Consider the following 1,153,433-nt stretch of genomic DNA (forward strand, 5'->3'; position numbering starts at 1 on the left):
CTATGTTCCCTCTGAATGCTCTAAAGGAGAATCTTTCCTTACCTCTTCCAGTTTGTGGGGGGGCTCCCATTCCTTGACCTGTGGCAGTGTAATTCCAATTTCTGTCTCCATCTTTTCATGGCTGTCTTCGCTCTATTTCTGTGTCCCAATTTCCCTCTTCTCATGAAGACACCAGTCATATTGGTATAAAGGACCACCCTATTCCAATATGACCTCATATTAACTAGTTATACCTGCAAAGATCCCATTGTTAAATAAGGTCACATTCTGAGGTTCTGGGGGTTAGGACATCAACATATATTGCAGGGGGCACACAATTCCACTCATAACACAGCCCTTCAAATATTTGAAGAAAACCATCAAATACCTCACAGTCTTCCCTTATACTGGCTAAACCTTCCCTGTTCCTTCAACTTTTTTTTTTTTTTTTTTTTTTTTGAGACAGGGTCTCACTCTGTCACCCAAGCTGAGTGCAGTGGTGCGATCATGGTTCAGTACAGGCTTGAACTCCCAGGCTCAAGTGATTCTCCCACCTCAGCCTCCCAAGTAGCTGGGACTACAAGCATGTTTCATCATGCCCAGTTACTTTTTTATTATTTGTAGAGCAGCCTCGGTCTCACTATGTTGCCCAGGCTGCTCACAAACTCCTGGGCTCAAGCAATCCTCGCATCTTGGCCACCAAAAGTGCTGGGATTAGACGTTTGAGACACTATACCCAGCCCCTTCAACCATTTCTGAAGTTTAGCTTTATTTTTTCCAAACCATTGCCATTTATTGAATAATCCAACTTACCTGTTATTCAGGTGTAGTTTGGCCATGCAGCATAGATCCACACTATTTCCTCTCTGGATTTGTGTACTCTATTTCTATTACTGCTGCCTAAGTTTGAGTTAGTGTATTTTCTGTATCTCCTCTTCCTTCCATTCCACTCACCTCAGGCCAAGTTAGGTCTCCCTTTTCTGTTCTTTTGCTGTACCTCTATCATTGCACTTACCACATTATGTAATAATTGCTTGTGTGAAAAAGAATTAAGGTTGTTATAAGTCAACTAAATGAAGCAGCAATGTATGGTGGTCATAAAATAGCTGACTCATTAAGCATTAATTGAATTCTCTCTATGTGCCAGGCACTGTACATAACACTGTGGGTACAACTGTGGATAAGCTGTAGTTCCTGCTCTGAGGAACTCATAGTCTAATGAGGGATACAGGCATGTGAACAGGCAAGAAAAATACAGAAGAATAAGTGCTGTGATAAAGGCAAATTTAGAATGTCTTGGCTGGGCATGGTGGCTCACGCCTGTAATCCCAGTACTTTGGGAGTCTGAGGTGGTAGAATTGGTTGAGCCAGGGAGTTCCAGACCAGCCTGGGCAATATAATGAGACCCTGTCTCTACAAATCATAACTTAAAAAATTAGGTGGGCATGGTGGTGCATGCCTGTAGTTCCACCTACTCAGGAGGCTGAGGTGGGAGGATCTCCTGAGCCCGGGAGTTTGAGGCTGTAGTGAGCTAGATTGCACCACTGCACTTCAGGCTGGGTGACAGAGTGAGACCCCATCCCCCCAACCCCTCAAAAAAGGATGCCTTGAAAGCATAGAAGATGGACACCTAACCCAGCCCAGGACAGGGCATGTTAAGGGAAGCCTTCTTGGAGGAGATAGTGCCTGGGCTCAATCTGAGAGGATGATAAGAAGTCAGCCAGGCAAAGTGGGAGTAAGTGGTAAGGGTTGGGATGAGCCTCAAGGCAGAAGCCACAGCATAAACAAAGGCAGAGAAGTACCTACATGGAGAATTGCAATGTTGCACGCAGTTTGGAATTGTGGAAATATTAGCTGGGAGTGAGCTAGTATAACCACCCGACAGATTCTTCCTGCCCACTGCACAAACAAAATCAATTCACAGAGCCCATGGCATTACAGTGAAGAAAGTTTAATTGATGAGAGGCCAGCTATGCCACCTGGAAGACAGAGTTATTAGTCAAATCAACCTCACCGAAAGCTTAGAGGTTAGGAGTTCTTAAAAGTAGTTTTGGGGAGGGGGTGGGAGTGGCTAGATTATGGGTGCTTGCTCTTGGTTGGTTGGGGATGCAATCATATGGGGGTGGGAAATGGTCCTCTTGCACCTTGAGTCACTCCTCTGTGGGGTCACAAGAGCAATTGGGGGATCCAGGTGGAGCCATCCGTGGTCAGATCTGCAAAAAACCTGAAAACATATCTCAAAAAACCTATTTTAGGTTCTACAATTGTGATGTTATCTGCAGGAGTAATTAGGTAAGTTGTATATCTTGTGACATCTGAAATAATGACTTGTAATTGTGTATGTCTACACCTTAGCAGAATTCAAGCTCCTCTATCCTCCTAAACTGTTGGTCTCTCATTAACTTTACAAAGGCGGTTGGCTGAGTTTTGGGGAAGTGCTTTTATCATTTAAACTATAAACTAAATATTTCCCAATGTTAGCTTGGCCCAAGTCCAGAAAAAATTAAGGGCAGCTTGAAGGTCAAAGGCAAGATGGGGATTGGCCAGATCAGATCTCCTCCACTACCATAATTTTCACACTGTTATAATTTTTGCAAAGGCAGTTTCAATAGTAGCTAGCAAGTTTGAGGAGATTTATATGGTCTTGATGTAACTTGGACTCCATCTTGTAGGCAATAAGGTGTTACATGATCACGTTTTCATTTAAAAATTCTGATGGCTGTGTGGAGAATCAGATAGGGTCAAAACAAGAGGCAGAGAGACTGGCGAAGAGTTGGTCATGGCTAGTAGGTGTGTGGAGTTGAGAAACATTTAAGAAGTAAAAATCCTTTAGTTTGAGTCAGTGTTTAGATATGGGGTGAGTGAGAGAGGTGAGGGGGCAAACATGACTTTCAGGTTTCTAGTGTGGGGGCGACTGAGTGATGCTATTAATAGAGACTGGGAATATAAGAAAAGGAATAGATTTGAGGAAGAGATCATGAGTTTGGTTTTGGACATGTTAAACTTGAGGTCCCTGTGTGATTTTTTAGGCTTGGAGTAAATTTCTGGCCTGGAGCTATAGATTCAGGTGTCATCAGGATGAGGGTAAAAATGGAAGCATCCACATTTTAGGGGCTGATGATGAAGGAGGATCACACAAAGGACAAAGTAAGAACAGTAAGGTGTTCAGGAAACTAGGAAAGTGTGGTGTCATGGAAATCAATAAAGAAAGCATTAAACATTTAACGGCAATAAATTTAACAGCATTACATGACAAAGAAAGTTCTAGTAAGAAAAGGGTTTGAGAAATGCAAATCAAAACCACAGTGAGACACCATCTCATGCCAATCAGAATGGCACTTATTAAAAAGTCAAGAAACAACAGATACTTGCAAGGTTGCAGAAAAAAAAGGAATGCTTTTGCACTGTTGGTGGGAATGTAAATTAGTTCCACCACTGTGGTAGACAGAGTGGTGATTCCTCAAAGATCTGGAAGCAGAAATACCATTTGACCCAGAAATCCCATTACTGGGTGTATAGTCAGAGGAATATAAATCATTCTATTATAAAGATACATGCACATGTATGTTCATTGCAGTGAAAAACAATAGCAAAGGCATGGAATCAACCCAAATTTCCATCAACATCACACTGGATAAAGAAAATGTGGTACATAGACACCATGGAATACTATGCAGCCATTAAAATTAACAAGATCATATACTTTGCAGGGACATGGATGGAGCTGGAAGCCATTATCCTCAGCAAACTAATGCAGGAACAGAAAACCAAACACAACGTGTTCTCACTTATAAGTGGGAGCGGAACAATGAGAACACATGGTGGTGGGGGGAACAACACACACTGGTGTCTGTCTGGTAGAGGGCTGGGGGAGGGACAGCATCAGGAAGAATAGCTAATGGATGCTGGGCTTAATTCCTAGGTGATGGGTTGATCTGTGCAGCAAACCACCATGGCACATGTTTAACTATGTAACAAACCTGCACATCCTGCACATGTACCCTAGAACTTAAAATAAAAGTTGAAAAAAAAAGGTTTCAGGAAAGATCTTGTTTAATGCTTTGCTAAAATCCAAAGAAATGCGATTCTATTCCCATTTCCTGTTTCCTCTATCTATTAGCCTCATCAAAGAAGGAAATTAGGTTAGTCTGACTCATTCTTAGTAAATACTGTCTCCCTTTAGTAATCTGAGTGTCTTAGAATTTTTATTAAATTGGCAAATATTTATTGACCTCTTATTATAAGTCAAACATTCTTCTAGGGTCTGTTCTAGGGTCATCAGTAAACAAGACAAAATCTCTGCTCTTGTGGAGCTTATAATTGAGTTGTAGTATAGCACAATGCTTATGAGCCTGGACCTAAATCCTGAAATCACCACTGGCTAACATATGTGGTTGTGAATAAAATAGTTAATCTCTCAGCCTTTGTTTCTTCACCTATAAAATGGGGAGATTAAGGATTATTGTCAGGAGGTTATTATTAAGATGAAAAGAGTTAATATATATAAAGTGCTTAGAACAATGCCAGGTACATGATAAGAGCTTAATAAATGTTACTTATTATTCTGGTTTGTGTGCGGGGAGGAAACAAGTCAATAAACAAGAAAATATCAGTTAGTGACGTGCAGTGGAGATAATTAAAATTGGAATATTTGAAAGCAACTAAATGTGTAATTACTTTAGATTGGGTGACGTAATCTGAGAAAATGATGTTTGAGCTGAATTCTGAACATAAAAGATTATTCATGTGAGGGTCCTGGCAAAGTACACTCCAGATGGAACAGCTATGGCCCTTGAGCCAAATCTGGTTCACAGCCTGTTTTTGAAAATAAAGTTTCATTGTTTATGTATTGTCTATGGCTGCTTTTGCACTCAACAGCAGAGCTAAGTAGTTGGGCCAGAGATCATATGGCCCACAAAATCAAAAATATTTACCATTGGCTTATTACAGAAAAAGTGTGCTGATCCCTGCTCTATGTAAAGAGAACAGCAAATGCAAAATCCTTAGGCAAGGATGAGCACAGAGGGATCAAGGAAGAGGAAGAAGCCCTGGAATGGGTAAGAGGAAGAGTGGTATGAATCTTGTCTCAAATCAACATTAAGCCCACTGCACTGGTCTTTAGTTTGTAGAATCCACCCTTCCCCTTTTGAAAGCTGGTCATTTGTAGTCTTTGGGGATCTGATACTGATACTTCTCCCAGTTGCATATTTCCCCAGAAATCACTGACAGGGATTCATCAGTATTATGTACAGGTTCTCAGTGGCCTAGGGGTAATTCATTCAGGCCAGAATATTTGAACTAATTTAGAGCAATGCTGATAACTAACTGTAAGCCAATATCCTCCTAAAAGGTTATTAATTGAATGCACTATCTCCAATTGTTGCCTTGCTGTAAACTTGAATTCCCTCCATCTCATCTCATGGACATCTTTGAGTTGGAATTTATTGCCACGAATCTTAAGTTCACTTTGATTAATATCCATAATATAGACACACACATGCACACATGCAAACACACACACACACATACATACATACACACACATCTCCATCTTTATATTATATATCTAGACAGTGTTTCCAGAACTATAGTTTGAGAGACACTACTGACCGGTGAGATATTAATAAGTGAGTAGAACATAAATGTTCCTTGGTCAAATATGTTTGGGAAATGCTAAACAAACCTAAAATGCTTTTTATTTCTGACAGGACTCCTTGGAGCCTTAATATGCGAATGTGTATCGTGAGTCTCCAAGAGAAAGATTCAGTCTGCAGCATTCCCTAAACATGTTAGATCAAGTCATTTTTTTTCCCTCAGAACACCAGTTAATATCTTGAGGGACTCTAGTGTTTCTTGAGTAAGTTTGTCAATTGCTGGCATATAGGCAGTTGAGGCCCTGAGTAATGTGTCTGGCCTCCCAGCATGAACCTGCTGTAAATGCACTAGTTCTGCCAAAAGGACATCTCCGAGTGTGATATTTTTATTGCAGATTGAAGATTGGTGTAAGTCTATGTCAGGGTTGTGAAAGTCATCTCTGAACCATACGTTTCCCTCTGTTTACTGCTGTTCATCCAGCAAATATCAGCACCTACTATGAGCCAGGTACTGTTTTAGGTGTTGGAGATATACCAGTGATAGAGACAGACAAGGTTCTTGCTCTCATGATATGTATATTTAGTGTGTGTGTGTGTGTGCATGTGCACACGTGCATGGGCACACATACAATAATTTTAGCTAGTGATAAGTGATCTGTAGGAAAGGAATGGAGTGCTATATTAGAGAATAATGCAGAAGGGTTACTTTATATAGGGTGGTTAGGGAAGGCTTCTCTGAGAAGGCGATGTATATAACCTGAGAGAATGCACTACATAGCCATGAGAAGATTAGAAGGAAGAGCACTCCAGCAGAAGGAAAAGAACATGTAAAGTTCTTGGGGTAGCCAGGATCATGACAAGATTCAAGGGATGTTAGAAGGCTAGTGTTTGGATTGTAGTGAGCAAGGGTGAGAGTGGAATAGGATGAGTTCAGAGACGAAGGCAAGGACCAGCTAATGCCTGGTCTTATAGACCACATTAAATAATTTGAATTTTACTCTAACTGCAGTGAGAAGAGACTGAAGGGTTTCAAACAGGGGATGAGGATAAAATGTTCAGATTTCCATTTGAAAAGATTACTTTGGCTGCATTACTGATTGGAAGTGGAAGTGGAGAGACCAAAATAAGACTCGATGATGGATTGGATGTTGGACACTGGGGAGAGCAAGGTGTCAAGGACAACTTCCCAGTATCTGGCTTACACAGTTGGATGGTGCCATTTACTGAAATGGGGAGGAATAGAAACCAAGAGTTCTGTTTTGGTTGCATTAAGTTAGTACTGTCTGTATGATAGTCAGGTGGAGATGTAAAATAGGTAGATATGCAAGTCTGGACCCAAAGGGAGAAATCTGAGCTAAAAAGGTAAAATTTGGATCCATAAGCTTATGGATTATACTTAAAACCATGGGACTAGAGGAGGTCACCTAGGAAGTGAGTGTAGATGGAGAAGAGAGTCAAGGACTAAGCCCTGAGGCACATTAACCTTCAGGGGTACAATAGAAGAGCAGGAGGAGGAATCAACAGAACCAGAGGAATAGGCAGTGAGATGAGAGGAAAACCAGCAGGATGTAGAATCATGAAAGCCAGACTCTAAGTGACCAGGTGCTGCTGGTTAAGAAGGCATGGCCAGCAGTAAGGTTTAGGTTGATGACACATTAAAACTCCAGAATAATGTTTACCAATGTAATATAGTTATCCAACATACATGTTTATTGTAACAAACATAATTCAGGTACGTTCAAAATAGATAAAGGCAATAGCAAAATATAGATCAAAGAAGACTAAAAAATAGCAGGGTGATATGGTTTGAATTTGTGGCCCCACCAAATCTCATGTCGAAATGTAATCCGCAGTGTTGGAGGTGGAGCCTGGTGGGAGGTGATTGGATAAAGAGGGTGGATCCTTCATGAATAGTTTAGCACCATCTCCTCCATTGTACTGTCCTCACAATAGTGAGCTCTCGTGAAATCTGGTCCTTTAAAAGTGTATGGCACTTCCCTGTTTGCTCTCTCTTCCTTCTGCTCCCACCATATGAGATGTCTGTTTTCCCCAGTCTTAGGTATTTCTTTATAGCAATGCAACAATGGCCTAATACAGAAAGTTGGTAACAAAGAGTGGGGCATTTCAACAAAGACACCTGAAAATATGGAAGAGACTTTGGAACTGGGTAACAGGAAGAGGTTGGAAGACTGTGGAGGGCTGAGTAGAAGACAGGAAGATGAGGGAAAATTTGGAACTTCCTAGAGACTTGTTGAATGGTTGTGACCCAAATGCTGATAGTGATATGGACAGAAGTGGCCAGTCTGGTGAGGTCTCAGATGGAGATGAAGAACTTATTGGGAACTAGAGCAAAGATCACTTTTGTTATGCCTCAGCAAAGCAATTGACTGTATTGCGCTCCTGCCCTAGGGATCTGTGGAACTTTGAACTTGAAAGAGATGATTTAGGGTATCTGGCAGAAGAAATTTCTAAGGAGCTAAGTGTTCAAGATGTGGCCTGGCTGCCTCTAACAACCAGCAAATAAATGACCTGGAACTGGAACTTATATTTAAAAGGGAAGCAGAGCATAAAAGTTTGGAAAATTTGCAGCCTGGCCATGTGGTAGAAAAGAAAAACCCATTTCCAAGAGCAGAATTCAAGCAAGCTGCAGAAATTTGCATAACTAAAAAAAAGGCAACTGCCCCTAGCCAAGATAAAGGGAAGAAGGCCTTGAAGTTATTTCAGAGAACTTAACAGCAGTCACTCCCATCACAGGCCCAGAGGCCTAGGAGGACTAAATGGTTTCCTGGGCCAGGGCCAGGGCCCCTGCTGCCCTGCACAGCCTTGGGACCCTGCTCCCTGCATCTTAGCTGCTCCATCTCCAGCTGTGGCTCAGAGGGGCCCAAGTACAGCTCAGGTCACTCCTTCAGAGGGTGCAAGCTGTAAGCCCTGGTGGCTTCCACATGGTGTTAAGCTTGTGGTGCACAGAATGCAAGAGTTGAGGCTTGGGCACCTCTCCCTAGATTTCAGAGGCTGTATGAAAAAGCCTAGATGTCCAGGCAGAAGCATGATACAGAGGCAGAGCCCTCATGGAAAACTTCTCCTAGGGCAGTGAAATGTGGGGTTGGATCTCCAACACAGATTCCCCACTGGGGTACTCCCTAATGGAGCTGTGAGAACAGGGCCATGATCCCCCAGCCCCCAGAATCATAGATTCACTGACAGCTTGCACCCTGTTCCTGGAAAAGCCGCAGGCACTCAATGCCAACCCTTGAGAGAAGTCACGGGGACTGAACCCTGCAAAGCCACAGGGGTGGGGCTGCCCAAGGCCTTGGAAGCCCACCCCTTGCATCAGTGTGCACTGGATGTAAGATGTAGAGTCCAAGGTGATTATTTTGGAGCTTCAAGATTTAATGAGAACCCTGCTGGGAGCCTGTAGCCCCTTTCTTTTGACTAATTTTTCCCTTTTGGAATGGGAGCATTTACCCAATGCTTGTAACCCTATTGTATCTTGGAAGTAACTAGTTTTCGATTTTACAGGCTCATAGGTGAAAGGGACTAGCCTTATCCCAGATGAGACTTTGGACTTTGGACTTCTGAGTAAATGCTGGAATGAGTTAAGACTTTGGGGGGCTGTTGGGAAGGCATAATTGATTGCATTTTGTAATGTGAGAAGGACATGAGATTTGGGTAGGGCCAGGGGCAGAATGATACAGTTTGAATCTGTGCCCCACTCAAATCTTGTATCAAATTGTAATCCCCAATGTTGGCAGTGGGGCCTGGTAAAGGGTGATTGGATTATGGGAGTGGATCCTTCATGAATACTTTATCACCATCCCTTGCATTGTACTGCCCTCACGATAATGAGTTCTCATGAGACCTGGTGCTTTAAAAGTGTGCAGTACCTCCCTCTTCACTCTGTCTTCCTCCTGCTTCCAACCATGTGAGATGCCTCTCTTCCCTTTTGCCTTTTGCCATGATTGTAAGTTTTCTGAGGCCAAGCAGATGTCAGCATCATGCTTCCTGTACAGCCTGTGGAACTGTAGCCAATTAAACCTCTTTTCTTTATAAATTACCCAGTCTTGGGTATTTCTTTGTAGCAATGCCAAAATAGCCTAATACACAGGGGCATGCCATTTCTTCATACTGGGGACATATTTATTTTAAACCACTCTCTCTTAAGCAGCCTGTAGGGCTTGTTCACAACTAGTTTTAGGACAATGTCCTATTGATGAGTCCATGGCAAGAGTGCTTCTCTTCTCACCATCCTGTTAAAAGCCCCTGGTTAGAAAAGCCTTTGGTCAACCTCTGGATTTCAGACAACTAGCTTCTTCTTTTGAGAGCAGTATGAAGGTCCCCTTCTGCAGAATCTCTTACACAACAAAACCATCCTCTGTGGTTTTCCTTCTGGAACAGTCTGGGCTCTGTGCTGCTCTCTGTAGAAAGTATCTGGAGCCATTCCTCCAACACCCTCCCAACAGTCTTAGCAGGAAAAAGCAGCCCATGAGCTGTCCCTTTCATACTGTAGGTCTGTGGTCCAATTAGCTTGCTTCAGATTAATTCAGTTAAAACACCTCAAGCTGAATCTGTCGAATGTCTTTTTTTTTTTTCCATGGGCCAGATTTATTTTGTTAATAGGATCAACATATATTATATACAAAGGTAACCATTAAATAATTATAAACAAATAATTTCATGACATATTCCCAGCCAATTTTGCATCTCCTGCCAGATACAAAACATTTACTTTTCATAAATTTACAGTGAGCAATTTGATAAAACCAGTGAAAGTGGGGATATTTTCAAAGCAGCTGCTTATGTGATGTGATTAGCAAAATCTCCCCTCCCCACCCCATCATCCCCACCCACACACGCTATTAGTCATTCCTTTGAATTAATACATTGAAGGCCTGTGTTAAAATTAAAATATTATCTACTAATAGGGAGACAAATGAAGCTATTAAGAGTTAGCTAAAATTGGTTGATTGAATTCCTTAATCATTCAGCGAGGTCTTTTGTGAAAAGGAGCCAGAAGCAGTTAAGTTTTGACAAGGGAAAGGAAATGTCCAGAACATGGGCTGATGCTTGGAGAGGGAAGATGGGGTTTGGGAGCTTAGTATAGAGCTCTGGTAAGCCAGAGACTAGCTTGAAAGCATTGGCAGCTCAGGTGAAAGGGAGACTGCAAACAAGTGAAGGCTAAGATGATTTCTAATGGATGGTAAAGGTCATTAAAAGCAAATCTTTACTGCCTGTTTTGCTAAGAGCTAGCTTGCTTTGTTCAGGTATGTCCATAATGAAAGAGATCACTTCTTCATATTTTTAGAAAACTCTCCAGCTCTCTGTGGGGATCACACAAAGTGAGATTGAAGAATTTTTAGAGATCAGTTGACTTCTGACTCAACTTTGGGTTCAACTTCTTTTTGGAGACATACCTTAAAATTTTTTTTTTCAAACTACAAAAGAAAATGTCATTGCAGAATATTCAAACAGTTATAAAATAAGTAGAATCAAAATGGAAACATCCTTTCAAACACCCACCCCAATTCCAGGCCCACACTGTTTACAGGATGCTCCTTACAGGTTCTTTTCTTTTCTTTTTTTGAGGCAGAATCTCACTCTCTTGCCCAGGCTGGAGTGCAATGGTGCAATGGTTGTGATCTCAGCTCACTACAACCTCCGTCTCCCGGGTTCAAATGATTCTCGTGCCTCAGCCTCCCAAATAGCTGGCATTATAGGTGCCCACCACCATGCCCAGTTAGTTTTTGTATTTTTAGTAGAGACAAAGTTTCGCTCTGTTGGCCAGGCTGGTCTGGAACTTCTGGTTAGAAAAGCCTTTGGTCAACCTCTGGATTTCAGACAACTAGCTTCTTCTTTTGAGAGCAGCATGAAGGTCCCCTTCTGCAGAATCTCTTACACAACAAAACCATCCTTCTGTGGTTTTCCTTCTGGAACAGAATGGGCTCTGTGCTGCTCTCAGCCTCCCAAAGTGCTGGGATTACAGGAGTGAGCCACCGTGCCCAGCCCCTTACAGGTTCTTTTCTATGCATTTGCCAGCATATAGATATGTCTGTTTTCTTTTTTTAATTTTTTGTTTTTTGTAAAAGTAAAAAGACCCACATTCTCACTATGTTGCCCAGGCTGGTCTTGAACTTCTGCGCTCAAGTGATGCTCCCATCTTGGCTTCTCAACGTGCTAGGATTACAGGCATGGGCCACTGTGTCCAGACTATATGTGTTTTCTTACACAATAGAATAATCTGTACTTGTTCTGTAGACCTCTTCCTTTCATTTTTTTGATTTGTTTTATGGTGGTAAATATACATAAAATAAGATTTACCTTTTTTTTTTTTTGAGACAGAGTCTCACTCTGTCACCAGGCTGGAATGCAGCGGCGCGATCTTGGCTCACTGCAACCTCCACCTCCCTGGTTCAAGCAATTCTCCTGCCTCAACTTCCCTAGTAGCTGGGATTACAGGCACACACCACCACGCCCAGCTAATTTTTGTATTTTTAGTAGAGATGGGGTTTTACCATGTTGGCCAGAATGGTCTCGATCTCCTGACCTCATGATCCACCTGCCTTGGACTCCCAAAGTTCTGGGATTACAGGCATGAGCCATTGCACCCAGCCAAGATTTGCCATTTTAACCATCTTTGAGTGCAAAATTCAGTGGCATTAAGTACATTCACAATGTTGCATAACACTATTTTCAGAATTTTTTCATCATCCCAAACAGAAATTCTGTATTCTTTAAATAATAATTCCTCATTTCCTCTCCCTTCAGTTCCTGGTAACCTCCACTTTACTTTCTGTCTCTAGGCTCCTTGCTCGTAATTGTTTTTGAAAAGGTAATACATGAATATTATAAAAAACTTAAACAATACAAAAGAGCATATGCAATGTTAAATACTTCCTCCTATGCTTGACCCCCAGGCAACCAGTGTAACCAGTTTCTTAGGTATCTTTCAGAAGAGTCTATGCTCATACAAGCATTCATAGACATATACCTGCCTGCTTCTGTATGCGAATAGTAGGAAATCATACACAGTTCTGCACTTTGCTTTTTTCATTTCATAATATCTGAGATTGTTTTATATATATATATATATATATGTATTATCATACAAATGCATATATGTAATTATTTTAATGACTACATATCTTATTTATCCCCTCTTCTATCAGGCTGGATTCAGCAGACTTCTGACTCATTAACTTTTAAAAAAATAATTTTTTGTGCCAAAAACCACATAACATAAACTTCATCCTTCCAACAATTTTCAAGTGTACAGTACAATATTGTCAACCACATGCATATTGTTGTGCAACAGATCCCCAGAACATCCCCCTCATCCTGCATGACTGAAATTCCACACCCACTGAACAACTCTTTCCTTTTCCCTCCTCGCAGTCCCTGACAACCAGCATTCTACTTTCTGTTTCTATGAGTTGACTATTTTAGACAGTCATATAAGTAGAATCATGGAATATTTGTCTTTTTGTGACTGGCTTATTTCACTTAGCATAATGTCCTCAAGGTTCATCAACTTTGTAACATGTGACAGGATTTCCTTCTTTTTTTGAAACTGAATAATATGCCCTTGTGTATATATACCATATTTTCTTTATCTATTCATCTCTTGATGGACATTAAATTTGCTTCTGCCTCTTGAATGATGCTGCTGTAAGCGTGGGTTTGCCAGTATCTTTTTGAGATCCTGTTTTCTATTTGCTTGGATATATATCTAGAAGTAAGATTGTTTAATCATATAGTAGTTCTATTTTTAATTTTTTGAGGAACCTCCATACTATTTTCCATAGCAGCTACACCAGTTTACATTCCCTTGCATAGTGGCTGTACCTTTTTACAATAGTGTGCAAGGGTTCCAATCTCTCCACAACCTTAACACTTATTATTTTCTGTTCTAATTTTATTTTTTGTAGAGACACGTTCTATTCATGTTACCCAGGCTGATCTCTAACTGCTGGTCTCAAGTGACTCTCTTGCCTCAGCATCCCCTCCTGAGTAGCTGGGATTACAAGTGTGAACCACACCTTGCCGTATTTTCCTGTGTGTTTGTTTTGTGTGTGTGTGTGTGTGTGTGTGTGTGTGTGTGTGACCATCCTAATGGATGTGAAGTGATATTTCATTGGGGTTTGATTTGCATTTCCCTAACAATTAGTGATGTGGATCATCTTTGCATATGCCTGTTGGCCACTTGTATATCTTCGTTGGAGAAATGTCTATTCAAGTCTTTTGTCCACTTTTAAGAGTTTTTTTTTTAATTGAGCTATAGAAGTTCTTTATACATTCTGGATATTAGCACATTATCCGATATATGGTTTGCAAATATTTTCTATCATTTTGTAGGTTGCTTTTTCACTCTGTTGATTGTGTCCTTTCCTGTGCAGATGTTTGAAAGTTTTATGGTCCCATTTACCTATTTTTGCTTTTGTTGCCTGTGCTTTAAGTGTGACTCACTAACTTTTACTTCTCTTAGGGGCCAGACTTTCATCAGGAGAGCCTGGTTGTGACTTTTGTCTTGGTTTCCACCTCAGTGCTCTCTAGCACATTGTTTAACAGGAGTGTTGACTGATTACTATTGGTTCCCTGAAGGGATATACCAAGAGATACCTCAATTTTTCTGGACTTGTTCCTATGCACAATGATGGGAGGCGTGTGTGTGTGTGTGCTGGGGTGAGTCTTCCCATTTTCTCATTTCTTTCCCCTTCTTCTCCCTTTTTGCCCCAAGTTAGAAACAGAGTCTCTTATGGGGCTTCCTGCTCTTTCCCTCTCCCATCCACCTTTTGAGTCGGGTGGTGGTCTCTGAGCCAATGACAGGTCAGCAAACAGGCTGATTCCAGACCAATGGGAGGATGCTGGATTCCAAATGGACCAATTAGCTTATTAGGGACCTGGAATAGCTGGATAGCTAGCATCTGCCTCATTGTCCATGTGGTAACGACCCTCTTGTTTTACTGGTCAACAATTTGAAGGTACAAGAAAAATCCTACTTTTTTTTTTCTTTTGATGGTTTTAATCCACCTCCACAACTTCTGCCCGAGGCCAATAAAACACAGCCATTCTTTTTTTGTAAAAAGAAAGAGAGGTTCGGTTTCCTTCAATTGTCTGCCCTTTTCTATCTCCTCCACTATTTTTGTTTTACTCTGTAGTTAACTTTGCATAGAGCAGCTTCATAGGGAGGATCTCTGCGGTGGACCCGGCTCTCTCTTCTTATTACCCGTTGCAAAGGCCTCTTTCTTGTTCTAACCTGGGGGTTTGTGGGGTTGGGGGACAGGGGGATTGGGGAGTGGGAGAAGAGTTTAGCCATAGCCTTCCTTCTGCATTTCACACACATTTAGCTATCTCTGTCGCTCTGTCACACACACACACACGCACATACACACCATACACACACACACGCACACCCGTCCGGGTCCCTCTCGGTGTGTCTTCCTTCAAGATGACAGGGCGCTGGAGAAAAGGCTGCTGGAATCAGCTGGTAGGTACAGTAGTAACCCGAGCCCCACCCACCGGCTGCCTTTGCTTGCTCAGGTTTCTCCGGTCACTCCTGCCAGGGGAGAAGACATGTAAACGTGCCTCCAGAGGAAGGGCTGGGGGAGCTGGGAGTGGCGGGGGCGGCGGAAGGTGAGCCTGGGAAGGTGGCCGAGCACCCCTTCTTCTTGGGCCCTTCCCAGTGCTCCCTTGGGGTGTCAGCCCCAGCCCCGTTTGCCCCCACTCCGCCTCCCTTTTGGAAGGGATTGCCTTTTTTTTCCTCTGCGGCGGCGGAAATGACAGTGTGGTGCTGCCGTGGTGTCATGGTGCTGCCCCTGGACTGAGGGGCGAAAACTCTTAAGTTTAGCTCGGGAGGCCCAGCTGCGGTAGCATCGCGGCCGCCGTGCTGTCCCCTGCGGGGCGCGCGGGCTGGCGGATCCCGGCTGCTGCGCGGCGTCGGCGACGGTAGCGGCAGCGGCGGCGAAGGCGGGCGGCGGCCTACAGTGGTAGCGGCGGCGGCGGCGACCGGGGCCCGGGAGCTCGCGCCGGAGCCCGAGCCAACCCGCTGCGGAGGCAGACGAGAGCCCAGCGCCCTCGAGCGAGCGGAGGAGATGGCTGGCACCTGGGAACGCTATGGGTAAAACGCGCCCCCTCGCCGCGGCCCTGGAGGTCGAGCGTCGTAGCCCTCGCAGGGCTAGTCTCCGGCTCCGGCCGCTTTTCAGGTGCCGCCGGGGCCCGGCGTTGGCCGAGGGCTCTCCGGCTCGGCGAGGCAGGGTGATGGGGCCCGCGAGGCTCGAAACGGCGACGGGGGCCCCAGCTCAGCTCCGGCTCTCAGTCATGCTGTTGGGGCCCGGGTTCCTGCCACTGCCCTCCTGGGACGGAGTTTGCACTCCGGGGTGCGGGGCGGGGGCGGCCGAGGCCTCTGCGCAGCCTGGCCGGGCCCGGCGCGGGCAGTCGAGCGAATCCCCCGGCGCCTGGGCGCGAGTCTGGGAAAGGGCACGGCCGCCTTCCCACGCTCCCGCAGCCGGCAGCCTCCTCGGCCCAGGCGTCGCCCCTTGGCCGGCCGTCTGCCGGGCGGTGCTGTCGCAGCAGCCGGCGTGGCTGCGGACGCCCTGCCGGCGGGGAGGCCCGGTGAAACTTAATCCCTTTTCTGCCAGGGAGCGATCCTCGAGTCTCCGTCTGGATGGTTCCTTATTTCTGGCCTAGCTGTGAAATCAGCTCTGTGGGGGAGAGGGAAAACTTACATATGTCCACAGGACAGACTGCGACGCAACCAGGGAGAGTGGGGATTTTCCATTCCTGCCTTGTAAGAATTAAGTAAATAACGGCGGAGTAGATTTACAGAAACATTACTGGTGATGATAAGGTTTAGGTTACTTAGCACTTCGTGTGTTGCACATTATTTTTCAGAGGTGTTTCTTCTTAGAGCAGGAAATTGAAATCCTGCAGTCGTTGTACTCTTTACTTTCTCTCTTCCACGGTCCCCTACCCGTTTTCAGGATCACTCACCTTCCTATGTCACAACGCTTACTTGCCTACCCAAATCCCCCAGCAGAGCCCCTTGGACCCCAGCCTTTCCCCATCAACGTGTGCACTCCCAGCCTCCCAGCCATGCAGCATCTTACTTCTCAACCACTTTGCCTTTTTGAGGATTTCTGAGTGTGGGGCGGATAGATGGTGATGGTTGTGTGTCTCTGAGGATGAGCCCTTATAAAGGAATATATTGGAAACTAAATAGAGAAGTACTGTGTGTGGGTTGATCCCTCTGATTCTCAAGTTGGGCCAGAAGGGCTGCCTTTAACCCCATTCTGCTCCGTCCCAGTACTCTAATCAGTTCTCTGGCAATATTCCAATAGAAGGGAGTTGCTGAATAGGGAGTTCTCCTCCCCTACTTTTCTTCTGTTTGGGGAGTGGTTTCATTGTACCCCAGATGGTTAGCTTCCCCCTGCCCACCCCCGACCCTCACATCCCCCTGTCTGTCTCCTCTCATGACTGTACTGAGGGAGAAACTGTCTTTGCTATTTTTATATATTCTTGCCCAATCAATGAACTTAACATGGATATGTAATGTGAATTAGATTTTTCCTGGTTGCTCCTCACAACTTGATTTATGTGTTTGTTATAGTTTGGATATTTATCCCTGCCCAAATCTTATGTACAAATGTAATCCCCAGTGTTGGAGGTGGGGCCTGATGGGAGGTGACTGCGTCATGGGAACAGATTTCTCATGAATGGTTTAGCACCATCACCTTGGTTGACTGTGAGTCCTTGTGATAGTGAGTAATCTCTCCTGAGATCTGGTCGTTTAAAAGTGTGTGGCACTTCCCCCCAGCTCTCTTTCTCCCTTGCTTCTGCTCACACCGTGTGAGAATCTCCTGCTCCCCATTCGCCTCCCTCCATGATTGTAAGCTTCCTGAGTCCTCCCTAGAAGCAGATGCTGGCATCACACTTCCTGTACAGCCTGCAGAACCATGACCCAATTAAACCTCTTTTCTTTTCTTTTCTTTCTTTCTTTTCTTTTTTTTTTTTTTTTTTTGAGACAGGGTCTTGCTTTGTTACCCAGGCTGGAGTGCAGTGTCACATTCACAGCTCACTGCAGCCTCCACCTCTCGGGCTTAAGCAATCCTTCTCCCTCAGCATCTCAAGTAGTTGGGAACACAGGTGCATGCCACCACACCCAGCTAATTTTTGTATTTTTTGTAGAGATGGCGTTTTGCCATGTTGCCCAGGTTGGTCTGGAACTCCTGAGGTCAAGCTGTCTGAGGGCCTCGCCAAGTGCTGGGATTACAGGCGAGAGCGACAATGCCCAGCCTACCTCTTTTATTTATAAATTACCCAGTTTCAGGTATTTCTTTAAGGCAATGCAAGAATAGCTAATGTAGTGGTTAAAACACAGGTCCAGGAGTCAAGAAGATCAGAGTTCATCCCAAATATGATGATACATTGGCTTATGGCTTTAGGACATTCCTATGACTTTTCTTTCATAGTTGGTGCACTTGTGTAAAAGCTATAATATTGTGTACTGGGTATTGTTAGTCTTGACTTGGTCCTTTGAAGATGAAAGGGTTCTGTAAACCCTCAGCATTATACTTTTTTTTTCCTTTGAGACGAAGTCTCGCTCTGTCACCCAGGCTGGAGTGCAGTGGTGTGATCATGGCTTGCTGCAGTCTTGACCTCTCTGGCTCAAGCAATCCTCCCATCTCAGCTTCCTTAGTAGCTGGGACTATAGGCACACACCATCACACCCGGCTAATTTTTGAATATTTTGTAGAGACAGGATTCACCATGTTTCCCAGTCTGGTCTCAAACTCCTGAGCTTAAGGGATCCACCTGCCAAGTCCAAGTGTTGGGATTACAGGTGTGAGCCACCACACCCAGCCAACATTATACTTTTCAAAGAAAGCACTTCCTTTACCTTTTACTGAGTTAGTGGATTGACTGGGTGTAAGCAGGAATCTTAGCTTACTGAAAACCTTTAGCTTCCCACCCCCAGAGCCAAATCGTATCATTGTACGTAGGTCCTAAATCTGGTTTTTCTCCAATACATGTTCAACTGAATGAAAACATACATGCAACTAGGCATACAGAGTAATAATGATCAATTTAAGTTGAGGCTTGAATCATTTCTAATGCACTCTAACCTAACAATCTGAGTCAGACTAATTTGAAGACATAACCTCACCCATTTTTTAGCCTATATGGGGGCAGTTTGTTAGCTTCTAATGAAAAGTGTCATAAATAATTTGGGGTATGGCTATATAAGCATGATTAGCACCTAGTAGCAGAGTCAACAATATTAAGCACCTATAATGTGCAGAGGACCTCTGCTGATTGGGCTGAGGCCCCAGATTTAGCCCAGTATTTTGGCCTCCTGCTTGTTCCACGCCAAACTCCATACTTGCAACTCCAGGATTAGGTCAGGGAGGGGCTGTGCAGGACATGGGTAGAGGCTAGGGACATGAAAGGGTGGTTGTGTCCCTCTTATTTGTTTTCATGACTACTAGAATTCTCGTCTGGCATGTTGCACCCTGCAAGGCCACCTCTGGGAAGTACTCCTGTAAATCAGAGTGACTTGATTGCTTTATGAACATATCATCTGAATGGTGCAAATTGATTTAGATAAAACTGATTTAGTTAATCCCTTCCCTAAGAGCAGGGAAACTTGCTTCAACTCGCAGATCCTAAAGTGGTGCCAGTGGAGTCTCACAATTGCATCCAAATATTGCTCTGAGTAGTGAGCCTGTCCATTCCTTCATCCCTCCTCCCATAAAATCTGCTGACACCACAATAATTGACAAGGGAACTACACAAGGAGTATGTCTGTCTTCATCATTCAGCAAACCTCATTGGCTTGGTGAAGAGGAGAGAATGTTGTCTTCTCATTCTATCCCATAGAACTCAAGCTCTGTCTTTTCAGACAGGGACACAGAGCCCTTAAAAGGGTGAAGACAGGGCTGTGGGCACAGAATATGTCTCAAATGGCTGCTCTTGGAAATACCTGCTTGGTCTTGTGTGTGTCTGCCATTCAATCTTTATGAATCTTGGTAATATCCTTGCTGTTAGGCCATGGGGCTCGGCTGCTAGTAGAGGCCAGGGGGTGCTCCATTTCCATTTAGCATTAAGTTTTTGTCCTCTCTTTGGCACAAAAGCGAGAATGAAGCTCTGTGTTCATGAAGCACTCCTTACTCATTAAGCTGGGTGTCTTGACTTAGAACATTGCATCATCAAAATATGAGATGTAACATGTTGATACTGGATATACAACAGTTTTGGATAATTCAAAATTGTTTACATTTTGATAAATGAAATTTTGGTACCAAGATGGTGTTGCACTAACATCTGTACTTCAGGTCTCTCAAAAAATATTGTGTTCATCACTAAGCAGTGTACAGAAGAGACTAGAAAAGTGTTTCTCAACTGGTGTGTTGGGTCATGCTAGCAAGTGAGAAGACCAGATGAGTGGTGTTGAGACAAGAAATTCCAGCTGTAATTATCTTCTTGTACAGATAGCTAATCTACTTTTTATTTACCTCCTCAATATATTAAATATGTTCCTTTCTCCACTTTCATGTATTAAAACTCTGCTAAGAGTTTTCTGTGGGCTTAAGTAGTCTGTGGCTGTTTCTATTTGTTTCTCTCTTTCTGTCTTCCCCTTCTTTATGACCATAGGCAGATATAATCCTTTTGATGATGAATCTCCCAGATGCTGAGTTTTCTTTTAGAAATTCTATAAATTACTAAGACTACTAGATAGTATAAGATGCTTAAAGTGTGGGTGGTGGAGGGATTTTGAGTAATGTGCCAGCATCCCATTATTTCCTTTTCCTTGTGGGATTCACCTGAATACACTCTAGGATGCTGGTTCAGCCTAAGTGGGTTGGCAAAGTATCATTTGTAAGCATTATCCTACTTGGGTTCTGGCCTCCCTGCAGAGCTCTGGCTGCCTGACCTTGGGCTTTGTCTCAGCTTCCTTCCCGTAGGTCAGACTCCGCTGGTTGATGAACGGCATCCCCAGTCTCTGGATCATCGTCTTACTGAGACCGAACAATCTGATAACAAACCCATCATACAATCTGAAATCGTCCTGAAACATGAAATCCCAGTATTTGCAATTTGCCTGGATAGGAGCATAATGTATGGGCATGGCAGACAATGCTAATTCATGACAGTGAAGTGTCTTAATATATACAGCACAGAGATAGAAAAATGGTTTACGATCCAGATCCTTGATCACTTTGTGTATAGCCCTTTGTTCAGTGTTGCTAGGATCCATGTGGTTCCCAGGGAAGTAGAAGCTTGATTTCAAATAGGCCTCTGTTCTCTGTCCCTTGTTTCTGACCTGAACTTGGGGTCCTCTCAGCCTAACATTCAATAACATGTCTTACATACATATATTGCCATTTTTATTGTGTAGATGACTGCCTGTCCAGGTGAACCACTGAACATTTAAAAACTTACAAATATTTTGTTGGGTAACAGAGGTTAGGAAAAGCAATCCTAGAGGAGATGGAAAGCTGTACCAGTAGTCATAGGTAAATTAAGTTTGTTTTCCATTTGTTCCTCAACCCTGCAACTGCCAGTGTAATCTGCATTAAGATAAAGGTGTTATGAATTGTATTTAGGATTCCTGTCAATTATCATGTGTTACCTTGGCAAATCCATTTGTTGGTTACTTGGATTAACCTTTTGGGTTTGTAGCAGATTTAGGACTTCTAGTTCTGCTATTTTGATACTCATTTTAATGTTTATATGATGACTATCTTGTATAAAATACTCAATGTTTGGATTTAAAAACTAATTATTGAAAAGAACATACATTAATTCCATGTACTATAAAATATTAAGTAGGCTTTAATAACCTATTAGACAGGAGCTGGCACTGGTGCTCTCTGCCAGTCGGTAATCAGCCTCCAGTTCTGAGTTCTCCCTGTGCAGGATGAAAGTTTAAGAGAAAAGAAAAGAGACAGCCCTTCACTTGGAGAGGGGTGGGGATCCCAGTCTAAAAGTGAAGACATGAGCATAACAAATACCATGATCAGTCCCATGATCTTCCAGAAGTCTTGTGGAGGAGTGTGATTGTCTGCCATTATGTCAACCATGTGTTTGGGATGAATTTCCAAACATTTTTGGCTTTTCTTAATAACTTGCTTTGTTTCTATAATCTATGAATGTATGATGAGAATACCTGTATTTGTAAAGTAAACTAATACTTTTATTTTATCCTCGTCTGATCCTCACAATAGCCCGTGAGATGGGCAGGGCAGGTATTTTTCATCTGATAGATGAAAAAGCTGTGGCCCAAAGAGTTTAAATGTACCTAGGATTGCTCGGCTAATTTGGTTTAGATCCAGGACTACAACCAGGCTGTATTATGAGGGTCAAATGAGATAATGGCTTTGAAATAATTTGAAAAGTATAAATTGATATACAAATGTAAGGTGGCTATTATCAATTATTATTACTGACCACCTAGCCTCTTCTGTCTAGGTTTCTATTTTCAGTTCTTATCCTATAGTGTGTGAATTCGATGCATTGGTTGCCTTTTGTGTTCCAAAATGATCTGCTTTGAGCTTCAAGGGGTTCTTTTCTAATCATGGTGTTCTAGAATTTGGATTTTGGTTTCTTTTACAGCCCCCAAATATATTCTCATTAGTTTATATTCCCATGGGACTCTTCTCCCCTTTAGTTGTCCTCTGGAACATCCATTATGTCTTTTTTGAGATACAACAGACAAAAACCACTGTACTTTGAGCATCTTAGTAATGCATTTTGTTTATGTCCTGCTCCAGTGGCTGTGATGTCTATCACTTGTTAGCCTTCCTAGTCACACTAATAAATAAAAGTTGTGTTTTTAGGAGCTAGTTTACAATAATCCAAGCTGTCTTTTTATGTGGTAACAGATAGCAAGAGCTCTATAATAATCGGATGTCAGAGCTGGAAAGCATCTTAAAGAGATCGTCTGGTGATTCTAGTTTAGCTTGAACATTTTACAGTTGAGGAAACATCAGACTAGGCCAGGACTCATTTGCTCCTTACCCCAAGGCAGGGAGACAGTTTCTAATACTTTAAGGAAGAACTCATGGGACATTAATTTTAATATCCTGAAGAATGTTTATTTTATATATATATATATATATTTTTTTTAAAAACCTACAGCTCAGCTCATTTCTCAATCTACAGCCCAGAGATCAGGCTTGGTTTCACACTCATGGATTTTCTATGAAGGGAATACTATAACTCCTCAGGAAGGTAGTGGGAGCTCAGATACATGCTTTGCAGACCCGGAAGAAAAAAAATTAGATGGAATAATAATTGTTAATTAAGTGGGCATTTAATTATGCTCAAGTAACCTTTGAAATAATAGAATTATGCAAAGTACAGATCACGACTTCTCTCTTGATCAGAGTTAGCTAAAGGCTAGATTTGGAGGACAATGCTGAAATCAGTCTTTTATTTCATAAGTGTAGGATGCATTATTTTTACGTTTTTGAAATTTATTTTTTATTTTTATTTATTTTGAGACAAAGTCTCATGCTGTCACCCAGGATGGAATACAGTGGCACAATTACGGCTTACTGCAGCTTCGACCTGCTGGACTCAAGCGATTTTCCCACCTCAGCCTCTCAAGTAGCTGGGACTACAGGTGCATGCCACCACACCCCACTAATTTTTGTATATTTTGTAGATATGGGGTCTTGCCATGTTGCCCTGGCTGGTCTCGAATTCCTAGGCTCAAGCAATCTGCCTGCCTCTGCCTCCCAAAGTGCTGGGACTACAGGTGTGAGTCACCACGCCAGACCCATTATTTTTTATCTTAATCACCTTCATCAAAACTCCTTTTGTATTTCTACCCAGTTATACAGCCCAATGGTACCTTCTTCTAGTTTATGCTCATCGACTTCTTTTTTCAGAGGTCTCACCCTGTAGTAAGGCACAAGGTAAAGAAAAGCCATACAGAAACAAACATACATATCTGACTATATATGGCAGTAACTAAATGGTTTGGAAGGGAACTAATCAGGGTGTGTGGATGTGGACATTTGTTTCTTAATATGGCAATTGATCGTGCCCTCTCAGGTATTTCATCAATGCGTTTTTATGACAAATTGTAAAAACTTTCAAGATTACCTGTCATTGAGTTGCACCCTATCAGATTCACATCCTGTCTTCATCCTTAGCATACTCTCTAACTCTGTATAGATTAGTGATTCACAAACTTTTTGAAATTGCAACAGTTTGCCATTGTTTAATTTTTGTCATGCCACTTCCTCCTGCTAAAAGTATTTCATGATAATAGGAGTCAAATATTTTTCAGGAGTCACTTATATACTTTTTAAAGTGAATAAAAATTGGGAGCTGAGAATTTTGTAACACTCATTGATCACTAGAGATATCCCAGGGTATTGCAAAACCTAGACAGGGAATCATTGACCTAGAAAAACAATTGAAAGGAACAAGCAATCCAATAGAATTTATAAATACTATATAATCACACAGTTGTTAGTATAGTATAGTGATTTGCTGTTTACACCCTGGAGTCAGACAGACCTGGGATTGAATCTCTTCTTTAAAAAAATTAGATGTAATTCACATGCCATAATATTCACTATTTTAAAGTATACAATTCAGTGGTTTTTGGTATCTTCACAAAGTTGTGCAATCATCGTCACTATCTAATTTTAGAACCTTTTCATCATCCCAGAAAGTAACTCCATATTTGTTAGCAATCACTCCTCATCCCCCATCCTCCCCTGCCCTGCTCCTGGCAACCATTAATCTACTTTCTGTTCCTTTGGGTTTGCCTATTCTGGATATTTCATAAAAAAGGAATCATACACAAAAGGAGCCTTTTGTGACTGGCTTCTTTTACTTACTGTTTTCAAAGATCATCCATGTTGAAGTATGTATCAGAACTTCATTCCTTTTTATAGCCAAGTAATATTCCACTGTGTCTATCCTTTCATCAGTTGATGGACATTTGGGCTTTTCCCTTTTGGCTACTATGAAGACTGCTGCTATGAACATTTGTGTACAAGTTTTTGAGTGAACACATTTTCCATTCTTTTGGGTATATACCTAGGAGTGGAATTATATGGTAACTCTACATTTAGCCTTTTGAGGAACTGTCGAACTATTTCCCAAAAGCAGCTGCACCATTTTTTATTTCTACCTGCAATGTATGAGGGTTCTAACTTCTCCAAATCCTGGCTGACGTGCTGTTTTCCGGTTTTTGTTTGTTTTGTTTTATTATATTTTAGCCTTCTTAGTGTGAAGTAGTATCTCAATGTGGTTTTGATTTGCATTTTCCTACTGGCTAATTATGTTGAGCACCTTTTCATGTGATTATTGGCCATTTGTATATCTTTGGAAAAAATCTATTGAAATCCTTTGCCTACTATTAAATTGAGTTACTCATCTTTTTTAATCTTGAGTTGTAAGAGTACATTTCTAGAGACTAGACCTATATCAGATATAATAATATGATTTGCAAATATTTGCGCCTAGTCTGTGGGTTGTCTTTTTACTTCATTGATGGTGCTTTTTGCAGCACTCAAATTTTAAATTTTGATAAAGTACCATTTATGTATATTTTCTTTGGTTGCTTATGCTTTTGGTGTCATCTGAGAAACTGTTGCCTGCCTAACCTAAGTTCACAAAGATTTATGCCTATCTTTCCTTCCAAGAGTTTTATAGTTTCAGCTCTTACATTTAGATCATTGATCTGTTGTGAGTTAATTTTTATAAATGATATGAAGTAGAACTCCAACTTCATCCTCTTGCATGTGGATATCCAGTTGTCCAAGCACCATTTGTTGAAAAGAGTATTCTTTCTCCATCGAATGGTCTTGGAACCCTTGTTGAAAATCAGTTGACCATAGATATATATAGGTTTATTTCTAAAGTTTTATCCTAAGTTTGATTCTTAGTTTTGCCACTTAGAAACAAGTGTGACCTTGAACAAGTTACTTTTTTTTTTTTTGAGACGGAGCCTCGCTCTGTTGCCAGGCTGGAGTGCAATGACACGATCTCGGCTCAAGCAACCTCCGCCTCCCGGGTTCAAGCAATTCCCCTGCCTTAGCCTCCCGAGTAGCTGGGACTACAGGCATGCGCCACTACGCCTGCTAATTTTTTGTATTTTAGTAGAGACGGGGTTTCACCATGTTGGCCAGGATGGTCTCGATCTCCTGACCTTGTGATCCGCCTGCCTCAACCTCTCAAAGTGTTGGGATTATAGGCGTGAGCCACCACGCCCAGCCTACTTTTTTTTTTTTTTAAATAATGATAATACCTACCTTTTAGAGAGTTGTTGTGAAAAGTAAATGAGGCAATGCGCATAAAGGGTATTGTTCAGGTGCTTAGATAACCAGAAAGGTAGGGGAAATGGGGGATAATTGAAAGGATTCTAAAATATTAGGAGTACCCAGAACAAGAAAGCCTCATAAATTAGAGATGATTGAACACGTCTGAAGAAGTTGATAAAAGTATTCAGTACCCGAAAATTGGCTAAAACAGTTAATATATGATAATTAAAAATCAAACAGATTCGAAACAGTCTAGAAAAGCTAAAATAAGCAAGAGGCAGTAACTATCTTAAAATATTCTTTACAGAGCTGAAATAAGTTAAGGTAGGTTATTTTAGAGTACTAATGATTGGGTTTTTTTCTTTCAAAGACTCTTGAGAATCTTTTGAAAGCTATGGGCAACCCTTTCCCCAGGAAAAATGCATATATGACATACAAACACATTCTGCAAACAGTTCTAGGAAGTTCAGAAGTCCCCGGTTAATAAATCCTATTTTGACCTTACCCAAAGCAATCCTGACCCATAGCGTGCTTTCCCAAGCTTAATTTCATAATGAGGTTCAAGTGTCACACTGACTTGGAAATAAATTTTAGATTTCCAAACAAAATTTAAGAGCTTTTCCTCTGTACAGGACAATTTATATGGCACCCTCTTAAGCCTTAGGAAAGCTGTGGTACTCTAATTGTTGTTATATAGTTTTCAGCATACATAGACATGGCTTTCAGCAATACATGTGACCAACCCAGGTAGCTTCCAACACAGACATTGAGGAATGCAGGCATACAGTTCTAGAAGAGATAGTAATAGAAGTGCAGTGTGAGGTGGAGATGGGCCTAGAAGACAGAGATATGATTCTGGAAGGAACTCAGAATGAAATAGGCAGATTCAGAGAAAGTAAGAGAGACAGAGAGAGATAAAAATAGACGTAGAAACATGCTGTTTAAAAAAAAAAAACTCTATAAACTATGTTAAATATACCAAAGTAAAGATTTCCAGAATTCAAAAAAAAAAAAAACTGTCTTGTAAATGGTCCAGATAAACCTCAGTGAAGGAGGTGAGATGATTGAAATAAAGGTAAGGGAAAAGAGCACAGGCATTGGAATTATACTGACCTGTGCTCTGGGTATGTATGTTTTTGGTTGATTTATTTAATGATTCTAAGCCCTAGTTTCCTAACTGTAAGGTGGATACAGTAATAGTAACTTCCTCACAAGTTTCCTGAAAGAATTAGTGAAATAATGTGTAAAGTGCTTAACATAGTACTCAGAATACAGGAGATGCTCAATGAATGCTAGACCCCTTCTTACTCCTAGTTTAAGTGATACTTCATTAACAATTATTGAATACAGTTTGTGTGAAGCACAAACTTGTGCTGTGAATGAAAATATAAAATAGTTGATACTCTCAAGGAGAAGGAAGAGTTAGCTGGAAATACAGCTATGTAAGTGAAATAAAACAGAATGTTCTGGAAGCCACCAGTGGTTGAGGTGATAAAAACATGTAGATGAGAGATCTCTTAGATTTCTAGGCTTGGATGGTGATATTCACCAGACAGGGAAAATCAGAAGAGGAGCAGGTGTTTTTTGTTTGTTTTGTTTTGTGGAGGTGAGGAGGAGCACAACAAGTTCATTTATAGACATGTTGAGTTTGAGAATCTGAGTAATATATCAAATGGAGCTCTCTAAGGCAATATTCCTGCTGTCAGTGGAAGTTGGAATCTTCATCTCTCAAAAGTCTCTTCCAATTCTAAGATTCAATGATGTATGTACATTTTAATTGTTTACTTTTTCATCTGTATGGGTGAACGTTGATAGATGTTATAAGCTACAAAATACTGGCCAACAACTTTCAAGCACCTGTAAATTCTAAAAGAAAAATACCTTGTCTCACTTAAAAAAACTGGCTGTACAAACATCTGAATCTACTAAACCAACTGAGTGACTGATTTACAAAAAGATTCTTCACTTTTATAACCTCATTTCATATAGATTTTCATTAAATAGGTAGTTAGTTCAGTGCATTTAAAAGGTTTGATTTAGAAACAGCTTTTAGGTGTACATCTATTGTACTTAGGCATAAAGTATAATTGTACTCAGTACTTATGTATCCTGTGACAATATCTGAACAAATACCAATGGCAGAGCAAAATTTTCAAGCTCTGATGAGAGTCTCCAATGATGACAAGATAATAAACAAAAGCTACTCAAAAGCAAACAATGCTTTTCTTGGGCTTGGCTCTGTGGCTCACTCCTGTAATCCCAGCACTTTGGGAGGCTGTGGTGGGCAGATTGCTTGAGCCCAGGAGTTCAAGATCAGCCTGGGCAACATGGCAAAACCACGTCTCTACAAAAAATATAAACAAAAATTAGCTGGGCTTGGTGGCATACCCCTGGAGTTCCAGGAGGCGGAGCCCAGGAGGCTGAAGCAGGAGGATCGCTTGAGCCCAGGAGGTGGACGTTGCAGTTAGCCAAGATTGTACCACTGCACTCCACCCTGAATGACAGAGGGACACCTTGTTAAAAAAAAAAGCAAGAAAGATGCCCTTTTTCTTTCCTATACATAGGATTAACATTTTCAGTCAGTAAGATATGTTTTATATTTTTCCTTAGTTAAAGACAACTTAGAATATTTATGTGTGTGTATTTTAATTAATGGAAGACTCTAGGCAATTAAGAATTAGGTACCTGTGTGTTCAGCACAGAAATGCCTGTGGAAAAATAGATAGAGTTACCAAGAGGTTGGTTTCTTGTCAGTTGGGTGGCTTTTTTTGTTTGTTTTGTTTGTTTTTTTTTTTTTTGGCAGTCTCACTCTGTCACCCAGGCAAGAGTGCAGTGGCATGATCTCGGCTTACTGCAACCTCCACCTCCCAGGTTCAAGCGATACTTCTGGTTCAGCCTCCCGAGTAGCTGGGACCACAGGCAAGCGCCACCACGCCCAGCTAATTTTTGCATTTTTAGTAGAGACAGGGTTTCACCATATTGGCCAGGAAGGTCTGGACCTCCTAACCTCGTGATCCACCCACCTTGGCCTCCCAAAGTGCTGGGATTACAGGCGTGAGCCACTGTGCCCGGCCGGGTGACCTCTTTTACTCACTGATGCTCACTAAATTGAAGGTTACCAGATCTTAAAATTTCTGGAACTTTGCTAATTTCTATCTAGATATTGATTTGCATCCTGTTATGTTTTAGAAAGTATGAAAAGACACATGGGAGGTGAGCTTCATAGCTGGCTTGTGCTAGTTCAGCAGGTGTTTAGTAATGAAACCAAACTGAAGCCACAAGGCAATATGACTTTATTATTGATCAGCAACTATTGCTGAGTAGGTTGAAAAGTTTGAAATCATTCCCCATTCAGCTTGATGAACTGAAGGGGTTTCTGAAGGTGAGGGAAGAAGATGAAAGTGAAAACTATCATCTTTTATCTCAAGTAACTCAGTTTACTAGGAATAGAATGGAACGGAAATTTCCATGTGTGATAATAAGAAGTAATTCAAGTTCACACTCTGAGGAAAAACTTATTATCCTGCACCAAGGGCTACATTTTTCTAAAGCTCTCTCTTTTTTATGCAGGCTTTCAGAATGGAATCATTTCAGGAAGTAGAGAGTTACTTTAAAATATGGCATTGTTTTCCTTACACTGGATGTCACATAGAAGCAGCCCTACAGTTTACCTTGAAGTGAAATAGAGAACAATATTGGAGAATAGAGATTGGGAATTTTGCAGGGTCTCAGCCTTATCTTAGTCTAGGAAAAGAGATGTCAGTGGAGAATATGTGAGAGAATGATCCATGCAAATATTGTGAGCTGGAATGGTAATGTTAATCAGTCTATCAGGATTCAGAGGTGGCCATTTGGTTTTATCTATTTGTGCATGAAAATAAACATAGGCATTTGTCTAAAACAAGGTTTGAAGGGGAAGAAAGTCTTCCTGATTAGTTCCCAAATTGCTTTTCTATTGCTTAAGCATCTCTGGGGAATCCAGCACGTAAACGCGCCCATTGGTTAGTGTATAATTGTGTTATATCCATTTTCCTTTGGAAATGCCTAATGACTCTTGCTTTGTATTCCTTGCAGGTGAAAGCCCAGCCTCCGTGGTTCTTAATGCCTCAGGAGGACTATTTTCACTAAAGATGGAAACACTGGAGTCTGAATTGACCTGTCCAATCTGCCTAGAGTTGTTTGAAGACCCCCTTCTGCTCCCTTGTGCTCACAGCCTCTGCTTCAGCTGTGCCCATCGCATTTTGGTATCAAGCTGCAGCTCTGGTGAATCCATTGAACCCATTACTGCTTTCCAGTGTCCTACCTGCAGGTATGTTATCTCGCTGAACCACCGGGGCCTGGATGGCCTCAAGAGGAATGTGACTCTGCAGAACATTATTGATCGCTTCCAGAAGGCTTCAGTCAGTGGGCCCAATTCCCCTAGTGAGAGCCGCCGGGAAAGGACTTACAGGCCCACCACTGCCATGTCTAGCGAGCGAATTGCTTGCCAATTCTGTGAGCAGGACCCGCCAAGGGATGCAGTAAAAACATGCATCACCTGTGAGGTCTCCTACTGTGACCGTTGCCTGCGGGCCACGCACCCCAACAAGAAACCTTTCACCAGCCACCGCCTGGTGGAACCAGTGCCAGACACACATCTTCGAGGGATCACCTGCCTGGACCATGAGAATGAGAAAGTGAACATGTACTGTGTATCTGATGACCAATTGATCTGTGCCTTATGCAAACTGGTGGGTCGTCACCGAGACCATCAGGTCGCATCCCTGAATGATCGATTTGAGAAACTCAAGGTAAGGGATCTGGGGAGCATCCCCTATACAACTTTGTCGCATAAATGCAGTTAGCAAGTTCTCTAATAAAATAGGTGACTTTTCCTATATGACAAGTGAGTTAACTTTAAGTTGTTCTCATGAGGAATAACCTGCTCTCCTGCAAGCTCTTCCTGGAGCCTATCTCATCTGTTGCATAAACATTCTTGCAGTCACACACTTCTGGCTAACTTTTGGGGAGTCAGCTCATGGCCTGCAACACCAGTAGTTCATCCAGGGAAACACACCCTCTATCTTCTGTCAGTGACATATTGCTTATTATATATCTTTGCTATGATCTTTCCACCTCTTCTTTTAAGTATGTGAGTACTTGTGTACGTGTACTACAATTAGCATATGTGTCGATTTGCATATGTAGGTATATGGCAATGGGAAGGCAGGGTGTGTCTCTGTGTAGGTGTGGGTGGAGGTGGCTGAGTGTATCTAGGTAGGTGAGAGATTTTTGTGGAGGACATTATTGTATGTTTGTGTTTGTGTACTCAATACACTAAAGAAACAAAAGTTTGGCATTGGCCATTACAAATTGCCATTAAGCCTTTAACATAGGGCTAATTCTAAGCCTGCCTTTAAAAACAAAACAAAACAAAACAAAACAAAGAACTGAAGAAACTTCAGTATACCACGAAATTGGGAGGGATAATTAAATATCTGAATGAACAATTTAAACTGAAGGCAATAAATATTTTATCCAGTATCAAATTTTGTGACAGTGCTCACTATTATGGGCTACAAACTGAAGCATTTGTTTATAGTTCCTGCCTTACAAGTTCCTAGTCATTTATGTGTATTCAATGGACAGAGTTTTCTAAAGTTGTTGTGTCATATAATATGTATGTACAAGTCTAAGTGCCCATAAAAAGTCCTCCTACCTTACACTGATGATCCAGCGAATTGTTTTATTCCCATTGCTTGTCTGCTATGTTGTATAATTTCTCTTAAGAAGGGAGCTACTTAGCAGATATTCTAGAAAAATAAAATGTTTAAACGGATAGTAAAATTACCACTCCAAATAGAACCTGAGTACATAAGCCAAGCTAGAAGAAAGACCCAGATAGGATAAAAGGAGGGCAAGAAGGGAATGGAGATTTTCCTCCTGCCATGCAGTGGATGATTCATTGTAACTTCTGTAAAAAGTATAATGTTGGTGAGAGTAGCAGTACTCAGAATAGGATATATTTGTCCTGTAATTTGTTGCAAATAATATTGAGAGTAGTCACAATGACTATGGTTTGTGCCTCTTTTGGTTATTATTTATACCTGATATGTATAAATGTGTAGCAAATTCAATTTTTTTATTTCACTCAAGTTGATACTCTCATTCATATCAAGGCTGCAGAGGGAAATAATCTTGTTAACTTCAGTTCTTAGACTCATAAGATATTAGGCCTTTGACTTGGTCTAGTCGAAGCGCTCTACTTTAAAGTTGTATAAACAGACCTTGATAGATGAAGTGACTTGGTCAAAATCAAAGAAATGATTAGTAATGGGAAAGCTAGAACTGGGACTTAGCCTCTAGATTGAGTAACTATCCTTTGTACTGTAGCCGGCTGCCACTTTGTTTTGGATCTAAGTTTTCCCCATGAAATGTGATTTGAAACTTAACTTTATGCTCCCACAACTGTACATTTCGTGGTCATAGATAAATGATTAATGACATCAAGGAAGGGACAGATTGTATAAACTTACAGCTGTATAATGGCAAAAGATAGGAGCGGGGTTATAGGAAGAGTGGGGGATGTGAAGAGGACAGAACAATCTCTGCCAAATATTTGCAGGTGTTGGGACTATAATAAGTCATTGGCCTTGAGAAATATTCCAAACAGAAAAATCTGTGTCCATATGCACTGTTGAGATAACAAAAAGACTGGCTAGTGTAAGCTTGTATTACAGAAAACTAGCTATTTGAAAACATCCGAAAACATGATGATTGATTAGATATTTGGCATCATGAAGCTATAGCCCTCATCTCCAGGGATGGATGGAACATGGACATATTTTACCAAGATATATTTTAGTCTGTGACTAATCGGTAATTTTTGGAGAAAGAAAGCCAGATTTTGAATAGTTCCCCTTTCATATTTTAGGAAATGTGCAGAAAATTCTGATTATAAATTAAGTGGAAACTATTTTTACTCATTTTTGGATGGAGAGTGGAAAATGAATCATTCCCAACTGTGTGGTTCGTTATGTTGTCTGAAACATCTTGGACTTTGGGGAGGTGAGAGAGGTACTGGTTGTGTGTGTGTTGCGGGGGTGGAGGGGTCACTTTGGTTTGGTGCCAAGTGTAAAAGAATATTAATTCTCCATGTTAAGCAGAGAGAAAGTCTGACTTTTAGTGTCACATATACTCACTTCTTTGGGTTAATTTTAAATTGGAAAATCATTTAGGATTACCCCCTTAGTCTGCTTGATTCTTCCCCAAGGAGAAAGGGAGAAAGTTGGCTGGCAGGAGCTATGGGAGAGTCTGCCTGAGTATATTCCCCTGGCCCTGGCCCTGAGAGAAGCACAGGAGTCCTGTAGGAGATATATACTATACCCTATCATTCTTCCCCATACTATCATTCTTCCCCTGTATCTAGGAGGTTGGCTTTTTAGCCAGTATCTGATAACAGGGTTTATTTTTACTTTTTGGTTCTGGAACTTCACTGTTGACATTTGTAACTACTTTTTATATACGAACCTCCCTGATTAGGATTAGTGGCTTCTAATATTTATTTGTTCAATAAAGAATAAATAAACCATTATGTTATAGATGAAAAGTCAGAATAACCAGAAACTAGCCTGTCTTTTTAACATGTTCTCAAAGTGGATTAGAGGGCTTGGGGTACTTAGTTTAGTTTCATGATCTTATTTAGTTGTCCAGTCTACCAATAGGGTTGAGACGCAGGACACATGTCTTTCAGCAGGCTACCAGTAGTTCAATTAATTATTCAATTTTAAATAATATTTTTATTCACGACAGTTATTAGAGCAGTAAGTCCTATCAGAGTAATTATTTTCTCCATCACCTCTCACTTTTCACTCACTAGTCCCAATATATATCTTAGTTCATGATATATGGGGCATTTCTATAAAACGGCTTCATATTTTAGAATTTTCATTATCACATGAGTTTCCATCCTTATAAAAGATTGTTGTTATCGTTTTAATAAATTTTGGCTTCATAAAAGAGGCCAAATTTCGGTGACTGTCTATTGCTGATAGACTTCAACTCAATATTATAAGTCCCATACAACTTTTTTCTTGTGCTGCCCATGTATTTTCCCCTCTACTCCTCTAAAACATGCTACCTTCATCTACCCCAGTGAGCCTCCTGTCTGCAAAATATACCATTCTCTTTTCTGATTCTTAACTGTCACTAGTGTTCTTCTCTTGGCCTGTTTACAAATCCTACGTATTCTTTAATGCATAATTCAAACCCCATAAGACCACTCCAAAACATCACAGCTACGTCATAATCTCCTTCAGGTCAGAAATAATGTCTTGTATTTCTTTAGTATTCTCCTTAGTTTCTAGTACACATAGTATTTTCTCAAGAAATCCAAATGAATTCAGTCTTCATAATGGATTTGCAGGAAATATACCAGTGCCTATAGCTTGCTTTGGATCTCATCTAAGAAGATATAAATCTGTCTTGCCATTATATATACCCTGAAAGTCTGAAAAAAGATCTCCTGTGAACTACTGACAATGTTCAAAACCAGAGTGCTAGCAAAAGTATGGCATGTCCTTAATTTTAATTGCCTATTCATTTTGATCACTGGATTTTCCAACTGCCTACCCCTATGGTGACATCTGTATAAATCAGATGTGATTATTATAATTCTCTTTGAGAGTGATGTCTTCACATTTCCATGCCCACAGCCTGCCAAAAATATAGCTGATGAAAACCAGGGGGAATAGAGGAATTTCCTGAAAGGAATAAACAAGCACATTTTCTTTTTCTCATTACATTTCCACAAATTCATTACTACAAATAATTCTTAAATGCAGTTACATTTACATATCAGGGATCTTGTTATAAAATATTACCCAGCACTGGAGTAAGCCTTTTATCATGGGAAAGTAACACACACACACACACACACACACACACACACACTCTCTCTCTCTCTCTCTCTCTCTCTCTCTCTCAGCAAGACTGGGACAGAGAAAGCTAATGATTGCCAGACAATGAGAAGGGAGATATGAGACTTGGAGGATGTTCAAAGGAACGCCACAATGAGAGTTAAAAGGTTGGAAAATATAGTGCTCTAGAATCTTATCACAGTTGATTACTTGTCCTTCTTCCTATTCAGTCACTCTGTCATCCACCCACCCATTCTCACTCAGTCACCACCTTCTCCCAGTCATTTATCTACTCACCCACTTGACACCCACTACTGTCTGCCAAGACAGATACCCTCTCAACTAATGTACTAATGGGCATATGACTTTCTCAACCAGTGTAAGTATAAATATAAGGGAAAGAAAGTGAAGTATATTTATGAGAGACTAGGTTGAGAGTATATTTGCATACACATGTATGCATCACTGTATATGAGTGTGTATATTCCTGCATAAATATGTGGCTGAGAATGACTCTGTGTCTGTGTATGAAAGTATATCTATAAAATGTGTATCATTGTATGTGAAGATGTGAGAGTGTGTAAATCTTCTGATAATTTGGGTAGGAGGGGGCCATGAGTGTAAGGTAAGCTTTCTGTTGTCACCCTAGGGAGTGTTAGAGCCTCAGCAGAACCCATCCTGAGGCTAAGGATCAATCTAATAAATGAGCCAGATCAAACATATGCATGATAAGAAAAATCTTCAATGGAGGCCAGGGTGGGTTACCATAGGTGAGGGAAAAGAAAAATGTTGTTTCTCACTCTCAGTCAGGTACTAAATCACAGTAGCTAAATATAATAAGAACAAAACATTTGAGACCAGATTTATGCTCTTTAAGGTCTGGTGGTAATGGTGGTGAACATGTGTGTGTGGGGTTGGGGACAGTATCTGACAGGTTTCTCAGCTAAACCAGCCTTCAACTCAATGCTCATAAAATCATTCTTGCTTGTAGATCTGCCTTCTCTGTGGTCTCTTAACTGTTCCAGACTTGCTCCCCATCACATACAATATGTGTAAATCTGTACATATTTCATGTGTGTATGAGGATAAAACACATTTCATTTCATCTCTACCCAAACTGTGCACTAAGACTCATTTGAACCCCTATTCTTTTCTCTGCAAGACTTATATTGATTTCTCTGTCTCTGAACTCATTTATTATTAACAGGACCCTGTTTTGGAAGATGTTTTCCATTGTTTCTTTGGTTTGAGAGCAAGTTTAGCAAGTAGATACTCCTATTATCTGTACCCTTATCTTTCTGTTTTTCTGTTATTTCTTTTGGCTCAAGTTTTCTCTTCACCAATATTTGAAAGGAGCTAACAATCGTTTGTTTGAGAACAATTTACAAAATGTTGACACAGAGATTGTTCTTGGGTGGATAGAAATCCTGTCTGTTATTGTTGGGCAAAGAAACATATTACAGAAATATAATATAGGTGAGGAAAGATCAAGGAAACAAGAATTACTGAACACAAAGAAGTGAGGTTTAAAGGGAAAAATGTGATAATGGCCTTCAAGTTCATGAAAGGTTGATATAATGAGGTAATGCCTTATTCTTTGTCTCACATGAAGCTAGAACTGACAATAACTTAAACCGTAGCATCAGGGATTTAGGCTAGGGATTCATTCATTCATTTAACAAACAATTAATGAACATTCACTTTGTTTACTAAACACTTTGACCACTGTGGTAGGAGCTGGGACACAGGAAATAAGGCACAATCCCAGTCCTAAAGGGACTTTGAACTTAGTAGGGGAGATAGACAAGTGGGAAATTCCAATTCAGTATGGTAAGTGCCATGACAGAGGTTTGCACAGGATGCTCTGAAGCACAGTGGAGGGGTCAGGGAAAGGATATCATTGAGTTCAAAAACAGGGAATCATGAGTGAATTTATTGGAGAAGAAGGACCAAACCGGAGAGAGTCCATGCGGAAAGAATTGACAAAACTTGGTGAATGACTATGATGATTATACACCATGAAGAGAATGAATTAAAAAGGACTTTTGAGGTGGAGATGTCTTGAAGGATGGTGGTATTGAGGAGGACAAAAATGAAATTAGGAAGGGGTGGCAGTTTTTTGGGGATGCTTTGACTTTAGATTTGAGTCTGATGTGATTGTGGGTCATTTAACAATCATTCATTCATCAAACATTTCTTGAACATCTATTAGGTGGCAAGCACCCGGATAGGTATTAGGGTTACAGTGATTAAGAAAGCACAGCCTCAACCCTGATGGAGCTCTCAGGTTAGTGTGGGGAGGCAGATAATTAAGGACACAGTTATGAGATGGTGTGGTAAGTGCAATGACAGTGGAAGAACAGGGGCTGTTACAGAACATAGGAGGAATAGCAAGATAGAATTTGGGTGAGTTTTTGAATGCCCTGTTAGGGGACAGGAGTTGAGGCAGGGAAGGGGAGTGCTCTAGTCAGGAGAAAAGAGTTTGTTGAAACATCTGGAGGACAGAGAGCATGGGGGTTTCTCAGAACTGAAAGGGCAAGTGTCCTAGAAAGGGTTAAAATTTAGGCTTTACCAGTGGCTGAAAGATTGGGTCTGGAGAAATAGACTTGGGAGTCCTCAGCGTGGTGGTAGAGCCATGCAGTAGTGAGCTGAGCAAAGGCCAAGGATTGAGCCTTGCAGAACACTCGTGGTCTAGAAATTAGGCATGAAGGAATAGAAGTTGAAAGAGAAAGAGGGGGATGTGTATGAGAGGCAGGAAGTGAAGAGGAATAGTGCAAGTGGAATACAACCCTGAGTCCTCCAGGAAAGTAGAGTTGGCTTTGGCTCACTAGTCTGAGGGTTATCAAAATAAACACTAGATTTAAGTTTTTAGTACAGGTTTACTTTTAGAATGTCCAAATAATAATGTATCCATTTGAGCTAGAGATGTAATCATGCTATGCACCTGAAGATGGGGGAAAGAAAAGAATATGGGAAGGTTTGGGCAGCATTTCTGATAAGGAGAGTGGGGGAGGTGTGGGTCTCAGCTGGATGATCACAGAGCCTTTTGAAAAGATGGCAAGTCTTTCACCTGGCTTGAGGGTCAGGTTATTCTTTAACAAACCTGAAGTAGAGTAGACCTATATGATATACATCCAGTGTATCACCTTCATCTCATTCTGGGACGTAGCCTGTGTCTATACAACAGCAAATAAATGTTTGGGGAAAGAATAAATTCTGGCATAAGGGTGTGGGCTTCAGTTTGTGAACCAGATGGCATGTTCTGTTGTTGAGAGGCCATATGTAATTGATACATAAAGTGACAGACTGAAGCAAAAGCAAAGTAAGTATTTTAAGACAAGCAGTTAAAAAAAGAAAGCAGACTGTGACCCTAAAAGCATGTGAAGATTCTGGCTTCTGGCTTTTGGAAGAGCTGAAAATGTCGGTGCATAGACAGGATGTCAAAAAAGAGCATGTCAAAGAATAGTAATGGGGCCACTGGCTCAGATTATTTTTAAAGATGAAGTTGTCTTCTGTCAATCAGGAAGACTCAGGTTTGGGATGAATTGGCCTTTCTGCCCTATTTCACTTCTCCCCTTCCTATGCTCACCCCAAGGTTCAATTCCCACATAAAAGCAGTCAGGATCTTGTCTAGGTTTAGATAATATTCCCCTTGTACCTTTTAGACAGCAAGAGAGAATACAGACATTCTATGACAGTGCCATGTTTCAGTGGAAATGATATGTTTCAATAGAACTAATACAGATTACACCCCCTTTTAGGCTTCAGTACTTACTGTGTCAGGTTGATGTGTGTAGGAGTGCTCATATATGTGCGAATACATATGCCTTCATGGAGTATGACAAATGGAGATCATGGTCCAGTTTGTGCCATAATGGGGTAATCTACCTCGCTTTAATAAAGAGGTGGTGTCTTGATGTACGCCTAGTTTTCTTGAGAGAGTCAATGAGAAAGTTACCTGAAATAATCTGTGTCTAGAGAAGTGAAAAAAAAAAACCAGCAATTATTTGAGGGTTGAAGAAGCCATTTCTGTTAATGGGATGCTGTCTGGAAGAAGAATAGCCTGTGCCCAGCTTTCTCAGATGGCAAAACATTTTCCTCTTTGGGAAGGGAATAAGAGAGCACAAAGAGGCCTAATCTATACAACACAATAAAACTTGGGTAAAAATGGAATCAGTGTAGACTGCCAATTTAGCTAACTGAGGCCTTTTAAAATCTGTTATGCAAATCAGCCAAATCTTTCCCTTACTTTGTGCTGTTTAGACACATGTACAATTTTGTGTGAGCTAGCATAATGTAGTCATCTGGAGGTGAAGAAGGTATCACAGTTTCATAAACTAAAATGGCTTCTGTAACATCCATAAAAGGGAAGCACACAAAGACCCAGAGGTAACCTCTTGCAGCAGGAAATGGGAGCTTCATCCTGCCCCCTGGCTGCCAACCTCCTGTCCTGTTTCCTACCAGCAGATATCTCCATTCCAATCTCCCCTGCCACTTTGGCTCTCTTGCTGTCACGGTTTAACTGTCCTGAGAAAGTTGCACTAACCGGGCTTGAACATAAGGAACCTGGCCCAGTCATTAACTACATTGCACAGGAGCAGAGCAAAACACACCAATATTTCAAAACTGAACAACAACGAAGAGACATGTTTACTTTTATATAGAGATTTTAGACACACACATCCACACACACACAGACACACACACACACACACACACACACACCCTCTTTGTTTACTCAGCCAGAGTACAGACAAGATAATTACTTGGCCAAATCAATCAAATTATTCAAACCTAGAGTGGCCCAGAATTTTTTGTTCTAAATGACTCGTCAGTGCTAGGCATGATAAGGAAGAGTGACTTCCTTAGATTGCATAATCGCTTCAATTCTCTGTTTCCCTTTGCATATGTTCATTATTGAGAATAAATTCCAATTTGAGAGGAGGCTTTAATTCCTTGTAAATGAATAGGAAATGAGTAAGTAAATGTTCGGTGTTTTCCTCAAATTATGTCTCATATTGTAAGAAAACAGTGGCAAAAAGCCATCAACAGATGGTGTTTTCATTAGCCAAAGATTTATTTTTCAAAGCATTTTCATATTAATGAAGTAAGGTTGAAATTAGAGTCATCTTGTCAGATCTAGCTCTGTGTTGTTAACATGTGCTGGCATTCTGCAAATTGCTAGGGGCAAACTAACCATTTGCCATAATTTTGTGATGGTAACTCAAGGCGCATAGTCTAACTAGACCTCAAATTATGTGTTCAGCCCTAATTTTTGTTTTCAGTGGCTTTATAGAAGCCATGAGTCTCAGTTCTGGGCCACAAAAGAGGAACACATAGCAGAGATTTTGCTATGTCCTGCTCTGTACTGTGAATTATTTATGAGATATCAGTTTTGTGATCAGTGTTGCAACAGGTTGAGGTACTTGTTAAAAACATTATTCTCATGGAATCCCATGTTTGAATGGAAATGCATTACAGTTGGAAACACAAATTTCTAATATTGTATTTGCTTGGCGTTCATCAATCTACATTATATTTGCCTAATATATCAATATATTCGCCTAATATATCAATATATTCATTTGTGATACATGGAATTTCCATTGATAGGAATTTGGGCCACTGCTAGAGAAAATTATCAACTGGATTCACTACCAATTCCCACTGCCTAACTCAAGCTAGACCCTTTCATCACACTACAGAGTTATTATATTCACCTTATGGCCAAATTTTTGAAGAGGAGTCTAGACTTGCAGCCTCTACTTTGTCACTACACCATACTCTAACCTCAGGATTTCACAAATTCTTCCAAAACCCTACTGAAACACCTTTTCAAAAGGTCATCTGTGACCTCTAATTACCAAATCCAGCTGCCTTTTATCAATCCTCATATTTCTTGCATTCTCCGCATATTTGACAGTGACAAATCCTTTCCTGAAACACATTTCTTTCAATTATCCTCAGTTTGGCCCAGACTTGCATTACCCTACGGCCTTGAATAGTGCAGCCTTCTTCTAACCAGTGTCCTTCCCCCATCCCCTGCCCTGGGCTTTCCTATTTCAGTCTGCCCCACATTTTGCTGCTAGGTTAATCTCCTAAATGCAGCCCTGATTATGCCATTACCTTGCTCAACAGCTTTTGGTAAGTCCTCAGTGCAAACAACAACAACAACAACAACAACAACAAAAACAAACAAACAAAGAAACTACAAACTCCTTATCTAGGCACTTAAGACCTTTATAACAGGACTTTGGTCTCCATTTCCAGCTGCGTCCCCCACTACTCTCTTTCTACCCTCTGTTCTAGCCAAAGGAAACTACTAGTCCCTGAATATGCCATATATTTTATTTCTTTATACTTTTTATTTATTTATTTATTTATTTATTTATTTATTTATTTATTTATTATTTTTTTGAGACAGAGTTTCACTCTTTTTGCCCAGGCTGGAGTGCAATAGTACGATCTCGGCTCACTGCAACCTCCGCCTCTGCGGTTCAAGTGATTTTCCTGCCTCAGCCTCCCGAGTAGCTGAGATTACATGTGTCTACCGCCATGCCTGGCTAATTTTATATTTTTAGTAGAGAAGAGGTTTCACCATGTTGGCCAGGCTGGTCTTGAACTCCTGACCTCAGGTGATCCACCCACCTCGGTCTCCCAAAGTGCTGGGATTACAGGTATGAGCCACCCACTGCTCATGGTCTTATTTCTTTGTACTTTTCTCATTACATTCCTTGTGCCCGGAACATCCTGCCCCCATGCATCTCTGTCTATTAAAATTCTGTTTATCCTTCAAGGCCCATCTTAATTTTACTTCCTCTTTATCTGTGAAGTCACTGTACCTTGAACAGAGTAGGTGTTCAATACATTTTTGTATTAAATTTCTGAACTGCCACTTTTTTTATTCCTCTGACATCAATTTAGCTTAGAGATCACGTCCAAATCAATGATTGCTTCCTGTATTCTTCTTCCTTCCCCTTTTCTTTGCCAAGAAGACCACAGATTGAGATGGTAGTGGGATTAAAGGAGGCCAGGGGAGACATTGTGCCCCAATACAAGAAAAATAGAATAAATGGTGAAAAATCACTTCCATGGGAATAAAGCCAAGGAAGCCAAGAGAGACCTGGCAGGAAGGGTAGCAAGGGTTCAGCTGGTCCTCATAATCCAGTTTGAGAAAATGTGAAATCACACTACCCAGCCTGCAAACACGTGTATCTATGTGAATATATCCATCTATTCATGGGAACAGTGCCAAAGATATTAAGGAGCTACAGGTACTTAGCAGACAGAAAGGGGCCAAGTACACAAATCTCTTCTTTTCCTTCATGTTCCCTCTCTCCCCCACATCCCCCCATCCACTTTTTCAAAAGCACGAACTTTGAACTACAAAACATAGGAACAATGGAGATAGCAGCGTAGCACTTAACATGACTGAGGGAAGGACTGCTAGCAGAATGAGGGCCAGTAAGTTGGGGTATTACATTTGGAACAGACTTTATGGGGTATTGGGATAGTGGGTGAGAGAGAAGTAGATATTGGGGTGAGTCTTAGAGGAAAAGCAGCTACCAGGGCTGAAAGACTTGGGAGTGGGGAGAAATAAAAAAGCCCATGATTAATCTAGAGTGAAATGATACTCTTTTTCACATAACGAATGGGAAACAGTAGCTTGCTCAACTGAAAACATGCTAGAATTCCGGCTACTGTTGTAACAACATTATATTCAACAGATCTGCAAAGTACCCCTAATATGTACCTGAAAGAATCTATGTACCAGTAAATGATGATATGCAATGGATATCTTCTCTTTTTAAAATATTTATTTATTGAGATAGGGTCTCACTCTGTCACCCAGGCTGGAGTGCAGTGGTGTGATCCTGGCTCACTGCAACCTCTGCCTCCTGGGGTCAAGTGATCCTCCCACCTCAGCCTCCTGAGTCACTGGAACTATAGGTGCATGCCACCACGCCCAACTAAATTTTGCATTTTTTGTTGAGATGTGGTTTTGTTGTGCTGCCCAAGCTGGTCTTGAACTCCTGGGCTCAAGCGATCTGCCCACCTCAGCCTCCCAAAGTGCTGGGATTACAGGCGTGAACCACCGTGCCTGGCTGATGTCCTCTCTTGATACAGTCAGGCTTTGCATTTTGAAGCCCTGCCTCTCTTGTGGGTGAAGCCTCGGTGCCAAAGAAGGAAAGCTGTGAGATACAATGCTAGATTTTGATGAATTCCACACTCAAAATACTCTTTTTTTCCTGAAGGACCCTACTGATAAATATAAAATATTATAATCAAAAACAAAAAAAGTCATGGAATACTGCAGCAAAACTGTGACTGAGGGCTGGATACATGGGTTCCAGTCCTAGTTTTGCACATGCTAGTAATATGACTGTGCAAAATACTTTAACTCCACTTTGAAGCTTGGTACTCCCATTTGTAAAATACTAGCATCTTCTACTTTGTGAGATTGTTATGGTTTTTAAATAGTATATATGAAATTGCCTGGCATAGTGTCTGGCAATCATTCAATAATTACAGATGGTCCCTGACTTACCATAGTTCAACTTACGATTTTTCAATTTGACAGTGGTGTGAAAGTAATATGCGTTCAGTATGCTTCTTGACTTATGTTAGGGTTACATCTGGATAAGTCCATCATAAGTTGAAAATTTCTTAAGTTGAAAATGCTCTCTCTGGAACATAACTTCATCATAAGTTGAGGGACATGTGTAATAGTTTTCTTAGTCTACTCATCTGGAAAAGAGATAATAATATCTGTTCTTCATATGCTGTGGGATTACTATGAGGGCGAAATGAGATATTGCCTATGAAATACTTTGAAAAGTTAAAGATATTATCTAAAACATAAGGTTTCTTTAATGTCAATAAATTCCTACATCCACAAAGTCATGAATGTCATATTTTCCCCAATAGTGAGCAAATGTGCAGCATTATTAATTTGTACGTAGATTAGTGCTTGGCTCATGGCAGATGCTAAATGAATCTTTGAAACATTTGTCTACTGACTAACCGATTTTCACATGACATTGGTTCTCAAGCTCATGGTTCTTTTTTCCCCTCTTCTCGGTTCCCCTCTGGATTCATACCCTCTGCGATGACAGCAAACTCTGGAGATGAACCTCACCAACCTGGTTAAGCGCAACAGCGAACTAGAAAATCAAATGGCCAAACTAATACAGATCTGCCAGCAGGTTGAGGTATGTAACAGAAACATTTGTGATTTTTCAGAGGACCTGAAATGGGTGACCCTTTGGGAGGACTTCAGTTTTGTCAGAGTGTAGCCTAGTCATTTGGAATGAAGGATTGAATGGCAGTTTTAGAAAGTCTCATTCCTTTAGGATGCTTGTTCCAAAAAAAGTGTCAGAAACCTATGGTTTAAAAAGAATAGACGGTGATGATGGACAGTGGGGGGATAATAGTTCAAGGGGCAACCTATTCTCCTTTCCAAACAGCAGGCAATATGAAAATCAGACATGAAGTGTGCTTCATCCATCATCAAACTGGACATTATCACTCCTTAAAGAGATTACTGGAGTGTCATAGGGAAGTTGGGAATCCTGGGTCCTTGGGGTAAGGTGAGGTTAATTCAGCACAATATTGTTTCTGTAACAATATTATCAGGACTGCTTCTCCTCTTTCGAGCCTCTCCCCCTCTTCATCCCCTGCCCATGGTCCTATCTATACCATGCACCCCACCTGGTCCTCACTCATTACCTTTCCACTTATTCTTGTCATCAACAAATCATATCTATTTTAAAGTTGTAAATTGTAAAGTGCTGTAAAGTGTGAGGTTTTAATCAATTGTCATCTACATCAAATCTTAGAGCAGAGCTTAGAGGAAGAGCTGACCTCTTCTTAAATGGACATAATAAAATAAAGATGTTATTTCTCTTTCTCAAGAGCATGAAACTTATACCATTTGGTTTTGTGTTGATTTTGTTGAAGAGCTGATGGTAGGGCTTCAAGTGTAAACAGGGTTGGGTAAAATATTATAGGATTCTTCATGGGCAGTGGTTGGATAAAAATGTTTCTAATTCTATTTAGAACCTGATAGTCTGGTTCTAATCTTACTTGTATGACAGACAAATGTAACAGTTCAAGTTTATTTTATTTCAATTTTATTAAGATCTCATCTCTTAATCCAATCTATAGATTCCTATTTAAGAGACTGTGGAGAATCTTCTTGTAAGGCAAAGAATCCTCTTATTATATGAGTAACCTTCTGACCCCCAATCATTTGGATTTCTTAAAGTATTGAGTTTCTTCAAGTAGAGTGTACTTGTATGATGAGCATACCATAGAAATTTAATCCCTGCTGGGCACTCCATTTGTGGAAGAGAGTGGTGCTCTACGTAGGGTCCATAGAGTACTGGTCAAACTCAGATATGAGACTATAAAATGAAGTGGGGGATTAGGGAAGAAGCATAAGGAATGAAAAGAAAGAGCACTAGAGTGTGATTTGGAAAACTGTGCTCTAGACTTGGCTCTTCCATGAAGTGGTGGTATGAATCTAAGTCATTTAGCTTCTCAGTTTCAGTGTTCTTACCTATAAAATGAAGAGTTGAACTGATAACATGACCTTCGACTTCTTTCTAGGTATCACAGGTCATGATGCTGTGAATGGTAACTTTCTTTATTCTATTCTTTTTCTCTCCTGGCTTATTCTTTCCAAGAAGGGAGAAACAAAATATAAAGTATTTCAAAGTGGCTTTCAGCTAATCAGAATCCCTCTAATGTTCCACTCTGTCAAAGTTTCTCATTATGCTGTTAGATTACAGTATAAGACATCCACACTGGCAAAGGGACAAGGGAGTATTGTAAGCAGGAGACAAGATAAGAGATCCCTTGATTTAGAATTTGCATGATTGAATATAGAGTAACAGCTAATAGTGAATAAAATGTGGTTAGAAATTATAATCACCTTCCTTGTTCTCATCAAAAAGACTATTAAGTACAGAACAAGTTGTAGTGAAAATAGCAAAGTAAGCAGTTTATTTTTATAGCTCATTCACTTTAGGACCTCTCTAAGGTCTCATCTTGCCACTCTGAAGAGCTTATGACCCTGGCCAGCCTCACCCAAACATAGCCTGTTCCAACCTTTCCCAGCCCATCCTGCCAATCAAACCTTTATGTTCAGGGCCCTACTCTTTTTAAGTGACAAGTCTCATAAAACTATCCATCATTGTGTTAATAGGGAAGGAACCACTTTGGCTTTTTAGGTAACAAGCAGTGTTTTAACAGTTCCGTCCTGAAGTTAGTATTCTTGCCTGAGTCTTAATGAGGTGACACTAGTGCTGCCACATGCAAATAGAGTAAGGGGAAAGAGTAGCCCATACAGTAGATATTCAAGAAGTGTTCTTTTATGGATGCTTGCTAAATCCGATCATGTAAGCCACTGTCGGCTCTGGATACACAAAAGGTCTGCTTTTACTAATCCTTTTTTATGCCTGGCATTGTACCAGGTATAAAGAAAACAGCATAGGCACAGTATCTACCCTCTGAGGGCTTACATGCTGCAAAAATCCACCCTGATGTGGATACACATGTGCAAGAAATACAGACAATTGAATATAAACATTAATTGAGAACTGGGAAAGAATAGTGAGATATTGTTGAGAGTGAGAATGTATTTTGGGATTTAACTTCATAGTCTATTGGGTTTAGGATTCTGTCTTTGATGACAGGGACCCTACAGGATGGCTTATGGAAGGCCATTTCTGTCTTCTATGACATCATCCATTCTGAAAGGTTAGGGATGTGCCCTTAACTTCCTCTTTTTTTTTTTTTTTTTGAGATGGAATCTCGCTCTGTTGCCCAGGCTAGAGTGCAGTGGCACAATCTCGGCTCACTGCAACCTCTGCCTCCTAGGTTCAAGTGATTCTCCCGTCTCAGCCTCCCGACTAGCTGGGATTACAGGCACACGCCACCATGCCCGCCTAATTTCTTGTATTTTAGTAGAGACGCGGTTTCACCGTGTTGCCCAGGCTGGTCTTGAACTCCTGAGCTCAGGCAATCCACCCGCCTTGGCCTCCCAAAGTGCTAGGATTACAGGCGTGAGCCACCGGGCCCGGCCAACTTCCTCTTAATAATAACAACGGTGAATCCAGGTTACTTATTATCCTCATTCAACACAGAGCCTGTCTCTCCAAAAGCCTTCAGGACAAACCTCAGGATTAGAAATCTAGTTAATGGAGGGACTTGAGACTTCATAAATGCTTAAAAATACAGTAGAAAATGAAATGTATAGTAGAATACTGTCAGTCATGAAAGTAAGACACTGATGGGTGATTTGGAATTTTTTCATTATATGTAATCCAGATTCATCTATAGGGAATGACTATATTCACAGTGTATACCAGGCATTTCACATTCGGCGGGGGCGGAGGATACCAGCTAAGGCGCTTCTGAGAAAACTGGAATAGGGTATTTTCCTGTCAAACCTGTTCCCCTTCTTTATTGTCTGTAAATGTTTTTGTCACAAATTGCCTTTTCATAAAAGGGCCATAAATACTGCCTCCCTATCATGGTTCTTTCTCCCTGTTCTCTATTCTCCTCAGAAAGTAAACAAAGCTGCAGTCTTCCTATTATAACAGAAACAGAGATTAAGATCACTACAGATTTGTTAGCTGACTTCTATGGTAATGTAGCTTGTTATAATTGCTGCTGAAGGTTTCAGAATTCAGTAGATGGGTGGTTGGAAAATGTTTTCTGCTGCGGCTGGAGAGCATGGGAAGGAGGTAGAGGCAGCTCCAAGACTCCCTTTAATCTAATTAAGGAAGGGCATGCTTTGACCTTGCTATGATAACCACTTGATCTCTATATATAGTTCTTTGTCCTGGCTCATCAGGCATCCTTTGTTTACATTTCCAAAGGAAACCTCTGTATAATGCATAGCCAAGGGAAAATGTATACCAACAGATGAATACTTCCTCTTCGCTTCCAATACTCCATGGTTCTGTGAATAATAGGCATTCTAAAACATAGCGAGGGGCAAATATAGTTAAATACTTAGTAATCAGTTGGTCAACAGCATTTATTGAGCATACGCTGTGTACTCTGTGGTGGGCGATTTGGGGGCTACAAAAGAAATATATGTGGTTGATGACCTCCAGGAACTTTCAGTCTAGTTAGGGAAAACAGTATATAGTGAGAAAGAGTATTTATAGAGCAGCATGCAGTGCAGAAAATACAAATGAATGTAGTATAGCCCTTTCAATTTTACTTATTTAGTCTTGTTCTTAGCTTTTAGGGCACTGAGTAAATTAAAACACTTTCCTGTATATTTTGTGTGCCACCTTTTTCTTCTTTCCAGAACTGCTGTGATACAATGGCTTAATCCATCCCAGAAGCTCCATGGGCAGGTTGATTTCCTTCTGGCTCTTCTCAATCCTTTTAAAGAGCTGGACGGCACTGCTCTTTAGCATTAGGAGAAAGAAGAAAGAAAGGAGATGAGTTGGAAGAGAGGGAGAGGTTTCCCTTAGTCTGGGGAATTTCAGCTTTCTGTCTTGCTACTAGGTCTTAGCTTCATTCACTTTTGGAAGTCTCTCTCTTTAGAGTTCAAACTTCAGATGGGCTGGTATTTTCTTCTTTCTGCTCGTATTGCCCATTGGAAGGATATTTAGTTTGGGAAGGGCAAGAATCTTGGAGTCTATGTAATAGATGTCTGGCTGCTTCTCCAAGCATAAAATATAAATATTTTAAAATAAATTAATTTAAAAAACACTGCTATGGATGATTTCAGCAGATGATCCTTAAATATTTTTGGGTGGTTGAGCTAGAAGAAAGAATAGAATTTAAACCATTAGAGCACAAATACATTTGTTGGTGGAGCCCTCTTTAAGGAGCAGTCAGTGAAATTAGTATAATTGGAAAATTTAATGGAGAAAATGCATTTTAGCCAAATGTTGAAGGAGAAAAAAAATTACTCCCTCTGGAGAGACAGAAAGCAGAGGTATTAGTGGAGGTGTAAATGAGCACATTTTATGGGGAAAATGGTGCCTTAAGCACTGGGTGTATACAGATAAATAGGAAATGGCACCTGCCCTCAAGGAACACACAGACTGGCTGAGAACCTGACAGGTAAAATGGCAAATAGAATGTGAAGTGATAATTACTGTAATGAATGTAAATGCGTGATGACAAGTTAGCATGGAGGAGGAAACACTCAGGCCTGCCTGAGAAACTTAGGAAAGGCTGCAGAATGGAAAAAAAATGAGTTATCTTGAAATAAGAGTAGAATTTTGCCAATAAAAATGAGATAAGGGAGTGAAGGGGACCACATGTGAGAACACAGAAGGGTGATCAGCATGGAGACGTTCAGGGAACTATCAGAAGTTTGGCTTGGCCAGAATGTAAGACATGAGATTGCAAGAGGTGAGTATGGAGAAGTGAGTAGCTTGGGCCCAAATAATAAAGAGCCTTGTAGGCCATGTATAGGTGTTTAGACTTTAACCTGAGAAGTCTGGGGAGCCATGGAAGGATTTTAAGCAGGTGAATAACTGAATAAAATCTGTATTTAAGAAGGATTGCTATGGCTGTAGTATGGAGTATGGAGCAAAGGTCAAGGGTCCAGGGTAAAAAGTGAGGACAAAGAGACCAGTTAGATTTTTACTGATCCAGGGAGAGATGAAGGCCCAGCTTGAGACAGTGGCAGTAGGATTAGGGAAGAAGGGATACATTCAAAACATTTCTAGGAGGTGGATCAGTATTAATTGGTGATCAGTTAATGGGTGAAGGAGTGAGGGAGAAGAAATACTATGATGATCCACAGGGTTCTGGTTTAGGTGACCAAATAGGTCTATGGCCTTTAACTAGGTTAAGAAATATAAAAGGAGTTCTTTTTAGACCTGCAAGGTTTATTGTTCTCTGGGTCAGAAAGGCAGGTAGGAAATGTCCAGTAGAAAGTTGGCTAGCTGGATTTAGAGGTCAAGAGAGAGGTCTGGGAAAGGGATATACTTGGAAGTCATTAGCATCTAAGTAGCACTTAAAGCCATGGAGAATGTATAGATTGAAAAGAGGGCCTGTGACAAATCTCCAGCCCAATTGTTTGTCACTCACAATACAATAACAAACTGACTTTCCAAAAATAAATAGAAAGACGGTGTTGCTTTTGAGGAGATTACTGAAGAATGCTGTGCATTTTGAAAATTAAATATCAAAGTAAATTATTCATTTGTGGAAAAAAATCAAAGGTTTAGGGTATTATTATCTTAAAGACTACAATAATAAGTAACACTTACTGAGGATTTCCTCTGTTCCAGCTGAGTGCTTAATATGTGTTAACTCATTTAATTCTCACAACAGCTCTGTGAGATAGACACTGTTAATACCCCTACTTTACAGATAAACAGAGACAAAGAAATATTTAAGTGTTTTGCCAAGTTCATGCCACTGGTAGGTAAGAGAGTGGGGATTTGAATACAGGCACTTTAGCTCTGGAGCCTGTGCCCCTGACCACTCCATTACGCGTTGTTTTGCAAGACCAAGGTACACGCCACTTGGATGTCTCTTGTTAATCATGGGTGGTTCCTGGACCCATTGTGAGGATGACTTGTAGTGAGCAAGGGGTATGGGATAGGGATGTGAATTCTGAAGGACAGCAAAGGAGAAACAAAGAGCAGTCAAGAGACGAGGAAAACCAACAAAAACAGAGGATCAAAATCTCAGAGGAAGGAGAGGCCTTCAAAATGTGGAAGATTTGATGAGTCAATTGGAGCAGAAGCATAGAAGATTTCATTAGTCATCTTTGAGGGAGAAGGTTCTACGCAAATATGAAGATGGAACATAAATTCAAAGAGGTCAGGAAGAAAGTAAGTTATAAGGAAATGCAGGGCTGGGCGCGGTGACTCATGCCTGTAATCCCAGCACTTTGGGAGGCTGAGGTGGGTGGATCACCTGGGGTCTGGAGGTCAAGACCAGCCTGGCCAACATGGTGAAACCCCATCTCTACAAAAAATACAAAAATTTGCCAGGTGTGGTGGTAGACACATGTAATCCCAGCTACTCAAGGGGCTGAGGCAGGAGAATTGCTTGAACCCAGGAGGTGGAGGTTGCAGTGAGCCGAGATCGTGCCATTGCCCTCCAGCCTGGACGACAAGAGGGAAACTCTGTCTCAAAACAGACAAACAAACAAACAAAAGGAAATGCAGGTTGCAAGAAGTTTGATCACGAAGGTGAAGCAAGAAATAAGGTGGTAGTTATTATCCTTTCGAAGAGCAGAAAAGTCAGACTCATAAATGCTCTGTTTGTGTATTATTCTGCTACTGGTGAGTTAACAGTAGGAATCACTAGATCCACTGCGTTCATCCACATATGCTTCCCTTCCCTCCCTGACTTGGTGTCCAGCTTTATCTCCAACCCAGGACACTGTAGCCTTAGTTTCTACAACTTGCCTGTCCTAAAAATGGTATGTACGTCCTGGGAGGCAGTGTGCTGTGACAGCTTTGGAGTTGGACAGACAGGAGTCATGTTAGCTGTGCAACCTTGAACACATACTTTTTCTGAGCCTCAGTTTCACCATCTATAAAACTTGGACTAATAATACATTGAAGAGAAAGGCAATACATGTAAAGTACCTGCTACTGTGCCTGGCATATATAGTCAAAGCTCAATAAACGGTGGTGGTGGTAATACTAGTCATAGTAGCAGGAGGAGGAGGAGGAGGGAAAGAAGGAGAAAGAGGAAGAGGAGGTGTAATAGCAGGAACAGTTGCTAGTAGCAGTAGTACTAGTAGTAGTAATTTTGGGCACTACACATTTTGCCAGAGATTCCTAGCCCTGACCTCAGGACTTCCAAAGCTTTTTATCACTATCTCTGAGAGTGGGGAGAACAATCATTCCCAAATACTCATAACCAATTTCAAATTTTACATATATCAACTAAAACTTTTCTTGGGAAGAGGGAGTGGTAATGAAATTGCAGCAGCAAAAATATTGGGTACCTTGGCCATGTGACTCCACCTAGCCCACCAGTAACTCTGCAGATGTGATAGACTAAAAAGGGTTATTGTGCTCAATAAGCTGCTAGTTTGCAGTTACTAATTTAAACAAATTTTATTTAGTAAGGAAACATTTACTGCCCTTCTGCAAGAATATCCAAAAGATTCTTCGTGTTGATACTTAAGTAAATTTGCCCATTATCCTGCCCAAATTCTTCTTGATTACTGCCTTTAAGCAAAGCCAAAAGAAAAGTTTTAGGGAGGGTCACATGCTTTCATCTCTAGTAATTTTAAAAAGAGAGAGTTCTATAATTTTGTATTTGCGATTTAAAATGTTTATTAGCAAAAATGTTCTGTGAATATTTTTGTTAGAGATGGAAGAGCAAGGGGAGCAGACTTAAGAGCTCCTGAGAAAGATTTGAACTGCTAGTGTCTTGTGAAAATGAAATACCTAGTTTGAAACCACTGTGGAATTATAGATGGAGAAAATTGTTTCCATGAAAAATGGAAAATAAGTTCAGTGATCCAGTCAATCTATTCATTTATACTACTGTAGTGACTAATTCAGAGTATTACATTCAATCTTATTAAGAATATAACGATTGACATTTAATATAGATGAAAAACCTAAGTTAACTGTGCAATCCAGTGTGTGGTCATAGCCTATTTTTATACTAGAAAAGAAAGTGCTTTATAATTTTTCAGAGACCTAATGCATTCAATCCTTTTTAAAAAATACTTTGTGACAATTCTTCATTTATGTCAGTAAAGTAACATTTTTGAAGACATTAAATGTTGCAGTTGAAATACTTGGAGGGTATTAACACATGACAGGGTTTAAGGATAAAATTAGTTAGGATTAATATTGTTTTCCTCGCCCTCCTCCCTCACATCTATAGGGCAGGTAAGCTTTCAGGTGTGGTCATGTCTTCATAGCCGAAACAGTTCACATAGGAATGCACTTTCATCCCACTTTTGCACTTTTCCTTTGGCACAGTGAAGCTTATCTTACAGTCCCGTTTCCCATCCCTCCTCTAGTTCTCATTTCTGTGTTCAAATTCCAGGTCACTCACTAAATGACCAGAAGACTTGCTTAATTTTGGCTCCTCTTGTTTGCTCCACTATTTTCACAATCCACCCAAATTCCCCATTTCCAGTGTGCTCTTGGAAAGTTAATGGAATCTTAATAATTCAGCTAAGGCTCTATCAAGCTTATCCTATACCTTGAAATGTTTCTAGTTCCACTTTTACCTCTAATCTCTCCTGCCATCAACCCAACTAAAACTAAACAAATGTTTTAAAAACCCAGACTTGAAACCAAAACAACTATCACCACAGCAGATAGGCACACAGCCATTGAGATGTCCTTACTGTCTCTGCCTGTCTAGAGGAGTCCAGCTCTGTGGTACGGTAAGCAAGGATTGGGAGGAAGAGAATCTTACTTGAATAATTTGTTCTGGGCACTGTGCTAGAGACATCATTTCTAATCTCACTTAGTGTTTATGACAATCCTGTGATACAGCTGGTTAATATTCCCATTTTTCAAGTGAGGAACTTGAAGGCCAGAGATATTAGATGCCTTACTCAAGGTCACACATAAGTAAGCTGGGATGCAGTTCTACATTTCTCTCACTCCAAAGTCTATGTTCTTTCCATTGCATTGTGCAGCCTAGTGGAGAAGTTGTTGGTTTACTTGCCACCGATTCATTTGTGCTCAGATAGGTAGGAGGCAGCTCCAGAAAACCCTTTGTTTTTCTCCACTAAATAGCTCTAGCTCTAGAAAAACATATGGTCTGTTTGGGGGCCTGGCGTTCCTGAATCTGTGGTAAGCCTCTTATGTACTCCTGCCATTGGCCTACCTTTAATAGCCCAGAGCAGCTCTCCATATTCTGACAGCCCTTCATGGGGTACAGAGGAGAGGGAGTTGCCTAGAGTTGGCAGAAGGAAGCAATAATACCCACAATTAGGCATTTACTTGCTCAGATTATTTTTGTGCCATGAGGGGTGGAAATAGTGTGGGCAGCTCCAGGTATCAACACTGTCCTCAGCCATAGAGTTTACGCTGGGACCCATATTTTCTTGCTGAGACTGCCGGGATGGGTCCTCATTCTAGGGCTGTACATGACCATGTTTCAGGGTAAAAGTAGTCTCCATGAGACACAGGGTTTCTTAACAGTTACTAAGAGTTTGACAGTAAAGATGTACTCTCAAAAGTATAATTAATGTTTGCACATTTAAAACAGGATATAAATAACAAATATAATACCACAATGACTGCAAATATATAGATTTCCTCAAAAAAGAGTGAATGCATTGCTATTATTAATGGTGTCTTTTGATGGAATGATTACTTAGAAGTACACATACAGCCAGGAAATCAGCTATTTACTACCTCAAGACAGAAAGAGAATCCAATGCCTCTGTCTATTCTCACTACCTCTCCTCTCACCTAAATCAAATCTTGAATCCAAGTTTACCCTATCTCAGCCAGTCCTAAGAACTCTTAATTATTCCTAAGAGCTTTAAATACATTAGCTCATTTAATCCACACAATAACCCAATGAAGTACATATGATTCTCATTCTCATTTTACAGATGGGGTAACTGAAGCACACAGGGGTAACTTATTTGTATAAAATCACAGGTGGCAAATTAAGAGTTTGCATCCAATTTTACTGAGGTCCTTGCTCTTAATGACTATGCTGTATTAAAAAAGATGGGCAAAACTAACAACCCATGGCTCCATGTGCAGTGTTTTGCAAGTCGCTGATTATTGTGCTTATGGTCTGGGTAAGGACAGAAAACCAGAAAACCAGTATTATGTGAGCGTGTGCCCATGTGGGAATGATGTGGTGTGATACTAGAGCAATATTTGGGCAAGCCTTTCTTTGTGATGATAATCTCTCCAGAGCATGCATCATAATGCCTCTGCACGTGCTATGCATCTGTCTATCTATTTCATAGATGGCTGTGCCTGGCTGTTCATCTCTTATGTGTGTCTGGGGAGGGGGTTGTATGTGTAAAGAGGATATATGTGGAAAAAAGGATATATGCCCAGTGAGAGAATTAGTGTTTAAACTGGGTCATGAGGATTGCTTTGACCTGTTTCCCTCCCCGCCCACCCCAAAGGGTTCTTTTCAGTCCTTTGATGTTTTCCCCATATAAGGGGAGAAACTGGGACACAACTGGAGGATGTTGCCTTTTGTTTTCTTTAATGAGAAACATTGACTCTTTCCTTGAGAGAAGGTTTTCCTCCTCTTCTCCATATCCCAAGCCTGTTCCAGCTTCTCCTTAGTAACATCAAAGGCACAAAACAATCACTGGCTTTGGAATAATTTCTAAACCAATAAAACTCTAGCTAAAAGTGTATAGCACCAGTGCTAGTCGCATAGAACAACATAGTTCCATCCTGAGCTCCCTCATCCCAATCTATATATGGGTAGTTTTGCACTGGCATAGAATGGCAGGTTTACGAATGTCCAAAGATGTCTTATTAGAAAAATCTCAGGTACAGGGGAAAGCCCAGGACACGAGGAGGATTAGAGAAGAGGGTGAGTGACCTAGGCAGGGAAGGATAACAATGCTATGTGAAAAGGAAGGAGAAACAATTACACGATGCCAGTTTACTCTATAGTGCACATATAATGAAACTCCTGCCAAATTTGTGGTGTGTTCTAGCATCTGAAGAGCTTTGAATCTTCTAGCACCCTGGGGATATTCTGGGATTCCAATTGCCACCCACTCAACAGTCAAGAAATTCAAACCATTTCAGGAGGATTCCATTGGCTTTAGAATGAAATGGAATTTATATTATATTGGTAGCTCACAGAGAACACTTACATTTAAGAAGTAAAAATATATCACAGATGAATACGCAAATTGCATATTGTCTGCAGGCCAGAGAGCAAAATTAAACACCTTCATGCTTTCGTACTCCATTTCTGTCAAAAACAGGATATCAGCAGCAAAGCCACTGAAAACACACACACACACACACACACACACACACACACACACACACACACACACACACAACACTGACCTACAGTGAGTACTGCCAAACCCCATGCTAACCCAGTGACACATCATTAGCTCAGAAGTTGAAAGCAAATGGTGTTCCTAAGTGGACCTTTATAAAAAATATTAAGCTCCACTGTGGGTTTAGCATAGTGTTATGTGATACAGAGGAATATAGTAGCAGGTGTATTAAGTCTCTATCCCTGTCTTCAAGGACTTTATAGTCTAGTTGAGAAAGCAGAGCTAACAGTATGAAGCATTGCCAAGCAATATAAAATAATTTAAACTGTGTGACAATAACTGTAAGTGCTGTAGTAGTTCGGGGGAGAGGGAGATGGAAGAAGGCTAACATCATTACCATCATTAACATCTATTGTTTATTAACACTTAATGTGCTCCAGGTGTCATGCCAAGTGCTTTACATGTATTATCTCATTTAATCTTCTCAGTTACCTCTGAGACAGGCACTATTATTATCCCCATTTTTCAGATGAGGAAACTCAGATAGCTAAATGATTTATCCAAGGGGAGTGTAGAAATGAGACTAGAGAGGCATGGAGGGACCTGATTACAGAGGACATTAAAAGCCATGCTAAGAAGTTTGGCATTTATTCTAAGGTCAAAGGGAAGCCAATTGAAATTTAGTATGAAGCCATTTTAAGCACGGGTGTAGTGTTTTTTGTTTTTTGTTTTTGTTTTGTTTTGTTTTGAGACGGAGTCTCCCTTTGTCTCCAGGCTGGAGTTCAGTGGTGAGATCTCGGCTCACTGCAACCTCCACCTCCCAGGTTCAAGAGATTCTCCTGCCTCAGCCTCCCAAGTAGCTGGGATTACAGGCATGTGCCGCCACGCCCAGCTAATTTTTTTTTTTTTTTTTGTATTTTTAGTAGAGACGGGGTTTCACCTTGTTGGCCAGGATGGTCTCGATCTCCTGACCTTGTGATCCGCCCACCTCGGCCTCCCAAAGTGCTGGAGTTACAGGCATGAGCCACCGCGCCCGGCCTGTAGTGTGTTTTTTAAAAAGTTTATACTGCCCCTCTGCTGGGTTAAGTACACATTGGGAAAATAAATGATTGGAGACAGAGGGGCCAATTAGGAGACTGTAGTAGCATTGTGCTTGGCACATAGTAGGCACTCAATGTATATTTGTTGGATGGATATATGAATTCAGGGAAGAGATTTTGGTGGACAGATCTAGTGAAATATAAGGGAAGATGATAGAAAAGGATAGATTTGAATTATATTTATGAGGTAAATATAGGGGATGTGATGATTAACTGGATGTGGGGAATAAGAAAGAGAAGTTAAGAATGAAGCCCTGGGTTTCTGAGGAGCTGGTGATACCCTTCATTCATTTAGGGAACATTAGAGAAGAATCAGATTTAATGGAACAGGATGTAGGAAAGAGACGAGTTCAGTTTGGAAACACTGAGTTTGTAGTGCCTGTAGTTATGCAAATGAAATGTCCAGTAAGCAGTTAGTTATATAGGTCTAAATTTCAGGAGAGAGACTTAGGATAGACATAAATATAATTAAGGCAAATGGAGATCTTTTTGAGGTGATGGAATTGTTCTAAAATTGGATTGTGGTAATGGTTACAAAATTCTGTAAATTTACTAAAATTATTGAGTTACCCACTTAAAATGGGTGAATTTTGTGGCATATACATTATATATCAATAAAGCTCTTAAAATTAAAAAAGTTAAGCAAGGTACTGGCATGTAGAGAGTAACTGAAGCCTTAGAAATGGATGAGGTCACCTAAGTCAGTGTGCTAGAACTCTCAGAATGCTGACATTTAAGGGACAGACAAAGGAGTTGGAATGATCAGCAGGAAAACTAGGAAAATTTGTCTCATGGAAGCTGAAAGAAGAAAGTATTTTCAGAAGAAGTGAATAGATGATCTTTTAAATAATGATTTGAAAGACTTAAATATCTTGAAATGTCAATGGGAAGGAGTGGAACCAGAAGAGAGGTTGGCTGAAGGAAAGGGAAGAAGATTAATCAAATGAGGACCCCAAGAAGCTAGAAGAGGATGGAATGCAAAGCCTCTAGGAGAGGACTGATGAACTTTCTAGAGAGATATATCACTTCTTTGTAATAGGAGAAAGGAAAGATGATTGTTTCCTTATTGTTTTGTGAGAATTTAAAATAATTCCCTGGGATAAATTTTATTTTCTCTGTGACAAAGGAAGTAAAATCATTTACTACGATTTTACTATGAGTGAGAAGGGAGGTAGTAGGGTTGAAGCTTTGTGGATGGTAGAGATCGCTGCTGTGGAGATATAGAGAGAGCTGTTAAGAGAAACACAGAATTAATAAGAAACTTTGAGAGCCTGCTTGAAGTTGGACACCACAAATTTAAGGGGGATCAATCTATGCTTCCATGATTAGCATATAGGTCACACTTAAAACCATGAAAATGAATGAATTTGGCCAGGAAAAGTTGATTAGGTGAGGAAAAGGACATAGATATAGATTAGATAGAGATAATATATATTATTAACTTTTTACCTGTCACGTGTTGTGATATTTTCCCCCCAGTTTGTCTTTTGTCTTTATTTTCTGTATGGCTTCTGGTTTTTCTGGCTTGTGAAAGGTCTCCCCCTCCTCAAACTTTCTTTTCATATTTTCGGTGGTTTTATTTTTTATATTTTAAGTCTTTAATGTACCTGGAATTTGTTTTAGAATATGAGATTTTGAAATGTATTTTAGGGCATGTAGTTGTGTTTCCTTTCAGATAGATAACTATTATGCTAAGCCCATTTATTAAAAGAACAGTCCTTTTCCTGTTGAGTGGATATGCTACCATTGCCATATATTGGATTTCCATATGTACTTGCTTCTATTCTAGACTCTATTCTGTTCCATTGATTTAATTTTCCATTCTTACGCCAATACCTTACTATTTTGATTATACTGACTTTTTGGTAATATCTGATATTTCCTTACTATTCTTAGATATTTGTTTCTCCATATTTTTACATATTTGTGTCTCCATATGAACTTTTAAATAATTTTGTATAGTTACAAAATATACTCAGTTTGGATTGTGATTATCACTATATTACAGTTGTGTATTAGTTTTTAGAAGAAAGACATTCCTATGATATGTCTTCCTATCCAGAATCACGGTATATCTTTGCATTTTTTCAGGTTTTATTTTTGGGACCGTCTCTTTAATATTTAGTTGTTTTCTTCAAATAGGTACAGTACATTTTTTTGTTGTTGTTGATTCCTAAGTACTTTGTACTCTTGTCCGTGCTGTGAATGGGTTACTTTTCTATTTCCATTTTTAAAAGCATATGGAGAAAAGCTTTTGATTTTATATATTTTCTTGTGTATTACAATCTTACCATATTGGCAACCTTATATTTAAAAAAAAAACCTAGAGTCTCGGGTTTATCTGAGGCACTTATATCTCCTTTACCAATATTTATACCAATTATTTCATGTTCTAACTTTCTTTTGCCTCAGCTAAAACATTTAAAACACTATGGTGATATCAGACATCCTTGCCTTGTTCATAATGTTACTGGAAAGGGCCTTAGCATTTCACCATTTAGTATGAAGTTTGCTATTTATTATATTTGAATGCTGTTTTATTTAGAATTTTCACTTGGACTGGCTACTGATTTTGTTTAAAAACCTTTTAGAATATATTAATATAACCCTATATGTTGATTTTTTCTAATCTTGAATCATTCTTTTATATTTGGAATAAAAAGTGTTTGGTTATGGTATTTTATTCTTTTGTTGCCCTGCTGCTTTTGTTAAACATTTTTCTCTATATATTCAGAACTGAAATCAATCTATAGCCTTACTATTTCTGATATCATTTTTAGGTTTCTGATATTGTGGAATTATACTAGATCTAGTAAATGCATTTGAGACCTTTTTGTCTTTCTCTGTGGTCTTAAATAGTTTAAGTTGTGTGAGAATGATTTGTTCTTTCAAAGTTTATGGAACTCAGCTCTAAAACCATCTAGGCCTGGAGCCTTAAAAAAATTACAGATTGTTAATCACCCTTCCAATCTGGTCTAAAGTTATTAGATTCTTGAGGTTTTGTTACTCCTTCTTGGGTAAAAGCATTTAATAGATTTTAAAATCATGTGGTATACATTGCATATGATAGTCCCTTATAATTAATATCTCTCCAATGGTGTGCTGGTGCTGACTTTCCAATTGTGTGCATTTTTCCCATATTTTGGTTTGGTGTCTATACATTGGTAGCTTAAAATCCACTAAAGTGTAAGTTTTCACGCCATGGAAATCAGCAAGCACTACAAATTGCGGCTTTTTTTTTTTTTTTTTTGAGAGCCAATTGTTAAATGGTTATCAGCATACTATTGTCTATATCTATAAGTGTATCTCCTTTTCCATTGTTAGTATTGTATTTTTGTTTTATTTTCTCCCTTTTTCCTTAATAAGTAATTTCAAAGAAGCAGCTTTTGATGTTAATTATCTGTTAATTATCCCTTGTAAGTTAGTTTCATTTTGATTTTATTAGTTTGAGCTTTTTAAAAGTGAATTTCCTCCTTCTATTTACTTTCATTTTTTTGTCCTTTTCCAGTTTCTTAAATTGAGTGAATTCCTGTATTTTCCATTTTTATATATTTTCCTGAGTAGAGGTTTAACTGTATCCCGTATATTTTGGTATTTAGTGTGTGCTCTTTCATTATTTTCTATAAAATTAACAACTTTAGTTTCATTTTCCTCTTTGATTACAAGGTTATTTAGGAGTATTCAAGCAGAAAATTTCCCTGACCCCTTTGCTGGCAGGAACTGGAGTGCACGGGTGCTAGAACTAGTCAGCCACTTCAGTGCCAGCAGGGGCAGACTCCACTTGCTTGGCCCCACCGTGTTCCACGCCTTGCAGGAGGGGGAGCGCAGGTGAGCAGGTGAAGGAGCTGGGGCAAGCGCTTTTGGGTGCTGGCAGGAGCGAAACTGTGCTTCCCCACAGCAGCATCTAGGGGGGTGTCCATATCTCCTGAAGCTCCAGAAAGAGTGTTACAGTCAGTGCTCTTTTAGCTTTGCTGTCCATGAATGGCTTAAGTGTTAACAGCTCAGTGGAGGGTCAGTGTGACGGCCTTTTGCACTTGCACTTGAGTTCTTGTTCAACATCCAAGAGGAATGAGGTCGCATGAACAAATTGGAGATGGTCAATGTGGGGGATTTTATTGCCAATGAAAGTGGCTCTCAGCAGGAAGGGGAGCTGGAAAGGGGACAGAGCAGGATGATCATTTTCCCCCAGAGTCTAGCTGTCCCCAGCTGGACTCCTCTTCGAAGCAACACCGTAAAGCCGTCCCTCTGAAGTCAAGCTGCTTCTTTCCAACTTCCAACCATAGTCCCCAATGTCCAGCTGCTTCTCCTCTTCTCTCTGCTGGTGAACCCTGGGGTTTTTATGGGCACAGGATGGGGAGCAGGGTGGGGTATGGGTGGTTTTGGAAAAGGCAGCTTTCAAGCGGGAAAATAGGAATGCGTGTTCTCACTTTGGGACACGGTTCCAGGCTTGAGGGCAAGACCTTTGCCAGAGACCTATCCTCTTCTGCCCAGAATTTCCCTGCCTCCTGCCCCTGTCATTTCCCTCCTCTGAAGAGGCTCATCTAACTGCTGGTGTAATATGGACGATGACTGGTCTTAGCTACTTCCTGTTTACAGGGGGTGTGAGTATGGGAAGAACAGCAGTCAGATTCCTCCCCAAGGTCTACCTAAGGGTCCCCAGCAAAAGGGAGCCATTGTCTGAGGTTCTGGTTGCCTGACTGTTTGGAGTTTGATGGCCTCTAGGTGCAAAGAAACAAGTTTTACAGGGTTAAGTATGCATGGACCAAATATATGTCCAAAGAGGAGTTAAAAGGAGAGAATCTAATGCTGAAGATTACAGAAATAAGAAGTGAAATATACTAATCATTCTGAAATCAACATTATACCCCATGGTATAGCACAGAATGGAGGTAAAAACAACAAGCCTAGGCAAGACTATAAAGAGGATATCCATGGAAGGTTAATTATTAACACTTATCTTTTGTGATTTTTAGCTTGAGTTCCCCAATCTCTTCACATAGGTACTTTGGGTGCTCTTCTGGGTTGATGCAGGTAACTCTGTCAGCTTCCCAGGCCTTTACTCGGGTATAGTGAATACAATGATCTATTCCAGTGACTTTCAGTGCCATAAGAGTAGAAAGAAGTATAATCCCTCCCAATCTGGGCTTATAGAGGGAGAAAGGGAAGCAAGTACCTTTACCAGTATTAGGTCCACTGGGTTGAATAGAGGTGGCCCTAGTTCCTGGGATTGGACCTCCAACAGTTGTTTCAGTTCCTGTTGGAAATGGGCCAAAGAAGTTATATGTTTAATCAAATCAGAGGATTTTTGGTCTAGCAAGAAATCATTCGTGAGAAAAGGCCATCCATACATCATTTCAAAGGAACTCAAACCCAGCTTTGGAGGGGTGTTTCTAACATGTAGTAGGGCTATGGGGAGAAGGGTAGTTCAGGGGCGACGAGTCTCCTAAGACAGCTTCCTGAGGTGCATTTTGATAATATTCATCTTTTCTACCTTTCCTGAGGATTGTGGTCTCCAAGCACAATGAAGATGGTACTGTATGCCTAGTGCCTTTGAGACCCCCTGGGTGACGGCTGCCTTGAACAGGGGCCATTATCACTCTGGAGGTACTTAGGGAGTCCAAAGCAAGGAATTATCTCATTAATTAGTACTTTTATCACCTCAGAGACTTTCTCCGTCTGACAAGGAATTGCTTCTACTTAGTTAGTGAAGGTATCTATCCACACTAGGAGATACTGGATGCCTCTTGCCTTTGGCATATGGGTGAAATCCACTGCTAGTCTTCCCCTGGATAGCCTCCTGTCCTTTGGATTCCTGGGGGAAGAAGCTGTCGATTAAGGGGATTATTTTAAAGGCAGGTCTAGCAAGCATTAACGATCTGTTTAACTGTATCAGGTTTTTACCTGAGAGCAATTTCTGGGCCAACTGATGGGTTTTATCCTTACGTAGGTGGAAAGCTTGGTGAAGGATTTTAAGAACTTTCCATTGGTCAGCAGCCTGTAGATGAAGCTTGCTGTCCTCCAATTGTAGCCATCCTGGGGACTGAAAGATGTATCCCTGAGAGATTGCCCATTCTATTTCCACAGGAGAATATTTAGATTATATTTCTCTTAAGGGGCCCTCTCAGATCAGTGAGGCTTCAAGTGGATCAGAAATCTGAGGCTTTGTTGCTGCTGATTTAGCTGCTTGGTCTGCCAATCTATTTTGCTTGGCTACTTCATCCATACCTTTTTGGTGGCCTTTACAATGTATTACTGCCACTTCACATGTGAGAAAAACCGAGGATAATAGTCTATTAATTTCCTGATGGTATTTAATGGGACTCCCATTACCTGTGAGGAAGTTTCTCGCTTTCCAGATAGTGGCATGGGCACAGAGGACTAGGAAAGCATACTTAGAATCAGTGCAAATGTTAACTGTTTTTCCTTTGCTTAATTTGAGTGCCCTTGTGAGGGCAATTAGTTTGGCTAATTAAGCACTTGTCCCTGAGTAGAGAGACACACTCTCAACAATATCATTCAGAGTAACTATTGCATACCTTGCCTTATGTATCCCTTGTTCTACAAAAGAACTTCTGTCTGTAAAGAGAATCCAGTTTGGGTTCTCTAAGAGGGTTTCCTTGAGATCCTCTCTGGTCACATAGGTCTGTACTACTAGCTGTTCACAGTCATGTTCAAGCTTCCCAGCTTCCTCTGGGAGGAAGGTGGCTGGATTTAGGGAGGGACAGGTTCTTAATTGGACTTCAGATCCCTCTAATAGCAGAACTTGATACACGAGGAGGCAGTTGTCTGTTAGCCAGAGATTCCCCTTAGAAGACAGCAGTCCTGACACATTATGTGGAGTGCAAACAGTTAAGTTATTCCCCATGGTTAACTTAGTAGCCTTTGGTACCAGCAAGGCTACTGCTGCATCTGCCTGGAGGCAGGCTGTCCATCTTTTGGCTACCAAATCAAGCTCCTTACTTAGGTAGCCTACAGGCTGCTGGGCTGGACCAGGGCTTGTGTTAGCACTCCCAGGGCCATTTGCTTTGCTTCTGACACATAAAGATTAAACATCTTCCCTATGGGGAGACTAAGGGCTGGTGCCTTAAGCAAGGTTTGCTTTAGTTGGTCAGAGGCTTTTCTAGTCCCAGGTTCCCAAATTAGAGAGTGAGTTTTAGCTGCCTGAGTATCCTTTATTAGGTGATATAAGGGACAAACTATTTCACCATACCCAAGTATCCATAGTCTGAAGAATCCTGTAATACCTAAGAATCCCCTCAGTTGCTTGAGGGTTTTGGGGAGGGGAAAGGAGGAGATGGACTTAATCCTTTCTTTGCCCAGTGCTCTGGTCCCCTCTGACAAGATCAGACCAAGGTACTTCACTGAAGTCTGACAGAGCTGAGCTTTAGATTTTGAAACCTTATATCCTCTATTAGCCAGAAAATTGAGAAGAGCCTTACTACCCTCCGAGAGGTTTCCTCAGTTCGAGCACAGAGGAGAATGTCATCTATATATTGTAAAACTTTAACCTGAGGATAAAGGAACTCAGAGAAGTCTCTTGACAATGCCTGCCCAAACAAGTGAGGGCTGTCTCAGAATCCCTGAGGTAACACTGTCCAGGTTAACTGGGTAGTTTGGTTAGAGGGATCCTCAAATGCAAACAAATACTGGGAGTCAGAGTGTAATGGTATGCAGAAGAAGGCATCCTTTAGGTCCAGGACTGTGAACTGTTTAGTTCCTTCAGGTACTTGAGATAGCAGGGTATACAGATTGGAAACCACTGGGTGTAATGGAACCACAGCTTCATTAACAAGGTGGAGGTCCTGAACTAGTCTTCATTCCCCATTGGGTTTTTGTACTCCCAATATCGGAGTATTACAAGGGCTGTTGCAGGGTTTGAGGAGGCCCTGCAACCTTGTTATCAATGATGGCTTCTAGTCCTTTCCTAACTTCTGGTTTCAGGGGATATTGTTTCTGATTAGGAAATGAGGTGGGATCCTTAAGGTGAACCTGGACTGGTATGGCATTTGTGGATTGGCCAATTTTCCCTTGAATTGCCCAAACTTCTGTGTTAATATCAGTCTTCACTAGGGGGAGACAAATAGTTTGTTCAGAGGCCACCAGAATGGTGGTCCCCATACTGGCCAGAATATACCGGTTCAGCAGAGGAGTTGGGCTCTCAGGTATAATTAGAAAGGCATGGGTGAACAACAAGTCTCCCCAGCTACAACTAAAGAGTTGGAAAAAATACCGGATTAAGAGCCTTTCTGAGATACCCCTCTCATTTGTGCTAAGAGAAGAGAAGGGGCCCGGATTGGAGAGGAGAGCTGAGAGACCAACCCCAGTGTCCAAAAGGAGGTCCACTTTCCTCCCTTTGATTTTCAGAACTACCTGGGGCTCCTGGATGGTAATGGTGGTCTGGACCACTGGAGCTACAGAGAGGAGCCCTGGGACCCATCAGTCCTGCTGAACCATTTGGGAGATTGGCTCTGGACCTGGTGACCAGCCTCCCTGGGGACAGTCTGCCTTCCAGTGGTCCCCACTACAGATTGGACAGGGTCAAGGTGGCTTCCTCATGCTGCCTTGGCAATCCTTTCTAAAATGTCCTGGCATACTATATCTGTAGCAGTTAACAGGTGCACCTCAGGAATCCTGGGGTTTGTGGGCTTTCATGGTGGCCATTAAACCCTCTGCTTCTTTCCTATGTTTTCTCTCTCTCTCCTGGACCTCCCTATCTCTATTATAAAAGATCAAGGTGGCCACTTTCAGGAGATTCACTAAAGTACTATCTGGTCCCAGGGTCTGTTTCTGCAGTTTCCTCCTAATATCAGGGGCTACCTGAGTAATAAATTTATCCTTTAGGATTAGTTGTCCCTTGACTGAATTGGGAGATAGAGAGGTGTGCTTTACCAAGGCCCCTCTTAGCCTCTCCAGAAAGGCAGTAGGATTCTCATCAAATCCCTGGTCTGTCACGGGTAGCTTCGTATAACTGAGAGGCTTAGTTCTGGTCCTACGTAAGCCCTCCATCATGGACACCTAAAGTGTCTCCTCTTCCACTCTCCCATCTCAATATTGGGATCCTATTTAGGGTCATCCAATGGTACTGCTTCCCTTCCAATTGGATAAAGTTTGACTCCTTCCCTGACAATATATGTGATACTAAGCTCATCCCCAAATCCCTCTGTCAGCTGCAGAATGGCGTGCTTCTCAGTGTTAGGGTTTGATTCAAAAGTAACATAATGTCTTTCCAGGAGAGTTCAGATACTTGGGTTATATTCTGGAAAGCCTCTATACAACTGTCAGGGTCATCTGAAAACTTGCCGTGATCCCCCTTAATCTGCCTTAAGTCCTGTAGAGAGAAGGGCACCTGGACCTTACTGGGGTCAAATTCACCAGGCATCTGTTGGAGAGGCAGGAGTGAGACTGGGGCTTGTCCAGGGTGAAGATTTCTAGGAGGGGGCAAGTGAGAGAGAGAAGCTGGATGGGGAGGAAGGGGTGGACCCAGAGGAGCAGCGCTGGAGGGAGCTGGCTGTCCTGCTGGAGGTGTCTCTGGGGTTCATTTCTTTAGTTCCTTGGGATTGCCACTTGCAGCCTTCCCTGAGATGGCAAACCGGAGGGCTGAACCAATCCTACACTATCAGCAAAGGTCTGGATTACTTGCAAGGAAAAGAAAGTCTGCATGTATGGCCTCAGACCATCTGTCCTCATGTTTACAGAAAAGGTCCAACTACACGATGGTATTGAAATGAATGGTTCCTTCCTGAGGCCAAGACAGTCCTTCCTGCAGATCACAATTTGGCTAAACCTTTGTGCTATGAGGCATTTTACCTCCAGAGTATGAGGGTCAAAGCAGTTCCAGTGATTCAGGATACCCTCCAGAGGAGTACAGACTGGGGTGGTGAAGATAGCTGGTTACCCATTCCGAAAGACAGGGAAATAGGTGTCTCTCATTTCACTTCCTTCTTTCAGTGAAAACTTGAGGTATGAGGGAGAGAGAAAGTGAACCTCCTCCTTTTCTCTTCCATCATTTTATCCCCAAGACTTGGCAACCTTAGATGGATGCCACCCACAGGTGCCATTGCAGCCTGCACTCATAAAACAAGGAGGGCCTAGAGAATAGGAATTGTCTGCACTCACCTATGCCTTCATCCCCTTTACTGCCGGCAACCTTTGGGTTCCCAGGGCTTTATCTATGCCGTGGAGCATGGCCTCCTTCCATGAAGCAGAGGCTTAATCAGCAGGAATTTGTCCTACCCATTTATACTGTGCCTGTTGCCTCACTTGGGATTCTTCAGATCTGGTTTTCCTTTCTAGGGCTTCAACCCAAAGTTTAAAATTGAGTTTAGGGCAAAAAGGTGCATCAGTGGGTGCATGGATTCATTTAGATTAAGTCCATGATGGGTCCTGTCAAACTTGCAGTTATCAGCCAGCGGGGCCACTCCTCCATTGCTGCCCTATCATAACCAGAGTGCCGAGGTAGGAAAAGAACCCTATCACATAGAAAAAGAAAGGAAAAAAAAAAAACAGCTGAAGAGAGGGGGAAGAACCCCTTGCTCTATGCAAATGGGTTCCTTTAATCACTGTATTCTTCCCCCGCTTTGGACTGAGCTGAACTCCTCAGCCAGAGGAGTAAAGGCTCTATGGGCGTGTGATGGGAGGGGACGGTGAGTGGGAAATGCTGGACAGCTGCCCGTGTGGGGTCCCTGGGCCCCAAGACTGCCCTGGGGCCCTGGCTGCAGCTGTGATTTTCTCCTGCCCTCCATGGCTGTTGGAAGTGGCACATGCATGCTTTGGACATGCCCAAGTGCCCCAGCCAGGAGGGGAGGGGATGGAGAGGAAACTCACTGCGTGCCATGCATGTCTGCAGCTGTTGGGGTGGGGGTGGGGATGGCACCTCTAAGAACAAACGGAAATCACATTGTTCTGAATTGCATATCTGATTGCTGGGCCAAATGTTCATTCTACTTAATAACATTTCTGCAGTTTGCAGCAAAACTCTTAACATTATAAAAGAAGCAATAGGAGCCATTTCAAACCATAGAAGAAGAAAGGAAAGATACCACAGAAAAATCTGAGCATCTTGGCGGACCACCTATTACATTGGGGATGGGGTCCAGTTCAGGGGCCTTCTGGCAACAACGAGGAGTGGCATTGGCCAGATGCCTTCAGCTGCCCCAGGACTTTATTCTGGTCCCACATGATGGCTAGACCCATGTGAAGGGAAGCAGAGCCTTTTACCCAAAAGAGAAATGGCAGGGTTGCATCCTGCCCCCTGCAAGTGGCATAGATCAGAGGAAAGTCTGAGGACAAGAAAAGACAGATCCACATTTTTGCATTTACTCACCCTTCTGACGTATCCCAGACAAGGCCCTAAAATGGAGCAGGAAATTTCCCTGACCCCTTTGCAGGCAGGAACTCGAGTGCAGGGGTGCTAGAACTAGCTGGCTGCTTCAGTGCTGGCAGGGATGGACTCCACTTGCTTGGTCCCACTGCCTTCCACCCATCACAGGACGGGGAGTGCAGGTGAGCAGGTGCAGGAACCAGGGCGAGTGCTTTTGGGTGCTGGCAGGAGCAAAACTTCATGTGGATCTGCAGCAGCATCTGGCGGGGGTGGGGCCATGACCCCTGAAGCCCCAGAAAGAGTGTTACAATCAGTGCTCTTTCAGCTTTGCCATCCACATATGGCTTAAGTGTTAACAGCTCAGTGGAGGGTCACGGTGACTGCCTTTTGCACCCACACCCGAGTTCTTGTCCAGTGTCCAGGAGGAATGAGGTCACATGAACAAATTGGAGATGGTAAACTTGGGGGATTTTATTGCCAATGAAAGTGGCTCTCAGCGGGAAGGGGAGCTGAAAAGGGGACGGAGCAGGAAGATAGTCTTCCCCTGTAGTCCAGCCATCCCCGACCAGACTCCTCTCCAAAGCAATGCTGTCAAGCTGTCCTTCTGAAGTCAAGCTGACTCTCTCCAACATTCAACCATAGTCTCTGATGTCCAGCTGCTTCTCCTCTTCTCTTCTCTCTGCTGGCGGAGCCTAGGTTTTTTATGGGCACAGGGTGGTGGGCAGGGTGGGCCATGGGTGGTTTTGGAAAAGGCAGCATTCAAGAGGGAAAACAGGAATGGATGTTCTCACTTTGGGCCACAGTTCCAGGCTTGAGGGTGGGACGCTTGCCGGGGACCCACTCTCTTCTGCCCAGAATTTCCCTGCCTCCTATCCCTATCAGTATGTTTCTTAATTTTCAAGTGGTTAAGGATTTGGGAATTTATCTTTTTGTTATTTTATTCTTATTTTACAGGATAGTGATCAGAGATGGTAAACTATAAACTTTTTCTTCATGATCAATTTTAAATGCTCCATGAATATAAGGGAAGAATGTATTATTCTGTATGATGCAAAGTTTACATGTAACTATTATATTGATGTATTGATGGTTTTTTTCTATAGTCTTATTTTTGTTTAAAACTTGTTTTGTTAGTTTCACACTAAAACTATAACTGTCCAGTGGGTTCCTCTTGTCTGCTGCCCAGATAGAGCTGACTTATCAAGCAGAAGAATTGGCAATACAGAGAATTTAATTGACATGAGGTGGGCCATGCCTCTCAGAATTTGGGGACTAGGGTTTTTCTTTCTTTTTCTTTTTTCTTTTCTTTTTTTGAGACAGGGTCTGGCTCTGTCACCCAGGCTGGAGTGCAGTGACATGATCTCAACTCACTGCAACCTTGACCTCCCTGCAACCTCAGACTCCCGAGTAGCTGGGACTACAGACACATGCTGCCATGCCTGGCTAATTTTTAAATATTTTGTAGAGACAGGATTTCACCATGTTGCCAAGGCTGGTCTCGAATTCCTAGGCTCAAGCGATCTGCCCACTTCAGCCTCCCAAAGTGCTGAGATTACTAGAATGAGTCACTGTGCCTAGCTTAGGGTTTTCCAAAGGTAGTTTGGGGGAAGGGGTGGGAGTGGTTAGTCATTGCCATTGGGAAGTGGTTCTCTTGCATGCTGAGTCGCTTCTGGGTCGGAGCACATGAGTGATTGGCAGGTACAGGTGGAGCCATTCATGGTCAGATCTACAAAAAAACCTGAAAAGGTATCTCAAAAGGCCAATCTTAGGTTCTACAATAGTGATGTTATCTGCAGGAGTAACTGGGGAAATTGCATATTTTGTGAACTCTGGAATAATGGCAGGTAATCATTTATGTCTACATCTTAGCAGAATTCAGGCTTTTCTATGCTTTGAGCCTGGTGGTCTCTCATTAGCTTTACAAAGATGGTCGAGTTTTGGGGAAGGGTTCTTATCATTTAAACTATAAACTAAGCGTCTCCTAAAATTAGCTTGGCCTAAGCCCAGGAATAATTAAGGGCAGCTTGAAGGCCAAAGGCTAGATCCAATTTCCATCACTGACATCGTTTTCTCACTGTTATAAGTTTTGCAAAGGCGATTTCAAAATTGTATCTTTTTTCTATCTTATCCCTTTCTATTTTTAAGGATATTTATTTCCTAGAAGTGGAATTGACAGTTTAAAGTAAAGCCACGTTTCAATGTATTGACACATATTGTCAACAGTCTCTATTTGCCAAGGCAATTTATACTCCCACCAGAAATGTACAAGGGGGCAGATTTTCCTTTACCATGCTGTTAGAGTGCTACTAAATTCAGTCACCTACACTTAGCCTTTTTGGTCATCTCTCAGAGAAAGATTGTTGGATGCTGGGCAGTAGTAGAGAGCAGGAGCTCCCACTGGGTTAGGGTTAGGTCTGACAAAATTGGTGAAGGTCATCCAGTGGGCATAGTACCCCTGTTACAAATAAGACTGTTGAACTTTTGAGGTTTGGGTTGCTTCAATACAGAAAGAGGTCACAGAAATCAGAAGCAGTTTTGATTAAGCAGTTAAATGTCCCCATGTTCGACTTAAGTAGTTCCCTCCACACTTTCTGCCATCCCTGCATCCTCTAGATTTCTCACTCTCTTTGTTCTGCCCAGTGATGACCTTTTCTTCTCTCTGGTGTGTCCTTCAAAACTTGTTTTCTGAGATACTGAAATTCACAATGACATATGAATGAACAGAAACCACTGTACAGGGATCTGCCTTTTCATAAAGGACATACGTTCCTGAAAGTAGAATTTTAAGCATGGATGGGGTGTATAGTACCAATGAGGTCTTCTATTTCTTCACTAGGAAACAGCACTCATTAATTATTCATTAGAAATATACATGGTATTTGAAAAACCAGTATTAAATTCCTCTTCATAAAATACCTGATTCAAACAAATCAACTGTAAAAGTACACTTTTTTATGTAATCAGGACAATTTAAGTATAGAACAAGCATTAGATGAATGATATTAAGGAATTATTTTATTCACTGTGATTATGCAAAAAGATATACTTTTGTTTCTGAGATACAAACTGAAGCATTAGGGGTGAAATAACATAACGTTTTGGATTTGCTTTAAAATGCCTCAGCAGACAGTAACCAAAGCAGCATGGTACTGGTACCAAAGCAGATATACAGACCAATGGAACAGAACAGAGGCCTCAGAAATAACACCACACATCTACAATCATCTGATCTTTGACAAACCTGACAAAAACAAGAAATGGGGAAAGGATTCCCTATTTAACAAATGGTGCTGGGAAACTGGCTAGCCATATGTAGAAAGCTGAAACTGGATCCCTTCCTTACACCTTATACAAAAATTAATTCAAGATGGATTAAAGACTTAAATGTCAGACCTAAAATCATAAAAACCCTAGAAGAAAACCTAGGCAATACCATTCAGGACATAGGCATGGGCAAGGACTTCATGTCTAAAACACCAAAAGCAATGGCAACAAAAGCCAAAATTGACAAATGGGATCTAATTAAACTAAAGAGCTTCTGCACAGCAAAAGAAATTACCATCAGGGTGAACAGGCAACCTACAGAATGTGAGAAAATTTTTGCAATCTACTCATCTGACAAAGGGCTAGTATCCAGAATCTACAGTGAACTCAAATTTACAAGAAAAAAAACAAACAACCCCATCAAAAAGTGGGCAAAGGATATGAACAGACACTTCTCAAAAGAAGACATTTATGCAGCCAAAAGACACATGAAAAAATGCTCATCATCACTGGCCATCAGAGAAATGCAAATCAAAACCACAATGAGATACCATCTCACACCAGTTAGAATGGCGATCATTAAAAAGTCAGGAACCAACAGGTGCTGGAGAGGTTGTGGAGAAATAGGAACACTTTTACACTGTTGGTGGGACTGTAAACTAGTTCAACCATTGTGGAAGACAGCGTGGCAATTCTTCAAGGATCTGGAACTAGAAATACAATTTGTCCTAGCAATCCCATTACCCAGCAATCCCAAAGTATTATAAATCATTCTACTATAAAGACGCATGCACACATATGTTTACTGTGGCACTATTCACAATAATAAAGACTTAGAACCAACCCAAATGTCCATCAATGATAGACTGGATAAAGAAAACGTGGCACATATACACCGTGGAATACTATGCAGCCATAAAAAAGTATGAGTTCCTGTCGTTTGCAGGGACATGGATGAAGCTGGAAACCATCATTCTCAGCAAGCTATCACAAGAACAGAAAACCAAACACTGCATGTTCTCACTCATAAGTGGGAATTGAACAATGAGAACACATGGAAACAGGGAGGGGAACATTACACACTGGGGCCTGTCGGGGAGTGGGGGGCTAGGGAAGGGTTAGCATGAGGAGAAATGCCTAATGTAGGTGACGGGTTGATGGGTACAGCAAACCACCATGGCACGTGTATACCTATGTAACAAAACTGCATGTTCTGCACATGTACCCCAGAACTTAAAGTATAATTTAAAAAAATGCCTCAGCAGAAAAAGGAGGGAATAGATCAAACAAGTATAGAAAAATGTTGGTGGCTTTTGAAGCTGGGGGATGGACACACGGGGCTTCATCATATTCTCTAGTTTTAAATATGCTCAGTTTCACAATAAAAATGTTTAAAATTGCAATAGTAACATATTTTCACTGCAACCAGTTTTTTAAAAAGCCAAAATGCATAAAGCTATCATTTTTAAGTTTTCCTTGCCCTCTTTTCACACAATCTATGGCATAGCTTATTTTTATACCAAATCCATTTTTATCAAAGTCCTATATCCCCATTCTCAGGACTAGCCTAGTTTTCTCCCATGCCCAATTTATCTTCCTTTTCATTACATTGTTTGAAGCTCCTCAGTGAGGAGAATGTGATGATAGGGAAAGATCCAGGTGTAAGAGCTAAGCCATATTATTGTTTGAACATAGTCTATGGGAAAGTGGCTGCTAAGGAGATGCATTCTTTATTAGAAAATATATTTGGAATCTGGTGCTGAGGATGTGAGATCTGAACTCAGTAAGAGATCATAGACCTGAATTGCTACAATATATTCAGACCAAAGTAGCTGAATAAGTTAGCTCACTATCCAAATAAGGACGACTTAGCCTTTTAGGTTCTAGATTAGATTAAGAAGAATGATCTATCCACATTTTACAGAATGGAAGTCATTTCTGAGTAAAAACTTAAGTCTTTAAATTATTTAGAAACATTTTTATCTACATACATATACACAAGTTATAAGTTCCAAATCTACCGCAAATAACCAAGAAAATATCCTGGAGTTTATCAGTTGTAAATGATAAACTCTCAAGAGTTGAAATGCCAGCTATCCTATAGATGAGTAAGTAGAGACATAAATCAAAACCTGAATTTCAGCTTTTTGGGAAAGAAGTACTTTTTGGGAAAGAGGTACCAGACCAGCGTAGCAACTTGGAGTTGGAGAGGAGTAGGCATGGAAATCAATATTTATTTAATTCCTACTATGTTCCAGGTAGTGTGCTAAGACCTTTGTCTCTGTTATCTCATTTGATTCTCATAACCACTTGTGAGGTAGGTAACATTGTTTCTATTTTACCAGTCAGAAAGATAGCTCAGAGATGTTAAGTGACTTGTCATGAAGTCACTTGGCTTTCAAGCGTCAAAGCAGGAATGCAGATTCAGGCCAGCCTGGCTTACAATCCAGACTTTTTCCCACTCTACTCTGCTGCCTGAGTAGAAATGGAAACTTAGCACAGGAAAATCCTCAAAAAAAGGGAAAGGTGGTTTTCCTCAAAAATAAAAATAAAAATAAATTTTAGCTACAAAGAGACCAAAAACAAAACAAAACAAAACAAAAACAGGGCAGATTAGAATGGAACATGGCAGAAGTCTTGGCCTTGGAGTTAGGATGCCCAGTTTGGTTGTAACTCTGTCATTTGCTAGCTTATATGACTTTGATAATTTACTTTACCTCTCTAGATCTCAGTTTCCTCATCCATAAAATGCAGACAGTAGTGTCTACCCTATCTAATCAGGTTGTTGTGAAGATCAAATATAGAGATCAAATATATCTGAAAGCACTTTCTAGGCCAAGCCATAACAACTACACAGCTGTAATAACTATACAACCATAACTAATTATTTCTTTTACTAGCAGTAACAATGTATTAAGATGGCCAGATTTTTGGAATTTCCCAGCAGGTTGAGATCCCTTCCCGTTTTTGTTTTTGTTTTTTTTCCAGGAGAATCTCTTATTTATTTATTTATTTATTTATTTATTTTATTATACTTTTAAGTTTTAGGGTACATGTGCACAACGTGCAGGTTTGTTACATATGTATACATGTGCTGTGTTGGTGTGCTGCACCCATTAACTCGTCATTTACATTAGGTATATCTCCTAATGCTATCCCTCTCCCCTCCCCCCACCCCACAACAGGCCCCGGTGTGTGATGTTTCCCTTCCTGTGTCCATGTGTTCTCACTGTTCAGTTCCCACCTATGAGTGAGAACATGCGGTGTTTGGTTTTTTGTCTTTGCGATAGTTTGCTGAGAATGATGGTTTCCAGCTTCATCCATGTCCCTAAAAAGGACATGAACTCATCATTTTTTATGGCTACATAGTATTCCGTGGTGTATATGTGCCACATTTTTTTGATCCAGTCTATTATTGTTGGACATTTGGGTTAGTTCCAAGTCTTTGCTATTGTGAATAGTGCCACAATAAACATACGTGTGCTCGTGTCTTTATAGCAGCATGTTTTGTAATCCTTTGGGTATATACCCAGTAATGGGATGGCTGGGACAAATGGTATTTCTAGTTCTAGATCCCTGAGGAATCGCAACACTGACTTCCACAATGGTTGAAAGAGTTTACAGTCCCACCAACAGTGTAAAAGTGTTCCTATTTCTCCACATCCTCTCCGGCACCTGTTGTTTACTGACTTTTTAATGATTGCCATTCTAACTGGTGTGAGATGGTGTCTCATTGTGGTTTTGATTTGCATTTCTCTGATGGCCAGTGATGATGAGCATTTTTTCATGTGTCTTTTGGCTGCATAAATGTCTTCTTTTGAGAAGTGTCTGTTCATATCCTTTGCCCACTTTTTGATGGGGTTATTTGTTTTTTTCTTGTAAATTTGTTTGAGTTCATTGTAGATTCTGGATATTAGCCCTTTGTTAGATGAGTAGATTGGAAAAATTTTCTCCCATTCTGTAGGTGGCCTGTTCACTCTGATGGTAGTTTCTTTTGCTGTGCAGAAGCTCTTTAGTTTAATTAGATCCCATTTGTCAATTTTGGCTTTTGTTGCCATTGCTTTTGGTGTTTTAGACATGAAGTCCTTGCCCATGCCTATGTCCTGAATGGTATTGCCTAGGTTTTCTTCTAGGAGTTTTATGCTTTTAGGTCTAACATTTAAGTCTTTAATCCATCTTGAATTAATTTTTGTATAAGGTGTAAGGAAGGGATCCAGTTTCAGCTTTCTACCTATGGCTAGCCAGTTTTCCCAGCACCATTTATTAAATAGGGAATCCTTTCCCCATTGCTTGTTTTTGTCAGGTTTGTCAAAGATCAGACAGTTGTAGATATGCGGCATTATTTCTGAGGCCTCTGTTCTGTTCCATTGATCTATATCTCTGTTTTGGTACCAGTACCATGCTGTTTTGGTTACTGTAGCCTTGTAGTATAGTTTGACGTCAGGTAGCGTGATGCTTCCAGCTTTATTCTTTTGGCTTAGGATTGTCTTGGCAGTGCAGGCTCATTTTTGGTTTCATATGAACTTTCAAGTAGTTTTTTCCAATTCTGTGAAGAAGGTCATTGGTAGCTTGATGGGGATGGCATTGAATCTATAAATTACCTTGGGCAGTATGGCCATTTTCACGATATTGATTCTTCCTACCCATGAGCATGGAATGTTCTTCCATTTGTTTGTATCCTCTTTTATTTCATTGAGCAGTGTTTTGTAGTTCTCCTTGAAGAGGTCCTTGACATCCCTTGTAAGTTGGATTCCTAGGTATTTTATTCTCTTTGAAGCAATTGTGAATGGGAGTTCACTCATGATTTGACTTTCTGTTTGTCTGTTATTGGTGTATAAGAATGCTTGTGATTTTTGCACATTGATTTTGTATCCTGAGACTTTGCTGAAGTTGCTTATCAGCCTAAGGAGATTTTGGGCTGAGATGATGGGGTTTTCTAAATATACAATCATGTCATCTGCAAACAGGGACAATTTGACTTCCTCTTTTCCTAATTGAATACCCTTTATTTCCTTCTCCTGCCTAATTGCCCTGGCCAGAACTTCCAACACTGTGTTGAATAGGAGTGGTGAGAGAGGGCATCCCTGTCTTGTGCCAGTTTTCAAAGGGAATGCTTCCAGTTTTTGCCCATTCAGTATGATATTGGCTGTGGGTTTTTCATAAATAGCTCTTATTATTTTGAGATACGTCCAATCAATGCCTAATTTCTTGAGAGTTTTTAGCATGAAGGGTTGTTGAATTTTGTCAAAGGTCTTTTCTGCATCTATTGAGATAATCATCTGGTTTTTGTCTTTGATTCTGTTTATATGCTGGATTATGTTTATTGATTTGTGTATGTTGAACCAGCCTTGCATCCCAGGGATGAAGCCCACTTGATCATGGTGGATAAGGTTTTTGATGTGCTGCTGGATTCGGTTTGCCAGTATTTTACTGAGGATTTTTGCATCGATGTTCATCAGGGATATTGGTCTAAAATTCTCTTTTTTTGTTGTGTCTCTACCAGGCTTTGGTATCAGGATGATGCTGGCCTCATAAAATGAGTTAGGGAGGATTCCCTCTTTTTCTATTGATTGGAATAGTTTCAGAAGGAATGGTACCAGCTCCTCCTTGTACCTCTGGTAGAATTCAGCTGTGAATCCATCCGATCCTGGACTTTTTTTGGTTTGTAAGCTATTAATTATTGCCTCAATTTCAGAGCCTGTTATTGGTCTATTCAGAGATTCAACTTCTTCCTGGTTTAGTCTTGGGAGAGTGTATGTGTTGAGGAATTTATCCATTTCTTCTAGATTTTCTAGTTTATTTGCTTAGAGGTGTTTATAGTACTCTCTGATGGTAGTCTGTATTTCTGTGGGATCGGTGGTGATATCTCCTTTATCATTTTTTATTGCATCTATTTGATTCTTCTCTCTTTTCTTCTTTATTAGTTTTGCTAGTGGTCTATCAATTTTGTTGATCTTTTCAAAAAACCAGCTCCTGGATTCATTGATTTTTTGAAGGGTTTTTTGTGTCTCTATTTCCTTCAGTTCTGCTCTGATCTTAGTTATTTCTTGCCTTCTGCTAGCTTTTGAATGTGTTTGCTCTTGCTTCTCTAGTTCTCTTAATTGTGATGTTAGGGTGTCAATTTCAGATCTTTCCTGCTTTCTCTTGTGGGCATTTAGTGCTATAAATTTCCCTCTACACACTGCTTTGAATGTGTCCCAGAGGTTCTGGTATGTTGTGTCTTTGTTCCCATTGGTTTCAAAGAACATGTTTATTTCTGCTTTCCTTTTGTTACGTACCCAGTAGTCATTCAGGAGCAGGTTGTTCAGTTTCCATGTAGTTGAGCGGTTTTGAGTGAGTTTCTTAATCCTGCGTTCTAGTTAGATTGCACTGTGGTCTGAGAGACAGTTTGTTATAATTTCTGTTCTTTTACATTTGCTGAGAAGTGCTTTACTGTGGTCAATTTTGGAATAGGTGTGGTGTGGTGCTGAAAAGAATGTATATTCTGTTGATTTGGGCTGGAGAGTTCTGTAAATGTCTATTAGGTCTGCTTGGTGCAGAGCTGAGTTCAATTCCTGGATATCCTTGTTAACTTTCTGCCCGTTGATTTGTCTAATGTTGACAATGCGGGGGTGTTAAAGTCTCCCATTATTATTATGTGGGAGTCTAAGTCTCTTTGTAGGCCTCTAAGGACTTGCTTTATGAATCTGGGTGCTCCTGTATTGGGTGCATATATGTTTAGGATAGTTAGCTCTTCTTGTTGAATTGATCCCTTTACCATTATGTAATGGCCTTCTTTGTCTCTTTTGATCTTTTTGTTGGTTTAAAGTCTGTTTTATCAGAGGCTAGGATTGCAGACCCTGCCTTTTTTTGTTTTCCATTTGCTTGGGAGATCTTCCTCCATCCCTTTATTTTGAGCCTATGTGTGTCTCTGCACTTGAGATGGGTTTCCTGAATACAGCACACTGATGGGTCTTGACTCTTTATCCAATTTGCCAGTCTGTGTCTTTTAATTGGAGCATTTAGCCCATTTACATTTAAGGTTAATATTGTTATGTGTGAATTTGATCCTGTCATTATGATGTTAGCTGGTTATTTTGCTCGTTAGTTGATGCAGTTTCTTCCTAGCCTCAATGGTCTTTACAATTTGGCATGATTTTGCAGTGGCTGGTACCGGTTATTCCTTTCCATGTTTAGTGCTTCCTTCAGGAGCTCTTTTAGGGCAGGCCTGGTGGTGACACAATCTCTCAGCATTTGCTCATCTGTAAAGGCTTTTATTTCTCCTTCACTTATGAAGCTTAGTTTGGCTGGATATGAAATTCTGGGTTGAAAATTCTTTTCTTTAAGAATGTTGAATATTGGCCCCCACTCTCTTCTGGCTTGTAGAGTTTCTGCCGAGAGATCCGCTGTTAGTCTGATGGGCTTCCCTTTGTGGGACCCGGCCTTTCTCTCTGGCTGCCCTTAACATTTTTTCCTTCATTTCAACTTTGGTGAATCTGACAATTATGTGTCTTGGAGTTGCTCTTCTCGAGGGTATCTTTGTGGCATTCTCTGTATTTCCTGAATCTGAATGTTGGCCTGCCTTGCTGGATTGGGGAATTTCTCCTGGATAATATCCTGCAAAGTGTTTTCCAACTTGGTTCCATTCTCCCCGTCACTTTCAGGTACACCAATCAGACGTAGATTTGGTCTTTTCACATAGTCTCATATTTTTTGGAGGCTTCGTTCATTTCTTTTTTTTCTTTTTTCTCTAAACTTCTCTTCTCACTTCATTTCATTCATTTCATCTTCCATCACTGACACCCTTTCTTCCAGTTGATCGAATCAGCTACTGAGGCTTGTGCATTCATCACATAGTTCTCGTGCCATGGTTTTCAGCTCCATCAGGTCCTTTAAGGACTTCTCTGCATTGGTTATTCTAGTTAGCCATTCATGTAATTTTTTTTCAAGGTTTTTAACTTCTTTGCCTTGGATTCGAACTTCCTCCTTTAGCTCGGAGTAGTTTGATCATCTGAAGCTTTCTTCTCTCAACTCATCAAATTCTTTCTCCATCCAGCTTTGTTCTGTTGCTGGTGAGGAGCTGCGTTCCTTTGGAGGAGGAAAGGCGCTCTGATTTTTAGAGTTTCCAGTTTTTCTGCTCTGTTTTTTCCCTATCTTTGTGGTTTTATCTTCCTTTTGTCTTTGATGATGGTGACGTACAGATGGGGTTTTGGTGTGGATGTCCTTTCTGTTTATTAGTTTTCCTTCTTACAGTCAGGACCCTTAGCTGCAGGCCTGTTGGAGTTTGTGGGAGGTCCACTCCAGACCCTGTTTGCCTGGGTATCAGCAGCAGAGGCTGCAGAACAGTGGATATTGGTGAACAGCAGATGTTGCTGCCTGATCTTTCCTCTGGAAGTTTTGTCTCAGAGGAGTACCCGGCCTTGTGAGGTATCAGTCTGCCCCTACTGGGGGGTGCCTCCCAGTTAGGCTACTCGGGGGTTAGGGATCCACTTGAAGAGGCAGTCTGTCTGTTCTCAGATCTCCAGCTGTGTGCTGGGAGAACCACTCCTCTCTTCAAAGCTGTCAGACAGGGACATTTAAGTCTGCAGAGTTTTCTGCTGCCTTTTGTTTGGCTATGCCCTGCCCCCAGAGATGGAGTCTACAGAGGCAGGCAGGCCTCCTTGAGCTGCGGTGGGCTCCACCCAGTTCAAGCTTCCCAGCTGCTTTGTTTACCTACTCAAGCCTCGGCAATGGTGGGTGCCCCTCCCCCAGCCTTGCTGCCACCTTGCAGTTTGATCTCAGAGTGCTGTGCTAGCAATTAGCGAGGCTCTGTGGGATTAGGTCCCTCTGAGCCAGGCGCAGGATATAATCTGGTGTGCCGTTTGCTAAGACCATTGGAAAAGCACAGTGTTAGGGTGGGAGTGACCCAGTTTTCCAGGTGCTGTCTCTCACCCGTTTCTTTGACTAGGAAAGGGAATTCCCTGACCCCTTGAGCTTCCTGGGTGAGGCGATGCCTCACCCTGCTTCGGCTCACGCTCGGTGCGCTGCACCCACTGTCCTGCACCCTCTTTCTGAGACTCCCCAGTGAGATGAACCCAGTACCTCAGTTGGAAATGCAGAAATCACCCGTCTTCTGCGTCACACACGCTGGGAGCTGTAGACTGGAGCTGTTCCTATTCGGCCATCTTGGCTCCATCCTCCTGTTTGTTTTATACCTTTTTTTTTTTTTTTTTTTGAGAAAGAGTCTCACCTTGTCACCCAGGCTGGAATGCAGTGGCGCAATCTCAGCTCATTGCAACCTCCGCCTCTCAGGTTCAAGTGATTCTCCTGCCTCAGACTCCCGAGTAGCTGAGATTACAGGCATGCGCCACCATGCCTGGCTATTTTTTGTATTTTTAATAAAGATAGGGTTTCACCATGTTGGTCAGGCTGAGCCTAAAACAGACCTCAAGTGATCTGCCCGCCTTAGCCTCCCAAAGTGCTGGGATTACAGGTGTGAACCACTGCGCCCAGCCCATCCTAATCAGGGCCTCTGACCCCCTTGGGGTTTTCCCCGTAGAAACCCCTTTGTTTATTTCTTGACTCACAAGGTAGTTGAGACCTCTGGAAATATGTTCTCAAGACCTCTTTGTTGCCCAGTCACAGAGTTCAGCGTTGGTTATTATTCTGAGGCTTCCCTTCCCTCTGATGCTTACAAACAGAATTCCTCTGGTCCTTGTCTTTCAGGCTCTTTCCTGGTACTTCCTATTTCTCTACTCCCTCAGCTTAGAAGCAACATAGGCTCTTCTTCAGCTATTTTCACTCTTCTACTTGGGCCCTTGCTTCTTCTGTTGGGCTGGAATCAGACTGTTTTCTGTCTGCCTGGAATCAGATTTTTTCCCTTTTGTCATCCAGAGTTCCCTGTCTCAGAAAGAATGACCTCTTTCTCATAACAATGCCCTTTTCGACCTTAGCTATGAGAGTTCAAATTTCCCTGGCCCTCCCAGTAGAAATTCCTTGCTCTGTATATATACAGGGAGTATCACGATGGTGAATCCATCCCTCAGAAACAAATGTCTTGGGAGGAGTGCTTATGTCAGACTTGAGTACAGAGAGTGGCTAAATGCTCCCCACAATCTGATCTGAGACTTAAGAAGGCGGAAACATTCACTGGCTTGCTTTGTTCTCCTCCCTTTCCATAATTCCTTGGTTGTGAAGGCAGTGAAAAGGATGGCCTTGGAAAAAGCCCTAGACTAGAAATCAGGAAACCTGGGTTCTGCTGCTGGCTCTGTCACCCACTAGTCACATGAACTTGGGTGGAACAGCCTGTGCAAACCTCTATTAGACTGCTTGCTCTTCCATGAAGGAATTTCTTGGTTACAGGCTGTTTCCTTGGTTGGACTAGAAGCTTCCTGAAGGTAGCAGCCATGGCCATGCCACAATCATTTTGGAAACTGCAGTTTCTAACTGGTCTCTCTGGCCCATCCTGTTCCCCTCCTATCCATTTTCCACATTGCTGTGGAAATGAACTTGTAAAATGCAAAACCTGTCATGTCACTCCCTACCACAAACCCTTTAATGGTTCCCCCACTGCCTTTAAAACCCATTATGATCTGGCCCCTACCTACCTCTCTAGCATGGTCTCCCAGACCTTTTTGCTGTCTTCGTCTTCTCTGCTGTGAATCTCCCCTTCCTCTAGCTAACTCTCATTCATTCCTTAAAAATATCACATCCTTAGGAAGCCTTCCTTGACCATCTAAGCTCCCCACTTGACAACTGTTGGTTAAATCCCCATCTTATAAGCACCCAAAGATTATCCTTTTTACGTGATAAACCTCTTTTGTAGCACTCCTCAAACAGGTAACTGCTCAGTATCTGCTTCCCTGCTCATTATAAGATTCACGAGATGATGGCAGAGGCCTTATCTATCTCGTGTATTGCTAAGTGCTTACTAAAATGCCTAGCACATAATAACAGTAAAATTTGTTCAATGGTAATATGAAATGACCTGTAATGTATCCACATAAATGAGTGTTGACTGCTTCAAGAATTGGGTGTATCCTCCATGGTAAGAGTGATGTCTGTCTATAATCTTTCATGTTCTTACGGCTTTCTGAAAAACAGTGCTATTATTGAAATATCTCCCATAAACATTATAAAACAGTAAAACAGTTAATGTCCTTTTGATCCTATAATGTAGTATTACACAGATCTTCTCACTTCGTGTAAAAAACACAGTCTTTGTCAGTGCTTCTTTTTACTGCTAGACTATGAAACTATGAATTTTGCTTATTAGCTGAAATATTACTAGAATGTTTTTATTTTGTTAATATCTCAGGTTAACAGTCTGCTATTTGATTCTTTAACCTGTCTTGAAAAGGCATGTATATGTCTCATTATTACTTAAAGAAATCGGGTAGCTGATTTGAGAATATACCATTATGTTAACTTTTTAGTTGATTCTATTTTTAACATGAAAATAAACAAGTCAATTTAAAACTTTTAAAAAGGAACGATTAAGTAGATATATTTTATCTTGTTTTTGGAGGAATGTCAATATTGTGAAGCACTTTTCCAAGTCCTTTTAAGCAGAATATGAGTTGACTTATTAATAGTAATATGCTCACTGGGAGACAGTAAGTGGAAAGAAAAGTGATAGACTTGAGTCTGTCTGGCTCTGTTTTATAAGCTGCGTACACTGAACCTCATTTTATTCATCTAAAAAATAGGATGATAGTATGTACTTTGAAGAGTTATTCTGAAAGTTGAAAATAATATAAAGTACTAGCACATCTAATGATGTCCTTTTGCCATCTGTACTTTATATGCTGTTCATTCATTCCAAAAATATTTAAGCGCATTTCTGCATTGGGCCAGGCACTGGCAACATAATGGTGGACGTCGCACCTGTCTTCACAGAACTTACACTCCTTCGATTTTCCATCTGTAGGAGTACTGCTCAGCTCAGCCTTCACCTCCTTTAAGAAGCCATCACCCATGCTCTAAGCCTCATTCCCTGCCTCCCTCATCTGGTTCAGGTGTTCCTCCTCTGTGTCTTCAGGGTAACCTGTGCATACTTTCATCATAGCACTTCTATATACCGATTTGTCTCCCCACCAGACTAAGCTCTCAGGCCGAGTATGGTGTCCTATCCTTTTTTTTTTTATACCCAGCACATGGCTTGGTACACGAATAGGTACCGAGAAAGGATATTTGGATAAACATTGCCATCTGGTGGCCAGATGTTGTAAGTACAATCTTTTATGCATCATAAGGGTGAGTAAAGCCCAGGTGAGTAAAGCACCTAGGAAAGGCAACTTTTTATTTATTTTAACACAGGGAAAGGAAATATTTCAGAATATGTGGTCTCCTAGAATCTCCTAGGTCTCCTAGAGGTGTTGTTATTCCAACGTCTCTCCAAATCTTTCATAATTCAGAAAACAATATTTAAATGACACAACAGATAAAACTATTTTGAGTGTGCAAAAATAAAATGAAAGAGAAATTTGTCTCATGTAATAAAGAAATGTAACATAGTATACAATACCTTTTTTCATAATACCTTTATTTCAATGCCTACACACATTCATTCATTCAACAAATATTTACTGAGCATTTACTGTGTGACAAGCACTATTCTAGGTGTTAGGGATACAGTGAACAAAAAGTGCTTAAACTTAAGGAGCTTACATTCTAATGGGAGGAGACACACAATAAACAAACATATTTTTATTAGGGATTATAAGTATTACGGATAAAAATAAACTAGGTTACAGAGTGGGGTGAGTGTGTGTGTGTGTGTGTGTGTGTGTGTGTGTGTGTGAAAGAGAGAGAGAGAGAGAGAACGCCAGTTGAGCAAAGGCCTGAAGATATATTAGAACTTCAGAAAACTACAGAAATGTTGGTTGACCAGGCCTGCCTAAAACATTATGGGACTTCTAGAGAGTTTTCTTTCTTTTTTCTTTTTAAAAATAAGTTTAATCTTACATAAAAGTTGCTAAAATAATACAGAGAGTTCCCACATACATTTAACTAACCTTCTCTAATGTTAACATCTTACATAACCACACAACTATCAGAACTAGGAAACTGTCATTGGTACAATAATTCTATTGAGCAAACTATAGACCTCATTTGATTTTTACCAGCTTTTGCATGCACTCAACTTTTTTTGGGGGGGGGGTGGATAGTTCTATTAATCTTATCACATTTATAGATTCTTGTAATCACCACTGTAATTAGGACATTATTGTTTTATCATCCCCCCAAAACTCATTTGTGCTACTTCTTTATAGGCACATCTGTCCCCCAGCAACCACTGATATGTTCATCATTACTATAATTTTCTCATTTCTAGAATGTTATGTAAATGGAATCATATAGTATGTAAAATACTGTGATTTGCTATGTCACTCATCATAATGGCCCTGAGAGCCACTGAATTTGTTGTGTACATCAATAGTTTTTTATTTTTTATTACTAAGTAGTATTCTACTATGTGAATATTCTACAATTTGTTTATATGTGCCCACGGTGAAGAGCATTTCAGTTGTTTCCAGTTTTTTGCTAATAGAAACAAAGCTGTTATGACCATTCGTGTAAGGTTTTTGTGTGGACATAAATGTTCATATTTCTAGGGTAAATACACAAGGATGAGAGCTAGAGAGTTTTATTTCTTCAGAGGGATTTATAAGCAAGTGCCATGCTTTACAAAACAAGCAGTAGATTGGAAAGAACACTGGATAGGACTCAGAAGATCTGGCTCAAGCCTTGCCCTGTCATTTAGTAGCAATGTGATGCTGGATAAGCCTCTCCCCTCTCTAGGCCCCATATTTCTGTCTCTTAAGTGATGGAGTAGGAATCGATTATTTCTTCAGTCTTTTTAAGATCTAATTACATGGTTCTGACGAGATAGAAAGGAGGTTTCTGCCTCATTTCACAAAAAATTTTATAGCTATGTACATAAAATACCAGATGAAAAACATAGGTTATATCTCCCACCTTTTTCTTCCATGTTCCAAACAGTTACTTGGTGGCTTACACCTGTAATCCTAGCACTTTAGGAGGCCGAAGGTGGATGGATCGCTTGAGGTCAGGTGTTCGAGACCAGCCTGGCCAACATGATGAAACCCATCTCTACTAAAAATACAAAAATTAGCCGGGAATGGTGGCGCATGCCTATAGTCCCAGCTACTCGGCGGGGTTGGGGGGGTTTGGGGGCTGAGGCTGGAGAATCACTTGAACTTGGGAGGTGGAGGTTGAATTGAGCCGAGATCATGCCACTGCACTCCAGCCTGGACAACAGAGCAAGACTCCGTCTAAAAAAATAAAAAATAAACAGTTACTTTGCTTACAAAGAGAATATGGGGGAGACAGTAACTAAGCCTAAGGCTATAAAGGTTTGGTTGTCTGTTCCCTGAGGAGAAAGGACTCCAAAATCAACACAGAATGGCCACATGGCATAATGCCATTCCTAAGGCATGTATATGAAGCAGATTGTCCTCACGCTCTGTCTCCATTATTTTTATTAGTTAGACATAGAGTAAAGTACATACAAAATATATGTGTGTATATATATGTGTGTGAACTGTCTATGCTTTTAAAATATGTTGTATTATGCATTTCTATACAGGTACTATTTTTTTTCAAAAGTCAGGAAGGAAATACACAAAATATTTGCAATGGTTAACTCTAGAGATTGTGATTGTCGTGAGAGGCAACTCTAAAGGAAAAAGAAGTATATGTTTGTGAGCACAGCCTCTCTCTCTCTCACACACACACACACACACGCACGCATACACACAGTGGTTAAAACCATAGACATGAGCCAGACTGCCTGGGTGCAAATCCTGGCTCTGATATTTACTAGTTATATGACCTTGGGCAAGTTACATAACCTCTATGTTTTCTCGGTTTCTTCTATAGAATGGGAATGGTAATAATAGTACCTACCTTATGGGGTTAATGGGAAAAGTAAACAAGTGAAAATACATGAAGCAATTAGAATAGTGCCTAACATGTGGTTAGCACTATAAAAGTATTAACTCTTATGTACTCCTCCCACAAGCAGATAGAAAACTTTTCTGTCAGTCATTGTCTATCTGAAGGCCTCACGTAGCATGAGTCCCTGAGCCCAATTCACTACGATAGTTATACTTCTAGAAATGGCTTGGCTGCCACCTCCCCATCCACACTACTTTTCTAACTTTAACAGCCAATCTCCCAGCTACCTCTACTCTCCTAATCCCTCACCCCTTCCCTGGCCAAAAAAATTACACACTGAAGCTGTAGATTCCTTAACTATGTCTCAGTATTTTTTTTGCTTGCTAAACTGTAGTTACTCCAGTACAGGTGACTAAAAATTCTATTAATAATTTCATTTATTTCTTGCTCCTTTAAGTGACCACCCTCCCTCAAATCTAAAGAAACAGGTATAACCAATTTTTTTTAAATCCCTGCTTCATTTAGTCATACTTACGTAAAGCTGGAAGGACCATCTTTGAAATGTTGCAGTGTTTACCTTTAGAAAACAAAAAAGAAGATTGTCTCTTCTTCCTCTTCCTTTTGTACATTTGAAACTTCCTGATATAACAGGGCTATAGTGCTGGTGGTGATCATGATGCTAGTGCTAGTGGTAGTGATGTGTGTGTATGTGTGTGCGTGTGAGAGAGTGTGAGGGTGGGAGGAGAGAGGGAGAAGGATCCTTAAAGTGTGATCTGGGTTAACACTTTAGCTTTGATGCTGCCACAGCAAATGCTATGTCTGTTCATAAACATTGTGTTTTCTTAAATGCATCATTTTAAGAAAGTAATGAATTCTTTGCAGCTCAGTAAGGTGACAAGGCTGTTCATAATAATTTCTTGATAATTCATCAGATGTCCAATTTACCTCTCACTTTTCCTTCTCATCTCCTTTGCACAGAAAGTGACTGCTTATTAAATAAAGCCAAACTCAGCCTCTTTTTTCTGTTATGGAGTCTCAGAAGGTGGGATAGTGATCACCTGAGTGGTCCTGGGCAATAATGGGAAGTGGGAAGTTTGTTGTGTCCCCCTCCCAGTTCTTCATGTACTGTGTCTGCCTTCTCTCTTCACCTTGCTCTCAACTAAGATGTCAATTAACAATTCTTAAGGTGTTACTATAATGCTAAGATCCTGACATTTTTATCCAAGTACTTTCAGAGACTCAAAATGACAGCACAGCTCTCCATAATATATCTCCAACCCTTGTTTCTAGCCTTGTTTGCCTCCATTACATCTGTCAGGCTGATCTGCTTTAACCAAGCACGTTTTCTATTTTTCTGCTTATGCTTTTGCTCATGCTATTCATGTAATTCATTCTGCCTAAACTTGTCTCCCCTTAAGCTCCATTTCTAGCTGCCCAAGTCTTGCTCATCCTTGAAGACCAGCTCAGCTACATGAAACTTTATCTAATCCTCTGATTGTCCTTTTCCAAATTTTCTCTTTCCTATGATCTCATACACCTTTAATTGTATTCTATTATATTACTTGTTTTGCTGGTCTTTAAATTATAATTAGTTGTATTCACACTCATAGTCTCTACTAGACTGTAAGTGCCTTGAAGGCAGAAGCTGAGTCATTTTCATCGTTATATCCCACTCAGGGAAACCCAGCACTATGCTGGATACATGTGGGATATACTGTGGTATGTGGGAGACACTCAATAAATGTTTGTTGAAATAAAAACTTCCCCAAATGAACTTTAATGCCAAAATTTCACAATATTCTGGTGAAAGGGAGATCTATTTGGGCAGAAGATTTCAGAGAATAAACTAGGCTGGCATTTACTGTGTAGAGTGGAGAGCACTGAGACGGAGAAGCCAGTGAGGAATTCCTTGCCATATAATTATTATTATTATTATTGCATTTCACTTGAGTCTGGGTATATGGGATCATCTACTATTTCATATATCTTGTTCCATCTGAACAGGAAATCTCAGTGCCTTCTGAACTCCTGTGCAATGATGCACTATAGGACTGATGGATGTGACTAAGCTGAGGTGAAAGTGGAAGTGGGGAAGTTATCGTGGGAGTGGGTTGGAGGGAAGGCTGATGAACTTTAAACCCAGGAATAAAATAACTATAGAATGAGCAATGGAATATCTCCCCTGCCCCCTCCCCCTCCCCCCCCCCAAAAATCCTAACTATCAAATAAGCTCTCTGAAAGAAGCTAAGGGTAAAAAGGTCTAGTCCATTTACATTTCAATACAGAAGAGAAACAATTGCCAAAATAACTTTTTGCAGTTTCTTAAATCTTTGCAACTTATGGCTTTGGCGAACTCCCACCTATTTATTTCCTAGTATTGAACAGTGGTAAAGTCCTTCCATCAGGGGCCTTATGTGTTTGTATTAAGAATAGGTGGAAATTGGGGAAGACTAGGTCTTACTCTACAGTCAGTCTTTGGGCTGGGAGGTAATAGGGTAGGATGGGCAGTTGGAAAGAAATATGCAAGTCAAATTTTTGCTGCCTTAAGAAGAAAGTAAAAGAGCAAAGAGCAGAGAAGAGGACCTGGAGACTTACCAGGGAGCCTGTGTTGCCTAGTGTTTAGGACTTGGAAGATTGAGGCTAAGACTCTTAGTCATAAACATCACAAACTGCCTCCCAAAAGTCTTTTTGGGGTGGGTGGATTTATACAAGTAGGTTGCCAAGATTGACCTAATGGTATTTTCAAGGAGGATAGATTTTTTTTCCACAGACATAAAGCCATTTAGACAAAACCACTAACCTAATACAAAGAGCGAATGTCAAATAAAGAGCTAGGGTCTTCCACAAACCAACCAACCAGCCAAGTATGCTTATTAAGGTAACCCAGTTATTTTCAATTAAGCGTTAATAAGCAAGTGAAATACCTCAATGTATTATGTCTTCAAACAAAGAAAATACCAGGGGCTTTCAAATGTCTTCCAAGCAATTTGAGTTGTTTTATTCACATCACAAAGACCGGTTTTCCCTGAAGTATTTCCTGTTCAGAAAACACTTAAGGACCCTGCTCTTCTGGGGTGCTTCTTGACATGAAAAGATTTTAATGTCATTGCTTTACCTTTAGTTTGGAATTGTGCCTCTTCAGCCAACTTTTCATTCTATTAGTTGTGCCTGGTTTTATCTCCCCTGATGTGACTGTCCAAAAAACATTCCCACCCTAGCTCCCTCATTTCACCTTATATTTTCTCTACAAAATACACTCACTGGAGTATATTTTATAATGCTTGGCATTCTTATTTTGATTTTTTTACTGTGCTAAATCAGTCAGTAAATGTTTGTTGTAAGGCTTTGTACCAGTTATAATGGGAGAGACAAAGTAGTGTAAAATCTTCCCTCAAGGAGCTTGCTGTCTAATTGAAGATATGTAAGCAAAAGAGTGCTTCTTATATTTGATATTTCCTTTCTATTACTGATATTCTCCTTGGGTATGCCCTGTCCACATCACAACAGCCTCCTAAATAGTCCTCAGGTTTACTATTACCCTCCATCAAATCAGTCCCTGTTCATCTTCTTAAACAAGTTCACTGTGGTACTTCTCGCACCACCTTACCTTTCCTCCCCTCAAAAATACTACTTAAAGATACCATATTGCCTAAAAATAAAGTTCAGTCTCATTTGTTTGGCTTGAAATTTCTCTCCTTCACACCTTTTTAATCTAAGTCTTATTCCATCTTTAAGATTTAATTCAACTTCCATTTCATCCATGCATCTTTCCTTCACTTACCCACCAAAAGTAATCTTTCCTTTTAATTTCAGTAGATTATAGTCTACATCACCCATTCAGTATTTAATTTATGCTACCTTGATTGGTTTCTTTTATATGTATATGGCTCTTCCCCATCCAGTTTGCAAAGTTTTTGAGGGCAGGGCCTTAGCATAATGCTTTGCACAGAAAAGATGCTTGATAAGATGTCTGGTAATGAAGACATGATTTTTCCTGGCTTCAGAGTAGAGGAAGGATTATGAGGATGGGTGGCAAAGGAAATATTCTGGAGGTAGGGAGATTAATTAACGAGGTTTTTGCAACAACAGTCCTATCACAATAGGTGATAAGGGCTTCAACCTATTGGTTCCTTGGCTCAGATCCTCACTATATTAACGAATAAGGGTAGTCAAGTGAAGCAGTGGGAATGGAGAAGGAACAAAGAAACCTGTAACTATTTGCGATCAGTTGGTTGTAAACACTACTGCACTTGGACCAGCCACTGAGGAAATTTAGCATGATTAAAAAGGAAAGGAGGGAAGGACTTTGGGACTGCTGTGAATTTATGTGGGGACAAAGGAGAAGTAGCAGTCAGAGTTTACTGAACCTGAGTAACTGCAATAATGATAGTAGCATTGACACAAAAATAGGAAAATCAGAGGTGGAAGCCAGATCTGGAGAGAAGGTGATAAGTTTGTTTTTAGACTTACTGAGTTTAGGGTAACTTGAGTAACAAAGTGGACATGTCTAATGAGGAGTAAAAGATACCTTTTTTCACATTTAATTCAATCCAACAAATAATTACGGAGCATCTACTATGTGCCCATCATGATAGTGGAGCTAGATATAGTCACATAAGACACAATTCTTGCCCTCCAGAACTCATGATGGAGTGAGGAAGACAGACTAATATGATAAAATATAGGAAATGGTATAATTGAACTATATATAGAGTATGTGAAAATATAAATAGGGGATCAATTGCTTGTGTCCAAGCAAGTGAGAAAAATCATAGAAGTGATGATCTTTGAGAAGGGCCTTAAAAGATAAGTAGAAATGTGTTCAGTAAACAGATGGGGAAATGACTTTCCAAGTAAAATGACAATCTCGGGCAAAGGCACAGGACATGAAAGTGCATGGCATTCTAGGGGAACAACAAGGAGTCTGAAGTGACTAATGAGAAACGGATGACAGAATAAAGATGGATGATTTGAAAGAGATGATGATTTTCAGAAATTGAAGAAAAGGGTGTTGTTACACTCAACTGGAGAGCAGCATATGTGTAAGGTTAAACGTGTAGTCTCTAGTATTGCACTCTCTCAGCCCAAATCTCATCCCTGCTATGTACTAACTGTGTAACCTTAAGCAAGTCACTTAATCTCTCTGTGCTTAGTTTTCCTCATCTGTCAAATGTAGATAAAGGTACCTACCTCGGGACTGTTTTGAGGATTGAGAGAGCCAATATATGTAAACTAATTAGAGCAATGCCAGGCATATAGTGTTATGTAAAGGCTAGTCCGAGGATTACATTTTAAGAAACCAGGTACGACATCATTGTGTACTACACCAGTAGCCACCTAAAAAAGAAATTATAAATGGCAAGTGTCTAAGTTTCTAGATACTGTAAGCAAGGACCCAGAGAAAACTAAATGAATCTCTTAGTCTCAGATAAAGGAGTTCGTGAGCTGGTGAGATATCTGCCTTGGAAAGGTAGATCCAATTTAGGGAAAGGGTGAGGTGTCTGAGAAAAAAAAGTAGAATGGCTAGAGTGCCATTCAGAGTAAACAGAAGCCCCAGTTGTGACATTGCCCTAGAAAATGGAAAAAAGCAACATAAGATTGTCACTCAGCAACAGACATATTTTATTTCAGTTAAGTAGGAAACAGAAAATTAGCCATCAGTGAGCTTCAAGTATGAGAGAGGGGGTAGTAGGGTCCAGTGACAGGTATTTTGCTCGGGTTGGAGAATATGGAGCAACCCTCTGAAGAGGGATAGCAATTGGAAATGCAGCCCTACCTTGCTAATGAAGCACATCTAGCCCCTTGAGTTTTGATGCTCTCAAGTAACCCATTGTCTGTTCCTCAGCCTTCTAGAGCTCTGCTCGAGTGATCCTTGAATAGACTCTTGGAATGCTTGTGCTTCCCTGTATGACTGCTCTGTGTGCTGCTGAAATGGAACTGAACCTCGCCCGCCCACCCAGCCAGCCCAGGGGTTTCACTTGACAGAACTCGGTTTGAATTCTGGTTTTACCACTTACTAGTTGTGTGATTTTTGAGCAAGTCACTAAAATTCTCTACGCCTCAGTTTCCCCGTATGTGAAATGGGAATAAACATGGTTCCTATATTGTAAAATTGTTATGATAATTACATGAAATAATTTACCTATGAAGTGCTTGGCAAGTTAAGTACTAAAAAGATGTTAGTTCTTTTCTCCTTCCTTTCCTGTTATACTTGGGCAGCCCCAAAATCCCCTGCTCTCATTTTAGCCCCTCCTGGGGGCTCTGTACCATCTAGTGTCAATAATAATAGAGATGAGGAGAAGGAGAAATCAATCCATGGAAAGAAAATGCAGAATGGTAGTTTTTTTTTTTTTCCAACCCTGACTTTGCAGTAAAGATGTTTTGATGTAGCCAGTATCCCAAAATAGGAAAGGTATTCAGATACTGGACAGCCCAAGGTGAGAAATACCCACTAAAACACGACAACTATCTGAAAAATATATACACATGAATATATGTTTAATGATATATTTAATGTGAAAAATTAGAAGGGAACAAGGAAAACTGAAAATATTTTTGTTAGCACAATATATTGTTGTAATGTTATCTTAATATTGTGCCTGTGGAGGAGGATACTCTTTTCTTGACATACATAAATCTCCTTACCCTCTTTCCAAAAGAACAGCAGGAGGAAAGGGTACTGGAGTAAAGGGAATTGTTCAGTGGGAATAACATGCCCCCATCTCATCTGTCCTTCTGCCCAGCCTTCCATTAACCATCATGATCTACCAGAGGCCTGGAGAGCTTCCTAACTGTGGTGCTTCAATGCCCTTGCATCATTAATATCATCATCTCTACCCTTCTTCTAGGAGTGGATCTTATGAGGGAGGTATGGAAGAAGTTGTGCATGCTTAGCTGTCAGTCCGAACCTTTTAGAGCCAGCAGGGGACAAAGGCAACAATCACTGTGTAATACTCTGAAATTTCTTGGCAGGTGAATACTGCTATGCATGAGGCAAAACTTATGGAAGAATGTGACGAGTTGGTAGAGATCATCCAGCAGAGGAAGCAAATGATCGCTGTCAAAATCAAAGAGACAAAGGTAAAGCGCAGCACTTCAGTGAATCCAAGGAAGGGTTGACTTTACAAATATCAAAGTTTGATCCAGATGATTCTGGTTTGATCATGAAATCAAGAAGAAATGAGATTATAGGGGGAGAGGCAAAGAAGTGATGTTTGGCCTACTGCTCTGAATCCAGTAAAAACGATGGCCATTCTGGGGTGTTAGAAACGTTCTATATCTTGACCTGGTTTACGTGGGTGTATGTGTAGGCAAAAGTTCATTGAGCTGTACACTTAGGATTTGGGTGCTTTACTGTTGTATGTTATAACTCAATGAAAAGGAAAAAAGTAATGGTAGAAATGTGAGTCAGGATTATGGACCATGAATTCCAGGATGAGGACTCTGGGCTTAATCTGAAAAGTGTTGGGCAGCCATTCTCGTTTCTTAGGAAGGGAGAAAGACGGATTGATATGGCAGAGGTATGCAGGGTAGATCAGAATGGGATGATACCAAAGTCAGGGTAGCAAGTTATGAGACTTATGGAATGATGCTTTGTAAGAGTTGATAAAGACCTAAACCAGAGTAGTGGCAGCACAAATGGGAGGGAAGAACACAACAGGCACTGCTAGAAAGGAAACGATAGGAAACATTGAACTTTTAAATATAAAAGACGAATGAGAGAGAGGGAAGACTCAGTGAAGACATTCAGGTTTCTAGCCTGGGAACTGAAGAATCATGATCATAAGCGTCAAGTGTGAGCCTCCATACAGCTATATGGTTTTAGGCTTGTTGGCTTGCTCGTCAGTGTTAGTGGTTATAAGTTCATGCTGTGTGTATAATGTGAGATGTTTTGAGAGGCTAGAGTGATCACTAATAATTTGTGCCATGCTGAGTGGTTATAGCTTATCCAGGAAACTAAAGTTTCCAAGAATACAGATTTGTGAACACACAGGTATGCATAAAGACACTTAGAGAAATATGTACATAGAACTGTAGATACTCATAAAGAAAAAGATGGTACTTTTTAGTAAACATATATGTGAAAATATATTGACAACAAAATGTAAACAAACAAAAATGTAAACAATTATAATCTCTGGGTGGTAGTGTTTCTTTTATACTTTTTATTTTCTGAATTTTCTATAATGGGCATGCATTGATTTATAACCAGAAAAATTAGTGTTACTAATACACAGAGGAGGTAGATAACCGAGAGTATATGACTGTGTTGCAGCCTAAGTATGCAAGCAGTAGATAAGAGAAGGAGGGGTTGGCACAAGAGACACAGTGGGTAGGGTGAGAAGGTGAGTGGTTAGTACAGGGACCATGGAATATTAATAAACCTTATTTTTAGAATCACTGCAGCATGCCTCCTTCATGTTGTTTTTTATTGTTTTTAATTAAGCACTGCATGTTTTATCTTATTTTTTTCTTTTACTAATTCCTTAAAGGTTATGAAACTGAGAAAGTTGGCACAGCAGGTTGCTAATTGCCGCCAGTGTCTTGAACGGTCAACAGTCCTCATCAACCAAGCTGAGCATATCCTGAAAGAAAATGACCAGGCACGGTTTCTACAGTCTGCAAAAAATATTGCTGAGAGGTCAGTTCCTTATATTCTTTGGAAATGCCTGCTCTTGTGAAAAGAGGCCAATTTAAAGTCACTTAAAGTTCAGGCATGTATCTAACAGCTGCCACCTGAAGATTTTACCAGTTAAGTAGTTATTGAGCCTCAGTGGTAAATTACCCTTTGGATTTCTGGACCCTTGTCTCTGTCTCTGCAGCCTATCAGCTCTTTTAAGGCACAGTCAAGTACCAGCCGTAGCTATTGCCATAGCTCCTTGCTGCTCACTCAGCGCATGAGTTTTCTATGATGGTGTTGGTATAAGGGTAGAGAAACTTTTAGCTATATTGATAGGTGCGTGCTCTTCTCAGTCTGCATGCAGTTTCTATTGCTTTCATTTAGTTATTCTGCACATAAATCCTTTATGGCAGTAATTTTTAGGCCTTTATTTAATCACTCACCCCTTTCTAAATTAGATGAGAGTCATGAACCTTCTTCCAGAGGAAAAACAATGCATTTAATAAATATACACAGATAATTTTCTATACTATTTCAGAGGACTTGCAGATCCTTAGAAGCCCATCCATAGACCACTGGCAAAAAAACCAGGGTCTAAAGTGAAACATTGTTCAGTATAGTCACCAAGACTTCAAGGGGCTGCAGAGGCTCATAAGGCCAGATTTGACCTCCATATATCTCCTTCTCATTCATTGAAGACCTTGGCTCCAGGCTCGCAGTGTTCCTCCCATTGCCTCTGCCATCATTTTGGGTGACTTCAGCAACAACCACATGGCTGACTCATCTAATGCTTTAGCCATCTAGCTTCTTTAACATCCCCTCCAACAGTGACTCTCACCTCAGAGCTCCATCTCATCCACCCATTTTCATGGACCACATGCTGAATGAACTTCACCATCACTCAGAATTGCACTGAAATCATAACTTAAAACATGCCAGTTTTTAACTATACCCTCTACTTAACAACTCTTTTTTCTTATTTTTGTTTTGTTTTGTTTGAGACAGAGTCTCACTCTGTTGCCCAGGCTGGAGTACAGTGGTGCGATCTTGGCTCACTGCATCCTCTGCCTCCCAGGTTCAAAGGATTCTCCTGACTTAGCCTCCCAAGTAGCTGGGATTATAGGCATGCACCACCATGCCTGGCTAATTTTTGTATTTTTAGTAGAGATGGGGTTTCGCCATTTTGGCCAGGCTGGTTTCGAATTCCTGGCCTCAAGTAATATGCCTGCCTCAGCCTCCCAAACTGTTGGGATTACAGGCGTGAGCCACTGCCCTCGGCCAACAATTCTTTTTTTCTTCAAATACGTGTATACTTCAACTTTGTTGAGACTGCTAAGGCCTGACTCCTATACTTTCTTCCGACCTACCAGCTATTTCCTGTCTTCGCTTCTTTCTTTAGCCTATTTAGGATCTGTGATTTCTCACTTCAGATACTCTCTTTTCAATATTCTCAATCCCCTTGCCCCATTGTCCTTTTAACATACCAACCTGATAAAGTCCTAATCCTGAATCAGTCCCACTTTTTCCATTCCTATATTTGAGTTGCAGCACCCTACTGGAGAAAATCACATAACCAAAGAGGTTGGTACTACTGCATCACAAATGTATAGCTTCTAAACCTCACCTGGGCCTTCAGTGCTAACCTGAAATCCTTCTGCATTGCTTTGGTCAGCTTTCTTTTTAACTTGTCATCATAATGGCTATCTCAAATCTTTTGTACTTACCTCAAAATTCCAACTCTGCCACTTTTCTGCTTATGCTCAGTAAATGCCCTCTTATTTTACAAAGAACAGTAAGTGTGAAATAGCGAATTCAACTTCTCATATCAAACTTCTGAACACACTTAGGTCCACATCCATTAACTTCTGCCTTCCTTCTGATTAAAATGGAAGAGATGTCTCTTCATTTGTGCTTTGGCCAAATACACTCTTTTTTCCATAGCTTCAATTTATCCCTCTCTATAGTTGACTTCACATCCATTTTTAACCCACTCATGTCTTTCCTACCTAAAACCAACCAAACAAAAAAACCCCATGACTTTCCTCTACTTCATATCCCCTCCAATTATCACCTGTCCCTCTCCTTCCCTGCACAGCAAACTTCGCGAAAGACTTTACATTTCTTCACCCCTAATTTACTCTTCTGAAATATTTAAAATGTATTTATATCCAAGTAATACCTTGTGCATAGTTAGAAAGTAAAATATTACTATAAGTCATATTGCAAGAAATAGCAATCTCCTCATTCTCAATGTCTGCTCTCTGATAATACCATTATCAATAGAGTTCTTACTTTGTACTGGGCATTATTTTAAGCCTTCATAAGTATTAACTCACTTAATCCTCAAAAAAACTTTATGAGGTAGATACTACTTTTATCCCCATTTTATAAATGAGAGAACGATGTTCAGAGAGGTTAAATAACTTGCTTACAATTGTCCAACTAGTAAGGGGCACAGGCAAGATTCAAATTTAGGGAGTCTAGTGCCACAGTCTACACTTTTACAACAAAGCCAAGCAATTTCAGCTCTATCAGATGTTTTTATTGGCATGACCTTACATTTCTAAATAACATCCTTACATTGGTAGTTTTAATTTTTTTCAACTTTAGACAGTATCAATTAACTTCTGCAAATTTGGACTTTTTTTCTGCCACTACTTCTACAAATATTTTTATGCCACTTCCTTCCTCTCTATTCGGGATTCCAATTACATGTATATTTGGCTGTCTGAAATTGTCCTATAGCTTACCAATGCTCTATTTTTGTTTTGCAGTCTTTTTATTTTTTTGCCATTGTGAAAACACATGCAAGTGTGTTTCATTTTGGATAGCTTCTATTGATATATCTTCAAGTTCACTAGCCTTTTCTTCTGTGATACCTAATCTGCTGTTAACCCCTCCAGTGTATTTTTTATCTTAGATATTATAACTTTCATCTCTAGTTTGATTTGGGTCTTTTAAAAAATGTCTTCCATATCTCAAGATATTCAGGCTGGGTGTGGTGGCTCACACCTTTAATCACAGCACTCTGGGAGGCTGAGGTGGGAAGATCACTTGAGACCAGCCTGGGCAACATAGCGAGATTCCATCTAAAAAAAAAAAAAAAAAAGCCTGCATCTGGTGACATGTGCCTGTAGTCCTAGCTACTTGGGAGGCTGAAGCAAGAGGATCTTCTGAGCCCAGGAGTTCAAGGGTACAGTGGGTCACGATGCTGCCACTGCACTCCAGCCTGGGCAACAGGACAATGTCTTGTCTCTGAAAACAAAAAAAGATATTTAGCCTTTCCTCTAGCTTTCTGAACATATGGAATACAGTTAAAATAATTGCTTTTATGTCCTTGCTTGCTAATTCTAATACCTGTGTCATATCTGGGTCCGTTTCAATTGGTTGCCTTTTCTTCTCATTATGGATTGTATTTTCTTGATTTTTTGCCTATCAGGTAATTTTTTACTGGATATCAGACTTGTTAATTTTCTCTTTCGGGATGCTGTATATTTTTGTATTCCTATAAATATTCTTAAACTTTGTTCTGAGACACAGTTAAGTTACTTGAAAACAGCTTGATCCTTTCAAGTCTTGGTTTTCAGATTTGATAGGTGAGATCAGAGCAATGTTTAGTCTAGAGACAATTTTTCTCCACTACTGAGGCAAAACCCTTCTGAGTACTCTATTCCAGTGTCCTGTGAGTCATGAGATTTTCCAGTTTAGCTGGTAGGAACACACACTATTGCTAGACCTATGTGAGTACCAGGGATTGTTCCCTCTTATCTTTTTGGGTGGCTCTTTCCCCAGCATTATGCAGTTTCCTCGCATGCATTTGTTGATCAGTATTCTGTTGACTACTAGAGGGAAACTCTGAAGGTCTCTAGAATTCTCTCTGCAGCTTTTTCCTCTCTGGTACTATGTCCTGTGAACTCCAGCCAACTTCGTCCACTTGGATTCTCAGCTCTGTCTCCTTAATTTTAGGGAACTCATTGGGCTCTGCCTGGATTTCCCCTTCCTGTACCACTTGATTCCCTTAAGCTTTTCAAACAAACGCTCCTGTAGTTTCTTAAGAAAGAGTACATGGGAAGTAAATTTTCAAGAACTTTTTGCCTAAAAATATTTCAAGTTAATTTTCACACTTGATAGGTTGGAAATAAATTTTGAAGGCATGACTTCATTGTCTCCTGGCTTCCATTATTGTGTTGAGACGTTCACTGCCGTTTTGAATCCAGATCTTTTGAATATAACCTATGTTTTAAAATCCAGAAGCTTAAACAAAAGTTAATATTACTTTTAATTGACAAATCATAGTTGTATACATTAATGGGTTGCAATGTGATGTTTTCATATATGCATACAATGTGGAATGACTAATCAAAGCCAATTAACATATCCATTACCTCACCATTTTTTGTGGTCAGCCATTGAGATTTACTCTTTTAGCTATTTTGAAACATACAATATGTTATTATTGATTATATTCACACTGCTGCACAACAGATCTCAGAAACTTATTCCTCCTGTCTAACTGAAACTTTATACCCTTTGTCCAACAACTCCCCATTCCCTCCTCATACCAGCCTCTAGTAACCACCATTCTACTCTCTATTTCTATGAGTTTGATTTTTTCAGATTCCACCTATGTGCGAGATCATATGGTATTTGTCTTTCTGTGCCTGGCTTATTTTACTTAGCATACATCCTCCAGGTTCATTTATGCTGTCAAGGATAACAGGATTTCCTCCAACTTCAGTGGCTGAAAGGTATTACATTATGTATCTATACCACATTTTCTTTATCCATTCATCCATTGATAGAAACTTAGGTAGATACCATATCTTGGCTATTCTGAATAATGCTTCAGTGAACATGGGAATGCAGATATTTCTTTGACATATTGATTTCAACTTCTTTGGATATATACTGACTAGTGGGATTGCTGGATCCTACAGTAGTTCTATTTTTAGTTTTTTGAGGAACCTCCATACTGTTTTTTATAATGGCTGTACTAATTTATATTCCCACCAACAATGTATAAGGGTTCCCTTTTCTCTACATCCTCACCAGCACTTATCCTTCCTCCTTTTAATAATAGCCATTACGATCTAGAAGTTTTAAAGATCTTATCTTTAACCCAGTTTTTCTGAAATTTCATCAAGATTTGCCTCTGTTATAGATTTTCCTTTCCTTTCCTTTCCTTTCCTTTCCTTTCCTTTCCTTTCCTTTCCTTTCCTTTCCTTTCCTTTCCCTCTCTCTTTCTCCCTCTCTCTCTCTTTCCTTCTTTCTTTCTTCTTGTTCTGTTGCCCAGGCTGGAGTGCAGTGGCACGATCTCAGCTCACTGCAATCTCTGCCTCCCAGATTCAAGTGATTCTTCTGCCTCAGCCTCCCTGGTAGCTGGGACTACAGGCTCACGCCATTACGCCCGGCTAATTTTGGTATTTTTAGTAGAGATGTGGTTTCACCATGTTGGCCAGGGTGGTCTCGAACTCCTGATCTCCAGTGATCTGCCCACCTTGGCCTCCCAAAGTGCTGAGATTACAGGTGTGAGCCACCGTGTCTGGCGCGTTGTGGACTTTTTGTCATTCATTTTTCCTGGGCACTCAGTGAATCTTTCTAATCTAAAGACTGGTGACCTCTAGCTCTGGGAAATGTTCTTGTATTATTTGCTAATAATTTCCTCCCCTTTATTCTTTCTCTTCTTTGTTTATGGGACTTTGATTAGTGAACTGTTGGACATCCTAGACTTTTTTTCTCTAATTTTATCTTTTCCATTTTCCATGACTTTGTCTTCTTATTTTACTAAGATACTTCCTTAATTTTTCATTAAATCCTTCTATTGAAATTTTAATTTCAGCATTCCTAATTTTATTCACAAGAGCTCATCCTTCACCTTGTTTCTTTTTTAGCATTCTGTTTTTGCTTTGTGGATACGAACTATTTGGTTTTCTTCTTGAGAATATTGTCATTTTTAAAAGTTTGCTTCTAAACCCTGCATTGTCTGGGTTTCCTCCCAGTTCCTTTTCTCTGTTAGTTTAAATTGCTGTCTTTTCCTAAATATCTGGCAAACTACTGGCTGTGTGTTTGAGTTTAAGCACTAAAAGATGACTGGAAACTCTGAGTGGATGGGAATAATTTATGGGTTGGTGAACTTTGCTATAGGATTATAAGGCGGAATGCTGGCTTTTTATTGATGGACTCCCAAGTGTCAGTTCTGTAGGTCTTTTCTCTTGGGTCAGTTTCCCTTGGATGAAATCCTCCAATCTCCTGCTTTTGATTGGAGGGGCAGCGGTGTGGAAGGTATAAGCCTGGCTGCCAGCATTCTGGGAGCCAAGGAGGGAAAAGGAGCTGAGAGTTTTAAGACTGCTTTTAGTATAATGTCAAAGATCAGCAGAAAGTAAAACTCACATATCCTGCCAGAATGAGGGAAGGGTAGTCTCTGGTTTAGTGTGCATGGATCTGTGGATCTAGTTGTTCCTCATGCAAACTTTCAACTTTCTGTGGCACTAAATCAACTTGATGTTGTTGGCTTCCTGATCTAGCTTTCTCTGGACTGTTATTGGTTACCACACATTCATCCCTTTCTAGCTTCCAAACATTTGTTGACAATCTTTTACTTGTTGGCATCTCTTTTCCATTCTCTTTGTCTTTGTGGGTTTATGACATTTCATTCTTTGACTGTTATTTCAGTGAGATTTCATGAAAGCAAAAATAAAACATATATTCAAACCACTGTATTTAATAATCTCTGCTCTCCAACCCTCTGAAATGTTTTGTCCCACTACCACACCATTGAAAGTATTCTTTTCAAGGTCATCAAATGAATACCTTGTTGCTAAATATAATAGACACCCCTTTGTTTCATCTTACTTGATCTCTCAGTAGCATTTGTCCTCCTGAACATTTTTACTTGAAATTTCTCTGCCCTTACCTTCCATGAACACTCCTGGTTTTCTTCCTACTTTGTTGTTTTTGTTTTGTTTTGCCTTTGTGAGCAATGTTTCCTTGGCCTATTCCTTTAATGCTATTGTTCTTTGTGATTGTGTCTTAGGTTATTCTCTTCTCTCATTACACGTTCTCCTTGTTGCAAACTCATTGGTTCCTAGGGCTTCAATTACCATCTAGATGGTTATGATTCCCAACTCTTTATCTGAATCTTCTTTGCATAGGCTCAGGTATAACCTGAGGTGTAGGTGGAATAGATGACTATCTATGTAGTATGACTTGAGAATCATCTACTCACCTTCAATACTGGTCTCCCACAGGGTCTGAAATTTTCCCCCACCATTATGCATTGTATTGTGTTAAGCCACCATGACTTCAGTTAAAATGAAATTTTAGCTGGGAGAGATATGCCTTTCCCCTTACAAATGACACCTTATATTATGTGCAATAGAAACCAAGGCCTTGAGAGACTGCAACAAGATCGCTAATGTTGTGTTTTGCTTAAATAAAAAAACACAGACAGTCAGATACACACACACACACACCCCACCATGTCACTTTTAACCCATTCTTAACCTTTGGTCCATCATTAACATTTAGGAATATGGTATTCTAATATTTCTATTTAGATATATTTCACAAACATGATATGCTATATATACTATATTATACTCTACATTTGAAACAATGTATCACAAACTTTTCTCTATATCATTGGATATTATAAAACCTGATTTCCAATTGCTTCATGTTATTTTATCTTTTGATGTATAGTACATTACTTAACTCAGTCTCCACTGTTAGACAATCAGGCTACATATGGTGTGTTGAGTGCCCTTGTAGTTCTATCTTTGCATACATCTCAATTATTTCCATAATAAAAATTTTATGAAATAGAACTGTGGTGTCAAAGAAGACTTATATTTTAAGCTATTTTGAAATTTAATGCTAATTTGGCCTTCAAAATATGTATCAATTTCAATCCTAATACAAATATGTAGGCATTATTGACTATAGGCATAAAAGCTCCTATGCTGTCATTTGTTTGTAATTTAAACGCTATCTCATTTTAATTTACATTTCTTTGATTTCTCATAAAGTTGGACTTTTTAAATATATTTATTGGCCATTTGTTTGCTTTGACTTTGTTTTCTTTGATGCTTTGTGAATTAACCCTTTTTGTTTTGTTTGTTTACACTCATGCTTATTCCAAGACACTTTAAAATCTGGTCTCTTTGCCTCCAATTTTGACCCTTTCCAATCCCTCCACTGAAGCCATAGTAGTATTCCTGAAACATGAATTTCAGCATATTATTTCCCCACCTAATGCTTAGTGACCCCCATCGTTCTTAAGATAAAATCCAACGTTTGTAACGTGGCCTACAAAGTCCTGCATGATTTTGTCTCATTCTCCAGGCTTCAAACAAGAGAGAACACACACACATCCACATAGTCTTTGCTTAGTTAACTCTTACTCATTACATAGGTCATTGGTGAAAATCGACTTCCACATGGGAGATTTCCCTTAGCTCCCAAGTCTCTTTAGATAACTCCTGTGTATGCTCTACTCCCTTTGTAGCAGCACTTCTATTGCCCACGTAATGTCTTTCTCCTTCATGATGTGTGAGCTCTTGAAGGCAAGAACCACAGCAAAGCTTGTTCACTTTGTGTATCTCCAGTGCCCAGTACAGTGCCTGGCACATTAGTTGTGCTTAATAAGTATTGGATAGATGGATGGAGGAAATAAAGAAGATTGGAGAGGCCAGAAAGAAATTCCATGAGCTAATTTTCTAGATTAACTGTTATCCTAAAGAAGTTGTTGTCTCCTTACTCACCAAATCCTGGCTATTCATGTGAGACCTTATGATTGTACTGAGCTAGTCTTTCATTTGGCCTGTAGTTTATCACTGAAACATCTCTATTTTCAGAAACAATAAGAGGTGTTGTTGGTAGATGTATAGCAGGGTATATGTACATGAGGATATGTATTTTTCAGTTTCCCATTCCCTTACAACTAGTTCACCATAAAAGTTTCCTCTCTGGTCTTCCTACATTCAATGCCTTTTCTCTCTCCTCTAACCTACATATTATTGCCAAGTGAATTTTTCTTTCCTCACCATCATTTACATGTTCAAGGATCTCATTGGCTCTGATTTAGAAGATCTTGCACAGGACTAAAACATGTATATTTTGGCAAAAGCTCCTCCAGATAATCCTGATGTGTAGCGATGGCTAAAAATTGCTGAAATATATAAAATATACCTCAATTTTTTGAAGAAAAGAACAGTCTAAATGGTTAAGGTTATAGAATTTAGAATCAGATGGACATGGGCTCAATTATATTTCTGACTCTTACTGGTTGTGTGATCTTGGACAAGTTACTTAGCATTTTAATGTGCCAACTTTCTCATTCGCAAAATGGAAATAACATCTACTACATAGTGTTATGGTAAAGAGTAAATTAGATAGTGTATGTAAAGTGAATGCACAGAGCATTGTATATACTAAGCACCCAATAAATGTTAGCAGTTATTTTGTTGTTAGTCATTCAATTGTTCATTCAACAATTATTTTTTCACTATGTGTCAAATGCTGTGTTAGGGCCATGGAAGATATTAAGAGGTACAAAATATGAACCCTGCTCTTGAGACTCCTAGATTTAGTTGGGAAGATAAAACTATCATAGCACTATACAATCTGAGGATAATAAAGTGAAATATAAATATTATAAAAGATCACATAGGTCAGGTGCGGTGGCTAGCTCATGTAATTCCAGCACTTTGGGAGGCCAAAACGGGTGGATCACTTGAGGTCAGGAGTTTGAGACCAGCCTGGCCAACTTGGCAAAATCCCGTCTCTACTAAAAATACAAAAATTAGCTGGGTGTGGTGGCGGGCCACCAGCTAGGGAGGCTGAGACATGAGAATTGCTTGAACCTGGAAGGGGGTCGGAGAGGCAGAGATTGCAGTGAACTGAGATGGCGCCACTGCACTGCAACCTGGGTGACACAGCAAGACTCTGTCTCAAAAAAAAAAAAATCACATAAAGGATATATTTAGGGAAGGTGTTAACCTAGCATGCTGACTTGCTGACTAGCATAAACAAAAAAGAAAAATCTCTCTTAAACTGTTTTTACCAAACCTTTAAAGGTCTAGTTTTGATGCTGTCTGCCAGATGGAAAATGATGCAGAGGGGAAAAAATCCTGTATTTACTTCTCAAAATTAAGACCGGATGGGGGAGTGTGTTTGAGGGGTGAACATATGTGAATAAATATGGTATAACTCTTAATTGGTTCCTGATGATTAAAATTTAAATAGTTTCCATTGGAAAGGCAGAGATATGATATTTTCACTAAATAAATCAAGCCTTACAAGTCATTTATTTTCTCCTTGTTAAACCAGAAATCAAACACTGGGTGAAAGTTGCAACCTATTTTGATGTATATTGATGTACTTTTCTCTTTTTCAGGGTCGCTATGGCAACTGCATCTTCTCAAGTTCTGATTCCAGACATCAATTTTAATGATGCCTTTGAAAACTTTGCTTTAGATTTTTCCAGAGAAAAGAAACTGCTAGAGGGGTTAGATTATTTAACAGGTGTGAAAATACTGTGCTTTCCTTTCCATTTAATTTTTTTTCTTCTGGTATGCTTTTACTTAAAAATAATTTGAAAAAGACAATATTTATAATTTACATATTTTATAATCTTTAAAATGATGCATGTGTCTTTTCAGACAGAATATATTTTAGTTCATGTAACAGAAAAAAAGATGATTTATGATTTGTTAACTATTTCTAGGGTCAAAATGGGTATACCATCTGTACTTAAGAGTAAAACACAAGAAATTGCTGATAGATTTGTCCTTATGAATCTAACAGTAATGTATTGTTGCTAGTTATGAGAGTAGAACTCAGGTGACAATTAGGGAATATTAGAGAATGCCTTATGTGGGTGTAAGTACAACCAAAATGGTTTTAAGGAAAATTAGGAGTTAGTAGATCAGGAAGAAAAATGTAAGAAATATCTGGCTCTCAGACAATTTTAGAAAATGAGGGATGCAACCAGCCTGTTAAAAATGCTGGCTACTTTCAGGATTATTTAATGATCATTTCATGAAAAAAATATACACAAACAATTTTTGAACTGTTTTGTTACTATATTAAATAGCTGCTCCTTATTGAACATCTACTTTATTCTAGACACTGTATATTAATTTTGTATCTTTAAACCTTACAACAAATCTATAAGTTAATTATCACCCCTATTTTATAGATGAGGGAACTCATTATTTTGCACTTGACTATACAGCTAAAAATATATAATGGGGCTGGGCACAGTGGCTCACGCCCATAATCCCAGCACCTTGGGAGGCCGAGGTGGGTGGATCACCTGAAGTCAGGAGTTCGAGACCAGCCTGGCCAACATGGCGAAACCCTGTCTCTACTAAAAATACAAAAATTAGCCAGATGTGGTGGTGGGTGCCTGTAATCCCAGCTTCTCAGGAGGCTGATGCAGGAGAATCACTTGAACCCAGAAGGCAGAGGTTGCAGTGAGCCGAGATTGCGCCACTGCAGTCCAGCCTGGGCAACAAGAGCAAAAATCTGTCTATATATATATATACTCATTTTGAAATTTAAAAAAATAAGTTGAAGACCGTATGTTAAGAAAACCATATAATCACTTTAATGTCTACATAAGTGTTTATGCAGGCAGACTAGACAGCTGGGGCAGTCATCACAAAAATTTAGGCTTATATCTTTGCTAAAATATTTTTATTGATGTAGCAAAAGTGGTTTTAGGGAGCTTGAGATCCCAGCATTTTGCTTCAGGTTGCATGGTTCATGCAATCTAAAGATTCTCTATTAAGAAAATCTCTTCAAGAGATGTTGGGTTACGCAGGAAGAGTAACAATTGTAAAATTCCAGAAGAGAAAGTATGCTTTCCTTACTTTCTTTTCCACCTTTCCTTACAGCCCCAAACCCACCATCTATCCGAGAAGAACTCTGTACTGCCTCCCATGACACCATTACAGTCCACTGGATCTCGGATGATGAGTTCAGCATCAGCTCCTATGAGCTTCAGTACACCATATTCACTGGCCAGGCTAACTTCATCAGTAAGTCATGGTGTAGTTGGGGCCTGTGGCCAGAGATAAGGAAATGTAAGGAAGCAGTAAGCTGCTCAAGATTGGCCGGGGCGCCACGAGGCAAGTGTTTGTAAGACATGTTAGGTTGTTTAGTATAGTGTTTCATAGACAGTGTAAGCTCCCCAGGGCATTGCAAAGACCTTACTGATGGGTAACAAGCAAGTTGTATATTTCCTTGCTGGGCAGTTGCTGGGGCCATTCCCATTCATTTATGTAACCCTTAGCCTTTCCTCAATTAATCCATGTCACTCCACTTTCCCAAGGAGAGTACAGCTTGGTACTTGTTCCTTGCCACCATCATTGCTGGTTCTGTGTGTATGAACATCTCTCTCCTTGACTCTTCTTCTACTTCATTATCGTGGTAAAATACATTATGTTCAAAGACTTTTCCTTTACCAAACCTACCTCTATCAGTGAATATGGTGACAAGCCTCCTGCCTCTGTCACTCTTCCCTTTACTTCTTCCTTTCCACCAAGAATTATGCTAAATATGAAAACATGTCAGTGGGCCACAAAATGAAAAAGGTTAACAAAGCTGTTGTTTAGCTCACATGTTACGGTTTCACTTTCTGGTGAATTGGAGCAAGACAAAACAGAGTAGGAACTTCACTCATGCCAGTCAAGAGGGGATGAGCTGAAAGTTCCCCTCAATGCCCTGGGTGCAGTGAGGGCTGGGGTGAGGGATGGTGGAAATGGAAACAAAAGCAAAATTAAAGCTGGATTCAAGACTGGAACAGATTCCCAACCTAAAATAACATCTCCATAGCTGCAAATTAGTATTTTCTTTTACTTTTTTGTTCCTGCTTTTGTGTCTGACTTCACAGGCCAGCATGAGAGTAGTTTTTCCAACTAACCCCTTCAAATAGGCTTCCTTTTCCTGTTTTGTGACAAATCTGGGGCAGAATTCTGTTTTGTAACAAGGTGGGGTGGGGAGATGAGAGGACATTTGGGGATCAAACTCTAAAAAACATTTGCTTCGTGCAGCTCCAACCTAAACCACTTGGCCCATGTAACTATGTTCCTGGGTGTTTCTTCAGATTGTGAAGTCACAAACTCTAATGCTTCACTGATTTATTTGTCTCTCCTACTCTGGAAAGTCTTAGCGCCAACAACTGTGCTTCTTTTTCCTGATATGGGGAAAGCAGTCATCTCCCAGGAATTAAGAAGAAGTCTGAGAAGTGACAAAGATCTAAAGGTTGTCACCTCTGTTTTCAAGGTTATATAGTCCTTTGTAAAGAAAAGCTTAAAGGATAATTCTTAACAGTGATAGGATCATAGCATCTTAGAATTGGAATGGAGCTTAGAAGTCATCTAGTCTAATCTTCTTCCCTTCTACCAGACACCCAGTAGATAATCATCCTGTCTCTGCTTGAACATTTCCAGTGATAGGTACCTCACTTCTAACAAAACAACCCATTTGATTGTTGTGCAGCTATAAATAATGGCCAGTGCTTCCTTATAAGGGGCTTAACTCTTCCTTTTAGTAAATAATAACAACAATAATAATTTACATGTGTATTATGCTTTGCCATTTACAAATGCTCCCACATACATTATCTCATTTAGTCCTTATGGGTGCTTACTTAGCCTTATAAAATGTTATTAACTCTACTTTATAGATGAAGAAACTGGGGCTCAGGTTGAGTGAGTTGCCCAAAGTCACAGAGCTACGAAATGAGGGAGTCAAGGTTGCAGCTTGAGCCTGTCAGACTTCAAGTTTAATGCTCCTTAAAGTAAACCACAGCAACCAATTAGTCCTAGTTCTGAACTTTTGTGCCTCACTAACAAACCTAATCCATCTTTCACATAACAGTTCTTCAGATAATTTTAGTTAGTTCCTATGTCCTTCTAAATTTTCTCTTTTCCAGGCTAGGCATCTTCCTTTCTTTCAATTGCTCTTCATATGGCATAGTTTCAGATCTTTTGTTATCCTAGTATCATTTTTAAGAACACACTCCTGATTATCACTGTGCTTTATAAAATGTTCTGTCAATGAAGTGAATGTAGTACTCCCAAAGTGGTCTGAGCACTGCAGAGGATAGCTGGATTATTTCTCTTGTACATTAGCTGATTCCCAATTGCCCTGTACCTTTTTTTTCAGCAGCCACTTTGACTACTGACTGTTTACTGAGCATATGATCAACTGAATTTTCTATGTATTCCAAATCCTGTTCTTATACAATTGAATGTCTAAAACAAAAATACAAAGCCTTGAATTTATCCCTAGTACATTTTATCTGGTTAGTTCTGCCACTTCATTTCAGCATGCTAAAATCCTTTGGGATACAGATTCTACCTTCAAATATACTTGCTTACCCTCACAGCCTGCCTTCTATTTCTTCCTCTAGTTATTGATAGAAAATTTTGTTAGAACAAGGACAAGGGCAGAGGCCTGAAGCAAAATTTTGGATGGCAATGAGAAACTATTTTACTAGGAATAAGTATTTTTGAAGATTCAGGATCCCAATCCTACCTGCCGGTCTGGCCTGCCACAGTTGACTGAACCTCCGTTCTGAGAGCTACTTTCCTTTGACGTTTTTTCACATTTTCTTTATCCAGAAATTTCATGCTTGTTGGTGAGGATTATTCCCCCTTCACCTTTTCTTTCAACTTTATTTCCTGATTTTTAACTTTCTTCCCACCTCTTCTAAGATTTGAAATGATCACAACCAATGATGTTTCAGATTATGCTGTGAGGTGAATGAGAATTCCAACAGATATTTGAGTGTGTTTGTCTTCTGATTACTTTATTATCTTTCCTCCGTTTGAATTTTGTGTTTTGCATTACAAAAGCATTAGCCGTAAACTCTGCCTAGCCAGGCGGACCATAACATACTACCAGAAAGACATAACTTCTATTTCCCTTCCTTTTCATTCTCATGCAAATACTCTCTACCACACATTTACACTCAGGTTCAGGGATTTCCATATTGTAATTTTTCCCTTTTGAACAAGAGGTATACTTCCACTGACATAATTCAATCATAAGTCCCATCTTACTAAATCTCAGTAATACCTAGAGGATCATATATTTACCTTTTTAAATTTAGAAATGATTTCAAAATCACAGAAAACTTTCCAAGACTAGCACAAAGAACACCCATATATTCTTTACCCAAATTCACCTACTGTTAATATTTGTCCCATTTCCTTTAGCATTTGCTAACATTCCCTGTTCTTTTGGAACCATTTTAGAGCAAATTGCATACATCATGGTCTTTCACCTCTGAATTCTTCAGTGTATATTTCCTAAGAATAAGGAAATTCTCTTACATAACCACAGTATAGTTACCAACTTGAAGAAATTTAACGTTGATGCAATACTTTTATCTAACCACCATTTATATTTCAATTTTTGACATTTGACCAAATAATATTCTTTATGACATATAAAGAACCCAATATTGTCCTTTATAGTTTAGGGTCAGGTATTACATTTAATTGTCGTATCTCTTTTGCCATATCTCTTTTAATCTGGAACATTTCTTCAGCCTTTCTTTGTCTTGAACAACATTGACATTTTTTAAAAAGTGTTCTTTTATGTCTTTATTATACTTCATTATACTGTTCCTTATTTTGATTTTTTCTGAAGTTTTCTCATGATTATATTTAGCAGTACAGTTCTTTCTTAGGGTATAATATCTGGAGACACATGATGTCCACTTGCCCTTCACTGATGATGCTAATTTTGATCACCTAGTCAAGATGTCGTCTGATTTATTCACTGTAGTTGCTACTTTTTCTTTTGCCACTAATAAGGAATCTGTGTGGTATGTTTTAAAACCATAAAAATACCCTGCTGCTTCATCAAACCATCTCATCCCTACCCCCACCCTTGTTTTATTATCAGTTGATGATACTTGCCTGAATCAATCATTAATATGATGATTGCAAAATGATGATTTTTCCAGTTGAGTATTCCCTCCCACATTTTCAAGTTGGCACTTGGCATTCTACTATAAGCAAGAGTTCCACTCCCCATTTCCTCCCATTTGTTTATATATCAGTATGGGCTGATGAATTATCTTTTTTCAATTGTTAATAATTATTTACAGCCCTTACTTGTGTTGGTGTTCAAATTGTCAAGATTTAGCCATTGGGAGCCTTTCAAGGTGATTTCTGGGTCCTTATAATATTCCCCCATCATTTTCTTGAGCACTTCCTTACTTTCTGGCATAACAAAATGTTCTAGGCTCATTTTGACCTTATTCTGTCCCAGCCTTGAAATCAGTCATTATTTTCCAAGAAACCCTGGTTTCTTTTAGTGGGACAATATTAGAGACCAAGACCTGAGTGCTAGATATGCTAGATATAAACACAAATATCCATACATGTAAGCATATGCACACATATATAATAACACATGCATACATACTTTATATATGTGCATATTTATGTGCACATACACAAACATATATATATTTTAGAAATCATGAGTTTACACCAATACCTTAAATTCCAGTCCATCCCCACAGGTTCCTTCCTGCCTTTCTCCATTCTGTATTTGTATGTTCCTTCTTCCACAGTATGAACCCTGGCTCCCAACATCAACACATGTACTCATTTGCTCAATCCCATAATACATCTAAAATAGTTTCTGAATTGCTCTGTCCACGCCACAACAAAAACAAACTGGCTAACAATACTTCAGGATTTGTTTGAGGTTTTCCTCCCACCCCCACTACATTGATGTAATTATGCTGTTCGTCTGAAATGCAGTTGGGTTTGTTTCAGTTTGCCTTCAGCTTTAGTCCCCAATTTTCCCATCTGTATTCATTTAATTTTATTTTTTTGAATTTGTAAAACAATGTGTTTCCCAAAGAGGATGCTATACAAAAAGGTACATTCAGAGAAATGTCATTTCCTCCCACATCCTTTTAATCCTGTTCCTCCACCCCCTACCCCTTGTGGATAACCAACTTCATGAATTTTTTATTTATCTTTCCTGTTTTTATTGTTGTTGCTTTGTAAATCCAAGCAAATATATGGATGTTTTCTTATTTTTCTTTCTCTCAAAAAAGTAGTGTACTGCATATATACTACATATACATATATACTTTTGGAATTTGCTTTTTTCAATTGACAATATTTCCTTGAAATCACTCTATATCAGTTCATAGTGATCTTTTCCTCATTTTTTTCACAGCTGCATAGTACTTCATTGTGAAGTTTGTCTTTGTATTGTTGGGTGTGTATCTGGAGATTATATGTTTTCCTCTTTGTATTAAAATCTTATGTGCAGCTTGTGATTCATACTGTGTATTGGTAACATAGGCAAGGCCTCAAACATTGCTCCTACCCTTTTAATCCATATTGTCTTTTCATTAGAATCACTGGGCACCTCCACCAATTCTTCCTCCTCTTTCTCCTGCATATCTGTTTGCCCTCCATCGTTTCTTTTACTAGTTTTAACTTAGGCTCTTCAACTTCCTCTCAGATTAATTATAAGCCCTTTGATCAGATCTCTTGCAAAACATTCATGACTTATTATTTTCAATTTTCAACCTCACTAAATTTTGTACTAGAGTTGCATAGAAATGACTGAATTCACTGCTTATATTCCTCGCCTTTCCCTTTCTACCCTCTAGTAGAACTGTGGCTAAAAAGTGGTAAACTAACTGAAAAGCAGATAACAGTAGAAAGAAGTCTAAATAATCTGCAGACTAGAATGTTGGTTTTTCTTTTACCGAAAGCTTGCCAAATACATGTTTTAATTATTTACATTTCCCCTGTTTAAGTTAATATTTGCAGTCTAAAATATATCAAAAGCAGAAGCCTAGTTCTCTGATCCCTTTCCCTACTTGGAAGGGAGGAAGATTCCAGATAACAATGTGCTCCTGGACCACTCAACCCAAAATGAACATGGGAATCACACAACAGAATGTGTTGTGTAATAGTGGGGAGATGATATCTTGCTTTGGTTATCATGTCATCTCTTTGGCTTCCCTACGGTACTGTGGAGACCGGCTAGTTTGGGAAGTAAGGGTAAGGATGGAGTAGGAGAGTGGAATTGTAAGCCCTGAGAGCCTCACTACCTTGCAGAGACAAAAGAACATTGTTGTTCACCCCATGAACTGTGATGTAGTAGAGAGAACACTGGGCTACCATTTTAAAAATACCAGGGTTCTATTCTCAGCACCATCACTGACTATCTGTGGCCTTGGGCAGGTCACTTTTCTTCTCTCAATCCTAGTTTCCCATTTGTAAAATAAGGGAAATACAGTATCTATGTGTCCCTTTGGCTGAGTTTCCATGTTTCCCTGCTCTGCACAGGATTGCTCCATCCATACAAGACCAAACTCAGCTCTCAGAGGAGTGGACGTTTGGAGTAAATATCCAGAGACTCCATAAGAGTGATGATTCCGTGACTCTGTATAGTAGCCATTCCTGTGTTATCTGGGAAAGAAATTGAAATAACCTAACTTATGCTAGTAGTTCCATTCAATTGCCACAAGCAAGGAGCCTGGCCTAAGCCTAGTTCTATGGGAGTAATGAAATAGTGGAATCATAAGCCCTGGTTCATCTCATTACATCTTCTAAGACTCAAAAGAAAACAAAATGAATTCACTTTTGAGGGGGTGGCTTATGATGAATTTTCAGTGTGTTTTTCATTCTGTCTCTCTTACCTGCTGGTTAATGTCCTTGTCTTTCCCCATGTTACAGGCCTGTATAATTCAGTAGACAGCTGGATGATTGTTCCCAACATTAAACAGAACCATTACACAGTGCATGGACTCCAGAGCGGGACTCGCTACATCTTCATCGTTAAAGCCATAAACCAAGCCGGCAGCCGGAACAGTGAACCTACCCGACTAAAAACAAACAGTACGTTGTGGTGATTTCAAAAGGAAAGATCAATTTTCTTCTCCATGCCAGGGGAGTACACAGCCTGAGCAGGCACTCACAGCAGTGCATGGGGAGCAGTGGTACTGGGTAGAGGAGCTATACTGTTGTAGTTTGTACTTTGGGCAAGGAGTTTGTTGGTGCCCATGGGAGATTTGTGGACTCAGAGATATGCACAAAAAGACTGTTAGCTTGGGAGGATGTTAGTGAAGAGTTTTCTCTGTACTCCACCCCTTATATTTGGGGGACAATTGCATAAAAGAGCATTATTTGTGATAATCTAGTAAAATCTTACTACAGAGAAGCCATATCTGTTAGGAATGCTTTTGACAGCAAATAACAAAAAGTGCAACTAACATAGCTTAACAAATAGCGTTTGTTAATTGTTTAAATGAATAGTATATATTTTATCTCTCACACATACACATAGGAAGAAGTTTGAAGGTAGGCAGTTCAGGGCTAATGCAGCTGCTCTGCGATGTCATAAAAGATGCAGGCTCCTTCTCCCTGTGTGCATTGGCTTCTTGCCACATGGCTGCAAGATGGCCACTGCAACTTTCAGATGTCATATTACCTCTCAAGATAGGAAAGAGGAAAGAGTTGGTACACATAATGGTTATCCCTTTTATCTGGAAATCCAAAACTTTCCTAGAACTTTCCCCTGCTCTGTCTGACTTCTGCTTCCATCTGCTTCCATGTTCTTAGCCGCCCCTAGCAGTAAGGGAGGCTGGAAGATTGAGTATTTAGCTTTTCCGGCCTCTATAGTGAAAGTGAGTAAGAGAGAAAAAGTTGGGAAAGGGTAATGTGTTAGCCAACAGTGTCTGTCACAGAAGCATTCTGTATAAAAATCTCTTGCCACACCCAGCAACTGGTCCCTCAGTAACAATGCCTTTGTCATATGGTTATAAAGAATTATCTGTTGTGAATGATCCTACACAATAAATGTTTTCTCTGATCATTGATGATGCAACAGTCACTCTAACAAAATTGCCTAATTATATGTTATTTACATCCCAATTGTAAGAGGGCAAAAATAATTGTTCAGTTGCTGAGTTCTCAGGGTTTTCCGGTTCTGCCATCAAGCAGCAATTACATCAATTCCCCTCACCTCAGACATCATAACACTCTTTCTGTTAAAATCTACCCAAATCCCAAACAACCCACTGAAATTAAGCAAAGTACAAAACATATTTGAGAACATGAAACTTTGAGCACTCCCTTTTACTTTGATAATATATGATGTGGGGGACAGCTTATTAGCTCCTCTTTGCTTGGAATATGACTTCCCTCAAATTGCTTTTAGGAGAGATCCACATTTTTTCCCACAGTGGGAAAATAAACGCCGTTATGAAGGTCGTTTTATGGGAGATTGGCCTTTATTCTTATTTTATTGAAAACTCTGGTTTCTGGCCTGTTTTCTTAATAAAATTTAAACAGCAGCCAACTTGCACTGGACCAAGAGTGATCATGTTATCGAGCATACCCTGCCAGTGATGATGCTGGTGGAAAAGGTAGAATTTTAAGATACTTCATAGTGCTTTTTCTTTTTTTTTTTTCTACTTATTTTTCAGGCCAACCCTTTAAATTGGATCCCAAAATGACTCACAAGAAGTTGAAGATCTCCAATGATGGATTGCAGATGGAGAAGGATGAAAGCTCTCTAAAGAAGAGCCACACCCCAGAGAGGTTTAGTGGCACAGGGTGCTATGGGGCAGCAGGAAATATATTCATTGACAGTGGCTGCCACTATTGGGAGGTGGTCATGGGTTCCTCAACATGGTGAGTGGATCCCATTTTCCTTTTCTTTTCTGTCCTCTGTCATTAGGTTCCTAGGAGATTCAATTCTATAGCACAACCATAATACCAATAAGTCAAGGTTAAAAGGTATGTGATGAAAACCACTCCTAGAAAAATTTGCCAGCTTTTTAATAAAATAATGGAAAATATACTGGGCTAGGAGATGGAAACTGCCACATTGCTCTAATTGCTAACTTTTTAAAGCTCTAGTGATATCAGCATTATGCATCTAAGTGTAAACTATTTAAGGAATAAACATATATCCTATTTGTTATATATCATATATGGTGTCTTACACAACTCAGATAATTCATAAATGTTTATTTCTCTCTCCTTTCCACTGTCTCACAGGTATGCAATTGGCATTGCCTACAAATCAGCTCCAAAGAATGAATGGATTGGCAAGAATGCCTCCTCATGGGTCTTCTCTCGCTGCAATAGTAACTTCGTGGTGAGACACAACAACAAGGAAATGCTGGTGGATGTGCCCCCACACCTGAAGCGTCTGGGTGTCCTCCTGGATTATGACAACAATATGCTGTCTTTCTATGACCCAGCTAACTCTCTCCATCTTCATACTTTTGATGTGACCTTCATTCTTCCAGTTTGTCCAACATTTACAATCTGGAACAAATCCCTAATGATCCTGTCTGGCTTGCCTGCCCCAGATTTTATTGATTACCCTGAGCGGCAGGAATGCAACTGCAGGCCTCAAGAATCCCCTTATGTTTCTGGGATGAAAACCTGTCATTAAGTTTCAGGAGAGTATATAATTCACTGGCTCTCTAGTTCAGCAGTTCTTCCCCTCCTACACCTAAGTTAGCGTTCAATATACGAGACACAAAATAAAGTTTGTTTGAAGCATCCAAAATAACTAGATATTGCAGATTTAATTTTTGTGCATTAAAGCTTGTATTTGAATTAATTTATTGAGTTTTTCAGAACAAATTATCTGAGTAGTCTGCGTTCAAGCCATTGGAGAAAAATTTAGAAAATGCCTCTGTTGTCATTGGAGAATTAAAAATTCCCAATGATTTAAGAATATAAATTATATTGGAAGCAATTAGGGTAATTCTAGTTAAATAATGTGGAAAGGTGCCCTGAATAAGGAGCTAGCAAGCCAGAGCGGGGGGTGGTCAGCCTTTCTAGTACTGGCCAGTTTGGCCATGTAGAATTTTGAACAGTGTCAAATTATCACATATTATATTTTACTTTTGATGAAAACCTATCATCAAGGGTTTGTTAGGAAACCATGAATGTGTATATGTAATATATAAAGTGAACATATATGTACTTTATATATATTCACTTGTGTATGTATGTTTATGCATATTCACTTTATATATTACATATACACAAAAAACTTTTTTTTCCAAACACCACCTCGAACTAGAACAAAAAACTTTTTAATTTGCTAATTTGAGTGAGAAATATACTGGAAGGGAAAATAAGTTACACCATCCATTTTTGTCCCCTAAAGGAAACATCAAAATCAATCAACATTTATTTCCTCCCTCTATCCATCATTGCCTTCCTCCCTCCTGTCACGCACACATACACATGCAACCATGACACAGATAATGGGAAGAGCTTTATTGGATTAGCAGAGATTTACAGACAAGATTGCACAAGAGATGCTGTTGCTGGATAGAAAATTGATCAGGTAGAAGTGATGCTACCTACTTGAGGATGGCCATCTGAATTGTTAAAAATTCTGTCATAGACTATTAAAAAAAAAGTTTTACTACTCCCAAGTACACACAGTTATGAGAATTAGGCTTTTAAAAAGTTGCACAGTGAAGGCTCTTTAGGAACCTACTTTACTTAATCAGTAAAAATTGAGTATTATTGATGCACCAACTATTCCCATATAAATGTACTTGCTTTTTCAGATAAAACACTTCTGAAGTGCTCAAGAATGTCTGAAAACAGTTTGTTTTCTTAAATAGGATAAATAATCATTCCTTTTGCAATCTTGTTTACAGTATTCATTCTCTTAGCCAATCCCTCCACGCAAATGGAGACAAACTTCATCCCAGTCCTAACCAGTATAGTTGAAGGGAATGGAGCCTTGTAGTCTATGATTTTTTTTTTTAAATTTCCATCGAAGGGATTGGGGATGTCAGAGAGCCAGAGCTTTCCCCTTTCCAGGAGCTAAGTTGGCTTCGGAAGTCTTCTGGGATTTGTGAAAATATTACTGTTGTAAAATTACAAAGTGGTAGCCATAACAACTCCCTCAGATTGGAGACTTGAAATGTCAAAACTCCCCTCTTCCTTTCCCCTAGTTTGGTGGATGCTCATTTATTAATTCATTCAATAAACTATTAGATGCCAGGTACCAAACTACTGCCATGGGAGTGCACATATTAACAAAATGCTCTACCTGCTGCCAAATGGCTTACTATTCTGTGGAAGAAACAAAGTATATAATCCTCCCCAATAACAGTTATGTATTGTTTGTTCACTTAATGTGGAAGGCAAGACTGATGCAGACACACAAGGAAGGCTCAAAAATATAAATCTAGCAGCAATGTCATCTTTTTTGATTTTAAATACCATATGTGCTTACTGCTAATCAGGAAATGAACAACCTCAGTAAAATTCATCAGTGCTGGTAAATAGTTTGCTGTAGTGGAAAGCTCATAACCTTTGGATTCAAATGATCCTAGTTTCTGTACCATTTATTAGCGTTGTGACCTAGGACAAGTACCTCACTTCTCTGAGCCTGTTTCCTCCTCTGTAAAATAATGTCTACTTCACAAGGCTGTTTCAAAGGTTAAAAAAGATAGCATATGTAAACTGTCTTAGCTCAGCGCTTGACATTTCCTAAGTGTGCCATAAATATTAATCTCTTTCCTTACTCCCAGCTCCAATACAGCGTAACAGTGCTTTAAAATGTATGTCCTTCATTTCTCCTTCATTTCTCAGTCACCTTTGTCTCTTCCCTAGGGCATATCCCCAAATTCTTAAACAAAAAAAAATGATTTTTTTCCCCTTCATCAAACTTTTCACTGGCTCCCTTAGCACCCAGTAGAAGGTCCCAACTCCTTACAGAGTCTGGGTTTTCATGTCCCTGTTTGCTTACACAGCTTAATCTTTTGCCACTTTCCCCCTCACATTGATTAAGGTAGCCAAGTTTAACTATTTACACAACTATTCACACAAGTTATTCTCTGGGCCTGCAGCAGAAACATGATTAACAATTTTAATGCCCAGAGTAAACAACAGAAATTTTTCTTAAATTAAAGGAATAGTGTGAAAATGCTGTAAGTACAGAAAATGCAACCTCCATTCCAGTAGAACAATTTCCTTTGCCTTGTCCTTGGCTCTCCAAAACTGTTCATTTATTGTGGTGTCTTTTAGATTTTAGTGCCCTGGGACAAAGATCTAATTTCCCCACCCTACTTTTGACTCTATCCTGGACTACCTTTCCTCACCTCTATCTCTCTCAACCAGACTAACTCTTTATTCCTTAGACTTGATGATGCATCCCTCTTTAGAGATCCAAAGACACCCCAAGCATCCCCCTCTCTCAGCAATAATCACATTGTATAGCAGTGTTTTTCAAAGTGTGGTCCTCACACCGCCTGTGTTAGAATCACCTTTAGTGTTTGTTAAAAGAATTGATTTTGGGTTCCCACTCCTGACCTAACCAGAATATCTGAGAACATAGGCAGGAATTTACATTTTTGACAAGCTCCTCATGATTCTGATGCACCAAAAATTTTAATGAATAATCATCTTCCCTACTAGACTGAACACCTTGAGAGGAAGGACTGTGTCTTTTATTGTTGTTATATTGTTAATACCTGGCACAGTGCTTGGAACATTAGCTTGGCTAATGTTTATTGAATGAATGTATGAATGAAAAAATGCATTATGAAAGTTTCCTCTTGTACTCTCATGTTCGTAGTGATGTTTGTTACTTCCTGGGCAGAAAAGCTTGGTTACTACTCCATTTGAGCTGTATTAATTCTATTTTGCAGAGATATCAAGGCTCCTACATAATAAATGATCATTGTCCTCCTCAAAAACTCTTTGGCAGTTATCTTGGGGAAATGTCTTTGGAGCATATGGCACCATTGTTTTCAGTAACATTTCAGTCTTGTCAAACTTTGTTGTTTGAAGGTGGATTTACATTTCGGTTATAGCCAAAAATCACTCAAAGCTAAGCCTACTTAAAAAAGTGGGGAATTAAACTGGGTTTGGAGTAAGCAATGAAGTTTGACTCTGAAGTCCCAAATTCTGAGTCAAACAGTGAAAAATGACTTCTAAGATACAACATGGTGACAAAGTACTTAGTGGGGGTGCGATGGGCCCCAGATATTTACTTCAGTTAACTTGGCTTTTATAGAATCCTGGCAATGCCATGGACCTTAAGAGAAGTAATTGGCTACCTCTAGCTAAACCCAGCTGGACAAAGAGAATAGGACTTGTATTTAACATTTTCAAAGAAGGTGACTGCATAAGCTTTTGTTGTTGTTGCTCTACTCAACCTGTTCTCCACAACTGTTTCTACCAGAAGATTATTTTATGTCTGCAATTTATGCTTGTTTCCACTTTTTATATTGTCTTATTGAAGAAAGCACAAAAATAATCAAAAATAAAGTAAAACCTGTTTTGAGAGTATGAAAGAAATTTTAATGCCACATTGAGGTTCTGGCTACTTGTAAGTAAGAGTAACTGCATCTGGATGTGTTTTTATTATACAATTCTATGTGTATCTTTAGATGCAGTGAAATTCAGATTGCAGCAAAATCACTTATCTGTTCTTTTCGGCTAAAACACTCTAGGTGAATTTTCTAAACTTCCATGGTTTACATATTTATATATGACTACCAAGATGGAGCAATCCACGGATGGACTTTTGAATAAACTCAAATATTTGATACTGCTTCCTCCAAGGAATGGAGAGTGTCAGGCAGGTAGGTAAGAACCACTCCTACACTTATTTCTAGCTCCTGAAGCCAACTGCAGCCTTGGAGCCAATGGCTGTATTTGGCTGTGTGTTACAGGTTGGCCAAACTGATTGCCATCAGGTCAGACAAAACTGCCTTTTATGGTGTAGTCTGCCAGCTTCAGACATATGCTGTATTGTTGTTATTGGCTAGACTATTTATTAGACTATTGTTGGACTATTTTTTATCAAATGCTTTACCCCACGCCTGTTTGTATTGGGAGCTCTGGACCAATAGTGTCTCTCCTAGTGACAGAAATATGAGCATCTGTGGATTACACAGCCTCATCCCTCTCTACAATATTCCAGCCCATCCAAAATGCTATATTATGAATTAAATAAATATATATGTATTCATGAATTCTTTGTTGTCTCTCGCTGGAGTTGAATTGGGGGAGGACTAAAAGGAAGATGGCCGTGGATTCTCCTGGAATTGGGTAAGTGACTAGGGGAAACCAAGGATCATATAATAGGTAGTGATCTGGACAGAAAGGACCCAGGGGGTCTGGAGCTCAAAATCCAATCAAGAAGACTTTGATTTCAGGAGCATGATATGGTCAAGAAGACCAAAGAAATGAAGATATAGGGTTCAAGGAAACATGACACATTCAGTTTTAGAGATTGGAGCAGAAGTTGAGAATTAAAGAACAAATAAAATCCCAGTGCTGGAACCCATTGATTAAGATTAGGGTAGCACCAGAAGCAAGTGAGCTGACTTACTGTTAAAACAGCTGGCCTGCAGGAGGAGACTGGGAGGAAGCCAGGAGGTCCCTCAGGGCTAGAATTGGGCATATCTTAATCAGATTTGTAGTGGCACTAAGACTAAAAGGGATCATGCGATATGAAGTGAATGAAGCAGGGCAGTCAAGGGCGGCAGCTAGAGAAGTGACTTGAAACAGGTCATCAGACCAGGGGCCTATAAGAACTACAGCCCAAAGGTAAAAGGAGTAAAATTCAAAGGAGAAAAGAATTTGGAACATTGTGTGTTTAGTGGTTTAATTGAAGAACAACCTAGGCAAATACCAAATATGAGGCTATTACCCATAGCTAAAATTTTAATATTTTGTGTGTGTGTGTGTGATGATGTTTGGAAAGGCCATCTCCATTTAATGTGCGAGGACAGGGCAGATATGGGATTCTTTATGTTTCCCCATCTGAGAATAGAATTGGTCCCAGAGTTTCAGTGAATCTGAGCCTGTATTTGGGAGGGAGGTGGTCTCAGTTATGATGGTTAGGAGTAACAGAGACCAAATAGGTTGTTACAAGCTTATTAGAAATGTATATAGCATGACAGCTAATGAGAATGACTCTCCTCCACCATGAATTTCCAGGAATGGAGGATCAAGGTGGTTTTCCTATACTGTTGGGCACAATACACAAATTACAATTGCGACTGATCTCGTCGGGTCATTCAAGAGCAGTTCTTAACCACTAGTTATGTTCCTAGTACTCTTCTCATTTCTGTGGTGGGATATTAAGATGAAAAATATTCCTAACATTTATAATGGAGTACCCAATTCAATACTGCTTCTCAGATAGTTTTACATCTATGAACTCAATGAGTTAATAGTGGTAGCTGACAAAGGGAGCATTTATAGAGACACTGGAGTGCAAGTGGAAGCTCTTACCAAGATCTAGCATGGAGACTTGTACATAGTAGGTGCTTAGTAAATGCTGGTTGAATAGAATTAGAATCTGATAAGCAGAATGACAAGTAGTCCACCTCATACATTGTGAAGTTGGGTGAACTCACCAGCACCAGGTGTATAATCCCTCTCAGGCACATATTCCTGGTCCAGGATTCCTATGACTGCTTCTTTCCATTGTTCTTTAAGGCCAGGCTCCTTCAAAGGGAACAATTAAAAGAATTAATAAATTAGCCACCAATAATGTGCTAATGGAGGAATGTGGGCAAAATTCACACAGAAAACAAGACATTGTTTCTCAGAAAACAAGAAATGTTAACAAGAACCTTCTAGGGAAAATGTTTTTGTGTCTGACTTGGGACTGACAAGTTGGGGAGGGCAAGCATCAGACTTTCCAGTTTAGAAGGGTCAGCTGACAATGCCCTGGCAGGCTAAGCCCCTGCCAGGGGAAATATTTTGGACCAAGAGGACTCTTTCAAAGGGGATATAGATGAGAACTGAGTCTCACTTAGCACAATGCCTGTGATCCTTCTAGAGCACAAGGGCTGGCCTTGCACACAGAATACGAAGAGGATCTGTTGCTCTTCCAGGCAGATTAAAAGTCCCAGAAAATGGAATTTGGGCTGATTTTCCCTTTGATGTATAGTGATAAGAAAAAGCTACTATGGTCAACAGCTCTTTGTTCGACTTAACTCCCTCAGTGGTAAGAGAGGGTCATGAGATAGCCAAAAATGTGAAATTCACAGTAAGCAGCTGTCAAGCACATATGGCAAGTCCAAGTCCAAGTCCAAGTCCAAGGCCTGACTGATTTAGTAGGTAAAGATACAAGGAATCACTTTTAAATTCAAACAGTTTATTATTTACACAGTGAAAGAAAAAGCAGTCAAAGATTCCAGCCCCAAATGGTCCTTGTCCCAAACAACAAAAAGGATGACACTGAAACAAAAAGGACCAGAAGACTTCCAAGTGAGTTGTGGGATACCTCACTGCTAAGAAGCCAATTATAGACTGCACTTAAGTGGCTTTATAGTCTGTAGCTCTATTCTGAGGGAAGTGGTTCAGGAAGTCTTGTACCTCATCAGAACCTGGGAGGTGGGAGGCTATGAAAATCTGTCTCATGAAACTTGCCAAGGGACATAAGGAGGCAAGTGGGAGATGATCTTGAAGCAGCTCCTCTCAGGCCTCCCATCCTTTGTGCTCTGGAAGGATCACAGGCATTCTACCAAGACTCAGATTAGCTGTGGTTCAAGTCTTTGCTCGAGGGACCATTGTAGATATTGCCAGGTGACTAGGGTGCCAGGGTAGAGCCATTCTCATGCAGAGACTAGCTGAAGGTCCAGGTAAATTCCTCAGGGCAAAGCAAAAGGAAGTAAAGTCAGGGTCTTTTGAAGTACCTCTTCTCTTCTTCCCTTCTGCTGACCTTCCATTCATGTCCTTTCATTCTTCTCAGTATTTTGGGAGTTGGGGGTGGGGATGGGGCAGAGATTAAATGCATAATTAGGATATAAAATAAATTCAGTCTCTGAAAGATTCAGTACCAAGGCCAGAGAATTCCAAGGCCTGGGTCCTTCGCCATCTCTGGCACTTAGTTTTTCAACTAGGAATTAAAGAGTATGGGTAATTTCTAAGGTCCCTTCTAGCCCTAACAGTATGAATTACCATAAATGCAAATTTAGTGAAGGTAGTGATAGGAGCTTGATGTGCATACCTACCCCAAGAATGTTGGGACATCAGGGCAGATCATCAGAAATCCTACGACTGGGACAGAGAAGTGGATGACATTACTGTTACTTTAGGACCATCATCAGAATCCCTTTTGGGGTGACTATCCTTCCCCATACACACTTCACTTCACTTGGACCTCCCTTGCCAATCCGCTGCTACCATTACTTTTGAGCTTTCTGCTTCAGCCCTCTCCCCCATCCTGCTTGATAACTGTACAAAATGCAAATACTGTTTTAGCTAGTGGCGTCTCTGTTTCAAATTTCAGGTCAGTCATCTGAGAGTCTTCAATGTGTACATGCAGGGAATTGCCAAAGATATTCTACTTTCCAAGGGCAGAGTAGGTCACTTGATACAGCAACTAACAGGGGTCCTGTGTGCCACCTTCTCCAATTATGATCTTCCCAATCCAAACTCCCACAGATACATCCCTTAAAAGGCAAAGGAGAGAGTCCTGGTACAGCCACCACTCCAAGTTATTATTCCGCCATTCATTTATTCACTCATTCAACAAATATTTTACTGATAGTCTGTTTGTGGCAGGTGCTGGAGCTCAGTGATGAATAAGACACATAATCCCTGCCCTCATGAGACTCATAATCTAGAGAGAAGACAGAGTATCAACGAATGAAGACTTTTTGAATTATAGGCGCTATCATTTATTGGTTGCTTACAGTGTGCCTGGCACTATGCCAAGCACTCGAGATGCAGTGATTCATTCAATCCTCCCAGGAATCCTATGAGGTAAAGACTATTATTGGCTCCCTCGAACATGAAGAGTTAATCATTCCATGCGCCCATGCCCAGGCCTGCAGATTCCTACATGCCTGGTGAGCTGCTAGCAAGGGTCTTAGCCATGGCTGCTTTGGGTACGAGGTAAAGTTTAAGGCCCAGCACTGAGGAAACAAATGACCCAGTGCAGCAGCTCCTGAAGTCAGGGTTAACCGGGAAGGCCTTCCAGGTCTTTGCTAGACACCCCCAAAACTGCCCCCGAGGCGATTCTCCCATCCTCTTTTTTCTCCCCTTTCCCTCCGGCACCCCACTACCCTCCCTTTCCAGCCCAGCCCCTCCCTCTGGGCCGCCTCCTCTCTGAGTCATTTCCCCTTCTCCGCCCTAAAGACCTTGTCTTTCTCTTGGAATCCCTTACCCTCTGGCAGGAAGTAGAGGAAGAGCAAACTGGCTTTGGGAACCAGGTGAGTCCTTTCCCCAGCGAGGATGAGAAACGCCTCCCCGCAGTCCTCTGACCCCCCACGAATTCGGAAGGACGGGAAATCCTGGGAGTCCCTCCAGCCGTGTGTGGGAGGTGCCACGCCCCACCTGGTGTCTCCTGGGATGTGAGGAGGGAAGCAGTGGTCCCGTCGGACCGGCCTGTGTGGCTGCGACCGGCTCCTGCGCTGTGAGCTCAGCGCGCTGGGGAGGGACCTAGCTGCCGCGAAGCTGGGGGCGCGTGGAAGGGTCGGCTCCAGAAGCCAGCCATTGGGAGGAGAGAGGGGGAAAAGCTCCGAGCGGTGCGTGTGGAGGGTGCAAGCGCTTGCAAGTGCGTGCAAGTGGGCTGGTACGTGTGTTGAGAAGGCATGAGTGTGTATGAAGGGGTATAGAGAGGTGCGTACGTGGGGAGGCGCGCGTGTGCGGGAACGCTTGTGTGCGTGTGATGTGTGGGGGACATGCGAAGATGTGATTTACACAGGTGCGGACGTGGCAGTGTGCGAGTGGTGACATGGAGATGCTTTCGAGCGTGAAGACTCACCGAGAAGCCCGTGGGGGATGTGTGTGCGTGTGCACGTGGAGGTGTGTGTGAGGGGATATAGATTTATTAATATATATGCGTGCGCGTGGAGTGCGTGCGTGCGTGGGGGTCCGTACGTGGGGGTGCGTGCATGGGGGGGTGCGTGTGTTGGGAGTGCGTGCATGGTGGTTGCATGGGTGGTGGAGAGGGGAGAGCGGGAAGGAAGGCGGGAGCCAGGTGCATGCGCAACTGAGAGTAAAGATGGCCGAGAAGCTCTTGCTGGCAGAGCTTAAAGTTAGGATTCTTAGCCTCTTTTTGTTTTTCTTGAGGTGGGCAGTAGGATGCACATGGCACCGTTTGAAAATAAGGAAAACTATTGACCAATTGACCACCTCCTTTAAAAAAATGCCCATGGTTTGCATGTAAGCACAGAGGGTTCGTGAACCCACTGATGGTCATCTGTAGACCCTAGATTATGGTTTGAAAAGGGGAGAAGATCCAAATAAATTACGTTGATATCCGCCATTGTGTCTTTTGATTCTATGAGAGAAAAAATGGAACAGCAGCTGTCCTTGGGTTGGTGTGGCTTTGAGGCTAGGTTTGCTGCTCCTGTTGGACGTGGTGCCAGCAGAGTGGGGAGTGTAAAATGGGATCACTGCCCAGAGTAAGACTGAGGAAGGGTGCCTCGTGGCCTTCAGGATAAAGCTCGGCCCCTCCCAAGCGGATCACTAGCCACAGGTTTTGCGGGTTAGTTCCTTGATAAAGTTGGAAAGTGGAGATTTGTGTTGCTTTCTTGCGTGATTCCCGTCCCCGCCCTCCGCCCTCCGTCCCCCGCCCCGCGCCCCGGCCCTGACAGCCTGTGGGTGATGTCAGGGAGTATGAGTCTAACTAAGGTTGGGACTTCGTTGGGTAAGTGACTAGAAGGAGAGCAGCAGACTTGGGTTCTGATCCCATCTTTACGATTAACTAACTGTGTGACATTAAGCAATTTTCTTTATCTTCTTGTGCATCACTTTATTTATTTGTTTATTTATTTACTGAGACTGAGACTCGCTCTGTCACCCAGACTGGAGTGCAGTGGCACAATCTCGGCTCACTGCAGCCTACGCCTCCCAGGTTCAAGTGATTCTCCTGTTTCAGCCTCCCAAGTAGCTGGGATTACAGGCGCGCACCACCACGCCTGGCTAATTTTTGTATTTGTTGTAGAGATGGGATGGCGCCATGTTGTCTAGGCGGGTTTGGAGCTCCTGACCTTAAGCGATAGCCCTGCTTCAGCCTCCCAAAGTGCTGGGATTATAGGCGTGAGGCACTGCACCCAGCCTCACTTTCCTCATTTATAAAATGGTAGTTCACAGGGTAGTTGGAAGTTTAAATAAGACTAAATAAATTCCCAGAACATGGGAAGCCTTTAATAAATGGCTGCATACCTAGGAATAAATAATATGTGTGTATATATATATATATATATATATATATTATACACGTATATCTATATATACATTTGCAGAAAAGTTAAAGCTAAAAGTTTTATTTTGAAAGAATGTCTTAAACTACTGTTTTCTTTTGGTTTCTTGTAGGCATACCTAGTTGTGCTGTCAGCCAAAGCCCACCAAGTTCATCCTGTAAAGTCACACGCCTGAAGTAAGTGGGACTTTATTTGGAATTATTTGCAGTGTTCAAGTAGACAATTATTAGTCCACCATCAACTCTCACTTGGATTGCTGCCATGGTCTTCAAGCCTTCACATTTGCCTGCTTCCCTCTTTCGTTCTCCATGTTGCAGTCACAGTTATCTTTCCCTCTGAGAGGCAAAATAGCCTACTGGTTTGGAGCACAGACCTTGGAGTCAGAAATATCTCCTTCAGATCCCAACTGCACCCTGCTCCACCACTTTCTAGCTGTGTGATCTTTCACAAATTACTTCACTTCTTTTTGGGGGATTTCAACATTTTAATTTCTTTTTAATATAAGTCACATTTGCAAGCTAGGAAACAGATTCAACCTAAGACAATCTAGTCCTCTGGAGATCCAGGCTGAGTCTTTCGATTTTTAGCAGAATGACATCATAATATAAGGTGCTAGCAATAGAATTATAAACTCTAAATAATAACCACTTATCTACATTTTTCATTAGGAAACAACCAAAAGTCCATTACTTAAAGACATGATATACAGAACATATTGATCTACAAAAGACCCAACGACCCAAATTATATGCTGCCCAACCTACTGGTGAACTGGATTGGAACTGGCCAAGGATTGGTAAATAGAGAAAGCGTTTACATTTTAAAAACTTCCTCTGTGGTTAAAAAAATTCCTGGTTGTTATCAATAAGAAAACAAGTAAAAAATGTTACAGATGGACCCACACTGATATTTGACTTTACCAAGGTCTTCCGCCAGAACATGAAGGTAGACATAAATGTAGGAGATTAGATATTGAGATATTTTAAAAATAAATTACTTAGTAATAAGAAGTTAGACATACAGCATTATTCCATTTGCTACAAGAACAAATGGACAATGAAGATTATTTAAAAGAAATGTTCAACTCTAAGGAGGGTGGTGGGAACAACACTTTCCACTAGAGAATAACCTCCCATTTTCTCAGACAGTTAGCATTACTATTCTTCCGTAATACATATTCATATGGAAAAACTTGTCAAGAGCTTTTGCCAGGGCCAGGAGATGAAAAATAGAGCATGTTTTAATTAGCAAATTGTAAGCTCAGTTAACATTTTTTGGGATGGACCCATACAATCTGGCCATTGTTTTGTTAAACTTCTGTAAACTGCAGAATTCCTTAACCCTTAATTAGCTTTGGTTTTTGCTCAATATCCTGAAGCTGGGCACAGTCTCAATGTAACTCTTCTCCTAGGGGCTGAACTGGGTGCTAGTCATCAAAGTTTGGAATGTCATTTTAGAAGCAACCTCTAGAAGTAATCCTGGTAAGCCCTAGAAGTAATCCTTTGGATGCATAGTAGGCTCTGTGCAGGTGGTAAAATCTGGGCAGGAATACCAGAATGTCAATGATCAGGACTGGAACTGCCCAGTCTGCCCCCGCTTTGCTGATGTAGCCAGAAGGTGAGCCTATGATAATGAGAAAGGCACCAATCGAAAAAGAGCACAGTGGCAAGTGCAGTGGCCTTATAAGGGATCTTAGGAGGGCTTTTCTTAAACTGGAGGTCAGTGTAGCCATCATCTGTGCTGGAGAGCCTTGAGTATATCACTTTACTACGGAGATTCCAGCCAGGTTGATGTGGGAGGGCATCATAACACACTGACACAGCTACAGTTGGAGTGCCATGCCAGGCTGCCAGTGGCGAGACTTTGCTCACAGTTGGCAGCAGAGGCACCCAAGGCTGTGCCACCTAACTGCCACCCAGCCCACCCCAGCAAGGGCCAGTGCCCTGGAAGTCTACTTGACCTCTTTTAGAATCTGTTTCCTTATCTCTGAAAGGGGACAATGCTGATACCACCTCAAGGGTTTTGTGAGAGATTGCAGAGATAATGTATGTAATGTGGCTCACAGTAATTGCTCAATAAATGGTAGATTAAAAATGGCAAGGGCAGTGAAGTAGCCAGCAAAAAAGAGGTTGAAGTGATGCACAATGGCACCTACACTGGGTAGGGATTGAAGCCATGAGGTGATAATGAGCTGGAGAATGGGAGAAATCAAAGGATGGGAGATCTTGATGAGAATGAAAAATGTTTGGCTGTGAAATGAGTCCTTGATCAAAAATTTTTTAAAAAAGAAAGAGAATGAGGAGTGGGTATTCTGAGAACCAAGAAGTAACTGGAATAGGAGGTTGTAGCCAGAGATTAGGCTAGTAGAGTTCAGGAATTCTAAAGTGGAGCAGCTCCATGCCTAGTGGGTGGTCCAGGAAACTAACGGCTAGTAATGACATAGAAAGTGGCATGCGGTCAGAGGTTGTTGAAGTAGAGGAGCTCAAAGGGCAGTGAGGCTAGCATGTTGGATGAGTCATCCACAGACATTGATGTTGCTTACATGATGGCAGGGGTTGAAATGGAGAGGAAAATGGAGCCAGTGCCAAAGCCAAGGTCTATCCTAACTAACGGAAAGCAGTCATTTATTTCACAAATATTTACTGAACTTTTACTAGATGTCAGGACGTAACAAGACAGACAAGAATCATGCTGTCATGGAGTTTACAGTCTAACAGGAGTAATAACAGACATTAATAATCCTACCTATAAATAGAAAGCTGTAAACTGTGATAAGAGCTATGAATGGGCCAGGCGCGGTGGCCCACGCATGTAATCCCAAAACTTTGGGAGCCTGAGGCGGATGTATCACAAGGTCAGGAGTTTGAGACCAGCCTGGCCAAGATGGTGAAACTCTGTCTCTACTAAAAATACAAAAATTGCCTGGGCATGGTGGCATGTGCCTGTAATCCCAGCTACTTGGGAGGCTGAGGCAGGAGAATCGCTTGAACCCAAAAGGTGGAGGTTGCAGTGAGCCGAGATCACGCCATTGAACTCCAGCCTGGCCAACAAGAGTGAAACTCCCTCAAAAAAAAAAAAAAAAAAAAAGAGCTATGAATGAAAAATAAGGGTTCTGTAAGTGTTATAACAGAGGAACCTAACCCTGTCTGGAAAGTTAGGGGGGGCTTCCCTGAAGAAGTGAGGACTGAAAGATAAATTAGGGTAGATGAAGGTGGATGGTGGGTAGGTGGAAGACATGTTCCAGGTAGAGGAAACAGCATGTGCAAAGACCTGAAGCTAGAACATGTATAGTAATTTGAAGAACTGAAAAATATCTCCTATGACTAGAGCATATTAAGTAATACTCTAGCCATAGGAGAGTAATATGAGCTGAGGCTGGGTGGCAGGCTCCCTTAAGGATTTGGGGCTTTATACTACGAGCATTGGTAATATTTGGATGACATGATCATATTTTAAAAATAATCAGGCCAGGCATTGTGGTTTGCACCAGTAATCCTAGCACTTTGGAAGGCCAAAGTTGGTGGGTCACTTAAGCCCAGGAGTTTGAGACCAGCCTGGACAACCTGGACAAACCCCATCTTTACAAAAAGTATAAAAAATTAGCCAGGCATGGTGGCGCATGCCTGTGGTTCCAGCTACTCTGGAAGCTGAGGTGGGAGGATCACCTGAGCCTGGGGAAGTCAAGGCTGCAGTGAGCTGTGATCATGCCACTGCACTCCAGCCTGGGTGACAGAGTGAGACCCTGTCTCAAAGAAAAAAATCAAACACATAAGTATATAGGGTAAATAGTGAAAGGCCAGTTTATGTGTATGTTAGTATAGGGGAGTATGTGTGTATGTGTATGTGTATACATAAAATACACATGTATAATATGTAAACACATATAATAGATGTATACATATATAATATATAAAAATGATACATACCATTTCACCACTTTAAAGAATGTTAAATACACAATGGTTATATTTCAGTGTCCATACATAGACATCCAATTCATTCTTTTTTTAAAAAAAAAAATTTATTACTAATACAAATAGAGATGGGGTGTCACCATTTTGCCCAGGCTAATCTCAAACTCCTGGGCTCAACCAATCCTTCCTCCTCCAGCTCCCAAAGTGCTGGGATTATAGGTGTGAGCCACCAAGCCTGGCCCAACTCATTCTTAAGAGTTGCAAAGTATTCCACGTTATTAATGTATGATGACTTATTTAACTATTGCCCTATTGATGGACAATTTAAGTTGTCTCTAATTATATATTACTTTGCAGTGTGCACTGTTCACAATAGCAAAGACATGGAATCAGCCTAAATGTCCATCAATGATAGACTGGATAAAGAAAATGTGATACATATACATGATGGGATGCTATGCGGCCAAAAAAAAAGGAATGAGATCATGTCCTTTGTAGGAACATGATGCAGCTGGAGGTCATTATCCTTAGCAAATTAAGGCAGGAACAGAAAAACAAATACCGCGTGTTCACACTTAAAAGTGGGAACTAAATAATGAGACCCAATGGGCAGAAAGAGGGGAGCAAGAGACAGTGGGGACTACCTGAAGGAGAAGGGTAGGAAGAGGGAGAGGATCAGGAAAAATAACTATCAGGTACTATGCTTAGTACCTGGATAACAAAATAATCTAAACCGAACGCCTGTGACACGAGCTTACCTATATAACAAACTTGCACTGCACATGTACCCCAAACCTAAAATAAAAGTTTAACAAAATTGCAATATGCCATTCTGTAAATTTTTTTCTCTAATATTATGCTTCAAATTTTATTTTTAAAATTACACTAGGAATACACAAGGAATTACGTGAGGAATATATGAATATATTCTTATAAAAATTGTAAAAATATAGAAATGTGTAACAATGAGAGTAAATGCTTATACAGGCCTTACTGTGCCCAACATCACTCTAAATGCTTTAAAGAGATCAGTACAACAATCCATGAAATAGGTACTGTTATTTTTTTCCATTTTACAGATAGGGACACTGAGGGCATAAAGAGGTAACTTGCATGTGGTCATATAGCTAATTATTGTTGGAGCTGGGCTCTTAATCACCTCATTATTTTCCTTCACCTCTACCCAGTTTAATGCCTTACCTCAAATGTGACAACTGTTCTTTTTTTCATTTGCAATTTTATCTACCTATATAAAACACATGCAAAATATTTATGTTTTTGGTGCGTTGGTTTTCTTTTTATGTAATAGGTTAATACTGTGTTATCTTGCAACTAGCTTTTTTCACTTAACCATGTGTCTTTGACTTTTTCCAAGTCTTTATTTTTAAATTAATAATATATAAGCATATTGTTGTGGTAAAAGATCAAAATAATACACAGGTTTAGAGAGAGTAAATCTTCAAACTTCCCTTTCCTGCCTGCTCTCTGACATCTCACCAAAAAAAAACCCCCAAAAAACCCCCAATAAACAACCAACTGTCCACAATTTGGTGAGTGTCCTTACAATCTTCTTTCCATGCATTTTGTGTGAATAAATAAGTATTTATATATATTTACATAACAGGATTCATTCATATTGTTATATAGCCTTTTAATTTCTTATTTATTGATTTAATTACACACATGATACTTGAATACATTTTTCTTTTGAAAGATTAGAGCACTACAGGGAAGTTGAACACTCCCTTTGATCATCATTGATTTCCTCTCTACCTCCTCTGTCCCTACTCACTGTTTGACTTTTCTCCTGCATCTTTTTTTTTTTTTAATTATACTTTAAGTTCTAGGGTACATGTGCACAAAGTGCAGGTTTGTTACATAGGTATACATGTGCCATGTTGGTTTGCTACACCCATTAACTCGTCATTTACATTAGGTATTTCTCCTAATGCTATCCCTCCCCCTGCCCCCCACCCCATGACAGGCCCCTGTGTGTGATGTTCCCCGCCCTGTGCCCAAGTGTTCTCACTGTTCAGTTCCCACCTATGAGTGAGAACATGTGGTGTTTGGTTTTCTGTCCTTGTCATAGTTTGCTGAGAATGATGGTTTCCAGCTTCATCCATGTCCCTACAAAGGACAGGAACTCATCCTTTTTTATGGCTGCATATTATTCCATGGTGTATATGTGCCACATTTTCTTAACCCAGTCTATCATTGATGGACGTTTGGGTTGGTTCCAAGTCTTTGCTAGGGTGAATAGTGCCGCAGTAAACATATGTGTACATGTGTCTTTATAGCAGCATGATTTATAATCCTTTGGGTATATACCCAGTAATGTGATTGCTGGGTCAAATGGTATTTCTAGTTCTAGATCCTTGAGGAATCGTCACACTGTCTTCCACAATGGTTGAACTAGTTTACACTCCCACCAACAGTGTAAAAGCATTCCTATTTCTCCACATCCTCTCCAGCATCTGTTTTTTCCTGACTTTTTAATGATCGCCATTCTAACTGGTGTGAGATGGTATATCATTGTGGTTTTGATTTGCATTTCTCTGATGACCAGTGATGATGAGCATCTTTTCATGTGTCTGTTGGCTGCATAAATGTCTTCTTTTGAGAAATGTCTGTTCATATCCTTTGCCCACTTTTTGATGGGGTTTGTTTTTTTCTTGTAAATTTGTTTAAGGTCTTTGTAGATTCTGGATATTAGCCCTTTGTCAGATGGGTAGATTGCAAAAGTTTACTCCCATTCTGTAGGTTGCCTGCTCACCCTGATGGTAGTTTATTTAGCTATGTAGAAGCTCTTGAGTTTAATTAGATCCCATTTGTCAATTTTGGCTTTTGTTGCCATTGCTTTTGGTGTTTTAGTCATGAAGTCCTTGCCCATGCCTATGTCCTGAATGGTATTGCCTAGGTTTTCTTCTAGGGTGTTTTATGGTTTTAGGTCTAACATTTAGGTCTTTAATTCATCTTGAATTAATTTTTGTATAAGGTGTAAGGAAGGGATCCAGTTTCAGCTTTCTACATATGGCTAGCCAGTTTTCCCAACACCATTTATTTTAAATAGGGAATCCTTTCCCCATTTCTTGTTTTTGTCAGGTTTGTCAAAGATCAGATGGTTGTAGATGTGTGGTATTATTTCTGAGGGCTCTATTCTGTTCCATTGTTCTATCTCTCTGTTTTAGTACCAGTACCATGCTATTTTTGTTACTGTAGCCTTGTAGTATAGTTTGAAGTCAGGTAGCATGATGCCTCCAGCTTTGTTCTTTTTGCTTAGGATTGTCTTGGCAATGCAGGCTCTTTTTTTGGTTCCATATGAACTTTAAAGTAGTTTTTTCCAATTCTGTGAAGAAAGTTATTGGTACCTTGATGGAGGTGGCATTGAATCTATAAATTACCTTGGGGAGTATGGCCATTTTCATGATATTGATCCTTCCTATCCGTAAGCATGGAATGTTCTTCCATTTGTTTGTGTCCTCTTTTATTTCGTTGAGCAGTGGTTTGTAGTTCTCCTTGAAGAGGTCCTTCGCTTCCCTTGTAAATTGGATTTGTAGGTATTTTATTCTCTTTGTAGCAAATGTGAATGGGAGTTCACTCATGATTTGGCTGTTTGTCTGTTATTGGTGTATAGGAATGCTTGTGATTTTTGCACATTGATTTTGTATCCTGAGACTTTGCTGAAGTTGCTTATCAGCTTAAGGAGATTTTGGGCTGAGACGATGGGGTTTTCTAAATATACAATCATGTGATCTGCAAACGGGGACACAAAGGGGCTGCTTCCAGCTTTTGCCCATTCAGTATGATATTGGCTGTGGGTTTGTCATAAATAACTCTCAATATTTTGAGATATGCTCCATCAATACCTAGTTTATTGAGAGTTTTTAGCATGAAGGGCTGTTGAATTTTGTCAAAGGCCTTTTCTGCATCTGTTGACGTAATCATGTGGTTTTTGTCATTGGTTCTGTGTATGTGATGGATTATGTTTATTGATTTGCGTATGTTGAACCAGACTTGCATCCCAGGGATGAAGCCCACTTGATCATGATGGATAAGCTTTTTAATGTGCTGCTGGATTTGGTTTGCCAGTATTTTATTGAGGATTTTTGCATCAGTGTTCACTAGGGATAGTGGTCTAAAATTCTCTTTTTTTGTTGTGTCTCTGCCAGGCTTTGGTATCAGGATGATGTTGGCCTCATAAAATGAGTTAGGGAGGATTCCCTCTTTTTCTATTGATTGGAATAGTTTCAGAAGGAATGGTACCAACTCCTCTTTGTACCTCTGGTAGAATTTGGCTGTGAATCCATCTGGTCTTGGACTTTGTTTTGGTTGGTAGGCTATTAGTTATTGCCTCAATTTCAGAGCCTGCTATTGGTCTATTCAGAGATTCAACTTCATCCTGATTTCGTCTTGGGAGGGTGTATGTGTCGAGGAATTTATCCATTTCTTCTAGATTTTCTAGTTTATTTGCATAGAGGTGTTTATAGTATTCTCTGATGGTAGTTTGTATTTCTGTAGGATCAGTGGTGATATCCCCTTTATCATTTTTTATTGCATCCATTTGATTCTTCTCTCTTTTCTTCTTTATTAGTCTTGCTAGCGGTCTATCAATTTTGTTGATCTTTTCAAAAAATCAGCTCCTGGATTCACTGATTTTTTTGAAGGGTTTTTTTGTATCTGTATCTCATTCAGTTCTGCTCTGATCTTAGTTATTTCTTGCCTTCTGCTGGCTTTTGAATTTGTTTGCTCTTGCTTCTCTAGTTCTTTTAATCATGATGTTAGGGTGTCGATTTTAGATCTTTCCTGCTTTCTCTTGTGGGCATTTAGTGCTATAAATTTCCCTCTATACACTGCTTTAAATGTGTCCCAGAGATTCTGGTACGTTGTGTCTTTGTTCTCATTGGTTTCAAAGAACATGTTTATTTCTGCCTTCATGTCATTATTTACCCAGTAGTCATTCAAGAGCAAGTTGTTCAGTTTCCATGTAGTTGAGCGGTTTTGAGTGAGTTTCTTAATCCTGAGCTCTAATTTGATTGCACTGTGGTCTGAGAGACAGTTTGTTGTGATTTCTGTTCTTTTACATTTGCTGAGGAGCGCTTTACTTCCAACTATGTGGTCAATTTTAGAATAAGTGCAATATGTTGCTCAGAAGAATGCATATTCTCTTGGTTTGGGGTGGAGAGTTCTGTAGATGTCTATTAGGTCTGCTTGGTGCAGAGCTAAGCTCAAGTCATGTATATCTTTGTTAAACATCTGTCTCACTGATCTGTCTAATATTGACAGTGGGGTGTTGAAGTCTCCCACTATTATTGTGTGGGAGTCTAAGTCTCTTTGTACATCTCTAAGGACTTGCTTTATGAATCTGGGTGCTCCTGTTTTGGTGCATATATATTTGGGATAGTTAGCTGTTCTTGTTGAATTGATCTCTTTACCATTATGTAATGACCTTCTTTGTCTCTTTTGATCTTTGTTGGTTTAAAGTCTATTTTATCAGAGACTAGGATTGCAACTCCTGCTTTTTTTTTTTTTTTTTTTTGCTTTCGGTTTTCTTGGTAGATCTTCCTCCATCCCTTTATTTTGAGCCTATGTGTGTCTCTGCACGTGAGATGGGTCTCCTGAATACAGCACACGGATGGGTCTTGACTCTTTATCCAGTTTGCCAGTCTGTGTCTTTTAATTGGGGCATTCAGCCCATTTATATTTAAGGTTAATATTATGTGTGTATTTGATCCTGTCATTATGATGTTAGCTGGTTATTTTGCCCGTTAGTTGATGCTGTTTCTTCCTAGCCTCGATGGTCTTTACAATTTGGCATGTTTTTTGCAGTGGCTGGTACCGGTTGTTCCTTTCCATGCTTAGTGCTTCCTTCAGGAGCTCTCGTAAGGCAGGCCTGGTGGTAACAAAATCTCTCAGCATTTGCTTGTCTGTAAAGGATTTTATTTCTCCTTCATTTATGAAGCTTAGTTTGCCTGGATATGAAATTCTGGGTCGAATATTCTTTTCTTTAAGAATGTTGAATATTGGCCCCGACTCTCTTCTGGCTTGTAGAGTTTCTGCTGAGAGATCTGCTGTTAGCCTGATGGGCTTCCTTTTGTGGGTAACCCGACCTTTCTCTTTGGCTGCCCTTAACATTTCTTCCTTCATTTCAACCTTGGTGAATCTGACAATTATGTGTCTTGGGGTTGCTCTTCTCGAGGAGTGTCTTTGTGATGTTCTTTGTATTTCCTGAATTTGAGTGTTGGCCTGCCTTGCTAGGTTGGGGAAGTTCTCCTGCATAATATCCTGCAGAGTGTTTTCCAACTTGGTTCCATTCTCCCCATCACTTTCAGGTACACCAATCAAATGTAGATTTGGTCTTTTCACAGAGTCCCATATTTCTTGCAGGCTTTGTTTGTTTCTTTTTACTCTTTTTTCTCTAAACTTCTCCTCCTGCTTTATTTCATTAATTTGATCTTTAATCACTGATACTCTCTCTTCCACTTGATCGAACTGGCTATTGAAGCTTGTGCATGCATCACGTAGTTCTTGTGCCATGGTTTTCAGCTCCATCAGGTCATTTAAGGTCTTCTCTGCACTGGTTATTCTAGTTAGCCATTCGTCTAATCTTTTTTCAAGGTTTTTAGCTTCCTTGCGATAGGTTCGAACATCCTCCTTTAGCTCAGAGAAGTTTGTTATTACCAACCTTCTGAAGCCTGCTTCTGTCAACTCGTCAAAGTCATTCTCTGTCCAGCTTTGTTCCATTGCTGGTGAGGAGCTGTGATCCTTTGGAGGAGAAGAGGCACTCTGGTTTTTAGAGTTTTCAGCTTTTCTGCTCTGGTTTCTCCCCATCTTTGTGGTTCTATCTACCTTTGGTCTTTGATGATGGTGACCTACAGATGGGGTTTTGGTATGATGTCCTTTTTGTTGTTGTTGATGCTATTCCTTTCTGTTTGTTAGTTTTCCTTCTAACAGTCAGGTCCCTCAGCTGCATGTCTGTTGGAGTTTTCTGGAGGTCCACTCCAGGCCCTGTTTTCCTGGGTGTCACCAGCGGAGGCTGCAGAACAGCAAATATTGCTGCCTGATCCTTCCTCTGGAAGCTTCATCCCAGAGGGGCACCTGCCTGTATGAGGTGTCAGTTGGCCCCTACTTGGAGGGGTCTCCCCGTTAGGCTACATGGGGCTCAGGGGCCCACTTGAGGAGGCAGTCTGTCCATTCTCAGAGCTCAAACAGCATGCTGGGAGAGCCACTGCTGTCTTCAGAGCTGTCAGACAGGGATGTTTAAGTCTGCAGGAGTTTCTGCTGCTTTTTGTTCAGCTATGCCCTGCCACCAGAGGTGAGGTCTACAGAGGCAGCAGGCTGTCAGACAGGGACGTTTAAGTCTGCAGGGGTTTCTTCTGCTTTTTGTTCAGCTATGCCCTGCCACCAGAGGTGGGGTCTACAGAGGCAGCAGGCCTTGCAGAGCTGCGGTGGGCTCCATCCAGTTTGAGCTTCCCCAGCCACTTTGTTTACCTACTCAAGCCTCAGCTATGGCGGACTCCCCTCCCCCTGCCAGGCTGCTGCCTCACGGGTCAATCTCAGACTGCTGTGCTAGCAGTGAGCAAGGCTCCGTGGGCATGGGACTCGCTGAGCCAGGTGCAGGATATTATCTCCTGATGTGCCATTTGCTAAGATCATTGGTAAAGCACAGTATTTGGGCAGGAGTGTCCCAATTTTCCAGGTATAGTCTTTCACGACATCCCTTGGCTAGGAAAGGGAAATCCCCCCACCCCTTGTGCTTTCTGGGCAAAGCGATGCCCTGCCCTGCTTTGGCTGGCCCTGTGTGGGCTGCACCCACTGTCCAACCAGTCCAATGAGATGAACCAGGTACCTCAGTTGGAAATGCAGAAATCCCGTCTTCTGCGTTGATTACACTGGGAGCTGCAGACTGGAGCTGTTCCTATTCAGCCATCTTGGAACGGAATCTCTCCTGCATCTCTTTTTTATTAATTCACAAGCATTTACATTTTTATATTTTTATAATATGTTTGTTATCTGGCATTGAAAGAGCTTCCTTTCATTTTTGTGGTTATTTTTACATATTTACTATTTCAACGAATTTTAAATGCAGATTATTATACCCATGTAGGATCTTACTAGCATTTTTATTTGGTATTTCACTGAGTTTACAGATTTAACCAGGGAGAGTTAGCATCTTTACATGAATGAGTCTTTATATGAATAAACATGATATGGCTTTCCACTTATCCAAATTTTTAAGTCCTTTAGTAGTGCTTCATAATTTTCTCTGTAAATATTTTGAACATATCTTGTTTGCTTTATTTCTAGATACTTCATTTTTGTTGCTACCTTCAATAGAACTTTTTCTTTCGTTTTATAATTACCATAGGAGTATAAGAAAGCTATTGATTTTTGTATGTTGTCTTTTGCCAGCAACTTTACTAACAAATTCTCTTTTCTTTCTAATCGATTTTTTGTTGATTCTATTGGATTTTCTTGGTAGGAAAACAGATTATTACAAATACTGATAGTTTTGTCTCTGTCTTTAGCCTGGATACCATGTGTACTTTTTGTGTTTTAATGCATTGGCTAGGACCTCGGATTTAAATTTGAATCATACCAATATCAGATATCTTTATTTTTTCCTTCCATTTAATGGGAATGCTTCTAAAATTTCATCAAGTATTATGTTTGCTGTGGGTGTCTGGCAGTTACCCTTTATTAAGTCAAATAAACTCTCTTGAATTTCTATCTTTCTGAGGCTTTTTAAAAACAAGAATGGTCACGCTTGTAATCCTAGCAATTTGGGAGGCCAAGGAGAGTAGATCGCTTGAGTCCAGGAGTTTGAGACCAGCCTGCACAACATTGCAAAACCTCATCCCTACAAAATAATAATAATAATAAATTAGCAAGGTGTGGTGGCATGTGCCTATACAGAGTCCCAGCTACTCGGTGAGGGCTGAGATAGTAAGATTGCTTGAGCCTGGGAAGGTCGAGACTTCAGTGAGCTATGACTGCACCACTGTACTCCAGCCTGGGTGACAGAGTGAGACCCTGTCTCAAAAAAAAAATAAAAATAAAAAAAAGAAACCAAGAAGGGATGAAAAAGCAAAGCTTTATCCATTGTTTTTTCACCTGTAAGTAGGACATATAGTTTTTTCCGTTTACATTATTAATGCATAAAATTGCATTGATAGCTTTAAAATTTTTTTATTAAAATTTCCGAATGTACATAACAGTAGAATGTACAATAAAACCCCGTACATACTCATAACTCAGCTTCAATAGCCATCAACATTTTTCCATGCTTGTTTCAACTATGATCTTCCCCTCTTTTATGCTGGAATATTTTAGGCTAATCAGGAATATCATGTAATTTCACTCCTAAATATTTCAGTATGCGTAGCAAAAGAATTATAGCAAAAGGAACATCTCATATAGTCACAATGCCATTATCACACTAATACCCGGTGAATAATCTGATTTTTCTAATTGTCTGAAAATGTTTTTGCCATTGAGGTTTGTTGGAATTGGGATCCAATTGAGGTCACCTTATTATATTATGTTATATCTATTAAGTTTCTTTTAAAAATTTTATTTTTATTTATTTATTTATTTTTTATTTATTTATTTTTTTTGAGACAGAGTCTCACTCTGTTGCCCAGGCTGGAGTGCAGTGGCGCGATCTCGGCTCACTGCAAGCTCTGCCTCCCGGGTTCACGCCATTCTCCTGCCTCAGCCTCCCGAGTAGCTGGGACTACAGGCGCCCGCCACCACGCCCAGCTGATTTTTTGTATTTTTAGTAGAGACGGGGTTTCACCATGTTAGCCAGGATGGTCTCGATCTCTTGACCTTGTGATCCGCCCACCTCGGCCTCCCAAAGTGTTGGGATTACAGGCTTGAGCCACCGCACCCAGCCTCTTTTAAAAATTTTAAAAGCTAAACCAAACAGTACCTCCTCTCTTTTATTGTGATGACATTGGCTTGTTGAAGAAACTTGGCATTTGTCCTCTAGACTGTCCCATATTCTGGATTCGGCTGATTACTTCCTTGAGGTGTTATTTTACTTGTTTCTATATTCCCTGTTGTTTCTTGTAAACTGGAATGTAAAGCTAAAGACTTGATTAGACTGGATGGTGTGGCTCATACCTGTAATCTCAGCACTTTGGGAGGTACTTTGGGAGGTGGGCGGATCACTTGAGCCCAGGAGTTCAAGATGAGCCGGGACAATATGATGAAAACTCGTCTTAAAAAAAATGCAAAAATGAGCTGCTGTGGTGGCCCGCACCTATAGTCCCAGCTACTTGGGAGGCTGAGGTAGGAGAATTATGTGAGCCTGGGGAGGTCAAGGCTGCAGTGGGCAGTGATCATGCTACTGCAGTCCAGCTGGTCAACAGAGTGAGACCTTGTCTCAAAAAAAGAAAAAAAAAAGACTTGGTTAGATTAGGTTTTTAAAATTATTATTTGGCAAGAATATCTCATGGTTGTTACTATGTACTTCCTTTTATGTAATTTGCAGTTGTCTCACTTTTAGTAATACTAAAAGTGGATTGAGGTGGTGATAGTCTGATCCCTTCATTGTAAAGTTCTCCATTATCCTTTCACCTTTTGCATTGCTTTACTATTTATTTCATAATTGTTATTCGAATCAATTATTTCATTATTGATTTCAAAGTAATGATTTTCTAATTCTTTCATTCTTTGAGCATTCATCAGCTAGAATTCCTCTGTAAGAAGAACTATCCCTCATCTACTAGGGTTATTTGGTAAGCCTAAAATACAGTTTCTATGGGAAAGACACGGTAAATTCTTAACTCTTTCCCTTTAATTGCCAGTTTTCCAAGTAAGGAGTTAGTACCCTGTTCCACGTTGACACATCTTTAAATGTTAAACCTTCCCTGCAGTCCTAGGATTAGCCTATTGGGGCATAATGTATCTTTTTAAATCTACTGCAGGATTTGAATGACTAGTATTTTATCTGCCATTTTAAAAAATCTGTGTTTATACATGAGATTGCCTATAGCATTGATCCTCAATTGGCAAAATTACCCCTCAAGAAGGCATTTGGAAATATCTGGAGGTGCTTTTGGTTGTCAGTTTATTAAGTGTGTGAGTTGGGGGAGTCCTACTACAATTGGGTAAATGGTGACTGGGGTTGCTAAATGAAGAACTGTCTCAACAAAAATGCTATTAGCACTCTTATGAAAAATGCTGGCCCGTAGTTCTCTTGTGCTTTTCCAATTTTTGTATCAAGGTTATACGTTTTTATATCAAGGTTCATATGTGAGATGGGCTATAATTTTCTTTCCCTTTACTTGTCAGTTTTGGTATCAAGATTATACCAGCCTTATAGCTGTGTGGTGTCATTTACCATTTTTTTAATATGGAAAAAATGTTTGGAAAGTTTCATTAATCTGTTCCTAGATGGTTTTGTCAAACACCCACAAAATTTCTGGAAATGGTGACTTTTAAGGTAGATTCTTGATTATCATTATACATTCTAATGTGATTAATAGGTTTATTTAAGTATTCTATTTCTTAGGCCAATTCTTGGACTAATTTTCCTAGAAATTATCCATTTCACCTAGATTTTCAAAGTTATTGGTGTAAAAGTTATACAGTATTCCTAAAATAATTTTTTGGTATAGTCTCTTTCTGTAGTTTGGTCCCCTTTCAGTTTTTTGAGATTATGTGTTGTATTTATTTTAAATAGATTCTGACACAAACTTTTGCAGTAGCAGAATAGAAAGTGAAACACTTAGAAGACATATGTGGCAATCAAATTGATAATTATGCCAGTTCATATTTTCACTGATCTTTTCTGCATTTCCATTGATTCTTTTTTAAATAAAATTTACTTTAAGTTCTGGGATACATGTGCAGAACATACAGGTTTGTTACATAGGTATACATGTGCCATGGTGGCTTGCTGCACCTATCAACTTGTCATCTAGGTTTTAAGCCCCGCATGTGTTAGGTATTTGTCCTAATTATCTTGCTCCCTTTCCCCCCAACCCCTGCCAGGCCCCGGTGTGTGATGTTCCCCTCCCTGTGTCCATGTGTTCTCATTGTTCAACTCCCATTATGAGTGAGAACATGTGGTGTTCGGTTTTCTGTTCCTGTGTTTGTTTGCTGAGAATGATGGTTTCCAGGTTCATCCATGTCCCTGCAAAGGACATGAACTCATTCTTTTTATGGCTGTATAGTATTCCATGTGTATATGTGCTACATTTTCCACATGTGTATATGTGCCACATTTTCTTTATCCAGTCTATCATTGATGGGCATTTGGGTTGGTTCAAATCTATGCTATTGTAAATGGTGCTGCAATAAAAATATGTGTGCATGTGTCTTTATAGTAGAATGATTTATAATACTTTGGGTATATATCCAGTAATGGGATTGCTGGGTCAAATGGTATTTCTGGTTCTAGATCCTTGAGGAATCACCACACTGTCTTCCACAATGGTCGAACTGATTTACACTCCCATCAATAGTGTGAAAGCATTCCTATTTCTCCACATCCTCTCCAGCATCTGTTGTTTCCTGACTTTTTAATTATCGCCATTCTAGTGTGAGATGGTATCTCACTGTGGTTTTGATTTACATTTTTCTAATGACCAGTGATAATGAGCTTATTTTCATATGTTTGATGGCTACATAAATGTCTTCTTTTGAGAAGTGTCTGTTCATATCCCTTGCCCACTTTTTGAAGGGGTTGTTTTTTCTCTTGTACATTTGTTTAAGTTCTTGTAGATTCCGAATATTAGATCTTTGTCAGACGGATAGGTTGCAAAAATGTTCTCCCATTCTGTAGGTTGCCTGTTCACTCTGATGATAGTTTCTTTTGCTGTGCAGAAGCTCTTTAGTTTAAGTAGATCCCATTTGTCAATTTTGGCTTTTGTTGCCATTGCTTTTGGTGTTTTAGCCATGAAGTGTTTGCCCATGCCTATGTCCTGAATGGTATTGCCTAGGTTTTCTTCTAGTGTTTATATGCTTTTTGGTTTTACATTTAAGTCTTTAATCCATCTTGAGTTAATTTTTGTATAAGGTGTATGGAAAGGGTCCAGTTTCAGCTTTCTACATATGGCTAGCCAGTTTTCCCAGCACCATTTATTAAATAGGGAATTCTTTCCCCATTGCTTGTTTTTGTCAGGTTTGTTGAAGATCAGATGATTGTAGATGTGTGCTCTTACTTCCGAGGTCTCTATTCTGTTCCATTGGTCTATATATCTGTTTTGGTACTAGTACCATGCAGCTTTGGTTACTGTAGTCTTGTAGTATAGTTTGAAGTTGTGTAGCCTGATGCCTTCTGCTCTGTTCTTTTTGCTTAGGATTGTCTTGGCTATACAGGCTCTTTTTTTGGTTCCATATGCAATTTAAAGTAGTTTTTTTCTAATTTTGCAAAGAAAGTAAATGGTAGCTTGATGGGAATAGCATGGAATCTATAAATTACTTTGGGCAGCATGACTGTTTTCATGATATTGATTTATCCTATCCATGAGCATGGAATATTTTTCCATTTGTTTGTGTCCTCTTTTATTTTCTTGAGCAGTGGTTTGTAGTTCTCCTTGAAGAGGTCCTTCACATCTATATTCCTAAGTGTTTTATTCTCTTTTTAGCAATTTGTGAATGGGAGTTCACTCATGATTTGGCTCTCTGCTTGTCTATTATTGGTGTACAGGAATGCTTGTGATTTTTGTACATTGATTTTGTATTCTGAGACTTTGCTGAAGTTGCTTATCAGCTTAGGGAGTTTTTGGGCTGAGACAATGGGGCTTTCTGAATATACAGTCATGTCATCTGCAAGCAGAGACAATTTGACTTCCTCTTTTCCTGACTGAATACCCTTTATTTCTTTCTCTTGCCTGATTGCCCTGGTCAGAACTTCCAGTACTATGTTGAATAGGAGTGGTGAGAGAGGGCATGCTTATCTTATGCCTGTTTTCAAAGGGGCTGCTTCCAGCTTTTGCCCATTCAGTATGATATTGGCTATGGGTTTGTCATAAATAGCTCTTATTATTTTGAGATATATTCCATCAGTACCTAGTTTATTGAGAGTTTTTAGCACGAAGGGATGTTGAATTTTATCAAAGGCCTTTTCTGCATCTGTTGAGATAATCGTGGTTTTTGTCATTGATTCTGTTTATGTGATGGGTTATGTTTATTGATTTGCATATGTTGAACCAGGCTTGCATCCCAGGGATGAAACCAACTTGATCGTGATGAATAAGCTTCATGATGTGCTACTGCATTCGGTTTGCCAGTATTTTATTGGGGATTTTCGCATTGATCTTCACCAGGGATATTGGCCTGAAATTTTCTCTTTTTTGTTCTATCTCTGCCAGGTTTTGGTATTAGGATGATGCTGGCCTCATAAAATGAGTTATGAAAAAGTCTCTCTTTTTCTATTGTTTGGAATAGTTTCAGAGAGAATGGTACCAGCTCCTCTTTGTACCTCTGGTAGAATTTGGCTGTGAATTCATCTGGTCCTGGGTTTCTTTTGGTTGGTAGGCTATTAATCATTGCCTCAATTTCAGAACTTGTTATTGGTCTTTTCGGGGAGTCGACTTCTTCCTGGTTCAGTCTTGGGAGGGTGTATATGTCCAGGAATTTATCCATTTCTTCCAGATTTTCTAGTTTATTTGCATAGAGGTGTTTATAGTACTCTCTGATGGTAGTTTGTATTTCTGTGGGATCAGTGGTGATATCCCCTTTATCATTTTTTAGTGTGTCTATTTGATTCTTCTGTTTTCTTCTTTATTAGGCTGGCTAGTGGTCAATCTATTTTGTTAATCTTTTCAAAAAACCAGCTCCTGGATTCATTGATATTTTGAAGGGTTTTTTGTGTCTCTATCTCCTTCTCTTTTGCTCTGATCTTAGTTATTTCTTGTCTTCTGCTAGCTTTTGAATTTGTTTGCTCTTGCTTATCTAGTTCTTTTTTTTTTTTTTTTTTCTGAAGTGGAGTCTTGCTTTGTCGCCCAGGCTGGAGTGCAGTGGCATGATCTCGGCTCACTGCAAGCTCCACCTCCCGGGTTCATGCCATTCTCCTGCCTCAGCCTCCTGAGTAGCTGTGACTACAGGCGCCTGCCACCATGCCCGGCTAATTTTTTTGTATTTTCAATAGAGACGGGGTTTCACTGTGTTAGCCCGGATAGTCTTGATCTCCTGACCTTGTGATCTGCCTGCCTCAGCCTCCCAAAATGCTGGGATTACAGGCATGAGCCACCGCGCCCGGCTGCTTCTCTAGTTCTTTTATTGTGATGTTCAGGTGTCGAATTCAGATCTTTCCAGCTTTCCAGTGTGGGCGTTTAGTACGATAAATTTCCCTCTTAACACAGCTTTAGCTGTGTCCCAGAGATTCTGGTATGTTGTGTCTTTGTTCTCATTGGTTTCAAAGAACTTCTTTATTTCTGCCTTAATTTCGTTATTTACCCAGTAGTCATTCAGGAGCAGGTTGTTCAGTTTCCATGTAGTTGTGAGGTTTTGAGTGAATTTCTTAATCCTGAGTTCTAATTTGATTGCACTGCAGTCTGAGAGGCTGTTTGTTATGATTTCTGTTCTTTCGCATTTGCTGAGAAGTGTTTTACTTCCAGTTATATGGTCGATTTTAGAATAAGTGCTATGTGGTGCTGAGAAGAATGTATATTCTGTCTATTTGGGGTGGAGAGTTCTGTAGATGTCTATTAGGTCTGCTTGGTCCAGAGCTGAGTTCAAGTCCTGAACATCCTTGTTAATTTTCTGTCTCATTGATCTGTCTAATATTGACAGTGGGGTGTTAAAGTCTCCCACTATTATTGTGTGGGAGTCTAAGTTTTTTTGTAGCTCTCTAAGAACTTGTTTTATGAATCTGGGTGCTCCTGTATTGGGTGCATATATATTTAGGATAGTTAGCTCTTCCTGTTGAATGGATCCCTTTACCCTTATTTAATGCCCTTCTTTGTCTTTTTTGATCTTTGTTGGTTTAAAGTCTGTTTTATCAGAGACTAGGATTGCAACTCCTGCTTTTTTTTGCTTTCCATTTGCTTGGTAAATATTCCTCCATCCCTTTATTTTGAGCCTATGTGTGTCTTTGCACATGAGATGGGTCTCCTGAATACCGCACACTGATGGGTCTTGACTCTTTATCCAATTTGCCAGTCTGGTAGCCCATTTACATTTAAGGTTAATATTGTTATGTGTGAATTTGATCCTGTCATTATAATGCTAGCTCTTTATTTTGCCCGTTAGTTGATGCAGTTTCTTCCTAGCATCGACGGTCTTTACAATTTGGCATGTTTTTGCAGTGGCAGGTACCGGTTGTTCCTTTCCATGTTTAGTACTTCCTTCAGAAGCTCTTTTAGGGCAGGCCTGGTGGTGACAAAATCTCTCAGCATTTGCTTGTCTGTAAAGGATTTTATTTCTCCTTCATTTATGAAGCTTAGTTTGGCTGGATACGAAATTCTGGGTTGAAAATTATTTTCTTTAAGAATGTTGAATATTGGCCCCCACTCTCTTCTGGCTTGTAGAGTTTCTGCAGAGAGATCAGCTGTTAGTCTGATGGGCTTCCTTTTGTAGGTAACCTGACCTTTCTCTCTGGCTGCCCTTAACATTTTTTCCTTCATTTCAACCTTGGGGAATCTGATGATTATGTGTCTGGGATTGCTCTTCTCGAAGAGTATCTTAATAGTGTTCTCTGTATTTCCTGAATTTGAATGTTGGCCTGTCTTGCTAGGTGGGGGAAGTTCTCCAGGATCATATCCTGAAGTGTGTTTTCCAACTTGGTTCCATTTTCCCCATCAGTTTCAGAGACCCCAATCAATCGTAGGTTTGGTCTTTTCACATAGTCCCATATTTCTTGGAGGTTTTGTTTGTTCTTTTTCATTCTTTTTTCTTTAATCTTGTCTTCACTCCTTATTTCAGTAAGTTGATCCTCAATCTCTGATATCCTCTCTTCTGCTTGATTGATTCAGCTATTGATACTTGTGTATGCTTCACGAAGTTCTCATGCTGTGTTTTTCAGGTCCATCAGATCATTTATGGTCTTCTCGAAACTGGTTATTATTGTTAGCAATTCCTGTAACCTTTTATCAAGGTTTTTAGCTTCTTAGCATTGGGTTAGATCGTGCTCCTTTAGCTCAGAGTAGTTTGTTATTACCCACCTTCTGAAGCCTACTTCTGTCAGTTTGTCAATCTCATTCTCCATCCAGTTTTGTGCCCTTGCTAGAGAGGAGTTGTGATCATTTGGAGGAGAAGAGGCATTCTGGTTTCTGGAATTTTCAGCATTTTTCGCCAGTTTTTCCTCATCTTTGTGGATTTTTCTACCTTTGATCTTTGAGGTTGATAATCTTTGGATGGGGTTTTTGTGTGGGGGTCCTTTTTGTTGATGTTGATGCTTTTGCTTTCTGTTTGTTAGTTTTTCTTCTCACAGTCAGGCCTCGCTTCTGCAGGTCTGCTGCAGTTTGTGGGAGGTCCTCTTCAGACCCTCTTCAACTGGGTATCACCAGTGGAGGCTGCAGAACAGCAGTATCACCAGTGGAGGCCACAGAACAGCAAAGATTGCTGCCTACTCCTTCCTCTGGAAGCTTCGTCCCAGAGGGACACAGGCCTGATGCCAGCCAGAGCTCTCCTGTATGAGGTGTCTGTTGACCCCTGTTGGGAGGTCCCTCCCAGTCAGGAGGCATGGGCATCAGGGACCCACTTCAGGAGGCAGTTCTGTCCCTTAGCAGAGCTCGAGTGCTGTGCTGGGAGAATCCTCGTCAGGATCAGCTGCTCTCTTCAGAGCCGGCAGGCAGGAAAGTTTAAGTCCGCTGAAAATGCACCCACATCCACCCCTTCCCTCAGGTGCTCTGTCCTAGGGAGATAGGGGTTTTATCTATGAGCCCCTTACTGGGGCTGTTGCCTTTACTTTAGAGATGCTCTGCCCCATGAGGAGGAATCTAGAGAAGCAGTCTGGCCACAGCCACTTTGCCACGTTGTGGTAAATTCCGCCCAGCCCAAATCCCCCAGCCTCCTTAGCAGTGTCAGCGGAAAACTGAATACTAAAGCCTCAGTAATGGCGGACACCCCTCCCTGCACCAAGCTAGATTGTCCCAGGTTGACTTCAGACTGCTGTGCCAGCTGCGAGAATTTCAAGCCAGTGGTTCTTAGCTTGCTGGGTTCCATGGGAGTGGGACCCGCTGAGAGAGACCACTTGGCTCCCTGGCTTCAGCCCCCTTTCCAGGGGAGTGAATGGTTCTGTCTCACTGAGGTTCCAGCCGCCACTGGGATATGGAAAAACTCCTGCAGCTAGCTTGGTGTCTGCCCAAACAGCTGCCCAGTTTTGTGCTTGAAACCCAGGGTCCTGGTGGTGTAGGCACATGAGGGAATCTCCTGATCTGCAGGTTGCAAAAACCATGGGGAAAAAACGTAGTATCCGGGCCGGGTAGCACAGTTCCTCATGGCTTCCCTTGGCTGGGGAAGGGAGGTCCCCTGGATTCTTGCATTTCCTGGGTGAGGTGATGCCCCACCCTGTTTTTGCTTGCACTCTGTGGGCTGCATCCACTGCCTAACCAGTCCCATTGAGATGAACTGAGTACCTCAGTTGGAAATGCAGAAATCACCTGCCTTCTGCATTGGTCTCGCTGGTAGCTGCAGACCGGAGCTGTTCCTATTTGGCCATCTTGTCTGTACTCCAAAATTCCTTCTTGCTTGGGGGAGATTAGTCTTTGTTCCATTAAAGCCTTCAATTGATAGTATCAGGCCGACCCACATTATACCCTTTATTTTTTAATGTTAATTTGTGCCTTCTTTATTTTTGAAATCATACTTGCCAAAAACTTTTGTATTCTATTAATCTTTTCAAATAAATATTATTTCCTCTTATCCATCTACTCCATGGTTCTATTATTGTTTGTTTTCTATTTCAGTAATTATTAATTTCATCTTAATTATTTTTGTTTTTTATTTGTTTTTCTTAATGTTTAATTTTTGCAAGTACATAGTAGGTGTATATTTTTATCAGGCACATGAGATATTTTGATACTGGCATGCAATGCTTAATAATCACATCAGATTAAATAGGGTACTCATTACCTCAAGCATTTACCCTTTGTGTTACAAACAATCCAATTATACTCTTTTAGTTATTTTAAAAAGTATAATTAAATTGCTATTGACTATAGTCAGCCTGTTGTGCTATCAAATACTAGATCTTATTCATTCTATCAATTTTTTTGTACCCATTAACCACCTTCACTTCCCAGACTCTGGTAACCATTCTTCTGCCCTCTATCTCCATGAATTCAATTGTTTTAATTTTTAGATCCCATAGTAAATGAGAACATGTGATGTTTGTCTTTCTGTGTCTGGCTTATTTCATTTAACATAATGACCTCCCATTCCATCCATGTTGTTGCAAATGACAGGATCTCTTTTCATTTTCGTGGCTGAATAGTAGTACTACATTGTGATATGTACATTTTCTTTATCCATTTGTCTGTTGATGGACACTTAATGTTGCTTCCAAATCTTGGCTGTTGTGAACAGTGCTGCAATAAACATGAGAGTACAGATATCACTTTGATATACTGATTTCCTTTCTTTTGGGTATATACCAAGCAGTTGGATTGCTAGATCATATGGTAGCCCTATTTTTAACTTTTGAGGAACCTCCAAACTGTTTTTGTTAGTGGTACTAATTTACATTCCCATCGACAGTGTACGAGGATTCCCTTTTCTCCACATCCTCTCCAGCACTTGCTATTGCCTGTCTTTTGGACAGAAGTCATTTTAATGGAGGTGAAATGATATCTCATTGTAGTTTTGATGTGCATTTCTCTGATGATCAGTGATGTTGAGCACCTTTTCATATGTCTATTTGCCATTTGTATGTTTTGTTTTGAAAAATGTCTATTCAGATCTTTTAGCCATTTTAAAATCAGATTATTTGATTTTTTTCCTATTGAGTTGTTTCAGCTCCTTGTACATTTTGCATATTAATCCCTTGTCAGATAAATAGTTTGCAGATATTCTTTTTCATTCCGTAGGTTGTATCTTCACTTCGTTGTTTCCTTTGTTGTGCAGAAGCTTTTTAATTTGATGTGATCCCATTTGCCTATTTTTGCTTTGGTTGCCTGTGCTTGTGGGGTATTACTCAAGAAATTTTTTGCCCAGACCAATGTCCTGAACAGTTTCCCCAGTGTTTTATTTTAGTGTTTTCATAGTTTGAAGTCTTAGATTTAATTCTTTAATTGATTTTGATTTTATTTTTGTATAAAGCAAGAGATAGGAATCAAGTTTCATTTTTTTGCATATGAATATCCAGTTTTCTCAGCACTATGTATTGAAGAGACTGTCTTCCCCAATGTATATCTTTGTTGAAAATGAGTTCATTGTAGGTGAATGGATATTTTTCTGGGTTCTCTATTCTGTTCCATTGGTCTATGTGTCTGGTTTTTTTTGTTTTTTTTTTTTTGCCAGTACCATGCCCTTTTGGTTACTATAGCTCTGTAGTGTAATTTGAAGTTAGGTAATATGATTCCTCCAGTGTTATTCTTTTTGTTCAGTGTAGCTTTGGCTATTCTGGGTCTTTTATGACTCCATATAAATTTTAGGTTTGTTTTTTCTATTTCTGTGCAGAATGTAATTGGTATTTTGATAGGGATTGTGTTGTATCTGTAGATTGCTTTGGGTAATATGGGCATTTTAACAATAGTGATTCTTCCAATCCATGAACATGGAATATTTTCTCCTTTTTTGGTGTCCTCTTCAATTTCTTTCATCAGCGTTTATAGTTTTCATTGTAAAGATATTTCACTTCTTTGGTTAACTCCAGGTATTTAATTTTACTTTTGGCTATTATAAATGGGATTTTTTTTTCATTTCTTTTTCAATTGCCTATTATTGTTATTGTGGTAAAATATACATAACATAAAATTTGACATTTTTACCATTTTTAAGTGTAGAGTTCACTGGGATTAAGTAAATTTACATTATTGTTCAATCATCACCACCATCCATTTCCAGAACCTTTTCATTCTCAAGCTGAAAGTTCACAACTATTAAACAATTACTCCATTCTCAAACTGAAAGTTCACAACTATTAAACACTTACTCCATATTACCCTTTTCCTCAAGCCCCTCGTAACTTTCTGTCTCTGAATTTGACTACTTTAGGTAACTTATATCAGTGTAAACACACAATATTTGCAATTTTATGTCTGGATTATTTCACTTAGCATAGTGTCTTCTAGGTTTATCTATGTTGCAGCATGTGTCAGAATTTCCTTCTTTTTAAGGCTGAATAATAGCCTATTATATGTATAGACCACATTTTATTTATCCATTCCTCCACTGATGGACATTTGGGTTGTTTCCACTTTCCCATTTTCTTTTATAATTGCATTTTTATGGATTTTATTTATTTGATATTGTTTGATTCTATTCACATACCATAAAATTTACCTCTTTTTTGAAGTGTACTTTTTTATGATATTAGTATATTCACAATGCTCTGGAACTATTACAACTATCTAGTTCCAAAATATTTTCAACACCCCAAACAGAAACCCTATACCTGTTAGCAATCACTAGCAATTCTTCCTTCCCCCACTGCAGCCTCTGGCAACCACGAATCTACTTTCTGATTATATGGATTTGCCTATTCTGGATATTTCATATAAATGGAATTTCACAATATGTGGCATTTTGCTTCTGGCTTTTGTCACTTAGCATAAAGTTTTCAAGGATCACCTGCATGTAACATGTATCAGTACTTCATTCCTTGTTTTTTTTTTAAACACAGGATCTCACCCTGTCACCTAGGCTGACTTAAAACTACATAGAAGCTGCCAAGGCTTATGGCTTGTACCTTCCGAAGCAGTGGCTGGAGCTGTACTTGGGGCCCTTTGAGCTGGTGCTAGAGGGGCTTGGATGGGTGGTGAAGTGTCCTGAGGCTGCACAAACCAGTGGTGCCCCAGGCCTGGCCCCCTAAACCATTATTTCCTACTAAGCCTCTGGGACTGTGATGGGAGGGGCTGTCCCAAAGACTTCTAAAATGCCTTTGAGGCCTTTTCCCCATTGTGTTGGATATTACCACTTGGCTCTCTTTTGAGTCATGCTAATCTCTCTAGCAAGTGGTTGCTGTGCAGCCTGCTTGGATTCTTCCCCTGAAAATACTTTTCTTTCTCTGCCACAGGGCCAGGCTGCACATTTTCTAAACATTTGGACTCTGCTTTTAAATGTGAGTCCCAACCTTAAGTCATTCCATTGCTCCCATATTGGATCATAGGTTGTTAGAAACAGCCACACCACTTCTTGAATGCTTTGCTGCTTAGAAGTTTCTTCCACCAGTACCCTAAGTCCTCACTCTTAAGTTCAACCTTCCACGGTTCCTTAGGACCTGGACACAATGCAGCCAAGCTCTTTGATAAGGCATAACAAGGGTGATCTTTCCTCCAGTTCCCAATAACTTCCTCATTTCCATCTAAGACCTCATCGGCCTGGCTTTCACTGTCCATATTTCTATCAGCATTTTTGTTACAACCACTTAACCAGTCTCTAAGAAGTTCCCAACTTTCCCTCGTTTTCCCTGTCTTCTGAGACCTCCAAACTCTTCTAGCATCTGCCCATTACCCAGTTCCAAAGCTGCTTCCCCATTTTCAGGTAACTTCATATTAATACCCCAACCTTAGTACCAGTTTTCTATATCAGTTCGTTCTTGCATTGCTGTAAAGAAATACCTGAGGCTGGGTAGTTTGTAAAGAAAAGTGGTTTAATTGGCTCCTGGTTCTGCAGGCTGTACAGGAAGCATGATGCCAGCATCTGCTTCTGATGAGGGCCTCAGGAAGCTTCTAATCATGGCAGAAGGAGAAGGGGGAGCAAGCTCATCAAATGGCGAAAACCAGAGGAAGACAGGGGGAGGTGCCACACTCTTTTGAATAACCAGATCTCATGTGAACTCAGAGCAAGAACTAATTTATCATCAAGGGGATGGACCTAAGCCATTCATGAGGGATCCACCTCCATGATCCAAACACCTCCCACCTGGCCCCACCTCCAACACTGCTGATTACCTTTCAACATGAGATTTGGAGGGGACAAACATCCAAACCATATCAAATGGTAATCATGTGAGGTGATGGATGTGCTAATTAGCTTGATTGTGGTAATCATTTCACAATGTGTATGTATATATATCAAATCATCACATTGTACATCTTAAATATACACAATTTTTATTTTTCAGCTATATCTTAATAAAGGTTGGAAAAAATTGTAGCATTTCTTTCCCCTATTTTTGGCTGCATGCATACCATGTAGAGTCACCATATAAAGTTTTTCAGTTTGTTGACTTAAAAGGCACAGGACCAAGAGTGTGAATGGGGACTGCAATTAACCCATACTCTGCTCTCTAACTTGTATATCCTAGTTTGGTCCTGCCCCATCCAAGAGAAGAGAGCGCCATTTCGCCATTTTGTAGTTCAACTACTTAGAGGACACATCTCAGCATGATTTGTCTTCTTGAAGAGGGTACCTTTTAGTACTTTGTATAAATATCTGATATGTATCGGTGGAAATCCTAGAATAATGGATACTATTTTCCTATCCTGGAATTCGGGCCACCTCACAGCCTTTAGTCTAGCCGAGACTAATAACCGGTTATAAAATGCCCCTCATAATTCCCTCCAAAGGTCTGGTGATTGTAACTGGCTCTGTGGTATAATTTTTAAATCAGAATTCTTTAGTTGCAGACCACAGCAATTGATTTTGCATAACTTAAACAAAAAGGAATATTTAGAAGGATATTGGAATTACTGAAATCTAAATTGACATGCTGAAAAACAAGGCCTCAGGGAGGTCAGGAACCATCAAGCTCGAGACATTTAGGTAGCAGAACCTCAGTCTCTATAGTCCCCAGTCAGGTTTAAAAATTCAAGGATGGGGAATCTGATTATTTCACTAAGAGGGATGGGAACTTTCATCAGAACAAGGTCAGTGAAAGAATGCTGGACAAACCAAGCAATAGTTACCAAAGGAGACAAAAAAGCAAGGTGTCAACATCCAAGTGGAGATGTTGAGTAAACCTTTAAATATATAAGTCTGAATCTCAGAGGAGAGGGCTAGACTAGGATAAACGATTGGGAATCATAAAGATAACTGAAATAATGGGCATGGTGTAGATTGCCCAGAAAGAGAGTGAGAGGCCATACAGCCCTCCAGCTCTGTTGCCCAAGGGCAGGAGCACTTACTACACAGTAATTGTAGCTGGAGGATTGTTCCTATTTTGGGGAGTGCAAAAAAATATTCCTAGAGATTGGGAAGAGTGTAGGGTGTGAGACTATAACACTGTGCTGAGAACATTCCATTTCATAAGAATGAACGTGTTATGTGAAGATTTTAATGGAATGTAACATCTTTCTGTCAAAGTTACAATAAATGCCATCTTATTTTTTCTGTAACATTTATCATTTATATTGCACCAGGGCCTGTGTTGAGTGTTTTATGAGTATCATCTTATTTAATCCTCACAACAAATTAATGAGGTAGGTATTATTATCAACCACATTTTACAGTTTGGTTACCGAAATCTCAGAGAGTTTAAGTAATTTACTCAAGGTCATGTTGCTAAAAAGGGTAGAAATGGGACTTACGTAAGGTCTACCAGAATTTAAAAAAATTTCTACTCTATATAAGATGATACAGCAACACAAACATTAGCTATGGTTTAGGATTCTTGAGCCCCTACTGTGTAGCATGCAATGTGCTGAATATTTTACATTATCTCATTTAATCTTAATAAAACCTTATACAGAAAGTACCGTCATTATCCCTACCTAACTGATAAAACTAAGACCTGGAAATATTAATTTCCTGGTTGTCACACAGTCAGTAAGTGGTAGAGTCAGTACTTGAAGACATTTGCTTGATTCTAAGGCTTATATGTTTCACCAACACGCACTTTTCTCTAACAAAGATAACCAAATCTTATAAGAGTGGCTCTCTTCTCTGGCTTTGTACTAGAATCACCTGCGAAGTTTTAAAAAAATGATGCTGAGCCTCATCATCAAAGATTCTGATATAATTTAACAGTAATGTGGACAAGTCATTGGGTTTTTTTTTATTTTTTATTATTATACTTTAAGTTTTAGGGTACATGTGCACAATATACAGGTTAGTTACATATGTATACATGTGACATGCTGGTGTGCTGCACCCATTAACTCATCATTTAGCATTAGGTATACCTCCCAATGCTATGCCTCCCCCCTCCCCCCCACCCCACAACCGTCCCCAGAGTGTGATGTTCCCCTTCCTGTGTCCATGTGTTCTCATTGTTCAATTCCCACCTATGAGTGAGAATATGCGGTGTTTGGTTTTTTGTTCTTGCGAGAGTTTACTGAGAATGATGATTTTAAATTTCACCCATGTCCCTACAAAGGACATGAAGTCATCATTTTTTATGGCTGCATAGTATTCCATGGTGTATATGTGCCACATTTTCTTAATCCAGTCTATCATTGTTGGACATTTGCGTTGATTCCAAGTCTTTGCTATTGTGAATAGTGCCGCAATAAACATACGTGTGCATGTATCTTTATAGCAGCATGATTTATATTCCTTTGGGGAACTCCCATTCACAATTGCTTCAAAGAGAATAAAATACCTAGGAATCCACCTTACAAGGGACGTGAAGGACCTCTTCAAGGAGAACTACAAACCACTGCTCAATGAAATAAAAGAGGATACAAACAAATGGAAGAACATTCCATGCTCATGGGTAGGAAGAATCAATATCGTGAAAATGGCCATACTGCCCAAGGTAATTTATAGATCCAATGCCATCCCCATCAAGCTACCAATGACTTTCTTCACAGAATTGGAAAAAACTACTTTAAAGTTCATATGGAACCAAAAAAGAGCCCGCATCGCCAAGTCAATCCTAAGCCAAAAGAACAAAGCTGGAGGCATCACGCTACCTGACTTCAAACTATACTACAAGGCTACAGTAACCAAAACAGCATGGTACTGGTACCAAAACAGAGAGATAGATCAATGGAACAGAACAGAGCCCTCAGAAATAACGCCACATATCTACAACTATCTGACCTTTGACAAACCTGAGAAAAACAAGCAATGGGGAAAGGATTCCATATTTAATAAATGGTGCTGGGAAAACTGGCTAGCCATATGTAGAAAGCTGAAACTGGATCCCTTCCTTACACCTTGTACAAAAATAAATTCAAGATGGATTAAAGACTTACATGTTAGACCTAAAACCATAAAAACCCTAGAAGAAAACCTAGGAATTACCATTCAGGACATAGGCACGGGCAAAGACTTCATGTCTAAAACACCAAAAGCAATGGCAACGAAAGCCAAAATTGACAAATGGGATCTAATTAAACTAAAGAGCTTCTGCACAGCAAAAGAAACTACCATCAGAGTGAACAGGCAACCCACAAAATGGGAGAAAATTTTTGCAATCTACTCATCTGACAAAGGGCTAATACCCAGAATCTACAATGAACTCAAACAAATTTACAAGAAAAAAACAAACAACCCCATCAAAAAGTGGGCGAAGGACATGAACAGACACTTCTCAAAAGAAGACATTTATGCAGCCAAAAAACACATGAAAAAATGCTCACCATCACTGGCCATCAGAGAAATGCAAATCAAAACCACAATGAGATATCATCTCACACCAGTTAGAATGGCAATCATTAAAAAGTCAGGAAACAACAGGTGCTGGAGAGGATGTGGAGAAATAGGAACACTTTTACACTGTTGGTGGGACTGTAAACTAGTTCAACCATTGTGGAAGTCAGTGTCATTGGGTTTTTTTAAAAAGCTATTCACTCATTCAATTTATTTGATAAATATTTAGTGAATGTCTACTCTGTGCCAAACACTTTCTAGGCATTTACATTCTAGCAGGATGTATCAGTTAGCTATTGCCACAGTGATGTGTAACAATAACCACGAAATTTCCGTGGCATGAAAAATTAATCACTTATTAAGAATTTATCTTCACAGATCTGGAGGCCAGCTGGGACTCAGATGATTAAAGAGGGCTCTGTTGGGTAACTTTATTCAGGCTGGGGTCACTGTACTTTCCTTGCCGCAGTACTGTGGGTAAGCTATGGTGGCTCTGCTTCATGTATTTCTCATCCTCCTTAGACCAGTGAACTAGCTGGGTCTCGTTTCTCTGTGGCTTCTTTCATGAATCATAAGAGATGACATGTCCAACTCTGGTTTCACTCCATTAACCAAAGTCTCATGAATGAGCTCAAAGACAGGAGGTAGGAAAATAAGCTCCAGTTTTTTGTGTGCGGATTTGCAAAGTTCATGACAAAGGTTGAGAAAGGGGCCAGTAATTCAATTTAGGTGGGAAAGACTAACAAAGAACAATAAGCCTAATACATAAGTAAATTATCAAATATATTAGAAGGTGATAAGTAATATTTCAAGATTCTAATGTGTAGCTAAGACTGAGAACTACTGATCTTACAGTGTCAAACCTGGAAAGAAACCTGGTCTAACGTTCCTTGAACCATTTTGAAAATAGTAAAGCAGACCGTTCTCCCAGAAAGGAGAAGAATCTTATTCGAGGTCCATGGATGGATAGAAATGGAGCTAGGACCCAGGTCTTCTGATTCTTTAGATTATTTCTCTTATACCACAGTATTCCAATCTGTAGTCTTAGAATTCTCCCTTTATTGATGGCACCAAAAATATGTTGTGGAAGGACATCATCATTCTTACTTCTCTTGATCTCAGACATTAGAAGTATGCTACCTAATTCCTATACTTCTCTTAGTGACTCAATTCAGAGCCCAATTTGACATTCTCCATATTTGTACCCTTCAAAACTTTATACACATTCTATCCTCTTTCAGCTTTTTTTTCTCTTCAAGTTGAAGACTGTTAGTTTTGGTCTGTCTTCATGTGATTCCCCAGGGTGCTACCTCAGCTGTCTGCTTGGTTATTGGGCCTTCTCTTTTCTCCAGCTCTCTAATGCCTTGAATGAAGAGTATTTCTTGAGTTACTTTTTTACTCTGAGCATCCACTAGGCCTTATAGTCACCGTTGCTGTTCTGGATTACAGTCTTCTTGATTTGCCAGGATGAACAATCAGAAGAAAAGAAAATATATGGAACTTGCTTGTACCTGGAGTTTATTGTCTGGAGAGAATGGTGAGTAACTGAATGAAATAAGAAATGGTATATACTAGGTAAGTCTATTCATTCTCTTTCTCCTGTTTCTTTTCCTCATACCCTTGGAGATTCTTCTGAAACTTTAAAATGTTGTTAGATGTGAATTACTTGGATACAGTATTTACCCATTAATCTCTTGAAACTGTCTCCACAATTTTTATGTTGCCTAAAATAAGGATAAAGACGGAGAAGAGGCAACTGTGGTTTCTGTTGTTTTCCATAATCCCCCAAACATTTACAATTATAAAAGACTCCAAGTCTCTTCCTTTAATGTAACCAGAGCTTTTCACAGGAGACAGCACAGAAGAACAAAGAGTGAAGATTGCTGGAGTCCTGCCTCTTGTGGCTGATTCCTGAAATCCAAGGAATGTTTAGTTGTGGGGAACAGAAACCAGTTATTCTCAACAGACCACTCACTTGCCTGCTCATTTCTGTGACAGTCTAATGTCTGCCCGTCCACACCCTGCTTCTTCCCATTCACCTGTTAGCACCCATCTAGTCACAACTTCTTCTCCACTCTAATCTTACTCTTGCTTTTAAAAGTGTGCAAGAAGTAAACAATTATAGGAATGTGGAGTTGTGTGTGTGCTTGTGTATTCTTATTTATATATCTATATGTAAAGTATCTGGATTGAGTGTGTGTAAAATATGTATTTGAATGTAGATCATCATATATATCTTATATATCTATCAAATTAATATTCAGCAAAGCCCTGTTCTTTCCCATTAGCAAGTTAGGCTCAACGGAAGCCACAACAGAAGCAAGAGGGTAATATTCAGTGGAAAGAAAATAGCAGAAAACAATCACTTCAAATAATGTATGAATCTTTAAGCTCATGCCTAAAATTTTCCTTATTGATGATATAAATTAAAATATCCACAGCTAAATATATGCATAAGGGAAATTCTTTTTTTTAAGAGATAGGATCTCACTCTGTCAGTCAGGCTAGAGTGCAGTCATGCAATCACAGTTCACTACAGCCTTGACCTCCCAGACTCAAGTGATCCTCCTGGCTCAGCCTCCCAAGTATCTGGGAACACAAGTGCACACCACTATACTTGGCTATTTTTTTACTTTCCGTAGAGACAAGACCTCCCTATGTTGCCCAGGCTGGTCTCAAACTCCTGGGCTCAAGTGATCCTCCCACCTTAGACTCCCAAAGCGCTGGGATTACAGGTGTGAGCCACTGTGCCCAGCTGGGAAATTCTTATGTTTTATTTTATGTTGCGTATTAGCTATAAAATACCTTTGTGAGTAAGTTAGAAAAGATGTGAGATGATTTACTTCCTTTGTTGTATTTCTGTTTGGGGAGCAGCATGAATGGCTGTTACAGTGTGGCAAAATTTCTGTGCATTTCAGGTTTTGGTATAAAGGTGTATTTGTGCTACTCCTAACTTTAACTCTTTCTTCCACAGTTGCTTCAAATTCTCTGGCTTCGTTTTCATGTAAAGAGCTTACAGGTAGATGTCTTTTCTATTTTACTCTCTTTTTCTGTTTTGAGAATAGTATTTTCCAAGAACCCAACTACCCATCCCTACCCCGCCCTGCTCCTCTCTAATTTTTCCCTCTTATTCACTGGGGCAACAATCATTGCTTTTTTGGCAACTATAAAGCCCCAAACTGTCACGACAAATAGGGCTTCTATATCATATAGAATATATTCAAATACCTATTCGAATACTGGGAGGACCACTGGTGGTGGTGGTCAAGAGCTAGATGTAGAAAATTTTATTCTGAGAAAAGGCCAGTCCTCTTCTGGAATTATCTAGATCAGGGCCAGCAAACTATAGCTAGTGAGTCAAACCCAACCAGTTGCCTATTTTTGTAAATAAAGCTTTATTGGAATACAGCTATTTGTTTACATATTATCTATGGCTACTTTCACAGTAAGATGGCAGAGTTGAGCAATTGCAACAGAGACCGAAAAGCCTAAACTATTTAAGAAATTTTACAGAAAATGTTTGCCAACCGTTATCTCTATTAGCGTTCCCCAAACTGAGTTCTAGGAACAGTTATGCAATAATTAGTAACTTTGCTGTTAGAAAAGGGTTCTGTAGTCATTTAAGACCAGAAAACTTTGGGTTAAACACAGTTAAACAGCCTTTTTCAACTGTAGGAGAGTTAAAGAATGTTTCATATGCTAGTACAAGAGCCTTTCATATGCTAATAAGCATTGAGAAACTCTAAGAGACTACAGGGTGCACTCCCCTCAACTTATTAATGTCTTGCAGACAGTTTTCCAGGGAACCCTGATTTGGGAAATACTGGCATAGACATTCACTTAACGTAAGTTTGTACTTGATGTCACTTACTAGCATTGGACAAATTACCTAAAGCTATGTAAAGCAGCACTGGCTACATAATTTGTGGGATACAGTACAAAATGAAAATGCAAAACCTCTTTGTCAAGTATTAAGAATTTCAAGACAGCAATAGCAGAGCATTAAACCAAGTATACATCCTTCTGAGCATGGAGACCTGTGTGACTGCACAGACTGCACACTCATGAAGGTGGCCCTGATTATAAGTTTCTATTTCCTCAACTATCAAATGTAGGTAATACCTACTTCATGGGATTATTGTGAGAATTAAATCAGAAATGTACATAAAGGTCCTAACAGTATCTGTCACAGAATAGGCAATAATAAATAACTTGTTTGTAATCCAAAAGCATTTATAGCCATATTCAATAAATATTTATTGAGTGTGTGTTATGTGCTGGGCTCAGTGCCAGGTACTCAGGGTACTTATTGTAAAGGAGATAGACAGATAAGGCCCCTGTCTTCATGTGTATTATTGTATAGTAGAAAAGACAGTGAAAAAGTAAATGAACAAGACAGTTATAAATTGCGATAAGAGCTATAAAGGTAAAAATATGGTGCTGGCGGTGAAACCATGTCTCTACTAAAAATAGAAAAAAAATTAGCCAGGCGTGGTAGCGGGCGCCTGTAGTCCTAGCTACTTGGGAGGCTGAGGCAGGAGAATGGCGTGAACCTGGGAGGTGGAGCTTGCAGTGAGCCAAGATCGCACCACTGCACTCCAGCCTGGGCAGCAGAGCAAGACTCCATCTCAAAAAATATATATATATATATGGTGCTGCGAAGGGAAATAGTAGAGAGGATCTCCTTTAAATTGGGTGGTCAAACAAATCCTAGGAATTCTAGGAAGCAATCCTAGGAATTCTAGGAAGTAATATTTGAGATCAGAAGGATGAAAAAGAGCTTTTCATGGGAAGAGCAGGAGGAAGAATGTTCCAGGTGGAAAGATTAGCTAGCGCAAAGTCTCTGAAGTAGGAGAGAACATGGCATTTTTGAGAACTGAAAGTAGGCCAGTGTGGCTCTAACGTAGAGAGCGAAAAGGAGAATGATAAAAAATGAGGCTAGGGAGGGGAGGTAGAGAAGGCCCAGATCATGAGAACACCTTGTAGGATGAGGATTTTGGATTTTATAGCAAGAACAATGAAAAGCTCTTGAAGGATTTTGGGCAGGGAAGTGACATGATCTAATTGGTATCTGTAGAAGACTGTTTTGGCTGCTGCATAGGAAGGAACCAGTAGATGGGCAAGAATAGATTAGTAGGATGCTATTTGGCCAGTCTAGGAAAGAGGTGACAGTGCCCTGGACTTGGGAGGTATTTGAGGATATATTGGTAAATAAATGGATTTGAGGCTTATTTTGAAAATATAAATGTTAGGCCTTGCTAATTGATTGGATGTAGAGGATTGAAGGAAAAATACTCATAACATTTTTCTGAGCAACTGGATAGCACCACTTAACTGAGATGAGATGCCTGGGGAGGGTTTTTTGGCGGGGACAGAAGAGTATAAAAATCAAGAACTCGGGTTTAGACATGTAAAGTTGAGGATCCTTTGAGACATCTAAGTGGAGATGGTGGTGATGGAGGTACTAGTTAGAGTTGTTGTCTAGGATTCTATAATTACTAACTCTTGCTGTCACCATGTTAGATTACCAGGAAGTATTCAGAAAACATCTAAAAGAAAAATACCTAAAGATAGGAGTTGATAAATGTTATCAGCATGGCAAGCATATAGAGTCACGACTGCTTCTTGTAAAAGACCATGGTATATCAGAAGAGACACCATATGGAATTCCTCAACAAGATCATTTTATTGACATGGAACATGTATTTGATTCTAATGAAGAGGGCTCCAGCTCACCCCGAACTGTGGTGCTTCAGGCATGTGCTGGGACTGGAAAAACAGCTGTGGTGCACAAGTTCATGTTTGACTGGGCAGCAGGAACGGTTACTCCAGGCAGGTGTGACTATCTCATCTACGTCAACTGCATTGAAATCAGCCATATTGCTAACCTTAGTTCTGCTGACCTTATACTAACACTTTTCAAAATATAAATGGACCAATCTTGGACACTATTCTCATATATCCAAAGATTCTGCTCATTCTCGACAGATTTCCTGAGCTGCAGGACCCTGTTGGTGACCAAGAAGAGGATCTTAGTGTTCACCCCCAGGAGAGGAGGCCAGTAGAGAGTCTCTTGTGCAGTTTTGTGAGGAAAAAACTGTTCCCCGAATCCTCCCTCCTGATAACTGCCCGGCCTACAGCCATGAAGAAGCTCCACTCTCTGTTAAAACAACCTATCCAGGCAGAGATATTATGGTTTACAGATACCGAAAAGAGAGCATATTTATTGAGCCAGTTTTCAGGTGCTAATACAACAATGAAAGTCTTTTATGATCTTTGAGAGAATGAAGACCTTGACATTATGTCTTCACTTCCCATCGTCTCCTGGATGATATGCAATGTCCTGCAGTCACAGGGAGATGGTGACAGGACTCTCTTGAGGTCACTTCAGACCATGACTGATGTGTATTTATTCTACTTTTCCAAGTGCCTCAAAACCCTTACAGGTATCTCAGTATGGGAGGGACAAAGTTGCCTGTGGGGTCTTTGCCGTTTGGCTGCAGAGGGTCTGCAAAATCATCAGGTTTTGTTTGCAGTCAGTGACCTCAGAAGACATGGGATAGGAGTGTGTGATACCAACTGCACTTTTCTCAGTCGCTTTTTGAAAAAGGCTGAAGGAGCTGTCAGTGTCTACACTTTCCTTCACTTCAGTTTCCAAGAGTTCTTGACTGCTGTCTTCCATGCCCTGAAGAATGACAATAGCTGGATGTTTTTTTATCAAGCAGAGAAAATGTGGCAAGAAATGTTCCAACAATATGGAAAAGGTTTTTCATCACTAATGATATAATTCTTATTTGGCCTCTTACATAAAGGAAAAGGAAAGGCTGTGGAAACTACTTTTGGAAGAAAAGTTTCCCCAGGACTTCAAGAGGAGTTACTGAAGTGGACTGAGAGAGAAATAAAGGATAAGTCTTCTAGGTTACAGATTGAGCCGGTGGACCTGTTTCACTGTTTGTATGAGATTCAGGAAGAAGAATATGCAAAAAGGATAATTGATGATTTACAGTCAATTATACTGCTTCAACCTACCTATACAAAAATGGACATTCTGGTTATGTCCTTCTGTGTAAAAAGCAGTCACAGTCACCTGTCAGTGTCTCTGAAGTGTCAGCACCTACTTGGATTTGAGGAGGAAGAGTGAGCCTCAACATTCGTGCCACCAGCCTTAACACTTAATCAGTGCGTATATCCATGTCTTTCCTCCAGTTTTTATCCTTCCCAGACAACAGGCACTGTAGTAGTCAGTGTGTGTGTGTGTGTGTGTGTGTGTGTGTGTGTGTGTATTAGTATTCATTGTCACTGTGTGGATGTGGTTTGTAATTCTAAAGTGTTATGAGCATGTAAGGTCATCAAGTTGAAGACTCTGCTATTTTGGTGTAATGACCATTCTGGAAAAAGGTATAAACGTAACATTTGATTGGTTGTCACTCTCCTCTAAATATACTTCATCACTGAGGCCTCAAGGAACTTCAGGTTAGTAAGGGGCAGAGGTACACTCTTGTATTATCTTGCTATAAATCCTGGTTATTTCCATCAGAGCTTGCAACTTCACAGAAGGTCATGAGCTGAAGTTGAAAGAGGCTTAGGTAAGTTACTTTTATAATATGGACTCTGTATACCATAAAATACAGTCCTACTGGCTTACTGACTAAAGCAGCAAAGAAGACTTATACCTGTGTTATCTAGAAAATGCTGTAAGTCTGTTCTCAATATCTGGGTTAAGATTGATAATGCCTCTCCCTTAGTTTTCAGGCCAGTTGAGGGGCAGGGGACTGGGAGGAGAGGGGTCAGCAGAAAGCTCCACTTGAGGAATGAAATAACTCAAGTTGTGTCCCTTATAGTTGTATTTCTTGTGTGGGGAATAGCATAAAGGTGGAAATGAGCATGGGGTATGTGTGTTTGAGGGAAATGAGAGGGAGGGAGGCATTAACAAGAATTTGTGTTTGGAACTAGAGAGGGAAGGACCTCTAGTTCCTTCCCTCTCTAGTTTAAGAGAGGTTTAACGGACTCAGAATTATGAAAGACCTTGTCTACAAGGTCTTGACCAATTCTGTATATGTATATAATATACAGCCTTATTCCAGTTGTATATTATAAAGTAAAATAATGGACCAATACATTTAAAGTTGAAACACTGATGGAAACAAAGGGTCTTCTGGTTCATTCTGGGTTTCCAGAAAGTCAACCTTAGATGGCGTCCTCCCCTATAACCCTTATTGCCTTTATCAGAGGGCTTAAACTCTTATCAAAAATTTAACCCAACATTCTTCTTTCCCAAGCGTATTGGCTATGTAAGAGTTTACTATTGAGCTTTCCTGGTTTTTAATTATTGTTATGAATTCTTCTATTAGTACCGACAACCAAGAACCAGTTATATTGTAAAGTTAGCTTGGGCAAGTCACTTGACGACTCAGAGCATGTGGAAAATGGTGATTATAATACTTGTTATTGGATTAAGGGCCAGATAAGATAATTTGTGAAAATAAAGTGCTTACCTCAGTGCCTGGCACATAGTAACATGGTTTTGGACTCAGACCTGAGTAATGACCTCAGTTCTGTACCTACCTATGTGACCTTGAGCAGATTACTTTTTGTGCCCTAATTTCCTTATCTGCAAAATGGGATAATACGTCTCAAGGTTTTGGGAAGGGGTAAATTAGTGCTACTAGCAAGGTAACAAAAGCCAAATAAGCCTTTTACTTAAGTTTTATTTTAAATTACTTTTTATTTCCTCATCTCTTTTAGGTCCTTTCAGCTGCGCAGTTTGCCAGTGTGTCAGCTACACCTGCTCTGCCAAGCACTGCGTACTCCATACTGTAAAATCAAAGACCTGAAGTAAGTCGAACTTTGCTTTAAACTCTTAGGTATTTGCAGGTAAAGATTAGGTTTCTAGAAATTGCACTCCCAGCTGATTGACCTGAAAATAAAATATAGCTAGTTTTCAGCTTCGCCACAGTGGAGCAACAAATGAAGAGATATGCTACAGGCCTAGAAGGGGCAGGAAGGAGTCAGGCCCAGAACTCTACCCGCCCGTCCTGCCTTTTCCCCTTTTGTATGTACTGTTTTGCTGTAATGAGTAAGTGGACGGTTGTAACACCTGAGAGAGAAATTTGGGTGTGCTGCCCCACTTGGATCTGCCACCCCAACTTTCTTTTCCTCCCAGACTGCCACTGCTCTCCCCCTTAGTTTTCTTTCAGTTGGGTCTTATCCTACTCCATGCAGCTTGACGATCCTTTTCTCTCCTTCCATTCCCCACCTTTACCCCGTAGTTATTCCCCAAAGTACCCAAAGAGGATCCCACCCCTGCCCTGCCTTTCCATCTTCACTTACTTCCAAGCACTTTGTCCACAACACAAACACACAAGCAGGTGCCCCCTTGTTTTCACACCCCTTTGCCTTATAGATCAATGTCTGCTCTTCTTCTTTCCTCCTGTTCCAGAGGAAAAGGCAGCCCTTGCAAGCCACCCAAGCCAGTAAATTCACTTCATTATTTTTGTATTTTTGTGAATAATTATTTTACTTTCATAACACAGAGGTATATAAAGAAAGAAAAGCCCTCCACCCAGCTGTCCCATACCCCATCCCACCCTATATCCCCATACCCTGCTGCCTCCTATCCCCTGACCCTGAGCCCACCCCCACCCCAGGTACCTTGTTTGCTAAATATATTTCCAGACCATTTTCTATGCTTACACAAACATAAAACTGTAACGTAAGACAAACATAAATACATAAATTTGTAACATTCATATACACACTCACAGAACTTTGGGGAGTTTTGTTTTACAAAAACAAAAGCAACCTTGTCATATGATTTTTTCTTCATTTAACAATACAGGGGCCATGCCTCCAATACAGTATGCAAAATCTACCACATTCTTTCACAAGTGTTTTGCATTTTCAAGCTTTCTTCAGCTATCTCCTTCTCCATGGCTCAGATTTCTCCCATATTCAAAAGAACCGGCTGGGCACGGTGGCTCATGCCTGTAATCTCAGCACTTGGGAGGCTGAGGCAGGTGGATTGCCTGAGGTCAGGAGTTTGAGACCAGCCTGGCTAACATGGTTTCTACTAAAATTACAAAAATTAGCCGGGCGTGGTGGCACATGCCTGTAGTCCCAGCTACTCAGGAAGCTGAGGCAGGAGAATCACTTGAACCCGGGAGGCAGAGGTTGGAGTGAGCCAAGATTGCACCACTGCACTCCAGCATGGGCAGCAGAGCGAGACTCCGTCTCAGGAAAAAAAAGAAAATTAAAGAAAAAAAATCCTCTCTCAACTGAGTATCTCACTTCAATCCTTCCCTTCACAACCAAGAATCCTTGAGGAAGAGCCTCCCTCACTGACTCCACATCATCCTCACTCACTCCTCACTTCCGCAGTTTGGCTTCTGCCCTTGCCGCTCCCCTAGATCTGCTGGAAGATCCAAAGTAAATGCCAGACCCAGTGGATACTTTTCAGCTCCTGAGAGGGCCCCTCAGCTTTATTGACCTTTTTCTCCTAATTCTTGCCGTTCTGACTGCTCCTAAGTACCTCATTTTCCAACCAGGGACAATTTTGCCCTCTAGTGGACATGTGGGAGTATCTGGAGGCATTTTTGGTTGTTACAACTGGGACTCTGAGGGGGTGGATGCTCTGGCAACTAGTGGGTAGAGGCTAGGAATTCTGCTAAACATCCTACAATGTACTGGACAGCCCCCTGCAACAAAGAATTATCCAGCTCCAAATGTCAAGAGTACTGAGACTAAGAAACCCTGCCCTAGAGATATAGAAAGAAACCCAAAGACATTTCTGAAACTGCAGGCCAGGAACCTGGCCCTCAATCCTGATTATTGTTCATCCCCAACAGGAGAAAACCTAAAAATCAAGTTTAGCTGCAGCAGAGATGCCCCAGGGCCATGACAGCTTCTTAGTCTCTAGGTCCACAGATCCTGGGCAATATCCAGGGCTCCTTCAGTTGTGTCTCAGTCTGGTCCAGGTGTAGCCCCTTCTCATCCTTCCACCTGTGCGCTAAAACATACATGTAGCCCCCGTCAACAAAACTTACAATCATCAGAGGGAGAGAAGCAGACTAACCCGTCACCTACCCCCTTACCGTACCCACTCCTATCCTCCTCCACCTCACCCCTTCCCTCTGGAAGTTGATTTCCCATTGGGATATGTTTCTGTTCTGTTCTACATTTCTGAATTCACTGAGAGCTTTGTAGCCAGATTTCCCTCCCACATTTATCATGGTGGTGGGTTGGGGGAGAGAATCTCTCAAGATGGCACCATGCTTTGGCTCATAGTCTAGACCAGCAAACCCTCTGAGCACTATCAGTTGCTGACTCACCTCCTTGGCAGTGGCAGTTCTCTTTTCAGATCTGACTGCCCTGGTTCTACTCACTGGGGACTGGAAAGGATTCTCCTGTCATGGGGCCATACAGTCATAGCAGTCTGCACCTGCATGGTGCTGGTGTCTTCTGTAGGTAGGCCTAAGGGATTCCCTTAGGGGTGGCAAATCTCTGCTGTTGATTTGAGTCAGGATGAACCTGGGGTTCATCCTGGGCCTGTTTTGATTGTTTCTTGTGATATAACTCACTCAGAGCATGAATGAACTTCTATCCAGTTCATTCATGGAAACTCTTGGGATTCAGGAATCTCCACTGCTCACCACACCCTGATGCAACTCCCCAGCCAGTCCCACCATTTTCTTTAATGGTCTTTTGTTCAAAATTGCTCTTCTGGTACAAACTTCTGACTGGGAAATAATCTGGTTGCTCAGAACAGAAACTCACTCAAATTAGTTTAAAGTAAAGGGGATCTGTGTAAAGTACATTTTCCTGTAGCACAACTACAGGAAGTGAAAAGTGATTGGGCCATCACTACCCTCTCCATCTCTCTGTAGTCACAGGATGAACTCCTCTATGCCTGTCTGCTCCCTGAAACCTCATACTGGCGTCCTCTAAAAGACACTTGACTCTGTAAAGCATCCAGTTCTGTTCCCCCACAGCCAGGGCCAGGCCTCAGCTATGGCCTTGGTGTCCATGGCTGTGACCCTGGCCCCAACTCCAAGTGACCCACTGCTTCATTGCCCAACACTATTCTGACTGTGGAATCTGCCTGTCTGTTCAGATTTTCTAACGTAAAAATTCATTTGGCTCAGGATTGGTCAAATATCCACTCCTGCTCCAATTATCTAAAGCCTACATGAAGGGAGAGAGTGTAGGTGTTACATACTGCCCAGGTCCGACAGATACTTAAGATAGGGAGCTAGAGACACACACACAAATAAAAACTGCAGTAGTTCTGGAGTGTTGACTACTAATACTCTGAAATACAAATGGAGTCATTAAAACATGTCTCTCCCTGCCTGTCATCTACATCCTCCCACCCACAACCCCGCCTCCCCGCCCCCCTACTGTCCAATCTTCCCACTCATCCCCTTTCCCCCACTCCACCCAATCCCCCTCCCACCTCTCCCCTCTCCCCCTGAAGATTGATTTCCCATTGAGATATATTTCTGTTCTATTTTACATTTCTGAATTTACTGAGGCTTTTGCAGCCAGATTCGCCTCCCACAGAGGAAGCAATTTTCCCTCCATGAAAAATTCACAGCTTTACACCACGGGCAGTCCCAGTTCCCTGGCCTGCGATATACTGGAGGTCTTCTCTGCTGATGGAGTTCGGAGTCTCTCCTGTCTCTTGGGGGCTCTTGAGGGTCTATTCCCTGGGCCTCCACATCTGACCACAGGCTAGCATCAGAGGCCCCCCAGTTGAAAGGCATCTGAGTTGGAACCCGTTCTGTGACCTTTGCTGGTGAAGGGGGTATATTGGGTATGGCTGAGAAGGCGGACAAAGGGCATGGGTATGAGTATGTGAATGAGGTAGGGAGCTGGACAGGAAGAGGCTCCAGTGAGACTGTGGACCCAAGCCCAGAGAAGACAGACATGGCTGTTTGTACTGACCTGAGATCTTTCTCCCTCTGCCCCGCAAAGGTGTAATTTGCCTGCTACAATAGCTCCGAGGGGCTGCCTGAAGCCTCCTCCCAGCCCCTGCAAGACCTCTGCGGGGGCAGGCCCTGCCTCTGCATACCTCTCCTCTCCTTTTCCTCCAGCAGCACCAGCAGCAGCCACCGCCTCCTTTTCCTGCTCACCTGCTCCTTCTGTCCAATCCCCTCCGGCAGTGGCCAGGCCTGGAAACACTGTAGCCTGGCCCTGTCCCTGGGGAGGTGCCAGCTCCTGGAGAGAAGTAGGCAGAGCTGAAACACATTCTGGGGACAGGGCAGGGGGTCCGGACAGGTTGGGGCAGGGCAGAGGCATTGGACAGGGACCATTCGGGGGATCTTACGGCATGGAAGAGCTTCCATCTCAGCATGTCCCGCTCTCTCTGCACCTCCGCAAGGCTGGTCTCGGTTAGCTGCAACTGGAAGGTCGCCTCATTGCATTCCATCTCCTGCTGTTCCTTGAGTTCCGTCAGGTTTGAGGCCAAGACCAGCGCAGCTGATCTGTGCAGTTTGGCAAAGCCTTGCAGCCACTGCACCCTGCGGTTTTGTAACTGCCCCTGCCTGTGGGCAAAGCGCACACCCAAGGCCAGGCTGCCCCAGGTGCAGGCCTCTTTGACCTCGCTGGGCACCTCGCTGTCCTCCAGGATGGCCCTGAGCTTGTCTTCCACCTCCTCCCAGGATAAGGATATATTCTCGAAGTAGAACTCGGGGCCTTTCGTGTGCCTGGCCATTTTCTCGATGATGAAGGCCACCACGTTTCCGTGCCGGAACCCACTACTGGGGTCCTCAGGTCTCAAGGCCATGATCGCCTAGGGGCTTAACGGTTTCACTAGCCCTGTGTGGATGGAGCAGCCAATAGGTTTCTTTCCTCCTCCTTAGCCCCTCCCCTCATCTGTCTTCTCCGCCCTCCCACCTCTGACAAGACCCTCCTAATGACCCTCTGACCGGCTTGTCCTACCCTAGGACATCTCCCACCAGGCCTCACCTCTTCAGCCAGGGCCAGAGGAAGTACAGGCCAACCCCGCTGCTTAACACGCCTGAAGAGAGGGTGGCCTCTTTCCCTCCTAGGGCTCTGCGGGAAAAGAAGCCTCAGGGCCAACCCATGAGGATTTTACTCTGGGACTGTTCCAATTTCCAGAGACTGTAGGGGTGAAAGGGAGTGAGTGAGGAAGGCCTCTGCCATTCCACTGGGACAAAAGGGAACCTGCCACATGGTCGGGAGACCTTGAAGGCTGAAAGAAACAGGAGTGGTCCGGAAGGACTTAGGACCAAAAAAAGTATTTGTGAACAAGTTGAAGACTTATCCCTCCCCATCATAATGGTTTGTGCCATGCCAGGGGAGTTTCGCCCCCAACTGGAATATTCTAGAGCAGGAAACAGCCCCAACCCCTCAGTTGCCCTTGGAGGAAGAGGGTGGAGCCAGGAGCGGAGCTTATCCCCTGTTTGCTCAGGACTAAACATCCCAGACACCCTAACAAATCCTGGCCTGCCTTTCCTCCCTTAGCTCCTCTTTCCCCACACTCCTCCCATCACCCCTTCTCCCACTCCTCCCCTACTGAAACGCCTTGAATCTTGAAGCAACTGTGGGAGAAAGAGAGTTAGGAGTAGCATAAATACACCTTTTTACCAAAACATGAAATATCAGAGATCTTCCATCAGAGGGATATGAATATGTCTCTTAAAACCTTCGGCCGGGCGCGGTGGCTCATGCCTGTAATCCCAGTACTTTGGGAGACCGAGATGGGCGGATCACGAGGTCAGAAGATCGAGACCATCCTGGCTAACAGGGTGAAACCCCGTCTCTACTAAAATTACAAAAAATTAGCCAGATGTGGTGGCACGCGCATGTAGTCCCAGCTACTCGGGAGGCTGAGGCAGGAGAATCGCTTGAACCCACGAGGCGGAGGTTGCAGTGAGCCGAGATCGCACCACTGCACTGTAGCCTGGGTGACAGAGTGAGACTCTGTCTCAAACAAACAAACACAAAAACAAGAAAACCTTGAATGACTTTCTGAGACCCACAAGATAAATCAGACAAATCTCAGGTTGAGTCCAGCGTTGCTACGTATTACATGACATTGTACTGTAACTGAATCTGTTTCTACCTATGGATCTATGATGATGGCCAATGACAAAAGGGCATGTAAAGTTGTAGGAGTAATGTTTTCTATGATCCCGTATTTGTGTGTATGTGTGTGTTTGCATATGTTTGTATGTTTCTATAATCTTGGAGAACAGAATGAGAGAGGATATATAGCAGACTCAACATTAATTATCTCTGGGAAGTGGGGTTGGACTGGAGGTTAGAAAAAAAGTTTTTAACTTTAAAATACATTTTTCTCTAATTTCGCTTGTTACAAAGAGCATATAACTAACTATATGTATGCATACATCACAAATCTGGAAAGTTATATACTAACACTTTAACAGTGGTTATCTTTGGGTAATAGGAATACAGTACTTTAAAAAATATTCTTGACATTTTTCTCTATTGTAAAATTGTTTATAATAAACGTGTTATGTTTTTCAAAATTGAAAAAAAATGTTTCTCCCAGTAACAGCTGATCATTGTAAATAATTTTTAAGTGCTTGGAAAGTACTTCTATAATCCTACCCTTCCTTCAACCTGGGTGATAATCCCTCTTAATAGTTATATAGTCTTTTAGATAGGCCATAGCAAGTAATTTTTAGTTTTTCAAACGAAGCATCTTCTCTCTTCCTCTGTGGCCCTTGCACAGGCTCCTCTGTGCATGCACGGATTTCTCCTCATCCCCTCCTGCTCTCTCCACTCCCATTCTTTTCATTCACCTAACTCCTATACAGTTTCTATTCCCTTTTCATGACAGTGCTCAAACATTTCTTCCTCTTGTATTTCCTGATTCTCCAGACCCCACCTCAAGCTAGGCTGAATTGTGCAACCTTTTTGTGTCCCCATAACAACTTGTGCATATGTCTGACGGTACTTTTCACACTGTATTGTAATCTGTGATTTTCTCGTCATTTTTCTCCATCAACTGGGGATTCCTGGAGGGTTTAGTCTGTGTCTTAATTATCTTTGTGTTTTCAGCATCTAGCACAGTGGTAAGCACCCAATATATTAATTATTGAATGAATTGAAATAATTTATTACATCAGCAAGGTGCTAACAAGTACCTCTAAAGATATCTCTTATTTTTTTTGTTTGTTTCTGAAATGTATTTTTTCTCCACACAGACTGATTTTCTGTCGCCTCACAGCTTCTTGTGGTAGGGACCTCTCCTCAGTATTTGAAACTAACCAGCATCTGACAGATTTCGAATTTGTAAAAAATACCCTCGAAGATTCAGGAATGAAGCTTCTGTGTGAAGGATTAAAACAGCCCAACTGTGTCTTACAGACATTGAGGTAATTGTAGCAGGATAATTTGTTATTTGATATTCTTATTTTGGGGGTCAATTTCTATTTCTGTTGGGGGAGAGCATGAATGTGGTAATGAGGTCATTCTTCTGTTCTCTAAAGGTGGTACCGGTGCCTTATCTCTTCTGCTTCTTGTGGGGCTCTAGCAGCTGTTCTTAGCACCAGTCAGTGGCTCACTGAACTGGAATTTAGTGAGACAAAACTGGAAGCTTCAGCTTTGAAATTGCTCTATGGAGGCTTAAAAGATCCAAATTGCAAATTACAGAAGCTCAAGTAAGTTGTAACTGTTAGTTTTCATTCTGCAGGAATATTTGAAAAATATGCAACTCAAGACGGATGTCTTAGGATCAAAACACATTTCAAGGAGTCATGAAGAGGAGGAATAAATGTGGCAGTCCCTAAAGTTGCTTCTGTGTAACAAGTTTAGGAAGACAATTTTCATTTTAAGTGGAAACATTATCAATAACAATAACTCATGCTTAGCAATTATTGAGTACTAAGCATTGTGCTGAGTATGCACAAATTCTTTTAATCTGCACAACAGCTGTGAGAGATCCAGATTATTACTGGTATTTTCGCAGATGAGGAAATGGAAGAGGTCCAATATAGTTAGGGTAAAAAAATATGGCAAAGGCCCAATTCAAAACTCAAATGTGTCTGACTTCAAGTCCACCATAATCACATTAATTAAAAAAAAGTGTTATACATGTTAGTCAAGGTTCTCCAGAGAAACAGAACTAATTGCGTGTGTGTGTGTGTGTGTGTGTGTGTGTGTGTGTGTGTGTGTGTGTGTGTGTAGAGAGAGAGAGAGCCAGAGCCAGAAACAGATTTATTTTTAAAAATTGGCTTATGCAGTTTTGGAGGCTGGCAAGTCCAAAACCTGAATGGTAGGCCGGCAGGCTAGAGAATTGGGAAAGAGTCAATGTTGTGCTTTGAGCCTGAAGGTTGTCTGGTGGTAGAACTCCCTTTTCTGAGGAAGTCAGTCTTTTTCTATTAAGGCTTTCAAGTGACTGGACGAAGCCAAACCATACTATGGATGATAATCTACTTTACTCAAAATGTACTGATTAAAATGTTAATTTCACCTAAAAAGTACTTTCACAGAAACATCTAGAATAATACTTGACAAAATATCTGGGTACCATGGCCTAGCCAAATTGACATATAAAATTAATCATCACAATATGTATGTGGGATTTTTTTTAAAGCAAAAGCTCTTTAGCATTCAAGTGTTATGAAATCCACATTGAAAACTCATTTTATGCAAAGTACCTCTATTTAAAATTTCTAAATTGGGGAGATATAAATGCATCTCCATATGAGCTGTCTCTCTCTCTTTTTAATGCACAAGGATTTATTCTCTCTTTTTTATTATACTTTAAGTTTTAGGGTACATGTGCACAATACGCAGGTTTGTTACATATGTATACATGTGCCATGTTGGTGTGCTGCACCCATTAACTCGTCATTTAGCATTAGGTATATCTCCTAATGCTATCCCTCCCCCCTCCCCCCACCCCACAACAGGCCCCGGTGTGTGATGTTCCCCTTCCTGTGTCCATGTGATCTCATTGTTCAATTCCCACCTATGAGTGAGAACATGCGGTGTTTGGTTTTTTGTCCTTGCGATAGTTTGCTGAGAATGATGGTTTCCAGCTTCATCCATGTCCCTACAAAGGACATGAACTCATCATTTTTTATGGCTGCATAGTATTCCATGGTGTATATGTGCCACATTTTCTTAACCCAGTCTATCATTGATGGACGTTTGGGTTGGTTCCAAGTCTTTGCTATTATGAATAGTGCCGCAATAACCATATGTGTGCATGTGTCTTTATAGCAGCATGTTTTATAATCCTTTGGCTATATACCCAGTAATGGGATGGCTGGGTCAAATGATAATTCTAGGTCTAGATCCCTGAGGAATCGCCACACTGACTTCCACAATGGATGAACTAGCTTACAGTCCCACCAACAGTGTAAAAGTGTTCCTATTTCTCCACATCCCCTTCAGCACCTGCTGTTTCCTGACTTTAATGATCGCCATTCTAACTGGTGTGAGATGGTATCTCATTGTGGTTTTGATTTGCATTTCTCTGATGGCCAGTGATGATGAGCATTTTTTCATGTGTCTTTTGGCTGCATAAATGTCTTCTTTTGAGAAGTGTCTTTGCATGTCCTTCGCCTACTTTTTGATGGGGCTGTTTGTTTTTTTCTTGTAAGTTTGTTTGAGTTCATTGTAGATTCTGGATATTAGCCCTTTGTCAGATGAGTAGATTGCAAAAATTTTCTCCCATTCTATAGGTTGCCTGTTCACTCTGATAGTAGTTTCTTTTGCTGTGCAGAAGCTCTTGAGTTTAATTAGATCCCATTTGTCAATTTTGGCTTTTGTTGCCATTGCTTTTGGTGTTTTAGACATGAAGCCCTTGCCCATGCCCATGTCCTGAATGGTATTGCCTAGGTTTTCTTCTAGGGTTTTTATGGTTTTAGATCTAACATTTAAGTCTTTAATCCATCTTGAATTAATTTTTGTATAAGGTGTAAGGAAGGGATCCAGTTTCAGCTTTCTACATATGGCTAGCCAGTTTTCCCAGCACCATTTATTAAATATGGAATCCTTTCCCCATTGCTTGTTTTTGTCAGCTTTGTCAAAGATCAGATGGTTGTAGATGTGTGGTACTATTTCTGAGGGCTCTGTTCTATTCCATTGGTCTATATCTCTGTTTTGGTACCAGTACCATGTTGTTTTGGTTACTGTAGCCTTGTAATATAGTTTGAAGTCAGGTAGCATGATGCCTCCAGCTTTGTTCTTTTTGCTTAGGATTGTCTTGGCAATGTGGGCTCTTTTTTGGTTCCATATGAACTTTAAAGTAGTTTTTTCCAATTCTGTGAAGAAAGTCATGATAGCTTGATGGGGATGGCATTGAATGTATAAATTACCTTGGGCAGTATGACCATTTTCACGATATTGATTCTTCCTACCCATGAGCATGGAATGTTCTTCCATTGGTTTGTATCCTCTTTTATTTCATTGCGCAGTGGTTTGTAGTTCTCCTTGAAGAGGTCCTTCACATCCCTTGTAAGTTGGATTCCTAGGTATTTTATTCTCGTTGAAGCAATAGTGAATGGGAGTTCACTCATGATTTGACTCTCTGTTTGTCTGTTATTGGTGTATAAGAATGCTTGTGATTTTTGCACATTGATTTTATATCCTGAGACTTTGCTGAAGTTGCTTATCAGCTTAAGGAGATTTTGGGCTGAGATGATGGGGTTTTCTAAATATACAATCATGTCATCTGCAAACAGGGACAATTTGACTTCCTCTTTTCCTAATTGAATACCCTTTATTTCTTTCTCCTGCCTGATTGCCCTGGCCAGAACTTCCAACACTATGTTGAATAGGAGTGGTGAGAGAAGGCATCCCTGTCTTGTGCCAGGTTTCAAAGGGAATGCTTCCAGGTTTTGCCCATTCAGTATGATATTGGCTGTGGGTTTGTCATAGATAGCTCTTATTATTTTGAGATACGTCCAATCAATACCTAATTTCTTGAGAGTTTTTAGCATGAAGGGCTGTTGAATTTTGTCAAAGGCCTTTTCTGCATCTATTGAGATAATCATGCGGTTTTTGTCTTTGGTTCTGTTTATATGCTGGATTACGTTTGTTGATTTGTGAATGTTGAACCAGCCTTGCATCTCAGGGATGAAGCCCACTTGATCATGGTGGATAAGGTTTTTGATGTGCTGCTGGATTTGGTTTGCCAGTATTTTATTGAGGATTTTTGCATTGATGTTCATCAGGGATATTGGTCTAAAATTCTCTCTTTTTTTTTTATTGTGTCTCTGCCAGGCTTTGGTATCAGGATGATGCTGGCCTCATAAAATGAGTTAGGGAGGATTCCCTCTTTTTCTATTGATTGGAATAGTTTCAGAAGGAATGGTACCAGCTCCTCCTTGTACCTCTGGTGGAATTCGGCTATGAATCCATCTGGTCCTGGACTTTTTTTGGTTGGTAAGCTATTAATTATTGCCTCAATTTCAGAGCCTGTTATTGGTCTATTCAGGGATTCAACTTCTTCCTGGTTTAGTCTTGGGAGGGTGTATGTGTCCAGGAATTTATCCATTTCTTCTAGATTTTCTAGTTTATTTGCCTAGAGGTGTTTGTAGTATTCTCTGATGGTAGTTTGTATTTCTGTGGGATCGGTGGTGATATCCCCTTTATCATTTTTTATTTCCTTTATTTGATTCTTCTCTCTTTTCTTCTTTATTAGTCTTGCTAGTGGTCTATCAATTTTGTTGATCTTTTCAGAAAACCAGCTCCTGGTTTCATTGATTTTTTGAAGGGTTTTTTTGTGTCTCTATCTCCTTCAGTTCTGCTCTGATCTTAGTTATTTCTTGCCTTCTGCTAGCTTTTGAATGTGTTTGCTCTTGCTTCTCTAGTTCTTTGAATTGTGTTGTTAGGATGTCAATTTTAGATCTTTCCTGCTTTCTCTTGTGGACATTTAGTGCTATAAATTTCCCTCTACACACTGCTTTGCATGTGTCCCAGAGATTCTGGGATGTTGTGTCTTTGTTCTTGTTGGTTTCAAAGAACATCCTTATTTCTGCCTTCATTTCCTTATGTACCCAGTAGTCATTCAGGAGCCGGTTGTTCAGCTTCCATGTAGTTGAATGGTTTTGAGTGAGTTTGTTAATCCTGAGTTCTGGTTTGATTACACTGTGGTCTGAGAGACAGTTTATTATAATTTCTGTTCTTTTACATTTGCTGAGGAGTGCTTTACTTCCAACTATGTGGTCAATTTTGGAATAAGTGCAATGTGGTGTTGAGAAGAATGTATATTTGGGGTGGAGAGTTCTGTAGATGTCTATTAGGTCAGCTTGGTGCAGAGCTGAGTTCAGTTTCTGGATATCCTTGTTAACTTTTGGTCTCGCTGATCTGTCTAATGTTGACAGTGGGGTGTTAAAGTCTCCCATTATTATTGTGTGGGAGTCTAAGTCTCTTTGTAGGTCTCTAAGGACTTGCTTTATGAATCTGGGTGATCTTGTCTTGGGTGCATATATATTTAGGATAGTTAGCTCTTCTTGTTGAATTGATCCCTTTACCATTATGTAATGGCCTTCTTTGTCTCTTTTGATCTTTGTTGGTTTAAAGTCTGTTTTATCAGAGCCTAGGATTGCAACCCCTGCCTTCTTTTTTGTTTTCCATTTCCTTGGTAGATCTTCCTCCATCCCTTTATTTTGAGCCTATGTGTGTCTCTGCATGTGAGATGGGTCTCCTGAATACAGCACATGGATGGGTCTTGACTCTTTATCCAATTTGCCAGTCTGTGTCTTTTAATTGGAGAATTTAGCCCATTTACATTTAAGTTTAATATTGTTATGTGTGAATTTGATCCTGTCATTATGATGTTAGCTGGTTATTTTGCCCGTTAGTTGATGCAGTTTCTTCCTAGCCTCGATGGTCTTTACAATTTGGCATGTTTTTGTAGTGGCTGGTACCGGTTGTTCCTTTCCATGTTTAGTGCTTCCTTCAGGATCTCTTTTAGGGCAGGCCTGGTGGTGACAAAATCTCTCAGCATTTGCTTGTCTGTAAAGGATTTTATTTCTCCTTCACTTATGAAGCTTAGTTTGGCTGTATATAAAATTCTGAGTTGAAAATTCTTTTCCTTAAGAGCGTTGAATATTGGCCCCCACTCTCTTCTGCCTTGCAGAGTTTCTCCAGAGAGATTAGCTGATGGGCTTCACTTTGTAGGTAACCTGACCTTTCTCTCTGGCTGTGCTTAACATTTTTTCCTTAATTTCAACTTTGGTGAATCTGACAATTATGTGTCTTGGAGTTGCTCTTCTCGAGGAGTATCTTTGTGGCGTTCTCTGTATTTCCCTAATTTGAATGTTGGCCTGCCTTGCTAGGTTGGGGAAGTTCTCTTGGATAATATCCTGCAGAGTGTTTTCCAACTTGGTTCCATTCTCCCTGTCACTTTCAGGTATGCCAATCAGATGTAGATTTGGTCTTTTCACATAGTCCCATATTTCTTGGAGCCTTTTTTCATTTCTTTTTATTCTTTTTTCTCTAAACTTCTCTTCTCGCTTCATTTCATTCATTTGATCTTCAATCACTGATACCCTTTCTTCCAGTTGATTGAATCAGCTACTGAAGCTTGTGCATTCATCACATAGTTCTCATGCCATGGTTCTCAGCTCCATCAGGTCATTTAAGGACTTTTCTACACTGGATATTCTAGTTAGCCATTTGTCTAATCTTTTTTCAAGGTTTTTAGCGTCTTTGCCATGGGTTCGAACTTCCTCCTTTAGCTCAAAGAAGTTTGATCGTCTGAGGCCTTCTTCTCTCAACTCGTCAAAGTCATTCTTTGTCCAGCTTTGTTCCATTGCTGGCGAGGAGCTGTGTTCCTTTGGAGGGGTAGAGGCACTCTGATTTTTAGAATTTTCAGCTTTTTTGCTGCTTTTTTCCCCATCTTTGTGGCTTTATCTACTTTTGGTCTTTGATGATGGTGACGTACAGATGGGATTTTGGTGTGGATGTCCTTTCTGTTTGTTAGTTTTCCTTCTAACAATCAGGACCCTCAGCTGCAGGTCTGTTGGAGTTTGCTGGAGGTCCACTCCAGACCTTGTTTGCCTGGGTATCAGCAGCAGGGGCTGCAGAACAGGGAATGTTACTGAACGGCAAATGTTGCTGCCTGGTCGTTCCTCTGGAAGCTTCGTCTGAGAGGGGTACCCGGCCGTGGGGGGTGTCAGCCTGCCCCTACTGTGGGGTGCCTCCCAGTTAGGCTATTCGGGGGTCAGGGACCCACTTGAGGAGGCAGTCTGTCCGTTCTCAGATCTCCAACTCCATGCTGGGAGAACCAGTACTCTCTTCAAAGCTCAGTTGGAATTGCAGAAATCACCCATCTTCTGCGTCACTCACGCTGGGAGCTGTAGACTGGAGCTGTTCCTATTCGGCCATCTTGGAACCCAGTCCTTGGACTCTTCGTTTGTACACTTTTCAAAAAAATGAACCAGGTGGGTAAATCAATTGAAAGTTGCATATTTCATGGAAAAAATAGCCTAAACATGTCTCTATCTGTGGGATAACTAGTGGCACATTTGTGAATAAAACTCCGTACATTCACTATACAGTCTCAATAGTAGCCAGGAAGGAAAGACAGGGCCTTACACACGTTAGGTGCTCAATAAATGTTCATTGGTGATAGATGGCTGGTGAAAGGCAGGCCTACAATTGGAATTGAGTCTCAAAGATGATAGAAAGCGAAAGGCTGGTCTACCAGTTTGTGGCAACTGCAGGTGGCAGTGACTCTGGATCTGAGGCAAGCAGGGGTTAGGAAATCCTTAAGGGAGAGAAGATCAGAAAAGATACTGTCGACAAGAATAATGTGTAAACACTAATGGGGGTGGTAGCAACTTCGAGGTGTTTATTGTGGTTGTTACCACTTTGAGGACATCAAAGGAGTTTACTGGGAAGGGCCTGCTCATTTCACTTCACATTCTTTTTCTTTTTTTCAAGGCTCACTCTACCCAAGGGCTTAGTAAGCAGTTGCCTATGCAGCATGGGAAAGTTTTCCTCGCCCAAAGACCTGATCCTTTTCACATTCCCAGGCCTTCAGTTTTCACCACAAGTCTCATGAGATAAGGTGGTTGAAAGCACTCTATGGTCAAGAAACAAGAAACTATTTGCAGCCTGTTAACACCTGACCTCTAATTAGGTTAGCATATTAGCTCCTGACTGTTTCCCAGGAGTCTAGAACTTACAGAACAAGTGACTTCTAGTAGTTAGAAGAGGAGAGGGGAAGAGGAGGTTCTGGAGCACTGGTAGACAACATGGCAGGCTTGGTCTGGGCATATCTGTAAGTGCCTAAACTGGAGAAGGAGGTAATGGCCTGGGGAAAGAAGGTGTACACCACTAACAAGTGTCACCTACTTGCCAGTTTTATTTATAGTTGATCCAGTTTCTCTTACTCTCCTGTGTCTTTCTTGCTTTTCTAACTCTAGAAAACCTTCCCTGAATGAGTTGGAGGTGCAGTAACATGTTCCATTCCCTAGTGGGAATGTCTCATGCTCCACCTCACCAAACCACTCCTTAATCCCCATTAGAATGAGCTGGGGGTATGCCCCCTTTTCCAAAAGAAACAGATATTAATAATTGCATTAGTCCATTCTTGCATTGCCATAAAGAAATACCTGAGACTGGATAATTTATAAAGAAAAGAGATTTTATGAACCATGAACCTAGACCAGACTCATGGTTCTGCACACTGTATAGGAAGCATGATGCTAGCATCTGCCTGGCTTCTGGGGAGGCCTCAGGAAACTTACAATCATGGTGGAAGGCAAAGGGGGGGCTGGCATGCCACCTGGCTGGAGCAGGAGGAAGAGAGATTGAAGGGAGAGGTGCCACACACTTTTAAATGACCATATCTCATGAGAACAAACTCACTATTTTGAGGACAGTACCAAGAGGGATGGTGATAAATCATTCATGAGAAACTGTCCCCATGATCCAATCACCTTACAATTTGACATGAAATTTGGGCAGGGACACAGATCCAAACCATATCAATAATATTAATAGCAATAGGAATTATTACTGTTAATATTAATAACAATAAGAAGCTACTAATTCTTGTACAGGCATGGTACATTACTAAATTTTCTTATCTAATTCTATGAAGTAGATATTTATTTTCTTGATGTTACTTATGAGACTCAGAGCCATCAAGTAATATGCCAAAGGCCATACAGGTAGTAAGTGGCAGAGCCAAAATTCAACCCTATATCTGACTCTAAAACCTGTGCTCTTAACAATCAAACATCTTCATACAGACTTCAGCTAGAGGTAGAGGAAGAAGGAAGAGGTAGACATAAAACAATTATTCCACGCAACAAATGTGTCTGTACTTCCTACTATGCGTTGAACCTATGGAGTATGAAAAGATCAGTGTGTACCATCCCTGCCCTTAATAAGATTAGTTCAACAGAGGGGATATGACCATTGTTCTAATAGCTCTAATAAAAGGCAGAGTTGGACCAGTCCCATAACATAATAATGATAATAGCTACCATTTATTAAGAGTATAGTATGTGTCAGGCACTGTGCTAACACATTCTACATATATTTAATCTTCATGACAGTTCTGGAACTATTAATATTAGTCAATTTTATACATGAGAAAACAAGACTAATAGAGGGTTAATTAACTTCTGTGGCTCAGAATAATGTGTTACTGTGCTCTTCAGAAGCAAAAGGAGAGAACTGGACTCAATATTCACTTATACAATATTTTTGAGTGAACAAAGTATTTGTACCCAGCTCAGTGCCTACAAACCAGAATCACCACCTGCTTCTGTATCACCTGCACTTCAGCCAGCACTGAATCTGAAGTATCTTGACATTATACTTTCATTTCATTTGGAACCTTGATAACAGTGAAGCCCACTAGAGTCCTATCACTGGCTACCACTACAAATGCCCCCCACATCCTTTTTATGTTCAAAACCATTTATTGATTATGAATATACTAAGTGCCACTGAATGGTACACTTTAAAATGGTTAAATTGGTAAATTTCATGTTAAGTGTATTTTACAATAAAAAACATTTGTTAAACAAAATGTTAATTTTTATGAAAAGTGTAATATACATTGCTTGCTTCCAAAAAGTTAATCTTCCTGCCAAAAAGTTTCCAAAGCTGTATAATTAGGGCAACAGAACCTTTTTCCAAGGAGAAAAATAGACAGCTCTACTGCCACCTGGGCAGACTTTTGGAGAGCAGTTTTGCTTCCATTGTCTCTCATATTCCTATAGGTTGTGCTTCTTATCCCAGCCCTTCTTTCCACATCTTCCTTTTCTCATAAATATTTCTACTATGTTCCCCAGATTCTTTGTTGTGTGGTAAACAAGCTGTCTTACATGCTCACCCTTGTCACCAAATGCTACTTGTGCCTCCTTGCCTTACTTGACTCAACTTTTCTCTAAGGACGCTGTTGGAGTAGTGGAGAGTGGAGGATGCCCATTCTAATACAGGGACTGGAGACGGGGCTGGCATTCTCTAGATTTCCTGAGGCTGTTTCCAGGCCGTTGTTTGTCTTCCTTGCTGGAACCACCACTTTAACCCATGCCAGATGAATCAATCACTTACCACAGCTCATCTCTGTTGCCTGGCCACTGGTCATGCCCCCAAAGTAATCCAGGCCTTTTGGCCTCTAACACATATCTTTCCTTGCCAACATTCATCTCATTGTCCTGGGGGGTTTCAAAGTCCAAATGGTTTATTACTCCAAACCATTGGCCTAGCAGTTCCTGACTTTTTGAAACATAATGACCTTGACCTGCCTCCATTTTAGACATCCTCTTTCATGTCCACTCTCTAGACTCGTGCAGCTTAATATAGTAGCCACTAGCCACAGGTGATTGTTGAAATTTAAATTAACTGAAATTAAATAAAAATTTTAAATCAGCTCTCACTTGCACCAGCCACATTTTAAGTGCTCAATAGCTATGTGTGGCTAGTGGCTAACATATCAGATAGTGCAGACAGAAAATTTCCATCACCACAGAAAGTTCTATTAGATAGCATAGCTTCCAACATTGTCCTCGCCCAGAATATATACTTCTGCTCCACTGCAGAAATATAAAAAAATGTAACCAAATGTGGTAGCATGTGCCTATAGTCACAGCTACTCAGGAGGCTGAAGCAGGAAGACCATTTGAGTCCAAGGAGTTTGAGGATGTAGTGCACTATGATCATTCCTGTGAATAGCCACTATACTCCAACCTGTCTGTCTCTTAAACAAACAACCAAAACCAAAACAAAACAAAACAAAAAAACTTCACTCCAGCCTGGGCAGCAGAGTGAGACCCAGTCTAAAAACACAAAAACAAAAAAGAGTAAAGAAATAAGAGTCCCTAAATTTAAAGGCACAAAAATATTGCATCAGGAAAAATGGCAGGTAGGAGGAAGGACTAACTTGCAGCTCCCACTTGGATGGACAGGGTAGTGTGCAGAGGAGACTCAAATCGTGAACTTTTGCTCCAAGAACTACTGCAGGAACATACCAGGAAAGCTGAGAGAATCCACAGACCCTTTGAAAGAAGTGGCTTGCTGCTGCAGGCTCTGTGAGACAGATGAAAAACTGTGAGCGCCCAAAGTGTGAGAGGGGGAACATTTGCCCCTAAACACATATCCTCACTGGGGATCCTGAAGATCCAGATCATGGGAGAAGGATTTGACCTTACCTGGAGCTGAGTTGAATTTAGAGAGCTGAGCAAAATACAGGGATATAGGAGGCAATGGGAAGAGCCCTGTGGGCACTCTCAGTCCCCAGGGAAGCCATTCCTGACTTTGTCTCACAGGAATCCATGGGGTGGGCTGTCAGTGGAATTGGGGAAAGCCCACAGGGAGAAGGAAACTTCTAGCTGAACTGGGTAACAATTTTGACTGAATGCAAAGTTTCCTGGACAGAATCCATGGGAGGGAGCAAACGGGGAGTGTGGATACAAGCAAGGTAACTGTGGCAGGCAGGGAAGCATGAACCCTGAAAGCCCTACTTGCTTTCTCAGTGGGGAGGCTTGTAGCCTGGGGCAAGTTCTCAGCCCTGCTCACCAGCTGCCTGGGAACAAACTCAGTGCAGTTGGCGGGGGCATGGTGGAAGTAAGACTGGCCTTTTGGGCTGTGTGGGAGCCCGGTGAGACCTGTCACTGCTGCTTTCCCCCACTTCCCTGGTGACCTGTATGACACAGCAGAGACAGCCATAGTCTGTTGCGGGAAGTCAGGGACCCCAAACGGAGGGACCGGCTAAAGCCATGACAGAAGAATGTGGATTGTGAAGATTTTATGGACATTTATTAGTTCCCCAAATTAATACTTTTGTAATGTCTTATGCCTGTCTTTACTGCAATCTCTAAACATAAATTGTAAAGATTTCATGGACACTTATCACTTCCCCAATCAATATCCTTGTGATTTCCTATGCCTGTCTTTGCTTTAATCTCTTAATCCTGTCAGCCAAGAAGGATGTGTATCATCTCAGGACCCTGCAATAATTGCGTTAAGTACACAAATTGTACAGCATGTGTGTTTGAGCAATATGAAATGTGGGCACTCTGAAAAAAGAACAGGATAACAGCAATTGTTCAGGGAATAAGAGAGATAACCTTAAACTCTGACCGCCGGTGAGCTGCGCAGAACAGAGCCATATTTCTCTTCTTTCAAAAGCAAATGGGAGAATTATCACTGAATTCCTTTTCTCAGCATGGAACGTCCCTGAGAAAGAGAATGCGCACCTAGGGGTAGGTCTCTGAACTGGCCCCCCCGGGGCGTACCTGTCTCTTATGGTCGAGATTGCAGAGGTGAAATAAACTCCAGTCTCCCATAGTGCTCCCAGGCTTATTAGGAAGAGGAAATTCACACCTAATAAACTTTGGTCAGACCGGTTGATCTCAAAACCCTGTCTCCTGATAAGATGTTATCAATGACAATGGTGCCCGAAACTTCATTAGCAATTTTAATTTCGCCTCCATCCTGTGGTCCTGTGATCTCGCCCTGCCTCCACTTGCCTTGTGATATTCTATTACCTTGTTAAGTACTTGATGTCTGTCACCCACACCTATTCGTATACTCCCTCCCCTTTTGAAACTCCCTAATAAAAACTTGCTGGTTTTTGTAGCTTGTGGGGCATCATGGATCCTACCAACGTGTGATATCTCCCCCGGACACCCAGCTTTAAAATTTCTCTCTTTTGTACTCTGTCCTTTTATTTCTCAAGCCAGCCGATGCTTAGGAAAATAGAAAAGAACCTACGTGATTATCGGGGCAGGTCCCCCGATAATAGTCCCCCTGGGAACGTAATTCCATTGGCCTGATAACCACACTCCCATCCGCCACAGCAGCCACAGCAAGCTCTGCCTAAGGAGAGTCTGAGCTCAGACACAACCAACCGTGCCTCCACCTTATGGTCTTTCTCAACCCACCCTGGTAGCTGAAGACAAAGGGCATAATCTCTTGAAAGCTCTATGGCCCCACCCTCTGCCTGAGACACCCCGAATACTTATCCACCTGACCCTAGGGCAAGCTTATATCCTCCCTATACTACCGCAGCTGACATTGTCTTGAAAGCACCACCTCCTGGCTGGAGGCCAACCAACACAAAACCAGTGCACTAAACAGAACTACAACCAAGGACCCTCACAGAGTCCACTTTACTCCCCTGCTACCACCAGTGGAGATACACAGGTGCACAAATGGCTAACAAACATATGAAAAAATGTACAACATCACTAAACCACGAGATGCAAATCAAAACCATGATGTGATACCACCTTACTCCTGCAAGAATGGCCATAATAAAAAAATAAAAAACATAGATGTTGGCGTGGATGTGGTGAAAAGGGAACACTTTTACACTGCTGGTGGGAATGTAAACTAGTCCCAGCCACTATGGAAAACAGCCTGGAGATTTCTTAAAGAACCAAAAGTAGATCTACCTTTTGATCCAGCAATCCCATTACTGGGTATCTACCCAGAGGAAAATAAGTAATCATACTAAAAAGATACTTGCACACATATGTTTATAGAAGCACAATTTGCAATTGTAAAAATGTGGAATCAGCTGAAATTCCCATCAGTCAACTAGTGGATAAAGAAAATGTGGTATATATATACCATGGAATACTACTACTCAGCCATAAAAAGGAATGAAATAATGGCATTTGCAGTAACATGGATGGAATTGGAGACCATTATTCTAAGTGAAGTAACTCAGGAATGGAAAACCAAGCATCATATGTTCTCACTCTTAAGTGGGAGATAAGTTATGAGGACACAAAGGCATAAGAATGACACAATGGACTTTGGAGACTCAGAGGAAAGGGTGGGAAGGGGATGAGGGATAAAAGACTACACATCGGGTATAGTGTACACTGCTTGGGTGATGGGTGCACCAAAATTCCAGAAATCACCACTAAAGAACTTATCCACGTAACCAAACACCACCTATTGCCCAAAACTCTATTGAAACAAAAAATAAAAAGCAAAAAAAAAAAAATTGAATCAAGAAAAAAACGTGTTTTGTATCAATTTGCTAGGCACCTTGCAAGGAGTTGAGGAGTTGTTAACAAAACAGACATTATCTATTAAGATTACTATATAACTATAGTAATCAAGACAGTATGGTGTTGGGGTGTCCACTTTTTTGCACAAGTAATTCAATGGAGGAAGGATAGACTTTTCACCAAATGATATTGGAGCAATTGGACATTCATAGGCCAAAACAAAACAAAAAGCCCCAGCCTAAGCCTCATACAAAAACTAACTCAAAATGAGTCATGAACTTAAATGTAAAATGTAAAACTGTAGGCCAGGTGCAGTGGCTCACGCCTGTAGTCCCAGCACTTTGGGAGGCCGAGGTGGGCAGATCATGAGGTCAGGAGATCAAGACCATCCTGGCCAACATGGTGAAACCCCATCTCTACTAAAAATACAAAAATTAGCCAGGTGTGGTAGTGCACACCTGTAGTCCCAGCTACTCGGGAGGCTGTGGCAGGAGAATTGCTTGAACCTGGGAGGCGAAGGTTGCAGTAAGCCGAGATCGCACCACTGCACTCCAGCCTGGCAACAGGGCGAGACCCTGTCTCAAAAAAAAAAAAAAAAAAAAAAAAAAAAAGTAAAATTGTAAAACTTTAGGACAAACAGAGGAGAAGAACATAGGAGAAGACCTCTAGGATCTAGACCTAGTCATAGGTTCTTTGGTTTGACACCAAAAGAACAGTGTATAAAAGGAAAAAAATAGAGGAAACTGTTCTATACCTTGAGTGTATTAATGTCAATATTCTGAGTATGATATTATACTATAGTTTTCTAAGATGTTACCATTGGGAAAAACTAGGTGGGGGGTACCTGAGATTGTTCTGTATTACTTCTTATAACTGAATATCAATCTACAGTTATTTCAAAATAATTCAATTTTAAAAAGCTAAGGGAGGTGAACATTTCAAGAAGGAGGAAATTATTAACTGGTTCAAAGCCTGCCAAGAAGTCAAGTAAGTTGAAAAATGAAAAAAAGTTTGACAATATGGAGGTTATTGTGACATGAACAAGAACTTTTCTTGCTGTAGTAAAGGAGCCGGAAAGCAGGTAGAAGTAGACTGAGCTTGCTCCTTCTCTCGCCATGTGACATACCTGCTCCTCCTGTGCCTTCCACCATGAATAAAAGCTTCCTGAGGTCCTGACCAGAAGCAGATGATGGTGCCATGCTACCTGTACAGTCTGCAGAACCATTTTTTAAAAATTTTATATATATATATAAATAGATAGATAGAGGCAGAGAGATAGATAGAGGCAGAGAGAGAGAGAGACAGAGAGAGAGACAGAGACAGAGTGTCACTCTGTCGCCAAGGCTGGAGTGCTGTGGCAAGATAGCTCACTGCAACCTCCGCCTCCTGGGTTTAAGCGATTCTCCTGCCTCAGCCTCCTGAGTAGCTGGGATTACAGGCACCCGCCACCATGCCCAGTTAATTTTGTATTTTTAGTAGAGACAGGGTTTCACCATGTTGGCCAGGTTAGTCTTGAGCTCCTGACCTCAAGTGATCTGCCTACCTCGGCCTCCCAAAGTGCTGGGATACAGGCGTGAGCCACTGCACCTGGCCAGAACCATTATTTTAATGGTAATGCAATTTCCATTAATAAAGCTGATTCCAACATTCATGGTGTTTAAATGTGAACTTTTAAGTTAAGATGGTGGATGAGAGGCTTTTAGTGTGCCTTAGCCACTTGGAAATAGCAAAACAGTGTATAAAGATAAACTCTATGAGCTTTAATTCAAGAAGGAAAATGGGAATTCCCTGGAATCATGATGGACATCCCAGATCTCAGGGAGGAGGATATGGGCAAACAGCCCCCATGACATTGTCCAGCTGATAAGAGCCTGGGACAAGAGAAGATCTGCTACAGCTGCAATTTCTCTTGGGTGATGAGACTTGCTGCCAGGGCTGGCTTGGCAACCTGGAACTGGTGTGCATGTGTCATTGCTGGGTTCCCTAGCCTGCTCCCCTGAGATTGTGGGGCAGTGGAGCCCTCTCTGCTCCACCCCCATGCAGAACTCCAGGCATTCGGAGCACCTGCTCACATGTACTGGCAGCCTGAGTTGCCCCATCCCTCTTGGGAATAGGTTGTGGTGCAATGGATCCCTCTCTGCTCCATGTCCAGGCAGAGCTCCAAACACTCAAAGCTTCTGCTTGCCCAGATTGACAGCCTGAGTCACTTCACCCTTCCTATTCAGAGATCTAGGTGCAGAGGGCCCTCTCTGCTTCATGCCCAGGCAGATCTCCAGGCATGCAGAGCACCTGCTTGTCTGGTTCAGCAGCCTGACACCCCACTCCTATGCAGAGATCATGGTGCAGGGGGGCCCTCTCTGCTTCACGCCCAGGCAGATCACCAGGTATTAGGAGCACCCATTTGCCGGGGTCAGCAGTCTGAGTTGCCTGCCCCTCCTGTGCAGAGGTTGTGGTGCAGTGGGGCCCTCTGCACTCCACACCCAGGCAGATCTCCAGGAATCTGGAGCACCCACTCTCTTGGATTAGGAGTTTAGGCCATCTCCTCCCCCGTGCAAAGAACTTGTGACATAGGAGGTTTCCCAGCACCATGCCTAGGCACACCTCTGGGCACTTGGTAACCGCTAACTGGATTCTCCATTGGTGCTGGTGCTTGTGCCTGTCATCAGAGGAACCTGTAGGTGGGCTGTGGCCTGGCCATCTTGCCCCCTGCCAACCCGGGGCTGAACAGGAAGCTCAGATCACTGTGCACTCCGTGGATCAGCCCATCGCCTGAAGCAATATACAGTTTCTCCCAGTAAACAAAGATGAAATATATACCCAGCCGCATTGACGGCAGCTGGCTCTTACCTATAAGCGCCATCTACTGGCTTACAAGTCAAACCGCATAGCCCAATAAAAACCTGCTTACAGAAGTGCATAGGGCTGTAGGAGCAAAGCCAAAAGACGCTCCCCACCAGTCACACACCCTAGAAAGGCGGAGAAAGGGAAAAGGAAAGAAAAAATATAATAATATCATAGGAAAATAGACAAAAAATCCTACCTGTAAAAAATAATTAAAAAATTAGAAAGTGCTAGTGTCTCTAGAAGAGAAGAAGCCATTGCAAGAATTCTGACACCATGAAAAACCTGAATGTAGTGAAACTACCAAAGAATCACACTAGCTCTCCAGCAATGGTGGCTAATCAAAATGGAAACTCAGAAACAACAAAGAATTCAAAGCATGGATTGCAAGAAATCTCAATGGAATCCAAGACAAGACTGAAAATCAACACAAAGAAATTTCTAAAGCAATCCAGGAAATGAAAGATATAAACATCTTAAAAAGAAATCAATCAAAGCTTCTGGAATAGAAAAACTCACTTAAGGAATTTCAAAATGCAACTGAAAGCTTTATCAATAAACTAGACCAAGCAGAAGAAATAATTTCAGAGCTTGAAGACCTGTTTTTTGAACTAACCCAGTCAGACAAAAATAAAGAAAAAAGAATTTAAAAAATAAAGTCTATGAAAAATGTGGGACTATGTAAAGTGGCCAAAACTATGAATTGTTGGCTTTTCTGAGAGAGATGGAGAAAAAAGTAAACAACCTGGAAAATATATTTGAGAGAATAATTCAAGAAAAATTCTTAAATCTTGCTAGAGAAGTAGACATCCAGATACAAGGAATTCAGAGAACACCTGTGAGATACTATACAAAGTGATCACCACCAAAGCATATAGTCACCAGATTTTTCAAGGTCAACACTAAAGAAAAAAATCTTAAAGGCAGCTAGAGTAAAAGGTCAGCTCATATACAAAGGGAACCCCATCAGGCTAATGGCAGACTTCTCAACAGAAACCTTGCAAGCCACGAGAGATTGGGGGCCTAGTTTAGCCTTCTTAAAGAAAAGAAATTCCAACCAAGAATTTCCTATCCTGCCATGCTAAGCTTCATAAGCAAAGGAGAAATAAAATATGTTCCAGACAAGTAAGTGCTAAGGCAATTTGCTACCACTAGACCAGCCATACAAGGGATCCTTAAGTGAGTTCTAAACATGTAAATGAAATATGATACCTGCCAAAAAACACACTTAAGTACATAGCTCACAGACCCTATAAAGCAACCATACAATTGAAAGTACAAAGAAACCAGCTAACAACTTCACACTTTTCTCAAAACCTCACATATTAATGTTGACCTTGAATATAAATGATCTAAATGCCCCCACTTAAAAGGCACAGAGTGGCAAGTTGGATTAAAAAAAGATCCGTCCATCTTCTGTCTTCAAGAGACTCATCTCACACTTAATGATGTTCATAGGCTCAAGGTAAAGGGTTGGAGAAAGGTCTATCACATAAAAGGGAAACAAGCAAGAGCAGGAGTCACTATTCTTACATCAGATAAAAGAGACTTTAAACCGACAACAGTAAAAAAAGACAAAGAAGGGCATTACATAATGTCAAAGGGTTCAATTCAACAAGAAGACTTAATTATCCTAAATATATGCACACACCAACATTGCAACACCCAGATTCATCAAACAAGTACTTCTAGATCTATGAAAAAGCTTAAATAGTCACACAATAATAGCGGGGGACTTCAATACCCCACTGACAGCATTAGACAGATCATCAAGCAGAAAACTAACAAAGAAATTCTGGACTTGAGAATTGAAACCAAAATGACACTTGACCAGTTGGATCTAATAGACATCTACAGAATACCCCATCCACTAACTGCACAAAATATACATTCTTCTCAACTGCATACTAAACATACTCTAAGAAAGACCACATGCTTGGCCGTAAAGCAAGTTTCAATAAATTAAAAAAAAATTAAACTCATACCAGCCATACACTTGGAACACAGTGGAATACAAATAGAAATCAATACCAAGAAGATCTCTCAAAACCACACAATCATATGGAAATTAAACGGTTGGCTCCTGAATGGCTTTCGGGTAAACAATTAAATTAAGGCAGAAATTAAAAAAAATTTGAAATAAATAAAAACAGAAACACAACATGACAACATCTCTGGGAGACAGCAAAAGCAGTGTTAAGGGGAAAGTTCATAGCACTAAATGCCTACCTCAAAAAGTTAGAAAAATCTCAAATTAATGATGTGACATCACACTTAGAGGAACTAGAAAAACAAGAACAAACTAACTGAAAATCTAGCAGAATAAAATAAATCAGGGAAAAATTGAGAAAAATTGAGACCAAAATTTCATAAAAAGCATTAAATAACAAACCAAAAGTGTATTTGAAAGGATAAACAGGATTGAAAGAATGCTAGCTACATTGACAAAGAAAAAAGAGGGAAGATCCAAATAAGCACAATCATAAATGACAAAGGTGACATTATAACTGATCCAAGAAATACAAAAGATCCTCAGAGGTTATTATGAACACCTCTATGCACACAAACTAGAAAATCTAGATGAAATGGGTAAATTCCTGAAAACACACAACCTTCCAAGACTAAATCAGGAAGAAACGGAAACTCTGAACAGACCAATATAGAGTTCTGAAATTGAATCAGGAATAAAAAGCCTACCAATCAAAAATGCCCCAGACCAAATGGATTCACAGCCAAATTCCACCAGATGTACAAAGAATAGCTAGTACCAATTCTAGTGAAACTATTCCAAAAAATTGAGGAGGAGGAACTGCTCCCTACTCATTCTATGAAGCCAACACCACCCTAATACCAAAACCTGGCAAAGGCACAACAAGAAAAGAAAACTACAGGCCAACATCCCTGAGAAACATAGATGCAAAAATCCTCGAGAAAATACTAGCAAACTGAATCCAGCAGCACAACAAAAAGTTAATTTATCGCAATCAAGTAGGCTTCATTTCTGGGATGCAATGTTGGTTCAGCAAAGCAATAAAAGTGATTCACCACATAAATAGAATTAAAAACAAAAACCATATGATCATATTGATAGATGTGGGAAAAGCTTTTGATAAAGTCCAATACCCTTCATGATAAAAACCCTCAATATATTAGGCGTTGAAGGAACATACCTCAAAATAATAAGAAACATCAATGACAAACCCACAGCCAACATCATACTGAGCAGGCGAATGCTGGAAGCATTCCCCTTGAGAGTAGGAACAAGAAAAGGATGCCTACTCTCACCACCCCAATTCAACATAATACTGAAATTACTAGCTGGTGCAATCAGGCAAGAGAAAGAAAGAAAATGCATCTGATATAGTTTAAATATTTGTCTTCTCCAAATCTTATGTTAAAATGCAATCCCCAATGTTGGAGGTTGGGCCCAGTTGGAGGTGTTTGGATTATGGGGGCAGATCTCTCATGAATGGCTTGGTGCCGTCTTGGTGGTAAGGAGCAAATTCTCACTCTATGAGTTCATGTGAGATCTGGTTGTTTAAAAGAGTGTAGGACACCCTCCATCTGCTTCCTCTCTTGCCGTGTGATGTGCTGGCTCCCCCTTCACCTTCCACCATGATTGTAAGCTTCCTGAGGTCCTCACCAGGAACATTTGTGGGCACCATGCTTCCTGTACAACATGCAGACCATGAGCCAAAATAAAACCTTTTTTTTCCTTACAAATTAAATTACCAAGCATCAGGTATTCCTTTATAGCAACACAAAAACAGACTAACACAGAATCCAAATAGGACAAGAAGTCGAACTGTCTCTCTTCACTGATGATACGATTCTGTACCTAGAAAACCTTAAAAACTCCAGTGAAGGGCTATAAAACTGATCAAATATTTCAGTACAGTTTGAGGATACAAAATCATTGTATAAAAATCAGTAGCATTTCTATACATCAATAACACTCAAGCCAAGAGCCATTTACAGGAACCACACACACACAAATAAAAACCTAGGAATACATGTAACCAAGGAGATGAAAGATCTCTACAATGAAAACTATAAAACACTGCTGAAAGAAATCATAAATGACACAAATGGAAAAACATTCCACACTCATGGGTTGGAAGAATCAATATTTGTAAAAATGACCACATTGTCCAAAGCAATCTATAGATTCAACACTATTCCTATCAAGCTACCAAAATAATTTTTCACAGAATTAAAAAAAAATTGTAAACTTCATATCGAACCAAGAAAGACCCTGAATGGCCAAAGCAATCCTAAACAAAAAGAACAAAGCCAGAAGCATCATATTACCTGACTTAAAATTATACTATAAGCTACAGTAGCCAAAATGGCCTGGTACTGGTATAAAAACAGCGTATAGACCAATGGAACAAAATGGAGAACCCAGAAATAAAGCCATACACCTACAGCCATCTGATCTTTGACAAAGTTGACAAATATAAGCAATGAGGAAAGGACTTCCTATTCAATGAATGGTGCTGGGATAGCTAGCTAGCCATATGCAGAACAAGGAAACTGGACCCCTATATTTCACCAAATACAAAAAATAACTCAAGGTGGATTAAAAATTTAATGTAAGACTTCAAACTAAGAATCCTAGAAGAAAACCTAGGAAATACCTTTCTGGACATCAGCCTTGGGAAATAATTTGTGACTAAGTCCTCAAGCAATTGTAACAAAACCAAAAATTGACAAGTGGGGTCTACTTAAATAAAGAGCTTCTGCACAGCAAAAGGAACCATCAATAGAGTAAACAGACAACTCACAGAATGGGAGAAAATATCCACAAAGTACGCATCTGACAAAGTCTAATATCCAGAATCTATAAGGAACAATTATAAGAAGCAAAAAACCTAATTACTCCATTAAAAAGTGGGCAAAAGACATGATCAGACACTTTTCAAAAGAAGGCATATGAGCGGCCAATAAACATAAGAAAAAATGTTCATCATCACTAATTATTAGAGAAATGAAAATCAAAATCCTCTCACACTAGTCAGAAGGAATATTATTAAAAAGTTAAAAAAAAAAAAACAACAACAGATACTGGCAAGGCTGCAGAGAAAATGGAATGTGTATACACTGTTGTTGGGAATGTAAATTAGTTCAGCCACTGTGGAAAGCAGTTTGGAGGTTTCTCAAAGAAGTAAAAACAGAATTACCATTTTACCCAGCAGTCCCTTTACTGGGTATAGTCCCAAAAGAAAACGAATCGTTCTATCAAAAAGACACATGCACTCATGTGTTCATCACAGCACTATTCACAATAGCAAAGATATGGAATCAATCTGGGTGCCCATCAGCGCTGAATTGGTTAAAGAAAATTTGGTACATATACACCATGGAATACTGTGCCGTCATAAAAAGAACAAAATCATGTGCTGTGCAGCAACATGGATGCAGCTGGAGACCATTATCCTAAGCGAACTAGTGTAGGAACAGAAAACCAAATACCACATATCTTGTTCTAAGCGGGAGCTAAACATTGGGTACACATGGACATAAAGATGGCAGCAATAAAGGCCAGGCTCAGTGGTTCACGCCTGTAATCCCAGCACTTTGGGAGGCTGAGGTGGGTGGATTGTTTGAGCTCAGGAATTTGAGACAACATAGTGAAACCCCATCTCAAGAAAAAAAAAGAGATTAGCTAGGCATGGTGGCACACGCCTGTAGTTCCAGCTACTTGGGGAGCTGAGGCGAGATTTCTTGAAACCAGGAGGTCGAGGCAGCAGTGAGCTGAGATCACCCACTGCACTCCAGCCTGAGTGACAGAATAAGACCCTGTCTCAAAACACACACACACACAAACCTACAAAAGATGGCAACAATAGAAACTGGGGACTACTGGAGGGGAAAGGAGGAAGGGTGGCAAAGTTTGAAAAATTAACTGTTGAGTACTATGATCACTACTTGGGAGAAGGGATCATTTGTATCCCAAACCTCAGCATCATGCAATATACTCATGTAACAAACCTGCATATGTACCTCCTGAGTCTAAAATTAAAATTGAAATTATATAAAAAAGTAGTGGATTGAGAGGTAAACAGGAGGCCTGGAAGCAAGACACTAGGAAGATACAATTCTTTTAAGAAGTTTGGCTGTGAAGGGGAGAAGGTAACTTGAGTAATGTGTGGAGTTCAGTAAGTTTTTTGGTTTTCGTTTGTTTTAGTGGAGATATGGAAACGTATTTAAACCTATTGGGAAAGGTCTAATGGAGTGGAAAATGTTAAAAAAAAAAAAACTGGAAAGGTAAAGGACCACCAATAGTGCAAGGCTCCTGAAAGATAGAAGATCCAAAGTACGCGTGGGGGATTGCCATTGGAGAGACATAGTAACAACCTTTCTATTCTTTTTTTTGTTGTTGTTAAATAATTGAGATATGGTCTTACTCTGTTGCCTAGGGTGGAGTGCAGTGGTGCTATCACAGCTCACTGCAGCCTCAACCTCCCAGGGCTTGGGTGATCCTCCCACCTCAGCCTCTTGAGTAGCAGGGATCATAGGTGTGTGCCACCACACCCAGCTAATTTGTTGTACTTTTTGTTGAGATGCTGTTTTACCATGTTGCCCAGGCTTGTCTCAAACTCCTGGACTCAAGCAATTCATCCTCCTTAGCCTCCCAAAGTCCTGGGATTACAGTCCTGGGAGTGAGCCACAGTGCCCAGCCAGTAACAGCTTTTCTAATGTAACAGAAGAGAATAAGATGAGAATGGAAGCAGATATTTTTCTCTGTGAAGTAGGAAGAACTGCTGAGAGCAGAGGAGGATGTGAGGGAAGGAGGTGTGTCAGGGAGAACTAGGATTTGACGAGACAAAGAATGTTTGAAATATTTGTTCTGGAGAATTGATTGTCCAGCAGTGCTGGCAACCTATTTCAGACTGATGATCTTAAACTTCTTGTAAACGAGTATGCCCTATTGTGAATTTTTCTAGCAGTGCTCAGGTGCAGGTATCAAAAACACAGTGTATTAGTCCGTTTTCACACTGCTGATAAAGACATACCTGAGACTGGGCAATTTACAAGGAAAGAAGTTTAATGGAGAACTCACAGTTCCACATGGCTGGGGAAGCCTCATAATCACAGTGGAAGGCAAGGAGAAACAAGTCACATCTTACGTGGATGGCAGCAGGGAAAGAAAGAGATTGTGCAGGCAAATTCCCGTTTTTAAAGCCATCACATGTTGCGAGACTTATGCACTATCACAAGAACAGCACAGGAAAGACCCACCCTCATGATTCAATTATCTCCCACTGGGTACCTCTCACAACACGTGGGAATTATGGGAGATACAAAATGAGATTTGGGTGGGGACATAGAGCCAAACCATATCATACCGAATTGTGTTTAGCAAGGTAGAAGTTTTACAAAACAAGTTCAAGGCAAGGGAGCTTAGAGTACTGTCAAGAGTGTTATCAAAATGATGAAGCATGGGATCTAAGTTAAGTAATGAGGGAAATAAAAAAGGAGATCCTTGATAGACTTGGAGGAAGTAGAAGGATCGATAAACTATAGGAGCTGAGAAATGATTGTAGTGTTAGTAGTTGAAAATCTGTGAATAGGGGGTTGTGGCTAGAGGATTGGATGGTACAATTCATGATTTAAACTAACTTGTAATTCTGGAGTGAAGTGGTTTCAGATAATAACAGGATCTCTGGTATGACTATCAGTGTGTGTGGCTAAGGTGAAAGAGAAAAGCCACCTGAGATATGGATTTCAAATAACTGAGTAGTCAGATGTTGCATTGTTTATCCTTGGGGATGTTGAAATCACTGAGGATAGTGGCAGATCTTGAGGTAGGAAGAAAGGATGTGAACAGGGGCCAAAGTCATTGATAAATGAAGGGGAGTGGCCCAAAGGTAAATCTAGGAATGACTAGAAGTGAAAGAGGGGATATAATTGAATGAACTCAAAGCATCAGGTTTGGGTTTTATAGTTTACACTTTTATTTCAGTAGCATAGGAATTTAATGGTCTGAAAGCAGAAATGGGGGCAAGGAGGACACCAACCCTACCCTTCATCTTGCTCTGAGGACAGAAAAGAAAAGCCCTACTCCAAAGGGCTGCAGTGGTGGCCCAGGTTTCACTTAAGGTCAGGGATGAAGGGAACTCTTGATGACAAGGCTGAGGATATAGAAGGGTTTGCTGGATACAGTGAGACAATTCTAGAGGGCACAGAGAAAAATTTCTAGGGCTGGGAGAGGAATGGAGTGCTGGATGAGGAGTAAGGATGTACATGGCATTATAAGGATGATAGTGGAATAGAGGCTAGATGTCAGTTGTAGGAGAAGTGATGACCACTTGGATTTAGCCTCAACAGACTCTTGAGGAGTCTGTGGATTTAGCCTCAACAGACTGTTACAGGGAATGGAAACTAGCCCTAATGGCCAGAGTTTCCTCAGTGTAGCATCTATAGTCTCTACCTATTTGAACTAACATGGTGGTAAACCCAGAAGTTACGGTTTCTGCACTGGTATGATCTGGAATGGCACTAGTCCCAGATGAGGTGGCTTCAGTCTTGATCCTTGTAGCCTCTGGTAGTGGTGTCTTTGGTGGCTAGAGTTCTACTTCTCTGACCAAATCCTTCTACCTCTTTAGTTTTTATGTCTTTGTTGTCACTACAGCTATTCTAGCTCATTTAACTCTCTTATTCTTCAATCTCTCCATTATCTCCCAAGCAATCTATAAGCTGTCTTTTTCATTTCCAGCCCAGACAACCATCTTACCAATATTTTCAACGGCCTTGCCCCTAGTCTGTTCACTGTACTTGTATAATAGCTGAATCCTGAACCTAGATCACACCAAAATGTCTACCTTCTATGTATGGGGTTTGGCTTTAGTCTCAATTGGGTTTTCAATAGTGCTATGGACCCATGTGCCCTTTATTAGCACATTCTCTCACTCTCTCCTTCACCCAAGAAGATATTTAAGCCCTTCACCTGTTTTCCTAAGTTCCTTTGCCCCTGTCTCTCAGCAGATAACTTGGAATCCCACTTAACCATAAATATAGGGGCCAGAAGTAACCTAAACTTCTTGCCACCCAACCTGATACACCCCTCACAAACTTACAGGCATCTAAGGTTAATCATGGCATCTATGCTGTGTATCCTCTTTCCTTCTTAGAAACCTTCAGCCATTATTTGACAACCTTCCCTCCCTGCTTTGTCTCTACTCTCTCTCTCTCTCTCTCTCTCTCTCTCTCTCTCTCTCTCTCTCTCACACACACACACACACACACACGCACATGCACACACCTGCTAGGTACAAATATGCTCAAGTATCATTCAGCTTAAAAGACAAATTCTACAAAAATTAGCCTGGTGTGGTGGCCCATGTCTGTAATCCCACCTACTCAGGAGGCTGAGGTAGGAGAATCTCTTGAACCCCAGAGGCGGAGGTTGCAGTGAGCTGAGATAGCACCACTGCACTCCAGCCCGGGCAACAGAGTGAGACCCTGTCTCAAAAAAAAAAAAAAAAAAAAAGACAAATTATATTTTCACACAAGTGTTTCTCTGATATTTTCTTCATTTGTTATTAAGTCTATTTTGACATAATTAATTATACTTCCAATGCACACTAGCTTGTGTAGGTGTGGAAGGGAGGGAAGGGAAGGGGACAGATGGGAAAGAAAGACAGAAGAGAATAGATGCTGACAAGGAAAGAAATGATGTTTCAATATGGCCTGTAGGAATACCACGTAGGTATTAGAATGTTGCTTACACAGAACATTTATTAATAGGGCAAAGTGTTTATAATGTATTTTAATTGAAAAGTAAGTTACAGACATAGGTGGAGTCAAAATGGCTGAATAGGAAGAGCTCCAGTCTACAGCGCCCAGCGTGAGCGATGCAGAAGATTTCTGCATTTCCAACTGAGGTACCAGGTTCATCTCACTGGGGATTGTTGGACAGTGGGTGCAGGACAGTGGGTGCAGCGCACCGAGCATGACCCGAAGCAGGGTGAGGCATCACCTCACTCAGGAAGCACAGGGGGTCAGGGAATTCCCTTTCCTAGCCAAGGAAAGGGGTGACAGATGGCACCTGGAAAATCAGGTCACTCCCACCCTAATACTGCACTTTTCCAAGGGTCTTAGCATTCGGCACATGAGGAGATTGTATCCTGTGCCTGGCTCGGAGGGTCCTATGCCCACGGAGGCTCGCTCATTGCTAGCCCAGCAGTCTGAGATCAAACTGCAAGGCAGCAGCGAGGCTGGGAAAGGGGCGCCTGCCATTGCTGAGGTTTGAGTAGGTAAACAAAGTGTCTGGGAAGCTCGAACTAGGTGGAGCTGAACACAGCTCAAGGAGGCCTGCCTACCTCTGTAGACTCCACCTCTGGGGGCAGGGCATAGCCAAACAAAAGGCACCAGAAAACGCTGCAGACTTAAATGTCCTTGTCCAACAGCTTTGAAGAGAGTAGTGGTTCTCCCAGCACGCAGCTGGAGATCTGAGAATGGACAGACTGCCTCCTCAACTGGGTCCCTGACCCCCAAGTAGCCTAACTGGGAGGCTCCCACCAGTAGGGGCAGACTGACACCTTACATGGCCGATACTCCTCTGAGACAAAACTTCCAGAGGAACGATGAGGCAGCAACATTTGCTGTTCAGCAATATCTGCTGTTCTGCAGCCCCACTGCTGATACCCAGGCAAACAGAGTCTGGAGTGGACCTCCAGCAAACTCCAACAGACCTGCAGCTGAGGGTCCTGACTGTTAGAAGGAAAACTAACAAACGGAAAGGACATCCACGCCAAAACCCCATCTGTACGTCACCATCATCAAAGACCAAAGGTAGATAAAACCACAAAGATGGGGAAAAAACAGAACAGAAAAACTGACAATTCTAAAAATCAGAGCGCCTTTCCTCCTCCAAAGGAATGCAGCTCCTCACCAGCAACAGAACAAAGCTGGACAGAGAATGAATTTGACGAGTTGAGAGAAGAAGGCTTCAGACGATCAAACTACTCTGAGCTAAAGGAGAAAGTTCGAACCCATGGCAAAGAAGTTAAAAACCTTGAAAAAAGATTAGACGAATGGCTAACTAGAACAACCAATGCAGAGAAGTCCTTAAAGGACCTGATGGAGCTGAAAACCACGGCACGAGAACTACGTGATGAATGCACAAGCTTCAGTAACCGATTCGATCAACTGGAAGAAAGGGTATCAGTGATGGAAGATCAAATGAATGAGATGAAGCGAGAAGAGAAGTTTAGAGAAAAGAGAATAAAAAGAAATGAACAAAGCTTCCAAGAAATATGTGGCTATGTGAAAAGACCAAATCTACATCTGATTGGTGTACCTGAAAGTGATGGGGAGAATGGAACCAAGTTGGAAAACACTCTGCAGGATACTATCCAGGAGAACTTCCCCAATCTAGCAAGGCAGGCCAACATTCAGATTCAGGAAATACAGAGAATGCCACAAAGATACTCCTCGAGAAGAGCTACTCCAAGACACATAATTGTCAGATTCACCGAAGTTGAAATGAAGGAAAAAATGTTAAGGGCAGCCAGAGAGAAAGGTCAGGTTACCCACAAAGGGAAGCCCATCAGACTAACAGCTGATGTCTTGGCAGAAACTCTACAAGCCAGAAGAGAGTGGGGGCCACTATTCAGCATTCTTAAAGAAAAGAATTTTCAACCCAGAATTTCATCTCCAGCCAAACTAAGCTTCATAAATGAAGGAGAAATAAAATACTTTAAGACAAGCAAATGCTGAGAGATTTTGTCACCACCAGACCTGCCCTACAAGAGATCCTGAAGGAAGCACTAAACATGGAAAGGAATAACCAGTACCAGCCACTGCAAAAACATGCCAAATTGTAAAGACCATCGAGGCTAGGAAGAAACTGCATCAACTAATGAGCAAAATAACCAGCTAACATCATAATGACAGGATCAAATTCACACATAACAATATCAACCTTAAATGTTAATAGGCTAAATGCTCCAATTAAAAGACACAGACTGGCAAATTGGATAAAGAGTCAAGACCCATCCATGTGCAGTATTCAGGAGACCCATGTCATGTGCAGAGACACACATAGGCTCAAAATAAAGGGATGGAGGAAGATCTACCAAGCAAATAGAAAACAAAAAAAAGGCAGGGGTTGCAATCCTAGTCTCTGATAAAACAGACTTTAAACCAACAAAGATCAAAAGAGACAAAGAAGGCCATTAAATAATGGTAAAGGGATCAATTCAACAAGAAGAGCTAACTATCCTAAATATATATGCACCCAAGACAGGATTACCCACATTCATAAAGCAAGTCCTTAGAGACCTACAAAGAGACTTAGATTCCCACACAATAATAATGGGAGACTTCAACACCCTACTGTCAACATTAGACAGATCAACGAGACAGAAAGTTAACAAGGATATCCAGGAATTGAACTCAGCTCTGCACCAAGCGGACCTAATAGACATCTACAGAACTCTCCACCCCAAATGAACAGAATATACATTCTTTTCAGCACCACACTACACCTATTCCAAAATTGACAACATAATTGGAAGTAAAGCACTCCTCAGCAAATGTAAAAGAACAGAAATTATAACAAACTGGCTCTCAGACCACAGTGCATCTAACTACAACTCAGGATTAAGAAACTCACTCAAAACCACTCAACTACATGGAAACTGAACAACCGGCTCCTGGATGACTACTGGGTACATAGCAAAATGAAAGCAGAAATAAAGATGTTCTTTGAAACCAACGAGAACAAAGACACAACATACCAGAATCTCTGGGACACATGCAAAGCAGTATGTAGAGGGAAATTTATAGCACTAAATGCCCACAAGAGAAAGCAGGAAAGATCTAAAATCAACACCTTAACATCACAATTAAAAGAACTAGAGAAGCAACAGCAAACACGTTCAAAAGCTAGCAGAAGGCAAGAAATAACTAAGATCAGAGCAGAACTGAAGGAGATAGAGACACAAAAAACCATTCAAAAAATCAATGAAACCAGGAGCTGGTTTTTTGAAAAGATCAACAAAATTGATAGACCACTAGCAAGACTAATAAAGAAGAAAAGAAAGAAGAATCAAATAGACACAATAAAAAATGGTAAAGGGGATATCACCACCGATCCCACAGAAATACAAACTACCATCAGAGAATACTATAAACACCTCTACGCAAATAAACTAGAAAATCTAGAAGAAATGGATAAATTCCTCAACACATACACCCTCCCAAGACTAACCCAGAAAGAAGTTGAATCTCTGAATAGACCAATAACAGGCTCTGAAATTGAGGCAATAATTAATAGCTTACCAACCAAAAAAAGTCCAGGACCAGATGGATTCACAGCCGAATTCTACCAGAGGTACAAGGAGGAGCTGGTACCATTCCTTCTGAAACTATTCCAATCAATAGAAAAAGAGGGAATCCTCCCTAACTCATTTTATGAGGCCAGCATCATCCTGATACCAAAGCCTGGCAGAGACACAACAAAAAAAGAGAATTTTAGACCAATATCCCTGATGAACATCGATGCAAAAATCCTCAATAAAATACTGGCAAACCGAATCCAGCAGCACATCAAAAACCTTATCCACCATGATCAAGTGGGCTTCATCCCTGGAATGCAAGGCTGGTTCAATATTCGCAAATCAATAAACGTAATCCACCAAATAAACAGAACCAATGACAAAAACCACATGATTATCTCAATAGATGCAGAAAAGGCCTTTGACAAAATTCAACAGCCATTGATGCTAAAAACTCTCAAGAAATTAGGTATTGATTGGACGTATCTCAAAATAATAAGAGCTATCTATGACAAACCCACAGCCAATATCATACTGAATGGGCAAAAACTGAAAGCATTCCCTTTGAAAACTGGCACAAGACAGGGATGCCCTCTCTCACCACTCCTATTCAACATAGTGTTGGAAGTTCTAGCCAGGGCAATCAGGCAGGAGAAAGAAATAAAGGGTATTCAATTAGGAAAAGAGGAAGTCAAATTGTCCCTGTTTGCAGATGACATGATTGTATATCTAGAAAACCCCATCGTCTCAGCCCAAGATCTCCTTAAGCTGATAAGCAACTTCAGCAAAGTCTCAGGATACAAAATCAATGTGCAAAAATCACAAGCATAACTTCAAATTTAGCTTCAAATTCAACCTATATGTTGATCACTTTCAAATCTATATTTCCAGGCAAGACTTTGATCTCTCAAACTTCAAACTTTTATAGCCTGCTTACTATTATTCAGAATACCTTCTGAATGTCATTTCTATTCTCACATTCAAAGCTTGAGGATTCTGAAGGACTATAGAAAAGTGCTATGTTTTCCCCTGTGCCTTCTGCCTTATTCACTTAGATGCTCACTCTCTCTTGTTCCAGAACACTTTTTCACTTACTTTTTTTTCTATCAGAATTTACCCATCTAGCATCCATTCCCTTGAATCCTGGCAGATGACAAGTGCTAATCTTATTCATTCATTCGTATAGGTATTTGTCGAATGGCTAGTATGTTTGAGACACAGCATTGTCCATGGAGAATTTAATATAAGGCTATATCAGAGGAGATATAATTGATTAATCATTTTCCTGGTTATGTCAGTAACTGGCTGTGTGACCTTAGATTAAGTCAGTTACATTTTCTGGGCTTCCTCCTGTAAATTGAGAGGGTTAGAAATTTTCAGTTTCCTCCTGTAAATTGAGAGGGTTAGATTAGCACAGTTTCTGGAATATGCCTGATTGTATCAATCACCAGAGCTGCTTGTTAAAAATAACAATTTCCAAGCATTTCCCCAAGGTAGGATTCAGTATGGTTTATCATGTCATGGATTTAACCACCTAAAATCCCTTGTATCAACCTTAACTCCAATGGGCAAACTCAAGAGCAAAAATCTCCATCTTCACAACTCAGAGTCCTTCTCCAGTCCTGCTCTGTCCCATCCTAGAAGGATATTCCTCTGCACTTCCAGTGCTAATGCCTTTCCATAGTCTTCCCCTACCCACCCCCTAGTTATAGGAGAGGTTGCAACTGTTGGGGTTAAAAGAAGGCATGGAATCAGGGAAGGCTGCATGGAGGAGGCTGCATTTGGTCTGGGCCTTGAGGGATAGGGCACAATTTCCCCAGATATGGAAAGAAAGAACTTTCCAGAAAGAAGCTATGGTGTGAATTAATTTATTTAAACTGTGTTGACTGTTATCTACTATGTGCCAGGCTCTAAGAGCAAGGTGAAGAATGGCACAGGCTTTAGAGTCAGAGGGACTTGGGCTCCAATACCTGTTTTATTTTCATTCGACTCCCTTCTTACTGCCAATGACAACCTCCCGTTCTGGAGTCGCCCACTCCTACCCTCACTACTCAAGTGCAGTTGTCTAATGGGTAGCCATGTTGCCTCTCTTTCCATGAAATTCCTGCTCCCGAGATATACTTTCTAGGGGGCTGTTTTCCCCTGCCCTGACACATTGGAGGTGCATTTTGGTTATTTAGAGCTTTGTCAGTAACAACTTCAATTAAAGTATACAAACTCAATTGCAAAACTCCACGTTATCCACCCCTAATCTCTGGTCAGGGAAAGCCGTCTTGGCCTGTTTGCCCACATTTCAGTGTCCCCTCCCCAAGCTTCAGTGCACATGTGCAGTGGCTTATGATAGTCATGTTCTCTCCCTTTTTGTGAGGTGTGCACACCTGGTCTCCACAATTCCTCCCCAGGGGTCTGCATGGATGTGCTTGTGAGATTTGCTGCTTTAACCCATCAGTATTAGTATGAGGTTTATAACTGTGGTGACTCCATAGTTTGTTGTCCCTGGTTGGCCAGGCTGTAAAAGTGGCACTATTAATCATTACACTGTGACAAGAGTGACCGTATATCAAGCCTTGCACTTCAGGAAAGTAAGTCACAGAACTGTCTGGGGCAAGCCATGATGTATAGTCACCTTATTTATACTCATATAGAAGCATTAACTCTAGGGTGCAAAATTGGGGGCAAAGATCTTTCTGTGTAAGCAGCGACTTGGCCTAGAAAGGCAGTTGAACCTTTTGGTGCTAAATCTGAGTATATTGTATTAGCCTTTTATAGTATTGGTCCTATTTGCTTGCAACAAAGTGGAGTCTAAAATCAGGGGGTATTGCCTGGTCTCACTGGTCTGCTTGTGATGTATTCATGAGGTAACAATCAATATTTGCCAGAGGTAGAGGATTAGATTGTCCTTAGTGTCGATTAGAATACCTTAAGCCAAAGTAGTTGTCAATATTTAAAGAATTTAAGAAGTTTTGGTTTAAAAATTCTATTAGCTTGAGTCAGCTCCAGCAGAGAGCAAGGTGAGAATTGAGTTCTAATCCCAGAGACCACCCAGCCAGGTTGGCCTATGGTAACCTAGAACCCTCACTGCCACAGTCAGGCTAGTCTTTGTCCTGAGATAGCAGCGACCCCACCCACTCCCATCTCAATGACCTGATGGCTCTGGTGGCCTCCCTAGGCCCAGGCAGTGCCTGCTGCTGCTTGTTTCTTGGCCCAGCCTGGGCAGGCCATCAAGGATGTGGTGCCTTTGGGCAGCAGACATGGTGGGGCAGGAAGAATGGCCGCAGCCCAAATGCTTAGGAGGGCTTTGAGGGGCCTTGAGATCTGAGAAGGTGGGTCAGTGTGGATGCCAGCTGGGTCACCTCAGCTTTAGACCATGGGCCCACTCAGGTCTGGGGATTTGGAGTCACTGCTGTGTCCCATTTGGATAAGATGCCACCTGGCCCTGGCAACAATAAATAAACGCCTTGCCAGATCAGTCAGTTGTGTGGAGCCCTGGACGAACACAAGTGCAGGGATCTAGTGACCAATGCTCTGTCTTTATTCTACCAGACCTTGATAATGGAAGACAGAAAAAGTAAAATAAAGAGCCACTTTTGGCCAATAGAAAGTGTCCAATACACTTTGGAAAGATTTTCTGTCCCCTTTAAGAGGGCCTAGTGTATATAATTTGAAAAGGCTGCTTTCAGCTTTTTTTTTCCCAAAGTAAAAAAGAAATTTTTGCTACATCTTCATAGTTGCTTATTCCAATGTTTAGAATTTGCTTTCACAGAGGAGGACTTTTTTTGAAGGTGTACCTGTGGTGTTACTTGAGTAGGGCACTTTGGCTTTGATTCTGGGTGCATGAAGTAGTGTAGTCTCTGTATGATTTCTTTGTCTGTAAACAGTGTCAGTGGTGTCTGTCATTTCCTTTGTGGCTTAGGGTGTGGTTATTAGTGGAGGTTACAGTGAAGTTCTGCTGGGGACTGGGATGACAGGTAAGCTAGTCTTTGGGCCCTCGTGGTGGTAACGGTGCACTGAGTGCTCCTGTTCCTGGGCTTCAGGGCAGCATATGCTGGCACCACTGTTAGTGTGTCCAGGTAAGCTAATTCTGGGGCCTCCAGGTGGCTTAATTGGGTGCTGGAAGTGGCAGCAGTGGGCCAGGCAGGTGAACAGGTTCTCTAGCCCCTGGGCAGTGAGCATAGCAGGGGCAATGTCGGTACCAGTGGTGAGACAACACTTTGGGATATAAGTGTTCCACTCTGGTATTGGCAGGAGCTGTGATGGGTTGAGAGGGCTGGTGCCCAGAACTGTGAGTGGCAATGTGCAAGTGGGTGCCAGTTGTGGTGATAGCAGAGGTTGAGTGTGCCTGACTTCAGACTCCAGGAGGATTACTCAGGTGCCACTATGGTGAACTGGGCTGTGTGACCTGCAGTCCCTGATGTGCTTGTGTACTGGGGTGGAGGTAGCCTGGCCAAATTGTGCTTCAACCCTGCCCCCCCGTGTTGCATATAAATGCTGGCTTTTGTATGCATGGGCAGGGTGAGCCCTATGCCACCAGTGGAATGATCAGGTGGAGGTGGCATGGCTGTGCTGCAGCCCTGATATTGAACAGGTTGAGGTTGCCTTCCATGGGAGCAGCCATAGGCAGAGAGTTGAGGGGCATGGGCTTCACTTGTACCTTGGCCCACAGTGTCTGCAGCTGCAGCAGTTGCAGGCAGTGGAATCTGTCCTTTGCACATGAGAATGTGCAGCCACCCCTCTTCGGGGGAGGTTAGAATTGTTTTCTGTGGCTTCTGCCTCAGCCCTAGTTGCAGGGCAGCATGTAGTCTGGTGTGGGTTGGGCTTTCAAAATGGTGCTATGCTGACACTACTTAGAACTTGGGGGTTTGTGGGACCCAGCATGAGTTTTCCCTCTGAAACAATGCCTTCACACAGTTTCCAGGGAACTTTCTATGTTAGTCTTCGGCCAGCAAGGATTGGGGGACTCTACCACGGCTAGGATTTTAGGAACCTGAAGCAGGAGCCACTGGGAGTCTCTCGCTTATCCTTTCCCCACACAGGAGAGTCTCTCCTGGCTCCCAGCCGATCTTGGTTAGGAGGCCAACTTGCTTCCTTCTCCTTTCTTGCTCTGGGTGTTTCCTGCCACTTCTGTGTTGAATTTCAGTATTCTCTCTGATGATCTATTCAAAGTGTGATTATCTACTCACTATTTTGGTTTTTCCTAGTGGAGGAGGCAAGTAAGAGATGCCTCTAATCAACCATTTGAACGCCTCACCAGGTGGTAATTTTCTATATCTTGTAGGTGATGTTTGTTCCTTTTACCTTTTTTTCTTTTTCCCTTTGTGTATTTTCAAATAGCCTGTCTTTGAGCTCACTGATTCTTTCCTCTGCTTGATCCATTTGGCTATTGGAAGCCGCTAATAAATTTTTCATTTCAGCAAAAGTATTTTTCAGTGATTCCTGTATGATTTTTTAAAAAAATCAATCTCTGTTAAATTTTTCTGATAAATTTCTGAATTGCTTTTCTGTGTTATCTTGGAGATCACTGAGTTTCCTTAAAACTACTGTTTTGAATTCTTGGTCAGAGAGGTTAAATATCATCATCTAATTAGGGTGTGAATCACTGGTTGCTTGCTTTGTCTGTTTGAGGAGGTCTTGGTTTTGTGTTTGCTGTTGTTTCTTGTGTATGTACATCTATGTCTTTGCAGTGAAGGATTAGCTACTTATACCAGTCTTCTCTGTCTGGCTTGTTTTGGTTTTTATTAAATATGTTTGATTAGAGATTCTTTGCAATTTACCTGTTATCTTTTTTCCCACTAGGTCACTGCCTCTTTTTTTGCACTAGATGGCGCCTTAATTAAGCTCAGGTTTGCCTCCTCAGTTCTGGTACTCAATCAGGGTGCCACCAGTCCGAAATGGGGAAGGTCCCAAATAGGATATCCTGTTAGTATGGGAAGACTGGTCAGGGGTTCATGCCTGGAGATCTGTGGAATGAACCTCTTACAGCATGGTGCTGCTGAACAGCTAATCTGTTTTGGCATCTCTTGACTGATTTACACAGCAGAGTTTCCAGGGCTGAGGATGGCAGTCCCACTTCCCCTACTTGTCTGTGGCTGTCTACAGAAATATTCCTCTCTTCAGGTACTCTCAATGCTTCCCATGAGTTGAGGCAGAGACAGGTCTCCTGTCAGGTAACCTAAGATGATGGGAAGCTGTTGTTTACCTCAATCATACTTTTTCCAGTGTGGAAACTATGAGTTGGGGGAAATTTTTCTATGCACTTAGTGCTGGGCAGATTGGGGGAAAGGGCATCACAAATATGGAAGTTTGATCCTCTAACATCTGCTCAGAGTTTTTTTCACTTCTCTGCTGCCCTGGGAACTGTCTTATCCTCATATTTGAGTTCTGGGATGTTGCTGGTGATAATCTCAATGCCGTATATTTGTTTTTGGTTTTGAGGGTAGGAAGTAAAACCAGCTTGTTTCTATGCCACCATTTTGAAGTGGGAAGTCTAAATTGGGTTGTTTGTCTTTTCATCATTGAGTTGTGATAGTACTTATATATTATGGATACTAGACCATTATCAGATATAAGATTTACAAATATTTTCTCCCATTCCTTTTGTTGTCTTTTCACTTTTTTGATAATGTCCTTTGACAAACAAAAAATTTTAATTTTGGTGAAGTCCAATCTATTTTTAATTCTATTGCTTATACTTTTGGTGTCATATTTAGGAAAACATTGCCTAATCCAAAGTACGAAGATTTACACCGATGTTTTCTTCTGATAATTTTATAATATTAGCTCTTACATTTAGGTATATGACCCACTTTAAGTTAATTTTTGCATATGGTGTGAAATAGGAGTAAAAAAATTATGCTTTTTGCATGTGGGTATTCATTTGTCCCAGCAATATTTGTTGAAATGACTATTCTTTCTCCATCGAATGGTCTTGGCACCCTTGTCAAAAATCAATTGACCATAGATTTACATGCTTACTTCTGGACTCAATTCTATTCCATTGATCTATATGTCTGCCCTTATGACAGTATCACACTGTTTTGATTAATCTAAGTTTGTAGTAAGTTTTGAAATTGGGAAATGTTAATCTTCCAGCTTTGTTGTTTTTTAAGATTGCTTTGGTTTTTTTTAGGTCCCTTGTATTTCCGTATGAATTTTAGAATCAGCTTGTCGATTTCTCTAAAAAAGGCAGCTAGAATTTTACTAAGAATTTCTTTAAGTCTGTAGATCAATTCAATGAATATTGCCATCTCAATATTAAGTCTTCCAACCCATGAACATGGGATGCCTTTCCATTTATTTAGGTTTTAAAAAATTTCTTTCAACAAGTGTTGTAGTTTTCAGTGTACAGTTTTTTCACTTCCTTGGTCAAGTTTATTCTTAAGTATTTTATTCTTTTTGATGCTACCGTAAATGAAATTATTTACTAAATTTTATTTTTAGGCTTTTCATTGCTATTGTAAAGAAATGTAACTGATTTTCAAGTATTAATCTTATATCCCGCAACTTCACTGGACTCATTTTTTAGCTCTAATTGTTTATTTGTGGATATTTCAGGGTTTTCTATATATGAGATCAAGTAATTTGTGATCAGCAGTACTTTTCATTCTTTTCCTATATGGATGTCATTTCTTTCTTTTTCTTGTCTAATTTCCCTGACTAGAGCTTTCCATACAATGTTAAATAGGAATGGCAAGAGTAAACATCCTTGTTTTGTTCCTGATCTTGCAGGAAATGATTCAGTTTTTCATTATTGGGTATGATGTTGTCTGTGGGGTTTTCATAGATGCCTGAAATAGCTTTGATATTTTTCCCCTTCAAAGCTCATGTTGAAATTTGATTTCCAAATTGGAGATGGGGCCTAGTGAGAGGTATTTGGGTTATAGGGGTGGATCACTCATGAATGGCTTGGAGCCCTCCGTGTGGTACTGAGTAAGTTCTTGCTCTATTAGTTTATGTGAGAGTTGACTGTTTTAGAAAGCCTGGCACCTCCACCCATCTCTCTTCCTCCCTCTCTCACCATGTGACACATCTGCCCCCACTTCACCTTCTGCCATGAGTAAAAGCTTCCTGAGGCTCTCACCAGAAGTAGATGATAGTGCTATGCTTCTTGTACAGCCTGCAGAACTGTAAGCCAAATAAATGTCTTTTCTTTATAAATGACCCAGCCTCATGTATCCCTTTATAGCAATGCAAAGTGGACTGAAACAATGCCCTTTATCATGTTAGAGAAGTTCCCTTCTATTCCTAGTTTTTCAGTGCTTTTATTATGAAGGAGTGTTGGATTTTGTCAAATGTTCTTTCTGTGTTTATTGAGATGATCATGTGCCCCCTCTTTAGTCTATTAATATGGTGTATTACATTAATTTGTTTTCATACACTGAACTAACCTTGTATTCCTGGGATAAATCTTACTTGGTCATGTTGTATAGTCTGTTAACATGTGAGTTTGTTAGTGTTTTGTTGAGGATTTTGTGTCTATATTCATAAGGAGTTTTGGTTTGTAGTTTTCTTGTGATGTCTTTGACTTTGATATCAGGGTAATGCTGGCCTCATAGAATGAATTGAAACATGTTAACTGCTTTTCTACTTTCTGGAAGAGTTTGAGAATGATTGGTTTAAATTATTTAATTATTTGTTAAACCATCAGCAGTGTAACCATCTGGTCCTAGGCTTTTCTTTGTTGGCATTTTTTTTAATTATTATTACTGAGTGTCTCAATTGTACCCACAGGATTTTAATTTATAGAGCTGACCAAATGACAACAGACAGAGATGCTAATCCCATTGAAAAAGTTTTGTTAATTACATTTCCCAAGAGAAGGGAATGCATCATGCCACACAGGGTCACATGGGGAAGCACCAGTGTTGGTTAGGAGGCAGAAATAAATGAGGGAAGCTTATGCTAGAGCCTTTATTGGAGTTTCCATAGGAAAAGCAAGGCAAGGCAGGAGAAACAGCTTAGGGTTGGCTACTTTGAATAATTCTGGTGGGTTTTTGGACATAGGAACGCTTCCTAGTTGTCTGGTACCTGACCCTGGGTTGATTTAGGGCAGGGGAAATGTGGCTTGATATGTGAGAGTTAGATAAGGTGGTAGTTCTGAGTATAGGCTCTGGATTGCAGGGGAGATGTTGATAACTTGGCCATTAGTTTGGCCCTGTAATTAATGGATGCCAAACAGACAAATACAGAATCTGCAAAAACATAGTTAGAACACTGACTCAATTCCTTTACATTCAGATTTTCTAACTAATTTTAGTCATTTTTTATAATTTGTCTGTTTCTAGGAATTTTTCCATTTCATCTAGATTATCTAATTTGTTGACATACATTTGTTCATAGTATTTTCTGATAATTCATTTTTAAAATTTTCTGTAAGGTCAGTAGTAATGTCCTGAGTCCGACTCTTGATTTTAGTAATTTGAGTCTTTTATTTTTGATCAGTCTAGTTAAAAGTTTGTGAATTTTTACTGTTCTTTTAAAAAACTGACTTTTCATTTCACTGTTTTTTTTCTATTGTTTTCTGTTCGCTATCTCATTTATTTGTGCTTTAATCTTTATTATTCCTTTCCTTCTGCTTGCTTTGAGATCAGTTTCTTCTTATTTTCCTAGTTTCTTAAGGTGCAAAATTATTAGGTTATCAATTACAGATCTTTCTTCTTTTTGTAATGTAGGTATTTACAGCTACAAATTTCCCTCTGAGTACTGTTTCTGCTGCATCCCACAAGTTTCGGTTGTTATGTTTTCATCTTCATCATCATCATTTCAAAGTATTTTCTAGTTTACTTTGTGATTTCTTCTTTGACTCAAGTAGCTATTTAGTAGTGTTTAGTTTTCACTTAGTTGTGAATTTTCCAAATTTCCTCTTGTTACTAATTTCTAATTTAATTCCATTGTGGCCAAGGAACATACTTAATGTGATTTTAATCTTTTAAAATTCATTGAAACTTGTTTTGTGGCTTACTATGTGACTTATCTTGGAGAATGTTTTATGTGCACTTGAGAAGAATGTTTATTCTTCTATTGTTGGGTGGATTGCTTTCTAGACATCTATTAGGTCAAAATGGCTCATGCTGTTGTTTACGTCTTCTGTTTCCTTGGTGATCTTCTCTCTGTTTGTTGTAGTCATTGTTGAATGTGGGATATTGATGCTTCCCACTATGAATGTAGAACTGTGTATTTATCACTTCAATTCTATCAATTTTTGCTTCATATATTTTCAGGCTCCACATTAGAGGAATTTATGTTTATAATTGTTATATAAAATGAAAAATGTCGAATAATTCAATGGAAACGTATCTTTTGGATAATATTTCAATAGTATAGATCTAAGAATGAATTCCCTTAGAAGCATTATACTTATTGTTCACTATTGTTTTTGTCTCATTTTAAGTCGAGCATTAAGAGAATAAAGTATTTTAATTGTAAGTCTGCCAAAATCTTTATCCAGATAATTTTTGTCATTTTTGTCTTTTATGAAATTTTTGTCCCCATGGAAGGCAGGATTACATTTCTTTCCCAATTGAGTTGGTGTTGTATATTCTTGGTTTTCAAAATATTCATGACTTTGGGACATTGAATTGATAAAAATTCATGATATTCTTTGAACTAGTAAAGATTCATACTGTGTGATCTCAACCACATACAAATATATGCGCAATTGTGTGTGTACACACATAAGGATTTAGATAGATATTTCAAGCTGTAAGCTGGGTGTGACTGTGGGTGATTTTGTGTTTTTAAATTTTTCAATAATGTACATATTCACTTATAAAAGTTAAACAAAAATAAACATTATTTAAAATACCATTGGCACTTTACATTCTTCCTGAATGGCTGAGATGGGTAATTTCTGGCCATCAGGCAATACCTTACAAATCCTCTTAATTATAGTCCTGGTAAAATGAGTATCTCTGTCACAAGGAAGGCTAAAAGGAACAACTTCTGGCTATCCAGAGAGAAGGAAGACAGTAATGAATACATATTCAAATCCTTGCGATAAAGGAAGTTATACAAAGTTCACTTGTAAATGTTCGAAGAATCCTCAAGGCTGTGGTTCCTGTCTATGTCTTACCTTAATGGTTTTTCCAGGGTTATGAGTCTTGTAGATGGAACATGCACTAGAGACTTCATCTCCTGTTTAAAATTTTCCCAACAATGTTGTCTGAGAATAGTTTTCAAGTTTATTTACTGTTATGAATCATAACCTGCAAAATTTTCATCAAGCTCTGTTTCAGAGAGACTGGAGAGACCAGGTGCAGTCTTGGTGTCTCCATAGGAACCCATCTGATTGGAGGGAACACCCAGATTTCTCCCAGTATCTTTTTTCAGAGTCTGGTGCTTTAACTGCAATTTGCTCAAAGTTTCATGGAAGCAATCTGCAGTAACCAGGTTGTCTTTAATATGCTGAACAAATTGAATGTGGCGAGAGCAGCCTGTTTAGCATACTGGTCAGACAGGGCATTTCCTTTTGCTTTATGGGTTTGTTCCCTAGTATGAGATTTGACGTTAATTACAGTCACTTCCTTGAGAGAGTAGCAAAGCATCTAGTAAAGCCTGTATGTGCTCATGCTGCTTATTGAAGTACCAGAAGCTGTTAGGAAGCTGTGTTGTTTCCATAGCATGCTAAAATCATAAACCAAACCAAAGGCATATCTGCTGTCTGTGTATATGTTAGCCCTTTTATTCTTTGCTAGCTTGGTAGGCTAGAGTTAAGCCTATAAATTCAGCTGGTTATGCTAACTTGACTTCAGGAAGGTGGTCATATTCAAAAAGCTCTTAGGAAGTAGTGACGGCATACTTAACTTGAAAATACACCTGTTCAGTCTCAATATATGACCAACCTACAAAGAATTCTGAGTTTTGTAGAGGAGTTTCAAGAAGATCAGAGAGAGGCAGATAAAGTTCTCAAGTTAAACAATCATGAGACTTTTCACCTTCTCTGAAAGAGGAAATAAACTAGCTGCGTTAAGATTATGACACTATTAAAGAAGATACATAAATGGCCAATAAACACTTGAAAAGGTGCTCAACATCATTAGTCATTAGGGCAATGCAAATCAAAACCACATTGGGATACTACTTCACACCCAGTAGGATGGCTATAATTTAAAAAGCCCAGCAGTAACAACTGTGAGAGTATGAAAAATGGAAACCTCATATATTATTGGTGGGAATGTAAAATGGTGCAGTCATTGTGGAACAGTTTGGCAGTTCCTCAAGCAGTTAAACATAGAGTTACCATATGACCCAGCATTTTTACTCCTAAATATATACCTAAAGAAATTGAAAACCCGTCTTCAAAGAAAATCCTATGCATAAATGTTCAAGCAGCATTATTCATCATAGCCAAAATGTGGAAACAACCCAATTGTCCATCAACTGATGCATGGATAAACATATAATGGAATATTATTTGGCCATAAAAAGAATGAAGTAATGTATTGATACATTCTACAACATGGATAATCCTTGAAAATGTTATGCTAAGTTAAAGAAGCCAGATACAAAAGGCCACATAGTGTATAATTTCATTTACATAAAATGTTCAGAATAAGAATATCCATAAAGTTGGAAAGAAGATTAGTGGTTGCCAGGTGGAGAATAATGAGTGATTGCTTATGATTTTTCTGGAAGACAATGAAAATGTTCAGAAATTAGATGGTGATGTTGGTTGCACAACATTGTAAAACATGAAAAACCATGGAATTGTACACTTTAAAAGGATAAGTTATGGTATGTGAATCATATCTCACTTTTTAAAAAAGAGTACAGTATTCCTATAGACTCCTAATAGATGATGATATGAACGGAGGACAGAAATAGTAATTCATAAGAAATGAGTCTAGAAGCAGAGAAATGTTGGGTGCTTTGGTGATGAGAAGGGTCTGAGCTTCATTAGGTACCATTAGATGAAAAGGTGATCCCAAGATTAAATGCGGCGACAGCTACTGCCCCCAGGAAAGAGGGATATATTTAGCTACTGGATGGAGCAATATTGTAATACCCAATGAGTCTCTGATTTCCATCATGTTTCTAAGATAAAACTCCAAGAGCTTGATCATCCCTTTTATATATAAACCAAAAAAAAAGATAGTATAATTTTGGGGTGACCCAAAATGAAATGCCTTGGGTTGGTCAATGGCTAACTCTGTAGTGACCATCCAAGGCAGAAGCTCAGGAATACCATTTTAATTCATGTCACTGAGGGTGCCAGCTAATTCAGAAAAGTTGGAAATCTACCACCTGCAATATCCTATAAGTCCCAGAAATCCTCTAAATTGTCTTTTGGTAGTAGGGCAAGGGCAATTTTGAATGACCGTACTCCTATTCACCGGGAGGAATTTGCCTCCCTAGGATATACCATGGCTTAGATAGTGAACTTGGGCCTAAGGAAACAGTAATTTATTCTTACAAATTTATCCTTTTATACAGTAATTTAAACAGTAAATTATTATTACAAATTTGTCCTTACAATATTTCCTTTTATAAACAAAGTTTCTGATATAGAGTCTTCTTGAGAAGAGGTTAAATCAGGTGAACATAAGAGCAAGTTACTTACTATCTGATCAAGGCAGAGGACCAGGGAAATTGTAAGTCTTTGAGATTATGATTGAGAAGCTGAGAGAAGTGTGAGGGGGCTTGCAATGTGAATGCAATGAATGAAGTGAATAGAGGACTTAAGAGTGGGTGCATAGGAGTTGAGGGAAGCCCCATAGGATGGTGTACTGGGTCATGAGAGACTGAGAGATCAAGAAAAAGGCCTTTGGATATACATCTAATAGTAGTTCCCCATTGAGCCAAAAGGTCCATCTGTATAGGTTAGGGAGGGTGGAAGACAGAAGAGAAAGATATATTGAGAGGTTAAGCATCCCAAAGAGATAAGCGAAGGGTTAGAGAGAGGAAGTGAATATGTTTAACAAGTGAGTCCCACTACTGAGCTTTTTAAAATTATTCTGAGGAAGGATGGTAGGAAACTAGAAGGAATTAATGATGGAGAGTGTGTCTCCAGGGTCTACTAAAAAATGAGCTTGGGTAGCCATTCACAAATAAATAGAGTTATTTCTCCTTGCTGATCCAAAGACAATTGAGGATACTGAAGGGTACATTCCTCGGAGAAGGGGAATTGCTTTATTTCAGATTGAGTAACCTGTATAGTGTTGCCAAATAAAATATGGGAAGTGCAGTTAAATTTGAATGTCAGATAAGAAATGAATCATTTTTTAGTACAAGTGTGTACCCAACATTTCATGGGACATACTTATGCTAAAATGTTACTCATTTATTTGAAATTCATATATTTTTTCATTTTTATTTGCTAAATCTAACAACTCTAGTTGAGTGTCTCATTTCTTTGCTACAGCGGGATGATTGCAGGTCCAGTGTCTTTTTCTCTGCAATATCTGCAAGTGTCTGTGTCTCTCTGTGTTTAAATTGTGGAGGGCCTTTTTATTTCCCCCAGGCTGTTCGAGTTGTAATGACATAAGTTTGCGGTGTGCTTCTCTCTTTATTTACTATGCTTTCCACAAAATGCTGGTTTAAAATCTGCTGAACTCAAAGTGTTGTAAATCATGAGTGGATGTGGTCTGCCAGCCTGTTTTATGCTTCTGAATAGCATCTGATATATCAGGGTTAAGGCCATTAGTAAAGAATGTGCAGATTGTTGTTGGAGTGTTAGTGTTAATGCCCAACCCTGAGCATTCCTAAAAATGCTTTCTATCATTGGTCCCTAAAATTGGAAACAGATTTATCACACCCTTGCTGACAGGTTTGGATTATTCCTCAGTCGATGGAATAGTGAAAACCTTCACCAATTGCCTTTAAAAGACTTTCTCCTCTCTATTTGGCTTTTCCATATCCAGAAAGGGTGAAGGTATGGGTCAAAAGGTGAGAGGAAGGTGAGAAAGTGGAAAAGGAGGAGAAAGAGAGCAGAGCAGAGGACAGAAAGCAGAAGAGTAGGGAGGCCAGGATAAAGTCAGATTGTAAGGGGAAGAAATAGAGTTTGATAGAAAGGAGGAGGTCTTTGGAGAGAGAGAGACAGCTGAGGTTGTTTTAAAAGAAGACTCAACAGATTGGAAACTTTCTGAATTGTTTCTTTCCTCAGCTTCTTCTTTTGGCTTAAGGAAAGCTGTCCATTGTAAATATGTTATCTGGTTTCCTTTTGCTCTAAAGAATCATGCAAATGCTTGCGTTGTGACATGTCCCGAGAGTCCCAAATGAACCACTGCAGCTAAAAATTGTCTTCCTTGAGGTCATACCACTTAGCTCATAACAAAAAAGGTTCAATGCAGAAGAAAGGTGAAGGGCCTGGTCCTACATTATGATCATCATCTAATTCTCTGCTCTTGGAGACCTGAAAGGCCAGAGAACTCCAAAAGACAAAAGGAAAATAGAAGTAATGACTTTAATCAGAAAACAAGTTAACCTTTCCAAAGAATCAAAACATGGAACTTCCTTGACACAACAAAAAATTGGAGCACGTGAGTGGGAACAGGACTTATCTGACCCAATAGGGCCCTCCAAGAAGGGAGGAAGAAGGTCCCTCAGTTCATTCTGTCTTTATCTGAAACCTCAGTAGGCTCAAGGGCCTATTCAGACCCAATCTGAGTCACAGTGACAAAACTGTTAAGGACCAAAATAGTTAAAGTGACTCAAATAGAGGTTACAGGCTTTATTCAGTTGATGTGCATCAGGGAACATGCAACTCAATGTTAAGTAACTCCTTGAGCCAAAGTAGGATCGGGTTTTTATAGGACAAGCAGCGGAGACTCCTCATCTCTTCTGTGACTGTGGTCTTGTCCCAGCTTGCAGTTTTCTTTATCTGTAACCGCTGCAAAACTTCCAGTTGGAATGGTTGGAAATTGTTCTGGTTTCTCGGGATCATTGGTGCAATCTCATTTTGGCTACTGTCAGGACAGTTCTTTCAAATGTGATCTTTGTAAGCTGGTGAGTTGTCTAATGCCAGTTAAGGTACAGGAAGTGGAGACATAGGAAGGAAAAAAAGGCAAACAAGAGGATAAAATAAAAGGAGACAAAGTTTCAAGCAAGGAAAAACTGTAGTCTGTTTTAATTCTTTTACAGTTGTCTCTCAGCTTCCACCATTTATGCACTTCCCACTCAGATGCACAAATTCCAAAGTTCAAACCTCAGATATTTTCTTCTACCTACAGCCCAGCTCTAATGATCCCAGTGATCTGCCCTCCAAATACTCCTCCGCATCCCAGTTTTGTTGCCTTCAGGTCCTCCATCCCTTAGCCACATCTGTTGGGGTGGGGAGCATGAAATCAGGGAAGGCCTCATGAAGGAGGCTGCATCTGAGCTGGGCCTTGAGAGATAGGGCAGGATTTGCCAGGGTAGAAACAGAGGCAAAGACCTTTCAGTAGGAGACAATGGAATGAGTGTGTTCCTTCTTCAAATACAGTATTATGGAGTGTCTTTTTTTGTGTGTGCCAATCATTAATCATGTACTGGGTAAGAGTATGGGCTTTATGGAGAAAGGCTCAAATCCCAAGCCTTGCCACTTCCTGGCCATACCAGAGCTTGAGGATCAGCCATAACATAATCACTGAAAAAGGCTAATTTGGGGCTTTGACAAACTGGAGAGCCAGAGCTCTGTTTAGTGGAGATAACTCCTGCTCAGATGTTGGCAATCGTAGCCATGTGGGCCTGCTGGGGTGTGATATTCTGGTATTTCAAGAAAAGCAAGAATTTTGGATTTTTATGTGAAATATTTTAATGTTTAAAATATTGGCCACCAAATTTAAAGGAATAATTTTATAGGTCAAACTATACACATCTGTATACTAAATGTTTATAGTGTTTTTGTTGTTTAAATTGACAGATATCATTGTGCATATTTATCGTGTACAACATGATCTTTTAAAGTATGTCATCATTAAGTATAGTCACCACACTGTACAATTGGATCTCTGCATTTGGCAAGTTTGCCATACTGACTTAAAGGCTTAACTGGATACTTATAACAGCAGGCAAGGCTCTCAAACTAGGGCCTCTGCTTCGTTTCCAGCCTTGCTTCTACCAACATCTTTCCTTCCCTGCCATTCTCTGGCCCCATATGGTAAAGCTGTTGCCCAGAGGAGCCTTTTTCTTGCACTTGTTGTTCCCTCTGCTTGAAGTGTCCTTCTCCACATCCCCACTTCAATTTTCTTTTCCTGACTAACATCTTCTGTTATTCAAGGGCCATCTCCTTTGACAAGCCTTCACCAATTTCTTCTTGTGCTTCCACAAACCCTGGATAGTGCTTACTCTGCTGTATCGTCATTTCATGTCAACTCATCTTTGTTTTCCACTAGACTGGGTGGGAAGCCTGAGACATAAGAGAATGCAAGAAGTATTTCTTTAGAAAACGAATAAATGGAATGAATATATGTTTACAAAGCCACTTTCATTTATGTAAACATGCACCGCTTCTGTATCCACCCATCCATTTATTCAGTAAATATTTATTGAGCACCTATTATGTGCCAGGCCCTGTTCTAGGTGATTAGGATGCAGGAATGAACATACCAGATAAAGTCCCTGTCCTCACAGAGCTCATATTTTAGTGCAGAAAGACACTAAACACAGTATGTACTGTAATGTAACATGATGATAAATGCTCTATGGAGAAAATAAAAGTAGGGCAAGGAGTTTTAGGGTGACAGGTGCATAGGGCAACTGGGGAAGGGATCGCTGAGAAGGTGATACTTGAACAAATATTTGAGGGAAGAGAGGGAGCAAAACCCTACAGACAACTGGAGAAGAGCATACCAAATGGAAGGAACAGCAAATGCAAAGGCCCTGAAGTGGGAGCATTTTTAGCATGTTTGAGGAATAAAAAGGAGGTCAGAGTGGCTGCAGAAGGCTGAGCAAAGAGTGGTGGGAGATAAGGTCATAGAGGCAATGGAGATCTAGACCATATGCCATCAACTTATCCAACCACCCATTGAACACATACCCTCACTGAATAATGTGGTAAGAAATTTCAATATTGCTGGGGTGAGTGGTGGCAGTTCCAGGGAGCTATATGTAGGACAAAACAGCTTTCCCTACAGATAGATGCTTTCCTTAGTTCTCTCCTTACCCAGAGCCCTTCCCACCAGGTTCTCAGATGCAGGTCCTACAGGAGACCAGGCACTGTTTGCCTTGGGAGGGTCATGAACTGGTGGAAATTGGCCAAGTTGTTTCCTGCTGGTTGGGGCTGGGACCAGGCTGTGCACCTCCGCCTAGTTGGAAGGGGCTCTAGGGCTGTTATTCATCAGATACGCTGCTGTGTGTAACCATTCTCAAGTTTCCCTCCTTTGCACCTCTCCCTCTCCCAGGAAGTCACACCAAAAGAGTCAGGAGACCCATGTTCTACTCTCTGCTCTGTCGCTACGAGCGGTGAGATCCAGGGCAGGTTTTGGGCTCTGTGAAATGAAGGATTTGAACTTGTTCTAGCATTGTTAGGTCACCTCTGTGTCTTAACGCTTTCTGCATGGTGGGCCACCTGAGTTCTATTCCTGGCAGTGGGTCTTTTGTGACCCTCCTCATGCTGCTGCACCCAGGTGTAAGCACAGCTGGGCTGCTTATTCAAAAGCAGTGCAGGTAGTGGGGTTTGACTGAAGCCCCAATGTCTCTTCTCCTGAACGTCTCCCTCCACACTTTTCTCCTGGGTGTCCTGACATTTCTGCCATTAGTCATTCCCCACAAAGGTGAGAGACCATCTCCAGGGGTAAAGGAGCCAGCAGGCCTGAATGTCTGCCCTGCCCAGACGGGGCTCAGTCATCCTCTTGGAGAGCAGAAAGGAAAGGCATCTCTCCAGAGGGGGAATGATACGAGCTGAGACTGTTAGAAAACCACTGGGGGAGGCTGATGTGGGGCTCACTACTGAGTGTTCCCGAGCAGCTCCAGACCACAAAGAGCCAGGGAAAATTAGAAAGCTCACTGCCTGAAAAAAAGCCTTAACAGATGAGGGCTCTGAAGAAATAGTTAATCTCACGGTTTGGTTTAAGGCTAGTTGCTGTGTAAATAACTCCTCAGCTGTGGATTTTTTAGATCGTGAGGCAGAGTTGAATCCACTAAACAAGCAGAAAAAGGAAGACACAATTTATTTGTCTGGCAACTCAGAGGAAGGCTGCACATTCTTGCTTTGCTAATCTCAGCTCTGGCCTTCCACCAGAGTTGCTGCTGCAAAGGATTGTGGGAGTCCTAAGTCCTTCCTATCAGAAGGGCTGAACTGGGCAGGAAGACTTGAGGCAGTGGAGGAGGTTTTGGGGTTGGGGGTGCTTGTACAGCCCGGTGACCCAGCATCTCAGGTCAGGGGGATCCTGGCTGGGAGAGGAGGATGGATGCGTTCTCTTGAATTCTAAGGATTAGAGCATCCTGTGAACTCAGCCAGGTCTGGATTCCAGACCCAAATTGCTTCCTTTATGAGCTCTCTTTGAAAATATAAAGGCATATTAGGAGCCAAGATGTTCCTTTCACTTTAAACTAGGAGTCACAAGATCACACGAAGTGGGCCAGGTATAAGCAGCAGGGAGTGAAGGGGATTGTGGGAGCTGGCAGCAGCCACTACTCTGATATCGTCAATTGTTGCCATGGTGCCATCTGCCTGGATGGCCACATCTACCAGGTGTTTTTTTGTTTGTTTGTTTGTTTGTTTGTAGAAAGATCTTTACACAATGATTTTAGAAATTTCCCACATTTCAGTGTTGGGAATGAATTGCTTTTGCATTTATACCACAAGCATATCGAGAGCACTTACTGTCTGCAGGCACTGTTTTAAGCACTTCACAAATAGTAACTTATATAGTTTTTATAACAATCTTATATGTAAGTTTTATTATACCTTATTTCGTGGATGAGGAAAACAAAGCACAAAGAAATTAAATAATTTGCCTAAGGTCCCCCAGCCAGTAAGTGGCAGAGCCTAAGTTTAAAGCCAAGCTGCCTGATTCTAGAGTCCATATTCTTTGTCACTAGGCTATGCTGCCTCTCGTTAAAACCAAAGACAGCGGAAACAAAGCATATGCAAAACACTGTACAGGACTAAAACCAAACAGACAAATGACCAACAATAAAAAACACACACACACCCAGACCTTTTGTTTGCTTCTTATGATTTAAACCCAATAAAACAGAATTTGCCATCTTTGTCATTTTTTCCTGCTTTTGTGTCTACTTTGTACACTCCTTCATACCTAACTCCTGTCTTAACAATTATTATTATTATTTTAGATGGAGTCTTGCTCTGTTGCCCAGGCTGGAGTGCAGTGGCATGATCTTGGCTCACTGAAACCTCCGCTTCCTGGGTTCAAGCGGTTCTCCTTCCTCAGCCTCCCGAGTAACTGGGATTACAGGCATGTGCTGCCAAAACCAGCTAATTTTTTTGTATTTTTAGTAGAGGCGGGGTTTCATCATGTTGGACAGGCTGGTCTCAACTTCTGATCTCAAGTGATCTGCCTGCCTCAGCCCCGCAAAGTGCTGGGATTACAGTAACAATTCTTTTTTTTTTAAAGATATTTACAATACTGATATTTTCCAGCCCTTACGTACAACCAATCTTGCCTCCTGCCTTTCTGCCATTCTTGGTCTCTGAAATGCTACTTGTCTCTTTCTTTTTCTTTTTCTTTCTTTTATTGTCCATTCTAGATTCTCACTTTCAAAATTCATGATCAAATCCTCCCAGAATTCCTCTCCCCTGCCAGGTGGACCCCAATGAGCAATGAGTATTTGAGGGCTCACAGACATCCCATGCAATGACCCACAGTCTCTTTCCTGTACTTGTATTTATTTGTTTTCTGTGTAGCATAATGCAGCTATTCATAATCATAATACTTCTTAGTATTAATCTCTATTTTGTGTGTATTTGTCTTATCTTCCCAGCAAGAGCGTGACCCTGGGGAGCAGGAATTGGGTTGACTATGTATTCTGTTGTCCCTTGCCCAGTGCCAGGAGGCCATATCACATAATGGGTAAGGGCATGGGCTTTGGAGCCGTCCCACCTGGGCTCAAGTCTTGGTCTTCTACTTACAAGCTGTGTGACCAATGGCAAGTCACTTACCTCTCTGAACTTCATTTTCCTCATCTGTAAAATGAGGAGTATAACTAACACTTCCTTTATATGATTATTGTGAAACACAATGCATAAGAAATGCTTCAGCCAGGGCCTTATTGTCATCTAGTATGTCATCAGCATTTCGTAGCTCTTATCACTATGTCACAGGTACCATTAATCAGTTTTGGTATCTGTGAAATGCTTCAATTTCTTGGCTCCAAAAGGATGTCTGTTTTTTAGGGTTAATTTCACTCAGGTATGGCATTTTTAAGAAGTGTTGGATAGGACCAGTCAAAAAATACAAGGCACTGCAGTTATAGAAATAGAATGTGACTTTTTTGTGGCTCTGGTCAAGCTTAACCTCTCCAGAATTGAAAGAATTGGAGGGTCTAGGACCTCTTTGTGTTGAATAGGAGTTGGGGGAAGTGCAACTGCACATGCCTGTGATTTTTTTCCAAGCAATCTATGACATGTGTTTGTACAGTGCGTCAACACAAATTGCTTAGGAGTAGGCTTCCCCAAACAGTTCAATGTACATAATAGGTTGAGTCACACTATCAGTTAACATAGAGTTCCTGGTACTAACCCACTCCAGCCTCCCTACTATCACTAGGTAAGCAATCCCAGGCTACTCAGCACAAGCTGACTCATACTTATTGTTAAAACATGACTTGCCAAAGGAGAACTTTCTGCATGGTTCTTCCCTCTAAAACAGGAAACAAAGATATTCCAAATTCAAGATGACAGGAACCTCCATGGCCCTCCTTCAATACGCCCTTGAAATTCCCCTGCTTCACAGCCTTACTGAGATCCACTTCTAGCACTTTTCTGAAGGCCTCTGGAGGACTCCCAGTAAGATGTCCAGAGGGCACATTTAGGGACGTGTGGTCACATTAGGTTCATCACTGAGAAAAATTACTGTCCTTATGCGTGGGGATGGCAGGCAGAAGAGGGACTTTCACTGCATAACAACATCACAGAGCTCACTTGGGTTTCTCTTACTGTTATTATAATGAGGGCACCAGCAACAGTGGTTGGAATGTTGCACAGGTTTGCAGGTTTGGAGAGACAGAGAGATGTATGAGGTGGAATTTGAAGTGCCAGGGGGATCTTTAAGAGGAGATGCATGGCAGGCAGTTGGAAAAAGTAATGAAGCCTCAGTGGTGCAGTTATTGCCCAAGGGGTTTTTGAAACACCTTCTTTAGAACCATTCCAATATAAATGAATTAAAATCTTTAGACTCTAAGCACTGACTAGATTTCACCTTTCATATGTAATTCAGATTTTTAAAAAATTATACAAAACCACAAAATATGTAAGAGAAAGTTCAATCAATAAATTCTGATTTTCCTTTGATGCTTACTTTGATGATCAAAAAATATATATGAAAAAGCTTTAGCCTCAGATTTTCCCCATCTACCCTGTTTCTGTTTCTCTCTCATGCTGGTGCCATAAGAATTACATTGGACTGCCTTTTAGAAACCCCAGACTGCCTTCTAAGTCAGCTCCCAAGCACCGCAAAGACAGTAGCCTCTTTACTTTATGATTACACCTCATTTATTGACTACGAAGCAACATTAGTGCACTTGATTACCACCTTATTAATTAGAATTTGCCTCAAGTGACCTAGCTGTTTCCAAAGAGCAAATCTTCATCAAAGGGTAATGATTTGCCACTATTTCAGACTTTAGGACATTTAAAAAACATTTCACCTTATCCCACACAATACACAAAAAATACTCCAAATGGATTAAATCCAAATTCATAAATTCACCAATTTAACAAATAGTTATTCAGTGCCTACTGTGTGTAAAGCACAGTTCTATGCCCTCGGGATAAATAGTGAACAAAACAGACTGAAATTCCTACTTTCTTGAAACTTACATTCTAGCTGGGTGGTGAAGCAAATAATAAGTAAATTGTGTATTATGTGAAAAAGTAATGAGTGCTATGAAAAAAGGAAAAAGCAGGTGGATTGGGAGGGCTGGAGTGGGGACAGTTAAAATTTAAAATTGTGTAACCTTGCTGAAAACTGATAATTGGGCAAAGATCTAGAGAAGATGAGGGAGTCATTTCTGCTGATACCCAGGGTGAAAGTGTCACACAGGCAGAGTCAACTGCTAGTATAAATGCCTTTTTTCATCTTTCTTTTTTTTATTTTACTTTAAGTTCCATGATACATATGCAGAACGTGCAGGTTTTTTACATATGTTTACATGTGCCATGGTGGTTTGCAGCACCTATCAACCAGTCATCTAGGTTTTAAGCCCTGCATGCATTAGCTATTTTTCCTAATGCTCTCCTTCCCCTTGAACCCCAACCTCGTGACAGGCCCGGTGTGTGTTGTTCCCCTCCCTGTGTCCATGTGTTCTCATTGTTCAACTCCCACTTATGAATGAGAACATGCGGTGTTTGGTTTTCTGTTCCTGTGTTAGTTTGCTGAGAATGATGGTTTCCAGCTTCATCCATGTCCCTGCAAAGGACATGATCTCATTGTGGAAGACAGTGTGGCAATTCCTCAAGGATCTAGAATCAGAAATACCATTTGACTCAGCAATCCCAATACTGGGTATATACCCAAAGGATTATAAATCATTCTACTATAAAGACACATGTACACGTATGTTTATTGCAGCACTATTTACAATAACAAAGACTTGGAACCAACCCAAATGTCCATCAGTGATAGGCTGGATAAAGAAAATGTGGCACATATACATCATGGAATACTATGCAGCTTAAATGCCTTTTTAAAAGTGGGCATGTGCCAGGCTAGTTGAGGATTCAACAAGGAGAGCAGTATGGCTAGAGCAGAGTGCAGGGGGGAAGTATGCTAAGAGATGAGGTTAGAGAGGTGGTGGTGTGGGTAAGACAGATCATTTTAGCGTCTTCTAAGCTATTTTATTTTTTTAAATTTTAATAATATGTTTTACTTAACCCAATATATTCCAAATATTATTATTTATATAGTCAGCATAAGAATTAATGATATTTTTCCATGTTAAGTCTTTGAAATCTAATGTGTTTGCTACACTTACAGCACATTTCAAGTGTTCAAAAGCTACTTGAGGCTTGTGGCTGCCACATTGGACAGCACAACTGTAAGAGAAATACAAAGGGCACTGGAATTGACTTAAGCAAATTTAGGGGCTTATAATTGCCCCCCATCAACCACCTAGAATGTGTTAACTAGGATACTTCACACATGGGCTATACATTCCTAGGTAATTTTTTGTTTGTTCGTTTGTTATTGTTTTTGAGATGGAGTCTCGCTCCCCAGTCGCCCAAGCTGGAGTGCAGTGGCCTGATCTGGGCTCACTGCAACCTCCAATTCCCGGATTCAAGCGATTCTCCTGTCTCAGCCTCCCGAGTAGCTGTGATTACAGGTGTGTGCCACCACACGCCCAGCTAATTTTTTTTCTTTTTGTATTTTTTGTAGAGACGGGGGTTTCATCACGTTGGCCAGGCTGTTCTCGAACTCCTGACCTCAAATGATCCACCCGTCTCAGTCTCTCAAAGTGCTGGGATTACAGACGTGAGCTACCACACCCAGCCTCTAGCTATTTTAAATGCTTTGGTTTCTACCAAATTGGAAACGAGTGGAGAATCTGAGCAAAGGTGAGACATGGTCTGACTTACATATTAAAAGAATCTTTTTGCCTGCTGTGATAAGAATAGACTGTGAGAAGGACAAAGGTGGAAGCAGGAAGACCAGTTAGGAGGCTATAGCCATGATCCGGGTAATGGGCACTGGTGGCTCAGATGAAGAGGGGGGCAGCAAAGATGGGGGAAGTGCTTAGAGTCTAGATAGGCTTGAAACACAGAGCCCAAAGAATTTGCTGACAAATTGGATGTGTTATATGAGAAAACGAGAAGACTCAAGGATGATACCAAGGTTTTGTCCTGAGCAACTAGAAGAACAGGATTGCTATAACTGAGATTGCAAGAGATAAAATTATAGAAGCATTAACAGAATATATAATATCATAATTATACAATAATAATATAGAATAATATTTCTATAGTCTTGGATTGGGGAAGACTTGCCTAAGGAAGGCATGAAACTCAGAAGCTGCAAAGAAAAAAATTGATAGATTAAAACATAATGAAAATTTCTTTATGGTGAAAAACATAAAATTAAAAAGGAAAGTGATAGACCAGAAGAAAATGTTTATAACATAGATACCAAACCCAGAGTAAGATTCATAACATATAAAGAGTACTTCTATAATATCAGAAGACAGATAACCCAGTGGAAAAATGGGCTAAGCTTGTAAACAAGCAATTCACAGGGAAAGGAATACCAGTTAGGCCAGTAAACCTCTACAAAGAGGCCCAACCACATTACAGAAATACAAATTAAAGCAACAACACAATACCAATTTTCACCCATGATACTAGTAAAAATAAAAGGCTGAGGACCACAGAGGAGGTTTACAGAGTAAATAAATAAATAAAAGACTGATAATTTTCATTGCCAACAAGGCTGTGGAGAAGCAGGCACTCTCATACACTCTTAATGGAGGTATGGTTTGTAAAGAACTTCTGGCGGACAATTTTGCAGTCTACCAAAAATGTAAACTACATACCCTTTGATCAAGCAATTCCATTTCTAGGGACCTAATCTACAATAATAATCACACAAGTGGGCAGATCTTGACAAAAGGATGTTCATTGCACCATTGTCAATAATATTGAAAAACTGGAAACCATCTAAGAATTTACCAATAAGAGAATGATTAAATAAATTGAGGTACATTCATATCATGAAATACCATGCAGCCTTAACATGGACAAGGTTGATCTATAGATGCAGCTGGACCTAGTGACAGAAAGAGAGAATAAAAATACTTTTTTTAAGGGAGAAAAGCAAATTATAGAACAAAATGTACAGTATTATCATCTTTATGTTTTAAAAAACCTCGTGTGTGTGTGTGTGTTTGTGCATGTGTACATGCACAGAAAAAGGTCTGAGAAAAATGCTAAACTCCTGTTCCATGTGAGCCTGGGAAAGGGATTACATGTGTGAGTGAATGAATGGGACTTTTTTTCCTCTGTATCCTTGTTTGTCCTTTGAAAACCATTTACTATCAAAATGTATTACTTTTGTAATTTTTAAGTTAAAAATGAGGGATAAATCAGATATCACATATTTCTGAAAGTTCCCAAGGAAGAATACTGGGGGCAGTAGCATATTTGTTACATTACAATCACACCGTGCCATTGTGTGGTGTGATAGGAACAGCTTCTAATGCGTGCTATGGTGACCTTGGGAAAAGCACAGCACTTTTGAGCCTCAGTTTTCTTATATAGAAAATGTAGGTATACCTGACTTATTTGTTGTATTGGAAAGCTACATGTTCATTGAACCATTGTCAATAATATTGAAAAACTGGAAACCATCTAAGAATTTACCAATAAGAGAATGATTAAATAAATTGAGGTACATTCATATCATGAAATACCATGCAGCCTTAACATGGACAAGGTTGATCTATAGATGCAGTTGGACCCAGTGACAGAAAGAGAGAATAAAAATACCTTTTTTAAGGGAGAAAAGCAAATTATAGAACAAAATGTACAGTATTATCATCTTTATGTTTTAAAAAACCTCGTGTGTGTGTGTGTGTGTGTGTGTGTGTGTGTTTGTGCATGTGTACATGCATAGAAAAAGGTCTGAGAAAAATGCTAAACTCCTGTTCCATGTGAGCCTGGGAAAGGGATTACATGTGTGAGTGAATGAATGGGACTTTTTTTCCTCTGTATCCTTGTTTGTCCTTTGAAAACCATTTACTATCAAAATGTATTACTTTTGTAATTTTTAAGTTAAAAATGAGGGATAAATCAGATATCACATATTTCTGAAAGTTCCCAAGGAAGAATACTGGGGGCAGTAGCATATTTGTTACATTACAATCACACCGTGCCATTGTGTGGTGTGATAGGAACAGCTTCTAATGCGTGCTATGGTGACCTTGGGAAAAGCACAGCACTTTTGAGCCTCAGTTTTCTTATATAGAAAATGTAGGTATACCTGATTTATTTGTTGTATTGGAAAGCTACAAAGATAAAATGGAAAATTAGTTTAAAAATTATAAAGCTCTATAAAACTGCAAAGGATATTTAATATTTCGTGTCCTAGTTAATGACCCACTTTTTAAGCAATAGTTAATAACATCAAAATCCAGGTCCAAGCAGAGAGTTTAAATTCTCTTTTAGAGTTTGTTATAACAGAATTCTTCCTGTCCTGGTTAGGTCTTACATAGCAGCAGTATAGATATTTTACTTAAATATTCCAGAGTGTTTTGTGTTTGCACAACAGATTTTGGTGCAGATGGGTTTGGGCAATATCCTTAAATCATACCCTCTGCTGCACTCATCTTAGGGCCAACCAACTCAGACATACTGAATTAATTAGCAAGCTCTTACTTAGCACCTACTTTGTGCCTAGTAATCCCCTGTGGGTAGGTAACCAGACACCCAGGTTTGTCTGGCACTGTTACTGTTTATGCTGTCTTTCCCAGGTAATTGCTAATAGTGCCCCTTTCACTTTCAAAAGTGTCCTAGTTTTAATGATCAATGGTCACACTACTATAATCACTTATGGGGCATGGAAGGAAACACAGGAAGCTTCTGGCTTACAAATGCCAGACTTATAAATTTCGCTCCCCATCCCACGTCCTCACCACTGGAACTACCGGTATTACTTCCAGGGTGGGGGGCATTGTGAAAACTATGGGTCTTTTAGAGACTTGGTGGACTTAGAAGTCAAGGCAGAACCAAGCCTGAGAAAAGGTGGTATGGATCTCCAGAGACCCACCCTACAAGTTGTCCTCCTTTGCAAAATCTTCTCCCTCAAACTATTTCTCTTTATTGCATTGCCTAATTCTCCTGGTCAGAGATTTATGTGAGGAAAGTAAGCACTGTATTTTTAATAGCACAAACAGGTTGGAGAATGTTCAATGAAACGTTTTTTTTTCCCTTCCTAACATGGAGCTGCTGTCTGCTTATACAGGGGAAAGGGAGGGTTTCTGGGAGGAATAGAGGTGAAAAGGAAAAAGTAATTTTGGAGCATGAGATATTCTGGGGAATGAGACTCTCCCTTAGGGCAAACTAGGGACCCAGGAGCCAGGGGGCCGTGAAGGTGGGAGGCAGAAGAGAAGGTGGATGTCAGAGACATGCAATAGTTATTTGGGGGAAAATGTTGATTTGTGCACAAGTCATATCTTGGGAAATGAAAGGAACGTTCTTTCTCTGTCACCTGCTGTTCCTCCTCACCCTCCACTGCCTTATACGGCCCAGTACGCAGAATTCAAGCCAGTGCTAGATTATGTGCTACATGCCTGACAGTGAGACTCATATTATAACATTGCTTCTGCAGGAGTTCTTGCGTGCAGTCAACGAGTTTACCATTACATCTTGGGACACGCTCATTTTAAAGTTGGGAACTGCCTGTATAAGACATGGTCCCTACCCTGGAGGGATTCACAGTGACTAGATTTAAGGTAGACCAGTTAATAAATGCGAAACTACTGGAGAATAATCAATGGTCAGCTGTAGGATATTGGCTTTAAGTAAAATGGAAATTTATGCTAGGGTGGTATGTCGGTTCATTGAAATTCTCACATAGGACAGTATGACTGATCTATGCTAAGAATATACTTGGCTAGTAAGAGGAGGAAGAAGAAAACTCTAGTGATGGAAATCACCTGGAGCCAACGTTTGGCATCAGACATGAGCATGGACAGGATAGGCTGCAAGGAGGAATCAGGCATGATGGAAGCAAAATGGCTTTCTAAGAAGCAGTGGGAGATTGGAATGGCTAAAGTAAGATGGGGTCAAACATTTCCTGTAAATTAAAGACAGGAACATAAAACATATCACTTGAAATTTGTACACATTTCATGTGACTGAACACTTTGAGGCAATAAATCTTGACATACTTTTTCAGGGGCATGAGTTAATGTGGCTAAAGTTCAGATGAGGTGAGGATCAGATATTGGAAGAATGGGAATCCATATTAAGGACTTTGGATTTGATGAAAGAGTCCATTTATGGTGTTACTGGAAATATTTCACTAGGGCTGGAACATTGGCCTGCGGCTGGCACACAGGATGAAGGTGGAATAAGTCAGGGAGACCACTTAGGAAGCTGCTATGATAGGCCAAAGTGGGAAGCTGAGTACCTGGACCAAGATGGAAGCAGCAGATTGGAGAAAGAACACATCTGAAAGTCGCTGTGGAGATGGAAATGATAGGACTTAGAAATCACATGGGAAGAGCCAGAGAAAGTCCTTAGGTTTCTCCGGGTAACTTAAGCATAATAGGAACACTATTAGAAGTTCATGTTCCCATGAAAGTTCCTTACCTGTGGAGCCTCCCATGCCCTCCTGGTGAACCTCCATTTCTAAGGAAACCCTATAGCATTTACTGAGTATCTTAATTCTCCAAAAAATCAGACTTCTCCAAAGAAAGTCTTTAAGCATGTATTCACTAACTTGATTTTGCAAAATTACGTTAGCAAATACGTGCTATAAGGTTTCTAACCCGACAGACAAAAGCATGTAAATCATTTTACTGCTAGTTTTGGTGGAGGGTAGTGACAACTGCCAGTGTTTCAAAAAAGAGTAACATATCCAGAGTTTGTTCACACAGAAATGAATGCTTTTTAGCTTCATAACCCCTGTGCCCTTCCCGTGAGCCCCATCTCCCCAGGAAACGATATAGTACCAATTTACTAACTTAATTTGTAAAAGGAGGTTAGTGAATCAATTCTGTAAGACTCATGGAAATATTTGAAATTAATTAGCCTTGTCAGCTTTTATTTGCATAGGCTCTCTTCCAACCATATCCCCCAGCCCAAGTACAACGTTTTAGTAAGATTGATTTTAAACAATGAGACTTAGAGAATCTGTGTACAAGGAGCTTGAATAATTTAAATGCGTGGGTTTATTATTAACACAGTAGCAAATATATCAAGGAAACACGCCCCATGAAAAGTGTTTCAAAGAAACACAAATCTGTACTGAAAAAAGTCTATACGCAATAAGTAAGCCCAAAGAGGCATGTTTGCTTGGCGATGCCCAGCAGATAAGCCAGGCAAACCTCGGTGTGATCGAAGAAGCCAATTTGAGACTCAGCCTAGTCCAGGCAAGCTACTGGCACCTGCTGCTCTCAACTAACCTCCACACAATGGTGTTCGCATTTTGGAAGGTCTTTCTGATCCTAAGCTGCCTTGCAGGTAAGGAAAGGATCTCCAAACCACCAAATATAATTGGAAACAGAGTTTCCTTTTAAATAAAAATTCCACATTTTTACATAGAATTTTCATCTCCTGTACTTCAAATGAATTGTGATTAGTATGATGAGTTAATTTTCAGAACTCTTGCTTAGCAAACATATGCCATGCTGATATATTAGGGGTGTAAGCCCATAATATTATTGTTTTATGGAGCTTCTGAATGAAAATTTTCTCAGAAAAAAATATAGTTTATTACTTTACTTACTTTGAAAAGTGAAAAAAATGAATTTACTCAGAAACCAAACTTTGTGCTAGGGATAATTTTGTCTCTGTTTTACTTACTTTAGTGTTTCCTTTAAGCTCAGTGATTGACTTGCTCTAGCAGGCAGAGCCTGGGTTGGAGGGCCTGCCCTGGCTTACATATGGGAAGAACAGAAATTTACTGAGTACTTTACTGTCTAATATTTCTTAAGGAGTTGTGGTTTTCCAATCCTAAGACTGTATTTTGCAAAATATGTGAGTGATTTATGGTGCACAACATGGGTGATTTTAGGTATCTGAACAGAAGAAAATCAATTTTGGAATCAAAATACTGATGTTAGTTAGATCCAGGAGAGATCATTAATTCCAAAAATCCCTTGGGTAGTTTTCAAATATCAGATACATTTTGCATCTGTTCTTATAAGTTAGGTCCATAGTAAATACAATAATATTGTTTATCCAAAAACAGGATTTTCAAGCCATTAGTAATATTAGGCAGTGGTTAGAATGAGGTTTACTAGGCGTATTAATGACATAAGAAAATACCCACGATAAAATATTAAGTGAAAAAGCAGGATGCACACATATGCCTAGAATAAATTACTAGAAGGTTATATACCGAAGTGCTCATGGTGGTTGCCTCTGGGTGATGGGATTATAGATGATTTTAATTTTATTTCCCAGCTTTTCATACTTCCTGGGTTTTCTACGAAGAACATTATGCTATTTTTATAATTAGAAAAAAGTGTTACTTTTCAAAGTGATCTCATGTTTAGAAATAGTTCTTTAAATGTTCATTACTAAATGTTTAAGCATAGATGTTTTATGGAGTTAAACATCACCAGAAGGCAATACTCCATTTGTCCAGTGACCTAACTAGGCCCTAGAGCTGGAAACACATGTTCCTATTTTCCCTTCTCCCCAGGCATATTCATTTAAATGTAACTTTAGATATGGAAGTTTTGTCTCTTCTTAAAGGGTTTCCAGTCATTAGCCAGTTGGGTCGACCCCTGGGCCTTCTGCATCAGCCCTCTAAGATCATACCTGTTTCCCTATGTGAAGCCTTGCCCTGGCCCATACTAGGCACAGGGTTTGGAACGGTTGTTAAGAACAGTTTTTTTTTTTTTTAACTGTACCTAACATACAAGTAATTTTTACTGATTATAAATGTAATGCATGGTCATTGTAGAAAGGTTGGAAATATGGAAATTTAAAATAAAATAAAAATCATCTGCAATTTTACCACTCAGATTTGGGTGAATTATTATTCTTTTATTTGCAGGTGTATATATTACATTTTAAAAATTGGGTTTATTCCTTGTATACTTTTTTATTGTTTAAAAAAATTGTTTAGCATCATGTCAGGATTTTATTTTATTGTGACTTTTAGAACAAGACCAATAAATACTTCAGAGTGTGTTTCCTAAGTTACTATATAACTGATTTTGTTGGTATATAGTGTACACTATATATCTACACACATATTATCTAGTTGGCCCAAAGCAGTAGTGTCAGTACAGCAAATTGTGGTATGCTCTATTGTCGTTTGCTGTGCTTACATATGTATTGAAGTCAGAGAAAGGATCACTTTAGTAATCTACACCTGTCATTAGCAGTGTTCATCAGTTGATCTGGACAACTGATAGTGTTTCCATCAATGTGCAATTTGATGTTCTTCCTGGACTTGTTTTGGAGAGAATGTCACTTTTTGGTGTTAAGCGTGGTGCCTAACACATAGTGGATGCATAGTAAATGTTTGTTGAAAGAATGAATTACTTTCCCAAATTCCAAACATCCAGACATCATTTTCACATACATATTTAAAATTGATTTTGATATAACTAAACAGGTCAGATTTTGCTTAAATCAAAATATTTTCAATGACTTCTTAGGAATTCTTAGGTTAAATTCTAATTCAGGAAAACGAGTTTTAATCAAACTTCTGCAAAAAATTTATGCATATCATTTTAGGTATTTGAAATATGTATTAGTCACCTCTTAGAAAGATATGTTAATGTGGGTTTCATTTTCTGGAGGTATATGCTATGCATTTTAAAGGAGTAATATATTTGAACTTTGAGTTTGCACTCAAATCCAAAAAAGTGAGTGATCATTTGATTATATTATTTCCTAAGTCAAAATGAATCTATTATATATGAAGTTGCTGGAAATTAAATCACTTCAAATCTATCAGATTAAATATGAATATTTGGGGGATATTTTGCTGTGGTACATTAGGAGGATAATAATCCTTCTATAAGCAAAATGTTTGCCACCTTGTAGGCATTAAATGAATGAACAATCACCACCAAAATACAAGACATTCTCTCTCTCTCTCTCTCTCTCTCTCTATATATATATATATATACATATATATATACATATATATACACATATATATATACATATATATATACACATATATATATACACATATATATATATACACACATATATATATATACACATATATATATACACATATATATATATACACATATATATATATATATACACACACATATATATATATATATATATATATATATATATATATATATACACATATATATATTCTTTTGAGACGAAGTTAAGTCTTGTTGCCCAGGCTGGAGTGCAATGGCACGATCTCGGCCCACCGCAACTTCCGCCTTCCGGGTTCAAGTGATTCTACTGCCTCAGCCTCCTGAGTAGCTGGGATTACAGGCATGCACCACCACGCCCGGCTAATTTTGTATTTTTGGTAGAGACAGGGTTTCTCCATGTTGGTCAGGCTGGTCTTGAACTCCCAACCTCAGGCGACCCGCCCACCTCAGCCTCCCAAAGTGTTGGGATTACAGGCGTGAGCCACTGCGCCCAGCCTAAAAATATTTTTAAATGTTGATTAAGTGTGTACATCTTGGATTATTTTTCTTTAATAATAAGCACTTTTTTAATTATTATTATACTTTAAGTTTTAGGATACATGTGCACAACGTGCAGGTAAGCACTGGTTTTTAAAAGAGATTACACATATTTCAACCACATATGCATTTTTGTTTTGTTTTTAAATTTGGTCAAGTCAGAGAGGGACATTGCGTTCTTGGGTTTTGTTTAAATCAGATACTAATCTTTACTTTGCTATTTATTCACAGTCCTATTGATGTAGAGATTTTTCTGACTTATTCAATTTTTAAATAATTTCTCAACTTAGAATGACTTAATCCAAAGGAAGGGAACTTTTTTCCCTGACACTCAGAGAATCACCTCCACTTTAGGACTAAGTTTGCACTGCCCATTGTCTACATGTGGCTATTGAAATTTAAATCACTTCAGATTAATGAAAATTATAAAGTCAGTTCCTCAGTTTCACTAGCCACATTTCAAGTGTTTGATAATTCTATTTGGGCTACTGAACTGGATGGCGCAGAGATAGAACATTTCCATCATCACAGGAAGTTCTGTTGGACAGCACTGTAAGGGTGAGCTCAGAGGTTTTAAGTAATGTGCACTAATTGAATGATGTGACATTTTAAAAAGGCTCATCTGGAAATATATAACTTTTAGCTCTGAAGCATATCATCACTATATCATGGTTGGACAATGTCTGAAAAACATCTTTTCTTCAGAATTTAATTGGTTATGGTGCTAAGAATTGGGAATCTGGGCAATAAAATGGCCTGGAGGTTTTGCTTTGCCAACTGTTACTTATTTACATGACAATGTGTAGTACCTCAAAAAATATTGTCTCACTTTAAAATTTGAAATTACCATCCTAATTCCAAGGTGATATTATTAAACTTTTGCAGATTTCTAATTAGTTACACATTTATATATCTTCTATATTTAAAATGTTAGAAATGTTTGAATCAGATTTATATTTTCCAAATCCTTGATTTTCATTCACCTCTATTCTCATCTGTGCTATAAATGGCTTCCTGCTGCACTGAGGGATGGCAGAGATTGTGTCTGTCATGTTCATTCTTGTTTCCCCAGTGTTCAGCACTGTTTGTGGCACAAAATGGGTGCTCAATTGATATTTGTTGCTAGGCTCCACAGCCTCTTCCATGGCTTGACTTGTGTGAGTACTGTGTGTACTCTGCCATCAAACACTTTTTCCAAGAGTGGTCTTCAAAGGGGGTTTGTGGGGTTTTGTTTATTGTTTTGCCTTATCTGTTCATAAATTCTCACCCTTAACCAATCTCGTAACAGATACTGGGTCCCAAACTAGAGAACAAAAATTATGGCCAAATAATATCTCTAAAATCTCTGTTTTTAGGGAATAAGTCTGGGAACTTTAAGGGCTACCAAAACCCCAGTTTTATCCTTTTTATTTTGGACACTTTAAAGACATTTGGAAGTCATCATTTAAGCACGGCCAGAGATGTGGCTAACTTCCAGGAGAAATGAAATGGGCTCTTTGAGGGTGGGAGGGAACCATCTTTCTCCAGTGAAGTTTTTGTTGGAAAGATTAGCTGCTTTCTGAAAGCCAATTTCCTTTTTGGAGGAGGCATTATGGAAACCAGGAAAGCATGGGGAGGAGAATATTGGGAAGAGGGAAACTGTATGGAGTTAAAAAGTGCTGCATTTTTGTTTGCATTCAGGCACTTTTCTTAATTTATCAGTGCATTGGTTGCCATGTAAACAGCCAGCTTCTGGCAGGAAAGCAGCTGGACCAGGTGACCTGGCTGTGACAGAGAACACAGATATTGAATCCATGAAACCAAGAGTAATCAGTACAACGATTTTTTTTCTTTTACTTTTTAAAAGTGTTTGTCAATCCTTTAAGTTCTTTTTGTCTGACTGCTGTCATTAAGTAAGAAAAATATGAAATAAATAAGTCTTTGGGTATGCAAAATTGGGAAGATGGACAGGAATTAGTCCCTCTATGCAATTTCCTCTGAATCTTTCATAATTTCTGTATCCTCATCCCTTCACCCTCAACCCTCCAACACCCTCTGTTACCCTGCAGGCAACTAGGACAGCATAGAGAGCGTCTCTTGAACTTGACTTTCTCTTCCAGTGCTTGCCTGCCAATCCCGTGACCCATCCTGGAGAACTTTTATAGTCTTCGACAATGCAATGCATAGCAACCAGTTAATAAGATAAGACAGTGACTGTATAGTGCTCCCCAAAGTGCCATCACCTAAAATAGCCCTTTGGAAAGTGCTCATATAGAACTGAGAATTTTAGTGTAGTGGCAGGCTGGATTTGGGTAGGGTGCCCTTCGGTGGGCCTCCAAATCCTATGGGGAGCTTAATTACTTCATCTTTCTGTAAGGCCAACAGTTCTCAAAATTTGTGGTCTCAGGACAATTTTACACTCTTAAAAACTGAGGGAGATTTCTGGTCTGGACATGTAGTACAGACCTGTTTTTCATTGTTCCTCCCTGCTAAGCACAAGTATAAACCCTGGAAATAATGCAAGAGACAACCAGGGTAGAACTCTGGAAGGTTGTAAGGAGAAGGCAAACTGGTTTGAGACCCAGGGAAAAACAAAGAGCAAGGGTATCCTATGTTTCCCACCCAGCAGAAGAAAGAAACCTAGTCCTGGCCATTCCTGATACCCAACTGAACAACAGAGGGCAGCCCAGGTAAGCTTACTCCTCCCTCAGAGTCCCTCTGACAACATCAGGTAGGCCCAACACCACAGGTAAGGGGGGATCTTCAGAAACCCCACCAACAACAGTGGACAAAAGAAGCATTTGCCTTCTCCCCAGGCCTGAGATGTCCCACTTTCACCTAGAGATATCGAGGTGGGAGGGTAGAACAGACACGAGGCATAAAGTGATGGCAAGCGGCCCAGTCTGGGAAGGCTCTGTCTCAGTGGGTGTATGACTGTCCTCTCCTACCCATAGAGACACCAACAGTGCAGGGCGCCAGTAGAAGTGTCCCACCATACCTACCCCAACTGAGAGGCACCTGGAAGCCTGACCTAGGGAAACCTTTCTGCTCCTTCAGGCGATATGATCTGGGACAAATGTCAGCCTCAGTGATATCCGATAAACCAAACAGAGCAAAACAATACTGAAAATTAAACTGCTGTTAGAACAACAGACCACAAAAGTAAGCCAACACCTGCTTGCATGTGAAGCATAAATAATGTGACTGACTGCAAAAATAAAAAATGTAAATATGAGTTTCCTAACATAGTAGACAAAATGTTCAATCAAAAATCATCTGTCATACCAAGAATCAAGTAAATCACAACTTGACTGAGAAAAGGCAACTACTGCCAACATTAAGATGAGTTCGATGTTGGAATTATCTGACAAGGATTTCAAAGTAGCCATCATAAAAATGCCTCAACAATCAATTAACATTATCTTAAAACAAATAAAGAAAAAAAAGGAAACTTGCAGAAAAGAAAAAGAAGTTATAAAAATATAAGAAAGAAGGAAATTCTGTCATTTGCTACAGCATGAATGAACCTGGGGGACATTATGCTAAGTGAAGCAAGCCAGACACAGAAAGACAAACACCACATAATCTCACTTATATGTGAGATCTAAAAGAGTTGAACTCAGAATTAGAGTAGAATGGTTACCAGGGACTGTGGCTTGGAGGGAGTGGGAAATGGGGAGAAGTTGACCAAAGGGTACAAAGTTCCAGTTAGACAAGAGGAATAAGTTTTTAAGACCTATTTTGCAGCATGCTCACCATAGTTGATAATAATGTATGTGCATTTCAAAACTGCTAAAAGCATAAGATTTTAGTCTACACATTGGGTACAGTGTACACTGTTCGGGTAATGGGGGCACCAAAATCTCAGAAATCACCACTAATGAACTTATCCACGTAACCAAACATCACCTGTTCCCCAAAAAAGTATTCAAAAAAATAATAGATTTTAAATGTTCCTGCTATGAAAAAAACAAAACGAAACAAAAGATAGGTAGGCCAGATGTGGTGGCTCATGCCTGTAATCCCGCCACTTTGGGAGGCCAAGGAAGGTGGATCACTTGAGCTCAGGATTTCGAGAAGAGCCTGGGCCACGTGGTGAAACCCTATTTCTACCAAAAATACACACACACACACACACACAAAATTAGCTGGGCATGGTGGCATGTGCCTGTGGTCCTAGCTACTCGGGATGCTGAGATGGGAGAATTGCTTAAGCCTGGGAGGCAGAGGTTGCCGTGAGCCGAGATCACACTACTGCACTCCAACCTGGGTGACAGAGTGAGACCCTGTCTGAAAACAAAACAAAACAGAACAAAAAACAAAAAAAAGGATAAATTACGTGAGGTGATGGATATGTTAATTAGCTCGATGTAATTATTCCACAGTGTATGCATATATTAAAATATCACATTGTATCCCATAAATATATGCAATAATTATTTGTTAATTAATTAAAATAAAAATTAAGTTAAAAACAAGAATTTAAAAAATACATACTTTGCAATTATCTACTATTTTTCTAAAGACCCTTACAATCTATAGGCTCTTTCTCAGTTTTCTTTTTTCCCCCTTGGAATTATTTTTTGAATAAAACTGGCTTGTTTGTCCCCTCCCCCCAAAAAACAAATATAAATTATAGAACTGTAAAATAAAATAACAAAAATGAAAAACTGGCTGATGGACTCAATAGAAGAGCAGAGATGACAGAAAATAGAATCCATATCTGGTGAAACTATCCTTCAGGAATTAAGGGGAAATAATTAAATTCTCAGTTGAAGGAAAACAAAAAGATTTGTTGCTAGCAGACATACTGTTAAAAAATAGCTAAAGGGATTTCTTCAAACAGAGAATAAATGATAAAGAGCAATCAGGAAGGATGAAAGGACAACAGAAAGAGCAGAAATGTAAGTACATAAAGTAGACTATCTTTTAACTCATGAGTTCTATAAATCATATTTGATAATTGAAGCAAAATTATAACACCATTTTATACTCTAGACAATGATATTTAAAAGTGGGGAAGGTAAAGGAAACTAAATGGAAGTGAGGTTTATACACTTCAATCAAAGTGGTAAAATATTGATATGAGTAGACTGTTATGACTCACACATGAATGTTGAATACCCAGAGAAACCACTGGGAAAACTCTACAAAGATATATATTTTAAAACACTATGAATAAGTCAAGATGGAATCATAAAAAATGCTCAAGTAACTATCAGAAAAGCAAGAAAAGGGAAACAGAAGAATAAGAACTAAAGGGAACAAACAAAAAACAAATAATAAAATAGCAAACAAGAATAATATATCAATAATTACATTAAATAATTATATTGAATGCGAATACCACTACAGTAGTCCCCTTTTATCTGTGGTTTTACTTTCTGAGGTTTCAGTTACCCATAGTACAGTATAATAAGATATTTTGTGAGAAAGAGTGTGAGTGTGTGAACACAATCACATAATTTTTACTCCAGTACATTGGTATAATTGTTCTATTTATTAGTAGTTATCATTGTTAATCTCTTACTGTGCCTAATTTATAAATTAAACTTTATCATAGGTTTGTGTGTATGGGGGAAAAATATATATAGTATACATAGAGTTCAGTACTATCCATGGTTTCAGGCATCCACTGGGGGTCTTGGAATATATCTCCCTGGAATAAGGGGGAACTACTCTATATGCTATTCACAAGAAACTCACATTAAATTTGATGACATAGGAAGATTGCAAGTAAAAATATAGAAAAAGATGTACCACATAAGTATTAATTTTTCAAAAATCTGGAGAAGCTTCATTAATATCTGATAAAATAGTCTTCAGAGCAAAGAAAGTTAAAAGAGATAAACAGAGACATTACCTAATGATAAATGGATCAATCCAGCAGGAGGATACAATGATCCTTAATGGGTACACACCAAACAACTATGTCTCAAAATTCATGAACAAAAACTGATCAAGCTAAAAGAAGAAAGAGACAAATCCACAATTATAGTTGGGAAATTCAATACCCCCTCTCAGAAATTGATAAATCTACTAGACAGAACATCAGTAAATATAGGGAAGATCTGAAAAAGACAGTCAATTAACAGGATCCAGTTGAATATTTTTACGATTTTATATTGGTTTTTCCATAGTGGTTTTAAATTATATCTCTTTGTATAGAAAACTCCACCCAACAACAGCAGAACACACTTTTTTTTGGCACCTACAGAACATTCACCAAGATAGATAATGTGCTTGGCCGTAAAACAAACCTAAACAAATTTAAAATAATTGAAATCATACAGAGTATATTCTCTGACTACAATGCAATGAAACTAGAAATCTGTAGCAGAAAAGTATCTAAACACGTGGAAATTAAACAACACTGTTCTAAATAATCCGTGGATCAAAGAGGAAATCTCAAAAGGAATTTTTTTAAAAATGCGTAGAACTGAATGCAAATGAAAACACAACATATTGAAATATGTACCATGTAGATAAAGCAATTCTGAGAGAGAAATTTCTAACACTAAATGTTTACATTGGAAATAAAGGAAGGTCTTAAGTCAATAACCTAAATTTCTACATCAAGGATCTAGAAAAGAAGACCAAAATAAACCCAAAGCAAGCAGAAGGAAGGGAATAATAAAGAGCTGAAATCAATGAATTTGAAATAGAAAAACTATAGGGAAAAATTAATAACACAAAAATTTGCTTTTCTGAAAAAAAAATCAGTAAAACTGACAAACTTCTAGCAAGACTAATAAAAAGAGTTAAGACCCAAATCACTAATATCAGAAATGAAATATGGAATATCACTATAGATCCTGCAGTCATTAAAAATATAATGAGAGAATATTATGAACAATTATACATTCATATATTTGACAACTTAGAAAAAAATTGGCCAATTTATCCAAAGCAGCAAACTACTAGAACTCACCCAATATGAAATGGATAATCTGAATAGCTCTATAACCATTAAAGAAATTGAATTCATAATTTTAAAAGCTCCTACAAAATAAATCTCCAGGCCTAGATAGCTTCAGCAAATAATTCTAGCAAACATTTAAAGAATTATTAAGATCAGTTTTACACATTCTCTTCCAAAAAATAGAACAGGAGGAAACACTTCCAACTCATTTTATGAGGCCAGTATTATCCTGATACCAAAACCAGACAAAAACAGTACAAAAATAGAAAACTACAGGCCAATATCTCTCTCATGAACTTTGACACAAAAATCCTTAGCAAAACACTAGCAAATTGAATCCAACAATGTATGAAAAGAATTATACACCATGACCAAATGGGATTTATTTCAGGTTTGTAAGGCTGGTTCAACATTCAAAAAGCATTCAGTGTAATCCACCATATCAACAGGCTAAAGAAAAAAAAATATGATCATATCAACTGATGCAGATAAAGCATTTGACAAAATCCAATACCCATTCATCATTAAAACTCAGCAAGTTAGGAATAGAGGGTGTATTTGTTTCCCAGAGCAGCTGTAACAAATTGCCACAAATGGGGTGGCTTAAAGCAAGAGAAATTAATTCTCTCACAGTTCTGGAGGCCAAATGTTTTAAATCAAACTGTTGGTTTCTTCTGAGGTCTCTGAAGGAGAATCTGTGCCATAAGTCTCTCTTAGATGGCTGCTGGCAATTCTCGGTATTCTTTGGCTTATAGATGCATCATTCCAGTCTCTGCTTCTGTCTTCACAGAGCCTTTCCCTTTGTGAGTCTCTGTGTTAAGCCTCCCTCTCCGTTTTCTTATAAGGACAACAGTCATTGAATTTAGGGTCTGCTCTAAATCAGTGATTATCTCATCTCAGGATCCTTAATTACATCTGCAAAAACCCTATTTCTAAATAAGGTCACATTCACATATACTGGAGGTTAGAAATTGAACTTATCTTTTTGAGGGACACAATTTAACCCCCTACAGAGGAGAATTGCCTCAACTTGATAAAAACACCTACAAGTAACCTACAGCCAACATTATACTTCATGGTGAAAGACTGAACGCTTTTGCCCTATGATTGGAAACAATGCAAGGATGTCCACTCTCATCTCTCTTATTCAACATAGTACTGGAAGTTGTAGCCACTGCAATTAGGCAATAAAAATAAATAAAAGGCCTACAAATTGGAAATGAAGAAATAAAACTCTCTATCCCCAAAAGATTTGCATCTAGATTATATAGAGAACTCTCAAAACTCAATCATTAAAAAACTAAACAATCCAATTAGAAAATGAGCAAAGGATATAAACAGATATTTTGCTGAAGATGTACAAATGGCAAATAATCCCATTAAAAGATATTTAGCATCGTTATCTATTTGAGAAATGCAAATTAAAACCACGATGATTATATTACTTCATACCTGCCAGAATGGCTAGAGTAGAAAACTGTGACAACACCAAATGCTGGTAAGGATGCAGGAAAACGGAATCCTTTTATTTGGTGGTGGTGAGGGGAATGTATAAAGGTACAGTCATTCTGGAAAACAGCCTGGCTGGTTTTTTAAAATAAAATAAAATATGCAACTGGCGTATGATCCAGCAATTGCACTGTTGGGCATTTGTGCCAGAGAAATAAAAATTTATGTTCATGCAAATCTGTACCTGAATGTTCACTGGAGTTTTATCCAATACCCAAAAACTAGAAACAGCCCAGATGTCCTTAAATGGATGAATGGTTAAACAAACTGTATTACATATATATCATCGGGTACTACAAATCAATAAAAAACAACAAACTACTGATACACACAGCAACTTGGGTGAAATTTTAGATAATTATGCTGAGTAAAAAGAGTCATCAATTCCAAAAGGTTACCATGATTCCTTGTATATAACATTTATGAAGTGACAGAATTTTAGAAATGAAAGACAGATTAGTGGTTGTCCATGGTTAGGACAGGAATGAGGTGCAGGATGGAGGTGAGTGTGATTATAAAAATGTCAACATGAGAGGTCTTTGTGGTGATGGAACTGTTCAATATCTTGACTGTGGTGGTAAATACACGAATCTACACATGATAAAATAGAGAATTAAATGTGCATGTGCACACACACAGCAGTACATGTAAAACTGGAGAAATATGAATAAGGTCGATAGGTTTTATCAATGTCAGTATCCTGGTTGTGATATTATACCACCATCTTGCAGAATGCTACCATTGCTGGGAACTGGGTAAAGTGTACATGAGATCTGTCTTATTTCCTAGAACTGCATGTGAATCTACAAATATATAAATAAAAATTTTAATTAAAAATTATCGAGGACCCCAAAAAGAAACTGATATGTTTTGCCTGAGATTTACCTGATTTTAAAACTATAAGTCCCACATTCAAGGAATTCCCATGGTACTGGGAAAACTGAGTCAGTTGTTCTCTATACTACCAGACAGTTTTGGGTCCCTGGACAAGACTTTAAGAACCTGTGTAAGGCCGCCCTTAACACAGAAGAAATTCTCAGTTCAGTGTTATTACCACACCATCATCTAGAATTTGAGTATCTTCATATGATAATTTGTTAGAAACTCTCCTCCCACTACCCCAGTGAGCCCCAAGAAAACTCAACTTTCTTGTATGGTTTATTCTACCTTCTTCCCCTCACCTTGGATTCCTCAAATAGGATGTCTTTGTAAGTGTTCTGTGATGAAACAGTGTTATCAGAATTTGAGTATGTACTATTGATTTTTTTATGATTATCTTTTCAGGTCAGGTTAGTGTGGTGCAAGTGACCATCCCAGACGGTTTCGTGAACGTGACTGTTGGATCTAATGTCACTCTCATCTGCATCTACACCACCACTGTGGCCTCCCGAGAACAGCTTTCCATCCAGTGGTCTTTCTTCCATAAGAAGGAGATGGAGCCAATTTCTGTAAGGACACTTTTTCCTAAACTCTTCCCCTTTTGTAGTTCTGACTGAAAACTGTTGGGGTAGAAAAAATGTGAAATGTGAAAGAATGGCATGCCAGTGACAGTAGTGGCAGGAATCTCAGATACAAAAAGTTTGAAGACAGCTGTATAGAGAAGATCATCATCTAAGTGACTTGACTCTTGTCCTCTCTTCATATTTAGTTATAACCCATTATCTCGGTCTGTGTAGGTCCACATCAAGTGGATCATGTATTTTAGAGAAGACAGAAATGGTTCTTCTCATAGGTGAAATTAATAGTAATTCTGAAAGGGCTCCCCCTCCACCTTTATCTCCCTATTATTTCCAGAAGAAACTAGTTCAAATGCAAGTCCTGATTGATCTGCAGATCTCTGCCAAATTTAATATCTAGGATCTGGCTGTCAAGTGAACTAGCTCACTGTGCTAGACTGAGGCCTGACAGAATGAGACTCTTCAGATGGATGAAGAAGGGCCATAGTAGTGATGAACCCTGCGTAGTTCATCAAGAACAGCATGAGGATAGAGGACAGGGGATGGAGTGGGTAGGCATAGGGTCAGGGGGAAGAGGTTGCCAGAAAAGGATGGGTTGAAAGTCAAGGGAGGAGAATGATTTCACATGCAAGCTGCCTATTCCCAGGTTTCCTTCATCAGGCCTTGAGGGAAATTCCTTCTTTAGCCCAAAGATTCAAATTGTATACTCAAAGGTGTGTGTGTGTGTGTGTGTGTGTGTGCGCATGCATATGCACGTGCGTGTGTGTGTTTGTGTGTTCATGCACATGTTTATGTGAGCACATATGCCATGCATGCCTACACATATCCCTTGATGGAAAAGGTCTGTAGCTTTCATCAGGTTCTCAAAAGGCTGCATGACCCAAAGCAGAGTTTAGAGAAGAGACAAGTCGGTGTGGTTTGGAATAGTTGGATGCAGCTGAATTGGGCCTTGAAGGAAAAGAAAGGTTTTGATTAGTAGAAAGATAGAGGGAGAGCAAGTTGAGGAGGCTGGGGGAGGCCTAGGGACAGGGGTGGAGAAGAAAGAAGGCATTAGTTTAGAGGAGCCACACGTTGGCCAGTGTCACTTCAGCCATCACTAGTCCTTCAGAAGTGCTGAGTCCTCTGTTTACAAATCCTGAGCATTTGTTTAGCAGGAAATGCCGTACAGGGGGAGATTCCATCAATGCCACTCTCTAGTCCAAGTTAAACAATTTTGCTCAATACTGGTTACCTTGGACAAGTATCTGAATCACTCTGCACCTCTCTTTAAAATATGGTAGATCAGCAATACCCATGGGGAATCAACTGATATAATGCATGTGAAAAATATAAAGCTCTGTAAGTTTTATCCCTTGTAAACACTATTATGATTATCATCATCCACAGCAGCACCACCACCAACAGTGCTTCTACCAGTTTCCATCACCCAAGATGTCCAGACCCAAGGCCTTGTATGTAGGAGTCAACTAAGAAATTATTGCCTTCTTTTGCAGGATGCTCTGTTAGATTGTAGATGGCAATAATCACATGACCTTTCTTCCTTTTTGAAATTCAATTTCCGGACTAGTCTTGTCAACACATTCTTTATCTGTAGGCTTGAAATCCTTCTCATTTTGCCAGGTGGGGCTGGATTTAGGGAGACCTTGCCAATGTATTTTGAAATATTTTCTGCTTGATATTCAAATCAAGATGTTCTCAACTGCCTGAAGGATGGGCAAGGCCACAAATTTTTATTTATGCCTCCTCTGACACTGGGATTTACAAGGCTACCTCTTGGTTGAACTGTGTGTCTAGTGAGGAACTGGGAGGGAGCTGCAGAGCCGAAGGATCCTGTGACCAGCAATGAGCTTTTTCTATACCAGGAAATGCAAGGGAAGAAGATATGGTGATTGAATTGAGTGTGGCCTGAGCCCAGAACATCTCTTAGAAGCACTTTTAAAAAAAAATCTGTTAACAAATAAATATTTATTGAGTAGCTTATTTACTTGCCATTTGCTTCATTCTTCAAAATGTCAGGTACAGGTGGGGCAAGTGATTTAAGATATATACTCTTTTGGAATGTCCACATCAAAGGAGGGCCTCTGCACTGAGCTGCTGGATCAGGCAAAACATGCTCTCTGATCTTAAAGCTGCATGATACCTGTGTTACGCCTGTGCCTTAGCTGCATAGAAGACAAGCTTTTGTGTTTTTATTGCTCCCACAGCTTGGGAGCAATAACAACCATCCCCCTAAAGGCAAATTTTATCCTCCTTCTATTTTCCTGTCTTTCTTTAGCTTACCCTAGCCAGATCCCCATTACAACCATTTTTAGCTCTCTACTTCTAAAGAACCGGAGTCCTTCCCCTGACTCCCCATATCCTGCTGGCATGGGCTTCTCACTGCTTTACCAGATGAGTAGTTTTGAAGTCCTAGTGGAAATCTCATGATGAATGTCAATTCTTCTTGCTCTGCCACTTATTTATTGACTGCGTGATCTTAGACAAGTCGTTTGACCTTTCAGTTGTTCCGTTTCCAATCTTTAAAATGGGGCTACTTACCTATCTCATAGGTTGAATATGAAGACTAAATGGGATGATGCTTGTGAAGCACTACGAAGCCTTCTACCCAGTAAGCATTCAGTGAATGCGAGCTTTTATTATTGGCATCATCACTTACAAAATGGCGATTTTGCAAAATCCCTGTTCCCTCCATACCCCTGGTGATCTAGAGGGACTGACTCATGGGCACTAGGGAGCCTAGCTCAAGAAGATACACTTGAACAGGGACAGAGCTCTTCAGGGCCATACTAGCCCAAGATCAGCTTCGAGTTCCACTGCTTACCAGGTCACTGTGGCTAAAGGGAGGGCCCAGGCCCTTTCTCTACCTGCTTCTTATCCCTGAACTGACAGCCTGCTCAACCAAGAGGTTGCAGACATCCTGTGTTGAGGTGGTATTTTTCAAAATGGGATTTGGCCTCCATTTCAAGACTGTTTCCTCTTTGAAAACATTCAAAATTCTGTGGAGCATGTTGTATGTTAATCTAGGGATTGCTGGTGGAACATTTATGGGAGGATAAAAAGACTGCTGCACTATTAGACAATTATGTGATTTATGGGACTAAGATGTTGCCAGACATCAGTGGTCACACTGAGAGATTCAGTTCAACTCCTGGGTTGATGTGGCAGTATACTGTATAGCATTCAGCTCTCAGATCCACCCATTTCTGCTCAAACACAGCACAGCTCGTGCCTCAGTACTGAGGGTATGGAGGAAAAGGCAGTCAGTCAGTGTCTAAAAATGACGCACGCAAGAGACGCTCGGGGAAGATGTAGCTGGACCTCTGAGGTAAGAACACTTATTGGTGTACTACTGGACTTCTTCATTGTTTGGAGACTCCAGGGCACTGGCACCAGCTTTAGGAATGGGATGGGAGGGTCTGACTTTGGTAACAATCAAGATCAGCACAAGCCCCTGACAAAACTGGGACAGTCTTGAGTTTACCTTCTCACATCCATGTCTGGAGTTCTTCTGCCTCTTCCTAAAGGCTCAGGACCCTATTGCTGCCCTGATCAGGGCAGTGGCCAGCTCTTTCCATAGTCCCATCTTCCCTTTCCTGAAATCATTGTGTTAGATTAGCAATTGACTCTGAGGCCTGGTATTCCTCAATACCTAGGGGCTGATGTTATCTCTTACTGACTATCCCCTTTGGAGAACAGAGACTGAAGTATCCCACAGGTCTTCCCACCAAGAAGGCCAGGATATTCATTAGCATGGTCCTTCTCTCAGAGAAACATTCCTCTCAGAAAATATGAACAGCTTTAGATAGTCAATCCCTCAGCAGGGAATCTCAGCTGAAAACTCTAGGCCAGGTATGGGCAGGCTAACATGGAAATTTGGGGTGGTCTGGTGCCTTTCTGGTCACACAGATGGCTTCATCTTCCATCCAGTCTGTTAATGCTAACACTACAGAGACCCCACCTGTCCCTGAACAGACCATGCCTTGACTCTGCTTAGCATGAATCTCTCAGACAATACTTATTCTTCAAGAATGTTCATAGTGAAAAAATACCCTTTGCCAGTCTCATAAACAACTTAGACAACTTCTTTCCCAGGACCTAGTGTTCTTATGTTCTCTGGCTTCTCAGGTTTTACAACCTGAAATACACAGGACAGAGCCACACAATAAAGAGTTGTCTGCCCAAAATGCCAGTGTCACCCCTACTGAGAAATACTGCAAGTTCTTCCCCACCCCACCATCAAATTTATGTATTGTGTCCCATTCACTTTCTGCTAAATCTGATAAATTAATCTCATGGTAAGGTGTTAGGGACTAGCGAAAGCTTATTTTATTCTCTTCTAAAGAATGCATTGAATGGGACCTTCCATGCCTTCTTCCAAAAGGAGCAACTCAAATGGCAGATACCCAGGCAAATGGAGGGTTGGTAAGAGAGTTGGTTTGGAAGCAAGAGAGTCTTTCTTTTGGTATCCCATTCCTTCCACATGCCATCCCTGCACCACAATACAGTCCAAATAAAATTCTGAGCTTGTGACCATTGCCACCTTATACCTGCACACCCCTTCCCTATCCTATGGCTAGCCCCTCTATCAGCAGTACAAGAAAGCAAGAAGCTGGAAAGGAAAGAATGGGTGGTTTGCTGTGGATGTCCATGTCCTCCACCTTCCCAGAAGGAATCTGCAAAAGCAGCTCTGGAAGCTAACTCCAACTCAGATTCAAACAGAAAGCAGACTGAATTCTTTCAACCCTTCTTGTTTATACTCCATGCTTCTAGTTAGAGAGCAGTGTCACTAAGCTGAGGAAAAAGTCTTTTAGGACAAATCTGGTTCCCAGCTGCACGGCCTTGTGTGAATAGGAACTTGGCACAGTAGGAAGGGAAAGGTTGCTCTGCAAAGAACTGAGGGGCCTACAATTGCAGCTGGCAAATATTGAGGGCATCATGTGGTGAACATACTCAGCATGGGAAGCATCATGCCAATAAATAGCAACAATTGGCAGGAGAAAGGTTGGGCTGGAGCAGGGAATGGAATGGTCCCAAAAGGAGAAGGTTGCCCAGGAATCATCTTTCTCATCTTAAGAAGCACTGTGAGTGCCATCTTAATATATTCAGTGGGAATCAGAAGGTCTGAATTCCAGGTCTGACTGTAAATTGTGTGACCTTGGGAAAATGGCTCCCTCTATTGAGGCCTCGGTGTCCTTTTTTTGTATTAGAAAAGGATGAATTCGAGTTTACTAACCGCAGGCCTCTGGGTCAGATTTGGCCAGTGGATGTATTTCAGTCGGCCTGCCCAGTATTTTGTTTGTTTGTTTCAACAGTTCGAATGCCTTGTTTGCGTTGACTTTTCCGTTCCCTGCAGTCCCCATATCTGTTATGAGCTTACCACTACTTACCAGCCCCTCCCAGCCATTTCCCATATTTCCAATATCCATCGGGCTCCTGAAGGCCCCTTAACCTTAGAAACCACAAACCAAACTATCTCACAGAGGTCTTATAATTAATGTGCAATTATGACTCCACCCATCAGCCTCTAGCGTCACCCTGGGGGCAGGCAGAGAGGACCTTGGGAGAAAGCAGGGCAGTCTACCATGAACCCAAGCACAAAGTGCAGGTGGGTAAAAAATTAACAAGCGCCCCTTAAGGGAACACTGGGATGGATTTCCTTAAAAAAATCACCTCCTCCCCACCTCCACCCAAAGATGTGGCCCATTGTACATCCGGGGCTTTTTCTGGATCTCCATTGCTTTGACGTCTAAATTGATAATATTCTTTCTTTGAAAAGTGTACAAGCCACACAGGATCATGGGCCAGGCTTTGGCCACTGTTCAGCTTTGATTTTTAAAAGAGTTATTCTTTTATGGAAAGTGGAATCAAGTTGTAGCCCTTCCTATATGATTAGATAAGCAGTTTCAGGAAAACACTTCTTTCTTTTTTTCTTTACAAGGACAGTGTGACTGTGTGGACTTCCCCTTAACAGAAAGCCCCTCCATGTATGTGTCTGGCTGCTGCTGTCTACCCCTAGGTACTTTACTTCTTACAGAGAACTGTGAAGCCAAAGCCTTGGCTCTTTTAGGTCTCCATTGTTAGCCCTCACTACCCCCATTTCTGTCTCTAATACCTTTTAGTGTCAATCGTGAGAGGGCAAAATGTATTAGACTACAGCATGAGGAGCTAGCATGTAAGAGGTAGTAAAGGTCTTTTTCATGGGTAAGGTTCCAGGGCCTCATTGCTTATATACTCATTTCACCTTGACTCATGCCCAACTATGGGACTTTTACAGTGGGCATGGACACATGGATACAGTGGACACTTTTACTTCTTCTCATATCCTAATTCTGGCCTAAAACACACCATTTTGGCCTCAAGATCTCTGCAGAAATAAGGTCCTTTTCACCTGGATCCTCTGGGACTTGCTGTGGGCCTCAGGCGTGACTGATGTTGTATCTCATTGTGATGTCATCAAGCATCAGTATAAAACAGGGCTGATGTTTTACACTGTCCACAGTCTCCTTGGGAGGAGGGGAAGTGGCCAGATGTTGAGGCTGTGAAGGGCACTCTTGATGGACAGCAGGCTGAACTCCAGGTAAGAAACAACAAGACCTCAAACTGTCAATTAGAAAGTAAATAAGCCCCATGCTGCCTAGTGAAATTGAAAGCCTGATAGCGTGGGTGCCAACTCAAATGAAAGTAATCCTCTGATGTATTGAACCTCCTTCTGTCCCACTTGAATACCTGGAGTTAATCCTGGCTTTCTGGTTTGGAAGTCAAACAAGACCATTCTGGGGCAAGAGTTTGTGATTTCAGTAGGTGTGAATGAATGAATTATAAATGGCTGCATTTATAATGCAAGCAAGAAAACACGTTGATGTTAGAAAAAACGGGAGAGAAACAAATAGTTTTCTCTGTAAATGTACTCTTTTCCTGGGATTTTTCCCTCAAAATCCAGCTTTCTGCCTTAGTTTTAAAATATATTGACTTTCTGCTTAAAGGAGAATACATTTGAATTCATCTAGACAATATCTTTTGGTTTTCTAATTGCTTTCCCTCTTTTATTGGCCTGTTAAGGTAAAGCCCACAGTACAAGGAATTAGGAAAATTGGATTCCAGATCTGTCTCAACCGTCAATTTTGCCTTTTATTTTTTAACCTCTCTGGGCTTTGGTTTCTTCTGTAAACTGAGGGAAGTGAATTAAATGAACTGTAAGGCCTTCCAGTAGATTTTATGAAAAATTAGTCTCACCAGACTAAGACAATACAGTTTATTGAACAATAACAATCACTTGAATAATATACATTTACATGAAACCAACAAAACATGTACATAGAAGGTGTGTATTATGAAGGGACCTCAGGAATTACCTAATCCAGTGATTTCCCAGCTTCAGTCATTCATGTACCATCTACATGATTTTTGTCATATTTGTGTATCACCAGCACTATTTGTTATTTAATGTTATTTTCTGTATTGACTTGTTTTCTTAAAATCTTAAAAAATATCTACCTTAATCTACCCTATGCAACAATATTCAGGAAGTCATAGATTTAATGTGCTAGATTTTTCTGTTTCTAATACACATTGAAATTTGTAAGTTTTCATTTATATACTACCTAAAATCAACTTAAATGCCTATACTTGGTAAATACATATCATACTTTGGAAAACATTACTCTCTTTTCTCATTCAGATGTGGAAAGTAAAGGTTGGAGAGATTAAATAACTTTGTTTCTTATCTAAAACCAGGCTGCCATGGAGGCATGACTAGAGGCCACCTCCCCTAACTATATCACAGTGAGGGGCAGAGCTGTGACTAACTCAAGCCACCTGACCCCTAGACCAGGACCCTTTCCACCACATCATGCTGCTCCCACAGTTGCCATTATGATCTAAGTATCTATGCTCTTTAATAGAAATGGGACTAGAATCCAGATCTTAAGTTTAATAAGTTATAATAATAATAAATGAGCCCTTGTGGCTTCAGATGGGTCACTTAATCTCTCTGGGTCTGAGATGCCTTATTTGTTTAAATGACAGAAGAATTCCAGTTCTGCCTTCTGCCACATGGGGAGAAAGATGGTAGCTATCATTGGCTGAGCACTTCCGAGGTCCTTTACTAGATTTCTTAGTTTCATCTTCACAACACCACTATAAAGGGATGGGACCAGATGATTTCTAAGATGCTTTTCCGCTTTGCTTCTAATAAACAAAACAAACCCAAGTTTGTCTATCCAAAAGAGTAGGTGTGTCTAAAAGGAGCATGAACATTTGAACATTTAAGGAAACCAGATAGTCTCACTGGGTAAGGTAAATTCAAATTTTAAGAAGTTTATAAAATGGTAAAAAAAAAAAAATGATGGTTTTGGTTTCCCATCAGACATTTGTGTTCTACATAATGAGTTTCTCTCAGGTGGATTCATTAAGTGAGCATCTTGATCTCCTAGCCCAAGCTTAGGTGTTGAATCCTGTCAGCTCCAGCTGCCTCCTCCTCTGTAAGATAGGCATACTAATCCCTGCCCTGATGACATCACAGAGCTGCTCTGAGGGCCAAATGCGCAGCTGTGAGCAAACTAAAGTGCCCCACTGAGTTGAGAAACCTTGGCCACAGGGACCTGTTCCTGGTGGGGGGAAGATGCTGCTTCTTTATCAAAGGTAATGTGTTTAGAAGAAGCTTTCAGGTAGCTTATCCTAGTCCTGGACTCTCTCCAGTTCTCACTTCTGTTATTTTTCTGTCTAGATTTACTTTTCTCAAGGTGGACAAGCTGTAGCCATCGGGCAATTTAAAGATCGAATTACAGGGTCCAACGATCCAGGTAATGCATCTATCACTATCTCGCATATGCAGCCAGCAGACAGTGGAATTTACATCTGCGATGTTAACAACCCCCCAGACTTTCTCGGCCAAAACCAAGGCATCCTCAACGTCAGTGTGTTAGGTATGAGCACTTTTTTCTGCTTTTTCTTTTCTTGGAAAAAGTTAGGACACTGAATGAGCCAGGACAGTGAGTTATGATGCCAATTAAGTCTCTGTAGGTAAATATACTCCCTAATATTTTCATTATCAGGGAAATAGAGACAAGCCACCAGCCCAACCAAAACAGTAACACTGAGAAATCACTCATAAAACATGCAGAACAATTGTGCAAACGGGCTGCCAAAATGACAGCAGTAGATGACCCAACCTCCAGTGATCCCTATCTCTGAGGGATGGAATGAGAACAGATGAGACAATCCACTGTCCCACAAAATGATCACTAGCAACTCTTTTAGAGGAAACCTCCATTTACAGCCAGATCTACCTGGGGGAGACTACTGTCAACTTATTATTCCTTTTAAGCTCGACACAATTCCCACCATTAAATTATTCTTTTAAATAAAGACAGGAGAGTCCCTTTTTTAAAATGCTAATGTTATTTGGAAAAAGGACTGAAATTAATCTAGTGTTGAGAATCAACATATTTACATACAAATATTCATTATATGATATTGGGCAAGCCGTATCTGCTCTTAAAATGAATTTGGAATCTCATTTGTTCAGTATTTATTGAGTTACAGTGATGGAGGTGTTGTTTTTGCCCTTGGGAAGCTCCCAATTTTGGCCATTTCTAGAAGTCCTTACAATCTCTGTCTGAGAGGACAATGTGGGCTAAACTTCCATCTGCAGGCTGGTATTGGGAAGTATCGAAGCAAGGGATGAAAGGGCTGCCAATCCTCAACTCTTACAGACAGACCAGTTGAGATGAGCATTTTCCCACTTCTAGGTAGCCCCAAATGAAGCTGATCTAGTCATTGCTGCTCTCAAGCTGTGTGCACACATCACAAGAAAGGAGGAACTACATCAAATCAGTGACTTAATAGTTGAGTAGCTTGGAAAAGCAGCAATTGGTAACAAGGTGCATACCCAAGAGAACTGTTTACAGTTGTCCTGGCTTGCCACTCAGGTAATGCCACAAAGGAACCAGCTGACATTTACTGTGAGGTTTGCCACTGCATCTACCCACCTGGGAAAGAGGGAAAGGTACCTAAGAGCTATTTTTTAAGAGTGGGTTAGCTTAATCAATCATATTTTTATCTTACTGAGTTCTGTGCCAGGAATTGGGGTACAGGAACAGACAAGAGAAGTATTACTCAAGCAAATTCCTGGGAGAGTTTCTGTTTCAGTTTGGAAGACTAGTGTATTAGTCTATTCTTGCATTGCTGTAAAGAAATACCTGAGACTGGGTAATTTATAAGTAAAAGAGGTTTAATTGTCTCACGGTTCTGCAGGCTGTACAGGAAGCATAGCAGCTTCTTGGGAAGCCTCAGGAAACTACAATCATGGCAGAAAGCAAAGGGGAGGCAAGATGTCTCACATGGCTGGAACAGGAGGAAGGGGAGGGGAAGATGCCACACACTTTTAAACAACCAGGTCTTATGAGCACTCATTCACTATCACAAGATCAGCACCGAGGGGGAAATCCGCCCCCATGATCCAGTCACCTCTCACCAGGCCCTATCGCCAAAATTAGTGATTACAATTTGACATGAGGTTTGGGTGGGGACACAGATCCAAACCATATCAACTAGTTAGTTATATACATGGGAACTAAGTGATGTGCTATAAATGCCAAAGCATCAAACTGGCACTCAGAAGACCTGAGTTTTAGATCTTACTCTGTACTCAGTGACCTTATACAAGTCAGTCCACCTTTCTCTGACCATTGTGAGATGGGGTTATAATTTCTGCCCTGTCTTCTTTACAGGTTTGTTATGAACAGTTTTGTTATTTTACCTATAAAATGAAATACTGGAGATCAAAGGGGTTTTTAAATGTTCAAAAACTGGAGGGATTAGCTAATGATTTTCTGTTGCTTCCTGGTTCTGGGATGTTCTGACCAGAAACAATCTAAAGAAGCCAAGTCTCTTCATCTCAGAGCTTGGAAATAGCCCTGAGATAAAGTTAGACAAGAAGGTTAATATTCTTAAATTTAAAGCTCAGAGGATCCCAAATCAATTTCCATAAGAAGTTGAGGGTCACTTCATCTCAGAGGTGTTTTTTCCCATGAGTCTTTGTGTCAGATAGCTCTGTGTCATGACTTTTCCTTAAGCAGCCAGGATCCAGACAAGGTAAGAGGCAGAAGGGTCTGTGGATTTCCTTGTTTGTTTAGGAACTCTAAAAAATATTGTTTTTGTTAATTGGGCAAAGAACAAAGGCCTCCTCCAAATGTAGGCTTTTTGGAAAATTTGAGACTGCTAATTTTCTCTAAAAATTGCAGCGACTATTTGCAATTCTCAAATCTCATTGTATATGAGTGACAATTTTGCTTGCCCTGACTGAAAGGTGAGGCAAGATGGGGACAGGTGGGTAAGAGAGACAGGTTAATTGTGGGGAGAGGTGTTGATATTTCCTTAAAGATGACTCTCATAGCAATGTATCTTTCAGATGTTTTGTTACCCAGCAGTGAGCATCAATCCCATGCATTTACTCGTTCATGCATGAATTCATTTAACAAACCCTGAGCACACGTGCCAGTTACTGTGCTAAGCAATGGACATGGGGAAATGTAAAAGATAGGGTCTTAGCCCTCTAAAATTCAGTCTAGTGAAGGAGACAGACGCGTAACATAAAAGCTTTCAGTGGAGGTATGAGAGGAGAGCTATGAGGGCACAGGGGAAAGGGCAAAAAGCTGTATCAGGAATTGGAGAAGGCTTATTGAGGAAAGTGACTTTTGTGCTGAATGTTGAAGGATGTGCAAGAGTGTGTGATGAAGAAGAGGGGCTGAGATGGCAAGGCACAGTTTAGGTGAAGGAAACAGCAATGGGCAAAGAACCAGGTGGTTTGGATGGCCATTCATTTGAGAGCTTTCCATTAGGTATGACAACCTTGGAAAATTAATCTCTGAAAAATACCCAGATCAAGTTTGAATAATTATTTTGTGTGCATTTGGAATGAGCATCATCTACCTTCCGCAATTTGGCACATAAAAAGAAAATGATTGATTTAGGGAAGGTTTAAGAACCTACTGAAGCACTTTGTTTTTTCTTTTTTCTTTTTTTTTCTGAGCTGAGCCTTTTCCTCCCACCCCAATTCTGTTGAAAGCAATAAAGCTAAATGGTAGATCAATGGCTTTGCCAGTAAAATACCCAAGTTCCACTGGGGACTTTAACTGGATGAAATTTCAGTTCAATCCTGGGTCAGTAGTTTTAGAAAATATATAGGTTTGGGACTTGGTTCAAAGTGATTCACTAAATGTTTTGTTAATAAAAAATAAAAGGAGAAAAATATTCTAAGCAAAAAAAATGCCTATCTGGGTTTGATTCTGGGCTCAAGAAATGAGTGCAAGTCATTCCAGGTTTTTGCCATAATTTAGTTCAAGTCCTGGTGTCCAACTTTGTGATGAAACACCCCCATTTAATTTTCTGTTCAAATTGTTCTATTCTGCTGTAAAGGCTATACAATAGCCATCTTTTTAAAAAGGCAGTATCTAAATCTAGTGATAGCTGCAATGGACTTCTGGTTAAATAGCTTAGTTTAGGATAGGCACATCCAACAAGTTGTTCCTACCTGAGAAAATCTTTGATAAGAAAGAATAAAGAACTAAGTAGAAGGATATTCCTTTCAATTAAAAAGACACATGCTTAAAAGATAGGGCTAGTAAACTGTTTAAGAATTATAGCTATATGCATCTGTCTTCTCGCACCTGTGTACAGATAGTGAGAGTCTGGGAAGGCTGAACTGAGCGGAAGTCAATGGGAGAGTAACTTTAGTAGCAGGAATTAGTGCTGCTGTGGCCAACAGAAATTCCAGGTTCTAGGCCCTATATTTATTATTGTATTTAATACTTGGATCAGCCAGAGGTTAGATAATCTCTTAGTCACGTTTTACAGATGAGTCAGCTGAGGTTTGGCTAAGTTAGGTAACTTGCCTATACAGATCCAGGGTAGAGTTACAAAGCCCGTATTCTGTGTGGATCCAGAGCTGTGCCCTTAACCACTGCGTCTCAGGTAAGAGCTGTAGGACTGAGTAATATGACACATTTCATGTCTAACTCACCTAAATTAGAGAACCTAAGCTTTAAAGGGTTCTAGAGCAAAATGAAGATAAGCAAGGTGAGTTGGAAAGTATAGAAATTTACATCATTGTCTGTATATAAGATAGATATATAAGGTGTATAAGATAGATGTATAGATATAAAATAAATATCTAAGATAAGAGATATAAGATAGATATGTAGATATGATAGATATATAAATGTATAAGATATGTAAGATAGAATAAACCGTGCAAGTAAGTAAGATGAATGAGGAGATTCAGATTCCCAGCTTCCCACAGGACTTCTCCCCTGACATGTTTTCATAAGCAGCTAAAACTCTATGTCCCGGACTGACCTCATTAGTACCCCTTCCTCCTTGTCACCCCTTCACCTAAAACCTGTTCTTCCTGCTGTGGTCTTGGAGGCCTCTTCCCCTCTCTAAAGTCATCTCTCATCCCTCTCCCACCCCACTTTAGAACTGTGTGAAAGTTACTTTTGAATTCCTGGTGCCTAGTCCCATGCCAGGCCCACAGAAGGCATGGGTGCTTGCTGAGTGAAGGATGAATAAATATTTCAGTGCTGAGTAGCGTGCACCCCCCAAATGGACTTCCCCTACTGATGATGCACACAGGCAAATTTAAACCTTTCAACTATTTGTGTCACCCACAGATGAACAAATGCAAAAAAAAAAAAAAAAAAGAAAATAATCATGAGAGAAAAGAGAAATACAGCATTAAATATTTTAAAAAGAATAATAGGTTATCTCAGAGTATTTAAGGATTCTATTTTCCTTTAAAACTGTGCTTTTAAAGCATAAACTATATTCCTGGTCATTTAGTATTTGCTTATATTTGGCTGTTTTAATAAAGGCATATTTTAAGACACAATGCGGAAATTCATGGTTATAAATCTGAGGAGGAGGCAGACAGAGGAGTCACTATTTGAATCTTAATGGCCTCTTGACTAGAAGGGCCCTGCACCTGAAGTGCTCTACTCCCACCTGGTGGTGCAAGCAGAAAACTGCCAACATACATTTTAATAATTTTTTTTGTGTGTGTGGAGACCCAGTCTCACTTTGTTGCTCAGGATGGAGTGCAGTGGCGTGATCTTGGCTTACTGCAACCTCTGCCTCCCAGGTTCAAGTGATTCTACTGCCTCACCCTCCCAAGTAGCTGGGATTACAGGCGCCCACCACCACGCCCAGCTAATTTTTGTATTTTTAGTAGAGATGGTGTTTCATCACATTGGCCAGGCTGGTCTCGAACTCCTGACCTCAGGTGATCCACCTACCTCGGCCTTCCAAATTGCTGGGATTACAGGCATGAGCCACTGCGCCTGGCCAAGAATTTTTTTTAAAAATAAATAAACACACATATTATTCAAAATGAAAGTGAGGAAGTGACTGCAATTGTCACAGAATGCCATTCATCCTAAAGAATTTTTATTCTTTGTCATTGCCTTACAGTGAAACCTTCTAAGCCCCTTTGTAGCGTTCAAGGAAGACCAGAAACTGGCCACACTATTTCCCTTTCCTGTCTCTCTGCGCTTGGAACACCTTCCCCTGTGTACTACTGGCATAAACTTGAGGGAAGAGACATCGTGCCAGTGAAAGAAAACTTCAGTAAGTGTAACCTGCAGTAGACCCTGGAAAGGCCTGGTGTCTGTGGTTGGATGACAGCAGGAGTGTGTGGTTGGCTGCTTGACCTTACAGTTCAATCTTCTTGTTTTCTCAGTGGTGGCGGGTGGAGGGGGGCGGCTGGTAATGTAAAAAGAATGCCTGTCTCCCAACACGATGATTGTGTTCTGGTCTACTCCCCAAATTCTAAAAGCCAGCTCAGAGATGGTGAATATGTAGGGAACAGGCATGGTCCCAGGTGAGTTAGCACTGGAACAGTCCTGAGGGGCCTAGTTGAATCCTGAACATCTCAAGAAAGAGAGGCCAATATGGGGGAGTGGGTGGACATTGAGTGATCTGTTACACTGATGTTATCTGTATGCACAGAAGAGATCTCAAAAGTCTATTCCCTGGTTTCAACAGACCCAACCACCGGGATTTTGGTCATTGGAAATCTGACAAATTTTGAACAAGGTTATTACCAGTGTACTGCCATCAACAGACTTGGCAATAGTTCCTGCGAAATCGATCTCACTTCTTCACGTGAGTTGACCATACAACTTTAACGGTTTCTCCTTAAATCAAGTAGTCTGGGCCTGTCAGACAAATAAATTAGTTAGGATCCCCAGTTAGTGCTTCCTGCTTCTCTGGAGATTTGTGTGCTTTATATACAGGCTGATATGATGAATGACCATCCTAATATCTAATGCTCACATAATAATATATGCCATATGCTGCCCTAAATCCTTTACAAAAAGCAATTTGTTTGCTTCACAAAATCGCTAGAAGGTAGGTATTACTATTCAATACTAAAAAAGAAGCCTTTCTGATAACAGCAGGCTGAATTTCTCTTTGTGATGCTGTTGGTAAATCCAGGTGACACTGTAGCTCTGACAAACATATACCTTGCAAAGATCTGCCACTAATAATAATAGTATTATAATAATAACACTCGTACCCACAATCACGGTAGCTACTATTTGTGGAGCATGAATTATGCTGAGTATTATCTCACTCTTTCCTCCCAACCACCCCTATCTAGGGAGGCAGACTATTGTCGGCCTCATTTTGCTGAAAAGAACACTGAAGCTCAGGGAAGTAAATGACTTGCCCAAGGTCATCCAGTTAGTAACTGGCAGAGCCAGGATGCCTCTAAACCTCAATTTTCCTATTCGAAGGTGCTTACTCACTCTCTGAGTGTAAGATTTAAGACTCCTGGAATTGTCCAATTGAGCTGACCCAGGGGCAACTCCTCACAAGGAATATCTCACCAAACATCTCAAGGATCACTTAATAACACTTAGGATCTTTTTTCAAACTTACTTTGAATTTGTGATTTTAATATATGCCATATCCAGGGATGGCAAGTTCCAGTGGGTTTTTGCTCTTCCTATGCACCTGAACTTTCTTCCTTTTATTTCTCCTGAAGTTTGCTCCTTTATTCTCATATCACTTTCAGCTATATTTCCTGCATCATTTCTGTTATCTTTCTTTAGAATTCCCTCAATATCTTTTTGCCTTCTCAGAGGTACAATCATACTGCAGATGTAGAGATATGTAGGATTTGGACTTGAGCATTGCTTCCTTTCTAGTCTTTTTTCCAATGATGTCCAGCACTGCCTTCCTCTCTCCCTCCCACATCCCTTCTTTCTTCCTTCCTTCCTCAAATATTTATTGAATATCTACTGTGTTCCAGGGACTGTCCTAGGTGATAAAGATACAGAGATAAAGAAGATGTATGTCCTATACTCAAGGAGCTCACAGTTCAGCTAGAGGGACAAACACAACTAAAACATGCTAAATCCTATAATAGAAGTCTGAACAGGGTCTATAGAGCACCAAGGGAGGAAAATTATGCTTATAGAACTGGGATGGCTTTACCAACAAAGTGCTATTTGAGCAGGATCTTGAAGGAACTTGCAAAGCCTCATCATCTATAAAATGGGAAAGCTGAAGCATGACGGTAGAGCAGCAGGCTTAGGAGAGCAACCAGGTCATGATGGGGGAAGAGAATGGAGGGCTTCACATGGCATGTCTCTGAGGGAAAAATCACAAGAAACTGATATATCATCTGATATGTTTGAATCAATTGAAAGAAGTTTAATGGTTTTGTTGGAAATTTCGGGATGAGTGATAATGCATTTATTAATCCCCAAATGAAGCAATTATTAACCTCCGGGAAAATTTTTGTAAATGTTGTACAAGAAAGAATCATAGTATACTGTGTTCCTCAGCTGTGAACAATATTTATATAGCCATACTACTGCAAACTTGGATTTAACTAAAACTTGTGATATAACTATTTTGGAAGAACATGGTGGGTGTGAGGGGAGTGGTGTAAAAGAGCTCAATCTCCAACTTCTAGGGTACGAAGTTGAAAGAAAATGATGGAATGGAAAAAAGGTAGGACATATCAGAGCAAACATAATAAAAACATGGGGGCAAGAAGACTTTTAAAAAGAGTTAAGAGTGGTTGCCTTTCGTGAATGGGACTCAGAAACGGGAAGGAGTCGGGCAGGGAACTGCTGTTTTTGTGAGACATGTAGTAGAACTATTTGACTTTTTAAACTATTTACTTATATTCTCTTAATCATAAAAAGTTAAAGGAATTATTATCAGGCAGCTCAAAATATAAGGTGTCCATCCTTGTGTGAGGGGAGGCAGATGGGGTTGGGTTGGCTTATAACCCAGATGTGGTCTTCCAGAGACAACACCTCAGGGCTTGAAGGTCTGGTGCTCAGCTGGATAATGTCCCACTCATTAAGTTTGTCCATAGACCGAGACAATAAACCAGATGCCTGTTTATCAAAATGGGCATATCACTTCCCAGTGACCAGAGTGCATGAGGTTCCTTCGTAAGCATTGACGCCATGGGGGAGGTTTTTAGGGACCAATTTCACCTGTGCTCTGGGAAAGCCTAGTGAAATGTTCCTGCCTGTAACAGAGGCTTATCTCTAGTGACCAGATCACAACTCCATGGTGTCTCAAGACTCTTTTCTCTAAATCCCATTTCAAAAGCAACCCCACCTCCTCCAAGTTGGCCACATTTTATTCTTTATGTGCACAAATGTCAATAGTCTTCTCCCACTGTGAGTCCAAATGACAGAGTTCTAGGGGTTTCCATTTCCCTAGCCTATACAAGTCATTTTCCCACTATGTGAATGGCCCTGATATTCCCCACTAGTCACAAACACACATTATAAAATGACAATATATTCCACTTTATTAACCAGCTGCTTGTATCCTTCAGATCCAGAAGTTGGAATCATTGTTGGGGCCTTGATTGGTAGCCTGGTAGGTGCCGCCATCATCATCTCTGTTGTGTGCTTCGCAAGGAATAAGGCAAAAGCAAAGGCAAAAGAAAGAAATTCTAAGACCATCGCGGAACTTGAGTAAGCCTTCATTTTGTTGTCTTTACTTGAATACAAACATTTCTCAGGCATGTCTTTTTCAGTCATCAATTCCTAAGCACTCCTTTTAGTATAAGATATCAGAGGTATCTTTCTGTTTACTCTCATTGAATTTAAAAAAGAATGATGATGGCTGCTATTTATTGAGTGCTGTGTGCCAGGCTCTGTTCTAAGCACTTTATGTACATCAACTCATTTAGCTATCACAACAGTTTTAGGTCCAAGAAAACATTTTCATATATAATACTAACATACTTGTCTTAATACCAACATAGTCATGAAATATAATTTTAAATTTTTTTATGGAACAAGAGACCCACAAGGACAGTGCCCAGGGAACACAGAAGTTAGAATGTGGCCCAGCCCACAGCTCATGCTCTTAATCACTCTATTTCTTTCCTAGTGTGTATCTCACTCATTCATTTTTTTTCATCTCCTTGCTTCTACAACTATCTATTGGGTATCAACCAGGTGCCAAGTATTGTACTAGATGGAGTGAGAAATAGCGATACATCAGAGCTATGAATTTGGACCTTAAAGACCTTATTAGATTCTTAGACTCTTTCATTCTGACATTATTTTCCCACCTTGAAACACTGCTCTTTCTTAAACTTTCATGATATTGTTGAGACCTAACCTTTCTGAATCCAAAATGACCTATGGCCTGACAATGAGTCAGAATATCAGAAATAACAGATTTCCTGAAGTCTGGGACCTATGGTCATTGAAGCTACAGAACATATGGTTTCACATGAAATTTCAAAGTTAGCATCTCCCTAACTTGTTCTTTTCTGGGCCTTCTTTCTTGCAGGCCAATGACAAAGATAAACCCAAGGGGAGAAAGCGAAGCAATGCCAAGAGAAGACGCTACCCAACTAGAAGTAACTCTACCATCTTCCATTCATGAGACTGGCCCTGATACCATCCAAGAACCAGACTATGAGCCAAAGCCTACTCAGGAGCCTGCCCCAGAGCCTGCCCCAGGATCAGAGCCTATGGCAGTGCCTGACCTTGACATCGAGCTGGAGCTGGAGCCAGAAACGCAGTCGGAATTGGAGCCAGAGCCAGAGCCAGAGCCAGAGTCAGAGCCTGGGGTTGTAGTTGAGCCCTTAAGTGAAGATGAAAAGGGAGTGGTTAAGGCATAGGCTGGTGGCCTAAGTACAGCATTAATCATTAAGGAACCCATTACTGCCATTTGGAATTCAAATAACCTAACCAACCTCCACCTCCTCCTTCCATTTTGACCAACCTTCTTCTAACAAGGTGCTCATTCCTACTATGAATCCAGAATAAACACGCCAAGATAACAGCTAAATCAGCAAGGGTTCCTGTATTACCAATATAGAATACTAACAATTTTACTAACACGTAAGCATAACAAATGACAGGGCAAGTGATTTCTAACTTAGTTGAGTTTTGCAACAGTACCTGTGTTGTTATTTCAGAAAATATTATTTCTCTCTTTTTAACTACTCTTTTTTTTTATTTTAGACAGAGTCTTGCTCCGTCGCGCAGGCTGTGATCGTAGTGGTGCGATCTCGGCTCACTGCAACCTCCGCTCCCTGGGTTCAAGCGATTCTCCTGCCTGAGCCTCCTGAGTAGCTGGGACTACAGGCACGTGCCACCACGCCCGGCTAATTTTTTGTATTTTTAGTAGAGATGGGGTTTCACGTTGTTAGCCAGGATGGTCTCCATCTCCTGACCTCATGATCCGCCCACCTTGGCCTCCCAAAATGCTGGGATTACAGGCATGAGCCACTGCGCCCGGCCTCTTTTTAGCTACTCTTATGTTCCACATGCACATATGACAAGGTGGCATTAATTAGATTCAATATTATTTCTAGGAATAGTTCCTCATTCATTTTTATATTGACCACTAAGAAAATAATTCATCAGCATTATCTCATAGATTGGAAAATTTTCTCCAAATACAATAGAGGAGAATATGTAAAGGGTATACATTAATTGGTACGTAGCATTTAAAATCAGGTCTTATAATTAATGCTTCATTCCTCATATTAGATTTCCCAAGAAATCACCCTGGTATCCAATATCTGAGCATGGCAAATTTAAAAAATAACACAATTTCTTGCCTGTAACCCTAGCACTTTGGGAGGCCGAGGCAGGTGGATCACCTGAGGTCAGGAGTTCGAGACCAGCCTGGCCAACATGGCGAAACCCCTTCTCTACTAAAAATACAAAAATTAGCTGGGCGTGGTAGTGCATGCCTGTAATCCCAGCTACTTGGGAGGCTGAGGCAGGAGAATCGCTTGAACCCAGGAGGTGGAGGTTGCAGTGAGCCGAGATTGTGCCACTGCACTCCAACCTGGGTGACAGAGTGAGATTCCATCTGAAAAACAAAAACAAAAACAGAAAACAAACAAACAAAAAACAAAAAATCCCCACAACTTTGTCAAATAATGTACAGGCAAACACTTTCAAATATAATTTCCTTCAGTGAATACAAAATGTTGATATCATAGGTGATGTACAATTTAGTTTTGAATGAGTTATTATGTTATCACTGTGTCTGATGTTATCTACTTTGAAAGGCAGTCCAGAAAAGTGTTCTAAGTGAACTCTTAAGATCTATTTTAGATAATTTCAACTAATTAAATAACCTGTTTTACTGCCTGTACATTCCACATTAATAAAGCGATACCAATCTTATATGAATGCTAATATTACTAAAATGCACTGATATCACTTCTTCTTCCCCTGTTGAAAAGCTTTCTCATGATCATATTTCACCCACATCTCACCTTGAAGAAACTTACAGGTAGACTTACCTTTTCACTTGTGGAATTAATCATATTTAAATCTTACTTTAAGGCTCAATAAATAATACTCATAATGTCTCATTTTAGTGACTCCTAAGGCTAGTCCTTTTATAAACAACTTTTTCTGACATAGCATTTATGTATAATAAACCAGACATTTAAAGTGTACAATTTGATGAGTTTTGACAGAGCACATACCCATGAAACCACCACACCCATCTAGAGAGAAAACATTTCCATCAGCCCAAAATGTTTCTTCATGCCCCTTTGTGCGATCCCACCATTGCCCTGGACCTAGGAAATCACTCATTGTTTTCCATCACTAGAGGTTAACTTTGCCTTTTCTTGGCCCTCATACATATGGGATGATACAGTATGTACTTTTTGTGTCTCACTTCCTTCTAAGGTGAATCCTTTTTAAACAAAGTAGTGAGTTTCTCATTTATCACTTTCAGATTTTCATGTAAAATATTTTCTTAAACTGCAAACTCCTTTCTATATAAATCATAACCATACACAGATTGAGGTAGAGTCTCTGTAGGTTTTAAGGAGAGTTAAAATGGAAATTAACATTACACTTATCTAGAGCCATGGAGAGAAGAGATAGCAAGCGTTTATTTCTGCATTTTCTTCGATGCGTCCATTTTCAGAAAATGTCAGGGATTTCTGATGCATTTATAATTTCATTCATACTAAATATGATAGTATGGTATATGGTGTCTGATGGACACAAGAAGCAAAATAATGAAGGTCTTAAGAATGACCTAATATTTAGAGATTAAAAAGTAAACAACAGTGTAAACATCTCAATTACCAGAATGCCCAAGTAGCTGGAATTCATTTTTCCTTTCCATTTTTATTATAGAGGCAAATCGCAAGAGACTGACATGTAATAGTCAACAATTACACCCCAAAATTTTTGATGGATCAGTGCAGTCCAGGAAAGAAAGCACTACTGGTAGTCTTATAGAGCTCTGTCCTTATTAGCACTGTTCTGTTCAAAATACTGATGAATAGTTGGATCAGTGGCTTGTAACCTTTTTCTGAGGTCATGGAACACCTTGAGAATCTGCTGAAAACTCTAAACTCATCTTCACTGAAAGATGCTTATACACATAAAGTGTCACATATAGTTTCAGGTGAGTTACAGACTCCCTGAATCCAAGATGAAGAAACAGTTACTTAGATCAAAACACACAAAGTACACTTAATAAATTTGTGGATGACTTGCTCCTAGGGGGAATGGCCACTAGGCTATAAGAAAGAATCACGATTCAGAATGATCTTGATAGCTCAAAAGTGGAGTTGAAACCAACAAAATGAATTTGACAGGAATAAATAGAAAAATCTGGATTTAAAAATATGAAGTACATGTTGCCCAGGCAGAAACCCTACATGGGCAAGGTTAGGAAGCACATGAGATTAATCTGAATTCGTACCTTTGGATCTCTCCTTTCAGTGCCATTTCTGGCCTTGTGGCATCTTATTTTCCAAACACCCAGGATTCTCATGCTCCCATTAGCTCAGTGACCCTCTCAGTTCTTCTTCCCTCGGGCAAGACTCATTGCGCAGGACCTAAAGTAGCTGTTCTGTAACCTGTTCTTGTCCAGTGAACATGATCTTTCATCATTCAGTGATCTCATTAGGTTGATAAATGAGTTAGTCTTCTTTGGAGTATTTACCTTTTAAAGAGGACTCAAGCACAGATAATCCTTAATCTGAAGAGTCTAAACAATCCAGAGGAGATATATTTCTGAAAAAAGGAAACTTCTCAGCCCCTCTCAAATCAAACCAGGTGGTTTACCACCCATTCAATCTACTCTGGGCAACTCAGTTTTGATCAACTTTGATCAGAGCTAGAAGAGTGCTCTGAAATAAATAGTATTCAAACTTTTTCAACCCCAGCACACCTGAGTTATAACACATACAGTGGGCCACTCCTAACAATGATGAAGCTGGAGGTGGGAGATGATGTACAATTAAATTATTGGTGGGGGAGACAGGAAGGGGTAAATGTTCTTTTAAAAAGCTGGTTCACTCTTATATATTGCCACCCAGCCCCTAGAGGAGAATCCCTGAGTGCAGAGAAGTAAAATAATCTGCCTGAGATTACGCAAAGTCAAAACTAGATCCACATCATCTGGATTTCAGGGCAATGCTTTTCAACTGCACCAAACTACTAATTTCAGTGAAACAAACCCAAGCTTTAGTAATAAAAAGTTGTTTTACAATGTCTACCTGCTGGAAAACACATCAGTGGGCCTCATAAAAGGTTTAAACTAATCGATAAAGACTCAGTACTCCCACTTGTCTTTGAAACTTTGGTTTAAAAACAAAACAAATAATTCAGAGATGATAATGAGGGCTCCAGGAAACCATAAAAAGATATGCCAATAAAGAAAAACTGTTCCACTACTCACAACACTTCAGAAAGCAAATGTGTGGGGTTTCCACACCAAGTAATTCTCCAATTCTCTGCAGACACTGACTGGGTGTCCTGCAATTTAATTCAATTCTGACACTACCCAGGGTTGGGTCTGACAAGACTGCCCCCAACTTCAGACACATCACAAGTATTGGGTGCCCAGTGTACCCACACTTCTGTTAGACTTGGGTACAAATTGGGGGTTCCCGCAACCTCAAGTTTGATAATTTGCTGTAATGGCTCATAGAACTCAAGGAAACACTGTTGTCCACCAGTTTATTATAAAGGACATTATAAAGGATACAGATGAATGGCCAGCTGAAGAAGTACATAGGGTGAGGTCCAGAAGGGTCCTGAACATAGGAGCTTCTGTTCCCATGGAGTGGGGGTGTACCACTCTTCTGGCATGTGGGTGTGTCACCAACCTAGATGCTCACCAAACCCTGTAGTTTATGAATTTTTATGGAGGCTTCATCACATAGGTATGATCAACTATTAACTCAATCTCCAGCCCCTCTTCCCTCCCTGGAGGATGGGGGGTTGGGGCTGAAAGTTCTAATCCTCTAATCATGGCTTGGTCACTAATAGCCCCCGTTCTAAAGCTATCCAGGAGCCCACTAAGAGTTGCAACATTAGAACAAAAGGCACTCCTATCACCCAGGAAATCCCAAGGGGTTTAGAAGCTCTATGTAAGACACTCCTATCACTCAGGAACTGTCAAGGGTTTTAGGAGCTCTGTTTCAGGTACTGGGGGCTGAGACCAAATATGTATTTCTTATTACGTCACAGCCAAATTAAAGAAAAGCACCAGGATAGGTGTTTCAACTAACCGGTTATTTTCAAAATGCCAGAATACCTTCCATTTGGTCCACTGTCTTTGAAGAGGCAGAAAAGAAAATGAATTAGAATCCAGGAAAGCTAGATTTTGGTACTGGCTGTTTCTCTAGCTCTGGGTATATTCTCATCTGTAAAATGGAGATGATTTCTGCCTTCTTAAAGACTACAGTGAGAATAGATGTGAAAACTTATAAATTAAAAAACTGTAGTAGAACTATAGTTGTAGAAATGAGGTCTCCTGACAACTGATTCAGTATTCTTTTTTGTCTCAACCAGGGATTTTTAACCTTTTGGGGGAATCACAGATGTCCTTGAGAATTTGATGAAAGCAATAAATCCTCTTCCCAGAGAAATTCACATTACAAATTTCTGCTTTCAATTTTAGGCAGTCAATAGAACTGTGAAGCTGGAGCCATAAACCACAAAGTCAAGAATCTTTATACTCTATCAGACTTGCCAACAGATTGATTTGGAGGCCTTGTAGTGTAACAGAATATGGGAGCAGAAAGCAGCAGACGCAGCCATCTAAGGAATTCATTGTAGTTGGTACAGCTGAGAAATTGGGGAATCAAACACTAGTGTCATACAGTTAAATGTTAAGTCAAAGATTATGAAGAAAAACACAGATTTACTTTGAAGTTCCCAAAACCTCAGTGAAATTGTAATTCTCTATAACATATTTAAGAATGTAAATGTTTTCACTATTTTCATTGGCCTTTTTCTTCCATCGTATATTCTCAGTTAAGCTTTACCATTAAATTATTTATGTATTTTGAGATGAATTGTCGCTCTGTCACCCAGGCTAGACTGCAGTGGCACCAACTCGGCTCACTGCAACCTCCACCTCCTGGGTTCAAGCAATTTTCGTGCCTCAACCTCCTGAGTAGCTGGGATTACAGGCGCCCACCACCACACCCGGCTAATTTTTTTAGTAGAGATGGGGTTTCGCCATGTTGGGCAGGCTGGTCTTGAACTCCTGACCTCAGGTAATCTGCCCGCCTCGACCTCCCAATGTGCTGGGATAACAGGCATGAGCGACCATGCCCAGCCAAATTATGTTTTGAAACTGTAAAATCTGCTGACCTTGAATCAGCTTCATCTCTAACACCTTTCCTACAGACACAGGTAACAATCTGATCAATATCCGAGGCCACTAATATCTTTATTTTATACAAATCTGTGATCTAAATATTAACAAGTCATGCCATTTAAAATGCCAAAAGCCTACAAATTACCTGTGGCTTAGCTCCATCTGTATTGCTTATTGAAGAACTCGGATGAATTTCCTTTTACACCCACGAAACCTATCACCTCAGACAATTAACTCAATATTTATGAAGAGTAAATGTCTTCAGTTGTAACAGACAAAACTTTACTCTGATCACACTAAAAATACTAGAAATATTATTTCCCCTGCTATCAAGTCTATCTCCAGCATTCAATAGAGTTTTGTTCTATAAGATGCTTCTCTGATTGTTAAGGTTAGCACTCACAATACTTCTGTAAAAAGTTTCTATATCAGTAACACAGTTCGTGTTTACGAAACTCATTTTAGCTACTGATCATTAAGACTTTGACCGAAAATTAATGCAAGTTTGTAGGTTCACTTGGATCACTTATTTCGAGCAGTATTTGCAGCATAAAATTCAAATAAAAAATAATCTGAAAGTCACTTGGAGTTCATTAGATTTTATGACTAGTATCAGTTAAGATGCTTCCCTAAATGGAGCTCAAGTTTATACTTAATAATTTCCTTTTGTTCTACATTTAATTAGCAATTCAGAAGATGGCTATTTTAAAAGATTTTAGCTACAATTCAAGCTTCACTAATTTTATTGACTTAGAGCTACCAAAAACTGAGAAATGTCTTTACTAAGGATTCTAAGGCTTAAGTGAATTCTAGCTAATTTGAAAGAAAAATTGGAAGATTCTTTCAACATTTTATTTTTTAGTTTCTGAAATACAAATCAAAATACATTTTTGTTACATGTCATTTTAACAAGCTTGACATTCTTTTCAATACAGGATGACACAAAATAGGTACTTTAAAACTTCCTTTTAAGAAAACCATACATTTTATTTCAGAGTAAACAACCCATCAAAAACAAATACATAGGTATATGGGCTATTGTTTTTCAGTATTTTAGAGCACACCATCCAACTTAAAATGTGGTCCACTAAAATATGTAAATATCCCTCCTATCACAAAAATAAATTAAACCTCATGGTTAAAAAAAACAGAAACGTTTGGCGTAGGCCTGAGTGAGCTTGAAAAACAAGTTAGGATGTTTTAACTGTATGGAGGAACATTACAGAATCCACATAGAAACATCTGGCAGAACAACTAGCTTGTTGCTATTGGAGCTGTTCTGTTTCAGAGAGGGATATAAGGTACATGGGAGGGTGCTGAAGACTCACAACAGCCACAGAATTAGTTACTCCAAATTAACCAGAATTCAATATAGAAGAATATACGACAACAGTAGAACAATCTCAACAGTTATTCGATGCCTGGAAAACAAGCTGTAAGCTTCGAACAAGTAACTCAGCAGGAACAAGAGTCAACATGTTTATAAGACTTTGAAGGTGAGAAAACTTCATCATTCATAGATGATGTCTTGTGCACAAATACATTAGTTTGTAGGACACTGGGGACAACAACACAACATACAAAGTAAGAATAAATCCAAGCTGTTTAACCTTCCACCATTCTCTTGAGTATTAAACCCAGGCCACCTTTGGCCACTTGCAGGGGTGTCTTTTCTTCTTTATTCTCAATGTAAATACTTGCTCCTTGGGACACCAGCAGTTTTGCTTCTTCCACTCTCTCCTCATCACAGGCTAAGTGTCTGAAATCAGGGACCACCAGAGACCAATTAATCACTACCAATTCTATGTAATGGTTAGGATTTCTTGCTAGGTAGTCTGAAGTGCATATGATTAAGAAATGGTAACATTGGAAAGTTATTTAATCAGGAAAGAAACATCAGTTTGCATAGGGAGACTGTAAGTTAAAATTCTACAAAAAAAGCCTTGTAATACCAGATCGTAAATCATAATTCTGGTTCTACTTACAATAGAAGAAGGGATCTAAATGCTAGCCTAAGGAACAACTTTCTCATTTTACAGAGATAAGTAGTTGTTTACCTCAAACACTACATGTAATAATTCAGGGTTAGAATTTAGAAAAGCCTCAGTTCATAAACTGTTAATAGTAATTCGTGCAGCTTAAAGTTTGAAAAAGCAGTTTAAAAGATTTTATCTCATTTAGTCCATATATCTATCTTATAAGTTAGCAAAGTATTATTATCATCATTTTACAGTTGAAATGGTGACAGAGGTTAAAGTTCCTACCTATGCTGACATGTCTTGGCAGTAGACTGAGTGGAAGAGGGTAACAACTTTTGCCATGCACTTAAGAGTTTGCCAGGAGGGTATTAGGAGGCACTTTACATGTTGCTTTACTTAAACCTCACAATAATCTAGTGAGGAAGGAATTATTACCCTTATATTACAGATGAGGAAATTAAGATTCAAGGAAGATTAAGTAACTTTTATAAATTGTTTAATACAAGTATTTAATATTGTTAGTAAGTGGTAGAGTCTGAATTGGGTGAACATCATCTAGCTATTCATAAATCCTATGTTCGTCCCAGTACTCTATCTTGTCTGACTCCTAGATTTCCTCTAGGCCATCCTGCCTTTCTATTTATGGAGAAAAGAGGTAGGGCATACAGGTCTTTCTAAACAGGGTCTCTTAGAATGCAGGAAAGATTTTAAAAACTAAGAGTTAAGAAAATAATACTTTTTAAAAGTTGGCTTAAAGTCAAATTGGAAAAGGCTGAACCTCACTCTGGACTAAAAAGAAGACTCACAGAACTTCTGGTTCAAGAAAAAGTCACCATTCAACACAGAAGAAAAGTGGCCAAGTACCGTGGAAAAATATCAAGGTAAAGGCCAGCTTCAGATCATACACATAATTCAATTACAGATGGATTTTAAGAGTTAAATGCAAAACAATAACACTAACCCTCAATCAAAACCAATGAAACGTTAAAATAACCTATAATAAAAGACGGGTGAATATTTAACTAATTTCAGGGTAAGGAAGAGCTTTCTAGTCATGAGGAAAGATGAATGGGCTTGACTACGTAGAAATTTTAAAACTTCTCTTATGTAAAAGAAATTATGAACAAAATGAAAAGATAAACTAGGAAAAATATTTTCAACTAACATTGCAGAAAATTAATATTTTACCATGCCAAATCAAGAGCACTTAAAACCCAGTGAAAATAAATTAATTCCCCAAAAGGAAACAGAGAAAGGGACACAAAAAGTTACAATTAGATAAGAAATGTAATTACCTATGGACATTAAAAAAAGTTCAAATTCACTGATAATAAAAATATAAATTACCTCTATGAAATATCATTTTCACATAACAAAAGGATAATTTAGTGTTGGTGAGGGGGTAATAGGCACTCTTACACTGCTGTTGGGAGGGTAAAATGATACAACTCCTCTGGAAGCAATTTGGCAACATATAGCAAGTCTTAAAATGTGTGTATTTGTTGACGCAGCAATTCCACTTCTAGGAGTCTATAAGAAGGTAATCATCAGAAATGTGGCCAAAAGTTTTCTGTACAAAGTTGGTCAACTATTTTAGAGACAAGGTCTTGCTCTGTTCCCCAGGCTGGAGTGCAGTGGTGTGATCACAGCTCACTGTAACCTGGAGCTCCTGGGTTCAAGCAATCCTCCCACCTCAACCTCCCGAGTAGTTAGTACTACAGGTGCATGCCACCATGCCTAGCTAAGTTTTTAATTTTTTCTAGAGACGGGGGGTCTTGCTGTGTTGCCCAGGCTGGTCTTGAACTCCTGGCCTCAAGTGATCCTCCCGCCTTGGCTTTACAAAGTGCTGGGATTACAGACATGAGCCATTATGCCTGGCTCAATGTACCATTATTTATAATAGTGAAAAACTCATAAAAGTTTAAATATACAGTAATAGAGGAATGATTAAATTATGGCACATCTATACAGAATTTTATATACCCATTAAAAAGGTTTTAAACATATTTAATATATGCTTATACTATGAGGTGAAAAGAACAAGAGCTAAAACTACATACACAGTATGACCCCAATTTTGCTAAAAAATATGTATGTATAAAATATATACATTTGAATATAAAAGACCAGGAGGAAATACACAAGAATGTGATCAGTAGTTATTTCTGAGTGGCAAGATAATAGGCAATTTTTATCTTTATATTTTGTGCAATTTAACATTTTTGCCATTAACACGTATTGCATTTATAAGCAGAATAAAAAAAGAAATGATGTATAAGAATTATTGCAAGAAGGCTAATGTCAGGTAGAATACAAATGACTGCTACTTGTCACTTACAGAGGAGTGTTACCCTCAGTGTCTTGGATGTTTGTGGATGCTTTGTAGTACAGAAGGATATGAATCATCTTCAAGTTACCCTTGGCTGCTGCCCGGTGCATTGCTGTAGCCTCATAATGGTCCTTAGCATCTGGATTAGCCCCGCCTTCCAGTAACATGACAGCGATCTGGAAAGATGGAGAAGAAAGAAGAAAACAATGCAGAAATCTATCTGTGTTTGTATACACGTTTAGAACTCAACAGAAGTAGCCTAGGATGGAACCATACCTCATGCCTGTTTTTCGAAGCTGCATAATGTAAGGGAGTACAGCCATTTTGATTGACAGCATTCACTTGAGCACCTTTTCCCAGAAGGGCTTTTACAATCTCATCCCGGCCAGCAGAAGCCGCAATATGAAGAGGAGACCAACCTGCCTATAAAAGAAGTAGGTAGTAGAAATACCAGGGGAAAAAGGCACAAGGATTAGTGCTAACATTTAGGAAGGGTTAGCAAGGAGCTTTACAAAGGCAAAAAAATATTTGCCTACAAAAAAGGTTCCATTCTTACTCTTCACAAATCTAATCCTAATATAACCATATCATTAGAATAAATCTCTTTATGTAACAAAAAAGTTATTTAGGTCCTCATTATTCAGGCCATGTTCACCAAAAAACAAAAAATCCAACATAATAGAAAGAGTTTATGGTCTTTTAGGGTTCACCATAACAAGCCCTGATCTGTATGTTTATTTTTGTTTTTTTATTTTTAGAGACAAGGTCTCAGTCTGTCACCCAGGATAGAGTACAATGGCTCACTGCAGCCTCAAACTACTAGGCTGGAGCAATCCTCCTACCTCAGCCTCTCCTGTATGTTTACCTTAAATCACAGAGTATGAGTGGCAAACATAACATTGTAAAATAATGCAACCATGAGTCTCATGCTTGATCACAAGGGCCATGATGTAACTTTCCAGTCATAAAGGTTACAATTTTCTTTATAAGCTTAATGCACAGGCTTCAGTAAACACCAGTCTGGAGTACAAAGATAACTGGGAATTTATCAACTCAACTTTATCAAAGTACTCACATCGTCTTTATCATTCACTGGCACTCCAAGTTGCAACAAAAATTCAACAATTTCTGTATGTCCAGCTGAGCATGCCCAGTGCAATGCAGTTCTGCTGTCCTACAGAGAAGCAGTAATAGAAACATTCTTGAAATAGAAGGCAAAAAAGCAAGAAAAAAAATACTGGTGCTGGCAAATCTATAGTTTGAAAATACGAAATGCAGAGCACTGGATCCTCAGGTAGGTAACCTTAAACTATATTACTTACTGGTATAAGACAGATGAAGGTTTAAGTAACATGGGGAGAATGACATTGATGAACATACGTAATTCTGGGCAGAATACGACAAGGAAAGTAGTAGAGCAAGAAACTGATTTCAATGCTTTGACAGAAATACATCTTTGGTTGTTTTACTATTACATTATTTACGTACTTTTATGTCAGGCACTGTGCTGGGAGTTTTACATGTATAGTATCATTTAATTCCTACCATTCTACACAGTGCTTATTATCTCCATTTTTCAGATGAGGAAACTAAAACTCCTCAGGGTAAGCAACTTGTGGACGGTCATATGGATACTAAATGGTGAAGTTGGGGCACAACTGTCAGTGAAGTTCTGACTCTGAAATCTCTACTACCACACTGACCTCAAGTTAGATGCTGTAGAAGGAACACATGAATCTAATGGGGGAAGAAATGTTCATTAAACTAGTTGAAATTATCTAGAATTTAAAATCATAAATAAATTAGAAATATAATTTAGAAAACACAACACACAGAAAACAAGAAAATTACTTTTTATAAAAAATAATAAGCTATGGCCGGGTGCGGTGGTTCACGCCTATAATCCCAGCACTTTGGGAGGCTGAGGTGGGCAGATCACCCGAGGTCAGGAGTTCTAGACCAGCCTGGCAACATGGTGAAACTCCGTCTCTACTAAAAATACAAAAGTTAGCCAGGCGTGGTGGCAGGCGCCTGTAATCCCAGCTACTTGGGAGGCTGAGGCAGGGGAATCGCTTGAACCCGGGAGGCAGAGGTTGCAGTGAGGTGATACGGCACCACTGCACTCCAGCCTGGGCAACAAGAGCGAAACTCTGTTTCAAAAAATAAATAAATAAAAATAAATAAAAATTAAAAAAGCTATAGTAGTCATTATTTGTCAAAGGGAATCCCTATTTGCAGTGACTGCTATACTTCTTAGCCCCACAGAATAGAAAATGGTATTTTAAACTCTATTACAAAAAAATTTCAAACACAAAAATAGAGGGAATAGAATAGAAACCCACAGGCCTACTGCTTAGATTTAACAACAAACATCTTGCCCTATTTGCTTTAACTAGTTTTTTCCTTGCTGAGCTTTCCAAAAACAAATCCTAAATATCATGACTTTTCACCCTTCTCTTTCAGTATGTAAAAAATAAAGGTATTTCTTATATAACTATGAGACCATTATTACACTTACTAAAATTAACACTAACTCCTTTAGAATGTCTAATATCCGGTCTGTATTCAGATTGCCCCCAACTGTCTCCCAAATGTCTTTTTGCAGTTGGTTTGTTTAAATCAGGAACCAGACGAGATCCATAAATTGCATTTCTTCATGTTTTTTACGTCTCTTGATGCTGAATAGTTCCTTTCCCTTTTTAAGCCACTGACTTGACTGAAGAATGGTTAAATTTCCAATGGAGTATTAAATCTTAATATAAAGTATTACATTTAAATTTAAATCCTTAAATATCACCAGACCATAATGAAGTAAACCAGGTAAAGATAAGGCCATTTTCAGGTTGAGTAATAAAGGAAAGTTCCAGAAAAGAGAAAACAGTCTCTTGATTTCTAATTCTCTCCCAAAAGACACAAAATGGAGATCTGTAAGTATGGGACAGTCTCACTAGTGCTTACGACACTGTCTGCGAAACACAAGGCCATCTATAAATATTTGTGGGCTTACTAAAGGCACCATGAATCCTAGAAACTGAGGATGAAAGCACGAGAGTCCTGTGAGCAGGAGGGCAGAAAGAAACACTTCTAAACTTCTGTCTACCTCTGCTTAGAATGTCCACTCATTCCCCCATGGAAATCCCACTCATGCTTCAAAGTCTAACTAACCTTCCCTTCTTTGCAAAAACTTTTCCAATTAACGACAGTCATATTCAGCATCAGATCCTCCTATTAACGTGTTCTGAAAGCACCATGTAAACTTCTCTGCCGAGTATTTACCACAATTTGTAATCGGACATGTTTTTGTGCTTATTTTATTGTCTGCATCTTCCACTCCACCGTATCCCCAGCTCCTAGCAAACTGCCTGGCACGGAAGGGGCGTTCAATTTCACATGCGTTACTGAATACAGTTACTAGTAAAGGTAAATAAATCCATATAAAAAGCCTTCCTTTTCACTGATTGGGAGTTTCTGAGAAATGCGGTAGACGTTCTAGAACTATCCAAAAATCAGGGAGCGGAGCTCCGGGCCAACGGGAAAATATCTGAGGTCTGTGGGGCTAGCTCCCGCAGGCCTATCGCGAGTCCCGAGGTGACCCAGGGGGACTGCTTGGGGCGGCGGGGGCGGGGTTCTGCTTCTCTCAGAAACGGGGCCTCCGCTAGGGCCGGGCCCCGAAAGCCACGTAGGGCTTCGCCGACGTCGCCGACTGCGGAGAGACCTAGCGTTGCTTTACCTGGTCAGTTCTAGTAGCCAGGGATTTATCGGCCAGAATACTCTCCTTCAACTCTTCCAGCTTCCCGCTGTAGGCCAGGTTGCAGACCATTAGGTTAGACACACACCCCTCCATTTCGCTGTCCCAGCAACTACTTGTCGCGCGAGCAACGCCCGCCTCACGTCGCCGGCTCCGGCTACGCCAGTCAAAACAGCCGTTAGAGCTTCACCAATCACCGGCCTTCCTCGTTCCCTTTTCTTTTCCCGTCGCGCGGCGCCTCTGGGAGTTGCAGTTTGAGAGCAGTTCCGGGCAGGGAGGCGCCTTTGCTGCCCTCACAGACTTGGCCCCTAGCAGTGCAGAACTACAAGTCCCAGGGATCCTAGCGACCGTCCGTCCGTAGTCAAGTTGCCGGTGGAATTGGCCCAGGATGACAGCTGGAGAATGGAGTCAGGTACGGGGAGCGGCTTTGAGTGGAACCGTGTGAAAGAGCCGGGGTGGGTAGTCGCTGGCGGGTCGTTGAGTCGGCCATATGAAACAGGTTCGGGGGCAGGGCAAGAGTTATGAGAGCCTAAAGGTCCTGTCCCCCGGGGTTCCTGACCTGCAGTGGCAGGCGGAAGGGACAAGGGTTGGAGCTGAGTACTACCTACTGAGCTCGAACCGGTGACTGTGGCTACCCTCCCCCTCCCTGCCACCGCCTAGGGAGTGGAAAGAAGTGGGGGTTAATTACTCTGACATCTCGGCGGTGTGGCATCAGGACAGGGTTCTACCACAGCAGTGATAGCATATGGCACCGTACTGAGGTGATGTGCCAGGGTGATGCCAAAGGCAGGGTGTGATGCCGTGGGAGCCACCTGATATCTAAGAGACCTCGGTGAGTCCATAGCCTGGTGACATCACAGCTTGATGAGGGTCATCTTAAGGATACCGGGCTGTGGTGTTGGCATTTTAATATCACGATATTAACTATGTTGTCAAGGCTTTGCTACAACTATTAAGCTAATAGTGTTTCTTTTTATAGAAATCCCAAATAGTGCCATAGCAGAAGCAATGCAAGACTGATCCTTTATAGGGCATATCCAGAGGACATTATGCCACAACTAGGTAACGATAAGAATACATTCAAGAAAGAGACTCATGATGTTTATGTTTATCCTGTTATAGTGTAGAACAGGAGTTGGGAAACTTTCTGTAAAGAGCCAGATAGTAAATATTTTAGGCTTTGTAGGCCAAAAGGCAAAATCAAGAATATTTTGTTGGTACTTTTATGACAAAAGAGAAAACAAATTTCAACAAATTTTTATTGATGAAATTCAAAATATAATAGTAATTGAGTACTTTTTTTGTAATACAGGAAGACTACCAATGAGAAGAATAGAATTCTTTTTAGGGGATAATATTTTGCTTAATTGGGGCTCAGAATTAGTGTTCCCTATTGTCAAAATTGATTTTAAGTGTTCATCTGTTAATGCTGATCTGTTAGGAAATTTTTACCTATTTAATCTTTGAAAATGTCATTTTACATAGATAGGTACTGCCAAATACTGATATCAATTCATAAACATATACTTTTTTATTTTTATTTTTATTTAATTTTTCAAAAATTTCAGAATAGTTGTAGATTTATAGAAAAGTTGCAAGGTTAGTAGAGTTCCTGTATAACACTCACTCAAAATGAGGCACATTTTACATATCATAAAATTCACTGATTTCAAGTGCATAATTAAATGATTTTTGGTAACTTTACTGAAGTGGGGCAACCATCACCATAAATCAGTTTTAGAACTTTTTGATCCCTCCAGTAAGGTCCCTCATGCCTATTTATAGTTAATCAATCCTCTGTCCCATTCCCAGCCCCAGACAACCACTAATCTACTTTTTTGTTTCTATAAATTTGCCTATTCTGGACATTTTATATAAATGAAATCATACAATATGCAGTCTTTGTGTCTGATTTCTTTCACTTAGCATAATATTTTTGAGATTCATCCATATTGTAGTATGTATCAGTACTTCCTTACTTTTTTATTGCTGAATAGTATTCCATTTTATGGATATAACACATTTTTATCTGTCTACTCACTATTAGATAGGCACATCAGTTTCCAATTTTTGGCTACTATGACTAGTGCTGCTAAGAAGATTAGTATGTAAGTCTTCGTGCGGACATATTTTTTTCATTTCTCTTTGATAGATACTTAAGGGTGGAGTTACTGGATCACAGGGAAAATTTATGCTTAACTTCTTAAGAAACTGCAAAACTGTTTTCCAAAATGGCAGCAACATTTTGCACTTCCACTAGCAATGTATGAGAGTTCCTGTTTCTCCACATCCTTGCCAACATTTGTTATTTACTGTGTTTTTTGTTATAGCCATTCTAAGTGGGTGTGAAGTGGTGTCTCATTGTGGTTTTAATTTATAAATTATAATTTATAATACGGTGAGCATATTTTCATGTGCTTATTAGCCATTCATATATCTTCTTCAGTGAAGTGTCTGTTATATCTTTTGTCTGTTTTTAAATTGAGTTATTTGTTTTTTTAGTGTTGAGTTGTAAGGATGGTTTATATATTCTAGATCAAGTCCCTGAGAGATATATGATATGCACATATATTCTCCCAGTCTGTTGCTTGCCTTTTTCTTTTTTTGATGGTGTCTTTTGAAGTGAAAACGTTTTGAATTTGGGTGAGGTTCAATTTATCATTTTTTTTTCTTTCATGGACCATTCTTTTGGTGTTGTACTTAAGAAGTCTTTGCCTAATTGCAAGGTCTCAGTGATTTTCTCCAATGTTTTCTTCTAAAAGCTTTATTACTTCATCTCTTACATTTAAGTCTATGATTCATTTTGAGTTCATTTTTTCTCTGTGATGTGAGGTGAGAGTCTAAATTCATCTTTTTGCATGTGGATGTAGAAATTGTCCTAGCACCATTTGCTGAATCTCTTATCATTAACGTCTTACATTGCTATGCTATCTATGTCACAACTAATAAGCCCACAGTGGTATATTGCTATTAACTATACCCCATGCTTTTTTTTTTCAAGTTTCACTAGTTTATCTCTAGAGATGCTGTCCCATCCAGGATACCACATTACGTTTAGTCATTGTATCTCCTTAGCCTCTTCTGGTTTGTGACACTTTCTCACACTTTTCTTGTTTTGGTGACCTTGATAGTTTTAAGGAGTACTGGTCAGGTATTTTGTAGAAAACCCCTCAATTTTATGCTTAGACTGGCATTATGTGTTTGGAAGAAAGTCTGCAGAGGTCAAGTACCACATTCTTATCATACACTATCCTCAAACATGATTTTAATTGAGCATATTCATTGCGTGGAATAGAATTCTGTTCTTCTCTTAATAGTGCCTTTTAGCATTATGTGGCAGGTTAATCACTTCCAATTGAAAGTTTGGTGAAAGCTGCTCAATTGCACAGTTAAAGGGATTTTGGAATATGGAATATCCTTTGCACTTGCTTCAGGGTTCAAAAACTGCTGCTGGAACTGTAGTCTGAATTCAGAAAATATATATGCTGCAAATTCTTATGGAAATAGATATCTTGCTTCTTGTTTTAACTTTTATTTCATTTTATTTTGAGACAGAGTCTCACTCTGTCACCCAGGCTGGAATGCAGTGGCACGATCTTGGCACACTGCTATCTTTGCCTCCCAGGCTCAAGCGATTCTCCTGCCTCAGCCTCCTGAGGCGCATGCCACCACGCCTGGCTAAGTTTTGTATTTTTAGTAGAGACAGGGTTTCGCCATATTGGCCAGGCTGGTCTCTAACTCCTGACCTCAGGTGATCCTCCCAAAGTGCTGGGATTACAGGCATGAGCCACTGTGCCCAGCCTATTTTATTTTTTATTGAGACAGGGTCTTCTTCTGTTGCCCAGGCTGGAGTGCAGTGGCACGATCACGGCTCACTGCAGCCTCCACCTCCCTAGCACAAGCAATCCTGTCATCTCAGCCTCTGGAGCAGCTGGAACTACAGGCATGCACCAACACACTCAGCCAATTTATGATTTTTTATAGATACAGGGTCTCACTATGTTGCCCAGGCTGATCTCGAACTCCTGGGTTCAAGTGATCCTCCCACCTAGGTCTCAGAAAATGCTGGGATTACAGGTGTGAGCCACCATGTCCAGCTGAGATTTCATTTATTTCTTCTGGGTACTTAACTAGGAGTGGAATTGCTGGGTCATATCGTAACTCTGTTTAAGTTTTTGAGAAACTTTCAGACTCTTTACAAGAGTGGCCGTACCATTTTACCTTCCCATCAGCAATGTTCGAGGGTTCAGATTTATCCACATTTTTTTTCTTATTTTCTTTTCTTTCTTTTTTTTTTTTTTTTGGAGACAAAGTCTCACTCTGTCGCCCAGGCTGAAGTGCAGTGGCATGATCTCAGCCCACTGCAACCTCTGCCTCCCAGGTTCTAGTGATTCTTGTGCCTCAGCCTCCTGAGTAGCTGGGATTACAGGCATGTACCTCCGTGCCGGCTAATTTTTGTATTTTTAGTAGAGACGGGGTTTTGCCGTGTTGGCCAGGCTGGTCTGGAACTCCTGTCCTCAAGTGATCTGCTCACCTTGGCCTTCCAAAATGCTGGGATTATAGGCGTGAGCCACCACATCCAGCCAAATTTCTCCATATCTTTACCAATACTTATTAATATCTATCTTTTTGATTATAGGCATTCTAGTGGGTATAAAGTGGTATTTAATTGTGGTTTTATTGTTTTGACTTGTGACAGCATGGGAAGTGGATAAAGCATCTTGACATTACTTGTGATTCAAATAATATTGTCAAAATGACTTTACTACAGTTTTTTTCATATATAAGCATTGTTTTGCCTTGTAATTTTAGGTTGAATTAATTAATAAACATTATCCAGCCTGCATCAAAAGTTAATTTCCAAAGCCATTCAGTGTTCCCTAACAGTGTTTGAAGGTGGTTCTTCCAACCATTTAAAATTATGAGAATCATTCGTACCTTGCTTGCCACACAAAAACATGAGATGGGCTGAATTTAGCCTGCCAGTCATAGTTGGTATAGAGCAGAAGTGCCCTGCATATTCAATAAATACTTCTCTAGTTGATTATGGAGGTACAGTATCCCTGTGTTGTGGTATTCACAAAGTATTGGGTATAGTGACCTTTCACCATAAAAATGCATCAAGTACTTGGATCTGATTGGTAGAAAAGCTGGAAAAACAATTCCAAGTGCCTTTCCTACTGAGTGACTTGTTTGGGTAGTCTTCTTTTATAAACAGTATATTTTATTTTATTTTATTTTATTATTTTATTTTATTTTATTGTATGTTATGTTATGTTATGTTATGTTATTTATGTGACATGGTAATTAACTTTCAATTCTGAGTCCTTTAAGGCTAAGGGGAAGTTATCCTTTGACTTTTTGAAAGCTGCAAGATAAATAGGTCTTAGAGGAGAAGGTCTCTTCTCTTTTGTGGCTGGCCCCAAGTTATGGAGGAATGATGTGGTTGCTGTTTATGTCCATTAAGAGACAAATGGGGCCCTGTTAGGGTCTGACTCCCTTTCTGCTCTTATGATTGAACGTTCCCTATTGCCTTTTCCACTGATCACCTGGATTCTAGATACTAAAACAAGCTAAGTTCATCTTCTAGGCTTGAAGAATAATGCCAATAATAACTAGCATTTATAGATGACATTGTCAGTTACTGAGCTTATCTTATGCAATCCTCACATCAGCTCTGTGAGGTAGGTACTATTATCCTGCAGCTCCTACCTTTTTTAAAATGAGAAAACAGGCACAGAGGAGAGAAGTTACATGCCCAAGGTCACACAGTTTAGTTGGAGCTATAATAGAAATCCAGGCAATTCTACTCCAAAGTCCTACTACTTAACCACTGCAACATGCTGCTAAATATTGCTGAAAATGGAATTATGTGTAAATGATAATCCTAAATATTGCAATACAAAATGCTGTCAGAGTTCTTTGGGTTGTAACTCTACCTGTGATTTTGGTGAAATGACAAGATTTTAATGCTCTAGAGCAGTGCTGTCCAGTAGAACTTTCTGTGATGATGGTAAACTTCTATATCTACGCTGTTCTAGTATGGTAACCATAACCACATGTAGCTCTTAAAGACTTGCAATGTGTCTAGGAACTGAATTTTTAATGTCATTTAATTGTAATTGTTTTACATGTAAATAGTTTTGTGTGACTCATTATTAATCATCTTGGACAGTGCAGAGAGAGATCATTTCCCCCCACTTGTTCCTTTTTAATTACACTAAATATTTTACCCAATGCAAATATTCTTTCCATAGCACAACAGGAAGTGAATATATTCTATACTGAAAAACAACTTGAGGGTATACGCAAATCAATTAACTGCATGACAGTTGCAGGAACAGGTTCTGGGTTATCCACCATGAAACTTCTCCATTCCCAGCACTTACTAAATAAGGTTCCATAACTGGCTCAAAAACCTTTTGCAATTGATTTTTCACTGCTTACAAATGTAATTTATGTGGCTTATTGCACTTTACAGTTGCCAGTTGCTTGGTTTAAGATGAGACATCTTAATCTGTGGCTCTAATTTTTTTTTATATACAAGTTTTTTTATATAAAAGTTCTGGGGTACATGTGCACAACGTGCAGGTTTGTTACATAGGTATACATGTGCCATGTGGGTTTGCTGCACCCATCAACTCGTCATTTACATTAGGTATTTCTCCTAATGCTATCCCTCCCCCAGGCCTTCGCCCCCTGACAGGCCCTGGTGTGTGCTGTGGCTCTAATTTTTTTTAATCCCGTGTTTTGATCCCACATGTTAAATGTCCTTGGTGTTATATGTCACTGGGCTATACAAACCTTCCCCATTTAAAAGCGATTCCTTCACAAAACTGGCAAACTGTTACAGGCTGTTATAATAAAGCACTTTATATTTACTCCCTGAGTTTTAGCTTCCACACTCTTGTTTTAAGTTGTTTGCTTTATAAGTGGTTTCTTTTTTTAAAAGGGTTTTATTATGAATAAGAGACTCGCAATAATTTGCAAAGATAGTACAGAAAGGCCCCATATAATCTTCATCTGAGTTACTTCAATCATTGCATTTTACATAATTATAATACAATATCAAAACCAGGAAATTGATACTGGAATGATACGTGTGTATAATTCTATGTTATTTTATGATGTGTAGATTTGTTTAACCATTATCGCAATCAAGAAATATTCCATCTCTCCTGTGCTACCTCTTTATAGTCACACCCACCACCTACCCCCACCATTGATAACCCCTGAAAAATACTAATTTGTTCTCCTTTTCTATAACTGTCATTTTAAGAATTTTATATATAATTAAAATGATTTAATTTTTAGAATCATAAAGTATGTGACCTTTTCCACTATTTTTCACTCAGCATAATACATTTGAGACTCATTCAAATTGGTATCAATAGTTCATTCCCTCTTATTGCTGAGAAATATTACACGACATGGAGGTACCACAGTTTTTTTAACCATTCATCTATTAAGGGACATTTTTAAATGTCCAGTTTTTGGCTATTACGAAGAGAACTCTTATTAACATTGAGTACAGTGTTTTGTGTAGATGGAAATTTTCATCTCTCTGAGATAAATGCCCAGGAGAGCAATTACAAGGTGGGACGGTAAATATATGTTTAATTTTAAAAGAATCTGACAAACTAGTTTTCCAAAGTGACTGTACCATTTTGTATTCTCACCAGCAATGGTATGAGAGATCCAGTATCTCCACATCCTTTCCAGCATTTGGTATTCTCACTATTTTTTTTTTAAGTTTTAGCCATTGTGATAAGTGTGTAGTGATATATTACTGATTTAATTTGCATTTATCTGATGGCTAATAAAGTTCAACATCTTTTCATGTGTTTATTTGTCATCCCCATATCTTCTTCATTTAAATATCTCTTTATATCTTTGGCCCATTTTCTAATTGTATTGTATTGTTTGTTTTACTGTTGAGTTTTCAGAGTGCTTTATGTATTCTAGATACCAGTTCTTTGTCAGATATGTAGCTTGCAAATATTCTCTTCCAGTCTGTGGCTTGTCTTTTCATCTTAATAGGATTTTCCACAGAGAAAGAGCTTTTAATTTTGATGACATTCAACTTATTGATTTTTTTCCCTATTATAGATTGTGCTTTTGTTGTTACATCTAAGAAGTCTTCACCAAGTCGTAGGTCTCAAATATTTTCTCCTAGATTTTCTTCTGAAAATGTTATAGTTTTACATTTTACATTCAAGTCCATGATCCATTTTAAGTTAATATTTGGCATAAAATGTGAAGTTTAGGTCAAGGTTAATTTTTTTGGATTATTGATATCTAGTTACTTCAGCTCCATTGAATTGCTTTTGCACTGTTGTAAAATATAAGTATGCCGTACTTGTGTATATCTATTTCTGAGTTTTCTAATCTGATTCATTGATCTACGTATGTGTCCCTCTGCCATACCACACAGTGTTGAATACTGTAGCTCTATAATAAATCTTAAAATTTGATAGAGTGATTCCTCCTAGTTTATTGTTTTCAATATTGCCTGTTCCTTTAACTTTCCCTATAAATTTTAGAATAAACTTGCCTATATCTGAAAAAAGTTAGCTGAGATATTGATAGGAATTGTATTAGACCTGTGTATCAGTTTGGGGAAAACTGACATCTTTACTATGCTGAGTCTTCCAATCCATGAGCACCATATGTCTCTCCCTTTATTTAGATCTTCTTTTATTTATTTTATCAGCACTGTTCAATTTTCAGCATAGAAATCTTGTATGTTTTGTTAGAATTATACATAACCATTTCATTTTTGGAGTGACTATTAATGGTATTTTATTTTGAATTTTGGTTTCCATGTATTCATTGCTAGTATATAGAAATATAAATGATTTTTGTATGATAGTTTTGCATATTGAAACCTTGCTGAATTCACTGATTAGTTCTAGGGGGTTAAAAGGTATTTTTCTAATTTTTTTTCTTTTGTTTTCATTGTTTTTTAGGACTTTCTATGTAGACCATCTTGTCATCTGCAGAGAGGGACAGTGATATTTCTTCCTTTCCACTCTGTGTTTTATGTTGAATAGCAGTGGTGAGAGCTAAATTCTTGTCTTGTTCCCAGTCTTAGGGAAGAAGAGGTCAGTCTTTCAGCATCAACTATAATGTAGTTTTTTTTGAAGTTTAGATCGTTCCCTCTTGATTTCTAGTTGTCTGAGTGTTTTTATCATGAATAACTATTGAATTTTGCCAAATACTTTTTGCATCAATTGATATGATCTTGTGATTTTTCTTCTTCAGTTTGCTAATGCAGTGGATTACACTAATTTATTTTCAAATGTTGAGCTAGCCTTGCATCCTTGGATAAAACACATTTGGATGCGATGTATAATTTATATGTTATATTTGCTCATATTTGCTGGGGATATTTGCTTCTATTCATGAATGATATTGGCTTGCAATTTAATTTTTTGGTACTGTCTTTGTCTGATTTTGGTATCAGTGCAATATTGGCCTTATAATAAGAGTTGGGAAGTAGTCCCTCCTCTTCTATTTTCTAGAAGACATTGTGTAATATGAGTGTTAATTCTTCTTTAAGTATTTGGTAGAATGCTGCAGTGAAATCATTCAGGCCCAGATGGTTTCAATGAAGAATTTTTTTTTTTGAGTTTTAAAATTATATGTTCAATTTTCTTAATAGTTACCAAGCTATTCAAATTATCTAATTTCTATTGAGTTGTGGTGGTTTGTGCTTTTCAAGGAATTTATCCAGCTTATCAAAATTATCAACTTTATACATGCATATTTGTTTGTAGTAATCCCTTTTGGTGTCTGCAAGGTCTATAATAATATCTCCTGTTTCATTCCTGATATTAATGATTTGTGGCCTATCTTTTTTATTTGTCAGTTTTGCTTAAGGTTTGTGAATTTTATGAGGCTTTTCAGAGAACTACCTCTTTGTTTCATTGATGTTGTCTGTTGATTTTGAGTTTTCAATTTCATTGACTTCTGCTCTTTATCTCCTTACTTCTGCTTGCTTTCAGTTTAATTTGCTCTTACTTTTCTAGTTCCTTAGGGTGGGAAATTAGATTATTAATTTCAGACATTTCTTCTTCCCTAAGTTAAGCCTTTAGTGCAATGAATTTCCATCTCAGCACTGCTTTAGCTGCATGTCATGTATTTTTTTTATCACAGTAAAAAACCATAGCAGGAGATTTAGTTCTTAACAAACTTTAAAGTGTACAGTACAATATTGTTAACTATAAGCACAATGTTGTACAGCAGATCTCTAGAAATTTTTCATCTTGAATGACTGAAACTCTATGCTTATTGAGCAGCAACTCCCCATTTCCCACCCCCCACCAACCCCCTGGCAACTACTATTTTCCTTTCTGTTTCTATGAACATAACTAATTTAGATATATAAGTGGAATCATGCAGTATTTACCCTTCTGTGTCTGGCTTATTTCATTTAACATAATGTCTTCAAGGTTCATCCATATTGTAGCATATGACAGGGTTTCTTTTTATGGCTGAATAAGATTCCGTTATATGTATATACCACAGTTTCTTCATTTATCTGTGGATGGACATTAGGTTGTTTCCACCTCTTGGCTATTGTGAATAATACTGCAATGAACATAGGAGTACAAATATCTCTTCAAGATTCTGATTTCAATTCTTTTGGATACATCCCTAGAAGTGGGATTGTTAGATCATATGGGAAATTTTAATTTTTTAAGGAACCTCCATACTCTTTTCCATACCAACCGCACCATTCTACACGCACACCAGCAGTGCACAAGGTTCCAATTTCTCCACATTCTTGCCAGCACTTACTGTTTTTTTTAATAATGGCCATCCTAACAGTTATGAAGTGATACTTCATTATGGTTTTGATTTGCATTTCCCTGACAATTAGTGATGTTGAGCATCTTTTCGTATACCTGTTGGTCATTTGTATGTCTTATTTGGAGAAATGTCTATTCAAGTTCTTTGTTCATATTTTAATTGAATTATTTGGTGAGATTTTTTGTTATTGAGCTAAATAATTTAGATATTGAACCCTATCAGATGGTTTGCAAATATTTTCTCCCATTCTGTAGGTTGCCTTTCATTCTGTTGTTTCCTTTGCTCTACTGAAGCTTTTTAGTTTGAGGTAGTACCACTTGTCTCTTTTTACTTTTATTGCCTATACTTTTGGTGTCATATACAAGAAATCATTGCCAAGACCAATGCCATGATGCTTTCCCCCTATGTTTTCTTCTAGGACTTTTACAGTTGCAGGTCTTATGTTTAAGTCTTTAATATATTTTGAGTTGATTTTATATGTAGTGTGAAATAAACATCCAATTTAATTTTTTTGCATGTGGGTATAAAGTTTTACTAGCACCATTTTTTTTTTTCTTGCGGGGGAGTTGGGCTGGATCTTTGCCCCCTTTTTTTTTCAAAAACTTTTAAGTTCCTGGTTACATGTGGAGGATGTGCAGGTTTGTTACATAGGTAAACGTGTGTCATGGTGATTTGCTGTACAGATCAACCCATCACCTAGGTATTAAGCCCAGCATCCATTAGTTATTCTTCCTGATGCTCTCCCTCCTCCTCCCCCTACTCCCCTGACAGGCCCCAGTGTGTGTTGTTCCCCCTACCCATGTGTCCTCATCGTTCAGCTCCCACTTATAAGTGAGAAGATGTGGTGTTAGGTTTTCTGTTCCTATGTTAGTTAGTTGAGGATGATGGCTTCCAGCTCTATCCATGTCCCTGCAAAGGACATGATCTCTTTCCTTTTTATGGCTGCACAGTATTGCATGGTGCAGATGTACCACATTTTCTTTATCCAGTCTATCATTGATGGGCCTTTGGGTTGATTCCATGTCTTTGCTATTGTAAATAGTGCTGAAATGGACATATGTGTGCTAGCACCATTTGTTGAAGAGACTACCCTTTTCCCCATTGTGTATTTTTGGAACTATCATTGGAGATTAGATGACTGTATATGTATGGATTTATGATCAAGCTCTCTGTTCTGTTCCATTAATCTATATGTCTGTCTTTATGACTGTACCGTACTGTTTAATCCACTTATATTTAAAGTAATTATTGATAGGGAAGGACTTATTATTGCAATTTTGTTCATTGTTTTCTGTCTTGTAGCTTTTTTGTCCTTCCTTTTCTTTCTTTCTCTTTTCCTTTGGGTTTCATTGATTTTTTTGTAGAGACATGCTTTGATTCTCTTCACACATTCTTTTGTGTATCATTTAAAGGGATTTTCTTTGACATTACCATGGAACTTACAGAAAACATCTTATAACAACCTATATTAAGCTGAAACAAACTTAAACTTCAATTACATATAATACTTTACTCTTTTATATTATCCACCCCACACTTTATGTTATCGATGTCACAAATTACATTTTTATATTGTGTATCCATTAACATGTTTGTATAGTTATAGGTATTTTTATACTTTTTTTTGAGACAGAGTTTCTCTTGTTGCATAGGCTGGAGTGCAATGGTGCGATCTTAGCTCACTGCAACCTCCACCTCCTGGGTTCAAGAAATTCTCCTGCCTCAGCCTCCCGAGTAGCTGGGATTATAGGTGCCCGACACCATGGCTGGCTAATTTCTGTATTTTTAGTAGAGATGGGATTTCACCATGTTGGCTAGGCTGGTCTCGAACTCCTGACCTCAGGGGATGCCTCCCAAAATGCTGGGATTACAGGCATGAGCTGCCGCACCCAGCCAATTTTTATACTTTTGTTTTTTAACTTCTATACTAAAATTAAAAGTGATTTACCCACCACTATTACAGTGTTACAGTATTCTGTATTTTTCTACATATTTACCTTTACCAGTAAGATTTATGCTTTCAAGTTGCTGTTGAGCATCTTATTATTTCAACTCAAATGTCTCTCTTTAGCATTTCTTGTAAGGCAGTTCTAGTGGTGAAGAAATTCTTCAGCTTTTGGTCATGTGGGAACGTTTTTATTCCTCCTTCATTTTGAAGGCTAATTTTGCTAGATGTAATATTCCTGGTTGGCAGGTTTTTTTTTTTTCTTTCAGCACTTTGATTATTCCATTCCCTTTTGTCCTGCAAGGTTTCTGCTGAGAAACTCACAGATAATCTTATGGTGATTTCCTTGTACATGATAAGCTGCTTTTCTTTTGCTGCTTTCAAAATTCTTTCTTTGTCTTGGACTTTTGACAATCTGATTACAATGTTTCTCAGTGTGGATTTCTTTGGGTTCATCCTACATGGAGTCTGTTGGGCTTCTTGAATCCAGATGTCCATTTCCTTTCCCAGATTTGACACATTTAGAGATGTTATTTCTTTAAATAAACTTTCTGTCCCTTTACCCCTTCTCCTTCTTGGAATCCCATAATGCATATATTTGTTTGATGGTGTCCCATAAATCCCTTAGGTTTTCTTCACTGATTTTTTGTTCCTCTGACTATATCATTTCAAATAACTTGTCTCTGAGTTCACCAATTCTTTCTTCTGCCCTATCAAGCCTGCTGTTTAATACCTGTCATGTTTTTTTTTTTTTTCAGTTCAGCTGTTATATTCTTCAGCTCTAAATTTCTGTTTGGTTCTCTTTTATGTTTTCTAAATCTTTATTGATATTTGTCATTTTTTGAACTCATAGATGGCATCTTTATGATGGTTATTTTGACTTCTTTTTCAGGTTATTGATATACCTCTCTTTCTTTAGGATTGGTTTCTGGAGATTTATTTTGCTTCTTTGGACCATGTTTCTCTGTTTCTTCATATGTCTCTAACGTTTTTGTTGGGATCTGCACATCTGAAACATTGGTAACTTCTTTCAGTCATCATGGACTGGCTTTGTACAGGGAAAGACCCTTACCAGTCAGCCCAGCTAGAGATTCTGGGGGCCTTTGAAACCTTTTTGGAGGATACTTGACTTCTCTGGGCATGTGTAGGTAATTTCTCAACTAGAAGCTTACCAGTTTCTTTTACAGGAGCTTATAATCACTTGCTCCCTCTGTGTCTACAACACTGCAAGTTTTCTGGTTCTATATCAGTAAGCCTCCTCTCTCTCTTTTTGTTCTCAGTGGTCATCAGGTATCCAGTGTGTGCTAGCTTCCTAAGTCAGTGCCCCAAGTCAGGTGAGACCTATACTAGTACCTTAGGCAGCCTGGTGAAAAGTCAAAATGCTGATGAATATTCCACTTGTTTCCCTCCCTCCTGAGGAAGAAGCCTTAAGTTGTGTATCTCCTCCCAACTGTGCTGAACTGTGCTGGCCACAGCAAGTTACCCACCACTTTCCTTTGTTCTCAGCAGCCTCAAGGCAGCCAAAGTATGCTGGTTTTGTTAGTGCTTCCAGTGGGGCAAAATAGAAACCTCTTCCTGGTTCCTTGAGCAGCCCTCCAAAAACACAGAACATTGAAAACTTTGTACAGTCTTTGTTCCCCCCACCCTGAAATTGAAGGCTGGGATGTTATTTCCTGGTGCTGAGCTGTGCCAGCTTGGGAGAGGGGCTGATGCAGATAAGGTGAGATTGCCCTTCCTACCCATTTTAATGTGGTTATTCTTGACTTTGTGCTTACCTAGGGTATGCAACTTCTTAACTGAATTCTGGAATTCTCATAAAATTATTTTACTCAATATATCATTGTTAAATTGGTCTTCCTGTAGGGGAACAAGGGCTGGAACTTCCTATTCTGCCATCTTGCTCCTATGTCACATATTTCGATATGTTGTATTTTCATTTTCATTCAGTTCAAGGTATTTTTTTTTTTTACTTCCCTTGAGACTTCCTCTTTGACCAACGGATTATTTAGAGGTATGTTGTTTAATTTCCAATTGTTTCAAAAACTTTCTTGTTTCCTTTCTGTTATTGAGTTCTAGTTTGATTCCGTTGTAGTTAGAGAAATACTTTGCTATAGAAACCTTACTTCCCTTTAAGTCTCTTTACTTTCTCCCATCTATAATATAATTTTAAAAATATTTTTCCCATATATTTTTAGAATCACATCAGACAATGTTATGACTTTTGCTTTAACTGTCAAATATAATTTAGAAAACTGAAAAAAGAAGCAAAGTCTGTTGTATTTGGTACTATTTTTTACTCTTATTTTTCTTTCTTCCTTCCTGATACCTAAAGATTCCTTCTTTTATCTTTCCTTTCCAATTCACAAATTTCCTTTAGCCATCCGTTCCTTTAGGTATGTCTGCTGGCAACAAATTCTTAGTGTTTCTTCACCTGAGACTGTCTTGATTTTCCCCTAAAAGATATTTTCACTGGATATGCAAATTTAGATTGACAGTTCTTTTATCTCAGCATTTGAAAAATGTGCCATTTCCCTTTGGACTCCATGGTTCCTCTTAATAAATCTACTCTCATTAAAAGTGTTTTTCTTCTATAAGTAAGGTATTTCTTCTCTCTCACTACTTTCAAGATTTTTTTCTTTTTCTTTAGTTTTCAGGAGTTTGATTATGATATGTCTTACTGTGGAATTCATTGGATTTATCCTATTGGGTTTGCTCAGCTTCTTGAATCTGTAGGCTTACGTCTTTTGCCAAATTGGGGAGATTTTCATATTAATTAGCTTGATTTAGCTATTCCACATGTATACACATATCAAAACATCATGTTGTATACCATAGATATATACAATTTTATTTGTCAATTAACAAAATTAATTGATTGTTAAATATTTGGGAGATTTTCACCTATTTTTTTTTAATACTCCTTTAGTCCCACACTGTTTCTCCTCTCCTCCTGGAACTCTGATGATATGAATGTTTAATGTATCATTAAAGTCCCGTGTGTCCCTGAAGCTCTGTTTACCTTTTTCAATTTATTTTCTCTCTATTGTTCAATCGCATAATTTCTATTGTTCTGTCACTAGTTTCACTGATTCTTTTTTCAGTCTCCTTTTTGCTATTCAGCCCATTCAGTGAGTATTTCATTTTGGTGATTGTGTTTTACAGTTCTAAAGCTTCCATTTGCTTCTCCTTTATGTCTTTTATTTCTTTGCTGAGACTTTCTTTTTATAAAAAAATTTGTTTTCAGCATGTTCGTAATTGCTTGTTGAAACATTTTTAAGATGACTGATTTAAAATCCTTGTGGGATTAATTCCAATCTGTGTCATATCAATGTTGGTGTCTGTTGAATGTCTTTTCTCATTCAAGTTGAGATGTACCTGGTTCTTTTTATCATGAGTGATTTTCTACTGTATCTTGGGCATTTTATGAGACTCTGGATTTTATTTTAATCTTCTGTTTAGTAGGCCTACTCTGACACCATTCTGGTGGGGGAATGGGAGCACAGTTTTATTATTCAGGGAAAGGTGGGAGTCAAGGTTCCTCACTCACCATCCATTGATACCCAGGGTAGGGGTAGGGATGCCATTATTACTAGGAAGGAGTGGAATTTCAGGATCCTCACTAGGCCTCCAGTGACACCACTGACACCTCCCTAGGCCTCCATTGACAGGCCTCTACAACCATCATATGCCGGGGGACTCATTACTGCCTGGCAAGGATGAAAGTCCCAGATCTCCATTCGGTCATTTCTGAAACCACCTCAGGGAGAAGGGGATGTGTGACTATTTAAAACCAGTTGAAGGTAGAAATCTAGGCTCCCTACTTGATTTTTGCTGAGGGCAGTGGAGGGAGGAGTATAGTTTTTTCTGCTGTGGTGTTTGCCTTGGATAGGGAAGTTATTACCTAAAAGTTTTCTGTCTCTCTAGGCTACCCCTTTTCTGTTCCTTTGGCTAGAGATAGCCAGTTTTTTGAGGCACTTTTTTTTTTTTTTTTTTTTGCACCCATGGCATTGCTGGGTTGCTGGCTTCTCCATCACCAGGTCCAGGATACATTACTCAAAAACAAATCCAGGGAACTCACTGCCATATTGTTACTTGGGTCTTGAGATTCCTAGCCACCAGGAATAGAAGAAGCCACCTGCCTCCTTCTATTTACCTGTCAGAGATGTATGAGTTATGTATATATATATATTTATTTATTTATAATGTCCAGTGTTTTTAGATATAGAGGGATAAATAGGGGAAAGTGCATCTAGTCTATCTTTTCTTGGAACCAGAATATAAAAGTGATAACTTAATGAAAATATGGATATTGTGTTAGTTATAGCCTTTCTCCCAGTAAAAATTTAGTTAGGAATGGGGAAAATCACCACGATCACTACCTTCACTGGTATACTTCTTTATTTTTAGCTTTTTTTTAAATTGTGGTGAAAAATATAAACCATAAATTTTACCGTCTTGATCGTTTTTAAGTGTACAATTCAGTAGGATTAAGTATATTCACATAGTTGTGAAACAGATCTCTAGAACTTTTTTATCTTGGAAATCTGAAACTCTATACCCATTAAGCTACAACTTTCCATTTCCTCTTCCTTCCAGTCCCTGGCAACCACCCTTCTAATTTCTCTTTCTATGAATTTGACTACTTTAGATACCTCATATAAGTGGAATTACACAGTATTAGTCTTTTTTGTGACTGAGATATACATTTTTTCTTTATCCATTTATCTATCAATGGACATTTGGGTCACTTCTACTTTTTGGCTATTATAGTGCTGCTATGAGCATGGGTGTGCAAATATCTCTTTGAGACCTTGCTTTCAGTACTTTTGGATACATATCTGGAAGTAGGATTGCTGGATCACATGGTAGTTCTATTTTTAATTTCTTTAGGAACCTCCAGACTGTTTTCCACAGCACTTGTACCATTTTACAATCTCACCAGTGGTGCACAGGGGTTCTAATTTCTCCATATCCTTATCAACCCTTATTATTTTCTATAGTCATCCTAATGGGTGTGAGGTGAAATCTGATTATGGTTTTGATTTGCATTTCTCTGAAAGTTGATGTTGAGCATCTTTTTATATGCTTTTTGGCCATTTGTATATCATCTTTAGATAACTATTCAATTCTTTGCCCATTTTTAATCAGGTTATTTGATTTTTTGTTGTTCTTTATATATTCTGGATATTAACCCCTTATCAGATATGTGATTTGCACATATTTTCTCCCATTCTGGAAGTTGCCTTTTCACTCTGTTGGTTGCATCCTTTGATGCACAAAAGATCTTAAGTTTGATGTAGTCCCATTTGTCTATTTTTGTTCTTGTTGCCTGTGCTTTTGATGTCATATCCAAGAAATCATCACCAAATCCAATGTCTTGAAGCTTTTCTCATATGTGTTCTTCTAGGCATTTTACAGTTTTAGGTCTTATGTTTAGGTCTTTAATCTATATTGAGTTAATTTTTGTATATGGTATATGCTAAGGGTCCAACTTCATACTTCTGTATGTGGATATCCATTGTCCCCAAAATCATTTGTTAAAGAGATTGTTCTTTACCCATTGAATGGTCTTGGCACCCTGTTGAAGATCATTTGAATATGACAGGGTTTATGTGTGAGCTTTCTATTCTATTTCCTTGAGCTATGTGTCTACCTTTATGCCAGTACCATACTTTTTTGATTACTGTAACTTTATAATTCTTTTGAAATTGGGAAGTTTGAGTCCTCTAACAATGTTCTTTTTCAAAATTGTTTTAGCATTTCAGGATCTCTTGAGATTTCATATGAGTTTTAGGATGAATTTTCCTTTTCTTAAATTTTGGTTTTATTAATTGACACACAGAATAATTGTACATGTTTATGGGATACATGGTGATGTTTTTTATAAATATGTGTAGTGATCTGAGACCAGGTATGTGGCTCAGAGCTGTAATCCCAGCACTTTGGGAGGCCAAGGCGGGGGCGGATCACAAGAGTTTGAGACTAGTCTGGGCAGCATGATGAAACCCTGTCTCCACAAAAAAAAAAAAAAAAAAATTAGCTGGGCGTGTTGGTGGGTGCCTGTAGTCCCAGCTACTTGGGAAGCTGAGGCAAGAGGATCCCTTAAGCCCAGAAAGAGGAGGGTGCAGTGAACCGAGATTGTGCCACCGTACTCCAGCCTGGGTAACACAATGAGAACCTGTCTCAAGAAAAAAAAAAAAATGTATAGTGATCAGATCAGGGTAATTAGCATATCCATCATCTGAAATATTTATCATTTTTTTTCTGTTGGGAGCATTCAATATCCTCCTTCTAGCTATTTGAAACTATGTTATTGTTAACTATAGTCATCCTACAATGGTATAGAACACTAGAACTTATTTCTCCTATTTAGCTGTAATTTTGTATCCTTTAACACAGCTCTCCCTCTCCCTTACCACTACACTCATTAGCCTCTAGTATTCTCTGTTCTACTTTTTACTTCTATGAAATTAACTTTTTTCAACTTTCACATATAAATGAGAACATGTGGTATTTAACTTTCTGTTTCTGGATTATTTAGAATGCATTTTTTCTATTTCTGCAAAAGTGTTAGGATTTTGATAGGGATTGTGTTGAATGTGCGTATTGCTTCAAGTAGTATGGACATCATAACAATATTAAGTCTTCCAGTCCTTCTGTCTCTTTGTTTATTTTTGTCTTCTTTAATTTCTTTCAGGAATATTTTGTAGTTTCTCATTGGTATACTTGGGTTTTTTGAGACAGGATCTTGCTCTGTCACCCAGGCTGGAGTTCAGTGGCACCATCACGGCTCACTGCAGCCTTACCCTTCCAGGCTCAAGTGATCCTCTCATTTCAGCCTCCCGAGTAGCTTGGATCACAGGCACGTGCTACCACACCCAGCTAATTTTTAAATATCTTGTAGAGACAGGGTCTCCCTATGTTGCCCAAACTGGTCTCAAACTCCTGGGCTCAAGCACTCCCACCTCAGCTTCCCAAAGTGTTGGGATTACAGGTGTGAGCCATCATGCCTGGCTCTCATTGCTATCCTTCTATATATTAAATTAAAGTCAACTATAAAGTAAAGATTCTTTGCTAAATCTTGCTTTTCCAATAATTTCAGGTTACAGAACTATGATTGGGGTACTTTTCATTGGTCCTACAAATTATTTGCTGCTTGGCAAAATTGCTGCCCATGCCAGAGGCTCTGCTTATTTAGACATTAAGCCTTGGCTGGCTCCTTTACACTGCAATAGAATGGGACCAGAGTCTGCTTCCCATCTTTTTCTTTATTCATTATTATGAAATTTTCCTGAAGACTAGTCACCTTCAGTGACTCTTAACCTGAGGCCCTGGCAGTACTGCATAAGGGTTGCAATCAAGAAAGGGAGCACCAGGCTTTGGATGAAGAAACTCAAATTAAACCCAATTCTGGGCCCTGCTTCCTCCATGAAGCCTTCTCTGACTATGCTTCCCATGTTCATCTCCCTTTTCTGGCCTCCTATAACACTTGCCTCTACTGTGCAAGCTAACACTCATCGTGTCTCACCAAGTAGAGTAAAACCTTGGTTACTTGACTCTTTCTGGGAAAAGGGCTTCTAAAAATTTTTATTTCTTTTAGAGTTGCATTTTCACTGAGTATATTTTATTAATTCTTTATTTTTTAAACATTCTTAAGCAATTATTTAAAAAAAATAGAGACATGGTCTTGCTTTGTTGCTCAGACTGGTCTCAAACTCCTGGCCTCAAGCAGTCCTCACACCTTGGCCTCCTACAGTGCTGGGATTACAGTCATGAGCCACTACACCTGGCCCTATTCATTTTTTAATAATTTTTTAATTTTTAATGTCTTGTGGGCACATACTAGGGATATCTATTTATGGGGTACATGAGATATTTTGATATAGGCACACAATGCATAATAATCACATCATGGAGAATGGGGTATCCATCCTCTCAAGCATTTATCCTCTGTGTTACAAACAATCCAATTATAATTTATTTTAAAATGTATAATTGAATTATTATTAACTATAGTCACCCTGTTGTGCTATCAAATAGTAGATCTTACTCATTCTAATTTTTTTGTACCCATTAACCTCCCCACAAGGACATTTTTAATAACCAGTTTTTCCCAAATGGCTCATGATTTGATCAATTTAAGCACTGTGAGCTTTTAACATTTTAACCATCCTGAATAGTATTTTCTAAAACACAATCTACTTCCCTGACTTTTTTTTTTTTTTGAGACGGAGTCTTGCTCTGTCGCCCTGGCTGGAGTGCAGTGGCGCAATCTCGGCTCACTGCAAGCTCCGCCTCCCGGGTTCACGCCATTCTCCTGCCTCAGCCTCCTCAGTAGCTGGGATTACAGGCGCCCGGCACTACGCCCGGCTAATTTTTTTTTGTATTTTTTAGTAGAGACGGGGTTTCACCATGTTAGCCAGGATGGTCTTCATCTCCTGACCTCGTGATCCGCCCGCCTCCGCCTCCCAAAGTGCTAGGATTACAGGCGTGAGCCACCACGCCCGGCCCTTCCCTGACTTCTTAAACAGTATATAGAATATAAATTTGTTTTGTGTAAGGATCATTATTGTGACTGTTACTTGTTGTATTATCCTATAATACACTGATATTCTGAGGCCTATTGAAATGTTTTTTGGTGTCTTCCCCTGTACTAAATGGTCCCCGAACATTTAGTCTGTGTATGTGTGTGTGTGGGAAACCATACTAGGTTTTTATGATTTTTTTTTATCTCTTTTCTTGTCTTTTAGCCCTTCTTGCTTCTGTCAACCTACTTTTGTAAAATTGACTCCCCATCTCCTAGCTCTGTAGGCTTGTAGTCGATCAAGGCTTCTTCATTGGACTTGATGCCTGAAGGGAATGCTTTTCAAGGGTCCTGAGAGGTTCAGTATTTACCTTCTCTAGTCCATTTTTTTTTCTTTATCTACAATCATGTTCTAGTTTGAAGAGCTAATTTGTGGGACTAATAACTAAATCTACAGAAACAAAAACTACTGCAGACTTTGAAACCAGGTCACCCTACTTTTTCCTTCTTTCAAGCTCCTTGCACACTGCAGCGCTCTCCAATTGGAGGTTTCTTGCTGGGGATACTAGAAAGAATAGTTGGTGACAGGAAGCATTTTAGGCAACTCTGGTGCACATCATTTCTCATCAGAGAAACAGGCTTCAGAAGGTGACACAAGAAAAGACACTGTCCATTGGGGGGCACTGGCAAGGAGTATTTGGGGCACTGACAAGGAGTTCAGAGTGAGGAGTATTTTAAAATTTTGTTATGGGGCTCATGATGGATGGCAGAGGGTAGAAAGGGGAGAGCAGTTTTCAGGGGCAGTTATTGTGAAATTCAGAATTGGGAGTTGGGGACTATGGCACTATGCATGTGTATTAGTCTGTTTTCATGCTGCTGATAAAGACATACCCGAGACTGCGAAGAAAAACAGGTTTAATTGGACTTATAGTTCCACATGGCTGGGGAGGTCTCAGAATCATGGCAGGAGGCAAAAGGCACGTCTTACATGGCGGTGGCAAGAGAAAATGAGGAAGAAGCAAAAGCAGAAACCCCTGATAAACCCATCAGCTCTCATGAGACTTATTCACTATCACGAGAATAGCACGGGAAAGACTGGCCCCCATGATTCTATTACCTCCCTCTGGGTCCCTACCACAACATGTGGGAATTCTGGGAGATACAATTCAAGTTGAGATTTAGGTGGGGACACAGCCAAACCATATCAGTGTACCACATGGGTGTTGCAGATGCAGTTCAAAGTTCTAGATTAGGGAACTAAATCTAGAACTTTGGCTAGAGATGCATCTAAAAGTTGTAATTGCGAAAAGCAGGAAGGATGTTATTAATTGTACTTCTCTTTACATGTCTGTTTTTAGTATTTATTATAATGGCATTGTTTTGACTTCTCAGAGATGTTAGAATTTGAGTATACTTGCTGATCCTGACTCTTTGTTGAAAGCTAGATATGTGGAACTTGAATACAAGCTTTGAAATTAAAGTACTTTTTTTATTGGCTACACCGAGGCACAAGCTCTTATTAAACGCTTAGTTTGGGGCATATTAACATTTCTTGAAAGTTTACAAAGCATTTTCATATTCATTTTCTCATTTGATCCTCACTACGGCCCTGTGGAGAAGGTATTATCTCTATTTTATGGCTGAGGGAAAGAAATCCTAAAGAGCTTAAAAGTCTGGCCCAAAGTGACTTTGCAGTAAAAGGCAGAGCAGAAATAGAACTCAGCTCTCCTAATTCATAGGCCAGCATTCTGGTATTCCGTGGCATTCTAGTCTACTATGCCCTCTTTCAATAAGATTTGGGGAACAAACTTGTTACAAAATAAACTTAGGCACATTAAAATTTTAAAGAGTTTATTTGAGCAGACAGTGATTTATAAATTGGGTAGCACCAAACCACAAGTGGTTTTGCTCCACAGCAGGGATGTGAAGGGAAAACTTATAAGATTCTTGCAGAAATAAGACAAAGAAACTATTTGATTGGTTAAAGTGGAAAGTCCCTAGTTAGAGGTTAGTTGGTGGTTTTTAATTGGTAAAGTCTCTAGTTAGAGGTTAGTTGTTGGTTTCTAATTGGTTAAAATTAAGTGTCATTTTGCTATTTACAGTGACTTGGGTATTGGTTGGCTCAAGTAGGAACCAAAGGCACTGGAGCCATCTCAGCCTAATGACCTCTCAATTAATTTTTTTAACAGACTTAATGTATTTATGTGATGAAGATCATCTAATGCTATAGTAGAAAAGAACAATTAATGAATTTATAAATTTGTAGTCAAAGCAAGTCTGTAAATATAGGTAGCATTCTGCAGTGCTATAAATGGAAAAATCTAATAAATTAGCCTTATAGATAATATCTGAGGCCCCTAACTGCTTGCATTTAGATTTGATGTGTATGTGTGCATGTGTGCATGTATGCGTGTGTGTGTGTGTGTGTGTGTGTGTGTGTGTGTACTGAGGGGTGGGATAAATTCAGAACTATGTTTCTGCTTCTGTTAAATAAGAGATTGTGGTTAGTATAATTTTTACAGTCTATACCAGAAATAAATCTAGTATAGAGACTTACCATTTTCTTTTTTCTTTAATTAAGGTATTCTTACCAGCAGTAAAATGCACAAATTTTAAGTGCATAGTTCAGTGAAATTTTATGTATGTGTAAACTCCACACTGGAAAGTTATAGACATTTCTGGTCCCTCAGAAGGTTCTGTCTTGCCTCCTCCCAGGTAATACCACCTCCCAAATGTAACACCTGTTCTGACCACTGTCATCATAGATTCGTTTTGCCTGGTTTCAAACTTTATGTAAATTGAGTCATACTGTATCTACTATTTTGCATCTGGCTTCTTTTGTTTAACATGATGTCTGTGAGATTCAGTTCCTTTTCATTGCTATGTAGCATTCCAAAGTATGGTACACCACAAATTTTTTAATCCATTTCCCTGTTGATGGACATTTGGGTTGTTTCTAGGTTTTTAAAATCATGAATAGAAGTTGCTATGGACATCTTTGATCATATCTCTTGGTGAACATAAGCACTCATTTTTATTGGATATAAATCTAGGAGTAGACTCACTAGAGTAGGTATGATAAAAAAAAGTTTTAACTTAGAAAAGTCTTAATGAAGGAACTGATGGCTAACCATCTTATAAGAAAACCCACTTTATGAAGAGCCACTATTAGAGATTAAAAATGGGTTCGTATTTTGTTTAGCAGGACATATTCCCTGTCAGACATTAGAGACTATTTTTGCTTCACACAGTGGGCTGGGTCTTTCACACTTGTGAGTAGATATTTATTTTCCTGGTGTCTGCTACATACGGTGCACATCAGGGATGAGGAGCCCTTTAATTGCAAGCTGTATCTTTTTTGGATGGGGTCAAATTGTCTTTTCTTGGGCGATGTGGCTCAAATGATCATAAAATAACATTGGAAAATCAAGTTCACATTACAGAAATGTGCCTTAGGATTAATTTGGAATACATCTTTTGTTTTGAAAGTGAAGGTACGTGTGTAATTTTATGTAATCCCAAAACTTAACTCTGGCAGTATACTTTTACATTACTTCTAAGGTAAAGAATTTTTAAACATCATATGTCTGCTGGCAACATTTACTAATGAGGTGCGATGTTGAAAGGGTATGGGGAAAATTCCTGTGGTATGGGAAGAGGGTGAGGTGGTTGTAAACTGAGGAGAAAACTGGGAAGGTGCTCCAAAGAGTACTGTTTCTGGAAAAGACTCTGTACTTCTCCCCCGGTGTTGTAACACTTCACATGCTGTGAGACAGGGAACCTCCATCCTCCTCAACAGAGAGAATCACTTCCGGTCTTTGTTTTTTTTAACAGAATTTAATTTGATGATGAATGTTCAAAGAGCTAGGATTTGCTTTCTAGGTGACTACTTGGTGCACCACTTCTATTCTGCAAATTGCAGGATACCCAGACTGGATTTTGGGTGTATCCGAAACCCTTTAGGGGCCCCATGAAGTCTGGCTTAAGTCCAGAATTCTGACCAAGGCTGCCAAGGCCAGCATCTCCTGGCTCCACCTTCCTCTCCAGCCTCAACCCTTGCCAGTCCCCGTACAGCATCACTAATTCCACAGTCTCTTAGCCTTCTGCATTTGGTACAAGCTTTCTTTGTCTGGAATGTCCTTTCCCTGATGAATTTGCTTAACTCTCACTCATTTTCTAAGGTCGAGTGCTGCCATCAGCTTTCTTTCCACAGCCTCCTTTATGCCTCGGATTGACTTAGATGTCCCTCTTCTATTCTTCCTTAGCCTCCTATACAGATACTCATCACATACTGCATCAAAATTAACTCTTCCTTCTCTTTCTTCCCATTAGACTCAGAATTACTAAGATATGTTGCTACTGCTAAGGCCTAGCACAGTACTGGTTACATGGTAGGTACTCAGTAAAGGATTGTTAAATTGACATTTGGATGGACATATAAACCAGCTTTTAGGCTTTTTTTTTTTCTGTACCCATCCATTCAACAAACGTTAAACCTTAGGAGAGGACTTATTGCAAGGCACTATGACCAGAGCTGTAGGGGATAGAGAGATGAACATTACATGGACTGAGACTTTAAGGAGTTCATTTCAATAGCAGAGAGATAACATGTCCACAAATAACAATAATCTAAAGTAGAAAGTGCTCAGTGTCATAAAGGAGGTATAAATTAAGGACTGTGGATGTTTAGAAGAAGGAGCAAGTACTCCTTGTTGGGAAAACTGAAGAAGAATGATTCATCAAGAAAGGAGCATTTGAGGTGGGATTTAAGGGCAAGTAGAACATGAATGAGCAAAGATAGAATCTCCTCCGTATCATGTGTTTTATTTTGACTGAAAAGAGTAGATATTATGAAGGAGTAATGAGTAATGGGAAACAACTGGAAATTTACGAAGTGGGCCTTATTAGAGAGGGCTTTAAGTGCCACGTTGATGAGTTTATATTTGATTCCTGTCAGGTGGAACAGTCTTGGAAGCCCATGGAAGATGTTTAGCATTTTATTGTCAACAGCAGAGAGATCCTGTAACATTAGTCTGGCAATGGCATATCTTAGTAAATCATTATTAACTAATTAATTGCTAAGCCTATAGTTTTGCTAAGTAGTGTGGAAAAACCCTAAGGCCTTTAGCTCTTTTACATTTTTGCACCTGTCTTTTCTCACTGGAAATCTAGATGAGGTAACAGATTATATGACCAATTAGTTCTGAAAAATGAAAATAGAAATTGACAGGGGAAAGAAACACTACCAAGACAGAAGTGCCTCATAATAATGTATAGACATATAAAGTGTTGTTTGCTTAGGAACCGTGTCCAAAACATTGCTTTCAGCTGTCTGGAAAAATCCAGACACAGTATGTGAATTATATTGTTAATATTTATTCCTCTGGGAGTAGTTTAGATCACTTTCAGTTAAACATAACTATAATGTTCTAACCTCAGACTGTCTGCTCTTATTGTCCCTTATAAACAGTGGGTATTGCATTGTCAGTTTGTTTTATAGTGTGTTATATAACCAGAGCATCTGGTTTCTTGCTGCCTTAGGCCGGGCCTTCAACACTTTATGCCTGGATTGTTGCAACGACTTTCTCATTGGTCTCCTTATCTCCTGTGCTTAGAATCCAGCTTTTTTTTTCATAACAGCAATGTATAGTGGGAAGAATACTGGATGAAGAGTAATATTAACTGGGTTTGAATCTTGATTATACTGCTCACTAGCTATATGATCTTGGGCAAGTCATATCACCTCTCTGAGACTCAGTTCCCTCAACTCTAAAATGGAGGTAATGGTCCCTGCCCTGTCCCTCTCAAGGGGCTGTCACCAGAATCATGTGAAAGTGCTCTGAAAACTGTCAATAGCTTTACCAAGAGTTGGACTCCACTGGCTGGCTTTATACCTTCCAGAATCTAGTCCCATGCCACCTCTTTCATCTCATTTGTCAATATCCCCCAGAACCTACCCCACTCTCCAATGCATGTAAATGTATGGTGCTGTCATCTGGAATATTCTCTCCTCTTGTCTCTGCTCACCCAAATTCAAGGAATAATTTAAAGACCAGTCCAAATTCTACTCGCTCCTTAAAATCTTCCCTGATGACTCCAGTGCTCAATTTCCTCCTTTTGTGCATTTTGACAGCACTTAGTTATTATTAACACTTGTCTGTACATTACCCTTTATTATTAACTCTTTTACATAAGGTTCCTATCTTTAATTCGATTATGATATTATGATGCCTTCACTGGTTCATTTAACATCCAGTGAATGTTTATGAGGATGCTTCCTTTGTATTCCTCATAGAACCAAGTTTGGAACTTAATAAATAATTGTTGGTTCATTTATTTAGAAGTTCACATACAGACTCTCTTAAGAGAGACAAGTGAACACATCTTCTCTTCCTAGGGCTCGGGGTATTCCTCCTAACACCCCATCCTGCCTCCACGTACTACAGAACCATAAAAAACTCCTTATAATAAAACTGTCCAGTAAATTTTTCTGAGATTCTGAAACTGTTCTGTATCTGTGCTATCCAATACGGTAACCACCAACCACACATGGCTATTGAGTGCTTGAAATGTGGCTAGTGTGACTGAGGAACTGCATTTTTGTCTTTAATTTTAATTAAACAGCTGCATGTGACTAGTGGCTACTGTATTGGACAGTGTAGGTGTGGACCGGTGGCTTTCTAACTTTTTTTTTTATCATAACAACACAATGAGAAATACATTTTACATTGCAACGTGGTTTTTATACACACAAACAAGTTTCATGAAACAATACTTCTTATCTGCAGTATACTGATCTTTTCTATTCTATTCAATTTCATTTTTTAAAAATGCTGATTGCAACCCCCTATATAGATTTCACCACCCACTGATAAATTAGGATGTGCTGTTTGAAAACACACTGCTCATTTTATAGATGGAGAATCTGAGGTCCAGAGAAGTGCAGTAGATTTTCTAAGGTCATATATTAAGTGGCAGGGCAGGACTAGAACACAAATTTTGGGGCTCCTAGAATAGAGCTATTTCTAACAGGGATGTAGGAATTTCCTCCTTTTCCCTTTCCTTTTCCTCCTTCTCCTCACCATGCTGGATATTAAAGAAAAATAAGTCGACACACTATTCATTTTGATTAAATATTTTCATGGTGTCTTGATTCCTAAATGAGCCATGAGCTCAGTATTTGAGTATTGTTGCTTTTTAGTTTGGTTATTGTCCAAAATCAAAGATACAGTACCATGGAAGCTTTCTTTTAACCCACTGCATGGCTTGGCAGCGGCACTAATGTGAAACTGTCCTCCTTGGGAATTCAATCATGCTTTCCTCCAATTTCCCAGTAACAACTGACCAGCAGGTTGATTCTAAACAACAAAACCTGTTGAAGAATCAAGGTGATTCTCACCTCAGTTTGTGAAAAAGGTGCCTCTAGTCTTGAATTATATTGCCAACCAAATATTTTTCTTCATCAGTACATCCAGTGTGCTACCCTTTTTGTATGCCTTATCAACAAAAACGATAGCCTTTACAAAGGCGGCATCCTCTGAGCAGCACCTTGTTATCACAGAGGCATCTAGACTCTCCTTTCAAAGCTAGTCTTTTTATCCTTCTGGAAATGGCATCTATCAAAAAAGAGCAGAGCTATCTTAGCAAAGGCAAAAAGAGGCAGCAATTCAGAGGTGCAGTGGTCTATGTGTTAGTACATTCCTGACCAGTTTGTGTATGGAATCTCATTTCCCCATAGACGTTTCCAAATGCATTTCACTCAGCAGACAGCAGGCAGCAATTTATCCCTAAGTGAAAACAACAAGAAAAATACACTTAAAAAGGGAATAAGATTTTCAAAAGCCTCACTTTAAAGGAAACACAGAAATAGCCCAATTTTGCATTACATTTGTCAGTGGGATTACCATTATGTCAGTAGGATGAATTAACTGAAATCTGTAAGAAATGTCATATTTTCTGGGGCCAAATTATCTATGGCCTGATTAATTTTTCTAGCTGAAAACCAGAGTCTTATAGCTTAACAATTGTCCCTTGCTAACCAGACTGGTTACTTTGCTGACTTGCCCTGAAATTTATCAGGTGTAGCCTCCTCTGCTCCACCACTGCTAACACCAGTCAGTTAAATAGAATCCCATAAAGTCCTCTCTAGCTGAAGGATAACTCTTTGGTTAAGATTCTCTAATGTAAGTTTGAAAATTTCACTGTTGTCTTAGGAAGTCAAAGTTTATACCAGTCTGTAGAGAAATCATTCATGTCTTTTGCATTATTTGACAACCTAGCATTGCTAGGATGTGACTTGCTGAGTAAATTCAAGAAAACTTGCTGTTTTGATTGTGAAAATCCACTTGAAATGCTAAGAATTTTTGCCCAATCTTCTGTTTTCTAAGTTCTTGGTTGTCAGAAAAGCAGGTCACAGGGTGGAAGACAAATGAAGATGGGGCAAGGCCTGTGCACAGGTGAGCAGAAGCTGGGGACTAACAGGGGAGTAAGTGAACCCAGGAGGAAGGGGATGAAAGCATGTTGCAGGCTGGGCCAGAGCCTTGGTCTTCTGGCTGTCTTCCTGCTTTCCCAGGCCCTGCTAATTAACCTGCCATCTATCATGCCTGTTTTCAAAAGCCCTGTGCAGGTTGACTTTCCCTTCACTGTTTTTTAAACCCCTGTCCACAAATCCACTGAGTCCAACAGATTCTGGCTAGACCAAGCTTATTATCTCCCTACCCACCCCCATGGTTTTCTGCCACCGTTTCATCACCAACACTTGAAAACTACAAGTTATTTTTGACTCTCTCTCACTCTCCCCTGCCCCACCCTACACTCAGTTGCTTGCCAAGCCCTTTCGGTGTTCCCTCAATCAGGAATTCCCTCCCGTCCCCCTTACCACTTATATCTTATTTCCATTAAGGCTCAGCTCTGATGCCACCTTTTCTAGGTTGTAGAAAGCCTATTCACCCCCAGTTGGAATTAATTACTGTATTTATTTCCTTTTCTTTCCCTGTCTTCCACATCACTTTCCTTTCACTTATTGCACTTCTGTTAGTTGTTTCCAGACCTAGCCTCTCCACTAAAAAGCTTTTGGAAGGTGGAGACTGTATCTCACTGATGTTTTACCCTCTATACTTAACACATAGTAGGTATACTCTATAAAGTTTATGGAATGAAATATGAATGAATATTCAGCTGTTACCCTACCTATCCCCTGTGGATGTTGTCCCAAGTTCTTTAAGATGTGATTTGATGTATGCATTGCTGAGAAGGCTGTTTTAGCACCAGCAGTGTCCTGGCATGCTGTTAGAATTGAAAGACCTATAAGGAGGTTATCCTATATCTCAGACCCCTCCTGGCCCTGAGATTCTATGGCCTTTTAATTTCACTTTAGAGAGTTTGTGGTGCTTCTTTCTTTAGCACAAGCTCCACAGAATCTAAGATGAATTGACTGAAATTCATGTCATGAGGTATAAGTGTTTTTGTTAAGCCCTGTCAGAAAATTTGTTTTTCAAAGTGATTTTCTCATTTACTTGCAATTTTCCAAATAACCCTTAGAAATGTAGTCAATTGCCGGAAGCCATATTATTAAAGTAAGACATTGGCAAAAATGGCAGAGTAAGTACCTCTGAAAATTCTCTCCATAATAGCAATGAAAAAACTGGCAGAAATAGCATCAAATTTTTCAGAACTCTAGAACTAAAGGCTTGCAGCAATCCAGGGAACATTTACTCAAGAAAAATGGCTGCATGTTGATAAGACCAGTGAGCTTTGTGGCATTAGTATTTTCATTCACCCTATTCCCATCCCTTTCTCCCTGGCTTCAAAATCAATAGCCTTCACTCACAGGGAAAACCAGCAGCCTGGCAGCCACCAGAGGAGACAGAATAGGGTTGGGACTCCTTTACAGCCTCATTTCTAGAGAATTGTCATTATTCGATCTGTCTGGAGTTCCCCCAGAAGACCCCCCACTTGTAAGACTTTATTTATTTGGCCTGACACAGAGCTACAGAAAGCCTTTTCCCCAGGGCCTTTCTTTTGGAAAATGATTAGAGGCAGTCAATTAACTTCTCAGCTGCCTGAAGCAATGGATAACATTTCCAGCTAACCACAAAGCTTTGAAGAAAAAGCTGGGGAATGAGATTCCTTGGGGCTTTGGAAAGCTTGGGCATATTCCTGGGAATCTACAAGATTACACGCATGCATAGGGCTGTGCACATGCTCCGGAAAGACCTCAATAGGTCCTAAGCTCTCACTCTGGCTGATCTTGAGCTTGGCATAAGCAGAAAGTGAAGACAAAGGCAGAAGACATTGTGTGGCTGAGTGTTGAAGACATGCCCCAACATGTACACAGAGTCCCTTGGCCAAAACTGGGAGGCTTTTTGTTTCCAGGAATTTAAGGAAATCTTTGTCTAATTATGAGCTGGCCACTAAACTAACCCAGCAGAGACTTCAGTACAATAATTATTATTAAAGTACAGTGGAACAGGGTGAAGCCTGTTGTCCCTGAGACCTTGTAGAAACTAATTCTTGGTCCACCAAGTTATAGATTTGTAGCTCTGCCTGTATAGTCCCTATCTCTTTAAACAGACAGAAAAGGCAGGGAACTCATATCAGCCTGATATCTGGTTTGTTTATTTTTAAAGGCAAGACAAAGGTAGTTTGTGAAAAATTTAAAACAAAAAGCATTGCTGTTAATCAGAAGTAATTGTATTGGAAATGATATTTTACTTCTGTACCTCATCCACTTCCCAGATTGCTTTTTCATATGAGTTCTCCCTATGTAGGACCTGTTCCTCTTTCCTCCCTAGACCCCCATGTACATAATCTTCCCATCTCACTGCTTCTTGCTTCTGTTAATTTCATTTTCTGTTCTTTCATTTGTTCTATACATGTAGCCTCGATTCAAGGATGGCTGTGGCCTCACATACTGCATTCGGGGTGTCTATCTTTTAAGAGAAGAATCAAGAAGAATAGAGACTGTAATGACCTTCTTGCTGGCCTAGCTAGGCCTGAGAGGGGGTGAAGTGCAAGAGTAAAATTCTTTGGCTGCCATTTTGATCAGAGCCATCCCAAATGAAGCAAGGCAGTTGTCACAAGCTTTAAAGGGCTTTACTAATTTGACGAGATAACTGGCCAGTGACTCACTGAGACAGGGTTGGCAATAGAGAAATGGTATTTCTTTGGCCAGTACTAAAAAAAGACCCAAGGCTTATATGCATACATGCTGTACATTCATCCAATGCCATCCATCCTCACCCCTACCAAGGCAATGCCAGAGAGGTTGCCCTTTTCCTACAGTCTACTCAAGTTACTTATTTTCTGATTTTCTTTCTCTTTTTAGGCTACACTATATGTTCATTTAAACCTGATTTCTTCTGCCTGTGAGGGGTAGAGGGTAGGGTGGGGAGGTGCACAGTGTGATTTGCCCTGCCTCAGTCCACCACCTCCTGGGGATGGCCTGACCTGGATAATCATTTTTAGCCTGGTATTTCCTGGGCATGGGCCAGGGGCTGAGGCCAGCAGCAGAGAGGCTAAGATGGCACAGGCTCCCTGTCAGATTTGGTAGTGATGAATTTTCACTGGGGAACAAAATGGCTGTTTCTAACTTCTTTAGATTTGAAACACTGCAGAGACTATCATCTTAATAATTAAAATATATTGAGGAGAAGGGCTACTTAAATCCTTGAATGACTGGAATTCTGTAAGATATTTTAAGAAAGGTAATATCCCTGGTTAACAGTGTTTCTTTTTCTTTTTCTTTTTTTTTCTTTTTTTTTGAGATGGAATCTTACTGTGTCACCAGGCTGGAGTGTAGTGGCGCGATCTTGGCTCACTGCAACCTCGGCCTCCTGGGTTCAAGCGACTCTCCTGCTTCAGCCTCCCGAGTAGCTGGGACTACAGGCATGCACCACCATGCCCAGCTAATTTTTGTATTTTTAGTAGAGATGGGGTTTCACCATGTTGGCCAGGATGGTCTTGATCTCAGCTGTGTTTCTAAAAGTACTTGTACAAATTATAATTTCAACTTCCAACAAAATATTTATATGATCAGAACAGACTCATTTTTTTTTTATCAGAACAGACTCATTTATATTTAGGAGCATTTATTTCTATGAAAACAACATGCCCTGGCCTTAGAAAACAAAAAATAAAATAAAACAATTTATCCTTTCAAGGGATTTCTTTTAGAGAATCTCTGCAGCTACTTGTAGTTGTACAAATGGCCCCCTACTTTCTCTGTGTTCCCTTCCTCACAGGGGCTGAGGAGCCCCCATGAGTTGAGAGGTGTATGTTGAATATCTTAGCTTTGAACTTGAAATATATTTTCTCATAGATATAGCACCATAAACTGTGAAATAAACTATCAATTTAAATTTTCTAGTTACAGATTAAAATAGGTTTTGTGGACTAGCTTGGAAATATATTTACTGTTTATAATATAATTTCTCTCAGAAAATTATTATTATTTATTTATTTATTTAAAGAGATGGGGGTTGGCACTGAAAGTTCCAAGCTTCTGATCATGGCTTAGTCTTTCTGGTAACCAGCCTCCATCCAGAAGCCCACCAAGAGATACTTCATTAGAACGGAAGATGCTCTTATCACCCAGGAAATTCACTAGGAGCTCTATGTCAGGAACCAGGGAGAAAGGCCAAATTTCAGAAGAAAAGATGCACGTAGCATCCCTGTCACTCACCATAACAAAGGTTTTAGGAGCTCTGTGCCAGAAAACAGTGATAGAAACTAAATATATATTTCTTATTATATCTTAATAGTCATCTGTGAATTCCAAGAACAAGTTATGTTTACTGTTAACTTCAAGATCCTTCTTTGCAGAAGCCATATGTGAATAAAATGGCAAATAAAAATACTGTGAAAACATCTGGCCTTTCAGCTAAAATATTACCATATACACAGGTGTACAAACATTCAGGCTTGTCACAGCACCTTCCAAGCCACTGGCCACTAGAAACCTCACAATACAAACCTCATGATATTCCCTGTGACATGGGCAGGAGTTAGGTATGCAGGTATTGTATCACCTCAACACACTCAGAGTAGGGGAAGCTCGATAATTGGCTATTTACAAAGAAGGCCCCATGGTATAAAATGTTTTGAAGTAACTGTGGCCAAATGATTGTTTAGAGATGGTGTTAAATGGGACCTTGAGAAAGGGAAGGTCAAAAGAGATGGTCAAGAGGAAATCCTTCAACTAAAGGATTTAGAGGTCTTGTGAGTGTGTTTGTTCCTCAAGGAAAAGGAATTGTTTCCATTAGATTCAAGCTGCTGACCTTTCACCTTCAGGGTAAAGGTAATAATCAGTCAACCACAAAGATAAGCCCCTTCTATTAAATTTTACTTGTTTCTTTCCTTTTCTTTCAGTTTTATCCAAGTATGAAGATCAGATTACTATTTTCACTGACTACCTAGAAGAATATCCAGATACAGATGAGCTGGTATGGATCTTAGGGAAGCAGCATCTCCTTAAAACAGGTAAGATTTGGTAGCATTTGTCTGTAAGAACCCAGATGAGGTAGGCACCTGTGGTTCAGGGTTTGTACTTTTTCTTCTTGGGTTGGCAGAGCATTGTCTTGCTCAATGTTAATGCTACTCTGAGGTGGATTTAACTTGTAGTCAAAGGAGCTTAAGCCTCAGGACTTTTGCTTGGACAGGCCCCTTCCAAGGCCCTGAAAGGCCCTAGTAGTGTGTTTACATGGTTATAGGTTTTTGCACAATTTGCACAAGTAATATATTTTTATTCTTTTCCTTAAAGGAGAATCCCCAAATTCTAGAAGCCTTGGGTTTCAAAAAACACGGACCCACTCCTGGTATCACTAATCAGTCTCTAGCCTTTCGTGACTGGTCTACATATTTATTACTCTCACATGCTTGTCTGGCTAGATAAAAACACCCAAGGACTTCTAGACAACCCATGGACCTCAGAAACAATATCAGACCTAAGTTTTTCTTAAGTTTTAGATCTTTTGCTGACCGTAGCACTGTCTCAGTTTATTCTGATTTTGTATAGAACTTTTAGCCACTGCAGCTAGATGGAAAGGAGGCTTGAATTTTTCTTCCTTACCATTACATTCTTATAGATTGGGAAAGAAAGACCTTTTAACCTGAAACTGCTAACAGCCCAGCACCCAGATAAAGCCAGAGCTTGGAAAGAGGCAGCTCTGAGATTTGTGTCTTTCTGAGGAGACATCCTCTTCAGAGGCCCTCACTTAGCGTGGAGGAAGGAACAGGAAGAGGCTGATGAAAAGGCAGGAGAGGAAGTTAGGCATTGTGGAGCTCCTCCTGAGCCTGGCTTCATTATTTTGATTGGAGAATTCTGAACAGTGGAAAGCCTGGAGCTAGCAATTAGGAGACCTTTTGTATTCAGACTCTTCTAACTCAGGTAAGTCACTGTCTCTTTCTGGATCTTAACTTCCTTCAGTGGTACTTAAAATGAGGGGATTTGAGGGGATCTCTTCTAATTCTGCATTCCATGACAACAGGAATCCCCAGGTTGCCAAATCTACTCGTATTCAAATGTTAAATTGGGAAACGCCTCTTAAAATGAAATCATTGCTAAAATGTCCATACAACTTTCCCAGCGTAAAGCCACACAGGAAGGCATAAAGACTGTCAGAGGCAGGAGTGAGGGTGTGGACATTTAAGAGGACGAGCACATAACAGCTAACATCTGTTATAGGTTCACTGCATACTAGTCACCATCCAAGCACTTTAAGTGTATTATCTTTTGAATACTCACAACTCAATGAAGTAGGTACTATAATTCTCCCCATTTATGGATGAGGAAACTGAAGCTCAGAGAGGTTAAGTTAACCAGGTTACACAGCTGGTAAGTAGCAGAGTCAGGGTTCAAACCCAAGCAAAGTATGACTTCGGGTGTCTTACTCTTAACCATTATACATCTGCTTCCCTGAATATGCTAGGCACCGGGGCATGGAAGGGAGGGAAAATACAGATAGCTCAACTTTCCGATTTGCTCCAAAGAAAAGGAAGACAGAAAATAGAAACTATTGGCTAAAAGTAGATTTCCCTTTGTTCTTTTTAAGTGCAGTGACTATAAGTTTTATACAGAATATAATACAGACATGTTGAGAAGAGGGAGAGAGGTGACTAAGAAAGACAGCCACATCTAAGTACAGATAAAAATGTGGAAGCCATATTTGTGGCCCATCAAAGTAAATTTATGTCATAAAATACAAGAAAGCATGCTTTGAAAAAAGACACAAAAACATTTGTGATATTATATATGCATTTAGATTATAAGTGCCAGTTGCACTAGTTGCTATACATTTCTTACACACCTAATTTGCTTAGTAAGACATTTCCTTTTTATTTAAACATGCATGTGTGCATGAACAGACACACATGCATCCACACAAACAAGCCAACCCCTAGTTTTTGTTTTGTTTTATTTTATTTTGTTTTGCTTGAGACAGGGTCTCTCTGTTACTTAGGCTAGAGTACAGTGGTGATCATAGCTCACTGCAATCTCGAACTCCTGGGTTCAAGTGATCCTCATACCTCATTTTTTTTGTAGAGATGGGGTCTCACTATGTTGCCCAGGCTGGTCTTGAATTCCTGGCCTGAAGCGATCTCCCTGTCTCAGCTTCCCAAAGCACTGGGATTACAGGTGTGAGTCGCTGGGCCCAGCCAAACCTCTAGTTTTAGATAAGGGATGATGGGTGCTGATGCAAGATCCAACCAACCATCATTCAGGCTGGAGCTGATAGTCTTGTTAGTGGGTTCTCTAGGATCCTTAATTTTCTTATTCCTTGTCTTTTGGCAATGATCCCAGTGTTTGTAACTGCCAGGACTGTGGAACTCAGTGAAAAGATGACAGGAGCTACCCAAGGTCATTATACCAGTCAAATAGCTCTGGTCAAACTATAGGTTGGGAGAAATACTGAAATTATTTGGCTAAAATAAGAATGGGTTTCCTGTGAATTTACCTAGCCCCATAATAATGGAATTGACTGGTTATTTGAAATTAAGTTAGTAGCTGGCTCAGAAGTAAAGGTGGGTATTTTTAGATATGGTGATTTAATTTTAATTTTACATTTAATTACAGAAAAATCTAAGCTGTTGTCTGATATAAGTGCTCGTCTATGGTTTACATACAGAAGGAAATTTTCACCAATTGGTAGGTAAATCATTTGTTTTACTGTGCTTTATTCCTTGTGGATAGCTTGCCTGAGGTTATCAGTGACTTCATAGAAACCTCAGAATTAACAGTTCACTATAGCAAAGAATTTGATTGAGGAGACTAGGTAAATCTTACACTTCATCCAAAAGTTTCATTGCTAAAGTATCCTTTCACATATGGCTCTATTTCATTGAGGGATTATGACAGTATACTTTTGACACCACCTCCAAGTGTTCAGGCACCAGATGATATTACTTGTTATACTTTTGAGATTAAGGGGGAAAATCACATAATCTTTTAATTTGTATAATATCTGTTAAATTACAATCCACTGCTTTGTGGAACTACATGATTATTAATGAAAATTGTGTCTTGAAAGAAAGAAAATAATTTATTTGTTTTTTTTCCCCCTTATGACATGAAAGCACCTTGCCATTGAGAGACAAATTACAGTAGTTTCCTTGGAACTAATTCTAGGCTGTTACCAGCTGTCAACTAGAAAAAAGGACAGCTCAATAGGTGAAGTGAATATGCTGTCTTCATAAAGGATATACAACACATTTGCAAGTAGGGTGGCCACTTCCTAGTATCATGGCCCTGTAGGAAAAGGGCCTACAAATGGTGAAATCTACTCTTCTAAGAGGAAACTAGAATGAAATCAACCTTTCTGTTCAGTGCCAAAAATGAAGGTCACACAGACTTTTCTTTTCTTTCTTTTTTTTTTTTTTTTTTTGAGACGGAGTCTCGCACTGTCACCCAGGCTGCAGTGCAGTGGCGCCATCTCGGCTCATTGCAAGCTCCGCCTCCTGGGTTCACGCCATTCTCCTGCCTCAGCCTCCCGAGTAGCTGGGACTACAGGCGCCCGCCAACACGCCCGGCTAATTTTTTGTATTTTTAGTAGAGACAGGGTTTCACTGTGTTAGCCAGGATGGTCTCGATCTCCTGACCTCGTGATCCGCCCACCTCGGCCTCCCAAAGTGCTGGGATTATAGGCGTGAGCCACCGCTCCCGGCCCTTTTTTTTTTTTTTTTTTTATTGCTCTCCCCAGAAATACCCCAGTCACTAACAAACAAAAGAACAATCTTTAGTAACCAGTGGTTCTGAACTGTTAACTTTCTCTGGCTGAGGAGCTCTTTGCAAGGCTGGAAAATATTTCTAATTTTACTCTGCCAATATTTTGGCAATAGATGATCTCTTCTTTATGTGGGCCTCATTGCATCTTTTCCATACTAATCTGGCCAATAATCCCAGCATTAGCAAGAGCCAAAAGGCACCCCTTCCAGGTCATAAATTGGCTCCCTCCTTCCCATCTTCTTGTAGTAACTCTCCTTCAGTCCCCACAACTAAAAGAAAGGGGTGACCACCTTGACCCACTTGTCCTACAAGGTTGATGACCCCCTTTGAAGTTAGTCTTCTGAGATCATGTTTAGCATATTTTTCCACTTCCACACTGGGAAAAGAAAACAATGAAAACAAAATATCCTCTCTGCCATACAAGTTATCTGATTTCATTGGCCCCTTGGAAAAGGATATTGAGCTCACCCTGGCCTCAAATGTGGGATTTTCTTTGCATAAGGTGTTCTTAAAATGGAACCTATTGTCTTATTTCGTTTATTAACTAATTTTATACCTTTTAAAGATACATTTCTAATTTATTAATATGGGTTTAAATTATGATCATACTCAAAACATCAAGTATTTGCATCATCCTCTATGGGTTCTAGAACACTTTCACAGATATTCTCTCAGTTCTTACAATACCCACTGATAGTAGGCAGAGTATGTACTATTATGCTCAGCCTATAGGTGAGATTTAGATTAGATAACTAGAGACTGGTCTTCTGATGCCTCATCTAGGGATCTTTCCCCTATTTTACAATGTCCTTCTTGCTGTTCAGATCTTCATAGTGTATATTCAGAATAGTCATGAGCCTTCCAAATCTCTTTGACCATTTTGATGATTGCCTTTGGTAGTATTTGTTCTTTATCTAAGTAAGACTGGCTTCCCTGAGAATTTCAGGGCCATGCAAGTGAGCTATGCAAGGCAAGGTTTGGGTCTGGCAGATGATGACATGGAATGGACTAAGGGTTGGTATTCATACATGGCAGTCACCTACCAAAATTGCATGTATACCTAGAAGTCTTCAAGCAGAAAACATAAGGGACACATTTAGTTCATTTGCTTGTTTTATGTTTGGCCATAGAACCTGTTTTGGTTGACTCAGCACTATGTTTGCAAGTTCCAACCATATACCCAAATCTTGTTTGATCTGTGGGTGTATCTGTCACCTCACTTTTCAGAGTATATATATTTACCTGTCTTGTGTGAGTCCCAAATATGCTGATGTTTCAGGAAAGGGCAATTTGAGGAACCCATATTAATTCCCTTCCATTTTGCCAACAGGTGGAACGGGCCCTTCATCAGATGCTGGTTGGGGATGTATGCTACGCTGTGGACAGATGATGCTGGCTCAAGCCCTTATCTGTAGACACTTGGGAAGGGGTGAGTTAAATTTGTTTTATAAACTTTCTCAGAGACCTCTGCAGTATCACTTGCTGCTGTTGATTTAGCTTGATGCTGAGCCTTGGGAACACTCAGTAACAAACTTGAGGGTCTTAAAATGCTCTCTGCAAGCTCAAGTGGTGGGGCTGACAAGTCAACAAAGCCCCTCATAAGAAGGAAACAGCTAATGTTTCCTTGTGAGTCACCAAGCCAGGGAGTTATTTTCCTGGGACAGAACTGAACATCGAGGGAGGTATGTCATTTATCCTTTCCATCTTTGCTATTGTTTGAGTAAGTCCTTAGAAATGCAAGATAACAAAGGGAGCAGGAAGAAGGGTGTGGTGATTAAGTCTGTTTCTTGACCTCATTTAAGATATCTGCCTGGTGAAGGATGTAAGTGACCTAAAGGAAGTGCATAGAGGGAGCTGGCGCTATTTTGGTTTTGGTTCACTAAGGATGTCCAGCTGATGATGAAGGAATCTTTAAATTTGCTTCCTTGGGAGGACATTTAATTAAGAAAGCCTTCTGATAATGGTTGTTGGAACTATTTTTTTTTTTTGAGTCGGAGTTTCGCTCTGTCTCCCAGGCTGCAGTGCAGTGGTGCGATCTCGGCTCACTGCAACCTCTGACCCCCGGGTTCAAGCAATTCTCCGCCTCAGCCTCCTGAGTAGCTGGGATTATAAGTGCCTGCTACCACGCCTGGCTGATTTTTGAATTTTTAGTAGAGATGGTGTTTTGCCATGTTGGCCAGGCTGATCTCGAACTCCTGACCTCAGAGGATCCACCCGCCTCGGCCTCCCAAAGTGCTAGGATTACAGGCATGAGCTACCGCGCCTGGCTGGTTGTTGGAACTCTTGAGTCTTGCTTTCTTAAGACATGTACATACTTCCCTATGGGCATCTGAAGGATGGGGTTGGCTGGATGCCAGTTCAGGCACTTGGGTGAAGGTCCAGTTGGACTTGGGGATGAGAGAGCGAAAGGACACTTTGGATGAGATTGGGCTGCTGAACTCATTGGCTGTTGCTAATTGAGGTTCAGAAGTATAGAAACATCGTTTTCCTTTTCCCACTGTGCAAACTCACAGATTTTGCTACAGCTTTCAGAGAGGATTGGAGAAGGGCCTAGGGAGGTTTCAGGGCTTGTTACCTTCTCTTCAGGGTTTGGGATATCCTGCTTCCCCTGGATAGTATAATAATTTCCATTTTACAGATGAGGAAACCGAGGCTCAGGGAAGTGATGTGATTTACCCAGGGTAAAACGCAAGAAATCAAAGATTTGGGGATAAAATAAAGATATTCCAACTCCTTGTCCAGTGATTTCCCTTGTTTATACATGCTTCTTGGTGTAGATCCATTCTTACTATTTAATTTTTTTTTCATTTATAACACACTTCAAAATGATTATTTTGGAAGTGAGTTCTGGAAGTAGGGAGCAAACTGGAAAAAAAAAAAAAAAACTCCACAGTCAGCAATCTCAATTGTTTCAATACAAAATCAAGTAGCAGGAAGAAGTTGGAAATAGATCTTGTAGCTAAGATGAGTTAAAAGAGTAATTTTGTAAAGATGTCTTTTGGATTGTTTCCTATTCAGCTATTTTAAAATTAAGGTAGAGTATTCACTTGCCATTGTCGTCAGTGAATATTTAGTGCTATTTAGCAGCCAGCTAATTAGGATTTCCCCAGACTTGGACAATTTGGTAGCTAATGAAAAGAAGTTGGATGTGGTTCACCCTCTGAGGGCTGTGCTGGATCCAAAGTTAAAAACTTTGGTTTTAGAAACACTAGAAGCAAAAGACAACTGAAGAGTCTGGAGATAATGGCCTTTGGCTTCAAGTGTAGTTCAGTCTTTATTTCAAACTCTTTAAAACCTCAGGAGAAAAATTTGTCTTGGACGCAAACTAAGCCTCAAAAATCTGTCCCATTAGACAGCGTTTCTAGAGCTGAGAGGATTGCAGTGATTACATAGGGTTTTTGCAGTTGTCCTCAGCAAGTTACGAATGGCCTCTGTAGGATTTAGGGGGCTGTGCTGAAGGCACAGATGGTATCCGTACAGATGCAGTTATTTTGGCATTGGTCTTAGGGAAACATTGAACACCTGATAGCAAAGGTATTTGTTTTCCCAAAGCTCAGCATGGACTTTTTAAAAGGTGGTGTAAAAACGACAGCATGCAATTTTTTTAAGCTTCCTTAGTTGTGAGCTATGTATATTCCCCTGTGAACTGTCGTATATCAGAATAGCACTTCTTACCCGTGAGATCCTTTTGTCAATGCTGCCAAAATATAAGAGCAAAAGCCATTGCTGTCTATGTGGAGATGAGATGCTATGGCATCTGGCTTATATACCGATGTACTGCCGGGCTTTGTGGTGACCTCCTGTTCACTGAGTAACTGGCCAGAAAGGCCTTTGTGACATTGTTTTTATGTAATATTTATCCAGCTCCAGCCCTTGGGTTAAGTCAGTTCCTTGGTCAACTTTTTGTTTTGCTTTTACTTTATACCCACTGAGTCCTTGAAAGCAATCACTTTCCAGATGTCTTTGTCATCAAAATGAAAGATACTTAGAAATGTTCTAACTTGGTCATCCCTGCCTTCTAGATGTGGTGCCTTTGTTTTTCTTCTAACTTTGTAGTTACAATAAAAGTGCAGAGAGGAATAAACAGTTATAAAAATGTTTCTAACCCATTTTTTTTTCTTAAAAAGACTGGAGCTGGGAGAAACAAAAAGAACAACCCAAAGAATACCAACGCATCCTACAGTGCTTCTTAGATAGAAAAGATTGTTGCTACTCTATCCATCAAATGGGTAAGGTCATAAATCAATAGTTTAAAGGCAGTGCCTATTCCTGTTCCTTCTCTTCCCTTGCCTTATATGTGGCTCCATTAAGTTGTCCATCTGCTTAATTATTTATGCAAAAAATTAAGATTTTGTGGCTTATTGGAAGATCTTTTGCTAACATGTTATTTTTTTCCACATTAAAAACAGCACAAATGGGTGTAGGAGAAGGGAAATCAATTGGAGAATGGTTTGGACCAAATACAGTTGCACAGGTGTTAAAGTAAGTAAAAGAGTCTGGCATCTGCCTTATTCTGCTGTCTCCTATGCTTCCCTCCCTAGACAACTAAACCTCCCATCAACCGAGGTATTCTTGCAATCCCGCTAAGCTACTCCTCCCACTAAACCATCAAATATCTGCCATTTTGCTCAGATGGCTCTTTGAAATGTGTAAGCATGGATATCTGTGTTGGTGTATCAGAGTTATATTCACTGGTAGCAGTATATGTGGCTGTATCCTAGGACTCATTCAGTGTCTCATGCTACAGATTGATGCTCATGTGCCTGGGAGCCATTGGCCTGAGGGTCCCTTTGAAGCCAAAAGTTTCATACTAAGTGGTAGAGGCTAAGCCAGCCTAAGCAAGAAATGGACCCCCACAGGGCTCCCACATGCACTACATAATATTTAAAAACCCTGTTCATTCAGCATTTTCTGTGTACCTTTACTGTGCTAAGTTCTGGGGGTGCAGAAATAAACTTGACACAGTCCTTGCCTCAAGGAACTCACCACCTGTTGGGGGCGACAAACCCCAGGGAAGTCTTGGAATCAGTTTGTCATCTCATAGCAGACTCAAGGTGTCCCAGTGTGGTATTTTTCCAGTTGTCTTGTTAAATTCCAGAATTCACCTCCCACAGCAAGAGGCAAGGTGGAGAGGTCAGGACCAACTTTTTGAAAGCAAACAGGGTGAGTGATGTTAGTACTTACACCTGCAGACCACCTTACCTGTTGTCACTCTCCTTCCTAACAACCTATCACTGGATGGAAACTCCATGAGGGCAGAGATTGTATTTATCTTGTTCACTCTGTAACACTAGCACATAGAACTGCCTGGCATGCATAAGTACTCAATAAGTGCTCGATGAATACATGAAAATGGCCGCCAGAATCTGAGGCCAGATTTAGGGATCAGAAGATTGAAACCTTCTGGCCTCCTTTGGTGTAGAATATTAAGCTCCTGGGCATTATGGGGGAACCTGTTCCATGCAAAGTACAGACAGGACCCTGTTTCCATTACTAACCAGTCTTCAGTGAACTAGAATGCTTTGGGAATGTGTCTGTGAGGACAGTGGCCTGGATTTTTTGGGGACCCAAGGAAAATCTGTATTGACTTTACTCCTTCCTAACAATGTAACCTCTCTGAGGCTGCTCTCTTGCCATAGTCAGAGTGCCTTCTGGGCATCGCTGACTCTGCTGAGTGAAAATCTGGTAGGATTTCAGGAATCACTGTATGAACGTAGTGTGGAAAGTATAAGATATTAGAATGGCTGTGCTGAGCCCAAAACTCGGCTTGAAATGGTTGGTGTTAAAATAACATCCCTCAGAATTTGCTTCTTTCTTCTAAATTTTAAGATTACCAACAACAAAGTGGAAACCTAGATTTTTTTTTTTTTTTTAGGACAGAGTCTCACTCTGTCGCCCAGGCTGGAGTGCAGTGGCACAATCTCCGCTCACTGCAACCTCCACCTCCCAGGGTCAAGCATTCTCCTGTCTCAGCCTCCCGAGTAGCTGGGATTACAGGTGGCTGCTACCACACCCAGCTAATTTTTGTATTTTTAGTAGAGATGGAGTTTCACCATGTTAGCCAGGCTGGTCTCGAACTTCTGACCTCGTGATCCACCCGTCTCAACCTCCCAAAGTGCTGGGATTACAGGCGTGAGCCACCACGCCTGGTGTAGATTTTTTTAAAGAATGTAAATGGGTTCCAATTCATCATGATCATTAGCATTAACAACAACATATTATTATTATTATTATATTATTGTTATTATTCTGGGGAAAGATAATACATCAAAATGAATGAAATACAAGGGTGATGGTAGTTAACCTCTTTCTGGGAGCTACCTGGTAGAGAGAATGTGTTTTCTTTGGTCCAGTGAGACTGGGTTTTACCCACACATCCCAGACGTAGCCGGGTTAAACATGGCCTTACTTAACTGGCAAGGAAAGAAGAAGGAAAGGGAGAAATAGGCAGGGTACTTTACATAGACTTCAGATCATCTCTCTTTTAAAGGGGTTTTCTTTCTAATACACCATAAAGTCCTACAGTTCAGCATGGTGGCTCTCTTCAGCTGCTGACCAGTAAAGCTTGGCACCCGAGTCAATCTGCAGCCTATGTCACTTGAGAGGCACTCTCAGGGCAGCTGGGGAACAGTGGAAGTAATCTCTCTCTCTCTTTCCCCTCCACCCACTGTCTCTATCTCTGGGTTTACCTGGAACATATTCTCCATATTATCTATGATCCCAAACAAATATCTATTTTTTACGGACAGCTTCCTTTTTAAAAGTTTTTTTACAGTTTCCCTTTTGTAAAATAAAAATTCAGTAAGTCAGAATGTCTTTTATTTAAGAAAACAAAGTCTCTTGGGACTTTGAGAGCAGATGCATGGGTAACTTTTCTTTTTTCCCCAGTAGGTGTCCCGTCATTTTGTGAAGTAGACTTCTCCAGGTTGTAAAGCAGAAACTTCTTTTTGAGGTTCAGATACAGTGACTCTGTGGCATTCTCAAGGTCTCTAGACATGGAGCATCCCAGAGCTCTGGCAAAGAAGCCAGAGCTGACCTGAACACCAGCTTTTCTATGGCTCAGTGTTTGGTGACTTTAGGAACACTGGGCATAAATTGTACTGTTTTCTGCTGATATTTCCATCTTCCCAAATTGTGACTTCATTATACATTGCTTTGCAGAAAACTTGCTTTATTTGACGAATGGAATTCCTTGGCTGTTTATGTTTCAATGGATAACACAGTGGTCATTGAAGATATCAGTGAGTTACCAGCCTGTTTAACTTCCCAGCTGATGGGTGATGAGTTCCTCCCTCACCATTCAGTATTCTGGGGCTCAAGAGAGTCTCTCTGGTCTTCCCCACCAGGGCAGGGGAGCTTAGGGGAGCACAGGGCTCTGATTCTCTTTCTTTTCAGCTTTCTGAGAGGGAGAACACCATTAGAGGGGCCTTGCTCCTCCTCAGTGAGGTACCACACTCCTTCCCTGCAGAAAACACAAAGTGTGTATAATAATTTATTCAACCACCAACAGATCTTTCATGGAGGCTCACCCTTGTCCAGGCGTGTGATTCCTGCACTGAGGAGTGAGAGCAACCTAAAGATACAGTCCCTGTCTCAAAGGCCCTGGCAGACTTGAGAAATGAGATTCTTCCAATAAGCCCAGAATCCCTATTGGGAGCTAAACAAGTACCCAGTGGCCAGAATGAAGAGCATGAGCCCTAGAGGAATGGCCTGGGCTTTGTGCAGGCGGGGAGTCAGCTGAGCCCTGGTGGCAGAGGAGAGGGCCTTCTAGGCAGGGTGGGGGGCATGTGAGGTTCCCCTTAGTTTTGATATTGGAATATCTTCTAGGGCTGAAGACTCCTTACTTATCCAATATTCTGTTCTTCCATTTCTAGAAAAAATGTGCCGTGTCCTTCCCTTGAGTGCTGACACAGCTGGTGACAGGCCTCCCGATTCTTTAACTGCTTCAAACCAGAGTAAGGGCACCTCTGCCTACTGCTCAGCCTGGAAACCCCTGCTGCTCATTGTGCCCCTTCGCCTGGGCATAAACCAAATCAATCCTGTCTATGTTGATGCATTCAAAGTAAGTCACTTCTTTCCCTGAGCCCATTGCTGCCTGCCCATCACACCGCCATCTCAGCACAGAGATCCGTGAGCAGCAGTCCACAAGTGAGTTGAGAATCTTGCATTGTCTTTCTCTCCAGGAGTGTTTTAAGATGCCACAGTCTTTAGGGGCATTAGGAGGAAAACCAAATAACGCGTATTATTTCATAGGATTCTTAGGTAAGAAAGGAGGAATCACAAGTAAGTCATCGTGGGCTAGGGGAGGGCGTGGGGACAAGGTTTGCATGGGAGACCAGGCAATTCCAGTTAGTGGGTTCCCGTCTAGCCCAGGAATGCCGTGGCCTCTGGTCAGCTCCTTCTGTCTCCGGCCTAACTGATGGAGAGTGATGTTTCTGTGTGCCTGATGGAAAGCAGGTCCAATTTCAATGCCTTCCTTGCTTCTTGATAAGATGGTTCCATTGCTTTCCCACTGGATAGCCCCAAGGTCATAGCATTGCTCCAGCATGTCTCTCTCCTGCCTGTGGGGCCCAGGGTGGTGGAATTTCAATCCCTTGGCTTTGCCAATATCTCTCTTATTAGGGCCTGCTGGCTCATTGTTCAGAGCTGTGACAGGTTGGGAATTGGAGGAGGCAAAGACAGAAGTACCCCTTTCCCGAGAATGGGGGCTAAGCCTTAAAACCACTAACCTCTTAATGTGGACCCGAGCAAGCAACCCAACATTCCCTGCATAGGAAGGCACCTCTGGAAACCCAGTCTCTTTACTCACTAGCTGTGACCAGAGACATCTGAGGTCCTTGGTACACAAGGTAAGCTAGCCTAGTGCTTCTGAAGCTTTAGCATGCACATGAATCACCTTGAGAGCCTATTGGAGTGCAGGTTCAGTAGGTCTTGGGTGCGGCCTGAGTTTCTGCATTTCTAACTAGGTGGTGCTGATGCTGCTGGTCCACAGACCACACTTTGCATACCCAGGGCCTAAACACCTGGTTAGTGTTGAAGAGCATAAGTTAGAGAGTGATGTGGCCAGGAAAAGTTGGTACAGGACACCTGTTGCAGGGGTGGAATGGTCTGAGACTTGGCCTCAGGAAAGTTATGAGGTCAGATTGGTTGACAGACAAAGGAGAGCTACAGGAGTTACAAGGGAATGGCATGAGGGCACGTGCAAAGGACAGGGTGGAGATGGCCTTAGTTATCCTCCCCAACACATCTCCTCTTGGACATTCAGGGAGGTGAGGTGGGATGGGAACAGACACACGTGGCTTTGCATGCCAATCCCCCACTTGCTAGCTGTGTGACTTCAGGAAAAAGATATCAATATTCAGTCTCAGGTTCCTTTTATGTAAAATAGGGCTAATGCCTGACTCGCCCTGTTGTCATCTTACAGTAAAGTGTTCATCAAAGAGCCAGGCATATAGGACAGTCACTGAAAGGTGGCTGCACCTTGCTTTACCCCAATACCTATTTCCTTTGCCAGCCCCTTCTTCCTCTCTTTAGGTTGGGGGGTGTGGAGCGGGGCGTGGGGATTGCACAGCTGCCTCTGCTCTCTCTAATGCTGCCATCTATTGGTTGAGCCCAAGAATTACAGCTAAATGGAAAACGTGGAGCCTGTAAAGGCTTTTATTTTTCTAAGTATAAAACCTAGTGTTTGGAGTTCTGCAAAATCAGATGCCCTCTGTTCCTAAGCATTTGGGTTCAAAGAAAATGTTGCAAAAAATAGATTTCCAGTTGCTCATGCATGACTTAGTCTCTTCAGGCGGCTATAACAGAATAGTATAGACTAGGTGGCTTTATAAACAACAGAAATTTATGTCTCACTGTTCTGGAGGCTGGAGGTCCAAGATCCAGGCACTGGCAGATTTGGTGTCTGGTGAGAGCCCACTTCCAGGTTCATAGATGGCTGTTTTCTTGCTGCGTCCTCAAATGGTAGAAGAGGCAAAGGAGCTTTCTGGAGTCTCTTTTATGAGGGCACTAATACATTCATAGGGGCTCCACCCTCATGACTAAATCACCTCCCAAAGACCCCACTTCCTAATACCATCATACTGGGGGTTAGGATTTCAACATATGAATTTTAGGGAGACATAAACATTCAGTCCACAACAGTGTTTGAGGACAGCTTTGAAACAGATTAGAAAATAACTTTGGAGGAATCTCAGTGAATAGTGTGTGTGATTCCTGGGTGCCCTGGCCTCCCTATCCCAAGTTACCTACAGAGAATTTCTCCAAGTTGATGTAGCCCTCCTGTTTCTTGAGGCCACTGGGTCAGAGTAGCTTTTGTGAAGTTTGACTACTCATTAAAAAGATGTGGGCAATCCTCAGTTCTTTAATACCCCAAGACAGAGGTTCACATAGTGCCCATTTGCCTGTTAACTTTTATAAGTCCTTTGTGCAAACTTCACTTGAGGGCTTTAAGTCCCTCTGACTCCCCTTTTCTGACTCACACCCTTACTGTTTGAGGTTGAGTGGTCCAGATTGGCAGAATGTCTGAAGGGAGGGAAGAGATGCAAATTGCCATTTTCTAAATAGTTGTCCTGTTCCAGAGACTTCGCAAAGTATATTATCTCTCTGTCTACACATATATACACACACACACACACACATTTATACATATATATACATATATATACATTATATATATAAAATATATATATAAAATGTATTACATATACGTACATATACATATACAAAGTATTATATACATTTTACAAATATATAAAATGTATAAATGTATATATAAAATACATTGTATATATAAATAAATGTATATATAAAATACATTGTATATATAAATGTATATATAAAATAATATATAAATATATAACATAAATGTATATATAAAATATATATAAAATGTATTACATATACATACACAAAGTATTACATATACATTTTATATATATAATGTATTACATATACAAATACATACACAAAGTATTACATGTACATATACATATATACATATATATACATATATATACACATATATACATATATACACATATATACACATATATATACGTATATATATACATATATATACGTATATATACACATATATATACATATATACATATATATACATATATACGTGTATATATATACATATATATATATATATATATATATATATATATATATATCACTAAGGAATGGTGCCATATTGAGGGCTCAGTGTTGGTCTGTGCTGCTGGCAAATTGGGCACTCAGCAGGGGCTGTAGCCAGGTCAGCCTTGGTGAGTGGAAGTCCATGTTGCTGAACCCATGTGTAACCTCTATCCCTGCCACCATGGCCACTTTGTTCATGGGCCCATTGGGTGATGACACGGGTGGCTGAGGAAAAAGGCTGAGTGGTGTCCACAGAATGGGTCATCCTATCTACTTGATTATTAATCAAGAATACACACAATATTTCTGTGAGGTAGAGACTGTTATTTCTGTTTTACATGCAGTGAAACTAAGAGCTAAAATTAAGAGAGATTAAAAAGTTATTTCTTCAAGGTGATTCTGTTAGAAAGTGGTGAAGCCAAGAGTCGATCCCAATTTGATCATCTCTACCTACCACCTTCCATTGCTCCCCCAGGGCCCTCCTGCCCAGTGGGAAGCTGAGAGAGCTCTAGGTGTGGGAGGATATGGCCAGGATGACACTCTGGCCTTCAAATTTTGCCTGCTTAGAGAGAAGGAGATGTTGGTTCCTTGCACTTGGGTATAGGTTTCCACCTGGAGATCCATAGCATTAGCCCTGTCTCTGCAGGTGGTTGGTCAGCCTGCCTTTTCACTCCAGGTCTCACTGGAGACCTTTGTTTAGTCCCCAGATCATTTCTAGAGCTTTTTACATCTATTGTATATCTTTTTTTAAAAAATTTTGTTCCAGATTCAGGAGGTACATGTGTTTGTTTGTTACATGGCTATTACATGTGTAATGGTGTGGATTGGGCTTCTAGTATACCTGTCGCCCAAATATTGAGCATTGTACCCCAATGGATGATGATTAGATAAATAAAATGTGTTATATACACCATGGAATACTATGTGGCCATAAAAAGTAATGAAATCATGTCCTCTGAAGCAACATGGATGGAGCTGGAGGCCATTATCCTAAGTGTACTATATCTCTTATAAGCACTCTCAGAAATGATGCAGCTTGTGGCAGCTTGTGGCCAGGCGCAGTGGCTCACACTTGTAATCCCAGCACTTTAGGAGGCCAAGGCAGGTGGATCGCCTGAGCTCAGGAGTTCGAGACCAGCCTGGGCAACATGGTGAAATGCCGTCTATACCAAAAATACAAAAAATTCGCTGGATGTGGTGGCGCATGCCTATAGACCCAGCTACTTGGAAGGCTGGGATGGGGATCGCTTCCAAGCAGATCGCTTGAGCCCAGGAGGTCAAGGCTGCAGTGAGCCAAGATTGTGCCACTGCACTCCAGCCTGGGAGACAGATTGTATTAGTCAGGGTTCTCTAGAGGGCCAGAACTAATGGAATATATATACATATATATGTGTGAATATATATATGTGTGTGTGTGTATATAACATACATACACACACACACACACACATATATATGTAAAGGGGAGTTTATTAAGTATTAACTCACATGATCACAAAGTCCCACAATAGGCCATCTGCAGGCTGAGGAGCAAGGAGAGCCAGTCTGAGTTCCAAAACTGAAGAACTTGGAGTCTGATGTTTGAGGGCAGGAAGCATCCAGCATGGAGAAAGATGTAGGCTGGGAGGCTAGGCCCATCTCTCTTTTTCACATTTTTCTGCCTGCCACCCTGGCAGCTGGTTAGATTGTGCCCACCTGATTAAGAGTGGGTCTGCCTTTCCCAGCCCACTGATTCAAATATTAATCTGCTTTGGCAACACCCTCACAGGCACACCCAGGATCAGTACTTTGTCTCCTTCAATCCAATCAAGTTGACACTCAGTATTAGCCATCACAAGTCCACCCCTTGTCAACTTGAACCCATATACATATCCTGAGATCATACATCATCTTCAGATAAAGACAATAATAAGGTCATAATTTGCCTAACATAATACAACTATCCTTCGTACAACTGGAAACGCACCAATCCCCAACCCAAATACTATTACATGAACTTAATAATACTTAAATGCTGATGTGAAGTCAATAAATCTTATGTCACATGATAAAGGAGAAAGGAAATAAAATGAGAATATTTTCTTAGTACAAGTGTATACATGCACAAACATATTTTTAACAAAAGAAGGAGGAAATGTTCATGACAATTGCAGTCCTCGTTTCTGTAGCTGGTCACGTGGTCGTAGCTAGTATTGATGACTACCTACTTTTACTACCTATTCTGTATTCCCTTTGCCGTCAGTAAACACTTCAGCAGGTCATGTTTTTTTTCCTGGTGGAGTGACCCAAACCTTCATTCCTGAAGGGTCTGGGCCGTTTGTAGTCCTGCCTGGATTGGGCTGTTGTAGTTTCCCATTGACCTTAATCACAGGGCATGGTAATACTAAGAGACACCCAAATGGATCTCCTGTATTCCATGCATACTTTTTCTTACCTCCATTGTGGGGTAGTAGACTGATTTCATCTTGATAGTCCAAGTCAGTCACCCCAACCAACACTGTAACTCCCTTATTAGCCTGTTGATGTAAAGGGAAGAGGAGCCCAAAGTGTCCAGGTGGCAATCTTAACTTCCAGTTTAATGGAACTGTTGTGTCTCCTGATGGCAGCATTCCTTCCTCTGGAACTAAGAACTCTAGGCCAGCAGAACGTAATGTCGGGGGAACAGGAAGCAAAAATTTTGCTGGTGGATCACTGGGGCTGATGGTGAGTGGTGCCACTTCCACTTCCACTCCTTGATTCCTGGACCTGTGAATCCTGGCTATGAGAGAAAGAGTACCATATATTGAATGCTAATTCAGAGCTTACACAGCCTTCTGGAAAACTTTGCCCCAGCCCTACAAAGTATTGTCACCTAGTTGGCATTGTAATTGTAACTTCAAAATGAAATTCCACCATTCTATCAATCCAGCTGCTTCAGGCTGATGGGGAACATGGTAAGACCAGTGAATTCCATGAGAATGAGCTCACTGCCACACTTTCTTAGCCATAAAGTGAGTGCCTTGGTCAGAGTCTGTGTGGGATACCATGATGTTGGATAAGGCTGATGGGGAACATGGTAAGACCAGTGAATTCCATGAGAATGAGCCCACTGCCACACTTTCTTAGCCATAAAGTGAGTGCCTTGGTCAGAGCTGTGTGGAATACCATGAAGGTGGATAAGGCATTCTGTGAGTCCATGGATGGGAGTCTTGGCAGAAGCATTGCATACAGGATAGGTAAACCCATATGTGGACTAAGTGTTTATTCCAGTGAGGATAAATCTCTGCCCTTTCCGTGATGGAAGAAGCCCAGTATAATCAACCTGCCACCAGGTAGCTGGCTGATCACCCTGAGGAATGGTGCTATATTGAGGGCTCAGTGTTGGTCTCTGCTGCTGGCAAATTGGGCACTCAGCAGGGGCTGTAGCCAGGTCAGCCTTGGTGAGTGGAAGTCCATGTTGCTGAACCCGTGTGTAACCTCCATCCCTGCCACCATGGCCACTTTGTTCATGGGCCCATTGGGTGATGACATGGGTGGCTGGGGAAAGAGGCTGAGTGGTATCCACAGAATGGGTCATCCTATCTACTTGATTATTAAAATTCTCCTCTCCTGAGGTCACCCATTGGTGAGTACTCACATGGCATACAAATATCTTCACAGTTTTTGACCACTCAGAGAGGTCCATCCACATACCTCTTCCCCAAATTTGGCACCAATTTCCCAATCATGCTTCTTCCAAGTCCCTGACCATCCAGTCAAACCATTGACTATAGTCTATGAATTAGTATATAATCGCACATATGGCCGTTTCTCCTTCCATGCAAAGTGCACAACCAGGTGCACTGCTCGAAGTTATGCCCACTGGAAAGATTTCCCTTCAATGGGTCAGAGTAACACACCCAAATGAGGAATGTGTTGCCTCCAAAATCCAAATAGGCCCAAAAGGCATTGTGCCTCTTTCTTGGTTGTAGGAGGGGCCAATTGCAGCAACTTATCCTTCACCTTAGAAAGAATATCTTGACAGGCCCCACACCACTGACCCCTAGAAATTTTACTGAAGTAGAAGGTCCCTGAATTTTAGTCAGATTTATTTCCCATCCTCTGGCATGCAAATGTCTTACCAATAAGTCCAGTGTGTTTGCTACTTTTTGCTCACTGGATCCAGTCAGCATAATGTCATCAATGTAATGGACCAGTGTGGAAGTGAAAAGCGATCAAGGTCTCTCCAAATAAGATTATGACACAAAGACGGAGAGTTCATATGCCCCTGAGGTAGGACAGTAAAGATATATTGCTGGCCTTGCCGGCTGAAGGCAAATTGCTTCTGGTGGGCCTCATGGACAGGAATGGACAAAAAGGCATTTGCCAAGTCAATAGCTGCATACCAGGTACCAGGAGATGTGTTAATTTGCTCGAGCAATGAAGCCACATCTGGTACAGCAGCTGCAATTGGAGTCACCACTTGGTTAAGCTTACAATAATCCACTGTCATTCTCCAAGATCCATCTGTCTTCTGCACAGGCCAAATGGGAAAGTTGAACTGGGATGTGGTGGGAATCACCACCTCTGTGTCTTTCAGGTCCTTGATGGTGGCACTAATCTCTGCAATCCCTCCAGGGATGCAATATTGTTTTTTATTTACTATTTTCCTAGGTAGAGGAAGCTCTAATGGCTTCCATTTGGCCTTTCTCACTGTAATAGCCCTCACCCTACCAGTCAGGGAGCCAATGTAGGGGTTCTACCAGCTGCTAAGTATGTCTATGCCAATTATGCATTCTGGCACTGGGGAAATGACCACGGGATGAGTCTGGGGACCCACTGGGCCCATTGTAAGTTGCACCTGAACTAAAACTCCATTAATTACCTGACTTACATAAGCCCCTACTTTAACTGGAGGACCACAATGATATTTTGGGTTCCCTGGAATCAATGTCAGCTCAGAGCCAGTGTCCAGTAGGCCCTGAAATGTCTGATCATTTCCCTTCCCCCAATGCACAGTTACCCTGCTAAAAGGCCGGAGGTCTCCTTGGGGAAGGATGGGAGAGCGATTCACTGCATAAATTGTCAGTAATATAGTGAGGTCCTTCCTCAAGGGGACCCGGCCTCCCCTTCATTCAAGGGGTTCTGGGTCTGTAAACTGGCTCAAGTCTGGAAATTGATTGATGGGCTGTGATTCTCTGTTTCTGTAATTCAAATTAGTCTTTTGTGCATTCGACCTAGAAGTTTTCTGCTTATATAAATTAAGTAGGAATGCAGTAGGCTTCCTATCAATTTCACTTCTAGGAACACCATGATTAATTAGCAAATGCCAGAGCTCTACACGAGTCAGACTATTCTGATTGCAGTAGTCTGAAAGCAATAGTCAGACTATTGCTTTGCCTCTGCTGTCCATTACGGTAGCTATGCCCACCTTGCCTTTGATGGTTGAGTGCTGCCACTTGGCCCCTGCCACCTCAGGATCCAATTATTCCCATTATATTTAAATTTTGTAGTTGAGTGATACAGTTCCCACTGTTAGATCTGACATACAGAGAAGAGCAATTACAGTACTCTTCGAAGATGCATGTTCTGCCCTCACAAATCTATTTTGCAAGGCATTGGTCAAGGGTATATCTTCTGGACCCTCCCAGCTGGGATGAATAGGTCTGAAGTGACTAATCCACTCCACCATCCCAATCTCCCTAAGCCTTTGGATCCCTTCCTCTACATAAAACCAAGGGAGATCAGGCATTTCCATCTCGTTCACAGTGGGCCATCTTTTAATCCATATTTCAGCTAACCAAGCAAATAAGCTATTAGAACCTTTTTTAACTCCCCGAGCTGCAACATTAAATGCAGAGTCTCTAACATAGTGGGCCCAAATCAATAAATTCAGCCTGATCCAACTCTGTGTTCTTTCCACCATTATCCCACACCCTTAATATCCGTTCCCATGCCTGTTCTCCAGGTTTCTGTTTATATAAATTAGAAAACTCAAGCAGTTATTTTTGAGTATAGTGCACCTCCTCATGGGTCACACTCTCAACCTCACCTCCAGGAGCCCACCAGGACTTTAGTCTAGTTGAAGTCTGGAAGCAAACAGGGGTGTTGGGGGTGGCTCCTGAGGAGAATCAACATTATCTTGCCTGGCAACTGCCTCAGAGGAGGCCATCACTGTTGCTTCAGGCAGCACAGGGTTTATCTCCTCAGTCAAAGGTGGAAAGGCTGATGACAGCATGGGCCGGGGAGGGGATATTGCCACTACTGGAGATGGGGAAGCTGTTTCTTCTGGCAAAAAAAGTTCATCAGAGTTTACAAACTCAGTGTCCCCAGCTTCATCAGGGTCCTCCCACACGTTCCCATTCCAAGTTGCAGGGTCCCATTCTTTTCCAATCAATGCCCTCACTTTAACAGTAGACACCTGGCGAGGCTGTGCATGCACCTTTTGTTGGAGGCCAGTCACTCGCATGATAAGAGCTTGTGTCTGTTTTTCCACAATTTCAGCTCTTTCTCTACAGGAGATAAGACTCTCACTTAGGGCAATCTTAGCAGATTTTAGGTTCAATATCTGCTTCTGAAGCCTGGAGCTAGAATCCCTGAGTTCATCATTTTCTTTCATGACTTTGTCCACTGAACTTAGGAGCAACCAACTAGCTTCATTATGTTCCTTGGTTTTCCACGTATGGTCAATTGTATTATGTATAGTCACTGAACTCCTTGCCTCTCACGAGCGATGATTCAGGTGTGTCAAATGCATTTATTTTGCATAACTCTCTAAACAGTTCACACCAAGGACTATCAGTGTTCCCTATACTATTAGAAGTACAGTCCTTAGCATTTTTGGGTCTAATCATATTAAATAGCCAACTCCAGAAACCCCAAAACCAATGAAAGAACTTCATCCTTAATATTCTGTTCCTCTAGAACAACTCCTGGTACCAAAATCTGTATCAGTCAGGATTCTCTAGAGGGACAGAACTAATGGAAAATATATATATATATATATATATATATATATATATATATATATATATATATATATATGAGTTTATTAAGTATTAACTCACATGATCACAAGGTCCCACAATAGGCCATTTGCAGGCTGAGGAGCAAGGACAGCCAGTCTGAGTTCTAAAACTGAAGAACTTGGAGTCCAATGTTTGAGGGCAGGAAGCATCCAGCATGGGAGAAAGACGTAGGCTGGGAGGCTAGGGCTGTCTCTCTTTTTCACATTTTTCTGCTTGCCACCCTGGCAGCTGGTTAGATTGTGCCCACCCAGATTAAGGACCGGTCTGCCTTTCCCAGCCCACTGACTCAATGTTAATCTCCTTTGGCAACACCCTTGCAGACACACCTGGGATCAGTACTTTGCATCTGTCAATCCAGTCAAGTTGACACTCAGTATTAACCATCACACAGAGGGAGACCCTGTCTCAAAAAAAAAAAAAAAATGATGCAGCTTGTAAAGCTCCACTCCATGCACATACACACACACACACACACACACACACACACCACCCATGGGAAAAGGTCCTGGTCAGAGTCAGAGAAGATGTTATTATTCTCAACACCTTAACTCCAAACATCCCATTAGATGACTCAGTTCTAACCCTGTTTTGGCTTTCTGTTTTCTTGCCTACAACTTCCTTTCCCTCAGACCTTTCTGTGGTCTTAGGTAGGCTTCCTTCTAGCCATCTTGGTTGCTCTTTAGTGTAATCTGAGGCTTTTTCAGTATCACTGATCTTGCCCACCTGTGGTCTAGGGGAAAAACATCTACCTTGACTTTCATAAAGCAAGTCATATGGGGGGATTGATTTCTATATACTCTTAAACATGCATTTGTAGGAAAATACTGTTGATTTGCAGTAAAATATTTCTCTGGCCACTTTCTATTTGTATTGTGTTTTAAGGATTTCACAGAGGTGAAATCTTCTGGTCCTTGTAATATACCATGAGGCAACTAGAACAGGCCCGATGACCCTAGTTTAAAAACAAGAAAATTAAGACAGAGTGAATTAAGTGGTTTGTCCTTGGTTTATGACAGAAAAATGTTAAACTTTTCATGAGACTTCAGAAATGAACATATTCTTTGCTGACAGAAACATGTAGATGTGCCCAACACAATCCTGGATACCATTCCAGAGGGAGTCTTTGGGGCATCCCTCCCTACCCCAGTCTTTGGCAGCAGGTAGATCTCTCCTTGCTCGCCTGATATAGCTGAGCACACAGAGAACCAGATGGCCCTCAGGCCCGGACAGTGAGGCTGGGGTACCTCTTAGGCACTTTTGCCTCCTCAGCCTGTGGCTGATGAACATTAGAGGGACTGTCAGCCCTTTGAATACCAGGTCAAAGCAGAAATTTTATTATCCTAAACTCCTCCCATGTTATTTTGGGGCTAGACTTTTTCAATTTAATGAAGCATAGCTTATATCTCTTGTGTCAAGGTCAGTCATCTCAAAGTGAATTTTCCAAGTGAGCTGTATCTGTACTGATGTCAATGTGACAAAGGCAGTGCTTTCTGACAGGAACTTACTAACTTGCTAATAAGTACTAACTTGCTAGCTAATCAGGACCAGAAGTCAGCTCACTGGTTTCTCATCCATAAAGAGTCAGCATTCCCATTCCATAAAAAGTCAGCATTTCTTTTGAAGGTCAGGACCTCCTCCCTTACCAGAGGTGCTTTCTGAGCATGGGGCTGAGAACCAGCAGTCTAGCCTGAGATGCTTTCCAATGTCAAAAGAGGCAGAAAGCTCCCTAATGGTACCTGGGCCCACGACCTGGTGACTCCACCTACCGCCTCTTTGCTACTGCTGCTCACAGAGCCTGCCATGCCATCTGTGGTCTCTCATTCCCACATTTTCTCAAACCTGTCACTTTCCATTTTGGGACTTGGACTTTGAGGAGATGTAAATGCTAGGGCACATCTTCTCATTGAATGATAAGATTTGGGCGCAAGTGGCTTCCTTTAAGCATGCTCACCCTGGCTTCAGGCTTTCTGTCATTCCATTCTCATTGTCACCAAGGGAGGGGTTAAGAGAACCAGAGTGCCTCCTCCCAACAACAGCAGTGGGCCAGGACCGGTAATCCTTTGAAGGTTAAGCATATCTCCTTCAAAACAGGTGACGAGCTCATCTTCTTGGACCCTCATACAACCCAGACCTTTGTTGACACTGAAGAGAATGGAACGGTTAATGACCAGACTTTCCATTGCCTGCAGTCCCCACAGCGAATGAACATCCTAAACCTGGATCCTTCAGTTGCATTGGTGGGTATTCGTAGGTTGGGTGGGCCAGGAGATACGATGTGTACAGATTGGTTCCCTGGGAGTTATCCAGATTGCTAGGTAGGAAGGCAAGAGTATGTTTGCTCACTATCCCCATTAGAGGCAGTAGAGTGTAGTGGGGAAGGAATGGACCCTGGAGCCAAACTGCTCCAGTTGGAATCTTGGCTCTGCCACTTACTAACTGTATTAGTCTGTTCTCCCACTGCTGATAAAGACATACCTGAGGCTGGGTAATTTATAAAGGAAAGATGTTTAGTTAACTCACAGTTCCACATGGCTGGGGAGGACTCCCAATCATGGTGGAAGATGAAGGAAGAGCAAAGGGATGTCTTACATGGTGGCAGGCAAGAGAGCTTATGCAGGGGAACTCCCATTTATAAAACCATCAGATCTCATAAGACTTATTCACTACCACAAGGATGGTATGGGGGAAACCACCCCCATGATTCAGTTATCTCTACCTGGTCCCACCCTTGACACGTGGGGATTATTACAATTCAAGATGAGATTTGGGTGAGGACACCACCAAACCGTATCACTAACTACGCACTTAGGAGGAGTCACTTAATCTTTCTGAGCCTCAGTCTTCTCATCTCTAAAATGAGGAAAACAATAGTTCGTTCCTTATGGGGTTGTATGAGGTGCAATGCATGTAAGGCACTTAGCACTGGGCCTGGCACATTGTAAGCATTCTATAAATGTTAGTTACTCTTTCCCCTGTTTCCTTCTTGTCCTCAAATTATTGCTACCCAGGCACAGGGAGGAAGATGGGATATCACTAGGGAGAGATAAGGGAGCAAGATGCCCTGGGTGCACACAATCTAGGAAGCTGCAGGATTTTCCCCCAGAAGTATGGCTGGTGTCTACACACACTGAAGGGGCATCTGCCTGTGAAGTAGCTGGTGGTTCTGAGGCCTGTCTGCATCCTCTCCTCTAGTTTAATCCAATTGTCAGTATACCAGTGACCAGGAGCTGCAAGTCCTCCTCTTGTGAACCATTCTTTCACTACTCTGGGATGGATTTGAGGTTGAGAAAGCACAGACTGATGGTTCTCTCTATTCTGATAGATAATTTCCTGAAGGTCAATGCCATCTTCTTAAGTATTGCCTCTAGCTAAAAGTACCATTTGGCTTTTGTTTGTTGGCTTAATTGAATGTTCTTTGGAGATGTGTGTATTTGTACACTGAAAGTAATGGAATTAACCCTACACTTTGAAGATGATCTTCAAGTTAAAATATCTCGCAGCATGAGGAAAGAGGGAAAGGGACAGAGAGCAAGGGTGAGAATGAGAGCAAGACTGAGAGAGTGATATGTATGTCTGAGTAAGGCAATGAGTTAGGAGAGAGAGAAGCCCAGGCAGTCTTCCTTCTTTATTGCTGAGAAGTCACATCCACAGAGACTGGCCCACATCCTAATTCTGGGCCAACAGCTCCATTGTGCAATACCAAAGGTAATTCTAAGTTGTGTTCTTTTGCTTTCCCCCAAGGGATTTTTCTGCAAAGAAGAAAAAGACTTTGATAACTGGTGTAGCCTTGTTCAGAAGGTAAAGCTATATGTTTTTCTTAGTCTGAAAAATGAAGTTACCCAATTTTATTCCTTTTCAAGATTGTTTTTCATAGTAAAAAAAAATCCTACTCTGATACGACTTTACTGCAAGAGAAAGAAACTAAGGCAACAAAGAAACTATCAGGTGTGGGGAATTGTGCATAACTTCGGGGAAACTGAACAAAAATTTTGGTTTGAAATATGCTTAGCATGTCAAGGGAGTGATATTTTTAGTGATGAAACCTAATGTTTTATCTCATTAATAGACAATTATTTTCTAAAGGCAATACTTACATTTTAGAATGCAGCAAAACTGTATTTATGTCACATTTAAAGGTGGAATGAGAATTTTCTGATAAGACTATGCCTTTTATTTTATTTTATTATTTTTTGAGACAAAGGCTCGCTCCGTCACCCAGGCTGGAGTGCAGTGGCGGGATCTGGGTGCACTGCAACCTCCGTCTCCAGGTTCAAGCGATTCTCCTCCCTCAGCCTCCCGAGTAGCTGGGATTACAGGCGCCCACCACCACGCCCAGCTAATTTTTGTATTTTTAGTAGAGACAGGGTTTCACCACATTGGCCAGGCTGGTCTTGAACTGACCACAGGTGATCTGCCCACCTCGGCCTCCCAAAGTGCTGGGATTACAGGCATGAGTCACCGTGCCCAGCTAAGACTATGCCATGTAAATTAGGATATATACCATACATGTTGGACTGCCACTGAAACCATGCCAATATGTAGCAATAGTCTCTTGGGGCAGATTTAATTTCACTAACTGACATTTCTTTGGAGCCAGTGCTTCAGGAACATGTCACCCCTAAAGTGAGCTGGACCCATGCGTCTGGCACAGGCACTATGCCTCATGATGGAGAATAGGCAGTGAGTGCTGGCCTTCATCAGATACTCCCCGCAAAGTCCTTCCTTCCTGGCTAAACAGTATCTAGAATTGAAGATGGCTGAGTCTTCAGATGGTTCAAGTAGAGGATGCATGTATTTTCTAGGCCCCTGTTTTCACCTGGAAACCAGCAGACCACTGTCTCAGGGTTTGGGGTCAAAGATTGCCAATTAGAAATGTTGTGACTCTGAAGTATTTAAAACTGTTTTGTCATCTCCCCAGGAAATTCTAAAGGAGAATTTAAGGATGTTTGAATTAGTTCAGAAACATCCATCACACTGGCCTCCCTTTGTACCTCCAGCCAAGCCAGAAGTGACAACCACTGGGGCAGGTAAGCTGTTGTTCAATGGCTCTCAGCTAGCAGACCCACATATAGCAGTTGTTTTATGAGAAAGAAGAATTGTGGCCCATGCTTTCTGTGGACAGTAAAATTTCTACTCAGCTGGAGTGATAAAAAAATGGCACTTCTGGTTATTTTAATCTTCTGATGAGCTGATATTTACCAATTTCAAAGAATGATAATAGAAGAAAATGAGCTCATTGCAAAAGTTCTATGCAAAATCAAGATGACTAGGATTGCTTTTTCATGGTCTGGTTCAGAATAGCAAATTGAGGCCATCGATAATTCAAAGGTATCTTGAAGGGCTTTCAGAGCCTTGGCCACATCACCGTCGTTAGGTTTATGTAACAAGTCTGGCTATTTTGAGTCTTTATAGATAATTTCTAATACTTGGCAGTAGTTCTAATTGTAAGTCTCCTCCACACAAGTCTTTCTTTAGTACAGCAATTAAAAATGCTTAGTCTTAACTACTGAGTAAAGTATTTACTGACCACTTCAACCCAAGTGTCAAGCTTTTCTTCTTTCTCATTTCCGTATTCTGATAGAATTCATTGACTCTACTGAGCAACTGGAGGAGTTTGATCTGGAGGAAGATTTTGAGATTCTGAGTGTGTAGAATCCTGGGAACTCAACTTGAAGGTCTGTCTTCCATCTGGCACCATAAAAACATGAACTTATTGCATAAAACTTTTCTAGTCAGCAAGTGCCTGATATGCCAATAGCATACAAACTCAATAGCAATCATGACTGAGCCAATCACTGTTTCTCAGAAAAACAAAACAAAACAAAACAAATGACAGTAACCCTTCCCCGGAAAGAAATAGAACAATCATGGAGCCTAGGAGCAGAGAGATGAGGAGGAGTTCATTGCTTCCCAGCTTGTGTTATATGGCTACAGCAAGTCTTCAGCTGCTGCAATGAGGAAATGGGCATCTGGAAGACAAACAGCAACTCTCAGCTTGCTTCAAGAACCAGCAGATAAGAGATGGTTAAGCTGTTCTTCACCCTTTCAGATGTGACCTCTTTTGGACTAAGCAGCAATCTGTTCTCTTGCTCAAATAATAAAGTGACTGAATCAGGGAGGAAAAGGTTCTTGTTAAATTATTTGATTGTGTAGTTGAAGTAATTATAATTTATATCAAAACGTTTGTCAAAGAAACGATGTCAAATATACACTTCTTGATCTCCCTTCTGTTTGCGGGGATCTTACTATTTGATGGGTCACTGTCCCCATTCTTACTGATACTTTTGTCAGATATCACCCTGTCCTTAAATCATGATCACTTAAATCAGGGGTCAGCAAACTTTTTCTGTAAAGGGCCAGACGGGAAATATTTTGGGCTTTGCAGGCCATGCGGCCTCTGTCACATCTACTCAACTCTGCTGTTGACATGCAAAAGCAGCAATAGACAATATGCGTGTAAATGAGTGTGGCTGTAATCCAAGAAAACTTTATTTACAAAAGCAGGTGGAGGGCTGGGTTTGGCCTGCAGGCTGTAGCTTGCCAATCAGTGACTTAAATTGTTGATTTTTGTTTGATAAATTAAAAATAAATTGTGTTTGAAGTATACCCTACTTGGTTGACAGCCATATTTAGAATTATTCATGTGGTGAATTACACATTTTATCTGTGCATCATATACAATTCCAAACCATTTGAGGCTAGCAACATAATAGGTTTTAAAGCATGTATTCATCAAATTAGCTTTGCTAACCACTTTCCTGTGAGGATGAACCTCAAGCCCCAGCAGTACCTTCTCATTTTCCTTTTCTTGCTTCCTTAACTTGCCTGCATTTCACCCCCATCCTTAATCAAGTCCCGAGGAAGGCCAGCAACTGGAAGCTAGCACCAAACCAATCTGCTTGTTTCCTTAGATTCCATGTTTTTCTTTTTCCCCCCGTATATTCCAATGGTTCAAAATTCAAAAGATGTAAAATGATATTCAGTGACTTGTCTCTCTCTCCGATAGGTCAGTTCCCTCCCTTGGAAATTCCCAATGGTATTAATTTCTTGTTTATCCTCTCAGAGGATATATTTTATACATATATAAATATATGCACACACACACACACATATACACACACACACTCATACACACACAGCTTGGATTTGATTTTAATGACTTTAACATTCTCTACTTTTGTTTTATCTACAAATGATCCTAAGGCCACAGAAGTATGAAAATGCCTTTCTTGAACTCTTTTTTTATTCAAAAAATTTATTTATTTTTATCAACCTACATCATGCTTTGATATGTTGAACTCTAGCGTGTGACAGGGATAAAAGCAGGCATAGGCTTATCTTGAAGCAGCTTATGGGTTTGTTGACTGTTTGTTAGAGGACTGTTTCAGCTCTTTGACTTTGATCATCTTCTAATTTTTTCCTGCCTCAGTGTTTTGTTACAGAGTTCGACTTGGCAGTAGCAGAAACCTCTCAGGCTCTGAGAGGGACTCATAAATTGCAGTGAGATGGACATTAGAAAAGTTTTCATAAAGGAACATCAAAAGAGTCACATGTTCAGATTTCATTTATTTTATTTGCTATGTACAAAACTGACACCATGCTTATTACTCAGGAGGTAAAGATAACAATAATTCAGATTATATTGATTATGCTTTGTCTGTATTGGCACAGTTTATATAATACTTAAGGAAACAGAATCACCTGGAAGGAACTGCCTCATGTCAACATAGCTAAGAGTGTTCTGGAAAACTGGTAATTAAAGAAAATGGCTAAAACAAATTCCCCCAAACAGAATACAATGTACTGCATAGCCAATTCAGGCTTGCTTTAGGTCTGCTAACTGCTCAAGAGAAGAGTGTGCTAGATTTTTATGAGGTTTAAAAAAACATATTAAAATAGTTTAATAGGCTACCTGTGAAAGAGCAATTGGATAACCATTTAACAAAGTCTTTAACATCCTCAGAATACAAGGAAACCAACACTGTGCAGCTTCAGTTTGCCACATTGCACACATCTGGATGGCATTTGGAATAAACAGGGACTTCTGAGAAACTGGGATGTGGGATTTACCTTTTTGTTCCTGGAGTCAAAAGCAAAACTCACACATCCTTACGCACCCACCCCTCTACTTCTGGCCCAGGAAAAAAGGCTGTCATTCTCATTTCCTTTGATAGGCTTGGCCACATTTGTTGCATCCTCTGCTTTACTTTGAACCAGGCCACATCCTCTGTCTCTGGCTGGAGGGGGAGCCGGCAAGGAGGAGATGGTTTGTCTAGGACCATATGCCATTAATGACCACCACCCCCAACCCAGCTGCTGGCCTTCAAGCCTCTCTAAGCCATGTGGGGCCCAGTCTTGCTCATTCTAGAGAGAGCTAAAGCTCACTCTGGGCTACTGGGTGGCACCTCATTTCAATTCTCTTGCCTGCCTAGACACAGTGGGCCTCCTTGAAGAGTGAGGACTTGCTCTGTGCAGACTTGAGCCATCCATGAATATTCGGTTAGAGAATTTAAGTGTGGAAACACTGGGTTCTGGTTTAAGCCAAATAATGTGTGCTGACCTCTGTACATGAAGAAATGACTGATTAGCGATTAGGAAGAGCTTTCCGATCAAGACGGTAAGGAGAAAGCTAGCAGTCTAAGACAGTTGTGGCCCATCAAATCTTTCTGAGGTAGCCATGAATAGTCACACAATCATCCAAATCAAACAGTAGCACCAGCTTGACAGAAACAGGACAGCAGATCTCAGCAGGGTGGGCTCATCTCTATGGACCCGAGGGCTGGGGTGACGAGTGTCCGGTAGTCTAGCCCAAATGAGACTCCAATGTACAACTTGACAGGCAAAGGGGCTCAGGCCTTCCTTCTTCAGACCATTCAGGTTTGTGAGGTGACTGTTGTGAGGGGCAGGGGAGGGCAAGGGGCAGAGTGGCAGGTGCCACCCTACAGGCTTTTCATACACACCTGGCAGCGACTGACTCGAGTGTGGAGCTGCCCAGCTTTCAGCGTTTCAGACACAGGCAACTCCCCAAACTGCTGCCTCTCCTCCACTGTGGTCAACCAGAAACTGTACTTGTTTGCAAAGTAGTGGCAGGTGCCTCGGGCACCACTGCATTCGATGAAAGGAGTGGCCCGAAAGTCCTCTAGGCAGGAGCCAGGTGAGACCAGGGACTGGCCTCCACCCTCGGCACCAGCGGCAGTGTGCTGAAACAGACAGGAGATTAGTGCATGAGCTGTGCCTGCCAAGGGTTGGTGTGGGGAGGGGATGGGTGCTCCACTGCTACAGGGGCACATGAGCTCCATTCCTAAGCCCTGGTTCCTTGTCTCAGCCCCCAGTTCAAGCCAGCATACCAAGAGCTGTGTTTTAGGGGCAGGGGCTGCTTGTCCTCCCTCATAGCAGCTTTCAGGGCCAAGAGTGCCCCCTTCCAAGCTCCCTAGTGCCCTCCTAACCCATTATGTGGGCAATGACTACATGTCAAGCAGCAATTCCCAAACTGCTACTGTCCCACTGGGTTCAGAGGTGTGTTAGGTACCCCCTTGCAAAATTTCCTCGGACAAATGGATCTGAGAAAAGCTGAGTGAAGGAAAATTCAATAGGCTTCTGGACTGCGGTTCTCAGAGCCCTCTCTCAACCATGCATTGTACTCTAAGAAGGGAAAGAAGGACAGTCCAAAACCTACTGAAGTTCTCCTTAATTTGTTGTATTTGGCCCAAATACCCTGGCCCTCACCTCAGAGGGCTCTCTCAGTATTCAGTTTCAGGGCTACACATGAGCTGGTGGTTTTCAGTTACTATTCACATAGACAGCAGCTCCTGTCTCTCCACACTCCTGCCTGTTTCTCTTCACTTTAGCCGGGCTATCATCTGGACCACAAGGAGATAGGGAAGAGGCCTAATACACAACCGTGTCAGCAAATGGCCAATGAGACAAATGCCCAAGTTGGCACACAGGGACTCCTTACTTTGCAGAACTTTGCAAGAGTGAGAGTCTGCATGGGACCTTTCAGGTGACCTTTCCTGACAACCGAAGCATCAAAATTTTCCTCACTTTGACCCTGAGAATCAAAAACTTTCTAAGATGCACAACACATTTTCCTGCTTTGCTAAGTAGCAGACACTAGGTTATTTTAAACTTTGCAGATGAATCAGGCTTGTCATTGTGAATGTCAGTTTTTGTGGGGGATGATTATGCAAGAGCCCCACACCAAGGGGTACGGCCCGTAGAATCCTTGGGCCTCCTTTGAATTATTTTCTCCTTTTTAATAGGTATGTCTCATTGCTTCAAGATGCCTTGCTAGGCAGTCCAACTTCTCACCCTTACATATCTTCAGGAATAATATTCTAGTATGTTAGAATTAATGTGTAAAGGAAGAGTAAAGAGATTCTGAATAAGGGCTAAGAGCCCTCCCATAAGCAGGGCACATGAGATTTAGTACACAGCATTTGTACCATTTCCTGTGGAAGCTCAGGGGCCTCTTCTTATTTCCTGGTCAGGGTGGTGGACAGGACAGAAGGACAGGTGAGGTGATTCTGTATTACACTGGGATAAACTATCCAATGTCCAAAGACACAGCATAACAAGGAAAAGTACCTTTCCCCAGGTAGGTACGCTAATGTTGGGGAGCCTGCAGCTTTGGTCATTTTTAAAGACACTCTCTCACCATCTCACCCTTGGCAATTCAACAGAGAAGCTCTGGCAAGGCAGAGTACTTCAATGGGTGCCACAGTGGTTTTCTCTGGGGGATGTCCTGACCCTAAACCTGACCTTTTATTTGAAGAAACATCCCCAGGTATTCACAGGATATTATGTGAGGGACTTGATGCCTCTTTGGGCCTGCAGATATTCTTTTTCTTAGCAAGACACACAGCATGGCTGGCCGCTGCCTTCACACCGAAATGGAGAGGCAGCAAAAATACCAGCAAGGACATATAAACACAGCATGCACTCATCAAAGCCTTTTGGGAGGAGACAGCAGAGGCCAGAGGGATCTGGGAGGGTGGAGAGAAGAGGGGACAGTGCCATGGCTGGACTGATTAGTGAAACTGTGTCCTGGCCCCAAGTGGTGACAGCCTCTCCCTCACTGTCCTCCCAGATCTTAGTGTGTTTTGCTCTTCCCTTGGGTGTGGCATAACTGAAGCGGGCATGGAGACGGCGGGGCATTGACCTATGACTCACAGATATTCTAGCCCCTGAACCACTGGGTGCAAACTGCTGTCTTTCCGCTACACCCATAACTACCTGCCATTCATGCAGAACTGGGTTCTCCATTCTTTAGCCAAGCCCAGTCCAAGCATTTCTCTTCTTTTCAAACTCTATGCTTTCTACCTGGTGTCCCTTGAGCCTGGGAACCAGTCCAAGGGGCCCTTTGCCTCCAACTGGGGGAGGAGACAGTGCAGGACCTTACCATGAGGAAAGAGTACCCAATCCAGAGGCTGCGCCAGCCCAGGGGGCACTGCGGGATGGTGATGTCCTGGCTGTGCACAGCAATGGCTTGCGAGGGTGCCTCACACACAGAGCAGCGGCTGATGTACTGGGGAATCTGGGTCTGGCTGACGGGCATCATGGGGATAGGGGCGGTAGTGGAGAGCCAGTAAGATTTATCATTGCGCCTGGCATAGTGGCACACCTCGTTGATGTTGCAGTAGATGAAGGGCATGGTGCTGAAGCGGGGCAGACAGGAGCCAGCAAAGCCTGGAAGGAGAGAAAGTGGGCAAGGGCAGGGGAGGTCTGGCTGAGGGGCTTTGACGAGATGGTGGTTTGGGTTTACATCCAACCACTTGCACCAGACTGAGGCAGCCCTCTCCTTCCAATCCTGTAACATTGTACATGTGCTGAAGTGTGTTGAGCAAATTCTATTTTAAATGCACCAGGGAAATTTGATAATAACAAGAATCTTTTTATAAGCTGTATAATTCTGCCCTAATTAATCTGCTTTGAAAGAAACAGCGTTTAATAGACTGAGTCTGCTTTTAAGATTTAGCACACCTGCAGACAACAATTAATTCTCAGGTAATCATCATTGCCCTGCAGGTCATATTATTATTATTACTACTACTAATTGCTAACATTTAATGGATGCTTAAATGCCAAATGTTGCTCTAAGCAATTTACATTGGGTGATTGATTCATGCAATCTTTCCACCAGCGTGTGTGATAGATACTAGAATTAGCTTTGTTCCATTAAGGAGGAAGCCAAAGCCTAGAGAGGTTGAATAACTAATGCAGTGTACACAGCTAGTAAGTGATAGAGCCAGGATTTGAATCCAGATCCACCTGACTCCAGAGCTGATGCTTGTAACTCACTACACAACAGTGGACCTAGAAAGGGCTGGGAGAAGAGAGGGGTTGGCTGTTGGTGTTTGTGGGGACAGGTGACCAGGGCTGGCTGTCAGAGCTGGTACCTACCCAGGTCCTGGTTGTGGGCTTTCTCTTGCCCCTCCACAAACAGTAAGCTGTACCCCACCCACAGCTGGCTCATCCCGATGGGACACGGGGGCACCTGTTCCGACTGGCTGTGCTTTACCAACGTGTAGCCCACTCTCATGCTCTGGCCAGGCATTCCAGGCATCCCGAAGGGGCCTTGCTGCCCTGGAGCTCCTGAGAGAGACAGATCATAAAAGGTGAGTGTGGTGCAGCTAATGACAACATCAGCTACTCACATTGTACCACACATTGTCCAAGGCATGTTATACACATGTATTATCTCACTCAATCCTCACGATGACCCTGGAAAATGGTATTACCACCCCAATTTTTAGATGAAGAAATTGAGGCTCAGATGTCCTACAGCTAGTAAGTGGTAGAGCTACAACTCTATCTCAGATGTATCCAGCTACAGACGCCCCATTTTTCAAAGTACATTGTTAGGCTTCCTTCCCATAGCCACCTGGCCTTGGGGTCTCTCTGAGTGGGGATTAGGGTGTGGAGAGGGATACTTCTCAGGTCCAGCCTTGCAGGCCCTCATAGGAGATAACTATGTAGCTGCTGAATCAGAGTCATCGAAAGCAGGGTTAGGATTAGCAGGGTAAAATCTTGCCCTCCTCTCCTGCCCATGACAGACATGACAAATCAACTGCCACAGTTTCCCACCGAGCCTCTGAACTGTTCTCTACTCAGGACAACTAATTTGTCATCCCCAATATAAAGTGGGACACAAATAGAAGAGGTATATGGACAGCCACGCCTTAACTCAAGTGTTGTTATCCCTTGAACATCCCCCTCTCATGTGTGTCAGAATCCCTGGGTAGAAAAGGGGAGGTAAAGGGCAGGGGGCCATCTGTAGTATAAAGTCAGACCTTTTAAGCACTGGAAGAGAGCCCAGAAAAGGATTTGGATTTGGAACAGTCCTTTGCCTTCCAGAACGTAGGGTATCCCTTCACAGGCTCAGAGGGTAGTGGGGAGTGAATGGACTTAGAGCCCAGTTTTTGAGCATCTTAGGAGTGTCAAGCTCTACCACTGGGTTTATTAAGTTTCAGACTTGAAGTTTTACTCACCCCCAGCCTCAAACCCTCCCAGACCACCATCCCCGCCCCGCCCGCCTCCTAATGTGGCATCATCAGACCTTCAAATCCTGGAGGGCCTTGCAGTCCAGGCAGACCAGGATCACCAAGAGCCCCAGGTGGGCCTGGGAGCCCACTGGGGCCATCTTTACCGGGGATGCCAGGTAAACCTTTGGAGCCTGCAGGAGAGAAAGCCCAAAGGAGGGTACTCAATGTAGAGGGTCCCCAGGCACCTTCCCCAGGAAAGGGGACTTATGTGTCATGCCCAAGACTCACTAGGAGACGATGCACTTGGCTGTCGACTTGGTGTGCACACTGCACATCAAGGCTGCAGCCGCCTGGGCTAGTTCTTAGTTCATGGGGGCATCTCTGCCCTGGGGCAGTGCCCTCAACTTAGCCTTTCTGAGCCCCTTCATGCCCACTTCCTCCTCCCTTCTTCTCATCCTCCTAGCAACAATGGAAATTATGCAGGGCAACGGCGAGCATCCCATATCAGAAATGAGGACACCGAGGCTGGGCGCAGTGGCTCATGCCTGTAATCCCAGCACTTTGGGAGGCCAAAGCAGGCAGATCACCTTAAGTCAGGAGTTCGAGACCAGCCTGGCCAACATGGGGAAACCTTGTCTCTATTTAAAATACAAAAATTAGCTGGGTGTGGTGGTATGCACCTGTAGTCCCCGCTACTCCGGAGGCTGAGGCGGGAGAATCACTTGAATTCGAGAGGTGGAGGTTGCAGTGAGGTGAGATGGCACCAATGCACTCTCAGCCTCGGTGACAGAGCAAGACTCCATCTCAAAAATAAAAAAAAATAAAAAGAAGAAGAAGGAGGAGGAGGAAGAAGAAAAGAAGAAGAAGAAGAGGAAGAAGAAGAGGAGGAGGAAGAGGAAGACGAAGAAGAAAAGAAGAAGAAGAAGAAGAAGAGGAAGAAGAAGAGGAAGAAAATGAGGACACTGAGACCCAGAGAGACTTCTAACTTACTCCAATTAGAGGCCAGGTTTTCTGTCCCCCAGCCTTGGACTTTTTTCATTGTCTTGTGTGGCCCTTTATTCACCACCACACTCCCTCCATCTCTCTGCAGCACATTAGAGAGGGGCGAGTGGTCTGGAGTAGCAACCTTGCTCTGCCCTCACATCCTCTAAAGCCAAGTACCAAGTACAACCACCCTGCTGGTCCTGCTGGCCCTTCTTCTCCCCAACAGGAAGCTTGGGAGCTTTGTGAAGGAAGAGAGGCAACGCTTGATGAAGACACACCCTTGGAGGTGGACATCCAAGCCAGCCTCTCAGCCAAACTGTCTCAACTCCCCAACAAATCTCCTTTTTCTGGCACCCTCCTCACCTTGTAGGCCTACAGGGCCTTGAGCCCCAGGGTCCCCAGTGAGGCCAGGGATGCCATCGATCCCTGGTAGACCCAAGGGTCCAGGAGGAACCTGGACAGCTTCTGCAGTTGGTGTTTGTCCAGGATCACCTTGGAGGCCAGAAGAGCCTGTGGGCAGGTGGGGGAAATAAGAACATCAGGCTGAGGCAGAGGGAGGTGACGGGGGCCCCAGAAGCCTTCTTTACTAACTTGCAATCAACAGCTTTCTATCCTGTTTGTCCCCACAGGATACCCGGGTATCTCCAGGATGGCACTGTGTGATATTATACAATCTTTATCCATCTCTCTCCCCAGTGGTTGGGTAGCTCCAAGAGGGCAGGAACTGGGTCATATTCATCCTGTCTCCTCAGGGCCCAGCATTGTGCCCAGTGGGTGACAGGCAGTCCAGAAGCATTTGCTGCTAATATGGTGAGCTGAGCCTTCTCTCAGGGCTGGGGTGGCTGGTTTACTCACTGGTTAGAGCACAGTGCCAAGGAGGCTGAGGGGACGCTTCTAACCCCAGAGGTTCAGTTGGCATCCCAGCCTAGGAACCCGGCGCCAGCCAGCTGCCTTTCTAATAGCATAATTTGCTTAGTAAGTCATTGAACAAATATTTCCCCAGTGCTTATTATATGCCAGGGTCCTGGTAGCTCTGGGGATAGAGCAATGAATATGACAGACATTTATGGAGATTATGGTCTGGTGATGAAGATGAATAATGCCTAACTCGACAAATACTGTTAATCTGAGTGTAAGTTGGGAGAAGTGTTGTGGAGGAAAGGACTAACACAGGGACACTGGGAGGGAGCAGAGGGTGGTATGGGGTGGAGGCATCTGTTTTAGAGAATGATCAGTGGCCTTTTGCAAGCAATGACATTTAAACTGAGACCACTAAAACATTAGAAGGACTTTGCTATTTAAAGAGTAGAGGGGCAAGTGCACTCTGGGAAGTAGAAGTAGCATGTGCAAAGGCCCTGTGGTAGGCCAGGACTTGGTGTTTTTGGATAACTGAAAGAGGCCAGTATGGCAGGAGCACAGTGAGCAGCAAAGGGGAAGGGCTGGCCATGAGGATGAAGAGGGAGGCATCACACAGGGCTTTGCGTGCCACGGTGAGTTCATTCCTACGCCATGGGAAGCCACTGGATGATTTATGTTTTTATAAGCTCTTTTTGGCCACTATGTGGAAAAGTGACCACTAGGGTCGGGGGAGGAAGGGTGCTGCATGAGAACTATTGGTGGCTTGGATCTGGGGGTAGCAACCAAGGTACTGCGAGGTGAACAGATGCAAGGCACATTTAGGAGGTACAAGCCTCAGGGCTTGCTACTAGATTGCATGTGTGTGAGTGAGGGTGGGAAAGGATGCAAAAGACGGTTCTTTATTTCTGAATTGAGCAAACGGGTGGGTGGTGATCTGAGTGCAAACCCAATGCCCACTAATGCAGAGATTAACACAGAGAGGCAGTCAGTAGCAGGATCCATGGTGGCAAGGCAGCAGTGGTCTTCAGTCCTGGGAGGTGATAGAGGCTGAAGGATCCCCAAGGTAGAGAAACTGCCTCTCTGGGGTACCTTGATCCAGCTGTTTTAGACATCCAGACTTTCTTGGCGTGGTGAGCAATGATGCCTGAAGGAACCTTACCACCAGGCCCCTCCCTCGAGCTCTGGATCAGCCCAGCACATGCTCTCAACTTACCTCTTGGCCCTGCCTTCCCCTTCATTCCGGGAAATCCTGGGTCTCCAGGTGGCCCAACCTTGCCTGGAGTCCCCATGAAGCCAGGCTCACCTCTCATGCCTGACAAAGCCCAAAGGAAGCAAGTCAGGTCCCGGCATGGTAGGGGTGGTAGGGGTGGAGGATAGGCAGGGGTGAGGTAGGGAAGAACATCAGCCACCGGCCTCTCTTCACAGGACTGCAGGAAGGAGTCCTGGCCGTGGAGTGGGGAAGGGCCCAGCAGCCAGCCGAGCAGCCGTACCTTTCAGTCCTAGCTCTCCAGGGAGGCCAGAAAAACCTGGAATTCCTTGGTCTCCCTTAGGCCCTTTAGGTCCAGGAATTCCAGGGAAGCCAGGGTCTCCGGTGTCGCCTTGATTCGAGGATGGCCCAGGGGGACCTGGGGGTCCAGCGGGGCCTGGGCGGCCTAGGGATAAGATCGGAAGAGGGGCGAGGGGCAGGTGAACAGGTAGTAGCCACTGCAGAAGGCCTAGGGACTGACAGGACTCCAAAGCCCATTCCCAGGACAGAGAATGTTCCCTCACCATCGGTGGGGTCCTAGTGCCCAGACTTTCCCAAACCATTTTAGCAAAATGCACTTGGCTCAAGTCCCCTGTGTCCCCACTCGGGGAGGGATGTGAAGCCAAACACGCCCACATATGTCCAGCAACAGGGACTTGGCTGCGCTGTATACATGACTTCCCCAAATGTCAGACAAAAGGTGGTGGCTAGCCCTCTTTTGGGCTTCCTGTCTTTACCTCGTTCTCCATCTAGGCCTGGTCGCCCGGGGTCACCAGGCTGTCCTGCTATGAGTGAGGGCAAGGAGATGCCTGGGGCACCGGGGAGACCAGCAGGGCCCTGGAGACCTGGGAAACCTGTAAAGAATAAATAAAAGGGGCTGGATAGGCTCTGTGTGCCCAGAAGATGGCCAGGCTCTTTCAGAGAAAATGGAAGCTCACACAGAGAAAATGGAAGCAGTTAGGTAGGAGCCAGACCAGAGAACGCCAGCAGAGGGCTCTTCTTCCCTAATCCTTCCTTCCCAGAAAGCAGACTAACTGACAAGGGCTCAGAGACTCCCCTTTTCCAGCTGGAGCTGCATTTTATTGGAAAGTTCTAGCTCCCTTACCTCACTGGTAATGGAAATATTTTAGGCCAACTTCCCCCACACCAGAAAGAAAAGAAGGCATGACTGAGCACCTGGACTTTTAAGTTTCCAAAGTGATTTTAAACCTGTCTGTGTCAAAAAACACCTCTTAAGTTAGCCAGTTATGTCTGATGCTGCACAAAGGTTACAGAACGTAGGCCACAGGCCCCAGCCAGTCAGAACAGACACCAGGCCGATCAGAATGGAGGCAGCAAGAATGCGGTGCCTCTGTGTCTTCTAGGGCTATCTTCTGCAATTTCTAGGCAAACTGGAAAACAATCTTTTATAGGTCATTCATGATATGAGCCAAGTGATTGCTTAATTGCCTATGGAACAAATATCTCTGTACTAAATCCCTCCCCCCTTTTTGGCCAAAGAGAATAACCACTTATTACAATAGATACAGAATACTCATTTGCTCTAATTTTAATACTGCTTTACATGTTTTCTGTTTGTGGAACTATTTCTATTGTAATATGTTCAAAACCAAAACTTTCATCTGATCACAGAAGATTTATTTAATGTTCACATATCAAATACATAGATGGTAATCTTGATGGGAAAACACAAATGTAGGTGTTGATATTATACATGTAGCATGGAAGATATATATTTATTACTTTGGGATATTCTAGAAGATATTCAAATGAAGATAAATGGATTCAAACTGGTTGATAAACTGTTCTGGTGGTTGAGATTCTTAATTTTTGTTTGCGACAAGAAAATCCAAAAATGTTAATATCGAATTTTATCTTTTGTGACAAGAAAAATGCAAAAATATGCTGAATTTCTCTTATTAAGGTAAATCCATGAAAATTTATAAAAGTGATGGTAGATTTGGGTGTTTTTAAATAGCTCATTAATTAATTGAATCTTGAAATTTAGACAAAGAAAAAATAAATTTTGAGAAAAGTCTCTCTAGGTTTCTTAGGTCCGGAAAAAAGAAAAAACACAAAAAGAAAACTAGTAGCTAAGCCACGTGGTGGTACTCATAGCATTGTTACTTCTGGTTTGGTGAACCTTTGAAATATTTTTCTTTATCCCCAGGGTAAAAATCTGAAAAGAAAGACATATTGTATACTTTTTTTCTGAAAATACAGCTCTACACATATATTATGTATATATACATATAAAGCATATATATGTATAGCTTATATATATAAACTGAAATTATGCAAAACTAATAAACAAGACACCACATGTGTAATAGAGTAGGCAGTGGTGGGCAGTACACAAATTATAAAAGTTCCCATGGCAGTTTTTGGAGACTTTTTCTCCCTTTACCTGTTTCTTAATTTTATAATTACACTTACGTGTTATTAAACCTGAAATAAAGGCACTACTGACTTCAAGTATTGCAAAAAGCTCATGCATTTCTTTAACAATAAAACACTTTAAATGAGCAGATGAAAATGCAAAACAGCCCATTTTTCCAACTCAGTCCAGTGTCAAAGCCTTGAAAAAACAAAATACATAAATGCAGCCTCTACGTATTTAGTGCAAATATGAAAACAAATAGTATCATTGAAAGTTATTTAGATAACAGTACTGTAATGAGAGGGATTGCTCTATGAAGTTTTTTTATTGGTTAGTTTGTTTGAGATAGGGTCTTGCTCTGTTGCCCAGGCTGGTGTGCAGTGATGTGGTCAGGACTCACTGCAGCCTCAACCTCCCAGGCTCAAGCAATCCTCCCACCTCAGCCCCCGAGTAGCTGGGATTACAGGCGCACACCACTATGCCCTGCTAATTTTTGTATTTTTTGTAGAAACAGGGTTTTACCATGTTACCTAGGCTGGTCTCCAACTCCTGGGCTCAAGCAATCTGCCTGCCATGGCCTCCCAAAGTGCTAAGATTACAGGCATGAGTCACTGCACCCAACCACTCTGTGATGTTTTCTTAGGAGTAAATCATCATATTGCACTGACTCCCGTTGTCAAATCAAAGATAGGTTCCTGTGGGGGTGGGGTGGGGCGTGGTATGATATTTCTTGTATTCTTTTTAAAGAAATTGTTTTAATTAGATATTGAGAAGATATGACATAATATTTATAATATGCAAAGAATAATTCAGATACAATGAACACTTGTGTTTCAACCACTCAACTTAAGAAGATGTCACTTGTTTTGAATTTCCTTGTGTGCCCTCCACCCTCTTCCTTCCCTTCCTCTCAGAGGCAATCACTCCTGAATTTTGTTCATCATCCTCTTCCTTTTTCTTCAGTTTGACCATGTATATCTCTAAACAATGTATTGGTTGGTTTCGCTTATTTTTGAACATTTATTGATGGAATCATACCAAATGTATTCCTCTGTGACATGTTTGTTTTTTGTTTAGTGCTATGTTGCTGAAATGTATCCTTCTTGACCTGTGCTGTTTACTACATGCATAATTGTGATTTTATTATCTCAGATAGCTAAAGAAAATGAATAATCTAATGACCATCAAGATTTGAAAACAAAAGAAAATGTCCCTGTGTTTTTATCCAGTCCCCTTTTCCCTATATCCCATGAAAGAAGACAGTCTCTGGGCAGGCTCGGACCCTGCTTTGAGCCCTTCCTCTGGAGAAGCTGCTGGCTTTCAGAAAAGAACAGTTTGGTCCAGATCAAAGGGAAGAACAAACACAGAAACTGCAGATGCATCAATTTAAAATGCAGCAGGAAATGAATTAATATATGAATATAGTCCCTCGGAAACATACACACTGTACACAAACATGCACATAAACAAAATGCGGTGAGACCTCAAGCCCCAGAGCAGAGAGAAACAGGAAATTTTGCAAATATGATTTCCCCAGGTAACATGCAATAATATTCTTAAGTATATACTATGTGCCAGGCACTGAGCTTTTGTATATCTTACCTCGTTCCTCATTGATTCCTCAAAAAACCTATGAGGTAGGTTCTGTTATAATGTTCATTTTATGGAAAAGGAAAACTAAGGGCTCATTTGGGATTGAGGAACAAGTAACTTCCTTGTTTAAAGTCATATAGCTAGTGAGAGGTATAGCTTGAATTTGAACCCAGCTAGTCTGATTTCAGAGCCCATACTCTTAACCATGATGCTATGGTGAATTCATTTCCTGGTTAACATGGAGTGGAATGTACACGGGTTTTTGGAACTTTCCTGAGGAAAAGTTGAAGAACACAAGTCATTCTTACTTTCTGAGAGGTGGGGAAAGGGAGACTCAGAAAGGGACTTCAGGCCATGTGATGAGTCAGGGGCCGAGATTAGGGTAGAACCTGCTTTCTAGTAAACCCAACAAATTCTAGTTGAGGGTATGCTGTGGTTCTGTCCGGTGGAGACTTGTATCATCTTAGTCTTGGGATCCTTCCCGCAGCCACACTGTCTTCCCAGGGCCCTGGGAGTGCCATCCACACTGGACGCTGAGGAAATGCCAGCCAACCTCTCACTAAATGGACAAGCCCTGTCCCTCAGGACCAATAATTGCAAGCTCTGACCAAGCATGCCAGAGAGGCTTGAGGTTAGTAAGGAGGAACAGAAGAGAATCTGGAGGCTAAAATGGACTTGGTGAACTGTGCCCTGACAGTCTTCACTGGAAAATGCTAAGCACAGCCTAACCTCTCTTTCTCAGCAGTCATTCCCACTGGGTTGTGAGACTCCCAGAGATGTGAAGACACTCACAGCCCAACCCTGTGAGCCACATGGCCCTGCTGTACCCTAAACCTGACTCTCCCAGCAAGGCCTCACTCAGCCTCTACAAGGCCTGACTTGGACTCACCTCGATCACCTTTTTGCCCTCTCAGGCCCGGCTTCCCTGGAGCTCCGATGCCAATTCCTGGATATCCTTTTTCTCCTTTGGGTCCAGGGAGACCAGCAGGCCCAGGCACACCGGTGATACTAGGTCCTAGGAGGAGATGCAGGGGTAGGGGGCAGACCTCAGTGGAGGTGAGGCCTTCCTGCCTAACTCACTCGCCTGTGGCCTGAGAAGCCTGACTGACAGACACCAGAGGCAGAGTACTGAAGTAACAAGAAAGAAAGTTAATCTGAGTAGAAGAAAAAAACCCATCCTCTTTCTTCTCCATATCAAGGGACCTCAAATTGGAGGTTAATAAGGAGAGCTATGAGTCCAAGGATATGGGATACACCACAGTCGAGAATTCATGGCCAGCCCTTGCCAGGCTTCTGGAAGAGCTGATGCCCTCCTCTTCACCCTGAGGGTCTTCCTAACCTGGAGTGCCATGGGTACCCTTGGTGCCCGGAAGCCCATTCAGTCCATGTAAACCAGGAAATCCAGGGAAGCCTGAGGGGAGAGAATGTCAAAAATGGCTCCAGCAACTCTGAATCATGAAGCATCAGCAAGAGGTAGCTACCTGCCCCCAAAGGCATTGCGAGGTCCTTATTTTAAAGTCCTGGTCTTTTTTGAGGCATTTACTTAATGCCCTAAGGGAGAAGAAAACACTCCCAACCTATATCCTACACCACAGGTTCTCATGACTCTTATCAGAGACCAATACAGCTTTAGGAGTAAGATGGCAGCTCATTAGGTATCTTGAAGAAGAACTCAGAGTAGCAATGTCAAGACCTTGAGTTGTCAGCTCCCAGAGACTGGTTCCAGAAACTCACTGCCCAATCTCTAAGTCAGGGAAAGGCTACACATGCCAGGGCAATTGCCTTCCTTGCTAGCTCTTCTCTTCATGGATCCCATATTCTTCTCTTCACACTCATGCTTGCCTGCCTTCATTACTCTTCATCTTCCTTTCCCATGATTCCTCATGTCCAATGACTCCTGTAGGCATGGCTTAACCCTAGCTAGTATCTTCTAAGATAAAGTAGTTGGTGTCCTTCATCGAGGGAAAGACTTTTCCCCACTGCCTGCTCCCAAATACACATACCTTTGGGTCCTATTAATCCGGGGGATCCTAGAGGCCCAATTGCCCCTTGGTGACCAGAAGAACCTGGAAGTCCTGGTTCTCCTCTCATGCCGGCAACTCCTGGAAATCCTAAATGTGAAACCAAGGCAGAGGTTCAGAATGGGGCATGGCTTGAAGCTAATCCAAACTCTTTCAGAATAAGGTTATCATGTGGCATGGTACCTGGAGCTCCAGGAAGGCCAACATCTCCAGAAACACCAACTTTTCCATCTTCACCTTTGTTTCCAGGGAAGCCTATATTGCCTATTAGTCCATCTCTTCCTTTTGTGCCTATAAAACCAAGAAAAATGCTGAGTGATTAGGCCATATTTCTAGCAGTGTATTCCTCTATGGGAAAGAGTAGATTCTGAATTGCTGAAGGAGCTAGACCCAATGAAGAAACTCTAAAAAAGATAGTGGTGGCTGTTTTCACATTAGAAAGGTGCCCTACAATTGAGAAGCAAGTAAATTTGTTATGAGTATCCCTTCAGAAGTGGGAGCAATAAGTGGAAATGTTCAAGAAGGACAGTTTAGATAACAACTTCTAAACTAAGGGGATGTAGGCCATTATCCCAAAGGTCTTTGCCAGTCTATGAGTCTTGAAGGAAGAGTAGGCTGATTTGCTTGGGGAATTGATAGATAGGAAATTTTCTGCACTGGATAGAAGTTGCAGAACTTGGGGTTGACCTCCAAAATTCCTTCTAATCCTCAGTTTTGTGGAGTCTGTGAGGCAAACAAGACAAAAATATAGCAACCTTACCTTTAAAACCAGATTCGCCAGGCTGTCCCTTGGGTCCTGGGCTACCGGAAATTTCAACTGTCTGGCCGTTGTCTCCTGAGGATTCCAATACATTGTTTAAATGGCCAGGAGAAGCTATAGCTCATTTTGCACCACTGAGATCTTTTGAACACATTTTTTTTTTCAGATTCAGTGTAGCCAGAGGAGCTCCTTGACAAAATTATCTATTGGGTAAAAAGTGATGAACCACCATCCAGGAGCTGGGATGCTGCTACCAGACTACTGGCATGAAATGCTGCTACATACAGCATATCTCCATTGGGAAACACATCACTAGGCTCAGTATGGGCAGAGAAGATGGTAGGCAGGGCCCTCAAACATCACCAGAATGGAACAGTGATGCCAGCAAGAATGGGAAATTTTCCTGCCTAGTGGGCTGGGTTTATCAGGGGAAGAGACTGGAGCCGAGGTTCTCCTCGCTGCTAAGTCTGGAAAGCAGATGGGCAAAACCACAAAGCCAAAGGACAGCCTTTTCCTTGGATCCATGAAAGCCACAGAGAGAGATCTTGGTAAGTACCATTGTTTGTTGCATTGTCTGTGAGGAACAAGGACTGCAAAAGGGGTTTGGCCAAAGGGAAAATGTAAATTAATTGACTTTCCCCTAAACACAGACTCTCCGCTACCCTCGCAAGAGACCCTTGGGATGGCCAGGTGCAGTGGCTCACGCCTGTAATCCCAGCACTTTGGGAGGCTGAGGTGGGCAGACCACGAGGTCAGAAGTTTGAGACCAGCCAGACCAACATGGTGAAATCCGTCTCTACCAAAAATACAAAAATTAGCCGGGTGTGGTGGTTAATGCCTGTAATCCCAGCTACTTAGGAAGCTGAGGCAGGAGAATCGCTTGAACCCGGGAGGCAGAGGTTGCAGTGAGCTGAGATTGCGCCACTGCACTCCAGCCTAGGTGACACTAGGTGACAGAGCGAGACTCTGCCTAAAAAAGAAAAAAAAAAAAAAAAAAAAAAAAAGAGAGAGACCCTTGGGCCTGCTAGAAATCTACCTTGCTCTAGAAGAAAACATTAAAAGAAAAAAAAAATGCTCCTTACCTTTCAGGCCTGGGAGACCAGATGCTCCTGGGAGTCCAGGCGACCCTCTGATACCTTGTGAACCCTTCGAAGCAATATGGGAATCATCATTTCTGCCCAGAGCTCAGGACTGCCCACCCTCTTACTTCCTCACCCCTCACTGAGCCACTGCCTGAGAGATGTCCATCATGTATTCTGTGGCAAGGGTGGACTGTGGGCTGGAAGTGGGGATGTTATGTCCTGCAAACGGGAAGGTGATGAACAAAGGGCAGAGCACATACTTAGGGTTTGTAGGGGAAGGATTCGATTCCACTGCTTATCAAAATGGGAATCTTAGAAAGTCACAGTGTGGCCATTCTAGCGAGTCTCTCAGAAAATGCAGAAGATGACAGGCCAGGCACTCAATGGACTCAACACACAGTTGGCTACCACTGTCCTTGCCAAAGCTCTGGAGCCATTATGCATAGGAAGAAGTTTCACTTCACCCTGCAGGGTTAGCCCTCTGCCACAGGTTCCGCAAGGAACACAAGTTCTTTCTGCCACCAGGTAGCAGGTGGTATGTGTGCAGGTGCTGGAGTCTGAATTTGGGCAAATGTTACCATTTTCAGAGGAAAATCTGCCTTCACTGGCTAATGTCCAACACACTATCTGAGTCTGGGAAGTGGCCATGTCAGCTGCCATCAGCAAAGTTCTTTTCTTGATATCTGTTATGGTTTTGGTTCATTTTGAGATTTACCCAGTATCCAGTAAAGATTTATGCCACTTAGTGCTTTGGGTAGGAGGCTGAGTACTGGGCTGGGTCACTGTGTGCACTGGACCACTACCCAGGACACCCCTCCATCGTGGCTGCTTCCTTGCCCGGCTTCATCAGGCACATTGCCATATCTTCTAATTCTGAGCCTCTGTTCATGCTGGGACTTCTCCTAGAATGCATTCCCACTTTGTTTTCATCCCCCTAGAATGTAAGTAGTCAGGACTATCCAGTCTAGAACTATTTATTTTCAATTGCTTCAGGTGTGTGTGTGTGTGTGTGTGTGTGTGTGTGTGTGTGCACGCACACACCAAGTTCTCTCCATCAGATGGACTGACACTTTTGAAGTTCAGGGACTTTGCCTGCAAGGAGCCCAGGTGTTCTGTGATTCAATTCATTGAGACCATTTGATACATCTGCTATTTATGCAGAGCCGGCTATGTGCCAGACACAATGTTAAGAGCTTTACATGAGTCATGTCACTTAACCCTCCCTACTGTCTGAAGGCTATTTAAATATTATTCCCAATTTTTACAGATGAGGAAAGTGAGGTTTAGGTAAGGTAAACAGTGTGCACAAGATCACAGAGCTAATGAGCAATGGAGCTGAGGTTCAAATCCAGGTTGGTCTCATTGCTAAGCCACCTCTTCCACCTTGCCTTGTATGAGCCCAGATAAGCTGGACTTGATTCTTTGCTAGTCGTTGCACCTTGTGGAGCTTCAAAGACCTTTCTAGCAAAACGTCAAGAAGTTTTTACGAATTCTTACAATGTGCCAGGCTCAACATGAAATGCTGGCAGTGGGGTGCAGAGAAAAAAGCATGTAAGGTAGTTCTTGTTCTCAAGCTGTAACAATCTCATTGAGGAAGTCAGACCCACACAGAAGCAACTAGAATTGATGTCAGCAGTGATAAGTATAGAGTGGCAGCTGGGTGGGAGCTCAGGGACTCCTGGAGGAGATGGTGCCTGGGCTGGGGACTGAAGGGCAGGCAGATATTGGATAATTGTAAAGGCAAGAGAAGGCTCTGCCATTTCAGGGAGATGTGAACAAAAGAACAGAGGAGGAGATGTTCAGGAAAGGGTGGGAAGACCTGTCAGACTCAAGGAGAGAACTCTTTCTGAGGATGTCCTGGGAGAAGGGGCTGAGAAGTAAGCTGGGATCAGAGAGGTGGGCAGTGGGGGTATATCCCCGTGAGATGGGGGGCCTTTTCTGGTATAAAGACAAAGATCTGGTCACACTTACACTTTCTCCTGGCATTCCTGGGAAACCTGTGATCCCAGAGGACCCCTTCAGGCCAGGTAAGCCCCGGATTCCCATGAAGCCAGGGGGCCCTGGCTTTCCACTAACTCCTTTGATAATGCCTGGGAGGCCAGGAGCTCCAGGTAGGCCTGGTGGTCCAGGTCGACCAGCCTCTCCTTTGTCACCTGTAAAAGAAATAAAAAGACTTGGAAAAAGACACTGGGCAAGAAAAACCCAGCTTGCCAAGATGCAGGTGCCCCAGGTCGCAGGCCAAGTGCAGGCTCAGGGAGCAGTTAGCTTAAAGGTAAAGGTGAAGTGGGGAGAGATGCTTTCAGTCTTATGGGGCATCGACAGAGTTGCTTCTGCTATACCACTGGGAAAGCAGCACAGTGCTCAGGGTCCTCCAGGGGTACCACTGCCTGTGGTTGAAAACCTCAGTTCTACAGTGGCAATAACAAATGGCAGTCTCAAAGTCCAGGCAGCCTTCAGGCCCAGGGGAGGCAGCCTTCTTGGATTCCTTGCTGCCAGCCACACTGCTGCTCTGAGGTTGGCGATGGGGGGCTGTACTTGAGGGCCTTTGCTCAAGAAGGAAGCCAAGTTTGGTTATGAAGCCTCTCTTGAGCATTTCTCCTATCCATCCCCTGCCCCAGCACCTCTTGGCCCAGGAAATCCATTGGATCCGGCTGAGCCTTGAGAGCCTTTGTCTCCTTTGAGCCAAAGGTTTGACATTGGACGTCTTGGACTAGGTATTCCGACTGGCCCCGGATTGCCTCTGTCTCCTGCAGGGATGGAGATCAGCATGAGAAAGAGAGCTTAGACGCAGGGTCAGGCAAAGGCTGACCTTTCACATCATTTCTTCCCATACCACCACAGCCCTCTTTTGGGGCCTTTCCATCTTATTCCCCACCCCTATTCCCCCAACTTCACATTTCTGTGTATGTCCTCTTCTACAAATCCCAAGTCTATCAGCAACTTTAGACTCTCCTCAAATCCTTCCTCCACTGGTCTTCCGGGAATGGGCACACATGGCCTTTAACATGCAGTGTTAACTAAGAGGGGATTAAGTCTTTTGGTTTAAAAGGACTTAATTCAGAAGCCCAAATTTTTATTATCTAACATAGATTTGGTACAAACCACAGGAATAACCAAGTCAACAAACAAAATATATATATTGAAAAGCATGGGCAGCAGTTCCAGAATTCAATTCCCCAGCTCACCCTTTTCACCAGGAGTACCAGCACGTCCAGATGGTCCCATTTTTCCAGTTGATCCTGGAATTCCTTTTAATCCTCTTGTTCCAGGAATACCAGGCAGACCTGGTATTCCTGGAAAACCTACGAATCCAACAGACCCCTTCTCTCCTGTTGAAAAACAAGAACTTTTATTATCACTCCCATTTTACATACCAGGAAATGGAGGCTCAGGGAGGTTGAGTAACTTGCCCAAAGTCATACAGCAAGGAAGTTGCAGAGAAGGAATTCAAACCCAGGTTTCTCTAATTCCAAAGTCTTAGTCATTACCAAACTCTTATTTATTACATATTATACTACCTTCCTGAATAGGGACATGGCACTACACAATACAAAGGAAAGAAGTGGGCTCCTCTCGGCCGGGCACAGTGGGTCACACTGTAATCCTAGCACTTTGGGAAGGTGAGGCGGGTGGATCACCTGTGGTCAGGAGTTCGAGACCAGCCTGGCCAACATGGCAAAACCCCATCTCTACTAAAAATACAAAAATTAGCTGGGCGTGGTAGCGGGTGCCTATAATCCCAGCTACTCGGGAGGCTGAGGCAGGAGAATTGCTTGAACCTGGGGGGCAGAGGTTGCAGTGAGCTGAGATCGTGCCACTTCACTCGAAAGAGCAAAACTCTGTCAAAAAAAAAAAAAAATTGGGCCCCTCTCTTATGATTCACCGAGTTATAGCTCATGTGTGATACAGGAAAAAAAAAAAAAGCCTAGGGCCAGGAGGCAAGGAGATGAGCTTTAGCCTCGTTCTGCTGCTAACCAGTTGTGTGACCTTAAACCACTCACTTTCCCTTTTTTTAAATGGAGATACCACCTGCCCAACTACCAATGGCTATCAAGGCAATCATAGGAAGTGAGTGCTATCAGCCTCCATGGTAGGACTATGCAAATGAGTAAACCCAGTGTGGCTGGTACTGCCCAGGGTTTTGCTGACCATGATACTCAGCCTAGTGTTCCACCCAGCAGGCAGTGAGGGTGACTCACCTTGACCAGAGGTCCCCCTTTAGCACTAGCCTTGTCCAACTATCTTGACACAAAAAGCCCTGTCCAAGTCCCTCCCCATTTCCCATTCCTAGGCAGAGAGGAAGGAGCAAGCTGCGCAGCTGAAATGCTCCTTTTTGGCAACCACTGGTCACTTCACTGATCACTTCACTTACCCTTGGGTCCAGAGAGGGCTGGCAACCCAGCGACCCCTGGAGAGCCTGGGCTTCCTTTCAGTCCTACTAGGCCTGGATTTCCAGGAAGGCCTTTTAGCCCTGGCAGCCCTTTCTTTACAATTGATCCAGGAGGACCTTTCTTGCCTCTTGTTCCTTTCTTTCCAGGATGTCCTGAATAAGCACAGGAGAGAACACAGGACAGCTGTCAAGTGAGGCTCTGGCCAGATCTGGGCCACTGCCTATATCATAGCTTCTGATTGGTTTGGCTTGTTAGGTTTTGTAAATGGCCCTTTAACAATAGCACATGCAAACTGCTAACAGGCAGAGTTCTTAGTTGGCTGAAGCGTTAGCATCTACTACCCAGAGTGCCACGCCAATGGTTATTACTTCCAGCATGGCACATTAGCTGGCAGGGAGAGCAAACCCCTTCTGATTATAACTTTTTGTCTCTTTGTGAATGTGGTTTACACTTTAGCCCCTGAATGGAGCTCTAGGAAGCCAGGGTGGCAAGTAGGCTCCAGTTTCCTGGTACTTCCAGTCTGAATCACGCCACAATGGCTGTTTCCTGAGCCAATCGGTGAAGTAGAGGTTAAAGCTGAGCTGTTGTTTCAGCCTCCCAGGGAGCCTTGGATACAGGGCTGCCCTTTTAATCCCTCAAGCAATCAGTTAAGTCAGCCAGTTCCTTGGCATTAAGGTTGAAAGACCCCCTAGTGCCAAGTACTGTAGAAACCCACAAGGCCCATTTGGTCTCCTAGGTATTCTGAGACGTCTTTCACCACGCTTTAAAGTTGGTCAATGGGATTAACCTCCTGAGCTGCTGCCAAAGTGGAATGTTCAGGTACAAAGCAAGGAAATTAAAAAACGAAAGGATTAAATCATGACGACAGAGGTATTTGGGTCCCCAAGGACCCAAATGAATGGCTGACTTGGCTTTCTATGGATTGAAAAGCATCAAGTAGCTGCAAGCCCCAGGATTCAAATGGGAGGCTGTGAAGGGAACTCCACAACAAGGGAAAAATTCAATGGGAGCCAACCCCACAGCAGGAGCTCAGGGATCCCTGGCCTTGTAAGCAAGGCCATGTTATAGTGTATAATCAGATACATTCCTGAGTGGCAGAGCCATTGGGGGTGTTAGTCTGTGAGCTTGTGTGCTGTGTTTTCTCACTGAGGCAGCCTATGTGAAGATCTCAGAAACACAGAGAGACAAAGGGAATAAAAAGGACATTAATGGCTCTGCAAATAACTCAGCTTCAGTCACTAGGCCAGGAGTAAGGGGCGGTTGGGAATGGTGCAGTCACCGAAGCAGGTTGAGGAGGGTGGTGCGAGAAAAAGGCAAAGCTGCAAACACGAGTCTGGAAGCAGCAAGTGTCAGGCCCCACTGCTGAGTAAAAGACACTTGGCCATGGGTCCTTGGAGGCATGCTCGCCTGAGAGGCAGGCTGCCGGTGTGGTCACACTCTGCTCAAGCTTCTCCCCAACCAAAAGCAGGCTGCCCACAGCACCAGTGAAGGCATGGAGATGGACTAGACTCCCTCAACGATGAGGGTGGCTTCTCTAACTGGGGAGGTCGGGAGAGTTGAAACCTGAAAACTGGGCATGAGGCCATGGAGGAGGCGGGGGGAGGGGAAAGATTTGTGGCAACAGTTTGGAAGCTAACCTGCAGCAATCTGTTCTGCTTGGTACTGCAAGGGTGACTTGAGATTTGAAACTTGAGAGCTTAGGAAAGTCAAGTCTCATTCTAAATTCTGACCATGTCCCACTACTGCTATTGCCCCCCCAGGGCATCTGGGCCCAGGGCCTAGCTGAAGTCTGTCAAGGTGGGACTCTTCCTCTGAAGGACCTACCTGAGATGCCTGGGAAGCCTGGTGCTCCTGGGAGCCCAGATTTGCCCTTGATGCCATATGGACCACTAGATCCTGGGGTGCCTGGCTGTCCCACCTGTCCTGGTGTCCCAGGGCTGCCCCGCTCACCTTTGGGGCCTAGTAAGCCAGGCTTCCCGTGCACACCTGATAAAAGAAAAGGGCAAATGATCACAGCCTGGAGAGATAGCAGTGAGTGGGTCAGCAAACCAACTTCCAGGACTTATCCCAGGTGCCACTGTCTTCTCAGCTCCAGCCTTGTTGCTATTCCCAGCCGTAACCCAGTCTTTGCAAGAAATTTGACTATTAGTTATGGTCACTTTTGGAATTACTAAGACAGTAAAGTCGACTCAGGCTATTTAAGGAAAATTTCACAAAAGGGAGGGACAGAATAAAATATTTCATTTTAACCCCTTAATTAAACCATCACCCCAGATTCATGCAAGTATTCATGGAAGTATACGAATTAATATAAGGCTTTCTGTAGATTGTTAAATAATTGGGGCAAAAAGATTCACCCTTGAGTCCTGGAAGGCCAGAGTCTCCAAGAAATCCTTTGTGCCCTGTTAATCCTTGTAGGCCTTGTTCCCCCGGAGCACCATTTTCAGCACCAAAGATGTCACCAGTGGCTCCCTTGGAACCAGGTAAGCCTGGACTGCCAATCATCCCAGGCAAGCCATCTTTTCCAGGGAGCCCAGGAAACCCAGGCAAGCCCTTCTCCCCACGAGGTCCAGGAAATCCTAAACGTAAAAAGGCGAACATAAAAGACCATGGCTGTTTAGAAGCAATTTGTCTGAGTACAGATCTCTGAGACAGATTTTTCTAATATGAAAGCTAACATATTAATAATATATGTCACTTCTCTTGAAGGTCAGGAGTCTCTGTTCCTGCAAGGCCTTGTGCAGAGGCAGGGACTGTGCCCTGCGACCTGGAGGAGGTTCTAGTTCTGGGAGGCAGGGCTGTGGGCGGAGGTCCACAAACTGTTCCTGAGGGTCCTACAGTTGTTGAAGAACACACGCCACCCCATAGCATCCTGAGAAAAGTTCAACCTCTTCTGGAGTTCTCTAGCTTCTGCTGTCATGCCTCCTTCTTCTTGGGTGGGGAGAGGGTACTGGAGGGGACCCTGGAGCACATGGTCCAAGATGAGCCCCGAGCCCTAGAGCAGTGCAGTTCTCAAATCTGAGCAAGCATCACAATCACCTGGGGTAACAAGCAGATTACCGGGCCCATCCCCAGAGGTTATGATCAGCAGATCCTGTGGAGAGGCAGAAAATTTGCATTTCCATCAAGTTCCTAGGTGATGCTGATGCTGGCCCATGGAGTACAGTTTGAGGACCACTAGTACAGTGAAGAATCATGAAGCTCAAGTTGGAACAAGAGAGTGTGAGAAAAGGGATAGAAATGGACAACTTCCCTCTGACTGATCTCAATCTCTTTCACTGGCCCTTAAGGAGTTGATCCAGGAAACTCATAGAACTGGCAGACAGACAACCTGGCAGAGTCCTAGCTCTGTCACTAGTGGTTTAGTGATCTCGGACAAGTCATTTCCCATCTGGGCCTCAGTTTCCTCATCTGAAAGTTAAGGGGTTGCCCCAGCTGATTTTGAATGGTCCTTATTGCTCTAATATGCTGTCATTCTATGGCTGTATGCTGTGTCTTGCCAGGGTATAAAATTAAACAATCCTACCCACACCAGAGAGCAAACTTGGCTTCCTGTAATTGGCAGAGGACTACCACAACCCAAATACACACACACACACACACACACACACATACACACAAAGAGAAGCAGGTGAGGAGACACTCCTTTTCTTACCTGGTAATTCAGGAAGATGAACCAATCCTGGACTCCCTGGCTCTCCTTTACTTCCACTTGACCCAGGCTGGCCTGGGGTCCCAGGGAGGCCTCGAGACCCTTTAGGGCCTGAAAACCCAAATGTAAGCAATGAGGGGAAAGGAAAGTCGGTGTGCTAGGTATGATTTGTGATGTTCAGTCAAGAATCCCAGTCTCTTGGAGAGCCTCTCCTTGTCTCACCTCCCCACACTGCCCTCTCCAGCAGCCATCCTGTTTCCTCAATCCCCAAGGCTGCCCTCAGGAGGAATGTGGATCCCCAAATACTACTGGGCTATCCTCTGCTTCCTTTGCCTTATGGCCCTTACAAGAGTGTTTAGTGGCTTTCTCTGGCCTCATTCCATACCTGGGAATCCGGGAGTGCCTGGAAATCCTGATGGACCGTATGACCCAGGAATAATACAGGGCAGGGTGATTCCTGTAAATGGTAACATGTGTGCATTCAGTGAACCCAGAGTTAGGGAAGATTTCTCCCTAGTACGCTCCTTTACTTCTATTCCATTTAATAGGACAGCCAAGCTCTTCCCACTCAGCAGCTGGGAGCCCACACTGGAAAACCTTGGCATCATTAGCTCTGGGGAGTTACAACCAGTACAGTTGCTTACAGATGAGAATGCTCCTAGTGTCCAAGTGCTAGGATATCACTTATCAAACCACTGATGCCCAGTGGGCAAACAGTCACCTATGCAGCAGATGTTACCTAACAAGGTTTCTTAGAGATTGCCTGTGCAGGAACAGCAGCAAACAGCAATTGCCTACTCACCCTGCCCTCAGATAGAGCCTCTCCCTAGGATGGGTGTTGGGGGTTAGTCCTAAGGGTCCATTATGCTTATTTGACTAGATTGGAAGGTTTGAAGCCAAGATCCCTCAAGTTCTCATGTTTACCCTTTCCTTGGAATGAGGTTTTCCCCAAACCACTGGGTTCTTTTGATGCACTTCATTTGGGATCTGCTGAAACCTATTGATTGTCCTTGGTCAAATGTACCAGTATGACTGTACTATGCAAACACTTAAGACCACTCTCTTGTCCGTGACAGGCAAGTGGTGACCCTTCCCTCAGCTCCTTATTTGAAACTGTCAACTCTGCTGCTCAAGGAGAAAAAGTAGCAATTTTAATATTCAAGATGTCAAAATTGGCATGCATAGCCCTTCCCCTAGCAAATTCTCCCTTGCCCATTCATAATGCAAATAAAAAGAATCTATAAGATCACAGAGGGGAGGTTTAATAAAATACTGGTGAACAAATTGTTTGCGGGCTCCCTCAAGTGCCATTTACAAACAATTGCTATGCTAATTAAATAAGCCTTGCCTATTCATTAAAACAATCCCCCAAGGTCTGCTTTAAACCACAGAGCCAACAGTTTTAATAAACATCTATAGCTTTTGCCTGTACTTAAATCACAAATTACATTTCTGAAAAATATGTACACATCCTATGATTCAAACTGCTTACTGAACTCGCTGGCATCCTCCCCTGATCCCACTTCTATTTTCTTAAATCAAGGTTGGGAATTGAACAGTATAATGTATTGGTTAACAAGTTGGGCTCTGAAGCCAGACAGACCTTAGCTGGTATCCTAGTTCTGCTGCTAACCAGCTGCGTGGACAAGATACTTAAACCTCTCTGAGCCTCATGGCAAAATGGGAACTACTTCTACTTTTCTCATATGGTGTGTGTGAGGATTACATGAAACTGTGCACTTAGCACAGTGTCTAGCACTCTGGTACATGCTCAATTAATAATAGTTCTTATTATCTTGAACTATTATCTTATGTAAGAATGAGTACTCAGTAGAGCTCCTGCAAGGCCATCCTCAGGTTAGTGACACTGCTTGTAGTCTGGGCAGCACTTTCTGCCTTCCAGACTTCAGGTTTCTACAGTTATATTTCCAGAGGTGAACAGATGGCCATAGGCCTGGATCCTCCTCCGTAGGTGGTCAAACCCACCTCCACCCTGCCAGACATCAAGATGACAGAGCTATTTCTGATAGTTATTTCCCTACTATGGAAATATGCTCTACAGGTCAACACTTTATGGTGAGATGCTTCACTGGGAGGGGGTTTTCAACCTTGTGCTTGGCTCAGGCCTGGGCTCTTTGAGTTAGGCTGAAGAATTTCCTCCAGAGGGTGTATCATGAGAGGGATCCTGCAAAAGACTCTCCTGCCCTCAACAATCTCAATAGCTCATTGGCTCCAATGTGTCAAACTCTAACATTACAGTTCCATTGTTTTACGTCTTAGGAAACAAACTTAGTAAAATAAAAATATCCCTGGGCTGGGTCCAACTATTAAGCCATTCATCCTTAATTTATCAGACTGATTTAATTGCTTCTTTTCATCTGTGACAGCCAGATAAAAACAAAGCCTTTAGAATATGAAGCTGAGGACAGGCATCCAGAAAGGTTCCGGGATGAGAAAAACAATGGTCAAAGGAAAGATGGTTAGAAACCAGAGGAAATCAACGACATATTTCTCTCAATAATTTTGTCTTATGCCTGTATGCCACACCACACTTGTGTATTGTAAGCAGAGGTTCAAAATGGTGAGAGGGAAGGACTTCAAGTCATATTGGTATCTGGCTCTTTTCCTTTATACTGTCTTCTACTTTACATTCCTGAATTCAGAGCCTTCTCAACAAAGCAAAAATCTGCTCTACCCATGTTCTGTTTAGTAATTGCAACAAATGACCTAATTATTCAGAATTTTTCCCATTAATGCCCAAATCCATCTTCAGAATAAAAAGAGTCTCTGGTTCCCAAGATTTTAACATCCCAATTTGTTCTGGGCCCAATGAATAAAGTTCAGACATGTGTGGATCCTTTCAGGTACCTCTCAAGGCAGATTATGGCCCCAGTGAAGTTCAGAAAATGAATTTGCTTAAGGTAGAGATCAGCCAAGCTATCGACATGCATGGTGAAGGAAATCAGCCCCTCTCAGAGACTGCATGCCCACTCAATCCCGTACTGCCTGCTGTAAGAGGTATGTGCTAAGGAGCCTCTGAAGCAGTGTTGGTGTCAGCCTTTGCATCCCAGCCTTAGACTCCCCACTCCCCAAACAGGGCATCCAGTGTGGTGCTCAGGCCATCGTGACTGTCTGAGACAAAGGTAAACAAAAAAGGGGTGTTTAGCTAAGACTAGTGTCTGAGAGCTTGTAGACCTAGCTAGCTCTCACCTCTCTCTGTGTCTAAGTCTCCTTTACCAACCTCTCTACAGCAGCAGTCACCTAGAGCAATCAAGTGAAGAAGAAAATTAAACTAGGACAGAAGTTCCTTGGGGCCCAAGGGAAGTCTTCTCAGCAGCCCAGATATGCCCACCAACCAAATCCCTTGTCTGAACTTAGTGGAGAGCACTTGCACCCACATGAGATCAAGCACACAGTCACCACAGTTCAGTAATAACCAGGGTGATTGATTACTATGAGCATCTGGAACAGAGCCTCTTTGGAAATAGCCAGTTGTCTGCTTGCCCAAAGTTTTTAATAATTCACACTAGTAGGCTGAAAGGCTTCTGATGATTGCATCCTCTTTCCTGGCAATGCAGCTGTCCTAGTCTGGGCTACCATTGATTGGAGTGGGCACATTCAGGAATAGCATCTTAGTTTTTTTCTAGCAACAGAAATGGCTACAATGCAAATGTGTGGGGACCACAGGTTATTTGTTTTTAAAATTGTGCAGAAGAAAGGTAGGTTTGAAAAATTATATTTGTTTGTCATAGAGAGAAAAAGAAAGCTAATGCTCTTTATTAAAGTAATTTCTTGAAACTCTTCATACTGCAAGAAGGACATGGCTATGGTTTGAATATGATTTGTCTCCACCAAAACTCATGTTGAGACTTGGTTTCCAGAGTGGCTGTGTTGGGAGGTGGTGCTTCTGAGAGGTAATTAGGTTGTTAGGATGGATTAATCTCTTTCTCGGGAGACTGGGTTATTTCTCAAGGGAATGGATTAGTTCCCACAAGAGCAGGCTGTTATAAAGCAAGGTTGCTTTAGTGTTTGGACTCTTTTGCATATGCCCTTCTGCTTTCCACAATGAGTTGAAGCACAAGGCCCTCAACTGATGGGCTGCCCAATCTTGGACTTCCTAGCCTTCAGAATCATGAGCTAAATAAACCTCTTTTCTTTGTAAATTACCCAGTCTCAGATCTCCTGTTGTAGCAACAGAAAATGGAATAAGACAAACATTTTCTGCATAAGGCATCTCCCAGGCTATAGCTTACCATATCATATTCCTAATAACTTTCTGTATCCAGGGACTAGTGATGTTTGGGATAAAAATGGTCCTGCAAGCTTCCTTCTGTTCACTCAGCTGGTTCTCAAATAGTTAAAATGTTGCTAATAGCCAGAAGACTTGGAAGTGTGTAAGTTTATAGGTGTCATGTTATTATAACTCAGTTTAAAACCTTGTTGCTTGCAAAATGGTTTAACCTACAATGAAGACCCAATTACGGGAGGAGCAGTAGAATGACCATGAGTAATGTCTCTGGGAACAGAGCTAGAAGCAAAGCTATAGCTGACACTAGGACTTCCAACAGGCAGAATGATTTTATTTGCTAAATCCTTATGGCCAGGAGCAGTGGTTCACATCTGTAATCCCAGCATTTTGAGAGGCCAACGCGGGTGGATCACTTGAGGTCAGGAGTTTGAGACCAGCCTGGCCAACATGGTGAAAGCCTGTCTCTACTAAAAATTCGAAAATTATCCAGGTGTGGTGGAGGGTGCCTGTAATCCCAGCTACTCAGGAGGCTGAGGCAGGAGAATCGCTTGAACCCAGGAGGCAGAGGTTGCAGTGAGCCAAGATCATGCCACTGCACTACAGCCTGGGTGAGAGTAAGACTTCATTTCAGAAAAAAAAAAAAAAGGAAAATGTCCTTACAACCTTCACAATAATTTGTGAAATGATATATTGACTCGGTTTAAAGAATCTTGAATTATCAAGTTTTAACCTGTACCATCTACCATCAACCTTATTACACCGATTCACAAAAATAGATTTGGAAATAAATAAAATTTTGCAAGACCTGGTATCCTGTCTTCTTTTATTGTAATTCTTCAAGATGATAAGGTGGAAACAGGAGAAATATGTTTAAGAAATAGCCCCTTGGTTATTGGGAAGGCTCTTTCTTCTGCAAACAAATATTAGTCTCCTATGGAACACTGCACTATGCTAGGCATGTAAAGAAACTCTAAGAAGTATTACCATCCCTAGTATCAAGAGACTTACAATGCAGTTGGGGAAAGTAAAAGCAGTAATAGAAGGAGATATATAATTTAAGTAGCAATGACATACTGTGGAGGTCAAGGGAAAGCTTAATGGAAGAAGTGGGGTTTATCTTGAACCCTGAAAGAGGAATATGATATGACTACACAAAGAGGAAGAGCACTCCAGGAAAAGGCAACATGGTAAAATTTTGGAGCTGGAAGTGAACATATTGTGTTTGGGTATAGTGAAGAAGACTGGTGTCTTAGTTTTTTTGTTTCAATTAAGAGCATGATATAAGGTTGAAAAAGTTGGTTGTATCCATGTTTGGAGACTTTTGAATTCCAAGTTGAGGAGTTTGGACATTATATGATCTCTGTTCAATTGGTACCATATGTGGCTTTGAACTAGGGGAGTTACATGATATTGGCACTTTACAGATATTAAATTGGCTGCAGTGTTCTTAATAGAATTGAATGTAAAAACTACTTAGGAAGTTGTTGTCATTCACTCACTCATCTATCCATCCATCCAACCATCCACTTACTCCAACAAGCATATAGGTATTTGAAAAACTAGGCATGAGATAATGAGAGTTTAGTAGCAATAAGAGAAGGAAAGAATATAAGAGGAATTGCAAAGGAAATAAGAGATAATCTCAAAATTTTAAACTTCAGATTATTATAAGTGTGGTGTCACTAATGGAAGCATAGAAGTTGTGGAAACCCAAAAGTTGGGATGAACAGCTGTTCTGGCTGTATTGAAGAAGATTAGTTATTAGCATAGCACCTTCATAAACTATAAGCAGGACTGTTACACATAATTTCTAAAATTCAAGTAGAAAAAGAAGTTATATAAAGAGGAAGGAGTTAAGGGATAAAATGGGGGATTAGACTATAAGCAACTAGATTTCTGCCCAATCTGAGATTCCATGAGTTGAGGAAAGGTTTTTCCCAGCTGATGATATTACCACACAATTTAGAGGGCACCTTGTCCAATCTCCCACTCATTGCTTTGATGACATTTGCAACAAGTGGTCATCCATCTTCTTCTTGAACTCTCCCAGGGATTATGAGCTCATAACCTCCCTCAGTAGCTCTGTTACATTTTCAGACTGCTCTGGTAGGAAGTTCTTCACGAAGTAGGGTGGAAATCTATGTTATTCTGCCCCCTAAGCTTACCACAATACAATTATAATACTTTTTTTCACATGCAAATCCTTCAGGGGGTTGAAAGTAGTGATTATGGTCAGACAAGTCTCTTCTTATGATACATTTCATGCACCTGAGTCATAACCACTCTACAAGGGGTCAAATTTCCAAGTCCAAAGCCATCTGATTCTATGACTCACCCTTAGATCCGGGAAGGCCTTGTTGTCCCGGTAATCCATCCTTGCCTTTATCTCCAGGAAGCCCACGGGGTCCAGGAAGTCCTGGTAACCCATTTCCTGGGAGGCCAGGTGGACCAGGATGGCCTTTTTCACCAGGAAGTCCAGGTAACCCCTTTTCACCTGGGAAGCCCTGTCCACCATCACCCTAGACAACATATAAAACAAAGAATGAAAATTCAACTCAGAGATTTATCTGGACAGTCCTCTGACTACAGGAAAGAGGTAGCCAGTGTGACCAATGCTTTGTGTTTTGTTAAAATTATCTATCATCACCATAGTTTATCTATCAGTCTCCTCTGACTTTAGTTAGTGGATATGAATCTTGTCTACTCTGGGTGATCTAACAACACAAAAGTTTCTGGATAGGGGTGAGGAGACAGGGCAAGAAATGAGCAGGATAATAACAACCCCAGAGATCACAGAAAGTGGCTAGATTACTTGAGGAGAAAAGTCACTGAGAAGCTGAAGTATTTTTAAGTCATATGGTCAGGTGTTACTAGCATTTATCAAATGAGACAATGATCCATTCTGAGAAAATGATTCCCACTTTACATAAAGGAAAAGCAAAAAGCAAAAAGTTTCAGTGGCAGAGGCAGGGCAAGGTCCTCTAGACTCTGTTCTTCCCTGTTTCATGGTCCAGTGGCCATCAGACCCCCCAACAAAGTCAGGTGTGAAGATCTGTAGAGCTAATCACCTAGGAACGATCAACTTACCGGAAGGCCTGGCAGACCTGGTAAACCTGGTACTCCGTCCTTGCCTGGTTCTCCTATTACACCACGGAAGCCCTGGGAGCCAGAATCACCCCGATCTCCTGGCATTCCTTGGATTGTACTGAGAATTGGTTCCCCCTTCTTTCCTTTGGGTCCTGAAGGACCCAGAGGCCCAACTAAGCCCTGACAAAGAAAAGAGAGAAGAGGGAGTAGTCAGAAGATGTAGACTTCATAGAATTCCGGCACCTAGCATTATGACTTAGAGCAGAACCTTGGGTACATATTGGCACTGTTCTAGACACTGATTATGTTGTAATCTTGAATAATAGTTGCCCATTTATTTCTGCACCTTTTGTAAATTTTGAAATCTTTGAAGATGTAAACCTCACCTTAATTCCTATTTTATCTTCATGGGCCAGCACATTGCTAGGCAAAGGTAAACAATGTTGTGGAAGGAAGAAATTGTGGAAAGAGAAAAGGGAAAATAGGTAGGTTAAAGCAGAAAGGACTTTAAGAGACTCTATAGTCAGATTTCATGTTGTAGATCAAAACCCCAAAACTTTGTTTTAATCCCATCTCTCTTGTATGTGCTTTAGAAAAGTAACTGGGGGGATTGAAGGGCACTTGAAAGATTCCATTGCTTCCTCAGGGTCAAAGTTTGGCAAGACTTACTGGAGCCCCTGCTGGGCCCTGTGCACCCCCAGAGCCTCGATCTCCTCTGGCTCCTTTAAGGCCTGGAAGGCCTATGAGACCCCATGGACCAGGTGGGCCTGGTTCCCCGGGTGGTCCAGTGTTGGGAACACCACCGTCACAAGCACAGAAACCTGAGTCTCCTGGGAGAAAAAGACAACATAGAACGAAGTGGGTCATTTTTTTCCAAGAAGAATAAAGAATTGATCATGGTTATTTGTGACTTGAACAACTCCATAGAGGGAATCTGAAGGCTTGCAGAGAACACACTCAAATGAACTTGGTTCACTCTCCAGCAGAGTATGTCTGTGTTAGTGGTTCAGATTTTGTTAGTCAGGGATGAGGCTCAGCCATCAGTGAGTCTAAAGTATAGCCATAGTTGAGAACCACTGACCTCTACTAACCAGCTGAGAGTCTGGAATTCAAGCCGCTCAAAGATTTTCTTTACCAAAATGTCTTTTCCCCTGACTTTTGTACATATGACACAAATGTGTACATATTTTTGTAAATGTTGAGACAAATGCCAAATAAATAATGATAGGGATTTCAGCAAAGCACCTTTGAAGAGGTATCAAGGAGTCACTAGCACTATGTTCTAACTCCCTATATCTTCCATGCTTATTGTCTGGAAAATAAGAATTGGTGCCAACATAGGTGACCCTGAGTTTCCCTAAGATTCTGAAGGGCCCCTTCTTACTTTAAGAAAATTGATGATTCCTAAAACTCTAAGAGAATAGTCTGTTCTTCAGATTAGTGTTTCTTGAGTGTGATCCTGCATGAATCATCTGTGATGCTTATTTATAAGGCAGCTTGCTGGGTCCTATCTCAGTCCTAATCGATCAGTCTCAGGAGGCCAGACCAAATAATCTAATTTTTAATAACCTCCCCTGGGTGATTCTCATGTATAATGAAGCTTGATAATCCCTATCACTATTCCATACTTAGAGAAAATCTTTCAGCCCCATGGAAATACAGAATGGGGAGCATCAGAAATGTCCCTCTTTTAGGACTGTGAATGGTATCAAGAAATACATCAGCTTTGTAGTGAGTTAGGTAAGGGCCAAAATTAACATCTAAGTTAACTTAATGCCCTTTTCCATCAAATAGTTTTCCTGGGACCTGAATAGCAGAGAACAAGCTTTCAGGCATTTCTTAACCAGACTCTATATACTTAGGTAATGACATTTTATGATGGAGCAATGAGAAAGGAGAGGAGTAAGTTAGAACATCTCTGTTTGAGGCTGAGGAAAGCAGTTCATTCCTAGAGATCTTGCATAACTGAACCCTAGGCCATCCCAAAACCCCTCTTCAGTCAGTAGTTTCACTTCTTCCTTCCCCTGGCCTAAGCCACAACCATAATTAATTGACTTATTGAGCATCTTCCCCTCAGAGTAAGTGATAGAAGGGGGAAATGACCCAAAGGCAGCTGTGGTCATTGATCAGTTCTCCAACACCAGTGGGGGCTAGGGTTGTTCTCCTGGAGCCAGTTGGGTTTTTCAGAGTCCCAGGTCTTGACCTGTTTAGAGCACTTTGCTTAAGGCTGAAGGTAATAAGTGGCTTACATCCTTGGTTTTGCAAACTGGGAGGGGTAGCAGCATGCACTGGTTAACAGCCTGGGCTGCAGGTGGAGGAGAAAGAAAAAGAAGCCTGTGAGCAACTTGGTCCTGTGTGACCTCCATTGCCAGCCTCAGTCTTAGAGACCCAAATATAGCACTTCTAACAATCCTATAATCAAAGCCCCAAACAAGATCCACAGTTGCTTCTGTTTAGGTTCCCGAGGCTGTTGGTTTTCTCATTCCCCAGGAAGCCTTCTCTAAGGAGTTTGGAGGACCAAGAAACTCAAGGGGACAAAATCACCTTTTATTCCTTTGAGGCCTAGGTTTCCTTTTGGACCTTGTTCTCCTCGGAGACCAGGGAACCCTGACTCTTTGTTGTGTAGAGTTTCAGTCTCAAATTCTGGACCTTTGGGTAAAAAAAAGATAAAGGATTAGCAACTTGTATAAGCCTGATGACTTCCCTGACTCAACACAGCAGCTCAATCACCAAGGCCCAAGTCCTTGAGGCTGAACAACAGAGCAGAGACAAAAAAATAAAATTCAAGACCGGGACCCCAAATCTGCAGCAAGGAGTCAACAGGACCTCTGTTGGCTCAATTCACTCTACTAATATTTACAGAATGTCCATTATGTTCCAGGCACCGTATTAGACAGTGGGGTTAGAGGAATGAACAAGGTAGCTTCCAAAACTCAGCAGTCCCAATGTCTACCCCAGAAACCTCCCCTAGGACAAAAGAGGAAAGAGGTGCAAGCCGCAGTGGACATGGGCTTTAAGGTACAGAGAAACATTCTGGGCAACATTTCCAGCTTTTCTCTCAGAATCTAGAATCTCACACTCAAGTAGGAGATCTAAGAAGGATAAGCCCTGTGTAGGCTTTTAGCAGCCACCTCGAGGGTCCAGGCTTGGCTTCTTTTTTTCTCAGTCTCTCAGCCCACCCCATTGGAGCCTTGTGGACCAGGGCAAGCTCAAAAGAACCAATCCTGCTTCTTTAGGAGCTGAAAAAACAAAGGCTTAAGGGCTGAGAACAGTGAAAGATGGAGTGGGAATGGGTACAAAACTTGGAAGGCATTAGGCCCTAGTTTGCTTGTTCCTTGATGGAGAACACTCTGCTGTTATCAATAACTGGTAGAGGCAGGGATCTGACTCAGAGACGACGGGGCCTTCATGGCTGCCCCTCTGCAATTATCATGTATCCTGGCTTAGCTGTTTCACCTGTGAGATGCCCCCTCAAAAATCATGACTGTTCTGCAGTCTGGATCACATCTGAATCTTGAGACCAAAAAGAGAAATGAGTAACTTACTAGGTGGGCCTGGTGGACCTGGTGGGCCTGGCAAACCATCTCTGCCAGGGAGGCCAGCTGCTCCAATTGTGGTACGGCCTGGGTTTCCTTGGTCCCCCTTCAGCCCTGGAAATCCCTGAGGCCCTAGGGCTCCTGGGACACCTGGAAGAATAAGCCCACACACAAATGCTCATTATATCACCTTACTCTCTGGAGTATTCCTATCTGTGGCATATGTTGGAAACAAATCCAAGGAAGAATTTAGGGAAGCATTTGCCCTTCTCTTGTATCAGAGTTAGAAGGATCCTTAGGGATCAATTAGCCTAACCTCTTGGGAAACAGAGACCCAAAGAAGAGAGGAAACATGATCAGGGGCCCAGCATTTCTCAGTGGCAAACCTGAGAGGAAAATCTGGGTCTCTAGCCTTTCATTTCTTGATTTTTTTCCAACTTGGTCCTGGGGCCAGCTGTACCATTTCCAGGTGGCTGCTTTAAAAACATAGGTATCCTCACAGCAGCCCATCTCCAAGGAATTTAGAAACTGGTGGCTTTAAAAGTAAAAGTTGAACTTTATATCTGGGGCATCACTGCCTCCCAGACTCTGGCATGCCCTTTTCCCACATGTCACTATAGAATGACATATGGATGTGATTAGTTCAAGAGTGTTACCCACAAGATCCTGGGACCATTCAGTGCCTGGCTGAATCCTACAGCAAGGTTCTGGGTACAAATCTTCCTCTGGGCTTTTGCTAGCCCCTCTTGGCAAGCATCAGCTGGGATGGCACATCCACAGGAGGGTGACACAGCTCCAGCAACTCAACCCAGGACTCCTCTTGTTGCTGCAAACCTCAGTGACAGTCTAGGATTGCCTGTCCAGCTATGATACATTATTTAAGCCAAAAACAAAAGCTGCTCACCCAGGCCCTCACTACCCCCACATACGTTAGCCTTGGGCTGGCAGTCGGGAACCTACTGACTACAGTCTACCTCTTGTTTGACTTTGGCTAGGTGTGTGCCCCGACCCAGAGGTATAGAAGGGAATGCTGGGAACCACAGTGTATAGAGGACTGATCTGTGTAGGAAATGGGTTAGTTTTTTTCACCTGATAATGCTGGCAATCCAGGGACACCAGAAGGGCCACGTAGGCCTTGGATGCCTTCATCTCCTTTAAGGCCTGGGAGGCCAGGTACACCAGGATCTCCAGGATTACCTGGCATTGTAATGAAAGAAAATAGTAAATAAAGACAGAGGAGGCCCACAGATGCTACAAAATGCCCAAGAAGAGGTGCAGGAGCTGTCCTGGCATTAGAAGTGCCTTTCATGCCTTTCCCAAGTCTCTAATGCTAATGGCCTCACATGATAATGGGTCTTCTGGAGCCAAGGGGCCTTCTGGAGCCAAAATTAGTGTACTAAGAATTGTTCTGGCCAAGGCCTGCCTTTCATGATAAGCTCTGGTAAGTACTTCTTCTTCTTCTACCACTAATCTGCTGTAATGCCTAAAATGTCTACCATTTGGATTAAGATGTTGAAGTCCACTATTTACGTTATACATATATGTTTCCTGGGAGTGGTACACAGGAAGCCACTGTCAAATATTAATACCAAACAGGGCATGGGCCTTAGAGGATGAGAGGAGAGGGATAAGTTGGAAGATCCATGGAAGAGTCACTACAGTAGAAGCCTTTGGTCAAACAAGAGGTAGCTGGAGATACTGGGCATCTCAGTCTTTGGAGAAGGTAAAGGGAAGAGTTGGGCACACAAAATAACTAGGACAAGGAGAGGTGAAGACAGACTTTCTAAGCATCACACTCTTGAGGGCTCTCAGCCACTTGCTCCCCTAACTAAAGGTACTTTTCCACTTCCTATGAAATTGTCAAGCTCAAGCATACATGGAATCACCTACATGAGGCCCTGAGTATTCCATAGTATCAAACTGAAGTCAGCCCAGCTTGGGGGTGGTTATCAATCCTTCCCAAAGCATTGCCAGGAGAACCATTTTCATCAAATTCAGGCCCAGGCAGACCCAAATCCTAGGCTTAGTGGACTGAACACAAAAATGGGGTGCTGGGCTTGGCTTCCCTGACCAAGAGATTGGAGATAGCTTTATTCCCCAAGCTCAGGAGCCATGAGGGGCTCTTGGGTGTGTCAAGTTTAGCAACAATCGAGTAACTAACAAAGTATCCTTTTAATAATTACAGGGGATATAGGATTTAACTTCCTGTCTTTATTTTCCACTCAAATTAATGAGAAGTTGCACCTGAGATCACAGCACCATCTATATCGATGAAAACATCTGGGCCTGGCAGGCCAATGTCACCCTTTTGACCCTGCAAAGATTAAGTACATTAAACACAAATATTTCCATTTCCTTATTACCCAAGATCTATGTGCCATTAAAGCCCATCCCTAGGAAAATGAAAGGTTCTTCCTTCTATAACCCCAGATTTTCAAGATCAACTAGTCCATAGGTTAATTTCAAAGTCCCATAAATTTAAGATGAAGGTGACACAAAGCAGGCCAGAGGCCTAACATTCAATTGGAAACCTGTCAAGGACAAGGGATCCCAATTTTATTTTGCAACTCTACTCAAGGACAGTCTGCTCTGGGCCTTGGCTGTACCTAAGTAGTGCTAAGGAGAGAACAGAGTTTTAACTTTTTTCCACTCTCAACAGGCCTGGGCCTCTACTACCATCACAACCCTTGTTAGTGGATGATGTCAGGCAGAGGAAATTAAAGGAATTCTAATACTCCCCAAAGAGGGATTTAGGTACCAAAAACACATACAGTGGCATATTCAGGGTGTGATGGTGGCAGTTATATGCTCCAGGTGTAGGCAAAAAGGGGATGCATTGTCTGTAGAGAATTTAAAACAATAGTGAAACCAACAGTTGGCAATTCTAAGCAATATGAATAAAATTTTCCTCATCTTCGGGATGAACTTGCTCCCACCAGCTCCTGCCCCTTAGTTTACCACTGATCAAGTAGTATCTAAGAAATGCTCATTAGCAGCTTTGTGTGTTCAAAGCAGATTACATGCATTTCTTAAGAAAAAATTGAAACTTAAAAGGTCAAAATATTAAAAATACTTCATCTTATATACAGACATTTGTGGTAATTCACTCTTCTACCTACCAACCCTGGATTTTTCACTTCCCAACATTACCTCAATTCCTTGGAATCCATTAAGCCCAGGAAATCCCAGGGTCCCTTTCTTGCCCTGTGACAGAAACATAGTTACCACTAAGTGGAAAGTATGAGAGCATAAGAGAGTCTGGTCTTTGGATTAAGCCAGGGCAAATGGCACAGGGATCTTGGATGACATTGCAGGGTATATGTGGCTTCTATCTGACTCTGGAAGCTGTAAAATCTTCCAGAAGACAATACGGCAGTAGGTAGCCAATTTACATATTAGGAGGTACAAGGGCCATAAGGCTAGACACGGATACAAGCAGGCTGGCCTTGCTAGTCCCTGACAGCATGCCAAAGATGTATGACCACAGCATGGCATGGCAAGGCACGGAATTTGACACTGGATACCCATGTTCTTGAGTGAAAAGAAAAGAGGACAGTGGCTAAGATTATACCAAAAAAAAGGGAGATGAACAATTTGCATTATAAGTAATGTCTCCCTTTGGCCATGTTAGGTAAAGCAAGGGGGACTTTTGATTGGGATTTTATACCCCAAGGCTTTAATGATATTAACCAAAATACCTGTTGCCCTGGAGGGCCTTGGACTCCTTCTGAACCCATGGGACCCTGTAAAGAAAATAGTTACACCTTAGAAACAGCAATAGGCTACCTAGAAAAAGCCACTAGACTTATATAACAAAGTTATCCAACTGAGTTCAGGATTTAGCAGCTCCTAAAATCAGGTAAGCGAATGTTCCTAGACCTAGCTTAACGACTTTTTTTTTTTTTTGAGATGGAGTCTCACTCTGTCACCCAGGCTGGAGTGCAGTGGTACAATCTCGGCTCACTGCAACCTCCGCCTCCAGGGTTCAAGCGATTCTCCTGCCTCAGCCCCCCAAGTAGCTGGGGCTATAGGCGTGCGCCACCACGCTTGGCTAATTTTTGTATTTTCAGTAGAGACAGGGTTTCACCACATTGGCCAGGCTGGTCTCGAACTCCTGACCTCAAGTCATCCACCCGCCTTGGCCTCCCAAAGTGCTGGGATTACAGACATGAGCCACCGTGCCTGGCCTAATGACTTCTTTCTAAGCTCTAATCCATCAGGCTAAATAGCCACATGGAGCATTTTTTAATATCTAAATAAATGGAAACAGTTTAAGTAGTAGGTGGAATTTGATAGAAAGGCTGGGTGGTATTATACTTAGTCTGCATTAGTTCCAAGTCAGGAGATCTTTAAATAGATTATGGGAGGGCCTCGTCTTCCACCTCAAATGCATTCTTTGTTGGTGATTATATGTATTTTCAAGACAAGGAGCGGGGGAAAGTAGAGAAAGAAATGGCAGGGTAATGGATAAGTATGGCTGAATACTCAAAAGACTCTTACTAAACTTCATAGTCAACTTAACAACACAATTCTCTAAAATGTTACTTCTTTGAGGCTAAGCTTGGCCCACTGCTTCTAGCTCAAGACCTAAGTGCCCGAAGCTAGGAATCAGAGAGGCTAATAGTTATTTTTCCATTTCAAATGAGATTATTATTGGAAACTGTTGACTCCAAACATCACTCACTATGTTCTAGAACTTTCCAGGCTTGTTTCTGTCCTATAAAGGTTGCACTTGGCCCTCTTTCTTCCATTCCTGTGCCACTTCCCTGCTCAATTCCCTCAGAATAGAATGGAATGAAAGCAAGGCAACACTTGCCTTGCTTTCTTTAGCAATCATTCTTTCTTGGTATCATTCTTTAGCCCAGAAGACAATGATACATGAGAGCAAGGAGATGAATAGGCTGAGGAGCCACCTAGAGTAGGGGGTGCCTCATTCCTTTTCAAGGGAGCCATTCAATCAAGGGAATGGGGCTAAGAGAGAAGGAGGTCTTAGGAACCTGCCATTGGGTTGAGGAGAAACGAGAAGCTTAGGTGGCAATCAAGTTGCAAAACATAAAGAAGCAAACAGGAAAGAAAATGGACTAGATGACTTGACAGACCCAGGCAAGTAACATTCGAGGTTCATACCCTAGGTCCTGGCAAACCAGGGATTCCCTTTTCTCCCTTTTCTCCCTTTTCTCCAGTAGTTCCAAGGCCCTAAATGAAAAAAGAAACCACAAGTTATAACGTTTGTTTTCTTGTCGGTCTCCTGGCTTCATCCAAAGCAAGGAGGCTATTTTAATTAAGCTCCACTCTCCCCTTAGGGAGGCTCACCATGCTGTCTCTTGTCACTGCCTGAGAAGCACATAGGGTCTGAATATAAATTGGACCATTCATTCAAGGTTCCCTTTTGGTTCTAGAAGTAATGTCTCCCCCTACCCACAACACTGTTCCATGTATTTATAGTATCATGGGCTAACAGTATAGAAATGATTAAATATCTAACCTTGTTGATTTTACAGATGAGGAAACCAACATCTAGATGGGTTAAAAATGAATGAGAAAGCCATATCTTGTGTTTTTCATTCCGGGGACTTTTCCATTAAAACAAGCTGCCTTCTATCATCTAGGAACTTGATGATTTGACCCACAAATGGAGGATTATGCAAATTCTTGGGGGTTGATACTAGGGGGAAGAGCAAGAGCTTTTCCCCTTTGGAGACATAATGAGCACAACATCCTTTTCAGTGGTAAGAAGTATTTCTATCTAGGCACGGACTGAAACCCTGCAGCTCCTGTACTGGGACTGTAGGGCTCTTGCCTGGCCCTAGAGATAGTCCAAAGGGGACTGTGAGATGGTCTCCAAGCCCTCTTGCCCTGCTCATCAGAGGTGAGGGTTTGTAGCCATGAATATGACTTGGGGATTCTCTAGGGAAAAGCAGGAACTCCAAGAAGCAGAGTGAGTAAGAGAGAACTTCCCTCTGGGTCCAGGGAAAATGTCTGGGCCCCCAAGATACAGAATAGTTCAGTACTAAAGTGAATAATGTTTTTCACAGAAAACTTAAATGAGGCCACTTTGTTGTTGTTTAAAATTGTACTTTTTGGAGCATAGATTTAGCAAACAACATCTTGGCTTATTATGAAAGTAAAGGAGGCAATGAAGAAAAGGCACTAAATGTTGTGGAACATCTGTTGTCCCTTTAATGTGACCTGGCTCACCTGCTCAAATCCCATTTGTACCTTTTTCTTCCTTTTACATACATACTCAGTGCACTCCCATGAGTACTGAAAGCTGGTTAAGGACCCCTTGGCTTTCTGGGCCCAGGGTTTTTCATTTCTGTTTCCTTTTGGCTAGTCATGTTTTTGTTTCTTTAATGTGGGTTGTTTTCATTGTCTTTTTATTGGGAGGAGTGTGTGTGTGTGTGTGTGTGTGTGTGTGTGTGTGTGTAGGATCCAATTCAAAGCAGGCTTTGGTCCCGTACTTACCTGTTCTCTTTTCTGCATTTAGTATAACTGTGCATCAAATAGCTCAGCCTTCATGCTACATTAAATTTCTAATGTGAAAGGCTCGTGGGTTAAACTGAATGCAAACTTATTTAAAATATGAGTTTTTCTGCATCAAACCAAGGCATGCTGCGACTTGGTGGAATGTCTATTGGCTTCTGAGGTCAAACGCTTCAGGAAGCCTTCTCTGACCTGTCCATGAAATCTGTGGCAGCCCATGCTGCCCGAAACTCTTAAAGTGCAAAGAATGGTTGCATATGAAAGTTTTGTAAGCATGAGACCTATATTACACTCTCTTTTATCTTTCTCCAAGGCCCATTACTACAGTCTGAACACATACAAGGTGGTCCAGTAAATACTTGTTGAACTGAATGGAATAATGGCCAAGAGAACAAAACTGTTGCAAAGGGTGAAGGAAATGATGTTCAGGAACCATCTTGTGCCCCCATCTATCTTGCCCTCAGTTGTAAATATAAGGGGGCCTTGTACTCCTTCTCCAGAAAGCAGAAGAGTCTTGCTTTCTCAGAGGGCCTGAGAGCTTATGCTATAGTGTGAACAAAAATAAATATGTAAAAAAAAATGTAAAAAGGAAAAAAAAAGACAAATTTGTGTGGGGGTTAGAGCCAAGAAAAGATAAATAGCTTGGCAAGACACTGGCTGTGCTGTAGGTTCAACTTGTCTCCCAGAATAGGGAGGCACTGTACAGGGACCCTGCTGAACAAGCTGTTCTAGCAAGATGCCCTGGGACTGGCCCCGTGACAGTCAGTCCTCCTCATGAGTAATCTTGCAAATGCTGCTCCCACACTCCTACTTACCCATGGCCTGGAAAGCCTCAATGGGGCTAGGTTAACTGTTTCCAGGCCTGCTCTCCTGGGCTCTGGACTCCTGATGCTCTTTGGTTCTCAGGAGGCTCAACTGAAGAACCCCACCTACCTAGTAGTTACCCCTACTGGGTAGGTGTGTGGGTAACTATTGACCTACTCAATAGTTACCTCAGGATTTGCCAGTTTCTTCTCTTATCCCTCCCCTCATCTATTCCATTTTTGCCTTCCCCTGTGTTTGCTAGTCCCTTGAACAGAGGGCACATGGATATACAATTCTCTCTGATGACCTCCATGGAAGGACCTGTGGCCTACAAGTGTGAGTGTGTTGCTGGAGACAATGGGATAAAATGTGTGAGGTGAGGACTGAGCCAGAAAATCAGGGATGTTTGGTCACTGCAGAGGGGCCAAGAGAAAGAAGGTAAGGGGCAAATCTGTCAGGTTGGGCACTTTGTCTCTTACAAAGATTTGGACTCATATAGGAAGAAAACAAATAGTTAAAAGGAACATTTTGGATTCCCTAGAGATTTCTGTCTTCAGTGCTGCCTTGTTTCTCGGTGAGTGTGGATAATTGAAAGCTGATGTGAAGGCTTTGGATTTGAGAAGCACATTTCCTCTGAAAAGCCCAGAGTATCACAAATACATTACCACCTTTCTCCTCATAACTTTTCTGTCATAAGCCATTCATATAAAGTACCTACGAATGTTCCCATTAAACAGATAGAGATATGAGGACTGAAGGAGTTACCTGATTTGGCCAAGGTCACACATTGAATCTGTGCCAAAGTGGGCTGAGAACTCTGGTTTCTTAATTCCCACCGTATGAAAACATGCTGTTCCATGTAAAGGGGTTATTTTCTAGCTTTGATGTCTTTACAATCAACTGGGGTTTCTATTTTTCAGCCCACACTCTGAAACACTGGAAATACTGAGTTTGAAATGGTACTGCAATTTATCACCGTGCATTGTCGTCAGTCTCTTTCTTTTACAGGACAAAAGGGAATGGGTTGAAATTGCAGCAGGGGAAATACTCTGGGTTCGGATGTGGAAGGGAAGGGGAGGGAGGCAGTGTGAGCCAGTGAAGCCAATAACACCAGAGGAGATCATAAAATCCTTTTCAGAGATTTACAGATAAAAACCCCACCACGGCAGGGATTAGAGCAAACTGGACTGTAGGGGGCAGTATGGTATGGGGAAAAAGCCACCAAATTGGCTAGAATTCAAGAAAGCTGAATTTCAATCTCAGCTCTGCTAATAATTAGCTGCGTGATTCTGGACAAACCTCTTCACCCGTTGAGGCTGTGGTTTCCTCATCAGTACAAGGAAGATAAGCCTGGCTCACCTTGCTTACCTCACAGGGACAATGCCAGGTGGCTAGAATCTATGTGAAATGCTCTACAAAGAAAGGTGAAAACCTTATTCCCAAACTCACTTGCAAAGTACTTTATATCTGTACTGTCCAATAGAAATATAATGTGAGCTACTATGTTATTTTCATTTTCCTAGTAGCCACATTAAAAAAGCAAAGTAAACAGAGATTAATTTAAATGATATATTTTACTTAACCAAATATATAATAAATATTGTCATTTTAACACAAGTAAAAAATGTTACTGAGATATTCTAGATTTCTTTTCATACTACGTTTTTGAGATCTGGTGTGTATTTTATACTTACAGTACATCTCATTTCAGATCAGCCACATTTCAAGGGCTCAGTAGCCACACATGGCTGGCTGTTATCTTATTGAACAGGACAGCCTTATATTTTGTAAAGAAACTTCGCATACATTATTAGTTGGGTCTTAAAAGAGTAGCTATATGCATGTTCTTACTCATATGCAGAAACTAAAAAAATTTATCTCATGGAGGTAGAAATTAAAATGAATAATACCAGTGGCTGGAAATGGTGTGAGTGTGGGGTGGGGGGAGAGATGGAGAGAGGTTGGTTAATGGGTACAAACATACAGTTAGACAGAATGAATAAGTTCTAGTATTCGATAGTGGAGTAGGGTGACTACAGTTAACAACAATGTACTGTATATTTCAAAGTAGCCAGAAGAGAGATTTGAAATGTTCCCAACACATAGAAATGATAAATGTTTGTGGTCATGGATATCCTAAATACCCTAACTTCACCATTACACAGTCTGTGCATGTAACAAAATATCACATGTACCCTATAAATATGTAGAAATATTTTCTATTAATAAAAAGTATAAATATGACCATTGTCAAATTACAGATATAAAGAGAGGTTCAGTGACTTGCCAAAGTCCCAGAGCAGGGGCTGGGTCTAAAGTTTGGGTGTTCTGTCTCCAACACTAGGGTTCTCTTCCTTTCTGGTTCATTAGATACAGAGGTGATTAAAATCAAGTGCATTGAACAGATGATTTTCCATGCCCCCTTTATTTCTATGGAGTAATAAGAATCATCATAGAAGGAACCTGTGCCACTGGCTCCACTGGCTCTGCTTTCTGGCCACCCAGAGAGACCCAAACTATCTCAAAGTACTGTAGGGAAGGAATGGAGTCATCTATCCCCACTGGCCCAGCAAGCACAGGCAGGCCTAGTCATCTTTGATTCATCCATTTCCCACCTGATCCCTATTCCCAATCCATGAAAATCTTGTCAGCTGTTTCAAAACATATCTTGTAATTTAAAAGACACATTAAACAAATGTAATGTATTGGTCTTGTTTGGCCTCTCATTGAAACAAGGCAACTGTAAAAATATATATATACCTATAAGACAATCAAAAATTTGAATTCTGCCTTGTTAACTGATATTAATTACTGATCACAAATTACTGATGATGATATTGTCACTATGTCTTAAAAAGCCCTTACCTTTTAAATATTCAGAGGTATTTGTGATGAAATGATATGATTTGCTTCAGATTGGCCATAAATTGCTAATTATTAAAACTGTGTGATGGGTACACGAGGAATCATTATGACATTCTCTCTGCTTTTGTAAATGTTTGAAATGTTCCCTAATAACAAGGTTGAACATTTTTACATTTTGAATCTATCCACTTCTTTCCATTTCCATTGCTGTCACTATAGTCTAAGTCACCACCACCATCTCTTGCCTGGACTACTGCAATACCCTCTGTGTTTGCTCTTCCACCCTTCCCATTCCCTCTCCCCTTCCTCCCACAGCCAGAGTGATCTTAACAATACAAGTCAGAGCCTTTGAACGGCTTCCCATTACATTAAAAATAAAACACCACATTGACCTATGAAGGTAGCCAAGATCTGGTTCCTACTTCTCTGTCTGGAATTATTAGCCTTGCTTACTCTGTTCCACTTACTCACCTTCTTACTGTTCCTCAAAAGTACTGAGGTTTTCTTAACCTCAAGGTCTTCGCACTTACGGTTCCCTCAGCCTTAAACCCTCTTTCTGATCTTCACAAGACGTGCTCTCTCATAATATGCAGGTCTCAGCTCATACATCACTTCCTCAGAAAGGCCCTTCTTGACCACTCTGTCCCAAGTAGACCACCCTGTTCCCCATCCACATTTCATCACTTTACCCTTCTTTCATCTTTTATATATATGAACTTATATAACCATTATATGAACTTGCTATAGATTCATCTGTTTACTGGTTTCTTGTTTGTTTTTTCCCTCACTCCCCCATTACAATGTAATCTCAAGGACAGGGACTTTTACTTAGTTACTGTTGTAACCTCCAAGTCCAGCAGAATGCCTGGCACATAGGGACCCTCAAAAGGTAACTGATGAGTGTAAGGATCTAAGCTAGAAAGGCAGATATGAAAGTGGAGGTAGGATTACTAAGATTAGCTACCATTAACTGAATAATAAGTGCTAGACATGTAGTAAGCCCTTTTCATGCATATTATCTCATTTAATCCTCATAACCACCCCATCATTCTCCCCTTTTTTGTAGGTTAGGAAACTGAGGCTCAGAAAAGTTAAGAAACTTATCCAGGTTCACATAGTTAGAAACTGGCAAAATCAGCAGTCAAGCCTAGGTCTGTTTTAACTATAGAGCTTGAGCTAATAACCTCTAAGGTATACAGCCTCATGGAGAACCATGCTTACGTCTCCATGTGTTTGAGAAACAAGAACATCTCCTTAAATACCTTCTAATAATAAAGATGGTGGCATTCTCTACAATATCCATGGGAAGAGGTCTTTCTGTTAGCCTTCTATTGCTACAGCTTTTGTCCAATCAGACCCTTGTATACATATTGATCAAATAGAGAGACTTACCGGGAAGCCTGGAGGGCCACTTATGCCTGGAAAACCCTTAGGCCCTGGTTCACCCTGGAAAATCAGCCCAAGGTTAGTAAGTAGCATCAGGAAGCAGTGAACGCACAGTAGGATGGCTCTCCACATGTACTTGGACTGAGGAGTGGGGAACCAATGAAGTATCAAGATTAGGGTAGCAGAGAGTGGTGCAGATTCCCCAGGCTCCCTAACTAGCAGCTGTACCAGGATGTCTTAGTTCATGGAGCTCTTTGCTGTGGGAGAAGGATTATGGACCATAACTGTCTAAAACAGAATGTCAAATACTGAGGCTAATTGGGAGACAGAAAGGATGATTGTCTGTTTTCTTTCTAGTGGAAGAAGCTGTTCAGTACAATTTCCTATAGCAAATTAGAGGCAGCAGAGAAATCCATAGTTTTGGGAAAAGGGTAACAATTACAATTTGGATAGGGACACATAACCATCTGATCTGTCATTCCCTGATATGTGAATTTATCTATACGTGCCATGGAAAAGCTCCCTAAGTTTTGGGAATGATCAAGGAAGCAGACAATCTCTTTCATGTTGCCAGACCATTCCCAAATCAACGACTACTTCCTGTAAACCTGGAGGGGCTTGGAGTTGTTACAGCTTCCACGAAGACAAATTTAAAGAAAGGAGACTAAACACATTTCCCTGCCTAGGCCCCTTGGCCATGGGAACTGAATCACAAAGCTTAAAGGAACCCTGGCAGGAAATGCAAGTTACTGAAAGATATCTGCACACCTTAACAGTACACGGCCATTCAATTACAACCATGTAGGTAGTATACAGTGACTCACATAAAAATACAGATCGTAAAATATTTCAGTCAAACAGGTCTATAGTGTAAGCCTTGGTAGTTCAGATCTGGTAAATTAGGGCATCTCTTGTCACCACTTGGTGACAGTATATCCTATTTTCAGGGTCAAGTTTTAAGAGCAAATAACTTCTTTAAAAAGATAATTCAAGAGCAACCATTCATACCCTATGTGTTCTGTCACAGTACTTTGGGGACACCATAAGTATTGAGAGGGTTGGGAGTTAGGAGGAAAAACACAACTATTTAATGTTTATGTTATTCATCATATCAAAAATTGAATCTGCAACACTAAAACAGAGAAAATAGCGCTTAAATGAATATTCAGATGCCCAGGCACACTCAAACCTACACACCAAGAAACATACTCAGCCTTTTAAGAAAGCTTTTCATAAGGGGCAAAACAAAGAAGGCTTTTTACTCTCACTTCTAAACAAAAATCCATTACCCAGAACCCTCTATTCTTCCAGTATTGTCTGGTTATTAGAGTTAAGTTCTTGTATTATAATTATAGGAAAAGTTTTATTAATTTTTTCCTATTCTTAAATGTTCACTACCTTGGATCCTTTCTTCCCTTTGGGGAATCCCATGAATTCCAGCTCTCCAGTAGATGGTGGAGGTCCTGCTGGGCCAGGGAGGCCAACATCCCCCTGTAAGATCAAATGGAACATTAAGCAAAGTGACAATCACACCGACCGTTTTTCCAGAGTGGGGGTTTGTCCTCTGGATGTAACTCACAAATAAACTGTCTCTTACTTTGGCCTCTTCACCCTCATGCCAATGAGGAAACAAAACTCTCACTGCCAAAGGGTGAGAAGAATTATAAGCCCGACCAGTGAATTTTGTACCAGCACTGCAGAGGGAAGAGCAAGATGGATAGAAGGAAACTTTAAGTTCATGGTTGCTATGAAAGGATGTTTAGAAGAGATTAAAAAAGGAATCAGAACGAGGTGAATGGCTACCTCTTGGCAACAATGATCCAACTCTAAGTGGTCTAATCCTTGCAAAGAGCACAATCAGAGGCAATGATGTTCATGTTAGAACATTGGAGGCAAGAGTTGTTCCTTCAGAAGGCAGTGCAATTGTAACAGAAGGGTGGGAATGGCAAGTTCTCAGCCTCGCTTGAGGCTCTGAAATCACAATGCAATTTGTAAAGAGAGAAATGAGAGAAGGAGGGAAATAAAAGAGAATGGTGAAAGAGAGGTTAAAGAAGAGAGATAGAGGAGAGAGAGAGAGATACAGAGAGAGAGGAGGACAAAAAGGAAAAGGAGGAGGAAGTGGAGGAGGGGGAGGAGGAGAAAGGGTAGAGAGAAGAGGGGAAGCAGAGACAAGGAAAGAGAAGGCAACAGAATACACAAAACACCAAGGAAAGACCCAGATGGAAGGAAGAGAAAGAATCTATTTCAAGGGAATATGTTTGTAAGACATACACCTTTCACAGGTAGGAAGCAGGGAAATAACAATATTTTGAAGGGAAAAGAACCACAATAGCCCATGTGTGGCATGTACACATGTAGCCCTCAAGAGATCCCACCAGAGGATCTATGTGGGTTGGGAAATATTCATTTCCCAAGGCGAAAAAACAAATCCTCTTACACAAGCAGGCACATGTGTGTAATCAGACACATTTCTTGCAGCATATGGAAGGCAGACTGTATTTTTTAAAAGCTGTTTACCTTGACTCCTTTCTCTCCTTGAAAACCTAGCCCCATATTCCCCTAGGGAATAGGGATATAGGGAGGAAAAACAAAATCGATTACTAAATAAGCTCTGGGAACTTAAATTGGAATGCAATCTTTTTTACCAGAAAGTAGGGTTAACCAAACCAGTATCTCTCTGGGAAATCCAGAGTACTTAGGAGTAGGAAGCAAAATGCCCTAAGACAAAGTATACTTACATCAGGACCAAGAGGACCAGGAGGCCCTGGAGGACCCTAGATTTTTTTTAAAAATAAGAAAGAGTTAGCACTTGTTAGTTTCAGTCAAAAAGAACACGGCATGTTGAGAGTCACTCCCCAGTAACTCAGCCATCTTTCCTGCTTTGGCATAGTAGATTCTAGCTGTCTTTCCTATGGTTCCCTTTTATCTCCTTTGAAATCCCCCAAATTGACCTGGTAATCACATTAATGCTAAGGTAGTGAAGACTTCATGTGTCATTCCTCCCAACAGGCCAGAAATTTTAAAATGATGACCTTTGGTGAAGCTAAGCCAAAGTACTGAGTAATGGGATTTCTTGCACTGGAGAGAACAATCTGGGGACACAGCTTTCCCAGAACCACATAGATGACTGGCTATGCTTTTCCTCTACCAGTGATGATAAACAGGTTTTGTGTCAGAAAAATGGGTAGGTAGGTAGAGCTGCCCAAGATGCAGTGTTAGGAAGGAATTTGAAGCTTCTTCAGTATTCAGGGTGGGTGATAGTGATGGTGGTATGATTAATTAGCAATACCTGTCATGGGTGAGGAAATGGAAGGTGGCAAGAAATGTGTCAGGGATCTGCCATCCCTGGGCTATACTTTAGGTTGAGCTAGGGTGGGAGGCTTTAGAGGCACAGATTGGATGGTCAGATAGACTCTGATAAATAACTCCAATAGCTCCTCGCAAGAGCATGCTTTACTTTAACCCTCCAAGAATGGAGGTTGCCCTTGCTCACCCAGGAGGACCTAAATTACACAGGTTTACATTGAATCCATAGTATGTAGGGAAAACAACCATGTGAACACTGTGATCACAAACTAGGCTTAAATTGATCTTACTTGTAATCCTGGTGGTCCTGCAGGTCCTACAGCTCCAGGAAATCCGGGTGCTCCTTGTGGGCCCTAGAGAGGCAAGTTTTTACCAAGTTCAAAAAGCAAGGCAGTTTTCCAAGAAAAATGAAAATATGTATGTCCACGAGAACTGTACAAGAATGTTCATAGCAACTTTATTCATAATAGTCAAAAATTGGAAATGTTCCAGTTGTCCAATGATACAAGGATAAACTCTGATAGATTCAAACAGTGGAATAAATGCCTACAATAAGAAGTAGCAAACTACTGATATATGAAACAATGTGGATTAATCTCAAAATCACTGTGTTAAGTGAAAAGCCAGACCCAAAAGGCTAGAGTTTATATCATTCCCTTTACATGAAGTTCTAGGACTGGCATAAAGGAGAAAAATCAGGATTGTGGTTGCCTTTGGGGTGAATTGGGGCAGAGATTGACAGGGAATGAGCAGGAGGGAACTTTCTGAGGTGATAGTAATGTTCTATACCTGAATAGAGGTTTGGATTACATACAAGTATGCATTTGTCAAAACTCAGCAAACATACACTTAAGAGTTAGGTGTTTCATTGTATGTAAATTTTATATAAAAAGAAAGAACTGCAAACAAATATTGAAGTCTAATTAAAGATAGGCATGCTATAGGATTTAGGAGTAACTGAACTCTTGTCTACTATTTACTTTGACATTCATTAAAAATAGGATGGATTAAACACCGCATGTTCACACTTATAAGTGGGAGCTGAACAATGAGAATGCATGGACACAGGGAGGGGAACAACACACATTGGGGCCTGTCGGTGGGTGGGGTAGGGGAAGGGAGAGCATCAGGAAAAATAGCTAATGCATGCTGGGATTAAAACCTAGGTGACAGGTTGATAGGTGCAGCAAACCACCATGGCACACGTTGTTTACCTATGTAACAAACCTACACGTCCTGTGCATGTACCCCAGAACTTAAAATAAAAATTTAAAAATAGGATGGATTGATGGACAGAGAGAGGGATGGATAGATAGATAGAAGGAGGATAAAGCAAGTACAGTTGGCCCTCTGTATCTGTGGGTTCCACATCTGTGGATTCAACCAACTGATTGAAATTTTTTTTTTATAAAAGGATGGTTGCATCTGTATGGAACATACGCAAATTCTTTTTTGTTACTATTCCCTAAACAATACAGTGTAACAACTTTTTACATAGTATTTACATTGTATTAGGTATTATAAGTGACTTAGAGATTATTAAAAGTATAGGGGAGGATGTGTATAGGTTACAGGCAAATATGACACCATTTTATACGAGGGATTTGTGCATTCATGGATTTGGGTATCCATGAGAGGTCCTGAATCCAATCTCCCATGGATACCAAGGGATGATGTATAGTAAAATATTAATGGTATGTGTGTTCATTGCAAAATTCACTCTACTTTGCTCTATATTTGAAATTTTTCCTATTAGAATGTTATAAAAAAACAAAAAATTTTTTAAAAAAGCAAAAGTTATATTAATATCAGATAAGGTAGGCTTCGAGACAAATAATATTATCAGAGATAAAGAAGGACATTTCAAAATGATAAAATAGGTCAATTTATCAAGAAGACATAACAATCTTAGATGCCTATGCACATAATAGCAGAGCTTCAAATTACATGAAGCAAAAACTAACAGAACTTCAAGTAGAAACAGTCAAATCTGCAATTACAGTTGGACATCTTAACATCCCTCCTTCCATAATGAACAGAAACACTAGACAAAAATATCAGTCAGGAAGGACATAGAAGATCCAAACAATAATATCCATTACCTTGACCTAATGGATATTTTTAATATCATTATACCCAGCAACAGCTGAATACATATTCTGTTCAAGTGCATATGGAATATTCACCAAGATAGACTGTATGCTGGACCATAAAATAAACCTTGACAAATTTAAAAGAACTGAAATAACACAGTGTTCACTGTAATTACAATAAAATCAAACTAGAAATCCATAATAGAAAGATAGCTGGAAAGTTACTAAATATTTGGACACGAAGCAACACACTTCTAAATATTCCATGGGTCAAAGAAAAAATCATAAGGGAACTTAGAAAATTTTTGAATCAAATAACAACAATGTTAAACATAAGACAGTGAAATCACAAGAGAAAAATGGTCTGGTGAAATGCAAGGGTCCATTTCCAATTGTGGAGCAGGAATAACTTGACATGGGCCTGGATAAGGGGCGGAGAGGGTAAGAAAGGTTGGAACTCAGACAGGAGGAAGAGAAAGGAGGGGTTCAAAGGGCCTCCAGAAATAAATGATAGTCTGAACATTGTTTTGAAAATAACTAGCCACCTGTGATCACCTTGCTGATCACAAATATCTTAGCCACCAAATGCCCTCTCCCCAAATTGAAGCAGTTTGTATATCATGCCTGTGTATGTGGACAAACATTGAGCCTTTGTGGGCAGGAAAACAAGTACCTAAGAGAAGCTATGCAGCAAGTACAGTGGATGTTGTTCTGTAAATTTAATGAATACACTATCTAAGCCAATTGTTTTGCCCTAGGGAATATGTATGGCCTTGGTCCTTATTCATCTCTGTTTTTGTGTGTGCTTGCACACATCCCATTTTTTTGCCTACTTTTTCTCATGAAACTCCGTAACTCTCTATTTAGAAAGTCTCCTCCCACTGCCAGCTAAACACCATTCACACTTCTCACAAGCTACCTTCTGTCTCTTAGACATAAAGACTCACATGACATATCCTTAAGTGAATGGCATCTCTTCCTCTAAGTTGCTGTGGAATTCTTATGCCACATTCCTACTAGTTTTTCCCACCCTTGGGGGCAGGGACTGTGTCTACATTGTCTCAGAGATTACTGAAAAAAGATAGAGCGAAGAAAGAAAGAGTGAATACAGGAAAGGGAAAGAAAGAAGAGGAAAGAAAGGTTTTTTTCTTAAGCTGTTTCAAAAAAAAAGTGACGACAATGTGGAATCTCAAAGAAAAATAATGCTCTTATTAACATAACTCACAGCCTTACATGGACTCACCATTATCAAGAGTCCCTAAAAGGAATTTCTGTGTGGAATACCTTTTAAAGCAATGTGCTCTACTTCTTTTGATTTACTCACAGCACTCGACAAACAGAAAACATTTAGTAAGTGCTTGCTGAAGGAAAGGCAAAATACATTCCTAGGGGAAAGTACATCCCAGTGAATACATGTCTCTGGCCTAAAGTCTGAAAGCCTGCTTGTCATGCAACTTGACAGTGGACAGTTCATCCTCTCAGTGCTTTCTCATTTGGAAAATGTCAATACTGTGACCCATTCTACTTCAACTGTCTAGATTTTCCTTGAGGTCTACAAAGACCTTAGAACATCATAGAGAAGAACGAAAATGCACCATTAGTGATTTTTAGTCAACACTGAGAGCTCAACACATAAATAACAACTTACAGTGATTCCATCCAGTCCAGGCAGCCCAGGATCCCCCTGAGAAACAAAGGCAGGACACTGAAGAGTTTAATAAATTAAGCCTGCAATATTTCAGATAACTAACCTAACATTTATAGGGACAAAAACACATCTCTGAACCTTGGGCCTCCTCTGTCAAAGTCTTGTGTTTTAAATAATGTATGAATTGGACATATTCGACTGTTTAGATTGTTTATTTTTTCTGTAAGAAAAATCTGGACTGTAGAAGACACATATTATAGCCTTGGCTGAACAGGATTTCACATTTTACTTGGATTAATTAATTTTCACCTTTGCTAGGTACTTATCAATTAGAAACTACTTCTGTGGGCTAGTGATTTTCCTACTCCTTTTGGAGGAAAGCAAAGCTACCTTCCTGTGTGCCTTCATCCCCAAAGATTCTGTGCCCATATGTATACGATGCAAATCGGTCATTTCAAGGGAAAATCAACAGAGCATACACTCTCTGATTATGTTTTAATTACTTTGCTGCATGTTTAGTTACTGCATGAATCAGTAATATAACCATCTTGTGAAAATTGTTGTGTTCCACTGGATCCAGGGTCTCTTTGATATTTGGCAAAGCCATTTAATCAATGTTTTCTAAGACAATGACCAAATTTTGACACCTGCTAGTCTTACTCCACTTGGCTTACAGTAAAAAATCAGCTCTCTGTAGCATGGAAAGAGCACTGCCTGAGTTTTAGCTCTTTAGTGAACTGGCTTTGAGCAAGTCACATAGCCTCAGTACACCTCAGTTTTTCTATCTGTAAAATGAGCAATACGAGTCCAAGAATCATGAGGTCCTTTCCAACTCAAACATTCTATCTTCTACTATGGCATCTATAGTTAGAAGCCCATACCCTAAATCTTGTCCGGCTCTCCAGCCACCCACCCCCATCACTGCCTTCCAAAGTGATTTCCAATGTTCCAGGCTCTATGCACTAATGGAAGACAGAAAAGTGCCATCAATTAGCTGAGTGAACTTGGTGCATCTTCTCCTCAGATGTTGGGCACATACATTCTCATTTGCTACCAGGGAAATGATGGACTCCTGCCCCACTCTGCAAGGGAATAGGGCCAATCATTTGGAGCCAGGGTTTACTTAGGCCCCGCAGGATATCAGGCAACACAGTCACAAGAACACAGAAGGTTCTTGTCAATTCTGGAAAGAGATGAAAGATTCCAGCCAGCCTCAGGGCTGATGGGCAATTTTTGCAGACATCCAGGGGCCCAGCTAGGGTGATGGGTTGGTGTGTAGTGACAGAGAAGGGCAGAACCAGGATCTTTGGCTAAAGGCCATGTTGAGATGGGCAGAGACATACATGGCTTCAAACCAAGGAATACAGACAACAAGGATTCTGGAGTAGATAAAAGGTATCTGCCTCCGGGAAATGTCTTGGTTTGTGAAAGAAAATGATACCCATGCAAACTGTTTGTTTGCTGATCTGTCTCCTATTTTTGGTCTAGATCCTGCAGAGCAAATCTCTTTGACAGTATAGTTGCAAACATTTATGTCAATGTTTCCACCACAAAAAGCTCCAGATTCTTTTGAATCCAGCTTGGTCTGCTCCTTAAATAGAGACACAGATGCTAGTTCTGGAAATGTTTTCACTGGAGGTGGGGCCCAATGCTGGGGAACCCAGCTTATAGCCTACTCAGCTATCTGACTTACAGGTTCTTACCTTCATTCCTTTGAAACTACCTGGAGCAAGGACAGGGTCACCTTTTGATCCTTTCTGACCAGGAAGCCCCTGAGTAAAATAGTTTAAAAAATTGAAGAAATACACACACTTACAGTCTTTTTAATTGCATTATCTGATCAGATAGAGGATGGGACAGCAAGAGCCTGAAACCATGTGGCTTTTTCTATGGCAAAATTGGCTGTACTAAGGGGCAAAACACATTCCTTGACCGGGTGCTCTGATTCAGAGCTATATGCCCTCCCAATCCCCAAGCCAGAAGTCTGTAAAGGGAAAGGGTTTGAATGGGTCTGAAATGTGTTAAAGTCAGATACTTTACATCTATTCAGAGTACTGGTCTGAACAACCACAAATAACTCATGTAATGGAGAGTTCGCTGCTTCACCCCTCACAGGTATAGGTCACTGACAGAACCTTTGTCTAGGACAGAGGTTAGTAAAATTTTATGAAAAGAACCAGATAGTAAATAATTTAGGCCTTTTGGGTCATATCTAAACTCTGTTTTATACTCTTCTTCTTTCTTTCTTTTTATTTTATTATTTAAAAAAAAAAAAAACAGGCCACAAGCCAAAGGCCATGTGGTCCAGTTTGTAGACCTCTGGTCTAAAAGATATCTACAAAACTACCTTCATCCTGTACTTCTACCACACAACTTCAGATTCAAAGTCTGTCTAAGAGGCTGGTGTATCTCACTGCTAACATGAAAAATGGTTCAAAGTACACAATTCCAATCTTTCAACTAGATTTTTTGCTGTCTTACTGGCAGATGCTGGCTAATATCTGTTAGAGTTTGTACACCTGGGGATAATCAACGTCCCTACACCTAAGGGGAAGTCAGGATTAGTATGTGGGGTAGGGCTAAGCTTTGTGGACTGAAGCATTTATTGAATGATTGATTCCTTCAGCACAGGGATTATTGGTATCATAAAACAACAACGTGATCCCAGGAGCAGAAACCGTTTTTTTTTTCTCACTTTTTTTCCTAACACTGCCTGTTTCACTTTATTCTTGTGGCCACTACTGTCTTGAAAGAAGCTTCAAAAAAGCCAACTGAATGATCTGTTTGGTATTCAGCAAAGGATACATCTCCACTTAGTAAAATACATGCCCAAGTTCCTATTTAGGCTTGAGGTTAAGTTAAGAGACAGAACTAGGTTTTTTCCTTTGTCCTTTGTCAATGGGTATTTATTACCTCAACATTTATTTTCTCCTTTTAGGGGGTAGCATGTCCTTGCTTTGCTGGATTTTCATGGAAATGTTTTGTTCTATACCTGGTTGCCATGGCAATCTTTGGAGAACTTTGTAACCCACTTATCTCATCCTATGTTAGCAATACATCTTTCCTTACCTCCCCACCCCCCGGCATATTGATTTGGTCCTTAGGTGTCAAAGTCCTATATGCCAATCTGGGGCTTGTGCTTTGTCCATCTATCTCATTTTCTCACACATATACCCACACCCCAACCTGGTCACTGAAGGTGGTGGTGCTGCTCTTCCAATGAAGTGTCAATTAATTCATGTAGCTATAAAACATGTCTCATGAATGGAGTGATTTCTAGTTAAATATCTCAGATCAGTGCCCTCATGAGTTTAGATTATTTCAAGGGAGGTTGACAATGAGTCTGAAATGTGTTATTTTACTCTTTCCAGCCACTTGTAAAATCAGCCTGGAAGGGCATTGTATTTACTAGAGATCCCTTAGATCAAAATATCTGAGCCCTATCTGGATGAATAGAATTAAATAAAAGTGGTGACACTGGAATCCAATAAATACCTTATCAATACCATAACCAAGGGTTATGATGTGGGAGTGTAGCCACAAACTCTGTTACTATAGAGTAGGGTTTCTCAACCTCAGCATTATTGACACTTTGAGCCAAATGATTTCTAGATGTTGGGGAGGGGGCTGTCTTGTGCCAGTAGCACACCACCAATTGTGAGACCTCAAAATATCAATAGTAATTGCCAAATGTCCCCTGAGTGGCAAAAATCACCTCTGGTTAAAAACCACTGGTATAGACCAAGCTTGCAAGCCCCTTTGGGTTTTGGTTAGTGCTTCCATGATCCCATATAAGTCTTCCAAACATTCCTCAATATTGTCTGATGTGGGACCATGTCAAATAGCCCAAGTGTGTATTTTGCCATGAAATTTACTACAGCCTTTTAACAATCTTGCCAATTTCACAAGCTGCATTAAAAAAAAGGCAACCCTAAGCAGTGTAGCATGTGCACACCCCACTGCAACTGGTATTCTTCTTTAGACTTTTACTGTTGTGGTGCTGCCAGTATTGACTCCTACATTGGACAAGGGTGTGTAGTGGCTGCCCCACAAAATCTTGAGGTTTCCAGAGAGGCAGAAAAAGGGCACACGTAGAGACAAGCAAAGCCATTTGAAATAAAATGCAAATATCTGGCAGCATACGGGTGGTCCGAGAAGCCCAGGATAGCCATCAGGGCCTGGAAATCCAACAGCTCCTTGAGTTCCATTACAGCCATCCAGACCAGGTGGGCCTCTGGGGCCTGGTTGTCCAGGGTGGCCCTGTTCAAAGAGAAAAGAAGGGATCAAGTTAGCCAAAGGACTGTCAGCTATTCTAAATGGCTCCACAGCGAGAAAAGCCAAGCATGCTATTAAACTGTGGCTCCTTGTTCACTCCCTTAGCCCCATCATGTATGTTTGCATGTCTTTCCTTTATACTCAAGCATATGTGTCTAATCATAGCTCAATGTTGCCCCTCCCAAAAGGATGAATGCTTTAATAGGGACCAAGCTGAAACCAAAGGGATCAAGCATGAACAGATGGGATACACAAGGTCTTGCAACTTTACCTTCCTTGTATACAAAGATGTACTAAAATTGGGCTTAGCTGTCTGGCAGCTGAAGTGATACCAACAGGGAATCATGCCAGGCCTTGGGATTCCTCAGGCCAGACAGAACCTGAGCAGCCTGGCATGACATTCAGTATTGGAAGCTCTGCATGGGAAATGATGCTGGATTTTGGTTAACAGAGCAGAAGCAGTTCCCACAGCACCCCCTCTCCTGAAAGTTGCTTGGTCCAAAATAAGCAAGTCCTGCAAGAATCACATTTTCAATCTCATTTTATCATGCTCACACATCAGGCTATTGCTTCAGTTAGAAAACTGTATGTTTTCCTCTCCGTACTAACGACTGAGGCAGTTGTTTTGCTGGGGAATTAGTAATCATTCTCATACAATTCATCTGAATTCAATAATTTTCCAGAGTTGGGCTTCCTTGGTACATAGAGTCTACCCTTTTGTAGATAATATACCTTTTTTAATTCATCAAAAGCCAATTGTGTGTTGGGCATGGAGCAAAGAGATGACCAGAAAGACCAGAAATATAGACAGGTCAATAAAAGGTAGATGTCCCCCCTGCCGATGCAAACACACTTTAAAAGCCAAGTATATATATTTAATGATTTGAGAGAAACATGCTATATGTTCAAAAATGAACTTTTCAAATTATTAGAGGAAACAACCTTTTATCAAATTCTTATAGAGAAAATATTCTATAGAATTCTGTTTCATTTTCGTTGTTATTATAGTTGTAAGAGCTAGACACACTGTTAATACAAAAGTGTGAGTCTAGACTACTGGACTCATGGAATGCGAAGTCCAGAGGAATGGTCAATAAACTTGTCTTTACAACAAAGTTGCTGCAATCTGTGCCTCTGCAGACTCAGGTGATGATTTTTAGTTGCACTGGGGAAGCTGATGCAGCTCACTAAAGTTTGCAACTTTTTATTAGTAACTGGGATGGTTACTCTTGTTTGCCCTGAAGATCTACACTCTATCTCCCTCAGATCTATGTCCTAGGAGCCTGGCCTCTATGGAGGCAACCTAGGCTCCCTTTCGTTCTGTCTTCCAGTTGTATTTGGCCACTGGGAGACACAGACTGGAGAGATCAAAGCAGGACGAGAAAGACACAGGTTATTTATTTCTCCCATGCCCTCCCTCCTTGGCTATATTCCAAGGAAATGGACAAATTTTTCCATAGTCTTAGTTCCTATTCGGCAACAGCTTTTTCATGGTTCCAGATCTCAGAGGACTCCAGTAATTACCATTCCATTTTTTCCCCTTTCGGGTCTAGGGGTAGCTTTGAGTTAGTCGTTCCACCATCCATTGTTGTTTCCCTTAATCTTTCCCACATCTGTTAAATATAGCCTTCACTCAACTCTATTCAGTTAAACTCTTCAGGTGAAATGTCTGTTTCCTGCTGGGATCCTGATCACCACTATTATAAAATGTCCCAGCCAAACTTGCTAGGGGTTATCTCTCAGCTAGGTTACAGGGATAAATTGATGCAAAACAACAGGCTGGCTCAGTGCCAGGAGTCTTCCTCACTCCTGAGCCCTTGTTTCTGTTTGACACCAAAACCTTTGTCTGGATTCTTAACCTTTGGTATCCACATCTTTTACTTAGGCCTTATCCTTTTCTAGTTTTCTTGCCTGAACTCCTGATATTTCCTACCTGTAGGATTTCAGGGATACCTGTTTACACTTTCCTACCTTAGCTGAATTCTCTGGAAATAAATCTTTGACCTCTGACTCAGATCTATCAGCCCCTTTTCATCCAGCTGATACCAAGGAATGGGTAGACAAGGCATGTTTTGAGCCAGTTAGACTTGTGCTCCAATCCCACTGTTTCCCTTCCCCAGCTTGAGCCTCAGTTCCCTCATCTGTCAAATGGTGATGACTAATACCTACCTTATAGAGTCATTGTCAGCATTAAAAGTGAATAATGCCTATTCCACTGGGTTATGGTTAAAATAAGTGAGACTAGGTTTACTAAGTAGGAGCTCAATAAATGGTCTTCTCTCAGTCAAGTCAGCAAGGGTAAACCACAGGACTGAGCTCTACCTCCTCTCAGTTCTCAGAACCACAGAATTTCTGGCACATTGCCCTTCATTCTTATAGCTAATGATTTTACATATGTGTGTGCCAACCCTCCAAGAGCGTATAGCTCTTTGAGGGGGGAAACCACAGTTCTATATTGCCTCAAGGGACTGAGCACATGGAATAGGAGGATCTGTTGTATTCCAGAAAAGCTAAAGCAATGTTCCTCAGAACCCAGTTTCAAAGGAAAAGTTTCCATTTGGTGAGTGGTGTGTGTTCACTTTGAGGATATAAATCTCATGTGCTCATTTACAAGTCTCCAGGCAGGGAACTAGAGATTCAGGATTGACTCCATGGGGAAAGCTAAACATAAATTGCAAAGTGAAAATCTCTGCTCCCAACTGCCTTGAACTGAAAACATTTGATAAACACACATTTCTTGTGGATGCCAACAGGCCCAACTCACAGCTGGGATATCATTAAAAGCCACAGCCCTACTGTCCCTAGTCTATGTTGTTCTAATGTTGACTATCTTAGGAATGCTTGTTTGCTCACTCTCTTGATTAGTTGCTGTGCCCTTTAGTGCAAAGACTTAGGTTATCATGAAGTGACGACTAACCCACTCATGTTGAGATTGTCTACATGACAGCAAAAATGGAGTTTTGAGAACAAAGCTAGTGACACATATGTTAACAATCAGCTAATATTAAGAGGGGAAGCAGATCTGTGCAGTGATCCAGTTTAGTAAGATGTGTTGGGAAAGCTGTTGGTTTCAGCCAAATTGCTTAATATGTGTTACTGAAAGTTGAACAAAATAATCAGTCTGACTAGGCCTATGGTGTCTGTGTTTTTCTGTCTGGGGGAGCCCTGACAGTCTAAGAACTATTGCTAGGCACTAGAGGTTGGAGTCAGCCTCCACCGCAATATCTTTAGAGTGTTTACTCTATGCAGAGTTTGGTCATGGGCCTCTCAGGCTTCTGAGAGGAACGGAAGATATAATCTCTGCTTTCTAGGAGCTGGATGAGACTATCACAAAAAACTATCTATCACTAAGTCCCATAGGGCTGTAGGCTGTAGGTAGTGAGGCACTGGAGTATTTGAGACGGGTACCAATGACTCCTGGGAGATTAGAAATGGAAGGAAGAGGTAAGCACTGAACAGAAGATGTTCAACAAATACTTCTTGAGAGGCTTCAAGAGAGAGAAACAACAAGAAAGTGGGATTTTATGGAGTAATGAGGTTTGGAGCCTGCAGCTAGGGCAATCAGAAGTCAAAAGAAAACACATACAATTTTTGGTCAAGGAAAGGAAATATCAGGAGTTCAGGCAAGAAAACTAGAAAAGGATAAGGCCTAAGTAAAAGATGTGGATACCCCACAGGGAGTGGGGACTTCTACTGGGAGCAGTAAGCTCATTAAGAGGGGTCTGAACAGCTGCAACTCATTCTGCCAAGCAATGAAGCCTCGAAGAGAAGTGATCAACTCCTGCAAGCTCTAGGGCTCTCTTGGCCACAGGTTGGAGGCAAGAGTATCCAGCTGGACTCTGGGGCCGTTTCCAGCTCAGAATTGGAAACAGCCTTAGCCTCACAGGATTCACTTCCTTCCAGCTCCCATTAAAACAAGACTGCAGGAGGAAGGGCATACTAAGACGGAAAGCTCCAAGTCCTCCACTCATCTCTGGCAAAGCCAGGTCCACAGGATGAATGGAAGAGGCTGCCTCCAGTTTGCTAGTTTCCCTTACCCAGTGGCTCCCAGAAGATACACAGTCTGGGTGGAGACTCTGGCTAAAGGGGCATAGGAACACAGCCATAAGAAAATGTCAGGAGACATCACAAAAGGATGGCCAACCCTGTCCGCTTATTTTCCCACTGGTCTATTTCTGGGCATTTTTGCAGACTCTGCAGTTGAATAAAATGCTGAAGTCTGATGGCCGATTTGTTGATACATGCAACAGATACGAGGTAAGTGAGCCTTCAGTTCTTCAAATTCATAAATTTCTACTACATCAGAGGAGACAATGAATCAGATGATACTATCTTTCAGGGCAGAGCCACATGATTCCTCTGTATACCCAAGGTTGAGTGCTAACATACAGCAGGGGCACGTTAAATATCTATAGATTGGCAAAAAGAGATTTGAACCCCTTTTCCTGACATTAGATTATTATTGAGTATAACACAAAAGCTGTTAATTATAGGGCCTCCAAAAACCATGCTTTGATAAGGTTCAGAACAATCTCTGAGAGGCTGTTGGAAGGATAAAAGCAGGCTCTAGGACCTCCCACAAATGGAGGAGCTGCACTGTTTTTTTCTGTTCTATATGCTGAGATTCTGTTCTTCTATTAAACAAGATTGAAAACTGCTGCTGTAGACAAACATAGCCCAGACTATGGCTTAAATATATAGAGAAGTGTCAAAGGGAAAAACTAAAAAAAGATAGCCAGTAAGTTCCAAATATTGTATTTTAAAGGCTGGTGCAATGCTACCATGGAATCACCAGTGGTGGGATAGGCACAGATACAGGATGAAAATAGAGAAACTAAGGGATTAGGCTGGGTGGATGGAAAAAAGAAATGTCTGCAAGTTCCAAACCTTCCACTTCTCTTGGGCAGAGCAGAGGTCCACAGGACAAATTTTGCAAGAGGCTGCCTCCAAGTGATCTTTGGAGTAGTCACTTTGTAAAAACTTTAAAGGAAAATTCACTCTGAAATGAGGTATGTCTGAAGAGAACAAATTACAAAATGGAATGTATCAAGATATCATGAAGGATTTTACCCTCTAATTTCATGTACCATCTTAATTTCCCTATATGAGGATATATATCCTCTAATGTGGCTCTGTCTTTACACCTTAGAACCAGTTCCTCATCTCCAATCAAAGCTCCACTCAACCCACAAGACTTAACTCATGTTGGCTAAGATATTGATGTTATGGCTACACAGGTCCCTCCGCTCTCCAATCATCCGACATAGGGCTGCTTGTGCCTGAATCCAAGGGCAATTGTGTGTGACCACTGCCCTTTAAACCTCACCATACATATCTCAACACTTGTTCCTGAGCATGCTTGCATGAGACAGGATGTTGCTGAGGTCAAAGTGTCCAAAATATGAGGCAGAACCTAAAGGAGGATATGAAAAATTCATCTGTGGACACACTCACCGGAATCCCATTGATGCCAAGAAAGCCAGGAACTCCCATGGGACCCTAAAAAAAGGAGTAGGGAGAGGAATGTAAGACACAATCCAACTGATGTTTGTTAGACTCAGTAGGTTTATGAGAGTCAATGGCCTACATTTTTAAGAAGTGTTTCGTACCCCCCTCCCCATATTGTATTCCCTTGATTCCTACTGCAGTTCGAAGTGACCATTTACCTCTACCTAAGGCCTTAGACAGGTCTTTGTTCCGAAACCAGCTCTTTTTTTTAAGGGAGTATAGTCGAGGTTTTAAAATTAAGGCTTACTATTACCTGCTGCCATCTGGGGAAAACTGGAGAACCTTGAATGACCTAATCACAAGTTTCCCTCTCCATTATGCTTCTACAGATAAGGTCCCCTAGCCGAACAACTCTCCTTATCAAATGGACCAGGTGCAATTCCTGCTTATCCTGGAATAGCAGTTTCAATTTCTTGCTGGCCTACTGGACTATTCAAACAAGCCAATTGCATCCACCTTCAGGAACCAGGGGCACCCTGCCCTACTGATACTACAAAGTCTGCTTTGCACAGCCTTTTCTTCTAAACTCTGTTCCCAAGTGCTATCCCTATGTGGCCCTATGTGGTGTGTGGTATCTTCCTCCCCTGAGCTGTGAGTATATGTGACTAATAAATTGCTGTCAACTTCATCTGCCCAGTGTCAGGTGTCATATCTTTAGTCATCCCCATGATCCTAGTGAGGGAATCGTTCCCTCACCAACAGGGCGAATAGAAGGTGATTAAAGTAGGCAGGGAACATAAACTGAGCTGCTGAACAGTCAGCCTGCCACCATGACATTATCACTCTCGTTTCTTGCAGCTCTTTCCCTATATTTGTGGCCTAGATTGCTTCTAAGCACTCTGACCCCTTTCTTCCCTGTATCCTTGCTTGGATTCCTGATCTGTGCTGCCCAGGTGATTGGACTTCCGGTCCATGTACAGTTCAAACCCACCTGACTTCTTACCACAGTGAGCCCACTTGTTTAGCAAGCAGCTAATACATTTACTTTATGGTGTGCTTGCTATGGGAGTCCTTCCAGAAGTGGGCTGATCCATTGGCAGGCCATCACCCATCCCATCTCTTATTAAAATATGCAGCCTGGGTGGGGCATGGTGGCCCATGCCTGTAATCCCAGCACTTTGGGAGGCTGAGACTGGTGGATCAGGAGTTTGAGGCCAGCCTGGCCAACATGGTGAAACTCCATCTCTACTAAAAATACAAAAATTAGCTGGTGGCAGGCACCTGTAATCCCAGCTACTTGGAAGGTGGAGGCAGGAGAATCATTTGAACCCAAGAAGCAGAGGTTGCAGTGAGCCGAGATCACGCCATTGTACTCCAGCCTGGGCAACAGGGCGAGACTCTGTCTCAAAAAAAAAAATGCAGAAATGCAGCCTGGCACCAAACTACTCAGGAATGACATCATAAATGAGCAGAACTGGGATGGAGAACTTCTGATCTTTACATTTGTGGCCCATGCATCAAAGAGAAATCAAGCTTTGCTGGTCTTACCTTATCTCCTTTTGGTCCATAAGGTCCCAGAAGGCCTGGGAAACCCCTTTCTCCTTTCAATCCCGATAAACCAGTAGAGCCAGTGAATCCTTGAGGACCTGTTGGGCCTTGAATTCCAATTGGTCCAGGTCGTCCCTAAGGTGGACAGAAGGAGTGCAATTAGTCAATAGAGGACTTAGCATTAATACTTCTCATTTTCCCACGCACAAAGAGCACTGTCATAACTTCACTGAATAATTTTGGCTAAGAGATCTGTGAGGCACGCCAAAGTTCCAGACACGGATCAGAAAAGGCTATTTTAGGGATTGCTAAGCTTATTTGGATAGAACACATTTTATAAGCACATTTAATAAGATTCATGTGCACCAAGATCCTTCAACTTTGTACTTCTTAGGAAATCAGTTATTCAGGATGGATAATATTGTCCTCTTCCTAGTTAATGCCAGGCCATCCATCAGATTGTCAAAATAGTGAAAGAACAGAGCGCTGGAGAGCATCATGACATTTTATAACTCACGTCCAAATGGCCAACCATGTGCTTGCAGTGAAATCCAGAAATGGCTGTGGCTAAAGAACATTGCCCCAGGGGGCCAGAGTGGGCCCAGAAACCTACAGGCTGACAAACCTGCAAGAGCTCATCTTCGTTGGCAGATCCCAGGACTCCATCACTGCACCTAGTAGCAGACATTCACAGGGAAAACACACATACACATGCACATATACACACATGAATTGCTTATTTGTTCTTTCTTCCTATCCCTCTCTCCTCTCCTCTCCAATCTGTAAAGTGTTGAATGTGTAAAATACAAGAAGCCTAAGAATATCTATTAAGTATCAATTATGATAGCAAGAGGGAACAGCCTGAGGATTTTAAATGCCCTGCTTATAAAATGTCTGTAACAATTAAGTCTGAGAGTTCAGGCTGACATTTTAAAGTGGACTCAGACTGAGTATTAACCCTAGTGGGTGCAACACAGGCAGGCTGGTCTATCATTTAGAACAAATCCCAGTAGGGACTGAATTTTCTTGGCAGAAAAATGAAAACCATTAGTAATATGCATTACCTCTCAGAGAGCACAACACCGTATCAGGTAGAAAGTCCATTTTCATAAATGCTTCCCATCTCCACCTCTTGGCCCCTTTACTGACTGTCCATCATTTCCTACAAATCTGTGAAAAACTTTGAAAAGAAGCCCATTAAGCATGCCCTTTACTGTTCACCTTCAAGGCTTACTTTTTAAAAGGCTGAAAATGGGACAGATGCCTTATGCTGTGGCTACAGTTAAGTACTGGAGATGCAAGTGGCCACCAGCTGTGATGATCCTTTGGAGTATAATTTTGAGTGTCAATCAGGCCCACGAAGACCTACGACCCTTGCAAGGAAGTAAAAGATGCTCTGTCCAAGGAAATGCAGTTCTCTTGGGCACCACCTACCACTTAACCTTTTCCAATACCCAACATGTGGCCTACAAAAAATGATAGGTTGCAAACTGTTTAACAGGCTTCATTCTGGGAATGATGGGGGTGGAGTAAACTTTCAATTTTTAGGCTCCTACCTCCCATTGTTGGAACTTTGTTTACAGTGGTTCTGTTATTTATTATTATTGGGATTTTCACAAAATCAATAAATATGTGTGTATATATGTATATGTGTGTATAATGCATATTAATAATATAAAAAGAGCAGTACTTAAAAAATAGTGCTGGGGTGCTGTTGACAATGAGTAGGAGGTCGAAAGCATGGGCCTACATCAATGATAGACTGGATAAAGAAAATGTGGCACATATACACCATGGAATACTATGCAGCTATAAGAAAAATGAGTTCACATCCTTTGCAGGGACATGGATGAAGCTGGAAACCATCATTCTCAGAAAACTAACACAGGAACAGAAAACCAAACGCTGCATGTTCTCACTCATACGTGGGAGTTGAACAATGACAACATATGGGCACAGGGAGGGGAACATCACACATGCGGGCCTGTTGAGGGGTGGTGGGCAAGGGGAGGGATAGCACTGGGAGAAATACCTAATGTAAATGACGGGTTAATGGGTGCAGCAAACCACCATGGCATATGTATACCTGTGTAACAAACCTGCACGTTCTGCACATGTATCCTAGAACTTGAAGTATAATTTTTTTAAAAAAAGAAAGAAAATGTGGGCCTAGGTTTCAAGACTAATGCATACAAAATCACAGCAAACAGTACAAATTTGGAACAGAGCCTAAGTGCTGTGGGAACATGAAAAAAGAGTTGGCAATGGAGGGTTTGTGGAAGGCTTACATTTTGCCCATGGCTGGGGGAAGTCATGGGCCGCACTGGAAAGGTTGATTGGAAAGGTTCCAGCTGAAGCGGGCCTGGAAAGCACCGCAGAAAAGTCGAAGTCGTGATGTGGCAGGACACAGGGAACCCTCAGAGGTTTGGGAACAGGGGAGAGTTGGGAGAAGAGCGGTCTTTCAGGGCTGAAAGTCATCAAGAAGCATTCAGGATAACATGTGTATGTCAGAATGAGGCCAGGGCTGCCTGCCTGAGGCTGGGACAAGGGAGGCAGATAAGAAGCAGCTGTTGAGGAGGAGGGAGCTGCTTGATGGGAGAATGGAGGGCAGGATGGGCTTGCAGAGGCCATGTTATTACTAGCAGAGAGGATCCAGTCAGGGCACTGAATGCTTGACCCAAATCCAAGCCCTGACAAAAGTTTTCCCACATCAAGGGAAGGAAGGGGAAGAGGACAGTAAATCACTGAACAGCTACTGAGAGAGCAGGTTGTGATGTGGCCCAGTCCCATCCTGCTCACACCATTAGAGAGAAGAGTCCCAGCAGCACCCAGCATAGGCACAGGGACTGGCACCCTCTACCTCTGGTCTCTTACCTTTGCAAGCACATGCTTATCAGCAAGGGTAAGCAAGGAGACTTAGGAGGTAGGCAACTCGAGGGCTGGGCCTAACTGGAACTCTGATTCCATGTAGAAAAGACAGGGTCCCACAGCCTGCTTCCTTTCTCCTGGCTTGGTGGGCATGCAGAATTTCTTGACCCCTGTGTTCCAACAAGAGAGCTGAAAGGAACTCTCCTAAAGAACTCACATATATTTTTTAAATTCTAATTCTTTTTCCAAATAGAAGTTTGAAAAGGCACCCCCTAGAGGAACATGCACTTCTGGACTGGCCCCAGGTTCCAGCTTGGGTTGGCGGGCGTGCCAGCAGCTCAGTTTGAAACCTCTCACATTGAATCAAGGGCCAGAAGCAGGGCCTGTGGGAAGTTTCTAGGCTTCTGCTCATCCAGAACTGTCCCCTCAGCATGGTGTGAGGCTCTTATGGAGCCTGCAGTCATAGGATATGAGACAAAAAGCCTTCCCATCCATGGATGTCCTTTCATACACTGGCACAGAACACCGGGAACAAATGAAGGTGACTGAGAAAAAAAAGAGGCAGACCCATTTCTTCTGCGGGTTGTTTTGTCATCCAGATACGCTTACTTTGTGCTTATAGCTGTATGATCTTTTTTCCTCATCTCTAATGCACAGGATTTCTGCCTCATTACCCATACAGCTAAAGCTTAATATTAACTAAATCAGTGGTGAATTCCTTTCCTTTCCCACCCCGACACTATCAGCGACATTTTTCATAATGGCCAGCAGAGGTCAGTGTGAGAACATAGAGACTACAGATAAGCAGGTGGGTAGGTGGGCCTCTCCCTCTACAGAGAAAAAGAAATCAAACCAGTGTCAGAGAAGTCACAGAATGTTCGAGCAGGAAAGGCCCTTAGAGACCATTCAATCCGGGCTTTATTTTATACATGGGGCGGGGGGCGGGGGGAAGGGGGAAGGCCGAGAGAAGAGGAAGGACTTGTTTAGGTCACGTAGCTAGTAGGAACGGCATGGAACTAAACAGACCACCTGCTGCCAGTATGTGGCTGTTTCCCTGTTTGCCAGTGGCAGATGTCTTAGGGGGTCCTTGAGGCTGCCCCTCCACTACCCTGGGCCCGCCCCTGGGACTGTCCCCATCAGTAGGCTGCAGCAGCCAGATGCTCACACATTATTTCTTTTTTCCTAACCCTGATCATTTCACAGAACCAATCTGAAACACCATCACTGTTTGGACAGCTAGCAGAATTTCAATGGGCTTGGACTAATGCCCTGTTCTGATACATGTCATTTATTTTGGCAAATAGACCCAGACAGGGCAGAAGGAACTCCTCCAAGTCTTTCCAATGAGCTCTCCTGCTTCCATCTGCTCAGGATTTTAAATATGCACATCAGGGTCTAATTCTCAAGGGAATGAGTTGGGACTTGTGCTTAAGGCCAGGAACCGCAGGTCTGCAACCACAGCCCAGGCTGGCTGCCTCCTGCCAACCACAGTGAGTTGGGATCAGTGTGAAGTTTAAGGTGGCCTCTGATCAGACCCAGATAACTAGGGTAAAAGACCCAGAAATGGGGCTGCCTATAAAGTAGTAGACATATGTAGATATATCATCGAAGAATCTTAAAAGCATATGCCTCACACTAGACAGGACGGTGAAACTGGTGGAGGGGGCTGACTTTTCATAACTTAGTCCCTTTCTGCCTTTTTATACCTCCGTTAAGGTTCCAGTGTTCTTCTCCCATAAAATTAACATTTGTTCCTGAGGAAGAATCTGAAACTCATTCCCACTGAGGCGTTAATGACTGACAACTTAGAGCTTTGCTTTTCCCAGAGGGATTTGTAAAGCAAAGCATTAAGCTAGGGGATGCAAATGGTATTTATGAAGCAGGGAAGGGAGAAGGGTGTGCACAGGCCTTCCTAAGGATCCAGTTGTATTGTAGAAGGTGATGCAGTGCTGTTAGGTACACTTTAAATGAAGTCTCCTTACTGCCAATTAAGTTATGTGACCTTGGGCAAGGGATATAACCATCTTGAGTATCAAGGGCTGAAGTGTAATAATAGCTCTTACGTTGGATTATTGTCAGCATTTAAATGAGTTAATACATATAAAACACCTGGCAGATAGAATGAAAGCATTAGTTCCCTTTTTCCTTTAGGCATCATTTATGGCAAAATGGAGAGTTTAGGATTGGGCACCAATGCTCCTTCTCTTAAGTTTCAGTTGGAGATGCACAGACATCATTGAGCGACCCTCTTTGGGGGCAGAGATGTGTGCTTGGGAATAGATGAGCATGTATGCCAGTACCCCACATCTGTGAGAGCATTTCTCCTTTTACATAGCAATGGTGTCCTGGTTCTCCTTGGTACTTGGCTTCTCAGTGTTTATTTTTCCTCCTGAAGGGCTTTAATCTACATACTAATGACTCCCAAACCTGAACCTCCAGCCCAGATTTCTCTTCTGATTGTGCCAGATCCTTATAGTCAATGACGTATAAGAGATCTATTCAAATAAATATTCCAACTCAAACCCAACATGCCCCAAACTGAACCACATTGGCTTCTCCTCAACCCCATTCTCCAAACCAGCTCCCTTTTTCTGAGTTAACTCAGTAAATGGCACCATTCATAAAGTTGATGAAGCCAGAAACTCAGGGGTCCTCCATGACCCTTCCATTCCCTCATCTCCCACATCCGATCCATTAGCAAGGACTGTGAATTCTACCTCCAAAATCTAACTGAAACCTGTTCATTGATCTCTAGCCCCATGGTCTTAGTTCAAGTCTTTCTCATCTCTCGCCTGGAGTGTTGCCACAGTCTGCCAAATGGTCTGTGACCTCCAATCTTGCGTTACTCTCTCCTAACCTCCTACTCCAGGGCCTTTTTATGTGCTTTTGTATATGGCTCTGCTCTCCTGGCTACCACTTCTGTATCTTTTGGGCTCTAACCAAGATATCAGCTTCTCCAGGGAGCTTTCTATGATTACCCCCACCCAATGTGTGGGCTAGGTTGCCTGTTTATGTGTCTATACCTCCCAACAGACTGAACTCCTTGAGGACAGGGCTTATGTCTTACTCTTTACTGAATCACCTGTGCTCAGCACTATGCCTGGTACACAGTGGGCATCAGTAAATGTTTGCTGAGTGGAGAAATGATTGAGAAATGACTGAGAAGCCAGTGGCCCAGGTACAGCAGTATCTTGTTTGGAAGTCTAAATAGTGTTGAGGAAAAAGTCAAACTCTGTAAAATATTTGAAGAGATTTATTCTGAGCCAAATATGAGTGACTAATGGCCCATGAAACAGCCCTTGGGAGATCCTGAGAACATGTGGCCAAGGTGGTCAGGCCACAACTTGGTTTTGTACATTTTAGGGAGACATGAGATATCAATCAACACATGTAAGATGTACATTGGTTCAGTCTGGAAAGCTGGGACAACTGGAAGCCTGGGGCAGGGTGGGGGGGCTTTCAAGTCATAGGTGGAATCAAAGATTTTCTGATTACCAATTTGTCGAAAGAGTTATTATCAATAGAAGAGAATGTCTGGGTTATAATAAGGGGTTGTGGAAACCAAGGATATATCATAATAGATGAAGCCACCAGGTAGCAGGCTTCGGAGAGAATAGATGGTAAATGTTTCTTCTCAGACGTAAAGAGTCTGTTCTATCAGTAACTCCAAAAGGGAGGAGAGTATAATGAGGCATGTCTGGTTCCTTGTTCCTAACATGGACTGAACTAGTTTTCCAGGTTAGCTTTGGAAAGCCCCTAGCCAAGAGGACGGATCCATTCAGATGGTTGGGGGGACCTTAGAATTTTAACTTTAATTTATGATAGTTGCAATAGAGTGCAATCAGGAAACATCTGATCACAGAATCACTGAAAAGAAAGCTGCATAAGACTCAGGAATTGATCCAGTTCAGGATGGAGAAGTTGAAGGGCAGAAAGAGAATGGGACTTACCCAAGTTCATACAACATCCACTGTAGACTTTTAAAACAATACCTTTTAGAGCCTTTGAAAACAGAAATGGTCTACATCTAATGTAGTTTCTGGGCATTCTTTGTTCTCTGAGATCTCTGAGTGAAATGGCTTTGATTCTCATCCTGAATGGAATTCATCCATTCAACAATGATTTATTCAGCACTTACTCTGTGCCAGGCACAGAGGTTAAGATGGCAGGTAAAACATAGTTTCTGCATTCATGAAACTTATAGTTATGTTATCCCTTGAAAACAGATGATGCATGGCCCATCACCAACCTAATTAAACACTTTTCATCTCATGCTGAGTTTTGTGCTTGGCAAGTATGAATATACATGTAGGGGCTGAGAAGGCAATACACAAAAGAAACACACTGCATGGCCCATGCCCTCAAGGAACATTTAAGCTTGTTGGGGGAGATAAGGCCATATCACAAAAAGTATTGGAGATAAGGTCATTGCATTAAAGGAAAGAGATTTAATTGACTCACAGTTCAGCATGGCTGGAGAGGCCTCAGGAAACTTATAATCATGGCAGAAGGGGAAGCAAACATGTCCTTCACATGGTGGCAGCAAAGAGAGGTACAGAGTGAAGGGTGGGGGAAGCCCCTTATAAAACCATCATATCTCATGAGAACTCACTCACTATCAAGAAAACAGCATGGAGGTAACCAGCCCCGTGATTCAATTACCTCCCATTGGGTCCCTCCCACGACATGTGGGGATTACGGGAACTACAGTTCAAGATGAGATTTGGGTGGGAATATAGCCAAACCATACCAGTCATATGCAATGCATTTTTAAAATTATACTGTATATACCACAAGTCCAAGAGGAATTCAGAGACGTGTGAATTGACAAGGGAGCAGAGGGGCAAAGAAAGACCCAACAAACTGTTAGTGAATGCATTCTAAACATGAAGAACAACATGTTGATGGGAATCAGCGAATTCTGTAAGCGAGGGCCAGTCAGAAGCCTGGGTCTGGCTGGAGCAGAGGTGAGATCACAGAGAATCAGTAAGAAAGGGCAATAGAGAATAACCTACAAAAATTTACAGATGCTGAGGTGTTTAATCTGGTACATTAGCATGTTTTGTTTTAAACTTTAGTTTGGCTTCCAGTTTGGTTCAGAATTTAGTGAAGTGAGATGATATGCTAGCTAAGTGTACAGGGTTCAGAGTTCAGAAGTCTAGGATTCAAATTCCCTCTTCACCACCGTAGGACTTTGGGACAAATGGCATCTTCAAATTTCTTCAGCTGTCAAGTGAGGATAATATCAGTGTCTACTTCATAGGGTAATTATGAAGACTAAGTAAGAAAATTCGAGTAGATCATTATTTTCGCTCCTTAGCATGCATCAGACTTACGCAGAGGTGATTAAAACACAGATTGCTGGGCTTCAGCTCCGGAGTTTCAGATTCAGTAGTGCCGGCTGGGTCTAAAAATCTGCATTTCTAACAAGTTCTCAGGTGGTACTGACTCTACAGGATCAAAGACCACACTTGGAGAATCCCTGTTGTAAATCATTTAGCATTGCACCTTGCATATATTAAATGTGCAATAAAAGTTATTTGTTGTTATTGATGTATTATTATTCAGCAAATGATTATGGCTTGTGCAGGTTTGGAGTTCACAATCTCTGAAAGGCCCTCAGCATTCCTTTATCACTATGACTTAGGGCACCTCTCCTTCTTCCTCATTATGACACACCACAAGAGGAAAGGAGTGGATGGAGTAGCAAGACTGGAGACAGGGAACCCCATGAGGGGTCTATGACCTCCTGAAGAGAAATAATGGTGACATGGACTAGGTTCATGGCAGTGGAGACAGGGAAAAGACATAGTTGAGAGATATTTCAGAGGCTAAAAACTATAAGGATTTAGTGCCATATTGGAACTGATGAGCAAAACAGAGGAAAGTGCAAATGATGACTCCAATGTTTCTTGATTGGGCAACCGAGTGGATCTCTTTGATGACATGAGAGAACTTAGAGGAAGAAGAGTCTTGGGTGGAAGATGAGGAATTCACCTTTGGACAGGTGGAATTTAAGATGCCTGGGCAAACATCTAGGGAGATGTTTAGCACATTTTTCCCACAAAACAGGAAGATTTGAGGAAACAGAGTGAGGTTTGTTCACCACCATATCCCCGGAGATGCAGTATTTGGTGTGCAGTAGACACACAAAACATAATTGTGGGGAAAATGCATAATTATGAAATGAATGAAAATAGAGAATTAAATATGCACTGGGGAATCTTTGAGAAGGCCACTTCCAAGTCTCATTTGCTAGGAGCAAAATGGAATTAAAAGAATGTCACTATCCTAAAAAACTCCTTGTGGCCTTTTGAGAAGGGGGAGCAGAGATCCTTGACCTCCAGCCTAGAAACAAGGTGGCTTGATTTTTACAATTTGTCTTTGCTTTACAACTGAAATTCTCATTTCAGCTGATGGTTGGGGGGAAATGCAAGAACTTAACAAACTTTACCTCAGTAGCCAGGGATCTTTCTCCTAGCAATGAAATGTGGTAAGAAAGATACTAATAATAACACCCCCATGAGTAGAATACTTAAACTTCACAGCAGTTTTCTTTTCACCATTCCTTTGGATCATCACAATACATCTGCAAGGCAGGCGAAGGGCACCAAGCTGCAAAGCAGTTAGCCAATAGGCTGGCTAATGTCACACAGCTGCACAGTGGAAGAGTTACATCAGAGCCTCCCAGTCAACTCTGTGCTCTCTCTGTTGAAACAAATGGAGATGAGTATCCATAGAGCCATACACTTCACTCTCCTAGTAACAGCACTAATGAACTAGCATTGCCTGCAGAAGTAAATAAAAAAGAAAGAATGCTGGTGGTGAAGAATGTGTCTAGCATATGGCAGGTAAAGACTCATATCATGCAGATATAGAGACCTATTTTGTGGCCCAAGAAGTTTTGGATCAGCTTGATAATGTTAACATCACCTACAATTTACCAACAAGAGCAGTGACCCTTTCCATCTACATACATACATACATACATACATACATACATACATACATACATAGTGACTGATGTCTTGCAAAGGCAATTTTCAGGTCTGCCACAGCTAATAAATAGTATCAGAGTCTCCCCCTCAACACTCAAATGGAATCACATTTCTTTTCTAGTTCTTCATCTATAATCAGCGTTTGAAGCAGCCAGCCCAGGCATGAAGACATGCATCTACACGTTTTGTTTTCAAAGATACATACACCCATTCCACTGGTTATTGTCAGCATGTTGAAATTTTTTGGAAGACATATCCCGACTGATAAAGTTAACTCTTGCTAGGCAAGACTTTGCATCCATTTCTTCTACCTGTTTACTGATATTTCTCTTCTAAAACATAATAATAACTTTCTTTTACCAAGAGTTTATAAAGTGCTATTCCTTAAATTCACCTCCTCTATTCTTTTAACAGCCCCAACAGGTGGGTATTAATCTCATTTTACAGATGAGGAAACTCAAATACAGAGAGATTAAGGAACTTGCCTGAGATCACACAGCAAGCAACTGGTGAAGCCAATTTGCTGATATCAAAGCCTCTGTTTCTTCCACCAAGCTACACTGTCTCTGCATTGAATGATGCTCTGAACGCAGAGACACAAACCCATGAACAGGAGCAGTAAGAGCTACACTGCGGAGAAAATATTGTTATTTTCATTGATACCAAAGCAATTTATCTCAATTTACCCACACTTTTCATTGGAATAGGTACTCTTTAATAGAAATGTACTAATATAATTAATAAATTAAGAAATAAGATGCACTTCAAGGAATGGCACTCCCTAGAACTTAAAAGATGGGGGATTTCTTCTGGTTCCACAATTAAAGTGGTCTTCTTACCTGGTCAGTGGGTAATGGTTAGTTTATCTAGGCTCTGGTAGACAAATTCTGATGTGCTATGAGTCTCCAATGCTAGCATATTAGTTTAGTGGCAGAAGGAATATAGGCACAGTATGCTAACTTGATGGTCATTAGGTTGAGCAGAAATTGGAGAACTAGTCTTTAGACATGTCATATTTTCCCTTACCCCTGGGAAATGTCAATAATTGTTAAAATAGGATGAAGTGGAGATGCCTAGATAGAGGCAAATAAATTCATGGAAGAATCTTCAGGTCTCCTTTTCCTCCATAACACATTCATAAAACTATTATCAGGAACCATATCAAACTTCCCTTTTGTGATATTTAATGGGAATTGCAAGAATAAAAAAATCACATAAAACTGTAAATATGATCAATAGTTGGACATAAAAATAAAAACAGAACAACTAAACACCTTTGTAACTATTATAAATGGTTGAATGAGCCCCCATATCACTTGGAATGGGCATTCAGTCTATACAAAGATCCCCAGTGTGTACCGAGTTTCCAGACTGCATGAGAAAATAAATACAAGTTTACTTGGGATGAATTTAACCTAAAACTAATATACCTGTTGGAAAAACATTAAATACTTAATTTGAGAATGATTTTGATTTGAAAATTTTCTAGCAAACTTGAATTGATGTCACCTTTGCCTCTTAAAAAAGTCTCCTGTTTGAAGCAGAAGAGTTAGATTCAATTCCCTGCTCCAACCTTCTAGCTGTATGATATTGAAAAAGTTAATTAATCTCTAGGCCTTTGTTTTCTCATCAGCAAAATGGGGATATTACTTGCTCTACCCATTTCCTAGGTTGCTTTGAGCATCAGTTGAGACAATGCCTGTGAAAAGGAGCTATAGTTTCATTCCACTGACAAAACTTTGCTTTTGGAGAAAAAACTCGAATAACCAAACTCCAATTGTCCACCAAACAAACAAACAAACAAACAAACCTCATTTGCTAGACTCATGAGGCCGTAAACCCTCAAGGAAGAGCTTTCAGTAGAAAAAAGATTGAATAAAAAAAGGAGCAGAATTTAAAGCTGTGAAAGTTGGGAGCAAATTGACTGTCTTTCACAGGAGTCTCATTTCAGTTTTAAAATGATTAGATCTACATTATTACAAATGTACGGTTTATTTAAAAATACATGGTTTAATTACAATCTGGAGCCAATCTTTTTCTTTTAGTTTTTCTAGCAAAACACAGCTATGGTTTTATAATAAAAATCAAAGTGAAACAGGACTTGCCAGAAATTCACTTCAGAGCGATTTTTGCTGTAGTGTATCTATTCCATTAGACAAGGGATACTTTTGGCATTATTCTCTGACATAATATATTGCCCATCATTGATATGCTATACAACCTTTGGTCCAATACTGAGCTGGTGGGAGCTGATTGCTTCTGGATCAATGCTGACTTCCCTGATTCTCTGGTGAAAAGCCACCAAGTTTTGGGAGTGAGAGGTAACTGGGAGCAACCAACTACTATTCCCTAAATAGAAGGAGTAAAAAAAGGGTAGGATCAAAGAAATTATGTCAGGACCTCCTTGTCAGAGAACTCAGGGAGCTCTGAGATGGAAGGGCAAGGAAGAGAGGGAAGCAATTTACTTACATAGTTTCAGTGTTGTTCCCATGCAAACTCACATCCCTGTATTCATTTAGAACCAGAGGAGCATTAATATGCACACCTATGCTGATAAAGGGATACACATTCCACTCCAAACACACATGCCCACAGGCACAAGAGCCTGCTAAAATGGTAGGGCCTGCTGGTACTCTGGCATAGCCTGCCATATAATCATGGATTATCATAGACAATCATGGATTTGAACTCAAGAAGATGAGATGACACAGCTCCCTTCCCTTGACCCTCACATCAATATATAGTAGTCCCTATGGACTAGTAAAGCCCTCTGCACAGACACACGCAGGCAAAAAGATGGGAAGGGAATGAGATCTCCACATTTGTGATATATTTTCCCTTTCCATCATGGACAGTTGGAAGCTGAGATGAGATCAAGTTCTGTGTGCAACAGGAAAGATGGGCAGTGGAGGTGGTGGCAGCTGTGGTATTGTTAGAGTAGAAGCTCTAGAGCTGTTGGTGGCATCAGGTCTAAGAGTTACAAGTTTACGTTGGTGAAGTGCTTCAGATTTCAAAGTGTTTTCACATGTATGACTCCATCTAATGCTCATAACAACACTGTCCTCAATGTACTAGAGAAAGTAATTGAGACCCAGGGGTTAACTTGTCCATGGCCATGCAGTTTATGGGCAGCAGAGCAAGATCTTTAGTCTGAGTCTAGCAGCTTTTCCAACTATTCCCTTAATAAAGTGATAGGTCAATTCTTGGTCAAAAATTCCAGATAAAATGTCATGTAACTCCACCAAAAACCCTGGGTCTGGAGTGTATTGAATCCTCTTGACTCTTCCCTGAATTCTTCTTGCTGCCCAGTGGCACCCTTAGCAATCAATTACGTAGATGCACAAAGGACAAAGAACTCAAATCAGTCTACTTGTTCCACTGACAACTCATCGGTTCAGTAAATCGATGAGGCAATTTTTTAGAGATAAATCAGGCAATTTGTTGATTGCTGACTATGCCATGGTGCAACATGCTGGAAACACAGAAATGAATGCAACATGGGCCTTGTCCTTGAGGAACTCTCAATCCAAGTTAGAAAAGAGAAGTTATGCATGCACATGAGTATATACCATAAGGCATAGAAAGGCAGGAGGGATATGATTCTCAACCCAAGGACTGTTGATGGGTTTATCTTGGAGATAGAGGAGGGCTTTTTATTCTTCCAAACTAGAGAGTAGAAGATGTATAAAGAAAAAGACCCAGGACACATTTTGGTAAGTAAGAGGGAAGTGGAGAATGTCTATTTCAAATTGATCTCAATTTTCTCAACAAATGTAGGAAGTGAGGTCATGAGTAGAGAGGGGAGGTATTTGAGGTCGAGGATGACTGGGGAGGGCCAGAAGGAGATGCTATGGAGGATGTGGCAGGATGTCAATTGTTAGAAAAGTGTGAAGGCCTACCAATCAGCACTGAGAGCTCCCCCGACACTAGAGAACATGTTTTTATGTGTGGAGGAAACTTCCTCAAACAATAGTTGGCAGCTTAGGAGCAGGAGGAAGCAAAGCAGGTGGTGGGGTTTTCCAGGTCTGGGCACTGGCAAATATATCAGAAGTACTGGGGCTGAGGATGCAGGTGAGGGAGAGGGATAAGTCCAATAGGAGGAAGGTAAGAACAATGTGGAAATAGCTGATCTTGGGCTCCAGACTGGAGAGAGAGCCAGAGGGGAGCCAGCAATTCCTGGTAAACAATGATTTATAAGAAAATTTGCCCTTGCTCAAAGTGAGATGCTTGAACCACCTAGAGGTATAAATTATGTACAACATTTAGTACTTGAGCCTGTTCTGTCAAGACAAATCTGGAGTCAGAGAGAGCAACCTGAGGATTCACATGTGGGAAAAATCCACTAGACTGTTAGCAACCTCACCCCACATCTACCTCAGGCTGAAGACCTTGTCTAGCATTTAACTCAAAGAGAGATGGTTTCAGCTGCTGGGGAGATAATGGTGCTAACTCCCAGGCCAGAGTCTATGGCCTGTATAGGGAGGAGAGTAGGCAGCTCATGTGTTCACAGCTCACTAAAGACTCATGTTTTGTCAGGGTTCTTCATCCTCTGTACCTTCCCAACTTTCACACCGTCATCTACTTTTGGTTATATCTCACTCTGCCCAACTGTTTCCTTAGAGTTTGTAGCAATGAAAACACTTTAAACAAATTAACAGTCCATTATCTGGTTCTTAGAGAAAGCAGAGCTAGGGATAAATCAGGAAACCATCCCTAAAGGTATCTAGATGGGAAATCGAGGAGGGGGGAAGTGGCAGTCAGAAAAGCAAGCAAAACAGGCTAAATCCTACGATCTGGGGGAGAAAAAGAGGTGAAAAGGAGTTGGCCAGACCAGGGGCCTGGCCGGATGGTGAACTGGGCAGGAAGTCCCATGTTCTGCTTACCTTCCACCTCCATTATTGCTTTTTTTCATTCTCTAGTTTTATGAGGATTTTAAAAGCTTTTGAATCGGGTGCTGGCAATCTTTCAGAAAAAGTTAATACAGAATTCTGTAGAGATAAAGTCCCCTATGAAGCCTGCCACGGCCAACAGTAGCAACACTTGTCCCTTAAAGCTGAGTGGAAAACAAATCTTCAAGTACTTTCCCCTTCAGGGCTTTGAGTGCTTCAGGTCCTTTGGCCTGAGAACCAAGCAGCTAATCACATCCCTTGACTTGCAGACTTGACAAAGGCAGGTATCTTTGTTAGTCCAGTTTCAACCAGTCTCCGGAACCCAAGAGAAGAAAAAGTGAGGGGTTGTTACGGGGGTGGGAGAAGCTCTAGTAAGTGTATCTGCAAGAGGAAAGATCTCCCAAAGGCAAAGCTAAAGAGCACAATTAGGGGGAAGGTGCACACCAAGATACAGCAAGGCTAGCTTGCAGTGAGCACTGCCAGGTAGCTGCTCCAGGGATCCTAGCCCTTGGGACCCTACTCCAGTAACTATTCTGGACTGGTTGCTTTCCTTTCATCTTCGAAACATGCTCTGGAGTGCCTGATACTAACCAATAAAACAAACAAAAATGCTTCCTCTGACTCCCTTACTCCCGTTCCCTGTAAGCTACGATCCCATCTCTCCATTGCCTTTCCAGAACAAACTTCATGGTAAACCAGCCAACACTCACTGCATCCATTTCCTCTCCTTTCACTCTCTCCAATCCCTGGCAATCTGGGCCTACCAACTCCTCTCTCTTGAGAGTACTCTCTGGAAAGTAACCAGTGACCTCTGTTAAATTCTAATCCCATAGACCTCTGCAGCATTTGTCATCACCGAACACTCTTTTCCCTTCTGAAACCCCCTCCTTGGCTTTCACTGCACTATACTATGGGCTCTTCAGTCCTTTGTCCCTTCATCATCGTCTTCACTGGCCCCTTCCATTTTGCCCAAAGGCTCTTGTCTCTCTCATGGTGACTTCATTCATCTCCTACAATTTCCACCACCTTTGCTATAAAGATGAGACAGCATTCTAATTTATTTCTCAGGTCCTGCCATGCCACTCTTATTAGACCCTTTAGGAACCAATAACCAAAACCTAGCTCAGTCCCTCATTAGCTCTCACCTGGATAATGACAACAGCCTCTGGAGTTATCTCTGTGTCCAGTCAAACATTGCAGCAATCTATCTAACACTCTGTGACAGTAATTGTCCTAGGTCTGGTCCTATTGCTCTCCTGCTCAAAAATTGTAAACCACTCCATATTACTTTCAAAATAAAATCCACACTCCTTAATCACACATTGAAAGCCCTTCACCGTTCAACTCCCACCTGTCTTTGCAGGCTTATTTTCCGCAAAACACCCCTACCTGCCCTAGACTTCAAAAATTACAATCTCCTTGCTGATACTTAAACCCATCTTGTACTCTCTCACCACGTGGCTTCCAACCAAGTTGCTTCCTCACCAAAAATACCCTTCTCTTCCAGAACTTTCTACCAAGGCTCTATCCATCTTTCAAAGCTCAGCTCAAATCTGCCCTCTTCCAAACAGACTTCTCAGATTTCCCTGGTTGGAGTTGATGTCTCCCTTCCAAAATCACTTAAAAATTTTGGGGGAATGACTCAGCTATAAAGAGCCAAGTTAATTACATCTATTAGTTTATAATAAAATGTCATCATTAGTCCATGTCCAGCTCCTCATTTTGAAAAGATCTTTTCCTTCATCCACATCCCCATTCTCATTTCTATCCCTCTCAGGTATCTTCTTTAATATATTTGATATGAGTCCAGGATATCTAACAACTATCTCTCCCTTTCTCTTTCCCTCTCTCCCTCTGTCTCTATCATCTATCTATCTATCTATCTATCTATCTATCTATCTATCTATCTATCTATGTATCATTTATCTATCTAAAATCTATCTCTATCATCAATCTCGATGTGTCTCTGTTATCTATCATCTGTCTATCTTCTATCTCTATGTGTCTCTATCTATCTGTCATCTACCTATCACCTCTCTATATCTATCTATCTATCTATCTATCTATCTATCTATCTATCTATCTATCTATCTGGTTTTGGGTGTGTGTGTGTGTGTGTTTTTTTTTTTTGAGATGGAGTCTTGCTCTGTCACCCAGGCTGGAGTGCAGTGGCATGATCTCGGCTCACTGCAACCTCCAGCTCCCAGGTTCAATCAATTCTCTGCCTCAGCCTCCAGAGTAGCTGGGATTATAGGCGCCTACCACCATACCCAGCTAATTTTTGTATTTTTAGTAGAGATGGGGGGGTTTCACCATCTTCGCCAGGTTGGTCTTGAACTCCTGACCTCGTGATCCACCCACCTTGGCCTCCCAAAGTGCTGGGATTACAGGCGTGAGTCACCACACCCGGGCGTGTGTGTGTATTTTAAATTGATATTGCTGTCTTTGGGTTATAGATCACATTCTATTTCTCATTCTTGCTCAAGAATGTCTTCAAGATCTATATTACTATTTGCACAACTACTTTGTTGCTTCTAACCCTTATGTAATATTCAAAAGTATGCATTTACCACATTTTACATGTACATCTCTCTATGGATAGACATCTAGTTTGCCTCTAATCCCTTACACAAAAAATTCTGTGATAAACAAATGATTCTGTGAAAAACATCCCCGTAAGTGTCCTATTTTCAAACCATGGAGAGGTTCTGCAGGATATATATGCAGCACTGAGGTTTCTGGGTATAGGAATACATGGTTAATACCAATGAGTGCTGTCAGATTGTAAGCTGTAACAGTTTACACTTCCATCAGCAATACATGAAAAATCATTTTTTCTCCTCATGCTAACAAACACTTGGTGTTATCTGACTTTAAAATTTTTGTCAATCTGATAAGTATAACTTGATATCTCACTGTTATTTTAATTTGCACGTCTCTGAATACTAGCAAGGCTAATCATCTCTTCATAGGCTTGTTAGCCAATGCAGTTTCTCCCCTTCTGTGGTCTGTCCATTCTGTGAATATGCTTTTCCCATTTTAACAATTGTGTCTTCTGCCTTTTTCTTGTCGATTTACCAGAGTTCCTTGGACATTGTAGCTATCAATGCCTTATCAGTTTTAGACATTGCAAATACCTTCTCCCAGTCTATCATCTGTCTGTTACCTTTGTCTATAGTGTCATTCATTGAACCGGAAGTCTCAAAATTGATGTAGTAAAATTTATGACTTTCCACCTTATGTCTTGTGGTTTGGGGTCTTATTTAAGAAGTTCTACACTATTTCAGGTTATAGAGAAATTCTCCTACATTTACAGTTTTACCTTTCACATTTAGGTTTGTAATCTATCCAGAGGTCACCTTTGTATGTGATATAGGGTAGCAATCCAACTCTATTTTTCTCCAGATAACAGTGCTTTTCTTTTCTTTTTCAGGTAATCGAACCAAGAGGATATGATAGCATATGCTTAGCATAATGTGGTAAATTGGTAGGACTGCTCATAGTCACCCGTGGAAGCCACCAGCCTGGGAGCTCTGGCCACGTTAGGTTCTTCCTGGATATCCTAAGGGTCAAGAAGATCAATAGCTCTGTAAACCTATAGTCCATTTATAGCTTGTAATGTGACACACTGGTTTGGAAGCTCTGTCACATGATGATCTACCCATTCCAATACCAAAAATCCATCCTTCCCTTGATGTAAAATTACTTTTATCTCATCATCTGTTTCTGAGCTCTATATTCTATTAATTGGTTTACTGGCCTTTTACTGTGCACTCCTACTTATTACTAATAATAATATGTCTTTGCAGCATTTCTCAAATTGTAGAGGGGAAAGTCACCTGTTCTTTATTCAAAAATCAATTTAAATATTCATAGACATTTATTCTTCTATCTACATTTTAGAATAAGTTTTTAAAGTTCCTTAAAATATCCTGCTGGTATTTTCATTAGAATGGCATTGAATTTGGCTGGGTGTGGTGGCTCACACCTGTAATCCCAGTACTTTAGGAGGCTGAGGTGGGCAGATCACTTGAGGTCAGGAGTTTGAGACCAGCCTGGCCAACATGGTGAAACCTCGTCTCTACTAAAAATACAAGAATTAGTTGGGCGTGGTGGTGGGCACCTATAATCCCAGCTACTCGGGAGACTGAGGCAAGAGAATCATTTGAACCCGGGAGGCAGAGGCTGCAGTGAGCCAAGATTGCGCCAATGAACTCCAGCATGGGCAATAGAGTGAGGCTCTGTCTCAAAACAAAAACAAAACAACAACAACAACAACAAAAAAGAATGGCATTGAATTTGTAGATTTGGGAAAAATTGACATCTTTACAGTAAGTCATCTCATCCATTAACGTTGTATATCCCACCATTGATTCAGATCTATTACATCTGTTTGTAGAATTTAAAATTTTTATCTATAAAATGTCCAATATACTTTTTGTCAGGTAAATTACTAATAAAAAAGATATGTTACAGGTTTCCTTTTCTGTTGTTATTGTAAATGGTAATTTTACATGTAGAACTTCGCATTTCTATTATCATATTCAGAGTGTGCTTTGGACTAGAATTCTATGTCTAAGGGCCTTTTTCCCAAATTGGGCTTGGAGCATCTAAAGACAAGCCTTTGTTTGGTTCACCTTTCTTTCCACTACTGTGCTTTGCCAAATTAAGTGCTCACTCAATATTGGTTGAACTGAATGAAGGGGGCTGTGAAGCACTTCAGAATGCTTTGAAAATTACTGTTCATGCAATTTTCTGACAAAAATGTCACATGACTCTCATTTAAAAATAAATTAGCCATAGTGCTTCAAATTAAATATTGGAGGAAACAGAGGGGAGAGGAAAAACATTACTAACTATGGTTTTGCATTTTGAATCATGCTAATGTTTTCTACAATCCCCAAATTAACTTATGAAAAATGGAGGGGGAAGTATCTCTGAAACTGAATAGAAACAGAAACAAATGGAGTTAATTTTGGTGGGTAATAACTGGGTGGGGGCATATAGGAAATTTTGGGGTGATGATAATGTTCTGTATCTTGGATCTGGATGGTGGGTACTTGGGTATGTTAACTTTACGCTTATGATTTGGGCCCCTATAAATATCATATAATTTAGAAGTTATAAAAAATGTAAAATGAGACATTATAGCAGTTCACAAGTAATATAAATGTATATAAAACACTTAATATAATGCCTGACACATAATAATAATACCTACACTTACTCTAACTCAGGCCTGTGCTAAGCATCTCATAAAGATGGTACCATAGAATGCTCAGAAAAGCTTATGAAGTAGGTACTATTATCATTGCCATTTTATGTATGAGGGAAATGAAGCAAAGAGAAGTTAAATAACTATTCACAATCATACAGTTGGAAAGTGGTAGAAATACCATTTAAACCCAGGCAGTCTGATTGCAGATTGTGTACTTTTAATCACTATGCTGAACTGCCATCCAGGAAATAGTGCTATTATGATTCATATATTATATATAATCTTATATATTATTCATATATAATAAATATACATAATAATATAATATATAATAGTAAATATATATATATATATATATATAGCCCTGAACAAAAAGTGTTCTGACTGAGCTGTTTTCAGAGTAGCATAGCTTGGTGAGGGGTGCTCTACTGCACCTTAGCTACCATCATTTCTAAGGAGCTGAACCTGGAAGCTCTGGAGAAGAAAAGGGTTCTACCTCTTGGTCTTCTGCCAGATTATTCTAATGGTCCTTTCTACCTCCTTTCCAAAATGATGGGTCAAAATAGAATCCATTTTCTTAAAAAAACTTTCTATTTTGGAATAATATTAGATTTATAGAAAAGTTCAAAGATAGCAGAGAGTTCCAGTACACCCCTAACCCCATCACCTGGTTTTACTAATGTTAACATCTTATGTAACTATTGTACATTCATCAAAACTAGCAAATTAACATTGGTAGATACTATTAACAAAACTCCATATTTTGTTCAGATTTCACCAGTTTTTTTTTTTTTTTTTTTTAAGAGACATGCCAGTACATTGCCCAGGCTGGTCTCAAACACCTGGCCTCAAGTGATATTCCTGTCTCAACCTCCTGAATTGCCAGGATTACAGGTGCAAGCCACTGTGCTTGGCAGATTTTACCAGTTTTTATACTAATGCCCTTTTTCTGTTCCAGAATCCAAACCAGGATACCTAATCACATTTAATAAAATGCACTGAAATTTGTTTTTGATCATGGTAAAAATACCTAACATAAAATTGGTCCTTTTAGCCATTTTTAAGTATACAGTTCTGTGGCATTAAGTACATTTACACTGTTGTACAACCGTCTCCACCATCCATTGCCAGATCTTTTTCATTTACTCCAACTGAAACTAGTAAAATAAATTTTCACAACAACAAAGAAAACCTGTAGTCCAGAGTAGCTGGAGCCCAGAGAAACACCACCGCACAATTAACTACTAAGCTGTAACAAGACCAGACAGAATATGTAGAAAACATCTAGATTGAGTTAGTGGTAAACCCTCTTAATAAATAAATATTTGGCAATAATAAGCTAAGCAACCTATTTGAGTGAAATCTATAGCCTGAACAAGAAGCTGCAAATAAATGGTTTTTAGAAGACACAATTCTGTGAAAACAATCCAAAAGTAAACAAATCACCAGGAAGAACAAGAGGACTATACTCCTGTTTTCAGAAGAGAACCTAAAAGTGGTCGCTTGACTCACTCCCTGGCAGTTACCTAGCAATGTGCATGGCACCTGAGTGAGTGATGAGACTTACCCAGTCTGGATGTCTTCGGTGGCCCTCTCAAACTCACCAGTGCACCACCTCATGTATTCTGTACCATTAAGCAACTGTTGGAAGACTGCACAGTCAAGCACCTTGTTCTGAGAACAATCCCATAGCATATAAAAAGCTCACATAGCTACTGTTGCAAGTATTTGGCAAAATAAAGAAAGAAGAAGACTCTCTAGATTAGAAACATGCTAGATACTCTCAATCAGTTCTTCTCAGCTGTCCTGTGTCTACAAATCGCTTAGGAATCCTGTTAAAAAAAAAGGTTCTGATTCAGCGGGAGGCTCAAGGTTCTGCTTTTCTAACAAGCTCCCAGGTGATGTTGATGCTGCTGAAGCGACTTCACATTGAACAGCAAGGATATAAAATAGTAGTTCTTAACTTGGCTGCATATTGGAATCACCTAGGAGATTTGGGTCCCATTTCCAGACAGTCTGATTTAATTAATTATTTTAGGGTATGTTATGAACTGAATTGTGTTCCCTTCAAATTCATATGTTGAAGCCCCCCTCCCCCATGTGACTGTATTGGAGATGAGGCCTTTAAGGAGGTGATTAAGGTTAAGTGAGGTCATAAGAGTGGCACCTTGATCCAATAGAACTGGTGCCCTTATAAGGAGAGGAAGAGATACCAGAGTTCTCTCTTGCCATGTGAGGACACAGCATAAAACCAGGCCACCCCATAAAACCAGGAAGAGAGACCTCACCAGAACCTGACCACACTGGCACCCTGATCTTGGACTTCCAGCTTCTAGAATTGTGAGAAAATAAATTTCTGTTGTTTAAGCCACCTAGTCTATGGAATTTTGTTATGGCAGTTCAATCTGACTAAGATAAGGCATGGCCTGGACATTGGGGTTTTTAAAAGCTCTTAAGGTGATTCTAATGTGCAGCTAAGGTTTGGGAACCTCTGCTCTAAATAGTAGTTGAACTGAATGCAATGTCAAAGATGCATCACTCACATACCCATGCATCACTCACATACCCATGCATCACTCATACACAAAAGCTACAGAATATGCTTGGAGAAACATCAACCCAATTCACCAGTTAATTACAGGATAGACATGAACACCCTCCTACACAAACAACTTAGTCATATTCATCAAGGACATCAGTGGCTTCCCCAAAACCTGGGAGAGCTTATGTGATGTTTATAAAAGGACAGCGGTCACATTTTCTCTTTTAGTTCTCTTCAGGAGAAACACTGTGGACAATGTTATTATTTGTATTTTCTTAACCAAGACATATGATCCTTTTTTCTGAGTGGGCATATGGAAAATCCTGTGAAGAATAACCCTTCAGGTATGTTCACCAATTTTTTTTTTTTTTTTTGCTTAATTCACAGGAGAATGATAAGAGAGCTATCACTCTTCTCTGATCACACCAAGCAAGGCTGGGCTGCCATAACATGTTATTTAGTGTTCACTTCTAAGCAGCATTCTCAGAGCTGGAGTTCTTGAAATCAACATTGAATTCCATCAGAAAAGAATATATCTACCTTGAAAGACTTTTATAGCAAAATCAAAGGATTAGGGCGAAAACCCATAGTCTTTTTTTGGTCATCTACTGTGTGCTATTGGCCACTAATCACAAAAACATTCTACTGTGAGCTCAGTTTACTTAGGCTCTGCTTCTTCTTGGCTGACCAATAATGCTGCAATTCCTCACGTCTTAGGATCAGGGCACCTAGAAACACACACCTAAGCATTTGACCTGCTAACCAACTGAACTACAGCGTTGCCCCTCATCATGGAACTTTCACTGGGTTGCTGTAAAGATTAAGTCTGAATCTTCAATGGAAAAGGGCTTTAGAAAAGGATTCAGTACTTCGTGAACAAGACCATAGCATGATGATTAGGTCATGAGAATGTTTGAGGGTGCTGAAATGGTTGGAATGAGTAAGCTTTAGGTTGGTTCAACTGTCCTAACCACCACTTCTTTCCCAGATGCAGATAATCAAGAAATGATCATGAAAATATCTAACAATTTCCTAAGGTTCACTCTTTCGCTTGTTAGCCCCAGGGACTCATCCAAAAAAGAGCCAGATCAGGTGGCCACAGGGCTAGGCTTGACCCAAGGAAAAGAGATTTCTCTTTTCAGACACCATTCAGATGTTCCCTTACATTAGCAGAGACTAAAAAGATATTCCTGAGGGACAAGTCATGTGCTACAAAAGGCAGGCCTTCACAAATTCTCTTGCAAACAACAACTTGGCAGAAGTAGGGTTTTCTGCTTTAACTGGTGAGAGAAGTTTGCTGGGGGTAAAATCACAGAGGAAAACACTTCATCAGTACATGTGACAAGACAAACGTCTTTCATGAACTTTCCCACCTAGTTTAAAAGACTATTTTAACAGAAGGGTGCGTGCATGTGTGCACACAAACAAAAAGGTCAGTCCGATAACATTCCCAATGCCTTTATCCAAGAAGTCTTCTTCACCACTCTGCAGTTTGATCCTCCTTCCCTTCAGATGCTTCCAACAGAAGGCTCACTGCTGTGAGATATTTTTGTCACTAATTAGCTCAATTAAATGGTGCACTGAGCAGAGGGAGCACCATGTTATTGTCAGCATTTACAGGAATCACATGGAAGGAACTCTGGGTCTAGTAGGTAAGGCTGAAAAGCTAAATATGCTTAAACCTCCTCCCACGTACTCCCCCAAAGCTGTGACGTATTGGCAAGTATCTTAGCATTTAGCAAAGCAAAAGCTCGAGATTGCTAAGCCTGGAGTGAAAGTGGTAATCTGCCCCAGCCACACTGAGACGATGGAGGATTGCCTATCAAATAAACTTTTGTGGTCATCTGCACTTGAGCCACCTCGAAAGAGGGTACAGACTCCATATTTCGATATGCAGGTGGCAGCAGTGAGCAAGCCTTACACCCTGTCCTCAAAGGGTGCATATTTTAGCAGAGGAAACAATGACTTTGGCTACTGTCAGTCTGGATCCAGTGTAGGTCCCAGTGATCTGGAAGAAGGAATTCAAGCTCTACGGCCTAATATAGTTCTGAGATGCAACTCAAATGAATTCTGAATTTCTTAGCAAGCAAAAAGCTGGCAGATGATCTGAGAATTGATAGGTTAGTGTACCCTTTTGACAGAGGCTTAAACCAACATTTCAATAGACTGTATAGAAGTGGCCAAGAGGGAGATAAATGTGTCAGAACCAAGCTACTGATATCTCTATTCCTTTTTCCTCTCACTTTCCATGGCCCTGATTACTTGGGTTCCTCTGAACTACTGGGGGAAAATGATTCTTTTCTCCAGTATCTCAAAAGAGGCCTGGGACTGCTAATTGCTCCATCTCCATTTTCTTTATCTCTTTCATGTATGATAGAGTCAGATTTGGGTTGGAATTTCAGTGATTTTACTTACTATCTGTGTGATCTTGGGCAGATAACCTGTCTGTGTCTGTTTTATTATCTTCAATATGCGATTAACAATAGCATCTACTTGGGAGGGTTATTATAAGGATTACATGAGATAATCCATTTATATCAGTTAAAGTTCTTGGCTGCAAGCAACAGAAGTCAACTCTGAATATATTAAGCCAAAAATGGATTTACTGGAAAGAGCAGGAGTGGTCAAACTTTATCTGCTAAGAGTCCAATAGTAAATATTATAGGCTTTGTGGACAATACTGTCTCTGTTACAGCTACTTAACTCTATCATTGTAGCACAAAAGCAGCCAGAGGCAATAAGTAAACAAATGGATGTGGCTGTGTTCTAACAAAACTTTATTTAGAAAAAGAGGTGATGGGTCAGATTTATGGTTTGCCAATCTATGATATAGACTTCCAGAACAGATGAAAAGGTGAAGGAGACTTTTGAAGCTACATAGCAGGAACAATCTGGCCAGGGTATCATAATCGCAGCCGCTGACTACTACTGTGATTGAACTCTGGCTCATGATCTTAGCTTCAGTTGCTCCACAGAGAAAGTGTCCTATTAGTCCAGCCTAGGACCTATGACCACTTCCTATCTACACAGGGACAGGAAGGGGGGTATCTGAACTCCTTTGGCTTCCGCAGTGAGAGGTGGGCCCCAACTCACATCAAGACTCATACAATGAGGGATTCTTTTCAACTAGCAAAGGCATTTTCCTGCTGAGTGATTAAAAAATGACAAATATTCACTATACCTCATAAAGTTCTTGACATAGGGCCTTGCATATGGAAAACTCTTGGTGATAATGATGATGACGCTTATTAATATTAGAGCACTAGTACAATGCCTGATCCATGTGGACACTCGATAGGTTCTAGTCTGTTCCTCTGTTCCTCCCTTTTCCCCTTTCCCTTGTGGACTTTCCCACAACTCACCTCTCACCCCTCACTATTGAGAGGCAGCATGGCACAGTGCTCACAGGCATAGATTCTGGAGACTGCTCAGGTTTGAATCCTTACTCTGATCCTTCCTAGCCTGTGACCTTGGGCAAGCTGCTTTATCTCTGTTTCCTGTTTATAAAATGGAACGATGTTAATAAGAGCACTTGTTTCCAGAGATGATAATGAGGATTAACAGCATCAATTGATATAAAGCACTTAGAACAACGCCTAGTGCATAAGTGTTTACTATTTTTATTCTCTCTCTTCTCATAAACTTTCTACTCTCACCATATCAACACCCCAATCTGTGTCTCCTATCCAATTATTCTCCCTAGCTTTATCCCCACATTTCCCCCTGCCCTCAGACCATGTCTGCTGGGGTGCTGGGCTGTCATCTGAACCAGTTAATAATTACCCTTCCCCCACCACCCCCAACTTGAGGCCTCAGACTTGCCATTGATTCTCTTCCCTCCCTTCTCCCTTCATCCACTATTGATCATTGAGATCTGCCTATGCTTCCTTTGAAATACCATTTGTATCTGTCCTCTCTTTTCTATTTACATAGCATTTGCATTTCCGGCATGAAGTTTTGAAATAGCCTATTAACTTGTTTCCCTGCTTCTACTTTTTGTCCACCTGCCCCCCACTGCCACCAATTCATTTTGCACACTACCAGATTCAACTTCCTAAAAGATTAAAGAGTATGTACCACTAAGCTACTCAAAAGCCTTCTGTGCCTTTCTCCACCCAGAGAAACTTAAACTGGGGTATAAGAATGGGCTTCAGGAGGTCCATAGCCCACTCCTTTCCTTGAAATTAACTATATGAAGAAAATGTTAAGCATCTGTGCATACATTTCTGAGGAGAGGAGAGGATATGTAGCTTCCATCAGATTCTTAAAGGGGTCTGTGGTCCCCAAAATGTTTAACAGATGCTCTAAAGCAGTGGTATCCAGAGTAGGGGTACAGATACCCCAGGGAGAGTACAAGATGGTTTTCTGGGGTATGAGAAGAAACTATCAGAACTATTTTGTTCATTGTATTACATCATCCTGTATGATTTTGTGTATGTTTTATAATGTACTAATATATTAGTATAAGTATACAGTATATGAATATACATATATTGAGGGTGTGCTATTTTTCTTATATGTGTGTATGATCAAAAAGGTTTTGAGGATACTGCTACAAAAGATCAAATAAATATTCCTTTGCACTTCACTCTGTGGTCTGAAGCTATTTTTTCTACCCTTACTCTTTCATGTGAACTTCCACATATATAATGGGCTCATTCCCACCTGTGGACTTTGGTTTATGTGCTTCTCTTTGCACAGACTGCCCTCTCCCTTCTTCTCTGCATATTAAAATGATATCTGTTTTTCAAGGCTCGAGGAAAAATCTCACCTCCACCAAGAAGCTGGTTCTGACTGATCCACCTGCTACACCACTACAAAACTCTCTGTCTAACACTCATTGTATTACCTAAGCAGATGGTTCTTAGATATATATGTTACATGTTTTATTATTGACATATCTTCCACAACTAGAAAGCAAGCTCATTAAAAGAAGACATAACCTCTATAGCAGGGGTTCCCAACCCTGGGGCCACAGACTGGTATCAGTCTGTGGCCTGTTAGGAACTGAGCTGCACAGTGAGAGGTGAGCAGAGGGTGAGTAAGTGAAGCTTCATCTGTATTTACAGCAGCTTCCCATCACAGGAATTATCACCTGAGCTCCACCTCCTGTCAGATCAGCAGCAGCATTAGATTCTCATAGGAGCGCAAACACTACTGTGAACTGCACATGCAAGGGGTCTAGGTTGCATGCTCCTTGTGAGAATCTAATGCCTGATGATCTGTCACTGTCTCTTACCACCCCCACATGGGACCATCTAGTTGCAGGAAAAGCAGCTCAGGACTCTCACTGATTCTACATTATGGTAAGTTGTGTAATTATTTCATTATATATTACAATGTAATAATAATAATAGAAATAAAGCACACAATAAATGTAATGCACTCATATCATCCCGAAACCACCCCACCCCTGGTCTGTGGTAAAATTGTCTTCCATGAAACCAGTCCCTGGTGCCAAAAAGGTTGGAGACTGCTGCTCTATAGGACCTAGTACAGTGCTGGAACAAGTGTTTAGTAGAGACTTCCTGAATAAACTGCTTGGGATACAACAGGATATAGAGTCCTCTCATATTTCTACTAATTATAAGGCTATTGACTGGCAAATGAGGAAACTCATATGAAGCAGGGAATCTTTAGTTATTGCTGATGATCTAGAAACCAGGTGTCAAAGAGTAAAAAGCCTGAGCAAACACAATCCTGTCCAGCCATCCCAGAAAGCTTTATACTTCTAGTCCATTTCCCCAGGGGTTCCAATTTTTGCTGAGACTAATTTATTAAATGTATTTGAGGGGTAAAGCATTAATGACTGATAATGTATTTAATGAGTGTCCCAATCTCAGATAATGACAGCACTCAGATATCTTCATAGGGGTGAAGAATGATTGTCAGGAATAGCTGGGGAGGTCTGCACTTGGGGTTTCCTCATGTCCTTCACATCCACCCCAAAAATGAATAGGGAGAAAAGGAAAAATGGAGGAGCATCAGGATTTTTTTTAACCACACAAAGAGGTGAAATGTCTGTCCGAGGTAAGAGTAAGCACTAGAGCCTCTGTTCTCTCCATTCCTCTCCAGCGCTATCTGCCTTCCACAACATCCACTTCCTCCCTTTCAGGAGTCTGCAGTTGTATAATATACAATCCATGATTAAAATGTCTTCCATTGCAAAGTTCAAGGTAGGTTGCAGTGAAGTGACATGAGGGACACGGAGCTTGAAATACTTCAAAATCCAAATAACTAATCTGAAGCTGGATTTATTGCAATGGGTCAACCCCCCTCAGGCTGTGGAACTGTGCAAACGAAACTCCAGGAACACAGAATGGCATCCAAGTCCCATCTCTGTTCAGCAGGAAGTCTGGAGGATCAGAGAAAGCAAAACAGCTGGCCAAGTTGGGAAACTATAAATTTCTAAACAATTTCCAATTCGCTTTAATGTAGCTGTTCTCTATAGAGTACTGCCTTTTACTTCAAGTCTTTCTGGTGGTAGTAAAGGAGCTCTGAAAGCTGGAGGCAAAGATTAAGACCCCCAACAAGTTTCTGAGAAGGGGCCGAGTGAGAAAACGTTTCTCGGTGTTTAAAACTTCCCTCCACTACAAAGTGGCGAATGAGCATCGGGCAAACATCCTGAGATGAACTCTTTATTTATCTCAATTCCTCTTGGCCAAAGTCTATGAAATAATTAATTCTAGCCCCCTTGTCATCACTTAGATGATCTAGAGAAGTTCATGGACATTGATGACAAGGCTGTCAACCTCTCCCTAAAGCACCATTCCTTTGTGTGCATAGGCTCCCCTTCAAATCTGCTCAATCTCGGGAGGACAGGGCCCTTTGTCTCGAAAATCCCTCCCTCCACAATACAATCAAGGCTTAAGTGACTCCCTGGGCCTGTAGAACCAGTCACAATGCCCCATGCTTCCTGCCCTGAGAGCCCAGAATTCTGAGAGCCCAGAATTCATGACCGTGCAGATAAATGAATTATACACTTGGCCAGAGATTAAGCCTGGTCCTTTGTACAGCAACCTCTGAGGTCTGGGGGAAGATTTGACCTGTCAGGATCTGTGTTCATTCTGCCTTGATGAGAGGCAGAGCAAAGCAGTCCTGGCTGTACAATCCCACACCCTGGGGTGTGATAATCAGCAAATTGCAGACAAGGAATTGGCTATTGCCTGATTCTCATTGTCCGGGGCCTAGGCTGAACTGTTCAGTGGCTGGCAGGCTGTTTTTTTGACTCCAGATGGTGAACCCATCTCTTGCCAGGCAAACCAAGAAATAAGAGCCTTCTGAGCTGAGGTGCTAGCCAGAAACGGGTCACAGGGGAGTTTCAAGGGGCCAAATGCACAGAGCTAAGTCTAACTCAGGATTCCACATGCGGACTGAGGCAGGAGGGAAACTTGAGTCTGAACTTTGTTTCCTTGGCTTTAAACCCAAAGATTTAGATATAGATGGGAGAATGAAAACATCTTTTGAACAGGAAAAACACAAAAATTGCTATCAATCAAACTGATTCCCTAATATGTCAATCAAACTGATTCCCTAATGTATCAACCAAGTAGCCTGCAAATGTGAGTCATTTGAAACCAAACATCATCAGATTTCCAGAGACCTTTGCAAGCCAGATGTGAGCTGTCTGTTGTCTGATTGTCTTGGCTAACTCCTTCTCTCTCTCTCATGTCTCTGCCTAAATGTCTCTTCCTCAGAGAGGCCTAAACTGTTTCCCCAGTCTACATCAGATCCCCTTGTTATAATCTCTAATCGTATATGTTAACTTCTTTCATAGTACTTATCATAATTTTAAATTATTCATATTTGCTCATCTGTTCAACAAATATTTATTATACATTTACTGCCTCTGTAGATACAACAGTGAATGAAATAGACAAAATTCCCTACCCTTAAGTAGCTTACATTATAGGAGGAGAGACAGATAAACAAAAGTAATGTTATAGAGTAAATAAAGGCACAAACATAAATTTCCATGCCAAACATATTTTGCAACAAGTTTTATGCTGGTCAATATATATTCTACAGTGTATGGTTATGACGAATTATGTTTCTTTTTCTTTTTCTACTTGCCTTTTTTAAAAGTTTTGTTTTTAATTGGCACATAATAATTGTGCATATTTATGGGGTACAGTGTGATGTTTCAATCATGTATACATTATTTAATGATCAAATTAGGGTACTTAGCATATCCATCCCCTTCAACACTTGTCATTTCTTTTTGGTAAGAGCATTCAAAATCCTTTTTTCTAGCTATTTTGAAATATACAATACACTATTGTTAACTGTAGTCACCCTACTATGCAATAGAAGACAAGAATTTTTCCTCCTATCTAACTATAAGTTTATACCCATTGACCAACCAATGTCCTTCTCCCCTTCTCCCTACTCTCCCTAGACTCTGGTAATCACTATTTTACCCTCTACTTCTACAAGATCAACTTATTTAGATTCCATATATGAGTGAGTTCATGTGTTATTTACCCTTCTGTGCTTGGCTTATTTCACTTAACATAATGTCCTCTAGGTTCATCCATGTTGTCACAAATAACAGAATTTCATTCTTTTTTATGGCTGAATAATATTCTGTTGTGTACATATACCACATTTTAAAAATTCATTTAACCTTTGATGAACAATTAGATTGATTCTATATGTCGGGTATTGTAAATAGTGCTGCAACAAACATGGAAGTACAGATATATCTCTTCAACATACTGATTTCATTTCCCTTACATATACACCCAGTAGTAAGATTGTGATAAACAAGTCCTCCATCAAAGAAAAGCTCAGGACCTGATAGTGTCACTGCTGAGTTCTACCATTTAAAGAACTAATACCAATTCTTCTCAAACTATTCCAAATAGTTAATGGAAGGAATTCTTCCAAACTGTTCCTACAAGGCCAGCATTACCCTGATATTAAAACCAGACAATGACACAATAAAAAAAGAAAACTACAGGCCAACATTCCTGATGTACATAGATGCAAAAATCCTCAGCAAAATACTAGCAAACAACATCCAACAGCACATAAAAAGATCATTCACCATGATCAAGTGGGATTCTTCCCAGGGATGCAAGGATGGTTCAACATATACAAATGAATCAATGTGATAAACCACATTAATAGAATGATGGACAAAACCATGTGATCATGTCAATAGATGCACAAAAAGCATTTGATAACATCCATTCATAAAAATAAACGTGAACAAATTAGGTATAGAAGGAATGTACCTCAACGCAGTAAAGGCCATATATGACAAACCCACAGCTAGCATAATGCTGAATGAAAAAAAGTTGAAAGCTTTCCCTTAAAAATCTGGAACAAGACAAGGATACCCACTTGTGATTAGCACTTCTTTTCAACATAGTACTGGAACTCCTAGTCAAAGCAATTAGGCAAGAAAAAGAAACAAAGAGCATCCAAATTGGAAAGGAGGAAGTCAAATTATCCCTATTTGCAAATGAAATGATTTTATATAAAAAAACCATAGAGACTCCACTATGAAACTCTCAGAACTAATAAATGAATTAAGCAAAGTTGTAGGACACAAAAATCTATCTTTTTAAAAATTATTGTTCAGATAAATCTGATCTTAACCCATAATAACAAAGTGGTCATCAACAAAGGAAATAATCAGTTTTATAGATACTCCCACTGTCTGTTAAATCAACAAAACATGTTCACATTACATTATGTTTATACCTTTATATATTTACCTCTCTAAATTGTGATTGTTAATATCCTGGTCTTCTTCTATCACCATGTAATGAGCTGCTTGAGGGCAGGGACTACGTCTTATTCATCTTTGTATCCATACAGCCCAGTTAGGTGTTCAAGAAATATTTGAGGGATATTTGTTGAAATGAGAATCCTAGAGCCCTGTGTAGGTACTGATACCACTTGGTGATTTGCATGTAAAAGCCCAGGAACCAAGTAAGAATAAAGGATGCATCCAGCCCAGTGGAGTCCAGGACAGGATGGAACGTATCCATAACCCCTAGTTCTTTCCTAAGTGCATATGGCACTGTCTTGATTCACAAGCCTTTGGGAATTTTATTCTAGGATTTGTGGGTTCCTATGGCCCCCATCTGTCAGATAGCCCATTACTTTATTAAGGCATTTGTTAGAGATTACAGTGAATCTTTCATATAATGGGACCTCTTGGAGAATAGACCGTGCAAGTTTACAGAATTGTTTGGTTCACTGAGGCCTAAGGGGAAAACTTTTATTGATGAAAATCTTTCTAAACTGTCAGACACAACCTTCCTGCCTCACAAGGTACAGTCAAGTGGAGATGACAGAAAATCTTTCTTTGCTATTTGAGGACTAGCTGTGTTGCCAAGTTATTTTCCAGTAGATTATTTTCCATTGTCTGAGACTGCAGGTATAAGAGGTATAGGAGGGAGACTAAGTGACTGAGGATCCCTGGACACTACCTGGAGGCTGCTTTTTTTTTTCCTGGCTTATATCCCTGATCTTTTCTTAGATCATTTTCCTATGGTATATGATTCCTCCTAAAAGAGGAATGCCACAAACATTCCAGATAGCAAAGGTTCTAGCCTATCAGGATTTTACTGAGCATGTCGGTGGCATACCTGTAATCCTATGGGCACACTTAATTTAAGAGAAATTACTTTCATTCTACAATCTTCTTCCATAAGGTGGCAGAAACAGGGTTTCAACAAAAGCACTTCTAGACAGTTGCAGTTGACATCAGGGAATTCTTGTAGTTCACTTTGTTTTTGTTTTTTGTTTTTTGTTTTTTTTTGGTTCACTTTGAATCAACACACTCCTAGTCCCAAACAACTTGACAGGTTGATTTGCTAAAATGCAAGTGGGAATAATGAGTTGCTGCCTAGGGAAGAAAAAGTGAAATCAATCAATTGTACATGTTAAATGCACATTAATTTGAGGCTGGAATGTCCATTTTATATGGCTCACACACTTATCTAAATCTTGCATCAATAGATGTGGTGATACCAGTAGGCACTCTAAATATACCTACTTGTATTAGTTTTGCTTATCTTGGGGGAATTGTGTGGAATGGAATAGAGGTCAGAGGTGAGTACATGCCAGGAATGTGGTGGCTGGGGTGGAGGTATGGGAGTAGGTGAGGAGAGGAGAAGTTAGGTTTGGAGAAACCACTAGTGGAGTAAAACATTTTATTTACTTAACCTTATCTGGGCAAATCCTAACTTCTTAACTATAGTGATCTTAAAAAAGTAACAATGGAAAATGGTGCCTCAGGGAAAAAGTGAACTCTGCCCAAGTTTTGTATAAACTCTTCTCTAGATCTGCCAGGAAAGCTTTCCAAAAGTTGGAAGCCTTAAGAAGGCTCTACCCATCTTGAGAGCAAATATACAAAGAACCCCCAGTATTAGTTTTGCTGATTGCTCAAGCCACTCTGAGTCCCACAGGGGGCAAAAAAAAAAAAAAAAAAAAAAAAAAGGAAAGGCATCCTCAAATGGAAGTGGGGGGGCTACTTCCTGAAGAGAGCTTTCTCCAAAGTTCTGCTCTGATAGCCTGCTGTTTGAATTGGACCAAGGAGAGAGGCTACATTATCTAGAAGAGTCTGTGTTAGTGCTCCACACTTTAGTAACTTTAAAACGTAAAGCAGCATTTCTCAAAGGGAAGGTCAGGATGACCTTGGGGGCTGAAGGAACTTGTGTGTATGAGAGAAAGATAGTTCAATAAAGGGACTCAGTGGCAAAATATACTTTTCCCTTGCCTGCCCAAGGTCTGCCACAAAAAATGCAGCATTCAGAGGCTCATTTTTCCTCCTCATTCTTCTCTTTTCTTTCCCCTAATTTTGTTTAGAGCCAAGTTCTGTACGTACCCTGAATCTGTTTTTCAGTCCTCTCTTGTCACTGGTTCTGCCAACCTCACCCTGTTAACAAACTCTGACTCTTTGCTTGCCCATGTTCATTTTTCACACTTCCACCTAATGATCTAGCAGCCAGCACATTTGGACTCTCTTTCAACTCCAAGCTCTTATGACAATAATCAACCACAGCCAAAACATCTGTGCTATAACAACATATACCTTCACAGAACATACAAAATTAAGTTGAATGATCAAGGCTTCATAGAAAATTAAGTATCTTCAGCATTAGAGATACAGCTGCCATGGAGTCATCATAAGGCAGGAGGAGGGAGGAGTGGGGCATTTCTTCAAGAGGTGGTACGTAAAGTATACTAGCCAGGGAGACAGGAGACCTAGTCTCAGCTCTACCACCAACTTTCTGTGATCATAAGCAAGTCCCTTTTCTGTATCTCAGTTTCCTTATTTGAAAAAAGAAGAATTATATAGTGAAATCAGAGTTTTTGCAAAGAGGAATACACAAACCACACGGGTAAATCTTTTGTATTCTAATTGTATTGTATGTATTTTATTTTACATTAGCAAAACACTGGTTTTCCATTCCCAGTTTCATTCTGAAATAAATTTATTCAGGTAAACCTGAGAACCAACCTAAAGAAAAGCATTTATTAAAATAATAAATACTACATATAGCAAGAGTTATGCACATTTTGACTTGGATTTGGTGAATGATGGGCTTAAATGTTTCTTACTGGCTCTAGCATCCTGAGTCAATGAAATAATAACTAACACTTTACAGCATTTATTATGTGTCAGGCAAGTGCCAGTGTTCTAAGCACTTCATGTATATTAAATCATGCAATCTTCACAACCTTATGAGGTAGGGATCATTGTTATCTCTATTTTATAGATGAGGCAACTGAGATATAGAGGGGCTAGGAACTTGCCTAAGGTCACACATCTTAAGAGTCAGAGCCAGGATTTGAACTTGGGCTAATTGAATCTAGAGGACACACTCTTTAACAGCCATACCAGTACTTTTCAAAGTGTGGTTCCTGGACCAGGAGCATCAGCATCATTTGGGAGCTTGTTAAAAATGTAAATTATCAGGTACTCACCCCGAGACCTACTGAATCACAAACTCTGGAGGTGGAGTCTAATAATCTTTGTTTTCCAAGCCCAGCAGGTGATTCAGATTTGAGTTTCTTATTCAAATTTGAGTGTATACTAGACTATACTGCACTGTACTACACTATACTGAACCAATGGCAGCAAGTGTGGAATGAGAGGAAAATAATTTGGATGTCAAATTGAGGTAGAGTGAAGGTTTATGCAAGATTGAAGAAGCATGGATACATCTAATAGCAGAAAGGAGGAAGGCAGTTTAAGATTATGGAAACACAAGAGGGGAAGAAAGTAGTTTGGAGGTCCCAAAGGAAAATGAGGATGGTTATCTCTCAAAGAACTGGAAAAGGCAAAGAAAGACGAACCAAGGCAAGAAGTTGAGGGTTTTAATTTTTTGCCTGTATGACAAAACATGAGTAATAGCTTTTAGTGATGGTAGAGGTTTTAAGGAAAGAGGAACTGACCGGGTTTTGAGGAAAGAGATGGTTGATTCAAACAAACTTTGCTGTGAGCCACAACATTGACATGGGTGAAATAATATTTACTTGTAATACTTAAGTTAGAGTAGCAGCTGGAGATTATGATGTTCCAGTGAACCAAGCCCAGTGATTATTAGGGTTTTGTAGCAGTCATGCTTGGATCTCCTGCTTTAGGGAGCATATTTGATCCATGCACTTAGTTGCTGACCCCTTGAGTCCATCACTGCACTTGAGCCAAGGCCACGTGTCCAGTGGGCATTTCTCAGCTAATGACTGTGCATGGTAAGAATACTAAGGTAGACCCATTACTGTGAGACAGAAAACTCCTCTGATCACTGATTCTGGCTTCAGAACTCTATTGGCCTGGCTGAAACTTTCTTAGAACTGTGCTCCAATCTGAGACTCTGCTTGTCCAAACCTCTTTCCTTCCTTCTCTCCTCCACAGAGGTTGGACCTGCCCTGTGGTCGGATAAGTCACACCTCCTCTGGCTCCCTTCCTTTTTTTCTCTCAAAGTCACCTTCCCCCGGAAGATCTCTTGCATATTTAATACGATCTTGGAAGCTGCTCTACAGAGGTACCAAACTAATAAAAGGTTCTTCCCCAATCATGCTTTGCTGTATGAGTGAAGATGTTTACTCTGGAAATATTTCATGGTTGAATGATTTGAGGTTAAGAGTAACGCGTGGGTAATGAGGTAAAGAAGGATAGAAGTGAGGGATAAGATACCTTAAGTTTTGAATAGTCAAAAGGTTTTTGATTCTATATGAAAATAGGGAAGGGAATGGCAGCAAGATCGAGAAAGAAGAATGTTTGTCAGAAGTTGAAGGGGCTAATGTTGGCAGTCAGACTTTCCTTTTTATGAGTGTACACTTATAATGCTCTTCAGGAGGGACCTCCCCCAAGCTAAAAACACCTCTGGGAGAAATAACATTTTAGGAGCCAATAGCTTAAAGGAGATGATCTGCAAAACAGAAGACAGCTTGTTAAGGATGAACTCTGGGGCCTGACTAAAGGAGGAGCTGAGATGATATGAAAAAAACAAACTTTTACAACTTTACCTTTTACACTTTGGCTCTGGTGGAGAGGACACTCACACCCTCTTTTCTGTCAAAGAAACCTGGGTGTCTTACCCACTTCTTCCTAGACCTCAGGATATGGCAAAAGACAAGCCAGTCTTGTAATGAAAACTAGAGGTATAAGTCACTTAGCTAAAGAGTGAGTCTTCCAGTGGAAACTGGGGGATCAGGCCTATCTTACTAATGACTTTGGAAAACTGAGCTGCTTCAAGCACATTGAAATTTAGTTTACTTAAAGGATTATAAGGAACCAACTGCAAAAACAAGATTGGAATCTTTAAGACACAACAAATAGTTAAAAGGAAATAAAAAGGAGGGAAGGTAAACTACCTGAATACAACTTGATCTTCAGTGGGAATGTTCAGCAGCAGGGGAAACCTTAGGATATAAACATGTGTTCTAAACAGAGGCACTGAATATTTGTTTAGAAACAGATGCACCTGCAAATTAAATGATAATGCCATTAACCACAATTATATTCCTCTCCTGAGTGTCCATTTGTAGTAATTATAGTATTTAATAAATAATAATGGTATTTCTCACTTTAGAAATCACTTAACATTTCAAAACTTTAGGTCATAAAAAACAACTTAAAGAACTGGTAACCAAGACTCCTATGTTCCCACTGTTGCCTCTGACTGGAATAGCAGGATTCTCTCCTCTCTATTGAAACTGTGATGGCTAAACTCTTAGATATTGCCTGACAGTGATATCAATGTTAGTACACTTAATAAACACAATTTTGGAATAAGAATAGTCCCTATTGAAGGCATAGACCGTAAGTAAGAGGAGTAAATTATTAGGTGGAGAACAACACATTAACAGAGGCAAACATCCAGAAAGTTGCTCATTATAATAATGGAAACTGCATTTGTTAATCAGAGCTACACATTCCAGCAGACCCTGATAAGCAGCTCCTCTTTCAGTAAGACCCCACAGTTAATCCCATCGTTTAAATTAATGGGCTGCTATTTCTTTCTTCTAATCAGGTGGCACTGGACACAGATGCCTGGAAAACATGTAAGTCTAACTTATGGGAAAATCCACCAAATAATCTATTTGGATATGACCACCCCACAAATAAATAGTTTATCATAGTTTAATAGCCAGGCCTGTCTAGCCTCAATGGTCCAGGCAAGCAGAAATCATTTCCAGTAAACTTAAAAGTGATTATAATCATCTACCAAACATCTAATGTACAAGTACTACTACATGGTGGGCTCAAGGCAGTGTCTTGCGGGATTCTCTCCGAGTTAGGAGGCCGGAATCTAGTCCCACTTTTTGCCACCAACTGTCTGTGTAACCATGGACAATTCCCCATTATTCTTTAAGCCTTGCTCTTCTCATCTATAAAATAAGAGGATTAAGGTTGAGTGCTCTCTAAGGTCCCTTTCAGCTCTAGGACTGTATGTATTTTATTGTGTTTTTATCTCTTACAAATTGATCACAACCACCTGCAAAGATTAGAGAGGGAAAATAACTTTAATCTTAAATGTTGTAATTTAAATGCCCTAGCTGCTTGATGCTAGCTGCCTAAAATGCTGTGTTAAGAATTCTGAGGCTACGTCCAAACTCAGCAGGAAAGAATGCCAAAGACAAATGAAGAGGTGAGAAATGACAATTTTCGTGCGATGGATTTACCATTCCAGATATAGATACTATCACTTGGGAACTGAATCATACTAATTAGAAGCCTCCATTCTAACCAGTTTATGGAGCTAAAGTTTAGTATTTTTTTTTCGGATGCACTAAAACTTATCATGAGTGTCGTATGCTCTCTAAAAAGTATGACAGAAAAGTCTCGACTAGATAAGAAATGCTTATAATTATTTAGCTATAATACTAATATTTAATAATAATACTAATTATTTTCTATATTATTACAATTATTATAAATTTGAAAGCAGAAAAGTCAAGTCCAGAAACAGCATCTATCTACTGGTCCATAGCTGATTTTCAACTCAATGAGTTGCATAATGAGGACCTGTCACTGTTTTTAAGTCAGACAGTTTAATAACTCTCTGCCATCAATGCTATGGGAAATAGATCAACAAACTATTAAATGGAAAAGAAACATTTTGCAAATTAAGTGAATGATATGGTTTGGCTCTGTGTCCCCACCCAAATCTCATATTGTAGCTCCAATAATTCCCTCGTGCTGTGGGAGGGACCCAGTGGGAGATAATTGAATCATGGGGGCGGGTCTTCCCCATGGTGTTCTTGTGATAGTGAATAAGCCTCACGACATCTGATGGTTTTAAAACAGGAGTTTCCCTGCACAAGCTTTGTCTTTCTCTTGTCTGCCACCATGTGAGATGTGCCTTTTTCCTTCCGCCATGATTGTGAGGCCTCCCAGTCACAAGGAACTGTGAATCCAATAAACCTCTTTCTTTTGTAAACTGCCCAGTCTTTATCAGCAGCATGAAAATGGACTAATGCAGTAAACACGTTCTTTTTTGTATGAAAAATGTTTAATGTGGGATGATTGAAGTTGATTCTGTGGAATCTGCTGTGTATGTCTTGGAATGCCCTATGGTGATACTGTTTTCCTAATTTAACATAATGTGGCTAGAAGCATATTAACAGTTTTCAGATAGAAAAAAAGGAAAATTAGTTCAATGACTTGCCACCCCTTTCCACTTTTTAGTGGAATAAATAAAAACTCAGGAGTTGTGCATTTTGAAAACCTCAAGGCATCTACAATATTTGACTGTATCCTACCTTCCACATTGGAGAAAAAGGATTCCCACTGAGCAGTATTTTTCAACTACCTCTTTAATCATCCCCAAATTAGAAGACATCATTAGCACAGACAATGGCCTTCTTCAAGGAGCTGGCCAACACGATTGCTAATCATTTAGCATGGTGCCGCCCTATATGGTAGCCACTAGTTGTGCATAGCTATTAAATTTGAATTAATAAAACAAAATGAAATTTCAATTTCTCAGCCACATTAGCCACATTTTAAATGCTCAATAGCTACATATGGCTAGAGGCTACTGTATTGCACACCATAAATGTAGAATATTTCCTTATTGCAGAAAGTTCTATTGGATGTTACTGCCCTAGAAAGCATAAGTATTATACCTGGAGTGGGTAGGGGTTCCAAGATGGTTTAGAGAAAGCTGCCATGAAGGCTCATCTCTGGAAGAAGTCTTAAAAATTTGAATTCATCTCTCTCATTTTATAGATGAGGAAAATGGGGCTCAGAGAAGGTCACATAGCTAATTTCCAGTAGAGTTGGAACTAGAATCCAGCTTTCCTGCTTCTGTGGCCCCTGCTCATTCCATGATCCTGGTTATATACATAGAGCATTTTCCTAGTTACTCTACTATCCCACAGTCACCTCTCACCAGTATCAGTAGCTCTAAACCATTGGCCAGATGTTTTCATCATCTCCCACAACACACTTGTATTTCAGAGAGAAAATATCAGGAGGACACTGGATCAAGAGGAGGCAGGGGAGGAGTATGTAATTATGCAAGTAAATACCTAGCTCCAGAATTAAGAGTAAACATTCCATCTGATCTATAAATATTTAACCAAAGTCATACATCTGGGCCCCAAGGAAGCAGGTTTGTTCTTGGCATTTACAATTAAAATGGATTAATCCTCTGACACAATGTTAATACTAACCTTTCTTAACTATAAACATGTCCCAGGATACTCTGCAGTGAGTGTAAATGTATAGGAACACATTAGTCACTGGATAACCAACTCTTGGCAAAAACACAATGGTTTATTCTTACAACATGTGGTATTGCATCAGCAAGGGATTTGTTGGGTCCTGTTTTCCATGGGGGTAAAGGAAATGATCTTGTTTACAAGGCTGGTGAGGCTGTCTTCTGGAGGTTCAGCTGCTGGGTCTCATTTGGATGAGTCCAAGGCTGGATTCAAAATTTCTCATGGCAGTTCTAAGATGGTATATTTTCTTTGGCTGCCATTCCTTCCACTACTCTGAACCAGGTGCTAATGTAAGACATTGGGGCTAGAGAGATGAATAGGCCCTAGTTCACTGTCCTCCCATTGCTCCTTAGGATTGACCCTTGAATTCTTGCATTAACATGAAGAGCTGGTCCTCTCAACCTCAGGCTGTATTTGTGAGGTCCTCCAAGACAGTCATGGCTCTTCCTTCCTGAGAGTATTGGAGGGACTTAATGTGTTATTTCTGTTTATATTTAGAAACAGTAATCTGAAGAGGGAATGTTTAAACCAAATACATTAATCACTAATGGTGGAAATTCAAGCATAAGTGAAAAAACTGGGTGTAATTTTTTAAAAATGCATTTTGAAGAAGAAGGAGAGTCCTGCTGAACTCTACCAGTCTCACCACTTCATGACCATCCATGCAAGGCTGATTGTCTGAGGTTGTCTGGCTGTCTTACACGACTAATGTGAGGCAAATAAACATACAGGCAAAGCTTCTAAGAGAAAGAAATTATATCTTTACCAGTTGCTTCAAAAGAGACCAGTAGGACCAATCACGGATTGGTGGTTAAGATGTCTATTTGCCCCTACTAATTCATAGTTGATGGGCCTTGCAAGATTCCAAGTTTAAATACAACTTTGTCTTTACAAAGCCTCTGTCTCTTAAGACCATCAGTTGTCCTACATTTCATTTGATTATTTTTTTAAAAATAAACAAACCCTCATCAAAAACCTTTCTTTAGACTAGTAGAAGATATTGGAATCTACATTTCACAAACATTAAGGTACATTCCATAACCATTTGTTTAAAAGCATGGGTGAGTGATTGCAGCCAATGTTTACTAAGTCCAGGATAATTCATGAGACCACCACAAACATCATGAATGACAGATTCTGGTTGTAAACAAGGTTCAGGGAACAGAAGCAGTTCTACCATCTAATATCAAGCTGAAGCTACTAGACTAACTCAGGGACTAAATCTATAGACAAAGAACAATAAAATCTTTCTGATGAGGTCCCCAAATGAGATTCCTGTGCTCCACTTCTTAGACCAGTGATTCTCAGTTTTACCTACACATTCGAATCATCCAGATTCCACCCTAGAGATTCCAATTTAATTGATGAACTTAGGCATTGGTGTTTTAAAAAAGTTTCCAAGGGGATACCAATGTACAGTTAGGGTTGAAAACTTTTGTCCTAGAGTACAAGGTTCTGCTCAAAGTTCTCATTCATTTGAGGCATTGAGAATAGCTTAGGACCGTGGTTCCCATCAACATCTTCCTGTGTGGTTTTAAAAAATACAGATTCTTGTATTCTACCCCCATACTTCCAAATTAGAATTTTTAGGAGTTGGTCCCAGGAATCCACAATTTTACAAGCTCCTCACATAATTCTTATGAAGCCATCCTGGCAGGTCCTGATTGGAAGAAATGCATTTGGTAACTACTGAATTAAGTCATCTGTATGTCTACAACTGTGCACAGCAGTGGCTCTCAACCTTTGTTGCTCCAATGCCTGATTGCTTGAATCTCACCTCCAGATAATTTAATTTAATTAGTTTGGGGGTAGATCCCAGGTATCAATATTTTTAAATAGCTCTCAGTAATTCTATGTGCAATTAGGTTTGGGAGCCACTGGCTTGGTGCAAGGATGGATAAAAGGTAGCCTGTTTGCTGACCCTCCGTGTTTTCATGTCCATGGCAGACATCAATAATCAATCCCTATAGTGCCCATATGTGGCCTCATAATTCTTCTCACTATATTGTCCTAGGCAGCCACTCCCATGCATTGAGTGGGCATACAACTACTATTTGCTATCTTTATCTTCGATCCAGTCTGGCAGAAAGTTAATGACTTCTAGAGAGTCCTTCCTGGGTTTTGTTTCTAGGGATAGTACTTAAATGTCGAGATTATTGTCTGCCAGGACACTGTTCTGAAGTAGGAGAAGGTAAAAGCCGGAGGTGGGTGCAATAGAGAGATCTATCATCTAGCTACCTCTACTACCCAGTGAAGCACTTTCAGTCCCAGCTTCTGTTAAAAGTAGAAAGCTTTATGCAGAGTAATTTATCTACTGTATACATATTGGGTTAACAGAGGACCTCTGTAAGACCTCCTAACACCAAGTGTACAGGAAAGGCCAAACATGAAAGGAGTTCACTTAATGTTTACCTCAAATCCCTGATGGGATCCTCTATGTTCTTGTTTGTATATCCCAATCTATTTTCCATAAACATTCTACCTTATAGAAGCCTGTCTTATCATGGACTAATACCGAGTTCACTGAACCTTTCTCCTAGGCCATGGTATGCAGGAGAGCGCTTGAGCTTCAGAATTAAACTTGTCTCTTGCTGTGCTACTTCCTGCTTTGGAGGAGAAGAGCCAAGTGAGCCAGAAGTTTCAGCAGTTTCTTCTGTACTTGATAATTAATATGGTATGTGGGGAAAGAAGAAAGAACATGGTTTTTTTCTTCTAAAAAAGGGCTTCTTTCCCTGGGGCCTGTTGTTTCAACAAGTGCAGAACAAAGAACTGCAGGGAGACAGAGTTTTTGCCTCTTGGTAACCTACAAAGAAGCATCTTTAAAGGCAACAGATCGTAATTCTAATAGGACTGGAGAGGTAAGTGCACATTAAGCATGCCAAGGATCCTGAAGTCTGCAAATGAGGAAAACTCTGTGAGGAACAAGCAGCCTAGAATTAAGGGAAAGAGCATGGGCTTTGGAGGCAGAATATGTTGAATCACTCCATCACTTACTAGCTGTGTGACACTGAGCAAATTACTTAACCTCTCTTAACCTCAGCTTTCTTATCTACAAAATAGGGGATTACAATAGTACCTTCCTCATAGGCTAGAAGAAAGGATTAAATTAGGTAATGTCTTTCTATAAAGCTTCTTAGATCAGTACCTGGCAAACAAACAGTAACCATCAGTGGTACTTGATATTATTATTTGAGAGGTCCCTATACTGCTTTGACATCCCATTCAAAATCCATATTAGCCTTCTTCAAAAGATGATTCCTGGACATTCAGCATCATAATGATCTAGGGGGGGCTTGTTAAAATGCAGATTCTGGATCTAAAGAATCATAATTGGGTTTGGGTTTGAAAATCAGGCATTCTAGTTGGAGGAGAGTGACAGCAAACAATTTAAAAACTTGTGACTAAAAGACTATTAATTCATTGATTCATTCACCTATTCAGTTTTTTTTTTTGACAAACATGGAACTTATATCTAGAGGAAGACAAAAACTCTAAATAATTACAAGTTATTAAGTACTACAAATAAATGCCTGGGGCTGCAAAGATACATGGTGCTAAGGGATTACGTGTCTGAGGGAGGCTAGTATCTAAGGAGGTCTAATACAAGGGTAACTTTTACAGTAAGTCATATTCAAGTTGTGAACTGTTGGGTGAGGAAGCCAAGTGGAGAGGGTAGAGGTGGGAGTGGACAAAGAAACAGTTGATGAAACACTATTTCAGGAAGACGAAATAGTGTGTTCAAGGTCCAGAGGATAAAGAGAACATGGCAATGTTTGAAGATATCAGAATGGCTGCTGAGGATAGAGAGAGAGATAATGGCACGGGATGAAGTTGGAAGAGAAAGACAGGGCTACCAGATCATGAAGACCTAGAGTGCTATGATGAAGAGTTTGGACTTTATCCTGAAGGAAGTGGGAAACCACTGAAGGGATATCTGGTCAGGAAAATGTCAAAATGCAGATGACATACATAAAAAAAAACAGAACAAAACAACACAGTAAATAATAAGGGATATTAATGCATGACTCAGAACTATATGTACTATAGAGGCAAAGGTGAGCAGCTAGGGCTGGGGAGGGCATCCTTGGAGGCAGACATAAGCTGCATTTGATAACTGGGAGAGACTTTGGTTTGATGAGGTGGTTTATTTTGAATGCAAGAAAATATATGAGTGCAGTGGAAAGCTTGAAGTGAACTTGGCTTAAAATGAACCTTGGGAAGATAGAGCATGAGGGAAGAGTGCTTCCTTTTCCTTGGTGGAAATATCTGTTTTGCTGCTATTTTGATGTTGGAAGACTGTGCTGACAGAATTTCAGAAAATCACTTGGTGGGATGGGGAAATAGGTGAAAGAGCAGATGCCAGAGTCACAATCACAGGCCAACTGAGGGAAAGGACTAAAGGAAGAATGGAGCTAGTAATGCTTAAATCTTCTGTTTTACAAAAGATCAAAAAACCCCCAAACACTGCAGGTGTTCCTCAGTCCTGAAATATAAAGGTATTGCGGCTATTTTCACTATTATCTTTCCTGAAATATAAAGATATTCAGGCTATTTTCACTATTATCTTTCTCATTTCAAAACGTGTACTTGGGCAAAACCTGAAAGCTCAATAAAGACATGCCCTATGTCTATGCTGTTCACTAATGGTAATTTGTTCATTGGTGGTAATTTGTTATATGCTATAAATAGCATATAATATGTAAGTATAGAATTCTGAAACAGAATATATTTAAGCATTACTATAAACAGCATATAACAATAATTTGCTGAAGCATTTAGCATATTGCCTGGCAAATGGTATGGACTTAATGAACATGGTGCTACTAAGATTAGACCCAGATATTAGTGTAAATCCTATGTTTAGGGCATGTGAAAGCATGAAGAGCCTAGATATCCTGTGAGTACATTTGGAATAGGGATTTAGGGATAGGATTTTTTGTCATCAACTTGACTCAACCTCTGTATTAGCTTCCTATTGCTGCTATAACAAATTATCACAAACCTGGGCTTAAAACCAGACAAAAGAAATTTATTTATTATCTTACTATTCTTTAGGTCACAAGTCTGAAATGGATGTCGCTGGGCTAAAGTCAAGCTATTGGCAGAATGGCATTTCTTTTTGGAGGCCCTAGGGGGAAATCCATTCCTTTGTATTTTCTAGCTTCTAGGGCCTGCCTGTATCCCTTGACTTGTGGCCTCTTCCTCCATTTTCAAAGCCAGCACCATCAGGGTAAGTCTTTGTCACCTAACACCATTCTGACACACTGTCTTCAGCTTACCTCCTCCACTTATAAGCACCCTTGTGATTACATTGGGACCATCCAGATGATCCAGGATAATCTCCTCAACTCAAGTTTATCTGATTAGCAACCTTAATTCCATCTGCAACCTTAATTGCCCCCTGCCAATAACATGATATATCTCCAGGTTCTGGGGATTAGGAATGTGGACATCTTTGAGAAGGGGAAGCATTATTCTGCCTACCACAAGCTCCAATCCATAAATCGGTAAATACATTCTACTGGACTGTGCTCCCTTCTTGTAAGCCCACAGCACGTAAAGTACTTAACATAGAACATTGACTATACAGTAGAAGCTTTCTTGAATAGCCCTTAGAGTAAGTGATAATTTGTTAAAGTGAGGAATCATATAAAACAATACAGACACACATGTACATACATACACACATGTATATACATACATAAAACATTTTATTTCAACCTAAAACACACAAAGGTACATTCATTCACCACTCTGGTGATGTGTTGTAAGGCCAAGGCCTTTTCTTTGAGCGTGAGGCCACACCCTGGGATTTCACAGACTCTTTTTCACGTAAGTTACATTCCTAATGCATCACATTTGATTTCCACTTTCAGTTTTGTTTTATTTTTAACAATATGGCAGTTTTCAAAAGCAACTTTTCTTTAGTAAGTCTTTCCAAAGCATTGAACTTAGTTTTCATGAAAATAATAGTTTTCTTTTTATACTCATATTTCACAAATTTACATTAAATTACCTACTTGTAATAACGAGTACAACTGCCATAAATGGGCTTGGCAAAAACACAGCTAACTTTTGGTAAGTGATCAACTTGTTGTGTGGAAGCAGAAATATAAGTGTTCACCAGAAGTAACTTACCTGCCCATGAGCTTCCATTGTGCCCTGAGCATTGGCCAGTGTATATTCCAATAGGAAGGAAAAACATCGACTTACTCCATAAAGGAAGTTAAGCAGAGGCCAGGGAGGAGGGCTTTTACTGTATTTAAAATGGTTCATTTAAAAAGGAACAATCAATAGATGCCATAGTCTGAATTTACTATTGTAATCAATTCTTTCTTGAAATTGCCCCCAAATGTGCATCAGCTAATATTAATAATGACTAATATTTATTTACTGCTATGTGTTCAGCACTGTGCCAAGCACTTTATAAACACTGTTTTATTAATCCTCACAACAACCATATGAGGGAGGATGTATTATGCCCATTTTGTATATGAGACAGCTAAGACTTAGAGTTTAGAAATTTGCCAAATGGCACATATCAATAGAGATTCAGGCCCAGGTACTCTAGAGCCCACAACTGTGCCAATACTATGTTGCCAACCATCAGGCAAAACAGTCATGAGTCATAGCACGTGGTGTCACACTGCCAGCTGCCTCCTTGCTTCCTCTCCACAATCCAATGATAGATTGTTCCAAAGCAGGGGCAAGAATATCCATGGCAGTGCCCTTAGTCAGACTTCTTTGCTTCCTCATCTCCTCTGACATGGTAGTTGTACGGCTCTTTCTCCCGAGCAATGAGCCAGCATGACATTTGAGGGCCAAACGCAGACATTGTTTGAATTTATTGAGGTTCTTTATCAGCAGCAGCTATTTTTTCTCCAGCAGCAACTTTTTTTACAATCTTATCCCTATTTATTTTCCCTCTGGATTTAGCTGTCATCTCTGAAGGCTTAAGGGCAATGATCATTCTTTCTTGGTTCTACCATCATAGAGGCCACTTGCTTATCTTCTGCCTCCAGAAATCACTGCAAGTAATCTGTCTTCCAGTCTTCCATAGAAGTATGGGGAAAGAGAACATCAGAACTCAGCCTCCTTGCTGTGGCTGAGCCACATTACCCCTTAGAATCAAAAGAGATTAGGCAGAACCTCACTGAAATGGTAGAGCCGGCCAGCCATATCATTCAGTAGCTGCAAGTTGTGCTGCAGACAAAAAAAAAATAATAGATCAGGAAAGCAAACTGTGCCAATGAAAAGGAAGGGACTTTCGGAGCCTGCACTCATGAGGACATTTGTCTAGAAGGTTCGTGAGAGCAAAGCACACTGTCAGTGCAGATCAGCTGGAAACCTAGAGGAGGTAAATTTAAGATCCAATGATATTTTCTACCTGTAGGATGCTGGAGGCCAGATTTAAGAGTGCAAATGTACTGAAAACCAGAGGCATAGAGTTGCCATGGAGACTCACACCTGAAAAAATCTCACAGATAATGACTTGAGATCTCAGAGATACTAGCTCAAATCTTTTCAAGCTAGATTTGAGCAACTCGGTCTAAAATTTGACTCAGACCAGACTGGGCAGGATGGGGCAGATTCACAATTCAAGGGCCATTGAAGGAACTCTACAAAGGCAGTCAGGGAAGGGCTAACAGAAAACTAGCTCAGACCTATTAACATTTAAGTGAAGCTCAGTGTCAGTAATAAGCATGTTGACACATTTCAGATGATTACAATACTCCCATTCTTCAAAGAACTATAGTATTTTGGTGTTTGAGGCCATTCTGGTTCAATTATCATGTGACGTTTGGATTTTCTTTTAAAAATCAATTTTTATTAAAAATAGAGAGACTGGTATGTATGTTTCAGGGGTGGAAGAATTTGTGTTTTAGTAGGGGAACTTTAACCAACCCCTACCTCAAACAGGTTCAAATGGAAGAGTAGGTGACAACTATGAAGGAGGCAAATGGGCCAAAACCCAGGGACATAAGATAAAAAGAAAAAAGGAGCAGGCCACAAGGAGTCATCCTTGGAGTTGTCCTTTGGAGCCATGGGCCTTTAACTAGTTCATACAGCCTCTTATGGAATCTTGGAATTCAGTGTGGCAAAAAGCAGAGAAGTCTTGAGAGTAGGGTTTGCATTCCAGCACTGTCCAAATTTTCTGTGTTACCTTGAACAAATAATTTCAGCTTTCTGAGTCTCAGGTTTCTCATCTGTAAAATGGAAACTGTCATACCTGCCCCTTCTAAGTGTGGCAAATTGCATTACTGCCCCCAATTCTTTGCCCCCTACTCTATCCATGTCATTTGGCTCATTCCTTCCATAAAAGAGGTGGAGTATATTTCCCATTCATTGACTCTGGGTTCAATCATGTAACTTGCTTTAGCAGATAGGATGATATGGAAGAAAACAGTGAGCCAGTTACAAGCTTATGCTTTAAGAGGCATTCTATGTTTTTGTTTGCTCTTGCATGTCAGCTGTAACCATGAAAAGAATCTGCCCAGGCAAGCCCACTGGTCCTAGGAAGAGAAGGAGGAACACATGCAGCAGAGCCACTCCCAGCCTAGATCAGGTAACCTGGACTAATGACTGAGCCCAGTCCAGACTGACTGATGCCCAGCAAACCCGCAGACTGGTGAGAAGTAATTGTCTGAAGCCACTGGGTTTTGGAGTGGGTTGTTACATGGTGACAGCTAATTGATACATTAACTCATAGAGGTGGTATGAATCTTAAATGTGTTAAAGAATGAGTCCTTTTTCAAATTTTCAAACCTTTTTTCAAAGGTTTACACAAAAAACTGTACAAATTATTGTTCTAAGAGTGGGTAAGTAACTTAAAGGCCTGGAATGCTAAAGTAAAGTAGAATTAGGTCATATTTGGTTCCTGTAGGTTTTAATTGAAAGAGTTCCCTTTCAATTAAAATTAGGGGCACTAAGTCCCGAGGATCCATCCCAATGACCTCATCTCAAAGCTATGGTTGCCCATGAGTTCCTGTTCAGGCACTTGAGAAAAGGCAACGCGGCTTAGAGCAAAAGGAGATAGTAAGGATGGTTTAATGAGAAGACTTTCAGACCTCTTCAGACGATGGAGCAGGATGCCAACAGCTCTTTACTCTGTTTATTCAAATACTTGTTCTATTCATTAAATCAGCCATAAAATTTGTCAGCGTTGGTGAAGTCTTGTGGGCTGTGGCCGGCAAGTTTGCTGGGCAATAATTCTGCCAGCTCTCTTCCAAGCAACTGTTTCTGAGAGCTCCAAAAGCTAAACACAGGAAAACCACACCAGCCACAAGCTTCATTAACCAATAAACTCTTGATGGAAAGCAGGATCTCACACCATTGTTTGTGGTACAAGACTCCCCCAAGGGAGAGGGACAGTGGTACTTAAAAATCCCATTGGGCTGACTAAAGATGATCCTATGCTTCACAATTTACTTCAAAATTTGTGTCAGGCCAGTATTTCCACTGATAAAATAAATATCAGAAAGGATATTTAGAAAATCTTGGCAAGAAAAGTATAAGTAAATATGAGTGCAGGCAGGGGTATTTTAAGAAATAATATTAAATGGATTCAGTCAGATGAAGAGTAAATAATTTACAGTCCTAAGGATTCAGAGCAGACTCAGCCATAAAAGGGAGGGAGGAACAACCATCTGCTGCTCCAGGTATGAGTGACCAGCTTACATGTCACATGCCAAGGCCTGAACCCCAGCGAAAAACACAAATCATAACCAGATATGGACCTAGAAAGTTCTACCTTGGGGGTCTATAAAGGGAAAAAAATCATACTCTATTGGCGGTTGTGATTGTTCTCACTTCATGCAATAGTCCAAAGGAAGTTCTCTCTTTTACAGTGAGGGAGAAAGAAGCAAACTACTTTTAACTACTATATTTACACCATGTTTCTCTTGTGAAATCCATTCCTCATCCAGCTACCCTGGGCAAGAGAGAGTCTACAGTGGATGTATTTCCTGTATTATCCAGCTGCCTTCGGGTATACACAATAACATCTGAAAGCTAATTAACCAGTTTACCCTTCCTCTAACCAAAATGCCAAAATCAAATTCCTTATTACCTTTGTACCAAGCCCAAGTGCAACCCCTGTCATCTTTCACTCCCATATCCAATAGGTCTTTCACATTTGCTTTTTTTTCAGGTCCATCTCCAGATCTGTCCTGCCCCTCTCTGTTTCCATTGCTCTGCCCTAGTCTAGGCTCTGTTCCCTCATGATTTGCTTACTGTAACAGCCTATAAACTTCCTGGCCTCTAGGTTTTCTCTAACTTTTCTTTATATTGCACTCAGGTCATCTTGCTGAGCTACTGTTTAGAAAAATCAGTTCGTTCTCATTCTTTTAAAGGAATATGAATGACTCTTGGTTTCCTATGGCATCAAAGCCTCTGTGTAGCAGCCTTATTACTCGAACTTCACTCACTGTGTCAACCCACTTCAGGCTGGTACCTAGAACACTGATTCTCACTTTTGAGACTTTACTCAAACCACTTCCTTTGCCTAAAATGTTCCTTGAGACCTCCTCAACAATCCTGTCACTCCATGTATGCATAGCCAGCCTCAAATTTCTATCTCCCCATGAAAATTCTCTTCATAATAAAAATGAGATGAGTGGAAATTTAATTAAAACCAAGCAATCAACCAACAAAACAAACAACAACAACAACAAAAGCGAGATAAGCAGTAGGATTCCCAGTCTTCTTACTGTTTGGTTATCAGTGGCTTCTCCAGAAATGCTTTTTTTTTTTAACCCATCTCTCATTTTTTATTTCAGTAGGACAACTTTAATTCGAGATAGCACTCTCTACTTCTATCTGCCAATGGTTATCAACCTCGGCTTTGCATTAGAGTCATCTGGGGAGATTTAAAATACCAGATTCCCAGGTTGTATCTCAGATTAATTAAAGTAAAATATCTATGAGTAGTGAGTTCTAGGTGTCTGTATTTTATTTTATATATATTTTTTACTTTCTTTTTTATTTATTTTTATTATTATTATACTTTAAGTTCTAGGGTACATGTGCACAACTTGCAGGTTTGTTACATATGTATACATGTGCCATGTTGGTGTGCTGCACCCACTAACTCGTCATTTACATTAGGTATATCTCCTAATGCTATCCCTCCCCGCTCCCTCCACCCCACGACAGGCCCCGGTGTGTGACGTTCCCCATCCTGTGTCCAAGTGTTCTCAACCCCATCTAAAAGTGGGCGAAGGATATGAACAGACACTTCTCAAAAGAAGACATTTATGCAGCCAACAGACACATGAAAAAATGCTCATCATCACTGGCCATCAGAGAAATGCAAATCAAAACCACAATGAGATACTATCTCACACCAGTTAGAATGGTGATCATTAAAAAGTCAGGAAACAGCAGGTGCTGGAGAGGATGTGGAGAAATAGGAACACTTTTACACTGTTGGTGGGACTGTAAACTAGTTCAACCATTGTGGAAGACAGTGTGGCGATTCCTCAAGGATCTAGAACTAGAAATACCATTTGACCCAGCCATCCCATTACTGGGTATATACCCAAAGGATTATAAATCATGCTACTATAAAGACACATGCACACGTATGTTTATTGCAGCACTACTCACAATAGCAAAGACTTGGAACCAACCCAAATGTCCATCAATGATAGACTGGATTAAGAAAATATGGTACATATACACCATGGAATACTATGCAGCCATAAAAAGGGATGAGTTCATGTCCTTTGTAGGGACATGGATGAAGCTGGTATCTGTATTTTAAAAGTGTTTCTAGGTGATTCCAAGGCTGAGTACCATGGATCCAGATGATCTCTATAATCTCCTGCCATGTTTTCTCACGTGTCCCACATTTTACTGCTGTTTCAAATCTCAGCTTCAATTGTTCCATTCCTTTACTCAAAATCTTTCAATGGCATGGAGATATACATGCTAATATTAAGTGGGAACACATAGGTTAGAGAAAGATAGAGTATGTTTATATATAATTTTTTTTCATGTGTACTAGTTTTCTATGGCTGTGTAACAGATTTCCATGAACTTAGCAGCTTAAAACAACACAAATTTATTGTCACAGTTTCCATGAACAGGAAGTGTGAACATGTTTTAGCTGGGCCCTCTGCTTAGGAACTCTCACTGTCCTGAAATGTAGGTTTTATTATTAATTAGGTATGATGAGGTCTACAGAGCAAGAGATAAGTGCCACTGAAAAGCTGTTTTGTTGCTCACAGTTAAGAGGAGGGAGCTTGCCATGCTACATGGGGCTACATGGGGAAGCACCAGGGTCAGTCAGGAAGCAGAAGAAGTGAGGAGAAAGCATGGCCCAGAGCCTTTATTGTGGTTTCCATGGGAAAGGCAAGGCAGGATAAGCATGTTTTGGATTGGCTAGCTTGAATGATTTCAGTGGGTCTTGGGTATAAGGATGGTCTCTAGTTTCCTGGTTACTGGCTCTGCGATGATCAGGGCAGAAGAATATTGCCTTCTGGTATGTAAGAACCAGACGCAGGAGGTGGTTCAGAGTGTGGGCTCTGGGTTAGTTGGCTTACATATGAAATACATGGTCTTAGGCAAGTTATTTGCTGTCTCTAAGATACAGCTAGCCGTGGAGAATCTCTTCCCATTCAGTGAAGCTCCAGAGGCCAGAGCATCAGGAATACAGAAAATAAGAAAATATAGTTAATACACTCAACTGGCTAAAATTGTAGTATCAGCCAGGACTGTGACCCAAGCTCATTGGTTGTTTGAAAAATTAAGTTCCATGTGGTTTTAGGACCAGGGTCCTTGTTTTCTTGTTGGCTGCCTGTTGGGAGTGAGTCTTAGTTCCTAGAAGCTACTCTCAGGTCCCAGCCACATGGCCCTCTCACAGCATGAAGATTTTTCTTCAAAGCCAGCTGGACATTTTTCTATAATATAATCATGGGAATGACTATTCTAGCACCTTTGCCATGTAACATAACTTAATCAGGAGAGCAATATCCCATCATATTCACAGGTCCCACCCACACTCAAGAGGAGGGAATTATACAGGTCATATAGGCGGGGGTGGGAGTCTTAGAATCTTGTCTTCCATAGCACAGAATTATTTTATATTAATATATTTTAATAAGAAAGAAATCTAGGGGTATATACATTAGGATGTTAACACTAATCATCCCTGCTTTCAAGTGGTATTCTATTTTGAAATTTTATAGTTTTTATTCTATAAAGCACTTGTATTACTTGGGAGGAAAGGAAGAAAAATGGAAATGAAGGAAGGGAAGAAAAGGTAAATAAGGAAGAAAGGAAGAACCTTCTATTGCTTCCAAAACTAAGCATAGTTCATTCTATCAAAACAGTTTCTCCATAAGATACTTTCAACTATGTTCAAGGAATTATCTACCAATACCTCCTTCAAGCAATCCTATATTCAAGACAAGCCAAGTACCCTGGCCCATATTTATCCTGTGTTTTCCTATCTGTATGGCACACTCAAATTACTCCACTGCTTCGTTTCTGTTAAAATCCTATGCATCCCACAAAGCCCATTGCTCTATCCTGTATGAGTTAATTCTTGATTCCACCAGCCATGAGGTGTTTCCTCTTGCTTTTGAAATCCCTGAGCAATAGAGTATAGAGGTTAAGCTCCCAAATTCTAGAGTCATATTACCTAGTTTCTATTCTTGGCTCTTGCCACATTCTAACTGGGCAATTGGGGTAAACTGTTTAACCTTTAATAAATCAGGATCACTGCTCAAAGGAGATAAAGCAATTGAAAGAAGAGGGGATGCAATGTATAATCTAAGGGGGAATTAGCAGAGTACAAACACTGGAATTGAAGTCTCCAAGGCCGAAACCCAAATGAAAGCACATATGCCTTCAGGAGGAAATCAATCGTGTGGGACTGAGATTGGCATACGGGTGCACATGAGTAGAGCTTTGAAGTTCAAGCCCAAAATGTAACCTTTGCCTTGGAAAATTCCCCAGCCAAAGTCACAGACACTAAACAGGAAGCACATACTCTATGAAAGCAGGCAATGCCATCCATGATGTCTTCCAGGCCATTTCTCTAAAACAGAAGGTTCCTCCTGTTTAGATCTCTTTGTAGCAATGTATACAAATGTTAGTTCCAAGTGAGGAAATTTCATTCGTGATTTCTCAAGAATGGAATTTATCCAAGAAAAACAACCATCCCTTATGACAATTATCTCCCTCATTTATGCCAGTCAGATTATGAGAGGCAAAGCAAAGAATTGTATTTTCCAGACCTATGTCTTAAACAAGCCCTAATACCACATCTTCTTTTTAGCACTTTGTTCTGGCAGAGTAGGGCACAGACCTTGCCAAAGCATGCCAAGCTCTCTGGCAAGTTAAGGCTGTTCCTTGATCCCACCAACTGACATGAAATTGACATTTAGCTGGTAAACCAGGTAAACTTTGGACCTGGATTCTGATTCACAGATTCTCATTGTCTTTGCTTATAGAATAATTGGGAGCCACAAAGCTAGAAGATAGGCACTTTATGTTCCAAAGAAATAGTTATAGTATTAAGTTCTACCATTTATTTAGCACCTACTATGTCCCAGATACTTTGCATGTGTGATCTAGATTAATCCTCACAACAACTCTACCAGCTAGGTACTCTTATCCCCTGTGAAAGATGAGGACATTTGAGGGCAGCAAAATGGAAGGCTAAACTACATCCCTTACTGATCTCTCCTTTTTTTGACCTCCTAGAGTAATGCAGACCTGAGCACCTGGCTCAGGATAACCAAAGGCAACTTCTTCCTGCTCCTAAGGCAGGTGGCTCTTCCTAAGGCAGCAAGCCACTCTGCCATTTTAAAGGTGTTTGCTGCTTGGCTGCTAGGTGGCATGGGGAAGTGGATCACTAGAATCAGGATACTGAGGATTTCAACCTTTAATTGGCTATGTACCTCAAACATTCCCTTACTTTCTGGGGCTCTGTTTCTTCATCTGTATCATGAGAAAGCTGGACTAGATTAATAACATGGAAATTTTCGAAAGCAATGGAACCTTTGTCCAAACAAAATCTTAGAGAATTTCAAAGAAGTACCACTGGTTGAAAGGTATAGAGGCGAAGATGGCCGAATAGGAACAGCTCTGGTCTACAGCTCCCAGCGTGAGCGATGCAGAAGACGGGTGATTTCTGCATTTCCATCTGAGGTACCAGGTTCATCTCACTAGGGAGTGCCAGACAGTGGGCGCAGGACAGTGGGTGCACAAGCCGAAGCAGGGCGAGGCATTGCCTCACTCGGGAAGCGTAAGGGGTCAGGGAGTTCCCTTTCCTAGCCAAAGAAAGGGGTGACAGACGGCACCTGGAAAATCGGGTCACTCCCACCCCAATACTGCGCTTTTCCGGTGGGCTTAAAAAACGGCGCACCAGGAGATTATATCCCGCACATGGCTCAGAGGGTCCTACGCCCATGGAGTCTCGCTGATTGCTAGCAGAGCAGTCTGTGATCAAACCGCAAGGTGGCAGCGAGGCTGGGGGATGGGTGCCCACCATTGCCCAGGCTTGCTTAGGTAAACAAAGCAGCCCTGAAGCTCGAACTGGGTGGAGCCCACCACAGCTCAAGGAGGCCTGCCTGCCTCTGTAGGCTCCACCTCTGGGGGCAGGGCACAAACAAACAAAAAGACAGCAGTAACCTCTGCAGACTTAAACGTCCCTGTCTGACAGCTTTGAAGAGAGCAGTGGTTCTCCCAGCACGCAGCTGGAGATCTGAGAACGGGCAGACTGCCTCCTCAAGTGGGTCCCTGACCCCTGACCCCCGAGCAGCCTAACTGGAAGGCACCCCCCAGCAGGGGCAGACTGACACCTCACATGGCCGGGTACTCCTCTGAGACAAAACTTCCAGAGGAACGATCAGACAGCAGCATTCGCGGTTCACGAAAATCCGCTGTTCTGCAGCCACCGCTGCTGGTACCCAGGCAAGCAGTGTCTGGAGTAGACCTCTAGCAAACTCCAGCAGACCTGCAGCTGAGGGTCCTGTCTGTTAGAAGGAAAACTAACAAACAGAAAGGACATCCACACCAAAATCCCATCTGTACATCACCATCATCAAAGACCAAAAATAGATAAAACCACAAAGATGGGGAAAAAACAGAGCAGAAAAACTGGAAACTCTAAAAAGCAGAGCGCCTCTCCTCCTCCAAAGGAACGCAGCTCCTCACCAGCAACAGAACAAAGCTGGACGGAGAATGCCTTTGACGAGTTGAGAGAAGAAGGCTTCAGACGATCAAACTACTCCGAGCTACAGGAGGAAATTCAAACCAAAGGCAAAGAAGTTGAAAACTTTGAAAAAAATTTAGACGAAAGTATAACTAGAATAATCAATACAGAGAAGTGCTTAAAGGAGCTGATGGAGATGAAAGCCAAGGCTCAAGAACTACATGAAGAGTGCAGAAGCCTCAGGAGCCGATGCAATCAACTGGAAGAAAGGGTATCAGTGATGGAAGATGAAATGAATGAAATGAAGCAAGAAGGGAAGTTTAGAGAAAAAAGAATAAAAAGAAACAAACAAAGCCTCCAAGAAATATGGGACTATGTGAAAAGACCAAATCTATGTCTGATTGGTGTACCTGAAAGTGACGGGGAGAATGCAACCACGTTGGAAAACACTCTGCAGGATATTATCCAGGAGAACTACCCCAATCTAGCAAGGCAGGCCAACATTCAGATTCAGGAAATACAGAGAATGCCACAAAGATACTCCTCGAGAAGAGCAACTCCAAGACACATAATTGTCAGATTCACCAAAGTTGAAATGAAGGAAAAAATGTTAAGGGCAGCCAGAGAGAAAGGTCGGGTTACCCACAAAGGGAAGCCCATCAGACTAACAGCGGATCTCTCGGCAGAAACTCTACAAGCCAGAAGAGAGTGGGGGCCAATATTCAACATTCTTAAAGAAAAGAATTTTCAATCCAGAATTTCATATCCAGCCAAACTAAGCTTCATAAGTGAAGGAGAAATAAAATCCTTTACAGACAAGCAAATGCTGAGAGATTTTGTCACCACCAGGCCTGCCCTACAAGAGATCCTGAAGGAAGCACTAAACACGGAAAGGAACAACCGGTACCAGCCACTGCAAAAACATGCCAAATTGTAAAGACCATCGAGGCTAGGAAGAAACTGCATCAACTAACTAGCAAAATAACCAGCTAACATCATCATGACAGGATCAAATTCACACATAACAATATTAACCTTAAATGTAAATGAACTAAATGCTCCAATTAAAAGACACAGACTGGCAAGTTGGATAAAGAGCCAAGACCCATCAGTGTGCTGTATTCAGGAAACCCATCTCACGTGCAGAGACACACATAGGCTCAAAATAAAAGGATGGAGGAAGATCTACCAAGCCAATGGAAAACAAAAAAAGGCAGGGGTTGCAATCCTAGTCTCTGATAAAACACACTTTAAACCAACAAAGATCAAAAGAGACAAAGAAGGCCATTACATATTGGTAAAGGGATCAATTCAACAAGAAGAGCTAACTATCCTAAATATATATGCACCCAATACAGGAGCACCCAGATTCATAAGGCAAGTCCTGAGTGACCTACAAAGAGACTTAGATTCCCACACAAAAATAATGGGAGACTTTAACATCCCACTGTCAACATTAGACAGATCAACGAGACAGAGAGTTAATAAGGATACCCAGGAATTGAACTCAGCTCTGCACCAAGTGGACCTGATAGACATCTACAGAATTCTCCACCCCAAATCAACAGAAAATACATTTTTTTCAGCACCACACCACACCTATTCCAAAATTGACCACATAGTTGGAAGTAAAGCACTCCTCAGCAAATGTAAAAGATCAGAAATTATAACAAACTATCTCTCAGACCACAGTGCAATCAAACTAGAACTCAGGATTAAGAAACTCAATCAAAACCGCACAACTACATGGAAACTGAACAACCTGCTCCTGAATGACTTCTGGGTACACAACGAAATGAAGGCAGAATTAAAGATGTTCTTTGAAACCAATGAGAACAAAGACACAACATACCAGAATCTCTGGGACACATTCAAAGCACTGTGTAGAGGGAAATTTATAGCACTAAATGCCCACAGGAGAAAGCAGGAAAGATCCAAAATTGACACCCTGAGATCACAATTAAAAGAACTAGAAAAGCAAGAGCAAACACATTCAAAAGCTAGCAGAAGGCAAGAAATAACTAAAATCAGAGCAGAAATGAAGGAAATAGAGACACAAAAAACCCTTCAAAAAATTAACGAATCCAAGAGCTGGTTTTTTGAAAGGATCAACAAAATTGATAGACCGCTAGCAAGACTAATAAAGAAGAAAAGAGAGAAGAATCAAATAGACGCAATAAAAAATGATAAAGGGGATATCACCACCGATCCCACAGAAATACAAACTACCATCAGAGAATACTACAAACACCTCTACGCAAATAAACTAGAAAATCTAGAAGAAATGAATAAAGTCCTCGACACATACACCCTCCCAAGACTAAACCAGGAAGAAGTTGAATCTCTGAATAGACCAATAACAGGCTCTGAAATTGTGGCAATAATCAATAGCTTACTGACCAAAAAGAGTCCAGGACCAGATAGATTCACAGCCGAATTCTACCAGAGGTACAAGGAGGAACTGGTACCATTCCTTCTGAAACTATTCCAGTCAATAGAAAAAGACGGAATCCTCCCTAACTCATTTTATGAGGCTAGCATCATCCTGATACCAAAGCCGGGCAGAGACACAACCAAAAAAGAGAATTTTAGACCAATATCCTTGATGAACATTGATGCAAAAATCCTCAATAAAATACTGGCAAACCGAATCCAGCAGCACATCGAAAAGCTTATCCACCATGATCAAGTGGGCTTCATCCCTGGGATGCAAGGCTGGTTCAACATACACAAATCAATAAATGTAATCCAGCATATAAACAGAACCAAAGACAAAAACCACATGATTACCTCAACAGATGCAGAAAAGGCCTTTGACAAAATTCAACAACCCTTCAGGCTAAAAACTCTCAATAAATTAGGTGTTGATTGGACGTATCTCAAAATAATAAGAGCTATCTATGACAAACCCACAGCCAATATCATACTGAATGGGCAAAAACTGGAAGCATTCCCTTTGAAAACTGGCACAAGACAGGGATGCCCTCTCTCACCACTCCTATTCAACATAGTGTTGGAAGTTCTGGCCAGGGCAATTAGGCAGGAGAAGGAAATAAAGGGTATTCAGTTAGGAAAAGAGGAAGTCAAATTGTCCCTGTTTGCAGACGACATGATTGTATATCTAGAAAACCCCATTGTCTCAGCCCAAAATCTCCTTAAGCTGATAAGCAACTTCAGCAAAGTCTCAGGATACAAAATCAATGTACAAAAATCACAAGCATTCTTATACACCAATAACAGACAAACAGAGAGCCAAATCATGAGTGAACTCCCATTCACAATTGCTTCAAAGAGAATAAAATACCTAGGAATCCAACTTACAAGGGATGTGAAGGACCTCTTCAAGGAGAACTACAAACCACTGCTCAAGGAAATAAAAGAGGACACAAACAAATGGAAGAACATTCCATGCTCATGGGTAGGAAGAATCAACATCGTGAAAATGGCCATACTGCCCAAGGCAATTTATAGATTCAATGCCATCCCCATCAAGCTACCAACGACTTTCTTCACAGAATTGGAAAAAACTACTTTAAAGTTCATATGGAACCAAAAAAGAGCCCACATCGCCAAGTCAATCCTAGGCCAAAAGAACAAAGCTGGAGGCATCACGCTACCTGACTTCAAACTATACTACAAGGCTACAGTAACCAAAACAGCATGGCACTGGTACCAAAACAGAGATATAGATCAATGGAACACAACAGAGCCCTCAGAAATAACGCCGCATGTCTACAACTATCTGATCTTTAACAAACCTGAGAAAAAGAAGCAATGGGGAAAGGATTCCCTATTTAATAAATGGTACTGGGAAAACTGGCTAGCCATATGTAGAAAGCTGAAACTGGATCCCTTCCTTACACCTTATACAAAAATTAATTCGAGATGGATTAAAGACTGAAACGTTAGACCTAAAACCATAAAAACCCTAGAAGAAAACCTAGGCATTACCATTCAGGACATACGCATGGGCAAAGACTTCATGTCTAAAACACCAAAAGCAATGACAACAAAAGCCAAAATTGACAAATGGGATCTAATTAAACTAAAGAGCTTCTGCACAGCAAAAGAAAATACCATCAGAGTGCACAGGCAACCTACAAAATGGGAGAAAATTTTTGCAACCTACTCATCTGACAAAGGGCTAATATCCAGAATCTACAATGAACTCAAACAAATTTACAAGAAAAAAACAAACAACCCCATCAAAAAGTGGGCGAAGGACATGAACAGACACTTCTCAAAAGAAGACATTTATGCAGCCAAAAAACACATGAAAAAGTGCTCTTCATCACTGGCCATCAGAGAAATGCAAATCAAAACCACAATGAGATACCATCTCACACCAGTTAGAATGGCAATCATTAAAAAGTCAGGAAACAACAGGTGCTGGAGAGGATGTGGAGAAATACGAACAGTTTTACATTGTTGGTGGGACTGTAAACTAGTTCAACCATTGTGGAAGTCAGTGTGGTGATTCCTCAGGGATCTAGAACTAGAAATACCATTTGACCCAGCCATCCCATTACTGGGTATATACCCAAAGGACTATAAATCATGCTGCTATAAAGACACATGCAAACGTATGTTTATTGCGGCACTATTCACAATAGCAAAGACTTGGAACCAACCCAAATGTCCAACAATGATAGACTGGATTAAGAAAATGTGGCACATATACATCATGGAATACTATGCAGCCATAAAAAATGATGAGTTCATGTCCTTTGTAGGGACATGGATGAAATTGGAAATTGTTATTCTCAGTAAACTATCGCAAGAACATAAAACCAAACACCGCATATTCTTACTGATAGGTGGGAATTGAACAATGAGAACACATGGACACAGGAAGGGGAACATCACACTCTGGGGACTGTTGTGGGGTGGGGGGAGGGGGGAGGGATAGCTTTAGGAGATATACCTAATGCTAAATGACGAGTTAATGGGTGCAGCACACCAGCATGGCACATGTATACATATGTAACTAACCTGCACATTGTGCACTTGTACCCTAAAACTTAAAGTATAATAATAATAAAATAAAATAAAAAAATAAAAAAAAGAAAGGTATAGAGGCAAGAAGGGCAGATAGTCAGCCTTTGAGGCACTCTGCTGAATCTTAGGGCTTGGTGATCCACAGTTTGAAAACACAGTTTGGCTAGATGATAACTAAAGGTCCTTTCCAACTCTAACATTTGATGGTTTATAAGATGGACTGTTTACTCTTACAGTTTTGCAGTTTATTTCTCTCTTCCCTAAGCTGGAAATAGAACATCTTTCAAGGCGACAACCATACCATGCCAGTCTTGTATTTCCGCTCCTGTACCTAGCTCAATTCTGTACACTTCTAAGTGTTCAGTAAGTACTTGCTATGTTCCTGTCAGTTCAAATAATGTTTGCCTTAGAGCATCTGTACCTTAAGATGAACATTCTCCTTTGGCCAGAGGGTGATCCCCCTAAGTTTTTTTTTTGGGGGGGGGTTGGCGGCGGGGATGCGGGGAGTGGAATGAGTCTCAAAGACTATCTTTCTATTCTCTTCAGTACCTAAAGCTGATCATGTGAGATCTGACATCCTTGATTACAGAGAACAGCAGGACACAGTGCTTTACAGCTGGAGCACTTAAGAAAGCCTTTAAAATCTACCATGACAAAGGCATACAAAGTGACAAGAATGTATTAGACATGGTCTTCCAAGAAAAAATGGTCTTCCAAGAAAAAAAGAGGGCTTGGGAGGAAGGTAGAGCCTCTTTAATAAAAGGTGGGCTGTGGGGGAGGAAGATTGATGGATACTAATTTGCTGTTTGAAAAGATGCTCTGGTGATAGAGGACAACATCTGAAGAAGGGTCACACTTGAGAAATGTGAGCAAGATGATGAAGCCCAAAATACAGAGGCAGAAATAACTGTAATACATTCAGTAGGTTTAGTGTTATATTTATTGATTTGCTAATACTACTCCATTGCTCTGCCTGACTGGCAGAAGACAGACAGCTCTTGTGCTTTAGGTTTAACCCACTGAAAAGAAAGATACAAAACCTAAAAAGCTGAATTATTCTTTTTTATATAATTGGGTGAAACTCTCAAGTTTTTTACTTAAAGACAACTGACACTGCATGTTCTCACTCTTAAGTGGGAGTTGAACAATGAGAACCGTGGACACAGGGAGGGGAACATCACACACTGGGGCCTGTCGGGGGCTGGGGGGCTGGGGGAGGGATAGCATTAGGAGAAATACCTAATGTAGATGATGTGCTGATGGGTGCAGCAAACCACCATGGCACATGTATACCTATGTAACAAACCTGCATGTTCTGCACATGTATTCCAGAACTTAAAGTATAATGAAAAAGAAAAAGAAAAAGACATGATCCAATATAGTAAAGCATGAATACAGGTGACAACATACAGAAACAAAATAAAACAAAACAAAACAAACTACCAAAAAACTCTTTGATTTGCCTCAACTGGAGAAAATCACTATTTGGATCCAGACACTTTACAGATCTGTAGCAAACCAGTTTAAAGAATGTTATGCTTTCCCAATCAATAAAAAAGTGGTCAGAAAGACAGGCATTCAGCTAGCAAATGTTTGCAATTTACAGTATTAATAGTCATTGGCAGTTCAAGCTTTTACACCAATCTTTTGATAGTCATGATTAAAGAAGGATTACTTAAAATAAATGGAACCGAGTTTTAGTTTTTCGAGTTCATAAAGCATCAAGCTTCAAACGTGCCTCCATGTCTAACAAAGGTTTACTTCTTACTTTCACCTGGAAAATAACTTAGCCTCTCAGTGTCCATTTCCTCTTTATAGAAACACCTGGCCAATCCCACAGGTTATCTTCCCTTTACCTCAACTTTCTACCCCTATCCTTCCTTTTATCCAAACAGCAAGGTCTTACTGAAAACGAAATTGTACCTGACAAACAGCATTTTGTCAAGTCAAAAACCACCTGTTCTTTCCCAAGCGGCCCAGGCTGTATACTCTGGGTCTACTGGGTGCCCAGTGGGAAATCAAATCAGATAGGGCACAGCAGGTCAGTGAGTGTGTTTATTGGGCATATTCTATCATGCCTCTGTGGACAGGTTCACAGTAGGAGAGCCCAAGAGGAAAGAATCTTCCTCTGAAGTCACAATCTGGAGTCCAAATCAGCACTGGAAGTTCTATCCCAATCTCTTCCACCCAAGTATTTCTCTAGATTGTTAGTTGGCTATACTAAAACCCCTGTGAATGTTATACTTCACAATTCACCATTACCTGGTGTAAAGAATAATGATAGTTGTGATGCTAATCATAGAGAAGCAGTGTGATTACAGGATGAGAAAGCTTTTATCGGGGTAAAGTGGAAATGTCACATGGCAATGTCTGAGCGGAGGGTTGTTAAAGCAATCAAAGCCATCAGCAACTGGAAAGCACCCAGGCCTGACTTCCTGCAGATTTTTTTTGGGTCTGAGTTGCTCAAGACAGCACACAGAGCTAGTGCAAAATGCTCTGCAGGAACACTCAGTGAGCCAGCCATGACACTTGGTTTGTATGGCACCTTGCAAAAACTGCCATTTTTCAGCAATACAGTCTTGCCTGATAAAAACAGATCAACTGTATGCCCACCTACCATCTCTTGAGAAGAATGGCATCCACTTTGGCATTATGAGAGCAATAATATACCCAGAAACACTGAAAAGCTGTTAAAAAGGACCAATAAGTTGTAACAGCCAGGTGATTCAAGATTGAGGAATAGCTGTATGGCTAACCAAAAGAAATTCTGGGTAGGAGTGAGGTGGTCCCATAGAAAAGGGTTGTATCTATTATGAGCCAATTTTTTCTCCATCAGGAAGAAGGATCTGGTGTTCTAAAGAATGCAGTGTGGATGCTCCTGTGAATGTTTGTTTCAGCTGCAGGTGTTAGTGACTTTATTAGGAAAGAAAGAAAGTGAGCTCTTTCAGGAGTAGGGTATAAATAGGCTGGGTGACCCTGGTTTCTTGGCAATGATAAACATGTGCATAAGTCAAACAAAATGTTAAGCTCCACCTCTAGCTTGGTGTCACTGATTTGGAAAATGAAGCAACTCTGGCAGTTTGTTTGAGATAAACCCGAAAGTATATAGAAGTGTGGGGGCTGGAATTTAAACAACCACAAACAAGTTTTTAATTTCTAGGTAACAAAAACACCGAGGGGCAGTCTTATTCAAGTTATTTTTAAGCCAGGGATCATAATGCTATTCAAACTGGATCAGGACCTCTTCTGCACTATGAGCAGGCTCTGAACTTGAGATGTGATGGCTAGCTGTTCCCCTATTTCAGTTTTCCCATTCTTCATTAAATGATATAACTCTGACATTTTAGCTAGGCACATAGCCACCCAGAATAAAGACTACAATTCTTGATCTCACTTTTAGGTGACTGTGACCCTGGGACTAAGTTCTGAACCATGGGATGTAAGCAAAAGGGATGTCATGAGATATTTCTTTTTTTAGAGACAGAGTCTCAGTCTGTCACTCAGGCTGTGGTGCAGTGACACAATCATAGTGCACTGCAGCCCTGAGCTCCTGGGCTCAAGTGATCCTCCAGCCTCAGCCTCCCAAGAATCTGGGACTACAGGTGCACATCACCACACCTGGCTAATTTTTAAAATTTTTGTAGAGACAAAGTCTCACTATGTTGCCCAGGCTGGTCTTGAACTCCTGGGCTCAAGTGATCTTCCCATCCAGGTCTCCCAAAACACTGGGATTAAGGTGTGAGCGATCATGTCTGGCTGAGATTTCTAAGCATCTTTAAATGGAGGGGCATACTCCTTTCCCCTAGTCTCTCATGGTGCTGTTGGAAGGAAGATATGATGGCTCAAGCTAGAGCAGCCATTTTGGACCCTGAATTGGAAATCATATGTTGAGAATAGTGGAGAAAGAAGATAGAAGTAGTCTGGGTCCCTGATGATCATGGAGATGCCATTCAAGCCCACAACTACCTACATGGACTCTTACATCATCTCAACATTGAATTTTTCTACTCTAGAAGTTCTATTCGGGTCTTTCATGTCTTGACTTAATATACTCAATTTTTCATCTAGGTTCTTAAAAACACCAAAAGTTATAATAACTGTTTAAACGTCTTTGTCTTGTAATCCTATAATCTGTGTTATTTCTGGGTCAGTTTTGGTTGGTTGACTTTTCTCATTAGGAGTCCTATTTCCCTGCTCTTTTTGATGCCTGGTCGTTTTTGTTTGTAAGTCAGATGTGAATTTTATCTGGTTGGGTGCTGGATATTTTGTGTTTCTGTAAATACTCCTTGGCTTTGCTCTGTGACACAGTTAACTTACTTGGAAACAGATTCTTTCAAGGCTTGTTTTAAAACTTTATTTGGCAGCTCTAGAGCAGCCTTGAGTTTAGGGCTAATTTGGCACTGCTACTGAGGCATGATCCTTTTAGTACTCTGATGCTATGTGAGTTATAAAGTTTTCTATTCTGGCTGGTGGGGCAGGCACTATTTACAGCCCTATATGATCTCTGAGGATTGTTCCTTCTGCTCCTTTTGGGTAGTTCTTTCCCCAGTCTAGGTTAGTTTCCTTACACACATGTGTTGCTCAGTGCTCAACCGAAGATTCAAGGAGGACTCCAAATATCTCCGGAGTTCTCTTTTCATGCAGCTCTCTCTTCTCTAATACTTGTTCTGCAAATTCTACCTGTCTAGGTCTCCCTGGATTCCCAGCTGCATCTCCTCATCTACTGGGCTTTGCCTCAGTTCCCTGTCCTTGTACCACTGCCGGGAAACTCTGTCCAGGTAATAAGCTGGGGTCATCATAGGGCTCACCTTGTTAGTTTCCTGTCTCTCAGGAATCACTGTTCCTTGTGGCCTGGTATCCAATGTCTGAAAACCATTGTTTTCCTTTTGTCTGGTTTTTCACTTGTTTTAGGCATGAGGGTAAGTCCAGCCCCTGTTGCTCCATCTTGGCCAAAAGTGGGAACTTTTATATCAGAGAGAAATAAATGACTGTATTGTTTAATTAACTGTTATTTTGGGTTTTCTGTCATTTGTAGCCAAATATAATCTTAACAAGCACAGGGTTGATCTTTAATTTATTTAGAACAGCTTCTAATTTTGATATAGAAAAGCTAAGATTTTTAGAGCAGCCAAAGGCTTGAATAGTGCCTAAGTAAGGTCAAATACCTGGATGAAAACGAAAAGCTCTGTCATTTCCCATGAGAAACATAGTACTTAAGCAGCCAAATCAATTCCAGCTGGTGCCAGTTGACAAAAAAAGTACATTTTTTTTGTTTAGTATGATTAATTTCTCATTCATGGAGACAGTAATTCCAATTGGACAGAAATTTATTCAATAACCTTTTTCTGAGCATATACTATAGCCTAGGCACTAGGCTAAGTTCTAGACATAAAGGCGTGTATAGACTGGGGCATAATACTCTACCAGGAGTTCACAATTTAGATATGGAACTCCTTATTTAGATAAGGTCCCTTGTCATGTGAATAGTTCATGAATTTGGCTAAGAAGCTTAGTGCCAGCTTATTTTTAAATAAATCTCTTTTTTTTTTCATTTAATTAGGGATAATGCCTTTTCAACCCATGGTTCTGCAGTGAACCAAGTAATTTATACTTTCAGTGTAAAGAAGCTTCTCCTGGAACTGAATATTCACACAAATGATAAGCTTTACTGGTATCATTGCAATGGAGAAATATATTGGGCGCCACCCTAACCAAATGATTATGTTTAACATTACCAATAATTGGAAAAATGACATCATGTTCCTCCTGATGTGAGACACTGAGAAGGACATAACATGGTAGTAAACTAAAAGGTTTAACTGCAATGTATTCATGAGAAATAATCAGACAAATCTAACTGAGAGATATTCTGCAAAACAACTGGCCTGGACTCTTAACAAATATCAGCATCATAAAAGACAAAAGAATAAAAGTGGGGGTCTGGGGAATTGTTCTAGATTAATGGAGATCAAAGAGGCTGTCAGCTAAATGCAAAGCATAATCTTTGATTGGATTCTGCATTGAAAAAACAAAATTATAAGGACATCATTGGGATAACGGGGAAGTTTGACTACAGACTCTAAACCTGTATATTTTATCAATGTTATATTTCCCAAGAGCAATGAGTATAGTGTGTGTGTGTGTGTGTGTGTGTGTGTGTGTGTGTGTGTGTGTATCAGAGTGTCTTTGTTCTTAGGAGATTCATGCTTAAGTATTTAGGGGTGAAAATTCAAATATCTGCAACTCACTCTCAAATAGTTTGTAGAAATAAAGAGATGGAGCAAGTGTGGAAAAATATTAACAATTGGTGAATCTAGGTGAAAGGTATATGGGTGTTCTTTGTACTATTCTTGCAACTTTTCTGAAGGTTTGAAAATGTTCAAATTAAAAAGTTGGCAGGAAAACAAAAGGCTTGTGCCAAGTTTTTGTTTTTGTTTTTGTTTTCGTTTTAAAAAAAAACTTCTCTAATTATTGTAGGTGCAAGCTTTGGTGTTCCTAAAAGGTTTCAAGAAGGGCCAGACATAGACTTGCAGGCAGCAACCTCCATTCCTCTGGGCATTCCCTTAAGTTGTCCTACTCTCTGCAATATCCCAGCCCATTGGCCTGCACTCACTTCTCTCTCCCTTTTGCATATATTAAAACCAAGCTCCCTGAATAACGCTCACACTTTAATTCTTATTGAATTTATATAAACTAAGGATAGCAATGGCCTCATGGAATTCTGCTTCCAGTGGTGTGCTGGAACTGGCTTGCACTGGCCTGCATTGGCTGGCACTGGTTTGCAGGAGCGAATCTCGTCAGTAGTTTGAAATCAGCCATGCTGGAAATACTTACACCATGGATATCTGCAAATGTTACTAATCAGTGTCCCCCTCTCACCCTCTCCCAGAGCCAGTGGTTAAACATTTACCAGAGCATCCCTAACTTTAATCCTTACCCTGTAAGCGATATTCTGCAGACTCTATAATTGTTTTACAATGTTTCTAAAGGATCTTGAAATTCTCAGAAGATTGCTAACAAAATATCTCATGGAAGGCTCCCTGGTGGCCTCTATTTAGTCCAAGAGGAGGCTTTCATTAAACTGAAGATGTAAGTAGGAAGAAGGAAGTTTACTGTAAAAAGAAAAAGTGTTCACTGTGCTCTCATCCAAAAAGGCTTTCTACTGAGTGGAATTTAATGAAGTAGAAAAGAGGGCTTGACCAGGAGACAAATGGCCTTGTCACTTGCTGACTGTATAAAATTAAGCAAGGCAAATAACCTCTCTGGGCCACAATTTTCTTGTCTCTAAAATGGGATCATTAATAAAAGTACCTGTCTCACAGTTACTATTAAGTGGTGTGGGATTTCCACATCTATGTATTAAAATGTGACATATAATCATCAGAGCTAACGTTTAATGAGTCCTTTGTAGAAGGCAAACATTGTACTAATTTGCTTAGAAATATAATCTCAATTAGACTTTACCATAATTCTATAAATTTGGAATTATTAATACTTCCTTGATCTTAGAATTGAGCCCAAAGCAATGTAGTATGTGCTTAATACTTGTTTATTGTTACTGGTAACTCCTTGTATTTGTGAATAATTAAATTTGGTCTTTGTCATAATCTGGTGAACACGCAAGGTGTTATGTCCTTAACCTAAACCTCAGATTAAATGTCTTGTTAATAAGCAGCACAGCAGAGAGCAGAGCTAAATCCTTTGAACTCTCAGTCCTGTGCTCTGCTACCTGTGTGACTTTGGTCATGACACTACCCATCTCCCAGTTCCTGGGTGCTTTTTAATCTGAAAAAGAAAGAGGTTGAATTTGGAGATCACATAGGGCCTTCCAAATCAGATACGTCTTGAGTCTGGGGTGACCAATTCATTCCAGTTTGCCTAGGACATTTCCAGTGTTAGCACATTAAGTCCCATGTCTTGGGAAAGCCCTCAGTCCTGTGCAAACCAGGGTGGCTAGTCACTCTAGTTGGGTCTGCCCTCTCATTCACAGAATCAACCTAGGCTTCTGTCCAAGAGGACCTACCCAGCTCCATTATCTAGCTCCAGTCACCTCATTTCCTCAGCTCTCATTAGGACCTTATTTACTGATACTTTCTCAGTCTCTTTTGTGGTCTTCTCTTTCTCTGCATGTCCAACAATTTCCCCATAATCCTCTCTGCTGGTGATAAGCACTGACAACATTTTAGTGCATGTCATTTCAACCTTTTTTAAAAATTGGGTGTAGAATAATTATCATTACAAAATTGTGATCATATTGTATAAATACTTGTTTTCCATAATTCTCACTTAACATTATGCCATAAGCATTTTTACAAGTATTAAACATTCTTCCAAGAAACATTACTTTATGTGACCATATGATATTCCACTGTAAGGGATATACCATACTTCTTTAAGTAACCATTCTCCTATTGTAAGACATATAGGCTTTTTCTATTTTTTTTTTTACTGTTACAAATAGGGCTCTGATTAGTATCTTCACTTATAAATCTTTCTTACTCCTGTATTTCCTTCAATTAAATTCATAAGAGTAGAATTCCTGGGTTAAAGACTGTGAACATTTTTAATGTTATTGATACAAAATGCCAAAAATGCAGAGAGGATTAGCTGAGACGGGAAATTGCCAGTATTAATTTTAGAGACACATTTGGAAACGCTTTAAACAATATCTGGGTGAATGTGGAGCTTCTTTTTATAAATGGTTCTGTGGTGAGAACTTAGATTACCTTGGAGAGCACTTTAAAGTTAAAATCTAAGAAGGCAAACAAAATTGTTAATGAAATGCTTAGTCAATGTGTATTGTATTGTTTATTGTAGGTGGCATTTTAGATTTAGATGACAAACATGATATAGCAGAGGCCTCTTTTTAATCACTGTATAGAATATATCTATGCCCAATATAAGGCATACAACTTAATTTTTTATGTAGAATTATTATACTCCTACTGTAATTGTACCTTTGTTAGTATCACAAACTGTTGGTCATATTTTTAATTTTTTTGATACAGTATCCTTGGTCTGAAACATAATTCCATTTATAGCATTGTTCTTATGGAAGCAATTTTCTTCGAATATCACTTGTAATATTGCATTTACAGTTAAAAAGTAGGCACCACTTATACCACCATTGTCTCCTCCTTCCACTGACCACTAGAGGGGAGAAAACATTCAGCAGTAGCTTACAACATATTTTCATCTTCCAAAGGGACCAAGGTGGTTTTCAACACATGCTTTCTGTTTAACACTGCCTTCCGCCTTCAGCTATTTCCTGCTGGGACTATTTCTGTAGCATCTAGACTTCATCATTGCAAAATGGGGCCGCCTCTTAGAAAGATTGTTATCATTTCCTTTATTAGGAGTTTATGAAGCTCTTTAAGAGTGAAAGGGTCATCTTCTCCCGCTTGTTGCATTTTCTCTTCTAGATGAAGGGAAGGAGATAAGAACTTTAAAGGTAGAGTGATAGAAGCTATTATTCTATATGTGAACAATGAAAATTAGAATATGTGAAGCAATCAAGACAAAATTCCAAGGACATATCTATAGGACAAAGTGAACTTGTGTACAACAGCAAGAGAAATAAAACCCTGAAAAATCACCACAGTAATCTGTTTCAATCCAACTCAGGGCTTCTCTGAGCCCCTCCCTGAAAGTCTCAGCCCCCATCTCAGCCTCTTGGCTTACTGCTGCCACCACACAGTAGAAGGAAAAGCACTGTCGTCTCAGCTACTAGGGAGGCAGAAGTGGAAAGATTTCATGAGCCCAGGTGTTCGAGGCTGCAGTGAGTTATGATGATGCCACTACCCTCCAGCCTGGATGACACAGTGAGATCCCGTCTCTTAGGAAAAAAAAAAAAAAAAGAAAGGAAAGAGAAGGAAAAAAGCAAAAAAAAAAAAAAAAAAAAAAAAAGCCATGATTTCCACTTCAATAATTGTCTAGCAAAACAGCAAGCCAGCTTTATTGCCGGGACCATTTTATCCTTGTGCCCAAGTCTCCAAGCCTTTGGTTGCCAGCAGTACTTTAGTGTTTTGGGAGGTATTATTACAGTATAATGGTTGAGGGTATGCATATTTGAACCAGACAGATATGGGATTGAATCTCAGCTTCACAACTTTCCAGTTATGTGACCTTTGATTTCCTTTATTTTTAAAATGGAGAGGATGATACCACTTATTCTCACAAAACTGTTGTAAGAATAAAGAGATAATTAATACATAATAAAGCCCTTAGCAAAGTGTCTCACCTATGATAAGTACTTAATATTATTATTAGTCAAGTTTGGGTCTCTGGTACTTGCTCTTACATTGTGTTCAGGCAGCCTATTTGGACCTCTGCCAACTGCCCACCCTGCCCATGCTTAGAATGGATTTTGGAAGCTACTTAAAACCTTAAATGATAACCTGGCTTGAAATCTATTCCAGATTCTCATCCCAACCTGCTAACTCTAAAATAGCCCATGGGTTATAATCTGAACTATATTTGGGACTTCGGATTCTACCCAACCATACAGGTCTGCTGAGGCTACTTGGTTTACTCAGGCAGGTTATACCCAACCTGACACTGTACAAGTCCAGGTTATACTAGGTATTCTACAGGTCAAGTGATTTTTTTTTTGATGACACCTGGGAATCATTGTAGATTCTTAAAGAGGAAAATGTTGTGACTGCCATGAGGAAAGCAGTCAGCGATTTAAAGCCAAAAGTTATCTTTATGTTTTTAGTTGATTAAACTGGCAAGAATTTGCAGGAGCTATTTAACTTAATTGGTATACTACCTGGCATGCACTTCCTTGCTTAATAAATGCTTTTTATCAAAACTCGCCTTGTGGGCAGGCTGCCTAGGTTGATTCTAGGCCATATAACTTGACAAGTACTCTATAATTCCACATTCTATCCACTCACTGATGCTACCAAAATAACTACCAGCATTTATTGAGCATGTACTCTGTTTCAAGACATTGCATCAAACATTTAGCATGTATATTCAATTTAGCCCTCATAGCAGCCCTGTGATGTACATAGGATTACTATTTTCATTTTCAGCTGAGGAAACTGAGGCTTACAGGGGTCAACTGCCCAGGGTAACATGTTTAGTATGGGGAAACCAGACCAAACGTAAAATCCAAGCTTGGTACCTAAGTTCTTTTCTTATCACTATGCTAAATAATGACTTTCTATTAAACAAAAGTAGGTCTAACAAAGGGTAACAAATTAAGGTTTTATAAGTGTTTAAGATCTTCATTGCAAACTAATGTCACTAGCTGAGAATAAATTTTGTTAGGGCAATTGTGTTTTTTTTTTTTTTGGTGTGTGTGTGTGTGTGTATGTGGTGTAGGTAGGCAGGAGGATGGCAGTTGCTAGGGACACCAAAGCCATCAATTCCTTAAGGAACAAAGGAGAAAAGGGGAAGAAGTAGAAGAGCAAAACAAGAAGGTTACAATTGTTCCCTTTGGTGTTCCTATGAATGAAAATGAAAATAGACCATGGCACAAATAAAGAACCATCAGGGAGGTAGAAAGAGACGCTTCGGTTTGGGGTCCAGAGAGATCTGTCTTTGACTCTGAATTCCACCACTTATGTGCTATGGGAGCTTTGCAAATCATTTAACCTCTGTAAATGTTACCTCATCTGCAAAATGGGGTTTAAAATAAATATTTATTCCCCAGGGCTACTGTGAAAATTAAACGAGACAAGGTAATGAAATGTTCTGGAATTAGATAGTGGTGATGGTTGCAGAACCTTGTGAATATACTAAAAAGCACTGAATTCTACACATTCAAGGGGTGAGCTTTATGGTATGATATTTATATCTCATTTAAAAAATTAAATGAGACATATATAGAATACCTAGCACAATGCCTGACATAGAGTAAATACAGATAGCAACAGCTATTACTATCTCATTATTATGTGTTATCCTTATCATTTTTACAATAATGATGATTAAAAAGATGACAACTGTTATCTTTAATAGATCTGACAGCAATCTCTGTATCTTAGTAGGACAAATACATCTCCATGTGCACATTAGTCAAGAGGAGGAGATGATCGGGCAGTTTCTGTATACATTTAGATCACAGATGGGATTACTAGACAAGGAGCTCATTTGGCATCTACAGGAGGCTCAGGGGATGCTGGCAGCTGGGTCACCTTTCCAGAATGAATTGCAACTTCCCCCTTGGGCTCTATCAACACTTCTTTCGGGAGCTCTGGCTTTCTGTGGGCCCAGATGGATACTGAAGGATCTTTGACAAATAATAGTAGAACTGCCAAAGCCACCAATAGCCAAGCCAATTGGAAAATCATGGTGGCCTTTATGTCACTTGCATATTTATTAAGCACCTACTGGAAGGCTTAAAAAATAAGACTGTTGTTTAAAAAAGTGAAAAAATGCTGTTTTGAAAATAAAGTTGTATCATCATAATTCCTTTTGAGGTTAATGGTTTGGGTTTTGTGGATCAAACATTTTTCTTTGGTTGCTTATGCAAATCGGACTAAACTTTTTCTCTGCACTTGGACAGGTCCTATCTGGCAATTTACAGATAGGCTGACCCATCTGCAAAGCAAGTTGGTTATTGCATATGGGTGATAATGCAAGTGAGTAGGAGTGGGGTTTTGGATGGTCAGGGATTGGAAACATATGGGTTTTATTTAATGACGTTTCCAAGTCAGGGTCCAAATTATGGATGTTTTCTTGGTATGAGTGGTAAAGTGGATAAGGGAGAGACTAGCCACCATTTAATGCCACAGTTGGTGGTAGTTAATGGCTTGAATATTATATAAAAATCTAGACATTCTGTTTTTAGTGGAAAAAAGAAACTTGGTTCAAAGATCCTATTTGGTTATTACCTCATTTTAACTGAAAATGCTGCCAAATTATGTTATCAGAACGATCAGCAACACCTAATGGATGCTTTGAGTGTTCAAAAGTTTTCTAATAGATTTGGGTTGTGTGCTTTCTCTAATGACTATCCCTAAGGGACCATATTCTCTGGGTAATATAAATGCCACTTGCAAATTTGTAAAGATGGTGGTAGGAGCAGGAAAGTGTATAAAGTTACTCAAAGTTCAAGATGACTGAAAATTAAGTTAATCCAGTACTGTGAGAAAAGTGAATTTATGTTGTTCACTCTGTCAAACCCAACAGATAAGCTCTGTTCATGCTAATATTTGGCCACAGGCCCACTTCTCCTCCATACCTAGGCAAGGAGGTATTGGGATGATTAATGGGTGAGAATTGCTACTCCTTCCCTTTCGTGGTCCTATCATTTCTGAATCAGAGAGTGAAAATGGGTAGGGTATGACCTCCTACTGCATGTCTGTTCCTCTGAGCCTCTAGCCACCCACCTCTAACCTCAGTAAAACTCTTTATAAAATATTTCTCCTCTCACGCCATCTTCAGCTAATCCTGCCCATTGGAAACTGTTTTCTGGATATTGGCTATATATTGTTCTATTGAACAAAGCTCTATACAAAGGAGAACCAAGACAAAGTACCATTAGTCTGATTTTCAAGGGGCTCATAATCAGTAGGGGAGAATAATTGTAATAGCAATAACATCAATGCTAACAGTCGTAGTGATGGTGGTGATGACTATTGAGTACTTAATGTGTGCTAAGCACTTTAAACAATTATCTCTTTTAATCTTCATAGTAAATATTATTTGTTGATTCATTCATTCAACAAAACAAATCAGACCAAGCCCTCTACTCTTGGAACAAAGGAAATGTGAAGCTTTGTCCACCAAGGTAGGAAAATAATCAAAGGAATAGTATCCTGGAAGTCAAGCAAAGAAAGTTTTTCAAAAAAGAGAGAGTGAAAAGGCATTTTAAATGCTGATGGTAGGTCAAGTAAGATGAGGACTGAGAGATTACCATTGTAATTAACAATGTGTTTGTCACTTGTGACCTTTATAAGAAAGGAGTGGTAGCAACGAAAGCCTGATTAGAATAGGTTCAAGAGAGAATTGGGAAAGTGGAAATTTTGAGTATAAACAAATATTTCAAGAAATTATGCTATAAGGGGAACAGGGAAATAGGATGGTAACTATAGGAGATGGTGGAGTTAAGGGAGGGTTTGATAATACTCAAATCTAATAATTAATGGAGTGCTTACTTTGTGCCAGGCACTATGTTAATTGCTTTAAAGGTATTAGCCTATTTAATTATCTTAACAACCCTGAAAGATAGGTAATATTATTCTCAAGTCACAGATAAATAAATTGAAGTTCAGAAAATAGCTAAACCATTCACCTAATGCAGAGTTTCTTAACCTTGGCACTACTGACATGTTGGGCTGGATAATTCTATGTTGTGAGGGGCTGTCCTGTGCATTATAGGATGTTTAGTAGCATCCCTGTCCTCTACCCACTAGATGCCAGTATGACCCCACCAGTTGTGGCAACCAAAAATGTTCCCAGACATGGCCAAATGTTCCCTGGGGGGCAATATGGTTGAGAATCAATGGGTAAATGTGTATCATTTACACATCTAGTAAATGATAGAACCAGGGCTTAAAAGATTAGCTATCTGACTCCAAAATCCATGCTCTCAACCACTGCCCTTACTTGTATTCCCCAAATGGCAAATTTCTCTACCCTGTTCTGGGTCCCTGTGGGCCCCTGGGAAGTGGGAAGAAAATCTGGTCTCTAGAGTGAGGGGCAACTTACACTCAAAGATATTTTTGTTTGCACTGCAATTAGTGTTCCTGCTCACAAGTTCCTTGGCTCAGGCTTGCATGCAGTCCCTCCCCTCCCCTCTGCTTCTCTTCCCTTCCCTCCCCTCTCCTGTCTTCTCCTTTCTATCCCATCTCGTCCCCACACCTCTTTTTCTCTCTCTCACGTGTGTGTGTGAGTACACACACCACACACACACACACACACATCTTGCCTTCATAATCAAGGAAAGACTTTTCAAAAACACTCTTCAGAGTTTAAGTCTCTTCTTTACTGTGGGCCTGTTTCCCCATATGTAAGATGAAAGGGTCAGACTAGATGATTGCCCTTCTGGCTCTGCCAACTGTTCTGTGAGTCTAGCGCTCTCCCTTTCTTCATGAGGTAAATACTTTTGTTGGGGGGAATGAGGGGGGTGTTTGGAACAAGGGACGTTTTAGGCCTTCCAGTGTAGAAGCTGGTGCAAAGTTCCCAGGCTGCGTTTGTCTTTGTGCCGTGTTTGCTTCAGAACTGCCTTCTCCTGTCGCTCAGGGCCGAAGGCCACTCTGGCTCTGGCCGTGGCCTGGCTTGGTGGGGCGGCGGGTCAGACAGGGCATTGTCCAGGGCTACCTTGGCAGCCTGGGCTGGCAGGGGGAATTTCTGTCGCTTCTGCTCTGTTTCCCGCCTGGCCTCCGGGCCCTCTCCCTGGGCGGCCTCACCACTGACCCTGGGAGGTCACCTCCCAGCCACGGGTGGGTGATGGCGCTGCAGGGATGGCTGTGTGTGGGAACGGGTGCTGTTCTCGGGGATCCCCGAGGAGCAAGGATCTTTCGGGGATGCTGTGAAGAGCCCATGCTGATCCCAGGGCGGGATCAGGTTCCCCTCAGGAATCTGGGAAACTCTCAAGGAGGCCCTGCGGGGGCTGGTTAAACTGTCTGGGGTCTGGGGGCGTTGGGTCATTGGACTGTAAATGCAGGGAGGGGGCAGGCGGACTTGCCACATTGCAGGCTCTGGTGCCTCCAAGGGACCTTGGAGGCCTTCAAGTCTCCTTGCTCCTTTTATGAAGGAGGAGGAAGAGGGAGAGACGGGCTTCTATTCTGCTCTCAGAGCTCTGGCTCAGTTTGGACTTGATTTAAAAAGTAAAATTCAGGGAGAAGTTTAAATTTCTTACTCTGGTACCAATTACAGGAGCAATGGGACCCCAGTTCTGATAATGGATCGCATCAGATCACTAAACTGTCTGCCACATGCCTCCAAAAGCAACCCACGTTAGGCATCTTGGGACTCTGTGTCCTCCTGCTGTTGAGCCTCTTCTTATGTTTATTATCTGTGTCTTTGTGGTACCTTTGTGGTTCCTGAGGGGTCAATATTAGTATCTATGTGGATATGCAGGTTTAAGCACATTTCTGAATTCATAGAGTGTCTGAATGGGTTTTAAGAATAGCAAATGTTGCTGTGTATATGTGTGGCTTTTCTCTCTGTATATTTTCAGTTAATAATTCTTCAACTGAATTTCAAAGGCCACGTTTAACCCCTGGCTTCCTTTCCTCCCTGAGCTTTGTGAAGTTTAAGGCTCTGTTCTTAAAGCAAAGGGGCCCTGTCTGGGGAGCCTGTTTAGACCTGTCTCTTCCTTTTGTTTGCTTTCTTTTTGTCTCTCTCTGGGGAAACCTGGCTCCTGAACCCTGGTTACCCCTTATTCCTCTCTGGGCCCCACAGCATGTTCCTCCACAGCTCCCTCCCTTGCTCATAGCTGTATTGGCATTCCCCCAACAACTTGTGAAGGGGGTAGCAATCACTGACTCGTGTCAGCTCTGAGAGAGAACCTAACTGAAGTAATGGAATGCAAAGTCACTACAATTACTTGAACTAGCAAAGACATGTACAAGGACAGAGACCACAATTTCTTTGATAACCAAACATACATTAATCTTTCTTGGGGCTAAAGAAATGAGCATTTTTTCTTTTGGTCTTCAAAAATTAAAAAGTAAAACTGAGCTTATAAGGCTGAGGATAAAAGGTGTAAAGGCTGTCATAGCAAAGCCTAGGGCTTAGCTAAGTCCACCGTAGGAGCCTGCCATGGTCACAGCCAGTAATTCAGGATAAGGGCACAATTCTAAGGTACTCTGCAGACTTTTCTGCTGACCAAGCTTTAAAATCTGTTTTATATGAGACAATGACTTCCTTCTTTCATGATTCCCCAAACTCTGCCTTATACTTATAACCCCCACAATAAAATTTGTCAGGTAGGAAACAGATGCTCTTTCAGGACCCTTTGAGTTGGTCTTTCTCCCTGGGCATCATAGTAATTACAGGAGCTTTTAACATCCCACAGAGAAAAGCATCTAATAGTCCTACCTCTGGAATCAAGACAGGATCATCTCAGTGATGCCAATTCCACTTGATTTTATGATGAATTCTCCTTAAGTGGAATTAGTAGGGACTAACCAATGGGGACACTGGTTTCCAAAGAGTTAGACAAATGTGAGGGAAAGGAGCTAGAACTATTTTCCAGCTAATTTTTTAAAAATTAAAATGTCATACATTCATCTAAAGTGAAGACTAGGTCACATCATCAAATCACTAGTTTGGGTCTCTCTCTCTCTCTCTCTGTGTGTGTGTGTGTGTGTGTGTGTGTGTGTGTATTCAGGAATAGAGAAAACCACTGAAAGAAAGCATCTAAGCAGCAGAAAAAACAAAGTTTCCATTCTGTTGTGCTAGGGGGTCTTGGACATGCCACTTACATCTAAAAATAGGGAGCTTAGTGTCTGCCTATCATGTCTCTTACTCCAATCCACCCTGGATAACCCTCACCAAATTAATATTCCTAAAGAAATATTTTTTGTCATAATATTTTTAAAAAGAGATAGCTTAATTACTACAGACCATACCAGTCTATCCATTTGAGGTTTCGTGATTTACCATTTAGACTTTTAATCAGATGCAGTGATGGGTAGTCAAACATTGGCGTGTGTGTGTGTGTGTGTGTGTGTGTGTGTAGCCGCCCTAAGTAGAAGTCTGGTACTTATGAAATGTTTCCATTCCCCACAGTGCCTGCACCAATATTTAGCCCCCAGAGTACTTTCTTAAATGTTTTTCTAGGGGGCTTGAACCTCACAAAACACAATGAGATAAAAGAAAACACAGAACATAGTCTAGGACTTCCACCTCTAAAAGTAAAGATGGTCATTAAATAATTGGCTATGTGCTTCATTTGTTAAAATAAAAGCTCTTTTGAAAAGATGATAGTGAAGCAAATTTCTGCAAAGCAATGCACATTTTTCCATCAACTTTTACTATAGCTTAGAGAGTTGCTGTGCAATTAATTTTCTTAAACATTCTTGGAAGACTTCCATTAATGCGAGTCTTCTCAAAGTAGACACCAAATTACTTCCCTGACATATACTTGGTAATTTCATCTCCACATGTTTCTAACTCCATTGCAGTGAACTTTCATACAGTCAGTGGCCTACATAAAGGGACAGACACACATTACAGCTGTGAAAACTGACATGACTCCTCACAGAACTTGTAATCACATATAAAAAACATGCTTTCCTTAAGCTTGGAATTCATTTCTTAAACCTTTAAAAGAGAAGGATATTAGAAAAACACTTTAAAACCCAGACAGGGATATAAATGGATGCTATACATGCAGTCAGGAATTACTACTCACTAGGGTGGAGGACGAAGGGCAATTGATTTGTTGATATCTCGTGGATGTCTTCCTAGCAGATTTTCTCCACTCCAAGTATTCCTCCAATCACAACAATCTGACTGCAACGAGTAATGCAGGGAGCTCAGCTGATTATGGCCACAAAGGTTTCAGAGGCCATTTGACATGGTGGAAAGAACACTATGGAGGGGAATGGAACACTTGATTTAAATCTCAGTTATGTCACTTACAAGAGATCTTGGGACAGTCTCTTAATCTCTCTGAAACTTTCTTCCAAGCCCATTCATAATTAAAGTGAGGGAAAGAGCATTCATAGGCATGCCAGGAAAGCCTTTTGTAACCTACGATGTACCTCTTGAGGGCTGGATCCAACCTTCCAGCCTTGCAATTTTATTATTTTATAAGTTCCTTTGGTGTTTCACTTCTCCCAGTTCCTGAGATCTCCATTGCTTTATTCTATGTGAAATTGTCAAGGTGAAGCTCTAAAGTTGGTTGCATGACTATGCTATAAGGAAAGAGCAAGAGACTTTGTGACAGTTATTTTTCTCTTATCCAGAGTTCTTTTGCCTCTGTCTGCGGGCTCCCAGCTATTTTAAGTATGGTTTAGGCCAGTGGTCTCCAAATCCTTTTGATTGCACACCCTTTTTCAATTAGAAAAGCTTTGAGCATGCTTCCTCAAAACATGTATATTTATACATTGTTAACAATTATATAAATCATACACATGTCCTAATCTCTCCCCCATATATTAATGATAATATATATAAAATGAAACACACAATAAATAAAAAGTGTAAAAGGATGAGACAAAGATGAAATAAACAGCATGTTAAATGTCTTGTTAATTGTGATGGCTTTATTATATTATTAGCTAATACCTTAAGGCACAATTATATACTTAGGGCAAGATCTTTCATCATTGAGAATTGACATAAATCCATATTTCATATAGTCTTCATTATTCTTGCAATATGTTTTTGCTGACTTCTTGTCAGGTGTAATTAGATTACCATGGTTTTTACTTCATAATGAGGCTGATAAAAATCTCATTTTAGGAGTAGAAGTGTGAGCTCTGCCATGTGCTTACATTACTAGTATTATCTCCAATACATGGTCTATTTGCAGGAATCTTCTTAAGCTGCTTGTCCATTTTGTGAGGGTTAAATGTAGTTAGATAATATCCATAAATCTACTTAACTAGGTCCAAGGAAACATCAATATCTCTGGTATACATTCAGGAAAAAAAGTAAGGGCCCCAAGGACACCCCTCCATCTTGTGGAGCCCCCACTCTTCCCTCAGGATACCTTACAGAGTATGCACAACAGGAAAGCCGAAGAAAGCCAACTCACCTGATGAGGATGCCAGTGAAAATACACATGTTACATATAATAGTAATAATAATAGTCTAATACATAGCATTTAGTGAACCACACAGCTTTAAACACTTTATATAAATTATTTAATCCTAAATCTTAATTTCTTTCTAGTGTCTCTCAAATTAAATGTGAATAGAAATTTTCATATTTTCTTCTATACCCAACAAATTGACCTGCATGCCCTCCCCCCTCCACCCCCCCAATTTGCAGACCACTTATTCAGGCTCTGAGATTAAGAATCTTTGGATAAGTGGGATGCCTCTATAAAGTACATTGCAGCAACTCCTCCCTGCTATCCTGCTGCTGCAGTTTTCATGTGTGCTGATAAATGACAAAAAATAGAAACTGGAGTCAAAGATAAGTGACATAGGAAGCAATCCCAGGCAACTGAAGGCAGAGGGGAGAAACTAGGTGAGGAGGAGGCCATGGTGGAGAAACCAGGAATGAGGGATGGAAAGCTAGAAATGGAGCAAGAGGGAAGGAAGTCTTGAGGGAGAAAAGGGGAAGTTAGAGACTAGGGAGGAAAGGAAGAACAAGAAGCAAAAAGGGGCACACATCTGGCAACTGAAGGAGGGGGTAGACTAGGAGGAGATAATATGTCGCTTGTTGACCTGCAAGATGCTCACTCATGTCTTAATATCTGATGTCTCTGTCATATGACTTAGCAGGGACAGCAAAAGGAAAACTGAGTGGTCCCCCAAAATTTGTGATTTGTGCACACAGATATGCAGAGTGAGCATGGCTCCTCTCATCAGAGAGGCACATGAGATTTATACAAGCAATGCAAGGACAGGGCAATGCTTCATTTAAAGAGCGAGTTTCTAAAGCTAGAACGGTAAGCAGAATGACTCCTAGGCAAGGCAGGGAAGATTTTGTTGGGTTTTGGTGAAGAGAAATTCCTGTGACTCTTCAAATCACACCATCCAGATGACCAAGGAAGGAGAGTCCTGCACATTCCTGCAGAAGCACAATTTCAGCTGTCAGGAGCATCTAGAAGCAGCAGCAGTAAAGAAGCCACAGCAAATGAGTTATATCTGAGGCAGCTGCCAAGACACCATTCAGAGGATAGGACATTGTCAAACATCACCTTCCGTATCTCACTTCAATACTAGAAAGCACGATAATGCACTCTAGGGGCAAGGAACCATCAGGGTACAGTAATGTGGTGTCTGACTTAGATTGTCAGAGCTTGCAGGTCCTTTGAGATCACACATCCCAAATCTCTCATCCCACCTATGGGAAAACTGAGACCTTGAGAGGGGAAAGCACCAAACCAAAGTCATCCAGTTGGCAAAGCTCACGCATGACACTTAGGTCTCTGGATAGTTAAAGCAGTGTTCTTGTCTCCACAGCTGTGTATTTATCTATCTCCTTCTCCAGCTCCTTGGCTCTTCTCTAGCAGAAGCCTCCCTCACTAGTACATATAATATATTCCATAAATCCTGTAATGTCACAATACAATCAAATAAATGATTAAGATAACCACGAACATCTGCAGGGCTATGATTGCATCTTGATTCTGTGCAGAGACACATGTTTTAACACTATCATTAATTATCCTGAACCGAAAGAACCATATGTAAATATACAAAGACCCCTGATTTTCTACCCCGTCCTTTACTACCACCTAGTGGCTACTTCTCTGCTCAGACGTTACTTCCCCCCTCCCACAAGGAAGAGGAACAAGACCATCAACTTTGCAAAAGGTTAAGAGGTTTTTAATGAAAGGTTTGGTGGAGAGGAGGGTGGAAACAACGTCACAAAGAAAGTTAGGGATTACCTTTGACACAATTATTCATTAATGTTCTCATCTTGGAGAAAGAATGAATTGTTGGAAGTAAAAGATAAGCATTTTGCCAAGTCCCTTGCATTATTAGGTATAGAGTAAGAAGCAATCAAGCAAAAGAAGAGGCCAGGTCAAAAACTCAGAGGAGTTAAGGAAAGCAGAATCCCAGAGAAAACCATCGAAATCAGATGTGTGGTCCTTGCAGCTAACAGGAGCTAAAGAAGATGTGAAAATGACTGCCCCAGCTCTTTGCCTTCTTTCAGCAGCAGGGATTACTCCCTCAACAGGAGACTTCCCATCAACTTCACAGCATCCTAACAGCTAATCCTGGATGTGGAGAGTAGGGCTAGAACCACACCTATGCAAAATTGCTTGGTCAGTTGGTCAGTCTTTCATGAGACAGTGTGTAGTGCCTACGGACTCTGCAGAGTCTAAGAACACTGTCTCTGCCCTTTAATTGTTCTTAAGATAGTGGAGAGCAGACAAGTGAAGAGAAATGATGGTAAGAGTAGACAACCCCAGCCTGGCAGATCATGGAAATCTTCCCAAAGAGGTGAAATCTGTGCTCAGTTTTAAAGGATGGAAAAATAGAAGCAAGTCAACAGAGAAAGGGCAGAGCTAGTGGAAGACTAGTATATGTAGAAGGGGTGGCAAGTATAAAACCTGCAACACATTAAACAACACAGTAGCTCTGAGGACTATAAATAGTTCAGTGAACTCATATGTTTTTTGAAAATATTTGTCTTGTTTTGTTTTCTGAAGTGAGGAGGGTTCCTAATAATGAGAGATAATATTGGAGAGGTAGTCCAGGGCCAGGTAATAAAGGACTTTATAGGTTTTCTAGAGTTCGGATTTTATTGTGAAGTCCATGGGGGAGCCATTGAAGGACTTTAAGCAAGAGTTTCATGATACATATTTGTGTTTTGGAAAGATTATGGCAGGACAGTGGCAAATTGATGGGGGAGAGTGAGATTAGAGGCTGAGAGATCAGTCTTGAGGTTATTGAGGTAATTCTGGCAAGAAATTATATGAGCCTAGATTGGAGAAATGGGTATGGAGAGAAGTGTATGTATTCAAGTTCAATTTCAGAAGACAAATGGACAGGACTTAATGATGGATTGGAGGTAGTAGGGAAAGGAAAGAGAAGACAAGCATGACTCCCAGTTTTCTGGCTTGAGCAGCTCAGTGCTTGTTGATGCCATTTGTTGTGATGGGGAAGACATAGATAGAATTTAGGAAGGAGTACATCTGGTGGGGGTTGGTAATGGAGTTCTGTATAGACATGTTTATGGTGCCAGTGAAATCTAAGCAGAGATATCCAGCAAGAAATTGACAATGCCAATCAGAAACTAAGAAGAAAGATCTGAACTAGAGCTAGAGATTTAATATTTATCATTTTATGGATGGTGGCTGAAATCCCTGCAGTATATAAAACCACCCTGGGAGAGGCCTACACTGAGAAGAAAAGTGGGATGAGGACAGAATGCTGGGGGATCCCAATCACAGTAGGAAAAGAACTAGGAAAGGATAGCATAACATTCAAGGGAACAGAAAGTTTCAGGAGAGAAGAAGGTGTCTTATATAGCAGGGCCATCAAGGAAGATAAGGAATGAAAAATATCCATTGGATTTGGCAACAAGTAAGTTAGTAGTGATTAGTGTCAGCAATAGGGCCAGCCCACAAATGTCTGAGGAGTGAGAGGGCAAATATTTGTCATGAAATAAGGCACAAAACTTAAGTGCAGGCAGCTGGAGAAAGGCCTGGCCACCCAAGGAGGTGATATAAAATATGAGCTTTCATGTTGGAGCAGTAGAGGACAAAGACATTGGTGTGTGTTGTAGTGGGTAGTCAGGAGAGGGACATGAGGGGATACACAGGGAGGAGGAAAGATGTACATTGCAATTTCCTAATTAAGGAGAAAATGGAAAGGCTTCTTGGTAGCCATGGCACCAGTCAGCTGACACAGGGAATGCCAGATGTTTGCAGGAGGAGAATAAATTGAAGGGCTAGTTGTTAATGCATCTAGGTTCTGGAATTCATGGGAAACACATTTTGCGGCAGTGGAACAGCAGGATGTAGGCAGGATATAAGGAATTAAGAAACTTGGGCTCAGTTTCTCATGAAACTCAGGCTAACTTCATAAACTCTCAAGCTAGGCATAAAGTCCCAAGTCATAAAATGGGGGACAAACAGCCTTTACCTAGAGGGCAATCCAAGCATTCCCCATGGTTTTGGATTATCTGTGATAATGCTTCTTTAGATGGCATGGATAATTAGGGGGTCACCATGTTTTAGATAAACACCAGAACAATGTTACAACAGGGAAAACTCTAAAAGAGTATTAAGGAATACTAGGCTCAGAAGAAAACAAACTGCCCCCTCCTCCCAACCCCAACTTCAGACAAACACACACTGATGGAGTATAATGCAGAGATAGCTTTCAGATCTAGTAGGGAAAAAAAGAGAAGTGTTGGAAATGTCAACCTAAAATGTTTTGTTTGATCAAGTGGCAGGGGAAAAAAAATACCAGGGAAGAGAACAACCCGAAAGAATAGTTCTTCCAGATAATAACACCTAACTCCTAAGAAAGAAAAGTGAAAGTCATATATTAAGTTCAAATCTGAACATAGTGTTTATTTAACACTATGAGGCAGGTCATTTTTAAAGATTGCCATTCTCTTAAAGTTGGCTAAATAAGGTTTAGCTACTAGCAGGCTGGTGACCTTGCGCAAGTCACTTACCAGTTTCTTTATTTGTTGCATACATACAGGATTACAGCCCCTGAAAGAAGATGTTTTGGAAACTGCAAAGCAGTGCACCAACATTAGGTAGGGACTTTTACCAGGCAGGGCATACCTTTGAGAAATCTGTTTGAGATAGCTTCATCCAAAAAGGGTTGGATTGCAGTTTTGCAGGAGTGCTAGGTGTTGTGTAAATGTCCTAGTCAGTTCAAGAGGACTTTGGCAAAGGAAAAGTACACACTGCCCAGCAAGCTATGCGCTTGATGTTTCCCCAAGGCAGGGGGCAGGCCTGCCAAGGGCTGCAGCACATCTCAGGGTGACCCAATGTTCCGTTGCCCTCCCAGCTCAAGAGGAACAGCTTGAAATATAAATGGTGCCCTCTGCTCAGCTAAGGAGAACAGTCCCAAATCTTTCTGACATCTGCACACAAGGGGTACTGAGAGGCTGTCCTGCAGGGTCAATAGTGCTGGGGCCAATTTAAACAATTCTGCTTGGCCCTGGGAAGGTAGGAGGAAAGGGAGGATGACTAAACAGGACCTGGTGGTGCTTCAAGCATCCACGTTCAGTTTTCTGCATGAGCATCGGTCTTATCTATTTGGGAAATAGGACATTCCTGCTCTTGACTCATGAAATATGGCTTGGTCTGGTTCAGTAACTTTGACAAACATTCTTTGAAACTTTAGACTTTGCAAATACATTTTTAGGAACATATTTGACAGTGTGGAGTCTGTGTCTTTTAAATATTGAGGTAAAAATCTGTGCAGGGATATTCTAATTTCCTCCATCCTCCATCCCCTCAGCCACTCAGATGTTTTCAAAAGAGAAGCCAGACTAAGGCTCCAGATGTTTGAAACCTAAATGAGGGCTCCTCATGAAATAAATCTACTGCCCTCCATTTCCAGAGATCAAAATCTTAGCCAGGGGCTTAACAATGAGATCACTGTAGGCATGTTTGCCTGGTGTAGGACTGACCTCCGATCAGATATATAAGATTTTCTACTTTTAAAGGCTCCCCAACCCAACAAACAGCCCAGAGCTTCTCAGTTTCCTGGTTGTTGTGTCTAACTGCTTCTCACCCTGCCACAATCCATCAGGAAATGTCCTTTGTGTCAAACCTCAAATCTCACTTGCATCGATTTGGGTCATTTTTATTTGCTGTATCTTTGCAGAGGTAAAGTAAGTCAATAAGAATCATCAGTTAGGAAAGTGGCTAAAGAATATGTCCAGGAAATTCACAGAAGAAATATGAATTTCCAGGTAATATGTGAAAAGACATTTAAACTCAGGGAATTAGAATGATTTTCACTCATCATATTAGCAAAAATATCAAGTGTTGGCAAGGGTGTAGAAAGATGGGCATTTTTGTGCAATGCTGATGGGAATATAAATTGGAGAATACTTTGTAGCCTAATTTGTCAATGGCTTTGAAGGTTAAAAATGTCTATTACCCTTCTACCAGGTAATTATGATCCTTAGTATCTATGCTAGAGATGTATCTATGCTTGAGCTAGTATCTATGCTTGAACACAAGGAGGCCTACTCTAAGATTTTCACTGTAGCTCTGCCATTTTACAAATAGCAAAAATTTAGAAACAACCTAAGTAGCTGTCAAAAGGGTGGCTGAATTAAACTATGGGGTAGAGAAAAAGATCTTAAGGACACGTTAAGTTTACAAAAGGGGCCCAGAATATATACTTAGAATTCTATTTTGGAAAAGAAAATCAGATAATGAGACTATTTTTAGACATACGTGTACATATCTCTGATTATGTATGGAAAAAGATAAGAAAGACAATAATGGCACTGAAAGAGCACCAAGAGAGATTTTTGCTTTGTCTATACTGCTTGCATGTTATTCAAGAATGTGTTCATATATTTATTGTGAAATTTTTTTTCTAGAATGTTTCAGAGGTGAGGGCATGGGTCTTGGTGGCTACAGTGAACATGTCTTCCGTGAGAGGCAGCAGTAGATAAGCTGGTGACGTAAATAGATGAGAAATCAAAGGACCCAGATAAAGGCCTGGAATCTGTCATCACTTTGCTATGTGATCCCAGGAAGTAATTTTTCTTCTGCGTCTGTTTCCTCTGTACAATCAACAAATAAGATGTGAAGCTTACTAAGATACCTTCCCTTTCTCATATTTTACGATTCTCTAAGTCCATGTCTTTAATGTAGAATAGATCTAGTCCCCTTTGATGAGAAGATGGATTTTTATTCTCTTCCTTCAAATTCTGGCATAGTTTGACATTTTACTTTACCCCAAATGTAAGATAATGAAAGAGAAGGTGGAACGGTCACTGTGTTCCCTGTTTGGCTATGGGTTTGAAAGTTTGGTTGACCTATTTATAGTACTACTTTATTTTGACAGTATAAGCCCTTAGTCTTCTTTGAGTGTGATGAGAGTGTATTCACAATGCTAGAAATGGGAAGTTCTGAACTCTGTAGGATGGCCATTAATCCTGGAAACACACACACACACACACACACACACACACACACACACACACACACACAGATGGATCATCCCTAGTCCAAAAATCCAAAATCCAAAATGCTCCAATGAGCATCTCCTCTGAGTGTCACATCAGTACTCAGGAAATGTTGGGTTTTGAAACATTTCAGATTTCAGATTTTTGAATTAGGGATGCTCAACTTGTGTATGTGTCTAATTTTTTTTTCAGATTGAACCCCTTTCAACACTTTTCCTGGGTTATAATAAAAATGCATTTATTTCAGTGAAAATCATAGATACAAATATCTAGGGGCTATGCATATTCAGGGATTGATAGAAATGTTGTGTCAATGACTGAGTTCATTGCAATTTGCACAACAATTTGAACTGTGCATTGCTAATGAGGGACAATACACGGACTGTGTCACAACACTTTAAAACGTATCCTATGTTGTAATTTAATACCTATAAACCATTCTTTATGTATCGTCACCTATATTTCTGGACTTTATGGCTACCTTGTTCTCTTGAGTCTATCACTAACAAGCAGGGTGATTTTGGACAAGTCACATCCACAGTCTGTAGATAACAATTGGAACACCTGTTCCCCAGACTGGGAGGGAAGAATCAAGTGAGCTATGAAAATGTACACTTATCTACAAACATTGTCACAATCTGGCTCTCTACAACCTAATTGGCTTTTGGAAAAACTCCAGATGAAACTCTGAGGAAACCTTGGCATTAAGTGAATGAAGGAAACCTCTTCTTGGTACCTCAGAGAGTTTGACCAATCTAACTCTGACTATCATTAGTTAGCAAAGCTCCTTCCAGCTGGTCCTCATCACTTTGCTTGTTCCATGAGGTCATAAGAGTAAATTCTAAGCAGTTTATTTCTAAAGAAAACAGATAACAGCTCCCATGCCACTATTTGTCTTTCAACAATGAAATAAGCAACTTACTCTCGCTCCTTTCTCAGGAAAACACTGACAGCTCCCACTGCAGTCCTGGCCCCCACATGGCTTTCCATAAGACTTCTCTCCCTATTAAAAAAAGGAAAAAGTTAATAAACCATGTGAACCAAGAAGCAATGTTGTCCCAGCAGACCTAACTCTTAGCTTCTTTACCAAGTAAATCTATTGCGGCTTAATGATCTTATCTGATGTTGTCAGTAGTCAAATGAAATAAAAACTAAACTTAAGCTAGCATCCTTTTAGTTCAGGTCTATACCTTATCAAATAAATAGCCGGTTTGGGAACTTTGCTTTAGACACCTCCTCACTGGTAGAAATTCCAGGCACAATATACAACAGAATATCTTTACTTGGGGGCTGGAAATAGACTCTAGACATATTCCTGTGAAAACAGGTGTCCAGTGACTTATGGATTTGCACTCATTGGTAAAGAAGTAGCTGTAGCAGATAACTTGAGTGAAATTCAAGTGCTAGATATGTAGTGACAAATGAAAATGGCTACCTTGTACTCTGCTCTCGGAATTGTTCTCCTCAAACTCCATTTCAGCACACAATTCACACCTTACAGTGGCACTCCCATGCCCAGTTAGTCAGATCCAAATTCCTCAGTTGGTATTTTACAGTACCCCCCAAGCTCTCTAACTTCATTTTTGCCTCTCCTCTGATTGATCGTGATGATTGCTAGCTGAATTTCTGCAAGGCCCCCACATGACCTGCCATGTGCTGATCCTCACCAACCTCATCTCCTTTCTCTCTGGCTCACTCTGCTTCAGTCACACAGGAGGGCGTTCATTCTGTTCATTAAAAACATCAAGCCTGTTCCTGCCTCAGGGCCTCTGCCCTCGCTGTTACTTTTTTCTGCAATGTTCTTCTCCTAGATATTTTTTAAAAATCCTGGCCTCTTTTCATCACTCAGGTCTCAGTTCAATTGTCCATTCTCAGAGAGGCCATTGCTGAGTCTCCTGTTACTTCCAATCATATCATTTCATTACCTTTTCATCGTTAGACATTCTCTTTACTCCTACTAGAATGTAAGCTTCATGTAAGTAGGGACTTCATTGTTTTGTCCAACACTGCATCTCCAATGTCTGAAACCATGGATGACACTCAAGGAATTTTTGGTGACTATATTAATGGAGTTAGGATTTGAACTCGGGTCTGACTAACTCCAAAGTCTTGACCTTAACCCTTAAGCCTTAGTGTTTTCTAAGTCCTTTGTCTACCAGAACCTCAATACAAGGACTCAACAATGAGAAAAACTGCCATTCTGACCATATCCACCTTGGGAAAAAAGGAAAACATAAATTCTAACTGTTATCTGTAACAAGAACTTTATCTCTGGGATGGATTTAGTACCATCCAACTTTTTTGTTTAATGTTGGATGTTTTTTCCAAAGAGAAAGGCATATTTATGAGCTGACCTCACACTTAATCATTCTTGCCTCTGTGTACTGTGTGCCTTTTCCTAATTCCTAGAGAGCACTGTGAATTTCTCAGATGGTCTCTTATCTCTTTAGACATTCCCACAACACTTTATCATCACAACACCTTGGTAATAAGGTAAAGATGGCAAAGCTATGACAAAATATTACTATTTTAGATTCCAAACACCTTCCTTATACGTTATATTTTATCTCTCTTATAAGCCCTTGACATGGTAAGTGTTATTGCACACTTTCCAGTTTACCTTCCATTTTATGGAATATAGGACAGGCAAGTTTTAATAAGGGTGAGATCAAGAGGTACTCTGGCAGGAGGAAGCTAGGGGCTGGAATACAAGAGAGAACTGAGAGAGCAGCATTGAATTTTATCTTCACCTATGCTTACACCCTTGTCTAATGTTGAGTACTATATTTCTTGGTATTATGGATAATTTGTATTTCCTTCTCCATACATTTCTGTGTTTTCTAAGCAGTCTTCAACAAGCACATATAATTATTAAGAATACAAAATAATACATAATATTAAGTGATAAAAGTCATCCCCTTCAAGGAAGAGAACTTGACAGGTGTTGCCAAAGTTGAAATGGCATCTATTTGGAGCTATGGCCTACTTCCAAACAATGTCTGTTTGAGTGTTCCATAAAATTGGTCTATAGTAGATGAAAAATTTCCAGACCCCTCAAGCATGGAGCAAAGAGGCTGGAAGCAAGGGAACTGGATAAGACAGGGAAAAAAAAAACAATAGCAGGAGCTGAACAAAACCATAAGAATCAGAAGCTAAGGTTTCTTAGGAACTCGCCAGAACAAGGAGGCAAAGACACTCAGCTAACAGGAAATCATCACTGTCCTTTGTCACTGAGGAAAGTAACCAGAGAAGCCCTGTTGGCCACAAGGCAATTTCCTGTAATGCCAGCCCTGGCAGTTTCCCCAGGAGTCTTCAATTACAGTGAGGTGGGAGGAGTGAAGGCAGGCTTCCAGGGAACATGACCAGACTAGACCTGAGAAGCCTCTGCCTTATCCTGGCTTGTCTGGGGACACTCCACCCCCTGCTTGACCAGGCCATGTGGCTGGTGTCATTTCCACCTTGGAATGCTCTCCCTTTTCTCTCAAGATCAAGCCCATCTTATACCCAAGAAAATTAAAACTGGAAAGGCTTTGGGAGATCATCTAATACAGTGGTTCTTAACTCTATCCGAGCAGTACTTTATTATTTTTATTATAATTATTACTCTCCCTTGCTATCCTAAAAATAAATTCATAGGAATAAGTTATAATAAAAATGTAAGCAAAAAAATTTTTTTAAATCTTATTATTATTATACTTTAAGTTTTAGGGTACATGTGCACAACGTGCAGGTTTGTTACATATGTATACATGTGCCATGTTGGTGTGCTGCACCCATTAACTCGTCATTTAGCATTAGGTATATCTCCTAATTAAGCAAAAATTTTAAAAGCACATATTATGCCCTAACTGTATTGCAAAGAAAAAAAAAGAAGAAAAGTAATTTATATTAAAAAGATATGTATTTCAATATATAAAAGCTCATACATGGCTATATTAGAAGATGTCATGAAGTGGTAGTCAGAGGCCAACAGCTCTATAGAGAATTATTATGAATGTAACAGGCTGCTGACACAGAATGACACTGGGATGTAGTATTGATGATTCAAGTATCATGAATGCAGTTGCTATTAGTAAGTGCAGTGATTCTCTCAAATGATAAACAACTCATGGTGATGATCGTGGGTGGGGGGCAGGAAGTACAATCTTCCCTTTATTTACTGGGCAGTTTTATTTGTAACAAGAAAACCATGAAAAACTTCATTTCAATATGTAAAATGTGGTTATGTTCTAGACTTAAATAATTATAAACAGTTTTCATCTCCATGAATATCCAGAGGTCTTCTCTATCCTTCAGGATGCATAGTATTCAGAACACCTGTCATTCCTGGCAGCCACCTAGTAAGTGTCCCTGACTCCCTGATCATTTTGACAATCACAAATGGCCTCACAAGTTCCAAAATACCTCCTGGGGTGTACTTTTGTTAAGAAGTATTGGTCTAATCCAAATCACCCATTTTACAGATGATAACACTGAAGAAGATTATTTTGGCTTGGGTCACACTGTTAACAAGTGGATTCTAACACTTCTGAACATAATGCAATATTCTTCCTACTGTTCCGTACCTCTCAAGGCCAAATTCAAGTTCTATATTTTCCATGACCACTTCAGCTTCGGTGAACCACAATACTCCCTAAGTCCCATTCACTGGGTAAGTGTCTCATGTTGTTATGGGAGAGTCTTTGCAATGTTCCTAAGGTTGCATAGCTGAGAGTCTTGTTTCCTCATCCAGACCATAACGTTTATAAGGGAAAAGTCAATTTATTTTACTCCTTTGTATAAAACCACAGTGTTAAGGGGCAAAACTATGTTCTAGCCAATATCTGAGGCAGTATCCCTTAATTAGGAATATAAGTTCTGGAGTCAGTCTGTACAGGTTTAAATCCCAGCTCTAATATTTCCGAGTTGGATGAACTTAGGCAACTGACTTTATCTCTCTGAAACCCAATTTTCCTATCTGTAAAATGAGGATGGCAACAGTATCTACTGTACAGAGTTTGATTGGAGGACTCAATAAGATTAAGCATGCAAAACATAGTACCTGGCTTATAGTATGCACTAAGTGTCAGCTATTATTATTATATTAACATTAGCTATACTAGACTACTCAGCATTTTTTGCAACATTCTGGTCTCTCTCTGGAGCTCCTTATCAAGTGCTGTGCACTGGTATGATCATGCCAGTTTGTCTATAGCTGATGTTCACTTTGCTTGGTCAGGATGTCCATTTGGATTTGTTGATGTCTGTATATGTAATTATCTGAATCAAGAACATAATCACATTTTATACATTGAAATGAATTTTTCATGGTTTTATTGTTACTGAATAAAAATGCCTAGTAAATAAAGGGAAGATTGTACTTTTTTCCCCCAGATCACCACTACAAGTTATTTCTCATTTCAGAGAATCACTGCACTCACTTAACTTTTTTTTGAGATGGAGTATCACTCTGTCACCCAGGCTGGAGTGCAGTGGTGCGACCTGGGCTCACTGCAGCCTCCGCCTCCCAGGTTCAAGCCATTCTCTGCCTCAGCTTCCTGAGTAGCTGGGATTACAGGCACCTGCCACCACACCCAGCTAATTTTTGTATTTTTAGTAGAGATGGGGTTTTGCCATGTTGGCCATGCTGATCTCGAACTCCTGGCCTGAAGTGATCCTCCCACATCGGCCTCCAAAATTATTTTTAAATGCTAAAAATATTTAGCAATTAGGGTTAAAGGTTAGGGTTTGCTAAACCATAACCCTAAATATTGCTAAATATTTTAAATATAATCTCTACTCCACACATCTATCCTTTTGCTGATGCTGGTTCCTATGTCTAAAATGTTTTCCTACTCCCTTTACCACAAACAAAACTTCTATTCATTCTTTTAAACCCAGCTCAACCATCTTTTTGGTGAAGACACCCTTATACACTGCCTCCCTCTCAGCAATTTCAGGAGCAGTTCTTACTCTCTTCCCTTTGCTGATGGAGTTTTGCAGTATTTTACTCAATTTGATTCTGCCATCAGACTGGGATCAGGACCATGTCTTATGCTTCTCTGCAGCCCTGTCACAGCAGATATTCAGTGAAGGGCTGTGAAATAATTGCTCTCAGAACAATTGAGTTACAAGTGTTAGAGATCAGCATCACTTGGGATTCTTCGTTTCTCCTGGGTCTCCTGAAATAAAGAGTTACATCACAGTGCCTCTACCACCAACCAATAGGCTTTTCTAGGCATCACCAGTGCTTTCTTGCATGGGGGTTGGCAAGGATGACAATGATGCAAAAGGTAACCCAGGAAGCAAGATAGGAAGTAACAGAGGCTTAGCTGAAGTGATTGGATTGCAAAGGCCAGTTATCTTTGTGAGCAATTTTCTCCAGAAGCTTAGGTCACAGAAGACTGGCTGTGTATAATTTTATTCTCACCATTCATTCAACAAATATTTATTAAGTGCCTACTATGTACTAGGCACTGTGTTAGAGATGGGTGATAGTGGCAGTATCATACAGCCATAAGTGAAACCAAGTCCTTGTTTTCATGGTGTTTAAAATTTAGAGGGAAGACAAACAGTAAATGAATATTACATACATATTTGTCAGTTGATCTGTATTATGGAGGAAACTAAATTGGGTAAGAGGGTAGGAAGTGTTGGGGTTAGGTTGTTATTTTATATAAGGAAGTCAGAGAAGGCCTTGCTTATAAGGGGACTTCTGAGCAGAAAACAGTGTTTTTCAAAGCACAGTCCTTGGCCCAGAATCATCAGTCCTGGGAAATTGTTAGAGTTGTAAATTCTTGTCTCCTCCACGATCCACTGAATCATAAACTTTAGGGTGGGGCTCAGAAATCTATGTTTTAACAAGCCCTTCAGGTGATTCTGATGCACATAATGTTTCAGAAACACTGCTATAGAAGATGAAGGAATGAGTTATGTGAATATCTGAGGAAAGAGTATTCTAGGCAAAGGGAACAGCAAGTGCAAAGGCAGTAAATGAGAGAATATGCTTGATGTTTTGGCTACAGCAAGGAGGCCAGAAGCCTGGAGTTCAGTGAATAGGGGGATGGGATACATGGTAAAGCCAGAGTTGGAGCAAGAGCCAGATCATAGAAGATTTCATAGACCAATGTAAGAGCTTTGCCCCTGGAAATCCACTGAAGGGCTTGGAACATATGAGTGACACCAGTTGATTTACTTTTTAAGGAGGATTACTCAAGCTGCCATGTGAACTGTAGTGGGGCAAGCACAGAAGCAGAAAGGCCACCTAGGAGGCTGTTGCGGTAGTTCAGCAGGATGATGGATGTTTATAACAGAGAGGCAGTTATAGAGTCTGACAGAAGTAAAATGATTCTAGGTATGTTTTAAAGGTAGAGCTGCTAGGATTTGCTGATGGATTGGATGTGGGATGTGACTGAAAGGGAGAAGTCAAGAATGACTCCAAAGTTTCTGTACTAGGCAACTACAAGGATGCAATTGCCATTTATTCAGATGGAGAAAACTGTTGGAGAAGCTTGCTTGGGAAGCGTCAGGAATTCTGGTTTTGAGATGTGTATAAGATATTCAAATGGAGGAGTTGAGGAGCTGGCTATGGAAGTCTGGAATTCAAGGAAGATGCCTTAGTCAGTATAGACTTGACTACGTTGTGGTAACAAACTTAAGATCGCAATGGTTTAGCACACAAAGTTTGATTTCTCACTTTTGTCATAATCCTGAATGGTAGTGCCTAGGTTTTCTTCTAGGGTTTTTATGGTTTTAGGTCTAATGTTTCAGTCTTTAATCCATCTTGAATTAATTTTCGTATAAGGTGTAAGGAAGGGATCCAGTTTCAGCTTTCTACATACGGCTAGCCAGTTTTCCCAGCACCATTTATTAAATAGGGAATCCTTTCCCCATTGCTTGTTTTTCTCAGGTTTGTCAAAGATCAGATAGTTGTAGATATGTGGCGTTATTTCTGAGGGCTCCGTTCTGTTCCATTGATCTATATCTCTGTTTTGGTACCAGTACCATGCTGTTTTGGTGACTGTAGCCTTGTAGTATAGTTTGAAGTCAGGTAGCGTGATGCCTCCAGCTTTGTTCTTTTGGCTTAGGATTGACTTGGTGATGCGGGCTCTTTTTTGGTTCCATATGAACTTTAAAGTAGTTTTTTCCAATTCTGTGAAGAAAGTCATTGGTAGCTTGATGGAGATGGCATTGAATCTATAAATTACCTTGTTATCCACCATGATCAAGAGGGCTTCATCCCTGGGATGCAAGGCTGATTCAATATATGCAAATCAATAAATGTAATCCAGCATATAAACAGAACCAAAGACAAAAACCACATGTTTATCTCAATAGATGCAGAAAAGGCCTTTGACAAAATTCAACAACCCTTCATGCTAAAAACTCTCAATAAATTAGGTATTGATGGGACGTATCTCAAAATAATAAGAGCTATCTATGACAAACCCACAGCCAGTATCATAATGAATGGGCAAAAACTGGAAGCATTCCCTTTGAAAACTGGCACAAGACAGGGATGCCCTCTCTCACCACTCCTATTCAACATAGTGTTGGAAGTTCTGGCCAGGGCGATTAGGCAGGAGAAGGAAATAAATGGTATTCAATTAGGAAAAGAGGAAGTCAAATTGTCCCTGTTTGCAGACGACATGATTGTATATCTAGAAAACCCCATTGTCTCAGCCCAAAATCTCCTTAAGCTGATAAGCAACTTCAGCAAAGTCTCAGGATACAAAATCAATGTACAAAAATCACAAGCATTCTTATACACCAATAACAGACAAACAGAGAGACAAATCATGAGTGAACTCCCATTCACAATTGCTTCAAAGAGAATAAAATACCCAGGAATCCAACTTACAAGGGACGTGAAGGACCTCTTCAAGGAGAACTACAAACCACTGCTCAATGAAATAAAAGAGGATACAAACAAATGGAAGAATATTCCATGCTCATGGGTAGGAAGAATCAATATCGTGAAAACGGCCATACTGCCCAAGGCAATTTATAGAGTCATAATCCAATAAGACACAAGCAGCTCCTCTTAGTGGCCTTCTCCAAAGGTGACTTGGATTTCCAAGCTGCTTTTGTCTAGCAACTCCACTATCTCAGATCCTAGTAACTGCTCTTAATTCCCCATTACTGGAAGTGATACATCTCTTGTGTTCATATTCTCTTTAGAAAGAACCAGACATACTGGAAAACCTAACAACATGGAGAGTAGGAGAGAACATGGTTTATCTGGAGATCACCATCTCTGCTATCATTGTTATATAAAGCCAAGGGGTTAGGTGTGGTGGCTTGTGTCTGTAATTTGTAATCCCAGCACTTGGGAAGCCAAGGCAGGGGGATCGCTTGAGCCGAGGAGTTCGAGACCAGCCTGGGCAACATGGTGATACCCCATCTCTACAAAAAAATTAGACAGGTGTGATGGCATGTGCCTGTAGTCCCAGCTACTCAGGAGGCTGAGGCAGGAGGATCACTGGAGCCCAGGAGTTTGAGGCTGATCGTGCCACTGCACCCAGCCTGAGTGACAGAGTGAGACCCTCTCTAAAAAAACAAAAAGCCTCCAAAGTAGATGAGATTACCAAGGGAGTGGAGGTAGATAAAGGGAAGAGAATACACCCTAGAATTAAGCACTGAAGCATGTCAGTGTTAAGAGAGCATGAGGAGGTACTTGAGAAGGAATCTGAGAGGGAGTAGCCAGTGAGATGAGTAAAGAATCAACAACCAGAGGGGTCCTGGAAAGCAAGGAGGAAAAAAAGTGATAAACTTAAATTGTTGACAGGTCAAGTAAGACAAGATATGAAAACATACCAATGGATTTAGCAATGTGGTGATCTGTACCAGATAAATTTCAGTGGCTTAGTGTGGCTAAAAGCCAGATTGCAAGGGGTTCAATACAGAGTGGGAAGTGAGGAACTGGAGTAGTCCAGGATAGCCAATTATCTAAAGGGGTATTGGGAATGGAAGAAATGGCACTGTAGCCAGAGAGGGACATGGGGTAAGAAGTATGTTTAATTTTTTTGTTAAGATTGGAGATATTGAAATATATTAGTAGTTTGAGGGAATATGTGTTGACACAGGAGAGAGATGGAAGAATTGTTGGGGATGACTTTAAGTGTACAAGAGAGGATGGTATCTAATACAGAAGTTGATGGAATGCCCTTAGGTAAGAGAATTGAAAGTTCATCCACAGTGACAGGTGGGAAGGCAGAATACATAGATACAGATGCAGGTAGGGTAGTTGATGTGGTAATGGAAGCATGCAGACATTCTCTTCAACATACTTATTTTTTCCTCTCAGTGAAACAAGAATCAAGGTTATCAACTGAGAATAAGAACATGAAGGAGTTACTGGAGGTTTGTGGAGAAATAAGGTGTGACATGATCAGTTAGGAGAGCAAGGAGAAGGCATGAACTAGGGAAATGTGGCAGGACTGCAAGGCAGCTCTAAGGGCCCACTTGAATTTGGTGGTCATGGACTTAAACGAACATCAGTTATCAATATTGTGAGGTTTTTGGTAGACTTGTCCAGCCACGTGGATACATATGAAGATTAGAGGAAGAGTTGGATTTAATCAAGGTTGGGGTCTGCTAGGTGAGGATGATAAAGGAAAAGAGGGGCAAGGGAGTCAAGGGTATATGGAAAGAAGTGATTATGATTATGGACCATAGGATCTAGGTTTCCTGTGGAAGGAACTGAGCACAGGCGGTGGGCAAGGGGCAGTAGAAAGGTAGTAGGATCAATGGATGATTGACTCTGGCGGGGTTAAAGAAATGCATCGGTTTTAGGATTGTGACTATGTCTCAGAAGAAAGAAGGTGTGGTCCTGTAAAGACGTTAGCTCTGTTAATACTCTGCACAGTGCAAAACAAGACAGTCCTTGGAATATAATAAATTTGTCTTGAATTAGCACAGTAAATGGTTGTTGAAATGGCTGCTCATTCCTGGTTTCATACAGCATAATGAAACTATCCCCTTTTAATAACTTCAGGTTTCTTCAAAATGTCTTTCACATAAAATCTCATTTGATTTTCCACCACAAATCTGAAATAGATATTTTAGATGTATGTGTCTGTGTAGAGACATAGACACGTATGCAACATTACAATGATTTATTTATATCTTCACCTACCCTCCTAGACATTAGGTTCCTTTGAGATGAAGATCTTGGGTTCACTATAAGACAAATCAATGGAAATCCTTTAAGCCTCAATTTCCTGCACTATAAAATAGGGATATTTTACTTTATAGGGTTTAGTGAGGTTAAATAAGATGATGCTCTTTGTCAAGTGCTTGGTATATTGAGAATACGCTCAATCTATGTCAGCTGGTATTATTTACAATTACAGTCTCTAGTACTGTGCATGTGGATGCCTAATAGGTTCTCATTCAATGACTAATTCCCATTTTAAAGATGAGGAAATGAAAACTCAGCTGTTAAGTGACTTTTTCAACATAGAAAGTTAAGTATCAGAGTGGGGATAAGAAACCAGATACCTTCAACTGTGTGACTCTTGTTTTTTTGTTTTGTTTCATTTTGTTTTTTGTTTTTGTTGTTGTTTTTTATTGGAACTGCTGCCACTAGTTCCAGGAATTGGCCTGAAACTTAAAAAGTCAGGAAAAAAAAGATGAGGGTTGACAGGTGCCTATTTGGGGGTACTTTTTATCAATATTACTCTACTTACTTCACAATATTATTTGTACTGTGTGTACATTTTCTAAATAACCTTCATATATAATTCTTATAACTACTTTTGAAACGAATTATTTTTCATATGACCATTTTCCAGATTAAAAAAACATCCTGAGTTTCAGACAGTTGGTATCATTTGCTAGTTAAGTGACAAAGTGAAGAGAGCCAAACATCTAAAAGAGAAAAATAATACAAGATGCTGAGGTATATATATATATAATCTTCATTCCCTGCCAGTGGCCTCAGGGTCCAGAAATTCTGAGGCCTCTTTGGCTAGATCAGACCTATCCTGGGGCCACATTCACAATAATGGCTACCGTGAGCATCTGTTATGTGCCTAATTAAGTAGTTCACTTCTGTTATCTCACTGAACTGTTCCACCTCCACCATGAGGTAGGCACTATTACCATTATCATTTTACAGATAAAAAAGCTGATGCTTCAAGGGGTTAGTTTGCCTTCCCAAGGTCAGTCAGCTAGGGAGCAGCATAAATTCAGACCCAGGTTTGGCTCAAAATCTTAGAGCTCTTCCCTTAAACTAGGCCCCGTTTAACATCACCCTACGTTTATGAACTTCTTGCTAATAATACAAAGAATCTGGCTTTACTTTGAGCAATTCTAAAACAAAACCTAAAACCTTTGCATTGAAATGTGAACATACACACACACGGGCACACACACACATACACACACACAAACACACACACACATTCAAACACACATTAAACCAAGCTGGGTTCTGTCCCATGTTTAATGTGCATTTGCCTTTTAAGAACAGCTCCCTATGAGTTTATGAATGAAAGACTCTGAGAAGAGAAGGAAGTGATCTGTGGGAGCTGGCTTCCTACCATGTGGGACTTGTCACCTATACTTTATTTTAAGGAAGAAGCTGACACCAGACATTTCTGAATATTTCAGGAAGCCATTTCCCTCCAACATCTGCTCAACTGTGTTCACACCATAGATAAAAACAACTGATGGCATCAGGGGTAAAAGAGGAACAGGCATGCCAGGTTTCACTTGAAAAGCTCTAGCCAGCCAGTATGAACCAGGGCCTGAGGGGATATAGTACTACCCAGTTAGACCTTAAAGTAAATCCAACAAGTAAATGCTTAACACACAAACAGGCAAACTAAATGTTGCCCGTAATGTTCTTAAAACAGAAGCCTCTTTTTCCTCTGTTAGTAAGAATTTACTGAGTAGCTATGAAAGAACAACACTTCCCAAGGCTAGTCATAGGGAGCATGTGAGGAATACTCAGATTTAGCAAATAAAAATACAGGATGCACATTAAGCTTGAATTTCAGAAAAACCACAAGTAACTTTTTAGTATGAGTATGTCCCAAATTAGTATATGTTCCATGCAATATTTGGGGATATACTTATACTTAAGATATATTTGTTATTTATCTGCAATTCAAATTTAACTGAGTGTCATCTGTTTTGTCTGAAAACCCTACAAGTAGCATCATGGCACACTTGTGTGACAAATTCAGTTATGATGTGTGTCAAAAATAATTGTTAGTAATAATAGTCAAAATACAAATTCTTCCCCTTAATTTTTCAGAAAATTAAGAGGGGATTCATGTTTCTTTCTGTAATTGAGTCACTCCTACTCATTTGCTTTCTTATATGCTTTCCAAAGTAGGAGGGGAAAGTAGAGTTATAACTAGCATTGCAATGATTACATTTATTCATTTACTCAGCAAGTATTTATTGAGTGCCTGCTGTATGCTTGCTAGACAATCTTTAATGCACACCTGCTATGTATAAAGGCACTGTGTTGGGCACTATGGAAAAAAGACAAATATTTAGAAAACATGTTCCTTGCACTCAGGAAACTAAAAGCTTGATACAGGAGATAACTGCAGTCAAAAGGAGAAAGTGAGAAGTATCATTGGAGAAGATAAAAAGATATGCTTCTAAAACTTGGATGTGATTGTTCTGTCTTCACTCAAAAGCCTTTGATAGCTCCCCATTACCCACAAAGTTCAAAATTTAAGCATGATATTTAAGGGCACTCAAAATTAGGCTCAACCTACCATTGCAAGTCCACCTGTCACCCCCTCTAGTCATAGAAGTCTATTTATTATTATTCCATTTTCCTGGAATACCTTTCATGTTTCATCCATTTCTCTCGAAATTCTAGTCACATCCGTTCTTTTTCCTTTTTGTAAAAACTTTACTGAGATAGAACTCATATATCACACAATTCACACATCCTTTCTTAAATTTCACTTTCTGTCTTTTCCAACAATAGCACTGCTAATGTTTCACTGTTGTATTCGTTGCTCACTCTAACAGCCTTCCTTTTTGACTACTTTAGAGAAACTGTGGCAATAGTTTTCCAATAAAAATACTCAAAATTATTTCAGGTGATTGAGCTGGGCCTCAATTTCCTCAGTTGCGCAATGCGTGGAGAAACTGTATGTCCTTCTACATCGTGTGAGCTTACTCTTGCTACTAGACCTTAAGTATACAGTGAGTGTCATGGCCTTTAGTGGCTTGGCACAGAGCCTGTCTGCTAATTTATAACATGATAGCTTTAGGAAAATCATTACAAGTTGAAAACAAAATCCTTTAACGTTTCTAGTTGGGAGATTAAGAATTTTGTTTTTAAGCCTACAGAAATAGGAAGGGTTGGGATTCCAGGACAGAGACTGTGTCCCGTTAGAAATATCCTGGCAGATTGTCTCCTCTGTTATTAAGTCCAAATGGTTAAGGGCAGTGCCATTTCTGTCTTTTGGACTAGTGGGACACAGTCTAAAAATGCCCAGTTGAAACAGATGGTGAGTTCATGTGTGTAGTTCTCCAGTAGTAGCAGCTATTAGGAGACAGAATAGGAGACAAATACAGGTCATTTCCACATTTAACACACAAACAGGCAAACTAAATGTTGCCCATAATGTTCTTAAAATAGAAGCCTCTTTTTCTTCTGTTAGTAAGAATTTACTGAGTAGCTATGAAAGAACAACACTTCCCAAGGCTAGTCATAGGGAGCATGTGAGGAATACTCAGATTTAGCAAATAAAAATACAGGATGCACATTAAGCTTGAATTTCAGAAAAACCACAAGTAACTTTTTAGTATGAGTATGTCCCAAATTAGTATATGTTCCATGCAATATTTGGGGATATACTTATACTTAAGATCTATTTGTTATTTATCTGTGATTCAAACAACAAATTCTGTTATTTGTTAATTATCTACAAGGCTTACATGTGTTGATAAGGCAAAAGATGTTTTAACTTGCTCACAGATGGGGAAAGATTACATGTGGAGAAGACTAACCAGGAAAATTGAGTGCCTCATAGAAAATCCATCCCTCATGACTAGGGGGAAAAATCAGAAGGAAAAAAAATCCTACAAAGTACAAAACCCAGCAAATACACCAGGACCTCTGTCTTCATTTGCAAAGAACAACATATTACTTTTACCTATTTTTTGGCTGCAATATTAAGCTGTAAATCCTTTCAGAAGTTAATTTTCATTTTGCTTGCAGCATGAACAAGACAGACCAACTTGTCACGTATGCCTACATTTCTAAAATTAGGAGAAACAGCCCTAATCCCTTCTCATAGGCAGAAAATAGAAACAAGTCAAGTAGTCTACTTGGTTGGTGGGAATGGACTTTAAAAAGCATCATGCTAGAAAAAAAGCACTGCATGTCATAAGCAAAGTTCAAACTCCAGTTTAAACTTTTTGGGCTTAATCAAAGCCATAGGCGAAGGAGCGGTCCAGTATTTTTGTCTCTAATTCCATATTTCATGACTTCAAAACTCATCTACTTTTCTTTTTGTTTCTAACCACAGTGAGATGCAAAACTAATTTTTAAAAGCCCTTCTGTGGCAAGACTTTATCTTTGGTGATTCCCGTGCAAGACATAAACTACCAAATCTCACTGAAGAAGAAGTAGAAAATCCCAGTAGTCCCTTATCTATTAAAGAAATTGAATTTGCAGTTAAAAACCTTCCAATAAAGGAAACTCCTGGGCTAGATGGCCTCACTGGTGATTTCTACCAAACATTTAAGGAATAAATATATTGATCCTACACAAATTCTCCCAGAAAATCGAAGATGAGGCATCAATTTCTAACTCACTCTGTGAGTCCAGCATTACATTACAGACCAATATTTTTCAGGGATATAGATACAAAACTTCTTAACAAAAATTCACAAAATCGAACCTAACAATATATAGAAATGATGGTACATTATGACCAAGTTCAGTTTATTCCAGGAATGGTAGTTCGGTTTAACATCTAAAAATTAGTCAGTGTAACTCACCATATTAGCAGACCAAAAAGAAAAAAAAAAAAAACTATGATTATCTCAATAGATGCAGAAAAAGAATTTGAGAAAATCCAGCCTCTACTGTGATAAAAACTCAAAGCAAACTAGAAATAGAAGGGAACTTCTTTAACCTGCTAAAAGGCATCTATGGAAAATACTACAGATATCATCGTGTCTGTTGGTGGAAGCCTGAATGCTTTCCCTGCTAAGATTGGGGGCAAGGCAAAGATGTCCACATTTACACTTCTATTCAACATTGTGCTACAGGTTCTAGCCAGTGCAAAAAAGGCATCCATATTCAAAAGGAAGATGCAAAACAAGTCTTTATTCACAGATAACATGATCTATATAAAATATAGCATGAAATCTACAAAAAAACTACTAGAACTAATAAGTGAGTTTAGTAATGCTGGATGATACAAGGTCGATATACAAAAATTAGTTGCATTTCTGTAAACTAGCAACAAACAATTGGAAACTGAAATAAAAATGTCATATGATAACATCAAATATATAAAACAGGAATAAATCTGACAAAAGATGTGCAGTCGCTTTGCATGGCAAAGTTAATTGCTGAGAAAATTAAAGAAGGCTTAAATAAATGGAAAGATATCTTTATGATATCAATTTTCCCCCAATTGATGATCATAAACTCAGTGCAATTTGAACATGTATATGAAAATCCAAAGGACCTAGCATAGCCCAAACAACTTAGAAAAAGAAAAAGCTGTAAGACGTACAGGACCTACTTCAAGACTTATTGTGAAGCTACAGCAATCAAGAGAGTGTAAAGACAGACAAAAGTATGAATGAAACAGAATAGAGTCCAGAAATAGAGCCACATATATATAGTCAACTGATTTTTGACAAAGCTGCAGTGGTAGTCCAGTAGAGAAAGAATTGTCTTAAACAAATGGTGCTGAAACAATTGGACATTCAATATGCAAAATAAACAAATGATGAACTTTGATCTATACTTCACACTATGTACAAAAATTAACTCAAAATATATTGTAAATGTAAATATAAGCCTGAGACTTTAAAATTTCCAGTAGAAAAATTAGGAGAAAATCTTTGTCCTCTTAGATTAAGCAGAGATTTAGATACAACACCAGAAACTTGAAGCATGAAAGAAAAAAATGAAGAAATTGGACATCATCTAAATTAAAACTTCCTTTTTGAATGATATTCTTATGAGAATGGAAAGATAAGCTCTAGACTGAGAGAAAATATTCGCATATCACATATCTCAGGGGTCTCCAACTCCCAGGACAAAGACCCGTACCTGTCTGTGGCCTGTTAGGAACTGGGCCGCACAGCAGGAGGTGAGCAGCGGGCATGTGAGCACCTGAGTTCTGCCTCCTGTCAGATGAGTGGTGGCATTAGATTCTCATAGGATCACAAATCCTATTGAAAATTGCACATGCAAAAAATCTAGGTTGCACGCTCCTTTTGAGAATCTAACTAATGCCTGATGATCTGAGGTGGAATAGTTTCATCCTGTAAGCATCCCTCGCCCCACACCTCCCACCCCGGCCCCTTCTATGGAAAAATTGTCTTCCACAAAACCAGTCCCTGGTGCCCAAAAGGTTGGGGACTGCTGACATATCTCATATGTCAGCAGTCCCCAACCGGTCCTGGGGGTTGGGGACCTTTGTCATACAGGGCTATTGGTACAGGCAGCATCATGAATGAGTATCAAAATAATTATGCTGAGTAAAAAGCATAATTATTTTTTAATTATGTAGAAAAGCACATGTATTTTATGTTTCCATTTCCATGGAATTCTAGCAAATTAAAATTTATCTATAGTGACAGAAAACAGATTTGTTATTGTCCAAGGATGGGGGGTGGCAGAGAAGAGTGAGAGAAGGTATTACAAAGGAATATGAGGGAACTTTTGCAGATAATGGACATGTTCATTATCTTCATTGTGGTGATGCTTTCATGCTTGTACATACTTGCCTAAACTTATTAAATTGTACAATTTAAATATGTTCAGTTTACTATAAGTCAGTTATATCTCAGTAACACTGTTAAAAAAAAACACAGCAAAGGGACTCAGAAGTCATTCTGAATAGGTTCCCACTGCCCAAATAAGTGATGGCCTGAACACCAATAACGATAACTGCATTCAATGAAATTTGTAAAATATTTGGAACTTCATGAATCCATAATGGTAACCTACACACAAAAAAACCTTTCACAGGTCACTTTTGGAGGATGCCAGGGAAATAATTATTTTTTAAATTTGTTAAAAAAAGGATAGTGGAATCAAGCATTCATTCTGCCTTTCCTAAATGAACTATAACTCAGGATAACCATAAAAATTAATGAAGGGATGTTTCTCCTAAATAAAGTATTCAAGTACAGTATGCATAAGAAAAGACAGAATTACAGAATCAACATTTGCAACTCCCAGTGAAGTAATAGATTGAGGTAATAGATATCAACAGCTGCTAGTATTTCAGAAAGAAGATCAAGCAGACATTGCAGACATTTTGTACATCAATAATGATGGAAGAATAAAACACTACGTGATTAAATAGTTTTGCAGAAAGAGGGGAAGGGGAAGAGGCGGTGGAAGGGGGAGAGGGAAAGGGGGAGAGAAGGAGGGAGGCAGAGAGGAAGAGGGAGAGAAAGAGAGAGAGAGAAATGGAATATGATTAAGTCTCTAGATCTAACTGCCAAAGCTTTACAATACCAGCACCAACCAATACCAATGCCAACACCAACCAACAAATCAAAACTGTGGGAAACTTACAAGACAAAATGATCCAGTTTTTTCCACAAATATTTCAGGGAGAAAAAAGAGAGATTGAGGAGAAGCTACAGATTAAAGCCATTATGAACAACAGTATGGAGATGCCTCAAAAAATTAGAAATAGAACTACTTCATGATCTGGCAATTCCAAAGGAATATGAAATATCCAAAGGAAATGAAATGATGTTGAAGAGATATCTGTGATCCCAGATTTATTGCAGCACTATTCACAATAGCCAAGATATGAAGTCAACCTAAGTGTCCATCATTGGATGGATGGATAAATAAAATGTGGTACATATGTACATGGAGAAATGCTACTCAGCCATAAAAAGAACAAAATCTTCTCATTTGCAACAACATGGATAAGCCTAGATGACATTATGTTAAGTGAGAAAAGTCAAACACAGAATAAATACCACATGATCTCATGTGTGAAATCTAAAAGAAGTTGATCTCACAGAAGTAGAGAGTAAAATAATGGTTTCTAGGGGCTAAGAAGAGTGGGAAGGGGGCTGGGAATGATGGAGAGAAGTTGGTCAATGGATACAAAGTTATAGTTAGAGAGGAGGAATAAGTTCTGGTGTTCTACTGCACAGTAGGGTGACTGCAGTCAAAAGTAATATTTTGTATAGTTCAAAATAGCTAGAATAGAGGAATTTGAATGTCTTACCACAAAGAAATGATAAGTGTTTGAGGTGATGGATATGTTAATTACCAGGATTTGATCATTACACAATTTATATATGTATGGAAACATCCCACTGTACCCTCTAAGTATGTACAATTATGAGTCAATTTAAAAACAAAATAAAACTTAAAAAATACAATGACTTAAGAGATTTATCATCCAATCACAATGTAGGGACTTTATTTGGATACTCAAATGTAAGGAAGCAAATCCATTTATGAAACAATGGGGAAATATGAACATTGTCTGGATATTCGATTATATTATATTATTGTCAATTTTGTTGGTGTGATAATGGGATTTTGGATGTTTTCATAACTTACTTTTAAGAGATACTTAATGAAATACAGATGAAATGAGATTATTTCTGGTATTTGTTTCACAATGATTGAGGGTGAGAAGTGAGGATTGTTGGAAATGAGACTGTCTATGAATTGGTAAATTTGAAGCTGAGCAATTGGTACATGGGAGGAGTTTCATTGTACTATTCTATTTTTTTATGTTTTAAGTTTAAGTTTTATTTTATGTTTGGGATTTAAGTTTCTGAGTTGGTAAATGGACGGATTAAGGTGAATGACTGAACCTTTGTGGGAAGGGAAGGAAAAAGAGGAGTCGAAGGTGACTCTTTCAGCTTGAGCAACAGGGAGGATGGTAATGCCATTTGCTGAGATGGGGAAGCATGGAATAGGACCAATTTGTGTGTATGTGTGTGCATGTGCGTGTGTAGAAAATGAGTTCGGTTTTGGACATGCTGAGTTTGAAATATCTGTGAATAGCCAGGAAAATATGTCTAAACAGTTATATATATATATGGGCTTGGAGCTTGGAAGACAGATTTGGGATAGAACGTAGAATTATGCAAGGATGAGTTTGTGCAGAGAGTGAAAGAGTTCCGGGAAAAAGCCCTGACGAACATCTACCTTAAAGATCTGTGCAGAGAAAGTAGGGCTCAAACTTATATGGATACACAGCAGAATGGGACAAAGACTCTGCTACTGGGGAGCTCCACCTTTAACCAGGGATACACATTCAATTAAATTCTATAGGCCTGGTCCTGGCCCAGATACTAGGCATAAGACACCGCTTTGAAAATATTCATGTGCTGTCATGCACGGCTCTCCAAGTACTCTATGAGCTTTAATTAGTCTTAACTCTCAAAAGACTCTAAATGACTTCAGTGCAGGGAGTCAGAGAAGAGCTTGCATCCTTGGGAATAAGTGGAATTCACTACATTTTAAGGACATGATCCTTCCCTGAAATACCCAGGGCTGGCCTTTTAAATGGTTGATGAATGCAAACTAAGTACTGATAGAGCCTGAAAACTGAGTAGGCAATCCTGGAAACCAGGAGGTAGAAGACAGGGGACAGGTAACTGCCACCAGCCCATATATTCAACTAATTTGGCCCAAATAAAGTTGTCAGAGATACAGGTGGTCTCAGCAGGAGCATCTGTGTGCCCGTTTTCACTCCACAGCTATACCAAGTAATTTTTCCAACCCTAGCTTGGGTTCCAGAGATTAAGCCAAGTTTAGGGGGAAACGCTGGCAAATCTGAGGTTTCTTATATCATCACAACTATGTCATTACACACTGTGCACAAAGCTAAGATTCAATAAATGTTTATTGAATTAATTTATTGAGTAGATGTAACAAACAGGATAGTCTAAAGTAAAGAGGGGAGTCTATTTTTACCTCTATTTTTGCAAGGTTTCTCCTTCTAAATTAAATAAATTTCCCACTTGCAGATAAATGTCTGAGTGTCCTTAGTTATCATCATGTGTAAAGGACATCATGAAATGCCCCGGATGCTTTTCTTGTGGCTTTATTTTCCCGCCTTGACCTACCTTTGTCAATGTGTTTTGTCACATTTTGCCATATTGTGCAAATTTCTTTGCACAGAGGTCTCTTCTAAATATTCCCAGAGCCTAGCACTGTGCCTGGTACATTAGTAGGTGGTTGTTATTAGTTCGGGATCTCCAGGAAAATATAGCCAAAATGATATTTGTGTGTGTGTATGTACACTCCTGTCACTCAACAACTAGGAAACATTCTGAGAAATACATCCTTAGGCGATTTCGTCACTGTGCAAACATCATAGCATACTTACACAAACTTAGATGGTATAGCCTACTACATGCTAGGCTATATTTTATAGCCTATTGCTCTTAGGATAAAACATGTGCAGTGTTACAGTACTGAATACTTCAGGCAATTGAAACACGATGTTAAGTAATTATGTGTTTAAATATATCTGAACATTAAAAAGGTACAGAAAGATACAGCATTAAAATACTATGTAACCACTGTTGTATATGCCATCCGTCCTTGACCAAGACATTGTTTGTGGCACGTGATTATATTTGTATTAAGGAATTAGCCCACTCAGTTGTGGAAACTAGCAAGTCTGGAATCTGCAGGGCAGGCTGGCAGGGTAGAGACCCAGGGAAGAGATGACGTTGCTGTCTAAAGTCCAAAGGCAGTTTGGAGACAGAATTGCTACTTTGTCAGGGGATCTCAGTCTTTTTCTCTTGAGGCCTTCAGCTGATTGGATGTGGTCCACCCACATTATGGAGGGTAATCTGCTTTACACAAAGTCTACTGATTTATTGATTTTTATAGATTTAGGGGGTACAAGTGCAGTTGTGTTACATGAATATGTTGAGTAGCAGTGAAGTCTGGGTTTTTAGTGTTACCCATCACCCAAACAGTGTACATTGTACCCAACAGGTAGTATTTCATCCCTCACCCCACTTCTACACTCCAACTTTTTGGAGTATCCAATGTCTATTATTCCTTTCTGTATGTCCATGTCTAACTCATTTTTTATCTCCCACTTATGAGTGAGAATATGTGGTTTTTGACTTTCTATTTCTTAGTCATTTCACTCAGGAAAATGGCCCCCAGTTCCATCCATGTTGCTGCAAAAAACATGATTCCATTCTTTTTTGTGGCTGTCATTCCATGGGATATATATCACATTCTTTTTATTGAAACATCCATTGATGGACATTTAGGTTGATTCCATGACTTTGCTATTGTGAATAGTGCAGTGATAAATACATGAGTGCAGGTGTCTCTTTGAAACAATGATTTCTTTTCCTTTTGGTAGATACCCAGTAGTGAGATTGCTGGACACACAGTAGTGGTAGTTCTATTTTTACTTCTTTGCGAAACTTCCTATACTGCTTTCCATACCAGTTGTACTAATTTACATTCCCACCAACAGAATATAAGCATTCTCTTTTCTCTGCATCCTCACCAACATCTGTTGTTTCTTGCCTTTTAAATAATAGCCAGACTGCTGTAAGAAGGTATGTCATTGTGGTTTTAATTTGCATTTCTCTGGTGATTAGTGATGTTGGGCATGTTTTCATGTTTGTTGGCCACCTGCATTTCTTCTTTTGAAAAAATCATTTGTTCATGTCCTTTGCCCATTTTTAATAGAGTTATTTGTTAGTTTTTTTTTTTAGTTTAGTTCCTTGTAGATTCTAGACATTAGATGCATAGTTTGCAAATATTTTCTCCCATTCCATAGGTTATCTTTTTACTCTGTCAATTATTTCTTTTGCTGTGCAGAAGCTTTTTAGTTGCATTAAGTCACATGTGTCTATTTTTGTTTTTGTTATGTTTGCTTCTGAGGATTAGTAATAAATTTTTCTCCTAGGCCAATGTTCAGAAGTATTTTTCCTAGTTTTTTTTTCTAGAATTTTTATAGTTTGAGATCTTGCATTTAATCTATCTTGAGTTAATTTTAGGATATGGTGATAGATATGGGTTCAGTTTCATTCTTCTGCATATGGCTGTCCAATTTTTCCAGCCTTATTTATTGATAGAGGGCACTTTCCTCAATGAATATTCTTGTCAATTTTGTCAAAGATCAGTTGGTTGTAGGTATGTGGCTTTCCTTCTGGGTTCTCTATTCTATTCCACTAATCTATGTGTCTATTTTTATACTAGAACTATGCTACATCATGATCAAGTGGGTTTTATTCCAGGTATGCAAAGATGGTTCAATATGCAAATCAATAAATGTGATTAACCACATAAACAGAATTAAAAACAAAAATCATATAATCATTTCAATAGATGCAGAAAAAACATTCGATAAAATCCAGCATCCCTTCATGAGAAAAACCCTCAACAAACTAGATGGAGAAGGAACATACCTCAAAATAATAAAAGCCATACCTGACAAACCCACAGCCAACATCATATTGAACAGGAAAAAGTTAAAAGAATTCCCTTTAAGAATGAGAACAAGACAAGTTTGCCCACTTTCACCACTCCTATTCAACATAGTACTGGAAGTCCTAGCTAGAGCATTTAAGCAATAGAAGGAAAAAAAGGCATCCAAATTGGAAAAGAGAAAGTCAAATTATCTGTGTTCATTGATGATATGATCTTATATCTAAAAACCTAAAAGACTCTTAGATTTGATAAATGACTTCAATAAATTTGCAAAATATAAAATCAATGTGAAAAAATTAGTAGTGTTTCTGTACACTGATAACAATAAAGCTGAGAACCAAGTCAAGAACCCAATCCCATTAACAGTATCTACAAAACAATACCTAGGAATACATTTAACCAAGGAGTTAAAAGATACCTACAAGGAGAACTACAAAACACTGGTGAAAGAAATTGTAGATGACACAAACAAATGGAGAAACAACCCATGCTCATGGATTGAAAGAATCAATTTTGTTAAAATGACCATACTGCCCAAAGCAATCTACAAATTCAATGCAATTTCTATTAAATTATCAATGTCATTTTTCACAGAATTAGAAAAAAACAATTCTAAAATTCATATGGAACCATAAAAGGGCCTGAATAGCCAAAGGAATCCTAAGCAAAAGGTATAAAGTTGGAGTTACCACATTGCCTGACTTCAAATTATACTGCGAAGTCTCCTGATTTAAATGTTCATCACATCTTAAATATATCTTTACAATAACACCTAGACTAGTATTTTACCAAACTTCTGGTCATCATAGCCTAGCCAAGTCGACACATAAAATTACCCATCACAGTGGTTATAAACTAGAACTGAAATAACCTGTGGACTGCCTGCATTTGCCTATTTACTTCTGAACATCAAGTAGTGAATACAGTGGGCACACAGACATCAGGGAACACCAGGTCATTAGTTCATTTCTAACTACACAAAACAGTTTTTCAATAAGGTCGGTGAAACATGAGATGAAAATAAGTTATGGATGAAATTTATTTTCAGATTTTCTCCCAACATTTAATCATTTTTAACTGATGAACTATTACATTATTCATCCATTAGAGGCAATAAAGTAACATGAGATGGCATTCCTGGAACTGGATTCCAGTCCTGCTTTATTATTATAATAAATGGCTGAGTGACCTTGGACAACTCACTTTACCTTTCTTGGTTTCTGCCTCACCAATAGCAAAAGAAAATCTCAGAAATTCTTTAAAGTAAGTGTGTGGTATAGTAAATTCGAGTCTTCAGAAGGATCCGGGTCCAAATCTTGCTTCTGACACTTATTAGTTCTGAGCAAGTTTCTTCTGAGCCCCAGTTTCTGCAGTTCCAAAATGGGAATAAGGATATTTACCTCATAACAGAGTTGTTATAATGATCAAATAAGACAAGCTGAGTGCAGAGTATCACAGATATTAACTCCTTTCACTGTCATTTTCCCTTTCAGCTCAAATACTATATGGTACTGTTCTGTGCAGATGGAAAGTTAATTCCTCTTAGAAAAATGTAACTACCAACAGAGACTAAGCGTAATCAGGATACTCAAAGGATGCATTTGAGATTACAGAGTCTTGAACAGCTTTTGTTATGGTGTAATTTCATTTCATTTGGAAAAACTCTTTATGACCATTTGATATTCTTTCAGGCCTAGCTAAAGTCTTTGGCTCTTTAACTCCTGTGGGCCACTTTGGTGGCCTGTGGTGTGTGGGAAAGCAAGGAAGGTCAAAGTCATGGGTATCTTTGTAGCACCAGACTGAAGATTGTGTGCTTGCTGTGTTCCTAGCACTAATGCTTGCCTTATCCCATCTATTATTCACAAAAAGTCACAAAGGTGGGTACTACTATTTATATTCTTGGTTTACAGATGAGGAAACTGAGGCTCAGATGGATGAGGTAACCTTCCCAATATTACACAGCTAATAAACACTGAATTTTCATTCATTCCCATGTCTATTTTGATTCAAACATATTCTCTTAACTACTAAATTGCATTGCCTCTTCCTGGAAAGTGTCGGTTTTATAAAAGACACACAGGCTTTTGAGATTTTAAAGAAATGTTTTCACTAGAATAATTTGTGTGTACAGTACATGGAAGTGTGTATGTATATATGTATGTGTATAAATATATACAGAAACACACACATATATATACACATACATACATGCACAATTCTAATAATTTAAAATTTGGGGGTTAAGAAATGAGGGTAGATCATTTTCTGGAAATTCCGACTACTTCCAGAGCTCTACAAGGTGGGGGTGATGAGGTAAGTAGCAAAATAAATAAGAGGGTCATGCCTCTACTTGTCTGTGATGCTGACTATACAGAACATTTTGAATAAGACTACTACAGGATATTCCTAGTAGCTGACAGGTATCTAATGCTTAATATGTGTCAGGCACTGTGTTGAGACTTTATATGCATCATGCCATGTGATCCCCAAAACAACCCTATTCAGCAGATGGGAAAACTGAGGCTGACAGGTTATATCACTTGCTCAACGTCGGCCAACTAGCAAGTAACAAAGCCAGGATTCAACTCAAAGTTGAAAGCCCTTGTTTTTAAGTAATATGACAGATTTACATTAAAAGTTCCTCAGTAAATTAAACATAGAATTGCCATATGACTCAGCAATTGCATTGCTAGGTGTATACCCAAAAGAATTGAAAACAAGTGTCCAAACAAAAACTTCTACGCCAATGTTGATAGCAGCTCTATTCACAATAGTCAAAAGGTGGGAGCCACCTAACTGTCTATCAACAGATAAATGAATAAACAAAATGTGGTATATCCATACAATGGAATTCAGCCATAAATACAATACAATTCAGCCATAAAAAGAAATGAAATTCTGATACATATTACAACACAGATGAATGTCGAAAAGGTTATGCTAAATTAAAGAAGCCATGTATTCTATTATTTCATTTATATGAAATATTCAGAAAGACTAAATCCATAGAGACAAAAGATTAGTGGTTGCCAGGGGCTGGGGAGAGAGGTTAATGAGGAGTAGTTGCTTAATGGGTACAGGGTTCCCATTTGGGGTGGTGAGAAAGTTCTGGAAGTAGATAGTGATGATGGTTGTACAATATTGTGAGTGTACTTAATGCCATGAATTGTACTGTTTAAATGGTTAAAATGGTAAAATTTATATTATGTATATTTTACCACAATAAAAATCAATCAATTGATCAATTGATTAATCAATCCATTGGTCCCTGATTTTTTTATGCCTAACTATGGGTTTTGCTCCTTTAAAGCATGTATGCATGTCTCCGCTCATGGTTAAAAATTAGATTGCACTGTTGCAATGAAACACATAAGCAGAGCTTTGTTTGGTCTGGCCCTAGAATTGGTTATACCTTTGTAACCATTTAACACTCTGGGCTCATTTCCCTTCTCTTTACCCTAACTCCTACTTTTCCTTCCTTGTTCCTCCTTGGACCTGGAGTCTCCTCTCCCTTTCCCACCAATTCAAATTTTGCCCATTCTTCATAGTCCAGCTCGTCCATGAAGACTTTCCTGATTATTTCTTCTCTGCCTCTAGTCAAGAAACCCAGAATGACTGAGGTAGGCCCACTTTATTTTAAAATTAGCATTAAAAGTTAACATTACACAACTGTTTCTAAAACAACACTGGTTCTCAGACCAGTGTCCTTTCTATTAACACCTCAGTGTCTCACCCAATATTTAGAGTTGTCACATGAATTGGCATATTATTTTACATGTGTATATATATTCTGAGGGGGTTCCTGTCAGGTAACCTCATTTCTCTGGTAAGACACTCACTCCTGGTAATTCCTATTCCTTACACTTATTTGAATCACCCACCATGTGTTGGTACATAATAGATGCCCAATAAATACTTAGGATGAGAGATCTACAAATGTCCACAATTGGCCTCAAAACTATTGCTGACATGTAAAACAGGACATTATAACCCATCACTCCATCAGAAAGGAAACATCTGTTTATTCTACTGTATTTTCAGTTTCTAACAAATTAAAATCAGATGAGTTCTTGCTCGTGAAGCGAGGAGCAGACAGACACCTTCCAAGAAGCAGCAAGTGCATATGCTTTGAATCAAAACAGACATGAGAGTAAATTCCAATTCAGTATTTATTAGCTGTGTAATCTTGGGCAAGTTTTCTCACCCTTCTGAACCTCAGTTTCCTCAACTGTAAACATGGGGATATGAATAATAGTAAGTAACCTTGTTGGTTTGTTGTGAATATTCAATGAGATAATGCAAGCATTAATGCTAGGTTAATAAGCACTTAATACATGTTAGTATTTATGATTATCCATTACTTTCCCAAATCTTCCTAAGGAAACAGTTTATTCATAGTCCTAGGACTTAGGGAACATTTAGCCTAGTTGTATATAGTATGGTAGGTTCAATGATTTGGTCCTAAATGGTGGTGTCAGGACACAAAGATATAGATAATGAGGCTTAATAATCAATTCCAGGAAAATGTAGGCTGATGTCACGATACTGTAATTATGACCTAAGAAGTCCAATTAGCTGGACCAACCAGATTTTTTTTTTAATAATGGCAGTGTTCCTAACCCTGAGAACAAAAGTGAGACTTGAAAGAAGTGTTAGTTTGCATCCTGGCCAATGAACAAGGGATCTGCTGGTGGCTTTCCAGCTGATAATAGAGAAATCACTGGGGAGGAATGAGATGGCATTCCCAGTGTTTAACCATAAGAATAAGGCTTTTAATTCTCTAAGCCCTTTGGATGTCTTGGACACATGGTTATTCATCAATTTTCTTCAAACATCTGATTGCCCATGCATGCCAAGACAGCTGCCCACATTTCGGTAGACTGGCTTGTGCCTAGGCATAGGGATTTGAGGTTGAAAGAGTGAAGTTACATGAGATGGAAAAAAGTAGAGAGGTCAGAACAAGGAATAGTCTTGGGAATGAAGACTTGTAATCTTTGTAAAGAATTAGCAATGCCCACATATAGTTCTTTCAGACTGGTCTTGCTCAGGAATCCAAACCTCTGTTAGTATTGCTTGAAGGTATAGAAAAGCATCAGATTTCTGGGATTGCAAACCCACTGCTGGCAGACAGTTGGCTGCTTTCATAATGCACAATCGACACTTGAAGGATTAATTTCCTAAGGTCAGGTAGAATGGTTTGTTCGCCCCTTTGGGTGAGCTGTCTCTAGCCCTTCTGTAATATGCTGCTATTCTCAAAAGCCATGGTTAAAAATGAGATTGCACTGTTGCAAACAAACACATAAACAGAGCTTTGTTTGGTCTGGCCCTAGAATTGGTTATACCTTTGTAAACAAATGTAGGCACTAATCTGATTATCAAGTTTTGAAAATAACAGCTGAAAGCTTAAATTAGTTTAGACTATAGTATGTAAAATTGTGAAGGGAGTGGGCAGGAGAGATGAGATTTTTACCGTCAAGCTGAATTTTACAAGATATGAGAGAGACATAGGATAGCCTGCTTGACTCAGGCACTTTAAAATGGCTGTCTCTGATTTTTCACTCATACCCAACTTCCCCTGTGGCCACACACCTGCTCTCTCTCCCTGCCAAAAAAAATGTTGGGAATCAGATCTTTTAATCAGTACCTCTGACTCTGAAAGTTAGTGGGGTTGGTGGGGCAGGAAAGAGCTGAAGAAACTTTTGTGAAAACCAGGAGTGGGCTACAAAGCAGCTCAGAAAGCCAGGCAAGAGCCTGGGGCTAGAGCTCTCTGTAGTTTTTGACTAAATTAGACCAACAGCTTCTGAATCCCACATCACATTCCTGCTGGCTTTTAAGTTTATAGAAATAACTCTACAATTAACTGAAAACCAATATTAAGACCTGCACAACGTCCCCTCTCATTGTATTCGATTTTTGGCTGACCTTCGCCCTTTTCATCCTCCTTTCCTTTTTGATCTACTCTTCTATACCACATTTGCTCCCTCCATGTTCTCTTCCTCTTCCTAGAGTAATTAACCTCAGAAATTCAGTTCTTAGCAGCCCAGTTCAGGCCTCACCCTCACCCTCCCAAACTTTGATAGCTATATGTTGTGGGAGTCAAATCCTATTCTTCCACATGTTTACAGATAACCCTCTCTTAAACATAGCTTTCAAAGTAGTAGATAGGTCTTGTGGATGATGGCAATATACTTAGGAAATGAACATATTTTGATCACAGGATTGAGAGTTTACTCAGCCCTCAAAGCCCAGAGCACAGACTTCAGATACTTTACATTATTCACAGCATCTGTCCTGAACTGCTCTCTCTGACCTGCCTTGCACTCCACCTCTTAGCCTCCGTTTAATCTTTTTGGCTTCTGACCTCATAACTCGTTTTCCCCTCTCACAGTCTTGCTTTGGATCTGATTCTTGCTACGGCTTTTCTGTTCTTTAGTTATCTTATTTTCTCTGCAGTAATGATTTCCAACTCTTCCTCTTGCTATGCTGCAGTTGATTGCCCTGGATAAACACCTTAGTCGATCCTCCTCCAAGCCCATGCCCAGGACCCTTATACGCAATCACCCCCTCTAACCTCATATAGCTCTTCTTCCTGGAACTCAGTTAACATTTACCATATATAGCTCTGTAATGCAGTATTTTCACATTCATTCATTCACTCCATAGCTATTTAGTGCTTTTTATGTTCATAGTGTACTGGGAAAATACAAATAAAATTATTCTCCAGGGCAGCATTGGAGAGTTCATTAGAATGTCTGTGATGATGGAAATGCTCTATATCTGTGTGCTTCAATTCAGTAGCCACTAGCCATCTATGGCTATTGGACACCTGAAATATGGCTAGTTCTACTGAGGAGCTGAAATTTAAATACTATTTTATTTTTAAATTTTAATTAATTAAAGTTTTAATTTAAATGGTCACATGTGGTTAATGGCTACCATGTTGGATAGTACAGACCCAGTGTATATATCTAGAAATTGACTTACTTAGTTGACAAGCATGTGCATTTTCAACTTTACTATATATTGGCAAATGTTTTCCAAAATGGTTGTCTCTGTTACCCCAAAAATGTAAACATAACTTAAATATTCAGGAAGAAATGAAAAGATCACCAAATTATGATTATAGGCATATAATGAAGTAATAAATAAAGGTTAAAATGAAATAAATAGAAATATAATATAGTTGATTATTAAGATGTAAGTAAAATGAATGAAAACAGCAAGCTGTAGAATGATGTTTCATATCATTTAAATAAGGTTTAAAAACATGTAAAACACTTTTATGTTTCTGAAAAATGCAGTAAAAATATAAAGACATACATAGGAATGACAAATATCTAAAATAGTTCATTAAAAAATAAAGTTATTTTTCTTCCAGGAACTTATAATCTACTAGTGGGGTGGGGGGGGGGAATGGACAGGAGGGCAGGTCAAATTTATATATTTACACAAATAACTATACTTTATAAAGGCCATGAAAGGAAAAAATGCTTTAGAAGCTTATGGAGGAAGCACTCTCATATTTGTGTTTGTGTATTTAGAAAAGATTTTAATAATTTAAGGATCAAGACTTGGCTTGGATGCAGTGTTTCAGACAGAATGGGCAATAGCTGCTGTATCCTAGGGTTTGTAAGGCTGAATGAGAGTCATGCAACAGGGGATGTATCTGAGCTTTCTGTCATTGAACCTACCTAAACATCCATTGGGCTGTGTCTTATTCATCCTAATATGCAACAATGCCTTACAAGTACACAATAACATGTGTACAAGTTGTTCTCGCCACTTGGAAACTACCATATTCTCCATTCCACATCTACAGCTTCTAATTTGTGATTCAGCTCTAATGTCACCTCTTCTGGAAAGCCTTTCCTAACTCCCTGTATGGTTTGGCTGTGTCCCCATCCAAATCTCATCTTGAATTGTAGCTCCTATAATTCCCACCTGTTGTGGGAAGGACCCAGTGGGAGATAATTGAATCACAGGGAGCAGTTTCCCCCATACTGTTCTGGTGGTAGTGAATAAGTCTCAGCAGACATGATGGTTTTATAAGGGGTTTTCCCTTTCTTTTGGCTCTCATTCTCTCTTGCCTGCCACCATGAAAGATGTGCCTTTTGCCTTCCATCATGATTGTGAGGGTTCCCCAGCCCCATGGAACTATGAGTCCATTAAACCTCTTTTTCTTTATAAATTACTCAGTCTTGGGTATGCCTTTATCAGCACCGTGAAAACAGACTAATACACTCCCCAAGGCAAAACTAATCACTTCTACCGCTGAAAAATTTTTCTTCCATCTGAAAAAATGGCAGTGACTCTTGGGTCAGAAATGCATTTCCCTCTTTCATTTGAGAATTGTACTAGATTATATAAAGATTCCCAGAGGACCGATAAATGCACCCACTAAACTCTGAGAATTTGATGAATAAAATTAAAACACATTAGATAAGACTAAAGGTGCAAAGTCACCTTAAAAGATACAGCAGAGGTTCCAGGCTGAAAGCCAGTCCAGACAGTAACCCAAACAATGTTATTATCATATCTAAGGAAAGAGAGAGTCCATTGAGAGGAAGAAGGTTAGTTGGAAATATTGAAAATGTGGATTTTCAGAAGGAAGTTCTTGGCAAAGCAGCACTCCCAAGGCTAGGAAGAACCTCTGGCTCAAGAAATCTATTTTCCATTAACTGAGGTTAGCAAATCCCCATCCTGAAGACGGATGGATCAGACCATTAGAGTTGGCTGCCACAAAATATTAAGATTATGCAACCAACTCCCCTTGCAATGGTGCTACACACATAAAGCAACCTTTCTGTTATCTTTTGGCTTCCCACATGGATTTTCCTACAGGCAGAAGACTTGTTCATGTGACCATCAGATGCTTAGCAATTATCTTTTCTTATGCTAATTCAATAAATTGTATTCTAGTCTAGGTGTCCACCTCTTGTGACCTTGGCTAGTGTAGGCTAATAAATGATATATCCCTACTACCCCTGGGCTGACAAAATTAAATTCCCAAGTGGGCAAAGCTTAGGGCCAGACCCAGAAATATGGGGAACTAAGTAAGGTGACACCCAAAGGGCCAGGTAACCTTCCTCTGAGAACACTCCTAAGCTAACACCCCTTTTGAACCAAAAATACACTCTGTACAATGAATGAGAAAAGCAATGGCACATTCTACGAATAATTATGGGTAGACATCTTGCTGCACAAGGTATGTCTTGCATCCCTATTTAGAAACAAGGCTTTCAATTGCAGGCATCTTTTGCTAAATTCTTTGGGCCTGCAATAGAGCCGATCACAGTGCTTGTCTAGGTAGCTACCCAGTGGATATTTATTGAATGAAACTTTGACCCTACATGCCCTCTAATGGTGGAATTAGACAGTTATATAGAGCTAGTTTAAGGGTAAGTAAAAAATTTTTCTTCATTTATTCAAACAGTATTTGAGAGTGCCTGGTATGTGTTAGACACTGCATTATCTACTGGGGATACAGTGGAAAACAAGTGGGACATGAGTCTTGGCCTCATGGAACTTACATGACTCATAGAGTTGTTCCAAGTGACAAGCATATAGAAAGGTACTAAGCAGTACTTTTTTTAATGTGTGTAGATATGAAGTTCAGTTTTTATCAATCTATAAATTTAGAATTTATAATAAATACTACAAAGGAAAGGAAAAGAGCGCTATGAAAAAGATTAATGGGAATATATATATATATATATATATATATATATAGTGTGTGTGTGTGTGTGTGTGTGTGTGTGTGTGTGTGTGTATGTACAAAGGCTGGGAGTTGACATGGTGCCCATAAGTGACTCAATTCAATTTAACAAACACCTGCTATGTGTAAGCCACTAAATGTGGCTTCTGTCTTCATGCCATCTAAATCAGGGGGACGGAACTGTGGCAAGATCCGAGATGTATAGACAATGATATAGGGCAGTAAAAAAATGATTGAGATTCTCAAGGTCTATTTTTGGTTGGATGGAATGTTTAATTACAGAAGAAAAGTTACTGCTTATAAAATAGTCCTTCTTTCAAGGAAAAGCATAACAAAATAAACATTACTAAACAAGAATAAATATCCCTAGTCATAGAGGCATGTAAGTTTGGAATTAGAGATGAACAGGATTTGTGGATTGGAAGAGATGTGAAGTTTGAGATTTGATTTTGCTGATGAATTAACTATTGGTTGAAATGGCAAACAAAGCAGTCATTATCCAGATAAAGGATAATAGTAAATAATAAATGTTCAGAGTAACTGAAGCAATAAAAAATATTGCAATAAAATTTTGGTTTTTCCCTTCCATTCCAAATTAGGTTGAAAATGAACATAATTTGCCAGCTATTTTTGGCTGCAAAGGCAAAAAGCCAAAAAAAAAAAAAAAAAAGGCAGTGAAGAAAGGAGGGGTGAGCGTTGGGGGGAGTTAAGTTGCATGCCAGTTAGCACTACTAGCCATTAACGAAAGGTGACCCAATCAAGCATCCTGGAAGTGCAACAATAGTGAAATTGATTAGACAATCTTAACTATTATCAAGTGGTAGGGATAAAATAAAATTGCATGTTTTTTTTTCCATGAATGTTCTGTTTGTAAAGATCCACTTTACTGGTTGTAGTTAGTAAGTATTGTTTCTATTTTGTCAATCCCAAGAATAAAATCAACTCCATTTCAAAAAGTAATGTTTCTCACAGGCTCAGATCTGCATTGAAAGTTCCAGGACAGGACTCCATGTCTAAAATCAGCCCCTCGAAACACCCCAAACATTAGTTTCCACTGAGAATGTACTTAAAGGCAAAAGTTGCATCTGCCTTTTACTTCAAGGAAGCAAACCGAAGCTTTAAAAATCCCTTCATATGGTAAGGTAGTGATCCCAGCCAAAGAACAAAGCAACCCAGGATCTGTCTCTTGGCCACCAAGAATAAACAAGAAAGAGGGAACAGCTTTACAAACAAAACAAAAACCAACTATGCTCCCTTTCTGCTTTCTTCATCCAACTTGGCAGAATCTCAGAGTTTTCAGAAAGATTTTGGAACATAAAAGATATGTGCTTAAGATAAAACTTGAATTTTGCTGAGACTCAGCACTAAGGCCTGTCCAGAAGGCTTTTTTTTCCTGATGTTTCAAAAAGATACTTTTCATTTTTTTTGAGCAATTTAAGTCACATATTAAAAGCCATAGTATCAACAATTCATTTCCAATGAGTGATTATGAGAAAAAATGCTTTAAATTAAAACAATATTCTATGATCAACAATCATTTGTTTCTGATTCAAGATCCTTTGATTTCAAATTGACAAATTTATTTGCCACTAGGCTTTTTGGGGTTCAGAGAGTTGCTTCATAAATCATGTCCTTATGTAAAAACCATATCCATTTTCCTCCATCAAGAGCAGCAAGACATTTACAGGAAAGAATCCAGATATAAATTCAAATATTTGAGTGGATATGACTTATATTTCCATTTTATATAGAAATTAACTTCATCTGGCCTGTTACCCAGATGGATACTAACCATGGGTGGGGGATGAATGTTCCTATGTTACTAATAGTGTCTCCAGCATGGATTAAGTGTCTAAACTAAGCTAAACTAAACCTAAATTAAGCTAGTACACATCATAGACATATAGAGTGAATACCTGTTCCTAACTACTGAATCTCAACGTAGGGTTTTATTTACCTGGTTTTGAGCCCTCCAAGCAAACAAAAGTTGCCCTACTTGTTTTTAATCCATACTAACTAAAACTTCAAGTACTATGTTCCCTCCTCAATCTTTCCCATCCCATAAGACTTCATTAACCAAACAAATCTGTTTTCAGATGACTTTTAGTATGTAAAAATGAAGAGTGGATCTTACCACTCATCATCCATAAATGAAACAAAATTACCAAAACAGTTGAAAGCTGAAATAATTTCAGTTTATCTAAATAAAACACATGTAGTCATCTTCTGGAACTGACAGAAGGGCATGAGTTATAGCATCATCTGGAATTGTGGACAAGGCAGATACATGTTCAAGCCTAAATTAATAAAAGCTGAGTAATAGCTAACAACCCAAGCATAGGAGATCAGCATTAATGAGATTAACTCTTAGACTACTGTACATTTTCTTAACCTGATTACAAAACCAGGTGTGAGCTTTTTATCCCTGCCCCTTATGCAAATTACGCGCATTTAATGGAGTGTGGTACAGTATGGCTGATGGTGACATTTGATAAATACAGGTGGGGCTAATGCAAATTTTGTGGGTTGGTGATTATTGCCCTGGGTCAAGAGATTTGGAAGGAATCCATGATCAAGGCTGTAGTGGCACGCTGCCTCCTATAGCATGATGTTAATTTTCATCATCTTTGTCACAGATGTGGAGCATCTGCCTAAAATCAAGTGATTCTCAACTCTGACTGCACATTAGAATCACTTGGGGGAGCTTTGAAAAATCCCTTTGCCCAGGTACCACTGCAGATAAATTAAATCAGACTCTCTGAAGGTGGGACTCAGGCATCCATACTTTTTAAAGCTCCCCACATAATTGCAATGTGCAGCCAAGGTTGAGAAACACAAGTCTAAATGTTGTGATTCACCAGGATTTGAAGCAACACAAGAGGGGAAACCAGAAACACCCCCGCACCCCCCACACACCGTGGCACCAACATTTAACTGGAGGGTCAACTGGTTCCCCTGCATGGGGAACACTACCTTGCCACCTGGAGCCATGTGGATACTGCCTTCCCCTTGGAGAATATAGCCATCATTTAATGAACATAGAATTTATTATGTGCCAGGCAGTGTGTGTGAAGCGCTTCAAGTGCTACTCTTTTTCATTTAATCTTTACAACATCACCATAGAGAATATATTAGTATTTCCCTTTTACTAAGAAGGAAACTGAGACAGGACAGGTGAAATTATTTTCTTAAGGTCACTCAACTAGTACTCTTAACTCCTCTGAAATGAAAAAAAAAATACCGCCTTTCACAAACTGTCCAGAGGCCTGGGCTCTCTTTTGTTACATTGTTTTCCCACCAAAAAGGTTTCTTCTCTTTGGAGAGAGCCTGACAGTCTACCAATAAATAATGTGCTACACGAAAAATATCAGCATGAACCCACCAAATATCACCCATTTATACAATGATATGTAATTAAGTCCTCACTTAACATCAATAGGTTCTTGGAAAGTGTGACTGTAAGTGAAATGATGTATAATGAAGCCAATTTTACTCTAGGCTAATTGATACAAACAAGAGTAACAAAAGTTAAGTTCCTACAGCATACATCTGGTCAAAGCCACCAAACTTCTAAATAAAGACCCAAAACACTTCTAATATTAAACATTTAAATAAGTGTGAGCTATACATACATTTAAGAAAAGTTAATAAGAACAAGAAAGAGAATTATTTGCCCAATTTTTGGTGAATTGGTGAGTGACAGCGGTCGTAGTGATGGTGGGTCAGGTCAAGATATAAATGTTTGCAAAGCGAAATCATAAGGAGCACCTCCTGCCACCCAGCAGTTCCAGAAGAATCACAAATGTGGCAGATTGTTGAGTGCTTTCCTAGAGTGTCGTTTATTGTCATGCATTTGTATGGTTATCATATACTTTACAAATTTTTATTTTCCAATAATTTGTATTACTTCATTTAGTTATTTTCCAACCCGCTAATTCCAGCTCAGGGTTGTGGGTGGCCGAAGCCCATCCTGGCAGCACAGGGGGCATGCAAGGTGAGAACCACCCTGGACAGGATGCCATCCCGTCGCAGGGAGCACTCACACACCACCCACTTACACTAGGACAACTTAGACACCTCATGTGCACAAGTGTGGGAAGTGGGAGGAAAGCGGAGTACCCAAAGAACACACGCAGACATGAGGAGGATGTGCACCTTCCACATGGGCAGTGGCCCTGGGGAGAATCAATTTTTTTCCTCATTAACATTTTAATAAAATGGCATTGAATAGGACCTGCTGTATATACAATTTACCACACGTTTAAGCAACTCCTAATTAAGAGCTGCATTTCCCAAACATTTGCTGATTATCTGTCTTTCAACGTTGGCCTTCAAGGAGGGAATTGAACTCAGGAACATGTCAGAAAAGGATCTGTCAAATCCACATTTGAGACTCACAGCCAAAAGCAAAGATTCCAGAGAGGTCAGTTACTTTACCTTACCTTCTGGTAAGTCTTGTTGGCCACTATTCCCCAACTTATTAATGAGCATCTACTTCAGAAAGAAACATTAATTTCCCAGAGTCAGTCATCTAGCATTGTTATTATGACTGGTAAATTTTTCTAGGGTATTGTTTCACAAAAATCAAGACTGAGGAGAGGGAATGAACAAATTCCATTTCTAACAGCGCCCCACTGGGCTGGACATGTGTGAAGGATGGATGGCCCCAGGACACCAGATCAGACTGTTGTATGGTGAACTGAAGTGAGGCAACCCCAAGCAGGGAGGGCAGAAGAAAACCCATTAAAGCAGCTCTGAAGCCCCACTTCAAACAATGGGGCTGAGCTGCAGGCAGCAGGAAACAAGCAGCAGGCAGGCCAGGCTGGCTACAGCAATAAGGGAGTGCAGGAGGGGGTTGTTTTCTGAGCTCTAGGATGACCTCGGGTCTCAGAGGCAGAGTCCCAATCAGTCACCATATCCGCACAGCTGCAATTGTAACTCGAAAACAGTCTTTGTGTGTACAGTGGTCTATGGAGTGGAAAAGGCTGAGACTGTCACCCTGGTCTTTTTAGTCCCATCTGTACTCACAGATAACAATCCCCATTAGCAGTATTATCTTCAAATGCGTGAAGAACATCAGCATAAATATAGCTAACATATCATTTCCGTGAATATGAATAGAATGGCAGGACCTGTACATGGAAGATAATAATCTGTGATAGCTTTTCATTTTGCAAATGGATTTCCTTTATTGTAGGGCTATTTTTTTTTGGAAAAAAATTCTATCTGCATATAGGAAGGAAAAAACATTAGAAATATGTACACCAATATGTTAGCCATGTTTACCTCTGGATTTTGGAAAAACGGATTTTTTTAAAACCTATTTTCTTTTGTTTGCATGAGTTTTCTAAATTTCCTAAAATAAATATGTGTTCTTTGGGTCATTTTATAAGTTTTAAAACTATTTTTTTGGTAGTTTAAATTAAAACAAAATAAAAACAAACAACTTCTTTGGTGTACTTTAATTTATCCTCAATTTCAAAGATATCAATTGAGACAAGGGATTAGCATTTCTAAAGATAGAGCATGACACAATATATTCATATATCCTTTGGGGGGGAAAAGTTCTATAAATAAGTCACAAGAGGGCCTTGGCAAAGGCTCAATCCCAGTAATAGAACCAGTCCTAAACTCTAAAAGAAGAGTTGGCGAGGATACCAATTCTATTGAATTTCAGAATCCTGGCATATAAGAAACACTCATTTTTTTCTTCACCATCAGAATCTTAGCTTGGAACAATACTCAGGGTTTGGTTGTCATTCTCCATGAGGACGGATGCAGTGGTATGCTAGAGTCAGATCACACCAGCTTGAGGCAGTGGATTGTGTGCATCTCCTCCCAACTTAGCATCCAGTGCCATGACATGGATAAGTTGAAATCAGCCTTGGTGGGAGTATTTATACCATGGAAATTGGCAAAAGCTACAAATCAGGGCTTTCCCTTCCTCCCACAGAGAGCTGATTGTTAAATTTTCCCTCTAATTCAGTAGAGTCATTGTTTGTTTGTCTGATGCTTGAACGGCACAGTGAAAACTTTTCATTTGTACGAAAGCAAAACTATATTGCTGTAAAAAGTTCAGAGGTTAGAGTCAACCCAAGTTTAGCTCTTGGCTTTGCCATCAGTGAGCTGATGTATCTCACTCCACCACCAGGCCTCAGTTCTTTCATCTCTACTATGAAAGGATTACTCTGTGATGTCTAAGGTCCCTTCTCAACAGGGACAGCTTATGATACTGAACTGGAGAGGCAGTGTTGTGCAATAATTAGGGGGCTCAGACTTTGGAGAAAAGATAGCCCTTGGTTTAGATCTTGGCTCTGCATTTATTAGCATCTGTGGGACCTCAGGCAAGTTACCTAACTTTTCTGAGCCTCCATTTCCTCATCTGTAAAATAATGATTATAATAATACTTTCCGTATGGGGCTGTCGTTAGGATTAGATGAGATCATTCTCAACAATCATAGTAGCAGGCACCAATAAATGCTTGCTGTAATTATTCCTGTTCCCACTTGTCCCTGACATAAAATATGTCTTAGAACCATAGGGAAATCTTGATTTGCTGAGATCTCCAGGAGATGTTGCCTTGGCTCCATTAGATAGATACTATATTCTATTATAGATGAATCAACACTAGAAATAGTAGTAACAATCCCTGCAACATAAATACAGATAATAGAAGGGATATGGGGGCCTAACATTTATTTTCGTCTATGCTAGGCATTTTATACACTATTTATCTTGTCTGATGCACACACTCCCTAGGTGAGCCACATGTTTTTCTGTTTGTTTTGGTTTTGTCCTTTTTACAGATGTGGACACTGGGGTTCAGAAATGTCAGCTAACTTACTGAAGGATCTACAGCTAATAATTGGCAGAGCTAGAAATCTTCTCCAAAAAAGACTGCCCACATACCACTGAGGTATTAGGAAATTATACTTTTTCAGAAAGACAAAGATGGGAGAAATTCTGTTGATCGGAGGGCAGAAGGATAGATAAAAAGGAACTCTAAAACAAAAATGCTATCATAAATTGAAAAATACAATCTGCAATATATATGGGGTAATGGAGTAGTGGTGGCTAAATTCAATAATTTTCTACCAAAATTAGCCTAAATCAGGAATAATATTTTGGAAAATTCACAGTTTCATCTTTTCCCTAAATATTTTGAGATGAAATCATGCCTATATATTCTTGTAGGGCAGTGATTCTCAAAATCTGGTTCTCAAACCAGCATTATCATCATCACCTAGAAACTTGTAGGAAATACAGATTCTCAGGTCCTCATCCCAGACCTACTAAAGTCAGAAACTCTGGAAGTAGCACCCCCTTCCATCTCCAAGCTCTACAGGTGCTTCTAAGGCTACAGTTTGAGAACCAGAGTTGTAGGAATTGGTGGAAAGAATGAAAAAACCAATTCAGGCATCTAGGTAAATCTATATATACATATATTGCCCTGACATGCTCATGGGTAGTGACAATATAAGTGGATACTTAAGGAGGTTCAGCTTCAAGAGAGATTTAAATCATTCATCTTCCCATAAGTAACAACTAAATCTTGCGGAACGCTGACTTTCATGTCTCTTTGCCACACATCCCACTCTCCCAAAAAGCATCTGTAATTGATTTTTTTTTTGAAAGAGTGGTTCCTGAAAAATAAATGATGTTCAAAGGACCTTGGTACTTAGTACTGACTCCGTTTCTGGTTTCGGGACAATGCGGGAAGGTGATTATGTGTAGTTGACCGTCAAAATCGAACCCTTTCCTTCTCAAGAGTCAGAACTCAGGGTTTCAGCCAGCAAGGAGTAGGGAAAGTTTTGCTTACGCTATAGAGCCTGGGCAAGGACAGTCAATCCCTCTGTAATAGCTTCTGTTCTGGCATTTAATTCTCTGTTCTCCCCACAATGAATTCCGCTGCAGCCAAGCTTAGCCTCGGGGTCCCAATCATCTCTCAGGTGCACATCCTAGCGCCTGGACTTTGCTTCATTTCAAGTCACATTACTGTCATCGTCCAAAGAATTGTGCCCTATTGACAGTTTTCTTTTCATTACTAAGGTGAAATTAAATGAATTTGTGTCCTAGAAAAATGTAAGTCACTTCTACAAATGCTAACAGTGGCTATTTTCTTGGGGTTGGGGGGTGGAATGGTATTTGTTTCTTCTTTATACTTGTCTGCATTTTCTGATTTGAAAATAAATCATTGTAGCAATGTGTATAATTTAATTTTTAATTTATAAAATTCAGTCTTTAAACATACAAATAAACAGTATTAAAAAAGGAGGTAACTCTCTCTCTCTGTGTGTGTGTGTGTGTGTGTGTGTGTGTGTGTGTATGTGTGTATGCCTGTGTATATCTATGTGTATGTTAGAAGGGTAGCTGGGGAGACCCTCACAGCCACACCTCGAGTGAATACAACCCTGTGATTGCAATCTACTAAGGCACTTGGCTGCATGGCTTCTGTGACTGATTGCACGTGGAAATACCCTCACAAGACTGTACCCTGATTTTAAAGTCAGATGTTTCAAGATTCAACAGGAAGCTTTGCTTGTAGAGGCACAGAAAGAAGGAGACAAAAACAAGAACAATAAAAAGGTTATTTTCAGCTGGGGATAAATAGTGATTTTATGTGAAAAGAAAAAACATCGAAGCTGTATCTCTTCAAGCAGCAAGAAACATAAATTAAACACACACTTCAACATCCACGCATACACACACACCCCACACAGAGGCAAGATAGTGAAACAAGATATCTATATATTCACTGCATGAGGCTTGTAATCAGAGATCATTTCTGCCAGGGAACATACTGGCAGGTAAAATACCCTTTGCAAATTGTCTGGGTAATTGCCATCTTAATACAAAACTTCTTTTTCCCCGATCAATGTGGCAAGGTCTTTGGGACACAGGAATCTTGGTCAGAATACTCTGCCTGCGGCCTTTTCTTTGGAGTCAGGTGAATGCAGGCATTTGGAGAAGTATTTCTGCGGCTGTTGTGAAGTGCGTGTGCACCCAAGTGTTGCTTACCTGCTGTTGCTTCCATTTTATTTCCTCTATCTCCACATAAAAAGAGAAGAACATGCCTGATGCATAAGAAATGAACACTAAAGCTGTGTTGAATGTGAATACAACCCAACATTTTACTCTGTGGAATGTGAATAGCAAAGTCCTCCCCTCAAAAGTGGGCTTTTACATTGCCAGGCAACAAGGAGTCAATGTACTTTGCATGCATATTTCACAGAATCCTAGTGACAAATCTTTGATGAAGGTATCACTGTAATCTCATTTAATGGACAAAGAAACTGTATTCTGAGAGAAATTAACCACAAACAAGTCCCATATGGAGCACTTACTATGTTTCTAGCACTGGGTTGCATGCTAAATATTATCTCATTTAATCCTCACCACATCAGGGCTGAGACTAATACTGGAATATACAGAGGTGTCCCAGGTAGTCCTTTAAAGCTACAGCATAAACCTATACACATCTATGGAACATCAACTTCATCTTAAAACATTATTTTAAATATCCCAACAAACACAATTACATTTTAGAGAAGACTGCAAAATAGGTCTGAATTTTTAAGATAAGGCATGAGAATTACACTTATGGTAGGTGCTTTGGACCATCATGCCATGGTCCTAAGGGATTACGTGCTTACAGCCCTCTGTCATTAGCATTGAGCTATGTATGCCATGCTGCTTCTGGACAAGGTAGCAGGCAATTTTGCCTGTCATCTTATGAGGCTTGACAGAACTTTGGGCTTCCTTGTGGGGATGTCTTAATTGAGGGAATGTATATTTGTTTTCTTTCCTTGTATTAATCCCCCATCAGTGGAATCCCACCATATAGTTTCCTTGGCAACAGAATGACAGGACACTGTTTGATGAGGTGATGGTGAAGGCAACGCCAGCGTGGCTGAGCTATACAGGGTAGTGGTTATAAGAAGAAAAAAAGGCTAGACAAGTTCACTGTCCTCAGTGTTTCTAGGTCTCCATATCTTTCCCCCTAAGGCCTGGGTTCTACTCCTAGAAGCAGTGACAAGCCAGGTCTTCTCAGAAAATCCTTAGTTGTACTCATGTAAATTTCCTTCTCTTTCCCTGATTATTGCTGCCCAAACAATCCTGAAATTCATCTTCTCTTTTTATCATGGAATACAATGAGAAAACAAGCTTCAGTATACAGAACACCTCTTAGCTAGCCTTGCAAGATGGCTGTCATTTCTGCCTCTGGGAGGCATATATGTGACTCAACCTACAGTTCATTTATAATTTTTTCAAATATTTGAATACCTGTATGGGAGGCTTTGTATTAAGCCTCAGGAGGATGAAAAGAAGATTAGGAGAAAAGGCTAAAGGAATTCACAACACCAAAAGATCACTTCCTACTGAGGTAGCATTTAAATGAGCTTTAAAGGATGGGAAGAATTTCATTAGCTAGAGATTATAGGGTGAGGGAGAGGCATTCCAGAGGGAAGGAACAGCATAAGCAAACATTCAGTGGAGGAGGAGGTGGTGGGAAAGATCAAACCAAAAGAGCACAGGGCATATACAGGAAATGCAAGATAAGTACTCCAGGATGTCTGAGATTAGCGTATATTATGGAAGTAGTGGGAAAGTAAGCTAGAAAGATAGATCTTGAAAGGGTTTTAGTGTTAGGCTTAAGGGTTTGATTTTATTCAACTGACAAGGAGGCACCATTAAATGTTTTGATAGAAAGTGATGCTGGCCGAGCGCTGTGGCTCACGCCTGTAATCCTAGCACTTTGGGAGGCTGAGGCAGGTGGATCACTTGAGGTCAGGAGTTCAAGACCAGCCTGGCCAACATGGTGAAACCCTGTCTCTACTAAAAATACAAAAATTAGCTGGGCATGGTGGCATGTGCCTGTAATCCCAGCTATTTGGGAGGCTGAGGCTCAAGAATGGCTTGAACCCGTGTGGCAGAGGTTGCAGTGAGCTGAGATTGCGAGATTGTGCCACTGCACTCCAGCCTGGGTGACAGAGTTAGACTCCATCTCAAAAAAAAAATAAGTGACGCTATGAGAAGAGTAATTTAGAAAGATTAATACAAGGGAGGAGGAAAAGGAAAGAGACCTTGCAGATGAGACAGGTTAAGGTGCTGCACCGGATGCAAAGGGAATGGTAAAATGTGGTCTCTTCCCTCAACAAGCATATACTAAGATAAATTATAACTACCAGACACCACAAAATGTTTCCATGGTGCTCAGTACATTTCTATAAGTGCTTTATTAGATGATACTGATGATAACTTTTTCTTTCCACAAGTCCCATTTTCTGTGGCAACAACTATTACAGGCATAATATAGCCCTGAATTTTGAACCCTGTGACTTGGAACTCTTTCTTCTTTCTTTGTATATCACCTCCTCATTCACAGTAGGGGAAAAGAAAGGCTTCACAACTCTAACCTTTTCCTTAGAATGCAGTTTAAATCCCTCCCCCCCCCCTTTTTTTTTACTTCATTTAGCAAACTAGGCCTTTACCAGGTAGCAAGGCTCGAAGCTGCCATAGTCACTCCTTTCTCACTCCCAAATAACCTGTGCTAATTTCCTGAACAGAGTTCTGAGATTACAAGCAAATATCATTTAGGAAGAAAAACATGTCATCTCTATGGCAACCTGAAAGTCTGACAGGGAACCCACCTTGAAGTCACCAAACAATGGTCTCTTTGAGAAGTATCTAGGGCCTGGGTTAGACAATCTCTTATTAGGTGATTGGCTGTTTTTAGTGTATTTGCTATTCAAACCCTCAAATATAAGTCATAACTCTTGACAACCCTACGTAAGTTGTCTCTTTTCTTTCCACACCTCGTTGATATATGAAGTTGTGATGTTAAAGAAAAAGAGAAGGTTCATTCACAGGGTGGACAATTATTGAGCACCCACTGTGTACAAATCACTGTACTAAGTGCTCTAGAGACATCAAAATAAAAATTACAAAGTCATACCCCTTGAGATGTCCAGATCCATCCAAGGAGACCCAAGGGACAAGAGGAGGGAGTGACTAACACTATCGGGTACCCATTTTGCAAGGACCACTGTAGGAAACACTGGCATTACAGAGATCACATGAATGGGTTTTCCAAGCCAGTTCTAATGACATTCTCAGTGCTGTCTCCACCTAAACTATCAAAAATGTACAAGAAGTTTCCATTTTTATAATCCAAAATATACCATCCAGTAGTTTCTACACCTAGAAGCACACAAATAAAGGTTCTTTGACAGACAAGGTGCACTGGCTTTGGTTCAGAAAATGGAATCACAGTATTTGTTTATTCATTCAATGCATTTCAACTGAACATTGCCACATGCTATTTGGTACAGTGGTGAACAAGGCAGACAAGGTCCCTGGCCCCATGGAGCTTATGTTCTGGTGAAAGTACTCAAATAGTACATAAATAAAAAACTAGATAATTACAGATGGTGGACATGAACAATTAAGGCAATCACAGGGTGATATGACAGAGCCTGGCAGGGAGGGACCTACTTTAGATTGGGTGGACAGGGAATGCCTCCCTGAGGGGATGACATTTGAATGGACACCTGCCTGATGATAAAGAGTCAGCCATGCAAAACTCTTAGGAAAGAAAGTTATAAATTGAGGGAATAACAAATACAAAATAGAAGGAATAACAAAATCAGCAGATAATTAGCAGGCAGATAATAATATTGATTATGTGATAAGCACTTTTCAGATGCTTTACGTAGTGAAGTTATTTAATTCTCATTACAACCTGACAAGGTAGATACTACTAATAACCCCATTTTTCAGAGGAGGAAACTAAGCCAAAGAGAAGCTAAAAAACACCTAAGATTGACAGCTAGTAAATGTCAGGTCAAGGATTGAAACCTAGGCGATCTTGCTTGAAAGTCTTTATCTGCACCCATTAACTCGTCATTTAGCATTAGGTATATCTCCTAATGCTATCCCTTCCCCCTCCCCCCACCCCACAACAGTCCCCAGAGTGTGATGCTCCCCTTCCTGTATCCATGTGTTCTCATTGTTCCATTCCCACCTATGAGTGAGAACATGCGGTGTTTGGTTTTTTGTCCTTGCGATAGTTTACTGAGAATGATGATTAATGGGTACAGCACACCACCATGGCACATGTATACATATGTAACTAACCTGCACATTGTGCATATGTACCCTAAAACTTAAAGTATAATAATAATAAAATAAAATAAAAAAAAGAAAGTCTTTATCTGTCTTAACCATATGGGAGGGGAGGTGTTCAAACAATATAGGAATCTATGTTTAAGAGTTGGAATTTACATAACAAAGGCTGAAAAGTATTGTGAAGCAGCCTAGGAAGATATGGGGCTAAACCAGTAGCTAGGCTCCTAGGAAGTAAATAGGTTTGAAGGGTGAAAAACTCACTTCATATTGAGCCAGATTTGAAACATGGAATTTTGATTTATCAAGTTACCCCTGAGCCCCAAGACTTAAACTTTTCCATAACAGGCAGAAATGTCTGAAAAAAAGGCAGGAAATACCACAGTGTAAGAATATTAGCCCTTCACATAAATGACAATGTAAATCCAAGTTTCTATCACCTACTGAAAGAGTTCTCCAAGAAAAAGTTTAATTAAATGGCTTTAAGATAAGTATGAAGAAACTGGCAACAAGTCATCAATACAGACAGCTCAGGGATGTAATCATCATTCTTTATTTTCCTGGAATTTTTCATCTGTAATATTTATCTATTAGAATAATAAGAGCAGAAGAAGCACATTTCATCTGAAAAAAAAAAGCTAAAAATGCCGGCAGACATTAATTCATCATCCTCATGATACAACAACAAAGAGTAGAAAACTCTATTCCATGCATTTAAAGTAGAAAAAAGAAATGTTTCGAACCCTAAATGCTTTTTATTTATATTACCTCTTTCTAGGCTGTTCTCTATTCCTTTTTAGCAGTTTGGTTTTTCTAGTATTACCTTCTCAACATACATACATATATACAAACAGACAAATATAGATAATTCACTCAGTGAATGCTTACAATGATGGGTAGAGAGCTTGAAAATACACAGGACTGAGACAAGAGAGAAAAGGAATGTTAGAGCTAGAAGACTTCTGGCAGAGTCTTATCATTATACACACTGGGAACAAGACTATGCATGATTCCCCAAACCTGTTACTGATAAGTCTAAGCCTTCTCTGCTTACTATTTCACAGTCCCTAGACCAGAGCTAGGTGGCTTGTCAGTAAAGGCATGAAATGGTTTGACTCCATCTCAGCTTTGGCCCTAAAATACCACTCCAACCTGGAATTTGATAAAATTCTGCTTACACCCTGGCCTCAGTTTCCCCACCTGACAAACACTGAGGTAAGACAGTGATAACACATAGATAGATGGTCACTCTTAAAAAAACTGCTTCTGTGATTTCTCATTACCTTGTAGAACTGAATCCAACTTCCTTACCATGGCATACGTGTCCCTCCATGCTGATTCTCTGAACTTCTCTTGTCACTTCCACCAATCTCCCTTTACACTACACACTACACATTCCCCTCTTTCACCCCTTGCCTTTTGTGTACGATATTACTTTGCCCAGTATGCCTTTTTCTTCTTCTCCTTGCTTCTCCCTCTCCCCCTTCTCTTGGATAACTCCAACTTGACACTTCTTCTTGGAGGACTTTTGGGAGAGTAACTCTAGCAGTTACGTATATGTTGTCCTAGAATAGGGATGGCTTGGGACTGGGAACCCAGATAGGAAGGCATTTTATAGTCTTGTAACCCTTATAACACATCATCGGCCTGTTAAAATCAGTTGTAAGCTATATCCAAATAATTTGTTACAAATAATTGCTAAAGTACCAAAGTTTGCCAAGAGTTGAAAGCAGATTCAAGGTTATTCTTGTATAATATCATTAGCCCTCAGGCTTCCCAAGAAGTCTTGCCTGACACCTTCCCCAAAACGTAGGGTGCCCCAGATGCACACAGCACCCCTGGTGCTGCACAGCACTTAGAACTCAGCATAGGAACTGTAATTTTCCTCTTCTGTCTCCCCTATCAGACTACAAATTATTTGACAGCATGGACAGTATATTATCCATTTCTGTATTTCCAATACCAGGCACAGCTGTAGGCATTTTACTGAATGGAAGCATGAACACTGACAGGTAAAGTAACTAAGAAAATAGTAAGAATTCTTTTGAGGACTAGTATGGCTCTACCTTGCTTTAGCTATAACGTCTAAGAAGACCTAAGTTCAAGGATAATGACTTTTTTTTTTTTTTTTTGAGACAGAGTCTCACTACTCTGTTGCCCAGGCTGGAGTGTAGTGGCACAATCTGGGCTCACTACAACTTCTGCCTCCTGGGTTCAAGCAATTCTCCTGCCTCAGCCTCCCGAGTAGCTGGGACCACAGGCGTGAGCCACTGCACCTGGCTAATTTTTGTATTTTTATTAGAGATGGGGTTTCTTCACGTTGGCCAGGCTGGTCTCGAACTCCTGAACTCAGGTGATCTGCCCTCCTCAGCCTCCCAGAGTGCTGGGATTATAGGCGTGAGCCACCGTGCCTGGCTGATAATGACTTTTAAAAATTTTTCTCTTCCCATTCTATTGGTTATGATATAACTGAATTTTTTTTAACTTCAGAAGACTGCAGACATAATAAAGCAAAGGCTTTCTTCAGCAGTCTTTTCTTTTGAATTCTGTCTATAAGCTGGCAACATAACATAAGGTAAGGTATGGGTACAATAAGGTGGCTGAAATGGAAAGCTAGGAGTCCTGATCCTTTCTAGAGGGTGGTGCTTCTGGAGCAGGCATGAGGGAGAGGGAGTACATCGAAAAGAGCTTCAGAGTCCTAGGGACCGGATCTGCACTAGAGATAAGTAGTTTGAATATGGTTCAAGACAGAGCTGAATTCCAAACCATTCTGAAAGCAGATCTGTCCATAGTGTTCAAAAGATATTATCTCCAAGTCCTTGCCAATCAGTTATTCTCTCCCTTTCTTGTATCATCAACCTTTTATTCTCCACTGGCTCCTTCTCCACCTCGTAAAAAATGTGAAAGTCTCCTACATCATTTTATTTTATCCTCAAGCCAATCCCATGTGGTAGGCCATATCATTATCCTCATTTTATAAATTAGACAATTGAGGGCCAAAGAATAAGTAAATTACCGAAGGCCACACAGCTAATCAGTGACGGGAGCTAAGACTCTAATCCAGATCTGTCTGACACCAAAGTCCTTGTTTTTAATCATTCTGCTAATATTGCCTTCTTATCTAATTCAGGCAAGCTGCAATTGCAGGTATTTTTCCTATTATCCTGTCTTGCAAGGTAATGAAGGATAACTGTCTACACTATTCCTGTAATACTCTTTCCTGTACCAGGAGATTCATGATTATGTCTATCTCTGGTCATTTCTTCTTAAAATTAAATACAGGTGGTTTGGTGTTTAGACTCTATTTAGCAGATCTTTAATTAAATCAGCCAAAACTTATTAAGTGCCTACTAGGTGCCTACTTTGTGTTTCAGGACTCAATACAAACAAGTTCTTGGCTTGAAGTGGGAACAATGTATCAATGCAGAATTCAAGACAGTGGGGGACAGGTGTGAGTGAGCAAATATATGGTATTCATTTTAAATGCTTATATGTTCAGGAAAGTTAAAGTATAGGGGCTGCCATAATTTGCCTTTAGGAAGTATAAGTTTCAGGGTAATACCGCCTACATAACATATTTGCAGTTAAAGAAATAAAGAAGTTCCGTGTACATTTCTTACTTGTGTAGAGTCAACAGATGTGATCCAGAATGGCTATATTCTGAGTAGCTGCTAGAAGACTGGACACAGCTGGACAAAAGTCATTAACCTTGGAAGAGAAGTAATTCTAAGTACACCAACAGCTGTGTTGATCATATTTGGAGGCAACCAGATGTTTTGGTCTGTGCAGTACTACCAACTAATCTTCTTACCCAACTGCTAAATAATCCGAAACTCCAGGGATCTATCCAGTTTTCCTTCATCTCAATGGCTGAGGTCCCCACATAATTTCATTCTTGTCAATATCCAACTATGAGTCTTCCTTTTCCATTCTGTTCAACTATGACTCTCCTCAAACATGAAGTTATCAACTAAACAATTAATCCAGTATTTACTATGCAAAAGGTGCTGTTGGGAATACAAGGACACATTATATAAAGAAGCATTGGGTTCTGTCTTTCAGGAGCTTACAAACTGATAATATTTGGGAGACAAGAATGACTCACTTGAGAAGATTACCAGAATTTACTTCCCCAAACTATGACATGCCACATGAGAATGCAGAGAGGAGTACAGGATTTCAGAAAAAGGAGTAGAGAGATTGATGTTTTGCGATTAGTATAGTCAGGGCAGTTTCATGAGAGTTGACACTTTAACCTTTTTTTTTTTTTTTTTTTGAGATGAAGTCTTGCTCTTGTCACTCAGGTTGGAGTGCAATGGCACAATCTCGGCTCACTGCAACCTCCGCCTCCCGGGCTCAAGCCATTCTCCTGCCTCAGCCTCCCGAGTAGCTGGGATTACAGGCACCTGCCACCATGCCCAGCTTTTTTTTTGTATTTTTAGTAGAGACAGGTTTTCACTATGTTGGCCAAGCTGGTCTCGAACTCCTGACCTCGTGATCTGCCCACCTCGGCCTCCCAAAGTGCTGGGATTACAGGTGTGAGCTACCGCACCCGGCCAACACTTTAACCTTTGAAGGACCGGGGGTTTTCTTTTAAGAAGTGGAGTCATTTTATAAGCAAGGAGGAATGGGAATGATTCATTAGAGTGAAGAGTAAGTCTGGGAAATTAGCGTGGGGCAGATCAGGGAAGGCTGTGTTCCCTGTAAAGAGTCTGACTATCATCTTAGAGGAGGCTGGAAGTCAGAGCTATCATGATGATAGTCTACAGGATATTGCAAACATCGATTTACCATTTTTAATTTTGTGGAAACCAGTCCCCATGACCCCTCCATGCAATATTTAATTATTCTTCTGCTATCATTTTTAATTCTGTTTTCAAGGATTTTTTTCCCTCTGGTTGATGAAAATATATATTTATGGTATGAACCCTCAGCTCTAAGGCCTTCATCCCTTAGCAGTCACAACCTGGACAGTCACTAATGTCTATCACATTGCACTCAGCTTAATTAACTGCACAAATAGATTACTTCCCCAATACAAAAGTTATCTGGAGAGAGAAATAAAAGGATAGGGAGGGAAGCTATGAAAAGCAGAAGCCAGAAGACAAATTTATCTGACTCAGGAAGCCATACTGGTTATCATAACAATAACAAATATTTATAGAGGGCTTTCATCCTGAAGAATCCCAGAGCCTCAGAGCAATGAACACTTGTGGTAAATAGATTAAAGGAACTACTCAGCCATCCAAGAGAGGAAGCCCTCTCTCCTAGGCCCAGTGCACTAAGTCATCCCTGGGACAACATTCGATTTTAGCCAAGGGATTTTAAAGGAAGCTGAATGGAACTTCCAAGTCATAAAACGTGGACAGTATACATAAAGAACAACCCAGAATCTTTTCACAAGAGAGAGCCTGGGAGCAACAGGCATGCCCATAGTCATCTTAAGTCTCATGTATTAAGATCACCACAGCTTCTGAGGCCAGTGAAACCTCACTGATTTGAGATAAAAGGAGTCATAAATACCATCAGATGTTGTTGTATATCTTGAAACTACAGATTTATCACAAACACACACTTCTAAATTAATTAACTCTGTAAGTATTTAGAGCATATATTAGAGGAGAAAAAGGGCTTACAATCTCATCAGAAATTCAAGGCACACTATTAATAATGTAACGTATATTGTTCTGGTTCCATTCCTAGATCTAACATTAAGTAGCTATATGAACTTGGACAAGTCATTTGGCATCTCTAGATCTCAATTCCATCAAACTAGTTTGTGTGTGTGTGTGTGTGTGTGTGTGAGAGAGAGAAAGAGAGAGAGAGACAGAGAGACAGAGACAGAGACAGAGAGAGCACGTGTGCTCAAGAGAATAGAAAGTGAAATAACATACCATCCATATTACTCTAATAACTATTTTGCCTGCCTGTAGGGAGTGGTCACAGGTCATTTGGCTCCAGGCCAAAAGGAATACAATCTATTAGACAGCTTGGATCTTTCCTCTTACAATAAGTTTAACAAAACATTTTAAAAAAAGGAGTAGGTTACAAGAAGGTAGAACTTGAACAGATGGGTAAAATGTTAATACATGATCATGGGCATGTTGATATATAAACTGGATCACAGGCATGTTGATGTGTACTCATAGGGATAAACTGGGCTGTAAAGGTCGCCTAGTCCACTTCTTTTCAAGTGATTCCAGGGAACATCAAGGTTCCTTGGGAACATCTCAAGATCCACCCAAGGGTCCATGAGGGCTGGGCTCCCAATCCAAAAATGTCCTTTTAAAAAGCATTCAGCCTATGTTGAAATAACTGCAGTTACTGGGTACTCCTTCCCTCTCAAGGTGGCCTATTTATTGGTCCTTTGGAGAACTCAGACTATTAGACAGCTTTTCCTTATATTGAATTAAAATTTATTTCCTAGAGCTTCAACCTATTGATCCTAGCTCTAGTCCTGTGCCAATGTAGAACACGGTAAATCCCTTTTCCCCATGACAGCCCTTCAAATATTTAAACACAGCTAACCTGTCCAGGAGTCTTTTCTCCAGTCTCAACAGCCCCACTTTCTTCACCTGTGCCCTCATGTCCTAAGCCACTCTCTTCTGGACACAACTCAGTTGCTTTACATATGTGCTAAACCTCATGCCCCAGAGCCATCCTTAAACTTTGAGGTATGATCTACCCTTGAGTGCAGAAGAATTCAAGACAATGAAGTCTCCTGGTCTAGATACTGTGCTATTTTTACTTCTATTTATGCAATGTGAGATTACAGTAGCTCAAAACAAGGATGGAACTGCTAAAACTCAGAGTGGCTGAGGAGAATTGCACTAGCACACGAGAGAGTGGACTGTATGTAGCTGGAGGTGATGTGTGTCGTACTGGAAGGGGCAAACACAAAGCAAGATTATTATCTGGTAGGAATATTATAGAGGAGGTTTGGTGAGGTAAAAGCGATACTACTTCCACATTTCCTTTGAGCCTTGAAATTCCATGATTCTATGAATCAATTGGCATTCTACAATTGCTCATAAATCTCTATATGTGGACCTCTTCAGAGCTTCCTCAAAAGTTGAGTCAGTAAATTCCTGCAAAGAATCTAGTGGGCATTTAGTAATATAATACCACATTTGCCCTGGTGGTTTCATACAAGATTCCTCAAATAGGAAAGCAGGTTATAAAAATAAAAAGTAGCAGGGGCGTATTTTCAGCCCCCAAACACAGGTATAACTTGTCCCCAAATTACACCACTAGTAAGTAGAAGAGCATGGCTTGGAAGTTGGTTGTCCAGACCCCTAAGCACAATTGTTTTTCTTCACAGCTGCAAGTTTATAACAAAACCATGTGCATGTACTTCTGCCTTCACTTTCCAGAAACTCACAGGCCTGCTACCTGTAAAGGGGGATTTCAAAGATTCTTCACTTATATCAGACATTCTGTCTGGGTTTGGATGACGTAATAACCTGCATTTTATTCAGATCAATTTGTTCTGAGGCTTTGCAGTTGTGCTTTGATTTTGCCATTCTGATAGGGAAGTCTCTTAATTAAGTTATGCATAGTTAGGCATATTTCCCTCTCTCATCACAGTAGCCCCCCACCTTTTTTTTTCTTGAGAGGGCGTCTTGCTCTGTCACCCAGGCTGGAGTGCAGTGGTGCGATCTTGGCTCATTGCAAACCTCTGCCTTCTGGGTTCAAACGATTCTCACACCTCAGCCTTCTGAGTGGCTGGGATTACAGGTGTGTGCCACCACACCCTAATTTTTTTTGTATTATTTGTAGAGATGGGGTTTCGCCACATTGGCCAGGCTGATCTTGAACTCCTGTCCTCAAGTGATCTGCTCATCCAGGGCTCCCAAAGTGCTGGGATTACAGGTGTGAGCCACCACGACTGGCCCACAGTAGCCTCTTAACAAGCTTCATTTCAGAGTAAATTAAAGAACACTTTGCCTACAACCTTGAGAAGAACCTTTTATCTCCTTCCACAATCTATTCAAGAAAGTTTTATTGAGCACCTGCTATGAGATAATAGATCTGAAAATCACCGAGAACTCCCCATTGTCTAATGAAAGGAAAAAAACCAACCTAAGTTCCTTATTGTGGTAAGTGTTACATAGGACATGTTTAATGTGACTTTTGGCTTAATTTTTTTTAATTTTTAATTTTTATTTGTATAAATTTAAGGGGTACAAGTGCAGTTTTGTTACATGGATATATTGCAGAGTGGTGAAGTCTGGGCTTTTAGTGTATTCATCACACGAACAATGTGCATTGTACCCATTAAATAGTTTTACATCACCCACTCCCCTCCCACCTTTCTGAGTCTCAAATGTCTATCATTCCACACTCTAGGTTCATGTGTACACATTTTTCAGCTCTCACTTATAAATGAGAACGTGTGGTACTTGACTTCCTGAGTTGTTTCACTCGGGATAATGGCCTCCAGTTCCATTCATGTTGCTACAAAAGACATTATTGCATTATTTTTATGGTTGAATAGTATTCCATTGTATACCACTTTTTTCTGGTTGAATAGTATTCCATTAATTACCACATTTTCTTCATCTAATCATCTGCTAATGGACGCTTAGGTTGATTCCATATCTTGGCTATGGTGAATAGTGCTGGAATATCCCAGCCTAATTTTGAGCCTTATTTCTAGCCACCCAGACTTCCCCTGCCCCAGAACACACACATATTCCATGATGTCACCACACCTAATGACTCAACATTCCCTAAACATAAAACATAGTATGTATTTAGTGTGTATGTGCGCATGCTCTTCCCTCTGTATGGGAGACCCCTGTCTACCTGAGGGTTCGTACTCAACTTCCAAATTCAACTCTAATTTCTTTCTGTAACCTTTTCTACTTCTTCATTTCCCAAATCAATCACTCAACTGCACTCCCAAGGCAATACTATTACAGCATTAACAAATGTAAATTTACTTGCTTATGGTCATATGTATTTTTACTAGACCCAAAATAAGAGGTTTTGTCTCAGCTATCCTCAAATTCCCAACAACTAGTGCTGTGTCTGAAATAAGAGTAATGTTTATAAAATATTGAAGGATAGATGAAAGGAAGGAAGCAATGAAATAAGCAAGAAAGCAATTTCTCCATTTCTTAGACCTTGAGTCCCTTTAGGGTAGGCACTACATCTTACTCATTTTTTTGTACCCACAGTGGCTTAAACACAGAAGACCCATAATAAACCTCTGTGGTATTGAAAGTAGGTAAAAAAATTTCTTAAACACAAAATCAGTAAATATATAGCTGCCTCCCAAGTGCCTACAATCTCAAAGTTGAAAACAATAGTTTTCAGTAGCAAGACAGACACTGCTAAATGCCCTAAAAGTCCAGAGAAGGGAGAAGCGAATGTGGGCTGGAAAGCACTTCTCAAACTCTATGTGCCAAGAAATCATTTGGGGAATTTGTTAAAATGCAGAAGCTGATTCAGTAAGTCTGGGCAAGACCTGAAGATCTGCATTTCTAATAGTCAGGTGTGAGGATCATATTTTGAGTAGTGATGAAGGTGTAGAAAGCCTTCTTGGAGGGGGCACTTCTTAAGCTAGGTGCACTTCCAAGTTGCTTTAGTTAGATGGAAAGGACAACCTAAGCAAGAAGAAGAGCATAAGTAAAGTAACAAAAGCAGGAAAAAGAGTATCTCCAGGAGAGTAAGAAAACCACAGAAATGGAGCAGAGGGGTCTAATAAAGGCATAATTAGTGATAATTCTAGAGAGGTTAGGTGGGATCAGATTATTAGCTGCATCAAAAAGTCTTCTGAGGAGTTTGGACTTTATATTGTACATTCTTAAGCAAGAACTTGATGTATCATTCTCATACCTTATATTGGTATAGAAATGTCCAGTTCATGAGACATATTTTTCCTATGTATTTGCCACCTGATCCTCCCAACAACCCTCTGAGTTGGGCCAGGTGTTTTGTTTTCATCCCCATTTTACACGATGAGGAAACTGAGGCTCCACAGAAGTGAATTTACTTTTCTCAAGGTTATCCAAATTTGGATTAGAGGCGGTACCAAAACCAATTTTTATCACTACCACTGCAAAGTGATTTTGCATCACATCATGTTGAGATTGCCCCTTTAAACCAGAGGGTCCTGAAAAGGGGCACTTATGAAATTATCTTCACATTATTCCAATCTTCTCTTTAACTGCAGCTCATTATCTGGTTAAGGAAAATCTGCTTTCAGAATTATAATTCTCTGACCCAAAAGGCTATTAATTTCTTTCTATTTAGTCATTGAGGGGTTTCTCCCTGCCCCCTACCATTCTCACTGTATGTTAAAGAAGAATGAAATTACTGGAGTAAAAATGTGGGGTGGCACCTGCTAATATATTTCATTTAGGAAAATTAAATGGAACCAGTTCCAATCTCTAAATGATAGCATCAAACTCTGCTCCCTGAGGCCTTGCTATTGTAGTTTCACTTGCCATGCACCTTTTATTTATATCTCCCAGCCTGGAGAGCTGATCACTCTGATATTGCCTATTGTGACCCTATAGGAGTCTATTGTTCCCCAAATTCCCTTCTTTACAGATTCTTTTTTGGAGATCTGCAGGGCTATGGGACTAATAGTGTATGACATCAGTGTCATTCTTTCTTTTCAGTTGCAAACAATGTGTTTGGCCACATTGGAATTAAGTGGGTTAAAATTCCATCAAAGCAGCTCAGGAATTAGAAAATACTTTTTCTAGAAAGGAGAAGAGGGATAGACTTAATTTGAAGCTCTACGGAACTCAGATCATGAAACAAGTGTTAGAAATCTAGCAGGTTCTCAACCAGTGTTTCAAACCTGATTAATTTCTATCAAATCTGATGAAAGTTCAGAGAATATCAAATTGAGTTTGTGTTTATTTCATTACTAATTATGTAGGCAAAAAAATATACTGGCTGTGTGGCCTTGGGCTAGTGCCTTAACTTCTCTGAACCTCAAATATCATTATCTGATAATGAGATGATGAATTGTGCCTATTTCATAGGATTACTGTGAGGATTAAATGGTATAATGTACAAAAGGTACTTTGTGCACTGTCTGGTCCCAGAGTAGGTGCTCAGTAAATGGTGGCTGGTGTTCTCTCACTCACTCTTACACTTACTCTGAAAAGAGCACAAAGGTAAGCTTGGAAGTACCTGCAGAACATACCCTCGTGTCTTAAAGACAGGAACCTGGAGAAGCTGTTATCTATGTGACAAATTGTAATTATATAGAGCCAAAGCAGATCTTTTGGGTCAGTGATCTTTCTGGACTGAGGCCCACGATGAGAGGAAATGCATTTTACATAGTTTTACAAAACAATTATTTCCAGAAAACAACTGGAAATTTTCATTCTATTCTATTTCAATCTTGTCCATTCCATTCTATTGCATAGGAAACAAATGTTGGTCAGGATCCATATAATTGATTTTTTCAAAATGGGTTTCAACCTTCAGATTGAAAAAATACTAATTTACATGTTTCCAAGCTCCATTTTCATCAACCAAGAAAGGAAACAATTATCAGTACTACTATCTCGATTTACTGGTCCTACACATCCTTCGGATATTAGCTGGAATGCTTCTCCCTGATGTCATCAGTCTAGATCTTATTCCCTTGTTATTTGTTGCCATGTGACCATGCTCCTTTTCTTCAGAGCATTTATAACAGTTGATAATTATATACTTATTTGTCATTTTAAAATTTAATATGTATCTAAGGTCCATGAGAACAGAAACTTTGTTTTTTTTTTTCATTAGTATATTTTTCCATCTAGCCCAGCCCAGCACCTAGCACATAAGTACTTTATATATATAGTCATATGTCTCTTAACCACCATGGTGCCTTCTGAGAAATGTGTTGTTAGGCAATTTCATTTAGGTTTATACAAACCTAAATGGTATAGCTTACTATCTATATACCTAGGCTATATGATATAGCCTATTACTCCTAGGCTACAAACCCATATAGCAGTAAGTGAATTCTGCAGGCAATTATAAAACAATGTAAGTATTTGTTATCCAAACATATCAAAACCTAGAAAAGGCACTGTAAAAATATGGTATAAAAGATTTAAAAAATTATATCCCTGTCTAGGGCACTTACCATGAATGGAGCTTGCAGGACTAGAAGTTGTTCTGGGTGAGTGGGTAAGTGAGTGGTGAGTGAATGTGAGGGCCTAGGGTATTACAGTACACTACTGTAGGCTTCATAAACACTACACCACTGCTATGATGTTACAATGGCTATAACTGTACACTTAGGCTACTCTAACTGTATAAAATAATTTTCTTTCTTCAATAATAAGTTAACTTTATCTTACTCTATTTTACTTTATATAATTCTAATATTTTAGACTTTTGAATATTTTATAGTAACACTTAGCTTAAAACACACACTGTACAGCTGTACAAAAATATGTTTTTCTTTATATTATTCTATAAGTTTTTTTATTGCTAAAATATTTTATTTTGTTAATTTTTAAAATTTTCTGTTAAAAACACAGGCACAAACACACACATTAGCCTAGGCTTACACAGGGTCAGGATCATCAACATCACTTTCTTCCACCTCCACATCTCATCCTAGTGGGTGTTTGGGGGCAATAACACACATGGAGCTATCACCTCCTATGATAACAATGCCTTCTCCTAGAACACTTTCTGAAGGACCTGTCAGAGGCTGTTTTACAGTAAACTTTTTTGTTTCAGAAGTAGATGGAGTACACTTTACAATAATGATAATAGTATAGTAAATACGAAAACCAGTAATAGTAGTTTATAATTATTACCAAGTATCATGGCTGTACATAATTATATGTGTTATACTTTTATACAACTGGCAGTGCAATAGCTTTGTTTACACCAACATCATGACCAACACATAAAGAATGTGTTCTGCTATGATGTTACAATGGGTATAATGTCACTAGGCAACAGGAAATTTTCAGCTCCATTATAATCTTATAGGACTACCATCGTACATGTGGTTCACTGTTGACCAAAATGTCATTATGTAGTGCATGACTGTATATATTGAATGAATGAAAGAATAAACTAATAAATGAATGAATAAAGGTGTTCATAAACCCAAATGTAAACCTGGACAGTTCAACCTACCATGAAATAATTTGTTGGCTTTGCTTTCCAAAGTGAAAGATATGAGGAGGTTCTGTTAAAAACTGTCTCCTCCAGAAGACTCTAAGCTCCATGACTGCTAGGATCATGTCTGGTTTGCTCCCCATTGCAACCCAGAACTATCACTGTACCTAGCAAACAGCAAATCCTTAAAACGTTTTTGGATTAATAATAAACAAAAACAAAATAATAAACATACAGGTGGGACCTCTGGAGTATTTCCAAATTTCATGAAAGGTTTCCAGGTGAACCTAAGGATTGCAAATGGTCTGACACATTAAGTCTTTAGCAGTACGCATATCACAGATTGTCAGAGGAGGAAGGGACCTTACACATCAATCAGAGGTTAGCAAACTATTTCTGTAAAGGGCCAAACAGTAAATGTTTTTGTCTTTGCAGGCAATATAGTCTTTGTCACAACTTCTCAACTCTGCTGTTGCAGGGGGAAAGCAACCACAGATATTAGTTAAATGAATAGAGTGGCTGTGTTCCAATAAAACTTTATTTATAAAAACAGGTGGCCGACTGGATTTGGCTGCAGTTTGCTGACTCTAACTCTAATCCAATCTTAACTCCCATAACAAAGAGGGACCATTTCCCCAGAAGGGGGAAATAACATTGTTGAAGATCACACAGCTAAAAGATGAAAGTGGGAACTTCCAACTCCCATTTTAATTTTCATGACACTACAAAGCAGCCATGTTTCAGGGTCTTCCTGCTTCAGTGTTGGTGTTAGCATTATCCTGCCTTGTTTATTGAAGCTAAGAGACATTATCTTAAATTTGGTTTGTGTTGATGGTTTTTCATTTTTACTTTTTATTCTGTCATCCATGTAGTCTAAAAACCTTGGGGGTGATCATCTTCACAGAGAGAATATACAACTCCCTTTATTTTCTTCAAGTACCTGGAGCTCTGCCTCCTCACAAATTCAGAGATGGTATGTACTAGGTTCTCTTAGGCAAAATGTTCTGACTTCTTGGTACTAAGGACCGGATGGAGAAATAGGAGGTGAGATCCCTGTCATATCATGTCCTACCATATACCTTAATCAACTCTCTCATCAATCATTCAGTCGTAGGGATTTGCTACTGTATATGCAGCACTAAGCTGGAGTTTGGAGAAAAGGAATGGTAATGATGAGATAACAGCTAACTTTTTTGAGGTCTGACTATACATCAAGGACATTATATATAGCTTCTCTAAAACCTCAACACAGTGCTTTAAGGAAGGATTAGATAGACCAAATTGCTATAATTGCAACCCGATTTGGTCCACATCCAAACTCTGGGCTGCTGCTGTCTCTACTACTGCTGCTGTTCTTAAGGCCAGAGATTCCTGAACACCCTTCTAAGGATTAGAGGTGGAGAAATTAAAGCTCCTAGCCCAGCGTCCAGCACATAGTATGTGTTGTTATTACTTACCAATCTCCCTTACATAATCACCTGCAGACACATATTAATGTGTCTTCAACCTCAATAAACACTCTTTGAATAAACGATGGCCTTCCACACCACTGTGCCTTTGTATGGTCCATCCATTCTTCCTGGAATGTTGCCCACCAATGTCCTGTGCTCTACCAAGACTTAGCTCAAATGTCACCTCTTCTGTGACATTTTCCTGATACCTTTGGAGAAATGGAACCAGTTTCTCCTCCATGCTTTCCTCAGAACTTTGTTCAAACCTCTATTCTTGGATCTAGTAAAGCATCTGTTCTCTGGTTTATCACATTCACTACGAACTCTACTGAGACAGGGTCTGTCTTATTGATTTCCTTTTTAAAATAACATCTATTGTGTTTTTTTTAATATAGAAAAGCATCAAAAAGAAAAAAAAGAATGATAATTCATCTTCCAGAAACCCCCTTTGGCCTTTAAAAAAGCAATATATGAACATGGTAAGAAAATTCAAACTGTACAAAAAAGTACAAAACAAAAATTAAAAGTCTCCCACTAGCTGACAGCCCAGAAGAAACCTTTGATAACCAGTTTCTTGCATATTCCACCAGCAAACATTTGCACATATATATTAGAACTTATATATGTATTGTAGCTTATTAAAACATTAAAAAAATTCTAAACACAACTGTATATACTTTAATTTTCACTTGAGTGAGACCAGGAGTTTGAGATCAGCCTGGGTAACATGGAAATACTCTGTCTCTATAAAAAAAAAAAAAAAAAAAAAACTCTTTTAAATATTAGCCAGTGTGGTTGTGCATGCCTGTAGTTCCAGCTACTTGGAAGGCTGAGGTGGGAGGATTGCTTGGGCCCAGGAGGTCGAGGTGGCAGTGACCCATGATTGTGCCACTGCACTCCAGCTTGGGTGACAGAGCAAGACCCTTTCTCAATAAACAAACAAACAAACAAATACATAAATAAAGTGTGTGAGTGCTCTGGAGAGGTATGGGTTGGATCAATGTAGCATGACAGAGGTCCAATATGAAGGAAAAAAAAAAAAAAAAAAAAGACCTGAATAGGACCTGGGAAAGAAGAGTGTGTGATTAAGTGTAAAAGATGGAAAAAAGAGAAAGAATAAAAGCAGGAAGAAAAAAGTTGAGCTGCCGCTGAGATCATGGGAAACAAGAAAAATGAAATCTCCATTTTGCTTCCCCTGCACAGACTTAAACCCCTACCTGTAAACAAGCATTATGAAAGCTAAGGAGTTGGTTAAAGCGCTTTTCAAGTGCTTTGCAAAATCAGGGAGACTAACAGTCATTTTTCTCACTGGGGAAGGCCGGGCCTCTCAACATCAAAGAATGGCCCCTCTTTTCAATGGGGCAGCTTCCCACAGCAGTACCTAGCTCCCTTAATCTCAGTAACTACAATAAATGCACAAGCCCCCTTTTGTGTGAAACTCCTATCTAATCAAAACTAATCACCAAACAGATCTTTGCCTAACATATCTGAGTAACAGAACTGAAATCTTTACCCTAGCAGAGGCCCCCAATAAGCCCCTGTGAATGAAGAAAAGGGTGATTGGGCTGTTTGCCTTCCTCAGTGCTCTGTGAAAACTCTACATTCACAAGAATAAAATCAAAGGCACTTGGAAAATAAGAATGCAGTCCAACTCTCCACATCTAGACTGATTGGGACCAGGCAGATTCAGATACTGACAAATTGAAAATAGCAGAGATGCCTCAAAACCAGTTTTCTGGGAGGGATGTTGAGGAAGTCTAAGAGTGTCAGAGGGAGGGGGTTGCTGTTGTGTAAACTGACATGGAAGACCTCGATTTCAAGATGATAAAAGCTCAGTCTCTAAGGAGGAGCTAAAGAGTCCCCTTTGTGTAGGCTAATTTGTCTAGCAAAACAGTCCAGGCAAACGAGGGCTACAGTAATTGGAAGCTATGAATGACTACCATTTATTGAGTGCTATGGTAAGCCACATGTGCTTTGCTCAGATTAATTCATTTTGTCTTCAAATCAACCCTATTTAGTATGTAGTATTATTATTCCACTTTAATAATTAGAAAATTCTTGTTCAGAGAGGTTAAGGAACTTGCTTGAAATCACAATCACAACTAAGTGGGTAAGTGGATTCATACCTTAGACAGGTCTATTCAACCCCAAAGCTTGTGTTTTTTTCTACTACATGATAACTCTTTTCCACATATCTATCTAATGCATTTGATACAAAATTTTCTGTCTCATATATTTTTTTCTTCATATGGCTTTTCCTTATGCTGGTTCTGGGCCTTAATAAATGGGCCTTCAGCCAGGCACGGTGGCTCATGCCTGTAATCTCAGCTCTTAGGGAGGCATAGGCAGGAGGATCGCTTGAGCCCAGTAGTTCAAGACCAGCTTGGGCAACATAGCAAGACCCGATTCTTCACACAAAGGGAAAAAAGACAAATAAAGGGGCCTTCATAAGGTCCATCCCTCTCTTCTGTAATCTCTTTCTTTTCAGCCGTGAGGTCTACTGAAAACTTGAGAGCTTGACTGAATTTAAAATTTAAAGCTCACTTCTCTTGAGGAAGTTTTCAAATCCCAGAATGCCTTCCTTGGAAATCTTTTGCATAGTGCTGACCCTGAATTGTGGAGGGCGTGACCTAAAGTTTGAAGAGGGGAACTGACAAGCCAAAGGTCAAAGAGCTACAGAATGGTGAAGTTTGCATCAGGACTAAACCCAGGTCTCCTGAATCCCAGTGCAATACTATTTTCCCTCCAGTCTCCCTGTCCCTGTTACTCCACCCCCATCCCTGATTATGTCTCTCTCCTTCCTTGATTAAGCCTGTTATATCTCCCCAGCCCCCAGTCCATCCTACACACTTCATCTTGTTCATTACTATCCAAAGCAGGGCCTCTACATCAGTCAAGCCTGTCACCTTAAGCCCACTTCAGTGCTCATTTACTCTAGAGTCTCTTCACACATATGCATAATGTTTGTGGCTTACAGATTTCTATAACTAGCTTAACTTCCTCAGATCCTTTGCTCCTTTAAAATTGTTTTCCTTTTATATTCATTTGTGTCCCCCAAAAGGCCTTAAAGATGCTTAGTAAACATTGGTTAAATTAACAAACATTGTCTCCTTGCAAAAAACACAAATGTTTGCTAAAAGAATATATCCTCCCCCAAAAGAAAATAAAACAGGCTAAAAAGACTCCTTATCAGTTCTCATTAGAATTTGACAAAGTATACACTGGTTAATTAGCCCTTAGCAAAGGCTTAGATAAGAGCTGGAGGATGCTAATTAACCCAAAGCCCCACAAACCAAAGGCAGAGAAGTGGGAAAATATTTTAAGCAAATTTTGTTTTCAAGAGTGTATGCTAACGTGAAAACTGAGCATGGCATATTTACAACATTTTTGCCGTAGCAAAATGAGCCAATCTAGAAGCAAAGGAACCAGGAAAACATGGCAGTTCATCTTCAAAGCAGCTCATTCACCACTTAATTTTCAAATCACCTCTTTGGGGTAAAAAAAGTATTATTATCCCACTTGAACAATGGGGAAACTAAGGCAGGCTAAGAGACATGTGGGGGCCTAAAGCTGTCCAAGGAATATAATAACCACGGAAGAAATATTTAACACATTTTTTAATGCTCATAAACCACTAACAGAATTGAACCTAAAATACAGGTTTGGCTGACATTTTAGTATTCAAAGGTAATTTAAAAGGGGCTGTCAATCACGTCCTATTTTCAATGCACAGAGAAGGTTCTCAGGAGTGAGTAAATTCTTTGGTAAAGTAAACAACCACCTCATTTGTTCATTTCGTAAATAATCTCCTGCCTTTTTAATCACAAAGTCCCTAGACAAGCAATCTGGCCAAAGAAAAAGAGTTAGAATCTACCAATATAACTCATAGAAGTACAGCAATTTAGGGTGGTTTTTCAAAATGTTAATAACTACTTTGTCATTATACTGATTAGACTTCACACTTGCTTTAAGGGTGTGGGAGTCAGGGTTGACCATCCATGACACAGAAGGATTGTTGTTATCGGCACTTGGCAGAATTTCATTCAGCTATTTGAAATCAGGAGAGAGCGCTCTGATTCATTTTTAAGGGCTTGCAGTCTCTTTAATAAAATTTAGAAAAGTATTTTCAAGGCGTTAAGTAAGTAAACGGAAAAGAGAAGTGCAATGAAGTTGTCTTTTCTAAGTTGTCTGTCCCCTGGAAACCATTAACATCCATCTAAGCTAGCTCAAGGACTTAGGATCATTTTAAGTAATCAAGGGGAAGGCTCCAGGCTTTCTAATCTAATTGCCATCTCCAGGGAAGTGCCTTCTTCACTCAGCTAGGTTGAAGGGGAAGAGCATCTCTTGGGATTAAGAAATGAATGATTTGGACTGTAGATTTTTCAATCATTTTGATGGTGCTTATCTCAGGAATTAAGGTTATTTTTTCCAAATGTAGTATATAATGAAAGACACTGGCCTGTGTGGGTCTGTATAACAATCAACCTACCTCATGCAAATTGCTGGTCTCAGGAATTTTTACTTATTTGACTTAAGATGAAAGAAAGAGTATTATCCTAAAATATTTTTTTCTGAGTTACCTGGGGAAAACCCTTCTATAATCAGAATCAATGAGAGTTTGGAAACATGATGCTGGGATTCTTGGAAAATGCTACCAACCTCTTGTTTTTAATACTCTTTTTGGATTCTGAATAAAAGAGGTGTCCTTATCTATTCCAAACTACCTTTTCTCCTGGAATCTTAATATGTAGGTCAGCTCTCTACCTGATTTCTAACATTTGCAGTTCTCACGTCTGGAGCCATTTGCCTCCCAGCTGCAGCCTCAACCATACTCCAAACCCTAGGCTAAATCTTTTTTTTTTTTTTTTTCTATGTGTCTCTTTCTCTTAGAAGCACCTGTGATTAAGTTTAGCACAATCAGAATAATCTCCGTTTTGATAAACACAAAGTCAACAGATGAGTAACCTAATTTCATGAGTGATTTCCCAACACAGTCACACATTTTTTTTTCACTGAAGAGGAAAGTATGACACAGCAGGTGTGCAACAGACTGGTAATCCAGGGTATTATCTTAAAATGTTGCCTACCCACCTAAATAAACTTTTAAAATAGTCTTTCTGCTCCTTTTGTTATCTACATAAACAAAGATATTATCTGCAACTAATAATTAACTACTCTCCAGTTTCATTCATTACAAATATTAACTTACATCTTTTTTCTGGCTTAAATTATTTTTCCTGTATGTACCATTTTATACATTCACACACACATAAAACAATAAAAATATATCCAATTACTCAATGTTGGTTAAATTTTCATTAAAATAAGTGTTAAAAATGATTATTTTTTTCTGTTTGAAGAGGGCTTTTATTGTTCTACTCAAGAGTGTTATTTCTGAAGACAAAGATGCCTGTGCTTTAATAGGCAGATTCTAGGGAGAATCTGAACCATAAGCCATAACATTTTACAGTAATAAATTCAAGACACGCTGAATGTGGCAGGTCACACCTGTAATCCCATCACTTTGGGAGGCCGAGGTGGATGGATCATTTGAGATCAGGAATGCAAGACCAGCCTGGCCAACATGGTAAAACCCAGTCTCCACCAAAAATACAAAAAAAAAAAAAATTTAACTGGGCATGGTGGCACCTGCCTGTAGTCCCAGCTACTGGGAGGCTGAGGCAGGAGAATCACTTGAACCCAAAAGGTGGAGGTTGCAGTGAGCCAAGATCGTGCCATTGCACTCCAGCCTGGGCAACAGGAGTGAAACTCTGTCTCAAAAAAATAAAATAAAATAAAATAAAATAAAATGAATAAAGGAATTCAAGACAAAACAAAAAGTATAGATTTGCTTTCAGCATTTTTGAGGTGTTTAGTTTTCTATTAGTCAGCTTATTTATTTGTTTTGTTGCAATTATTGCTCTTTTTTTCTGAAAATATGTACAAACTCATACTCACACAAACACTCTCACTTAATACTTTTCTTACACCTAAGGTTTATCTTCAGAGTAATATGTGTATATTTAACTCTATGTAAATTTGAAGGGCTGGGTTGCCCCTCCACACCTGTGGGTGTTTCTCCTTAGGTGGAATGAGAGACTTGGAAAAGAAACAGACACAGAGAAAAAGTGTAGAGAAAGAAAAATGGGCCCAGGGGACCAGCGTTCAGCATAAGGGGGACCCGCGCCGGCCGCGGCCTCTGAGTTCCCTTAGTATTTGTTGATCATTATCGGGCGTTTCCCGGAGAGGGGGATGTGGCAAGACAATAGGGTAATAGTGGAGAGAAGGTCAGTAAGAAAACGCGTGAACAAAGGTCTCTGCATCATAAACAAGGTAAAGAAAAAAGTGCTGTGATTTTGATGTGCATATACATAAACATCTCAATGCATTAAAGAGCAGTATTGCTGCCAGCATGTCCCACCTCCAGCCCTAAGGCGGTTTTCCCCTATCTCAGTAGATGGAATATACAATTGGGCTTTACACTGAGACATTCCATTGCCCACGGATGAGCAGGAGACAGATGCCTTCCTCTTATCTCAACTGCAAAGAGGTCTTCCTCTTTCTTTTTTTTTTTTATGTGAAAAGAATTGTCATGTATTATTTATTCATTTAAAAGTAAAAGTTTATTGACAGTCTATAATCTTCTGTTCTCCAATAACATAAATAATCTTCTCTCATCCCAAACATGGAAATGGATGTTTCAACTTTCTCTGTACAGAAAAAAAATTTCTTTTTTTTTTTTTTTTAAGTATTTATTGATCATTCTTGGGTGTTTCTTAATAATAGTTAAGGGGAGGAGGAGAATTTAAAAAGCTGTAACTCGGCCGGGCGCGGTGGCTCACGCCTGTAATCCCAGCATTTGGGAGGCCGAGGCAGGCGAATCACGAGGTCAGGAGATCGAGACCATCCTGGCTAACATGGTGAAACCCCGTCTCTACTAAAAAAACCAAAAAATTAGATGGGCATGGTGGTGTGCCTGGTGATGCACACCTGTAGTCCTAGCTACTAGCGAGGCTGAGGCAGGAGAATGGTGTGAACCCGGGAGGCGGAGCTTGCAGTGAGCCGAGATCACGCCACTGCACTCCAGCCTGGGCGACAGAGCAAGACTCCGTCTCAAAAAAAAAAAAAAAAAAAAAAAAAAAGCTCTAACTCAACTTTCTAGTCAGAAATAGGCATATGAACAATATTCAGAAATTAAAGTAGGCAGTCCATTTGTGTAGGTGGTAGGTAAGGATGTGAAGAAATTTAAAAAAAAAATGTTTTCATGTAGTGGCTTTATATTTTAAAAAGTTTTTATGCACAAGAAATTCCAATGCAAATATATGGGATCATAAATAATTTCCCCAGCACTGCCTGGACTCTACTCCCTTCATCTCCCACTCCAAATGCAAGTGAGCATCAGTAACTTTATTATAAAATAGTGTTCACCAACATTTTAGGGAGCTTTTTGTTTGTTTCTTTGTTTCACACTATAAGACTTTTCAGAACCTTTGATATGTTAATACGCACTGTGAATCTCAATATGAAGAAAGAACCTATAAATATTATTTCTAATCATATATGGTCTCAGAACCCATTTTTTCCCTAAAAAGTCTCCAGTACATGTATTGTATATATGAGATACCCTTTAGGAAAAGTTGGCTTACAGCAAGGAAATTAGAGGAAATTTTAAGCTATAGAAGCTGGCCAGATGTTTGCCAGAGTTTTTTCATCTTTCTGGGCACATAGATTATATTCGCCAGCTTCACTTGACGTTAGATGCAGCCACATGACTCAGTTCTGGACAATGAAATACGGGTAGGATTCTTGTATGCCACTTCCAGGTATGATCCATAAAAACTATTCATGTAATCTTCCACATACTCTCTTTTTTCTTATCTGCCCTCAGATGTAAAGGATTCCATGGAAGATTATGATGCCTTAGGCCTGGATTGGCAAACTATGGCCCCCTGGGCCAAATCTTGATGCTACCTATTTTTGTAAATAAAATTTTATTGGAACACAGTTATACCTGTTCCTTTAAGTATTGTCTATGGCTGTTTTTGTGCTCAACAACAGAGATAAGTAGTTGTGACAGAGGCAGACGCACAAAGCCAAAGTATTTACTACTTGGCCCTTTACAGAAAAGTTTGCTGACTCCTGCCTTAGGCCATGGCAGAAAGTTCATGGAAAGAGCTTGGGTTTCTGAATGACTGCATGGGACACAGTCACCTATTTCCTCCATGGACCCACATTGGATCTTTATTATATTAAACTCCCAATATTTTGGATTTTAAAAAATTACTGCAATTGGCCTAACATATTGTTAAAGGATGTGTTAGGTATTATGTTTGCCCGTTTGATCTCAATGCTCCACCTTTTTTCACCCTGTTTTATGTCCAGGGAGAATGCCCACACTTTTGTGAATAGTCACTTCGTTAAATTCCTTTATTTTTATTTTTGAGACAGGACCTCGCTCTGTTGCCCACACTGGAGTGCAGTGGCGCAATCATAGCTCACTGCAGCCGCAACCTCCTGGGATCAAGCTATCCTCCCACCTCAGTCTCTTGAGTAGCTGGGACTACATGGGACTACAGTTGTACACCACCACTCTCAACTAATTAAAAAACTTTTTTTTTTTTTTTTTTTTTTTGTAGAGAAGGGGCTTGCTATGTTGCCAGGGCTAGTCCCAAGCTCCTGGACTTCAAACAGTCTTCCTTCCTTTGCCTGCCAAAGTGCTGGGATTACAGGTGTGAACTACCTTACCTAAACTCTTCTAAATTAGTCTTTTTAGTGTACTATCCACTTCCTGCTGAGACTCTGACTGATTTAAGGGATAATCTTGACTCTGCTTTATTTATATCAAAAAATCCACAAATGTTACTATTTTATTATTAATATGTTAATTGCAGTATACTTCACAGCTGATGGAGACATACTAGTAGTATTATGACAAATACAGGTGAAACATACTAGATTTGTCTCAATCTCACATTTAAAATAAGTTAATATTTTTAAAAAGCTCTCAAGGCTGGATGGTACAGAGAGAAGAATATCCCTCCAGCAGTTGGAGACCCCAAGTCTTCTCTTTGCCCTGCCCCTGACCCTGTTTGTGTCTTCTCTCTTCATTATTGCCAATGATCAGGCTGGACCTGGTGGTCTGTCCTACAAATCTCTCTGCCGCCAATATTTGATAATAATTCCAAGAATCTGCTAAATAATCCAACATGCTAAAGAGTCAGCATAGAAGCTCCTGGGTTTATGCATTTACTGAGATTCTTCAGCAGGAGAGTTTTTGCTTTATACTCATTCAACCAGGTAATGCTGTCAATCTACTATTTTAAAAACACAAGCTAATGGAGATAGTATATTTAATTAACACAAACTAAATTTAAGAAGCCTATTTTTTACTTTTGTGAATCAAGAATGTTGACAGTCTTTCCTAAATAAATTGTCCTCTACAGCTTAAGGGGATTATCTCAGTAAACTAGTTCATAAATAGCTGAATTGCCATTTAAGAAAAAAAAGTTTAACTGAATCACTTTTTGGAAACTGGATTTCTTCAGGGCTGGAGGAATAGGTCATGCACTGGCCAGAGTGAACAGTGAAGTCTCCATTGGCCTACGCGTTGTTTACTGAGCTTTAAAATAGACAGGAAACTGGATACACATTGAACCTAGGAGCTTTTCCATAAGGCAGTGACATCCTTTTCAATCCAGAACAACCTGTGGTATTGATTAACTTTTGGGATCTTTTTCACCACTACTGATCTGTCTCATCTTTTATTCAACAGTTCCCTGAAAGAAATTTAGAGGCAACTATGGAACACCTGAGGCAAATCATACTTGTAAGTTCTCTGCAACACTGTTACTTACTCAGTTTACAAATTCTTCTTAGAGAATATGGAAACTATGAAGATTTTCAGCACTTTCTGAAACTACACTATAAAGGGCTCTGAGCCAGAATCAGAAGCCCAGAGTCATTGAATCAAAAAGTAGCTGTGTATTCTTGCACAAATTACCAAAGTGATATGGGCCTCATTTTCCTCATCTGTAAAAAGAGGATAATAATATACTCCATAGGGTTGTTGAAAGGATTCAAAGAGATATATGCATGTAAAGCATTTGTTACAATGCCTGAGACATAGTGAGCATTATTATTATTAGAGTATTATTACCTATAAAGTGGATCAAGCCCACCTTCATGGTTCTATTTGCATCTACTCTTCAATGTAAGCCATCTTCTATAAAAATTCCCAGTTCGTCACTGTCCCTTTAAAATATTGTGCCCTCAACCATGACTGTATTATTAAATTATAGGTTATCTTATTTATTATCTTCTATTTGTTTGTCTTAGCCCCCAATTCCTGAGAACTGCAGGTATTCTTGTGCCTTAAGGTTTGTAACTCATCCCAAAAGGGATAGTCAGGTAACATAAATAAGGTAAGCAGGATGGATGGGCACTGAGTTCTACTTGAGAGCTTATGATCTGTCTAAAGGGGCAGCTCATTAAGTCCAGCTGAACACTGCCATATGGGAAAGCAGACCCAGTATAGCCAGATTCTAGCATACTGCTTTAAAAGAAGCTGAGAAATATGTATCTTTAAAAAATTTAAGTTATGTTGATGTCTACATGTTGAAAACAAGTTAACATTTTTTTAAAAAAAGAAGCATTGTACAGGCCAAATAATTATATCAATACTTTCAGACTAGATTTGGCTGTACTATTTATTAGCTATGTGCCTTTGGGCAGTTACTTAACCTCCTTGGACCTCAGCTTCCACAATTGCAAAATGGAATATTAGTACCTAACTCACAAGGCTATTATGGGAATTAAATGAGGTAATACATATAAACAAAGCAATTAGAATAGTACCTAGCACATAGGTAACACTTGGTAAATGTTAATCATTATAATAATAATTTAAAAAGTTATTGGTAATGAAAGTTTCATTAACAACAACAACAATAATGTTATTAATGCCAATAGCATTAGTATACAGTCTAACAAATAAAATCATATGCAACTGATGATATTGGTATTAGTAATAACCGATATTTGAATCTACTCTTTCTTCCTAAGCTTAGCACAAAATAAGGACTTTTCATTCTCTATTTTCTTCCTATCTCTCTCTCTTTATGACTAACATCTCAGCTCATATTGATTTTTCTCTTGAATTTTAATTTTCTTTTTTACCCTCTTTTTTATTTTCCTATTTTAGGCACTCATTATTTCTCACCTAGACTCTAACAGCAGTATCTTCACTGGTATCTCAGTCCAAGTTTTGGTGCCCTCTAATTATTTCCAATTCAGCAGGCAGAGTTGTGTTAAAATATAAGTCTGCTCACATCTTGTCTTTCCTCAGAAATTTTCAAATGCACCCCAATACAAATATACCATTTTCTTTTCACCTTCATTATGTCTGCTAGGATTTTCATCCTGGATTTGTCTCTTACTTGCTATGTGACCTTTGGAAAGTTACCAAGCCTTAGTTTTCTCGTATCTACCCACTGGGTAGTTGTGAAGATGAAATGATTTAATTGAATATGTATAAAACACTTACCACAGTGCCTGGCACATAATAAGTACTTAATAAATGAAAATATTATCATCACTCTAGTCTGATTAATGGTTACATTAACCCCTACATTAATCTCTAAGATCCAGGCACAAAGAACATCTCACTTTCCAAATATGTCAGATTATTCCACACCTCCATAGCCATGAATGTGTATACTGTGATAAATTAATTGTAATCCCTAGAACAATCACTACAAAAAACCTCCCTCCAATCCCCAAACAACAACCAAGACACATAGCTAAAAATCCAAAATTGAAATGAGATAAAATGAAAAACTAGGCCAGGCACGGTGGCTCACGCTTGTAAACCCAGCACTTTGGCAGGCAGAGGTGGGTGGATCATTTGAGGTCAGGAATTCAAGACCAGCCTGGCCAACATGGTGAAACCCCGCCTCTACTAAAAATACAAAAATTAGCTGGGCGGTAGTGGTGCGTGCCTGAAATCCCAGCTACTCGGGAGGCTGAGGCAGGAGAATCGCTTGAACCCAGGAGGCAGAGGTTGCGGTGAGCGGAGATCATGCCACTGTACTCCAGTCTGGGCGACAGAGTGAGACCCTGTCTCCATTCCCCCGCCAAAAATAATAATAATAATAATAATAATAATAATAATAATAATAAACCCTTTTGATTAATTCCAAAAAGGCAAGAAAAAAGAACAAAGGAACAAAGAGAAATATAAAAGAAATAGCAAGTTAGTACACTTAAACGATAAGAACCATTACATTTAATGTAAATTGATTAATCACTGCAATTTAAATGCAGAGACTGTCAGAATGAATAAAAAGCAAGACCCATCTGACCCAACTACAGAGTTATAATTTAAGTATAAAGAGTCACACTTTAAATAAAAATAAAATCAGACATAATTGACTTTAAAACAAAATATGTTGCTAGAGAAAAATAGGGACATTTTATCATGATGAAAGGGTCAACCCATCAGAAAGACATAACAATTACACACATATATGCATCTAGCAACAGAGCACCAAGCTATAAGAAGTAAAACCCTGACTCAAGCAGCATCCTCAACCCTGATGGCTTCCTGGGCTATCCCTGTGCCTCCTACAATGAGTTTTGGGAGGTAGGTTACCCCAGAAGCCTGAGGAAGATGTTGGTGGCCCTGTTTTGGGTGTTTTTGCATTCCTGTGGCTTAGAACAGAACAAAGAGATGTAACTCTGCAACGAATGCGAGGCGAATAGCTGTTTCCCTTGTCCAGCTGAAGGATGCCCCAAAATGGGGCACTATGCTGACCAATTTAAGGGGAAAACCAGTGCCGTTGAACAAATATTTTTCCTCAACACAGGAGAGAGTGGTAACTTTACTAGTTGGAGATATAAGGTATCAGTCACACTGTCTGGAAAAAAGAAAGTGAGTGGGTACATCAGGATTGCTTTGTATGGAAGTAATGGAAACTCAAAACAATATGAGATTTTCAAAGGATCCCTCAAACCAGATGCAAGTCACATGCATGATATTGATGTGGATCTCAATGTTGGAAAAATACAGAAAGTTAAGTTCCTCTGGAACAACCATGTGATAAATCTATTCTGGCCCAAACTGGGGGCTTCCCAAATCACAGTGCAAAGTGGTGAAGATGGGACTGAGTATGTATTTTTTATTGCATCTAAGTTTGGTTACTTATATTTACATATTGATTTACCTGTCTATGCATTCATTCATCCAGTTACCCACCTACCCACCTACTCATCCATTCATCTACCCATTTATCCATTTCTCTACCCATTTATCCATTTCTCTATCCTTTTTATCCTCTATACTTTTAACCACTTAGCCACTTACCCATTCACTTATTCCTCTACCCATCCACCCAGACATCTATCTCCTCATTCTTCTGGCCCTCCAGCCATTCTTTGATCTTCTCATCCATCCATTCATCTTTCCAGCTATTCATCTTAACTCTCCATCCATCCATCTGATTTACTGTGAAAAACCAAACATCATTTTCCTTAGGCAAAATTCAACTTGGCAGGGGCAAGGCAATGAATGTAGGCACAGATTCAAGAAACAGGCAAATATGAATGACTGTTTTATCTCAAACAATGAGGAAAACACCTGGGAAGCACGTAGGGGAAATCTCTGAGTTAATTCCAGTTTACGTGCAGTTACTAATGTAAACTGGTTTGTTTGGAGACTATTGCATGAGAGGGATACACACTGTGTTGGGGATCTGGCTCATAGTGGCAAGCTTTTCCATTCTGAGGGAATAGAATCCTACTTGGTAGGCATGAGAGAGAACATAATTGTTTTTGAAATATGGAAAGAAAGAAGGACACCTCAAAAGAGGATAATTCAAAAATAATGGAATATTAGAGAATAAAGGAAACGTAAATGTCGACTCTCAACTGCTCTCATTTTAAGATGAGGAAATAAGATTTGGAGAGTCAAATAACTTGTCTAAGGTCACATGGGGAATCTAAAGGGAAAAAATATTGGACTTCAGAATGTTTTCAAAACTTACACCAAGACTTTGCTCCCCTGCTTGACTTAACTTTGCTGGCTGTAAAAGTGGCAATGATCCCAATTACTCAGTGTATTTTTGGAAGGATCAAATGTCACAGTTAGCATGCCATCACTTTGTATGCAGTAGACCGCCTTATCTGTGGGGGATGGGTGGTATTTTCCAAGACCCCAGTTGGATGCCTGAAACCTCAGATAGTACCAATTCTTATATATACTATTTTTTTTCCTAGTCATATATACTATATGAATGGGAAATATAGTATGTGTATAGAATGGGAAAAATGTTTTGTAGTTTTCCAACTAAGTTTTGCCTTTTTGATAGTACTTCTGTACACTGGTAATGAACAATTTAAAAATGAAATTACGAAAAGTAATTACATTTACAGTACTATCAAAAAGAATTAAATATATAGGAATTACTTTGACAAAAAAGGCAAAACTTAGTTGGAAAACTACAAAACATTTTTAAAAAGATATTAAAGAAAATCTAAATAAAAAACACGACTATGTTCATAGATCAGAAGGCAAAATCTTTAAGATGGCAATACTCCCTCAAACTGATTTATAGATTCAATAAAATCCCTATTAGAATCCCAGATGGCTTCTTTGTAGAAATTGATCAGCTGATTCAAATTCCATGGAATTGGTTGGTTTCCAGATTAACCAAATCAATTTTGAAAAATAAGAATAAAACTGGAGGATTCACATTTCCTCCTTTCAAAACTTACTTCAAAGCAACAATAATCAGGACAGTATGGTACCACTGTAAGGACAGAGATATAGATCAATGAAATAGAATTGAGACTTAAGACATAAACCCATACATCTTGGTCAATTGATTTTATTTTTGTTTCTTTTTTTAAATTATACTTTAAGTTCTGGGATACATGTGCAGAACATGCAGGTTTGTTACATAGGTACACATGTGCCATGGTGGTTTGCTGCACCCATCAACCCCTCATCTACATTAGGTATTTCTCCTAATGCTATCTCTCCCCTAGACCCCTACCCCCCCAAAAGGCCCCAGTGTGTGATGTTCCCCTCCCTGTGTCCATGTGTTCTTATTGTTCAACTCCCACTTATGAGTGAGAACATGCAGTGTTTGGTTTTCTGTCCTTGTGATAGTTTCCTCAGAATGATGGTTTCCAGCTTCATCCATGTCCCTGCAAAGGACATGAACTCATGCTTTTTTTATGGCTGCATAGTATTCCATGGGGTATATGTGCCACATTTTCTTTATCCAGTCTATCATTGATGGGCATTTGGGTTGGTTCCAAGTCTTTGCTATTGTGAACAGTGCCACAATAAACATACATGTGCATGTCTCTTTATAGTAGAATGATTTATAATCCTTTGTGTATATACCCAGCAATGGGATTCCTGGGTCAAATGGTATTTCTAGTTCTAGATCCCTGAGGAATAGCCACACTGTCTTCCACAATGGTTGAACTAATTTACACTCCCACCAACAGTGTAAAAGCATTCCTAGTTCTCCACATCCTTTCCAGCATTTGTTGTTTCCTGACTTTTTAATGATCACCATTCTAACTGGCGTGAGATGGTACCTCATTGTGGTTTTGATTTGCCTTTCTCTAATGACCAGTGATGATGAGCAATTTTTCCATACATTTGTTGGCTGCATAAACGTCTTCTTTTGAGAAGTGAATGTTCATATCGTTCGCCCACGTTTTGATGGGTTTTTTTTTCTTGTAAAATTGTTTACGTTCTTTGTAGATTCTGGATATTAGCCCTTTGTCAGATGGATAGATCACAAAAATTTTCTCCCATTCTGTAGGTTGCCTGGTAACTGTGATGATAGTTTCTTTTGCTGTGCAGAAGCTCTTTAGTTTAATTAGATCCCATTTGTCTATTTTGGCTTTTGTTGCCATTGCTTTTGGTGTTTTAGTCATGAAGTGTTTGCCCATGCCTATGCTCTGAATGGTATTGCTTAGGCTTTCTTCTAGGGTTTTTATGGTTTTAGGTCTTATGCTTAAGTCATTAATCCATCTTGAGTTAATTTTTGTATAAGGTGTAAGGAAGGGATCCAGTTTCTGCTCTCTGCATATGGCTAGACAGCTCTCCCAACACCATTTATTAAATAAGGAATCCTTTCCCCATTGCTTGCTTTTGTCTGGTTTGTCAAAGATCAGATGCTTGTAGATATGTGGTGTTATTTCTGAGGCCTCTGTTCTGTTCCATTGGTCTATATATATTTTGGTACCATTACCATGCTGTTTTTGTTACTGTAGCCTTGTAGTATAGTTTGAAGTCAGGCAGCATGAGGCCTCCAAGCTTTGTTCTTTTTGCTTAGGATTTTCTTGGCTATGTGGACTCTTTTCTGTTTCCATATGAAATTTGAAGTAGTTTTTTCCAATTCCGTGAAGAAAGTCAATGGTAGCTTGATGGGGATAGCACTGAATCTATAAATTACTTTGGGCAGTATGGCCATTTTCACAATATTGATTCTTCCTATCCATGAACATGGAATGTTTTTCCATTTCTTTGTGTCCTCTCTTATTTCCTTGAGCAGTGGTTTGTAGTTCTCCTTGAAGAGGTCCTTCATATCCCTTTTAAGTTGGATTCCTAGGTATTTTATTCTGTTTGTAGTAATTGTGAATGAGAGTTCACTCATGATTTGGCTCTCTGTTTGTCTGTTATTGGTGTACAGGAATGCTTGTGATTTTTGCACATTGATTTTGTATCCTGAGACTTTGCTGAAGTTGCTTATCAGCTTAAGGGGATTTTGGTCTGAGATTATGGGGTTTTCTAAATATACAATCATGTCATCTACAAACAGAGACAATTTGACTTCCTCTTTTCCTAATTGAATATCTTTTATTTCTTTCTCTTGCCTGATTACCCTGGCCAGAACTTCCAATACTATGTTGATTAGGGCTGGTGAGATAGGACATCCTTGCCTTGTGCTGGTTTTAAAAGGCAATGCTTCCAGTTTTTGCCCATTCAGTATGATATTGGCTATGGGTTTGTCATAAATAGCTCTTACTATTTTGAGATAGTTTCCATCAATACTTAGTTCATTGAGAGTTTTTAGCGTGAAGGGCTGTTGAATTTTGTTGAAGGCCTTTTCTGCATCTATTGAGATAATCATGTGGTTTTTGTCATTGGTTCTGTTTATGTGATGGATTACATTTATTGATTTGTGTATGTTGAACCAGCCTTGCATCCCCAGGATGAAGCCAACTTGATCGTGGTGGATAAGCTTTTTGATGTGCTGCTGTATTCGGTTTGCCAGTATCTTATTGAGGATTTCTGCATCAAAGTTCATCAGGGATATTGCCCTAAAATTTTCTTTTTTTGTTGTGTCTCCGCCAGGTTTTGGTATCAGGACAATGTTGGGCTCATAAAATGAGTTAGGGAGGATTCCCTCTTTTTCTATTCTTTGGAATAGTTTCAAAAGGAATGGTACCAGCTCCTCTTTGTACCTCTGGTAGAATTCGGCTGTGAATCCGTCTGGTCCTGGACTTTTTTGGTTGGTAGGCTATTAATTACTGCCTTAATTTCAGAACTTGTTATTCGTTTATTCAGGGATTTGACTTCTTCCTGGTTTAGTCTTGGGAGGGTGTATGTGTCCAGGAATTTATCCATTTCTTCTAGATTTTCTAGTTTATTTGTGTAGAAGTGTTTATAGTATTCTCTGACGGTACTTTGCATTTCTGTGGGATTGTTGGTGATATCCCCTTTATCATTTTTTATTGCGTCTATTTGATTCTTCTCTCTTCTCTTCTTTATTAGTCTGGCTATCAGTCTATTTATTTTGTTGATCTTTTCAAAAAACTGGCTCCTGGATTCATTGATTTTTTGAAGGGTTTTTCGTGTCTCTATCTCCTTCAGTTCTGCTCTAATCTTAGTTATTTCTTGTCTTCTGCTAGCTTTTGAATTTGTTTGCTTTTGCTTCTCTAGTTCTTTTAATTGTGATGTTAGTGTGTCGATTTTAGATCTTTCCTGCTTTCTCTTGTGGGCATTTAGTGCTATACATTTCCCTCTACACACTGCTTTAATGTGTCCCAGTGATTCTGGTATGTTGTGTCTTTGTTCTCATTGGTTCCAAAGAACATCTTGATTTCTGCCTTCATTTCGTTGTTTACCCAGTAGTCATTCAGGAGCAGGTTGTTCAGTTTCCAGGTAATTGTGTGGTTTTGAGTGGGTTTCTTAATCCTGAGTTCTAATTTGATTGCATTGTGGTCTGACAGACTGTTTTGTTATGATTTCCGTTCTCTTGCATTTGCTAAGGAGTGTTTTACTTCCAATTATGTAGTCAATTTTAGAATAAGTGAGATGTGGTGCTGAGAAGAACACATATTCTGTTGATTTGGGGTGGAGAGTTCTGTAGATGTCTATTAGGTCCACTTGACCCAGAGCTGAGTTCAAGTCCTGGATATCCTTGTTAATTTTCTGTCTTGTTGATCTGTCTAATATTGACAGTGGGGTGTTAAAGTCTCCCACTATTATTGTGTGTGAGTCTAAGTCTCTTTGCAGGTGTCAAAGAACTTGCTTTATGAATCTGGATGCTCCCGTATTGGGTGCATATATATTTAGGATAGTTACCTCTTCTTTTGCATTGATCCCTTTACCATTATATAATGACCTTCTTTCTCTCTTTTGATCTTTGTTGGTTTAAAGTCTGTTTTATCAGAGACTAGGATTGCAACCCCTGCTTTTTGTTTTTGTTTTTTTTTGCTTTCCATTTGCTTGGTAAATATTCTTCCATCCCTTTATTTTGAGCCTATGTGTGTCTTTGCATGTGTGATGGGTCTCCTGAATATAGCACCCTGATAGGTCTTGACTCTTTATCCAATTTGTCAGTCTGTGTCTTTTAATTGGGGCATTTAGCTAGTTCACATTTAAGGTTAATATCATTATACGTGAATTTGATCCTGTCGTTATGATGCTAGCTGGTTGTTTTGCCCATTAGTTGATGCAGTTTCTTCACAGCGTCGATGGTCTTTACAATTTGGTATGTTTTTCCAGTGGCTGGTACCAGTTGTTCCTTTCCATGTTTACTGCTTCCTTCAGGAGCTCTTGTAAGGCAGGCCCGGTGGTGACAAAATCTCTCAGCATTTGCTTGTCTGTAAAGGATTTTATTTCTCCTTCACTTATGAAGCTTAGTTTGGCTGCATATGAAATTCTGGGTTGAAAATTCTTTTCTTTAAGAATGTTGAATATTGGCCTTCACTTTCTTCTGGCTTGTAGGGTTTCTGCAGAGATACCCACTTTTAGTCTGAAGGGGTTCCCTTTGTGGATAACCCAACCTTTCTCTCTGGGTGCCCTTAACATTTTTTCCTTCATTTTAACCTTGGTGAATCTGACAATTATATATCTTGAGGTTGCTCTTCTGGAGGAGTATTTTTGTGGTGTTCTCTGTATTTCCTGAATTTGAATGTTGGCCTGCCTTGCTAAGTTGGGGAAGTTCTCCTGGATAATATCCTGAAGAGTGTTTTCCAACTTGGTTTCATTCTCCCCATCATTTTCAGGTACACCAATCAAACATAGATTTGGTCTTTTCACAAAGTTCCATATTTCTTGGAGGCTTCATTCGTTTCTTTTCATCCTTTTTTCTCTAATCTTTTCTTCTCGCTTTATTTCATTGAGTTGATCTTCAATCTCTGATATCCTTTCTTCTGCTTGATCATTCTGGCTGTTGATACTTGTGTATGCTTCACAAAGTTCTCATGTTGTGTTTTTCAGCTCCATTGGGTCATTTATGTCTTCTCTAAACTGGTTATTCTAGTTAGCAATTTGTCTAACCTTTTTTCAAGGTTCTTAGCTTCCTTGCATTGGTTTAGAACATGCATCTTTAGCTCGGAGGAGTTTGTTATTACCCACCTTCTGAAGCCTACTTCTGTCAGTTCATCAAACTCATTCTCCATCCAGTTTTGTTTCCTTGCTGGCGAGGCATTGTGATCCTTTGGAAGAGAAGAGGCACTCTGGTTTTTGGAATTTTCAGCCTTTTTGTGCTGGTTTCTCTCCATCTTCGTGGATTTGATGTTGGTGACCTTTGGATGGGGTCTCTGAGTGGACGTCCTTTTTGTTGATGTTGATACTATTCCTTTCTGTTTGTTAGTTTTCCTTCTAATAGTCAGGCCCCTCTGCTGCAGGTCTGCTGGAGTTTGCTGGAGGTCCACTCCAGACCCTGTTTTCCCGGGTATCACCAGTGGAGATGGTGTTCCTTCCTCTGGAAGCTTCGTCACAGAGGGGCACCAGCCAAATGCCATCCAGCGCTTTCCTGTATGAGCTGTCTGTCTGCCCCTACTGGTAGGTGTCTCCCAGTCAGGATAAACAAGGGTGAAGGGCCCACTTGAGCAGGCAGTCAGTCCCTTATCAGAGCACAAACGCTGTGCTGGGAGAACCGCTGCTCTCTTCAGAGATGACAGGCAGGAACGTTTAAGTCTGCTGAAGCTGCACCCACAGCTGCCCCTTCCCCCAGGTGCTCTGTCCCAGGGAGATGGGGGTTTTATCTATAAGTCCCTGACTGGGGCTGCTGCCTTTTTTTCAGAGACACCCTGCCCAGAGAGGAGGAATCTAGAGAGGCAGGAGGCCTTGCTGAGCTGTGGTGGGCTCTACCCAGTTTTAACTTCCTGGTGGCTTTGTTTACACTGTGAGGGTAAAATCACCTATTCAAGCCTCGGCAATGGCAGAAGCCCCTCCCCCCACCAAGCTCCCAGTCGACCTCAGACTGCTGTGCTAGCAGCAAGAATTTCAAGCCAGTGGATCTTAGCTTGTTGGGCTCTGTGGGGTTGGGACCCCCCGAGCCAGGCACCAGAGGGAATCTCCTGGTCTGCTGGTTGCAAAGACTGTGGGAAAAGTGCTGCATCTGGGCCAGGGTGTACTGTTTTTCCCAGTACAGTCTCTCATGGCTTACTGTGGCTAAGAAAGGGAAATCCCCCGACCCCTTGTGCTTCCTGTGTGAGGCGCTGCCCCACCCTGCTTTGGCTCGCCCTTCATGGGCTGCACCCACTGTCCAACCAGTCCCAATGAGATGAACCGGGTACCTCAGTTGGAAATGCAGAAATCACTCGCCTTCTGCATCAATCTTGCTAGGAGTTACAGACCAGAGCTGTTCCTGTTCGGCCATCTTGCCAGCTCTCCCGCCTCAGTTGATTTTTAACAAAGGTGCCAAGACCATTCAATGAGGAAGGAAGTCTTTTCAACAAATGGCGTGGAACAACTGGATATCCACATGCAAGAGAATGAACTCGGACTGCTACATCACACAATATGTAATAATTAACTGAAAATGGATCAAAGCCCTAAATGTAAGCGCTAAAACTATAAAACTTTTAGAAGAAAACATATAAATATTTAGGACCTCAAATTTGGCAATGGATTCTTGTATATGACTCCAAAAGCATGAACAACAAGAAAAAGAATAGAGTGGATTTTATTATAATTAAACATTTTCATACCTCAAAAGACACTATCAAGAAATTGAAAAGATAACCCACACAATGGGAAAAAATATTTGCAAATCATCTATCTGATAAGGAGCGTGTAATCTAGAACAGATAAAGAACTCTCACAACTGGACATCAAAAAGACAATTAACCCAATTAAAAATGGACAAATGATCTGAAAAAAAAAAAAACTGTTCTCCAAAGAAAATATTTAAGTGACTGATAAGCACATGAGAAGATGCTCAATATCATTAGCCATCAGGGAAGTGCAAATAAAAACTACAATGAGATACCACTTCACACTCATGAGAATGGATGTTGTGTATGACTTGGATCTTTGAGTCTCCCCAAAATTAGCATGCTAAAATTCTAACCCCCAAGGTAAGGATATTAGGAATTAGGGCCTTCAGGAGGTGATTAGGTCATGAGAGTGGAAACCTCATAAATGGTATTAGTGCCCTTATAAAAGGGGCCCAAGAAAGCTTGTTCATTGCTTCCACCACATGAGAACACAGTGAGAACACTGTCCATGAAACAGAAAGTGGGCCCTCATCACACACTGAATCTGTTGATGCCTTAATCTTGAATTTTGTAGCCTATAGAACTGTGTAAAATAAGTTTCTGTTGTTTATATACCACCCAGTTTATGGTATTTTGTTACAGCAACCCAAACAGACTAAGACAATGGCTATAATAAAAGAGATAACAAGTGCTGACAAAGATATGAGAAACTGAAACCTTAGTATATTGCTGATGGGAATGTATAATGGTGCAGCCATTTTGAAAAATAGCCTGGTAGCTCTTTAAAAAGTTTATGTAGAATTGTGATTTGACCTATCAATTTCACATCTAGGTATATACTCAAGAGGAAAAAAATGACCACACAATAATTTGTACATGAATATTCATAGCAACATTATTCATAATAGCCAAAAAGTGAAAAAAGAATCATAATGTCCTTCAACCGATGAATGGATAAACAAAATGTGGTATATTTATACATTGGAATATTATTCAACCATAAAAAGGAATAAAGTACTGATGCATGCTACCAATTAATGAACACTAAGAACATTATACTAAGTGAAAGAATCCATTTACAAAAGACTACATACTGTATGGTTTCATTTATATGAAATGCTCAGAATAGGCAAATCTATAGAGACAGAAAGCAGATTAGTGGTTGCTTGGGGTTTGGGGAGATAAAGTTATAGAGGGATCATTGCCCACAGCTATGGGATTTCTTTTTGAGCTGGTGAAAATGTTCCAAACTTGACTGTGGTGATAGTTATAAACACCAATGAATATACTAAAAACCATTGAACTATACACTTTAAATAAGTGAATTCAGTGGTACAGTATGTGAATTACATCTCAATAAAGCTGTCACCAAATAACTATAAAGTCATAGCATGGTTGAAATTATTAGGTTGGTGCAAAAGTAATTGTGATTTTCACCTTTAAAAGTAATAAAAAGTAACTTTAAAAGTAAACAACAGATACTGGAGAGGATGTGGAGAAAAAGGAACGCTTTTACACTGTTGGTGGGAGTGTAAATTAGTTCAACCATTGTGGAAGACAGTGTGGCAATTCCTCAAGGATCTAGAACTAGAAATACCATTTGATACAGCAATCCCATTATTGGGTATGTACCCAAAGGATTATAAATCATTCTACTATAAAGACACATGCACACGTATGTTTATGGCGGCACTGTTCACAATAGCAAAGACTTAGAACCAACCCAAATGTCCATCAATGATAGACTGGATAAAGAAAATGTGGCACATATACACCATGGAATACTATGCAGCCATAAAAAAGGATGAGTTCATATCCTTTGCAGGGACATGGATGAAGCTGGAAACCATCATTCTCAGCAAACTAACACAAGAACAGAAAACCAAAGACTGCATGTTCTCGCTGATAAGCGGGAGTTGAACGATGAGAGTGCATGGACACAGGGAGGGGAACATCACACACTGGGGCCTGTCGGGGTGTAGGGGTCTAGGGGAGGGATAGCATTAGGAGAAATACCTAATGCAGATGAGGGGTTGATGGGTGCAGCAAACCACCATGGCACATGTATACCTATGTAATAAACCTGCACATTCTGCACATGTACCCCAGAACTTAAAGTATAATAATAAAAGAAAAAGAAAAAGAAAAAAAAAGTAATGGCGAAAACTTCAATTACTTTTGCACCAAACCTAATAAAAAGATGGGAGGGGTATCTTTTGTAAATACTAATCACAAAAAAAGCTGGTGTGGCTATATTCTTATTTTTAGCCTGTTCATCTTTTCCACTAAAGCTGTTAGTTCCTTGAAGGCAGGAACCATATATAACTGGGTTATGAATTCCTAGCACCTAGCACAATGTCTGGCATGTAGAAGGCATTTATCGTCTACTTGTGGAATCACTGAATTGTTCACTGATCAATTTGCATTAAAAGTAATTGTAAATGCTACTAGCAACAATCTTACAGATGATAACAAAAAGCTAGACATAAAAGAATTTACACCATGTAATTCCATTTTTATGAATTCAAGAAGAGTCAAAAAGTAATCTATGGTGATAGAAGTTAGAAGCAAGTCTGGTGCAATTCTGGAAATGTTCTATATCTTGATCTAGGTGGTTTTATATATTAAGCAGAAGAGTTAAGTTTTTTTTTTATATTTCATTGAATGTATATTATTACTCAATAAAAATTAATAATAAAAATAATCCATATGAATACAGGTTCTGAGATTCTATGTTGCCATATACCACTTTCTCTAGGATGGTATACTTACATAGTATTCAGTGAAGTTTGTTTTTATATTAATGTCATCACCATTCCACTCCACCCCAACCAATTTACTATTGCTTGTCTTTGTCACTCAATGCACTACTGAAAGATCAAGGGCAAGAGTACCTTTTCCTAGCAAAGTTTATAAAGCTCTTCATCAAAAGCTAAACATGTGTTACTGTGTGATCTTCCACATGCTACCTCTGGAGCATCAGATTCTGACTCACAGTTGAAAGTTGAAATAACTTATCAGTTTGAGGGTTTATAGGGCTATTCTCTATGACAGCAGATCCTGTGTATACCGTGAAATGTGCCCCATCAGCCAAAGGAACTTTCTTTAGGTGAGAAGAAAAATCTCCACAGATAATATTTATCAATCTCAAAAGAAAAGAACTATAAGCAAAAATTACAATGAGTTGATGCAATAACTGCAGGTATCTCATGTTTTTCCTTAACCCAATATCTAGAAAACATTACAGCTTATAAAATATAAATGATTTGACTTTGGTTTATCCTGTCAGTCTTATTAAGCAGGAGAATCAACTTCCCATGTTTCCTTAACTTTTCTATGTGCCCTGAATTATAGTTTATATTTGCCTTTACAGTTTGCATGGCAATGTGAACAAATGTACTATGATTGTCCCTGTGGATGTTTTGCATTTTCTGAAACTAACTTCTGTCCCAAGGGTCTCTCACAAAGATAGTAAAAAATACATCTAACTAGCTTTCCCAAAGGGCTTCATAATAAGAGGGGCTGACGTCATTTTCTCTCCCAGTTAACCACCTTGTAGTTTTATGACGAATCAGAACAAGCATGATTTTTGTTCTTCATATACCTCATTTAAACATGGCTGATCCAGGACCGCTTTAAACAGCATTAAACTGTTCACTTTGGACATTCTACAGCCAATTTCTTTTTTGTGTTTAAGTGTTTTAAAATGTTAATTCTCTCTCCTTTTTCACGGTACCCTCCCTAAACTCTGGGAAATAAAACATATTAATAAATAATAACAAATAAAATTAGTAAATAAAAATAAGTTATTAAATAAAATAATTATATAGAATTATTAATTCTCTTTACCACACTGTCAACTGTCTGCAGAGTGGACAGAGTGGAAGTTGGGTAAAATCTGTTTTCCTCAGGTATGTGAGAGCACTAGCCTGTACCTGTGTCTCTTGCTGTTCACACATTCCTCTGTTGTGGAATTCAGGTCAGAAACTCCGTATCCCCCACCTCCACTCCTCCTCCTACTCTTTCCACCCTCCCTTTTCAAGGCCTCCCAAGAATGAATTCACAACCTTGGAATGAAGAAGGTGAACGAAACCTTTTCTTTTCTCATCTTAGTGTCTGTGCGCTGGTCTGGGTTTTCCCAAATTGAGTGAATTCATCAAATGTGTCGGGACAGAGGTGCTCTCTCTCATTAAGTGTACTCCAGCACAAAGGCATTTCTGTTATCTAAAGTCTAGGTCCAGTGCCTGAACTTCTGGTTGGATACCTATAGAAGCTCTGTTAACTCTTTCAGAACAGAAAGGTATGATGCAGCACTACCTGCCAGTGCTAAATAATCATTCCACAGGCTGTTGGGGAGATAACACTTCCAATTCAAAAGTAACGCAAGTCATGATGCACCTAAGATTTATAAAATGATGTCATTCAGAAGGTGAGTCACAGGAAGAGAGTTCATTCAGTGCTGACTGTGAAGTCAGGGAAGACAATCAATGTAATTTGACATGAGCTCCCTTTCTCTGCCTGTTCGATTTCTATGTCTCTTTCAAGGCCTAGCTCAAAGTTTCACCTGACCCAGGAAGGCTTCCCTGACCACCAAGGCAAATGCTGACCTCTCTTTCTCCTTTGATCACTTAGCACTTGCAAATGACATTTATCTCAAAATTATTTCTATTTGTAATGACTTTCTATTCATGTATATGGTGCCTCTCCATGCAGGTTACAACATTATTGAGAACAGAAACCTTGTCTTACACATCGTATCTTCCACAAATTCAGTTATACACACAGTAGATTGGGACTCTTCAACCAAGAAGATTTTCTCTCCTTCACTAAGCCAGGCCCTAAGTATTCTTCAAGATCCATTATAAATAAGCATATAATCTACATAAGAACAGTATGTTTGTTAATGTAAATGCAGTTTCAGGACAAGTCCCTCAACCCTTCCTTCTACTCAGATTGCTATACCCTAAGCCTATTCTACATAGAAATTATGAATTAGCTATGATGGTGATGATCTGTTCTTTGAGGCCTTCCTCATCCTCTCCAAAAGTGGGTTACTCACTTAACAATCAACAATTGTTAATGTCTTTATCATTTATTGCTTAAATATAGTCAGGCGTGCACTTTTGTTTATCTCTTTTTATGTCTTGTTTCTCAAACTAGTCATTAAATTACTAGGTGATTTAGACCAGCACATTCTATTTCTTTTTCATCTGCCACAGCCCTTGAATGCTGTATGCATTCAAGTAAGCAATAAAAACATGACATTCAATTAATGGAAGATATTCAGGACAACAAAAATATTAGGCAAAAAGAACAAGCAGAGAGGAGCCATCTAACTCCCTGAAAAAAAAAAAAACACATATGGAGAAGTAGGTATACTGATGTAATCATATCACAAAGACATTGTATGGAACTGATGCTCATTTGCAGTTTTTACTGATTAGTTAGATCAGTCTCTGCCTACACATGTAGGTCCTTGCTGTAGTGTTGTCCACCCTCAGTGCAAACACATCTTTCTATAGCTGATACCAAGCAAAGGAATTCCATTGAAGTCTGGTAGAAACTACCAATTAGACAAAAATGTACCTTTTTGAAAAGGCTAATTAGCTGACATTGTGGTTCAAAATGGCCAAGCAGATACTGAAGCACAAAATGGTTAAGCAGATACTTACTGAGTTCTTTTTACACTCAAGACCCCGTGTTAGACGATGTGAGAGTTTAGTCCACAAAACAGCTGACTATTCTTAAAATTATTGTTAAAGAGTAAAACACAAAGCCGTGAGCAATATATGTTAAAATAGTTAAAGCTCATTTGGTAGGTCAAAAAGTACTCGCCCCACCCTACCCTCACGGCAAGAACTGACTAATGATGAATCAATCTTCGCAAATCCTTGGCACTGCCCATCTATTTTAGGCATTATCAGATTCTGATTCTGAGTCACTTTACTTTTGCAATTACTTCTGCAAATTCCCCCTCATTTTATGTAAAGAATCAAACTCAGAAATCTTAGATCTGGGAAAGCCTAAAAGGTTGTCCATGGTTCTGTACCTTTTAAAATTTATGTGTGTCTGTGTGTTTTGGACATCTTCTCAGAACAATTCCTTAAATGCATAAACTAAACACATAACAGTGATTCCTACTAATTAAAGTTCAAGAACATACAGAACTGATCTATGGTGTCAGAAGTCAGGATGTGTTAGGTTCTATATTCTGTAGTGGTGGTAACATTCTTGTTCCTTGTTCTGGGTGGTAGTTATACAGTTCTATTCATCATGCAAAAATTCACTTATGATTCGTGCACTTTTCTAGATGGATGTTCTACTTCAATGAAAAAATTCAAAACTAAAATAGGACCTATAGGATTACCAAAAAAGTAGGTTACATTGAAATATAGTTCTATCCACAGACCGTTAAGGGATCGCCTTCCTTGATTAAGACCCTAGATTAAGAACCCAGAAAAAAGAGGTAGGGTGTACAGAGAGATATATGCTAGGAACTTCTCACTTCTAAGAGTTGACAATCTGAGAAAAAAAGACTGGAAAATTGCGAATTTGGAGAAACCAATAAGTATACTTGGTAAGAGTCAAACAAGAGGGAAAGACAAAAGAGAAAAGTGGCAATAAATACTTTGGCGCTAGAGTGTCAGGGCAGAATAAGCAGAAGGATGTGGAATCCATGCTGTAAGTAGAAGGCTGTGAAGTGTTTGGATAAATTGAAGGGAGAGCATCCTTTTTGTAGTATGGCCAGTCAAAGTCTTGGGAGGCATTATATCTATTTTGCTGGCCATGGTGAAGGAGGCACATAAGTAGGTAGTATGAAATAAAGCTGCTGACTACTGCTGGGTACAGAAGGGGAGGAGGAGTTGAACTTGGATTTCTCATAAATGAAAAACCATGCAAGAATTTTTAGCAAGGCAGTAATAGAGAGAATGCTGTTTTACGAACTCATTCAGTTTAATTTAACAAACACGTATGAAATGCCCACTAAGTTCAATGTACTATGTTAGATTCTGCCCTGGTTAATGGTCTCAAATAGACTCTAAGATTTTTTATTTTGTGCCTTTCATTAGTACTAGACCTATCTAATTTGTAAATTGTCCAATTACATTTACATTCTAGATTGGTATAAATTATACTGTAATTTCTTCAAAACAGCAACTCTTTAAATACTACAAATCAGGGAAAACTGGGGCAAAAAGACAATAGGATATGTTCCTATTTGGGTCAGGAACATGCCTCCAAGTTTTTAGTTGGATTGTTTCCAAGTGTACTGTTTGTGCAAGTGTTTTCCCTTCAGGCAATGTTCTTTTCAACACACAAAATGCTAGGGCTGGAAGGAAGATGAGACACCCAGGGAAAGCAGCAGATTTTAATCACCATTGAATAATCCAATGATTCATCCTAGTATATTTCATTATTAACCATTTTGAAAGTTTGATAATGCAAAGGGACTATAGAAAAGCCCATCTAAGAACATAAACCCAGATAATGCAGAAGCTTCCAAAATTCCCAGCCTACTCTGATTTTCCTACTTGTTTAACATGGAGATCACACTGAATTGTAAACTAAGTATTGTCAGTCTCACATTGAAAAAGACAGTGGAGATGGCTAATTTCAGGGAGTTTACTGTGTTCCTTTTAGTGCCTGAAAGCCATTCTATTGCTGTCATCATGACTACCAGTCAAGACATGCTTTATGATTTCTATCAGACTCTGTATTCAGACTACATGGCTGCCAATAAAACTTTTCTTTTCCGAAGGCCAGTACTGAGCCTCCTTTATTATGAGGTGAAGGTTTGTAGAGATTATTATTTGCTAGGAAAAAATGTCTTTAGACAATTCTCTAAGAAGTGATTTCTTTGCCCTCTTTACTGCTGGGCAAATATTTTGCTGTTACTACCCCCAGGAAATAGAAGTCTCTAGGTTTGTCATTTAATTCCGCTTTCTCCCTCCTTTCCTTCCCTCTCTCCTCGCTCTTTCAGAGTCTCTTAAAATAAGAGACTTCTTTACTACAATGTTAAAAACTTTGGCCATAAATCACATAAAGATGGTACTATCTCATTACTCATTTTTGCTTGTAATAGATTAAATTATCAGCATTTTAGTAGTCACACCCAGATTTTCATAGCTCACTTATTTTTGCTCTTAGCTCAAGGCTAGAGCTGCATCTCAGAGCAATGACAAAAGGAATATGCTTTCTATCTAGGGTCCAAATACAGCAGGGTGAAACTGCTGCCTCATCTCACCTGAACCCCAGAGAAAAATGCCTTTTGCAATTTACAATCTGGTTTCAGAAAATCTCTTTTCCAGCTCCCACTGTGAAAAAGGACAAAAGAAAAAGTCTTATCTTCTGTTTTTTGAAAAAGGCCCATGTATGTATGTATGTGTGTGTGTGTGTGTATGTGTATGAATGTGTATGTGTGTTTAAATATAAATGCACAGATAAAAGATAGCCTTCATTTCTTTATATAGTAATGAATTAAGCCTTTCTTTTACTCACGTTGTAAATATTTGCCCAAATGTGGCATTTGCCTACTATTTTTTCCATGAACTATTTTTGACACAAAAAATTTAGAAAGTGTTCAAAGGTATCAAGAATTTTCTTTAGCCTTTCAGGCTTTATAACATCCTTAGAATTTAGAAAGTCATTCCCTATTCCACACTTATATGAGAATATTTCTCTATGTTCTCTTGTAGAATTTTTCAAGGTTTTGTCTCTCACATTTAAGATTTTATTATACCCGATGTATATTGTGGTGTCTTGTATGCAATACAGATTTCACTTTTTCAAAATTACTGTCAACTATCTCCAAAAAAGCTGATTTGAGGTGCTACCTTCACTATTTATTAAGTTCATATATATATTTAGATATGTGTCTGAAAATAGTCATTTCTTGAGTCCTTAAAAATGTGCACATCCTTTGACATAGTAATTTTATGTGTAGTTATGTTCCCTAAGGAAAATAAGTAAGTATAAAGCCTCAGCTATAAAAGTGTTAATCACAGTATTATTTTCAAGAACTTAGGTTGAAAACAACCTAAAATGTGTAACAATATGGGAGTAAAATATAATATCTATTTAATATGATAAAATGTGGTCATTAATAGGTGATGTATAAGGCTGTTAGGGAGATTATATTAAATATATTCATGATACTGATAAATGAAAATAGGTTACGATAGCATAATATGTACAGTATGGTCACATTCCTTTACAATACAAATATATACACATACATAAAATCTATTGGAAGGATATGAACTGAAAAAGTTAAAAATTGTGGAATTATGGGTGGGTACTCTTACTTTTCTTCCTTATTCTTTTCTGCATTTTTCCATTTTTCTACAATGCAGGTATATTATTTTGTAATCAGGCAACATAAGTTTTATTTTTAACTAAAATAAAAATTTGCAGCATTTACATGTTAACAGGGAGTAACCAAACTGAAAACCAAGACCTAAAACTCACAGCTTATTGCTTTTAAAATGTTTCATCCACTATGGAGGTCAAGTGAATTGCCAGGGAGTTATCCATGTACTATTGTGGGGAAATCTCTCTACTGAGATGGGTATATTTTTCCTCCTTCAATCTATTGATATTGTAATTTGAATTTATGCATGTCTTAATGTTAAAACCACTGCTACATTCCTGAGATTAACCCAACATGTCATGATAGATTTTCCTTTTTATATCCTACTGGATTTACTTTCCTAGTATTTTGTTTAGGATTGTTACATTTATGTTCATAAAAGAAACTGGCCAGTAATTTTCCTTTCTCTTTTTGCCATTATCTTTTTTTCCCCTTAAAGTTATACTGATCTCATGGAATAAGTTGGTGGGGTACTCCTGCTTTTTCTATTCTCTGGAAAATCTGTATAAAGACTGAGATAATCTGTTTCATAAAAGATTAGTATAACTTTAACTACAGAATGCATTTCTTTAATCGTTATTCTTCTAAGAATTTGTCTATTTTATTTTAAGCAAAATTTAATGGCATAAAGTTGTTTGCAACATCCTCTTATCATATTTTCAATATCCAGAGCATATATAGTTATATCTTCTTTTTAATAGCTGATATTATTTGCGACATTTTTTCCTTGCCAGAGGTTTTTCAGTTTTATTATTCTTTTCAGAAAACCAACTTTGACTTTAATGATCCTCTCCGCTGCATGTTTGTTTTCTATTTAATTAATTTCTCCTCCTAACTTTTTCTTCAACTTTTTAGGATTTGTTCTGTTTTTCTTTTTCTAACTTCTGAAGTTGAATATCTATATCATTAATTTTTAGTCTTCATTTTCTTATTATAAGAATTGAATAACATACATTTTTCCATGTATAAATCTCATTACATGCTACAAGTTTTGATATATAGTATTTTTGTTATCATTCAATTCTAAAATTTAATTTTTATTATAATATTATGTGTGTTTTCAATGTCTAAATGCATAGGGATTTTGAAAATTATCTTTTTGTTGTTGACGTCATATGGTTAGAAAACATGTTCTAGACGTATGGATTTCTTTAAATTCTGTTGTAATTTGCTTTAGGGCCGAATACATGCTCAATTTTTATGTATGTTCCATGTCTGCTAGAGAAGAATATGTATTCTCTAACTGTTGGATATAGTGTTCTATAAACATTTACTATATCAAGCTTGTACTTAGGTTGTTCAAATATTCTATATCTTTGCTAATTTTTTATCTGCTTGAAGTATTCATAATTGAATGAGGTGTTTAAAAATCTTCCTCTAAGATAGCAGATTTGTTATTTTCTTCTTGCATTGCATTAAATTTTGCATTCCATTTCGATCGGTAAGTGATCTGCTTTCAGTGTAATTGTTGTTCTTCTCTATGTGATCTGTCCCTCTGCTGTTAAGATCTTTTTCTTGATGGTGTCCTAAAGTTTCACCACAATGTATCTATGCAAAGATTAGCTCTCTCTCTCTCTCTCTCTCTCTCTCTCTCTCTCTCTCTCTCTCTCTCATCTTGTTTTGGTATGTGTTGTATTTCCTGAATTTGAGGATTCATATGTTTAATAAATTCTGAAATATTCTTCATAATTATGTATACAAATAATACCTCTCCTCAATTCCCTCTATTATCTCCTTCTGGCGCTCTAATTCAATATGAGTTAAGTATTTGCATTCTGTGCTCCACATCTCTTATTTTTTTAATATTGCTACTCTTGTTTTTCTATCCCCATTGTAGATAATTCTAGATTTTTCTTCTAGTTCCCCAATTTGCTCTTTATTTTTGTTTTTAACCATTCACTGCATTTCTTATTTTAATAAATGCGTTGTTCAATTCTAGAAGTTCCATTTAGTTATTTTGCAGATTTCCCTAGTAACTCATATTTGTCTCTTTTTGTTTGATAGCTCATCTTTGGAATATATCCCTAGTTTTTTCAACACATCATACATAAATATTCTAAATAAAGCGTTTAGGGATATAAATCTGCTCATTATTGTTTTTGCTGATTCCTGTTTATGGTGACTTACTTCCTCAGTACTTGGTGATCTTTGATATTTGTGAATCAAAGATCTGCTTCATAATCTGCTGTAAAACTGTATATCTAAATTGGGGATTTTAAAATAATATTCTTGTCTGCTTGTACTGGAAGGGAAGAACACTATCGATCTGGGACCATTTGCTCTCTTTACGTGTCCTGATTTAATAAGGGGGTCTTAGATTCAGAGGCTCCTTCTTTGTGCCCCTCAACCTTGCTGCTATTCCAAGTCTTAACAATTGAAAGCAGAACTGCTATAGGCTTTTCCCCTCAGTGCAACTCCCATATTTCTGCACCTTGATCTTGAACTTCCCAGCCTCCAATACTGTGAGAAATAAATTGTTGCCTTTTGTAGATTACTCAGTCTGTGGTGTTCTGTTATAGTAGTGCAACACAGACTAAGACATATTATTTTAGTAAATAAAAATGACTACTTTTCACTTTTAAAATATACAAATCCTATTAATCTCTCCTGTCAGATGATGATAACATTGATTATCCTTATATGTTTGACTTCCAGGGACTTATTTATTCTACTGATAAATTCTAAACATGATATAAATCTTGTTGCTTAGTTATTAGAGTGGCATGGAGGGGAGACAGAGGATATCACTCCCATATACAAATTATCTATATCCTCGGTTTTAAAAGAAGCATTGACCAACATCCCTGCGGAAGTTTTGATTTGTAGAAATTTCATCCTTTAGGAATGCTAATTTTCAATTCACCTCATGTGTTATATGTGATCAGTGATATGGTTAAATTTATTCTAAAACATACATTAAGGCAAAAGTCTATTGGAGAACAATGGCTTCTAACTGTTCATCTCATCATATCCAAAGTCAGTAGCAAAATATTTAAAAATCTACCTTACCTGCTTCATGTACTCAATACCTCATCTGGCATGCATCTCCTAACAAATATGTATTCCAATTTCTCCTCTATTCTTTCATACTTAGTAATGTATGATGATTGAATGATGCTGAAGTGAGTGAAATAGAACTGAACACCAGCCATATATCATTGCCAATTTTTGAAATTGATTTAATCCCTTTCTTTTCACCAAAAGTAGAGTTTGAGCCAGGTATTCATCTTGAATATTTTGTTTACTATATTTAAATCAGATTTTTAGCACAATGGTTGTCAAACTTCTCTTTTTTAACAACAGCAACCTCATCTACCCCCCACACAAAACAAACATACAATGGAAAAAGAAACACACAAACACAAACACACACACACACGTAGAAGTGAAGCTCTTCTAATTAAAGCATGAGTGAAAGACTGCTCAGTCTATTCCTTATCCTCTGCACCTCCTCAGAAACCTGGCACTTTGAGAAGCAGTTTGAAATTTAGTATCATGGGTTTTTTTTGTTTTGTTTTGTTTTTGTTTTTGTTTTTTTTTTTCTTGAAGCGGAGTTCTCCCTCTTTCCCCCAGGCTGGAATGCAGTGGCATGATCTCGGCTCACTGCAACCTCTGCCTCCCGGGTTCAAGTGATTCCCGTACCTCAGCCTCCCCAGTAGCTGGGATTACAGGCCTGGCTGATTTTTGTATTTTTAGTAGAGATGGGTTTTCACCGTGTTGGCCAGGCTGGTCTTGAATTCCTGACCTCAAGTGATCCGCCCGCCTCAGCCTCCCAAAGTGCTGGTATTACAGGCATGAGCCACTGTGCCCGGCCAGAAATTCAGTATCATTGTTAACTAGGTTGTGAAGTCCTTTAGGTCAGGGCTTTCCTATATTTGGTGTAAGCACTCAAGAAATATTTATTAAATGTTGATGTTATGCCTGGACTCCATTATCAGATCTCTGTTCTTTTCATGCTACATTTTCTCCTTGAGTAAACCCATCCATTCCTATAGTTAGTTTCAACTATCATCAATATGCCCATCATTCCCATATCTATATCTGGGCCAAACCTCTACCAAGAACTAGTATTTCCAATTGCCTTATAATTAATTCCTCTTGCATGGACCAAGGGAGAGCAGGCTTCTCAAACTTACATCCAAAGCTGATGTCAAGTCTAACTCCTCCTAAATTTCTCCATCTTCCACTGTCATTGATATCACTAAGCAGGAAACCTAAGATAGACATTTCTTAATAATTCTTCTTTCCCTTACCCTATGTGCACTAAATTATGAAATCCTGCCAATTTTACCTCCTATTTATCTCTTTTTTTGTGGAGACAGGGTCTTGCTGTGTTGCCCAGGCTGGAGCACAGAGGGGTGATCTTGGATCACTGCAGCCTTGACGTCCTGGGCTCAAGTGATCTTCCCACCTCAGACTCTTGAGTAGCTAGTACTACAGGCACATGCCACAATGCCTGGCTAATTTTATTTTAACTTTTTGTAGAGAAGAGGTCTCACTATGTTGCCTAGGCTGGTGTCAAACTCCTGGACCCACACCATCTTCCCAACTTGGACTCCCAAAGTGCTGGGATTATAGGTGTGAGCCAGCGCACCAAGCCCATGAATCTGTTTTTTCCACTCCATTTCTACAATCCTCGCCCTTCCTCCTGACCTTATCTTAACCCTTTACTTACCAGACTTCTTAGGAAAATTGTCACCCAACATTTCTACTAACCTTCCGGTATCCACCATTATACTAGAATCTTCTAGTAGATCACTATCACTTACATGATACATTTCAGGCTTTTTATGTTATCTGTTATCCAAGGTCCTCCTTGATCTGGTACCTGCCTATTCTAGGCTTGTTTTTCATCAGTTTCTACCTGGCACTTCATGCCTCTCTAACAATGAACTACTTGGAGTTTTCCACACACACCATGCTGGTTCTTGCCCTGTTTACTTTTTACTTTTTAATTTTTGTGGGTACATAGTAGGTGTATCTTGTCCTGGCTTTATCCTCAATGCCGCAACCTATGCCTGAAATAGTCTTTCTTTCCATCCTCACCCCTTTTCCTGGATAACTCCAATCTATCCTTTAGGATATCCCACTAATGCTGCTTTTGGTGCTTCACTGCTCTGTGCTTTTATAATATACTTTGTATATTTCAATTAGACTGCCATGCAATAAATGTGAAGGCATTTTTTTGTGTGTGTCTGTCTTCCTTGCTAGAATTTTAACTACTTGAGGGCAAGAACTAATATGGGTGATGGTGATATAATGATTGTGGAAGGAAGGAAGAAAGAAAGGAAGAAAGGGAGGCAAGAAGTTAGAAGTTCTGTAATTCTTTAAGCAATGGCAATCTAAATTTGCCTTCTAGAACATAAGGACAGGTTGTATTAACAGCCAACTGCCACAGTTTTATGGCGTCTGTGATTTTACTACCAGAAATCTCAACTCTGGGAGCGAATTATATGTAATAGAACGGCTTTGTTATGACTGCTAATGACTTTTATATGGTTGCTAAAAGCAACTTTTATAACCAGAAACTGTCAAGTCTAAAATCAAATGTTTGTTGCCTCTCCCTTGAGAGATTAATGCTAAATTGCTTTCCTTCTTCAGAGGATATTAAGGCCTTCATAACCTGGAAGTTCCAACTGAGGAACTGAGGAACTCTTTACCACCAAAAGGTTGGGACTCTTGATTCAGGGGATAATTTTTAAAATTTACAGTAATGTTGGAGAAAATGTAGAGGAAGACAAAAAAGAAAATTTGATTTTAAATGGAAAGGTAATTAGGGGTAATAGTAAGCTTCTTTAAAATCTATAGACATGAACCTGAATATAATCTAAGAAATATTTTTTGAGCATCTGCTGTCTCAGGCAACAGAAAGAATACACAGATAAATAAAATAGCCCCTGCTCTCAAAGAGCTCATAATCTACCAGGCAATCTTTGCAGAAACTTGGTCAGACTTCTACACCAGTGGTTTCCAAATTATGTACTACAGGACCTAGAGTTAGTATCTGATAGAGATGGGCATTTAAGGTTAAGCATTTTACAATATTGTAAGATTGATTTGAAAAAGTGTTTCCCACCAAACAATGAAGATGAAATGAGCTAAGGAATCTACTTACCAATTTTCCTGCTGTATGATTTACGGAATTCAAATGGATTCTGCTGCTGATGGTGGTGGTGATCGCGTTAGTACCAGTTAGTATTTACTGATTGCTTATGTGCCAAGCATTCTGAAAAGTCTGCCAAATTCCTTAGAGACTTTACATACAATGTCTTACTTAACCCTCAAACCCCCCTGAGACAGGTACTATTGTGATTGCTATTTTACAAACAGGAAAACCAAGGCTCAGAGAAGCTAAGTAGGCCGGGTGGGGTGGCTCATGCCTGTAATCATGGCACTTGGGAAGGCTGAAGTGGGAGGATTGCTTGAGTCCAGGAGTTCAAGACCAGCCTTGGCAATATATTGAGAATTCATCTCTATAAAAAATTTAAAAATTAGCCAAGTGTGGTGGCACATGGCCTATAGTCCCGGCTACTCGGGAGGGAGGCTGAGGTGGGTGGATTGCTTGGGCCTGGGAGGCAGAGGTTGCTGTTTGCAATGAGTGGAGACAAGGCCACTGCACTTCAGCCTGGGTGACAAAGCAAGACCTTGTTTCAGAAAAGAAAGAGAGAAAGAAAGAAAGAAAGAAAGAAAGAAAGAACGAAAGAAAGAAAGAAAGCAAGCTAAGTAGCTTTTACCAGTCCACACAATTTTTTTTCTGTTACTATTCTTTTAAGCTTATGGATCACTTATTAAAACGACAAAAAATCTGCAGCCATTTGCACTTACTACAGAGATGTGAATTTTATTTTTCAATACTGTGTAGAAAAAAAATGCAGGATCAAGTTGAATTATACACCAACAAAAGACTACGACTGTCAATCTTAGTACCTAGTTTCATTTTTTTGTACTGAAAATAATATATAAATATCATGCATATGAACCTATGAAAAAACTCATGTTAATAAAATATGGCCAGGCACGGTGGCTCACGCCTGTAATCCCAGCACTTTGGGAGGCTGAGATGGGTGGATCACCTGAAGTTGGGAGTTCGAGACCAACCTGACCAACAAGGAGAAACCCCGTCCCTACTAAAAATACAAAATTAGCCAGGTGTGGTGGCACATGCCTATAATCCCGGCTACTCAGGAGGCTGAGGCAGAAGAATTGCTTGAACCCGGGAGGCAGAGGTTGTGGTGAGCTGAGATTGCGCCATTGCACTCCAGCCTGGACAACAAGAGCGACACTCTGTCTCAAAAAAATAAATAAATAAAATATTACTTTCATATACTTTATGTGTTGTGGTTCTGTATATGACTTCACTTGGATACAAAAGGGGTATGTTGCTGTTCAAAAGTTTTGAAAACCACCGGTCTAGATAATTGAAGGAGTAGATTCAGAAGTGAAAAGAGATGCAGCCTAAGTGAAATGTTCAGTATCTTTGACCTCCATAGCTGATAACTTTGTGGTTGTAATGCCTAACTTTTAAGCAGGTTGTATTTGTAGAAGACAATTACCTTGGATAGAAGTAACTTAGCCTGAGTATGTGAGGAGATGAATCTAGCAAACTGTTCACCCTAAGCTGTAGCCAATAGAGGTTCCCAGAGACCTTTCATAAAGGCCACAAAGATAGGAAGTTATTTATTATTTCGAATAATAATTATCATAATGAAACTGTGATGTTGGGAACAATTAGTAGCAACAATCAAGTGACTACTATGCTAAGTGATTTAAAACTGTTATCTCACTTTTTCCTCTAAACAATCCTGAGAGGTGAGTACTATTATTTTACCAGTACAAAAATTCAGGCTTGGATAAGTTCGAACAGGTAAAGTCACTTGTGCAAAGTCTCACTGCTAGGAAGTGGAAAAGCTGGAATAGAACCCAGGTCAGTCTAACATTACCTGCTGTGCTCCTAACAACTATGGCCAAGAGCAACCACCCTACAAGTCAGCTATGTAAAAGCTCCATTATGCTACCCTTTTAAATTTAAGCCCCTCAAAAGTAATAAGAAAGAATGGGAAGGCATCAGGCAGAGAATGGGTTGGATGACGAATGTCTTGCTGAAAGCTATGCCCCTCTGTAGGACAAAAGTGGTATTAGATGATCAAGGGTTGGGGATGGTCTTCATTTTTTCATTGAATGACTGAGTAGTGAAATCTTCTCCAACAATGTCTTCCCTAAGCTGGGCAGGATCAACCCTTCTGTTTCTCTCAAGCAGCTCATTCCAGGCTTGTCTCTTGAAGTCTTCCCCGGAATCCTCCTCCTATCATCCAGGAAAGAGATCCCCGGGAAGGTGAGAAATTAAAATTAAAGAATTTTTCAGGTGGCTATTAAGCAGCAGGTCTGAGGGTGTTTGGAAAGTGATCAGTATGTTTCCTGAACGTTCTTATCTCCAGAGTAGTGCCAAAAGTCCTGGAGTCAGTGAAATTCTCTCCAAACATGGTCTAGGAGGCCTAACAATGAAGAAGCCAGAGGAAAACATGATTGCATGGCCACTAAGTCAAGGACCCTTTTATCACTCCTTAGCCTCCATGATTTTGCACCACTCTGTTTTCTTGAATTACCTGATTAATCACTTTCACATTTATTGAACACCTACTCTGAGTAGAAGTAGTTTAGTGGGTGCATAGGTAAGGGCATGTTAAAATAATTCAGGCACTCAAGAGTTTTTTTCATATAGATAAGAAGGCAGACATATAAAACAGATAGATAATATCCTAGATGACATGGTAAAGGATGGCCTTTACCATGTTTTCCAGGTTAGATTGATGTACACTTTTCTAAATTAAATAAGCACATATTAATAACATTTGCTGTTTGGCAATAGTGGTTTCTGGATAAAACATGACATAATTGAGAAATCTCAAACTTTAAGCCTGTCTCTAGTCAATTTCTTTGCAAGTAGGATTGGGTATATCAGTTTAAAAATAATTTACCCCCCTTTCCCACCAATGTTATGGCCGTAAGAACATCATTAATATCATCAATCAATTAATATTTCTTTGACAACTGATTATCAACATTTTAGAGTACCCAAAGACTTGCTTTATCCCTTCCCCAGCAAGACTCCAGCCATTCATGACACTTAGGTACCCCATACTTCCATTTTCTCGAGTGACATTTTCACCAAGAACTCAATTTCCATCTTAAATGAGTGACAAATGAGTTATATTTTTCAAAGCAAGCTTAAACAGAGAATGTTTACTTCTTAACAAACCCTGCACCAGCCTACCTAGGATAACAATCATTTCCCAAGCTTTTAATAACTGTTATCTGTCTAGACATCAACTCATAGGAAGAAGGCAGAAATGCCTGTCAAAGGGTAAAACAATCAACATCTCAAAGATGAAGAATTTGGGCACAGCAAAGGTAAATGAAAAATGAATAAATTGCATTTCAATATGGTAATTAATGCATAAAAAAGATAGGATCAGAGGTAGGCCAAGGCAGGCACTAGTTAATGTCTTCTTTTAAAAATCTTGCCAGTAAATCATAATTACATACAGAAATCATGTCTTTTGTAAGAGCTACTTTTCACTTGGCAAGTGGACAATACCTTAAAAATATAAGGAAAAGACAGATAAGATTGATGATTATGATAGTAAGTTTACCCTTTAATTTCTTCTAGATGCCAGTTTATAGAAAGAGGTATGCAATTTTGTCTTGTCTGTGATAGGGAAGGAGGGAGTCTGAAATAAGATGATTTTCAAGGTGTGTGGGGCCTGTGTACATATACACTAGTATGTGGGAAATTGGCTAGAACCATGTGAGGTGAACAGGACAGACACTGTTATCTCCACTTTACAAATGAAGCAACTCAAGAAGAGTTGAAGTGAATTCCCTAAGGCCACAGTGGCAGGGCCAGAAGTTCCCCCCTAGTTGGTATCCAGTGAGTTTCCATTACTTTTGTCCCCTTAAAACAGAGGGTTAGATGAGGGTACTAGGTCATTTATTAATTTAATGTATTGAGGATATTATATTATATGGCAGGAAAAACAGAGAGTGAGATATACTTCAACTGCTTAGAACTGTAATTATCTGAGACTTGTAAATCCCGGGTGCTTGTGCATGCCAAAGTTGATGCTTAGAACATTAAGCTTTATTGCAAAACCTGGAGGCATTTCAAGTGCATCTCTTTAGTTTCATATTTTTTTCCTCTGGTGCTGTTTGAAGGGAGGGGTTGCTCGGTGTTGAGGATAGGGGTGGGATCAGAGGGAAGAAGAAAGAAAGGTTTATGGAAACTATGCAAGGGAGGCCATGGGGTGCCTGTTTTGCTGGAGGCTGCATTTCACAGACTAAAATAGGGATTTTCACAAAAGCACACCTAGATCTTACTGAAGAGAAGCACGAGATAAGCCTTATCAGAGAAAAAGAAAAGACACACAGGAATAACATTGTGTTTGTTTTAATAGAAAAGCATGAAATGTGTTCTGGGACCCATCCAAAATGCCTGCTCAATAAAAGGAGTAAAAGATAGTGTCATAAGATTTATAGGCTTATCTAGCTTTCCAAAAACAAGTATTATATGTAAATACTGGTTTATTCCTATTCTTTGTAATTACATTACTTAGAGAATATGGCACAACATAGGACAAACCAAAATTTATATTCTCTCAGAAATATTAGATACATCAGTATAGTTCACTGGCTGGAGTTCCTATATCCCTCTCACTGGAAATTTGAACATATAGTCTCTCACGCTTAACAAGTCTAAACTTATTGTGCAAAGACGCATTCTACTAAATCCAAGACTGCCATGAATTCATAAAGAAGGAAGAAGCATAGGTGAGAGGTAAGGATGCATCGCTGTCATCACATGCCATTTCAGGGGCCATTTTCTGTTTGTAGGAGATCTGTAAAGCTAGCACTCCACTCTACTGATGTTCCCACCAATTTGACAAAATAACTGAATGTCTTTGTCTCTTCTGTTGCCTTCCGGTACCCAACCACCTCAGGCACCAACTTCACTGAATTAAAAGGGAGCCTAGTTAACATGGGAAAGGTAGGATTCTGACAGCCAGTGTATAATGAACCAAGCAGGTACACACCTGCCAGCTGAACAACCACTGCATAACAAAGGCATTTCCCTGACCCAGGTGAAAACACATTTAATTTCATATTCCAGCTAATTCAACAAAATTTTGGCACAAATAAAAAAATCAACACAGCCTGGAGTCCCATGTAATTGATTTGGGGTATGCATGCCAAAGAATCAAAGGTGAGGAAGTGAGTTTCTTTCAAAAGGTCTTGTTGGTCATTGCTCTACAGTCTATATCATTTGACTCATTTGCTCTTGTTTGAAGAAAGCTGAAGGTAATACCTTGCTGTGGAATTTGGAAGAGTAGGTTATAGACCCTTAATGTTTAGTATTCTTAAAGGCACACAGCAGGATTGCTACACTAGTTAAAGTAATATGAAGTAAAAAGGCTTTATTTGGTGCTAGAGAGTTAGCATCACAGTCCCACACAAAATTAGGGTACAAAAGTGTGAATCTCCAAATGAGATTACTGATGCCAAAATTCAGGTGTAAGAAGATGATAGATTTAATCTTAACATATTTTAAAAGAATGAAAAGAATCTGTTGGATAGAATTTAGCCAATGGATTGTCTGGCTTACAGAGTTAATCATAACACTGGCGTCTAGTGTCATTCCAGTCCATGTGAGCTGATTCAGCATGTTCTTTAGGATCCAAAAGGAAAAGATAACCTGACAGGTCATCAGAAGCATTTCTTTTTTCTTTTCTTTTCTTTATTATTATTATTTTTTCTGACAGAGTCTCGCTCTGTCGCCCAGGCTGGAGTGCAGTGGCGCGATCTCGGCTCACTGCAAGCTCTGCCTCCCAGGTTCACGCCATTCTCCTGCCTCAGCCTCCTGAGTAGCTGGGACTACAGACACCTGCCACCACAGCCGGCTAATTCTTTGTATTTTTAGTAGAGACGGGGTTTCACCGTGTTAGCAGTATTCAGTCAGTTTCCACTGCTTTGATGGAAACAGGATGTGCTGGCCTTACCTGGCTTCTAGACAGTCCAGTTAGAACTGGTTTCCCAGCCTTGGTCCCTGGTACTCTGGAGAGTCACAAAGACTGAAGGCAATGTAGGAGTTAAACATCTATTACTACTGGTTTTCAGACACAGTGTGGATAATATCTGGTGGTTCTCATCGGTGCAGAGCTTTTCAGAACCATAACATCCTCAAGAGACACTAATTAAAGGTTTCATTCTCTCCTCATGTCATTTGTTACAAAATGCAGGTTGAGGGTTAAGTCTATGGCCACTGCACAGAGCAAAGCGAAATTCATAGAGACATGGAAAATGCAGTGTATGATGATTTTTAATGGAACTCTCTAATCAAACCTCTGAGTTATGCTCAGTAGTCAGTGACTAATAGGTTGAAGAGGAAAAGATTATATTCAATCTGCCTGTTAACTAAAAGACTTTAATCAATTTCAGAGGAAAATGCTCTGAGGCAGAAAGAAACATAATAGGGCAGTGATCTAATCTCTCAGAAAGCTTGATGCCATTTTGTACTTTCTGTCTCCAGTTAGGAAGATGCGAATGCTGAGACCATTCCTAAGTGTATTCTACATAAGTGTTGAGGAAGAAGAGGGTCATTTTGCTCAATGGACCACACATGTCCTTGGCTATGAACTGTTGAAACCTAAATCTCCCAATATGGTTGTATTTCACCATACCAAAACATCTGGAGAGCCTTGTTGAGAGGTTATGGCAAGTCTGTGGGTTCAAAATCCTGCTCTTCTCTCCAAGAAAATAAATAAAATCCTACCCCTGGCTGGACACAGTGGCTCATGCCTGTAATCTCAGCACTTTGGGAGGTCAAGGTGGGAGGATTGCTTGAGTCCAGGAGTTTAAGACCAGCCCTGGCAACATAGCGAGACCCTGCCTCTCTCTCAAAAAAAAAAAAAAAAAGAAGAAGAAGCTGAGCATGGGGGTGCACACCTGTAGACCTAGCCACTCAGGAGGCTGAGGTGGAAGGATCACTTGAGCCTGGGAAGTTGAGGCTGCAGTGAACCATGGTTGTGCCACTGCACTCCAGCCTGGGCAACAGAGTGAGATCCTGTCTCAAAAACAAAAAGAATAAAAGAAAAAATAATCCAACCCCTAGCCTACAGCAGCACTGGTGAAAACAAAACATGTCTTTGAACCATATTAGGATCATGGATCACCAGTTTGTAACAGCTAGTCTACACTATAGTTATTAGAGGATTTCAGATAAATGTAAGATTAATGGAGGCCAGAGCAGTCATAGTACAATTTGTGGAGGTAGTGCAATTTGAAGGTACCTTGGCAGAAAAGTAGGATTTCTCTTCTCTCCAACTAATTCCTTTAATGTAAACATACTTTTAAAAGGTCTACAAATATCATCCTCTCCATACCCACCATTCTCTATTAGCAAATATCTACACATAGCTGAATTAATTTGGAATCAGGAAAGCATATCTCTTTCCTACCTACAGGATTTATGAAAGAATGAGGGAGATCAGTAAGCCATTGTTTCATGTGGCAACTCAAATTTCACTTCCTCCGAAAAAACTTTCCTGTTTACCCTGGTCCCAAATGGGCTCTCCCTTCAATCACCCCAACTGACTACTGTAAAATGTAATGCCTATATTATTTATTTGGTTCACACAGGAAGCTTGTATTAGAGGAAGAGGAATGTACTAGGTCACAGGATGGGCAAGAAGAACAGGAAATGCAGAATTATGGGAAGACCAACTGATTCAACTTGTGGCTTTGTAAATGGTTATTTTATCTGTTAGCAAGTTAATAACTTAATATCATTAAGCCTCAGTCACTTCCATCTACAAAATGGGTATATAATCCCTACCTATCTGATATAACTGGTAAGTAGTTCAATTCAGATAATATATATAAATACTCTAAACACAAGTTTAAAGGAAATATCCTTATCATTCATCATTCCAGCCTGTGAGAATGAGTTTCTTAAAGTTCACTCTGGAAGAATGATCAACCTTTCAATTTACTAGTTGCAAAAAGCAACTCTTACTATGAATTATTCATTGCTGCTAGTAGCCTTAAATGATGAGAATTTATAAATAACACATTTTGAGCTGCATACTGAAGATAAGGTTTATGCAAAGGAGATCTGACTATATTGTTCAGGCTTCACCTGGCAAACAACAACACTGAAGACCAAAGAGGGTAACCAAATAAGCACAGGAAAAATAAAGTAGCTGGTGACGCTGAATGAAAGGGAAGTGGTTACCTCCAGGAGGATTTAAGCCAAAATATCTGCCATAGGACTTGAGTCCACAGACTTGTAGTCTCCACTGTGACTTAAGTAAATGTTTGGCATGGGTATCTTCCTAGCAACCATTTGTATATTCTTTCCCATTCATCCTCGCTGCTTCTTCTTACTCCCACTGACAAAGCAGTGAAGGTTTATTGTTAAAAACAGGAGATTTGGGCTTAGTCAGACATTGGTTTAAATCCCAGTTCTGCCACTTGCTAGCCTTTGACCCTCCACAAACTATTTAACTTTTGAGTCTCAGGTTTCTCATTTGCAAAATGGAATAATAATATTATTTATAGCATAAAGTCTGGCAAGCAGTGTATGCTGAAAAAGCACCAGTTATAATTATTAGAGTAGAAAATAAACAATTTGTTACAGCACTCCTTGTAAACTCACCCCAATCATGTTCCCTGCTCCAAAACTATCTTTTATCTTTTTAAAAACAGCCTGAGTGAAATCCTCAGCAAAAATGTTTTTAAAAATCTATTTTTCACTAATGTGGAAATTACTTGTACTTCCTAGACATGTATGGAATTTAGGATAATGTCTAGGAGTATCAGTGGCCAAAGGAATGTTTCTACAATAGTTTACTTTTAGACAGTGTGTGATCATTGGTAGGAAAATATTTGGGGCCCTTCTGTATTAGGGAGTTCCTAAGATTTAGATAGAAATTACACAGCTTAATGAATAACCACATACTAACCTGCTGCAAGACGTACCTGAAATTTATTGTATTCTTTTAGCTCTTTATCCATTTAAGTACAAAATCTAACAAGCCAAGTTACTGCATTTTTTAAGTGCCTATGGTGTGCCTGATACCTTGTTGGGTGTAGAAGGGCACAATCAATGAGGATTAAGATCTATCTCCCTATTAACTGGTAAACAAAGATGACTGTACTTTTCACACTTAGAGAAGAGTCAAGATTCAATATAACAATAGTAGAAGGTAATATGAAGAAGACTTATACCTTGATGAATTAAGAAATATTTGAGCCTCCATTTCCTCATCTAAAGTTCACTTAATACTCTATTTTCCTTTCTTATTTCATTGTGTTCCTGACAGGATCAAATGAGATCACATGTGTAAAAGAGACTGTGTTAACTGTGTACAAATATTAGATGCTGATGAAGTATTGATACTGCAATATGGGAATGAATGTTATAGCAGTAGCAACCTACTGCAAGATGGGAAAGGAGAAACTGCCCATATGAACTGGAAGCAGATGGACTCCAGGAGCTTCCACCAAAGGACTCTGCCTGATATCAGCAGCACCACAAGCACACATGAAGAAGAAACCTACCACCCTACTGCGTTTGGGTGGTGGTGAGGATGAAGTAAAAAATGTAAATAAGGTTCTTAGTACAATAACTGGCATATAGTATTATCATCATCCTTTTGCCACTGTTATCATATTAGTAGTAGTAGTATTAGTAGTAGCAGTAATTAATGTACATAGAATGGCCTAAACTATGTTCTTGTTCTTTCACAGTTCTGAAAGAAACTGAAAGCATTAGTAAGTTTCTATTCTGAAGTCAGTTTAGAAGCCTCTTACTGCCACTGAATAACCTGTGTATCAGTAGTCTGGAGCCTTCTTTCTACCAAATTATTGTTCTTTGTAATATAGGTATAATTTTTAATGTTCAGCTCTGCATGAGAAAAATAAACTGTTGTAAATTTCAATGTTTATTAATTAAGACAAATATATAGAGAATATTGTTTTACTTACATAGTATGAAAACCCGATACAGCATCCTACCTAGATTGGGAAACAGGCTTCTATACCATACATGTATTTTGTTTCATAAAATTATCAAATATTCTACATTCTTCCCTTAGAGTGGTATTTCTCATCCTTCAGAGAACTCTAAGGAACTCTAGAATGGATTCATGAACCTATTTGAGAAACACTGACATAAGAAAGTTAAATCATATTATGGAAATGTGTTTTGGTGATGCATTGCCATTTTAAAAAACAAGTACTGGTAAAATAATTCAACCTGAGTAAGAGTGAACACTCAAAAGGAGTGTTACCATTTTGATATTAAAACAATGTTTCTTAAACTTAAGAAGTGTTAGATCACCAAGAACATATTTGCAGACACCCAAATGTTGCAGACCATAGTTGAGAAGCAATGGTGCTTTTCTAGCTTCTAAGTGATTTGACATAACGAATAGGTGTTAATAGAAGGATGCTGTCTGACTGCCTCTAAGAATATCTTAGGAAATTGGTTGATATCTGTGGCTGAGCTATGCTAATGGCATGAATACTTTGGATATTATTTTCAAGTGGTTTGAATAAATTCTCTTTCCTTATGTAAAATCCTAACACTTATACCTGTGGTTGCCCTGGAAAGTGAAAAATAATTAAAAAACAGTTCACAGACATGAAATGCAAACGATTATGATAATCTTCATAAAGGTCTCATAGCAGATTGGCCACAAGTTGATAACTGTTGAAGCTCAGTGATAGGAACACTGTTTACTCTGCTTCATTTTGCACAAAATTTTCCACGAGAAAAAAAAATCAACCTGATAGCTACATAACTACAAGAAATAACTCTGTAAGAAAATGTTATGGAAAATGTCTCTATCATGGCAGATATACCATAAGTAAAACTGGCTTTGACTTTGCACTAATGGCCATTGTCCTCAGATATGTAGCTTTGTGCTTCTACATAAAATAATATTCCCAGATTTTAGTGTCAGAAGAGTAATAAAGATCACCTGATGCCAGAGGACAAACTATTAACACAATTCAGAGCATTATTCTAATAATTTCTGTGTGGCATTCTTTGACAAGTCTTCTTTTTCTTAATCTACAAATTTAAATTATTGAATCCATATAAAAACCCAATGATGTATCCTTCCACTGCATCTTGGGCAAAGGTTGGTGGTACCTGCAGATACCCTGGACCACCCGTGTGACATTTGGTTGATATCTTGACAATAACTCTGTGCCTACGTATTAAGATTTGTTTGTATACAAGATGCTGCCTTTATCATTTGTGATTTTTAGTGATAATCTCATTGGCTAGTGCCTTCTCTTAAGCCCTTACTAGTAGAAAATTTGCTTAAGACAAGAGGAATTATTGTAGAGCTTTATAGTAAACTATATATGAGAAGAATCCACAGCATATCATATAAAAAGTAACTCCAAACTGAGGCAGGTTGACATAGCATAAACATAATGCTGTCACCAGGCTATTGATTTCATTTTTAATTTTAATCCTGGAACATTGCCTGACATTCTAAATACTAGTAAGAAACAAACCTGCAATAATACAATATATACAATGCCTTATTTTAGATTGAGGTGCAGCAGGGGTGGTGAAAGTTCTTATTTATTTGAGTCTTATAGATAGGATTATATTATTGATCCATTCAGGGCCAGTTACTTGTTTGCTTCAGGCAAGAATACACACTTGTTGGCATAGGAATCCCAGGAATCTGATTTTACTACATGGAATTCATCAAAATATTCAAAAGGAGGCATTTAAATGGGAAATTCCTTCTATTCAAGATTAAAGACCAGATTCTTTTGTTACCAATTGTCTCTGGAAGTAAATTACACTGCTGTCAGTTATACAACCTTTTAAATAATAGGACGTGGCATAATAAATATAAAACAGTCTATAAGTCAGAAAACCTGAGTTCTAGTTCAGGCTCCTTTAATACTACCTTGTTACATACCCTTAAGCAAATCATTTAATCTCATTGTTATGGTCAAAGGGTCACAGAATTATAGCTATTCTATTACCATAACACTAAATAGCACAAGATGGCAGGAAAAGTCAAAAATAGATAATTTTATTGAAACAAAATTGTTCTAAGCTAATATCTTTGTCCATCGCTACAGCATACAACTGCGAGAACACCAAAGGGGTAGAAAAAATTCAAACTGAGCAAAAAAAGACCATGGTCTTGCATTAAACAATACAGACTGCAATATGCACAAAAATTAACAAATTGACAAGTTCCTTGGTTTCTGCAGGAGCAATGGAACAAGAATGAGTGAAATCGAAGGGACATGACTTAGTAAGATGTTTGAGGGAAAGGGACAGGGCTAGAGAGACCAGAGATGTCTTTCTACAGGGTGCATTAAGTGTGCAAGGGGGTCATTAGGGCTGCTCACTGAACATTTTCAGCTCTCCACCTTCAGGGCACATGGTAGGATAATACTTGATGTCCCTTAACTAGCCCCAATCAAAGCTGACCAATGGTGTATGAGAAAAAAGTGTCATATCCTTTCCAGGAATCATATTTAATTGGTGATGCAGTGTGAGACCTCCAGAACTCTCTTTCCTTCTGCCATGATAATAAGCAGTGTTCCAGATGGTGGCTGGTCCATCTAGGTCCTAGAGGGAGGACTCTGTAATGTCCCCCAGGTGACTCATTATGGACACGTAGCATAAACAAGAAGAAACTTAGGTTATTTTAAGCTACTGAGATTTGGGGAGTTGTTTGCTATGACAGCATAACCTACCCTATCCTGAAAGAATGGATGGCAGTTAGGAGTTCAAGCACTCTACCCAACAGAGGCAAAGATAGCTTGGCTGTTTTCCTCCAGGCAGTTGAGCCTCAGTAGGGGCCTTAGTGCTTCTCAGAGGATTGTGCCTTAAAATACTGTAGGATTCTATTATGAATATGAACAAAAGTATGTCACTGTTACTGGCATCTAATAGTGGACATGAAAAGATAAAGGCACAATTCAGGACAGGGCAGCCTCAGGGGACTGGTATAAATGCTTCTTCTCATTCTGCTCCAAGTAAATAGTGATTAAAAGTCATATGGCTCTTCAATGGTCCATCCAGAATAACTGGCCCCAGCCCAGCTTGAGACAAGCAGGTGTCCTTCATAATAGTGTTGACGCTTTCATTTGTCAGTCTATTTAGTAGCAGAATGAGCAAAAAGCTGAATAAACAAGCAGGGGAGAACTACATTTTTACTTTCTGAGGTCCTTAAAAGTGACCGGGCCAACAATAGTGTTACAAGCTTTAGGAGATGAAATTAAATTTATATCTCTATATAATTTAACGCTAACTAGTCTTTACCTAAATGATTTTCTCCTGAAGACTCTACAGATTACTGATACTGTCTAACCGGAACTACTAGTAGTTATAAGGCTGCTAGTAAGCTAATGAACAGCAGTGCAGGACATTGAGGCAGTATTTGCTGGCTGTCTTTTTGCCATGATCTCTGTCCATTAGCAACATCTTGAATACAGAGCTGGAAGATGATGAGATGCAACACAGTGGTATGAGGATTAATTGCTAATAACAGCTAAATTTATTGAGCGCATACAACAATCAGGTGCTTTGGGAACATTACAGCTAATTCTCACAACCACATGAGTTAGGCATTATATTTTCTAAATGAGGAGACTGGGGAATATCAAGAGAGTGCAGAAGCTAAGGGAAGGGAAATAATCTAGAAGGACAAGTGAGCCAAGAGTAAGAATCTGCAGGTAGTTCAATGAGGATAAGGATGAAAAGAAGCCATTGGATTTAGTGATGAGGAAGTGAACTTTAAGAAATTAATCTCAATGAACTGGTTAGATAGAAAGCTAGAATACAAAAAGCTAAGCAATAAATGAGTGGCAGAAAAGTATATGCACTAGCTGTAGACAATTTTTGCACGAAATCTGGTACTTTGCCAGAGATTTATCCATGTAAATCTCATTAAAGCTATGGACCTTTTCCCCAGAAAAGTCCAGACACACATCAAATTCTACATACAATTTGAGGGTGCTCATAGACCTACCTGAAACTAACTTAAGAACCCCAGGTTAGAAATGAACGATATACACCAAATTTATGATGGTGGAGGCGGGGCCATGGAAGTGGTACATAAGTGGTTTCATTTGCATTGGCAGTGTTTTACTTCTTAAGCTGGGTGATGGTCATATATGTGTTCATTATGTTACTTTATGTCATATTCATATAAATGATATTATAGCTTTTTGTTGCCTAAAATATTTCATACTAATTTTTAAAATAGAAAAATGGCTACATAGCATAACATCTTTGTTTGAAGAATGCACATTAAAGTATTTGAGGGTAATGTGGCATCATATTGGCAACTTATTCTCCAATAGTTATAAAAAACAAAACGGGCCTGGTGCTGTGACTCATGCCTGTAATCCCAGCACTTAGGAAGGCTGAGATGGGAGGATCACTTGAGCCCAGGAGTTCCCAGCTTGGGCAGACCTTGTTTCTACAAAAAATTTTTAAAAAATTAGCTGGACATGGTGGTGCATGCCTGTAGTCCCAGCCATATGGGAGGCTGAGGTGAATGGATCGCTTGAGCCCAGGAGTTCCAGGCTGCAATGAGCTATGATTATGCCACTTCACTCCAGCCTGGGCAATAGAGCAGGACTCTGTCTAAAAAGAAAGAAAAAGGAAATAAAAATTTGTACTATACTTGAAACTATTCTGTAATTTTGAAACTGTTTCAAAATGTTACAAAGACAGTAAGAGACAGCACTAAAAGGAAAACAAATTGACAAACAAAAATCCATAAATGAACACATACTCTCGAAGGAATTCAGGAGGGCACAACCAAACTTCCAGAGGAATATACACATAGAAATGTATAGAGAGATCCTTTGAAATACAGAAAGGAACTGCCACCAATCTGACTCTAAAACGCAATGTTTTAGGTCAAAAATCTTCTCCCTGCTGACTTATACTCTGAAAACTAAAAGTCCATGGACAAAGAAGGAGCAATCTCAGCACCTTTGGCTATCCTAGCCGTTAGGTTGAATGGGAGCCTCAACCTACTTTCATGGTTTCAAGGACTGGAAAGTTTAGGCTGAGGGCTCAAAACAGGTGCTGGACATCAAAACAGGGAAAGCTACAGGTCTCTTCTAACATGACCATTGTGCCTTCCATTCTTCCAGTAGTCCTAGGTTGGGGTGCAGTAGAGGGATTTGGCAGGACAGAAAAACAGAAGAATTTGGAAGTTTAAGGATTGCAGCTGCAAACTCCCTGACACAGAATATACTGTTGGAAGAGTCTCATCACTTCACTAAGATATAAAACTGAGAAAATGATGTTTTTGCCTTTAGTTTGCGATTTCTTTAATTCTTCAGACAACAAAACTGAAAATCTTACTAAATTTGATGCCCACTATGTCAGTTTCAAATCTTGTCTTCTAAGTTTCCTTTGAGGGAAGAATGCTTAAACAAATGGCAATAAACACATAGAAAATTTACAAGGCAAAACGTTATGTGATGTGGTGTACTGTGAGAACTAGATTTGGCAATTGACCAGTTAAATGTGAGAAACATGCTTCCAATGGACAGAAATCAAATGGTTGGCATCAAGTTCTTAACAATAACCCTAACATCAACAATAATAATAGCAAATAAGATTTAATTAACACTTGCTGAGTGCCAAGAGTAATGCTAAGAGTGTTATGTGCATTATCTCTTTTAAGCATCTCAATAACTCTATGAAGTAAATCCCATTATTTCACAAATGTAACAGTGGAACACAAAAAAGTTAAGATGACTTCCTCAAGTAGAAACAGCTAGGAATGGCAAAGAAAGAACAGTTTTAAACCTCGATCTAACATTCTGGTTCCAGCACCTCACTTACAGTAACATCTCTCCAAATAGAAGCTCTCATTATTAATAACATGATTATTAAATGCACACACCTCTGACTTCTGACACCTACAAAGCACTGATTGCTATTTGGGGGAAATATTGACATGATCAAAGGTCTTTTGCTCATTGTTCTTAATGCAGGATAATTTTTTGTACATATAACTCCCTGTATCCTATATATCTAACATAGATATACTTACCAAGAGTCTACAATCTATCTTTTTATAATAAAGGCTTTCCTTTAAACACAGTCTTTACTTTTAGTTTCTTCCCTCTTAACCACTTTTATCTTTCCCCTGTTCAAGAAGTTGTAACAACACCCACATCCCCAATCAAAGCCAATTCTTCCCTCTGCCTTGAGGTTAAGGTCTCCATAGCCTGACCCTGTTCCAACTGTCCACAGTCGTTTCCCTTTACTCCATAATAATCATCCTGTGCTCTAGCTCTTCTCACTGCCCTCCACTCAACCATGTTCATCCCTGCTAGAACTGTAGTGTATGATTCTTCATAGGGTTCACTGCAAAAGAAAACCCGATTGATGGGGCAAATGGGGGCAGAAGTCCAGCCTGCTCATTGCTTACCAATGAGTGTGGCATGGCACAGAACTATGACTGCCTAGAGGAAGGAGTGCCTTTTTCTAATATCCTCAAAGATTCTGTATGGGGTGGCAGCACTCTGATTCCTCCTACATGTTTTAATTTATGCTTTCTGATCAGCCCGTCCCTCCAATATTTAATAGGACTGCATTTTGAAAGCAAAGATAAGTCATCAATCCAGATAAATACAAATATATTTGTGTATTTACTTGTTTTTCTAGAAGTTTTCTTTAGAAGAAATCATAAAATCAAGGATGTCCTGGAAAATCTAGAATATATAATATAGATATTAATTACTCATTTTCTACTATTTCTTTAAGACCCAGCAAGAATCATACTTCTGTGACGCCTTCCCTAACTACAATCCATATTGACCTCTCCCTTCTTACACCTTCTGTAGCATTTTATTCTGTCTTATGGAGTTTAATGACTGATTACCATATGATATAGTGTATTGAAACTGTGGAAGTAACTGAAATTGTGCTGTTTGAAATTTTGGCAGTTCCACAATATCAGATTTTAATTTCATTTAAAAAAACATATTTTAGGCCATACGGGGTGGCTCACGCCTGTAATCCCAGAACTTTAGGAGGCCAAGGTGGGCAGATCGCTTCTGCCCAGAGTTTGAGACGAGCCTACAAAGTGAAAACCCCATCTCTACAAAACATACAAAAATTAGCTGGGCATGGGGGACCACACCTGTAGTCCCAGCCACTCTGGGGGCTGAGGCAGGAGGATCGCTTGAGCTGGGGAGGTTGAGGTTACAATGAGTGGTGATCACACCACTGCACTCCAGCCTGGGTGACAGAGTGAGACCCTGTCTCAAAAAACCCATAAGTAAAATAAATAAATAAATAAATAACATATTTAAAAACTGTTATAAAACAAAGTATGCACCATTCAAATGGGTTACATACCAAACATTAACACACTGGAAACCAACACTGATTGTATTAATGGGTGCTGCCCAGTTAACTGTATGTGTGTGTGTGTGTGTGTGTGTGTGTGTGTGTGTGAGAGAGAGAGAGACAGAGAGACAGAGAGACAGAGAGGAGAGAGAGGAGAGAGACAAAGAGAGCGTGAATTATGTGTGCAGACCTGGAAATATAGGTTTTCTTGCTATTTCTGTTTAACTGCAGAGCATCCTGAGATAGCAAGATAAAAAAGCCCTCACCCCATGATGTTCACTATTACATCAGGATTTTCTCAACATTCTATAAAATAAACAGAAATAAACTGGAGATTAAGACTTCTATAGCTCTCAGGCCAGGCGTGGTGGCTCATGCCTGTAATCTCTGCACTTTGGGAGGCTAAGGGGGGATGGATCACGAGGTCAGGAGATCGAGACCATCCTGGCTAACAAGGTGAAACCCTGTCTCTACTAAAAATACAAAAAATTAGCCGGGCATGGTGACGGGTGCCTGTAGTACCAGCTACTCGGGAGGCTGAGGCAGGAGAAGAGCTTGAACCCGAGAGGCAGAGGTTGCAGTGAGCCGAGATCGCACCACTGCACTCCAGCCTGGGCGACAGCACAACACACACACAAACACACACACACACACACACACACACACACACCTCTGTAGCTCTCAATTTCAGATGTTTATGTTCATTTCAAGCTCTTCCTTCTTACTGACTTTATAAATTACTGTTAAAAATTTGAATTGTTAATAAATACATTGATATTTCTGGGGAGGGCATATGAGATTTAGTTTGGGGGAAAAGGGGTCTACTGTCGTAAATTTTGAAAAATGTTCTAATAGAGTGTCCCATTTTTCTTCATTATCAACAGCAACCTCAACATCAGTATCTATGAGCATGTTCTGGATATTTAGTTGCATGCTAGGTGCTAGACGGTATTTATGCAACTTAATCATATCTAAAAGACAATATAAATCTCATACATCTAAGGTTTGTTCCAGTCCTTAAGGGATCTGCTACACTCACAGAGTTTAGAAATCTAGGCATTTTAAATTTTCTTTGCCAATCCTCTTCCCTTGGGTACGGAAAAATGGTCACTCAAAGTTGTACAGAGCAAGGAAAAATATAACTAACATTAATTCCCTCCGCAAGAGAAAAATCTGTCTCCCAAAAGACCAATTCAGCCTCAGAGCCAGAGGTGCCAGACAATTCTGGGAAAGCTTGGTCTCTCTGAGGTAAATGTTGTAGAGCTTTATGACCAGGAAATTTTCCACTGAATAACACCAACTCCCCCTCAATACAAGCAAACCAGACTGAAAGATAATGGCAAACTAGCCTTATTGTTGTTAGACAAAGGGGAACTGGGACTTCAAAGATGCCTGGGGCGGTGTCTTTGGGCATAATCTTTAGTTGGGAAGCAGGTCTCTACAGGAAATCACAAAGGTAGGGCAGCAGAGGTAGAAGTGGCTTTGGGGAAACTGGAACAAGTAAAATAACAATTCTAACTCTTTTTCCCCTAGGACACTTGAAAAACAAATTCAACAAATAATTAAACAACTTTTTTTTCCTAAATTGTCACCCAAGTGGCCTCACTACCCATTTCTAGCAGAGAGGCAATCACAATGAATGAGGGGAAAATAATAACTGCAATAGTAATAATTTTACAGTTAATAATATATTTAATGATTTGTCCTAAGGCCGTAGTTAATAGTGGAGTTTGTGTTTGAACCTGGGGATATTTGGCTTTAAAGTTACAGCTTTTAATTTTTTAACCACTTCATAAAGAAATAGAAGGAGAAAAAATCAGGAAATGGACATCCAGAATTAAATACGGAACCCCCAAAAGGCTTGAGAATAGACACATGCCTCATGGCTTGCCTACATTTGATAAATGTGGAAGGACCAGATATATGCTGCAGGAGTGAGTCCTCCACGTATAAAGGGTTTGTTAGAGAACTGGACGCAAAATAAGTGGCCGGCAATAACTATAATGTCAATTACACCCCACATAGAGAGATATACGGTAGTACAGGTGTTAGGTAAATGCTCTGAGGAGTTACGGAGCAAGTAAGAGTGCAGAGCAGGTCTCTTTCCTATCCTCCATCCACATCTCACAAAGTTCTACCTCTCTCTTTCCTCTTCCCCTTCCCTGTGCTCTGGCTACAGTGGCTTAGTGCTTGACATAGTCCTTCCCACAATGGGGTTGACAACAATGCCTGGCACATAGTAGTCACTAAATAAATATTAGTTGAAGGGACGAAAAAACAGTGAGAAACAGAAAGACAAAAGAAGAGGAGACTTCAGAAAAATACTAACTTAACTTCCTAAGAGAAGAACAATATGTCCATCTGTAGAGACAGGAGGAAGGCAAGACAGAGGATGAAAAAAACAGGAGAAGCAGAAGGAGTGAATATGCACGTCCTGTTAAGCCAACATCACAAGTATAACTGTGACCTAAACATCAGCTACATGAGGACAAGACAGGAGATGGAATTGGATGGGTAGGCAGGGCCAGATCAGATACTCCATGGGTGTAGGGAGCTTCCACAAATGTTAGAGTGGCATGATCAATTTGTGTTTTAGAATAAGCTCTTTGCTTTCAGAGAGGATGGATATCAGGAAAGCCAATGAGGAGGCAGTGAAAGTCTGAAACTGGAACAGTTAGGTCTGCTGTAGGGAGTCCGGATAAGAGATGATAAAAAACTTAAATTAAAGAGATAGCACAGTAGAGTGGGCTTTAACTCTGCCATTTGTTGGGTTTGTGACCTTAGATAAATCAGTTAATCTCTCTGGGATGAGAATATTTGTCCCTCACAGGGTTGTCTTGAGCAGCTAACAAAATAATATATGATAAAGTGCTTTGTAAACTTGAAAGACTTGAAAACATATGTTACTATTATGGTGGTGAAATTGGGATAAAGAGATGAGGGGGACAACTGAGAAATATGGCCATTGTCCCCAGGGATGTCCAATCTTTTGGCTTTCCTGGGCCACATTGGAAGAAAAAGCATTGTCTTGGGCCACAAATAAAATACAGTAATACTAACAATAGCTAATGAGCTAAAAAAAAAAAGCAAATATATCTCGTAATGTTTTAAGAAAGTTTACCAATTTGTGTTAGGCCGCATTCAAAGCCGTCCTGGGCCATATGCGGCCCTTGGGGCACAAGTTGGACAAGTTTGTTCTAGACATAAAATCTACAAATGAGAGAGCCTTCTCTGATATCTCCCTTTCTCTCATCTTATCAAACATCAATTGCCAAAATTGGGAAATGATTTTTAAGTCTCTGAGGATACTGGGGGGAAAAGATGGGAGAGGAATTTAGCACCTACCTGGTGCATGGCATGTTCACATACAGCATCCACAATAATACCTCAAGAACAAAGTATAATATCATCATCCCTTTTCTGCTGATGAGAAAATTAAACCCTGGAGGAAGAGGGTCAGAAAAAAATAATTATTGGGTACTAGGCTTAGTACTGGGGTGATGAAATAATCTGTACAACAAACTCCTGTGACACGAGTTTACCTATGTAACAAATCTGCACATATGACCCCCGAACCTAAAATAAAACTTTAAAAAAAAAGATTCATGGGTTCAGGAAGGTAGAGGAAAATGTGACCAGGATGAGGAGAAGAATGGAAGTTTGTAAAATTTAAAATCCAAAAGGAATTTCTAGAAAAGAAAAATATAATATCTGAAATGAAAAAAAACACACAGGTGGTGTTAATATCAGATTAGACTCTGAAGAAGGAAAAATCAGTGAATATGAAGCTATAGACTTAGAAACTATCCAAAATGAAATATGTGCTTACCATATAGCAATCATACTCCTGGATACCTACCCAAGAGAAATGAAAACATGTTCACATGAGGACTTGAATATTCATAGCTTTGCTCATGATAATTAAGAACTGTAAACAACTTAAAAGTCTATGGACTGATGAAGAGAGAATTAACATGTGATATATCCATTCCTTTTATTACTCAGCAATAAAAGGAATGAACTACTGATACTTATAACAACATGGATAAATCTCAAAAGTGCTATGCTGATTACATTTACATGAAATTCTAGAAAAGGCAAAACTACAATAATAGGAAGCAGATCAGTGGTTGCCTAGCGTGCAGAATGAGGAGGAGGGAATTGACTGCAAAAAGTGTAAGGGAACTTTCTGGGAAATAAGTGTTTTTATTACAATTGTGGAGACAGTTATAAAACTGTATACATTTGTAAAAACTTAATATATGTTGTTGGAGGAGGAATATGGATGTGGTTATAAAAGGACAGCATGAGGGATCCTTGTTGACTTTGGTATCTTGACTGTGGCAATGGAAATCCCAACCTACACCTGTGAGGACATTGTATAGAACAAAATACACATACAAATAAGTACGAGGAAAATGAAATAAGATCAGTGAATGTTATCAATGTCAGTATCTGGGTTGTGATATTATATTATAGTATTACAACTAGGGGAAAACTGGATAAGCGTACATAGGATCTCTCTGTACTATTTTTTACAACTGCATGTGAATCTACAATTATCTCAATAAAAATTTCATTGAACACTCAAAAAGAAAAAAGAAAATTAAATCTCAGAAAGGTAAAACGAGTTACTCTAAGTCACACAGCTAGGAAGTGTCAGAGGGCAGAGGCAACATTTAGACAAAAGTCTGATTCTAGAGTGCTTTCTCTTAAACATTATACTATTGAACAGGGTTGATATTTTTCCATCAATTCAATTGTTATTGGAGTTAACATTAGTAATTTTTAAGATAGACAGGGAGAAGGCAGTTTGTTGCGAGCCATTAGGAGATGTTTACTCATTTGAAAGTCATCTCTTGATCACCTATGCTCAGCCTGGCAGTATCCTGGACATCCTAAGTACAAGGTTGAAGAATGTAACGTAGTCATATAAGCATAGGAATCTTACCACCACATGGATGTGCTACCAAAGAGGCCCAAAGCTCCTTGGAAGCACAGGAGAAGGAAGAATAAATTCATTCTGAAGAGGTCTGGAACTGTTTCATAGAAAAAATTATATTTGGTCTGGGTATTAAGGATTGAGTAGGAGTTCATTAGATAGAAAAGAAGGTAGAAACAATACAGAAGGATATTCCAGAGAGAGGGACTGCATATCCAGGGGCAAAGAGATGTGAAAGAATATAAAGTGGTTTGGGAATGGTGAGAAGTTCAGTCTGAATGAAGTGTAATATACACCATGAGTTTGGAAAGAAGGACTGGTAGGAAGAAACACACAGACATGAGGCTAGAAAAGCAGTTGGGTCAGAAAATGAAAGCCCTTAAATGTGCCAAACCAAGTAGTATGCATTTTATCCTGGAAGAAAGAAGAAACCAATAAAGGCATTAAATCAGAAGATACCATAATTGGGTTTGTTGTTAGTAAAATAACTCTAGTGGCAATGTAGAGATAAGGATGGAGTCAGGAGGTAGAAAAACCAGTCAGGAGGCTACTGATGTATGAAGTTTGAAACCAACAGAATATGAATGGAAAAGCCAGATTCTACAGATTTTTGGTAAAATTATCAAAATTTGGTGAGAATTTTGGAAATAATGAAAGCTGATGGCTGCTTCTGTAGCTTCTTGCTGAAACTTGGTGGATGGTGATGACATTTAACAAAAATAAAAAAGATCACAGCTGGTTGGAGTGTCATGGGAAGGAGAAGAAAACAATTTCACCTTTAACTATACTGTATTTGGGGCAATAAAAATAATAATAGCTGGCTTTGGCTGAGTGCCTATACTAAACTCCAGGCACTGTTTTAAGTGTTTTGTATATATCAACTAATTGAGAGACAGGTACAAGGGGTTAGTAGGCAAATGGAAACATAGATTTAGAGCTCAAAAGAGATGTCTTGGCTGGGGATATAAATTTGATAATCATCACTATATAGGAGGCATAGTTAAAACCATTGAGGCAAGAAGACAGTAAAGAATTAAGTTTTGGAAAAAATCCACCATTTTAGGACAAGAGACTGATAAAGATTATAAATTCCATAAGAGCAAAGTTCATGGCTAACTTGTTCACCACTGTGTCACTAGGGCCTGGCATACTATCTGGAATATAGCTGTTGCTCAATAAATATTTGTTGAATTAATAGCATAAATAAAAAGATCAGAGAAGTATAAGGAGAACTAGTGAGGCAAGTTTGTGTCATAATCCCAAAAGACACAATCCTGAATGCTATAATCCCAAATGTTGAAATCCCAAAGATCAAAATCCCTAAAGTCTAAATCCCTAGAGTCTAAAATCTTTAACATCTAAAATCCTGAAAATCACAATACTGAAAGATTAAAATCCCGAATGTTGAAATCCTGAAAACTGAATTCTGGGGAAGTGTGTTTTTGGTCGCAGATGGGATGGTTGTGCCATGTTAGTTGCATCATGTGAAGTGGAACTATTTCCTTGTTATTGTCTTTATTTAGAAATTAAGTATGGTTTAAGAAGATGCATAACGGGTGCCAAGTTGACAAGGGGTGGACTTGCGGACTTAATTTTAGGTTCAATTGGACTGGATTAAGGAATACCTAGAAACCCGGTAATGTATTATTTTAGGTGTGTCTGTGAGGGTGTTTCCAAAGGAGATTCATGTATGAGTCCCAGTGGATAAGCTAGGGAAGATCTGCCCTCAATGTGGGCTGGCACCATCCCATAGGCTAGAGGCTGGGAGAGAACAAACAGAGAATGCAAATTGGTCTCTCTCTGAGAGCTGGGGCAGACTTTTCTTCTGTTGCGTTGGACATCAGAAATTTGATTCCATGAACGTGTATTATCACAATGTTGACTTTCTGTGTAAGCATTGTGTGTGTATGTAAAAATGTGAAAACCTCCTCAGTGAATGAAGAGATGTCTTTTTGTACACCCGCATTTGTGAAAGATAAAATTTCTCAAGATCTTGGCTCTTTGGATGACTGCATATACGGTGGTCACCTATGGTGGTTTTTTATCTATCTTGTCAAAAGACTTTTGTTGTTCATCAAGGTATTTCAGATGACTACAGTTATAAAGCTGGATGCACACAATTACCAACCATAGTGATATGTCTTTATACATTTTCCTTTTGACCTATTTCTTTGTGAATACAGTTCAACTACTTATAACTGTCATACAAGTGTGACTGTCACTAGTATATACTAAGTGTTTATCCTTACAAAACTATGTATGTTATTATTGTCTATTTTATTATGTAAAGTGACCTTTGGAATGTTCTGTTGTGTTTTATGTTTCTCAAACAACTATCCTTTTAAAAATGTAAGTAAATATCTTTTAAATAATTTTTAAAATTACTTTTTCCAGAATATTTTTGGGATTTTGATCTTTCAGGATTTCAACATTTAGAATTATGGGATTCAGGATTATTTATTTCAGGATTATTACCAGCTCCCTAGTGAGGTATAATGTCTTAAAAAACAAGAGGAGGCCGGGTGCGGTGGCTCACGCCTGTAATCCCAGCACTTTGGGAGGCCGAGGCGGGTGGATCACCTGAGGTCAGGAGTTCAAGACCAGACTGGCTAACATGGTGAAACCCCGTCTCTACTCAAAATACAAAAATTAGCCGGGTGTGATGGCGGGCACCTGTAGTCCCAGCTACTCGGGAGGCTGAGGCAGGAGAATCACTTGAACCTGGGAGGTGGAGGTTGCAGTGAGCCAAGACTGTGCCACTGCACTCCAGCCTGGGTGACATAGTGAGACTCTGTCTCAAACAAAAAAACAAAAAAACAAAACAAAACAAAATTAAAAAAAAACAAGGGGATAAAGAAGTATCAGAGTAACTGGGAAATGTCAGATAACACAGTGAAGTCAGATAGAATGGGGACTGCAAATAAGCCATTGGGTTTGGTAATTAGGCAGCCATTAGTAGCTTGAAAGAGGGCTGTTTGCCTGGAGTAGACTCAGTTGAGACTATAATAGGTTGAAGGGTAAGTGGTTGGTGATGAAGACTAGACAATACCCAGGAACTTGGGGGTAATGCAATTGAAGAGGTTAGAGTTATTAAAGTAAATGAAGTGATTTTGTTTAAATTCATTGTTATAACGGAGGAGAATTCAATATTGTTTATAGAAGAAAAATAGAAACCCTAGGAAAGGGATAGATTAAAGAAAGAGAGTTGATAATTGCTCTTAGCTAATTTTCCCATTACTATTTTCCCTTGAGCATGCTTATCAGGTCTTCTATTTACATTTAATTAGACTTTAAACCAAGTAAAAGCCCTATGATCTGCCTCACTGGGACATTCAGGCAGCTATAAAGGACTTGATAGTTTAATATAGCCTGATGTTATCCCACGATGTTCTTTTTCTATGTGTATGTCTTGTCACCTACACAGTATAAGACAAGTCTATACTCCAAGTATATTACTGTATACTGTTTTTTCTTTCTTTTTCTTTTCTTTTTCTCTTTTTTTTTTTGACAAGGTCTAGCTCTATTGCTCAGGCTGTAGTGCAGTGGCATGATCTCAGCTCACCTGCAACCTCCAACTCCTGGGCTCAAGCCATCCTCCCACCTCAGCCTCCCAGTAGATAGGACTATAGGCGTGCACCACCATGCCCAGCTAATTTTTGTATTTTTTGTAGAGACGGAGTTTCACTATGTTGCCTAGGCTGGTCTTGAACTCATGAGCTCAAGCAATCCACCTACCTCGGCCTCCCAAACTGCTGGGATTACAGGCATGAGCCACTGCACCCAGCCATACTTTTAAGATTATTCTAACAGGGAGCTGTGGTGTGTGCCTATAGTCCCAGCTACTCAGGAGGCTGAGGCAGGTGGATTGCTTGAGGCTGTGGTGTACCATAATTGCACCTGTGGTAAAATTATGAAATAATCCATATAATTCAGGCAAATAAAAACCAATATTAATAATTGAGGTCAATCAGTTTTTTCTATTAATGAGATAATAAGGGAAACAGTATACTTTACTCCAGTCATATGGCTTGATTATGAGCTTACAGAATATAGGAGCATATTTATTGAAGACTCCAAACTATGCTTAAAAATTAAAAGATTGTTGGCACTTAGAGTCAACACAATTCCCCTCATGCCTGAACAAACATTAGAAAATGACTGTTTTTGTAAAACCAATTTTCTTAAACTAGGGGTACTTTTTTCATGCCATAGTTTGGCAGTCTAGTGAAGCCTATGGACTCCTTTTTAGAATACTATTTTTTTTTTCCTTTTGAGACAGGGTTTCACTCTGCTGCCCAGGGTGGAGTACAGTGGCTATTCACAGGCACGATGATGGTGCGTCACAGCCTCAAACTTCTGTTCTCAAGCAATCCTCCTGCCTCAGCCTCCTCCTAAGTAGCTGGGACTACAGGCACACACCACAGCACCCTGCTAGTTTTAGAAGTATACAATAAAATACATAGGATTACAATGGAAACTGATTACACTGAAATACAATCATTAAAATGTATAATAAAACAATTTTTGAAATGGTTATATATTTGCTTCTTTAGTAACACTTTAGATAATAACATCTATTATCCCCTCCTCTATCTTAAAATATATTTGAATTTCACCTATAAATAATGTAAATATATTATCATCTATGGATTATCTATTTACAGTCATTTGATGATTTACTTAATAGTGTACTCATACATTTCTATCAGTATCCTTAGTCATCCCAAGATATATATATATATATATTATATATTTATATACACACATACACACACGTATATTATATGTTGTGATTTTTCATAGCTAGCTGATATAGGATATTTGCTAGCAGGTAAAGTAGAAGAGTACTTTAAGGATTTATAGAGACACAGCCCCAGATAATGCAAATATTCCTCTTGGTCTTTAGAACTGGAAGAGATCGTCTCCATCGCTGAACTCCCTTAACATAATATTCATATATTGATGACTACTATACGACTGAAAATCACAGCAGAAAGGACCAACCTGGGCATGTTACAACTTTAAAGAAAGAAGTTGATATTTCAATCAGACCTTGATTTGAGTGCAGCTAAAGGCATTTTACCTATGCTCTCTGCAGAAGGAACAATAGAAATGTTTTCTCTCCTTACCCTCCTCCCAACCCAAATAAGTATCCCCCTAGGCTTTTGACTTTAAGTATGCTTGATTGTATTAGACCTTTTCCTGAAAGCTCATTTGGAGGGGGCAAAGTGTGAAGAAAACATAAGGATCTGACTACTTCGGGATATATGTTTTTTCCTAGATATATTGGCTGATGGTGAGATTTGTATCTTTCTAGACATTTCGCTAACACGATGCAAGTACATGTAGATAATAACTTATCATTAAGCATCCTATCTTCTAAGGAACATAATGACCACCATTGTCTGAGAAAGCAAATTCCTAGAGAGTTAGGAACTATGTTTAAATAAATCTTTGCATGCTGTGCGTGGCCTAGCACAGCCCCTTAGATAGTTAGGCGCCTAACAGCCAAAGACATGGATGTTCTGAGATCCTAGATTCTATTTTATGCAGATAAATTGTGCAAATATTTCACCTGAATGAAGATCATTACTCCTTTAAAGTAAATTTAATGGAAGCTCATTCTTTAACATGGATTTTAACATTTAGTTTTCCTTTACTTTATATAGATGTGCTTTGTAAACTCAGGAAAAGAAAGAGCCCAAAAGCCCCTAAATGACCCAATCTTTAAATGCTTGCCAATATTATTGGCAGCTTAATTCTCACAGTAAAGAGACTTTCTCATAGCAAAACACAACATAGTTCCTGCCAATCTATTTTTAATAGCTATTTTCGTTAATATTAGTCAAACATGGCACAGAGAATTTAAATGTTTAAAACAATCCAAAGGGTGAAAAACACACAAACTCATGAGGATAAACTGGAATTGAGTGTAGAATACGAGAACCAGCCCGTATAGATAAGAATCCCGTGCAAAGAGTGTAAAAGAAAAACAAAACAACCCTTCAGAAAAGTCATCTTCTGATAACTTATTCTGTGACTGTCTTTATATTTGTCATTTTCCCCAAAACTGAAAAAAAGTAGCTTTACAATGTCAAAGATATTTTGCATAAGTAAACAACAAGTGAAGGAAGTGGCTGTGTACTTAAATAAGTCAAAAAATAAAGTATTATCTGTGGAACTCAAGGTCAATTTTAGACTTACCATGGTCAATCATACTGACATAGCAGGTGACATAAAACAATGAGACAGAGTCTAAAACTCATACACCAAAGCAGTGCTTAATTTTGGAGACTCATTTCAATACTTGAAAGAATTGCAAGCATTAAAGTGGTTTTTAAAGGTATTAAGTGACAGGATGCAGTGTTTGTGAAGTCTTCAGCTATCTGGAATGATCTGTAGTGTTTTTCCCAAAAGTACACTGAATAAAATCAGCCAGAGTCTAAAAATAAAAGTTTTGCTTGAGGGTATTCTGCCCATGCATGACACTTTTACAAGTGGCAAGATTCCTGGATGAATTGTTAACTAATCAAATCTTGGCATTTTCAATTAATGTAGTTATTGAGCCTCAAGGTAATACATAACTAAACTTGTATATTGAAGGAATAAGATGGAGAAGTACACAGAGTCTTAGATCAATATCTTTGCTTACGAAGTCCAGAATTTACTTACATAGGAACTGATATTGAGTTAAGGGGTCACAAGATGTTGGTATTCAAGTTTTCTGGCATCTTCCTCTCTTTACAAGAAAAATAGCTTCACTCTGGTATTTTCTTAAAGACATCATATGCCAAGATAAAATAATCCATTTTTTCATAAACACATTGGGTGATTTATTAGGTTGAATTACGTATGGCCCTATAATAGTATTTAAAAATATTTAAAATATTAAAAAGCAGAGCCAATCAGTTAAAATGATCAAAACCCACAAGATAAATATTTGGAATATATATTCATCTCTCATCTATATAGGGAATGGCTTTGGGTATCATTAAGAATTTTTAAAAAAAATACAGCAGTGAAATAGTACTCAACAATTGAACAACTTCGTATTCAAACTCAACAGTTTTTATTTCTGCCAGCTTAAGTAGCTAGTGAAACTGGAAAACTGCAGCATCTTTGATTATTTGGGTCACTCCATCTTTGTGAAATTATCCTAGTAATTCCACTGGAGATTTCAATACTTTCTGGGACCCATTAAACTTTTCTTGACCAAAAGTCTTCAGAAATTTCTTTACCTGCAGTCCCTAGTTGATTTGATAGATGACATCTAAACAGCCTATGAAATGTTAACTTTGATTTTTTTTTCTATTATAACAGCTTTATCTTTTAACTTTCTGGTGATGCAGAAACGAGTAACACGACACATCAGACAGAAATTGAACATCACCTAGTGGTATCAGTTCAATTCAGGTAGTTAAAGAATCCAGATGTTGTCACCTGGTACTGTCAAACGACTCTAAGCATGTACTTAAGTTTCATTTCCATAGCATCTGCGGCACTTTGAAGTTCCACTCCTTGTGCTCTCCTCCCACTCTCAAACTAGTGTGCCAATTCAAGTTCTTGAAGACCAGGGAAAATTATGTTTCTTCTGCCGTGGAGATTGATGCTAGTCATCTTAAGTCGTCTGGGGAAGAGGCTCAGAAATGTGTGCATCTTGTGTCTTCCACTTTTATTTTCCCAACCCGTTACGAAGTTTTGGAAGATATCTTGGTCCCAAAAACACTGACTTGACACTGTGCTATTCCTCTCAAGAATCTCATTAACTCCCATTAGAAAGGGGAGTGGTGTGGACTCCGTCTCGTGGTGAAACTCTCTGCAACCCCCTAACATAAATACTAGAGATGGGGATGGTTAGAGGGTCAAAGGAGGGGGACGGAAAAGGGTCGTGAGAAGAGACTCACCGCTGCTGCCAGTTCCTCGGTCAGGCACAACGTAACCAGGAGCAGCCACAACCTGAAATGGGAGGGAGGGTGAGTAATGGGCTCTCTAGGCTTCGGGGTCGTGCGTCTGCCTGTCGCCCCCCGAACCCTTTTGGATGCCTGCTCCCAATTTCTCTGCAGTGACAGAAGTACCAGTATAGTCCCGGCCTGGCAAAGTAACCCGAAGTAAGAAAGAGGAGGGGAGCTCGGGGCAGCAACAGCTCACCCAGGGTGCATGCTTGCGGCTCCTCCGGAGCTGGGTCCCGGGAGACTGCTAAGCGGCTCCGCGGCCCGTGCTCATCTGGGCTCTGCTGATGCTTGGAGGCTGTTTCCTTACTCAGAACAGAGTAGGTGGACGAAGTGGCCCAGTTTGGAAGAAACTAAACACTGCTTCTAGATAAGAAGTGCTCCAAAGGGAAACAGGCTCAGCGGTGCCCGTTACAACTTGCAGCACTCAGGAGATAGTTCCATGCAGCAGGAGAGGAAAGAATGGAGGGGAAAGGGGCGGGGCTGTCTGCTGTCAATCATCCCCCCTACCTTGGGCAGCCGGTAGTCTTTCTCACTTTCAGGCACCTTTCCACACAACAGCCCTAAGTATCTCCACAGCTTCACACACAGCCCCTTAGAGACCTATACGCTAAGACCTAAGCAACTGTGCATCATATACTTTCAACTTTACTGTTAGGTTACACATAAAGAGACATAGGCATACTATTCCCACATAAGACAGATGGGCCCGAAAGTGCCCTTGCACACATGCCCAAATGCATACAACACTGATTCAAATTGATAGTACACTAGGCTATTGGGAAGGGGAGACAGTTTCTGGAGTTGTAAATCCACTCTGAGCTAAGCAGAACCTAAGGATGAGTGGGCCCTCGTGAAATAGATCCAAAACCTTGAAAGACTCTAAAGTGGTTAATTCTAGGAAGATAGAAATGTTGTGAAGAATTCTTCATCAAATTCTTGAAGATTCTCCAAGGAGTCCGCAGAAAGTATTTTCTAGTTCTTTTGTTACTTTAAAAAAAATCTATATATCAGAATTATCAAAGGAACATTCAAGTCTTTATATGGGAGATATCGATTCAGCTGCCATCAACTCTATTTAAATATTTCCAATTAAGTGTTTATATTAATTCTAAGAAACACTGCACTAAATTTATTTAATTCCCTGCCCTAAATCTTTCTGAAACACAACTACAATGAGAGTCAATACCTTTTACATTAGCTCAATATAGGAGGCATTAATTATAGGATTCAATGCAGCTAAACAGAGATATAGCTGTATTATAATAACATAATACCATAGAATAATTACCAATACCTGCTGAATGCTCCCAGATCTTATACGTATATAACACACATAAAGTATTCACGCACATATACTTATTTTCTTACTTGTTTATAAGCATATACTTTATTTATTCCCAATATTTTCACATCTTCTGCTTGTATGTAGAAACTCTCTGTTCTGTGAGCAGCTGGAAGGTAAAGAAGACCAGCAGCCCAGGGAGCACCGACCAAAATTTGTTTCTAATGAGTAACAATAAAAAGCACGGCCCCTCTGAGATCCATCCGCTAAAAAAATAGTCCCAGTTTAGATCTATTTGTAATTGGCTTTGGTACGCACACCAATGAGATTGGAACTGAGCCTAGAAAAGTAGTATCAACGGAAGGTGCAAATGAACGAATAGAAAAGCTTCCCGGTTGGACTCATGGTGCTCAGTCAACTAGTCTGGAAGTTTCCCTCCCCCAAATAACTGAGCGTCACTCCCTCGCAGGTTGCCGGTGCAGTCTAAAACTGTGGCGGAGTGATACTCAAATTCCCTTGTGCTGGTGAGGAGGGGGGCCTTGCACGGGGAAGAGAGGGAGGAAAGTAGATCTGTAGGAATTGAGTGAAGAAAAAGTTTGCAAGTCTGGACAGAAGGGAAAAGTTCTCCTGAGAGACCGGCTTTGGGGAGGGGAGGGGGGAAGGAAGAGTAGCTCCTTCTTCTTCTTCTTTTTTTTTTCTTCCACTCTTAAAAAGCTTCTTTCTCTTCACCCAAGCCTCACTGTCCCTCTCCGGCTCTAGCTCTCTCCATATAAACCCTCAAGATTATGTCAATTGGTTAGAGCCAGCCGGGAATTTCGTGCGGGTGCTGAAGGAGCTGCGGGAGCCGGAGAAGAATGAAACTGCGTGGAGTCAGCCTGGCTGCCGGCTTGTTCTTACTGGCCCTGAGTCTTTGGGGGCAGCCTGCAGAGGCTGCGGTAAGTCCTTCCTCCCCTCCCCCGCGCCCATCACCGCTCTTTCACGCTGAAATTACCTTTTTTTTGGGGGGGGGGTCCCTTTATCTTCCTTTTGGCGTTGACTAGGGAATTCAAATTTGCTTTCTCATGTTTAGGAAGAAACGTTATTTGCAACACCGGTAACTCAAGCCTTCTGAAGTCCAACGGAGAGGTTTAAGTGCTTAAAAATAGGGCTGCTTGCTTCCCTGCAGCTAGCTCCTCCGGGGGCAAGAGCAAAGTCAGAAGTGGGGGACGCTAATTAAAGGCTCACTAGGCTGTGGTGGGTATTTAAAACTTTTCCTCCCCTCCCTCCACCGTCGGGTGTTTCCCTGCCTGGCGACTAACCTTTTCACTACTTGTACCCAGCCCACTCTTTGAATTTTGTCTGTAGTTTAATATTTTGGCTCTTCGAAAATCCAGCTTCCATCAAAGTGTTTTTAGCGCCTCAGTGAAGTTCGTCCCCTTTGCTCTTTCCTTAAGCAACAGGAACCTACCCCCACCTCAGGTCATTCAAGCCACTGACCTCCTTTTCCCTTTTGACATCCTTGTTACAAATGAAATGCTAAGGCAACATACCAAGAAGAGTGAGGTAAAGTCTCAGGCTTCAGGTCTTTTGCGTCTTTTTGTTGTTGTTGTTTTTTCTAAATTATGGGTTTTTTTGTTTGTTTACTTTTTTTTAAACCTACCAAGGCATCTGAACAAATTGAGAATTTGCCCATCACCTATTCAAAGGAAAATACTCCTTTTTCAAAGGAGAATCAGTGTTCCAGTTTAAAGGAAAGTGGGGGAGGAGGTACATGTGAAATAGCAGCAAAAAGCTCCATTCAGTTTTAGGAATGTAGAATTCAAACCTCAGTATATCTCTTAGAAGGGTATCTGGGTAGTCCCACCCACTGTCCTATTGGGGATGAGGGCCAGATGTTAAAAAAATGAATGGCTTTGTGAGAGAAAATGTTCTCCAGCCTGAAGCCCATCATCTTTAATTTCATATAACCTCTGAAGAATAAGTGTGTGACAAATTATTTAAATTTATTTGAGTGATCATTATGGATAGTTTTAAAAACTGTTTAATATGAGATCATGGCTTAGGCCTTCACATGGTTGAGTGACCGTCAATTCTTTGTAAGCAGCTGCTATGTTACAGCTCATCTGGGTCCACTTTTAAGTTAGCTGTCTAGCTTCCCTATAGCACTTAGCATGCCTCAAATCACATGTCCTCTTTCTATCCTTCTGAAGGTGTGTACCCGGTGTATGAAAACTAACTTTCATATTACTCTGAGCACAACATAATTATAATAGCAAATTTGCTGAAAAACCATGCATATCAAATATTTTTACTATGCATGCCATAATTTTCTTCCATCAAAGTAGACAAATGATTTAAAAATGCTTTTTTGATGCAGAGCATCTTAATGGGGGTAAGGTTTAGCCAGTCAATAGGGCTACAGACTTGGATAAAACTGCAATTGTGCTGTTGAAAATAGTTCATTTTAAAAACATCTTCTTGGTGCCCTCTGTTTCTGGCATTTGGCCCAGGGACAAAGATTTTGTAGATGTTTGATTAAATATATATATGTTTTTTGATGTTACTTTTAACAAATTTGCACCAGATGACAACTATACAGGTATGTATAGCAACACTACACATCAATTAATATTAAATCAATTTATGTTAACAATGAGGTTTCTTTTTATTGACAAAACTTGAGAGCAAGCTTGTTTTCTTGGATTCTTAAACTAATGAGTATTCATGAAGTCATTACAGCTCTTTCCCTTTTCCTCCTATATAATTTTTAAAGAACATTTTATATCCCCTTTTCCTATCATTAGGATATTGTGCCTCTATTAAAACCAAGGGTTTGTTTTTCCTGGTTCATACATAAATATTTTAATAGGCTCAAAAATATGAATGATATCGGCTCTGCATACTTGTGCTGGAGATATCGGTGACCATTTCTAGAGTAAAACTGGTTGGTGGTAGGGCTAGTCTTTGACTGGAGTAGTTTAGTATTGGGGTTTTTATATCAAAAAAGTGTTGCTATTTAAAGTGCTTTACTCTTTTATAGGTAAATGATTTCTTTATCTCTGAAATCATGCCAAATTGGTACATCACAAATATGTGGAAGATCTTTTTTTTAGGTAGAGCATTCATTAGGTGGAATAAAGTAACCTCTATGCCAAAAGGTTAGTAATAAGAGAAGACAGTTTTAAGTTGGAAATATAATTTTTAGTGATGGAAATAACATTTTTATGTGAAGGTAATTATACCTGTACTGATTCACTGTCAGTGGGATATGCACTTAGATTTGTGGATGTGGGTAGTATGTAAAATTATGTTAGTTTTATTTTACATAGTTAGTAAGTTGTTTTCTGTGCAGTAGATTGGATATTTTTGTCTACTTTAAACGTACTATCTTCCTTGTGACCAGCGGCACGAATTTATCAAGGGTAGGAGTGTTGTTTGTAGCCATGAAACACTTCATCCTCTATGAAGTATATTGCTCCATAGGAAAAACTTGTCATCATTGTCATCATTATTAATGTAGATAACATAATGAGTGTTTACTATGTGCCAGGCACTGTGCTAATATGATAATACATATTATCATATTTAATCTTCAGAACAGACTTATGAGACATATACCGTTATTATCCTCACTTTACAGATGAGAAAACTACAAATTACAGACGTTGAATACATTCCCAGAAATCCAGTCATGTAGGCAGTAACTTGTGAAGCTGGAAAATTTGAATCCAGGCAGTTTGACTCTAGAATCTTTGCCCTTAATGACTGTCCTATACTGCCTACTTTGTATGTGGTCTATAGAGATTTACTGGTGTGTAAAGTATTTGGATCTCTGCCACTTTTTTTGGACACAGGAGGTGAAATGGAAATGATAATGGGGGTTACATGTCTTCCTGCTGATGTTAGGAGAAGCAGCATGGTGTAATGGAAATAGCTTTGGGCCTAGAATAAAAAGATCAGAGTTTGACCTCTGTATCTGTATCTAGAGTGAGATTATTTAAAAGCAATCTAAAAGCAAATGCTGTTGAAGGTTTTATGATTTTATGTAATCACAATATGTAAACATTTCAACTTATATAACTACTATAATTTGTGACAGATGATTTGTTTTGAAGGAAGATTTGCCTTATGATTATTTAATTACTCAGTTACTGCATTAATTTTAAGTCCACCAAACTTTTCAGGAGCATGTCTATTGTGAAACAACCGGGTATGTGTGTATGGTAACACACTTTACTTAACATGCTTAATTTAGTTTTGTTCTTTTTTTGTACTAATTTGCCTACCTATCATATCCAATTTTATTCACAAACTATATAGATATATATCTTTAGTCTTATGCATATATCTATATATGTATCTGTCCCATGGCAGTGTAAGAGTTTGTATTTTTTCATGTGTTTTTATTTACCTTTTGATGTCTATACATGTAAGACATGAGACTCTTTACATCCCTGAAAGCTTGGTTAAGATGGTGTCTGCTAGGTTTATTCACTATAAAGTCACTATTTTTTCTTTTGTAATTACAAAGTGAGACTATGCAGGGCAATATTGTGAGACAATGTAAATATCCTGTTTCTCATCATATATTTGCCCACTAATTTTAGCATATGTTGATGATTCTGGCTTGAATAAATTATTGTTGTGACATTTGCCAGACATTGATTTCAATTTTCAACATTTTTACATTTATTAATTGATTGAATTATACTGTAATAAAAAACTTTCTCTTTACGCTTAATGTATATATTTATTCAGCTGTTTATAGCAGTATGGACTTAATGAATATTTGTTTTATTCTATAGGTTATAATGAATTATGCTCTTACTACTTTTTGTTTTTGCTGAAACCCAGATTTGGCCAACAGGAGCCCCTTCAAATTGGCTCCTGTGTCCTTTCAACATGTCTCCATCATTTTTTAAGCACCCTCTTACTTTCTGGCACCACAGATGTTCCAGACTCTTTTTTTTTTCTTTTTTTTTTTGAGATGGAGTCTTGCTCTGTCACCCAGGCTAGAGTGCAGTGGCGCGATGATCTCGGCTCACTGCAAGCTCTGCCTCCCGGGTTCACACCATTCTCCTGCCTCAGCCTCCCAAGTAGCTGGGACTACAGGTGCCAGCCACCATGCCGGGCTAATTTTTTGCATTTTTAGTAGAGACGGGGTTTCACCATGTTAGCCAGGATGGTCTCGAACTCCTGACCTCGTGATCCACCCGCCTTGGCCTCCCAAAGTGCTGGGATTACAGGCGTGAGCCACCGCACCTGGCCTCCAGACTCATTTTTTAATTTCCTTGCCCCAACTCTGGAATCAGAATCTTTTCTCCAAGGAGCTCTGATTCTTTTTATTGGAGAATGGTATGTAGAAGCCAAGATCTGGGTGCTTGGCATGCTTATTGCTACTGAGGTGTCATTGCCTCTAGGCCCTCTCAGCAGGCAGAACTAGGAAATATATGTATATATGCACACATACCTGTTTCTATATCGATTTCTTGAAGTCCCTCTTTATATATGTCAAAATCATGGATTCATAATGATACATCTGATTCCAGTCCAAGACCCTAGAATAAATATACATGATCTCATTCTCTTCTGGTATTTCTCTTCACACGTTTTGTGGACTTTGTAGAGGTCTTATACAGAGTCTTCAAGAGGTTGGCCTCTGAAGTCAGACATGGAATCTGACTGGTAGATGTGTAACTTTCAGCAAAATAGTAATCTTTGAGACTTAATTTCCTCATTGGCAAAAGGAAGGCCGTAGCACCTATCTCACATATTTTTTTTTTTAGGATGAAATGAGAAAAGTTATGTAAAACATATAGTATTTGACACCATAGTAAATGTTAAATCAATTTTAGATTTCATTATTGTCATTATATTTATTGACTTACCATTTCTTACTACATCAACTCTCAAATCTCCTGTCTGATTTTCAAGGCCTATCATGATCTTTTCCCTTATCCAACCTTATTTTTCATTACAGTTTATAATATACTCCCTCCAGTCTAGCCTAGGTAAGCTTTCCTACAATCCCGTGAGCACTGCATACACATTTTGGCCCTCCATCTTGATTAGAATTTTGTGGATTCAAGTCTTTGCTCAATTCCAGCAAATGTTTACATTTATTCAGCAGATATTTATTCAGCAACTTCTAAGTACTCAAAAATTCTATTTATGCTGTTCTATTTCTATTCATGGAGGTGTACTGCCTACAAAATCATTTTGTGCTAGACACTATGGCTAAAACCAAATAAAGACAAGGTTCTTCCCTTCATGGTGTTTACATACTGGTGAGAATAGCTAAATAGTCCTGTGAAACTTTCCCTTATTATAGTATCAAATACTGATTGTACCTTTCTTTGAACATTTGTAATATTTAGCCTCTCCCAGTTTCGTATCTGCATGTATTTGGTCTTATAGGCATTTTGTTTTATGACATTTTATCTGTTCTTTTTATTTGATTAAAGTCCCTTTTGAAGCAATAACTATATATTTGTTCATTCAACCAATTCATATGTTGATTTTATATGGTAACAAAAGTAACAGCTGCTCAATGTTGGAAACTTGAAAAACATAAAGAAAATAAAAATATGTCCACAGTTCTACCAGCAGGCCAGAACTGTGCTGGCTGAGCACAGAATAATGGTGTGTGTTTTGATTATTGTTGTTTTTACTATTTTCTTTCCTATATATATAATATGTTTTTAAAAATAAATTTGGCATAGAACAATGACTTGTAAGAGTACAATTTTTGAATTGTAAATGATATGTTAAGGTTTGGATGTGAATCACGAAACTCTAAGCACAATTCATGTTTCAATTGCTATGGTAAAGTTTTCATTTCATGAAGATACTGAATTTTTAAAATACTAAAAAACCTGATTAAATAAACACTAGCTAATAACTAAAAAAAAAGTTGGTTAAAATAAAAAAGTAAGTTGGGCTTATTCTACATATAGTTTTATTTCTTACTGTTTGATCACTTATCAAGCAGTTTCCCATGTTAACATTCTTAGTTTTAAAACGTTATTTTAAAATGATTACATACAACTTGTATTTATACACACTCCAATTTATTTACCTGTTCACTTTTGTAGAGTATATTTTAAAATGTCAAGATTTGTTAGCCATCGTAAGAAGTGCTGCCATGAACATTTCTTATTCCATATTTTTATTATTTTATTGCTACAGCCGCCTTCATGGGGAATTAGTGGGTTAAACGCTATAAGTATTTTTCAAGTCTTTGATACATACAGTAGACCCTGATATTTAAAAAGGCTATATCAACAGAGAAATTATGGTAACTTTTTTAGTGGTTACTATGTTATATCCTGTTAGGTAGCTAATGTTATTTCCACTTTTATATACAAGGAATCAGAAGCCCACATTGGTTAAATAACTTGCCAAAGGTCGTGCAGTTGATACATGATTGGGCCAAGATTTAAACCAAGGCTCTAGAACCTGCTCATGAGATTCTCCTCAATCCCTATTTCATACATGGTAGATAATAGAGAAAAGTAAAGTCATGATGAAAAGTTGAATAATTCTCATTGCCCTTTCTGTAAACCCTTCTGTGACTGGTCACTTAAGATGATTCTGAAGAAAGACTCTCCATTGGCTCATCTTTTAATAAGTCTTTACCATAACTGCCTAGGCCGTTCATCCTTAAGGGCTTAAATTTTAATTTTGTGCACAATATATCCTCCTACTTTTCTCCCCTGGGCAGAAGGTGGAGCTTGCCCTCCACAAATACCTCTCCTACTGATCTCTTCCCAGCTATAACAGTGGTATAACATACTCAAATTCATTGACATTCTCCCTCCCCCAGAAGAGTTTTGTGCATATGCATCTGAAATGAGAGCCCCTTCTGACCACTTTCCCCACCCCTCTCACCAGCCCCTGCACTGTAGCTGTCTTTCAGGCTTACACTTAAATGGCTGTGTCTTTACCTAGTATTGTCCCTAGCTTTCATCTCTCCCTTAGTGATACTCAGAAACTTCCCTTCATTAATTCTTAATCTTTTTTTTCCACTTTGGGGAGATAATATCACAGCCTCAATTCCCTCTTTTTAGAAAATTAAACTGGTTAGTACATACGGAATGTGAGGTCCCCCATCCATTTTGTACCACTCCCAATTTGTAACATACTCACTTTACCTTCTCCTCACATTTCCTCAGTAGCCAAATGACATCATTGCCTGTTTGCCAGCCCTATAGCTTGCGCAATTGAAATTTATTTCTCTGCAAAGTCACAAACTGTTATGCATTGTGGTTTTTCCAGGTGGCATTTGAATAGCTGAACTTTAAGCTCCTGAGTGATAGGGATCTGCTCTTGCCAAATTACTTTCCAGAATGGTTTTACCAATTATACTCCTATCAGTAGTGTATAAGAGTGCCTGTGAGACAGACTTAATTTTTCTTTCCTATCTACTACAGTGACTATGGAATTGATGCTCAATTGATTGCCAGTTGGTTGGCTGATTTGGTCTTAGTCTCTAATGATTTTCTTTTACAAATGTAATCATTCCATCATCTCATCCCCTTGTGATGATAGCAGCTACGGAACAGAAGTAATTTTTGAAAATGTATTCTTTCTAATTAACATTATAAATGAACCACCCAGACACTTAGCTAAATCTTTATTATAAAGATTTGTTTTTAAATAGCAGTAATTCTTGAGGATTTTAGAGAAACACCTTCAGTGTGATATGTGACACATAGGCTTCTTTCATTTTAACAAACCAGATTCTCATTTTATGCAACTTGAACTTATTTACCTCCATAGTCTGTCCAGGTCCACCCACACTTTGTGCCTTTAGCAGCTTCTGCTGGCCTTTAACCAAAAGGGCAGTCTATGATGGTACTTGCTACCCTGTTGAAATGGGAACCTTAAATCCCTTGCTTTTCATTAATTAAAGACAGTCAAAGGCAAATGTTATAAAAGAAACAGGCTTTTGCTAAATTTAATTTTTAACTTTTTTATTTTAATGAATCTGTTATAAATGTCAGATGCTTACTAACTTGTAGAGAATGTAAGTACCATTTACAAGCAAGTTCTATTCTGGTTAATGGAATTGTGTTTTTGACAGTAATAAAATAAGACTTCAAGAAATTCTGTTAAGGAATTTGTATCATGCTATAATTCAATCAAATAATATTTTTCCTGTATATAGGAGAACTGGCTGGTTTGCTTTCAAAATTTCTTACAGTGTATATGACATTAATTGAGTACTGAAAGAGATATGGAACTTTGAGAGGGGCAGTGGTATTAGGAGTGGGACATGACTGATGAATTATTTAGTATATTCTGTGTTTACAAGCCCTCCAAAAGCTTGCTAAAGGAGGACTGGTCCTTCTCTGTCCATATTCTCACAATTTAATTGATGTAGTAAAATGTTTCTGTATGTGGAAGATAGTCATGGTGGTGTCTGTTTATATTAGATAGGTTGTTTTTCTTGCAAGTGCTAAAAAACACTATCTGTCTTAAACAATAAAAACAATTTTTAGCTCACATAACAAGAAGTTTGGAGGTTGATTATCTCCAAAGTTAATTAATTCAGCCAAATAATGACACTAGTAAGGGCCAGAGTTTGTTCCATTTTTCTGTACTGCCATACTCTGCCTATCAACTTGCCCTCTAATATTAGTGCCCCTCATACTCTCAAGATGGCTGCTGCAGTTCCAGGAATCACATGCAGACACTGCAATGCCCACTAGAAAGAGAGTATGAACTATTCATGTGTATCTCTTTTTACTAGCAATGGAAACTTTCTAAGGAGTCCCACAGCACCACCCTGAAAACACCTCTTATTTATCATTGGTTGAAATCGTGTTATATGTATATGCCTACACCAGTACATTGGCAAGTGGTATACGGACATAAACGTAGAGTTAGTCCAGTCACTCACACAACCACCTCTCCCTGCCCTGCGTCTGGCCAAAACACATTGCTACCTAGAAAAGTTGGAGGGTGGAAAATATGTAAATAAACTCATGATGTTTTGGGGGGAAGGAAGAAACAGTTTCTATTTCACAACCTCATGAGTTTGTCCTCAGGATCAGTTGATACAAAAGATTTGTAAGAAACTGGTGTATTTGTTAAATGTGATATATTACTTATCTAGGGAAACGAATGTTTTGTATAGTTCTACAAATGAAAGTTGTTGACTGTTCATAGGCATTTTAGAGCTGGAGGGACATTAGTGATCTTTTAGGTCAGTAGTTCTCAAACTGTGGTCTGTGGACCCCTACGGTTCCTGAAATCCTATTAGAGAACATGAGGAATATTTTAACAGTAATATTATCTTAGTCTGTTTGGGCTGCCATAACAAAATACCTCAGGCTGGGTGGCATATAAACAACAAATTATATCTCATTGTTCTGAAAGCTGAGAAGCCTAAGATCAAGGCAGATCAAACCTAAGATTCAGTGTCTGGTGAGGGCCCTCTTTCTGGTTCACAGATGTTATGGTCTCTCTGTGACCTCACATGGTGAAAGGGGAAAGGCGTTTTTTTCTCTGGAGCGTCTTTTACAAGGGCACTAATCTCATTCATGAGGGCTTCTCCCCGTGACATAATCATCTCCCAAAGGCCCCACCTCCTAATGCCATCACCTTGAAGATTATAATTTTAAAACATATGAATTTTTTTGGAGGGGACATAAACATGTATCATAGCAAATACGAAGAATGTTTACTTTTCTCACTATGTTGACATTTGCACTGATGGTGAGTAAAATTACTGGTGCAGTGTACCACATTTTCTTAGTAGTTGTATTCGTCATACTCTCAGGGGGGAGAAAGCCAGTTTTACCTCAGAGGGTCCTCAATGTAGCATTAATTTATATTAATTGAATTTTGACCCTTGAGTGTATGTCTTTTTAATATTACATATGACAAAATTGGAAGTATACACAAAGCACTTATGTACGCTGAAGTAAGATAGTTGTTTCTAGGAAAAGCACTTGTGCAATTGTTTGAGTTACGAGCTGAACCAGTTGATTTTTGCATGGAACGCTTTTTTGTTTGTTTTAGATACAGGGTCTTGCTGTGTTGCCCCAGCTGGTCTTGAACTCCTGGCCTCAAGAGGTCCTCCTGCTTCAGCCCCCCAAAGAGCTGGGATTACAGGCATGAGCCACCAAGCCCAGCCAAAATTCATTTTTACTTGAAAAACAACTGAGACAAACTGTGGTTATTTATACTTGGGTATTTGGCGGGCATTTTCTTGAAAATGAGTAGAATTAGCCTACCACTTCAGGGAAAACTACTGGCAGTATTTGTGGCCAATGAAAAATTTGAGCTTTTCAAGTAAGAATGAGAATTTTGGAAAACTTGAACCTGACACCAAGAGTGTGACAGCTTCCCAAATCTTAGACTTTTCTAATGAAGCTGGTAATTATATTAATGTGTATTTTTTATATTGTACAATAAATTGTGTTAACATTTGGAAGCTCTGCATAGGTCAGTGAACTAATGTTTTCCAAATGACTAATACACAGTGTTACAAAATCATGCATAGGGAAAAGATCCCTTCAAAGGGCAAGATAGATCGAGTTTAATGTAATTGAATAAAAAAAGCTAGTTTTTTTATTTTTATTTTTTATTTTTATTTTATTATTATTATACTTTAAGTTTTAGGGTACATGTGCACAATGTGCAGGTTAGTTACATACATGTGCCATGCTGGTGTGCTGCACCCATTAACTCATCATTTAGCATTAGGTATATCTCCTAATGCTATCCCTCCCCACTCCCCCCACCCCTCAACAGTCCCCAGAGTGTGATGTTCCCCTTCCTGTGTCCATGTGTTCTCATTGTTCAATTCCCACCTATGAGTGAGAACATGCGGTGTTTGATTTTTTGTCTTTGCGATAGTTTACTGAGAATGATGATTTCCAATTTCATCCATGTCCCTACAAAGGACAGGAACTCATCCTTTTTTATGGCTGCATAGTATTCCATGGTGTATATGTGCCACATTTTCTTAATCCAGTCTATCATTGTTGGACATTTGGGTTGGTTCCAAGTCTTTGCTATTGTGAATAGTGCTGCAATAAACATACGTGTGCATGTGTCTTTATAGCAGCATGATTTATAGTCCTTTGGGTATATACCCAGTAATGGGATGGCTGAGTCAAATGGTATTTCTAGTTCTAGAACCCTGAGGAATCGCCACACTGTCTTCTACAATGGTTGAACTAGTTTACAGTCCCACCAACAGTGTAAAAGTGTTCGTATTTCTCCACATCCTCTCCAGCACCTGCTGTTTTCTGACTTTTTAATGATTGCCATTCTAACTGGTGTGAGATGGTATCTCATTGTGGTTTTGATTTGCATTTCTCTGATGGCCAGTGATGATGAGCATTTTTTCATGTGTTTTTTGGCTGCATAAATGTCTTCTTTTGAGAAGTGTCTGTTCATGTCCTTCACCCACTTTTTGATGGGGTTGTTTGTTTTTTTCTTGTAAATTTGTTTGAGTTCATTGTAGATTCTGGATATTAGCCCTTTGTCAGATGAGTAGGTTGCGAAAATTTTCTCCCATTTTGTAGGTTGCCTGTTCACTCTGATGGTAGTTTCTTTTGCCGTGCAGAAACTCTTTAGTTTAATTAGATCCCATTTGTCAATTTTGGCTTTTGTTGCCATTGCTTTTGGTGTTTTAGACATGAAGTCCTTGCCAATGCCTAGGTTTTCTTCTAGGGTTTTTATGGTTTTAGGTCTAACATTTAAGTCTTTAATCCATCTTGAATTAATTTTTGTATAAGGTGTAAGGAAGGGATCCAGTTTCAGCTTTCTACATATAGCCAGCCAGTTTTCCCAGCACCATTTATTAAATAGGGAATGCTTTCCCCATTGCTTGTTTTTCTCAGGTTTGTGAAAGATCAGATAGTTGTAGATTTGTGGCGTTATTTCTGAGGGCTCTGTTGTGTTCCATTGATCTATATCTCTGTTTTGGTACCAGTACCATGCTGTTTTGGTGACTGTAGCCTTGTAGTATAGTTTGAAGTCAGGTAGCATGATGCCTCCAGCTTTGTTCTTTTGGCTTAGGATTGACTTGGCGATGCTGGCTCTTTTTTGGTTCCATATGAACTTTAAAGTAGTTTTTTCCAATTCTGTGAAGAAAGTCATTGGTAGCTTGATGGGGATGGCATTGAATCTATAAATTGCCTTGGGCAGTATGGCCATTTTCACGATATTGATTCTTCCTACCCATGAGCATGACATGTTCTTCCATTTGTTTGTATCCTCTTTTATTTCATTGAGCAGTGGTTTGTAGTTCTCCTTGAAGAGGTCCTTCACATCCCTTGTAAGTTGGATTCCCAGGTATTTTATTCTCTTTGAAGCAATTGTGAATGGGAGTTCCCTCATGATTTGGCTCTCTGTTTGTCTGTTATTGGTGCATAAGAATGCTTATGATTTTTGTACATTGATTTTGTATCCTGAGACTTTGCTGAAGTTGCTTATCAGCTTAAGGAGATTTTGGGCTGAGATGATGGGGTTTTCTAGATATACAATCATGTCATCTGCAAACATGGACAGTTTGACTTCGTCTTTTCGTAACTGAATACCCTTTATTTCCTTCTCCTGCCTAATTGCCCTGGCCAGAACTTCCAACACTATGTTGAATAGGAGTGGTGAGAGAGGGCATCCCTGTCTTGTGCCAGTTTTCAAAGGGAATGCTTCCAGTTTTTGCCCATTCAGTATGATATTGGCTGTGGGTTTGTCATAGATAGCTCTTATTATTTTGAGATACATCCCATCAATACCTAATTTATTGAGAGTTTTTAGCCTGAAGGGTTGTTGAATTTTGTCAAAGGCCTTTTCTGCATCTATTGAGGTAATTATGTGGTTTTTGTCATTGGTTCTGTTTGTATGCTGGATTACATTTATTGATTTGCGTATATTGAACCAGCCCTGCATCCCAGGGATGAAACCCACTTGATCATGGTGGATAAGCTTAAAAAAAGCTAGTTGATAAAGTTTCAGATTCTACATTACAACTAACCTTATCTTAAAAGGCTATTAGAATGCACACTTTTCCAGCTATATAACTATTGGAAACCAGATTTTCTTCATATATTTTAAGTAAAGCAATGTATTCCAACAGAAGAAATGCAGAAGCAGATAGGAGGATTCAGCTTTTGTCAAAGCAAAGAAATCTACAAAAAAAGTAAAATAATCTCTCTTCCCACTATTTTTTTTTGTTTTGGAAAATATAAGTAATTTTCATAAAAATTCATAATATATGTTAACATTTAATGGGTTTATTGCCACTTGAAAATGAATAAATAATTTTAAATATTACTCAGTTTTAATTTTTATATGGTATATGTTGATAGATGTAATCCAGATGATGGGGTCTTCAATACTTTTTAAGAGAGTAAAAAGGTCTTGAAAACAAGAAGTTTGAAAACTACTGCTATACCGAGGCCAACTCCATCTTTTACATGAAAGTGATTAATGAAAGATGATAACTAGTTATTTAGTTGCAGAGGCAGAGATGGAAGCTGTATTTTCTGAATCTTATTCTCGTCCTCTCTCCAGTATACTACATTGGTTTAGGGATTGGTAAATTGATAATATGATGTGGTAATTTTGTTCATCGTGGTAGATACAGTTAAAATACCAAACAGAAAATGTAGATACTAGATTGTACTCGTCTTGCCTACCATTTTCAATCCAATTGCCAAGTCAGAAACATTCTTGCTACACAAACCACAGCAGAAGAGACACACACAAAAAATAGCTAAAGTTGCAGTTACTTTTAGGTACTAAATTGGAAAATTCATGAAACCAGAGTTCTTATCTTACATATCTTTGTATTCACCACAGTGCATGGACTGGTTTCTTCTATATAGTTATCTCTCAGGAAATAGTTGTTGAATGAATGTTGAATTTGGGGAAGGAGTAGATTTATCCGGATAACACTAAGAGGCAAAACTTAGAATCAATGGGTTAAGTTACAGGAACCCTGGATAGCAATAATTTTCTTTTTTCTTTTCTTTTCTGTTTTTTGTTTGTTGGTTTGTTTTGTTTTTGTTTTGTTTTTTGTTTTGAAGGAATCTTGCTCTTGTCGCCCAGGCTGGAGTGCAATGGCATGATCTCAGCTCACTGCAACCTCCCCCTCCCAAGTTCAAGTGATTCTCCTGCCTCAGCCTCCTGAGTAGCTGGGATTACAGGCGCCCGCCACCACACCCAGCTAATTTTTTATTTTTAGTAGAGGCAGTGTTTCACCACGTTGGCCAGGCTGGTCTCAAACTCCTGACCTCAGGTGATCCACCCTCCTCGGCCTCCCAAAGTGCTGGGATTACAGTCGTGAGCCACCATGCCCAGCCAGCAATAATTTTCTAACAGTTAATTATTTGCTACTTAGTAATGGAAATGTCTCATTAGTAATAGGAATGTTCCTTTACTAAAAATGCTCAAATAGAAGGTGGATGCTGCTCTGTCTGCCAACATACCCATGAGGTCCCTTTGGACTCTAAGATTCTGTTTTTTCTGGTAATTAGAAGGAAAATACTTTCTTACTGAGCTCAAGTCTACTTCTATGATTTTATCGAGACAAGGTCTCCTGCTGCCTAGGCTGGTCTCAAACTCCTGGACTCAAGGGATCCTCCAACCTCAGCCTCCCAAAGTGCTGAGATTACAGGTGTGAGCCACCACGCCTGGCCTACTTCTATGATTTTAAAGCAAATTTTAGGTATAATTGACATACAATAAAATGCATATATTTGAAGTGTACAATTTGAGTTGTGACATATGTATACACCTGCGAAACCATCACAACATTCAAGATAATGAACATGTAAATTGCTCCAAAAGATTTTTATTCCTCTTTGTAATCCCTCCCTTCCTACCCCCATCCTCCATCCCCAAATAACCACTGATCTGCTTTCTGTACAGTAGAAAGTTTCATTTTCTAGATTTTTATATAAATGCAATTATATGATATGTATACATTCTTTGCTCTGACTTATTTCACTTAGCATAATTATTTTGAGATTCATCCATGTCATGGTGTGTGTCCATAGTTTATTATTTTATTGCACAGTAGAATTCCATTGTATTGATACACCACACTGTTGATGGACATTTGGGTTGTTTTTTGTTTGTGGCTATTAAAGTTGCTATGGGCATTTTCTTGCACTTTAAAAGTACTAAATTGAGCTATAATTTCCATAAAGTGATACACAGTGATCTTAGGTGAACAGCTCAATTATTACTTAACTCAATTATAACTTAACAAAGTGTATACCAATCATATATACTTTGGTAACTACCAACCAAGTGAAGATGTAGAACGTTTCCATTACCTTGGAAAGGTCCCTCATGCCCGTCCCATTTCAATGTCTTTTGTGTCTTGTCTGAATAAGCCACAAGGTTGTGAAGATACATGTTTTCTTCCATAATCTGTATAGCTTCAGATTTTGTATTTATGTCCATTTTTCTTATATAGATACCCAGTTGTTCCAGTATTGTGTATTTAAAAGAAAAATTCCTTTTTTTTTCATTGAATTACCTTGAGGACTTTATTGAAAATCAATGGAATGTGTATATGCAGGTGTAGGTTGAAACTCACTAGTCTGTTCTATTCACCTGTTTGTGCATCCTTATGCCAGTATCACACTGTATTGATTACTGTGGCATTACTTTGGTAGCATAAGTCCTTTACATTTCTTCTTATTCAGGATTGTGTTAGCTTTTGTGTTGGCTATTTATTCCATATAAATTTTACATTAATCTTGCCAAATTTTGCTTAAAAACCTTTTGAGGTTTTGATAGGAATTGTAACAATTGTGTAGATCAATTTAGGAACAACTGAAATCTTAAAATTATTATTTTTTTCAATCCATGAACACCATATACCTCTCCATTAATTTAGGTATTCTTTAATTAGCTTCATCATAGAGGTCATGCACATCATTTGTTAAATTTCTTCCTATATGAATAATTCTATTCTAAATGGTATCATTTTTAAAATTTTATTTTTAGTTACTTGTTGCTAAGATGTAGAGATGTGATTCATTTATATATTGATCTGTTTATCCAAAGATAAAATGCTAATTAATTTTCTTATGGTATGATTTACATACTGTAAAATTCACCCACTTTATGCACAGTTCTATTATTTTTGACAGATGTATACAGTAATATAAATATAGTCTCTAATCAAGATATAGAACAGCATTTCTAAATTTATTCATTAGTTCTAGTAGTCGTGTCCATTTCTTTGGATTTTGTATGTATACAATCATATCATCTGAAAATAAAGAGGGTCATAGTTTTTCCTTTCCATTACCTATGTCTTTTTGTCCTGGCTATCTTATTGCACTGGCTAGGACCTCCAGTACAAATATAATGGAAGTAGTAAAGAATGACTTTTTTTTTGCTGTCTTTTAAGGAAGATACTCAATATTTTGCTATTATATCAGCTGTAGGTTTTCCATAAACTTTACAGATCGAGGTGGTCCTTTTTCATTTCTATTTGCTGAAAATCTTTTTTAAAGTAATGAATGTTAAATTTCATCAAAAAATAATTTGTATCTCTTTAAACAATCATATTGTCAGGAGCTCAGCCGAGCTGCTAGGTGTCAGACACCAAGCCAAAATCAAAATAATAGTCAAGCCTTTAATCACTTAGTGTGATTATATAAACAAGAAGCTAAACCGGAGAAAGTGCTGAGGACTGTCCTCACTTCCCAGTTACATTTTTCCCCATGGTAGATTGGACCAGCACAGGCTTCGGGGGTCTGTGTTTTCTCACTGACAAGGGAGCCCCAAACAAAAGGCTCTGGCAGTGTTAGGGACCCAGGGGTTTGGGGGAGGAAGAAGGAAAAGGCTAGGTGTGGAAAAATACCTAGTACTGAGTCAGAGTGGAAAGAAGTGTCTTCAACGTTTGCTCCCACTTCCTCTGCTGTGAATATTTGTAAACAAGTCTTTGGGTAGACAAATGCTTTCATTTTCCTTGGATAAATATCAAGGAATGGAATTGCTGGGTTGTAGCATTAGTCTATTTTTAGCTTTACAAGAAACTGCCAAATTGTTTTCCTAAGTGGTTGTACCATTGTACTTTCCACTGAAGTATGAAAGTTGTAGTTGTTCCTCGTCAGAACTGTGCATAAAATGGGTGAATTTTACAGTATGTTAATCATACCGTAAGAAAAATAATTAGCATTTTATCTTTGGATAAACAGATCAATATATAAATGAATCACATCTCTACATCTTAGCAAGTAATTAAAAATAAAATTTTTACCTGCATTTGATATTGTCACTCTTTTTAATTTTAGTCATTTTGATATCTTAGTATTGGTATGTTCTTGTCATTTTCTTATAGTCACCTTTTGTTTATATTGAGTAAAATTCGCTATCTTTGGTGTACTGCTCTATGAGTTTTGATAAAAGCATACAACCTTTAACTACTGCCGTAATCAAGACTCAGAATACTTCCATAACCTCAAAATGTTTCCTCATATTGCTATGTAATTAACCTCTCTACTTACCCACAGTTTCTGGCAATCACTCATCTATTTTCTGTTCCTATAATTTTACCTTTTTTATAAATGTCTTATAGATTGACTCATCCAGTATGTAAAATTTTGAGTCTAGCTTTTTCCTCTTAGCATAATACATTTGAGATCCATCCATGTTATATGCATCAGTAGTCCATTTCTTTTTTATTTGTTTTCTTATAATTGAGTAGGAAGAGCTTTTTGTGCATTCTGCATATAATATATTCATTTCATACATACATGCCATGCGGATATGCTCTGCCATTTGGTGGCTTGCGTTTTTGTTTTCTTACCTATAATTTTCAGAGAATAAAAGTTGAATTTTGATATAGTCCATTTTATCACCTTTTTATGGTTATAGCTTTCTGTCCCCTTTATAAGAAATCTTTGACTTCCCCAAGGTCACCAAGATTTTCTTTCATATTTGCTTCTAAATGATTTTATAGTTTTTGCTTTTGATCCATTTACTTATTTTTGTGTGGTGTTTGGTAAGAGTTCTGGTTCAGTTTTTATCCCATGTGTTTAGTTCCAGCACCATTTGTTGAACAGACTATCCCTTCCCCATTAAATTACCTTGATACTTTTGTTTTGTAGGTCTGTTTTGTATTCTAGTCTGTTTCACCAATCTCTATGTCTATCCTTATGCCAATACCACAATGTCTTCACTACTGTACTTTTATGATAAGGTCTGAAATCAGGTAATGTAAGTTCTCCAAATTTGTTCTTTTCATATTTTGGGGTCTCCTCTTCGCCCCCGCCTCCTTCTTTGAATTTCTATATAAATTTTACAGTTACCTTGGCAATTTGTACAAGTAAAACTCCTGGAGTTTTGAATGGGATTGTATTTAATCTATAGGTCATTTTTGGGAAAAATGATGTCTTAACAGTATTCAGTGTTCTGATAAGTGAACATGGTGTATCTTTCCGTTTATTAAGATCATCTTTGGCCGGGTGCGGTGGCTCACGCCTGTAATCCGAGCACTTTGAGAGGCCGAGGCGGGTGGATCACGAGGTCAGGAGATAGAGACCATCCTGGCTAACACGGTGAAACCCCACCTCTACTAAAAATACAAAAAATTAGTTGGGCGTGGTGGCGGGCGCCTGTAGTCCCAGCTACTGGGGAGGCTGAGGCAGGAGAATGGCGTGAACCCGGGAGGCGGAGCTTGCAGTGAGCCCAGATCGCGCCACTGCACTCCAGCCTGGGTGACAGCGAGACTCCGTCTCAAAAAAAAAAAAAAATCATCTTTAATTTCTCTCAGCAATGTTTTCAGTGTGCAGGTCTTATATGTACTTTATTGAACTCATCCCCTAAGTATTCATGTATTTGAATTGTACTATAAATGGTATCGTGTTTTATTTTCTTTCAATTGTTTGTTGTTGGTATATAGAAATACAACTGATTTTTTTTTCTATTGACCTGTACACTGTGGTCTTGCTAAATTGATTATTTTTAGTAGCTCTTTCATGGATTATTTATAATTAACTACATACATGATTATGTCTTCTGTGAATTAAGATAGATTTGCTTCTTTCTTTCTAGTCTTCACACTCCTTTTTTTCCCCTTATTGTACTAATTAGGGCCTGTAGGATAACGTTTAATGTAAGTATTAAGACCCCAGTTCTTTGCTGCCTTTTCCCAATGTTTGAAAACATATGCTTCACACATTTTGTACAGTTTCCTAGTTGTTTGTAGCAAGAGGGCAAGTCTAGTAGCAATCATTCCAACAAAATCTGCTTTCAGTTTTTTGATATTTATAAATAACAATGATGTGAACATTTTTGAACGTATTTGCACTTCAGATTATTTCCTTTGAACAGAGTTCTAAAACTATATATTGTAATCTATATACATATATCTGTATCTATCTCTCTGCCTGCATATTTAAACCTACAGTATAAGAGCTACCTCAAGAGCAGTGACTATATTTCAAATTTATATACCTTGCATCATCTAGCAGACAGCCTTTCATTGGATTAATGGAAAGTAAAATCTTTATGATTAATTTTCTCATACCCAGAGTATCTATTTAACTATAGCATAGAGATATTTCTAATCTTGCCTGTGAAGTCTAAAAAGACTGTGATCATTACCATAGTTTTAATTTACTATTACTTTATTTTGCTTCATTTTAACTGTCTTATTTCTCTTTGATAATGTTGTAGGAAACAAGAAATATGTAGGTCTTAACTTTGGCCACTGTTAAAAATTTTTTTTAAAAAAATATAATTTGGTTTATTTTGAGAAAGGGAAGACATTTTTCCTAACTTTCCTACATTTTGTGTTAACTTTGTAGGATGTTGTTTGAGCAATGACCCTGTAGGACGTGGCCTTACACATTTTGAGTTCATTTGAGTTAATTTAGTTTCAGGAAGGCTTCTGAAATAGGAAGCATTTATTCAAGCTTTAGTATTCCTTCTGAATAGTTTTGCTAGCTAGCTATAAACAGGCCAATTTGCCCTAGCTCTAAGTTTATGTTAATTTTCATTACTTTGTTTCAAAATAAAAGGGCCAATTCCCGTTACATTTTGATTTAAAAAATTAAGCTATACATTTTTCTTAGATGTGGGTATGTTAAAGCTTTTCAATGTCTGGCAAAATTAATCACCCTAGGCCGTGGATTTCCTTGCCCCCAACTCCCTCCACCCCCTAAAGATACTTGATAATATGTTGGAAGGAGAGAAATAATAGCTTTTTTCTTCCAGTTCTTATGGTCAGGTGAGTTCCTAGGGTTTTTGTTTGTTTGTTTGTTTTGAGACAGAGTTTCGCTCTTGTTGCCCAGGCTGGAGTGAAATGGTGCGGTCTTGGCACACTGCAACCTCTGCCTCCCGGATTCAAGCAATTCTCCTGCCTCAGCCTCCTGAGTAGATGGGATTACAGATGCCTGCCACCACGCCTGGCAAATTTTTTTTTTTTTTTTTTTTTTTTTTTTTTTAGTAGAGATGCGATTTCACCATGTTGGCCAGGCTGGTCTCGAACTCCTGACCTCAAGTAATCCGCCTGCCTCGGCCTCCCAAAGTGCTGGGATTATAGGAGTGAGCCACCACGTTTGGCTGAGTTCCTAGGGTTTAAATGTTTTAAAATATTTTTATTCATAGTATACTCAAGTTATAGGAATTTGGTTAATAGTGAATAAATTCATTCTTAGCACCAGCCTCTCTCAATTCTATTTGCTTGCTTATCTTTTACAGCCTATTTAGACATATCATTTTTCTCCACAGTTGCAGTAAAGACTTCTTTCTGTTATAGCGCAAGCTTATTAGACCTTATCACAGCCTTCATGCCTTCATTTGTGTATACTATATAATGGGAAAAAAAAGACTAATGTTGTAAATTAACAAGTGAGATCAAACTGAAAAAGGTCACCTTTCTTAGAGGCTGAAAAAGAGATTCATTTTCTGGGGCCTGGATTTGTTTTTCTGACTAATTTTACTGCCACTTTTGAATTTGCAGATTGACAACCTTTATACTAAAAATATTTATCTGTATCCTAGTAGATTTCCAAATCCATATTCTCAGTTTTCTCTACTCCATGATATGCAGATATGGAAAAGGAGGCATTTTTTTTCCCCTCAGATGGTTAATGTTATAATTTGAAATTGGTAATATGCTAATAAACAAAGGTAGGTTCAAAATCAGATCTTTCTGATTTCCATGAGGCATTGTAAATATTATATTACTTAGGATTTGTTTTAAAATCAGGTTCCAATTTAAGTTGGAAAAAACTGAAAATGTTTAGAGGTAACAGTGATTAAATTATTTCAGATTATTATATTTTTCTTAGTTTTCCCTACATGTCTACTTCTTCATCTGTTGTTTTACTTTATGGTACTTAAACATTCTATAAAGTTTTTTGTTTTTTTTTGAGTTGGAGTTTCGCTCTTGTCATCCAGGCTGGATGGCATGATCTCGGCTCACTGGAACCTCACCTCCCGGGTTCAAGCCGTTCTCCTGCCTCAGCCTCCCAAGTAGCTGGGATTACAGGCATGCGCCACTACCCCCGGCTAATTTTTTGTATCTTTAGTAGAGACAGGTTTTCACCATGTTGGCTAGGCTGGTCTCGAACTCCTGAACTCAGGTGATCCGCCTGCCTTGGCCTCCAAAAGTGCTGGGATTACAGGAGTGGGCCACCACACCCAGCCTCTATAAAGATTTGTAGTGCGTTTAAACATTAATAGAATGAAAAAGTATTATAAAAGGCAAGAATATAGACATAGGTTCTCATTAAATCACAATTAATGGAAATGTATACTCATAGCAAAATTAATTATGCTCTTTTTGGGTAGAATATTCTGGAGCCTAAAGTTTCATCTCCTTTTCATACCACTGTCCTTAAAAATGCAACATTAGCTTAAACATGAATTTGTTTATATTAACATAAAACTTCTCTATAATAAATGTTTATTCAAAATTGAAGGAGGAAAAAAGATTTAGAGTAAGATACATACTAATATTAAATACTAGTGCTGAGATTATGAGTCATTTTTTCTTATATGTATTTTCTGTTACCTACAGAGAAATAGTAATAGTAAATGCCTATTACTATTACAATAAAATGATTTTAAAATATTTAATATTAGTTTAACATATATTTCAACAGTTTTTTGATTTAAATAATTTAACAACATATTTTACAGTCATAGGGTTATTTTATTTTATTTTTGTTTGTTTCTTTTTTCAGACAGGATCTCACTCTATCACCCAGGCTGGAGTGCAGTGGTATGATCATGGCTCACTGCAGCCTTAACCTTCAGGGCTGAATCAATCCTTCCACTTCAGCCTCCTATGTAGCTGGGATTACAAGTGCACGACCCCATGCCCCGCTAATTTTTGCAGAGACAGGGTCTCACTATGTTTCCCAGGCTGGTCTCTACTACTGGGCTTAAGTGATCCACTGGCCTTGGCCTCCCAAAGTGCTGGGATTACAGGCCTGAGCCATTGCGTCCCTTCCTATCCTCCCTCTCTTGTAATAAATGTTTTAGGTAGTTTTTAAAGTTTTCTTTTACTTGGCTTTCTTAAAGGAGAACTTCAGTTGCTTTTTTCCAGTAAAAAATTCCAGAGACTGCCAGAAGAAGCCTAATGCCAGTAATAATTCTGTCATTGAACATAATGGAGAGGAGTCATCTTAATTTGTATGCACTCTTTTTTATATCAAGTGTAACACATATTCTTCTTGTCCTTCCCTCCAAGTGGGTTACAAACAGCTTTTCTCTTTCACTTTACCAACATTAAAAAGAGTGATTTTAAGAATGCTGGATCCACCTTTTTCCACTTATATTTGGAATGAAATGTGTAATTTATGTATGAAACCTTTAATTTTAATTTAAGGTCTCGTGAAAGCACCAAAACTCTTTAGATAAATTGACACGGAGTTGCTTTAAGATACAAATTCCTTCTTAGTAAAAAAAAGGAAGAATTTTAAAACTTTATGTTTTAATTGTTTCTAGTTGAATTCAGAATATTAAAGCTTTGTTATATATGTGGTAACTCTCTAATAAATACTTCAAGAAAGTATCTCAGTATTTAATTAATTATGAGTACTATAATTTATTCTAAAGCCTTAATAAAATCAAATTTCTATTAGTTTATGCTTTTCTCAATGTTCATTGAAAATATTGAGTCATATTACCTATTACTGCCCCAATCCCCAGCCCAGCTTGTAACTTTCCTGAGGAGGAAAATTGAGTAAACCTCAGTGATTATTTGACAGTTGACTCCATAGCTAAGCTGGAAGACAGGGTGTTGTGGGAGGGAGATAACGCTTTTAGGGTTTTACTGAAGAAAGGATGTAGATTTTCTGATTCTGTTTTGAAGATGATATAGGTGGATGCTGCTGGGAGAAATGACAGTGGCATCCCATTAGGCCTGTCGTGCCCATCCCCTTTTAGGATTCTGCATATCTCTTAGTTTTTCCTTTGTCAGGTAACAAAGGTGTAACATGGGAGATATATTCCACTTCTCCACATTGTTAGCTTAGTGTAGTACTCTATCCAGCAAATTATTGGAAAGAGCAGGATTTGGAAGTTAGACTAGATTTTATTGCTTGGGTAGAGAGAGAATGCTCAAGAGAGCTTATCCTGGACACCAGAGGATGAGCAATTGGAAAGATGGACTGCTTTATCATTTTTGTGTTATTTTGCAATAGATAGGGCAGATTCCCCTCTTTTTATTGCAGTACAAAATCCCTTTAATAGCTAGCTCTAACGTTACTATGGCACTATAGTGTAATGGTTTAGTTTAGAGTATGGGCATGGATGTCAGACTCGACTTGTATCGAGACTCTTCCACCTACCAATTGGGCTAACATTATTAGTCTAAAGTGTCTTAATGCCTGGCGTAGAGTAAGTGTTCAATAAATAATTTTCCACAGGATCTATAGTGTCCTCTTCCAATATAATTTAGTTCAATCTTAAGCCTAATAGTTTGTTTTCCTTCCTGATCCCCTTTCTTCATCTCTAGCATTTTACCATAGGAGGGAAAGATGTCTTAGAAACACTTTTTTAGTTTATTTCTAGAGGTATTGGCTAGACTTCATGTCAGTTATATGCATATACCAATATTTTATATATTAAAAACAAATATAATCCCTAGAATAGCATTGTCTGATTAGAGATAAAATGGTCTCAAAAGAGGACAGGAAAATAGGGAAGTGGGAGTAGTAGTAAAGAGAAATGTAAACCAATGTGTAAACAAGAAAGCAGGTTTATCTGCAACTATAGGGAAGAACTGTTCAAATTACCTTGCACATTTTTATTTCTTAGGAGGCTTCTTAAGATTTTAAATTAAGTTATTAAACTATTTATTGGGTTGAATTAAATATTTAGATAAATGCAGTATATAGATATGTCTGTCTGTATGCATATATGTTAAATACACCTAAGTTTCTTATACTTTAACTAATTTTGGGATTCCTTCTCACCCAAAAGAAATTTAAATAAATACTTTGGATATTTCTGTAAATACAGCATGCCATTTAGCAAATTTAAGGGAACAAGTGAATAACTTAGCTATGCCAACAATGTTTTGCCTCCGCATTCCTTGGCGCAAACAGGGACCTCAGTGAAGCGTTCCTCATGGGAGTTGCCTGGGGAAATCTTACTGAAGAAGTCTAGGTCCCAATTCAGGCTCCTTTCCCTTCTACTTTCTAAAATATCAACTTTATTGAGGTATAGTTTACATACAATAAAATGTACTAGTTTTAAGTGTACAATTTAATGATTGACAAATGTGCACACCCACAACATTTTCAATATTGAGCAGTTTCATCACCCCAAAAAGTTCCGTTTGTTTTTCTTCCCAGTAAATCTTTCCCTATCCCTGTACCCTGAAAGCCACTGACCTGCTGTCACTATGAATATTTGTGTACAAGTCATTTTGTACACATAATTTTCATTTCTCTTGGGTGAGTGCAAAGGAATAGAATTGCTGGGCTGCATAAATATGTAATGTATTGAACCTTACAAGAAACAAATATGTTTGCAAAATAATAGGAATATTTTACATTCTCACCAGCAGTTTATAAGACTTTTTTAATTATAGCTATCCTGGTGGGTATGAAGTGGTATCTTGTTGTTTTAATTTGCTTTTTCTGATGTTGAGCATATTTTCATGTGGTTATTGGCCATTCAAATATCTTCTTTTGTGATGCATATTCTCAAATCTTTGCCCATTTTTTTCAAAAGTTGGATTACTTGCCTTCTTATAATTGTAAGAGTTCTTTATTTGTCATGTTTACATAAATATACACACACGTATATTATACACACACCTAGTATTTTTCCCATTCTGTGGGTCGTATTTTCTTTTTCTTAATGGTATATTTTAATTAGCAGAATTCAAAAATTTTATGAAGCGCAGCTTATCATTTTTTTCTTTGATCTTTATTGCCCTTTGCATTATAAGGAAGAATCCTTTAACTATTAATACACTAAAGTTTTAAATTTTGCCTGCTTTCTTCTAGATATTTGGTGCTTTTAACTTTTGATAAACTTAGTGTTATTTTGGTGTGCAGTGTGAGTTAAGGGTCCTGGTTTAATTTTTAAAAAAATTATCAAGGTGAAATTTACATAACATAAAATTAGTCATTTAAAAGTGAACAATTTAGTGACATTTCGTATATTCATCATGTTATGTGACCACTTCTACCTAGTACTAAAAATTTGGTTTCTCTCACTCCACCTTGTCCCTGGAAACCATCAATCTGCATTCTGTCTCTGTGGATTTACCTATTCTGGATATTTCATATAAATGAAATAATACATTATGTGACATTTTGTGTTTGACTTATTTCACTTAGTATTTTCAAAGTTCAACTTCATTGTACATCATCCCTTTTTATGGCTGAATAATTTTGCATTGTATGGATATACCACATTTTGCTTATTCGTTCATCCATTGTTGGACATCTGGGCTATTACCACTTTTTATCTATTGTGATGAGTGCTGCTATGAACATGTATATATATATGTATTTGTTTGAGTACTTGTTTTTAATATTTAAGGGTGTATCCTTAGGTGTGGTATTATGGGCCATATGGTAATTCTATATTTACGTTTTAAGGAACCACCAGACTATTTTCCTTGGCGGTTTAAACATTTTACTTCGCCACCAGCAAGGTATCAGCATTTCAAGTTCTCCACAATCTTATCAACACTTGTTATTTTTGTTTTGTTTATTTTAAGTTTTAATTTTTTAATTATGGCCATCCTAGTTTGTTATGGAGTGGTTCTTCATTGTGGTTTTGATTTGCATTTTCCGAATGCCTGATGATACTAAGCATTTTTCAAGTGCTTGTTGGCAATTTGTATATCTTCTTTGGAGAAATATCTATTCAAGTCCTTTGACCATCAGTATTTTTTTTTTTAGACTTAAGGTCTTGCTCTGTTGCCCAGGCTGGAGTGCAGTGGTGTAATCATGCCTCACTGCAGCCTTTAACTCCTGGGCTCAAGTGATCTTCCCATCTCAGCCTCCTGAGTAGCTGGGCCTGCAGGCAGGTGGCACCACATGGCCAAGGTGGCTTTTTTTTTTTCTTTTAGAAATGGGGTCTTGCTATGTTGCCCAGGTTGGTCTTTCTTGCCTCTGCCTCCCAAGCAGCTGGGATTCCAGCCCTATTTTCAAGTTGGGCCGTTTATCTTTTTGTTGTTGAATTGTAAGAGTTATTTATACATTCTGAATACTAGACAAATACATAATTTGCAAGTATTTTCTCCTATTCTGTAGGTTGTTTTTTTCACTTTTGTGATAATGTGCTTTAATGCAGAAACATTTTAAAATTTCATGAAATCCAATTTGTTTTTTTTCCTTTCTTGCTTATGCTTTTGGCGTCATATCTAAGAATCCATTGCCAAATCCAAAGCCATGAAGAGTTATCTCTATGTTTTATTATACAAGTTGTGTGGTTTTAGCTCTTATGTTTAGGTTGTTGATTCATTTTGAAATAGTTTTTGTAAATGGCATAGAGGTCCAACTTTATTCTTTTAAATGTGGATATACAGTTGTCCCAGCTGTTATTTTCTCATTGACTAGTCTAGGCACCCTTATCAAAAATCAATTTACCATTGATGTATGGGCTTATTTCTAGACTCTCCGTTCTATCTCAATGGCTATGTTTATCTTTATGCCAGTACCACACTGTTTTGCTTACTGCAGCTATGTAGTAAGGTTTGAAATCAGAAAGTGTGTGTCTTCCAGCTTTCTTTTACTTTTTCCAGATTGTTTTGGTTCTTAGGGCCCCTTGCAATTCCATATGAATTTGAAGATTGACTTTACTATTACTCTTTCTGCATAAAAGGCTGTTCAATAGGGATTTCATTGAATCTGTAGATTGCTTTGGGTAGTATTGCCATCTTAATAATATTAAGTCTTCCAATCCAGGAACACAAGATGCCATTCATTCATTTAGGTTTTCTTTAATTTCTTTCCTCATTGTTTTCTAGTTTTCTGTGTACATGTTTTTTACCTCCTTGGCCAAATTTATTCCTAGGTGTGTTTTATTCTTTTGGATGTTATTGTAAATGGAATTATTTTCTTAATTTCCTTTGTAGATTGTTCATTTGGGCTCTATAGAAATAAAACTAATTTTGTGTTTTGATTTTGTACCCTAGAACTTTGCTGAATTTATTAGCTTTAGTAGTTTATTTGTGGATTCTTTAAGGCTTTCTGTATACAGGTTGAGTATCTCTTATCTGAAATGCCTAGGACCAAAAGTGTTTCAGATTTTGGAGTTTTTCAGGTTTTGGAATGTTTGCATATACATAATGAGATATCTTGGGGATGGGACCCAGGTTTCAATATGAAATTCGTTTATGTTTTATATACATCTTATACACATAGCCTCAAGGTAATTTTATACTATATTTTAAATAATTTTATGCATGAACCAAAGTTTAGACTGCGTTTTTACTGTGACCCATCACATGAAATCAGGTGTGGAATTTCCCACTTGTGGCATCTTGTTGGCGGCACTCATAATGACTTGAATTTTGGAGCATTTTGGATTTTGGATTTTCAGGTTAGGAATGCTCAACCTGTATGAAAAAAATATATCTGCAAAGAGAGATAGCTTTGTTTCTTCCTTTCCAATTTGGTTGTCTTTTATGTCTTTTTCTAGCCTAATTACTTAGCTAAAACTTCCAGTACTATGTTGAATGGAATTGGTGAAACCAAGCATCCTTAGTTTGTTCCTGATCTTATAGGAAAACAGTTTTTCACCTTTGAGCATTCAGTTAGATGTGGGTTTTTCGTAAGTGTTTTTTTTTTTTTTTATCATGCTGAGACTGCTCCTTTACATTCCTGGATTTGAGTGTATTTATTAGGAAAGGGTGTTGGATTTTGTCAGATTTTTTTTTTTATCATTGAGATGATCCAAATGTTTTTTCCTATTGGTTCTATTAATGTGGCATATTGCATCAGTGGGTTTTCTTGTATTGAACCACATTGCATTCCTGGGATAATTCTCATTTGGTCATGGTTTATAATTCTTTTAGCATGCTGTTGGATGTGGTTTGCTAGCATCTGTTGAGGGTTTTTTTTTTGCCTCTATTTTTACAGGGACTATTAATCTATAATTTTATTTTCTTTAGCATCTTTGGCTTTCATATCAGAATAAAACTATATTTATAGAATGAGTTAGGTAGTGCTATTCTGCTTTTTGGAAGAGTGCGAGAGTAATTGGTGTTGTTTTCTTTAAATTTTTGGTAGAATTCACTAGTGAAGCTATCTAGCTATGGACTTTACTTCGTTGTTAGGTTTTTGATTATTGAGTCAATGTCTTTACTTGTTATGAATCTTTTCAGATTTTCTATTTTTTCTTGAGTTAGTTTAGGTAATTTGTATGTTTCTAGAAATTTGCCCATTTCATCTAGGTTGCCTAATTTACTGGTGTATGATTTTTCATAGTATTTTCTCTCTCTCTCTCTTTTTTTTTTTTTTTTTTGAAACGGGATCTTGCTCTGTCACCTAGGCTAGTCTCAAACTCCTGAGCTCAAAGGATCCTCCTTCCTCAGTCTCCCGAGTAGCTGGGACTACAGGCACCTGTCACTGTGCCTGGCTAATTTTTTAATTTTTATTTTTTGCAGAGATGGGGTCTTGCTTTGTTGCCCAGGCTGGTCTCAAACTCCTGGGCTCAAGTGATCCTCCTGCCTCGGTCTTCCAAAGTGCTGGGATTACAGGGATGAGTCATCATGCCTGGCTCATAGTATTTTCTTATAATTCTTTTTATATCTGTAAGGTTAGTAGTAATGTCTTCATTTTCATTTTTTATTTCAGTTATTTGTATCTTCTCCCTTTATTTTTTAGTTTAGCTAAAGATTTGTCAATTTTCTTGGTCTTTTCAGAGCACTAACCTTTGTTATTTTATTTTATTTTCAAGTTTTCTTTTTGCTTTAAAGCTATAATAGTAAACAACATAATTTGCACATATATTCAGGCTCATTTTCAAATTTTATTTTCATTTCAAAGGGCACATGTGCAGGTTTGTTACATGGGTAAATTGTGTGTAACTGAGGTTTGATGTATGAATGATCCCATTACCCAGGCTACCTCCTCTAGTAGTCCCCAGTGTTTATTGCCCCTCTCTTTGTGTCTGTGTGTACTCATTGTTTAGCTCCCACTTATAAGTGAGAACACGTGGTATCCGGTTTTCTCTTCCTGCATTATTTCACTTAGGATAATGGCCTCCAGCTGCATCCATATTGCTGCAAAAGACTCGATTTCACTCATTTTTATGGCTGTGTAGTGTTCCATGGTGTATATGTACCACATATTCTCTATCCAATTCACCATCGATGGGAATCTAGGTTGATTCCATGTCTTTGCTATTGTGAATGGTACTGCAGTGAACAAAGACATATATGAAAGTGCATGTTTTTGGTATAATGATTTCTTTTTTGGGGGGTATATACCCAGTAATGGGATTGCTGGGCCAAGTGGTAGTCATGTTTTAAGTTCTTTGAGAAATCTCCAAACTGCTTTTCACAGTGGCTGAACTAACATACATTTACACCAACGGTGTACAAGCATTCCCTTTTCTCTGCAGTCTCACCAGCATCTGTTTTTTGTTTTGTTTTGCTTTTTAATAATAGCCATTCTGACTGGTCTAAGATGGTATATCATTGTGGTTTTGATTTGTATTTCTCTAATGATTAGTGATGTTGAGCATTTTTTCATATATTTGTTGCTTGCATGTATGACATCTTTTGAGAAGTGTCTGTTCATGTCCTTTGCCCATTTTTAAATGGAGTTATTTGTCTTTTGCTTGTTGAATTAAGTTATTTGTAGATTCTGGATACTATACTTTTGTTAGATGCATAGTCTGTTAATATTTTCTCCCATTTTGTAGGTTGTTTGTTTACTGTGTTGATAGTTTCTTTTGCTGTGCAGAAGCTCTTTAGTTTAATGAGGTCCCACTTGTCAATTTTTGTTTTTGTTGCCATTGCGTTTGGGGATTTAGTCATAAATTATTTCCCAAGGCTAATGTCCAGGATGGTGGTTCCTAGGTTTTCTTCTAGGATTCTTATAGTTTGATGTGCTACATTTAAGTCTTTAATCCATCTTGAGTTAATTTTCATATATGGTGAGAGGTAGGGATTGAGTTTCATTTTTCTTCATATGGCTAGTCAGTTATCACAGCACCATTTATTGAATAGAGAGTCATTTTCCCATTACTTGTTATTGCTGAGTTTGTCGAAGATCAGATGGCTGTAGGTGAAAGGCTTTATTTCTGGGTTCTTTACCCTGTTCCATTAATCTATGTGTCTGTTTTTGTACCAGTACCATGCTGTTTTGGTTGCTGTATCCTTGTAGTGTAGTTTGAAGTCAGGTAACGTGAGGCCTCCAGCTTTGTTCTTTTGGCTTAGGATTGCTTTGGCTATTTGGGCTCTTTTTTGGTTCCATATGAATGTATAAATAGTCTTTTTCTAATTCTGTGAAAAATGACATTGATAGTTTGATAGGAATAGTTTTGAATCTGTAGATTGTTTTGGGCAGTATGGCCATTTTAACGATATTGATTCTTCTCATCTGTAAGCCTGGAATGTTTTTCCATTTGTTTCTATCATCTATGATTTACTTCTGCAATGTTTTGTAGTTCTTCTTGTAGAGATATTTCACCTCCTTGGTTAGGTATATTCCTACATATTTTTTGGTGACTATTGATAATGAGATTGCTTTCTTGATTTGGCTCTCAGCTTGAACCTTACCAGTATATAGAAGTGGCAATCATTTTTGTACCATGATTTTGTAACCTGAAACTTTACTGAACTCGTTTGTCAGCTCTAGGAGCCTTTTGGTGGAGTCAATAGGGTTTTCTAAGTAAAGAATCATAGCATCAGTGAAGGGAGATAATTTGACTTCTTTTACAATTTGGATGCCTTTTATTTGTTTGTGCTGCCTGATTGCTCTGCCTAGGACTTCAGTACTATGTCGAAAAGGAGTGGTGAGAATGGGCATTTTTATCTTGCTCTGGTTCTTAAGTAGAATACTTTCAGCTTTTGCCCTTGCGGTATGAACTTGGATGGGGGTTAAAGAACCAACTTTTGGTTTCATTGATTGTCTCGATTGTTTTTATATTTTCTATATTGCTTATCTCCACTCTAATCTTTCATAATTTCCTTTCTTTTGCTAGCTTTGGGTTTAGTTTGCTCTTCCTTTTCTAGTTTCAGAAGGTATAAATATAGGTCATTTATTTGAGCTCTTTCTCATCTTTTAATGTAAGCATCGACTACTATAAATTTTCCTCGTTACAATTTCCTTCACTACATCCCATAATTTTTAGTATGTTGTATTTTTATTTTCATTCTTCTCTTAAGTATTTTCTAATTAGTTTTGTAATTTCTTCTTTGACCTATTGGTTGTTTAAGGGCTACATTATTTAATTTGTACATATTTGTGAAATTTCCAGCTTTCTTCTTTTTATTGATTTGTAGTTTAATTCCATTGTGATTGGAGATTACATTTTGTATGACTTCAGTTTTTGATATTTTTTCAGACTTATTTTGTGGCCGTACATATGTTGTGTCTTAGAGAATGTTACATATGCACTTGGGAGGAATGTGTATTTTACTGTTGTGTATTCTATATATGTCTAGAAATAGGCTTATGATGTTGTTCAAGACTTCTGTTTCCTTATTGGTCTTCTGTGTAGATGTTCAATCCATTATTGAAAATTGATTTTCGAAGTATCCAACAATCATTATAGAACTGTCTATTTCTTTTTTAAATTCTGTCAAGATTTGCTTCCTATATTTAGAGGCTCAGTTACTTGGTGTGTATATGTTTATAATTGTTATATGTTGACGAATTTACACTTTTCAATAAATAATATTGTTGTCTTTTGTAACAGGGGTGACTTAAAGCCTAATTTGTTGGATATTATTATAATCAGCCACCCCAGCTCTCTTTTGGTCATTATTTTCCTGGGATATCTTTTTTTCTTTCTTGAAATTTCAGCCCATTTGCATCTTTGAATCTAAGGTGAACCTCTTGTTGAAAGAATCCCTTCAGAATGCTAATTTCATTTCCTTTGGGAATATACCTAGTAGTGGGATTGCCAGATCTTATGGTAATAACACTTTTAGTTTTTTGAGGAACCGCCATACTGTTTTCCAAAATGGCTGTACTAATTTGCAGTACCACCAACAGTATATAAGGGCTCCCTTTTCTCCACATCCTCGCTAACATTCATCTTTTAGCTTTTTGATAACAGCCAGTCTAACAGGTGTGGGGTGTTATTGTGGTTTTGATTTGCATTTCTCTGGTGATTAAAGATGTTGGACATTTTTTTGTGTATCTGTTGACCATTTGTATGTCTTCTTTTGCTAAATGTCTATTCAAGTCTTTAGAACATACATTCCTCACATGTTTGTGGTGATGCTGGTTTAAACCAATTGCAGTGCTAGTCATATAAAAGTATAGTACATACAATTATTTATAGTATGTAATATAATAAGTCACTATGTTACTGGTTTATGTGTTTACCATACTACACTCTTACCATTATTTTGTTATCACTACTTCATAAGTAGAAGGAGTGTATTCCTTCTTCTCATAACACAAAAAAGTTAACTGTAAAATAGCCTCAGTCAGGTACTTCAGAAGGTATTTGAGAGGAAAGTATTGTTATCATAGGAGGTGACAGCTCCATGCATGTTATTGCCCCCAAAGACCTTCCAGTGGGACAAGATGTGGAGGTAGAAGACAGTGATATTGATGATTCTGACCCTGTGTACGCCTAGACTAATACGTGTGCTTGTGTCTTAGTTTTTAACAAAAAGTTTTAAAAGTTAAACAATAAATACAGTATTTTAACAATAGAAAAAAGGTTATAGAATAAGGATATAAAGTTTTATATATATATATATATGTATATATATATATATATATATTTTTTTTTTTTTGAGATGAAGTCTTGCTCTCCAGTAGCCCAGGCTGGAGTGCAGTGGTGCAATCTCGGTTCACTGCAACCTCTGCCTCCCAAGTTCAAGCGATTCTCCTGCCTCAGCCTCCCAAGTAGCTGGGATCACAGGCACCTGCCATCACGCCTGGGTAATTTTTGTATTTTTAGTAGAGATGGGATTTTACCATGTTGGCCAGGCTGGTCTCAAACTCCTGACCTCAAGTGATCTGCCTGCCTCTGCCTCCCAAAGTGCTGGGATTACAGGTGTGAGCCACTGTGCGCTGCCAATAAAATATTTTTGTACAGCTGTACAATATATCTGTGTTTTCAGCTAAGTGTTATTACAAAAGTATCAGAAAGCTAAAACAATTCTAAAAAGTTTATAAAGACAGTCAAAGTAAGCTAAGGTTAATTTATTATTGAAGGAAGAAATTTTTTATGAATTTAATGTAGCCTAAGTGTACAGGGTTTACAGAGTCTATAGTAATATGCAGCAATATCCTAGTTCTTCATGTTCACATACTACCCACTCAACTGGTTCAACCAGAACAACTTCAAGCCTTGCAATGTCCATTCATGGTAAGTGCCCTATACAGGTGTACCATTTTTAATCTTTTATATCATTTTTAAAATCTTTTATATCATATTTTATATTTCATATCATATTTTACTGTACCTTTTCTATATTTAGATATTTCTAGATACATACTTACCATTGTGTTACAGTTGCCTACAATATTTAGTACAGTAACATGCTGTACAGATTTATAGCCTAGAAGCAATAGATTATACTATGTAGCGTAGGAATATAGTAGACTATACCATTTAGGTTTGTGCAGGTACACTCTATGATGTTTGCACAATGATGAAATTGCCTAACAATGCATTTCTCAGAACATATCCCCATTATTAAGTGATGCATGACTGTAATTGTTTCCTTTGCTTTGTAGATTTTTAGTTTGATGCAATACCATTTGTTTATTTTTCCTTTTATTGCTTGTGCTTTTGGGGTCATATACAAGAAATTGCTGCCCAGAACAATGTCATGGAGCTTTCCCCCTATGTTTTATTCTAGTAATTTTATAGTTTCAGATCTTACATTTAATCCATTTGGGGTTGATTTTTCTATAAGGGATGAGATAAGAGTTCATTTTCTTTCTTCTTTATGTGGATATCCAGTTTTCTCAACGTCATTTATTAAAGAGACTGTCCTTTCTCCAATTTGTGTTTTTGGTGCCTTTGTCAAAAATCAACTGACTGTAGATGTATGGGTTTATTTCTGGGCTCTCTATCTTATTCCATTGGTTGATATGTCTGTTTTTATTCCAGTACCATGTTGTTTTGATTACTGTAGCTTTGTTATATATATTGACATCTGGTAGTGTGACACCTCCTGCTTTGCTCCTTTTGGTCAAGATCGTTTTGACTATTTGGGGTCTTTTGTGGTTTTATATTAATTTTATTATTGTTTTTTGTATTTCTGTGAAGAATAGCATTTTAATTTTGATAGGGATGGCATTGAATCTGTGGATCGCTTTGAGTCTTTGTATACATGTTTATGGTATATTTAGTTTTTTAGGCCTTTAAGAACTTATTTTAGCAATGTTTTATACATTTCAGTGTACCTGTTTTATTATTTCTTGTAGTAGTAGTAGTATTAGTAGTAGTATTCGTAGCTTTTTGTAGATTTTTCAAGATTTTTAATATGCACAATTATGGTGTCTTTGAAAAGAGACAGTCTTACTTCTCCCTTTCTTCCCTATATGCTTGTTATTTGTTTTCCGTGCCTTGTTAAACTAGCTAGGACCTCCAATATAATATTCAAAAGAAGCAGTGAGAGCAAAGCAGTGAGATCAGACATCCTCAACTTGCTTCTATTATTAGTGGGAAGGCATTCAGTCTGTTACCATTAAATGTGATATTATCTCAGTGGTTCTCAATGAGTGGGGGATCTTCACCCACCAGAGGACAGTTGGCAATGTCTGGAGACATTCTTTGTTGTCACAACTGGGGGCTGTTATTGGTTTTTTAATGAGTAGAAGCTCACCAGAGCCCCTCTTCCAGGCCTAGAGCCCCTTCATGTTTTACTAACTCTGGCACCAAAACTCAATTGATCGCAAAAACTGATGGGAACGTATATGAAACTACTTATAGTCTTGATCCAACCTTAGGATATTCATAAGTTTTACTGCTAAATATTAATTTGTTCAATTACAAAATGTTATGTAACTTGTACAGTATATAAACCTCTCTAAATTCTGATTTTCAAACAGTATATAGACATAAGGATTTCAGGATTTCATTTAAGGGTCTATAGAGATGCTGCCAAACATCCTACAATTCACAGGACACCCACTCACCCAGACTCTGCAACAAGAAATCATCTAGCCCAAAACGTCCATAGTGTTGCTGTGGAGAAACTATGTACTACCTGTAGGTTTTAAGGGATATCCTTTACCAGATTGAAGAAGCTATCTCTTAGTCTGCTAAGAGTTTTCATCAGAAATGGCTATGAAATTTATGTCAGATGGTTTTTCTTCTAATTGTATACGCCTTTATACTCATGTATTCTATGAATATAAAAAATACCTTGATTTATTTATTTTAAATTTTTAATTAAAAAAGTTTTTGATTTTAATTTTTATGGGTACATAGTAGGTATATTTATGGGATATGTGAGATGTTTTGATACAGACACACAATGCGTAATAATGACATCATGTAAAATGGGGTATCCGTCCCCTCAAGCATTTATTCTTTGTGTTACAAACAATCCAGTTATACTCTCTTAGTTATTTTATATGTACAATTAAATTATTATTGACTATAGTCATCCTGTTGTGGTATCAAATACTAGGCATTTTCTAACTGTTCTTTTTTTTTTTTTTTTTTTTTTTTACCTATTAACCATCCCCACCTCCTCCCTACCACAACCTCACTACCCTTCCCAGCCTCTGGTAACCATCCTTCTACTCTCTATCTCCATGAGTTCAATTGTTTTGATTTTTAGGTCCCCAAAATAAGTGAGAACATGCAGTTTGTCTTTCTGTGCCTGACTTATTTCACTTAACATAATGACTTCTAGTTCCATCCACCTTGTTGCAAATGACAAGATCTCATTCCTTTTATGGCTGAATAGTACTCCATTGTGTATATATACCACATTTTCTTTATCTATTCATCTGTTGATGGACACATGGTTGCTTCCAAATCTTGGCTCTTGTGAATAGCGCTACAACCAACATGGGAGTGAAGATATCTCTTTGATCTACTTATTTCCTTTATTTTGTATATTGCATTAGTTGGGGTTCTCTTAGAGGGACAGAACGAATAGGACAGGAAGCATACAGCATGGGAGAAAGATGTAGGCTGGGAGGCTAGGCCCATCTCTCATTTTCATGTTTTTCTGCCTGCTTTATATTCGCTGGCAGCTAATTAGATTGTGCCCACCAGATTAAGGGTGGATCTGCCTTCCCCAGCCCACTGACTCAAATGTTAATCTCTTTTGGTGACACCCTCAGAGACACGCCTAGGAGCAATGCTTTGTATCCTTCAGTCGAATCAAGTTGACAACTCAGTTTTAACCATCACAAGTCCACCCCTTGTCAACTTGAACCCATACACATCTCCTGGGATCATACATAATCTTCAAATAAAGACAATAATAAGGTCATAATTACGCCTAACATAATACAGCTATCCTTCATACAACCAGAAACACAACAATCCCCAACCCAAATACTATTACATAAAGTTAACATACTTAAATGCTGATATGAAGTCAATAAATCGTACATCACATGATAAAGGAGAAAGGAAATAAAATGAAGATATTAGTACAAGTGTGTACATGCACAAACATGTTTTTAACAAAAGAAAGAGGAAAGGCCGGGCGCGGTGGCTCATGCCTGTAATCCCAGCACTTTGGGAGGCCGAGGTGGGTGGATCACCTGAGGTCGGGAGTTCGAGACCAGCCTGGCCAACGTGGAGAAAAACCCTGTCTCTACTAAAAATATAAAAATGAGCCGGGTGTGGTGGTGCATGCCTGTAACCCCAGCTATTTGGAAAGCTGAGGCAGGAGAATGGCTTGAACCTGGGAGGCAGAGGTTGCAGTGAGCTGAGATCGCGCCACTGCACTCCAGCCTGGGCAACAGAGAGAGACTTTGTCTCAAAAAAAAAAAAAAAAAAAAGAAGAAGGAGAAATACTCATGACAATTAGTCCCCATTTCTGTAGCTGGTCACATGGTTGTAGCTAATATTGATGATTACCTTGTTCTACTACCTATTCTGTATTCCCTTTGCCTTCAGCAAGCAGCTTAGCAGGTCGTGGTTTTTTTTCCTGGTGGAGTGACCCAAACCTTCCTTCCTGAAGGGTCTGGGCCATTTGTAGTCCTATCTGGATTGCATTGTTGTAGTTTCCCATTGACCTTAATCACAGAGATGGTAATACCCTAATGGATCTCCTGTATTCCATGCATACTCTTTCTTACCTCCGTTATGGAGTAGTACACTGAATTCATCTTGATAGTATGGGTCAGTCACCCCAGCCAACACTGTAACTCCCTTCTTAGCTTGTTGACTTAAAGGTAGGAGGGGCCCAAAGTGTCCAGGTGGCAATCTTGACTTACGGTTTAATGGAATTGTTGTTGTGTCTCCTGGTGGCAGCTTTCCTCCCTCTGGAACTAAGACCTCTAGGCCAGTAGAACGTAATGTTGTGGGAACAGGAAGCAAAAATTTTGCTAGTGGATCACTAGGGGTGATGGTGAGTGCTGCCACTTCCACTTCCACCCCTTGATTCCTGGACCTGTGAATCCTGGCTATGGAGAAAGAGTACCATATATTGGATGCTGATTCAGATCACACACAGCCTTCTGGAGAACTTTGCCTCAGCTCTGCAATGTATTGTCACCTAGTTGGCATTGTATTTGTGACTTCAAAAGGCCATTCCACCGTTCTATCAATCCAGCTGCTTCAGGATGATGGGGAACATGGAAAGACCAGTGAATTCCATGACCATGAGCCCACTGCCACACTGCTTTAGCCAAAAAGTTAGTGCCTTGGTCAGGGGCAATGCTGTGTGGAATACCATGATGGTGGATAAGGCATTTCGTGAGTCCAAGGATCGTAGTCTTGGCAGAAGCATTGCGTGCAGGATAGGAAAACCCATATCTGGAGTAAGTGTCTGTTTCCAGTGAGGACAAACCTCTGCCTTTTCCATATGGAAGAGGTCCAATATAATCAACCTGCCACCAGGTAGCTGGCTGGTCACCCCGAGGAATGGTGCCATATCGAGTGCTCATTTTTGGTCTCTGCTGCTGGCAAATTGGGCACTCAGCAGAGGCTGTAGCCAGGTCAGCATTGATGAGTGCAAGCCCATGTTGCTGAGCCCATGCATAACCTCCACCCCTGCCACCATGGCCAGGGCCCATTGGTGATGACAGGGGTGGCTGGGGAAAGAGACTGAGTGGTGTCCACAGAATGGGTCATTCTATCCATTTGATTATTAAAATCCTCCTCTGTTGAGGTCACCTGTTGGTGAGCAATCACATGGGATACAAATATCCTCACAGTTTTTGACCACTCAGAGAGGTCCATCCACATACCTCTTTCCCAAATTTCTTTGTCACCAATTTCCCAGTCATGCTTTTTCCAAGTCCCTGACCATCCAGCCAAAGCATTGGCTACAGCCCGTGAATCAGTATACAATCGCACATCTGGCCATTTCTCCTTCCATGCAAAGTGCACATCCAGATGCACTGCTCAAAGTTCTGCCCACTTGGAAGATTTCCCTTCACTGGTGTCCTTCAGGGATGTCCTAGAAAGGGACCGTAGTGTTGCAGCTGTCCACTTTCGGGTGGTGCCTGCATATCGTGCAGAACGATCTGTGAGCCAGGCCCTGGTCTTCTCTTCCTCTGTCAACTGATCATAGGAAACTCCCCATGACACCATCATTGCATGCTGGGGAAGAGAAGACAGGGTGGCAGGAGTGAAGACCATGGTCATTTGACCCACTTCCTCACGTAACTTACTTGTACCTTCAGGACCTGCTCGAGCCCAATCACGTATATACCACTTCCATTTGATGATGGATTGCTGCTGTGCATGACCACTTTATGGCTAGATGGGTCAGAAAAGCACCCAGTTTATGACAGGCAGTTTAAGTTGCACAGTGGCTTGATGACCCATAGTCAAATGTTCAGTTTCCGCCAAAGCCCAGTAACAGGCCAAGAGCTGTCTCTCAAAAGGAGAGTAGTTTTTTGCAGAGGATGGCAGGGTCTTGGTCCAAAATCCTAGAGGCCTCTGCCGTTACTCACCTATGGGGGCCTGCCAAAGGGTCCAAACAGCATCCCTATCTGCCACTGATAGCTCAAGCACAATTGGATCTGCTGGATCATATGGCCCAAGTGGTAGAGCAGCTTGCAGGGCAGCCTGGACCTGTTGCAGAGCCTTCTCGTGTTCCGGACCCCACTCAAAACTGGCAGCCTTTCGGGTCACTCGATAAATGGGCCTGAGTAACTCACCCAAATGAGGAATGTGTTGGCTCCAAAATCCAAATAGGCCCACTAGGCGTTGTGCCTCTTTCTTGATTGTAGGAGGGGCCAAATGCAGCAACTTATCCTTCACCTTGGAAGGAATATCTTGACAGGTCCCACACTACTGGACCCCTAGAAATTTTACTGAGGTAGAAGTTCCTGGAATTTTAGTCGGATTTATTTCCTATCCTCTGGCATGCAAATGTCTCACCAATAAGTCCAATGTGTTTGCTGTTTCTTGCTCACTGATCCAATCAGCATAATGTCATCAACATAATGGACCAATGCAATATCTTGCAGAAGTGAAAAGCAATCAAGGTCTCTCTGAATAAGATTATGACACAAAGCCAGAGAGTTGATATACCCCTGAGGTAGGACAGTAAAGCTATATTGCTGGCTTTGCCAGCTGAAGGCAAATTGCTTCGGGTGGGCCTCATGCACAGGAATGGAGAAAAAGGCATTTGCCAAGTCAATGGCTGCATACTAGGTACCAGGAGATGTGTTAATTTGCTCAAGCAATGAAACACACCTGGTACAGCAGATGCAATTGGAGTAACCACTTGGTTAAGCTTACCATAATCCACTGTCATTCTCCAAGATCCGTCTGTCTTCTGCACAGGCCAAATGGGAGACTTGAAAGGGGATGTGGTAGGAATCACCACCCCTGCATATTTCAAGTCCTTGATCTTGGCACTAATCTCTGCAATCTCTCCACGGATACGATATTGTTGTTGACTTACTATTTTTCTAGGTAGAGGCTGCTCTAATGGCTTCCATTTGGCCTTTTCCACCATAGTAGCCCTCACCTTACCAGTCAGGGATCCAACGTGGGGGTTCTGCCAGCTGCCAAGTATGTCTATGCCAATTATGCATTCCAGAACTGGGGAAATGACCACAGGATGAGTCTGGGGACCCTCTGGAACCACAGTAAGTTGGACCTGAGCTAAAACTCCATTAATTACCTGACTTTCATAAGCCCCTACTTTAACTGGAGGACCACAATGACATTTTGGGTCCCCTGGAATCAACATCAGCTCAGAGCCAGTGTCCAGTAGTCCCCGAAATATCTGACCATTTCCCTCTCCCCAATGCATAGTTACCATGGTAAAAGGTCAGAGGTCTCCTTGGGGAAGGATGGGAAAAAGATTCACTGCATAAATTGTTGGTAATGTAGTGGGGTGCTTCCTCAAGGGGACCCAGCCTCCCCTTCATTCAAGGGGTTCTGAGTCTGTAAACTGGCTCAAGTCTGGAAATTGATGGAGGGGTTGCGATTCTCTGTTTTTATAATTCAAATTAGGCTTTTGTCTATTCAACCTAGAAGTTTTCTCTGTATAATTTAAGTAGGAATGAAGTAGGCTTCCTATCAGTTTCGCTTCTAGGAACACTGTGATTGATTAGCCAATGCCAGAACTCTACATGAGTCAGACTATGCTGATTGCTGCTTCGCTTTTGCTGTCCATTACGGTAGGTACACCCACCTTGCCTTTGGCGGTTGAGTACCACCACTTGGCCGCTGCCACCTCAGGATCCAATTATTCCCATCGAATTTAAATTTTGTAGTTGAGTGACTGCAGTTCCCACCATTAGATCTGACATACAGAGATGAGCAATTACAGGGCTCTTTGAAGATGCATGTTCTGCCCTCACAAATCTATTTCACAAGGCATTGGTCAAGGGTATATCTTCTGGACCCTCCCAGCTGGGATGAGTAGGTCTAAAATGACTAATCCACTCCACCATCCCAATCTCCCTAAGCCTTTAGATCCCTTCCTCTACATAAAACCAAGGGAGATCAGGCATTTCCATCTTGCTCACAGTGGGCCATCTTTTAATCCATATTTCAGCTAACCAAGCATATAAACTGTTAGAACCATTTTTAACTCCCCGAGCTGAAACACTGAATGCAGAGTCCCTAAGCAGTGGGCCCAAATCAACAAATTCAGCCTGATCCAACTCTGTGTTCCTTCCACCATTATCCCATACCCTTAATATCCATTCTCATGCCTGTTCTCCAGATTGCTGTTCTTATATAAATCACAGAACTAAAACAGTTCTTTTCTAGTGTAGTGCACCTCCTCATGGGTCACACTCTCAAACTCACCTCTAGTGGCCGCTGGGACTTTAATCTAATTATAGGTCTAGAAGCAAATGGAGGTGTTGGGGGTAGCTTCTGAAGAGAATCAACATTATCTTGCCTGGCAATTGCCTCAGGGGAGGCCATCACTGTTGCTTCAGGCAGTGTTTATCTCCTTAGACAAAGGTGGAAAGGCTGATGGCAGCATGGGTCAGGGAGGGGATGTTGCCACTACTGGGGATGGGGAAGCTATTCCTTCTGGCAAAAAAGGTTCATCAGAGTTTACAAACTCAGTGTCCCCAGCTTTATCAGGGTCTCCCCACACATCCCCATTCCAAGTTGCAGGGTCCCATTATTTTCCAATCAATGCCCTCACTTTAACAGTAGCCACCTGGAGAGGCTGTGCATGCATCTTTCATTGCAGGCCAGTCACTCACATAAGAGCTTGTGTATGTTTTTCCACAATTTTAGCTCTTTCTCTACAAGGGCGAAGACTCTCACTCAGGACAATCTTAGCAGATTTGAGGCTCAGTATCTCCTTCTGAAGCCAGGAGGCAGAATCCCTGAGTTCCTTATTTTCTTTCATCACTTTGTCCTCTGAACTTAGGAGCAACCAACTGGCTTCATTATGTTCCTTGGTTCTCCACATAAGGTCAAATGTATTATGCATAGAGTCACTAAATTCTTTGCCACTCATGAGTGGTGAATCAAGAGTGTCAAATGCATTTATTTTGCATAATTCTCTAAATAGTTCATGCCAAAGACTATCATTGTTCTCCATACTATTTGAAGTAGAGTCCTTAGCATTTTGGGGTCTAATCATATTAAGCAGCCAACTCCAGAAACCTCCAAAAGAACTCCATCCTTAATATTCTGTTCCTCTAGAACCACTCCTCGTACCAGAATCTGTATTAGTCAGGATTCTCTTAAAGGGACAGAACTAATAGGATATGTGTGTGTGTGTGTGTGTATGTGTGTGTGTGTGTGTGTGTGTGTATGTAAAGGGGAGTTTATTACGTATTAACGTACATGATCACAAGGTCCCACAATATGCTGTCTGCAACCTGAGGAGCGAGGAGAACCAGTCTGAATCCCAAAACTGAAGAATTTGGAGTCTGATTTTCAAGGGCAGGAAGCATCCAGGATAGGAGAAAGGTGTAGACTGGGAAGCTAGGCCAATCTCTCCTTTTCAGGTTTTTCTGCCTGCTTTATATTCGCTGGCAGCTGATTAGATTGTGCCCACCAGATTAAGGGTGGATCTACCACTGACTCAAATGTTAATCTCTTTTGGCAATACCCTCACAGACACACCCAGGATCAATGCTTTGTATCCTTCAATCCAATCAAGTTGACACTCAGTATTAACCATCAAAGATGTCTACCTAGGAGTGGAATTGCTAGATTATATGGTTGCTCTATCTTGTTTTTTGAGGATCCTCCAAACTGTTTTCCATAGTGGTTGTACTAATTTACATTCCCACTGACAATGTACAAGTGTTCCCTTTTCTCCACATCCTTTCCAGAATTTGTTATTGCCTGTCTTCTTGATAAAAGCCATTAACTGGGGTAAGGTGATATATTATTGTAGGTTTCATTTGCATTTCTCTGATGAACAATGTTTAGCACTTTTTCATATATCTGTTTGCCATTTGTATGTCTTCTTTTGGGAAATGTCTATTTAGATCTTTTGCCTATTTTTTATTCAGATTATTAGACTTTATCTTGTTCAGCTGTTTGAGCTCCTTATATATTCTGGTTATTAATCTCTTGTCAGATGGGTAATTTGCAGTTATTTCTTTCAGTCTTTGGGTTTTCTATTCACTTTGCTGATAGTTTTTTTGTTTTTTGCTGTGCAGAAGCTTTTTAATTTCAATATGTCAATTGCATTTTCAACTCTAGAATTTCTGCTTGATTCTTTTAAATTATTTCAATCTCTATGTTAAATTTATCTGATAGAATTATGAATTCCTTCTCTGTGTTTGAATTTTTTGAGATTCCTCATCACATCTATTTTGAATTCTCTGTCTGAATGGTCACATATCTCCATTTTTCTGGGATTGGTCTCTGGTGCTTTATTTAGTTTGGTGATGTTTTCCTGGATAGTCATGGTGCTTGTAGATGTTCATCTGTGTCTGGGCATTGAATAGTTAGGTAGTTATTGTTCACAGTTTGGGCTTGTTTGTACCTGTACTTCTTGGGAAGGCTTTCCAGGTATTCAAAAGCACCTGGCTGTTGTGATTTAAGCCGTATCTGCATTAGGGAACATCCCAAGCCCAATAGTGCTGTGGTTCTTGCAGACTCGCAGAGGTACCACCTTGGCGGTGTTGCATAAGATCCAGAAGAATTCTCTGGATTACCAGGCAGAGATTCTTGTTCTCTTCCCTTATTTGCTCACAAACAAAGGGAATCTCTCTGTGGTGAGCCACCTGGGGCTGGAGATGTGTTGACACAAGCACCCCTGTGGCCACCACCCCTGGGATTGTGCTGGGTCAGACCTGAAGCTAGGACAGCACTGTGTCTCATCCAAGGCTCAATGCAACGACTTCTTGGCTACCACCTATGTTTGTGCAAGGCCCTAGGGCTCTATAGTTAGCAGGTGGCGAATCCAGGCTTGTGTCCTTCCCTTCAGGGCAGCGGGTTCCCCCAGGCCCCAAGCAAGTCCAGAGATACTGTCAGGGAGCTAGGGACTGGAATTAAAAATCTTTGCACTCTACCTGGTGTGTTCTATTTTACTCTAGCAGATTTGACCCTCAATCCATGAGGCATAGTCTTTCCCACTCTTCTCTGCCCTTATCACAGGCAGAGGAGCCTCACCTCATGGTCACCACCACCACAGGCCCACGGGGACTACTGCCAGGCTACCATCTATGTTCACTTAAGGCCCAAGAGCTCTTCATTCAACTTGTGGTGAATGCTGCCAGGCCTGGGCCTCATGTTTCAGGGCAGTGGGCTCCCCATTGTCCCAGGGCAGGTCCCAAAATGCTGTGCAAAAGCCAAGGCCTGGAATTGAGGACCCCAAGAGCCCTCTTGTTGTTGTACCCCACTGTGGCAGAGTTGGTACCTAAAGTGCAAGCCGAAGTCCCCTTTACTTTTCCCTCTCCTTTTCTTAAGCAGAAGGAGACTTTCCCAATAGCCACCACAGCTGGGAATATATTGAGTCTTACCTGAAGCTAGTGTATCTCAGTCTTACCCAAGGCCCATGGTGTACTACCTGGGTAGCTGGGTATTGCTACTGGTTATTTAGGGCTACTGGTTATTTAGTCTGCAGGTGATGGATCCTGCCAGGACTTGGCCCTTCTCTTCAAAACAGCCAGTTCCTTTCTGGCCTGGGGTGTGTCTGGAAATGTCACCTGGGGATTAGGACATGTAATGGAGTCCTCATGACTCTGACTGGAGCCCTATCCTACTGTGTCTGAGCTAGTACCCCAGACACAGGCAAAACTCCTCTTTACTCTTCCCTCTCGTCTCCTCAAGTGGAAGGAAGGGATCTGTGGTGGACGAGTGATCTTTGCAGCCTGGGGTTGAGGGAGCGGTGACACAAGCATTCCCTTAGCTGCACCAACTGGTGTCTCAGTAAGTCGTGTGCCTCCCCACCCCCAAATCCACTGTCTCCAAGCCCAGCTCAGCACTGGGACTTGCAGACTTTGTGGCCTAGATTTTCTTTCAAGTTTATTTAATGTCCCAGAGCAATTTAGCCTGCAGTGGTGAGCCTTGCTGGAACTCAAGTTCTAGTCACAGGGATGGGTGATTTCCTCTGACTAGGGCTGGTTTGAATGCTCCCACTGTAGGCGGGTGTCAGCTGTGTTCAGCCTTGTTTTGCTTTCTGCTGTGACAGGGCAGCATTGAATTCAATGCAACATCTCACTATCACTGCAGCCTCCTTCTCCTAAGCACATGTATTCTCTCTCAGTCCACATGGCTGCTGCCAATGGGTGGGGAAGGGGTGGTGTCAGTGATTCAAGACTCTTTTCTACCCTCTCCAGTGCCTCCTTCAGTGATATGAAGTTAAAATCAGGTACTGTGAGTGCTCACCTAATTTTTAGGTTTTTTTTATGAAGATGGTTTTTTGTGTAGATAATTGTTAAATTTGGTGTTCAGGGCGGGGATGATCAATGCGGCCTTTTATTCTACTATCTTGCTCCACCCCCAATTGATTAAGTTTCAATTTATTTATTTATTCAAATAGATTTTTGCGGAACAGGTGGTGTTTGGTTATATGAATAAGTTCTTTAGTGGTAATTTCTGAGATTTTGGTGCACCCATCACCCGAGCAGTGTACACTGTACTCAATGTGCAGTCTTTTATCCCTTACACCCCTCCCACCCTTTCCCATGAGTCCCCAAAGTCCATTGTATCATTCTTATGCCTTTGCGTCCTCATAGCTTAGCTCCCACTTATGAGTGAGAGCATACAATGTTTGATTTTCCATTCCTGAGTTACTTCACTTAGAATAATGGTCTCCAACTCCATCCAGGTTGCTGCCAAAGCCATTATTTCATTCCTTTTTATGACTGAGTAGTATTCCATGCTATTTATATACCATATTTTCTTTATCCACCCATTGATTCATTGATTGATGGGTATTTGGGCTGGTTTCCATATTTTTGCAATTGTGAATTGTGCTGCTGTAAACACAAGTGTGCAAGGTTTTGTTTTGTTTTTTCTGTTTGTTTTTGCTTGTTTGTTTGTTTGTTTTTTGTATAATGACTTCTTTTCCTCTGGGTAGATAACCAGTAGTGGGATTGCTGGAAAGAATGGTAGATCTACTTTTAGTTCTTTAAGAAATCTCCACAGTGTTTTCCATAGTGGTTGTACCAGTTTACATTCCCCCCAGTAGTGTAGAAGTGTTCCCTTTTCAGCTGGGTGTGGTGGCTCACGCCTGTAATCCCAGCACTTTGGGAGGCTGAGGCAGGTGATCACCGGAGGTCAGGAGTTGGAGACCAGCCTGACCAACATGGAGAAACCCCATCTCTACTAAAAATACAAAATTAGCTGGGCGTGGTGGTGCATGCCTGTAATCCCAACTACTCAGGAGGCTGAGGCAAGAGAATCACTTGAACCCGGGAGATGGAGGTTGCGGTGAGCCGAGATTGTGCCGTTCCACTTCAACCTGGGCAATAAAAGCGAAACTCTGTCTCAAAAAAAAAAAAAAAAAGAAGAAAAGAAGAAGTGTTCCCTTTTCAGCACATTCACACCAACATCTATTATTTTTTTATTTTTTTTTAATTATGGCCATTCTTGGGGAGTGAGATGGTATCACATGGTGGTTTTGATTTACATTTCCCTGATCATTAGTGATGTTTATCATTTTTTCATATGTTTGTTGGCCATTTGCCAACTGATATGTTTTCAAAGGCAAAATAATTAAATGAGATTGTTTATTCCACTTAAACGAATTCAAAAATAATGACTTACAAAGTAGTAATATAATTCCACCGCCCATGTGTCCAAAATGTTGATTTATTTATGCCAGAATGTTGTTTCTCTGACCAAATATTGTCTTTTGGAGCTGGAGGATCTCCAAAAGGGAAAGCTCTTATAGCTAATCAAGAAGTTTCAGTGGGGAAACTTATAATACCATGAACTAAGCATCAGCCTGATTAGCTACTGATTTTGTGACTGAAATAAAATGGTACCTTTCGTTCTTACCCTGCCCCAAGGTGTTTTTTAGACAGGGGAAATTAGGTGTAATAATTTCCTCTGAAAGGTGAGTTATGCTACTTTTGATTATTTTTCTTTTTACTTCTTTGTATTTTTTCCTCTTACATTTATTTTTGATTAGGTAACACATTCATGTGGTTCAGAATTTGAAATTTACAATAGAGTGTACAATTAAAGGTCTCACATTCTTTGTGCCCACCCCCACAGTTCTTCCCAGAGGCAACCAGTGTTTTTACTTTTATAAATATTTTATGCATACACAAGCACAGGCACTTGCAAACATGTGCACACATTCTTCCCCCCAGTTGTTTTTACACATTTTTCTGTACTATGCTTTAGAGCATTTCATATCAGTGCATAAGGAGCTATGGCTACATGGTATTATTTGTTTGTATAGAGATGACATAATTTATTTAACAAGTCCCCTATTGAGGGATGTTTAATTTGTTGCCTGTCTTTTGCTATTGCATTTCTGCAGTAAGTAATCTTGTAATACATCATTTCAGATGTGTGCTATCTGTAGGGTGAATTTCTAGAAATGGAGCTGTTGGGTTGGATAGTATGGACCCTTGTCATTTTGGTAGATATTGCCAGAATGTCCTCTATAGAAGTTGTGCCCAATTTACACTCCTACCAGCAATGTATAACTGTGTTTTCCTAACCCTCACCAACACATTGTATTATCAAACATTATATCTTTATGAATATGATATGTAAAAAATACTATGTTTTTAATATGCATTTCTGTTCTGAATAAGGTTGAGCACCTTTTCATATATTTAAGATCCTGTGATATTTATAAAAATAATTTCCTTTTTTATAATGGCTGGAATGCTGCAGGATTGATAGGCACAATGTCTTTTCTCCTTAACTTATACCTGCAGGTATATTCTTTTACACAGCAGTATGAGAGTGATTCCAAAGAGCATATTTAGGTTAAATAAATAATCCAGGAACACTTTGTGTTTTAAAATTTCGGTAGCATTTTATAATTCACTCATTATACAACTAACATATTATAGTTGACAAACAAATGAACCAACATCCCCTAGTAACTTTAAATGATTTAAATTACTCAAGAAATTTAACTCAGTGGTTTTGTTACTTCTTAATATACACCATACTTTATAATTTTTTCATATTCCAAGAAAAATAGAATTATCCTTTATTTAGGAAGTTACCAGTGTGTTAGAATTTGCACGGAGTTATCTTAAATTATGGTCTGTTTACATTTGCAATATGTATTTGAAATTTTCTTCCTTAATACCTAAGCCACATTGCAGGAAGGTGAGAAGTTCAGTGTATATTTAAATGTGTTGACTGATTCATAAATGGCCCCGGACTCTTTTGCATCACACAACAAATTTTTGTCAGATCTTTGTCTATGGCACTGTAGATCACCTCTATTATAGCAGCTATCAAAGTCTGTCATGTATTGTCATTATTTATTTATGTGTCTGCTTTTGTCACTAGATTATGAACTTCTAGAGGATACAATTTGTATTCCCCTCTAGCACTGGTCTGGAGCTTTGCATATATTTCAGACTTATAAAATGTTTGTTGAACTGAATTGAATCACATTTATATAGAGGTTCTGAGGTTGCCTTTTAAAAAACGTTTTTCCACGTATTGTTTGCTTTTTTAAATGTAAAGTCTTATTTTAATACCGCCCAAGTTTGCTTTCTGCTAATATTATTGAATTTGTATTGAGAATAATTATTCAAAATACTCCTGTAATAATATCAGTGAAGAGGCAGATTTTTATTGTGCATATTTCCTAGCTGTTCATAGTTTTAACCATCAGAGTCCTGCTTTAATTTTAGCCTCAGGCAATTCTAAATATTTAGTGAGCAAAGTGGGAATATTAGACACTTTAGTGCGGGATGTTATTTGTTTCATCTCACTAAGATTCCCAATTTATATAGGCCATTTGAAATGTGCAATTAAAGTTCTGGTCATTGCTAATATTAAGGAATTTAGAAGGTTCTATAGCAGAGTAAACAGCTTTACAAATGATAGTGGTGTTTTTTAATTTAAATTTTTATTGAGATATTTGTGGATTCATATGTAGCTCTAAGAAATAATATAGAGAGATCCCTTATACACTTTATGCATTTCTCCCCAGTGGTAACATCTTGCAGAACAGTTGCCTACTATCATAACCAGGATACTAATAGTAATATAATCTGCCACTCTATATTCAGATTTCACCAGTTTTACTTGTGTTCATGTGTATGTGTGTTCTGTACAATTTTATTACCTATATATGTTCATGTTTCCACCACCACAGTTAAAATACTAAACAGTTCCAACATCGCATATATTCAGAAGTATGCTATCTGTAGGGTGAATTTCTACAAATGGAGCTGTTGGGTTGGATGTTTGTACCTTTGTCATTTTGATAGATATTGCCAGAATGTCCTCTATCGAAGTTCTATCAGATTTACACTCCTACCAGCAATGTATAACTGTGTTTGTTTTCCTAACCCTCACCAACACATTGCGTTATCAAACATTGCCCTTTTATAACCACCCCCTGACCCCTATCATCCTAAATCATTGCAGCCACTAATCTGTTCTCCACTTCTAAATTTTGTCATTTAAAAATGTTATTTATTTAGAATAATGTAGTATAACCTTTTATGATTAGCCTTTTTTATCATTATCAAGTATTATGTACTTTGCATAATTGTATGTGCTATACTTTTTAATGAGTATTTTTATGTAAATATTTAAAAATTTATCTTATTTTAGGTTTGGGGGTACATGTGAAGGTTTGTTACACAGGTAAACACGTGTCATGGGGGTTTGTTTTACATATTATTACATCACCCATGAATTAAGCTTAGTACCCAATAGTTATCTTTTCTGCTCCTCTTCATCCTTCCACCCTCTGTTCTCAAGTAGACCCCAGTGTCTGTTGATTCCTTCTTGGTGTTCGTAAGTTCTTATAATTTAGCTCCCACTTATAAGTGAGAACATACAGTATTTGGTTTTCTGTTCCTGCATTAGTTTGCTAAGGATGATAGCTTCCAGCTCCATCTGTGTTCTCACAAAAGACATGATCTTGTTCTTTATTATGGCTGCATAATATTACATGGTATATATGTACCACATTTTCTTTATCCAGTCTGTCACGGATGGGGATTTAGGTTGATTTCATGTCTTTGCTATTGTGAACAGTGCTGCAGTGAACATTCATGTGTGCACATGTCTTTATGGTAGAATACTCATGAAAGTGTCTTGGAGCTATTTGGACAAGGAATTTTAGGATCTTGGGTACTCAAATTATGATATGGAAGGGGAAACACAGGCTTTCAGTGGTTCTTTCCCTTTTGCCCCACAGACTCTTCCTCTCTGAAACTGACAGCAGCTGAGGAATGGCTAGAGTGGGGTCTGCTACATTGGAGAGCATCTCTTGTCCATGTCAAAGTGTGACGCTTCATTTATTAATTGTTTGCTATGATTTAACTACTAAATGCTATTTTAATTTTTTTGGCTTGAAAATAAGTCTTAAGATGTCATCAAGCTTGATGCCAGCAAATATGGCAGAGTAGGGAACCCTCAAAATTTATCTTTTTTTACAATTGCACTAAATAAACTGGCAAATACTCTCAGAATCAACTTTACTGGCATTATGGAAACTAATCAAAAGTTTACAGCAACCAGACAAATGCTTAATAATAAAAAAAGTTGAATCTCAGTAGGAGAGATTTGTGGCATTTTAGCTTACCCTTGTCCCACCCCCTGCTCTCTAGCTTGGCAGTGGCTCTGAAGACAACAGTCTACATTTCACTGTACTAGTCCACTGAGTACAGGTTCTTAGTACCTGAGGGAGTAGAAGTAACCTTATTCTTAAATAAGTGTGTTTGTTGGTTTTGATCTGTGTTGTGGATCTGAGGGACCAGTTCAGAAGGCTTGCCTTTATTTTGCCTAACTCAGAACTTTTCCAAGGTTGAGGCAGCTATGGGGGTGGAGGAGAGATTTGTGAAAACATTTACAGGCAAATGTATTAGCTGCTACTTCCTAGGGGTAGGGATAAAGGTTGGTCAAACAGTAAACTAGCTAAAAAGCTTGGGAAAAAAGTCTGGGAAATGAGATGCTTTGGAGAATTAGAGCTTTGAAAAGCTTCAACATATTCCTGGTAATTTCGAAGGCCATGTGCCCCCAAGGCTATGTGGATGCTCAGAAAAGACCTGAGAACGCCCTAAGCTTTCACCTCTGGCTTATCTTCAGGGTCTCAACTAGCAGGAATTTAAGGCTAATGCAGAATAGTAAACTTCCTGGCTGAGTGTTGAAGGTGTGCACATCTGCAAAGACTGGGAATTTATTGTTGTTGTTGTTCCAGGCGTTTTAGGAAATTTCTGTTTCAAATCACTAGATGCTCACTACGATAATGAAACAGATTTCAGTGGCCACACAACAAAGAATACAGACTTTACAAAATTAGTTTAGAAAAAGTCACTAAACAAACAAACAACTACTATAATAAGCATCAATAACAAACCCTGGAGAGGGAAGAGAATCTGATTTTCAGATTTGCTGCATCATAATATTCAAAATGTCCTATCTTCATAAAAATATGAACCATGCAAATTAAAAAGAAAGTATTACACATAGGAAAGAAGAAATTACTATAATTCCCCAAAGAATCCCCTGGCTGTAGTATGGGAGAGTCATTAATCTGCTATTTAGCTAATTGAACAAGTAAAATGGACAAATCGAATATTGAGCACTACTAGAGGATCCCCATTTACTAGTAAAACATGCTTTTATAGAGATGGATAGCTGTTCCAAAAATGTCTGGCCATTTTTATTGCATTATAACCTTAAGTTAAATTTTAGTTTTCATTTTATCTTGTGATATATGATATATGGAAGCTAACTCATTTCCTATGAGCAAATGAATTGATGAGTTTTGCTCAACTGCAGAAAATCATTGAGTCTTTTATAGGATTTTTTGGTCTCTGACTTTAGATAAAATGGTATGTATGAACTCTTTCCCAAATAGTACCTGGATCTGCTATGTTTCTCTTTCTACCAAGCAGATAGCCTAATTCTCAATGCCTGGCTGTCTCACTTGTGTCTTGTGCTGGATATTTTTATTTGCTGAATATTATGTTAAGTACAGTTGACTATCATTTTCATCTTTATAAGGAAATCATTGTATAGCTATATTAAAAAATGAGTAGTTTTTATACTGTTTTAACTATAGACCCTTAGTGGTTATAAAGACTTAGCAAAGGGCCAAAGAGTTTTTAAAATGATATATTTATAAGCAAGTATAGAGAGGAATTCAATAAGTGAGTCTGGCATTGTGCATCTGTTTTAGAGATTTCATTCATTAGAAAATAGAGAACACCATGGGGAAAGACTCTCAATTTTATTAACTAAGTATGGTCCATGCATATGAAGCGACTTCAGTAGAATAAGTTCAAAGGAAAAATGAATGATGTCAAAGAGAAAAGTAATAATTTTACTTCATAAGTTGCCAACTCAGGTAGTTGTCATTTAGGAAATATACTGGGACAGCCTAAAGGTAAGTTAACTTTTTTCTTAATTAAGCCTTCTTTGAAGAAGTTAAGTTTAGTGAGTAAGATGCTTCTTTTTTATAATGGTTTTTATTTACATATCTCATGTTGGTGAATCATGTGTTAGTAGAAATCATAAGGGAATAGATATGCTGCTATTTAACTTCAGTTCTGTTTTTTCAAAAAAATAATAAATTAATGGATAATGTAGCTTCTCACTTATACAGGGGTTACAGGGACCTAATTCTTGGATCTACATAGCCATCAACTGTAGTACCATATTTCTCTTGAGGGAGCTCCCCAAATGAATGGGAGAGTTAACCAGCATTTATATGGCTTACCTTGTATCTCAAATCTAAAAAGAAAAAAAAAAAAAAACGGATGTAGCTAATGGTATCTTTTAAATGTTCTTTGACATTTAATCAATTTTCACTCTTAATGGTTCTGTATATCTTATTTTGCTCGGAAAGGGTCAAAGCCATGCCTGAAAGACCTTAAAATAAAATGTTAAATTTTGACTATGCTTTGGTAACTTTGTTTATTTTGATATTGCCTGATGCACAGAAAATGATAAAAATTTCCATAAGAAAATAGATTGCAACTATTTAAGTCTACAATACTTTTCCTTGTTTTTATAAATTAAAATTTAAATACAATTTTAAGTCTATTTTTTGACCTAAACAATTGTAATACTGAGTTCTTTGTGTATTTCTTAAGAATTTCTTTGCAGGTCCAAACAGATCTAGCATTATTGAGACTGAATAAAAGATGCTTCTTTCAGGTGGCCCCTAATTTAATTGTTTGTAATGATTATTCTAGAAAAAAGCACCACTCTGACACATGGATTTTCTTGTAGGTCAGCATTTTATAAAAAGTATCCTAACGACAAATGGATGATAGGAAGAGCAAAAGAGGAAAAAATATCCGTAAGAAAAGATGTAATACAATTAGTACAAGGGGCAGGAGGTAACAGGAATTTGGTTCTTCTTTCTATATTTTTTTACTTTGAGTTCCTCAAATATTTTATATGCAAGAAAATATTTCAAGTTTTAACACATATGTCATACCATTTTCTTAGTTTGTATTCCATCATGCCATAAGCATTTACTTTCAGAAGGACTTTTGGTTTTATAAATTAAAGGCCTGATTTTTTTTTTTTCAGTGCACTTCTAAGTTAGATAACGCAGAGGGAGGTTTATGTGGAAATGATCGTTTTTCTAAGTGAATGTTCAAACACTGAGTCACTCACAAGTTCTTAAAATCCTATATGTTTTAAGATATATTAGAGGCAGATTCTATACTGAAGAAATAGTGCAAATTTTGCGCAGTTAACATAAAATTTAGCATTTTTCATCCTCCCATTATCTTCAGCCCCATGATTTTGTGTCTTTGGGGATGAATACTTAGACTTTCACTTGATGCATTCAGGCTCTGGGTTAGAAAAAGATGCTTAAAGACTGAGTCATGAATATTGGAAAAGAATATAGTGGGAGGAATCACTCTACATGATATTATGACCTACTATATAGCTGTAGTTAATTAAAACAGTTGCAGTAGTAGAGAAGGAATAGACACATAGATCAATATGATAGAAGGGAGAATTAAGAAATAGACCTTTACAATATGCCCAGCTATTTTTTGACAAAGGAGCAAAAGCAATTTAATAGAGGAAGAATAACTTTTTTTTTCAACAAATGATTCTGGAACAATTGAGCATCCATAGACAAAAATATGAACCTTGACCTAAGCCTCACACCTTACAAAAAAGTTAACTCAGAATGGATCATGGGTTTAAATATAAAAAGAAAACAATAAAACGTTTAGAAAAAAATAAAATCATCACCTAGAGCTAGATGAAGAATTCTTAGACGTAATACCAAAAGCCTAGTTCATGAAATAATCAAAATTTAAAAATGTTTATTCTGTGAAAGTCCTTGTTAAACAGAGAATGAAAACACTAGCTATAAACGGAGAAAATATTTGCAAAACACATATCCAGTAGAAGATTATTATTTAGAATATATATTTTTAAAACTCCCAAAACTGATCAGTTCAATAAAACCCCCCCAAATCCCATTAGAAAATGGACAAAAGATATGATCATACATTTCATGTAAGAGGATATACATGGAAGGAACATTATTGGGAAATTGGTGACAAAGAAATTTGGAGAAGAGATGTGTGAATAGACCTCCCTGAATGGGCAAAAAACATGAAGATAATTGTGTCTCATCAAAGGGCAACCTCAGCAGAGGAGGATTTTAATAGCCAAGTGGATAGGATGACCCGTTCTATGGATATCAGTCAGTCTCTTTCCCAACCACTCCTGTCAGTGCCCAATGGGCTCATGAGCAAAATGGCCATGATGGCAGGGATGGAAATTATGCATGGGTTCAGCATCCTGGACTTCCACTCACCAAGACCAAACTGGCTATAGCCATTGCTGGATGTCCAATCTGCCAGTAGCAGAGACCAACACTGGTAGCAACACCAGATGAGGCAACATTGCCTGGAGTGATCAGCCAACTCTCTGGTGGGAGGTTGATTACATCGGACCCCTTCTACCATGGAAGAGGCAGCGTTTTGTCTTTAATGGAACAGACAATCGGGATATGGATTTGCCTTCCCTGCTTTGCAGTGCTTCTCCCAAAACTGTCCATGAATGGCTTCATTTTGTTTTTTCCTCTCCAGTTTCTCAGGATGTAGCTTTAGATTATTGAATTGAGACATTTCTTCTAATGTATGCATTTAATGTAATAAATTTCCCTCTAAGAACATTTTAGCTACACACCACTCATTTTTGACATGTTATGTTTTCGTTTTCATTTTAATTTACTCAAAACAGTTTTTTTCAATAATTTTACTTTGACTCATATGTTAATACTTGGAAGTGTCTTGTTTCATTTGCAAACATTTGAGGATCTTCTCAATATCATTCTCTTTTTTGATTTCTAGTTCAACTCTATTATGATCAGATAATGTACTTTGTATGATTGCTATTTTTTAAATTTATAATTTTTTTATGTCCCAGAATATGTTCTATCTTGGTGTGTGTTCTATATACATTTGAGAAGAATGTGCATTCTGGCTGGATGGAATATTCTATATCAAATTGGTTGATAGTATTATTCATATCCTTACTGATTTCTTCATATTTTTTCTGTTAATTACTGAGAGAGAACTGATGAAGTCACAAAATATAGTTGTGTGTTTGCGTTTTTTTCCTTTTATTTCTGACAGGTTCTGCCTCATGTTTTGAAGCTCTGTTAGTTGTATACACATTCAAATATTATGTCATCTTGGATAATCGATCCCTTTATTGTTATGTATGTTTCCTCTTTCTCTTGGATTATATTTCTTATTCTATAGTGTCAAAAATTAATATCACTATTACAACTTTGTTTTTTGATAGTCGTTTCTTTTTGAAAAAAGCTTTATTGACTTGTGATTCACCAATTTAAAATGTATAAATCAATGTTTATTAGCATATTCACAGAGCTGTACAATCATACTCACAGTCTAAATTTTGAGCATTTTAATCACTCCATAGAGAAATCCCATACCCTTTACCAGTAACTCTCCCGTAATCCCCCAAATCTTGGCAACCACTAACCTACTCTCTGTTTCTATAGATTTGCCTATTCTGGACATTTCGTAGAAATTGAATTATACATTACGTGGTATTTTGTGATTAGTTTCTTTCACTTAGCAGAATGTTTACAAGGTTCAGCCATGTTGTAACATGAATCAGTATTAGATTCATTTTCATCACTGAATCACATTACATTGTATGGATATACCACATTTTGGTTATCGGTTTATAAGTTGATGGACATTCAAGTTGTTTCCTCATTTGGCTATTAGAAATAATGCTGCTATGAATATTTGTGTAAAAGTTTTTGTATAGATATATGTTTTTTTAATCTTGGGTATATACCTAGAAGTAGATTTCCACGTGATGTGGTAACTCTATGTGTAAACATTTGGGGACCTAACATCCTGTTTTCTAAAGTGACTGCATCATTTTCTATTTTCACCAGAGAGCCTGGTGGGGTTCCTGGAGAAGGCTGTTAGAGAGTGTGAGTTCCTCTATGTTTGTGGGCCCCAGAAGTTTCACATTATCTTATTAGCCCACACCTGGCCTTTAGCAATTAGTTGAAATGTCTAATTGAATCTTCCTACCTGCTTGTATTCTGTATTGCATTCTATATTGTCATTCAATATTCAATTTTCTTATAAGTAAGGAAATGCTCTGGACCTATTTCTCTCTGGAGGTTTTGGGCTGATTCTTTGCTGTGATCTCTATTATCTCTGATAGGTCCAAGAAAAATTGTTACTCTGAAACCTGCTTGACTTTTTTCTTATTGCAAGTTTAGGAGTAACATCTTTCTAGCTCTCTACATCTTCAAGCTAAAAAATGTCATTTAATAATGAGTTTACCTGTTTTTTATATATTATGGATACCAGTTCTTTATTATATGTACATTTCACAAAAGTTTTCTTCCAGTTTGTTGCTGGCTTATTCTTTTTCTTAATGATTTTTTGATGAGCAGGTGTTTTACATTTTAATGAATCTAGTTTATCATTCTTTCTTTTATTATTTGTGCTTTCTGCTGCCTAACAAATATTTTTCTATGCCAAGGTCACAAAGCTGTTTCCTGTTGTTTTTTCTAGAAACTTTAAAGTATTTTATATTTAAGAACATCTTTGATCTTGAAGTAATTTTTTGAATGGTGTGAATTAGAGGTTGACGTTTCTGTTTTAAAATATGGGTATACTGTTGTTTCATCAAAATTTATTGGAGAGATTTCCTTTCCCAGTGAACTTTTATGTTACCATTTTCAAAGATCATTTGACTTTATTTGTCTGTGTCTAATTTTGGACTCTCCATTTTGTTTGTTTGACCTGTTCATTCATTAATACCACACTGTCTTGGTATTGTATAGTGAGTGTTAAAATAAGGTAGAGTAAATATTAAATATAAATATTAAAACTTCCTTCCTCTTTTCAATATTATTTTGGATAGTTTATGTTCTTTCCATTTCTGTATAAATTATATAATCACTTTGTCAATTTTTACAACAATATCTCTGATGATTTTGATGGGTGTTGTAGTGAATCTATGGGCAAATTTTGGGAAGATTGTTAACTGAAGAATATTTCATCTCCAGTATATGAGTCTAGCATATATTTCCATTTACTTGATAGGTATATATTTACTTTACATTACATTTAATATTTCTCAGCAATGTTTTTATCATTTTCATAGCATAGGTTTTGCACATCTTTCACTAATTTTATCTCTAAGTAATTTATGACTTTGGATGCCATTGTAAATGGTATTAGTATAAAATTTTTCATTTTATAATGATAACTGATTTACTAACTTCAGTTTTATAATCACTTTTATACTGTGAGTATACAAAATTTACTTGTTTAAATTTTATGGCTTTTTAAAGATTACTTAGAAGTTTCTACAATTAATAATCACATTATCTTCAAATAAGAGATGATTTTGCTCTTCCCTTTTCAATTATTTTGCATTTTTCCTTATCTAATTGCGGTGGATGAGCTCAATGGCAAATGCTAAATAAAAGTGATGAGATAAGATATTTTTGTCTGTTTCCCAAGCATAAGGAGGAAAAACTTCAGTATTTCACTATTAAGTATTATGCAATATGTATGTATTTTACATGCACATCATCAGATTGAAGAAGTTCCCTCTATTTTTAGTTTGGTGACAATTTTTATCATGAATGGATATTGAATTTTGTTCAATGATCATATAATTTTACCCCTTTAATTTGTTAATGAGTAAGTTTTATTTGTTGATTTTTATTGTTAAGCCAATCTTGCATTTTGGGGATTAAATTCTATTTGAGCAAGATGTAGTATCCTTTTAATATGTTGTTGTATTCTATTTAGTAATATTCTATTAAATATTTTTGGATCTGTGTTCTTGAGAGATATTTGTGTATAATTACATTTTCTTGTAATTCATTTATCTGGTTTTCATATCAGTGTAATATAGGCCTCCTAAATGAGTTTGAATGTGCTTCCTCTTCCTTCATTTTCCAAAAATGCATTTGTAGTATTGGTATTTTTCTCTTAAATATTTGATTGAATTAACTAATGAAGCTGTCTTGGCCTAGATTTTTCTTTGTGCAACAGTACAATTTTGTATTGTGTTTATTTAATTAACGTTTTATCATGGGCACTTTTCTATTTCATTAAATATTTTTCAAAACCAAGATTTTTCAGTTACATAATACTCATTTGAATAAATATACTGTAATATATGTAACTAGTCCCCTACATAACTGTTACTTTTTTTCTCAAACATACGTCTGTGTGTATGTGTGTATTTGTATACAAACATATGTATACGTTTATATATAATATGAAGTATGCATAATATAGTATATTGCATACATAGTATACATACATAATAAATACATGTATGTATAAAAATGTACATATGCATGCCCACACACATAGACCCACTAAGAGAGGCAGACAGACTGATGGACTCTAGAATTAGATATATCAGTACATTAACAGAGTTTAACTTTGGATGTTGGGAGTTTGGGCACTTTTTACTTTCTTTCACAGTTTTCAGTATTCCTATTCTTTTCAGACCAAGAGTGTTACTCTATAATTAGAAAGTAAATACCTGAACTGTTTTCATTCTTGAGAATTAAAAAATGGATAATTTCTTAAGCTAGCACAGGCAGGTAGGGAAATTACCAAAATACTGCGTGGTAATTAAAATTATAGCAATGTTCATGTTTGTGATCCCCAACCACCCAAGAGCGGAACATTAAATGATGTCGGAGGAGGTGCAGTCTTTCAGGCTCCCATGAGAATTGCCAAATGGGGCACTTATGCTTTTTGGGACGAGGTCCAGGTTTTATTTTTTTCTTCTTCAAAAGTCTTAAAATAAATGAAAATTGTCACAGCAAAATGCATTTTCCCTTTCATTTAGAGCATTGAAGGCTACGCAACGTCAGGTGACACTGGAAGAATTTGGCTTGAATTTTTAAAGTTGCTTGATAGGGGAAAGGGAGATGAAAATTACTTTGAAGAATTATCTAGTCACATTTGGTTAATGTGGGCAATGATAGAATAAAGTAAAAATTTTAGACATGTAATCCATTGTGATGGCTCCAGTTTTTCAGGACAATTAAGAAATAGCCTCTATTGCTCAAAGTCTCAAGAAATACTGGAAAAAAATGCATGGATACTTTATTGGGTGCTTGTTAAATTATTAAATAGGTGACAACTTAGGGGTGCTGGCTAAACTTTTTAACTTCTTGTTTGGCCTTGTACAGTTTATAAATTTTAGAAGTAACACTGAGAGGACAGAAAATATCTAGAAGACTTTTTAAAGGTGCATACATATATATACACACATGCATTTCAGACCAACGAGTGAGGGATGAGTATGGCAGGAGGAGTGGGGACAGAGGACCGAAGAAGAATGAGAGGATGTTGGGAGGTGGAGAGAGAGATAAGAAACAAAATAATTAGAGAAAAATTAAAAGGTGTATTTATTAGGTATAGGGTGAAAAAATTTGCCTAATTCCTGAATTTGGATGATTTCAGAGTGTTCTTATCTGGTTCTGTACCCAAAATAATTTATTCTTAGGGATTCTGTGAGGGATTAAATGACACTAGAGACAAACGATGAGGCAATGAGAAAATTATGAAGAAATTAAGGAGAAGAGCAATATCTTCTTATTTGCTATAATTCATAATACATGGATGTTTGAGAATCACTATTATCTAGTGTATAAGGCTGACTTGTTCCCATTATTTCCTAATCCATAATGCTGCTCCTTTTTTACCCCATAATCCTTCCCTTAAACCACATGTGCATCATTTCTTTCATCTGGAATGGATGTCTTGTGTTTCAAAAATGTTTTACCTTATCACTCTTATTTTCACTTCTGAACTAAAGGTACATTGCTTGTATAACCCCCTTTTTGCTGTTTTGATAAGGTACTAAATTGAATAATGTACCTTTAGGCCAGAGAGCAGTATAGGGCAAGTTACTTAGTTTGTGAGAGAGCCTAGGCAACCGATTGCTGAACAGCTATTATCTCCTTGTGATTTCATTTCCTTTGCTCATTATTAGGCACACTATAAGTATTGTGATATTTTCTTTGGAAAATTTTGGTCCTAATCAGAAAGCCATCTGCTAACAATTGTGCTGGAAGTGAAGCAGCATGATAAAGTTACCTTTAGCCATGATATAGTTGTGTCAATGACCTTTCAGTTACATATTACTATTATATAATTTGTGGGGAACATTTCATGTCTTAGTGCTTTTTGTAATGTGGGAATTTGGCAGTTTGAAAATGTATGGAAAGCACTACAGTTATTGACTCTTTTTTTTGGTCATCCAAGTTTCATTGGGTTCTTCATGTTTCTTTATTTCCCTTAGACTATTTGAGAGGTAGGAAACCAAGGGAGAAGGAAATGGACTCTTATGGTGGAGCAAATTGAAGTATCACTTCTGCTTTTCTTTTTTTCTTTTAATCCAGATGTACAGTAAACATAGACAAGAGTATAGACTACAGCCAGGTTATAGAACAGATAGGTCTCAGTAGTAGGCAGTATGTTAGCTCAGATATCTGGGTAGTCAACATGGTTGAGAGTGTGGTAGCTATCATTCATAGGTGAGTTGAGTGCAAGAGCCAGGGTAGCTGGTAGCAGGCAATATCCAGAGATCCAGGTGAACATTATAGTTCTGACAGTGGGATTGGAGTTCATGTTACTATTTTTCCACATCAGGTATGCTGGAAGGTAATAGTTTTGTTTTGTTTTGTTTTGTTTTGTTTTGTTTTGTTTTTTTGGAGATGGAGTTTCGTTCTTGTTGCCCAGGCTGCAGTGCAATGGCGCAATCTCGGCTCACTGCAACCTCTGCCTCCCGGGTTCAAGTGATTCTCCTGCCTCAGCCTCCTGAGTAGCTGGGATTACGGGCATGCACCACCATGCCCGGCTAATTTTGTATTTTTAGTAGAGACGGGGTTTTTCCATGTTAGTCAGGCTATTCTCGAACTCCCGACCTCAGGTGATCTGCCTGCCTCGGCCTCCCAAAGTGCTGGGATTACAGGCATGAGCCACCGCGCCCGGCTACTGGAAGGTAATAGTTTTTTGTGTAGTCCGTTGCCTGAAATTTAAAACATTTTTTTTCATTTAAAAATAAAGACAGGCTTAGAAAATCACACACACAATATATGGTTTAATAAATTATTACCAAGTAAATACCTTTGTAACTAACACCCAGGTCAAGAAATAAGAACTATGCTACCCACCCCAAAAGCTCCTTTTGTGGACCACATCCTAATCCCAACCCAGTTGCTCCACAGAAATAAACATTGTCTTGACTTTCTTTGGACTTTTTATGGTTTTATCACCCAAATTCGCGTTCCTAGGTATTACTGTTTTATTCTTGTTCATTTAGAAAACTTTGATATGTTTTTTAAATATCTCTTAAATGTGTGGGTTTTCCCTCTATCCCTTACTTTTCTTTACAATTAATATTTCGAAGAACCTATGCCATCTGACTTACAGAGCATCTCACCTTTTGGATTCTTCTGACTGCAAATTCAAGGTGCAGTTTAACATTTTTTTCTGCCATTTATATTTTCTACATATTGGCAGCTGGATCCAGTGGCTTGATCAGACTTAGTTTTGATCTCTGGCAAGATTATAAGTGGTGTCTGACAGTCATATATGGGGAAGATAATGGGTACTCGTCTTTCTTTTTGTGATAGTAGTAGCTATTGGTGATTAATGACAATATTAGTTAACTCAGTTTGAAAAGTAGTGATATTCTTGGCCAATATCATACTGAATGGGGAAAAGTTGAAAGCATTCCTCGTAAGAACTTGAACAAGATAAGGATGCCCACCACATTCACCACTTGTCTTCAACATAGTACTTGAAGTCCTAGTCAGAGCAATTAAGCAAGAGAAAGAAATAAAGAGCATCCAAATTGGAAAGGAGGAAGCCAAACTATCTCTCTTAGTCAATGATATAATCTTATACCTAGAAAACCCTAAAGGCTCCTCCAAAAGCCTTCTAGGCTTGATAAATGAATTCAGTAAAGTCTCAGGTTACAAAATCAATGTATACAAATCAGTAGCACCACTATGCACCAACAACAATGAAGCTGAGAATCAAATCAAGAACTCAGTCCCTTTTACAACAGCTACAAAAAGTAAAACACCTAGGAATATATTTAACCAAAGAGGTGAAAGATCTCTACAAGGATAATGACAAAACACTGATGAAAGAAATCATAGATGACAAAAACAATGGTTCATGGATTGGAAGAGTCAATGTTGTGAAAATGACCATACTGTCCAAAGCAATCTACAGATTCAATGCAATACCTATCAAAATACCAATGTCAGTTTTCACAGAATTAGAAAAAACAATCCCAAAATTCATATGGAACCAAAAAGGAGCCTGCATAGCCAAAGCAATCCTAAACCAAAAGAACAAATCTGGAGGCATCACACTACCTGACTTCAAATTATACTATAAGGCTACAGTAATCCAAACAGTATGGACTGGTACAAAAGTAGGCACATAACAAATTGAAAAGAATAGAGAACTGAGAAATAAAGCCAAATACAACCAACCGATCTTCTATGAAGCAGACAAAAATATACAATGGAGAAGGACTCCCTATTCAATATATGGTGCTGGGAAAATTGGATATCTGCATGTAGAAGAATGAAACTGGATCCTTAAGTCTCACCATATACAAAAATTAACTCAAGATAGATTAAAGACTTAAATTTAAGACCTGAAACTATACAATTTTAGAAGAAAACATAGGAAAAACTCTTCTGGACATTGACCTAGGCAAATAATTTATGACTCAGACCCCAAAAGCAAATGTAACAAAAACAAAAATAAATAAATGGGACCTATTTAAATTACAAGCTTCTGCATAGGAAAAAAATAATCAACAGAGTGAACAGACAACCTACAGAATGGGAGAAAATATTTGTAAACTATGCATCTGATAAAAGACTAATAGCCACAATCTACAAGGAACTGAAACAAATCAGCAAGAAAAAATCAAATAATCCCATCAAAATGTGGGCAAATGACATGAATAGACATTTCTGTCTTCAAAAGAAGGCATGCAAATGGCCAAGAAACATGGAATCATGCTCAATATCACTAATCATCAATGTAAATGCAAATTAAAACCACAATGAAGTGCCACCTTACCCCAGCTAGAATAGCCAGTATTAAAAAGTCAAAGAACAATACATGTTGGCATGGATGTAGTGAAAAGGGAACACTTCTACACTGCTGGTGAGAATATAAATTAGTACAACCTCTATGGAAAACAGTAGGGAGATTTCTCAAAGAACTCAAAGTAGACCTACCATTCAATCCAGCAATCCCACTACTGGGTATCTGTCTAAAGGAAAATAAGTTATTGTATGAAAAAGACATGTGCATGCATATGTTTATTGCAGCACAATTCAAAGATATGGAACCAACCTAAGTGCCCATCAACCAAGGAGTAGATAAAGAAAATGTGGTATATATGCATCATGGAATGCTACTCAACCACAAAAAAGGAATGGAATAATGTCTTTTGCAGCAACTTGGATGAAACTGGAGGCCATTATTTTAAGTGATGTAATTCAGGAATGGAAAATAAAATACTGTATATTCCCACTTGTAAGTGGGAGTTAAGCTATGGGTACAGAAAAGCATACAGAGTTGTATAATGGACTTTGGACACTCAGAAGTGAGGAGTCGGTGAGGGATAAAAAAAAAAAACTACATACTCAGTACAGTGTACATTATTTGGGTGTTGGAGTACACTAAAATCCCAGACTTTGCCACTATACAATTCATCCATGTAACCAAAAACCACTTGTACCCCTAAAGCTATTGAAATAAAAAAAAAACTCAAAGAAAAGTAGTGATATTCTAATGTAATTTTTTTTCATGTGTTAGTTGGTGTTATGGACTGAATTGTGTCCCTCAAAATTCATATGTTGAATCTCAAACCCCAAGGTAACTGTATATGGAGTAAGAAAGTAATTAAGGTTAAATGAGGTCATAAAGGTGGAACTCTAATCAATATTAGTGTCCTTATAAAAAGAGACACCAGAGAGTTCACTCACTCCCTGCCATGTAAAGACGCAGCAGGAAAGCAGGCATCTGCAAGCCAGGAAGAGACCCCTCACCAGAAATCACACCTTGCCAGAACCTTGATCTCACAGCCTTGAGAAGAGTGAAAGAAATAATTTTCTGTTGTTTAAGCCACTCAGTCTACAATATTTTGTTTTGGTAGGCTGAGTTGACTAATACAGTTGGAATACTTTTAAAAAGAGATAGTTTCCCCCATCCATTATTTGGTTATCAAGTGATACTGTTTATATTGAAGAGACTATAAATGTTTGAGGCTTTCTCTGTATGTACTTACCAGTTTTCAAGAAAATGAACTGGTTCCCCATCATCCTCTTAAAGTGAGTAATTCTTTTCTCTTTACAATATCATTATGAACTCTTGAACTTAAACATATTTGATGGGTTTCAATCCATTTCAAATATTGTTGTCACTGAAGCACATATTGTGTCATAGTTGACTAATGGGAGTGTCCACAAGTTGGCTCCTGAGTCCTTTAACAAGACTCTAGTCTTTAAAAGCTTTCTTATTACCTAGTATGACACAATGTTTCTGGTTCATTTTATACATTCCTTGCCTCAAATTTAGAATCAGGCATTCTACATATGTCACTTGTTTCTATTAATTCATAATGGTATCTCAATACCACAGTCTTGGTGGAAAAGATACTTATTGTTACTTCTTTGATAATTGTTTTTTTTCCCACTAGCCTTTTATTCTATCATCTATCTATCTATCTATCTATCTATCTATCTATCTATCTATCTATCTACCTACCTGTCTATAAGACAGTGTTCTCCAACATTTTTGGCACCAGGGACAGGTTTTGTGGAAGACAATTTTTCCACATACTCAGGGGATGAGGTGGATGATTCCAGGATGAAACTGTTCCACCTCAGATCATCATGCATTGGATTCTCATAAGGAGAGTGCAACTTAGATTCCTCCCATGTGCAGTTCACAATAGGGTTCACATTGCACTCCTATGAGAATCTAATGTCAATGATGATCTGACAGGAGACAGAGTTCAGGTGGTAATATTTGCTCGCCCACCACTCACCTCCTGCTGTGTGGCCTGGTTCCTAATGGTACGATTTGGTTCCATAGACTGGTACCTGTCCATGGCCCGGGGGTTGGGGACTCCTAAGAGATAGGTCTGACTCTGTGCCTAGGCTACACTGCACTGGGGCAGTCATGGCTGACTGCAGCCTTGATCTCCTGGGCTCAAGCAATCCTCCTGCCTCAGCCTCCTGAGTAGCTGGGATTACAGGTGCAAGCCACCACACCTGGTGGTCATTGTTTATACATCTTTTCAGTGGAGAGAGCTAAGAAATATAAAAATAAATTCACATACACCCTCCCAAGACTGAACCAGGAAGAAATGGATTCCCTGAACAAACCAATAACAAGCTCCAAAGTTGAATCAGTAATAAATAGCCTACCAACAAAAAAAAGCCCAGGACCAGGTGGATTCACAGCCGAATTCTACCAGATGTACAAAGAAGGGATGACACTGTTCCTACTGAAACTATTCCAAAAATTTGAGGAGGAGGGACTCCTTCCCAACTCATTCTATGAGGCCAGCATTATCCTGATACCAAAACCTGGCAGAAACACAACAACAACAACAAAAAAAAAAAAAAGAAAAAAAAAAAAAGAAAACTTCAGGCCAATGTCCCTGAACATCAGTGCAAAAATCCTCAACAATATAGTTGCACACAAAATCTAGCAGCACAACAAAAAGCTAATCCACTGCAATCAAGTAGGCTTCATCCCTGGGATGCAAGGTTGGTTCAACATACACAAATCAAGAAATGTGATTCATCATGTAAACACAACTAAAGACAAGTCCACATGATGATCTCAATAGATAATGCAGAAAAGGCTTTTTATAAAACTCAACATTCCGGCCGGGCATGGTGGCTCACGCCTGTAGTCTCAGCACTTTGGGAGGCAGAGGTGGGTGGATCACAAGGTCAGGAGATCAAGACCATCCTGGCTAACATGGTGAAACCCTGTCTCTACTGAAAATACAAAACATTAGCTGGGCATGGCAGCATGCACCTGTAGTCCCAGCTGCTGGGGAGGCTGAGGCAGGAGAATGGCGTGAACCTGGGAGGTAGAGCTTGCAGTGAGCCTAGATCACACCACTGCATTCCAGCCTGGGCGACAGAGCGAGACTCCATCTCAAAATAAACAAATAACCAAAAACTCAACATTCCTTCATGTTGAAAACTTTCAATAAACTAGGTATTGAAGGAACATGCCTCAAAATAATAAGAGCTCTCTGTGACAAACCCACAGCCAACCTCATACTGAATGGGCAAAATCTGGAAGCATTCTCCTTGAAAACCAGCACAAGGCAAGGATGCTCTCTCTCGCCACTTCTATTCAACATAGTACTGGAAGTCCTGGCCAGAGCAGTCAGGCAAGAGAAAGAAATAAAGGGCATCCAAACAGGAAGAGAGGAAGTCAAACTATTCCTGTTTGTAGACGATATGATTCTATATCTAGAAAACCCCAGAGTCTTGGCCCAGAAGCTCCTTCAGCTGATAAACAACTTTGGCAAAGTTTCCAGATACAAAATCAATGCAGAAAATCACTACCATTCCCATACACCAACAACAGCCACACCAAGAGCCGAATCAGGAAGGCAGTCTCATTCACAATTGCCACAAAAAGGATGAAATACCTGCTAATACAGCTAACCAGGGAGGAGAAATATCTCTACAATGATAATTACAAAACACTTCTCAAAGCAGTCAGAGAAGACACAAACAAATGGAAAAACATTCCATGCTCATGGATAGGAAAAATCAATATCATTAAAACGGCCACACTGCCCAATGCAATTTACAGATTCAGTGCTATTCCTATCAGACTACCAGTGACATTCTTCGCAGAACTAGAAAAAACTAGTTTTAAATTCATGTAGGACCAAAAAAAAAAAAAAAAAAAAAAAAGACAAGAAAGAGCCTGCATAGCCAAGGTAATCCTAAGCAAAAAGAACAAAGCTGGAGGCATCACATCACCCAACTTCAAACTACACTACAGGGCTACAGTAACCAAAACAGCATGGTACTGGTATAAAAAACAGGCACATAGACCAATGGAACATAATAGCCCATAAATAAGGCTTCACTCTGCAACCATCTGATTTTAGACAAATATGACAAAAGCAAGCAATGGGGAAAAGACTTTATATTCAATAAATGGTGCTGGGATAACCAGCTAGCCATAAGCAGAAGATTGAAATTGGACCCCTTCCTTACATCACATACAAAAATCAACTCAAAATGTATTAAACAATTAAATGTAAAACTCAAAACTGTAAAAACCCTAGAAGACGATCTAGGCAATACCAATCTGGACATGGGCATGGGCAAAGATTTCATGACAAAGACACCAAAAGCAATTGCAACAAAAGCAAAAATTGGCAATGCGATCTAATTAAACATAAGAGATTCTGCACAGCAAAGAGCAAAAGAAACTATCAACAGACTAAAAAGACAACCTACAGAATGGGAGAAAATAGCTTGCAGACTATGCATCTGACAATGGTCTAATATCCAGCATCTATGTTCTCAGTTATAAGTGGGAGCTAAATGATGAGAACACATGGACACATAGAGTGGAACAACACACAATGGGGTCTTTCAGAGAGTGGAGGGTGGGAAGAGGGAGAGGATCAGGAAAAATAACTAATGGGTACTAGGCTTAATATCTGCGTAATTAAATAATTTGTACAACAAACCCCCATGGCACAGTTCACCTATGTAAGTAACCTGAACTTGTACCCCTGAACTAAAAAGTTAAAACAAATTTAAAAAACAAATTTACAAGAGAAAAACCAACAACCTCATTAATAAGTGGCCAAAGGACATAAACAGACACTTTTCAAAGAAGACAAAACATGCGGCCAACACACATGAAAAAATGCTCAATGTCACTGATCATTAGAGAAATGCAAATAAAAACCACAGTGAGATACCATCTTACACCAGTCAGAATGGCTGTTTTTTAAAAGTCAAAAATAACAGATGCTGTTGAAGATGTGGAGGCAAAGGAGCACTTATACACTGTTGGTGGGTCTGTAAAGTAGTTCAACCATTGTGGAAAGCAGTATGGCAATTCCTCAAAGAGCTAAAAACAGAACTACCATTGCACCCAGCAATCCCATTACTGGGTATATACCCAGAGGAATATAAAGCATTCTGCCATAAAGAAACATGCACACAAATGTTCATTGTCACACTAGTCACAATAGCAAAGACATGGAATCAACCTAAATGCCCATCAGTGACAGATTACATAAAGAAAATGTGGTACATTTACACCATGGAATACTATGCAGGCATAAAAAAGAATGATCTCATGTATTTTGTGGGAACAGAGATGGAGCTGGAGGTTATTATCCTTAGCAAACTAATGCCAGAACAGAATACCAAATGCTGCATGTTCTTACTTGTAAGTGGGAGCTAAATGATGAGAACTCATGAACACAGAAGGAAATAATAGACACTGTGGCCTATGTGAGGGTGGAGGCTGGGAGGAGGGAGAAGAGCAGATAAAATAAATATTGGATACTAGGCTTACTACCTGGGTGATGAAATAATCTGTACAACAAACCCCCGTGACAAGACTTTACCAATATAACAAGCCTGCACATTTACCCCAGCACCTAAAATAAAAGTTAAAATAATAATAATTTAAAAAGTACTTTGTAATCTTAAAAAATTAACACACATAAAACCTTATGAGTTTATACTGATACTTGCAATTCAAATGCAGTGCCATATATATAGACTTCTGGTTAACTTTTTTTTTCCTGTTCCATCCTTTGTCTTTCCCACCAAGAATTGTGCTTTTTAAGGCCAGAAGGGATGACAGAATTAGAATACCCTGAAAGTATTCATTTATCTTATTTCACAATAGAAATACAGCAGCCTCAGAATAACAATACGAATACTACCACCATAGTCGGATGAATATTAAATAAAAGCAGGAAAGGAATTAGAACAGAGAGAAAAGGGGAGGAAGGAATAATAGATACCATTCTATTGAAGGTTTGGTGGCTATTGGTAGTTTTCCTCATTCTCATATTTTGCCTTTGTGATACCTTGTCTCCCAAAGTTTTATGAAACATTCATGTGTTTTTGGTTTTGCTTTAGTTCCTCTATTTTTACTGTCTATGTACTTTTCATACAACTTTTTGTTTATTTTTTAAATTTTATTTTTTAATTGACAATAATTGCACATATTCATGGGGTGCATAGTGATGTTTCAAAACATATTATGTGTAGTGATCAGATTTGGTAACTAGCATATCTATCATCTCATACCTTTATTATTTCTTCATGTGGTGAATATACAATATCTTCCTTCTAGCTATTTGAAACTATATATTATTGTTCAAAACTACAAAGAAGTTTAAAGAATAGTACAATGAACCCTTGTATACTTTTCACCCAGATTCACCAATTTTTAATATTGTGTCACTACATTTATAAATATATAATTCTTTCTTTCTACTTAATATTTTAATATGAGAAATTTTAAGCATAAAGTTGAAAGAGTTTTACAGTGGCCACTCCTGTAGCTGCTGCCTGGATTTTACTGTTAAATTTTGCTATAGTTTTATCAGTGTCAGTTTATCCATTCCATTATCTATATATTAATACATATTGATGCATTCAGAAATAAATTGCAGAAAGACATTCATGATCATGCATCAGAAAAATTAATATTGTTAATATGACTGTACTTCCCCAAATTGATCTAAGCATTCAGTGCAGTCTTCCTTAAAGTCTCAGCTGGTTTCTTTGCAGAAATATGAGAAGCTGACCTAAAATTCATATCGTATGGAAATGTAAGAGATCCGGAATAGTCAAAACAGTCTTGAAAAAGAACAAAGTTGGAAGACTCTTCCAAGATTTCAAAATTCACTAGTAAGTTACAGTAATCAAGACTGTTTGGTGCTGACATAAGGATAGACATAAATCAATGGAGTAGAGTTGAAAGCTCAGAAAAAAACTCTCACCTTTATAGTCAATTGTTTTTCAACAAGGATGCCAAGACAGTTGGAGGAAAGAAAATATTCTTCAACAAATGGTGCTGGGAAAACTGAATATCAGGTGCAAAAGAATAAAGTTGGACCTATATTACCTACCTTATGCCAAATTTAATTCAAAAAGGATTTTTTATATGCAATGTACAAAATAGGCAAATCTATAGAGACAGAAACTAGATTGGTGGTTGCCTAGGACTGGGTGGGGGATGTGGTTGGAAGAAAATTTGAAGTGACTCATTGGTATGGGGTTTCTTTTTGGGATGATAAAAATGTTCTAAAATTGATTGTGGTAATGGTTGCATAACTCTGTGAATATACTGAAAACCATTGACCTGTACGGAAGTCATAGCCCAATAAGCTGTTAGAGAAAAACAATTGCAGAAACCAATACACTTTCTCCTAAATGGTTCAACATTTATATTAATAACTAGGGTTCAATATTGGTTTATGCATTTTAGTTTTGATATAAAAATTCCATAAGATGAAATGCAGAAATCTTAAGTGAACATTCACTGAGTTTTGACAATACATACATCTGTGTAATCCATTCCCCATCATGTTATAGAACATTAACATCACCGTTGGAAGTTCCCTCCTGTCATCCTTCTAGTGAGTTTTCTCCTATGTACCACCTAAGGCATACTTTGATCTGATTGTTTTCCAGCACGGAATTATCCACCTGATTTAGTATTTTACATAAAATGCATAATTTAATAGGTACTTTTTTATGTAAGACTTTCACTCAGTATGCTATTAATGAGATTAATCCATATTGTTGCATTTCTTTAGTGACTGAGTCATATTCCATTGTATGAATATACCAATGAAGATTTATTTTTTTTTAATTTTTTTTATTTTTTGAAGTTTTAAAGCTGGGCATCCGGGGGAGACATCACATGTCAGTAGGTTCCGTGATGCCCCACAAGCCGCAAAACCAGCAAGTTTTTATTAGGGACTTTCAAAAGGGGAGGGAGTGTACGAATAGGTGTGGGTCACAGAGATCACGTACTTCACAAGGTAATAGAATATCACAAGGCAAATGGAGGCAGAGCAAGATCACAGGACCACAGGACCCGGGCGAAATTAAAATTGCTAATGAAGTTTCGGGCACCATTGTCATTGATAACATCTTATCAGGAGACAGGGTTTGAGAGCAACCGGTCTGACCAAAATTTATTAGGCGAGAATTTCCTCTTCCTAATAAGCCTGGGAGCGCTATGGGAGACTGGGGTTTATTTCATCCCTACAGTTTCGACCATAGAAGACGGCCACACCCAAGGGGGCCATTTTAGAGACCCACCCTCAGGGGTGCATTCACCAATGAAGATTTATTATCATAATGATACTTAGGCTCAGTTTAGTTTCTGTATATTGTGAATAAAGGTGCAGTGAATATTTTTAAGCAGGCTTTGTGTGAACCTATGTTTTAATTTCTTTTGGATTAATAGCTGGGAGTGGAATTGTTGAGTCATAGGGAAGGTGTATGCTTAGTTTCATTTAAAATTGCCTCAGTTCAGGAGAATGGCGTGAACCCAGGAGGCGGAGCTTGCAGTGAGCCGAGATCGTGCCACCGCACTCCAGCCTGGGCGACAGAGCAAGACTCTGTCTCAAAAAAAAAAATTGCCTCAGTTTTCTCAAAATGGTTATATCATTTTATATTCCCATCAATCAAGTATGACAGTTCCAGTTGTTCTATAATTACTCCAATATTTGATGTCAGTCTTTTAAATTTTAACCATTCTAGTGGTTTTATTGTAGTATCTCAATGTGCTTTTAATTTGCATTTCCCTGATGACTAGTGATGTCGAGCCCTTTTCATGTGCTTATTGGACATTTGTGTATTTTCTTTTGTGAGGAGTCTGTTAAAATCTTGTGCCTATATGTCAATTGGGTTGTTTGTATTTTTATTGTTGAGCTGTAGTAATTCCTTTTATATCTTGGATACCAGTTTTTTGTCAGATGTATGTATTGTGAATATCTTCTTTCAGTCTCTGGCTTGCTTATTCATATTAATAATTGTATATTTTGATGAGTTATTTATCCACTTTTTGTGGTTTTTCCTGTCTTTGCCCTGTCCAAAAAATCCTGCTTAATCTCAAGTCATGTTTTGTTTTTTATATGTTTGTTTATAAAGGTTTTTTCCTCTGTGTTCCTGTAAAAGTTTTGTAGGTTTTTATGTTTTATGTTTCTAATCCATGACCTTTTATGTTTTAATCGATGATCTTTCTCAAATAATTTTTGCACTTAGTAATGAAGTAGGGATTCAGGCTCATTTTTTTCCAATAGGGATATCCAGTATTCCAGTACCATTTTTGGAATATGTTTTTTCCCTATTGGATTGCTTTGGCACCTTTGTTGAAAATCAAGTACACTATCTCTATTCTGTTTCATTGATTTATTTGCTGATTCTTAAGATGATACCACACCGTCTTAATTACTGTACCTTTATAATAAGTCTGGAAGTCAAGTTTGTGGCCAACCCACATCCCAAGATTATGCAGAAGATCTAATAAAGAAAAGCAAGCTTTTAACTAAATTATAATCAATGCCTTCATCTTTATAATATGAATAATGATTCACTTGGAGCATTTTCAGCTTGTTTATCTGAACCATTAAAGTCATTTTAAAGTCAGTTTAAAGTCATTACCATTTCCTGGGAAAATTGCTCTAATAATTTGTATAATTTGAAGCATAATCCTTAGGAATATTTAGACCTAGCATTAGGTAATGTTTCCTGGAACTCTTGGTCAAACTTGGGCTTTCAGGACCACTGCACTAGTTTTGCACTGCTCAGCTCCAGGGAACCATTTACACTGGCATAGTTGCTAGAAAGGTAAATAAAAGCAAGAAAGAAGTTAGAACAGAGTGGAAAGAAGTTAGAACAGAGTGGAAAGATGAGGAAAGAGATAAAAGAAATATTTGTGGTATAACGTGGTAGGTCGTCATGTGTCTGGTATCTTTTAGATAGACTAGTAAGGTTAGTTTCAATCACTTATTTTAATTGTATCAAAAAAGTAAAGCAGATAAAAGTAGAGCTTTCTGGCTAAAGTATATGTGTATAAGATCACCGCAGATCATCCCCTTCACACCTCCTCTTTTATCACCCACAGTCCCTAAAGCTGAAATCCAGCATATAGTAAGGTTGTTACATTGCATATTGCAGTTTGGACATTTATAAATTATGGAGGCAAAAAAGTGGTGTGCTTTTTTGCCAAAGTGGAAACTATGTGTTTATAATTCTTTGAGCTTTTTTGACACTAAAGCAGTTGTCTCATGGGTATAGCATCTCCAATCAATTTCGACCATTGGGAATCCTGTGTATAAGATAGATTTATGTAAGAACATTATATATATTGAGGTTGCTAACATGTGTCTAGTTAAAAATGTAATGAATAAACTACAATTTTATATATACACTTACATAGTTTTTTATTTCTCCATTTGTTCCAGTTTCTTTCCATGTTCTGTTAACTAATAGATGCTCAAAAAGTTAATTATCAGCATGATTGCCTCAATCAGAAACTATGACTTTTTCCTAACTTAGGAAGAGAGAGAATAGTTGCTTGGATAATAGTTTTCTACTGTTGTGGTTAGTCCTGAGGCCTCCATCTTGGCAGGAATAATTTATGCTAATAAGAAATAGGTTGATGATAAATATCAAGTATAACCTCATGTCAACAAGAGGCGAAGCAGCAAATTGCCAGGTTGTTGCTATTTTTATTAAGATCAAAGCTCATTGGTTGACGATATGCATATAAGACATATCCTGGACTCTTTCTGCCTGTAAAGAATTCTGCACCTCCATCTTCCAGACCTGTTTATTAAATCTCTTTCTCACCCATGCTTCCACTGATTTCTGTAAGATGGAGCTAATTAAAGGACAGTTTTTTTTTTGTCATGACAAGAGCATAAAGTGACAGTAGATTTTGAGTAGTATATAAATGGAAGCTGCTTTGGAAATAATTGCTATATTTGAGTGACGAGTATTGAGAAAACACTACTAGCTTTAATATTTGAGGAAGTCATATGTTTTCTAAATATTAATCACTAGCCTGTTGCATAGAACTGGAGCTTTTGAATTTGGGAAGGTCTGTGGTGGCAGTGGTACATTTTTTCCCACCATTGGTATCTGATTTTATGTAATCAGTGTTTGATAATAAAAAACATTATTAAGACTGCATTTTTTTTTCTGTTGGTTACAAATGAAACAGCCAGAACTGTAGCATTCCTTGTTTTTGTGATCCTACTAAACTATGGTTTTCCTGATTTCTGCTCATGTTGGAAAATACCATGGGAACTTTCATGCAGAACACTTGCCTTACTGAAAATGGTAGCAGAGCTTCTTCTTTGCTGCCTGTGAAGTAAAGATCATATTAGCTCTTTCTATTGTGAGTTCCAGATGCTTTGATGATCAGCCAGTAATTGTGTTAGAAATGCACAGGAAATGGTTGATCCACTTGGTGTAAAGGCAAAAACCAATTTCTTCTTACTGCCTGTCAGCAGGCAACAGGGAGGCCTATGGCATGTTAGTGCATTTTTACACTGGCATAGAGCCCTGGAGTTAGACTTACTGAGTCTTAAATGCACTTCGAACACAGGTTTTGACTGCTTCATAGGAGACATTCCAGACATATTTATGCTCAGCACAACTCTGAAGTTTTTATTCTTATTATCATGGTACTGTGGTCTTTTTGTTTGCTTCTTTTATCTGTGATGTTAGTACTTTTCCAAGGCCAAGTTAAAACAAATAACTACAGTTAAGTTCAACTTGTGTTAATCTGTTTACATTTATGGAACAGCTTTGCTGCAATCTGGAGAAAGATAATGAAACACAGGATACGTCTGTACATGCCTGGTAGAATGGAAAGCTGCAGTACTGTCAATAGGCCATCAATAAAGATATTCTTACCATAAAATTAAGGTTCATCTTATTTCCCAGTTTTCTTTTTACAGTAAGGCTATATCTGTTGATTAACTCATTTATCTGGAAGTAAATCATTCTAAATGATACTGGACATTTTCATAACATCCAGAAATAAATTCTAGCTTAAAATCTGATGATTTTATTATGTTACTCATGTTTTTTACTTCACCATTCTCGACCACTAATTTTTAGTTGGAAGTCTTGGATAATTTCTTCCAGTGAAATTAGTTAGTAATGGAAGGAATGTGGCATTTGAAAGCAAAAGATGGAGTTCAAGTGTTAGCCTACGGTGCTATTCTAATCTAAATATTCATTTAAGCCTTCTAAACCTCAGTTTCTATATCTGAAAACATAGGTAAATATTCCTGCATACATCAGAGCATTATTACTGAGAGGACCAGATAAGTATATGTCATATTATTTATAAATTGCAAAGAAATATACAAATGTTCATCATCATTTTTGTTGTTTGCAATGCTTTTAACTCAAGCTTCTTAACACATCAATCCCATGTATATAATTCCTTATGTGCCAGGTTAGATATAATAATATAACTTGAGAATGTATATTTCATTTTATTTTTGAAAATATACGTATCTTAAGATTTTCTTCCCAAGGTTTCATATTATAAATGAATAACAATCATGACTGCAGAAGAAATTTAATTATAAGCACTGTCCATCTCTCCCCATTCCCAAAGTAAAATAACTGCTTTCAGTTTGAATAGGTAAATTAAATGTTTCTCTGCTCCTTCTATTATAGCTTTTAAGAAACAGTATTAAATGATTCCTTGAGTTGATTTCACTTTAAGATTATTTTAATCCATTACTCATTTGAGTTTGCATCATTGAATTTTCTTTATCAAGGACGTAAGCAGGTTAAATGTGTATTGGGGAAATGTCTTAAATGTCAGTACTATGGTCTGGCTGCCTTGTGAGTACCTCATCATTGGAGGTGTTAATAAGGTGTGACTGGATGGCTAGAAATATTTTAGGTGGATATCATACATCATGTAGAGCTGAAGACTGGAAAACTGCTAATTCTATGCTGTGATCCTTACTTATGTTTATTTTCCAATTTAGATGATTAACAGATACAAATAGTTATTTCCTTCAAACATTGCTTGTTTCACTTCAAAACTTTGGGAATGCATGCTACGGAAAAATCTACTTCAGTAGCATGTGAAAAAATACATCTTATTTGCCTTACCATCAGTTTTCTAAGCATTTTTTTTCTCTTTTGAATACTCATAATATTTTATGTTTGTCTTATACCATTTATCTCATTCTATCTAATAAATACTAACTTGTTTATTTCTCTTATTGTCCTTATTGGGTTTTAAAGTTCTTCTGGGGAGATATTTAACAATCTCCGTATACCCCACATGAGCTATACAGAGCCAACACTATATAAAATAAAGTTATCAAATTTCATTTATTGTCATTAGTGCCTAAAACTTGGGGAAAAGTTGCTATTGAATAAAATAGCGTACACTTGGTTTCTTTCTTATCTGCCAGTCACAGAATCTACTCTTAGCAAATGTCATTCTGATTTAGAGTAATTTTCTAATATAGAAATCTCATTTACCCAAATACCATTAAAATTATCTAATAAGGTAACGATTTTTAAAAGGTCCCATTTCACTATTTCCAAATGGTATCCAAAAGTACTTGTAAATAAAAAATTTACCCTAAGTGAGCTGTAGGCATAGCTTCCCCATCCAAAACATAAAGTTATAGAGGCTAATCTCACGAACTTTTCTGTGGATTTTTAAGGTTAAACTACTGGTAAAGAAGCAATTGGTAATTTGTTCAGACTGGATGCCAGAATAGCTCCGTTGTCTGTTAGCTGATGTCTTTGAATCTTTGGGCTCACTTTTTATCAATGTGAGTTTATGAGAAGCCTTAAACTCTGGCATACTTCAAAGTCTGGTAACTTTTTTTAGGCCTCTCACCTCCTTTCTGCAACCTTTCTTAACTCTCACATTAGGGGGAAAAAACATATGGGATCTCAAAAAAACTAAGTAAGCATATTTTATTGTTTATCTTAAAAAATGCATTTTTTTAAATCAAGGAAAATCATTAACTACATCAGTATCGATGAATTACATGTTGTAGTCATCATATTTTAATGAGTCTTCTCTAATATTTTTAGTTCTGAGTTTGTAGAAAGTGGCAGATGCTGTTCTGGTTAAAAGGCTTTCCAACTGATTAACGTGTTCATCCCTAATTTAATTTTTTAAGAAAGACACTTATGACAGCGAGAAGAAAACGTTTCATCTTCATAGGAAATCTGGCAAAATATCTTGGCTTTTGCTCAAAATTTGAAAGCAAATGGGAATCAGTTTCAAATATTGGAAAAGTCAAGAAAACGATTCTAGCTCTGGCTCTGTCATTGGCTCTCTATTTCTTCATGTATAAAATGATGGAAATAGATTAATTTCTAATACCTCTTTCAACTCCACTAACATTCTTTTATTGATAGCATTTGTTAGGGAGAAATAACAAGATTTGTTTATGGATTGTGATAGGATATCAATAAGGGGGTATAACAAAGATACCTAAAATTTTCATCCTTGGACTAGTAAAGAATGGTCAGTCCACAAAAACAAAATAGGGGTTTTGTGTTAAGGGTAGCCAGGTCGAAGATAACTTCTGTTTTGAAATGTTAAAGGAATATCTTCTACAAGTTTATGAGACTCATGGGAGTGGCCATTGCATGGTAATATGGCATAGTATTATATTGTTTACATACAATTTAAAAAGTACAGGTAGTACTGAAAAACATCTGTTCCTGTCCTCATCCCTTTTGACTCCTAGATCAGTTTTTCCAGGGCAAAAGTTGCAAATAATTTTTGCTTTATCAACATTTTTTATTAACTTCATGCTATGATAGATGATGTACTCTTTGTGCTACTTCCCTTATCCCTCTTCCACCATCTCCTCCCAATGTGTTACTGTTTTTAATTAAATCAATAAGCAATGTTTACATTATTTTGAATATGTACATATTATAAATATGTTGCTTATTGTATTGTCAGGTAATACTCTATGGTTCTATTTCTTTTTATCTTTTCCCTATAGTTTCTAATTACATTTCTTTTATTCCTGTAATACATTTCTTATACTATTTGGGTTTTTCTTAATGCTCCATGATATCCACTTTCCTCACTTTTTCCCTGAGAGACTACACTGGGAACCAAATTGTCAGTGGTCTTTTTTTATTTTCTGATTTTGTTTATGGTACATAAAAATAGAATTCACTTTAACATATTGGTTTCATATCCAGCAACTTTGCTAAAATTCATTAATTCTAATTTCTTTGTAGATTCTTTTGAATTTTCTCTGTATGCAATCATATCACCTGTGAATAACATTTTTGTTTCTTTTTTTTAAACAAACTTTTTCTTTTCTTTCAATAATGGCTAGGCCCTAGGTTAAATCCAACTTTATCACATTTTATTTAATATTTTTGCATCTGTATTCATTGGTAAGATTGGCCTGTAATTTTTCTTTCAGACTCAGTTCTGTTTAGGTTTGATATAATGGTTATGCTAGGTTTATCTCTCCTCTTCTGTTTTCTGGAAGAGTTTGGTTAGGTTTAATGCTTTTTGTTCTAGCTTAATTACATTATGGTTAGAGATCATGTTCTGTACAAATTCCATCCTTCGAGATTTGTTTAGACAAGCCTTAAGGTCCAGTATATGGTTAGTTTTTATAAATATCCCGGATGTGCCTGATATAAATGTGTGTCTTTCATTTCATGAGGCATTGTATTATATATGTCCATTAGAACACGTTTCTTAGTCATGTTCAAATCTTTCTACATTTTTACAGTTTATTTTCTTTACATGTTCAATCAGCCATTAGAGGTCTGTTTAAAATCTCCGACTCTGATTGTGGATTTGTTTATTTCAATTTGTTTATTTCAATTTATTTTAATATCTTCCTTGGGAACCAAACCTTTTATCATTCTGAAGTGGCCTTGTTTCAGCTTTTGCAACACTTGTGCCTCAAAATCTACTTTGACTGAAATTAATACAGCTATACTAGCTTCTTTTGGTTATTATTTGTGTATGACTTTTAAAATTTTTAATTCCAACCTTTCTGTGTAACTGTATGTTTTTGATATCTCTGATGAATGGCTCAAATGTTGAAATTTGCCCCTGTTTTTGCAGTCTGAAGGTATTTGTCTCTAGAATGTTTCTCAATGTACTTACCTAACTTTTTAGTAACCAGATTTTCAAAAAATTTAAAGACGATATAATGAACACCATTGTATATTCATCTAGATTCAACACTTGTTAGTATTTTGCCATATTTGTTTGTCTCTTGCTTTCCAGGGTATCTATGTGTGTGCATGTGTTTAATGATTATGTAAGTATATGTGTGTTTATACACATTTTGCTAAGCCATTTAAAAGTAAGTTGCAGAAATCAGACACTTTATATGCATAAATACCTGAGCATGCATCATGCCTCACCTAAGGAAACATAAACATGACATAATTATCAAACATAAGAAAATCAACAGCAATCTTAAAGTGTTATTTAATATTCAAGTCATAAACAAATTTCCCTAATGGTCCTAAAAAGTCTTTCATAGCTGTTCATGTACTGCATTTATTTATTCTCTTACAAATTTGAATATCTAGAATGCGTTGGAGGAAAATTTTCCGTGGATCTTTCATGTCTCTGTACATCCTGAGAAGAGAGGCATTGTCATTGTTCTGAACTCTCTTTTCAAGGATCTGTTATAATGAATAACTCGGAAAATTGAGATAGTATCTCACTTTGGAGGAAAGGCCAGGTTTGTCTACCTTCTAGTACAATAAAGATATTAAAAATATCTCTGGGCAAAGATAAAGCAAGCTTACTGCCCACTATAAAATATATGGATTCCCTAAACACCCAGTTTTTCTTCTATAACCTATTGCACTGCATGTGAAGGCATCACCTTGTCTGCTTTACATCACCTTGTGGGAATTGGGGCTCGCGGAAACCCAGGGTATTACTGTAAATAATAAATTAGTTGTTGTCTCTGATTAAGAAGTCTTGTAGCGTTTGCTGGTGTCTATAAAACTATGGCAAGGCTAACTTGTTAACTTTCAAGCATAGAAAAGTCTTAGTCCCTTCACGGTTCTTGACAGAATGGTCTTCCCACTTTTTACTTCATTGCACTGATTTTTTTTAACAGCTTCATTGAGATATAATTTACATACCATACATTTTACCCATTTAAAGTTCTCAGTAATTTTAGAATATTTACAGTAGGGCAAGCATCACCAAAATCAATTTTAGATTTTTTATCAACCCAAAAAGAAACCTCATGTCTCTTAGCTGTCACGTTCCATGGCAGCCCAGCCCCCCAGCCCTAGGAAACCATCAATCTACTTGTCACTATAGGTTTGTCTATTCTGAACATTTCATAGAAGTAAAATCATGCAACGTGTGGTATTTTTTGTCTGGCTTCTTTCACTTAGCATAATGTTTTCAAGGTTCATCCATGCTGTAGCATAAATCGGTACTTCATTCCTCTTTATTGCCAAATAATATTATATTGTATGCATATACTACATTTTGTTTTTCAGTTCATTTTTTCATGGACATTTAGGTTGTTTTATACTTTTTTGACTCTTATAAATAATGATGCTATGAACATTCATGTACAGATTTTTGCATAGACATGTTTCTGTTTTATACCTAAGAGTGGAATTGCTGGATCACGTTTACTTTGTTTAGGAACTGCCCGACTTTTATAAAGTGGTTACTCCATTTTGCATTCCCACTAGCAATGTAGGAGAGTTTCAGTTTCTCCACATCCTCAATAATACCTGTTATTGTCTGTCTTGATTATAGCTATCTAGTGTGCGTGAAGTGGTATTTCATTGTGGTTTTGATTTTCTTTTCATTTCCCTGATTATTAACGATGTTGAGCATATATTTATGTACAATAAGCCCATAAAAAGATATATATATATTTTGAAAAATGTCTATTCAAATCTTTTGCCCATTATAAATTGTATTATTTGCTTTCTAGTACATTATAAGAATTCTTTATATATTCTTGATATGATTCTCCTGTAAGGTATATGATTGGCAAATACATTTTCCCATTCTGTAGGTTGTCTTTTCACTTTCTTGGTAGTGTCCTTTGAAGCTCAAACTTTTACAATTTTGATAAAATTGTTTTTAACTTTTTTTGTTACTTGTACTGTTGCTATAATATCTAAGAAGGCTTTGACTAAACAAAGGTAAAAAAAAAATTACTTTTTTTTTTTTTTTGAGACAGAGTCTTGCTCTGTCACCCATGCTGGAGTTCACTGGCTCAATCTTGGCTCACTGCAACCTCCGCCTCCCGGGTTCAAGTGATTCTCCTGCCTCAGCCTCCTGAGTAGCTGGAATTACAGGTGCGCGTGCCACCATGCCCTAATTTTTGTATTTTTAGTAGAGATGGGGTTTCACCATGTTGGCCAGGCTGGTCTTGAACTCCTGACCTCAGGTGACCTGCCTTCCTCAGCCTCCCAAAGTGCTGGGATTACAGGCATGAGCCACCCTCCCCGGCCCAAGAATATTTAGCTCTGTGTTTTCTTCTAAGAGTTTTATAGTTTTAGTTCTTGTGTTTAATCTTTGATCTGTTTTAAGTTAATTTCTATGTATAGTGTGTAGAAGAGGTCCAAGTTTATTCATTTGCATATAGGTATCCAGTTGTTCCAGCAGTGTTTGTTGTAATACTATTCCTTCCCTCAGTGAATGTCCTTGGCACCTTTGTCAAAAATCTATTCACCATAGATGTATGGGTTTATTTTTGTAATCTCAATTCTGTCCCATTGATCTACACGTCTGTCCTTTTGCCAGTACCACACTGGTTTGATTATTGTAGGTTTGTAGCAAATTTTGAAATTGGAAAGTGTAAATCCTTCAGCTTTGTTCTTTAAATATTATTTTGGCCTTTGGGGTTCCTTGCAATTCCCTATGAATTTCATGTCAGTTTTATGATCAGCTTTTCCATTTCTGCAAAGAGGGCGGTTGGAATTTTTATAAGGATTGCCTTGAAGGTGCAGAAAAATGTAGGGAGCATTATCATCTTAGCAATATTAAGTCTTCTGATCCATGAACATGGGATAATTTTTTATTTAGTTAGGTTTTCTCTAAATTCTGTCAACAATGATTTGTAGTTTTTCAGAGTAAAAATTTTTCATTTCTTAAGTTTATTCCTAAGAATTTTATCATTTTCATGCAGTTGTAAATGGATTTTTTCACTTAACTTTATGCTAGTCTATAGGAATACAATTGATTTTTATATAGTGATCTTGTACCATGTGACCTTGCTAAATTCATTTATTTGCTCTAATAGGATTTTCTGTTTACAAGACTGTGTCTTATGCAAAGAGATAGGGCTTTACTTCCTTCTTTTTGATATGGATGGTTTGTGATGTGATTATTTCACATTGCATGCCTGTATCAAAACATCTCATATACCCCATAAATACATAAACCTACTATGTACCCACAAAAAATTAAAAATGAAAAAATTTGCATAGGGATTGTTAATTTCCTTGTGTAATTGCCCTACATAGAACCTGTAGGATTATGTGGAAAAGAAATGACAGAGTGGACATTCTTGTCTTGTTCCTGGTCTTATAGGGAAATGATTTAGTCTTTTACCATTAAGTATAGCGTTAGCTGTGGGTTTTTTGTAGATGCCCTTATCAAGTTGAGGAATTTCCCTGTTATTCTGATCTTAATAGTAATGTCCTCTCTTTTATTTCTGATTTTAATTTGAGTCTTCTCTTTTCTTGGTGGTTTGACAATTTTTTTGAGCTTTTCTGAGAACCAGCTTTTGATCTTGTTGATTTTCCCTATTCATTTTTTATTGTTCATTTCATTAATTTCAGCTCAAATCTTTATTATTTCCTTCTTTCTACTTGTTTTGGGGTTACTTCGCTCTCTTTTTCTGATGTTTTACATTGAAATGTTAGTTTATGATTTGGCATCTTTTTTAATATAGGCAGTTACTGCTGCAAATTTATCTCTAATCACTGCTTTAAATGAGTCCCATATGTTTTGGTATTGTGTGGTTTTATTTTCACTCACCTCAAAATATTTCTAATAAACCTTGTCATTTGTTCTTTGACCTATAGGTTAATTAAAAGTGAAATATTTCTTTTCTTTATACTTGTTGATATCCTGTTTATTTCTGTTATTGATTTCTAATTTTATTCCATTGTGGTTGGAAAACATGCTTTGTGTAATTGCAATACTTTTAAGTTTATTGATGTTTGTTTTATGGCCTAGCATATGATCTATCCTGGAGAATGTTCTATGCATTCTTGAGAAAAAGGTATATTCTACTGTAATTGGGCAGAGTGTTGAATAGATGTGTCTTAAATGCAGTTGGTTTATAGTGTTGTTCAAGTCCTCTATTTCCTTGTTGATCTTCTGTCTCTCACTGTTCCACTGATTATTAAAAGTGGAGTATTGAAGTCCCCAACTATTTTTGAATTGTCTATTTCTTACTTTGATTCAGCCAGTTTTTGTTTCATGTATCTTGGTGTTCTGTTGTTAGATGTATCTGTGTTTATAATTGACATGGCATCCTGTAGAATTGACCCTTTTATCATTATAAAATTCCTCTCTCTATCTCTAGACTTTTTTTGTTTTAGAATATATTTTATCTGTTATTAGCACATCTACTCTAGCTTCCTTAAGGTTGCTGTTAGCATGACTGTATTTTTCAATCCTTGTAGTTTCAACCTTTTTGTATGTTTTAATCTAATGTGTTCTGTAGCTGCCATTGGATCTTGATTTTTTTATGAAGTCTGCCAATCTCTGATTTTTGTTTGGCTTGTTTAATCCATGCACATTCAATGTTATTATTGATATAGTTGGATTTTTGTCCGTAATTTCACTTTTTGTTTTCTATGTATCTCATGGTTTTTTGTTGTTGTTCTTATGTTCCTCCTTTACTGCCTTCTTTTTTTTTATTAAGTGAATATTTTCTAGTTTAATATTGCAGTTTCTTTAATGATTTTATTTAATGTATTTTTATTTGTTTTTCTTAATGGTTGCTTACCACGTAAATTATAACCTATTAGAGTTTACTTAAGATTTATAGAGTTCTCTATTCTTACTGTCTTCTCTTACTCTAGGCAAAATTGCTGATACTGTTCCAGAGCTGGGAGCGGGAACACTGTTCCCCTTCTTTTGGAGTAACACACCTGCTTTATTAGCAGGGCACTAAGCAGGAAGAATAGCCTTTGATCTTCCTGGCTTGCCTCTTTCAGCATCATCTTCTGTTCTATGAGCAAGTTAGAGTGAGGGCAACCAGATCAAATACTCCTGGGCTGCTGTGCCTGGCTGGAGTAGAGCTTTTGCCTTATGAGTTAGGGCTGTGTGGAGGACAAGAGTCTAAGAACTCTCAGCTACTCTCACTTGGAACAGAGCTTCTATAACAGGACACACACGGTAGGGGAAGATCAGAAATGCTGATGACTTGTTCCTTCCTGTGAGATACTGTAGTGCTTAACTGGGAGCTGGGAGGAGAAGGAGCCCTGGTTTATGGATGCACCTACCTTGGGTGAAGCCTTTGTGAAGCTGAGCAAGGGAGGTGGAGAAGGAAGGAGCAGGTCATAATGCCATAGATACCTGTTGTACATATCAAGATTTAACACATATTGTTGAACGTTTGTTCATTGGCTGTATGTTCGTAGGACAATATCCAGATACTTGAGTTTTTAAAACATAAATTTCCCCACTTATCATTGTTTTGCTAGGGAGATGGTCCACAGAGGTCCTCACACTGCCATTCACAAAGTCATCTCTCCCATGGCATGGCATTGACTTTTTCCCTTTCCTTTTCCTCTTTCTTTCTTCCTTTCTTTCTTTCTCTTTCTTTCTTCTTTCCTTCTTTCTTTCTTTCTCTCGCTCTCCCTTCCTTCCTTCCCTCCCTCCTTCCTTTCCTCCCTCCCTCCCTCCCTCCCTCCTTTCTTTCTTTCTTTCTTTCTTTCTTTCTTTCTTTCTTTCTTTCTTTCTTTCTTTCTTTCTTTCTTCTTTCTTTCTCTTTCTTTCTTTCTTTCTTTCTTTCTTTCTTTCTTTCTTTCTTTCTTTCTTTCTTCCTCCTCCTCCTCCTTCTTCTTCTTTTCTTTTCTTTTCCTTTCCTTTCTTCTTTTTTTTTGACAGGGTCTTGCTCTGTTGCACATACTGGAGTGCAGTGGAACAATCATGGCTCACTGCAGCCTTAATCTCATAGGCTCAAGTGATCCTCCCTCCTCAGTCTCCTGAGTAGCTAAGACTACAGGTGCATGTCACCATGGCTGGTTGATGTTTAATTTTTTTTGTAGAGATAGGGATCTCATCTTGTGTCCCAGGCTGGATGTGAACTCCCAGGCTCAAGTGGTCCTCCCACCTTGGCCTCCCAAAGTGCTGGGATTACAGGAATGAGTCACCACACCCAGCTGGCATTGACTTTTTGAAGAGTCCGTGCTAGTTGTTTTTTATAATGTACCTTATTCCAAATTTGTCCCATGTTGTGTCGATTTACACTTAATTACACTTAATGTAATTACTGATATATTTGTTTTATTTGTCTTGCATTTTAAGGTATCACTTTCTCTGTCTGCCTCTCTTTCGTCTTCTTTTGGATGTATTAAGTATTGTGCCCCTCAATTACTTTGGGATTAATACTCTATTTATCTTTTTTAAAGGTTTACCCTAGAAGTGACAATTTCTAGGTTGTATATGTATCAAAGTCCAAAGTAATCAATATCCTTACCAGTTTTCTATACAATTACAAAGACCTTAAGAATGCTTTAACTTCTTTCACCCTATCTCACTTACATCATATTACCAATGTGTATTTCTTTCAATTCTATATTTTAAATGCCACAGTATGAAAGAGATGCATGTTGCCTACCCACCAGCCCAAGCTGAGGCTACCAAGGCAGCCCCACTCTTTCCAGTGGCAGAGTCTCAGCATGGCTGCTACCACCCCTCACCTGAACACTCCACCTGGATACTGAATATTACCCTACCCCCACCTAACAGAGCTGGTGCTTGCACTCACCATTGGGGTCCTGAGCACAAGCCGCAGAGCCGAGCTTCTGCTCTGAGAGAGAACACATAGCCTGAGGTCCTGGGGATTATCTAACCCAATCCACCACCGTGGGCCCCAGTCCTCCTGGGGGCCTGAGGTTGGGCCTAAACTCCCAACCACTACCACTTCAGCTGGTACCTGCCTGCAAGCACCACATATGGGCCTGGACATGGGCCTACCCAGCCCATTGCAGCTACTATCAACGTCAGTGCACACTGCTCAAGACCCAGACAATTGTCCGTCCACTGCTACTGCCATCACCCACACCATGCCAGCTGCCCAGGGACTGAAGAACCTGCTCACCCACCTGGTCCACTGCTGGCATTATCAGCATCCAAGCAAGACACCTGGAGGCCTAAGAATAGGCCCACTGACAACAGCCAACACCAGTGCCAGTGTAAAATGCTCTAGGGCACAAAGATATGCATGCTCAGCCCACTGGTGCCACCACCGCAGCCTTAAGACTAGCACACCTGTTGTTCCAGTCCCCAGCACAACTTCACCACAGCCTTCACTAATAACCATACCCTAACACACCAAGGAAACCATAAACACCACTAATGCTGTTTACAGCCAAAGAAATCACACAGAGACTATAGCACTATGAACAGAATCAAAGTCAAAGTACCATACACAGCCAATATCTTAGATACATCTTCAGAAAAATATCCTTCCCTATGAAAGTAAATTCAAAAATAGGAAGAAATGATTGTTACACCAGATGCACAGTTACCAACACAAGGACACAAGAAATATGAAAAAGCAAGGAAATATGACACTTGCAAAGGAACACAATAATTCTACAACAATAGATCTTAATCAAAAAGACACTTTTGAAATTCCAGAGAAAGAATTCAAAATATTGATTTTAAAGAAGCTGGGTGAGATATAAGATAATTCCGAAAAACAATACAAAGAAATCAAAACACAGTTAAGGATAAGAATGAACAATATTACTAAAGAGATAAGTATTTTTAAAAAGAACCAAATAGATTAGGTGGAATAAAGAACCTCAAAACTTGAAGTCAGTTCTTTTTAAATAAACCAGTCAGGTAGGAATAAAGAAATAAGAATTTTAAAAAGAATGAGCGAAGCTTTGTGTCATTTGGGACAACATAAATTGATCAAATCTTAAAAATTATTGTTAGCCCCAAGGATGAAGAGACAAAGAAAGGATTAGAAAACCTATTTAAAGAATAGGTGAAAACTTCCCAAGTCTAGTGAGAGATTTACATAATCAGATACAGGAGGCTCAGTGATCCCTAGGTAGATATAATGCAAAGAAATCTTCTCCATGACACATTATAGTCAGAAAGTCTAAAGTCAAATATAAAGAGCAAATCCTGAAAACAGTAAGAGAAAAGTGTCTAGTCACTTCTAAATGAAACCCTATCAAATTAACAGTGGATTGCTCAGCAGAACCTTACAGGCCAGAAGAGAAAGGGAATAAATATATTCGAAGTGCTGAAAGAAAAAAATTGCCAGCCAAGAATACTACATCCCTCAAAATTATCCTTCATCAATGAAGAAGAAATAAAAAATCTTTCACAGATAAGCAAATGCTGAGGGAATTCTTTATGACTAGACTGACCCTACAAGAAATGCTCAAGTGAGTCCTAAACCTGGAAGCAAAAGGACAATATTTAAGATCATGAAAGAACATGAAAGTATAAAACTCACAGATAAACCAGTCAATCAAAGAAGGAAAAGAAAGGACTGAAGCGGTAACACTATAGCAATCTACCAAACCTCAAAAACAATTAAAAAGAGAAAAAGAAATAAACAAAGAATATATAAAACAACCAGAAAACCATTAACAAAATTACAGAAACAGAGCTTCACATATTAATAATAACCTTGAATGTAAATGGATTATATTTTCCACTTAAAATATATTAAATGGCTGAATGAATTTTTAAAAAAACATGATGCAACTATATGCCATGTATAAGAAACTCACCCTAACAGTAAAGACACATATAGACTGAAAGTAAAGGGATGGCAAAAGATATTCCATACAAATGGGAAATAGTAGTAAGCAGGAATAGCTATACCTATATCAGATAAAAGAGAGTTTAAGTCAAGAACAGTTAAAAAAAAAAGGCAGAGAAGGTCATTATGTAATGATAAATGGAACAATCCAGCAAGAAGATACGACAACTCCAAATATATATGCACCCCATACTGTAGCTTCCAGATTCATAAAGCAAATATTCCAAAGAGAGAAATAGATGACAATACAATCAAAGTGGGGGTTTCAACACTCCACTCTCAGCATTTAGACACATCATCTAGACAGAAAATCAACAAAGAAACATTGGGTATAAATAGGGCTTCAGACCCAATAAACCTAACAGACATTTACAAAACATCCTACCCAACAACTGCAGGTTATACATCCTGCAGTTATACATGGACCATTCTCCAGGATAGATCATGTGTTAGGTCACAATATAAGTCTCAACAAATTTTAAAAATTGAAATAATATCAGTTTTCTTTTCAGACCACTTTGGAATAAAACTAGAAATCAATACAAAGAGGAAGATTGGAAACTCTGAAAATACATGGAAATTAAATAACATGCTCCTGAGTGGCCACTGGGTCAATGAAGAAATTATGATGGAAATTTAAAAATTTATTTGACAAATGGGATCTAATTAAACTAAAGAGCTTCTGCACAGCAAAAGAAACTACCATCAGAGTGAACAGGCAACCTACAAAATGGGAGAAAATTTTCGCAACCTACTCATCTGACAAAGGGCTAATATACAGAATCTACAATGAACTCAAACAAATTTACAAGAAAAAAACAAACAACCCCATCAAAAAGTGGGCGAAGGACATGAACAGACACTTCTCAAAAGAAGACATTTATGCAGCCAAAAAACACATGAAAAAATGCTCACCATCACTGGCCATCAGAGAAATGCAAATCAAAACCACAATGAGATACCATCTCACACCAGTTAGAATGGCAATCATTAAAAAGTCAGGAAACAACAGGTGCTGGAGAGGATGTGGAGAAATAGGAACACTTTTACACTGTTGGTGGGACTGTAAACTAGTTCAACCATTGTGGAAGTCAGTGTGGCGATTCCTCAGGGATCTAGAACTAGAAATACCATTCGACCCAGCCATCATCCCATTACTAGGTATATACCCAAAGGACTATAAATCATGCTGCTATAAAGACACATGCACACGTATGTTTATTGTGGCACTATTCACAATAGCAAAGACTTGGAACCAACCCAAATGTCCAACAATGATAGACTGGATTAAGAAAATGTGGCACATATACACCATGGAATACTATGCAGCCATAAAAAATGATGAGCTCATGTCCTTTGTGGGGACATGGATGAAATTGGAAATCATCATTCTCAGTAAACTATCTCAAGGACAAAAAACCAAGCACCACATGTTCTCACTCATAGGTGGGAATTGAACAATGAGAACACATGGACACAGGAAGGGGAACATCACACTCTGGGGACTGTTGTGGGGTGGGGGGAGGGGGGAGGGATAGCATTAGGAGATATACCTAATGCTAAATGACGAGTTAATGGGTGCAGCACACCAGCATGGCACATGTACACATATGTAACTAACCTGCACATTGTGCACATGTACCCTAAAACTTAAAGTATAATAATAATGAAATAAATAAATAAAAAATAAAATAAATAAATAAATAAAAATTTATTGAAATGAAAATGTAAACACAACATACATATTCAGCAAAAATAGTGCTATGAGAGAAGTTTATAGCAATAAATGCCTACATTAAAAACGTAGAAAAATAAAAATTTAACAATCTAGCAATGCACCTCAAGGAACTAGAAAAGCAAGAACAAACCAAATCGAAAGTTAGCAGAAGAAAAAAAATAGCAAAGATCAGAGCAGAACTAAACAGAGACTACAAAAGCAAACATAAGGGCCCAACAAAATGTAAAACTGCTTCTTTGAAAAGATACACAAAATTTGTAAACTGCTAGCTAGTCTAACCAAGAAAAGACCCAAATAAAATCAGAAATGAAAAAAAGACACTACAATTGATATCACAAAAATACACAAGATCATCAGAGATTATTATGGACAACTATACACTGACACACTGGAAATCCTAGAAGAAATGGATAAATTCCTGGAAACATACTACTTACCAAGATTGAATCAGGAAGAAATAGAAAACCTGAACAGACCAATAATGAGTAGTGAGATTGAATCAGTAATAAAAATTCTCCCTACGAAGAAAAGCCCAGGACCAGATGGATACACAGCCAAATTCTAACAATCGTACAAGACAGAAATAATACCAATCCTCCTGAAACTATTCCAGAAAATCCAAGGGTAGGAAATTCTCCCTAATTCATTCCTCGAGGACAGCATCACCCTGATATGAAAATCAGACAAGGATTCAACCAAAAAAGAAAACTGCTGGCAAATATCCCTGGTGAAGATTGATTGAAAAACAATTTAAAAAATACTAGCAAATCCAATTCAACAGTACGTCAAAAATATAATACACATGGGTCCATTGGGATTGAAGGCAAGGAAGGCACAACCTTTGCAAATCAATAAATGTGATACATTACATCAACAGATTGAAGGACAAAACAATATGACCATCTCAATAGATGCAGAAAAGGCATTTGATAAAATTTAACATCCCTTCGTGATTGAAACTCTCAACAAACTAGGCATAGAAGGAATATACCGTAGCATAATAAAGGCCATATACTTCAAATCCACTGCAAACATCATATTAAATGAAGAAAAGCTGAAATCCTTTCCTCTAAAAACTGGAACAAGACAAGGATGTTGACTTTCACCACTCCTATTCAACATAGTACTGGAGGTCCTATTAAGAGCAATCAAGCAAGTGAAAAATAAAAAAGGCATCCAAATGGGAAAAGAAGCAGTCAAATTGCCCCTCTTTACCGATATATCTATCTAGAGAAGCTTAAAGAATGAATTCAGTGAAGTTGCAGGATACAAAATCAATGTACAAGAATCAGTAGCCTTTCTACACACCGATAATGATCTAACCAGGAAAGAAAGAAAGAAAGCAATTCCATTTACATTTGGTAAAATAAGTAAAATACATAGGAATAAATTTAACCAAGGAGGATTGATTCTACAAGGAAACCTACAAAACACTGTTGAAAGAAATGCAGGTGATAGAAACAAATGGAAAAATATTTTATACTCATGGATCAGAAGAATTAATATTGTTAAAGTCATCGTATTGCCCAAAGGAATCTATACATTCAACATAATCGCTATCAAAATGCCAATGCAATTTTTTCACAGAATTAGAAAACAAATCCTAAAATGTATATGAAACCAAAAAAGAGCCTGAATAGCCAATGCAACCCTGACCTAAAAACAAAGCTGGAGGCATCACATTACCTGACTTCAAAATATATTACAAGGCTGTAGTAACCCAAACTGCATTATATTGTTATGAAAATATAGACCAATGGAACAGAATAGAGAACCCAGAAATAAAGCCACATCTTCATAGCCAATTGATCTTCAACAAAGCTGACAAGAGCTTACACTGGGGAAAGGTAATCCTCTTCATTAAATGGTGCTGGAAAAATTGGATAGCCACATGTAGAAGAATGAAACTGGACCCGTATTTCTCACCATATACAAAAATTAACTCAGGATGGATTAAAGACTTAAATCTTCTTTTGCACAGGAAAAGAAACTATCAACAGAGTAAACAGACAACCTACAGAATGGGAGAAAATATTCGTGAACTGTGCATCCAACAAAGGTCTAATATCCAGAATCTACAAGGAACTTAAGCAATTCAACAAGCTAAAATTTTATGTAAATATAAGACCTGAAAATATAAAACTACTAGAAGAAATTCCAGGGGAAAACTCTCCTGGACATTGGTCTAGGCAAAGAATTTGACTAAGACCTCAAAAGCACAGGCAACAAAAACAAAAATAGCCAAATGGGGCTATATTAAATAAAAAGCTTCTGAACAGCAAACGAAGCAATCAACAGAGGGAATAAACAACTTGTTGAATGGGAGACAATTTTTGCAAAGTATTTATCTGACAGGGGACTAATATTGAGAATACAAAAGGAACTCAAACAACAGGAAAAAACAAACAAAACAAAATAAAACTCCAATTAATCCCGTTTAAAGTAAGCAAAAGACCTGAATAGACATTTCTCATAAAAAAGACATACAAATGGTATATGTAAAATGCTCAACATCGCTAATCATCAGAGAAATGCAGATGAAAACCACAATGAGATATCATCTTATCCCAGTCAAAATGGCTATTAATAAAAAGACAAAAAACAACAGATGTTGGCAAGGATAAAAAAAATAAGGGAACTCTTATATGCTGTTGTGAACATAATCTAGTACAGCCACCAGAAAACTGTATGGATATTTAAAAGAAAGAGAGAAAGAGAAAGAGAGAGAGAGAAAGAGAAAGAAAGAAAGAAAGAAACTAAACATAGCATCACCATACAACCCAGCAATTCCACTACTAGGTATCTATCCAAAGGTAAAGAAATCAATATATCAAAGAAATACCTACACTTGCCTGTTTATTGCAGCAGTATTCATAATCACAAAGATATGCAATTAACCTAAGTGTGTATCAACAGGTGAATGGATAAAGAAAATGTGGTACATATACAGAATGGAATACTACTTAGCCATAAAAACTAGTGAAATCATGTCATTTGCAGCAACATGGATGGAACTCGATGTCATTCTCTTAAGTGAAATAAGCCAGCCACAGATTGACAAATATTGCATGTTCTCACTTGTATGTGGGAGCTAAAAAATTGACCATATGGAGGTAGACAGTGGAAAGACAGAGAACAGAGACTGGGAAGGGTAAGTGTCAAGGAGGGGGAGGATGAAGAGAACTGGGTTCTTAGCATATTAAAGATGTCATTCCGTGGTCTTCTGGCTTTGATTATTGCTTCTGAGAACTAATCTGTAAATTAATTTTCACTCTCTTGAAGGCGGTCTGTCTTGTCTTTTTTGATGCTTTTAAGGCCTTTCCTTTACTTTTATGTTATGCAGTTATGTTCTGCTGCACCTAGTTTCAGGTTTTATTTTTATGCCATTGAATCTGTTTGGTTTCTTGAATCACAAATATCTGTAGATTTTTCTTGAGAAATCTTAGCCGTTGTCTCTTTAGTATTGTCTTTATTCCCTCTCTCACCTCTTCTAGAATCCCAATTTCCTTTATGTTATTCTTCCTCACTCTTTCTTCCATGTCTCTTAATGATTATTTCACAGTTTCCATGTTTTATCTCTATGCCACATTATATATAATTTCTTTTTAGCTTTACTAAGTCTTTTAACTTTATACTGTCTCTCTTCAGCTCTATCTAGTCTGTTGTGAAGCCCATCCATTGAGTTTTAAATTTCAATTACTATAGCTTTTACTTCTAGAATTTATATTTTATTTCGATTGAGCTATGTCATTTTCATACAATTGCTGGCTCCCTTTATTATTTTTAAGTTAGAAAAATTCTTCTATAATTGTAAAGATAGTTACTATATATTTTTTATCTGATAATTCCAATGTGTGAAATATTTAGTGAGTACTTTCTGTTGTCATATGTTTCTTTTGGCTTTTGCTTATGGTTTTTTTTCTTGTATGCTTAATGGTTTTTAATTAGGAAATCTCATCTTCCTTTAAAAAAATGATACATTAGAATTATTTGAAGTTTACTATGAAGGCATGTTTTTTCTACGTAGAGTCAGTATGTATTTTTGCCCAGCCTCTAGAAGGTCAATGCAGTCAGAGTCCACTCAGGTAATGCTAATTTGGATTGCAAATCTGGCCAGTTTGTGGTGAGTTTTTTAAGGGTTTTTTTTCCTGTACTTCTCTGCTAAGCACCAAGAGATCTTTTCTTCCACCTCCCTGGGTGTGGGATTGTGAGGTACATTTATGCGTGGTACACCCTTATAGTAAAAGAAATTATAAAACAAAACCCAAAAATTATCCAAGTTTGGCATATGTCCTCCGGGAAAAAGTAGTTTCATTGATCAGTTCATTTTTTGGTTTTCCCTAGATTTTGATTTGATAAATCCTACTGTGCTTCCCTTTGATGCTTTTAGGAAGAAGTTTTTACTTTTTTCCAAGCATTTTTTTTTTAAGTAAGCATTTCAGTCTGGATACCTAACTGGCCACATTATTGGAATATTTCTTATTTCTCTCTGCCATTATTTTGTAGTATGTGTCTCCTTGGAACACCTGAATCAAAATTACTTAGAGATGTTTATTAAAATTTCAGATTCTGCTATTCAACTTCAGCTTACTGGAAGAATCTTTACGATGGGTTGCTGGTATGTAAATTTTTGTGAGGTTCTTTAGGTGACCCTAATTCATACAGAATTTGTTTTTATTTGTACTTTTAAGTCTAATATCTGCTGTTTTAATTGTAGCAGCATGAGATCTAAATTTATTATTTTTTATATTTATTCTAGCACCATATGTTGAAAAATTCATTGTTTTCACATCTATTTGACGTCAACTTTTATCATATAGTAGTTGTGTGTGTGTGTGTGTGTGTGCACGTGCTTGCATGTGTAAATCTGTTTCTGGCCTTCCTATTTTTGTTAACTGAATACCATACTATTTTAATTATTGTAGTGTTGTGATGTGTTTTACTGTGTGATAATACAAAACTTTCCTTACTCATTTATTACTTTCTCCCACAATAAAAATTTAAAATATTACTGTAGTTTCATCATTTTCTTGCTTCTTTCATCTTCAGTGATTTCGAAAAATTAGTTTTTTTCATATGAACTTAGCCTTTTAGACTGAGGTACTTAATGTTCATTTTACTTCTTTGCCCCAATCAATTTTGTATTTTAATCATGCTTAGCATGGCAATTTTTCCTCTAGGTAGCTTTCTGTCTATCCTTCCAAGTTGAAGTCCAGGTATTCACTTTCTCCACAGAGCCTTTGTCAATACTTTCAGGCTCAAGGGAACTGTTTTTCTTAACTTTGATAGCAATTATTGACTATACCACTCATTTTTACCTGGCAAATCCTACAGAATCACAGAGAGTGAAATCTGGAAGCTACCTAAGGAGATCATATTGTCTATGTATGCCATTTTACAAATGAGAAAACAGCCAAAGAGTATGGAAATGATTTGTCCATGGTCAAATGTTTCAACTTCTGAAGTAAAATTATGATATACCGCTGTATCATTATTCCATTGTATTTTGATATTCTTTTCATATGTCCTGAAAATACCCAGTTACTTAAAAAATAAAATACCTAGTTACTTAAAAAAACAAAAAACCTAGACTGGAAGTTCCTTAAAGGTAGCACCTGCATGTACTTTTGTACAACTCATAGAACTATTATTGTGCTTGTGTTTATTAGACACCTAATCAATATTAATAGATGTTGGTAAAAAAACAAATTGTTCCATTAACCAGATGTCAAACTGGGGCTATCTCCTTGTGGGCGCCACTGTTATAACTGTATAGAAAGTGGCATCTAGTGGTTGGTGTGCGTATTACAATTGCCTGTTTTGTTTTAACCTATGAGTACCAGAGTCATTCTCATAACCTAGGTGGAATAAATAGACTATAAATTAAAATTTTAAATTGAATTTAAACACATTTATCTATAATTCACAACTGTTTTAATCTGTGCTCTCTCTAAAGTAAAGCTACATGTTAATAAAAAATTGCAAAAAATTATACAAAATTACTTGTAAAATGACATGCGAGAGTATTTAAGGTTTTGCTTGTTTATAAATTATATTAGGAGTTAGGGGCTATCGTTGGATACTGAGAAGTCAAAATGCAATTATAAAGAAAGGTCACATAGAAACTTGTTCATATCAATGAAATCCTGTCAGGTTATTGCTTTGCATTATTTTTAGGAGCTTAATTTGTATTTAAAAGAAGAAGATCTCTCAATAAAGGCTGAAGATGGAAAGCTACACTGTCTTCTACTCGCAACAACAAAAACCCATGCACATATATTCACATATAAAGTTCAGACATGCATTTCAGTGTCAAATGTTAATTATTCTTACATTAACAGCCATTTGGGGTTATCACTACTCTTTACCTCTCCATTAATGCATGAGTGTTGACAATATGCACAATTTAATTCAGGGACTACGACTGTTGACAGTTACTGTCTTGTGAACTTGTGAATCAGTATCTTCTTGTGAAACGGTATCTTCTAAATTTTATAAAATCCATAGTCTGGAACTTAAAATTTATGTTTGCAGAAAAATATTATATATTTTTAATTAACCTCTGTTTCCTGCACATTGTAATATAATTTTTTGTAGATGGGTTCATCCTTCCCATTAGAGAGCAATGATGTACTTTGTACTTCTACTTGCACCTAACATAACATAGTGGCTGTCACATAACAGGTGATCAATAAGTATTTCTTGAATTAGTTACACATGTTGGAGGGAGCTGTGTGTTACTCATCTTAGAAGTCTAGTGCCTAACAATTTTTCTGTCCTCTAGTAATATTCAATTCATATTTGATGAATGAGTAAGTCTGAATAAGCCTATTTAATCTGTAGTGTAGTTAGCGTAAAATACTAAAATCAGTATATAACCCCCAAACATCTATGAATAATAAATAATAGCGGCATAGCAGACTTTCTGTTTGACGTGTCAGGAGCACAGCTTTCACTGGAGCAGCCTCTTGTAGTGTGAGTGAGAGATTACTGCAACATCAAGCCATTGTAGTTTGCTCTTATAATCAGGAAAAGAGGTTTCAGTATGAAGGTGACTTTTAGTTGCAGCTGAGTGAGTTAGGAGTTCTGACCAGAAGGATAAGGTCAGTACTTTCAAAAGGGTTGAGGAGGGTACTTTGGTAGTGACTAGAGTAAAGGAAATCATGGAATGTTGAGCAGCAGGCTAAGGTATTTTATATCAAAGGCCCTCAAGATTGATGGGCATTATTTGGTATTTATGTCACATGAAGGTTTCAGTAACTCAGTCTGGTATCTATCTGATGAAAAGAATGCCACCTCCTTGTAAGTAAACACTGAGCTATCCATGTATATTAAACTAACTTGTTTTTCTAAGCAGTTCATTTTCTAAGAGTAAAGGATAGTACTGAATGGCAGAAGTCACATACTGTATTCTTTTCCTCTATAGGTTTTCTATTTTGGAGGAGGATATTTTTCTGGCTTGAGGACCTCAATTCCTAATATGATTGAATGCCTGTTTAGAACATCTAGACTGTGGGAGCAGCATTTATGGTAAAGCTGTTAGAGACTGAGCTATTATTAGTGATGAAGGAGTAGGAGCAAAGAAAAGAAAGAAAGGTGGTAAAAGATAGTGTTATATATTTTATGCTCCATGATTGCTCATGAATGGAGAGAAACAAGTGACTTGAAGTGGTAGGCATTGTTGTCTAGTTGCCAAGGTCATTGCTAATACAGAGTGAGAGGTAATTTTTTACAAGCAATGTTAGAAGAAAAAAAGGAGAGTTCCTGAGAGTTTGGACATGTGGCAAATCATATTACAGGGAAGTTGTATGAATTTCTTTTCCATTTTTAACATATTTTAGATTGTGCATACTGTCAACACTCATGCATTAATGAAGAGGTAAAGGGTAGTGATAACCCCAAATGGCTGTTAATGTAAGAATAATTAACTTTGAAATGTATGTCTGTACTTTATATGTGAATATATGTGCATGGGTTTTTGTTGTTGTAAGTAGAAGATGGTGTAGCTTTCCATCTTTAGCCTTTATTGAGAGATATCTCATTTTTAATGTCTTGTAAAATGATATTTTTCACTTTAAAATTATAAAAATTATGTTTGCTCATTTTGAAAAGTTAAGACAGAAGTGTATATAATAAAAGGTGCAAGCTTCCTGAGAGGTAACTGTTATTTGCAATTTCGTATATCTTTTCAGATATTTTTCTGGTATCTATCTTTCAAGTTTGGATTGTTGATTTCAGTTGAGCTGTAAGTCAGAGTCTGATTTTTGGGTTCATATTTAATGATTTTTTCCCTCTTTCTCTTCCTTATAGGCTTGCTATGGGTGTTCTCCAGGATCAAAGTGTGACTGCAGTGGCATAAAAGGGGAAAAGGTGAGGTCTTAGATTGGCATTTGAAAATTTAGTAAAGCCAGTAAACTAATGGTTTTAATAAATATTTTTTTAAAAACAGAGCTTCTATCTCAGTACTTAAGTAAGTGAAATGAATCCTATTGCATTGCTTATTTTAGAGAGCTTATAAGGATTAGATTATATCTTAAGGTCAGCAAAGATTTTCTGTAAAAGGCCATATAGCAAACATTTTAGGATTTATGGGACACATCAGTTTCTGTCACATATTCTTATTTATATAAATAGAACTTTAAAAGTGACTAAAAAATATTCTTAGCTCTTGGATCATAGAACATGAGCCTCTTGGGATCTGGATCAGGACCTCTTTCCCGTAACATATTTCTGGCGACCACAGAAGGGACTATAGTGCAGAAACCCTAGCTTAATGGCTACCTTTGGGTAAGTGTTGGGGTCCTTTAATATCTGCATTTGGCCTGAGAGCTATAATCTGCCAAACTCTGATTGGTCTTGTTGAAGGCACTGACTTACTTAATAGGCAAAGACAGGGGAAAAACACTTAAGAAGGAAACTAAACATTTATCAAGCTACTAATCTCTGCCAGATACCAGGCAATATCATGTATTTTTATCTAGTCTATGCAGTTTAATAATAGATGAAAGTCTTTTTTTTTGTTTTTTCGTTTTTGAGACACGGTCTTGCTCTGTCACCCAGGCTGGAGTGCAGTGTCACAATCAAGGCTCACTGCAACCTCCGCCTCCTGGGTTCAAGCAGTTCTCGTGCCTCAGCCTGCCAAGTAGCTGGGATTGTAGGCATGCACCACCATGCCTGGCTTATTTTTGTATTTTTAGTAGAGATGGGGTTTCGCCTTGTTGGCTAGGCTGGTCTCGAACTCCTGGCCTCAAGTGATCTGCCCACCTTGGCAGGGGATTCCAGGAGTGAGCCACCATGCCCAGCTGAATGTTTATTTCTATCTTACTTTTTCCACAGCAGCATCTCCTATTGTACAGATATTATGATTACAAAGTAAGTATTGGTGAAGATTATATAGCATAAGCCTAATCACTATCAGTGAATGACATTAATATTATCAAATATAAAAGGGATAGTAAATTATAGCCTAAAGAGAGTTATACTAGGAGATGGGATCATACTCTTGTCTCCACTCTTTGGGGCTCAGTATTTTTGAATGAATGAGTGAATGCTGCTAATTATATATGAAGCAGTTTAGGACAGTATGTCTAGGGCATAATCTACTTAGAGGTATAGAAGGTACGTTAGCATATTAGACATTCTTAAAAGTTCTGGAGCAAAGAAACCTATTTGTTTGTTTTGTAATGCTACATTTCCAAGCCCCATTTGACCATGTTATAGACTTTCCCCTTAACAGAGCAGCTATTAATATTAATTGGATAGTCTTCTGCAGAACACTTATTTGAGTAACATTAGTTTGATGGGAGTAGTTTCGCAGTAAGGGTGCTTTCTGTAGTGGAGAAAATACCAAGAGGGATTAACTTCATATAATAGTAGAGTGATGTTTATCAGATTAACTTTTGAGATAAGAATGGAATACTCTGGACAAAATATAACAGCTACTTGATAGTACAAGAGAATAACCAAAGGAAAAAGAGGAGAGGCATCTGCACTTGAAAGAAAGGAAATACACTGGGCATATTTGCATTTATATGGCTTTTCCCCTGAGTACAGCCCTTAGTCTGCATGGCAAAGGAAGGCTAAAACCCAGACAAAAACCCATGGTCTTACTGGCTTGAGTCAGCAGAGTTGAGGATGCCAGAATGGCTGAAAAGTGAAGAGGGATATACTGGAATGTAGGGAAACACATTGGAAAGAGCTCAAAAAATTGCTTATAGATTCCATCCAAATTCTTGCTTGAATCCTGAAGTTTATAACTATAGAGGAAGGTTCATACAACCCAGCAAAAAGGAACAGCTGGAAGTCTGCAATAACTGAGCATAGATTTAACCGTTGTCCGTTGAAAGGAGAATGGAGTTTTAAGTTCAAGTTCAGCTGAGTTAACTATACTATTTCTTAAAATAGAAGTTTAATCAATACTCTTCAGAGGAAGTTAAGAGAATCCAGAATCTCTCCATATTACCTACAATATCCAGTATGCAATTAAAAATTACCAAGTAAAAGTGATCTACAGTCAATAAAAAGACCAATCAATGAAAACCAACCCTGAACTAACACAGATGTTGGAATTTGTAGACTATGATTTAAAGCAGAAAATAGAAAAGGAAAATCTCCTCATGATGCGTGACCAAATAAGGAATCACAACAGAGTAATGGAAACTGTATTTTATTTAATTTTTTTTTATTGTTATACTTTAAGTTCTAGGGTACATGTGCACAACGTGCAGGTTTGTTACATATGTATACATGTGCCATGTTGGTGTGCTGCACCCATTAGCTCGTCATTTACATTAGGTATATCTCCTAATGCTATCCTTCCCCCCACCCCCACCCCACAACAGGCCCTGGTGTGTGATGTCCCCCTTCCTGTGTCCAAGTGTTCTCATTGTTCAATTCCCACCTATGAATGAGAACATGCAGTGTTTGGTTTCTTGTCCTTGTGATAGTTTGCTGAGAATGATGGTTTCCAGCTTCATCCATGTCCCTACAAAGGACATGAACTCATCCTTTTTTATGGCTGCATAGTATTCCATGGTGCGTATGTGCCACATTTTCTTAATCCAGCCTATCATTGTTGGACATTTGGGTTGGTTCCAAGTCTTTGCTATTGTGAATAGTGCCGCAATAAATATACATGTGCATGTGTCTTTATAGCAGCATGATTTATAATCCTTTGGGTATATACCCAGTAATGGGATGGCTGGGTCAAATGGTATTTCTAGTTCTATATCCTTGAGGAATCGCCACACAGTCTTCCGCAATGGTTGAACTAGTTTACAGTCCCAACAACAGTGTAAAAGTGTTCCTATTTCTCCACATCCTCTCCAGCACCTGTTGTTTCCTGACTTTTTAATGATCGCCATTCTAACTGGTGTGAGATGGTATCTCATTGTGGTTTTGATTTGCATTTCTCTGATGGCCAGTGATGATGAGCATTTTTTCATGTGTCTTTTGGCTGCATAAATGTCTTCTTTTGAGAAGTGTCTGTTCATATCCTTTGCCCACTTTTTGATGGGGTTGTTTGTTTTTTTCTTGTAAATATGTTTGAGTTCATTGTAGATTCTGGATATTAGCCCTTTGTCAGATAATAGGTTGCAAAAATTTTCTCCCATTTTGTAGGTTGCCTGTTCACTCTGATAGTAGTTTCTTTTGCTGTGCAGAAGCTCTTTAGTTTAATTAGATCCCATTTGTCAATTTTGGCTTTTGTTGCCATTGCTTTTGGTGTTTTAGACATGAAGTCCTTGCCCATGCCTATGTCCTGAATGGTATTGCCTAGGTTTTCTTCTAGGGTTTTTATGGTTTTAGATCTAGCATTTAAGTCTTTCATCTGCCTTGAATAAATTTTTGTATAAGGTGTAAGGAAGGGATCCAGTTTCAGCTTTCTACATATGGCTAGGCAGTTTTCCTAGCACCATTTATTAAATAGGGAATCCTTTCCCCATTGCTTGTTTTTCTCAGGTTTGTGAAAGATCAGAAAGTTGTAGATGTGTGGTATTATTTCTGAGGGCTCTGCTGTGTTCCATTTGTCTATATCTCTGTTTTGGTACCAGTACCATGCTGTTTTGGTGACTGTAGCCTTGTAGTATAGTTTGAAGTCAGGTAGTATGATGCCTCCAGCTTTGTTCTTTTGGCTTAGGACTGACTTGGCGATGCAGGCTCTTTTTTGGTTCCATATGAACTTTAAAGTAGTTTTTTCCAATTCTGTGAAGAAAGTCATTGGTAGCTTGATGGGGATGGCATTGAATCTATAAATTACCTTGGGCAGTATGGCCATTTTCACGATATTGATTCTTCCTATCCATGAGCATGGAATGTTCTTGCATTTGTTTGTATCCTCTTTTATTTCGTTGAGCAGTGGTTTGTAATTCTCCTCGAAGAGGTCCTTCACATCCCTTGTAAGTTGGATTCCTAGGTGTTTCATTCTCTTTGAAGCAATTGTGAATGGGAGTTCACTCATGATTTGGCTCTCTGTTTGTCTGTTACTGGTGTATAAGAAGGCTTGTGATTTTTGCACATTGATTTTGCATCCTGAGACTTTGCTGAAGTTGCTTATCAGCTTAAGGAGATTTTAGGCTGAGACGATGGGGTTTTCTAGATATACAATCATGTCATCTGCAAACAGGGACAATTTGACTTCCTTTTTTCCTAATTGAATACTCTTTATTTCTTTCTCCTGCCTGATTGCCCTGGCCAGAACTTCCAACACTATGTTGAATAGGAGTGGTGAGAGAGGGCATCTCTGTCTTGTGCCAGTTTTCAAAGGGAGTGCTTCCAGTTTTTGCCCATTCAGTATGATGTTGGCTGTGGGTTTGTCATAGATAGCTCTTATTATTTTGAGATATGTCCCATCAATACCTAATTTATTAAGAGCTTTTAGCCTGAAGGGCTGTTGAATTTTGTCAAAGGCCTTTTCTGCATCTATTGAGATAATCATGTGGTTTTTGTCTTTGGTTCTGTTTATATGCTGGATTACATTTATTGATTGGCGTATGTTGAACCAGCCTTGCATCCCAGGGATGAAGCCCACTTGATCGTGGTGGATAAGGTTTTTGATGTGCTCTTGGATTCAGTTTGCCAGTATTTTATTGAGAATTTTTGCATCGATGTTCATCAGGGATATTGGTCTAAAATTCTCTTTTTTGTTGTGTCTCTGCCAGGCTTTGGTATCAGGATGCTGCTGGCCTCATAAAATGAGTTAGGGAGGATTCCCTTTTTTTTTTATTGATTGGAATAGTTTCAGAAGGAATGGTAGCAGCTCCTCCTTGTACCTCTGGTAGAATTCGGCTGTGAATCCATCTGGTCCTGGACTTTTTTTGGTTTGTAAGCTATTAATTATTGCCTCAATTTCAGAGCCTGTTATTGGTCTATTCAGAGATTCAACTTCTTCCTGGTTTAGTCTTGGGAGAGTGTATGTGTTGAGGAGTTTATCCATTTCTTCTAGATTTTCTAGTTTATTTGCGTAGAGGTGTTTACAATATTTTCTGATGGTAGTTTGTATTTCTGTGGGATCGGTGGTGATATCTCCTTTATCATTTTTTATTGCATCTATTTGATTCTTCTCTCTTTTCTTCTTTATTAGTCTTGCTAGCAGTCTATCAGTTTTATTGATCTTTTCAAAAAACCAGCTCCTGGATTCATTGATTATTTGAAGGATTTTTGTGTCTCTATCTCTTTCAGTTCTGCCCTGATCTTAGTTATTTCTTGCCTTCTGCTAGCTTTTGAATGTGTTTGCTCTTGCTTCTCTAGTTCTTTTAATTGTGATGTTAGGGTGTCAATTTTAGATCTTTCCTGCTTTCTCTTGTGGGCATTTAGTGCTGTAAGTTTCCCTCTATACACTGCTTTAAATATGTCCCAGAGATTCTGGTATGTTGTGTCTTTGTTCTCGTTGGTTTCAAAGAACATCTTTATTTCTGCCTTCATTTCCTTATGTACCCAGTAGGCATTCAGGAGCCGGTCGTTCAGTTTCATGTAGTTGAGCAGTTTTCAGTGAGTTTCTTAATCCTGAGTTCTAGTTTGATTGCACTGTGGTCTGAGAGACAGTTTGTTATAATTTCTGTTCTTTTACATTTGCTGAGGAGTGCTTTACTTCCAATGATGTGGTCAATTTTGGAGTAAGTGCGGTGTGGTGCTGAGAAGAATGTATATTCTTTTGATTTGGGGTGGAGAGTTCTGTAGATGTCTATTAGGTCTGCTTGGTGCAGAGCTGAGTTCAATTCCTGGATATCCTTGTTAACTTTCTGTCTTGTTGATTTGTTTAATGTTGACAGTGGGGTGTTAAAGTCTCCCATTATTATTGTGTGGGAGTCTAAGTCTCTTTCTAGGTCTCTAAGGACTTGCTTTATGAATCTGGGTGCTCCTGTATTGGGTGCATATATATTTAGGATAGTTAGCTCTTCTTGTTGAATTGATCCCTTTACCATTATGTAATGGCCTTCTTTGTCTCTTTTGATCTTTGTTGGTTTAAAGTGTGTTTTATCAGAGACTAGGATTGCAACCCCTGCCTTTTTTTGTTTTCCATTTGCTTGGAAGATCTTCCTCCATCCCATTATTTTGAGCCTATGTGTGTCTCTGCACATGAGATGGGTCTCCTGAATACAGCACCCTGGTGGGTCTTCACTCTTTATCCAATTTGCCAGTCTGGGTCTTTTAATTGGAACATTCAGCCCATTTACATTCAATGTTAATATTGTTATGTGTGAATTTGATCCTGTCATTATGATGTTAGCTGGTTATTTTGCTCGTTAGTTGATGCAGTTTCTTCCTAGCATCAATGGTCTTTACAATTTGGCATGATTTTGCAGTGGCTGGTACTGGTTGTTCCTTTCCATGTTTAGTGCTTCCTTCAGGAGCTCTTGTAAGGCAGGCCTGGTGGTGACAAAATCTCTCAGCATTTGCTTGTCTGTAAAGGATTTTATTTCTTCTTCACTTATGAAGTTTAGTTTGGCTGGATATGAAATTCTGGGTTGAAAATTCTTTTCTTTAAGAATGTTGAATATTGGCCCCCACTCTCTTCTGGCTTGTAGAGTTTCTGCCAAGAGATCCACTGTTAGTCTGATGGGCTTCCCTTTGTGGGTAACCCGACCTTTCTCTCTGGCTGCCCTTAGCTTTTTTTCCTTCATTTCAACTTTGGTGAATCTGACAATTATGTGTCTTGGAGTTGCTCTTCTCGAGGAGTATCTTTGTGGCGTTCTCTGTATTTCCTGAATTTGAATGTTGGCCTGCCTTGCTAGGTTGGGGAAGTTCTCCTGGATAATATCCTGCAGAGTGTTTTCCAACTTGGTTCCATTCTCCCCATCACTTTCAGGTACACCAATCAGATGTAGATTTGGTCTTTTCACATAGTCCCATATTTCTTGGAGGCTTTGTTCGTTTCTTTTTATTCTTTTTTCTCTAAACTTCTCTTCTCACTTCATTTCATTCATTTGATCTTCAATCACTGATACCCTTTCTTCCAGTTGATCGAATTGGCTACTGAAACTTGTGCATTCATCACGTAGTTCTCGTGCCATGGTTTTCAGCCCCATCAGGTCCTTTAAGGACTTCTCTGCATTGGTTATTCTAGTTAGCCATTCGTCTAATCTTTTTTCAAGGTTTTTAACTTGTTTGCATTGGGTTCGAACTTCCTCCTTTAGCTCAAAGAAGTTTGATCATCTGTAGCCTTCTTCTCTCAACTCTTCAAAGTCATTCTCCTTCCAGCTTTGTTCTGTTGCTGGTGAGGAGCTGCGTTCCTTTGGAGGAGGAGAGGCACTCTGACTTTTAGAATTTTCAGTTTTTCTGCTCTGTTTTTTCCCCATCTTTGTGGTTTTATCTACCTTTGGTCTTTGATGATGGTGACATACAGATGGGGTTTCGGTGTGGATGTCCTTTCTGTTTGTTAGTTTTCCTTCTAACAGTCAGGACCCTCAGCTGCAGGTCTGTTGGAGTTTGCCGGAGGTCCACTCCAGACCCTGTTTGCATGGGTATCAGCAGCAGAGGCTGCACAAGAGTGAATATTGGTGAACAGCAAATGTTACTGCCTGATCGTTCCTCTGGAAGTTTCATCTCAGAGGGGTACCCGGCCGTGTGAGGTGTCAGTCTGCCCCTACTGGGGGTTGCGTCCCAGTTAGGCTACTCAGGGGTCAGGGACCCACTTGAGGAGGCAGTCTGTCCGTTCTCAGATCTCAAGCTCCATGCTGGGAGAACCGCTAATCTCTTCCAAGCTGTCAGATAGGGACATGTAAGTCTGCAGAGGTTTCTGCTGCCTTTTGTTCAGCTATGCCCTGCCCCCAGAGGTGGAGTCTACAGAGGCAGGCAGGCCTCTTTGAGGTGCGGTGGGCTCCACCCAGTTTGAGCTTCCAGGCTGCTTTGTTTACCTACTCAGGCCTCAGCAATGGCAGACGCCCCTCCCCCAGCCTTGCTGCCACCTTGCAGTTCGATCTCAGACTGCTGTGCTAGCAATGAGCGAGGCTCCGTGGGTTTAGGACCCTCCGAGCCAGGCACGGGATATAATCTCCTGGTGTACCATGTGCTAAGACCATCAGAAAAGTGCAGTATTAGGGTGGGAGTGACCCGATTTTCCAGGTGCCGTTTGTCCCCTCTTCCCTTGGCTAGGAAAGGGAATTCCCTGACCCCTTGCACTTCCCGGGTGAGGCGATGCCTCACCCTGCTTTGGCTCACGCTCGGTGCGCTGCACCCATTGTCCTGCACCCACTGTCTGACAATCCCCAGTGAGGTGAACCTGGCACCTCAGTTGGAAATGCAGAAATTACCTGTCTTCTGCATCGCTCACGCTGGGAGCTGTAGACTGGGGCTGTTCCTATTCAGCCATCTTGGAACCACCCATTTTGGAAACTGTATTTTAAAAAGGAAAATTTATATTTGAAAAGCAGAATATAAGAAAAAACAATTGACCTTATGGGCTTAACAATAGAATGGAGATGTCAGAAGAAATAGTCAGTAATCTTAAAGATAAATCAGAAGAAACAACTGAATCTGAAGAGCACTGAAGAGAAAATGAAAAAAAGAAAAAACAGAATAGGACCCCAGTGACCTCTGTGACAGTGTCAAATGGTCTAATACAAATATAAATGGAGTCCTCTAAGGACAGGAGAGAAAGAACAGGGAAGCAAAAAGAAGAATAAATTATGGGGCACTAAGAATGGCAAGAATTCTCCACACTTGGTGAAAAGTATAAATTTACAGATATAAGAAGTCCAGCAAACCTCAAGCAAAGTAAAAACGAAGAAAACTATACCTAGGCCCATCATAATGAAACTACTGAAAAAATAGAGATTGAAAGAAAATCTTGAAAAAAGCTAGAGAAAAATTTACACCGTGTATAGTGGAACAATTATACGAATGATGACAGACTTCTCATCAAAAAGATTGGATAATGTACAGCAATGTGAAAACATCGTTAGAGAGCTAAAAAAAAATTTGCAAGCACAATTATTATATACAGTTAAAATATACTTCAAAAATAAAGGCAGATTTAAGACATTTTCTCATAATAAAAATAGGGAATTATTCATGAAGAGGCTTGCATTAAAATAAATATAAAGAAATTTCTTCAGGCTAAGGGGAAATCTCACTAGATGGATGTGTGAATTTATAGGAAGGAATGGAAAGTAATAGAAATGGTGTAAATGCGGGTAAATATAAGAGGATTATATCTCTTTTCCTCTATTTATTTAACAGAAAGCACTGTTTCAAGTGTAACAACAGAGATTCAAAATACATGAAGCCAAAACTGAGAGAATTAAAGGGAGAAATAGACAAATCCACAATCATGGTTGTGATTCTAACACTCCTATTTCAGTTGTTCCACTCTTAACAACTTAGGCTTTATTGACATAAAAAGAGCCCAACATCAAACAACTACAGAATATAATTTTTTTCAAGAGCCAAGGAATTTTCACCAGTGTAGACTATGTGATAGGTCACAAAATGAGACCCTCTAAATACCAAAAGATTAAAAATATCAGTATATTCTCTTATTACAATGGAATGAGTAAGAAATAAATAATAATATTTGTAGAAAATTCCTACTATTTGGAATTTAGAAAGCACTGTTCTAAATAACTGCTGGACCAAGGAATAAATCAAGGAAAATTAGAAAATGATTTTAGTTACATATTGTTGAAAACTGAAAATTTTGGAATGGGGTTAAAGCAGGGCATAGGTGGGAAATAGATTTAAATGTCTATGTTAGAAAAGAAGAAAGATTTAACATTGGTGACCTATGTTTCTCACTTTAGAAGCTAGAAAAGGACAAGCAAATTAAATTTAAGAGAATGAAGGAAATAATAAAGACAAAAGTAACAATATATTAACTACAAAAAAAATAGAAAACACAGTCAAAATTTGGTAATTGATAGCACAAAAGATGATAAGAAAATAGAAAACACAAATTACCCATATCAGGAATGTTCCTACAGCCATTAAAAGATCAATAAGGGACTATCATAAATCACTTTGTAACAATAAATTTGACAGCTTAGGTGAAATGGACAAATTCCTTAAGAAACATACATTACCAAAAACAAAAACAAATAAATGCGTGAGTGAAAGAAAGAAGCAAAATATAAATTAGCCCTATATATACTAAGGAAGTTGAATTATCAACCCTTCCAACTTAGAATTCCTGTTCCAGAAGAGTTTACTGATGAATTCTATGAAACATTTTTGCAAGTGACAGTGTCAATCTTGCATAAATTTATTCAGAAAATAGAGGGATATTGAATGCCCTCCAATTAATTTTGTGAAGCAAGCAAAGCCCTGATACCAAAACCAAGCAACGACAAAATTACAGAAACAGAAAACGACAGACTAGTATCCCTCATGAGCATAGATACAGAAATTATTAAAATTTTAGCAAATCAAATCCAACAACATATAAAGTGGATGATTGGTTGTGACCAAGTGGGATCTATGCCAGGAATCCATGTTTGGTTTAACATTTGAAAATCAAAAATTGTGACTCACTATATTAAAGACCAAAACAAAATTTAGAGCATAAATATATAAACCCCCAATAATTATCTTAATCGATAACAAAGAATGCATTTAATGACATTCAATATCCATTTCTAATAAAAATTACTCTTAGTAAACTAGGAGTAGAAGAGATTTCCTCAACCTTAAAGGGCATATGCCAAATCCCTAAAGCTAAAATTGTACTCAATGGAGAAAGACTGAGTTCCTTTCTCCTAACTTCAGGAACATCTGCTCTCACCATTTCTATTCAACATTGCCAGTACAGTAAGACAAGAAAAAGAAAAGAAAAAGTATCCGTATTGAAAAGGAAGAAATAATTTTTTTTGTTTTTTTGATGATGACATGATTTTTCAATGTAGAAAATGTTATGACATATGCTAAAATACTCTTAAAACTTATAAGTGAGTTTAGAAAGATCACAGAATAAACAAAACCAACAAACTAAGATCAGTAAATAAAAATCGGTTGTATGAGCAATGGGGAAATAATTCCCTGTTCAATAAATGGTGCTGTGATAACTGACTAGCCATATGTAGAAGAATGAAATCAGACCCCTGCCTTTCACCATATACAAAAATTAACTCAAGATGGATTAAAGACTTACGTGTAAGACCTCAAACTATAAAAATCCTAGAAGAAAACATAGGAAATACCATTCTAGACATTGGCCTTGGGAAATAATTTATGACTAAGTTCCCAAAAGCAATTTCAACAAAAACAAAAATTGACAAGTGTGACCTAATTAAACTAAAGAGCTTCTGTATAGCAAAAGAAACTATCAACAGAGTAAACCAGCAGCCTACAGAATGTGCAAAAATATTTGCAAACTATGCATCCAACAAAGATCTAATATCCAGAATCTATAAGGAACTTAAACAATTCAGCAAGAAAATAAATAAATAAATAAATAACCCCATTCAAAAATGGGCAAAGGACATGAACACATACGCCTCAAAAGAAGACATACATATGGGCAACAAATATGTGAAAAAATTCTCAATGTCACTAATCATCAGAGAAATGCAAATTAAAGTCATAATGAGATACCATTGTCTCCGTTAAAATGGCTATTATTAAAAAGTTAGAATGGCTATTATTAAAAAGTTAAAAACAGATGTTGGTGAGGTTGCAGAGAAAAGAGAATTCTTACACATTGTTGGTGTAAATTTAAATTAGTTCACCCACTGTAGAAATCAGTTTGGAGATTCTTTAATCAGTTCAGCCACTGTAGAAAGCAGTTTGGAGATTTTTTAAAGAACTTAAAACAGAATTCCCATTCAACCCAGCAATCTCAGTACTAGGTGTATACGCAAAGTAAAAGCAATCATTCTACTGAAGAGACACGTGCACTCATATGTTCATCACAGCACTATTCACAATAGCAAAGATGGAATCAACCTAGATGCCCATCAGTGGTGGACTAAAGAAAATGTGCTACATATACACCATGAAATACTATGCAGCCATAAAAAAGAATGAAATCATGTCCTTTGCAGCAGCATGGATGCAACTGGAAGCCATTATCCTTAGCTAATTAACACAGGAACAGAAAACCAAATACCACATGTTCTCACTAATAAGTGGGAGCTAAATATTGAGTACACATGGAAATAAATATGGCAGCAATAGACACTGGGGACTACTAGTGGGGGAAGATGTTGGGGAGACTGTTGAAAAACTGCCTATCAGTACGACACTCACTACCTGGGTGATGGGATCCTTTGTACTCCAAACCTCAGTGACATGCAATTTACCCATGTAACAAACCTGCACCTGTACCCCCGAACCTAAAAGTAGGTAAAAAAAAAATGTTATACAAATGGAATCATAAAGTATGTAACTTTTTAAGACTGACTTTTGTCACTCTGCATAATTCCTTTGAGAAGCATCCAAGTTGCTGCATGTATCAATAGTTATTTCCTTTTTATTGCTTAGTATTCCATGGTATGGATCCACCAAAGTTTGTTTAACCATTCACCCATTAAAAGACATCTGCTTTTGTTTTTCTTTTCCAATTTGGGAATATTATGAATAAAGTTGTTATGAACATTTGAAAAAAAATCAGTCATATGTCCATAATCTAACAATGAAAAGTAGTAAATTGGAATTATAATAGTGCCATTTAAAATAACAACAAAAATTTGAGATACTTAGGAATAAATCAGACAAAAATGTGCAAGTCTCATACCCTGAAAACTACAAAAAATATTGCGGTGAGAAATAAAAGAAGACCTGAATAAATGGAGATATATATCATATTCATGAATTGGAAGACTCAATATTGTTAAGTTGACAATTGGCCCCAATTTATCTATAGATTCAGTGCAACTCCAATCAAAATTCTTGTGGTTTTCTGGGGCTACAAATTTAACAAGCTGATCCTAAGAGTTAGATGGAAATACAAATACAGCTTTTATAAAAAACAATGTTGGAGGATTTACAGTACACAATTCCAAGACTTAGTATAAAACCACAGTAAACAAGATAGTGTGCTATTAGCCAAATGATAGACATATAGATGAATGGGACATAATAGAGACTCACAGGTAAATAGTGAATCTGTTTTTTGACAAAAATGCAAAGGTAGTGGAGAAAGTCTTTTCAATAAATAGTCCTGGAAGGGTTGCATATGCGTATGCACAAAAATGGCTCACACTTTATATAAAAGTTAACTCAAAATGCATCATAGACCTAGATGTAAAATCTAAACCTTAAAGTCTTTAAGGAGGAAACAAAGGGGAAAATCCTTGTGACTTTGGGTTAGGCAGATATTTCCTAGATCTGATATCAAAAACACGATCCACCAAAGAAAATACTGTTAAGTTGTATTTCCTCAAAAGTAATAACTTGTTCTCCTCTAAAAGTATTGTTAAAAGAATAAAAAGATAATCCACAGTGCAGGAAAAATAATATTTGCAAATTACATATCTGATAGAAGACTTGTATCCAGAATATATAAAGAACTCTAAAAATTTAATAATAAAACATACAGCTCCACATAAAATTTAATTATAAACAAATTGGAAGAATATTTTGACACTTAAATAAAAGCAGATATATAGATGGCAAATAGATACACGAAAAGATCCTCAACATTATTAATTAGGGAAATGCAAGAGAAAACCACAATGAGATGCCACCATAAACCTGTTAGAATATCTAATAAAAACTTTTAGCCAAAGCAAGTATAGATGAGAATGTGGAAGCAACTGGAACAATTATAGATTATTGGTATAAGTGGAAAATGATCTACACAGTTTGGCAATTTCATAAAATGTTAAACACCTATTAAATGACCCTGTTGATTCCTAGGCATTTACCCATGAGACATCAAAGCGTATGCCTATAAAAACTTGTACTTGAAAATTCATAGTAGCTTTATTTGTAATAGCCAGAAACTGGAAACAACTCAACTTCCCATCAACAGGTAAATGAATCAACACATTGCAGTATACCTCTACAATGGAATACTACTCAACAATAAAAAGTAATGAACTATTGATATTCACCATAACAAGTTTGAATCTCTAAGTAATTATGCTGACTGAAAAGTTAGACAAAAAGAGTACATTCTTTATAATTCCATTTATATAAAATTCTAGAAAATGCAAATTAATCTACAGTGACAGAAAGCAGATCTCTAATAGCCTGGGGTGGGTAGGAGTAGGGAGATGGATATAGGCATAAGGAAGATATGGGCACAAAGAAGCTTTTGTAATGGATTGGCTATGCTCATTATTTTGATTGTGGTGATGATTTCTGTATTAGTCCATCTTTGCACTGCTATAAAGAAATACTCAAGACTGGGTAATTTATAAACAATGGAAGTTTAATTGACTCACAGCTCCGCATGGCTGTGCGACCTCAGGAAACTTACAGTCATGGCAGAAGGCTTAGGGGAAGCGGGCACCTTCTTCACAAGGCAGCGGGAAAGAGAAGAGTGAGGAGCAAAGAGGGAAGAGCCCCTTATAAAACCATCAGATCTTGTGAGAACCCACTCACTATCAGGAGAACAGTGTGGGGGAAACTGGCCCCATGATCCAGTCATCTCACACCAGGTTCCTCCCTCAACACTTGGGGATTATGTGGTATACAACTCGAGATGAGATTTGGGTGAGGACCCAGAGCCAAATCCGTTTCACTGGTGTATATATGTGTCAAAACTTTTGGCCAGGCATGGTGGCTCACAACTGTAATCCCAGCACTTTGAGAGGCTGAGGCAGGTGGATCGCTTGAGCCCAGGAGTTTGATATCAACCTGGGCAACATGGTGAAACCCTGTCTCTACAAAAAATATAAAAATTGGCTGGGCATGGTGGCACACACTTGTAGTTCCAGCTACTCAGGGAGGCTGAGCTGGCAGGATCACCTGAGCCCAGGAGGTATAGGCTGCAGTGAGCTGTGTTTGTGCCACAGCACTCCAGCCTGTGCAACAAGGTGAGATCCTGTCTCAAATAACCACCCCCCAAAACAAACAAAAAACCCCAAACTTTTAAAATAGTATACTCTACGCATGTATGATTTATTCTATGTTAATTATACTTCAGTAAAACTGCTTTTAAAACATATGTTTTTAACATAGAAATAAAACATCTAGATTTCCCTAAAAGAAATGTGTCCAAGTGCATATTAATAAACAAAGAAAACTTGCTAGACCCCTGATGAGATCAAGTTAACCAGTTGACAATGTAAAATCTGTGACACAATCAAACATTAACTAAACAAAGTGTGCCTCTGTCAGTGGCATCAGCATTTACTGGGCGCTGGTTAGAAATGCTAAATCTCAAGCTTTGCAGCTGACCTACTCAATCTAACTCTGGTGTCAGGGCCAGGTAATGTGTGTTTTAATAAGGTCTCCAAGTGGTTCTAATGCAAGCTAAAGTTTTATATCTGACTTAGAGTATCTCCATTTTGACAGTCGCCAAAGGTCTATTTTCTTGTTCTACCAATTGTAATACATCAAATATTTCTAGTTCTACATAACTACAAAAACAAAATAGGTATTATGCAAAAAAGAGAACCGAATTGCCTATAATTGCATTACCTAATTAAATTATCATTTTCATTTATTCATTAAGGGTCTTGCCTTCTCCACATGTTTATATAAATATGTTCATATAATGTCTGCATTTTTACAATATTATAATCTGAAGTAATTTTAATCTCAATTATTATTACAGCAGTTTGTCCTATTTTGTATTTTTCCTATCCTCAGAATTCTAATATTTTCCTGTTTAATTTTTCTTCCTTGAGAAACTATTCTTAAAATGCTTTTTTATTTTAAAGTGGCATGATTATACAACTGTCTTATTGTCATTATAAAGTGCGCTTCCTGAAGATGGTAACACTTTTATGGATGCCTTTAACTCACAAACTAGTCTACTTCTCAGTACATTAGATTTTTATTCTTCTTAATAAATGATATATAAACCACTAAAAGTTATCCTTTGTATAATTTCCCCTAGCCCTAAATCTTACATGTTTTTAACTTTTGACAAAAGTGTATGCCATATATTTTATTTAATCCATTAAGGAAGTTTATTCATTGAATGAGAATTTACTGAGTATTTGTTCTGTTGGGCACTAAGAATACAAAGTTGAAGAAGATATAATTGATTAATGAAGTAGTAATTCGAGGGGAGTTAAAGTTATTACAAATTTCTGGCTGGGGTAGTTGGGTTGTGCTATTTCCTGGAATGGAGAAGACAGTAGAACATGAATTCAGTGTTGTTTATATCAAGTTTGTTCTTAGGAAAATTACAAAATTTTTCCTTGTCCTGATTCTTCATATATAAAATGGAAATAATAATGTCTACCTCATATTATCATTGAGAGTATTAAATAAGATAAAACATGGAAAGAGTTTAGAGTAATTATTTGGTATATAGAAAACACTAAATACATGTTAGCTATTATTATTGTCATTGAGTTTTAGGTGCCTGTATGCATTCAAGTGAAGATGTTTCAGACAGTTGCCTATGAGAGCCTAGTTTTTTAGTAAAAAGAGTTGATATTTTAGATTCCCGGGTAAAGAGAGAGAAGATCAAAAAAGGAATCCAGTGTAATACCAGTATTTAAAGGATAGGCAGAGAGAGAGAAATATTATTGCACAAAGGAAAATACGAATGATATTTTTATGCAAATATGGGCAGGCAGCATAAACCGGTTTTTTTTAAGTTTGACCTTTAGAAATAGCCATTTTCTGTTTGTGAGTGTTAGCAAATTACAGGAAAATCTACAGTAGTTGTAAGGATTAAACGAGTGCCTAACAACAGGCAGCAAAGAGTAGGCAACAACAAACGTCAACCTTCCCTACCATATGTATTAGGAATTAGGTGGAGGATCCCATCCCCACCACATCCTCGCTCAAGGCTTCTATAATTTCTACTTAGTAACCTTAGTACCTTTCAAAGGCTGTGGTATTGATCTTTGAATTCCTTTTGCTACTGTCTGGTAGTTGCCCTTCTCTCTTCTTTACTATAATATTGCTCACTCTGCTAGATAGGACCATGATATTATTTGACTGTAGTGCAAGGAGATTTCAGGATATATCATTTATAGGTATATGGTTTTATTAATATCAACAAAATTAAGCTTTTTAGCACCTCCACTTAAAATTTTTAGCTTATTCCTCTCTTATCTGTAGGCGAGATAGCAGTTTTGCTTCTGAGAAAATATGGCTTTCTTCAAGTATTATCCTCCAGTTTTGGCAGAGATATGCTGTAAATACCAGCTGAGATCCCAAAATGTACCTGTTTTCCCCTCATGAAAATCTACTGTAACTAGATTTTTTTTCCTTTGTGCTTTCTTTCTGACTGAAACTTGTGATCAGATTTCTACTACTAGCTCTGCCAGTAATAATTTGAGGGAATCTAGCTCTAAAAATTTTAAAACTTTTAATTTCTTCCTCTTGTTTTATTTCCTCAAAAACAATTGTGTTGAGGTTGATGAATACTAAATTATCATAATTTAAACACTAATTAAAACAACAAGGGGATATATGTCTAGAAAATAAGAAGTGTAGTAATATGTCAGTAATAATTATTGTCAAAACTACAGGAATGTTGCCATCTATCATTAATTGACTAAAATTAGCTTCATTAACTTTGAAATGAAAAGTGGAAACTGACCAGTAGTCTTTTCAAAGTACTTATATTTATTATAGGATGTTTGTTGAATTATTCAGCATAAAATCATCTAAGCTTTTTAGACTAAACTTAGTACTTACAAAACACACACACACACACACTTTCAGAGTAGAAATAAAAGTGTGCTGTACCTTAACCTCTAGAGATATGTGTCTTCAATGGCCCCTTAGTCAGCCACCTAGTAGATATGGATGCTTTCTCTTTCTCACGTGCTGTCCAGGCTGTCACTGTGGGTAGGATCTGTTAAGAGGGTTCCCAGAATGAGGTCTGACCAGAGGCAGCCTTCGAGCCTTAGAAAAGTGGAGGAACTACTTGTAACCCTGTAGTTGGGAGCACGTGCCATGAAGCTGTCCTTCGGGGTTCTTTTATATATATATATATTTTGTACTTTAAGTTCTAGGGTACATGTGCACAACTGCAGGTTTGTTACATATGTATACATGTGCCATGTTGGTGTGCTGCACCCATTAACTCATCATTTACATTAGGTATATCTCCTAATGCTATCCCTCCCCCCTCCCCCCACCCCACAACAGGCCCCGGTGTGTGATGTTCCCCTTCCTGTGTCCAAGTGTTCTCATTGTTCAATTCCCACCTATGAGTGAGAACATGCGGTGTTTGGTTTTTTAAAGTTGGAAACCATCATTCTGAGCCTTCGGGGTTCTTAAACTTCATAGTGATGAATTATCTTTGTGTAACTGGATCCCCTAGTTTTGGAGTTTACACCCTTACTAGGATTGGCTATATGCAGATTAACTAACCCTAATATGTTAATCCAAATAGCATTAGTACACATGCTGGCTCTGCTTCCCCACCTTTCTGACTGTACAGATATTCACATCAGGCAACCCTACTGTAAAGGTGCTGATAAGATATGATGGGTCCTCACTGGTAGATAGGCAGTCTTCCTGTCCTGGTGATGATAAAGGCTGCGGTTAGAACTGAGACCTGAGTCACAATTCAAGTAATTATTCTGAGTAAAGGAATTAATGGTGGTATTTTCTTTATACTTTTGTTTTCTACATTGAATATGTATTCATTTTTAGTATTAATTTTACAATTAGAAAAAGTAATAAAAGTTTTGATGTTTTGAAGGTTTTTTTCTGGTTAATTTCAAGTCTGGGAGCTTCTCTGATGGTTTCCTTTTACCCTTCCCTGCTCCATACTTATTTAATGTAACCCTTACAGATCTGGTTTCCTGGATTTATTGCTATCTTCCCTATTAAACTCTTGATGTCAGTATGTTTAAATCTCATTTCATCTCTGATATGCTTTTTACTTTTACAAGAAAGAAAGAGATTACCACATATGATATAACTTCCAGACGGTTTGTGTTTTCTCCCCCCACATCTTAACAGGTTTTCCCATGTTAGTAGATACTGTGAATTTACATAATTAAATTAAGTTAGTTTTGTCTAGATAGTCATGTGATCTTTTTGAATCTCAACCATGCCTGTGCTTGAAAATTCACAAATGACCTTACCTTTCATTCTCATTTAATTGCAGGGAGAGAGAGGGTTTCCAGGTTTGGAAGGACACCCAGGATTGCCTGGATTTCCAGGTCCAGAAGGGCCTCCGGGGCCTCGGGGACAAAAGGTATGTATCATGTTGCCAACCAGTAATGCCAGATGAATTAAGTCATCTTAAATGTGGGACTAGGTGTCACATCAACTAAAAAGTTACTGAATTATAGCAAGAAACTAATATGTAAATGAAACAATGGAATGACGGGGAGTCTGTACTTTATTGTATTTTGTTAAAAAACTAAATATTACTGCCATATTCAGATGCTTTTGGAAGATGCTGTTGATTGTTTGTAGTTATTGGCTGCCTTCACAAAAATTAAGTTCTGTCAAGAGCTTAGCTGAGCTGGAGAGAGCTGAATTACCAGTTGTTAGAGTAGCTGATTAAGAGAAGAAGCCAAAATGAAAGTAACAGTCAAACCTTTACTCACTTACTGCAATATTATAAGCAGAAAGTTAAACTGGAGAAAGTGCTGACTCCCCCACTGTTCTATTTGTCCCCATGGTGCAGCATCAGCAAAGGTCAGATGGATCAGCACAGATGTTGGAAATCATTTGACTGCTGAGGGAGCTCAGAACGAAAAGCTCCTGCAGTTGTATGGACCCAGGGGCAGGGTGGGAGAAGGAGAAGAGCTAGGATGGAAACGTACTGAATCAGAGTGCAGAAAAAGTATTTTTATGGTTTCTTTCTCCTCTCATAAGAAGGTCTCCACCAAAAGAGGCCTTTAAATGCAGAAATGCAGTTGAGCACAGCCAGCCATGGTAGCCTGAATCTTTGACTGATACTTCAGAGATTGCAGTGCATTAGCTGTGCACCAAGTTTGCTGTGTGGAGGGTAGCTGTCCCTTATGAGGCCTACCAAGAGGACTTTGGTTGGACCCGAACAGTCATAGGTGTTTAGACAAGAGCCATATTCTCAATTCCATACCTTGATTTTTCAGGACCTGAGTGAGAAACATAAGCTGCCCCATCATGGACCTGAATGGGTTGGACTTTAAAGGGCTCTGTCAAAAAACAGGATAATATCTGAGGCCACAGTAGATTATGGTCATGATCAATCATGTTCTAAGCAGGATGAACAGGCCTGCTTGGAGAACTGAATGTAAGCATGAGCCCCAGCTATTGCCAAGCCAGTAATAGATGTCCCATAGCCCACTTGATCTACGTTAGAGAGCCAGGAGGCTTTTTTCTTAAGTCTTATGATGGATTGTTCTACTTTGCCAGTTTTCATTGATCTAGGTGCAATATGAGGTGCTGGCAATTCCAGAGACCCCTCACAGTTGGCCAGCAGGCAGCTAAGGGCTATATGGTTAGCTAACACTATGTGGGCCAAGGAGTTGAGGCTAGTCTGTTTTGTTTCCAAAGCTGAAGTAATGTCATTAATGACCTCAGCAAGGGTCAAAGACAGGTTGCGGACAACCTTTTCTAATTGAGCGATGCTCACAGTGAGAAAAGTTGTCTGGAGTATTCCCATGAGTAGACAGTAGGTAATGCCAGCTGGCAATTCTCCTGAATAACCGGAGTCTATCTAGTTTTGGAGTTCTCATTTTGTTTTATGTAATGTTATATGCTTAATGGGAGGGACTGTTTTGAATATTTGAGTATCTCTTATCAATGTCCTATTATGTATGTTACATTGGTAGGAATGTTGAAAGCCTGATTTTTATAAAAGAAATAATACCCCAAGAAGAGTGCACACAGTTCTGGGAATGTAAGAGTCATTGGTTACCATGGAGATCAACCAGCCAGAAGTCCCTCCTGGTGAGCAGAGTACTTGAGTGGAATTGAAAAATTTGTGTAAGGTGGAGGCAGAAATAGAGAAATAAATTGCCACCACCATCGAGGCCAAAATGGCTCCAATGGCAGATCATATGTCCCTTTTCCCAGATAATTCAATTGCTTCCATATGGGACAGGAGTGAGCTGACATCCCAGGAGGTATTTTCTTCCTGTGGTATCAGAGTCAATTGTTGCAATCTGTCAGATCCAGTGTAATAAAGTTAGGGTACATGAAGTACTAAAATGGTCCATGTTTAGAGAAACGTCCATTCGTAATATTCAGCAGCACAGCAATCAGATGTTTATCTGCAGGGTTCAGCGATAGGTGACATATCCATTAGTTTGTCAAAATCAGAATCTTGTGAACTACCCGGGACAGGCAATCAATGAATTTAGTAAGGTGGAAGTCACAAGGTTAGTCTGTAGGAGAAAGGGAAGAGAGGTTAGATCCCTACCTTCCAGCCCCATGGATCAGCCCCATGGATCAGCTCATGGATCTGGAGGTAGTCTCAACCTATCAGTTGTGGGGACTCTGTCTTTTGACTGCCATGTGGGCAGTCTGTCCTATACCATGAGCAAGAATAGCATCTCAATGTGCATATTAAGATATAGAATTGGAAGAGATAATAGTGAACTTAAGACTCAGAGAATTTTCTGGGTTTTTTTTTTTAATGACTCTTTTGGCTTAGTGCCTTTTTCCATCTGTATTAGGTAGACTGATGAATTGATATATGAAAGGGCTACTTCTCCTCATTTGCCTGGAAAGGAAAACTGGCTTAAAACCCTTTTTCTTAATTTTATTATTTTATATGATGGTGGTACATCATGTTGTTACAATATTAAGGAAATCAAATGGATACTCACCAGGTAGTCTTCCAGTAAAGGGAGAAAATTAATTTAAATGCATGAATATTTTTTAACACTTAACTATAATCAGAGCTTAGATTTGGGGAGAATGTTGGTCATGATCTCTGGGAAAATAGGATTACATCAGGTAGTTTTGTTAGATTCAAGAGCAGAAGGGACCTGTGCTAAATTTCCCAAGTAGAACTTTAGTACTTAGAAAACAGCAGGACCCTGAATGTGTGCATACAATTTTGGTGGATGAACTACTCAGCTGAATTTCCTGTGTCTAATGGCACATCAAGAGCAAGAGCAACAGAATGATTCTTGTGCACCCAGGAGTAGCACAGAAGTATCAGAGATATCTGAAAGAGTCAAGTGGATGGAATTGAGCAGTAACTTGGCAGCAATCTATGCATACTATTGGCATGGAACAACTCAATGAATACCAGCTTGGACTACACTGTCACACTCCTCAACATATTGGAGCTAGTTAAGTTCTCCAAAACTTAGACACGATCTTGTGAAAATGAGGTGGCAACTCCAATGGACTGAGATTAAACTTCAGCCATGTTATAGAAATAGGTGTTTTGGAAGAGAAATTAAGTTAAGCTACAGGAAAAGTTACATTTCTTGTATCTGAGTTTACTTGGGATTAGGGACTGAGTTTCTTGCACCCCATGCTTGCTGAGAGATGGTAGTTTTAATAAAGATTTGTATTAAATTAAAATAAGTTACCTAAATTAGAATTCCTTTGAAATAATTTAGTATTAACTAGGACTATTCTACAATAACATGATCATTTATAAAGGTGTGCTTGTATGCAGGTTAAGTTTAGAAAGCAGTCCAATCTTTTTTTGTGATTTCATTTCAGTTATCTAAAAAGAGAGAAGGTAAACTGCTTTCTAAACTTTCAGGATTCTGAATTTGAAGCATTGTGTACTTCTGCATCCAGTATGACTCCATGTTTCCCCAAATGGCTGAATTTATACCTTTTATGTGATTGGGTATTCTGGTACATGTGTATGTTAACATATATACTAAGTCAAAAAACTTGTAGGAGTATTCTTTAATATGCACACTCGCAATTTTCCAAAGGTTTTTTATTCTAAAAAATCAAATTTAGTTAATTTTGATAGGCAGTACGTTCATGTCACTCAAGTTAAGAGGGTATACAATGAAAGATCTCCTTCTCACCTGTGTCCATTAGTCCCTGAGTTACCCACACACACTTTAACCACCTTTGTTTGTAAAATAGTAGCACATTAAACACACTGTTTGACCTTTGTTTTTAATTTAATATACATTGTAGACATCCTATTATCAATATATACAGAACCTCCTCATTTTGTATAACTGCATTGTATTTCATTGTATATATGAACCATAACTTAGCATTGTATGTATAAACCATAAATTATTAAGCCAGTCCCCTATTGATGATTATTTAGGTAGGTTTCAATTTTTTGCTATTAAAAGTTCCTTTTTCTTGGAGCAGAATTAGGTTTTTTAATTCTATTTTTTTAAAGAAAATAGTTAACGAAAACTCAGTGAGGTAAGACTAAATTCTCAGCAATGCGGTTGTGACTAGAAATGGGTACATATGTTAACATACACACATGGGTAGGTTCTTTTGCATGGAACTGACAGCTAGGAAGGAAAGTTTATGGTTCTTTTTAAATCGTTCTTACGCTCTGCCAATACAAAGTGCATTATAAAACAAAGCAGAGGTTTGAAAACAGCAAATTCAAGAACAGCACATATTTAGGCTCAGAGATGATGCTCATTATACCAGCATGGCAAGCAGATTAACATAATATGGGAACTGCCCAGATTTTCAGCTCCTATTTTGTTTACGAATAAATTATTTGGGGAATGACTATATCAATATTTTATCTTTGTTTTCTTGTATGATTCATAATTAACTGTACAGGTATAGAGTTTGATTCATATGTCAGCGATTTCCTTCTCAGGAAATAAAGGCCTTTCTTATTTTGGGTCATACAATTTACCTCAGTGCTTTCAGTCTCAATAATAAATGCTTCTTCCTTGGGTGTATAAGTTTTTCACTAACTTTCACAGATGTTTACAGTAGTTTAAATCTCCTATTTTATAATTGAAAATGAGTTATTTGAGGACTTTTTTGACGGACAAAAACCTAAAAATATTGCATTTTTCAGGGTGATGATGGAATTCCAGGGCCACCAGGACCAAAAGGAATCAGAGTAAGTAGTATTTTCTCTATATCAAATACTTTGTTGGTGGAAACAGATAGAGAACAAATGAAGTATTATGAGACAATTGGAAAAGACCCATATTAAAAGCCAAGAAGATAAATACAGTCTTCAAAAAGTTAAATTTAAGAGTTGGTATATGTCTATAACTAGCACTTCTTTAGTATTTTGATAGCTATTACATATATTTTTATATATATGTCTATTTAATATAAAAGGATTTTAAAGTAGCTTATGGTTGAGAATTATGAAAGTCCTAAATTCTAAAGTTTGTCATTTAATTAAAAATCTATATCATATAGTTGGTTTAAACCAGAACTTCCTAACCAGTGTGATTATCTCAGCCTAGGTCCAGAAGGCTGGTTACCTCAGGCTGTGTATCCTCCTAGTGTACCATGTATAAACATTATCATTTTTTTGTGTATCTAGAAGAGAATAAGTTTAGTTTAAACCACTGTATTAAAGAATAACTATTTTTGGAATACTGCATTTCTTCAAATCTAACGTGCATGACTTTTCAAGTCTTGAGGCTCTGAAAAATAAGGATGCATCTCAAAATTGAAATGTACATTTAGTATAATTTTTTCTCAAAAGCTTTTAAGTTGACATATGTCTTACAGTGTATTTTACAACTGAGAGGAAACTGTAGTTTAAAAAATAGTACTGGCTTTTAAAAAATCACATTTAGCTTTCTGACCCTCAGTTTCTTCATTTGTTAACTTAAGAGAGCTAAAGAGAACAATCTCCAAGGTCCCTTTTAGCTCTGAAATACTGTGTTCATAGATTGATGAAGCTCTCTAATTTGAAAATAAAATATATAGTTGGTGACATAGCATGTTTACGTGTGTGACAAAGATAACCATTTGATCATCAGAAATTTAGTAGATGCATAATTTTACAAACATTAAAAACATTCTGTTTGCTATATACTTCTTAACATCATGTAGCTTGCCTTATGTGCATCTTGTGACTGATACGGATAGGGTACTGGAGAAGCAGGGAAGAAACTTAAAACCCTTAGTTTATTTCAGCAGACATAATTCTTTATTTTTCTGTTAAAAATTGATATCAATATACTATTAAAGCTCTTTATAATAATAAAAATAATTTTTAATATCCCTATAGTTAACATTAACTATATTCTATATTCTAAGCACTATTGAGACTAAAAAGAATTGGCTATTTTCTCAGTTTCCATTGCAGGTGTTTGAGATTGCTTGGATACTCCATGTCCCTCAACTAGAACTCCAAGAGTGCTTGGGAATAGGTGGCCTGATAGTTTCTGCATCCTCAGGTGTCAGCTCACAGGCAATTCTTGACACGCAGAATTTTGAAGACATTATTGTGGAAACTGATAAATGTATACAAATGTACAGAGCATATAGTATAATGAACCCCCATGAACCCATCACCCAGCTTCAAAAATGAACAACATTTTGATAGTTTTGTTTAACATATACCTTACCACTTTATTTTTTGAAGTATTTTAAAGTAAATCCCTCACATCATTCATTCTACCAATGAAAACTTCAGCATGTCCCTCTAACAACCACGTAACAACTAAACCATCATCATACCTTTAAACATTAGGAATAGTTTTTCAGTACTCTGACGTTCAGTCCACATTGAGTTTTCCTCAGTTGTCTGAAAGATGTCCTTTTACAATGGTTTATTCAATTTACAACCCAAGCAAGTTCCACGTATTGCTTTGGGTTGCTGTTTATTAAGCTTGTTTTACTATGCCATCAGAAAAACTGGGTCATTGTACTGCATTCCACATTCTGAATTTGGCTGATTTGTTTCCTCATGATGTCATTTAAATTGTTCCTCTGTCCCCCATATTTCTTGCAAATTTCACGTTGCCTTGGAAGAGGCACTAAAGAACTTTCTGGGGGTACAGAACTGTACGCTTAAGATTAGTATATTTTGCTGTGCATAAATCATACTGCAATAACATTAAAGAAAATAGGAAAAAGTATACTTTATAGGTAGTGTTGTGAACTTAACTATTGAATAACATTATGCAGCATGAATATCAGGCTATTCTTCTTTTTTTTTTTTTTTTTTGATGTTAGGTTTGATCAGTAGTCTCAGATAACATTAGCCTGATTCTGCCATCAAAAATTTCCCTGTCAACTTTGACTAATGATTTGGCACCCATGGATGGTCATTATTTTGCTCAGACTTGCAAGATGCTGATTTTTAAAATTCTATTAATCATTCATTTATTAGCTGGAATTCTAATAGGACAATGAGTTGCTACACCAGAAACTTCAAGTGGTCATCAAGGAAAATTCTTCAACTTTTTTTTTTTTTCATTATATGCACATGGAATTTGTGTGTTTCAATCAATTTTAGTCATTTTTTTGAAGGCCAATTTGTCCCATCTTTTGCCTGTGAAAGCCTTTTAAAGTTGACTCCTGTCCTGTGCTCTTTTCAGAAAACTCCATTGATCTTTCATAACTTCTCCCTTTTTGACACAACAAGCTCTTTCATGCTCATCCTTGGCATTTCCCCTTTAGATCTGAAATGGGACATATCTCTGATTCCAGGTTCTTTTTAGTGAAAAATGTGATTTAGATACCACAGCCTGAATGTTAGGGTTTTTTTTTTTTCTTTCTTTCTTTTTTGGAGACGGAGTCTCGCTCTGTCGCCCAGGCTGGAGAGCAGTGGCGCGATCTTGGCTCACTGCAAGCTCCGCCTCCCGGGTTCACGCCATTCTCCTGCCTCAGCCTCCCGAGTAGCTGGGGCTACAGGCGTCCACCACAACGCCCGGCTAATTTTTTGTGATTTTTATTAGAGACGGGGTTTCACTGTGTTAACCATGATGGTCTGGATCTCCTGACCTCGTGATCCACCCGCCTCGGCCTCCCAAAGTGAGCGGTTTTTATTGCTACTCGATTTGTCACTGTTTCAATGTCTTCTCAGTGGAAATATGTATTTTTAAGAGAAAAATTAACATGAGTTCATATTATTGCTTCCAATTGCAATTTAAAATTAAGAAAGGTTTTGTATACTTATTATCTCTTCCCCTCATCTCTCTCTCTATTGAGGTGAAAATGTTCATTCCTAATATCATAAATGTAATTTCTTATTTGCTTTTTCCTACAATATGCCTATTTCCTACAATATGCTTTAAAATAACAATGTATAACTTAACAAAATAAAAATTTAAATTTTAATAGTGATGATAGGATAATAGGATTCTTGAAAACCATTAATTATTTCTTTGTTGAGTTTTCCCCCTTTGAATTGACCAGTTTTGCTAAAGAATTAGAGTTAAGATACCATGTTTGATGAAAGGCACTTGAAGTAATTCTTTTCTCTGTATGGTTTTGTCAACAACTTGAAACAGACGTACACTGGATCCAATTTATTTTTCATTTTTAATGATTTCCTTTTTACCTTTTTTAAAATTTTAAATTATTTAAAACATCTACGTGGTTTTATAAGACAAGGTGTAGTCAGAGATGCTTCTCTTTCATTCTTGCCATTTCCCTAGTGTTTTAATCTTCCTCTGAGAGGTAATCATTAGTTTTTACATAGTAATCATAGTTTTACATTATGTGAATGTGCCATAATTTATTTAGTCATGTTCCTATTGGTGGTCATTTGAGTTGTGTATTAGTCTGTTCTCACACTGCTTATAAAGACATACCCAAGACTAGGTAATTTATAAAGGAAAGAGGTTTAATGGAGTCACAGTTCCACATGGCTCCGGAGGCCTCACAATCATGGCAGAAGATGAAGGAAGAGCAAAGGGACATCATACATGGCAGCAGACAAGAGAAAATGAGAGCCAAGCGAAAGGGGAAACACCTTATAAAACCATCAGATTTCGTGAGACTTACTATCACAAGAACAGTATGGGGGAAACCACCCCCATGATTCAATTATCTCCCACCGGGTCCCTCCCACAACACGTGGGAATTATGGGAGCTACAATTCAAGATAAGATTTGGGTGAGGACACAGCAAAACCATATCAAGTTGTTTCTAATTTTAACTATAACTGGTTACATGGTTGTTTCTAAACTTTAGCTATAATAATGCTGCAATTGTTAACTTTGTTTCTCATATTTTGTTTCATAATTTCTAGGGTATCTTCAGGACAGATTCTTAGAAGTGAAATGCTAGGTCAAAGGGCAAATGCATGGGTAATTTTGCTAGATATTTTCAAATTTCTCTCCATAGAGTTTGAATCTTCATTAGCAGTATATGAGAATACTTTTTCACCATAGTCTCACCTACAGAGAATATTGTCAAACTTGTATTTTTGCCAATCATGACAGAGAAATTTAAGAATTTTGGGGGTGATCACTATTAATGTCTTCAGTGGAAATATATTTGCCACTCCCCCATCCCCTGCTGAATTAATTTTTCATCACAAACCTGGGAGATCCTTATCCATTAGAAGAGACATTTCATCCACGAATTTGCCTGCTCCTAATAAGTGCAATGAAGACAATGCTCCCTCAAATTGAAGTTTCTTTTATAGTTTTCAATAAAAGAGACTTTTAAACACATGTAAGAGATTTTTCTCTAATGTTTCAAAGAACAATGAGTAGTAATAAATAGTGAGACACAATTTTTCCAAATCTATTCTAAAATAATTTTCATAATATCCTTAGGTAGGATATTATTTTATTTTTATGGGTTGTCATTTAGTTTAAGGATTTTATTTCTTCTTATAGGGTCCTCCTGGACTTCCTGGATTTCCAGGGACACCAGGTCTTCCTGTAAGTAGCATTTCACTTTTTACTTTGAAATCTCTTGAAAAGTAATCTAAGACATATTATACATGTGTTATGTCGCTTTTCAAAGGGAATGCCAGGCCACGATGGGGCCCCAGGACCTCAAGGTATTCCCGGATGCAATGGAACCAAGGTGAGATCCATCCATTTAATCTTGGGTAGTATACTTGACAATAATTAACTTAAAAACCTAAAGAAATCAATATGAAGAATGTAGAAGAAGGGATATAGTGTCTTCAGGTCTTGGCTATTACATAAAGTATGCTCTGACTATAATTTTCTATATATTGAACTATCAATAATTTCATTAAACATGTATAATTAGCTGGGATATTGCATTGGGTTAAAGATTACTTACCAAACCCTTTTTTGACTTTAGCATAAAGTAGGATGAGAATTAAAACGAAATTAGGATATATATGTTTCAAATATTATATCAATTGTTGAAAGTAATACTTCTGAATGTCATTCATTTGCTTTGCCATTATTAAAAAACTAGGTACAATTTATGTTTTCAAATATTTCATGTTTTTAAGATTTTTTAACACGCCGAATAACTTCCTTAAGAAAAATCTTAAAAAATTATATGTAATACAGCACATCCGTTTTTACTATAAACTGTCAGTATGAAACCTGAAACTTCTTCATCAGCAAAGATGATACATTTAACAATTTTAAATAACCCTAACTTTAGATATAGCAAACATTTTTTTTTCTGATCCAATGTTTCTTCTCTTTAGTCAACTGTTGGATTGAATATAAAGTAATAGATAATAAGAAAAAATGAGGAAAATTTGCTCTGCTTGTAAGCTTACAATATTATAGCCAATTCTTATTCCCTCCCCTTTCTCCTTTTCCTTTAGGTTAATGCAATATATTGTTATTCTCTGTATTTTCTTTTGGTATTTTCTGTTTTTCACATAATATTCTGTAAAACTATTCATAAAATACCTTAGGTCCTTCTTTCTTTCTTTCTTTGTTTTTGTTTGTTTTTTGTTTTTTGTTTTTTGAGACAGAGTCTTGCTCTGTTGCCCATGCTGGAGTGCAATGTCACGATCTCGGCTCACTGCAACCTCTGCCTCCCGGGTTCAAGTGATTCTCCTGCCTCAGCCTCCTGAGCAGCTGGGATTACAGGCACGCACCACAATGCCCAGCTAATTGTTTTGTATTTTTAGTAGAGATGGGGTTTCACCATGTTGGTCAGGCTGGTCTCGAATTCCTGACCTCTTGATCCGCCTGCCTCAGCCTCTCAAAGTGCTGGGATTACAGGTGCGAGCCACCGCGCCCGGCCAGATCTTTCTAACTAATGGCATATGTCAGATTTTATATAGGGCATATTTTTAAAATAACTTGAACAACTATTTTGCATTACAGTGGCCATATTTTGTGATAATTACTGTACTCTATACTTGAGGCAGTACAGTTCTTTTCATCTCCAGTATTTCTTCAGGTCAATGTAACCCTTGTCAATAATAATAATTTTTAAAAAAAATTTTGGATTCATGAGGACTAATCGTGTTCTTCATTTTAGCTAGGGCAACCTTAAAGTGATAAGACCAATGTGGAGTTGGTTTGCCTGATACATTTCATGTTAAATTGGACTAAATTTTTGTGCCTCTTCTGGTTATTTGTTTATTTTTATTTACTTATTTATTTTTGCCAGTGTGCTTTAAGAAACAAACAGACCACTAACCAAAGTTTCAAATTTGAAGGGCCAATGTATCTATAATCAGTACAGTGTGCTATATGATTAAAGGGAGCATTGATTAACTTGTGTTTCAGGCTTCCAATTATGTGAGTAACAAATTTTAAACAAATTAAATTGATTTATTATGCATATTTTTAAAGTCTGAATGCTTTTCTTATATTTCTTACTATGTAAGTAAAAGAATGAACTTTAAAGTTGGAGCCACAATGTATAGGTTTTTTTCTTTTTCTGTCTTTTAAACTTGATGTCTAGGCCACTTCCTTTCTCTCGGGACCTACTTTTTCCATGTGTAACAAGGTGGAGAGAAGGGTATTGGACTCACAAAGACACACAACAGTAGTAATTTTATTCTTTCAAACCTTCTGATGAAGTTGTTTCTAGGATTACCGTGGCATACAGGTATTTGAAAGGAGGTTGCTTTGGTGTTCTTCTACAGCAATTTCAGCTTTTGTTTTCTAAACCAAGTGTCCATATTAGTACTTTACAGTAGTGAGTGAGAAAAGCTGGGTGCCTAGAAAACATAATGACCTGCAATTGCTAGAACTATTGCTATTATTGTCCTCTTGGTGATATTAATGGCCTTCTTTCTTACCATCTTTTCCCCTTTACAAAAATAATTTGAAATAGTTTACAATAAAAGAAAAATGCAACAGAGCAGTTAAAATAAGAATCTATATAACACATGGGCAGGAAATGGGGCAGATCATTAACTATTAAATGTGATGATAGAATTTATGGCGTGATCGTCTCAAAATGTCTTTGTTGGAAGAAAAGAACTGAGGTAGATAATTTTTTTTCTTTACTTCTAATTGGGATAGATGAATTGGGATAAAAGTTGAATTGATATGGATAGTTGATATTGAAGTAATTGGAAAGTGAAGGCTAATGAACTTTTTGGCAATCTGGCATGTTTCAAAATGGCTTTTATAGAAATCTTTTCAAGAAGTCATATCTTGATGGTATAGTTATTCTTTGTTTCTTGTTCCTCCATGCTCTTTATTTTTAACTCCTTCTAGGGAGAACGTGGATTTCCAGGCAGTCCCGGTTTTCCTGGTTTACAGGGTCCTCCAGTAAGTTATAAAATTTGGGATTATGATGAACACAGGAATTAACAAAAGAAGCAGAAATGTAGTGAGAGAGCCCAATGCATTCATGTGGAACAAAGTAATACATTTTAAAGTAATAAACTAGAGGAAAATGTTTCAAAAAGAAGTTGGTAATATAGCTTTCTCCTGGGCAAAAGCAAGGATTTTGTATGTATATAAATGTCACCTCTAAGTATCCTAAGGTATATCCTATTCAGAAATGACGCTACAGCAGTCTACTCATTTTATACTCTATTTAGAAAGCATTCTGTAATTGGCGTGTTTCTCTCTCATACATATAAAATAATCCCTTTTCTTTTTAATAATAGGGACCCCCTGGGATCCCAGGTATGAAGGTAAGCATCTCATTCTGGGGAACAAATGTTTTGAATAAAATATTAGGAAAGCTGGCAACTTCAATAGGATAATGACTCAAACTTCTGTCTTAAAATCGATGTTTCTAGAAGTTGTGCAGGTGTAAACTTACAAGCTCTCCTTAAGTAGTCTCCTGTGTTCCCATGGCTTTAAGTACCTTGTATGTGCTGATACACTTGAAAATGTGTATATCAGACTTGAGTTTCTTTGCTGACACTTTAAGTCTTCATCTTCTTACACTTTGATACAGTTAACCACTTACTCTCTGTAGAATTACTTTTTTCCCTGGCCTCTGTGACACTATCCTTTCCTGATTTTTCTTCTACACCTCTGGTTAATTTGCAGTCTTCTATGTAAGGTCATTATTTTATGTCCATCAAGCATCAGGTCACAGTCTGTACTCCTTCCCTGCAATGCCCAGAAATATTACTAATGCCCATATTATTGATTACTATCTAGTTACTAAATACCAAATGAGACTTTTCTTCTGAGTTAGCTATGTGTATTCATCAGCCTCTCTGACATCTCCACATGTTCCAAGTTAATCCACCCACAAAATAAACCCGCTCCTCCCTGTGGCTCCTCATATCTCAAATTTGCATCTTTATATGTTATGTACACTTTTACACGATCTCAAAACCTGGGAGTTAATATTTATATCTTCCATTCCTTCACCCACCACCTCATTCAATTCCATCACTAAACACTAAGTGTGCCTGTAAAAGGCACCTTAAATTCATCCACTTTTCTTCATTCCCACTGTTACCACGTTAATCATAATGTCTCATCTGGATTACTGCAATAACCTCTTACGTAGTCTCTAGTCTCTTTTTTTCACCACTACTCCGCCCTTACCTCCCATCCTGTTTTATTCTTTACAAAGCAACCAAGAATGACATTTTAAAAGTGTTCATTGATAATTTAATATGCTTATAAACCTTCAAGGGCTTTCTACTGTGTATCTAAGGTAAAGTCCATAGTTTGTTTGTAAGAACTGCATGCTCTGGTCCTTGCCTACATTGACAGCCTTATCTTAAACCACTAAACTTATCCCTTAGCTCACTGACCACATCAGTCTGCATTTAGTTATTGGGATGTGCCAAACGTTTTGCTTTTAGGGTCTTTTGTATATATGGTTTACTTTGCCTAATATTCTTCCTCCTATCTTTGCCTGGATGACTCCTTATTATCCTTCAGGTCTTAACCTGAATGTTACCTTCACAGATTGCCCTTCTTTGACTACCCAAGCTAATTTTCTCCACTAGTTTTTTTTTTTCAATTATTGTACCATGTTATTTTTCTTCATAGCCCTTAATATTCACAGCCCTTGATATTGTCATCTTATATTTTTACATATTAGGGTCTGTATTTTCCCATTATATTGTTAGCTTTATGAGAACAGAGGCCTTGTTTATCTTCTCCATTACTGATTACCCAGAACCTACCACAATTGTTGGCAAATACTTAATATTTACTACATATTTTTTAATGAGTAACTGAAGGTACTACACTCTTAATAAATCTACTGTTCTTCAGTGTACTCTGGCCACTTCCTCATTTTCCTTTAAAAGGTAAACTTATCATTTTTATTACTGAGATGGCCTAATCTTTTAGTACATCTCTGTTACAAATTGAATCTTCAGATCATTTTTCTGGTTTTGCTGGTTTTCATGTATAATAACTGTGTCTTAGAACTTCCATTGATGGCTTCTTTTAGGGTGAACCAGGTAGTATAATTATGTCATCACTGCCAGGACCAAAGGGTAATCCAGGATATCCAGGTCCTCCTGGAATACAAGTAAGTATCCAGTGATTTTCTTTTTTTGCTATATTGATTAAACCAGAAGATTACAACAATCCCTCAACCTTTAGTACTCTCTGTTTTTGTCATAAAAATTATCATCAGATGTTTACTAGACATTACATGTACTTTCTACCTGAAAATAAAAGCAATCTGGACCAGGGAGAATTTTAACAACATCGGCTTCATTCTTTTGCCTTTCTATCCAGTGTTTTGGGGATTGGCAGCAGAAATAGGGTTCTATATTCTTATTCTTGTACTGTGGAGAGCAGTAGGGTCTTTTGTACATTTACAAAAGACCTAATTAAAAATAAAAATTATGGAAGTCCCATTGAATATATTAAGATATATCATTTGTAACACTATCAGTTATGCATAATATATGAACATATTTTGAAGGCTGAAGGAATACAGTTTATGCATGGTGAACATCAAATGTAATCTTAAGAAAAAAATTTTAGCCTACAGAAAACATGCATAGAGAGAGCAGTAACTTTTGAGTATAGATTAGGAGGTCAATTTCTTAGGGTTTATATTTCATGATAATCGAATCCTTTGCCAAAAATGAAAAATCAAAACTTCCTGGTAGTTTATCACTAAGATACAAGATTGGGGACTTTTTTCATTAGCTACCTTGTCATTCCTTACTTGATATCACCCATCCATAGTTTTTAAAATTCACTCAATCTTGCCCTTTATATTTTATAAATTGTTATGAAGTAATATTTGAAAATACAACAGAATACATGCAAAATATATGTATGTTATGAAGCATAACTATAAAGTGAACAACATTTAAGAGCTAGAAAATTACAAATAATTTTGAATCAACCTGTGTCCCCCTTGGTAATCAAATCCTTCTGCATTCCCCCAAGACATAGCTACCATCTGTGCCTTAAAAATAGCTTTATTATATATGCATATATTTCTAAGCAATAGAATATTTAGCTTTGCTTTATAAAATAATGTAATATTTATGTAGTTTTCTGCAACTTACTTTTTCTACTTGATATGCTAAGATTCATCCATATTATTGGATATGGCTTTAGTTCACTCTGTTTCACTTTCATATAACTTTCCATTTGTGGACATACTACCATTTGGTGTTTTTTGTTTTATGTGGTGTTTGTTGTTGTTGTTGTTGTTTTGAGATAGCATCTTGCACTCTTGCCCAGACCGGAGTGCAGTGGCATGATCATGGCTCACTGCAGTCTTAACCTCCTGGGCTTAAGCAATCCTCCCACCTCAGCTTCCTGAGTAGCTGGGACCATAGGTGCACATCACCACACCTGGCTACTTTTTGAAAATTTTCGTGGAGACAAGTTCTCACCATGTTGCCAAGGCTGGTCTCAAACATCTGAGCTCAAGTGATCCTCCTGCTTAGGCCTCCAAAAGTATGAGGATTACAGGTGTAAGCCTCTGTGCCCAGCCTACAATTTTTTCATTACAAAAAAAAATCCATGATTTATATCTAAGTATAGAATTGCTAGATTGTAGGCCAAATTTTCAGTTTTTAACATGCCAAATTATTCCATAACACTTGTATCATTCTCTTATAATTTATCCCAGTTCCTCTCATTTCCCTCTGTCTTTAATCTTATCTATTTTAAAATTAGAGAAGCTATCTTGAAAGTAGTAGCCTTTCCCTTCTCATTGGTAGCATAAAAGCCCTAACTAAATGCATACCTTTATCACTTTGTTTTGTAAATTTTCCTTATTATTTGTCTTATGTTTATTTACCACTTTAAACCACAAGTTTTCTTATAATTACTTAATCCTTTTATCCCTTTGCATTTTAAAATTTCACTTATAATATTGCTGAATGATAAAATTGTAGAGCAGAATTCCAATGACGACTGAAGTTTAAATGAAGTCTAAATTTCATCCATTTAGTTCTTTGTAAGATACAATTAGGGGGCCGGGCACAGTGGCTCACGCCTGTAATCCTGGCACTTTGGGAGGCCAAGTCATGAGATCAAGACCAGCCTGGCCAACATGGTGAAACCCCGTCTCTACTAAAAATACGATAATTAGCCGGACCTGGTGGCAGGTGCCTGTAATCTCAGCTACTCAGGAGGCTGAGGCAGGAGAATTGCTTGAACCCAGGAGGCGGAGGTCGCAGTGAGTTGAGATCATGCCATTGCACTCCAGCCTGGGCGACACAAGTGAGACTTTGTGTAAAAAAAGAAAAAATACAATAAGGGGCTTGTTTTTCTTTTTTTTCATCATTTTCTTTACTCACTTTATAACAGGGCCTACCTGGTCCCACTGGTATACCAGGGCCAATTGGTCCCCCAGGACCACCAGGTTTGATGGTAAGCTCTCTTCTTTAATTTAATTTCCCCCCCTTTCCTTTCTGACTTCTTTCAGGAATATTAATATTATTTATAATACTTGAAAACATAATGCATTCTCAACATTCATAATTTATAATTTTCTTATGTAAAGGTGACTTTACAATGATATGGTGAATAATATGCATTCTAAGTAATGGCTCCATTTTATAGATGGAAAAATGAGGTATATAAAAGGAAAGATTTACAATGAAATATTTTGTTGGTTGCTCTTGATGTATCAGTGTTGAAGTCAATTCTGGCCATTTCAGAAAGTCTTTTAAGGCAGTTTTCTAATCACTTGATGAAACATGTTTCTTCAAACTGCAATTGTTTGTTTAAGAAGAGCAAAAGCAGGGCTTCATAAAAAATATTGGCTCTCATTTCCTAGGCGCCTGGGACAAAACAGTAGAATTGGTGAGGGGAGTGATCACTATGCAATTGGTCACAGGTTTTTGTACCCCAAAAACTTCTACAGATCCTGAATGTGCAACCGGTTCTCTTACTTTACTAGCTCTGTAGTCACTCTTATTTTCTATCCTAGTAAATTCTAAGTATTTTTACTTCTGCAATACTTAGATTTCATTCAAGTCATGTTTTGGACTTACAGCTTTGCTGTTGCCCTCTTAAAAGGGCAAGAAAATTGTATTTCAGTAGAAGTAATTTCTCATGTGCCACTCTATCTCTCATCTACCATATATTTAAGTGACAGTTTTCATTATACCTTTATAGGTTGTACATTTTTGTTTGTGACAATTGGTCCTGCACTTTTGAGTGAAGGAAATAATGTTTGATAACTGCTAGAAGAATCTACCAGAAAAGATTGTGATTTCTGCTTTCCTGTAACTTTTTGGGGGAAGATGAGAAAACCCTTTTGTTTGTTTTAGTTGTAGACTTCATGCAAAGCATGAAACTATGGACTTTCGCACTTTTTCCTAATTCTGCTGTTGGAACATTGGTGCCCCTTGAGTATATTGTTACACCTTGAATTTCCTCAACCATTGTGGCCACTTAACCGATTCACTTTACGTTTCTGGATATTCCTTGAATTAACGCTAATTCAACAGGTGAAGCCAAATCTTAGAAATGCCACCAAGAGGCCAGGTGCTGTGGCTCATGCCTGTAATCCCGGCACTTTGGGAGGCTAAGGTGGGTGGATCACCTGAGGTTGGGAGTTTGAGATCAGCCTGACCAATATGGAGAAACCCCATCTCTACTAAAAATACAAAAAATTAGCCAGGCATGATGGCACATGCCTGTAATCCCAGCTACTCGGGAGGCTGAGACAGGAAAATCGCTTGAACCCAGGAGGCGGAGGTTGTGGTGAGCCGAGATCGTTCCATTGCACTCCAGCCTGGGCAACAAGAGGGAAACTCCTTCTCAAAAAAAAAAAAAAAAAAAAGAAAGAAAGAAAGAAAGAAATGCCACCAAGATACAATATATAAATAAATAGGCCCATTGAGGTTAAGAGGCAACATACTTGAGCAGAAAGGTGCCTATTTAATTTTTTAAACCTTGAAACATTCTCAGATACACAAAGTCATATTGTATAAAAATCAAACTGGATTTTAAAAAATAAACACATGCTTTTTAGAACTTGAGAGTTAATTAGAGTTAATTGCTTTATGGTACCTAAGTTTACCTATAATTCTGATGTGAAAAATTTGATGGGTCTGTTGAGATTAACTTTTGAATTGATTTTTGACAATGGGGCTACCTCTCTACCTCTGCCCATCCCAGCTTTTTTCTCTTGCCCATTTCTATTTTGTCATCAGAGGTACTCACATTCATCTAGCTCATTTTAATCAATTAAAATGTGTGTCTCTGACTAAAATGAAAACAAACAAGAAAATACTATTTTGATGGGCTTTTTCACACCTTACTCTTTCTGAAACTAAATAACTTTTAAAATTAACTTATTAATATAACATTTTATTTTCTCTTTTGTCTTCTCTTCTTAGGGCCCTCCTGGTCCACCAGGACTTCCAGGACCTAAGGTAATTTTCTTTTTCTTTATATCTTTTATTTGGTGTGGATTCCTTTTCTTACTGTCAGTGAGATTTTTAAATGGAAACTTCTCTCTCCAGGGGAATATGGGCTTAAATTTCCAGGGACCCAAAGGTGAAAAAGTGAGTAAAGAAAGAGAGCTGGTTATTCAGCCCTCAGCTTTCTCTTTTTGTAGTCATTTGAACTGTCTTTTTCTTTCTCTTGCTTCTTGAAGTTATCTTATCTTACATGTTATATTACTGTCTGTGGAGATTATGAAGTATCACCACTGTCTTATTTTATCTTGCAAACAGGGTGAGCAAGGTCTTCAGGGCCCACCTGGGCCACCTGGGCAGATCAGTGAACAGAAAAGACCAATTGATGTAGAGTTTCAGAAAGGAGATCAGGTGAGTAAGTAGGGAGGAAGTCAATGAAAATCTTGCTATGGATATGTTAATTAGTTTGATGGTGGTAATCACATCACAATGTATATGTATATCAAAACATCACATTGTTTACACCTTAGATATATACAGTTTTTAATTTGTCAGTTATACCTCAATAAAGCTGAAAAAAATAAAATGATAAAAAGTTAAAAATAATATTTCTATGTAAGTGGAATTCCATTAAAATGCATTATAAGCTGAAATGTGGTTATATATAAGGGTATTTTTTTTTAAATAACAAGGATTTGAGATTATTAATTTTTTTTTTTTTTTTGAGACTAAGTCTTGCTCTTGTCACCCAGGCTGGAGTGCAATGGCATGATCTTGGCTCACTGCAACCTCCGCCTCCCAGGTTCAAGCGATTCTCCTGCCTCAGCTTCCCAAGTAGCTGGGATTACAGGTGCCCACCACCACACCCTGCTAATTATTGTATTTTTAGTAGAGACGGGGTTTCACCATGTTGGCCAGACTGGTCTCGAACTCCTGACCTCGTGATCTGCCCGCCTCGGCCTCCCAAAGTGTTGGGATTTCAGGCATAAGCCACCATGCCTGGCCAAGATCATTAAATTTTCAAAATAACTTTATCAAGATACAGTCTACATACATATAATCCACCCATTTAAAGTGTACAATTCAATTTTTTTTTTAGTGCATTCACAGGGTAGTGAAACTATCAGTGCAATCTAACTTTAGAAAATTCTGAGGCTTCCTCAAAAAAATCTCCATACCTATGTTAGTTGTACTCCTTATTTCTCCCCAAATTGACCAGCCCTAGGTAATCACTAATCTACTTCTTGGCTCTGTAAATTTTTCTATTCTGAATATTTCATATAAATGGAATCATACAATATGTGGTCTTCTGTGTCTGGCTTCTTTTACTTAGCATAGTGTTTTCATGTTAAATCACTTTGCAGCACATATCAGTGCTTCATTCCTTTTTATGGCTGAATAATATTTCATTGTGTAAATAGTCTACATTTTGTTTATCCATTTATTCATCAGTTGATGGGCATTTGGGTTATTTCCATTTTTGGCTATTTGAAGAATCCATTCATGTATAAAATTAGGTTATGGTAAGTCAGAATGATGACAGTGTTCCCTACATTTCACTGATATGCAAGGAGAAAGATAATGTTACTCTATAAACCTTTGTTGTGTTTAGAAATAATTATCTGATACCCTGCTTTTGCTAGAGTAGATGAGGGAAATTAGATATATTTTTAAAGCATACTGGCCCACACTTTAACAAACAGAATGTGTGCATTTTTGTTTCACTTAAATGTGAATAAGAAAGTTAAGAATAAAGGAAAAGTTGTATTGAAACTCTATCATCAATATGAATTTGGCCATTTAATTATCTCCCAAAATATATGTATGCCGTGTGACCCCAAAATCTCTTTGTTTTAGGTATTCTTGCTTTTTATAAAATATTTTATAAGAATAAAAAATTGTCATTATTTTCATTTTAAGTGTTGCCTTGTTATTTACCTCAAATCTTGGCTTGTATATAGACAAAAAATTAACTGAAATGAGCAAAGATAGCTCTAGTTAATTTTGCCTAGAAGATTTCAACTTTAAGTTAGAAACACCCTATTATCTTTGGTTGTACTACATGAGTATTCAGTTCAGTTTAATTTTTTTAGGGGGAGATTTATTTTTATTTTATTTTATTATTTAAAAAAGTCAACCTTTATTTTAGATACAGGGGGTACATGTACAGGTTTGTCACATAGGTATATTGTGTGATGCTGAGGTTTGGGGTACAGATCCCATCAGCCAGGTAGTGAACATAGTACTCAGAAGTTAGTTTTACAAGTATTACCTGCCTCCCTCTACTCTTAGTAGTCCCCAGTGTCTATTGTTGCCATCTTTATGTCCTTGTGTCCCCAATGTTTAGTTCTCAGTTATAAGTGAGAACATGTGGTATTTGATTTTTTGTTCATGCATTAATTCACTTAGGATTATAGCCTCCAGCTCTAACCATGTTGCTCCAACATAGATGTAGCTGTGGTTCAGTTTATTAAAAATGCTCCTAGCTAGCTCTAGTGCTTAGAATGAAAATGCATGTTCCAGTATTAACATTGATTTCCTTTCCCCTACTACTGCATAGGGACTTCCTGGTGACCGAGGGCCTCCTGGACCTCCAGGGATACGTGGTCCTCCAGTAAGTACCTAAAGTGCTTTAGCATCATTTAATGTAAATTGGTATTGGTACACAGTATCCCATGAACCATTGTGAAACTATTTTTATGTGTACAGGGTCCCCCAGGTGGTGAGAAAGGTGAGAAGGGTGAGCAAGGAGAGCCAGGCAAAAGAGTAAGTGATGTAACTGCTAATATTCTTTGCAAAAAAATTCTAAATGTGTGTGTGTGTGATTTTATTCTTTCTTCCTACATCTTCCATTGTTTCAAAATATCACTACTGACATTATAATGTTGATGTCTAAAAAGTCTACTTAATATAGTCCAAGCCAGGAATAAAGCTTGTTATATTCTTTAACTTTATGCTTCCTAACTAACAAATGTATGTTGTTGCCCTATCATTTCTTTGTATCCTATAGGGTAAACCAGGCAAAGATGGAGAAAATGGCCAACCAGGAATTCCTGTAAGTAGCTAAGGTTCTTTCCCCCTGCAAAACTGGAGACATTTATGTGTTGGTATAACATAAGGTGGCAGAGAAGCAGTATGACAAAAATTGTGGGGTCTGGAAATAGTTTAAATGAATTGAAATTATCCAGTCTTTGTCTTTTGAATATAATTTTCAATTTTTAAAAAATTTTGTGAGTACATAGTAGGTGTATATATTTATTTATGAGGTACATGAGATGTTTTGATACATGTATGTAATGTGAAATAAGGACATCACAGAGAATGGGGTATTCATCCCCTCAAGCATTTATCCTTTGCATTACAAACAATCCAGTTACACCAAATATAAATTTGAGGTTCCTCTATTTTTTAAAGTCAGATTTATTGAGATATAATTTACATAAAGTAAAAGGAACTATTTTTAGTTTACAGTTCTGTGTTTGACAAACACATACAGTTGTGTCACCACCACCATAATCAAGAACACTTCCATCACCTTCAAAAGTTCCCTCATGCTCTTTTTTAGTTATCCCCTCCCTATTCCCCTATCCCAACCCCCTTATAACGACTGATCTTTTGTCAATCTCTTTAATTTTGCCTATTCCCAAATGTCAGATACATTGGATCATATTGTATGTAGCCTTTCGAATCAGGATCCTTTCACATAACATAATACATTGAATTGTGTATCAGTTCATTTTTTTATTGCTGAGTAGTATTTGATAGTTTGAATATACCATGGTTTGTTTGTCCATTTACACATTGAAGGATATTTTGGTTATTTCTGTGTTTTGGCCATTATGAATAAAACTTTTATATTCATATAAAAATATTTATATGAATATAAATATTCCCATACAGTTTTTTTGTGTGTGTGTGAACATGTTTTTTCAGTAAAAGTTTTGACAGGTAATTCTTCTACTTACTACCAAAAAGGGGCATGGGAAATAAAATATGTAAGTCCAAGAACATTATTTCAAGCAGCTTCAGTATCAAGAGTATCCGCAGTAGGCAAGAGTTTTTCAAAGACAGAGAGAATATTTGATGAAATTTGTAAGTTATTCTAAGGGAAAAGGATAATTCTTAACAAGACAGGTTAGAATTACTAAATTCAGATAAATTGGTTTCAGGATATTTTACTAAACAGGCAATCCTCAACTTACAATCTCTAGTTCAAAAATATTTTATATTATAAAATATCAAGAGGTAAATTCAGGGCCTCAGTTCCTGGCTTCTTTTGGAACAATTGGTCTTTGTCTTGATTCAGGCAGCTGTGATATTCAACAATTGCCTCTTAGTGTTTTCAACAAATTGGGGTTGCGGGGTGGGGAGGCTGTTCTCTTGTTCTCTGTTTGCACTGGGAGAACCCAAGTTGGGTCAAATAAAGGCAGCCTTGCAAATAGCCTTCTTTTGAACCAGCAGACAGATCAAATAATGATAATTCTCTGGATATGGGGCTTTGAAGGAGCTCCAACCCTGTTCTTTCCTCTCCAATTGCTGCTAGGCTGCTGGTTTTCACCTTGATTGTGAGGAGAGGTGGTGTGAATAGAGCAAGTTAAAATGCCACAAAGCTCTGAGAGGTGGTGGGAATAGAGCAAGTTAAAATGCCATAAATCTCTGAGAGGTGGTAGGAATAGAGCAAGTTAAAATGCCACAAAGCTCTGAGTTCTCACCAAGATTCAGCTTTTTTTTTTTTTTTTTTTCTGAGAAAACACTCCTTGAATTGCTGCAAGCTTTGGTTAAGTTCTGAAAGTTAATTCTGACTGACCATTTTTGCCAGTATTCTCATTGCTTCTATGGAGAAGACAATCTTTGGAGATTTCCTAACACCATCATTTGTGCTGATGTCACCCTATCCTCTATGTTTTAAAGGGTTTGCCTGGTGATCCTGGTTACCCTGGTGAACCCGGAAGGGATGGTGAAAAGGTAAGAATTTTAATACTTTGAAGTGACTGGTTTAGTCTAGCTAAAATAATCCTTTTCTTCTCCCAGGCTTGAGTTATAAATGGAAAAAGTCTACATAACTAGCTTTTATATTCAAAATATGCCTTCTTTATTCATCTTTTGCTCATTTTTCTTTTATACCACACTTGCTAAATTTTATTCCATTGCCATAAATCACAGTCCATGTTGCAGAAATACATTAAGCATTGTTTAACTTTAGCATTTCCACTGTGAAAAGTCATTGCCTTTACTTTGAGCATGTATCGGCAAAACTTCTTTTTTTCCACAAAGAGAATTCAGCACTATTTTAGTGAGGTCCTCTTACTAAAAAGGCTTATAACTGTGAATGTAGAACGTCGCCACTAAACATTTCCATTCTGTATGCAATTATTGTCTGTAAGTCTGTGGCTAATTCTTTGTTGTTTTTTCCCCCCTACTGGGCCAATGCAGTCTGACTGAGGTCATTTATTTAGTTACCTATTTTTCAAGTGACTTTGAAAGATTGTATGAAGCATACAATTACCAGATTTTTAGCAGGGCACAAAATAACCAGTCCTCCAATCCCTCTTGTTTTTAATTGCTTCGTATCAAAAACTGAAAGCTTTTTGGTTTTTCAGGCAAGGAAGGAAAGGCGTTACAAACTTGAATGTACCCAGAAGGCACATATTTTAATGGTGGTTTATTTTTAAATTAGGTCCAAGTTCTAGCATGGCTTAAAAGGCACAATTAGAATAGATGGAGGTAGGAAATACTCCGATAAAATGATTTTTTGTCAAATAGTATTTGTATATAGATGGATGGCTTCTATGAACAAGTTTAGAGTCAGAATAGAAGTATGAAAAAGACCATCCTTGTGTCTTGGCCAGTAGTAGAGTAACACTTGAATATTGAATATTGTGGTTTTTTTCATGCTGTTGTAGCTACTAATCAAGGATAAAAGTTTTATCTGAACTTGTCTTTCATTAGCTTCTAAGAGCAAGCTCATGAAAGCAATTCAGATTTACTAGCTATTATTGATGATAGTTAAGTCCATCACATCTAAAATGTCTGTCACTAATAGAAATGGCACTACATTTATGTCCTTGACTAGTTTTATGAGAAGAAACATGGCTAAATGTAAAAAAAAAAAAAAAAAAAAAAGTAATTTTTTCACTGATTCTAGTGCTACCATTTTTTTTCTATTATCTTCTTTATAGAGTATTTGTAGTTGGCTAGAAATAGGAATCTTAAAAATCAAAGAATATTACAACTAGAAATACCTTAAAACTCTGGTCCAAAAATCTTTATTCTTTCTATATAAACCAGAGAAGTTAATTAACTTGGTGAAGATTACATAGCTAGTAAATCTGAGACACCATCACAGGTTAGGCTTAGCTCAGAATTGTTTCATTACTTCATGTTGCATTTCTCATTTGAGGTATTTTATGATTGATTTCTGGGTCTTTTTGGAAAGTTTCTCTTATATTCTTGAGGAAATTGATGTTTTCATGTGAATTTTACTAACCTATTTTACAATTGCATTGAACAGGGCCAAAAAGGTGACACTGGCCCACCTGGACCTCCTGGACTTGTAAGTTTTTTTTTTTTAGTCTTCGTTTATCAAATTTATTAATGCATTATCATTTTTGTGCCTTAATCGCATACTCCCTACTTTTTCTTGATAGAACACAAAATTTCAAGTCATTATCAATTTCTACTGGCTTAAAAGTCTTTACATCTAAAATCTTCAGTAATGTTGACCTCAAGGTCTTTGTATTGTTCTGCCTATGCATTACTTCTGCATGGTAAAGGTCTAAAATTATGGCATTGGGTTGTTTTGCCTCATGATTGCCAGATCATTTCTCAAGCAACCAGCAGGTGGTGCAAGTGTTGCTTACAAAGGTTCAATGAAAACAACAACAACAAAACAAAACTTGGGGAAGTTGGGGTGGGGGTGGGGGATTGGTCCTTTCCCCTGCAGAGCTCAGGAGAAAGATAGATTTGGTCTTAATAGGTTTTCTCAATTTGTAATTGTCTGATTCACACTTCTTTCTTTCCTGAGTGTGTGCTTTCTAGGGACTTTTAATAACGCATGTAGGAAGCTGCTTTATGAAAGAATAATTGAGGGTGGCGGAGCTACAGATTTTCTGTCATGTTTGTGTTCACTATGAAATTTAAGTCAAATATACTTCCAGTCTTATTAGGAATAAAATATCATTGCTGAGGTTTAACATATTGGTTTTTCTTTGGTTGAAATTTAGTAAGACTCTTGACTTCAAACTGCATTGAAGCCGCAACAGTGCGAATGTTGGAAAACTTATGTGTCCAGACATGTTAGTAACATTAACTTAATTCGTATTATCCATAATGAGTCTCAGTTATTAATACTTAGGACTGTACTAAATCTAATGAGGATATACTTAAAGAAGATCTTAGATATTTTTTATTCACTTTCATTTTAAAATCAGCTTCAGTCCTCTAGGAAATAATCTCTTTATAAAATGAGAAGATAAAATTTTAATAAGTATCAGAAGAAATGGAAATTTTGAGAGTACAGTCCTATTTAGCAGCCTAGTTTCCCTTTTGAATCACTATTCCAATCTTAGGTCCCACAACTTTTTGTCTTCTTTTGTGTGAATATTTCTTATATCCATCCAATAGAGACAGGATGAAATATCACACTGCTATTAGGTGTTGATTTGTACATCAGACTGGCAGTCTCTTAAATCTGAAGTTCATTTACCTTTATAGGTCTATAAGAAGAATTTGTTAATATTTAATTTATTTAATATTAAGTTTTTTAAGAAAATACTTAATGAGTTACAAGAATACAGAGTAAAAAGAAATGATTAGTTAGTTGGGTTTAATCAATAAAGAACATGGGTTTTATTTTTAAATTTTTTTGGTATATAGTAGGTATATATATTTATGGGGGAGTTTTCTTTTTTAAAGGAAGAAATAAATGTGGGTTAATAAAGAGAAAGATTGGGGAAAGGCATTACACATGTTTGGAATGAAATATGCAAAGACATAGACAAGAACGTGCAAGTTGAATGAAATGGTTAGAATCAGACAGACTTCACTATAATAAAAATTTATTGTAAGACGTAGTAGGAGATTAAATAGGTGAGAGAAGTATTGGAAGTGAGAGGTGACTTACAGTTCAGGATTAAAAGTAGCAGCACTTATAGTAAAAAGTAGTGAGCAATTTTGAGTCCTTAAGCAGAATAGTTAACACACACACACAAATGGTTTTTGAGGAAGCATATCCTAACAATAGATTGGAATTCAAGGGACAAGATCAGAGGTGCTTCTATTACTCTAAGTGTGAGTTGATAATATAGCTGTGGCAGCAGAAATCAAGGGAGCAAATTGGAGAGACGTTTTCTGTAAAGAATTGTCAGGCTTAGGAGATTGGAATGAATTGAATGTGAATTATAGGAGAAGAGACATCAAAAATACTTTTAGTTTTATATGCTTCGGGCTCAGGAACATGGTAATGTTGTTACTTGTATTGGACATTTTCTAATCAGTTGGAGGATGGGAGTGATACAAAATGTGACTCATAAACTATGTGAAAATGATGACATTGTAATCATATGTAGCTCCCATAATGTTTTCAGGAGAACAAGGCTTTTCTTCTTTGCATTTCTTTATTTTTTTTTTCTTTGGTAATAAAGGTAATTCCTAGACCTGGGACTGGTATAACTATAGGAGAAAAAGGAAACATTGGGTTGCCTGGGTTGCCTGGAGAAAAAGGAGAGCGAGGATTTCCTGGAATACAGGGTCCACCTGGCCTTCCTGGACCTCCAGGTAAATGAGATTGCATTTATGGCCTTGTTCTTATAGCATCCTTACTAATCCATGTATACTTTTTATCACATTAGTTCCATGGTCAGCATGGAAGTAGGAGACACAAGTCCTTTTTAATTGACAGATACTTCCCAACTCTTACTATACCTTCTCTCACCATATTACTCACTTGTACTTTAAAAAAGCCCAAGTGAATAGTGTCCTTTAATCCTAAGATTCCTATTTCTACATTTTATTTTTTATTGATACATAATTGTACATATTTATGGGATACATGTGATATTTTAATACATGAGTCCAATGTATAATGATTAAATCAAGGTAACTAGAATATCCATTACCTCAAGTATTTATCTTTTCTTTATGTTGGGAACATTCAAAATCTTCTCTTCTAGCTGTTTTGAAATATACAGTAAGTTGTTGTTAACTGCTGTGAATCTACTGTGCTACCAAACACTGAAACTTATTGCTTCTATCTAACTGTATGTTTGTACCCATTAACCAACCTTTCTTCATTTCCCCCGACCCTTCCCAGCCCCTGGTAACCATCATTCTACTCTCCACCTCCATGAGATCAACTTTTTTTTTTTAACCTCCTACGTAAGAATGAGAACATGCATTTGTATTTGCCTTTCTGTGCCTGGTTTATTTCACTTAACGTAATGTCCTTCAGGCTCATCCATGTTGCTGCAAATGATAGAACTCCGTTCTTTTATGGCCAAATAATATTCCATTGTGTATTTATACCACATTTCCTTTATCTGTTCATCCACTGATGAACATTCAGGTTGATTTCATATCTTGGCTATTGTGAATATTGCTACAATAAACATGGAAGTGCAGATATCTCTTTGAATTACTAATTTATTTTCTTTTGAATATATACCCAGACGTGAGATTGTTGGAACATATGGTAGTTCTATTTTTAGTTTTTTGAAGAACCTCCATACTTTTTTTCATAATGGTTGCATTAATTTACATTCCCACCAACAGTGTGTGAGAGTTCCCTCTTCTCTGCATCCTTGCAGCATCTGTTATTTTTTGTCTTTTTGATGATAGCCATATTAACTGGGGTATATTTTATTATTAATAAATTACACCAAACAATTCTTAATTTAGTAGGCAAATCATCACACTTTTCATGCTAATAGGGAAGGATATTCTCCCCAAGTAATGCCTAGTTTTGCAAGATTTCCTGTATAAAAATGGCAAGCAGCGTTATCCACCTAAAATTTCAGAAATACCTAACTAGAAATCCCCATGGTGATTTTGTTATACAATAAAATCTTAGAGCTCAATACTGAGTTTTATATTATTCCCTTTGAAAACACACAGTATAGTGGAACATTTCTAATTTGGCCACAAATTGAGTACTGCCCTTATCTAGAATGTTTATTTGAATGTTCTCTGAAATAGGGTAATAATAGTGATTTCCGTAAGATTTCTAGATGCATGTGGTACAGTGCCTGGCACACATACATATTCAATAAATTATTATTCCTTTTCCTTCAAAAATACGTGGCTAATGAAATACTAAAATGATGAGATGAGTGATATTCAGTGATCTTTCCCAAGAGAAAGAAAATAAATATAGGTTCCATTATGCTCTAAATGCAAACTTCAGATTCCTAAATGTGAACTTCAGATTCCTAACCTCAAGATAGTGAATTAAATACAGACTGTATCTGGAAAATTGAAATAAAGAATTATCTCAGGATGCAGTAAAAGAGATAAGGAGTTGGGAAGTATGAATGAAAAGTTAAGAGGTATGAAAGATAAACCTAGAAGCTCCAAAATTATCTCATGAGGGAGGTCAAGGAGGAGAGAATGGGACAAGAGGCAGCATTTGAAAAAAAATAATGGCTGAGAACTTCCATCTATTAAAAAACACATGCATCACTATGAAAAAGCTCATGAAGCACTAAGCAATAGTAAAATAATAGTAATGCAAAGGTCCATAACTAGACACATTGTAGGGACATTTCAGAATTCAGGGATAAAAAGAAGCTCTTAAAAACTATTTGAGAACAAAAGGCCAATCACCTACAAAGCAGTGAGTCAGAGGATGATAATGGAGCACATTTTCAAAGTGATAAGGACAAATTACTATGAATTAGGGATTCTGTATTACATTAAACTATCATCCTAATGTGAAGATGAGATACATAGGAAGTTTAACACCTTCAGACTGTCTCTGAAATAGTTACTGGAGGTTTTACTCCAAAAAGAAAAAAGGGAATTCTGGATAAAATGAGAATAGCGGTAGGATGCAAGAACCAAAGCTTAGAAAATATATTAGTAAAGCATATTAAGTCTAAATCAGTACTGGTTATTTTTTAAAAAGGTGTTTTAAGTAACAACTTGGAGCTATAATTGTAAACATTATTAACGTGATGTGTAGATGCAGAGAGAATAAGGATAAGAGTTTTTGTCTTGTTAGGGAAAGATAATATAAATCTTGTTAACTGTATAAATTTTTAGAAATGTATACATGTTTAAGTACATAGGTTAAAATGTTAATAGTAGCCACTAGAGAAGAATAGAAATAAAATGTATAACATACACACCAATTGAAGAAAGAAAATGACTAAAAGTCTCATATATAGTATAAGTTAAGATGGGGGCAAAATAAAGACAAATCTGGGTAAATAGAAAATAAAATATAAGGTGACAAGAAGAAATTAAAAATAAGTCAGTAACTCCAACAAATTTGAAAGGACTAAACACTGATTAAAAGACAGTGACTAAAATAAAATTGAAATTAAAAATACCTATATATAGTGCACAGTAGACATATCTAAAGCAAAGTGACAGATACAATCTGAAAATAATGCAGTATATATTGGGCAAATGCTATACATAAAAAAGCTGGTTTAGCAATTCTAATATAGTATGAAATATAATTAAATTCAAAACTTGAAACTATAAAAATTCTAGAAGAAAATGCAGGAAAAACTTTTCTGGACATTGACCTAGGTAAAGATTTATGACTAAGACTTCAAAAGTAAATGTAACCAAAACAACAATAGACAATTGGGACTTAATTAAACTAAAGAGCTTCTGCACAGCAAAAGAAACAATCAGTGGAGTAAATAGCCTACAGAATGGGTGAAAATAATTGTAAACTGTGCATCTGGCAAAGGACTAATATCCAGAATCTATTAATATAAGGAACTTAGACAAATCAATAAGAGAAAAAAATAACCCCATTAAAAACTGGGCAAAAGACATGAACAGAACACTTCTTAAAATAAGACATATATGTGGCCAACAAACATGAAAAAATGCTTAACATCACTAATCAGCAAATAAATGCAAAGTAAAACCACAATGAGATACTAACACATTAGAATGGCTATTATTAAAAAGTCATAAAATAACAGATTTGGGCAAGAAATAATTTCAGTTATTCAGAGACCATCTGATTATCTACCAGAAAGCTTTAAAAAATCCATTGACAAATTCCCAGAACTTAAAGAGAATATGTGTGCAAGATGGCCAGATCTGAGTAGCATACTTAATTTGCCTTCCTCTTCACCAGCAAACGTACAAGAGAAAAAAATACACTTCACAATAGTAATAGTATTAAAATTCACAGTAGAATAACCCCAACAATACATGTGTAAGACTTCTTTGCAGAATTTTGTAAATTATTATTAAATAATATAAAATTACTAAATAGAGAAATAAATTTAATTATTACTTGATGTGAAAAACCAATATAATAAACAGTTGATTCTACCAAAAAATAATCTTTAACTTCAAATTAATCCCATTCAGAATCCCAACCAGTTTTTGAAAATGAAACTGAAAAATTTATTTAGAAAAGTAAATTTGTAGATGGTTTTAAAAATGAACAAAGATGAGCGTATTTTCCTTAGCAGTTTTGAAAACATTATAAAGTCATAGTAACTAAAAAGTGTGTTAATGGTGCATGAATCACCAGTGTAACAGAAGAATGTCCGGAAACAGAGCCATGTTTATATGGTAACTTTGAAATACCTTTTTATCTTGCTAATGACTTTCCGGTATTTTTGAGATTATAAGAACAGATTGTCAAAGGATGGGGTTACTAGTAATTTCCAAAAGTAGTAAACCTACTTTAAATTATTATTTCCTACCCTCAAACTGTTACTTACATTCTTTGAAACTTTTCAACCTTTTTTTCAGACTTTTGAGTCTCATAGAAAAAAAATAACATAACCAGAATTATATGTTAAAGGAAGATCTTATCATTATCTAATGTCTCAATGAGAACTAAAGTAACATCTCTAAGATGAAATCATTTTGATCACTTTTTTGAATCTTAGGGGCTGCAGTTATGGGTCCTCCTGGCCCTCCTGGATTTCCTGGAGAAAGGGGTCAGAAAGGTGATGAAGGACCACCTGGAATTTCCATTCCTGGACCTCCTGGACTTGACGGACAGCCTGGGGCTCCTGGGCTTCCAGGGCCTCCTGGCCCTGCTGGCCCTCACATTCCTCCTAGTAAGCTATATTTTTCTCCTATTAAGTTCTATTTTTGTTTTTGTTTATTTTGTTTATAAGTAACTCTAGCTAAAGGTTGGCCTCATTTGTTGCGTTTCTGATATCTAAGAAATTCTACCACTGCTTCTGCTTTTTGGGTTTTGGTAGTTCTTGGATGTTTACATTTGCTCTTCATATAGTATTTATCAGCAATGTTATATTTTCCTTTTGCTTATAGGTACTTTTATTTCTTCAGAGAATAGGTCTTTTTCTGGCTTGTCAGGCTTTCTTTTGTTTAATCTTCTGGATATTTCACAATTAGCTTGCTATCCTTTCTTTATCTTACTCAGGTGATGAGATATGTGAACCAGGCCCTCCAGGCCCCCCAGGATCTCCAGGTGATAAAGGACTCCAAGGAGAACAAGGAGTGAAAGGTTTGATCTCCAAACATATTCATTCCTTCATTTTCTTCATTCTTTCAAATCATCAGCAAAATCCCCTGTATCCTCCATCACACCTTAGCCACTGACTCCCATGGTCATACCCCAAGACCATCTCATTACCAATAGTGTTATACTTACATGACCTTGGTTTCATGCATCCCATTTTTTGGATCGCTCTCTTCTTTCTAGCTTACTACCTCTAGTAACCTGACTCCAGCAATACTCCAACCCCACTGAGACCTAGCAACTTTGACTAATGCTTAACTTTTTGATGTCCTTTCTTCCCTCTTAACCTTGCTTAAGTTCCATTATCAATCACTGTAATCAATTCCATTCATAAATCCATGATTCCTTTGCCCTTCTCTCACTTCATTGCACTCACTTGGAACAAAAGCATAATCCAAATTTTCATGTTTTCTGAGCCTACACTTTCTCTTCTCTTTTCAAGTTTTAACAGTTCCTCCCCTATTCTTACCTTGCTTCCTACTTCACTGACCAATTAAAGCAATAACAAGAGAACTTTCACTGATTGCTACCACCATATTTACTTACCTACTTGCACCTGTGCCCATATAGTCTCCCTTCTTGCATATTACTGTTACTGCTCCTATCTAAAGCCAGTTCTTCTATTTATACAATAGATTCCATTTCCTCTTATTTCCCCAAGGATTTTTTTTCCAGCAATTTTTGCCTCTCCGACATCACCAATTTTTCCCTCTCTATTCAGTCATTCCAAGGAGCATACAAATATGCTTTTTTCACCTATCTAAAAAAATGTAATCCTACATTCCCTGCCAGCTGTTTCTCTATTTTTCTATTCTCATTTGCAACAAAACTTCCTAAGAATTTTCTCCTCATTACCTCTAGATACTCTCCTCTTGTTTTCTCTTAAACATACTCCAATCAAGATTTCATCCCCTCTTCCCCCAACTCCCCACTGCCTACCACTCCACAAATGCTGGTCAGTCACCAGCAGTCTATATCCTACTAATCCAAATGTCAGGTCTGTCCTTTTTTTGCTTGCTTTTTGCCTTCTTTAAACATTTGCATCCCTTAGCTTTCAGTACATTTCCTGTTTTTTTTTTTTCATTCCTCTGTGGTGTACATATATGTGTGTGTGTGTGTGTATGTGTATCCATGTAATTACCATCTAAACCAAAATATAGAACATTTTCAGGACCCTGGAAGACTCTTGTGCTCCCTACTCAGTATCCCCCAAAGGTAATCACTATTTTATCCTCTGGCATATATTAATTTGCCTAATCTTGAACTTTGTGTACATGGAATTATACTGTATGAGCTCTTTTGTGCCTGGTTTCTTTAGCTAAATATATGTGAGATATATCTATGTTCTTGTTTGTTGCAGTATTTTTCCACCATTCTTTGTTTTCCACTGCACATTACCTCAATATTCTAATGTTGATGGACATTTGGTCTGGAGCTATTGTGAATAAAGCTGTCATAAATATTCTTGTACGTGTATTTTTTTTGTAGGACATAAACACTAATTTTTATTGGGGATATATCTGGAAATTGAATTGCTGGGTTATAGGTTAGGTGTAGGTTTTGTTTCATAGATATTACCAAACCATGTTCCAAAGTGATTTTCATTTGCGTTTGCCTAATGACTTGATTATGAACTATTTCCTTACAGTTTTTATATTCTCTTTTGTAAAGTGCCTGTCTTTATCTTTAATTTGATTATTGGATATATGTATTAAAACTATCTTCTGTTTTGTTAACTTTTGTTTAACAAAAGTTGCTAATTAAATGAAATCAAATTAATTAATTTCCTATTTTATCGTTAGTACTTTTTATGCACTGTTTTAGAAATCTTTACTTATCTCAGAGGCCTGATGATATTCCTCTGTGTTTTCTTCTAGACACTTTATTGTTTTACCTTTCACGTTTTGATCTTTCTTCAATTAATTTTTGTGTATAGTTTGGAGTAGGGATCAAAGTTCATTTTTCCCATATGGATGTCCAGTTGACTCAGTACTATAGAACAAAAGATCATCAATTACCCCAATGAATTGCATTAGCACTTTTTGTAGATCACATGACCATATGTGTGTAGGTCTGTTTCTGACTGCTCTATTCTGTTCTGTTGTTTCATTAGTCTCTCTTTGCACCAATACGATACTATCTTAATTACTGTGGCTTTATTGTAAGTGTTGGATATTCTAGGTTCTTTGCATTATTTTGTGTGCATCTTAGAATTATCTATCCAACTTTTAAGTTTAAAATGCTCCAAGGTTGAGTCCTTGTTCTTCTTTTCTATATAAACTCATTTATTCAGTCTTGTGACTGTTAATACCACCTAATTGCCCATGACTTCCAAATTTATGCCTCCTATCCAGATATAACTCTTTTCCTCTAGATTTGTGTATCCATTTGCCTAGTCAACATTTTGAACTTGACATCCTGATCAAATTGAAGTCTTGATTTCTGCCACCTCCTCCCCATAGTTGCTGCACTCACATCTTCAGCTTCTTACTTAAAAAGCAGGCCACTTTAGCCTTCTAGTTGCTCATGCTGAAAACCTTGGAGTCATCCTTGATTCCCCTCTTCTTTTGTATTTCATATATGATCCATGAGAACATCTCATTGGCTCTACTTTCAGATATGTCTATAATCTAACCGGTTCTGATCATTTTCATTGCAGTCACTTTGAAATGAGCTACCACCATCTCTCTCCTAGATCATTGCAACAGTAGCCACTTAAGTGGTTACCCTGTTTCCATCATTGCCTTTAGAGGCTATTAACATAGCAGCTAGAGTCATCCCTTAAAAACTTAAGTTATAACATGTTGCTTTTCTTTTTAAAATTTTCTACTAGATTCTCATTTCACTCACAGTAAAAACCACAGCCTTTATATTTCTTATATGCCTATATGCCATTCGTTATAAACTGTCAACTTTCTGACCTTGTTCCCCTCCCTCATTCTGCTCTAGCAATCTGGTCTGCTTGCTGTTCCTTGTATATACCAAACATGGCTATTCTTTCTGCTTGGGATGTTCTACACTCTTATGCACATGTCATGTCCTTTAAGTTTTATCATATAACAACTTCTCAATCAAGTCTATCCTGACTACCCTATTTAAAATTGCAACCCCCCACCCTTCCCTGGCATACTCAATACCACTTATGTAGTTCTATTTTTTCCTATAAAAATAATATATTTTAAAGCATATTAAATATTTAATGTATATTTAATTTTTTTAGACAGGGTCTTGCTCTGTTGCCCAATCTGGAGTGCAGTGGTGCAATCACAGCTCACTGCAGCCTCAATCTCCTAAGGCTCAAGCAATCCTCCCACTTTAGCCTCCTGGGTAGCTGGCAAGTACAGGCATGCACCACCATGCCTGGCTAATGTTTTTATTTTTTCTGTAGAGATGGGGTTTCGCCATGTTGGCCAGGCTGGTCTTGAACTCCTCATCTCAAGCTATCTGCCTGCCTCGGGCTCCCAAAGTGCTGGGATTACAGGCATGAGCTACTGCAGTCTGCCTATACTTAATATTCTATTAAAATATTTCATATATACATTTTGATAATTCATTTCCTTTATTGATTATTATCCCTTTCCCCTGGTAGAGTGTGAGGCATGTAGACATGAATTTTTATCCATGACTTTTCTTTTGCTCACCAATGTAACACAAGCATCTGGAACAGTTCTTGGCACACAGTAAGCACTCAGTAATTTATTTGTCATAAATTGATTCAGGATATAGGCTTCTCCAATCACACCATTAAGTGGAAATGCTGTCCCTTAGTGCTAACATTTTTAGAACCTATCTATAGAAGGTATATGTACCCCTTTCAGTAAAATTTGTTTGTTATTATGATTTCACTAGGTGACAAAGGTGACACTTGCTTCAACTGCATTGGAACTGGTATTTCAGGGCCTCCAGGTCAACCTGGTTTGCCAGGTCTCCCAGGTCCTCCAGGTAAATTATGCCTCAGGGTAACCTTCTAAATATTTTTTGGCTAGATTTTGTTGAGCTTATACTTTTAGAATGTTACCAGTTTCTCATTTTATAACTAGTCACTCATATCTATAAAGAATTAAGTATGAAATGCCTCCATTTGTTATCAAATTAATTATGCTCTTGTTTCTAATACCTGAAGCTACCAATATATTCTATTAAAGCATTTTGACAATATAATTTCAGGAAATATATCTTCCCCATTTTCCATATGGAGAAGAAAATCACTTATACAGAGTCAGACTTCTTTCTTCCAGAATACTGGGAGAAAAGTTCATAATGCCTAGCCCCTGAGTGTAGTTTCCAGTGGCAGAGATTCCAGTCACTGGGGATGTATCACATGTTGTTGTTCAGGAATAGGGGTTCTATTGGAGTTTGGCAATCAACTGCCAGTATTCCTCTCTCTCTATATATAACACATCTATCCCCCTTTCCAGTCAAAACTATATGTGATATCTGTCAGACCCTCAACTGTTTCATTTAACTGCCCCTTAGGTATCCCAGTATTCTCTTGAAATTACACTTTATGTTTGAGTCAGGGCTGAGAATAGACACCAGATCTCTTACCTTTCTGTCTAGTGAGTCTACTAAGGACACCAATTCATTTGGAGGTTGGGAATACTTTCAACAAATCTTGTAGACATTATTGGACATTAATAATCTAGCCTTGTACCTCTAGTCTCATGGTTCTCAAACTTGAGAGTGCATCACCTGGAGGGCTTATTGAAGCCCAGAATGCTGAGCCTCACTCTCAAAGTTTCTGATTCAGTAGACCTGGATGAAGGCTCAAGAATTAGCATTTCTAATTAGTAGCCAGGTGGTGATGATGCCACTCATCCAGGGATCCATTTGGAGAACCACTGCTTTAGTAATGTTTCCTCTAGTCTTTGGGCTGCAAATGTTTCTCATAAACCAAATTTCAGGGAATGACAAACCAAAGAAAGGACTGGTAAGGATCTAGGAAAACTGCATAAGTCAGAACAAAGATATTCAAACCTTTTCATTATCTTTTTTCTCCCTTTGGCAATGGGAACATCATAGGAACCCAGGAAACGTTGTGCATAGTATTTGGCAGTTGCAAGGTCTGAGAAAGTCTGCTTTGGAGTTGAAAGTTTCTTAGGATACAATATTGTATGTAACATGAAATGTTAAATTTATTTTTTAAAAAGGATGATTACCTCATTTTGTGAACATAAAAGGAAAATACAAATGTGACTTAAATGGGATTGAATGGGGTTCTTATTTTAAAAACTTGACTTTCTGACTTGATGATTTCTGTATGAGCTTTGTCAGGAGTTCAAGCTCAAAGCTTACGTTATTGTGTGTGTGTGTGTTTGTTTGTGTGTGTGTGTGTTAGGATCTCTTGGTTTCCCTGGACAGAAAGGGGAAAAAGGACAAGCTGGTGCAACTGGTCCCAAAGGATTACCAGTAAGTTTTGAGTATATTATAAAACAAAAAGAAGTAGAAGGAAGGCATTTTACACATTGATTTTCAATTATTCATATATATACACACATATACAATTTAATTTTTCCATTAAGTTGTACTTTGTTTGATTCCTTGACTCTTCCTGACTCACATGCCTCACTTGATTCAGCCCTTTGTACATTAAATGTTATTGGATGGGTTGAAGGGGTAAACTGGAGAGAAGAAAATGTTAGAAAAAAAGAAACTGATTTTCTTTTTCTCTTTCTTCTTTTTCCACTCTTTTTTCTTTTTTTCCTTACTCATTTCAGGGCATTCCAGGAGCTCCAGGTGCTCCAGGCTTTCCTGGATCTAAAGGTGAACCTGGTGATATCCTCACTTTTCCAGGAATGAAGGGTGACAAAGGAGAGTTGGGTTCCCCTGGAGCTCCAGGGCTTCCTGGTTTACCTGGCACTCCTGGACAGGATGGATTGCCAGGGCTTCCTGGCCCGAAAGGAGAGCCTGTGAGTTGGTTTGATATTTTTGGTTTTGTGATGTTAAATTTTCACTTAGAAATGTTTTCTAAGTTAATTCAAAGGATGGGACTGATGCTGAGATAAACACCCAATCAATGCTTAAAACAATGTGACCATACAGTAATGGCACATTGTTACTGACTACGTAGGGTTTCTGCACTACTCTTTTCTTTCACTTGTTTTGTAAACTTATTTTTCTTAACCCATTAATATTGAATACTATTTTCTATGAATAGGTGGGCAGGAGGTTAAGATGTTTATGAGACAGTATAAGGTTCCCCATCTCTTAACCCCCACATATCTTTCCTTGGGTTTACTTAAACCTCATGACTGGGCATGGTGGCTCACACCTGTAATCCCAGCACTTTGCGAGGCTGAGGTGGGCGGATCACCTGAGGTCAGGAGTTCGAGACCAGCCTGGCCAACATGGTGAAACCCTGTCTCTACTAAAAACACAAAAATTAGCCGGGCATGGTGGTGGGCGCCTGTAATCCCAGCTACTCGGGAGGCTGAGGCAGGAGAATCACTTGAACCCGGGAGGCGGAGGTTGCAGTGAGCCGAGATTGCACCACTGCACTCCACCCTGGGCAACAAGAGCAAAACTCCATCACAATAAATTAAATAAATAAATAAATAAATAAACCTCATAACCAGCAGTTTAACTTGTTTCTATATATATAGTAAGCTTAGAGAATAGTACAAGTAGATAGCCATGTTCAATGTGCCACAGAACTGAAAGATTTAACATAAATGAACAATCTTATTTTGTACATAACACACAGCCCAGGATATTTAGGTAGGAAGTGATATTTTATAATGTTATCTAGACTATAACCTTTCTGACTTACACTAAAATGTAAGCTGCATAAAGTCAGAGATTTTTGTGTATTTTTGTTTTCTGTTGTATCACCAGCACTTGACACATAGTAGGAGCCCAAAAATATTTGTTGGAGGAATGAGTAAGTGGAATGATCACACATACCATCTCATAATACCACTCACTTATATAGCTTTTAAGAAGAACTATTTATGGCTATATCCTTTCCCCAGTTGTATTCAGTACCAACCTACAGATAGTTGTTGTATCTATATGTTTCTGTATTAAACTTTTCCCTTTTTAGGGTGGAATTACTTTTAAGGGTGAAAGAGGTCCCCCTGGGAACCCAGGTTTACCAGGCCTCCCAGGGAATATAGGGCCTATGGGTCCCCCTGGTTTCGGCCCTCCAGGCCCAGTAGGTGAAAAAGGCATACAAGGTGTGGCAGGAAATCCAGGCCAGCCAGGAATACCAGGTAAGTTTACTGTGTTTTGTTTTAAACTTGGTGCTTAAAAACAGAAATTTATTATGTTTTGGCTACTCATGGCTTCCTTTCCCGAGAGGTGTGTTTCCCTGGCCGTTTATATTTGAACTCTTCAGAGCATCTTAGCAAGGGATCACAATGGTTTTTATAAGGGGGTTTCTTTTTAAATCTTTTCTAACTGTTTCATTGTTACTGTTAATTTTGCTCTTTTTAAGTACATGATACATAATGCAAAGTTTAATAAATAGTTATAACAGAAGCACACAGGTAGCTACCACACACATCAAAAAATAGAATGTTACCAGCATCCTAGAAACCCCTAACCTTTTCTCCCTGTCATTTCCTAATCACAATCCCCTTCCTCCTGTCTGCTGTCTTGACTTTTACATAGTTTTCTTCCATTACCCCTCTGTTTTATGACCTCTGTATGCATTTTTAAACAGAGTATTTTAATTTTGTTTCTTTTTGAACTTCATGTTAAAGGAATCATAGGGTAAGTGTTTTTTATATTAACTTTTCGTGTGGCTATAGTGTATTCATTTTTATTGCTATATAGTATTTCATTGTATGTATGTTTATGTGTGTGTGTGTGTGTGTGTTACAGTTGATTGATCCATTCTATGGTTAATGGTTAATTGGGTTATTTACAGTTCAGGTCTATTATGAATAATGCTTCTGTTTACAGTCATATAGATAGATAGCTAGGTAGATAGATAGATCCCTATATCTCCTTGTGTTCATGTGCTCACACTTCTCTAGGGCAAGAGTTGGCACACTACAGAACTACAGTCCATGGACCACATCCAGCCTACCACCTGTTATAAATAAAAGTTTTATGTGAACACTTCCACAACCATTCACTTTTGTCTGTGGTTGTTTTTGCACTACAACTGAAGAGTTGAGTAGTTGCTACAGAGACTGGATGGTCCACAAAGCCTAAAGTATTTACTCTGGTCCTTTACACAAAAGGCTTACCAATACCTGGGCTAGGGTATGTATTTAAGATTAGCATTTTCAAAGCATAGGATAAGTGCATCTTCCACTTGACTGGATAATTACAAACTCTATCCAGACCAATTGTACCAATTTTTACTACCACAAGCAGTGTTGAATATTTTATGTTGATTTACATCCTTGGAAACAATTTGTATTGTCGGACTTTTACACTTTTGCCAATCTGTTGAGTGTGATATTTTGCATTTCTCTGATTAAAGTTTAGCACCTTTTCATGTGTTTATTGGTCATTTGAATTTGCTTTTGTGAAATGCCTAATCAAGTACTTTGACCAATTTTATATTGGATTATTTCTTTTTTTATTGATTTAGAGGAGTTCTTTATATATTCTGTGCATTAGTTCTTAGTTACCTATGTATTTTGCGAAAAGAAATCTTTACCTACTGTGGCTTGCCATTTTTACTCTTTGTTTGGTGTCTTCAATGAGCAGAAAACAACTTTCACATCATCAAAATTATCAATCTTTTCTCTCATGGTTAGTGCTTTTTGTGTCATGTTTAGGAAATCTTTTTTTTCTTGAGCCAATTTCAAGTTCATGTTTCCATTAATAAGAAGTAGATATACTTGAACTTTGCACATGTAAAACCTAAATGTACCTATTAGCCAAAAAAATATTTTCCTTGTTTACTACAGTTTGATTTTTAATGCTCTTTTGGCCTACATTTTAAAAATACTTATATAGGTAACACCCTGTTTTAGGGGTTTCCAGAGAAACAGAACCAATAAAAAGGATGGACAGATGGGTAGATTAGATAGATAGATAGATAGATAGATAGATAGATAGATAGATAGATAGATGAGAGGTGATTTATTATGGGAATTGACTTACATGATTATGGAGGCTGAGAAATCCCACAGTAGGCCACCTGTAAGTTGAAGAACTAGGGAAGCCAGTAGCTTGGCTCAGTCCTAGTCTGAATGCCTGAGAACCTGAGTGGCTGCTTAGTACAAGTCCCAGAGTCTGAAAGCCAGAGAACCTGGAGTTGTGATGTCCAAGGGTAGGAGAGGATGGGTGTACCAGTTTCAAAAGAGAGAGAGCAGAGAATTCACCTTTTTTTCTGCCTTTTTGTTGTATCCGGTCCCTCAGCTGATTGGATGGTACCCACACACATTGGGTGAGGGTGGATCATCCTTATTCGTTTCACTGATTCAAATGTCAGTTTCTTTCGGAAACAGCCTCACAGACATATCTAGAAATAATGCTTTACCAGCGATCTCAGTATCTCTTAATCTAGTCATGTTGAAACCTAAAATTAACCATTATACATCTTGAATCATGGAAGTCCTTAAGGCTGTCATATCCTTTTTCTTTTTGAAATTCTATCCTTCTGTTTTATATATTTCTTGAATATATAGTGGAAGATTGTTTTTCTTGTGAATTTTTGTTAGTTTACATTTTCAAAAGATTGCTGATAATTTTCTTTTTTGTTTTTAATTAAAAAGAGACCTTTAGTTGAGTAAATACTTCTCATTTACCATTGATTTACTCTTGCTTTCAGGTCCTAAAGGGGATCCAGGTCAGACTATAACCCAGCCGGGGAAGCCTGGCTTGCCTGGTAACCCAGGCAGAGATGGTGATGTAGGTCTTCCAGGTATGTGAGGAATTTATTTCAAAGTAACTTCAACACCGATGGCTTTTTTTTTTTTTTTTTTGACAGAGTTTCGCTCTGTCACCCATGCTGGAGTACAGTGGCGTGATGTTGGCTTGCTGCAGCAACCTCCTACTTCTGGGTTCAAGCAGTTCTCCCTGCCTCAGCCTCCCAAGTAGCTGGGATTACAGGCGCCCACCACCACGCCCAGTTAATTTTTGTATTTTTAGTAGAGACGGAGTTTCTCCACGTTGGCCAGGCTGGTCTCGAACTCCTGACCTCAGGTGACCCATTGCCTCAGCCTCCCAAAGTGCTGGGATTACAAGAGTGAGCCACTGCACCTGGCCCTGATGGCTTCTTTCTTTGAACGTTTTCCTTTCAATAACTGCTGTTTCTCCATAGGTGACCCTGGACTTCCAGGGCAACCAGGCTTGCCAGGGATACCTGGTAGCAAAGGAGAACCAGGTATCCCTGGAATTGGGCTTCCTGGACCACCTGGTCCCAAAGGTATGTTGGAATGGGTAGCAGGCAGAGTAGGTTAGAAGTTTAGCATGATGTTATTCTCTCATAAAATTCATTCAACAAATAAAATATATTAATTGCACCTTTTTTCTCTGTGCTATAAAGAATGTAAATAAAAAATCACAGTGTATTTTCACTGTAAGTTCATTATCTTTATCTAAAACAGTCCAGACAAGAAAATATCTACATTTTAGATATGCAAAAGTGATATATAAGCTTAAAAATCACAGGAATTATTGTGTTTTGTGTTCACCATAGTATTTTCAGGGTTTAGAACAGTTCCTAACACATAGTGTGCACTTGATGTTTATTGAGTTAAAGGATTTTTTAAACAGAAAACAGACTTATTGCAGATGTGTAGCCAAGTAATGTTTTATGCTAAATAATATTTTCTTGATTTATTGAAATTTTTAGGGCTTATGCTTCAGTTCTGCTTTATTCCTCACAGAATTTATTCTCACAAATGGCAAGAGCACACAGTGGTCTGAGGACAGTTCTTAAATATATCTTTACTCATTTATACAAAATGCTTTCAAAAGTATCAGGTTTGATTTTATGTGTGTATGTATCTATAATATCTGCAGTTATTTTTAGATCATTTCCAAAATTATATGGTAGGCCCTTTGTCATACTACATCCAGATATAAGCAGAAGAAAAGTTCTTGGGCATTTTTGTGTGGGATTCATTCCTTACAATTTAGTTCTATCTTATTATATAATAGCCCTCATTTTCTTCAGAAAAGCATATGTTCCACATACATTAGCTCTATGTGAAAATAAAAGGAATGTAAGATGATTGAGAGGATTGTAAGGCTTAATCCTAAGTAGTAGAATGTCATTGTGCTTTTGACATCTTACTGTTGTCACTAAGCATGAGTAGAATGTGGGTTTGGGAATTTGAATATCTTTCTTAAAGTGCCTTTCCTTTGGTGGTTAAAAAATGACTTATCATTTTACAGGCTTTCCTGGAATTCCAGGACCTCCAGGAGCACCTGGGACACCTGGAAGAATTGGTCTAGAAGGCCCTCCTGGGCCACCCGGCTTTCCAGGACCAAAGGTCTGGGACATTTTTCTTTATTCCTTCTCATTTTCTTATCTTTCCCACCTTCCTTATTTCTAGCTCTCTATTTTGACTCAGATATCATCCCAAGCCCCAAGTCTTTACTATAAATATACAGATAACTTATTATATTTCCATTAAAAAAATATTTAACCCCAAATCATCTTTAATAGTCCAAGGTCACATTTGGAGCAAAAAAAAAAAAAAAAAAAACCTAATTTCTGTACCTACTTTTGAATGCCCAGTTCTTTGATTAGAGAATACAGGCATACCTTGGAGATATTGCAGGTTTAGTTCCAGACCACCACAATAAAGTGAATATCAAAATAAAGTGAATCACACAACTTTTTTTGTTTCCCACTACATATAAAGGTTATGTTTACACTATACTGTAGTCTTTAAAGTGTGCGATAGCATTAGGTCTAAAAAAAACCATATGCATACCTTAATTAAAAATACTTTATTGCTAAAAAATTTTAGCAATCATCTAAGCTTGCAGCAAGTTATAATCTTTATGCTGGGGGAGGGTTTTGACTCAATATTGATGGCTGCCCACTGATCAGGGTGATGGTTGCTGAAGGTTGGGTGGCTGTGGCCATTTTTTTAAATAAGACAACAATGAAGTTTGCCACATCAATTGACTCTTCCTTTCAGAAAAGATTTCTCTGCAGCATGTGGTGCTGTTTGATGGTATTTTACCCACAGTAGAACCTCTTTCAAAATTGGAGTGAGTCTTCTCAGACCCTGCTGCTGCTTTATCAACTAAGTTTATATAATATTCTAAGTCCTTTAGTGTCATTTCAACACTGTTCCCAGCATCTTCACCAGGGTAGATTCCATCTCTAGAAATCACTTTTGCTCATAAGAAGCAACTGCTCATCTGTTCTACTTTTATTATAAGATTGCAGCAATTCATTCACATCTTCATTCTCTACTTATAATTGTTGTTCTCTTGCTACTTCCACCATATTTGCAGTTACTTACTCCATTGAAGTCTTGAAACCCTCAAAGTCATCTGTGAGAGTTAGAATTAACTTCTTCCAAACTCCTGTTAATATTGATGTTTTGACCTCTTCTAATGAATCCTGAATTTTCTTCATGACATCTAGAATGAAACCCTTTTCAGAAGGTTTCCAATTTGTTTTGCCAGATCCATAAGAAGAATCACTATTTATGACAGCTATACATTACACAATGTGTTTCTTAAATAATAAGACTTGAAAATTAAAAGCACTCTTTGATCCATGGGCTGCAGAATGGGTATTGTGTTAGCAGCCATGAAAAGAACATTCATCTCTTTGTACATCACCATCAGAGCTCTTGGGTGACTAGGTGCATTGTAAATGAGCAGTAAAATTTTGAAAGGAATCTTTTCTTCTGAGGAGTAGGTCTCAACAGTGGGCTTAAAATAGCCAGTACACTATGCTTTAAATACATCTGCTGTCATCCAGGCTTTATTGTTCCACTTATAGAGCACAGGCAGAGTAGATATACCATAATTCGTAAGGCCCTAGAATTTTTAGAATGGTACATAAGCATTGGTTTCAACTTAAAGTCAGCAGCTGCATTAGTCCCTAAAAATAGAGTCAGCCTGCCTTTTGAAGCTTTGAAACCAGTAATTTACTTATCTTCTCTAGCTATGAAAGTCCTATGAGCATTTTATTCCAATAGAAGGCTGTTTCATCAACATGGAAAATCTGTTGTTTAGTGTAGTCACTTTCATCAATGATCTTAGCTAGAACTTGCTGCAGCTTCTATATCAAAACTTGCTGCTTCACCTTGCACTTTTATGATGTGGAGACAGCTTCTTCCCTTAAACCTCACGAACCAGCTTCTGCTAGCTTCCAACTTTTCTTCTGCAGCTTCTTCACCTCTCAGTCTTCAGATAATTGAAGTTAGGGCCTTGCTCTGGATTAGGTTTTTGCTTAAGGGAATGTTATGGCTGGTTTGATCTTCTGTCCAGATCACTCAAACTTTCTCCATATCAGCAATAGGGCTGTTTTACTTTCTTCTCATTCGTGTGTTCACTGGAGTAGCACTTTTAATTTCCTTAAATAACTTTTCCTTCACATTCACAACTTGGCTAACTGTTTAGTGCAAGAGACCTAGCCTTCAACCTACCTTAGCTTTTGACATGCCTTCCTCACTAAGTTTAATTATTTCCAGCTTTTGATTTTAAGTGAGAGACATGTGACTCTTTCTTTCACTTGAACACTTAGAGGCCATTGTTGTGTTATTAATTGGCCTAATTTCAATATTGTTATGTCTCAAGGAATAGAAAGACCTGTGGAGAGGGAGAGAGATGCGGGGAAAATGGCTGATCAGTGGAGCAGTCAGACATTTACAACATTTTTTTATTAAGTTCACCATCTTATACAGGCACAGTTTATGGTACCCCAAAACAATTATGTGGTAACATCAGTGATCACATATCACCATAACAGATATAATAATAATTAAAAAGTTTGGAATATTGTGACAATTACCAAAATGTGACACAGAGACAAAAAGTGAGCACATGCTATAGGAAAAATTGCGCTGATAGACCTGCTCAATGTAGGGTTGCCACATACCTTCAATTTGTAAAAAGTGCAGTGTCTGCACAGCACAACAAAATGATGCACAATAAAATAAGGTATGCCTGTACGATGGTCTGCTCCCTCTGTGCATCTCTATAGAGTCATCATCCCATGTCATCTCTGTTCATGCCTGTGTGATGATTGGTTGAAATGGTGTTGAATATCATTTCCAGACCTTGTATACTGTTGTTCTCTGTCCCAATTCCATTACAGATACATAATGCAAATCACTGCAATTGACTTAGTAATACTAATAATAAATAATACTGTGTTTGAGTTACTTTTCATTCCTTTTATTATTTCTTATCTAATGTTAAGCTTTCCTGAGTCAACCTTCAGCAAAGAGCTGCTGTGGCATGTAATTATCGTGACTATTTTTATATATTTTATCTCTGCGTCATTGATTTAAACCTCCTGTGTTTTGTAATTATTACTTATTTTTCATGGGAAAAACAGTTAACCCGTGACACCAGTTCTCATGAGAAAACCACTTCTCTATTGGTTGATTCTCTTTATTATGAACATTTTCAAATGAAAATAAAAGTAAAATGAATAATACAATGAGCTTTCACATATCCATCACCCAGATTCAAAATTATTATGATTTTATAACATTTGCTTCATCTAGTCCTTTTTACTTTGCTTAAATATTTTACCCAAATCTCAACACAGTATCATTTCACTTATAAATGCATCAGCACTCATCTCTAAATAAATTGACATTTTATACAAAAACCACAATGTTGTTATCATACTTAGTAAAATTAAAAATAATTGTTTAGTATTATCTAATACTCAGCCTATAATCATATTTCCCTACAAGGGTAGTCTGTTCTTTAATCTCATGCTCTCTCAGTTTTTTTTTTTTATCCTGAAACCAGTCCAAATCATCTAATTTGTTTTACTAAACCCTGTTTCCAATCCTTCCATATGTTTTCTCCAACATACCAATTACTTTTTATTTAATTATCTTCTCCTCTCCCCCCATGGAAGGAAAAGTATTGTCTTGTATTTTCGGCATTAAATTCTCTGTGGCAAACAATAAGGACAGAAAAGTCATGGGAGTTTTTGTTGTGTTTTGTCATGTGTATGCTCAAGGGTGAACCAGGATTTGCATTACCTGGGCCACCTGGGCCACCAGGACTTCCAGGTTTCAAAGGAGCACTTGGTCCAAAAGGTGATCGTGGTTTCCCAGGACCTCCGGGTCCTCCAGGACGCACTGGCTTAGATGGGCTCCCTGGACCAAAAGGTATGGAGGCTGTCACTGCATCTCAACTTGCTTTTAACTTTTATAGAAATTGACACCTTTGGGAAAGTTTATGGGTGATAAGCCCAATTAACTGGAAACCCTATGCTGCCATTCTGTTACTGCTACACATTTTTTTCAATCCTTCATTGATTATTTTTGTCTTTTATTTCATTGAATAGATAATAAAATCATGGCCCGGCACGGTGGCTCACTCCTGTAATCCCAGCACTTTGGGAGGCCAAGGTGGGCGGATCACCTGAGGTCTGGAATTCAAGACCATCCTGGCCAACATGGCGAAACCCCGTCTCTACCAAAAATAGAAAAATTAGCCGGGCATGGTGGCACATGTTTGTAATCCCAGCTACTTGGGAGGCTGAGGCAGGAGAATCACTTGAACTTGGGAGGTGAAGGTTGCAGTAAGCCACTCCAGCCTGGGTGACAGAGTGAGACTTTGTCTCAAAAAAAAAAAAAAAAACAATCATATATGTTATAAAAGTAACACTGAGAAGTCTTCCTTCCAACCCATCTTCATCCACTTTGTTCCTCTCCATCCTCCTGCTTAACTATTTTTTATTCTCCTTTCTTCCCCCCACCCTCCCCCCATACCCCAAGACAGAGTCTTGCTCTGTCTCCCAGGCTGGAGTGCAATGGCGTGATCTTGGCTCACTGCAACCTCCACCTCCCAGGTTCAAGCAACTCTCCTGCCTCAGCCTCCTCAGTAGCTAGGATTACAGATGCATGCCACCAGGCCCAGCTAATTTTTGTATTTTTAGTAGAGACAGGGTTTCACCATGTTGGCCAGGCTGGTCTCGAACTCCTAACTTCGTGATCCGCCCGCCTCGGCCTCTCAAAGTGTTGGGATCCTTCTGGTGTTTCTTATATAAATACCAGCCAAGAATTTGTTTTATTTTCTCTGTTCTTAAAGGAGAAGGTATTTTCTTTTGACTTTATTTGCACTTTATTTTTTTACTGAAATTTGTATCCTGAAGATCACTCCATATCAGTAGATGGAGATCTTAACTTTTTGAAAATAGGTGCCTAGTGTTAAATTGCGTGGATATACCATAGTTCATCCCAGTTGCTAGTTGCTAGATTGGATTTTTGCCAATCATTTATTACAAATAATGCCATAGTGAATAATCTTTCATGCATATTATTTCAGATGTGTTCAGGTATAATAGTAAAATAAAGTGATGAAAAAGGATTTTCTGAATTAAAGGGTAAATGCATCTCTGGATATTGTCAGATTCCTCTCAATTTGCACCATTTACACTCCACCCACAATGTATGAGTGTGTTTCCCCACAGCCTTGATAAGTGAGTATGCTGACAAACTCTTGGATTTTTGCTAACCTGATGAAGTAAGTAGGTTTCTAAGTATATTTTTAAACATTTTATTGTTAAAAAATTTTAAGTACTGTGAAAAATAATAGTACAGTTAACAGCTGTATATCTACCACCCAGATTCTACAATGAACCTTTTATCTCCCTGCCAACGTTTTGTTTTTTAAAATTTTAAATATAACAAAGTAGACAGAACTTTATTGGGACTACTATATACCCATCACTGATATTTTACTGTCAACATTTTACTATATGTTGACAAATACTATATACTATTTGTCACATATCTATCCATCCCTGTCTCCATCCATTCATCTATTTTTGATGCATATCAAAATAAATTACAACAACAATATACTTCTCTCTAAATACTTCAGCATGCATACCATAACTAAAATTCCATAGCTGTATATTACTTTTCTTCTGATATGTAATTCACATTAAATGAGATACATAAATCTTAAGGGTACATTTACTGGATTTTGACAAATGCATACACTTGTATAACACAAAATCTTTATCAAGATATTGTTTTAGAAATTTTCCTTATGCCCCTTTCCAGTCAGTCCCTATCCCATCATCCACAGTGGCAACTATACTGTTGATTTTTTCATCATAAGTTATTTCGCCTGTTAACTCCTTATAAATGGAACTCCTTATAAATGGAAACATACGGTATGTACTTTCTTTCTGAGGCTTCTTTCACTCAACATAATGTTTTGGAGATCCATCCATGTTGTTGTGTTTATCAATAGTTCTTTTCTTTCAGTGAAATCATTGAGTATTTTATTATGTGACTGTATCATGGATACCTGGGTTGTGTCAAGTTTTTGGCTACTATGAGTGAAGCTGTTAAAGACATTTTTTACAATTCTTTTTTATGGATATGTGATTTCATTTTGCTTCAGTAAACAACTAAGAGCAGATTTGTTGGATCATAAGTGGATGCTTAGTTGTACTAGAAACTACTAGACCTTTTTCCAAAATGGTGATACCATTTTAAATTTACACCAAAGTGGTTCAGAAATTTGCATTGTTCCACATTTTCTCAAAGTTTGGAATGTTGGTAGGTGTGTGGTAGCATCATATTGTGATTTTAATTTACGTTTCCCTGATGACTAATGATGTTGAGTTCTTTTTTATGTACTTGTGAGCTACTTACATATTCAAATATTTTGTCTATTTTGAAAGATGGTTTGTTTCTCACTTTATTATTAAGTTGGAAGTGTTATTTCTATGTCCTGCATACTGGCCCTTTCCTAGATATATGTTTATTAGCATTTTAGCCCTGGCTGGCTGACCTGTTCATTTCCTTACTGTATTTTGATGGATAAAAGTTTTAATTTTATTGAAGTTTCATTTATCAATTTTTTCTTATATGATTATAATTTTCTGTGTCTTGTCTAAGAAACATTTGCCTGCCCCAAAGTTGCCAAGGTATTCTATGTTTTATTTTATAAGCTTTATAGTTTTAGTTTCTATGTTTAAAACTATTACACATGTCAAATAATTTTTGTTCAGCATCATTTGTTTAAAATAATCCCCTCTCTATTGGATTACTTTGGGATCTGTGTCAGATCAAATAATAATATATGTGTTGATCTACTTCTGTGCTGTCAATCCTGTTTTATTTATTTATTTTGCTGTCATTAAGCCAGTACCACACTGTTTATATTACTGTAGCTTTATAGTAAGACTCGAAGTCAGGTAATGTAACCCACCAACTTTATTCTTAAAAAAAAAAAAAACACATTTCTTTGGCTATATTAGGTCCTTTGCCTTTACTCTCAGAGTGGTTTAAATTGTATGTCTCTTACTGTGAGTGAGATTGGCCATCCTTTTATGTGTTAAGGGCCATATTTTTTTTTCTTGTTAACTGCCAATATCCTTTACCCACTTCTCTGTTGTTTCTTCTACTCCCTTGATTTTGAGTTATCTAATAATGAGAAGGAATAGAATTAGTAAAGCTGACTTGCATTTTTTTTCCTTTGATTTGGAAGGAACCCGACTTCCCTCGTCAATGTTTTGGCTCCTAGTGAGTAATCTGAACAGGGCCATGCTTCTGGAACATGTTGGATTGATTTCTATTAAAGCAGTAAGACAGCCCAATCCAATTTTAACCAGGCTAGATTGTATTCTGCCAGCAAAAGCCCCAGACTAGCTCAATACAAACTCTTCTTAGATAAGCTCTTAAAAAAATACCTTTCTGTTTTTGACTAAACAATTCAGGCCAGCTGTAAACTGTAACACTCAAAGTTACAAGTTGTGTTTCCCACCAGTTATCTCCCCTAGCTGTAGACCTGTAGCAACAAAAATTGCAGATAAAGATATTTGAAATATGTGGCAAACAGTCTTCCTGTGGAAGTTACCCACTTACTGTATTTTGTTTGTATATATTCTTGAGACACAGTGGTAGTGAAGAAATGCATTGAAGGCTATTTAAACATGAATTTAACAGGTATTTGCCTAATCTTTGGAAGGAAATTAGGATATGGCATTCCCATATCCTCACAGGAGTAATTCTCAATTATTAAAAGCCGAGTACAGTTCTTTAGGTGCTAGAAAAATAAGTGTTTGGGATATTCTGCCATGTAACTCCTTCATTCTTCAAACATTTATTATGTTCTATGCCAGCTAGTACCTGAATCAGTAGAAGCTCAAATGCATAGTTTCTGATCTTGAAGATCTCAAGGATTGCTCTCTACTGTGAGAAAATCTAGGTAGCATCACCATGAAAGTGATTATCTCAATGGGAACTTCTATGAAAATGTATCACTAATATTTTGGATCAGTAGACTACACTCAAAACTCAGCAAGCAGATCACAATAAAAGTTCACCTACCAAACACACACAACACACCAATGAATGGGTATTAGAACTCAGTTACTAAACTGTAGGAAAGGTTGATGCAACACTTTCAAAACAATGTAGTGACCAATAATAAATTAATAAGGCTAATACTCATCATGATATATCTATATGAGGAAGAAAATGTGCTTAAGGTTGAACGTTAGAATCAGATTATACAAAAGAGAAAAAAAGATGATTTTGGAAGCATTCAGTTTACCTCATATATTACTTTTGTTCAGGGCCTTATCTAAGGTACCTGGAGAGGTTTTATATAGATGGTGACAGTTGAATTTAGACTTAAGGGAAAGGTGTTCCGGGCAGCAAGAATAACATCCAAAGGTATTATTGTGACAAATATTGTGTGCTTGGAAATGTTGAAAGAAATACAAAAGTATATAATTTATGCTAACAACAAATCTATATCAAACAAATATGACAAACAACTGCATGCCCATACATTTGACAACTTAGATTAAATGGACTAATTTCTTGAAAGACATAAATTGTTGAAGCTCACTAAAGAAGAAATAGGCAATCCAGGAATCTATTTTTTTAAAAATTGAGTTGTAGTTAGAAACCCACCAACAAAGAAAACTACAAATCCAGATGGCATCACTGGTAAATTCTAACAAACATTTAAAGAAGCAGTAACACCAATTCTACACAATCTCTTCCCAAAAACAGAAGTAGAGGGATCACTTTCCAACCATTACATGAGGCCAGCATTATTTTGATATCAAAGCCAAGCAAAGACATATGAGAAAAGAAAGCTGTAGACCAATATCTCTCATGAACATAGACATAAAAATCCTCAAGAAAATATTGGCAAGTCAAATCTAGCAATATATGAAAAGGATAATACACTACAATCAAGTGAGGCTTATCCTTAGAATACGGGCTGGTTTGACATTTTAAAATCAATGTAATTTGCCATATCAACAGAGTAAAGAAGAAAAACTGTATTATAATCTCAGTAAATCCTGAAAATTATTTGATAAGTTTCAATATTCATTCCTGGAAAAATAGTCTCAGAAAATTAGGAATAAAAGGGAACTTCCTTAGCATGATAAAGACATTTACAAAATCTTGATCCATTATGTTTAGTGGTGAAAGACTGAATACTTTTCCCCAAAGTTATGTAACACAAAGATGTTATTTGTTACCATATTTGATGGTATGAAAAGGTTCAATATTGTATTGGAAGTCCTAGCCAATGTTATAAGACAAGCAAAATAAATGAAGGGCATACAGATTGGAAAGGAAGAAATAAAACTCCCTATATTCATAGATGACATGGTTTTATACTTAGAAAACCCTAATAAATCTACAAAAATTTACTAGAACTAAAAGGTGAATTTCGTAGGATCATAGGACAAAGCAAATATCTAAAAATAAATTATGTTTTTATATACTATCAATGAACAACTAGAAATAAAAATTAAACAAAAACAGTATAATTTACAATAGCATCAAATGACATGAAGTGCTTAGGTATGCATAGGTCCAACAAAAATGTGCAGGCTTTGTATGTGGAAAATTACAAAACACTGTTGACAGAAATCAGATACCTAAATAAATGGAATGGTATATTGTGTTCATGGATATTGTTAAGATATCAGTTTTCTCCAAATCAATCCATAGATTGAAAATATTCTCAAGGAGAACACACAATTTTTCTTCTAAAATTTATATGGAAAAACAAATGGCCTAGAATAGCCAAAACAATTTTGAGAAAGAAGTACAAAGTTGGACAATTCATAGTACTTGATGTTAAGACTTAAAATAAAGCTACAATAGTTAAAATAGTGTGGTATGTGTGAAATACAGACTAATAGATCATTGTAACATAATAGAGAGTCTAGAAATACACCCACATATTTAATTTTTGACAAAGTTGCTAAGGCAATCTCAACAGAAAGGTAAGTCTTTTCAACAAATGTTGCTAAAATATAAAGCAATTGGACATCCATATGCAAAAAAAAATATAAACAAACCAACATAACAAACCTCTACCTGCACTTCCTACCTTGCACAAAATTTAACTCCCAATGGATCACAGACCTAAATGTAAAACCTAACATTATCAAACTTCTGGAACAGAAGCAGGCAAACTTTTTCTGCAAAGAGCTAGAGAGTAAATATTTTAGTCTTTATGGGCTACATATATGGTCTCTGTCACATATTCTTTTTTAAACAACCCTCTAAAAATGTAAAAACCATTCTTAGCATGTAGGCAGCACAAAAAGAGGCCTATAGGCCATATTTAGCCATGGGAAGTACTTTGTCATCCCTTGTTTTAGATGAAGAAGCATAAGAGAAAACTCTGTGATCAGATGTTAGGCAAAAACTTGTTAGAATACCAAAAAGACAATTCATAAAAGAAAAATTGGATATATTGGACTTTATTAAAATTAACTGTATTTTCATATCATATATCTGACAAAGGACTTATAAGCAGAATATATAATGAACTCTCAAAACTCAATAAGAAAACAAACAACCAACTTTTAAAATATAGTTGGAAAAATGAGCAAACAATTTGAGTAGATACCTTACCAAAGAAGACACCCAAATGTCTAATAAGCACATGTAAAGATGCTCAGTATAATTTATCATCTGGGAAATGCAAGTTAAAACCACAATGGGATACCACTTCATAAATATTAGAATTGGCCTTTTTTCAAAAAGGATAACTGACAATAAGTGCTGCTAAGGATGCAGAGTAACTCGAACTCTCATACATTGCTAGTTAATACACAGAATGGTGCAGCCACTTTGAAAAACAGTTTGACAATTTCTTATATAGTTAAACATTGTCTTTGCACATGACACAGCAATTCTACTCCCAAGAAAAATGTGAAGCTTCACATAGAAACCCGTAGAACAGTGTTCATAGCAGCTTAATTCATAATCACCAATAATTGTAAACACCCCAAATGTGCCTCAAATTGCAAAAAGATTAACAAAATGTACATATTCATCTGATAGACTAATAACCAGCAGTAAAAAGTAACTACTGATACACATAACAACATGGGTGAATCTCAAATGCATTGTATTAAGTGAAAGAAGACATATTCAAAAGGCTACATACTATATGATTGCATTTGTATGACATTCTGGGAAAGAAAAATCTGTAAGACATAAAATAAATCAGTGGTTGCCAGGTAATTGGGATGTGGGGACGAGTTGACTACAGCGCACAGGGGCTTTTTTGGGTTTATGAAAATGTTCTATGTCTTGATTTTAGTGGTGGTTATATGACTACATACCTTTGTCAAAACTCATCAAAGTGTACACTAAAAAGACAGAATTTTAGTACATGTAAAAATTGTTTAAAGTGGGAGTGACAGAGGGACAGACAGAAGATGGAGAGATGGACAGTTAAGTTTCTAATGTCAAAGAGATGTTTTACTAATGAAGGGAGAAGCTTGAACATGTTTATAAGCCATGGCCCTGAGTTAGTAAAAAGGAAAATGTTGAAGTTATCTATCTTAAAATATAGGTAACTTGAAAATATATTTTAAACTTATGAATATATAACTGTCCACAATGAGTTACAAGTAGAAGGAATATGTGGTTTGTAATCTTTTGTACTTTCTTGTGAAGTTGATTTAAGTATTGAAGTAGTGATCAGCATATGTTAAATTATAAGGCTGTAACTATTAATAGATTCCCTATCCTTTGCTCTTGATACTTATGTGTACTTTTCTTGCTGAATGAATGCCCAGTTTTTCAAGATTCTTGCTTAATATGATATGGTTCCCAAGGACTAGTGACTCAGGTGTTGCTTTTAATATTTAAACTGTATTTATTTCTTAAAGGTGATGTTGGACCAAATGGACAACCTGGACCAATGGGACCTCCTGGGCTGCCAGGAATAGGTGTTCAGGGACCACCAGGACCACCAGGGATTCCTGGGCCAATAGGTCAACCTGGTAAGATTAGAGTAAATGTGCATTTTGTAGCACTCATAATATATACATTTGTTAGCTCATCAATAAAGTGAAACCTACAAAACAGTCTTCCAGAAGCAGACTTAAAAGGCAATCTATCTATGTGTATGATTTTATAAAAGTGGATAAGTACAAGCCACAGCATAAAAGCTACTTTAATCCCTGATATTTCCCTTCTGAGTTCATCTAAAATTGATGTATTTCCAATAATACAATTGCAGTGTATTATTGATATGTAATTGTTGAGTTAGACATGGTTTTGGAAGCAGAGGCCTAGAAACTTCTAGTGCTGATCATTTCAGATCTGAGTAGCGGTACAGCATTCATAGACCTTTGTGGAACCTCCTAACATTTCTTAGCACATGACAACTAGAATTAGGGTTCAGCAAAACTTTCTGTAAAAGTGTATTTTAGGCATTCCCATTTTCTTTTTTTTTCAGTGAGTTATTTTCCCTTTTTGCCCCTAAAATAGCAGTCATTTTGCAATTCATCAGCACTCCAAATCTTTACTTTTAATATTTTATATTGGATACTCAAAAAGGTCTTTTGTCAACACGTAACCTAATGGGTTTGCCTCTATAGATAGGAAATCATATGGTTCCTCTAAATTTGTGTGAAAGCATATTGAGTTTCTGGATTCTGAGCTGTCTGGTGATGTGAATTCTCGTTATGTTAATCTAGGTAAGTACAGTAAAGGCCACCTTGGGGCCATCATTATGTTATTGCAAAATACCATAATAATTTATGAAATTAAAACAAATATGAAATATTTAATTGTTCCTTAATTCACATGAATACATCTGAAGGCTTAAACACAGAGTTCAGATGTGCATACATTTATCTGAAGCAATGGCTATATGTTTCCTGACCTTAAATGGCAGTAGATATTTTGTTATTATTCTAAAAATTTAGAAACTCAGGTTAACAATATAAAAAGCTTGTAAATGTTATTTTCATTATGTACTATTTACAATTGATTATATGGCACATTATACCTTTTTATGGTCCCTGACATGTCACTACTGATTTAAAACTAAGAAAACTTAGAGTGTTGCTTTGAACCAGGTTGTTACAAAATAGCTGCTTTATCACTTATGGAAAAAACATTCTGTCCAACTAACAAAGCAGAGGGATCTTCAGGAAAAAGCACTTATTTTTAGGTTTGACCTGCTGTTTTTTTTTTGTTGTTGTTGTTGTTTTTGTTTTGTTTTGTTTTGAGACAGAGTTTCACTCTTGTTGCCCAGGCTGGAGTGCAATGCTGCAGTCTCAGCTCACTGCAACCTCCTGGGCTCAAACGATTCTCCTGCCTCAGCCTCCGGAGTAGCCAGGATTACATGCATGCACCACCACGCCCGGCTAATTTTTGTATTTTTAGTAGAGACAGGGTTTCACCATGTTGACCAGGCTGGTCTCGAACTCCTGACCTCAGGTGATTCGCCCGCCTCGGCCTCCCAGAGTGCTGGGATTACAAGAGTGAGCCACTGCGCCCGGCCCCTGCTGTTTTACAGAGGTGGATAAAATGAACTTATCACTCCTATGGTGTTTTGTCATTTGTTTCAGTTCCAAAAAGTGCATGAGTCTTTAGAAGCATTTTGAATTCTTAAGTCACAGCTGAGTGCGAATAAAAAAAGGAACACCATTAATATGAATCTAAACAAAATACAAATATGTTAACACGTGTCACGCTTTTTCAGATTTACCTGATACCTTGTAATGTTTTATTAATCTAATGTTCTCTCTTTCTTTCTCCCTCTGTTATATGATATATCTGACAAAGGACTTATAACCAGATATAAATATAATATATAGATAAATATATAGATATAAATATAATATAGATATAGAGATATTGATTTATAAAGTATAAATAGGATGGGCAGGAAGAAAAGTAATAATGCTGAATTAAACTTCATCTATTTCTTTTGTAAATATATGTATAGCCATAGAATTCAAGATATTAATATGATTCAACAAATAAATGAAATTAACAGGAACTAGCATGAAAATTTATTGAATTCACTCTTAATATAGAAATGTTCTCAAATCACAGTACTTTTCATTTTACTATGAGATGGACCACATTTCATATTTATACAAGGCACAGATACTCACTTTCTAAGTAAATTTTACTTACATCACCAAAATAGAATATTATCTTAGTTCATTTAAAAAACATCCTGATTTATGTCCATAAATCTCAATAATAAGGTAATCGGAAAGATTCTTATATCTTGATAAACCTACTTATGTTGCATGGCTGAAACTCTATCAATGTTTTTGTAATAAGCTTATTTAATATACTTGTATTTCATTTTGCGATAGGAAAAATGCAAAATATTCTATACTGTTATCTCTCTACTGTAGAATGTTTACATTATGCTTTTTAGGCTTTCCTTTGAACTCCAGTTTTCTATTATTTAATTAAGCTTTTACTATTTACCTTTCTCTTTTCTAAACCAGGCTATACAGTTTAACACGGTTATAAGATAAGGTCCCATTGAATATCAGTTTCCCATTCCATAGCAGGGAAATAAAAGAAAAATTGCCAAAGGACTAGAAACAAAATATTTTTCATCTCATGACCTGCTAACCCAGGCAGAAATGGAGGTTGTTGATTCTTGTTATTTTCTTTGGCCATTACCTGTACAATTACTGTCTTACTGAATTTTTTTAGAGATCAGTTAAATATACTCTATTTCATGTTCACAGATCATATCATAACCAGAACCAAACGTGTTATAGTGTGTGTCCAGTCTTAGGACAAAGCATATGGCTAAATCAGCTAAAGAGGAAAAAAAAATTCATCACCACTAATGTGAATCAAAACAAACAAAACAACAACAGCAAAACCCTAGGAATTGTTTATGAATTATTCATGTCATTTTCATAGATGAAGGAGAAAATAGTTTTCTAACACTTCAGGAGGCTACAAAACCCTTGGGTAGGGGGAGGGTGTGTGTATGTGTGTGTATGGAAAGTTCTCACGAATAATACATGTTTTTGAAATTTTCCTTTTTTTATAAACTGGTTCCATTCGGCTGCCAATAAATTTAGAACATCAGTATATCCCTATATCACATCTGTAGACATATCCATACAATTCTTGTTATTGTGGGGAAATTTAGCGGAACTTTGGGATTTATATTGACTTCTTCATCCTGGATCTTACCAGGATGTGTATTCCTGACAGTATTCATGGAAAAAATCTATGCTATGGGAGGAAGTATAGTATAATGTCTGTTATTACTACTACTAATAATAACGATGAAGAAAGAAATCCTTGCCTAGTGCATGCAAGTTGTTTCTCCATAATCATATGCTAATAATGATTGATTTATCTATACCCAACCTGTTGTAGTATAAAATTAAATTAATTTTTAAATTTGAACTAAACTTTAGGAGCTTAAATTCCAAAAAGATTATTTAAATCATTAAGTCAGAGATAAACAATTGAAAAGCTGACCTTTACCAAAAGGTAATACTTTTGTGAATGTAAATATTTTATTATGTCATTATTGGCAAATACATTTCATTTATAGAATAAGCTATATGAACATCTAAGCAAATGCCTAAAATAAGTTTTTTCACTCATTTCTAATATATGATAGCAGTGAATCGAGGTCTAATAACTTCTATTTGTAGAGTTTTATGTTCTAATTTTTAAATGCTTAGTTTTTTTTTCCCTAACCTAATGAAACTTTTTGCAACTTACTTCTGCTTGGGTGGCCCAACTTGCTGCTGAACTGTAATTCCCTGCCTCTTGAACATCAGGTGTACCAGGTACTGTAGTTCTTCCTCAAAAGCCATATCTTAAAGTAAAGCTTTAAACATGGAAAACAAACATTTCTCCAGATTTAAGTCTTTGGTTTATTTCCCTTATTTTATAGAACTGCTCTCTTGGAGCACGTTTCAAAAGATAAATTATTTATATTGAAAACCCAACTATTAAAAATCTTTGTGAGCTATAATATAACAATAGATAGTGATCCATATAAAGCTATAATCATGTTCACTGTTAGGCATCATATCATCTTTCACAAATATGATATAAAAATCTCTCTCTCCTTTTTATAGTCTTTTACTGTAAAATGGCAGCATTGGAACTATCGCTACTTTGCCAACTGAGTGTAATTCTCTAATCTTCAAAGTGGATTTTGTCAGTTTAGGGCCATGCTGAAATATGACATAAAACAGATCTTAAAACCCTAGCATCTTACTCTCTACAAAAATAATCACCACTGAGTCTTCAACAATAAATTTAGATCTTATTGTTGAAAGGAGACTTGGAATGATCATCTGGCTCAACCCCTAGTTTCCAATTGGTTATGGCATAATCCCCATTTAGCAGATGAGGATCAACATTAAGTGACTCACGTAAGTCGCACAGCTGGTAGGCTTTGGAGTGGGAAGTTACATAGTATTTTTAGTGTAATTCTTTTCCCATAAACATACTCTTTTTTAACCACCTTGCTTTTGGGGGAAAATCAGCCTTACAGAAACTTACTAAGGTTAAATATTTTTTGCTGTGTCATTTTTTTTCTGTAAAATCTTGGTTGGAGAAACAAAAGATGACAAAAAATACTAATAGTAACATATTATTAATGTATTATTAAAACAATGTGCAAAACAAAGGTAAAATACAATTTAAGAAGTCCACTTAAGTGACTTATTCAGTAATCAATAATTTTGGGAGCTCATAGAGATGTGTACTAATAATTTATAATACATTAGAACAATGCAAATGTAAGTGTGTTCAATAGACCAGTGTCAAATAATCTATCAGTCTGCAATAGGATTAATACAAATGTTGAGAATAAGCATTTAGAAACTTTTATAGCAATTTGATAGTGTAATTGTATCTGTTGAATATAATAACCAAAAAGGTAGGCTTTTATTTTGCATCTTTGGCTTTTTATTCAGTTTTAGTAATTTTCATTGTATTTTATAAAAAATATTAGTCTGTGATTAACTAGGAATTAAGAAAAGATTGGCCTTTTGCCAGAAATAATTTGAGAAGCACTGTCTTAGAGCAATCTGCTTGAAAATCCTAAAGCTTGATTGTTCAGTTATTTTGTGTGCATGATGTCAAAAGTATCTCTAACTCACTCTTAGGTCTGTTATCTACAGGGTTCTATCACTTGTTTACTAGAAATATAACCAGATACATCTTTTAAAACTGCTTCAGTACTTATTAATATTGATATTGTATTAACTAGGTTTACATGGAATACCAGGAGAGAAGGGGGATCCAGGACCTCCTGGACTTGATGTTCCAGGACCCCCAGGTGAAAGAGGCAGTCCAGGGATCCCCGGAGCACCTGGTCCTATAGGACCTCCAGGATCACCAGGGCTTCCAGGAAAAGCAGGTGCCTCTGGATTTCCAGGTAATTTGTTTAAAGTTTTCTCTGATTTGGATTAAGGAAATTAAAACTAATACGACTCTGGTAGATAATTCCCATGTTACACTTTTCTAGATTGACGTGATCCCTTAAGGATGAGCATTAAATATCTATGACTGCAGGAAGCTCACTTTGCTATTTTCACTGCACATTTTTCTCTGTGAGAGTTCCAGTTATATATTACTGTATAACAAACAACCCCAAAACTTAATGATTTTAACCAACCTTTTAATTTTGCTGAAGATTTTGCAGCTCTAGAATTAAGGGATGACTTGACTGGTTCATTTATCTCTAACCCACGTTGCCCCAGCTGGAGTGTTTGGGACTGAAAGGTCTACTTCTAAGATGGCACTTCTCTGACATCTGGGTGTTCATTAGCTCACATGTCATCTCATCGTCCATGGTACCTCTTCGCATGGCTTAGGCTCCTCACATTATGGTAGTATAAGGCTGGTTGCTCCCCTTCCATGGCAGCTGGCTTCCAACAGAGAGAATCCCACAAGAGAAAAGTGAGTGTTTCAGGAACTACAGGTAGAAGCGGCAAGATTTCTTTTCTTTCGCTCTCTCTCTCCCTTTTTTTCTTTCTTTTTCCCTTTCTTTCTCTTTCTTTCTCTTTTCTTTCTTTCTTTTCTTTCTTTCTCTCTTCTCTCTTTCTTTCTTTCCTTTTCTTCTTTCTTTCTTTCCTCTCTTTCTTTCTCTCTCTCCTTCCTTCCTTCTTTTTTTTTTTTTGAGACAGGGTCTCACTCTGTCACCCAGACTGGAGTGCAGTGGGACATGATCACAGCCCACTGCAGCCTCAAACCCCTGGGCTCAAGCCATCTTCCTGCCTCAGCCTCCTCCCAAGTAGCTGGGACTACAAGCACATACCACCACACACAGCTATTTTTTTTTTCTTTTTTTCTTTGTAGTGATGGAGTCTCACTATGTTGCCCAGGCTGCTCTCAAATTCCTGTCCTCGAGCAATCCTCCCACCTCAACCTCCCAAAGTGCTAGGATTATAGGCATGAGCCACTGTGACTGGCCTGTAAGACTTCTTTTGATCTAGGCTTGGGAGTCACACAATGTCATTTAGTCAAGTGTGAGGTACAGAATCAACCCTAGTTCCAGGTGAGGGTTTTATAGTAGATTGTACATACTGGGACATATGGTTCACTGGGGGGCCATCTTTAGAGATTAGCTACCAGACTGAGTCTCCTTATTCATGGGTATCAGCAGTAGTGGGCACTATGGTCAAAAAGTCTAAAACTTAACAGTGCCTTACGTCCAACCCTCAATAGTTTTCTGGTTGACATCTTAAAACTTACTTTTTATGTTCCCTAAGTCAAAGAAAGGCAAACATTACTTATTGATATTCTTCAAAGGTACCAAAGGTGAAATGGGTATGATGGGACCTCCAGGCCCACCAGGACCTTTGGGAATTCCTGGCAGGAGTGGTGTACCTGGTCTTAAAGGTAATAATCAAGGTTTGCTGCCAGACGTATGTGAGAGGGAAAATTAAATATAGCTTTATGTCAGTACAGAATATTTTTGTTGACTGTTTTAAAATGAGCAATGGTTACTTGTGTTTCTATGTAACATGGCATTTAAATAGGTCTTGTTTTCAATTTGGTTACGTGCTTAGTTTGGATACCATGATACATGGTAAATGCTTAGCTCAAAATAACAAAATATAAGGATTAAGCATTAATTTTTTTGTTTGTCTTTTGAGACGGAGTCTCGCTCTGTTGCCCAGGCTGGAGTGCAATGGTGCGATCTCAGCTCACTCCAAATTCCATCTCCTGGGTTCACACTATTCTCCTGCCTCAGCCTCCCAAGTAGCTGGGAGTACAGGCGCCTGCCACCACGCCCGGCTAATATTTTTTTGTATTTTTAATAGAGAAGGATTTTCACCATGTTAGCAAGGATGGTCTCGATCTCCTGACCTCGTGATCTGCCCACCTCAGCCTCCCAAAGTGCTGGGATTACAGGCTTGAGCCACCGTGCCCGTCTGGATTAAGCATTAATTTTTTTATAGTCGGCCTCTATCGTTGTCAAGGAATTCCAGATGGAGGGATTGTTATCTGAGTATAAAAATGTGTATGCACTCAAGTAATTCATAGAGTACATCCAAGGTGCATAAATGTTTTGAGTGGCCAGTGGCCTACTCAACTATGAAACATATCAATAATCTTTATATGCATTAATCTTTGATGGATAAAATTGATATATTGTGTTTTCACACACATTGATTTTAGGTGATGATGGCTTGCAGGGTCAGCCAGGACTTCCTGGCCCTACAGGAGAAAAAGGTAGTAAAGGAGAGCCTGGCCTTCCAGGCCCTCCTGGACCAATGGATCCAAATCTTCTGGGCTCAAAAGGAGAGAAGGGGGAACCTGGCTTACCAGGTGAGTGAATGAATTTATTTATGAATATTTTTCCTGATATATCTGAAGTTTAATTTTTAAATAGCATGAAAAGTGACTTATAATACAGAATTCACCAACAAAGGCACTTAAATGCATCAAATTTTGGTAACAAATATTAATTTTCACTTCATTCATACTGTTTCACCAGTCAACTTTTGTTTGAGTATTTTCTTTATAGTTTACCTATCACGAGCTTTACCTAACCACTAGTGAGGTTTTAAAATAGACTTAGGCAGTCAACTACTAGCTTTCTAAAAAGTAATACAGGAAAAGGATATATAGCCACAATTACTTGAAAAACAAATTTCAGTGTTTAGGAAATTTGCTAGTCCTTTCATTTTTTTCTCCTTGATACCAGATAAGGACGAATGGTACATTGCTGTACTGCAGTGTTTTGATATCCATATCATACTTGGCTTTCAAATACAGTTCACCGTTATTCTACTTTGGCAGAATAAACAAGTATTGGACTATGAACAGCCAAGTTCAGCCCGAGGGGAAGTCACTGAAAGTAGATCTAGGGAACAATTGTGTCCATATAGTTATTTTATTAGAAACAAATACAGCGTAAAATATTACGTGGGGTTTTCAATAAAAAAAAAACCTTTTTTATAGAAGTATAACATGTTCATAACAAAACATCATAAAATATGGATAAGCATAAATCATTATATAAAGCACTTGGCACCCAATCTATATAGAATAGCCTTTCAAGCAATATGGAATGTTAAAACTAGCTATATCTGTGTATCTGCAGCTTATAGTAAAGTTTGTGGCTCTTTGTACGTTCTATCCATCAATATTGTCAGTTCATGTGTATGTGTATGTGTATGTGAGTGTACACAGATGTTAACAGTTTCCCTATGAGCAGGATTTGGTGGGATTTTTCCTCAAAAAAGAATTAAAAATATTAATGCAGTGTTGTATATAGTCAAGAAAGAGGCAGGGTCACCTAATTTTTTATGGAATGACTTTCTTGGCTTACCCCTTGCAAGGCTTCTTTTCTGTTTCAATTATGCTTCCTGTATAATAGGGGCAGTAAACTATACTTGACCTCTACTATAGGCTTATTAAATATAGTCAGAATCTAAGAGATAACCTAGAGATTATCTGTCCTTATTCCTTATTTCTTCATTTCCATTGTAAGAAAATGAGGCCCAAAATAGGAAAGTGATTTCACTACTGAGTGCTCTGAATTTCTTGATGGTAGGTAACTAAAAAGTGAAGGATTTTCGTGTGAGTCCAGTGCTAATAGCTCATACTATATCAGAATATCACCAGTTCCTCTAATTCACTTATAGTTTAACACTTGAGTAGCTTGCTTTGCCAAAGTTATTTCATGGATGAATAATATCATCCTAACTTGCCTCTTCTACTCATTCTTGGAAGGTATACCTGGAGTTTCAGGGCCAAAAGGTTATCAGGGTTTGCCTGGAGACCCAGGGCAACCTGGACTGAGTGGACAACCTGGATTACCAGGACCACCAGGTAAGTGTGATAGGCCATTTGTAGCAATTGCTTAGCTGACACTGAATTCTGGATAAATAATTATGTGTTTGTCATGTTTGAAGATGCTGTGGATTTGATCATGGTAATAAGCTTGGGTAGCTACTGAAATATGGAGCTCACTTTCGGCAAAAATATTGCCCTTTGGCTCTAGTTTTAGCAGTCCAGATTTTATAGGATATTTTGCCTTGATTATTCAGTTTCTTCTTTTTGTGGCAGCAGGGTATACACAGAATCAGAAATGTGATCCAAATAAGGTGTTGTGTTTTGTTACATACATTGCAAAATATATAAATGAGACAATTATCTCATGAAGGCCTGAAGAATTCATCTTGTCCTGCTTTTTTTTCTTTCTGCCTTTAGACAAGTCAGTCATTAAACCATGTAAAACAGATGGCTATTGATTCTATTTTTTTAAATTTCTAGGCATGAAAATTTCACAAATTCTCTTGGTAGTCAGTTACAGCATTAATCACTCTTAGAGTCGACATTTTTTTAAATCCTACTAAAACTCTTTCTTGTTTCTTCTTCAGCCACTTTCTTTTAGTTTGTTTCCTAAGGAAATAAAGAGCAGCAGTCCCCATTCTTACAAAGTCCCTTAAGTTCAGTTATTTGCGCTAGACTCCATACTACATGGCCTTGATATAGTTGGGAAGAGAAACTCCCTTCCTATCTCTCCCTCACATCTTCTGCATTCTCTTTTCCAAGTTAGAAGTCATTGTAAAGGAAAAAAATAAAATAAAAAAAGTTTAAGGCAATACTGTGGTCCTAGGAAAAAACCCAGATGACATCACAGAGCTCAAGCACCTATGTGCTAGGAAAAATGTACAAACAGAGCAGCCATGCCTGTTCAGGTCACTGCCCAGTATCTGTCCACCACCTCTAATCTCTCCCTGGCCTAATGTACTAAACTATATCATAACAGGTTACCACCTTTTCTCTTTCTGATCTCATATAATCACGCTCTACATGAGAAGCCCATCTCTGAATCTTTTAAAAAACAGACTTATTATATTGGATTTATCTGTGAAAATACATTAAGGGTAGTTGTACACATACAGCAAATAGCACTTCAGGTGATTGGAATTGTTTTAGGGAAAGAAACAAGGTGTTCTGGTAACTTTTTAATTTTTTTTTAAAGTTATATTAGGAGACCTCTATTACTATGGTTATATTGTAATATGTTCCCAAGGAGATGTTTTATGTTGGGTTCTATCTGTGGACCTTAATCATATATTCAGATTTAATCCATCTAATCCCATGTTTGCATTTTAATGACTATCCATTCCCATGAAACCAGACAACCCCAATATTGCTACATTGTCTTAATTTTACCAATTTGACCTTTCTAGGTCCCAAAGGTAACCCTGGTCTCCCTGGACAGCCAGGTCTTATAGGACCTCCTGGACTTAAAGGAACCATCGGTGATATGGGTTTTCCAGGTGAGTGATGAAAATCTTCCAAATATTTAGTCCCATTAATGAAAGGTGGTTCAATATCTCTTTTTTTGTCAGAAAAGAGGCTGGTGTTGATAGAATCAGACTGAAACGATATCTGAGGTAATCAGTGGGTAGTGTTCTCTTGTTACACAAATATTTAAAATGGGAATTAAGGGACAAAATTGTAGAAACCTTAAAAGTTATAATTCACAAACATCTTTTCTCCAGCTATACCCCCTTTTATTTAAACTTCCTTTAAAAGTAGGCTTTTATATAATTGTGTTTGTGAGGCTCATTATTATCTAACTCAGAGTTTGCGGAGCTTTTTAAAAATCTTTTTGCTTTGTCATATGCATCTTAGATAATCCACAAGTAAAGCATATTTTGTAAAATATTATATATCACATATTTTCAACAGGGCCTCAGGGTGTGGAAGGGCCTCCTGGACCTTCTGGAGTTCCTGGACAACCTGGCTCCCCAGGATTACCTGGACAGAAAGGCGACAAAGGTGATCCTGGTATTTCAAGCATTGGTCTTCCAGGTCTTCCTGGTCCAAAGGTAATCTTTGGCATATAGTTTTAGGCACATACTTGAGCAGATATGAAATTTTTTAATACTATGCTCATTCCTAAGTTTTCATTAAACAAACTATAGAATGACATAGTATATTCTGGATAAGAGATTTATTCCTTTTCTTTTCTCTTAGATGATAAGAAGATATGTTTTAGGGTTTGTGGCCAGTCCAAAATAAAAAGGGAAAACTTTCTGGTTTCTTTGTTTTTCTTCTATCTTAATTTCTGGATATACTTCAATAATCTCAATGCCTAGATTTTTCTGGTCTTGTTAGTCCATCCCTTTTTAGTGATGGAGTTGTTGGCCTTTGTCCTAATGTTATTATTAACTAATTTGAAAAGACTTATAAACAAAGTGACAGTTAATGCTAATGTAGTAGTATTCTTAACTGCGTGTCTGAGATAGTCCTCTGAATACAGTTTTACAATTCCCTCTACTTCTCTCTTCAATGTGAAAACTTTGGTGGTGTTTCTCAAGTAATCAAATTTAGAATTTGTTTCAGAATCATTGGACTCAACAGGAATTTATTTGACAATTGTTTAGTTCCATGTCAAAAAGTAGTAACTCCTTAATCATGTAGTCAGACCACAGACCTAAAAAGTATTAGAAAAGGAATTTTGGTACTCAGTTTTCATGGAAATAGTGAAAGTTCCCAGTGATATAAGAATTTATTGAATTGTATGTAAGGATAATTTTTCTTTTAATATTATATAAAAATACTTTATTTTGATCATCTAATTGATCAATGTCTTATAAAGAGATAATCAAGAGAAGTTTCTGTATGTTCATTCCAGTTTAACAATGTAAAGTTTCTTGAAGTGAATTTTAATTTTCTCTGTTATATTTATATTTTACCAGTGACATTGAATATATGATTTTATTAAAAAATAATATAGACATATTAAGGGTAAGAGTGAAAATCTTCTTCATGCCCCATCCTCTTTTTACCATTCCTTTCCTCATAGAGGCCCACTGTCAATAGTTGATATATAAATTTGAATTCCTTGTTCTATACATTTATATATATGCATATAGAGTTTGGGGTTTTTTCTACACATTGTGTATATGTAGAATCATGGTATGCATGCTACTCTGTACCTTGCTTTATCACTTACCCCTTTTTATTTCTTTTTTCAATATATCTTAGACAATTTTCTTTGTCGTCATACATTATATCTGTGGACATATATGTAGTTATTTATACTGTATAGTTTCATAAAAGTGTAATTGTTGGATCAAAGGATAAGTGCATTTAATTTTTTGGCTTTTTAAAACACTTATAATAATGTAACATATGAACTTGATTTTAAAATACAACCAGTATGAAAAGATGTAAAATAAAAAGTCTCCTTTTTACATGTTTGCAAACCCCAAATCCCCAGTTCTTCTTCTCCAGGGTAACCACTTTTAGTAGTTTCTCTCATATTCTTCAAGAAAGGTTTTCTAAATGCATTTATATGCATGCATATATGGTATTTCATCAATTTTAATACTCATTTTTTACATCCAAAATATCTAATATTGGAATGCATCTTATTATGATGGAAAGCATATTACAATTAAAATTGTAAATATTTTTCCCCAATTATTGATACATGAAATGATGCTGGACCTTCCAAATGTAGATGTTTTCTCATATTTTAATTAATATATACAAAATTATACTATACATCTGCTCTGTACCTAGCTGTCATCACATAGTAAATCTTGACAAACTTTCTTTATCAGCCTATAAATGTATGCCTTATTATTTTTTATAATTATATAGTATTTTTATGGGGGTTCACTATAAATAATTTAACCTATTATGAATATGAAAATTATTTCTAGGTTCATGATTACAAACATATTTTGCACTGAAGATTCTTATCCATATTCTTACATACATATCTTAAGAATCTTTGGTAAATATCACCATAGAATAAATTCTGAGCAGTTGCTAGAACCCAGCATATATGTGCCTTTTTAATATCTATATTTACTGCCAAATTTTCCAATTAAGTAACTCTACACCTTTATACTTTCATGATTAGTATAAGTGATTTTCTCCTCATTCTACAGATATTGGGTGTTATCAATTTAAAAAATTTTACCAATCTAATGGGTGAAAAGTAGTGTATCATTATTGTTTATATTTGAATTTTCCTGATTACAAGTGGGGTTTCAGATGTTTTTAACTCTTTCGTAAATTGTCTATTTATACTCTTTGCCTCACTGTTTTACGAGAGGACTTGGTTATGTATTTCATACTGATTTGTAAAAGTACATTATAAATGTGAAGATGCATCCACTGTCTGTTATATTTGTTGCAAATATTTTCTCCCAGTCAGTTGTTTGTCTTATAGCATGTTTACTGTGCATTTCGTTATGTAGATGTTTGAAATTTTTACATAGGCAAATTATGTACTCATTTATTTATTCATTCACAAAATATCTGTTGAGTATGTATGATTTACCAGGTACTGTTTTAGGTGCTGGAGATACAGCCTGAACAAAACAGACAAACTTTTACTGCCTTCAAGGAGCTTATATTTAGTCAAGGAGTCATACAATAAACAAAATAAATAAGTCTGTATTATGTTAGAATGTGATAAATCTCATGATGAAAAGTAAAGCAAGACTTGATGATAGGAATTTCTGGAAATTGTTATATTTTGAAATAGGTTACTAAGGGAAAGTCTCTCTGATAAGATAGAGCAGTGACCACACTGCAGTAAGAGAGTAAGTCATACAAAAACCCTGAGGTGTGAGCATACCTGACATGTTTGAGAAACATAAATGAGTCCAGTGTGTTAAACAGAATGAGTGAGTTGAAACAAAGTAGGAGATGAGATTAGATTGGTAATGGGGGAAAGATTATATAGTGCCTTATAGGTCATCATAGTAGGGGCTTTTACTCCTGAGTGAATCGGGGAGCAAATGGAAAGAGTTAACATGATTGTACATTAATTTTAAGAACTATCACAGCACCTGTTTTGGAAACAGATCATAGAGGAGCAAGGATGGAAAGCAGGGAAACCAGTTATGGTGATATTTAAATAATGCAGGCTAATGATGTTGATGGCTTGGATCAAGATAGTGGCAGGGGAAGTGATAAGAAATGGGCAGATTTTGAATATATAATATATGTCAAGCCAGGAAGATTTGTGTATGGAATATGAGAGAGAGGAATCAAGAATGACTCCAGTTTTTATCCTGAGCAAATAGAGTGGAGTTGCTATATGCTGAAATACAAAAACTTTGAAAAAAGCAGGTTTAGTGAGAAAGATCAGGAGCATAGTTTTTTATTTTATTTATTTATTTATTTGTTTTATTATACTTTAAGTTCCAGGGTACATGTGCACAACGTGCAGGTTTGTTACATATGTATACATGTGCCGTATTGGTTTGTTGCACCCATTAACTCATCATTTACATTAGGTATTTCTCCTAATGCTATCCCTCCCCCATTCCCCCACCCCATGACAGGGTGTGTGATGTCCCCCGCCCTGTGTCCAAGTGTTCTCATTGTTCAATTCCCACCTATGAGTGAGAACATGCGGTGTTCGGTTTTCTCTCCTTGCGATAGTTTCCTCAGAATGATGGTTTCCAGCTTCATCCATGTCCCTACAAAGGACATGAGCTCATCTTTTTTATGGCTGCATAGTATTCCATGGTGTATATGTGCCACATTTTCTCAATCCAGTGTATCATGGATGGACATTTGGGTTGGTTCCAAGTCTTTGCTACTGTGAATAGTGCCACAATAAATATACATGTGCATGTGTCTTTATAGCAGCATGATTTATAATCCTTTGGGTATATACCCAGTAATGGGATGGCTGGGTCTAATGGTATTTCTAGTTCTAGATCCTTGAGGAATCACCACACTGTCTTCCACAATGGTTGAACTAGTTTACACTCCCACCAACAGTGTAAAAGCATTCCTATTTATCCACATCCTCTCCAGCACCTGTTGTTTCCTGACTTCTTAATGATCACCATTCTAACTGGTGTGAGATGGTATCTCATTGTGGTTTTGATTTGCATTTCTCTGATGGCCAGTGATGATGAGCATTTTTTCATGTATGTGTTGGCTGCATAAATGTCTTTTGAGAAGTGTCTGTTCATATCCTTTGCCCACATTTTGATGGGGTTGTTTGATTTTTTCTTGTAAATTTGTTTAAGTTCTTTGTAGATTCTGGATATTAGCCCTTTGTCAGATGAGTAGATTGCAAAAATTTTCTCCCATTCTGTGGGTTGCCTGTTCACTCTGATGGTAGTTTCTTTTGCTGTGCAGAAGCTCTTTAGTTTAATTAGATCCCATTTGTCTATTTTGGCTTTTGTTGCCATTGCTTTTGGTGTTTTAGTCATGAAGCCCTTGCCCATGCCTATGTCCTGAATGGTATTGCCTAAGTTTTCTTCTAGGGTTTTTATGGTTTTATGTTCAACATTTAAGTCTTAATCCATCTTGAATTAATTTTTGTATAAGGTGTGAGGAAGGGATCCAGTTTCAGCTTTCTACTTATGACTAGCCAGTTCTCCCAGCATCATTTATTAAATAGGAAATACTTTCTCCATTTCTTGTTTTGGTCAGGTTTGTCAAAGATCAGATGGTTGTAGATGTGTGGTGTTATCTCTGAGGCCTCTGTTCTGTTCCATTGGTCTACATCTCTGTTTTGGTACGAGTACCATGCTGTTTTGGTTACTGTAGCCTTGTAGTAGAGTTTGAAGTCAGGTAGCATGATGCCTCCAGCTTTGTTCTTTTGGCTTAGGATTATCTTGACAATGTGGGCTCTTTTTTGGTTCCATGTGAACTTTAAAATAGTTTTTTCCAATTCTGTGAAGAAAGTCATTGGTAGCTTGATGGGGATGGCATTGAATCTATAAATTACCTTGGGCAGAATGGCCATTTTCACGATATTGATTCTTCCTATCCATGAGCATGGAATGTTCTTCTATTTGTTTGTGTCCTCTTTCATTTCGTTGAGCAGTGGTTTGTAGTTCTCCTTGAAGAAGTCCTTCACATCCCTTATAAGTTGTATTCCTAGGTATTTTATTCTTTTTGAAGCAATTGTGAATGGGAGTTCACTCATTATTTGGCTCTCTGCTTGTCTGTTATTGGTGTATAAGAATGCTTATGATACATCTCTAGAACTCTTCACCCCAATCAACAGAATATACATTCCTCTCAGCACCACATTGCACTTATTCCAAAATTGAACACATAGTTGGAAGTAAAGCACTCCTCAGCAAATGTAAAAGAACAGAAATCATAACAAACTGTCTCTCACACCACAGTGCAATCAAATTAGAATTTAGGATTAAGAAACTCACTCAAAACCGCATGACTACATGGAAACTGAACAACCTGCTCCTAAATGACTACTGGGTACATAATGAAATTAAGGCAGAAATAAAGATTTTCTTTGAAATCAATGAAAAGAAAGACAACATTCCAGAATCTCTGGGACACATTTAAAGCAGTGTGTAGAGGGAAATTTATAGCACTAAATGCCCACAAGAGAAAGCAAGAAAGATCTAAAATCGACACCCTAACATCAATTAAAAGAACCAGAGAAGCAAGAGCAAACAAATTCAAAAGCTAGCAGAAGGCAGGAAATAACTAAGATCAGAGCAGAACTGAAGAAAATAGAGACACAAAAAACCCTTCAAAACATCAATGAATCCAGGAGCTGGCTTTTTGAAAACATCAACAACATTGATAGACCGCTAGCAAGACTAGTAAAGAAGAAAAGAGAGAAGAATCAAATCGACAAAATAAAAAATGATAAAAGGAATATCATCACCGATCCCACAGAAATACAAACTACCATCAGAGAATACTATAAACACCTCTATGCAAATAAACTAGAAAATCTAGGAAGAAATGGATAAATTCCTCGACACATAGACTCCCCCCAAGACTAAACCAGGAAGAAGTTGAATCTCTGAATAGGCCAATAACAGGCTCTGAAATTGAGGCAATAATTAATAGCCTACCACCCAAAAGAAGTCCAGGACCAGATGGATTCACAGCCGAATTCTACCAGAGATACAAAGAGGAGCTGGTACCATTCCTTCTGAAACTATTCCAATCCATAGAAAAAGAGGGAATCCTCCCTAACTCATTTTATGAGGCCGGCATCATCCTGATATCAAAGCCTGGCAGAGACACAACAAAAAAAAGAGAATTTTAGACCAATATCCCTGATGAACATCGATGCAAAAATCCTCAATAAAATACTGGCAAACTGAATCCAGCAGCAGATCAAAAAGCTTATCCACCAAGATCAAGTTGGCTTCATCCCTGGGATGCAAGGCTGGTTCAACATATGCAAATAAATAAACGTAATCCATCACATAAACAAAACCAAAGACAAAAACCACATGATTATCTCAATAGATGGAGAAAACACCTTCGACAAAATTCAACAGCCCTTCATGCTAAAAACTCAATAAACTAGGTATTGATGGAACGTATCTCAAAATAATAAGAGCTATTTATGACAAACCCACAGCCAGTATCATACTGAATGGGCAAAAACTGGAAGCATTCCCTTTGAAAACTGGCACAAGACAGGAATGCCCTCTCTCACTACTCCTGTTCAACATAGTGTTGGAAGTTCTGGCCAGGGCAATCAGGCAGGCGAAAGAAATAAAGGGTATTCAGTTAGGAAAAGAGGAAGTCAAATTGTCCCTGTTTGCAGATGACATGATTGTATATTTAGAAAACCCCACCGTCTCAGCCCCAAATCTCCTTAAGCTGATAAGTAACTTCAGCAAAGTCTCAGGAGCATAGTTTTTTGATTGTCAATATTTTGTTGCTGAAATAGGAAATTCATCAATTGAGGGGGAGAGAGAGGAAGAGGTAAGGAAGGCTTGAGGCCTGTCACATAGATTTTAGGATTTTTTGGAAAAAAAGTCTTCTACTTATGAAGACTTCTATATCCTGAGATTATAAAAATAGATTTATATATTTCTTACAGGATTTTCATGGTTTTTTTCTGTACATTTGCATTTTAATGCACCTGAGTATTTCTGTATGTTGTATGAGGTGAGAAACTAACTTTATTTTTTTTCCCAAATAAATATCCAGTTGACTGAGCCTCATTTGTTACAAACTCAATTCTTTATTCACTGATATAAAATTGTATTTAAATTTTTTTTCCAAATTTGTTCATGAATTTTTTTTTCTGGAATGAGTGAATTTTAACATTTTACTAATGGAATCAAAATTACCATAATAAATTGTCTCTACATTTTTAATGGGTGATAGCAGAAAAATATGTTTTAATTGGTAAATGTCCAAAGTATATTCAACTCTACAAGCAAGAGGTTAGCTTTTAGTTCTTCTGTGTGACCTACAAGTATATTTCAGTAAGCAAATTTTACACTAAATTTAGAAACTTAACAAAGATGATATTGTGGAAATAATGTAAAGTAGTCTGTTGTTTCTTTCAGATGGCATTATTATACCTTAAAATAGTGACATGTTGAAAAAATAAAAGTTTTTTTAGCTCAGTTCTATTAGGTACAGGTGATCTTTGCTTTTGCACAAATTTCAGTTATCATTACTTAACACCGATCCACAACAACATTGTTTAAATTTTAGTTGCTATGATATATTAACTCTTCCATTTATAAATCATCATCTAAATAAGAGATGTGCATTACAATCAGTGGACAGTAATTTCACTTCTTTCAAATTCTGTCACTAATTAGTAACCATGCATCTGTTCAGTTCCTGCACTGACAGCAAAGCATTTAGTTGTGTCACCTCCTTGTCTCCCAGTGATAAAGCAATGTGACATTTTACAAAAATGGATAATCAAAAGAGAAAATTAGCCAACAAAGAAGAAAGTGCAACAAAAAAAAAAAAAAAGGAAAGTGATAGCACTGGAAGTAAGGTTTGAATCTAAAGTAAATGGGGTTATAGAATTAATAGCCAACCATAGAATTGTAGACACTGCCACCATTTGAGAGACTCTAGATATGCAGCTAAGGAACTTAGTGAAGGCAAACTTATCAACATTAATGAGGAAAGGAGCACTGATGAAAAGGATGAAGATGTCACAGAGGAAGTGTTGCCATCACAAATTTCACATTAAAGGAACTCTTGGAGATATTTTACAAGTTTGAAAGTATAAAGGTTAACATGCTGGAAGCTGATCTCAGTTTAGAAACAGTGAGACAATTTCTGTGCCAAGGCATAGAAAAGATGTGTGCTCTGTATTGTAAGTTATACGAGAAGAAGGGAGACACTGTTCAAATTACTCTTGGTAACTTTTTTACAATGAAATAAATCACTTTATTTTTCAATGTTTCTAATGTTTAAATTAGCATTTACCAAATAAATATTGGATTTACTATTTTTTATTTCTTTATACATGTGTATCTGACATTAAAACATATTTTAATGTTTTGATAACATTTTTAAAGGTCATAGAATAATTACATTTTCCCCCATTGATTATTAAGATCACTTTACATGATTTTGGTTTGCAGTTTCATTTTTCCAGTTCCACACTACCACGTGAAACAAAGAGTACCCATATTATAAAGGAAGAGAAGAAGAACAGTTTTAGGAAATATAATGGTATGATTGAGGGAAAACAAGCATAAGACAAATTTCTGTAATTACTGAGTTGTTAAGAAATAGGAATAGTGGTAAAATATCAGATAGGTAGTTTGTTTTATGGATGTCACTGTTTATGAAACAGCAGCTCTGTTAGTCAAAAAGCATGATTAATAAAGTATACTGAAAACCCCAGACAAGGAGTCAGTAGGCAGAAATTTGAGTCCTGGGTTTGTGTACATGACCTTGATAAGTCACTTAATTCTTCAGTGTCTTCAGTACCTTGTCCATAAAAAGTGGGAGAAAAAAAATCCTACTTTTTGTAGTTATTGTGAGGTTTCAATGAGATTAAAACATGCTTCATAAAAAAGAAAAAAAAGGAAAAGGAATGAAACACTTTGTAAATTATAAAGCATTCTATACATAGTATTTCTTTTTATCTAAAATGAAAGGGCTGGAGTAGAGGGTGTCTAAGATATCTGGAATTCTCAAATATAATGACTCTATGGAACTATATGAATCTGTAATGCTCTTTTAATATAGTGTAATTGTTCTAACCTTCATAACTCCTTTTTAAAATCTAATCATACTACAGATTCATCCCTTTCATAATCCCAGATGGCTTTTATGCTGAAATTGACAAGTGTATCCTAAAATTCATATGGAAGTGCAAGGAACCCAGAATAGTCAAAGAAATCTTGAGAAGAACAGATTTGGAGGACTCACTCTTCTGGATTTCAAAACTTACTACAACTATGATACCAGCACTGGGTAGACATAGAGACTGATGGAATAGATAGAGTCCAGAAATACCCATACATTTTTGGTCAACTGATTTTCAACGTAGGTACCAAAACAATTTAAAGGGAGTTAAGGATAGTCTTTTCAACAAATGATGCTGGAACATGGATGCAGCTGGAGGCTACTATCTATCCTAAGCAAATTAATGCAGAAGCAGAAAACCAAATAGCACATGTTCTCACTTAAAGTTTGGAGGTAAGTATTGGGTATACACAGATGCAAAGATGGGACAATAAATTCTGGGTATTCCCAAAAGGGGTAAGGAGTGGGGGAAGTGTTGACAAACCTATGGAGTACTATGTTCACTACTTGGGCAATGGGAACATTAGAAGCCCAAACATCAACATCACATAATATACCCATGTAACACACCTGCATACATAACCCCTGGATCTAAAATAAAAAACAAAACAAAAATCAAATCATGCTGGGAAAAGAGGATACCTGTCTGCAAAAGAATGAATCTGGACCCCTATCTCATACTGTATACAAATATTAACTCCAACTGGATTACTGACCTAAATATAAGAACTAAACCATAAACATATTAGGATAAAAGATGACTAAATTCTTGTGACCTTGCATTAGGTAATGGTTTCTTAGCTATGACACTAAAAGCACAAACAACTAAAGGAAAAATAAATTGGGCTATATTAAAATTCATTAGGTAATGGTTTCTTAGCTATGACACTAAAAGCACAAACAACTAAAGAAAAAATAAATGGGGCTTTATTAAAATTTAATGTGTTTTCTGTTGCAAATGATACCATCAAGAAAGTGAAAAGACAGCTCACGAGATGAAAGAAAATATTTGCAAATCATATATGAGATAAAGGATTTGTATACAGAATATATAAAGAATTCTTATAATTCAACGGAAAGCAAATAACTCAGTTTTTAAAAGTGCACAAAGTGAATTGGACCTAACAAACATATACAAAATATTCTATCCAAGAAAAATGCAGAATATACATTTTTGCAACTGCACATGGAACATTCTCCAGAATAGACAATATATTAGAGCACAAAGTAAGTCTTCATACACTTAAAAAGATTAAAACCACACAGCATATATTTTTTAATCATGATGGAGTGAAATTAGAAATCAATGGCAGAAAGTAAACTGGAAAATCTACTAATGCATGTAAATTAAACAAGACGCTCTTAACCAATGAGGCAAAGAAGAAATCACGAGGGTAGTTAGAAAATGTAATGTCTTTTTTTTTTTTTTTTTTTTTTTGACAGAGTCTTATTCTGTTACCCAGGTTGGAGTGCAGTGGCGTGATTGTGGCTCACTGCAACCTCTGCCTTCCAGGCTCAAGCAATTCTCATGCCTCAGCCTCCTGAGTAGCTGGGATTACAGATACGCACCACCATGCTTAGCTAATTTTTTGTAGAGATGGGGTTTTGCCATGTTGGACAGTTGGTCTTGAACTCCTGACCTCAAGCAATCCACCCTCCTTGGCCTCCCGAAGTGCTGGGATTACAGGCATGAGCCACCATGTCTGGCAGAAAATATAATGAGACAAATGAAAATGAAACCACAACATACCAAAACGTACAGGATGTAGTGAAAGCAATGCTAAATGGGAAATTAATAGCTGTAAATACTTACATTAGAGAAGAAACATCTCAAATCAAAAACCTAACTTTACATCTTAAAGAACTAGAAAAAGAAAAACTAAATCCAAAACTAGCAGAAAGAAAGAAATAATAAAGATTAGAGCAGAGATAAATAAAATACAGAACTAAAAAAATCATAGATGAAGTCAACAAAACTAAAAGTTGTTTCTTCAAAAAGATAACAAAATAGAAAAAGTTTTAGCTAGCTTGACTACAAGAAAAAGAGAGAAGACTCAACTAAAATCAGAAATAAAAGAGGAGACATTACTACCAATCTTACAGAACTAAAAATATATGAGACTGCTATGAACAGGTGTTTGCTAACAAATTAGATAACCTGGATGAAATGGGCAAATTCCTAGAAAGACACAATCTACCAAGACTGAATCATAGAAGTAGATTATATGAATAGACCTAAAGTGAGTAAGAAGATTGACTCAGTAATCAAAAACCTTCCAATAAAGAAAAGCTCAGGACCAGATGGCTACACTGGTGAATTCTACCAATCTTTTTTTTTTTTTTTGAGACAGGGTCTCGCTATGTTGCCCATGCTGGATGGAGTGCAGTGGTGCAGTTACGGCTCACTGCAGCCTTGTCCTTGTGGGCTCAAGTGATCTTCAGCCTCCCAAATATTTTCCAAACAATTAAAGAAGGATTAACAGCATTTGTTTTCAAGGTCTTCCAAAAAAATTGAAGAGGAGGGAACACTTCCAAACTCATTATATTATACCTGGATTACCCTGATACCAAATCCAGACAAAGACACTACAATAAAAGAAAGCTACAGACCAAAATCCCTTATGAATATTGATGCAAAAAATCCTTAACAAAATACTAGCATACTGAATTCAACAGCATATTAAAAGGATTATATGCCATGGTCAAGTGAGATTTTTTCCTGGGATGCAAGGATAGTTCAGCATACAAAAATCATTAGTGTAATACACCATCACACTAACAGAATGAAGGAGAAATCCCACATGATCACTTAATTAATGCAAAAAAAAGCATTTGACAAAATTCAACACTGTTTCATGATTAAAAAAACACACCACAAGCTAGGAATAGAAGCGAACTATCTACTTATTATAAAGGTCATATATGAAAAAACCCACAGCTAACAATGGTAAAAGTCTGAATGCTTTTCCTCTAAGACCAAGAAGAAGTTAAGGATTCTTAATTTTACTACTTCCTTTCAACATAGTACTGGAATTCCTAGCCAGACCAATTAGGCAAGAAAAAGAAATAAAAGTCATCTTAATTGGAATGGAAGAAGTAAAATTATCTTTGTTCAGAGATGATATAATGCTATGTAGAAAACTCTACAAAGATACCATATATGCGGAAAATAGGTAGAACTAATAAACAAATTCAGCAAAGATTCAGGATAAAAAATCAACACACAGCAGTCAGTTTTGAATGTTTTGATGCATCAACAATGAACATTCCAAAAAGGAAATTAAGAAAATTAAATTTACAGTTGCATCAAAAAGAATAAAATACTTAAGAATAAACCTAACCAAGAAGGTGGAAGACTTGTGCTCTGAAGACTACAAAATATTGCTAAAAGGAATTAAAGAAGACAGAAATAAATGGAAGATTTAATACTGTTAAAATGTCCATACTACCCAAAGCAATACACAGATTCAATGCAACGCCTATCAAAACTCCAATGGCATTTTTTTTTCCAGAAACGAAAAACTTAGTCTAATTCACAAGGAAATCTCAAGGGACCCCAACTAGCCAAAACAATTCTAAAAAAGAACCAGGTTGGAGGACTCATAATAATTTTTTATTAGAAAACATATTACAAAGTTATAGTAATCAAAGCGGTGTGGTGCTGACATAAAGACAGCAAATAGACCAATGTAATAGATAGACCAGAGATAAAATCTCTGGTCTGTAGTTGAATGATCTTTGACAAGGGTGCTCAATGGGGAAAGGCGTTCAACAAATGCATGCTGGGTAAAATGAATGTCCATATGCAGAAGAATGGAGTTGAACCATTTTCTTACATCATATATAAAATTAATTCAAAAAAGAATGAAGACCTAAATGTAAGACCTAAAACTATAAAACTCTTAGAAGAAAACATGGGACAACATGCCTCATGACATTAGATTTTTTTCAATGATTTCTTGGATATGACACCGAAATCACAGGCAACAAAAGAAAAAATAGATTAATTGGACAACATCAAAATGTTAAGCTTTTGTGCATCCAAGAACACTACTAATAGAGTGAAAAGGCAACTCATGGGATGGAAGAAAATATTTGTAAATTGTATATCTGGTAAAAGATTAATTTCCAGAATTTTAAAAAGAACTCCTACAAGTCAATAACAAAAGCCATCAAACAACCCAATTCAGAAATAAGCAAATGACTTGAATAGACCTTTCTTCAAAGATGATATACAAATGGCAAATTAGTACATGAAAAGATGGTCAACATCACTAATCATTAGGGAAATGCAGTCAATTCTACAGTGAGATAACACTTCATACCCATTAAGAAGGCTATTATATAAAAAACAGTAAATAACAAGTGTTGGTGAGGATGTGGAGAAGTTGGAACTCTCCTGTATTGCTAGTAGGAATGTAAAATTGTGCAGCCACTATGGAAAACATTATGGCAGTTCTTCAAAAGTAAACACAGAATTATCATATGATCTAGCAATTTCACTTCTGGAGACACATCTAACATAATTGAAAACAAAAATGGGACCTCAAAGAGATGTTTTTGTAGCCATGCTTCTAGCAACATTATTCACAAGTCACAAGGTGGAAGCATCCCAAATGTCCATTGATAGAGGAATGTGTAATAAAATGTGGTATGCACACACAATAGATATTTTTTGACCTTAAAATGGAATAATATTCTGATACATACTACAATATGGATTAACTTTGAAGCCGTTATGCTAAGTGAAATAAGCCAGTTATAAAAAGACAAATATTACATGACCCCAGTTACATAAGGTACCTAGAACAGTCAATTTCATAGAGACAGAAGGTAGAATGGTAATTGCTCAGGGTTGGGGGAGGGGAAAATAAGGAGATATTGGCCAAAGGGTACAAACATTTAGTTAGTTATAAGATGAATAAACTCTAGGGATCAAATGTACAGCATGGGCACTATAGTTTAAAATATTGTGTTGTATACTTGAAATTTGTTGAGAGTAGATCTTAATTGCTTTCACCACACACTGAAAAAAAAATTGTAACTCGGTGAAGTGCTAGATGTGTTAACTAATTTCATTGTGGATATGAGTATAAGGTTTCCGTTTGGGTTGATAAAAAAAATTCTGGAGATATATGGTGGTGATGGTTGCAAAAAGTGTGAATGTTGTTTATGCCACAGGACTATACCCTTAAAAATAATTAAAATGGTAAGATTTATGTTTTGTATATTTTGATACTCTAAAAAGCCACATAAAATGAAAATATTAATTAGCTTGATTTAATCATTTCACAATGTATACATGTATCATAACATCACATCATACTCTATAAATGTATATAGTTTTTATCAGTTAAAAATAAAATATTTTTAAGTGAAAAAATGAACAAAGGAATTGAATAGCTATTTCTCTAAGAAAGATGTACAAATGGCCAGTATGTACATGAAAAGGTGTTTAACCTCATTAGTCATTATGAAAATGCAAATCAAAACCACATTGAGATACCACTTCACACTTACTTGAGTAGGCATAATAAAGAGAGAAAATAACAAATGTTGGCAAGGATGTGAAGAAATTAGAACCCTTTTGCATTGCCAGTGGGAATGTAAAATGATGCAGCTGCTGTGAAAAAATATTTGACAGTGCCTCAAAAAGTTAAATAAAGAGTTATCATATGGCTCAGCAATTCCACTCCTAGGTATTTTCCCAAGAGAAATGAAGCTGTATTTCTGCACAGAAACTTGTACTTGAATACTCACAGCAGCCAAAAGTGAAGAAAACCCAAATCACAAGAATGGCTAAACAAAATGTGCTATCCCAGAGAAAATTGAGGAGAGTGAGGATCATCATGGTGGACGGGAGACAGGACTGGATTACAGCTCCAACTCGGACAGACAGAGCAGCATACAGAGGTACGCATTGTGAATTTAGTTCCAGATCAACTGCAACAACAAACCAGTAATCACAAGAGGATGCACAGACCCTCTGAAGGAAGTGGACTTCTCTTGCAGGACCCAGGAGACACCCCAAATACTGTGAGTGCCCCAAATATAGAAGTGGAAAGTGGAGATCCTTCTCTCCCAAATACACACCGCCACTGGAGAAACTGGAGGTCTGTTTGTGGGAGAAGTTTCTGACCTTACCTGGAGCTGAGTCCATTTAGAGAGCCAAGTGAAATACAGGGGTAGAGGAAGCAGCAGGAAAGGCCCTGGGGGCTTGCTGGGTCACCAAGCAGGCCATTCCTGCCTGGCACCACAGGGATCCATCGGGAGGGCAGCCAGAGGAGTGGAGGAAAGCACCACAGGGAGAAGGAAGCCTCCAGCTGAACTTTGTAACAATTTGAACCAGGCGAGAAGCCTCCTGGCCAGAACTCGGGGGAGGGCATGAATCCAGTGTGCAGACTCCACAGATGGGGGAAGAACCAAGCCCTTTTCTTTTGCAGCTTGGTGGCAGGTAGCCTGCGGCAAGTTCTCAAGCCCTGCTCACCCACCACCTGGAAACAGACTTGGGGCTGTTAATAGGGGCACAGTGGGAGTAAGATCGGCCCTTTGATTTGTGTGGGAGTTGGGTGAGGCCTGTGACTGCTGGTTTTCCCCCACTTCTCTGACAATCTGCATGACTCAGCAGAGGCACCCATAATCCTCCTAGGTACACAACCCCATTGATCTGGGAACCTCACCTCCATCCCCCACAGCAGCCACAATAAGACCTGCCCAAGGAGGGTCTGAGCTCAGAGGTCCCTAGCCCTGCCCCCACCTGATGAGCCTTTCCTATCCACCCTAGTAGCTGAAAACAAAGGGCATATAATCTTGAGATTTCTAGGGCCCCACCTACCACTGGTTCCTCTCCATACTACCACAGCTGATGCTTTCTGGAAAGTGCCACCTCCTGGCAGGAAGCCAACCAGCCCCAAAATAGAGCATTAAACCACCAAAGATAAGAACCCTCACAGAGTACATTTCACCCCCTGCCACCTCCACTGGAAGAGGTGCTCGTACCCATGGCTGAGAGACCATAGACAGTTCACATCACAGGACTTTGTGCAGACAATTCTCAGTAGCAGCTGAGAGCTGGGTAGACTTTCTGGGTGGCTAAACCAAGAAGAGAGACAATAATCACTGCAGTGCCCCTCACAGGAAGCCACATCCATAGGAAAAGGGGGAGAGTACTACATCAAGGGAACATCCCATGGGACAAAGGGATCAGAAAAACAGACTTCAGCCCTAGACCTACCCTGTGACAAAGCCTACCCAAATGAGAAGGAACCAGAAAACCAACTCTGGTAATATGAAAAAACAAGGCTCTTTAACACTCCCCCTCTCCAAAAAAAAAAAAAAAAAAAAAGTCACACTAGTTCACCAGCAATGGATCCAAACCAAGAAGAAATCCCTGATTTACCTGAAAAAGAATTCAGGAGGTTACTTATTAAGCTAATCAAGGAGGCACCAGAGAAAGGTGAAGCCCAATGTAAGGAAATCCAAAATATGATACAACAATTGGATGGAGAAATATTAAAGGAAATAGATAGCATAAATAAAAACAATCAAAACTTCAGGAAACAATGAACACACTTATAGAAATGCAAAATGCTCTGGAAAGTCTCAGCAATAGAATTGAACAAGTAGAAGAAAGAAATTCAGAGCTCAAAGAATAAGAAAATATAAACAAAGCCTCCAAGAAGTCTAAGATTATGTTAAACAACCAAACCTAAGAATAATCGGTGTTTCTGAGGAAGAAGAGAAATCTAAAAGTTTGGAAAACATATTTGGGGAATAATTAAGGAAAACTTCCCCAGCCTTGCTAGAGACCTAGACATCCAAATACAAGAAGCACAAAGAACACCTGGGAAATTCATCACAAATCGATCATTGCCTAGGGACATCGTCATCAGGTTATCTAAAGATAAGATGAAGGAAAGAATCTTAAGAGCTGTGAGGCAAAAGCACCAGGTAACCTATAAAGGAAAACCTGTCAGATCAACAGCAGAATTCTCAGCAGAAACCCTACAAGCTTGAAGGGATTGGGGCCCTATCTTCAGCCTCCTCAAACAAAACAATTATCAGCCAAGAATTTTGTATCCAGTGAAACTAAGCATCATATATTAAGGAAAGATACAGTTGTTTTCGCACAAACAAATGCTGAGAGAATTCGCCACTACCAAGCCACCACAACAAGAACTGAGGAAAGGAGCTCTAAAACTTGAAACAAATCCTGGAAACACATAAAAACAGAACCTCTTTAAAGCATAAATCACATAGGACCTACAAAACAAAACTACAAGTTAAAAGGCAAAAATAAAAACCCCAAAATACCAAGGTACGCAGGCAACAAATAGCATGATGAATGCAATGGTACCTCACATCTGAATGCTAACATTGAGTGTAAATGGCCTAAATGCTCCACTTAAAAGATATAGAACTACAGAATGGATAAGAACTCACCAACCAATGATCTGCTGCCTTCAGGAGACTCACCTAACACATAAGGACTCACATAAACTTAAAGGAGTGGAAAAAAGCCTTTCATGCAAATAGACACCAAAAGCGAGCAAGAGTAGCTATTGTTCTATCAGACAAAATAAACTTTAAAGCAACAACAGTTAAAAGAGACAAAGAGGGACATTCTATAATGCTAAAGGGCCTTGTCCAACAGGAAAATATCACAATCCTAAATATATATGCACCTAACACTGGAGTTCCCAAATTTATAAAACAATTACTAATAGACCTAAGAAATGAGATAGACAGCAACACAATAATACTGAGGAACTTCAATCCTCTACTGACAGCACTAGACAGGTCATCAAAACAGAAAGTCAACAAAGAAACAATAGATTTAAACTATACCTTGGAACAAATGGACTTAACAGATATATACAGAACATTCCATCCAACAACCACAGAATACACATTCTATTCAAAAGCCCACGAACTTTCTCCAAGATAGACCATATGATAGGCCATAAAAGAAGCCTCAATAAATTTAAGAACATTGAAATCATGTCAAGCACTCTCAGACCACAGTGGAATAAAACTGGAAATCAAATCCAAAAGGAATCTGCAAATACATGGAATTTAAACAACTTCCTCTCGGGCCGGGCATGGTGGCTCACGCCTGTAATCCCAGCACTTTGAGAGGCCAGTTTGGGCAGATCACCTGAGGTCAGGAGTTTGAGACTAGCCTGGCCAACATGGTGAAACCTTATGTCTACTAAAATTACAAAAAATAGCTGGGGATGGTGGCAGGCACCTGTAATCCCAGCTACTCAGGAGGCCAAGGCAGGAGAATCACTTGAACCCGGGAGGCGGAGGTTGCAGTGAGCCGAGATTATGCCACTGCACTCCAGCCTGGGTGACAGAACAAGACTCCGTCTCCAAACAACAACAACAACAACAAAAAAAAAAAAAAAAAAGAAAGCAAAGAAAAGAAACATGCTCCTAAATGAGCATTGGGTCAAAAATGAAATCAAGATGAAAATTAAAAAATTGTTTGAACTGAACGATAATAATGATATAACCTATCAAAGCCTTTGGGATACAGCAAAGGTGGTGCAAAGAGGAAAGTTCTTAGCCCTAAATGCCTACATCAAAAAGACGAAAAGAGCACAAACTGACATTCCAAGGTCACACCTCAAGGAACTAGAGAATCAAGAACAAATCAAACCCAAACCCAGCAGAAGAAAGGAAGTCACCAAGATCAGGGCAGAACTAAATGAAATTGAAACAAAAAAGAATTGCAAAAGATAAATGAAACAAATAGCTGCTTCTTCAAAAACATAAATAAAATTGGTAGACCATTACCAAGATTAAGAAAAGAAGAGAGAAAATCCAAAGAACATCATTAAGAAATGACACAGGAGATATTACAACTGACACCACTGAAATAAAAAAGATTATTCAAGGCTACTATGAACACCTTTATGTACATAAACTAGAAAACCTAGAAGAGATGGCTAAATTCCTGGAAAAATAAAACCCTCCCATCTTTTTTTTTTTTTACAATTAGTATTAAAATGGGAAGCATATCTAGCTCCCAGATCTTGGTTACTTTTTTTTAAAATTATTATTATTATACTTTAAGCTTTAGGGTACATGTGCACAATGTGCAGGTTTGTTACATATGTATACATGTGCCATGTTGGTGTGCTGCACCCATTAACTCGTCATTTAGCATTAGGTATATCTCCTAATGCTCTCCTTCCCCCCTCCCCCGACCCCACAACAGTCCCTGATGTGTGATGTTCCCCTTCCTGTGTCCATGTGTTCTCACTGTTCAACTCCCACCCATGAATGAGAACATGCGGTGTTTGGTTTTTTGTCCTTGCGATAGTTTGCTGAGAATGGTAGTCTCCAGCTTCATCCATGTCCCTACAAAGGACATGAACTCATCATTTTTAATGGCTGCATAGTATTCCATGGTGTATATGTGCCACATTTTCTTAATCCAGTCTATCATTGTTGGACATTTGAGTTGGTTCCAAGTCTTTGCTATTGTGAATAGTGCCACAATAAATATACATGTGCATGTGTCTTTATAGCAGCATGATTTATAATCCTTTGGTATATACCCAGTAATGGGATGGCTGGGTCTAATGGTATTTCTAGTTCTAGAACCCTGAGGAATTGCCACACTGACTTCCACAATGGTTGAACTAGTTTACAGTCCCACCTACAGTGTAAAAGTGTTCGTATTTCTCCACATCCTCTCCAGCACCTGTTGTTTCCTGATTTTTTAATGATCGCCATTCTAACTGGTGTGAGATGGTATCTCATTGTGGTTTTGATTTGCATTTCTCTGATGGCCAGTGAGGATAAGCATTTTTTCATGTGTTTTTTGGCTGCATAAATGTCTTCTTTTGAGAAGTGTCTGTTCATATACTTTGCCCACTTTTTGATGGGGTTGTTTGTTTTTTTCTTGTAAATTTGTTTGAGTTCATTGTAGATTCTGGATATTAGCCCTTTGTCAGATGAGTAGATTGCAAAAATTTTCTCCCATTCTGTAGGTTGCCTGTTCACTCTGATAGTAGTTTCTTTTGCTGTGCAGAAGCTCTGTAGTTTAATTAGATCCCATTTGTCAATTTTGGCTTTTGTTGTCATTGCTTTTGGTGTTTTAGACATGAAGTCCTTGCCCATGCCTGTGTCCTGAACAGTATTGCCTAGGTTTTCTTCTAGGGTTTTTATGGTTTTACGTCTAACATTTAAGTCTTTAATCCATCTTGAATTAATTTTTGTATAACGTGTAAGGAAGGTATCCAGTTTCAGCTTTCTACATATGGCTAGCCAGTTTTCCCAGCACCATTTATTAAATAGGGAATCCTTTCCCCATTGCTTGTTTTTGTCAGGTTTGTCAAAGATCAGATAGTTGTAGATATGCGGCATTATTTCTGAGGGCTCTGTTCTGTTCCATTGATCTATATCTCTGTTTTGGTACCAGTACCATGCTGTTTTGGTGACTGTAGCCTTGTAGTATAGTTTGAAGTCAGGTAGCGTGATGCCTCCATCTTTGTTCTTTTGGCTTAGGACTGACTTGGTGATGCAGGCTCTTTTTTGGTTCCATATGAACTTTAAAGTAGTTTTTTCCCATTCTGTGAAGAAAGTCATTGGTAGCTTGATGGGGATGGCATTGAATCTATAAATTACCTTGGGCAGTATGGCCATTTTCACAATATTGATTCTTCCTACCCATGAGCATGGAATGTTCTTCCATTTGTTTGTATGCTCTTTTATTTCATTGAGCAGTGGTTTGTAGTTCTCCTTGAAGAGGTCCTTCACATCCCTTGTAAGTTGGATTCCTAGGTATTTTATTCTCTTTGAAGCAATTGTGAATGGGTCTTCACTCATGATTTGGCTCTCTGTTTGTCTGTTATTGGTGTATAAGAATGCTTGTGATTTTTGCACATCGATTTTGTATCCTGAGACTTTGCTGAAGTTGCTTATCAGCTTAAGGAGATTTGGGGCTGAGACGATGGGGTTTTCTAGATATACAATCCTGTCATCTGCAAATAGGGACAATTTGACTTCCTCTTGTCCTAATTGAATACCCTTTATTTTCTTCTCCTGCCTGATTGCCCTGGACAGAACTTCCAACACTAAGTTGAATAGGAGTGGTGAGAGAGGGCATCCCTGTCTTGTGCCAGTTTTCAAAGGGAATGCTTCCAGTTTTTGCCCATTAAGTATGATATTGGCTGTGAGTTTGTCATAGATAGCTCTTATTATTTTGAGATACATCCCATCAATACCTAATTTATTGAGAGTTTTTAGCATGAAGGTTGTTGAATTTTGTCAAAGGCCTTTTCTGCATCTATTGAGATAATCATGTGGTTTTTGTCTTTGGTTCTGTTTATATGCTGGATTACGTTTATTGATTTGCGAATGTTGAACCAGCCTTGCATCCCAGGGATGAAGCCCACTTGATCATGGTGGATAAGCTTTTTGATGTGTTGCTGGATTTGGTTTGCCAGTATTTTATTGAGGATTTTTGCATCAATGTTCATCAAGGATATTGGTCTAAAATTCTCTTTTTTTGTTGTGTCTCTACCAGGCTTTGGTATCAGGATGATGCTGGCCTCATAAAATGAGTTAGGGAGGATTCCCTCTTTTTCTATTGATTGGAATAATTTCAGAAGGAATGGTGCCAGCTCCTCCTTGTACCTCTGAAAACCCTCCCATCTTAAATCAGGAAGAATTAGATACCCTGAACAGACCAACAACAAGCAGCAAGCTTGAAATGGTAATTAAAAAATTACCAACAAAAAAAAGTCTAGGACCAGATGAATTCACAACAGAATTCTGCCAGACATTCAAAGAAGAATTGGCACCAGTACTTTTGACACTATTCCACAAGACAGAGAAAGAAGGAGCCCTCCCTAATTCATTTTAGGAGGCCAGCATCAGCCTAATACCGAGACCAAAAAAGAAAACTGCAGACTGATATCCTTGATTAACATCGATGCTAAGATCCTTGACAAAATACCAGTTAACTGAATCCAACAGCGTATCAAAAAGATAATCCACCATGATCAGGTGGGTTTCATACCAAGGATGCAGTGATGGTTTAACATAGGTAAGTCAACAAATGTGATACACCACATAAACAGAATTAAAAACAAAAGTCACACGATCATTTCTATAGATGCAGAAAAAAAACATTCAACAAAATCCAGCATCACTTTACAATTAAAACTCTCAGCGAAGTCAGCATACAAGGGACATACCTCAATGTAATAAAAGCTATCTATGACAAACCCACAGCCAACATAGTACTGAATGGGGAAAAGTTGAAAGCTTTCCCTCTGAGAACTGGAACAAGACAAGGATGCCCACTCTCACCACTCCTCTTCAACATAGTACTGGAAGTCCTAGCTAGAACAATCAGACAAGAGAAAGAAAAAAAGAACATCCAAATCGGTAAAGAGGAAGTCAAACTGTCACTGTTTGCTGACAATATGATCGTTTACCTCAAAAACCCTAAATACTCCTCCAGAAAGCTGCTAGAACTGATAAAAGAATTCAACAAAGTTTCTGGATACAAGATTAATGTACACAAATCAGTAGCTCTTCTTTACACCAACAGTGACCAAGCAGAGAATCAAATCAAGAACTCAACCCCTTTTACAATAGCTGCAAAAAATAAAATAAAATAAAATAAAATACTTGGGAATAGACCTAACCAAGGAGACGAAAGACCTCTCTACAAGGAAGACTACAAAACACTGCTGAAAGAAATCATAGACGACACAAACAAATGGAAACACATCCCATGCTCATGGATGGGTAGAATCAATATTGTGAAAATGACCATACTGCCAAAAGCAGTCTACAAATTTGACACAATCCCCATCAACATACCACCGTCATTCTTCACAGAATTAGAAAAGACAATTCTAAACTTCATTTGGAACCAAAAAAGTGCCTGCATAGCCAAAGCAAGACTAAACAAAAAGAACAAATCTGGAGGCATCACACTACCTGAGTTCAAACTATACTGTTAAGGCCATAGTCACCAAAACAGCATGGTACTGGTATAAAAATAGGCACATAGACCGATGGAACAGAATAGATAACCCAGAAATGAACCCAAATGCTTACAGCCAACGGATCTTAGATAAAGCAAACAAAAACATAAAATGGGGAAATGACACCCTTTTCAACAAATGGTGCTCAGTTAATTGGCTAGTCACATGTAGGAGAATGAAACTGGATTCTCATCTCTCACCTTATACAAAAATCAACTCAAGACGGATTAAGGACTTAAATCTAAGACCTGAAACTATAAAAAATCTAGAAGATATCATTGGAAAAATCCTTCCAGACATTGGCTTAGGCAGAGATTTTATGACCAAGAGCCCAAACACAAATGCAATAAAAACAAGATAAATAATTGGGACTTAATTAAACTAACGAGCTTTTGCACAGCAAAAGGAGCAGTCAGCAGAGTAAACAGACAATCCACAGACTGGGAGAAAATCTTCACAATCTGTACATCTGACGAAGGACGAATATCCAGACTCTACAACGAACTCAAACAAATCAGTAAGAAAAAAAAACAAAAAACAAAGAAACAATCCCATCTAAAAGTAGGCTAAGGACATGAATAGACAATTCTCAAAAGAAGATATACAAATGGCCAAAAAACATATGAAAAAAAATGCTCAACATCACTAATGATCAGGGAACTGCAAATCAAAACCGCAATGCAATACCACTTTACTCCTGCAATAATGGCCATAATCAAAAGATCAAAAAATAGGAGATCTTGGTGTGGATGCGGTGATCAGGGAACACTTCTACACTGCTGGTGGGAATGTAAACTAGTACAGCTACTCTCGAAAAGAGTGTGGAGATTCCTTAAAGAACTAAAAGTAGAACTACCATTTGATCCAGCAATCCCACTACTGGGTATCTACTCAGAGGAAAATAAGTCATTATACAAAAAAAAGATAATTGCACACGCATGTTTATAGCAACACAATTTGCAGTTGCAAAATTATGGAACCAACCCAAATGCCCATCAATCAAAGAACTGATAAGCTGTGGTATATATACATATATACAATGGAATTCTACTCGGCCATTAAAAGGAATAAATTAATGGCATTTGCAGCGACCCGGATGACATTGGAGACTATTATTCTAAGTGAAGTAACTCAGGAATGGAAAACCGAACATTGTATGCTCTCCCTGATATGTGGGAGCTAAGCTATGAGGACGCAAAGGCATAAGAATGATACAAGGGACTTTGGGGACTTGTGGGGAAGGGTGGGAGTGGGGCAAGGGATAAAAGACTGCAAATACGGCACAGTGTATACTGCTTGGGTGATGGGTGCACCAAAATCTCACAAATCACCACTAAAGAACTTACTCATGTAACCAACTACCACCTGTACCCCAATAACTTATGGAAAAATTAAAAAAAACAAGCAAACAAAAACCAAAGTGTGCTATCCCATACACTGGAATATCATTTGACAATTTTAAAAAATGATGTACTGATACATGGTGTAAAATGGATGAACCTTGAAAACATTATGCTAAGTGAAATAAGCAAGGCACAAAATAGCCACATATCATATGATTTCATTTATATGAAATGTCCAGAATAGGCAAATCTGTACAAAGAGAAGGCAGATTAGGTTTTGCTACGGCTTGGAGGGAGTGAGAATGAGAAATGACTGCTAATGTGTACAGTTTCTTTTAGGGGGAAATGGAAAATTTTCTAAAATTAGATTGTGATGATGGTTGTACAATCCTATGAAGATACTGAAAACATTGAATTGTACACTTTAAGTGGATGAATTGTACGGTATATAAATTATATCTCAATAAAGTTATTTTAAAACAATGCACATTATAGAAAATCTACAAAGTTTCTGCTAATAACATGTAATGTTTTTAGTTGTCTTTAAATTACTATCTTTATTTTAGGATGTTTTTAGTTCTAGAATCCTGAGATTTGATGAACAAATGGGTGTGATTTTCCCCACAATTAACTTTGGGCACATTTTAAGTAATTGTATGTGCTGTGATTACTAGAACTACACATGCTGTGCTAGTATGGAATAGCATGATTTATGAATCATATTTTTTCTTTAATATTTCTTTAGTATTTTGAGCCACCTGTAGGCTCATTGAGCTGATGTTTGGAGCAATTTGCTATTATGCCTATCTTGCATGGTAAAGGGTAGTATAGAGCTCATTATCTTTTAAGTTTAGTTCATATTCTTTTTCTCTAAGTTCATCATTACCTTAGACATACTACTATTGAATTTCATGTGGCAGCTTTGGCCTGCTCAGGCAGCCTTGAGCCATTATTTATCAGTTTGTTACTGTTAGCTTAACATTTCACTACTGGGAAGAGCTAAATAACATGCAAATTTGAAGGTCTTATTGTATAATTCCTTTTCTAGATAATTAAAATGTTAATGGTTGCTCAATGGATATAAAGCTTCAGTTATGCAAGATGAGTAAGTTTTACAGATCTGTTATACAATATGGTGCCTACAGTTGACAGTACAGTATTGTTCACCTTAAAATATGTTAAGAGGATAGATTTCATGTTAAGTGCTCTTACCACAACCCCCCGACACAAGAACATGAAGAAATTTTTGGAGGTGATGGATATGTGTAGTACTTTGATTGTGCTTATGGTATCATGGGTATATGCATATATCCAAACTCATAAGTATGTATGCATTATGTGCAGTTTTATATATAAATTAATAAAGCTTTAAAAAAGTATCTCTGCATGCACTTTTAAATTTCCCTCTGTTAATATTCTGGGTCTAAAATAGAACCTATTTATGGTTTTGTTCATGGTCTTTAATCTCCAAATACAGATAAGGTTGTAAAAACATTAACAATTATGTGGGAACCACAACTTCCAACTGATGGTCTACTCTTGTAATATTCTTCTTGCATAAAGCAAGATATGATGTTTACTCTTTCTCCTCAAATATTTTCCTTTTGTTGTCTTTGTTTCCCCCAGTGGCAATGCTTCTCTAGTTTTACAGTGGAATGCAAGAACAAAAGTGATTAGCTTTTTTACCAATAGATGTCTTCTGTTCTGTAAAATGGGGCAAGCCTGTAAGTTTATTCTGAATTTTGGGTTATAGTATGGAATGGAGGAGAAGATGCTATTACTAGGACATAGTAGAGATTGGCTATGATCCAAATACCATTACATTACAATTTGAATCTTAACAACAAAGAAGATATCAAATTGACTCCTTTTTCTACGTGATACAACACAGTGACCTTGAAAGCAGTTCTAATTTCAGGCTTGTCTTTCAGTGTTACTATAGTCATTAGATAGTTTCACAATGGTAAATGTGACTTATTAGGTATGAGATATTTCATTTTCAGAATTATATCAAAGCTTGACATTAGAACAGATGTAGATATTTGCAGCTGTGTGTCCGAGTCATTCAAATCGCTTCTACCTAGAAGTGCAAATAGATTTGAATTTTCCTTTCTCAGAGTGATTTGTGTCCAGTTTGTAGATTTTCTGAGCACTGTCTTCTTTATCTCTTCTTGCTTTCCTTTTTTGAAATTCATTGTTTTCAATGAGTTTGTGTGTGAATAATAAAAGGCTAGATAAAGCTTAAGCTAGCAAATTTCAGTGTTTTTTTCAGAAGCCCTAATAAAATATTTACTTTATTTTTAAAAGGTACTTGGTTTGAAGGAGTAGGGCCATAAGAGTGATTACAGAAACGGTATTGAGGGCAAGTGCTGGCTGAACTTAGAGACTGGGCTTACAGTAGTCCCCCCTTACCAAGGGGGATACATTCCAAGACCCCCCGTTGGATGCCTGAACCTGTGGATAATACCTAACCTTTTATATACTGTGTGGTTTTTTTTTTCCATCTGGTAACAGAGACAGCTACTAAGTGACTCATAGACAGGTAGTGTTTATAGCATGGATATGCTGGGGAAAGGAGTAGTTCAGGTTTCGAGAGGGATGGAATGGGACAACATGACATTTTATCATGCTACACAAAATGGCGTGCAATTAAAAACATAAATTATTTATTTCTGGAATTTTCAATATTTTCAGAACACAGGTGACTGAAACCATGGATAGCAAAACCATGGATAAGGAAGAATTTCTGTACTTTTAGAATTTAATGTCCTTTAGTATCATAAATAATCCAGAGTTTGCCTTCTGCCTTTCAGATTTACCACTAGCAGAATAGTGGAATTTTTTTCTTGTTTTTTATTTTGGTATATACATTTAATTTTTTCATGAATAACAAAAAGAATCATGATAGTTTATTCAAAGGTTTCCCATGTAAACACCTAAGATGGGACCAATTCAATCCAAAATTTAATTGTATACCTATTATGTGCCTCAAAATGAACTAGATATTTGATTTACAAGGTTCAGAAAAAATGTATATATTCCCAGCCCAAGATTCTTAATTTTTTTAAATAATAGGATGTAAGGAAAAAGAGACTTTAGTTTAAAGAGCTATTACCATAATGCAGAAACATGAGTCAAAAATAGATCTTACTCACCTGCAAGTGTATGTACTAAGTGAGGAAGGAAGTATTCAGTAGGTGATGTTGAACACTAGCACCTTATTGTAAAGGTCCTGATCTTCATGCGCAGAGCAGCAAGCCCTGCAGTAGAGATTTAGTGTTAAGGTATATGTTGCCATTGTTATTGGGAAAAACTTGTTTTAATTGTGAAAGTGGGTATGAATTCTTCTAAGGCTCTATTGGAAAAAACCTTAATGCAAATATTCATTGAGCAAAAACGGTTATACATATGTGAATTATCTCTTACCCAAAATAAACTTTCAATGTAATTAAGGAGTTAAGACTGCATATATGAAGCCATTGTAGACATGACAGAGTAAGAACCTACCCTAACCTCTTGGGGTAAACTCTCTTTGCCCAGGAATGCTTCATGGAAGAAGTAGGATTTTTCTTTTCTTGTTAAGAGGCAGGGCTCCCTCTGTCATCCAGGCTGGCCTGTAGTGGCATGATCACGGCTCAATATAGCCTTGACCTCATAGGCTGAAGCCATCCTCCCACCTCAGCCTCCTGAGTAGCTGGGACTACAGGCATGCACCACTACGCCCAGCTGATCTTTTTTATTTTTTGTAGAGACAGAGTCTCCCTTTGTTGCCCAGGCTGGTCTTAAACTCCTGGGCTCAAGCAATCCTCCAGCCTTGGCTTCCCAAAGTGCTACAGCCACAACACTCAGCCAGAAGTGGGATTTTAGATGCCCACTGAAGAATTGATAGACTTCCTTATGTTACAGTGAAAATCACCTTTTTCAGTAGAACGTACTATAGCTTTTGGTTGACATGTGTACTGGAAGCAATGAATTGCATTATGGCACAGTAGGAATGATAAACACAGGTTCTGAAGTCAGACTGTTTGAATCCAAATTCGGATTTCATCACTTACTAGCTCCATCACTATAACATGGGAATAATAACAGTATCTTTCTAATAGGGTTGTTAAGGATTAATGAGAATAATACATCTACATACTGTGAGAATAGTATGGGCTATGTAGTCTGATTGGCTACATAGCTGATTGTAGTCTGGTTCAAATCCCAGTTCTGCCACTTACAAAAACCTTAGGCACTTGGCTTCTCAAGATTCAGTTTTCTCATTTATAAATGGAGATAATGAAGCCTAACTCACAGAACTGTTGTGATGATTAAATGAAGCAATTTACATCAAGTACTTACTGGAGTGCCTGACATATAATAAAAGCTCTATAAATAATGTTATGTTCTTATACAATCTAAGTCGTGTAGAGACTTCAGTATTATCTTTTTATTCGTGTTTTCAGGGTGAGCCTGGTCTGCCTGGATACCCAGGGAACCCTGGTATCAAAGGTTCTGTGGGAGATCCTGGTTTGCCCGGATTACCAGGAACCCCTGGAGCAAAAGGACAACCAGGCCTTCCTGGATTCCCAGGTAAAATTTCTTCTCTTAAATGCTTCCTTCTTTCCTTCCTTATCTACTCCAACCAGTATCACAGAGCAGCTTCTTATTTGGCAGACTTATATTTTATTTCCCAATCAGATACTGACTAGCAACATAATCTCAAACTATCTCTTTACCTTTTCTTTGCCCAAATTTATTTCTGTATAAAATGAGAATGAATATTACTGACTCAGCAGGACAATATCCTGTGGACAGAGAGACTGTTTGGTGGAGCATTTTTCAATCTTTGACTGCTAGCCACAAATCACTTAAGAAGCCTTGCTATTTTTGTAGGTAATAATATATACTTCCAAGCCTCTGCCTGCAGCTGATTATCTTAGAAAGGTATGCCCAGGCACACCGCTGGTAGCGGTTGGTAGAACAATCATACAGTTCCTTCAAATGGCAAGGATTGAGCCATTCAAGTAAGAGATTAGCACTATAGTCAATTATGTAGCCTGAACTAGATTATTATAGTACCTACTTGTTTAGGGTTGAATTTATTTTTTGCTTGTTTTGAATTACACAGTGGCATGGATGAATGAACCTTTCCTTTTTATTGAAGTGAAGCATACATGTAGTAAAGTACACTTAAGACTATAGATGAGTTTTTACCTAAGTACATATATGTCTTTGAATTGACCATATGTATCAAGATATAAAATAGTTTCTTCATCCCACGAAGTTTACCCATGCCCCTACGCCCCCCAACCCCGAGGTGACCACTACTATGACTTCCATTACCATCAGTTAATTTTGCATGTTATTGAAATTCATATAAATGAAATCATACAGTGATCCTTGTATCTGGCTTTTTTCAGTCATCATTATGTGTAAAAGATTCATTTATTTTGTTACACGTGTCAGTAGTTTGTTCTTTATCATTGCTATGCAATATTACATTGAAGAATGTACCACAGTCAATTACACATTCCCCTGTTGATGGACTTTTGGGTTGTTTCCAGTTTGGGACTATTATTTTTAAAAATGCTATTAACATTCTTTTACATATCTTTTGATAAACATATACATTGATTTCTCTTAGACAAAAACTTAGTAGTAGAAATACTGAATCACAGGGTAGGTGTACATTGAACTTTAGTAGATGCTGCCAAACAGTTTTCCAACATGGTTTGTAAATTAGTTTCAACAGCCATGTATGAAATATCCAGTTCTCCAATTGCCCATGTCCTCACCATCACTGGGCAGTGTCGGTCTTAATTTTATCTGTTTTGATGAGTATGTAGAAGCATCTAATTGAGGTTTGAATTTACATATTCCTAATGAATAATAGTATTAATCATCTTTTTATTATACTATTGGCCATTTGGATAGCATCTTTTTGAAGTTTCTTCTTAAGTACTTTTGTTCATTTTTTATTGAATTGTCTGTCCTTTTTCAAATAGATTCAGAGTAGTTCTTTATATACTCAAGATATGAGTCCTTTGTCAGATACATATATTGCAAATCTATTCTCTGTGCCTCAGATTTGCCTTTCCTAATGCTGTTGTGTAATGAACAAAAGTTGTTAATTTTAATAAAATCCAGTGTATCAATCTTTCCTTTCATGAATAGTGATTTTTTTATCCAATTCAATAAATATTTGTCTATTTGAGGTTATGGAAATAATCTTCTAATTTTTATAACATGTTTCATGTTTAAACTTTCATATTTGGCTTATGAGCTATCTCAAATAAAAATATTTTTACAGTGTGAGGTAGGGGTCAAGGTTCATTTTTTTTCCAGCACAGTTATCCAATTGCTCCCTACACTATTTTTTTTTTAAAGAACCTAAACGCATCCAATAAATTACAGTCACACCTTTGTAAGAAAGCCAAATGACTGTACATGTGGTGGGCTATTTCCAGACTCTGTGTACTGTTCCAATGGTTTATTTTCTATTGCTGCTTTAACACAACACTGAATTACTGTAAATTTATATTAAGCCTTGAAAAATGGTGGGTAAGTACTAGAAATTTGTTTCAGTTTTTTAAAGCTTGTCTTGGCTATTCTAATTTTTTTGCAGGGGAAATCAGTTTATCAATTTCCATTTAAAGTATCTGTAGGGATTTTTAAGTTTGCAATAACTCTCTAGGTAAGGTAGAGGAGAATTGATATTTTGACAGTATTCAACCTTCCAATGAAATGAACATGTTATCTCTCCATTTATGTAGGTATTGAGTTTGATTTAACAATATGCTGCACTTTTTGTTTTGTAAATCTTGAACATATTTTATTAAATTTATCTCTGGAAATTTGATGCTTTCTGGTGACATTTAAATCATATTGCTTTTCCCAGTTCATCTTCCAGTTGTTTCTTGGAAGTATATGGAAATAATTGACCTAGGAATATTGAAATAATATATGAGAAAATTGCCAATTTCACTTTTTAAAATTCTGAGTTTGTATAATTTTTTGTTTTATAAAATATCACCTTAGATATTTTTATTTCTTCTTTTTCATTTCTTTATACCTTTTATTTCTTTTTCATGCTTAATTGCACCAGTTAGGACCTGTAGTGCAGTGTTTAATAGAAGTGGTTATAGTCAACATCATTATCTTTTTTCTAAACTCAGAGGGACAATGATTGCTATTTTTCCATTAAATGTAATGTTAGTGCCAGGGTTTTGGCACATATATTTTACTAAATTAAGGAAATCCCTTTCTAGTCATACTATAATGGGAATTTTTATAAAGAATGGATGCGAGTTTTATCAAATTCTTTTTCTGAATCTACAGAGATGATAATTGTTTTTTCTCCTTTACTCTTGATATAATGAATTACACTGATTGATATTTTATGTAAAAATAACCCTGTATTCTTGGGATAAACTCCAAGATGGTCATACTGTACACATTATCTTTAAGTATTGTTGGACTGGATTTGCTGTTTTTTAAAAAATTATACATGGCCATGAGAGAGATTGGCCTACGATTTTCTTTTCTCATAGTGTCCTTGTCAATGTTTTAGTATAGGGATTTGCTGGCCTTATGAGCTGGGAAGTATTCCCTCCTTCTCTATTTTTTCTTTAAATGTTTCATAGAATTCACCAGTTAAGGAATCTGGATCTGTAGTTTTCTTTGTAGAAACCTTTTTAAATTACAGATTAAAAGTCTTTAACAGTTATATTACTATTCAGATGATTTATTTTTATGTCAGTTTAAATACATTGTGTTTTTCAAGGAAATTGACCATTTCATCTAAATTGTCAAATTCATTGGCAGAAAGTTGTTGATAATATCCTTGTTTTGTCCCTTTAATTTCTGCAGAATGTGTACTGAAGTCTGCATTTTAATAATGTTTTGATATAAGTAATTTTATTTCTTTATTTTGATCAAGCCTCTGAGGCATTCATTAAGCTTTATTAATTGTTAAAAATTAACTTTCGTAAGTGATTTTCTCTACCATTTGTTTTCTATTCCATTGATTTCTGCTTATATCTGTATTATTTCCTACCTTCTACCTTCTATGGATTTAATCTTGCTGTTCTTTTTCTAGCTTCTTTACCTGGAAGCTTAAATCATAGATTTTTCAGCTTTGTCTTTTCTAATAGATGTATTTAAAAACTTAAATTTCCATCTAAGGAGTGCTCAAACCATATCCCAGAAATTTTGTTCTTTTGCGTTTTTCCTTTGATCATTCGGTTTAAGATATTTTCTAATTTTCCTGTTGATTTCTGTTTTTCTCCATAGATTATTTAGAATTGTGTTGCTCAACTTACAAATATTTGGGGGCTTCCCAGATATCTTTATGTTATTGATTTTTAATTTGATTCTATTGTGGCCAGAATACATATTTTGTATGATTTAACTATTAATACTTATTGAGACTTATCATATGGCCAAATTTAGGGTTTATCTGGGTGAATTTTCCTTGTACCCTTGAAAATAATTTGTATTCTGCAATTTGTGTATTGCATTATAAATGTCCATTAGGTCAGGTTTGTTGGTAGAGTTGTTAAAATCTTGTGTATTCTTACCAACTTCTTGCCTAATTGTTTTATCAATTACTGAGAGGTAGGTGTTAAAATTTCCATTATGATTGTAGAGTTTTCTATTTCTCCTTTTCTCTCTGTCAATTTTTTGCTGTATGTCTTTTGAGATATTTTTATTAGGTATATATAAATTCAGGAAACGTATGTCTTCTTGAAGAGTTGACCTTTTTATCATTATGTAAAGACCCTCTTTATTTTCATAATACTCTTTTCTTTGGATTTTTCTTTGTCTGATATCAGTATAGATACATCAGATTCTTTATACTTAGTACAGTATAACTTTTTCTATATAATTTTTATTTTTACCTGTCTGTACATTTAAAATATGTTTTTTAGGAATAAAATGCATTCATATCTTGCTTCTTTTCGAGTCCAACAATCTTTCCCGTTTATTTGGAGTGTTTAGTTGATTTATATTTAATGTATATTGTTATGTTTGGATTTTAGTCTTCCACATTGCTATTTGTTTTATGCTCCTCCTTTGTCCCTGGTTTCCTGTTCTGTTTGGGTTCATCAGATATGCTGTGGTATTCCATTCTATCTCCTCTATTGGCTTTTAAGCTCTCCCTCTTTCTACTATTTTTAAATGATTGCTCCAAAGATTTCAGTGTGCACTCATAATTTACCACATTCTGCATTAAATTAATATTATGTGACTTCACATATAATGTAAGATTCTTACAACAGTGTAATTTTATTTACATATAATGTTCTTTTGTGTGATTGTGTTTATATATTTCAGATGATTATTATATAGGTAATAAATTTTACAATTAATTGCTATTACTATTGCTTTAAACAGCTTCTTCTAAATAATTTAGCATGAGAAACAAAACCAATTTTCATATTTACCAACATATTTACATTTCTACTCTTCTACCCTCCTGTGCAGCAGACTTCTAGTTGGTATCATTCCCTAAAGCCTGACGTTCTTCCACCGTCATTTATTGTAAAATGATTTTGCTGGTGACAAATTCTCTCACCGTTAATTTATCTGCAAATGTCTTTGTTTTAGTTCCATTTTAAATAAATTTTTCACTGGATATAGAAATCCCTTTTTGATATTTGTTGCTTTCAGCACTTTAAATATTTCTTCCACTGTCTTTTCGTCTCCATTTTTCCTGATAATAACACATCAATTATTTTTAATATTTTGCTCCTTTATATTATGTCTGGTTTTTCTCTGGATGTATTTGAGATTTTCTCTCTGTAATTGGTTTTCAATAGTTTCTTTTTGTTGTGGTTAGTTATGGTTGTATTTATTTTGCCCTCTATTCATTAATATTCCTGGATCTGTAGGGTTGTTATTTTTTAATAACTTTGGAAAATCTCAGCTATCTTTTCCTCATATATAGTCGTGTGTCACATAACAACATTTTGGTCAACAACAAACCACGTATATGGTGGTGGTCTCATATGATTATCATGGAACTGAAAATTTCCTATCACCACGTGATGTCATAGCTGTAGTAACATTGTATCACATTTATAATGTATTTTTACTGTACCTTTTCTAGGTTTAGTTATACAAATACTTACCATTGTGCTATAATTGCCTACAGGATGCAGTACAGTTACATGCTATGTAGGTTTGTAGCTTGGGAGCAATAGGCTCTGCTATACGGCCTAAATGTATAATAGGCCATACCATCTAAGTTTGTGTAAATACACTTTATATGTTCACACGATGACAAAATCGCCCAACAACTCATTTCTTAAAACATACCCAGTTGTTAAGTGACACATAACTGTATTTCTTCTGTCGTATTTTCTCCTCTTCTTTTGGAGTGCATATTAGATCACTTGATACTGTATCACAGGTCACTGAGGGTCTAGGTATGTTTTCAATTTTTATTCTCTCTGAGTTTAATTTGGATGGTTTTTATTCACTGCCTTCAAATTTACTGATTTTTTGATGTGTTCAATATTCTGTTAATCGCCACAAAAATTTTAATTTCCATTTGGTTCTTTTAAGAGTTATCATATTTTTCCAGAAATTCCCTATTTTTTACTCATTATATACATGTTTGCCTATAGATTCTTTAACATATTTATTATAGCTATTTTAAAGATCTTTTCAGCTTATTCCAAATTTTCAGATAACCATGTGTCTATTTCTATTGGTAGTTTTGTTTTTCTTGAATAAGCACCACATATTCAAGTTTCTTCCAATCTGCTAATTTTTATTGTATACTAAATGATATGGATAGTATGGTATAAAGATTCTGGATTCTATTAAATTTCTTGAAGAATGCTGAATATTGTTCTACCTGGCAGTTCAATTCCTGGTATCAACTTGATCCTGCAGTGATGGAGTTTTAGATTTTGTTATAGCAGGGCTATTTCCAATGCCCTTTGTCTTACGTGTATCCCTTGGACTTGGCATACGGGCTTTATTGTTAATGTGTGGGTTTTCTGGGGTAATTTTATTTAAAAAATTTCATTTAGTATTTCTTTTTTTTAAGTTTATTATTATTATACTTTAAGTTTTAGGGTACATGTGCACAATGTGCAGGTTTGTTACATATGTATACATGTGCCATGTTGGTGTGCTGCACCCATTAACTGGTCAGTTAGCGTTAGGTATATCTCCTAACGCTATCCCTCCCCCCTCCCCCCACCCCACAACAGTCCCCAGTGTGTGATGTTCCCCTTCCTGTGTCCATGTGTTCTCATTGTTCAATTCCCACCGATAGACTAGATTAAGAAAATGTGGCACATATTCACCATGGAATACTATGCAGCCATAAAAAATGATGAGTTCATGTCCTTTGTAGGGACATGGATGAAACTGGAAACCATCATTCTCAGCAAACTATCGCAAGGACAAAAAATCAACACCGCATGTTCTCATTTAGTGTTTCTTATAGTGAAGTCTGTTGGCAACAAATTGTCTTAGCTGTCATTCATTAGAAAACATTTCCATTGTGCTTTCACTTGTTATTGAGTTACATAGTAGACAGAATTCTACCATCTCCACCCCAAGATTTCTGGCCCCTGGTTATTTAGTAAAAAACCAATCTCCTTAAAGCTGGTAAGCAACTTCAGCAAAGTCTCAGGATACAAAATCAGTGTGCAAAAATCACAAGCATTCCTATACACCAATAATAGACAAACAGAGAGCCAAATTATGAGTGAACTCCCATTCACAATTGCTACAAAGAGAATAAAATACCTAGGAATACAACTTACAAGGGATGTCAAGGACTTCTTCAAAGGGAACTACAAACCATTCCTCAAGGAAATAAGGACACAAACAAATGGAAAACATTCCATGCTCATGGATAGAAAGAATCAATATCATGAAAATGGCCATACTGCCCAAAGTAATTTATAGATTCAATGGTATTCCCATCAAGCTACCACTGACTTTCTTCGCAGAATTAGAAAAAAACTGCTTTAAATTTCATATGGAACCAATAAAGAGCCCGCATTGCCAAGACAATCCTAAGCAAAAAGAACAAAGCTGGTTGCATCACGCTACCTAACTTCAAACTATACTACAAGGCTTTTATCACCTAGTGATATCATAGCCATAGTAACATTGCTAAGGAGAGAATCCAGCTCAGCTGTGCCCAGAATATTACCTACAGAAATGGTGAGATAATAAATGGGTATTGTTTTAAGTCATTAACTTTGTGGTAATTTGTTACATAGCAAGAGAAAACTAATGCACTATCCTTTTGTTCATTATTTAAGTTTTTACTTCCCTCCTAAATATGCTTGTTAGTATTTATTTTAGGGTCTTTGAATAGTTGCTTTTTGTATTCTGTCAAGTTTTAAATTATAATCAGTGAGAAAAAAAGGCTGTAGTGGGCTTATTCTATCTTGGCTTGCCTCAGAAGTGTTTAGGGGTAAATTTAAGAAAATATTTGCATGGTATATTCACTGAAAACTATAAAACCTGCTATGTTAGACTTTTAAATACCAAAATAAATGAAGAGATAGATCATACTTATGGAATGGAAGATCAAAATTGTTTGGAAGCCATTATCCTTAGTAAACTAATTCAGGAACAGAAAACCAAACACTGCATGTTCTCACTGACATGTGGGAGCTGAACAATGAGAATACATGGACACAGGAAGGGGAACAACACACACTGTGGCCTGTGGAGCAGGGTGTTTGGGTCAGGGGGATGGAGAGCATCAGGAAAAATAGCTAAGGCATGCTGGGCTTAATTCTTAGGTGATGGTTTGATAGGTACAGCAAACCACCATGACACACGTTTACCTGTGTAACAAACCTGCACATCCTGCATACGTACCCCAGAACTTAAAATAAAAAAAAAAAAGATGCCAGTTGCCTCTAAAGTCATTCATAGATTCAAAGTGATTCCAGTTTAACCCAACAACCTTTATTTGGTAACAGTTGACAAATGGATTCTAAAATGTGTATGGAAATGAAAGGGACATAGAATATCCAAAACAATATTGAAAACGAGGCCGGGCGCAGTGGCTCACCCCTGTAATCCCAGCACTTTGTGAGGCTGAGGCGGGCAGATCACGAGGTCAGGAGTTTGAGACTGGCCTGGCCAATATGGTGAAACCCTGTCTCTACTAAAATTACAGAAATTAGCCGGGCATGGTGGCATGCACCTGTATTCCTAGCTACTCGGGAGGCTGAGGCAAGAGAATTGCTTGAACCCGGGAGGTGGAGGTTGCAGTGAGCCGTGATCGCGCCACCGCAATCCAGCCTGGGCAACAGAGTGAGACTCCATTACAAAAAGAAAAAAAATGTGTGGTACTTGATAAGGATTGAGAAATAGATCAATGAAACAGAATTTGGAGGATAAAAAAGACTAATATACAATAAATTGACTTTTGATAAAGGTATCAAATAAATTTTTTAGAGAAAGCAAATTCTTTTCAACAAATGGCCCTGAAACATCTAGATATTCGTATGGGGAAAAAACAAAACTTAATTCATACATTACATCATACAGAAAAAAAAATGTTTTTAATTAGATCTTAGTCTGAACATAAAAGCTAAAACCATAATGCTTTTAGAGGAAAACATAGATAGATATTTCCGTGACTTGGCATAGGCAGATTTTCTTAGGATACAAAAAGCAGTAACTGTAAAAGAAAAAAATTGATAGATTAGATTTAAATTTTTAAACTACTTTTATCAGAAAACACCGCTAGGAAAATGAATAGGAAAGCCACAGACAAGGAGAAAATATTTGCAAAACATAACTGACAAATTACTGATATCTAGGATATGTAAAAAACTTCAATAACTCAATAATAACAAGATGTATTATCCAATTTTGAAAAATGGAGAAAACTTTGAATAGATACTTCACGAAAGAAGATATACAAGTGGCCAATAATCACATGAAAAGGTGATCGATGTCGTTAGCCATCAGAGAAATGCAAATTAAAACCACAATGAGGTAGCTCCATATACCCACCAGAATGTCTGTTATTACAGCAACTGATATCATCACAAAGGTTGTGCAAGGATCTGGAACAATTGGAATTTCCACACATTGTTCTGAGTGTGAAATGGTTTGGCAGTTTTTAAATAAAACACAACATATACCTACTTTTTGACCCAGCAATTCCACTTCTTGTTATATACCTAAGATAAATTAAGGCAGTGGTCTACAAAAAGACCTGTGCAGAAATACTCATAGCAGCTTTATTTATAATAGATAAAAGCTGGAAATAAAACAGGTTTTTATAAATAGGAAAGTGGATATTTGTAATAACTAAAACCTGTCAATAAACCAAAAGTCCAGCAAGAGGAATGGATTTTTTAAGTTATGGTATATTCATATAATGGAGTCCTACAAATCCTACCAGTATAATATGGTGGTAGTTATTTTTATGTTTATGAATATATAATAATGCCAACTTCAGGATAAATGGTTAAAAACATAAAATTATTATTAAAAATAGCCAACAAACACCAGCATCTTTTGGGTTTCTTTTTGTTCTTCACTGTTTCTATGCTAGCACTATAAATTGTAAGTTTGAATTGTAGCTCTTAAAGCAATGCAGTTTTTCTTTCATTTTTAAATTGAGCTCTTTACTCTAGGAACCCCAGGCCCTCCTGGACCAAAAGGTATTAGTGGCCCTCCTGGGAACCCCGGCCTTCCAGGAGAACCTGGTCCTGTAGGTAAGCATGAAAAATAACAGTTTGCTGTTTTATAAAACTAATGTTTATCATATTAAGTTTGGGAAAGTCAAATCATGTTCAGCTGTGAACATTTTCAACACAAGGAAATATAGTGTTCATTCACTTAACACTGCATGTGAGGTACAGAATGAATAACTTTTAATAAAAAGTGCTTAAAATTGGCTGGGCACAGTGGCTCACGCCTGTAATCCCAACATTTTGGGAGGCCGAGGTGGGAGGATCACTTGAGGTCAGGAGCTCGAGACTAGCTTGGTCAACATGGTGATACGCCATTTCTATTAAAAATACAAAATATTAGCTGAGCATGGGGATGGGCTCCTGTAATCCCAGCTACTTCGGAGGTTAAGGCACGAGAAGTGCTTGAACCCAAGGGGTGGAGGTTGCAGTGAGCCAAGATCGTGCCACTGCACTCCAGCCTGGGTGACAAAGCAAGACCCTCGAAAAAAAAAAAAGGACTTAAAATGATCATATGTGACCTTATTTTCTAGGCCCACTTTTTCCAGGGAGAGTTAATTCAAGTGTCCTAGAATAGAAGCTTTGATTTTTTTAGAATGGCAGGCTGTAGTAAGTAAGTTTGTTTATTGATTTCTAAAGTAAATAACTTCTCTTGGCCCCATATGAGGCCTATAATTCTCCCCACCACCCTTCGCACCTTACTCTCTTAGATATTCTGAAACTATATTAAAATGAAGAACTGAAAGGTTTTAGATGCTGAATGACTATTCCTTATTTTCATTATCCTCCTTCATATTTTTATAACATTTTGTGATCCAAAGGAGTGTCTCAAAAGCACCTTGTTTCTTTTGGATAAAGAAGGGAGCATATGGAAGTAAAAGGGAGTTGGAAATTGGAAAACTGGGTGTAACCTGCTGTACTCAATTTTTTAGGTGGTGGAGGTCATCCTGGGCAACCAGGGCCTCCAGGCGAAAAAGGCAAACCCGGTCAAGATGGTATTCCTGGACCAGCTGGACAGAAGGGTGAACCAGGTGCTGTAGTTTTTCATTTTTCCTATTTTTCTAATTTTCTCTGTGTTGAATTTAACTTGCCTTTTTATTACCCACAGTGAAATTGTATCTTCTTTCTTACTAAGCTACCACACACTTTCCCCTTTTCCTAGTTACCGTCTTCCTCTTCATCCTGAGACTATTAGCTCATGTATCTTGATCAAGTTGCCTCTTACAAAAAACCCCATATCTTTTCTTGTCTAATTTTTTATATCAAAAAGAAGTTACCTAGCCTTTGCAAATTTCTCTGTGGTTTACTATGCAATCTATATTTCATTTATATTTTTTTCTTATAAGCATATAGATATATTTAACATTCATCGGAAATAGAATATATGTTTAGATCATTTTCTCATGTTAGAATTGCAGTTCTGTGTTGGAAATAAATCTTCTGCATGTTTCATATAATATACATTGCTGCACCTAATGAAAACCTCAATGATCTAAAAATAATTTGGCCTTGTTTCAGTTTGTATTATCCACTTGAGTTTTTGTTTTGTTTTGTTTTGTACTCTGACAGGTCAACCAGGCTTTGGAAACCCAGGACCCCCTGGACTTCCAGGACTTTCTGGTAAACCTTAATAAAACATGCTAAATCAATCTATAATAAAATGAGATTATTTCCAAATACATCTATTTTTCCATCTCCACCTTTTACTATCATAAAATGCATGTAAGAACCCAGAAAACTCAAACCTAGTGTTAACGTTAAAACATTTATTATTTAGCAACTTAGTTTAAGGAGTTGTGTTAAATAAAAATGTATCCTTACGGAAATTTACATGTAGAGATCTCTTCACTAAATTCATAAATAAGTGCTGAGGAAATAAGAAAGAAGGCAAAATTGCAGGAAGATAAGAAAAGTCTGTAGAAATAAGAAAAGTCTGTAGAAATATACGCCAATAATAAAAATGTTTCTGGAAATTTCAGTCTTAATATATGTTTTGCATATTTGGGTAGATGTGTGTGTGCACACACACATCTACCCTCCCTCTTTTGTGCTTACTCTTACTGTGAGCACCAAATAGTAGAAGGACTGAATGTACATACAGACATGTATGTTTATGTTCTGAAATGACGACTGGCCATTTTATGGAGACTTTTCTCAAACCATACACATATCTCCTGTAAAGTCAAATAGATATCCTTCCCATGATACCAACATGGAAATTATTACTTTAATGTGCCACTGTTACATTGCTCTTAAAAGTGTCAGAGGTAGAGAAAAAATGTTGAGAACAATTTTGCTAGACGGTGATTATAAATATTGGGTAGAATGGTCTTCGGGGACACATGACAACCATTGAAGAGCCATATCTTTCATTAGTCTCAAAATTAGACTCAAAATATTTGTTTTAGAAATTTCCTCCAGCCATCTTGAAACTATTTTTGAAGATACTTTATACTTTTTTTCCTCACAGCTATTGGTGATGTATCATTGCTCTGTCTTAACACAAAGGATACCTTTTAGGATGAAAGCTATTATTATTTCTACATTTCTATATATACTCTAATAAATACTTCTGCTAACAAATGCATATATTTAATAGGAAGGATGGTTTTCTGGGTAGATTTGGGATTTGGTAGGAGATAGAAATGACTCTTGTGAATTCCATTAATTGCCCTAATGTATGTGAATAGCTAACCTTATAAGCAAGCTTGTAACTCGGTATTATTTATCTTCTAATTATACTTTACTTTCATAGGCCAAAAGGGTGATGGAGGATTACCTGGGATTCCAGGAAATCCTGGCCTTCCAGGTCCAAAGGGCGAACCAGGCTTTCACGGTTTCCCTGGTGTGCAGGGTCCCCCAGGCCCTCCTGGTTCTCCGGGTCCAGCTCTGGAAGGACCTAAAGGCAACCCTGGGCCCCAAGGTCCTCCTGGGAGACCAGGTATGTCCGTGAGTGGTAGGAGAATGGTCTATTTATTAGTCCATGTATTTCGTTTTGCTGGCAGGTTATTCAGTCTTTAAGACTTTAGAATTTTTCCGGTGCATTGGAGGATGTTAAAAAAAAGACTTTAAAATTTGTGATATAACTTCTTACAAGTAAATAGCTTGGTTCATAGCTAACTCCATCTATTTCCATGGTTCTAATAATTTGCTTTAGTAATGCATTTTATCATTTATATAGAGGAAGTAAAACAATTTGGAGGAATAAAGGAAATGGTAGTTTTATTAGTCTTGTTACTAAAAGGTAAAACTATACTGTTAACCTGTCAGCAAAATGCCATCTGCATTTTTAAATGTGAGCTTCTCAGCATGTCATCACAGAAATCATTTTAGTGATCACCCAATAGATGCTTGTGGTCCATACCAGAAGTATTGCTTTGGTTCTGTCATATGATCAGCAAATCTCACCAGGCACAATTAAAAAAATTATCTTCTATAGGAACTGGGCAATCAAATTTATCTCCAACATCACAGCATGATCAAATTGACTAGTGATCTCTTCATACCAACCTCATGTCTATACCTCATTTGTCTTGTGTTCACTGCTCTAGTAGTCTCAGTTTTGCATCCAATGTTCACCTTTTCATTTTGTATCTGTGCTGTGTCATTTCATTTTACTAATTTTGGAAATGCTCGTTTTCATCCTTGATTAATGTCACTGAGCCTAGTCACTGGTGATAGGTTATGAACAGATTTTGAGACTTGATATTCAAATTTTATATTTCTGGTCACTGAAAACTTGGAAGTAAATGTCCTTTTATTCTTTGAAAGTCTCTGACATTATATAAGTGCATTTCAAAATGAAAAATGTTATTTATATTACAGTAAAATCTAAAGTGATTGGAATTCATTTTAATAAGATGTTCTAAACACATGAATTAAATGGGATCACATACTGTGTTCAGAGGATCATTTTCAAAACCAAATTTTATCTGATCTGACATAATCTGATGGAAAGTATTGTTTAAGGTTTTATGTTTGTATACTACTGAAGAAAACCAGTGAAAATCTCCTCAGCCATGTTAACTCTCTTGCATGTAATGTAAAGAACTGAAGCAAGTATCTTGCTTGGTTTTGCATGCAGTAATTCAAATAAACCAAACTATTATCTTTTTTATATTTTAATCATCACTGTGGTTATTCGTTCTTACTAGTAATGAATGAGTAATGAGCTCACTGTTGAACCTTACTTTGAAATTTGTCGGTATGAAGCCATTAGTCACAAAGATGTCCTAAAAATTACATTTTTAAAGAAATAATAACAAAAGTAGTTAGAAGAATGCACACCTGATGAGTGTTTGTGACTTCTCAAATTATTTCATAAACTATAAATTAAAACTGAGTTGTAAACCCCATTGCTCTTAGAATTGATTGTTCTTAGTCTGAGCTCATAGTAATGATTATGATAGCAATGACTTTTGGCCTTTAAAAATACGCCACAGTGTGCTGTTTTCATTTTAGTTTTGTCACTAAGTGGTGATAATTTGGTTTATATACAGATGCATGGATATGAACTTTCAGAGTATTCTTTTATTGAAATGAATTTTAACTTGAAAGTATTTAGTGTAATGCTTTTTAGTTTCTTGATATTTCTAACAGTTTTGATATTTTTCCTTTTTGTTAATGATGACATTGGGCCTTGGTGAACTTTGATCCCTATCCAGGTCCTACAGGTTAGCTCCTTAACTCCAAAGTAGTAACTGCATGAAGTTTGAAACTTATATACCTGTACCAAATGTTTTCAAGTGTTTGAATGTATTTTAAGAGCATATGTGCCAATTCAATTCTTACATAGTGGCTTATCTCTTTAAGTTTTTAGGAACTTGTAGAACCCAGTGTTTCTGTCTATTGGAAAGACCCAAAATTACCTAACTAGGAAAACTAATTTAACATTTAAAAATTCATATATTTGTGTCATTTTCAGTTGAAAATCTGTAGTACCGAAAACAGCCTTACATATTCTACCTTTCTTTGGAGTCTGTTTCTTATGTTTAATTTATATCTGTTAATGCAAACGAATTGAACTATCCTTCAAAAGGACATTCTTTTTTTAAACAATAATATGTATTATCAGATCTTGAAAATATGTAATTCTTAACTTGCCATATCTTTTGCAGGTTTTCAAACTATCCCACCTTCACATTTTGGGTTGTCACAAAGTTCTCAATTCTACTGCTGTTAAAAATGGACTAATAGGGCCGGGCACCATGGCTCATGACTGTAATCCCAGCACTTTGGGAGGCCAAGGCGGGTGGATCACCTGAGATCAGGAGTTCAAGACTCGCCTGACCAATATAGTGAAACCCCATCTCTACTAAAAATATAAAAATTATCCAGGCGTGTTGGTGTGCGCCTGTAGTCCCAGCTACTAGGGAGGCTGAGAAAGGAGAATTGCTTGAACCTGGGAGGTGGAGGTTGCAGTGAGCTGAGATTGCACCACTGCACCGCAGCCAGGGCGAGACTAATAGGCACAGAGAAAAAAAAAATCAATGCAACCAGCACAGATTACGAGGTTCTTAATCTTATTTTCATTATACATGTGTAAACAGTACACACCAAAGAACAATTACCAAGAGCTACCTAATGGAAAATTGCTGATTCTTAGTGAAAGATGTTTGTTTACCTAATTAGCAGTAAAAAAAGCCACAAATATTTGAATGTATTTATTGTTATTCAAAATAAATAGTCCTTTTCAAATTGTTAAGAAAGAATCAAAAGAGGTAATAGTATACCCCATGATATCTGGCTGTTGAGAATGGCAGGACATTTTTTCATCTTATAAAATTAAAAAAAATAATTTTTCAAGATTATTTTTAGGGAGCCATTTGTTTCTACCTGAATTGATTCTCTAGTTTCTTACTCCACTGCAAACTCATTATTTCATAGAACCATAGAATGTCAGATCTAGAAGGGACCTAAGTTTTACCTATGTCGAGGAGAAATTATCCACAAGACAGATTTTATTCAGGACTATTGCAGTAGAGTAGAAACTATTGCAGTAGGAGAGAGACTGAGCTCAACTTCAAATACAACAAAGAAAAGTGATTATTTACAGCCAAGGAGCAGAGTGAGAGGGCCAGTAATGGAAAATTACTAAGAGGAGACATCAAGGGTAGAGAGGGGTGGGTTCTTGTTAAACTGGCCCAACAGGATTTTTGCCAGAAACAGGCCAAGGATTTAGACATCAAAGGTGGGAGATCAGGAACTTGATCAGATATCGGGGTGAAGGGACTCTCTCTAAACCGATTTAGCAGGATTATTGATGTAAATGGATTTGGAAGGCCAAAAAGTAGGCCCAAGGATGAGGCCTAATTGAGAGGAGGGCTCAGAGGAGCCTGTCTAAAGTTTGATCAAGGAATCTTTGTCACATATGAAAAAATGGAGGCCCAAAGAGGTTAAGAAACTTGCTCAGGGTAATACTGTTAGTTAGTGGCATAACTGGGACTCTGACTTAAGGCTCCCCAGTGATCAATTAGGTGTCTATTCTACAGGGAGCAGACTGTTCGCTGCATCCACTTTCTTGTTTTCTGTTACCTCAAAAGCTCCGTCAACACCTCCATCAACCAGATTGCTTCTTGTGTTCTTCTTAAATGATGTCATCAAAAAGATTAAGACAGTGCATACTATTTAACTATCACTAAGATAAAGCAAAGACTAGGGGGTTACTTTGAAGTAATGTTGAGTCCCACCTTATCTGACCTACATAGAATTTTGCCACTTTGATTACTGCTAAACTCTACTGTTAGCTAGGAGATTTCTATCTTCTGAGTTACTATAATATATTCAAAGAAGAAAAAGAAAAGTAGCCACATTCCTTTAAAAGAAATTTAACAATTTATTATTTACAAAATGTGCTCTAAATTGCATAGTTGTTGGAACTTGGTCTCTGTGATGTTTTCTTCTTTGCAAGACTACAACCTTAAGTGGAAACTGAATTTAAAATATACCAGTCAATTCATCAGTATACCTTTAGTAATTACTACTTATGGACAATATTTTAGGTTTTTGTTTTGTTTTCTTTTTCAGTTTAACTTTGTTACACAGTTGAAAAATAATGGATTGTGGACCTCATACAAAAAAAAATTGACTTGGCATATAGCTCATTAAAATGTTGCTTTTTAAAATAGAGTCTTAGAAGTTTTGCTATGATATGATCCACAGTTTTCCTTGCTAATTACTCAGGCTGAAATGTCATATTTCAATGAAATATTTTGCTGAGAGTTCTTGTTATTGGTCCCTCTATATCAAACACATATATAAAATGTCTTTACTCAAACCTTGAGTTGTCTTAGTTGGGAATTCTAATTTATTTAACTAATTTTGTGGCCAGACTCTGCTCTAAGTATTGTCTTGAGTTAATTTGCTGTCTGTGATTTAGAAACAATTTAAATAAACAGAAGCCAATATTTAGCTTTCTGAATTTCAAAGTATCAAATGCTTTGAAAGTTTTATTAGGAGATAATGATAATGTTTTCTATTTATATGACATGCCACAATTTACATCATATAATGTACTTTTATTGTAAGCATCTTAAGGGCAGAGTTTGAGTCTTGCTCATCTTTGTGTTTCCTGTAGCACCTTGCACATGGCAGACATTAGGCCAGTATTTTACAACTTGAATTTGATCTTTAAAACATTCCTGTGAGGGAGGTTAGGGCAGATACCAGTATTCCCATTTTACAGGTAAAAAACCATACTCAGAAAGATTGAATTGCCCAAAGTCATATAGTTATTAAGTAGCAGAGTCAAAAATAGATCCTAGGTCTTCCAACTCCTAGGATTCATTGCTCTAGCACAATTTATTCTCTCTGCTAACATTTGGTGCTTATAAATCATAGCAAAACTTGTAAGAAAAGAAAATTGTGTTTTTAGTCAATTAACACTAACCAAGGGGTGCTCTATTTGTAGGCTTTTAATCTTTTTATTTAATGATCCTTCTTTTAATAGTGAATAGCCTGTCTTAATATGTGCATTGAATAATAATAGAGTAAATATGATATTTTCTGTGGTTCGGGGTGGGATATTGCATGCCAAAACATTTTCAAGTACCCTTTCACTGATAGGCTTCATATCTTGGAAAAGTTGAATCTTTATTTTTGTGTTCAATGTTGTACAAATATATATTGGCTTTTTCTCCTTAAGTAACTTATTGCAAGTACTATAATAATAATATAATAATAATAATAATAATAATAGGCCAGGCATGGTGGCTCACGCCTGTAATCCCAGCACTTTGGGAGGCCGAGGTGGGTGGATCACCTGAGGTCAGGAATTCAAGACCAGCCTGGCCAACATGGTAACACCCCGTTTCTACTAAAAATATGAAAATTAGCCAGGCGTGGTGGTGGGTGCCTGTAATCACAGCTGCTCGGGAGGCTGAGCCAGGAGAATCCCTAGAACCCAGAAGGTGGAGGTTGCAGTGAGCTGAGATCACACCATTGCACTCCAGCCTGGGCGACAGAGTGAGACTCTGTCCAAATAATAATAATAATAATAATTCAATAAATAGTAATAGGAAAGCCTCCTGGTGAATTATGAAAAAAATCAGAATGTGGCTTCATGAAATGCTTTTCAAATACAAGCAAAAGTACAGTTGGTAATGGCCATCGTATATTCATGTTTTGATTTTTCTATTCTGTCACCCATGATCTTTATATTTATTGCCAATGAGGCCTTTAAAGTCAACTGTATCTTCTTGAAGCAGTCTGAGCATATCAAGAAATTGGCACCTGGTGTTTTTATTAAAAGATAACACAAGCCAAGATAAACTTCAGCATTAATCCAAAAATACCCCTTTACTAAAGGAATTTGAAGGCTGTTGGTGAAATGGTACTATCTAGCCAACTTTAATGTTTTGAGAAGCTAATTTTTGGAAAGCCACAGTAGCAGTGTTAACATGATGTCTTCAGTAGAGTTTTCTATTTTCTGGATTAACGAAGACCAACAGCTTATCCTTTAGAATAAGCTCTATTTGAAAAAGTTTGGCTCTCTATACTTCTGTATGGTTCTGTTTGCATACTGATTATGCTGTAAGTATAAGAAATGCTGGCAAAGAACATTATTGTTTTAACTTGTACTATAATGTGAACCACTTCTAACTCATAATCTTATTTTGTACTGTGTGATGTCTGATACTGCTAACATCGATCTTTGGGCTTTGGTGAACTCTGATCTTCCCAGGTTTTCAAGGTTAGACTCTTCACTGGTCAATTCTTTTTTTTTTTTTTTTTTAATGCTTTGTGTGTGTGATAAGAGAAATGCAATTTTTTGCTATAATTCAGAAGTCATTGGAGAGTGCTGTTATCCTCAAGCTGGGGTTTTAACATTTTGATGAAGGTAATGTGACTTGATTATAATTAAGTTTCAAATGACGTTAGGGTCTTTGTGTTTGCAATTGTTTATAATAAGTAATCAATACATAAAGACATGTTGAATTTTAAACGGAAATACACTTATTTTTACCTTCAAGACTGCATTAAAATATTTAGGCAAGCATATGACCTATTTGTAATCTCTGAATGTTGATTTTATTTTCTCAAAATTTTGTTTTCTCAGATTGCCCTGATCTGTGTATTTATGGCTATTTTCAGTGATGGCAGAGATATACTATTGAATACTGTTAAAAATAAAACTTATATGTTCTTTATGTAATTAATAACTCATAATTTGAAGGACTCTAAACATCAGGTCTGAATTAACATGCAAGTTTCCCATTTTTTTTTAATTTCGAAAAGTGCAGTGCCTTAGGTTATTTCAGATGATACAGTGTTCTGATAACTTTTAAAATGGAGTAGAGGGTCATAAAAGGTTTCTTTTTTTCCCATCTTACTTTGTTATTGTTATCAGGTTGATTCACAGTTTATTTATTTTTCATAATTAGCTGATTTGCTACTTAATTTCTAGTGCAAATCATACATTGTGGATTAAATTGACAAGTTTGCTTAGAACACTGAAGTTCTGTTTTTTTATTCAAATGTACAATGTACTAAACCTTTTCGTTATGATTGAGAAGGGAATTTCTGTGTTGACTGGTTGCCAGCCTAGGGTGACTATATGAGTTAAATTGTTTAAATGTAAAACAATTGTTGTACTATTGTAAATCTCCTTCCTCTTTCTCATATGCCAGATAGAGTCATGTTATATTATGAAATTACATAGAAATACCTGAAAGATTAAAAAGATGCTCATATTTTAAGATTTGTTTTTATCTTCAATTTTACTAATAAAGAAAATAATAATAATTTTAAAAAGTCCTTCCATAGCTTCTACTATATACCAGGCACTGTGCTAAGTAATTTTTACATTGTATCTCATTTAATCCTTGGAACAACCTGCTAAAGTAGGTGCTATTCTTAATTCCATTTTATAGAAGAAGAAATTGAAGCCAAGGAGATTAATAATCTTACTGAAGTCAAACAGCTAATAACTAATGGAGCTGTATTTGTAACCCAGCATTCTAGCTCCAAAGTCCTGTGTTCTTAATCACAGTGTCATTCTGCCTTGTTAGTATTTTGCCATTGATTCTGAATCTTAAGAGTATTGGAAAGGGAACTAAAGTCTGAATTTTATTTTAGGTTAAAAAGACAACCCTTTGTCCATAAGAATGAACTCTATTCTAAATTCATAACAAGTGCCTATTATAGTTCCTCAAAAAATAATCCCTACATATCTTCATTTTTTGTTGAAATCAATAAAATTTGAAATGACCAGAGGAGAGAAGGTGTAAATGCTAACTATTGGCTGTTCATTATTTAGGGTTTTGTAATTATTTTCTTAAGGCAGGATTACTTAGTCTCAGCCTCAGCCACTGAACACTCTGCAAGCAAGTAACACCTATTTGCCACCTGGTGACAAAAGACTTGGCCAATGATAAGATCTCCCTGGTTGCTTAATGGACCTCATACCTTTATTCAGAAAAAGAAATTAAAAACACAGCAAAAGTAAAAATGCTAAGCAAAATCCAGTTTTAAATTATTTTGTTTATTCACAAGATACATACAGAATTCTTTATTTTTCTTGAAAAATATTTAAAATGTAAAGAATATGAAAACATTTTAAAAATGAATTTTAAAGTACTTTATTGATTCAATAAATTTCTAACATTTAAAAAAATTCCTATGTATCAAGCATATCACTAAAATGAAATTAGTTTGCTTAAATTGCTATCTGTATTGCATAGTAATAAAAGCTGAATAAATGTAACTACTTACAAATAAAGCAATTTGATCTTAATCACAATGAGACATGGCTTGAATTTCTGATTGCCCTACAGCAGTGATGCTTAAAGTGTGGTCCTGGAACTAGCAGCTTTAGCTTCCACAAAGCACTTGTTAGAATGCAAATTATTGGGCCTCTCCTAAGTCTCTTTTTTCTAAATTATTTATTCTTAAGACTGGTCAAGTGCAGTAACGAGAAGGGAGGAAAGAGTTGAACAAGGAGTTCAATCTATAACTGAACAATCAATTGAGATAACTCACTACCTTCAGACCAGTCTCCTCAGTCTTACGGAATCCAAAACTCTTGGGGTGGGCCCAGGAATCTGTTTTAACAAGCCCTCTAGTTGATTCTGATGCATGCTCCAATTTGAGAAAATACCCTACAGTTTCTGTTTAATTTAACTTTAAGTCAAACTCTTTGTTAAGAATTACAGAGCCACACATTGTTAAGCCATGAGTCTTTTTCTTTAGATGTTATTTTATTGAATTTAATATATAATAAAATGTAAACTAAAAGAGTCTGCAAATCAGTGTTCATAACAAAAAGAATCCAGTTCAATTTATATTAGAAAGGGAATCAGCATAGGTCTAGATATTTTAATGTTGTGTGGGTTTTATTCTGCAAACTAATAGGAAGATGACTGATATTTTAAAAGCCTGACTTTTATGCTACTCTTAACACTATACTGAAATGTCGTCATTTGCTGTGGATTATTAAGGTCTACCAGGTCCAGAAGGTCCTCCAGGTCTCCCTGGAAATGGAGGTATTAAAGGAGAGAAGGGAAATCCAGGCCAACCTGGGCTACCTGGCTTGCCTGGTTTGAAAGGAGATCAAGGACCACCAGGACTCCAGGTAGGAAATGGAAGTAGATATCTGATGAGAGAAGAATGTGGGTGTTTGTATTCAAAATGTGAATTCTAAGCTGCATCATTTTAATTAACACTCACTAGACAAGGTTCTATGTGTGGCTCACTGGCGAATTAAAAAGACAGTAGAAGGCAAGTTTCCTATAGTCTCCTAAAGGGACTTTGTTGTATTATAGTCAGAGTTCCTGAAAAGATACTTCACCTGGAGTCTTTGGTATGCATATTTGGATTTGAGTAGCCTTCATTTCAGTGAAAGCAAATTTATGCAAAGGAGACATGCATATTAGAGCATTGCATATAGATGAATCCACCCATAGAGAAGTAATTATGGTGAATAGAGGCATCTTTTAGGCTTTGAAATTAGATAAAGTTAGGGTCAAATGTCAGCTCCCCTGCACACTTCTGCTTTGTATCTATGAGGAAAACAGACACTGGGTTTCTGTCTTCACCTATAAAAAGAGAATAATAACATATCCACTCATGTGCTTTCTATGTTGGTTTGAGTGACCCAGAGCAGAGAGTCACATTCCTCTTTATGGGTTCTCAAAACTGCCTCCATTCGGTCAAGATGATTGCTGGTGGATTTGGCAGTCAACACAATCTGGACTGTCTTTTAATTCTGAAGACTGCTTTATGGCAGAAAAAAAGTATTTAAAGTAGTGATCCTTAAAGCTTTTCAAAATCTAATCTTTTTCCCCATGCCATCACTATTCTTCCAGTTACCTAGACTTAAAAATTTACTTCTGTTTACTCATTCTCTACTCACTCCCTATAAATATGCATATTTCCAGAAACAATTAAGAGTAAGTTTCACCTGCTATACCCCTTTACCACTAAATATTTTAATGCAGATTTCTTAAGATTAAAAATATTCTCATGTTTTATTATAAGATGACAATAAAAAGCTATGGGATTGTTTATATTTTATAAAATTCTTACCAAATGTCTTGGCTGCAGCCTGTAATCCTAGCAACTTGAGAGGCTGGGGCAGGAGGGTTGCTTGAGGCCAGGAATTTGAGACGAGCCTGGACAACATAGCAAGACCCTGTCTCTAAATTTTTTTTAATTATATAACCACAGTACACTTATTAACTTCAGAAAATTTAACATAGATATACATTAATTTCTATCTTTCATATTCCAGTTGGGTCCAATGACCTAATAATGTTCTTAGCATTTCTTCTTCCAGTACAGGATCCAGGCCAAGTCATGTTTTGCATTTAATTGTCATATCTCTTTAGCCTTCTTTAATCTGAAACAGTTCCTAAGTTTATTTTCTTTTTTTCATGACCTCGACATTTTTAAGAAATTGTACCACCACCCCCATTTTTAAATAGAATATTCCTTTTTTGCCTGATGTTTATTCATAATTAGATTCAGGTTATGCATCCCCAGCTGGAATACTACATGAGTGGTTCTGTGTCCTTCTCAGGCTAACCGATAAGGAGGTCCATGATGTCTATCTGCTTCTCATTTGTGGTTTTAGTTTTAATCATCCAGTCAAGTTGTTGCTCAGTTTCTCCACTGCATCATTAGGTTTTTCCTTGCAACTAATAAAACTGTAGGAAGGCACATTAAGATAGTGCAAATATACCAATACTCATCAAAAATTTCCCTTAGATTTAACATCTATTAATGATTTTGCCTCAACCAGTCTCTAGTGGGATAGTGGCAAAATGATGTTGTTTCAACTCTAGCACTACCTCCACATATACTAGTCAGTCCTACTGTAAGCAAGAGCCCTCCCTTCTCTCTGGTTTACCTATGCATTTCTTATCATTTTTGACTCATTTTTTCTCATGTTTTCCACTAATTTACAATTTCTAAACTATCATTACTTATTTCGATGCTCTCATTGTTCCAGATTTGGAAGCCCCTTCAAGCTGGATTTGATGTTTTTCTGATATGTACTTCCCTCCAACTATTTTTTTAGCACTTTTTAATATTATTTCATAATAAGATGCTCCAGGCTTGTTCCTCTTTCATTCTTACTAACATAAGCTTCGTTGTCCTGCACTTGAAGTAGAGCAATAGCCTCCTATATGATCTTGCTATTCTATATTCTTCCTGTAGTTGGGTGGCTGAGGGGGGATGATTGTTTGAGCCTAGGAGTTTGAGGCCAGCCTGGGCATCATAGTGAGATCCTATCTCTATAGAAAAGAAAGAAAAAACAAAGAATAAAATAATAGTTACCTTTCATTAAGTACACACCACACACCAGTCTTCTAAGCACTTAATATTGTCAGCAAAAGACAATGAGATCTAGAGGAGAAAAAGGAAGAGCTTTATTTTCTGTAAAAAGTAATCTGCGGATTGGGAAGGCACAGCTTTCTGTACAAGCGAAAGTGTGATCTCTGAAGAACAAAGGGAGGGTTTGGCTTAAGTAGGGAAAGTTCTCACCCATGTTCTCAACCAGGTCCATTTATGCAAATGAAGGATTCAGACTTATCAGTTCTGATTGATTGAAATACTTGAGCCCTGATCAGGTGATTTCCAAAACCAAAGCCAGAAGTCTGCCAGATGTTTCTTTCAAATGGCCAATGGGCAGGGGGTGTGTTCAAGCCACAGTTTATCTTCGCAGTGGTTTGACTTGATTGTACAAAGGGAGATCCTGTGACACTTTTACAACATCTTTCCAAGAACACAAGGTATGTGACATTTCCCTTACCCAACCACGGCCAGTTGGTTGTGTTTTAACTTTGCGCACCTCAGTTAGCCATGGGAAGTTCATTTTGTCTGTCAGCCAGGGGTATATTTTAACAATATGAACTGTCTCATTTAATTCTCACCACAACCCTATGAAGTAAATACTGTTATTTTCTCCAAATTTGAGGTGAGAAAACTATGAATCAAGGAGGTTAAATAATCAACTCAATTCACACAAGATAATATAAGGCAAAATTGAGATTACAGTCTTGGAAGTTTGACTCTAGAAATAGTGCTATATGCCACTATGTAATTCTTATGCCCTCAATCACCTTCCTCCCCTCGCTGCAATTTTTTTGTAACATTAATGATTTTATTTATTCAGGGTAATCCTGGCCGGCCGGGTCTCAATGGAATGAAAGGAGATCCTGGTCTCCCTGGTGTTCCAGGATTCCCAGGTATTTGAAGGGATTTTTGTGGTTTCCCTTTATATTAAACTCCTCTGGGACAAGATAGCCATTTTCTGATTTGACTGGGTAAAGGTTGTAGCCCTGTTGCTTTGCCATAAAACTGTATGTACCTTCTGTGCAGGCATGAAAGGACCCAGTGGAGTACCTGGATCAGCTGGCCCTGAGGGGGAACCGGGACTTATTGGTCCTCCAGGTAAGACTTATTCCTGAAGATAGTTATACCTGATACTTAGATGCTTTAAAGAATTTGAAAGTTTTCATTCTGTCTTTCAGCCAGACCATCGGAGGCTAAGTCCCCAACAACTGAGGCAAAATAAACAAGGCTCTGCCTTTATTTACTAATCTCTTAAATTCTCTATTTTAGTAACATAATATTGATAGCAGACCTTTTAAAGTTAAGATAAATGCAGGATCAACAAAAATGCTTCCTTGACATTAGCTTCTATACTAACTTCCCCAAATTCAATTGAACAGATCACAAGAGCAAGTCACATATGAATTTTTTATAATATTTTCGATATTAAAATAGTTCTTTTTCCTAAGAGGCTTATAGAGGTTTCTTATAAATTGAGAAATAAGGAATCTGCTAAATTCCCCTACTAGATCAAAGGGTCCCTGGACAAGCACAGCAAGCAAAAACTGCAAATGATGTTGGAGTCAGAATGGATGTGTAAGGGAATAAAATTGTCTTCCCCTGACACCAGTGTTCACAGATTTGAACACAGATGGATGAGACTTTGTAGTAACTGAGTAAGATTCAAGGTTTGAAAATAGAGATGATATGCTTAATTTTTACACTGACCCTAAGAAACTTATTTTTCAATTGAAAATTATTTTTCAATTTTAAGTTTTCCTAAACAGATTTCTGTTAGATATGGCAGCAATTCAAAAACTGGTTTCTCTCACACCAATTTTTGTCCTGAACTTAGGTCACTTTGGCTTCCATTTCTTGTAACCTTTCTCTTTCCCTTCAAATTTGTGTGTTTTGTCTCATAGGTCCTCCTGGATTACCTGGTCCTTCAGGACAGAGTATCATAATTAAAGGAGATGCTGGTCCTCCAGGAATCCCTGGCCAGCCTGGGCTAAAGGGTCTACCAGGACCCCAAGGACCTCAAGGCTTACCAGGTACCAATGCAGATCATCTTTATTATCATTATTATACTTTTAATTTCTGGGATACATGTGCAGAATGTACAGGTTTGTTACATAGGTATACACTTGCCATGGTGGTTTGCTGCACCTATCAACCCATCATCTACGTTAGATATTTCTCCTAATGCTATCCCTCCTCTAGCCCCCCTACCCCTTGACAGGCCCTGGTGTGTGATGGGCCCCTCCCTGTGTCCATGTGTTCTCATTGTTCAACTCCCACTTATGAGTGAAAACATGTGGTGTTTGGTTTTCTGTTCCTGTATTAGTTTGCTGAGAATGATGGTTTTGTCCATGCAAAGGACATGAACTCATCAATTTTCATGGCTGCATAGTATTCCATGGTGTATATGTGCCACATTTTCTTTATCCAGCCTATCATTAATAGGCATTTGGATTGGTTCCAAGTCTTTGCTATTGTGAACAGTGCTGCAATAAACATACGTGGGCATGTGTCTTTATAGTAGAATAATTTATAATCCTTTGGGTATATACCAAAATGGGATGGTTGGGTCAAATGGTATTTCTAGTTCTAGATCCTTGAGGAATCGCCACACTGTCTTCCACAATGGTTGAACTAATTTACACTCCCACAAACAGTGGAAAAGCATTCCTATTTCTCCACATCCTCTCCAGCATCTGTTGTTTCCTGACTTTTTAATGATCACCATTCTAACTGGTGTGAGATAATATCTCACTGTGGCTTTGATTTGCATTTCTCTAGTGACCACAGATGATGAGCTTTTTTCATATGTTTGTTGGCCTCATAAATGTCTTTTTTTGAGAAGTGTCTGTTCATATCCTTTGCCCACTTTTTGATGGGATTGTGGTTGTTTTTTTCTTGTAAATTTGTTTAAGTTCCTTGTAGATTCTGGATATTAGCCCTTTGTCAGATGGATAGATTGCCAAAATTTTCTCCCATTCTGTAGGTTGCCTGTTCAAACTGATGATAGTTTCTTTTGCTGTGCAGAAGCTCCTTAGTTTAATTAGATCCCATTTGTCAATTTTGGCTTTTGTTGCCATTGCTTTTGGTGTTTTAGTCATGAAGTATTTGTCCATGCCTATGTCCTGAATGGTATTGCCTAGGTTTTCTTCTAGGATTTTTATGGTTTTAGGTCTTACATTTAAGTCTTTAACTTATCTTGAGTTAATTTTTGTATAAGGTGTAAGGAAGGGGTCCAGTTTCAGTTTTCCATGTATGGCTAGCCAGTTTTCCCAACACCATTTGAATATGAAATCCTTTCCCCATTGCTTGTTTTTGTCAGGTTTGCCAAATATCAGATGGTTGTAGATGGGTGGCATTATTTCTGAGGCCTCTGTTCTGTTCCATTGGTCTATATATCTGTTTCGGTACCAGTACCATGCTGTTTTGGTTACTGTAGCCTTGTAGTATAGTTTGAAGTCAGGTAGCGTGATGCCTCCAGCTTTATTCTTTTTGCTTATGATTGTCTTGTTTATATGGGCTCTTTTTTTAATTCCATATGAAATTTAAAGTAGTTTTTTTCTAATTCTGTAAAGAAAGTCAATAGTAGCTTGATGGGGATAGCATTGAATCTATAAATTACTTTGGGAAGTATGGCCATTTTCATGATATTGATTCTTCCTAACCATGAGCATGGAATATTTTTCCATTTGTTTGTGCCCTCTCTTACTTCCTTGAGCAGTGGTTTATAGTTTTGCCTGAAGAGGTCCTCCACATCCCTTGTAAATTGTATTCCTAGGTATTTTATTCTCTTTGTAGCAATTGTGAATGGGAGTTCACTCATGATTTGGCTCTCTGTTTGTCTATTATTGGTGTATAGGAATGCTTGTGATTTTTGCACATTGATTTTGTATCCTGAGACTTTGCTGAAGTCACTTATCAGCTTGAGATTTTGGGCTGAGACAATGAGGTTTTCTAAATATAGAATCATGTAATCTGCAAACAGAGACAACTTGGCTTACTCTTTTCCTAATTGAATACCCATTATTTCTTCATTTTGCCTGATTGCCCTGGCCAGAACTTCCAATACTATGTTGAATAGGAGTGAACTCAGGATTAAGAAACTCACTCAAAACCGCACAACTACATGGAAACTGTACCACATGCTCCTGAATGACTACTGGGTAAATAACGAAATTAAGGCAGAAGTAAATAAGTTCTTTGAAACCAATGAGAACAAAGACACAATGTACCAGAATCTCTGGGACACAGCTAAAGCGGTGTTTAGAGGGAAACTTATAGCACTAAATGCCCACAGGAGAAAGCAGGAAAGATCTAAAATCAATACCCTTATATCAAAATTAAAAGAACTAGAGAAGCAAGAACAAACAAATTAAAAAACTAGCAGAAGGCAAGAAATAACTAAGATCATAGCAGAAGTGAAGGAGATAGAGACACAAAAACCCTTCAAAAAATCAATGAATCCAGGAGCTGGTTTTTTGAAAAGATCAACAAAATTGATAGCAAGACTAATAAAGAAAAAAAGAGAGACTCAAATAGACACAATAAAAAATGATAAAGGGGATATCACCACCGATCCCACAGAAATACAAACTACCATCAGAGAATACTATAAACACCTCTACCCAAATAAACTAGAAAATCTAGAAGAAATGGATAAATTCCTGGACACGTACCCCCTCTCAAGACTAAACCAGGAAGAAGTCGAATCCTTGAATAGGCCAATAAAAAGTTCTGAAATTGAGGCAGTAATTAATAGCCTACCACCCAAAAAAAGTCCAGGACCAGACGGCTTCACAGCCAAATTCTGCCAGAGGTACAAAGTAGAGCTGATACCATTCCTTCTGAAACTATTCCAAATGATAGAAAAAGAGGGACTCCTCCCTAACTAATTTCATGAGGTCAGCGTCATCCTGATACCAAAACCTGGCAGAGACACAACAAAAAAAGAAAATTTCAGTCCAACGTCCCTGATGAACATCAATGCGAAAATCCTCAAGGAAATACTGGCAAACCAAATCCAGCAGCACATCAAAAAGCTTATCCACCACGATTAAGTCGGCTTCATTGCTGGGATGCAAAGCTGGTTCAACATACACAAATTAATAGACGTAACCCATCACATGAACATAACCAATAACAAAAAACACATGATTATCTCAATAGATGCAGAAAAGGCCTTCAACAAAATTCAACAGCCCTTCATGCTAAAAACTCTCAATAAAGTAGGTATTGATGGAACATATCTCAAAATAATAAGAGCTATTTATGACAAACCCACAGCCAATATCATACTGAATGGGCAAAAGCTGGAAGCATTCCCTTTGAAAACGGCACAAGACAAGGATGCCCTCTCTCACCACTCCTATGCAGATCATTCTTTTAAGGCTTATTCATTGGAGAACATTTCCCTAGTTCTCCTTTTACATGTCAGAGGTTGTCTCTGACAATAGGAGTCTAAGCAACTAGTAGAATACCAGACCACCACAAGTTCCATTTTCTTTTTTCTTGAAAGTGTTAATTTCCCATGGTTGAATTTCTCTTAGACTATGTCAGGTTACTGTTAGCCCCTCTGGCTGTTCCAATTTGAACAACTAATTAATGTTAGAAAAATTTATAATGAAATGAAAATGCATTTAAGATCTGGTGCTTTCTGTACATCATCCAGCAGAAAGATTGAAGGCTGATTTGGTGGGCTATCAGTTTCCCACTGTGAAGCCCCTTGTCTTTTAAACTAACTGGTGTCTAGCTGGCCATTTGACTCTACGTTTATAGCCAACTTTCATTAATCATTATAAAAGAAAACTAGAACTAACTTCAGTCTTTTGCTCTTATTAAGTGATCAAGTGACAGTCTTATCAAAAACAAAGTATACCTGGCAGTAACTTATGGTGGAATAGAAAACGAAAGTTGGGACTTACATTCTTGTCTGATTCTGAAGACAAAGAGAGCACAACTCCATTAAAAGCATCCCAGAAGCAAATGGATTGTTTAAAACTAAAGCTAAATCCTTGTTGGCTTCTTTGGTCCTGGACTTGAGTTATCTCTTCTTTTTTCTGGATTTAAGACAAAACCAAATTGTGAATTCAGTGTCTCGAGAACCTTATGTCTCCTAGATCTGTCCAGATGTGAAAATATTCTACTCATATTTGAATGCCTCATTCTTTTCCTGTAGGTCCAACTGGCCCTCCAGGAGATCCTGGACGCAATGGACTCCCTGGCTTTGATGGTGCAGGAGGGCGCAAAGGAGACCCAGGTCTGCCAGGACAGCCAGGTAAGACAAGTAAAACATGCTGTTGGTGGAGGGAAAGTCTTTGAGTCTGAGAGACCTCTGGACATAGGGCCTCCACTTAGAGCTGTGAGATCTTCTCTTGATGTTAGCATAGCTGACTGGTGAATGTGGACCTGAGGAAAATAGGAAAGCACATAATAAGGAGATTTGTCACTATCAGAGAAGCATACAAGATTGCTTTTATTTGTGTTTAGAGCAGTGGAAAACTCAGTTAAATTTTCCAAGCACTCACTGTACTTACTTGTTCAGCAAATTTTCAATATGTTGATTTAAATCCCTTGACCATATTGAAACTATTGTGAATATTTCCACATTTGAAAATATCGCAGTAGGCTGTAATTTCTTTCATAAAGAGCAGCAAATATAAATGAACAGTTTAAGTGATTGCCATAGACCTTTAAGAGTCATGGTGAAGTTTCATATTGAGATGATAAATTGATATTAGGAGCATTAATAGGTGCTCCTGATAATATTGAGTCTGGTATCTGTTAGATTTTCAATTTGTACTCAACCTACTTCCAAAAAGAATTTGAGTCAACTTGAAATAAAAAATACTTTAACGTTAAGGTTTCTAAAATAGAAATAGAGGATCATACATTATATATGTTAACAACTCTAGATTATATAAATATGACTAATAAATAAACATAAAGAGTTTGTATTTCAAATATCAGTGGCAACACAGCAGAGTGGTAATACCTATAGCCTTCCTAGAGTCAATGCCCTGACATTTCATTAATGCTATATTTCTAGGGAAATAACAAGTTAGTGTCATCTTCATCACAAGTGTTTCTGTGAAGTTTCCCTAAAATGAAAATTTATACACAGACTGTCCAAAGGCCTGTATATACAGAAAATTATTAAATGAACTCAAACCAAGAGGCTAAATCAGGAAGGGAAGCCAGTGGTGGATTGAAAATGGGCATTTTGAAAATACTTCTTTAGAATGCCCTGCCTGTTCTCTACACAAAAAGGTATGCCTGAGAATAATTCCCCCAGACGGATTCAAAGGAAAATGTTTTTCAGCAATGAAGCTGGCAGATTGATGGCAACCACACCCTTCCTTTCTCATTGATGAACAAAACAGCAGGCTGAAAATTGACCATGGGGTTCAGATTCTTTTAGTACAACAAGAGACTAAATAACATACAGACTCTCCAAATAAGCATATTTTATTTGTCTCCTAGCCCATGATATCTGACAATGCCTTTATAGACACTCTATAAATATCAAATAAATTAACTAGTCAAATGAGGTCATAATGTTTTGTCAATATCCATAAGAGTGGATCAGAGCTTACTTAATCTTGTATACTGATTATTTCGTGGAAATAGGTACCCGTGGTTTGGATGGTCCCCCTGGTCCAGATGGATTGCAAGGTCCCCCAGGTCCCCCTGGAACCTCCTCTGTTGCACATGGATTTCTTATTACACGCCACAGCCAGACAACGGATGCACCACAATGCCCACAGGGAACACTTCAGGTCTATGAAGGCTTTTCTCTCCTGTATGTACAAGGAAATAAAAGAGCCCACGGTCAAGACTTGGGTGAGATAATCAATATCTAATTTCCTACTGTGCCTTTTGTTTTTGTTTCAGAAATCCTGTTGGGTTCTAGAGTAGCCTTGGCCAAAGTGCCTCTCTCTATTCTTTTGGGGCTTCCGAATTGAAAACCATGTCAAAGGCAACTGAATATATTCACTATGATTTTTAAATAAATAATATTTAACCTTAAACTAAAAGCATTAATTAGCTCTTGTGAGGTACAATTCTTGGCCTAAAGCAGATCATTTCAAAAAGGCCACATTTACTTTTAGTTAGATTAGTTATTAAGGGAACAGTTTCCCTGGGCTCTTTGCAGTATAGCAGCTGCTTGAGTGTGCAGTGTTTATAATTCCTGGGAGATACTTACCTCATCTTTGAAACTGGTCTTCATCAAGTTCATAAGTTCTGAAGAGAATCTTGGTTCATAGATCAAAGAAAGTAAGGTCATTGCTTAATTATGCTAGTTTGTAGTTCCTAAAATAAGTGCCTTAGCTTTATAAAGTATTGCTGGAGTCATTTAAAGCTATATAAAGTATGACATTTCTGTACAAAATCCAGTTCATTTAAGGTGTTCCCATGTATCTTCTCTATACTGGGGTGGACAGCTAGGTTGATGGGATGAGGGGACTAAATCACTCTCAAGGACTCTTCCATCCCCATGAATTCTTTTCCTGGAATTCTGACTTTGGATGTTGAAGTCCCATTGTCTTACCTGGGGCTGCATTTTGTTGTTGTTGTTGTTGTTGTGTTGTTTTTTTTTTTGATACGGAGCCTCGCTCTGTCGCCCAGGCTGGAGTGCAATGGCGTGGTCTCAGCTCACTGCTACCTCTGCCTCCCAGGTTCAAGCAATTCTTCTGCCTCAGCCTCCGAAGTAGCTGGGAATTACAGGCGCCCGCCAGCATGCCTGGCTAATTTTTGTATTTTTAGTAGAGACGGGGTTTCACCATGTTGGCCAGGCTGGTCTCGAAATGTTGACCTCGTGATCTGCCCACCTCTGCCTCCCAAAGTGTTGGGATTACAGGCGTGAGCCACCGCACCTGGCAGGGCTGCCTATTTTAAGACTGACTATCCCCTTTGCCTCCATAAAGACATTTAAGAAGATAGTCTGGGCTCCCAGTTTCTGGGATCTCTATGATGAGAAGCTTCCTGAGATCTCATTGTCTGGGCCATTCATTCTGTGGAAATGTTTCTGCAGCAGCAGAGACCCCGGAGGTCAGCTTTACTCCCTATTTTTCCAAGGCATATGGCCACACCAGTTCTGGCCCACCAGGGTAAGGATATTCACTTACATGTAAGTCAGTGGTCATAGGCCATTTTATGAAACCAAATAATGTAAGGGTTTGCCCAATAGCTTTCTTTTCCATCTTCTTTTTTTCTTCCGTTTATATTTCCTTTTTCTCCTTTTCAACTTTCCTCTGCTACTTTTCTTTCTCCTTTTCACTTGGTTACATCTTTTTAAATTTTATAATTGACCAATCTTCATTAAATTAGTAATTAAATTATCTTTCCATAATTTAATCGAATAATAAATATCTAAATAATTAATTTAATTTAATATCTTCAGGTAATTTTCTCTAGTCTTTCTCCTATAAATTTCTTTTTTGTTCATTCTCTCTACACTGTCAGACTTATAATCAAACTTTAAACTTCAAATCCCTAACCTACCAGGTCAACAGAGGAACCATTATAAGTTTTGAGCACTACGAATTCAAAAATGTAATGCAGTTAGAAGATGGAATCTGCTATCAGCATGTAATTATAACTTTTCAGAATCCATGTATTTTCTCTAATAAGAACAATCAGATTTGGAATCTATAAACTGGCCCTGACTCTGGTACAGTTTAGGCCTCAGACACAGGAAGGCCATGACGGAGCCCAAGATCCTAGGAATGGTCCTGGATTGCAGAGGCTCTGCTGGGGCTCACACAAGGATCACATTGGAAGTATCTTGATGACTAAGCAAAGATACAGGCAGCTGTCACTTTGATGTTAAAGAAACAATTACCTCCTGATCGAATAAATGCAGTCTGTGTTGAATTAGTGGAAGGATTATAGGATGTAAGAAAGAAGACAGAGAAGATGGATTAAATACTAAAGCTTTTCTGTCTGGGAGAAAAGAAAAACATACTGAGAACCATTAGTCTATTAAAGTCTTATAACTATGGGGTATAGAGGGCATTGGGAGTATATGGGATCACTCTCTCTTCGAAAATTTGGAGACTATAACCCAGAATTCTGCATCATTGTGGGCAGCCACAGGTGCAACCAGATACTCCAGATACTTCCATCATTATGGGCCTTCCTTTTATTTACCTTTCTTTTCCTTACGAGACTGGATATTTTCAGCTCTGTCCCAAATTAGGCAGTAGAATAGGTTTTTTTAAATTACTTTATAATGTACAAAGCACTTTCATGTCCATTGTCTAATTTAATTTACACAACTATGATTAAGAAAAATGTATATAAATATTCTGCTTTTTCATTTTATACACAAAGAGACTGGCTAATAGGTTAAATAACTTACAGTTAGAAAGTGATGGAGGTAACACCTGCCAATTCTAAATCCATTTCTTTTTAAATTTTCCCATGTTGTTCACTCTTACATGACTGTGAGTCAGTCAGGTTTTTCTTAACGAGTTTTTGAAAGGGATAAATTAGACTAAATCAATGATTTTCAACCTAGGGAATTTTTTAAGACTCCTAGTCTTATGCCAAATCCATTGTATAAAAATTCCAAATAATTCTGATAATACAGGTTTAAGATCTATTGGTCTTTTATCAGTCATCTTCAGTCTGAGATAAGCATACCCCTTTGAATATATGAAGAATTTCCATGATGCACAGAGGCATTATTTTTTAAAAATCAAATTTCAACTCCTCGACTTTTATATGTATTTTCTCCTAAAGTCAATCTGACTTTAGCAGATGTGCTTTGGGCAATCTCCTTTCCCATGTCTCCTTTGTCTCCTTTCACTGTCATGCATTCCCCACTTTGTAAGAGTCATACTCTTGCACATTGCCTTGAAGTATGAAAACCTCTGACAGACAAATTCAAAGGGATAATTCAAAATAACAGCTTTGCTAAAGATACAATTACCGTTAGATCCAGCAATCCCATTACTGGATATTTACCCAAAGGAAAATAGTATATCAAAGAGATAGTTACACTGACATGTTTATTGTAGCACTATTCACAATAGCAAAGATATGGAATCAACCTAAGTATCCAACAAAGGATGAATGGATAAAGAAGATGTGGTATATATACACAATGGAATATTATTCAGCCATATAAAAAATGAAATCATGTCATTTGCAGCAACATGGTTGGAACTGGAAGTCATTATCTTAAGTGAAATAAGCCAGGCACAAAAAAAACAAGTATCACATGTTCTCACGTATATATGGGAGCTAAAAATTTGAACACATGGAGGCAGAGAGTGGAAAGACAGGTAGCAGAGACTTGGAAGGGTAAGTGTGGGGAATGGGGAGGATGAAGAGAAGTGGGTTAAGGGATACAAACATACAGTAAGATAGAAGGAATTAATTCCATATTTGATAGCAGAAGAGAATGACTATACTTAAAAAATATATTGTACATGAGTGATGGACACCCTAAATACCCTGACTTGATCACTATGGATTATATACATAAAAAAAATGTTCATGTGCCCCATAATTTTGCACAAATAAAAAATTAATGGTTTTGTTAAAGTCTCCATTAACTCAAGCTCTGTAATTCACTTTTAATCCAACCTTCTAAGAAATACGTTTCTAATAAAAGTTTTTTTGTAATAATTATATAAAAATTTATAATACATATATTTTTATCAGTTGTGAATTAATAATAACAATGACAGGTCAAAATAAAACATTTAACACGTAAAGTCTTATAGTCACAAAGTTTTAAAAAGGTATATTCAATATTAATTTTTGAGAAATATGATAGCATGATCAATAAAAAACTTTCAAAAATAAAAATATGTTACATTAGGAAAAAACTGTGTGAGAAAAGTGGAATGGAAATATAATTTTTAAATGTAGAAGGAACAATGTATAATTTCCAACTGCTAAAGACAAGTTTATATATTTTCTATAATGGTTAATGTTAGATCTCAGATCATTATATTGGATGCATTTAAAAGAGTGATATAAAAGTTTGTTCTTAGATATCAATATTCACAAAACACCATAAATGAAAACTGGCAAGGTAGAAATGTGGTTTGCAAATTCCCAGTCCCTGCTATTACAAAGTGGAATACCGAAGGGTGGGTGTGGAGCTGAGAGACAATAGCTAAAATCTTAATACTGGCACAGTATCAATTTAAACTTACGATGAAATTTAGATATCAAAACTTTAGATATGTTAACTTTCAAAAGTGTAAGAGAGTGCATTTTTCATCATTCTTTTGTGAGTAAATGAGAAAAGAAAGGCTTGATCACAAGTAAAGATAACCTCTCTTGTCCCTACTAGCTCTGAATTTCAAAGATTAGTTTCTTTCTTTTTTTGGTTTGTTTGTTTTCCCCTCACATCTTTCCTTCCTGTCTTATTTTTTTCCTTTTTACGTATTCTTCAAACCTGACTGTGGTGGCTGTGCACACTGGCCAGCATTACTATTGTCCCTAGGCCTAAGAAGATTGCAGATTCACACAAGATACATACTGAGGAAGTCTTAGAAGAAGAGAGGGCAGCCTGGAGCACGAAATATTGATAAGATATCGTAAGGACTCAGTATGTGTCCTTCACTTGTACACAATGAATTACTAAATATCCTCCATAAGACACCATTGTTTATAAGATGCATCACTAGTTTAAAAACAGCATTAGGGAATATATAATGAGCTACCACAATAAATATTAACATACTTTATTAAACACATCCTAATTTTATAAATGTTAAAATATGAGTAAATCTTAGACTTAAGAAATATAGTATATTTATTACCTATGAAAGGCTGGCAAGTTTCCTTGAAAGGCTGTTTGCTATTGTTTTAGAAGAAACCAAAGTATCATTATCACGCAGTCCTTTACTGTTTTCTCTCCAAATCTTTCTAGGGACGGCTGGCAGCTGCCTTCGTCGCTTTAGTACCATGCCTTTCATGTTCTGCAACATCAATAATGTTTGCAACTTTGCTTCAAGAAATGACTATTCTTACTGGCTCTCTACCCCAGAGCCCATGCCAATGAGCATGCAACCCCTAAAGGGCCAGAGCATCCAGCCATTCATTAGTCGGTAAGGCATTGATTTAGCTGTGACTTTTACCAATCCCCAGTTAGTTAGCTAGTCAGATTTGAGTCCAAAGCTAACAATCTGATGATATTCCTCCTAGGTTAGGTAGAACAGAGGTACCTCTTAATATTCAATTAAGTATTTAGTTTGACTCATATTTATTGGGGGTCTGCTTTTGACCAGGCCCCCATGATAGACATAGTGTAATAGCCAGATAATGCACAGTGTAGTAATTATTTATTACATAAATTTGTCTAATATATATCAGATTTGGGCTAAGTTCTATAATAGATATAATAAAAATGTTATGAAAACATAGGGAAAGAGATGTTTAGTTTCAACTGGAGAAATGTGGGATGGCCATATGGAAAAAATATGTCTTGAACTGGTCAGTCCTTGAATGACTAGAAGGACTTGAGGCACAGGCAGTTATAAAGGGGAAATATACACTAGGCAGATAAATGACAATGGGTAATAAAACAATGTGTCTAGGATGTAGTATGTAAAGGTTATGTTGGGAGAAAAGATTGTAAAGTTAGCTTGGGCCCAGATGGTAGAAGGCCTTCTGTACCAAATTGTAGTTTAAAGTTTATTTGATATGTAACAAGGAGCCCTGAAATATTTTAGAGCTACACTTCAGGTTAGATTATAGTGCCATCAATGTGTAACATGGATTACAAAAGGGATAGTCTCGAGGTAGAGAGACCAGTTGGATTGAAGGGTATTGCTATAGCCCTGATGTGAGTAAATTGGAACTCACAGTGGGGTACATGTATCACATTATTAGGCTAGATAGGATTTGACAGTTGATTAGCTATGGGAAGAAGGTGGTAGCTGAGATTTGGAGCATGAGTAACTAAGAGGAGGGTGATACCATTAATAGAAATCTCTTAGAGTTTTGCCATTTTGAAACCTAGTTTAACTCAATCTCTTAGGAATGTTGGTTATTGCCGTTTTTATTCTGATCATGACCCAGGATTTCAATAACCATAAAGGATGAATTGCTGGAAATTCTCGTTCCTTTGATAGTAAATATAAAGATTAAAGCTGGTTCAGCCTTAGTAGCAAATTCATGGTGCCCTTTTTAATACATTTTCCTGAATCCTTTGGGAATTTGGGTGTATGTGTGTGTGTGTGTGTGTGTGTGTGTGTACAATTTTGTCAGTCCCAACTCTTGGGAGTAAAAGCTTGTCTAAATGTATTAACTATTTTGTTAGGTAAACTGCAAAACTGGCCTCAGTAATATGTCAAGAGGTCCACTCATGTTTTTTATTAAAGATATGGAAGTCTCAGCTATATTCATTCTGTTGCTATCTTACTTGATTTTATAGATTTCAGCCACATCTCCAAGTGCCTGGGTACCTGCCCAGCATTCTGGATATGGTGTACTTCTCCAGATATAGTCAAATGTTTATAAATGTCCTTTGGACCAAGAATAATGAGTAGAGATTGAGAAAGCGTCCGTTTCTTATATTTTCCAGTCTTTCTGACATTGTTCTTACCACAGTTTCAGCATTACTAAATGTCTCCCCTCCAATTGAGTACTTTGACAACAAGTAGTATGTGCAATACACCAAACCAAACTCTTACGGCAATTGAGGCATTGACTATAGCAAGTATGAATAGACATTTAGGGCATAATGGAATATTAAAAGGCCATTGCACTGGTTCTGCAGTTTTTTGAAAAAAGTTTACAGTTTATTATGTATACTGGGAGACAATACTTAGCAAATGCAATCCTCAAAGTGCATTTTTTCACCTTTTGTGATCATTGAAAGAGACATTAATCGGCTTCCATACTAAGAAGGCTTCCAATGAAGCAGGATGGCTACTTCTCACATGCTCACTCTGTAGATTATGTTCCTTCTCCTTTTCCTTTACCAGATGTGCAGTATGTGAAGCTCCAGCTGTGGTGATCGCAGTTCACAGTCAGACGATCCAGATTCCCCATTGTCCTCAGGGATGGGATTCTCTGTGGATTGGTTATTCCTTCATGATGGTATTTTACACTCTTCCTTGCATTTGTCATCATAGCTGACTGTCCATTCCATCTACATTTCTTCCCAATATGAGGAATCCCTGTCATTTGCATAATAAGAAGCTTAAACTTCAAACAGCTTCTATCCAAGCACTGTGTTCCCCCTCACACATTTTTTGTAACATATTTTCATAATCTGCCTATTACTTTTTTTTGACTACCCTTGGTGTGGATACTATTGTCTTACCTCTGGGCCTGTTCCTTCACTAGATTTGAATTTGGCCAAGCTCAGCACACATCTTTGGATATTCACTAAGCTATTATGGCACATGGGTATTGCGGCACATTTTTCCTTGTCTTTTATAGCATACAAGTGCAGGGGCAGAAGGCTCAGGTCAAGCCCTAGCCTCCCCTGGTTCCTGCTTGGAAGAGTTTCGTTCAGCTCCCTTCATCGAATGTCATGGGAGGGGTACCTGTAACTACTATGCCAACTCCTACAGCTTTTGGCTGGCAACTGTAGATGTGTCAGACATGTTCAGGTAAAGTGCTTATAGCTTTAATTCAGGTCCAAAGCTTCCTTCAGAGATGCTAGGGAAGAAAGAGACAATTTATGGATGGTTTATCCTCAACAAATGTTAGGAATTTATTGGATTGTGTACTTTATTCTTGCTTGTTCTTCTCATATACATGACTCAGGTCAGAAAAACAGACTTGATTATTAATATTAGGTGAGTTTGGTTTGTGATAGCTTAGTAGTAATCCTTCAATAATGAAACAGAGATAAAGAAAGGTTATGTGACCTTCCTAATAAGTCAGCAGCTGTTCAACTAGATTGAGACCACCCCAGGAATTGAAGTTACAGTCTGTCTTTTCCCTCTCAGTCCAGTGGTCTCCTTTCCCAGGATATTTTAAAGATTCTCATTTAAGGGTTTGAATGAGCAAGACATACGTAATGTATGTACCTCAGGATACTTCATTCTGTTGATTTTTTTCAGTTTAAATTTATTTTTATGTGTTGCTTTTGGGTTATCACTACTTGGTATTTTTCTTATGGTCCTTGTTATCTATCATAACATCATCAGTTGCCCAGATTTCCCTCATCCTGTGAATATTAGAAAAATGTATGAGAGAAAGAGAAAAAGATAGAAAATGAGAGGGAAACACAAATATACAAAGATAATAGTGGTGGGGAGAATCGTTACAAAATATCTATGACCACTAATGGCTCTTAAACCATACTAGTCACTGCATTAGATCATATTGCTGAAAAGTAAACCATTAAGTCACCAAGAGAGCTACTTAACACACAAAAAATGTTTAGTTATAAATTTGAACCAGTAACAGAATTGAAATACCAGAAAATGTGGATCTGATTGTCTTATTTCTTATTTCCCAGTAAACCTCAGTCAGAAACGCTGAAAGCAGGAGACTTGAGGACACGAATTAGCCGATGTCAAGTGTGCATGAAGAGGACATAACATTTTGAAGAATTCCTTTTGTGTTTTAAAATGTGATATATATATATATAAAATTCCTAGGATGCAGTGTCTCATTGTCCCCAACTTTACTACTGCTGCCGTCAATGGTGCTACTATATATGATCAAGATAACATGCTGACTAGTAACCATGAAGATTCAGATGTACCTCAGCAATGCGCCAGAGCAAAGTCTCTATTATTTTTCTACTAAAGAAATAAGGAAGTGAATTTACTTTTTGGGTCCAGAATGACTTTCTCCAAGAATTATAAGATGAAAATTATATATTTTGCCCAGTTACTAAAATGGTACATTAAAAATTCAATTAAGAGAAGAGTCACATTGAGTAAAATAAAAGACTGCAGTTTGTGGGAAGAATTATTTTTCACGGTGCTACTAATCCTGCTGTATCCCGGGTTTTTAATATAAAGGTGTTAAGCTTATTTTGCTTTGTAAGTAAAGAATGTGTATATTGTGAACAGCCTTTTAGCTCAAAATGTTGAGTCATTTACATATGACATAGCATGAATCACTCTTTACAGAAAATGTAGGAAACCCTAGAATACAGACAGCAATATTTTATATTCATGTTTATCAAAGTGAGAGGACTTATATTCCTACATCAAGTTACTACTGAGAGTAAATTTATTTTGAGTTTTATCCCGTAAGTTCTGTTTTGATTTTTTTTAAAAAACAAACCCTTTTAGTCACTTTAATCAGAATTTTAAATGTTCATGTTACATACCAAATTATAATATCTAATGGAGCAATTTGTCTTTTGCTATATTCTCCAAGATTATCTCTTAAGACCATATGCCCCCTGTTTTAATGTTTCTTACATCTTGTTTTTACTCATTTCTGACTGGACAAAGTTCTTCCAAACAATTCTGAGAAACAAAAACACACACGCAGAATTAACAATTCTTTTCCCTGTGCTTCTTATGTAAGAATCCTCCTGTGGCCTCTGCTTGTACAGAACTGGGAAACAACACTTGGTTAGTCTCTTTTAAGTTACAAAAAGCCAATTGATGTTTCTTATTCTTTTTAAATTTTAAATATTTTGTTATAAATACTCACAGGATACCTTATTTCCCTAGCTATCATCTCCTGACTTAATGTTTTTTAAACCCACCAATATAAATTTAATTAAAGATATATGTTGTAAGGATGGTCTGTTGTGTATCTCTTCAGCCTGTGTGGAAAAAACCCCTGCTCATTTACAGATAGATTACCAATCTGCACATCAACAAGTCATCTCTTCCCAGGGAATCAGTTTCTCCACGCTTTGATCACTCTGTTAGTAGATAGAAAACATAGTAATGTAAACTTTTTCCAATGAAGAAAACTACCTATTGGAAGACATTTCCAAGATAATAAATTTCTTGACAACATTGTGTTAATGGCTAAGAAAGGAAACAACTGGCTTCTATTTGGGGAAGAATTCATTAATAATGTTTAAAGCAGGTTAGTGACCTAATATTCTTAATGATTAAGAATGAACACGCATAGTTCTCTAAAATAGTCAAGGACTGGTTAAAAATAAAATATTAAAAACTTCCATAGTAAAATTTGTGTTACAGCTAAAAGATAAAACAACCAAAACAATTTTGAGTATTCTAAATCCTAATATGGACCTATGTAAAATCTAAAGCTTAGAATCTCTGGTGGTAAAACTTAGGATCCAAACAATGATAACTATCTAATTATTTTATTGATTCTGGATAGCCACCAATCGCAAATTTTAGCTCTATTTTTTCATTTAGTCCCATGCATAAAGTCAGTAATGAGTAATTGTAACTGAAAACACCATATCACAGCCCCACAGATTCTTCTACATGGTGTACACTCAAAGGTGCCCCTTCTGTTATAGTCGCAAACACTAATTCCAGAGATTTTGCTTTTTGTAGCTTTCCCTCTCATTTATAGCTGGTTGAAAGCCTTGGCCCAAAAAGAACCTCCTTTGTTTGTTTGTTTGTTTTGTTTTGTTTTGTTTTGTTTTGTTTTGTTTTGAGACAGTCTCCTCTGTCACCCAGGCTGGAGTGCAATGGCGTGATCTCGGCTCACTGCAACATCCACCTCCTGGGTTCAAGGCGATTCTCCCACCTCAGCCTCCAGACTAGCTGGAACTACAGGTGCATACCACCACGCCCGGCTAATTTTTTGTATTTTTAGTAGAGACGGGGTTTCACCATGTTGCCCAGGCTGGTCTTGAACTCCTGAACTCAAGCGATCTGCCTGCCTCGGCCTCCCAGAGTGCTGAGATTACAGGTGTGAGACACCACGCCCATCCCAGAACCTCCTAATTTTTAAATTGTTGCATGTGCAGCTAGTCTATGTGTTTCTTAAATCTCCTAACTATTCCTAGCCCTGCTTTGTTGTTTGAAGTACACAAATTCATTCCAGGACATTAATATTGTTAACCCTCTCTTGCCATGAATTATTCAAAGATTAATCTAGCTGCTCTACTAGTTACCTATGGTGAGTTTTTTGTGTTTTGTTTTGTTTTGTTTTTGTTTTTGTTTTTTTTTGCTTTTTTATCATCTGTGAAATTTCCAGAAGTACTATGGTAAGTTTTACAGTCATACACAATTAATAGCTTTCTCACATTGGCAGGAAATGAATGAACTATTCTGCTTAATCAGATAGTTTGACTACCAAATATTTATGTGTACCAAATGTGGTTTTACCAGTTAATGAATCTTTCGTGATTCAGATGTTACTTAAGGACCAAATCCTAGTATTTTATAGCTGTGTATGTGTGTGTGTGTGTGTGTGTGTGTGTGTGTGTGTGTGTGTGTACCCACACACACGTGCACATGTATCTTCAGAAAAATTGAGGTCTACATGAATAACTTCCATTATATATATATTACGTAATATATATATACACACACACACATATGGATAAGTGTATACACACACATGTGTTGTGTAAGAAAGTAGACATTCCAATTATTTTTATAGCTTATTGGCCTGATCTTTGCTATGTTGGTGTCACACTCATTGCTTCCAAAGGAGGTTGTATTGGACACCTTGTGATTGTATGATGTTTTTTCCCACCCATCCAAATTTGAACAACACTTTTTCATTCTTGTAGTGGCAATAAGGTTCTTTGCCTCAATGTCATGCCAAGCCATCAAATGCTTATTCAGAAGTTAATCACAAGAGGGCACTATTGCCTATAAAAATGAATCAGCATGTGTAATGATTTGAGCTCATTGGTGGTGGTGGTAGGGTTGTCTAAAGTCCTGTCTCTAGATTCCCTGTTTTAAGTTTCATTTATTCTTTCAGCCTCATAAAAATCATTAGCAAGTACTTGAAGAGGTGGCCTAGTTTCCCAATGTCTGCATCCAAAACGAAGAGAACAGCTTTGCTGTCAAAGATTCTCTTTTGTTTTTTTGTTTGTTTGTTTTTGAGACGGAGTTTTGCTCTTGTTGCCCAGGCTGGAGTACAATGGCACGATCTCGGCTCACTGCAACCTCTGCCTCCTGGGTTCAGCGATTCTCCTGCCTCAGCCTCCAGAGTAGCTGGGATTACAGGCATGTGCCACCACACCTGGCTAATTTTGTATTTTTAGTAGAGACGGGGTTTCTTCATGTTGGTTAGATTCTCTTCTTAAGAGCCTGATTAACAGTTGGTTCTGGTAGCACTTCCCATGCCTCTCAACACAGAAGCAAGGAGCAATCACTTTTGTTTGGCCGGAACTTCAGTTGGTTTCCTTGGCAGAGAAACTCAGTTCTCAGGCTGGACTATACAAACACCTTCATCCCTAGGCAGCTCCAAAATAAATTGAATAATATTTTAAAATCATGTCATTTCCATTTTAGAGCAGTGGTTTTAGAGTATATTCAGGGAGCTTGGAAAGTTTGTTTGGTGGAAATACTCCTAAGTTGGAATTGAATCCAGAGAGGCCTGTCTCCTGAGTTCTATATCAACAAATATTGATTGGATGCTTGTTAGCTAAGGACACCATGAAGGATAGCAATCTAAAATGAACTCAACCTCAACCAGGAGAATAAGCAGTGACCATAATATAGTAAATCCTCACTTCACGTGGTCAATATATTTTTAGAAGCTGTGACTTTAAAGGAAACGATGTCCAATATTATTCAGTTATAATGTTGATGAAGAAAAAATGGATTTGTTATATGTCGTTTAGCTTTAAAGTCAAAGTTTCCAAGAACCTATGGACGTTAACTGAGGACTTACTGTATGTATACTGGAAAAGAGGTATGCTAGTCTGTCTTTGACTACCAAATCTTACTAATTCTAGGCCAGATAATGGGGATTTTTGTAAGAGTAGCTGTCTGGAGGAAGCTGGCTCACCAACCTGTTCCCCAAAACATGGGCTAAAATCACATTTATGTAATCTTAATCATCTATTTCTCTGTTAGTGGACTGCATACCCAACACCTGACCCTACAGGATAACAAATTGCTTACATAATACCAATTTATGCCAAATATCTTCTGTTTCCCCCTCTACCATCACATTTCATCCTGCTTTCTGCCCCAGAGGGTTCCTGAGCCCTCTGGCTTCTGATTGGGTTCAACCAGTTGGAAGTCCCAGCAGAATACCAGAGGAGGGGACAAGAGTTGGGTTAGGGTATTTATTTTCATGGCTCTTTCTCTATGAGGTTACCTCAGGTTGGTTTGTGACTCTCAATTGAATGTCCCTACTGCTCTCAAGATGACTTACTATTCCTAATTATCTTCCTTTCTGGTTCTACTAACCCCTTCTCATGTTTTCAGGTCTAGGTGTGATGGGTATGGTGACAAGTCTGCTGTTGCTGTGCTGCTAGACCTGGATTCCTGAACAACCATTTGTGATTCCCCCTCCACACCATCTATATATTTCTAATTAAACTCTCCTCAGATTATCCTAATTTAAGTGTGTTGTACTTTTGTTGTTGATACTCCAACGAATACTCAACACTTCTAGTTTCCAAAATCTAGAGAAAGTGCTTTATTTCCATATGTGACAAAATGAGGGTGAATTGATAAAACTGACATGCATGATTAAGCATGCATCTTTGACTTTGAACTAAGGGATGGGCCAGCAGAAATATGACTTAACACCACTTAATCTAAGACCTAGTTTATCAAGAGTTATTGGAAGCTGTGTTCCAGGGTACTTATGGTGAAATGAGGCAAAATATGTTCCTTATGATCCTAAATTATTTATCTTTTTCCAATTAGTGTCCCACTGGATCTCTAAAGAATGCACTTTTATTTCCCCCAGGTAGTCATTTGTCTTCCTACATCTTAACTTCAAATAATTAATTTGTTAACTCATTAGCAGACTAGATTACAAGTACCAATAACTCATCTCTGAAAGCTCCAAAGAGAAACTCCCGGTAGTATTACTTCAACCAGAGGAATCTGCTAAGCCAGATATACCTGCTTGCAGTCAGTGAAAAGCCCTGAAGTGTTACTAGCTGAGAAATGAGTAATTTATTAGTGGTTTTCTAGCCTCAAGAGCATCTGTAAAAGTAAGCCTGCAGAAGTTCTTCACATCTGCTTCCCTTCTGTTCAAGGGTACCAGAGTGAATGCTTATACTAGGGATTATGGAAGACAGGTCATGTTCTAAAGCCAAAGACAGCCTGAGAATACTGTACTTGGTAATTTCAACCAGTCCCACACCGAACCTACCAAGAAGCCAACATACTCTCTCTTCAAGCAAAATAGTTTCCTGGTTGATTTTCATAGGGCCAGCAAAGTGCTTGCTGTTGCCAGTCTATCATAAGCTACAATGGTAACCCCCGATGTCAGATCCTTGTGTCTCTCTGACACAATAATTTGACCTTTGCTTGGGCTGCAAGGAAGGCTACCTCTAACACCTCAGTAGTAATAAGACTAACACCTTATATGTATGTAGTTCTTATTAAAATATCATCCTTTACACATTTCATCTGAGTCTCAACAACTCTGATGTACTCAAGCAGTGCAAGGATTAGTCTCCAATATACAGATGTGGAAGCTGAGCCTTGGAATGGTTAACTGACCCCAAAAGTCACAAGTTACTAAGTTCTTTTCACTCCAAATCTAATCGTCACTTTTGAGCCATGAAGATGCCTATATCTAAAATCTTATAATCCTGTGTGGTAGACATTCATAGCAATATATATAGAGGTCTCTGCCTCATGAGAAGTGATAGGCTGTATGTTTTGGAAGTCTTGGTTCCCAGGTAAGGATGAATGCTTTCCTAGCACCTTTGCAGCACCTGAAACCCCTTGGAATTAACCTTTAGGCACAGGGGGCTTATAGTTAATCCATTGTACCTCAGGATACTCTGTCTGGTCTAAGCCTCTATAGCTAAAGAAAACTTTATGGGTGTGGCCTGGTGCCCTCATGTGAACTTCCTCAGGGCTTTTGAATCCAGATGAACTCCTGGAATTTAAATGCCCTGGCCTGCAGCCTCGTCAATGCTATTAGTGTCTAAGGAAGGGCCAGTTTTGTAAATCTGAGACCATCCTACTAATTTTATTATCTATTATAGACAATGCAGAAAGGACTCCATGGAGGGGAAAATTTCTTTAGCTCCAACAGTAAAGTTCGTTATATTTTGTTTACACTTAATATACATAAACTTATAGAAGCAATTTGAGTTTGCTAGCTGTAACCTCCATTGGTCACATTTTACATGCAGAAGTTTCCCTTATTTGACTCCCTTTAGCGGAAATTTACACTAGGAATCATATGAGCAAACATAAAGCCAGCTGGGCCAAGCAGTATGTGGCTATTTATCAGATTAGAGAGGCAGGAAAGGTTAAAGACAAGTTAGAGAACATGTGGGCTAAAATAGGGCTCTGCATAGCTTATTGTAATCAGAAATAAGCCTGGCTTTGAGGTTACTGGGTTTAAGTATGTTATTAAGTTGACTATGTACTTTCAGATGTGGAAATTGTTGCCCACCTTAAGGCCAGCAACAGCACAGAAAACTACTCCCCATGGAGTGTAAAGTGATAACAACCTGAAGCCATTTTTACAAACACTTCCTTCTCCTACTCAGAAAGCAGCATTTTCTTTTATTCTCTGAGCAGGCAGAAGCACCCATGGGTGCATGAAAGTGTGCTAGTGCTTTTCTTCTTGCAGCTCTGTTTTTCCTTCATCTATTTTGAAAATTTGCTTTTAGGTGCATAAATATTTATGATTGTTATATCCCCTTGATAAAATGATCTCTTTATTATTATTATAATGGTAATATAGTAAAGAAAATGTTAATATTATTTGCTCTGAAAACTACATTGATAGCAATATTGCCATCCAGCTTTCCTTGTGTTAGTGTTAACATATTTTTTCATTATTTTACTTTTAACCTAGTTCTGTCTTTCTATTTGAAGCGCATTTCCTGAGGGTCACATAGTTGGATCCTACTTTTTAATACAATATGACAATTTTTACTTTTTAATGGACTGCACTTAATGTGCTTATTGATATGGTTAAGTTCAACTCTGTTATCTTATTTGTTTTCTATTTGCCTCATTCGTAATGTGTTCACTTTTTATGCTTTGTTTTGGATTAATTGAATATTTTTTCTGATTCCCTTTTATCTCCTTTGTGGATATTAACTGTAACATTTTGTTTGGTTAATTTAGTGGCTGCTTTAGTTTTTATGGCACACATTTTTAACTTATCACAGTCTATATTCAAGTCACATAATACCACTTCATGTATGCTATAAGAATGTTACAATAGTATACTTTCAATTCTCCCCTCTTGATCTTCGCACCACTATTTTCATACACTATGTTTATTATGTTATAAATACCACACTACATTGCTGTTATTTTTGTTTAAACAGTATATTCTCTTTTATATTAGACATAATTCATATACAATAAAATTCACCCTGTTAAAGGGTACAGTGTAATGGTTTCTAGTATATTCACAAAATTTTTCAACCATCAATCCTGTCTAATTCCAGAACATTTTCATCACCCTGAAAATAATCCCATGCAATCAGACCCCATTTTCCTCATCCCTTCCTCCTCTCAGCCCTACGAAACCACCAGTCTGTTTTCTGTCTCTATAGATTTGCCTATTCTGGACATTTCGTATAAATGGAATCATACAACATATATGGGCTTTTGTGTCTGGCTTCTTTAACAAGGATCATCCATGTTGTTGCATGTGCTGGTACTTCATTTCTTTATTTTTTAAATTCAAGTGAAATCCAAGTAACTTAAAACTAACCATTTTAAAGCAAACAATTCGAGTGCCATTTAGTACATCCACAGTGTGCAGTGTGGTGCAACCACCTCCTTAATCTAGCTACAAAACAGCCTCATCACTCCAAAAGAAAACCCCGTATCCATTAAGGAGTCACTCTCCAGTCCCCACAGCCACTGGCAGGCACTAATCTACTTTCTGTCTCTATAGATTTACCTATTCTGAATGTTTTATATAAATGGAATCTTACAATATGTGACTTTTTTGGGTCTGCTTTTTTTTTCATTTAGCATAATGTTTTCAAGGTTCATCCATGTTACAGCATGTATGAGTACTTCATTCTTTTTATGTTGCATAATAATACATCGTAAGGTTATACCACATTTGTTTGTCCATTCATCCATTGACAAATATGTTGTTTCCACCTTTTGGTGAATTTGAATAGCGCTGCTATGAACATTCATGGACAAATATTTGTTTGAATACCTGTTTTCAAGTCTTTCAGGTATGCCTAGGAGTGAATTTGCTGAGTCATATAGTAATTCTGTTTAACTTCTTGAGGAAGTTAAGCCAAACTGTTTTCTACTGGACCAACACCATTTCACATTCCCACCAGCTGTGTGCAAAAGTCCAATTTTTCCACATCTTTACAAAAATATGTTATTTTTCCATTTTTAATTATTGCCATCCCAGTGAGTGTAAAGTGGTATCTCATTGTGGTGGTTTTTGGTGGTGGTGGTGTTGTTTTTATTTAGACAAGGCTCTGTCACCCAGGCTGGAGGGCAGTGGCAGAATGATACCTCACTGCAGCCTCAAAACCTGGACTCAAGGAATCCTCCTGCCTCAGCCTCCTGAGTAGCTGGGACTAAAGGCACATGCCATCATGTCTGGCTAATTTATTTTTATTTATTTTTTGTAGATATGGGGTGTTGATTTGTTGCCGAGGCTGGTCTCAAATTCCTGGGCTCAAGCTATCCTCCTGCTTTGGCCTCCTAAAGTACTGGAATTACAGGCATGGTGCCACCGCACAGGTCTCATTGTAGTTTTGATTTGCATTTCCCTACTGACTAATGATTCTGAGAGTCTTATGTGCTTGTTGGCCGTTTGTGTATCTTCTTTAGAGAAATGTCAATGTAAATGCTTTGCCCATTTTCAATTGGGTTATTTGTCTTTTCACTGGTGAGTTGTAAGAGTACTTTATATATTATAGATACCTATCCTTTATCAGATATATGATTTCTGAATATTTTCTCTCATTCTGAGGGTTATCTTTTTACTTTCTTGATGGTGTCTTTTAAAGCACAGGATATTTTAGTTTTAACGAAATATCAAAAATATTTTCCTTTTGTTACTTTTGCTTTTGGTGTCACATGTAAGAAATCATTGCCTAATCCAAGTGCACAATGTTTAACTCCTATGTTTTGGCTCATACATTTAAGTCTTTAATCTATATTGAGTTAATTTTTAAACATAGTGTGAAGTAAGATTTCAAATTTATTATTCTGCATGCAGTTGTCCCAGCACCATTTGTTGAAAAGACTTTTTCTTTCCTCTATTAAATTGTCTTGATACACTTGTCAAAAACGGATCCACCACAGAAGTATGGCTTTATTTCTGGATTCTCTGTGCCATAGATCGATATGTCTGTGTTTATGCCAGTACTACACAGTCTATTTTTTTTTAAGATAGGGTCTAACTCTGTCACCCAGTTTGCAATGCAGTGACATGAACATGGCTCACTGTAGCCTCTACCTACAGGGTCCAAGTGATCCTCCTTACTCAGCTTCCTGTGTAGCTGAGAGCATGGGTGGTGCCACCATGCCTGGCTAAGTTTTTGTAGAGGTGGTATCTCACTTTGTTCCCCAGGCTGGTCTCAAACTTCTGGGCTCAAGCAATTCTCCTGCCCCCGCCTCCCAGAAGGCTGGGATTACAGGCATGAGCCACTGTGCCTGGCCTCACAGTCTTGATTACAGTAACATTGCAGTAAGTTTTGAAATAGTCAAGTGCCAGTCTTTCAACATTGTTCTTTTTCAAGATTGTTTTGGCTATTCAGGCTCCCTTGCAATTCCATATGCATTTAGTCTCAGCTTGTCAATTGCTGCCAAAAAATAAAAGAAGAAGAAGACAACTGGGATATTAATAGATTACATTGAATCTGTACATCACTTTGGGGAGTATCGTATTTTAACAGTATTAAGTCTTCTGACCCATGAACAAACACTCTTTTTCTATTTATGTAGATCTTCCTTAATTTCTTTCAATAATGTTTTGTAGTTATTGGTGTACAAGTCTTGCACTTTTATTCCTAAGTATTTTATTCTTTTGTGTTACTATAAATGGAATTTCTCTATTAATTTCCTTTTCATATTTCTCATTGCTAGTGTATAGAAATACAATTTTTGTTTTTGGTTGTATATTGATCTTGTATCCTGCAACTTTGCCTAATGCATTTGTTAGCTATAATAGTTTTTTAGTGGATTTATCAGGATGTTGTATATATAACGTCATGTCTTCTGCAAATTGACATAGCTTTCCTTCTTTCTTTCCAGTCCTTATGCTTTTTATTTTGTCTTCCTTGTCTAATTGATTAGGCTAGAAACTTCAGTACAATATTAAATAGAAGCAATGAGAATAAACATCTTTTTCTTGGCCCCATTCTACGGAGGAAGGTTTTAGTCTTTCACCATTAAGTATGATGTTAGCAGTAGATTTTCATAGATACCTTTTCTCAGTTTGAGACAGTTCCCTTGTATTCCTAGTTGTTGAGTGCAGTGTTTTTATCATGAAAATATGTTGGATATTGTCAAATGCTTTTTCTGCACCAATTGAGATCATTGTGTGAGTTTTATCCTTCATTTTATTAACTAGGTGTATGACATTGATTAATTTAAATATGTTGAACCAGTCTTGCTTTCCTAGTATAAATCCCACTTGGTCATGGTGTATAATATTTTTAATACGCTGTTGAATTTGGTTTGCTAGTATTTTGTTGAGTATTTTTACATATTTATTCATAAGGGATATGGCTCTATAGTTTTCTTATAGTGTCTATCTGGCTTTGTTGTCATGATATTACTGGCCTCAGAGAGCGTAAGTTGGGAAATCCCTTATCTTCAATTTTAAAAAGAGTTTGAGCAGGATTGGTGTTAATTATTTAAATGTTTGTTAAAATTCACCAGTGAAGCTATCTGGTCCTGGACTCTTAATATGTTGCTTGATTGGATTTGCTACTATTTTTTTTTATTTTGTGTCTATGTCCATAGGGGATATTGGTCTGTATTTTCTTTTCTTGTGGTATTCATGTCTAGTTATAGTACCAAGTTTTTGGCCTCTATGAAGTTTTGGCCTCTACAACGAGTTGTGAAGTTTTATCTCCTTTCCCATCTTTTAGAAACTTTTGTGAAGGGTTGTTGTTAATTCTTCTTTAAACATTTGGTAGAATTCTCCAGTGAAGTTATCTGTCCTGGGCTTTTATTTGTTAAAAATTTTAAATTACCAATTCAATCTCTATTTTTATATCTGTGCAGTTTTCTCATTTTTTCTGTTGATTTCTATTGCTCATGTCCTTTTAGAAATGTGTCTATTCCATCTAGTGTATCTAATTGGTTTGCATACAATTGTTCATAGTATTGGTTTTTTTGTTTCTGTTTTTGTTGTTTTTTGTTTGTTTGTTGTTTGCACAGGATCTCATTCTCTAACCCAAGATGGAGTGCAATGCTGTGATTATAGCTCACTGCAGCCTAACTCTTGGGCTCAAGTGATCTGCCCGCCTAAGACTCCTGAGTAGCTGGGAGTACAGCTGTGTGCCACCATGCCCACCTAATTTTTATTTTTTTGTGGCGATGGGCATCTCTCTTCGTTGCCCAGACTGGTCGTGAACTCCTGGCCTCAAGCAATCCTCCCTCCTTGGCCTCCCAAAGAGTTGGGATTACAGATGTGAGGCACTCCACCCAACCCATGATATTATTTTATAGTCATTTTTATTTATCTAATGTCAGTAGTAATGTCCCCTTTCATTCCTGAATTTAGTAATTTGAGTCTTCTCTCTATTTTGGCATGGTCTATCTAGTGAAAGATTAATCAATTTTGTTAATTTTTTTATAGAATCAACTTTTGATTTTGTTAATTTTCCATATTATTTTTCTATTCATCATTTCATTTATTTTCATTCTTCTGCTTGCTTTGGGTTTAGTTTGTTGTTTTTCTAGTTTTTCAAGGTGGAAGGTGGAAGGTTATTGAGTAGGTTATTGATTTAAAGTATTTCTGCTTATTTACAACTATAAATTCCCCTCTAAACACTGCTTAGCTGTACCTTATAAGGTTTGGTAGGTTGTGGTTTGTTTACATTCATTTCAAAGTATTTTTTAATTTACTTTGTAATTTCTTCTCTTACTCATTGGTTACATAGAATAGTATTAATTAATTTCCATGTATTTGTTAATATTCCAAATTTCCACCTGCTAATTTCATTCCAGTGTGGTCAGAGAACATACATTGTATGATTTCAATCCTTTAAAATTTATTGAGATATGTTTTATGGACTAACATATGGTCTGTTCTATATAATGTTCCATATACTCTTTGGAACAATATGTATTCTGTCAGTGTAGAGTGTTCTATAGAAGTCTATCGGATCTGGTTGATTTGTAGTGTTGCTCAAGTCTTCTACTTTCTTGTTAATCTTCTGCCTACTTGTTCTGTCCATTATTGAAAGTGGGGTATTCCAGTCTCCAGCTATAATTGTTGAATTGCCTATTTATCACTTCAGTTTGGTCAGATTCTGCTTCATGCATTTTGAGACTCTGATCTTAGGTATATATATATATGTATTATATATATTATATGAATAATTGTTATGTCTTCTTTATGGATTTATTCTTTTATCTTTGTAAAATGCCCTTTTTATCTCTGGTAGCCATTTTTGTCTGAAAAGGCTATTCATTTGATATTAATATAGCCACTCCAGCTCTCTTTTGGTTACCGTTTTCATATCTTTTTTTCATCCCTTTACTTTCAATGTATTTGTGTCTTTGAATTTTTTTTTTTTTTTTTTTTTGTGATGGAGTCTCTGTCACTCAGGCTGGAGTGCAGTGGAGCGATCGCGGCTCACTACACCCCCGCTTCCTGGGTTCAAACGATTCTCCTGCCTCAGCCTCTGGAGTAGCTGGGACTACAAGCGCCACTATGCCCGATTAATTTTTTTATTTTTAGTAGAGACGGGGTTTCACCATGTTGGCCAGGCTGGTCTCAAGCTCCTGACCTCAGGTGATCCACCCGCCTGGTCTCTCAAAGTGCCGGGATTACAAGCATGAGCCACCGTGCCTGCTGATTCTTTGATTAACTGTTTGTCTTCTAGGCAGCATACACTTGAACCATGTTTTTTATGTCTGTTCTGCCGATCTCTGCCTTTGAATGGATCGTTTAATCTATTCACATTTAATGCAGTTACCGTTAATTTGGGATTTATGGCTGCCATTTGTTTTGTGTATGTGCCATGTCTTTTTGTTCCTTTATTTCTCCATCATGTCCTTTTGTGTTAAATAGCATTTTCATTCCCTCGTCATTTATTTTACTATATTTTTGGTGTTATTTTCTTATTGTTTGCCCTATGGATTACAATTAACATCTTAAATTATAACAATCTAGCAACTTAATTTCATAGTAAAAATAAATTTTACTCCTAAACGGCTCCATTATTTCTCCCCTCCTTTGTTCTGTTACTGTCATATAATTGCATCTTTATATATGGTATGCCCATCAACACAGATTTATAATTATTGCTTTATGCAGCTGTCCTTTAAATTAGGAGTAAAAAAGAGTTATAAACAAAAACTACATTTATACTGTCTTTTATATGTACCTCTACAGTTACGTGTGTTTTTTATTTCTTCATGTGTATTTAAGTTACTGTCTAGTGTCCTTTCATGTCTACCTGAAGAATTCCTTTTAGTACTTCTTGTAGGGCAATCCACTAGTGTTGGATTCTCTTAATGATTACTTATCTTGTGATCTTTTAATTTCTCCTTCATTTTTGAAGAATAGATGCACTGGAATAGAACACTTGAATTACAGTCTTTATTTTCTTTGAGCACTTTGAGTATGTTATCCCAATTCCTTCTAGACTGTAGTTTCTGATAAGAAATCAGCTGATAATATTATGAAGCATCTCTTGTACACGATGAGTCACTTTTGTCTTACTGTTTCAAGATTCTTTGCCTTTGACTAATTTTTTTTTATTTTTAAAACTTTTCTATTGTGGTAAAATACATGTAACACAAAATTGATCATTGTAACCATTTTTAAGTGTACAGTTTAGTGGTATTAAATATATTCAGAATGTTGTGCAACCATCACCACATCCATCTACATAACTGTTTTATCTTATAAAACTGAAATTCTATACCCATTAAACAATAACTCTCCATTTTCCGCTCCCTCCAGCCCCTAGCAGCCACCATTCTACCTTCTTTCTGTATGATTTTGACTACTTTAAGTAACTCATAGATGGAATCATGCAGTATTTGTGGTTTTGTGACCGGTTTATTTCACTTAGCCTAATGTCCTCAAGGTTCATCAATGTTGCAGCATATTTCAAAATGTTCTTCCTTTTTAAGGCTGAATAATATTCAATTGTATTTATATTCTACATTTGCTTATCCATTCATCTGTTGATGAACACTTGGGTTGCTTCAATGTTTTAACTATTGTGAATAATATTCCTATTAACATGGCTGTCCAAATACCTCTTTGAGAGCCTGCTGTGAATTCTTTTGGGTATATAACAAGACATGAAATTGCTGAATCTTACAGTAATTCTGCTTTTATAAGTTTGAGGAAACACTATACTGTTTTCCACAATGGCTGTACTATTTTGCGTTCACATCAATAGTGTACAAGGGTTCCGACCTCTCTACGTCATCACCAACACTTATTATTTTCTGATTATTTTCATAGTTACCATCCTAAGAGATGTAAGGTGTTATCTCATTGCAGTTTTGATTTACATTTCCCTAATGATTAGTGATGTTGAGACTCTTTTTAAGTGCTTATTAGCCATTTGTATATCTTTGGAGAAATGGTCTTTTTTACTTTTGACAGTTTAATTATAACGTATCTCGCTGAGGTTGTCTTTGAGTTATTCCTACTTGGAGTTGAGCTTCTTGGATGTATATATTAATGTAGTCCATCAAATTTGGGTAGATTTTGGCTATTATTTCTTCAAATGTTCTTTCTGCCCCTGTATACTCTCCTTTCCTTCTGGTACTTCCATTATATGCATGTTTGTATGCTTGATGGTGCCCCATATTTCTCAGAGGGTCTGCTCACTTTTAAAAAAATTATTTTACCTTTCTGTTTATCAGACTAGATAAACTCATTGGGCCTATCTTCAAAGGTACTGATTCCTTCTTTTGCCAGTCCAAATCTATTGTTGAGCCCCTCTAGTACATTTTTTATTTCAGTACTTTTCAACTCCAGAATTTCTGCTTAGTTCTTTTTATAATTTCTCTCTGTATCAATATTGTCTATTTGGTGAGAGATCCTTCCCAGACTTTTCTTTAGTCCTATAAACATGGTCTCCTTTTGTTCTTTGAGCATACTTGAAATAGCTAATTCAAAAGTCTTTGTCTAGTAAGTCTAAGGTCAAAGCTTCCTCAAGAACACTTTCTATTGATTGCTCCTTTTCCTGTGTGTCAGCCGTAATTCCTTGTTGGTTTTTTTTTTTTTTTTTTTTTTTACTTCTCATACTTTTTATTCACAATTGGACATTTAAAATAATATAATCTGGCAACTTTGGAAACCAGATTCCACCACTACCCCCAACTCCCAGAGTTTGTTGTTGTTGCTATTTTTTGTTGTCTTTTGTTTGTTTAATGGTGTTTCTGTACTAATTTTGTAAAATCTGAATTGTTATGTGTAGCCACTAAAGTCTTTGCTCAGTTAAATTGGTTTCCAGCTAATTATTTTAGAGAGATTTCCCTAAATGACTAGGATTAATAAATCTCCCAGTCATTTCTGAGTGGTTCTGTGTGCTCATTAGGACACATTTTCAACATTCAGCTAGGCAGTTTTTAGCTCTGCCTTAGTCTTCACTCCTTGCTTATATAGAAGCCTCAAGATTAGGCAGTGATGAGAGATTTGGGCCTTCTCATGCCTCTCCTGAGCCTGTACATAGCCCTGGGCATTATCATATCACTACACCTGTACTTTTTCTTCTAGGTTCTTCAAACTATTTTATAACTTTTCAAAGTCTCCTATGGGCATCTCATTCTCCCTCCCATTTTCTTTTTCAGATTTTTAGTTAGCCTAATGTTTTCCCCAACTGTCATTCACCACCTCAGGCAGCTGCAATATTAAACAATTGCCACTGAGTGTTTTCAACAAATGCCCCCAAAGAAAATTTGTTTGCATGGGCAGAGCTCTGTGTCAGGGCAAATAATGACAAGCCTTGTGATTAGGGTGTCCACAGAATCACCAGACAGGTCAATAATGGCCGTTCTCTGGGAATGAAGCTTTCAAAATGCTCCAACCCTTTTCTGCTCCCTCCAGTGGCTACCAGGTGAGTGACTTTCATCATGATTATGATTGAGGGCTATTAGTTTACTAGGCTACTATAGAGCTTGGGGAGAGGGAGATGGGAATAGAGCAAGTTAAAATACTAGGAATCTCACTGTTCTTATTGAGATGCAGACATTTTTCTTAAATAAACACTCCCCAGATTGCTACAAGGCTTTTGTTAATTTTCAGAGTTCTTAAAGAGTTGATTCTGAAAATTTTTTCAGTGTTCTCTTTGCTTTTATGGAGAAATGAATTTTCAGAGTTTCTTAGAGCACCATTTCCACTAATGCCCTCATTTAAATAATAAGAAATAAATAATAAAAATAGTTTATATATAGTTTACATTTTCAATGCTCTTCATTTCTTTGTATAAATCTATATTTCCATGTTGTATTATTTTCCATGTATGAGAGAATTCCTTTGACATTTCTTTACTTTTTCTTTTTCTAAAAAAATTTTGTGAGTACATAGTAGATGTATATATTTATGGAGTATATAAGTTGTTTTGACACATGCGTGCAATACGAATTAAGTACATAATAAAGAATAGGGTATCCATTCCCACAAGCATTTATCCACTGAATTGCAAACAATCCAAGTACACTCTTTAAGTTCTCTAAAATGTACAGTTAAGTTATTATTGACTGTAGTCAGTAAATCAATTGACTACAGTCAATAATAAATCAATTGACTATAGTAGTGCTGTCAAATATTAGGTCTTTTCATTTTTTTTTAACTTTTTTATACTCATTAACCATCCCCACTCCCTCCTCCCCCAACCTTTCACTATCCTTCCCAGCCTCTGATAACCCTCATTCTACTCTCTATGTCCATGAGTTGAATTGTTTTGATTTTTAGATTCCACAAATAAGTGGAAACATGCTATGTTAGTCTTTCTGTCCCTGGCTTATTTCACTTAATGATTGCTAGTTCCATCCATGTTGTTGCAAATGACTGGATCTCATTCTTTTTATGGCTGAATAGTACTCCATTGTGTATATGTACCATATTTTCTTTATCCGTGCATTTGTTGATAGACACTTAGGTTGCTTCCAAATCTTAGCTATTGTAAACAGTGCTACAACAAACAGGAGTACAGAAATCTCTTTCATATACTGATTTCCTTTCTTTTGGGTACATACCCAGCAGTGCATATTTGCTGAATCATTTGGTAGTTCAATGTACAGTTTTTTGAGAAAACTCCAAATTGTTATAGTGGTTGCACTAATTTACATTTCCAACAAGAGTGTATGCGGTTTCTCTGTTCACATCTTCACCAGCATTTGACACTTCTTATGGAGCAGTCTGCTGGTAATGAATTCCTTCAGCTATTATAAGTCTGAAAAAATCTTTATTTTTGCCTTCAATTTCACTAGATATAGATTTCTAGTAAATAGTTTTTTAATCCTATCAGTACTTTAAATATGCTCTTCCAACATCTTCTTATGTGCATACTTTCTGGTGAGAAAGTTGTCATATTTATCTTTGTTCTTTCTACATTACATAATCATGCTGTGTCTTGGTGTACTTCTCTTCATATTTCTTGTACTTGGTATGCATTGAGACTCTTGGATATGTGGATTTATGCTTTCATTTAATTTGGAAAATTTTCACCTACTATTTCTCAAAACAGTTTTCTGCCCTTTTCCCCTTTGCTGTACAGACAGTATTCATGTATATCAAGACACTTGAAGTTGTTCCATATCTCACTGATGCTCTGTTGATTATTATTTTTTACTTCTATTTTTCTCTTTGTGTTTCATGTTGAATTTTCTATATTGCTATGACCTCAGGTAGACAAACTTTTTTCTTCTGCAGTGTATAATTTGCCATTAATCCTATTCAGTGTATATTTTAATCTCAGTAATTGTAGTCTTTGTCTCTAGTAGTTCTACTTGTTTCATTTACATAAATATATCTTCTCAGTCTCAACTTAACTTTTAATATATGGAATATGGTTATAATAACTGTTCTAGCGACCTTGTCTATTAACTCCATCCTCTTTGTCATTTCTGGATAGATTTACACATATTTTTCTCTCTAATATGGGTCATAATTTTCTGTTTCTTTGCATGTCTAGTAATTTTTTGATTTAATACTGGACATTGTGATCTTGTTGAATGCTGCGTATTTTTTTAATCTTCTTTTTTTTTTTTTTTTTTTTTTTTTTTTTTGAGACAGGGTTTTGCTCTTGTTGCCCAGGCTGGGATGCAGTTGCGTGATCTCGGCTCACTTCAACCTCCGCCTCCCGGGTTCAAGTGATTCTCCTGCCTCAGCCTCCTGATTAGCTGGGATTACAGCCATGTGCCACCATGCCCTGCCAATTTTTGTATTTTTAGTAGAGGCAGGGTTTCACCCTTTTGGCCAGGCTGGTCTTGAACTCCTGACCTCAGGTGATCCATCTGCCTAGGCCTTCCAAAGTGCTGGGATTACAGGCATGAGCCACCACGCCCTGCCTGTGTTTTTTTTAATCTTAAAAATACTTTTAGCTTTGTTCTGAAACAGTTAAATTACTTGGAAACTGTTTGTTCCTTTCAGTTCTTGCTAGTAATATTTTTTTTAGCTAAGTCTGGAGCAATGCTCAGTCTAGGATCAACTTTTCCCCATTACTGGGGCAAGACCCTTCTGTGTACTTTTGTGTAACATTCCATGAATCCTGAATTTTGCTATTCTGGCTAATGGGAATACGTCTTATTGCTGAGCATGTGTGAATGTCAACCACTGTTACCTCTACTTCTTTCAGGTTGTTCTTTCTTTGGCCTCAGATAATTTCATTGTATGAGTGAGATGATCAGTAGTCTGATGAATACTCAAGGAGGACCCTCCCTCTGCAGATCTCTGGAGTTCTTTGTGTGTGTGTGTGTGTGTGTGTGTGTGTGAATCTCTCTCCTCTCTTATTCCTTATCCCATGAATTATAGCCACCTTCTTCTCCTTGGACCCTGAGCTCCATCTCTTCAATTTAGGAAGTCTACTTGGGTTCCCCCACTCTACCCCATGGCCTAAAATCGCTCTCAAATCAGTAAGCCCAGGCAATTGTAGGGTTCACCAAGTTTGTCATCTCTTAGGGATCCCTGTCTTTTATTGCCTGATTCAAGTGTCATTAAAACAAAAACAAAAACAAAAAAAACCCTTGTTTCATATTTTGGGTGTTTTGGGGATTTTTCAGGTGGGATGGTAAAACTGATCTATCTTGGCCAGAAGCTGAAGTGTTCCTAAAGTTTTTTAGTCCTCATTACTTCCAATGCCTTGGTGCCAGGGCAGGGTATATATTCACTACAACAACAGGTCAAAATTCTTCGAGAAGATTTTGTTTACTATGTGGCACATAGGCTTTCAGTGTAGGGTCATCTGTTGTGTCTCTTGCAATATGAATACTTGTATTAAGATGGCCTAATCTTTTGTCTCAGTTGTGTCTCAGTTTTCTCTCAACTGGAACTTCAGTTAACATGTGTTTTTATTTAATTCTAGCAGGATAGGGTTTTACTTTTCCTATCATAAGTGAGGAAAGTGGAAAATGGTTTTAAAGTCTTGGAATTCACAGAAAGAAGTCCTGTGAACACATGTGAAATTAAGCCATTTCTTGTTGAAGGTAGGGAGAATCATAACAGGGAGGGAGAGGAGACAATATTCCTTTTAAATCCTATATGGCAAACTTTCATTTTCCATGACTACTATGAGTCAGAAAACTGTAGTTTAAGAAGAAATCTTTCCATCCCATTCCCCTGCAAGCCCTTTTATTAGGACTTTAATAGCTAGGAAAGATGATTAAAATAACTTCTCCAAGGGAGAGAAGTAAATGAACAGAGACATAGTTGAAGACTAATAGGGATTGGTCTATACTATATCTAAGATTCCTTGCAATTCTAAACCCAATTCCAGAATATCCACTCTATACACAGTCAACTATCATTTTCTAAAGTGTTATGGAGTCAAACTAGACTGTTTCAAGACTAAATGTTGACCAAGTGTCATTGTCACACATCCACAAAAAGACATGGTAGTCTTTCAAAAAAGTTTTTTTCAAGTATCTATATCACACATGAGTTTTATCTACTGTAATTAAAGTAATATATTTAGCTATAATTCTAAGCACTAAGCACCACCACCAATATCTCCTGTGTTCCTGGAATGAGCATAACCTTAATATAAAGAGGGGGAAAACAGAATGAAAAACAAGGTTAGAAAGATAGTCCCTAGCTTCTTGTGAGAAAGTTAAAACAACTATAACAAAAGTCTGAGCATGGATATATTTTAAATGGCCTACATACTTTTAATTCCTTGAAAATAATGCAGAAAATCCAAAAATGTTGAAAACGTTCTTGGGGATTACAAGTATGGAAATACAGAATGAATTGCAAACTTCACATTTTTTTTTCTGTAGATATTTAAGAATCTGTTTTCCAATTCAATATTTCCTTGCTCCTTTTGTTATTGAAATGCTAATTCAGATTTTTGCCAGTGAAATAGAAGATCCTATAATGGATATTCTGAGATTGAAAAGTGAAGGAGGGTATTGCTTCTAGTTCAGTTCTATGGACCCAAATATTTAATATTAAGTAAAATCAATGGTCTCTTCCTAAATTCTCAGGACTTTATTCTAAATAAGCTTTCCCCATTTACATAGAATGGCACTGATGTTGCTGAGAAATTCCAATGTAGCATGCAACAGTGGTTCCTAATTGCTTTAGCATTTATCATGCACAAGAGACAGGAGGGAAGTTGTCTCATTTTGTATAGCTCAGTTGCATTTCTTATCTCTGAAGTACATTTAAGCAGCAAACTGGGACTTAAGGTAGCTGCCTGAAAACCAGCGTCCATTAACATGCATATCTTGCGGGGTTGGCGGGGGATGAATTGGGTTTTCTAAAGCAGAATACAGTTCCATCTCATTCTGTGCATTAATTTTACATAATTTCTCTTTTACACATTTTATAAATTAAGGACCATGATCTGACTTACCCATACAAATTCTCATGCTCACATTTTCCAGGTTGTGCCTCTTGTCTGCTTTGTTTTCAAAACATTTATTTTATTTTTCCTTTTCGTCCCACACTATGCTGATGTAAGTTTTCAAAACATTATGAAAAAGCATCTTGGTGCATTTCCAAGATGCTCTTTGGGCTCAATTAGTACCTGGTAATATTCTTCCAAGTAGTCATGGGAGGTGTTTAACTACTGTGCACTTACGCATCTTTTACCTGACAAGTCTTATGAACAGGTTTTATGTTATAAAGAAACAGTACTACTTCACATTCTACAGCAAACATTTGGTTAGCATGTATGAGTCTAGGAGAGTGGGGAAGCTGAAGTTCTGCTTATGCACTCTTGAATGTGATCCTTCCTGCCAGTGAGTTCTGATGATTTGTCTAAGCAGCAACAGACTATGGTTACTGTTTCAGGAATTCAAGTCCCATTAAGATGTAAACCCCCAAAGGGGTATACAAAATCAGATGGACTGAGAAGCACAGGTGTACCTATTTGTCTTTGAGGGGCTGTTTGGATGAATAAAGTATATTTGGACTATGCCCTGGCAAATATAGATTGCCCCCTTGAAGTGAGGATTAAAGTTTATGTATATATACATATGTATATATAGGTATGTAAATATATACTGATCCTAAAATGGTCTCTGCTGTAGACAGTTTCTAACAGTTTCTAATATAAAGGCAGTCTAATTACACCTTCCTATTGTGATGTAGATATTGTTTTACAAAATCCCCCCTAGGTGCATCAAGTGAAGTGAAGCTGTACAATCAACTTAATTGTCTGTATATAGACAATCCATGTACCTTGTAGATTTTTGCACACCATTCGTGACTTGCTTTCCTATCCTGTGGCCCATGTGATCCCACAGATGCCTTCTTTGGACAGGCACTGGTCTCTAAGTCTTACTCTTACCGCCCTTCTGCGTGGCAAGGGTGATTTGGTAAAGAAAGAATCAGGAGTAGGGGCCAATTATTTTTCTAGAGTTCTTTTAAACTTTTGGTTTCCAATAAGGCAGGCATTATAATTTGCTAACAAATTATTGATATTCAACCCATCTATCCTATATTCCATCAGTGCAAGCATACTTTCTTGTCTGTGATGAGTATATTTTCCATGTACTCACAGTTGCCTTCCTAGTGGTTAAAAATAAGAAAATGAAAAGGGAGTCATTTAGGCCGGGCACGGTGGCTCATGCCTGTAATCCCAGCACTTTGGGAGGCTGAGGCGGGTGGATCACCTGAGGTCAGGAGTTTGAGACCGGCCTGGCCAACATGGAGAAACCCCGTCTTTACTAAAAACACAAAATTAGCTGGACGTGGTGGCTCATGCCTGTAATCCCAGCTACTTGAGAGGCTGAGGCAGGAGAATCGCTTGAACCTGGGAGGCGGAGGTTGCGGTGAGCCGAGATCGCACCATTGCACTCCAGCCTAGGCAACAAGAGTGAAACTCCGTCTCAAAAAAAACAAAAAAAAAAAAAAAGAGTAATTTAAAGAGCAAGATTAAGTGTCAAGGGAAGGAGACAGAAAAAAAAAAAGTAAATGATCACCTCAACCTCCTTGAGTAGTTGCTTCAATATAGGATTCACTCATTATCCAAGGTCTGCATGAAATTTTAGGTAAGTCATTTTATAAATTGTTCTACACTAGTATCACCTCTACATTTGAAAAATCAAGAGTTGACTTTATTGACTCTATTGAAAAGCCTCATGTTTCTAGGCAAAGTACCTTTAGCCCAAACCCTAAAATACCCCATTTGTTTCATTCTGAAAAATGCAGTCAATCCTACTACAAAGCAGGAAAATATATTTATAATAAAGTAGAGACAATAGTATTAAAAAATGAATCTCTACAGGAATAATTTACATGAACACATTTATTGTGAGTAGCTGTATGGAAAGGCAAGTCAGATATATATAGATATACATATATATATAAACACTATACAGAGTTGCAAAGTCGTCTCCCAAAACTGCAAACGAGATGTTTACAAGGAAAAGAAAGTACAAGAGTATTTACAAAGGAAGACAAAGCCAAAGCAACTCAAAGCATATCTGTGAAGCAGAAATAGCAGATGTAATTAGCTGGTGGAACTGTAAAGTTTCAGTTTTTAACGACCAAGTGACTATGCCTGATATCAAATTAAATGTAGAGGTCACACACACAAAAATATTCCATCATTGTTTTTTCTTAGCAGCATGAACTGATAGCTGGAAGGTAAGTGATAAGTTGGTAAACATATTCCACAAAGATTCTTCCAGCACAATACTGAATAAATTAATTGTCTGTAAACTAATAAATAATGAGAACAAGATTGCATTTGTTATGCAGTACCTGTGACTATGTGTACCTGTTACTATTTGTATAATACGTACTACTGTGTATGAGGTTTCTCATTCATTTATTCAGCAACTGTTACATCTGTGCTGTACCCTCTGTACCCTGTCTGCTGGCAGCTTCTGAACCTAATATGCAAATAAAGTGATACAGTATTTTCCCCCAAGTAATCTTTTTTCCCACAATTCTGAACAATTATTACTTAACTTACTTGAAAAAATAAAATGGTGACAGAAGGCTTGAAAAAAAGTTGCCTAAAGAGCGCGTTGTTATAATGAACAAAAGCCACACTGCGTTATTTGATTAGGTTGGAAAAAGAGAAGAGTCTGAAGGAACTGATAAAGTTGATGCCCTAGCAGTGACCAGTAACTGGAACAATGACTGATCTCATAGCCACGTCCTCTCCTCAGCACAATTTACAAGAGGGAAAAAAGAGCCCACCATCCCTTTGGTTGGTAGGCAAGGAAAAATAGAAGTCAACTCGGTTCTTTGGAAAAGTTAGTTTAGCAACACGTACTATAAGCTTGCTTGAAGATAGAAGTACACGTTCAAAGACATTAAAACCAAGTAGTGAAAACCTTTAGATAAATATTACACTACTTCAAAGTTGCACATTAAATGCGAAGCAAATTTCATTTTAACAGAGTTTACACACAACAGGTACATCTACAATCACATGTACACAGGTACACAAAGTGTGCATACACACGAATATGTACACACACACACTAGTGCTCACACACATACAAACACACCCAACTGTGATATGATGAGGTTTGCCAATGATGGTACAGCAAGCCAAGATTTGTGTGCCACCACGGAACAAAGCTCTAAGCAAGCTTCAAGACCTTTGTACCTATTCTCTGTGGTCACCACCTTGCTAGTGTCACGTTCTCAAAGGTCCAGGTACCTAAAATCTTAATTCAGTTTACATCAGAGGCAAGCAAAAATAGAACGGGGGGGAGCTTGCTCTGATTTTTTTTTTTAATTTGGTACATCTTATATTGGCTCAATATCCAGAAGGAAACAAGGCCTTATAAGAGGTTCTTTTTGGCTTAAGTTTTTGTCAGAATATTGATTGATAAGTAAACACTAATTTCTTGAATATGGGAAATTGATCTCTTTATAGTAGCCATGGGCATAAGAGGAAGAGTGTGCATTGGGGAAAATGGAGAAAGAATAAGAAAAAGTAGAATAGAGGTTGAAAGTGGGGAGAGGCCCAGAGAAGCAGGGAGGGGCCTTGGGAAGAGACTTTTGAAGAGCTTTGTTTCTTTTAGGAGGTAAATGTAGGTTTCACAATAAATGAAAAATAATAGGTTTGGAAATACTCAATCGATTTTCAGGCAGAACATCACAGTGTTGTATGTGAACAAATAGCTGTTTCTCAGTTCTGCCTTTAAAATGTTGGAAATGCTCAATCAAGATATTAGTTTCATTGACATATAACATGAGCAGAATGTTGCAGTTTTGCTAATGAGCAAAACTTGAAATAATCTGCCCTTTAGTCCTGCCTTTAAAATACTGGTAATGCCCCATCAAGATATCAGTTCAGTTGACATTTAATTCATTGATCAAGAAATGTTTTGTGTGTGTAATACTCGGAAAAAAGATTCCAGATCATACCTTCCTTCCAATTATGACAGCTGTTTTTTCTTTATGTGCCCTGGTTTAAAGTTTTTCAACTTCAAAATTGAATCTAAATATTTTACATTATTAAAATTGGCATTGACCAAATTTATATGTATTCTAAGTTACTTTTTTTTAAAGAGGGAAAGAGTTATGAGATGCTCACTTGTATAGTATCTGTTTCCTTTCAAAGGGACAGACTGGGGAGGAAAACCAGAAAACAAAAAACAAAGCACAGTGTAAATATTGTTAATTAGAAATCACTGGATCCATAAGCAGCAGTATGAATGATCTGCATGAATAGGATCATTCAATTGCCAGAGTCCACTTGTAGGCTTGTAGAAATTTGGGTTGCTTTCTACTCAGAAGCCTCTGAGTTTTCTTTCCTTTAGGCAGATCTGGAGTAGACGAAGATAAAATTCCATAAGCATCACTTTTCTTCTAAAATGTGTTTTTGTGGCAATATAATCACTCTAGGAAAAAGATAATAAAACAAAAGTTACTTGCAGAATTAATGTGGAGAGCTGTCACCCCCACCCTGTTTTAAAACAAAACAACACAAAACAAAACAAAATCTAACTAGAAGTTTTTGAGAGATATACAGAGGAGACTGCCTGGGCATGGACATGGTTAATCAACTCTGCTGGCTGCCTGTGAGGAATATCAGCTGGGCAAAGACACAAGGGCAGTTATTCTTCTTGCCCCCAGGCTGTCACTGACATTTCTGGTGGACAGCATCTTTGCACGTGCGTGCACTGTTCTACTTTCTTCCAGTGGAGCCCAAGAGTGAGCCAGGCATTGTGCAGAGAAACAGATTTTTTTCTTCTTCTTCTACATGTTTGACTCTGCCTTCACCAGGTTATGTGGCACAAGTCATAGGATTTAAGTACAGCATTGGTGATGGTCTCTAGACTCAATCATTGAATTTCTTCTAATAGAACAAAGTCATACCTGCAAAGGAGACTTGAAATTCCCATCTGTTTAATAAAAGAAAAAAGTTCCAGCATTATTCTCTTGGCTTTCTGCTTTTGAGTGGGTGCATAATGGGGAGTGTGGCAGGGGGTGATCAGATACATAGAAGAAGGTGCTGGACCAGAGAAGGGATAGGAATAAATGATCAGCAAATTGATTATGGGATGCCAGTGTTACCTTAAGATCAGGTCACCACAAAGTACCAAGTATTCTATTTTATTTGAGACATCTTAAAAGAATCCATGGAAAACATCCCCCAGAGTGGGCTTCAAGTACAAGATTGTCTATTAAACTGGAAATATACATTTTAAGTATTCATTTTCTCATCAAAGGTTTTACAATTTTTTTAAAGAGATGAGGTCTCACTATGCTGCCCAGGGTGAAGAGCAGTGGCATCATTATGGCTCACTGCAGCCCCACCCAGACTCCTGGGCTCAAGGATTTTTAAAATGTAACAAATTTGCAGCTGGATGAAGCACTGAGTGGGAACAGTACATTTCCCTCTTACTAGTTGTGTCTCTTCATTAAGATTCAATGTATAGGTTTGTTCTTGTAGATTAGAAGTTTAAAAAAATGCTAGCCATGGTGGCTCATGCCTATAATCCCAGCACTTTGGGAGGCCAAGGCAGGTGGATCCCTTGAGGCCAGGATTTCAAGAACAGCCTGGGCAACATGGTGAAACCCTGTCGCGCAACTACACTCTAGCCTGGGTGACAGAGTGAGACCCTGTCTCAAAAAAATGCCATAGATTAGTAAAGGTATTAAGCTTTCCTGTCAGCAGTGGGTTTAGGAAATTTTACATTTTATGTATCTAGTTCTACACAGGAAGAAAGGAGTCTGTGATAACCACAGTTAACTGTGAGACTGCATATTAGTAACTGTTAATTCGCTGCAAAATTAGGCTAGACCAGTACCAGTATTACAGTGTTATCAGATATCAGCTACATTTTAAAATAGATATTTAAGGTTAGGAAGGTATTTCACCTAGTTTAGTTTACTATTTTGTTTTAATACCAAAAATATTTTCATATGTCCATATATAGCACATTGCATGTGCTTTAAAAGGGACTTCTTGCTGTCTTATATGATACACTGGATTTCATATATATTTTCCCAGAAACCTGCAAATTAAGCTCCATATAACTACCCTATTGGCATTATACTAAGATTAGGAACATTTGCTTTTATTGGAGTTGTTTTTCTTTCTCTTTCCTTTTTTTAAATGACAGAGCCTCTACTAAAATTTGATTCATATTGCCATTGCTTTCCTATAACACCTACACCAGCATTAAGTGAATGTTTGGTAACTTAATAAAAAGTGACAAATAATTGTGTAATTTCATGTTTACTTCACAAAATACATTTGTCAATTCTTGATTAACTATGCTAGTAGAAAGGAATAATGTTATCCCAAACAGGATAATCCCAAAATAATTTAACTTGCTTTTGAAATGCATTATGGGAACTTGAGCCACAGATTTGCCTTTATAATCCTATTTTACTTAGGCCAATATTAAAATGAGTTTACATTCCCGGGGCACATTCCAAAGAACAGCGTAAGGAAGCAACTCAGAAGCTTGCTGGGTGGCAAAGGAAAGCAATTCGAGATTAAAACTTGGTTGTGAACAGTCTGCAAAATGAATATTAAAGGGCTAAAAGTCATACCTTAGATTTGTCTCCCGTTCATTTTTATGTGATTTCACCATCAGCAAGGTAAATGGTGATGCTTGTAATAATGTGGTCTGTTTTGGATGTATTATTCCCATTTGATACTGACAGGTTATAAATACTTACCTTATTGTATATTCTTATTTTCCCAATTAATCAAAGGTCTTTTAAACAACAAGTTAATTTCACCCTTTTTAATGGGTGGTATACTCTTCAGGTAATTTTTCTCTGTAATATAGAAAACCTCAGTGGACTCTGATGAGTCAAAATATTTCCCTACTCCTCCTACCAAAATCTGGCAGGGAACTTTTTTTTCTCAAAAACAAATGAAGTAAACTTTTCTGTTTCGAGTTATATAATGATATAAACCTGAACATTAATCTTTAATACGCTAATAATGCACAGATGACTTCAATATCCCTGGAAATTTGTAGGGTGAGCCAAGTAGGCAGTTCCTCCAGGGTATTTCAGACCTCTTTATATGAATCATAAATATGCCTCTATTACATTTTGAAGTCCGAAACAGCAGTATTTCCTCTGCTCAGAGAAAGGTGAACCTATAACAATATATTGTTATTCTCTCATTCTCTTTTCCCTTTCTGCAAACTTATTGTCTTAGTTATCTTTTCAGCTCCAATTTTCCTGGAGCTCAAAAATGTTTTTCAAGGGTTTTTGCAAATTCCTCACTCTGTTCATTTGACAACATGCTATCCCTGCACCCCTGTGATCAACTGGAGCTCACATAAGCAGGGGCAACCAAGTAAAGCACCAAAAAAAAAAAAAAAAAGGGAAGCAAAGAAAGATATGTTGAAGCATACATGCCAAAGATGAATGTATAATAATGCAATTATATTAGTTAGCTTAGCATTGTCTCTGGAGTATATGTAGGTTTTTTTGTTTTTTCTCAATAAGAAAGGATCATCATACTTTTCTGTGCCCTGTGATTGTAGAGGAGGATGACTCTCTAGGACTTGATAAAATTAAGTGCTATTGCTCAAGGCTAAAAACTAGTAATAATCGCTGCTAGTCTTTACAACACCAATTATACCAGACTATTATCTCCTTCATAGATCGGATGATAAAATACCTTTGTTCCCACAATGGCAATAGTTTTGGGACAGAATGCTCAAAAGAATCTGTAAGGGAAATGTATGACACTTGTAAACCCCCATCTCCTCAAAGGTCAGCTCAATCGTTTTACACCTGCCCTTTGTTAGCAGGCCCTGGGCCACTTATGCATGTGCATTCCAGTCTTGAGTATCTGGATACAAACTCTATGGAGATCAGCTACAGGATTTTCATGGTAGGTCAGCTTCTCCACTACTTCCCAACACACACATGGGCCACTTCACTCTGCTGCCTAGTTACTGCCAACTTAAAGAATGCAAGTTACTAGAATTCTAATATAGGCAGTTTCAAATTTACAAAACAGACATATTCCAAGGTCATTGTTTAGTTGAAACTCAGAATAAATTATCTTGTAGAAACAATGTCATAAATTAATGGTGGATAGGTTTATAGCTTTGTCTAGATATGCCTATATTTAACCTATGCAACTCCTGAACTAACAGAGAACTATTTTGACTATACCCAGTCATCATTTCTGAGGGAAGATGTATGTGAAGTTTCAGTTTGAGACTCCAGGAATATATGTCTTCCAGCCATGGCAATAGGAATTGTGTCCCCCATACTCAACCAGTTGGAAGAGTCGGAGGCAGGGTGACAGCCGAAGGGAAACTATGGTAAAAGCTGCAGCAACAATAAGGACTTCATCATGGAGGTGGGTGGGGGCACAGGACTCTGAGTGCGAGGACAAGGTTGGTAAGCTTTCAAGACTGGAGGCATAAAACTTTAAAAAGCAAGAGTAAAAAATCACATTTGCTGGTCAGACTTTCAAGGGCCCCATGGATACACATGTGAGCAATTTTCAAGATTAATTGTGAGATGGAAACTTCACTGTTATTCTAAGTTTCAAGTCTATAAGTAGGAAATTATTAATCATAGGAGAAAAATTATATAAATTGTCAAAACTAGCTAAAGTGACTACAATATATAGGGAATTAGATATTCGGTAAATCCAGAAGGTGTGGCTGGCATCAAACATATTGTGATCAATCCAACCATGAAAATAGCTTTAAACACCGGCCCAGCTGCTTCTGTGCCAAGTGACAGTAGGGCAGGCAGCACAGCCTTGGATCTGTACAACAAGGATCCCTACAAGGAAGGTTGCCTCTGCAAGCTAAGTGCAAGAAGGCTGTGTACTGGGAGTGATCAACATCTGGCGAAGCCCTCTATGGGCCCTGCAGGACTCCCACAGTGGCCCTCACCTTTTCAGCCAGAGAGAGACCAGGAAAGGGCATGTTTGCCTGAATTCAAGGGCACAAGTTTGGCAAAGGGCACATGAGGGTAAGACTCACAGAACACAACCAATGCAACCCTAACCAATAAGAAAGAGGTATCAGGAAGCTAAGAGAAAATAGCAGTAACTTTCTCATTTCACTTAATAAGTATTTAAGTACATGTTTTCCATTCTAAAAGAAATTAATTATTCAGCCAGAAGTTGAAAGGTACCCTCTAAAAATGCATATCTAAAACAGTATATAATTTACACTAGAAACATCTTTAAACATTCCTATTTCTCAAGTGTTGAGTCTATTTTTCCAAAATAAGGTGGAAATGTGAGACCTGTAGCTACATTACCAATAATCAATGCAGAATTGCTGGAGAATATATTTTAAGTTCATATGGCAAGCACATTTTTCTTGGCAATTTTATCAATAGCTTTAAAATCAGCAATCCAATGATTGTGGCAAAAACTCAGTGCTTTGTGATGTATTTATTTCATTATTATAAAAAGCAGTGTCTTAAATTTCTCATTTCTCATTCAAGACCAAGCAACGTTTTCTAGTAAATGATCCTCACTATCTAAGAGTCTGGCAGCACCTCTTAGAGAAAATATACTGAAAGTTTTAATTAAGCATTTTACAAAAGCTATTTTCCAATACTGCCAATAAAACGTCTGGGCTATTTTTATATACTCTTAAAGCCTTAAAAAAGGTGCTAAATCAAAATGAACTTAATTGTAAACAGGGATTTCTATGTCCCAAGGAGAGAGTTTGATTTTCAAGGCTTCTAAAATCTACTTGCCTGACTGCCAAAAGCAAGTTCACTTTTTAAACAAATGAAGAACGTCTATTGCTACACTGCTTATTCTTCCACCTGTCTTACTTTATCCTGTTTTGCCTACTGTGCTGATTTAGATCAGAATACCAAATTTTATAATGAAGGAAGAAATTAAATGAAAAGACTTTTTGCTATAACTCCCAAATGTCAATGAATTATTAGGAAAATCAAAGAAATCTAACTTCAGTTAAAGAAATGACCATTAATGGAAATTTACTGAATGCACCCTCAATTCACTTTCTTTCCTTTCAATGTTTCTGTGGGATCTAAATAGATACATACACTATTTGTGTTTGGGCAGTGAAGATTAACCAACTCCTCCCTATATCAGATTTAAAACATTCAATTCCAGCACAAGTCAAATTCTTTTATTCTAAGAGCCAGGGCAAACAGTTCAATGTAATAAAATTACCCAGGTCCTGGAAGATAGTCCACAGTTATAATGCTCTGAATGAATTACTTACAACAAAATTTGCTACTATCAAGTGAAAGCAAACTTGTAATTTTTTCCTAATCATTAACCATGTAATAATCTGTCACCAGTGGGAAAATAACAGACTAAACACCTGATTAAAGGGAGGTGTCATGTGTTGGGTGGAGTGCTGGACTTGAAATCAGATGTATGAGTTAGATTTTCAGCTCTGCCACTTACCTTTTTGATCTTGGGAAAATTCTCAACATGGGCTTCATTTCCAGTACTTACCATCCATCAGTAAAATAATGAATGTGAATGTGCTTTGCAAACTATAAGGCAATCTGCAACTGGAAAGCATTTCCTCAATCAACAATTTGACAATTTAACAATAGACCCTTTTAAATCACATAAACTATTCCTTAGTTCTCCCTACACTCGTCAGCCACATCTATTCCCACAGGAATTATTTTTTTGTCACTCTGAGAAGCCTAAGTTTGTTCCCAAAACAGGGGATTAGGGAGAGAAAAAGAAAGTAAGAGATCTCGTTCGAATTTTTATACATGTGTGACATTCTGGTGTGCTTAATTAAAGTTCTGGTCCTTGTTTAAGGTAAGTATTTTGCTAGTAGTTGAAATTTTTACCCTGAAAACATCACTCTTAAAATAGAATGAATGCAAATGAATAATGATTGTGAACAACTTTAGTTAACTTTAATTAAGTGAAGTCCTCTTTAATTGTTAGAGGACAAATACCTCATTAGTCCAAACACTGTCCAATTTTGAGGTGTTGAATATTACCTAAAATAAATGATCCGTCAATGGTAGCTGGGAAATTTCTGCTATATGGAAATTTTTATAATAATTAACTTCAATGGAATAAAAACAATGTGCTCTTAGTGCCTATAACTGATAGCAACAAGTTTGGCAGTAGTACACTCAAAAGAAGCATGATTCCTTCATGGTGATAACAGTGTCTAACACTGAAAAATTAATTACTAAAGTTTTTTTTTTTTGCTTTTTAATACCAAGTGCCATCATAACATTACTAATTTGGCTGACCGATTCTCTCACCCCTCCTAGAGCTGCCCTTTTATATCCTCCCATCTCTTGAATAAAAAAACCAGGAAAATGTTCACCTCAAGTCATTTTGAACTATGAATTGTACATCAGGTAAGGTAGAAAAAGAAGCAAATAGTCATACATAGGTTAACAGTCAAACTAAACTGCATAAGAAACAACATTCTTCTCCTAAATGCTAATGCCTATAACCTATGTGTTTAAAATGTGAAGACTTCATCTTTAATAAATGATTAAAAATTATTTCATTTATTAATACAGTCATGTCTAAGGTTATACTTCTGGGTGTTTCTTTCTAATCGACTTGAGTAAATTCCTTTACTGTACTTACTTATACGCAATGTGACTGTAGGTAAATGGAATTACATATTAATTTTGTGTTACATGAGAACAGCTGTCTCACAGATTTATAATCTCACTTCACTTAAATGGTAATCTATAAACATGCCAACTGAACAATAATGTAAAGTATTTTAAATGCAAGTAAAGACTAACTGAAAAGTGAGATTTTCAGATGGAGAATCTTAATTTAGGTTTGTTTTTCTAAATGTAATAATAACAGTAGCAACAATAACAATGGCAATAACTGTAAAATAATTCATGTATAGTACTTACTATATGCCAGGCACTGTTCTAAGCACCTGCCATCAATTAAAATGACTTTTTGAAATACATAACTTCTAATAAAGATGGTATTTGTTCCTCTGTCAAAGCATTATGTTTTTGTTTCCTAACGTGATTGTTTTTGTTTTAATGTTAGATAGGAAAATAGAGATCAGAAATGAGTGAAAATTATTCTACAGCTTTACAATAAAAAAGGATCAGAATCATTCAGCTTGTTCTTAACACTTCACAGACAACATTCTACCATACAATTTACATTAAAATGCTAACCAAAGTCATTTCCTACAATGGGTTGTTTCACCACCATCAACACCACCACCACCACCACCACCACCCCCACCCCCGCACCCCCCCGCCGGCAATCCCCACCATTCCTTTCATGTATTTCAGCAAATTATGTGCAGGAATCACCCTCAAGATCAATTATTTTGCAAGAAACTGAATCAGTTTAAACTGCCGAAATTTCACTTCAGTATTAATCCAATGACACTAAAAATATCTTACATTTGTAAAGTGCTTTAACATTCCAAAGTGCTTCCACGTTGATTCTCTTATTTCAACCTAAGCGCCTGCCTCCCTGTGAGATAGAGCTTCCTTGCTAAAGTCACTCAATAAAGCTAGGAATTTCCTCAATAAACAATGCATTTACAGAATGTTAAATCTCCAAAATAGCTACAAAGTCATAAATCAGGAATTTATGCTAAAATAATGATCATTGTGTCTAGGTATTCCTTGGGAAGTCAGAATTTATTCAAGGAACAGTAAGATTTCACTATTTAAATCTTAAACTTCTTAAAATAAACCTCTATGAAAACTGGTCCTTTTGAAAGTACTACAGGGACACAGGCAACTGTGTATCATCTACATCAAAATTATAAATGGTGTCTTCAATAGTTAGACTCAAACAATAGATTGAGATCAATTTTCAGGTATATTCTACAGAATAAAGTAGATCTACTCTTGAAAATCTTATTATGGATTAAAGACTTGGAAATGAAATTATATATTTTAAACGTATGATTATGGTAGCAGTGGTGATCATGTGTGTTTGTGTGTGTGTGTATGTGTGTGTGTTGGGGAGGGAACTCACAGTTTAAAAGAGGTCTGAATTGAATCCTTTGGCAAGCCAAAGCATCCTTTTGTTGTTTTAATGATCACTCTTTAATGTGTCCACGCTGCAAATGTGAGTTTGTGTATGGCAAGTTTTCTATAGCAGGGAGAAAAAGGGGATGTGGGGGGGCTACACCTGCATTAAATAGGGAGCTTGTTAGGTGACTGTTGTGATCAGTGCCCGACTTGTTCTGCCTGATCAAGCACAGTGGGCAGAGATCCAATCACAAAAGCATTCCACAAAGCAAGCAAAGCAAAAATCTTCACTAAACTGACTACTGGAATGAAAACTGCTGGGGTCCATCCCTTCCCTTCACTGGGAAAGAAGCATATTCTACTTAAGAGGCAAGGTAGTTGAGACTATGGAGACATCATCCTCTGCAATCATCTCTTGAAAATGTTTCAAGACACACTGATGACAACATTCCACAATGTTGTACACAGTAGAATTACTCTAAGTCTTGTTTCCAAGTCTGACAGCTCCTACTCTTCCTTACTTCTTCCTTTGGAAAAGTAGCCCTTTAAAAACTTCCACCATTCCAGGGTAAGCTGCCCCTGGAGTCAGGTCTTCCTCCAGCCTTATCTTGCTTTCCTTGATTTCCCATAAGATATATGAATTAAATGTTTTAACTGCTTTTTAAACCTTTGAAATAATATTCATATCCATTCTCAAGTTGTCACCACACCCTCTTTTAGAAGGGTGGGGGGTTAAAAGAAGAAAATGAGGCACAGCAAATGTGACTTGCCTGTCATTACTAGTGACAGAGAAAAGGAACACTCAAGGTTTCTGGAATTTATCCTGTGTAAAAACAAAAAGAAAATCAACACACAAACACATTCCAGAGCCAAATACTGTCTTCTTTTAATCACCTCCTGTTTTGGATTATTTATGTTTTGTTCCCCCCAGACATTCACGTTAACAATTGAGATTTAACTTTCTTGGTAAATCACAGCAAACTAGCACAACAACGACTGCTCTTTAAAAAGTAACTTTCAGAGGAGAAAATTATCCTCCCTAAACATAAATAGTTGATTATTACTGCTTAATAGTCTGTGCTCTTATTAAATTCCTACACTTAAATATGGGCATTTGCAGAAAAGCAGCTTTTAATTGTTGATTTGAAAATTAGTTGGTGGAACCCAATTTACGATATCCTGCTTTACATTATCATTAAATGATGGGGAAGGATGTTTAAAAGTATCCTTATGCTTTTTATGTCTGCGTTTTAACTACTCCTAAAAAAGTAGAACCAGTGTTTAAATGATAATCAGTTCTGTCCAGATAAAGAAATTGATTAGATAAAAACAAATTTTTGCAAAGATCAAAAAGGCATTTGTGAATAATTAAAACTGAATTCTATACTCCATGTCGAATAGCACCAGTTAATGAAATAGTATCCCTAACACTGTAGACTGTAGCGCATCGAATCATTAGACAATGACCATTCACTTTAGGGAAATTAATTCTAAAATTACCGACCTCTTTTGGGAGAGTCGAACTGATTATCACGTCTGGCAAAATCCATTCTCACGTGAGTGTCGTCGTCGTTGTCAGAATCTTCTCTCTCCGGGGGTCTTGGCACCCGGCGACTGCGAGGTGGTGGTTCCGGAGCGGCAGCTGCAGCGGCAGCCCCGCCAGCCTGGTTATCACCTCTGGCAAGGTTTGCAGATGGGTTGTGGGCTCCAGGGTTCGAGCCACCGGCAACGTCTTGGGCTCCCCTTACTGCTTCGGCATCAGCAGCATTAGCAACAGGTTGAAACCAGCGGGCAGAGGCGGAGTCAAATCCAGCAGCTGCGGCTGCTGCGCCGATGCCCGGGGCTGCGGCGAGCGCGGAGGCCGCAGCTACAACTTGGCTGAGGGCTAAAGTCGGCTCTGCAGCCGAAGCGACAGCCGGGGCTGAGGATGGGGAAAGGTCTCTCTCGAGGCTGTCTGTTGGAAAAGCAGAGACAGCGGCTCTGGCTGCTGCAAAGAAACTTTGAGAACGGCTTTGTGGGCGTCTTCTCTCCTGCTCTTCTTCCTGCAGCAGCCTAGCTACAGGTGGTGGTTCAGAACATCGGCTGGGGGAGAGAGAAATATCCATACAGCACTCAGAAAATGGGTCGACCACATAGATTCGACCTGTTTCAGCATCATAGCGAATGGCACTGTCAGCAAGAGCCATGGCTGGTGTCATTGCTGAGTTGAAAATTACTTCAATGTAGTCACCCTCTTCCTCAATAGCATTGCTACCTGTAGCACTGAGGGGAAGGGGAGGAAGTGGCCACCTAGCACTGTCCAGAGATAAGGGGTTGGCACGTGGTATAGCTCTTAAAAGATCTGAGAGGTCGTTTGCTGGATTTGGAAATGGCACTCCAAACTCAACATTCACATAATTAGAAAAGGCTGACTGTCTGGGTTCAGCAATTATGCCCCACGAATCTGGTAGTCCTTGAGTAGAGGGAGCTGGTGTATTGCTCTCTCTTTTAGTGAAGTCCATGTTGACGTAGTCACTAGAGCTGTCAGCTTCTCTCTGCTCATGTGTGGGCTTTTGTGGTTTTGGCTTGATTTTATATCCTTTTGTAATAAAAGAAAGTCGGTTAGGTCTCTTAGCTTTATTCTTTGGGGGCTCATGATCTGAAGGCTTTGAAGGTGATCCCCCATCTCCAGGCTTTGAGAATGATCCCTCACCTGAAGGCTTTGAAGCTGCATCTTTGGGGTCCCAGTTATAGGAGACTTCTTTGTCTAGGCCCCTCCCCAGGAACTTTCCAGGTAACATTGGCACATACTCACTGTTGTCATTCTGTCCCAAAGGTGAGCTCCGAAAAGGGTTTGGTAGAGAGAAGTAGGAGCTCCAACTTTTGGAGGAAGAGCCACCCTGAGGATTTCTGGGGTTTTTTGGAATTGCACCGGCTCCAGGAGCCATAAACATGTAGTCACTCTCACTGTCATTGTCCTTTGAGTCATCCTCTTTATTAGTATCAGGTGCTTTTGGAGGACTCGGAGCAGGTGGTGGGCTCACTCTGGGAAACATCATCATGTACCCTCTTGAATCTTCAAAAGGGGATCGAGAGTGGCGCTTTTTTGAAGCAGAGACATTTTGAGGAGCCATTGGCATATAATCACTGGAGCTTACAAGAGGGGTGGCCACCCCTGGCCTCATTGGCACGTATGGGTCATCCTCATCTTCATCAAAAGCTCTGGCTCTGTGGGGACCTCGAGCTGCACCTTCTGGGATCTCTGCATCTTTCACTTCTTTGGCTTCTTTGCATTCTTTCGTGGCTCCTCTGTCAACACAAAAATAAAGTCTGAATCTTCCCCCAGACTTCCCTTTTCCACCAGTTCCTCCAGCTGGTGGGGGTGGAGGAGGAGGTGGTGGAGGTGGTGGCATTTGCTGTTGCTTGCTTTGAGTTAATTTGCCAAAATAGGATCTTTTCTTCAGAGATTTTCCACGTTCACCATCACCATCGGATCCTTTCCCACTTCCTGAGCCTTTGCCCCCCCCAGAGTTCTTGCCACCACCTGAGCCATGGCCATCTCCAGGTCCCTGGCCACCACCTGAGCCATGCCCACCTCCAGGTCTCTGGCCACCACCTGAACCGTGCCCACCTGCGGTGCCCTGGCCATCTCTAGAGCACTGGTTTCCTCCTGAGCCCTGGCCATTTGAGCCCTGACCACCTCGGGATCCCTGTCCCTCGCCTGAACACTGGTTTCCTCCCGAGCTATGGCTACTGGAGCCTTGGCCATTTGAGCCCTGGCCACCTCCTGAGCCCCGGCCATTTCCTGAGCCCCAATTGTTCATAGGCATGTAGTCACCTCCGCTTCCTTCCTGATCTTCTTTGCCCTGGGGATTGCCTTCCTCCCCAAAGTTGCCAGAGCCAGAACCAGACACTTCAGAAGACAGGCGAGCTCCATTGTTCGGGGCTTCTGCAGGGTGCCGGGGACGTGCTGGGCTGGGTGCTAAGCGGCGAAAAAAGCTGGCCGGCACTGAAACCGCTCTCCTTGACCTGCGCCCTCTGGGCAGGTGCAGTCTTCCTCGCCTGGAGTGGGCCACAGGCTCGCTGGGTGTTACGAAGCGCCTGGTGAAAAGCATCTCGTCTTCCCCGTCGCCGATGGCCCTGAGGTGGCAAAACTGCTCAAAGCGGGACCTTCTGAGCCAGCCTCCCGGCTCGAGCGGCACCAAGCCCAGGTGCCTCCTAGCGGACAGCAGGGTTAACAGGTGGGCGCCGATGCTGATGCTGTAGCTGCGGCAGCGGGCTCTGTATTCGTCTGCACACAAGGCTCTCATCTTCTCCAAAAACAGCTCATGCATGTTTTGGGCAACCACACAGTCATCGACCTGCATCCAGAGCTCTCCCGGACCGATGACAGTGGACCTGCCTACTTCCAAGAAGAAATACTGCTCCGAGTGTCCACAGCGACGGATGCTCAGGAGCTGGACGACCACGCTGGCCACTTCGGTGTTCAGCCTCACAAACACGACCTCCTCGTCGGTTAGACACAGCCGGAACACGCCGCTCAGCTCTTTTCTGTGCCCCAGCCCCCTGGGTTTGACTATTACCTGCCACACATCTTTATAGAAGGGTGGCTCCGCCGCCGCTGCCGCCGCCAGCGCGGCCGGCTCTCCGTCCGGCTGCGCGCCGAGCGTGCCGCAGCGGCGGCGCTTGCTCTCGAGGATGAGGCGGCTGAGCAGCAAGTACCAGCTTTCCTGCTCCGACTCGTTCTCGGCCACCATCGCGAAGTATTCGTCTTGGGTGAAAAGAGCAATGAGGTGTCGGTACCTTGCATCTGCTCGCTGGCTCACGGAAAAGCACTGGTATAGGGTGATCACGCGCCGCGGTGGAATGAGCGGGGGGATCGCGGCGCCAGAGGCGGCCGCCGCTGCTGCAGCCGCCGCGGCGCGGACACTGTGCCGGAACTTCCTGGCATTTTCGTAGTATTCCAGCCGAGCTGGGGCGTCAGCAGTCTCGAGTTTGAGCACGAAGTAGCGCCTGTGCCCATGCTTCTGTTTCCGCAGGTAGCCGCGTTTGCAGACTTCCTCCCCGACGGGCAGGTCCTCCTCTTCGGACTCGGAGTCTGACCGGGAGCCAGTGGCCGTGGAGAGCCACATGGCTCCCGGACAAGACGACCCGGTCCCAATGAGTGCGGTCGGGGTTCCCGAGGAAAGAAGCGGGGTGGTCACCACTGCTGCTAGAGCTGCCGCTGCCGCCGCTGCTGCACCTCTTAGTCTTCTTGTCGCTTGGTCGCGAGTGAAGGAGCAACTCGCCATGGTGATGCACGATGGTTTTAAGGTGAGCGAGGAGGAGGGGGAATTCAGGAAAGGGAGGGTTGGGGGAAGAGGCTGTCTACCCTCGTCTGCCCGCCCCAGCCCCCTCCTGCCTTGGCCCGCGCCCCCGCCCACTCCACTCTGAGCGCACGACAGCGGGCAAAACAACACGTGACCACAGCCTCACGCGGCGGCCGCTGCGGATCCTGCTACCGGCGCAATGGAGGGGCGCGAGCGGCCACCAGTAGAGGTGAGCAAGGGAGGAGACGGCGGGCTCGGGAGGCGGAGCCACCTCCGGCTGTGCCAAATCCTCCCGGTCAATCTCCAGGCCTGTGGGCCAAGGGAGGACCGAGAGGAGGAGGCGGGCTCTCTGGCCAAGCTGATTCTAACAGGGAGTCCAGGAAGGCATGAGGGGGCGGGAGAAGGCCTGGAGGGGCGGAGGAGAAAGCGGCCGGCTATCAGGGTCGGGAGAGGGCGCCACAGTCGGGGCCCCATTGGTGGGAGGTGGTGGGAGGGGGCGTAGCGCAAGCAGTGCCTGCCTGCGGCGCCAGGGTGCAGAGCGGGCACAGTCGCGGGACAGTTTGTTTGTTTATTTGGGAAGCGGGAGCCAGGTGAAACTGTTGCAAGGCTCTGATTGGTTGGGATAGGAGCCAATGGGAGGGTCCGGCAAGAAGGCAGCCCCGAAATCATTAGTTTGGCGGGAGGGAGGGGTGAGAGGGGAGAGGGGAGAGGGGGCGTGGCTGGGGTCCCAAAGTGGCTTCGCTGTCGGCTTGTGGCGCTCTCAGGCGGTAAACAACCTTACGCAAATAGCTGTTAATGGTGGTGGTAAACTCGTGCAAATCCCAGAGCCGTGGTGACCCGGGATGGAGTCGGGTGCCCTGGTACTCCCTGTCAATCACATAAATTCTCTGTTCCTGTCACAGTCTGGTTCATTCTTTCCAGCCGCACAAGGCGGCGGATCGAGCTTCTTGGGAGAAAGTGTCGGCACCCCCTGAAAACGGGTTGACGACCAGGGCGCTCAGAACTGCTTCCCACCGCTCTGCAGGCACTCCCGAGCCCGCTGCACCCCTGACAGAAGCCCGCGACTCTGAGGCACACGAATAACAGCGATGCATTCAAAATGAACATGATCTTTATTAATCAGAATGCACTTCTAGCCCACGAAACACAGGTTCCCTAAATACAGTGTTTCTGCCTATTTGATTAACGATGACTATGAAAGCACAAATTTGGGGGCCTGCAATGTATACAGCCATATTGGAAAAAATTGGACTCGATTCTTACTGAAATAACCAGTGTTGGGCTGTGAAGGTATTTTTCTGTGGGAAATGCTTTGGAAGGTGCCTTTAAAAGAATCTCAAAATATTGCTTTCCTTTCCTTGAGCGAGACCGAAAAACTTTAGAAAAAGAAAAGCTCATACCTAGAACAAAGGACCACGCTGAATGCATATTCTAGAGCACATTTCACATCCCTCGCGTCAACAAGAAGAAGAAGAGGAGCTTTGATGCATTTCAGTCTACAAGTTGACATCACAAAAGTAAGAACTACTGCCTCCCTCATTTCTGGAAAAACTGCCGGAGTGTAAGTGCAACCTCCTCAAGTCTCTCTCTCTCTCTCCCTCTCCTTCTCCCTTTCCCTCTCCCTCTCCCTCTCTCCCCCACCACCCCAGTTATTACTTGACTAGGATTTTAGACTCTTAATGGTGGAGATGGGTCGTGAATTATCAAAGGAGTGACCAGGTTTGCAAAGAGGAATGGAGGGAGAGGAGGAGAGAAATACAGCATTTCTCTCTGAAAGAATGGAATGTCAGTTCACCCTTGCTCTAGGGTTGATATGGCAAAGGGTACTATTTATAAAATCCAACAGTAAACTAGGCAATATGTATATCATAAAAATAAACCATATTTCTGCCCTCTTAAGAATTTGCTCTGTTAGAAACAGAACACACGTATTTGAATAAATGGCTCCTTTTTGATGCTATAATTTAAGAGAAAAAGAAATTGGTTTGGGTTGTCCCCCAGATATTACAAATATTCAATAACATTCCCTCTGCTGCCAATGGTTTATAAGTGCAATATATTCACAGGTGCTGGAAGCAGCCGTGGTTTCGGAAGGGAGCTAGAGGCAGAACGAGTGTGGATGCTGAGAGATCCCTGACTGTGACTGCTACATATTTCAGCTGCGTAGTCACATATATACAAGATTCCCTGCACTTACAACCAAAATGATAACAAATGCTCTCATTTGGGATTTTGTTTGATAGTCATTAGGATATTTTATAAGTCTTTCCAAGCACAAGGTTTTTTTCTTTTTTTTTTTAAAGAGAAATGTGACAAATAAGGCAACATATTTGAAAGTGCTTTGAGTAATAACATGACATTGAAAATATCAAAATGAATATTAAATGAAATGGGAAAATACTGGAGATTTTTAAATCCTCATGTCCTTTTTCCTGTACATATAGTTTTTACATAGAGCAGTAGGCTTACAATTTATATAATTTTGCATCCTGTTCTTTTCACTGAACATTATACAATATTTCCCCATATTATTATGCATCAGCATAAATATCATTTAAAATACAACATATTATCCAACACAATCGATGAATATTAATGTAATTAATCATCTGCTTTGGGGCATTTAGGTTGTTTTCATTTTTTTCAGTATTATAAATAACATGTCAATGAATATCTTCTACCTACAGCCTTTTAAAATTCCCATTGGGTAAAAACTGAGCACTGGAATTAGTAGGCTAAAAGATATGAATATTTAATACATTATTTTTCAAAAATATTATATTAGTTTACCCTGTCACCAGACTGATTGTCAGCATTGGACATTCTTATTTTTAAAAAATTAGAGATAAGATGGGTGAAACGGTATTCCACTATTCTTTTTTTTTTTTTTTTTGAGATGGAGTCTCATCCTGTCACCGAGGCTGGAGTGCAGTGACGTGATCTCAGCTCCCTGCAACCTCGGTCTCCCGGGTTCAAGCAATTCTCCTGCCTCAGCCTCCCAAGTAGCTGGGATTACAAGTGCCCGCCACCATGCCCAGCTATTTTTTGTATTTTTAGTAGAGAAGGGTTTTCACCATGTTGGCCAGGCTAGTCTCGAACTCCTGACCTTGTGATCCACCTGCCTCAGCCTCCCAAAGTGCTGGGATTACAGGCCTGAGCTACTGCACCTGGCCTCCACTATTCTTTCAATGTGCTTTTTTTTTTTAACTAGTGAGATTAAACATTTATATATATTCACTGACATTATATTATTTCCTATGTCCTTTGTGTTGTCTATTGTATTCTTAGTATTTTCTTCTTATGTGTAACTTGTTTATGTAATAAATACATTAAAACTTTGTGGTATTTGTTGCAAGTTTTTTTTCCCCAGTCTGTTGACTTTAAAAATCACATTTAACTTGATTTTCTTCTATTTTGAAAGATATGTAAATTGGGCATGATGTGATTTGTAGCACAGTTTGAAAGGGAGCTGTTGATACAAGTGTCACCATGGTCACTTTTAAACTTCTTTTAAAAGATCTCATATATTTCAGCTTATATGCTCTTTTAAAAGGAGAAATAGGTTTCTTCTTTTGTCAACAAATTATGAGAGCATCTAAATTAGTTAAATTTTATTTATCACTCTGAAATAATACTTTATGAGACATTTTCTATTTTAAGGGGAAATATCTAGCATTAATCAATGTGTTAAAAAAAGAAGTGTGAAAATAATTTCTAAACTATTACAGTGAAAGATGAACAGTGCTGATCACTTTGTACCCAGGGTATATTATTTGGCTGCAGCGAAGTGGAATTAGAGCTATAGTGAGATGCTTCACAGAAGAATTTTACTTTGTATCTTTCCTAATCTGGCAAGCATGAGTACTTGTAAACTGGGAGAATGTCTGACTAGAACATTATTTTCTTCCTACAGGTCAACCAAACCTTCTCAGTCCTAAAGTTGTCTCAACACTGAAGCTCTGTAGAGCAGACCATCATTACTGAATTGTACCAGATGCTAGAGCTTGTCTGACATACATTTAAATTTTCATTTTCCTGGACAACTTAATGATATAGAATAGTCATTTAGTTTAGGTCAGATTCTCATAGGCAAAGTAAAACAGATATCTAGATGGTTTAGGCAAAATGTAGAGAATTTTTATTTGGCTTGAACTCACTCAGTGGTGGCTTTAATGCTCTACCCTCTCTTGGTTATAGATTCCTGTCTCTTATTTTTTTTCGTTTTTGTTTTTATTTTAGGACAGTTTATCCCAGAAGGCTAAAGTTGCCTTGCATATTCAGTTATTACAACTGTAAAGTTTGGAATCTGCACAAAGGGTCTGAAATACAGATTTTTAAAACAACAGATAATAAATAATAAGACTTAAAAGATAGTTCTTGTTTTAGTTTGCCAATTCAACTCAAGGGATAAAAAACACAAGCATTGTAACTGGCATTTTATGGCTATAAACTAATGTAAATGGATAAATAGCCACAATACCTTTAAAACCAATTCCAACTAATGAAGAAATATGCCTTTAATGATGTGTGCTTTTAAAAGGAATTTCCTGTGAGTCCTGTTTTAAGAAAGCAATTGTTTGAATTGACTTGTCAGTGATAACAAAAATTCATCTGCTTCTTTTCTTACATACATGATCATGAATATTCTAAACTCAACTTGTACTAAAATCGAAATGGGTAATTCAAGTGTGGATTTATTTAGTTTAAAAATTAAACTGTTGTATTAAATATGGACGACATTATTCAAGAGAATAAAACCTAAGAGGAAAAGTAACCAGTATCAAAAAACTATTATTCTTGTCCCACGTATAAATTATCTTCTAAGTATTAATTCTAAAAGCTTCATGAGCTAACGTCCAATTATGCTGATAAAAATGTGATGCCACCCTTGATATTAAAAAATGATGTTAGTGATGACGATTGCTTCTCTGTGTTGGGACATAAATCATGTACAATGAAAGATGCTTTCTACACTATGCAGGAATGAGGGCTGCCCTGTGATTTGTGGCTGCAGCCACTGTTTGTAGATGATGGCTTTGCTTCTCAGCTTCTTTACTTCTGTGCTACTCAAAACCTCTGCTAGAGAAAACAACCATCAAAGGCCTGACTGCTGCACACAGAACAGGTCTGTTTGCTGCTTTTGTTTCCTAGCAGTCTCCAGCGAAAGTAATTAGAGCAAATACATGGTTTAATTAGGCTCCTAAAGCTTTCCTGTTATCTTAAGAGTCAACTTAAAGTTAACTTAGTTAAAAATCAAGCATTTCTTCCCACCTTCAAAAGATAAAAGTTTCATTTGGAAATAACTTTTACTAAGTAAGATAAACATCAGAACAATGAAGTCTGCTAGGTTTCACATAAATTTTAATGATTTAACATCATACATGTTCTCCATGCTAATATAAATCAATAATAGAAAATTTAGCTTAATGCTATGCTCTTCCGTATTAATATCATATAGCAGTATTTTTCTTAGTGTCAAAAGGCTATCAATTCATACTGCCTTGTCTTCAAAAGTTAGAATCTTTATTTTTTAAATTAAGTAGGATAATTACATAGTTAAATATATTATTTTAAAGGAGTTAGTATCATAGACTTATATTTTTCTTTGGATATTTAGAAAGCCAGCTGTCATATTTAGGATAATATGTATTATGTTTCTTGTTGTTTCCCCTCTCTCCACTCCTCACATGGTCCTGCAATATCTGTCAGATTGAACACTTTGTTTCACTTTCATAGTCACCATCCTTGTCCCTGCCATAATTAACCCTACCAGAATTGCCTAAGTAACTTCTTAAACTGGCTTCTGCATTCTTCAGTCTCTTCTTCATATAGCCAGCAGAATATTTCCTTTCATATGTTCCTTTCATCATACAATTCCCTGCTCAAGGACATACAGAAGCCCCCCTCCCCCTTTCTCTGCTATATCAGAATTAAATAACTAACCCTAATATGTTTCCCTGTTCTCCACTGACACAACAACCAACCTCTTTTTCTCTCTTGCTGTATACAACCTTTTCTTCCAAATTTGCCTCCCATTCTATTACAGTACATTCTTGCTGCCCACACCTCCACACAGGTTGGTTTCTTAATGGCATTCTGTATACGATTTCTCAATTTCCATCTTTACTTAAGCTGTTTCCCTCTTTTTCCTCATCACCAACTGATGCCAATCATCTTTCTCAAGAATAAGATCAAGACCCAGAAAAAGGTTTCCTCCATCACATAATCCCACCGCCTAATCTCTTTAAGCATTGGATGTAGGTGGAGCTAAGGATTTAGTTGGTATTCATCCATACAGGCATATCATTGTTAAATGATAGTCATTGGTAAAATAACGAATACTTTTCTACCACTTAGTAAATAGCTACTGCCCTGAAACTGTTCCCCACTGAGTAGTCTTCTTGCCCACCCATTGTCCTGGCTACTACAACACCTCCGTTAGGACCTTCTACCTCTCCACTATCCCGCAACTACAAGGTTAACTACTGGCACATTGAGGGGCTTCCAGGATTCCATACTCAAATTTTGACTGACATACATTCTTATTGGTTGGCTTGTGCTACGCAGGTTGTTGAACAGTTAAAATTACCATGCCTGGATATAACTAATCCCAGAGTTGAGAACACGGTTCTAGGCTATATGCTCCTCGAGGGCCAGGAATTAATGCTTGGTATAACAGTCTGGCAATTATCAGTACATGTTTGCTTCAAGGAAGGAAGGAAGGAGAAAAGAAGAGTGGGAGGGAGGGAAGTGGGGAGGGAAGGGAAGAGGATTAAAGGAAGGAAAGGGCAGAAGGAAGAAGGAAGGGAGGGAGGGACAAGGGAGAAGGGAAAGAGAAGAACAACAATGTTCAAGACGTCAATGCAGACTACCTCCCCCTCCAAATCACTTGCAACCATGCCAAAACTCTCCATGACTGATGGCAAGGCTTGGTGACTTATGCCCAACTTAACATCTCTTCCCTCTCAAAAATATCACGCCCATTGTTTTCCTCATCTATCACAGGTCAGCAAATCTTTTTCTCACACATATTTCTTTCCCATCTTGCAGTTGTTGTTAGAAACCTCAGGAAATGTCTGTGCCCATTGATTTCCCCCTCCTGTCTTTAGTTCCATTTAGGAACAAAGAGAAATTTTAACCTTGATCATGTAAGGTTATAAGTATAAACTTACTTAATATTAGTCTTAGGGTAATGGTGATGATAAACCTCCATTAAGGAAAAGCACTTAGCAGTTCCTGATATCATTTTTTTTCCTTTCTCATTCCTTCCACTAGAATATAAGCTCCCTATATTCCCATATATTCTGCATGTATACTTACCTTGTATTCCCAATGCCAAGAACAGTGCCTGACACATGGTAGATACTACTCTCAATAAATATATGCTGAAGGAGTGAATGAAAATTAAAAAAAAGTTTTGAAATAGAGATACCTCAAGGATCACAAGTGCTTTTGTAAAGGATCCCCTTAAGAATCTCTACAGAAATCTTCATCTATCTGCTTTAATTAAACATGCTCTTTCTCAATCATCAGCATTCAAAATATGTCCAGATATATTTTATAAGCCTAGTTTGTAATCACTTTTATTTTCCAATGTTTCTCTAATTGTTAGTATTGCAACCCTTTTTCTTTCTACTGTATTTTCATAGCGAATATGCAGACAGAATTTTCACATATTGTGAATTAAGTGGGTTTCTTTTGGCAAATATATAAATCCAATCGGCGTTTATTCAAAATGTTTCTATTGGTAAAATGTGTTCTAAGTTTGAAGCAATCATTTTACAAACTGCTTTTGAAATACAACCATTTTAAGTTTCCTGAGTTTCTGTATTCAGTCTTTATTTTACTGTCAGATGATTGTTTATGAAATGTAAGTACTTTTCATTTGCCTCCTGAGTGGATGCTTTATCATCCCAAATGTTTTGTAAGCCCTCCTGAGGGCAGGGATTGCATTCTTCTACTTTTGTTTGCCCTTTCATGGTGTCTACTACTGCGTGGAACCCAGTAACTACTTGTTGAATGAAAGATTTTACCTAAATGCAAAATACTACATAAGGTGATGAACTCAGAGAACAATGTATTATTTTTTGCAGAAGGTGAAATATCAGTCATTCAATACACTTTTCAGTATTTAGGGCCACTGCAGCTGTGAGTCATGTTAGAGAATACATTTTCTTTAGGCTTGTTAATCATCCCTCTTTGACAAAATTTTTCACATAAGGTTTATTTAAAAAGACAGCAATACAGGACAATAAATTATAATTATGAAAATAGCAGCGTAAGTTTAAAATATTTCTTTCATTAATTATGTGTTGTTTCTTCCTCTTAAATTCATTATCACAGAGGATCATGAATTATTATGTAAAGAATGTGATTTGAGTTCAGGAGTTAGAAGGCAAAATGTTTGAGCTTATTTTTTTCAGGACCTTTTCTTTTTTCTTTTTTTTTTTTTTTGAGACGGAGTCTCGCTCTGTCGCCCAGGCTGGAGTGCAGTGGCGCGATCTCGGCTCACTGCAAGCTCCGCCTCCCAGGTTCACGCCATTCTCCTGCCTCAGCCTCCCGAGTAGCTGGGACTACAGGCACCCGCCACCACGCCCGGCTAATTTTTTGTATTTTTAGTAGAGACGGGGTTTCACCGTGTTAGCCAGGATGGTCTCGATCTCCTGACCTCGTGATCCGCCCGCCTCGGCCTCCCAAAGTGCTGGGATTACAGGCGTGAGCCACCGCACCCGGCCTTTCAGGACCTTTTCTAAATTTGAGACTAGAAGTCAAAAGAGAAATAAGGAGGGAAAACTTTCATTTGTGGTCACGGAACAAAGAAATTTAGACTCTCATAGTGAACTGCTCTCTTCCTTCTATGACTGCGTTAAAAATACCTAGAATTGTATTTCTTACCCTGAGTCATAGTTACTTGGACATTCAGTTTATAGTTATTATTTAAACTGCATATATGTACTTATGTACTTTTCTGTATATATGATATATTTTGCAACATAAAACAAAATAGATACCTTAAGGCAAAATCTGGTCCAAAGAGGGAAGCATATTAATACTTCACACTGATTCAAAATTAAGAAACAAGTAAATCATTTTTTCTTTTTCCTAATTAGCATTCAGAAAGGAATAATGTTAACATTTGAATACAGCATTTAAGAAATGGTTGACATTTGCATCTGAAAGGAAGTGTCCCTTGGAAAATAAAATTGGTGCTTTCAGTATTAAAAAATAAAAAACCAAACGAAGCAAAGTGTTTTGTCTACCTAAAAAGATTTCTTGAAAGATTAAGGTCCACCTGAAGACTTTTGTCACATGGTTCAGCACTCCCCTGGGATCTTCCAGGTGTAATAGAATCAAAGCTGAGAGTTCTGCAAAGAGTGAGACAGGTAAACGGAGAAATCTTATTCAAAGTACCTAATTGTACAAGTTGATATTTATCAGAGAAAACTTACTTTTTTCTTGAAGCTTATTCATTTTCTATGATTTTGTCTGTGTATATGTGTGTACAATATAATTGCGGTTTTAGTATAATTTTTTCTCATGAACAAGATTATATATTTCTTGAGGATAGGGATAATCTATTGTCTGGCTTTCATGCTCCCTGCGTGGCATAACTCTGGTTAGTCACCTAATACTTTTGCTTGATTTTCAAATGCATACATGTCACATTCTGATAGCTTGTGACTCCTTTGTCTCATCCATTTTATACCCGAAAGAATATGCTAGAAGATAGATATAACAGCCTCTTGTTTTGTAATGTATACCATCTGGAGGCAGTAATAGCCATTAATTGTAAATTTTTAGGGTGTTGGTATAATTAAAATGATTAAACTATAAATTTGAAAGCAGGTGTGATTTGGAATCTTGAAATATTATTCATTCTACAGACATTCAATTTAAGTTGATTATTTGGTATTCTTACCTACCCTAAATTAAAACAAAACAAACAAAAACTCCCTGAATTTACTAGAACCATAGGCTTATGCCTAAAATAATAGCATGACATAATATTTGAGAAATGTATCTTTAAATTTCTATTACTTGAAGTACAAACTGATTTCCTCTCCATAATCTTTCTTTGAATTGAAAGTCTCATATCTTAAAATTTAATCATTGTCATAGTTTACAGTGTTACAAATTACGTTTAGCAACTGTATTGCTAAATACAGTCTCTAATTTTTAGAGATCTTTATTCAGCTTTGGCTAAGTGTTCCTCTTTCATAAGAATTGTACATGTATGATATATCTTTGTTTTACAATTTCAAGTACATACCCATAGCATACCACCTACTCATAAGTATTAATAAAACTTTCTTTAACCCTTCATGTCTCCTCGCTAACTAGTTGGACTGCCATTTGACCTTTGTTATGCCATAATGGAACCAGTATTTGATAATGACCACAATATTGATCTTTAGTAACAAGAAAGGTATGGAAAGAGCACTCTACTGGAACTCAGGGAAGGTGGGTTCTAGTCCCATTTCTGCCACGTATTAGCTGTGTGATCTTAAGTAGGCCATTTAATCCCAGTTTACTCTTTAAAAAATGAGAGATTAGAACCCAGTGGTTTCTAATGTTTCTGAGACAGGGAGAAAGAGGACAGATATGTACTCTCTGGTTTCTGTATGTTTAGTTTGTTTCTTATGTTGAATCATTTCCACAGAGAATGTTTCACTGTACTCTCAGAACAAAAAATGTAACAATGGAACATCTTAAAATAAACTACAACTTTGTTTTCATCCCTTTTTTCTTCCATTCATTTATTCAAAAACATTTATTGCAGTTCAGATATGTTCTAGCTAGTGTTTAAGGTACTGCAGATATGGCAATGAATAAGACAGACGAGGTCTTTATACTCTTGTGGAGTTTATATTCCAGTAAGGGGGTAGCCAAATAAATAAACACATAAGAAAATATTAAGTAGGGACAAACGCTATGATTAAAATGGAACTGGGTGATATGATGGATAATTTAACTATATTGGATCATCAGGGAAGGTCTCTTCCAAAGGAGAAGACTTTGTTCTGAGACCCAAATGCCAAGAAGAAACTAGCCATGCAAAGATCAGAAGAAGAATTCCAGGCAGAGGAACAGAAGCTATCAGAAAGGTACAAAGGTATAAAAGCCTTCGTGAGCTTGGAATGTTGGAGGAACAGAAAGAAGGCCAGTTTACTTTAACATAGTGCGATCAGAGATACAGGGGCCACATCAGGGAGGGGTTTATAGGACAGGTAAAGAGTCTGGAGTTTATTCAAAGTGCAATAGGTAGCCACTGGAGAGATTGTAGCAGGAGAACGAGATTACCTGGATTATGTTTTAAAAGGGCACTCTGGGTGCCACTTGAATTGTAGGTGGCCAAAAGTGGAAGCTGAGAGACCAACTAGAAGAATATTTTAGTGCTCTAGATAAAGATGGCTTAGACAATGGTGATAGTAGTGGATGTAGAGATAATTGCACAAACTTGGGATGTATCTGGAAGGTAAGGTCTACAGAACTTGCAACAGGATTAGATTTAGATTGTGAGGGACAGGAGTGAATCAAAGCTAACTCCTAGGTGTTTGGCATGAAGAGATTTAGTGGAGTTCTTATGCACTTAAACATTTTTACGGAAAATAGAACCCACTGAACATTAAACTCTATATAACTTCATCTTCCCCATCTTTTTGTGTACACACATGTGATTTTGTATAGTAGTCCCCTTTATATGTAGTTTTGCTTTCTGTAGTTTCAGTTACCTGTGGTCAACCACAATCAGAAATTATCAAATGGAAAATTCCAGAAATAATTTGTAAGTTTTCAATTTCACACCATTCTGAATAGCATGTTAAAATCTTGTGCCATCCCGCTCCATCCATTCCAGTACATGAATCCTCCCTTTGTCCAGTGTATCAGCAGTGTCTTCTCTACCCACCTGTTAGTCACGTAGTAACCATCTGGGTGATAAGATTGACTGTCATGGTATTGCAGTGCTTGTGTTCAGGTAACCCTTATTTGACTTAATAATAACCCCAACATGCAAGATAAGTGATGCTGGCATTTTGTTATAATTGTTCTATATTATTATGAGTTTTTTTTTTTTTTTGAGATGGAGTTTCGCTCTTGTTGTCCAGGCTGGAGTGCAATGGCCCGGTCTCGGCTCACTGCAACCTCCGCCTCCTGGGTTCAAGCAATTCTCCTGTCTCAGCCTCCCAAGTAGCTGGGATTACAGGCGTCTGCCACCATGCCTGGTTAATTTTTGTATTTTTAGTAGAGATGAGGTTTCACCATGTTGGTCAGGCTGGTCTCGAACTCCTGACCTCAGGCAGTCCACCCTCCTTGGCCTCCCAGAGTGCTGGGATTACAGGCGTGAGCCACCGTGCCCGGCCTATTATGAGTTCTTATTGTTAATCTCTTACTCTGCCTAATTTATAACTTAAGTTTTGTCATAGGTATGAATGTACAGGAAAAAAAAAACAGCAGATAGAGGGTTCAGCACTGTCTACGGTTTCAGGCATCCACTGGGGTTTCAGAAAGTGTCCCCTGAGGATAAGGCAGAACTGATATAGCTGTAATCAGTGAAGCAGAATGTTTGAACAGTTTGATGTTATTTTTAATATTATTTACACAGACAACTCTATGAACATAAATCCTAGCCCTTGTCATTTTCGGCATGGCTATAGCATTCTCATATATTCCTCTATTATTATTCCTATTATCACCCTAATCTTGAAATGTATTTGGTATTTTAAAAAATACTACCAATTTAATTTTTTGTCAAATTCCACACTACTTTCCCTGGTCTGTTTTCTATTTTTTATCAAATATGTATTAAGTACCTTCATGTACTAGGTAATTAATTACTGTCATTTTATTTTAAAAAATTTAAAAAATTATAAAATTACTGTGTAACTCTGGAGATTAGCTTGCAGAAGGGTAGGTAAAAGGAGCACCTGAAAGCAATGGAGGAAGTTTTGTCCTACTTAGTTCCAAATATAGTATTAAACTTTTTTATGATGAATGCTATCATACATAATATGAATTAAATGATGGGTTTAGCTGTCTTCATGTTTGACCGGGACTATAAGAGTCTGTTGCACAAAAGCAGAACACGCATGAAGGTGATTCATAGCTTTATGAGAATGTTTTTTTCAGATTATTATTGTGCTACCCTAGAAACTGTTTGGAAACAGACATTCAGTCTCTGATAGCTAAACAAACCAAACTGATGTGTCTTCTGCTACTGTTATTTCTCAGCTGGATATCCAATGCTGCATTGTTTGAAGTTTTCATATTCAGACTGCCCTTGAAATGTTTCCTCTGTTCTCCTTGGTTATTATTTCCTCTCTGAAGATGATCATACCTCCTTTCATCTATCCTTTTCATTTCATTTGCCAAGATACTGTCTTGCCACTTAAAGTTAGGTGAGGGGACTAAAAGAAGACATTAATAAAAATATTCCAAAAGGCCCTCAGGATCTCCATAGTAGCCGATGATCAACACCCATGGAAAACATGGAGTGAGAAGCTCTAGTGCTCATTTAATTTGGAATTACACTTATGTGTAGCATCCTGGCAGGGTTTTGTTATCACTGCATTTGGGGTCATGGTTTTAAAAATTATGTAGCTCTACAAAGATTATTATAAAAACAACAGTCCTCTTCCCCCATTTTCTCCTCTCCAGAGGCAACAATATTCATCTCTTATGCCTTTATCTTTGATTCTTAGCTCATTATTTCTAAGCTAAGTGTTTATATTGTTATGTCTTGATTGTTCAGGTTTAGGTATCTGTTAACTTCTCTCTATGAAAGATCAGTATTTTGATCTATTTCACATAGATACATAGACAATCATATACACTCCACACACATGCACCCTTCACATCCCTTCATTTTTCCACTGCAGATATACTGTGTTTCCATTGTTTTGACTATGCAAATGCAATTAACAGGTGAGCCAGGTAATATACTAGGATACTTTGCATTTCCTCTATTACTTTGTATTCTTCTTGGAATTAATATTTTTTGGCTGTTGAATTTTTTGTTAGTAGCACTAATTCAACCATATATTTTCCACCTATTTTCTAAATATGCTTTCAATTTATTCAGACACAGGAAGTCCTTGAGTTTTATTTGCTGTCCTATTTTCCAGGTCTTTTGCTCTATTCTTATTGAGTACTCCATTTCTGCTTTCATATTTTTTCATCTTTGAAAAGTTTTTTTTCTATTCTCTATTTTTATATAGCATCCTATTATTTCATAGTTCAATATCTTCTCTAATATCAGGGATATTGATTTTAGTTACAATTATTCTCTCTGCATGTGGAAGAGAAAATTCATTGCCTCTGAACATCCTGGAAAACTGGAAGTGGTTAGACAGCAAGTGGCAAGGACAGATTTTTCATACCAGAAAGCTGGTACACTTTTGTTAAAGGTAACAGTCACCTAGGATATCTTGCAAGTCCGACCACATGCTGCTAACTGAGCCTTCAGTATTAGAGGAAATGGTTTTTAAAAATTCATAATGTTGGTGCATCTCTTACTTTGTGCTGCTTTTAACTACTAAGTTTTCTTACAAGAAAGAGAGTGCAATCCAGAGATAGCCAAAAGGAGGCATGCTATGCTTGTAGTTTACAATCTAATTTTACTTGCGGAACATGCAGAGATGAAAAAAAACAATTACTTTCAATATGACAAAATGAAACAGTGATAATCAATAAGACAGTATTAGAAGTTGAGAAAATTTTGGCCCCAAGTATTTTTTTAGGAGGGTCTATTTAAGAGTTCTCTTCCTGATGATGGGATCTAGCAAAAATTAAAGTAAGGGAATTTTCTTACCACTGAAACTTATTTTAGATGACTTCCAGGTATCCACCATTAGGTTGAGATAGAAAGAGTAAGGAGAAACACAGAGACTAATGAATAAAATATCAGAGATCGGATTAAAAACTAACTCTAGAAAAGATCATTGTATGTTCTTACTCCCTCATGAGACTGAGAAGAAGTAATGAGTCTAGAAGCCTATAAGTTTTTAAAGATATTGAATTGCCAAAGAAGCTACGAAGGTTCCGAAAACCTGTGATACAATGGCACCAAATCCTGTGAAATATTACATATAAACCTAATAAAATATGTGCATGAGCTGTACATTGGAAACTATAAAAGACTGATGAAATGAAGACCTAAAGAAATAGAAAAATGTTTTATGTTCACGGATTGAAAGACTCAATAGTCTTAATATGTTGAAACTCCCTAATCTTATCCATAGATTCAATGCATTTTCAATAAAAATCTTAGCAAGATCTTTTGTAGATATCAGCAAGTCAATTTCTAGAATTTATACGGGAAGCAACTAAATTAGAATAGCCAAAACAACTTTGAAAAATATTTAAGTAGGAGGGCTCACATCCTGAATTCAAAATTCACTATAAATTTATAGTAATCAAGACAGTGTGATATTTGTGAAAGAGCGTACGTATGGATCAATGGACAAAAGATAGAGACCAGAAGCAAGGTGCAAAGGCAATTGAATGGAGAAAGAGTAATCTTTTCAACAAACGGTGCTGAAAAAATTGGACATCCATGTGCAAACAACAACAACAACAAAATAAAAAACCTTGATTCTTTATTTTATTAAAATTTTGTTGTGGGTACAAAGTAGGTGTGTATATTTATGGGGTATATGAGATATTTTGATACAGGCATACAATGTGTAATGATCATATTAGGATAAATGAAGTATCCAGTACCTCAAGCATTTATCATTTGTGTTACAATCCAATTATACTCTTTTAGTTATTTTTAAATGTACAATACATTATTATTGTAGTCATCCCCTTGTGCTATCAAATACTATATGTTATTCATTCTATCTAACTATATTATTGTACCCATTAACCATCCCCACTCACCTGCCTCCCAACTACACTTCGTAGCATCTGGTAACCATGATTTCCTCTTATCTCCATGAGTTCAGTAGTTTCAGCTCATGGAGATAGACAGAACTAATTTTATTAGCTCCCACAAATTAGCTCCCATGTCAGAACATGTAAAGTTTGTCTTTCTCTACCAGGTTTATTTCACATAACATAATGAACTCTAGTTCCATCCATGTTGGTGCAAATGACAGGCTCTCTCTTTTTTTTTTTTTTTTTTGAGACGGAGTCTGGCTGTCTCCCAGGCTGGACTGCAGTGGCGCAATCTCGGCTCACTGCAAGCTCCGCCTCCCAGGTTCACGCCATTCTCCTGCCTCAGCCTCCTGAGTAGCTGGGACTACAGGCGCCCGCCACCACGCCCGGCTAATTTTTTGTATTTTTAATAGAGACGGAGTTTCACCTTGTTAGCCAGGATGGTCTCGATCTCCTGACCTCGTGATCTGCCCGCCTTGGCCTCCCAAAGTGCTGGGATTACAGGCGTGAGCCACCACGCCCGGCCTCTCATTTCTTCTTTTTATGGCTAGATAGTACTCCATTGTATATATGTACAATATTTTCTGTATCCATTCATCTGTTGAAGGACACTTAGGTTGCTTTCAAATCTTGGCTGTTGTGAATAGTGCTGCCACAAACACGGAAGTGCAGATATCTCTTCAATACACTGATTTCCTTTCTTTTGGGTATATACCTAGCCATGGGATTGCTGGAACATATGGTAGATCTATTTTTAGGTTTTGAGGAAACTCCAAACTGATCCCCATAGTGGTTGTACTAATTTACATTCCCACCAACAGTGTACAAGGGTTCCCTGTTCTCCACATCCTCACCAGCATTTCTTATTGCCTATCTTTTGGATATAAGTCATTTTAACTGGGCTGAGATAATATTTCATTGTAGTTCTGATTTGCATTTCTCTGATGATCACTGATGTTGAGCATCTTCTCACATAGCTATTTACTACTTGTATGTCTTCTTTTGTGAAATGTCTATTCAGATCTTTTGCCCATTTTTAAATTGTATTATTTGATTTTTTCCTATGGAGTTGTTTGAGCCCTTTTTATATATTCTGGTTATTAATCCCTTGTCAGATGGGTATTTTGCACATATTTTCTCCCCTTCTGTGGGTGTCTTTTCACTTTGTTGATTGTTTTCTTTGCTGTGCAGCAGCTTTCCAACTTGATGTGATCCTGTTTGTCCATTTTTGCTTTGGTTGCCTGTGCTTGTGGGGTATTGCTCAAGAAATTTTGGCCGAGACGAGTGTCCTGGATATATTCCCCAATGTTTTCTTGTAGTACTTTCATAGTTTGGGGTCTTAGATTTAACTCTTTAATCCATTTTAATTTCATTTTTGCATATGGCTAGAGATAGGGGTCTAGTATCATTCTTCTGCATATAGATATCTAGTTTTCCCAGCTCCATTTATTAAAGATATTGTCCTTTCCCCAACGTGTGTTCTTGGCAACTTTGTCAAAAATGAGTTCACTGTAGGTGTATGGATTTATTTCTGGGTTCTCCATTCTGTTCCATTGGTTTATGTCTGTTTTTATGACAGTACCATACCTTGCGTACTATAACTCTGTAGTATAGTTTGAAGTCAGGTAATGTGATTCCTCCCATTTCATTCTTTTTGCTCAGGATAGCTTTGGCTATTCTGGGTCTTTTGTGGTTTCATATACATTTTACAATTTTTTTCTATTTTTGTGAACAATGTCATTAGTATTTCGATGGAGATTGCATCTAATCTGTAGATTGCTTCAACTAATATAAACATTTTAACAATATTGATTCTTTCAATCCATGAACATGGAATATCTTTTTATTTGTTTTGTGTCCTCTTCAACTTCTTGCATCAGTTTTTTACAGTTTACATTGTTGAGATGTTTCTCTTCTTTGGTTAAGTTCATTACTAGGTATTTTATTTTATTTGTAGCTATTGTAAATGGGATTACATTTCTTATTTCTTGTTCAGATTCTTTGTTGTTGGAATATAGAAATGACACTTATTTTTGTATGTTGATTTTGTATCCTGCAATTTTACTCAATTTATTTATCAGTTTTAATAGTTTTTGGTGGACTCTTTAGGTTTTTCTAGATATGAGATCATATCATCTGCAAACAAGAGTAATTTGGCTTCTTTCTTTCCATTTTGAATGCCCTTTATTTCTTTGTCTTGTCTGATTGCTATAGCTGGGACTTCCAGTGCTATGTTGCATAGGAGTAGTGAAAGTGGGCATTCGAGTATTGTTCCAGATCTTAGAGGAAAGGCTTTCAATTTTTCTGCATTCAAGATGATACTAACTGTGGGTCTGTTGTATGCAGCTTTTATTGTGTTGGAGTATGTTCCTTCCATACCTGGTTTTTTGAGGATTTGTATCATGAAGGTATGTTGAATTTTATCAAATGCTTTTTCAGTATCAATTGAAATGATTGTATGGTTTTTGTCATTCATTCTGTTGATATAACGTATCACATTGATTGATTTGCATATGTTGAACTACCTTTGCATCCTTGGGATCAGTCCCATTTGATCATGACAAATGATCATTTTAATTTGTTGTTGAATTTGGTTTTTTGGTTTGCTAGTATTCTCTTGAGGATTTTTGAATCAATGTTTATCAGGGATATTGGCCTGTAGTTTAATTTTTTTGACATGTCTTTGTCTGGGTTTGGTATCAGGGTAATAATGCTGGCCTCATACAAGGTGTTTGGAAGTATTCCCACCTCCTCTATTTTTTGGTGAAGTTTAAGTAAGATTGGTATTACTTCTTTAAATTTCTTCTGAAATTCAGCAGTGAAGCCATTGGGTCCTGGGAACTTTTTATTCTTGATCTTTACCTTGCATCCTGTAAAAAAATTAACTCAAAATGTGTGTTACACCTAAATGTAAAACCTAAACCTACAAAAATTCCAGAAGAAAACATATAAGAAAATGTCTGTTAACCTTCAGTTAGGCAAAAATTTTTTGCATATGACACTAAGCACATGATCCATAAAAGAAAAACTTGTAGATTTGCCTTCTTCAAAATTTAATTTTCTGCTCTGTGAAAGACACTTTTAAGAGAAATGAAAAGGCAAGAAATGAACTGGGAAAAATATTTGCAAAACATACATCTGATCAAACACTTGTATTCAGAATATGTAAAGCATTCTCAAAATTCAATAAAAAGAAAATGAACAATTCCAATATAAAAGATGTTAAAAGTTTGAATGGACACTATATACCTAAGAAGATACACAGATGACAAAAAAGCACATGAATAAATTCTCAGCATCTTAGTCATTAGTGAAGTGCAATTTTAAACTACAATGTGATACTACTACACTCTTATGAGAATTTCTAAAATATAAAAAAAAAACTAGCACATGGAATGTTGGTGAAGATGAGGAGCAACTGGAACGTTCATACGTTGCTAGTGAAATGCAAAATGTCACAGCTATTTTGGAAACATCTTGGTAGTTTTTTATAAAGTTAAGCAGACACTTTACAATACATTCCAACTATCCCACTGCTAGCTATTTAGACAAAATAGTGAAAACTTACGTTCACACAAAGCTTGCATGTATTTATAGCAGTTTATTTTTTATGATTACCCCAAACTGAAAACAACCCAAATATCCTTTAATTGGTAAATAAAGGGACAAAGTTTGTTTTATCTATACAGTGTATAGATTTCATCTATACAATGGAATGCATCACTTAATGATGGGAATATGTTGTGAGAAAATGCATTGTTAGGCGATTTTGTCACTATGCAAACATGATAGAGTTCATTTACACAAACGCAGATGTTATAACCTACTACACACCTAGGATATAGAGTATAGCCTATTGCTCCTAGGTGGCAAACCTTTATAGCATGTTACTGTACTGAATACTGTATGCAATTCTAACACAATGGTATTAGTGTATCTAAACACATCTAAACATAGAAAAGGTATAGTGAAAATATGATATAAACGATTTTAAAAATGCTATACCTCTATAAGGTACTTACCATGAATGGAGCTTCTACCACTGGAAGTTGTTCTGGGTGAGTCTGTGAATGAGTGGTGAGTGAATATGAAGGCCTAGGACATTACTGTACACTACTGTGGGCTTTATAAACACTGTTCATATAGGCTACACTAAATTATTTTTCTTAGTTTTCTTAAAATTATTTTTCTTTCTTCAATAATAAATGCAACTTACTGTGACTTTTTTACTTTATAAACTTTTACTATTTTTAACTTTCTCTTTTGTTATAACACAGCTTAAACACATTGTACAACTGTACAATTTTTTGTTTATATCCCTATTCTATAATCTTTTTTTCTATTGTTAAAAAGTTTGATTTTTTTAAAACTTTTTTCTAAAAACAGAGACACAAACACACACAATAGCCTAGGCCTACACAGGGTCAGGACCATCAGTATCATTGTCTTCAACCTCCACATCTTGTTCATTGGAAGGTCTTCGGGACAGTAATATGCATAGAGCTCTTATATCCTATGATAACAATGCTTTCTCCTGGAATACTTCCTGAAGGACTTGCCTGAGGCTATTTTACACTTAACTTTGTTTTTGTAAGTAATACCATGAACTATTATGTAGCCAGAAAAAAGAATGAAATCATATCGTTTTCAGCAACATAGGTGCAGCTGGAGGCCATTATTCTAAGTGAATTAACACAGAAACAGAAAACCAAATACTACATGTTCTCACTTATAAGTAGGAGCTAAACAATGGGTACACATGGGCATAAAGATGGAAATAATAGACACCAGGGACTTATAAAAGTGGGAAGGATGAAGGGGGGAAAGGGCTAAAAATCTATTTATTGGGTAGTATGTTCACAATTTGGGCGATGGGTTCAATAGAAACCCAAACTCCAGCATTATGCAATATGCCCATTGTAACAAACCTGCACATGTACACCCTGAATCTAAAATAAAATTTAAACAATAGAAATTATCTCAATCATGCTGAAAAGAATTTGATGATTGCTACAGGGCAGTGATTACCACATGTTCTCATTTTTACCTTGCTTCAATATCAGTTTTTGTTTTTGTTTTGTTTTGAGACAGGGTCTCTCTCTGTTGCCCAGGCTGCAGTGCAGTGGCGTGACTCGGCTCATTGCAACCTCCGCCTCCTAGGCTCTAGTAATCCTCCCACCTCAGCCTCCTCAGTAGCTAGGACTACAGGTGCACATCACCATGCCCGGCTAATTTTTGTATTTTTGTGGAGGTGGGTAGAGATGGGGCTTTGCCATGTTGCCCAGGCTCGTCTCGAACTCCTGGGCTTAAGTGATCTGCCCAGCTTGGACTTCCAAAGTGCTGGGGTTACAGGCGTGAGCTGCTGTGCCCAGCCAATTTCAGTTTTAATTGCATTCTATCTTATTCTTACTCTACTATCCTATATTTGCTGTTTTGAGGGTGAGGTAATGAGAAGAAGGTAACCTGCCATTTACATGAAGTTGAATCTGCAACTTATCTAATACATTGCATAGTCTGTTTACTTAAAGTTGATCTCTTCTATTTGTTTTGGTTGCTGTCTCTCACAAGAGAAAGTTATCAGGTTATTCTTGGTTGCCCGCTCATGTTAAAGACTGTAGAACTAAAATGTTGACTGGAGATTTCTGCTTCTGGTAATTGCAGAATAAGTAAGTTGGACTAAACCACAAAAAAAGAAGTAATATCTCTTAATATCTTCAGTGCATCTGAGAGTTAATAAGGTAGTGAAAAAACACTGAACTTGGATCCAAGGAGATGACCGAAATTTGAAAAAATCAGCTTGGGAAAAGCTAATGTAAATTTTCTCTGGAGGAAGATAACATTATCTAAACTTTGAATTATTTTTATAACCAATTTTAATTGCAACGTTTAACATACGGTAAAAATCACACCGGAAAAAAAGAATGTGAACAAAAATCAACAGAAAAAATAGACCATAGTAGCATCTCCACAGGTGATCCAGAAATATGAGATATCTCACACAAATTTTAAGGTAACTATGTTTATCATATTCAAGGGGTTATAATACAAGATTGAGAATTTTGGCAGAGTAATAAAAACTAAGAAGATATGAGACTTGAAGAATAAAATGGATATTTTAGAATTGAAAAACTATGAAAAACAATATCAAGAATTCCATGGATGTGTTCTCACAGGAGGTTTAAATCTGGCTGAAGAAAAATTTGGTGAACTGAAATTTGGTGAAATTTTTCCTTGGAAAGATCAGAAGAAAAATATCTAGAATAAACCATGCTCAAAAGATGAAAAACACTAAAACAAGGAAGGAACCATAAAGAATGCAAAGAGAAGGTCTAATATATGTGTAGCTTCAGATGCAGAAAAAGAGGAGAGAAAGAATAGATCAGAAGTAATATTTGTGGAAATGATGGCTGAGAGTTTTCCCAAACTAATAAAAGACATTGAGACACCCAAACAGAATAAGTACAAGGAGCTAAACACCTAAGCCTATTGTAGTAAAATTGCTCAAACCCAAGTTAAAGATAACATTATAAAATCAGCCAGAGGGCTGGGCGCAGTGGCTCATGCCTGTAATCCCAGCACTTCGGGAGGCCGAGGAGGGAGGGTCACCTGAGGTCAGGAGTTCAAGACCAGCCTGGCCAACATGGTCAAACCCTGTCTCTACTAAAAATATAAAAATTAGCTGGGTGCGGTAGTGCATGCCTGTAATCCCAGCTACTTGGGAGGCCAAGGCAGGAGAATGGCTTGAACCTGGGAGGCAGAAGTTGCAGTGAGCTGAGATCATGTCACTGCACTCCAGCCTGGGTGACAGAGCGAGATCCGTCAAAAAAAAAAAAAAAAAAAAGCAGGTAGAGGAAAAATAGGTCAATTTATTTATTTATTTATTTATTTTTGACACAGGATCTCACTGTCGCCCAGGCTGGAGTGCAGGTGTGATCACAGCTCACTGCAGTGTCAACCTCACGGGCTCAAGCTACCAACCCACCTTAGCCTCTGGAGTAGGGTGGGACCACAGGCGTGTGTCACCACACCCAGCTAAGTTTTTAAAGTTTTTTGTAGATATGCGGTCTTATTATGTTTCCCAGGTTGGTCTTAAACTCCTGAGCTCAAACGATCCTCCCACCTTGGCCTCCCAAAGTGCTGGGATTACAGGCATAAGCCACTGTGCCTGGCCTAGAGGTCACTTTAAAAGGAACAAAGTAAGACAAGGCCCAGGGGCTCGCATCTGTAATCCCAGCACTTTTGAGGCTGAGGCGGGAGGATCACTTGAGCCCACAAGTTTGTGACCAGCCTGGGCAACATAGTGAGTCCTCTTCTCTATGAAAAAAAACTGAGCATGGCAATCACCCCCGTGGTTCCAGCTACTCCAGAGGCTGATGTGGGAGAATTGCTTGAGCCCTGGATGTCAAGGCTGCACTGAGCCATGATTGTGCCACTGCATTCCAGTCTGGGTGACAGAGTTATACTGTCTCAAAAAAAGGTGGGGAACAAAATAAGACTGACAGTTCACTTCTCAGTATAATTAGTGGAAGCTAGAAGACAATGAAATGATACCTTTAAAGTACTGAAAAAACAGTTACTGCCTATGTAGAATTCTTTGTCTAGTTAAAATACTCTTAAAGAATGAAGGTATAATAAAATCATTTTCAAACATCCAAAAACCAAGAGAATTTGCCACAACAGATCCAATTCAAGGAAAATACTCTAAGATATTCTTCAAGCAGAAGAAATAGGATACAGATAAAAGGTTGGAGACACAAGAGAAATAAACAATGAAAATAGAATATATGTACCTTAAACTGAAAGAATATTTCCTAATAATATCTTGTTGCTTTTTAACAAATACAGAGAATGAAAATACAAGACAGTAATCAGGAAGGGAGTAAATTGATTTAAACTGTTCTAAAATATTTGTGTTTTTCAAATAAAAGGTAAAGATACAAATGAGCATTAGATTCTATCTTTGTTATCTCTGGGGTAACTGCTTGAAGATAATACAAGAGTGTACAACTTTCTTTGACAGCTTTGTTGAGATATAATTCACATGCCACACAATTAATCCTTTTAAAATGTACAATCCCATGGTTTTAATATATTCCCAGAGCTGTACAACCATCACCTCTATCTAACATTAGAACATTTTCATCACTCAAAAAAGAAACCCTATTCTCATTAGCAGTCAATATCCATTCTCCCAGAATCTATCATCCTAATCCTTGGGCGGCCATTAATTTACTTTTGTCTATATAGATTCCCCTATTCTGTACATTTCATATAAAGAGTATCATACGTTCTGCATTTTTTGTGATTGACTTTTTTCACTTACCATAATGTTTTCAAGGATCATCCGTGTTGTATCATATATCAGTACTTTATACATTTTTATTGTTGAATAATATTCCATTGTATAGACATACCACATTTTATTTATCTATTCATCAGTTGATGGACATTTGGGTTGTTTCCACTTGGCTATAATGAATAATGATGCTATGTACATTTGTGTACAAGTTTTTGCATGGATGTATGTTTTCAATTCTCTTGGATATCTACCTAGAAGTGGAATTGCTGGGTCATGTGGTAACTATATAGTTAACTTAACTTTCAGAGGAACTGCCAATTTTTTTTTCTTTTGAGACGGATTTTCACCCTTGTTGCCCAGGCTGAAGTGCAATGACATGATCTCGGCTCATTGCAACCTCCACCTCCCTGGTTAAAGTGATTCTCCTGCCTCAGCCTCCCAAGTAGCTGGGATTACAGGCATGCGCAACCACTCCTGGCTAATTTTGTATTTTTAGTAGAGATGGAGTTTCACCATATAGGTCAGGCTGGTCTCGAACTCCTGACCTCAGGTGATCCACCTGTCTCGGCTTCCCAAAGTGCTGGGATTACAGGTGTAAGCCACTGCGCCCAGCCCCAAATTATTTCCTAAAGCAACTGCACCATTTTATATCTCCACCGCAGTGTATGAGGGTTTCAATTTTTCCACAAAATGAATAACACTTGTCATTGTCTGTCTTTTCTATTTTAACTGTCCTAGAATAAGCATAAGGAACTAAACACCTAAGCCTATCATAGTAAAACTGCTGAAAACCCAAATTGAAGATACGATCAAAAAGCAGCCAGAGGAAAAAATGTAAGTCACTTTTATTTATTTATGAGATAGGGTCTCTGTCTGTCACCTAAGCTGGAGGGTGGTGGTACAGTCACCTCTCACTGCAGCCTCTACCTCCTGAGCTCAAGTGATCCTCCTGCCTCAGCCCTCCCAATTAGCTGGGACTACAGGCATGTGCCACCACACCTGGCTATTTTTTTTATAGAGATGAAATCTTGATATGTTGCCAGGCTGGTCTTGAACTCCTGGACTCAAGTGATCCTTCCATGTCAGCCTCCCAAAGTGCTGGGATTACAGGCATAAGCCACCACTCCCAACCTCATTGAGGTTTTGATTTGCATTTCTTGAATGACTAATAATGTTGAGCATCTTTTGTGTAACTTCTGTGGTGCAATGTCCAAATATTTTCCCATTTTGATTAAGTTATTTATCTTCTTATTAGTGAGCTGTAAGTTTTCTTTATATATTCTGAATAATATTGTTTTGTCGCGTATATGATTTTTACAGTCTGGGACAGAATTTCTACTTACATAATGTCTACATAATGTCTTTTTTTTTTTTTTTTTAAGATGGAGTTTTGCTCTGTCACCCAGGCTGGAGTGCAATGGCCCAATCTCTGCTCACTGCAACCTCTGCCTCCCAGGTTCAAGCTATTCTCCCCCCTCAGCCTCCAGAGTAGCTGGGATTACAGGCACCCACCACCACACCCAGCTAATTTTTGTATTTTTAGTAGAGACAGGGTTTCACCATATTGGCCAGGCTGGTCTTGAACTCCTGACCTCAAGTAATCCACCCGCCTCAGTCTCCCAAAGTGCTGGGATTACAGGCGTGAGGCACCACACCCAGCCCAACATAATGTCTTTTGAAGAAGAGCAAACATATTTTAAATTTCATGAATTCCAATTCATTAATTTTATTTTCTTTTGTGCCATGATTTTAGTGTAATATTAGGAAACCTTTGCTTATCCCAAGGTCAAAACAAATTTTCCATCTTTGTTTTCTTCTATAAATTCTATAGTTTTAGCTTTTATATTTTGAGCTATAATAAATTGAGAGTTAATTTTTACATACGGTTTTTGGTAATGATCTAGGTTCACTTTGTTTTATGCATATGGTTATCAAATTGTCTCAGTACTATTTGTTGAAAAGACTATTCTTCCCTTAGCAATTTGGTTCAATAACTTTAATGAACATCAATTTAGCATAAATACAATGATATTCTCTGTGCTTTCTATTATTTTTCATGTTTCTTAGTTGGTTTGTGCTGCTGTAACAGACTATTTGAGACTGGGTAATTTATAAATAAAATAAATTTGTTTCTCACAGTTCTAGAGCCTGGGAAGTTCAAGATCAAGGAGCCGGCATCTGGTGTTTGTCAAAGGCCTTATTGTTGCCTCCTCCAGAGGTGAAGAATGTTGTGTCTTTACATGGCAGAAGGCAGAAGGTCAATGACTGTCTTCATCAAGCCCTTTTATAATGGCATTAATTTATTCATGAGGACAGAGCCCTCATAACCTAAACATCTCCCCAAAGACCCAACCTCCCAACAGTTGCACTGGGGATTAAGTTTCTAATATGTGGATTTTGGGAGACACATTCAGAATATAGCATTTTGCTTCTGGACTCTCAAAATTCACGTCCTTCTTACATGCAAAATACATTCATTCTATCCCCAAAGCACCCAAAGTCTTAACTCATTCCAGTATCAACTCAAAAGCCTAAAATCCAGAGTCTTATCTAAATTAAATACGGGTGAGACTCAAGACACGATGCATCCTGAGGCAAACTTCCCTCCATCTGTGAGGCTGTGAAATCAAACAAGTTATGCATTTCTAAAATATAGTGGTGGGATAGGCACAGGTTATACAATTCTATCACAAAAGGGAGAAATAGGAAAGGAGAAAAGAGTAGTGGGTCCCAAGTAGGTCCAAAACCCAAAAGGACGAACATCATTAAATCTTAAGGCCGGAGAGTTATCTTCTTTGACTTTATATCCCACCTTCCAGACTTACTGGGGCAGAGGTTGGGTGTCCAAGGCTCCCCAAAACCCTACCCCCATGGTTCTCATGGTTTGGAGTCAGATGCCTGTAACTACGTCAGGCTGATGTGGAATACTGGTAACTCTACAAGTCTGAGACCTCAGGGGCAGCCCTGTTTCCATGGCTCCATTAGGCATCGCCCTAGTGGGAACTCTCTGTGAGAGACCTGCCTCTTTGACAGGTGTCTGCCTGGGCCCTGAGGCTGTCTAAGACATCCTTTGAAATCTAGGTGGAGGAAGCCGTGCCTCCACAGCTTTTACACTTTGTATGCCTGCAGAATTAGTACCACAGGGATGCTGCCAAGGCTTACCACATGTGCCCTCTGGACCAGTGGTTTGAGTTACACTGGGGCCTGCTTGAGCCACAGCTGGGGTGGGCCAAGGAGTACTGCACTATAATGTGGAGAGCACAGACCTGAGGTGACCCTTGGCAGTGAGCCCTGAGGTCTTGCAGGTACCCTGGGCCCCTTAATGAAAATCATTCTACTCCAAAGGGCCTAGTACTCTGAGCCTGTGGTGAAAAGGATAGCTTAGAAGATCCCTGAAATGTCTTCAGGATCACTCTCTCATAGTCTTGGTGAACAAAATCTGGCTTCTTTCTATTCATACTAATCTCCTTATCAAAAAGTTGTTGGCCATGCTCTTAGTTTTCTCTACTAATCACACTTTTAAATTCTTGATATGGCCAGGCTGAGAATTTTCCAAATCTTTACATTCTGCTTTCCTTTTAATTATAAGGTTTGTCTTCAAATAATTTCTTATGGCGTTTTACTATAAACAGTTAAGAGAAGCCATGCAGTGTCCTGAACAATCTGCTCCTTAGAGCTTTTTTCTGCCAAATATCTCACTTCCTTGCTCTTAAGTTCTGCTTTCCATAAAGTCCCGGGACATAGACAATTTAGCCCAGTTCTTTGCCACTTTAAAATAAAGATGACCTTTTCTTCAGTTTCTGGCACATTGTTCCTCCTTTCCACCTGAGACTTCATCAGAACAGTCTTTATTGCCCACATTTCTAGCAACATTCTGTTCGCAATCATTTATGTAATTTCTAAGAAGAGTGAAGCTTTCTCTATAGCTCTTCTCCTTCTGAGCCCTCACCAGAATCACTCTTAATGCTGTATTCATGTTAATACAGACTTTTTTCCAGGATTCACTTCAAAACTGTTCCAGCCTCTACCTATTACCCAGTTCAAAAACAGCTTCCAGATTTTAAAGTATTTGTTATAGCAACATCCCATTCCTCTGGTACCAATTTTTGTCTTAGTACTTTTGTGCTGCTAAAACGGAATATCTGAGACTGGGTAGTTTATAAAGAACATAAATTTATTTCTCACAGTTCTGGAGGCCAGGAAGTCCAAGAAGGCATTGGCATCTGGTGCCTGGTGAGAGCCTTCTTGCTGCATTCTCTGGAGGGGAAAAATGTTCTGTCATCACATGGTAGAAGGTGGAAGTCCAACAGAGCAAGCTCCCCCAATCAAACCCTTTTATAACAGCATTAATGCATTCATAAGGGCAGAGTCTTTATAACTTAAACACTTCCAAAACATCCTACCTCCTAACACTGTTGCATTGTTGGATTAAATTTCCAACACATGCATTTTGGAGGACACATTTAGACCAAAGCACTATTGATATACGTGTCTATCATTAAGCCAGGATCATTCTGTCTTTATTAATGTAGATTTATCGTAAATTTTTTAATGTGGTAGTTTAACGTCTCTCACATTTTTCTTCACTTTCAAAATCATTTAGGCTATTCTTGGTACATTGCATTTCCATATGGGACTTAGCATCAGCTTGTTAATTTTTCCAATAAGGCTGCTCAAATTTTTACAGAGATTTCATCAACTCTATAAGGCACTACAGGAAAACATCCATTTTAACAATATTGAGCCTCCAATCTATGAACATGAATTTTCTATTTATCTTAGATTTTTCTAATTTCTCTCATCGATAATTGGTAGCTTTCAGTGTAACTTACTTGTGCACTTTTAAAAATCAAATAATTTTTTGTTGTGGTAAAAATATACATAACTTAAAATTTATTATTGCCACAATTTTAAGTGTACAGTTTGGTGGCATTAAGTACATTCACATTATTGTACAACCATCACCAGCAAGCATCTGTAGAACTTTTTCATCTTCTCCAACCAAAACTTTATACAAATTAATCATTAGGTCCCCATTCCACAGCATTTTCCACCTACAGCCTCTGGCAACCACCATCTTACTTTCTATCTCCATGTATTTGACCACTATAGGTACCTCACATAAGTGGAATCTTACAATATTTTTTTAACTGACTAATTTCCCTCAACATAATGTCTTCAGGGTTCTTTCATGTCTTGGCATGTGTAAGAATTTCCCACCCTTTTAAGGGTTAATAGCATCCCATTGTATGTATATGTTAAATTTTATGTAATCATTCTTTCATCTATGAATATGGTTTGCATCGTCTTTGTAGCTATTATGAATAAGGCTGTTATGAATATGGGTATAAAAATATTGCACACTTTAAAAATTAAATTTAAACCTACTTATGCATCATTACTTTATTCTTTTTTATGGCTGTATATTATTTCATTGTGTGGTTATGTAACATTTTGTTTATCCATTCATTCATTGAGGGGCATTTGTTTTCTTACCCACTTTTTGACTATTATTAAAATGCTGCCATGAACATTTGTGTACAGATTTTTGGGTGAATGTATGTCCTCATTTTCTTGGACATATAATTAGGAGTAGAGTTGCTGAGCCATATGATGACTCTATGTTTAGCTTTTTGAAGAATGCCAATTTTTTTTTACAGCAGCTGAGTCATTTTACATTTCCACTACCAATACATGACGGCTGCAATTTATCCACGCCATTTATAACACATTTTATTGTATATCTTTTTGGTTATAGCCATCCTAGTTGTGTGAAGTTCATTGTTTCATTGCTGTCTTGATTTGTGCTTCATTAGTGGCTAATATTCTGGAGCATCTTTTCATATGCTTATGGCCATTTTATGTACTCTTTAGAGAAATATCTATTCAAATGTTTTGCCCATTATAAAATGGGATATTTATGTCTTTATAATTGAATTATATTTTTTATATATTACAGATACAAATCCCTTATCAGATGCTTGCAAATATTTTGTCCCATTCTGTATATTGTCCTTTCGTTTGATGGAATTGTTTGTAGCAGAAAGTTTTAAGTTGTGATGAAGTCAAACATTTATTTTTTTCTTTTGTTGCTTATGCTTTTGGTGTCATTATCTATAAAGTCTTTGCTTACCTCAAGAGCATGTGGATTAACTCCTACGGTTTCTTCTAAGAATTTTCTAGTTTTAGCTTTTACATTAGGTCCATGATCGAGTTTTAGTTAATTTTCGTGTATGGTTTAAGAAAGGGGTACAACTTTATTTTTTTGCATGTGGATATCCAGTTATTTCATTGCCATTTGTTGAATAAATTATTCTTTCCCCTATTGCACTATCTTGGAACCTTACTGAAACTCAATTGACCATACTGAAAGTGTGTATTTATGGATTCTCAATTTTGTCTCAACTATCACGTATCTATCCTTATGCTAGTACGTCTTGATCCCTGCAGCTCTGTAGCAAGTTTTGAAATTGTAAATGGCATCCTCAAACATTTTCTCCATATTATCTCTTGAATTTCCATATGAATTTTAGGATTAGCTAGTAAATATTTGCAAGCAAAAACTTCCAAACAGCTGGGATTTTAATAGAAATTTTGCTGAATCTATAGATTAATTCGGGGGAGGTCAGTGCCACTTTTAGAATATTAAATCTTCTGAAAAAGAATGTATTTATATTTATATTGATTTTATTTATTTTTCACCAATTTCTAAAGTTTCTTTAACATTGCACTTCCTTTGTTAAATTCATTTCTAAGTATTTTATTCCTTTTGATGCCATTGTAAACAGAATTGTTGTCAATTTCATTTTGTTCATTGTTTACATAGAGAAATATAATTAATTTTTATATATTTTGTCTTGCAACCTTGCTGAATTTATTTATAAATATTAGTTCAAGTATTTTAGTATTAATGGTTAATTTCTTAGAATTTTTCCATATAAAAGATCATATCATCCTTGAATGCCAAGAGTTTTACTTATTTTTTTCAAACCTGGATGCCTTTTATTTCTTTTTATTGCCTACTTGCCTTAGCTAGAACCTCTCATATGCTGTTAAATGGAAGTGTCAAGAGTGGACATCTTTATCTCATTCCTGGTCTTGGGAAAGCATTCCATCTTTCACCATTAAGTATGATGTTATCTGTGGGTCATCTGTAGATGTCCTTTTTCAGGTTGAGGAAGTTTCCTTTTATTCCTAGTTTGTTGAGTTTTTTTTTCAACTATGAAATAGTGTTGGATTTTGTCAAATTATTTTCTGCCTATATTGAGGTGAGCATGTGATTTTTGTCTTTTATTGTATAGGTATTGTGTATTTCATTAATTGTTAAATCAATATTGCATTCTTAGGATAAACCCAACTTGGTCATGGTGTAAAATACTTTTTGTGTGTTTCTGGATTATTCTACTAGTGTTTTGTGGAGGATTATTTTTTTTATAACAGATATTCATCTGCAGTTTTCTTGCAATGCTTTTGTCTTGTTTTGTATCATAGCAATATTGGTTTCACAGAATGAGTTTGGGAGTGTTTTCTTCTCCTCTGCCTTTTGAAAGAATTTGTGGAGGATTGGTGTTAATTCTTTAAATTTCTGATAAAACTTACCTGTGATGCCATCTGGGCCTTGGCTTTTCCTTGTGACATATTTTAAATTACTAATTTGTTTTCTTTACTTGTTATAGGCCCACTTAGATTATTTCTTCTTCACTTAGCTTCAGAAGTTTGTGCTTTTATAGGAGTTGTCCATTTTATCTAATTTACCAACAACAGTTGACATACTGTTGTTCATAGTATTTCTTTATAATCTCTTTCATTTCTGCAAATTCAGTCCCAATGTACATTTTTCTTTGCTGATTGTAATAATTTTATTTTTCTATTTTTTCTGGTTCATCTATCTAAAAGTTAGTCAATTTTGTTGATGTATTTAAATAACCAATTGTGATTTCGTTGATTTTCTCTATTGTTTTTATATTCCCTATGTTATTCATTACAAATCTAGCATTTATTATTTTCTCCCTTCTGCTTTAGGTTTAGTTTACTCTTATTTTTCTATTTTCTTAAATAAGTTATTGATTTGAGATCTTTCTTATTTTATAATATAGGCTTTTAAACTAAAAGCCTATATTAAGCACTACTTTAGCTACGTGACAAGAGTGTATAACTTTTAAGCCAATAGAGGGGGAAATAAAATAATAAAAATATTCACTCCAAAAGAAAGGAAGAAAGGAAGGGAAAAGGAAAAATAGAGAAAATGGGAGAAATAGAAGTGTATAATAAAATAGATTTAAGCAAATAGAATCTTGTTCTGTATGGCAGTCAGCTGGGTATATATATGTATAAAAATTCATAGTTCTACACTTAATATTTCTATGTTTTATAAAGGTCAATAATGCCTCATTAAGGTGTATTTAAAAACTCAAAATAAAAAGTAATTATATTATGTGGAAAGGGACTAAATATTCCAATTAAGACAAGCTTGTCAGACAGCTTAAAATCCCAACTACATGCTGTTTACTCGAGAATCTGAAAGGATATAGAAATGTTGAAAGTAAAAAAATGGAAAAGATATGCTATATAAATTCTAGCCAAAAAGAAAGCTGGTCTAACTGTATTAATCTTGTTAAATTCATTTTAAGCCAAAAATATTTGTAGAAATAAAAAGAGGCACTACATTTAAAACGGTGAATTTATCAAGAAAATATAAAAACACTAAATATATATGTAACTAATATTATAATTTCAAAACATGTAAAGCAAAATCCAACAAAATTACATAGAGAAATAGACAAATCTACAATCATGATTAGAGATTTTTATATATCTATCTTGGTAACCAATCAAGTAAACAACAATAAATACTAAGAATAAAGAATCTTTGAGCACATAATTTAAATACTTGATTGAATTGTTACATATAGAATAGTACATCCAATAATTGCATAAAACACATTGTCTTAAGCACACATGGGACATACATAAAAATTCATTATACACTAGGCCATCAAACAAGTTTCAGCAAATTTCATTGGACTTAAGTAATATAGAGTCAGTTACCTGATCACAGGTGAAGTGAGAAATCATTTATGAAATGATACCTAGAAAACACTTACATGTTTAATAATTTAAAATACACTTCTAAGTAATCAATAGGTAAAATAACATATCATAATGGAAATTTTTAGAAACTACTTTAACTGAATGATAACAAAAATATACTGCATATCAAAACTTGCATTATTCAGTTAAAGCCATGCTCAGAAGGAAATTTGTACAGTAACATGAAAAAAATAGAAAAGAAGAAAGGCTGTAATCATTGAGCTAAGCATGTATCAGAAGAAGTTAAAAAGAACAGTAAATTAAATTTATTAAGGAGGTAGGATATACCAATGATAAGAATGGAGATCAATGAAATAGAAAATGAATGTACTATAGAGAGGGTCGGTATAGACAAAAGTGGATTATTTGAAAATATGAAAAGAATTGACAGACTCCTGGCAAGACTAACCTAAAAGAAGGAGGAGAAGAAGGAGAAAATAGCTAATGTTATTAGTTATTAGTTCATTTTCACACTGCTATAAAGATACTACCTGAGACTGGGTAAATTATAAACAAAGGAAGTTTAATTGACTCACAGTTCTGCGTGGCTGGGGAAGCCTCAGGAAACTTACAATCATGGCAGAAGGGGAAGCATATTGGGGGAACCCGCCCTCAATATTTCAACATACGTTCTTTCTATTTTCCGTAAGTGTCAGCCGGCTGAGAAATAAAGAGAAAGAGTACAAAGAGAGGAATTTTACAGCTGGGCCTCCGGGGGTGACATCACATATGGGTAGGACCATGATGCCCACCTGAGCCTCAAACCAGCAAGTTTTTTATTAAGGGTTTCAAAAGGGGAGGGGTGTAAGAACAGGGAGTAGATCACATGCTTCAAAGGGCAAAAAAGAGAACTACTGATAAGGATCCAACAAAGATCACAAAGCAAAGGGCAAAAAGGAGAACTACTGATAAGGGTCTATGTTCAGGGGTGCACGAATTGTCTTGATAAACATCTTAACAGAAAACAGGGTTCAAGGCAGATAAAATATACTGATACATAAAATCCCACAGCAATTCTCATATTTAATGGTGAAATGTTGAAGGCATTCTCTATTAGGTTGGAGATAAGACAAGAGTGACCACTATCGCCATTTCTATTTAATATTGTACTGGATAATGCCAGTACACTAACGGAAAAATAGAAAAAAAGAAATAAAAGGTATTATGATTGGAAAGAAAGATATAAAACAGTCATCTCCTACAAATATAAGTATTAATAAGTGAGTTTATAAATTTTGTGGTATATAAAGTTAATATGTAAAACTCATACCAGTAGTAGACAGAAATATAAATAAAAGCATATAATTTACAATAACATTGAAATGTCAAATGCCTAGGAATAAATCTAACAGTAATCTAACGTTAGATATATAAAGCCTCTATACCTAAAACTATAGATCATTATTAAGCAATATTGAAGAACATGTAAAGAAATGAAAGGACACACCCCTTTTCCTAGGATTGAAAGATTCAACTTTAAACACATGTCACTTCTTCCCAAACTTGTATATATTTAATGAAATCTCAGTTAAAGTCCCAAGAGGCTTTGTGAAACTTGACAAGCTGATTCTAAAATTTATATGGAAATGCAAAGATGAACAAGATCATAGAATTTGCTCCACAACACATGAAGACTTATAAAACAACATTAATTAAGCTTGGTATCGGTACAGAAATAGAGAAGAAGAGCAAAGGAACAGAACAGCATGCCCAGAAACAGACTTATGCATATTTGGCCACTTGATTTAAGACAAAGCTGGAATTGCAGAGCAGTGGAGAAAGGGCTGTTTTTCAACGAACAATGTAGGAATAATTTTATAGCAATTTAGAAAGAAAAAAGAAACTTGATTGCAACTTTATGCCATATATAAAAAATTAGTTTCAGAAGGAATGAAGATCTACATGTGAAAGGCAAGATGACAGAGCTTCTGGGAGATAATTGAATATTTTTATGATGTTGAAGTAAATAAATATTTCTTAAACATGCTAAAAAATACTAAAAGGAAAAATTATAAATTTGATAATAAATTTAAGAGCATCTATTCAGGAAACTATTAAGAAAGGGAAAAGATAAGCTACAGAACATACTTTCAATACATTTATCTGACAAAGAATGCCTGCAAATCCATAGGAAAAAAAGCATGACTATGCACTTCCAAAAACTAGACAACCAAATGACCAAAAACATGCAAAAAGTTAATCAACTTTCTTAGTTATTAGGAAATTCCACAAAATGTCAATGCAACAAAATGGCTAATATCAAGTGTTGACAAGGATGTGGTTTAACAAAAACCCTCAGACAATGCTAAGAGGGAATGTATATTGGTAAAACAACTTTGAATAACCATTTGGCTCTTCCACTTATTTAAAAATATCCATCAGCCAGGCATAGTGGCTCATGCCTGTAATCCCAGCACTTTGGGAGGCAGAGGTGGGCAGATCACCTGCAGCCAGGAGTTCAAGACCAACCTGGCCAACATGGTGAAACCCTGTCTCTACAAAAAATACAAAAAATTAGCCAGGTGTGGTGGTGGGTGCCTGTAATCCCAGCTACTCAGAAGGCTGAGGCAGGAGAATCACTTGAACCTGGGAGGCAGAGGCTGCAGTGAGCCAAGATCTCACCAGTGCACTCCAGCTTGGGCAACAAGAGCAAAACTCCATCTCAGAAAAAATAGAAAGAAAGAAGAAAGGAAGAAAGAAAGAAGGAAGGAAGGAAGGGAAGGAAAAGAAAAAAGTATCCATACCTTATAACCCAGCAGAGTTATAATCTTTATAGATATGTGTGCATATGGACACCAAGAAACATGTACGAGACTATTCATAATAGCATTTTCTAAATAGCCCCAAACTGGAAACAACCTAAGTGTCCATTAACAGTGGAATGTATAAGTAAATCATGGTACGTTCATAGAAAATAAAATATTATATAGCAGTGATCCTCAAAGTGGGGTTCCTCAACCACTAGCACCAGCATCACCTGGGAAGTGGTTAGAAGTGCAAATTCTTGAGCCCCATCTTAGGCTGACTAAATCAGAAACTGCAAATTGGGGGCCTAGAAATCTGTGTTTTCACAAACCATCTGGGTGATTCTGATACACTCTCAAATTTGAGAATCACTACTCTACAGCAAGGAAATGAATCAACTGCAGCAATATGCAGCAAGATACATGAACCTCACAAATGCAATGCTGACTATGAGAAGCCATATATAATATGCACTACATGATTTTATTTATATGAAGCTTCAAAAATTAAGCAACACAAAACAACAATGTTTAAGGACACATGCCAAGGTAGGAAACTTATAAAGAAAATCAAGAATATGCTTACTATAAAAAAAGACATACTGGTTACCTCTGGGTGAGGAAGGAGCAGGTAGAGATTTAAAACTACCTTGATGGGGATTATGGGTCTGGTGGCAAATTTTTATTTCTTTATATGGGTGGGTATTTAAGAGTTGTTTGTGATAATTCATTTAGCTGTACTTTGTTCTGTGCTCTTCTATTTTCTCTCTCCCTCCCTCATAAATATATATAAGAAAAAATATATAATATGTATTATATAAAAAATATAATATATATTATAACATAATATACAATATAACACATATAACATAATATATAATAAAATATGATATACTATTCTCATACAATATATATAATATATATGAGAATATACATATTCTCATATAATATATATTCCAAATTACATATAATAATGTATATAATATAAAATAAAATATATTATATAAAATATATATTCTATATTATACACAATATATAATAAAATATATTATATACAATATATCTTCTATATTCTATATAATATCTAATATCTAATATATTATATTAAATGCAATATATGATATATAATATATAATATATAATATATTAAATTCTATATATTATATATAATATCACATAATATTGTATTATATATTATATTATCGACAATATATTATATTATACATCATAATATATATACTATATATAATATATATATTAAATACTATACATACTATATACAATATATTATATATATTATATATATTAGATAATATAACATATATTATATATTATATAATATAATATACATTATATATTACATGATATAAAGTAAGTTATATATAATACATAATACAATACGTATCATATATATTACATAAGATATATTATATATATAACATAATATAATATATATTGTATATATTACATAATATATATATTATATAAATGACATAACCTAATATATATTATATATATTACATAACATTCATATATATTATATATATTACATAACATAATATATATTATATATATTACATAACATAATATATATTATATATATTACATAACATAATATATTATATATATTACATAACATAATATATATTATATATTACATAACATAGTATATATTATATATTACATAATATAATATAGAATATAAATTATATATTGCATAATATAATATGTACTATATATTATATATTACAAAATATAATGTATAATATATATTATATATGACATAATATAATATATAATATATATTATATATGACATAATAAATATATAATATATATTATATATTATATGCATTATAAAATATATTATATATGACATCCAATATATAATATATGTAATACATCATATATAATATATAGTATATATAATATATATTATATATACCATATATTGCATATATATATAATATATTATATATAAAATATATAGTATATGTAATATATTATATATACAATATATAAAACACATTATATATAGAATGTATAATGTATAATACATAATACATATACTATATATTATACATTGTATATTACACAGAATATAATATATAATATATATTATATATAGTATATATACTATAAACTATAATATATACTAAACATAATATATAATATAATATATTTATGTATATGATATAAATAATATTATACAATATATAATATATGTAATACATGATATATATTATGTATTATATAAAATACATATAACATATGCAATATATAATATATAATACATATTGTATATACTATATGATATCAAATATATAATATGTGATATATACTATATTATATGTAATATATATAACATGTATTATATATAACATATAATATGTAATATATTATATATAGTATATATAATATATAAAATATTATATATAGTATATATAATATATAAAATATTATATATAGTATATATAATATATGATACAATATATAATATATGAAATGTATAATATATACAATATATATTATGTAATAATTAAAATATTTTATATTATATTATATATAATATGCTGTATTATACTATACATCACAATATATAGTATATATAATATATAGTATATATATTGTATAGTATATATAAATATATAGTACATATATACAATATATATTAATATGTAGTACATATATGTTATATAATATATATTACTTAATATATATTATATGTTATATAATATACATCATATAATATATTTTATATACTATGTAATATACATCATATAGAATATATTTTATACAATATATAATATATATTGTATGATATATATAGAATATATTCATATATATTATATGTAATATATATTATATATTACATATAATATATAATATATAGTATATATTTCAAATATATATGTTACATGTACTGTATATATAATATGTATTATATATTATATATTGTATATATTATACATTCTATATTATATATAGTACATATAATATATATTACGTATTAATAGATACAATACAATATAGAATAGAATATCATATATGTTATACATATTATAAGCAATATATATTTTATATAAGATTATGTAATATATTATATATAATATAATATTACATATTATATATAATGTATTATATACTATATATAAAATATCATATGTAATATGTATTACATATTTAATATTATATATTATATATTATATGTTATATATCATTATATATTATAATATTATATATTATATGTTATATAATATTATATTTCATAATATTATATATTATATGATATATAATATTATATATTATAATATTATATGTTATATATTATACATTATAATATTATATGTTATATAATATTAAATATTATATTATATGTTATATAATATTATATATTATATTATATGTTATATGTTATATAATATTATATATTATATTATATGTTATATCTTACATAATATTATATATGATATTATATATTGTATGTTATATATTATATATTACAATTTTATATATTATATGTTATATAATAATATATATTATAATAGTTTATATTTTATATATAGCATTATATAATATATAGAATGTAATATTATACATAATATATAGAATATAATATCATATATAATATATAGTTTATAATATATTCATATAATATATTTTTTCCACATGTAAATTTCTATGTATCATTTATTATGTTTCATATATATCATATATCTCATATTACATATTTCATGTATATTATATATCAGATATTATATATTTAATATATATTATATATTACATATTATATGTTATATATTTCATATATAATGTATATTATATAATATTTTATATATTTCATATATTATATAACATTTTATATGTTTCTTGTATAATATATGATATATTGTATTCTATATATTATATTTAGACTAGATATAATTTAATATATAAATATATTATATAATATGTAATTTATAGAAGTTAATATTTTATATAATGTGTAATGTATAGAATAGAATATATAATATATATAATATAATATTTAATAGATTATATATGAAATATATAATCTATACTTATATGTAATATTTCACAATAAACAATTTTAAAGTTGTTTGGAAGGCCTAAGTCATTTTTTGTGGGAAACCCCAAATTTTTACTCTAGAAATGTCCTTTTAGAAGCTGTTTAGATTCCTGAGAAGAATACTTTAATCTCTTGCCTGAGGGCTAGGTGTGGCTTCCCATGTTCAAAAAACTGAGTGGGGAAATAGGGTTTTCCTTACATGCGATATTTGCTTACCTAATATGTTGCTACTTTTATCTCCTCTTTTATTATATATTTGTCTCTGTTGGTTCATGCCTTTACACAATTCCCCTTACTGTTGCTTTAGTGGAATTTCAGAAGGGAGCAAAAGTAACTGCAGGCATTCAATTTGCCATCCTTCTTGGAAGCCCTCTATAGTTTTGGCTTCATTTTGTATGGTGGAAAATTTCCTAAGAAGACTTGTTTTCTGTCTTCATAACATAACATACTACATTTTATATGACAATACATTTCCATTGGGAAAAACATCGTAAATCATATCACAAATTAACTTAACCATGTTACTATTACTGGATATACAGCCCCTCCCCGTTTTCCCTGATTATGAGCAATGCTGCAATGGACAGCTTTGTGATTAAACGTTTGTCTGCAATTTTGATTATTCCCTGAAGATACATTTCAACAAATATATCAAAGAGCACAAATATTTTGTCATTTTTTCCAGTAAATTGAATCTTTTATTGACTTTTTTTCTGATTATAGAAGTTATATGTGCTATTGTAAAAATTTTCAGAAAACAAAGTAGGAGAAAGAAAGCAAAAATCATCCTCACTCACAAGCTAGTCCTAAAGATAACCACTGTCAACATTTTGGTATATCTTCCCACAAATATGCACAAATGCAAATATAGATTAAAAGAAATCTATTTTTATAATTTACATGTTTTGCTTAATAGTTTGCTAAAGACATTTAAATACTTGTCCAGTAGAATTTTTGGAATGACAGAAATGTTCTATTCTGTACTGTCCAATGCAGCAGCTACTATTCACATGTGGCTAATTTGAGTGAGGAACTGGATTTCAACTTTTATTTAACTTTAATTAGTTTAAATTTGGATATTGCTAGTGGCTACCGTACTGGACACCCCAGGAACATAAAATATACATATTCATTTAATAATTTGCAGAGTACTTCATTTTATTAATACATTGTAACTTGTTGAACTAATACCGAACTGGTAGACATACGTTGCTTGCAATTTTTGCTATTATAAAGAACCTTTCAATGAATATCCCAGAAAATGAATATATTTGAAAATACTGAGCTAGTTCCATTTTCTGGTATATTATCAGTTCGTACTCTTTTGCCAGATCTCTACATATTTATTTTGATTGCTCTTATGATTCAGTTATGGGAATATTTTGCTGAACTTGGATATATATTTTCATAACTTTAATATTCTGAGTATTTTCTTTTGGAAAAATTTTCCTAGTGTTCAGAAACATTTTCCAACACTAGTTCCCTAGCATGAATGAATGCAATGTTTTTATTCCATACTAATTATAAAACACTCACTAACTCTTTTGATGGTAAGGAATGTATCGTTTAGGAAATTATCCAGCCATAAGATATTAGTGAAATTCTCATGGATCCAAATTTATATGGATACTTTAATATATTTTTTCCTTTATAGTGTAGTTGTTTTATTTTGTTTTACATTTTTCTTAATTTTGAAGATTAGCATACATACAAGAGTAGAAGAAAATGTATGTACAGTTGAAGGAACATCCTTGTACCTACCACCCTGTCCAAGGAACAGAATATTACTCTACTCCAGAAGCCTAGTGCATGACCTTCTGTCATCATATTTCCCTCACATTTCCCAAGAGATAAACATTTGAATTTTGTGGTAATCATTCCTTGATTCTTCAAAGTTTTTAGCACTTAAATATGTATCCTTAAAAAGAAACAACGTATTGTTTTGTCTGTTTTTGAAATTTATAGACATGGAACAATAAGTATGTATTATTTTATGTCTGTCTTCTTCCACTCAAATTAAGTTACATTACTGATGATATTGTTTTATATCAAGGGATAACATAGATACAATAAAGCACATAAAATACACTACTTTTAATTGCACATCTCAATGATTTTTGAAAATTCGTACATACACCCATCTAACTATCATTCTGATAAAGATGAAGAAGATTTGCAGCACCTGAGAATATGTGAGCTTTGCTGTCCGTTATCCCTCCAAAGGAGACTGCTATTTTGGTTTTTACAAATTAATGATTAGTTTTAACTTTTTTGAAGTCCATATGAAAACAGTCTTACAGTATGTGGTCTTTGGAGTCTGGCTTCTTTTGCTTATCACTATGTCTGTGAGATTCATCCACGTTGTTGTGGTGTCATTGATGTGCCCTTTATTAAGTAGTATTGCCTTGTATGAATATACTACTATTTGTCAGATTTTTTGATGATGAGTACTTGTTGGTTTTAATTTGGCTATTATAAATAAAGCTGTTGGAAGCAGTCTTGTGTGTGTATTTTGGTGAGTATATGCATTCATTTATTTGGGCTATATATGCCCAGGAATGAAATTACTAGGTCTTAATCCATAAAGTAGGCATATGATTAGCTTTGGTAAATACTTTCAAACAATTTTCAAAAGTGGCTATACAATTTTACATTTCCAGGAGGAGTGTAGGAGAGTTCCAGTTCTTCCACATTTTTTCCAATAGTTAGTATTGTCAATATTTTAAATTAGAGTCAGTCTAGTGGGTAGTATCTGGTTGCAGTATTAATTTGCATTTCACTAATATAATTGTTAAATGATGAGCACCTTTTTAAGTGCTAATTGGCTATTATCCAATTGATAATAGCCTCTTTTGTAAAGTGTCTCTTTAAGTTTGTTGCCATGTTTTTGTTGTATTTTCTTTTCTTATTAATTTGTGTGTTTTCTTTATGTATACTTGATAAGAGTCATTTGTCAGATACATGCATCGCAGATACCTTTTGCAATCCTCTAGCTTACTTCTCCATTTTATAAAAACTTATTTTTAAACAGTCTTACTGAGACACAATTCATACCCTATTCAATTTACTCCTTTCGAGTGTGCAATTCAATGGCTTTTAGAGTTGTGCAACCATAAACACAATTAATTTTGGGACATTCGCATCACTCCAAAAAGAAACCCTGTACCTATCAGCAGTCACTCTCCATTATCTCCCAATTCCCACATAATCTTCCTTCTGTTTCTGTAGATTTGCCTTTTCTGGAAAATTCATGTAAATAGAATCATATAACATGTGGTCTTTTGTTACGGGCTTCTTAGAGTAAACATGGTTCATCTATATTATAGCATACATTAGTACTTCATTCCTTATAGCTGTGTAATATCCCCTTGTTTGGATATACCACATTTGGTTATTCATTAATCCATTGAAGGACATTTGAGATTCTTCCACTTTTTGGCTATTATGAATAATGCTTGTTTGGAACACTCTTATACATGATTTTGTGGACATGTGCTTTAATTTCTTTTGGGAATATACCTAGGTAATATTTTGAGTCTATGTTTAACTGAGGAACAGTCAGACTATTTTCCAAAGTGGCTGTACCATTTTACACCTTCACTAGCAATATATGAAGGTTTCAATGTCTCCATATCCTCACTAAGACTTGTTATTGTATTTTAAAAAAGTTATAGCCATCTTAGTGGATGTGAAGTGGCATATTATTGTGGTTTTGATTTGCATATCTCTGAGGGCTAATGATGTTGAGCATCTTTTCATGTATTTATTGGCCGTTTGTGTATCTTCTTTGCAGAAATGTGTATTCAAATTATTTGCCCATACTTAATTGGGTTATTTCTCTTTTTATTGTTGAGTTGTAAAAATTGTTTGTATATTTTGTATATAAGGCCCTTGTCAGATATATGACTTGCCCTTTCTCTCTTTTCGTGGTGTACTTTCACAAACAAAGGGTTTTGTTTGTTTGTTTGAGACGGAGTTTTGTTCTTTTTGCCCAGGCTGGAGTGCAATGGCGCAATGGCGTGAATTTGGCTCACTGCAACCTCTGCCTCCAGGGTTCAAGAGATTCTCCTACCTCAGCCTCCCAAGTAGCTGGGATTACAAGCATGTGCCACCATGTCCGGCTACTTTTTTCTATTTTTAGTAGAGATGGGGTTTCACCATGTTGGTCAGCTGGTCTCAAACTCCAGACCTCAGGTAATCCACCCACCTCGGGTCTCCCAAAGTGTTGGGATTACAGGCGTGAGCCACCGACTTTAATGATTATATTTGAACAGTTTTTAATGTCAATAAAGACCAGTTTTTTATTTTAAAATTATTATTGCTTTTTGGGTCTTAAGAAATCTTTGTCTATGCAAGGTTATTAAGTTGTTTCCTTATGTTTTCTTTTAGAGCTTTTTCACTTTATTTTACATTTAGAAATATGATATATTTTGAATTAGTTTTTCTGTATGGTATGAGGTTGTTGTCAGGGTAGCCTATTTCTGGATTCCATTCTCTTTCATTAATCTACTTGTCTACCTTTCTGCCAATGCCACACCATTCTGAATTACTATAGTTTTATTGTAAATTTTATAATCCAATAAACAGTGTAAATCCTCCAACTTTGTTCTTCTTCAAGATTTTCTTGGTTATACTAGACCCTTTATATTTTAATATAAATTTTAAAGTTAGTTTATCAATTTTGACAAATATTCTTCCTGGGAATTTCATTTAGATTGTACCAAATTTGTAGTTCAATTTGGTTACAACTGATATCTTAACAATGTTAAGTCTTCCAATTCAAAAACGTGATATAAGGCTCAGTTTATTCATGTCTATTCTCAGCAATGTATTTCATTATAGAATGCTTGTATATCTTTCATTAGATTTAGTCCTATTTTAATTTTTTCTTATATGTATTAGAAATGGCAAAATTAAAAATTTTTCAATATTTTTGTTTCCAGTGTATATAAATACAAGTGACTTTTGTATACCGATTTTGTGTCCAACCACCTTGCTATCTTATTTATTCTAATGATTTATCTATAGTTGCTTGTCCATACTCTTGGTGTGCTACATTGTGAATAATGAAAGCTTTGCCTCTTCCTTTCCAATCTGTATGACTTTTATTTGTATTTTATTTTCAATTTATTTCCTACTGTTCTGGCTAGGTTGTTCAGCACAATGGTAAATAGAAGTGATAATAATGGATGATTTTGTCTTTTTCATGAATTTAAAGAGAATGCCTTCAATTGTTTTATGAATAAGTATACTCTTTTTATAAAGGATTTTTGCAGATATAACTTATCAGATGAAAATTTTTTTACTTTTAGTTTTCTAAGAATTTTTTAAATAAATAGATGCCAAATTTTATCAAAAGTATTTTCTATATCAGTTGAGATGTTCAATTGTTTTTAATCTTTAATGTGGCAAATTACATTATTTGCTATTAAAACTAAAAAGTTTGTATTCCTTGAATCAATACATTTTTGCCATGGCATACTTTTTTTTTTTTTTACATTTCTGAATTTGGTTTACTAATGTTTCCTTTATGATTTCTGTATCTCAGTTTATGAATGAGATTGGCTTGGGATCATTAATGTGAGATTGGAATTACTTTTTCTTTGAATGTTAGGTATTATTCATGGGTAAAACCTTGTGGATCTGGAGTTCACACTATAGACACATTTTTGAATGATTCATTTACCCAAGGATTATAAAACTATTCAGGTTTTCACTTCTTTTTGTTTCAATTTTGGTAAGTTATAATTATTTATTTAAAAAATTGTGATTTATACAGGTTGATAAAATTTGTCAATATAATTTAATTATATATTTTAAATTTATTTTATTGTCTATCCATAGTTAGGTAAACCATTTCTTTCTTAATGTTGATTATTTTTGACTTCTATCTTCTTTTTCCTAGATCAGTCTTGGTAATGATTTTGTTAATTTTATTAGTCATTTCAAGGAATCTTCTTTTGTTTTAATTCATTATGATCTCTATTGTTTACTTTTTCATTTTTTAAGGATTTTGTGCTTTTTTATTATTATTCCTTTTTCCTATAGTATATGGGTTTATTTTACTGTTTTTTTTTTTTTTTTACAAATTTCTTAAGATGGATACTTAGCTTTCATTTTCAGTTTTCTCCTTTTCAATAGAAGTACTTAAACCTGTAAAGTTCCCTCTAAATGTTGACCTATGTGTATACTCTAGGTTTCAAGTGTAATATTTTTATAGTTTATTTCTATTTTCTAGTTTAGTTATAATTTTTTCTTTGATCAGTTATTTGTCAGTGTATTTATTAATTTCCCACATATGGGGGTTTTCTACCTATCATTGTTTGCTATTAATTTTTAATTGCAATCTGGTCTAAGAACATTGTGTGATAGAAGTCATTTGGTATTCTGTTGAGACTAATGTTATGGCTCAAAAATGATCATTTTCTTGGTTGTATTACATAAAATAATATATAATTGAAAACAGTATGTAATTGGTAACAGTTGGATTCAGTGTTCTCTCTATATATATTTGATCAGACTTTGATGTGTGACATTAAGCTCTTTCATTTCCTTACTGATATTTTGTTTCCTTGATCTACTAATTATTGGTGAAAGTGTATTAAAAATTTTCACTCTGATGGTATATTTGTCTGTTGTTCCAAGGAATTCTACAATTTTTGCTTTATATATTTGAAAGTCATGCTGTCAGGTATACCCAAGTTTATAACTGTTATATTTTATTTGTGAAATGAAATGTTTAGCATTATACAGTGAACATTTTTTCTCTAGTAGTTCTTTTTGCCTTTATCTCTATTAGTTCTTTTTTCATATATTTTGCCTGTTATTAGTATAATTACACCAAATTTCAGTCTTTATTTCTGCTATTTTAATTTCAAATTGACTGTAGCCTTATATTTTGGCTGTCTCTTTTAGCCTATAGCTGAACATTTTCTTCAGTCTCACAAACTTTATTTTTTAACTTTAAAAAACTATTTAACTTTTTACTCTGAAGTAATTTCAGATTACATATAAGTTGCAAGAATATTAAGGATTTTTTTTTTGAGATGGAGTTTTGCTCTTGTTGCCCAGTCTGGAGTGTAATGGCACGATCTTAGCTCACCGCAACCTCGGCTTCACGGGTTCAAGTGATTCTCCTACCTCAGCCTCCTGAGTAGCTGGGATTACAGGCATGCGCCACAACGCCCAGATAATTTTTTGTATTTTTAGTAGAGATGGGGTTTCTCCATATTAGTCAGGCTGTTCTCCAACTCCCTACCTCAGGTTATCTGCCCACCTCGGCCTCCCGAAGTGCTGGGATAACAGGCGTGAGCCACCACGCCCGGCCATCTTAAGGATTTTTAATACCCTTAAACAAATTGGCTATTATTATGTCTTTACTACATTATTTGTATAGCTATCAATAGACATGGAGTTCAAATATATAAGTATATTGGTGACATGATGGATTTTTATCTCTATTTCAGTGTGTTTCTTAAAATTTTTTCTTACATAACTGGACTATAATGGTTAAAATCAGAAAATTAACATTGCTGCATTACTATTATTTAATCTACAAACTTCATTCAAATTTTGCCAAGTATCTTAATAATAACATTTACAGAAAATATTTTTGTTCTCTGCTTCAGGATCTAATCCATGATCTCATATCACATTGATTTGTCATGTCTCTTTAGCCTCCTCTAATCTAGAAAATGTCCTCATTCTTTCTTAGTTTTTAATGATCTCAATACTATTAGAGTTAAGGCTGCTTTAGTAGCATACTAGAATACCCTCTTTTTTTTTTATTTGATGATTTTCCATGACTACATTTAGGCTACACATTTTGATAAGAGTACCACAAAAACGATATTGTGTTCTTCTCAGAATGTCATGTGAGGAATCAACAATGTTGATTTGTCCTTTTCTGTTGTTAAATTTTGATTTCTTGCCTAAGGTAGAATCTACTAAGTTTCTCTACCGTAAAGTTATAAGGTAAAACTTGTAACTAAGGAATATCTTATGGGAAGATGTTCTGGAACTATGTAAATATTCTGTCATTTCTACATCTTTTGCCAACTTGTTTTAGTATACATTGGAGATTTTAGCCTGAGTCTATTGTTATTCTGATTATTACAAAATTAAAATTTTCCAATTTGATCATTCATTCTACATTTATTAGTTGGCATTCTACTATAACATGATTTTGTTTATGTGTGTACTTATTTACTTATAGTAGTATGGATTTATGGACTCAATTTATTTGATAGGTTTAATCCATTACCATCATTATTTATTTTGGTACTCAAATAGTCCTAGATTTGGCTGGTGAAAGCCCTTTCAAACTGACACCTGTTTTTCTTTGCCATGTGATTATCATTCTTTCAGCACTTCCTTATTTTTTTTAATTTTCAACTTTTATTTTGGATATAGGGAGTACATGTGCAGGTTTGTTACATGGGAATATTGCACCCAGGTGGAGACCTTAGTACCCAATAGGTAGTTTTTCAGTCTATGACCCCCTTCATCCCTCCTCCGTCTAGTAGTCAACAGTGTCTATTGTTCCCACGTTTATGTCCAAGAGTGAGCACTTTCTTATATTTTGACTTTACAAGATACTCCAGACTCATCTTTTAATTTCTCAGTTCCAGCCCTGAAATGGGCCCTTTCTTCAAGGAATCCTGGGTGCTACAAGTGTTTATTGCGATTGGAATGTCATTGCTTCTAGGTCCTCTATGTCTATATAGGCCAAACTACCTTTATTTCTATATTTATTTATATACATAAAATGCAAATTTGTTATACTAATTATAATATAATCTCATATATTGTGAAATGTATTTATAAAAACCAAAAGTTTACACTGATAACTCAAATTCCAATCCAATAATGCAGGTTAATTCTAGCATTTTCTCTTCTTTCAATGTTGAGAAATCTGGTTCCGATTATCCACAATATATTTACTCATTTGCTTATCCTAAAATGCGCAGCAGTTTCATAATTGATATCCTATACTACTACGAAAAACAAACCTGTAATTCAATTTAAATATTTGTTTACAGTTTTTTTTGTCTTTAGTCTGAGGATATATATTCAAAATATTGTGTTCAAACAATATTTAGGTTCATTTTGCCTTCTCTTTCAGTTTGGTGACAAGTTCATTTGTTTCTGTTTCCATTTTATTTTGTTTTCCTCCATACTTGTTGATTTTAGTCATATCATTTTTGAGTATGTGAAACATTAACATGGTTCCAAAGTTCAGAGGTGTAGGAAAGATGTACTCTGAGAAGTATAATAACCCCCATCCTTTCCCACCCTGCCTTCCCACCAACCGTAGGTACCAATCTAATTATTTCTACATTTTTCTTCCTGCATTTCCTTTTGCATAAACCAACAGACTAGGGTGTGTGTGTGTGTGTAATATTTTTTCTTTTTTCCCTTTTTTTCTTACACAAAATATAGCTTACAATAGATATTCTTTTACACTTTGCTTTATCCACTTTATGATGTACTCGAACTGATGTTCACAGAGATTTTACTTATTTTTTAATGCTTAATGGATTTTAATGTATGGAGTAGTTTTGGGTTTGTGGAAAAAAATTCAGCAAATTATACAGAGTTCTCATATGCCCTTCACTACCCCGCACAACAATTTTCTCTATTTTTAACATTATGTGTTAGTGTGGCACATTTGTTACAAATGATAAGTCAATATTGATAAATTAACTGAAGTCCATAGTTTACATCGGGGTTCAGTCTTTGTGTTATACATTCCATGGGTTTTGACAAATGTATAATCATGTATATTCGCCATTACAGTGTCATACAGAATAAAAATTTCACTACCCTAAAAATCCCCTGTGTTCTGCCCATCCATCCCTCTCTCTGTCTGAATGCCTGGCAACCACTAATCTTTTTACTATCTTTTACAGTTGTGTCTTTTCTAGAATGTTATGTAGTTGGAATCATACAGCATGTAGAGTTTTCAGATTGGCTTCTTTCACTTAGCAATTGGCATTTAAGGCTTCTCTATGTCTTTTGGTGGCTTCATAGATCATTTCTTTTTATGATGGAATAATGTATGAATGTACCATGGTTTGTATATTCATTCACCTCTAGAATGACGTCTTGGTCCTTTCCAAGAGTTGGCACTTATAAATCAAGCTGCTATAAGCATTCATTTGCAGGTTTTGGGGTGGATATAACTTTTCAATCCGTTTAGATAAATGCCCAGGGAGCAAGACTTCTGGATCATATAGTATGAGTATGTTTAATTTTACAGGAAACAGACAAACTGTCTTCCAAAATAGCACTACCATTTTGCATTCACACTAGCAATATTGAGTTCCCGTTGCTCCATATCCTTGCCAGCATTTGGGGTTGTTAGTGTTTTCGGATTTGGGCCATTCTAATGGGTGTGTAGTAGTATATCACGGTTGTTTATGTTGCAATACTCTAATGACATATGATGTAGTGCATACTTTCATATGCTTATTGCCATCTGTATATCTTCTTCAGTGAAGTGTCTGTACAGATCTCTGTCTCATTTTTAAAACAGAATTCGTTTTCTTTTTTTTTTAATGTGGAGATTTCCTTGTATATTTCGTATACCAGTCCTTTTTATATTTGTTTTGCAAAGATTTTTCTGCCAGAGTGTGGATGTCTCTTTTTGCGGGGGGCAGGTATCCAATCCTCTCAAGAATTTATCTTTTGTGTTACAAACAATCTAATTATACTGTTTTACTTATTTTAAAATGTACAATTTAATTATTATAGACTATAGTCACCCTCTTGTGCTATCAAATACTAGATCTGTTTCATTCTTTATATTTTTGTGTACCCATAAACCATTCTGAACACCCCTTCCCACCCTAACACTACCATTCCGAGCCTCTGGTAACCATCCTTCTACTTTCTATTTCCATGAGTTCAATTGTTTTGATTTTTAGATCCTAAGAATAAGTGAGAACATGCAATAATTGTCTTTCTGTGCCTGGCTTATTTCACTTAACATAATGACCTCCAGTTCCATCCATGTTGTTGGAAATGGCAGGCTCTCATTCTTTTTATGGCTAGTTACCACTTCATTTATATATGTACCATATTTTCTGTACCCATTCATCTGTTGATGGACGTTTAGTTTGCTTCCAAATCTTGGCTATTATGAACAGTGCTGTAACAAGCATGGGAGTGCAGATATCTCTTTGATATAATGACTTCCTTTCTTTTGGGCATATATCCAGCAATGAGAATGCTGGATCACATGGTAGATCTATTTTAAATATTTTGAGGAAGCTCCAAAATGTTTTCCATAATGGATGTACTAATTTAAATCCCCACCAACAGTGGAAGAGAGTTCCCTGTTCTCCACATCCTCACCCAGCATTTGTTATTGCCTGTCTTTTGGATATAAGCCATTTTAACTGGGTTAAGATGATATCTCATTGTAATTTTGATTTGCATTTTTGTGATGATCAATGACACTGAGCACCTTTTCATATGCCTGCTTGCCATTCCTATGTCTTCTTTGAGAAATATCTATTTAAATATTTTACCCATTTTTGACTGGATTACAATATTTTTTCCTATAGAGTTGTTTGACCTTCTTATCTACTCTGGGTATTAATCTCTTGTCAGATGGGTAGTTTGCAAATATTTTCTTCCATTCTATGGGTTGTCTCTTCACTTTGTTGATTGTTTCTTTTGCTTTGCAGAAGCTTTTTAACTAGATGTAATCCCATTTGTGCATTTTTGCTTTGGTGGCCTGTACTTGTAGGGTATTGTTCAAGAAATGTTTGCCCAGACCAATGTCCTGGAGAGTTTTCTCAATGTTTTCTTGTAGTATTTTCATAGTTTGAGGTCTTAGATTTAACTCTTTAATCAATTTTAGTTGCATTTTTGTATATGACAAGAGATGGATGTCTAGTTTCATTCTTCTGCATATGAATTTCAAGTTTTCCCAGCACCATTTATTTAGGGGACTGTCCTTTCCCCAGTGTGTGTTCTTGGCACCTTTGTCAAAAATGAGTTCGCTGTAGGCGTATGAATTTGTTTCTAGGTTCTCTACTCTGTTCCATTGGTCTATGTGTCTGTTTTTATGCCAGTTAGATGCTGTTTTGGTTATATATCTGTGCAGTATAATTTGAAGTCAGGTAACGTGATTCTTCTAGTATTGTTCTTTTTGCTAAGGTTAGCTTTGGCTGTTCTGTCTTTTGTGATGCCATATAAATTTTAGGATTTTTTTTCTATTTCTGTGAAGAATGTCATTAGTATTTTAATAGAGATTGTGTTGAATCTGTAGATTGCTTTGGGTAATATTGGCATTTTAACAATATTGGTTCTTTTAATTCATGGAATATATTTCAATTTCTTGGTGTTCTCTTCAATTTCTTTCATCAATGTATTATAGTTTTCATTATAGATATCTTCTATAATGAAAAGATTATAGATTATGATTTCTTCTTTGGTTAATTCCTATGTATTCTACTGTATTTGTAGCTACTGTAAATTGGAGTTATTTTTTAAAATTCGTTTTTCAGATTGTCCACTATTGGCATATAGAAATGCTACTAACTTTTGTATGTTGATATTGTACCCTGCAAATTTCCGAAATTTATTCATCAGTTCTAATAGTTTTCTGGTGGCGCCTTTAGGTTTTTCCAAATATAACATCATATCATCTGCAAACAAGAATAATTTGACTGATTCCTTTCCAATTTAGACACCCTTTACTTCTTTGTGTTTTTTATTGCTCTAGCTAGGACTTCCAGTACTATATTGAATAACAGTAGTGACAGTGGGTGTCGTCTTTTTCTGGTTCTTAGAGGAAAGGCTTTCAGTTTTCCCCTTTCAGTATGATTCTAGCTGAAAGTCTGTCATATATGGCTTTTATCATGTTGAGGTATGTTTCTTCTATACACAGTTTATTGATGGTTTTTATTATAAAGGGTTGTTGAATTTTATCAAATGCATTTTCAACATCAATTTAAATGATCCTATAGATTTTGTCCTTCATTCTCTTGTTATGATGTATCACATTGATTGATTTGTATGTGTTGAACCATCCTTGAATCCCTGGGCTAAATCCCACTTGGTTATGATAAATGATCTTTTTAATGTATTGTAGAATTTGGTTTGTTGGTATTTTGTTGATGATTTTTGCATCAATATTTATCAGAGATATTGGCATGTAGATATCTTTTTTTGATGTGTTGTCTGGTTTTGGTATCAAGGGAATGCTGGCTTCATCGAATGAGTTTGGGAGAATTCCCTCATCCTATATTTTTCAGTATAGTTTGAGCAGGATTGGTAGTAGCTCTTTAAACACTTGGTAGAATTCAGCAGCAAAGCCTTTGAGTCCCAGGCTTTTCTTTACTGAGAAACTTTTTATTATGACTTTCATCTCATTATTTGTAATTTGTCTGTTCAGGTTTTGGATTTCTTCATAATTCAATCTTGGTAGGTTGTACATGTCTAGGAATTTGTCTGTTTCTTTTAGATTTTCAAGTTTATTGGCATTTGTTGCTCATAGTAGCCATGAATGATCCTTTGAATTTCTGCAGTATCAGTCATAATGTCTCCCTTTTCATCTCTGATTTTATTTATTTGGATCTCTTTTTTTTTTCTTAGTCTGTGATATGGTTTGGCTCTGTCCCCACCCAAATCTCACCTTGAATTGCAGCTCCCATAATTTCCACATGTCATGGGAGGGACCAAGTGGGAGGTAATGGAATCATAGTGGTGGGTATTTCCTGTGCTGTTCTCGTGATAGTGAATAAGTCTCATGAGATCTGATGGTTTTATAAAGAGCAGTTCTCCTGCACAGGCTCTCTTGCTTGCTGCCATGTAAGACATGCCTTTGCTCCTCCTTTGCCTTCTGTCATGATTGTGAGGCCTCTGAAGCCACGTGCAACTGTGAGTCCATTAAACCTCTTTTACTTTATAAATTACCAAGTCTTGGGTATTTCTTCATAGTATGAAAATGGACTAATAGAGTCTGGCTAAAAGTTTGGCATGTTTTAAAACTTTTCAGAAAATCTTTTTTTTTTCCCATTGATCTTTTGTATTGTTTGCTTCATTTTAATTTTATTTATTTCTGCTCTGATCTTTATGATTTATTGTATTCTACTAATTTTGAGTTTGATTTGCTTTTGCTTTCTCAGTTCTTTAAGATGGATTATTAGGCTGTTTATTTGAATTTTTGCTTGTTTTTGATTGTACACATTTATAACAATAAATGCCTTTTAGTATGGTTTTTGCTGTATATCACAGGATTTGGTTTGTTTTGGTTTTAGTACTGCTTTTGCTGTATCTCATAGGATTTGGTTTGTTTTGTTTTAATTATTATTTGTTTCAAGACAATTTTCAATTTCCTTTTTAATTTCTCCATTGACCCACTCATCATCCAAGAGCATATTGTTTAATTTTCATGTATTTGTGTAGTCCCCAAATTTTCTTATTTTTGATTTCTAGTTTATTCCATTGTCATCACAGAAGATGCTTAATATAATTTTAATTTTTTGAAAGTTTCAAGACTTGCTTTGTGATGCAATATATGGTCTACCCTTGAGAATGATCCTGTGCTGAGGAAAAGAATGGGTATTCAGTAGCTATTGGATGGAATAGTCTGTAAATATCTATTAGATCCATTTGGTCTATAGTGCTGATTAAGTCTGATGTTTCTTTGCTGATTTTCTGTCTAAAAGATCTGTCCAATGCTGACAGTGGGGTGCTAAAAGTCTCCAGGTATTATTGGATTGGAGTATATCTCTGTCTTTAGCTCTAATAATATTTGCTTTATATATCTAGGTGCTCCAGTGTTGGGTACATATATATTTAAAATTGTTATATCCTTTTGCTGAATTGACCCCTTTATCATAATATAGTGACCCTCTTTGACTCTTCTCATCATTTTGCTCTCAAAATTTATTTTGTCTAATAGAAGTATAGCTACTCCTACTCTTTTTTGGTTTCTATTGGCATGAAATTTTTTTTAATCTCTTTATTTTCAGTCTATGATATCTTTATAGGTGAAGTGTGTTTCTTGTAGACAACAGATCAATGGGTCTCATTTTTTAAATTCAGCCAGCCAATCTATGTCTTTTCATTGGGAGTTTAGTCAATTTATATTTGATATTATTATTGATAAGTATGAAGTTACTTCTGCCATTTTATTGTTTTCCAGTTTTTTTGTGGTCTTCTCTTCCTTCTTTCTTTCCCTCCCATCTTCCTTTTAGTGAAGATCATTTTCCTCAGTGGTATGGTTTAGTTTCTTGCTTTTTATTTTTTGTGTATCCATTCTATGTGTTTTGGTTTGAGATTACCATGAGTCTTGCAAATACTATCTTATAACCCATTATTTTAAGTGGATAACAACTTAACATTGTTTGCCTAAACATACAAATAAAGAAAAAACTAATGAAAACTTGATACCTTAGCTTTTCTCCTTCCTTTTTACCTTTTTTCATTCCTACTTATATCTTATTGTATTGTCTATGTCTTGAGAAGTTGTTGTAGTTACTATTTTTTATGGGTTCATTGTTTGATTTTTCTACTTAGAATAACAGTATTTTACACACCACAGCTATAGTGTTATAGTGTTCTGTTTTTTCGTGTACTTACTATTACCAGTAAGTTTTGTACCTTCAGGTGATTACTTATTGCTCATTAATATCCTTTTCTTTGTTATTGAAGTACTCCCTTTAGCATTTCTTGTAGGAAAGGCCTGGTGCTGATGAAATCCCTCAACTTTTGTTTGGGAAAGTATTTCTCCTTCATGTTTGAAGGATGTTTTTGCAGGATATACTATTCTAGGGTAAAAATGTTATTTTCCTTCCACACTTTAAATATGTCATGCCACTCTCTCATGACCTGTAAAGTTTCCTTTGAAAAGTCTGTTGCCAGACTTATTGGAGATCCATTGTGTGTTTCTTTTCTGTTCCTGCTTTTAAAATCCTTTATCCTTGATCTTTGTGAGTTTGAATATTAAGTGTATTGAGGTATTCTTCTTTGGGTGAAATCTGCCTAGTGTTCTATAACCTTCATGTACTTGGATGTTAATATTTTTCTCTAGGTTTGGGAAGTTCTCTGTTATTAACCTATTGCATAAATTTTCTACCCCTGTCTCTTTCTTTACCTCCTGTTTAAGTCCAATATTTGTTACATTTGTCTTTTGGGGGCTCTTTTCTAGATCCTGTAGGTGTCCTTCATTGTTTTGTATTCTCTTTTCTTTTGTCTACTCTGAACGTTTATTTTATTTTTTTCCTTCAACTTTTATTTTAAGTTTTGGCATACATGTGCAGGATGAGCAAGTTTGTTACATAGGAAAACGTGTGCCATGGTGGTTTGCTGCACAGATCAAACCCTCACCTAAGTATTAAGCCCAACATCCATTAGCTATTCTTTCTGAGGCTCTCCCACCCCCTGCCCACCCCATCAGCTCCAGTTTGTGTTTCTTCTCCCATATACCCATGTTTTCTCATTGTTCAGTTCCCACTTATAAGTGAGAACATTTGGCATTTCGTTTTCTGTCCCTGTGTTAGTTTCCTGAGAATAATGGTTTCCAGTTTTATCTATGTGTCCCTGCAAAGGACATGATTTTGTTCATTTTTGTGGCTGCATAGTATTCTATGGTGTATATGTATCACATTTTCTTTATCCAGTCTATCATTGATGGACATTTGGGTTGATTCCATATTTTTGCTATTGTGAATAGTACTGCAATGAACATATGCATGCATGTATCTTTATAATAAAATGATTTATATTTCTCTGGGTATATATCCAGTAATGAGATTGCTGGGTCAAATGGTATTTCTGCTTCTACATCTTTGAGGAATTGTCACACTGTCTTCCACAATGGTTGAACTAATTTACACTCCCGCCAACAGTATAAAAGCATTTCATTTTCTCCGCAACCTCACCAGCATCTGTTGCTTCTTGCCTTTTTAATAATTGCCATTCTGACTGGCGTGTGATGGTAGCTCATTGTAGTTTTGATTTGATTTGCATTTTTCTGATAATCAGTGATGATAGGCATTTTTTTTTTTCTCAGAGTCTCGCTCTGCCTCCCAGGCTGGAGGGCAATGGTTTGATTTCAGCTCACTGCAACCTCTGCCTCCTGAGTTCAAGTGATTCTCCTGCCTCAGCCTCTCAAGTAGCTGGGATTACAGGCATGGGCCACCATACCCGGTTAATTTTTATATGTTTAGTAAAGACGGGGTTTCACCATGTTGGCCAGGCTGGACTCGAACTTCTGACCTCAGGTGATCCACCCGCTTTGGCCTCCCAAAGTGCTGAGATTACAGGCTTGAGCCACTGTGCCTGGCTTAAGCTTTTTTTTTTTTTAATAGGTTTGTTGGCTGCATGAATATCTTCTTTCGAGAAGTATCTGTTCATGTCTTTTGCCCATTTTTAATGAGGTTCTTTGTTTTTTCTTATAAATTTGTTTAAGTTCCTTGTAGACTCTGGATGTTATACCTTTGTCAGATGGATAGATTGATAAACTTTTCTCCCATTCTGCAGGCTATCTATTCACTCTGATAATAATTTCTTTTGCTGTGCAGAAACTCCTTAGTTTAATTAAGTCCTATTTATCAATTTTTGCTTTCATTGCAATTGCTTTTGGTGTTTTCTTCATGAAATCTTTGCCTGTGTCTGTGTCCTGAATGGTATTGCCTAGATTTCCTTCTAGGGTTTTTATGGTTTTGGGTTTTATATTTAAGTCTTTAATCTATCTTGAGTTAATTTTTGTATAAGTTGTAAGGAAGGGGTTCAGTTTCGATTTTCTGAATACGGCTAGCCAGTTCTTCCAGTACCATTTATTAAATAGGGAATCCTTTCCCCATTGCTTGTTTTTGTCAGGTTTGTCAAAGATCAGATGGTTGTAGGTGTGAGGTCTTATTTCTGAGTTCTCTATTCTGTTCCACTGGTCTACATGTCTGTTTTTGTATCTGACTGTGTAATTTCAAGTAGCCTGCCTTCACGCTTATTTTTTCTCCTTGATCCATTCTGCTATGAAAAGACTCTGATTCATTCTTAAGTGTGCCAGTTGTACTATTTAGTTCCAGAATTTCTGCTTGATTCTTTTTAATGGTTTCAATTTCTTTGTTAAATTTATTTGATAGAATTCTGAATTCCTTCTCTGTGTTCCCTTGAATTTCTTTGACTTTCCTCAAAGTAACTATTTCAAATTCTCTGTCTGAAATGTCACAAATCTCTGTTTCTATAGGATTTGTCCCTGGTGGCTTATTCAGTTCATTTGATGAGGTCTTGTCTTCCTTAATGGTGGTGATGCTTGTGGATGTTCATTGGTGTCTGGGCATTGAAGAAGAGTAAGGTATTTATTGTAGTCTTCATTGTCTGGGCTTTCATGGGAAGGTTTTTCAGATATTTGAAAGGACTTGGATGTTGTGATCTAAGTTGTGTCTTCTTCAGGGGGCACCCCAAGCTCAGTAATGCTGTGTTTCTTGCAGACTCATAGAGGTACCACCTTGATGGTCTTGGACCAGATCTGGGAGAATTCTCTCGATTACCAGGCAGCGAATCTTGTTCTTTTTCCTTACTTTCTCCCAAACAAATTGAGTCTCTCTCTCTGGTCTGAATCACCTAAATTTGGGGGGGAGTTACATAAATACCCCTGTGGCACCACCGCTATGACTATGCTTAGTCAGATTGGAAGGAAACACACCTCTAGGCCTTGCCCAAGGCCTGCCGTAACTACTCCCTATATTCACTCAAAACCTTGCAGTTCTACAATTAGCAGGTGGCAAAGCTAGTCAGGCCTGTATCTTTCCCTTCATGGTGACAAGTTGCTTCATGTCTCGGAGGAGACCGGAGGTGCCATCCAGGATTCAGGGACTAGAAGAGTCAAAAACCCTAGAATTCTACCTGGTGTTCTATTATACTGTTGCCAAGCTCACACTCAAACCACAAGATTCAGTCTTTCTCACTCTGGCCTCTCCTTTCCAAAGACTGAAGAGCCTAACCCCATAGCCTCTGCCTCCACAGGCCATGGGGAGTACTGCCAGACTACTGCTGATGTACACTTAAGTCCCAAGGGCTCTTAAGCCTGTTTGTGGTGAATGTTACCTGACCTGGGACTCACCCTTCAGGGCAAGTAGGCTTCCCTCTGGCACAGGGCATGTCCAGAGATGCCATTCAAGAGTCAAGTCTTGGAATCGAGGACCCCAAAAGCCCACTTGGTGCTCTACCTCTCTGTGGCCATGCTGGTACCTGTGGTGCAAGACAAAGTCCACTTTACTTTTCCCTCTGCTATCCTGAAGCAGGACTTTTACCCCATAACCACCTCAATTGGGAATGTCATGAGTCTCACCTGAAACCAGCAAGTCTCAGAGTCTCATCCAAGTCTCTTGATATAGTACCTGATTATCGCTGCTGGTTATTCAGGGCCCAAGGGTTCTTCAGTTAGCAAGTGATGAGTGCTTCCAGGACTGAGTCCTTCCCTTCAAGTCAGTGGGTTCCCTTCTGGCCCAGAATGTGTCTAGAAATGCTGTCCAGGTGAAATGTCTGCCTTCTCCCATGTGAGCTAGGGCCTGGAACTGGGGCCTCACAACTGTCCAGTGCCCTGTCCTGCTGTGGCTGATCTGGTATCCAGGATATACAACAAAGTCCTACCACTCTTCCCTTCACTCTCCTCAAGCAGAATGAAGGAGTCTCTTTTGGAGCTGTGAGCTGTGCAGCCTGGGTTTAGGAGGGTGATGCCAGCACTCCCTTAGCTGCCCTAGCTCGTGTCTCAGTAGGTCACATGCTTCCATAGTCCATTGTCTCTCGGCCCAGTTCAGCACTAGGACTCACCTAAGAGTTGTGGCCCTTATGGCCTAGACTGCCTTTCAAGTTTATTTAGAGACCCAGAGCACTTTATCTTGTGGTGACTAGCTTAGCCCTCTGGCTAGGGCTGGTGTAATTGCTCGCTCCATGGTCAACATTTTTTCTGATTTTCCTTTCTGCTCTAACAGGACAGCACTGAGTTCAATGCCTTATGACTGCTGTGTTCTCCCTCCCACAGCATCCACAGATGCTCTCCACACCATGCTGTCACTGCTGGGGTGTGGTGGATGGGTGGCATAGGCAATTCAAAACTATTTTTTCTATCTCTTCAGTGCCTCTTTCAGTAATACAAAGTTAAAACCAGGTACTGTGAGGGTTCACCTCATTTTTGATTCTTATGAAGGTGTTTCTTCCATCTAGATAGTTGTTAAATTGGTGTCCTTTTAAGAGGGACGATCAGTGGAACCTTCTATTCAGCCATCTTGCTATGCTTTTTCTTCTCAATATAATTTTTATCCTTGCTTCTTCAAAGGATTTTTTCAATTTTTTTTCTTTCCTTTGGATTTTGTGAAGTTTAAAAATGTTATATCTAGGTGTGGATTTTTTGGTATTTATCCTGCTTGGTATTCTCTGACTTTCCTGGATCTGTGGGTTAGTTTTTATTGTTAGTTTTGGCAAATTTTCTGTTATTGTTGCTTCAAATATTTATTCTGTGTTTTTTTTGGGGGGGTGTGGGGGGTCTTTCTTCTCCTTCTGGTATTCCCGTTCTGTGTGTTTACACCTGTTGTTATTGACTCTCAGTTCTGAGGTAAATATTCTGTTCTGTTTTGCATTCTTTTCTCTTTATGGATTTCAGAATTGCTAATTCTTTCCTTGGCTGTGTCCAATCTATTAATGAGACTATCAAAGGAATTCTTCATTTCTGTTATAGTAATTTGTAATTTCTAGCATTTCTTTTTTATTCTTTCTTAAAGTTTTTGTCTGTCCACTTATATTATCTATATCTTATTTAATGTTGTCCAACTTTTTATTAGAGTTCTTATCGTATTAATTATAGTTGTTCTAAATTCCTGGTTTGATAGTTCTATCATCTTTGTCATATCTGAGTCTGACTAATGCTTGCTCTGTTTCTTCAAACTTGATTTTTGTCTTTTAGTATGCTTGGTAAATTTTTTTTAGCCAGGCACAATATACTGCTTAAAAAGAACTGAAGTAAATAGGCCTTTAATGTGAGATTTTTTGTTTATCTAGTTAGGGTTTAGGCTGTGTTAACTATTTGCTATCATTGTACATTTAGAAGTTAAACTTTTCTCTAGCGTCCTTGCTTTGTCTCCCCTATTGTCTTTGGGTTTTCCTTGGAGAATTATTAAATATCATCTGAGGCACAGGGTTATTTCAGTTCTATTTCTGTATTATACATGAGCTCTATTGTGGTGGTGGGTGGGTAGTGGGACAACAATCTATATTTCCATGATTAGATCAAAGTCTTTTTAGCAATCCTGTACTACTGGGCTGTGACATTTACAAGTGCTTCTGAGGTTTTTGTTTGTTTGTTTGTTTTTCTTTTTAGGACAGTCAGGAAGGCTAAGAGGGTACTAGAGTTGGACATTTCGCTTCCTCCATGTGGAAGGTAGCAAAAGCTGGAGGTGGATATTTTCCTTTTCCCCAAGTTGGTTAGACTTTGTAAAGCTCCAGTAGGTTACACTCCAGTAAAATAGCTTCTCTTGAGGGTGGCCCTTGTTAAGAAAAAAAAATACTCTGAGCATATTTTTAAATTGTTACTTTATCTCTTGTCTTACCAGAAGCATGAAGGGAATATAATAGAGCTCCTGGAGGTAAAACCAAGCTCCCTCAATCCCCACTAAGACTAGGCTGTCTGGAATTTTAAACTCTTAAACTTGTCCACACTAAGCTTCTAGGTAGTCATCATAAGGTTTTTTTGTTTTTGTTTTTTGTTTTTGTTTTCCCCCAGACTGGTTTCTGTGGAGGTTTCTGCTCATTGCTTTCCATTAGGGTAAGTTGTGATCCTCCATCTCTATCAGTCCATCTCTTCCAGTTTGGGGGCAGAGGTTTGCCCTGTGATATCAGTTCCCTGATGAATCTAAAAAGAGATTGATTTTCATTTTGTTCAGTTTTTTTTCTTGTTTTGTGAATGAGAAAGACATATTTCAACCTCCTTACATGCTAGGCTGGAAAACAGAAGTCCACTCATTCTTTTGTTACAGGTGTATATACTCCATTATATTAATATAATATAGTTTATACAAGGATTAGCCTATGTATGGTCATGTGTATTGTTTTGAATACTTTCCGATTACAAACAATGTAATTCTGATGTATTTAGATTTCTTTTTACAGCATTATATTCTGTTTTTCTTGCCATTTCTATATTTGTTTGCTTTATTGGCTAACATCTTTTGATTTATTAATTATTTCCCCATTTTATTCATTCTTTTGTTTATATGGAAGTTATTCTCTTTTTTATTGTGGTAAAAAAAAAACCTTAAATTTGCCATCTTAACCTTTTTCAAATGTACAGTTCAGTAGTGTTAAGTATATCTACATTGGTGTGTAACATATCTCTATAACTTTTTTATCTTGTAAAACTGAATCTCTATACCCATTAAACTCTAATATTCTCTACTCTCTCCCTCTAACCCTTTGCAAACACCTTTCCACCTTCTGTTTCTATAATTTGATTACTTTAGATACCTCCTATGAATGGAATAATGCAGTATGTGTACCCTTGTGACTGCATTGTTTTGCTTAGCCTAATGTCTTCAAGGCTTATCCATGTTGTAGCATGTGATAGGATTTCCTTATTTTCTAAGCCTACATAATATTCCATTGTATGTGCATACCACATTTTCTTTATACATTTATCTGCTAACAGACATTTGTGTTGCTTCCATCTCTTGGCTATTGTGAAGAATTATAGAATAAACATGTGTGTTCAATTATTTCTTCAAGATCCTGCCTTGAATTATTTTGAATATATATGTATATGGAGTCTCACTCTGTCACCCAGGCTGGAGTGCAGTGGCGTGACCTCTGCTTACTGCAACCTCCGCCTCCTGGGTTCAAGCAATTCTCCTGCCTCAGTCTCCTGAGTAGATGGGATTACAAGCACGTGCCACCACGCTTAACTAATTTTTCTATTTTTAGTATAGACGGGGTTTCACCATGTTGATCAGGCTGATCTCAAACTCCTGACCTCATGATCCACCCGCCTTGACCTCCCAAAGTGCTGGGATTACAGGCATGGGCCACCATGCCAAGCCTTTGGATATATTATTTTAACATGTTCCCCAACGTTCATGTTTTAGAAACTTAATCCCCAATTCAACAGTGTTGAGAGGTGTGGCCTTTGGGAGATGCTTAGGTCCTCAAGGCTCTACCCTCATGAATGGATTAATGCCCTTATAAAAGGGCTTGGTGGAGGGACTTTATCCCTTTTTTTTTCCCTTCTGCCTTCTGCCATGTGAGGAACATAGCATTCTTCACCTTTGGAGCGTGCAGAATTCCAAGTGTCATCCTGGCAGCAGAGATCAGATTCTCACCAGACATCAAAGCTGCAAACACCTTGACTTCGGGCTCCACAGCCTCCAGGACTGTGAGAAATAAATTTATCTTAATTATAAAATACACTGTTTCTGATATTCTGTTACAACACTACAAAATTTACCAAGGCAGAATATACATCCAAAAGTGGCATTACTGGATCACATGGTAATTTATATTATTTTTAATTTTTTGAGCAACATATATTCTGTTTTCTATAATGGTTACACCATTTCACATTCCCACTAGCAATGCACAAGGGTTCCAATTTGTCCACATCCTCAACACTTGTTGTTTTCTGTTCTTTTGATAGTGATCTTCCTAACATGTATGAGGTAATATCTCATTAAGGTTTTAATTTGTATTTCTCTTATGACTGCTGATGTTGACCATCTTTTCACATATTTGTTAGCCATTTGTACATCTTCTTTAAAATACTCTATTCTTACTTTTATAGTTTTTACCCTAGAAATTGTAAACTACGTATTCAACATTTTCTTTATCTTTCTTGCATCTCAGGTCTTCTATCTTGTTCTCTTCCCCATCTAAATTGTATCCTTGAAATTGTATGTTTGAATTTGTTTTAGTGAGGAATTACTGGTTACATATCTTTTTTTGGTTTAAAAATCATTATTCTCTTCTCATTCTTTAAAGGTATTTTTAATGTGTAAAATTCTACTTTGACAGTTTATTTTTTCTTTTTATCAGCATAGTAAACATTTCTGATTACTTTTAAAGTCTTCTCTTTATCTTTGACATTTTGAAGTTCATGCTGTATCAAGGTGTGGATTTCTGTTTTATTCATCTTGTTTGGGAATCATTAGGTTTCTTGAATCTATTTATTGGTGGCTTTGATCACCAAACCTAACTTCTGGAAATTCTCTGCCATTATCTCATGAGTTATTTCTAACCTACTTTTTCTCTCCTCTCCTATTCAACTTCAATTGGACATGTGTTATATATTCTTATTCTGTCTTCCTGCTTTCTTACTCTCTTTTTTACATTTTCCACATTGTTTTTTGGATAGCATTTAAAAAAATTTCTTCAATTTTTGGGAGATCTTCCAAGATGGCTGAATAGGAACAGCTCCGGTCTGCAGCTCCCAGTGTGATCGATGCAGAAGATGGGTGATTTCTGCATTTCCAACTGAGGTACCAAGTTCATCTCATTGGGACTGGTTGGACAGTGGGTGCAGCCCATGGACAGTGAGCCAAAGCAGGGCGGGGCTTTGCCTTACCCAGGAAGTGCAAGGCCTTGGGGGATTTCCCTTTCCTAGCCAAGGGAAGCTGTGACAGACTGTACGTGGAGGAACGGTACACTTCCAGCCAAATATTGTGGTTTTCCCACAGTCTTAGCAACTGGCGCACCAGGGGATTCCATCCCATGCCTGGCTCGGTGGGTCCCACACCCAAGGAGCCTTGCTCACTGCTAGCACAGCAGTCTGAGATCAACCTGTGAAGCTGCAGCCTGGTGGGGGGAGGGGCATCTGCCAATGCTGAGGCTTGAGTAGGTAAACAAACCTGCTGGGAAGCTCAAACTGGGTGGACCCCACTGCAGCTCAGCACAGCCTGCTCTCTAGATTATACCACTGTGGGCAGGGCATAGCTGAATAAAAGGCAGCAGACAACCTCTGCGGACTTAAACATCCCTGTCTGATAGCTCTGAAGAGAGCAGTGGGTCTCGCTGCACAGTATTCAAGCTCCAGTAATGGACAGACTGCCTCCTCAAGTGGGTCCCTGAACCCCGTGTAGCCTGACTGGGAGACTCCCCCCAGTAGGGGCTGACAGACACCTCATACAGGCAGGAGCCCCTCTGGGACAAAGCTTCCAAAGGAAGGATCGGTAGCAATATTTGCTATTCTGCAATATTTACTGTTCTGCAGCCTCTGCTGGTGATACCCAGGCAAATAGGGTCTGGAATGGAACTCCAGCAAACTCCAACAGACCTGCAGTTGAGGGGACTGACTGTTAGAAGGAAAAGTAACAAACAGAAATGAGCAGCATCAACATCAACAAAAAGGACATCCACAACAAAACCCCACCTGTAGGTCACCAACATCAAATACCAAAGGTAGATAAAACCATAAAGATGGGGAGAGACCAGAGCAGAAAAGCTGAAAATTCCAAAAACCAGAGTGCTTCTTCTCCTCCAAAGGATCACAGCTCCTCACCAGCAACTGAACAAAACTGGATGGAGAATGAGTTTGATGAGTTGACAGAAATAGGCTTCAGAAGGTCAGTAATAATAAACTTCTCCGAGCTAAAGGAGGATATTCTAACCCACCGCAAGAAAGCTAAAAACCTTGAAAATAGGTTAGACGAATGGCTAACTAGAAGAAATAGTGTAGAGAAGACCTTAAATGACCTGATGGACCTGAAAACCACAGCATGAGAAGTTTGTGATGCATGCACAAGCTTCAATACCTGATTTGACCAGGTAGAAGAAAGGATATCAGTGACTGAAGATAAAATTAATGAAATAAAGTGAGAAGACAAGATTAGAGAAAAAAGAGCAAAAAGAAATGAAAAAAGCCTCCAAAAAACATGGGACTATGTGAAAAGAACAAATCTACATTTGATTGGTGTACCTGAAAGTGACGGGGAGAATGGAACCAAGTTAGAACACACTCTTCAGGATATTATCCAGGAGAACTTCCCCAACCTAGCAAGGCAGGCCAACATTCAAATTCAGGAAATACAGAGAACACCACAAAGATACTCCTTAAGAAGAGCAACCCCGAGATACATAATTGTCAGATTTACCAAGGTTGAAATGAAGGAAAAAATGTTAGGGGAAGCCAGAGAGAAAGGTCGGGATACCCACAAAGGGAAGCCCATCAGACTAACAGCGGATCTCTTGGCAGAAACCCTATAAGCCAGAAGAGAGTGAGGGCCAATATTCAACATTCTTAAAGAAAAGAATTTTCAACACAGAATTTCATATACAGCCAAACTAAGCTTCATAAGTGAAGGAGAAATAAGATCCTTTACAGACAAGCAAATGCTGAGAGATTTTGTCACCACCAGGCCTGCCCTACAAGAGCTCCTGAAGGAAACACTAAACATGGAAATTAACAAACGGTACCAGCCACTGCAAAAACATGTCAAATTGTAAAGATCATCGATGCTATGAAAGAAACTGCATCAATTAATGGGCAAAATAACCAGCAAACATCATAAAGACAGGATCAAATTCACACATAACAATATTAACCTTAAATGTAAATGAACTAAATGCCCCAATTAAAAGACACAGACTGGCGAATTGGATAAAGAGCACACCCATCAGTGTGCTGTATTCAGGAAACCCATCTCACATGCAGAGACACACATAGGCTCAAAATAAAGTGATGGAAGAAGATCTACCAAGCAAATGGAAAGCAAAAAAAGCAGCAGTTGCAATCCTAGTCTCTGATAAAACACACTTTAAAGCAACAAAGATCAAAAGAGACAAAGGCCATTACATAATGGTAAAGGGATCAATTCAACAAAAAGAGCTAACTATCCTAAATATATATTCACCCAATACAGGAGCACTCAGATTCATAAAGCAAGTTCTTAAAGACTACCAAGAGACTTTGACTCCCACACAATCATAATAGGAGGCTTTAACACTCCACTCTCAATATTAGACAGATCAATGAGACAGAAAGTTAACAAGAATATCCAGGACCTGAACTCAGCTCTGCACCGAGTGGACCTAATAGACATCTACAGAACTCTCCACCCCAAATCAACAGAATATACATTCTTCTCAGGACACATTGCACTTATTCTAAACTTGACCATATAATTAGAAGTAAAGCACTCCTCAGCAAATGTAAAAGAAGAGAAATCACAACAAACTGTCTCTCAGACCACAGTGCAATCAAATTAGAACTCAGGAGTAAGAAATTCACTCAAAACCACACAACTACATGGAAACTGAATAACCTGCTCCTGAATGACTACTGGGTAAGTAACAAAATTAAGGCAGAAATAAAGATGTTCTTTGAAACCAATGAGAACAAAGACACAACATACCAGAATCTCTGGGACACATTTAAAACAGCATGTAGAGTGAAATTTATAGCACTAAATGCCCACAGGAGAAAGCAGGAAAGATCCAAAATCAACACCCTAACATCACAATTAAAAGAACTAGAGAAGCAAGAGCAAACAAATTCAAAAGCTAGCAGAAGGCAAGAAATAACTAAGATCAGGGCAGAACTGAAGGAGATAGAGACATGAAAAAACCCTCAAAAAATCAATGAATCCAGGAGCTGGTTTTTTGAAAAGATCAATAAAATAGACCACAAGACTAATAAAGAAGAAAAGACAGAGGAATCAAATAGATGCAAAAAAAAAAAAAAAAAAAAAGATAAAGGGGATATCACCACCAATCCCACAGAAATACAAACTACCATCAGAGAATACTATAAACACCTCTACACAAATAAACTAGAAAATCTAGAAAAATGGATGAATTCCTGGACACAAACACCCTTCCAAGACTAAACCTGGAAGAAGTTGAATCTCTGAATAGACCGATAGGTTCTAAAATTGAGACAATAATTAATAGCCTATTAACCAAAAAAAGTCCAGGTCCAGACAGATTCACAGCCAAATTCTACCATTGGCACAAAGAGGAGCTGGTACCATTCCTTCTGAAACTATTCCAATCAAAAGAAAAAGAGGGCATCCTCCCTAACTCATTTTATGAGACCAGCATCATCCTGATACCAAATCCTGGCAGAGACACAACGAAAAAGAAAATTTTAGAACAATATCCCTGATGAACTTCGATGCAAAAATCCCCAATAAAATACTGGCAAACCGAATCCAGCAGCATATCAAAAAGCTTATCCAGGATCAAGGTGGCTTCATCCCTGGGATGCAAGGCTGGTTCAACATATGCACATCAATAAATGTAATCCATCACATAAACAGAACCAATGACAAAAACCACATGATTATGTCAATAGATGCAGAAAAGGTCTTTGACAAAATTCAACAGCGCTTCTTGCTAAAAACTCTCAAAAAACTAGGTATTCATGGAACATATATCAAAATAATAAGAGTGATATATGACAAACCCACAGCCAATATCATACTGAATGGGCAAAAACTGGAAGCATTCCCTTTGAAAACCGGAACAAGACAAGGATGCCCTCTCTCACCACTCCCATTCAACATAGTGTTGGAAGTTCTTGCCAGGGTAGTCAGGCAAGAGAAAGAAATAAAGGGAATTCAATTAGGAAAAGAGGAAGTCAAATTGTCCCTGTTTGCAGATGACATTACTGTATATTTAGGAAGCCCCATTGTCTCAGCCTCAAATCTCATTAAGCTGATAAGCAACTTCATCAAAGTCTCAGGATACAAAATCAATGTGCAAAAATCACAAGCATTCCTGTACACCAATAACAGACAGAGAGCCAAATCTCAGAAGTAACACCACACATTTACAACCATCTGATCTTTGACAAACCTGAAAAAAACCAGCAATGGGAAAGGATTCCCTATTTAATAAATTGTGCTGGGAAAACTGGCTAGCCATATGTAGAAAGCTGAAACTGAATTCCTTCCTTACACCTTATACAAAAATTAACTCAAGATGCATTAAAGACTTAAATGTTAGACCTAAAACCATAAAAACGCTAGAAGTAAACCTAGGCAATACCATTCAGGACATAGGCATGGGCAAACACTTCATGACTAAAACACCAAAAGCAATGTCAACAAAAGCCAAAATAGACAAATGTGATCTAATTAAACTAAAGAGCTTCTGCACAGCAAAATAAACTATCATCAGAGTGAACAGGCAACCTGCGGAATGGGAGAAAATTTTTACTATCTACCCATCTGACAAAAGGCTAATATCCAGAATCTACAACTTAAACAAATGTACAAGAAAAAAAAACAACCACATCAAAAAGTGGGCAAAGAATATGAACAGACACTTCTCAAAAGAAGACATTTATGCACCCAATAGACACATGAAAAATGCTCATCATCACTGGTCATCAGAGAAATACAAATCAAAACCACAATGAGATACCGTCTCACGTCAGTTATAATGGCGATCATTAAAAGTCAGGAAAAAACAGACGCTGGAGAGGATGTGGAGAAATAGGAACACTTTTACACTGTTAGTGGGAATGCAAATTAGTTCAACCATTGTGGCAGACAGTGTGGCGATTCCTCAAGGATCTAGAACTAGAAATACCATTTGACCCAGCAATCCCATTACTGAGTATATACCCAGAAGATTATAAATCATGCTACTATAAAGACACATGCACACGTGTGTTTATTGCAGCACTATTCACAATAGCAAAGACTTGGAACCAAACCAAATCTCCGTCAATGATACACTGGATTAAGAAAATGTGGCACGTATACACTATGGAATACTATGCAACCATGAAAAAAAGAATGAGTTTCATGTCATTTGCAGGGACATTGATGAAGCTGGACGTCATCATTCTCAGCAAACTATCACAAAGACAGAAAAGCAAACACCACATGTTCTCACTCATAGGTGGGAGTTGAACAATGAGAACACTTGGACACAGGGCAGGGAATATCACACACCAGGGCCTGTTGAGGATGGGGGTCTGGGGGAGTGATAGCATTAGGAGAAACACCTAATGTAAATGACGAGTTGATGGGTGCAGCACACCAACATGGCACATGTATACATATGTAACAAACCTGCACGTGGTGCACATGTACCCTAGAACTTAAAGTATAATAATAAGAAAAAGAAAATTTCTTGAATTTTTTTTTTACAGATATCTAATTCTGTCTTTGGCTTTATTTGACCTGCTGTTAAATCTGTCCGTTGAGTTTATAATCTCATTTACTATATTGTTAATGTTTTGAATTTCTATTTTTTTAAAAATTGCCATGTTCATTACTTATTATTTTTTTCATGTTTCTTTCATTTTTTAAATTATTATTATACTTTAAGTTTTAGGGTACATGTGTGGGATCATTTCTATAGTTTGTTCATTACTTATTTTTAAACATTTCTCATTTTTGTAATATATTAAGTATACTTGCTTTATGTTCTCTGTCTTATAATTTCAAGATTTGAACTTTAGTTTTGTTTTTTTTTTTTGGTTTGATTCTCTTGTTTCTTTTCTGCTGTCTTTTATGGTGCTTTCTTCTTAACCATTTGAGCATAGAGACTTTTGACTATCAGTCACTTACTTGCTTTGAATGTTCATCAGTGGAGATTAAATGATGCTTAGGTGAGTACCTACAGAAAATGTTTGGGTTATATATTTGAGATGTGTGGGGATACCAATAGTCTAAAACCACTTTAATTAATTTTCTGTTTGAGTTTTTGGATATTCTTGGTAAAAAATGTTGTATAAGTAAACCTACTTGAAGCTTTCTTCTGTTTATGAGTTCTCAGGAATTATTTTTCTATCATCACTTAGCACCAAGATTCAAGATAATCCATTTTCTTTTTGGTCCCCTTCCGAAGCCAGTTTATATGTGGATTACTATTAAATAAGCTTCAAACATCAGAGATTCCAAATTTATGGAAGAATTTTTAAATTCATTTCTCACTTTAGGGGTTCCTCAACTTTGTCTTCTGTTCCCCAAATCCTTTAAGTCTTCAAAAAGTAATGCTTAATTTCATCTAGTTTGGCAAGTGTTATTAACATAAAAGCTTCAGGGCTGTACTTAACTTTCTGGGTAGCTATCCTTTTCATTTAATCCCTGGCCTAACAATTCCTCACTTTTTGTCAGTTCATAAAAGGTGTTAACAATCTTTTGAAAAATATTTGACCTATTATTTTTGTTGTTTTTCAGATAGAAGATCAGTCTGAGCATGTAGTCTGTCATGCTGCTTTCAAGAGGACAAGAAAAATGTGGTTTATATGTTTTACTATATTTTGTGTGCACCAAAAATATTGTACTATTTTTTTGGTGGTAGACATATTTTTATTTTGTGGTAGTCATGGTTGACAATACGGTTGATACAGAAGGACTAGAAACAATATATCAATAATGAAAAACAAATAAATTCCATTATAATTGCTATTATCAACTTTTTTTCTTCTCTCCTTGAAGATCAGATTACAAGAGTTAACTCTGAATTCATTCGGCATTATTCATTGCTTCATTTTTATTTTTATTTTTATTATACTTTAAGTTCTAGGGTACATGTGCCCAACGTGCAGAATTGTTACATATGTATACATGTGCCATGTTGGTGTGCTGCACCCATTAACTCGTCATTTACATTAGGTATATCTCCTAATGCTATCCCTCCCCCCTCCCCTCACCCTATGACAGGCCCCTGTGTGTGATGTTCCCTTTCCTGTGTCCTAGTGTTCTCATTGTTGAATTCCCACCTGTGAGTGAAAACATGCGGTGTTTGGTTTTTTGTCCTTGTGATAGTTTACTGAGAATGATGGTTTCCAGCTTCATCCATGTCCCTACAAAGGACATGCACACGTGTGTTTATTGCGGCACTATTCACAATAGCAAAGACTTGGAACCAACCCAAATGCCCATCAATGATAGACTGGATTAAGAAAATGTGGCACATATACACCATGGAATACTATGCAGCCATAAAAAGGATGAGTTCATTGCTTCATTTTTAAAAAGAAAGCCTTCAAAGACATCTTTACTTACCAGTGTACTTGAAGAAATGTTATCAAAACCTTCAGCGTTATCTTTCTGCAGAGCTGAGATAAAATGGAACACACTTTGGCAATTTCTATAGATTATAGGGCTCAGTATTTCAAAGTGTATACACAAAGGTGTATTGTGATGAGTGAATTATCTCTATCACCTGATTAAAGATTTGTCTGTCTTTGTGATAAGGGGAGAATCAACTTCTTTTGGCAGTGATGCTTTGAAAATATGGAATGGCCTATATTCTGCACTGTTATTTTTAGGGTATAATATTCTTTAGTGATATAATAATTTTCAAAGTCCTGAATTTTTTTTCTACAAAAAGTTAAGTTGTCAGATTCTTGTCAAACAATGCCATAATTTGAAGTAAAAGAAAGTAATTCTCAGTTAATCTTTACAATTTCTGAATTTATGACATTTTTTGCTTTTTATTTACATTGAGTTCCCCACATATTTTATTTATTTTTAAAATTTATTTATTTATTTAAAATTTTTGTGGGTATATAGTAGGTGTACATATTTATGGGTTACATGAGATATTTTGATACAGGCATGCAATGCATAATAATCACATCAGGGTAAATGGGGTTATCGATCACCTCATGCGTTTATCCTTTGTGCTACAAATAATCCAGTTATACTCTTTTATTCATTTAATAATGTACAATTAAATTATTTTTGACTATAGTCACTCTGTTGTGCTGTCAAATGCTAGGTCTTATTCATTCTTTCTGTTTCTTGTACTGAATAAACATCCCCACTTCCCCCTCACTCCCCTAAATCTTAATAAAAACTTTCATTATGCCTTTACATTATAGAAAAGCATTTCATATACTGTTACAATATACAATTTCTGCTAATTTATACTAAGCATAGGGAATTTCTATTAATAGTTAACAATTTTTTTTGACAGTTGTGGATAGCTATGATACTATTCAGAAATGAAGTTATATTCATTTAAATGTTATTTTAGACATAAATGAAGTAAATTTCAAAGAAAAATAATTTAATGTTTTGAAAGATCCAAAATCAATGCTAAGATTTCCAAATCTGAAGTAAACACCATCATTATATAATACCATAATTTATATAATGCGAATGATGAAATCAACCTTGTATTCATTTCTGTCAACCACCTCATACTTACAGATAAGGCTTTTAATACTCCCAGAAGTCAAAAGCACAATATTCAAGTATTACAGAATTTGCAAAATATTAAGAATTGTTAAAATGTCTGATTGAGATGAATTTGTTCACCTCTAAAACAAAATACAAATATCATTTTAATTAGGCCACAAACTGGAGTTCTAATTCTTCTACCTCTATGCTAAAACTGTCTTTTTGAGATTTTTGAGTATGCATTTTTTTCAGTAGTGGCTTTAATTCTAACAAATTTCTGATCTCAATTATGGCATTAAAACTTGGAGACAGGGTAGTTACAAAGAATTCTATTTTTGATGCAACCAAAGGCTAATCTATCACTGTTGGTGCTTTCAGTAGCACTTCTCAACTACTATCTTGATTGTTTTACTGTCGAGTTTAAAAACCTTCAGTTTCTCTTCAATAACAAAATGATAAAGTAAAACTCCCTACATACAAAAAAGACCCTTCACAGTCAGTCCTAATCTGCTCTCCAGCCTCCTTTCCTATCATTTTCTCTATTTCTATCTCATTCTCCCATGCTGCAACCATACATACCTTTCTTTTCATTGACACCAAGGCAACTCATTAATTTTTAACACCCAACTCAGGCATTATCTCCTCTGTGAAGCCTTGCCTAACTTCGCCAGGCATAGTTAAGTTATTACTTCACTGTTAGTATTGGAAATTCAGGCTGCTTTAACAAATAGGCTCCCAAATTTTATCACACATTAGCACTGTATAAATATTTTTGTCTTTGTCTTTTAATAGTTGTGAAAGATTTTTCAGGTTGGTGAGATGGTGAGATAGCTGTCTTCTATCTAGTCATTCAAGACCTAAGCTGAGAAAGCACTCCAATCTTTAAAACAGGGCTTTTAAGTTGCCTTGAATGTTGGCACCCCAGGCATACAGAAGGGGAAAAGAGAACAGAGGAGCATGCATGGGAGGTTTTAAAACCCAGATCTGGAAATGAGGTACACCATTTCTGTTCTCATTTCACTGGAGACAGCTTATTCACCTGGCCACATATAATTGCATTAGAGATTAGAATGTAGTATGGTTGTGTGCCCAAGAAAGGGAGAAAAATGGTGGAGAACTGTGATTTCTGCTATACCCATCTAGGAGGTTCTCATAATACTACTTAAGCACATTTCCATTTGTAATATGATTATCATTTTATGTATCTATCTCCCTCATTGATCTATTACTAAATTGTGGGTTTCTTGAGAACTGGGACTTTAGTCAATATTCATAATTTATTCCATCAATTAATGTTCATTAAATGTCCTCTGTGTGCCAGTGTATCTGTGTTATTATATATGAGCTCTATTGTTGCTACCATACCTATTATAATGTTCAATGGATGCTTATTAAATAAACAAATAAGTAAATAAATAAAAAATAAATACCTGTATGAATTAGTGAATGAATATTGATATTACCATAATTGGGTTTTAGTGGTGCAGTGCTATGGTCCTCTCTTGTTAAAAAATTAACCCTGTCACTTGAATTGATACCTTCTTTCCTTCCACAAAAAATTCATTTTAGCACTGTAATAACACTCTTTTCTGTGGTGGTGTCCATACTTCCAAATTAATTAGTTAACTAAGCTTAAAATATTATAGTGCAAGGAATAGCGATTTTTTGGTAAAGAGACATATAAAAATTATTTTAGGACTTGCAAGACACATATAGTCTCTGTTGCAACTATTCAACTCAGACTTTGGAATATATGGGCTGATTTGGCCCACAGAAGACCATAGTTTGCCAACTTCTGTTATAGTGTAATATACGCTGAAATGTAGAAATCACTGGATATTTTTATTACCCAGAAAAGTGTAAATAATGTCAAATTGGCTTTAATGATGACTTGGAAAGCCCTTATAAAGAATGATGTTGGACAAGATGACATAGACTACATTTTCTCTGTTTCTATCTAAATATAACTAAATACAATCATAAAGAATATCCAAAAGATGGAAAAAATGGTGGATTGGCTAACTCAGAATTTGGAGAAGGACACTGCAGTGAGCTCCTTGGGTCTTATCTTTATATCCCAAGTAGCCTGAACTGTGTGCTGAAGCGCTCTGCAATGTAGAAAAACCAACAAGTGTAGACAAACTACCCAATAAGTAAAAACAAAAAACATTTGCTCTCTCTGGCCAAATGGGAAACCCAGCAGGGACTTACTAGGAAGAAATATACTTGCTGGTAGAAGCAGGTCTACCCATTAGAAGCAGTGGCAAAAATGGACTGACCCTGGTGGTGCTAGCCCACCTTACATCCCTCACCTGCCAGCTGAAGTGGACCCAATCTGCCTACAGCAGTAATAGCAGAACTTGGTCAGGACAACTCACCTCACATCCAATAATAAGAGGCAGCAAGTGGGCCCCTTTGCCCACAGTAGAGGCACTAGCATGCCTGATGTCTCCTGGGTTTTATCCAGCAGCAGAATATAACCCAGGGATATTGTATCCTGACTCTCCTTTGAATGGCAGAAAGCCACACAGGCTCAGCAGCTTCTGGCCCCTCCACCTAGTGTCAGAAGGTGGTCCATGCAGGTACTTTCCTCCCCTAGAGGCAAAAGCAGAAATAATAGTGGGAAGCCCACTGGCAGGCATCCAGTGATGGGGGAACAGGTCAGGAGAAAAACTTTTCATCTTGTGGGTCTGGTATCTCCATTCCACACCTAATGATACCAGATGGCACCAGCAAGGATCCAGCAGGAACTTGAGTGGAGCTAGAAGGAAACTGACCAGAATAGTACCATAAGAGCTCAGAAAATCAAATGATATTGGGACTACAGACCATAAAAGTAGGCCAGAACCTATGTACTAAACCTAAACAAGGTGACTGCTTGCTAAAATAGAAGATCTATATAGCATTGAGTTTCCTAATATCCAAAATATACACAATATAATAGAAATTCACCCATCATACCAAGATCCAGGCAAATCACAACTGGAATTAAAAAAATTAATTAATGGCAATACTGAAGTTAATCAGAAGTTGGAAATATCTGATGAATATTTTAAAGTAGCCACCATAACATTGCTTCAACAGTAGTTAGAGATTACTTCATTTTTTAAATATTTTATTTGATTTTATTTTAAGTTCTGGGATACATGTGCAGGACATGCAGGTTTGTTACATAGGTAAACGTGGGCCATGGTGGTTTGCTGCACCTATCAACACATCACCTAGGTATTAAGCCCAGGATGCATTAGCTATTTTTCCCGATGCTCTCCATGCCCCCGCCCCCCACCTGACAGTCCCCAGTGTGTGTTGTTCCCCTTCCTGTGTCCATGCATTCTCATTGTTCAGCTCCCACTTATAAGTGAGAACATGCAGTGCTTGGTTTTCTGTTCCTGTGTTAGTTTGCTGAGGATAGTGGCTTCCAGCTCCATCCGTGTCCCTGCAAAGGACATGATCTCACTCCCTCCTATGGCTGCATAGCACTCCATGGTGTATATGCACCACACCTTCTCCATACAGTCTATCATTGATGTGCATCTGGGCTGATTCCATGTCTTTGCTATTTTGAATAGTGCTGCAACGAACATACTCGTGCATGTATCTTTATAACAGAATGATTTATATTCCTTTGGGTATATACCCAGTAATGAGATTGCTGGGTCAAATGGTATTTCCACTTCTAGATCTTTGAGGAATCGCCACACTGTTTTCCACAATGGTTGAACTAATTTACTTCCCACCAACAGTGTAAAAGTGGTCCTGTTTCTCCACAGCTTTGCCAGCATCTATTGTTTCTTGACTTTTTAATAAGTGCCATTCTGACTGGCATGAGATGGTATCTCATTGTGGTTTTTGATTTGCATTTCTCTAAGGATCAGTGATGTTGGGCTTTTTTTCATATGTTTTTTGGCCACATGAATGTCTTCTTCTGAGAAGTATCTGTTCATATCCTTTACCCAATTTTTGATGGCGTTGTTTGTTTTTCTCTTGTAAATTTGTTTACATTCCTTGTAGATTCTGGATATTAGACCTTTGTCAGATGGATAGATTGCAAAATTTTCTCCCATTCCATAGATTGTCTGTTCACTCTGATGATAGTTTCTTTTGCCATTCAGAAGCTCTTTGGTTTGGATCCCATTTGTCAATTTTTGCTTTCATTGCAATTCCTTTTGATGTTTCCATCATGAATTCTTTGCCCGTGCCTGTGTCCTGAATGGTATCACCTGGATTTTCTTCTAGAGTTTTTATAGTGTGGAGTTTTACTTTTAAGTTTTTAACCCATCTTGAGTTAATTTTTTATAAGGTGCAAGGAAGGGGTCCAGCTTCAATTTTCTGCATATGGCTAGCCAGTTTTCCCAGCACGATTAATTAAATAGGGAATCTTTCCCCATTGCTTGTTTTTGTCCAGTTTGTTGAAGATCAGATGGTTGTAGATGTGTGGATTTATTTCTGAGCTCTCTATTCTGTTCCATTGGTCTATGTGTCTGTTTTGGTATCAGTACCATGTTGTTTTTGTAGTATATTTTGAAGTTGGTTTATTAGTCAGCGTTCTCTAGAGGGACACACATATATATATAAAGGGGAGTTTAGTAAGTATTAACTCACACGATCACAAGGTCCCACAATAGGCCATCTGCATGCTGAAGAGCCATGAGAGCCAGTCTGAGTTCCAAAACTGAAGAACTTGGAGTCCTATGTTTGAGGGCAGGAAGCACCCAGCACGGGAGAAAGATGTAGGCTGGGAGGCTAGGCTAGTCTCTCTTTTTCACATTTTTTGGCCTGCCTCCCTGGCAGTTGATTAGATTTTGCCAGCCCAGATTAAGGGTGGGTCTGCCTTTCCCAGTCCACTGACTCTAATGTTAATCTCCTTTGGCAACGCACTCGCAGACACACCCAGGATCAATATTTTGTATCTTTCAATCCAATCAAGTTGGCATTCAGTATTAGCCATCAGAAGTACACTTCTTGTCAACTTAAACCCATGCAAATCTCCTGAGATCATACATAATCTTCAGATAAAGACAATAATAAGGTCATAATTACACCTAACATGATACAACTATCCTTCATACAACCGGAAAAGCACCAATTCCCAACCCAAATAGTATTTCATAAAGTTAACAATACTTACATGCTGATGTGAATTCAATAAATCTTATGTCACATGATAAAGGAGAAAAAAATAAAATGAAGTTATTTTCTTAGTACAAGTGTATACATGCACAAACATGTTTTTAACAAAAGAAGGAGGAAATACTCATGACAATTACAGTCCTCGTTTCTGTAGCTGGTCATGTGGTAGTAGCTGGTAGTGATGACTACCTTCTTCTACTACCCATTCTGTATTCCCTTTGCTTTCAGTAAGCACCTCAGCAGGTCGTGTTTTTTGTTTTTGTTTGTTTGTTTGTTTTTTCTTTTTCTTCCTGATTGAGTGACCCAAACTTTCATTCCAAGGGTCTGGGCCATTTGTAGTCCTGCCTGGATTGGGCTGTTGTGGTTTCCCATTGACCTTAATCACAGGGCATGGTAATACTAAGAGATGCCCTAATGGATCTCCTGTATTCCATGCATGCTCTTCCTTGCCTCTGTTGTGGAGTAGTAGACTGATTTCATCTTGATAGTCTGGGTCAATCAACCCAGCCAACACTGCAACTCCCTTCATAGCCTGTTGACTTAAAGGTAGAAGGAAACCAAATTGTCCAGGTGACAATCTTAACTTCTGGTTTAATGGAGTCGTTGTTGTGTATCCTAGTGGCAGCTTTCCCCACTCTGGAACTAAGACCATTAGGTCAGCAGAATGTAATGTCCTGGAAACAGGAAGCAACAATTTTGCTAGGGTATCATCAGGAATGATGGTGAGTGGTGCCACTTCCACTTCCACCCCTTGATTCCTGGACCCATGAATCCTGGCTATGGGAGAAACAGTACCATATACTGGATGCTGATTCAGGGCATACAAGGTCTTCTGGAGAACTTTGCCCCAGTCCTGCAAAGTATTCTCACCTAGGTGGCATTGTAATTGTGACTTCAAAATACCATTCCACCACTCTATCAATCCAGCTGCTTCAGGCTCATGGAGAACATGGTAAGATGAATGAATTCCATGAGCATGAGCCCACGGCCACACTTCTTTATCCGTAAAGTAAGTGTCTTGGTCAGAGGCAATGCTATGTGGAATACCATGATGGTGGATAAGGCATTCCGTGAGTCCACAGATGGTAATCTTGGCAGAAGCATTGCATACAGGATAGGCAAACCTATATGCAGAGTAAGTGTCTATTGCAGTGAGGACAAATGTCTACCCATTCCATGATGGAAGAGGTCCAATGTAATCAACCTGCCACCAGGTAGCAGGCTGATCACCCCAAGGAATGGTGCCATACTGAGGGCTCAGTGTTGGTCTCTGCTGCTAGCAAATTGGATATTCAGCTGTGGACATAGACAGGTCAGCCTTGGTGAGTGGAAGTCCATGTTGCTGAGCCCATGTGTAACCTCCATCCCTGCCACCATGGCCACTTTGTTCATGGGTCCATTGGGTGATGACAGGAGTGACTGGGGAAAGAGGCTGAGTGGTGTCCACAGAATGGGTCATCCTATCTATTTGATTATTAAAATTCTCCTCTGCTGAGCTTACCTGTTGGTGAGCACTCACATGGCATACAAATATCATCACGGTTTTTGACCACTCAGAGAAGTCCATCCACATACCTTTTCCCCAAATTTATTTGTCACCAATTTTCCAATCATGCTTCTTCCAAGTCACTGATCATCCAGTCAAACCATTGTCCACAGCCCACGAATCAGTATATAATCACACATCTGGCCATTTCTCTTCCATGCAAAGTGCACAACCAGGTGTACTGCTAGAAGTTGTGCCCTCTGGGAAGATTTCCCTTCACTGCTATCCTTCAGGGATGTCCTAGCAAGGGGTTGTAGTGCTGCAGCTGTCCAATTTCAGGTGGTGCCTGCATATCGTGCAGAACCATCTGTGAACTAGGCCCTAGTCTTCTCTTCCTCTGTCGACTGATCATAGGGAACTCCCCATGAGGCCATCGGTGCAGGCTGGGGAAGAGAAGGCAGGGTGGCAGGAGTGGAGACCATGGCATTTGAGCCACTTCCTCATGTAACTTACTTGTGCCTTCAGAAACTTCTTGAGCTCAATCACGTATATACCACTTACATTTGATGATGGAATGCTGCTGTGCATGACCCACTTTATGGCTAGATGGATCAGAAAGGACCCACTTCATTATAGGCAGTTCACCACCCCTGTGTCTCTCAGGTCCTTGATGGTGGCACTAATCTCTGCAATCCCTCCAGGGATACGATATTGTTTTTGATTTATGATTTTTCTAGGTAGAGGCAGTACTAATGGTTTTCTTTTGGTCTTTCCTACTATAGTAGCCCTCACCCTACCAGTCAGGGAGCCAATGTGGGGGTTCTGCCAGCTGCTGAGTATGTCTATGTCAGTTATGCATTCTGGCACTGGGGAAATGACCACAGGATGAGTCCAGGGACCCACTGGACCCACTGTAAGTCGGATCTGAGCTAAAACTCCATTCATTACCTGGCCTCCATCAGCCCCTACTTTAACTGGAGGACCACAATGACGTTTTGGGTCCCCTGGAATCAATGTCAGCTCAAAGCCAGTGTCCAGCAGTCCTTGAAATGTCTGATCATTTCCCTTTCCCCAGTGCACAATTACCCCGGTAAAAGGCTAGAGGTCTTCTTGGGGAAGAATGGGAGAAAGATTCACTGCATAAATTATCAGTAACATAGTGGGGTCCTTCCTCAAGGGAACCCAGTCTCCCCTTCATTCAAGGGGTTCTGGGTCTGTAAAGTGGCTCAAGTCTAGAAATTGATTGATGGGCCATGATTCTCTGTTTTTTTTTAATTCAAATTAGTCTTTTGTCCATTCAACATAGAAGTTTTCTGCTTATATAAATTAAGTAGAATGCAGTAGGCTTCCTATCAATTTCACTTTTAGGAACACCATGCGTGATTAATTAGCCAATGCCAGCACTCCACATGAATCAGACTATTCTGATTGCTGCTTTGCCTCTGCTGTCCATTACCGTAGCTAGCCCACCATGCCTTCGATGGTTGAGTGCTGCCACTTGGCTGCTGCTACCTCAGGATGCAATTATTCCCATTGTATTTAAATTTTGTAGTTGAGTGACTGTGGTTCCCACCATTAGATCTGACATGCAGGGAAGAGCAATTACAGGGCTCTTCAAAGATAAAGGAGCTGCCCTCACAAATCTATTGCACAAGGCATTGGTCAAGGGTATCTCTTCTTGATCCTCCCACCTGGAATGAGTTGGTCTAAAGTGACTAATCCACTCCACCATCCTAATCTCCCTAAGCCTTTGGATCCCTTCCTCTACATGAAACCAAGGGAGATCAGGCATTTCCAGCTCATTCACAATGGGCCATCTTTTAATCCGCATTTCAGCTAACCAAGCAAATAAGCTATTGGAACCTTTTTTAACTCCCTGAGCTGCAAGATTAAATGCAGAGTCCCTACTTAGTGAGTCCAAGTCAATAAATTCAGCCTGATCCAACTCTATGTTCCTTCCACCATTATCTCATACCCTTAATATCCGTTCCCATGCCTGTTCTCCAGATTTCTGTTTACATAAATTAGAAAACTCAAGCAGTTATTTTTGAGTGTAGTGTACCTCCTCACAGGTCACACTCTCAATCTCACCTCCAGGGGCCCGCCAGGACTTTAGTTTAGTTATAGGTCTGGAAGCAAACAGGGTTGTTGGGGGTGGCTTCTGAGAATCAACGTTATCTTGGCTGACTACTGCCTCAGGGGAGGCCATCACTCTTGCCTCACGCAGCACAGGGTTTATCTCCTCAGACAAAGGTGTCAAGGTTGATGGCAGCATGGGCTGGAGAGGGGATGTTGCCACTACTGGGGATGGGGGAGCTGTTTCTTCTGGCAAAAAAAGGTTCATCAGAGTTTACAAACTCAGTGTACCCACCTTCATCAGGGTCCTCCCACAAGTCCTCATTCCAAGTTTCAGGGTCCCATTCTTTTCCAATCAATGCCCTCACTTTAACAGTAGACACCTGGTGAGGCTGTGCATGCACCTTTCATTGCAGGTCAGCCACTTGCATGATAAGAGCTTGTGTATGTTTTTCCACAATTTCAGCTCTTTCTCTACAGGAGATAAGGTTCTCACTCAGGGCAGTCTTAGCAGATTTGAGGCTCAGTATTTGCTTCTTGAAGTTGTGAAGTAGAGTCCCTGAGTTCGTCATTTTCTTCATCATTTGGTCCAATGAACTTAGGAGGAACCAATCAGCTTCATTATGTTCCTTGGTTCTCCACATATGGTCAATTATCTCTTGTTGGTGTATAGGAAAGCTCGTGATTTTTGCACATTGATTTTTTATCCTGAGACTTTGCTGAAGCTTCTTATCAGCATAAGGAGCTTTTGGGCTGAGACGATGCGGTTTTCTAGATATAGGATTATGTCATCTGAAAACACAGACAGATTGAATTCTTCTCTTTCTATTTGTATGTCCTTTATATCTTACTCTTTCCTGATTGCCCTGGCCAAAACTTCCAACAGTATGTTGAATAATAGTGGTTAGAGAGGGCATCCTTGTCTTTGCAGATTTTCAAGGGGAATGCTTCCAGCTTTTGCCCATTCAGTATTATATTGGTGGTGGATTTGTCATAAATGGCTCTTATTATTTTGTTAATTTTTTGTTATTATACTTTAAGTTACGGGATACATGTGCAGAACGTGCAGGTTTGTTACATAGGTATACACGTGCCATGGTAGGTTGCTGCACTGCATCAACCTGTCATCTACATCAGCATTTCTCCTAATGCTATCCCCTCCTCTAGCCCCACACCCGCAGACAGGCCCCAGTGTGTGATGTTCCCCTCCCTGTGTCCATGTGTTCTCATTGTTCAACCCCCACTGATGAGTGAGAACATGCGGTGTTTGGTTTTCTGTTCCTGTGTTAGTTTGCTGAGAATGATGGTTTCCAGCTTCATCCATGTCCCTGCAAAGGACGTGAACTCATTCTTTTTTTAATGGCTGCATAGTATTCCATGGTGTATATGTGCCATATTTTCTTTATGCAGTCTATCATTGATGGGCAATTGGGTTGGTTCCAAGTCTTTGCTATTGTGAACAGTGCCACAATAAATATATGTGTGCATGTGTCTTTATAGTATAATGATTTATAACCCTTTGGGTATATACCCAGTAATGGGATTGCTGGGTCAAATTGTATATCTAGTTCTAGATCCTTAAGGAATTCCCACATTGTCTTCCACAATGGTTGAACTTACACTCCCATTGAAAGCATAAAAGCATTCCTATTTCCCCACATCTTCTCCAGCATCTATTGTTTCCTGACTTTTTAATAATTGCCATTCTAACTGGTGTGAGATGGTATCTCATTGTTGTTTTGATTTGCATTTCTCTAATGACCAGTGATGATAAGCTTTTTTTCATATATTTGTTGGCCACACAAATGGCTTTTTTTGAGAAGTGTCTGTTCATATCTTTTGCCCACTTTTTGATGGGGTTGTATCTTTTTTCTTGTAAATTTGTTTAAGTTATTTGTAGATTCTGGATATTAGCCCTTTGTCAGATGGGTAGATTGCAAAAATTTTCTCCCATCCTGTAGGTTGCCTGTTCACTCTGATGATAGTTTCCTTTGCTGTGCAGAAGCTCTTTAGTTTAATTAGATCCCATTTGTCAGTTTTGGATTTTGTTGCTATTGCTTTCGGTGTTTTAGTCATGAAGTCTTTGCCCATGCCTATGTCCTGAATGGTATTGCCTAGGTTTTATTCCAGGGTTTTTATGGTTTTCAGTCTTACATTTAAGTCTTTAATGCATCTTGAGTTAATTTTTGTATAAGGTGTAAAGAAGGGATTCAGTTTAAGTTTTCTGCATATGGCTAGCCAGTTTTCCCAATACCATTTATTAAATACAGAATCCTTTCCCCGTCGTTTGTTATTGTCAGATTGGTCAAAGATCAGATGGTTAGATATATGATGTTATTTCTGAGACCTCTGTTCTGTTCCATTGGTCTATACATCTGTTTTGGTACCAGTACCATGCTATTTTGGCTACTGTAGCCTGTAATATAGTTTGAAGTCAGGTAGCATGATGGCTCCAGCTTTGTTCTTTTTGCTTAGGATTGTCTTGGCTGTGCAGGCTCTTTTTTTGGTACCATATGAAATTCAAAGTAGTTTTTTCCAGTTCTGTGAAGAAAGTCAATGGTAGCTTGATGGGAATGGCATTGAATCTATAAATTACTTTGGGCAGTATGGCCATTTTCACGATATTGATTCTTCTTATCCATGAGCATGAAATGTTTTTCCATTTGTTTGTGTCCTCTCTTATTTCCTTGAGCTGTGGTTTGTAGTTCTCTTGAAGAGGTTCTTCACATGCCTTCTACTTTGTATTCCTAGCTACTTTATTCTCTTTGTAGCAATTGTGAATGGCAGTTCACTCATTATTTGGCTTTGTTTGTCTATTATTGGTGTATAGGAATGCTTGTAATTTTTGCACATTAATTTTGTATCCTGAGACTGATGAAGTTGCTTATCAGCTTAAGGAGAATTTGGTCTGAGAAGATGAGTTTTTCTAAATATACAGTCATGTCATCTGCAAACAGAGACAATTTGATTTCCTCTTTTCCTATTTGAATACCCTTTATTTCTTTCTCTTGCTTGACCACCCTGGCCAGAACTTCCAATACTATGTTGAACTGGAGTGGTGAGAGAGGAAATCCTTGTCTTGTGCTGGTTTTCAAAGGGAATGCTTCCAGTTTTTGCCCATTCAGTATGATATTGACTGTGGGTTTGTCATAAATAGCTCTTATTACTTTGAGATACATTCCATCAATACCTAGTTTATTGAGAGATTTTAACATGAAGTGCTGTTGAGTTTTGTCAAAGGCCTTTTCTGCATCTATTGAGATAATCATGTGGTTTTTGTCATTGGTTCTGTTTATGTGATGGATTACGTTTATTGATTTGCCTATGTTGAAACAGCCTTGCATCCAGGGATGAAGCCAACTTGATTCTGGTGGATAAGGTTTTTGATGTGCTGCTGGATTCAGTTTGCCAGTATTTTATTGAGGATTTTTCCATGAATGTTCATCAGGGATATTGGCCTGAAATTTTACTTTTTTGTTGTTGTGTCTCTGCCAGGTTTTCGTATCAGGATGATGCTGGCCTCATGAAATGAGTTAGGGAGGATTCCCTCTTTTTCTATTATTTGGAATAGTTTCAGGAGGTATGGTACCAGCTCCCCTTTGTACCTTTGGTAGAATTTGGCTGTGAATCCATCTGGTACTGGACTTTTTTGGTTGGTAGGCTATTAATTACTGCCTCAATTTCAGAACTTGTAATTGGTCTATTCAGGAATTCGACTTCTTCTTTGTTTAGTCTTGGAAGGGTGTATATGTCCAGGAATTTATCAATTTCTTCTAGTTTTTTTGGTTTATTTGCATAGAGGTGTTTATAGTATTCTCTGATGGTTGTTTGTATTTCTGTTGGATTAGTGGTGATATCCCCTTTATCATTTTTTATTGTGTCTACCTGATTCTTCTCTTTTCTTCTTTATTAGTCTGGCTAGCAGTTTATCTATTTTGTTGATCTTTAAAAAAAAAAACCAGCTCCTGGCTTCATTGATTTTTTGAAGGGTTTTTCGTGTCTCTATCTCCTTCAGTTCCACTGTGATTTTAATTATTTCTTGTCTTCTGCTAGCTTTTGAATTTGTTAACTCTTGCTTTTCTAGTTCTTTTAATTGTGATGTTAGGGTGTTGATTTTAGATCTTTCCTGTTTTCTCTTGTGGGAGTTTAGTGCTATAAATTCCCCTCTAAACACTGCTTTAAGTGTGTCCCAGAGATTCTGGTACATTTTGTCTTTGTTCCAATTGGTTTCAAAGAACATCTTCATTTCTGCCTCAATTTTGTTATTTTCAGGGTTGTTGAGCTTCCATGTAGTTGTGCAGTTTTGATTGAGTTTCTTAATCCTGAGTTCTAATTTGATTGCACTGTGGTCTGAGAGACTGTTTATTATGATTTCTGTTATTTTGCATTTGCTGAAGAGTGTCTTACTTCCAATTATGTGGTCAATTTTAGAATAAGTGCGAAGTCATGCTCAGAAGAATGTATATTCTCATGATTTTGGGTGAGAGTTCTATACGTGTCTATTAGGTCCGCTTGGTCCAGAGCTGAGTTCAAGTCTTGAATATCCTTGTTAATTTCCTGTCTCATTGATGTGTCTAATATTGACAGTGGGATGTTAAAGTCTCCCACTATTATTGTATGGGAGTCTAAGTCTCTTTGTAGGTCTCTAAGAACTTGTTTTATGAATCTAGGTGCTCCTGTATTGGGTGCATATATATTTATGATAGTTAGCTCTTCTTGTTACATTGGTCCCTTTACATTATGTAATGCCCTTCTTTGTCTCTTTTGATCTTTGTTGGTTTAAAGTCTGTTTTACCAGAGACTAGAATTGCAACCCCTACTATTTTTTTGCTTTCCATTTTCTTGGTAAATATTTCTCCATCCCTTTATTTTGAGCTTATGTGTGTCTTTGCACATGAGATGGTCTCCTGAATACAGCACACCAATGAGTCTTGACTCTTTATCCAATTTGCCAGTCTGTGTCTTTTAATTGGGGCATTTAGCCTTTTTACATTTATGGTTAATATTTTTATGTATGAATTTGATCCTGTCATTATGATGCCAGCTGTTTATTTTGTCTGTTAATTGATGCAGTTTCTTCATAGTGTCAATGGTTTTTACAATTTGGTATGTTTTTGCAGTGGCTGGTACTGGTTGTTCCTTTCCATGTTTAGTGCTTCCTTCAGCAGCTCTTATAAGGTAGGCCTAGTGGTGATGAAATCTCTCAGCATTTACTTGTCTGTAAATAACTGTATTTCTCCTTAGCTTATTAAGCTTAATTTGGCTGGATATGAAATTCTGGGCTGAAAATTCATTTCTTTTAGAATGTTGAATATTGGCCCCCACTCTCTTCTGGCTGTTAGGGTTTCTGCCAAGAGATCTGCCATTAATCTGATGGGCTTCTCTTTGTGGGTAAACTGACCTTTCTCTTTGGTTGCCCTTAACATTTTTTCCTTCATTTCAACCTTGGTGACTCTGACGATTATGTGTCTTGGGGTTGCTCTTCTCGAGGAGTATCTTAGTGGTTTTCTCCGTATTTCCTGAGGTTGAATGTTGGCCTGTCTTGCTAGGTTGGGCAAGTTCTCCTGGATAATATCCTTATGGGTGTTTTCCAACTTGGTTCCATTCTCCCCATCACTTTCAGGTACACCAATCAAACATAGATTTGGTCTTTTCACATAGTCCCACATTTCTTGGTGGCTTTGTTCATTGCTTTTCACTCTTTTTATTTTTATCTAATCTTGTCTTTTCACTTTATTTCATTAAGTTGATCTTCAATCTCTGATATCTTTTCTTCCGCTTGTTCAATTTAGCTATTGATACTTGTGTATGCTTCACAGAGTGTTTGTGCTGTGTTTTTCAGCTCCTTCAGGTCATATTTGTTCTTCTCTAAAGTGGTTATTCTAGTTATCAATTCGTCTAACCGTTTTTCAACATTCTTAGCTTCCTTGCATTGAGTGAGAACATGATCCTTTAGCTCAGAGGAGTTTGTTATTACCTACCTTCTGAAGCCTACTTCTGTCAATTCTTCAAACTCATTCTCCATCCAGTTTTGTTCCCTTGCTGGTGAGGAGTTGTGATCCTTTGGAGGAGAAGAAGCATTCTGGTTTTTGGAATTTTCACCCTTTTTATGCTGGTTTCTCCCCATCTTCGTGGGTTTATCTACCTTGGGTCTTTGATGGTGGTGACCTTCAGATGGGGTCTGTGAGTGGACATGCTTTTTGTTGATGTTGATGCTATTCCTTTCTGTTTGTAATTTTTCCTTCTAACAGTCAGGCCCTCTGCTGCAGGTCTGCTGGAGGCCCACTCTAGACCCTATTTGCCTGGGTATCACCAGCAGAAGCTGCAGAACAGCAAAGATTGCTCCTTTTTCCTTCCTCTGGAAGCTTTGTCCCAGAAGGGCACCCACCAGATGCTAGCTGGAGCTCTCCTGTATGAGGTGTTTGTTGTCCCCTATTGGGAGGCGTCTCCCAGTCAGGATACACAGGGGTCAGGGACTCACTTGAGGAGGCAGTCTGACCCTTATCAGAGCTCAAACACTGTGCTGGGAAATCCACTGCTCTCTCCAGAGCCATCAAGCGGGATGTTTAAGTCTGCTGAAGCTGCGCTGACAGCCGCCCTTTCCCCCAGGTGATCTGTCCCAGGGAGATGGGGGTTTTATCTGTAATTCCCTGACTGGGGCTGCTGCCTTCTTTTCAGAAATGCCCTGCCCAGAGAGGAGGAATCTAGAAAGGCAGTCTTGCCACAGCAGCCTTGCTGAGCTGTGGTGGGCTCCACCCAGTTCAAACTCCTGGGTGGGTGGCTTTGTTTACACTGTGAAGGTAAAACCACCACTCAAGTCTCAACAATGGTCGATGCCCTTCTCCCCACCAAACTCAAGCATCCCAGGTCAACCTCAGACTGCTGTGCTGGCAGCAAAAATTTCAAGCCAGTGGATCTTAGCTTGCTGGGCTCCATGGGGTTGGGACAAGCTGAGCCAGACCAATTGGCTCCCTGGCTTCAGTCCCCTTTACAGGGGAGTGAAGAGTTTTGTCTCACAGGTGTTCCAGGTGCCACTGGGTTATAAAGAAAAACTCCTACAGTTAGCTCAGTGTCTGCCCACATGGCTGCCCAGTTTTGTGCTTGAAACCCAGAGCCCTGGTGGCATAGACACTGGAGGGAATCTCCTGGTCTGTGGGTTGTGAAGACTGGGGGAAAAGTGCTGTATCTGTGCACCATTCATCATGGCACAGTCCTTCACGGCTTCCTTTGGCTAGGGGAGGAAAATCCCTCGACCCCTTGTGCTTCCTGGGTGAGGTGACTGCCCACCCTGCTTCTGCTTGCCCTCCATGGGCTGCACCCACTGTCCAACCAGTCCCAATGAAATGAACTGGGTACCTCAGTTGGAAATGCATAAATCACCCACCTTCTGCATCTATCTTGCTGGGAGCTGCAGACTGGAACTCTTCCTATTCGGCCATCTTGCCAGCCTGATTTTTTTTTGGTCACATTTTTAAAAGGAAAAACATTATTGATAAAAGAGAAGTTTTAAAAAAGAATCAAATGTAAATTACAGAACTAAAAATACAATAGCTAAAATTTTAAAATCACTGGATGGGATGAATAGTAACAGTGGATATGAAAGAATATAGAAACAATGTACTAGAGGACAAAGAAATAAAATTTACACATTCTGAGCAAAAGAGAGAAGGTGAGAAAAACTGATTAGAGGCACATGGACCTGTGTGGCAATTATGGAAAACATACCACTTATAAATACAGTGGCTCTATGAGTTCCAGAAGGAGAAAAAAAAATAAAAACACATGAAAAAAATAATGACCCAAATGTCTCAAACTTGAAAAAAGGCATACATCTACAGAATCTGAGCAAACCACAAATAGTATAACCGCCCACCAAAATCCATGCTAAGGCACATCACAATTAAACATCTAAAAACTAAAGGCCAAAAGCACGTTCAAATCATCCACAGGGAAGTGATGCCTTTATAGGGGAACACTTACTGGAATGGCAGAGGATTTCTCATCTGAAACCATGGAGACCAGAAGAAAGAGACACAACCTACCGTGTTGTGGAGTATGGTATATTAATGAATTGGAAGACTCAATATAATAAAAATGTCAGTCCTCTACAATTGATCTGTAGATTTAATGCAATCTCTATTCAAATTGTAGCGAAGATTTTAAAATATAGAAAAACTTATTCTAAAAATTATATAGAAAGACACAGGCCCTAGCCCTAGAATAGCTAAAACAATCTTGAAAAGAAGAGTAAAGTGGGAGAAATCATTATATCTTACAGTAGGAATTATTATATAATAGGTACAGTAATCAAGAGTGTCATATTGGTGGAGTAACAGATGTGTGGATTAATGGAAGAGAATATGGAATCTAAAAATAGACCCACAAAAATATGCCCAACATATTCCTGACAAAGGTGTAAAAGCAGTTCAACGGAAGAAGAATATACTTTTCAATAAATGATGGTGGAGCAGTTGGCTCCCACAGACAACAACAAAAAATTTGACTTAAACTCACATCTTATTAAAAAAAAATGCCTCAAAGTGGGGCTCAGTTTGCAGTACATATGCTAGATTTGGAATGATACAGAGAAAATTAGCATGGCACCTGCACAAGGATGACATGCAAATTTGTAAAACATTTTGTATTTGAAAAAAGAAAATAATTACCTGAAAATGGATTATGGTCTTAAATGAAAAACATAAAACTATTAAATTTTTAGGGAAAAACATAGTAGAAAATCTTCAAGATCAAGGGGTAGGAAAAGGGTTCTTGAATTAAGACTAAAAGCACAATCTAGAAAATCAAAAATTGATCATTAGACCTCATTCATTTAAAAAAACTTTGCTCTGTGAAATACACTGTAGAGGATAGAAAGACAAGCTACATAGACTTGGAAGAAATATTCACAAACTCTACATCTGACAAATGACTAGTGTCTAGAATATATGAAGAGTTCTCAAAATTCAACAGTGAAAGACAAACAATTCAATTAGAAAACGAGCAAAAGACATTAATAGATATTTCACCTAAGAGGATATATGAATGTCAAATAAGCATATAAAAAATTCAACATCACTAGCTATTATGAAAATGTGAATTGAAACAAAAATGAGCTATTACTACATACTTAACAGAATGCCTGGAATAAAAAGTTGTAAAGCATCAGTTGCTGGCAAAGACACAGAGAAACTTGATTATTGATAAATTGCTGGTGGGAATATAAAATGGTACACCCATTCAAAAAATGATTTGGCAATTTCTTAGAAAACCAAACATTTATCTATATACAAATCAGAAATTTCAGTCCGGGCAGTTATCCCAGAAAAATGAATTATTTTTTTCACACAAAAACCTGCATACAAATGTTCATAGCAACTTTATCCTAATAGCCCCAAACTAGAAACAACTCAGATGTCTGTTAACAAGTGAATGGTTAAAAGAACTGTGGTACATCCATACCATGGAATAGTACTCAGCAATAAAAATAAACTATTGATACACATGACAATGTGGATTAAACTCCAGGGAATTATGCTGGATGAAAAAGTCCAATCCAAAATGTTATATACTGTATGATTCCATTTATATAGCATGCTTGAAATGACAAAATTATAAATGTTGAGGGCATATTATGGTTGCTGCAGGTTAAGGGCGTGTGAGAGAAGTGGATGTGGTTATAAAATGGCAACATGTGTGATCTTTATGGTGACAAAACAGTACAAGTAAAATTGGTGAAATTTGAACGGGTAGGTGGATTGTATCAATGTCAATATCCTAGTGTGATAGTACTATAGTTTTGCATGACGTTAATATTGAAGGAAAGCAGGTAAAGTGTATATGGAATATTTCTGTATTTTTCTTACAACTGCATGTGAATCTACAATGATCTCAAAATAAAAGTTCAATGTAAAAAAGTATAATGTTGGTGCATGAAGAGTTAGAAGATGGTTAAATCTATAATAAATGATTTTTAAAATTCATAAGAAGGATGCTGTCTAATAAAGCTGCATTTTTGATAGCCAAAATGGGAAGCAGAATGATAAACAGTTTCATGGAAAATGCCTCTAAAGGTCAACTGTGCAAAAAAGGGAAAAAATGTAAACATCAATGTGAATGACATGCTCTTATCTTCCTTGGAAGTAGTGTTGAGTTTATTTCATAAATTTATAATAAGTAATTATACTGATAGTTTGCTGCTTTATTTCTCTGATGAATTAATACTGGAATGAACTATCAGAAAGACGTGAATTTCAAAATCTGTGAGGTATTTCAGAGCCTGTGTTGGCAAGATCACTCTTTTTTTGGGGCCATGATTTTTGTTTTATTAGAAACTCTTTTCTAGGGGTAGGAAGTTTTTGCTCTTTAGAGAAATCCTGACACCCCACCCCCCAAAAAAAATTGCAAAGATCAAAAAGCTGGACAAGTTTTTCATCCTGGTAAAGGTTATTTTAATTTTTGAAAATATTTTGAAAATCCTTAAAAGCTTATCAGAGAGTGTCAGTTCTCTTAGAGGAATATATTCTGATAGAGGTATCACTGTGTTTAAGGCAAGGGTAGAGGACTTTGGGAATAGAAGGGCGACATGTTTGACTTCTGTAGCATCTAAAACATCGATGCCAGGTTGCTTCTTGCTCCTAAACATATTATGTTTATGCTATTTATTTTATCAGGTGGCTAATTATGTAAGAGAATCCCCAAAGGAGGTTTTTCTGGTCCAGGTTTTTGTTGGTGGATTTTAGTCATCTTGAAAATCTTCTAGTTCTGTTTCCGGGAACAGTTCATGACTTGAAGCTGTTATACCACCATTTCACCTTTGAGTTTCTTCAGAATATCTGAGTAAGTGGCACCTGATGTGTATATTATTTACCATCAGGTCTAGAACTTACCTGTTTAACTGTTTATGATTGAATGCTTCTGGTACTTCAAATTTCATATGGATTAAAGATTCTCCTTAATGGCTTCCTCTGTAAAGAAAATAACCACAATACCTCACTGAGTCTCTCTGTTACCATTCTTTCACACCTGATTATATCATAAAGTGGCCCCACTGATTCTGTAGCTCACTTCCTGATTTTGTTGTCCTTAAAAAATTTAGTATTCATTTAGGAGTGTCTTATAAGGTGATCCTTGGAATTATTATTATTATTTTTTACTTTATTGGCCATTTACAGATTTCTTGTCTGCATGTAGGCAGCTTTTTTTTTTTCATTAAAAAAATATGCTCCTCTTGTCCTCCTACCTCCCCAAGCCTCTTTACTTTGTCATATAGCCATGGATAAATTAGATTTTGTTTGACTGCTAAATTATTTTTGATACACTGCATGTATATTTGGTCTTTTTGAAGTGATTTTGAAAAGTACTCCTATGGGATTTCAATCCGTGAAAATATATTTTTGAAATAGCAATACCTACATTGTATTGTCACTCTTTCTCCTAAAGGTGGATAACCAAGTGATGGATAATTCTGGTTTACTTGCTTAAGCTAGTATGTAAAATTAAATTACTATTATATAGTATCTCCTATAGATATTTATATCTTTTCAAAACCATATTCTTTTGAATCCTACAAATCTCATTATAGTAAGTAGCCATACTTTTTATGCAAACCTCAATTTTACATTTCATTCTGACAAAATATTTGATCAGTTTGTGGATAACTGAAGACCTCCCAAAAGTACATCACCTAATTTCTATAATGTGGCCAAAATTGTATTATTCCTGTCAAGTCTTTTGTAATGACTATAGGCCTGTAACTTTATCAACACATTTTATATTTAAAAAATTTCATTTTTCCACTCACAGAATTTTTATTACCCTTTCCTTATCTAATATTCTATGTTTATACTATATATGTTTGCCTTCATACACATAGCAACATGCTTACTTATCTGTCCAGGTTGGGCCTTCCTGTAGTCTGTATGTACCTTGGCATTGCAAGTGGTTGGTTTTTCTCCTTCTACCAAATTGCTTAAAGTCTAGTTATATATCCTTGCATCCTGGCCTATATTCTAATTCAGCTATTTTCCTTTTAAAGCTTCTAGAAATAGTATATATGTGTATATCATATTTTAGTTACTTTTTACCCCTCCCTATATATGTCAGCTGTTCTTTCAAAACCATAATGAGATAGCATCTTACCCTAGCTAGAATAGCTATTATTAAAAAGACTAAAAATAACAGATGCTGTTGAGGATGCAGAGAAACGGGAAGTCTTATACACTTTTGGTAGGGATATAAATTAGTACAGCCATAACGGAAAACAGTATGGAGATTTCTCCAAAATAAAAAACTAGAACTACCATACAGTCTAGCAATTCCACTACTGGGTATATATTTCAAAGAAAAAATTGGTATATCAAAGGGAACAATGCACCCCATGTTTATTGCTGCACTATTCGCAATAGCAAAGGCATGGAATCAACCTCTGTCCATTAACAAATGAGTGGATAATGAAAATGTGGTACATACACACAATTAAATACTAGTTGGCCATAAAAAGAATTAAATTCTGTCATTTGCAGCAACATGGATGGAACTGGAGGGCATCATATTAAGTGAAATAAGCCAGTCACAGAAACACAAATGTCATATGTTCTCACTCACATGTGGGAGCTAAAAAAGGTGGATCTTACATAGATAGAGAGTAGAATGGTATCTACTGGAGGCTGGAAAAGATGTGTCGCGGGGAAGGGGATAAAAAGAAGTTGGTTAATGGGTACAAATATATAGTTAGATAGAAGGAATAAGTTCTAATGTTCTAATGCAGAGTAGGGTGACTATAGATAACAACAATATATTATATACTTCAAAATAGTTAGAAGAGAGTACCTGAAATGTTCCAAACACATAAGAATGATAATACTGGAGGTGATTAATATCCTAAATAACCTGACTTAATCATTACACCTTCTATGCATGTAACAAAATATCACATGTTCTTTTAAATATGTACAAAAATTATGTATCAGTAAATTATTTTAAAGTTGGCATTATAAGTTGCCTCCAATTTTCTTTGTTTCACTGTCATAGCCCTGGCCCATTTGTCAAACTTTTCTTATATTCTTTTACTCTAGTGGAATCTGCAACAGTTTGCCTTTTCTCCTATCTTGCCTCGTAGTTTTTCCTTTTTAATACAAGATTCATGATGACATTTTGTTAAAGTGTAGCCCAGCCTTCCTGTGTATCCTATAACTATTAAAAAGAGTTCTTGTGGATTCTGGAGAATTTGGAGTGCCCACTCTTTTTTCTCTGTATGGAACAGAAGCTATTTGAGAAAGCATCACCCTAGAGATCTTGGCCTTGAATTCATTTCTAGGGCATTAAATTTGGCCTACAGTACTATATTTTCTTAAGTCTTCATATTTAAATGTGCAGTGACCACTGGCTTTTCCTCCCCTGCCATCACCCGAGGCTGGCCTAGCAAATATTAAAAGGTTACCATGTAGCTAGCACAGCTTTGTTCTAACACATAACCTTCATTATTATCATACACATGGCTGTCTACACACTCTACAATCTAACCTACGCATGCCATTTCTTACTAGCCTATCTCAGAGACATATTCTCTGTATATAGTACACGGTGGCATAATAATGATGCCTGGATCTCATCAAAGGGTCATTTCTTGTTGAAGCCAACCTTCTTTAAGGCCCTTTTCCTCCTTAGAACCACAATTACTGCCCTCATGGAAATGAGAATATTTTACAATAATCTAGAGGCCCTTCGATGCTGTTTGTATCTGCCACATCTGCTATATTTACCAACAGAAAACAGACCTGTTCTATGATAGCCGAGAGTTCAGGAACACTACAGCTCCCACACTAATCCTGGCATTTTAAATTGAAGATAACGGGTCATAATAAATGGTATGTTGCTCAAAATGTGAACCTCTGACTTTAAGTCTTAGCTTCAGCTATACATGCTTGAAGAAGTCATTAAAATCGTTTGAGCCTCAGTTTCCTTATCTGTAAAATGGTCTATCTCGCAGGGTTGTTAAAAAGTTTAAATTAATGCATTCAAATTGTTTTATAAATTTTTATGATATAACAATACTTAGATTTTATAAACTCATAATATATTGGGCCTGAAGACAGCCCTAGGGATCATCTAATACAAATACATATTTTAACAGATGACTAATCAAAGTCCCAAACAAGGCCAAGAAATTTGCTCAAGTTCACTACAGCTAGTGTGGCAAACCTGGAGTTAGAGCACATGTATCCTAATCTAGTTCTCTTTGCCTCTTTTTGTTTCCTTCAGTCAATCACCAGGTACTTTAGATTCTGCCTTGGAAAAGTGTTTATATAATAGCTAACGTTTATTGAATATTACAATGTCCTAGACACTCTTCTAAGCATTTTACATGTATTTCCACATTTAATCATAATAATAACCTCAGGGAGTAGGTGCTATTTTATCTCCATTTTGCAGATGAGATAATTGAGAGTCAGAAAGTTTAATTTATCCAAGGATGCATAATCTTTACAAGATTAAACTTTCAAAAGCCAATTGAAAGATGATGTGAATAGTTGGATAGAAGTGATATGACTGGTGTCCAAAGCAGGGTAATGGAGAGAGTAAATAACAATAGCAGAATCCAGATTCAAACTTAGGCCATCTGTCTCCAGAACCCATGTTATTAACCAATAGTTTATTGCCTCTCATCTATGTTTTCTCTATTCTATCATCACCACCATAAACCTAGGCCTCAATTCCTCCTGAAGGATTTCCCTCCCTTCTTGTTCTTTTTCCTGCAACCCATTCTTCTCGTCTCAGTCTGATCAATATTCCTAGGCCACCACTTCATTCAAATCATTATCTTTTTCAGGAACAAGTCATAATTTCAAATTGCCTCACAAATCAAGTCAAAAATCCTGTCCCTGTTACTCAAGTTTCTCTAGAATATGAACTTTCTTCATTTTCTGATATGATTGTTCAGTATTCATCAACACGAATCCTTTACTTTTGCCAGGTGAATTGTTGGACAAAACTTGACTTCATCCTTACCTCTATATTAGTGTTATTACTTGAAATGTTCTTGTATCAGTTAGGATTCTCTATTGCACATGATGAAAAATCAAGTTAAACTGTCTCTAATAATAAAGGGAATTTACTAGCTCATTTAACTAAAAATCCAGAGAAAATGGCTTTAGGCAAGGATTGATCTAGCGTCTGAGTGATGTTGCCAAGGATCCAGATTAAATCTCTTCCACTTTGTTTTCAATGGTGTCCATACCAACTGTCAAAGACCACATAGTCTCCTTTCACCACACACATGTGATTTGGTTTTTAATGGCTATAAGCTTTGTATCCCCATAAAATACCATCTGGTAGAAGAGAGAATCTGTGTCCTAGCATTTCCAAAAAATGTACAGAAGTTTACCCTGATGAGAACCTTTCAGTGTCTGCTTCAATTTAATTACTGGGCCCAGAGGAATAAGATGCATGAATTAGTTTAGGCTTGAGTTATATACCTTTCCCTAAGTCAGTCACTAGTGCCAGGAGGACAGAATATTCTGATTGACTTAAGACAATTATGATGCACACTTGGAGTTAAAGTCAACTCTGTCTGAACCACTTGGCTACAAATTGTGGATGGAATGGTTTTCCAAACAAGATTGAAGTTTGCCAGAAGAAGAGAGAAATGGGATTCCTGGAAAGCACTCAGCAAATGTGTACTACAGTTCTCCTCTCTTTCTCTTTGACAACTCAAATTGTATCTTCTCTTTTATGGCCAATTTAATTTTATTCAATCTAGTTCACACCAATCTCTGAAGTCATACAGCATGTATAATACAGTGTACTCTATATTTGGCTTTATATGTTTTGATAGTTTATGTATTTAGAACTTGTGATTCCAACAAAATCATGTTAATTTATGGCACAGGCTATGTATTCTAACTTTGTGTAGCCCTCACAGCATCTAGAACATTTCTGGGCATACAGCCAGTGCTATAAAAGCACTTGTTCACTTGACTTGATGACTTGTTCGGTTAGGTACAGCCACTTTGTTCATTTCGGTCATCATCAAGATTGATGCTGATTGCTCTGGTTCACTCAATCATTTGGCTCTCCACATCAATCATGAGGATAACACAGTAAATGGATTGGTTAGGCTCCAGTTCATTCACTGTGCGCTTATAGATATAGCCTTGCCGATGAATAGTACTTGTCTGTCTGTACCCAAATCAGGTTCCATAGTTTTGTGTATGTTTTTGAAGATGTATCTTTTTGTTTGGATATGACTACTATTAAAACCATTTCTATGGAATGCATTCTCTAATAATGGGTTACATTTGAGTTACTGGTAAGTGCTTTCCATTTTGTAGTGTTTACTTGTATTAAGTATTGTATCCCATTTGATGTGCATCTGCCTTAACCTTTTTCTATTTCATTTTATTTTTATGTTCCATAATCAAACTTCTGGAAAACAGCATTAGCCACATTGAATGCGGTTCATCTTGTACAAATAATCCACTGCTAGCCTGATTTTTCCCCTAAATGGAACACTCAACTTTTTCCCCAGATCCATGGCATTTTTATTTTTCTATTAAAAGCTTAAGTGAATCCCAAAGAGTTGTTCTGTTCTGTTTTTTTTTAAGATGAAAGTTTCAAAAGCTAATGAAAAGATGATGCGGATCATTGGATACCAGTGACATGAAAGTTTCTAGACCAGATCTCAAAGCATTTCAAGTTTTTCCTGCTTCTGAAAATTTACACAACCTAGTTTGTTCTCCTGGAGTCATGTTTTTCCTACTTCTTCATGTAACTTTGATTACTTTTGCTCATTCTTAAGATTTCAACTGAAATTTTACTTTATCATGAAGGTAGAAGTTAAGCCTGATTTGTTCACTGCTGTATTAGGCATTCAATAAATATTATTGACTGACCGAATGACACATTATTTACTCTCATTTTCACTAAATTTTAATTTGAAGTTCATTAATATAAGCATAATTTTCAAATCAATGCAATATCTAAATTAGAAGCCAAGAGGATCATAAATATTTATCTGTCCAATAATGTTAAGATTTTAGAGATATTCATTTTAAAGCAAAGCACAGAAATCCTTGAGTTAAATGAAAGTAAGTTAAAGTGACAATAAAGATCTACACTAATAAGTTCCATTTTGAAGATTTTAGACTTAATGAAATAAAACTTTAAGGCTTAACTTGGAAAGATTTATATAAGTTGATAAAGGGCCTGTAAACATAAACTGAAGAACCTGCTTCCAAAGTCTAATACAGAGTCATTTTTGTTATTTGAGAAATGAAAGTTAACTAAGAGTTATATTTGTTTTGTATTTTTCCTAAATTTTTAAAGATTTCTTTCTAATTCTGTGTTTATCAGATATTTAGCACTTCTAATTTTGTAAAATATTCTTACACATGTATTGCATGTTCATGAAAGAAGAGAATACAGACAAATATGGATAAATAAAATAAAATCACCTACAAAGCTGCCACCTGACATAAAACTATTTACATGTGGTGCTTAGTCAAATGAAATTTTGAGTGACTATATACACACATATGGGTAGGTACAAAATAAGATCATGCTTTACATAATTATTTGTGATCTGCTGTATCATTGTAGTAATATATATATGTATAAAATTTACCATATATAAATGTACCATTTTTAAATGTATAATTCAGTGGCATTAGGTACATTCACAAAGCTGTGCAACCATCCACTATCTCCATTTCCAGAACTTTTACAACAAGTAACCCAATTTAAAAATGGTAAAGGATTCAACCCAGAAATCCCATTACTGGGTTTATGCCCAAAGAAATATAAATCTTTCTATTATAAATACACATGCACATGTATGTTCACTGCAGCACTACTCACAATAGTAAAGACATGGAATCAACCTAAATGCCCATCAGTGATAGATTGGATAAAGAAAATGTGGAACATATACACCATGGAATACAATACAGTGATAAGAAGAATGAGATCATGTCCTTTGCAGGGACATGGATGGAGCTGGAGGCCATTACCCTTAGCAAACTAACGCAGGAACAGAAAACCAAATATTGCATGTTCTCACTTATAAATGATAGCTAAATGATGAGAACACATGGACACACAGAGGGGAACATACACTGGGGCCTATCATAGGGTGGAGAGAGAGGAGGGAGAGGATCAGGAAAAGTAACTATTTGGGTACTAGGATTAATATCTGGTTGATGAAATAATCTATACAACAAACACCCATGACACAAGTTCATCTATGTAACAAACCTGCATGTGTACCCTCAAATTTAAAATAAAAGTTAATAAAATAAAATAATAAAAAAGAATATCCAGCAAATTGTTATTTATAAGAGTAAGATATTTTAGATAATCTCGATCTCAGTTGGTTAAATTATGATAAATCCACATTTTAAAGAAATGCTTTGCAACCATTAAAATTCTTATCTTTACATAACTGGCACAGAGAGTCAAAATATATTTCTAAGTAGAAAAAAAAAAGTAGATCACATGTACGCTACAACATGGATAAATTGAAAACATTATGCTAAGTGAAATAAGCCATATATGAAAAAATGAATACTGAATGATTCCATTTATATGAAGTGCCTAGAATAAGCAAGTTCTTAGAGACATAAAACAAAGCTTATCTGGGGCATGAAAGAGGGAGATCATAATATGCATAACTTTTTTCACTTAGTTTACTGTGAATTTTTTCATATCTATTTATCTATCCATCCTTCTATGTATACATGTACATATGCGTTTTAATGGTTCATAATAGTCCACTGCATTAATTAAAATATTTAACCAAATTCTTATTTATAATGTAAGTTGTTTCTAATTTTTGAATTAAAAATAATGATATGAAGGACATCCTTGTGCACAAATATCTTAACATTTTTCCAATTATTTCCTTAGATAAATTCCTAGAAAAAGGATTGCAAAGTAAAATGGCATGAACTTTTAAGACTTTTGATACAAGTTGCTAAGTAGCTCTCCAGAAAAGTTACGACAATTTACCTTTCCACCATCCAACACTTTAAAACAGCACCCATTTTCCTCCATCTACTCAACATTAAGCATTTTTATTTTTTTCTGAATTTTGCTAACCGTATGCACAGAAAATGGTATGTCATTAAATTTTCATTTTTAACTGCTAACAAAGTTGAATTTGTTTGAACTTTTTCTTATCGTTTGTTGGTCATTTGTATTTCTTGTTTTGTAAATTGCTTGATCTTATTCTCTGCCCATTATTGTCACATACTGGAGTATGCACTTTTTCTTATTAATTTATAAGAACACATTCTATATTAAGGATATTATTCATCTGGCTGTCATCTATATTTCAAACATTATATTTTGCTGTTTGCCATTTTTATTTCAAGATTTTCCAATTTATTGCATATAACTTTATAAGAATTTTTTCTAAGAATCTCTATTACACTGTAGTAATTGCTTAATTTTTCTAATTCTAAATTTTTATTATTTGACCTTTTCTATTGCTTATTTTTAATATTACTTTTTCTCAACATTTTATTTTGAAAAATTTTAAGGCTACAGAAAAGTTGCAAGAGTAGTACAGGTTGAGTATCCCTTACCCAAAATGCTTGGTACCAGAAGCATTTTTTTTCTAATTCCAGAATATTTGCATTACACCAGTTGAGGATCCCAAACCCGAAAATTCAAAATCCAAAATGCTTTAAGGAGCATTTTTTAAAATGTCATTTTGGAGTTAAAAATGTTTCCGATTTTGGAGCATTTCAGATTTTGGATTTTCAAATGCAGGATGCTCAAGATGTATAATGACCACTTGTCTGTATTCTTCACTACTTCCACGAGGTTTGTTTTCTCTATTTCAGTTTCTCTCTCCCTGTCTCTCACCTCAACATGTGCACATATTTAGCTATAGTTTGCTTCTTAAGTTTGCTTATAGTTGGTTTTTTCCCTACATAAATTTGAAATTTGGATATAGTTTAATATATTCCTTTATGTCTTCTGCCTTTAAATTCATATTTGGAAGTCTTTCCTCACCACAAGATTATATATATTTACCATCATCTTATTATTTCTTCTTTTCTCTTAATATTTTCAATCCACATAGAATTCATTTTAACTTATGGTATTGGGCTGAATTTTTTTTTCCAAATGGTGAGCCAACTTTTCATACTATATAAATAATTCCTACGAGTCAATAAGCAAACAGATCAATAATATACCAGGAAAAATATGTAAAAATTATGACTAGACAGTTTGCAGAAAAAGAAGCAAATAAAAGAAATGTAAATTAAACAACTTTCAGATAACATTTTTCACCTATCAGATTGGTAAAGATCAGAAAACTTATAACAATCTGTATTGGGAACAGTGAAGGGAATCAGTGAAGACAATACATTGCTAGTGTCAGTTTAAATTGGCACACTCTCTATGGAGGGCATTTTGGAAATAATACAACAAAAATAAAGAGGAACAAGTAGTTTGACTTAGAAATTCCACTCCTGAGTATTTGTCCTGTAAAAATAGTTACATTTGTGTGAAATAATAATTGCAGCATAGTTTTTATCAGCAAAATATTGGAAACAGCCATAACAGAGGGCTAGTTAAATTATGGTAAATCTATCTAATGGAATACTCTATGTAGTTATTGAAAAGAATGTGGCAGCTCAATATGTAGTTATGTTGAAGGGTATCCAAGATATATTTTTAAGTGAAAAATGCAAGATGCAGAGCAGTGTAACGTCGTACCATTTATTTAGGGGAGAATGGAATCCGTAAATATAAAATCTTTGAAAGTGCAGATATTATCTCTGGCAGGATACACAAGAAACTGGCAAAACTCCAGAGATACTGTAGTACACAGAAGAAAGAATGACTTAGCCAGTTATCACTACATTGTTTATTGAATAGTCTACCTTTCACTACTGTCAGTGGCTGATCTAAAACGTTGCTTTTATCATATATTAAAGGCTTATATGTATTTAGATCTTGTCTGGACATTCTGCTCTATTCTATGGACCTACCACTCCTTCCTCAACAGTACCACACAATTTTAATGATTCATTATTTAATTTTTGACATTGAAAAATCCCTGGCTGGGCAAATTCTTTTAACTATTTTTTACAAAAATTTCTTCACTATCTTATTTTGTTTATTTTTTCCAAACAACTTAATAATCTCTTTGTTGCAGATCCGCTTACCCCAAAAACTACTGGGATTTGCTGGGATTTGATTGAAATGAGTTAAAACTTAAACATTGTTTTTCTTTTATTCATTTATTCTATCTGCCATTCACTTTCCACAGTGTCTGTTACCTGAGGTCAACTGAAGCCCAAAAAATATGAAATGGAAAATTCTAGAATTAAACAAATCATGTTTAAAATTGTGCACCATTGTGAGTAGCATGATGATATCTTGTGCTATTGCAGTGCTGGGACAGGAATCCTCCTTTTGCTCAGTGTAACCATGTTGTCTATGCTACCCGCCCATTAGTCACTTAGTGGTCATGTAGGTTATCAGATTGACTGTCATGGTGCTTGTGTTCAAGTGACCCTTATTTTACTTAATAACAGCCTCGAAGCACAAGAATAGTGATACTGGCATATTCCTATATATGTTCTATTTATTATTAGCTATTGTTGTTAGTATCTTACTATGCTAATTTATCAATTAAAATTTATCATATATATATGCATACATACAATAAACACAGTACTTATAGGGTTGGGTACTATCTGTGGCTTCAGTTGTCCACTGCAGTCTTGGAATTTATCCTTTAGGAGAAGACTAATGTGTAAGTATTTACTGAGCACCTACTATTTGTCAGACACTAGTATACATACTAGTGATAGGTGAACATGTCAGTGAACAAGTCAAGCAATATCACTAATTTTGAGGAGCTTACATTTTAGTTGGATGCGATGATATGGAGATAAATTATAAACAAGCAAATAGGTACACAAACAGGATAATTTCACACAGTAATGAAGGTCATGGCAACATTTAAACAGCATAATGTAATATGACCATCTCAGCGAATGGTGAGGGTTTGCTTAGATCAGGTGGCTTCAAAAGGTGACACTTGATCTGAGAACTGAATTATGAGAAGAAGCCTTGTGAAGATCTGAAGCAAAAGTGTCCCAAACTGAAGTTAGAAGCCAAGAGTTCTGTTTTGTACCTTCAAAGTTTGACATGCTAAGACTTATCAGTGTGACTTGCCAAGTAGATAATTGGGTACATGACTGGCAGTCAGGGGAGAGATCAGGGTTGGAGTCATCAACATATAGTTAATATTTAAAACCATAAGAAAAGGTGAGTTCATCTAGGAAGAATGCAAATAGAGAAGAGAAGATGGTTAAGGACCAAAACCTTCAGAAGTTTTCAGGAAAGGGAAAATCCAGGTAAGAAGCTGAAAGGAGCAGACAGTAAGGTGGAAACACAAACAGGAAAAGGTTGTAGCACAAATTCCAAGAGAAGGATGTGTTTTCAAGAGAGAAGGAATCATCACATCTTTACACTATTGTCTTCCTCTTGAGAAACATGAAAGGTCTCTGCATTTATTTAAGCCTTCTTTTATGTCTTTTCTGTTTCTTAGTAAAGTTTTGTGGTTTTCTTAGCAGAGGTTCTCAACACAAATATTTAGTTTATCTTTTAAAATTATTATTTTATTATAAATTGACAAGTTGTAGTTGTATATATTCATGATTTATGGGATACAAATTTACGTGAGGATGTATGTGTACAATGAGAAATGGGTAAATCAACTCATTAACACATTAACCACCTCAAATACTTATTTTTTGTAGTGAAAACATTGGAAGTTTGCTGTCTTATTAGCAATTTTGAAATACACATTATTATCAACTATAGTCACTGTGCTGTGCAATATATCTCAAAAAATTATTCCTCCTATCTAACTGAAACTTTGTATTCTTTGGCCAACATCTCCCCATTTATATCTGCCCCCTAGACCTGGTAACCACCATTCTACTCTCTGCTTCTGAGTTCAATTATTTCAGATTCTACATATAAGTGAGATAATGAGGTATTTCTATTTCTGTGCCTAGCTTATTTTGTTTAACAAAGTGTCCTCCAGGCTCATCCACGTTGTCTCAAATGAGAGAATTTTCTTCTTTTGAGATGCTGAATAGTATTCAGTTGCGCATATATAAAACATTTTCTTTATCCATTCATCCTTTGTCACTTAAGTTGATTCTATAACTTAGCTATTGTGAATAATGTTGCAATGAACATGAAAGTGCAGTTAACTCTAACATACTGATTTTATTTCCTTTAGATATAAACACAGTACTGGGATTGCTGGATCATATGGTAATTCCATTTTTAGTTTTTTGTGGAAACTGCATATAGTTTTCCATAATGGCTATACTAATGTACATTCCCACCAACAGCGTACAAGGATTTTCTTTTCTCCACATCCTTTCCTACACTTTTGCTCTTTCATCTTTTTAGTAACATCTATTCTAACTGGTGTGAGGAAATATCTCATTATGGTTTTAATTTGCATTTCCCTAATTATTAGTGATGTTGAGTATTTTTTCATGTATCTCAAATACTTGGTCATTTATATGTCTCCTTTTGAAAAAATATCTATTTAGGCCTTTACCATTTCTATTAATTTAACATTTTTTTAACTTTTATGTCCAGGGGTACATGTGCAGGTTTGTTACATAGGTAAACTTGTGTCACAGGGGGCTTGCTGTACAGATTATTTTATCACCCAGTTATGAAGCCTAGTACCCATTAGTTATTTTTCCTGATCCTCGCTCTTCTCCCATGCCCCACCCTCCAAAAGGCCCCAGCTTGTGTTGTTCCCCTCTTTGTGTCTATGCATTCTCATTATTTAGCTCTCACTTATAAGTGAGAAGATGTGACATTTGGTTTTCTGTTCCTGCGTTAGTTGGCTTAGGATAATGACCTTCAGCTCCATCCATGTCCCTGCAAAGGACATGATCTCATTCTTCTTATCACTGTATTGTATTCCATGGTGTATATGTACCACATTTTTTTTATCCAATCTATGACTGATGGGCATTTAGGTTGATTCCATCTCTTTGCTATTGTGAGTAGTGCTGCAATGAACATACATGTCCATGTGTATTTATAATAGAAAGATTTATATTTCTTTGGGCATAAACTTTGTAGCGGGATTTCTGTGTTGAATCCTTTACCATTTTTAAACTGTGTTATTTGTTTTCTTGCTATTCAGTTGTTTGAGTTCCCTGTATATTTTGGATATTAACCCCTTATCAGATGTATGGCTTACAAATATTTTCTCCCAATTTGTATGTTGTCTTTTTACTATGCTTATTGTTTCCTTTGCTGTGCAGAAGATAGAATTCAGGAGCAAAGCCATCAAGTCCTTGGCTTGGACTCTTTAATGAGAGTCTGTTTAATGGGAGACTCTTTATTACTGACTCAATTTCCTTACTCATTATTAGTCTGTTCAGATTTTATATATATATTTATTATTCAGTCTTGGTAGGTTGTATGTGTCTTGGAATTTATCCAATTTTTTCTCTTATCCAAATTGTTGCTGTAGAATTGATCATGGTGGTCTTTTGTGATCCTTCTTATGAATCTGATGTTAGTCATACTGTCTCCTATTTCATTGTTGATTTCATTTATTTGCATATACTTTCTTTTTTTCCTAGACTAAGTTCTTATCAATTGTGTTAGTCATCTCAAAAAACCAACCCCTAATTTGTTAACATTTTCTATTGTTTCTGTAGCCTCTATTACTTTTATTTTTGCTTTGATCTATATTATTTCCTCTCTTCTACTAACTTTGGGCTTAGATTGCTATTATAGTTCTTTAAGGTGTACAGTTAGGTGGTTTATATGAGAGCTTCTCTTTTAATGTAGGCATTTATTGCAATAAAATTCTTTCTTAGAACTGGTTTTGCTGTATCCCATAAGGAGTGAGAATATGTGGTGTTTGGTTTCCTGTTCCTGTATTAGTTTGTTGAAGATAATGGCTTCCAGCTTCATCTATGTCCCTGCAAATGACATGATCTCATTCCTTTTGATGGCTGCATAGTATTCCATGGCGTATATGTACTACATTTTCTTTATCCAGTCTGTCATTGATGGGCATTTGGGTTGGTTCCATTTCTTTGCTATTGTAAATAGTGCTGCAATAAACATACTTGTGCATGTGTCTTTATAGTAGAATGATTTATATTCCTTTGGATATATACCCAGTAGTGTGATTCCTGGGTCAAATAGTATTTTTGGTTCTAAAACCTTGAGGAATTGCCACACTGTCTTCCACAATGGTTGAACTAATTTACATTCCCACCAACAGTGTAAAAGCATTACTATTTCTCCACAGCCTCATCAAGATCTATTCTTTCTTGACCTTTTAATAATCTCCATTCTAACTGGCATGAGATGGTATCTCATGGTTTTGATTTGCATTTCTCTAATGATCAGTGATGTTGAGCTTTTTCCACAAATTTTTTGGCCACATACATGTGTTCTTTTGAGAAGTGTCTGTTCATATCCTTTGCTCACTTTTGTTTTATATATATATATATATATATATATATATATATATATAATACTTTAAGTTCTAGGGTACATGTGCACGATGTGCAGGTTTGTTACATATGTATACCTGTGCCATGTTGGTGTGCTGCACCCATTAACTTGTCATTTACATTAGGTATATCTCCTAATGCTATCCCTCCTTCCTCTTCTAGGGTTTTTATGGTTTGGGGTTTTACATTTAAGTCTTTAATCCATCTTGAGTTAGTTTTTGTATAAGGTGTAAAGAAGTAGTCCAGTTTCAGTTTTCTGCATATGACTAGCCTGTTTTCCCAGCACCATTTATTGAACAGGGAATCATTTCCGCATTGCTTGTTTTTATCTGGTTTGTCAAAGATCAGATGGTTATACATGTGTGTTGTTATTTCTGAGGTCTCTGCTCTATTCCATTGGTCAATATATCTGTCTTGGTACCAGTACCATGCTCTTTTGGTTACTGTGGCCTTGCAGTATAGTTTGAAGTCAGGCAGCATGATGACTCCAGCTTTGTTCTTTTTGCTTAGGATTTCTGGGCTGTATGGGCTCTTTTTTGGTTCCATATGAAATAAAGTAGTTTATTCTAATTATGGGGAATATGTCAATGGTAGTTTGATGGGAATAGCATCGAATCTATAAATTACTTTGGGTAGTATGGCCATTTTCACGATGCTGATTTTTCCTATCCATGAGCATGGAATGCTTTTCCATTTGTTTGTGTCCTCCCTTATTTTCTTGAGGAGTGGTTTGTAGTTTTCCTTGAAGAGGTCCTTAACATCCCTTGTTAGCTGTATTCCTAGGTATTTTATTATCTTTGTAGTGATTGCAAATGGGAGTTCATTCATGATTTGGTTCTCTGCTTGTCTATTGTTGGTGTATAGGAATAATTTTGATTTTTGCACATTAATTTTGTATCCTGAGACTCTGCTGAAGTTGCTTACCAGCTTAAGGAGTTTTGGGGTTGAGACGATGGGGTTTTCTAAATATAAAATCATGTCATCTGCAAACAGAGACAATTTGACTTCCTCTCTTCCTATTTGAATACCTTTACTTTTTTATCTTGCCTGATTACCCCGGCCAGAACTTCTAATACTATGTTGAGTAGGAGTGGTGAGAGAGGGCATCCTTGTCTTGTGCACGTTTTCAAATGGAATGTTTCTGGGTTTTGCCCATTCAGTATATCAGCTGTGGGTTTGTCTTAAATAGCTCTTGTTATTTTGAGATATGTTCCATCAATACCTAGTTTATTGAAAGTTTTTAACATGAAGGGATGTTGAATTTTATATAAGGCCTTTCCTGCATCTATTGAAATGACCATTTATTATTTGTCTTCAGTTCTGTTTGTGTGATGGATTAAGTTTATTGATTTGCATATGTTGAACCAGCCTTGCATCCCAGGGATAAAGCCAAGTTGATCATATTGGACATGCTTTTTGATGTGCTTTGGGATTCGGTTTGCCAGTATTTTATTGAGGATTTATGCCACATTGTTCTGCAGGGATATTGGCTTGAAGTTTTCTTTTTTCGTTGTGTCTCTGCCTGGTTTTGGTAGTAGGATGATGCTGACCTCATAAAATGAGTTATGGAGGAGTCCCTCCTTTTCAGTTGTTTGGAATAGTTTCAGAAGAAATGGTACCAGCTCCTCTTTGTGTCTCTGGTGGAATTCCACTGCGAATCTGTTGGGTCCTGCCTTTTTTTGGTTGGTAAGCTATTAATTACTACCTCAATTCCAGAACTTGTTATTGGTCTATTCAGCAATTTTACTTCTTCTTGGTTTAGTCTTGGGGGAGTGTATGTGTTCAGGAAATTATCCATTTCTTCTAGTTTAGATCATTCTACTATAAAGACACATGCACACTTATGTTTATTGTGACACTATTCACATTAGCAAAGACTTGAAACCAACCCAAATATCCATTAATGATAGATTGGATAAAGAAAATGTGGCACATATACACCATGGAATACTATGCAGCCATAAGAAAGGATGAGTTCATGTCCTTTGCTGGGACCTGGATGAAGCTGGAAACCATCATTCTCAGCAAACTAACACAAGAACAGAAAACCAAACACTGCATGTTCTCACTCATAAGTGGGAGTTGAACAATAAGAATACATGGATACAGGGAGGGGAACATCACACACAGGGGCATGTCTGGAAGTTGGGGGCTGGGGGAGGGATAGCATCAAGAGAAATACCTAATGTAGATGACGGGTTCATGGGTGCAGCAAACCACCATGGCACATGTATACCTATGTAACAAATCTGCACGTTCTGCACATGTACCCTAGAACTTGAAGTATAATCATAATAATAAAAGAAAACCTCTGAAAGAGCACAAATAGACAATCTAAGGTCACACCTCAAGGAGCTAGAGAAACAAAAATAAATGAAACCGAAATCCAGCAGAATAAAAGAACAAAGATCAGAACAAAACTAAATGAAATTAAAACAAAAATACAAAAGATAAATGAAACAAAAAGATGCTTCTTTGAAAAAATAAATAAAATTTATAGACCATTAGCAAGATTAACTAAGAAAAGAGGAGAGAAGTTTTAAATAAGCTCAATTAGAAATGAAATGGGAGATATTACAACTGATACCACAGAAATATAAAAGATAATTCAAGGCTACTATAAACACCTTTATCCACATAAACTAGAAAACCTAGAAAAGATGGGTAAATTCCTGGAAATATACAGCCCTCCTAGCTTAAATCAGAAAGCATTAGAACTCCTGAGCCAACCAATAACAAGTAGGAAAATTAAAATGGTAATAAAAAATCACCAATAAAAAGTAGTCCAAGACCAGAAGGATTCACAGCTGAATTCTATCAGACTTTCAAAGCAAAATTGGTACCAATCCTATCGACACTATTTCACAGAATTGAGAAAAAGGGAATCCTCCCTAAATTATTCTATGAAGCCATTATCACCCTAATACCAAAACCAGGAAAGGATGTAACCAAAAAAGAAAACTCCAGGCCAGTATCCCTGATGAACATAGATGCAAAAATCCTTAACAAAATACTAGCTAACTGAATCCAACAGCATATCAAAAAGATTATCCACCGTGATCAAGTGGGTTTCATACCAGGGATTCAGGAATGGTTTAACATACACATGTCAATAAATGTGATACAGTATATAAACATAATTAAAAACAAAAATCACATGATCATGTTAATAGATGCAGAAAAAACATTTGACAAAATCCAGCATCCTTTATGATTAAAACCCTCAGCAAAATTGGCATACAAGGGACATACCACAATGTAATAAAAGCCATCTATGACAAACCCACAGCAATCATAATACTGACTAGGGAAAAGTTGAAAGCATTCTCCCTGAGAACTGGAACAAAACAAGAATGCCCACTCCCACTGCTTCTATTCAACATAGTACTGGAAATCTTAGCCAGAGCAATAAGACAAGAGAAAGAAATAAAAGGCATCCAAATCTGTAAAGAGGAAATCAAACTGTTGCTGTTTGCTGATGATATGATCTTATACCTAGAATACCCTAAAGACTCATCCAAAAAGCTCATAAAACTGATAAATGAATTCAGCAAAATTTCAGGATACAAAATTAATGTACAAAAATCAGTAGCCCTGCTATACACCAATAGTGACCAAGCTGAGAATCAAATAAAGAACTCAACTCCTTTCTCAATAGCTGCAAAAAAACTTAGAAATATACCTAACCAAGGACGTGAAAGACCTCTATAAGAAAAATGAAAAAACATTGCTGAAAGAAATCATAGATGAAACAAACAAATGGAAGCACATCCCATGGTCATGGATGGGTAGACTCAATAGTGTGAAAATGACCATACTGCCAAAAGCAATCTACAAGTTCAATGCAATTCCCATAAAAATACTACCACCATTCTTCACAGAACTAGAATAAACACCCTTAAAATTCATATGAAACCAAAAAAGAGCTCACATAGCCATAGCAAGACTAAATGAAAAGAACAAATCTGGAGGGATCACATTACCTGACTTCAAATTAAACTATAAGGCAATAGTCACAAAAACAGCATGGTATTGGTATAAAAATAGGCACATAGACCTATGGAACAGAATAGAAAACCCAGAAACAAAGCCAAATGCTTACAGCCAACTGATCTTCTACAAAGTGAACAAAAACATAAAGTGGAGAAAGGACACCCTATTCAACAAATGGTGCTGGGATAATTGACAAGCCACATGGAGGAGAATAAAACTACATCCTCAGCCAGGCGAGGTGGCTCACACCTGTAATCCCAGCAGTTTGGGAGGCCAAGGCGGGCGGATCACGAGGTCAGAAGATCGAGACCATCCTGGCTAACACGGTGAAACCCCATCTCTACTAAAAATACAAAAAAATTAGCTGGGCATGGTGGCGGGCGCCTGTAGTCCCAGCTACTCGGGAGCCTGAGGCAGGAGAATGGCATGAGCCTGGGAGGTGGAGCTTGCAGTGAGCCGAGATCGTGCCACTGCACTCCAGCCTGGGCGACAGCAAGACTCTGTCTCAAAAAAACAATAACAAAAACAAAAAAAAAAAACTGCAGCCTCTTCTCTTACCTTATACAAAAATCAACTCAAGATGGATCAAGGACTTAAATCTAAGACCTGAAATTACAAAAATTCTAAAACATAACATTGGAAAAGCCCTTCTAGACATTGGTTGAGGCAAAGACTTCATGACCAAGATCCCAAAAGCAAATGCAATAAAAACAAAGATAAATAAATGGGAGTGAATTAAACTAAAGTGCTTCTGCACAACAAAAAGAATAATCAAAAGAATAAGCAGACAACCCACAGAGTGGGAGAAAATCTTCACAACCTATACATCTGACAAAGGACTAATATCCAGAATCTACAAGGAACTCAAACAAATTAGCAAGAAAGAAACAAAGAATCCCATCAAAAGTGGGCTAAGGACATGAACAGACAATTTCCAAAGGAAGATACACAAATATCCAACAAATATATGAAAGAATGCTCAACATCACTAATGGTCAGGAAAATACAAATCAAAACCACAATGTGATACCACCTTACTCCTGCAAGAATGCCCATAATCAAAAAGTCAAAAAAAAAAAATAGATGTTGGGAACACTTCTACATTTCTGGTGGGAATGTAAACTAGTACAACGAATTATGGAAAACAGTGTGGAGAGTCCCTAAACAACTAAAATAGAGCTACCATTTGATGCAGCAATCCCAGGAAAGGAAGTCATTATACGAAAAAGATACTGGTGCACACCTTTATAGGAGCACAATTTGCAATTGCAAGAAAATAAAACAAGCCCAAATGTCCATCAATCAATGGGTGGATAAAGAATTTGTGGTATATATATGTGATGGAATACTACTCAACCATAAAAAGGAACGAATTAATGGCATTCACAGCAACCTGGATGGAACTAGAGATTATTATTCAAAGTGAAGTAACTCAGGAATGGAAAACCAAACATCGTATGTTCTTACTCTTAAGTGGGAGCTAAGCTATGAGGCTACAAAGGCATAGGAATGATACAATGGACTTTGGCGACTTGAGGAAAAAGGTGAGGGGGTAAGAGATAAAAGACTACAAATTGGGTTCAGCGTATACTGCTCAGGTGATGGGTGCACCAAAATCTCACAAATCACCGCTAAGTAACTTACCCATGTAACCAAATACCATTGGTTCCTTAAAAACCTATGGAAATAAAAAAAAATTGTTTTAAAAAAGAAATAACTCTCCTGCGTTCACTCCCCCTTTTGGAGAGGAAAGTGAACACATTCCCTCTGGTTTTGTTTTATATTTTATGGTGGATGGCAGATGAAAAACAAACATCAAATGTTTGTCAATTTTTGTTGTGACAGCACCACTCAACATGCATAAACTTATATTTTCTAATGACAATAAAATTCAGATAACATTTCTGTAATTAAAAAACCCTTGAAAATCAGAGCTGTTTTGTGGGTTTTTAAACCCAGTTTCTCAGGATTAAATTTAAGATGAGACACAGAATGCATTTGTACTCCCCAGTATTTGTCCTTTACTGTTTAAAAAGAAAACTCTCCAACAGGAAATCAATTTTCTTATTATGATAGTTGTAAAATCTTTATCAACGTCATGACTGATGAAAAGTCATTGTTATAACCACTGTGAAAAACAGTTTGGATATTTTTTAGTAGGCATTTACTCAAGGGAAAGGGAAACGTATGTCCATATAAAAACCTATATGCAATTGTTTATAGCAGCTCTATTCATAATCTCCCCAAAGCAGAAACAATCCAAATGTCCATCAGCTAGTGAATGAATGAACACTCTGATTCATCCATCCACACAATGGAACACAATTTATCAATTAAAAAAAGCAAACTATTGATACATGAAACAACATGGATGAATCTCAAATGTGTATTGCTAAGCGAAAGAAATCAGACTCAAAAGGTTATATACTGTTTGAATCCATTTATAAGATATTCTAGAAAATAAAAAACCACAAGGACATAAATCAGACCAGTGGCTGGTGGGAGGGGAGCTGGGAAGTTCTAACTACAAAGGGACACAAGGGAAATTTTTGAATCATGATTGTGATTATACAGCTGTATGCATTTTTCAAAATTCACAGAACTGTACACCAAAAGGGGGGATTTTAATGTATCTAAATTAATCTCACATTAATAAAACACATTGTAAGATATTATTTAACTATTTCCATTAACAATTACTCACAACTGATTAACTATTCGGTGAAATTTCCAAGCCCATTTCTTCTTCTCTTGTTGACATTTTGGCTGGTTTCTGGCATATTCACACTTCTACCAGAAAGTGATAGATGCTAAAATGAGAATGGGATAAACCTTAAATCAGTTGATATTTATTAATTACAAAAAATATAGATGTAAGTATAGGAAAGCCAAGGTCTCAAATTAGTTTTGGGGGTGAGCATGTTAAGAATTACAATGATTTATCTCCAGTGATTCTGAAACATAAAAGCTTAAAGAGCTTTTGTTTATGTAAATTATATCCTCCAATATTTACCATATCAATAATTAAAACTGAGAAATGTTAAAAATATTTTTTATTAATTCATTTAAGATGAACAATAATATATCTATTATATGTTAACATAATAATATAAGTATGAAAAACCCCTACATTTTCAGAAACAAAAAAGATAACCATAGTATGGGGGGAGGGGCCAGGATAGTCGACTAGAAATAGCTGCATTCAGAAGCTCTCACAGACAAGAAAGAAAACGGCAAGTGAATCCTGCACTGGCAACTGAGGTATCCAGGTTGTCTCAATGAGTCTGACCAGATGGTTGGTGCAACCCAAGGAGAGCAAGGAAAAGCAGGGTGGTGCAATGGCCCACCTGGAAGCCACATGGGGCAAGGGGAGCTCCCACCCCCAGCCAAGGGAGGTAGTGAGTGATAGTGCTACCCTGCCCAAGAAACCACACTTTTTCCATGGATCTGTGCAACCCATGCATCAGGAGATTCCCCTCGTGAGCCCCTGCCTCCAAGGCCTTGGCTCCCAAGCACAGAGCTGTGCAGATTGTCAATGGCCACTTGGCTGCAGACTAAGACTACTTAGTTTCTGGGAGGAGAGGTGGCCACCATCACTGTGGCTCCCTGCAGCCTAAGATGACTGAAGTCCCTGGGGGAATGGGTGGCAGCCATCACTACAGCTGCCTGCAGTCTAAGATGTCTGAACTCCCTGGGGGAGAGGCAGCAAAAATCACTGCAGATCCAGTCAGCCATCTTTTCCTGGCTGTCGCAAGGAGACTGGGCAGTTTGAACCCAGGAGGATTTCCCCACCGTGCAGCACAGCAGCTATGGCAGATCATGGCCAGACTGCCTCTTTAGGCCGGACCCTGACTCATCCCTCTTCACTGGATGAAGCATCCTTGCAGGAATTTCAGCAACTCCAGCCAAGGGTTTAGGGGCAAAACTCTGAACTCCCTGAAACTGAGCCTCTGTGGGGAACGGTGGCTGCAGTCTCCACAGATCAGCAGACTTAATCTTTCCCCCTGCTGGCTCTGAGGAATCCGGGCAGTCCAGATGAGGTTGATTCCCCCCATTGTGGCACAGCCCCTCTGACAAGGGGCAGCCAGAGTGCTTTCTTAAGCAGGTCCCAGATCCCATGACTCCTGACTGGGTGAGACCCCCCCAACAGGGGTTTCCAGACACTTTATACAGGAGCGTTCCTGCCTGCATTAGGTCTGTTCCTCTCTGGGACAGAGATCCTAGAGGAAAGAACAGGCAGCCATCTTTGCTGTTCTGCAGCATCCACAGATGACACCTCCAGGTGTGAGAGGGATCCCAGTGAATAGGGTCTGGAGTGGATCCCCAGAAAACCACAGCAGCCCTACAGAAGAGGGGCTTGACTGTTAAAAGAAAAACAAACAGAAAGCAACAATAACTACAACAGCATCAACAAAATAGTCCCCACAAAAACCCCATTCAAAGGTCAGGAGCCTCAAATATCAAAGACAACTCGTGAAGATGAGAAAGAATGAGTGAAATAATGCTGAAAACAAAAACCCAGAGTGCCTCTTCTCCTCCAAATGATTGCAACACCTCTGGAGCAAGGGCACAGAACTGGGCAGAGGCTGAGATGGATGAATTGACAGAAGTAGGCTTCAGAAGGTGGGTAATAACAAACTTTGCTGAACTAAAGGAGCATTTTCTAACCCAAGGCAAAGAAGCTAAAAATCATGATGAAACACTACAGGAGCTGTTAACTAGAATAAACAGTTTAGAGAGAAACATAAACGACCTGATGGAGCTGAAAAACACAACACGAGAACTTTACAATGCAATCACAGTATCAAGAGCCAAATTGACCAAGCAGAGCAAAAAAATTCAGAGCCCGAAGACTCTCTTGCTGAAATAAGACAGGCAGACAAGATTAGAGAAAAACAAAAGAAAAGGAACAACACCTCCAAGAACTATGAAATTATGTAAAAAGACTGAACCTACAAATGATTGGGGTACCTGAAAGAGCCAGGGAGAACAGAACCAAGTTGAAAAACATCAGGATATCATCCAGGAGAACTTCCCCAATCTAACAAGACAGGCCAACATTCAAATTCAGGAAATCCAAAGAGCTCCAATAAGATACTCCATGAGAAGACAAACTACAAGCACATAATCATCAGATTCTCCAAGGTCAAATTGAAGGAAAAAATGTTAAGGGCAGCCAGAGAGAAAGGTCAGGTCACCTACAAAGGGAAGATCATCAGAATAACAGTGAACATTTCAGCAGAAAGTCTATAAGCCAGAAAATATTGGAAGTGAATGTTCAACATTCTTAAAGAAAAGAATTTCCAACTCAGAATTTCATATCTGGCCAAACTAAGCTTCATAAATGAAGGAGAAATAAAACCCTTTACAGACAAGCAAATGCTGAGGGTTTTTATCACCACCAGGCCTGCTTTGCAAGAGCTCCTGAGGGAAGCACTAAATATGGAAAGGAAAAACCATTACAAGCCACTTCAAAAACCCACTGAAGTACAAAAATCAATGACGAACTACATTAACAAGTCTGCAAAATAACCAGATAGCATCATGATGACAGAATCAAATTAACACATAACAATCTTAACCTTAAATGTAAATGGGCTGAAAAATGTCCCAATTCAAAGACACAAAATTGCCAGCTGGATAAAGAGTCAAGACCCATCTCACGTACAAAGACACACATAGGCTCAAAATATAGGGATGGAGGAATATTTACCAAGCAAATGGAAAGCAGAAAAAAGCAGGAATTGCAATCCTAATTTCTGACAAAACAGATTTTAAACCAACAAAGGTCACCCAAGACAAAGAAGGGCATTAAATAATAATAGAGGAATCAATTCAAAAAGAAGAGCTAACTATCTTAAATATATATGCACCCAGATTCATAAAACAAGTTCTTAGAGGCCTACAAAGAGGCTTAGATTCCCACAGAACAATAGTGGGAAACTTTAACACCCCACTGTCAATATTAGACAGGTCATTGAGACAGAAAATTAACAAGTGATATGGTTTGGCTGTGTCCCCACCCAAATCTCACCTGGAATTTAAATAATCTCCATGTGTGAAGGGCAGGTCCAGGTAGAGATAATTGAATCAGTGAGGTGGTTTTCCCCATACTGTTCTCGTGGTAGTGAATAAGTCTCATGGGATCTGATGGTTTTATACAGGGGAGTTCCCCTGCACAAGCTTTCATGCCTGCTAAAATGTAAGATACCTTTGCTTCTCCTTCACCTTCCACCATGATTGTGAGGCCTCCACAGCCATGTGAAACTGTGAGTCCATTAAATCTCTTTCCTTTTTAAATTACCCAGTCTTTGGCATATCTTTATTAGCAGCGTGAGAACAGACTAATACAACAAGGATATGAACAAGGACTTGAACTCAGCTCTGGATCAAGTAAATCTGATAGATATCTACAGAATTCTACACCTCAAATCAAAGGAATATACATTCTTCTTGGTGCCACATGGCACTTACTCTGAAATCAATCACATAATTTGGAGTAAAATACTCTTTGGCAAATGCAAAACAACTGAAATCATAACAAACAGTTTCTCACATCACAGCACAGTCAAATTAGAACTTAAGATAAAGAAACTCACTCAAAACCACACAACTCATGGAAATTGAACAACCAGCTCCTGAATAACTCCTGGGTAAATAATGAAATTAAAACAGAGATCAAGAAGTTCTTTGAAACCAATGAGAACAAAGAGACAACATACCAGAACCTCTGGGATGCAGCTATACCAGCGTTAAGAGGGAAATTTATAGCACTAAATGCCCACATCAAAAAGCTAGGAAGATCTCAAATCAATACCCTAGCATGACAACTAAAATAACTAGAGAACCAAGAGCAAACAAACCCCAAAGCTAGAAGACAAGAAATAACCAAGATCAGAGTGGAACTTAAAGAAATAGAGATAGAAAAACCTTCAGAAATCAATAAATCCAGGGGCTGTTTTTTGAAAAAAATAATAAAATAGAAAGCTAGCTAGATTTATGAAGAAGAAAAGAGAAAAGAATCAAATAGACACAATAAAAAATGATAAAGGGGATATTACCACTTACCCCACAGAAATACAAACAATTATCAGAGAATAATATAAACACCTTTATTCAAATAAAGTAGAAAATCTAGAAGAAATAGATAAATGCCTGAACACATACACCCTCCTGAGATTAAACTGGGAAGAAGTTAAATCCTTGCTTAAACCAATAACAAGTTCTGAAATTGAAGTAGTAATAAATAACCCCAAAAAAGCCAGGACCAGACAGTTTTTTTTTTTTTTTTTTTTTTTTTTTTTTTTTTTTTTGAGACGGAGTCTCGCTCTGTCGCCCAGGCTGGAGTGCAGTGGCGGGATCTCGGCTCACTGCAAGCTCCGCCTCCCGGGTTCACGCCATTCTCCTGCCTCAGCCTCCCAAGCAGCTGGGACTACAGGCGCCCGCCACCACGCCCGGCTAACTTTTTGTATCTTTAGTAGAGACGGGGTTTCACCGTTTTAGCCGGGATGGTCTTGATCTCCTGACCTCGTGATCCGCCCGCCTCGGCCTCCCAAAGTGCTGGGATTACAGGCGTGAGCCACCGCACCCGGCCGACCAGACAGTTTTACAGCTTAATTCTACCAGAAGTACAAAGAGAAACTGGTACCATTGGTACCATTTCTTCTGAAACTATTCAAAACAATTGAAAAAGAGGGACTTCTCTCTAACTCATTTTATGAGGCCAGCATCATCCTGATACCAAAACCTGGCAGAGATACAACAACAAAAAAATTTCAAGCCAGTATTTCTGATGAATATCAATGCAAAAATCCTCAAGAACATACAGGCAAACCAAATCCAGTGGCACAACAAAAAGCATATTCAACACGAACAAGCCAGATTCATCCCCAGGATGCAATACTGGTTCAACATATGCAAATCAATAAACGTAATCCATCACATAAACAAAACCAATGACAAAAACCACATGATCATCTCAATAGATGCAGAAAAGGCCTTCGATAAAATTCAACATCCCCTCATGTTAAAAACTCTCAATAGACTAGGTATTGATGGAACATACCATAAAATAATCAGAGCCATTTATGACAGACCCACAGCCAATATCATACTGAATGAGCAAAAGCTGGAAGCATTCCCCTGGAAAACCTCCACAAGACAGGGATGCCCTCTCTCACCACTCTTATTGAACATAGTATTGGAAGTTCTGGCCAGGGCAATCAGGCAAGAGAAAGAAATAAAGCACATTCAAATAGGAAAAGAGAAAGGCAAACTGTCTCTGTTTGCAGATGACATGATCCTATATTTAGAAAACCCCATCCTCTAAGCCCAAAAGCTTCTTAAGCTGATAAGCAACTTTAGCAAAGTCTCAGGATAAAAAATGAATGTGCAAAAATTACAAGCATTTCTATACACCAGCAACAGACAAGCAGAGAGCCAAATCATGAATGAACTCCCATTCACAATTGCTACAAAGAGAATAAAATACCTAGGAATACAGTAACAAGGGAAGGGAAGGACCTCTTCAAGGAGAACTACAAACCACTGCTCAAGGAAATAAGAGAGGACACAAACAAATGGGAAAAACATTCCATACTAATGGATAAGAAGAATCAATATTGTGAAAATGGCCATACTGCCACAAATAATTTATAGATTTAATGTGATTTCCATTAAACTACCATTGACATTCTTCACAGAATTAGAAAAAATACTTTAAAATTTATATGGAACCAAAAAATAGCCTATATAACGAAGACAATCCTAAGGAAAAAGAACAAAGCTGGAAGCATCATGCCACCCAACTTCAAACTGTACTACAAGGCTACGGTCACTAAAACAGCATGGTCCTGGTACAAAAAAGGACACACAGACCAATGGAAGAGAATAGAGATCACAGAAATGAGACCACACATCTAAAAACATCTCATCTTCAACAAACCTGACAAAAACAAGCAATGGGGAAAAGATTCTCTATTTAATAAAAGGTGCTGGAAAAACTGGCTAACTGTATGCATGCAGAACATAGAAACTGAATCCCTTCCTTACACCTTAAACAAAAATAAACTAAAGATGGGTTAAAGACTTAAACGTAAAACCTTAAACTGTGAAAATCCTAGAAGAAAATCTAGGCAATATTATTCAGGACATAAGCATGGGCAAAGATTTCATGATGAAAATATCAAAAGCAATTGCAACAAATGCAAACATTGACAAATGGGATCTAATTAAACTAAGGAGCTTCTGCACAGCAAAAGAAATTATTATCAGAGTGAACAGACAACCTACAGAATGGAAGAAAGTTTTTGCAGTATATCCATCTGAGAAAGGTCTAATATCCAGAATCTATAAGGAACTTAAAGAAATTTACAAGAAAAAAAATAAACAACCCTATCAAAAAGTGGGCAAAGAATATGAACAAGCCGCTTCTCAAAAGAAGACTTTTATTCAGCCAACAAACATGAAAAAAAGCTCAACATCACTGATCATTAGAGAAATGCAAATCAAAACCACAATGAGATATCATCTCAAGTCAGTCAGAATGGTGTTTTTTTCAAGATTCTGAAAACTTTTAATGTACATATAGCAATTTGTACACTATAGCAAAAATTGCATTATTCAAGAATAAGTTACTTGTACAGTACATAAACAATACATAAAAATGTGCAAAATACCTTCTGCCTATAATCATACAAGATGAATCCACTTTTTGTGTTATCAAAATGTACTGTATATTCTAACCAAACACTGGATGTCAGATGCGTCCTTAATATACTCTCAAGTTCCTCTAGCTTGTGGGAGATATTAGAGCTAACACCTCTGCAATAAAGGACTTAGCCCTGAATGGAAAGCATGAAGGAATCTCAGGCAACCCTCAAGGAAGGGTCCAAGGCCTTGATTTTAGGTTAAGAAACTGTTATGTAAAAATAGTGTTCTCTGGCCCAAGATTTTAATGATTGCTATTCCTTTTTCCTATGGTCTAGAAGTGATCAAAGGCAGCTTTATACCAGATAAAGCCATATGGATTGCTGGTCTAATATTCAAGGCAGGTTAGTTGACTTAATTCTTTGGTGCTGGTGACTGTTAGTTTGTAAAAGTTCAATAAAGTCAGATGAAGAAAGTGATGGTCCTGGGAGCTGTCAAGCTGTACTGTTGGGGTCTGTAATTAAGGCTAACTGGAGGGATCATGATGTCTAATTTCCAATCTGGTGTTGAGCCATGGCTCTTGGTGGAAGTTGCTGGCAGGGCCTGATAGGGACTGGAAGGAGATTGATGGGGTGTGCTGTGCCTGTGGTGGCCTTTTCTTTGTGCTGGAGCAGGCCCAGCTGATGAAGGGGTGTGCAGCCGTGTGGGGCATGCACCTTACTGGCTGCAGCTAGAATGGTGATTATTTTTTTTTATTATACTTTAAGTTTTAGGGTACATGTGTGCAACGTGCAGGTTAGTTACATATGTATACATGTGCCATGTTGGTGTGCTGCACCCATTAACTCGTCATTTAACATTAGGTATATCTCCTAATACTATCCCTCCCCCCTCCCCCATCCCACAACAGGCCCCGGTATGTGATGTTCCCCTTCCTGTGTCCATGTGTTCTCATTGTTCAATTCCCACCTATGAGTGAGAACATGCGGTGTTTGGTTTTCTGTCCTTGTGATAGTTTGCTGAGAATGATGGTTTCCAGCTTCATCCATGTCCCTACAAAGGACATGAACTCATCCTTTTTTATGGCTGCATAGTATTCCATGGTGTATATGTGCCACATTTTCTTAATCCAGTCTATCATTGTTGGACATTTGGGTTGGTTCCAAGTCTTTGCTATTGTGAATAGTGCCACAATAAACATATGTGTGCATGTGTCTTTATAGCAGCATGATTTATAATCCTTTGGGTATATACCCAGTAATGGGATGGCTGGGTCAAAGGGATGATTTCTGCATTTCCAACTGAGGTACCAGGTTCATCTCACTGGGGAGTGTCAGAAAGTGGGTGCAGGACAGTGGGTGCAATGCATTGAGCCTGAGCTGAAGCAGGGCGAGGCATCGCCTCACCCAGGAAGCACAAGGGGTCTGGGAATTTCCTTTCCTAGTCAAAGAAAGGGGTGACAGATGGCACCTGGAAAATTTGGTCACTCCCACCCTAATACTGCGCTTTTCCAATGGTCTTAGCAAACGGCACACTAGGAGATTATATCCGACGCCCGGCTCGGAGGGTCCTACACCCACGGAGCCTCGCTCATTGCTAGCACAGCAGTCTGAGATCAAACTGCAAGGTGGCAGCGAGGCTGGGGAAGGGGCGCCCGCCATTGCCAAGGCTTGAGTAGGTAAAGAATGGTGATTATTAAAAAGTCAAGAAACAACAGATGCTGGCAAGGCTGTGGAGAAATAGAAACACTTTTACACTTTTGTTGGGAATGTAAATTAGTTCAACCATTGTGGAAGACAGTGTGACAATTCCCCAAAGACCTAGAACCAGAAATGCCATTTGACCCAGCAATCCCATTACTGGGTATATACCCAAAGGAATATAAATAATTCTATTATAAGGATACATACACATGTATGTTCATTGCAGCACTATTTACAGTAGCCAAGACATAGAATCAACCCAAATGCCCATCAGTGATAGACTGGATAAAGAAAATACAGTACACATACAACATGGAATACTATTCAGCCATAATAAAGAATGAAATCATGTCCTTTGCAGGGACATGGATGGAGCAGGAAGTCATTATCCTTAGCAAACTAACACAGAAACAGAAAACCAAACATGGCGCCTTCTCACTTACAGGTTGGAGCTGAACAATAAGAACACATAGACACAGGGAGGAGAACACCACCCACTGGGGCCTGTGGTGGGGGTGGGGGGAGAAAGAGCATCAGGATAAAGAGCTAATGCATGCAGGGCTTAATGCCTAAGTGATGGGTTGACAGGTGCAGCAGACCACCATGGCACATGTTTACCTATGTAACAAACCTTCATGTCCTGTACATGTATCCCGACTTAAAATAAAATAAAATTTTAAAAAATGATAGCAAGAGGAGTGCCATAATTTTACATTTTTCCAAGTGTCTGGCTTAAGCGAAGACAGCTGGATTCTCATATCTACTTCTGCATTCAGCCCATTGTGATACACCACTCGACTGTAAACTTGTAAGAGGATGAGGGTAAAAAAGGAAAATATTATTTTAGTATTATTATAAAAATTGTTTTGATTTTATGAACACCCTGAGAAGGGATTAGAGACCTGCAAGGGTTCCCGGACTACATAGTTAGAATAGTTGTTCTACACTATTAGTGTAGGGAAAATGATGCAATATTTATAAAATACTTACTATAAGTTAGGCACTGTGCTTAATACTTTGTATACATTACATATTATTTTCCTCATTTTATAGATGAGAAAACAGAGGTTTTGGGCCATTAAGTGGTTCAGATCCCACTGGTAGTAAATGGTAAAGTTAGGATTGAAACCTAGGCCTGTCCGCCTGTAAAGCAAGGCCTTTCTTCACCATACCCCAACTCCAATTTTACCAATAATTGATGTGTGGCCATGGAACCTGTTTCTATCCTGTAGTTGAAAGAAATAGGACTTTACATTGCTGGAACAACTAAGGATTTTGCATAATTAGCTTTATTCCATGCATTTGGAATTTATTCCTCATAAAATTGAAAGGGATTAATGACTGACAGAAGGCAGGCCTTCGTGCTAGTAGAAGTTATTTCCAAATTTCCCTTTCAAAATCCTTCCTTTCCCTGCATTTTCAAATCCAGAGCACAATCATCCTCCAACTACCTTTTTATTCCTCAGTATCTCTTGCAGGAAGGGATCGATAAAACCAATTCTCACTTAGGTGTTAGGGATTTAATGATACTCCTCTGAAGAGTATTTTTACTACCTGAGGGTGGGGAATGGCTCTTATTCATCTTTGTAACCCTAGCAACCTGCACACTGGAACTGTCAGTGTCCAATAAATATTGGTTGCCTTTAATGGGAAGTAAAAGGCCAAAGAGGGAGTTTTTGAAACCAAAGAAAGAATGAAATTTCAGTTATCAGTGGGGGAAATATATTTATTGGACCCAATAAATCACAACATACATAAAACTACATATCTAACTGCATGGAAGGACAACGAAAATATTTGCTTTAATGTAAATGTCCTTTATGTTCAGTTTTGATTTGACTGTTCTAGAAACTCTGGAAAGTAGATATTGTTGATTTGACAGTAGTTAACCTTCTAAAATGTTAAAATGTTAAATATCATTATTAAAACTAATATTTTTGGCTACATTATTTTTATGCTGTTGGTTTTCTCACATGCATTGGAGAGATCCAGAGAGTGTAACTTCAACTGACAGTGATGTTGTTAATTACTTCTCTCATCAATGGTTTGTCTCTATTGTAGCTTGTGCAGCAATTAAAAGAAAGTTCCTAGTTATCTTTTTCATTCATTGCATTTGGAAGTTTGCACTAATCTAAGAAGGAAGAGACCTAATCATTGCGTAGAGGATCAAAACTGGGGCATGGTACATGATAGGTATGCTCAAACTGTAAACTAGTCTTTCCCTGATATCAATATCATTTCTGTCTCTAACCAAATTGTGTTTACATTGAATGCAGTTTTTTAAATCTGCAGAGGAATAATGCAAATGATAATTGTGTGTGGTAGTTTTTAAAAATGTGTTTTTAATTTTAAATTTGAAAATAACCATGTTAAATGTAATAGCTTCCAGTCAGAATTCATTTTAAAAATGCTGATGTATATTGGCTCAGAATTAACTCTTTGTAATTCTAAGCCCAATACCGAGTTTGCCCATGTATAAATAATGATTGATAGACAAGGTTATTAAGTTTTGCCTTGTTGGTATGGCTGCCTTCTAGAAAAATAAAAAATATTAACTTGCCATCAACCTCTAGGAGAGATGGCAATTGTTATAAAATCCAAGGAACAACTTGCTCTACCCATGTGTTTGTCAGTAAAAGCTCAGTATCAGAGGAATTCAACTATTAATTATGTAAGTTCTTAGATAGTTGCAATACAATACTACTGGCAGTCTCTTTCTATTCATACTGAAGTCTTATTTCTACTCTGGGCTTTAGATGTCTTATCAAGATGGTCAAAAGGAATCATTTATGTGCTAAAATTACCCTAGGTAAGGGCACTTCTATGTCATACAGAATATTGAAATGTGACAAGAACTTTATTTTTTCATCACTGTAGTAGATAACGCTGAAGATTTTCCTGATCTAATTGGATTCGGATAAGCAGACTGAAGTAACACTACACTGTGGATCTTGCTATAAGTGTTTCTCATTCAGCAAATAAAAATGGCTAATATTTTATAGTCACTTTTTAATAACTTCTTTTCTTCCCTAAAAGCCCCCTTTGGGAGTGAAATACTTCACTACTGCTAATGTTTTCTACTCTATGGAGGCATCACCATATGCGTAATGCACTCGGTCTCTCTTCACTCTTTACTATTCCTCCACCATGAGAGGTAGAGTGACATGGTTAATAAGTTTGGGAACAAAAACTGGATTTTAATACAGCCCCCTCTTTCTTACTGGATACGATCTACATCCTCTTTTGCTCTTCTAAGAAAAGGACTCCCCATGCAACCTACGCTCTCATACAGCATCACCTTTAACTAGATAGAGATAATTGTTAATGCTAAGATTCAGTGTCAAGAAATACTCCTGACCAGTAACAATAGTTACATCCTTCAATCCAGACTTTATCAGTAATAAAAGTTCACTGTCTTGTCTTATGTCACATATGATTCAGAATTCACATAGGAAAAGGGTGACCTTTTAATAATGCCAACACCAGTCTCCATCATCAACCTACTCCGCCATTCTTCCCAATGTAAACCATTCTCTCATTTACCTGTTCATTCATCTGTTCCGTTTACTTTCTACCTGCCTACCAACCCATATAGCATCTAAAAGAACTACAGTTATCACTATGTTTACTAATATATGGTGTAACCTTGGATCTTACCTAAAAGGAACTCAACATTATAGGAATTAAACCAAAAATCATTACAAATTTGAGGCAGAGTTTTTCCTAGGGCACTGTGAATTGAAAATTTCCCTGTCTTCTTTGCCCAAGGGGATTGGTAGTGAGGGAAAAGTGACTCCTTTTGTGACTACTAAAATTGAGACCATTATACAAACAATTGCCTAATAAAATCTCCAATTATCTACAAAGTAAAATAATCAGGCTACTTCTTCTCACTTCCAATATATCTATTTTATAACTTTATTTTCCTCATTTAATGCTACATTTAACGTATATTTGAATCTTATTTTACTATAAGTAGGTTTAGGAATATGTATAGAGAGTGGATAAAAGTACATGGTGTGGTTTCCTCCATGAATTCCTCCTCTGGAAGACCCTAGATTCATGCCACCCCAAGGAAAGTCTTGATAGAGGGGAACATATATATAAATTGCCCAAGCCAGTGGATACAACCTGGCAAAGAGTGTTATCACCATGCCACCATTAATTTCAGGAATGGCAGAAAGCATGTACTCCATGATAGCTTTGGATCTGAAAATTCAAATACAGCAAATATTTATTTTGTTCTTAACATGTGCATGACTTTACTAAATGTAGTGAAGAATATGAAGATGCTACCTACCTCGGGCAGTGTATTCAGTCACATAGTCCTCATATGGTATGACAACTATCCCAGAGTTCAGAGTATACACCAGGGATGCCAAAAATGCCAGATATCCACAACATATGTGGAGGGCTCCTAGGGCTTAAGACTTTAGCTCTGGGTCATATAGCATAGGGTATATGCTCTGAGGGTTAGTTTTTAAGTATGAAGTCTTAGAGTTGGAAAAAACTTTAGAGATTACCTAGACTAGCCTCCAACTCAACATAGGAATCTCCACTACACTCTTACAAGTGGTCATACAGTTTTTTTCAATATCCCTAGTGATGGTAAGCCAATTACTTCAAAAAGGCATCTTGCTATGTGTTTATAAAACTTTTATGTAAAATTGCATGCTATTTGTGTGCTTATAGATGTAATTTAAATATTTATTTCTGAAGACATTGGGTTTTTTTTTTTGGCAAAGTACTAAACAGAAGCTCATATTATTAGGGCAACAGAAAATGTGGTAAATTAAGGTCGTTCAATCAGTTGGTTACCAAGAGGGCCCATAAAAGATGAGGATATATATGGAATCTCAAACCAAAATAAGAGAAGAAAATTTTAAGGGAATTTTCTAGTATCTTGAAGTGAGTGTACTTCCAGTTAGAGTTAAGCACTGACTGTGTGGCTACCAAAAACCATCTAGCTGCTGTTCTTGAGGAGAAAGTGCAGGTTGTAAAACCATCTCTCTGGATTCTACATTATCAGGGAAGATAAAAAGCATCCACAAAAATTGAGGCAATATTATTTTTAAAAAATAAAGAAGTTTTAGTCTCTAATAACATAGAAAGAACTCAAAGCTAAAACAAGACTGCCAGCCCTTCTATTTTAGAGAATATGGAATTGTATCCACTGCCCCTAAAAAAATACCTTGCTAGTAGTTGAATTTTATTTTTATTTATTTCCAGTTAATTTAGTTTAATTTTTAAATTACTATTTTTGGGGTATATAGTAGTTGTACATATTTATGGGGTACAGGTGAAATTTTGATACATGCATACAATGTGTAATGACCAAATCAGAGTAATTCGGATATCTGTCACCTGAAATATTTATCATGTCTTTGTGTTAGGAATATTCCAATTCTACTCTTCTAGTTATTTTGAAATATAAAATAATTATTGTTAACTATAGTTGCTATTGTGCTACTGAATACTGGATCTCATTCCTTCTAACTGTATGTTTGTACCCATTACCTATTAACCCCTTTTTATTGACCCCCTCCTTCTACCCTTCCCAGACTCTGGTAACTACCATTTACTCTCTGCCTCTATGAGATCAATTTTTCTTAACTCCCACATATGAGTGAGAATATGTGGTATTTACCTTTTGGTGCCTGGTTTATTTCACTTCGTATAGTGTCCTCCAGTTCAATACATGTTGTTGTAAATTACAGAACTTCATTATTTTGTGGCTAAATAATATTTCATTGTGTACATATACAACACTTTATGTATCCATTCATCCATTGATGGACATTTAGGTTGATTTTATATCTTGGCTATTATGAATACTACTACAATAAACATGGGAGTGCAGATATATATTCAATATACCAATTTCCTTTCTTTTAAATATATACCCAGCAGTGGGAATGCTGGATGATGTGGTAATTCTATTTTTGTTTTTTTGAGGAACCTCCATACTGCTTTCCATAATGGCTGAATTAATTTACATTCTCATCAACAGTGTATGAGAGTTCCCCTTTCTTCAAATCCTCCTCAGCAGTTCATATTTTTTGTCTTTTTGATAATAGCCTAATAAACTGGGGGAGATGATAATCTCATTGTGATTTAGTTTTGCATTTCTCTGATGATTAATGATGTTGGGCACTTTTTCATATAACTGTGGGCCATTTGTATGTCTTCTTCTGAGAAATGCCTATTCAGATCTTTTGGCCATTTTACATTGGATTATTTGGTGTTTTGCTGTTGAGTTTTTGAACTCTTTATATACTCTGGTTATTAATCCCATGTCAGATGGATAGTTTGCAAATATTTTCTCCTTTTCTGTGGATTATTTCTTCACTTTGTTGATTGTTTCCTTTGCTATGCAGAAGTTTTTTTTAAAAAAATTTGATGTGATCCCATTTTCCATTTTGTCTTTAGTTGCCTGTGCTTTTAGGGTATTACTCAAGAAATCTTTGCCCAGCCCAATGTCCTGGAGAGTTTCCTCAATGTTTCCTTTAGCAGTTTCATAGTCTGAGGCCTCAGATATAAGTATTTAATCCATTTTGATTTGATTTTTGTACATGGTGAGAATTAATGGTCTAGTTTCTTCTTCTGCATATGGATATCCAGTTTTCCCAGCACCATTTATTGAAGAGACTGTCCTTTCCACAGTGTATGTTCTTGGAAACTTTATCAAAAATGAGTTCACTGTAGATGTATGGACTTATTTCTGAGTTCTCTCTTCTGTTCCATTGTCTATGTGTCTGTTTTTATGCCAGTGCCATGCTTTTTTGGTTACTATAGCTTTGTAATATAATTTGAAATCAAGTACTGAGATGGCTCCAGTTTTGTTCTTTCTGCTCAAGATTGCTTTGACTACTCTGATTCTTTTGTGAGTAGTTAAATTTTAGCTGAATGTGTCACAGATTAGAAAAAGGGAGAAATTGAAAAACTCTGACCCAGTGAGTTATGTAACATATCTATTAGGTGTCTGATCTTTTAACCAGAGGGTGATGCTTGACCTCTTGAAGAAGCAGCAGCATCCTAGAAACCATGGGACAAAGATGTCATGGCTTATAAAAGGTAGTTATGAGGGGAGTGAGAGAAAGTTTCATAGAAAAAGAAGTGAAGCAGAGGAATCACTGTACCACTGTAAATATGTAGATATAAATATATGAAATAGATAATAATAGGTCCACCACCCTAACCACAATGGAGTGAACCAGACCATCTTAAAAAGCTAAGAATGCTTGCACATTATTAGAAGTAAGGGATTGTGCTACAGACTCTCAGAGGAGCCAAGCCTTGTTCACTAGTATTGCCCATAGAAGTGTAGAGGATGTTGAGAATAACTCAATGAGGCCAACGTGAAAGTGTGCCCCATCTCCTGGGAACAATGTTGAGGATGTGCCATAAAGCCTGCAGAGATATACCAAAGCTGTTGATTACTACCAAATCCTGCTGATTCTTTTGCCACCATAAGAATCAGCCCGTTCTCACACTGTCATAAATAAATGCCTCAGACTGGGTAATTGATAAAGAAAAGAGATTTAATTGGCTCACAGTTCTATAGGCTGTACAGAAACAATGATGCTGGCATGTGCTCAGCTTCTGGGGAGGCCTCAGAGAACTTACAATCATATTGTAAGGCAAAGGGAAAGCAGGCATGTCTTATATGACCAGAACAGGAGCAAGAGGTGAGGGGGAGGTGCCACACACTTTTGCAACCAGATCTCATGAGAACTCACTATCAACAACAGCACCAAACAGGCAGGGATAGTGTTAAACCATGAGAAACTGTCCCCACAATCCAATCACTTCCCACCAGGCCCCACCTCCAGCACTGGAGATTACATTTCAATTTAAGATTTGGTTAGGGACAACGATCAAAATTATATCATTTTGCCCTTGGACCTTCCAAAATCTCATGCCATTCTCACATTCAAAATACAGTCATGTCCTCCCAATAGTCCTCCAAAGTCTTAACTCATTCCAGCATTAACTCAAAAGTCCACAGTCTAAAGTCTCATCTAACACAAAGCTAGTCCCTTCTGCCTATGAATCTGCAAAATAATAAAAAAAAAAAAAACAAGTTAGTTACTTCCAAGATAAAATGAGGGTATAGGCATTAGGTAAATACTCTCATTTCAAAAGAAAGAAATTGGCCAAGAGAAAGGGGCTACATGCCCCCCATGCAAGTCCAAAACCCAGCAGGGTAGTCATTAAATCTTAAAGCTTCAAAATAATCTTCTTTGACTCCATGTCCCACATCCAGGGCACACTTATAAAAGGGATGGGCTCCCAAGGCCTTGGGCAGCTCTGTCCCTGTGGCTTTGCATGGTTCAGCCCCCATGGCTGCTTTCAAGGTCTGGCATTGAGTGCTTGTGGCTTTTCCAGACACATGGTGCAAGCTTTCAGTGGATCTACCATTCCAAGTTCTGGAGGTTGGCTCTCTTCTCACAGCTTCACTAGACAGTGCCCCCATGGGGACTCTATGTGGGAGCTCCAACCCCACATTTACCCTCTGCACTTCCCTAGTAGAGGTTCTCCATGAGGGCTCTGCCCCTGCAACTGGCTTCTGCCTGGACAGCCAGGTTTTTTCATATTTCCTCTGAAATCTAGGCAGAGGCTCCCAAGCCTCACCTCTTACAGTCTGCACACCTGCAGGTTTAACACCATATGGAAGCTGCCAAGGCTTAAGGCTTGCACCCTCTGAAGCAGCATCCTGAGCTGTACCTGAGACTCTTTGAGCCATAGTTGGTGCTGGAGTGGCCAGGATGCAAGGAGCAGTGTCCCAAGTCTGTGCAGGGCAGCAGGGCCCAGTGCCTGGGCCAGGAATCCATTCCATTCTCCTAGACCTCCAGGTCTGTGATGGGAGGGGCTGCTGTGAAGGTCTCTGAAATGCCTTCAAGGCCTTCTCCCCATTGTTTTGGCCATCAACACATGCCTTTCTTTTAGTTATGCAAATTTCTGCAACCTGCTTGAATTTTTCCCCTGAAAAATTGGCTTTTCTTTTTTACCACATGGCCAGGCTGCTAATTTTCCAAACTTTTACGCTCTGCTTCCCTTTCAAATATAAGTTCCAGTCATTTATTTGTTCATTCATAGTGCATAGACTGGTAGAAGCAGCCAGGCCACATTTGAATGCTTTGCTGCTTAGAAACTTCTTCCACCAGACATGCTAAATCATCACTCTTAAGTTAAAAATTCCACAGATCCTTAGAACAGGGGCACAATGCAGCTAGGATCTTTGCTAAAGCATAGCATAGCAAAAGTGACCTTTACTTCTGTTTCCAATAAATTCTTCATTTGCATCTGAGACCTCAGTCTGGACTTCATTGTCCATATAACTATCAACATTTTGGTAACAATTTAACCAGTCAACCAGTTTCTAGGAAATCCCAAATTTTCTCTCATCTTCCTGTCTTCTTTGAGTCCTCCAAACTCTTTCAGCCTCTGCCTAAACTTAAAAATCTAGTTACTATAACAGGAATAACAGAAAGAGAAGAAAAATCAAAGTTTAAGACTCATCTTGTGATTAACACAAGAAATTTGGGAGAGGGCTAGTCACAATATTTGTGTCCACAAATGTTTGACACTAATGAATAAAGACAGTATAAGACAGTATAAAGACAATAATTATTAAAATAAGTATAAATATGTTTGAAGAGGGTCCTTAGGATTAAGAGACTTGAATGAATGTCTTTGGATGATCAGGTGAGGGAAAATGGGAATAACAAAAGGAGGGCAGGAGAAACCCTATCTCTACTAAAAATACAAAATTAGCCTGACCAACATGGTGAAACCCCATCTCTACTAAAAATACAAAAAATTAGCCTGGTGTGGTGGCACATGCCTATAATCCCAGCTACTCAGGAGGCTGAGGCAGGAGAATCACTTGAATCTGGGAAGCGGAGGTTGCGGTGAGGCTCCGAGATGGAGCCATAGCACTCCAGCCTGGGCAACAAGAGTGAAACTCTGTCTCAGAAAAAAAAAAAAAAAAACGAAGAATCTTTTCTGCACTACCCATTTCCCTTAACCTGCAGCTGAAGATGCAGTACTGAATTCTTTGCCTCCCTTTTTAGCTGCCTGGAAGCTGGGATGGGAGCACCCAGGCTCTGAAAGTGCTATGTTTACCAGGACTCAAAGAAACAAGAGGGCTAGGTGAGGAATTTTCTTATAAAAAAAAATGTCCTGTGAATAGAAGGTATTGGAGGTTGGAGTTGGCAGGGAGAGATGGGGGCCGGTGGAGGTGTATGCTGGAAACTCCTTTTGCATGTAGCTTATCTCGTCTCTACATCTCTGTGGTGCCAGACAGGAGAAGGTGCCACCCACACAGCCTAGAGTGCTTGACATGTGGAAGCCTGCTCCATCCTGGGAACCAAGTCTTGGGTTTATTGGGTTACTTTAGGTAGAATAGTATTCACTTCCTTATTACTCCTTTTGTCCATCTGGAGGATTTACAGGGATTCTAAAGAGGAACATAATTTTGGGTTTCAGTTGGCATCTAGAGATGGAGGTACTTATCACATACCCCCATTCCTACCTTACTTTATGAGCAACTATTGCCAATGGGCCTACTTGCATCAGGACTACAAGACCTTTTGGGGTTAGTGATGAAGAGAATTTGATGACCAGTGGTCAGGCTACAGGACAATAACACTAACACTCCTGATCAAAGAGAAGATACAAAGCTTACTGTCACACTACTCCCCAACTTCTGGGGAAGGGAGTCACGGTATCAAGAATGATAAAGGATTTTACCCAGAAGTAGATGAGAATTGAGTGCTCTGGACTATATCTTGACTCACTGGCTCATTTTTCGAAAGAGTACTTTTGAGTAAGACATAGAATAAATAAGTAGGTAAAATGTTGTCTAACCTAGGTCCTGACAGTTTGCCCCCAAGGTCTTCAGCAGAGGGGAATGTGAACTGAGGAGCCAGATGACCCTTTGAGAGCCTCAGGAAAAATTGCAAATGTTACTGAGGGGAGTAGCTGCCCCAACTCAGCCGGGAGCAGAGACAATATGTTTAGCCAGTGGCCATTTTCCTCAGCTGCTTCCACAGAGACCACAAGGATATGCCACATTTTAGAGCAGTTTCACAGCTGGTCCGTGAGACACCCACAAGCTGCCTATACAGCAGCCACTTATGTTGTGAGACCAGAGTAGGTGTGGAATATCATTTGGCTGTTTCAGAGGGGTGAGTGGCTGGAAAGAATTTGGAAGGAAGGTTGCAGGGGGGTATTGTGGGTGAGAAATGAAGAGAAATGAATCAGTGACATAGTGCCTACGTAATCACAATGATGTTGGGAAATTGAAAGTGAGTATGTATAGTCATAGGCAACAATGCCGGGATGGTTGTAAATCTCTTCAAAGTAGCAGAATGATTTCTCACCTTCTAAAGAAGACATGAGTCAGTATTTATGGGCTATATTTATGTACATAATTGATCTTGGACAAAATGGTGAGGGAAGCATGTTTGATACTTTGGTCTACTCATATTTTAACTGAACTAAACAAACTTGAGAAAAAGTGTGTGTGTGTGTGTGTGTGTGTGTGTGTGTGTGTGGCTTGTAGTATTTAGCACATAGATTGGTTCTGGATGTCAGATCTTGCTGACTTCCCAGGACTCTCCTCCCTCAGTTCCTGCTCATCACCACCCAAATTGGGTTTCCTGTTTCCCCTTCCTTTACGCCTTGTAGATTCTCCTGCCTCCTCCAACTTAGGTGCCTGGCCCTTTTCTCTCTCACCTTCTTTCTCCCTGCTTCTTTCTTCTTGAGTCATGTTTCTCTGCACTCCCTTCTCTGTACCCCTCTCTCCCACTCTCTCCTCACTTCCCTCGTAATCCCCCTCTTGTTTTTCTTCCTTCTGATCCATCTGCTCAGACCTCCCAGATTTCTCCCCTCAGGGGCCTCAGTGTTGACATTCTGCTCTTTCCTTTACTTCCTCCTAGTACACAGCAGAAAAGGAGAAAAAAACTTTTAAGTCTTTACACAAAATGCAACTGCCCTAATTCATTCTGATTGCAGGGTAAGGGTTGGGAGTGGGAGAAAGGGAGGAGTTGAAATCAGTCTGAATTAATGAAAAATCTAAGTAGTAGAACAGTTTGAAAGAAATGTGATTGTATTACTTTCAAATGTATCCAGTCATATTGCTAACTGAAAGAGAATCTAGGAGACTCCTATAAGTGCTTTAACAAAGAGATAAGGATTATTTATAATTATTTAAATATAAATGAAGGTTGGTTAAGGCCCTCACTCTCACTTAAATAGGCTGACATTTCCCTTATTTACACTTAAATCTATGAGCAGACCCCTTTTCTTAGCCAAAGGTAAACTCCTGTTATAAAGGATCTTTACAACAGCGATTTACCTGTCACTGCAGGTGGTCTGTTATAACAGTGCTTTGTTGATGTGGTTACTCAAATAGCTGACAATAATGCAGAACAAATATTTTTCCTGGTTCGTATCTATTTAATAGTTATTCTCTATAGAGGTGGTGAGCTCTTTTCCATTGCAGATGGTAAACAGGAGAGGCGAGTGGAGATGAGTTATTCTGGAACTGACTCATATGGTTGATGTATTTGCCTATCTGTGCACAAAACTATGGTTGTCTGTGAGCACATAAAGAAGGGAGGAGAAGGAGTTAAGGAATTGTGTGTATAGTAGCAGATATAAAGAAGTCTGGATGTATGTCCCTACATGAGGACATGGTAGATACCTAGATGTGTGTTTAAGTATCTCAAATAAACGTGTTTGTATAGGGGAATATGTGTCCAAGATCTGAGTGTTTAGAGAGATAGGAGCACATGTGAGCAAACTTGTATAAACATTTGTGTAAAGGGTAAAGTTTGTGAAAATTGTAGTTTAGCCCTGTGAGTAGCTGAGCATAATTTATATGTGTGTGATTTTAAAAAGTGCTCTGTACCAGTACTTCTCAAAAATGGTTGTGAGAATCTCCTTAAGTCCTACTCCTCTACTAATGCAGATCCTTTGAGCTCTCTTTTACTATTTCTCCTTTATTTTCCTCTCGATGATTAACTCAAATGCCATTCTGAAGTGTGCTCAACACATAACTAGATGCTGAAGAGCAGGTGGGGGGAACTTGCAGAAAAAGCCCTGTAAGTGTGACAGTAAGTGAGGAGAGTATCCCTCTTTGTTGCATCCAGCAATTTTAGGCTACAAGACTCCTCAGATAATACTCATAGTGTCTCCTCAATGCCTCTGCGACCAGCCAGGTACCAAGGTGACTTTGACTTTCTTAGTACCAGTGATCTTTTTCACCACTTCCTCAGCCCTCTCATGGGAGGCTATAACTTTAGACTTTGTTGCCACTCACAGCTCTTCTACCTCCATGGCTTTACCCAAACTCTGAATTTTGGTCTCTCTTACTATAACTATAATGAAACCATAATTCATTCATTTATTCAACAAACATTCAGTGACAGATATTCATGTGTCAGATACTGTTCCAGGTATGTGCAATATATCAGTCAACAAAAGAGACAAAAATCCCTGCCAGTGAGTTCATATTCTAATATGGAGAGACAGACAACTAGCAGTGAACATGAAAAATATGTAAAGGATACAATATGTTAGACAGTGATGAGTGCTATCGAACAAAGTAGAACAAAATAATAGAGATTGGGAGTGTACATGTGGGGATGGGTATCACAAATTGCAATTTTAATAAGAGTAGTCTGAATTGCCCTCACAAAGAAGGTGACATTTAAGCTGAAAATTGAAGGAGCTGGGAGAGTGAATTATGCAGATTTCTGGGGGAAGAGCTTTGCAGCAGAGGGACTAGCTAGTGCAAAGGTCCTGCAATGGGAGCATGCCTGGAATTTATTAAGGCATAGGGAAGATGCATAGTGGGTAGAACAAAGTGAGCCATTAGCAGGAAAAGTGATCCAGAAAGGAAATGTTGAAGGATGGGGCTGGGGGAGAGAAAACACATTTAAGGAGCTTGGAATATTGCAGGCCCTTATGGAATGTTAATTTCCTTAACTCCTTCCCACTTTCCTTAAGTACCCCCTGACTGGCCAACTCACCAAGAGTATAGGGAGATTCAGTGAGAACTCTCATGGTTTCTATCTCAAAATCTTTAATTTCCTCTGTTCTCTTTCTTGATATATTCTGTCTTTAAGAAATAATTGTTCCCCCCTGCTATAGTTTGAGTGTTTGTCCTTTTTGAAATTCATGCTGAAATTTATTTGCCATTGTAACAGTTATTAAGAGATGGAAATTTTTTTTTTTTTTTTTTTTTTTTTTTTTTTTTTTTTGAGATGGAGTCTCACTCTGTCATCCAGGCTGGAGTGCAGTGGCACGATCTCGGCTCACTGCAAGCCCTGCCTCCCGGGTTCACGCCATTCTCCTGCCTCAGCCTCCCAAGTAACTGGGACTACAGGTGCCTGCCACCATGCCCGGCTAATTTTTTTTTTGTATTTTTAGTAGAGACGGGGTTTCACCGCATTAGCCAGGATGGTCTCGATCTCCTGACCTCATGATCTGCCCTTCTCAGCTTCCAAAAGTGCTGGGATTACAGGCCTAAGCCACCGCTCCTGGCCAAGATGGAATCTTAAGAAGGGTTAGGTCATGGGGGCTCCTCTTTCCTGAATGGATTAATGCATTACTGTAGGGATAGATTAGTTATCTTGAGAGTGGATTGCCATAAAGCAAGCCTAGCCCTTCCTTTTTTCTCATTTTTCATGCACTTGGTTGCTCCTTCACCCTCCTCCTTGTGATAATGTAATAGGAAAGCCCTCACCAGATGTGAGTACCATGCTTTTGTACTTCCCAATCTCCAGAACTGTGAGAAATAAATTTCTTTTCTTTATAAATTACCCAGTTTTTCATATTCTGTTATAGCAACAGGAATCAGACTAAGACACCTCATTCTTGCTAAAAGCTGACTCCTCTGTACCTGTATTTTTGTATCTCCATCTCTTCCCACTGTTTATCCACTTTCTTGCCTGTATTTTCAAACCCTCTCTTTCAACTGGCTCCTTTCCTTCTGGATACAAGTATACATGGTTTCGGTCTCTTAAATAAAACACCATACCATAAAATACTTTCCATTAACCCTACCACATACTCAAGCTACAGCTTCATCTCTCTTCCTTTTCAAATTTCTTAAAAGAGTTATGTTGCTTTTCCTGTCTCAATCAATGTGCAATTTGACTTCCACTTTAATTTCTGTACAGAAGCTGAACTCTGGATGGTAACTAATGTCCTCTTTCTCATCAAATTCAAAAACATATTTTTAGTTTTCCTTTTCTTAATCCCTTTGTAGTGTGCTTTGATGAAAAGAGCATAGACTTCAGCTCAAAACTGATGTGGATTTGAATTCAAATTCTGGCCCTACCTTTATGTCACTTTTTGAGCCATAGGTTTTTTTTTTTAATCTTTGAAAAGGGGTTGATTATGTCTACTTTGCCAGGAGTTGTCAAGATTAGAGAAAAGGATGTAAAACACCCAGTATATAGTTGGTACAAATTAAGTTATTTCTACCCACGTTTTGTAATTGCTTTTTAAAATCTCTTAAGCGGGACTTCCTCCTCCTGTCTCCTTAGAAAGATTTCCATACCTTGAGATTTTGCCCTTGGACCCATCCTTTCATCATATTGTACCTCCCCAGTGTCTTATGTACTACCACCTCTTCAACTAATATGTATGTCTAGATGTCTTTCACACCTAGTTCGAGATATCTAGAAATCTCTTCTAAATGCCTGATGTGAATTTCCAGCTTAAAGTTCCATTCCAATATGTATTTTCTGGGATTCTACATTCAGGATAAATGAAAGCAGAATTTGAGATGGGCATGGAAAGAGAGACAACTGAGGCATGGTACTGAATTCTGGGCTAAAGAGTGAGTTGACTAAATCAGCAAACTAAAGGGGTTCAGAGAAGTGTATTCACGTGATTTGAATTTACCATCTGTATGAGGGATGCAGTAGAGCAGAGAAGCTAAGGCAGGGAAGCCATTTAAGAACATATTGTAATAACCTACATATTAATGTGATTTTAGAAAGAAAACAATAAGTTAAAATTCAAGGAGCTTGCAGAGAAATGAATAGAAAGATTTGGCAGCATATTGGATGTAGTATAAAGATTTAACAGGGATTAAAATCATTCCACAGCTCCAAGGATAGACATTGGAAAACTAATGGTGCTATTGGTGGTAATGGTGTGGTTAGGAGGAATTCTTGTTTTGAAAAGGGTCAGACAAGTGAGAAGGGAGAATAATTAAGATTTTGACATATTAATTTTCAGGGGATAGTAGGAAACCCAAGGGAAAAATATCTTGCAGGCAACTGAAACGAGAATACAGCAATGAAAATAAGAAGTTCGAATTAAGTCAGTGCTGGTGCTGGACATATTAGAGTCATTTGTACACAAGGAGTAGCCAAAATCAAAAGAATACATGAACTCCCCTGAAGGAGTGAGGACAAAAGGGAATAGACAGGGGGCAAGAACTGAACTTTGGGAGACAGTCAGAGGGAATAAGTGGGAGGAAGGAGAGCTGGAACAGCCAAAGACAGAGACATTTAAAAAAACACACACACAAAAGGAGAAGCAATGTGACAGAAGCCTACTGACTTTTGGACTAATTCATTGGTCCCTGACTGACTCTTCAGTTATGTGCCTGCTCTCTTTCACTCCCACACCTGGGTCCCAAGCTTTTCTTTCTATTCATTGTTTAGCTGGGCCTCCTGGGCTTCACAATCTAATTATTATTCATGCTGTCTAAACCACTCTCAATTCATGCTTCCCTGCACCCATCAAGCATACTCATTTGCAAATATATATAAAGTGCTATCTTTGCTAATTTGGTAAGTGATGATGAAGAACTGGGATTCAATAGTAGATGGTCTTTCCGTCCCAATAGGGTGGTCTGCAAGAAAAAATCAAGCTGATACAATCTGCATTTATTTATTCAGAAGCAATGAATGAAGCACTACACCAACACATTCTTATTAAGTCCTACTGTGCATTCAGCTACTCCCAAATTAATAAATACTGTGAGTAAATTTAATATATAATATGAATAATGAGAGTGACATCTTCTAAATTTATGTGCATTCTTTTCCTATTTTGAGTGTTCTGTTTGCCAACATACATCATGCCTCCTTCTACTTCTTCCCCTTTTCTTTTGTTACCTTCAATCACATCTCTTTCCTTTCAGATACTCAGATTGTACACACATCCATAAATACTCTCACTCAGAAATCTTTTATATACTAACTTGCACACGAAACCTCCTGCTCACGTGTTTCGATGCTTTTCTCAAGCTTGACTATTCAAGGGAAACTCAAAATAGAATAAAGAATTGTTATAGTACTCCAATATAATAATTAAATCATTTATATTTTTCCATCTTTGTAACTCTAGTAACATATTGCTAACAGAGGGTGCAACATGGGGATCTAATACTGCCTTTGATTCATAAATAGACCTTTTCTCATTGGTTTACATTTGACTTAATTATGATTTTACATAATAAAATGCCTTTATTCTTTCTTCTTATTACTCAAGCAATATAAATTCATAGTAAACATATTAAAAATTTAGAAAAGTGTAATGGATAAAAACCAGACATCCTGGGCTGGGAGTGGTGGCTCACACCTATAATCCCAGCACTTTGGGAGGTCAAGGTGGGCAGATCACGAGGTCAGGAGTTCGAGACCAGCATGGCCAACGTGATGAAACCCTATCTGTACTAAAAAAACAAACAAACAAAAAAAAAAAAAATTAGTTGCCTGTGGTGGCACACACCTGTAATCCTAGCTACTCAGGAGTCTGAGGTGGGACAATTGCTTAAATTCAGGAGGCGGAGATTTCAGTGAGCCGAGATCGTGTCACTGCACTCTGGCCTGGGTGACAGAGCGAGACTCTGTCTCAAAACAAAAAACAAAACAACAGCAACAACAACAAAAAACCAGACATCTTATGCCATCATGACAAAGCAACTGGCAATAGACTTGCCCTTCTGATGTAAATAACTGTAAAACTGGAAAAAAATATTTGAGGAAACCCTTATCAGGGATTGAACAAGCAGCAGCACAGAAATATGAACCCTGAGAGAAGGGAGACAAATGAGGTGAGTCTCACATTCTCTCCATCTAACTGTTTGGAGGCAATGACACAGAGACCAGTATTCAGTGAGAGCATTTACTGCAAATATTTGGCTGAGGTCTGAGCTGCAAAAGGGTAGAGCAAGATGCCGGGAAGCCTAGCGGAGAATGGCTGCTACAGGTTGTGAACAAAATGGAGATACTAGAGATAACACAGTGTATGGAGATGTTGGAATTTTGGTCCAGACAGAAGTAAGAGAGCTTGATAAAAACCTAGGGCCAAAGAAGAGGCACCAGGAAGGCCACAACAAGAGTAAAGTCCATTCCCTAGTACTGGGGCTACTTTAGACACATCGAAAGAAAGCTTAAAGTTAAGCATCCCCACATTCAAGGAGAACCACTAGAAAATAAACTACCACTCACAACAAACCTTATCATTCTTTAAAGGAAGATAAATTCAGACACCTTAAAATGTGTCATTCACAATAATCTGCATACAATAAAAATACTAGACATATGAAGAAGGAGAAAAATTTAGACAAAATCAAGAAAAAATATGTACTGTCAATGGACAACAACTTTGAAATGGCCCATATTTTGGAATTATCAGCTGAGGACCTTAAATCAATAATGTTAAACATGTTCAACCATTTAGAGGAAAATATGGTCTTAATGAGTGAAAACATGGGGAATCACAGACAATTGGAAATTCTAGAAATGAAAAGTATAAGTATATCATAAAAAATAAGGTGGATGAACCTAACAGCAGATTGAAGAAAGCAGAAGAAAGGGGGAGTGAATCTGAAAACAGAGTAATTAAGTGATCCACTCTGAAGAAGGGAGGTAAAAAAAGATTGAAGACAATAAAGAACAGAGTCTCAATGGCCTGTTGGAATACCAGATGAAGAGAGAAAGCTAGAATGAGGGAGAAAAGAATATTTCAAGCAGTAACGGTTGAAAATTCCTCAAAATTGGTGATAAATAGCAACCCCCACATTTACCCTCCACACTGTCCTAGTAGAGGTTCTCCATGGGGCTCCACCCCTGCAGTAGACTTCAGCCTGGACATCAAGGTGTTTCCATACATCCTCTGAAATCTAGGTGGAGGTTCCCAAACCTGAACTCTTGTCTTCTATGCACCTGCAGGCCCAACACCACATGGAAGCTGCCAAGGCTTGGGGCTTGCACATTCTGAAGCCATGGCCCAAGCTGTACCTTGGCCCCTTATAGACCTGGCTGGAGCTGTAGTGGCTGGGATGTAGGGCACCATGTCCTGAGGGTGTACAGAGCAGCTGGGCCCTGGACCTGGCCACAAAACCATTTTTCCCCCTAGGCTTCTGGGCTTGTAATTGGAGGGGTTTCCATGAAGATCTCTGAAATGCCCTGGATATATTTTCCCCATTATCTTGGTTATTAGAATTTGGCTCATCATTACATACGCAAAATTCTGTAGCCAGCTTGGGCTTGAAATCCTCCCTAGAAAATGTATTTTTCTTTTCTACTACATGGTCAGACTGCAAATTTTCCAAACTTTTATGCTTTGCTTCCCTTTTAAACATAAGTTCCAATTTCAAGCCTTCTCTTTCTGAATGCATATGACTGTACATTTTCAGAAAAAGCCAGGTCACCTCTTGAATGCTTTGCTGCTTAGAAATTTCTCCTGCCAGATACCCTAAATCATCTGTCTCAAGTTCAAAGTTCCATAGATCTCTACAGTAGGGATAAAATGCTGCCAGTCTCTTTGTTAAAGCATAACAAGAGTGACCTTTACTCCAGTTCCCAATAAGTTTCTCATCTCCATCTAAGACCAACTCAGCCTGGTCTTTATTGTCTATATTACTATCAGCATTTTGGTCACAACCATGCAACAAGTCTCTAGGAAGTTCTAAAACTTTGCCACATCTTCCTGTCTTTCTCTGATTGCTCCAGACTGTTCCAACCTCAGCCTGTTACCCAGTTCCAAAGTTACTTCCACATTTTCAGGTTATCTTTATAGCAGTGTCCCAAACCCCTAGTACCAATTTTCGTTATAAGTCCTTTTTCACACCGCTATAAAGAACTACCCGAGACTGAGTAATTTATAAAGAAAAGATGTTAAGTTGACTTACAGTTATGCATGGCTGAGGAGGCCTCAGAAAACTTACAGTCATGGCAGAAGGGGAAGGGGAAGCTAGGCATGTCTTACTTGGTGGCAGGAGAGAGTGAGTGAGCCAGGGGGGAAGTGCCACATTTTAAAAGCATCAGTTCTTGTGTGAACTTACTCACTATCATGAGAACAGCCAGGGAGAATTAAATCCCCATGGTTCAATCATGTCCCACCAGGCTCCTCCTCCAACATGTGGGTATTAAAATTTGAGATGAGATTTGGGTGGGGACAGAGCCAAACCATATAGTGGGTATATAACCAAAGGAAACAAAATCAGTATCTTGAAGAGATATCTGCACCCCATGCTTATTGTGTAATTATTCAAAATAGCAAGACATAGAAACAACCCCTACATGTCCAATGACAGATGAATGGATAAAGAAAATGTAATATATGTGTTTGTATGTGTGTATGTATGTGTATATATACACATATATGCATACGTGTATAAGTGTATGTGTATATATACATACATACACACACATCTACACACATGCATACATATATACATACAAGGAATATTCAGCCAAAATAAGAAAGAAATACTATCATTTGAAACAACATGAATGAATTTTGAGGGCATTATGCTAAGTGAAAGAAAGTAGACAGAGAAAGACAAATATTATATGACTTAGTATGACTTAGTGTGGAATCTAAAAAGGAAAATCTAATTCATAGAAACAGAGAATAGAATGATGGTTGCCAGGAGCTGAGGTGTGGGGGAAATGAGATGTTGGTCAAAGAGTACTAACTTTCAGTTATAAGATGAGTAAATCCTGGAGATTTAAAGTACAGCATGGTGATTATAATAATGTTATATTGTACACTTAAAATTTGTTAAGAGAGTGATCATAAATATTCTCATCATTTAAAAAACTGTAACAGAATTTGGTATCTAGTGAGAAATAATCTTCAAACATCAGGGTGAAAAAAAGATGTTTTGGATAAATGAAAGCAGAAGCAATTTTTAATAGATCTTCACTGTAAGGAATACTAAAATATAGTTTTTTGGCAGAAAGGAAATGTAGAAATATATATGTACAGGAAGGAAAAGTGAGCACCAAAGATTGTAATGAATGAAATATTGATAAAGTATGAGACTGAGCTGTGTTTATTCTTATTTTCTTAAAGAAAAAATTACTAAACAAAAATAATATCATTGTAAAGTTTATGACGTATTATAGAGAAAAACATAAAAACAATAACACAAAGGATGGGAGTGTGGAATTGAATTATACTGCTGTCACATTATTTACTTTTGAAATGTATGAATTGTGAAAAAATACAGTATTAATTCTAAGCAAATTATGATAATTTAAGATGTATATTCCAATATCAGGAGCAACCATTAAAAATAAACAGAGATAGAACTAAGAAGTTAATAGCAAAATTAAGTGAAATATTGAAAAATATTCATTTAGTGAAAAAGAAGACAGAGAATGGAGAGAAATAAGTGAGTGAGACAAACAGAAAACAAATAGAAAGATATTTAAAGTGAAATGTGTCAATAATTACTTTAAATATAAATGGACAAAAAATTTCAAAGTAAAAGGCAAAGATTGTCAGATTTTATAAAAAATGAAGACCTACTACATGCTGCACAGCAGAGACAAATTTTAAGGACACAATTAAGTTGAAATAAAAAGGATGTGAAAAAATATCTTATGCAAATGATAAGCATATGACAACTGGTGTAGCTATAATAAGATTAGTCAAGACATTCTTATATGAAAAAAACTAAGAAAATTTGCCACCACCAAATCTGTCTTTAAAAAAATGGCTAGTGGAAGTTTTTTAAATAGAGAGGAAACAATAAAAGAATCTTTGATCCTCAGGAAGGAAGAAAGAATAAGTGTAAGGGAGAAATATGAATAAATATAATAGATTTTCTTTCTCCTTGTGAGTTTTCTTAATTATGCTTGATAGTTAAAGAAAAAAATTATACTATTGCTTTGGTTCTTAATGTGTAGGGAGAATTATTTATGACTCATAAATAAGGTAGGGTAAAGAAATGTAAAAGAAGTTAGATTTCTGCACTTCACTTTAGCTGGTAAAATGTCAACAGGAATAAATAGTGATAAATTAAGTATATATAATACATAATGCAAATGCTAAAGGAACAAAACAAGAAATGCACTCAAAAATGCTATAAATGAATCAAAATGGAATTCTATAAAGTGGCCAAGTAACTCATATTAAGGCAGGGAAGAGAAGATAGAGAAATAAAAAATAGAATCCAAAGAGAAAACAAAAAATAAATTGGCAGACTTGAGCCTAATACATCAATGGTTACAATAAATGTAGAAGGTCTAAATACACCAATCAAAAGACAGAAATTGGCAGAGTGGATAACAACAACAACAAAAAATGGCCCTACTACATGCTACCTACAAGAAAGCCACTTCAATGTAAAAATATAGGTTGACTGAGGGTAAAAGGATGCAAAAAATATGCCATGTAAATACAATCAATAGAAGAGAAGTGGGTATATTACTGCAAAATTTTAAAAGTGTAAATCCAACAAGAAGGCATAGCAATCCTTAATGCATATCCACCAAACAACAGAGCTGCAATATATGCAAAGCCAATGCAGATAGAATTGAAAGGAAAAATAGACAAATTTACAATTATAGTTGAAGAGTTTAACACACCTTATGAAGAACTTATAGAACAGAGAAAAAATCAGCAGGGATATATAAGAACTAAACAACACCATCAACAAACAGGATCTAATCAACATTTGTAGAAAATTCCATCCAACAACAGCAGAATGCATTCCTTTTCAAGTGTACATGGGACATATACCAAAGTAGACCAAATCTTGGATCATAAAACAAACATTAACCAAGGTAAAAGAATTGAAATCATTCAGAGTGTGTTTTCTGACCACAGTGAAATCAAACTACAAATCAGTAATTAAAAGGTAACAGGAAAATTTCAAAACAATTGAACATTTAAGAAAATAACTCTCAATAATCTGTGGATCAAATAGTAAGTCTAAAGGAAACAAAAATGCATGGAACTAAATGGAAATTAATATACAACATATGAAAATGTGTGAGATGCACTGAAAGCTGTGCTGAGATGGGTATTTATAGCACTAAGTGCTTCTATTGGAAAAGAGCTAAAGTCTTAGATCAGTAATATAAGGTTTCACAAGAAGAAACTATGAAAAAAGAGCAAAAATGCCCAAACCAGCAGAAGAAAGAAAATACTAAAGATAAGGGCATAAATCAATGAAACTGAAAACAGAAAATCAATACAACAAAGAACTGTTTCCCTACAAAGACAAAGAAAAAGGAGAAGATATAAATTGCCAATATCAGAAATAAAACAGAGGACATTACTACAGACTTCACAGACATCAAAAACATAAGAAAAAATACCATGAACAACTGTAGACACACAACTTTTATTAATACAACTTAAATAAAATGGATCAACTACTTGAAGAATACCAATTACCACAATTCATCCAATATTAAACAGATAATTTGAATTGTCCTATAGCTATAAAAACATTGAAATTGTATTTTAAAAGCTCCTGAAAAGAAATTTCCTGGCACAGATGGTTTTATTGGAGAATTCCACTAAATCTTTAAAGAAGAATCCTACACTATCTCTTTCAGAAAATAGAAGAAGAGGAATATTTCCTAGTTCATTTTATGAAGCTAGTATTAGTCTGATTCAAAACCCAGAAAAAGATAGCCCAAAAAAGAAAACTTGTGTATTAGCTTTCTATTGCTACTGTAACAAATTACCACAAATGTAATGGCCTAAAACAACACAAATTTATTATCATACAGTTCTATAGTTCAGAACATTCAAAATGGGTCTCATTCAGCAAAATAAAGGTTTCAGCAGGGTTGCATTTCTTCCTGGGGGCTCCAGGGGAGAATCGGTTTCCTTGAGTTTTCCTGCTTCTAGAGGCTACCTTCATTCCTTGGCATATGATCCCCCTCCTCTATCTTCAAAGCTAGCAACTGCAGCCCAAGTTCTCATGCTGTCATTTCTCTGGTTATTTCTTGCATAGTCACATCTCCCTCTGACCACATCTGGGAAATGTTCTGTGCTTTTAAGGACCCACGTGATTAGATTGAGCCCACCTAGATTATCCAGAATAATCTCTTCATCACAAGGTCCTTAATTATACCTGCAGGGTCTATTTACATATTCTGTGAATATGTAAAGTAATATATTCACAGGGATGGGATAATAATATGTTCATGTCTTTGGGATGGGCATAATTCTGTCTATCAAAACCATACACCAATATCCCTTATGAATACAGATACAAACATTCTTAACAAAATATTATCAAATAGAATTCAACAATGTATAAAAAATTATACACCATGAAAAAGCAAGGTTTATTCCAGATATGTAAGTCTGGTTCAACATTTAAAAATTAATCAATTCAATGCAACATATGAATAGGCTAAAAAACAATCACCCAATTCTATCATTTGACAAAACTCAGTGTCCATTCATCAAAAAATTTCTCTGCAAACTTAGAATAGAAAGCAGCTTTCTCATTTTGATAAGGTATATCTACAAAAGAACTACAGCTAGCATCATACTGAATGGTGAAAAACTGAATGCTTTCTCACTGCTATTCAGAACAAGGTAAGGATGTCTGCTGCTTTTGCCACCACTATTCAACATCATATTGGAAGTTTTAGTCAGTATAATAAGACAGGAAAATAAAATAAAAGATATACGGATCAGAAAGGAAGATATAACTGTGTCTATTTGCAGATAACCTGGTGGTTTTTAGTGGAAAATATTAATGAATCTACAAAAATATTCTAGGGCTAAGAACTGAGTTTAGAAAGGTCACAGGATATAAGATCAACATACAACAATCAATTGTATTCTCATATTCTAGCTGTAAACTTGTGGAAACCAAAATTTATATCTTATAATCAGCCAAAGTAAATGAAATATTGATGTGTAAATCTAACAAAACATGTACAAGACTTAGATATTTAAAACTACACAACATGAATGAAAGATATAAAAGAAGATCTAAATAGATGGAGAGTCATACCATGTTCAGGGATTGAAATATTTAACATAGTAAAGTTGTTAATTCTCCCCAGGGTTTGACACAATTTAAAAAATCCCACCAAGGTATTTTGTAGAAATAGACAAACTTATACTAAAACTTATGTGGAAAGTCAAAGGAACTAGAATAGCTAAAACAATTTTGAAAAAGCCTAATAAATTGGGAGGTATTGCTCTCCCTGATTTCAAGGGTTATCTCTACAGCAATTTATATTAGCAGTATTGGTGAAATATTGGAAGAGAATAGACTCCAGACATAAATTCACACATGATGGTCAACTCATTTTTTACAAAAGTGCAAAATCAATTCAATATGGAAGGATAGCCTTTTCAACAAATGGTGCTAGAGCAATTAAACATCCATAGAAAAAAAGCAAACAAAACCTCAACCTAAACCTCATACCTTGTATAAATATTAACTAAAAATGTCCAAAAACAGAAATGTAAAATATAAAAGCTTAATAAAAAACATCAGAGAGAAACTTTGCAGCCATGGACTAGATAAAGGATACTTTAATTTTTTTAATAGACAAGTACAAATTGTACATATTTATGGTATATAGCATGATTTTTTGATATGTGTATACACTGTGATTGGATAAATTAAGCTATTTAACGTACACATTAGCTCAGATACTTATATTTTTTTAAATACGGAGAACACTTAAAATCTACTTTCTTAGAAATTTGTAAGTGTGCAATATATTGTTAATTGTAGTAACCATGATGTAAAATAGAACTCTTGAACTTATTTCTCCTGTCTAACTGAAAATTTATGTACTTTAACCTACTTTTCCCTAATTCCTTCAACCTCCCAGACTCTGGTAACCACCATTTTACTCTCTGTTTTTTTTAATTCAACTGTTTTATACTCCACATGTAAGTGAGATGATATGGTGTGTGGCTTATTTCAGTTAATATAATGGTCTCCAGGTTCATCCATGTTGTTACATATGACAGAATAGTCTTTTTTTTTCAGAAGATTGAACAGCATTCCATTGTATATATATACAACATTTTCTTTGTCCATTGATCCTTTAATGGACACCTAGGTTGCTTTCATATCTGGCAATTGTGACTAATGCTGCAATAAACATGAGAGCATGTGGATATCTCTTTGACATACTGATTTTATTTTCTTTAAGATATACCAGTAGTGGAATTGGTAGATCATATTGATAGTTCTATTTTTAAGTTTTTGAGGACTCCCCATACTGTTTTTCATAGTGGCTGCACTAATTTACATTTTCACTAATGGTGTGTAAGGGTTCCCATTTCTCCACATCCTTGTCAACACTTAATAGTTTGAATATTTGTCTCCATTCAAATTTCATGTCGAATTGTAATCCTCAATTTTGGAGATGGGGCCTAGTGGGAGGTGATCAGATCATGGAGTAGATCTCTCTTGGCTTGGTGCTGTCCTTATGATAGTGAGTGAGTTTTCATGAGATCTGGTTGTTTAAAAGTACGTGTCACCTCTCCCCCAACCTCTAACTCCTGTTTTTGTCATGTGAAGGGCCTGCTCCCATTTTGCCTTCTGCCATGAGTAAAAACTCCTTGAGGCCTCCAAGAAGCCTAACAGATGCAGGCACCATCCTTGTAGAGCCTGCAGAACTATGAGCAATTAGATCTCTTTTCTTTATAAATTACCCAGTCTCAATTTTTTTTTACAGCAATACAAAAATGGCCCAATACTTTATCTTTGGTCTTTTTGATAATAACATTTTAACAGGTGGGAAGTGACATCTCATTGTGGGCTTAATTTGTATTCCCCTAATGATTAATGATGTTGAGCACTTTATTATGCACCTGTTGGCCTTTTATATGTCTTCTTTTGAGAATTGCCTATTCAGTTCCTTTGCTTATTTAAAAATGGGCTATTTTCCCTTACTATTGAATTAAGTTCTTTATATATTTTTAATATTAACCCCTTATCAGCTATATGCCTTGCAAATATATTCTCCCATTCCATTGGTTGTCTCTTCACTCTGTTATTATTTTTTTTTTTACTGTGCAGAACCTTTTTAGTTTTATGTAATACCATTTGTCTATTTTCACTTTTGTTGCATGTGCTTTTGAGGTCATATAAAAAAATCATTACCCAGACAAATGTCAATAAGCTTTTTCCCTATGATTTTTTTAACACTTTTGCAGTTTCAGGTCTTACCTTTAAGTCTTTAATCCAATCGAGTTGATTTTTTCATATGGTGTGAGATGAGAATTTTAAAAATGAGAACTATTGATAACTAACCAGCATAAATGAATCTCAAAGCATTATTATTAGTGAAAGAAAGCAGGAAAAAGGCATATTTCACCTATATATAATTCTAGAAAATCTAATCTATAGTGATAGAAGGCAAGGCTGTGGTAACTGGAACAGGGGTTGGACAGAGGGAGGGAAAGTATTACTATAAAGATGCACAAGGAAACTTTTTGGGCTAATGGATATGCTCATTACCTTGATGGTGGTAATGGTTTCATGGGTGTATAAATATGTCAAAATATATCAAATTGCATAATAAAAATCTATAAAGTTTATTGTTTGTTAATTATTCCTTGATAAAGCTTTGTGGGTTTTTTTAGAGGCAGGGTCTTGCTCTGTGACCCAGGCGGGAGTGCAGTGTCATGATTCTCACTCACTGCAGCCTTGAGTTCCTGGGCTCAAGGGATCCTCTTGTCTTGGCCTCCCAAAGTTCTGAAATTATAGGCATAAGTCACCATTCCTGACCTGATAAAGATTTTTAAAGTAGAATTTTTGAAATGTTCTTAGAACTATTTACTTAATATCTGTGCTTTTTGGAAGAGGAAAAAGAAGAACAAACTAAACCAAAAGTTAGCAGAGGGAAAACAATAATAAATATCAAAACAGAAATAAATCAAATGGAGAATAGAAAAACCACAGGAAAAGTCAATAAAACTAGATTTCTTTTACTTTAAAAAGTAAACAAAATAAACCAACCCTTAGCAAGACTAATAATCAAATACAATGAGGAATAAAAATGGAAACGTTACAACAGATGCTTCAGAAATAAGATTCTAAAGGGACTATTATATGCCAACAAATTGGATAACCTAGATGAAATGGATAAATTCCTTTAAAAGTACAATCTGTGTAGATTGAATCAAGAACAAATAGGAAGCATAAACAGACTAATAATAAATAAATTGAAAGAAATTAAAAACTTATCTACAAAGAAAAGCCCAGGACCAGATGGTTTCATGGCTGAATACTACCAAACATTCAAAGAACAATTAATAGAAATACTTCATAAACCCTTTACAAATAGAGCTAGAGGTTATATTTCCTAACACATTTTAGGAGGCCAGCATCACTTTGATACCTAAGCCAGATGAAAATACTGCAAGAAATGGAAACTATAAGCCAACATCTCTGAAGAACTTTGATGCAAAAATCTCCAGTAAAATACTAAGAAACAAAATTCAACAACAGATCAAAAAGATTATGCATCATGACCAAGTGAGATTTATTCCTGGCATGCAAGTCTTGTTTAACATACACAGTTCAATCAATGTGATGCATCACATTAACAAACTGAAAGATAAAAACCACATGATTTCAACTGATGCAGAAAAAGCATTCAACAAAGTTCAACATCATTTCTTAATAAGCACTCTCAACTGTTTAGGTATGGAAGGAAAATTCCTCAACATAGGAAAAACCACTTATGAAAAATTCACAGCTAACATTAAAATCAATGGGGAAAACTGAAAGCTTTTCCACTAAGATCCAGGACAAGGCAAGGATTCCCACTCTCACCATTTCTATTCTTGTTAGAATTGGAAGTACTAACGAGAGCAATCAAACAAGAAAAAGAGATATCCAAATCCAAAAGGAAGAAGTAAAATTATCTACATTTGCAGATGACATGAGTCTACATATACAAAATTCCAAAGACTCCACCAAAGAACCTGTTAGAACTAATAAATGAATTCAGTAAGGTTGCAAGATACAAAATCAACACACACAAATTGGTAGCATTTCTATACACAAGTTGGTAGCATTTCTATACACAAATAACAACCTAACCAAAACAAAAAACAAGAAAACAATCCCATTTATGAAAGTATCAAAAAATGGTAGAAACAAATTTAACCAAGAAAATGAAAGGCCTGTACACTGAAAACTGTAAAACATTGATGAAAGAAATTTAGGAACTCATAAATAAATAGAAAAATATCTCATGCTCATGGATTAGAAGAATTAATACTGTTAAAGTGCCCATACTACCCAAAGCAATACACATATTCAGTGCAATCTCAATCAATATCCTGGTGGCATTCTTCACAGAAATAGAAAAACAAATCCTAAAATTCAAATGGAAACTCAAAAGACCCCAAATAGCGAAAGTAATTCTGAGATAGAAAAAAAAGTTAGAGTCATAACACTTCCTGATTTCCAATTTTATTTACAATGCTACAATAATAAAAACAGTGAAACTGGCATAAAATAGACACATAGACCAGAGGAACAGAATACAGAGCCCAGTAATAAATCCAAACTTATATTGTCAACTAATTTTTGACAAAGGAACTAAGAATACACAATGGTGAAAGGATAATCTCTTAAATAAGTGGTGTTAGAAAACTGGATTTCCGCATGCAAAAGAATAAAATTGAACCCTTACTCCATACCAAAGTTTAACTCAAAATGGACAAAAGACCTAAATATAATACCTGAAACCATAAAACTCCTAGAAGAAAACATAGGTGCAGATATACAACTTTTTTTGGATATGACACCAAAAGCTTAGTATACCAAATAAAAAAACAAATAAATAGAACTACATCAGACTAAAAAGCTTCTGCATAGCAAAGGAAACAATTAACAAAATGAAAATGCAACCTGTGGATTGGGGAAAAATATTTGCAACCTGTATACATGATAAGGAGTCAATATCCAATGTATAAGGAACTCATAAATCACAATATAAAGAAAACATATAATCCAAGTGAAAAATGGGCAAAAGACCCAAATAGACATTTCTCAAACAAAGACACACAAATGAAAAACAAGTATCTGAAAAGTTGTTAAACATCATTAGTCATCAGGGAAGTGGAAATCAAAATCACTATGAGATATTACCTCACACCCATTAGGATAGTTACTACCAAAAGGCAAAATAAAACAAGTGTTGAAGATCCTATGGAGAAAAGAGAACCCTTATACAATGTGGTAGGAATGTAGATTGGTGCAGTCATTATGGAAAACAGTATGGGGATTCCTTAAAAAATTAAAAATAAAACTACTGGATGATCCAGCAATCCCTCTTGTGTGTATATACCCAAGGGAAATGAAATTCTGACCTCATGGAGATAGCTGCACTCCCATGCTCATTGCAGCATTATTCACAATAGCCAAGATATAGAAACAACCTAAGTGTCCATTGACAGATGAATGGTTAAGGAAACTGGGGTGTTTATATACAATGGAATATTATTCAGCCTTATAAAAGAAGGGGATCATGTCATTTGCCACAATGTAGAATAGACCTGGAGGACATTATGGTAAATGAAGTATGCCAGATACAGAAATAAAATTACTGCATGATGTGACTTATATATGAAGTCTTTTAAAAATGCAAATATACAGAGATAGAGAATAGAACAATGATTACCAAGAGCAGGGTCAATATTGGGGAGAAAATGGAAGATGTAGATCAAAGTATACAAATAACAGATATGTAGGATGAACACTCTAGAAATCTCATGTACAACATGAGGGCTATATTTAATAATAGTGAATTGAATTCAGGATTTTTACTAAATGAGTAGATTGTGCAGCTGCCCTTGATGCACACAAAAATGGGTAACAGAAAGATGACGGATATGTTAATTTGATTCACTATTATAACAATTTTGTTATTTGTCTAATAACATCATGTTGTATACTTTAAATGTACACAGTAAAATTTATGTTAAAAATTTGTGTATTTTATCTTAGGCAAATTATACTTCAATCAAGTTTATTTAATAAAAAGAAAAACAGAAAAAAAAGCAAAATCCACCATTGGCATTTAGATGTATACATATTGGCCTGTTTACTATGCACATGCATAAAGATATATATGTATTTTAAAAGCATAGGACTATACCTGCTATTTTAAATTTGATTTTTCACTTAATTAATGAAATATATCTGTGTACTCCAAATAATATAAATTGACACAATCTTTTTAATGGTTATATAATATTCCATTGTACATATACACTACATTGTATTCAGTGGATCACCTATGGCTGACATTTGTTCACAATATTTCAATATTATATACAAAACTGGGATGATAATCCTTGTGCATGTATCCTTGCAACGTTATTTTATTATTTTCTCATAATATATTATTGTAAATTATTTCTAGGTAAAATCCTGTCCTTTTACATAGGGCTTTTGATGCATATTGTGAAATATCCTTCCAGAAAGCGTTATACCAACTTATATTCTCATAAGAAATATATGAATGTGCCCATTTCTACATATTCAATCATCCTTGAGTATTTCTATATTTTTCATGGCTAAACTGATGTGTGAGAAGTGGTTTTCTTATAGTTATTTTAAATTATATTTGTTTGAATAGTGAGGATAAATATTAGTCAGTTTCATCCAGAGAAACAGAATATATATATATGAAAAAATCTATTTTATATATATATGAAAAAATCTATTATAAGGTAATAAATTGCCTCATGCAATTATGGAGGCTGAGAAGTCTTGTAATCTACTATCTGCAAGCTGGAGACCCAGGAAAACTGACGTTGCAGTGTTTAAAGGCCTGAGAGGTGAACAGACAATGGAATAGATTCCCATCCTTGTTTGAATGCCTGAGAAACAAAAGTTTATATTTTTATACAAAATAACTATTTTTATATTAAAATCATTAACCCTTTTTGTGTCATGCATATTTCAAATATTTTTCCTAATTAGTTGTTTATCTTGTCTCTTGTCTTTTGTCATATGGAAGCTTTTAATTTTATGTTCTACTTATAATTTATATTGTAGATGTTAAATTTTGTTCTATTTATAATTTTGTTCTATTTCTAATTTCTATTTTCTAATTTCTATTATAGTTTACATTATTTTCTATATAATATGTTCTATTATAATTTTATATTATATTGTAGATGTTAAATTTTGTATGGCAAACAGGGGCCAGGTTTTATCTTGTCTTTTTCACAATACTTTGTGGTGCATTCATTTGACACTTATAAAATGTAAGAGTGCCTGACACTATAAAAGTTGAGCACTAAAAACAGTGCCTGTCATATCCGAAGTGCTCAATAAATTTTAGTTACTGTTATTATTGTTATCATTATTGTGATGGTTGGGAATGCCCAGATAGCTGATAAAACATTATTTCTGGCCATGTCTGTGAGGATATTTCTGCAGGGGATTAGAATAACATTTTTGGACTGAGTAAAGAAGATCCTCCTCCACCAATATGGGCTAGCATCATCCAATCTGTTGAGAGCGTGAATGAAACAAAAGGCAGAGGAAGGATGAATTATCTCTCTCTCTTCTTGAGGTGGGACATATTTTTTTCTCCTGTCTTTGGACACTGGAGATCTTGGTTATTGAGCCTTAGGACTCCAGGACTTACAACCCCCTGCCCCAGTTTCTCAAGGCTTTGGCATTGGACTAAGAATTACACTTATCAGCTACCCTGGTTCTCCAGTTTGCAGACAGCAGATCATGGGACTTCTTGGGCTCCAACATCACGTGAGCCAATTCCCATAATCGCTCTCTGTCTCTCTCTCTCTCTTTATCTCTCTCTCTCTCTCTCTCTCTCTCTCTCTATATATATATATATATATATATATATCTGTGTGTGTGTATGTGTGTAGATATAGGGATATATATAGATAGCCTATTGGTTATGTTTCTATAGAAAATCCTGACTAGCAAAATTATTAAATTAAAAAGTGAGTCTGATGACCTGGGAAATGGGATAGTCACATCAAGTACAATAGCCTTCATTATGTGGCCTTTGGCCTGAAAGAAATATAAAGTTTACCTCATCCAAACATCAACCATTGACTCCTTTTTGAATATTTTACAGGAAGAATGAGTAGCTTGATCTTTGAGGGCTGATATAAATTATTCCTCAAGTCTAGTTGTCCTTCTTCTTGCTTACAAACCTAATCTGAATCAAGTCTAATTGTCCTTCTTCTTGCTTACAAACCTAATCTGAATCTGCCTGTAAATATGATAATTTAAAGGAAATGTTTTGCTAATAAAATGTCTTAATAGTTGAGCCTGAGTGTGATGAGAAAACTTTCAAACATCCTGTATTTCCAGCTCCTATAGCTGCAGGCATCATACTGAATGAAAATAAACAGAGATGGTAATGATGCCATCAACAGGAACCTGCAGTGGTTGCCAAGCAGCTGAAGGAATCCAAGAACAGACTGATGCCAGGTAAAGGGAAATTGTCTCAGCTCAGGAATAGTAGCATGTGATTAAAGTAGGTGAGAAATGGACCCAGTTGAAGATAAAATAGATGCAATTGGCCATCTCTCTCTAGGAGGACAAATGATAGGTAGAGATGGGTCTTTATCATGGTCATATTTGTACCTCAGCCAAATTATATACAGATGTTTAAAGCACCTAGAGTATATGAGTTTGGAGTGTTGTATAATAAATATAGCATATTAACAGTCAATTCATTGGTTTTATGAATGAGATTTAGGTAAAAGTAACACTGAAAATTGATGTCTGAACTTAATATGGTGTTGCAGCTTTTAATTATAATCACAAGCTATCTCTTACCTGGATCAACGAGAAGAAACTTTAAAGGAATTCATCAAAGACTAATAAATTTTGCATGAAAATTGAGGCATGTACTTTATTGCTTATAATATTGATGCTTTTAGTGGGTTGTACAAATGTAGGCTTTTAATTACAACAGAAAAAAATCACATAATAATTTTTTTGAAACTACCGTCTATTGGTAATGTTGCCCCTATGGTTTATTGCAGAATCTAACCTGGCTGATGGTGGGTCAGAATGCCCCCATAGCCTCAGTCCTGATGTAAAAAACATGGCATAATAGGACTTTCCAGTGCTTATCTCCATGCAGAAATATCCATTTGAATAACTTGACACAAGCAAAAATATCACCACAATACCTAGGAAACCACATGAAAGATTACCTGGGTGTACCACAGAAATAAAAGACAAAAGATGCATTGAAGTGGGTAGGAAGGACACTTTTACCTTACCCACATCATCGCTCCCTCAACCCAAAGCAGCACAGTATGAAGAAGGGTACCATCCACTTGTGGGAAGGAAAGAGAAGTGAGCATCATATTTCCCCCCAGACCCGCACCATTGGGCCCACCCCGGGAAAGCCCAGCATCAGGCAGGCACCCAGGGCCCCAGACTCCAGGTAGGTATTCATAGACTGAGATTCCAGACCTGTCCTGATGCCAGGCAAGATACCACAGCTCCAGGCTGCAGATCTGCCCTGTAGACTCAGTCTCCAAACTTGACCCACCACCAGGCCAAACCCAGCAGTCTCAGGCTCAGCTACAGCAGCCACAGGCATTTGACTGGCCCCAGTGACAACCCTGTTCCCAAATACTCAGGCTGCAGGTGGCAGAGTAATCTGCCGATTCAGTCTGTAGACCCACCCCAGGTCTTCCTCCAGCACAGGGATGGTCCCGAAGGCCTCAGGCTTTAGGCCTGTCCCAATACCAGGTTGGCCTCTGCAGTCCTAGTCATCAAGCTGGCATGTAAGAACCCGGTCTCCAGCCTGACCCCTATAGATACAGGCTCCAGGTACACTCATTGCCAGCCAATCCCTGCAGCCCCAAGACTCTAGGTGCACCTTAAGCACCAGACCAGCTCATAGCTAGGTAGACTCACACAGCCCCAGGGTTCAGCATGCCTAGCCTCAGGTACCGCAACAGCACACATAGACACAGGCTCCAGGCCTATTCTGTACCATCCTGGTCCAGGCGGCTCCACACTTTGTACCAACTCCTGTGGCCCCATGCTTTATCAGACATACGGTCCAGGTCTGTCTCAGTAGACCAAAGCACAAGGCTAAGCTCCATAAACTGAGGTTCCAGGATGACCCCTGCACACCCAAACTCCAGACTAGCCCTTGTGAACTCAGAATCCATGCCCAACCTTGCAGATGAAGGCTCCAGACCCATCCCAGTGCCTGGCTGACCCCTGCAGACTCAGGCTCATGGCTTACCCCAGTACCAGATCAGCTCCTGTGGACCTAGTGTTCGGTTTGGCTCTCATGAACACAATGCAGGTTCCAGGTCCACCCTTATAGACCTAGACTCTAAGCTCACACCCATGGACTCAATCAACAGTTCCATTCCAGTGGATAAGGGCTCCTAGCTCAAGCCACAAACCCAGGACCCATGTCTGTCCATTTGCTGATCCCAGCACCAGGCCAGCTTGTTTAAGGACTCTGGTAGCAAGGCTGCCCACAGACCAGATGTCTTTCCCAGAATCTCTGGAAAGGCTGACTAGTGAATGGACTTCCCAGACAAAGCCAGTCGGCCAAGACTGAAATAAGTTCCTACTTCTTCAAAGCACAGACACCAACACATGACCATAAGGACCAAGAACAATCAAGGAAAAAGAAAAACACAAAAGGAACAAAAGAACGCATATATAACCAATGCTAAAGAAGTGGAAATTTATAAACTTCCTGACAAAGTATTCAAAATAATTGTTTTAAGGAAGCTCAGCAAACCTCCAGAAAATACAAAAAAAAATTTGAGAAAATTAGGACAACGGTATGTGACTAAAACTAGAAATTTAACACAGATTGAAACTGTAAAGCCATCCCCAGAAATTCTTGAGCTAAAAATTTAATGAACAAAATGAAAAATGCAATGGAAAACATCAACAGCAGAATTGATCAAGCAGAATAATGAATCGGTGATTTTAGAGACAGGTTATTTGAAAATATTCAGTTAGAGAAAACAAAGAAAAAAGAATGAATAAACCATATGGGATTTATTGGACAGCATTGAAAAAGCAAATATTTAAGGTATAGAATGTAAAGAAAGAGAAGAGAGAAACAAGGAGGTAGAAAGTTTATTTAAAGAAATAATAGCAGAAATCTGGAATTTGGATGTAAATATCCAGGCACAGAAAGGTCAAAGGTTTACATGCATATTCATTCCAAATAATACTACAAAAAGTGATATGGTTTGGCTGTGTCCCCACTCAAATATCATCTTGAATTGTAGTTCCCATAATTCCCACATGTTGTGGGAAGGACCTGGTGGGAGGTAATTGAATCATGGGGATGAGTCTTTTCACTGGTGCTCTAGTGATAGTGAATAACTCTCATGAAATCTGCTGGTTTTATAAAGGGGAGTTTCCCTGGACACAGTCTCTTGCCTGGCACCGTGTAAGATGTAACTTTGCTCCTCATTCACCTTCTGCCATGATTGTGAGGCCTCCCCAGCCATGTGGAGCTGTGAGTCAATTAAACCTTTTTCCTTGATAAATTACCCAACCTTGGGTATGTCTTTATTAGTATCATGAGAACAGACTAATATGGTAAATTGGTACACATAGAGTGGGGTACTGCCATAAAGATATCCAAAAATGTGGAAGTGACTTTGGAACTGGGTAACGGGCAGAGATTGGAACAGTATGGAGGGCTCAGAAGAAGACAGGAAAATGTGGGAAAGTTTGAAAATTCCTAGAGACTTGTTGAATGGCTTTGACCAAAATGCTTACAGTGACATGAACAACAAGGTCCAGGCTGAGGTGGTCTCAAATGGAGATTTGGAATTTGTTGGGAACTGGAGTAAATGTCACTCTTGCTATGCAAAGAGAGTGGCAGAATTTTGCCCCTGCTCCAGAGATCCGTGGAACTTTGAACTTGAGAGAGATGATTTAGGGTATCTGGGGGAAGAAGTTTCTAAGTGGTGAAGCATTCAAGAGGAAGCAGAGCATAAAAGTTTGGAAAATTTGCAGGCTGATGATGCAATAAAAAAGAAAAAAACCATTTTCTGGGAGAAGTTCAAGCCAGCTGCAGAAATTTGCATAAGTAACAAGGAGCCAAATGCTAATTGCCAAGACAATGGGGAAAATGTCTCCAGGGCATGTCAGAGGTCTTCACATCAGCCCCCCCCCATTACAGGCCTGGAGGCCTAGGAGGGAAAAATGGTTTCCTGGGCCTGGTCCAGGGCCACCTTGCTGTGAGCAGCCTTGGGACTTTGTACCCTGCATCCCAACTTCAGCTCCAGCCATGGCTAAAAGGGGCCAAGGTACAGCTTCAGCCATGGCTTCAGGAGGTGCAAGTTCTTAGCCTTGGCAGTTTCCACATAGTGTTAAGCCTGCAGGTGCACAGAAGTCAAGAACTGAGGTTTGAGAGCCTCTGCCTACATTTCAGAGGATGTATGGAAATGCATGGATTTCCAGACAGAAGTTTGCTGTTGGGGAAGGAGGGGAGCCCTCATGGAGAACCCTGCTAGGACAGTGCTTAAGGGAAATGTGGGGTTGGAGAGTCCTCACTGGGGCACTGCCTAGTGGAGCTGTGAGAAAAAGGCCATCATCCTACAGACCCCAGAACAGCAGATCCACTAACAGCTTTCACCATGTGCCTGGAAAAGCCATAGATAATGCCAGCCCATGAAAGCAGCCAGGAGGGGAGCTATAGGTGGTGCTGAATAAGGCCATGGGAAACCACCTCTTGCATCAGTGTGACCTAGGTGTGACAGACATGGAGTCAAAGGAGATGATAATTTTGGAACTTTAAGGTTTAATAATTCCCCTATTAGATTTTGGACTTGCATGGGGCCTGTAGCCCTTTTATTTTGGACAATTTCTCCCATTTGGAATGGGTGTATTTACCCAATGCCTGTACCTTCATTGTATCTAGGAAGTAACTAACTTGCTTTTGATTTTACAGGCTCATAGGTGGAAGGGAATTGCCTTGTCTCAGATGAGACTTTGGACTGTAGAGTTTTGAGTTAATGCTGAAATGAGTTAATACTTTGGGGGACTGTTGAAAGGCATGATTGGTTTTTAAATGTGAGGACATGATATTTGGGAGGTGCCAGAGGTGGAATGATATGCTTTGGTGGTGTCCCCACCTAAATCTCATCTTGAATTGTAGCTCCCATAATTCCCACATGCCATGGGAGGGACCCAGTGAGAGGTAATTAAATCATGGGGGTGGGTCTTTCCCATGCTGTTCTCATGATAGTGAATAAGTCTCATGAAATCTGATGGTTTTATAAAGGGGAGTTCCCCTGCACATACTCTCTTACCTGCCACCACGTAAGACGTGACTTTGCTTCTCATTCACCTTCCACTATGATTTTGAGGCCTCCCCAGCATGTGGAACTGTGAGTCAATTAAACCTCTTTACTATATAAATTACCCATTCCCAGGTATTTTCTTATTAGCAGCATGAGAACAGACTAATACATCAAGACACGTTAATCAAGCTGTCAAAAATCAAAGACAAGGAGAGGATCCTGAAAGCATCAAGAGTAATAAAGCACATGACATATAAAAGAGTTCTAGTAGGCTAGCAGCAGTCTTCTCAGCAAAAATTTTTAGGCCAAAAGAGTGGTGTTATATATTTATAGGATATAAAGGGGTAAAAAACTGCCAAACAAGAACACTTTAGCCGGCAACACTGTCCTTCAGAAATGAAGGACAGATAAAGACTTTCCCTCACAAAGAAAAGCTGAGAGAATTCATCACAACCAGACTTGTCTTGCATGAAATGCTAAAAGGAAATCTTCAAACTGAAAGCAAAGGATACTAATGAGTATCATGAAAACATCCAAAAGTATAAAACTCACTAGAACAAGTAGATACACAGTCAAATTCAGAATACTTGAATACTGTAATGGTGTATAAATCACTTATATATTCAGTATAAAGGTTGAAGATAAAGCTATTAAAATATTTACAATACTGTGTTATAATATGTTCCACATAAGCCTCATGGTACTCACAAAGTCATAACCTATAGTAGAGACATAAAAGATAAAAATCAATGAGTCAAATCACACCACTAGAGAAAAATTACTTAGCCACAAAGAAAGACAGCAAGAGAGAAAGGAAAAAAACCCCAAAGTATCTAAAGAAATAATGAGAAAATAATTAGCAAACTGGTATGAGTAAGTTCTTACCTGCCAATAATTACCTTTAATTTAAATGGATTAAAATCTCTAACTAAAGACACTAAATGGCAGATTGGATTAATGAAAAACTAGAAACAAATATATGCTGCTTGCAGGAGACTCACTCTTCTGTAAGGTCACACATAGACTTAAGGTGAAGTAATAGAAAAAGGTATTCCATGCAAATGAAAATCAAAAAAGAGCAGAATACCTCTAAAAGTATAAAATGAGACAGAAAATGTTTATATAATCATATAAAGATCAGTGCATCAAGAGGATATAAAAATTGTAAATATATATGCACCCAATATTGGAGCACCTAAATATACTAAGCAAAAATTAGTACTTCCAAAGAGAGAGAGAAATGATAATACAATAATACCAGGGCTTCACTACAGTACTTTCAGAAATGGACAGATTATTAAGACAGAAAATCAATAAGGAAATATTGGACTTAAACCACACTTTAGACTAAATGGACATAACAGATATATACAGGACATTCCTTTCAACAGCAGCAGAATGCACATTCTTTGCACGTGCACATGGAAAATATGTTAGGCCACAAAATAACTCAACAAATTTAATCAAGTATCTTTTCCAACCATAGCAGTCTGAAAGTAGAAGTCAATAATGGGAGAAGTTTCAGAAAATATATAAATACCTGAAAATTAAGCAACATCCTTCAGAACAACCAATGGGTCTAAAAATAAATTGAAAATGAAATTAAAATAACATCTTGATACAAGCAAAAATGGATGTGCAAAATACCAAAACAAACTGGATGTAGCCAAAGCAGTTGTAAGAGGAAAGTTTATTGCAATAAATTCCCACATCCAAAAATAAAAAATATGCCAAATAAACAAGCTAACATTAAAAAAACTCTAACATTACACCTCTGGAAACTGAAAAATACAAGAAATAACTAAGCCAAAAATTAGCAGATAGAAGGGAATAATAAAGATTATAGCAGGAATAAATGAAGTAGAGACTGGAAAAACAATAGAAAAGATCAACGAAAGCCAGAGTTGGTTTTTGGAAATATAAACAAAATTGATAAACCTTTAGCTAGTCTGAAAAAGAAAAAAGAGTAAAAACTCAAATAAAATCAGAAATGAGAGAGGAGGCATTATAATTGTTTCCACAGAAATACAAAGGGTTATATAGAACTGCTATGAACAATTATATGCCAACAAATTGGAAAACTTAGAAGAAATGGATAAATTATGACACACATACAACTTGCAAAGATTGAATCACAAAGAAATAAAAATCTGAACACACCAATAATGAGTAAGGAAATTAAATCACTAATAATAAGTCGCATGAAAGAAAAGCCTATGACTTAATAGCTTTACTTTTGAATTCTACCAAACATAAGTTAGTCCTGAACTAACACCAATCCTTCTCAGTCTTTGAAAAAATTGAAGAAGGAACACTTCCAAACTAACTTTACAAGGCCGGCATTACCCTTACTCAAAGCCAGATAAGAATGCTACATGAAAAAAAAAAGTATGAGCCAATATCCGTGATGGGCATAGATGCAAAAATCCTTGAAAACAAATTACTAGCAAATTGAGTTCAACAGCACATTAAAGTTCATTCACTATGATCAAGTGAGATTTATGTCTGGGATGCAAGGATGGCTTGACATATGCAGATCAATAAATGTGATGCACCAACCACATTAACAGAATGAAAGATAAAAACTATATGATCATCTCACAAGATGCAGAAAAAAAAATTGACAAAATTCAACATCCTTTCATGATAAAAACCTCTAACAAATTAGGTTTAGAAGAAATGTTCCTCAACACAATAAAGACCATATGAAACAAGCCCATGGCTACCATCATACTCAATGGTGAATACATGGAAAGTTTTCCTCTAAGATCAGAAACAAGACAAGGATATTCACTCTCACTACTTCTATCCAACATAGTACTGAAAGTCTTGGCCAGTGAAATTAGGCAAGAGGAAGAAATAAGTTTAAATTGGAAAGAAGTGAAATTTTCCCTGTTTGGTGATGACATCATCACATATATGGAAAACCCTTAAAAACCTGTTAAAACTACAACAAATTCAGTGAGGGTACAACGTACAAAATCCACATACAAAAATCAGTAGCATTTCTTCAATCTCATTCAGGTAGCTGCAAATGTCATTAATTCATTCCCTTTTATGGCTGAGATTATATATATATATATATTCCTAAGCTATGGAAATAGTATATATATATATATATATACACACACCACTCTTTCCTAAGCTATGGAGATGCAAAGGCATAAGAATGCCACAATGGACTTTGGGGACTTGGGGGGAAGGGTGGGAAGGGAGGAGTGATAAAAGACTATAAAGAGTGTGTAGTGTATTCTGCTCCAGTGATGGGTGCACCAAAATCTCACAAATCACCACTAAATAACTTACTCATGTAACCAAATAACACTTGTTCCCCAGTAACCTATGGAAATAAAAAAAAATTAAAAATCACTAGCATTTCTATATACTAACAAAAATTATCTTAAAATGAAAACAAGAAAACAATTCCACTTACAAAAACAATTACAAACTACTGAGAAATAAATTTAACCAAGAAAGGAAAGACTTGTACACTGAAAATTCTAATATATTGATGAAAGAAATTGAAGAAGACACAAATAACTGGAAATATATTCTATGTTCATAGATTGGAGGAATTAGTATTGTTAAAATATCCATACTACCCAAAGTGATCTACAGATTAAATCTAATCTCTAGCAAAATTCCAATGACATTTTTCACAGAAATAGAAAAAAAAGTTCTAAAATTCATATGGAACCACAAAAGACTGAATAGCCAAAGCAATCTTGAGCAAGAAGAGCAAAACTGGAGGCATCTCTCTACCTGACTACAAATAAAATAGAAGGGCATAATAATAAAAATAGAATAATACTGGCATAAAAGTAGACACAGAGCAGTGAAATAAATATAAAGTTAAGAAATAAATTATGCATTTATGGTCAATTGATTTTTGACAAAGTTTCCAGGAGCACAGAATGGGGAAAAAAAATCTCTTCAATAGGTAGTATAGGGAAATATGGATATCCACATGCACATGAATGAAATTAGATCAATTCCTCACACCATATCCAAAAATCAGTTCAAAACTGATAAAAACTTAGAGACTTGAAACTAAAACCACTAGACGAAAACATAGTGGAAAAGCTCCATGATATTGGTATGGACAATGATTTTTGGATAAGATCCCAAAAGCACAGCCAAAAAAAGTGAAAATAGACAAATGGAATCATATCTAACTAAAAAGCTTCTATAAAGCAAGGGAAACAATCAACAGGGTGAGGTAATGAACTACAAAATAGGAGAAAATATTTGCCAAACATACATGTAATAAGGAGTTAATCTCCGAAATATATAAAGAACTCAGACAACTCAATAGCAAGAAAACAACTCAATTTAAAAATGGGCAATAGATGGTGCATAGGAGACAGGGCTAATGTGCAGCTCCCACTTAGACAGACAGACTAGCATTTGGAGACTCACACCATGGACTTTTGTTCCAAGAACCACTGCAGAAATGTACCAAGAAAACTGAAAGAATTCACAGATCCTTTGAAAGAAGTGGCAAGCTGCTGCAAATTCTGTGAGACATGAAAAACTGTGAGTTCCCAAAGTGTGAAAGGGAAAAACCTGTCCACTGGGGAGCCTGAAAATCCAGATTATAGAAAAAGAATTTAACTATACCTAGGGCTGAAACAGATTTAGCATGAAATACAAAAGTAGGCTTAGCAGCGGGGAGAGCCTTGTAGGCACTCCCATTCTCCAGCTGGAGCCTAGGGAAGCCATCCCTGACTATATCTCACAGGGGTCCTTGGAGAAGGCAGCTGGCAGAATTTGGAAGGGGTCACAGGGTGAAAGAAGTTTCCAATTGAGCTTTGTAATAATTTTGACTGGGCACAAACTCTTTTGAGCAGAACCTGGGGGCAAACAGGAACTGCTGCAGAAAAGAGCACAGGGGCCATGGATGACAGTGTAGGCAGATTTTGGGTCGTGGTGGTGGGGGTGTGGTGGCAAGGCCTGAAAGCCCTGCTTGCTTTCTCAGGAGAAAAGTTTGTAGCCTAGGGCAATGTCTGAGTCTTGTGCACAGGCTGCCTGGAGATAAACTCAGAGCTGTTAGTGGGGCACAGTGGGAGTGAGACAGGTCTAGTCAACTGCATGGAAGCTGGGTGAGTCTATCTCTGCCAGCTTTGCCCCACTTTCCTGGTGACAGGGGCAGCCATAATTCCTTCTGAAACATAACCCATTGGCCTGAGTACCACGGCCTCATCCACCCCCCACTTAGCTAGACATCCCCAAGGAGAATCTGAGCTCAGACCCACCTAACCCTGCCTCTACCTGATGGTATTTCTCTACCCACCTTTGGTAGCTGATCACAAAATACATAAACTCTTGGGAGCTTTATGGCTCTGGTCATAGCCTAAGAAACCCAAATACTTATCCTGGCCAACTTAGGGCAAGCTTGTATCCCCACTTCTACTATCATAGCTAGTGCTTTCTTGAAAGTGCCACCTTCTGGCTGGAGGCCAACCAACTCAGGACATTACAGCAACTCATGACAGAATAACCCTGCTACAAGGACAGAGAAAAGAACAGCTAATTCCACTGCCTTCTACATCCTGGGTAACCAGAGATCCTGAGTCTGTCCATGTGACAACTTCACTGCTAGCAAACCCAGTCTTGGAGAAAGCCAGAACAATAAACATATCACCACCAAGGATTCTCACAGAGTCTACTTCACTCCCCTTCTACATCTAGCAGAGAAGGTGCTGGTGGCAAGGCAGCTTGCCACTTCTTTCACAGCTGGGAAGTCTGAAGATAGACCATATCACAGGAATTTATTTGCAAATACTCCCCAGCACCAGTCTGGAGCCTGGTAGACCCACTGAGTGGCTAGACCCAGAAAGCAATAAAAATTACTGCAGTTTGGCTCTCAGGAAGCCCCATCCCAAGGAGAAGGGGGAGTGCCACATATCAAGGGATCACCCTGTGGGACAAAGGAATCTGAATAGCAGCCCTTGAGTTCCAGATCTTTCCATTGAAATAGCCTAAACAAATGAGAAGGAACCAGAAAATTAATTCTGGAAATATGACAAAACAAGGTTCTATAACACCTCCAAAAGACCATACTAGCTACCCAGCAATGGATCCAAATGAAAAAGAAGTCTATGAAATGCCAGATAAAGAATTCAGAATGTTGATTATTAAGCTACTCAAGGAGATACCAGAGAAAAATAAAAACCCACTTAAACAAATTTTAAAAATACAAGATGTGGATAAATAATTCTCCAGAGAAATAAATATCATACAGAGGGTTCCAAGATGGCTGAATAGGAACAGCTCCAGTCTACAGCTCCCAGTGTGAGCAATGCAGAAGATGGGTGATTTCCACATTTCCAACTGAGGTACTGGGTTCATCTCACTGGGGCTCATTGGACAGTGGGGGCAGAACAGTGGGTGCAGCCCACCGAGTGTGAGCCTAAGCAGGGTGAGGCATCACCTCACCCTGGAAGCACAAGGGGTCAGGGAATTCCCTTTCCTAGCCAAGGCAAGGGGTGAAAGATGGCACCTGAAAAATCGGGTCACTCCCACCCTAATACTGCGCTCGGCAGTATTAGGCATATAGTAATATGTTCAGCAGGGCATAGCCGAACAAAAGGCAGCAGAAACTTCTGCAGACTTAAATGTCCCTGTCTGACAGCTTTGAAGAGAGTAGTGGTTCCCCAGCACAGTGTTTGAGATCTGAGAATGGACAGACTGCCTTGTCAAGTGGGTCCCTGACCCCTGAGTACCATAACTGGGAGGCACCCCCAGTAGGGGCAGACTGACACTTCACATGGCCAGGTACCCCTCTGAGACAAAGCTTCCAGAGGAACAATCAGGCAGCAACATTTGATATTCAGCAATATTTGCTGTTCTGCAGCCCCCACAGCTGATACCCAGTCAAACAGGGTCTGAAATGGACCTCCAGCAAACTCCAACAGACCTGCAGCTGAGGGTCCTGACTGTCAGAAGGAAAACTAACAAACAGACAGGACATCCACACCAAAACCCCATCTGTAAGTCACCATCATCAAAGACCAAAGGTAGATAAGACCACTAAGATGGGGAAAAAACAGAGCAGAAAAGCTGAAAATTATAAAAATCAAAGCACCTCTCCCCTTCCAAAGGAATGCAGCTCCTCACCAGCAATGGAACAAAGCTGGACAGAGAATGACTTTGATGAGTTGAGAGAAGAAGGCTTCAGATGATCAAACTTCTCCAAGCTAAAGGAGGAAGTTCGAACTCAACACAAAGAAGCTAAAAACCTTGAAAAAAGATTAGATGAAGGGCTAACTAGAATAACCAGTGAAGAGAAGTCCTTAAATGACCTGATGGAGCTGAAAACCATGGCATAAGAACTACGTGATGAATGCACAACCTTCAGTAGCCGATTCAATCAACTGGAAGAAAGAATATCAGTGATTGAAGATCAAATGAATGAAATGAAGCGAGAAGAGAAGTTTAGAGAAAAAAGAATAAAAAGAAACGAACAGAGCCTCCAAGAAATATGGGACTACGTGAAAAGACCAAATCTACATCTGATTGGTGTACCTCGAAGTGATGGGGAGAATGGAAACAAGTTGAAAAACACTCTTCAGCATATTATCCAGGAGAACTTCCCCAACCTAGCAAGGCAGGCCAACATTCAAATTCAAGAAATACAGGGAATGCCACAAAGATACTCCTCGAGAAGAGCAACTCCAAGACACATAATTGTCAGATTCACTAAAGTTGAAATTAAGGAAAAAATGTTAAGGGCAGCCAGAGAGAAAGGTCGGGTTACCCACAAAGGGAAGCCCATCAGACTAAGAGTGGATCTCTCAGCAGAAACCCTACAAGCCAGAAGAGAGTGGGGGCCAATATTCAACACTCTTAAAGAAAATAATTTTCAACCCAGAATTTCATATCCAGCCAAAATAAACTTCATAAGTGAAGGAGGAATAAAATCCTTTACAGACAAGCAAATGCTGAGAGATTTTGTCACCACCAGGCCTGCCCTACAAGAGACCCCGAAGGAAGCACTAAATATGGAAAGGAACAACCGGTACCAGCCACTGCAAAAACATGCCAAATTGTAAAGACCATCGATGCTAGGAAGAAATTGCATCAACTAATGAGCAAAATAATCAGCTAACATCATAATGACAGGATCAAATTCACACATAACAATATTAACCTTAAATGTAAATGGGCTAAATGCTCCAATTAAAAGACACAGACTGGAAAATTGGATAAAGAGTCAAGACCCATCAGCGTGCTGTATTCAAGAGACCCATCTCACGTGCAGAGACACACATAGGCTCAAAATAAAGGGATGGAGGAAGATCTACCAAGCCAATGGAAAACAAAAAAAGGCAGGGGTTGCAATCCTAGTCTCTGATAAAACAGGCTTTAAGCCAACAAAGATTGAAAGAGACAAAGAAGGCCATTAAATAATGGTAAAGGGATCAATTCAACAAGAAGAGCTAACTATCTTAAATATATATGCACCCAATACAGGAGCACCCAGATTCATAAAGCAAGTCCTTAGGGATCTACAAAGAGACCTAGACTCCCACACAATAATAATGGGAGACTTTAACACCCCACTGTCAACATTACACAGATCGACGAGACAGAAAGTTAACAAGGATACCCAGGAATTGAACTCAGCTCTGCACCAAGCAGACCTAATAGACATCTACAGAACTTTCCAACCCCTATCAACAGAATATACATTCTTCTCAGCACCACATCCCACTTATTCCAAAATTGACCACATAATTGGAAGTAAAGAACTCCTCAGCAAATGTAAAAGAACAGAAATTATAACAAACTGTCTCTCAGACCACAGTGCAATCAAACTAGAACTCAGGATTAAGAAACTCACTCAAAACTGCTCAACTACATGGAAACTAAACAACCTGCTTCTGAATGACTGACTACTGGGTACATAACAAAATGAAGGCAGAAATGAAGATGTTCTTTGAAACCAATGAGAACAAAGACAAAACATACCAGAATCTCTGGGACACATTTAAAGCAGTGTGTAGAGGGAAATTTATAGCACTAAATGCCCACAAGAGAAAGCAGGAAAGATCTAAAATTGACACCCTAATATCACAATTAGAAGAACTAGAGAAGCAAGAGCAAATGAATTCAAAAGCTAGCAGAAGGCAAGAAATAACTAAGATCAGAGCAGAACTGAAGGAGATAGAGACACAAAAAAACCTTCAAAAAATCAATGAATCCAGGAGCTGGTTTTTTGAAAAGATCAACAAAATAGATAGACCGCTAGCAAGACTAATAAAGAAGAAAAGAGAAGAATCATAGAGGCAATAAAAAATGATAAAGGGGATATCACCACTGATCCCTCAGAAATATAAACTACCATTAGAGAATACTATAAACACCTCTACACAAATAAACTAGAAAATCTAGAAGAAATGGAGAAATTCCTTGATATACACACCGTCCCAAGACTTAACCCAGGAAGAAGTTGAATTCCTGAATAGACCAATAACAGGCTCTGAAATTGAGGCAATAATTCATAGCCTACCAACCAAAAAAAGTCCAGGACCAGATTGATTCACAGCCGAATTCTACCAGAGGTACAAGGAGGAGCTGGTACTATTCCTTCTGAAACTATTCCAATCAATAGAAAAAGAGGGAATCCTCCCTAACTCATTTTATGAGACCAGCATCATCCTGATACCAAAGCCTGGCAGAGACAAAACAAAAAAAGAGAATTTTAAACCAATATCCCTGATGAACATTGATGCAAAAATCCTCAATAAAATACTGGCAAATCAAATCCAGCAGCACATCAAAAAGCTTATCCACCATGATCAAGTGGGCTTCATCCCTGGGATGCAAGGCTGGTTCAACATACACAAATCAATAAACTTAATCCAGCATATAAACAGAACAAATGACAAAAACCACATGATTATCTCAATAGATGCAGAAAAGGCCTTTCACAAAATTCAAAAGCCCTTCATGCTAAAAACTCTCAATAAATTAGGTATTGATGGGACGTATTTCAAAATAATAAAAGCTATTTATGAGAAACCCACAGTCAATGTCATACTGAATGGGCAAAAGCTGGAAGCATTCCCTTTGAAAACTGGCACAAGACAGGGATGCCCTCTCTCACCACTCCTATTCAACATAGTGTTGGAAGTTCTGGCCAGGGCAATCAGGCAGGAGAAAGAAATAAAGGGTATTCAATTAGGAAAAGAGGAAGTCAAATTGTCCCTGTTTGCAGATGACATGATTGTATACTTACAAAACCCCATCGTCTCAGCCCAAAATCTCCTTAAGCAAGTTCAGCAAAGTCTCAGGATACAAAATCAACGTGCAAAAATCACAAGCCTTCTTATACACCATTAACAGACAAACAGAGAGCCAAATAATGAGTGAACTCCCATTCACAATTGCTTCAAAGAGACTAAAACACCTAGGAATCCACCTTACAAGGGATGTGAAGGACCTCTTCAAGGAGAACTACAAACCACTGCTCAATGAAATAAAAGAGGATACAAACAAATGGAAGAACATTCCATGCTCATGGATAGGAAGAATCAATATTGTGAAAATGGCCATAGTGCCCAAGGTAATTTATAGATTCAATGCCATCCCCATCAAGCTACCAATGACTTTCTTCACAGAATTGGAAAAAACTACTTTAAAGTTCATATGGAACCAAAAAATAGCCTGCATTGTCAAGACAATCCTAAGTCAAAAGAACAAAGCTGGAGGCATCATGCTACCTGACTTCAAACTATACTACAAGGCTACAGTAACCAAAACAGCATGGTACTGGTACCAAAACAGAGCTATAGACCAATGGAACACAACAGAGCCCTCAGAAATAATACCACACATCTACAACCATCTGATCTTTGACAAACCTGACAATAACAAGAAATGGGGAAAGGATTCCCTATTTAATAAATTGTCCTGGGAAAACTGGCTAGCCATATGTAGAAAGCTGAAACTGGATCCCTTCCTTACACCTTACACAAAAATTATTTAAAGATGGTTTAAAGACTTAAATGTTAGACCTAAAACCATAAAAACTCTAGAAGAAAACCTAGGCAATACCATTCAGGATATAGGCATGTGCAAGGAATTCATGTCTAAAACACCAAAAGCAATGGCAACAAAAGCCAAAATTGATAAGTGGGATCTAATTAAACTAAAGAGCTTCTGCACAGCAAAAGAAACTACCATCAGAGTGAACAGGCAACCTACAGAATGGGAGAAAATTTTTGCAATCTACTCATCTGACAAAAGGCTAATATCCAGAATCTACAAAGAACTCAAACAAACTTACAAGAAAAAACCAAACAACCCCATCACAAAGTGGGCAAAGGATATGAACAGACACTTCTCAAAAGAAGACATTTATGCAGCCGACAGACACATGAAAAAGTGCTCATCATCACTGGCCATCAGAGAAATGCAAATCAAAACCACAATGAGATACCATCTCACACCAGTTAGAATGGCGATCATTAAAAAGTCAGGAAAAAACAGGTGCTGGAGAGGATGTGGAGAAATAGGAACACTTTTACACTGTTGGTGGGACTGTAAAGTAGAGTTCAACCATTGTGAAAGACAGTGTGATGATTCCTCAAGGATCTAGAAGTAGAAATACCATGTGACCCAGCCATCCCATTACTGGGTATATACCCAAAGGATTATAAATCATGCTGCTATAAAGGCATATGCACATGTATGTTTACTGCGGCACTATTCACAATAGCAAAGACTTGGAACCAACCCAAAGTCCATCAATGATAGACTGGATTAGGAAAATGTGGCACAATCATCCCTACTATCTTCCATCTAGTCATACTCCTATTCACCATTCTCAACTACTCATAAATGCCCTGGTCTTGTTTACACTGCCAGTTTGCACTGTTTCTCCAAGCCATCACAGCTGATATGTCCTGGTGCTATCCCCAAACTGCCACTCTTAACTCCCTCTTAAAGTAAATAAATAATCTTTGCTGGCAGGGTATGCTGAACCTCCTTAGGCACTCCCTAGTTAGATGTCCTAGGTCCTCCCAATTCTTAGTCCTTTAATACCTGTTTTTCTCCTTGTCTTATTCCGTTCTTTTTTCAATTCATACAAAACCGTATCCAGGCCATCACCAATAATTCTATATGACAAATGTTTCTTCTAACAACCAGAAAATATCACCCCTTACCACAAAATCTTCCTTCAGCTTAATCTCCCCCACTCTAGGTTTCCATGCCACCCCTAATCCTGCTCGAAGTAGCCCCGAGAAACATCGCCCATTCTCTCTCCATACCACCCCCCAAAATTTTCGCTGCCCCAACACTTCAACACTATTATGTTTTATTTTTCTTATTAATATAAGAAGACAGGAATGTCAGGCCTCTGAGCCCAAGCTAAGCCATCATATCCCCTGTGACCTGCACATTTACATCCAGATGGCCTGAAGTAACTGAAGAATCACAAAAGAAGTGATATTTAAATGGCCTGTTCCTGCCTTAACTGATGACATTCCACCACAAAAGAAGTGAAAATGGCTGGTCCTTGCCTTAACTGATGACATTACTTTGTGAAATTCCTTCTCCTGGCTCATCCTGGCTCAAAGTCTCTCTCACTGAGCACCTTGTGACCCCCCCTCCTGCCTGCCAGAAAACAACCCCCTTTTTCCTTTACCTACCCAAATCTTATAAAACAGCCCCACCCCTATCTCCCTTCACTGACTCTCTTTTCGGACTCAGCCCACTTGCACCCAGGTGAAATAAGCAACCTTGTTGCACACAAAAAAAAGAAAAGAAAAGAAAAGAAAATGTGGCACATATACACCATGGAATACTATGCAGCCATAAAAAAGGATGAGTTCATGTCCTTTGTAGGGACATGGATGAAGCTGGAAACCATCATTCTCATCAAACTATCACAGGAACAAAATACCAAACACTGCATGTTCTCACTCATAGGTGGGAATTGAACAATGAGAACACTTGGACACAGGAAGGGGAATATCACACACTGGGGCCTGTTGTGGGGTGGGTGGAAGGAGGATGGAAAGCATTAGGAGATATACCTAATGTAAATGATGAGTTAATGGGTGCAGCACACCAACATGGCACATGTATACGTATGTAACAAAACTGCACATTGTGCACATGTAGCCTAGAACTTAAAGTATAATTAAAAAAATAATAAAAAAGAAATAGATGTCATAAAGAAAAAACAGTTGCAACTTCTGGAAATGAAAGACACACTTAGAGAAATACAAAATGCACTAGAAAGTGTCAACAATAGACTGGAACAAGTAGAAGAAAGAAATTTGGAGATCAAAGACAAGTCTTCCAAATTAACCCAATTGAACAAAGACCAAAAAAAATTTTTTTTTTTTTTTTTTTAGAAATGAACAAAGCCTCCAAGAAATTTGAGATTATGTTAAATGGACAAACCCAAGTATAATTGGTGTTCCCAAGGAAGAAGAGAAATCTAAGTTTGGAAAACGTATTTGAGGAAATAATAAGGAAAATTTCCCTGGCCCCTCTAGAGATCTAGACATCCAAATACAAGTAGCTGAAAGACTAACTGGGAAATTCATTACAAATGGATCTTCCCCTAGGTGTATAATTGTCAGGTTATCTATAATCAAGATGAAGGAAAGAATCTCAAGAACTGTGAGGCAAAAGCATCAGCTAACCTATGAAGGAAAACCTATCATATTAACAGCAGATTTTTCAGCAGAAACCTTGCAAGCCAGAAAGGATTGGGGGCCCATCTTTAGCCTCCTTAAACAAAATAATTTCCTCCTGAGAATTTTGCCAACAAAACCAAGCTTCATAAATGAAGCAGAGATAAAGTATTTTTCAGACAAACAAATGCTGAGACAATTTACTACTACAAAGCCAGCACTGCAAGAAATGCTAAAAGAAGTTCTAAATTTTGAATCAAAACTTTGAAATACACCAAAATAGAACCCCCTTAAGGCATAAATCTCAAAGGACCTATAAATCAATAACACAATTTTAAAAACCAAAGTATTTAGGCAACGACTAGCATGATGAGTAAAATAGTACCTCACATCTCAATACTAATGTTGAATGTAAAAGGCCTAAAACCTCCACTTAAAAGATACAGAATGACAGAATGGATAAAACATTTACGAACAAAGTATCTATCTTCACGAGACTCACCTAACACATAAGGACTCACATAAACTTACGGTAAAAGGGTGGAAGAATAGATGTTCTATGCAAATGGAAACCAAAACTGAGCAACAATAACTATTCTTATATCAGACAAAACAGACTGTAAACAACACCACCTAAAAAAGACAAAGAGGAACATTATATGATTAAAGAAGTAGTCCAATAGGAAAAGATCACAATCCTAAATATGTGTGTGAGCTCCCAAATGTATAAAACAATTATTACTAGATCTACAAAATGAGATATATGGCAACACAATAATAGTGGGGGACTTTCATACTCCACTGACAGCACGAGACAGGTCATCAAAACAGAAAGTCAACAAAGAAGCAACACTCTTAAACTATACCCTGGAACAAATAGACAACAGATATTTATAGAACATTCTATCCAACAACTGCAGAATATATATTCTTCTCATCATCACATGGAACATTATCCAAGATAGACCACATGATAGGCCACAAAAAAAGTCTCAATAAATTTTTTAAAAATTGAAATAATATCAAGTACCCTGTCAGACCACAATGGAATAAAACTGGAAATTAACTCCAAAAGAAATCTCCAAAACTATACAAATACATGGAAATTAAATAATCTGATCCTGAATGATCTTTGGTTTAACAATAAAATTAAGATAAAAATTTTAAAAATATTTGAACTAAATGATAATAGTGACACAGCTTATTAAAACCATTGGGATACAGCAAGAGGAGTGCTAAGAAGAAAGTTAAATGCCTACATCCAAAAGTCTTAAAGGGCCCATATAAACAATCTAAGGTCACACATCAAGGAACTAGAAAAACAAGAACAAACCAAACCCAAATTCAGCAGAAGAAAAGAAACAACAAAGATCAGAGCAGAACTAAATGAATTTGAAACAAAAAAATACAAAAGATAACTGAAACAAAAAGCTGGTTCTTTGAAAATAAAATAAAAATTGATAGACCATTAGCAAGATTAACCAATAGAAGATGAGAGGAGATCAAAATAAGCTCAATTAGAAAGGAAATGAGAGAAAAAACCAATACCACAAAAATACAAAAGATCATTCAAGGCTACTATGAATACCATTATGTGCACAAACTTGAAAATCTAGAGTAGGTGGAGAAATTCGTGGAAATATACAACCTTCCTAGATTAAATCAGGAAGAAACAGAAACTCTGAACAGACAAATAAGAAGTAGTGAGATTGAAACAGTAATAAAAAATATTGCCAAGAAAATAAATTCCAGGACCATATGCATTCACAGCTTAATTCTATCAGACATTCAAAGAAGAATTGGTATCAATCTTACTGAAATTATTCCAAAAGATAAAGAGGGAATCCTCCCTAAATCGTTCTATGAAGCCAATGTCACCCTACTATCAAAACTAAGAAAGAACATAACAAAAAAAAGAAAACTACAGTCCAACATCTTTGATGAACATAGATGCAAAGATCCTGAACAAAATACTAGCTAACTCAATCAAACAGCAAATCAAGAAGATAATATACCATGATCAAGTAGGTTTAATACCAGGGATGCAGGGATAGTTTAACATATGGAAGTCAATAAGTGTAATACCTCACATAAACAGAATTAAAGACAAAAATTACATGATCATCTCAACAGATGCAGAAAAAGCGTTTGATAAATCCAGCATTCCTTTATGATTAAAACCTTCAGAAAAATCAGCATAGAAAGGATATACCTTAAGGTGATTAAAGCCATCTATGATAAATGCACAGCCAACATTATGCTGAATGAGGAAAAGTTAAAAGTATTCCCCATGAGAACTGGAAAAAGACAAGGATGTCAACTTTCATCACTTCCATACAACATAGTACTGGAAGTCCTAGCCAGAGCTATCAGGCAAGAGAAAGAAATAATGGGCATTCAAGTTGGTTAAAAGGAAGTTAAATGGTTGCTGTTTGTGGATGACATGATTGTATACCTAGAAAACCCAAAAGACTCATCCAAAAAGCACCTAGAACTGATAAACAAATTCAGTAAAGTTTCAGGATACAAAATTAATGTACACAAATCAGTGGCACTGCTACACACCAACAGTGACCAACCTGGGAATCAAATCAACAACTCAACTCCTTTTACAATAACTTGAAAAAAATACTTAACAAAATAGCTGCAAAAAATAAAACACTTAGGAATATACCTAAGCAGAAAGGCAAAAGACATCTACAAGGAAAACAACAAAATACTGTTAAAATAAATTATAGATGACACAAACAAATTGAAACACATCCCGTGCTCATGAATGTGTAGAATCAATAGTGTAAAAATGACCATACTGCCAAAAGCAATCTACAAATTTAATGCAATTCTCATCAAAATACCAACATCATTCTTCACAGAACTAGAAAAACAATCCTAAACTTCATATGGAATCAAAAAAGAGCCCACACAGCCAAACCAAGATTAAGCAAAAAGAACAAATCTGGATGCATCACATTACTCGACTTCAAACTATACTATATGGCCATAGTCACCAAAATAGCACAGTATTGGTATAAAAATAGGCAAATAGACCAATGGAACAGAATAGAGAAGCCAGAAATAAAGCCAAATACTTACAGCCATCTGATCTTCGACAAAGCAAAGAAAAACATAAAGTGGGGAAAGGACACCCTATTCAACAAGTGGTGCTGGGATAATTGGCAAGCCACATATAGGAGAATGAAACTGGATCCTCATCTCTTATCTTATACGAAAATCAACTGATGATGGATCAAGGACTTAAATCTAAGGCCTGAAACCATAAAAATTCTAGAAGATAACATTGGAGAAACTCTTTTAGACATTTGCTTAGACAAAGAGTTCATGACTGAGAGCCCAAAAGCAAATGCAACAAAAACAAAGATAAATTGATGGGATCTAATCAAACTAAAAAGCTTCTGCACAGCAAAAGAAATAGTCAACAGAGCAAACAGACAATCCCACAGACTGGGAGAAAATCTTTGCAAACTATACATCCAAAAAAGGAATAATATCCAGAATCTACAAGGAACTCAAATTAGCAAGAAAAAAATAAGCTCATCAAAAAGTCAGCTACAATGAGTATGTTTATTACAGCACTATTAACAATAGCAAATACATGAAATCAACCTAAATGCCCATCAATGAGAGGCTGAATAAAGAAAATGTGGTACATATGCACCATGGAATACTATGCAGTCATGAAAAGGAATGAGAGTATATCCTTTGCAGGGACATGGATGGAGCTGGAAGCCATTATCCTCAGCAAACTAATGCAGGAACAGAAAATCAAACACTATATGTTCTCACTTATAATTGAGAACTGAAAAATGTGAACACATAGACACAGAGAGGGGAACAACCCACACTGGGCCTGCTAAGGGAGTGGGGTGGGGAGAAGGAGAACGTCAGGAAAAATAGATAATGCATGCTTGGCTTGATACCTAGGTGATAGGTTGAAAGGTGCAGCAAATCACCATGACACACATTTACCTATGTAACAAACTTGCATATACTGCACTTGTACCCTGGAACTTAAAATAAAATAAAATAAAATAAAATAAAAAAGAGAAAGAGAGATCTATTTTCAACATGTGAGGACATAGCAAGAAGGTGGCTGTCTACAAGCCAGAAAGAGAGCCATCACCAAAAACCACCATGCTGTCATCTGGATCTTGGACTTTCCAGCCTCCAGAACTGTGAGCAAATAAATTTCTAGTTTTCTTTTTTTTTTTAAGTTAGCTAAGAACATGAATAGACAACTCACAAAAGAAGACATATAAATGGCCAACAAACATGAAAAAATGCTCAACATCACTAATTATCAGGGAAATGCAAATCAAAATCATGGTGAGATATAACTTACTCCTGCAAGAATGGCCATAATTTAAAAGTTAACAAATAATAGATGTTGGTGTGGATGTGGTGAAAAGAGAATACTTTTACACTGCTTGTGGAAATGTAAACTAGTACAACCACTATGGAAAACCATATGGAGATTCCTTAAAGAACTAAAAGTAGAGCTATCATTTGATCCAACAATCTCACTACTGGGTATCTACCCAGAGGAAAAAAGTCATTATATGAAAAAGATACTTGCACACACATGTTTATAGCAGCATAAATTGCAATTGCAAAAATATGGAATCAGCCCAAAAGCCCATCAATCAATGAATAGATAAATAAAATATTATATAATAATGAAATAATATATGCACGTACATACATATCATGGAGTACTACTCAGCCATAAAAAAGGAATTAAATAATGGCCTTTGCAGCAACCTGGAAGATGTTGGAGACCACTATTCTAAGTGAAGTAACTCAGGAATGGAAAATCAAATATCATATGTTCTCACTCAAAAGTGGAAGCTAGGCTATGAGGATGGAAAGGCATAAGAATTTTATAATGGATTTTGGGGACTTGTAGCAGAAGGGTGGGAGTGGTCTGCAGGATAAAGGCTACACATTGGGTACAGTATACACTGCTTGGGTGACAAGTTCACCAAAATCTCAGAAATCACCAAAGAACTTTTTCTTGCAAGCAAACACCACCTATTCCCCCAAAACTATTGAAATTAAAAAAAAAAAAGAATAAAATGGGCAAAGGCTCTGCATAGCCTTTTTCAAAGGAAGATATGCTAATGGTCAGCAGATATATAAAACCATGTTCAACATCACTAATCATCAGGGAAATGACTATTAAAACTACAGTGAGATTAGATGTTGCCAAAAGGACAAGAAATAAATGTTGGCAAAGGTATGGAGAAATGGGAAGAGACCCTTTTACACTGTTGGTGGGAATGTAGATTGGTGCAGTCATTATGGAAAGCACTATGTAGGTTCTCAAAAATATTAAAAATGAAACTTTGATATGACCCAGCAATCCCACTACTGAGTATATCTATAAAAGTTATCAATATGTCAAGGAAATATCTGCACTCCCATGTTCATTGCACCATTATTCATAATAGCCAAGATATGGAATCTACCTGAGTGTATACCAACAAATGAATGGGTAAAGAAAATGTGTTATATCTATAAAATGGAGTACTATTCAGCCTTATAAAAATAAGGAAACCCTGTCAGTTGTGACAACATGGATAAACTTGGAAGATATTGTGTTAAGTGAAATAAACCAGGCACAGAAGACAAATATTGCATGGTCTCATTTCAGCTAAATAGGAGAAATAAGTTCAAGAGGTCTATTGTACAACATTGTGACTCTAGTTAATAATAATATATTGTACAGTTGAAAATCACTAAGGGAGTAAATTTGAATGTTATCACCACAAAAATGATAAGTATGTGAGGTAATGCATATGTTATTTAATTTAGCCATTTCACAATATATACATATTTCAAAGCATCATTTTATGCCCAATAAGTATATGCAATTATTTTTGTCAACTGAAAGAAAAGACAGTAGGAAGGAAGGAAGGGAGGAAGGGAGGAAGGGAGGGGAGAGGAGGGGAGGAAGGAAGGAAGGAAGGTCCCATAATTTAACTCACTGCCTGAAATGCTGATGTAATTCTTCTCTCCCTTTGCCTCTCCTAGTAGATTATGGAGGAACTCTTGGAGGCTTCTGCATCTTCTGATTTCAGTAGTAGCTGTTCATGCTGGTTTGGTGGAGGAGCGTAATAGTGTCTCACCACAAAAATCTTGGAGAAAGCTGGATTTAGATTGTAAATAAAAATGACCTGCAAATTATATTTAATTCATTTTTTGTTTTCTTTGGCTTTCAAAAGGGACTTGCCCCACTTCAATAAGTTAAAGCTGATGAGAAAGTAAGAAGAGAATAGATGATGCTTCAAGGGCCTGTCCTTGGACTTCATTCTTCTGCATCTCTAATTGCCTATAACTCTTAATTTAGATCATCTTCTCCTTTTTGAAATTTTATTCTTTTGGTTTCCATGACACTACACTGCCCTGGTCTTATCCTACCTCTCTCACCACCACTTTCTTCTTCTTCTTCTATCTTCTTTTTTGGATCACTTTCATAATCTTATTTCCCAAGCATGTGTGCTTTGGTTCAGTCTTTGGCTCAGTCTTTGGCTATCTGCTTTTCTCTTTGCATGTACTCTCTCACACTGCTTAAAATGCCAAAATGTGCCTGAATCCCAATTCTTTCTCCAGGTCCTTTCATATTAAACTCCTTACTGGATAGTCCCAGTTGGTTGTTTCACCTAAACTTAAAAGATCTTGAAATAAGTTCACTAGTTTGCTACTCTTTCTGCAAAAATAATTTTTTTCTGACTTAACTATTTCTGTTAGCAGACTATTTTCCTAGCTGTGAAACCTGAAACCTTTGCTTCTTTTTGTCAGTTTTTTGTACACCCAGTCAGTCACAAAGTTCCATCTATTCTTCTTTCCCAATTACTCTTATGTTATCCCTGTGTGTTTTTGTTTCCACTGTCCCCAACCCATAGTTATGGTCCTTATTATTTCACACCTGGTTTACTGTGCTAACCTCTCTGTCTCTTGTATTTCTTTCCTCTAAACCACTTGAACAAAAGATTAAGCTCATCCTCTTAATATACTATTCTCATTGTGTCATTAAATGCCTAATCTATTGTCTCTTCATTGAAGTCTTAATTCCTTATTTTGGTATTTAATCTTCCTAATAATATGGCCCCAATAGTCTTTCCAAACTTATCTTTCATCATCTGTTAGAAGAATTTAACTCAGTTTCCCTACGTGCAGTTTTCTATGCTCCTGTTGCTGTGTTTTTTTTTTTAAGAGCGGTTTTTTTTTTATTTTTTAGTTTTTTAATTTATTTTTATTATTATTATACTTTTAAGTTTTAGGGTACATGTGCACAATGTTCAGGTTAGTTACATATGCATACATGTGCCATGCTGGTGTGCTGCACCCATTAACTCGTCATTTAGTATTGGGTATATCTCCTAATGCTATCCCTCCCCCCTCCCCCCACCCCACAACAGTCCCCAGAGTGTGATGTTGTGTTTTAATCTTATATTGTTAAAATCCTACATGCAGTTATTATTGTATCAGACAAGCAATGTTTACTTAGATTTACTCATATGTTTACTACTTTCCTTGTTCTTCATTTCTTCTTTTTTTTTCCTGGAGTATATCTTTTAGAATAGCTTTAGTTGGCCGGGAGCGGTGGCTCACGCCTGTAATCCCAGCACTTTGGGAGGCCGAGGCGGGCGGATCACGAGGTCAGGAGATCGAGACCATCCTGGCTAACACGGTGAAACCCCGTCTCTACTAAAAATACAAAAAATTAGCCGGGCGTGGTAGCGGGCGCCTGTAGTCCCAGCTACTCGGGAGGCTGAGGCAGGAGAATGGCGTGAACCCGGGAGGCGGAGCTTGCAGTGAGCCGAGATCGCGCCACTACACTCCAGCCTGGGCGACAGAGCGAGACTCCGTCTCAAAAAAAAAAAAAAAAAAAAAAAAGAATAGCTTTAGTTATACTTCAGATCTACCAATGGACCTCTTAGTTTTTGTTTGTTTGAAAAAGTCTTTATGTTCTCTTTATTTTTAAGTGATATTTTGTTGACTGCAGATTTCTAAGTTGGCAGTTACCTTTAAGCTAATTGAAGTTATCATTCCCTTGTCTTCTGTTTTTCTTGTTGTTGTTGTTGCTTTTGAGAGTCAGTTGTCAGTCTTTTCACTCCTTTGTTGGTAATCTGCCATTCTAAAATCAGGCGTTTTAAAATTTTCTCTCTATCTGTTTACTGTAATTTTACTACAATGCTTCCAGGTGTGACTTTGTTTATATTTATTTTGCTTTATATTTCTAGGAATTTAAATATTATAGATTGGGTTTTTTTATTAGTCTAAAAAATTGTCAATCATTATCTCCTCACATAATGCCTCTGCCCCATGTTTTTCTCTTCTCTCTTTTGTATTCCAATTAAACATATGTCAATTTTCTTTTTTGTCTCTTACCCTCTATTCTGTATATTCCATTATTTTACTCTATGTGCTGTATTCTAATACTATGTTTTGACTTATTTTAAGTTCATCAATCTCTCTTCTGCTATGTGTAATCTGCTGTTATATCTGCCAAAGAGCCTCTAGTTTGATATTAAATGTTTCAGTTCTGAAGTTATGTTTTGTTCTTTCTTATATCTGCTATGTCACTTTCATATTTTCATATTCTGTACAGAAATATTCATACTTGTCCTTTATTTCTTTAAGCAGAGTAAATATATATTTTATAGTCCGTGGCTGATAAGTACAAAATCTGAAGTTTTGTAGACCTGTTTCTGCTGTTTTTCTGCTGGTTCATTCAAATAATATATTGTTTTTATGTATGCCTGGTTGTCTTTTAATGTAGGCTAACAATTGCATCTTAATACTTCTTAATAGGAATAATTCAAGGTTGAGGTAGAAGGTACCCTCACCAGAGATGCTTCTGCCAGGCACCAGGGGGGCTTAACAATTCGGGACCATGTTAACCTAAGTTCATGGCATGACATTCCCTGGACCACTCATAAACTTGATTGCAAGTCTGTGGAAGGGAAAGCCCAGTTCCCCTTTACACTTGAGGATGTCGCCCTTTTGGGTCCAAGCTTATTGGAGTTCATAAGAATCTCCATATTGATAAGATATTGGGCTTTGACTTCTGTCCCTCTCACCCTGTAATACTGGCAAAACTACTACTCAATTTCACTGCTATCTCTTTATGACTGTCAAAGACTTCAGGGCAAAAGTAGCTTTCAATACTAGGCTTATCTCTTTGAGATATTGCTTTCTCTTTGATTTTGATAAGTAATTCCAATTTTGCTACTTTCAAGATGATTTTTAAATATTTCTCAACTGGGAGCCATCAGTAGGAACTACATAATTATCAGAAGCAGAGGTTGCTCTGTTTTTCTTTTCAATGTATGCTCTACTAAAGCCAAAATGATTCATGCCCTGTTACCTAAAATGTGATCTGCATATTCCCAAGTACCAGTCTTTTCTTATGCTATATCTTATAATTAGCTCCATTCTCTTTGCTTTTCCATTTAAACCACTCACCTGCATATCATTTGTCTATTGTAATATTACCTACACATTAGGCCTGATTAATTCTCACCTCCTCTATATAGTCTTCCCTTGCCACTTCAAATTACAATGAATTATCCTCTGAACTATTATGAGGACAGTTTTCCTATCCTACTCCTTTGTGATATGTCACATCTTGCCTTTTGTCTACTGCATTTCATTGACTCCAAGATGCCATTCTGATTTCAGAAAAGTTAACATGAGAAAAATGTACATAATAGAATTGATGAAATATGGTTTTATGTAAATTGCATCATTTCTTATGTGCATGCCTAGATTGTAAACTGCTCAAAATCAGAGTCTGTGTCTTAGACTTTTCTATAACCCTTTGCAATATATGTCACATGCTAGGATCTAAATATATATATTACTTGGTTGATTGGTTCTTCCTGTGTTTTGATTGGAAAGTTTAAAATTGTGGCTCTAGAAAAATCTTTCATATTTCTTTAGTGGTTTTTTAAAAAGTCAGAAAATTATGGAGGAAAGAAAAGAGCTCTTTTAAAAATATCATAAAATATCAAAAATGTTATAATTTGCATCATTTGTGTAGCCTATCTTTTTTAAGTTAAATTTTTAATTTTGAGATAATTGTAGCTTCACATGCAGTTATAAAAAATACAGAAGTATGTCAGGTACAGACATATCTTCTTTTTTTATGGTTCACAGATATTGCACTTTTTACAAATTGAAGTTTTGTGGCAACCCTGCATCCAGTGCCATTTTTCCAACAGCATGTGCTCACTTCATATCTCTGTGTCACATTTTGGTAATTTTCACAATATTTTAGATTTTTTCACTATTATTGTATCTGTTATGGTGATATGTGATCTGTGATCACATTTGGTGTCAAACTATGGTAATTGTACTGGAGCACCACAAACCATACCCATATAAGATGGCAAACTTAATGCATAAATGTGTATGTTCTGAGTGCCTCACTGTTCAGGCCTTCTCCATCTCTCTCCCTCTTCTTGGGCCTCCCTATTTTCTGAGACACAACAGTATTGAAATTACGCTAACTGATAACACTACAATGTCCTCTAAACATTCAAGTGAAAGTAAGAGTCATCTGTCTCTCATTTTAAATCAAAAGACAGAAATGATTGAGCTTAGGGAGGAAGGCGTGTTGAAAGCTGAGATAAACTGAAAGCTAGGCCTCTTGCACCACTTAGCCAAGTGGTGAATGCAAAGGAAAAGTTCTCAAAGGAAATTAGAAGTATTACTCCTGTGAACACACAAATGATAAGAAAGCAAAACAGCGTTACTGCTGAGAGGGAGAAAGTTTTAGTGGTCTAAAGAGAGGATCAAGCCAGCTACAGCATCCCCTTAGGCCAAAGCCAAATCCAGAGCAAGGGCCTAACTCTCTTCAGTTGTATGAAGTTTAAGAGAGGTGAAGAAGCTACAGAAGAAAAGTTTGAAGCTAGCAGAGGTTGGTTCATGAGTTTTAAGGAAAGACATCATCTCCATTACATTGAAGTGCAAGGTGAAGTAGCAAGTGTTAAACGTAAAAGTTGTAGCAAGTTATTCAGAAGATCTAGTTAAAGTAACTTATGAAGATGGCTACACTTAAACAACAGGTTTTCAATGTTGATGAAGCAGGCTTCTATTGGAAGTAGATGCCATCTAGGACTGTTATAGCTAGAGAGGAGAAATCAATGCCTTGCTTCAAAGCTTCAAAAAACAAGCTGACTTTCTTGTTAGGAGCTAATGCAGCCTTTGGTTTTAAGTTGAAACCAATGCTCATTTACCGTTCCAAATATTCTAGAGTCCTTAAGAATTATGCTAAACCTATTCTTCCTGTGCTCTATACATGGAACAACAAAGCCTGGATGACAGCACATCTGTTTACAGCATGGTTTACTGAATATTTTAAGTCTACTTGTGAGACCTACTGCTTAGATAAAAAGATTCCTTTCAAAATATTACAGTTCATTAACAATACGCCTACTCACCCAAGAGCTCTGATGGAGACATACAAGGAGATTAATGTTGTTTTCATGCCTGCTAACACAATATCCATTCGGCAGCCCATGGATCAAGGAGTAATTTTGACTTTCAAACCTTATTATTTAAGAGATACATTTCATAAAGCTGTAGCTCCTATAGATAGTGATTCCTGTCATGGATCTGGGCAAAGTAAATTGAAAACTTTCTGAAAAAGATGGACCATTCCAGTGCCGTTAAGAATATTGGTGATTCATGGGAGGAATTAAAAATATCAACATCAACAGGGGTTTGGAATAGGTCGATTCTAACCCTCATGAATGACTTTGAGGGGTTCAAGACTTTGGTAGAGAAACTAACTGCAGATGTGGAAATATCAAGAGGAATAGAATTAGAAGTAGGCCCTGAAAATGTGACTGAATTGTTACAATCTCATGATAAAAATTTAATGAATGAGGAGTTGCTTCTTACTGTTGAACAAATAAAGTGATTATTTGAGATGGATTCTACTCCTGGTGAAGATGCTGTGAACATTGTTGAAATAACAATTATTTATTTATTTATTTATTTAGACAGGGTCTCACTGTGTTACCCAGGCTGGAATTCAGTGGTGTGATCTTAGCTCACTGCAACCTCCATCTTCCAGATTCAAGCGATTCTCTTTCCTCAGCCTCCCAGGTAGCTGGGACTACAGGCACACACCACCATGCCTGGTTAATTTTTGTAGTTTTAGTAGAGACAGGGTTTCACCATTTTGGCCAGGCTGATCTTGAACTCCTGAGCTCAGGTGATCTGCCCACCTCAGCTTCCCAAAGTGCTGAGGTTACAAGTGTGAGCCACCACACCTGGCTGACAATGAATAATTCAGAATATCATGTAAACTTAGTTGATAAAGCAGTGGCAGGGTTTGAGAGGATGGGCTCTAATTTTGAAAGAAATTCTGTTGTGGGTAAAATGCAATCAAACACCATTGCATGCTACATAAAAATCTTTTGTGAAAGGAAGAGTACACCAATGTGGCAAACTTCATTTTTCTGTTATTTTAAGAAATTACAGCTGGGTGCCCAGGTGCATAGGTGCAGCCTGTAATCTCAGCCTGGACAATATAGGGGAAGCTCATCTCTAAAAAATAGAAAGAAAGAAAGAAAGAAAGAAAGAAAAAGAAATAGGCACAGCCACATAAACCTACCTTCAGCAACAACTACTACCCTGATCAGTCAGCAGCCATCAACATCAAAGCAAGACTGTTCATCAGCAAAATGATTACAACTCACTGAAGGTTCAGATGATCATTAGCCTTTTTAGCATAAAGTATTTTTAATTAAGTTATTACATTGTTCTGTAGACATTATGCTATTGCATATTTAATAGACCACAGTTAGTGTAAACATAACTTTTATATGCACTGGGAAACCAAAAAAAAAAAAAGTGTGACTTGCTGCACTGTGGTGGTCTGGAACTGAACCTGCAATATCTCTGAGGTATGCCTGTGCCTTTTCCCTAGTTTACCTCAATGGCAGTATCTTCTGAAGTATAGTACAATACCACAACCAGGATATGAATATCAATACAGTAAAGGTACACAATAGTTCTGTCACCATAAGGATACATCATATTGCCTTTTAATAATCACACCCACATTTCTTCTGCCTGCACCCTTCCCTTAAACATTTGAAACCACTAATCTGTTTTCCATTTCAACCCTGTTGTTGTTTCAATAAAGTAAATAAATTATTGTAGTATGTAACCTTTCATAATTGTCTTTTTTTCATTTAGCATAATTCTATAAAGATTAATCCAAGTTGTTACATGTATCAACTGTTAATTTCTTTCTATTTATGGCCAGTATTCCATGGGGTTGATGTGCCACAGTTTGTTTAACCATGCACCCATTGAAGGACATCTAGGTTGTTTCCAGCTTTTAGCTATTACAAGTAAAGCTACTATGAACATTCATGTACAGGTTTTGTGGGGATGTAAGTTTTCACTTCTCCAGGATAAATGTCCAAAAATGCAATTGCTGAGTTGTATGGTAATTGCATGCCTAGTTTTTAAAGAAGCTGTCAAATTGTTTTTCAAAGTAGCTTTATCATTTCACATTCTCACCAGCAATATATGGGTGATCCACTTCTCTGCATCCCTACTAGCATTTGGTGCTATCATTATTATATTTTTTTTGTTTTATTTTAGCCATTTTCGTAGAAGCACTGATACCTCATTGTGGTTTTCATTTGGATTTCCACAATGGTTAAGTGATTTTGACTATTATCTTTTAAGGTGCTTATTTTCTATCTGTATATAGTCTTTGGTGAAATGTCTATTCATGTCCTTTGTCTATTTTCTAATCGGATTTTCCCCTACTGCTGGGTTTTAATAATTCTTATGTTCTGAAAACAAGTAATTTGTCAGGTTTCTGGCTTACAGATATTTCCTCCAAGTCTATACCTTGCCTTTTAACCCTCTAAAAATCTTAACTAGGCTCTTTCACAGGGCAAAAGCTTCTTAATTGGATGAGGTCCAATTTATCAATTTTTGCTTTTGTGTATTGTACTTTTGATATTTTGTCTAAGAACTCTTGGCCTAGACCTAGACCCTGAAGGTTTTTCTTAAAATTTTTATATTTTACAGTTCACATTTAATTCTGTAATCTATTTTGAGATACCATTTGTACAACATGTGACACTTAGGTCAATTGATTTTTGCTATGAATGTCTATTTTCTCTAACACTGTTTGATGAAGATGTCTTTCCTCTATTGAATTGCTTTTTTTCTTTTTGCATCTTTGTCAAAAGTCAGTTGGGTGTACATGTGTGGGTTTACTTCTGGGTTCTCTATTCTATCCTATTGATCTTTGTGTCTTTCCCTAAACCAATACCATATAGCCTTGATTAGTATGACTGTTACCAACAAAGCTGGTCCCCAAAGACGGGATTTTTTCCTGTTCAGTGTCACAGAGCCAATGCACGAAACCAAAAGTGAGTGTCAAGTAGTATAGGCTTCATTTGAAGACCATGGAATTGAGAAGTGGGAGCATGACTAACAAGTCAACTTCTCCACTAGTGTGGGGCTTAGGGGTTTAGAAAACAGGGTTTCTTTAATGAAGGGGTTGGACATTGAAAGCAAGGGGAGGAATATTCATGTCTTTTCTGGAAGTGGGCTGTGAACTTCCCAGAATGAGAAGGCTGCTTTCCATTTTGTTCTTTTATGGCTTATTCCATTCATTGTCATAGAAATTGTCACCTGTCATGGCACTAGTGGCAGTGTAATTTAGCATGGAAATGAGATTATCATGAAGCCTGAGGTCTTTTTGAAGTAATTCAGTTGGCTATCTTGGTTCTAACCAGTCTCAGCTGGTCCAGTTACAGAGGGAACTTTTTAACACAAGCATTCTCTTTCTTAAAGATAAGCAGAGTTAGGGCGGGGTAGAAATTCAGCTATGTCAAATAGACATTACACCGGGTAACATGACTATATAAGCGTTGAAATCAGATAGAGTGATTTTTCCACTTTATTCTTGTTTTTCAAAATGGTTTTATCTCTTCCAGTGTCTTTGCTTTTTCACATGCTATGGTCTGAATGTGTGATTCATATGTTAAAACCTAACGCCCAAGGTATTAATAGGCAAGTAAGGCCTTTGGGAGGTGATTAGGTAATGACGGCAGAGCCCTTATGAATGAGATTATTGCCCTAATAAAAGAGGCCCAAAGGATCTTATTTGCTCCTCCAGCATGTGGGGACACAGCAAGAAGGCACCATTTTTAAAGCAGAGAGCAAGGCCTCACCAGACACTGAATGTACTGGAGCCTTGAACTTAGACTCCCCACTTCCAAAACTGTGAGAAGTAAATTTCTGTTATTTATAAATTCCCCAGTCTAAAGTATTTTGTTACAGCAGTTTGAAAGAACTAAGACACCATATATATTTAGAACAGTCTTGTCTATAACTGAAAACAAACTTGCTGAGAATTGATAGAAATTTATTATACACATCAGTTTGGGAAAAGTAGGTATCTTTATTTTTCTGAGTCTTCCAATCCAATAACACAACATTTATCCACGTTTTTTCAGATCTTTTAAAATTTATTTTGTTAGTTGTCAATACTGTACATGTATTTCACATTTATACTTAAGTAATTTATTTTTGAATGCTTAATTGTACTGTATTTAAAATTTCAATGGCCACATATGTATCCATTTTGAGAATATAGAAATATGATTGACTTTTATATGTTTATTTTATATACTTTGCCCATGCTGAACTCATTTATTAGTTCTAAGAGATTTTTATAGATTCCTTAGAATTTTCTACTGAAATCATCAAGAGATGCACAAATAAAGATAGTTTTATTTCTTCATTTCCAATCTGTACTTTTAAATTTCATTTTCTTTCCTTATTGCTCTGGCTAGAATATTCAGTAATATGTCAAATAAGAGTGGTGAGAGTAGACATTCATGCTTTGTTCCCACCTTAAATAGAAAGCATTCAGTCTTTCACCGTTAAGTAAGTTTAGCTTTAGTTTTAATATGGATGCTCTTTATGAAGTGGAGAAAATTTCTTTCTATTTCTATTTTTTTCTGAGAGTTATTGCTTTCATCATGAATGAGTGTTAAATTTGGTCTAATGATTTTTCTGTATTGATTGATTGATATAATCATGAGATTTTTCTGTTTTAGACTGGTAATAAGATGGATTACACTGACTGTTTTTCAAATATTGAACTAAACTTAGATCCCTGTGATAAACTCCATTTGATCATGGTGTATAATCATTTTATGTATTGCTGAGTTTTACCACTAACATTTTGCAATTTATTTTTTTTTTTTGCAATTTGACAGAGAAAAGATATCTTCAACAAATGGTCTATATTCATAAGAAATATTGACCTGTAATTTTCTCATTTTGTATTGACTTTTTCTCATTTTGATATTAAGGTAATACTAGCTTCATAAAATTAATTCTCTCCTCTTCTTTTATATTTCCTGGAAAAGATTATATAAAATTGGCAATAATTCTTCTTTAAATGTTTAATAGAATTCTCCAGTGAAATCACATGGGCCTGGAAACTTGGATGGGGAATTTTAAATAAAGAATTTAATTTCCCTAGATATAGGGCTATTAAAATTATCTACTGTTGACCCTTAAAAAAACACTAGTTTGAACTGCATAGGTCCACTTACATGAGAATATTTTTCAAGCAAACACAGATTGAAAATGCAGTATTCATGGGATACAAAACCTCATACACAAAGGGACAGCTTTTTCTGTATGCATATTCCACAAAGCTTGAGCATGTATGGATTTTGGTATACACAAGGAATCCTGGAACCAATGCCTCATATATAGGGAGGGATGACTGTATTTCCAGTGAGTGCTGGAAATTTCTGTTGTTTTATGAATTGGTCTCATTGAAGTTGTTAAATTTATATGTGTAGAGTTGTTTGTAGCATTCTATTTTCCTTTTGATGTCTGCAGGGTCTGTAGTAATATCCTTTGATTTATTCCTATATTGCAATTGTGTCTTCTTTCTTTCTTTTGTTGGTCTTGTTGGTGGTTTGTCAAATTTATTCAGTTTTTTCAAAGAACCAGATCTTTGTTTAAGTGATATTTTGTTGTCAATTTCATTGATTCTTGCTTTTGTCTTTATTATGTGTGCTTCTGCTTCCTTTGGATTTATTGTCTCTTCTTTTCCTAGTTTCTTCAGATGAGAGCTTAAATTATTGATTTGAGATTTTTCCTTTTTTTCTAATGTTATTACTTAGTACTATAATATTCCTTTTAGCACTACTTAAGCTGTAGCTCACAAAATTTGATATATCATTTTCATTTTCTTATGTACTTTTGGTTTTTTTCTCTAATCACATAACAGATTATTCAATAATTTTTTTCTATTTCACTTGAGTCAAAACTTACTTGTTGACCCATGGGTTATTTAAAAGTGTGTTGTGTAATTTATAAGTATTTGGATATTTTCCTGTTATCTTTTCTGTTACTGATTTGCAGTGTGATTCCATTATGTCAGTGAAGATACTTTGTATCACCTCAATTTTTTAAATTTGTTGAGGAGATTTTTATGCCCTAGGATGTATTCTACTTTAGTATACGTTCTGTGAGCAGTTGAAGAGCATGTATTCAGGTGTTGGGTGGAGTGTTTCTTAAATGTTGATTAGATCTTGTTTGATGATGTTTTTGAATTCTCTATGTTTTCTGATTTTCTGTCTAGTCATTCTATCAATTTTGCAGAGATTAATGTTTAAATTTCCAACAATAATTGTGAAATTAAGTATTTCCTTTAGTTCTGTCAGTCTTTATTTCACATATTTTTCAGCTATGGTGTCTGCTACAGATGCATTAAGAATTGCTGTCTTCTTGGTGGATTGATACTTTATTTATTATATAATATCCCTTTCTGCTGTTGGTAATTTTCTTTGCTTTGAAGTTTACTTTTTCTGAAACATTCACTCCTGATTTTCTTTGATTAATTTTTATATATCTTTCTCATTATTTTACTTTCTACCTGCCTATATCTTTATATTTGATCCCAATTTTCTTGGACAGCAGAATTTGGTCATGTTTTCCAGTCCAACTTTCCAATCCATTTTCTAATTGATGCCATTTGTATTCATCCATTCTCATGTTGCTAATAAAGATGTACCCAAGACTGCCTGGGTAATTTATAAAGGAAAGAGGTTTAATTGACTCACAGTTCAACTTGGCTGGAAAGGCCTCAGGAAACTTACAATCATGGTGGAAGGGGAAGCAAACACATCCTTCTTCACATGGCAGTAGCAAGGAGAAATGCCGAGCAAAAGGGGCAAAAACCCCTTATAAAACCAGCAGATCTCATGAGAACTCACACAGTATCACAAGAACAGCATGGAGGTAACTGCCCCCATGATTCAATTACCTCCCACCAGGACCCTCCCCCACAACATGTTGGGATTATGGGTACAGCAATTCAAAATGAGATTTGGGTGGGTACACAGCCAAACCATGTAATTCTGCACCTGGCCACATGCAAATCTCATGTCATCACACTTCCAAACACAGTCATGCCCTTCCAACAGTCCCCCAAAGTTTTAACTCATTCTGGTATTAACTCAAAAGTCCAAGTCCCAAGTCTTATCTGAGACAAGGCAAGTCCCTTCCACCTATGAGCCTGTAAAATCAAAAGCAAGTTAGTTGCTTCCTAGATACAACGGGGGTACAGTCATTGGGTAAATAAACCCATTCCAAATGGGAGAAATTGACAAAAACAAAGGGGCTACAGGCCACAAGCAAACCCAAAATCCAGCAATGTAGGCATATCTTAAAGCTCCAAAATGATCTCCTGTGACTCCATGTCTCACATCCAGGTCACACTGATGCAAGAGGTAGCCTCCCATGGCCTTTGGCAGTACCACCCCTATGGCTTTGCAGGGTACAGCCCCCTTCCTGGCTTCTATTATGGGCTGGCCTTGAATGTCTGTGGCTTTTCCAGGTGCATGGTGCAAGCTGTTAGTGGATCTATCATTCTGGGGTCTGGAGGATGGTGGCCCTCTTCTCACAGCTCCACTAGACAGTGACCCAGTGGGGACACTGTGTTAGGGCTCCAACCCCACATTTCCCTTTGGCACTGCTCTAGCAGAGGTTCTCCATGAGGGCTCTGCCCCTGCAGCAAACTTCTTCCTGGACAGCCAGGCGTTTTCATACATCTTCTGAAATCTAGGCCAAGGTTCCCAAATCTCAATTCTTGACTCCTGCACACATGCAGGCCCAACACCACATGGAAGCTGCCAAGGCTAGGGGCTTTCACCCTCTGAAGCAACAGCCTGAGCTGTACACTGGCCCCTTTTACAGGCAGGTAATGAGTAATACTGACATCATGAAAAATGGGGTATCCATACCATCAAGCATTTACCCTTTGCCTTACAAACAATCCAATTATATAATTCTTGTTATTTTAGAATGTACAAATAAATTTGTATTGACTATATTCACCTTGTTGCACTACCAAATAGTAGGTCTTATTTGTGTAACCATTAGCCATCCCTGCCTCCCCTTCCAACCTGTCACTACCCTTACCCTTCCCAGCCTCTGGTAATCTTCCTTTAATCTCTATGTCCATGAGTTCAATTGTTTTGATTTTTAGATGCCAAAAATAAGTGAGAACATGTGATGTTTGCTAAACATTAATCACCAAGATGACAGGGAAAATGTCTCCAGGGCATGTCAGAGACCTTCATAGCAGCCCCTCCCATCACAGGCCTGGATGCCTAGGAGGGAAAAATGGTTTCCTGGGCCAAGTCCAAGGCCCCCCTACTGTGTGAAGCATTGGGCCTTGGTGCCCTGTGTCCCAGCTGCTCCAGCTATGGCTAAAAGGGGCAGGTAATGAGTAATACTCACATCATGAAAAATGGGGTATCCATACCATCAAGCATTTATCCTTTGTCTTACAAACAATCCAATTATACAATTCTTGTTATTTTAGAATGTACAAATAAATTAGTATTGACTATATTCACCTTGTTGTGCTACCAAACAGTAGGTCTTATTGTTCTTTATATATTTTTTTTAGCCATTAACCATTGCCACCTCCCCTTGCAACCCCTCACTCCCCTTACCCTTCCCAACCTCTGGTAATCTTCCTTCTACTCTCTGTCTCCATGAGTTCAATTGTTTTGATTTTTAGATGCCAAAAATAAGTGAGAACATGTGATGTTTGTCTTTCTGTGCCTGGCTTATTTCGCCTAACATAATGACCTCCAATTTCATTCATATTGTTGCAAATGACAAGATCTCACTGTTTTTATGGCTAAATAGTACTCCATTGTGTATAAGTACCACATTTTCTTTATCCATTCATCTGTTGATGGACACTTAAGTTGCTTTCAAATTTTGGCTATTGTGAACAGTGCTGCAACAAACATAGGAGTGCAGATATCTCTTTGATATACTGATTTCCTTTTCTTGGGGTATGTAACCAGAAGTGGGATTGCTGGGTCATAGGGTAGCTCTATGTTTAGTTTTTTGAGGAACCTCCAACCTGTTCTCCACAGTGGATGTACAAATTTACATTTCTAGTGAGAATGTATGAGGGTTCCCTTTTCTCAACATTCTTGCCAGCATTTGTTATTAACGGTCTTTTGGATACAAGCAATGATAACTGTGGTGAGATAATACCTCTTTGTAATTTTGATTTGCATTTATCTGAGGATCAATGATGTTGAGTATCTTTTCATATGCCTGTTTGCCATTTGCAAGTCTTCTTTTGAGAAATGCCTATTCAAATTATTTGCCCATTTTTAAAATCAAATTTTTAGATTTTTTCCCTATACAGTTGTTTGAACTCCTTATATATTCTCTAGTTATTGATTCCCTGCCAGATTAGTATTTTGCAAATATTTTCTCCCATTCTGTGGGTTGTCCCTTTACTTCATTGATAGTTTCCTTTGCTGTGCAGAAGCTTTTTAACTTGAAGTGATCCCATTTTTCAATTCTTGCTTTGGTTGCCTGTACTTGTGGCATATTGCTCAATAAATTTTTGCCCAAATCAATGTCCTGCCGAGTTTCCCTAAAGTTTTCTTGTAGTACCATAGTTTGTGGTCTTAGATTTATGTTTTTAATTCATTTTGATTTGCTTTTTTTATATGGTGATAGATGGAGTCTCATTTCATTCTTCTGCATATGGATATTCGGTTTCCCAGCACCATTTGTTGAAGAGACTGTCTTTTCCCCAGTTTATGTTCTTGGTTCCTGTGCTGAAAATGAGTTCACTGTAGCTGTGTGGATTTGTTCTTGGGTTCTCTATTGTGTTGCATTAGTCTATGTGTCTGTTTTTATGTCAGTACCATGCAGTTTTGTTTACTGTATCTCTGTAGTGTAATTTGAAGTCAGGCAATGCATTTCTTCCAGTTTTATTCTTTTTTGCTTAGGATGGCTTTGGCTATTCTTGGTCTTTGGAAGTTCCATGTAAATTTTAGGATTGTGTTTTCAATTTCTGAGAAGAATGTTGTTTGCATTTTGACAGAGATTGCATTGAATCTGCAGATTACTTTGGGTAGTATGAACATTTTAACAATATTAATTCTTCCAATCTATGAGCATGGGATATTTTTCTATTTTTTGCATCCTCTTCCATTTCTTGCATCAATGTTTTATAGATTCTGCCATAGAAATATTTCACTCTTTTGGTTAAGTTTATTCTTAGGTATTTTATTTCATATGCAGCTACTGTAAATGCCATTATTTTCTAAATTTCTTTTTCAGATTGTTCACTGCTCTCATATAGAAATGCTACTGATTTGTGTATGTTGATTTTGTATCCTACAACGTTACTGAATTTATCAGTCTTAATAATTTTTGGATGGAGTCTTCAGGTTTCTGAAAATATAAGACCATGTCATCTGCAAAGAAGTCTAATTTGACTTCTTACTTTCCAATTTGGATGTCCTTTGTTTCTTTCTCTTGTCTGATTGCTCTGTCTAGGAATTCCAGTACTATGTTGAATAACAGTGGTGAACATGGGTATTTTTGCCATGTTCCAAATCTTATAGAAAAGACTTTCAGATTTTACCCATTCAGTATGATACTTGCTGTGGATCTGTCATATATGACTTTACTATGTTGAAGTCCATTCCTTGTGTACCCAGTCATTTGATATTTTTATCTTGAAAGGATGTTAAATTTTATCAAATGCTTTTTCAGTATCAATTGAAATGATTACATGCTTTTTGTCCTTTATTCTGTTGGTATGATGTATCACACTGACTGATTTATATATTTCGAACCATCCCTGTATCCCAGGAATAAATTGCACTTGATCATGATAAATGATTTTTTAAAGTATTGTAGGATTTAATTGGCTAGTATTTTATTGAGGATTTTTGCATCAGTATTCATTGGAGATATTGGCCTGTAGTTTTTCTTTTTTTGATGTGTCTTTGTCTGTTTTTTTGTTTGTTTGTTTGTTTAATTTTATTATTATACTTTAAGTTTTAGGGTACATGTGCACAATGTGCAGGATAGGTACATATGTATACATGTGTCATGTTGATGTGCTGCACCCATTAACTCATCATTTAGCATTAGGTATATCTCCTAATGCTATCCCTCCCCCCTCCCCCATCCCATAACAGTCCCCAGAGTGTGATGCTCCCCTTCCTGTGTCCATGTGTTCTCATTGTTCAATTCCCACCTATGAGTGAGAATATGCGGTGTTTGGTTTTTTGTCCTTGTGATAGTTTACTGAGAATGATGATTTCCAATTTCATCCATGTCCCTAAAAAGGACATGAACTCATAATTTTTTATGGCTGCATAGTATTCCATGGTGTATATGTGCCATATTTTCTTAATCCAGTCTATCATTGTTGGACATTTGTGTTGGTTGCAAGTCTTTGCTATTGTGAATAGTGCCACAATAAATATACGTGTGCATGTGTCTTTATAGCAGCATGATTTATAGTCCTTTGGGTATATACCCAGTAATAGGATGGCTGGGTCAAACGGTATTTCTAGTTCTAGATCCCTGAGGAATCGCCACACTGACTTCCACAATGGTTGAACTAGTTTACAGTCCCACCAACAGTGTAAAATTGTTCCTATTTCTCCACATCCTCTCCAGCACCTGTTGTTTCCTGACTTTTTAATGATCGCCATTCTAACTGGTGTGAGATGGTATCTCATTGTGGTTTTGATTTGCATTTCTCTGATGGCCAGTGATGGTGAGCATTTTTTCATGTGTTTTTTGGCTGCATAAATGTCTTCTTTTGAGAAGTGTCTGCTCATGTCCTTTGCCCACTTTTTGATGAGGTTGTGTGTTTTTTTCTTGTAAATTTGTTTGAGTTCATTGTAGATTCTGGATATTAGCCCTTTGTCAGATGAGTAGGTTGCGAAAATTTTCTCCCATTTTGTAGGTTGCCTGTTCACTCTGATGGTAGTTTCTTTTGCTGTGCAGAAGCTCTTTAGTTTAACTAGATCCCATTTGTCAATTTTGGCTTTTGTTGCCATTGCTTTTGGTGTTTTAGACATGAAGTCCTTGCCCACACCTATGTTCTGAATGGTATTGCCTAGGTTTTCTTCTAGGGTTTTTATGGTTTTAGGTCTATCGTTTAAGGCTTTAATCAATCTTGAATTAATTTTTGTATAAGGTATAAGGAAGGGATCCAGTTTCAGCTTTCTACATATGCCTAGCCAGTTTTCCCAGCACCATTTATTAAATAGGGAATCCTTTCCCCATTGCTTGTTTTTCTCAGGTTTGTCAAAGATCAGATAGTTGTAGATATGCGGCGTTACTTCTGAGGGCTCTGTTCTGTTCCATTGATCTATATCTCTGTTTTGGTACCAGTACCACGCTGTTTTGGTTACTGCAGCCTTGTAGTATAGTTTGAAGTCAGGTAGCGTGAAGCCTCCAGCTTTGTTCTTTTGGCTTAGGATTGACTTGGTGATGCAGGCTCTTTTTTGATTCCATATGAACTTTAAAGTAGTTTTTTCCAATTCTGTGAAGAAAGTCATTGGTAGCTTGATGGGGATGGCATTGAATCTATAAATTACCTTGGGCAGCATGGCCATTTTCACGATATTGATTCTTCCTACCCATGAGCAGGGAATGTTCTTCCATTTGTTTGTATCCTCTTTTATTTCCTTGAGCAATGGTTTGTAGTTCTCCTTGAAGAGGTCCTTCAGGTCCCTTGTAAGTTAGATTCCTAGGTATTTTATTCTTTTTGAAGCAAAATACTAGCCTTGTAGTATGAGTCTGGAAGTATTCATCCCTCCTCTATTTTTCAGAATAGTTTGAGTAGGATTGGTATTAAGACTTTTTTAAAATGTTTGGCCGAATTCAGCAGTGAAGTCTTTAGGTCCTAGGCTTTTCTTTACTGGGAGACTTTTTATTTAGGCTTTGATCTAGTTATTTGTTATTGATCTGCTTAGGTTCTGGATTTCTTCATAGTTCAAGATTGGTAGCTTGTATATGTCTAGGAATTTGTCCATTTCTTCTAGATTTTTGAATTAATTGGCATATAGTTGCCTACAGTAGCCACTAATAATCTTTGATTTCTGCAGTATCCATTGTAATGTCTACTTTTCCATCTCTGATTTTATTTATTTTGGTCTTTTCTTTTTGTTCTTAGTCTGACTAAAGGTTTGCCAATTTTGTTTAACTTTTCAAAAAAACCAACTTTTTGTTTCATTGATCTTTTGTATTGTTTTCTTCATTTCAATTTATTTATTTCTGCTCTAATCTGTATTATTTTTTCTACTAATTTTGGGTTTGGTTTGCTCTTGCTGATTTAGTTCTTTAAGATGCATTGTTAATTGTTTATTGGAAGATTTCCTTCTTTCCTGGTGTAGACACTTATAGCCATAAACTTTCCTCTTAGTATTGCTTTTGCTGTATCCCATAGGTTTCAATATATTGTATTTGCATTATCATTTGTTTCAAGAAATTTTTCAATTTTCTTCTTAATTTTTTTATTAACCCACTGGTGATTCAGGAGCATATTTAATTTCTATGTATTTTTATAGTTTTTAAAATTCCTCTGGTTTGATTTCTAGTTTTATTCCATTGTGATCAGAGAGGATGCTTAATATTATCTCGATGTTTTGGAATGTTTTAAGACTTGTTTTGTGATGTAATATATGGTCTATCCTTGAGAATGATCCATGTGCTGAGGAAAAGAATGTGTATTTTGGCTGGGCAGGGTGGTTAACACCTGTAATCCCCGCACTTTGTGAGGCCAAGGCAACTTGCTTGAGCCCAGGAGTTTGAGACCAGCCTGGGCAACATGGTGAAACCCCATCTCTATTAAAAAATAAAAAAAAAAAAAGCTGGATGTTGTGGTGCACACCTGTAGTCCCAATTACTCAGGAAGCTGAGGTGGGGGCATCACTTGAACCCAGGAAGTCAAGGCTGCAGTAAGCCAAGATAACACCACTGCAATACAGCCTGAGCAATGGAAGTGAGACCCTATCTCAAAAAATAATAAGAAGAAGAAAGAAAAGAAAGAAAAAGGAATATGTATTTTGCAGCTGTTGGATGAAATGTTCTGTCAATATCTGTTAGGTCCATTTGGTCTATAGTGCAGATTGAGTCCAATATTTCCTTTTTGATTGTCTGTATGGATGATTTGTCCAATGCTGAAAGTGGGCTGTTTGCATTTCCAGCTATTATTGTATTGGGGCCTATCTCTTTCTTCAGCTCTAATATTCACTTTATATATTTGAGTGCTCCAATGCTGGGTGTACATATATTTAAATTCATTATTAATATATACTCTTACTGAATTGACCACTTTATCATTATATAGTGACCCTCTTTGTCTCTTCTCATAGTTTTGATTTTGAACTATATTTTATCTTATACAGGTATAGCTACTCCTGTGCTTTTTTGGTGTCCATTGGCATGGAACATCTTTTTCTATTCTTTTGTTTTCAGTCTGCATGTTTCTTCATAGGCTAAGTGTGTTTCTTGTATGTAGCAAATTATTGGGTCTTGGTTTTTTAATCCATTCCGCCACTTCAAGGCTTTTGATTAGAGATTTTAGTCCATTTACATTCAATGTTATTAATAAGTATGGGCTTACTCCCACCATTTTGTTATTTGTTTTCTGGTCGTTTGTTATCTTCTCCTTTTTGTTTCCTTTTTTCCTGCCTTCCTTTTAGGGAAGGTGATTTTCTCTTTTAGATTTTAATTTCCTGATCTTTATTTTTTATGCCTTCATTGAATGTTTTTTGATTCGAGGTTACCATGGGGCTTGAAAATTGTATCTTATAATCCATTGTTTTAAGCTGATAACAACTTAAAACTTTTCCATAAACAAACTAGCAAGCAGGAAGAAAACTAATAAAGACTCTACACCTTGTCTTCATCTCTCTTCTTCTCAACTTTTTGTTGTTTCTAATTTTTATCACATTGTACTATCTATGCCTTAAAAAGTTGTTGTACAGTTACATTGTTGTAATATTCTGTGTTTTTATGTATACTTACCCATGAGTTTTGTATCTTGAGGTGATTTCTCATTGCTCAAAAATGTCTTTTCCTTTCAGGTGGAAGAACTCCCTTTAGCATTTCTTGCATGGCAGGTCTGGTTTTGATGAAATCCCTGAGCTAATTATTTATTTATTTATTTGTCTGGGGAAGTTTTTATTTCTTTGTCATATTTGAAGTATATTTTCACAAGATATACTATTCTAGTGTAGAAGTTTTTTTCCTTCAGCATTTTAAATATGTCACCTCATTCTCTCCTGGCCTGTAAGGCTTCCACTGAAAAGTTTGCTGCCAGATGTATTGGTGCTCCATTGTATGTTATTTGTTTCTTTTCTCTTGCTGCTTTTAGGATCCTTTCTTTGTCCTTGATCTTTGTAAATTTGATTATTAAATGTATTGAGGTAGTCTTCTGATATGGTTTGGTGCTGTGTTTCCACCCAAATATCACCTTGAATTGTAATAATCCTCACGTGTCAAGGGCAGGACCAGGTGGAGATAACTAAATTATGGGGGTAGTTTCCCCCATGCTGTTTTTGTGATAGTGAGTGAATTTTTAAGTGATCTGATTTTTTTATTTCAAAGAATTTGTAATGTATGCATATGTAATAAAACAAGATATAAGCTTGTGACTCCAAAGCAATTTGATTGGTTCTCATGGATGCCTTACATATATCAAAGTCATTATTCTGGAGTTTGATTGTTCAATATATATTGTATCCCCATCTTCAAGGAACCCACAGTCCAGTAGAGAAAAGACAAGTAAATAGATAATTGTAATAAAGTGTGATGAAATACTGAAATATCAATACAAGCTGCTACAGTGCATGTAGGATGGTGTCATAATAGGTCACGGAAGTAGCAGGAGGGTAGTCAGGGAAAGATGAGTCCTGAAAGCAGAGTAGCGGTTATCCAAGGGAAGAAGGGCATTTCAGAAAGATAGCACAGCATGCACAACAGCACAAAGGGCCAAAGAGAATGTAATAACTTCTGACAATATTGTACAAACATAGGTTGAGTGTGGAGTGGAATGAAGAGAAAAGGTGGATGAAGTAGTCAGAGGATGGATCACAAAGGTTCTTTTTGACATTTTAAAAAGTATAGACATTATCCAGTAACTATGGATAGAATTATGACATTCCAAGGAGCATCACAATTATCCAGAATCTTTGAATTTTTTTTAAATTATTTTATTTAATTCAAGTTCTGGGATACATCTGCAAAACGTGCAGGTTTGTTACTTAGGTATCCATGTGCCATGGTGGTTTGCTGCACTTATCAACCTGTCATCTAGGTTTTAAGCCCTGCATGCATTAGGCATTTGTCCTAATGGTCTCCCTCCCCTTGTCCCCCAACCCCCGACAGGCTCTGGTGTGTGATGTTCCCCTCCCTGTGTCCATGTGTCCTCAGTGTTTAACTCCCACTTATGAGCAAGAACATGCGGTAACTGGTTTGTTGGCCACATAAATGTCTTCTTTTGAGAAGTGTCTGTTCATATCCTTCACCCACTTGTTGATGCGGTTGTCTGGTTTTTTTAAATGTACATTTGTTAAATTTCCTTGTAGATTCTGGATATTAGACCTTTGTCAGATGGGTAGATTGCAAAAATTTTCTCCCATTCTGTAGGTTGCCTGTTCACTCTGATGATAATTTCTTTTGCTGTGGAGAAGCTCTTTAGTTTACTTAGATCCCATTTGTCAATTTTGCCTTTTGTTGCAATTGTTTTTGGTGTTTTAGTCATTAAGTGTTTGCCAATGCCTATGTCCTGAATGGTATGGCCTAGGTTTTCTTCTAGTGTTTTTGGGTTTGGGGTTTTACATTTAAGTCTTTAATCCACCTCGAGTTAATTTTTGTATAAGGTGTAAGGAAGGGGTCCAGTTTCCATTTTCTGCATATGACTAGCCAGTTTTCCTAGCACCATTTATTAAATAAGGAATACTTTCACAATTGCTTGTTTTTGTCAGGTTTGTTGAAGACCAGATGGTTATAGATGTGTGGTGTTACTTCTGAGGTTGGTCTTCTGTTTCATTGGTCTATATATCTGTTTTGGTACCAGTACCATGCTGTTTTGGTTACTGTAGCCTTGTAATATAGCTTCAAGTCAGATAGTGTGATGCCTTCAGCTTTGTTCTATTGCTTAGGATTGTCTTGGCTATACGAGCTCTTTTTTCTCTTTATTGGTTCCACATGAAATTTAAAGTCATTTTTTCTAATTCTGTGAAGAAAATCAATGGTAGATTAATGAGAATAGCATTGAATCTATAAATTACTTTGGGCAGTGTGGCCACTTTCACAATACTGATTCTTCCTACCCATGAGCATGGAATTTTTTTTTCCATTTGTTTGTGTCCTCTCTTATTTCCTTGAGCAGTGGCTTATATTTTCTCTTGAAGAGGGTTTTCACCTCCCTTGTAAGTCGTATTCTCAGGTATTTTATTCTCTTTGTAACAATTGTGAATGGGAGTTCACTCATGATTTTGCTCTCTGCTTGTCTATTGTTTGTGTATAGAATTGCTTGTCATTTTTGCCCATTGATTTTGTATCCTGAGACTTTGCTGAAGTTGCTTATTAGCTTAAGGAGTTTTGGGGCTGAGACGATGGGGTTTTCTAAATATAAAATCATGTCATCTGCAAACAGGGACAATTTGACTTCCTGTCTTCCTATTTGAATACACTTTATTTCTTTCTCTGGCTTGATTGCCCTGGCAAGAACTTCCAATACTATGTTGAATAGGAGTGGTAAGAGAGGGCAACCTTTTCTTGTGCCAGTTTTCAAAGGGAATCCTTTCAGCTTTTGCCCATTCAGTATGATATTGGCTTATGGGTTTGTCAAAAATGGTTCTTATTATTTTGAGATATGTTCCATCAATACCTAGTTTATTGAGAGTTATTGAATGAAGAAATGTTGAATTTTATTGAAGGCCTTTTCTGCATCTATTGAGATAATCATGTGTTTTTTGTCATTGGTTCTGTTTCTGTGATGGATTATGTTTATTAATTTGCATATGTTGAACCAGCCTTGCATCCCAGGGATAAAGCCAACTTGATCGTGGTGGATAAGCTTTTTGATGTGCTGCTGGATTCAATTTACCAATATTTTATTCAGGATTTTCACATTGGTGTTTATAAGGGATATTGGCTTGAAATTTTCTTTTCTTGTTGTGTCTCTGCCAGGTTTTGGTATCAGGATGATGCTGGCCTCATGAATGAGTTAGGGAGGAGTCCCTTCTTTTCAATTGTTTGGAGTAGTTTCAGAAGGAATGGTACCAGCTTTTCTTTGGACCTCTGGTGGGATTCGGCTGTGAATCTGTCTGGTCCTGGACTTTTTTTTTTTTGGTTGGCAGGCTATTAATTACTGCCTTAATTTCAGAACTTGTTATTGGTCTATTTAGGGTTCGACTTCTTCCTGGTTTAGTCTTGGGAGGGTGTCTGTGTCCAGGAATTTCTCCATTTCTTCTAGATTTTCTAGCTTATTTGCATAGAGGTGTTTATAGTGTTCTCTGATGATAGTTGGTATTTCTGTGAGATCAGTGGTGATATCCCGCTTATCATTTTTTATTGTGTCTATTTGAGTCTTCTCTCTTTTCTTCTTTATTAGTTTAGCTAGTAGTCTATCTATTTTTTTCATCTTTTCAAGAAACCACCTTCTGGATTCATTGATTTTTTGAAGGGTTTTTCGTGTCTCTTTGTCCTTCAGTTCTGCTGTAATTTTAGTTATTTCTTGTCTTCTTTTGAGTTTGTTTGTTCTTGCTTCTCTAGTTCTTTTAATTGTGATGTTTGGGTGCTGACTTAAGATCTTTCCATCTTTCTGATGTGGGCATTTAGTGCTATAAATTTCCCTCTAAACACTGCCTTAGCTATGTCCCATAGATTCTGATACATTGTGTCTTTTCTCTCATTGGTTTCAAATAACTTATTTATTTCTGCTTTAATTTCGTTATTTACCCAAAAGTGTTTCTGGAGCAGATTGTTCAATTTCCATGTAGTTGTGTGGTTTTGAGTGAGTTTCTTAATCCTGAGTTCTATTTAGATTGCAATGTGGTCTGAGAGACTGTTTGTTTTGATTTCTGTTTTTTTTTTTTGTATTTGCTAATGAGTGTTTTCCTTCCAATTATGTGGTCGATTTTAGAATACGTGCCATGTGGTCCTGAGAAGAATTATATTCTGTTGATTTGGGCTGGAGAGTTCTGTAGATGTCTATTAGGTCTGCTTGGTCCAGGGCTGAGTTCAAGTCCTGAATATCCTTGTTAAATTTCTGTCTTGTTGATCTTCTATTATTGACAGTGGGGTGTTACAATCTCCTACTTTTATTTTGTGGGAGTCTATGTCTCTTTGTACATCTCTAAGAACTTGTTTCATGAATCTGGGTGCTCCTGTATTGAGTGCATATATATTTAGGATAGTTAGCTCTTCTTGTTGCATTGATTCCTTTACCATTATGTAACGACTTTCTTTGTCTTTTTTGATGTTTTTTATGGCTTAAAGTCTGTTTTATCAGAGACTAGGATTGCAATCCCTGCCATTTTTGCTTTCCATTTGTGTGGTAAATACTCCTCCATCCATTTGTCTTTATCCTGTGTGTGTCTTTGCACATGAGATGGGTCTCCCAAATATAGCACACAGATGGTTCTTGACTCTTTACTCAATTTGCTAGCGTGTGCTTCTAACTGGGACATTTAGCCAATTTACATTTAAGGTTAATATTGTTATGTGTCATTTTGATCCTGTCATCATGATGCTAGCTGGTTATTTTGCACAGAGTTGATGCAGTTTCTTCATAGTGTCATTGGTCTTTGTATTTTGGTGTGTTTTTGCAGTGGCTAGTACTGGTTTTTCCTTTCCATATTTAGTGCTTCCTTCAGGAGTTCTTGTAAGGCAGGCCTGTTGGTGACAAAATCTGTCAGCATTTGGTTGTCTGTAAAGGATTTTATTTCTCCTTTGCTTATGAAGCTTAGTTTGGCTGGATATGAAATTCTGGGTTGAAAATTTTTTTCTTTAAGAATGCTGCATATTGACCCCCATTCTCTTCTGGCTTGTAGGGTTTCTGCAGAGAGATCCGCTGTTAGTCTGATGGACTTCCCTTTGTAGGTAACCAGACCTTTCTCTCTGGCTGCCCTGAACTTTTTTCCTTCATTTCAACCTTGGAGAATCTGACAATTATGTGTTTTGGGGTTGCTCTTATCTAGGAGTATCTTACTGGTGTTCTCTGTACTTCCTGAATTTGAATGTCGATCTGACTTGCTAGGTTGAGGAAGTTCTCCTGGGTAATATATTGAAGTGTGTTTTCCAACTTGGTTCCATTCTCCCTGTCACTTTCAGGTACGCCAGGCAATCATATGTTTGGTCTTTTCACATCGTCCCATATTTCTTGTTGGCTTTGTTCATTCCTTTACATTCTTTTTTCTCTAATCTTGTCTTATTTCAGTAAGTTGATCTTCAATCTCTGATATCCTTTCTTCTGCTTGATCGATTCAGCTATTAATACTTGCGTATGCTTCACGAAGTTCTCATGCTGTGTTTTTCAGCTCCATCAGTTCATTTATGTTCCTCTCTAAGCTGGTTATTCTAGTTAGCAGTTCCTGTAACCTTTTATCAAGGTTCTTAGCTTCCTTGCATTAGGTTAGAATATGCTCCTTAAGGTCGGAGGAGATTATTACTCAGCTTCTGAAGCCTACTTCTGTCAATTCATCAATCTCATTCTCCACCCAGTTTTGTGCCCTTGCTGGAGAGAAGTTGCAATCATTTGGAGGAAAAGAGGTATTCTGGTTTTTGGAATTTTCAGCGTTTTTGCACTGGTTTTTCCTCATCTTTGTGGATTTATCTACCTTTGATCTTTGAGGCAGATGACCTTTGGATGGGGTTTTTGGATGGAAGTCCTTTATGTTGATGTTAATGTTATTGCTTTCTGTTTGTTAGTTTTTCTTTTAACAGTCAGGCCCCTCTTCTGCAGGTCTGCTACAATTTGCTGGAGGACCACACCAAACCATGTTCACCTGGGTATCACCGGTGGAGGCTGTAGAACAGCAAAGATTGCTGCCTGCTCCTTCCTCTGGAAGCTTCATCCCAGAGGGGCACCAGCCTGATGCTAGCCAGAGCTCTACTGTATGAAGGGTGAGGCACGGGGGTCAGGGACCCACTTGAGGAGGCAGTCTGCCCTTAACAGACCTTGAGCACTATGCTGGGAGAATCCCTCTGGACAGGATCAGCTGCTCTCTTCAGAGCTGACAGGCAGAAACAATAAAATGCACTAAAGCTGCTCCCATAGCTACCCCTTCCCCCAGGTGCTCTGTTTCAGGGAGATGGGGGTTTTGTCTGTGAGCCCCTGACTGGGGCTGTTACGTTTCCTTCAGAGATGCCCTGCTTAGTGAGGAGGAATCCAGAGAAGCAGTCTGGCCACAGCCGCTTTGCCACACTGTGCTGAATTTGCCCAGTCCACACCTCCCAGCCTCCTTAGCACTGCCAGAGGAAAGCCGCCTACTCAAGCCTCAGTAATGGTGGACGCCCCTCCCCTCACCAAGCTCCAGTGTCCCAGGTTGACTTCAGACTGCTGCGCTGGCAGCAAGAATTTCAAGCCAATGGATCTTAGCTTGCTGGGCTCCATGGGGATGGGATCCGCTGAGCTATACCACTTGGCTCCCTGGCTTCAGCCCCCTTTCCATGGGACTGAACGGTTCTGTCTCACTCGGGTTCCAGGTGCCACTGGGGTATGAAAAAAAAATCCTGCAGCTAGCTTGGTGTCTGTCCAAACAGCTGCCCAGTTTTGTGCTCAAAACCCAGGCCCCTGGTGGTGTAGGCACACGAGGAAATCTCCTGATCTGCAGTTGCAAAAACTGTGGGGAAAGTACAGTAACCCGGCTGGGTAGCACAGTCCCTCAGGGCTTCACTTGGCTGGGGGAGGAAGGTCCCCCAGCTTCTTGTACTTCTCTAGTGAAGCAGCACCCCACCCTGCTTCTGCTTGCCCTCTGTGGGTTGGACCCACTGCATAACCAGTCCCAATGAGATAAACTGGGTATCTCAGTTGGAAATGCAGAAATCACCCTCCTTCTCGGTTGGTCTCACTGGGAGCTGGAGAACAGAGCTGTTGCTATTCGGCCATCTTGGCCCCTCTCAGTATGATGGTTTTTTAAGGGGCTTCCCTCTTTGCTTGGCACTTATTCTCCCTCCTGCTGCCCTGTGAAGAGGTGCCTTCTGCCATCATTGTAAGTTTCCTGAGATTTCCCCAGTGATGTGAAACTGTGAGCCAATTAAACCTCTTTTCTTTATAAATTACCCAGTTATGGGTAGTTCTTCATAGCAGCATGAGAACGGAATAACACATCTTCTTTGGGTTAAATCTGCTTGGTGTTCTATAACCTTCCTTTATTTGGATATTGATATATCTCTCTAGGTTTGGGAAGTTATCTGTTATTACCCCTTTGAATAAACTTTCTATCCACATCTCTTTGTCTACCTTGTTTTTAAGGCCAGTAACTCTTAGATTTGCTTTTTTGAGACTATTTTTTCTTGATTCTATAAGCGTGCTTCACTGTATTTTATTCTTTATTCTTTCATCTCCTCTGACTGTGTATTGTCAAATAGCCTGTTTTAAAGCTCACTAATAATTTTTTTCTGCTTGATCAATTCTTCTATTAAAAGACTCTGATTCATTTTTTAGTATACCAGTTGCAGATTTCAGCTCCAGAATATCTGCTCGATTTTTAAAATTTAAAAAATTTTAAATAATTTTAAAAATTATTTCAATCTCTTTGTTAACTTTGTATGCTAGAATTCTGAATTCCTTCTCTGTGTTATCTTGAATTTCTTTGAGTTTCCTCAACACAGTTGTTTAAAATTCTGTCTGAAAGTTCACATATCTGTGTTTCTCCAGGACTGGTCCCTGCAGGCTCTTTTAGTTAATTTAGTGAGTTCATGTTTTCCTGGATGGTTGTGATACTTTAAAATGTTTGTCTGTGTCTGGGCATTGAATAATTATTTATTTATTGTATTCTTCTCAATCTGTGCTTGTTTGTATTCATCCTTCTTGGAAGACTTTCAAGATATTCAAAAGGACTTAGGTAATGTGATCTAAGCTGTATCTGCTTTAGGGTACACCCCAACCCCAGTAATGCTGTGGTTCTTGCAGACACATAGAGGTAACATCTCAATGATCTTTGACAATATCCAGGAGAATTATCTGGGTTACCAAGCAGAGACTCTTTTTTTCTTTCTCTACTTTCTCCCAAAGAAACAAAAGTCTCTCTATTCTGAGTCACTCCACCACCAGGTGACTATTCTGAGTCACCTGGTGGTGGAGTGACATAAGCATCCCTGTTGCCACCACCACTAGGACTGCACTGAGTCAGACCTGAAGCCAGCACAGCACTGGTCTCACCCAAGAGTTGCTGTAACCACTGCCTGGCTCCTGCCTATGTTCACTCAAGGCCCTAAGACTCTACGATCAGCAGGTGGCAAAGCCACCCAAGTGTATGTCCTTCCTTTCAGGGTGGTGAGTTCCCCCGAACTCTGGGTGGGTCCAGAGGTACCATCTGAGAGTCAGGGACTAGAGTCAAATACCATAGAAGTCTACTGGGTGTTCTATTGTACTGCAGCGGAGCTGCCACTCAAACCATGAGACACAGTCCTCTCCACTCTTTTCTCACCTTTTCAAAAGCAGAGGAGCCTCTCCCCATGGGCACTGCCCCCACAGGCCCATGAGAAGTACTGCCAGACTACTGCTGATGTTTCTTTAAGGCCCAAGGCTCCTCAGTCAGCTGTAGCAAATAGTGCCTGGCCTAAGACTTTACCCATTAGGGTGGTTGGCTCCCCTCTTGCTCAGGGCAGGTTCAAAAATACTATCGAAGAGTCAAGTCCCGGAATTGGAGAACCCAAGAGCCCACTGGGTTCTCCATCCCTCTGTGGCCGAGCTGGTATCTAAGGCACAAGACAAAGTCCCTTTTACATTTCCTTCCACTTTTCTCAAGCAGCACTCTTGCCCCATAGCCACCACAGCTGGGAATGTGCTGAGTCTTACGTTGAACCAGCATGTCTCAGTGTCTCAAACCACAAGACAAAGTCCTTGACATAGCACCTGGCCCAAGGCCCTTTGTCATAGTACCTGGGTATCACTGATGGTTATTTGGGGTCCAAGGGCTCTTTAAGTAACAGGTGATGAATCCTGCCAGGACTTGGTCCTTTCCTCCAAGGCACTGGGCTCCCTTCTGTCCAAGAGTGTATCTAGAAAGGTCGACCAGGAGCTAGGGCCAGGAAAGAGGCTTCACAACTCTAATCCATGCCCTATCCTGCTGTGGCTGAGCTTGTATCCAAAATGCAAGACAAAGTTCTCCCCACTTTTTCCTTTCCTCTCTTCAAACAGAAGGAAGAGGTCTCTTTTGAAGCCATGAGCTGTGAAGCCTGGTGTGATGTGAAGGGTGTTGCCTGTACTCCCTCAGCTGTCTCAGCTGGTGTCTCAGTAGGCCTCATGCTTTCTAGTCCACTGTCTCTGGGCCCAGTTCAGCACTAGGGCTCACCTAAAAATTTCAGTCCCTGTGCCCTAGACTGCCTTTCAAGTTTATTTTGGGCCCCAGAGCATTTTATCCCATGGTGGCAAGGCTTGTAAGAACTCAAGTTCCAACCGCTGTGCTCGGCCATTCCCCTCTGGCTATGGCTATTGTAAATGCTCCCTTGTGGCTGGATGTCAGCTGAGTTTGGTCTAATTTTACTTTTGGCCATAATAGGGCAGCACTGAGTTCAGTGTCTCACAATTGCTGTGCTCTACATCTACCCAGCACACAGTAACACTCTCTGCATCATGCTGCAGCTGCTGGAAGATGGGGGAGGGGTGGCATTGGTAATACAAGACTGTTTTCCTACCTCTTTAGTGCCTCTTTTAGCAATATAAAGTTAAAAGCAGGTACTGTGAGTGCTCAACCAATTTTTGATTCTTATGAAGGTGCTTTTTGTGTGTAGATAGTTGTTGAATTAGTGTACTTGTGGGGGAGGTCAAATTAGTGGAATCTTCTATTGCGCCATCTTGCTACACTCTCTCAGTACTCCATTTCTTAATAGCTGAGTAATATGCCATTGTATGGATACGGACATCGTTTTAATTCATTCATCACTTTATGAACGTGTGTTGTTTACACCTTTTGGTTATTGTGCATAATGGTGCTGTATAAATTTGTTTACAAATGTTTGAACATTTGTTTTTAGTTCTTTTGAGTATATATCTAGGAGTGGAACTGCTGGGTCATGTAGTATTTGTATGTTTAACTTTTTGAGAAATCACCAAATGGTTTTTCATAGTAGCTGCACCTTTTTACATTTTTACCAGCAATGTATGAGGGGTCCAATGTCCTACATAGTCATAAACACTAACATCTTCTCCTCCTCCTTCTCCTCCCCTCCCTCCTTCCCCTCTTCCTCTTCTTCTTTTTATTGCTGATGTTATTATTATTATTGTCATCTTAGTGTGGGTAAAGTGGTATCTCATTGTGCTTTTTTTTTGCATTTCTTTAATAACCAGTGATGCTGAGAAACCTCTTGTGTGCTTGTGGGCCATTTGTAAATCTTCTTTGGAGAAATGTCTATTCAAGTCTGTTGACATGTTTATATTGGGTTGTTTGTCATTCTGTTGTTGAGTTGTAAGTGTCTTTTATATAGTCTGGATACTAGATCCTTATCAAATACATGATTTGTAAATATTTTCTTCCATTGTATGGGCTGTCTTTTTATTCTCTTGGTTATATCATTTGATACACAAATGTTTGTTAATTTTGGTGAAGTCTAAGTTATCTGTATTTTAAATTGCTTGTGCTTTTAGTGTCATTCCTAAGAAACCATTGCCAAATCCAGGACCCAAGATTTACCCCTATGATTTCTTCTAACAGTTTGGTGTTTTTAGCTCTTATATTCAGGTCTTTTTTCTATGATGAATAAATTTTTGTATATAGTGTGAGGTAAGAGTCCATTTTCATCCTTTTGCCTATGGCCATCAATTTGTCTCAACATAATTTGTTGCAGAGACAATTCTTTCTTCATTGAATGATCTTGTCTCCCTTACTGAAGATCAATCAACCATACATTTGAGGGTTTATTTCTATAATCTCTATTTTATTCTATTAATATATATGTGTATATTTATGCCAGTAATACACTGTTTTGATTACTATAGCTTGTAATGAGTTTTGAAATGGGGAAGTGTGAGTTTTCCAATTTTCTTTTTCTCAAGGTTGTTTGGTTATTTGGGTCCCTGGAAATACCATTATGAATTTTGGTGTCAACCTTTCCATTTCTACAAAAAAAGTTGTTGAGATATTTATAGCTATTGCATTAAATTTGTAGGTTACTTTGGGGAGTATTACTGTCTTAACAATATTAAATCTTCTAATCTGTGAGCAAAGAATGACTTATTTATTTAGTTTATCCTTAATTTCCTTCAGCAATATTTTGTAATGTTTAATGTACAAACCTTCTGTCTCCTTAGTTAAATTTATTTCTATGCATTTTATTATTTTGATGCTATGGTAAGTTGAATTATTTTATTAATTTTCTTTTCAGATTGTTCATTTTTAGTGTATGAAAATATAACTAATTTTTATGTGTTGCTCTTGTACCATATAACTTCAATGCATTCCATTTGTGTTTTTTAAAAAAATCTGTTTAGTTGCTGACATCTTTTTTTTAATGTGTTGAGGCTTTCTATTTTGTCATTTGTTTCAAGCATGTCCATAAATACCTTTTGATGCATAATTTTATGAATCCCTTGTTACATTATTCTAATATCTTTCCTATCACACTGTTGACATCTATTCATTGTTATTTTCCATTCAGTTAGATATCTTCTTGATTCTTGTTGTCAGTGATTTTTGATTGAAATCTGGATTTGGGATATTATGTCATGAGACTCTGGTTCCTATTTAAACCTGCTTCTGCTGGACTCCTCTAATACTGCTCCAGCAGAGGAAACAGGAGTGCTACCTCATTAATTCCAGGTGGAAGTAGAAATCCAGTTTCCCTACTCAGCTTCCACTAATACCTGAGGTAGGGGGCGGTGCTCTTCATGACTGCTGAGTGAGGGTGGGAGATCCTGTTCCCCAATAGGCCTACGGTGATACCTCCCTGGATGGGAAGATTAGGTCCTCCTCACTACTGCTCCCAATATGGCCTCCACTGACACCACCATATTGTGCTCTCACTACAACTCTGTGGTGGGGAAATTCTTGACACTCTTCTAGGCCTTTTCTGACACCATCCCAATGCAGGGAGGGCATGGTGGCTTATTATTGCCAGACGCCAAGTAGAAGTCCAGGTTCCCCACATGGTCTCCACTGATACTGAGGTGGCAAGAGTCAGAAGTGAGAATCATACTACTTCCCAGAAGGGATGAAGTCTATGCTTGGTACTTCTCTGTAGTTGGCCTTCTCTGATAGCACCCCAGCAGGGAGTTTGGGGCAACTTATTATACTCTGGCTAGCATGGCCTTTGCTGGAGGGTGTGTGTGTGTGTGTGTGTGTGTGTGTATGTGTGTGTGTCCACAGTGTTTTCCATGGTGTTTGGCTGGAATATAGTGTTTATTAGTCTAAAAGTATTTCATCTGGCTAAGCTGCCCCTTTTCTGGTCCTTTGGCTAGAGGAAGCAGGATATTGCCGGGTTTTCTTTTTGTCTGGGTGCATTGGCATGTTGGGGTTTCTGGTTCTTTCAGCATGAAGCAGAAAGAAAACCTAAGGAACTCACCACCATGTTGTCTTTTGGATCCTGAGGTTTTAAGTCAGTCTGCCCTCTCCTCTCTTTTGTTCGTATTATATATAATGTTCATATATAAAGTTAGACTTGTGGAAGGAATAGAGGAAAGAACGTCTACTATACCTCACCAGAAACAGAAGTTCCTAAGAGGTTTTAGAACTGTGTAGACTATTTCTTAAGACTTTTTCGTTCTATTCTCACCACATATTTGTAATTGAAAAGCAAATAATATTCACATATTAGAGATGAAGAAATTGAGGCACTGAGGTGTTAGGATATTTCCCCCAAGTCATGTAGTGATTTCTAATTGAATATAAATAGAAAGCCCAGATTTTCTGACAAATAACTCACAGTATTTCTATTAGACCATCCTTTGTAATACAAATAAGCACCCAGTATTTTATGTGCAAGGAAAGGACTTTGTTGTAATAATAAAATGCATTCATGCTACAGCATGTTGTATCAACACTGAGAGTTCTTACAGAGCCGGAGGAACTTCAGCAGATAGGGAGCCACAATTTATAAGTTATAATCAGATAGGACATACCCCAGGTGGAGCAGCAGCTGTTTTAGGGACCCACATTGGCAGACACCAGGTAAGTGAGTTAATGTAAATTCTCTGGGATTCTCAGTCAGTTTACATTTTCCAAAGATGGCTCCTAGGAGAAGCACAAATCTTCAACCTCAGGTCAATTTAGAAATGTAACGTTATTGGGAAAGGTCTCAGCTTTTTAAAGAAACACTTGCTGCTTTTTAGAGCTAGTAGTTGCCAATCTGTGCTGGGTGACTTTACAAGGCAAAATAAAGGACCAATGGCAATTAGAGGCAGACATCTTGTATATGTCTTATAAAAGTCTTATACATGCCTTTACAAGTACACATGTTGAATAAGTCTTACACATCTTAGTATAAGACTTTTCTAACCACCAAAGTTATCCATTATAGAATGGGCTGCTTCATTATGTAGTGAGTCCTTTATCACTGGATAGCTTCAAGCTAAGGGATCCTGAAGAATTGATACTTACACTTGGTGGCCATTTGGCCTAGAGAAGTCCTGTTTTACTCTTGGGCAAAATCTACTTTGCAATACATTCCCTCTCTGTCTTAGGCTGCTCAGGCTGCCATAGCCACATACCATAGACTAGGTAGTTTAAACAACATAATTTTTTTTCTTGAGGCTAGAAGTCTGAGGTCAAGGTTCCACTTTGATTGGACTCTGGTGAGGGTTCTCTTCCTGACTTACAGGCAGCTTCCTTGATGTGTGCCACATGGCCTTTCTTCTATACACATTCATATATTGGGACAGGGAGATTTTTTTTCTTTTCTTATAAGGTTACCAATCCTATCAAATTAGGATCCCACCTTTATGACCTCATTTTATCTTACTTACTTTATACAAGCACTATCTACAAATACAGTAACACTAGGGTTTTGTACTTCAATATGTTAATTTGGTAAAAGGACATAATTCAGCCCAAAGCACTCTCCCTGTCCTTGCTCAAGCTGTTTTTGTATAAGAGTAATTAAATAGGACACAAGTTTAGGGAGCATGTTGCTTGGTTGTATTTGATTCATCTCTCAAACTGATTTGGTATAGTGCTTTTTCACATAATAGATTCCTACTATATGTTTGTTGAATGAATGAATAAATGAATAAGCACTTACACAGGTGGAATAAAATGTTTTAGCTCTAACAGAGAAATACCATCTGTCTCTTTCCAAGTTTCACCACTCACTGTATTGTGCCAACTCTTTGGCATGGATTTCAAAGTTCTTCATAACATAGTCCATACTTACTTTGCTTGCTTCATCTTCCACTGCTTCTGTCTCTCTCAGAACCTAGCCACCAAATTCCTTGCTCTCCCCTAAACACACTAAGCTCTTTGATAACTCCAAACTTCTGCATGTGCACAAGTCCCTTTGCCTAAAATGGTCTTTTATCTTTTTGACAAGGCAATTTCTTTAAGACCCATTTAACATGTCACAATTTTTATGAAGACCTTTCCTGATTCCTACCAAAAAACCCACTGGTTCATTTCTTTGTAATTCCACAGCATTTTCTTCATGCTTCTATGATAGCTCTTCTCTCATAGGCTTGTAGTTATTTTTTATATCTGTTTCCCTCACTAGACTAAATTCCTCAAAGGCAGGAACCCTTGTCTCATTACGATTTGTACTCCTAGCACCTAGGAAACAGTACATAGTGGGCATCCAGTAAATGTTGGAAACATATGTCTTTTGAGTTGCACAATCTGACATAATTTTGGCTACTCTTTTAAACTTGTAAGTGACGTTTAATTTATTTGAAATATTAGTAGTGACAAAATAAGAAATAGCAGAATTCAGCATATAAACTTGCATTTTATATATATATATACATACATATATAATTTGCATATATATATTGTTTACAAGAAATTTTGTGACATATGGATGCGGTTTGTTACTAAAAGGCTAAAAGGTTAGGGCTGGTACATTTGATGTCTCAAAAGTTAAATGGCAGTTAAATAGCCCTGGGGAATAGTGTGATTGTGCATACAAAAGCGTTTATACTGGTAATTTGTTCTTTCTGATTCAGCATGATTTTGACTTTGGCATGTAGCCTTGTAAATTAACAGAATTAATATGCATTATATCTAGAGAAAGGTAGTTAATTCCACTTTCCACTATACATATTAAATCTGTGCATTTTCTCTAGCTTGGCTCTATGCAGGCATATGTGACAAAGATCCGTACCTACTTTTCAGATATAGACACTTGACAAATTCAGTTATTGAAGATGTTTTTCATTAAATTTTAAATTTCTAATATCAGTCCTGTAATGGAGATGGGGAGATATAGAACATTAAGGGAGCAGAGATTAAAGGAAAATTGGCTTGGTTTCAGAAACACATAGAAAAAAAGGAGATTCAAACAAAAGTTGGAAGAAATTAGTTATCACTAGATCTTTATCTACAGAGATTTGTTCACATGGGCTAAGTGAAAAGTTGGAACAATATTTTGACCAATATCAGCTGAAACATAAGAGAGTTACCTTTCTAGTCTATGTTATCCAGATCAGGGCGTCTCAATGTGGTCCCTTTACCAGCAGCATCAGCACCACCTGAGAAATTATTAGAAATTGAGATTATCAGATCCTGTTAAAGACCCACTGAATCAGACTCTTGGAGTATGGCTCAACAATGGTTTTTTTTTAACACACCCTGTGGGTGATCCTGATATAAATTCAAGTTTGAGAACTACTGCTCTAGATTTTTGTGCTTTATGAATTCCCTGGATAATTACACATCTTTATTCCTTATTTTGTTCCTGTTTGGGGCTGATGATAAATTGTTTTCAGGTGTTAGCTATTATTAATATTGTTAAAATTGTCTCAGCTCCTTTTGTACTTGGGCTTTGTGCTTGGATTCCTAACTTAGAAGCCCCAGGGCTTTTTTTTTTTTTTCATCCTTGAATCTCTAATTTTATTCCCCAGCCTTATAATATAAGCTTTATCTTGCCAGTTGTAGAAATCCGTAAAGCACAAATTAAGATCAGATAATAGAAATCACATACACTTTTTTTGGGGGGTGTGCAGAATGTGTATGGGAGTGTACTTTGCCTAAAATCCTGTTATTCCATCTCTGGGTGGTTTCCTAAAGATACAATAAAACAAGTGTGGAGATAAATATCTATACAGCTTTTTATTGTAAACTTGTTTGCAATGTTGAAAAACTGAAAAGTTCAAATGTTCATCAATGAGAGTTGGTTATAAAAATTATGTTATATAGGCATGGGTAAAGATTTCATGACAAAGACACCAAAAGCAATTGCAATAAAAGCAAAAATTGACAAAGGGGATCTAATTAAACTAAAGAGCTTCTGCACAGCAAAAGAAACTATCAACAGAGTAAACAGATAATTTACAGAATGGGAGAAAATTTTTGCAAACTATGCATCTGACAAAGGTCTAATATACAGCATCTATAAGAAACTTAAACAAATTTACAAGAAAAATGAAAATAACCCCATTAAAAAGTGGATACAGGGCATGAATAGACATTTCTCAAAAGAAGACATACATGTAGCCAAAAATCATATGAAAAAAAGCTCAACATCACCAATCATTACAGAAATGCAGATCAAAACCACAAAAAGATACCATCTCACACCAGTCAGAATGGCTATTATTAGAAAGTCAAAAAATAACAGATGCTGGTGAGGTTGTGGAGAAAAAGGTATGCTTTTACACTGTTGATGGGAGTGTAAATTAATTTAACCATTGTGAAAAGCAGTGTGGTGATCCCTCAAAGACCTAGAGGCAGAAATACCATTTGACCTAGCAATCTGATTACTGTGTATATACCCAAAGAATATAAATCATTCTATTATAAAGACATATGCATGCATATATTCATTGCAGGACTATTTACAATAGAAAAGACATGGACTCAACCTAAATGCCTATCAATGATAGACTGGATAAAGAAAATGTGATACATGTACATCATGGAATACTATACAACCATAAAAAACAACAAGATTATGTCCTTTGCAGGGACAGGGGTGGAGCTGGAGGCCATTATCCTTAGCAAACTAATGCAGGAACAGAAAACCAAATACTGCATGTTCTCACTTATAAGTGGGAACTAAATTATGAGAACACATGGACACATAGAAGGAAACAACACACACTAGGTTTTATTGGAGGGTGGAAGGTGAGAGGAGGGAGAGGATCAGGAAAAATAGCTAATGGATACTAGGCTTAATACCTGGGTGATGAAATAATCTGTATAACAAACCCCCATTACATACTTTTACCTATGTAACAAACCTGCAAATCCTACATATGTACCCCTGAACTTAAAATAAAAGTTCCAAAAAGTAAAACATAAAAAAATTATGTTACATACCTATTATTGAATATTTTTGATACAGTTTGTCTCTGTGTTCCTACCCAAAGTTTATCTCAATTTGTAGTCCACACGAGTCAAGGAAGGGACCTCAGGGAAGTGACTGAATTGTGGGGGGTGGTTTCCCCTGTGCTGTTCTCATGATAGTGAGGGAGTTCTCATGACAGTTGATGGTTTTAAAAGTGGCAGTTTCTCCTGCATGCTCTCTCTCCTGTGAAGAAGGTGCCTGTTTCCCCTTCACCTTCCACCGTGATTATAAGTTTCCTGAGGTCTCGCCAGCCATGCAGAATTGTGAGTTAATTAAACCTCTTTTGTTGATGAATTACACAGTCTCAGGTAGTATCTTTATAGCAGTGTGAAAACAGACTGATACAGAGAATTGGTATCAGGAGTTTGGGGTACTGCTATAAAGATAAACTGAAAATGTGGAAGCCACTTTGGAACTTGTTAATGAGCAGAGGTTGAAACAGTTTGGAGGGCTCAGAAGAAGGCAGGAAGATGTGGAAAATTTTGGAAATTCCCAGAGACTTGTTGAATAGTTTTGACCAAGATGTTGTTAGTGATATGACAATAAGGTCCAGACTGAGGTGGTCTCAGATGGAGATGAGGAACTTGTTGGGAACTGGAGAAAAGGTGACTCTTGCTATGTTTTAGCAAAGAGACTGCAGCATTTTGCCCCTATCCTAGAGATCTGTGGAACTTTGAACTTTAGAGAGATGAGTCAGGGTATCTGGCAGAAGATATTTCTAAGTAGCAAAGCATTCAAGATGTGACCTGTCTTCCTGAAAGCATACAATTATATGCATTCATAAAGAGATGGTTTGAAACTTATGTTTAAAAGGGAAGCAGGACATAAAGGTTTGGAAAATTTGCAGCCTGACCATGTGGTAGAAAAGAAAAACCCATTTTCTTGGGAGAAATTCAAGCTGGCTGCAGAAATTTGCATAAGTAATGAGGACCTGAATGCTAATTTGGGGGAATTATCTTCAGGTCATGCCAGAGGTCTTCATGGCAGCCCCTCCTATCCAAGGCCCAGAGACCTAGGAGGGAAAAATGGTTTCATGGGCTGAGCCCAGGGCCCTGCTGCTCTGTGCAGCCTCAGGACATGGCAACCTGCGTGCCAGCTGGTCCAGCTCCAGCTGTGGCTAAAAGGGGCCAAGGTATAGCTTGAACTGTTGCTTCAGAGGGTGCAAGCCCCAAGCCTTGGCAGCTTCCACGTGGTGTTGGGCCTGCAGGTTCACAGAAGACAAGAGTTTGGGAGCCTCTTCCTAAATTTCAGAGGATATATGGAAATGCCTAGATGTCCAGGCAGTTAGTCTGTTGTGGGGTCATAGCCCTCATGGAGAACCTCTACTAGGGCAATGCAGAGGGGACATGTGGGGTAGGAGCCCCCACAGTCTCCACTGGGGCACTGTCTGGTGGAGCTGTGAGAAGAGGGCCACTGTCCTCCAGATCCCAGAATGGTAGGTACACCAAGAGCTTGCACCTTGCACCTGGAAAAGCCACGGGCACTCAATACCAGCCCGTGAAAGCAGCTGTGGGGGTTGCATCCTGCAGAACCACAGGGGCAGAGCTGCCCAAGGTCGTATGTGCCCACTCCTTACATCAGCTTGCCCTGGATGTGAGACATGGAGTCAAAGGAGGTTTTGGAGCTTTAAGATTTAATAACTGCCCTGCCAGGTTGTAGACTTGCATGGGGCCTGTGGCTCCTTTATTTTAGCTAATTTCTCCCACTTGGAATGGTTACATTTATCCAATACCTGTAACCCCATTGGATCTTGAAAGTAACTAACTTGCTTTTGATTTTATTGGCTCATGGGTGGAAAGGTCTTGCATTGTCTCAGATGAGACTTTGGACTTAGACTTTTGGGTTAATGCTGGAATGGGTTAAGACTTTGGGGGACTTTTGGGAAGGCATGATTGGTTTTGAAATGTGAAAAGGACATGAGATTTGGGAGGGACAAGGGGCAGAATGATATGGTTTGGCTCTGTGTCCCCACCCAAATCTCATCTCAAATTTTAATCCCCACATGTTGAGGGGGAGACCTGGTGGGAGGGGATTGGATCATGAGGGTTGTTCCCCCATGCTGATCTCATGATAGTGAGTGAGTTCTCATGAGATCTGATGGTTTTAAAAGTGGCAGTGTCCCCTGCCCATTCTCTGTCTCTCTTCCCACCTTGTGAAGAAGGTGTCTGCTTCCCCTTTGCTTCTGCCATGATTGTAAGTTTCCTGAGGCCTCCCCAGCCATGTGGATCTGTGAGTTAATTAAACCTCTTTTGTTTATGAATTATCCAGTCTCAGATAGTATCTTTATAGCAATGTGAAAATGGACTGATACAGTTTTATATATGTGGAAAAGATTAGTAGCTCAGTATGTACTAATGGCATGAAAAGATGCTCAAGATATGGTAAAATGAAACCACAAAATCACACTGTAGATCAGTATTGTTTACATGATGTCACCACTTGAGAGAAAAAACTACCATTTGAATTTTCAGCATAAACATGTTTTTTGTTTATAAAAAAAGATAAATGAGATCTATATTTATTTGCAACAAATCATTATCATAATATGTTTTTAACTTAAAAAAAGCACACTACATGATAGCATTGCATCTACTTTCTCATGGCAGCATGAAAAACAGAAAATATAAACAAAATGCCATGCAGCAAGAACTTTTGGGTGTGATGTCTATCTTGACAGTGGCCTGAGTTGCGTAGGTGCATGCATTTATTAAAAGCTCATTAAATGGTTAAATAATTAAATATATGCATTTTAATGTATGTAATTTTATCTAATTAAAGGGTCATAAGCAAACACTGGGCTCAAGTTAAAGATATGCTGCTGCTGGAAGTCATTTTTGTTGAAAAATGATTTAGGGGTATGTAGGGGTAAATTGTACTAATGTCAGCAATTTAGTTTGAAAGGTATCAAAAATTAAGGTGGACTGATATGTGATAAAGCAAAGAGAATGTTAACAGTTACAGAATCAAGGTAGCATGAATATAGAGATTCATTGTGCACTTCATTCAATTTTTCTGAATGAAAATTATCATAATAAAATTTTGAAAAGTATTATGCATAGTATGTTTTCATTGTAACTCAACTTTTTCTGATTCTCCATGATTTTGAGTTTGGCATATACTCTGTAAGTTAACAGAATTAATACAAAGTTACAATATAAAATATTTTGAATTCACATGGAAAGATATCCAATCTTCTCAATGAACAAAACAACTTACAAAAAGTCATATATATACTATGATCTCATTTGCGTATACCTATGTAACAAACCCACATGTTCTGCACATGTATCCTGGAACTTAAAGTAAAATAAAAATAAAATAATAAAAAAATAAAGCAAATATGTTTATATAGTCAAATTAAATAGCTGGAAGAACATACATGAAATTGTTAACACTGGTGATCCCTGGGGTTTTTGATAATATTGGAGGTTTTAATTTTCTCTTACAATACTCTTGTATATTCAGAAAAAAAACCATAATAGATATCACCATTAAAAATTTAATAAATTGGTTTTAATGATGACAGAAGGTATAATTTAGAGGGAAAATAGGAGCTTTCCAAATCTCTGCTTGTATACCTCTGGAAATCAGGAGCTACCTATTTCAAGAGACAGTCTGTTCCTTTGTTGGAATAAGCTCCAATTGTAAGAATGTTTTTGCTTATGGAAAACTGAAATCTGCTGGCCTCAATTTTTTTCTTACTAGAACAATACTAAACAAGATGACATTCTAATGCATAGTGATTTCAGTATAAAAGTAACTGAGGCAACTAACCTGCACAAGGTGTGGGTGATGGACATAGACAAGAAGGAGCAATAATGATGGTTGTAACAAGAGTTTTTGAAATGAAGACACAGTAACTGCTAAGAGATTTGACACAGGAGCTACCTAGAGTGAGAGGTGACAGTCATAGTATTCATTTGCAAGCTTTCTGGGGTCCTCAGTTGTTTTCAGCAGGCCTGGGTGCATTATCTTATAAGCGACACTGCCATTCTGGTGATTCTGCTTAGCAGGAACACTACTTGATGTTGCAAACCAGGACTGAAATAAATAGCTGTGCCACTAGAAATCCTCAGCAATCAGAAAACAATGAAGTTCTAATCAAACTACCAAGATGAAAATTGTCTTTAAGTATACAACTTTGTCTGAGATGTATGTTTGAGGAAAAATCTCATGAAGTTTGCAGATGATGCTGAATTACACAGGGGCTACTGCATATTCTCAAAAGCAGAATTCACTTCAAAAAGACCTTGACCAATTGGGGGAAATGCCCCTACAGACACATAATGAAACTTAAAAGGGAAAAATACAAATTGTTACTTTTAGAATGGACTGATGATTAGACACCTGTGTAGAAGGAAAAGACTGGCAAGGATGGAGAAAATAAAAACTTGGCATAATCTATAGCATAAAGCTATTGCAGGAAAAGTATCTAACCAAATATTGGGGTAAATTTAAGGTAAAAATATTCTGGGCGATGATCCTGTATATTGTAAAATTGTTAGATCTCTCTCTCTCTCCATGCCTCTCAAACCTCCTTACCCATTTGTTTATATAACACTGTGCCTTTTCTCAGAAATATAATTAGGCATCTTAGAATTACACATAAAATAAAATATAATGCCAATTAAAAATAGATGGCCAAAAAGAAACAAGTGTGAGAACATGAAAAGACTAGAATTGGGACTCAAATAATGCAAACTATAAAGACATATGTCCTTTCTGTTGGTGGAAAGTAGATTTAGCTTTAAGCTTTTTAGCTACCAATTTGAAAGAGAAGAAAGAAAGAAAGCAGGCAAGGTATACAGTTTAGAAGTTAATGGTGTTTATAGTAGGCCACTATTTTAATAAGGTGTAGACAAAGAGGAAATGTGATTAAAGAAATTGAAATATCAGTTTTACGAGGATAAGGTAAAGGAATTGAGGCTATTTAGTCCAAAGAAGAAAGAGCTAGGGGATGACTTGATGACTACATTCAAATGTTTCAGGGGACTTTATGTGAGAAATTAAAAGCAATTGTTTTCTGTGCCCAAGGAGAATAATAAAAATAAACAGACTTAATTTAATGAAGCGACATAAAATGTAGTGTCAATCTGGAAAAAATGCAATATATATCAGATAGGAATTTATATCCAGAATATTTAAAGAACTTCTACAAATTGATAACAATACAACAAACTACTTAATTGAAAAATGGCCAAGGAGGTGATCATGCAAATGACAGAAGAGGAAATAAAAATAGCCAATACAAACAAAAAGATGCTCAACTCCAATAGCAATCGGAAAATACAAATTGTATTATTTCCATTTTTTTCTCATCAGACTAAAAAATTTTTAAAGACATGATAATAAGTGTTGAGATGCTCAACTCCAATAGCAATCGGAAAATACAAATTGTATTATTTCCATTTTTTTCTCATCAGACTAAAAAATTTTTAAAGACATGATAATAAGTGTTGAGAAGAATATGAGTAGATACATATACACATAAACTGATAGTGGAAATGCCAATTGGTATAGCTACTTGGGAATATAATTTGATAGTGTCTATTAAAGTGGGAAATATTTATACCCTATGACACTTCGGTTTTATTTCTCATATTTAGATTCATTATTGTTATTCACTGTTATCCAGTTCTCCTCTCCTGGGCACACAGTAGGACTGTACTCAGTGATTCTTTATGGCTGGTCGGGGCTATGTGTCTAGTTTTGGTCAATGAGTTGTTGTTTCTGTGACAAGTGGGAAACTATGAAGAACTTTCTTTCATTCATGGATATTGTCAATGTTTAAAGTGGTATCTGCTCCAGCAGCCTGGGTGCCTAAGTGATTCCAATGAACAGAGCCCTCTAACAGTCCTTAATGGACATGTAGCTTGAGCAAGAAATATACCAGAAATATACCTTTTTTTAATCAATTGAGATAGAATTCCAAAGTTTATTGTTAAGTAAAAATACATGCAAATGATATACATAATACTATACCATTTGTGTAAAAAATGTAAACTGCAAAGTACTACTGTATATCTTCAATAGCTATACATAGATTTTCAATGCATACAAAAGAGTCAATAAGTATATATATATATCTCACAAAATATAGTGATTACTTTGAGGGGATGACTATTAGACAAGAGACAAGATTTGGGAATAATGTAAAATAGGATTTAGCCTAGTCTATTTTTTTTTACTTTTTAAAGAGAGAATATGTTAATTTTAAATAAAATTAATTTAAAATGGCAAAAGTATGTAAAGTAGGGAAGAAAGAACTCTTTGCTGTTAGAGTTTTAAAATATCAATGGAATATAAACTCAATGGAGGATAAATTGGCCTTATACATCCATATAAAAATACACATACCCTGTGATTTAGTATTCTAGTGGCCCCTGCATAGATAATGTGTGTACTAGGATGTTTATTACAGCACTGTTTTAATAGAAAAAGATTGAAAGAAACTTATAACCTTCATTAGAAAATTCATTAAATTAGTTGTTGTACATTTATACAATGGGATATTTGGTACCAGTTTTTTTAAAAAAGAGGCAGCTCTATATTACTGATATAGAAAGGTGTCCAAGACAAATTATTAAGTGAGATAAGCAATTTAGACAACATTGTATATAGTATGTTACTATTTATACAAAGGAAAGTTAAAAAAAGAATGCATCTGTAATTCTCTTCCTCAAACCAAGGAACACAAGAGCAGAACGGCAATCTCACTGGACATATTGTTAATTTTGTACAAGATAAGGAGGTGACAAAGGGCCTCAGCATGCCTATGAATTGGGAAACATAGCCAATCCCAACCAAGAAAGTGCAATATAATTTTTACTTCATCCTAGAACATTTGTAAGTACAATAATAGTAAAGGATTACTTTTGCAATTACATCTCTACAGGACTAAACAAACCTTGTCTGAGTAAGCAATGATTACAGGGGAATGAGGATGAAGTGTAAGCAATGGAGACAACTGGGCAGGGGTATGCAGGGAGATGAGGAGCCATCGAGGCTAGGGAGGAAAAGAATTTTAACAGCATGGGTCTTATGCTAGAGGAGACAATACAGGATAAGAATTTCTAAAAGCATGGTCTTGTGAATGTGTAATTGGTATGTGGGTAGTGTATCCTCTTGAGGCCGAACATTAGACCACTTCATATTCCATTTAAAACTGATGCTCACAAGCATCCAGTCCTACTCTGTTATTAGATCCAATTCTCTTCTGGCCTGGGATGCTCCCATATCATAGATCAGAAAGTGAATATGAAGTTAAACTGGGTGCAATGTAAAGTGAAATTATAACCTCTCTGTCAGTTTACATGCTAAGATGGACATTCACAGGTATTCAAAGTTACTATTGGTTGAATATAAGCAGTTTATTAGTAATATAAAAAAGGTTTCAAATAAGAGTGAAATAAAAATGAAAAGAAGCTGCGATGAGCTTCCATCTGCTCACTTTGTAGGTTTTGTTTGTTTCATTACCATTATTATGCTATGAGTCTCAATATGCGGATTCAGCCCTCAAGCCACTATTTTATCCTCCTCAGGTACTTTGTCCCACAATAAGATTACAGTGCTATCAGAATGAGGCCAGTAGGTATTTTGATTCGTTCAGTATCATGATGAAATCTACAAGACACATATTTTATCTTCAAGTTGGATCACAGACATTAGTTTTTCCTCAATATCTTTTTATGGCCTCAAATAGAAGTCTTTGCTAAAATAATTGAATTTAAACATTAAATACCAAAGTAGACAATTCACACAGAAAAGATTTACACAAAGTGTGATACTATACTTGGATCACCTGCATCAGGAACAACTGGAAGCTTGTTAAAACTGCAAATTTCTGGGCCCTAAACCAGCTCTATTAAATCAATCTCTGTGGAGGTGGGGCTCAGGAATCTGTATTTTAATAAGCTTCATCAGTTGTTTCTGGCACACACGTAGATTGATGAATCATCAGCCTTATATATGACAACTGTGGCAGCAGAGTTAGGCAGAATAAAGTAGCGAAAAAACATTTTTTTTTTCTAAAAGAAGTGGTAATTTAAAAACTGATTGATGTGTGGAGCAAGAGGTTAGATAAGTTGAACATTTCCCTAAGTTACCTCACCAAGGATGTAAAAAAAAGATCAAATTTCCTATTTATGCTAGGAAAATTTAGCCTGGAGGAAGCTGCAGAGGATAAATGTATGTTCATGCTGATGGTAACACCGATAGACATCTGCTAGATATCTTTCAGTAAAGTAAATTCATTAAAAGTACAACTAAATGTGATTGAATTTTTCAATCTTTGCAAGTCTTCATATTAATAATTCACAGATCAGAAAAAAAACAATCCTTTGTCAGGCCATGCATGTGTCTCCTGATTTTTGTTGCAGAAAATATGGTTGCCTTAGTTATACAGGACTGAACCCAGGGATTAAGTGCAGCACAGACAAGGAGATTTGTGTGTCATCCACAGAAATGATAATTGAATCCAGGAGACAGATGGTATTGACCCTGGTACAGTAAACCTACCATGTCCAGAATTGTGCAACTTGGTGGTTTTAGAATGTCAGTAGAAGCCAATGCTATGGGCAATCAGCATGTAGCTGCTAATCTCTCTTGATAGCACTTTTAGCTTGATTGATTTATTAATTCAGTCAAGGAAGAGGTACCTCCATATCTCTTGTTGACAGCTTTTAGAATAACTAACTTTTCTCTCTTTTTTTATAGTGAAAAGGTCTATAAGTCCCACTGATTTGGGGATCCCTAACCGTTCCTCCAAGAACAGACAGGGCTTCATTTGAGTAATAATAAAAAAATCCCAAATGGGAGTCA

At 38.4% G+C, this 1,153,433-nt stretch overlaps 8 protein-coding genes, 3 long non-coding RNA genes and 4 pseudogenes across 58 annotated transcripts, besides 31 other annotated features; 8 read left to right on the forward strand and 7 right to left on the reverse strand.

Moving 5' to 3' along the window:
* Positions 14,989-120,891, forward strand: MID2 (midline 2). Of its 4 annotated transcripts, none has more exons than NM_001382751.1 (10): positions 14,989-15,054; positions 29,924-30,639; positions 43,863-43,958; positions 93,212-93,319; positions 94,732-94,880; positions 105,256-105,383; positions 106,760-106,993; positions 113,597-113,758; positions 115,348-115,555; positions 115,925-120,891. In NM_001382751.1, exons 2-10 carry the CDS (start codon positions 29,980-29,982, stop codon positions 116,325-116,327), a joined length of 2,148 nt encoding a protein of 715 aa, NP_001369680.1. In that variant the 5' UTR covers positions 14,989-15,054; positions 29,924-29,979; the 3' UTR covers positions 116,328-120,891. The 4 variants fall into 4 exon arrangements, with proteins under 4 accessions (NP_001369680.1, NP_001369681.1, NP_036348.2 ...); NM_001382752.1 differs by having other exon boundaries at positions 106,760-106,903; NM_012216.4 differs by lacking the exon at positions 14,989-15,054 and adding an exon at positions 15,120-15,684.
* Positions 15,538-15,727: a silencer, noted in NCBI's record as "silent region_20933". NCBI's record gives its function as "represses an Ori minimal core promoter by ATAC-STARR-seq in GM12878 lymphoblastoid cells {active_cell/tissue: GM12878}" and the evidence as "EXISTENCE:reporter gene assay evidence [ECO:0000049][PMID:35858748]".
* Positions 15,888-15,937: a silencer, noted in NCBI's record as "silent region_20934". NCBI's record gives its function as "represses an Ori minimal core promoter by ATAC-STARR-seq in GM12878 lymphoblastoid cells {active_cell/tissue: GM12878}" and the evidence as "EXISTENCE:reporter gene assay evidence [ECO:0000049][PMID:35858748]".
* Positions 32,313-32,607: a silencer, noted in NCBI's record as "tiled region #15158; HepG2 Repressive non-DNase unmatched - State 24:Quies, and K562 Repressive non-DNase unmatched - State 24:Quies". NCBI's record gives its function as "represses a minimal TATA promoter and a strong SV40 promoter by Sharpr-MPRA in HepG2 and K562 cells {active_cell/tissue: HepG2 | K562}" and the evidence as "EXISTENCE:reporter gene assay evidence [ECO:0000049][PMID:27701403]".
* Positions 66,952-67,460: an enhancer, noted in NCBI's record as "H3K4me1 hESC enhancer chrX:107120928-107121436 (GRCh37/hg19 assembly coordinates)". NCBI's record gives its function as "activates a minimal SCP1, AML or CMV promoter by ChIP-STARR-seq in naive H9 embryonic stem cells {active_cell/tissue: H9 hESC(naive)}" and the evidence as "EXISTENCE:reporter gene assay evidence [ECO:0000049][PMID:30033119]".
* Positions 67,461-67,969: an enhancer, noted in NCBI's record as "H3K4me1 hESC enhancer chrX:107121437-107121945 (GRCh37/hg19 assembly coordinates)". NCBI's record gives its function as "activates a minimal SCP1, AML or CMV promoter by ChIP-STARR-seq in naive H9 embryonic stem cells {active_cell/tissue: H9 hESC(naive)}" and the evidence as "EXISTENCE:reporter gene assay evidence [ECO:0000049][PMID:30033119]".
* Positions 83,422-83,471: an enhancer, noted in NCBI's record as "active region_29837". NCBI's record gives its function as "activates an Ori minimal core promoter by ATAC-STARR-seq in GM12878 lymphoblastoid cells {active_cell/tissue: GM12878}" and the evidence as "EXISTENCE:reporter gene assay evidence [ECO:0000049][PMID:35858748]".
* Positions 83,851-125,234, reverse strand: LOC101928335 (uncharacterized). Its single transcript, NR_110395.1, has 4 exons — positions 125,046-125,234; positions 123,889-123,934; positions 122,284-122,374; positions 83,851-85,614 (listed from the first exon to the last, which is right to left on the reverse strand). It is a non-coding gene; the product is annotated as an uncharacterized LOC101928335 (long non-coding RNA).
* Positions 108,152-108,652: an enhancer, noted in NCBI's record as "H3K4me1 hESC enhancer chrX:107162128-107162628 (GRCh37/hg19 assembly coordinates)". NCBI's record gives its function as "activates a minimal SCP1, AML or CMV promoter by ChIP-STARR-seq in naive H9 embryonic stem cells {active_cell/tissue: H9 hESC(naive)}" and the evidence as "EXISTENCE:reporter gene assay evidence [ECO:0000049][PMID:30033119]".
* Positions 108,653-109,153: an enhancer, noted in NCBI's record as "H3K4me1 hESC enhancer chrX:107162629-107163129 (GRCh37/hg19 assembly coordinates)". NCBI's record gives its function as "activates a minimal SCP1, AML or CMV promoter by ChIP-STARR-seq in naive H9 embryonic stem cells {active_cell/tissue: H9 hESC(naive)}" and the evidence as "EXISTENCE:reporter gene assay evidence [ECO:0000049][PMID:30033119]".
* Positions 124,251-125,450: an enhancer, noted in NCBI's record as "P300/CBP strongly-dependent group 1 enhancer chrX:107178227-107179426 (GRCh37/hg19 assembly coordinates)". NCBI's record gives its function as "activates an origin of replication core promoter dependent on BRD2, BRD4, P300/CBP, MED14 and CDK7 cofactors, with strong dependence on P300/CBP, by STARR-seq in HCT116 cells {active_cell/tissue: HCT116}" and the evidence as "EXISTENCE:reporter gene assay evidence [ECO:0000049][PMID:35650434]".
* Positions 124,251-125,521: a biological region, named in NCBI's record as "P300/CBP strongly-dependent group 1 enhancer GRCh37_chrX:107178227-107179426".
* Positions 124,817-125,521: an enhancer, noted in NCBI's record as "H3K27ac-H3K4me1 hESC enhancer chrX:107178793-107179497 (GRCh37/hg19 assembly coordinates)". NCBI's record gives its function as "activates a minimal SCP1, AML or CMV promoter by ChIP-STARR-seq in naive and primed H9 embryonic stem cells {active_cell/tissue: H9 hESC(naive and primed)}" and the evidence as "EXISTENCE:reporter gene assay evidence [ECO:0000049][PMID:30033119]".
* Positions 125,522-126,225: an enhancer, noted in NCBI's record as "H3K27ac-H3K4me1 hESC enhancer chrX:107179498-107180201 (GRCh37/hg19 assembly coordinates)". NCBI's record gives its function as "activates a minimal SCP1, AML or CMV promoter by ChIP-STARR-seq in primed H9 embryonic stem cells {active_cell/tissue: H9 hESC(primed)}" and the evidence as "EXISTENCE:reporter gene assay evidence [ECO:0000049][PMID:30033119]".
* TMEM230P1 (TMEM230 pseudogene 1) lies at positions 127,561-128,911 on the reverse strand (annotated as a pseudogene).
* Positions 138,053-138,554: an enhancer, noted in NCBI's record as "H3K4me1 hESC enhancer chrX:107192029-107192530 (GRCh37/hg19 assembly coordinates)". NCBI's record gives its function as "activates a minimal SCP1, AML or CMV promoter by ChIP-STARR-seq in primed H9 embryonic stem cells {active_cell/tissue: H9 hESC(primed)}" and the evidence as "EXISTENCE:reporter gene assay evidence [ECO:0000049][PMID:30033119]".
* Positions 138,555-139,054: an enhancer, noted in NCBI's record as "H3K4me1 hESC enhancer chrX:107192531-107193030 (GRCh37/hg19 assembly coordinates)". NCBI's record gives its function as "activates a minimal SCP1, AML or CMV promoter by ChIP-STARR-seq in primed H9 embryonic stem cells {active_cell/tissue: H9 hESC(primed)}" and the evidence as "EXISTENCE:reporter gene assay evidence [ECO:0000049][PMID:30033119]".
* Positions 149,235-149,734: an enhancer, noted in NCBI's record as "H3K27ac hESC enhancer chrX:107203211-107203710 (GRCh37/hg19 assembly coordinates)". NCBI's record gives its function as "activates a minimal SCP1, AML or CMV promoter by ChIP-STARR-seq in naive H9 embryonic stem cells {active_cell/tissue: H9 hESC(naive)}" and the evidence as "EXISTENCE:reporter gene assay evidence [ECO:0000049][PMID:30033119]".
* On the forward strand, positions 157,206-175,783 carry LOC112267910 (NACHT, LRR and PYD domains-containing protein 10-like; annotated as a pseudogene). Its single transcript, NR_171572.1, has 6 exons — positions 157,206-159,135; positions 160,573-160,617; positions 163,122-164,777; positions 166,344-166,433; positions 173,792-173,962; positions 174,280-175,783. The product of NR_171572.1 is annotated as an NACHT, LRR and PYD domains-containing protein 10-like (transcript).
* NLRP3P1 (NLR family pyrin domain containing 3 pseudogene 1) lies at positions 163,148-174,245 on the reverse strand (annotated as a pseudogene).
* Positions 170,118-171,624, reverse strand: TEX13B (testis expressed 13B). Its single transcript, NM_031273.2, has 3 exons — positions 171,564-171,624; positions 170,923-171,413; positions 170,118-170,813 (listed from the first exon to the last, which is right to left on the reverse strand). The coding sequence occupies exons 2-3, from the start codon at positions 171,379-171,381 to the stop codon at positions 170,334-170,336; spliced, it is 939 nt and encodes a 312-aa protein (NP_112563.1). The 5' UTR covers positions 171,382-171,413; positions 171,564-171,624; the 3' UTR covers positions 170,118-170,333.
* Positions 180,373-181,572: an enhancer, noted in NCBI's record as "BRD4-independent group 4 enhancer chrX:107234349-107235548 (GRCh37/hg19 assembly coordinates)". NCBI's record gives its function as "activates an origin of replication core promoter dependent on BRD2, P300/CBP, MED14 and CDK7 cofactors, and independent of BRD4, by STARR-seq in HCT116 cells {active_cell/tissue: HCT116}" and the evidence as "EXISTENCE:reporter gene assay evidence [ECO:0000049][PMID:35650434]".
* Positions 185,307-186,012: an enhancer, noted in NCBI's record as "NANOG-H3K27ac hESC enhancer chrX:107239283-107239988 (GRCh37/hg19 assembly coordinates)". NCBI's record gives its function as "activates a minimal SCP1, AML or CMV promoter by ChIP-STARR-seq in naive H9 embryonic stem cells {active_cell/tissue: H9 hESC(naive)}" and the evidence as "EXISTENCE:reporter gene assay evidence [ECO:0000049][PMID:30033119]".
* On the forward strand, positions 208,133-268,438 carry VSIG1 (V-set and immunoglobulin domain containing 1). Of its 6 annotated transcripts, none has more exons than XM_011530936.3 (9): positions 208,133-208,232; positions 247,292-247,455; positions 250,682-250,789; positions 253,964-254,041; positions 256,190-256,388; positions 261,931-262,086; positions 262,504-262,623; positions 265,331-265,472; positions 266,302-268,438. In XM_011530936.3, exons 1-9 carry the CDS (start codon positions 208,205-208,207, stop codon positions 266,633-266,635), a joined length of 1,329 nt encoding a protein of 442 aa, XP_011529238.1. In that variant the 5' UTR covers positions 208,133-208,204; the 3' UTR covers positions 266,636-268,438. The 6 variants fall into 6 exon arrangements, with proteins under 6 accessions (XP_011529238.1, XP_047298029.1, XP_005262184.1 ...); XM_005262127.5 differs by lacking the exon at positions 208,133-208,232 and adding an exon at positions 234,319-234,433; NM_001170553.2 differs by lacking the exons at positions 208,133-208,232; positions 253,964-254,041 and adding an exon at positions 234,319-234,433.
* On the reverse strand, positions 273,461-280,796 carry PSMD10 (proteasome 26S subunit, non-ATPase 10). Of its 2 annotated transcripts, none has more exons than NM_170750.3 (5): positions 280,661-280,796; positions 278,006-278,104; positions 277,207-277,353; positions 277,019-277,106; positions 273,461-274,381 (listed from the first exon to the last, which is right to left on the reverse strand). In NM_170750.3, the coding sequence occupies exons 1-5, from the start codon at positions 280,772-280,774 to the stop codon at positions 274,374-274,376; spliced, it is 456 nt and encodes a 151-aa protein (NP_736606.1). In that variant the 5' UTR covers positions 280,775-280,796; the 3' UTR covers positions 273,461-274,373. The 2 variants fall into 2 exon arrangements, with proteins under 2 accessions (NP_736606.1, NP_002805.1); NM_002814.4 differs by having other exon boundaries at positions 276,940-277,106.
* Positions 278,083-343,925, forward strand: ATG4A (autophagy related 4A cysteine peptidase). Of its 12 annotated transcripts, none has more exons than NM_001321287.2 (14): positions 281,032-281,510; positions 315,331-315,441; positions 316,047-316,348; positions 318,035-318,106; positions 320,514-320,612; positions 323,311-323,412; positions 323,593-323,665; positions 326,345-326,424; positions 327,058-327,245; positions 327,367-327,445; positions 339,406-339,551; positions 341,056-341,112; positions 342,233-342,341; positions 342,896-343,925. In NM_001321287.2, the coding sequence occupies exons 5-14, from the start codon at positions 320,552-320,554 to the stop codon at positions 342,964-342,966; spliced, it is 966 nt and encodes a 321-aa protein (NP_001308216.1). In that variant the 5' UTR covers positions 281,032-281,510; positions 315,331-315,441; positions 316,047-316,348; positions 318,035-318,106; positions 320,514-320,551; the 3' UTR covers positions 342,967-343,925. The 12 variants fall into 12 exon arrangements, 11 of the variants coding, with proteins under 11 accessions (XP_047297757.1, XP_047297758.1, NP_001308216.1 ...); XM_011530842.2 differs by having other exon boundaries at positions 281,032-281,133; NM_001321290.2 differs by having other exon boundaries at positions 281,032-281,090; positions 323,593-323,669.
* Positions 280,545-280,944: an enhancer, noted in NCBI's record as "active region_29838". NCBI's record gives its function as "activates an Ori minimal core promoter by ATAC-STARR-seq in GM12878 lymphoblastoid cells {active_cell/tissue: GM12878}" and the evidence as "EXISTENCE:reporter gene assay evidence [ECO:0000049][PMID:35858748]".
* Positions 280,995-281,234: an enhancer, noted in NCBI's record as "active region_29839". NCBI's record gives its function as "activates an Ori minimal core promoter by ATAC-STARR-seq in GM12878 lymphoblastoid cells {active_cell/tissue: GM12878}" and the evidence as "EXISTENCE:reporter gene assay evidence [ECO:0000049][PMID:35858748]".
* Positions 316,135-316,698: an enhancer, noted in NCBI's record as "OCT4-NANOG hESC enhancer chrX:107370111-107370674 (GRCh37/hg19 assembly coordinates)". NCBI's record gives its function as "activates a minimal SCP1, AML or CMV promoter by ChIP-STARR-seq in naive H9 embryonic stem cells {active_cell/tissue: H9 hESC(naive)}" and the evidence as "EXISTENCE:reporter gene assay evidence [ECO:0000049][PMID:30033119]".
* COL4A6 (collagen type IV alpha 6 chain) lies at positions 344,868-628,712 on the reverse strand. 16 transcript variants are annotated; one of them, XM_006724617.4, is made up of 46 exons: positions 628,612-628,712; positions 627,196-627,247; positions 500,002-500,082; positions 410,494-410,628; positions 408,952-408,996; positions 403,366-403,482; positions 400,926-400,994; positions 399,223-399,258; positions 395,772-395,834; positions 394,914-394,949; positions 394,693-394,734; positions 393,574-393,666; positions 392,182-392,235; positions 385,765-385,833; positions 384,336-384,380; positions 383,788-383,841; positions 382,882-382,951; positions 381,727-381,834; positions 380,647-380,787; positions 379,646-379,750; positions 377,771-377,931; positions 377,102-377,281; positions 376,350-376,533; positions 372,976-373,026; positions 370,151-370,222; positions 369,769-369,876; positions 368,471-368,692; positions 367,938-368,099; positions 366,095-366,265; positions 364,908-365,051; positions 364,344-364,469; positions 363,694-363,875; positions 361,723-361,786; positions 360,641-360,715; positions 360,064-360,171; positions 359,863-359,970; positions 359,199-359,270; positions 358,749-358,874; positions 354,624-354,740; positions 354,131-354,292; positions 353,854-353,952; positions 352,146-352,292; positions 350,873-350,989; positions 349,717-349,908; positions 348,716-349,002; positions 344,868-346,514 (listed from the first exon to the last, which is right to left on the reverse strand). In XM_006724617.4, the coding sequence occupies exons 1-46, from the start codon at positions 628,623-628,625 to the stop codon at positions 346,254-346,256; spliced, it is 5,127 nt and encodes a 1,708-aa protein (XP_006724680.1). In that variant the 5' UTR covers positions 628,626-628,712; the 3' UTR covers positions 344,868-346,253. The 16 variants fall into 16 exon arrangements, 15 of the variants coding, with proteins under 15 accessions (XP_006724680.1, NP_001274687.1, NP_001838.2 ...); NM_001287758.2 differs by lacking the exon at positions 628,612-628,712 and adding an exon at positions 627,440-627,676; NM_001847.4 differs by lacking the exon at positions 372,976-373,026.
* Positions 345,876-346,376: an enhancer, noted in NCBI's record as "H3K4me1 hESC enhancer chrX:107399852-107400352 (GRCh37/hg19 assembly coordinates)". NCBI's record gives its function as "activates a minimal SCP1, AML or CMV promoter by ChIP-STARR-seq in naive H9 embryonic stem cells {active_cell/tissue: H9 hESC(naive)}" and the evidence as "EXISTENCE:reporter gene assay evidence [ECO:0000049][PMID:30033119]".
* Positions 365,762-366,448: an enhancer, noted in NCBI's record as "NANOG-H3K27ac hESC enhancer chrX:107419738-107420424 (GRCh37/hg19 assembly coordinates)". NCBI's record gives its function as "activates a minimal SCP1, AML or CMV promoter by ChIP-STARR-seq in primed H9 embryonic stem cells {active_cell/tissue: H9 hESC(primed)}" and the evidence as "EXISTENCE:reporter gene assay evidence [ECO:0000049][PMID:30033119]".
* Positions 366,449-367,133: an enhancer, noted in NCBI's record as "OCT4-NANOG-H3K27ac-H3K4me1 hESC enhancer chrX:107420425-107421109 (GRCh37/hg19 assembly coordinates)". NCBI's record gives its function as "activates a minimal SCP1, AML or CMV promoter by ChIP-STARR-seq in naive and primed H9 embryonic stem cells {active_cell/tissue: H9 hESC(naive and primed)}" and the evidence as "EXISTENCE:reporter gene assay evidence [ECO:0000049][PMID:30033119]".
* Positions 367,134-367,819: an enhancer, noted in NCBI's record as "OCT4-NANOG-H3K27ac-H3K4me1 hESC enhancer chrX:107421110-107421795 (GRCh37/hg19 assembly coordinates)". NCBI's record gives its function as "activates a minimal SCP1, AML or CMV promoter by ChIP-STARR-seq in primed H9 embryonic stem cells {active_cell/tissue: H9 hESC(primed)}" and the evidence as "EXISTENCE:reporter gene assay evidence [ECO:0000049][PMID:30033119]".
* LOC124905205 (uncharacterized) lies at positions 407,434-409,633 on the forward strand. Its single transcript, XR_007068304.1, has 2 exons — positions 407,434-407,754; positions 409,335-409,633. It is a non-coding gene; the product is annotated as an uncharacterized LOC124905205 (long non-coding RNA).
* Positions 459,483-460,682: an enhancer, noted in NCBI's record as "BRD4-independent group 4 enhancer chrX:107513459-107514658 (GRCh37/hg19 assembly coordinates)". NCBI's record gives its function as "activates an origin of replication core promoter dependent on BRD2, P300/CBP, MED14 and CDK7 cofactors, and independent of BRD4, by STARR-seq in HCT116 cells {active_cell/tissue: HCT116}" and the evidence as "EXISTENCE:reporter gene assay evidence [ECO:0000049][PMID:35650434]".
* Positions 542,653-543,205: an enhancer, noted in NCBI's record as "NANOG-H3K27ac hESC enhancer chrX:107596629-107597181 (GRCh37/hg19 assembly coordinates)". NCBI's record gives its function as "activates a minimal SCP1, AML or CMV promoter by ChIP-STARR-seq in naive H9 embryonic stem cells {active_cell/tissue: H9 hESC(naive)}" and the evidence as "EXISTENCE:reporter gene assay evidence [ECO:0000049][PMID:30033119]".
* Positions 555,822-556,361: an enhancer, noted in NCBI's record as "OCT4-NANOG hESC enhancer chrX:107609798-107610337 (GRCh37/hg19 assembly coordinates)". NCBI's record gives its function as "activates a minimal SCP1, AML or CMV promoter by ChIP-STARR-seq in primed H9 embryonic stem cells {active_cell/tissue: H9 hESC(primed)}" and the evidence as "EXISTENCE:reporter gene assay evidence [ECO:0000049][PMID:30033119]".
* Positions 555,913-556,207: a silencer, noted in NCBI's record as "tiled region #7996; HepG2 Repressive non-DNase unmatched - State 24:Quies". NCBI's record gives its function as "represses a minimal TATA promoter and a strong SV40 promoter by Sharpr-MPRA in HepG2 cells {active_cell/tissue: HepG2}" and the evidence as "EXISTENCE:reporter gene assay evidence [ECO:0000049][PMID:27701403]".
* Positions 580,272-580,913: an enhancer, noted in NCBI's record as "H3K27ac-H3K4me1 hESC enhancer chrX:107634248-107634889 (GRCh37/hg19 assembly coordinates)". NCBI's record gives its function as "activates a minimal SCP1, AML or CMV promoter by ChIP-STARR-seq in primed H9 embryonic stem cells {active_cell/tissue: H9 hESC(primed)}" and the evidence as "EXISTENCE:reporter gene assay evidence [ECO:0000049][PMID:30033119]".
* On the forward strand, positions 629,092-886,799 carry COL4A5 (collagen type IV alpha 5 chain). Of its 9 annotated transcripts, none has more exons than XM_047441810.1 (54): positions 629,092-629,460; positions 725,256-725,307; positions 729,000-729,059; positions 748,318-748,407; positions 753,136-753,180; positions 757,883-757,927; positions 758,013-758,075; positions 760,667-760,720; positions 761,065-761,091; positions 762,828-762,908; positions 765,164-765,226; positions 767,206-767,241; positions 767,332-767,373; positions 767,545-767,637; positions 769,787-769,840; positions 769,936-769,992; positions 770,237-770,281; positions 772,138-772,191; positions 773,738-773,779; positions 775,869-776,001; positions 780,312-780,485; positions 780,815-780,898; positions 784,763-784,855; positions 786,252-786,322; positions 786,631-786,822; positions 787,956-788,124; positions 790,647-790,739; positions 791,139-791,243; positions 792,218-792,315; positions 795,996-796,146; positions 804,165-804,278; positions 809,513-809,680; positions 811,057-811,146; positions 811,930-812,079; positions 813,490-813,588; positions 814,959-815,048; positions 815,464-815,603; positions 844,585-844,711; positions 854,761-854,841; positions 855,750-855,848; positions 856,387-856,437; positions 857,573-857,758; positions 859,482-859,490; positions 863,999-864,007; positions 866,754-866,887; positions 869,933-870,005; positions 870,139-870,210; positions 871,014-871,142; positions 875,285-875,383; positions 876,736-876,948; positions 882,002-882,179; positions 884,061-884,175; positions 884,521-884,693; positions 885,551-886,799. In XM_047441810.1, exons 7-54 carry the CDS (start codon positions 758,016-758,018, stop codon positions 885,630-885,632), a joined length of 4,752 nt encoding a protein of 1,583 aa, XP_047297766.1. In that variant the 5' UTR covers positions 629,092-629,460; positions 725,256-725,307; positions 729,000-729,059; positions 748,318-748,407; positions 753,136-753,180; positions 757,883-757,927; positions 758,013-758,015; the 3' UTR covers positions 885,633-886,799. The 9 variants fall into 9 exon arrangements, with proteins under 9 accessions (XP_047297766.1, NP_203699.1, NP_000486.1 ...); XM_011530849.3 differs by lacking the exon at positions 629,092-629,460 and adding an exon at positions 723,782-723,840; NM_033380.3 differs by lacking the exon at positions 725,256-725,307.
* Positions 789,634-790,564: an enhancer, noted in NCBI's record as "H3K27ac hESC enhancer chrX:107843610-107844540 (GRCh37/hg19 assembly coordinates)". NCBI's record gives its function as "activates a minimal SCP1, AML or CMV promoter by ChIP-STARR-seq in primed H9 embryonic stem cells {active_cell/tissue: H9 hESC(primed)}" and the evidence as "EXISTENCE:reporter gene assay evidence [ECO:0000049][PMID:30033119]".
* Positions 830,744-831,943: an enhancer, noted in NCBI's record as "CDK7 strongly-dependent group 2 enhancer chrX:107884720-107885919 (GRCh37/hg19 assembly coordinates)". NCBI's record gives its function as "activates an origin of replication core promoter dependent on BRD2, BRD4, P300/CBP, MED14 and CDK7 cofactors, with strong dependence on CDK7, by STARR-seq in HCT116 cells {active_cell/tissue: HCT116}" and the evidence as "EXISTENCE:reporter gene assay evidence [ECO:0000049][PMID:35650434]".
* On the reverse strand, positions 909,200-925,817 carry IRS4 (insulin receptor substrate 4). 4 transcript variants are annotated; one of them, NM_001440817.1, is made up of 3 exons: positions 921,833-925,817; positions 912,256-912,281; positions 909,200-911,777 (listed from the first exon to the last, which is right to left on the reverse strand). In NM_001440817.1, exons 1-3 carry the CDS (start codon positions 925,596-925,598, stop codon positions 911,667-911,669), a joined length of 3,903 nt encoding a protein of 1,300 aa, NP_001427746.1. In that variant the 5' UTR covers positions 925,599-925,817; the 3' UTR covers positions 909,200-911,666. The 4 variants fall into 4 exon arrangements, with proteins under 4 accessions (NP_001427746.1, NP_001366079.1, XP_006724776.1 ...); NM_001379150.1 differs by lacking the exon at positions 912,256-912,281; XM_006724713.4 differs by having other exon boundaries at positions 909,200-921,151.
* IRS4-AS1 (IRS4 antisense RNA 1) lies at positions 925,794-928,157 on the forward strand. Its single transcript, NR_110652.1, has 3 exons — positions 925,794-925,845; positions 926,519-927,133; positions 927,683-928,157. It is a non-coding gene; the product is annotated as an IRS4 antisense RNA 1 (long non-coding RNA).
* Positions 1,016,018-1,016,123, forward strand: RNU6-309P (RNA, U6 small nuclear 309, pseudogene; annotated as a pseudogene).

The sequence above is a fragment of the Homo sapiens genome, chromosome X (assembly GCF_000001405.40).
Source record: "Homo sapiens chromosome X, GRCh38.p14 Primary Assembly".
Lineage (NCBI taxonomy): Eukaryota > Metazoa > Chordata > Mammalia > Primates > Hominidae > Homo > Homo sapiens.

Excerpts from the sequence above, each read along its gene's own strand:
- PSMD10 (NM_002814.4), bottom strand. The coding sequence starts at position 280,774 with ATGGAGGGGTGTGTGTCTAACCTAATGGTCTGCAACCTGGCCTACAGC. Across the intron at positions 278,105-280,660 it reads TGGCTACTAGAACTGACCAG|GACAGCAGAACTGCATTGCA; the intron begins GTAAAGCAACGC and ends GCTTCTCTGTAG. Across the intron at positions 277,354-278,005 it reads CAGTGAATGATAAAGACGAT|GCAGGTTGGTCTCCTCTTCA; the intron begins GTGAGTACTTTG and ends CTTCTTTTATAG.
- ATG4A (XM_047441801.1), top strand. The coding sequence starts at position 278,203 with ATGCAGAGCACTGGATCCTCAG. Across the intron at positions 278,225-315,330 it reads GCAGAGCACTGGATCCTCAG|TTTTATCCAAGTATGAAGAT; the intron begins GTAGGTAACCTT and ends CTTTTCTTTCAG. Across the intron at positions 339,552-341,055 it reads TGGATCCTTCAGTTGCATTG|GGATTTTTCTGCAAAGAAGA; the intron begins GTGGGTATTCGT and ends CTTTCCCCCAAG.
- MID2 (NM_012216.4), top strand. Across the intron at positions 106,994-113,596 it reads ATTGGCCGGGGCGCCACGAG|GCCTGTATAATTCAGTAGAC; the intron begins GCAAGTGTTTGT and ends CCCATGTTACAG. Across the intron at positions 113,759-115,347 it reads TACCCGACTAAAAACAAACA|GCCAACCCTTTAAATTGGAT; the intron begins GTACGTTGTGGT and ends CTTATTTTTCAG.
- IRS4 (NM_001440817.1), bottom strand. The coding sequence starts at position 925,598 with ATGGCGAGTTGCTCCTTCACTCGCGACCAAGCGACAAGAAGACTAAGA. Across the intron at positions 912,282-921,832 it reads GTTCGACTCTCCCAAAAGAG|ATGGGAATTTCAAGTCTCCT; the intron begins GTCGGTAATTTT and ends TTTATTAAACAG. Across the intron at positions 911,778-912,255 it reads ATTTCAAGTCTCCTTTGCAG|AGTGATTATATTGCCACAAA; the intron begins GTATGACTTTGT and ends TCTTTTTCCTAG.
- VSIG1 (XM_005262127.5), top strand. The coding sequence starts at position 234,385 with ATGGTGTTCGCATTTTGGAAGGTCTTTCTGATCCTAAGCTGCCTTGCA. Across the intron at positions 234,434-247,291 it reads GATCCTAAGCTGCCTTGCAG|GTCAGGTTAGTGTGGTGCAA; the intron begins GTAAGGAAAGGA and ends TTATCTTTTCAG. Across the intron at positions 262,624-265,330 it reads AATCGATCTCACTTCTTCAC|ATCCAGAAGTTGGAATCATT; the intron begins GTGAGTTGACCA and ends TGTATCCTTCAG.
- TEX13B (NM_031273.2), bottom strand. The coding sequence starts at position 171,381 with ATGGCCTTGAGACCTGAGGACCCCAGTAGTGGGTTCCGGCACGGAAAC. Across the intron at positions 170,814-170,922 it reads GATGGAAGCTCTTCCATGCC|GAGCTGGCACCTCCCCAGGG; the intron begins GTAAGATCCCCC and ends ACTTCTCTCCAG.
- COL4A5 (XM_011530849.3), top strand. The coding sequence starts at position 723,797 with ATGGAGGTAGACAGTGGAAAGACAGAGAACAGAGACTGGGAAGG. Across the intron at positions 761,092-762,827 it reads CTGGGATCCCAGGTATGAAG|GGTGAACCAGGTAGTATAAT; the intron begins GTAAGCATCTCA and ends GGCTTCTTTTAG. Across the intron at positions 882,180-884,060 it reads ATCCAGCCATTCATTAGTCG|ATGTGCAGTATGTGAAGCTC; the intron begins GTAAGGCATTGA and ends TTCCTTTACCAG.
- COL4A6 (XM_006724617.4), bottom strand. Across the intron at positions 350,990-352,145 it reads AGGCCCTGTAGGCCTACAAG|GCTCCAAAGGTTTACCTGGC; the intron begins GTGAGGAGGGTG and ends TCTCTCCTGCAG. Across the intron at positions 349,003-349,716 it reads AGCCCACAACCAGGACCTGG|GCTTTGCTGGCTCCTGTCTG; the intron begins GTAGGTACCAGC and ends CTCTCCTTCCAG.